This window comes from Apodemus sylvaticus, chromosome 2, assembly GCF_947179515.1.
Source record: "Apodemus sylvaticus chromosome 2, mApoSyl1.1, whole genome shotgun sequence".
In the NCBI taxonomy this organism is placed as follows: Eukaryota; Metazoa; Chordata; class Mammalia; order Rodentia; family Muridae; genus Apodemus; species Apodemus sylvaticus.
The window spans coordinates 114,688,967-115,800,026 of NC_067473.1; the positions used below are offsets into that span (position 1 = coordinate 114,688,967).

General features: G+C 44.2%; 7 protein-coding genes, 1 long non-coding RNA gene, 1 other non-coding gene and 1 pseudogene across 16 annotated transcripts; 4 read left to right on the forward strand and 6 right to left on the reverse strand.

The window, feature by feature from the left end:
* Positions 1–199,589: 199,589 nt before the first annotated feature.
* Positions 199,590–217,113, reverse strand: LOC127678855 (cytochrome P450 26B1). The gene is made up of 6 exons (XM_052174152.1): positions 215,956–217,113; positions 212,432–212,656; positions 205,109–205,384; positions 204,749–204,904; positions 203,166–203,450; positions 199,590–202,860 (listed from the first exon to the last, which is right to left on the reverse strand). The coding sequence occupies exons 1-6, from the start codon at positions 216,157–216,159 to the stop codon at positions 202,468–202,470; spliced, it is 1,539 nt and encodes a 512-aa protein (XP_052030112.1). The 5' UTR covers positions 216,160–217,113; the 3' UTR covers positions 199,590–202,467.
* Positions 217,114–251,506: 34,393 nt separating this feature from the next.
* On the reverse strand, positions 251,507–772,866 carry Exoc6b (exocyst complex component 6B). 6 transcript variants are annotated; one of them, XM_052174155.1, is made up of 23 exons: positions 772,662–772,866; positions 715,675–715,840; positions 710,505–710,552; positions 708,731–708,821; positions 708,580–708,625; positions 691,833–692,037; positions 590,202–590,378; positions 566,057–566,125; positions 531,001–531,084; positions 530,518–530,564; positions 519,458–519,578; positions 516,611–516,682; positions 515,856–515,953; positions 512,728–512,833; positions 509,656–509,765; positions 501,569–501,680; positions 496,197–496,331; positions 486,055–486,234; positions 446,564–446,705; positions 386,758–386,831; positions 357,172–357,286; positions 258,327–258,439; positions 254,408–254,498 (listed from the first exon to the last, which is right to left on the reverse strand). In XM_052174155.1, the coding sequence occupies exons 1-22, from the start codon at positions 772,769–772,771 to the stop codon at positions 258,330–258,332; spliced, it is 2,418 nt and encodes an 805-aa protein (XP_052030115.1). In that variant the 5' UTR covers positions 772,772–772,866; the 3' UTR covers positions 254,408–254,498; positions 258,327–258,329. The 6 variants fall into 6 exon arrangements, with proteins under 6 accessions (XP_052030114.1, XP_052030113.1, XP_052030115.1 ...); XM_052174154.1 differs by lacking the exon at positions 357,172–357,286 and having other exon boundaries at positions 251,507–254,498; positions 509,656–509,762; XM_052174153.1 differs by lacking the exon at positions 357,172–357,286 and having other exon boundaries at positions 251,507–254,498.
* LOC127677210 (40S ribosomal protein S7-like) lies at positions 536,064–536,654 on the forward strand (annotated as a pseudogene).
* Positions 724,870–724,974, forward strand: LOC127679619 (small nucleolar RNA U13). The gene has a single exon (XR_007976881.1). It is a non-coding gene; the product is annotated as a small nucleolar RNA U13 (small nucleolar RNA).
* Positions 772,867–821,190: 48,324 nt separating the features above from the next.
* On the reverse strand, positions 821,191–836,304 carry LOC127678857 (uncharacterized). The gene is made up of 3 exons (XR_007976632.1): positions 835,813–836,304; positions 829,262–829,384; positions 821,191–825,225 (listed from the first exon to the last, which is right to left on the reverse strand). It is a non-coding gene; the product is annotated as an uncharacterized LOC127678857 (long non-coding RNA).
* Positions 836,305–843,303: 6,999 nt separating this feature from the next.
* LOC127678858 (sepiapterin reductase) lies at positions 843,304–847,526 on the reverse strand. Its single transcript, XM_052174160.1, has 3 exons — positions 847,016–847,526; positions 846,465–846,755; positions 843,304–843,881 (listed from the first exon to the last, which is right to left on the reverse strand). The coding sequence occupies exons 1-3, from the start codon at positions 847,320–847,322 to the stop codon at positions 843,691–843,693; spliced, it is 789 nt and encodes a 262-aa protein (XP_052030120.1). The 5' UTR covers positions 847,323–847,526; the 3' UTR covers positions 843,304–843,690.
* Positions 847,527–858,985: 11,459 nt separating this feature from the next.
* Positions 858,986–861,338, forward strand: LOC127678859 (sepiapterin reductase-like). Its single transcript, XM_052174161.1, has 2 exons — positions 858,986–859,425; positions 861,108–861,338. Exons 1-2 carry the CDS (start codon positions 859,221–859,223, stop codon positions 861,296–861,298), a joined length of 396 nt encoding a protein of 131 aa, XP_052030121.1. The 5' UTR covers positions 858,986–859,220; the 3' UTR covers positions 861,299–861,338.
* Positions 861,339–892,364: 31,026 nt separating this feature from the next.
* Emx1 (empty spiracles homeobox 1) lies at positions 892,365–908,567 on the forward strand. Of its 2 annotated transcripts, none has more exons than XM_052172588.1 (3): positions 892,365–892,884; positions 898,242–898,426; positions 908,400–908,567. In XM_052172588.1, exons 1-3 carry the CDS (start codon positions 892,365–892,367, stop codon positions 908,565–908,567), a joined length of 873 nt encoding a protein of 290 aa, XP_052028548.1. The 2 variants fall into 2 exon arrangements, with proteins under 2 accessions (XP_052028548.1, XP_052028550.1); XM_052172590.1 differs by having other exon boundaries at positions 892,464–892,888; positions 898,246–898,426.
* Positions 908,568–917,180: 8,613 nt separating this feature from the next.
* On the reverse strand, positions 917,181–1,042,372 carry Sfxn5 (sideroflexin 5). Of its 2 annotated transcripts, XM_052174162.1 has the most exons (14): positions 1,042,237–1,042,372; positions 1,028,431–1,028,499; positions 1,008,335–1,008,412; positions 993,891–993,917; positions 993,367–993,421; positions 991,225–991,250; positions 974,569–974,622; positions 973,673–973,729; positions 972,301–972,366; positions 960,761–960,851; positions 941,758–941,873; positions 939,662–939,747; positions 933,798–933,915; positions 917,181–919,856 (listed from the first exon to the last, which is right to left on the reverse strand). In XM_052174162.1, the coding sequence occupies exons 1-14, from the start codon at positions 1,042,342–1,042,344 to the stop codon at positions 919,779–919,781; spliced, it is 1,029 nt and encodes a 342-aa protein (XP_052030122.1). In that variant the 5' UTR covers positions 1,042,345–1,042,372; the 3' UTR covers positions 917,181–919,778. The 2 variants fall into 2 exon arrangements, with proteins under 2 accessions (XP_052030122.1, XP_052030123.1); XM_052174163.1 differs by lacking the exons at positions 933,798–933,915; positions 941,758–941,873.
* Positions 1,042,373–1,043,898: 1,526 nt separating this feature from the next.
* Positions 1,043,899–1,081,802, reverse strand: Rab11fip5 (RAB11 family interacting protein 5). The gene is given in 8 exon segments (XM_052174164.1): positions 1,043,899–1,046,144; positions 1,046,419–1,046,608; positions 1,049,343–1,050,082; positions 1,050,084–1,051,353; positions 1,056,390–1,056,871; positions 1,056,873–1,057,084; positions 1,057,180–1,057,616; positions 1,081,206–1,081,802. Coding segments are annotated over 8 exon segments (3,966 nt in total). The 5' UTR covers positions 1,081,637–1,081,802; the 3' UTR covers positions 1,043,899–1,045,940.
* Positions 1,081,803–1,111,060: the final 29,258 nt, after the last annotated feature.

Genomic DNA, 1,111,060 nt, shown 5'->3' on the forward strand with positions numbered 1-1,111,060 from the left:
TCCAGCTAGGGATAGAGTTCAGATGGTAAAATACTTGCTATACAAGTCTGAGGCCCTGAGTTCAAGTTCTACAGCCCATGTGAAACGCTGGGTGGGGGAATGTGCTTGCAATCCATGTGCTAGGCGGTGAAGACAGAAGGATTCCCAGAGCTCATGGCCCAGCCAGGCAAGCCTAACCGGCAAACCCAAACCCCAGTGTCTCAAATCAAAGCTAATAATAGCTCTTGAGGAATGACACCCGAAGTTGACCTCTGACCCCCCCCACACACACACACGTGAACCTAAACACATACATGCACATAAAGAAATGGCTCCGTGGAAATTTGGAGCGTACTCTCTAAGGAAAAAGGATCGAAGCCAGGGATACCATCCTGGAGAGAGTAAGCTTATAGTGAGACTTTCTGAAGTAGAAACCCGGGAATCGAGGGTCTAACCAGAACGGCAGCATGCAACGGCATTTATTAATATTGGACAAGTGAGAAGACAGCAGTTCCCAAATGATGGTACTTCTTGGTGAGCATTTGGCTCATCCCCGGCACAAGGTGACATCCTTCCTGGATACAAAGACAGAACATAATTACCTGAGCTCAGGACTTCCTAGAGGTAGAGGGAAGCCTTTGTCGTGCCTGGCCATAGGCACCTCTCCACATCTTCCTGGCCCCGAGTGCCCCAGGCCCTGTGTCTGCACTTGGGTCTGCCAGGACAGGAGCTGGCGCCGGGTGTGGTGGACACAACCTGGAAACAGGGAGCGGTTGTGGAAACGACACGAATCTGGCGCATACCCACAGCCACACCCAGGCTGCGAGCAGGCTGAGCCATCCCTGGGGGAAGCCAGAGCCTTGAAACACAGAGCCGAGGGGCTTTTGCAGCCTAAGGAAACATACAGAACACCTTAGTAGCAGGGCCACTGACGGCTGGAGCCAAGGTCCGTCCTCTGTGAAACTTGACATTTTCTGTGGTACGCATTGTAGCTCTGCTTTTTTTACATGCTAGCCAGGAAAGCACTGCTCTCAGCACTTGCCTTGTGTCCTGTGTCTGCCTGCGACCTCTGACTTCTGTGTGAGAGTCGCTTCACTTGTCAGATCATGGATCTCTCAAGAGAGCCCACCCTCATCATCACAGGATTCCCTGAGAAAGTGCTTTCCTGTCAGTGAAGGAAAGGGGACTGCTTCCCCAAGAGGATACATCCCTCAGGAATTTCTATCGGTGTGGAAATCAGTGAAAGATTTTCAGCTTAGGTTCTCTAGGGAATGAGAGCCAAAAGGGTGAGAGTCCCAGGAAATGCTCCTGGCATTGTAAGATCCTGAGGATGCCTCTGCAGCGATTGGGGTCCCCAAGCAGATGTCCCCAGCAGGGTGGGGTTCCTGAAGGTCATCACCCTCAGCCGAATGGATGTGCCAAGAAAGAACCTGGGTCAGGTTCAAGTCAGAGGCAGCAGAAGCAGCCACTCCAGAGGCCATGGAATTGATGCCTGAGGTGATGGTGCTTGCAAGATGCCCACTGGTGGTAGGAGACGGTGAGAAGCTGGCGTTGGTGGTGGTTGCTGATAAGAGTGTTTGTTATTGTACGTAGTGGTAATGATGGTGACAGAATTATAGTGATGAGGTTAGAGACTCCGTCGTTAGGAGAGCATGTGACTCCTGAAGAAGATAGGAATTTTGTTCTCAGCTTCCATGCCTGGTGGCTTACAATCTCCTGTCACTTCAGCTCCAGAGCAGAACCCAACACCATCTTCTAGCCTCTGTCAGCATCTGCACTCATGTAAACACACACACATACACACACACACACATACACACACATACACACACACACACATACACACACACACACAGGCGCATGCACGCGTGCGCACATACATGCACACATCCACACGTCTACTCCTCCCTCCATATATGTATATACATATGCATTATACATCATATACATACACACTATACATATACATCATATACATTATACATCTACTTCATATACATTATACATATATAATTACAATGAGCAACGCAGAGTAATGCCGATGGCGTGAGCTAGATTTGAAGGCATGGATGGTAGTTGTTGCATAGGAATGGACTTAGACAAAAACGGTGCCAGGGGTTCCAAGTCATAAAGAGGGAAACAAAATCCATTTTCAAAAGTGGTCAACATTGGTCCTGAAACCGGGACACCAAGAATGGAATCCAAAGATGTGCACCTTACACGTCCTCAAGAGCAAGAGAGGAATGACAGCAATGAGTGGAGGCAAACCACCCCAGAGCGGGGGAGGGGCCTCAGACATGGAGCCTGGCCGTGGGTGTGATGGTGAGGAAGGTGGAGCTGCAGATGCACCCCAGTCAGGTCATGGGGACCAGAGCCCCACACTGTACCTGACTGAACAGGGAGGACTGACAACCCCCTCCCCCAACCTGTTTCCAACTGGGGAGGGTGGAGCTGTGGAAGGATGTCAGAATCCTTCAGAGTACATTTAATAATAGAACATGGTGTATCCTGGGTATTCTGACTCAGTTTCTCCAGGGTGGGGCTGGACATAGGTATTTTAAAATATGTTCCCACAGTGTTTCTGATCCAAACACATTCTCTCATCTCTCTGTCTGTCTCTGTCTCTGTCTCTGTCTGTCTCTCTCTCTCTCTCTCTCTCTCTCTCTCTCTCTCTCTCTGTCTCCCCCCTCCAAACCCATGGGACCGCCAGCTATTTCCAGTAACACCACTGCTGCCCCAACCTGGGGTTATTGGTAGCAAAGGCAGGAGAATCTTTTCCATGTCGTCACCTCTCCACCTGCCACACCCCAAGGGTCTTGGATGATCTGACAGTCAGGACGTGGAGCCTGGGCTGCAGCCAGGACACAGACGCCTATTTCTCAATAACGATTCAATGCTAGGGCCAGGGAGGAAAGGGAAGGTACTGGCATCCAGGGCTTCCTTCCCCTGCACAACTCTGCATAGATTCCTGGATGCCCTTGAGAGGAACGTTGTAGCAGGAGGTTACAATGTAGGGGATGAGGTGAGGGAACCCTGCATCTAAGAAGGAAGAAGGGCTGACCTGGGGTTGATAATGGAAGGAATGAAACCAAAAGAACCCAGGCCAGGCCTGCTGTCACTCGGAAGAGGCTGTGCTGTTGGATTATGGGACTTTCTTTGTGACTGATTCTCTAGTGAATGCCATCCCTTCTAGGCCAGTTTCTCACTTTGTGTTCCCATGAAACCCTGCCAGGCCCCAGACCCCCTGGGGCCTCTTCCTTGCTAGGCCCTTGGCCCATATGCCCTGAGTCTGAGATTAGGTGGTGTACTTACCAGCTGTCTCATCCACATCAGATTTGCAAAGTCCAGGACGAGCCTGGCACAGCATCTGCCCTTCTCTGTTCCTGGACTCCCAGCACACTGCGTCAAGTATGGCGGTTGTATTAACTGTGTGAGTTAGCCTAAGAAGAGGGTGAGTGTGTCCCAGAGGAAAGCTAGAGCCCTGCAGTTCAGTTCCCCATGGAGAACTCTTTTCCGGCTCTTGGGGGCCTAACACCGGGGGTGGGGGTGAGACATGAGGACAGTTCACTCCTGTGACCTTCTCCCCATCATGCTGTGCAGACCCTGTGGTCCTATGGCAGAGTCTGAGACCACCAGCCACAGAACATTGCCTGCCTAGTGCCTACCTCAGGCTGCCAGAGACTTCTCTGTCATGTCTCTGTATGTTTTCCTTGAGAGCTGGTGAGGAGGCCACCTCAGCATATGATTGGCGCACAAGGTGAAGGGCATGATGTCAATCGATCCCAGGAACCTTCCTTGGGAAAGGAGCCCATGGGACCAGAATGGCTCACTTTGAAAATGGGAGGATCTAAGGTGAAAGAGACTGAGAGGTGAAAGGCTCTGAGACTAGCTTGCTTTTGTGGGGAGACAGGGACCCCAGGGGTTGTTGAACCCCAGCTCTAAGACAAGAAAGAACAGTGTAGCTGGGGACACAAAACAGCAGCATTGTCAAGGGAGCTTTTCAACCTCTGTGTAGCTCAGCGGCCTCTCCAGCCTTGGTATCCTGAAGTAAGGCCAGGAAGCTCCTGCAGGTGTGAGCAGGAGCACCAGGACAATGCCACCCCTCAGCCGGGGCCTGAATGGCTTCTAATGTCTTAGTCCTCTGTCCACCTGCTGCCCATTCTGCTGTGAAGGACTCATGTTTGAGTGTGTGGTTGCTTAGGACTGGAGAGAGAGGGGGAGTTTCTGCCTCCTACAGTGGCTGTAGAAAGGTGTGAGAATTAGTCATTAGGGAAATGCAAATCAAAACAACCCTGAGATTTCACCTTACACCAGTCAGAATGGCTAAGATTAAAAATTCAGGAGACAGCAGGTGTTGTGGAGAAAGAGGAACACTCTTCCCCTGCTGGTGGGGTTGCAAATTGGTACAACCACTCTGGAAATCAGTCTGGCGGTTCCTCCGAAAACTGGGCACCTCACTTCCAGAAGATCCTGCTATACCACTCCTGGGCATATACCCAGAGGATTCCCCACCATGTAATAAGGATACATGCTCTACTATGTTCATAGCAGCCCTATTTATAATTGCCAGATGCTGGAAAGAACCCAGGTATCCCTCAGCAGAAGAGTGGATGTAAAAAGTGTGGTATATCTACACAATGGAGTACTATTCAGCCATTAGAAACAATGAATTCATGAAATTCTTAGGCAAATGGATGGAGCTAGAGAACATCATACTAAGTGAGGTAACCCAGACTCAAAAGGTGAATCATGGTATGCACTCACTAATAAGTGGATATTAACCTAGAAAACTGGAATACCCAAAACATAATCCACACATCAAATGAGGTACAAGAAGAAAGGAGGAGTGGCCCCTTGTTCTGGAAAGAATCAGTGAAGCAGTATTCGGCAAAACCAGAACGGGGAAGTGGGAAGGGGTGGGTGGGAGAACAGGGGAAGAGAAGGGGGCTTATGGGACTTTCGGGGAGTGGGGGGCTAGAAAAGGGGAAATCATTTGAAATGTAAATAAAAAATATATCGAAAAAAAACAAGCAAGAAAAAAAAAAAAGAAAGAAAGAAAGGTGTGAGAAATCCTGCACTCTGTGCTGAGGGGATAACAGAGTCAGTGTGCTGCTCGTACAGAAGCACAGGGACCTGAGGCGGATGCTCAGAGAGTCGGGGCGGTGAGAGGGCAGGCAAGGGTGGGCTGGGGAGATGGTTCAGTGGTTAAAGCGCGTGCCGTACAAACATGAAGCCAGAGTTCAGCTCTCTGGAGCCCATGTTGTAGGGAAAATGAGCGAGGCCCGTGTACCAGTATAGGGATGGCGGGCATCCGTGTACCTGAGGAGGGAGGCTGCCTGGCTAGGGGGAAGGTCTTTGCCCAGAACGTGAGGCCATTCTGGCACAGGCTCCATGTACCTGTAGAGAAAGCCTGACCAGGCGGGGAAGTCCTGGGTCCTTTCTGGCAGCTGGAGACGCCGAGGCCTGTTCCATTGCTCCTACATGGCGGGTTTTGAGAAGAAGAGACAGCCCTTGGTTTTAAAGCTTTATTATAGGAAAGTAAGAAAAGGAAAAGAGATAGAGAAGTAAAGAGACAAAGAAAAGATAGAGGGGTTAGAGATGTCATGACCATGTGGAAAGAGGGGAGAAGAATAGGGAGAGAGGGGGAGCAGGGGAGAGTGTGGGCAAGAAAGAAGGGGCCAGAGAAGGGGGGCAAGCGAGCTAGGAGGGGCCAAGAAGCCCCCTTTTATAGTGGGCTAGGTTACCTGTTGCCAGGTAACTGTGAGACAGGAAAAACCTATCCGGTGACCATGGGGGTGGAGTCAGTCAGAACACTAGGGGCCTGGCCCTGTGTGACGGATGGCCACAGGGCTATGGAGTTGAGGAGTCAGGAGTCTGGAGTGAGTGTCAGGAGCCTAAGTATCTGGGAGCATGGCTCACGGTTCCATCCCTTGTAGCATATTCTACTGGGTCTCCGGAGTAAGTCTTGCTCAAACAGGCCACAGACTGCCTTTCACAGTCCCACAACGTATCTTGGCTTGCTTTCTGTTGCTGTGAGAAAGACTGCCGCCAGAAGCAATATGGGGAGGAGAGAGGTTGTTTGGTTTACATATCCCACACATAATTCATCATTGAGGGAAGGCAAGGAAGAAACTCGGGAAGAGCAGGAAAGTAGAGATCGGAACTAAAGAAGAGGCCATGGAGGAACACTGCTTAACGGCTTGTTCCTCTCACAGCGTGCTCAGTTTGCTTTCTTTTAAGGCCCAGTCTGACCTGCCTCCTGGTGACACTGTCCACAGTCGACTCAAGTCCCCCATGTCAATCATCAATCAAGAAAATGCCGTACAGATAAACCTACATACAGGTCAAGCTGATAGAAGCAATTCCTCGAGTGAGGTTTTCCCGAGATGACTCTAGTCTGTATCAAGTTGACAAAAGACTAGCCATGGCAGCATTCAGTAGTCAGGTGGGCATGGCAGAGCTCCTGTTGTTGTAGCACTCAAAGGGTGGAGATAACCAATCTCTAGAACATGCAGGCTGGTTAGGCTAGCTGTATAGGTGAGCTCTGGGTTCAACTGAGAGCCTTGGCTTCTACAAATAAGGTGGAGAAGAGAAAGGAAGACTCCTGCCTCAACCTGGAGCCTCTGTGTTTATGCACATCTATCTACACACACACACACACACACACACACACACACACACACACACACACACACTTTCCATTCTTATTCAAGAGACAGGTTGAGAAGTTTCTAGAACATTGGATCCTAGCAGCTTCAAATCCAGACTAGGGTGATAAGACAGGGTACCTCTGGGGTGAATAGCTGTGTGAACCATCTTTCACTTGTCTGGGAACTCACCCAGAGTGTGAATCTGCTCCCTTCTTCCTTCCCTTTGAAGCCATTCTCCCTCACCTGGAGGTCTCCCTATGGGAGACAACACCTAGAACCATAGAATCACACTCATACAAAACTGCACAAAGACTCATAAACACACGTTGAGCAATTTCATCCGTAATAGCCTTGAAACTGGAAACAACTCAAATATTCACCAATAGGTGAGTGGGTAAATACATTCTGGTATATCCATTCAGTAGAACATTAGTTGGGACTGACTCATGCAATAGCTTGCGTAGATCTTGAAATAATTATGCTGAATGAAAGATTCCAGGCCCCAAACAGTACACAGTGTCAATTACACAAAGCTCTAGAAAATATAAACAAATTCATGGTGACAGAAAGCAGGGCCCAAAGCAGGGATGGAGCTGGAAGGGGTGCCTCTCTCTCCTCAGCACCTCTGCGGGGATCACTAAGCAGCAAGCAGGGAGTAAACTGTCTCTACAGCCATCTGGACAATGACAAGACAGTGTGATAATCCATAACTACTAGAATCCTATAGAAACAAGCTTAATAGAGAGCCCCAAAGGTATCCTAAGGGTCTGGGTCTAGACTAATCTTGAGATGTTGGGGTGGAGGGTGTAACTGCAAACCAGGCTGTGATGGGGAGAAGTATTCCAAGTGTGTCCGCAATGGACACAGAGATAGGCTAAAGGGTGATGGGTTTCCTGGAGGTTTCTGGAGCTTCTCTGTACCATCGTCTTATGATGCTCACCTTGTCCCTAGCCAGTTAGAAGTAGGACTAAGGATGTGGAATGCTCCAGCCCCTCACCAGTCTCCCACGGGCTGAGACAAGAGCTCAGTCTCTGGAGATCAGTCTGGCAGGTGGGCTCCCCCGGACTCCATGATGAACCTTCATTAAACTCTTGTCCTTGGATGTTCAGGTTTGTACAAGGCTGTGGAGAAAGTTGTAAACAAGGCCAGCAAGAGCAGGGGTTGTTTGCTGAGTGTGTTAATGACTGACCTGAACTGGCCCTGATGGTCCCTGGGGGCCAGGGGAATGAATCAATGGGGAAGAGTACAGACCTTGCTGGGCTCCTTAGGGACAAGCCAGCTGTGCTCCCCACACACAGGATGGCCTTGGGAAGCAGAGACAAACTGTGTTGCAGGCTGTGTGTGGCCACGGCCGACCTAGCTCATGACCTGCCTTAAGTCCCTTCTCAGCCAGATTTCACGAGGTACGGCCTCCCTCCAAGGCAGACCTGCCACCCACCCTGAAACATCAGAACCCTCTGACACTACAGAGACCAGCTGTCTATGGGCAAGGAGGGCTTGCCTAGTAGCTTTGTCCTGACATGCCCTTCCCTGGTGGACTCACCATGGTTCTCAAATCCCCTCTCCTTCTACAGGAAAGAAAGACACTCTCTTGCTTTCCTTAGAAGCCCATTTCTAAGTCATCTTCTGTCTATCCCACCCCTCACTCCAGACAGTGGCTCTTTCCTTGTCATCTGTGAGTTCCATCTAAGCAAGAAACAGCAACAAGGAAAGGAAATGGCTCCGTCACTGAAGTGTAAGCATGAAGACCTGAGTACAACCTCTACAGCCCTCGTGGAGGGAGGCAGAGACAGTCAGCTCCCTGCGACTTGATGACAGCCCATCTGGTTGAGTCAGTAAGCCTCAGGTTCAGTGAGAGACTCTATCTCAATAACTAAGGAGAAAAGCAATGGAGGAAAACACCCAGCACTGATATCTTAGCTTCTGTAGGAACATGTACACAGCCACGTCTGTGTGAGTGCATGTGGACACACACATACTGCACATATGCACGCATGTATGTGCACATGCGCGCGCGCGCGCGCGCACACACACACACACACACACACACACACACTTCCGTCACCATTAGCCCCATCCTGTGTGGCTGAGACCCTGCCCCTGTACTGTTCAACGTCTTAGTTGACTTTAAAGTGGAACTAATTATCCTAAAAATCATGAACCTCTCTTTCTCCAAGACTGCCGTTGGGTTAAACTAGCCTTAGACAGTCCCAAGGACTCTGTCCCTGGAACGATGGCTCCCTTGAGTTTTTCATGGTGAACCCATTCACCCTACCTGAGATCCCTCTTTCTACTATCTCCTTGGAGGCTCAGCCTGGTGAAAAGATTGATTTCCCAGCCACCTTCACCACCCTGGGAGGGCCAGAGTCATTTCCTTCCTGTAACCCATCCCACAGAGCATACCCCAGGCTGCCAGGTCCGTTCCCACTGCTCTGATCTGGAAGGAGAGAGAAAAGTACCCCTAGCAGTCTGCGTGTGGAAGGGCAGGTGGAGCCTAGAACTGGTCATTTGTAAAGTGCTTGGCTGTAGAAAGCTGGGGACACAGAGCAGGCTATGTGCTCCTACATATGCATGGGTGGAGTCCATTTCGGTTCTGACAGACCTTCTGAAGGCAAGGCCTTGAGCACTCCTTACTTTTCTCATGGTTGCACCTTAAGGAAGGAAGACTTTATTTTGGCTCATATTCCAATGGTACAGTCTATCACGGTGGGTAGGACATGGGGACAGGAGCTTGAGGCATCTGATCACACTGTACCCAGGAAGTCAGGAAGCAAAGAGAAATGACTGTTGGTGCTGAGCTTGCATCTGTTTCCATGGTAATTCTAATCTCATCAACTTGACAATCAAGACAGACTATCATGCCCTGGAGAAGTCCTCTTTCCGCAGCTCCTTTTACACAAGCATGTATGGACACAGCTAGCCACTGAGGCCTTGTGAGGCTTGCTAAAATCTGACAATTCATGGCATAGCATAGGCAGATCTGTCTGTGGGTCTCTGCTTGTGCTTCTGAAGCAGAGGAGGCGGGCCTAAGCCCTTTGGGGGCTTAAGACGTCAGGGATAGATAACAGAAAGATGGATTGAATAATGTTGGTGGAAATCTCAAAGCGTTCCTCAGAAGAGAATCCCTGAGCTCTAGCCATGCCAGCTGCTGTGGGTAGCCCAGGCTCAGAGGCCGAGGGCTGGAAAAGCCGGGTCCCCACCATGCTGTACTCCATTAGAAGAGGGAGGATTCTGCAAAGAAAAGTCTTGGACCAAAATGTTTTCCACTGGTGAATCAGCAGAGAGTGGTAACAGGAGCCAGGCTTGGCCTGACCCCAGTCACCTCTGAGTCACCGTTGAGGTCCCTTGCTAATCTTAACCCCTCAGAGATGACATGTTGGGACTTGTCACCATGCCTGGGCCACCAAAATACCTTTAAGGTTGATGTAGCTCTGGAAAGGCCTGGCTCATCCAGGCAGGAGCCAGAGAACAGAATGAGGGCAGATAGAGCTGCCCTGGGAACTGGGCCCTGTTTTCAGCAGGCCCATGACCTTGAGTAAGGTGAGTACCCTGGTCCCCGGTAGATCGGACACTCTCCCAGATCAGAGCTGAGCTGGGCACTGGAAAGAAGGGAGGAAGGCCAGAGACTGCAGGCAGCCTCAGGCAAGATCTGGCTCTACATCTCTCCCAGAAATTCCTTCCCAAGTATGTGTCCTTCAAGAATGGACAGCAAGTGACAGCCACCATGGTTTTAGGATCAGGTGACTTTATTTGTTGTGTGGCTTGGGACAAGTTGTTCCCCAAGTCCCCTTCCTATAGTACAGGCACATAGCCAAGGATTAAGCATTAAACTTAAAGTCATGCCAACCTGGATGGAGTTGGGTTCTGATAATGGCTTCCTGGAGCAAGTCATCTGCCCTCACCAATTCCTTGTCTGCATGTCTCACCAAAGGTCAGGGCAACACCTGGCCGTAGCGAATGTTCCATAAACCCCGGCTGTGGGTGTCACCAGGATCTATATAGAGAACGGGGCTAGGAAGGATGACAACTCTCCATCATCTTTCCCTCCAGTCAGCTCCTTGGCCCTCACAGCTCAGGGTCTTGGACTTGGCCTAAATAGCTCTTCCCACAGAGAAAAAGGATTCAAGATGCATTTCTGGGCAGGCTGTGTGGACGTGAGCTCCGGGAGACCAGAGCAGGAGCAGAAGCCAGCCATATGCTAAATTTGGAGACAAAGGGCCTCACGTGGGCTGTAAGGCCTAAGTCCTAGTGAGCAGAAGAGGCCTGCTCCCCAGCCTGTCTGTGTCCCAGGTTTCCACCTCACTCTGAGCAGAGATCTTGCCCTTCCCAGACCTTCCCAAGGTTCTGTTTTCATAGTTGTAGTCTCACTAATCATCATGTCAAACTATCTTAAGACTGTTGAATAGGGCTGGGAGGGGCCAGTGCCTGCCTAGTGTGCAAGAAGCCCTGGGTTCGAGTCCCAGCACTGCGTAAACTGGGTTGGAGTAGTGCATCCTTCACTTAGAACACTGAAGCCCAGAAAGATTAGAGTAAGTTAGCCAGACCTCTAGTTCCTCTCAAACCCAGTACTGGAACCCCTTGTTTCAACAGTGCCATCCCTGAAGCTCAGCAGAGAATGAGGACCCTCTTCTACCCGAGCTGATGTGAGGATGCACATTCCCTCTCAAGTAACTTAGAGGTGGCCAGCAGGGATGAAAGTGTCTCCTCTGTCTGGGAAGATGAGCTAAGCAAGACTCTAAACATGGAGTCTCTTGGGGGTGAGGAGAGCATAGAGCCCCCTCACCTGAGGGGGGGTCATCACAATGTTACCTTCCGATCAGCTAGATCCTGGGGCACATGGAGATCTTGGGTACCTGCTGGGAGAGTTACTGTGAACATGGAAATCGGGGTACTGGGGATGTAGTGTTGAAGACTGGAGCTGGCAAATGGCTAGTGAGTGGGGAGTAAGAGAGAAAATTACAATGGAAAAGCAACTCCAGGAAGGACCCCTAGATTTCTGTGCCCCCCCCTCAGGTTCAGGACTCCAAACTAAGGAAAAGAGCAGTTAAGATAGGAGGGGAGGAGGTTATGAGAAATCCCTTGACAGAGGGAGCTTTGACTGGGGTCAAGGGAACAGCTGGGAATGCCACAGGCACATCTGGCTGCGACTGAGGGAGGGTGTGTCTGCAGCCGGCTGGGAGCCAGGGACGTGGTGGAGACAGATAGGGACCAGTTTACTGTCCAGCAGAGGTGTTGCGACAGGAAGGCGGCTGGGGAGGGGGAGGAGGTTCCCAGGGTGGAAACAATTTATCTGGGGCACGAGGAGCAGCTGGAGAGGGAGGCCAACACGGTTTGCTTGTTTTCAAGGCCAAACAGGACGTGAGGAAGGACTGGGCCATGCCAAGGCAGCCAGCAGAGCTGCCTTCTGCCCACGCCCGGGGCTCCGTCAGCCACTGACCTTCCCAGAGAAGAGCCGAGCCCTGATCTCTTCCCCATTTGGGGCTGCCTTCTCTCAGGGACACCCCCTAGACTGCATGCAGGCTTTGTCTGCTACCAAGGGTACTGTGAGTAGCCACCAGCCCTTCTACTTGTCAGCCTTAGGGGACAAGGGAGCACTCCACTTTCCAGAGGGAGGAATAGGGACGTGGGAGCATGGCTCACTCGGCAGAATGCTTGCCTCGCGCACAGGATGCCTTAGGTTTTATCCTCAACACCTGTGTGCCTGTTTTCCTGTCACTGGGGCAGTAGAGGGAGGATGGTCAGAGATTCAAGGTCGTTCTTAGTTAAATATGGGATTCTAAATCTCCCTGGATTAAGCTCCTTACCTCTCTACCTGCAAATAGAGGTCTTCACCATTTGTTCAAAACTACAAAAAGTCGGAGCTGTGGGAGGAACTCAAACCCAAGTCCGTATTATCCAGAGAATTGCTCAGATGTCCCTGCGTGTGCAGACAGGCTGGGTCTGTCCTTGTGGGACTGTCTCTGACTCCTCAGCCTTGCCCTCGCCTAGCCAAGACCTCTCGCCTCCGGGTAGCTTCCTCGCGTGGCAGGTCCTCTGCACATGGGGGTGAATGGTTGACACGAGCTTCCGCCCACCCTGAGCCTCGGCAGTCACAGCAGGACACAGGTCACAGTAGTCATTGAATAAGGTTTCCTAAACCGTGGAGGCATGGGGGTAGTCAGGACAAAGAAGCCAGCATTACCACTTTAGAACACGTTGGTTTCTATTCATTTCCAAGATGGAAATGAAAAAGCATAAAAATCCTGTGAGTGGGGCAGGGACTGAGTTCACCTCATCTCCATTCTTAAAACCTGCGGCTTAAACATTAGATTGATGGCCCCCACCCCGGAAATGCCCCCCTCTGAAGAGACGTCACATGTCTCATCTTGCCGTTCCTTAGAAAACACTTAGACCTCTCATAAGTCAGGGACCCCGTCTTTTTATGTCTTTGTATCTCACCTGGGGCAGGAGAAAGAATTCTCTTACACGTCCTTTTCTGTCCTTGTAACAACCCTGTGGAGTTTCTTATGTAGAGACTGAGGCCTAGAGTTGAACACACAAACCTAAAGTCACACGAACTAAGTCAGCAACTGTTTTACTTTCAGAACCCAGATTCAAAGTTCACACAGTGCATTAGTGAAGCTAATAAAATCATGCCTCAGAAACAAACAGCCCAGCATCTTACCATACCAGAAGTTGGTTTCTCCCACTTAAGATTTACTTATTTTTTGAGATTTTTATAAATATGTGCACACACATGTGTCTCTGTATACGTATGTGTGCTAGAGTGCGGTCCTTTGTGGACATCAGAAGAGGACATTAGATTCCCCAGAGCTAGAATTACAGGAAACTATGAGCTTCCCCCATGTGGGTGCTGGCAACTGAACGTGGGTCCTCTGTAAGAGCAGCAGTTGATTTCAACCACCGTGTCATCTCTCTAGGCCCTCTGTCCCTCAAAATCGGAAGCTGGGCCTACCAAGAGACTCTCCTATCACCTTGTCTGGGCTACTCTGAGCTCGAAGTCACTTTTCCTGTCTCGTCACTCATTGGGAGCAGGTGGCAAGCCAGTTTTGGCTTACTCTGAAGCCCTGTTCAGAGCTGTCCATATGATTCCATTCACCTATAGGGGGTTGAAGGCAGGGAACAGATGGTATTCTGGTAGGTTTAACAGCCCCTGGCACAGCCTGTCAGACATCAGCTGCTGGGCCATTAACGAGCTGGGCACTGCAGGATTTTCCATACCTCTGATGTGCTTACACCATGTGGGACCTTTAGGGACCCTTGGGGTTTGCAGCATTACACAGACAGCCATTACACTGAGCTTGGTCAGCCGAGGTGAGCCTGGGGGTCAGTCTCAGGCCAGCCTGAAAGAATTCCTATGGGAGAATTCAAAGGAGTCCAAATCCACTTTGGTTTTTGTTTGTTTGTTTTGATGTCCTGGCTGACTCCAAACTGGTCATGTGGTAACGGATTACCTTGACCTTTGACCTCTCTGCTGCCGGTTCCTGAGTATTGTGATTATAGGTGAGCTCCTGGTGACCGGTCTTTCACTCGTGGCCCTATTCCTGACAAGGGCAGCATACTCCCACCCTGGTGAAATGTAAAGGGAGACACCAAGTCAGGAGAAGCCAGACCAATGCTGTGACTCAGCTTGTCCTCAGATATGAGGAGGCCTCAGCTCCCACACTCTCTTCCTCCTTCTCTTCTTCTTCCTCTTTCCTGCTCCTCCTCATCCTCTTGCTCTTCCTCTTCCTTCTCCTCTTCTTCCTTCTCCTCCTTCCATTCAGCGCCACAGCCATGTCTTGATGAATGGACCTAAAGACACATGGAGAGGCATCTTTTCTACTCAGACACAGGAATGGACATTCGGCTCACCTTTGGCCAGAAATCAGTTTTATAGGGAGTACATAGATCTATAGCACCTATTTTGAGACCATGGGGGGATAAACTTGATGTACCAGGATTAGCAGCCCCAAAGTGTCTAAGAGTGTCGTCCTAACTCCTTCTGCTTCTATCTAGTCTTCTCTGGGGTCCTTCCCTGAATGTGCCCTCCGCCCTCAGCCACACCTTCCGTCCTGGCGCAGGCCCTTCCCCTGCTCCAAGGCCCCTTTACAGAGACTCTTGTCTGCCTGAAGATAGCAGCACAGGACTTATTTCTTTTATTTCTTGAACCACTCAGAGCCTGATGAATTTGTTTTATTTTTCTGTAGCTCCATTTTTAGACTTGATTATCTATTTCATAAACTGTCACCTGGAAAAGAGCATGAGTTCCTTGAGGGGTCTTAGTCAACTCTGAGTTTCCAGGACATGAGGCCAGGCAGAAGCTTCATGGATGTTTCCAGAAGAGTGAGTACCCAGCCATGTAGATTAGGGTACGGGTTCCTGTCCCAGTGAAGAGAGAAAAAACTTGGCTGGAAAATAAGACGGCACACATTTATTTGATTACAGATTGAAAACCGTGATAGAACGCTGACGGGTCAGCTAGCCTCTGCCCCACCCAACATCAGTCTGGTTGAGGCAAAGGCCAGGTCTCAAGCATCTTGTAGGACTGTCTGTAGGCCTGTCTGGAAAGGTGATGCTGATTGTGGGCTGAGTTCTTGACTGAATTTAAAGTGGGTTTCTTCAAACATGGAGGTCAGGTGCAAAGGATAAGCCTTCCCAGAGAGCCTGAAGAAGCTGTACAGATTCAGATGACCTCACAGAAGCATCACTTGCATCTGTCACAGTTTCCTTCTCAAAGATTCACAAAAGTTAGCTCAAGATCAAAGGGGGAAGGAAAGTACACGCCTCTTCTTAATTCGAGAATAAGGTCCAGGGAGTGCACTCTGGGCCAGAAATGTCCCCCTGCTCATGTTTTTTGAAAATGCAGTGGAATATATTTTTTAAAGATTTTTTTAATTTTTTTTTTATTTTATGTGTATGTGTGTTTTGCCTGCACCTGTGTTTGTGAACAATATGCATGCAGTGCCCATGAGGCCAGAAGAGGGCGTCAGATCTCCTGGAACCGGAGTTACGGATGGTTGTGAGCCACCAAGTGGGTGCTGGAAATCAAACCCAAGTGATCTGGACCAGTGAGCAGCTCTTAACTACTGAGCCATCTCTCCAGCCCTGCAATGGTGCCAGCTCTTATCTGTTTTCCTCTCCAGATCCTTTGTTCTTCCAGCTGGAAAGGCCCAGGTCTCCTGCTCCTGTGGTCTGATTCTTTGGCTTGTGGGTTGGAGGACTGAGAGATGATGAACCAACAGGGCTGGCTTGTGACCCAGGTGAGCTACATTCTGATTTAATGAACTTTCGGGTTCTCTGGATGTCACTCTTGTCCTCCACAAACAAGGACCTAAGGACATCTCACAACACCAGGGAGCTGTACTGAGAACTCAGAGGCCCAGGCTCAGGGCAGTTAGCTTGGACACCAGGACACAAGTCAGGAGTGAGTCTTGATCAGGGTTTGATTTCAGGTAGCAGAAGACCCCAGTGCTCTGCTGAGTGAAGAACAAACTAACCTGGGAACAAGACAGAGACTGGCCTTCCTGCGTGTGAAGAAGCCCCAGGATGCTCCTTCGGGTTCAGGCCCAGGAAGCCATTGATATCCTGCCACCCAATCAGCATTCAGGAAGCTGATGGCTGCTATAGTGGTCACTGGGAGCTCCCACATCTTCCCAGTCCTTCCCAGACATGTGTTTGGATTTTGCTCCTCTGTCCCCTGGATTGAGTGAACACCGGCTCCATGAACGCAGGCCAGTCCCCAGCAGAGGCACAAGAGCCAGTCCTGGGGCTTCCTGCATCTTCTCCTCTCCGTATCACACTTCACGGGACATCAGGTTTCTCTGACCACTTACTTGGGTCCCCAAGAATGGGAAACAGGGACCAGTCATCCCAGTGACCTATGTGGCATGAGAATTGTGTGTCACTCAACCTGATATGGCCCATCCTGGTGGCCATGCCTGGACACAGGAATGTAACTTGCCCAGGAGCTAGAGTTACAGTAGTGGGCAGTTTAGCCTTAGGCTGTGAAACTGCCTCCCAAGCCTAATCTGTACCCAGAATCCTGGCTCCAGGACAGCCCAGGAAGTGTGACTGCAGCTCCCCAGGCTTTTCAGGAGCAGCAGGAATCATCCTGGGATGGATGCTGAAGGCCCGCCCATTGAACATGCTTACTGCAGCAAATCGGTACAGGTGTGTCAGAGGAACCGAAGCACAGAGGCTTGTGAGGAGGTGGGCAAGCTAAGAGGAGGACTGAGGATGCAGTGTGTGTGTGTGTGTGTGTGTGTGTGTGTGTGTGTGTGTGCGTGTGTGTGTGTGTGTGCATATGTGTGTGTTTATGTGTGTATGCATGTGAGCATAAGTGTGTATATATGTGTGTGTTTGTGTATGTGTATGTGTGTGTGCATGCGTGCATAAGTGTTTTGTGTATGTATGTGTGTGCATATGTGTGTATATATATATGTGTGTATGTGTGTACATATGTGTGTGCATGTGGGCATAAGTGTTTTGTGTGTATTCGTGCTCTGTGTGCATGTGATCTATGTGGCGCTTGGAAGTATTTAAGTACTCTTTAGAGTCTGGGGATGAAGCTCAGTTGGTAGAGTGCTTGCACATGTGCCCAGATTAATCTGTGGCATTGCTGAAATCTGGCATTGTGACCCATGCATGTAATTCCAATATTTGGTAGGTGGAGACAGGAGAATCTAAAGATGGAGGTCATCCTGGGCTACAGAGCAAGAGGTCATCATGGACTACATGATACCCTGTCTCAAAACGAAATTCTACTCACAGCTGAGGAAACTGTGAGGAAACTGAGGAAGCTGTGGTTGCCTTTTATCCAGTGTAATGTGAGATACAGCCCTAGGACCATTTTCATCAGTCTGGAAACTGTGGACAGGGATAGCTCCTCTTTCACCTCCACCATGCTGCTGGATACCCAGCAAATATCCAAGACATCCCTTGTGAAGAAAGAAGCCTGAGTTGGAGAAAAAGGACCCAATGTCCCTTCCCAGTGTGGTCTGGTTAATCAGAACCTGGTGGGAACGCCTCCTCCTGGGGTCTCAGTACTCTACTTCTCTTAACATGGCCCAGGGTTATATTGGTCTCCTTGGCAGCCACAGCACACAGATGACTCATATTGAGCTAGAGGTCAACTGCAGTCTCTGGGTCTGTTTCACATGAACAGCTATTAAATAAGGCGGGGCTTCCCCATCCATCCATATGCAGTTGATTTTTTGAACTAAATGCCTTATGTAACGTTTCATCTGACCGGGTGATGGCCCCTTTTCCAGATTCTCAAGATCTATTCAAATCCTCAGTCTGTTGACTCAGTGTTCTTATTCATCCCTTCACCCCGTGCCCTCCACCCTTGGTGCTGCAGAGGACTTCTCTCTTTAGATGACAAAACTATTGAGCAAGATTGCTGAGAGGCTCAGACTGACTTATTTCCTAGTGGAAACTGGGAGGGAATGATTTGGTCAAAATGGCGCATGCATCTTCGCAGTCATCTTGACTGGGCTTGGAATTGCCTAGGAGACACACCCCTGAACATGTCTGCAACGGCGTTTCTAGAGAAGTTAAACCAAGGAGAAAAAAACACCCTAGGTGTAGATGACCCATTCTATGGGCTGGGGTCCCAGACTGAACAAAGGGGAAAGAAGAGAGGAAAATGAGCAGCTCTAGGCCCCCCTCCTCTCTCTGCTCGCTGACTTAGATGCAATGTGACCAGCCAGCTTCTGCTCCTGTTAGCATACCTTCCCTGCACACGACACATTGCACCTCACATTGTGAGCCAAGAAAAACCCTTCCTTTCTTAAGATGATCTCATAACTATTTTGTCTACAGAAACTGACAGAGATGGACACAGTAGAACAATGAAAGACATAAAGCTGCTTAGACCTTTGGGCCAAAATGGGGGTGACTTCAGACAGGAGCCCTTGCCTGTCACAAAGCTGGCTTGTGCTGGCATCTTCACCCCACTTCCGGGTGACTGGAGACACTTCATCACTTGATCAATATCTATTGAGAGTCATGAAGGTGTAAATTCTGAGACCTAGTAACCCCACGGCCATGCCAGCTAGGAATCCAAATCCCAGAAATGGCAGTGTGGAGCTTTCTAAGTCCTTCTCTTTATGGAAGAACAATTGTGTAAAACAGCTGAAAATCAGTCCAAAGGTCCCAAATGATATGCTCTCACACAGAAAAATCTGGAAAGAAAAAATCAGAGACAAAGCAGCACTGGAGGCAAAGGCCAAATGAAGGCTCTTGATGGCAGAGTGGGGTGTGTTCAGGGAAGGGAGTGAGGTGGAGCGTGGTGCTTGCCTCCTGTGAGTGACTGATGGTTTCCACAGGACTGGTCAGGGAGCCTCCTGAGGAGTACCTTTAGGTTGCTCTCTGGGGAAGCATGTGTGAGATGCCCACTCCTCTGCAGTTATCCTGTGAGAGCAGCTGGGCGTTCCCTGGGAAGCCCTACAGCGTCCCCAGTGATATCCTATGGAGGTGGAATGGAGGGACCACAAGACTGTACACCCCAAATCTTCTCCCCAGGGCAGTACTGATGGGCTATGAATGTCGTGTGAGGAGCCAGGGAGGCCTGAATGCTGGGTACAGCAGCAAAATCCCAGCTCTGTTCTAGAGTTGGGGAGAGGTTTCCTCATCTCTAGCATCCAAAGTCCACCATGAGGATCCACCTTTAATTTCCGTCTATTATCTCCATCTAACCTTTAGATTCTAGAGGCTTTCTGTGGCCATTGTCCCAGAGCCTGAAGCCCAGAACAGGTTAGTCCAGGAGAGGCACCTCTCAAGATGGTTCTAGGAATCTGTCCCCCAGCAGACAGTTGCTGGAGTGCTGCATCCTCTTCTAAGATGGACACGAGGAAGAGCAGGAGCCATCTTTCTCCTTACCCATCCTTAAGCATTTTTATGCTTTCTCCTGAAGTGTCCCTGAATCACTGTGTTTCTGGTCTGAAGACACATGTGGCCCTTTGGTGAAAGGAGAGTATTTTATCCAGGCTATCTGAACTCTTCCTCCTCTTCCTTCTCCTCCTTCTCCTCCACCTTGCTCTCTGTTGGTAAGGTATACTCTCTCTGCTTGGCTTTTTTAAAATTTTGCACAGAGCCTCAGTGTTCCATTGAGTCATCTGCCTTAGGGCTATATTTTCTCCACTGGAAAGCAATCTACTTTCTCAAGGTCCACCCTGAACAACTGGCTTTGGGGCCACTCCCTTCCTGTGACATTGTCAATGCCAGGATGATAAAGCTCTTTCTCCCAGGTCCCTATCACTTTCATTTCTGCCAGCCTGTGCCTTGGAGTTGCTCAGCCTTGGGCGTATCCCACTATTTCCTTTTTCAGTGATTAAGTTATCAACCAGGCAAGAATGCAGCAAGCACTCTTGAGTAGATGTCCTTGTGGCTAAGAGCTGACTTCTGCCCAGTTTGAGATCACTGAGCTTGAGTTTGGAGAAAGTTTTTCTTAGTCCCTTCACCAAAAGGCCAGAGGCTCCCTCAGTTCCCGAGGAGAGTCCGGAGGGGAACTCATCAACACTGGCTCCTGAAGCCAGTCTTGCAGTATGGTGCAAGCAGAGAGGAAGGAGATCCAGTCAAGTCACCATCACTTTTTGTCTGTGTGGCTTGGGGCCAGTTCATTGGCCTCTCTGAGTTTCGGCTTCAGCGTCAGTGGATGCTGGAGCTCTCCTCCCCATTTTGAAGGATGCTGTCATTGTTGTTTAATATTCTTTACCCAGTCAAGAGGCTCCACTGGCTCCATCATAGTGACAGAGAGGTCGCAGGAATTCTAGGGAAGAGTGCACCTTAGAGTCAGAGAATTAGACTGATAGTCTCCCATAGTGGTGTTTGTGAGACTGATTTATAGCATGCAAAGCCCCAAAGGCTGTGATGGGCAGACAGTGTTGCACATGTGCTGTCTTTGGGGGATGTACTCATAAGCACTGTGACAACAACAGTGTGTGAAGTCAGTCCTCAGATAAAAGGGTTTCAAAACAGTGTTCCCGGCCCAGCTCTGCTCACCCCCTGCACTGGAAGCCAGGATCCCCGAACCACCTGGTAGAGGGAAGTTGAGGACCAGGCAGGAACACTCAAACCAGACAGGCAAAGACCAGCTGAGCAAAGCCAGTAAACTGAGGGCTGCGAGCTGACGGCACCTTCACCACACATTCAGTGCAGGCCTCAGGCGGCTGAGGGAGTGCAGTGCCCATGGAGGGAGCTTGGAAAAAAACAGGAGCTTGACTTCTAAATCCTGCCTCACTTCTCCACTCCAGCCCCAGCACTTCAGAAAACAGTTGACAGCACGCAGCCAGCTGCTGCTGGCCTCCCCACGTACTACTAACTCCATATTGAAGTTTTCATCAACACATGGGATATGTCTCTATCATAAGTTAGTGCCAAGCCCTAGTCTGTTGGGGATCTTCTGGGTGTGGTCCCTGCACAGCCCCCCATGCTGTGGTCAGTCTTGCTCCTGCAGCCCATACATCATCCTGACGTGAAGAAGAGATCCTATTAATCATAGCACCTCATTTCATCGGCTACAGTACGCCAGCTAGGAAGCCCCCACAGAGCTGTGGTGGTGACTGGGGTCAAAGGCAGCAGGCAGCTTACACCCCAGGGAGACTCCATCTGTGAGTGACAGGGTCCCTTTCCATCCCTGCATGGATTCCTCAGAAAGATGTCAGGTCAGTCCTGGGAGTGGGAGGCTTACAGATCTCAGCACCATTACCTAAAGTGAGCTGTGAGTTTTATTTTATTTTTGTTAAAAAAAAAAAAAAAGTCCCCAAACACAAGTTTGGTCTGGGTTTTTATTCAGTGTGTTAGGAACAAGATTCACATGCGGCTGCTCCCCAGTTCACCTCTCAGGTCATAAAACGGCCAGTGACTGAACACAGGAGTCATCAAGTAGCTTTCAGGCCCTTCCCCCAGGTCCTCAGGACCAGTCCCAAGGAGTCCAAGTGACAAAGTACAGGTGTCCTGCCGCCAGGCCCCCGGTGGCCTCACAGCTTCCACAGCCTGAGGCAGGTTTCTCATAACTGCAGACCTACAATTGGATGTGACAAGTTGACCTAGGTTGACCCCCCCCAGACTCCCAGTACATGGCAACTGAACAGCCAACCCTCCCCAAGTGCTGGCCCTCGCCTGGTCCAGTGGTGACTGGGCTCTGGGAGGCCAGCTGGAATAAAGACTGTCCACGAGGGAATGGTCTGGCTTGGTGATGAGACAGGCTCTCTGCACAAAGGCTTGTCTCTCCATCCCTCCCAGGACTGTTTCCTATAAACCCTTGCCTGTATTTTGGGCCTATATCCTCTTTGCTCAACAAAACATAATGACCAGGAAAAACCAAATTGGATCCCAAAATACAGAAGAAGAAAAGCGAAAATAATAATTCATAAATACATCCTGACTTCATCCGTGGGGTCCACTGCAAACTGGTGGGGTTTTCCCTCCATTTGAAAACAATTTGTACCTTAGATTTCCTCGCCTTGCATAGATTCCTGAGTATGAGGGTGGCTGGAAGTCAGGGGCGATCGTAAACCGAGCCTGTAAACTGCAGCCAAATCATTTCAAAAGCAAAATTATAAAAATTCTTTCCAAGAATTTTATAGCAAAATAATTCTGTTTAATGTGGGATTTGGGTGCATTTTAGTTCTTTTATATACTCTGGGGTGGAACCTACAAAAGTTAGACTGTCTGGGACCCAGGAAGGCCTCGTGTCCCTGTCCTCTTTATTCTCCTCCCTCTGTTCCCCCAGGTCCCCTTTTCTTCTTTCCCTTCAAATCCTCATCCTCTGCAGTTTCAAAGAACCATCCACCAGGTGCCCTGCTAACAACATTTCCTTATTATAATCATTTCTGGGGGAGGGGACACAATGGGCGGGCAGCCTTGGGTACTTTCCACATTGTTTTGAGACATGGGCTCTCCACACTGGCCTGGAACTTGCCAAGTAAACTGGAATCGGCTGCCCAGTGAGCCCCAGGACCCACCTGCCTTTGCCGCCCCAGGTGCTGGCATCACAGGCAAGTGTTGCCAGGCTCTGCACTTTAAAAAAACAAAAAAACAAAAAAACAAAACAAAACAAAAAAAGGCTTTAGGAATTGAACTCCATTCCCAAGGCAAACACTCTACTGACTGAGCCAACTCCTCATTTCCAACAACACTCCTCAGACCTTCCCTGGGGGTATGCATAGCACCAGTAAGGATCCCCACTCTGTACCAAATAGTAAGATAGATAAATATGTAGACAGGCAGACAGACAGACAGACAGACGATGACGATGCTAGGTATATATTGAGGATAGTTAGATGGATAAAAAGATGACTGATGAATAGTTAATAGGTAGGTAGACGTATAAGTGGATGGATAGATGAACAGACAGACCAACGGATACCAAGCAAGAGCTTTATCTGGCCTAGATACCAAAGCAGAGGCTTTGACAATGACCATGGTTCTGATTCAGCACTGCTCTGGATTTTTCCAGAGCCAGTACATCAGGCCATAGTCTCTCTCGTCTCTAAGCCCTACATTGTGAAGAAGCTTCACACACTCACCAGCCGCAGACACCCAGGCCACTTAGTAAATTCAAGGAACACTGGCCTAGCTCTGAGCATAGCTAAGTCCCTCGGATACACAGGTAGGTAAGGCTTGAGGTCAGCTGAACATCTGAAAGTAGCTCCTTGGTGAGGTAGAACTTGGCTGGGTCTGGGAGCCCTGCAGAATCTAAGTTGAGAAAGAGAAGAGCAAAAGCACCCAGAAGAAGGGGGCAGGGACTTTGTGGCTCCCAGGGTCAGCCTGGGTAGGATTTGTAAAAGAAGAGGAAACAGAAGAAGGAAGAGAAAGGACAGAATGCCCGAGAGGCTTGAGGGAACTGTTCCAAGGCTCTGAATGGACACGAAGCTCTGAGTTCTGATGCTACTTTGGGGTTATATTCACTAGTTGGGTTGTGTAGAAAAGAGTCAAGCCCTGGAAGAAGCATATGGCCAAGTGTTTCCTGAGTCATGGGCCACCCAGGGTGTCTGCAGGTAACAAACTAGCCTTGGCTTGCATGTCAGCCTACTTAGAAAGTTGGTCTCCCTGGGAGACCTGAGCTCCTGACAGACCTGCCCATCTTGCAGCCTGGCACCTCAATCATCTCCTTGTGAGTGGTCCCTCCTTCTCTCCCTCTTCATTCCACACTCAGCTTAGCTCAGCATCCTCTCTGCTGCATACGCTTAGAGGATACAGGGAGAACTTCGTATTCAACAGTAATTATAAGACTAGAGAGAGAGAGCTGGGGGAGAAAGTGTCCCAGACCCTCAGGAGTGGCCTGGAGACCTGCCATATTTATATTATGATTCATGACAGTAGCAAAATTATAGTTATGAAGTAGCAAAGAAAACGGTTTTATGGTTGGGGGTCACCACAACATGAAGACCTGTATTAAAGGGTTGTAGAATTGGGAAGGTTGAGAGCCACTGGCCTAGAACAACTTAATACTTGTGCCTAAAGAGTAGACCCTGCAGGAGAGCCTACAACTACTAAGGGCTGAAATATAAAATGGAAAATTCTAGAAATAAACATTTAACGAATCTTAAATAACTTTTATGACTGCATATTGTTATAATTATTCTATTTTATAATTAGATATTGCTGTTTCTCTCTGTGCCTTGCTTGTGAATTCAATTTCATTACATGAACAGGATAAAATGTCATCTATATAATTATGGGGTCCTGGACATTCTGCTGCCTTGGGAATTTACAAAGTATCTGGGCAAGTATCTGGGGATATTGCTACCACCACACACATGCACACACAAATGCATACACCTATATATACATGTGTGGACATATGGAACATTCTAAGAAAAAATGCCTGACATGTGCACATAGGTATTTGTATTATAACTGAATTTAAGCTGTTGCACTTTGCTCTACACCCATACATTGCTTATCTGCAATAAAGGAAACAGACCAAGCAGGAGGGAGCCATGCTTTCCTCCCCTTCAGGGTCATCCTGTCCTCCTCAGTGGTCTTGGCATTGGCAAGGAAGAGGAATGGCATTGTGCAGGATAATGTGCAAAGTCCCAAGGCTACTGAAAATGATAGCCCAGAGAAGAAAGTAACCACTGTGTGTCAAGACATATAAACTTATAGATATCATTACAATATACATTAGTTGTGTTTTATTAAGATTTTTAATTTTCATGTAAATGAGTATTTGTCTTATTTGTGTCTGTAGACCACATTGATGCTAGGAATCAAATCTGTGTCCTCTGAGAGAACAACCAGTGTTCTTAACTGCTGAGCCATGTCTCCAGCTCCAGTAGACACTGCTCGCAAGTTTGGTGTTGAACTTTCTGTATCATATAAATATTTTCAGAAATCAAGATATGAGTGCCACACCTTCGTGTTGACAGTGTGTCTTTTCACCAGGTCCACACGACTCATACTCACTAGACTCAGGGAGTCTGACTTGCCTGTGGCCTCATCAGCAGACTTCTAAGGAATGTGCCTAGAAAAGAGATTGCTGAGACAAATGAGATTTATTTGTGTAACACTGTTGGGCCAGCGCCTCCTGAGGGGTTCACAGCCCATGAGCCTGATTGGTGCTTGCCTCATGTTTACCAACCTAAAGGAAGGGAGAGCATCTTATTCCAACGTGAATCTCTTTTAAAGAACTCAGGCCTTCCCTCCAGGGTTGTCACATGTAGATGAGGGGAAGGCCATGGGGAATTGAATGGTTGAATGTTAAGCATTTTTATCATATATATCACAAATATTTTCTCATAGTTGCATTATGACGTATAGAAAGCCACAAGGTGTGTGTGTGTGTGTGTGGTAAGCATATCATCAGTACATGCATTCCTTCATATGACTTTTTTCTAAAACTTCTCTAACAAAAATCTTTTTACACAAAGTTTGTTGATATTTCTGTATCAACAAACTGTCAATTTGTCTCAACTTTTTAAACCTAGTAAAACATCTTCTTGCACTTGCAAGAGCCTACATCTCTTCGTTCCACTGAGTTCCCTTCCTCTTTCCAAATCTAATCATGACTAATTTGTTTGTAATCATTTCTGTTCTTCAGGCTTGCAGCACTATTACAAAATACCAGAGGTAATTAAGTTACAAGGAGACAAAGGTTAGTTAGCATACGGTTTTAGAGGTTCCAACAAAAGACCAAGTGAAACTAGTACCCTGGGTGGTTGACAGATATCTCAGCCAGCAGGCACAGAACAAGACTTCTTGTTTTGTGAGGCAGAAAACAAGGGAAAGGTGAGTCCAAGGGAGCTGAAGCCTGCCTGTAACCCCAACAAGATTGTCATGATTTCCGGTCCAGTCTGGAATACATAGAGAATACCAGGGCAACATAGTGAGACTATGTGGTAAGAACAATAATTCTGAAAAAAAAAAGTTGAGGAGGGGAGAGAAGGAGGATAAAGTAAGAAAGCAAGGAAGGAAAAGGGGGAAGGGAAGATCTGGGAGAGAGAATAAAGTTAAGGGGAGAGGGAAGGAAGAGAGAAGGGGGAGGGAGATGGGGAGAGAAGGAAGAAGGAAGAGGAGCAGGGAGAGGAGGGAGGCAGAAAAGTAGATGAGTCCCATGATGCCATCTGAGGATATGTACCAACTAATAGTAGGGCTTCCCTACTTCCCCTAAATAGTGGGATTTGCTCTGACTTTCTTCAGTGATGCGTTGTGGCCTAGAAGCGTTAGCTAAATAAATCCTTTCCTCCCAGGTTGTCTTTGACCGTAATGTTTTATCGGAGCTACACAAAAGACTAGAAAACACCTCCAAACCTCTCTAGGCTTTGTTTTCTCTCCTGTCCCACGAGTCCACTTGGTTCTCCAAAGGGTTTCTCTCTAGTGTCACATGTACGTACACGATTTTATGTATCTCTATAAAACCTAAGCACCTTTTCATTTTAACGGACAATAGACAAATCATTCAAGACCTGGAATGCACATATTGCTTCCTGCTCCCTGGTCAGCACAGTATTCAACACCTCTGCCTCTCTTATTCGTGCTGACAAAGACTGAGTTTTGACTTTCATAAACCCTCTCTTCCAACTACATTGCATAGCAAATTCAGATGTGCTGATCGAACATCTTTACCTCACTGATTACAACGCCACTTCTATCTCACAATACACTCTTGGATAGTTTTGGTCTCATGGCGCGTTCTCGTCTGCCCAAGCAATCTGTTTTGTCTACCCCTGCGCAGTTCCATATAGCTGTGGTTATTCTAGCTCATTATATATTTCAGTGTCTGGTCTGGAAACTCCCATCTCATTATTTTCTGTTTTCAAAAGTTCCCTGGATCTTCTCAAACTTTAGTCTATGGAATCGTATTGCCTACCTCTGGAAAACAAAGAATCCCACATGGCTGTTGACAAGGATTACAAATAACTTACAGTTTAATTTATGGGAAATGGACAGTATCCTGGTGTCTAGAGCTCGTAATGAAAACACAACTCTCTCCCTGGTCATTGAAACACGTATAGATTTGTCATTGCACTGAACATTGCCATTTCGTTTTCAAAGTTTGTTTCTGTTTATTTTCCTAAACCAAAACCTCTGTGAATCTGATATTGTGGCCCATGGTCTGCTGCGGCTACAGAGAAGAACATTTCACTATTATACCTCGCTTCATATTCATACATGGAAATCCTTTCCCTGAGCAACCTCGCTGTTTCCAGTCATTTCCCCCTTCACTTTCTTGGGCTTCCTAAGCTGTGAATTATACCGTCCCCAAGGGACTGCGAGATCTATACCAGCTACTTAGTTCTGCTTATTTGAGTCCCAAATTCCCACACCTGCCCACAAAAGTGCTGAATTTGTTAAAACTCCCATCTGTAAGTGTCACTAAATATTGACCAACACTATGACAAAACACAATAAAATGTCAATGGTGGTTAATTTCTTTTGTTTAGTAGCTTACTATAAGCAAAATCTACAGAATTAACTTCTGAGACTTATTTGGCCCTGTACAGTTTTTAAAATTACTGTTTAATTAAATTTATTTCTTTATTTAGTGGAGGGGGCATATAAATATGTGGCATTCCGGGGACAATTTGTAAGGGTTGGTTCTCTCCTTCCATCGTGTGGGTCCAGGGTTATCAAAGCATGGTTGTGGGCTCCTTTACCTACTGAGCCATCTTGCCAGCCTTTCAGTCTGTTTCTCAGTTGTCTAAGTCAAGAATGGAAAGAGTGTCTATTCTTCCTTTTCTAGTGATGAAAGATTAACAGCCACAGAGTTTACCCTTCCTGCTTCAGCAATTAGGAATTAGAAAAACATAAATGACAACTGGTTTCAGATGGTGGACAATACATGGACCCAGAGTACTGAGCAGGTCAGAAAGCACAGAAGGCTATAATGTCTCAGATTTGAGAAGGTGTAGTGGGAGTGCAGGGCCAAGACAGCTGGGTATGGAGGGGAGGGTTAGGCAAAGGAAGCCATCTAGCACATGAGCCAGAGACTTCACAAGGAACACCCTAGGCCTTTGATCATGAGAAGAGCTCGGCACTATGAGACTGTGAAAAGAATTATCAGGTGGCAGTACGCTGAATGATTCTAGGATATTATATGGGGCTGCAGCACCCCTGCAGAACATATAGAGAGTCCAAAGCATGAGACTCTAGTGGTGTGACTTAATTAAACCTTTAGTGTGTAGGACCCACCAGCAAACTACCTAAAAAGAAAGTTTTGGCAGGTTTAAACTAAATCACCAGTGGCATAACTACTGACCATAACCAAGTCCTTGATGTTTAAAAAACAAAACCCAAACTCTCAAACAATGTATGATTGACTAGGTCCATCTAACCCCAGTATGAAATTTCCGGGCATCACAAGAAGCATAAATTGCAACCCAAACACAGAAAATAAATTCAAATAACAAATAATGACAATAAAAACTTCACCTGAGAGAAAGAACAGTGCACACTGAACTAACTAGCATGATGTAACTTGGAATTTGATAAAGAAATACAGAGAGGGGATGATGCACACACACACACACACACACACAAGTCTTAAGAGGAGGTTCTATTAAACAGGATGAAGAATACATTAGAAACACTGAAAGAAAAGTTGGAGAGCTTGAAGTTACAGCAAAGAAAACTCAAAGTTCAGAGAGAGAAGCTGGAAGAGAACTCAGCAGATTCCCAGCTGTGTAAGGAACGAGGGCTGTGATTGATTCACAGCCCCTCGCTGTTGGGACTCAGGGGACAAGGGCAGAAAAGTGTTCAAAGACATCGAGCTAGAAAATTTGCCAAATTTCATGAAAATCAGAAACCACAGATCCAACAAGAAAAGGAGAATCTTCAGGAAAGAGTAAAATGAAGAAGATCATCACCAAAAATTCTGAAAACTAACAATAAAGAGAAAACCTTAAAGAAAGCCAGCGAGGGAACTACAAATGGACAGAGACGCATCTCTGCAGACCTCTCGTCAGAGACAACAGGAGCTGTGGAACAGTGGAGTGCTGTTAAAGTGCCTAAGCAAGTGCCAAGTCTGCATCCGCTGACTGTCTCCTTTAACAATGTGTGTACAATTAAGTCATGCTCAGTTCAGTTGTACAATTTTACTACAGGAAATGCTAAAGAAATTAGTTCAAGTAGAAGAACAATTACACCAGACACAAAGTAGGAATCAACACACACACACACACACACACACACACACACACACACACACACACACAGAGAGAGAGAGAGAGAGAGAGAGAGAGAGAGAGAGAGAGAGAGAGAGAGAGAGAGAGAAGGGGACACATTGCACATTGGAAAAGGTAAATAAATGTATAAATATTAAATACATAGCTTTCTAAATTTTAAACTTTACTTAAAGGTCAGTTGATTGTTTTAGGAAAAATAAGAGTTTCTCTGCAGGAGAAACAATGAGTAAGCACAGCAGAGAGTTTCAAACCATCCATGAAGCAGTGAGACGCCATCTGGACAGACTGTGACTGTTAAGGGGTGTACAATAAATCCCATGGTGATCTGTCACAACAAAGCAACGCAGCTAATAACCCACGGAAGGAGACAACTGGAATCATAAAAAATAATTAACTCAAAATAGGGAAGGAAGCATGAATGGGAAATAGAAAACAAATATCGAGACAGCGATAAGCACGGTCACAGCCACGTTGCGCTAAATGGGCTGTCTAACGTAAAAGCTGCTGAGTTTACCTAGACAGATCCAGACAGTGGAGGGTTGGGTGTTTGTGAGCCGCATGGCCTTTGCTGACGTGGCTCAGCTCTGTACCGGGGTGCGAGCTCAGGTGTCCACAGTACAGGTGTGGAAGGTATGACTGGATTGGCCCACAGCATGTAGTTTGCTAACCATTGGTCTAGAATACTTCAAGTCAAAGACATACACTGTCTACACTGGTGGAAGAGCCATGCTCAACTATGAAGAAAAAGAAGCATAAAATTGCAGATAGAAAGAGAATGAGAAAGACAAAGTGTTGGCGGGTGGAGAGATGGCTCAGCTGTTAAGAGCTACAATTGCTGCTCTTGCAGAGGAACTTGATTTTGTTCCTAGCACCTGAGTTAGGAGTCTCCAAATTGCTCTAATCCCAATCTCAGGGGGATCTGATGCCCTCTTCTGGACCCTACAAGCACTGCACTCAAGAACATGTAGACATATACTACTAAGTATTTAAAAAGAAAACTGCAGTCCGTCTTGAAATACCTAAAGACATCCATCCCATATTTTCTTTTAAAAAATTAGTCATTTAAAGTAAAAGCCCAGAATAAAAAAGGAGCTGCTCAATTATGTTATAGCAAACATTAATGAAATGGAGTGAAGCTTGGGCTTTATGTACACGAGGAAAGGATGGGATAAAAAGCAGAAACAGGGATGGAGGGGGGCTCAGCTAGCAAAAACACTTGCTGCCCAAGCCTGATGAACAGAGCTCTATTCTCAGAACCACGTAAGAAAAAGCCAGATGTTCTGGGTGTAATCCCAGCACTCTTACAGCAATATGGTGGTAGAGACAAGACAACCACTTAGAAGCTCTGAATCAGCTAGCATGTAAAATACGGGGCAGGGGCAGAAGCGAGAGAGCCCCCACCTCAGCAAGTGGAAGGCGAGACCCAGCTTTTGAAAACTGTCCTCTGATCCCCAGATGTACAGTGTGCATCACGGCATGTGCCTACCCCGCCCCACCCACACACAGCACAGGCTTGTGTTACGGATTGAACATGGCGTGCTTCTAAAAGGCTCATGCCGTGGAAAGCTTGGTTTCAAGATAATGGCTCCTTTTTTGGAAAGTTGTGAAACCTTTGGGAATAGAACTTTGCAGGAGGAAGTGGTCCACTGGGGGGGGGGCAGGACTTGAGGTGTTATAGCCTGGCCCCACTGTAGGTGCAGAAGGATCTGCCATCACTGCAACTTTCTCTCCCTGATAGACTGTGTCCCCTTTCAACTGTGAGCCAAAGATAAGGCCTTCCTCCATCAGGTTGCCACTTTTTTTATATTGAATATCACATTCACTTACATTGACAATGGTAAACCCTTTCCAGATTTCCCCCTCCCACCCTCTGCCTCCATGTATATGCCACCCCACCCAACCCACTCCCACATCCCCCCTCAATTTCCCCTTGTTGGGACTTCTATTGAGCCTTCACCTGGCCAAGGACCACTCCTCCCACTGATGCCCGACAAGGCTTTCCTCTGCCACATTTTTGGCTGGAACCAGGTTGTACCCCTTGGTTGATGGCTTAGTCCTGGGAGTCCTGGGGCATCTGGGTGGCTGAAATCATTGTTCTTCCCATGGGGCTATAAGCCCCTTCACCTCCTCCGGACCACCCTCCAGCTCCTCCATTGGGGACCCCACACCCAGACCAATGGTTAGCTGCTAGCATCTGCCTCTGCATTTGTAAGGCTCTGACAGGGCCCCTCGAGAGACAATCATGGCATGCTCCTTTTGGTATATACTTCTTGTCGTAGTGTCAGGGTTTGGTGACTGTTTATAGGATGAATCCCCAGGTAGGGCAGTCTCTGGGTGGCCTTTATTTCAGTCTCTGCTCCACACTTTGTCTCCTTTATTGCTCTTGTGAGCATTTTGTTCTCTTTCTCAGAGAAACCAAAGCACCCTCATTTAAGTCTTCCTTCTTGAGCTTCCTGTGCTGGGTGAATTGTAAATTGTTTATTTTGAGCTTTTGGACTAAAATCGGCTTATTAGTGAGTGCATACCATGTGCGTTCTTTTGTGACTGGGTTACCTCACTCAGGATGACACTTTCTAGTTCCATCCATTTGCCTAAGAATTTCATGAATTCATTGTTTTTAATAGCTGAATAGTACTCCATTGTGTATATATACCACAGTTTCTGTATCCATTCCTCTGTTGAAGGACATCTGGGTTCTTTCCAGCTTCTGGCTATTGTAAATAAGGCAGCTATGAACATAGTGGAGAATGTATCCTTATTACATGTAGGAGCATCTTCTGGGTATATGCCCAGGAGTGGTATAGCTGGGTCCTCAGGTAGTAACTATGTCTAATTTTCTGAGGAATTCCCAAACTGATTTCCAGATCTGGTTTTACCAGTTTGCAATTTCACCAACAATGGAGAGTGTTCCTTTTTCCCCACATCCTCTCCAGCATCTGCTGTCCCCTGAGTTTTTCATCTTAGCCATTCTGACCAGTGTGAGGTGAAATCTCAGTTGTTTTGATTTGCATTTCCCTGAAAACTAAGAATGCTGAACATTTCTTTAGGTGCTTTAGAGCCATTCAAGCTCTGTTTAACTCTGTACCCCATTTTTTAATAGGGTTATTTGACTCTCTGGAGACCAACTTCTTGAGTTCTTTGTATACACTGGATATTATCCCTTTATCAGATGTAGGATTAGTAAAGATTTTTCCCAATTTGTTGGTTGCTGTTTTGTCCTATTGACCGTGTTCTTTGCCTTACAGAAGCTTTGCAGTTTTATGAGGTCCCATGTGTCTATTCTTGTTCTTAGAGCATAAGCCATTGGTGTTCTGTTGAGGAACTTTTCCCCTGTGCCCATGTGTTCAAGATTCATCCCCACTTTATCCTCTATAAGCTTCAGTGTGTCTGGTTTTATGAGTAGATTCTTGATCCACTTGGACTTGAGCTTTGTACAAGGAGATATGAATGAGTCAATTTGCATTTTTCTGCATACTGACCTCAGCTGATCCAGCACCATTTTTTAAAAATTCTATCTTTTTTCCACTGGATGTTTTTAGCTCCTTCGTCAAATATCAAGTGATCATATGTGTGTGGGTTCTTTTCTGGGCCTTCAATTCTACTCCATTGATCTTCCTGCTTGTCTGCATACCAATACTAAACAGTTTTTATCACTATTGCTCTGTAGTAGAGCTTGAGGTCAGGGATGGTGACTCCCCCAGAATATCTTTTGTTGTGGAGAATAATTTTTGCTATCCTGGGTTTTTTTGTCATTCCAGATGAATTTGAGAATTGCTTTTTCTAGGTTTATGAAGAATTGATTTGGGATTTAATGGGGATTGCATTGAATCTGTAGATTGCTTTCTGCAAAATGGCCATTTTTACTATATTGATCCTGCCAATCCATGAACATGGGAGATCTTTCCATCTTCTGAGACCTTCTTCGATTTCTTTTTTCAGAGGCTTGAAGTTCTTGTCATATAGATCTTTCACTTGCTTCGTTAGGGTCACACCTAGGTATGACATATTATTTGGGACTATTGTGAAGGGTGTCATTTCCCTAATTTCTTTCTCCTCTTGTTTATCCTTTGAGTAGAGAAAGGCTATTGATTTGCTTGAGTTAATTTTATATCCAGCCACTTTGTTGAAGTTGTTTATCAGCTTTGGGAGTTCTCTGGTGGAAGACTTGGGATCTTAAGTATACTATCATATCATCTGCAAATAGTGATATTTTGACTTCTTCCTTTCCAATTTGTTTGCCTTTGATCTCCTTTTGTTGCTCTGGCTAGGAGGAGGGATTTCCCTCTTGTTAGATGTTTTGTCCCCACATTTAGAAAAGTAACTACTACAACCTGGAAGCTACAGCCAGGCACCACAATGTTCACAAATTAACTTGCAAGTATGGGTTTTAGTGTTGCTTTTATTTAAGGGTTGTGCAAAAGACAAGAAAATGGTAACTGTAGAATAGAAGTGAGATGCTGCAAGTGATTTCAACAGAAGAAGACCCGGGCTCATCTTAAAGGTTACCGCCAGGAGCACTCCATCTTGAGGCGGGGCCAGCCCTGTATTCTAATTGTGTTTTTCGGAGGGTGCCTCCTCGTTCCAGGTCTTCCCTCTCACCCCCACTTACAGAAATCTAAGATAAACTGACATACTGTCTCCAGGGCAAAGCCTGCCCCGTCCCACCAGGCATCTTGGAGGACAGCAAGAGGGAGTCCCAGGGCGTCCAGCTCCCCCAAGGCTGGCTCAGACAGCCCTGGCCCCAGAACTGTAACTGGACGCAACAACAAGACCCCGTCTCCCAGCCTGGGGCAGCTCAGAGGTACGGACAAGGACAGCTAGCCACAGGAAGTGGTGACAGACGTTAGCAGGAACGAAAAGGAAGGCATGTAGGGAAGCCACGTCTTTCCTCCCCAGACCCTGTCTTCTCTCCTTGGGCTGTGTTCAAACCCCACTTTCTTTGGAGGGAAATCCATCCCATGTGTTTCTTATTCATTTCCTCTTAACTCACCCGAATCCTGTTTTGAAAGAGGCTATTGGATGGGCTACAAAGCTGTAGCAAAGCTCTCTGCCGCCACGCCTGCTCGTGGACTCACCGAATACTCTCCTAATCCACCAGGCTGTGGAGAAGGCTGGTCCAGCATCTGCCTGCACCCTGGTCTCTGCCCCTTGGAGTCCTTCCTCACCATTTCTGCCATCTGGTGAGCTCTGGGGCTGGAAACCCTCATACCCAAGGGGGATGAGAACGTGAGCTGGACAAGGACCAGACATGTGAACCTGGAGAGAAGACATGGAGTCCAAGAAAAGATGCCTAGAGCATCTAGGGATACCTCGGGCAGAGTGTGACAGAGCATAACTGGCCACAGGAGCTCTGTCTGGAAGGCACTGTCCACCCCTACTGTCTACCCTCACTGCACAGGTGAGCACTGGGGGGGGGGGGTACCTCCCCAGACCCATACCAGAGTCTGAATCTTAGCCTTCTTAGAGTGAATTTGAAGGATGAAATCATATTCCAGCAGAACGTGACAATTGGTTCCTATCTTCAGGGTCTAGAAGATTCTAATGGATCTGCTGGGGCATGCCTAGTGTAATGTATGGAGGCATAAGTGAGTTGTCCCAAGAAGACATTTGGAAGTTATTAAGTCAAAAAATTGTTGACTCAGACATGAAGCATGCCAGAGTCAGAAAGGACCTTAGATAATGGTATGCCCCATCCCTTATCTCTGCCCTGTTTCTATAGACCTAGCACCTGCTTAAACCCGCTTCAGAAGGCTTTGAAGAAGCCTAAACACCTCCAACTTCTGCTTTTGAAAAGCAGTCGCCAAAGGTCAAACCTACATCAGGCAAAGCCCAAGGTGAGACCTAAAGGGAAGCTGGAGTAGATAGGGACGGAGGAGCCTGAGCCCTTCTTTGTGACCATCAACAAGGACTTAGACCTTTCCTGCAGTATCTCCCTCTTCTCATAGTCATTGGCAAGGATGAATTCTTCCGAACCCGGTAAGAGGATGTATGCAGTCGGGGACCAGAGGGAAACGGTATCCTGATGGAAACTCAGGGAGCAACTGAGGTTACTGGAGACAATAGAGAAGATGGACAGTGTCAGAACCATTTCGTAGAGAGCTTTGTAAGTTGTTGTCACACAGCTACTAGTGTGAACACTAGAGTCTGTATCTTCCTGTCTTTAAAATCCACGTAACCAAAGGCATTAGCTGGGGGTGGGAGGGGAGAAGAGATTAGGAGGTCTGTGCTAACAGTTGGTCAGGCTGCATCATCAAGGAGATGGGTGCAGAGTTGGGAGATTAGGAGGAACATGGCTGCTCCTGGCTGGAAGGAAGACAGACCACAGCTGGAAAGTAAGTAGGAGCCAGTTGGGGGTCTCAGCCTCCACAACCTTAATGGTCTGTGACGGTTGCACTCAGAAGCTACCAGCAGATGGCAGTATTTCAGAACAAGAAGGTTAGGACCAGGAGAGATTCTGGTCTCATGCATGCCAGGAATGTTTGTCAACATCTCATGGAATTATCGCTGGATGATTGTTAGCCTCATTTTATACATGAGAAGAAGGTTTAGTAGCTTGATTGAAGAAACACAAAGCACAAGAACCAAAAGTCTAACCCCGCTGTCTAACTCCAAATCTAAGCTGGCTGCTGAAGAACATAACTCATTCCATTTGAATTCCACTAAATTTCCACCATGTAGTAAGATCATGATAGAACTTGATACTCAAAGCTCTTTAGACCACACCCATGCTCCAGGAAGCAGACAGCCGATTGATTTCATGAATGACAGATTCTGATACCCAGTGACCATGGTTATGGGTACACCCAGGGTGACAGTTAGCTCAGTGGTCCCAGGTTTGGTCCTGGCTCACACATCCACTGACTGGGTGGCCTTGGCTGTATCACTTGCTGTCTCGGGGCCTCTGTGTTCCTATCTGTGTGTGGCTGAGTATAATGTCAGCCTTTGGAGATCATGGTAAGAGAACATGTTTGAAGAATTGGCCATGGAGCTGGTAGTATGTTTTACTGAAACAGCAAATATCAAATATGACAAGCAACAGGAGCCAGAGGGGTAATTAAAACATGTTTACCAGGCTGAACAGTTTGGCTGACTGAGGGGAGCATGGCTTCCAGCCAGGAGAATAGCATGAGTGTGGAGACTTGATAGCCCATGATCCCCAAGATGACATGACTAGACAAGGAGCTCAATAACCCTCTTTGTTCCTAGAAACCTGGACATTACAGTGTGTCTCAGGACTGGGAAATATAGACTCTCAAGGATTTCAGACTCAACCAGACTCAAGTAGATAAAGTATTCATGGATCATGAGTGTGTGTGTGTGTGTGTGTGTGTGTGTGTCTGTCTGTCTGTCTGTCTGGTATGTGTTCATGTAGGTGTATGCACACATATGTAGAGTGCATGTGTATATTTTTGGATGTGCTATGGAGGCTGATGGTTGATAGCCAGTGTCCCCCATCATTCCCCACATTATTTTTTAGGCAAGGTCTCTCACTAAAGTTGAAGTTTACTAGTCCACTAAGCTGGCTGGCTTCTGTAGTCCAGAGATCCAACTGTCTCCACCACCCAATCCTGAATCCCTACCGAGCTTCTATGTAGGCACTAACATTCTGAACTTAGGTTCTCATGCCCATGGGATAGGAACATTATCAACTGGGTCAACTTTAACCATTATGGTATCATTATAAAAAACAAAACCAAAAAACAAACAGAAAAACCTTCCTACAGGCCCACTATGCACCCAGCATTAGCTGTGATCAGCTTTGCTCCTTGCACATTCTCCTGGTATCTCTGGTACTTCTTAAGACACTGCTCTGACCCTCACCTGAGCCAAGCCCGTTGACTCCCTTCCCATCAGCCCCTTCAGGCCCACCTCCAATCTCCGCCTAGCACGGGGCAGCAGCATGGCCCTTGTCAGGAGCTCCTAATTTGTTCTACCCAAGTCTCCCCATGTGTGGCTCCACCAAGAGGAGAAGAGGACCCAGCTGGGCAGATGGTAACAAGACTGTTTATGGCCTCCTGGATATCTGAAATTAGTCAGAGGAGCTGCTGCCCCAGGGCACTCTGGGAGGAGAGCTGGAGAGAGGCTGAGTCCAGGCCCCAGGGTCTGCAGGCATGTGTCATCGGAGGTTACTCTCAGAGGAGAGTGGAGAGGTTCTCCAACCCCAGGGCCTCGCAGCCCCTTCTCCCCATCTTCACTTCAGATTCCAAGTCTTCCAAAGTGGCAGCAGAGACAACTGTGTGCTCTGTTCCAAGCTCCTGCATCCCCAGCCCTGCTTTCCTACCTCTGGTCTTCTTCTCCAGAAGATATAGAAACAAAAACAAGTGTCTTTTCAGGGTGGCAGGGTTGGTGGGCAGCCCCTCTGCACAGAGTGTCTTTTCAGGGTGGCGGGGTTGGTGGGCAGCCCCTCTGCACGGAGGTGCATTCCTTCCTTTGACCCTCAGCTCCTCAAGCATCATCACTCATTCCATCACACACAGCTGGAGCTGGGAGGACCATGACAGGTGGGCCAGCAGGGAAGAGGGGATGAGACATCATGGCCTCCTCCCCAACCCCCAACAAGACAGATATGTCCCCTCTGGACATGCTGGGGGAGATTATTTTAACAAGCACTTTTGTACCAGGAAATCAGTGTGTTTAACCTAACAAGCAAAGCACAGCCCAGTGGGGCCCATAAATCTAGTTCCCACCTATTAATTTTATGGCCTACATAAAGCAGTGTTGAAGTCCAAAGTATATGTGACCTAAAAAGGGATCGCTCATTCTGACACGTATACGACGTGGCCAGGACTCGAACCCTGACCCTGACCCTTACTCCAGGAAGCCAGATCCCAAGCCTTGCAGGGTGCAGAAGATCAGACTACAGAGTCCCGCCCAGGCTCCTTCTGGAAAGATGAGGCAGCTATGCTGGGAACAGAGGGTATGGGTCCTGCTGAAGGGGAGCCAGCGAAGGACCTTCTACCCAGCAAAGCCCACTGCACATGGCTGACTGCGTGCTGGTCACTGCTGAAAGTCACCTGGAGGAGAGAACAAATGGGGACAGAAATTCAGCCGGTGCTGCACGAATCCTCCCTGCAGCCTGGTACAAGCCAGTGTGTGTCCAAGCACTGGGCATCTAGTGTCTTTGGATGAACCCTAGTCTCTTCTCTGACTTCTTGAACCATCACCCCAAAACTCTGTGAACCACTATCCCACCAAGCAAGCCACACAGCCCTCCCAAGGAAACCCACGACAAGGGTTGACGTCGAAGCAGACTTGCATGCCTGCTTCCCCAGGGTCGACCATGTTTCAATTGTCTCTATCACCACACACTGACCACAACTGGGCCACTCTCTCCAGCCCACAACAACTGCAGCCCGATCCCCACAGAGTCATTGGGACATGGACCACCCCGACACAATGGAACGCTGAAGTCATACCATCTCAATCCCACACTGACCTTGCAGCAAAAGAATCAATCAGAGGAACCCAGTCCCAGAACATATTTGCTGCATCCCTGGCTCCAGGCCGACCTCCCAAATCCAAGATGGCAGCTTAGAGCTCTCTGGATGCTCCTTCAGCCTTTCTCTGTGGTGTCTGACCCGATGGTTGATGTCTAGGGAATACAGCTGTCTTTCTTAAGGGTCCTGCTGAGGACTCCCCAAAAGCCCTTATTCCTGAGTTAAGCAGGCTATGTCACTAGGAGAGGCATGGTTCTATAAAGTGTGCGCTTTATCTTGAAAAGGCATGTGGAACTCATGCCCACTATATATATTTATTAGCTGAATTATAAAAACATTTCTCACTGGGTGGCAGCAGCACACGCCTTTTATCATAGCACTTGGGAGGCAGAGGCAGGTGAATCTGTGAATTTATGGCCAGCCTGGTCTACAGAGTAAGTTCCAGGATAGCCAGGGCTACACAGAGAAACCCTGTCTCAAAAAAAAAAAAGAAAGAAAGAAAGAAAGAAAGAAAGAAAGAAAGAAAGAAAGAAAGAAAGAAAGAGAAAGAAAGAAAGAAAGAAAGAAAGAAAGAAAGAAAGAAAGAAAGAAAGAAAGAAAGAAAGAAAGAAAGAAAGAAAGAAAAAGAAAAAAAAGTGTTTCTCTTAGGTTGGGGTCATCAGATTCAGGACCAAGTCAGGATGTGAGGGCAAGGTAGTTGATGTGGACTGTGATCCCAGGAAGTGCTATAAGGAGTGAAAAGGTTGGGGGGGGGGGTGGTAAGGAAGCCCATTAGTGCATACCATGAGGAAAGACTCCTGTGTGCTGTGAAAGGAGACGTCTGTACACAGCAAGAGGAGGGGCAGTCTCTGGTGAGAAGACATCTATGGTATATACCTCAAAATGAGGCCACTGCACACAGCAAGAAGAAGACAGCGGCTGAGCACTGTGAGAAGATGACGTGCAATGCAAATGGTTCTCCTGCCAATCAGGGGATGCTATACCTGTTGGCACACATGGTGTAGAAAGTCAAAGGCATGGGCGATAGCATTTGCTATGGCGTTTTTTACCTAGCTATCCATGCGAACTTGGCCCCAGAATCCTCCAGGCTTCTGCATTCTGAGAAGCCCAGTTTGAGAAGTCAAGGCCCAGAACTCTCCATCCAGCACAAAGTACCAACCACCCATACTCCCTTTCTATAGCTCCTATGGTCTATCCTCACCCTGTGGTCACACATGATTTTTGATCCCCACCATATGGGAAACCTACAGCCCATGTCAGCCACTCAGGTACTCCCAATTGTACCTGTACCTCAACCTCCAACACAACTAACCCCTCAGTACATGCTGGCCAATCCAGACCTTCACATCCTGACTCATCTTAGGTTACCCTAAGTATACTGACCCCTCCAATCCAATTCTGACCATTCTCAGACGTGCATTGACCCAAGACATAGCCCCTTGGGAGTATTTAACAGGCCACATGTTTATTTCTGACTCAGTGACACAACACATAGAGATGTGCCAATTCCTAATGCACACTGGCTCCTCAGTTGCAAACAACACACAAGCTAATCCTAGACTCCACAAGACACTGATCCCCAAACCCCAAAAGGTGTTCATCGCCAGCTTTCCAACCGCACGTTGACCCCAATCCCAATTGCTGTCTGTCATGCGCAACTGAAGCCTTACGTAGACTCTTACCATCCAGTCAAAACCACCGGCATGGATGCCGCAGGCTAAACACGTACCCCATGAACCTCAACCAAACAATGACTTCAATCCCAGCTACCCCAAGACCAGGCATTCTGATTCCAAAGCAAGGCTACATCCATAAATGCAGATCCTCACTCGTTCTCAGCCCTAACCAAAGGCTGATCCACCAAACTTAATGTGAGATTAACATGAGAGAGACTCTCTCACTCACACGTGAGCCCACGAACCCCAGTGACGCCCTTCCAACAGCCCAAGAGAGGGCCCTACCTCATCCTTATGTGGATGCCCAAACTTGATATATACTTTTTCCCTTAGCCCATACATTTCAATACTATTATGATAACAGAAAACAAGTTGCCTGTCATAATTAATTTCAGCTTTCTTAATCCATAAACTAAGAATCACCTGGGAAGAAAGAACCTCAATAAAGAATTGCTATAACCAGATTGACCCGTGGCCATATGAGTTATTGTCTTAATTACCAATGGATGGTGGAGGGCCCAACCCACTGTGGGTGGTGTCATCCCTTGGAAGGTGGGCAACAGAAAAGAAAAGCTAATTAGAGCGCTATCCTAATGTCTAACCTGCTTACATACTGAATACCTCATGACAAATCTCATCGCCCCTCCACTTAAAGCACTCTGATGGCAACCTAGGGCATCTGATGATCCTGGCACTTCCAGTCCCACTGAGTGTTCAGTCCTGCGTGAGACACATGAATCCAACTCCAGCCACACACCCCCTTCTACCTTCCCCATACCAGAAGATTCGACCATCTGGGTTCAGCGCACCCTGATTCTCCAACACCCTCTTACCCAGGGGTATACACCCCCACACTTGTCCACAAGCAGGCTTGGTATCCAGCCAGCACCAGCATAAACTCTATCTGCACAGCTCAGGGGAAGGCACCAGAAGCCTTGCCCAGCATGGGGCAGCCCCACCAAACTCTCACTTCCATGTTGTTATCATGTCCTTCTACAACATGTGACTTCGCCCAGGACCTCCTAGTGCCAAGTTTGGATTTCCCAGGACTTAGCCTGTTTACTTGATTTGACCACACCCATCGGTGCAGTGTGCAGGGCTGAAGGGTTAGGAGCCTGAGCAACTGTCCTTCCTAGTTGCCCGAGTAGATGGATGATCTCGATTGGTGGATCTTGATTGGGATGCAGAGAGCTGCCCCTCTTGTGTTTATATAATCCTGTGTATACCACAGGTTTGCAAATCTCTGTCAGAGAATCAAGTTGGACCACGTTCGCTCATCTACTGATCATCTGTGGCTGTCTGGGCTATGATGACAGAGTGGAGGAGTTTTGGGGAAAAAAGAAAACTATGTGGCTTCAAAGTTGAAAAGAAAAAGAACTGTCTTCTTCAGAAATGATTTTGACCCCACACTTCTGGATGCCCCTACTTTCCTCCCAAATGGTAGATTCATGATGAAGAGTGTTGTATGGGGGCCTCCTTCTTTTTCTGGCCTCCCTATAAACATACCCAAGGTCATGATGTTACAATTTTTATCACTATGTAATAGATCAGAGCTGTGAGTTATCTGCCCATCCCCCACCCTGATTAGAGGCACCCCCAGTCAGACACACACACACAAACACACACACACATGCGCGTGCGCGCACACACACACACACACACACACACACACCGCCTCATTGGGCAGTAACACTGAGATATCCCCTCTTTCTGTTCACTACAGAGGGAGACTCCTTTAACATTATTGCTTTTCTTTATTGAAACCCAACCCCCTGGTGCTTACCACCCTTGGCCTTGGGCCCAGACCTGCCAAGGCCCCAGCTTGCCAGCCCTGGCCAAGAAGAGGGGGTTATGGGGGCTAGAAGGAGCTCTAGCCAGGATCCATTCCACAGTACTGCTTGCTTATAGCCTAGGGCGCTCCCAGCCCCTCCCTTCTTAACGTCTTGCTTACAAGACAGCATTTGGAGACAATTTCTCATCAGACCCTCTTGTAAACATCCTCCTGGGCGGAGCATGCCTGAAGGAGCACTTATTGGAAACACCTGTGCCAGACAGCAGGCCTGGTGAATGACAGCTTGCAGACCCACGATGGGCCCCCCGCCAATTCAGGCTGGTCAAACGGGTGGGATGGGCGGGCACAGGGATGAGGTTTGGATGGGGAACTGTCTCTTCCCTTCCTTCAGACACCTCCCTGTTAATCCTCCATGTGGTCAGTAAGCTGCTGAGACAGGGTCCTTCCTATCCTGGTGGGAGAGACCCAGAGGTCCCAGTGAGCCCCAGATCCATTCATCACCGCCTAGCATTAGCACAATTCTTGCCCAGCACGGTGGACTGTAATCTTAGCACTGGTGACATACAGAAATGAAGACTAAAAAGTTCAAGGTCATCCTTAGTGACATTGTTCAAAAACAATCTATGCCATGCTTTGAAAACCCATAATAATAACAACAATAACAACAAAGACCAGTTAAACAAACAATACCTACCATTGCTAATGTACAAACTTACACCACCACCCCCATCACCATCACCACCACCAGCAGTACTAGGTTCCTTATTCAGTTGCTCCAGTAAATCAACACTCCCTTTGTTTTCACAGGGACTCCTAGCCATGCGGCTGTATTCAATTTCTTGAAGTTTTTATTAATTATTTAAAATTCGTTTATTTTATTGTTTTATGCATAGGAATGTTTTGCATTCGTGTGTGTGTGTGTGTGTGTGTGTGTGTGTGTGTGTGTGTGTACTGCATTTGTGCCTGATGCCTGCAGAGATCAGAAGAGGGCATCAGATTCTCGGGGAGTGGAGCCCTGGGCAGTCGCGAGCTAGCCATATGTGTACTGGCAATCAAATCTGGGTCCTCGGCAGCAGTGACAGTGCTCTCCACAGCCACTCATCTCTCCAGACCCTTTATTGATTTAAATGACTGGGGATTTTTAAGGTTTTCAGCAGTGGGCAGGGTTCAGAGGCAATATGGAGAACATCTCAGGCTATAAGTAGCCTTGACTTACTAGTAAGGTCCAGAAAATCATGACATGCTGTCCAAGCTGTGGTATCATCCCTGCTTCATCGAATGTCATAGCTGTAGCTAGTGCTGAGCCAAATGCTCTTGTTGGACTCTGAATAGCAATTCAGAGCAACATACCAACTCTTGTGCTATGGATGTTCTGCTGCTGGTTTGTGTGTGTGGTGTGTGTGTGTGTGTGTGTGTGTGTGTGTGAGAGAGAGAGAGAGAGAGAGAGAGAGAGCACTGTGTGGGTGCGCACATGTGCAGGCTTATGTGAAGACCTACATTTGACCTCAAGTGCCTTCTTCAATTTCCACATTAGCTTTTGAGACAGGGTTTTTCACCAAACCTGAAGCTCACTGATTTGACTAGATTGGCTGGTCAAGAAGACACAGGCATCCCCCTGTCTCTATCTCCTCAGTGCTAGAATTAGAAAGGAATGCTGGTGTGCTGGGGATTTGAACCCAGGACCTCATCCTTGTGTAGCAGACATTTTACTCTTTAATCATGGAGTCATCCTCCTGGCTCCTCCTGATGCTGGTCTTTTGTTTGTTTGTTTTATTTGTATTTTATGAGTACTGGCATTTTGCCTGCCTGTATTTCTGTGTACCACAGGACTGCACAAAGGCCAGAAGAAAGCACAAGATTCCCTAGAACTGGCATTACAGAGAGCTAGCTTCCACGTGGATGCTGGGAATCAAACCCATGTCCTCTGGGAGATCATAACCATCTTTCCAGCCCCTACTAAGGGTCTTTGATTTTGATAGATTCTGTTGGTGTCCCCAGTGCCAACAACCACCCCCTGGGTTCTCCTCAACAAGCTCTGAACCCTTCCTGGCTTACAGATGCAGAACTCCTCTATTTGTGAGCAATGGTACCAGTTTAAGCCAGGTACTGCCCTGGGTCACCTTTGGGCCCGTAGGGGAGCCTAGGAAGGAACTCTCTTTCTGATCCTGGGTGGGCCATGTCACGGCAGCGCTTCGTTCTCGTGAGAGCATTGCAAAAGGATGTCTCTCTCTCTCGGAACCTCCTCAAGCAGGCCAAGTTCATCCCAGTTCCAGTGTTAGCCTGGGACAGAGGTAGGAGATTTGGAGGAAGCTGGAAGGCAGCTTCAGGGGGAGCTGAGCAGAAGGAGAAAACACAGGACTTCATGAAATAAATCAGTGAAATCTCAATTCCGATAAATCCAGTTTCAGAAAAAAAAAAAAAACAGCAACTGGTAGAAAAAGAAAATGTAATTTATGCCCATTGAAAGGAGGCCAGGTTTAGATTGATGAAGTCTCCTGTTTACGTAATAAATCCATTTCCATTCATGTCACCAATATATTTATCCACACATCCTGGTCCAAGTCAAATCTTCATTATTTTATTATTCAACAGGGGGCAGAGGGGAGGGCAGGGGGACAGAGTTCTGTGTCGAATTAATAAAGTCTCACTCTCTCCCCCAGATGTCTCCTCACACAGGGACGATTTATTCCTAAGAAGGACAGAGAGGAACTGGGTGCAATTTATGTGCTTTGAAAGAGACCCAAACGTAATTAGGCAAAGTCTCAAGTTCAGGGAGAAATAAATCCCAGAGAAAGTAGCCGGGGGTAAAATTTACGTTCTCTGAAAGTCTGGAAGCCTCTCCCTTACCCACTCAGCCCCTCCCCCAGGCCACCGTGCTTCATGCTCCAAGCCCACCAGGCCTACGTGTATTCTCCCACACCCTCAGCTTGCAGAAGGCCTATTGTATTCGCTGGATGGGGGTGGGGGAGGTAGGGGGGTCCCCCAGAGAGGTGCTGACTCTTCCCCTGCATGTCTTCCCAAGCATGTCACTATTCTCAAGAGAATGGGATCACTCAGGTCCTCTAAGGGTTTAGGTGTATCAGAAAACAAGGCAGTCTAGACATGTGCCCAGAAAAATGAAGTATTCCTGGGTCCACCTTCACCTTCCATTGCCAGCTGTGGAAGGTTCTGGAGCAAGATCAACCAGCCCTCAGAGTGCAGGTGAGCCTTCCTTTCCCTCCTCCAGTCAAGTGGTGCTCTCTTGGGAGTAAGAGAACGCCAGCAAGCTGGCACTGAGTTGTTGGCCAAGTGTCAATCAGGATTTCTGAACCCATGCATTGGGAGACCCTAGAGTGGCTGGGGTGGGGTCCATGACCAAGGGGACTACGCTAATGTGGGGGAGACCTGTGAGTAGGTGGAAGAATAGAACCTTTTTACCCCCTTCTGATATAAGAGAATTGTTGGGGGGGAGGGGCTCCCTTAAGAAGTGTTCATCTACCTGAGGCTCTTTTCTATCTCCCAGCTACACACACAGGAGTTTTCTCTGTGTGCAAGTGCCCCCCCAGAGCCTAGCAAGCAGCAGAAGCCTGTCCTCTGTAAAGGATCATATCACTCTGAGGGAACTTTTCTCCAGCCCAGTTTTTCCAGGAAACAGGCCTATGATTCTTCCCTCAGTAAACAGACTGCAGTCAGGTAACAAGTGCCCCAGGGGGAGAACCTAAATGAGGTTTGACTAGGAAAAGAAAAATTCAGACTCCCAGTGTCTTGCCTGCATAGCCCTAGGATTTGCTGCACCCTGTAATGCAGACCTAAGTTGAGACATCACCGAAAGCTCACCCTGCCTCAGCTGTGTCCCTGGCTCAGCCTGTCCTGGCTCTGCCCTGACTGCTCTGTCTCTACTTGCTACCTTTCCTTGATAAATCACTTGTACAAGTCTTCCCAGTCTCTGAGGCAACTGGTCCAGTGAAGGCCTCCTAGGAAATCAAGGACCTCAGGTGTCAAGATTAATGAAATGTTGAAAAACTAGCAAGCTATCTATCGAAGGGAGAGCACGTGGGCAGAAAGGGAGCTGGGCAGTACCCAGGCCTCTGGCTTGATCATCTGAGCGGTTCACGGGCTGCACTGTGGGGCAAGGAGCTTAGGGGGCACCAAAGATGAGTTTCCCTGAAGAGTGGTTTAGGGGAAGAGCAAGGATTTGAAGAGTTCTATGAGTTGGCTGAGACTATGTGTGGGGGGTGGGGGGAGGGGAGGGGAGTGTCTAGTGGCGACCAAGTTGACCAGCAGAGAAAAGCATAGAACAATGAGCAAGGGGCTTGAGGCTGAGCCTAGCCAGGATCACAGGACATAGAGCCTGCAAGGGATTGGGCAAGGCATTCCCGGAGGACTGAGGGAACATGGGGCGGGGGAGTACAGATCCACCAGTGTCCACTGTTGAGAGAGAAAAGGCAATGAAGACTGAAGACAGGGGACTAAGGAGATGGCCCAGTTGGCAAAGTGCTTGTCCCAGAACCCGTGTTAAAAAGCCAGGCATGATGATGCGTGCGTCTAACATTGGTGGAGGTGGAGACAGGCAGAGAGATCCCTGGGACTCGGTGGCCAGCTAGCTTAGGCAACTTGGTGGTGAGCTCCAGGCCAGTGAAAGATCCCCATCTCAAAAAGCAAGATTAACAGCTCCTAAGGTTGACCTCTGACCTCCACATACATGCACACACAGGCATGTGCACTCTCATCCACCTGCACATGTGCACACACAGGCAAGCACTTCCTTAGACCTCAGGGAAGCTGCAAGGTCAGAGGCAAGGGCCCACCTCTCTGTCTAAGCCAAGTACCTGGAGTCAGGATCTTGTTGCTACTGGCTATCAAGGTGACCTGCTAAAAACTTGTCATTGATGGAGAGTGCTAGGTCTCTAGCTGTCCCTGACAGGGCCAGTTTCAGTCCTTCTTCCTTTGTTGTGGTTGAGAGAGTCCCGCAGTCCCAGCTACAGAAGTCACAGAGCTTTTTAAGCCTAGTTCCTCCCTGACAGCCATGCAGATCTATAGAGAGCTAGAAGGGAGGAATGCTGACACCTGTCTCCAAAAAGGCCCAGCGTGGGGCCTCTCTCACTTGCTGACTCCTGAAGGCAGTCTGCAGGGACCTCACCTCTGAGAGACTCATCAGTATAGCAGGGGCCTGGTCTGATCCAGCTCACAGCTCATTACTCATCTGTGGGTCACAGCTTATGCTGATGGGAATGAGGCTGAGGTTCAGGCAAAACCCTGTTGTTTTCTGGTGATGCAACAGTTGTCCTGAGTGTGACGTGGGGCCCTTCCACCCTCCAGCTTGTGTTGCCTGGAAGTGCCCTCAGGCTGAGCCTGGTGACCTGGCAGGTCTGGCCAGGTGTTTATAAGAATTCTAGAGGGAGTGAGGAGGGACCTGTGGGCCTGAGGTAGAGACTGTGTGGCCAGGTTGTTACCTCTGGGGTGTGGTACTTTCTCTGGAATCGTGTTATTCCGATGGGAACTGTTGGATCTCAGTCTGATTTCCCTGATCTAGACAGCAGAGACTCTGGCCATAACTCAATGCTTTTTACAAGCTTCTCTGGGAAGCCAAGACTCCCCTGGCAGGCAGAACAGGGCGTCCCAGAGGAGCTCAGCAAAGGGACACAGGTGCCAGGACGCTTTCCATCTGTCACTCAACAAGCCACTTGCTTCTCACAAAAGCCCAGACACCTGAAGCCACCATAGGAGAGTGGTGCTTTCAGGATGGGATGGTGGTGAATAAAGGACTTAATGTGCCTGGCCCAGGCACTGTGAGGGAATGGAGCACAGGGTGGGGTGGGGGGCTGCTCCCAGCCAGTCTCTTCCCACTCTCCTCTGCACTTGCCCTAGGAGGCCCTCACTGGACCAGTTGCCTCAGAGACTGGGAAGACTCTGCAGATCCAGGACAGGCTGAGCCAGGAATGCAGCTGAGGCAGGGTGGGCTTTCAGTTTTGTCCCAACTTAGGTCTGCATTACAGGGTGCAGTGGATCCTAAGGTTATGCAGGCAAGAGACTGGGAGTCTGACTGTTTCCTTTCCTTCTTCAATTGGTGCTTAGAGTCAGACTCACTCTTGAAGCAACAGTCTGTGTGAAGTGACCCTAGAAATCCAACAGCAGGCTTCCAAGCTACATACCCTTGAGAACGAAGTTCTTGGGAGCTGCAGGCTGGAAGCACTGCACCCACCAAGGGCACTTCTGTGTCGCCCGATAGCATCTTTTATGCCAGCCCAGGCTGCTGGTCCAGGATTATCACTTGGCTTTCAGAGCTCTGAAGCCTTTGCCCTGAGCAGTAGGCAAACTGTCTGCTGGACCGACCCCGCAGAACTGATCTGATGCCAGTGAAGGGCCAGCTTGTCAGCTTTGTAAGAATTAGATGAGCAGATTTGTTGCCTGCGTACTGAGCATCTGCTTCTGGAAACTTCTCTTTTTAGATGCTGATGAATAGTTCCTCCCACTGATTCCTGTCACCCTATGCTACCCAACAGAAAAAACAGTTGACCATTCTCCATTCTCACCCATCCCAGTGTGAACTGTGATGCCCTCCCTGGTCTTGGCCTCCCAAGCAGGACCCCTGCCTGGATCCATTATAGGGTCTGTATGTGACCTGGGTTTGTCCTGAGAAGTTTGGTGACCACCCCATCACTCTAGAAATCTTAGTTCCTTTTTAAAATGGACCAACAAGTCTCAACTCCTAAGTCTTTCTTTGTGCTTTGGGACATGAGATGTCTGGTTACGCTGTGACATTTTTTGCCATGATGTGTCAAGAATTCACTTCTCTGGGGACACAAGCTTTGCTCATGTACTATCAAAGCTATGCACTGGGGCCAGGTCATGACCCTTCGGTACGGAAATAAATGAACTTTGAACCTGAAGCTGAACTTTCATGGAAAAGTAATACACGATGGAATTCCATATTCTCATTATCCCATTTTTTTTAGCTGCTGGGAAGCTCCCATCAAAATACTTTGGAAGCAGTCATCAAGACTATATGCATTTTACTGGTATTAACCTCCCCCCCAACACACACACATACACATGCATGCACATTCACGACGTTTGAGCTTTCCCTGAATACCTCTGAACCAGACCCTGTTGTTGGTGAAGGCCTTCATTTTCACAGACAGGCAGCACCCACTTTGCCCATGTCCCCAGCAGAACTCATGGCTGTGCCTTGAAATAACAAGCAGACATTTTACTAAGGCCGTGTCCTTGAAGTTGTAACCTATACTGTCTTTTCCTCTGTCTGTTTGAAAGCTCAGTTTATAGTAATAGTCTCTGTGGAATAGGGGCTTCCCCTTTCTGTAAAACATTCCTCCCCAATCAGAGCAGGTTGCCCTGCGCCATCTGAGAGCGCAGGCAGGGGCCACACGGCTTTGAACTTTTGACAGCTCTTCTCATTGAACTGTCTTTTGGTCCTCAGCTCGAATTCCATCCCCATAATCAGCAGGGTGCTTTGTGACTTGTAGGTGCATTTCAAGATCAGTTGCATGGAATCGACCAGTCGTTTTGGGGAAGTTGCCTAAGTGTTTATTGAGGTACCTATTGCCCTCAGGAACAATCCACAGAAAGAAACTGTCTCTGGTCTCGTAACCAGAAAGCCAGAACCACTGACATACTTTTTTATTGCCTTGGTTTTGAGGGTTCCGAAAGCAGCTTTAGGCTCCTCTATTATCCAGGATCTTCATTGAGGCAGAGTATCATGGCAACAGGTACATGGGAATAAAAGAAGCCCTTCTCTTACAGTGACTAATAAACATTAGAGAGGTGGAGCACAGGGGAGGGGCTGAGGCCAAGATAGGTTTTTCAAAGGCCTACCTTCAGCGACCTACTCATTCATCTCTGAGTCCAATAATACCACCACTATCCTATTATGCATGTCCCATGGGTGAAGCCAGACACTTCACACTCCAATCACTTCCCAAAAGTCCACCTTTAAATACTGCACTGGGGATCAATATTTTGGAGGGAGGCACATTATATCTAAGTCATAGCATCCTCTTTGTCTAAGTTCCCAGGAAGCTCAGAGCCAGGCTATCCTATCTTCATCAAGTGTACAAACATGAACATGTCTACAGCCTAGCTAAGTGGATAGAATTCTCACCTTCAGACTTATTGGTTAATAGTAAGTTATTGTTGGTGGAAGTCGCAGTGATTTCTATTTCCATCAGGTGATCCAGAGTTCCTGCTACTGCCTTCAGTCCTCAACATGGGGGTGGGAGGTACACTTGGCCACAATAGCTTCTTCTGCTAAGTTGAGGGATTTGGAGTGTCTCACCATTTGTTAAGTTTGCATTTCCTCATCACTAAGAGCCTCCCTTTGTGTATTTGCTGTCCCTGTAACTTACCTGTTCAGAGCCCTTTCTTTTTTCCTTACTTTTATTTTTGATGTTTGCATGATTGGCAAGACCTTCTGTCTGCTTCCTTTTGCTGCAGTGTGAGACTCCCCAAATCTGCTGGGCCCCATCTTGATTTCTTTAGGCATCTATTTGTATGCATTCATGCAAATTGCCCAGAGAGCCTAAGGGTTGTATTAATCAGGGGCGGCTGACTCTGTGATAAACAAGCCCAGATTGAACTGGCTTAACAGAAATGAGCAATTCAGTGCCTGCTTTGCTGGGTGGTGACTCTTCCTAGCAGCCCTGGAGGTCACAGAGTTCCCAGCTGTCCCTTGAACCCAGCTGGGGGAGGTTCCCAGGCACAAGCCCCAGGATGTCATGCACTCTTTCCCGTTTGCCTGTGCTGGTACTTAGTCACCTAGAACCATGTCCTTCCTACAGAAGTCTTGCTCAAGTGTCAGAGGAAGTGAGGACCGGGAGTCTCAGAAGTTCTGCATTATGTGACTGTTAACATTTCCTTTTGCTGCATGTGGTAACTGCAAGGTCTGCAGTCCTGGTGTTTTCTGTCCTGATGTCACTACAGTAATGCTGAAAACATACAAATGGGGTGAGGCTGGCAAGAGGTCCACAGCTCAGAGCTGCCTCAGAGCTGCCTCAGATAGGAATCAGTTAGACTTAGAACTAGAAAAGACAGAGAGAGAGAAAGGCCAAAGGAAGGGAGAGCTGAGGTTGTGAACAGTGAGGTCACAGGAGAGACTTGCTTCTAGGTAAAAAAAAAACCAGTGGCTTACATTGCTGGGTAGAGACAATCAGTCTAATCAAAACAGTATCAGAGGTGTCCAGGCTTTCAGGCAGTGAAACAGGCTTGAAAGCAAGGCAGGGAGTGAGGGGACTTGGAAAGGGTTAAGACTACGCTTATTTCTCCCTTGAGAAGACAGGAAATCTATCTTCTTTGTGAAGAGGGGCTTAGGCATATTTGTCCCCTTCCTGAACCAGGCAGGAGTAAACAGAAGTAGACACTGGTCCTGTCCTTGTGGGGTTTACTGCCTGGAAGGGCAGACAGGCCTCATCTCCTCATGGTTAGACCCTGTTATCAAATGTGAATAGAGCAGAAGGCAGAGGGCAAGGGCCGTGCTCAGAAGCATGAAGGATATGTACCCTGGGCCCCGGGGGCTGGGCAGAGTGCAGGGGAGGGGGGCAATGCCAGAAGGAGTTTGCAGGTCACAGTGCCTGGAGATTCAGCACTTAAGGTCGGCCATACAGCACCTCAGTTGGCTCAGTTAGCAATGCAGACCTGAGATTAATCTCTACCACTCAGATAAAAAGTGGGATATGGTGTCGAGCATTTGCCATCTCAGTGTGGTGGGGCAGCAGAGGCAGGAGGATATCAGAGGTTCATTGCCTGGTCAGCTTAGCCTAATTGAAAAGCCCCAGTCCTAGTAAGAGATCTTGCTTCAAATAATAAGGTTGATGGCTTCTGTAGAATGAAAACCAAAGTTAATACACATGTGTGCACATGTCACACACACACACACACACACACACACATCAAGTCTCTGCTCAGCACCATGTCAGTCATTTTCCACAACCTGGCCTTAGCTCCTCTTTGTCAAAGAGAAATTCTAGGTGGGAAGCTCTAGTAGTGAATATTTAAAATTCCAGCCTAGGGCTTCTACCTCGCCTTGATCATTAAATATTTAAATATTTACTACTACATGAAGCTAGGTAAGAAGTGTCCAGGGCCTCAGCCGGAGAATGGACCACCTATAAGAAGTGAGTAGGACAGGTTGGAGGCAAAAATCCCGTGGTATGTTTGAAGTACAACATCCAGCTTCCTCCTCTGCCTAGACCCAGAACGAGATCCATCATGCCAATGTGCCTCTAGGGCCAGGGCCTGGGGAGAAGACCTTCTGCCTACTCTCCTGTTTTTCATTCACCTAGGGAACAGGCCTCTGGGCCAGTTCTTCAGCCCCCCCTTGAGATGAATGAGATAGCAAGGCTTTGAGGGTGTAAAAAGGGGTTCAAAAGTCAGCTCTATCTTCTTACAGTGTGAGCGGCCGGAAGCTGCTACTGCTGGTCTTACATTCCCTGGTCACCTGACGAGTACAACAACAATGTCAATGTCTGGACTGCACAGAGCAAAATGAGAAGCCTGGGTGTACAAGTCTTACACAGTCACCCAACCTTGTAGGGACTGGGCGGTGGCAGGCCGTATGTTTAAAAATCACAGTTATCTGTGAGATTTCTGAGAAGATAGGTCTTCCCAGGTTGTTTTCAAAAGCTAAGGACTCTGATTTCTCCATGAGTGATCAGCCCTCCCACCCTTCCTGACAGCCTCTGGGGACTGATTCACCGTAGCCAGCTCTCCTGGGTCTCTAGTTACTGTTACCTGTAGGAGTTTTGTCACGTCCCAACCTAGCCCATACCCCCTATGATGACCTCCTTCCAACCTTCCATATCCCTGTTCTTCCTCTAGCAGGAATCTCTGCTCTGTTTTAGCTCCCCACCCAATGTCCTTGTGTGTGCCTAGGCTAGGAGCACTCAACCTCTATGACATGGACCACAGTAAAACCCACGCTTGCACAAAACCTTCCCAGGGCTATCCCCTATCCAGTACTCCTGAGTGCCCCTCCCTCCCCCAGCATCCTTACTTTTCTTCTTAGTAACTTTTCTGTCTGGTGGGGCACCCAGTCAAGACACCAGGTGAAGACTCCTGTTGGGCAGAGGAAAGAACTGCCTTGGTAAAAGGCTTGCTCTCCAAGCAGGGAAATCTGGGTGTGATCCCTAGCACCTATGGCCAAAGGAAGACACAAGGTGGCATGCACTTATCAACCCAGAACTAGCAAAGCAGCGACAAGAAGATCCTCAGGTCTCATTGACCAGCCGGCCTAGGTGAATCAGTAATATCAGGCCAGTAAGAGATCCCATCTCAGAGGACAGGGTGGATGGCTCCTGAAGTTTGACACCAGAAACTGACCTCTGACCCCTACATGCGTCTCTCACACAGAGAGAGAGACAGACACAGACACAGAGACAGAGAGAGATGTAGAGACAGAGAGACAAAGAAAGAGACAAACAGAGACACTTTTGCTAAGAACTAGGCGCTGGGCTGGAGCTGTGGCCTGCTAGAGAGGCCCCGTGCGGAATGTGTGCAGACCTAGATGTGCCCGTAGCAGCTTCCGCCCATTCTATCCTGAGCCAGCTTGGGTTAGTTCAGGGTGGGAATGGCACTGAGGGGAGTCCTGAATCCCCAGTGTTTCTGCCAGGCTGCAGTCCCCCTCTGCAGCCACTAGGCCATGCTGCACTCCTGGGCTGTGGCCAGCTGCTCTTCCTGCAGGAGGTGGCAGTGCCAGCCAAGCCTCCAGAGTAGGGAAGAGCCTAGAGGACAGCAGAACGGGAGGAGACCACAGAACACTGCAAGTCCTGCGCTTCCAAGACTCCCCAGGAAGATGAGCACATGCTGCTGTCCTATGACAGAGAGATGGCCTGAAAGTCACAGGTCTAGTATAGAGACCCAGAGACAGGGCAGGCAGTCCCTGGGGGTGCCAGTAGATTTCCGTCTCCACCTTGACTCCATTCCCTGCTTCTTCCCTAGCCTGAGGTGGTGGAAACTTGTTTTCCTAGATGGCTGGGGTCCTGGCAGTCTACAACGCCTTGGTGACCCCCAGGAGCCTGGCCTCTACCTACTGACCTTGGGCCTCTTCTCTCCCATCCGCCTTCCAGAGCTTACCAAGGTGTCTGCTCTGGCGTAGGCAGTCTGAAGCTAGAAGAAGTGCATAAGACACCTTCTGCCTTCAGCCCTGGAGCTCAGATCTTCTCCAGCCAGAACACTGTGCAGGACAGACGAAGGCTGGCAGAAAGAGCGAGGCTGTCTTTTTGTATTAGGAGGAACCCATAAGGCCATGCCCAGGCCTGGGGAGGTTATACACATTTAGTCAGTGTCAGACTCCAGGCCTTTGACTCTCTGTGAAAACTATGAATGGATATAAAGTGCCTTGGAGGAGACAGACAGAGGCCAGGAATGGTTTGGTTTCAACAACATAAAATTTTATGTTCCTTAAACACACCAAATCACCCTAGATGGCCATTAAGACATCACGGTCAAGGGAGCGTTCTGGCTGCTTCGTAGATAAGGTCAGGGTTTACCTGTGATTGACAAGCTAACTGCTCCCAAGCAGGCTGGTGTTGTGCAAGGGCACAGTGATCGCTGCCATCTGGAACATGCACCCGGAGGCTGACAGGGCCTGGTGTGATTATCTCAGTCTCACCAGGAGTTTGTTCAGCACGTGTCCCATTGGCAGAGCCCAGGTCCTCTCCAACCTTGTAAAAGCACCACAAATTCTAAATTAGATGTGTTTGATCAAAGGAGGGCCTCTCCCTCCTCTTCTAAAACTGCTCCATTGTGTGATGCTGACCCCCCTTCTTTCCCCACCCCCCACCCCCATCTCCCCCCCACCCCCCATTTCCTCCCCACCCCCGGGTAGAGCTTCAATACCATAGAGACTTAGACTGTGCCTTATGTTCCATCAACTCAGCAATTATTGACTGACCACCTGTCATGGGCTCTACCTGCTGCTTCAGGGAACAGAAAACATAGCAGGGACATAGTCTTCACCCTCAAGAAAGAGGCTATAGTCCGTGGCTTGTGGATCCATTAGTATTTGATGCTATTTCAGAGGCTAACTACTTTGAAAGTCACAGTGTTCCTGAGAAAGGAGCAGAGCTACTTTTGGTCCCATTTGTCAGGGGAATAAACTGAGGCCCAGCAAGGTTGACTAATTCTCTCCAAGCCATGCAGTACATTCTGGGTGGATCTTAGCCAGGATCTCTTGTCTCTGTGTGCTCTGTAGTTCGCTCTGTCAGCTTGTACCATGGGATTTGTTCTTGTTTCTTCTGTTTTGGCTCCATGACCCATCTATCCCCCACACATCTGGCTTAACCAGAGCTTCACAGGAGCAGTGGCTGCACCCCCACCCCCACCCCCTGTCATTGAAGATGCACCTGAGAAAATCCTGGATGCAGGGAAAGAAAGATCTGAAAAGCTTTAGTCTTCGGTCTTAGCCAAATACTCTCTAGGAGAAGGCTTTCACTGTCAAGAAGCAAATCCCACTCTGCGCGGTGCCTTGAAGGCTCTGCCAAGCTCAGTGGAAGGAGGTCTGTGTTCACTAGAAGACACCCATGTTCAGTAGGGGAGTCTGCATACAGTGGGGGTGTCTATGTTCAGTAGGGGATCTGTATTGAATGGAGGGAGTCATGGATGGAGCTATGTTCAGTGGAGGGGGATCTGCATTCCGCAAGGGCAGGCCCTGGGCTCAGTGGTGAGGTCTGTGTTCAGAGAGGCGGCAGATGAGAGTAGCGGGGTTCTGCACTCAGAGAGAAGCTCTATGTGGTGCATGGAGGCTCTGCGTTCAGCATCAAAGAGCTCCGTGCTCAGCTGACGGCTCTGTGAGGGATCTAGCTTACTGGTTCAGAGGCAACCATTTCCCAGTGTTGGCTCCACATCGCCCTTTGAGCTGCTTGAGGAGGTCATGTTCCCTTCTTAGAAGTTAGTCAGCAGACAACTGGTTTTGTGTCTGGATACGCAGCCTTTTATGTCTAAGCCAGGGGGCAAGAATGAGTTTTCTGCGCTAGGGAGAGAATTCTGAGTGAAAGAAGAAAGGAAGGCAAGTGACCGAAACCAGATGCGGGCTCTGGGCAGCTCCTCTTTAACACTGCCTGCCCATTGGCTCTCCTGCATGGAGATGTGCTCCTTGGATGACAGTGGCCCTCCTCAGGACATTTCATAGATGCGGAAGACCTGGCTGCAGATGGGGAGGGAGGGTGAGAAGAAGGCGATGCTACCACCTGGCCTCGGGGAAGTGGGCAATAAACTTAGAGAGTCAGAGTCCATGTGGGCAGACATGGCTTCTCGGGTGATGCGGGGAGAGTCAACGGAGGGGCTCGTGGTGATGGTCTGGATAGGGGAGAAGTGACACTTTCTACCTTGACAGGGAACAGAGATGTCAAAGCTGGAATTAGAGATCAGGAACAATATAATGGGGCCACTTAGAAGTGGTGTGTGTGTGTGTGTGTGTGTGTGTGTGTGTGTGTGTGTCTGTGAGAGAGAGAGAGAGAGGTAGTGGGGGTAATAAATGTCTATGTGTGTGTGTATACATTAGTGTGCTTGTGTGGAGTGTGATGTGTAGGGTGTGATGTATGCACACAAGTGTGTGGTTGGGATGTGATGTGTGTGTATATGTGGGGTGTGGTATGTGTATATGTGTCATATATATGTGTACATTGGTATGTATGTATGTGGTGTGATATGTATATTTGGGGTGTGCTGTGTCTGTATGTGTGTGTGTGTGTGTGTGTGTGTGTGTGCATATGCACATCACATGGGGGGGGGGAGATGCAAGTACTGGTTCTGCCTTCAGTTCCCACTATTTGTCCTCAAATAAATCACCACAGCTTTCTACAACTCTCTTTTTCTACCTCAAGAGTAAACCTATAAGATTCCTCTCCTTCTGTTTTCTACCTAGCTACACTCATCCTCAGGCCACACAACAGGAAGACCCCTGGCTGCTTCCACCATCCCCTCCTGTGCTGTTGGCTCTCCACTGGGTAGGAAGGCTAGACCCAAAGGGCTCCTCTCACTGAGACTCGGGTGACCCTCATGTAACTGGGCCACAGAAGGCATGCGGGGGCTAGATTCTGCAGCATGGACTTGATTCACAGCAGAGGTAAGAGAAGCAAGAGTGGGCGGCGAGGGATGGGGAGGCCGTGTGTTCCCAACTGCTGCGCTAAAAGTGGAAAGTGGGCTGGCAGCCACGGAAGTTTGGCCTTCTTCCTTCCCTCACCATCTGCCTTGCAAGGAAGAGAGCAGGAAGAGGCCACTGCATGCTCTGCTCCTCATTCACTGAAGTCCTGGCTTGACGCAGCCAGGGACAGAGTTAGGGAAGGCGGCCTGTACTATGACTTCAATATGATACACCCCCACAGGCTCGTGAGTGGATTGCTTGGCTCCCAGCTGGTGTGTTATTTTGGGAAGTTCTGCAAACTTTAGGAAGTTTGGTCTATTCAGAGGAAGTAGGTCACAGGGCAGTCCTTTGAAAGTCACACCTGGTCACCACTTTCTTCCTTACAGTTTCTACCATGATGTAATCAGCTCCTCACAATGCCCTCCTGTCACCATGATTTCTGCCCAGGTCCATGGAACCAAGTAACCATAGACCCAAACCATCTAAAACCAGTAGCCAGAGTCAATAGTCCCTTTCTTAAGCCATTGCTGTCTGGTATTTTGATCATGACAACACAGACGTCATCAATACAGGTCGTTAGTACATCACCTTATCCTGGCGAATATTTTCTCCAACCATCTTGGTGATCCAGGTTGTGTTATTTACTTGTCAGGGGCACAGGGTCAGGACCCGATGTCAGGAAGATTGAATGGTTGGTTACTAGAGACCATGTTAACACAGGAGGGACCATGGTAGCTGCCCTGCAGCAGATCAGAAGTAGGGGCAGAATTATCAAGTAAGAGGATGGCCGGTTTTAGCCTTCCTGGTAGAAGCCTTCCTGGTAGAAGCCACGGATGACTCTGAGCTCTGAGTGAGTACTGATCCCTTGCTGTCTCCCGGGGAGGGAGATGAAGTTCTCCTGCTGTGGTAGGTTATCAGAAAAGTTCAGGGGGGAGGTGGGGCTGTCATCAATCCTTATGAGCACTCGGTCCCCTGGGGCTTTTCAGCACAGTCTAGAGAGCCCAGCGCCCGTGCTGTATGGAAGTCATCCGGAGTGCCTTTATCTCGGAGAGCTGGGAGGGAGACCAGCAACGCCTTTTCATCAGGAGGAGGCAACAGAGAAGAAAAGAAAGTGAAGTTCAAATTCATGTTTGCCCAGGATCTTTGTGTCAGCGGAGTGCTAGTCAATGCTGGGAAAAGGAGAGGCCCCTTGGATGTCAGTATCTCCATAAATTCGTTGAATCCCCTAAGAACCAGCTTCATCTCATGCCTCGGTTGCTTAAGGCTCCCAGGCTATGATGCCCAGTCCTGTGCACTTAGTAGGAGGCACAGAGACTGACTGTCTGGCCCCTGCCTCCTCACTCTCACCTTCCTGAATCTACCGTGTGGGTGTGGTATGCTTGAAGGAGCTTGAAGGACAGATGCTCCTGTCACTCAAAGGGAGCTGGAACAAGCATGCAAGCGAACAGCTACACGCCCATGGCACAGTCACCAGCAAAGCGCCATTGTCACGGGTCTTATGCTGAGACTAGGGTGGAGTGGGAATTTTGGAACAAAAAGACTTGCTGGCACCTCTGAAATTACACTCCAAAGAGAAGAAATTGGAAGAAAGCTCAGAAAGGGCAGGAGGGCACAGCACTGTGGGCTGCCAATCTGGAGACCAGCAAAAGCCAGGAGACTGTGGAGCAGGGTGAGCCTGGAAGCTCCTCACCAGGCTGCAGCCTGTTACCTCCTCCCTCTGCCTCCATTTCCCCTCTGTACATCAATAGGGTCAAGAGGACGTTCCCCCGCCCCCCCAGGTCAGTCCCTGCCCAAAGCTAAGAGTCTGGGATTCTATTTAAGATTGCTCAGTCCATCTGTTTCCCATTGAGGAGGCTGCGTTTTCTCAAGTGCCGCCTCCCCCTCCTCTGTGATCCACAGATTCCCACCATGTGACCCCTCTTCTCCCAATGGTGTGCTGTTTTATGGCTTGTTGTTCTGTGTGCGTGATTTGAGTTTGGGGACTTTTTTTTTCATCCCCCCCACACAGATTTCCCCTCCCTCTTCCAGAAAACATAAGAGTCTGAACTTTTCACTGCCAGAAACCCACAGGAGGACGGTGCTGAGGACAGGGGGCAGAGGGAGATGGATGTCTGCACTGTCTCCCACTGCTGGTCCCCCCGGCTTCTTCATTTGTTTCTTCCCTGCTTGAAGTGCTGGACCTGATGGCCCTGCACATGAATCAGTGGGATCTGAGGCCAGAGGGGAGGCTGGGGAGAAAGACCCAACTCAGTTCAACAGTTCAACTGGCTTTTATTGAGCCACCAGGGCCCATGTGCTGGAGCTGCTGGGGGGGAGGGGCCTGGCTGAAGCAGGCCGCCTGGGAGAGTGAGGCTCCCAGGCAAAGAAGCCAGCCTGAGGCTGAATGCTTGCAGGGGGTGTTTAGACTGAAGATGGGAACACCTCTGGCCAGGGAGGCCATAGACAAGGCTTCCTTGAAGATTTGATCCTCAGTCATCCCTTAGCTACTCTACAGTGGCACACTGGGTCTCTTCTAGGGGTCGGGGCCTGTGATCCTTAATGTACAGGCTTTAGGAAGAGGACACCAAACAGATAGAAGCACGTGTTCACCGTGCAAGTGCACACGCATACTTTTAAGGCACACAAATTCTAAGAGGCCACGCTACAGGGGTTTCATGTGAACTAGCTAATCCTTAAGGAAGTGACATTTAAGCAAGGCAGAAAGATCAAGAACACACAGAGGGTGCCCCTGGGGACCAGGAGCATGCATTTCGAAGGTGCTGAGGCCTGCAAAGGCTTTGCACCTCTAAGCAACTGCAAGGAGGAGGTGTAAGGAGTCAAAATGAGCCAATGAGCAGGAAGAGGAAGGGGAGGGGGAGGGGGAAGATTGCTAGCCAGGTGAAGCGGGGACTCCGCCTAAAGTCAGAGGCAGGGGTCATTTTGAGGTTAAGATTAAGGGTCATCTGTAGCCACGCTCAGTGATCAGGCACTGCAGTGAGAGGCTGGGTCAGGCTGTGGCCAGGGTTAGGTCTCTAGTGCCAGAATTAAGTGTTGGTCCGTGGCCAGGGTTAGAGTCAGTTTGAGGGCAAGTACAGGGGTCAGTCTGGGGACAGTGTTAGGATCAGTCACTCATTAAACATTCAGTGAGCATCTCCAAGGCCCCCGGGGAAGACAATGATGATCTCAAAAGCATTTTGCCCTCCCAAATGTGGAGTTGAATGGAAAACTAATCCTTAAGGAACCGCCTGCCTGCTCGCTAATTCCCATTGTGTGATGTGGGGAGAGTCAGGCACACTGAGACCTCAGAGCATGGTTACCACAGACACTGCAAATGATGCCACCACCTCCTAGGGCAAAGCAGCCACCTATGGTGCTCCCAGGTTCTGTGGACTGGCAGTTAGAAAGAACATGCCGGGGCTGGACCATGCTTGAGGCACTTTAGTGGGACAGACCCAACAGCTGGACGCAGGGGCTGGTGCCAATCTGAAGGCTCTTCATGCAAACACATTGTCACATACCACACTCACACACGTGTGCTCTCTCTCTCTCTCCTCTTTCTCTCACACACACATACTTATATACACATACATACACATGCACTCACACAGATACTCATTCTCTCTTTTACACACACACACACACACACACACCATACTTACACAGGCCTAACCATGTCACCAAGAGTAACAGTTTGTCCCTGTGGCTTCCTCAACACATCTCAGCCTCAAGGCCACAAGTACTCACCAAGAATAAGCAAGGAGGACAGAGGTCAACTGGTGGTTGTGGTATAGGACGGCATGTAGACAGAACTTCTCAGACATCAGTGGAAATCTCATGGTCCACAGCTGTCAATCAGGAGCAATGGCCACAGCAGGGTTCCACCCATGCGAGAGGAAAGACAAGAGTTTGCCCCTGGAGTGTACCTTCCCCTCCTGTACAGAGGAGCCAAACCTTGGCTAGGTAACCCCAGGCCTGCAGGACCCTGGGAGAGCCAGGGGAGGATTAAAAGAAGATGCTTCTACAGGTGAGACTCAGCTCAGGCCCTCCTGAGCACAGTGGAGATGCCTGACAACTCCAGGACTTCAGTTCTAATCCTTTGCTCTCATTTTTCCTTTCATTACAGCTTAGGAGCCAGACTTGGTGGCTTGGATCTGTAATTCCATCTATTCAAGAGGTAGTGGCAGAGGCAGAAAGAGTTCAAGTTCCAGGTTGACTTGAACTATAGAGTGAGTTGGAGCCCAGCCTTGACAGTTTAGTGAGAGCCTGCCTCCGAATTTAGAAAGAAGACAACATGAGACTAAGCGTGTATCTCTCAGTTGGTGGAGCGCTTGTGTGGCACACATGAAGCCCTGGGTTCCTTCCCCAACATTGCATAATGAAGGGGCAGTGTGGCATGGCACTAGTTCCAGCAATGGGAGGCAGAAATAGGAACATCAGAAGTTTAAGGTAATCCTGGGCTACAAAGCATGAGGGAGGCTAGTGTGAGCTACAGGCCCTACTAAAACAAAAACAAACAAACAAACAAACAAATAAGCAGAAAAGAAGTGGGGGTGTGGCTGGGTGGTAGAATGTTTATATAGCATATAGCATCTGGAAGATTCTGGGATTAAACGCCATTGCCAAAGCGGGGTGGGGTGGTCAGGAAAGCTTACTCCCAACCTAAGCGGATTGGGTTAGCAGCTGATTTAGGGTTCACGTTCAAAGCCTGAGGGTCCTACAGACAGGTCTGATTTTGACTGAGTCTTGTCTTTAAAGCCGCTGACGCCTTGTAAGATGGCAACTCTAATAGTTCTGCCTTGTGTTCCACAAGAACTCCTTACTTCATGGAGTCCTGAGGTCAAATCTTTTCTCAACCCTTCCAGAAGGGAGTTGGAGTAGTTGTTTTGAAAATTCAGACTGGCATTTAGGGGGCTTACTATGTGCAAAGACCTTCCCAAGGCACCAGATTCCAGGTGGACTTTCTCCTCCGTGTGTACCAGTCTTCCTCTGTTAGCTGGGCTCTGTTTTTAAGGCAGGACTTAAATCTGATGAGGTAGGGTTGAGTTATGATGCAGGGCAGCCAAAAGGCATCAACCTGGAGAAGAGCTAGAGACCTCGGAGAGCCTTGGTATCTGGCTTAGAAAGGCCCGCTCTCTGGATGCTATGTGCGCTTTCCCTGATAACCTCTGAGTGGCCTCTCTCTGGGCCTCAGTTTCTTGGCCTCCTTCAGTCTCCCTAGAGTCAACTCCACTTCTGCTCTGGGATTCTGGCAGCACCAGACCAACTACCTCCACACACTCGGCTGTGCCTGGAGCGCTGCAGTGGCTCTGGCATGAAGGACCTTCTTCCCTTCAGGCCTTGGGAAACTCCCTGAACTTGGCCCCAGGGCTGGGGTCAGGCGGGAAGTATGACCCAGATGACCTCATGTTCTTGCTCTTGCAGCTGGTGACTCACCTCCGGGGTGGGGGCCCGACTGAGGATCGGAGATCCAGAGCTGTTTGAAAACTGAAAGCCTGTGAGGCTCTTCCCTTTCAGAGCTCCGAGGAGACGTTGGCAGTTTTTAGCTCTTCCTGCCTCAGGGCGCAGAATGATAGACTAGATATTTCCCATCAGGGCTTCCAGCCTGTCTCCTTCTAGGTTCTTCAAGCCAGAACCTCAGGGCTCAAGGTCCAGTCTGGCTGTGTGTCGGTGACTAGGCTCCTTGCCTTCTCCAGGCTCCTGTCCATGGCTCTAATCTTACCAATCAGTAGAGATTAGGATCTCCAGTCTCAGAACCCCGTGCTCTGTCTGGGTCCTCTCTGTTCCACAACTAGATGTCAGCGCCCAGTGCCTCACACATTTTGGCTTGACAAACCTGTGCCAAAGTACCTCTGGCTCTGAGTATCTGCCTGTTTCCTCAGTTTCCCCATTTCACCAAGGCAGGGTGCTCACTTCTGACCTATCGTTACTGCTTGGCTGGACAGGGAACAACAAGTGAGAATTCCTGTCAGGCACTTACTCTCCTCCTGATGCCAGAAAGGTGAGCAAAGAGACCTCAGACGCCTCCTGTTACAAGTAGATGTGCATGGTAGGACCACCAGTCACATATGAGCATTTAAGGCACATAAAATGAAACTGAAGATGGCTCAGTCATAAGCTGCTTGCTTGCTTTGGGAGCACGAGGGCCTGAGTTTAATCTCTAAAATCCATATATCAAGAAGAAAAATCAGGAATGGTAATGCACACTTATGATCCCGACACTGAGGAGGAGGAAATGAATGGATCCCTGGGGTCTGTTGGCTGGCCAGCCTAGCCATTTCGGAAGTCCCAAGTTGATGAGAGACCCCGTCTCAATCAAAAGTATAAAAAAGTGAGCGTATCTCAAGAATGGCAACTGAAGTTGTCTTCTGACTTCTGCATTTGCACATGAATCCATACATCTAAGTACATCTGCACAAATACACAGAGACAGAGAGACAGAAACACACACACACACACACATACACACACACACACACACACACACACACACACACACACACACACACACACGGGGGGGGGGGGAGGGGTGTGAGGGGGGGTGATTCAAAACTTCATTCCTTAGCCATAATAGCCACAAGTCAGTTTCTGAAGGGTTCTGTGTTACTAGGAGTTCCTCTGGCATTCTCCATAATTCCAGAAAGCTGTAGATCATTCTAGAGAGTTCTACTGCACAGCGTGCTTCTAAGTGGTGAACCTAAACAGTGTCAGGTCAGGTAGGCTTCAGCCTTGTCCTCAAGCCCGAGGAGTGGCTAGACGCAGGAAGGCAGAAGCTTATACTGTGTGATGTCCCTGAGGCTTGGGAGTAGGGTCCTTGCTTCTGCAAGCGACTTTCTCCTACCTGACACAGCCTACCTGTGTGAACTAGACAAAGAACAGGGAAATCTGGGGAAGACAACTAAGTTCTAGCCTGTCAGGTAATTTCCATTTGTGCTCTAAACCACCCGTGTGATGGGTGATCGATTCAGAATCAGTTCCCCCAAAGGTCATGTTGAGTAAAATTTGCAAGACTTCCTGGAGGAGGCTAAATGAGGGATGTGGGTTGGATGATGAACAAAGCTTTTTCAAGGCTTGTGATTGACTGTCACACTTTTGACTGCCTACCTGAGAAGCCGAGATAGACCCAGGAAGCTGGCAGGCCTTCCATCCATTACACCAGAATGGAGAAAACACCTGACACAAATGTTGACAGGAACAGAACGCGCCAGGCCATCCGGTCTTCCTTGAGGGTATCAGAGAACCTTGGAGAAGCTGTGGAGATGAGTCAGAATGGGAACTGAGAAGCAACTCCCTGCATCTTTCTCCTCAGAGTTGGCCAAGAATGTGGAATGAAATTCGCAGAGAATAAAGGGTGAATTGATGTTATCATTGCTGATAGCCAAGGGCAGAGTTTATCTCAAGACTGAGAGACTGAAATGAAGTAGGTGGGGTTTCAGAGTCTGACTGAGAACCAGGGGACTTACGGGCAGCAATCTGCATTGGGGGGTGGTGGTGGTGATCAGTTCTTGGTGATTAATCCGCAGCAGAAGCTGGTGAACCCCAGAGCACCTCCCTTCTGAGGTCCAGGATAAGTTTCCCAATAACTCACTTGGCCTTCCCTGCTCTGCATCCTCTCAGCACCTCACCGCAGCTCCCATACAACCTGGAGCTATGTGTCCTGGGAGTCCAAAGCTCTCAGCAGCACTGTCTTCTGAGCTCCTGTTAGGGTGGCCCATTAAATTCCATTTTCAGCATGCAACTGCTTTTCTAGTCAGAAACCACAGAGTCTTCTACATTCATTCCAAAAGTGGCATGGTTTGGGTCTTCACAGCAACTAGGCCAGTTCTTACTACCAACTTTTGTCTTAGTTACTTTTCTATTGCTGTGATAAAACACTGTGATCAAAGAGACTTATAAAAAAGAATGCGTTTAATAGAGCAACTGTTCCTGAGGGTTAGAGTCCATGAAGGCGGAGACAAGCCATCGCATCAGGAACAGCTGAGGAGTCAACATCTTGAAGGAGTCAGAGAGCACACGAGGATGTCAGGGGGATTCTGAAGGCTCCTGTGACACACCTCCTCCAGCAAAATCACTTCTGATACTTCCCGAATGGTTCCACCAACTTTGGACCAAGTATTCTAACACTGAAGTCTAACCATCACACCAAACATTTGTCTGTAGCGTTGGCATTCTGAGGGACACACAGGAACCTAACAGGTCTTGCTTAGGTCTTCTCCCAGGAATGCCACATCTTCTCCTCCTCCCTGCCCCCAACCTCTCTGGCACTCCTACAGCCTCCCCTCAGCTATAGTAACCTCAAGGCTGCTGGCCCTGCCTCTTGCTTCTCTACTCCCTCCATACTTACTTACATCCCAGCACCAGATGAGTTTCCTTGAGTCAGACATCAGCACCAAACCCTCCTGTGGTGTTCCTGCTCAGCCTGGTATTCAAAGGCTCCCACCGCCCGATTCCAACCCTATTGAATCTTTCTCACCACTCTCTCATTTCCCTGACAACGAGATCCTGTCATTCATGACTTTGTCCTTTCCTGTTCTGAGCCTTCTTCTGTCCCAGCAGGCCCTTCCTGATGGTTCTGAGTGTGTCTTTTGCCACAGGGGGATGGAGGACTAAAGCCTGGGGCCTGCTTCTCTATTCCTTGGCTTGGGACTTTGGGCCTGTCACTCACCTCTCTGAGCATCAGTCTTCTCATGCCTTAAGTTGGAGACATTATGAACTTAACAGAGTAGCCTATGTCTAGGAAACTTCATTTGTGACTCAAACGTAACATCCAGATGACATGGCTGTAGCACACCTGGTTTCTTTTTCTTTTTTTAGATTTTCTATTTTGTGTGTGTGTGAGTGTGTATTTGCCTGCTTGTGTGCCTTTGCACCATGTGTGTGCATGCCCATGGAAGCCAAACAAGTAAGTATTGTGTAGAAGGTTTCCACATCTCCTCCCTAACCTCTAGACAAACCTATCTAACTACCATCTTTACTCTCACTTCTGGAAACCATCCTGATATCTACCCTGTCTCCACAGTTTTGTCTCCTTGGGAGTGTCTGGCCTTTCTGGATGGGTTTTACTTAGAAGATGCCCTAATATCTTCCAGCATCTCTTTATGATTCAATATCTCACTTCCTTTTAATGACATACGGCATTTTGGTGCTACCAGTCCTGTGGGTTTTAGGCATGTTGAAGGTATGAGGAGCTACTGCCTTCCTGAAATTAGCTTCTCCCCTCTGGCATGTGGTCTCATTCACATAATTTCATTTGTGTCTCCATTAGTGAGAGTCTAGTGGAGGTCTTTAGACTACTTTTTTTGTTGTTGTTTTTAACAGTTATCTTGGATGTGGTGATTTGAATGGGAAGGTCCCCATAGGATCAGGTGCTTAAACACTTGGTGCTTGTTGGCTGGGGAGGTCAAGAATCCTTAAAAGGTGGAGCCTGGATGACGGTGTTTATAGCCTAGTCTCACTCCCTGTTCTCTCTCAAAGTTCCCTGTGTGTGGATAAAGATATGATTGGATAGCCTTTGCTCCTGCTACCATACATGCCCCATGCCAAGCCTCCCCAGCCATCGTGGACGCTCCCTTAAAAACCATAAACTAAAGTAAATCCATTTTTCCTGAAGTTGCTTCTTGCTGTGGGATTTTATCATAGCAATAGAAAATTAACTAATAGTTCTTCATCACATGTATCCTTTGCAAACATTTTCGCTAGGCCTAAGGCTTGTCTCTCATTCAGTATCATCTACAACTGGGCAGAACTTTCCAGTGTTGCTGAAAACCAGATTACCAGCTGTCTTAATTGGGGGTTCCATTGCTGTGAAGAGGCACCATGATCAGGACAACTTTTTTAAAGAACAACACTTAATTGGAGCTGGCTTACATTTTCAGAGGTTTAGTCCACTATCATCATAGCAGGAAGCATGGCAGCATGCGGGCAGACATGGTGCTGGAGAAGGAAATGAGAGTTCTCCATCTTGAACTGAAGGCAACCAGAAGACTGGTAGGAAAAGACTCTGGCAGCTAAGAGGAAACTCTCTTCCAAAATGGGTGGAGCATGAACATAGACAGATACCTCCAAAGCCCACCCCTACAGTGATACACTTCCTCCAACAAGGTCACACCTAACAGTACCACTCCGGATGGGCCAAGTGCATTCTGTTCTCTCTCCATTTAGAATGAGGTGTTATGAAGACAGGGACCCACCTCACCCTTCACTACTTAATCCTCTTCAGTGAACCTTATGCAGAATAGGTAGTGGATAAAGATTTGAAGGACTTAGGTAAGGAAAGACGGATCAAGGTTAAAAGCACTTGCTGCTGAGATAGACAATCTGAGATCAGTTCCCAAGACTCTAACTCCTGCTAGCTGTCCTCTGGCCTATATACGGATGTCACACAATAAATACAATTAATTTTTAAAGTTGTTCTTAATATTTGAAGAATGAAGGAATGGTTAAGAAAAAGATCACTTGTGTGTCCATGTAAGTATAGCTGAGTAGAAGTCACCCTGGTGTTGTTCTGTAGTTGCTTCCCACTGTAGTTTTTGAGACAGGGTCTCTCACTAGGGGCCAAGCCTTCCATTTAGGCCAGGCTTGTCAGTGAGTCCGAGGGATCTGTCGGTCCCTGTTCCCCCACTGCTGGGATTACAAGTGAATGCCATCACACTTAAATTTAAAAATAGAAATCAATACTGAGATAGAGCTCAGGGCCTCATGTTTGTGCGACAAGAATTTTAGGGACTAAGTTATCTCCCCAGCTCCCAAGAGAAAAAAATAATGACAAGGAAGAAGCACATGGCTAGTCACCCTCTGGGTCCCTGTCATCCCCCCACTCTGCCTTCACCCCTCCCTACCCTCTGCTTCCATGCTGCACTTCCTCACCAGCCGTGGGAATGGCTACCCCATGTGGCTTTGACTGGCCTGGACCTCACACTGAGGCTGGCAGGCCTGGATCTATGGAGAATAAGAAGACCTAATCCAGACAGGCCTTGCTTTGCCCAAGAAGTGGGTTTAGAAACAGAAATCTGTGACTATGATTTCCCCAAGCTGTTGCCTCTCACTGGGCCTCTGGACAGGAGCCAGGACTCTGCCACCCTCAGGGTCTTTTGCCTCCCACAGTTCTCAGGCCCCTCAACGCATAATCTCTCCTCTAGGACATAAAAATATGTTTCAAGGCAGTAACTAGGGAGGTCATTACTTCAAAGACCCTCTTGGCAAATTCTTTTATTGGTCCCAGTTTAAAAAGCCAGAGTCTTCTTATAAAGGGGCTTCTTAAGGCAAGGCCCACCTGTGAAAATACTGCCCTCTTTAGGAATGGAGCCAGGCAGGGAAGGGCAGGCACCAGGCCCCTGGGCTTCTCCCAGAGGAAGGTTTGGGAGGAGGCTCCGAGGAGCTTAAGGAATGGGCTCTTCCTAAGACAAAGAAAGTACTCCAGGCCCCACACTCCAGATGGGAATTAACACTTTCCCAGCCCCCTTAGGCCTCTCCTCAGCATCCTAGCTGGTGCAGCACACTTAAGCCTTCTAAACAGTAATTCAATGTGTGGGAGGGGTGTGGCCAAGCCAAACATGTTCGTGCCTTGCTCACCAGCCCTCAGAGCCTTGCCACCAACCCTCACCCCATCCCCATGAAGAGAAAGGATGGACTAAAGGCGTCAGATCTGCTGCCCCTGTGAGCAGAACTCCCTAGGCCTGGTCCACCGTGCCTTGCTTGCTCCCCTCCGGTTGATTTGGGAGAGTTGTCTGCTGTAAGCCCTTACATCCCTGGGCATGGAGTCTTCCCAGAGCTGTGGTCAAATCTCTGCTTACCCAGGCTCTGGCTCTTGAAGTCGGCACCCTGGCTTCCTTCTTCACCCCACCGCTCTCCGTCCTCCACGCCCACAGGCATTTGCAGTGCCCCAGTGCCTGACAACTTTAGGCTGAGTGTCTCTAGCTGCAGCCCAGCTCCCCTCTCTCACCCACTGCTGACTTCTTACAGGTGCACACACCAGCTGCCTTTCCTTCCTCCTCATTTTTCTCATTAGCATTAATCTCCACTTTTGTCTCTCTAACAAAATAGCTGGGGCTGAGCACCTTGTAGAGGAAGGTGGTTTATTTAGCTTGCAGTCCTTCAGGCTAAAGATCCACGATAGGATAGCTCTGGGTAGTGCATTTCTCTGAGGGCACCTTTGGTTTTATTGTCATTACACTGGATGGAGCACAGGCTCAAGGGATCACATGGTTAAGACAGGAGACAAAGACATTTGAGGTCAGGCTTAGAGAGAGAGAGAGTATTAGTTTGGGTTCTCTAGAGTCACCAGTCTAGAGTATGGGCAGTCTCTATATAGTTAGGGAATTTGTCAATGACTTACAGTCTATAGTCCAGCTCCCCAAAAATGGGCAGCAGCAGCTGTGGATGGAAGTCCAAGGATCTAGCAGTTGCTCAGTCCCACGAGGCAAGCAGGCAAGGAAGAGTGAGTAAATCTTCCTTCTTCCAATGTCCTTATGTATCTCCAGCAGAGAGTGTAGCCTAGATTAAAGGCTGTAGGTCTCCAACAGAGGGTGTGGCTCAGATTAAAGGCATGTGGGTCTCCAGCAGAGGGTGTGGTCCAGTTTAAAGGCATGTGCCTCCATGCCTTTAATCCCAGATGACCTTGAACTCGGAGATCTCCTTGTCTCAATCTTCTGAAATTCATAGCCACTATGCTTCAAGATCTCCATGCCAAGATCCAGGTCAGAAACTTATATCTCTGAGCCTCCAGATTAGGATCATAGGTGAGCCTTCCAATTCTAGATTATAGTTCATTCCAGATATAGTTGACAACCAGGAATAGCCACTACAGTGTGTATAAACAATCTTGGGTATCTATTCTCACCTCCCTCCTTGTTTAAAATAGAATTTCTCTTTTGTTCTTTACTACTGTGTATGCCAGACTATCTGGCCCCAGAGCTTCCTGGGAGTCTGCTGTGTCCCTCTCATCTCACTGTAGGAAGTCAGGACTACAATCTCTTGCTTCTGCACCTGCCTTTAGGCAGGCCTAGGGATCTGAACTCAGGTCTTCACACTTACACAGCAAGCGCTTTACTAACAGAGCCATCTCTAGGTTAGGTGTTAAAATATTTTAAAATACTTATTTATTTTCATTTTATGAAGATGGGTGTTCTGCCTGTGTGCATGTATGTGTACCATGTAAATGTAATGCACATGGAGGCCAGAAGGGGGAGCATGTTGGATCACCTGGGGCAGCTCTGACTGTATATCCCAATACAAGACTGTTAGCTCACTTAAAACATTCTGAGATGATTTTGATTTTTTTGTAACTTCATTGTGTGCTTGGAAAGAATGAACTATGCAAATGACAGAACCACATCACAATGCCACACAAAATAAATGTAGGTATGCTCTTGAAATCTGGATGTCTCAGGTCGGACATCCTAGATTTACTAATGTGTGGCTGAGACAATTTCACCCTACATAGCCCATATAAGCCAAAAGGTTGGGCACAGTTCTCTAGAATCTTTATCAGCTCAGCTCTTCCTCCTGAGCTTGGGTCTGCAAAAAATCCACCTATCCATCCACTTATGCTTGTATTCATTCACTCACCAAACAGATTGAATACACTGATGTGCTAGTCACTGTTCCCAAGAACAAAAGAGACAAAATCTCTGCTCTTGGAGAGATTAGCAATGCAGTGGCAACAACATATATTAGTACATAAGGAAGTGCGACTGCTTGTACACAGTGAGAGCCTGCAGAGTAATCGGCCATGATGACTTGGGGCCAATGAAGCTGCATGGGTTAGGGTCTGTGGTGGTTTGAATATACTTGGCCCATGGGAAGTGGCCAGATTGGGAGGCATGGCCTTGTTGGAGGAAGTGTGCTCCTGTGTAAGCAGGCTTGAGGTCTTCTGGTGCTCAGTCTCAGTCCTGGTGTAGAAGAGCCCCCTCCCAGCTACCTTCCTGTCCCCGAGTCTCCTTCTGCCTTGGGATCAAGGTGTAGATTCTTGGCTCCTCCAGCCCCATATCTACCTGCATGTTGCCAAGCTTCCTGCTATGATGATAATGGACTAAACTTCTGAAGCTTTAAGTCAGCCCCAATTAAATGTTGTTCTTCAACAATATCAACCAACCAGACCCTCCACCCCAGAGCTCTCAGGGGCTAAGCCACCAACCAAGGAGTACACATAGCTCTGGCTGCATATGTAGCAGAAAATCCTTGTCAGGCATCAATGGAAGGAGAGTTCCTTGGTCCTATGAAGATTCAGTAGATACCTCAGTGTAGGGGAATCGAAGGCAGGGAGGCAGAGGTGGGTAGGTGGGTGGAGGAACACCCTCATAGAAGCAGGGGGAGGAGGGAAACCAGGTAAGGGGCTAACACTTGAAATGTAAATAAATTAAAATAAGTAAATAAATAAAATGTAAAAAAAAAAGAAAATTAGAAAAGGATATTTTCAAGATAGAAGATGAGCAAAATCAATCAAACACCTTGATAGAATAAAACAAAATATATACAAAGTAAAAGGGTATGTATATATACACATATATCTTTGATTTGGAAACATTTTTGGAAAACAATGCAATTAAAAATGTAGAAAATGGGCTGGAGAGATGGTTAAGTGGATAAGAACTCTGACTGCTCTTCTAGAGGTCCTGAGTTCAATTCCCAGCAGCCACATGGTGGCTCACAACCATCTGTAATGGAATCTGGTACCCTCTTCTGGTGTGACTGAAGACAGCTACAATGTACTCATATACATAAAATAATTAAACACATTTTTTTAAAAATTGTGAAAAAATGTTCTTTATAAGAGTTGCCTTGGCCATGGTGTCTGTTCACAGCAATGGAAACCTCAAGACAGGGTTAAATAGGAAGCAGAGGCATTATAGAAATATAAATTTACATATTTGGTCTGGAAAGATGGCTCAGCATTCAAGAGCCTTTATTACTTCTGCGGAGGACCTCGGTTTGATTCCTAGCACCCACACAATGACTCACAACAGCTTGTAATTCCAGCTCCGGGGGATCCAGGGCCGCCTTCTTACCTCTGAAGGCCCCTGAATGCATGTAACGCACCTAAACTCATGTGAGCACATACACATACACACTAAAATAAATAAACAAGTAAGTAATATTTTTTAAAAGAATGTGTTTGGAGAGGAGAGATGGCTCTGTTTGGTACAGTGCTTGTCTTTTGCAAACATGAAATCCAGAACTCATGTATGTATTTTAAAAAGCCAGGTGTGGTGCTGGTACACGCTTGTAACCCCAGCGTCAGGGGGCAGTGACAGGCAGGTCTCTGAACTCATTGGCCAGCTAGCCTAGCCTTCTTAACAAGATCTAGGCTGATGAGAAATGCAGTCTCAAAATCAAAAGCAGATGCCTCCTGAAGGTTGTCCTCCTGCCTCCACAGCATATGCTCCCAACTGTGCAAGCACACACCTGCATACACACCAAAAAATAGAGAATGTATAAGAATATAAAATTGCACAACTGTGGAGCAATCTGAAGAAGCAATGTGCCCAAATATAAATAGGTAAGAAGAAACTGGTCCACTTCCTCACCGCGGGCCAGCCACGCCAGGAGGGGACCTCAGCAGCTTTGCTGGACGGGAAGTCTGTCAGGTGAAGCAGGACAGAGGGAACAGAAGAAGAGTTCTTAGTTTCTCTCTCACATGGGGAGGACCAGAGTCTCCTAACCAGTTTTGCCCTTAACCCTTCAATGCGTGTGTGGCAGCACAGCACAGCAGTGTTGAAATGCAGGTCCACGCTCACTCTTTTCCTAAGACATTTCTACTGTGGCCCTGCAGGTACTGTTCAGGAATCTTTGAATGGCTCATGCACTAACAGGGATCCCGGGAACCATATTTACACACTGAACTCCTCTCTTGCTCTCCTAAATGACTGCTTCTTCCCCCATCCCAGAATAATCAGAAAATGTCCAGAAGATAGCTGGCCTTTCCATCCCTGCAGTCTACCAGACTGCAGAGCCCGCTAGCCCTTAGCTTCTTCTCCTTGCTAACCTTACAGTCCACTCGCTCAGGTACACCTCCCTCCTAGAAGCTTCAATGACACCTATCAACACATGTGCCCGCCTCTTCCGTGCTCCCCCAGGATCCTCCCTGCCTCTCTCTTGGCTCTTATCTCACTCTTGTGGAATTACAGGCTCACTTGTCCGTCCATATGTTGACAGTGACGGCAGGAGGAAAGAGTCGGGGCTTGGGGTAATGCAGGTACCCAGTGTGTGTTTGTTCTGTATTAGCGAAGACTGACAAGAGATATAGAAGGATATGTAAATATGGGTTTTCTGCAATGTTGGTGCAAAAGATAGAGCACTATTTTTCTTTATAGGAAGATCACCATTTATAAAAGAAATGGTTGAAAACTGTTGGGAAAATGTACCATGGAATAAAACGAGAGAATAGAAGGAGCCGGGTGCAGCTACGGCCGAGGCTCGTCTCCTGCGACCTCGTGACTTTGCCTCTTCTGACAGCTCAGTTTTATACTGCTGCTTTGAAGTTGAAGAAAAGAGGGGGTGGGGATTTTAAACTTTTTTCTCAGAAGCAATAAATTGCTCTTACCACCCCATCCTAATTTCACACTCACATTCTTCCTAATTTTCTCAGAATGAGAAGCTCTGACTTGGACAGGAAAAGCCAAATTTTCCCTTTCAGTGGGAGCTGACTGACCTGTCTCCTCCTTGTCATCTGTTCTCAGGCGCCATCTGCCAGGAAACATGTTCTCACTTCTTCCTCATTCTTTAAGTTTGGTGTGGCAAAAGTTATCATAGGGGAGGGGCTTGAGTTTCATCAAAAGAGAGCTCTGATGATTATTTATAGAGACACAAACACCCCAGGTGTGGGCTTCCAAATCCCGCTTTATGTACCCCCAGAGAATAATGTAACCCCAGAAGACAAGATGAGGCAATGGCGCTCAATGCTCCCAGGTGGTCTTTTGTCTCAAATCCTGGTGTAGAACTGAGCCAACTCTCCTTTCTGAATGAGGTCCATCTTGGATGCCAGCCCTTTCACCAAGCGAGAAAGCTCAAGCCTGCACCCTGCAGACTGGGGGAAAGCACGTGTGTGCTAGTACCGCGAGCAGCAATGATCCAGCAGAACAACCCACTGCACCAGCCCAGGCAAAGTAAGTAACCACCAGAGACTGAACAGGGGAGAAAGGCAGATAGCACCGTTGAAGTGAGGACAAATGTCCGTGAACATCTCTATCAGAGGAGGAAGGAGAGGGCAGGAAATGAAAAGGAGCTTCATCCTCTTACCAGAAAGCAATTTTTAAGTTGACTTTTCACACACCCCAGGTCAGAGTTCATTGTGAAATTACACCGCCTTTAGATACTCTACTCTCTGTCTTCTTTGCATGAATTAAAATGTACTGGTTCTCACCAGCTAACTGCTTTGGAAGCTTAAGATGAAACCTGTTTTGAATAATTTCACACTTTCCCATACCTGTTAGAATACCTCCTTCTGTCAGCTTCATTATTTGGGGCCAGGATAAGACACTTGGGGAACTGTAGAGATGACATAGAGGTTATTAGCAGTGTCTGCTCTTGAAAGGTCCCAGTTTTGGTCTCCAGCATCTATACAGGATCTCACAGACATCTGTAACTCTAGTTCCAGAGCTTCCAATATCCTCTTCTGGTCTCCTAGGGCAGCTTGGCCATACAGGATGCTTGTACATACATGCATGGAAACAGTCGTACACATACAGATAAAAATCAATCAATCTTAAAGGGAAAAGATACTTGCATACGACTCCGTGAGGTAAGGGATGAATCTTAAAAGTTTCCTGTCAGGAATGGCCTCATATCACATTCACAGCAGGGAGGATGTGCTGGGACTTCTGACAAGAAGTCATACTTGTTTAGTGAGAGCTAACAAAAGGATGATGTTGTCATCTTAATATGTCTACTAAGTGTCATGAGACTGAAACTTAACCCCAAATTTATATTCTAATAATGTTTGGAGGTGATTACATCAGGTACTTGTTGGGGAATTAACACACTAATAAGAGAAGGTGGTTTTAATTTTTATTATTTTCATCTGAGAATTTCATACAATGTATTTTGATCATATGCACTTCCTACTCCTCCCCTAACTACCTCTAGATCCACCCCAACCTCGCTATCCCCTAACTCTGTGTTCTTTAAAAAATTGTGACTTAAAGCAGAGTGGTGGTGGTACACACCTTTGATCTTAGCACTGGGAGGCAGAGTCAGGTAGTTTGAGGCCAGTCTTGTCTACAGAGTGAGTTCCAGGAGAGCCAAGGCTACACAGAGAAACCCTGTCTTGAAAAACAAAACAAAAGTATGACTTAAATACAGTACAATTTGTGCTGCCAATATATCCACCAGAGTGGCGTTGACCTATGATGAGCTACCCCAAAGTAAACAGATTCTCTCTCCCAGAAACCATCAACTGTCTGTATAATTCCTCAGTTAAGGTTGGAGGTTCATGAGCCCCTGCCACTCTTTGACTCAATGTTGGCTGGCTTGATCTTGTATAGGTCTTGTGCTGGCAACCACAGCTGTTCATTAGTGTAGCAATCCTGTCACGTCTAGAAGAAACTGTTCCATCCTGGCCTTCTCTGAACTCTTAAAATATTTCTGCTTCCTTTTTCATGAGCCTGAGCCTTTATGTGTGTGGGTCTCAGTTGTCTGATTTTGACTTATCAAGAGATGTATGTATGCATGTACTACATCATACATATGTATGTATGTATGTATGTATGTATGTATGTATGTATTTTTGCAGAAGCTCTCCCTGACTTGTTTATACTGCCCCGTCAATGTGAAGTCAACTACCAGGTTGCATGCAGCAAGAAGCCCCACCAGACACAAAATTGTTGATGGGGCTTTCCTCCTGAACATTTTAGACTCCAAAAGCATTCCCTCAAAAAATATCTCTAATCTCAATAAATTATCTGCTCTCAGATATTTTGTTATAGAAACAAAAAAGAGCTCAGTTTTGAGGAGGTGTTTCCATGAGGCAGGAAAAGACTTGAGAGGCATATCTGATGCAGAATTAGTGAGATTAGAGAGAGGTGGTTGGAACAGAGGGCTGCTTTTTACATCCAAAGGTCACAGATTTGAAAGTCAGGTTCACAGTGATGAGTCTACTCAAGGCATGTACCTCATGAGAGAACCAGGCACTAGAGGATTATGACTTTGAGATACTTGTGTGTGTGTTGGGGGAGTTGTTTCAGGATATATGTGAATATATGAGACTAGAGTCTAACCAAGACTAGATATAATTATGCAGTGGGGATGGGTGTAGTCATTGATAATATAGATGTTAGCTATAGACAGACATAGACACAAATATAGATGAGAGGTACAGGCAGAAAGAGAGATAGGCATATAAAATGTATCTTAATAAACTGTAATAAAAAATGCAAACCAAGATGGCAGCAAAAAATGCGCAAGGAAGAAATCCATGATAACAGGTGGCTACCTATTGGGTACATTTTTTCTGTTGTGTGCATTAATGCTAGAATAATATTTTCAGGACCTTAAACCAATCAAGACTAAATAAAGACTGGCTACTTTCATGACTCATTTTAACCTCACAGGGTTAAGTCCAGATATCTTAACCTCAATGACAGATTTCATGTGACAAAACATGTAACCAGTTGAAAATTATTCAAAATACTTGGATCTTGATATGTGGAGGGAGACCTGGTCCTACTGGATGAAAGGAAAGGGATTGGCTGTGAGGAGAAAAGAGACCAGCTTCGGAGTTGTTGTCTTTGAGATAAAGATGTGCTGTCAGCCATAATTCTGAGCAGACACAAGACCAGAAGTCTGTCCAGAGATGTAGAACATGTAAGAGTTTTGAGGAATTCGGGACAAATCTAATCCAAGTCTTTATGCAGAAGAGACGATCAAGAATGGGGTAAATGGAAGGTGTTCCTGGGCCAGAGGAACAAATACATCACAGAAGATGCTTCTTCATGCATCCCGCCTCTGTGTGAGCTTGTTTCTCAAGCTGGTTTCATACACAGTCAGGGACAGTGCGGCAGCCTGTTCTTCTGGCCAAATGGAGAGGGGCCAACAGTGGAAAGGCTTTGGCTGGCCAGTTTATTTTATATCCCAATACTTCACCTAATCACTCTGATTCAGAAAACATTTTATGCCTAAGACCTGGAAATTACTTCCTGTGGAAGAGAAGGGTGAGGAAATGGTGACTGGAAGAGAGAAGCGACGGCCACTCTGGTGTCCTGAAGGAAAGCTTTGAGAATGACCTGAAGTTCTCGGTGTAAGGACTGAGGAACACGAGAGCCGAGGGGAAGGGAGGGGCTGGAGCAAGCTCAGCGCATGTGCTGAACAGAGCGAGCAGGGGAGGAGGACAGGGACAGATTGAAGGGAGCAAACGGGAGAGAGGAGGACAGAAAGCAGACCACCCATACCTCAGGGACCACTTAGGACACAGAGGTGACACAAAATAAAGAGGCGCCAGGACCCACAGCTACCTGATTCCCAACCTCTGGAAGTCCACGGCGTGCATCGTGCCTTCCTGTCTGGAACTCAGACTTTTGTTAAACACACACTAGAGTAGCTAACACACAGGGCTTCGATGCAAGCCTGTTGAGAAGAAAAACTCAGGAGCTATACTTAGAAAAGAGCCAGGAGAGTCATACGTCCTTAAAAGGCAGGGGGAGGACGGGGAGCTGCCACAGTTGTCCAGATGGACAGTCAGAAACTGCATAAGCAAAGAAGAGGAGCCAGAAGAAAGACCCTTAGCACATTTCTCTCGGAACCAAAACGCAGTTAAATCCCCCAAGATTGAACGATTCCCTAGGAAACATGAACAGTTTTCAATAGGGATACTAGGTAGTTTGACTGTATCACATCCCAAATTCAGGAGTGCCTTGTGATAGACTAAGAGTAAGCCTCAGAGTGCTTGGAAGTGCTCGGTTCACACAGATGCCTCTGTGGTGAGGTCAGATGCCTTGTAAAGGGGCTCAGAGGTAGGAGCTGGCGCTATCTCCCTCCCCCTCTGCTTTCTCTCATCTACAACCACAGCAAGACAACTCTCACCAGATAACACATGCTCTGCCAGGTTTCCCAGCCTCCAGCCTGTAAGAAATTAGAATAATCATTCTAGAAGCACAAAACCAACTGAGACCATAGGTGATTAAGAAGCAAATATAAAGCATAAAGACCTAAAGATATATACACACACATATACACACAGTTGAACAATAGTTGAATTATACTTTAAATAGGTATACGTGTTTTAAAGAAATACATATATAAGCTTCACTAATTTTCCCTTTCACTTTATGCAGTGTGATGCTAATCTTTATATTTCTATAACAATATTTTATTGGCTGCATGTAATTTTATTGTGCTGAGTCTCGTCATCCCGATTCCCTGCTGGAGTCATTTAAGCAGTATACAAGCTCTTAAAGGCTCCTATAGCTAACAATGAATTTTTGAACAAATTCCTGGACATGCAATTTCTTAGGAAAATAATTTGTGCCAAAATGGTCCTTCATAAAGATTGTAGCCATTCCCATTCCCAGCAGAGTTTGACGGCACAATGCCTGTTTCCTTTGCCAAGAATGTGTCTTTCTTCTGGTACTGTTAAGCCAATATATCTGTTTATTACTGAGAATATGCTTCAGAAATTCTTCTTTTAAATATTTGGAGACTAGACAATTAATTGAGTTTTCTATCAAGTTCTAAGAATTCTCACAGTATAGAAATGAATCCTTTTTCCTACATTTGTATTCAAATAATTTTCTCACATGTTATGGATTTTTAAACATTTTCTTTTAAAGCTTTTTTTTTTTAATTAAAAAAAAAAACTCTTTAAAATTTTTTGAGACAGCCCTACCTGAGTGGCAGGGGAGAACACATCTCCCATAGGCTCCCCCATTTATTTATGTTTATCTATTTATTTAATTATTCATTCATTCACTTTTCATCTTGATCATAGCCCCATCTTGCTCCTCTCTTCCAAATCCCACCCTCACAAACCCCTCCCCCATTACTCACTTCCCTTCACCTCAGGCAAGGGGAAGACTCCCATGGATACCAATCTCCCCCTGGCACATCAAGTCCCAGCAGCACGAAGTCCATCCTCTCCCTCTAAGGCTAGACAAGGCAGCCCAGCTATGAGAAGGGGTTCCAAGGGCAGGCGACAGAGTCAGAGACACCCCTGTTCCAGTTGCTAGGAGACTTACATTAAGACCGAGCTGGATACCTGTGACAAAAAAGCGGAAGTCCTAGGGGAAGCCCATTCATGGTCTCTAGTTGGCTGTTTAGTCTCTGTGGGTCTCCACAGGTCTGGGTTAGGTCTTTCTTACAGTCCCTGACCACTCTGGCAGCCTCAATCTTGCCCCCCCCACTCTTCCACAAGACTCCCTGATTTCTGCCTAATGTTTGGTTGTGGGTCTCTGCATCTGTTTCCATCAGCTGCAGGATAAAGCCTCTCAGAAAACAGTTATGCTAAGAGCCTGTCTGTATGCATAGCAGAGAATCGTTGATAGTGTCAGAGGTTGCCTCTCTATCATGGGATGGGTCTCTAGTTGGTCCAGGCATTGGTTGGTCATTCCCTCAAACTCTGTTCCATATTTCTCCCTGCACATCTTATAGGCAGAGAAAATTTAAGTCAAAGGTGTCGTGGGTGGGTTAGTGCTCCCCTCTGTCCACTGAAAGTCCTGCCTGGCTACAGGAGGTGGCCACTTTAGGCTCCATATACCCAGCTGATAGGAATCTCATCTAGGGTCACTTCCATAGACTTCCTAGGAGCTTCCCCTGTCCCAGGTCACCAACTCATCCCAGAGATGCCTCACCAGTCTTTGTTCTCTCTTCCACCCCTACCATGTCCCTCTCCATCTGAGTCCCTTCCCCCCTTTCCCCTGATCCTTTCCCCCATTCTCCTCCCACCCCCTCTCCCACCCTATTTCCTCCCTCAACCTACCTTCAATATCTATTTTATTTTTCCTTCTGAGTGAAATTCAAGCATTGGACCCTTTTTGTTTCTAATCTTCTTTGGCTCTGTGGATTGTTGCATGGTTATCCTGTATTTTATGGCTAATATCTACTTATAAATGAGTATATACCATATGAGTCTTTGGGGGGTCTGAGTTACCTCACTCAGGATGACTGTAAATTTCATGATGTCTTTGTTTTTAATAGCTGATTAGTATCCCATTGTGTAAATGTACCACAATTTCTTTATCCATTCTACAGTTGAGGGACGTCTAGGTTGTTTCCAGTTTCTGGCTATTATGAACAAAGCTGCTATGAACATAGTTAAGGTGTGGTAGAGCATATTTGGGGTGTATGCCCAAGAGTGGCATTCCCAGTTCTGAGAAACCACCAAATTGATTTCCAAAGTGGTTGCATAAGTTTGCACTTCCACCAGCGACGGAGGAGTGTTCCCCTTGCTCCACATCCTCGCTAGTATGTGTTATCACTTGAGTTTTTGATCATAGTCATTCTGACAAGTGTAAGATGGAATCTCAGAGTTGTTTTGATTTGCGTTTCCCTGATGACTAAGGACGCTGAATAATTTCTTTAAGAGCTTTTCAGTCATTATACATTCATCTGTGGAAAATTCACTGTTCAGCTCTATATTCCATTTGTTTAATTGGGTTATTTGGCTTGTTGGTGTCTAATTTCTTGAGTTCTTTGTACATTTTTGGACATTAGTCCTCTGTTGCATGTAGGATTGGTGACGATCATTTTCCCATTCTGTAGGTTGCTGTTTTGTTCTATTAATGGTGTCCTTTGCCTTACAGAAGCTTTGCGGTTTCATGAAGTCCCTTTATTTATTGTTGATCTTAGCACCTGACTTCTTCCCATTTTGCATCCCCTTGATCTCCTTTGGTTGTCTTCTTGCCCTAGCTAGAACTTCAAGTCCTATATTGTATAGATACATAAAGACTTCCAAGTTTATTGATTTCAGCCTTGAGTTTTATTATTGCCTGCCATCTACTCCTCTTGGGTGTGTTTGCTTCTTTCTGTTGTAGAGTTTTCAGATGTGCCTTTAAGTTGCTAGTATGAGATCACTCTAACTCTAATTTTTTATGAAGGCACTTAATGCTATGAGCTTTCCTCTTATCACTGCTTTCATTGTGTCCCATAAATTTGGGTATCTCGTGTCTTCATTTTCGTTGAATTCTAGAAAATCTTAATTTTTTTATTTCTTCCAGACTCAGTGGTTATTAAGTAGAGAACTGTTCAGTTTCCATGATTTTGTAGGTGTTCTGTTGTTTATGTTGTTGTTGAATCCCAGCTTTAATCTATAATGGTCAATTGTATGTTCTACCTCTGAGATTGTCTTCATCTCTTGTGTTCTGTTGGTGACACTTGCCTCTGTGATTTCTGTTCTCTTCCCCAGATTTTCCATATCTAGGATTCCCTCAGTTTGTGTTTTCTTTATTGCTTCTATTTCTATTTTCAGGTCTTGCACAGTTGTATTTATTTCCTTCACCTGTTTGACAGTATTTTATGTATTTCTTTAAGGGACCCATTTATTTCCTCTTTAAAGGCCTCTATCGTCTTTAAAAGATTGGATTTAAGGTCATCTTCTTGTGCTTTGGCTGTGTTAAGATATCTTGTTGTGTTATACCTGTTGTGTATATCCTTGTAGGATACCTGGGTTCTGTTGGTGCCATATTGCCCTGGCTTTTGGTGATTGTTGTTCTAAATCTGGCCTTTAGCATTAGTTGCCCCTGGTGTTGGCTAGATGTTCCTGATGCTGGCAGAACTCCTTAGAGAGATGGACAGAGCCATGGCCAATGGAAGTTGGGACAACATGTATCTCACCTCTTTCCTGTTTTCAGAGATCAACTTTACTTGTAAAGCAGTTTGGGCCTTTCTGAATGTGTTGCTCTGTTAAGAACATACAACATCGTGAGTGTTTGTGCATTCAGAAAGAAGAGGGAAAGTGGAGAAGCCACCAGGGGCCACTGCACTTAACCTAGTCACATGGACACTTGACACTTCAGGGACAGTTTGCATTTAATTGAGAATCAAACTGCACCTGGAGTTTTAACATTTGCCTATTACAAGTTAGTATTTGAGGGACTTCCATACCATTTAAGAAGTTATTTCTTTTTCCAATTTTAAGATTTTGGAGGCCAGGGCTTGGTGCCAGGAAGGCACTCTACTACCCAGCTACATCCAGAAAGCTCATTTTATTTTTAACTTTTTAGACACTCTGTTCTAAATGTCTGTGCAATTGTCCATTGGTGTAATGAGGTCCTTTAATAATGAATGTCAGTAAAGATATGGAAAGACAAGAATCCTTACTTACTGCTAAGAAGGGTGTCACGTGGCCAGCCACTTTGGAAAGCTAATTAAAGTCACTTCATAACTTAAATATAGTTGCTGGGGTAGTGGACTGATTCTGCTCCTCAGAGTAGACCCTGGATTAATTACCTTTCTCATTTCTGTAATGAAATACCAGACAAGAGAAGCTCCAGGGAGGTAGATGTTGCTTAGCTCCCAGTCAGAGAACAGTTGATCATGGTGGCATCATGGTAGTAGCACTCGCAACTGTGGCTGTGAGACCTTGCTCACATCAGCATGCACAGAGACCAGAGCAGCTCTCTCTCTCTCTCTCTCTCTCTCTCTCTCTCTCTCTCTCTCTCTCTCTCTCTCTCTCTGTTTTTCTACCACTCACATTCAGGTAATCAGTGTCTGGAAATATCCTCACAGATTCACCTAAAATGTGTCTCACTGACACCTTGGGAAGTTCTTAGTCCAATCAAGTTGACAATCAGACTGTCCATATACCTCAAACAAAATAAAACAAAACAAAGCACAATAGATGGGTGGCTCAGAGGCACGGACATGTATGTAGAGGTCCCAGTTGATGTCCTAAGTCATCATCAATTGTTCTTCCACTTTATTAACTGAGGCAGGTGCTTTCAATCAAAACTGGAGCTCAATGATATGACTAGTCTTGCTCTAGGGACCCCTTATCTCACACTTCTGAAGCTGGGATCACAGGCTGGCTGCCATGCCTGCCCAATATTTATGTGGATTCTGGGGATCCAAACTCTACTACTCAAGTGTAGGAGGAAAGTGCTTCACTGCTGAGCCATCTATACAGAGCCTGGTAATCGATTCTTCATCTGGATGCGGAGTCTATGGATCCAGCTGCATCCAGGAATCTTAGCTTAGTGTGTGCTGCATGCCACACACAGCCTTCCACTTACAAGGATTCTAAGTTTGAAGCCAGCCTATACTACAAAGCAAGACCCTGTATCAAAAAATGTGTATATGTATTTAGTGAGACTTTTCTTTCAGAACTAGAAAAAAAGACACCAGAAGAGATACAGAATCTTCTCTGCTTCAGCTGGAAATGGAAGAACCTGAGGAGCTGAAGCCATATTAGACACAAAGACATATGGAACCTAGTGTAAAAACAGACTCGGAGCAAATGAAAGGAAGAGTGTGGAGAGCCTAGAAACGAGGCCACAGGTCCACAGCCAACAAAGGCATCAGACTTTCCACGCCAGCCATTCTATCATCTCAGCACTGGAGGCCAAGGCAGGAGGATCTGGAGTTTAAGGCCACGATGGGCAACCCAGTGAGTTCAAGGCCATCCTGAGCTATGTAGTGAAATACACCGTCCTTGGGGTGGGGCAAGCTAAAAATAAGGGATGTAACTCATTATCCATTGTAGAGTGCTTACCTAGCACGGACAGTGTCCCAGATTCCATACCAGCATCACAGAGGAAATGAAGGAAGAAAAGGAGGGAGTAAAGGAGGAAGGGAAGGGTGGTGTGGGTGGGAGAAGGAGGCAGGAGGGAGCGAGAGGGAGGGAAAGGGCAGCCTGAGAGAACAGACAGCCTCCTGATTAAACAGAGCTGAGGAAACTGGATAAAACTTGTGCAGATGTGGACTTGACCCCAATCAAACTTAAAGTGGATCAAATTCTCAACTTTGAGATATCAAAACTGTGAGATTACTAAGAGAGAAAAAAAGGGAAAAAATACTTCAACACATTGGTAAACCAGCAAAGAAGATAAAAGCTAACAAATGGGATTCCATTAACAAGTGTCTGTGCAGCAGAGGAAGGCACCTCACGAAGTTGATTGCAAAGCATTCTCCTGCAATGAATTAGTATCTGCAATATGAAAGGAGGACAGATAATTGGACAAAGCTTTAAATAGTACATTTTAAATGGGAAAATATGTGAAAGGATAATTTCAAAAAAAGACATATACATAGCCAAGAAATATCTGGAAAACACCTATAAGCATGCATGTCATATATAAATATATAAATATATATTATGTATCTGTATCTGTATATATAATGTGTATATATGCTACATATATGTGTATATATGCTACATATATGTGTATATATGCTACATATATATATATATATACATATATATATATATATATATATTAGATATGTGGCATGTGCCCTGAACACTAGACTGATATAGGTCTAGCCACAAACTCATATATAAGCATATATATTCAAGAATACTTGCAACATTCCTATTTTGGGTAGTAATAGTAATAGGCATAAAATTAACTGCCACAATTAGGAGAATAGCTGAGAATAGATGGCTCAGATATATCATGGAATATTATGCAGCTATTGCTGCCATTTTATTTTTATTTTCTGTTCAACATGTTTTTATTGATTCTTTAGAGATTTCACATCATCCACCCCCTATCACTTTCAATTCCCAGTCCTTGCCTGCCCATCCCCCCTGCCCTTATGACCTCTCCCTCAGCAAAAGAAAAAAAAGTACAATCTGTGTTATTAATACACTCACTGGGGTACGGTCAAACTCGCAGTGGCTGCCCCCTAATGGAGTGGAGGCCCTCCCTTTCTGCATCCCTGCTGGATGTCCATCTGCTGTAGAGGGCAGCACACCAGCTTCCCTATCAGTTTTTAAGAGTTCTCTATGATGGCTTCCAGTCTAGACGATTTCTGTTTGGGGGGTGGAGGATGGAGGTAGGGGTTGTTACAGGAGTCTTCCGTGTCCCTCTTTCTCAATCGTGCATCCGTGCTCATTGATGTGACTGGGAATGTAGTTTATTTGCTCTACAGACCTCTGGAGCACAGACCGTAAGCTTCCACATCGTTTCCGGAGGTCAGCCACAACACGAGCAGGCCTCCCAGTGTAGCAGGGGCCTCAGACCCCAGATAGGACTCTCCAGTGCACCTGGGATCACGGACATCAACATGGCTTCCAGACACAGCACAAACCACAGACATCCACCCAGCATTTAGTCGCAACACTGACCACAGCACAGACTCAGACATGGCCCTCAGTGATACCATGAGTCAGGACATTAGCATGGCCCAAGGTGGCAGCACAGGCTACCTTCATCAGAATGGCCTTGGCAGTTGCCCACAAACATCCACATGATTTCAGGCTACAGCACAGACCGAAGACATCTGAGTGGCCTTCAGTGACAGCCCAGGCCTCGGACATCAACCCAGACCCAGTTGCAGTAAAATCATGGACCCAGACACAACCCTCTGCAGCAGCACGGACCAGAACATCACATGGCCTTAAGTGGCAGCACAAGCCCCTCAGATTAACGTATGCTCCCTGCAGTAGCACAGCCCAAGGGCCCACAAACAACGTGGTCTCACACAGCAGTGCAGGCTAGGAACCTCATAGTAGGTGTGCCAACTATGCCCTCACTTTTGTTTTTTAGTGAGACCAGAATTTTTTTTTTTTTTTGCTCTAGAGGAATTTATTTTTCTCATCACAGTATAGAAAATGGTTTAACAGTGTCCTTATGTTCTTATTAAAAAACAACAGAGAAAGAAAAACTCTCATGTGTAATTTTGTATACATTTAACTACCTGCATATCTGGAGTAAATGATCAGGTTAACACAGAGACAGATGCACACAGAAGGTAGCACATGAACACAGGTCAGGGCGCTACAGCAGAGGGAGGGAGAGCGAAACGGGGGGTGTCGATAAGCTTCTGGTAAGTTAGCTATCCACAGATCAACAAAACCTGAAAGATAAAGACCAGTTACTGAGTCATGATTATGCTTCTTCCGTCTTCCTGTCAGAGATCAAGGTCAGGGCTATGAGTGGCGTTACCTGCTTCTAAAACACGTTTGAGTTGTTGTTGTTGTTTATGTTATGTTTGTTGTTGTTGTTGTTGTTGTTGTTCTTCTTCTTCTTTCTTATAATTTTTTATACCATTTTCAATATTCTTTCTTAAAATTTTTGTCTAAAACAAGCCTTTGAAATATCTGGTAGAGCAGCTATGGCTTCTCTCTCTCTCTCTCTCTCTCTCTCTCTCTCTCTCTCTCTCTCTGTTGTGTGTGGTGTGTGTGTGTGTTATGTGATGTGTATGTGGGTGTGTGTGCTAGTGTGTGTGTTCACCTTGACAACTGAGAACATCCTGTCTCTTTGTCTTCTGTCCTCCGTATTAGTCTGTAAGCCCCTTAAATTTAAGGATTCTCTCTCCCTCTCCCTCCTCCACTCTCCCTCTCCCTCTCCCTCTCCTCCCTCCCTCTCCCTCTCCCTCTCCCTCTCCCTCTCCCTCTCCCCCTCCACCCTCCCCCTCCCCCTCCCCCTCCCTCTACCCCCCTCCCCCCCTCCCCACTCCCCTCTCCCTCTCCTCTCCCTCTCCCTCTCCCTCTCCCTCTCCTTGAGCCCCAGGCCTGCAGTGAGACAAAGGTGTCCAGACAGTAGAAGACACCTTCTCAGACAGTAGGTGCTCAATCAGTGCTTTACATGGTTAAAAAGGAATCAGCTTTAATGAATGAATAACTGAGAGTTTCGTATTTTGACTTCTCTGTACTTGAGTTCATTCAACAACTCACAGATTTATTTAGCCCAGTCTTAAAAAAGATGTTTGCTGTGTTGAAGAATAAACACTGAGCCAGAAGTAGGAATAAACAGAAAGAAGCCGTGACCCTCTCCATAGCAGATGTTGTTCCACTGGAAGACCAGGAGCAAGTGATATGGAGTAACAGACTCTTTTGGCCTTAATGTTGCCTATTGTGAGGGTGCAGGTATGGAGAAGCTTCCAGAAGGCAGTAACCCCACAAAGAAAGGCAGACTGGATGAGGAGCACACACATCTGGGGGACAGCATGACTGGTCCATTTCTGAAGTTTATGTGCCCAAGGAAAGAGCTAGAGAGTCTGGGGTGTACACAAGAAAAGAGCTAGATGGTACAGGGTGTGCAGAAGGAAAGAGATAGAGACTAAAAGGGTGTGAGCCCAAGGAAGGAGTTAGTGTGTGCAGGGCATGTGCCCGGAGTAGGAGCTGGAGAAGGGACACAGGGCATGCTGGGAGAGACGTCTAAAGTTTCTTCCACCAAAGCTGCCTTGGAGGAGGATGGACTCACACCACAGCACCAGTTTCCAGCAGTTTTCTAGGTCTGCCCTCTTGCTCGAATCAACTCTGGGAAAGTGAGACTTGGAACTTCAAGATGCCACTATATCTCCAAGGGCCCAGTCCTGTTGCCTGCAGAGAGGGGCCATTTTGGGTACTCCAATGAGATTTCTCATTTCAGAATCCCTTTTTTAAAGATTTATTTATTTATTATATGTAAGTACACTGTAGCTGTCTTTAGACACTCCAGAAGAGGGCATCTGATCTCATTACAGATGCTTGTGAGTCACCATGTGGTTGCTGGAATTTGAACTCAGGACTTCCAGAAGAGCAGTCAGTGCTTCTAACCACTGAGCTATCTCTCCAGCCCTCATCTCAGAGTCTTGAGGAACAAAGAATGCCTCTGTTTTCTACACCTGGGTGATATTGGCAAACATCTGTAGGGAGTCTTTACTTAATGATCTAACCCTCCCTTTGCCAGCATTTCGGAGGTTAGCAAAGATGACATCAACAGCCTCTCCATATTGGGCTATTCCTGAGGCTCATTTATTGTTATGGGAATCCTAAGAGACAGGCCTTATTATCTAGCCCACTTCCTAGACTGAGAAGTGGAAGAGGGAACCAATGCAAAGTCTGTGTGAGACAGCTGTTCTCCCTAAAACCCCAGGGTGTGCCCTAACTCCCAAACCACAGGAAGGAGGCTGATGCTGGCCCCTGTCAGCTCATTCTGTTCCTGGGGACACTTGTCCCGGGGTCATGTTTGTCCCCTGCATCAGCTGGCTCTGGGATGCTGCATTCTTTCCTCCTTGCTGTCTTTTGTATGCTCAAACTCAGCTTCCCACCTATAATGTCCCCCCCCCACCCCCGCCCCGCCCCGCCCCATACCCCTCCTCTGGTGGTGCAGGGAGAGCATCTTTCTCTGCTGAAACCAGCCTGGAGTGGAGAATTCAAACCCAGCTAACTGAAATGTCACACAGAGTTTACACCAAACGTTGTCAGTGACTGCTGCTCTCAGTACTAGGAACCATCGGCCTGACAGGATCTAGAATAACCTAGGAGATAAACCCTCAAGCATGTTTGTAAAGAAGTTTTTAGACAAGTTAACTGAAGTGGGAAGACACTCCACATGGGTGGCGCCATTCCATGGGCTGTGGTTCCCAAGCTGCATAAGAAAGACCTCATCTTAGTTGTCAGCTTGAGTACATTTGGAATCAACTAAAACCCAAGCCACTAGACACTCCTGTGAGAATTTCTTGATCAAATTATTTGTGGTGGAAAGACACACTCTAAATATGAATCACAACATCTAGTGGCAGCTCGCAGGAAAGGAAAGAAGGAAGTTTTTGCCTGCTTGCCCTCACTCTTGCTGGCAAGTTCACCTAGGCTGATGCTGAAGCTATCTTTCACCTGTATTACAACTAACTTCTTCTAGATTCAAAGGTAGACTGAAGACCAGCAGCTCTCCAAGGATCATCTAGGACTCCTATGCCAGATTAGGACTCCTGGGACATCCAACCTCATGGTCTGGATAACTACTAGATTCTCTGCCTTTTCACAGTGAGACAACCATTGTTGGATTACCTGTATCATGGTCTGTAAGCCAGCCTAATGCATCCCCTTACATACAACACACACACACACACACACACACACACACACATACACACACACACACACACACACACACATACACCTTCTAATCATGTCTGTTCTGTTAGGGTTCTCAAGAGCTGCAGTGTTCATCTCTCTGCTTCTTCACTATGGGTGCTGGGTGTCTGTTGCTCACACCCCACACTCATGCCACCGTGCCTTCTCCTACAAGATGGACTGCGCTCTCAAGCTGTGAGCCCAAGTAACCCTTCCTCCTTTAAGCTCTTGTTGTCAGGTGTTTCATCCCAGGACCGTGAAAAATAACTAAATCAGCTGACTGCACAGGTCCAAGGCCCGCCCTCACAGGGGTCAGCAGAGCCTGCTTCTTCCCCTGGCTCTGCTCTGCCTCACTGAGATGGAGGCTGGCTCCTCTTCCTTGCCCCATTCTACTCCTTACACTAAATGTACCCCCAAAATACGCTTAAGCCTGAAGGCCAGGGCAAGAGCCAGTTCAGTCATCTCTCTGGCGCACAAAGGGGGACGTTTCCCCTAACACCCTATGTCCCAGCTTCCATGTTTCTTTCCTGGAAAATAAGAAGAATCTTTCAAAACTATGGTCAAAGGGAGAAAAAAGAAAATCTTAGATACCAGTCCTAAAACATAATCTCCTCTAATTGCCCCTAAAATGAACCTAAACCTGGGGTCAGGGAGATGACTCAGTAGACAGGAGCACTTCCTGAGGGAGCACGGGGACCTGAGTTTGAAACCCAAGTAACCAGGTAAGAAGACATGCACACCATGAGCATCTGTGACCTCAGTCCTGGGGAGTGTGCAGTGGCTGGGGCTTGGTAACAGAGTCCATGGCAGACTCTGCCTCAAGGGAATAAGATAGAGAGTGATAAAAATGCCACTTATTGTCCCCTGGTTTCCATAGAAGCCATGGGTGTGTGCACGTGCACACATACATACACATATGCACGTACCGTATACATACAAACACATGTGCCTACACCAAATACATGTACCTATGGAGTTAGGGAGACAACTCTGCTAATCAAGTGTTTGTCTTACAGACACAAGGATTTGAATTTGATTCCCAGTACCTGGGTTAAAAAAATAAATATATTTTTTTTAAAACTGGGTGTGGTGGCATGAACATATCGGCCCAGTACTGGAGGAGATGGATGTGAATAATACCTGAGAAACCACACCTGAGATTTTCCTATTACACACACACACACACACACACACACACATGCTCACAGAGGATACCTGAACCTAAAGGTACAAATAAAGTTATTTCTCAAACTGGCTTAGTTTTCTTGGAAAGGCCATGTGCAGACCGCGTTGGCAAGCCCAAACTACTCCTCTCCATCCTTTCTCTCCCATCTATATTGACAGGCTCTCATGGCTTGCCGACGCCTGCAGGGTCTCCTCTAAAGCTTACGACCTAAGACTTCAAGGTCACATCGAAACAAGAATAAGCAATGTTTTATCAAGGAAGAGCCCAGCCCAGTCATTGCAAAAGAGGTTTCTTTCAAGGAAGTCCCTGCATCTACAGTGGAGAGACTCTGTCCACACCTCTCCACCTGCACCAGCCCCGTCTAGGGGAACCAGTGAACAGTTGTCATACAGAGGAATGAAACTCTTTGGAAATCATGCTTTCTTTAGGATCATGCTTTGCTTAATCAGAAGGGTCATTGCCCAAGAATAAATCCATTAACCAGCCTCCAGCAACAAAGAAGGACTCTGGAACCTTTGAAATCTCGGCAATCACGGCTGCCAATACTTCATACTTCCTGATCCGGATGACATGGGCTCTGCCCGTTTTTGCTTTGAAGAGCAAGCTCAGAATGCTTTCACCTTCTGTAACCATCAAAGCCTCTACAAGGAAGAAGTTTTCAAAGCAGGTGATTCAATACTGGCATCAGTGAACAGTCTGCACATATTTCCAGAGAAAAGAAAAAAAATCCAGAAAGGTTAGGTGGCCCTCCCAGGGTCCCACAGGCAAGAACCATGGAAGCCATCATGTGAATCATATATGTCTGGCTCCAACCCCCTTTTCTGTGGCTTACATTGCTTTCACATGAAGAATCAAGCCCATTCCAGGTAGTAGAGTGCAGACCAGAGGCATCCCCACATTCTCCTGGTATACACCGAAAAATCATTGTTCATCCATGTTGCATAAAGCCTTCAGGTGGTACCTGACCATCCTCAACCTGAAATCCTTCCCTTCCTATGTCCTAAAGCTGGAGGAGAAGGCAGCTTTGGATCCAGCCTCCATTTCCCACTGTGCAGAACTGTGGACCCTTCCCTGCATCTGTTTCTCATGCTGTTAGTGATCTTGATGCCAGCTCAACATCTCAGTGATCAGTCCTGAGAACCCATTGGCTCTGTCATCACTGCAGTGCGTTTACTTGAGAAAAGAAACCAGGAGGTCTGTTTCTGTTATTAATGATTCAATATCACAGACTAAGTTGTAAAGAAAAGAAATTTGTTTGGGCCTGGGTCAAGAGGCCACACCTAGTGATGACCTGTTTACCTGAGATGTCCTGAGACAGCATATCACAGTGTAAAGGACAAGGAGTGTGAGAGAGACCCAGTCAAACTGTCTTTTATAGCAGACCCACTCTGCAGATAATCCATTGTGTCTTTAAGTCATTCATCAGTTAGACACAGGAATGGGCTAACCCACCCATGTACCCATGAAATCAAGACCCTAAGCAGCTTTCGAAGGTCCCACCTGGCTCCAGTTCCTTATAGTTTATAATGAGGATTCAGTTTCTACAATAACTTGGAATGAAGAAACCATATCTAAACCATAACACCTAAGACTCCATATCAACAGCATGGTAGTTCTCTGACCTCTGGAGGAGAAAGAGGTTATTGTTCAGGTAAAGAAGAAAAGGAACTAAATTCCAAATCAGTAAAGGTTGTCAATGGAACCCATTTTATTAAAATATAGTGTGTGTGTGTGTGTGTGTGTTCACTTATGTATGTGTGTACACATGCTTGCACATGTACACGCAGAGGTCAATGTCAAATGTCTCCCTCAGTCACTCTCGATCTTATGTTTCCTAGGACAGAGTCTCTCACTGGCCCCAGAGCTCACTGGTTTGACCCTGTGGCTGCCTAGCGAGGCCCAGGAAGCCACCTGCCTCCACCCCCCTCTCCCCCCAGGGCTGGGCTTATAGACAGGAGCCACCGTCCTGGTGTTTACACCGTAGCTGAAGTTGTACTTTACATATTGTCTCCCCAGTCCCACTGAACACACTCTCCACTGTGTTTGTCGAGGCCTGGCTCGTGTCTGCTGCTCTTTCACAGGCAGGAGACTTCTCTCTCCCTTTGTTTGCCACACATCCAGGCTACTTGTCTCAGATGCAGAGACAGAACTCAATAGCCCTTCAGGCTGTTGCTTCATCCCACTTAAATAGCACTGTGTTTAGTAGTCACACCTTTGAGCCTGTGATGTTTAATTAAGTACATAGACCCCTTTACTAAAATGCTCTGACTTTAAGTGACTCCATGTCTTAGATGCCTTAAGTCTCAAAGGATTCAACATTTGCGCCGACGTGATTGCTAACCTATTACAGCCCTGAGGAGGTCAAGGAGAGCTAGAAATGAGCCCTAAGACAGGAAATCAGTAAGTGTTGAGTACTGCGTATTGGCCAGATGGGAGACATATGGGGAAACCGCACACTGGGGAGGGTGTCATCTTTTACCCGGAAGACACCGGAATGCGTTAATGAGTAGACAGTTCTTGCACACTAAATCACCCCACGTAATCACTGGTTCTTGGGGAACAGCTCACCCCAAATAACCTGGCGTTCCTGTGCAGCTGTTTGACTTACAGATGAGGGAGTTCTATGGGGACTGCTCTTCCTGGCTCTTATGAGGCAACAGAAGAAGCTCTATGGAAATCACAGTGAGAAAAGCTCCAATCAGTTGCCGGCAAGTTAAGTGATAATTGGCTAAGTAACCACCCTGAAGGATGTTGGTACAATGTTTGCCCATTCTTATTTGTGTGTGTGTGTGTGTGTATGTGTGTGTGTGTGTGTGTGTGTGTGTGTGTATACCATGTATATGAAAGTAACTAAAGAAGTCAGAAGATGGTGTCTAAGGGTTATGAGCCACTCACTATGGGTGCTTGGAACCACACAGGGGAGCCATTTTTCTAGTCCCAATACAATGCTCTTTAATTAGCAACTCAGACGAAAATATGTATGACCCTGGAAAGTTTGCAAATGATGCTGAGTCACAGGAGGATAAAATCAGGGCTCCACAGCCTCTTGGTGGCCTGGACCTGGAGCTGGAACAATCACAGAGCAAAGGAAATGGCGTGAGGCAGTAATGTAAAGCCCAAGAGAAGTATGGGTGTGGTTCTGTATGGTTCTGTATGTTCAATAGGGGTGCGTTGGGCTGCAAATGTGTGCTTGTGCATGTGTGTGTGTGTGTGTGTGTGTGTGTGTGTGTGTGTGTGTCTATGGAAGCCAGAGGTCAGCCTTCAGTGTTGTTTCTCAGAATATCATCATCCACCTTGTTTGATTTTTTTCCCTTGGAACTCACCCACTGGCTAGCCTGTCTAGGCAATGAACTCCACAGACCAGCCTGTCTCTGCCTCCCCAACACTGGGTGGAGTCACAGGCACATAGCACCACACCCAACTTTTTTATGTGAGTTCCAGGGATTAAACTTAGATCCTTATGCATGCACAACAAGTACTTCAGCAGCTAAGTCATCTCATTAACTCCCAAACAGGATATTTCCCTTGGGTTGACTTTGAGCCAGACACTGATGACCCATAGGTCTTTGCATTACTGCAAAGGCTCCTTAGACATTGTACTGCCACCTGCTGGAAAATATTAAAGGGAATCAATAAATCTGGACTGTCTTATCAACAGAGCCCCCTAGAGGTGTGCAGAGCATGAGTTCACAATAATTGACATAACTGGGAGTCTAATATGATCCAGCTGGGAAAGTGGCTGCTATTGACATAGCTTAGGATTTTATAACCAGAAATTGTATGTCCCAAGTGAGAAAAGCCAAATCTCACTCTGTCCTATGCTGATGTTGGTCAAACCCATATTAGAATCTGTCAGCCAGCATTCTTGATTCCATTGTTGAGTTTAAAAAGAGAAGAGACCAAAAATCAATGGGATGGAAGAGAATGGGATAAAGAAATGAAGAAGTCAAATGAAGTGGATGTAAAGAAAACAGAAGCTGGGCTGGTGATGTGGCCCCGAGACCCACAGGGTGGTAGAAGAGAACTGACTCCCTCAAGTTGCTCTCTGGTCTCCACATGAATGCCTGTGCTCACACAATGGATAAATAAGTTAATTAGTTAAATAAATAAATAAATGTATTTGTATACAAATGCAACAATAAAAAACTCCAAATAAGGGGACCAGAATGTGGAGGGTTGAAACAAGCATTAGTAATGAATTAAAGTATTGTCTCCAAATATCTGATGGGTGATGGGAGGGGAGGGATCCAATCAAATCTGGTCCTCCAAACACCAAAGCTGGGTCCAATCAGTGAAACAATAGACTTCTGAGACCGGAGGCTGGAGGTGACCTCCCAGAGCCTTCCCAGCCATCCTCACCATCAGTAAACAGCTGACAGAGAGGTTCCCATCTGCCTCCCCCCCCTCTCCTCAGCCTTTGTGTGCCCTCTGACCAGGAGCCTGAAGATAGCCTTTTCTCTCCATAAGGAATTTTGTCACCAGGGCTTTTCCCAAAGGGCTTTGGGTCAAAGATGAGCAGCCCTGGGTCAGCAATCAGACCCCTTGCCTATAAAACAAAGGCATGAAAACTGCACACTGGCCAAGATCTCTCTGCTGTCCAGGTGGAGTCTGGCCCTGGCCACAGAGGAGGAAGTGCTTCCATGTGCCTCATGAGCACATTTGTGCCTTTTAGTGTTTGAGTGTACCATAATTAATTTTACCAGTCCCCAATTCAAGAGCCTTCAGGCTGTTCCCCATGTTTCTTTTCAAGTCATACTACAATAAATATGTTTTAATATCCCTTTGAGACACTTACATACATATTTTTACAGGGTAAGTTCCCGAAAACAGAATTGCAACCCGAATGGTCCTTAATGACCCTCCCGCACGCAGCTCAAGGACACCATCAGTTCTGTGGAACAAAAACCTGGATTTAAATTTCATGGTTAGTATGGGAAATGGACATCTTATGATTACCAAGTTCCTTTGACTTCTTTTTAGTATTTAACCTTATTATCTTTAAAGTCGTGTGTGTGTGTGTGTGTGTGTGTGTGTGTGTGTGTGTGAGAGTGTGTGTGTGTGAGTGTGTGTGTGTGTGTGTGTGTGTATCCGTGCACATAGCACATGTACACATGAGTGTAGAGCCCACTGAGGCCAGAAGTGAGTGTCAGATCCCCTGGAGCTGGAGTTGCAGGCAGTTGTGAGCTGCCCAAAGTAGGTGCTCAGAATCAACTCGGTCGCCTGGAAGAGCAACAAGCACTTTTAACCCTGAGCCAGCCCTCCAGCCCCTTAGGAAATTTGCTTCCATCTTTACCGCTTTATGAGTTGTCAGTACTTTTTAAGTGTTATTTATACGTCTTTATTTAGGTGAATGTTTCTACATATCCTTATACACCAGGGACATATATACATCCACATGACAAGGGGTTTTTTAACATAATATTTTATTGGTTATTTGGGAAGTTCACATCATGTACCTCAATCATATTCACTTCTCAGTCCTGGAGGTCCACTCCCCTTACTCTGTGACCCCTCCCTCACACAAATAAAGAAATAACAAAAACCCAAGTTCAGTTTGTCTTACCCATATACTCACTGGATCATGGTCCAGCTTGCAGTGGCCAGCCCCCTAAAGAAAACCGAGTTCTTCCCGCCCGCGCTCCCACTGCAGGCCAGTGACTGTGCAGCGCTGCACTTCAGCTCCCTGGCCGCTCTTTTAAGAGTTCTTCTGTCTGGGTTGTCACTTTTCTGAGGGAGGTACGGGTTGCCACAGAAGCCTCCTATGTCAATGATTTATTTGCAGCATTTATCTTCCATAATTCGGGTCTGCATTTTCTGCTATCTTTTAGATTTTAGTAGCAGCACTAATGAGTATCATAAAATTACTAACAGATAAAATCACTTTATCTAGCTATAGATAAGGCCTATTAGTCCCTTGGAGATAAGCTATAGCTGGGCTCCAAAGTCGTCCAGCCTGAGGTCTTGTGGGTGTTAAGTATTTTATGGCTTTTCACATTCTTCTGTGATCTCTTTAGCTTTTCTGCCTTCTTCTGATGCCATTTTTTAGGTAGGAAAAGTCCTTGTCTCATACAGCATTTTAAATCACATAAACCTATGCATGACATCGCGTCTTAAAATTGCCTCTCTGTGCTTGTTACACATGCTTTTTTACTAGCCTTCTTTATTCCCTTTCATTTTATTTTCTTTGCTAGTCTTAAAAGAGTTTTCTTTAAGAATACAGGACTAGTTAGGCGTGGCAGGATATGCCTTTAATTCCAGGCAGAGGCAGGCAGATCTCTGTGAGTTCCAGGCTAGCCTGGTATACACAGTGAGTTGCAGGACACTAGAGTAAGAATCCATTTAGGAAGGAAGGAAGGAAGGAAGGAAGGAAGGAAGGAAGGAAGGAAGGAAGGAAGGAAGGAAGGAAGGAAGGAAGGAAGGAAAAAAGGAAGGAAAGAAGGAAGGAAGGAGGGAAGAAAGAAGGGAGGGAAGGGAGGGAGGGAAGGAGGGAGGGAAGGAGGGAGGGAGGGAAGGGAGGGAAGGGAGAGAAAGAATCTGGAGAAAGAAGAAAAGGAACTAGTAGCAGACTCCACCTCTTGTGTATCTGAGCATCAACCTTGAGAGCGCAGACCAATTAGACCTGGGATGGATATTTATTGGCATGTTAAGTCCAAAGGACCCTGCTCTTAATCTTTCTTCATCAATTCCATTTTCCTCAAGAGTTCAGTTTCCTCTTTCTATTCTCTTCTGGCTCCTTTTTATTTTTTTTTTCTGTCAGAAATAAGTTATCAGAATAAAGGTGTCAACTCTTTCTCATTCTTTTTTTTTTTTTTTTTTTTTTTTTTTTTTTTTTTGAGACAGGATTTCTCTGTGTAGCCCAGTCTGTCCTGGAACTCGCTCTGTAGACTGGGCTGGCCTCGAACTCAGAAATCCGCCTGCCTTTGTCACCCAAGTGCTAGGATTAAAGGCATGCACCGCCACCATCTGGCTGGAGCAAGTGTTCTTAACTGATGAGCCATTGCTCCAGCCCCAGTGTTGCAGACTTCTTTGTTTGTTTCTTTGTTTAGGATTTTATTTATTTATTTATTTATTTTTATTTTTTTTTGGTTTTTCGAGACAGGGTTTCTCTGTATAGCCCTGGCTGGCCTCGAACTCAGAAATCCTCCTGCCTCTGCCTCCCAGAGTACTGGGATTACAGGCGTGTGCCACCACCACCCAGCTTTTTTTTTTCTATTTTTCCTTTTTTTTCTCTTTCTTTCTCATTCATAGAATGAAGTAACTAAATCATAAATCCAATTCTAAGTATATCACTGATTTTGCCACATATGATTTGATATATTTGATATCTCTCCCTCCTTCCCTCCATCCTCCTCCTCTTCTCTTCTCTTCTCTCTCTCTCTCTCTCTCTCTCTCTCTCTTTCCTCTCTCTCTCCCCCTCTCTTTCTGAGAGATACTTGTGGGATGGTTAGAAGGTGCAAGAGAGAACATACAAATACATGCTAGAAGAAGACATTGGATTGCCCTGGACCTGAGGTTATAAATGGTTGTGGGCTGCCATGTGGGTGCTGGAAATTGAATCCAGATCCTCTACAGGAGCAGCCAGTGCTCTTAACCACTGAGTTCTTTCCAGTGCCTGAAAATAATTAGCGAAGTTTACTTCCAAGTGACTTTGTTCACTCCTCACTTCAGTGCTGTCCATAGTTTTTGGAAATTGATGGATAACTCATTTATGTGAGTGTACACAGTCCATTTTCATAGGTAATTCAGAGATATTTGGAATTCTTTTGCCAGAATGTGGGGTATGATATCCTATCGTACACTGAACCAAACTTAGTGTACTAGCTAGTTTCGTGTGTCAACCTAACACAGGCTGGAGTTATCACAGAGAAAGGAGTTTCAAGTGATCAAGTGGTGAGGGCCCCTTGTGGGTGGTTCCACCTTTGGGCTGGTGCTCTTGGGTTCTATAAGAGAGCAGGCTGAGCAAGCCAGGGGAAGCTAGCCAGTAAGAAACATCCCTCCATGGCCTCTGCATCAGCTCCTGCTTCCTGACCTGCTTGAGTTCCAGTCCTGACTTCCTTTAGTGATGAACTGCAACATGGAAGTGTAGGCTCAATAAACCCTTTCCTCCCTAACTTGCTTCTTGGTCATGATGTTTGTGCAGGAATAGAAACCCTGACTAAAACAAATTGGTACCAGAAGTGGAGTATTCCTGTGACAACCTGACCATGTTTTGGGGAGGACTTGTGGAAGGACTTTGGAACTTTGAGCTAGAAAAGCCATTAGAATATTAAGAGCTTTGTGAAAAGTTCTGTAGGAGCTTGGAAGACAATGTTAAGAACAGTGCAAAAGATAGAGGCCTGGCTTGTGAAATTTCAGAGGGAAGATTAAAGATTCTTACAGTGACCATGTTTTGATTGTGAAGATTCTGTGGTTTTGGTTAGCTGGGGCTGAAGAATCAGCTGTGAGTAACACGATACCAGAACCACTAAAGCAAACCTTTGTGTTACTGGGACTATTGATGCTGGTTAGCTGGAGCTAAGAAATTAGCCGTGATTAAGAAGAGACCAGCATCACTGAGATGAAATCTTCTTGGAAGTGTTTTCTGAGAGCACAGAGAATGTGTTCTAGTGATAGCCACAGTTGTGTTTTGTGCTGTGACTGGACTTGGTACTGTGTAAGAGTCACCCAGATGGTACTGGTTTTGAAGGCATGAAGGGGTCATGAAGAGCAGCTGAGGCTCTTGGCACAGTGAGAGACCACGGAAGACCATTGGTGAAGGTGCAGCCTCAGTTGCAATTGATGGCCCAGGACTTGAAGGGGTCATGCATAGGAGCAGAGGCTTGTCACCATGAAGAGAGCCTATGAGAGGCTATTGGTGAAGCCTAATTACAGTGGAAGATAGCAGCATTTTGGAGATGCCAGTACCATGTAATGACCACCAAGAACAGCAGCAGCAGTGGAGTACAGGCAGCTGAAGCCTAGAAGACAAGCTGTGTGCTACAAAGGGCAGAGCTGGAGAAGTGACCCACACCCTTGGAGGAGCCCAGAAGATCATGAGTTGGATCCCAGACATTGAACCATTGGAGTTTGAGTTTTGCTTTTGGTTGTGACTGTGCCCTGATATGTTTCCCTCTTGAAGGAAGAAAGTATTTTAGTGGAGCCCACAGTTGAGAGACTTTGAATTTTTAAAAGACTTTGAATTTTAAAGATATTGGACATTTTAAGGTGATTGAACTTTTAATATGTAAAGACTGTGGGACTTTTAAAGTAATTTAGATCTTAGGGATGAATAAGAAAGTAAGGGTTGAGGCTTAATAGTGATGTGTTTGTGTCAAGTTGACAAGGGGTCAATTGTACCGGCTAGTTTCATGTGTCAACTTGACACAGGCTGGAGTTATCACAGAGAAAGGAGTTTCAGTTGGGGAAATGCCTCCATGAGATCCAGTTGTGGGGCATTTTCCCAATTAGTGATCAAGTGGGGGAGGGCTCCTTGTGGGTGGTACCACCTTTGGGCTGGTGCTCTTGGGTTCTATAAGAGAGCTGGCTGAGCAAGCCATGGGAAGCAAGCCAGTAAGAAACATCCCTCCATGGTCTCTGCATCAGCTCCTGCTTCCTGACCTGCTTGAGTTCCAGTCCTGACTTCCTTTAGTGATGAACTGCAACGTGGAAGTATAAGCTCAATAAACCCTTTCCTCCCCAACTTGCTTCTTGGTCATGATTTTTGTGCAGGAATAGAAACCCTGGCTAAGACACTTAGTAACAATGTCACCTAAGCCTGCTGAGCGTCTGCAGCACCCTGAGGGAAGTGTGCTGGGCTTCCCACCAAGCTGAAGTTCTTTTGCTCTGGAGTTTTAACTTGGTCTCACTTGACATCCTGTATGCCTTTGCACTCACCCCTCACAGCTTACCTGCCTGTTTTAAGATTTGATTTTTATTTTTCCTTTTGAAGTTTCACTCAATAAAAATTTTGTTCACTTATATTTATTTATTCCATTTCACTTATTTGTTTCTTTAGTGAGAGTGTATGTGTGTGTGTGTGTGTGTATCCTCCACTGGGCACTATGGAGGTTAGAAGAAAACCTGGGAGAGTCAGTTCTCTACTTACAGCAAGTACATCCCAGAAATCACCAGCTCCTGCTCCAGCTGCCCTGTCACACCAGCCTCTCATCCTCCAGTCTAATGTCCTATTTGTATCTTTCCCATTTTTGGCATATGAATATGAACAAAATTTGAACACTCAACAAAAAAAATCTATCTCAACAATAGAGAAACTTTTATCTCAGTGTTGTTCTTTTTATTTTAATTATTTATATTTTATTATTATTTTCTGGTCTCACCCATTGTTTCTTCTCAGGTTTTTACATTCCTAGCTTTCTCCTGTGTTTATATGTAGTTACCTTTGTAAATCCCATGGATGACAGATTTTCTTATGCTGAACTGTTTCTTTTATTCTGACTTTTTCTCTTGTTAGATGTATTATTCCTGGTCTTTTATCCCTCTTCTTTCTCCTCCCTTCAGAGTGGGCTCACAGCAGGCACAATGCCTCCCGATCCAGGAATGTCCTTCTTGGTCTCTCAGAAGTGATTATCCACCTTTGGGCAGGTTAGATGTCTAAACACCAGCACTTCCCCTAGGAAAGGTAGATGCGCCAGAGTTTTCACATTCCAGTCTGCCTGACTTGTGAGACACTCACGGGCACCTTACTTTCATGGAGGGTGGTCACACCGAGAACAGAGAGGTCCCATGTGCAGGTGGCAGCTGAATGTTCGCTGGTATGCAGCCACTCCCAGCAGCATGTCACCACCTGCAGGCCTTGTGGAGTCAAACCTCCCTCCCCTCATTCTCTCAGTGGTTTGTCCCTCCCTAGCACTGATGCTGTTCTTTTCAAGGCTTTGGTGAACCTCTGGAGTGAGGGCTCAGGGCAGGTCCTGGGTTGAGGGCTCTGCAGATAACTCCATGACCTCACAGCCAGCTGCCTCTGGTGTGCTTGTTCTGTAGGAAAGGAGGTATGACCCAGGCCAACAAAGAGGAGGGAGAGAGGTGCTCCTGTGTGCTAGGGCCTCGGGGACGGTCACCTACCATGAGACTCCTTTCCATACTGGAGAACCAGAATGCTGTCCAGAGGTCACCACCCCACCCACAGCATGCTCAGTCAGTTCCGAGACTCAGAAAGCCATATCTGTGACCCCGCCACTCGCATCAAGGCGAAGTGACCCAGTTTCCAGTTCAGGTACTTTGAATCTGTCAACAGGGCTCGACCCACCACACACCCTCCTTGGTCATCCCTGTTGTTCCAGCTGCTGGCCCTCTGGGAATTTGCAGGGATGTCTGGCCTGGGATCTTCTGGGAACTTCCCTCACTCCCTTGCAGGCTCAGTTCAGGCTCTGTCCTGAAATTCCCCCTTTGTCTCCAGGCCTGGCTGGTTAGTGTTGCTAACAGACCTTCTCTAACTTTGTTCTTGACACTTTTAGAGAATCTTTGGCAAGCAGAAGAGATGCAACTTATCACCTGAATCTGGATATGCCAGAAGCACTTAGGGAAACTTTGGAAGGAGCTGGGGAGGGTGATATGACCCCATGTGGCCTGCAGGTGACACTCCAGGTATCATCTGCCAGAAGGGGGTGTGTCTTGAGCCAGGGACAGGGGTAGGCAGGTTTGTTTCCTGGGTTAGGGACAGGGGCAAGCAGGCAAGCAGGCAGAACCTAGTTCTCAAAATCCAGCATGCGACTCTAGAATATGACTTTGTCTGGGAGTCATAGAAATGAGAAGGAAAGCAAGGTTTGTGTCTTAGAAACTCTGCTCAGAGACAAGGTGGAGGAAGGCTCTGGGCCAGGGGTGAGAGAAAAGACCATTGCATCACAAGAAGCAGGAGATGCTGAACCCCTGAACCTGGGCTGAGGCCAGAAGACTGAGAGGAGGAGATGGATCATCAAGATAATAGAAGTGATGTTCAATTGACCCTGGGGACCTGCTGGATACAGGGAAGAGTCAGGAATGACTCAGAGGGTTCTGGTTGGGGCAACTCAGAGGATTATGTTGCTATTCATCAAGAAGAGACTGCGGGAGGAGAAGCAGGTTTGGAGTGTGAGCCTGGGCTTGAACTTATTGCTTCTAACTTCAAAAGGATAAAGGGCTGACTGAGGTCAATAGGTTGATCCAACATTTGGATCTGGAGCTCAAGAAATATAATGCTTAAGAGTGTAGAATACCAACAATACAACTCATGGACCACATGGAGCTCAAGAAGAAGGAAGACTAAACAGTGGGTGCTTCAGTCCTACTTAGAAGGGGGGACAATATAATCAAGGGAAGTAGAGGGTGGGAGGAACTTGGGAGGAAGAGAATAGGGGGATGGGAAAAAGAGGGGCAAAATCAGGTATGGGAGCAGATGGAGGAGATGTACAGAGGGTCAGGAAATTGAACTGAGGTGTATAGCGATGGGGGATGGGGAACTGGAGGTAGCAACCAGAAAGTTCCAGATGTCAGGAAAGCAAGAGCTTCCTGGGACCCTATGGGGATTTCATTAGCTGAAATACCCAACAAAGGGGAGGGAGAACCTATTGAGATCATATCCAGAGGCCCCAGTTGAGGGATGGGGCCACCCACCCATCTCCAGCATTTAAACCCAGAATGGCTCCTGTCTAAAGGAAATACAGGCACAAAGAGTGGAGCAGAGACTGAAGGAAAGGCCATGCAGAGGCTGCCTCACCTGGAGATCCATCCCATATACAGACACAAAGCCCAGACACTATTGCTGATGCCAAGAAGTGCTTGCTGACAGGAGCCTGAGACAGCTGTCTCCTGAGAGGCTCTGCCAGAGCTTGACCAATACAGATGCGGATGATTGCAGCCGACCATCGGACTGAGCACAGGGACCCCAATGGAGGAGTTAGGGGAAGGACTGAAGGAGCTGAGGGACCTTATCTAGCATCAATGGGAGGGGAAGCCCTTGGTCCTATGAAGGCTTTATGCACCAGTGTAGAGGAATGCTAGGGCCGTGATGTGGGAGTGGGAGGAAGGGTGGGTGTGGATGCACCCTTATAGAAGCAGGTAAAGGGGGGAAGGATGGGGGTTTGCAGAGGGGAAACCGGGAAAGGAAATAACATTTGAAATGTAAACAAATAAAATATACAATTAAAAAAACAAAGCAAACAAACAAAGAACTGTAGTGCTTCTGGGGGCCTTCCACGTGTGTGGTTGTGAATGCCAACATGGGAGTTCACAGCAAGTAAGGCTGGACCGTGGGCCCCATGTTGATCCGAACACTGCTGTAGCTATTTACCGTCCCTTAATAACTTTCTGTGTGTGGAGGGGATATGTGTCTGTGTGCATGCCCACTCTCCAGACATCCAGACATCAAGCCTGGGTGACTTCCACAATCACTGCTCCACATCATTTTTTTTAGTACAAGGTCTCTCACTGAACCAGGCAGTGGGGGCACACGTCTTTAATCCCAGCACTTGGGAGGCAGAGGTAGGTGGATTTCTGAGTTTGAGGCCAGCCTGGTCTACAGAGTGAGTTCCAGAAGAGCCAGGGCTACACAGAGAAACCCTGTCTCATAAAACCAAAAACCAAAAAAAAAGAAAAAAAAATCTCACTGAACCTGGAGCTCACCGTCACCATTCTTGAAAGACCCAAGACCAGAAAGCCCCTGGGATCCTCTTATCCCTACCCCTAGAGCTAGGGTTATAAGCATGTGCCACCACACTTGACTTTTCTATGTGCCCTGATCTGAACTCAGGTCCACATGTTTGCGTAGCAATCTGTTTAGCCACTGAGCCATCTCCCCAGCTCAAATTCTGAAATAAGCTTTGAGGCAGGAGCTCCCAGCTTCACTGTGACTGGACTCTGAAAATGATAGTCATTTCTAAGAGTGGGAGGGACCGGATGAGACCTGAAGCTGAGCTAGGAAAGGTCGACCGTACCACGCCAGTGGGGGGGGGGGGGAAGCTAGGGAGGGGCTAGTGAAAATGTGAGAAACATGGTGGGCACCATGGCATGAAGAAGGGCAGTGACCTAGACTGGGGTTGGGGCAGCACCCCCACAACATTATTTGGAGTACAAAAGTGATACACAACATATGACATAAATCCAACTGCAAAACTGAATGGCAGGGTCCCCGTGACTCCGTGAATAATGAGTTTGCAATACAGGCATAAGGACCTGTATCCAAGCCCCGTCAGCCACAGAAGAACTGAGGTATTTGAGGATATACTTGTAATCCCAGCACTGGGGAGGCAGAGACAAAGAACCCCTGAAGCACACTGGCCAGCCAGACTCACACGGTTGTTGAGTTCCTGTGAGAGATCCTGTCTTTAAACAAAGAGAATGGCACTGAGGGACACCACGTGCACCAGTGCATCACACATGCATGAGCACACACACACACACACACACACATAAGCTCGCGCACGCATGCATACATGTACATGCACGCACATCTGACTTCTAAGAATCATCTATGGAGTGTAGAGAACTCCAGATTCTGACCACTGTAATGATTTCATCCCCAACTGTCTGGACTCCCACAGCTCCAGACTCCCCACTTCATCCTTGTGCCTTACAGGCCACAGTGATTGTGCTAGCATTTAAGTCTGATCATGTCAGGCCTCTGCCCAAACCCATAGAAGACTGGTCATGTTAGAGCACAAGTCTTTACTGCCTGAGAGGACCAGTCATTGGCCTCCTGTTTGCTCGCTCGGCTTGAGCGCCGCGGCCTCCACGCTGGCGCTGTGCCCAGCCCTCCCGCTGCCGGCATGCTCTCTTGTTATAGGTGCCCTGACCGTCTCTGCTTGGACTTGGCTTAGATGTTCCTCTCTGGTACTCTGTTTGCTTCTCACAGCCCTATCTCCACCTGACTTCCGGGATAGCATATCGTTTGCTTTTGTCTCCCCACTCCTAGGGGAGGAGACACTTGGCTCTGTTTATCTGCCTGGCTGGTCTTGTTGGAGAACAACAGCCCTGAGGGACTTTAGGAGCTGTTGGGGATCCTGTCTTCCAAGCCAAAAATTGTGATACGCTGTCTGGTAGAGAGAAAGGGTATTCCCTTGTTTGTTTGTCTGTTTGGGAATGCATCCCTTTGCTTCACAGAAGGATTTAAGGCAGCTTACAAAGCGCTCAGCAAGATGACATAAATTAGAAGCAGGTGGAGGGGGGGTGTCCATGCAGAGTAAAGCTATAAAGTGGAGCCAAGGATGGGACTAATGCAAAATAAACATCCCATAAACTTTGATCCATTCATGAGGGGTGGGCCACAAATTTGGCTCTAATATTTCTTACTGCCAGTGCCAGGATGTAACACGATCCTCCTCGTGACTCCCAGGATCCTCAAGATGAAAGCAGACCACCAGCCCTGGACAGACAGTCACATTCCTGACGCTGCAAAACAGAGCAGCATCTCCAGCATCCTGCCCAGGGGGGACGGGAGCGCTGTGGGGAGGGCTCACAGGCGGCTCTGAGCTTGGCTTCTTATGTTTCCCAGCCAAGCTTAGGGGAGTTCATTATCCCAGCGACAGGGTTCAGTCCAGCTACACACGTGTCTTAGCAGGTGGTGGACAGTGTAGAGTAACGAACCCTGTGGGTCTGTTACCTGAAGAGCCTAGGCCAAGCTCTGGGAGTTAGCAGGGGACTGAACGGTCTCGTGATCAGCCTGTGAACTAAAGCTATTTTAGGTAGCAAAGCTTCGTGTGATCCCAAGAGCCACAGACATCAGGCTGAGGGAAGGTTGAGCTGGACAGGAGGCCCTAGAAAGTCATGTCCTCTCTCTGAGAACATTCTACCTCAAAATAAACAACTAATGGCATACAGCACAGGTAGATGTGTGCAAGCATGTGAGTGTGTGTGTGTGTGTATGTGTGTGTGTGTGTTTGCTCATGCATGTGTGATGCGCTGGTGCACGTAAACGCACACGCACATTTGTGTTCATGCATGTAGATGCCAGAGGTTGCTGTCAGTTGTCTTCCTCTATTGATCTCTGTCTTTGTTTTAGGGTTTTGTTTGGTTTTGTTCGTGTGAAATAGAGTCTCATTATGTATAGCCTAGGCTGGTCTGAAGCTTTTGTAGACCAGGCTAGCCTCAAATTCATAGAGATCCATCTGCCTCTGTCTCCTGAGTGCTAGGATTAATGTTGTGTGTCACCACATCCAACTTTCACCTAATCTTTGAGATGGGGTCTTTCAGCGGAACCTAGAGTTTGCCAGTTCAGCTGGATGGCTAGTCAGTGAACCCCAGACACCTGTTTGCCTTCACTTTCCCAGGCCTGGGGTTAAGGTGCTCACACCAGGCCCAATTGGTTTTATTTTTATTTGTTTGTTGGTTTGGTTTGGTTTGGTTTGTTTGTGTTGGGGATCAAAACTCAGGTGTCCTGTTCGCACAGTAGGTGCTTTACTGACTGAGCCTACATCCCCATGTCAGTACAGTTGTAGCCTAGGACATTTTAGAGCAAATCTAGCCAAATACCTATCTACTGTGTGTGTGTGTGTGTGTGTGTGTGTGTGTGTGTGTTGTGGATCACTCACCAAGTTAACTATGAGGAAACCTGTGTGGAATGAAGGAGTGACTTTAAGAGCTGAGTGGTAGCTACCAAACATGACAGCCAGCTGAGAGTTCATTGCTCTGAAGTCGCCTTCTGGCAGTAAGCAGACAGACCAGCCACAGCCTGGGGTTCTGTGCTGAAGCTGAATTTCCCCAGAAAATCCAGAGTGCATGGCTGGAGACACACAGAGCAGAGCTGGCTCCCATGCCCACGCCTGATAGGGATCCCAGATTTCCTGGGGTGTTGAAAGTCTCCAAGATAGCAAAGTGCCCCCCAAAGGAAGGAAGGTGCAAGGCTTCTCTTATTTCTCCTCCTGCTAATTTGAGACACTTTATAACCTAAGCTGTCCTCAAGGCAATCCTTCCCGTTCCCTCCCCATATTCTCTCTCTCTCTCTCTCTCTCTCTCTCTCTCTCTCTCTCTCTCTCTCTCTCTCTCTCTCTCTCGTGTAATATGTATGTGCACATTTGTTCAGGAGTCCATGTCTTTGTGTGTGTGTAGAGGCCAGAGGAGGGTATGGGGTGTTCCTCTCTCTGACTCTCCACTTTATTCCCCTGAGTCAGGGTCTCTCACAGAGCCTACAGTCAGGCAGACGCCCAGGAAGCCCCAGCCACTCTCCCACCATCTGCCTCTGGCAGCACGGAACTTTCAGGTACACACACACCCATTGCCCACCTTTCTACATGTCTGCTGGGGTTCAAACTCAGGTCCTTGTGGTTGTGTGACAAGTGCTCTGACCTACTCAGCCATCTTTTCAGCCCCTTAAATACCTGGTGGAATCCACCAATACTGAGCACTGTCAAAGACACTGTATCACCCATCCTTCCTGCCATCTGCTGCTGCCCTGGCTTTGGAGGCTCCTGCTCAACTGACCTCTCACCCCCTCTCCTAGCCCTGGTCCACAGATGCACAGGCACCCTAGCCTGGACTAGTTAGTCACTCTGGCTGACCCTTGTCTCCTTAGTCCTACCCTCCAGTTTAGTCCTTGGGCTTAGTCATAATAACTCCTCACATCAGCAGAGCAGAAGATCACCTTACATCTGCCTCACAACCACAAAGAGGTAGATGGTGGGAGGCTAATTATCATCTCAATTTTACAAATAAATAAACAGGCTCAGAATCGCCCCATGGTTTTCCCACAAACGCACCACAGCGAGTGTCCAGGCAGGAAGTACTACTCTGTACCCAAGCTCTGAACTTGTGTTACACACATCTTGATCACCCAAACCAGCACCCCCCCCCCAATGCTGGAGGGATCCTTAGTACTAGGGGACCTGCAGAGTACACAGCTCTAGGATTCATGTGTGTAGAGGCATAAGGCAAATGGGGGAGGAGCCCTCTGGAACCCCATTATGATCTTACCTCATGTTACCAAGGAACCCGAGTTTCTCCATTCACCTCTTCATTTTATAGGTGGGGAAACTGAGGGTCAGAGAGAAGAAAGACTCCTCTGTTGAGTGCTCAGCCCATGGTTAGAGTGGGCCACCAGTACCTCAGTGAATGTTGGGGTTACAGAGTATTCTTCAGTCACATATACCCGGGTCTGCGTCTCAGGCTCCATCTTTTATCTGTCTAAGCCGTCCTGGGAGGAACGCAGCACTGGGCACTGCCATCTCTACGGCCAAGAGCTTAGTCTCAGTCTTTACCACAAAGTGGTTGTTGACCCGTATGAACGTCTGGGTTTTTCTAGCTTCAATACCCATTCTAGAATTCTAAGAGTTCTCAATAAACTGGGTCTGCTTGAAGTAGGACCCTGTAGAGGGCAGTGCTGATGGAATGAGTGTGGACTTGCAGTGGGGCGTGGGGCAGGAAGATCACCTTGAAGAAAGCAGAGAAGCAGAGGCCTTTAGAAGGAGAGCCAGGAGGCCCAGACCAAGGAGAGGACCGCGGGTAGAGAAGGGCGGAGGTCCACCTGAGCTCCATGTGGCTGTAGCTCACTTCAAGGCTTGTTGTCTAAAAAGGTACAATCCCTTCTTTTTCCAGACAGGATAAAAAACCCAAGCAAACAAACAAACAAACAAACAAACAAACAAAAAAACACAAGCCAAATGTTAACTTGGCCTGACCTTGAGCATTCCCTGACCCCTGCAGGATCACATTGCTGCTCCACAGTCTAATATGCTACTGGGATTAGAACCCCCCTTTTGGCAGACAAGGCAGTTGAGGCCAGAGAAGTCGGGCCAGTGCAGAACTGCAGCAGAATCAGGGACGACATGGCCTGGACCAGTGTCTTCTCCAGTTCTTAGCCTTAGCACATCATTCATTGACCCTACATCTCAGAGCAACCTAATGCAAACAAACACTTAGGCCATAGAAAGCGGCTTGACTTCAAAAACTGCTTCTGGTTAAGAGTTTTTGCAGCACCCATTCTATATAGTTCTGGCAACATGCACGTGTGTGTGTGTGTGTGTGTGTGTGTGTGTGTGTGTGTGTGTGTGTAACAAGGAATTATACCCATGGCTTCATGCACAGTGGGTAAGCACTTCATCGCTGAGCTACATCCCTAACACTTGTTTCCTGTTATGGAGTCAGAAGCATTCATCCTCAGATGTCAGCATTGGCTGTGCAGTAATGAACTATTTAATATAGTGATTTTTAAAACCGTATTTCACCCATTAAACAAAACACCTGAGGGGCCCCTTCTGTACCATGCTCCTGTGATGTCATTGGCCATTTGTCTGGTTGTCAAGTGCTCGTGCATCTGTTGTTGCAGCCTACTTGAGCATTACTGGTGTGTTTGGGGACAAGTCCTATGGCAAACCCTGACCCATCCAGGAAGCTGTGTCCTCTGTGGGGCCCAATCAGTACCACAGAGTGGGGACTGTGGGAGTCGAGGAGGAGGGAGCACAACAGGGCCAGAGAGAGCTGTAAAGCCAAGAGTAATCGCTGGAGAAGTTCCTCTCCTTCATTAAAGACGATCTTAATTAAGGTCCCTGAAATAGATACTCAAAACAAGCAGCTGTGGGAACCAGATTCGCAGGGGATAGCACCAGCGCCCAGAGCTGCTGGGTGTTAGCTGGCTCTGCACCTGTCATTAGGGAGTGGGAAATCGCCCCACATCAAAGCCAGCCAGGAAGGAATGTGACAAATGCCACTCACCTTTAAAACAGTGATGAAAATGAACGCCAGAGTCTGCCAACCATTGTGTATGAAAACTCCTGGGGCAGAGGGACAGTCTCCAGAGAGTGAGGCAAGGTGTGTCCAGCAGGAAGCAGACATAGGTGCCTAGAACTGGGAACCCTGCTTGACTCAGGCATGCTTCTCCTGACCTTCGACCCAAGTTGACTGGAATTAAGGCCCTGCCGGTCTTCCACCCCACCACCTTCTGTCATTCTGCTTTAGGTCCAAAGAAGGGCCATAGTGACAGAGAAACTAAGAGACAGAAGCATGAAGACAGAGAGAAGCAAGGAGATCGAGGAGACTGTCTTGGGCTATGTTAGGTCTGAGAAGGCTCCACTGAAACCCTACAGCTTCTCAGATAGCTTCCTTTTGCCCTTCGCCTTCAAATCCAACACATAGAACACAGCCTGCAAGAAAGTTCAAAGTTTAGCCTTCTAGAAGCCAGTATGGATGAGGTCCCATCGTGGCTTTCAGTTTAGGAGGATGCTGAGAGCCAGTGGGTAGGACAGGTCTCTTTTTTGGTCTCTGAGGACACATTGCAACCTTTTGTTATCCTGACCAGACATCAGGCAACACAGGGAGGTGGGAGGCTGGGATGAGACCTCACCAAGTTTGACACCGGGAGCCAGAGAGGCTACGGGACCCACGTGGATTAAAGTGGCCAGAGGAGGCTTCAGGTGGAGTCGGCGTGCAACTCAAGCCTTGAGGACGGACTGGAGTTGGCACAGAGTGAAGGGCAATGTCAGCTGTATCTTCCCTGCCTTGGCTGCAAGCTGGGCGCAGGGGACACAGCTTGGATGTCCTAACCAAACTCATGTTGAAATCTAATCTCCATTGTGACTGTTAAGAGCCAAGACCAGGTGGGGCCTTTATGAGGAGGTGAGGTCATGAGGACTCTGCCCTCAGCAATGGTTAATCCACTCAGATCCATGGGCTATCAAGGCACCCTGAGAGTGGGTCTGTTATGAGAGAAAGTTTGGTTCCATTGCTTGGATGAGCCCCCCCCACACACACACACACTGCTCTCTGCCACTCTAGGACTTTGCAGAGTTCCCATCAGCAATAAACACCTCAGAAGACAGATTACCTCAGCCTTTGATTTTCCAACCTCCACAACCATGAGGTAGATACACGTTCTGTCCTTTACAAGTTATATAGTTCCAAGTCCTTTGTTAAAGTAAGAGGCAAAAAGTTAGGATAAGGGACACACATTCTAAAGCTGTGTTAGATGAGCATTCACACAGCTCTAATGGCCAAAGGACGCCCTGAGATGGGGAGCAGACAAGATGAGGCCAGTATCCCGAGCCCCGATGGCTACTCCGTTTGGTGTTTTGAGTGGCTGTCATGTTCTGAGGCAAAGCTTCCTGACATCCAAGACCATAACCCCACATGGAGGGCAAGAATAAAATAGCTTGGCCAAAAGGTATCTGATCATACAGCTAAAAATTAATTTAAATTCAAATGCGTGATGAATCGTAGGGAGAGGTGCTACAGTACTCACCTGTGTTGTATTCCATGACCTCACTGCAGCCTTGACTCTGAAAACACGTGAACTGTCCTATGTGCAGAGGACCACGTCAAGCAATGCTGATGATCGCAGCCTTCAGTACCATGGCTCAAAGTCAACTGGTGTCCACGACCTGCAGTGTTTTCACTGTGCCAAGGTTTCTGCTCTTAGAGAAATATCATGGTTTCATTACAGAGAACAAAGACCTTTGCTGTCTTTCTATCACCATTTCTCGGCTGTGAGCACCAAATAAGTGTATCTTTATATTTTACTGTGTTAGGCAGATAATCCATCCCATTACCATGTGATTTTACTTTTGTGCTTAAAAAGGTAAAATCATATGTAAAACAAAAAAGCTGCCAAATATATTACTTTACGTCTTGTAAATAGTACTTTTGCTTTGTTAACTGTTAACTAAGTGTTCATGTATGTGCACAAGTGGGCCCCAGATCAGTGCTGAGCCATCTCGTTCAGCCGTTCTTCCCAGTTTTTGAGTCAGCGTCTTTCACAGAGCCTGCGGTATGTGAGTTTGGCTAGGCTAGCTGGCCAGCAGGTCCCAGGAAGTGCAAGCTGCCATGCCCAGCCTTTTAAATACGGATGCTGAGAACTGAACTGGGGCTCATCAAAACTGTACAACTTAGCCAAATGAGCCATCTCCCTGGCCTCCTATATGCCCTTAGATTTTATTTATTTTATTTTATTTTATGTGTGTGGATGTTTTGTATGCATTCATACATAAAGTACTGTGTGGATGTTTGGTACCTGTGGTGGTCAGAAGAGGGCATTGGATGCCCTGGAACTAGAATTTCAGATAATTGCAAGTACTGGGAATTGAACTTGGGTCCTCTACCAGAGTAAGAAGTGTTTTACTCTGAGCCATCTCTCCAGCCCCTACCTATTTTATAAATAATATATCCAGGGCCATAATTTTTTTTAAATGTGAAAACGTCTAGGGAACAAGAACTTATTGAGTGAACAAAGCTTAAGAAGTACCATGCTGTCCTGGGTCCAAGGAGCCAGGACCACAGGTATCTGGGCATTGGGCTGGAAGAGAGTCCTAACCTCTTGTGTTTGTGGCTTTGCTCACTGGGATTCCTGGTAGCCTGTGAATCATGTCGGCCCTCTCTATATTTTGCATACAGGAAATCCAGAGTGATTTGATTACAAAGTGCAGGCGAGATGTCTGATTTGAGACAGAACTTTAGTAAACCGTTTAAACCAGGGGAGCAACACTCCATAAAAGAAAGAGAACCTGATCAGATGGGAGAGAAGGAATCAAGGGAAAACAGACAAATCAGACTCAAGCCCTAACTAACCTTCTGAGCATTATTCAGACACTGGGGCTAGCACTATAGCTCAGTGGTAGTATGCATGGTTAGCATGCACCAAACTCTTGGATTTGATCCCTAGCAATTCACTGTGTTCTAAGTTATAAAGTCAGCCTGAGTTTCCCTTTAGCATTTAGCTAATAAAGTGATTTGGGGAAATTTGCCATTTAAAAATTAAAAATCCCTTCACACCTGTGTGTCATGGCGGGACTGAGAAAGATCAGAAGAAGAAGATCCTATCATCTTCGCCACATGAAAGTCGTGACTGTTGCTATAGTGATGAACACCCTAGGTTCTTGCACTGGTCTCTCGGGCCTGTTGATCGAACTATGCAATCCTCATGTAGTCCTAAGAGGTGCTGTCAACCATTTCCACAGCTGAGGAAACCATGGAGCAAAGACAACGACACCGACATCACCTGGCAATGAAGCAGTAGGATTTGGGGTCTGAAGCCCATTGTCTGCACTCCCTGCATGTCCTCCCTGGTCTTCCCCCACTGACCTCATCAGCATTCTCAGCAGGAAGCTTCATGCATAGTCAGATGTACCAGAATCTAACATACAAAAACAAAACAGCCTCCACAGTGATCAATCACATGCGCGTCTGAGACCACTGTGAGTCAGCCATGTATAAGACAAAGTTTGGCATCCTGATAGAATAAATCAAGGGGCTGTTTTTCCAGATCCTATATGTGAGCTCAGTGTCTGTCAAAGGGTTGAACTGAACACCAAGCTTTCCAGGAAAGGCAGGGGCATGTGATTTTTACCAGACTTGTAGGGAAGCTGTGATACCCTAGAAAAGCCTCTGTAGAACCTGAGGGGGGCATTGGGCACTAGACATAAGTCACATGGTGTCACAATGGAGATTGGGCATAAGGATGCTATGCAATAAGGGTTCCCAGCAACCCCAGTGATCCTGAATATGTCGGGAGAGTTTTCCAGACAATGAATGGTCAGGGTTACCATGCTGCTGTGCTCATGTGAGCATCACGGCCCAAGAATACTCTTGGGATCACAGTATCTCAGGGTGGTTTATATAAAGGTACACAGGTAGAGACCAGAAGACTTTGGTTAATGCCAGATATTGGCAAATGCTTGCAGATGCTTCCATTACCCTGTGGCTAAATCGGAACAGTTCTTCAATCCTCAAGACTTCCAATTTCCCAAGAATGAACACATCTGAAGAGGAGAGGGGGAGCATCTGTAAGTTCAGCCCTCACTCACGCAGCAATGCCGGCGTTTTAACTGCATCACAGACTAAATGCTGTCGTGTGGGGCAGTGACTGAAGCTGGGACATGCACTGGGATGCGCCTCCTGGCAGAAGATTCTAAACATCTACCTGGCGAGTGGAAATTCCAGTCCCATCCCCGGGGAACGGGCATGTAGGTGATTAACTCACTTGTTTTAACTATCCTAAAGTTTCCCCAACCCCAAAATCACAGCTGGGCAGGTCCCCAGCTGGGTGAGTATGGGCCAGAGGGTGTTAGTGATGGGCGGAGGCCCCAGCCTTTCTCTGATGGAGAAAGCCACCTATGACCTCACGGGATAAAAGGAACCAACCCTACCTAACTGTTATTACAACAATTACCAATGTCCTCTTTCAAGTTGCAAGGCCCTGGTATCCCCTGGTTCACAGTAGATCTCAATCATTACTGGGTACCCAAGACAACTTTTAATTTGTTTTTTTTTCCCCATGTGGACTAGACAATCCTGTTGAAAATGCTGTAGCTCTGCAAGGAATCCGTGTAGGGCCACTGCAAGGCATCGTCAGGAAGCAAAAACATGTATATTCACAAGTGTGGACGTGCTGGAAAGAAGACACATGTGGGTGCCTGTGTGTGTGTGTGTGTGTGTGTGTGTGTGTGTGTGTTCCAAGGGAATGCATGTGTGCATGGGTGTGGGGGTACTCTTCTTGCCCCAGCCCCCGCAGCCCCCTCCCTGGCTTATCCTGGTGTGAAGCATGGTGACGTCAGGAGGTGTGGCTGGCTTTGATCCTGCTCCACATCCCAGCTCATGAGCAACAGGAGGAGGAAGGGAGGACCAGGGAAAGGTTTTCCTAATTTTTTTTTCTTGTTAGGTGACTCACTCCTACCACACCCCAGCCGCAGAAGCTTCCAAGGGTTTAGGTTGAGACTGTAGGGCATGCAGGGGACCCTATTTCTTTCTAGAAGTTTATTCAAGAAAGGGGTTCACTGCTGTGTCCAAGCCTGCTTGGAGCAAACCTCTGCTCATACCCTGGCCACCCTGAGGTGGCCTTCACCACCTTCAGCCAGTAGGGAAATGGTGACAATGGGTTCGTGAGGAAAACCTGTCATAGGAACTTCAGATTCCTGTGTGGCATCCACAAGTATGGTTCTTCTTAATGAAGGGGTCGGAAAGCCCAGGAAAGCAGATGTCTCATGGCTGACAGAGACAGAGTGGAGGCCATTGCTCCTATTCTAGAAAGCCAGAACACCATTGAAGGAGTACGCAGCTACGTACGTACAAGGTTGCTCCAGTTTCATCTTTAAACATTTTTTGAAGAGTCTGGAAAATGGATCAGTTGGTAGAATGATTACCATACAAGTGTGAGGCTCAGTTCCCAGAATCCATGTAAAAATTCAGGCACGGTGCTGAGTACTTATAACCCTAGCATAGCGAAGGCAGAAACAGGCAGATCTTCAGGACTCCCTAGCCAGCCAGCTCAGCCCAGACCAGCTTAATTAGTGAGCCAAAGTGTGCTACCTTGTCTCAAACCAAGTGGATATCTCTTAAGGAACGATATCCAAGGTTGACTTCTGGCCTCCACACACAATGACACACATGCATAAACATCCAAATACCTGAATGGTTTTTAAAATGGACCACTCAGACAGCTATGATGGGAGTCTCCTTTAGTCTCAGCTCTTAGAAGGTAGAGGCAGATGTGGGTTCAAAGCCAGTCTGGTCTACATCATAGGATCCAGTACAGCCAGCACTACAAAGAAAGACTCTATCTCAAAACAACTGGAATGCCTTTTGAAATTTTTTTTTAAGTTTCAGATACATTGTGCTTGTCATTTAAGTCTTGTGTTCACAACAAGAGATCGCCATGAAAATGACCCCCACTTTCTAGATAAGAAGACCAGACCCCCCAAGAGGCACACATTCACTCAGGCTTGCAAAGTCACAAAGTTCTAGAGTTCAAGGCCGGAGGAACCTGGCTTGCCCTGTACTCCTGGCTACTGAGTTCCCTATTCCGCATGCCTCTTCCAAAGCAAACTGCTCCTTCAGAAGGCTTTCCCACCCCTCAGACCCCGCCTGTAGTGGGCATGGCATTCTTTCTATGGCCCTCTCAGAAGCCATCAGAGGCTGTGAGCTGTGGAGAATGGCCTCTCCACACACACCCGAAGTCTGGCAAAGAGTTTGTCTTCAGCGGATGTCAACACCAGGGCTGAAGGGGCTGGCAGTGAGCTTACCCTCTTCCACTTAGTGACACACCACCTGGCTTACAACTTTAGGTTGTTTTAGAGCAGCATCACAGGGATTACCTAAGACCATTGGAAAACAAAGAAATTATATTATGATTCATAACAATAGCAAAATAACCATTGTGAAATAGCAACAAAAACAATTTTGTGGTTGAGGGGGTCACCACAACATGAAGAACTGCTTTTTAAAGGCTCAAAAAGAAACAGTTCTCTATTCTCTTGGGCTCACTCGGCTTCCTGGACAGTAAGGCCAGTAGTTGCTGACATACCTGGACCAAGGCCTCTACCTCTTCCCATGTGGATCCTGGAAGTTTCTGTCTCTTGCAGGTGTGAAGGGTGCTCCTGTCTCAGGTGATGCCAATGGAGAAATCAGGGTTGGAAAGACAGACTCAGGAAGAGAGGGGAGGAGACAGAGGGAAAGACAGACAGAGGAAAGAGAGCTGGCTGGGGTAGAGAGATGAGAACAGGGCAGGGGCAGGCATTCAGAATCAAGGAAGAAAATACAAGTGGAGGAAGGAAGGCAGTGGATAAGGGGAAGGAAAGGCGAGGGGCAAGAGGGGAAAGAAGGGAAGGGGAGGGGAGGGGAAGGGAGGAGAAGGGGAAGGGAGGGGAGGGGAAGGGGAAGGGAGGGGAGGGGGAGGGGAGGGGGGAGGGGAGGGGGAGGGGAGGGAAGCACATGGAGAGGGTCACAGAGGCCCCAGGGAGGAAGGGCTGTGGGGGAGGGCTCAGAGGTGTGATAGATCTCCTGTGCTTTGACTGTGATTGGTAGGGCTGCCTCTGCCTATGCTCAAATGAAAGCAGGAAAGGGAACAAGTACTGAGAGATAGAGGTCGGAAGGCCTCCCCGGGAAGCCAGAGACACGGGAGCTAGCGAAAGGAAGGAGGAAGGGGGGCATCCACTCTAGGCTGGTCTGAGTTCTGTGCCCTCTGATCCAGCCCCGCCTCATAAAAGGATCTATCCTACCTCTGGCCCACATTTCCCCAACCCCAGAGGCCAGTGAGGGAGGCCAGGCAGGCACAGACCTTCCTGTCACTAACCAGCCCAGCGGGGGAAGGTGTGATAGAGGTGCCAAGAGGTCTCATGGCAGCGCCTACCTGCACAATGCACAAACAGCACACTGTCAAAACCCTAAAGAGCCTTCAACCCACTCTGCTGATGGGAAGAGGGAGTGAGGCTCAGCCTATCTTTCAGTGGCAGGGTGCTGAGGATAGCCAATACTCAACGGGTGTCAGCTCTGGGTGTCATTATGTCCCCAGAGTGCAGTCACTATACATCCATCGCTGGGCCCAGACCCCAGCTCCACTCTAGGGGCAGTGAGCATCTGGAGAAACCCACAGAGATACTGACTGTCGAGGGGGAAGAGGACAGCAGCTCAGCTTCCCTGTGCAGCGGCCCCCAGGGCTCTCAGTCCAGACTTTCTGGAAGTCCACACTGACCTCTGAGAGGTACTTCATTTCTGGTTCTCAGTTTAATTATTGATAAAATGAAGCTGCTGATATGTTCCTAGAGGAATTGAGGGGAGAACCACAGAGCTATCACTTGACACCGTGGGCAGGGGACAAACACTGATAGAGACCTCCCTTTACACAGACGATGGCAGCAGTGTTAGTGGTGCCCTTGAGAGGCTGGATCAAAAGCTGACCTTGTGCCCGAGACCCAGCATGAGGCTGACCTGAGCCCTGTCCATGGGCTTCTAACAGCTCCGTCCATGCACAGGCCTACAAGGCCATGAAAAACTCAAGTGCGGACGTCAGACAGTGACCCACTGGCCTGTCTCCATTGCCTGCCTCCTGACGCCTTTCATGGAGCATATGAAGGCAAGGGAGGTCAATGCACGGAGCCCTGAAGGCTGAGGTGGCCGAGGAGGAGCCAGGGAGCAGGCCTCCCTTGCAATAGCAGTTGCGAAATGCCAGTATCATTAGGAAAATGCGAACGCAGGAACATCTGCTTGTGGGAACTAATGGTTTTTAATGAAGGTAATCGGCTTGGTTAAATCAAATTATTAGCTTGGACAATAGATGTGTAAACATGAGCTTAATGAATCTGTTGGTTGCTCTTGCCTGCTGAAAACCCATACAGTCGTCATCTTGCCTGGAGAACACATGCAGGCTTCCCTTTCTGGGTTGGGCAACATCCAATCCTCGCCAACACACACACACACACACACACACACACACACACACACACACACACACAGGAGGGCGGGAGAGAGACATACAAATACAGATGCAAACAGGCTGGGAGCTCCCTCGGGCTGAGAATGTATCTCTTCCATCAGCTCCTGATTCTAAAGGGTGGGGCCTTTCTGTCACTTTTGTTTTGTTCTCGCTTCTAAGATTTTCCTCACATGCCTATAGCTCAGGATTCTCATGCTTTGAGAAATCCAAGATCAAGGAAATGTAAGTCTTGGGGGAGATGGAAAGGGGTTAAGACACCAGGTTACTGGCTCTGATTTGCTTTGGGGATCTTCCTTAACACCAGAAGGACACTTAATGGTGTTGTCTCCCCCATCCCCTCAACAGTTTAGAAGGGCTGGACCACAATTAATAGGAGAAGTCAAGAGAATGTAGGAGAATATATCAGAAATGGGGGGGGGGCAAAAGGTCTAGGGAGATAGGCTCAGGCAGCTGGGAAGATGGTAAATGCTTGCTGTGCAAGAATGGGGACCTCGATTCAATCTCTATTACATACGCTTTAAAAAAAAAAGCCACATACATGGTGGCATGCCTCTGTCAGTCCAGAATTGGGAAGATGAAGACAGGAGGATCTCTAAGGGCTTGCTAGCCAACCAGGCTTGCTGAATTGGTAAGCTCTGGCCTCAGTGAGAAACTCTCTTAAAAAAAGATGAAGAGCAGTGGAGGAAGATACTTAGTGTCGGTCTCTGGTATACATAAACGTGTGTATGCACACAGGTGCACACACATACACAGACACATACAGACACACACACATACACAGACATGCACACACATACAGAAATGCACACATACACACACAGAAAGATATGCACACATGCAAACATACAAACACACAGACACACAGACACACATGAATACAAAAAAAACATAAAGAAATGGGGGAGACCGGGCAGTGGTGGTGCACACCTTTAATCCCAGTACTTGGGAGGCAGAGGCCGGCGAATTTCTGAGTTCGAGGCCAGCCTGGTCTAGAGAGTGAGTTCCAGGACAGCCAGGGCTACACATAGAAACCCTGTCTAAGAGAGAGAGAGAGAGAGAGAGAGAGAGAGAGAGAGAGAGAGAGAGAGAGAGAGAGAGACAGAGAGAGAGAGAGAGAGAGAGACAGAGAGACAGAGAAAGACAGAGAGACACAGAGAGAGAGAGAGAGAGAGAGAGAGAGAGAGAGAGAGAGAGAGAGAGAGAGAATGAAGGAAGAGAGAGAGGATGAAGGAAGAAGGAAGAAATGAGGGAACCAAAGTTCGGAGTCCATGATGGGGTTCTTTGTAAGTCTCGTGTCTCCAGAGATACATTGGTAACTGTGATAATTTCGAAGCTTTTCTTTAGGAGAAAGCTTGAGATGCATTCATAAGAGGACTCCTCTCCTATGCAAGCATACATACATAAACACACACATGCACATGCACACACACAAGTGTACTGCACACACACTTACAGGCATCTCTGGATCCACAGGTTATTTTATCAGCCAACCAGGAATTCCCACGGTGCTGGGGGCAGGGATGCCAGCCTTATGCTTCTATGAATATTCACAAAGCCCAGGCCAGGACTGGGGTGGGGGCCAAGTATGGGCTGAGGAGGCTGCAAGCAGACACTCCTAGGAGACAGCTCACCCACACCACTCACCAAGATACCATCTCGGGGACGCTACATGCATTGCTGCAGGCTGGGGTAGCAGCAAAGACCAATGCTGTGGTCTCTCACCTAGGGCTGATGGCTGGCAATACTAGTCAACCAGACAGAGGGGGGGAGTGTACTGAAACCACCTCAGGCTCTGGACAGCTTCTTCTGGCACACAGGCCAGCCCAAGCATCTCCAAAGGTTCTTTCAAGATAGAGCTGAGAAGCCAGCTCTTATCTTGGGCCAATGGAGCAGATGGAATGGGGTCCTGAGCCCTGGGCTGGTAGCAAAGGCTGGTGCCACACAATCTAGCAACTTGGGCTTGAGAAAGAGAATCACAGTTCCTCCACTCTGACCCTTGAAGCCTATAAGCAGTTATATTCCCACACCTAGGTGGGATAGCCATTACTGAGAGACATCTGAGGCAGAGAGGTGTGGGGGGATGTCAGTGGGGAACAGAACAGTAAGATATAAGCAGAGCCTCCCGCCCAAAGTTCTCCAGGTCAAGCCTGGAGGATTGGGGAGCACTCCAAAGGGGAAACATACTATGTCAATGCATAGTAATCAAGCTAATGTATAGAGGTACCAAGCCACTGAGTGTCTACAGGGGAATTTTTGTAAGAAAGATAACCTGTCTTCAAGGGACTTTATCAGGGTGCCTGCCAAAGTGTGGTAGAGATCTTTGGCTTGTCTAGAGCTCCTTTCCAGAAGCACCAGTTCTCTGCTCAAATGAGTCTGGTGATACACAAACAGGAAGCTGAAAAATTGACCTGGCACTGGCCCCAGTCCTGGGACACAGGTTACTACCAGGGTGGAAAAGTCAGTTCCGAAGATGGGAAAGAGAGGCCTCCTTGGCTTCAGTAATAGATGGTTCCACCCTCTCCCGAACTCTCCTCACATACTGTACATTCCTCTCCTAGCACAGTGTGTAGCAATTAAATATGTACTTCCTTCACTAGCTAATGAGCTACTTTAGTGCAGAGAAGGCATGCCTGACTCAGAGCAGGTGTTCAAGATTTGTGATGATGGATGGATGAATAGATGGATGGCAGGTAGATAGGTGGACAGATGATGGCAGATGGATACACTGATGGTTGAATAAATGGCAAGTGAATAGATGGATGACAGAGGAATAGGTGGTGGATGAATGAATAGATGCAGATGGATGGATGGATGGATGGATGGATGGATGGATGGATGGATGGACAGATGAAGGGATCAACAGAGAGATGGATCGATGAATGGATGGATGACAGCAGAGATAGTGAATGAATGTGTGGTAGATGAGTGGATGGATGAAATGGGTGGGTAGATGAATGGGCAGCATAGAGACAAATGGCAGATGGACAGAGAGCACAGAGAAGATGGCAGATAGATGGTGGAAGGTTGATGGATGGATATAAGAGTGGCTCTCTGTCTGACAGAAATGTGCACATGTATGGGTAGGAGGCTAGGATGGCAGGCCTGTGGATGAATACACGGCTCATATCTCTTCTTTCTTCTGGCTAACACGGTGTTTCCTTCCTGAGTTGGAGCTGGATCAGCCTTCTTGATTCTAGTTCTATGCAATTAATTCAAATCTCTACATTTGGATCTTCTAGGCTTAGAAAATGTCATTCTTAGAAGGGATTTAGGTACCAAGATCAATGTCTGTATATTCTCCCTAAAACCATTAAGGACTGTAGCTCTATCAGAAACTCCCACAGTCCCACTGGCCTGTGACCAAGGGTGAAGTCCAGAGTCAAAACTGGCTGAAGAATGGGGATATTTTCAGAGGGGACAAAGATGCAGAGCCCACTCTACCCCTCAGTTCTAACCCTCCAGGCAGGGGACAAGAGAAGGTAATCTCAAGGAAGACAGGTCCTACCCTCCCCAACCTCAGACCCTAGTGACTAGAGGATAGAACTTCAACTACTAAGTAGAGTTGTGAACTGTAGTTACCCTTTCTTTGCAACCCAGCCCCAAGCCCTAGCCTAACCTAGTAACAATAGCAAACACTTAGATAGCAATTACCAAGTGCCAGGCACAGATCCAAATGCAGGAAACACATTAACTCACTGAAACTTTACAACAAGCCTTACATATTGTACATTCCTCCGCTAGCACACCGTGTGAGGATTGTTGTCATGCTCATTTTCCAAATGAGGAAACACAGACAGAAAGACATTACATAAGTTACCCAAGGTCAATAGGTAATTAGTGACTTAAGCATGATTTAAACCTAGAAGTCCCAGATCCGAGGTCTTCGCTCTTAACCATCGATCATCCTGCCGAGGCAGCCAGCTCTGACCTGAATCTGAGCCATAGCCAAGCCAGCCCTCCCCCAAAGAACCCTCCCTCCTTTCCCAATCCTCAGCTGCCCACTTCAGTTTACCCTTGGTATTCTAACCCTGACACTAATAAAAATCTTCTAGAGATAAATTCTTTAGACAGAAATATAAGAGATAAAGGGACAAAGTCAACACCAGAAGACACAAGACATCTGGATGGGAGCCTCAGGCAGGACAACTGATAAGGTTTCTACAGTTGCAAAGGAAGATATACACCCTCCTCTTGGACACTTCAGGACCATATAACCACATATGAACTTTTCTAACACTATTTCAGTGTGGTTAAGAGACGTATGGAAGACACTGGGGGCACTCACTAACAGGCTGGATATTAGTTGGCCCCAGGGAATGGGCACTGATTTGCTGGGTGTGACATCATCACCGTGCTGTAAGGAAGCACTCATGACAAGAACATAAAGTGGATTCTTGTTATCTGCCATAGACCTGCCAAAGAAAGTCACCAAAGCGCAGATGTCGCTGTGTCATTTTCCCCAGGGGAAATCCAGGGTTAGGTTCCCATGTGCGTCTGCTCATGATGTCTTCCTGAGCTGACCCACACATAGGTTCATTTCATCTGTCTGTTGAAGGACACCTGATGGAACACATATGTCTGATTCATTGATTTTGAACTCTTGACCAACGCTGGCACAAGTCCACCCTGCATGAAGAGGACCCTGCATACCTACGCTCTGTGAAGCACCTGGGAGCTCTCCTCCTTAGGAACAGCCCATGCTCAGGGACACTTTAAACACCAAAATGAGTAGCAAAACCCACAAGAGTAGGGGCTGGGGAGATAGGTCTGTGGGTAAAAGTGCTTATTCAACAAGCCTCAGCACCTGAGTCCCCAGCACCCACATAAAAAGGCGAGCATGCCTGTTTATGTCTGTAACCCCAGCATCGGATGGTGGAGACAGACAGATCCCAGGAGCTTGATGGCCAGCCAATCTGCCTGAAACTTCTAGCCTCTGGTTCAATGAGAGATTCTGTCTCAAGGAATAAGGAACACACACACACACACACACACACACAACTACAAACAGTACACATACACACAAATAAAACTACAAACAGTACTACTAAGCCGACCATGAAAGGTATTTGTGCACGTCTCAAGCTGTAACAGTAAGGCCCAGTGGCACCTTGTTAGACCCAGAACTTCATATTTCTCTCCACTCTGCACCTAGTTGTGAATTACATAGTAATCGCGTTTGTATGGTAGGCAAATATGCAAATGAGGATAGATTGCAAATGAGGGTGGATATGCAAATGAGGGTTCTGTGAATAATGCATGTGCTATGTTTAAAGCACTAAGGCATGGCTTCTGGGATTGGCTTTTAATCATTTCAGTAGATAAAGAAAAAAGAGGATGAGGCAAAATGCAACAAGAATTGAAAATATTACTAACTGCCCCTGGGAATGCTGGGCCTGCGAGGCCAGGTCGTCCAAACTCCCCAAGAAGCAGGTGCCAGGACAGGATTAAAGGCTTTGATCCTATTGGGGAAAAATTCCTGTGAGAAGAGAAGCAAAGAAAGAACCAGCAAGCTTAGGAGAGCCAACAGCATCTAAGACAGTGGGACTCCAGAGGGGAGGCGAGAGGGGGTAAGGGGGATGAGGGAGAAGCAGAGGAGAGGGAATAGGAGGAAAAGGGAAGAAGAGGAGAAGGGAGGAGGGATGGGAGAGGCAGAAAGGGAGGAGGGAAAAGAGGGAAAGGGCACAGCAGTGGAGCCTGGTCTCTGAACAGGTGAGCGGAACTGGCATGAGGTCCTTGGAGTTAAGGAATGCAGGGAAAATAAGGATGTCTACTGTTCCATGAAAGGAACACTGATGGGCTGTCTGTCACCATCTCAGGCAACATGGAAGCTAGTTGTGGCCATGGTCTTCCTGATGCCTCATAGAAACAAGACCCCCCCAACCGACAGTTGGGCATCGCCTCATGGAGCTGAGGGAATGTGAGCACACACACCCTCCACACACACCAAGTCATCAGCCTGAGCAAAGTCCTGAGTTAGACCCCAGCACCACAGAAGCCAGGTGTGGTGGCACAAACCTGCAATCTGGACACCCGGAGGCAGAAGCAGGAGAAAGGAGTTCCCTCCCTCTACTATGCAGTGAATTTGAGGCTAGTCTGGGTTTCAGGAAACTGTCTCAATATAAGAGCAACAAGATATCCAGGTTATGCATCCTTCCCATGCTGGCTCTGAGCTGAGCTCCCCCTCAATCCCGCCAGACCTGGGCAGCCACTGCTGGCCGCTTCTGCTCTGTATGACACGGTACTTCAAAGATGTCATTCCCCAATAAAGCTCACGTCACACTGGGCTAATCAAGGCCACAGGTCACAGGAGAACTGAAGGCCACGTCTCACCCAACATCTGCTTTTTCAACACCCTGCCAGGTGACTGCTTTAAACAGACAACCTTGCAATCAGTCTGGCCATCCCAGAGACTTCTTTCAAACTTCAATTAAACTAAATGTGATGACTCCTGGGAAATCTCATCCTGCCTCAGCATGCCTTTATTTTTTTCCAAAATCACATGCTATCATGATTATAATTTAAATCCTACGAGTGAAGAACTTACAGAGAAGTATGTCTTCTCTCTTTTTGAATAACCACCTATTGTCTCACGAGTGTCTCTCCTTTGGCCTTCAGAATTGAAAATGTCCCCTATTCATCCCTAAACTGTGAAGTTTTCAAACTACTGGTCTACCAGATGTGACTGATGTGTGCCCCCAACTCCACCCCAACCCCCGGGGCCACAAGTGCTGATGAGAACTGCAATGATGTGACTGCACATAAAGCCATACACTTACTTAAAACATTTTGAGGTTTGGGGGCAAATAACTCAGTTGCCTGGGGGTGAGCTCTGTAGATGGCATAGCTGATGATGGCCAATCTTGATGTCAAGAGGTTGGAAACCCTGGAACTCTCTATCAAAGTGTCCAAATCCGGGAGCTGTGAGCGTCAGTGCACCCCTCCTCGACACACACACAGCCAGCCCTGACCGTTTCCATGCCGAGGACGCTCCGCACTATTGGAGGTTGGAAGGATCAGGGTTTAAAGCGGCATCTGCCGTGCACTAAGCGCACATTTGATGAAGGAATAAAATCCCTGCCTGGTGTAGCCTCGAGCGCACGTCTTTCCCACATGGCTTCCTGCCGCACTGCCTCCATCTTCACTACAGATCTTATCTGTGGTCCATGGTGCACAGGACAGACAACTGTCACTCTGCAGCCTCTGCTCTGGCCCTTACAAGCTCCTCCAGGGCAGGAACAACATCCTCTCTTATGATAGCAAAGCCATATATCAAATGAAGACAGACAGACAGACAGACAGATACATAGAACGAGGAAAACAAGTGCTGATCAACAGCCAGACCAGAGAAGGGCTTCCATAAATGAAAAGTGAGCAAAGCCATTAGCTAGGGAAATCTGCCTAAAATTTGCGTTCTTCCCCCTACCAATAAAAACACATTATAAAATCAAACAGAATACATGGAAATAGTACTTGAAGCACAGCAAGTGGAAGGCGAGATAGCGTCCTTAATATAAAAAAGCTCTTACAGCCCAACATCAAGCTAGGTGTGTGGCGGCTCGCATCTGTAATCTCAGCACTTGGAAACTGAGGCAGAATTGCCAAGACTAGTTTGAGTTCCATAGTGAGTCCAAGCCGGCTTCAGGCCATGTCTCATAAAAAATTAATAATGTAAAAGTAAAAAAAAAATAATCTTAGGACCAAATGATGAATAGGATCACATAGGAAGGGTGAAATTTTAAATGACAAGCAGGTAGAAGGTGTTTGCCATTGATAGCACAGAATGAATTAAAAGGTGACATTAGTAAGTGGTTTTTAGCAATGGTACCCTGGCGCAGCAGGAGGACAAGAAAGCAAGCTTCAGTGTTATGCACATAAGCTGGTGGGTATAACGAACTTGATGGTGGGAACCCAAGACTTTTTTATAAAGCTTTGCCCCGTGACCCAGCATGGCAACTTCTGGGAAATCATCAGACAGGTGGGTAAAAGTTTCTGTTTGGTGTTATGAAAAACAAATACGACTTCTATCTTCACTAGCAGGGCATAGGTTTAATAAATTATGCTCCACCCGAATGTCAGTGGTTGTGCAAGGGTTGAAAAGAGTGTTTACAAAGAAAGAGGTAAAACCCACACTTCCATCACAAGTGCGAAGTCATGTTGCTTGCCCTCTAAAACAAGGTCTTGCTTCCCTGGAGCTTGTGATCCTCTTGCCTCAACTTCTCAGTGTGCAAGCCTGTGTCCCTCATCCTGCCTCCAGTGTGGAAATGGGAGGCGATGGGAATGGCATCTCACCTGTTTTACACTGCGGAGAGCTAACCCTGACCCCGGGGTGTCTGGCTTATAGGGCTCTGTTCCTCAGGATGCACTGGGACTCCGATGGATGTGTTCCAGTATGTGCAGTCCCATACAGAGAGTATGCTTCAAGTGTGTACTCCTGTCTTAGGTAGAACCCTGTGTGCTTAAACAAAGCAGTTAGCACCTTCACATCTGGAGAAGTCAGGTTCTCTATTCATCAATGTCCTTCGTCCCCAAGCTGACCCTTCCCATAAACTTGGTCACATCCATGTTGAGTTCAACAGAACTCAGAGAACTATGGCTGGGGCATGCCTGAAACAGCCGGTCCTGAATAGAGATGACTAGAAAACCTCTATGGTTTGTTATTGCAGTATTCCCAATAGCCAAAAATTGGAAACAACTTACCAGTGTTCACCAACCGATGAAGAAAATACAGTTCGTGTGAAATGGAATGCTTCAGAGTCATTGAAAGAACCAGACACCTTGACAACGTGGGGGTGTGGAGACCATGGTGTGTGTTAAGCCGGCAATCGTGATGTTAAGAACGTGGGGCTCTTGGTCACGTGTGGAACTTGAATGGTATCTAGCATTGGCCAGGGAGTGTGGCATAAAAAGCTCTGGGGACTGTCACACAGTTGGGTGACAGTGGACAGCAGTTACATCCTATGTGTTTTGCAATGCTCAAAGAAAGGATCTGGAATGTTTTTGCCATAAAGTAGCGTCCGTGTCTAAGGGAAGTTACGGTTAATCATGTGTAGTCAATGCACAATGGCCACAGCCATTGAAACATCCCATGATACCTCATAAATGTAAACAACTTTTAATGTTTGGGGGGAAATAAAATCCATTTAAATGTTGAAAGAAGTGGTCAGAAATGTCGAGTGGCCATCAAGAAGCTGCTCTTGCTCCATGAGGCCCTAGAAGGCCAACATTCAAAACCCAGATCCTCAGTGTAGGCTAATTCCACCTAAGCTACTCATATGGGCGTGGCAGGGAGAAGGCCCGCCCACCTGTCCCCATGGTGGGTCCTGAACACCTTTCCCAGGCAGCAGCTTTCTGGTCCTCCTCTCTCTGATCCTCCTCTCAGGAAGGGGCCACATGGTGTGGTGATTTTCCACTGAGGAGTGTCGGAGGCACGATTGTCATCTCCCCAACCTGGGCTGGCTCCACCCGCTAGCCTGGTTAGTGATAAGTGGGCCCCACCTACTGCCCCCGCCCCAGGAGCAGGTGGGGGCAGGCCAAGGGTAATGCCAGGATCCTATCTAGAGCACCCAGCCCATATCACAGGGCTGGAATGTCACAGACACCTAGCGCCTCCCCAGAGCTGCCTGACTGGGAAGTGAACCTTGACCGCAAGCACCTGGTCCTTCTGTTCTCTCCTCCCAGCGACCACTGTCTCCAACCAGGTCAGTTTGTCCTTCCCTCTGCCTCCAAGCTTGGCCGATGCTCAGCTTGGCACACATTTACTGAGCACCTACTCAGCTGCAGCAAACTCCCACGGAGCCCAGCCCTGCTCCACCGTTTCTGAGTCACGTCAACGCTCCTGCAAAACAACGAATCCGTCACCCTAGCCGAGCACACGGAGAGAACAAGAGTCAAGATCCCGGGAAGCTGAGGCCGGTGGAAAGGGGAGCAGACGTAGGTTTTGTTGGCGTAGCTGGGAGTAGAGAACAGCGAATGCTCCTATCCTGACACGGTGCTTTCTAGACTCTGCCTGATATCAGCTTAGAGTCTGCTAGGAAGACACAGTGACCAAAGAATAGTAGTACTGCAGATACAGGACAAGCTTTAAGAGGGCAGCAGCTCATGGTGCCAAGAGAATCCACGTGAGGAGAGCAACCCCTCCTAACAGGGAGGCCCATGAGCCAGGTTTCCAACATCACCCCCGAACCTTCCACAACTCCTGATGTGAGGATGAGTCTCCACCCAGAGTTCTTTCTCATGTCTGTTGGCTCTCCTGAAGGTGATAGGTTCAAACATCACACGCATTCACACGTGTGTGTACACACACACACACACACACACACATACACGCGCACACTCAAGCTCGCGCATGTGTGGGTGTGCGCACGCGCACGCAGCTGGGAAAAGCAAGCGCTCATGTGGTGTGGAGCCCATGGCAGCGCCCTAGCAGAGGTGCGCATGGCACAAGCCAGGAGGCTCACGGTGGGCGTGACCCAGAAAGCCCTGATGGAAGATGACAGGCAGCCAGGTCACACCCTTGGGAACAAACGTCTGCCTTTTGTCTGAGGGTACTAGGGAGTCGTGGGAGAATTTTAATAGAGTATGCCATGAAAACCTGTCCCTTAGTGTCCCACTGGTCCACATGTGAAGAACTAGTGGGAGGCCAACAGAGAAGCAGGGAGAGAGAGGTCGGCTCACAGGCGGCGAGGAGATGGCACCAGTAGACAGGGTATGGAAGGCAAAGTAGCAGCCACCAGGGGGAGGAGCCAGGAGGCAGGGCCCAGGTGTAGACAAGATGTGAGCACTAAAGAAGGGGTTCAAGGGGCACACACCCTGCCAGGAGGTCAGCCCAGAGCCTCCCACTCCAGCGTGTGCCTGCCAGCTGGGATTCCATGACGTGCCTGCTGCCTATCTAACATGGGAGCCTGAGGGGAGAATGTGGAGGGTCTGGGACCCTGTGTGTTCCCAGTCCCAGTTTCCACCCTATTGTGCACAGAGACACCAAACCACAAATGTCTGCTAAACACCTATGGCGTCCCTGATTGAAAGCAGTTGCTTTCATTGCTATTGTAGTTGGGTGAACATCTGAAATACTAAAAGTGTTTATCCGTATTTGGAAACAGCATGAATGAGTAGAGCCGCCCTGGCCCTGTGAGATGTGTAAGTGTGTGAGTTCCAAACTGAAAGTTGATGGCGTTCCCCTTCCCACCGCTGTCTCCTAAGCCATGCCCATCAGGGAAAAGTCAGGGCAGCTGCTGAGCCAACGGAGAGGAATGATCTGGTTATCCAGATAATCTACCAAAATTGGCTTTGTCCAACAATTAGTAAAAATGGAGAGAAACAGGTTTTCAGTTAACAGTATGCTTTTCACGTTTAGAGTAAGGAACCAGATATGACAATGACTGTGGCATGTGTTCATGTGCTTGGACTGTAATTCACAGTCTCTCTTTTGTCTAGAGACTTGGGCACATCACTGCTGACATAATATGTTCATAATCACTTTGCTCTGGTTTGCGGCCACTCGACCACCTTGTTTCCCAAGATCCTAGCTTTTGTTTTTCTACAGTGCACCTGTTTCTAAGAGTCAGCATCAAGACTTTATACTGCATAGTAAAGCATGGTAGCACATGCCTGAAATCCCAGCACTAGGAAAGCTGAGACAGGAGGATTGCTTTGAGTTTGAGGCCAGCCTGAGACACACAGTGAGACTCTCTAAGAAACAAGCCAGGTGTGGGGGAGCACATCTACGATCCCAGGGAGGGGGTGGTGGTGGTCAAGAGTTCAGAGTCTGCCTCAGCTACATAGAGAATTCAAAACCCCGTGTGTGTGTGTGTGTGTGTGAGAGAGAGAGAGAGAGAGAGAGAGAGAGAGAGAGAGAGAGAGAGAGAGAAGCAGCACCATGAGTCTCTACTCTGAATTTTCCTACAGGTTTTAGGCCTCCCTCTTCTTCTCTGAGCCTCTACTTACAAAGTTCTTCATCCTGGCATCCTTGGTGATGGGTGAAGTCACACTCCTTCAAGAAGATGCACCCAAGTCCACAGGGCAATCATTTTGTCTGCAACTCTATAGCACAACACCCCCTGGTGCTCTTTGGAGAGCAGATGCCCATTCACATCAAATACCACAGGGTCCACCTGTCTGTGCGACGGCTCTCTTTCTAATCACCAATCCTTCTTGGCAGTATCTCTGGCCTTCCTGACATTTTAATGTCTCCATCAATGGTGCAGATACTCTGGAAGCAACCCCTTCCCTGCTTTCTAAGACAGCAGTTATGACCCAGGAAGTCTGGAGCAGACTGAAATACAGACTCAGGGAGGAAGGCCTGCTGGGGTTGAAGAACCAGAGGAATTAATCAAGGAAGGCTTCCCGGGGAAGAGGTAGCAACCCTACGCCTGTCACTGGAGTGTCCCACAACATTCCATAAGAATTCAAAACTTGTGCAATGCAGAGGTCTCCCCACCCTATGTCCTTGGCCTCGAAGAACAGGTTCATTCTATTCCTCTGGTGATTTTTCCTGTCTGGAACTTCCTCTACCCAATGTGCTTCTTTGATATTCTTCTGATTGCTTCCATGACCGTAAGGCTAACTCCCAGACCACCCAAGATCTCTTATGGCTGTGTTCCGGACCCTGCTGGACTCACTCACCAGCCTGTCCCTCACGTATCCTTCGCCCATCGAAGTTCAAGGCCAATCAGCACATTTCCCCAAGGCCACAGTTTTCCTATCTAGAGCAAAGTTGAAAAACAGCCTGGGGCTGCCATGACCACACATAGACAAGCCTTTGGTGAAGACTAGACCTGTACCCAGCTCCCATTTCCTAGGTGAGTACCCTTAAATCAGGCTTCCCCCTCCTGGGGCCTCAGTTTACCCATCTGAAAAATAAGACTATTTGAAAAGTTAGTAAACTACAAAATGCTAACTCCTGATAGATAGAGATGTCCCTAGGAATTACTGGCCGTGGACAGAGACAGAGAGTACATTCCATACTAAGACAAGGTTTTTGACGCAGGAGTATGCAACTAACTGCCCTCCTTGTTTCTGCTGAGGCCAAGCCCACCCAGCAGTCTTCTGTACTGCCCCTTGCCTCCTAACCGCCCCCCATGCATCCCAGGAAGCCAAAGCATTTGCCCTGGTTGTCAGCCCTCACCTGGAAAGAAAATGACTCAGGCCTCCAGGAGAGCTGGGATGAATCAGGGAGACAGGATTGGGTGATGGGCCCCAACCCCAGAGCCCAGGCCTCTCCCACAAGAAGAGTATGAGCTGTCCCCAGTGATCTCTGGGGGAGAGGGCAATTCTGCTGACATGCACCGCTGGCCCGCCAGTGGGGCCCCCTTTAATCACACTCCCACATTCCAGGCCTGTCCAGACACCTTCTCAGAGCTCTCGTGTCATGTGGTCCTGCAGGATGGCCAGATAGTCTCACGGGTCTCCAGTCTCTCTGCAAAAGATGGTTAGGGTCTCTTCCTGTCATTCTGGGAAAGCGATGAATATAGGACAGGGAACAGCCACAGGAGACCTCGTGGAACAGCAGGGGTGGGAGCCCAGCCGAGCCTCACTGTGCCACTCCCACTAACGTCTCCATCCTCTGCTGCCAGTGAGACCCCAGAAGCAGATCCTATGCCTGGACCTCTCCCTGTCGCCGAACCTGCCCCTCCCCCAGCTGTCGGCCCAGCATTGTGAACACCACTGACTCTGAGCTGACATCTGCTCAAGACCCAAATGTTCTTAAAGAACCTTCTCCATCCTGAACCATAAGGCAGTTCCATCCTCCCAGGGGCTCAAGCTACGCGTTGACTCATCTCTCCCCCTCATCTCTATTGCTCTACCTACAAAACAGATCCAGAATCCAACATCTCTTGTGCCTTTTCTCCCTCTAATGGGTGTCCTCTGGTCCTCTGGGCCCCACAGGGAATGCCCCTGTGGGTCTTTGCCTCACTCTTCCCTCTTGCCGGCCTCCCAACTATCAGAGAGGTTTTCATAAGCACAAGTCAGACCAGGTTCACTGAGTAAGTCATATGAGGAAACACAGCCAGTCTCCTTTGCTTAGGATAAAACCATCTTGATCTGAGAAACATGCTAAGGTCTTGCAGGTGTCTGCGGGGCCAGTGAGCTCCCACCTTCCCCCACTTCTCAGGAGTCCTGCCCCATCCTTATCTCCGCTCTCTCCCCTTCATCTCCCTCCTCTTCCAGGACTGTGCAGCTCTTCCTCCTGCTCACGTATGCTCTCCTTCCGTCGGCTCCAAGTCTGTGCTGTGAATGGAATCTGGAATGTGTCGGCAAGCCCATGTTCCTCACCTTGTTTCCTCGCTGATGGAGCTATGTGGAGAGGCTGTGGGACCTTTAGGAAGTGGGCCCTAGCTGAAAGTAGTGAGTCACTGTGAAAGTAATACCCAGACCCTCACTCCAGATCTACCATGATGTGAACAGCCTCCACCACACATCCCCACCACCATGCTTTCTCCATCACAATGGACTGAACCCCTCTGACACAGTGAGCTAGAATAAATCCTCCCTTAAATGGTCTCTTTCACGTAGCATCATCCCATGAGATCAAATTAACGACTACAGACTGAAACAAGGCTTGCTAGGCTATTCAACTCTCTCTCTCTCTCTCTCTCTCTCTTTCTCTCTCTCTCTCTCTCTCTCTCTCTCTCTCTCTCTCACACACACACACACACACACACAGTGACACCAGTCCATATTGTCTCCTTTATGTTTTCCCATGCTTTACTTTTTGCCTGTCTGTCTATGGTGTTTGCTTTTCGAAGTCTGTCTCCTTTGGATTGAAAGCCCTGTGAGGGCAGGGTTTGGGGCCCATCCTGGCCACTGAATCCTTGGCACTCAATCCAAGGAATGCACCTAGCTGATAGGTAAAGAAAGGAAGAAGGAAGGAAGAAGAGGGAAAAGAAGGAACAAAGAAAGGAGAGAAGGAAAGGGAAGGGAGGAAGGAAGGGAAGAAAGAAGAGAGAGGTAGAAGGAAAATGGATGAGGGAGGAAGAAGAAACAGAAAGCAAGGAAGAAGGAAGGGATGGAGGGAGAAGAAAGAGAGGAAAGAAAGAGGAAGATGAAGTAAGAGGGGGAGGATGAAGAAATGAGGAAGTGAGGAAGAACACAAGAAAGGAAGGGAAGGAGAGGAAGGAAGAAGAAAGAAAGTGAAGGAAAGAAGGAAGAGAGGAAAGACAGGAAGTAGTATAAGGATAATCTTAATTATCTTAACCTCGTTAGCCTGCCATTTCCTAACTGTGTGGTGCTTCTTTCTGCCTCAGTCTCCTTTATTTGCTAGGTTAGCTAGTGAGACTAACTGGTTTGCTGGGCTGTATTGAGGTAAGGCAAGTCTACACTCAGTAAACACTGTCACTGTGACATCACCTGCACAGCCACTAGGAGGCAGATGACCCAGTGGAACTCATCTCCAGGCTAGAAGGCACTCCTGGGAAGCTGCCCCAGGTCCTCCTGCTCTGGCCGAGAAGATGCTCCCGGGCTGAGAGTCGGCTTTTCCTTCGAAGCCAGCTTTGATGCAGAGGCGCACGAGGGAAGCCAGAGAGCACAGGGCTTCTGGGGAGAAACAGCTCCAATCATTTGTGTCATATGTGGATCCATCTGTTGGGAGCTGGCGGGGGCGGGGGTGGAGTCAGCCATCTTTCCAGGCCTAGAGTCTGAACAAAGCTTCCCAGTTTGTGCTCCAGGCTCAAGGCAGCAGAAGGGATTCACAAATGAACCTGAATTTGGGTAAAGTATTAAATCTAACCTCGAGCCAGTGAGATGGATGGCTCAGCAGGTAACGGTGCTGGCTACAGAAGCCTGACAATCTGAATTCAATCTCTGGGACGCACGGGAGAAAAGAGAGCTGACTCCCAAAAGTTATCCTCTGCCTTCACATGCATGCGTACACACACAATAGTAATAAAGTCAATGTATTAAAACTTCTCTCTGCTAGAGCCAAGATCAGGCCTTCACCATACCCACTGAACACCCAGATAAAGAGAGGCCCAGAGGGTGGAGAGAATCTGCCTAGGGTCCCATTGCTGGAAAGAAGTCATGATGGAGCCAGCATCCCCAGACAGCTTGTAACCCTCCACAGAGAACTTTGGGAAGAGCCATGGCTGGGCGTTCCCACTCCCCTCACCAGAGGATGCGACAGTTGGCACCTGTTCCATGGGTTTGGCTCTAAAGAGGCAGCTGTTCTCCAGTCTGCCACTGGAGGCGCCCTCCAATGAGGGCAAAAGCTGCGGAGTATGTGAGCCCAGTTGATGCTACTCTATCTGCCTCCAAAAAGGACCCCACGGCCGCTCACCACGCAACAGAAAGGATGCTGATGGGAAACACAGGTGTCCACAGGGATTCCACGAGTGGCCACACCCCACAGTCTCTACCTGAGGCCAGCGTGGACCTAGCTCCGGCCTACACTTGACCTTCTCCTGCCCTATGGGCAGGACCCCCAGGCTGCCCACAGGAAGTGCTAGGGCTCAGGATGTCATGGCTGACTTTGGCACCTGCCCTGTTGCCCTAATAATGAGTCAGGGCTCACTAAGGAGAAAGCCTCAAGTGGCAGCAGGAGTAATTCCAAATGACTTAATTGATTTAATTCATTGAAAAGAGGAAAGGAAGCCAAGCCCTTCTGAGGGCTGTCTGAGAGCCTGCTTGGGTCATGAGTGCTGTTGAGAGGTCCCTAGCATGTGACTCTGCACCAGGGAACTCACCCCCCTCACACACACACACACACCCATGCCCCAGGTCCCCATAGGGAAGACAGGCCCGCCTGCATCCTCATTGTCTTAGGAGCGCCAGCAACCAGTGATCACAGCAAGGCCGTCACAGTGAAGCATCAACAATGACTTTGTGGCCTAGCCCCAGAAAGCCAGGTCTGGGAAGATGCCAAAGCTGGAAGCTTCCTCGACAGGGAAGGGCTGGGTCAGGCAGTACAGGAAGGATCAATCGGAGATGAGGATTTCTGATGGTGCTGGGTTATGGGCAGAAACCAGAGAAGCTGTGAGGAACAGTGGTGGGCATCAGAACCTTCATAAACTCTTCCCAGTTGAGGAAGACCTGTTCAGTAGGCAGGAGACCTCAGCCCCAGGGAGTCACCCTGCATAGAGAAAGCCCAGAAAGAAAAAACTCAAACTACCCATGACCCTCCCTGTAGTTTATCCTGTTTAACCCTCGAAGTTCTGTGAGGTAGGTCATGCCACAGATCCCATTCCCAGTGGGGCAGTCAAGCTCCAGAGAGGCTAAGACTAGTTGGCTCCTAGTCAACAGTGAAGCTAGGGCTTCGAGCCGAGTGTGTTAAAATCCAGGATCCAGATTGAGATCAAACACTCTCAGAGACTCCGTGACAGTGACTGACAGGAACCCTGCTTGAGCAGGTGCACAGGACTGATGGACATAATATGATTTTTTTTTAAATGCCTGGCCTATGCTGGACATGGTGGCACATGCCTTTAACCCCAGAATCCATGAAGCAGAGGAAGATGGATTTCTGTGAGTCACTCAGGTCTACATAGCAAGTTGAATTTAAGGCCAGCAGTGGTTACACAGTGAGACCTTGTCTCATAATGAAAGGCAGAAACACTCTAAACCAGTCCATGACTCTCTCCAGGAGAGCCCCCTCAATTAATGTCCAGGGTTAAAATGTCCCTTAAAACGGAGAGCTTCAGTCAGAGGGACAGGAGAAAAGGAGGCTCCACCACAGGCATCATTGGCAAGCCAGACCAGAAGAAGAGGACCAGCAGAGCTCACTGTTATATGTCTCAGACCTTGACCAGCAAGCAAGACAAGCAGACCCCTCCATGGAGGGAAGGGGCATAGACATGTGCAATAAGACACAGCCCAGAACCCCCCTGAGCAACTCTCAAGCACCATCTACCTCTGTGATGTGGGTCCATCTGCAGCTAAGGCCTGGCCCAGCCACTGTGACTCCATCTGAGCCAGTCAGCCTGTATCCAGGGTCAGAGGTTAGTCAAAGGTCAGGGTCATATGTCAGTTAAAGGCTGGTTTGAAGTCTCAGCTAGAGGTCAGGATTATTGGTTCATCTGATGCTTGGCCTTTAAGCAGTGGGTTACATGAAGGAAGGAGCTGGGAGGGTCCGTGCCCTGGGCCTAGATCAAGAGTCTGTAGTGAGTCATTGGGGGTGGCCCTTGGAGTGACCCCTGAAGTCTGGCTACCTGTGGGTCACCTGCTAGGGATCTGGTACAAGGTGGGGCTGGAAGGCTCCAGGGGTGGGCAGAAGCCTGTGCCCAGCCCTGTAGACTCCTCACCCCTCATTCTTCCTAGCTGAGGTCATCCCATGGGCCTGGTCACCCCAGGCCTGGGAGGGGAGCAGAGGTTCCGCTGTACCTCCTCCAGAAGATCTATGAGTCAGGAGCTCCAGGACTGCAGTTACTGGGCTTCAGAAGATAGAGTACCCCACCACACTGCTCCCAGGCCCATGCCGTATGGGACAGCCATGCAGGGTCAGTTAGTGGCCAGATCATACTGAGCCTTAAGCACATGCAAGGCAGAATTCACATCAGGGTCTCCCCTGTTTCCTTCCTTCCTTCCTTCCTCCCTTCCTTCCTTCCTTCCTTCCTTCCTTCCTTCCTTCCTTCCTTTTTTCCTTCCTTCCTTCTCTCCTCCTCCTTCTTCTTTCTATCTTTCTCCTCTCTTCTTTCCTTCTTCCTTATTCATTCATTCATTCATGTATTTATGCTTGCATGTATGTATGCATGTATGTATGTATGTATGTATATATGTATGTATGTATGTATGTATGTATGTATGTATGTATGTATGTTTTTAGAGATAAAGTCTCATGTATCCCGGGCTATTCTTGAACTTGTTATGTAGTGGACATTGGCCTTGACCAATGATCCTCCAGAGTGTTGGGATTACTGGTGTGTACAGCCATGCCTGGTGTATTTGGTGTTGGACTCCCACCAGGGGCTTCAAGAAGTCTAGGCAGACACCCTACCTACTGAGCTACAGCCCCAGACCAAAGTGTTTCTTTTTTAATCTAATGATGTTACTTTCTGCCTTACAGGCAAGGAAACTGAGGCACAGCTCTGGTCCTTAAAACCCAGGTGGCCAGCCTCATCCTTAGCCACCATTCGTTGTAAGAACAAGACCAACATGAACCGCTTTGAGGAGGCCATGGAGTCAAGAGTTGCCAAATGTCCCGATCTCCCACATCCTTCCAGAGAAGGTTTGAAGCTCAGACTCTGAATGAAATAGCAAGCTACTGCAGGGGGATCATAGAGCAGAGATACCTCCAGGCAGCATTAAAAGAATCACTGCTTTTCTTTTTAATTGTCATTATATGTGTTTAGTGTGTGTATGTGCACAGTGCAGGGAGGTCAGAGAACAATGGCTGGAGTTGGTTCTCTCCGTTCACCACGTGGGTCCCAGGGATAGCATCCAGGCCGTCAGGTTTGGCAGATGCCTTTATCCTCTGAGCATCTCATTACTGGCTTCATTGCTTCTGCCTGTCATCCTTGGTGCTTGATGCTGTCACCTCCATTTCTCTCTGTGGATCCAGGGTGTTTCTGCAGGCAGCTTGCTCTGACAAAGGTTCCCTACAGGCTTTTCTAGCTCCCTGGGAGTACGGGTGTGAACCAGCAGCGACAGGATGCTCCCAGAACAGAGAGTCCTCATAGTAGCTGTGGTCCTCGGGGTAGCCTATAAGACACAGGCTCCCAAGGGTCCTGGGGACACAAGAGGTATTTGAGACACTAGAGCATTGCATTGGACCTACAATTCTCTTCACTGGGGACTCCCAATTTTATCGTAAATGTTATTGTCCCAGACACTCAGAGGAGATGCCCATGAAACTAATTCTACCACTTGCTGGCTTGGTCCATGGAGGTAGGACAATGGGTGCTGTTGGCCCTCTCCCTCTGGGCCACTTCTCAGTGATGGTGGAGCCTCCCTTCTCCAGCATCTCTGGCCACAGATCTCAGAGCAGGGCCTAGGCTGCTGACCCTCTCAGATCCAACCCTTTTGGGCAACATATTCAGTCATCCTCTTTGCCATCCTGCTACAAAATTCAAATGTAACATACTAGAAAAGAAAACCAGGGGCTAGAGAGATGGCTTTGTGGTTAAGAGAACTGGCTGTTCTTCCAAAGGACCTGGGTTTGATTCCCAGCATCCACATGGCAGCTCACAGCTAGCTGTCTGTTAACTCCAGTCTCACGGATTCCACACCCTCTTCTGGCCTCCACAGGCACAAGACATGCATGTGATGCATAGATAGACTATGGGCAAAATGCTAATGCACATAGAATAAAGATATTTTAACAAGAAAGAAAAGGAGATCACCACAACACTTTAGCTGATATAAAGGAGGCATGAGCAGCAACATGATTTCCCCTGGAGCCCAGCTTACAGCTGTGGAGGGTCAGCAGGGCCACACCCAAGTAGGCAGTAAGCACTGCTGACCCAGAGCACTGTGGTTACTCCTGCTGGGAGTGTGCTCTCCACTGAGGTTCCTAAAACCCTCAGAAGTGGTAGGTGGCTCTCAGCCAAACACCAAAGAAACCACGGAGTATTTTCCCTCAATTTACCTGGTAAATCTTAGGCAAGAGTGAATCTATAAAGTAGAGTTAGGGCTTGGGACTGAATAATAAAAAGCAGGTTTTTCACCTCCAAGACTGACTAGTGTGACTATAGGGGTCATGGAAGGGACAAACTATACTTCCACTAGATGCTGCTTAACTCTGCAGTTACAGGCCACCATTGCCATAAAAAATGTCCATGGATCCCTGAGAGTCAGTGTATAGAGGCTATGGCAGGATCTTCCTCTCCTGGCCCATCAATCATTCTGGTTCAATGGAACACGTGGGCTTAGGGAAAGTTTGCTCTCAGGTGGTCACTTTATCACTTGCCAGTCTGAGGGATACCACAAACTGCTACCTTAGATAAAGGAAGGAGGGAACGTTCAATTCCTAGATCCACAAGACTAGAATCACCCTGCGCTGAGACTCTGCTCGGAGGCTGTCTCTTAGTTATTCATCATCATGGGTCTCCAGACGGAAGGAGTAACTTCCCATCTGCAGCACTGGGGACCGAACCTGGAGCCTCATGTGTCCTAACCAGAGGCTCTACTGAGCCTCATCTCCAAGAACTGGCTTTGCAGACTTTCCAGCTGCTTCTGGAGGCAGAGGTCTCCTGATTTCTACCAGGGGTCACTCTCTCCATATATCCAGAAAAATAGAAGACGTCAGGCAGCACCTGGTGAGGCTTCCTGGAAACGGAGGAATGGGGGTGTCCCTGGAATCCCTGGGATATGGACTCAGAAAAATACACACCGTTTGGAGAGGAGATGGGTCTTGGGCAGGTGACAGATTGGTTGGTTCTAGAGTGCCTGGGGACTGTCCCCTCCCCAGCTCCTCCTCTGACTGAGAGACAGGATTAATGCCACATTCCTTACCCTGTCATCCTTTATGCTGTTAAGTGCTTTATAGGCACCAATTTGCTCAGGGCCCCACCTGAGGAGGCCTGGCCAGCAGCAGGGCTTCGAAGGGTGACACAAAGGCAAGACCTAGCCTCACCTGTCCTAAGCTTGGAAGGCCTCCCCAAGAAAGCTCCTGCTCAGCCTCCAAGGGTGGAACTCAGACTGAGGAGCAGAGGCCAGGGTAGGCTGAGACCTGCAGTCTGGAGACACTGTGGAACAGAGGATGCAGTCTCCAGGACACAGACCACAGAGAAGATCCCAAGATTTACGACAAGACATGAAGAACCACTGGAGGACTTGAGCACAAGGTGGTGTGGCTTGAGTCTTCCTTTCCCTGGTTCTCTGGGTGTATACACAAAGAACCTCACCACCCCACCCCCACCCCCAGGTCTCCACTGTACTAAGATGCAGTAGCCTTGAGTTTTGTCTTCAGTGGGGCTGAAATCTGCACCAATGCCTTTGGCTACAACCTTTGGGGGTTCAGACTTGAGAGAGTGAATCTGACTGGACACTGGGGTGAACTGCTTCTTGATAAAGATCTTTGCATCCCAATCATTCCATGTTGAAGAGACCACTGTGACTCTTTAACTGTCAAGAGTTCAAGTCTGACATCTTGGCTCAAGTAGCCTCTCACCCTTCTCTCCTTTGTGTTTAAATATCACAGAAGCTGATCTCTTGGGGTCCTGACGCCCCCTCTTTGAACCTGTCTGCCCTGAGGTGGCACCCTATTTCTCACCATCACATACCCATAGCCATCTGCTCTTCTCTCACAAATTCCATCTCATCTTCAAGAGAGCAGGCCAGGGCTGGAGCTGAGCTGGTGGAGCCTGGGTTACATCGCTGGTGCAGCACGACCAGCTCTGGTGGTGCACACTTCTAATTCTAGCACTTGGGGAGTGTAGAGTCAGAAGTTCAAAGTCATCCTCAGCTACATGGTGAGTTAACAGTCATCCTGAGATGCAGAAGATTTGTCTCAGAGAGGGGAGTGGGGGCTGCACCCACAGTAGGTCTTGGGTATTAATTACTTTGAACCATTTATATTACACTGTCCCTCAGTCTTTTCAGCCCTGGGTTCTGGTACCACCTCCACCCTATTGTAAACTCTCTGAGGATGGGTATTTGTGTTAATCATACGCCCCCAATATTTAACATGGTGTCAGTCCCTTTCTAGTTAGAGCACAGAGAATGTTCAGTGGTCTTTGAATTGCCAGAGCTCCAGGGACGACTCAGTGATGAGAGTTCCTATAAGTGAGGGATGCTAAAGAATAGCCATTCTCTCTGATTATCATCATCATCATCATCATCACTGGGCATCTGTTGCAAGTCTTTGTTGTGAGAGAATGTGGAAGGAGATATGCTCTGGGATGATGGGGGTGGGGCATGGTCTGCAAGCAATCATAAAAGATGCCGAGATGAAGCTAGGCATGGAGGCTGGAGACCAGGCCAGGATGGAGGTGTACAGACACCATATGACAGCAGATGGGGGCAGAACAGGAAAGGCGAGGGTGGGACCAGAAGAGACAGAAAGGACATGTAAACAAAAAGGAGAGAGAGAAGGGTGGGGAAGAAGGGGGAAGATAGAATAGAAGGAGGAGGCAAGAAGAGAAAGGTAAGCAGGAGAGAGGAGGTAAGAGAAGGAGAGGAGAAAGAGCACAAGGAGGAGGAGGTAAAGGAAGACAAAAAGGTGATGGGAGCAAGAAGATGAGGAGGAAGATGAGGGGATGCAGGAGGAAGAGAACAAGAAAGAAGGGACGATAAAGATAAAGAGGAAGGCAGGGGAGAAGCAGAGGGAGAAGAAGAGAAAGGGAGGAGAGGGGAGGGGAGAGGAGGGGAGGAGGGGAGAGGAAAGGATAGGGGAGGGGAGAGGGGAGAGGAGAGGAGGGGAGGGGAGGGAAGAAGAGAGGAAAGGATAGGGGAGGGGAGGGGAGGGGAGAGGATGGGAGGGGAGGGAAGAAGAGAGGAAAGGATAGGGGAGGGGAGGGGAGAGGAGAGAGGAGAGAAGGGGAGGGGAGGGAAGAAGAGAGGAAAGGATGGGGAGGGGAGGGGAGAGGAGAGGAGGGGAGGGGAGAGGAGGGGAGAAGAGAGGAAAGGATAGGGGAGGGGAGAGGAGAGAAGAGAGGAGGGGAGAGGAGGGGAGGGGAGAAGAGAGGAAAGGAGAGGAGGGGAGGAGTAGGAAGGGAAGGGGAGAGGACAGGAGAAGAGAAGCAAAGGGAGAGGAGAGGGGAGGAGGGGAGAGGAGGGGAGAGGAGAGGAGGGAAGGGAAGAAGAGGGGAGGGGAGGGGAACTAAGTGAAGGAGAGATTGTGGTCCCTCCCTCCTCAGCTGCCTTGGAGCCAGGCGGGGCTTTGCATCTGCAGAACCACTCCTGAAACTCCTGCATGTCAGGACATGATTGAAGGCTAAGAGGAAGACAGCCAAATTGGAATGCAGCCCGAGACCGTTGCCAGGAAGGTGTGCACCCTGGCGAATGGTGGTGACAAGGATACAGTATTGGCTCTGTGGTCCCTCTGTCACTCTCTCCCCACCCTGCTCCTAGCTGGCTGAGCTGGACAGGATGGCAAGTCCTTTAGTGGCTGCTGGGGACATGGCAAGGGTGTGGCCCAGCTGAGACCATGGTGGCTGGGGGGATCAGGAACCAAAGGAACACTGGGATTAAAGTTTCACTTACCTGCCTCGAAAGTGCCCAGGTATTGTGTGGGCCAGGATTCCAGGGTGCTGAGTAAGGCGGCTATCCCAGCATGGATAAGGGAAAAAGCCCTAGCCACTGGTTTAGGGGGAGGGAATGGCCAGGGGGACAGGGATCCCTGCTGTCTCTTGCAGAGAATGATAGTGTCACCACTACCTCCTCCCATGATGCGGCCCCCTTTCTCAGAGCTCAAGTCAACTCACCCATTGCTGAGTGCCCAGCGAGGAATGGGGTGCTAGCCTCCAGCAGGCAGAGGCAGGATGGAGGGAGTTGAAGACCAGACTGGGCTATATAGTGAGGCCTCTTTGCCACAGCCCATCAAAATAAGAAAATGGTTGAGAGGAGCTAGGTGGAGACTTGGGGGCATATGTGGAGGGCTAAGAGAGAGATCAAGCACCCAGCAGGAAGAGACCAAGAAAGACAGTGGTGAAGAAAGGCGGAGCCATAGAGACCAGCTGGCTAAACTTTGCTCTGTTTTGTGCATGTGACAAAGAAATAAATGGGGTCTGATCAGAAACCAGTGTGTGCTGACAAACCTGAACCCCAATGACAGAGCAAACCTCACGGTTGGCCCCATACTAAACTTTAACCTGGCTTCAGACTCACTGCTAAACCTGTCTCAGTCCCAGCCTCGTCCCAGCTCCTCCAGGCACGCCAACCCTAAGCTTGGCAGCCAGCCAGGCCTCAGACTGAAAAGGTCTGGGAGAGATGGCATAGATATTTCTAGAATAATCACACAGCTGGTTGACTCTGGGATGGTACTGGGGTTGGATATGGTTGGCAGCCAAAAAAAAAAAAAAAAAAGCCTCGTGATTCTCTAGCCTGGCCCTAAGACCCTTCATAAGTAGATTCTCAGACCATTCCCCCTCTTTCTTTGGTTTTACGATTTCTTTCCATGACTCCAGGATCTTGTCCATCTTGTGGTCCTTTGGCATGATTTGGATATAACCAACCCTTCAAAGTTCACGTGATGGCAAAGTGCGATATTTTTAAAAGATGTGCCTAATAGAGGGTATGTGGGGGTACCGTAAGTATGTCATGTCTCCTGTGGCTAAGTTGGTTATCACAAGAGCGGTTGTGATTAAGTGAGACCACCTTGCCCCTTAATAGATAGTTCCTTTCTACTTCTCCATCATGTTCTGACTGACACAGAAGTGTGTGGTGCCATGGTGCTTGGCCTAGCAAGCCTGTCTCTCTATATATATCACCCAATAGTAGGTACTCTGTTATTGCAACACAGTAACTAAGACTCCTACTTCAGGCGTAGCTTTACCCACCAAGACTAAACTCTACCTCCTGCTCCATCCAATCCCATCTAGAAGACTCTATCCTTCCCAGAGTGCCTACCATGATGTGAATTAATAATCCACCCAGAACCCACCCACAAAACATTTGACCCAGAGTATCCTGCCTCAAATTGCCCTCAAACTGAAACTGCCCTTCCTACAAGATGTGCAAGGACAAAGATGGAGCAGAAATAGAGGGATTGGCCAACCAATGACTGGGCAAAACTGAGACGCATCTCATAGGCAGGAACCAGTCTCTGACACTATTAATGATACTTTGTTATGCTTGCAGACAGGAGACTACCTTAACTATCCTCGGAGAGGCTCCACTCAGTAGCCAATGGAAAGAGATGCAGAATCAACATTCCTCTAGGAGGAAGGAGTCTTATGGGGATTAGGGAAAGGATTGAGGGACCCAAAGAAGGCAGGGACCCCACAGGAAGACTAACAGAGTCAACTAACCTAGACCCTTGGCCCCTACACATATGTAACAGATGTCTTCATGTGGTTCCCCCAACCACTGGAGCAGGGGATATCTCTGAATCCATTGCCTGCCTACCTGCCTGTGGATCCTGTCTCCCTAGCTGGACCGCCATGTCTGGCCTCAATGAGGATATGCCTAGTCCTGCAGTGACTTGATGTGCGGGAGGGAGGGGTCACCCAGAGTGGGGCTCCCCCTTTGCAGAGGAGATGGAGAGGAAGGAATTGGGGGAAGAGCTGCATGAGGGGACCCTGGGAGGAGAGGGATGGCTGATCCTGTGATGATAAATAAACAATAATAAATAAACAAATAAACAGATGAATAAATATCCACTGAGGAGACCAGGCCGTGGTGGCACAAGCTTTTAATCCCAGCACTCAGGAGGCAGAAGCAGGCAGATCTCTCTGAGTTTGAAGTCAGCCTGTTCTACAGAGCTAGTTCCAGGACAGCCAAGGCTACACAGAGAAATCCTGTGTAGCCGTGTCTCCCATTGTCTCCCCTTTTTTTAATATTTAAAAAAATCTTTTATTTATTGACAATTGTTAGGAACAAGTCTGTGGGTATTTTATATCTAACTTTTCAAATTTACATTTTTAGAATTCATACAGGAAACTAATTACTTCATTAAGTAAAAGTGAAAATAGCTATACAGAGATTATCTGGTGACGTTTGTGGTTCACTTTTAGTTCTTTCCCCACTCACTTTTATCAATTCTTTGAGAAGTCTGTACAATGTGTTTTGATTGTACGCACCTCCTCTCTCCACTCCCCCCACATCCATCCCCACTCCCAAATCTGCACCCTCCTTTTGGTTTACCTCATTAAATACAGCCCAGATGTAGCAGGGCAGTTGCACGTGGGAACTCTCAGGAGTTGAGACAGCCTGCCCAAGACCTGCACTAGCCCAAGCCAGACAAAACCCAGCTTGGAGAGGGGAGGCCCACAGTCTCCTGGGAGAGGAGACACTCCTCCTTTCTATTGTCTTCCAAAACTGTAACTGCAACCTTTTCGGAGAGCTGCAGATAAGAGCCAGCACACACTATCTCCCCAGACAGTAACTGTTTTCATAGACATTACTGAAACAAACATCTTTACATTTCCTCAAGCCAGAGAAACATGCTAAACATCATTTTAGTAGTGCTGGAGATTCAAACCCAGAACCTCATTCATGGTTGAGAGCAAATGTTCTACTAATGGGCCATATCTCTACTTCCTCAAAATATTTCAAAAGTCAAGTCAAGGGGCTGGGGACATGGCTCTGTCAGTATAGTACATGAGGACCCATATTTCAAATTCCCAGCATCCATGCAAACGGCCTGAATCTGTGGTGCGCATCTGTAACTCCAGGAAGACAGAGACACGTGTATCCCTGGAGCTCACTGGCCAGCCAGTCTAGCTAAACTGGTGAACTCCAGGGTCAGTGAGAGATGTCTCAAAAACTAACGCGCGCGTGCACACACACATACACACACACACACACACACACACACACACACACACACACGCATGCACACACACAGTCAAATCAAAAATCTAGTGATATACTGCTCATGATGGTCTTTAATCCCAGCACTCAGGAGACAGAGGCTAGCAGATTTCTGAGCCTATTGGTCTACCTAGTGAGTTCCAGGCCAGTCAGGACTGCACAGTGAGACTCTCTTTAAAAATAATAATAATAACAAAAAGAAAAGAAAATAAAAGCAACAAAGTCTGGTGAAACTTTGCTGCCCTTCCAAACACTTGCAATCTTTCAGGTGATTTTCCTGCCAATTACCTGTTATATCTCAACAATTTGTGCACGTTCTCTTTTCTAGAGGAATCAGGTTTAAACGTTTTTACTTCCTGCTGTGGCAGTCACACTGTCTAAACACTGCCCCGCCCACACACGCACCTCCTGAACCTTCTAACAGAGTAGACTCCCAGGGTTGTCTGATGTGAGCCAGGGAGCCACGTGGGGTCAGCCTCTCTCCCAACAGCTTCTCGATCCTTCTGGTGTCAGTGTCTCACAGGTATAATTTGCCTTTGTCAACACACTTTCTAATTCTTGCCCAAATTCATGGAAGAGCACAAACTCCTCAGAGTAAGGTCAGGTCTCGAGGCACCTCTGTGTGTCCGAGGGTCTCCCCGTGGACTGGTGCTGACAGCTGTGTGTCTGCTGCCACCATCTGCTCCTCGGCTCCAGTGTGTCAGTTCCTGGTTCCTTCGTCACTTTGTTCCATGTGACACTTCCTCAGCACTTCCTGGGGAGTCGTGAGCAAGTGTCTGTTCACCGAATTATCCCTCCATTATTCAGATCATAACTTAGACCAGATATTTTCTGTGCTGCCTTTTCAATAATATGCAAACTATGGAGCCTAAAAATAAAATATTGTTAGCCCAGAATATGATGGCACGGTCTACAGTGAGTCGGGTATGGATTACATATTGTACTAGAGAAAGAAACTTCTGGTTGTCAGGAAAGAGGTCAGTTCCAAGAGGGACTGACAGACAGGCCACAAGATAGGACATAAAGAACAGAGGGTGGGTCAGCTCAAGGTGTGACAACAATGGTGGTGGATGGCTATTGATCAAGATGGAAGGCAGTGATAGAGTTTGCCTCCAGATGGGTCAGCTCAGGATGAGGACAAGAGTTGACAGTGGTCCATGCGGGCTAAGTCAGATTAAAGTGACTTCAAGACTTCCTCCCCAGGGGAGCATTGCAGAATGCCTGTGACCTCTCTCCTAATGAACTCTTCAACTTTGGGATACTTAATCCCTATACATATCCATGCTTCCTATACTGAATTCTGAAGAAAATGGGGTTTCTGAGAAAAATATTCCACTTTCCTAGAAGTGCCACCCTAGAGAAAGTGCAGGCGTGGATGAGAGAGAGAGAGAGAGAGAGAGAGAGAGAGAGAGAGAGAGAGAGAGAAGAGAGAGGGGGGAGAGGGAGAGAGAGAGAGAGAGAGGCCCCTGGCTAACATCAGCAGAGATTGTTATAACTTAGCTTACTCTCTCTTCTAAACAGTGTGTTCTTCTGGCCATACTTTTATTCAACTCCTGACCATTTGAGCTCCCATTGTGTCCTGTCTGAAGTCTTCCCTCTCCAGAGCATAACAACCAGGATGCCCACTGGTATCAAAGCCAGAGGAAACTAGAGATGTGAACATTTGGAACAGTTCTGTGCAGCTAGCCTTGAATTTGCTATGTAGCCCAGGCTGACTTCAAACTTGCAACAATTCCCCACCCCCACCCCCACCCCCACACACACCAGCTTCCAAATGCTAGGATTAGAAGCTCTTGCCCCATGCCCAGCTTAAATTGAAATGTCCTGTTTATTGTGGGAAAATGTACACGACTTTGGATGCACCGTGTTTACTGCTCCAGCTTGGATCGTGTCATACTGCTTTTTGGTCACCATCAGTGTCCAACTTTGGAAAGATGTTCATCTTTTCAGGTTGAAACTCCAAACTCATTGAAAAGTAGCTGTGCATTTCTTCCCAGCCCTGGGCCATGGACCCTCACATTTTTATATATTTGTCTCTGGTGGGTGCTTTGTACAAATGGAATTTGTCTTTTTTGGATGCTGGGGTCCTATTCCTTTTAAGACACCACAATATTGTTTTGTGTGCATATCCTTGGTTTAGTTTACACATTCACTCAGTGACTTCCATCTTTTTGCACATATATGAATGAAAGAAAGAAACGGGGTCTCACTGGGTAGTCCTGGTTGCCCTGAAAGTCACTCTATAGACCCGGCTAGTTCCTCACTTACTGAGAGCCACCTGCCTCTGGGTGCTGGGACTAGAAGCATAGGCTACACGATTGCTTTGTCTTCTATTAACACAAAACCTGACTTTTCCCTTCAGCACACTCAGGTATGCTGAGTCACAAATTTTAGGGCTTTAAACATTAAAAAAAAAAAAAAAAAACCTACCTCTAAGATAAACAAGAAAACAACCCCCCAAGAACAGCATAAAACAGCCAGAAAAGTGGAAGCCAAAAGCAAGACACAAGTAACATGAGGCCAAAATGTCCATCTTATCACTGATAGAAGCAAAATCAAGCACAAAGCCCCATTTGGGGTAGGGGCGGAGCTGAAGTGTGGCTTAGCTGTAAAGAGGACCCAGGCTTGGTTCCCAGCATCCCCACCAAACAACTCACGAACACCAGCAACTCCAGCTCATGGGAACCCAACATCCTCTTCTGGACCTGGGCATTGCATACACATGCACACACCTGCAATCAGACACACACCGAAACAAACATAAATCTAAAACAATGAGTATCTTTTTTAATATTCTCAAATTGACCAGTTTTATTTAGTATATGTGGAAAGCTAAAAATGACCCTTCAGAAGATACCTACATCCCCAAGCCATGGAACCTATAGGTTTACATTTACTTGGCAAATGGGGGGTTTTGCAGTTAACACTAAACTTGGAAGTGAGGAGTCACCCGGGAGGGATCTAAATGCCATCACAAAAGAGAGAGATTGGAAGGCAAGGTGGCCACAGAGTCTGAGCCTGGCAGGACATGGTCATAAACCAGGAAGTGCCCACAGCTGTCTCCACACCTGCTGTCAGCTGCAGGGCAGGAGAGAGGAAGGCAGGCAGGCAAGCAGATGTGGGGAAGAGACCTGGAGATTTGAGCACCACACACATACATTGCCAAATTGTCATGCGCTGGCTGAGGTCACTGTGAAGCTGGCTCTGGAACTGGCCCCACCCTATTTCAGATCCGAGCATGTTTGTCTGAAAGTGCCTTCCAAGGCCCCTTGTCTGTGGATGACTGACCTCTCTAACTCTGACAGAAGGGAAGAGAACAGAATTCAAACCAAGAGTAAAATAGCATGTCTTTGAGACCAGCCAGCAGCCAAACCATTTCCAACAATCGTTACTCCCGTTTCCAACACAATATGAGAACAATTTGAAAGGGTATCTAGGAACTTAGCTGTGGAGAGAATGCTCAACCTAGACTCCAGGTGATTGCCTCAAGTTGCCCAGATGGCTCTGCTGGGTGTTTATGAGACCCCAATTTGATGATGTCACCCACCTGTGGTTGGTTGTTCCTTCTTTTACTTGGAAACCTCACCAGAAGGAAGACTGCTCTTTTGGGGTTTGCCCTATCAGGAGGTCTAGCCTGATCTAGCCAGGCTCTTAACTAGTCATTTCTACTAGGTGTTTTGAGCAACTGATTTGATCATATTTTGCTCACTTTATCTATCTATCTATCTATCTATCTATCTATCTATCTATCTATCTATCTATCTATCTATCTATCTCTCTATCTGTCTGTCTGTCTGTCTGTCGGTGGGTCGGTCTGTCTGTCCGCCCGTCCATCCGTCCATCTATCTATCTATCTATCTATCTATCTATCTATCTATCTATCTCTATCTGTCTGTCTGTCTGTCTGTCTGTCTGTTCGTCCAGCCATCCGTCCACCTACCTATCTATCTATCCACCTACCTACCTATCTATCTATCTATCTATCTATCTATCTATCTATCTATCTATCCATCCATCCATCCATCTACCTATCTACCTATCTATCTATCCACCTACCTACCTATCTATCTATCTATCATCTATCTATCTATCTATCTATCTATCTATCTATCTATCTATCTCTTGCTGTTTACTCTTTTACTTTGGCTTGCTATATATTTAATAAACTCACACATTCAAAACCAAAAATATGTGCTATTGTAGACCATTCCCCAGACTGTACAAAACTGCATCTTAAGGAGTTTTCTTTTACAAGCTCACCTACATTTGCCACACAGATTTATTCCCTTGCGCACCTCCACAGGCTCCTGGGCCCTTAGTTATTGGGCCTTGAGGATTCAGGTGAGTTCCTAGCCTCAGCAGATTTGCCGAGTGACTCACCCTCCTCTACCATCTTCCCGGCTAGAGACTCACAGCAGCTCTTCCTTCTCCTCACATCTCTACCCTTGGGATCTTAGTCTCACGGTGTAGCCATGTTGGCCTCAAACCTGCAGCCTTCCTGCCTTGTTCTCCAGTGTGCAATGCTGGCGTGGGGTGAGCCCATGCCTTTTTCAACCATCTTTTCCTACGGGATAGTGAGATTTGGGGGAAAGCAAAACTGGGCGAGCCTGTCCAGTGTTTTGTTCACTGCTCGTGTGTCTATGCCCAACTTCTGAGGCTCCGCTGACAGCTCTATCCCCCTGTCATCTCCTTGTTTGTTGACACTTCTCTTTTAACTTGAAGCCAGCCTAGTGGGGCTGGGGGAGGGGGAGGGGACAGAAGAAAGCCATGCCTACCCATCATTCTCCTCGGAGCTCCCCAGCTCTTTGTGGAAAACTTTCCATCCCAGAAGTAGAAACCCTGAGTCAAAGGACTTGCCCAATCTTAGGACTTAATGGAGACAGATGACAAGTCCTGGGAAAGGCCTTGCCAATTTACGTTCAAATCAAGTTAGGAAAGTGCCGAGGTCAGGACAGTGCCCTTCCTTTCCATCTCTGCCAGTCTGCTCAGTGAAAGAGATCTCATTTTGCCCTGGTTTCCAATAATTTGAATATATTCATAGGGTTTTTGTTATTTCATAAGCTTCTCGATATTACTTTTTCAGTGTTTATAATTAAGCTATTCATTTCCTTATTGATCTTAAGAGCTCCTTACATATAGAATATTGACTCCCACATTCTTGTAAAAATACTCTCATGTTGCTCTATCTTTCATATTTTATTATAAAAGTTTCATAGTATGAAATCTATATTGATATTTTTGACATGATCCTTGTGTAGAGGTCTGAGGACATCTTTCAGGAGTTGGGTCTTTCTTTCTGCCATGTGGGTCCTAGAAACTGAGCTCAGATCGTCAGCTTTGGCAGCAAACACCTTCGCCTACAGAGCCTTCTTGCTGTTCCCCAGCTATGTATGTTATTAAAAAGAAGCAATTGTAGGCCCAGTGTTTACCAAAGATCCTGCCCTTCCCGTACTGACGGGAATATCATCTTTATTTTATGCTAAGTCCTTATAAACATCTATCCTGGTTTTGACTTTCTAAGCCAAGCTTAGTGGCTTAACTGCCCTTTGTTGTTGTCACACTTCATGGTTCTCTGGGGTTTAGCTAGGGCACAGAGGGCTTACCTCAGTTCCACACTATGTGGGGCTCATCTAGGATGACAATGGTGGCTGGAGGCTGAAACAGCCCATGCTGGCCAGACATTTGTCTGGTGCTATTTGTGGGCCAGCCTGGGCTCTCTTATAGCATGCCAGCCTCAGGGTACTTGGACCTCTTACATGGAAACTTAAGACAAGGAGAGTTGTAGACTCTACTTCTCAGAGTAGCGTGAACACAGCAAGGGGGGGGGGGGAGTCACTTCTTCCTTCTCTCCATTCTCCCTTGGTTTGGTGTTGAGGCTTGGACCCTATCTCAGAGTCAACTAACACAGGACCTGGGAGCTCAGCACTAAATGCTGGGCATGATGGGCCAAACTAACAGAGATAATCCCCCAAGGGAGGTTCCACTGGTTGGCATGCATTCTTCTGATGTGATTTGTCATTTTTAACTATATATATTCTTTATTTACATTTCAAATGTTATTGCCTTTCCCAGTTCCCCCCTCCCAGATAGCCCCTATCCAATCACCCCTCCCCCTACTTCAACGATGGTGTTCTGCCATCCACCCACCCACTCCCACCTCCCAGCCCTCAATTCCCCTACACTGGGGCATCTATTGAGCCTTCTTCATAGGACCAAGGACTTCTCCTCCCATTGATGCCTGACAAAGTCATCCTCTGCTACATACGAAGCTGGAGCCATGTGTGCCCCTTGGTTGATAGCTTAGTCCCTGGGAGCTCTGGAGGGGCTCTGGTTGGTTGATGTGAGGTTGCAGACCCCTTCAGCCCCTATAGTCCTTTCTCAAACACCTCCATTGGGGACCCCACACTAAGTCCAGTGGTTGGCTGTGAGCATCTGCCTCTGTATTGGTAAGGCTCTGGCAGGGCCTCTCAGGAGACCACCATACCAGGCTCCTATCAGCAAGCATTTCTTGGCATCCACAATAGTGTCGGGGTTTGGTGACTGTATATGGGAAGAATCCCCAGGTGCTACAGTCTGGATGGCCTTTTCTTCTTAAAATAGGATCCACTTTACTCCCCAGCTAGTTTCAAATTCTTGGGCTCAAGTGATCCTCCTGTCTCGACCTCCTAAGTAACGAGATATGCCAGTGTACATGCATTCAGACTTCTTCCTCTTTTTCTCCCCCTTTCTTTCTTTCTTTCTTTCTTTCTTTCTTTCTTTCTTTCTTTCTTTCTTTCTTTCTTTCTTTCTTTCTTCCTTCACTCTTTCCTTCCTTCCTTCCTTTCTTTCCTTCCCTCCTTTCCTCTTCCTCTTCTTCCTCCTCCTCCATTTTTGCCCCTTTCCCTCCCTCTTTCTTTCTTTTCTTTCTTCCTCCCTTCCTTCCTTTCTTTCCTTCCCTCCTTCCCTCTTTCTATTCTTCCTCCTCCTCCATTTTTGCCCCTTTCCCTCCCTCTTTCTTTCTTTTCTTTCTTCCTCCCTTCTTTCCTTCTCCCTCATTTTCCTTATTTTTCCAGTGTGGTGTTGGGGTTGAACCTGAGATCTCACACACACCAGGCAACTCTCTGCTTCTGATCTCTATTCCCAGCTCTCTGTTGTTTCTCTCAATTTCCTAAACTTATCTCAATTTTCTGGATTGAGGCCCATGGGAGAATTATGTGTTGGCCCACTAACAAGTGCCTTTTATTGATTAATTAACTAATTAATTAATTTTTATTTATTTTTAGTTTTCCTTTTTATGCTATTTTAAGTTTAAGCTTTTTAATGTGTTAAATCAATTCACTTAATAAATTAACTTATTCTTGGAGCTAGAGAGATGGCTCAGAAGAGCCCTTGTTATTCTTCCAGAGGAGCATCTCAAAACTGAAATGACTTTCCCAAAGTTATTCATACTCCCCAGGCTCTGTAAATGTTACCACAGGGAAAACTCCACAGAGAGGATGAAACTGCAGCTCTTAGGTACGTGGGGTGGGGTTTGCTATCAGGTGGTCCCTGCATGCAATTTCATGCATCCTTCAAAGAGGAAGGCAGAGAGGAATTTGACACATCATCAGAGAAAGGGGAGAGGCTGAAGACAGAACAGAGCAGAGTCTGAAGGAGATGAAGTGATACAGCCACACTACAAGGGACACAGGCAGCACTGGAGGCTGGAAGAGAAGTTACAGACTGTCCCCCAGGGTTTCCACAGACTCAGTGACACCAACACCTGCATTTCAGCCACAGAAAAGGGGGGATGGACTCCTGATTTCCAGGACTGAGAGGGTAAATTCATGTTGGTTTAAGTCACCAAGTTTGCTGTCATATTAACAGATGATGGCAAATGACTTCAGGTTTACAAACAAAACTGCTGTAAAAACCTCAGTACCAGTGTTGTATGTGGACATGCTACATGTTTGTCTGAGCAATTTGTCACTTGGGAGGTGGAATGGAAAGGATACATTTAAATTTTACGGGAAACTTTTTCCAAATGACCCTGCCATAGCCTGGTACATTCTCATGCCCAAAGTGGGGGCCGCACACGGTCCGTGTTCTCGCTACCCCTGGCTACACTTCCTTTTAAGCTTAGCTGTTCTGGCATGAGTATAGTAATATCTCATTGTGGCTTTAATTTGCATATTCCTGATTATTTGAGCAACTGTACACACCCCTCTTCACTAATAATGCAACTTAGGCTAAGTGTTTACTCAAACAATGCATCCATTTTCACGCAGCCTTTGCCTTATTAGGAAAAGACTCCCTTATGTGGCCTAGCAGGACATCTGCTATAGCTCGTCTTTTGAGTTCCCTAGAATGTTTTCCAAAGAGCAAGATGTTTCATTTTGCATGATCCCAACTTTTTCATTTTTGTACGTTTGTGTCTGTAACCTAAGAAACCTCCCTAATGCAATGTCTCAAGTCTCTGATGTTCTCCTTTTAAAGTTTTAGAATATTGTCACTGACATTGAAGTCTAATTGGCTCCATGCTAATTCTTTATTGTCTGAGTTGGAACCAAGGCTTTCTGTCTTTGCTTGAAGACAGAAAGAGCATTGGGAAGAGCATTACATCCTTCGTGCGTCTGTGGGAAGTCCTGGCGGTTCTCGTCCCGTGGATAAACACTGCTGTCACCCCATCCCACACAGGCTCAGTTCTTACCATTTTTCAGCCATGAATCCAAATCACCAAGTCCTCTCACTTAGCTTTGTTTTAAAAAGATTGCTTTGAATATTGTTGGTGTTTGATTTTTTTTCCCCCAAAAATAAAATTTAAAATGCATTTATCAGTTTTACCATCGCTTCCTCTTGCCCTGACCCCAAAATACCCAGCTGAAATTTTGAGTTAAATTATTATAAGATTAAAAAAGTGTCATTTTGTTGGAAGAGGTTTCAAGACAAGATTCTCTGTCCAGCCCCGGCTGTCCTTGGACTGGCTCTCAAACCAGTAGACCAGGCTGACCTCAAACTCGGAGACCCACGTGCTCTGTCTCCCAAGCACTGGGATTAAAGGTGTGCGCCTAGTGACTGGCTTTTTTTTTAATTTGTAATTATATGCATGTGTATATATCTCTGTGGGTGTGAGCACAGGAGCATAGTGCTCTTGGGACAGGAAAGGTGTATGGACCTCCCGGGTTTAGAGTTTTAGATGAGTTCTGGGAACTGAGCTCAAGTCTTCTGCAATGACAAAGCCTGCTCTTAACCTAAGCCAGCTCTCTCTTTCCAGCCCTGATTTGAGTTATTTAAATCTGTAGATCTTTTGGGGGACATTTAAGACATTCATGAGCATGGTATAGTTTCCTCACTAGGATAGGTTTAAATTTCAGAATGACTTTTGATTTTGAGTGAGCATATTTTGAAATATCTATGTGATTATTAAGTTTGTTGCACTCTTGGAACTAGTATCTATTTATTTCAATTTCCAATTATTTATTGCTGTCTTCATTTTGGAAGTCACTCTTTCTAGGATTTCGTGCTGTTTCTTATTTTCAGTAATCTGTGAGAGCCCTTTTGTTTTATAAGCAGCCACAGGATTTCTTACTTTATACAAATAAACCCTCGACTTTGCTTAATAAGCTTACTGAATCTTCATTTCCTAATTTATTAAGTTTGCTTTGGTCTGTATTACTTCTTCCCATTCGCTTTCATTAAGTTTATTTTTCTGGTCTCTGTAAATTTACGAGTTAACTACTGGATGCATTCTGCTTTTATTCCCTGTTATTGAATTATTATGATGGCTTTGTACTCTGACCGCTCAGCTATACTGAGAAAACTGAATTTCACTGAGTGGCCTCTCGGGACACTGATGTGGGGTCCAGAAGACAATGGGGAAGGAATAGCCCTTCATCTACACCAAAGGTCAGCGCAGTGCCAGGTACAAACTGCTGAGCGTCTGCTGGCTGACCTCGCTGAGGTGGCCGGGCAAGGACCTCAGCTCCCTGCGCGACTCCTCCTGCTTCACAGAGCTTGTGTCCAGTTGCCTGTGCCGCTGGTGCCAGCTCAGTAGAGGCATGAAAAACAGGCCAGGGCTTTGGTTCGGCTCCCCAGGCTCCAGTCTACTGTTTCTGTTCTCTCTTTCTGCCATAGTCTGATCTGAAGGTTTTCATTGGCGCAACCATAGGTTTGGGTCTAAGTTATAACTTCAAATTATCACCATCATCATCATCATCATCATCATCCTATTTTGGTTTTGTTAGTTCTCTAAAGAGTTTGATTTCTGGGAGCTGGGGAAATGGATAAAAACACTTCAAAATCATGAGGACCTGAGTTCAAATCCACAGCACCCATGGTAAAATGATGGCGACAACAACAACAACAAAAACTTGGTGTGTGTCCTGCCTGCAGAGAAGTCCAAGCTCCAAAGGAAGATTCCATTTCTGCCAGACTCTGACTTCAGGTGAACTTTACCCCACCTCCCTGCAAATATGAATGTGCAATATCTCTTTGTTTGAACAGGGTCTAGTGAACTGACTCAAATGTCAGCGGTTTTGCCTTGCCTGTATGCCAGGTTTATATTTCAGCTCTAGACTAAGATTGTGACAGGGCTTGGCAGCCATTGTTCGTGTGCGAGAATGGTCCACAGAGCCCACGTGGTGGAAGAAGAAAACTGACTCTGAAGTAAGTGCCTGACTCTACACATACATATATTCAAATTTGAATATGTATGAATATACATACACTCTCTGTCTCACACGTACACACACACACACACAGAGACACATACACAGAGAGAGAGAGAGAGAGAGAGAGACAGACAGACAGACAGACAGACAGACTAAATAAACATGATTAGTTTTGGATCAGCTCGCCTTCCAGAAGGCTGCATTCCATGTAGGAAGATAATTTCCACTTAGGTCCTATGCATGGGGGCAGTTGGTGCAGCAAGCAGGGACTGTCTGTCTGCTGATGCACCTCCTTGCCTTCCCTTTACAGTGCCTGCACTGGGACAATGCTGTCAGCCTGATGTCACACTTTCCCAGCCTTCTTTCCCCAAGGTAAGGCCACATGGCCTGTCCCAAGACAGAATCCAGACTTCAGGGACTTACATCACAGCCCACCATGATCCAAGCCTCCCCATCCTCCACACCCCTTCAGCTGAAGAGACCTCCATGCTGGAGAGCATTTGGAGGCCAGTTCACAAGCTGGCAGAGCTGATGTTGGCCTGCCTCCCTGAACATGCAAAGGTCAGAGAGATTGATCGCGTGCGTAACGCCATTGGATTCCCTGGACCTGAAGCCACAGGTAGCTGTAAGCCACCGAGGAGGGGTCTGGGAACAAAAGGCAGATTTTCTGCAAAGTGGCAACTGCTCAGAACCACTGAGCCATCTCCAGCCCCAGGACATGATTTGGAAATCTTTTTAGGAAGCTTGTTATTTTACCCAACCACCAATTGAAGTTGGCAATGAGGCAAAACCCAGTTCCTCCTATTGACAGTTGATCTTGACTTTCAAGTTGACAGGATCAAGAAGCACACAGGAGCTGAACCTCTGGGCATGTTTGAGGGGGAGGGGTTCTAGATTGGGTTGAGATGGGAAGGCACTGCTCTGTAGTCTGGGGTTCCCAAAACAACTTTGGTTGGACGCAGGAAAGATAATTATCTCCTAGCATCCCTGTTCACCCTGGTAGAGTTCTACAGCTTCCCCCTTGAGATAAGGCGAGGCTGAGACACTCTAAGCATGAGAGATGGCTGCACAATGTAGAGAGGGGAATTCAGTAAAGTGAAGCATGTCTCTCCGACCCCAGCTCCACATTCTTACTGCAGCACTTATGCTAAGACAGGAGATTATGGGTCCCTCCTTTATTAACCCAAAGAAATGGCTTAGGTTCACGGTGGCTGGCATCTGAGGAGTCAGCCCAGCCATGTGGCCTCTCAACTGTCACCCGCCATCAACAAGCTTCACCCACACAGCCTCATTTCTGAACAAACTTCCAACATTCCACACGTCAAAAGGGCCAGACAGCAAAGGATTGCCAACTATGATGAAGGATGCTGAAAAGAATGAAACAGGGCTGATTGGTTGTCAGTGTTAATTATAATATGTCTGAATATTTCATATTATCAATGGTATTATGTTGGAAGACTGCTGATTATTGATGTTAATTATTGTGAAGGCTGTTCCCAGTTGCCAACTTGAGTATCTCTGGAATGAATTATAATCCAGAAATGGAGGACACTCCTGTGATCTTGAAGATGGTAGACACCAGCTTTTGATCGAGATCATGAGGCATAGTGGCCATGGAAAGCTTAGGCCCAAGCAAGATGGTACACACCTGTGATCCCAGGAGACAGGCAAGCAGATCTCTGAGTTCAAGGCCAGCCTGGGACAGAGCAAGTTCCAATAATGGCTTAGGTCCAGGTGTGGTGGTGGACATCTTTAATCTGGGCCATACCTTCTGCTGGAGGCTTACATAAGGATAATGGAAGGAGGGAGGCTTTCTTCTTCTTTGCCTGCTTGACCTTACTTGCCAGCACATTTCGGAAGACCAGCTGAAACACCCAGCCTCATGGGACTGAGAAACTTCCCATTCACAGCTGCCCATTGTTGGGTTAGTTGGGCTGCAAACTGTAAGTCATTCCAATGATTTCCCTTACTATATAGAGACATTCCATAAGTCCTGTGACTCTAGAGAACTCTGACTAATATAATTAATATGTCAGCCATGAGCAAGCCTAAAGCTTCTAAGCTAAGGTTTTAAGTCCATTCCAGGAAGAAGATATTCTCTCTGCCACGCCAGCTCTGCACCCCAGAACGTCACCCCTCAGTATCCAGGGGCCTTTCATTCCCTGAACTGGAGGAAGTTACCCATTCTAGCTTCATTCTGATTCTGGGACAAACACCATGGCCAAAGCAGCATAGGGAAGGAAAGGGTCTATTTTAGCTTATGGGTCACAGTCCATCATTGAAGGAAGTTAAGGCAGGAGCTCAAAGGAAGGCCTGTTTGCCTCTAACCGAAGAGCTCACCCACAGCCAAGGACGCACAACAGGAACCATGGGGGAGGATGCTTGTGAGGTGGAGAGCAGATCAACACTTAGCTTGCTTTCTTGTCCAGTCCAAAACTATTTGTTCAGGGATTGGTGTCACCACGGTGGGCTGGGGCCCGCTACCTCAATTAATAATCAAGACAAACAGACATACCCACAGGCTACTCTGATCAGGGCAACCCTTGTACTGAGCCTCCCTTCTCAGGTGACTCCCAGCTGTGTCAAGCTGACAGCTAAACTGACTCCTGAGCACAGCTCCTGAGCTGGTATTTCAGTGTGACTGCACCTGGCAGCCTAGGGGACAGTTCATGGTAACATGGCAACAGACTGACACTTGATCAATTTCAGTTCCTAGGGCCTCTCCTGTAGTTTTCAGACTATAGTACATGACCACACCTTTCTCTCCTTCTTCTCTGGGAGAATTCACAGTCTTGCTGGGAAAGTCAACACTGTTAAGGACCTAGAAGTCAGTAGTTCACCTCCAAGTACAGAACATGATGCCTTTAGATCAACTCGTGAATCAGAGTAAAGTTATGAAAAACCACTGAAAGGTTTTAATAGTCTTCCCATAAACATGGGATCTAATCCTTCCCTCTTGAATGTGGGATGGGTCCCCTCAGTCTGTGGACCAGACACCTGCCCTGACAATCCCACTGGAAACTCCCACTGGCGACAGCCTCCTGGAAGTACTCTGGTTGACAGAGCTGAACCTGGCCTGCCCCCAAAGAAGTTTGCTCTGAGGAAGTTAGCCAGGAACACCTGTTGTGTGAGTTTAACCACTCCAAACCCTCCCAAAACAGCCTTCACCAGATGTGTTTACTAAGTAGCTTCAGTGGGTACGTACCACAAGGGGAATTGCCAAGTTGAGTCCTATCAAATACTGACCCATGAAGTGTGGGGCATAATAAAACAGTGACGTTTTAAGTCTCTGAAGTTGGAGCAGTCATTTTTTCATTCATTAGTAAAGAACTGTACCTGTTCACTTGGGCCAGGACACACACACAAAGTCTTCCTGGGCCAGAGCATTTGTGTGGATATGTCAGGGACAGAATTGTCGTGAGAGATATAAAGTTTCTGAATTGTGTGGCAAAAGATGATGGATTGTAAGGAATATAAGGAGCTGAACTGGAGAAAAGGAGACAGAGTGTGGACAAAAAAAAAAAAAAAAAAAAGATGAAGATGAAGAAGGCTTAGCTGTTTAGCAGAGTCCCTAAAAGAGGAGTCGAAGAAAAAGGGGGCTCAAGAAAGATGTGTTAGTTACTGTCTTAGGGCTTCTATTGCTGAGATGAAATACCATGACCAAGGCAAGAAAAGGGTTTATTTGGATTACACTTAAAGTAAGTCAGGAAACTCAAGTGGGGCAGAAACCTGGAGGCAGGAGCTGAAGCAGAGGCCATGGAGGGGTGCTGCGTACTGGCCTGCTCTCCATGACTTGCTCAGTCTGCCTTTTTATAGAACTCAGGAGCACCACCCACAAAGGACTGATCCCTCCACCATTGGTCACTAATTGAGGAAATGCCTTACAGATCTGCCTACAACTAGATCTTATAGAGCCATTTTTTTTTTAAATTGAGGGTTCTTGGTCTCAGATGACTTTAACTTATGTAAAACTGACATAAAACTGTGTGGCACAGATACTTTTCTGTTGCTGACATAAAATGCTTTGACACAAGCAACTTAGAGAGGGAAGGATTTGTAATTGTTGGTTGTCTTAAATACAGTGTCTCACTATGAGGAAAATCAAGCCAATAGGAGTTAAAAGCACATGGTCACATTGTAGACAGTGAGGGAGAAGAACAACTACTTAGGCTCAGTTCACTTTCCCCTTTTATACAATCCAGTGCTAGCCCAGGGGATGGTGCCACCCATGATGGTCAGGTCTTCCTGCCTCAGTCTAATCAAGATATTTCTCCTCAGGTGTGCCCAGAGAGTCTATCTCATTAAGTTGATGGCTGTTAACCATCACAGAAGAGCACCAGGAAGATGTAAAAAGAACATGAGCCCTCAAGATCCTTTGAGTAGTTTTGGGGTGTCCATCCCTCTATGCCTCTCTGCTTGAGTCATGCAAGGAGATGCACGTAGGAAAACCCACACAGGGACAACAGTGGCAATCAAGAGCTCTTCAGAGCTCTCCTGCCCTCTGTATACAAAATAGGAAAGGAAGTTCAGGCTTCCAGAAAACCCAAGGCTTGAAGAAAACCAGAAACTCAATGGGGTGATTCAAGCATCTAAAGGAGGAGTTGGCGTGCTAAGACTGTTGGATTCCTACTCTGTTCTTCTTTAACCGACTCAGGGATGAAACAAGGGGAGGGAAAACCAAGAGAAGATTGGTGGATCCTGTGGAAGTTCAAAGCTGGCTTCAGGCAGGGCCATGGCCGGGTAACTTATTCACAAGGCAAGGAGGGCACTTGACCCAGCTAGTGTTCTCTCTCTCTCTCTCTCTCTCTCTCTCTCTCTCTCTCTCTCTCTCTGTGTGTGTGTGTGTGTGTGTGTGTGTGTGTGTGTGTGTGTGTGTAAAAGGAACTACAACTTATATACCATGTTCTTCACTAGAGAAAGGTGGGCTTTGAAGAACCTTGTAGAGTTATGTGAGTGCTAAGACCAGGCAGCAGGATTCCAGACCCAGCCTTCTCCTATCATTTGTAACCAACAAGGGTTACTAAGAGAATCTGGGAAGGAAGAATGCTGAGTGGACTTCTGGCTCAGTAACCCTCTTCTAAGGCCACTCTCATGCTTGGGCCATGCGTGGAAGTGGACAGCTGCAGACCACTTGGAAGCAAATGTGGGTGAGCCCAGGACTTAGGAGCAGTTCTTCATCCCTCAGCACAGCTACTCGGCGTAGGGCCCACAGGCAGGAGAAGGAGAACACATGCACTCTAGGTATCAAGGGTCTTCTTGCCTCTCTGAGACTGCTCTTTACTCCCCTGCAAGTCCAAGTGACTCAGATCTGTGGGGCTTTCAGATCATGCTCCCTAGATCTCAGGTGACAGACCTGAAGCATCAGAAGGACTTCAAGGGCCAGAGCAACTAAAGTTGTTCTTGGAGGCCAGAAGAACAGTCCTGGTTATAAATGGTCATCTTTCTCAGGACCTCCAAGGTCTACCCATGCCCTCAACCCCACCTTAAAGCAAGCAACTGGATCCTGCCTCTCTCTTCTGCCCCTCCCTATCCTGTCTTGGTCTCCATCTTGGCCAGCTGGCCTCCACACCCCTTGGGATTCTGGGAAGAGCAGAACAGAATGGAACAATGGCCTAAAATTAGAACCCACAACAGAAGCATGGAGGGCTGAGTCATGCGCGGTTCTGCCACTCACCAGGCTGCTAGTGATTACCGCAGTAATCACACTGGTTATGGCCCCAAGGAGTGATGACATCAGGGTCACAGCCAGATGGGCCTCGGGGCAGAAGCCTGTGGCATGGTAGCCTACAGGGCCTGGCCTTCTAGGTGTTGAAGGACAGGACATCAAGAGCAGAGGCTCAACCAGGCACCCTCCTCCCCACATCCATTCTCTACCTGCCTCTGACTGACAGCTTCTCCTCAGCATATCCGTGGAGTATAGCGCGGATATACAAAGGTACAGCGTCATGGGAAATTATGGTTGGTTTGGAGGACAAATCAAGCATGGTCATTGCCTGCTGCCTTAGAAATTGCTAAGCAGCTGGTCCTTCACTCAGAAGCCACGTGAATGCCGCTTTCCAGAAGAAAACTGATTCTCACATCAACCCCTGGGAAGAAGGCGGCTATGTGCTTTTGCCTCAGGGTGAGGCTCCCTCGGAAAGGAATTCTACCCAGACTTCATTTAAGGAAGAAAAAAAAGCACAGGATCGGAGGGTGCTTTGCTTGTAGCACCCCAGCATTGCTGGGGGGTTCGGCACCCACACCTCCAAGCGACCACCCCATGGTGGGGATGGTCTGGGTGAGGACACGGCTTCTTTTTGTGAGCACTAAGCTTTGCAGGACCCCTCTCCAGGGCAGGAAGGACAGCACCCACCACAGTCTGTTACCTTCGTATAGCTCAAGGCTCCTAAAGTTAGCAAGTTCCTCAATCCACAGGCCAAGCAGCCGCATCAGTGCTAACTCCATTTCCAGAGAGTTTGAGGCCCTCGGCCTAGAGGACCCTGCCTTGGGGAGTGGAAGGTGGAGAAAGGCCACCTTAGAAACATGGCCGAACTCACAAATAGCCAGACCCAGAGGCGGAGCACTAGGCACACCATCACAGCTGCCAGGGACAATGCGCATCAACCAGAAGGTTCGATGGGCTTCCAATCTGTGAGCGTTAAGATTGTCAATTGGACAAAACAGAACATCACCAAAGAGTCTCCTCCGGGCATCTCTGAGGGATTTTCTAGATCAGCTGGGGAGAGAGAGCACCCATTCTAAATGTAGCAGAACCATTCCATGGACTCAGGGGGCTGGGAGGGGCAGGAGAGTTCTAGACAGACTAAAAGGGGCAAGTGAGGAAGACAAGCTCTCAGCTCTCTGCTTCTTGATTATAGACACAAGGTGACAAGCCACCTCTGGCTCATACTGCTGTAACTTCATCCCGAGCTGTGTTCTCCAATCTTGAGCTAAAATAAAGCCTTCCTTCCTCCGGTTGCTTTTCTCACGTCTTTGATCACAGTGGGAAGAAAGTAGCTGACACGGGAGGCTGGTAGGATGTACAAAGCAAGAAGCAGGGCTAACACCTGGAGGACTGTAATGGGCTGCCTGCTGCGAGAGTCAGAGAGCCGGTTGGCACCCTTGGCAGAAGAGAGAGGTGCAGAGACATGCTGGGAGCTGCTCAGCCTCGAGCAGGAGTATAGCGACAGCCTGAGAGGCACAGATGGGGTTAAGGACCTGCGTGCCATCCCAAACCCTGCAGAGACAGACACAGGACTTGCTAACTTGCTTTCCCACTGCGTGTACGCCTCTAGAACAACCAATAACGTTTGTAGGTCAAGAGGATTGCTGCTTGGAAGGGGCCACCTCAGCTAAATTAGGCCAACGAAGCAAAGAAAAGGAGGGCAGGGATATGCTGGGGAGGAGGAGTGACACTAAGGAGCCCCTTTTGTCATGCTGTCCTGACCAGAGTGTGAGACAGAAGAACTGAGACTAGAAATGAGGACTTCCAGAAGGCAAGTGGGGTCTGAAGGTGACATTCTTCTGCTTGCCTCTGCAAGGTGACCTCTGCCCATGACTCCAGGGGAGAGGCAAGGGAAGTGGCAAAAATATGTGGGGCCTCACATCGAAGCTGCACATGTACCCGGTCAGTTAGTTCTCAGGGGTCTTGCTGTAGTGTGCCTCAACTCCTACACACAAGGTCACGTGTCTGGACCTATGGGGAAATGTGCCTACTAAACTCTGACCCTCTCAAAGGCCAGAGGCATATCTTCCTTCACAGCTCACAGTCAGTCGGTTAGCATCTCAAGAGAAGTTTCTAGCAGCTGGAAGAATTCTGCGCAGCTGGAGATTGCCGGCACGTGGCAGGGCTGCGGGAGAGGGTGGTGCAGGCAGCCACCGGCATCCAGGCCTGGAGGAGAGTCAGGGCTCTGGAGTGGAGAGGGAAGGACTCTGTTTAGATTGAAAGAAAATCATCAGAAAACCCAGAGCTCCGTTTTCAGTTCAGGCCAGCTCACTGGTTTGTTCTCGTTTTAACACGCCGCTGCTTTTGTTTATAAAGTCTGTTCATATATTTCCATCTGGGACTGAGCAGATGAGCCGGAGCATTCCAGGGTCTGCTTCATGGATCAACTGCGCTCCAACACACGCACATTCCGCCCTCAATGTCTGGGGCGAGTCCAGGGATGTGCCGTCTCCTGTCTGCCTGCTCCCCACACAGACCCAGGATAGAGGGTATCCTGCAGAGACAGGAGCCAGGGGCTGCCGGCCAGAAGGAACACAGCCTCAAATGCTACACTGGACCATTGTGAAGATTTCTAGTGTGTCCAGTCATGGATCAATTCATTTAAACTCATTGGCAGCGTCCACCGTCAGAAGAATCAGAAACCCCACTCTGCAACCAAAGTTGAAAATGTAGATATTTAAAAAACATGTCCACAGTTGCTCTCCTGGTACATACAGAAGTAGGATTTGAATAAAGGAACCTACCTGGGCGCTCTGGTCTTTGCTACTGTCCACAGGAGCGATGTCTCCCCTTACTGGAGGGTGTCAAATGAGAGGGAGCAGCGGCCAGCAGCTCGGAGCTGCTTGGTCCGTTTTGACCACCCACAACTCTCTCTCAAGCAATGAGACTGGAGTAGCCAAGATGATGAGCTACTTTCTTGCAACCTCCAGCCAGGTCACCCATGGAGGTGCAGGACTCAGATCCAGCCTAGGCTGCAAGGGCAGAAGCCGAGACCGGAGAGGCTGTCCTACCTTACAATGGCCTCCTCTCTCACCTTCTGGCAAGCCGTTCGCCCTCAGAATTCCAGCAAACATCTGGGAGGTTGTTCACACCCTAACACCTTCTGTCCTATAAACGCATTTCTGGGGAAGGGCCATGTTTGGACGCAGGGAAAGTCATCCTCATGGACACCTTGAAAGGCCAAGGTCAGAGCAGTGAGGACTGTCCATCAATAGCAAGTGTTAACACAGAGGCCAAGGACTGGGAGGCAGGGCTGGGTCCCAGGGGGTGGCCCCCTTAAGAAGCTGGAGGGTGTGTGAGGACCGTCCAGCTCCCTGAATCCTGGGAAGGACACCAGATCAATGTTTATTATTGTGTCTGGAAAGGGGGTGTGCCGTGGCGTGAATGTGCAGCTCAGAGCACACTTTGGGGAGTCTATTCTCTTCTTCCGTGCTAACCTGAGTCCTGGGGTCAAACTGCAGTCACTGGGATTCATAAAAAGCACAAAACCCAATCACTGAGCCATCTCAGTTCATGGCTCTTGTGTGTGTGTGTGTGTGTGTGTGTGTGTGTGTGTGTGTGAGAGAGAGAGAGAGAGAGAGAGAGAGAGAGAGAGAGAGAGAGAGAGAGAATATGTGTACATGTCCTCACACATGTGTGGGGACCAGAGGATGATATCCTATTCAGCTTCTCTCCCCCTTATGAATTTTGAGACAGCTGCAACCTGAAGTTCATCGTTTAGTTAGACTGACAGGCCATCAGGAGCCTCCTACATCTGCCGGCAGAACCAGGGTTACAGTTGTTCACCACTATGCCTGACTTTTACATGGGTTCTAAGGATCCAAAATCTGACCTTGGTGCTTGTATAGTAAGCACTAACCCAGTGAGCTATCTCCTCAGCCCAGAGGCAACTTTCTGAGCACTGCTGGGGCTCCTGAGGCAGGCCTGAGCTAGCTGGTTCTCACAAACCCATGGAGCTCATGCCACTAGAAGTGTTGATAAAAAAGGAGAAGAGAGGTGGGCTTGGCAAGAAGTGAAAGCCTTGGCCATGTCCGGCCAAGCCACCAACAGGCCTTCCACTCTGCATTCCCTGAGCACGGCCCCTCCCACCTTACAGGCCTCAAGCAGACTTCAGACACCACAGCCCTTCCTTTGCTGACTCCCAAGTTGCCCTACACAGTTCAGCTGTCCAGTGAGCCACCCAGTTTTCCTTTCCTTCTCCTGTCTGCTTTGCCAGGACTGCCACATCCGCAGAAGTCCTGAGGGTGAACTTTTTCCCCCCTCTAATTCTTCCCCCCACATAGAATCTGTTAACTTCCTCCCCAGCAGTGTAGAAGGACGGGCCGCCATCAGCCTCCACATCCAGCTTCCCTTCAGTCCCCTGCCCTGCTCCTCTGTAGCTCTGCTCAGAAGTTGCTAGTGGCCTGACAGCGGCCTCTGGCCACACCCCTGCCCATTCAGGCCTGTCAGAGCCCTTTCCCTCATGGCATCCATCCCCTGAACCCCACTGCCTTGATCCTCCTTGTGCCCTCACCCTCTGGGCAGTTCTAGGAAGTTGGCTGCTTCCTGGCCCACCCCTCCCCCATTAAACCTCCTCCTTCCCCACCAGGCCTGGGTCATCTGGCTAACCATCTGCCCATAGCTTCTGGTATTATATGAAAAGTTCCCAGTCCTAGGACTCCATCCTGCACCCCATACAAGTGCTTCCCAGGGTCAGCAGACTGCCAGTACCATGAGACAACTCTGAGCAATGCCTCAACATCATCCAAACCACAGTCATCTCCTTCCAGAGACCTTCTCTTTCCCTGCCGCCCTTCAGCCCTGCCACACCTTTGGATGCTCCCTCTCCCTTGCTTCTTAGGGCCAGGGGCACCAAGGCTGACTGAGTCAGGCCCTGACTTGGCTATCTATGTCGTCTTCCCATCGTGGGACCATCTCACTTCAAGGAATGCGCCTCTCCCTCCCAGGCCACAGCAACAGCAGCCTCCTCCGTTGGACAGGATGCTCAGCTAACGAACACTTGACCCAGAAGGATGCTCGATGCCAGTTAGTTCACGTGTGTGCACTCAGGCATGCTCAAAGGTCAGAGTCTCCCCCATTCTCTGTGCCTTTGCCTTTAAGGTAACAGATAAAGCCAGCTTGAAGTGGATTTATATACTCAGAGCATGCATCACTTGTGATGGGTATTGAGAGTGCGATGCAGGCATCATGTAATGAGAATTTTGATTTCTGTAACAACCCAGTTATGCTATTTTGTTTTAATCCCAGGTGTGGGACATGGGGCTGCTTCAGGTTGTCCACAATCACTAACTATAATTGTCTTGTGCTCTAGAAGTGTGATTTTTTTGGGGGCCAGCTGCTAATAGTTTACATTTGGGACTCTGGAGAGCACCCAAGAGGGCCTGTGGTGGCTGCTGCTACCCTGCTGCTGTGTTTGCTATTGCTGGGTTGCTGGATTGCTGGGTTGCTGGATTGCTGGATTGCTGGGTTGCTGGGTTGCTGGATTGCTGGATTGCTGGATTGCTGTGTTGCTGGGTTGCTGGATTGCTGGATTGCTGGATTGCTGGGTTACTGGATTTCTGGGTTTCTGGATTTCTGGATTGCTGGGTTGCTGGGTTTCTGGATTGCTGGATTGCTGGATTGTTAGATTGCTGGATTGCTGGATTACTGGATTACTGGATTGTTTGTTGGAGATATTCTCATGATAGAGAATGAACTTGCCCCCAAGGAACCTATGCCCCTAGACAGCAGGAAGTAGTCTAAAGAGGTCTGTGCCCTGTTTCTCCTCTAACCTTCTTTCTCTTCTTCCTAGTGTTCTGGGGTTGGAAGGGATTGGGGTAGAAAAGGGCTGGAAGGGTAGTAGATATAAGAACCTAATAAAGTAACCCCCAAAAGAACACCTACAGCATCATGTGCACAGATAAAGCATGGCTGGGTCTGTAATGCCTCACTGTACCTCCTAAGGAAGGATTATCACTGTGCAAGATCATTCTCTCCTACAGGGAGGAAAATCTGTGAACCCAGGCCTAGTTAACTCAGCCCCAGGGATGTTAGGAGCCTTGGATTCACTGGGCTTTCCATGGAGTGCTCCAGACTATCTCAGTACCACACTCCCCCAAGTAGAAGACTGTTTCCACACCTCTTTAATATGGAGATATTTCTCAGACAACCACAATGTAGTGGGATGCTGCAGTCAGGTGGAGGAAAGGCACCCTCCCCAGTGGCTACCTCGAGAGTCATTCATTGTAATTTGGCCCCATCTTTCTAGTCTGACCAGGTTACTTTGACCTTTGACCTTGTTGATCATTAATCCTTTTCAGTCCTGGGTCATTACCCCAATTTGATAAACATATATCATCTAAGCCTTTGTCTCCATAGCTACTGCAGTCATTAACTGGGCCAAGACATTCTGAAGAAATCTCCCTCCATCTGACCTGGATCTTTGCATCCAACTCCCTTGGGGTGCAGCCATCCACCCTGAAGAGTGGGTGAAGAACAAAGCCATGCACAGGTGACCTCAGAAATCCAGGCCCGTGGGAGATGGAGGGTGATAGAGCCTGACCTGAGATACCCACAGAGGCTCAGAGCAGCTGAGGTGCTGCGTTCTCCTGGTTCAGAATCAGAAAGGCCTCTACTCCTTAAGTTCTGACTCTGTCAGTCAGACATGACCAAAGGAGTCAAGATTAGAACTCCAGAGACTAGTGCTCTAGCACACGGGCTACGGAAACAGGGTCTTGGGGACTTGAAGGTAGTGGGACACTGTGATTTGGAACTAGACACAGTTCTGGAGCAGCTCTGCCCCGATGTTTACACCAGCTGTAAGGAACAATGACATGCAATCGGGCTAGTAGAACGATAATAAATCATAGGATTCTTCCCCACCAGGGCCAGCCTGGGGATAACCTATGAGAGAAGAAAACAGTAATGGGTGTCTGCGAGCATCCCAGAAGGACAGGTAGACAAACAAGAAACATCCACAACGTGGGGTTCACTTGAAAGAAGGGAGCCATGGCTTAACAAGGGCAGGAGACTGACCAACACCTGTGTGGACTGAAAATCCTAAAAGCACAGGCACATTACAGGCCAGAAACCTCATGGACACGGCCACCATGTCAGCCTGAATTTAAAGGAAGGTCTTGTCTATGGAGCTCTTAGGTCACAAAAAAGTTAAAACATTATTTTTATGTCCACCACAAACCTAGATCCTCTCAGTCCCTGTAGCCCTCCTTACTTCTGAATTATTCTCTGTCCAAACCTCCTGTAAATGGGTTGCATTGGCTTTAAGAAAAAGAAAGGTCAGAAAATGGCCAGGTCATCCCATCTCCTGGGTCTCCAGGGGCCCCACCAGGTGACTCCAGCCAACTGCCCGCACCCTGCCTGCCCTTCACTCCCATCTCCCACTGTGAAGCCCATCAGGAACGAACACGAAGGCAGGTTCTAGTGGTGACATTTTCCATTCTACGGCTTCTTGGTCTAAGCCCCTATGGGGGTGTTATCTTTCCACCACATTCCAGCTTCTTTCTAGGACTTTCTGTACATTTATGTAGTGTGTGCGTGTGTGTGTGTGTGTGTGTGTGTGTGTGTGTGTATGTATGTTTATGTATTTGTGTGTATGCTTGTGTGTGTATGTTTATGTGTGTGTGTTTTATGTTTGTGTGTATATGTTTGTGTGTGTATGTTTGTGTGTGTGTTTGTGTGTATGTATATGTTTGTATATGTATATGTTTGTGTGTGTATGTGTGTATGTGTGTATATTTGTGTATGTTTGTGTGTGTGTATGTGTGTGTGTGTGTGTGTAGATAGGGAAACTCGAGATGGGGTGGGAAGCTCAATTCTCCTCCATATGTGTCCCAGAGTTCTGAGTTTTCCTGTTAAAACCTAGATCTCTTAATTTTTACAAAAAAAAATATTAATTTGTTCTGTGTGCATATATGTGCATGTGCATGCCATGGTGCACATGTGGAAGTCAGAAGACAACTTTCAGGAGTTGGCTTTCAGGATAGTCTCTGACACCTACATGCCCTCACCATTTCAGCTGCACTAACTGGCCACTCAGCCCCAAGGATCCACTTGTCTCTGTTCCCCTGACCCAGCAATTACAAGCACGTGCTACCTACAGTGCCCAGCTTTTTAATGTGGGTCTCGGGAGCTGAGCTTGTGTCCTCATGGTCGTCCTTACTCACTGAGTCATCTCCACAACCCTTCTCCCTAGCTTTTAAATCCAGACCATCCCTCCCCTAAGCTCCACAAAGACAGTAGGGAGCTGCACAGCTCCCCAGGCCTGCCTGGCAGTACCCATGAGACTCCCCAACTGGTGTCAAAAGAGGCATCAAGCACCCCAGGGCCATCGTTGAGTCCCTCTTGAGTCATCCAAAGGGCACTGTAGGAACTCCACCTCTGCATTGCTTCTGTCTCATTCACCCCTGGAAAGGTCAGCTTCGCCCTGGGCAGTGGGTGGAGTCTGTTGGAGTGAAGGAAGGCTCCTGGAGGGGTGGCAAGGCAAAGCCAATTCCTCACGTAGTTTGTAAGGTCAAGTCTAAACACCTCGGCATCTATGAGGAAATGACTACTGTGGACTGCAGTTTCTCAACTTATCGCTATTTTGCATTTTGAAACTAGTAATAATAAGATCCCGGAAAAATATTAAACACAAAAGGCCAGAGGGGGATCCTGGAGTGTGAGAGTAAGGGGGTAAACTCAAGCTGCAAAGGGCTTGTTCATCCCTCTACTTCAGTCATTCCTTAACCCCAAATGTGTGGGAAATCAGAGTTGTCCCTAGGTCTTTGGAAGCAGAACCATAAATGTCCTGGAAGGGTCGTGACCTTGGGAGCAAAAGTCTCATACTCCCTGGACACACACTCAACTCAATCTGTTCTCTCTCTCTCTCTCTCTCTCTCTCTCTCTCTCTCTCTCTCTCTCTCTCTCTCTCTCTCTCATTTTGAATTCCAATGAAAAGGAAGGATTTAGCCAGATAGGAAAGGGTTAAGGAGATTATAAAAATTATTTGCCATTGATTTATATGTATTTAATTACCAATAAGAATTTGATAGTGTGGTCTAATTGTATCCTGCTGCCATTACTTAAGTTAAGTTTAAAGTTGTCTGTGTTCCTTTTATAAGAAAAAAAATCTTAGTATTGCTCAATCAAAACCAAAACCAAAAAAAAAAAAATGTATGTTCAAAAGAATTCAATCCCTGCACTCACGTGAGCACTTCATTTTAATTCCTAGAAGTCTGTTGTTAATGCCATCATCAGCTTTTCTGAGAATTGGGGTTTCATTTAACAGAAGTCTCTTTCAGTTCCTTCTGAATCCTGGATCCATCCTGTTCTCTCTGCCCTCTGCCTCACCTCTTTCTGTTCCCCTTCTCAGACTTCAGCTCCACAGGAGACCCCAGCTAACTTCCTCTTCCTCCTCTCCCCGTGCTCAGCAACCAGACTGTGTCTATTACACAGGAAGACTCCAGGTGATGCTTCAAGCCATGCCTAAATCCAGACCTGCTGCTTCGAGCTGACTTCTCCCCAGGCCCCTCTGTGATCTCAGCTCTCCTCTCTGTTGGCCCTCATGGTGCTTCCCTCTGCACCTTCCCCCTTCCTAAGTACACCCTTACAATTGGTTCAGTGCCATCAACTAACTCAGAACCCTTGGAGCCCCAGATCCAAGTCCCACCAGCACCACCAAGCCAACAGAGTTGATATAACCCTTAGCTCTCTGCTTAGCGATGTTTCCCACCTCTGTCCTGGTGCAGCTGCCAGGAGTCCAACCACACAGCCAAACTGTGGGGTGGATAAGCGGGACATATTCTCCATGCCTTCCTTCCGCACTTTCTCATCCAACGCATCTCCAAATCTTGTAACTATCTCCTCCTTAGTTGCACCCAGACCAGTTCACTCCGATTTCTCCTGAGACTGCATCTTCTATCAACAGACCCTATGTGATCTTCTAATCAGCCCTGCCAACCATAGCAGCTCCTGCCCACCCTCAAATCCTCCTTTGTAAATTTCTTCACTTCCAGAGAGCGAGACCCATCACTAACTAGTGAGGCCTGAGCCCTGAGTTTGAAGGTGCAGCACCCACCTTGCACCAGGATTCAGGCCCCTTCCATACACCCTACATTGTCTTTGACTCCTCAGCAGACAATGATATTCCAAACCACCAGGCCTTACTCCAGAATCTTTACAAGTGCATTGGCCAAGGTCTATTAGGCATTGGGAAAAAATGAGGTCAGGCACTCTGTTGATAATAACCTGGATTTCTCCACTCGGTGTCATGCAATCTCCACAAGTATGCCTGGGAGTCCCCAGAATCTATCAGTTACATCCACACAATATTTCAGTTGCCACCTAGTGGTCTGCCAAGGACACAATATTGTCTTCCCAGCATCCATTTCTCTCTCACCCACTGTGTACCAGTCAAGCAATACAAATGGCCCCAACCCCAACCCCATCTTAACACTAAAGTGGGACCCCATTTCTATAAACCATTCCTAATTTCAGTAGTGTTGGTTTTGGGGCTAGTTGGGAGAGGTATAGGGCTGTCCTGTGTATTACAGGATGTTTAGCAGAATTGCTGGTCCTTAGCAACTAGATGCTCGTCCCATGCATGCCTGCATTATGATAGAATGGTTCAGACATTGCTAAATGTCCCCTGGGTGCGGAATCACCCGTAGAATAGTGCAACAGGTCCAGCTAATGCTGTAAATGCCGTACTCTTCCACGAATATTAGCCAGGCTTAGATATGTGGTCTAGACTGGTTTAATTAATGAAGTTGAACCTAGAACCTGGACCAGCCATCTTGCAAACCTAATTTTTACTGTTCTTAGAAAGAGGCAATTGCCATGGGAACTCAATAAAGAAGAGGGGCAAATCCATAGCTGAGCAGTGTCGGGGACTTGTAGGTGGAAGGGGCAGGAGGAGGAGGTGAGAGGGAGTTGGAGGGGTTAGGGGGGGTTCCTCAGCTTGTCTCCCCACCTCCCTGCTACTGATGGTATTGATAATTTCCAAAGCCTTCACTGCCTCGTCCTGAGCTGGATGAACAATAAGTAGAACTAAGCTCTATCGTGGAAGCTGTGTGGGACATTTCCCAGTGGGCATAGCCACTGACAGCCAGGACTGTTAAAGACAACAAAGCCAATGGAAAGTCAAGGGCCAAGCAGCACAAAGCAGCTTCCTTTAGATTGTGTTACTCTCTGAGACAGGGTATCAGTGTTCTGGTGGAGATAATGTTCAGTCTTGGGCTGAGGACAGGGCTCGGTGGATAAGGTGCTTGACACACAAGAATGAGAACTTTAGTTTGGATCCCTAACCCCCAGGCAAACAAAGTCATTCATGTCCACATTCATCTGTCACCCTAGCACAGAGGATGGTGTAGGTAGACACATGTAGAATCCCAGAGCTTGCCTTGCCACACATCTAGCCAACGGATGAGCTCTGGATTCAGCTAGATACCCTGTCTCAAACATTAAGGTAGGAGGAGATAGTCAAAGTTTCCCAGTGTACACTTGTGGTTCCACATGCTCACATGCATACACATGGACTGCACTATATTACACATGTGTGCATGTGCACACACATACACAGTGTTCAGAATTTTAGTAAAACAATTCCTTTTGAGTTTGCCTACAAATAGCACTTTCTTCCCCAAAGATATGAGTTCAAGGATATGAGATCTTGGAACATGACCCAGGTTGTGCTTAAGTTAAGATAGATAGATAGATAGATAGATAGATAGATAGATAGATAGATAGATAGATAGATAACACCCTGTGCTAGATTCCTTTAACCTCTTAGGCAGCCAAAACAAACATTGGAGAGATCAAACTCTTCAGTCTTACCACATCTTTTCCAGAAGGCTCTTCAACTCATCACACAGACTCTGGTTAAAAAAAAAAAAAAAACTGGTATCATAGATAGCAAAAATCTTGACTATATAAAGAATCAGTATACATCATTAAGAAAATGTAACTAGTCTAGCACAGCAGGGAGCTTGTCCTGGTGTGGGCTGCGGTAACAAGCAATGCTTTTCCACTGTGGACATCATGCCAACAAGGTAATGTTCCATATGTAAATTTAGACCCGATCATCACTAACCCTGGAGGGTGCTGGCATCTCCAGTCCTGCGTTCTTTATTTAGCGTCATTTCTTGATGAACTGGATTCCATCACCAGGTAGGTTTTTCCAGAAGGATTTATAGTGCAATAGTCCCGGCATATTTCCGTGTTTGTGAGTGACTACTGCCTTCACACTTGGATGACAGCCTGGCCGAGGGAAAACTTGTCGGGTAGCATGTCTCTCCGCGCTCTGCAGACAGCACCTCACCACCTCAGCTGAGGGCTGCTGAGGACCTGCCTGTGCTGCCTGATGCTGCTTTATTGCTTTCTTCTTTTTTGTTTTCTTTATTTTTAAAACAAAAATACAATTATATAATTTTCCTTACTTTGCTTTTCTTCACCCCTCCCATGTCTTACCCCTAGAAAATCTCAAATTCATGACCTCTGTTTTTTATAGTTGTTAATGTTACTCATAGATATATAAGCAAGAAATCGGGTAAACAGCTTGTCACATCTATCTGGTGTGGCTTGTTTGCATATGGGTTCAGAGCTGACCACTTGGTTTTTTGGATCATCAGTTAAGGGGTCATCTGGGGAACACTATTTCTCCAGCTCTCAGCACTCCTTAGTTGCCTGTGTTCTTTGTTTATGGACCCCTGAGCATTCCCTCACAACCCTTGTTAGCATGCATATCAGTGCTGTACTTCTGCGGGTCTTGTTTAGACAGCTATATGGTTATGGTATCCTGGGGAAACACTACACTTCGCTGTGGGTGTTCGTACTTAAAATGCAGTTGGGAAATGTTCTGGCCTATAGAGTGATGGTAGTGGATTCTCCTTTAAGACCCGTGATCTCACTAGTCTCAGGGAATTGGGTGGGTTTCCAATAGCAGAATTCTCTCCTTTTGAGTGGATCTTAAGTCCAAGTTGATAGCTGTTGGTTATTGTCAAGACGTGAGTGCCGCTATCACACCCTTAGGGATATTTCCCGGCTGTGTTGTGGTTCAGAGCATCCTAGACAGGAGGGTCATTGTGTGCTTCCCTCCCCGGCAGCTCGCACAGCACCTTCGGATACTATGAAAGCAACCTTAGGGAGAAAGCTTTCCAGTCTGATCCAGCTCAGATCCTCTGAGTTCTCTGTCTGACGGATCTCAGCCTCTAGGAGACTGATAACTGTGACTTGTGGCTGACTTGTTCCAAGCTAGCTGGCCCCGTGAGCCTTTCCATTCAATGATCGCCCAGCTCCATCAGTAATACATCTCTGTCCTTTCAAGCTCCCCTCATAGGACAGCTTTACTTTAATTTTTTTTCTATTCATTTATTCTATCTACTGTTAAAAAACCATTAGGTTTATGCTGGACTTTGTGTGTGCACGTGCCCGTGTGTGCATGATGATGTGTTTACATGGCGGGGTGATGCACACATATGTGTCTGGCCCTGAGGAACCTAAATGCTAACCTTGGGTGTTGTTCCTCAGGCTCTGTCCATCTTATGCTTTCGAGACAGTGTCTCTCACTGGCCTGACCGAGTAGACTAGGTGGCTGGCCAGTGAGTCCCGGGTGTCTGTCTGTCCCTGCCTCCCAGCACAGGGATTGCAGACTGTGCCTCCACGCCTGGCTTTTTCATGTGAGTTCTGGGGATTGAACTCCAGTTCTTGTGCTTTGGAGGCAAGCCCTTTACTGTCTGAGCCGTTTTCCTGGCCCTGTACTGTCTCCTTTTATCTCGTTTGGACATCAGCTTACAGTTTTGCCTGTTTTCGTCTCCATTTCATTGTATCAGATTTTCCCCAGCAGCCACTATGAGTCTTGCTCTACTTGCAAAAGTCTGTATCAGTCTTGAGATTGTCAACGGGGCTTGTGTCTTCCCAAAACACTAATATATTACAGTTGTCTAGTTTGTCACCTTTCCTTTTCCTGCTTTCTGGGCTCTCCTTCCTCTCTTTCCCTCCCTCCCTCTCTCCTCCCCTCCCTCCTTCCATTCCTCTCTCCCTTCCTCCTTTCCTTTTCTGAGATAGTCTCATGTATTCCAGACTGACCTCCATCTGGCTTTCTGTCTGAGGCTGGCCTTGACACTCCTGCTTCCATGTGCTGGGATTCCACGCGCGCAGCCATGCTGGCTTCACGGCCTCTTCCACTGCAGAGCCACTGTCTCCCATCGGTCTGCCCAGCTCTCCCTCTTCCCTTTCAGGAGTTCATGTTCTCACGCGTTCCTTTGAGGTGATGGCCGGACCGTTTCTGAAATGCCTGTCTATCTCCTAAGGCATTTCTTCCCCTGACACCACTTGCCATCCGTTTTGCTCATGAGGCACTGTCTCCTTTCTCTGTTGAAATAGTTGTCATGGTGTCTCCTCTCTGTTTCTTACTCATCTTTCAGTGGAGAAAGTTCTTCCTAGAGGCAGAACCCCTCCTAGGATACAGGAGGCCAGCCAGGTGGGGAGGTGGGTAAAGGCACTTGCCGCTGACCCGATGACCCGATGACCCGAACTCTACCCGTGGAATCCACACGCTGAAAGCGAAGAGTCAGTTCCTTCAGGTTGTCCTCTGACCACACACACACACACACACACACACACACACAAGTACACAATTTAATTTTGAAGACTCGTGGAGATCCTCGGAGAGCGGGTTAGGGGTTCTGACATCATCAGCGGAGCCATTCCTCTAGAGCTTCTGTCTCACCAGAAGCCCCAGGACCCTGGTCAGGAGCTCAGGCCCACTTGGGTGCCAGGACTCCCTCCATGGCCAGCTCTGAGGCCCAGCATGCTCTAGTCTTCTTGGATGGCAAGGTTCTCTTTCTTTTTTACATTTCCCTCTTTATTTGAGAAATCAGCTCTATTTTGGGGGTGTAATTTAGACACATTAAAAGTCATCTATTCTAAATGTAGTTTGAGAAATTATGTAACTCTACACAGCCATCTAGCCACGACATCATCGCATCCCTAAAACATCCCCCTGTGGTTTTCTACACCAGTCTCTTCTGGTGCCCTGCCCCCAAGGCACCTGCCTGCACTTTCTGTCACTGTAAAGGGCTGTAAAGGGATTGAACGGGGACCCTGTGTCCTGAGACCTCACGGGTCCCAGGCTTTCCACACTCCATGCACTGGAGTCTGTTCCTAGTTGGAGCACTGGAAAGGGGCTTGCTGAGCTCTAGGCTAGAAGTGAGCCACTCTGCTGTGCACAGTAGGTGTCCTGTTTTATGTTCCCAAGCAATGTGACACCTGTGTCCCCAGCAATGTGTGTGCCAGCCTTGGCCTGTTAAAACTGGACCTGGCAAGTGTGGCTGTCTTTGCACTTCCCCGACAGGCAGCTACAATAGCACCGGTCCTTTTTCATTCAGCAGTGATGGTCATTTGGGGAGAAATATCTCTTCCCAGTGTGTGCTTGTGTTGTAAGGCTTATGTTGATTTATGTGTATGTGCACAGAAGATGGCATTGGATTCCCTGGAGGTGGAGGCACAGATGGTTGTAATGATATGGGTGCCAGGCACCAGAACCAAATTCATTTCTTCCTTTGTAGGAGCAGTGTGTGGTTTTAGGAGCTAAGCTGTCCCTGCAGTGCCTATGCTGTTCCTTATAAATGCTGGAATACTTATCTTACTACTAGGTTTAAGGACTCTTCAGTTATTCTAGATACAAATCTTTGGTGTTCCCTGGCCTGCCAGTCTAGGCTACTTGGCAAGTTTCAGGCCAGCGAGAAATCTCTCTCTCTCTCTCTCCCTCTCCCTCTCCCTCTCCCTCTCCCTCTCCTCCCTCTGTCTCCCTCTCTCTCTCTCCATCTCCTTCTCCCTCTCCCTCTCTTTTTCCCTCTCCCTCTCCCTCTCCCTCTCCTCCCTAGTCTCCCTCTCCCTCTATCCGGCTCCTTCTCCCTCTCCCCTCCCCCTCCCTCTCCCCTCCCTCCTCTTTCTCCTCCTTCTTCCTCTCTCTCTCCCTCCCCCTCTCCCCTCCCTCCTCCTCCTTCTTCCTCTCTCTCTCTCTCTCTCTCTCTCTCTCTCTCTCTCTCTCTCTCCCTCCCCGCAGGCATGTTCACATGTCAATCTGATCTGACAACCACTCCCAGGAGATTCTGTATTCTGCCCAGTAATCAGTTGAAATCTCTTTTAAGTGTACTTTATTATTTATGTGTTCGAGGTGTGCACCACCAAGAGGACACCTTGCTGGAATTGGTTCTCACTCTGCCTTTTGGGTCCTGAGGATCAAATTTGGGTTCTTAAGCTTGGCAGCAAGTCCCTTTCCCTGCCGAGCCATGGCACCAGTCCCTGGACCTTATATATTAATCAGCCATTTCTCCAGCATCTGGAGTACCTCTGTAATAAATAATGGATAATCCATCTTGTACACATTTCGATCTGTCTCTACCTTCTGAAACATTCTTTCATGTGAGTCCGTATTTGTTGTATGTGTGAGGGGGATTATGCTTAATTATGTTTTTTATCTGCAGAACAAGCCTTTGGTTTGCTCTTATTCAAAACTGTCCACTCTTGTGCAACTGCTCTTCCAGATAAACACACAGTAATTTTGTCATATTTTTTTTATTGAATATAATCTTCATTTACATTTCAAAGGTTATACCCCTTCCCGGTTTTCCCCCTCCCTGAAAACCCCCAACCCATCCTCCCACCCCCTGCCTCCAAGAATATGCTCCTCCACCCAACCCACTCCCATGATCCCCACTCGATTTCCCCACACTGGGGCCTCTATTCAGCCTTCACAGGACCAAGGACCTCTCCTCCCACTGATGCCCGACAAGGCATTCCTCTGCCACTCTTTTGGCTGGAACCATGTGGACCCCTTGGTTGATGGCTTAGTCTCTGGGAGCCCTGGGGTGTCTGGTTGGCCGACATCATTGTTCTTCCCATGGGGCTGCAACCCCACCCCACCCCCAGCTCCTCCAGTCCTCCATCCAACTCCTCCACTGTGAATTTGTCAGATATTCTTTACAAAAATCTCACTCAGTCTCCTGCCCCTGGCCCTCTGCCTCTTCCTTTTGTGTCTCTGTCTCTTTCTACCCCCACATAAGGGTGTGTGTGACCCTGTGGAGGTGGAGGTGGAGGTGGAGGTGGAGGTGGAGGTGGAGGTGGAGGTGGAGGTGGGTGGAAGCCAGGGGCGACCTTGGGTCTCTTTCTCCAGGTTTTTTGGGTTTTTTTGTTTGTTTGTTTTTGTTGTTTTGTTTTGTTTTGTTTTGTTTTTTTATACAGGTTCTGTATAAAATTATACAGGCCTGGAGCTACCCAGTCTGGATGCAGTAGCCACCCAGTCAGCCTTCACCTAGCTCTCCCCAGCCCCACGCCGAAGCCAGGATTACTGATAGGCACACGCTCTCCTGGCTTTTACATGGATGCAGGAATCAGAATCCAGGTCCTGGAGCTTGTGGGACAAGCGCTACCCCCCAGAGCCGTCTCCCCAGCCCATAACTTGTTTGCTTTTTTTCTGTAAGCTTTGTTTGGAGTTCTGCAAAGTCCTTTCCTTTTCTTGACATAAATCTCATATATTTCTTGTTAAGTTTATCCCCATAAATTCTGTTGTCGTAGAGACTGCAATATATCTCTGCGGCGCAGCTAACAGTTGCTCACTGTCACAGGAAAGGTGTTGGGTTTTATGGCCGTGTGCGGCGGCGGCTTCTCGTCTCTCAGCTCCGTGACATTTCCAGTTGATTTTCTCTTTCAGATGCTCAAATTAAAAAACCATATCCTCTGAAAATGATGGCAATAATATTTTCCCCTTGGGAATATTTATGTCCTTATTTTATCTTCCTCTTTAATTGCTTTGCTAAGCTTGCAGCACTGGCGGGGCGAGCAGAGCGGGGAGCACCTTTGTCTGGGCGGAGGCTGGCGTTTCTCTGACTGGATAGGGTGGCTCATCTCCACTGTAGGAAAGAAGCGGGCTTCATGGCTGTCATTTGCAGAAACATCCCCAGGAATGAGTGGCCTTGCCACAGAGCTTTCCAACATGCTGACCTACCAAGTCTGGTTTCGGGCCTAGTTTAGTGTGAAGAGGTGTTTGCTATTATTGTTGTTGGATTTAGTCTTCATGGGCCTCTAACCATGAGACATTTTCCAAGTGTGTGTTTGTGTGTGTGTGTGTGTATGTGTGTGTGTGTTTGTGTGTGTGTGTGTTTGTGTGTGTGTATTTGTGTGTGTGTGTTTGTGTGTGTGTGTTTGTGTGTGTGTGTTTGTGTGTGTTTGTGTGTGTGTGTGTGTTTGTGTGTGTATTTGTGTGTGTTTGTTTGTGTGTGTTTGTGTGTGTGTTTGTGTGTGTGTGTGTTGTGTGTGTGTTTGTGTGTGTGTGTGTGTGTGTGTATCTCCACAAGCATATGGAAGCCAGGGGGCAACAGTGCATCTTCCTCCTTTACTTCCCATCTTCTTTTCTGAGACAGTGTCTCTACCTGAGCCCAGAGCTCACTGATTCACCTAGGCTGGCTGGCCTGTCAGTGAGTCTCGGGGAACCTCATGCCTCTGCCTCCCCAGGTTAGGGTCACAAGCACACTTTACCCACTGCGCTATCTCCTCAGCCTCCCTTCCCAAGTTTTAAAATAGTGTGATCGGTGGTCCACAGTAGGGAAGTGAAAGGGGCAGGATTTCTTCTCAGACTCGGGAGAGATGGTTCGGCACCAAGGTGGGTGGAGACAGGAAGATTGGAGGTCCCCACTGGCTGCCCACCTAGACAAATCTACCTCCAGACTCATGAAGACACCCTCACTGTCTTAACAGCAGGAAGCCGGAACTCGAGGGACAAGGAGGACACTGGATGCCCACCTCTAGCCTCTGCACACCACAGAAGCATGCACCTAGACACTTGCACATACGAGAGAGAGAGAGAGAGAGAGAGAGAGAGAGAGAGAGAGAGAGAGAGAGAGAGAGAGGTAAATAAGTGATAATGCAGAGTTTAAGGTCTTTCTGTACAGAGCCAATGTGCTGGGCCCATGTTGATCCTGGAACATAGTTGTTCACAGTGATGCCTACTGAAGTCAACATTTACTTGGCTAGCATCAGCCTCTGCTAGCATCAGGGCCTGTTGGAAACATGGCCAAAGTCAGTTTTCTAATCCTCTCTGTCTGTTTCTGCTGAATTTCGCCTGCCCATCTGGCTGGCTCTGGCACTGGACACCACCAGCTCAGTATGGGACTGGTCGGGGCTGCCCTCTTTACCCATGGCCTCTCCCCGTCTACACAGCACAAAGGTGTCCATCCTTGCAGGCTGAAACTTCTCTGAAACACTCTGTGCTTAACTCACTTTTACCGCCCTTTCTGCTTTGTCTCAGATTATTGTCTATCCTGCCTTCTGACCACGGCTTCAGTCTGAGTTAGTCATTTATATTTCCTAGAAGAATCTGCACTTCGTTGGGGGTTTTCGAGTTTATTAGCAGAGAGATGAAAGCTATTTCTGTGGGTTTTTCTTTTTATGACTTTATTCTACTCGCTCGCATTTCTCATTTTACGTGCTCATATTTTCTCTCCCCCTTCACTGGGCTTGTCGATGGCTCCTGAAATCCACTGGTCCTCCCAAAGAGCTGGAGCCCGCTTTTATTCATCAATTCATGGTCTATTTTCTAACCCATTAGTTCTGTCATCTGCTTCTCTCGTTTCCCTCGGAGGCGGCGGCTGTTTGCTCCCCCCTCCCCCTGGGAAGAGGCGTCTGGTTCATTTATTTCTCTTGTTGCCTTCACTATTCATCACTCTGCGCGGGACAGCTGTCACGAGTCAGCGAAGTATACAGTTCCTCCTCGGTGCGCAGTCACTTCCGGGAGGGAGCTAACTTTCCCATTTTCTTGAGTTCTGGCTAGAAACGGTATGCCACCGTCCCATGTGACATCCCAGAGGTCACTGATGACATCTCTGTGACCTGGTACAAGGCCAGTTTCTAAGTGTGTCCTCTCCTCAGCAGTGGCATAGAGAACTTGCTTTCTCAGACGGCCCCTGAGAGCTGAAGTGTATGAAAGTGTTCCTGTATGCATGAGTGCAACAGTGTGTGTGTGTGTGTGTGTGTGTGTGCTGGAATATGCACATGTGTGTGTCTGTGTGCATATTCCAGCACACACACACAGGTGAAAGTACAGGCTGTTTCCTACTTAACGCTCAGAGCAGCACAACCTTAGGACCCCAGTCTGCCACTCCTGGGAAGAGGCCTTGTGAGCTTCCCCTGCCCTTTTGTTTCCTTTCCCCTGTTCTTGCTCCTCTCCTCACTCCCCTCCCTTTTCTCTCCTCCTCTCCCCTTCCTGCCCTTCCCTCCTCTCTCCTTCGATGATGGTTTATCTTCATTGCCATCTGGTTTTGGAATCACCTGGGAGACACACCTCTGGGCGTATCTGTGAGGAAGTTGAGGGAGAGGTTTAAGAGATCAGGGAAGATCATCTTGGATGTGGGTGGCATTGTCCCATGGGCTGGGGTCTAGGACTGAATAAAGGAGGGAGAAAAGAGAAAGCCCACAGAGTGCCCTCACTCCCTGATCAGACAAGGTATATGAGTGCCAGCCCTGTACTCTGGCCACCGTAAGCTGCTCTAGGCCTTCCCATCTCAGATCAGGAGCCAAAGTCAGCCTTCTTCCCTTCTTCCCAGAGTTCCTTGCTGGGTATCTTGTTGCTGTGAGGAAGATACATGAATACACGCTGTTATCCACAGACGCAGACAGCTTGAATGAGCGGTGGGCATGAGTGCCTTGGGGGCCTCCATACCTCTTGCACAGTAAGTTCCAGATCTTTCTCAGGCGACTGAACCCAAAGGAGTCCAGAGATTTCATACCTCAGGTAAGGTGTTTTATAGATGAGGTGGACTTGCTTGCTTACTTACTGAACTGAAGAGTTCAGGAGCCAGCAGATGTGGGTTCTGCTGGGGGTGGAAGGACAAGGGACTAAGATTCCTCAGCCCATTTTCAAAGCGCTCGCCCTGCTGACAGGCTATGCTGAGAGAGCATCTGTTAGTGGCACTGTGCTGGGGACTCAGTGACTGCTTTTCCTGCACTCAAGCAGAAGCACTGGCTCCCAGGTCTCTAAGCCTTATGTGGTGACAAGCCTTAGGTGTCACCCTTGGTTGAAAATTGAGATGCACCTTCATTTTCTCTCTCCCTTTTAAGCAACAAGTCCCAAGTAACAACTCCATTCAGAGATGAGGTCTCATGGTCCCTGCGATGACTAAGACTTCAAAGGTGATTTTTAGTTTCCCCTTTATCTTTATGAGGGTTTACACAGTGGACATCATAAATGTGAATGCTGCATAGCGGACAGGGATTAGTGATCATCTTTTTCTGTCCTTCACTGGTTGCCATTTATCTACCTCTTTCTGCCCAGTAACTGTGATTGGTAACACGCACCCCCAACCCCCTGCCACCAAAGTTGGGGCCCAGTAGAGGAGGAGAGAGACTAGGTTGCCACCTGAGGTTCTGGTCACAGAGGGCTTTTGCTCTGCTGAACATGGGTGACAGACAGCTCATGGCCTGCAGAGGCCTTGTGGCAAAGGTCAGGGTGCACCAGGCGGCACATAGCGGCTATGAAGGAGGAGGTTACAACCTCTCCACAGCTCTCTGCTCTCTTTCAGATTTTACACTGGCTGGCTGGCACCAGCTCCCCCACCTTCCACCCCAGCCCTTTCCAAACACCCTTGAGAAAGTATGTAGGCAGCTCCACATTCATCCCTGGCTCTCGTTCTGTGCGGCTCTCTCAGGCATGTGAGAAGCTGGTGAGCCCATACCTGTCCCACTGAAAGGCAGCTCCCTCTGCTCTGAGCCGGAATCTAAAAGCCACAGCCTCTGCCTGGCAGGGGTCAGACACAAGAAAGTCCCCACTTGGGCGGGCGCCCTTCCTATGCCCTGCTTCTCAGCAGAGTGAACACCTAGCTCTTGGGTAGCAGGTTGGAACCAGAATGCTCTCCCCTTTATTTTTATAATTCAGTTACCCAAGTTGTGCTGTCCTAATCCAGATGCAACAGGAATACTCTGAGGATGCTTTGTGAAACCATGGTGTCCACTCCAAGTCCTAGGTTCCAGTCGGCTTGGTCCACAGAGACTTTCAAAGAACTCTTGAGTGTAAGAACTGACATCCTCAGACCAAACGTGGAGGTCCTTGGATGCCCTAGGACCCCGTCCTTCCCAGCAGCTCTGGTGTGGGGCAAGGTCTCTACACTGCTCCCACGAGGTGCTGAAGTCATGGATAAGAAGGCGACCGAAGAGAGAAATGGCTCTGTCTTGGCAGAATTCAGATAAAAAGTTAAATGTCATTTTTAAATGGGGTTATAGGTCCTTCACAAAATGATAAAAGGTACAGAAAATTCCACTGTGGCTACTCCCCATCCCGTGGGAGCCTCTCCACACTGGAGCACCTGCTTGAATTACCGAGATCCTCAGTCAACTGGAGTCTAGAGGTGGAACTCAGAGACATTGTGGCGTGCACAGGTCGGAGCCAGATGACGGGGGCTCAGTGCTGATCAGGGTAGAAGACACACAGCCAGCCCTAATCCAGAAACTCTCCAAATGACAACTGTTGGCAAAGAAAAACTTAGTTTTCTCCAGTGGAGTCTCACTAGGATGCAATCCACACTCAAGGACAAGACCTGGCCCTTGTAGTAGACGGCCAACATGGAGGGTTTGGGGGTTTTGTTTTGTTGTTTTTTCTTTTGACCTTACTTTTTTTTTTTGGTTCTATATTATGGCTTGTGATTTAGTTTTTATGGGTTTTCTGTGTTTACAAATAGGTATTTCCCAATTGTTTTTACTTTATATTATTGTTATTGTTGTTGCTGTTATTATTATTGTTGCATTTGTGTTTGTATTCTAATGAAAGAGAAAGAGTGTAGATTTGGGTGGGTGGAAAAGTGGAGAGGATCTGAGAACAGCTAGGGGAGGGGAAACCATCATTGGATATCTGCCTTTAGCGTAAGTTTGTTTAGCAGCCTTAATATTGAAGCTGATGAACAGATGTAAAAAAAAAAAAAACCTTCACTGTTGGGGGCTGGCAAGATGGCTCAGGGGTGACTTCAGCAAAATCTGAGGACCTGAGTTCAATCCCCAGCCTGCATATTGTCTTTTGACTTCCACAGGAACACATGTACACATATACACAGTAAAGATATATATATTTTTTAAAGATTTGCTTTATAGGGTCTGATATCTGTGGTATAGGTCTTGTCCGCAGGGCAGATTACATGGGGCACAACCTCTGCCCAAAGTCTCCTGAGACTGCTTGTTTACACAAACCCCAAATCCTCATGTGTTGGTTTGGACAGGTTTAGGCCAGGGAGTGGCACTATTAGGAGGTATGGCTTTGTTGGAGGAAATGTCATCTCCTCCTAGCCACATGGGAGACAGTCTTCTCCCAGCCTCCTTCAGATGAAGATGTAGAACTCCTCCTGCACCACGCCTGCCTGGATGCTGCCATGTTCCCGCCTTAATGATAATGGACTGGACCTCTGAACCTGTAAGCCTGTCACAATTAAATGTTGTCCTTAAAAGAGTTACCTTGTTCATGGTGTCTCTTCAGTAGTGAAACCCTAACTAAGACACCCCAGCAAACACTCAAAACTTTTTTTTATTTGATATATTTTTAATTTACATTTCAAATGATTTCCCCTTTTCAGGGCCCCCCCCACTCCCCTAAAGTCACATAAGCCCCCTTCCCTCCCCCTGTTCCCCCATTCACCCCTTCCCACTTCCCTGCTCTGGTTTTGCCCTATACTGCTTCACTGAGTCTTTCCAGAACAAGGGGCCACTCCTCCGTTCTTCTTGTACCTCATTTGATGTGTGGATTATGTCCTGGGTATTCCAATTTTCTAGGCTAATATCCACTTATTAGTGAGTGCATACCATGATTGATCTTTTGAGTCTGGGTTACCTCACTTAGTATGATGTTCTCCAGCTCCATCCATTTGTCTAAGAATTTCATGAATTCGTTGTTTCTAATGGCTGACTAGTACTCCATTGTGTATATATACCACATTTTTTGCATCCATTCTTCCGTTGAGGGATACCTGGGTTCTTTCCAGCTTCTGGCAATTATAAATAGGGCTGCTATGAACATAGTGGAGCATATATCCTTATTACAAGCTGGGGAATCCTCTGGGTATATGCCCTGGAGTGGTATAGCAGGATCCTCTGGAAATGACGTGCCCAGTGTTCTGAGGAACCGCCAGACTGATTTCTAGAACACTCAAAACTTTTTAGAAACTTGTTTCTTACACTCTCTAAACTCCCTAGCATCTGATGGGCTTTGCTCTGTTCCTGACCCAGTAGGGAAGGTAACTTTTCCCCTGTGGCCTCTAGGTGACCAGAGATAATTCCAAGCTCCGCCCATGTGGTCACAGAAACCCTAGTGCATCAGATATCACCAAATGTCCCCTGCGATCAGTCAATCCCTACCCTCAGCTGAGACCTGAGGGAGAGGCGCGGAGACATTTAAACTGCTCACAGGCGAAGTGTCAGTTTAAGGAGCACGGGCTGAGTGCCCCTCCTGGGATGAGCAACATCTTAGTAAAGGGTGCAACGGGTGAGACGTGAACAGAGCCAATGCTCTCTGACTTGGCATCAAGTCCTAGCTAATGCTTGTGAAAATAAATAAGCATCGCAAAGGACGGGAAGGAGGCGGCTTGCACAGGCATGTGCCAGAAGGGAAAGTCCCTGTCACAGAGAGGCAGGGAAGCCTCTTTGAGAAGGTGACTTTTAAGCAGGAAACTTTAGAGCAGGTGAGTCAGAGAAATATGGGGTCAGGGCGGAGGGCAGGAGGTTATACGCTGAGAGGGAGCAGATGCAAAGGCACTGTGGTGAGCTAGTGGGCGGGGCTGAGGCCAGGACAGTGAAGATGCTGGGCAGGCTCAGGAGGCAAGTCTACCCTGTTCAGATGTGGTCTCCACACTCAGCTGTCGATGCTATCACATCATTCCACTTCATGACAGTTTTCAGTTGCCTTTGTCTTCAGATACATTAAGACACATGTCTAAATGGCCAGTAAGGTCTCATGAGCTGCTACTGTTTGTAACAGTTGTCATTTCCTGGGTTTTTAATGATAGAATAGGCGGGGTCTTTATTACAGATTAGAGTTTTATTCTTCTTTCTTAATTGGTGTTTGATTTATTTGTTTTACAATATGCTACGAGTGATTTGCCCTCATGTATATCTGTACACCATGTGCACACAGTGCCTGGGGAACCCAGAAGAAGGCGCTGAACCCTATGGATCTGGAGCTACAGCTGATTGGGAGCTGCCATGTGGGTGCTCAGAACCAAATGTGGGCGTCCTGGAAGAGCACAAAGTGCTCTCAGCACCCCCTCCCCTGCTTCTCTCCAGACCACACCCTCTTCTTTTTCCTTCAACCCCATATACCACTATTTTATATATGTGTTTTCTCTTCTTTTCATTTCTTTTTATTTCTTTGGTTTTGTTGTTTTGAGAAAAGGTCCCACTATGTAGCCCTGGTTGCCCTGAAGCTCACTGTGTAGACCAGGCTGCCCTTAAACTCATAGAGATTTCCTCTGCCTCTGCCTCTGCCTCCGCCTCTGCCTCTGCCTCTGCCTCTGCCTCTACGGCTCATGACACACATAGAAACACATAAACAAGTTAGAATATGAATATTTAATTGCATAGGAGTCCAGGACTCATCAATTTTTACATTCTTCTCCAAATAATCACATGCCTGGAATCTGTACTTCTTTTCATTCAATGATTTCGTTTGATGTTTGCGTTTTATTTTACAGTGGTGTAGACACTACCTTCTACTGAAGCCCGGTTACTCATGGCCCCGCTGTCTGTCCCACCTCTTCCAGTCCTGGGCTCTCGGTCTGACTCACTTCTCAGCTTACTGGTGGAGCCTTGGAACCATTACTTTTTCAGGAGTTTATATAAGCCTTTACATGTCCAAGAATGTCACTTTCTTGACCTATATATGAGTGATGTCATAGCTATGTACAAATTCTTTAGAATTATGTTGATTATCCAAATATGGTGATTGTTGATTCATGGTGAAGTTTGTAATTGTGTAATGCCGAGTCCTGGAGCAGCGGGGGCTCTCTGTGGGAAATCTCTTCCTCTCTTGCTAAGATGCCTTCCTTTCATCCTTGAACAAGAGATTTTATAGAGCATCCACAGTCATCTCACATCAGCTTTAGTGCCTTGAATCTCATGGATTTTACTTTTCTTTACATCAGAGAAGTTGCTTTCTATGATTTATTTTTGCTTGTTTTTGTTTATGTTTGGTTTTCATTTTATTTCGTGTTTTGATTATAGAAATAGAAAACAATAGCCAGGTAAAATGGTATATGCCTTTAATGCAAAGCACTCTGGAAGCAGGACAGGCAGTTTTCTGAATTTGAGGCCAGACTGGTCTACACAGCACGTTCCAAGCCAGCCAGGGCTACACAGAGAGACTCTGCCTCAAAGACAAGAGGAGGTGGGGGAAACAGGGAAGAATAGTAGCTATGCTAAAATATTTATTTATTTGTATTATTTTTAATTCTATGGATGTGTGTGCATATGTGCACAGGAGTGCAGGTGTCCTCAGAGGCCAGAGGTGTCAGATCCCCTGGAACTGGAGGTTGTGAGCCACTGTACAACATCTCTGGTCCTCTCAAGACCAGTAAGCACTCTAAAATGCTGAGCCATCTCTCTGGCCCCTATAAAAGTATTTAGATACAATTTTAGGTAGAAACTTTACATGAAAAATTAAAACCTCCATTAATATGTGACTTATTATGAGCTCAATAAATTTGTTAGTTGGGCCCTCCCCTTTCCTGTTCTTCCTCTTCCTTCTCCTCTTCCTCCTGATTTTCCTTCTCTTCACCTCTTGGCCATTTTCCTTCTTTGCAGCCTGAAGATTTAACCCAGGGCCTCACACATGCTCAGTGAGGGCTCTGCGCCGAGGGCTCCCCACTCTATCAGCGCCCTAGGAGTGCCTGACTCTCCCCCTTCCTCCTCCTATCTCTCTGCTGCTCTAACCTGTGCCCAGCTTTTCTACGCTTTTCATTTTTCTTGGAAAGCCTCAGGCCCACTGCTCTGCTCTTTTGGTTTCCTGCTATACACATCTTGCCTTTTAAATATTTCTAGTAGTAAACTTTCACATTTAAAACAATTTTTCTACTTTAGGTTATCTAGTGTTTTCTTGTCATTTCCTTCTCCTCTTAGGCAGAGAGGGTGGGGTGGGGGTAGGGTGGGGATAGGGTTGGGGTTTAAGGGTGGGGTTGGGAGTGGGGTTGGGAGTAGGGGTGTCTGTTATCCTTTGCCTTCACTATGTTATGACCCTTCCTCCAAAATGTGTCTTCAGGACCTCTCCTTCAGGGTCATCACCTGGTGACCCTGCTGTGTAGCCTCACTCTGGTGAACCAATGATGTCCCTACAATGCAGAGTGATGACCTACGGCTTCTGAGGCTAAAACCCACCTCCTAGGGTCTCACATAGGAAGTTATCTTTGGGTTCTAAGGAGGCCCTGTAGCTGATCCCTAACCCTGGAGGAGGCCCCTCTGGAAGGAAAGTCTCAACAACACGAAGTCTGTGGCTGGGCCACCTTGTAGGCAGGAGGATCCTTCTGAATTTGAGGCCAGACTGATCCTTCTGACCCCTACAGATCTCTGGTGACAGCCATTCCCAACATCTGATTGGAAGGCCTTGGCCCCAAATGGGCTCCCAGGCCTGAGCTACCCCACTAGGCTTCCCCAAATTCCTGACCAACTGAATTACAACAAGGTCAGAGTGTTTGCTATCTTGTTTAGCTCACCAAGTTCTGGGGTCAAGTGAGCACAGACACAGCCTCCTCTTAGACAAACCCGCCAATTGAGTAAATATCACTTTTCCTGTTTCCAAGCCATTGACATTTTCACAGGTTCTGTCAGAGACAGAGCAAGCTTTAAAATTTCTTTTCCTTGGGAAAGGAGGGGGAAAGGAGGAGGGAGAGGAGGGAGAGGAGGAAGAGGAGGAGGGAGAGGAGGAGGGAGAGGAGGAGGGAGAGGAGGAGGGAGAGGAGGAAGAGGAGGAGGGAGAGGAGGAAGAGGAGGAGGGAGAGGAGGAAGAGGAGGAGGGAGAGGAGGGAGAGGAGGAGGGAGAGGAGGGGCTGCTGTGGCTTCCATCACCCACTCAGAGGTTCAGGTGTCCAGGTGAGCAGAGGCTCCTGAGGTTTAGAAACCCTGATTCTGAGTGCCTTGTCACAGTACAGAGCGGCTTTCCCAAGGGAGCTGGGTATCTGAGTGACATGCAAACAGGAGTTTGTCAGAGCACAAGTTGAAACCATCATCACCAGGGCTCGGGGGTCCATTTCATCTGCTTCAGTCCTGCTTGGCACCAGCAGCCAGGAGTGTGAAGATCCCACAGCTGCTTCTTCTTCACTGAGCTCCGCTTCATCAGACCGACTAGAGGTCTGCCCAGGCTTGGGGGCTGCTGTTAAACCGGAAGGGAAAATCAGAGAAAAAGCTTGACACCTTTCTATGTAGCCACATCCTCTCACAGATTCCATCACCGACTTCTGAGAAAACTGGCTCCCTTGGGAGTCACCTTTCCTCCCTCTAGACTCTGTCTGCTCAGTGGACAGTGTGAACCAACTCAGTTCACACCCACTGTCTCTGGTCTTCACACTCAGCGTGTGAGGATCCCAGAGGAGGGCTGCAGGATGGAGGTCCCTGACACCAATGGGGGCCCCACTCAGAAGGCATATGTCAGCAGAGAACTCAGGGGCCAAAGGAACACGTGCAGAGACCAGGCTCAGAAGAAGGTCACCCAAAGAGGCTGCACCCCAGCTCACTTGAGAATTGAAGTGGGAGCAGGTGTACCTCAAGGATCCATGCCTTCCAGATGAATGGAATCTGGAGACAGAGCTGAGGCCCAGCAGGAGCCTTAGCCAACTCTAGGAGAGGGGAGGCTTCCATATTCTGCAGTGTGAAGTCACAGTCAAATTAGGATAGCACCAATATAGGAGGAAGCAGGACCAGTGGGGAGCCGTGGGCGGAGAGTGGGGAGCCGTGGGCGGAGGAGCCTGGAGAACATTCTGGAAGGTCCCTCTCCCCAGTTGAGCATCTGAAGTGCTGAGTTAAGGTCACCCTCCCCAGAAGCTGACCACCCAGTCTCTGTCTAGACAGAGTGTGGAAACATTCTAGCCTCAAGTCTCCTAAACCCAGAAGCTGCATTGATTTTCCCAGGCAAAGAAGGAAGTCTGCTCTGTCCCCCCACAACTTCATCCTCACCCTGGGTGGCAAGGTGGACATTTTGTGACTGAGCCGAGAGAAGGGAATGGGAAAGGACTGGCCTTTCTAAAATGGAAGCCCTGCTGTGGCCCGCTCCAGGGCTCACCTAAACTAGTCCAGTGCTTGAGGGCCCAGAGTAATGGTTCCTGGGGAGGAAGGCAGTCTGCCGAGAGAGGCAGCCACCTCCCACATCAGGCTTTCCTGTGGCCCTTGGTCTTCCTGTGACCCTTGGTCTTCCTGTGACCCTTGGACTTCCTGTGGCCCTTGGTCTTCCCGTGACCCTTGGTCTTCCCGTGACCCTTGGTCTTCCTGTGACCCTTGGTCTTCCTGTGACCCCTGGTCTTCCTGTGACCCCTGGTCTTCCTGTGGCCCTTGGTCTTCCTGTGACCCCTGGTCTTCCTGTGGCCCTTGGTCTTCCTGTGACCCCTGGTCTTCCTGTGGCCCTTGGTCTTCCTGTGACCCTTGGTCTTCCTGTGGCCCTTGGTCTTCCTGTGGCCCTTGGTCTTCCTGTGACCCCTGGTCTTCCTGTGACCCTTGGTCTTCCTGTGACCCTTGGTCTTCCTGTGACCCCTGGTCTTCCTGTGACCCTTGGTCTTCCTGTGACCCCTGGTCTTCCTGTGACCCCTGGTCTTCCTGTGGCCCTTGGTCTTCCTGTGACCCCTGGTCTTCCTGTGACCCTTGGTCTTCCTGTGACCCTTGGTCTTCCTGTGACCACTGGTCTTTCTGTGACCCCTGGTCTTCCTGTGACCCCTGGTCTTCCTGTGACCCCTGGTCTTCCTGTGACCCTTGGTCTTCCTGTGGCCCTTGGTCTTCCTGTGGCCCTTGGTCTTCCTGAGGCCCTTGGTCTTCCTGTGACCCTTGGTCTTCCTGTGACCCTTGGTCTTCCTGAGGCCCTTGGTCTTCCTGTGACCCTTGGTCTTCCTGTGACCCCTGGTCTTCCTGTGAACCTTGGTCTTCCTGTGACCTTTGGTCTTCCTGTGACCCTTGGTCTTCCTGTGACCCTTGGTCTTCCTGTGGACCCTGGTCTTCCTGTGACCCTTGGTCTTCCTGAGGCCCTTGGTCTTCCTGTGACCCCTGGTCTTCCTGTGACCCTTGGTCTTCCTGTGAACCTTGGTCTTCCTGTGACCTTTGGTCTTCCTGTGACCCTTGGTCTTCCTGTGACCCTTGGTCTTCCTGTGGACCCTGGTCTTCCTGTGACCCTTGGTCTTCCTGAGGCCCTTGGTCTTCCTGTGACCCCTGGTCTTCCTGTGACCCTTGGTCTTCCTGTGGCCCTTGGTCTTCCTGTGGCCCTTGGTCTTCCTGAGGCCCTTGGTCTTCCTGTGACCCTTGGTCTTCATGTGACCCTTGGTCTTCCTGTGACCCTTGGTCTTCCTGTGAACCCTGGTCTTCCTGTGGCCCTTGGTCGTCCTCCCACTCTAATCCCTGGTCCCTGCAAGTCCTTCTGCGACACTCCAGCACCTCTGCAGGGTCTCTGTGGCCCCAGCACACTCAACCTGGTCACGCCATTTGTCTGCTCCAAAGGAGGAACAAGATGCTTTCCCAGGGGAGGATGACTCTGAATCCTCTCTTAAGGAGACCTCTGTTCTACCATCTCCCTCTTAAAGGTTCTTCTCCTCCCTTTAAGCCACACACAGCCTTTCCATGTGGACTGCAATTCTTCCTCCCTTGGCCAGAGCAATTCCAAGTGAGATTCTGATAGGTTGTGGACGGGGAGTTGATTGTCTAGTGCATCCCACTTGCTGCCGTGAGTTCCAGAGAGAGGCAGCATGCTTGGAAGGAGGGCGGAGGACAGGAAGCTGCTCAACTGAGCCTGCCCTGTTGTGCTCCTCGGGCCCCTCTGAGTTGTAACCTAGATCTAGGTAGGTGACGGGAAATTCTTGACCTTGGGCAAAGACCTCTTACCTGGTGTGCTGGGAGGTTAGTGGAGCATGTGGGGGAGGGGAGGTGCTAGGGAGAGGCAGTGAACTACTGGGGCACCCAGGGCGGGCCACCCTTAGTGCCACCCCTTCCCAGCACTTTCACTGTGGGTCCACCGCCTGTCCGTCAGTGGTTGAGTCACAGCCGCCCTGGGCTAGGGGCTGTCTGCCAGGGACTTGACTCACTGGATGACTGGTTTGGCTGGCCCATGCTTTTCTTCCCTTGTCACAACATGCCAAGGGTCTGTTGGAGCTCCCTCTCAGAACATGGCTCTCCTAGAAGCACCCCTTCCTGAAGCACCGCCTCTGGAGTACCCCTCTCCTAGAAGCACCCCTCCCTGGAGCACACCTTTCCTAGGAGCACCTCCTCCTGGAGCACCCCCTCCTGGAGCACCCCCCCCGGAGCATCCTCATCCTGGGCAGTTCCTCCCTCACATATGCTGCACCTTGGCTTCAGACCGTGACAGCCCGTTCCACTGCAAGCTTCTTCCAGTCTACCCCAGTCCAACAGGAGCCAGTGTCTGCGAGGCCTGTGCAGTCACAGAGAACATTCGTGCCCTCATGGTTGCCTGGATGGACAAGCAGTCCCCGATCCATGCAGCACCCCAGCCTCTTCGACTCCTCAGGAAGACAGAACCTACGCTCTGGTCTGGTAGTAATTCAAAGCAGCATTTTCCCAACACCTCACTTAGTCCCACCACTGGTCCCAAGATGACATTTTCTATTAGCAAACAGCACATACTTCCAGGCCAAGCAAGCTAACATGCCAGTCTGAGAGCTGGGGCCTGTGAATGAGGCCTGGGGTCAGAAGACTGACAAGCAGATGCTGAGCCTCATTCTCCAGGGTGGGCATCACGCTGTCCCTCAGAGGTGAGGCCCTCAACCATGGGAGTGGCACGAGGAGCCACAGTGATCGCTTCCTGGCCCCAGCCTTCCCACACCCTGGTGCCATCATTTCTAAGCACTGCTCAAAGCCAGCCTGGAGTCAGCCCTGACCCCCAGGTCTTTGTCAAGCCTCCCCACCCTACATTCACGCTGCTGGCCAGCCCCTCGGGACACACCTTCTGCTTAGTCCTTCGGTTGCAGCCCACACATGCCCTGACTTCTCTCTGCACTCACCTCACCCCTCCCAGCCTCCCGGGCACGGCTCCTGGCTTACCATGCTAAGGTGCTGCAAGAGACATGATCCCCTAGCCCAGGGGCCACCAAAAAGCCCAAGAAAGGAATGCTGGCCCTGGCCCTCGGCCCGCTGCTCCAGCCCCTTCCTGGAGGCTCTCCTCTGCTGCTCATTCTTCAGGAAGGTCAGGGCAAGGTCATGCCCAGTGGCTTCCTCCCAAACTGGGAGATAAGGATGATTCCCCAGGCCCACCAGCAGGCACTCCGCTGCCGCCAGGAGACGTTTCCCACCCCTTCCCCTACTCCCACTTTTCCCAACCCCGGACAGTGAGTCCACAATCAAGGAATCCCACCTTGCAGATGAGGGATCCTGGGCATGTTACCTGGCACTCAGAGCCAGCTGTGAAAAGGGACCTTGATGCTGAGGAAAATGAAGAATAAAAAATGATCGCAAAGGTTTGTAGTGAGATGGCTCCACCCACAACATGCGAGCCACTCCGAGGACCATGCTGAAGTTGAATCCTTAGGATCCATGTTTTAAAAGATTTAGAATCCCCAGAACTGGGGAGCCAGAGACAGGAGGATTCCGGTGCTTGATAGTCAGCCAGCCCATCTATCTACTTGTGGAGTTCTGAACCAGTGAGAGATCTCATCTCAGAAAACAAGGTCCCCGCTAGAGAAATGGCCCAGCCTTTAAGAGGACTTGCTGCTTTCGCAGGGGCCTTAAGTTTGGTTTCAGTACCTACTGCAAAAGGCTTTCAAAGGCATGTAACTCTAGCTTCAAGGGATATGATCTTTTCCAGCCTCCATTGGTATCTACACACACGTATACACACACACACACAGGTTTAAAAAAAGAAAGTGAGTCAGGAGTGAAGGTCTTTAACCTCAGCACTCTGAAGCAGAGGGAGATAGGTCTCTGTGAGTTCAAGGCCAGCCTGGTCTGCATAGCAAGTTCCAGGTCAGCCAGGGATAAATAGGGAAAACTTGTCTTCAAAATAAAAAATAAGGTGGATGGTTCCTGAGGAACCATACTTGAGGTTGACCTCTGACCTCCACAGGCACACATATCTGCACACATGTGCACCTAAACACACATGTACACATACACACATGCACACTATCTCACACATTCTGCTGGAGAACGTTCTGGATGTCCTCAGAACTCCTTTGAGGGGCTGCGGAAGCCAGAAACTCACTCCTTCAGGCTGGAACACACAACACAAGGCCTCCCTGAGCCTGGACCCCAGGCTGAGACCCCACGTCCTACAAAGGCTGTCCCAGGCTCTCTAGTCCAAGGCTGACATTTACTATCTCTCGGCAATGTCTCTGCCCTGATATTGGCCATCCCAGGGGTACTGTTATTAGGACAGGAGCTCTGTGTGGTCTGATGCCAACCAGGGCTTGGACATGGCAGAGCCGGGGAAGCCTGTGGGGTGGGTCACTCTCTGAGAACCATGAAAGCTGTCACTCTCTAAAAGCTGCCTGCCAACCACAGCAGCTGACAGAGCACCAGGCAGAGTAGGGATCCTCACAGAGGCACAGCTCCAGGCCAGATTGCTTCTTCTTTCTTTTCTTCTTTCTTTCTTTCTTTCTTTCTTTCTTTCTTTCTTTCTTTCTTTCTTTCTTTCTTTCTTTCTTTCTTTCTTTCCTTCCTTCTTTCTTTCTCTCTCTCTTTCTTTCTTTGTCTCTTTCTTTCTCTCTTTGTTTCTTCTTTCCTTTCTTCCTTCCTTTCTTCCTTCCTTTCTTTCTTCCTTTCTTCCTTCCTTCCTTCCTTTCTTCCTTCCTTCCTTCCTTTCTTTCTTTCCTTTCTTCCTTCCTTCAGCTTTGTATGTGTGTGCACGTGTGTGTGTGTGTGTGTGTGTGTGTGTGTGTGCTTGTGATGCAACCAACCTACGGTCACATATGTACAAAGATAAATGTGGGCTTGGTGTGTGGTGCTTGTTCCAGCTTCTTCAAGCATGGACCCTGTTGTAATTTAAAAGTACCATAAAGACAATAGCCACATGCATTGTTGGAATCCAGAAGAGGTGGTGTCATGGGAGCACTTGGTGTGAACTGTGGCCTTGATCTTCACACCATGGTAAAGTCCTTAGCAATATACTTCCTTTCACATAATGAAATGTGAAACAAGATGGCTCAGTGGGTAAAGAGATTTACCACCGAGCCTCCTGACCTGAGTACCTCCCCCCACCCCCGGGGAACCCACATGATAGAAGAAAAGAAGTGACTGCAAATTGTCCTCTGACTCCCACGTGTACACTTGAAAAATACAAATTAAATAAATTTGAAATCACATGTATATGTGTGTATATTAAAGCTTTAATTCCTCCAGCACCACCAAAAATACCACCATATCTGTACATATATGTGCAAATGCACATGTCTGTGGGTGTCTCCTATTTCACATCTGGTCCCTACGGTTCAGCCTTCTCCCTGGGCTTCTCCACCCTGTGTGTTCTCCCCACAACAGTGTGAGCTGTTCACAGCACTGCTATACAGTGACAGACAGAATCCTAAGAAAGCTGGGCAGAGTTCTGGCGGCCAGGAGCCCCTCCCCCGGGGTGTGAGAGGCGCTGAGTCAGAACCCATGGTGAGGATATGTTCTCAGCAACAGAAAGGAGGTAGGGCCCTAACCTGTTAATTTAGGTTGAGTTTTTTTCCCCTGGGGGAAGGAGAGAAGGGAAAAAGGAAGGTGGGAGGGAAAGAGAAAGAAGACAGGCAAACAGGAAAGATGCTCTTGAGTGGCCTCGGCATAACCAGAGATCTCAGGCCAGAGACAGGCACAGGAGAGACTCCTCTGTTAGCCCAATGGAAGCAACTCAATGGGGTGCTGTGTGGTAAGTCAGGACCAGGTAACCATTAGGACCAGGCCTCTGTTGTCCAGCTCTAAGAACTTGAATCGTGGGGAGGTCTGCTTCAGACTGGCTGTCATGTATGCCAACTGACCCTACTCTGGGGGTCCAATCGGAAGAAGTCAGATTGAAGAAGAGGCCAGGGGCTGGTACCTGACTCAAAGTGAGCCAACAGGGTCCTTGCGAGGGTTGGGGTTAGGAGCCTGAGGGCTTCTGAGTTATTGGCTCATAGTGAGATCCCCAGTCCAGTGTCCTCAAGACCACAGTTACCACATGCCCTACTTACCTCATCTCACCAAGCCAGAGTCCCAGAGCAGGAAGTTTCCAGAAGGAAGGGCCTCAAAAACCTAGCCAGATCCATCGAGAAGGGCTGTTATGGGTGCAGCCCAGGACTCCAGCCTTCCAAACTACCCGTCTTCCCTCCCAGGTTAGCCAGCACCCTGTCCACACGGCCAGAATTAAGGGCTAGGAGGCCCAGTAGAGAGCAGAGCTAGTGCAAGGCGAGCTCTGGGCCAGATCAGCCTCTTCTGGGGTACATGATGGGCTGCTCCTCACTGTCCCATGATCAGAGCCTAGAGCCTCAGCCAGGAATGAAGCCTGCTTTTGCTGTCACCTCCTCTGTCTCTCTCCTACCCTTTCCCCTCTCCCCTCTCCCCTCTCCCTCCTTTTGTCACTGCCCCCTCTCTTTATTCCCTCCCTTGACCTCCTCCTTCCTTTTCTCTGTCTTCCTCCCTCTCACAACCCTTGCTCAGCCCACCCTGCTGGCCCTGAGGTCCTGGGAAGCCAGGGCCAGCCAAGGCCAGGGCAATTTTGGAAAAGTGCTGGGGGGATGTCTGAATGTGTATCCTCTAAGTTCTCTCCAAACTGGTGTCCAAGTCCAGGGATAATCAGTGCCCCTGTTTGTCTGTCTAGTGTCCGTGTCCTCCTCTTAGGCCTGGGGAGCCCAGCATACAGCTGGCGGGGGGGGGGGGGGGAAGAGGCATCTAATGTCATTGTCCCCATCACCCCCACCAGCCCAGCACCATGTGGAAGAAGCAGGGAATGAGCTGATGTGGGGGTCAGCTCCCCAACAGGCTCCCTGCCAGTCCAAGTCCGGGGGTCAGGCCAAGGCTACCCCTGGGGCTGCGCTGCAGTTCTGTTTTCTGTCACCAGGATGGATGGAATTCACACCCAGGCAAACCAATGCCTCCCTGGAAAGGTTCCCAAGAAGTCCAGTTCCTTCATGGCTATGACTGTTGGCTGAACCTGGGCCAGTCCAAGAGACCTACAGTGAGTACTGGCCGCCACAGGGTACCTATCCCCAACTCTTCTATTTCCTTGTGACCTTAGGAAGGTCACTGCCACTGCAGTATTCTGATTTTGTAGGGGGAAAAATAAAGATTCCCCTTGCATGTTTTCCACGCTGAGGAGGGTAGAAGGGTGGTGTGAGCAGATCCAGGATGGAGGTGGGGAGACTGCATTCACCGTACAGAAGAACAGATGCCCGGGATCCGTAACCGTCCTGCCCTAGTGCCACTATCAGCTACCTGGGTGGCCAGATTCTGTGATCCAGGCTGGACAAACAAGGCCCTGTGTCCCAATGTGCCTGGGCTGGGGTGCTCTGGGCAGAGTCATGGCCAGATTGTGAAAAGGACCACACAGGTGGTCCTTCACCTTTTGTCAGGTGAGCCTGGCAGTAGTCGCCCCAGGATGTGATACTCCAACTGTGCCTCCTGGCTTCTGGCCTCCCCCACCCATGACCTACACAGCCCTGGCTCCTACAACCCTCATGGATGTTGCTTGTCCTCATCCTGTAGTCTTGTCTTTCCACAGTCTCCACCCCAGGCACTCTGGACAGTCAGGCTGTGGATGTGGGTCATTTCCACTACCAACATGGTTTGCAGACCTCTGGAGCTGGTGGTGCACTGGCCCCTGTGGTGGACTATCCTGGACTCAAGACCCACAATAAGGGAACTTGGTTTGTTTTGTTTGGTGCATTTCCCAAGCCCATGCCCACAACCTGGGAGGAGGCGCTAAGAACGCCTGGCAGAGATACTGGGGTCTGGGCATGCACATGATCCCATGACACCCATAAAACAGATTTGAAGGACCACCTGTCCAGGCAAAAGGCTGAGCTCAGAATAGGGAGCCCACTCCTGTACCTCCCGTGGCTGCATATTTCAACCATCTCAGCTCAAACTCATGAATAAGTCTTCAAGCTGTGGGTCATTGGGTCTGTTGCAAAGACCTGGCATATCTGGTCACAGTCATGCTTGACAGGGGTGTGGCCCCCCTGATGCCTGTTCCCCCAGCAGGCCCTGGACCTTGTCACAGCCTGTTCCTTGTGTAGGAATGTGAAGCAGAACTCCACAACACATCCTAGAGTTTCCTGACTGGTTGGTCTAGGCATTGCTGAGGGAGTACAGATAGCCCCAGGAGCCTTCTACCGAGTCTGACGGGCGAGAGACCAGCCAGCCAACAGAGACAAGGTGAGTCCCCACAGTTTATTATGGAAGCCAGTAAAAGAGCCACATTGAGTATTTCACAAACTGCATGACATTCATTGTTGTAATATGCAACACGGAATATTATATACACATCAAAACCACACGACAGTCCAAACACACACACAGCACCAGCTCATACCAAAACGAGACACACAAGTGCTTTCTCAATATTAAAACAACTGTGATAAAAGCATATTAATATTTTGAACCATGTTTACAATAAAGAACAATTCATATTTTACTAAATAACAAATATTTAACAGCAAAAACTTTATACTAAATATCTATTTTGAATTATAACAAAATAGTACTTATAATAGTTTATAAAGACAGACACAAAATTATAACATTTATGGAAAAAAAAAGTTTTGTGTATAAAATAATAGAAACCTGGGCAGGATCAAAATGGTTGCCCAAGAATGCACACGCCAGCGCCTAACTTTGAAAGTGCTTCAATCTGCAAGCCCGTGGCAGGAAGTTTTGTGGGGTTTGTGTTCTTAAATGTCAAGTTACAATCGTTAGGAATGTGAGAATACATCACCCATTAACGCTACCACAATGAAACACACGAACACGGAACAGACACTTCTACAGAGGTGAGACGGGTGTCACACCCTAGGCGGGTGCCTAGGCTAGGACCTTTACCTGTTACCTTCGAGACCCCTCCAGGCAGACCATCTTTTCTTCCTCCACCTTCACAGGGAACCCCCTCAGCCTTTCCTTCACTACACCTCCTGGGCTGGCCTCCTGAAAAGTAAGGCCTCTGATGCCTGGTGGGGCCCTCCAGTCCCCCGTCCCTCTCCAGGGCCAGAGTTACGTGCCACATCCTCAGTCTGAAACAGATGGCCGCAGGCAAGCTGGGTCAGAGGGCAGGAAGCCGGGCCTCCCGGGCACTGGCTGCGGGGTGTGGGCGGCATGCACCTATTCCACAAACTTCGATGGGTCTTTACACAGTTTGGCCTGTTTCAGAACTGGGAAAGGGGGCTGAGGGTTTTCAGTTATTTTTGGCTCCACAATGATTTTGCTGGTATTCTAATGCTGTGGTTTGTTCTGGTTCTGTTAGAGAAATGCAGTGAGGCATTGGGAAACGTGGCTTATGGGACGTTCTGTGCGGCTGGTGAGATGTGGCTGACCCTCGGGGCAGTGGCCATTCAGGGTCAGGAGGATGTGCAATGCCGTTCTGCAGCTCTGTTTTCTGGAGAAAAGGAGCCACTGCCTCAGTAACAGGCAACCAACGGACGGAAATAGAAAGCAAAGAGGAAGCTGAAAACAGACGAAATTGCCTAGAGACACACCGGAGCCCCAGACCCTTCCCAGGAAGGACCCGCATGGCCAACTCTCCAAATGCCAGAGGCGGGACCCTCCCCTTCCACCCAGTCACCTTCCACGCTCCCACTGGCCTTCCTGCAACTGAACCACTTCTGACAAATCACTTATGCCCTGTCCTCATCTTCCTCGTCTTCCTCCTCTCCTTCTCCATTGCTTTCTAGCTACAGCCTCCCCTGTAGCTTCTGCAGACCCCCACAGGGCCTGAGGCAGCTCAGAGAGAGGGCTCTGTCCACCGTATCTCTCTGCTTTCTTTTCTACCCCAAACCCTGAGCTTAGCTTAGCAGACAGTGGCATGGGGATGGGAGTGGGTATGGGGTGGGGGACTCGTCCAAGAGCAAAGGGGCAGAGAGTTAAGGAAGGGAAGACAGAAGTCCCTTCAGAAGAACCCGTATCCTTACTCTTCCTTACCAGGGGAGTGGCTGGCACTGGGACAGGCAGTGAGAGGACAGGAAGTGGTGGCCCCTAGATGCACATGCCCAGGGCTTTGACAGCCTGGGAGGGGGTGCCAAGAATGCCTAGCAGAGATGCTGGGCGTCTGACTCTGAGTTTAAACTACATCTTTTGCCTAGAGCCCAGGAGGGCTGTTAACCCTATACCAAAGATCTGGGTTAGACCAGACACACTGTCTTCTTGCCTCACAAGAGCCCTGAAAAGGACAGCCAGGACAGAGACTGGCAGGTGTGTGTGTGTGTGTGTGTGTGTGTGTGTGTGTGTGTGTGGTGGTGGTGGTGGTGGTGGTGGCGGTGTGTGGGTCTTGGGGAGGATGCTCCAGACCTCAGTCTAGCCAAGGTCAGTGAATAAATATGGGACAGGGGCAAGGGTGGGCAGCTAAGAGCCCAGCTATAGCCAGGGGCCACCCGGCTCAGTTGGTCCCACGGGGGAGGAGTGCCAGTGTCCCTACCCAGGGCCACCAAGGAAGATGCTGAGGATTAAGCCTATAGGCTCCTGTACCCCAAGGACTGTACCCCAAGGTCAGAAGAGAGGACAAATAGCAGCGATAGGTAATTTCCAATGTCCAAACTGGTTAGGCTGGTATGGGCCCCTCAAGGCTGGTGGCAGCTCCTGCCCTGCCTTAGGTGAGAATCCCCAGAATGCTGGTTCTGGGCACCATTTGAGCAGTGACAGAAGGGAGATGTGGGGGTGTCAAAGAGTGCTTCAAGGGCCCCCCTCTTTTCCTCCCTCCTGCCTTCACAGCCACCCGACCACCAACAAAAAGACAAGGGGATAAGAGAAGGAAGCGTTGAGAGGTCATAAGCATATACTGCAACTCAGCCAGCGGGCACTAACACTGTCATAGGCACAGTCCTGGCTCTGTCCCAGGAGCTAAGCTAGGGAGTGGGGGGGGAGATCCAAGAGAGTGGGAGTCAGGAGGGGGCAGGGTCCTTTTGTTTTGGGGGAGGTTTTTGCCAGGGAAGAGGCCAGAGAACAACATAGGGGGGCTGCTGGCCTCCCACCCAGCTCCTCCCCACCCCACAGGTTTCTATCTCTGTCCCCCACCCCCACTACTGGGCTGGGCTGAGACCAGAGTGAGGCTACACCGTAGCACTCAACATGGCCTCTGTCTCGGGCAGAATCTCATTCTGGTTGGAGTCCAGACCGAAGAACTTGACACTGAGGCCATCCACTGGGTGCAAGACAGGGACCAGAGTGATGCGAGGGAAGGTCCGGGTGGCCAGCTCGAAGCGGCTCGTGCTGGCCAGCTCCACCGCCAGCACCTTCAGGAACAGCTTGGCCAAGTGCTTGCCCAGGCAGGTCCGCACGCCACCGCCAAATGGGAGGTAATGGAAGCGGCCATCCTTGTCCTCACTGCGCGCCTGGCTGAAGCGGTCGGGGTCAAACACATTGACATCCTTGAAAACGGGCGCTGTGTCGTGAGTGTCTCGGATGCTATACATGACACTCCAGCCCTTGGGGATCTGGAAACCCTGGAGGAAGACCAGGCAGAGAGTAGGATGGTAAGAGCCAGAAGGGGTCCACTTATGTCCTCATGCTCTATGCACAAGGCCTGTCCCTAACCAAAGTCACTCCTCCAGTGTGCAAGTGGCACACAGGTTGGCTTCATTCAGCTCTGTATTTGAGTGAAACATCTCCCACAGGACTGAAAGCTACTAGAATGAGGCAGTTCCCTACCCCCTCACCTTACCAAGGACCCCAAAACTGCTGTCTTTTCCCAGCATCTAGCCAAGGCCCCAGCCGCCCCACTCCCACCAGCACTGGAGCCCAGCCTCACATCCAGTTCGAAGGTCTGCAGCACAGTGCGGTAGCCACCGGAGATGGGTGTGAAGAGCCTCATGACCTCCTTGATGACGCAGTCCAGGTAGCGCAGGCTGCTGAGCGTGTCCAGGCGCAGGGTGCCCTCACAGGGGCAGCCACCGCCATGCAGCAGGTCCTGGGCACGCAGTTCCTCCCGCAGCTTCTCCAGCACAGCAGGGTGTTTTAGCAGTTGCATGATCAAGGATGTGCTGGCGCTGGCCGTAGTAGCATAGGCTGCAAAGATCAGCTCCAGGGTTCCATCCTGCACAGCAGAAAGGCAGCAGCTGCTTAGGATGACCTTTGCTGCTAGCTTTCCCTAGAGCCCGTCTGCACTGGGCCCTACCTCCTGGATGCCAACAGTGATACCCTGAACCTTACTCTCCAAAGGCTCATGGAGGTCACAGCCTGGTCCCTAACTTGGGTGGAAGCACACTGCTGTGACTCGGGGCAAAAGTGTAAACCTGCTGACCCCAGAGCTTAAGGTCACTTCTTGCTCAGGGCTGGACACCTGGCCAGTACCTGCAGGCCTGCTTCATGCAGTGAGCTCATGGAAGAGAAAGGATATAGTGCAGACAGTCAGCACTCTGTGTGCTTGTGCGTGTGTGTCTACACACATCTATGTGCATGTGTGTTTGTGTGTATGCATGTGTGCCGTATATGTGCATATGCGTGTGTGCCGTATATGTGCATATGCGTGTGTGTTGGTATTAGGTATTGCCTCAGCTTCTTCTTCCATCTCCAGAAGAGGGATGGATGCCTTTAGGTGGGCAGGTGGACAGGGAGGATCTAGAAGCAGCATAAGGCAGCACCCAGGAGGCCCTAAGAGGGAACTGCAATGGAACCCAGAGGCCCCCTCCTCCCAAGGCCTGGATACTTGCTAATGAAGTCCCAGTAGCTTCTCCCCAGCTTCCCGGGGAGGTCTGTAGCCACCAGATAGGGGAGAGCAGAATGTTAGGATGAACAAGCCTTCTCAAGTGGAAGAGCAGAAAGGGCATACTGCAGAGCCAGGGGTCTGAGGCCCAGTTGTGCTGAGGCAGTGGGATGGACAAAATTATCAAACACCACTGGAGAAGCTGTAAGAGGAGGGAGTCCATATTATGATCAAACCTCTCCTGGAGTCTAGGACTGGCCTCCAATGAGTGGCTTCTAGGCATGTGTTTTCTTAGGACCATGGAAAGAACTGAGGGAGTAACCTAGGGATAGGTTCAATAGGAGACGCCAACAAGGCCCGACAGGCCTCAGGACCCAGAACATCTTAAGAACAATAGGGAAGGATATGTGTAGAAGAGAGCTCACGGAGCCTGGCCACCCTCAGGATAGAGTGCACACAGCCCCAGCCACGAGCTACTGTGAACAAAACAGAACAGCCCCAGGCATCCTTCAGAGCAAAGGCAGTGGCGAGGGTGCTGCTTCACCTCTGGCCCAGCGCTGTGGTGGCCTCTACTACACTGCTGGGCCCAGGGCAGCCACTGCCACTGCTGCTCAGAAAGCAACCAGGCAAGCTTCTGCTCTGGGTGAGGGAAGGGCGTTCTAAGGTGGGGCGCAGCTCCGCCCACCAACCTTCAGCTCCTGCATGGTCATCTCCTTGCCGTGTTCCTTGCTGCTCTCAATGAGAATGTCCAGGGCGTCCGAGTAGTCTTTGCCCTGGGTGCACTGCAACTTCTCACGGATGGCTTTCTCCAGGCTCTTCTGAAGGATCTGCCGAGCTTGGATGCCCTAGAGGACAGTGGGCCGTCAGCTCGTCCTGAAGGCAGGGCTCACTCTAAGCCCCTCGACCACAGGAAAGGCTCCGGACCCACCTCTGCTCTCATCTGCCCGCTCCACCGCCCTGTGCTCCCTCCTGGCATCTGCCCAGTAGTGCATTTCCCTTCCTTCCAAAGGCAGTCCTAAACCCTCCCGTTCCACGCACAGGGTACTCACCCTCCGGTAGCCACTGAAGGGCAGGTCCACTGGCAGAGAGAAGACATTCTCCACAAACTGCTGGTACACCTCAAAGAGGTGACCCAGCTCCTCCTCGGGGATACTAAAGCCTAACAGCACCCGCACAGCCATTCGGAAGGTCAGCCGCTGGGCCTCCTGATACACATTGATGGCCTCGGGCTGGCTGCTCCAGGCTCGAAGCGTGTCCTGGATCACCAGCTGGATCTTGGGCAGATAGCTCTCGAGTGCCTCATGACTGAAGATCTTGGAGAAGACCTGAAGGGCCCAGAGGCAAATGGTAAGGGACCCGTAGCCGGGAGGAACGCCGTCCACACCCATCCTACTATGCTTCCTGGTGGTGCCTCCAGTCCAGCTCCCTTGTGTAGGTCCCCGTGCGGGAGCCCTCAGTTTACTGCCTGTGTTTGTGAGAGGGCGGGAGGCTCTCCCAGCCTTGGGCCCCAGAGGGGCTAGGGTGAGGCCACACAATGGAGTCTGCACTTCTATTGAGGGGACTTTCTGATAAGTCCCAGGACCTCTGGAGGAAGTGTCAGGAGAAGTGGGACATGAGTGTGTCTGGTCACAGCACATGTGTCACAGCACATGTGACTTTTCTCGGCTCCTGGTGAGCAGAGAGAACCTGCTGTGGACAGAAAGCAGGATTTGCTGTCATCAGTCTCGGTGTAATGACATTGAGTGGAGGCTCTAGGAAGTGCAGAGGCTGTGTCATTCAAACATCTACTGGATGGCCAGGCCTCTAGGCAATAGCTTTCTACCCCCAGATGATCACAGAGACAGAAGACCCTTTAATTCTGAGCATCTTCTAAGACCATTAAGGGTCCTGTTCCCATGCCCTGGTCTTGCACTCATCCTCCTGATTGGCTGGGCAGTGCCCTGCATCCACCCCAACAGGGCATGTTTTTCCCACAGCTACCCTCTGGCCAAGAGAGGGAGGGTGTCTGTTTATTTACTCGAAGCCTGCGGGTCTGCTTATATCCCCAGATACAAGTCCAGAACAGGAGGTTGCCGCCCCCCAGAGCTGGGGAAAGAGGGGGAGGGGAGGGAAGGATGCCCACCAGCCCATACAAAACCACACAAGCGCACTGCCCTCCCGCCTGCCCCCCAAACACAACCACCACACAAACTGTAAATGTGAGAATTTCCCCTGCAGTCAGCTCATGGAGGAAAAGGTAACATTTTCCTGGCCTGTGCTCTGCATGGCTAATGGGAGGGCTGGTTTGTAGAAATAACAGTGCTGGCCCTTCAGTGGCCCAGCCTTTTCGCACAATAGCACTTTCATTCCCCAATTCCCAGTGGGCAGAGGGAAGGGAGGGAGGCCAGTGAGGGCAGAGGACCATACTGCCCAGACAAGTTTCACTGCCAAGGAACAGCCTGGAGGAACAAGGGTGGCAGGAGGTCCTCTAGGTCACTCACACTTGCCCAGTTTCAGGGGTTTGGGGAATTGCTTGATGGAGGCGCTTCAACAGTCAGAGGGTCATAGAGGAAGATTGCATTGGGTACCTGAGCCCTTGTTGGGGCCTTCCTAGCATCAGGTTCGTTCTTTGGCTAAGGGGGCTTGGGAGGATGGCAAGAGGGGTCCTTCACCCCCCAGGAGTCCAATCAGAGACTACTGACCAACAGTGGGCTCTAGAGAACAGAGCTTTGGGGTGGGGTCACTAGGAAACACAGTGGGGAGGTGGGAGGGTCGTTAATGTGACCAAACACTGGAGAAGCTGGCTATGGTGTAGGAGGGGAGAGTGACACTGTACTCACTGAGAAACAGCAAGCTCCTGGGAGTGACATTAGGTAGGAAAGGGCCCTGTGGGAATCTGGACTCAAGGATGGGGTATGCAGAAGGGACAGGTAGAGGTCACTGTCACCAGGACCAGCTCAAACCAAGCGAGACTTCTGCATACAGCAAGAAAATGGCAAGGAAGGCCGGATTGGATGCCCAGGGGCCTGACTTACAATAAAGGATTTGTCACCAGCTCAGTGTGTGTCCATGATCATGATACTCAGCCCAAGGCCTCAGTTTCTTCATCCATAAGATGGTGAGACCTACCCAAGGAACCTCTGATACATATCTTACACAGCATCTAAGCACCTATTTCTACTTTCCCCAAGATGAACCCTTATGAGGCAGCACGGGCCCTCTGGAGACAGCCTGGCACCTTGTACTCATACCTCACCAAGGCCCTGGAGGCCTGGGACAGGCTACCCCCTAAAGGCCGACCAAAGGGGGCATCCTGAGACAGGACACTAGGATCCTGGACAAACCCCTTGTGCCCCCTAGGTTGCAATCCCTGCGCCCTCTAGTGATAGCTAACTGAATCACTTCTCTGATCTGAGGCCCTAGGAGGGCTGAGACAACCCAGAAAGACAGGGAATCCAGGGACATCAGGGGCTGAGCAAGGAACTCTATGGCAAGGTGTCTAAACTCGCCCCCAAATGGGAAAAGTTGCCCCCAAATGGGAACAGCCACGTCCTGGGGCCCCGGGAGGAAGAGTGCAGCCCTGGGCTCTTGTCTAGACCATCCTCTGACTTGCAGCTCCTCCTGGCCTCTTCCCCCATTGGTTTTTACGGAGAGTCCATCTAAATATTTCAAGATCCTTTTCCACCCGGACGTTCCCCACATCTCCTTGGAGGTTTTCCTCTTTCCCTACGTCCAAAAGGTGGAGAAAGCACAGGCATGAAAAACCAAGCAAAGGCTGGTAGCGGGCACCCCAGCAAGGACCTGTGATCAGAGTCACTAAGTCAGTGGCCCTGCCTCTGCTTCAGCTGCTCTAGAGACACGGGGGCCTCCCAGGCTCTGGGAAGGTGCCGAGAGACTGCATCTCTGGGTGTGTGCCCAGGGATAACAAGGCGGGCACTTCCCAAAGCCAGGCAGCCCAGAAACCACCAGCCACCACGGAGAACAGGCAGTGTTCTAGCAGCGCCTGCCAGGGCAGGGAGAGGCCCGAGCCTCAGAGGCTTGTTGGATATGACGCTTCTGGCCACTAGGGTCAGGCCAGGGGCACAGAGGAAGATGCCTGGGCGTGGCTCAGTATGAAGAAGGTTCTGGCCCAGGAGCATGGGCCCTGACCACAGGCAACACAGTGGCCAGGCTGTTTTCTCTTTCATGGGGTCTTCCCTGGGAATTCCCATAATGAAGCCAAGAATGCCACAAACAGGCCCACGGGGACCAGCCAGGCCCCGACAGAGCACGGCAGATCAAGCCACAGGTATGGATTTTTGCAAGGGATGGGTCCAGAGAGAGCAGGAACAGAGAGAGGGTCCTGGAGACACCAGAACAGCCACCCCAGCATACCCACAGAATCACAAGAAGGCCGAGAGGGAGGATAGGCTGTGTTTTAAACATGTCCTTGGAGAAGGCCCCCTCAGTCTTCCCAATAAAAGTTTCCTACATTTTCTGTCTCTGTCTGTGAGTAGAACTTGATTGCATAGGGCCTGAAGTTCTCACCTGGGCTTCTCAAAGCCTAAATCCCCTATAACCATTCTCACAGATGCCTTCTCTCCCAGCCAGACTTCCTCTCGACTCTAATCTGCTGTCTCTTGGATGGGAGGTTGTAGAAGAACCCCACCCCATGGCTCCCACCTATTCCCCTCCCCCCGCGGTCGAGGATAGATAAGCAAAGCGATGGGGAAGCCACAGCAGAGGGCAGGGCCTCAGAGGGAGCCCACTGCCCAGCCAGTGACTCAGATGAGGAGAATGGTAGCTGCTGCCCAGGAGGGGTGGGGGCCAGGCAGGCCACCCAGCCAAGCCACCGGAGCCTCAGCCTGTGGGTGGAAAGAATAACAGAAAGGCGGGCAGCGGTCTGCAAAGGGGTGACGCCAAGGTGTGTGCTTTACACTCCAGAGAGGAGGGACCAAGGAGGGAGTCATTCTCCAGCTGCCTACAATGCCACCAGACGGGGTGGGAGAGGCACCCGCTTCCCTACCTGCCTACGCCCCTCCCCTTGTGTGCACCATACTGCCTCACCTCCTCCATATTCCCCAACTAAAGTACTAGAAAGGTAGAGAGCAACAGGCTGCCTGTGTGCGTACCATGCTCCAACCACAAAACCCTTTCGGAAAGCAGAGAGCCACGAGGGAAGGGCCCCTCAAAGTCACAGGGTAGGGTGACTGTCTACACCCCATGATAGGATCCTCAAGCCCCTGCCTCACACCAATCCTTTGGGCCCGGCGAGTCCAGGATGGCTACAATGACTGGCATTAGGGCACAGGGCCAGAAAAGACAGCCTCTTGCTGTCCCCACCAAGGACACATTTCTCTTTCAAAGCTGGCAGGGGGAGGGGCTAGCAGAAGGACCAAGGAGGACTTTGAGGAGACACCAGAGTTCTGGAGCCCTCTCCACATTGGGAGGAGAACATCGAAAGGAGAGAATACAGAAAGCAGAAGATCCCACACTCACCCTGCCTGTTACTCAGAACAAGGGCAAGAAGCTGGAGGCACCCAGACACCCTGGCAGCTGGCCTGGCCTCCTCCCCCACTGACCTTCAGAGAGATCCACTCCTGTCACCTGCTCCCTCCGCAGCCCCTGAGACCACTTGCAAAACCTACAGTAACTTTTGGGTGAAGAGCTTCACCTATTAGGACAAAGGCTTGTTCCCCGGGGCCAGGCTGTCTGCTACCTGCTTGCCCATGGACACCGAATTAGCTTGGAGCTTCAGCCCTGAGGCAAGCCTAGATCCGTGTGCTCACGTCTATGGCTATAGCCTGTGTGATGCGCTAGAGACATCCAAGGCCCAGGAGGCTGGGGCTGGCCTGCCCCAAGAGTTTATCTCCGTGGACCACTCTGGGCTCCGCTCACCTGCTGGGCAGAAATCCTATTCTGGGGTCTTCCCTCTCCGGGGCAATCTTGGGACCCTGTTTGGCACTGAAGTCGCTAGTCTCGCAGTGCTAAGACCCAGCTCCATACAAAAGCTCGGAACAAAAGCAGGGCGACAAGGAGGCTGGAGAACTGAGGCTTCCAGAATTTCTGTTTGTCTCTTCTTGTCTCCACCTTCTCAACCAGACTCCTCCCATCCTCCCTGGGCAGCAGGCCAGCTATTCCATAAGGTCTGTCAGACAGGAGCCTCTGCCCCAGTTTGGGAGGGGTTCCAAAGGAGGGAGTCTGAGGCCTGGCTTTCACAGGTGATGCAATTCAAGTAGGGACACTCTTTCTCCGGGCAGCCCCAGCTAGCCCTAGACCACCAGGGCAGCCAGGGCCAACATGTGGAGTGCATGCGGCAAGGCTGTGAGGAACCCTCTCCCCACACATCTGGTTAGACCTCCCAGAGAAGGGGTGGTCACCCACTCCAATGGAAACTGTGACTCTCCTAGGTCTCAGCCAGCCATGCCCGCACACCTGGGCCCCTGCTTCCTGCACGGTCACCCTAACCAGGCTGGGCACCAGGCTGGGCACGGCCCTCACTGCAGTGTGAGCTGCAAAACCCTCACCCTGGCACCCAGAAGATGCCCTCCAGCCTTTGCATCCTCAAGATTGACCCATCTCTTCAGGGCACCATGGACATTCATGAATAAGGCCCCTGAGTACTTGATTTTGGTCCTTCCTGTGAGTTCCTACTTCCTGAGGTCAAAGATCAAGCTTCTTGCTTCTTAGTATCTATAAAATTCAGTAAACTCAGGATCATGGATCCTTGAGAAGGGTCCTACTCATGCGGCCACCACACAGCAAACACACATACACACACAGCCCTCTGTGTTTTGTTTCTGTCTGGAATATGTGCTCGCCTCTGACTATTCTCCCTCTCTAAGAGCAGAAGGCCAGGAGCTCAGAAGACTGCTGAGTCCTAGTGTCTGGTTACCCATCTCATCCGAACTGGGCTCCCTACTGTTCCCCAGGGTCTCACCCTCCTTCTGGTCAAGCTTTCTTCCACTGAGCACATTCCCCCCCACCCTTGCTTCCTGCAGCCCCAGCAGGCAGGACTTGGTGATGCAGGCTGAGTGATGACTTCGCTGGGGTTCGAGTCTCCCTCTGCATCCTCCTCTGGAGGTAAGCAAGGACACAGCCAGTGGCTTGGAGCCAGGTTCCCTGAAGGTCTCAGCTCCAGGCAAGGAAGCTTTGAGGCAGCCTCAGAGACTAAAGGGAGAAACCACTGTCCCCCAGCCCCTCCCCCATGTGCCAGCAAGCTGTAACTGCTTCCAGCATCCAGTCAGGCCTTTGGAGCCTTTCTGTGGAATTTTTGGGAGACCTTCAAAAAATCCTCCATTGATTCCCCCCCCCCCCCTTGTGCCTTCCTCGGAGAACGACCCTTACAGAGTGGTTCGGTTTCTGACAACGGGAAACCCAAGCAACACCAGTGAGCACTCTCACTGCTCCCCAGTCAACCCAGACCACCTAACCTTGGAGCCACTAACCAAGATCATGGTCTCCGCGGTCTCCTCTCTTCCCTATTCCTTGTTCCACCGCTCCTCCCCGAGGCCAGAGGCCCCCTTTTCTTCTTTTTAGGTTCCAAACCTGAGGGAGTCCTCTGACCCAATGGAAAAAACAGAGTGAAGGAGCCTTGCAGCCTCCTTCTGGCGGCTTCCAGCCCAAGGCCGGCGCCCCGCCCGCCGGCAGGCTCAGCCTTCGGGTTACTGCAGTTCAAACAGCACGTGCCGCCCGCGCTCCCAGCCCAGCGGTGGCGGCGCAGCTGGAGGGGGCGGGGAGGCGTGCTGCGTGCGCGCCGGCTCGCCTACTGCGAGTCTTTGCTCTAGCTCGGGAAATCCACCGGATAAACACCCACTTTCTCTTCCTCTTTCTGGAGAGTGGGTGCGCTTTGAACCTGAGCGCACCTAGACTTTGCTCCCACCCCTTGCCCTTCCCCCACAGGACTGCACTCCTGTTAGAGCAGGGGCCCCAAAACCACCCAACCTCTTCCCTTGGCTAGCCTGGCAGACCGCTGCCCATAGGGTGTCTTCAGTCCAGCAACGCACGACAAACTCGCCTTCCCTGCAACCTGTGGCTGCTAGGCCAGGTTTGCTTTTTCAGCACGATCATTCTTTGAGCGGAAGCTTTGAGAAAAAGGTGGCAGGGAGTCTGGGGTGGAACAACCGCCCACTCCGCCCTCTTCTTTTTCCAGTAGAGTGGTGCACTGAGCAACTGCATCCGTCACTGCAGACCCCACACGTACAAGCTTTGTCCAGACCATCCGCAGGCAGGCCGTATTACCCCTAGTGCTGTCCACCGTGCAGTGGGCGAGCCAGAAGACGCATCAGAGCGGATCAAGAGGAGGCCAAAGCAGAGTCCGGATTCGGGCAGGAAATCATCTAGGCAGGGGAGCTCAGATATCTGTGCCCCTTAACCCAGCCAGTTAATCGTAAAGCAAGAGTTTGAGCTCTTACCTTGCGCTTGTTGCGGTGGATGTCGCCAATGGAATTGGCCACCGTGTTGGGACCCAGCAGCACGCGTGCGCTCCGCGGCCACTCGGTGCTCACAAGCTGGTGTTCGCCTAGTAGGATCTTGCGCACATTCTCTGCACCGGTCACACGGATCAGCGGCCGCCCCAGTAAGTGTGTCTTGAAAACGTTGCCATACTTCTCCCGGCGAGATGACTGGAAACCGGAACCCTGTGGGAATCACACCAGAAGCCTCTCAGGGCTCACTGAGGATCTATAGAGCATTTGCAACCTGCCCCACACTGGGCACCGGTCACCCGGTTTCTGTCACCCCGCAGCACCCAACACACACACACACACACACTTACAGGTTTTATTTTTCACAGCGTGCATTAGGACTGGGAAGTGGGGCCTAGAGGGTAATAAATAATGCGGGAGGACGAAGATGCAGGGGCACCCACGGAAGGCTGCGTTTAGTAATGACTTTCTGGGGGGGGGCGTATACCTCCGACGACTGAACCAGAAGCTGGAGCCTGCTCCCCCCCACCCCTGTGCAGCGGAGCCTCTCGGAATAAATATTTCCAGGCTCCAGGCCACGGGCTGGCGAGACCCCGCGGGGTGGCCGCAGGCCAAAGATTATTTATAGCGGCGAGTTGTGCGTGCCCGGAGGCTGTCCCCAGAGAAGGGGGTTGGAGTTTCCTCTCTGCTCCGGTGTGGCCCTTCGTGGGCTCCGCAGGGTGGAGTCTTGGGCCCAGAGCCACAACTCTCCTGAAGCATTTGTCCTGGGAATAACTGGGACGGACTTTCGTCTCCGCCCTTAAATTTGGAACCGGAGCACCGGGAAGGTGCTTCTGAGGGGCGGCGGGATGGGGCGCGGTGACCCGCGCAGGTAATCGGATCGCGGGCCCTCAGCGAGCTCTGTGCACCACGGCCAGCGGCCTGCGGTGCCGGAAACCTTCGTCGCATTCGCCACCCGGCCCGCTTTAACCCTTCTCCCGCCAGGACTGGGTGCAACGGGGCAGGGAGCCACCTGTCCATTCTCTCCAGGCAGCTAGTAGAACTGTGGCGGCGATCGGCGGCGATCCCGCCATGGCGTCGTGGTCTCCTAGGAATACATCGGCTCCCTCTACCCGGAGACAAGAGGCCCCCTTTCCTGGGTTGCCCACCTCCTCACTTTCCTTTCTCTCGGGGGTCTGGGGGGAAACTATATACTCCAGTTAGAAGTGAACACGCCCCAGATGCGAAAAGTGGCTACAGAACCCAGATTCCTAATGGCTTTTCCACATGCTTCTGGGCCCGGCGCGCGACAGGGAACATGCCGGGAACCCCCGCGCCGCCTGGAGGGGCCGAGTTGGGGACGCCCCCATCCAGACGCCAGCTTAGACGGCGCCGGCTCCTTTAAGAGAAGTCGGGCGGAGGTGGGGTGCGGCTGAGGGGGGCGCGGAGTGGGGTTCCCGTCCCCGTCTGCCGAGCAGTCTCCCTCGCTCCGTCTCACTCGGTCTCTCCTCTCCCGTCTTTTCCTCTGTTTTTCTTTTCTTTCGACACAAAAGTTGGGTTGTGAATTTTCCGAGGTCGCCGCCGCCTTGCCCCCACCCCCGCCTCTGATCTGCCTAACTATAATTAAAGTGCGTTTTTTGTGGCTTTAATAAAGAGTTATTTGTCCGCCGTTTCCACGGCCTTCACAAAGAGGACTTTCATAGGGGCGGCCGTTCGGGCCGCGAGTCCAATTTATACAAAAATGTATTTTTAGCCCTGGGCTCTGTTTAGATGGTGCTTAGTGGAAACCGAGAGCCCTTGGAGGTCCCCCGTAAAATCTGATAAATTACTCCGAAAAAAACTCCGGATTCGGAGGGTTCGCTTTAACCCTTTCAGCACTCGCGGTCCCTCCTCCCGGGGGATTTGATCCCCAGGGACGCGGATGTCCAGGCGAAAAGCGCCTCTCAAACTTTTTCTGCTGGCTGCACCACACCCCGCAAGGGCCCTTGTATGAGATTGAGAAAAAAGGCAAGGGACATGGGGGAGGGGCAGGAAACAGGATGAGAACGAGGATTCGGGGGATTTGCCTTAAACGGGCGGGAAACACAGCCACTTGAGTTATTTTATTTTCTAACTTCTCGGCTAAAGCCTGGACCACCGCCATAGTTAACCCTTTAAATGTAAAGACAAAAAAAAAGGCGAAAGAGATCTTGTCTCTAAAGAACATCCAATTGGTTGAAGGGAACCCCACCCGATGAAGCAAACAACCCCCCAAAAAAGATGGCCCAATTGTGAGGCACGGAAAGAGCCAGGGGAACCTCTCAAGGCCCTCCATAAGGCTTCTCTCCTGTCACTCGGGCCCCAACGGGGCGCGGTGGTGTGTGTGTGTGTGTGTGTGTGTGTACTCACGCGCACGGACTGCACGCGTCTATTAATTTCAAGCCAAGCTTTCGCACGTCTAAACCCATTGGTCTGCGCGCACGCGCGCGCGCTCACCTTTCATTTCTCCTTCCAGGGTTGGGGTTGTCCGTATCAGGATATCCATACTGCCTCTAACATCCATGAGTACCCGCTTGACAAACACACCTCCCGCAGTTATCCCAAAGGTGCACAGCCCCCCCCCCCCAAACAACCCGGAGTGTATCAAATTGCAATAAGCGATTGTCTAGCATTGGACGAGGTTAAATCCAGGTTAATCTGCCTGCTACCTACCTGGGTTTGGTCCTCAAGGCGCCTGGCCTCTATTGTCACCAGAGTGGAGTTGTGAAGCGTCCAGTTGCATGGGCACACACTGGGTCTTTTGCATACTTCTCCAAGTTACCCTCTGCTAAACTGTCCCCACCCAATAAGCAAACAGACCTTTTCTCCCCAGAAAACTGAGAGCCCTCAACTCTTCTGCCTTGAATTTCTCTTAGGTTATCTTCTTTCTCTCCCACAACACAGAGACACAGGTTCAGATGCAGATGCGCATGTCTACACACACACACACACACACACACACACACACACACACACACACACATACACACACACCAGAGGAGGGGAGAGAGAAGTGGGTAGCACCTCATACTAGCCCAATTGTACCTGAGCCGAGCCTAATGCACTGCAGAATGCTGCCCAGGTCTTAAAGTGGGCCATTCAAGCCCTCACAGGCCCTCTCCTCCTTTACCTGTCCTTGCCTAGGTAGATACCCAAGTCTCCTGGGGCACAGAGACAGATGAAAACTAAGCGACTCCCCTCCAGACTCGCTCCCCTGAGCTCTCCGCGCACCCCTGCTTGGTCGCCTGCAGCCCAGGAGCATCACACTTGGGAGCCCTCTTTGCTACCGACCCCGTCAATAGCCCTCTTAACTAGCTCACCGGGCCTCTTTAATTAGCTCACAGGGTCTCCGAGCCGCGCTGCAGGCGAGCTGGGGAAACCCAGGCGGCGCCGGCGGAGGCAAGGAAGGGGCGGGGCGGGGACCGGCGCTTCCGAGTGTCCGAGCTTTCGGCGCCCCCTGGCCGGACACCCGCGGCTAGCGGACTCCTGGAACAGCTGGGCAAGAGCGCGCTTACCTGTAGCAACCAGTGACCAGTCTCTCCGATGAGCGGGAATCCCATGGAGCCCTTGGGGATGGGCAGCTTGCAGCTCTTGTCGCGGGTGGCAGCCCAGCGCAGCTGCCACAGCTGCTGCGACACCGCCAGCAGCAGCGTCACGGACACCAGGCACGCGGCGAGGGTGGCCAGCGCCGACACCAACTCCAAGCCCTCAAACAGCATGTTGGCGGCCGCTTGGGGGATTGGCTGTGCGGTCCGCAATGGGGGAGGGGAGGGCCGGACCAGAGTGACGGGGGAGGGGAGACTGCGGCCGGGGGTCCTGGCACCCCTCGGAGAAACCCAGGAGATGGGGCCGAGGAAAAGGGTCTGGAGGCTGCGAGGTGATCGAAGAAAGGGAGGAAAAAGATTGCCTGGAAGAAGAGAGAAGACAGGAGGCGACTCAAGGTGTAACTTTGTTTGTTTGTTTGTTTGTTTTACCCTTTATGCGGGCTTAGGGCTGCTCCGGGGAGGTGAGATGGAGCTGAGCTAAGCTGGTGAGCTTGCTCTCCCCGCAACCATCACACAGGAAAAACTTTGGAAAACTTAATCCACCAGGAATCTCTCGGAAGCCCCTTTCCTGCTCAAAGCTAGGGGGGCAAAAAGAAGGGGAACCGAGAGCTAGCGGAAAGTGCGATCAATTTATCAAAACTATTCCTCCAAAATTCCTAGGTACATAAAAAGAAGAAAAAAATCGGAATTCAAAAATTCCAACGAACCCAGAAACTTTGGGGGCTTGGGAGAAGGCTCCCCCAGCTGAGGCGTGTGTAGAGGCTGGAGCGGCCAAGGCACCCGGAGGCGGGCGAGGCGGGCGCGTTGGCCCGAGCGCGAGTGCGGAGTCGGCGAGCCGCAGCGGGGAAGGGACGCAACCGGCGACAGAGCCCCGGGCGGGCCCTGGGGCGGCGGCGGCGGGAGGGATGGGTGAGGCGGGGTGGGGTTGGGGGAGGAGGTGGGAAAACCCGAGCCGGGCTATCTATCAATTAAGAAAAGGCAGTCTGTCCCGGGATGCAGTCTCTCAGCTCTGGAGTTGCTGTTGGGGAAAAGAAAAGAGATGAGAAGGGGGGAAAAAAGAAAGAAAGAAAGGCAAAAAGGGATGAAAGGGGGAAAGCAGGAGGCAGGACTTCAGGGCTGGTGGTTTGAAAAGCGTCTCTCAATCTGATTTGATCCAAGGCAAGGCGATGCGTGTGTTTATATAGAGGCGGGAGCAGCGCCGTGGGCGCGCGTCCAGCACCCCCCCTGGGCGCGCTCACAAAGCGGGAGGCGTGGTGAGAGGCCGGCCGGCTGCCGAGCGTGTGAGCTCCCGCCGGCCTCCCGCCCAGCCGCCCCGCCCGCCGCCCGCCGGGGACCCACTTGTAGGCGCCTCAGGATCAAACTCAGTTCACCTCGCGCCTTCTCTTCCTTCTCGCCCGCGTCTCGCCGAGTCCAGCACCTACAAACGGATGGGATGAGACACATGCCCGAGCGCGCATGCACACACTAATGCGCGCGCACGCACACACACACACACAACACACGCGCGCGCGCGCGCACACACACACACACACTCACACATACACACACACACACAAGCGCACACGGTGCACACCCTCTTGATGCTGGTTTGACTATGAAGCTACTTTGCTCCTGCTTTTTCTCCCTCCTGGATCCCCAAACCAGTTCCCCAGCTTTCAGCTGTCCTGCATGGAAGTTCCTTGTCCGACTGTCTCCCTCGATTGGGAGTTGACAGAAGTCTCTACATAGACTCCATCCCGCGGAATTCCATGCGACCGGGCAGACTCTAAGGATACACACTATTCCCTCCTAATTACCAATCGCCAGGGCCCACATTCCTAATATCTGCACCTACAAACCTCCGTTGTCTAGGTCCACACGTTTCTTACCATTCAATGCCTGGAGGGTCTTCTGTGCCTGTGTGAGTCCCGGGCTACCAACGCTCTAACACTCTCGAGAACCCCAACACACACACACACACACACACACACACAGGTACGTTACCAAGTCAGTAGCCAGCATCATCTTAACTACAGTGCTGGTCCCTGAAAGTGTCCAGCACCTGAGACACGTGCAGTGGTCCTGTACCCAGAGGCCACAGGAATACTGTACACACGTTCTCTGATATGTTTGAATAGGTAAACATGCCTGTGAGCGCGACCACCTTCTCAGGGCCAGCCACAGAGAGTTCAGAGCCCCCCTCCTCTTATGTGAGGTGTGATTGTGGCACCTGCATGTACTCTCACCTGACATCGACCAGACAGACGCTGGTGGAGAGAACTGAGAGTTTGAGAGTCTCTCCATAACCGTATGTGTCTGCGCTTCCTTGGGTCTGCCTGTTATATGGCCTCTCCTGAGAGCCTGGGCCGGAGCAGTGCACACCAGCCCTGATATTTGCCTGAGTACTGCACAGCTCTCCCAGCCTGTTTTCCCCAGACCTTTAGTCTTCTCATTCCACTCCCACACTCCCGGAGGAAATAATAGTAATAATAAAAATAAATCATCCTAGACATCACACTTACAGTTTAGGGTGCTAGGTGTATAAACTAATTCACCCTACCCTGCTAATAGTCCCCCGCATCTAGTATAGGCTCTGCTTTAGAGTTCACTAGCAGAAAATGTGCGAGAGCGCCTAAGATGCGCTTCTAAGTGCTCTCTCTCTCTCCCTCGGAGAGCAGAGAGCTGCAACCAAAGTTGACTCACCAGCAGAGCTCTTCCAGCCGGACTCTGGCTGCAAGCGCTGGGTCAGCTTCACGCTCACTCTCTGCCTTGGAACCCCACCTGGTGGTTAATTTTAGTACTACAGCCGCAGGGGATACGATCTCAGTTTCCCCCTCCTTAAACATCTTTTTCTAGCTGAAGACAAGCTCCAAAGAGACAGCCTGAAGACATCCCTAGGGGTTCAGTTTAAGAATCCTAAGGCTGCTAATCCCAGCACCTGGGAGACAGATGCAGGTGAGTTTCTGAGTTTGAGGCCAGCCTGCTCTACAGAGTGAGTTCCAGGACAGCCAGGGCTACGCAGAGAAACCCTGTCTCGAAAAACCAAAAAAAAAAAAAAAAAATAATAATAATAATAAAAATCAAAAAAAGAAAGAAAGGAAGGAAGGAAGCAAGCAAGCAAGCAAGAAAAAGAAAGAAAGAAAGAGAGAAAGAAAGAAAGAAAGAAAGAAAGAAAGAAAGAAAGAAAGAAAGAATCCTAAGACTCCTAAGGCTGCCCACCTCCACAGGGTAGTTGGAACCGGAACAGGACCACTGTGACCCCAGAAATAGAGAGCTGGGGAGTGTTTGCCTAGGGGCATTTTACTTTACAGAACCGCTTGGCAAGCAAGATCAGTGAGGCCAGTGTTGATCCAGTCTCCCTGGGAGGATGGCAGAGTGTGGCTGGGGAAGTCTTGGGGACCCTGATGTCTTGAAGTACCGTATGAATATGACCAGGTTACCAGTTTCACCAGGCAATGCGATCTTAAGGGAAGGCCACACTGAGTCCATCTCTCTGTGGGCATAGGGACATGAGCACAGCCACATGGAGCTCTACCATGAGTCTGCATGAAAGCAGGGATTGAAATATACAAGGCCGTACACACGAGATCCTTGTCCACAGCCAGGAAATGCCTCTTTCTAAGCCACCAAACTGAATCCACAGGACCTGCCCACACTGGGGTCAAAAGTCCACACTTCCTTGTACTGTCCGGTCCCCCCCCCCCCCCACACACACATACACTTTGGCTTTGAGGTCTATTTTGCACCGCTCTGCCTGGACTTTCTTCCCACTCAAGTGTGGAGTGGGAGTTGGGAGGGAAAGGAGGGGATCCTAAGTCCTTACTGCTGAGATGCCGTGTGCTACTCTGGGGAATGTTCTGGGGACACAGCCCCACTGCAACAGCTGCAGTGTGTCCTAACAGGAAGTGTTTCTTCTCAAGTCCCTGTGAGTGCTGTGGAGGAGAGAGGCTGAAACATACGCTCGCAGGATACACAAGCCTTCTTGGAGCTGCTGCAGGTGAATCGGAAAGCTGCATCTCATACAACTTGCAAAGAAGCTACCTGCACAAAGGGAGGCCAGGAGCTACCTTTGCTGGTCCCATACACAGGAGGGACAATCTGTTAGTGCCCAGGGTGGACTTCTGATGCTCATGCCAGACATAGGCCTGGTCCACAACCCCTGCTGTAAAACAAATGTTTGGCCAGATTAACCCTTAATCCTGGTCACTGAGACATACTGACTCTGACCCCAGGCCGAGTCTCTGTGCAAACAAGCATTTCCGGGTCCACCTCCGGCTACAGAGAACATTTCCCTTACAAACTGCCCTTAAGCCAGGACTTAACTTTAAGTCTCCTGGGGCAGACTAGGGCTCTAGAAAGCGTCTGTCAGCTAGGACTTGAAATGATCTGCCATGTCCCCAGATTAGCACGCCTCCCCATCCAGGCCAATACTGCTAATCTCAGCAAGTCACCAAACCTTTTCCACAGCCCAGATACACCTAGGGCTCTGACTCCTACTCACAGTGCACCAAAGCCCAGATTCAGGAAGTGTCCCCAGAGCACATTGAAATCAGCCAGAGCAGACTGGGACCACAGTCAGGGGACATTGTGTCAAGGCAAGTTCTGCCTGGGTGGCATTTACAAGGCTTGGTAGGTGGGCCTGAGAGAAGATGGAGGACAGGCCTCAGAGGCTGAAGACAGGGCAAAGCTAATTCTTCTGGGGCTCTAGAAGTACATGCACAAGCACAGATCTGTCGCAAGGACACTGTGTCCCGGGACACAGGGCTGCCAGGATGGCTCTGAGTCTCCAGTTTCCTACACACAGAGCAGTGAGGGCAGCTCCCGGTCCACACCTTTCTCTGTGCACATTCATGATTATCCCTTCCACACACCGCACACAGTGCTGCAAGGTAACACTATTTTGTAGAGGGATTTGTATGTTTGTTTGGTGAGAACACTGCCCACTGTTCTCCTCTGTTTTCTTTCCTACCAACAGGAGTACACCGTCTAAGTTGGGACACTTCTCTGTTAAATGGAGGGGACCCTCCATTTTATACTCAATTTATATGCTTTAGGCCATGATTTTTCCCAGTTGATGCTTCAATTTCTTCACCCCAAAACTTTTCATTTCTCTAGCCAGAGACGGGTAAAACTGTGAGCAAGAGGAAAAGTGGGGACCAAAGGACCTGGCAGTGGTGGGCGGGAAGCATGCCTGAACACTTAAGAGCCAGCTGGGCTGGCCTGGCCGCTGCCTCCCAGCTGTCTGGGGACAGTGCAGCTAGAAGAAGAAAAGAGGGAATTCCCACCTCCGAGAGTTCTGTCGCCTCCACTAGCCCCAGAAGCCCTTGGAAAGCTAACCTCATGGAGTCCCAGACTGGCTTTGTTTTGTTCTAAGGTCCCCCACTCCACCCCCGCCCCCTATACACCCCCAGTCCCTTGCCTGTAAAAGGCCTGGGTCAGCAGGTTCTGCCCAGACCCTTTTGCAGAGTTCGGGTGGGAACTGTAAACTCCTGCAGGTAAGGAGGGGCCCTCCACCCTGGATTTCTGCTTTTGTCAGAGCGTTCCTCTCCCTGCCTCTGCTCCCCTTCCTGCCACTCTGAGTTCTCCAGAACAGGCACTACAGGCCAGTGGTAGCCCTCTGGTGCCCAGAAGCTCAAGGGCAGGTTAGAGGACATCGCATGAGTGTGCCCTTGCCCCTGAGGGAGGGATTGGAGACCTGCTGCCCTAGCTGCTGTGAAAATCACCTCCAGTGCTAGGGAACCCGCAGAACAAGATGTCCCACTCCCCAGCGGGCTGTCTAACTGTACAGAGAATTCAAGAAGCCCCTCACAACTGCCACCTGCCTGAACCCCACCAGCCCCAGCCTCTTGGAGGTACCTTCTTCCTGGTCACTGCTACAAAATCCAAGGATATACTCAACTTCTGCCGTTTTATCCTTCACGCCTCCCTTTTCTCTGTCTCTTACGGAGACTTGCCCTACCCCGTACCCACACCCGTGTACCTTCAGCTATGTTCTTGATATTTTAAAAAATAAATAACAGTCCATGTGCAAAAGGTTCAACCTGGCAGACCTCTGACTCCTCGCTCCCAACGCCACAGGCCACAGACAGGCCCAGCTAGAAGGAGCCCCTCACCCACCCACCTACAGCCGCTGGGAAAGAACTTTCTCTTTTCCCTGGTAGGCAGCCATGTCCCACCACACTCCTCACCTGGAGAGGCCTTAGCTCCAGACACTTTGCCCAGGAGGAATAATTTTAGAGAAGTGGAACTCTTCCCATCCTCCGCCATCAAAGCCCCAAGCCCAGACTTCCTTCTGCCCTACACCCAATACAGTCCAAAGCAATCTGAAAATGGACTTGCCGATAGAAGGTTCGAGGGGTGCAACTGGCAGCTGTGTCCAAAGAAAGAGGCCGCCCGATGGCGATGGGGTATGGCCAGTGCCCCAGGCTGGCTGTGGCTGCCAGCGACACTGTGGCAGAGATGGCGCTCCCTCAGACCCAGGGAGCCAAGAGCCCTTTATAGCTTGAAACCTGCCCTGGCACCGCCCACTGGGCGGCTGCAACAAGGGCCTGCAATGAGGGGTGTCCCCGGGAGCTGGGAGGGGTCCATCCCAGGACTTCAGGGCCAGACCCCATGCACAATAGTCTGGGAGTCAATAGTCTCCCATCCTAGGCAACTCTATGTCCTGGTATGTATGAGAGTCTCTCTCTCTCTCTCTCTCTCTCTGTGTGTGTGTGTGTGTGTGTGTGTGTGTGTGTGTGTGTGCGCGTGTGTGTGTTGTGTGTACGCGCGCGCATACTCCTGCTTAAACGTCCATTCAAAGACCTCAGCTCTCTTTGCCCTGTGTTCTTTCTCTGGCAGCAGTTTTGAAAGGATGGGGACAGCAGTGTGTTTCTGCTCAGTTTATCAAGTTACACTTGGTGACAAAGGAGTGAAGGACAATCAGGATCCAGGGAGAAAAAAGAAAGCGTGACAGGGAACCCAGAGCCTTTGTGGAAGGCAGAAACACTACAGAAAAGGGCTGGGCAGAGCCTGAAGTGAAGCAGCCTGCCCACTGCTTGGTGTCAGTCTGCTTCCCCCGCTCTCCTGGGGCTTCGGAGATCCTGGAGATTCTCAGAAAATACAAGCACTGATTTGTAAATAGAACCCTGCCCATCTGGGCATGAACTGACTTAGACAAACTAGAGTGCAGTCTCCTCCCTCCTGGGCTGTCAGGACCCCTGTCCCCTTCTCAGTCCCTGCGCCAGGGAAGCATCCTCTGAGAGGTCATTCAGAAGGAAAAGTCCTTCTGTTCCCCGATTACAGCCTTCTAGACAGCTCTCTTCAGGGGCACATTGGGGACAGGGATGGGATGAACTCTCCCTGCTAATCCAGGTTCCATCTTTTGCCAGGATGGCTTTAATGGACAGAGATGACCTATCAGGGTTGGTTTGCGGCAAAAGGAGGGCACAGGAGTGTGTGGGCTGCTTCTCACTGGGAACAGAGATACAGTGGCAACCAGAGGTAGCCAGCCAGCCTAGGAGGAAAACGGAAAGTCAAGCAAGACCCTCCTGCTTCCCCAGCCTGTGGGGTTCTGTTCCAATGCTGTCAGACAAGCTAACCCTTGCCCCAGGCTAGGCTGGAGATCTAGTTGGCAGATTCCAAGATAAAAATACTACAGGTTACTTCCTCTTGCCTGTAGCCTCTACTCTCTCTCTCTCTCTCTCTTTCTGTATCTGTCCCTCTGTCTCTGTCTCTCTGTGTCTCTGTCTCTGTCTCTGTCTCTCTCTGTCTCTCTCTCTCTCTGAAGGAGAAGAAAAGAGAATCTCAGACCTTTTAGTAACTTAAGCTCTCCCATCCCAACTCCAAGCTCAGGCCAAGGCTGGAGCTCTACCTAATGCTCACCAGATGCTGGGATGGTGCTGAAAGAGAGGAGGAAGCACACTTAGTAACTCTCCCCATTACGACTACACTTGCTGCATCAGGACCATTTTAATCACGCCTGTGATTCGTCCAAGGTCCTACCCAGCAGGCCTGAAAGGGCCTTGGAGGAACTCCAAGCCTTTCTACCACCTTGACTCCACCACCAACTTCTCCTAACTCCATGTTTCCTATTCAACTCATTCCCTACCTCCTATAGCACCCTTTCTCTGCAGGCATCTGGGCCTTCTTGGACCTGTTCATTAAATTCTCACTCTGTGGCTTTCTATCCTTGCTACTGACCTGCCCTCCTGGGTCCATTCATTCTTCACACACAAGCAGGGAGCTTGTCTGAGAACAAGAACACCAGAGCCATTTAGACTTAGGCTTAGGTTCAAAACCCGCCCTGCTTCCTAGCAGCCTAAGCAATGTGCGATTTGACAGGGTAGAGAGTGGAATAGAGGAGACAATGGTAGCAATCATGACACCAAGAATAACTTCATCCTAATACGCATGGACAGAATACTTGCCTGTGTGCTCTGCATGGTGTCATAGACCTTCACAGCAAGTGGCTTAGGTTGTATGCTGAGCAAGAATCCTGGGGCTCTGGACCAAAAGGTGGGTCTTGAATCCAGAACATTGAACATCAAAGCCAGTCACAGTGAGGATAGAGGAGAAGGCATAGAAGGGTTCTTTCTGTGAACACATTTGGAAACTGTGGAGGAGATAGGGGAGTCCTGTTTGGTGAGCTGGGTTTCTAGTAACAATGAGCTTTCCTGAGCTAGGGAACTTAGGATGAGACTTGAGACCAAGGTCATGGATTTGGTCTGAGTCACAATTAGGTTCTCATTGGCTTCAGGCTATTCCAGAGGCACTGTCTGAGGGCTGTGGAGGTCTGGGTTATGGAAGACAGACGAGGAACTCATATGCATTTGGTTACTAATGGGAGGCACTAGAGAAGGAGCCTGCACAGACAGCAGCCAGCCTAGACCAGAGCCCTACAGAACACCCACAGATGCATCCATGCACACACACTCACACACACACACACATACATACATGCACACACACATCAGGTAGGGAAAGATGGATGGACACACACACACACACACACAGAGAGAGAGAGAGAGAGAGAGAGAGAGAGAGAGAGAGAGAGAGAGAGAGAGAGAGAGAACAGGAGGAAGAGAGAGAGAGAGATCTGTGGGACATACCTAGATACAGACTCCTATTTTCACTCTTTTGTTGTTGTTGTTTATGGAATACACATACACTTTGGGAGGGCACCTCCTTACTGGTGCTGGTCTTATTCAACCCCAGATGACTGGGTCCTTTAGTGTGGAGCCTGTGCTCCCTAACACTTAGTGCTCAGAAATGGGTCAGCAGAGTTTTTGAAGAAGGCCAGAGTGTGAGGATCTGAAGTTGAAGGAAGGATAAGACCCCAACCTAATGGATGGAGGGGTCACATGTGAGCCCTTTGTGGCAATGAAGAAAGCCAGTGAGTGACTGGTCCTTATGTGGAGGAGGATGTGGCACCGAAAGCACCCCCCCACACACACACACCATTGGTCCTCAGCTTGGTGTTGCAAATGTCCTACTACTATGTAGAAAGTCTTCCTGTCATGTAGAGATGGGAGGCCCAGGGAGGGTAGGAGCCCAGTAGGAGGGAGGAAAGGGACAGTGGGACTTCAGCAAGATGGCACTAGCTTCTGAAGACCAGGTCCCTACCAGGGTAAGGCCTGAGAGAGAGACAGGTATTGTCTTCAGGACAGGTGTCTACCATGAGGAAGGCATCTGGGCACCTGGTGGAGTCTGCCCTGCTTCTCTACTGGACACCTTATACTTACAGGTATTCCTGCAGCTGCATGTATGTATGTATGTGTGTGTTTGTATGTATGTATGTATGTATGTATGTGTGTATGTGTGTATGTGTGTATGTATTATGTATGTATGAATGTATGTATGTATGTATGAATATATGCACGCACGCATGTGTGTGTGTGTGTGTGTGAGTGTGTGTGGTGTGTATTCCTGGCCAAGTTGTGCTTGTTCAACCCCTTCTATCCATGGACTAGTTCAGGGGCTGAACTTCATGGTCCTCAGGCTCTTTCCTGACCGTGGGGCCCAGGACAGTGATGTGAGCGTATGGGCCTGGCCCCGCCAGCATCCGTCATGTATTAGCAGCACGGTCTTAGACAAGTCTTTTTTTTTAATTTGAGACAGACAAGGTCTCGTGCAGTCCGAGCTAACCTCAAACAAGCTATGTACCTTAAGATGGTCTTCAACACCTATCCTTCCGCCTCCAGCTACCCAGGGCTGGGATGGCAGATGTGCCGTGGCACCTAGTTTTGCTCTCTTACAAGAATGGGAAAGGCAAGCTGTGCACCCCTAGGCAACTGCTGGGTTTTGTTTTTGTATTTTTAGATAATGAGTACAAATTCTTTGCTTTGAGGTTAATGACCCTGAAGCTTTAGCTTCAAGCTTACCTGAGCAGGATCCTTCTATGGCCCCAAAACTGATCCTAGAGGGTCGTAATTCTACATGATTTTCTTAAATAATGTCTTTAAATCTAACAAGCTTTGGGGTCCATGAATCCTAGCACCCGATAGGAAGCAATCCGCATTCACATCCCACCCCATTCTCCACCTCCGCAGAGCCTCCTGTTTGTAGGAGTGGTCTGCCTGCCAGGGTAAGTTAGAATGAGCCCTCCAGAGCAGGAAGGTGAGGAGCTAGCCGGGGGCAGGGACACAGGCTGGGAAGTTGGGTTAAGTTAGAAGTTAGCCGAGAGATTGCCTCAGCTAAAGGACAACAGTTTTAAACTATATAGAAACCTCTTATCTTATTTAAACCTCAAGTGGGTCCTCAATCCCCCACCCCCGTGATAATCATGATCCTTCTAGGCAACCTTAGCTCAGGCAGAAGGCTGGAGCAAGACCTCTTCCATGAGAATGTGGCCCAAGTCTGGTCTCTTTCCTGAGTGGGGCTCACTGCCCCTTCCTCCCACCCTCTGCTTGCTACCCTATATGAAACCCAAGAGCTTTGTTCAGTGCATGCTCTTGGGATCCCAAAAGCTGAGCAGCGCTGACCCTGCTGCTGGCCCTAGGAGAGGCTTTGCTTCAGAATGGGACTGCAGGGCTGTGCTGGGCAACTCCAGGCCTTCAGGAAAACAAAGGCTGGCTTCCCAATTAGCACCCGTTTGTTCCCCTATGGAGCATTGGAGGGAGTGGGGACCAGGGCTCCCTCCTTGGTGTCTAGGAGATGGATGGGGCTGATATTTTTCCCAGGATTCCTCCTCATAAATCTGATTTGGCCCCTCATCCGTCTAGGCCAGTCTCCATGGAGGTGTGTGGTAGTGATAAATGGGCTGACTCACTAATGTGACTGAGGTGGCAGGGACTTGGGGAGGGCCTCTGATCTGATGGATGGCCCCCATGAGAGCAGATTGCATTAGGACCCCTTAATGCAATCAGCAGGGCCATTACTATCCCAATTTGTGGCTCCTCCTCACCAGGTGGGGTCGCAGAGCTGGAAGATTAAGGAGGATGTCAGGACTTTGAAGACACCTGGGGGTTTGAGGCAGGATTCCCTTCCTGGGGGCCATTACTAGGGACATACAAAAACATAGAACCAGAGAAAGTGCATACCATACCCAAAAGGGAAAAGGAAAGACTCAAGGTCCAGACAGAGAGAAGGTATGGCCGGGTCGAGGTCATCCATGGAGCCAGAGAAGAGGCAGGATTAGAACAGGAGTCCCAAGTGTTTGTGCCAGAGTAGTCAAATCTGGAGGAGGGATGGGGCTGAGGCAAGGAGCACCATGGAGGAGGGTATTCTTGCCACCACACTGGGAAGGAAATGGCATTTTTCTCTGAGTGTTTAACCCAGAGTGAACTAACTCATGGGGCGCTAGGATGTTCACACGCATATCCAGATTAGGTTTTCTTCTGCTTGGTGGCTCTTCAGAGGAACCGCTGGGCCCACATTTCCAGGCTCAGGTAAGGGTTTCCAATTCAGAGACCCACATGATTATGTGCTCTGCTCAGTGTGGTGGGCGTGGCTTGATCTTCACACTCACCTTTTACTATCTTTTCCCTTTGAACTTCCTTCTTTCACCTCTTGGTAAACTCTTACTTTTTCCAACCAAGTGCTGCTATCCCAGGCTTTCTGAATGTGTCTAGAGTGCTGCTGGTATTCTAGAACATTCTACACAGACCATCCTGGCATTTTTATCTTCCTCATCCATGCGCTGACTTATTGTGGTGACTCAGGCATGGATGAACTGTTAGGGAGAGGAAGGGAGGTAAGAGAGGAATGAGGTGAGTTGAAAAGGCGGGGTGGGACGGGGTGGGGCAGGGCGGGGCAGAGCGGGGCGCTATGGACCCTGGGAGGTCATTTTATGTCCTTACCTAGTGATGGACTCTAAAGATTTCATGCACATCCATCACTTTCCTCTGAGGCTCTGGTGTCTATGGTCATGACACATGTTCTTCTGCTTCTTGGTCACTTCAAGACCCCACCTACTTCTACTTAAGAAACTCAACCTTAGCTATTCTCAGCATGTTTTTCCCTTCAGACTGTGTCTCCATTAGCTTGAAAGTACTTACTCCAATATAGATGAACTCTGGGCCAATAGCTTGCATGCACACAGACTGAGAAGTTGGGCGTGTGTGTGTGTGTGTGTGTGTGTGTGTGTGTGTGCGCGCGCGCGCACACACGCGCATTAGGGTAGGGGGTATACATGTGTGTTGATATTCGTGTGTGATGTGCAGGTCAGAGGACAACCTCAGATGCTATTCTTACTCAGATATCATCCATGTTGTTTTTTGAGACCGGGTCTCTCTCTGTCATACTAGAAATTGCCAAGTATGCTGGGCGGGCTGGTCATTGAGACCAAGGGAATCTGTCCTTGCTGCCCAGCACTAGTGTTAGAAGCATCTGCTACCATGTCATTTTTCCTTTTTATGTGGATCTGGACATCAAACATAGGTTCCCACGCTCGCTCGCTCGCTCGCTGGGCTGAGCATCTCCCCAGGTCTGCACTGATATCTCAAAAGGACAGGATATGAGGGAAGAGGACGGCAGTTGGAACAACCATGGAGAACTACTGTTCCTGGGCTTTGGGCTTTTCTATCTGTACATCAGGGACAGTTGACTGGCAGGATGATCTCAGCAAAGTGACCATGTTCTGCCCCACCCCCACCTGCTCTCTAGCCTAGACAAGCCTTAACGCCCTGACTCTGTGGCTTCAACCTCCCATGTAGCTGGGATTACAAGCCTATACCACCAGGTCAGATCTTCATCAAGCCAAACGGCATCTCGGCATGTCCAAAATTAATTCTTTTCTTTGAAATCAATATTACTTGACCATTTTCCTGACTTCCGGCTATTTATTTAGTTAATCAGAAACTTCCATGTTTATTGTGGCAGCGCTCAGCACTGAGCCAGGCCCTTAGGCATGGTAGAAGGGAACTCTACCACTGACCCATGTCCTGGTCTTCATGCTGCTTCTGGAATGTAACCTTTATCCCAGTCCCCACTGCCATGGTTCCTCAGGCACCTTCCCACTGTGTAAGAGTTTGTTTAGAGACTACACACACTTAATTCTTTTGTCTTCTGTTTGCCTAGGTTACATCATCCCACTCCAACTGATTCTCCTCCCTTCCCTCATCCCATAACTTGCAAGAATTACAGCTCCTCCTACCCCTTCATCCTTCACAAAGGGAAGTTAGTAGCTTCACACACTGTCAAGAAACAAATGGGGGAGGCAGCAATTAGGATGCAGTGAATAAATAAATTAATTAGTGGGGGAAAATTAAAATAAATAAAAATAAAATTCTTTAGCATGGGAATATGTATTTGTTACATAATATACATTTGTTATTGTTCTATTTTAAAAAATAGTCTAAAAACCAAAGAACAAATAACTTTTTAGATTTCTAAGATAGCAAATTGCACACATATGAGCGCACACACACAAAGCAAAATTCTGTTGTTGAAGATATCAGGGAGCATAGACAGTGCTTTGCTTGGAGGTTCACACCTTTTACCCCAGAACTCTGGAGGCAGAAGCAGATGCATCTCTTTGAGTTCATTCTGCTCTATATAGCACATTACGGACTAGCCAGGACCACATTTTGAGACCTTGTCTCAAAAGAAGAGGAGGAAGAGGAAAAGGAGGAGGAGGAGAAACAGATAAGCCCTACCTTTTAATATTTATATAAAAAATCCTATTTAATGTTACCAAACAACACCCAGAAGTTCACCAAGATAGCAGAGTACCTTGACCAAATGGGACAAAGCTATACGTGAACTAAAAGACCTTCAGCAAAGGAACATTACTACAGTTAGAGATGTTTAACTGTGGACATCCCAATGAAAGGCTGAAAAAACTTTGTTAGCATTCAGTGTGAGCTTTGAGTAAGGACTTTCAATGGTCTAGGAATAGAAGAAAACTCCCTTACCTTGATAAACTCTAGGAAAGCCCACAATAACAGAGAACTAGAATTCTTTGACTATAGCCCAGGAAGTACAGTCCTGACTATTATTTTACTGCAGTGGGTTTGTCAAGTAAATTGGGGAAAACATTCAGAAATAGAAAAATAATCCTTAGCTATTGAGCACAGCTCTGAGCAGTTCTCTTTCTCTTCCCATGCTGAGTGGCTTTCCTTTATCTTCCTGGTTCAATTTTCAGCATGTATATATGTCTCTATATATGTATATACGTGTAATAGTTGTAAGTACATTATTTTTTCTTAGGTTTCAGATTTATTTCTACCAATTGTGTAAAACATCCTTCCTATTATTTATCTTAGTTTATTGGCATTTCCTCAAGTCTGTGGCTATTTCCAAGTTCTGACTCCCAATTTTGTCTAGTAATCTGAAATGTCTCTGGAGTTTTCTCAAAGGATTTTCCTCTGCAAAGTGATTTGTATTTTTTTGTTGTTGTTGTTGTCTCTCTACCAATACTCAGCTCTTTGGTGGAAAAAGGAATTGGGAATTGCCATTTTCTATAGACCACAAGGATCAGTGGGAGATTCTAGGAACTAGTTGAAATCCTATCAGGTCTGAAAAGGATAGTAATTAACTTGTTTACATACAAGACAAATATATTCAGTATCTCTCTTAGATGCTATCAGTAACACACTGTCAGAGAATACTGTGAATCTCCATATGGATTCACAGGAGTAAGGCAAATTCATGAATGAATAATACAAGACTTAATATGAGAACAAAACATCTAACTTATGAATGATATAAAGGAAGACACAACGAAGGACTGAGTATGCTCAGTGTCAGTGCCTACCAAAATGAAAAAAACTCAGTGTAATCGCCATAAAACCTCCCAGGCACCTCTCAAGTTTATCCTCACAATTAACTCTGATGTGTTTCTATGATACGAAACACATAAGAAGAGCTAAAGATTCTTCAGGGGTCATGGCTGGAGATTCTCCCTTCCGGCAATCATAATGAATTAGCAGGTTCTCACACTGGCTCAGAGGCAGAGAGATTTCTAGAGTACAGGACCAGTCACAGGCATGGCATAAAGAAAAGGACTGATATTAATGGGGATCTAGGACCTTAAATAACCACAACAACTAGAACGACAGCAACAGCAACAGTCGATGCCTGCATTTTCTATGGCTCAAAATAAAATTCATCTAGATTATCTAAATATAAAAAAAACCTAAAACCACCTCATAGTTGGGTTTGGTAGAAGTGTTTGTAGACAAGACATGAAACTCAAGAGCTTAAAGAAGAGTGACAAGCTATTATAGGATGTCAAAATGGGGCCAGTAAGGTGACATGGAGTGGGTCGAATTGCGTGCCAATGTAGCTAATCTGAGTCCAGTCACTGGATATTTCAGTGGAATAAGAGAAATGACCCCTGAAAGTAGTCTTCTGACCTCTGCCGCCCCCCCCCATACATGGACATACACACACTCCATAACTCACACATTCACACATTTACACACACACTCACACACCTCATAGCACACACATACACACTCACACATGTACACACTCATTTACACACTGACACACACACTCATACACACAAACACACACACATGTTGAAAACACATAAAATTTAAAAAGTTTGAAATCAGAGCTAGAGGGATGGCTAAGTGGTTGAGAGCACTTGCTGCTCTTGCAGAAGGCCAAGTTTTAGTTGTCATCAGCCACATCAGGTGGCTCCTAACCATCCGTATCTCCAGCTCTGGTGGATCTGATACCTCTGGCCTCCTTGGGAACTCATATACAGACACACACCCCTACACATGGTTAAAAATAAGTCTTAAAAAGTTAACAAGCACATGAGATTTGGTTCTTTTAGGGTAGTATACTCAACCCTGAAGGAAACATATCCTACTCTCCCCCCTGCTTCTTCTCCCCTCCCCTTCCTCTTCCTCCTCCTCCTCCCAAAACTCAGGAATCATTGTGGGAGAATGGGCAGAAAGCATGCTAGAACCAGAAGTACGGCTTTATTACGAGGAGACATTATCTATTGGACACAGTGGAGCAGCTGTTCATATGAACTCACAGAAGTTATGACAACCACTACAAAACACTTTCAAGCCCAAGTCTAGACCATTGGAGAGGGGAGACAGGCACACAATCTCACACCTAGTTGCAGAACTTTTGGCAATCAATAACTGTTGGGAGAGGAAAAACTAGTTTTCCCTAAGTGTATCTATCCCTTGTTAAGTTGAGCATACTCCAGTGGAAGAATACATATCCAAGGATGTTTGGGCAACACAAATTGGTCTTCAAGGATTAAAAAAAAGAATACAAACCTGGGTGAGTAGGTAAGGGAGGATCTGGGAAGATTTGTGGGAGGGAGGGTGACTATGATCAAAACACATAGGATGAAACTCTCAAAGAACCAATTATAACCAAAACCTAGGTGAATGTGGAATGTATGAATTAACAATTCTGATACTGTATTAGGGCTTAATAAACATGTGCAGGGCTGGTAGATGATGTGATACCAGATCTTTCTGGGTATGTGTTGTGAGAGACTGTACTTGCCTACCATATATATATATAAAGTCCTGTGTTCCATCCTGGTGTGGGGGCACACATATGTAATCTCGGTACTAGGGAAATGAAGGCTAAAGGGTCAGGAGTTTAAGGCCCACCTTGGCTATTCAATGACATGTAGGGGTGCATGAGATCCAGTTTCTAAATAAATAAGAGACACCAGAGTGATTGTTGTAATGGCAGATCAGAGTAGGCAAACCAGTTTGAAGTCATGCCACAAATAATCAAAACAGAGACACATACAAATGTATGCATACCAGAGATACCTGTGTCAATGTGGGTTATCACATGTAATACTCTATCTAGCTCTCTCTGGTGAGAACTGAAAATCAGTGACTCCCCAATGCCCTTGTTACCCGGATCTTGCTTTTGTTAAAAAAAATATTTTATTTTATATTTTGAGATAGGGTTATGGTATGTAAGCCAAGATGGCCTTGAACTTTTAATGCTTCTGCTTCATCTTCTAAATGTTTGGATTATAGACATTAGATAGCAGTTCTAGATCTAGATCTTGGTTTGAAGATATCATCCTCTCCTAAGAAGACACAACGGATCTGTGATGAGTGCGAGCTGACTAGAAGCACCAGACAAGCTGCCTCACTTCCTAGGACCAGAAATCAAGAGGGCCGGGTATGGGAGTGTAGGCATGGCATCCCAGCTTCCAGGAGGCTAAGGCAGGAGGATTAAGTTCAAGGTTTGCTAAAACTACAGTGAGTTTATGGCCAGCCTGAGCAATTTAGTGAGAGATTCTATCTCAAAATAAAAAACAGAAAGAAGTTTGTAGATATAGCTCCGCTGTGGAGTGTTTGTCTTATCTAGCAAGGGTTAGACTCTGGGATCAATCCAAATACCTATTTTAAAAAAAATCAAGGGTTTGGGGATGTTGTAGTTTGTGTTGCAAGTAAACCCCAAAGATTTGTGTACTAAAGGCTTTGTTCTAAACTTCTGAGAACTGATGGGTCATTAAGCCACTGACAAGTTAATCTACTGATGACTTCACATCGTTTGGAAGCAAGGCAGAGTCAAAGGAGGTAGATCTGGGAATGCGTGTAACTTTGAATGGCATAGATTGTTTCTCCACTCTTATTCTCTGCCTGTTTCCTGGACACCATGAAGGACAGCTTCCGTTTTTATATACTCACACAGCTATTCTAGTCTGCCCTGCCAGGGTCCACAACCAATGGGTCTGAGTAAATTCTTCCTTCTTTAGGTTGGTTTGCTCAGGTTCTTGTCACAGTAGCAGGACATAACTAATATCAGAGACATGTTGAAGAAATAAGAGTCAATAGCAAAGTGTCCCAATGGCCAAACATGGAATCCTTTAAGAACAATCTAAATAGCACAGAATTAAGTTCCAAGCAAAAAATAAGTACCCAGGCCCGAAGGACATATCTAGAGGCCAGTGAAAGGGAATCAAGAGTCCCAAAGTAAACTCATAGCCAGGTGTGGTAGCTCACACCTTTAATTACAGAGAAGCAGAAGTGGTCAGATAGCTGTGAGTTGGAGACTAGTCAGGCCTACATATTAGGATCCTGTCTCTAAAGCAACAAACAAACAAACAAACAGAAATGGACTCACTCTGTGATTAACTGCCTTTTCAACATGGGTGCCAAGACCACTCAATGGGAAAAGGTGTTTTTAAACAATGCTGGGACAATTTGATATTTATGTGTAAAAGAGCAACCATAATACACACAAATCAATTCAAAATGAGTCAGAGACCTAAGTGAGAACAAAACTTAAAAACATTCTTAAGGATTTATTGGCAGAGACCTCTATGATTTTGTTTGGCCTCTGCAACCATTTCTTAGGCAGAATAAACAACAAACAATGAATAAATTCATACTGTATGAAAATGTACAACCTCTAAGGATGCCATAAAAAAGTAGCAAGTTCCACAGAGCAGAAGAAAATCACGAATGCAAGTCATGTATCTACTAAAGATCTAGTGTCTAGTACATCTAAAAGAGTCTTCAGACCTGAAGAACAAAGACAGTCCAGTTTAAAGAGAAGAAGCTGAATGTGGTATGACTCCTGCCTTTAATTCCAGCACCCAGGAGATGCTGGGTAGGAACAGGAAGAAGTGTCACCTGTTAGATGCCTGCTTGATCTATACAGTGAGCCTCAGGCCAGCCAGGGCTATATGGCGAGTTTTTCTTCTGTTTTTAAAAACAGTAAAGATTTAATATTTCCTCAAAGATCATACCATGCCCAATAATTACACAGAAGAGTCTCAACACCATCATATCATTAGTTGTTAGGGAAATGCAAGCCAAAAACCATAGGACACCACTTCATACTTAGGATGACCATTAAAAAAATAAACAACAAATAAGATGGGCCAAGCTTCCAACAACAGTAGGCATTCACTGGGAACCAGTAGATCATGCTGACAACGGAAACAGGTAGGCTGACTGCAGATTTTAACCCCTCTCTCTTCTTCTCTAAGTCCATCCTCCAGCCTTGTCCAATCCCCCAGCTCTATAGCAGACTGCCTTTTGTGGCCTCTCCTCACTCTCTACCCATTTCCAGGGGACTAAGCAGACCCTGGTGGAATACCCTGCTTCCCTCTCTCCAGTGGCCTCCTCAGCCCCCACCTTTTGGTCCATCTCCATTTCTAAGTGTCAGTTCCCAATACCTAGAAACATATTCCTTTACACAGAACCCCTAGTGCCCATACCTGGCAGAATCTCAGAATTCCCTATGAAGGTACACACAGTCACCTAAGAGCCAGAGAGGGCAAGAGAAACCAAGGAATAAACACCTCCCTTCAACAACAAAGACAAGATCAGATATCGCACCTTAGAATTATAATCATCCCAAACACAGATGCCTAGATAATAGCATAAAAACACAACCAAGAACAGCCAGGACAGTATGTCTCCTCTAGAGCCCAGCAATTCTACAGTAGGTCCTGGGAAATGCAGCATAGCTGAACACAAGGCAAGAGTCTTCAAATAGCTGTTATAAATGTGGTAGAGGGCCTTAAAGAGGTAATGAATAAATCTCTTAACAAAATCTATGGATCAAAAGCAGTGGAAGGGAATGAATAAAACAGTTAAGGCCCAAAGGTAGAATCAATAAGGAAAACCAAACTGAGTGAAACCTGAAAGTGAAAAATTCAGGACTAGAACAGGAACCTTAGAGGCACGCCTCGGCAACAGACTACAAGAGGGAACCTCAGTTACCGAAGGCATGATAGAAGAATGGATACCTCAGTCAAAAGGAAAAAAAGTTAAATCTAAGAAAGTTTAGGCATAAAACATCCAGGAAATCTGGGACACTATGAAAATACCAAATTTATGATGAGTAGTAGGAAGAGGAAGAAGAAACAACCCAGGTTAAAGGCACAGAAAATATAAAACCATAAAAGGAACTTTCCTTAATTAAAGAAGGAGGTATTTATTAAGGTAGAAGAACACCTTAATAACACATATAGAACACCAAATAGACTGGACCAGAAAAGAAAGTCTCCTCAGCACATAATAACCAAAACACCAAATATGCAGAACAAAAGAAAAATATTAAAAGCTGTAAGGGAAAAAGATCAAGTAACATATAAAGACAGAGTTAGAATAGCACCTGACTTCTCAATGGAAACCCTAAAAGTCAGAAGGTCTTGAATGGATGTCCTATGAATTCTATGAAACCACAGATGCCAGCCCAGACTACTATACTCAGCAAAACTTTCAATCACAATAGACGATAAAAATACCATGATAAAAAAAAAAAACAGATTTGAACAGTATTTATCTACAAATTTAGCTCTACAGAGGCTCTAGAAGGAAAGCTTTAACCTGAAGAGGCTAACCACTTCCAAGAAAACATAAGGAATAAATAATCCCAGACCAGCAAATCAAGAGGGGGGAAAAGACACACACATGCACGCATGCACACACAACACAATAACAAAATAACAGAAATCGACAACCACTGCCCACTAATATCTCTCAACACCAGTGGTTTCAATTCCCCAATTAAAAAAGACAGAGGCTAACAGAATGGATGAAAAACCAGGATCCATCCTCTATTGCACCCAAGATATACACCTTAACATCAAGGATTGATATCACCTCAGAGTAAAAGACTGAAAAAAAAGAGATTCCAAGAAAATGGATCTTAGGAACAAACCCTGTCTAAAAAAAAAACCTGCAGGGACAAAAATGGAGAAGAGAGTGAGGGAAAAGAGGTCCAGTGACCAGTCCAACTTGGGATCCATCTCAAGGGGTGGCTTCAAGTCCTGACACTATTACTGATGCTATGGTGTGCTTATAGACAGGAACCTAGCATGGCTGTCCTCCAAGAGGCCCAACAAGCAGCTGACTGAGACAGATGCAGATACTTACACCCAACCATTGGACTGAAGTCGAGGACCCCTGTTGTTTAAATAGGGGAAGGTGGAAGAAGCTGAGGAGGAGGGTAACCCCATAGGAAGACCAGCAGTCTCAACTAACCTGGATCCCTGAGAACTCTCAGACACTGAGCCACCAACCAGGCAGCATACATGAGCTGGTCTGAGGCCCCTGACAAATACACAGCAGAGGACTGCCTGGTCTGGTCTCAGTGGGAGAAGATGCACCTAACCCTCGAGAGACTTGGGGCCTGAGGAACTGAGATGGGAGTAGGACATCCACTTGGAGCAGGGAGTGAAGAGGGGTGAGGGTGCAGTGGGAAGGAGAAATGTTATGAGGACTGGGAGGGGACAATGACTGTTAAAAATATAAAAGTAATAATAATAAAAATACATAACACCAAAATTAAACCAAGATCAGATAAGCAATTTAAATGAAACTATAACCCCTACTGAAATTGAAGAAGTCATTTACAAGTCTACCCCCATCCCCCCTCCCTAAAAAAAAGAAAGAAAAGAAAAAGAAAAAAACACTCCCCCAATAATCCAACAAACAAAACCCTCAAGGTCAGATGGTTGTAGTGCAGAATTATATCAGATTTTCAAAGAGTTAATGCCAATACTCCTCAAATTACTCCACAAAATAGAAACTGAAGCAACAGTTCATTTTGTGAGGCCACAGCTACCCTGATATCTAAGTCACATAAAACACAGAGAAAGAGAATTACAGACCAATTTCTTTTATGAACATAGATGCAAATATACTCAATAAAATACTTGCAAGCTGAATCCAAGAGCACATCAAAAAGATCATCTGGGGTGGGGGTGGGGAACTGGAGAGGTGGGTCTTAAGAGCACTGACTGGTCTTCCAAAGGTCATGAGTTCAATTCCTAGCAACAAGATGGTGGCTTAAAACCATCTGTAATGAGATCTGATGCCCTCTTCTGGTGTGTCTGAGGACAGCTATAGTGTGCCCCTATATATAAAACAAATAGTTCTTTTTTAAAAATCATCTATCAAGTAGACTTCACATTAGAGATTCAGGGATGGTTCAACATGTATAAATCTGTAAATGTAATCTGCCATATACACAAACTGAAAGACAAACTGTGTGATCATCTGATTAAATGCGCAAAAGTTTTTAGACAAAATCTGACACCTCTTCATACTAAAAATTTTGGAGAGATTATGGATCCATAACATACCTCAATATAATAAAGTTTACAAGAAGTCCACAGTCAACATCAAACTAGATGAAAACTCAAAACCATTCCACTAAAATCAGGAGCAAGACAAGTCCACTTTTTCCATACCTAATCAATATAGCACTTGAAGTCATAGCTAGAGCAGTAAGACAACTGAAAGAGATCAAGAGGATACAAATTAGAAAGAGAAAAGTCCAACTAACTATATTTGTAGATGATACAATAGTGACCCTAAAAGTCCACCAGGAAACTCCTGTATTTGATAAATACTTTCAACAAAGTATCTGGATACAAAATTTACTCATAAAAATCAATAACCTTCCTATATATTAATGACAGATTGAGAAAGAAATCAGGGAAACAATACGATTCACAATAGCTTCAAAACTTATAAAACATCTCGGGGGTAACTCTAAACAAGCCGGTGAAAGATAACAACTTTAAGACATTGAAGAATATATTCAAAGATAGAAAGATCTCCCATGCTTATATCAATAGGATTAATAATAGTAAAAATGCCCAACCCACCAAAGCAATCTACAGATTCAACACAATCCCCATCAAAATACCAACACAATTCTTCATATATCTTGAAAGGACAATTTTTAGCTTCATATGTAAACATGTGCGCGCACGCATGTGCGCGCGCACACACACACACACACCCCAAAACAAAAACAAAAACAAGGAGAGCTAAAAATGAATCCTGAATAATAAAATTATTGTTGGAAGAATTATGATCCCCAAGATCAAACTGCACTACAGAGATATAGTAATAAAAACAGCATGGTTTTGTCACAGACCCAAACAAGTCAATCAACTGAATCAAAATGAAGACCCAGACATAAATTCATACACCTACAGGCACGTGACTTTTTGATAAAGAAGCCAGAAATACATAACAGAAAGAAGAAAGCATCTTCAACAAATGGTGCTGCTCTAAGTGGATGTCTGCATGTAGAATACAAATAGATCCATATTCATCCCCCTGCACAAAGCTCAAGTCCAAGTGGATTAAAGACCATAACATAAAGCCAGATACACTGAACCTGTTAGAAGACAAAGTGAGGAATAGCCTTGAATGCACTGGCATAGAAAAATACTTTCTGAACAGAATACCATTAGTACAGGCACTGAGATTAGCAATCAATAAATGGGAACTCATTCTTCTGCATGACAAAGGACATTATCATTCAGACAGTGGCAGACTACAGAATGGGAAGAGTTTTTTTTTTTTTTTTTTTTTTTTAAGCAATACACATCCAATAGAGGGCTAATATCAAAAATATATTAAAAAACTGAAAAAATTGGATATCCAGATATCAAATAACCCAACTAAAGGAGGTACAGATCTAAACAGAGAATTCCCAAAAGAGGAAACTTTAGCAAGAAATAGTTAATGAAATGTTCAACATCCTTAGTCATCAGAGAAATGCAAATCAAAACAACTTTGAAATTTCATCGTATACATGTCAGAATGGCCAAGTTCAATAAAAAAATGATAGTTCTTGGTGGTGATGAGGTGGAGTCAAGTTGAACACTTGACCATTGCTGGTGGAACTACACTTGTATTTTGTAGCTATTATGGAAATCATAGTGGTTCCTCAGGAAGATGGGAACCAATCTACCTCAAGATCTAGCTATACTATTCTTGGATGTGTACTCAAAGCTCAAAGGCTGCATCATCCTAGCACAGAGACACTTGTTAAACCCTGTTCATTGCTGATCTATTCATAATAGCTAGAAATAGGAAACAACCTAGATGTCCCTCAACAGATGAATGATTGAAAAAAATGTGATACATTTACAATGGATTATTACTTGGCCATTAGAAAATGAAATCATAAAATTGGCAGGTAAATGGATGGAACTAGAAAAAAATCATCAGACCCAGAAAGACAAATATAGTTGTACTGGCTGGTTTTGCGTGTCAACTTGACACAGGCAGGAGTTATCACAGAGAAAGGAGCTTCAGTTGGGGAAGTGCCTCCATGAGGGGCATTTTCTCAATTAGTGATCAAATGGGGAGGGCCCCTTGTGGGTGGTGCCATCCCTGGGCTGGTATTCTTGGGTTCTATAAGAGAGCAGGCTGAGTAAGCCAGGGGAAGCAAGCCAGTAAGAAACATCCCTCCATGGCCTCTGCATCAGCTCCTGCTTCCTGACCTGCTTGAGTTCCAGACCTGACTTCCTTTAGTGATGAACTGCAACATGGAAGTGTAAGCTCAATAAACCCTTTCCTCCCCAACTTGCTTCTTGGTCATGATGTTTTTGCAGGAATAGAAACCCTGACTAAGACAATAGTATATATTTGCTTCTATGCGGATATTGGCGGTTAAGGATAAGCAAGCTATAATCTGTAGAACCACAGGCATTAGGTATAGAATAAGGAACTAGGGGTATAGATAGATCTCCCTAGGGAAAAGAAATAAAATAGTTATGGAAGGATGGATGGATGATTCTGGTGGGAGGAAAGGAGCCAGAATGAGAAGAACAAGTGGAAAGAGAGAGGGAAGAGTGACTAAAGAGGGGATATGGGGAGAGACACCTAAAATTAAGGGCCATTTGAGGAGTAGTATGGAAACCTAATACAGTAGAAGCTTCCTTAAAAATATACATATATGAACGCAATATACATGAAATCTCCAAATAATGGGAGAGTCAGAGCCCCAACTGTACATCTCTTGTCACCAAATGGAGCTTCCAGTACAAGGAATGGGTTACATCTAATTGAGTTGTTGGCCAAAGCGGTCCCATGGGAGCCTCCAAACAAATCAGGCTATAGCCAAGGCTATAGGTTATTTTCCACAAGCTGATGGCAAAGCCCTATTGCTATAGACAATACCTATACAACTCACTGAACATGGAGAAGTAGAGTTGGTATCTGCCTAGAACCTTCAACTCCTGCAAACTAGTGTTCTTGGTACCCAGAAGGCGCTTTGCACATTATTGAAGGAGAAACAAAAATGGCACCCAAGCTACAAACCCTTCAATCTACAATGGTGGCCTGCCTGAAAGATATGCTAGAGCAATGGTGGTACAAAGTTTGTGGGAGTAGCCAACCAATATCTGATTTGACCAGTGTGACTTGTGTTATACCACAAGATGGAACCCATACCAGACACTGCTTGGGTGTCCAAGAACCTGGGACCAGATAGCCCAAGGACCTAAATACTGCTGTTCTACTAAAAGGGCATAGCAATAAAGTGACTCCTAATGAAATTCTGCTATACTTACACATCAGTGCCTTGCTCAGCCATCACCAAACAAGCTCCCCCTGCAGAAGATAGGAACAGAGAAGAGAGCCATAATATATGCAGAAAGTGAGAGACCTTGGACCACTCAGCCCTACACGGGATGTCTCCATCGAATCCTTCCCCTCAGGGCTCAGGGAATCCTGAGAAGAAGGGGTGAAAAGAACAGATTGTCCAGAGGGGATGGAGGACACCCAGAAAGCAAGGCCTTCTGAATACAGCAGGACAGCTAGACATGAACTCAGAGGCAGAGGCAGCACACACAGTGCCTTTGCTGGCTTGCACCAGATGGAGTCCTAGACGGCAAGGAGAAAGGCACATGGTCCCATTCCTAACCACGAAGCCACCGCCATCGCCAACTGAATGCCACTTGCAAATGAAAATTCAGTTTTCTCCATGGGAGTCTCACTGGGAAAACAAACTATTTAGGCTGCTATTTATCACTCTAGTTGGCGGCTTGAACCTGGGAGAGTGGGGCCTAAAAATGAGGGAGACTAAAGTCTCCTGAAATAGCCAACTTCATTCAGAGTATCAGACAATTTATACTCTGATGGTTAAGAAACATCACATGAATAAAGTATATACTCACAAGGACAGGCTGTGTGTGGCAAAAACATGTTTTTCCATAGAGGCACATGAATAACAACAGCTGAAGTAAACTCACACCTATCCACTACACCTGGCAGGAGCATGAAAAACATTCTAAGAACAATTCCGTGTTTTGAAGAAATTGAGGTCACAGACTCTTGTCTTTTTTTTTTTTTTTTTTTTTTTTGAGCTTTTTTTTTTCCCCACAAGCACTCAGAATTCTCAACGACTCCACTCTTTAACGGTGTTTGACAGGCTGTATGTCCACAGTAGATGGCCAACAAACAGGAAATGAACTCTCTTAAGGAAGTTCCTTGTCTCATAATGTTGTGTCAGGGCTTCTTTTTTCGCCCCAATCTTAGCTGTTTTTGTTTGTGTGTTTTAAATTTTTATCACTTTTTCTTACCCCATAGGTATCTTAAATATGCATATGTTATGGTTTCCAGTTGTTATGAGATTCCTGAGTGTGCAAATGAGTGGGTCTCTGCATCTTTATCTGTATTTTGTGTCTTTTTATGGGCTCTTTTCTTGATGTGTTTGAGTTTGTTTTATCTTATCATATTTTATTTTTATCCCTTAGAAGCCTGCTTGTTTTCTTTCTTAGGTATTTTTTAAATGTTTCATTTATTTTTATTTTTTATGTGCACTGATGTCTTGCCTGTATCTCTATGTAAGGATGTCAGATCTCCAGGAACTAAAAATATAGACAGTTGTGAGCTACCATGTGGGGAATTGAACCTTGGTCCTCTGAAAGAGCAGCCTAGTGCTCTTAAATGCTGAGCCATCTCTCCAGCCCTGTATACTTATTTTCTAATGAAAGATAGAAAGGTGGTGGATTCTGATGTGAGTAGAAGTAGGGAGGATCTGGAGGAGTAGAGGGAGGAGAAATCATAATCAAGATATGTTCTATGAAAATCTATTTTTAATAAAAATTACAAAGGAAAGACAATTGGCCTCACTATCAAAATGTAAAGCATTTTTCCTGTACCTACAGAGATTAGTGTTATGTCTGTAACATAATCTCAGAGATGTTTGCTTCAGCAATGTCTACTAATGTCAGCAAGTGAAACCAAGTTAGACCAGAATGAACAGACCCAGTTTAAAATACTATGCAGGCACCAATAGGGATTATATAGAATGCCAATCTGTACCTGGAAAAGCATTTCTACAATATACAAAAAGAAATCTACAACCTTCATATCCTGTTTTACAAAGGAATTCAGAAGGCATGCCTCCTGTTGTGTACTCAGAGGTAGCCATTACAACGAATCTGCTTTCAAAATCTAAGTTGTAATATGCAGTTTTCTAGCATTCTTTGGTTTTTCTTTTGTATTCAACACTTTTTTTTTAATGTAGCCATGTTGGTACATGTAGGTATAGCTCATCTTAACAGCTATGTAGCATTCTACTGGGTGAATGCATTGTAACTGACCCAGGATCCCATTGGTGAACATGTCTGCTTTTCATCCTAGTAAGTAGTGCTATTAGAGACATAATAGCACTTGGATGGGCTTCCTCCATGTTGGTGTGTGGTTTCTCTAAGGAATATTCTCAGAACTGTTGAGTCTTAGCACATGCAGATATCTGACTTTACCAGACTCAGATCTACAATACGTTTTTCAAAACCCATGGGCCCAGGCATGTTTAAGGACTTTTTATTTAGAAAGACAGAATAGTAGGTAGCCTTCAGCAGGGTTTGAGAAATATCCAAACAGTACCTATTTTGTTGTGTTTATATATCTGTATTAAGTGATAAATGAAAGTGATACTTGGCTTTGCAGCAGGCTGAGTTTTTGCCACCAAATGAGTCAAAAAAGCACTTAGAGTTTCTAGAGTTTTGCAACTTTCAGAACTGTAGACCAAGCATTTGAAATGCTCCTAGCAGAAGTAGCTTCATTGAGTTACTGCCTCATTGCTACAAGACTGGTTCCCCAAATCTTGTCTGAAACAGTAGACCTTAAGAGTTTTAGCAGTCTGAAAGGTGTGTGCATACTTCATTCCTACAGTCAAACAAAAAAGATGTGCTTATGTATGTAAACCCAGCACTTGGGGGTCAGAGGCAGAAGGATTACTACAATTTTGAAGCTATCCTGAGCTTTACAGCAAGTGCCAGGTCATCCAGGGCCACAAAAAAACCTTGTGATAGAAAGAGACAGATAGAGAGATTGAGAAAGATAGAGATTGATAGAGACAGAGACAGAAAAGGGGAGAGGGAAGAAAGGAAGATAACAGATACAATATGGAAGTGAAATATATAATAATATATATGGAATATAATAAAAGAATCCAAGTGCAGAAAATGTTAAACCTATATAGAAATGTGAACTCCCATTCATCTTTACATTGTTTCATAAATTCAATCCAATACTTAGTCAAAAATCATAATAGAATTTTGAAACTCAAAAAATTATGAAGGGGTATATAGCCCCATGGGAAGAACAATGACTTCGGACACCCAGACATCCAAGACTTCCAGGGAATGAACCATCAACCAAGGGGTATACATGGTTACAGCCAAAAATGTGGCAGAGGAATGCCTTTTTGGGCATCAGTGGGAGGAGTGGTCTTTGGTCAAGTAAAGGCTCAATAGAGGCCACAACAAAGGGAAACACATGGGGGGGGGCAGTTAGGAGGGAGGTGGAACTGTGTCGGATAGAGGGGCATATACATGGAGGCAGGGGGTGGGAGGAGGGGTAGGGAATCGTTGAGGAGGGGGCCTTTTGGGAGGGGGAAAATTGGAAAGGTTTTACCATTGGCAATGTAAGTGAAGAAGATAATCAATAAAAAAATGGAAAAAAAAGATTTTATTCAGGAACATTCTAAAAAAAGTGTGGCACAGGAATCAATGACTTGATTTGAAAATAGGTTAAAAAAATATGGTGACTAAACAACATGCACAGAGACAGACAGTGGGGAAAACCCAGAGATAGATCCAGAGACAAATGGGAATTATTCACACCATAAAGATGGTGCTGTGGGACCAGTGAGCAGCATCATGGAAGAAAACCCAAAGGGGCTGTTCCTGCCACATTCTTCATTACACAGAAAATTTAAAACTGTTTAAGGTCTAATGTATTAAAAGTGAGGTATCAGAAAAAAATGTGGTTTAGTATTGTGGTGGTTTGAAAATGCTTGGCCCAGGGCATGGCACTATTGAGAGGTGTGACCTGGTTAGAAGTGTGCCACGGTGGGGGTGGGCTTTGAGACCTCCTCCTAGCTGCTTGGGAGCCAATCTTCTCCTGTTTGCCTTTGGAACAAGATATAGAACTCTCAGTCCCTCCAGCACCACATCTGCCTGGACACTGGCATGCTTCCTGCCATGATGATAACGGATTGAACCTCAGAATCTATAAGCCGCCCCCAATTAAATGTTCTTTATAAGAGTTGCCTTGGCCATGGTGTATATTCACAGCAATGGAAACTCTAAAACAAGTATTTTTATAATCTGGGGTGAAGTTAGACATGAAATCCAAACATTGTAAAGCCTACTGATGATGTTTCAGCAGCAGAACCCACTCAAACCACACAAGCAGATGCCAGTGGCTGGCCCTAGAGTTCCCTCCACCATCATCCTGTGAGGGGCTACTGTTCAGAGTAGGTCTTTACTGTGACTTCAGTGTCTGCAGTGGGGCCCAAATGCTTCCTCTGACAGGAATCTTACCCTCCCTGTAGATACTGGTTGTTAAAGTGGTCAGAGGAGTTAATCCACAGAACATTCCTAATTAAATCCAATGGCATGGTTTCCAGTTGAGAGTTCTGGACACTGGGGGCTATGGAATTTGAGTGATTCTCTCTCCTCAGGGGGCCACTGGAAGTCAGGTTTTGCAGGGTAGCCTGGAACCCAAAAGCTGACCAAGTAGCAGTGGATTAGTGAGAGAAGTGAGGCTTATGATGGCCTTGTTACAAGGAAAGGTAAGGGACAGAAGGAGACAACAAGACTTTGATGGAGTTTAGTCAGAGTTGAGTTCCCTCAGAGCCACCTTTGTATTTTCAGCCTCTAAATCTCCCTTTCTGGCTTGCTTTTTGTTCTAACTTCTATGTACCATGGACAAACACAGAGATACATTGGGGGAAACATGTGCAGCAAATAAGTAGGTGAATTCCCCACACAAAGAATGATAGACCAGCATGAAAAAGGAGAGTGCAATAAAAGCAAGGCTAAGCATTGTGGGCAGCAACTGACAGATGTCCAGCTCACTGGAAATTGAAAGATGTAAATTAGAACAAAAAGATAATTTATTATTTCCTTTTACTTTAAAGCTTGGCAAGGATGAAAAAATACTATTATTTTGTGCTGAGGACAGAGATTAAAGTGAGATCCTGTGCAGAACATAAAGTGTGATCGTAAAAAATTCTATTATCATTTATAACTTTAAACCAACCAATCAGTCCTACTTAAATGTTATGCTATAAAAATACCCAAGATACATACATCTCAGCTCATACTATTTTATAATAGTCACATATTAGGCATATTCATCAACTCAGAAATGGTGAAATAAAGGTTCAGTCCATTCACAGGGGTGCTATGAACTTCTTAATTGTGAAGAGACTTTTGATGCACCAATAAGAAAATAAATACGATGTATTATTATCATTTTTTTTGGTCAGTACATACGTTTTCCAGTCATTTGAAAGAATCTCACCATACTGTCAATAGTCATTATATATAGGAGACAAGTTTAGGGTTTAGTGGAGGAAGCCTCTATTTTGTCGCTATACACACAAACATGGTAAACACTCCTCACTACATCCTTATCAAGAACTAAATTGTCACTCGCTTTTGCCTCCTAACTCCATCTGCTTCCAACCTTCTCCTCTGCTGGTGGGATAAATAAAGTTGGGCAGCATATGTTTACAGAGAATTTTTAAATCATAATGAAATGAAGTTGAGGGCTGGTTTTCTTGTCAAATATCTAACACATAGTGGCAGTTCTAAATAATGCTAGTGGCAGGCTCTTCTGAAGGTACACTCAAAGCCCTCCCCTTGTTCTTAGCTAGCTCTAATATCAAGACTCCTGGGTCATGTGTGTCTATGTATCATTTACTGGGCTGAGTGTGCATAGGCTTCAGGTAGGACTGGTGTTCCCACCTTTGCAAAATTCATTATCTCACAGAAATACAAAGGGGGCCAGGTATGATGGCAAATCTTCAATCTTAGCACTCAGGAGACAGTGATAGGAGGATCACTGTGAGTTTGAAGCCAGTCCAGTGTACATAGTCAATACCACCCAGGACTAGATAGTATGACCCTATCTCAAAAACAAAAACAAATAAACAAACGCACCACACAAGACCATAATAATTAGAAATGACCCATCAGAAGCTTAGTTTCCTGCAGATACAGCCCACCTATCATATGACCTGCCTCTCTACCAGGCTGGTGTTCAGGTGTTGCTAGATGGGCCCTGCCCTTATCCTCTCCATGTTGCTGTTCTGCTGCCCTGCTCCTGAGGCCTTCCTGTGTCTAAGAAGCATTGATTGTTGGTCTTGTCTCATCCATCTCCACATCTGCTCTCGGTGTCCAGAACCCAAGTAGTCTTCCACTTTGTCCCTAGTCTCTCACCTGAAAACGTCCTCTCGAAAACCTTAGAAACACATTTGCGAACTGGTAGTTCGGGGCTGGCAGAAGTCATTTCCCCAGCAGGCTCTCCAGAGAAGGGGGTCGCTGGGGAAGCAGGGCTTTCTTCTATCAGCTTTAAAAATAAACACCCCATGGAATAGAAAGGAAGAGAAAGCCTTCCACCCAGATTTACCTGAGCCTGGTAACAGAGAGGGGAGTGTGAGCGAGAACAACAGGGAGATGCAATTAATTACCCTTCCAAGCAAAGGTGAATGCTAGAGATGGCGAGACCCATTTACAGGAGGGAATAGACCCATCATTGAGACTAGAGAAAGGGAGGATTGTTCATGGCCAGGAAAGCGGCTCGATGTTCAGATTCCATTCCCTTTCTGGAGCTCTGGAGGGAAAAAGGTCATGACTTGGGCTGGAAGGTACACTTAGCAGACTGAGAGGGGGATGCTATCTTAGGTCTGGTTCTGGGCCTGCAACCTGCCCCACCCCAAGGGAATGGGCTTCATTTCTCTCTGGAAGCTGGTATGGGTTGTCAAAGGAAGGGGTACCTTGGGAGAGGCCCCCATTACCATCACAAGGGCTGTCAGACCCCACAATGCAGTGGGGCCCTAAATGCAGAGTAACCCTAACCCTGCAGTGATTGAAACAGATAGAGGGGGAACTCTCCCACACAATGGCGGTCCTGGCCCCTCTCCTCCTCCTCTTTGCACTTCCTCAAGCGCCTTTGTCTTCTGGTCCCTTGGGCTTGGAGGCTCTCTCATTCCCCACAAATGCTGCCCATTAACCTCAGAATGAGGCCTCTAGGGGAAGGCCTGGCCCTTTCTCTCCTTGCCTCATCTCCCAGAAACCCTTCTGGTTCTCCCCCGGCATGGATGGAAAAAGATGCCTGTCCAGCTGTGGAAAAAACCTCCCTTGGTTTGAATCAGGCTCACAGGAGCTTCTGGTCCTTCGTCAGCTGGACATTTGCAGCTGGTGTTCAGAGATGGTGGAAGGTGCTCTGTCTGCAGTAGCAGCATTGGGACAGCCCAATGACTACATCAGACCCTTTGTCACCTCCCTGTGCCCAAAGTACAGGGTCATCTGGACACTCAGCACACATCCTGGCATGACTGGTGAAACAAAGCTGTTCTGGTCTTTGGGATGACCTGGATTTCTACTGAGGTTCCTGAAAAGGGTGGGTACCAGTCTTCAAAATATGCCAACACTTGAGGAGGGAGACAAGGAGACAAACTGATGGCTCAGAACCTTGTTGGTTCACAAGGAAATTTCTAAAGGGATTTGGTTATCATTTGTAGTATTTTAATCATGCCCATTTCTCTACACTTTGAACAAAAGCCACAAACCTGCTTCTCAAAACAAAGAATGGGTAGATGAAAGCCCATGTGTACATATCAATGGGTGTCCACCACGTCCACACCCACATTTCAAGGAATCTGTACCTCTGCCTCTGAACTACATGCTACCAGGAGGAGGAATATATTTTGGCACCAAAGTGAGAGCGGAGGAGGCTCCAGGCAGAACTGAGGGCAGGCTTTTGAAGGCTGCCTTTACTCAGAACCAGGTAGCTGGTGGTCGGTCCTGCACAGGTGGGTGAAGTCTCCATTTCCTACCATCCCTGTGATAGGCTTGGAAAGGAAACCATCTATGAGATGCTCAGTTGAGAGGCATGCTGTAAACTGGAGGAAAGGGAGGACAAGAGAGGCCTTTAATAGTGCATGGCTATGTCAGGCCAGGCTCTACAGCCTTCAACAGCTCTTACATTTTATACTATCTCTGTAAAACTAGGAACCATCAATCTAATGGTATCACTATTGAGCTAGCAAATTAATTGTTTAAGATGATCCAGCTGGGCCCTGAAACTTGCCAGCTTCCTACAATAGGCAGGAGAGCTGGCCTTTGGTTATCAAAGCTGGAAAGTTGGTCTTGTCCCTCACCTGCTGAAGCACTCTGGAGAGCAGACCCTGAACCTTGTCTGGACAGCACAACAGAGCTGAGCCTGGATATGGGGGTTGTGGGTAAGCTGGCCTCGAGGGTGAGAGTGTGGGAGAGCTGGCTATGCTTTTTGTCTGCTATGCAGTAGTACTGTCCAGGAAGAGATATTCTTCCCTCTCCTTTGCCCTTACCACGAGCAACAGGTGAGAGAGTTAGTCCAAAGAAGTCATGACAGCAGGAGAGTAGTAACATGGGTGAGGAGAGATGTGTACCTCCCCCCGCCCCCAAAACCCTTTACCAGCAATGGCAGGCAGGTGAGCTGGCTCCAAGGCCATCAGGATGGGAAGAGTCAGCCCTGCCTCTTGTTTGCTGGAAGGTGGTGAAAGATGCCCTCTTCCTTGAATCCAGTTGCCCTCAGCGTATATGGCAGGCAGGAGAACTGGCCCAGGAGAGCTGGTCCCAGGGTCATGAGAGTTGGAGATCTGGCTAGAGCCCTCAGCAACTGAAACACTGGGGAGAACAAGCCCTGCACCTCCTCTGGGCAACTGGGTAGAGCTGGCCCTGGTAGTGGGGCTTGCTGGTGAGCCAGCCCTAGAAGGCAGGAGAGCAGGAGAGCTGGGGGCTGGCCAGCTTAGATAGCCTTCTGGCCCAGATCTGTGGTTTGAATTGGCCCACCTCAACATCTACCTTACCAGTGAACTGCTGGAATATATGAGGGGCTGGTCGTACAGATCCAAAGTTACAGGATCTCCTTGACATAGGGCAACAACAGGATCTCCAAGAGTCCCAGTGAAGTTTCAGTATTATACAATAGCAGAAGCCAGAGGCCTTATACCAGACCAATGAACACTTGCAAGCAAAGAAGTATGGACAAAAGGGTATACTGTGAAATACTCTGTGACACACTACAGCTTCCACACTGAAATTACTTTTTTACTCTGGGGGGGGGGGCAGGTTGCAAGGATGGAGGATGGGTATGAGGGGACGGAGAGATAAGTGGGATTGGGGTGCATGATGTGAAATTCACAAAGAACCACTAAAAAGCTAAAAAAAAAAAAAAAAAAAAAAAGGATGATCCTGCTAGTGGGCTATATAGAAGGACTGGAAGTCCAGGTCTTCTGGCCGCAAAGCACACAGGAGTGTGAGGATGGCTGCTCGGTGTTCTTCCCAGCCTCTTCTGAGGGTGAGCAGGTTGGTCCTGCTGCATGAACATTTCCACTCACCACAGCTGCAGAGTACCAAAGGTCCTTCATTGTCTCCCAGCACGAAACTTGCTAGGGGCAGCTTCAAGCTTTGAAGTACCTCAAGCAGCCCTGTGTGTTCTACAGTGAAATCCCAAGGCTATGCTAATGAGCATCTCTCCTATCTTTCTTTTAGACTCTTCTCCACACTGCCCTTAGCTTCCACTCTGCAGGCTAGCTTTGCTCTGGATATCCGCACATTGGCGGCTGCTTGGCTGGAGCCTATCCCCAGAGTGGTATAAAGAGCTCACCCCAGCACCCCACATAAACCAGCGCTTCAATATACTTCTCTTGGTGGCTGTGCCAGTGTCAGTCACCTATGTTAACAACACCTGAGGTCACACGGCCCCTTCCCACCAGGTTCTTGCTAGTTCTGCTCCTCAGTCAGCTCAGTGGGGACATACTGCCTGCTATCCAGTATTTGTCGCAAACCAGACACAGTGTGCAAAAGGGATGAGATGAAAAATCTCACAAGACAACACAGTGGCTTTTGGAACAGGTCTGTAGGCTCTCATTTAATAGCAGTTAAAAGAGGAAGGTGTACAGGGGAAGGGTACTCATGCTCTTTCCACAGAGGAGCCCCCATGCAGCTGTCTGCAGCAGAGCTTCTTTCCTAGTGAGCATGAGAGGAACAGGTTCCTTTTGGAGGTACAGATGGATCTCACTGCATTTCTCCCACAAACATGGAACTGTGCAAAATGAAAAGGCTATTTCCAAAATATCAGGGAGGATTGACCCAAATGCAGATGAATAAGAGAAAGGGAACAGAGGGGCGGAGGGAGGGGCACAGCAAAAGCAGGCTGAAGGAGGCTTGGAGAAGCCACCCCAAGCCTGCACTCAGGGGTCTAAGGAGAAAACTGGCTTCTGCCACCCTTGGGGTTGGAACCTGCTGAGCTAGGTGCTATGCAGCTGGATGGACTGTCAGGCCTGACGCATGACAGAGTACCAGGGAGATAACTGCTTTTGCTGACCAAGACTCTGGGTAGGTATGCAAGTCCTGTTCTTCTTCACCCACACCAGTGTTACCTGGTACTGAGAATTTTGTTTTGTTTTTCCCTCATGAATAAAAAAAAAAACAAAAAAAAAAAAACTGAGCCACTGCCTAACCAAGGCTCACAAATCAGACTGTCTCCAGGGTTATGGATCTGGTTGGAAGGCAGCAAACTTCCAGGCAGCAGTATCTCACCCCCCCCTGAAATTCTTCAGGACATACGGTCTGCAGGCATCTGAGGTAAGATGACAGAGTCTGAGGCCTACCAGCACACATACTGTGCTGAGTCTTCAAGGCCAGCTCAGCTTTAGGCCTATGGATTAAAAAAAAGAAAAGTTCTACCTCATTAATTCCTAACCCCCCTTGACACTGTGGGTCCCTGGCATTCCCAGCTCAGAACTAGCATGCTGCTTTTGTTAGAGAACAGCACAGGCAGATGCAGAGGCAGGAAAAGGCAGGTGGCCATACTCATACACTCTGAGATCCTCTTCAGCAGGTCTCTGGTGAGGAAGGTAGAATGGCCCTGCCCCTCCACATGTTTTTCATTCCATCTATGACAGTTCCTTTGGGACCGAGATGGTATGGAGTAATTAAAAGTGTCCCCAAAGGACAAATGCTGTGACAGCCCACTGTAGATCTCTACACTGAAGGCTGACAAGCCCTGGTGAAGACATTTCCTTCCTTCTCAGTCAGTCAGGTTTGTGGAATGACTTCTCACTGTTCATAAACAGAGCCCCTTGTCTTCTTTCCTACAGGCCAGTGCCCTCCGCTGGCTAGTAAGTTTTTCAAAATCTTCCGTGATGGTCTTCCTGAACCTTTGGGCCATTATGTATCCTGATGATGAGACTTGAAGGCTTATGCAGAGTACATGGGTAGCTTGTTCTGTCCAGTTCTAGAAAGCTGTACTTTTTGTTGGTGTTTAAGATTGTGAGGCGTGTTCAAGATGGGGTAGGTCGTGGTGGACTGAGCCGTGGAAGTTTGGCTGTACCAGAGTTACACAATAGCCAACAAAGGTAATAAGAGATGTGTGACCGGGTCTCTCCACTCCTCACTGGAGCTGGAAACACTTTTGTGCTATCTTGGTCAGTGTTCCATGATGCAATTATACTCTCACCAGCAGTTAGGCCAATGGCCTCCAGAAATGTCTGAGAGCGAAGATTCCTCTGGCCAATGTCACAGGAAAGCTTTCACAGGATCCCAGGAGTCTATCTGGCTAGCTTAGACTCCAGAAATCAGAGATGTGACTTCAGGAAAGCACTCTTAGGTGAGCCTAAGGGACAGTTCAGAAGATGGGAGCCTAGGCTTGAGCAAGACAAGCTTTGTCTCTGTGATGTTATTTAGTTGATGACAGCTAGGCCAGAGGCAACAAGCCATTAGCTACAGCTGATCCTGTCTACTCATGGTAACAGATCCATTCTCAGAATCATCTAGTCCCATGGTGGCTGTGCCCAGGGATGAAGAGCTTGGGACATTTTCTTTAATGATGAAAGCTGTAAGGCTGTCATTAGAGCATGAGGATGCAATCTCAGACATCATGAGGCTCTACCCATGGTGAAGGCACTCAGGCTACTGTCAACTTCAGAGAATCTGGGCATTTAGAGATGCTGCTGCTGGAGGCGAGTGTGGGATTCTTACTAAGGGACCCTCAGAAGCCATTGCTGATTTATGCTTTGAACCAAGTGTTACGGTCATAAAAGCAGGGACAGAGGTCAATGGCATGGGGACTGGAGTCCTGACACAACTTGGCTTTAAGATTCAGAAAACAATTCTTCTAGTGGGGCAACTTCCGTTCCAGTTAACTACCCTTCTCCCCCACAAGGCTTGGTTAGACCTATGCTAATGAAACTGCCACCTATGGGACCAGAGTGAAATTGTTGTTTTGTCACATGCCACTCTTATGAGCCAATAATTCAACCAGCAAGTCAGATAGATATCCTAAACTGAGGCTGGCTTTGGTATACTACATAGGCATGTCTGCTAGGTTCTACTATGTACTTAAGAGAATACTTGAGAGCAAACAGGATATATATTATTATCCTTTTACTTTCTCATCTCAACTCCTAGTGCCAGGTACCCACTAAATTTGCAGAGTACTGGATAAGCAGTGGCTCACCATGTTGGCACTGATAATGTAGCTTTCCCAGGAAAGTGTGGCAGTAACTTCCCCAAAGCCCTTGTTCTTTGCTTAATCTTGCGCCTCTCTTCCTATAGGGAAAGGTTATGTGAATACTGTACAGGGGTTAATAAAAAAATACATATGCTCTCTTTGAGGAAGAATGCACAAGTGCAGGGCCAGTCCAGGGGAGACCCTGGACCACTGGCTACGACACGTGGCCTCTGTGGGCTCAAGGCCAACATTCAGGAGTGGTGGCTGCTGATGAGTCCTCGGAGCTGCTTGGCCACAGTGTCGATCAATTTCTGCTTATCTCGCTCATTTTTCCGGAACTGTGCAAACATGTTATTCTTGCGGCTAGTATCTTTCATCCTAAACAGAGAAGGAGAGAAAGAAGGCAAGGTATTTGAGATAGTCCCAGACAAAGAACGAGCAGGGAGCAAGGAGATGGCAGGATGTATCTTGACCATTACGCAGAGGGGAAGGGTTGGGGACCTACTCACTGTGGACTTGCCTCTCAGGCACCTGTCACCTTCCTTGGCCTTTGGCCAAGAGCTAGCTTTGGAGGGGTCAGGCCTTTCTCCTCATACCTCCCTCACCTGATCTACTCTTATGTCTTCAGATGAGCACCTTTATAAATGTCTGAGACATGGCACAATTCTGCATGCTAGCAGATGCCTAAAAATGTCTGGGGTACACTTATTTCATAAGCCTGCTGGGACCTAAACGATGGAATTTCAAAGGTGAGACAGAAAAATATTGTCTTGAAATGAACTGCAAGCGATTGTCAGGGCCACTGTGTATCTGAGCTCCATCTGTACCCGGTCACTCTTTCTTGCTCCTGAAAAAAAAAATGAAGTGTTGGTCTCCTGATTAGTTTCAGGATTATGGATGAAAAGCAGTACAATGACCAGGTGGGCATAGTGCTGAGGGAAGCAGGTTCTCAAGGGATGACCAGTCTCTCAGTTAACAAAGCCAACTTTGTGTGAGAGACAGCCTGAGCTCTTAATGGTCCTATACAATCTCAGATCTTTGTTTTGGTCCTGCTAAAGCTCTGCAGGTGACACTCATGGAGCAGAAATAATGAAGATAGATGGCTCTGTCAGGTGGATGGCCCGGCCAGGATGGCAGTGTTAAAGAAAGTGAGAGCAGACTGATATTGCTGCAGGCTCTAGGTTTAGCCAAGGCCCATGACAGAGCCCAGGCCTATGCTGTTCTCTGTAGAGGGCTGTAAGCCATGCACCCATTGCTGATGACTTACTCTGGCCTAGCCTCTGCACTCTGATTTGCATGAGTAAAGTGAGTTGGCTGGCACCTTTGTTCTTAGAACTGAACTGGCTCCCTGACTTCCCTGTTCTTAGGGCTACAAGGAGAAAGGCCAGAAGGTCTGAGTTAACTCCCACACACACTTTCCAAAAGTCTTTGGCCAATCCTTGGCCCTTTTTCTTCTCTGTAGGCAGGCTTTTGAAGAGGGGTATAGTTGGAGACCATGAATCAAAAGACAGGGATCCCACATATGCAGCTTACATCTTGTATGCTACACACCAAGCCCAGTGTGTGTTCATCTATGTTTATATATCCACTTGGAATGCATATAGTCTATAAGGGCATTCTGAGTGGCAAGGAAACACAGCTGTCTCACTCTGACAGTGATAGCCAAAGCTAACTGTGGCTTTTCTCCCAGTCTAAGCTCAGAGTAATTCTTTGATGCTGGAGTTTTCCATCCAGCACTGAATTCCTGCCCATACTTGGAAGCCTGTTCTACTCTAGGAAAGAGGGCAGATGACCTGACTAGGTTGGAAAGAGGGCACAATGGTCCTTAAGGTCCTGGTGAGCACAGTCTGTTATTTTAAATACTAGTTGCACAATTATGTTTGTAAAACTGGTAGGGTTTTAGATTATTCTGAAGGACTCCTCTTTCTTTTGCTGGGTAAGCTATAAATCCAAACAATATAAAACCAACAGGAAAGAGGAAACAGAGAAGCCCTTTCTACATTTGCAGGATATTTGGCTTGACTGATGTTATAATTTCCTGCAGCAGCACAGAAATATGTGTCCAGAGATGGCCTGTAGCTCTAGGTGAGGATCCTGTACTCTACAGGAGAAAGAGAAAAGCCAAGAAGCAAGAAATTCTTGGCCACTGAAGCTTTTGGTTGGAATCATACTCTCAGGTGCTCTGAAAGCTGACAGTGGCATGATGGTTTGTATCAAGAAATGGGCAAAACTTAAAGTGACTCCTCCCCTTTCCTATCTTCTTAAAGTCTAGCATTCTCTCCTTTAGGCAGTCCACTTTTCAGTGACATAAGGACTTTGCCTTTTCCTAGATAGTACTGGCAGTGATATGGGTTCTTCTGACTTGACTTACTAGGAAGAACCAGATTTAGAAAGAGAGACTAGCAGCCATGGGGAACAGCTGCCTCTGGGGAAGCAGGACCAGGTCAGAAGAGAGAAGGAACTCGTTTGAGGCTGGAAGATGTAGATTTCAGTGACCTGGGGAGCCTTTACCTTCCAATTTTGATGGCTAGGACTTAGCACACAGCTTTGTTGCATGCTGGGTGAGAATGGTGAGACATTACCAACTGCCATACCTGTCTACCTAAGGAAGAGTACATAATCCCAAGAGAAGTGACTGAACATCAGGTCAAACATTGGACTATCTCCCCATTTCTACTGAGTAATGAGAACTCTGGACATGGTTTGCCTCTGATGAGGACTCCTCATGGGATATGTGGGTTCTAGACCCTGAAGTCATAAGCCTCGTCCCCAGGAACTGGTATTAGCAGCTCTTCTGTAAGGACTGAACTGCAGACTCTGAGCCAATAAGAGTACCCAGCATGCCAGGAAGCTGAATGGAAGAGATCCTTTCCCCAATGCTGATGGAAAAGTCCCTGACATTACTCCACCCCCAAATGAATTTGTAAACCAAAGATCTGTAAGGAACAAAGAAAGGGGAAGTGCTTACTGGGTGGTACCAGGCTAGTTTAGAAGATTAGTTTGTCAGGGTGAAGACCACTCACTGGATCAGGATTTTAGTTTAGTTATTGGCATCACTGATGGGAAATGGGAAAAACTTGCCTTAAACTGATGGAAAATTCCTAAGTGAACAATATACTTACTCTCTAGATATCCTAGAAGAAAATCAGTGGGAGAGAGAACCATGGGAGAAAGTTAACATGAAAACATCAATTCTCAGCATATCCTTGGCTCCAAACACAGAGCCCAACATCCTACTCTTGCCTACTCTTTGCTTCCCCTTACATCTGGTGCACTCTCTAATCCCCCACCCCTAGTAAGAAAGATATCACACCTTGATTCCTTCCCCCACCCCCAACATTCTATTCTGACCTTCTGGACCCTAATCCTTGCCCTTCTAGGGTTGGAGCATGCTTGGCTGCCCATACATGTGAACTTTCTTCACTGCCTTGATAGAGGTATCTTTTGACTAATCAGTCTAATTTGCTTTAAAAAGCTCTTTGACATGGGTCATGGTTTCTAGACTGGCAGTTCTCAACCAGATCCAGGTTGCAGTATGTCCTGACACCTGGATGACATATTGGCTAGCTTTAAGATGTGTGGTGCTACATAACCTAGTTAAGTGAAACCACATTCCTTTTTTTTAAAAATTAGATATTTTCTTTATTTACATTTCAAATGATATCTCCTTTCCTGGTTTCCCCTCCGAAAACCCCCTATCCGATACCCTCTTCTCCTACTCACCAACGCACCCACTCCCACTTCCCTGTCCTGGCATTCCCCTATATTGGGGCATCAAGCCTTCTCAGGACCAAGGGCTTCTCCTACCTTTGATGTCCAACATATGCAGCTGGAGCCATGGGTCCCTCCATGTGTACTCTTTGGTTGGTGGAAACCACATTTCTGAGGCACTGCGTTCAACATATCATTAAACCCCAAAGGCTAAGACATGCTCCTCTGCTTATCATGTTGGCCTGTGCCTGAACTAAGTCATCTTACTATCTTGTCTTCCTTAGGTAAAGACACTTTGTCTAATTAGGCTACAAGTCAATACAGAATCCCGTTCTGATCTGTACTTATAACTTGCTAGAGCTAAGAATTATGACTGACTGCCCAGTACAAGATGGTCAAGATGGCTGCCAGCACTGGAAACAGGAAAGTGGTCATGTATATTACCCCTTACTCTGCTGCCCACCTCCTATACAGAGTACAGGATTGGGTACTCACTTCTCAAGCAGGGTCAGAGCTGTCACAGGGTTCACCCGGAGGTACTTGCAGTTGGGTTGTCCATAGTCGGCAAGGTATGTGGACCAATCCCACTGAATAAAGAGGTCCAATAGCTGAAAAATACCCCAATCCCCATACCAAGGATTAAACAAACAGACAAGGGAAATCAGGACCCTAGAAATCCCATTATTCTTTACTACCAATCCCATTATTCTTTAACTCCTGAAATACAGAAATGGACATATAATAAAGGTAAGAGCAGCTGCAGGCCACACCACAACTAAGCACATGTCAAATGATAGAGTAACTTCCACCATAAGCACACGTCCATTGCTGAGACTCCATACTAGCAGTGAGCCTCAAAGCCAGCCTGTGGGGAAACTACTGAGGACTGATCTCAGAGGCAGGACCCTCAGTACTCACCCACTTACTAATTTGAAAAATGTTTATCATGAGTCTTCTGTGCACCAAGCTTACTTACTAAAGAGCTCAGAATCCAACAGTGAACAAATGAGGGGTGCAGCCTAAGGCCACCATGCAACTTCAACCACAGTTAGTCAGAACTGGCATTCCCCATATTCTTATCTTGTAGACTTGCCAAAGTCCTCAACAGCCCTATTGCTGTTAACCCACTGCCCTCAACAGTTTGGGATCATTTATCTAACATCTTTTCAGTTGACTTTCATCTGGACTTTCCCCACAGCCTTTTCTTACATGATATTGACATTTTTGAAGACTAGAGTCCCTCATCTCCGCTGTCCCTTCATTTTTGTTTTGTCAGATGCCCTTTCAGATCTACATATGTATTTCCAACTAGAATTCCACACAAGTGACATAATGTCTTCCTCTGGGGGCCATATCCTGGATTGAGTTATACAATTTTTCTTTTGCAAAGCAACCATTGTAATTTTACTGTGTTATGTATAAAAGTTTATATTTGTCTGTTTTGTGTATAAACATGCTAAGCACTGTGTGAAAGGCAGACGACAACTTGGCTTTCTTCTTCCACCATACAGGTTCTGTAGATCCAACTCACTCTCCCTACTGAGCCATCTAGCCAACACCTATTCCACTGTTTTTAATGCAGCAGATCAGACAGATCTGATTCTCATGTCCCTCCTTACCAGTGATGTTAATATTAACCTTGACTGCTTGGTTCAGGTCATACAAAGGTGAAAGGTATCTCAATGGTAGTATTATTATTTCTCTCTTTATAATTAACAGATTTCTTGAGGGAGATATTGTTTCAAACTATGTAAACCTTCAGGTTCTCCCCAGGCTTTGGCCTGTCATTGTTGAACAGATTTTGCCTGTGACGATGATTATGGTAGTGTCTTCCCATAGGACTTTCTACGCGCTCTACTCCCTTTTAAGCTATTAACTCTGAATCTTCTGTGAGGAAAAGCATTGTTTCTCCCTGCTGTTTATGTAATCGCACATGTCAGTGTGGCCTTCTGTGCACTCTCTATGGCAGGGTATAATCCATTACAGTCATTATTTTGCTATGTTGTTCCAGCTTTAGCTACCAGGGATATTTTGGCATTGGTCTCTATGTTTTTGACTGCCTCTTTTCTATTTTTTTCTATTTTGAAAACTTCCTTTCAGGTCCTCCAAGATATTCTAAGCTCACCTTCTATCTTTCATTGCCCTGGACCTTAAATCAATCTCTAATCTGAGGTGTTTTTGCGTGCACTTTCTTAAGAAGAAAGTTTTTTAGGAGCCAAGCTATGCACAGGGTACACTTTGTTCTGCTGGGGAATGCTTTACTAAAGCCTCTTCAGTAGACAGCTCTAAGAAACATATGTGCACCCACATTTCTTTACTCATGGGTGCATATGTACCAAGGCCACAAGCCCACATTGAGGCCTCCAAGTCTAATATATCACTCAGATTCATTCTAGTCTTGTCCCCCAATTCTAATTTATTATTTCTTTTTTCTAAAAGGAGAAGCCTGGTGGACATTACCATAGTTGACTTATTCCTTCAATTCTAGCATAAAGTGTTTTCAGAGTTTCTAACACACACCACTGTCAGACACATCTTTACCAACTAGAGCTCAGAGTTTGGGCATGGTACTTGTTTTTAGTACTTGGTGGGTTCGGTCACTGAGATAAGTTTCCTTTCAGCACTTGCTGTGATGACTTTCATCTGTGTTGTCCTTCTTCCCACCACTTCTGCACTCACTCACACTCTGTTTAACTTCAGTTGTTCACTTTGTGGCATATGAAATGAAGCTGTAGCTCTAAAAGTGAAAGCCACATAGGAAGCACAGGTGTGAGCAGAGAGTGAGGCATCTCTGCTCACACCTACAATCCACTGCAGTCACTATTGTGCAGCTATCAGTGTAGGCTTTCCCTCTGTCCGTTCCCTCTGCTCCTTTCCCATCTACCTCTGCAGGAAACCCAGCTGGTTTTATTGTGCTTCTGCTTCTTTTGGACAAACAAGCAGACATATGTTTTCATGCTTTCCCTTTTCTAATATGAAGGGCACACCTTCATGGCATCCTCCTGTGCTTTTCTTCCTATATTTGAACTGAACATCTAAGTTTTTTTCTTAATCAGTGATTTAGCATACAAACACTGTTAGGTTTTTTTAAGAGTTGATAGTCCACATATAATATTTTGGGAGCATTTAACTGCCAAGCTGGGTGATTACCAATATTTCTGGAGTAGGCACAGTGATAAGTTAGAGCTAATTTGATCAAAGGAGAACTCAACCAGTCATTAATGGTACTTTGATCTCAGAGATAATTTGTTTATGATATTCATTCAGAGCAGGAGAATTAAACTAGAGTAGATGTTTGTGATATTTCATAAGCTATACAAATTAACACAATTAACACAATAAATCATAATAAAAACTATTTAGTATACAAAAATATGTACATATGTGGGACAGCACATGAGAAGAGACCTGTGGTGAATGGTTACATTAAGTGGGAAACTTGCTTTGCTGAATGCTATATTTCTTCATTACTTTGAGCCTTCCTCTTGTTTAGTATCAAGTTGTGATTCTGATTTCAGATTGGAGGGGGAAAGAGAGAGGCAGAGGACAAGCAATATTATTTAATAATCATAAGGTAGAAGAAGTGGAGATGGCTTCCTGGCCTGCATTCTCAAAGAGGCTGTAGCTGTTTCTTTGTTTGCTTTTAAATCTTCACTGATTCTATTTCAGAGTTAAGAGCTCCTCTGAAGCTAAGCAAAACTTAAAGACTTTCTTTTTTATATTTGTAGCTGGGAGACACTAGAAAAATCCAATGGTATGAAAAGCAAAATCTTTTCCCAGGTGTAGCTACCTAGACAGAGAAAAAACAGGTTCTAACATCAGGACAAATGCAAAGTTCCAGGAAAGACCGTGGGGTGAGACTGTGTAAAGGTAATACAGGATCTGCTGACCTTTGTAGTATGACTAGTGCACAGACATCTTCAGCATAAAAGACACCAATAATTCTGGTAGATGACTTGCTGTGGCTAAAGATGGCAATCCCATGGAAGCTTTACAGTCTAGTATTGAATCAAGCTCTCTAGGTACCTGCCTACTTCCTGGGTAGAAAGGACTGTACAGAATGCCTGGTAGAGGGTACAGCCTGTGACCACTTCTGGACTCCAGCTAGTTACAGATTGCCAATTAATGGAGATAGTGGATTGTTGGATGCTTTCTGCCTTCCTTGCTAATTCTTCAGCTATAAACATCCTCTCCCAGGATGTGAGGTTCCTCCTATGGAACTATATTTGAACTTAACATCTAGAAGCTCTTCCCTAATCAATGATTTAGCATATAAACACTGTGTGTATGTTTGTGTGTCTCACACTGTGTTTATATATACAAGAAGTCATTTTTAAGAAATGATAGACCACAAAAGAAAACAATGCACCTGCATCTTCTTTAGGTTATTTTTGCGAGGTCTTTTGTCACGGGTAGAGTAGCAGCTCCCCAAGGATGAAAATGACATCTATCCCATGACTTCTCCAGAGCAGTGACCCATATACTTCTAGACTCCTAGCCAGGTTCCCAATAAACACATATTAAAAGGAATTACAGTGGGTGAGCTGACATTTTATAGCAACAATATTGGGCAGATGATGGGCCAAACTTACAATTTGAATTTCCCAAACCAATTTGACAAGTGGGCCAAACTAGGGTTCTTCCAGGTGGCACTTGGGGAAGACTACCTGAAGACAAAAGAAGCACCAAACTGAAGGGATGCATCGATACTGGGAAGGAGCCCAGTCTTGGCTATCTAACTTCAGGGTTCCAAGGGAAGGTACCCATAAACAGCACAGAAGAGGATACTGGTCCTGGCTGCACAGGCTCCACTAGGTAGCACTGGCCCAACCTCAAGCTGGTAAAATCTCCACCTTCTAGCATGCTGTAAAGATTCCACAGAGAACAAAGGGTGGCAGGGAAAGGTTAAGTATACACAGCAACAGACACCTTTACAGGAGCCCACAGTCTACTCCCCATGACCTGATCTGTTGACAAGTTTTCTCTTGAACAGGCCCACTGATTTCTGTAAAAATTGTGCTCTGCAAGCAGGACTGTCCTTGAGGTGAGAGGAAAACATGAGTATATACCTTACAAACATCCAAAAAATTCTTCATGCTAAACAGGATAGAGTACAAGAGTATAATGTTAGCATGTCTTTCTAAGATACTTATATAACCCCACAAAATTCTAAATATCTTCTGTAAGTAGTTTCCTTACAGAAAGCAGCAGGACCATTCCAACACTAAGAGTCCCTTGCTCACTGACAGCCTGACAGCATGAACTCATCATATTATCATAAGACATTTTTCATAATCTATGACCTACAGGTACTTTTCAGGAGGCAGCAGGGTATAGTAAGAACAAATACAGGCTCAGGGTTCCCCAACTGAGAGTTTGACCACAGATAAGGCTTCTATCAACAGCTGAAGGCAGTCCAAGAGAAAGACAGCAGAGAAACTGCTGAACAGCAGACCTGACCATGACCCATCTGTGTTTATTGCCAGGATTTCCCCTGACCCCATGCCCTTAGCCATACAATTCAAAGAACAGCTTTGGCTTGCCTCCTGCATGACCTCAGAAATGTTTCCTGATACAGACATCTGGGCAAATGTCAGAAGAGGAACAAATGACTTTAACAACATACTGCCAACAATGTAGCAGGCACTTCTGGGTACTGCACAGGGAAGATGGTGAGATGCTGTGTCTAGTCTTGAACTGAGCCTGTGAATGAGCAGATGTAAAGTGATACATACGAAGATACTTTGAGAAGATGACACAGTTCATAAGAAGGGCTTTGAGGCCCATGCCAGACATGTGGGGATTGGCAGCTGAGGCAAGGAAGCCGAAAAGGCTGTCTCTTCAGAGTAGGTTGGAAATAACTAGGAGAAAGCAAGCGAGGGACAAATGGCCTCGATGCTAAGGGCACTGAGTTTCAGCTGGCAGCTTCTCTATTTTTTTTTTAATCAAGAATACTCCCTGCTATTTTCTAGAGCAGATGGAAAACTATAATCACTACCCCCACGCCTTTTTAAAAAATAAAGTTTTATTGGAACAGAACTATCTAACATTGTATCTATGTGTTTACTAGCTAACATTGTATCTATGGCTGTTTTTGTAAAATAATAGCTGAGGCCAGTAGCTATGACAAACACTACCACATGCCAGGAAAGCCTAAAGCTGTACTCTTGGACTTTTCAGGAAAGTCTAGCTTTAGATCCAGGCCAAGAAGGGCAGTGTGTGTGTGTATGTGTGTGTGTGTGTGTGTGTGTGTGTGTTGTCTCTCAAGATGTGATATCTCTCCTATTCATTAAATTAAAGAAGGTAAGATAAGACAATCACAAGGAGGGGCTAAGAAGTTCATTATTGTAACAAAGGGCACCAGAATTCCTTTAGGACAGAGAAGTGCTTGAGGAGATTGGAGCTTTTCTGTTTGGGCAAGCCCCTCAAGATACAAAAGCATCTGCAGAGAAAGGAGGAGAAATTTGAGCTGCTGGTTAAGAGGCAGACCTGGAAGAGAGGCAATTTAATGAACATGTTTGAGAAAGGCTAAAAGACATTGCTAGTGGTGCTATGACCTGGGCAACTATGGAGACCTGGATACTGAGTAAGGAGTTTTTCTAAAGCCGTTGCTGTCTAGCTGGGACAGATCTCTGGCTCCCTCCTGATGCTTGGCTGGCCAGCCTCTCATCTGCCTCTCTCTGCATGTATCAAAGCACAACTAGAGAGCTGCAAGCCTACAGCAGAAACAGAAGCCCAGGAGGCATCAAGATGGACAATACACAGGGGCTCACAGCAACCCAGAGGAGGCTTCTGGATTTTCCACAGGTGACAAAACTGGGACTAGAGAACCCTCCTGGGCTCTCTGGATTTCTACTTCAACCTTGCAACAATGGCCATGCTGCAAGCTGGCTCCAGGAGCTTCTAGTAGGGTCCGCCCCATCCCCTTTTCCCCTCAGCAGGAAAAGAGGGAAGGGAAAACGTGAGTCATGGGTGTGTGGCTGGTTTCTTACTGTTCCCATAACCCTACCACTTACATGTAAGCATCAGGAAGCTCTGTCTCAGTGGCAAATAAGCAACAGTAGTTTCTCTTGAAAGAAAACAATACGTCCAGGAATATTTATTTACTTCAAAGACAGATGTTTGTTTCTAGGTGGCCTCTCTAGGCCCTTTCCTTCTAAGGCTATCTTGGCAGAGCAAGGGAAAGGTAGGTAGGCTGAAAGTTCCCCCACAGCTGGCTCCCATTGGGGTCTGCAGGAGCTTCTGGAGGGAATCTAGTACCAAACACTCCTAATAATGCTGCCCTGTGGCTGTGTCACACTAACTACAGCATTCATCTTGCGGAGAGAACAAAGGCAGGGCCTTGCCAGTGTACTATTGTTTGGGTTAGGCACTCTATTACTGAGTTGTTAACTCAGCTGTCACACATTCCCCAGCCAAAATGAGCAGATTTAGGAGCATCTCTGCAAAGGGACCACAGACAGAAGTGCTTCAACAGTGTAAGTATAAGCAACCATCACAACAATGGCAGAACACAGCAGTTCTAACCACAGTACAAACTCTGTATCACCTACTTTAGAAAGTAAAATCCACTGGATGTGACAAACAACCCTTACAATTAAAATGATCAGAAAATATATTTAAAATATGATTTATACCCAGAGCTATGAGTGATGAACTCTTCTTAGCCTATATAAAAAATATGTGTGTTGATATATTAATTAGCAAGTATGCATATGCAAATAAATATGCACACACATATACATGTGCACATGTATACACAGAGGTATGTAAAGGCAATGATAATGCTCCATAACAAATTGCAGTGGTGAGATGTGGATTAGGATATCTTTTTGTATTTATTCACATCTATAGTTGATTAATAAATTGTCATAAATATAAATATACATTAAAGGTGAATCTGGTGCTAAATGAAAAGCTTGGAGAAACTGACTAGACTATACAAGGGAAACTATTATAACTAAGTGTTTTGGAGCATACCTGCAATCACAACACTTTTGTGGCTGAAGAAGTGGGTGATCATGAGTTCAAGGCTAGTATGGGCTTTATAGTGAGTTATAGAATAGGCTGGGTTATATAATAAGATCCTGTCTCAAGAAACTAAACAAAATGAGCAAGAAAATTATCATATAAAGTCATAATGAATGGCTTTGGTCCTTTTCACAGATGTATAAATTAAAAAGTTATAGACCTTCTATGGATCATGATTACAAATCCCAGTCCAGGCATTTTCTCTAGGCCTAAGAAAGCATGCCTAATACTAAAAGATAGTAAAGTAGAAAATGTTCTCACACACTGGTAAGCTGAGAATAAATATAGCCCAGAAACTATAGTTGGGTCTGTCCAGAATGCTAGTGATTGCTAACTTCTTCAACCTCGTGTTTCCTCATTTGAGTAGGTGGAGCTGAATTAAACTGAATTCGGAATTCCACTGCCAAAAGTTCGAACTAATCAATAAAATGATTAAAGAACCAAGAGATGCTCTTTGTCTCTCCTCTGAAAACTCCAGTCTCATAAGGAATCTTCCCTTCACACCTGCAGTATATTAGCATTACTTCCTGGGAACGCTAGAAGGTTATCCTAATAGAGTTAAGACATTTTCTCTTCCTTTTAATTATAGTTACTAATTATATTTTAGTTACTAATTATTATTCTAAATTAAATATAATTTAATTATATGTGTGTGTTCATACTTCCTCAAGTTCACTTTGGGAACAGGTGATACAACTTGCTAAAATGTTCTAACTAGCCTAGCACCTGCTCTTGAGAGTCAAAGATGACACACAGACATCTTTAAGTTTTGTATGTGAAATTGCCAGTGAAGAAGAATAACAACTCAGAAGATTGACAGTTCCATTCTGTTGTATCAAAGGGAATAAAACAGGGAGTTGTAAGCAAACTGACTAATAGACACCAAGGAGCAGAAGTAGACCTGATAATGGGAACATCTACCACATGGCAGATGCTAGGTATGTATGTTGCTTACTTATGTTATTTAATGCTCAGGAAAGCCAACAGTCATAGGTATCACTGCCATTTAATAAACAGAAATGAAACCTATGAAGGATTAAATATGGATTGATGAATTGGGGTGATAGCTCAGTGGGTAAAAGTCTTACTAGGCAAATATGAGGACCTGAGTTGGTATCCTTACAACCCACATAAAAGCTGGGTGCACTGAAATAGGAGGTGGAGACAGGAGAATACCTAGAAACTTGGTGCACATTAATGAGCAGCAACTGACCCTTTCCGAACAAGGTGGAATGTAAGAACTGACACCCAAAGCTGTCCTCTGTCCTCCACATGCGTGCTATGGTATTCATGCTGTTTTACTTATCTATTGTCACGATAAGACAATGTGACAAGGGCAACTTATAGAATAAAGAGTTTACTGGGGATTATAGTCCAGAGGTAAGTCTTTGGCCATCATGGTGGGGAGCAAAGAAGCAGGCAGTCAGACCTGGTGCTGGAGCAGCAACTGAGAGCTTACATCTTCATCACAAGGATGAGGCAGAGAGAGGGCAAGCTAACTAGATTTTGAATTCTTAAAGCCCAGCCCCAGTGACACACCTCCTCCAACAATGTCACACCCCCTAATCCTTCCTGGGTTGGCAGTATGAAACTTCTAAACAGTTCTCAACAATACAGCTCAGAGAGAAGACAGTACCACCAGGTACCTTCTCATGCCTAGCTCTGAAGCCCTCTTAGGCAAGGCTAAATATTGAGTGTTAAGAGTATCACCTCTCTTTTTTCCTACCCACCTGCTGGGCTGCTGATGTCCAAGAATAGTTAGTGGTGCTCCCTACATTGCTCCTTCAGTCTGCTGCCAAGAACCATTCAGTACAAGACTTCTCAGGCTATGTCTACTTAGACCGTCAGCAGCGAGAAGGTTCTGCCTGTCTCCAGAGGTCCTACAGAGCATTGGTGCAGTGATGCATGCATACATAGATGTTTTTACTAGAGTCTTTCCACAATTCTGTGACAGTCAGCAATGACCCAATTTATAGATGTCGATAAGAGAGTTAAGTGACCCACCCAAGATCATTAATTTAGTAAACAGAGTGTCATCTTTAATTTAAAAGCTTCTAACTCCAAGTGACACCCTTTTATAATGCAACTTGCATCTGTGAGGAAAAAGATAATGATAGCTAAGTTTCCTCCTTGTCCCATAACTGTTTGCATTCCAGAAAAGTAGACAATAACCTTTGAGTTCTTTTCTGTCCATCTTTTGCTTCAGATATGGCTAGTACATAGTATAACTCACTAGTTAACAACAAAGGAATCAGATGGGTACACATATTAGTGAGGGAAGCATGTATTTAAGTCTTGATACTGAGCAGGCTTCTAGGGTGTGCTAAGAACTTGAGCAATGTCTGACATGTCCAGTCTCTGCAAGAGCTGGGATTTGAGAGGTGCCTAGAACAGAGCAGATAATCAGTGAAACCCCAGGAAACAATGGAAGCCCACACATGGAGAGTGCAGGGGAAGGGGGTGAGTTTAAACTGTAGAACCAAGGGTCCTTTCCCCAATCTAGCTAGTAAGCCTTCCTGAGTAAGAACAACAAGGCAGCTGTATTGAGCCACCCCCAGGGGAGGCAGTAATGCCAAGTCAGACTTTCCAAAGATTCTACTGGGCAACTAACTGATTTAGATGGTTAGATTTCCATACAGCTTAGCTCAGCACTATATCTACCCTCAAGTAGCACAAAGGCAGTGCACATAGTATACCTAGGAGGTCAGTGTTTACAAAATACCTTGGCTAAATGGTCCAATTTTCTGAAAGACTCTTCAGCAATGTGTGTGTGTGTGTGTGTGTGTGTGTGTGTGTGTGTGTGTGTGTGAGACTGTGTATGCACACATGCAATGCATGTACATGTGTGTGGGTGGGTGGAAGAAGTGAAGAGAAACACCTTTGATTCTCTTTTTTTCTGTGGCAGAGTCAGTGACCAATGGCAGTCTCACAGAAGGTGATGTCTTTGGAATTATTTTGTTTGTGAGACAAATGGCCTCTTCCCCTAACACAAATGGCCTCTTCCCCTAACACCATAGCTGTCCTTCCTTTACTTTTTTTCTTTTCTTTTAATTTATTGATATATTTATTTACATTTCAAATGATTTCCCATTTTCTGGACCCCCACTCCCCGAAAGTCCCAGCAGTCCCCTTCCCTCCCCCTCTTTTCCCACCCAACCCTTCCCACTTCCCTGTTCTGCTTTTGTTCTATACTGCTTCACTGAGTCTTTCCAGAACAAGGGGCCACTCCTCCGTTCTTCTTGTACCTCATTTGATGTGTGGATTATGTTTTGGGTATTCCAGTTTTCTAGGTTAATATCCACTTATTAGTGAGTGCATACCATGATTCATCTTTTGAGTCTGGGTTACCTCACTTAGTATGATGCTCTCCAGCTCCATCCATTTGCCTAAGAATTTCATGAATTCATTGTTTCTAATGGCTGAATAGTACTCCATTGTGTATATATACCACATTTTTTGCATCCACTCTTCTGTTGAGGGATACCTGGGTTCTTTCCAGCTTCTGGCAATTATAAATAGGGCTGCTATGAACATAGTAGAACATGTATCCTTATTACATGCTGGGGAATCTTTTGGGTATATGCCCAGGAGTGGTATAGCAGGATCTTCTGGAAGTGAGGTGCCCAGTTTTCGGAGGAACCGCCAGACTGATTTCCAGAGTGGTTGTACCAATTTGCAACCCCACTAGCAGTGGAGGAGTGTTCCTTTTTCTCCACATCCTTGCCAACACCTGCTGTCTCCTGAATTTTTAATCTTAGCCATTCTGACTAGTGTAAGGTGAAATCTCAGGGTTGTTTTGATTTGCATTTCCCTAATGACTAATGAAGTTGAGCATTTTTTAAGATGTTTCTCTGCCATCCGAAATTCTTCAGGTGAGAATTCTTTGTTTAACTCTGTACCCCATTTTTTAATAGGGTTGTTTGGTTTTCTGGAGTCTAACTTCTTGAGTTCTTTATATATATTGGATATTAGCCCTCTATCTGATGTAGGATTGGTGAAGATCTTTTCCCAATTTGTTGGTTGCCGATTTGTCCTTTTGACGGTGTCCTTTGCCTTACAGAAACTTTGTAATTTTATGAGGTCCCATTTGTCAATTCTTGATCTTAGAGCACATGCTATTGGTGTTCTGTTCAGAAACTTTCTCCCTGTACCGATGCCCTCAAGGGTCTTCCCCAGTTTCTTTTCTATTAGCTTCAGAGTATCTGGCTTTATGTGGAGGTCCTTGATCCATTTGGATTTGAGCTTAGTACAAGGAGACAAGGATGGATCAATTCCCATTCTTCTGCATGCTGACCTCCAGTTGAACCATTTGTTGAAAAAGCTATCTTTTTTCCATTGGATGTTTTTAGCCTCTTTGTTGAGGATCAAGTGGCCATAGGTGTGTGGGTTCATTTCTGGATCTTCAATCCTGTTCCATTGATCTGCCTGCCGGTCACTGTACCAATACCATGCAGTTTTTAACACTATTGCTCTGTAGTATTGCTTGAGGTCAGGGATACTGATTCCTCCAGAATTTCTTTTGTTGCTGAGAATAGTTTTAGCTATCCTGGGTTTTTTGTTATTCCAGATAAATTTGATAATTGCTCTTTCTAACTCTGTGAAGAATTAAGTTGGGATTTTGATGGGTATTGCATTGAATCTGTATATTGCTTTTGGCAAAATAGCCACTTTAACTATATTGATCCTGCCGAGTCATGAGCATGGGAGGTTTTCCCATTTTTTGAGGTCTTCTTTGAAAACTGTCCTCATGCCAGAAATGATCACATCATTTCTCTGAATTGTCCTTTGAGGAGAATTTTGTCAGCCATGCTTAGGATACTCAGGATGCTCTCAGTTTGTTCCATATTACTGGTCTCTTGGTTATTCAAACTACTCTGGCCCTCTTACATTCCTTTGCTAGCTTTAGACATGATCCCGTAGCTTCTGACAGTACTGTAGAAGGCAGAAGACCAGCACTGTAGCCCTGGGCCTATTTCTTGCAAGTACCCTTGCTGAGGAGGGCTCTTCTAGAACCTACTTTCATTGACAGAGAACAAAGACTCTCTTCCACCTCTAAGTTTCTAAAACTAATAAGCCCCTCTAGGAAACAAATAACTGGGATAGTGTAGTTCTCATATTTAGCAGGGATGCTTCCTGTGAGGAGCTGCAAGTAGTGTGCCACTCCTTCTCTTCTTTTCCCTCAGGAAGGAAGGGACTATGGCCCAGAAAGTCACTGTGACTGGCCACAACCACAGCCTAAGTCCTGATTTTGTTTAACCTTTAACCTTTAAAGGTTAAAATGGTTTAAACAACTGGTAAAGAACTGAAATATTTAAGAACATGATATCTATCTATCTATCTATCTATCTATCTATCTATCTATCTATCTATGTATCCATCCATTTCTATTCTATATATAGATATATCAGATACCTACAGATGTAAGAGAGAATGACAATGACTTTTACTTGCTGTTTTAAAATTAAGTAATAAATAAGTATGCTGAGTGTTGAAGCTGATGCCTATAATGCTAAAGTTTGTGGTTCTTAGTTTAAAGCCAACACTGATTACACATAGTGAAACTCTTATCTCAAAAACCCAAAACTACAAAAAGTGCACAAAATCCATGTTGCTCTTAGAGAATAAATAAATGCCAAAAGTTTGTCTACTCTACATAAGCACCGAGGAAACGTGAGAGTGGCCCATGTCTACATCCTCACATCACATGTTCTCATGACCACTTGGCATCTGCTATGGATTCTTACATCACACACACACACACACACACCACTTTAACTTTCTACAAGTTACCTTTTTATCCATTCTTATTTATACTAGACCTATCCATTTTGATCAGCCCAATTTTGTTTATTCATTTAAACTGTTAAATAGTACTCTCCAGAATATAAGAATATCAAAACACACTACAATATGTTTCTCCTTGTTTCTGGTGAAGAGTTGCCCAAGTGTGTTCTGAGTGGCAAGGGAATGTAATTAATGTCTTCTGGCACTCAGGGCAGACAACAGGTAGGAAGACTGTCACCACACTGTATGATGTAAAAATGCCAGGCCAGTGTTGTAAGCAATCCCTGAACTTGATTCATAGCAAGTGACATAGAGGAAATGCAGGTATCAGTCCAGACCTAGACCTTAGAGAGCTGACTGGAAACACGCTAAAGACCCAGTGGGGAAGCCTGTGCTGACCAGAATGAAGAGGAACACAGGGCATGCCTCCTCTGAAGTAGGAATGAGGGTGACATTCCCACCTTAGGATCCATAGGATTAACTCCATCTTCAAAGACTCTTCTGAGGAATAGAAGGCTGAGTTGGTGTGACAGGGTACGCTCTGCTTTCAAAGGTTCCCTCTTTGACTATTTTGCCTCTGAAATTCTCCTGGGAGCAACAGTGCCTGTTAGCCAGCAACTGAGCTGGGCAGGAGAAATCAGGAGAAAGAAAAAAAACTTGGAATGGGAGAGTTTTAAATCACTTGTTCTCAGAAGTCTGAGGAGAAATCTGTATGCATGAGCTGAATCTATCTTCTTATGTGACTGGAGCAGTAAGCATTTATACTTTTTGAAGGTATGAGGATCTTGACCCAGCATTTTATCGGTGTATTTATTATCTCCTTACTAGAGCATGGTCTGTTATGGAGGTTCATTAAGTCACTAGGGATTTCTGAATCATAAATTTGATGAATTTTTGTTAAAACCTGCTCCCTCCACCAAATTAGGATCTGAAAAGAGGTACAGTAAGTGAAAGCACACTTGAATGTTGGCCATCACAGTCATCAGCGAGGCCACCACAGAGGTGTCATTATTAACCAAAGGTTCCACTGCCCTCTGTGAACTTAACAGGGACAGGAATCTCTTTGACTTCTGCTTCAATGTAACAGCAGACCAAGCCCCTAGGTCTCACCCAGGCTTAAACTCCCTTTCCCATCCTGCCCATGTTCTTTGGACCAAAGCTATCTAGACACGCTGAAGATTACCATTTGTCACATGACTTGTTCCTGGGAATTGAGTTCCATCAAGGAAGGACTTCAGCAAGTGTCAGGTCATCAGTATAGGGTTTTTAAGAGAGCATCCCAAATTTGACAGTATAAGGATGAACAGTTTATACTTCACCTGTCATCTCTCCATGTCTACAAAAAAGTCAACACAAAGTACAGACCAAGGCGATACTGGGCAATGAGCACCTTATTTTAGCTAGTCCCTGTGTCTAGCCCTGTCCATATTATGACAGTCCATGTTTCTGACTTGAAGATGTCATCCTTACCTAAGTTTCTGCATTAGCTTTTCAATTCCTTTCCCTACATGATTCACAGCACTGAATTGTAGATAGAGGGTGTTCAGGTGGCCATGAAGCCTTTAGTTATGCTGGAAAGCTGTTCTGAAGCCATCTCTGACACTCTGCCTAGGGGCTGCAGTCAGCTCATGCCTCAGAATTCATGTGCTCTGGGACCCATTACTAAATTTTTTAAAGTAGAAATAACTTCATCATCAAGACTCTACTTCATACAGTCTGGCATCTCACAAAGGTCAGCCTACATCAGCACAAATGACAGTATAGACAGTGAAGATGGCAGTATCACCACACTTTACTTATACTTTTAATGTTTTAGAAAGACTTCTTTTCCTTTGTCCTGTCAGATCCTTCACACTTTGAAGAGATCTTGAAAAACCTTCCAGTCTCTGGGACCCATTTAATTTTCTGGTATAATAGTTTATCTGAAATTACTAGCTACTTTTTTGGCCTAGTCTCCTTTGGAGGACTATAAAACCGTCATATCAGCGTATTTTTTTTTGCTGCTTCTAACTGTATACAGATCTAGACCCATGGGAGTTTAGGACAGTACGCGTGTTTTGTGTGTATATGTGTGTGTGTGTGTGTTTTCTACTTTCTGACCCCAGAGAGGTACTAAACATAATACCAAGGGGATTTTACAGCTAAAGGGTGTGCCTTTTTAGATGTTCAGTATTTTAACTTCCTTTAGCACCAGCAACAGCTAAATGATGAAAGTCTATACTTTCTGTATAGCTGCTAATGGGCAAGGAATTCTAGAGGCTAACTCAAGATAAATACTTTCTGTGCCAACTAGGTTTATGCCAACTTGATGCAAGCTGGAGTTATTTGAAAGAAGGGAATATCAATTGAGAAAATGCCTCCATATCATGTGGCTGTAGGGTATTTTCTTGATTAGTGATCAAGGGGGTGAGGGACCAGACCATTGTGAGTGGTGCTATCCCTGGGCTGGTGGTCCCAGGTTCGATTAAGAAAGCAGGCTGAGCACACCATGGGAAGTAAGACAGTAAATAGCGCCCCCTCTATGACCTCTGCATCATGTCCTGCTTCCGGGTGCCTGTCCTGTTTGAGTTCCTGCCCTGACTTCCTTTGGTGACGGACTATGATGTGGAAGTGTGAGCCAAATAAACCCTTTCCTCCATAGCCTGCTGTTGGTTATAATGTTTCATCACAGCAACAGAAATCCTGACTAATATACTTGTCCAGGACAATTTGCTGAACCTTAATCTAGTCTAGTCTTAAGCATCCACTTGCAAGAAGTTAGGCCTGAAGGACAGAAGAAGTCTCCCCACATAGATTAGCTCTGGCCCAGCGGCTCTGGACTTTCAGGCACAGGGTTGATGCTCAGTGAGAATTGTCTACACCCCTATTTTTTTTTAGGCTGTTCAGGATCAGGTTTTGCATAATCCTAACCCTGAGTATTAAAAACTGCCTCTATATACTTCTTAGAATTCTCTTGGCCGAGTGGGTTGAACTACAGAGTTTAGCCCAATGGATGAACATGCATTGGGCTGAACACTGTAGCATAGCCCTACATTGGAGGCAGTGTCGTCACAGGCCTCTGTGCAGACACTGTCCTTAACTCTTTCTGAGCTGGCACAGTTCCTGTCCATCTTCCTGTTTCAGTTATATCACAGATACTTTCACTGCTCAGCTGTGAGCAATTTGAGGGCATGTCCATTTTTGTCTTTGCTTGTTAGCTCTGTGGTAGGGAGTGAGGGAACTCAGTGAGGGCTGCTGACTTGGGACTGAGAGCACCACAGGAGGTTAGTGTCCTGGCCCAGCTCTAAGCGCCTGGCAGCAAACATCTTTCACCTCTGGTGCTAATCCTGCTTTCTCAAGGTTGCTTCCAGGACCTGGCTCATGTGGCGCTGGTCTACAATCTCTTGTAGTGCTTCTTCATCTCTAACAGGCAAATAATGGGTGGAAAGGCTCAGTCACAGGAGATTGGACTGTTTACAGTTGGCTGGGCCAAGATTAGTGTGAGCACAACATATGCCAGGTTCACTGGAAGTTACATTTCCCTTTTGTTTACACATTGTAGAGGAGAAGACCAGAAAGGGGGTGGAGAGCAGGTGACCTTCTGTTAACCTCGCTGTCTGCTCAAGGCTGCTGCCCTCACCTCTGAATGAACTTTCAGATTATCTCACACAAGATTCACCTTGCGCTGAACTTGTATGCCTGCTCTGAAGGCCCCAGTCACGTAGATGTGATTAAACATTACAGAGTGGCCATAAATTTACAGAAGTATTATTGTGGCTTGCTTTCCTTTCTTCTTTGGGAGAGGAAGAGAGCAATGGGTTTGGAACAGTGGGGGAGTTTAAAAAAGGAAGTCCATAGTCAAACAAACAGTTCCTTTTTTTGCAGTTCTGAACAAAGAAGAAAACAAGGCATAGGTGTCCCAGAAAGAAAGGGAGAAACCTTGGTCAGGAGAGAATCAGAGCTCTAGAGGGCTGCAGAGCCCCATGCTTAGCAGCAGAGCTGTGGTGCTCCAGGTCCTATTTCAAGACAACCTCAAAATTCACAGGGGACACTCGAACTGGTCTGCCTGAAGGAACCCTTGAGAGAGAGAGGAATACTTTCCCTTGGGCTTGCTATATGGTTCAGGCAAGTGACAGGGAAAGAGGTGAGAAAGAGGAGACTGTAAGATTTTTTTTTCTTTAAGCTGCTATGAAAGATGAGGAAGTCCAACATCTGGGACATTTCAACAGAGATGGGACCACGTTCTAGAGGAAACATCCAAAGCTGACCAGATAACCCAAAAACACTTATTTCTGTGATTCACTGTTTTATGCTTAAAGTAGAAAAAAAGTATCTCATTGAAAGCTTGCTAAACTCTCTAGAATTCCAAAGCCAAGAGGTGCCTATAACCAGCCTGTGTTGCCCATGAGACAATGAGACTTCTACAACTAGGAAAGGCCAGGAAGTATTCAATTTGATCCAAAAGAATTGTAAAAAGTGGTCAGGAAGCCCAGACTGAGGTGACAGGAACTGGCCAGCAAAGCTACCTTTGGATTGAGTTGTCCTGTCTCTGGTTACTTCCATGGCAGTGACAGGATGCTAAAGAAGCTCACTGTTTCCATAGCTGGCGAGGCAGTGTCCAGCAAAGCCCAGACAGGGTCTGTCTACATAAGTAAGGCAGCCAATGGCTTAGCTTAGTGTTGCCTCTCAGCAAGATCTTCCACTTCTGGGAAGATCCAGGAGTCTCCAACAGGAGTGCACCAGGAGTCAGACACAGGCCTATGAAGTGCTCAGGCACTGTCTGATACACAGAGCTGTCTCAGGCAGCAAGGTGGCCATGGTGTCAGGGGTTGTTTGGGAGTCCTGGAGAGGTTGAGAGCAAGCCGGGTACTGCAAGGAAGCAAGCAGCCAGAAGTCAGGCAAACAATCATAGAAACACATTGGTACCAGCCAGGCACGGAGACAGGCTTTGTGAGGCAGCTAGATGCTGGCAGGCATGCCTAAAAGGGGGAGATGGCAGCTGGTGCTTAAGAGAACTAGCAAATAAGAGTAGACTTCGGATGGGAACATGAAAGAAAAAGCCCAATAAAATTTATGTTTGTTGAGAGCCAAAGTGGACCAGGTACTATATCATTATCATATAGTACCATGTGTTATAAGAACAGCCACACTTACCTAATCATGAGAAAGACAGTGACATGCAGTGACTGAACATCCGCAACTTAAGCAAATGCTGAGAATCACACTGCTAGTAAGTAGAAGTCAGAACTTGATCCCAGATACTATCAGTTTGATGCATAGGTAAATCTAAGAGTAGAATTCTGAAAACAGAATTAACAATGCACCAGAGTTTATGTCAGTCAGACTAAGCTCCCCAATGGTTCTTTAGAGCCAGCTGAAGGCACCACCTCCTCTAGGAACACAGAACTCCACCTGTATTCACTGTTTGTATACGTGGAAAGTGCATAGGTTCACACTCCTCTGTCCCTCACAACTAAAGATACCAGTAAACCAGAGAAACTGGAGTATTTTGAGTCTGTATACTCCAGAATAAATGTCAGCTCTTTGAGGGCCAAGGCCCACACTGTGGGACCTCAATATATATTGTGTCTAAAGTCCTAGAATCTAACACAAAGCTCCTGATATTCTACTGATTTTGTGTCTCGAAAAAACAAAACAACAAAAAAAGACATTTTAACACAAAAGCATAACAGAAAATTATCACTTATAATTTAATCTCTAGGGGATAATAAATGTCAACTTCATGTCTGGCTTTTAAGAATTTTTTCTTACCCAAAATAGAATACATTATATATGCTGCCAAAGGCCTATTTCCTGAATACAACATGCCTTTCACATGCAGGTAGATAGTGCAGCATGGTGCCTTTCACACACATGTAGACTATGCAGAAGGGATGCATTTTGGATACAGATTTTTGATGTAGATCATCTTTCTTCATCATCTTGAAAGATTCAGGTCATCTGTTTTTAATGGCTATCTAAACTGAACACATCCCTGTTTGATGGATATCCCCCTCCAGTCCTTTCCTCTTATTAGTCAGTGCCTTGATAGAAACATGTAAAATATATGCTTGTATATTTCTTTAATAATTCCATCAAAAATGACAATGTGGGTGGGATGGAAGCAGGAAGGCCCCTAAAGCTCATTGGCCAGTCACTCTAGCCAATCAGTGACCTTCAGGTTCAGTAAGAAACCCTATTCAAAGGTGGAAGAGTGACCAGAAAGACAGACTTTTGGCTCCAAAGCATGCTCACAAACATAAACACAAAAATACATACCACACAAGCAGAGGACATGACAGTATAATACACTGTGTAAATGGTTCTGGATCTAGGTAGCCTGGGGTAGATTCCTGGCTTTTCAATTAGTTATCTTCATGACTTTGGCAAGTTACTTACTCTTTCTTCTTTACTCCCCCCTCTCTGGAACTTGCTGACTTACTTCAGTGTGGTGAGCACATACCCACTGGTGTATCACACTTTTCTGTGACCCGGCCTCATCATCTACAGGACGGGATAGTACATCCATCAGGTTGTGGTGCAGGCTGAGTACTCAGAACGGTGCTGTTCACACAGCTGTGCTGAACAAATGCCAGCTATAATGATGACTGATAATGTTAATACATTCCTAAGAAAAGGATTTGAGGTCAGAGGGCTTGGCTGTCATTGATAATTATTCCTCCAGAATTTACACTCCCATAAGCAGGTGTCATGGGTGTTTTGGAACAGAAATACTCCCCAAAGAACCTATTTCTGTTAGAATTACCAAATGGGCACACTTATAAAAGCTTCAGGTGTATAATTTATTCTACCATGAGATCCTGTGATTCCTCCTCCTCCTACATTATAAATGTAAATAATAGTCAAGAGAACAAATTGTAAATACCTGACACATTGCAAAGAAAGTTCTAGCAAGCTGTAGTTAAGATAGTACTTTATGGCTTGCAAAATGTTTTCAAATGTCTACACTTTTAGGTAGGAATACCACCTAAATTATTTGCTGTGAAACTTTATACTTTCAAATGGTACAGTAAGGATAGCTAGGCTACAAAGTTACCAAAGATGCTTCTATTGAACTCTCCCCACACTCCATGTTATAGAAACTAAACTAGCCTCAAATTCACTATATGGCCCAACTGAACCAAATTCTCCACTGTCCTGACTCAGTTTCCTGAGTGTTGGGATTAAAGGGGTGTGCCACCACACAAACTAAAGTAGCAGATCTCATCCCAATTCTTTCCTAGTCCCTTAGACTCAGCTCCATACCTCAGAATAAAATTGGCCCCAGGGAGGGGGCTTCTTGCACCCTACAGCTCAAAACCTCCCCTTATATCATTTTGTTGTTCCTCTACTAGAAACCTTTCATTTCACTTTCAGACATTAAGAAGCGCCATTTTCTTTCTTTTTTTAGTATTTTTATTTTCTATATTCTTTGTTTACATTCCAAATGATTTGCCCTTTCCCAGATCCCCCCTCCCCATATGTCCCATAAACCTTCTTCTCTCCACCCATTCTCCAATCACCTCCCTCCTTTTTCTCTGTCCTTATATTCCCCTCCAAAGCTACATCAATCCTTTCCAGGATCAGGACCCTCTCCATACATCTTCATGGGAGTCATTTGTTATGTGATTTGTGCCTTGGGTATTCAGAGCTTCTGGGCTAATTAATATCCACTTATCAGAGATTGCATTCCATGTGTATTCTTTTGTGATTGGGTTACCTCACTTAGGATGATATTTTCCAGATCAAACCATTTGCCTAAAAATTTTGTGAATTCATTGTTTCTGATTGCTGAGTAGTATTCCATTGTGTAAATATACCACATTTTCTGTATCCATTCCTCCTGTGAGGGACATCTGGGTTCTTTCCGGCTTCTGGCTATTATAAATAAGGCTGCTTATTATATGAACATAATGGAGCATGTGTCTTTATTGCATGCCGGGGAATCCTTTGGGTATATGCCCAGGAGAGGTATAGAAGGGTCCTCCGGAAGTGTCATGTCCAGTTTTCTGAGGAACCTCCAGACTGATTTCCAGAGTGGTTGTACCATCTTACAGCCCCACCAGCAGTGGAGGAGTGTTCCTCTTTCTACACATCCTTGCCAACACCTGCTGTCTCCTGAGTTTTTGACTTTAGCCATTCCGACTGATGTAAGGTGAAATCTCAGGGTTGTTTTGATTTGCATTTCCCTAATGACTAATGATGTTGAGCACTTCTTAAGGTGCCTCTCAGCCATCTGAATTTCTTCAGAAGCACCATTTTATTAATAGGGTTATTTAGCTCTCTGGAGTCTAACTTCTTGAGTTCTTTGTATATATTGATATTATCCCTCTCTCGGACATAGGGTTGGTAACGATTTTTTCCCAATTTGTTGGTTGCCGTTTTGTCCTATCAACAGTGTCCTTTGCCTTACAGAAACTTTGTAATTTTATGAGGTCCCACTTGTCAATTCTTGATCTTAGAGCATAAGCTATTGGTGTTCTGTTCAGGAACTTTTCCCCTGTGCCCATGTCCTCAAGGGTATTCCCCAGTTTCTTTACTATTAGTTTCAGTGCGTCTGGTTTTATGTGGAGGTCCTCGATCCACTTGGACTTGAACTTTGTACAAGGAGATATGACTGGATTGATTTGCATTCTTCTGCATGCTAACTGCCAGTTGAACCAGCACCATTTGCTGAAAAGGCTATCTTTTTCCCACTGGATGGTTTTAGCTCCTTTGTCAAAGATCAAGTGACCATAGATGTGTGGGTAAATTTCTGGGTCTTCAATTCTATTCCATGGATCTACCTGCCTGTCCATATTGGTACCTATACCAATACCATGCAGTTTTTAACACTATTGCTCTGTAGTCCTGCTTGAGGTCTGGGATACTGATTCCCCCAGAAGTTCTTTTACTGTTGAGAATAGCTTTAGCTATCCTGGTTTTTTTTTTGTTATTCCAGATGAATTTGAGAATTGCTCTTTCTAACTCTATGAAGAATTGAGTTGGGATTTTGATGGGGATTGCATTGAATCTGTATATTGCTTTTGGCAAGATGGCCATTTTTACTATATTAATCCTGCCAATCCATGAGACTGGAAGATTTTTACATCTTCTGAGGTCTTCTTCGATTTCTTTCTTCAGAGACTTGAAGTTCTTGTCATATAGATCTTTCACTTGTTTGGTTAGAGTCATACCAAGATATTTTATATTGTTTGTGGCTATTGTAAAGGATGCCATTTCCCTACTTTCTTTCTCAGCTTGTTTATCCTTTGAGTATAGGAAGGCTACTGATTTGCTTGAGTTAATTTTATATCCAGCAACTTTGTACAGAGCTAAACAAAGAATTTTCAACTGAGGAATATCAAATTGCAGAGAAGCACCTAAAGAAATGTTCAACATCCTTAATCATCAGGGAAATGCAATTCAAAACAACCCTGAGATTTCACCTCACACCAGTCAGAATGGCTAAGATCAAAAACTCAGGAGACAGCAGGTACTGGTGAGGATGTGGAAAAAGAGGAACATTCCTCCACTGCTGGTGGGATTGCAAGTTGGTAAAACCACTCTGTAAATCAGTCTGGCGGTTCCTCAGAAAATTGGGCATGGTACTACCAGAGGACCCCGTTATACCACTCCTGGGCATATACCCAGAAGATTCTCCAGCATGTAATAAGGACACATGCTCCACTATGTTCATAACAGCCCCATTTATAATAGCCAGAAGCTGGAAAGAACCCAGATGTCCCTCAACAGAGGAATGGATACAGAAAATGTGGTATATTTACACTATGGAATACTACTCAGCTATTAAAAACAATGAATTCATGAAATTCTTAAGCAAATAGGTGGAACTGGAAAATATCATCCTGAGTGAGTTAACCCAGTCACAAAAGAACACACATGGTATGCACTCACCAATAAGTGGATATTAGCCCAGAAGCTCAGAATACCCAAAGCACAATTCACATATCAAATGATGCCCAAGAAGCAGGAAGGAGAGTCCCTTGGTCCTGGAAAGGCTCAGTGTAGCAGTGTAGGGGAAGACCAGAACAGGGAAGTGGGAAGGGGTAGATTGGGGAACAGAGGGAGGGAAGAGGGCTTATGGAACTTTTGGGGAGGGGGAAACCAGGAAAGGGGAAATCATTTGAAATGTAAATAAAGAATATATCTAATAAAAAAAAAAGAAGCACCATTTTTCTTTTCTCTGGTCTTGCAGCCACAGGTTTTCCTCTCTCTCTTCTCTCTAGAAACTCTTATCAAATGAGCATAGACGCAGTGAGTTATAGACACCCTTGTTCTCTAAAGGGTTTGGAATATTTTCAATTACCTAACTTTTCTCCTTCCATCAACTGTAATCATTAATAAATATAGCCAATTATTGCCTGCTACTCTAAATAAAACCTTTTTTGAAATTTCAGGTTTCTAGGAAAGCAAAGTCTGCTATTCTTAGGACTTCTCAAAAATTCCCTTAGGTCTCTTAATTGCTACCAGGAAATGTGAATGTTCTACTATATTAGAAATTAAATGTGTTTCCACCAAAGACCAGTGCTGTGCACACAGAGGGAAAGAATGTGCCAGTCATGTGTCCACAGCATTATGGCCAAGTAAGCATGGGAAATAATGGTGAGCACCTGACAGGTTTACTTGTATTAATCAAGGTTCTCTAGAGGAAGAGAAGAGGAGAAGAGAAGAGAAGAGAAGAGAAGAGAAGAGAAGAGAGAGGCAGAGACAGAGAGAGACAGAGAGAGGCAGAGAGAAAGGAGAGAGAGACAGAGAGAGGAGAGAGAGACAGAGAGACAGAGACAGAGAGAGAGAAATTTATCAGAGTAGCTTACAGGCTGTAGTCCAGCTAGTCCAAAAGGGACTGTCTACTAACAGAAAGTCCAAGAATTCAGTAACTGTTCAGGCCCCAAGGTCTGCCCTTGATGTCTCAGCTGGTCTTTGGTGTACACTTGAATCTTGAAGAAATAGGCTCTAATACCAGTGAATTAATGAACTTGCTAGCAAGAAGGAGGAAGGACAAGCAGGCAAAGAGCAAGAATCTCCTTCTATGTCCTTTATAGAGGCTACCTTCAGAAAGTGCGGCCCAGATTTAAGACCTAGCTTGAGGTTGTGTCATCCCACTTCAAGTGATTTAATTTAGACAAATCCCTCACATCCCTAACGGGTATATCCAGTCACTTAGTTTTAGTTAATTCCCTATATAGCCAGGTTGACAACCAAGAATAGCTATCACACTTGTCAAGAGCCAAACTCAAGACAATCTCACTAGTTCAGTGTGTGTGTGTGTGTGTGTGTGTGTGTGTGTGTGTGTACTTAATGTTGGTCTTCAGTAAACTTACTAAGATGATTGTGAAGCCAAGGATGATGTGAAAGTTCTGAGCTCCTGTCTCCACTTTCTGAGTGCTAAGATTATAGACATGTGCCAGACCCAGTTTATGTGGTGTTGGTATGGGACCCAGGGCTTTATGCATGCTGGTCAGGTGCTCTATATGGTTAGCCTCAGACAACATTAGACAACATTTTTGTGCTATGGCTCTTCTTGTCTAAAAGGATGCAGCCTGTGAAGTTCGTGAGCATCGTTTATGTGGCATCCAGTGCTAACACAGCACAGTGACACCTTCTTTTGTGGGTGTCTGCAGCCACCCCTGAAGGATGCGCTGCTCTTTTTAGTAACAATTGCCGTTTGCTCTCAAACTCCTTCCCAGTCCTCCCTGGTGGGCTGGCAGATATTTTCAAAGCAGATGCATAACCAACCTTTAGATTTTCTTTGCACTTGACAACATGTGAAATCTCTGCCCTTAAGAACTCTTCAGTTTAGCCAGATCAACATATTTATGACAGGCAAAATACATTTTGGGAGGATATTATCAACATGACATCAATGCCAAAGAAAACTAAGAAGTCAGTGTAAATGAAATAAGAAAGGTATGCCAGTGTGGGATGCCAAGGAAGAACAGTAGGCAATGACAACCTTTGTTGTAGGCTGTTCTCAGCACAGTGCCCAACACCAATGCTAATAAATATTTATAGAACAATTTTCTCCTCTCCTGATCTGCCACCTATTTCAAAGTTAAGGGACCAGGTGTTTTCCAGGCCACCTTTCTTCCCCCAAAGGGCCCCTGAATCATTACAATTTCCACAAGGTTGTACAATTTTCTGGCATCCATCCCAGAGGGGACTAGATCTCATCTAGCAAGTCAGTATGCTCTGCTTCCCCAGGGATAGTGCCCATGGGAGTATGACTTGCACTTCTAATGAGATTTCTCACTATATAAGTCCTCCATGGTGAGGAAGTTACCACTGTCCTTTTGTTCTCAGCAACACACACACACACACACACACACACACACACACACACACACCCCAAAGGGCATTGGCTGAGTAGTTGGAGATTCCATGGCTGGTAACCAGAGAGCAACATTTTTCTGCTTTAGGGTGTTGACTAGGCTAAGCCAGCATGTATGTAGAAGATGGCAGCACTTCCTGACCTCTCCAAACAGCCATAGCCTTTCCTCCAGAGATGACCCAGGAAAATATTAGGAGTTTTATCCTTTTTCCTCCCGACCTGAAATGAACCCTATCTGCACCAACTGCCCAGGCACCTGCATTCTCCAAAACCCATTTCTCAATGGACCATTTTATCTGTCCCATGTAGACAGGTGATATTGGAAAAAGTCATAATATTGCTGGGCCAAATTTCTCCAATAAAATGAGGTTCAGGGGCTAATTGATTTCCAAGGGCCCTTTTCTATGTCTGAAACTTAATCCCTCCCTGTGCCATATTCTGCAGTGAGACACAGCAGGACAAAGCCTTCCTCCTCTGCTGGGGTTATACTATTCAGGCAAAGAAGCCTGCCGTGTTTCAGTGCCATTTCTACATAGATATTTAATCATTTACCACTGAATAAATGCTTACAGTACTGTCAAAATGGTAGGAAGAGAACAGAGACACAAAGACTGCTCCTTTTTCAGGTGGGCATGCTGCTGTCCCTGCTCTGGGTTGGGCTCTGCAGAGATGCTCCAGGAGGTTTCAGACATGGTAGGCCAGCAGAAGTGACCTGAGGAATATTATTCACTTTTATCACGTCTCCTCACTTTCCAATGTCAATCTGGTAGGTAGCAGAGTAGCACAAACTTTGATTAGTGTGAAATCAGTGAGATATGGGCTAATCTCAGAGGCCATGTGGAGGGCACAGGAGGCTGAGTGTTAGTTTGGTTTGCCTGCTGCTTGGGTCTGGATTTCTGTTACCTAGTGTTATCCTTATCTGCTTCACATCTTATCCTGGTGATTCTCCATGGTGGAATTTTTCCAGACTCAGAGTTTCTAGGTCTCATTGCCCTAATGATCTGATAGGTGTGTATAAAATCCCTGAGGTATGCTGAAGTGGAAAGAAAAAGCAGCTCCACTGTCTTGGCATGTGCTCGGTGCATCTCCCCTTTGGCCCAGTGCTGTGTGAAAATGAGAGCTGTCTGCTAACAGGCACCAACCTACTTGGTACTACTGTCCTCAGTAGTACCAAGGTACTTGGTACTAGGAAGATGGCATCTTTGTCCTCAGGAGATGGAGAACATTTAGATAGAAGATACAACTGTACTCTCCAGGATACAATGGGATCTATCAGCTGCCCCTGATCAGTTCTTAATTCTTTCTGGAGTTTCAGGTTTAGAAACTGGGAAGGCTGTTTCACAACTTGGAACAGTTTGCTTTAATTAGTAACATAACATAGAGATAAACTGCATTTCCAACACACACAGGAACAGAATATCCCTAGAAAATAAGAGCCCCATAAAAGAGGACTTAGAATTGCTAGGACTGAGAAAGGATAAAAGAAGAGCAATAAAAAATTAAATGTCAGTATCTAGCATATTAACTGAACTGAAAATCCCTGTGTGGGTAATAAAACACCTCCAACTTAATAATAATCAAAATGCACTTGACTAAGGTAATGATGGGAAACAGGCCAAGAATCTACGTCTCATCTCCCTCCAGGTTTCCCCTTACATCTCTCATCTTACTTGAGAAAAGCAGAGCCTTTGGGGACTGTCTGGAGGGTGTCAGCGCCAGGCTCTCTGTCTCTACTGTAAAGTGAGCAAAAGGAGGAGTGTTCTGAGTGCAGCATCTAATGCACTAGTTAAAGACAGTGTGTTTGGAGGTAGGGTCTATGTAGCTCAGGCTGCCCTCCAAGTCACTGTGCTCCTCCTGCTTCAGTCTCACAGGTACTGATGTTACAGGCTTGTACCGCCACTCTGGCAACAGAACTGTTCTCACTAGAGCAGTCCAAGAGGAAGTCTCAGTTGAATAGACTGAGACTGTGATAGAGTAGGTTGTGACTTAAGAGCTGGCTGCAGCAATCTCTCTACCATATGTTATAAAACTGGCCATTGCCACTCAGCTATCAAGTGGTGAAGCTCTTCCGCTGTCCCTTTGAATCTGAACATGGCCCCAGGCCTTGTCTTTGGTGAAATTACTATTGCACACATCTTCTGACATAGCAGCTCTACTTTGCTATTTGCAGTGCTCATTCCTAGAATTCAAGAGTAGAGAAGATTAAGGTGGTCTCAAGGGTAAGCTAAAAGATGACCTGCTCCTGATCAGCCCTCCCTAGATGACAGACATGTGAATAAACCCATATTGCTACTCCAGGACTGCCATGGGAGGCAACCTTCTGAGAGACTTAGAGCAATAACTAAGTTAAGAATTGGCCTATGGCTGGGTGCTGGTGTACACAAATAATCCTAGAACTCAGAGGCAGAGGCAGGTGAATCTCTTGAGTTTGAGGCTAGCTTGGACTGCAGAGGAAATGCCAGGACAGGCAGGGGTATGAAGAGAAACTATTAAAAGACAAGGAAGAGGAGGAAGAAGAGGAGAAGGAAAAGGAGGAGGAGAAAAAGAAGTGACTTTTGGCCAATTCCTAATCTACAGAATTGTGAACAAATAAAACAGTTGCTGATTACTCAGTTTGGGGGAAGCTTGCTAATATAAAGGAAAACTGAAAGTATTTTAAGATAAATTTGTTTGAGTGAACCAGGTAATGTAAACTGAGGCGGTCTCAAGCTCATCTTTCTAGTTTTAATGAGTGTTTATAGAGGATAAGGTGGTGGAATATACTGCTTTAGAATTCTATAGTACATTTTGATAGGACTTCTGGGTGAGCCTTCAGGGTGACATAATATAACTGTTCCATCTCCTCCAGATTCATCTGCTGGAATCCAAGCTCCAAAGAGAAAGCATTAAATGTTGGGCCCTGGGGGAGGTGGAGACGGAGCTCTCATGAGTGGATTAATGTCCTTATAAATGTGTGCCATGAGTCTGAGGGTGAGGCATTAGCAGACACCAAGTCTTCCTTGATCTTACACTTGCCAGACTCCACAACTGGGAGATGGCATTCCTCTTGTTTGGAGGATACTCAGTTGGTGGAATTTTGATACAGAATCCATAATGGATTAAGAAAAGAGGAAACTTTTTTCTCTGTTGGTTGGGTATTCCTTACAATAGTATAACACCTGCATATTACCCTAAAGTTCCAACTTGCTGGGGAAGACTGAAGTTGGTGGTGTCCCATTTCTGCCATCTGATTTTACTCTACGCTGCCACTGTTGTCACTGTTGCCTGGGGTATAGTTGTGCTCCCGAATATCCTTTCTTACAACTGTTACCACCTATGACTGCTAATTCTTTTCAGAGTCTCTTCTCAGGAGGATTTTCCAGTTAATCCACCTCTCATCTGGGATCATCTCTTCTTCCTTTTTGATATCTGCCCTTCCTCCTCATCAGAGCTCTCCTCTGAATGTGATCCCAGAGGCAGCCTCCTGCAGGCTTCTTTTTTTTTTTTTTTTTTTTTTTTTTTTTCTGAGACAGGGTTTCTCTGTATAGCCCTGTCTGTCCTGGAACTCACTCTGTAGACCAGGCTGGCCTCGAACTCAGAAATCCACCTGCTTCTGCCCCCAGAATGCAGGGACACTCTGCCTGGGATTACAGCATGAACCACCACGGCCTGGCTTCCTGCAGGCTTCTTTTAAGACTTCATCAAGACTCCTCATGTGAGATCCTCATCTATCATGAAGAGACCAATATGTTCTCAGAACAAAAGCACAGGTTGAGAGTTCAAGAGAAGGTTCTTAGATCTGGCTGATGATTTTATATATGCAAGATTCACTCTTGACCTGTGAACTTTTAAAACAGACAGGTGAGGCCATTGTCAATAGGAGGCAGGATAACTTGCATAGCTTCTGTCAAGACTGCTCTTTGGGAGAAGACATAGTGAACAGGGCTGGGCATCTCACAATTATCTGTCTTAGGACTGTGAGTGAGCACCCTCTTATTAATAATTGAGTCTTCCCTATGCTGGGACCTAGAGCAGGGGCTACTCTGAGGCACTGTATCTCTCTTCTAGTCAGCAAAGGGACAGGGCCAAATAATCTCAGCTTCATTCACTTGCCTACCCAGGAATATCTCTTTGGGTTGGTCAAACACAGGAAAGAGAGCTGGACATTTAAATTAGGGAATCTTGCTGCCTCACAGCTTTCCTCTACAAAACATCTGAGGGAGGAAAAATGGTGCTTTATTCTGAAATGTCCCTGGGTCAGGCAGAAGTTTCAATACAACTTTGAATGACTATACTATTACCCAGAAAGCAGTGCAATCCCAGCAGAGAAAACTTCCTTTCTATATGTTCTCTCATGTCTTCCTACTATACCTGACACCAGGAAAGAAATCATTATTCTCCTTGAGCAATTGAGTCAAAGAATAGCAAACAGTTTGTAGGGGCTGACTGTAGAAGCAGTTCATTTAAAATCTAAAGACATAGGCACCTTCTAGAACTCATAGAATGTGAAGGCTTCCTGAGGACAGATGCTTGGTCTAGCAAGCTGTAACAATTGTTAAAAGACAACGCTGGGCTAACACGAAGCAGAGAGCTGTAGGGAGGGGAACAGGAAACAAAATGAGACAAAATCAATGTAGTTCTGTCCAGGTCATCAGCTATCTGTCCCTCTCTCAAGGGGGGAAAGGGTCCCTGAAAAGAAGATACAAGCGCCTCTATCTCTTGCCAGCAAGCTAGCAAGCATGACAATGTGTAGCTGGGCTTTGCTACTTTGTGGGTTCTTTTCCCACCCTTTATCCCCCTGGCTTTACCCTCTATCACTAGATAGGAGAGAAAGAATGGGGGGGGGACTCCTGAATCTAATTGTTTTCATTGTTTGCTTGTTTATTCTTTGAGTACTACTACTAACAAACATCAGCCAGTCCACTGAACCCACCACCAACCCTGCCTATTGGATTGGAGCCTTAGCAGTTTATACCCTCTGAAAAGTTCCCAGAATTCCAAAAGTCATGCAATCACAGAAACTATCTGCAGATGGCAAAACTATGTCTCTGCTAGAGGATGAGGCAAATCAGAGTCAGCTGCTGTGAACAGTCTGCAGCAGCCCCCGATCCCCACACCTGGGGTTGAAGCAAAAACATATTCATATAATACTACTGTGTGTGTGGTTTTATTTTTTTTAAAGAAACCAAAATTCCAAAATTATCACCATGACAACCAGCATCAGCAGTGAGCTCCTCAAGGAAAGTCATTCTCATACAAGCCAGAGGGAAGGCCTACAATGTACATTCCACTGCAGACAGGTCCCTTCAACACCAGAGCATAGGCAACACATTGAGACAAGGAAATACCAGATCAAAACAGAAGAACAAGCACTGTTCAGCATTTCCTTCTGACAGTGGGCATGATCTGTCACCTACAAAATTCACACCTGAGAACTATGTAATCAGGTTAAAAACAACATCAAAGAGGCAATAAAAAGGTCTGCCAGCCAGCCTGGAGTGGGGCCTGTGTCCTGCCCAGAGAGCTGCAGAAGGAGAGAAGCCCCGCAGCCATATTTGCTGCCTGCTGGGACCGAAAAGGGTCACTAGGTACTGTATTACCCTGAGCTTTAGATCTCTGGTGGTGCAAACTGCCAGGGGTCTGCCTGCGCCAAAGAACTGAGCACACAGGAGGTTTGTCTGCCAGCCCACCTGGCGTGGGACCTGTGTCCTGCCCAGAGAGCAGCAGAGGAAGAGATTCCCTGTGGTCATATTCGCTCCCTGCTGGGACAGAAAAGCATCACTAGGTCACTAGGTACTGGATCACCCTGAGCTTTAGATCTCTGGGGGAGAAAAATCTCCAGGGGTCTGCCTGCACTTAGGAACTGAGCACATAGGCGGTTCATCTGCAAGCCAATCCGTCGCGGGACCTGTGTCCTATGTGAGAATCAACAGAGGGAGTGACCCCCACCCCACCATCTTTGCTCCATAATAGAGCAGACAGAGAACACCTGGTTGACCTTGACAACCCAAGTATAAGATCGCTTGAGACAAGACTGAGCAGGGCTCCAAAGTCACAAAAGAGGAAGGCAGCATATCAGTAATCTGTGGCAGAGGAAACCCAGTCATCCAGTGTTGCAGAAATAACCTTAAAGATCCACAGTAGGTTGAAGCACCAGCCAATGACAATAAGACCATATAACACCTGGGAGAACTAGATGGCTAAAGGAAAACGTAGGAACGTTACTAACAGAAACCAAGGCATTATGGCAACATCTGAATCCAATTCTCCAACAATAGCAAGTCCTGGATACCCCAACACACCAGAAAAACAAGATTTGGATTTAAAATCACTGGTCATGATGCTGGTACAGGAACACATGAAGGACATACTTAAAGAAATTCAGGAGAAAATGGATCAAAAATTAGGAGCCCTTACAAGGGAAACACAAAAATCATTGAAAGAAATTCAGGAGAATACAAAAGCCAATTAGGAGGAAATGCAAAAATCACTTAAAGAAATACAGGAGAACTTTGATCAACAGGCAGAAGTCATGAAAGAGGAAACACAAAAATCTCTTAAAGAATTACAGGAAACACAAACAAGAAAGTGAAGGAGCTAAGCAAAACCATCCAGGATCTAAAATCAGAAGTAGAAATAACTAAGAAAGCACAAAGGGAGACAACTTTGGAGATAGAAAACCTTGGGAAGAAATCAGGGACCATAGACGTAAATATCAACAACAGCATACAAGAGATAGAAGAAAGAATCTCAGATGCCGAAGATACCATAGAAACCATGGACTCAACAGTTAAAGAAAATGCAAAATGCAAAAAGCTTGTAACGCAAAACATCCAGGAAATCCAGGACACAATGAGAAAGCCAAATCTAAGGATTATAGGCATAAATGAGAGTGAAGATTTACAACTTAAAGGGCCAGCAAATATCTTCAACAAAATTATGGAAGAAAACTTCCCTAACCTAAAGAGAGAGATGCCCATGAATATACAAGAAGCCTACAGAGCTCCAAACAGACTGGACCAGAACAGAAATACCTCCTGTCACATAATAATCAAAATCCCAAATGCACTAAACAAAGAAAGAATACTTAGGGCAGTAAGAGAAAAAGGGCAAGTAACATATAAAGGAAGACCTATCAGAATTACACCAGATTTCTCACCAGAGACCATGAAAACTAGAAGATCCTGGGCAGAGCTCATGCAGACTCTAAGAGAACACAAATGCCAGCCGAGACTACTATACCCAGTGAAACTCTCAATTACTATAGATGGGGAAACCAAGATATTCCATGACAAAATCAAATTTACACAATATCTTTCCACAAACCCAGCCCTATAAAGGATAATAGGGGGAAAACACCATTACAACGAGGGAAACTATACCCTGGAAAAAGCAGGATATTAAGCTTCTTTCATCAAACCCAAAGAAGATAACCACACATGTATAAAATTAAAATCAAAAATGATAGGAAGCAATAACCACTACTCCTTAATATCTCTTAATGGACTCAATTCCCCAATAAAAAGACATAGACTGGTTACGTAAACAGGACCCTACATTTTGCTGCATACAGGAAACACACTTCAATGTCAAAGACAAAAACTACCTTAGAGTAAAAGGCTGGAAGACAATTCAACAAGCAAATGGTCTCAGGAAACAAGCTGGAGTTGCCATTCTAATATCAGATAAAATTGACTTTCAACCTAATGTCATCAAAAGAGACATGGAAGGTCACTTCTTGCTGGTCAAAGGAAAAATCCAACAAGAAGAACTCTCAATCCTGAATATCTATGCCCCAAATACAAGGGCGCCCTAATTCATAAAAGAAACTTTACTAAAGCTCAAAGCACACATTGCACCTAACACAATAATTGTGGGTGGCTTCAACACTCCACTCTCACCAATGGACCGATCAGAAAAACAGAAACTAAACAGGGAGACAGTGAAACCAATTGAAGCTTTGGACTAATTGGAGTTAACAGACATATATACAGAACTTTTCATCCCAAAGCAAAAGAATATATCTTTTTCTCAGCACCTCATGGTACCTTTTCCAAAATAGATCATATAGTTGGTCACAAGACAGACCTCAACAAATATAAAAAGATTGAAATAATCCCATGCCTCCTATCAGATCACTATGGAGTAAACGTGGTCTTTAATAACAATAAAAACAACAGAAAGTCCACATACACATGGATACTGAACAATACTCTACTTAACGATACCTTGGTCAAGGAAGAAATAAAGAAAGAAATCAAAGATTTCTTAGAATTTAATGAAAATGAAGGCACAACATACACAAATCTATGGGACACAATGAAAGCAGTGCTAAGAGGAAAACTCATAGCTTTGAGTGCCTCCAAAAAGAAATTCGAGAGAGCATACACTAGAAGATTAACAAAAAAATTGAAAGCCCTGGAACAAAAAGAAGCTAATTCACCCAGGAGGAGAAGAAGACAGGAAATCATCAAACTCAGGGCTGAAATCAATCAAGTAGAAACCAAGAGAACCATACAAAGAATCAACAAAACCAAAAGCTGGTTCTCTGAAAAAATCAACAAGATAGATAAACCCTTAGCCAGAGTAACCAAAGGGCACAGAGAAAGTATCCAAATTAACAAAATTAGAAATGAAGATGGAGATATTACAACAGAAACCGAGGAAATTAAAAAAATCATCAGATCCTACTACAAAAACCTGTACTCAACACAACTGGAGAAATCTGGAGGAAATGGACATTTTCTTAGACAGATACCAATTACCAAAATTAAACCAGGATCAAATAGACCATCTAAACAGACCCATAACCCCTAAAGAAATAGAAGGGGTCATAGCCTTCCGACCAAAAAAAAGCACAGGACCAGATGACTTCAGTGCAGAATTCTATCATACCTTCAAAAAAGACTTAACACCAATACTCTTCAAACTTTTCCACCAAATAGAAACAGAAGGAACACTACCCAACTCCTTCTTCGAAGCCACTATTACGCTGATACCAAAACCACACAAAGATCCAACTAAGGAAGAGAATTTCAGGCCAATTTCCCTTATGAATATAGATGCAAAAATACTCAATAAAATTCTTGCCCACCGAATCCAAGAACACATCAAAACAATCATCCACCATGATCAAGTAGGCTTCATCCCAGGGATGCAGGGATGGTTCAATATAAGGAAATCCATAAATGCTATCCACTACATAAATAAACTCAAAGAAAAAAACCACATGATCATTTCATTACATGCTGAAAAAGCATTTGACAAAATTCAGCATCCTTTCATGCTAAAAGTCTTGGAAAGAACAGGAATTCAAGGCCCATATCTAAACATAGTAAAAGCAATATACAGCAAACCGGTAGCCAACATCAAACTAAATGGAGAGAAACTTGAAGCAATTCCACTAAAATCAGGTACTAGACAAGGCTGCTCTTTCCATATCCTTTCAATATAGTTCTTGAAGTCCTAGCTAGAGCAATTAGACAACATAAGGAAGTCAAAGGGATACAAATTGGAAAGGAAGAAGTCAAACTATCACTATTTGCAGATGATATGATAGTATACTTATGTGACCCTAAAAACTCTACTAGAGAACTCCTACAGCAGATAAACAACTTCAGCAAAGTGGCTGGCTACAAAATCAACGCAAGCAAATCAGTAGCCTTTATATATTCAAAGGATAAGCAGACTGAGAAAGAAATTAGGGAAATGACGCCCTTCACAATAGGTACAAACAGCATAAAGTATATTGGGTTGACTCTAACCAAACAAGTGAAAGACCTATATGACAAGAAGATCTCTGAAGAAGGAAATCGAAGAAGATCTCAGAAAATGGAAAAATCTTCCATGCTTGTGGATTGGTAGGATTAATATAGTTAAAATGGCCATCTTGCCAAAGGCAATCTACAGATTTAATGCTATCCCCATAAAAATCCCAACCCAGTTCTTCATAGAGCTAGAAAGAGCAATTCTCAAATTCATCTGGAGTAACAAAAAACCCAGGATAGCTAAAACTATTCTCAAAAGTAAAAGAACTTCAGGGGGATTCAGTATCCCAGACTTTAAACTTTACTACAGAGCAATAGTGATAAAAACTGCATGGTATTGGTACAATGTCAGGCAAGCGGAACAATGGAATAGGATTGAAGACCCAGAAATGAACCAACACACCTATGGTCACTTGATCTTCGACAAAGGAGCTGAAAGCATCCAGTGGAAAAAAGATAGTTTTTTCAACAAATGGTGCTGGTTCAATTGGAGGTCAGCATGCAGAAGAATGTGAATGGATCCATTCTTATCTCCTTGTACTAAGCTCAACTCCAAATGGATCAAGGACCTCCACATAAAATCTGACACACTGAAACTAATAGAAAAGAAACTGGGAAGACCCTGGAAGACATGGGCACAGGGGAAAAGTTCTTGAATAGAACACCAATAGCTTATGCTCTAAGATCAAGAATTGACAAATGGGACCTCATAAAACTACAAAGTTTCTATAAGGCAAAGGACATTGTCAAAAGGACAAAATGTCAACTAATAGATTGGGAAAGGATCTTCACCAACCCTAAATCGGACAGAGGGCTAATATCTAATATATACAAAGAACTCAATAAGGTAGAACCCAGAGAACCAAATAACCCCATTAAAAAGTGGGGTACAGAGCTAAACAAAGAATTTTCACATGAAGAACTTTGGAGAGCTGAGAAACACCTTAAGAAATGTTCAACATCATTAATCATTAGGGAAACGCAAATCAAAACAACCCTGAGATTTCACCTCCACCAGTCAGAATGGCTAAGGTCAAAAACTCAGGAGACAGCAGGTGTTGGTGAGGATGTGGCGAAAGAGGAACACTCCTCCACTGCTGGTGGGATTGCAAGATGGTGCAACCACTTTGGAAATCAGTCTGGCGGTTCCTCAGAAAACTGGGCATGACACTTCCTGAGGACCCTGTTATACCACTCCTGGGCATATATCCAGAGGATTCTTCAGCATGCAATAAGGACACATGCTCCACTATGTTCATAGCAGCCCTATTTGTAGTAGCCAGAAGCTGGAAAGAACCCAGGTGTCCTTCAACGGAGGAATGGATACAAAAAAATGTGTTATATTTACACAATGTTTCTAATTCAGCCATTAGAAACAATGAATTCATGAAATTCTTAGACAAATGGATGGAGCTGGAGAACATCATACTAAGTGAGGTAACCCAGTCTCAAAAGATCAATCATGGTATGCATTCACTGATAAGTGGATATTAGCCTAGAAACTTTGAATACCCAAGACATAATCCACATATTAAATGATGTCCAAAAAGAATGGAGGAGTAGCCCCTGGTTCTGGAAAGACTCAGTGCAAGAGTATAGGGGAATTCCAGAACAGGGAAGTGGGAAGGGGTAGATGGAGGAACAGGGGGAGGGAAGAGGGCTTATGGGACTTGTGGGGAGTGGGGACCCAGAAATGGTGAAATCATTTGAAATGTAAATCAAAAATATATCAACAAAAAAAATACAAGAAAAAAAGAAAAAAGAAAAGAAAAAAAGAGGCAATAAAAAAGAAAAAAAAAAAAGGTCTCCTAATGGGGGCTACAGTGATGGATAGAAGGACGGCTCAGTGAGCCATCTGCCATGGTGCTTGCTGCCAAGACTGATGGCCTGAGTTCAACATGGCTGGGACCCACACTGTAGATGGAGAGAACTCACTCTGTCACATGACCGCATAAACAAACACAAATAAGCGTGTTTTTTAAAAACTGAATATTTTCAGTAATTTTATAATTTGTTTGTGCCATAATCATAGCCATCCTTGGCCACAATCCATCCTAAGGCCACACTAGCAATTCACTATTAGAAACTGATTTTTTTTAAGTGCAAACCCCCAGGGAATAGTTAGAATTCTAAACTGTATGTTAAAGATTATAGACTGAGAAAAGTAGGTGAAGGACTGAATGATGCAGAGACACTGTGACTATGGCCAAGGACTTGATGTTAGGAAGACATCCAATTTTCCTAGTTGACAGAAAGCTTCAGCCCAGCTGTCATTACAATTTCAGTACCAGACAGGTTTTGGCAGAAAATGAAGTGGACTCTAGAAGACTGACACAATCGGGAAAAGGCAACAGTGGGACTTATGCTGTCTGCTCTTTAATTACCGCTGAGTATAACAGGCAGCATTAAGGAGACAGGCAGACAGAGCAGGGAGGCAGCAATGCACACACAGGTACAGTGCATGATGTGGGCATTGGTTCTGACAGGTGTGCAAATGCAACTGCGTGGGGAAAAGGGAGCCTTTTCAACAAACTGCTGAAAGTACTGGAATGCCACGAATGACCTTCGCGTGAGTATACACTGGGTGGCTCCCTCCTAGATCTGGAAGCCAAACATCCAAACTCAGGCATCTCTGTGTCCCTCTGAAAGCTCTTTGGAAGACTAGAAGAGAACTCCTCTATTCCCTGGCTTGTGGGCTCGTGACCCAGGCTCTGCTGCTATGGGCATGCTGCATCTCAAGATTACCCAGCTTCCTTCTTAGGATGGGTTCAAGGACCCTCAGGTAGGACAAGAAGTTGTTCTTCTCAAGACCCTTGGTTCAGTTATTTGCTACATAAAGTACTATTTATAGATTTGGGAGATCAGAACATGGACATAGCTTTTTGATGGCTGACACTGAGCCACCACAGAAAAACCACAAACATAACAAATGACCAAAAAAAAAAAAATCTAATCTATATATTGTATCACAGACAAAATCAACCCCAAGTAGATTATATACCTATATCTAACACCTACATCTATAAAACTTCACAAACAGGAGCCGGGCAGTGGTGGTGCACACTTTTAATCCCAGCACTTGGGAGGCAGAGGCAGGCAGATTTCTGAGTTCGAGGCCTGCCTGGGCTGGCCTGTGAATTCCAAGACAGCCAGGGCCACAAGAGAAACCCTGTCTCAAAAAAACAAACAAAACAAGAAACAACAACAACAACAAAAAAAACCCTTCACAAACAGACAGAAATTCTTTGAATTTGGTTTATATAAGGATTCTAAAATATAATAAATTCACACAACTCTCTTTTTATCATAGTAAAAGAAAATGGAAGGAAAGCCAGAAAGTAGAAGAAAATCTTTGCACGTCACACAGTTTAGAAAGGATCGTATAGAGGATATAAGAATGTTTAAAACCTAGTAAGAAAACAACCCAACTTAATTGTTATTATTGTGTGTGTCTTAATGCATATATGTCAGTGATTATTAAATAAATGCAAATCAAAGGTGCAAAAAGTACTACTCACACATGTCAGGATTGCTTGACTCAACTCAACACAACCCTGTCTCACCACTGTCCTTGTCATCCTCACTCCTCATCTGCTCTGTTCTCTGTGTCCCTTTTCTTCTCTAAACTGAGTCAAATGAGAAGACGTGGCTTTGTTAGGGGTCAGTCAGGGTTGGCTGCCTTGCTTCACCTCTTTGCCTGCTCTGGCTTAGAACAGGTGGCACTCCTTACTCTACCTTCATTCACTGTGACCATGTCCAGCAGTTAGCATTTCCAGCTTGCCTCATTTTGTTTTAACAATCAGTTTTAACATGGAGGACACTGATGATTAGTGTCTCTTGTACACATGGTGGAGACAAAGGTCCAGGCAGCTTAGCTGATTTGTGCTAGTAAAGTCATGGCTCAATACTATTACAGCCTTGTGGAGTGATGGGGACTTGACTCATAGGAAAAACTCAGGGAAGTCACTTGGCCTATTTGTGTCTAATCTCCCAAATGGAGGTGGGGTGGGGTGTAACCAATTTGCTACCAGGAAAGCTGCAGAGATTAATTGGCCAATAAAGAGTTATGAAGACATTTGGAAATTCTAAATGTTACATAAATGGTTTAATACGCTTTTAATGTTAATTAGGTACCAGGAGGTGGAAATAAGGTGAATTTCTCTGTCAGCTTTTGTGTTTCCCAGGGCCTGGGAGAGACCTCATGTTGACTGAGCTGGTTTAGAGACTAGACTCAGCTCTTTCAGAAGTGTCCCAGCTGGGATGTGTGATGTGCAAACCCTGTCTCTGCTGTGCATCCTCCTTTGGGCCCAGCAGACTGCCTGCCAATACAGAAAGAAGTGGCTCATGTTGAGGGTCCCAGGGGTAGAGAGCAAGGAGGCTCCTACTGCAGGCCTTCTAGAGACCCTCCACATGAGCCCTCAGTCCTCTAGAACACAGCCCTGGGGATTTTCATAACATCCAAAGATGCATGTGTAGTACTGACCACTGAAGAACGACTGTGCCTTATGCCTGAAGTGGGCTACCTTCTGGTGCTCCTCTCATTCAAAGTCACCTCTTTTTATCAAGCTTAATGCTACTGCATAGTGAAACAAGTGACAATTTAACTTTGTATCAAAGATGATATCTGTAATTAATGTACTTTCTAAGAAAAGAAACTTCTAAGGTCCAAGGAAGACAAACTAAGCAAAACAGACCATTGTCCACTGTTAAAGCAGGTGACAATTGAGTTCTGTAGCACTAAGTCACTTTATCCCTCTTCCTCCTGTGGTGTCCTGTCTAAAACAAAGAAAGGATTTCAAACTGCCGTGTTACTGAAAGCCACCTGAAGCTAGGGCTGATATTCAGTGGAGATATCCCATGTTCATGATAATTAAGCATCAAACAATCTACATAAAATTTCAAGGTTAAAGATCAGCTTATCATCTAGAACAATATTCTCAGACACCTATGATAAGTCTGTTGCCTGCCTCCATTTTGCTCATAGCATAAGACAATGACCTCCTCTCTCTTGCTAAGCATGGCCATTGCTTTTCCTGTTCTTTTCCCTAGGTCCTCATCACCCCCCAGCTACTAGAACATTTATGAATGCACATACTGCTTGTCTATTTCTTCCCACCTGCTGCACTCTTCAGGAAGCTAGGAATCTTGGTCTCTGAAGTATCTGGTGCACAGTGGAGGCTAAGAGATTATGTGCTAAGTGATCTCTAGGGAAGATTCACTTTTGGATTATCCAAGGGTAAGGCGCTAACTGCTTCTGAAGGGTCAATGGCTCATGGTTTAGAATAAGAAGACATTATAAACTTGACTGACATGTCCATCTGACAAGCACAAACACTCTATGGTTGAATTATTTTTATTGGTTTTTCCCATTGCTTCTGGAAAAATCCCTCTGATTTAGCATATAGGCAAAACGGTCGAGGTCGGTAAAGGCAAGAGGCACAAAGGCAAAGCTTCAGGAGAACTAGAATCAGTCAGAGGACTCGGGAGGACAATACAGGGTCCAGGAGCCTAAGTGATTTACTAAAACAGCCAGTGAGATGGAGATTCCTCCCAATAAGTACAGCTTCTGATCCCTGTTGGCCAGGTCCACTTCTTTTAATTACTAGACTAGTGAGTATTTGACTAGTAGTAGTAGTCTACTAGTAGTAGTAGACTAGTGTGTGTGCGCGCGCACACACACACAGACACAGACACAGAAACAGACACAGACACAGAAACACACACACACACACACACACACACACACACACACAGGGATTCCTATTCACAGTCTGAAAACTACATTGCATATTTGAGAATCACTGTGTTTCCTTATGCATAATCTCAGAAAGGAACAGAAGGCTTGGGCTAGAAGCTAAGGTGATTACTGAGGAGAGAGTGAATGGCTGCTTTTTTCTTGAGATCCAGGTAGGGTTTTATAATTGGGTCTTTACAAGGCACTGGTACCTCTCCCAGGAAACATCAGCCCTAACCTGTGTGGTCACATAGCTAGGCTGCATGGGGATGTTCCCTAAAATGCTATGTGCAGCACTCAAATCCTAGCACGCCAAATGACTTTCACTAACTTCCTCCAACCTTAACTGGGTAGAGCAAAGCCTGCTTAGGGACCTCAGGAGAGGAGACTCATACTGTCAGGGGTGGATTCACAGGATAGCACTCTGTCTTCAGTGACTTTAGGGTATGAACATGAGGCACCAGTTCTGAAAATGTATGTCAACACCTGTGCTCAGTGGCTCTGAGGCTCTGGTTGTCAGGGTGAGGAGGAATCCTGTACCTTTCTTCCCACCTAAAACACAGCAATCTGTCTCAGTACCAGGCTCTACTCTAATTTTCTAAGGGTTGAAAGTGCTCCAAAAAATTGATGAAGTGATGCGAGTTAACTGACTTTAGTAACTAATAACAGTTAGGGACATACTAACCAAGTCAAACCAACCGACCAAAGACACCCCCCCCCACACACACACACACTCTTTTTGGCTGGAGTCAAGATACTTAGACTTTGGGAAAGTGAGCAAAGCAATAGCTTGTGAGTGCAGTTTATAGAAGATAAAGATCTGAGCCATCTCTTTGTGGTTACAGATTATGAAACAGCCCCAGCTCCTCCCCTCCCCCATGCAGTTCCTACAAAGGCAGAGTGCAAACAGCAAACCAGGAGGGATAGCCTCTCTGATTACCCTGTTAAGGTTTTCTCCAAAGCGTCCCTGCATAGTTTACAGTTTAATTTCTGCCTTTGTAATTCGTAGCTTGTCTGTATATCTCATCTAGTGGACAAGCTTTTTTGAATTAGTGCGGTGTTTAGAAAAAGAACATGTGTTTCTGCTTTATTATTAAATACACTTATAAAGAGAGAAAATGTTCTTAGACCTGGTGGCAATCTGTTTTTTGTTTGTTGGGGGGGAAAAACAAGAATCCTGGCAGACATCAGGAGGATAGAGAACCCTGAATGCAAACACTGGGAGGATTAGAACACCCTGAGATCTGGGGTGAAGAGCAATTCTAGTGCTCAGGAATTCAGATTGGCCCCATCTGGGCAGCTTGAGGCAAATAAATACACTGCTCAGCTAGGCTTTCCCTGGCCATCGCTGGACTTGGCATCTAGTGAGCAGGATATTCTGGAATGCACACCATTCCAAGCACCACAGTGGTCTTGTATTTCAAGACTGCTTGTTTATAAACATAGCCACTTTCTGGAGTGAATTCCTCTACTTTTTGGTTTGTTTAAGCTTCAATACTTTTCAAAGAACAAAAGCCTAAAATAAAAGAGATTTTTAAGACTAATGCATGGATAAATGCATTAAAGTAATAAAAGGTAGCAGAAATATATGCTGAACAAACATCTACTCTAAGTTCACCAGCAACCAAGGGGACAGGCATGAAAGTACCTAGTAGGTGTGCTATTTTACATGTGAGAACTAGCAAATCAATTATTAGTAGACTCCATGGCTATAAACAAATACATCCTCCAAGGCCAACAGTGCTGCAGCAGGACAGTCTGGAGAATCACACAAAACGGGCACTCTCCTGCCACAGGAGTCTACCCATGGAAATCCACGTGAAGAAAATCAATTACTAGACCAAAACCATGTGCATGAAGATACATGGAGGACTTTCAGGACTGAAAGGCAATAGAAGAAAATTAGAATTGAGCTGAAAATGAACCTCATGTGGGTTTACCTCCTTTTATTGGGGAGAAATGCTTAACAGAATTTTCTTACAGGAAGAAACAATGACACATGTAGTCTGGAATAGTACACTGAAAATTGCCATATTTTTTCCTTAAAAAAAGACTTTATTTTATGAGTTTAAGTCATATTTGATGGGATGTGCTTTTATGCCCCTTAAAGAGAGGCATGAGAATGGGGTATGGTGTGTTCCTGCAAAACCAACACAAGGGAAGCTAGAACAGAAGAATTCCCTGGGCTTCACAGCAACTCTGTCAACATAACATATACACACACACATTAACTCTCACACATTAACTGATAAATAAGAATTGGAAAGGCCTTCCAGAGACTACCTTACCTGGGGATCCATCCCATATACAGTCACCCAGACACTAATGTGGATGCCAACAAGCGCTTGCTGACAGGAGCCTGATATAGCTGTCTCCTGAGAGGGCTGGCTCTGCCAGAGCCTGACAAATACAGACATGGGTGCTCTGGGCCAACCACTGGACTGAGCACAGGGTCCCCATTGGAGCAGCTAGAGAAAGGACCCAAGGACCTGAAGGAGCTTGCAGCCCCATAGGAGGAACAACAATATGAACCAACCATTAATCCCAGAGCTCCCAGGGACTAATCCACAAACCAAAGAGTACACATGGAGGGACCCATGGCTCCAGCTGCATATGTAGCAGAGGATGGCCTTGTTGCACATCAAAGGGAGGAGAGGCCCTTGGTTCTGAGAAGACTAGATGCCCCACTATAGGGGAATGCCAGGACAGGGAAGTGGGAGTGGGTGGATTGGTAAGCAGGGGGAGGGGGGATGGGATAGGGAGTTTCAGAGGGGGAACCAGGAAAGGGGATAATATTTGAAATGTAAATACAGAAAATATTTATTAAAAAAAGAATTGGAAAGGCATGCATGAAGACAACTTGAAGGCAGGCTATGAAGAGAACTCAGTTGATAAATTATTTGCTTGACAAGGTCCTGAGTTCAGTCTTCAGAACTGCTGTTTAAAGAGCTGGGTGTGGCATGTGGCATGTACTTGTAATTCTAGTGCTAGAAGGGGAGCCTGGCTGACCTTGGGGATCAGCTGGCTAACCAATTTAGCTTACTTGGTCAGATACAGACCACTAAGAGACACTGTCTTAAAGGGCTGGGGACTTAGCTCAGTAATTGATTACTTACTTTGTGTGTGCAAGGTTGAATTTCATTTCTAGCACCACCACAAAACAAACAACAACCACAACAACAAAAACAGTAAGCAAAATTCTGGGCTTTGTGGCCTGTAATGTTAGTGTTTGAGAAGTAGAAGCAGGAAGATCAGGAGTTCAATGGTATTCTTGGCTACATACAATTACAAGATATCTCAACTATAGTAATGTTTATTGACTATTATATATGTCAGATAGTGGGTTATGCTTATTTTAAAAGTCATTTTCAAAATCAACAGCATGGCAACTTCATTTGATCATTCTGAAGGGTAGCCCAGGGATGAGGTGGTGGCTCAGAGGTAGGTGCCCAAGGATCAGAATTAGTACAGGTGCCTGTGTGGAGATAGGATTCAAGTGCTGAACCTTAGTGAGAGGGCAGCCAGAAAACAGAGTCCTCGGATCAGGAGGTAAAAGGGAATTTGTATATATTGCTCTATACTCAACTCTCTGACACTTAACAACGTACTGGGCATTATTTCATAACTGTATAAAACACTTCATAGCACTCTATCACATATCTATAAATATTGGCATGTATGCACAAGCATGCATATTTGTAGGATAGAATTCTGGAAGGATTCCTGGAAAGAACTGTACATTATACTCCCTTCTTAGAAGTTGATTCATTTTATGCTACAGCACTGCATGTGACAAGGAGACTGGGAAACATGGTGATCTGGCAACATCTCAGAGAATAAAAATAGCATGTAAAACCACCAAAGTAATAGGAACTGAGGGGAAAGGGATTTTTTAAAAAAGCAGCCAAACAGAAAGCCGACTAAGCAGGTATGACAAGGCACAGTGTGGTGTCTTGGACTGCATGCTGGAACAGGAAAGGCACAGTAGTGGATATACTGTTGACATTAGGATGAAGCCTTGCTGAATACTAATGTGTCAGGGTTAAGTTTGCATCTGTGGCAAATGCAGCTACCCTCACAGAGAATGGCATATAGGAGAAATGACAGATGGTGTCATGTACTCTGTTCACTACCTCTACATCCTCTCTGGAAGTCTAAATTTATTTCCAAAATTCTACTCCAGAAAAGGTTTGAAAGGAGGGAAAAGGAAAGAGATGGAGAAAGAAGAAAGGGAAGTCCTGCTCTGCAGGAGAGGAAGGCAGCATGCTGTAGGGGAAGATGGTTCCACCCATGCACAAACCATAGGCAGTGTATCTTTCTGGAGAATAAAGCTATGTCCATGGGCAAGCTGTTTACCTGCTCCCTTTTCAACTAATATCTTCCTTAAAAACCAAAAAACCCCAAAACCTCAACCAAGATTTCCTTGTGTTGTCATGTTTTGATGCTCATACTGACTAGGTCACGATAGTGTCAATGAACACTGTCACTGCAGTTGCACCTGGGAAGTGACTAACTTCATTCAGTAAGTCAGCAGATCTGGAAGTAGTGAATTGGCTTGTGAAGCACGTGCACAGCCAAGAGGTGGTGATTACATACAAGTTTGGCATCACTGTCAATCAGTTAAATGACATTAAAAGCAAAACCCAATGCTTTGAGAGAACTGGCAAAGTTTCCTGCCCTTAAACTAGGAGCAAAATGTCTATACATTTGTCAAATAAATAGGAAGCAATGGAACTAACAATTACTATTCAAAAGCAAAGGGCTAAAAGGAGTATGTACAGACTTTGATATGTATGTCAAAGAAGGCAATTTTAGGCTCTAAAAAATATCAGTATTCTCTGCCCTTATATTTGTAATGTTCACTTTAAAAACTAAAGCCTGAAAATAGGAGACAAGAAGACTGAGGAAAAAACCAAGTCACAGCAACAAACATACGTAAGATGTTAGAAATAAAAAATATGGTAGCGATGGTTGGTGTGCATTATTCAGTGAGTAAAGGTCTTTGGATTCAGTGACAGACAGGCTATGTGCTGTTTTAGGAAAAACCCTGAAATATAAGCATAGAGTCAAGAAGGTTCAGCATCATGAATGGTAGAAGACAATAAACAACACACAAAGGGGGAAAGTTGGTGCATATGGACCATGACACAGCAAGCATTAATTAGAAATAAAAAGATCATTACATATTGGTAACTAAATAATTCACTGAGTCATAAAACTTGTAAACTTTTATACTCTTAATAGCACCGTTTCAATGTTAAAACTACACAAAGCCAAAACTGACAGTGTAAAGAGATTTAAAGAGAGAGATTTCAATATTGTACTTCCAATAACTAGTAAAATAGATATTTAAAAATCTAAAGAAGGGCTGGGGAGATTGTTCAGTCAGTACAGTGCTTGGCTTATGAGGACCTGATTTTGATCCCCAGCAACCTTCAAAGAAAAGTTGGGTATTGTGATTTGCACTTGTAATCCCAGTGCTGGGGGATTGATAACCAGTCAGTGAGAGACCTTGTGTCAAAACATAAGGTAGATGGCTCCTAGGGACCATGCCTGAAGTTGACCTCTGACCCCCAAAGGCCCACTCACATGTATGTGTGTACTTACATACACAGTAACACATATGCAATTGGTAATATATGTAGAAGAAAGGAAAGCCCAAAGGTTCCCTTTGATCATTTGTAGTCTTGCCTCCCGGCAAACACCCATCCTTTCAAGCAGCATGGGGCCCTTATAGATGTTGACCATGAAGATGCTATAAGGCAAACCTTAAACAAACACCACAGTCTCTGAGTCACGGCAACAACATGACAAATAACTAGAACCTGCACAATACCCCTCTCTCAGTAAGACACTCTTTCCTGAGGAACCTTACATTTTTCTTCAACTTACAATTGGGGGCCAGAGGCCTTGGTTCCCTGTCTTGCACACCTTATACTGGCCAGGCCAGGAAGTGTAACTATAGAGGAGGGGTCTGCAAAGGCTGAATGATGGGAAAAAATAAGGTGTTTGGAGAAGGGATGAGTAAGAGGGAAAAGGTAGCAAAGAGGTTGTTGAAGTAGACAGTCGGGAGCTGTGTGGTTCCTAGGGAAAGGAAGGCCCAGTTTTGTCACTTAGGTAGAGGAATACAACCAAGAGTGTCTACATGCGGTTGCTCAGAGATGGCACTCAGTCAATATCAACTAGAACTGAGCCTCTGTCTGAGCAATGAGTTAAGTGGGAGAAGAAACTGAGGAGAAAGTTACAGTCCTGGGTATGGGTAGCTTGTTGATTAATTATGCCTGGGGTAGGAGAAGGCAGAGAGGTTAAAAATGAAAAAAGAATATAAGAGTAGCCATACTTCATTCTTCCTTCTTCTTGATCTTCATTTGATCTGTGAATTGTATCCTGGGTATTCCAAGCTTCTGGGCTAATATCCACTTATCAGTGAGTGCACACCATGTGTGTTCTTTTGTGATTGCGTTACCTCACTTGGGATATTTTCTAGATCCATCCATTTGCCTAAGATTTTGATGAATTCATTGTTTCTAATAGCTGAGAAGTATTCTAGTGGGTAAATATACTATATTTTCTGTATCCATTCCTCTGTTGAGGGACATCTGGGTTCTTTCCAGCTTCTGGCTAAATGAGGCTGCTATGAACATAGTGGAGCATGTGTCCTTATTACATGCTGGGGAATCCTCTGGGTATATGCCCAGGAGTGGTATAGCAGGGTCCTCTGGTAGTATTTTGCCCAATTTTCTGAGGAACCACCAAACTGATTTCCAGAGTAGTTTGTATCAGCTTGCAATTCCACCAGCAGTGGAGGAGTGTTCTTCTTTCTCCACATCCTTGCCAGCACCTGCTGTCTCCTGAGTTTTTGATCTTAGCCATTCTGACTTGTATGGGGTGAAATCTCATGGTTGTTTTGATTTGCATTTCCCTGATTACTAAGGATGTTGAACATTTCTTTAGGTGCTGTTCTGCCATTTGATATTCCTCAGGTGAAAATTCTTTGTTTAGCTCTGTACCCCATTTTTAATAGGGCTATTTGGTTCTCTGGAGTCTAACTTTTTGAGTTCTTTATATATACTGGATATTAGCCCTCTGTCAGATGTAGGGTTGGTAAAGATATTTTCCTATTTGTTGGTTGCCATTTTGTCCTATTGACAGTGTCCTTTGCCTTACAGAAGCTTTGTAATTTTACAAGGTCCCATTTGTCAATTCTTGATCTTAGAGCATAAGCTGGTCCTTCTTAGAGGAGGAATAAAATATCCACAAGAGGAAATACAGAGGCAAAGTGTGGAGCAGAGACTGAGGGAAAGACCATCCAGAGACTGCCCCACCTAGGGATCCATCCCATATACAGTTACCAAACCCAGCCACTATTGTGAATGCTAACAAGTGCTTGCTGACAGGAGCCTGATATAGCTGTCACCTGGGAGGCTCTGACAGTGCATGACAAATACAGAGGGGGACACTCTCAGCCAACCATTGGACTGAGCACAAGGTCCCCAATGGAGGAGCTAGAGAAAGGACCCAAGGAGCTGAAGGAGCTTGCAGCCCCATAGGAGGAACAACAATATGAACAAACCAGTACCCCCAGAGCTCCCATGGACTAAACCACCAAAGAATACACATGAAGGGACCCATGGCTCCAGCTGCATATGTAGCAGAGGATGGCCTTGTTGGACATCAAAGGGAGGAGAGGCCCTTGGTTCTGAGAAGACTAGATGCCCCAGTATAGGGGAATGCCAGGACAGGGAAGTGGGAGTGAGTAGATTGGTGAGGAGGGGGAGGGGGGATGGTTAGGAGGTTTTCAGGAGGGTACGGGGGAACAAGGAAAGGGAACAATAAGGAAACATGATCCACTATGTTCTTAGCAGCCTTATTTATAATAGCCAGAAGCTGGAAAGAACCCAGATATCCCTCAATGGAGGAATGGATACAGAAAATGTGGTATATATACACAATGGAGTACTATTCAGCAATTAAAAACAATGAATTCATGAATTTTTTAGGCAAATGGATGGAACTGGAAAATATCATCCTAAGCGAGGTAATGCAATCACAAAAGAATACACATGGAATGCAATCACTGATAAGTGGATATTATTAGCCCTGAAGCTCTGAATACTGAAGATACAATTAGCATATCAAATGATTCCCCAAGAAGAAGGAAGAAGAGGGCCCTGATCCTGGAAAGGCTTGATCCAGCATTGTAGGGGAGTACCAGGACAGAGAAAAGGGAGGGGGAAAGATAGGAGAATGGATGGAGAGAAGAGGACTTATGGGACATATGGAGGGGGGGGGACTGGGAAAGGGGAAGGCTTTTAGAATGTAAACAAAGAATATAGAAAATAAATTTAAAAAAATTTAAAAAAAAGGAAAGGGGACAACAATTGAAATGCAAATAAAGAATACATCTAATTAAAAAAAGAAAAAAATGACATTTTGGTAAAGCTTGAACACCAATAGATCATTTTGTGGTTTCAGACATTTAGAAAAGTGTGAATACAAATATTCTCTCTTGACAAGACTAGTAAGAAGCTTGTGATCATCTTTCATTAAAAAAAATGGCTATAAATAAATAAATAATAAAAAAGAATATAAGAGAAGAGGAAAAGAAGACAGGGTTCAAGACATAATGTGTATATCAAGTATCACTGTTACAGGAGTGCAGGAAGCAGGGGACAGGGAGTGGTCAGGAACTAGGATGATCCCATCAGCTGGGCAGAATCAGGTCATCCCTTGCTTTAAATCTGGGATTTTGTGGTAACAAGACATAATTCAGTCTAATAATGTATGTTCAATGACAGCAAGGATGCCTTTGTCAGGATCTGGAAGGATTTAGGTATTATCAGAGGGATACAGACAAGAAGTCCCCTGTGAGCACTGAGGAACATTTCAGATGACAGAGAGGAAGCAATCTACAGATGGTCTCTTTCTGTTCCACATAGTAAATGCTATGGAAAATATGCAGTGGAGACACCCAGAAAAGCAAATTTTAGATAACTAAAGACTCAACAAAGGGCTAGATTGGTAATAAATTGTAGTACAATAACTCAAATATTCCTTTCAGAAAATCTGCCCACATTCAGACAAATAAATAATAAATACCACATGCTTCTTAATAACATGCCTTAAAACTTATACTGTTGAGCCTTTGCTGTTTTGTTTTGTTTTGTTTGAGGGAGGGCAGGACACTTGATGCAATTACATCAAGACAGGGAATTCTTTCTGATAGAAATCTCCAAGTGAAAGCATTTTAAAATGCAGGAGCATTGTAGTGTTCACTATATTCTAGATTGAAAACCAAAGCAACAATAGAAGCAGGAAGGAAATGCAGAAGGAAAGGCAAGGGATAACAACACTACTTCCTGAGGCATGCTTAGAGGCCCTCTGAGTGTGCTTCTGTGTTCACTGGTCGCCTGCTTAGCGCAGTCGCCTGCTTAGCGCAGTGTGCCCAGATCTTATTCCTCTGGCATCCATTCAGAGTAACACTTACTGGAATACTATGGAACTGTGAAAAATTCTGTTGAACACACTTTGACAATACAAGGTTAACTTAAAGGAAAACTCTGAGAACAGAGTCAGAAGGGCTGTTTTGGGAGGCCCGACATGTGAGCAACATCTTTGAGCAGTGACTGCAGCCTCATGTTGGTCACTGCACTGCAGTTCTTGTGTGAAGTAGGGATAGTAGTTTCGTGAGACGCTGGTGGAGAGGATAGTGTGTGCTTACTGGTACAACTACGATGGGCTCACTAAGGGGAATGGAGAGATGGCTCAGCATTTAAGAGTGCTACTGCTCTTGGAGAGGACTAAGATTTAGTTTTTAGCATGCACCTGTTTATAATTCTAATTCCATGGAACTTGATGACATCTTCTGGCTTTGGACAGAATAAGACCTGCAAGTGGTGCACAGTCACACATGCAGGCAATCACAATAAAAACATTTTCAAAAAAAAGATATAGGCTTGCTCATGTATTGCATATGGCAGTGGTTTCCAACCTTCCTAATGTTATGACCCTTTAGTATAGTTCCTCCTGTTGTAGTGATCATAAAATTATTAAATTTTATATTTTATTTTTTAAAAAATCACAAAATTATTTTTGTTGCTAAGAATTATCAGTATCTGTGTTTTCCAATGGTCTTAGGCAAGCCCTGTGAAAGTGTCATTCATCTCCCCAGGGGGTCATAATTCACAAGTTGAGAATGGATGGTATATGGGCGTAAATGAGTGAGCACAGCCTTCCTGGGAAGCAGCTGTTAATACCGGTAGCCATGATGTCCTTATGACTTAATTCACTTGTCCTACTTCTAGGACTTGACCTTGAAGACTTACTGAGGAGACCTAGACAAGGATATGCACAAAGTGTGTTCACAAAAGTGTTATCAAAATGTCTAACCTCAGAAGTTGATATTCCATGACATGCACAGAGTCTTAATCATATTTCAAGGTTATAATTTTCCACATATATCAGATTTTCCTAGTCAAGATGTTTTACTTTTTTATTCAAGATGTTACTTTCATTGTCATGGAAGGAAACCATTCTAAATAAAACAGCCTTTGAACATGCTGCCAAAGGAATAGAGAATTTCAAAATTCACCTAACTGTAAACTCACACCTTTTTAATTAGTTATGGAGGACTATGAAATTTAGGCAGATCTGATAGACACATACTTTAAGTGGTGCTATGTGGCAACTAAAACCCTTGCAGAAGGCCAGAACTTCCCATTGTGCCTTCTTCTCTCCAGGCTTCTTTTTCAGCCTTGGTCTTTGGGCAGACAAGCACTCCAGCTCTTGCTGTGTTCCTCTTGCTGTGGTTTCTTCCTTCCAGGTGGCATGGTGCTGCCTTTCTCTCAGCTGCACGGCTAAGCCCTTTGTCCTCCTCAGCATCTCCTACCCTGTTGAAGCCTCTGTCCATCTCTTCTCTCCACTGCTATATAAATTCATGTAACATATAGATACAGATTTTGAAGTGTGCCTCATCTTTTTTTACAGGTATATTATGCCCCCACCCATCATTCAAGGGGCCTACAAGTTCTTCAAAGTTAGCATAGCCACATGGAATTACTCAGCAGACACTAGCTGATGACGGAGCCCCAAACACCAACAATGTTGCATTAATCATTCCAGTCATATCTGAGAAGAGAAGGCATCTACTCACACTGGAGGGAAGCAAAGAGCCACCTGGGAGAACTACTTCACTTGTAGCAGGTTCTTCAGCTGAGCATAAATGGAATGGAGCTCCTCTCCCAACTACATCAGGCAGCTTCTTAAAAACTAAAGCACATAGTCCTTTAGTGGTATGAACTGGTAGCTCACCTGTACAGCTGGCTTTGATTTATGATTTCAGGAACATGGCAGTGAAGAAGAGGGCATTAAACACTAATTCACCAGAGGAGAGCAGCTGGGATGAAATAGTCAGAATCCTGATTTGCTCTGTATTTGGAAAATGAATTCTTGGATATTCTCTTCAGGGGTAAAAGGAAGTAAAATAAAATCTTGGCTCTGGCTTTTCAGTACCATTAGGAATTTGGACTTCCATAGTCACTAGCCATTTGATTTGCCAATATGTGCAACACACTTTCCTTAGAGATATGCATCAGAAAATTTAAATAGGCTTTGCACATTCCTCTAGAAGCTTCATCCCAGCAGTGTTCTTGCCTTTGAACTGTTCTGACATGTTTGGACCATAAAGACTTAATCAGCAATGATGTTCAACAACAGAGGCTGGGGGGGGGGGGGGTCCTGTGACTCTGCAAAAGGCTCTTTTCTTTTTTTCTTGTAACTTCTGACTTAACTGTCATCTAGTCAGACAATGCAAACATGTGACAGGACAAGCAGAGAAGGACACTGATAGCCTCTAGGGGATCTGATCAGCCTCAGTCTCTGCTTCTAACTTCAGGTGGTTCTTAAGTTCTATATACTCAATAATTCTGAGACATCAAAAAGGAGAGAAAGTCTTGGAAGAGAAAAAGGTATAGTGGCTCTCTCCAAACAAAAGGATGGATACTCTAGGGTCAGTCTCAGCCCATTCTGGTTGTCTATTCATGGCCCCATGCATTTTTAAATACTCAAAATGCCATTGTGAAGGGAATAGTGACATTTGAGGAGTTAGGGATGGAGAAGGTTGAACTCCTAACACTAGGTATCTGCTAAGGTGGGCTGGACCTAAGCTGGCTGTGCTGTCACAGACATTTGTATTTAGTAAGTATCTTTTGGGTGAGTTGCACCTAAGTGAGGGACTGCCTATGCTATGTGTCACAGGTATCTGTAATCTGCGACACTACATTTTCATCAGGAAGGTGAAAGCATACATATTCAAATTGAAGGAATTAATAAATATGTCAGGGAACACAGAGTTAACCAATTTACATAAAATATACAAGGAAACCAATAGAAAAGGAACATAGTGAGACTAGAATGCTGATTCTGAAGGAAATGGAGCCTCTTGCTGACACACTGAGGTAAGCCCCAAGTAGCACAGAGCCCAGCTCCAGAGGGAAACACCTTCCTTACTTACCCCCTGCCTGACCTCTGATCTGTGCATGTGCATCTTGGGCTAGGATTCATACACTGTGATATCTTCAGTTCTGCTCTATATGGTTCATCCCCATTACATTTGGCACAGTGTGGACTGAAAGATGAATACTCTGTAGAGGATTAAGGTATGGGTGGAGAAGAGACAGGAGGGTAAACATGGGAAGAAAGAAGGAAATAGATTTTCTCTTAATTTGTAACTTTACACTTTTTCTTTTTCAACCACTATGAAAATCAGTGTAGTGGTTCTTCAGAAAGTTGAGATTAGATCTTCCTCACAATCCAGCTATACACTCTTGAGCCTATACTCAAGGACATAAGTCCAAATAAGTTTTCTTCCATAAGTTGCCTTGGCCATGGTATCTTATCACAGCAAGACAGTCCTGCTCCTCCAACTGAGGTGAGGACTCCTACATCTACCTTATGCTATCACACTCAGCACATTGTTTAACCTTTCAGAGTGTGAGAGTCACGAGGCAGGGTCTGTGGCTTCATTGTTCTGTCTGTTGTCCCTGGCATTTGGTGGGATTCCGTAATCAGCTGATGGCCTGCCTTATTGACTAACATTCTGGGATGGCTTAACTTTGGAAGTGATTATTATCCTATCCACTGACAAAGGAGGGTACTGAAAGAGATGATACCTTAACAGCCTGCTGGGGTTGAGAGTTTTAGGTTTCCACCATGTAGTTCACATAATATGATCCATATTTAATAACTTAAGAGCTACGTAACAGCCATTTGATTGTGTCTGTGTGCGCACACGCGCGCACACGCACGCGCGCGCACACACACACACACACACACACACATATTAGCCCTCGGGTACCAAAATTTCTAGAAGAGGGTTTCAACCCCACACCCCTAATTTGTATACTAGGAGGCAAGACTGTGAGTTCCATACCTTTTCCCAAGAATACAGAAAGGACTTTCTCAATGGGCAGTTTTCATTTAGGCAGTAATCAAAGATGCTGTTATTTGGTCAATAACAGCTTAGTGCCTTTTAAAGGTTAGACTCTTCCCATCCCTTCTTCCAGGGCATAAAGTCACGTGTGGTAGTATGAGTTTGTAATCCCAGTGGTGAGGCAGTGGAGACAGGTAAATCCCTGGGTAGCTCACTACAAACCCCCTACCACAAAACTATCAAAGAGGCGGCAGGTCCATCCTTCCGGCTCCAGCCTATGGCCATCATGGTTAAAAGCTGTCTAAAAAGTGGAGGTTTCTGTCAGGATGGCAGCACCAAGACATCTCTCAGCCTGCAGCTATAACAGGAGCCTCAGGAGCTGTCCGTGGTGGCTCGCTATCCTTTCAGTCTCAGCAGGAGCTGCCCATCAGGAGCTGTCCTTTTGGGCCTCAATGGGACACCTTTCTTGCCTTAACCCACTGCCAGTATAAAGAGCTGTTCACAGTGGCAACACCTTCTTTCCTGCCTCAGCCTCCAGCATCCATGACACACCACTTCAGGAGCTGCTCCACAAGTGGCATAGCGGCAGCACCTCCTCTCCAGCACCCCAGCACTCCCCTGGCAGCCGCACAGAGATGGCACCTCAGCAAAAGCTAGCTGCAGCCAGGAAGGATTTCCCACTCTAACTCATGCAACCAATGCAGGGAAAAGGAGGTGAAAAAAGGCCACCAAACCCTGAGCAGGAAACACCACCAACTGCTGAACTTCCCACAATATCCCACCAATCCCTAAAAGGGGGGGGGGGGCACCAATCCCTGAGCTCAGGACTTGAAATCCCACTAATTCTCACTCTGGAAATCTCTGCCCCAAAGCTCTGCCCCTTCAGAAATCCTATATAAGCACTGCCCCTTTGTCTAATTCCCTGCTGTCTGATCCAGGAAGCGGAGACTAGCCATCCCTGGGTTCATCCCTCCATACTCTGGGCCCTCTGATAAATTTCTTTCATAAGATTTCCTGCTTTGTGTGACTCACTCATCAGAAGAAGCCAAGAGGAACAGAAACAATGAAAAGAGAGAAAACAGCAGAAGTAAAGGGAAGGAGCAGAGCTGAGGCCCCTGAGCTTCTTAGCTGGGAATACCATCCATCCCCCGGGAACTTCAATGCCTCTGCTGAGGAGGCTTCTTCTCAGAGCTATAGGCTCCTATGGCCCCATGTCTCAGGATGCTCTTGAGACATTGTCCCACCTAAGAGCTGCATGGTTCCTGAGCTCCTGTATCTCAGGATGCTCTTCCACTGGGATACCCTGCCCCCTCAGAGCTGTACAGTTTCTGGGCTTCCAAGTCCCAGGATACCTTTCTATCTGAGCTTATGCTCAGAGAGAATCTACACGCAATCTACTTGGTAAGGTTAGGCTAGTAGAAGACCTTGAATCAAAAAACAAGCAAGCAAACAAACTAAACCAAACCAAAAAACAGAATAGCTAGCACCTGGGAACAACAACCTAGGCTATCCTCTGACTTCTACTGCCTGGCACACACAGGCAAACACACAGAGGAGGAAAAGAATGGCAGATGAGGCAGGACTCCAGGTGAATGTGCAGTGGACGACTGAAGAGCTTCCTGGCAGCCAAGCAGAGAATAACAAGCCACATGCCTTGTTTCAATGAAGTTCATTTAAAGAGATAAATGTTTTCCTGATAATAGATTCTAGAAAGAGTGAATGGGAGAATGATGAGAATCAAAAGAAAACAACACCTCACCAAAAAACAAAACAAAACCACTTTAAAATAGGCATCTTTAACTTTGTAGAGTTTTGAAAAGTTTCTTATGAGGAGGCATTTCTAATATCAGGATTTACAGAAGTTGAATATGTATAATTCATTTTTTTCTATAAAGTTTCACTACATGGCAATTTATTATTCATTTATAGGGTTGTAAATGGACTGTGGACCTTGCCTGACTTACACAACACTACATTCTCAGCTCAAAGAAGAATTTCTGGCACAGAGAGGGCATGCAATAAATGCTGGCTGAGTAAACAATCGGTGTGAAGCAAGTGTTGAGCAAAAACATTAACCAATGGCTTTGCTGTTTTCATGGTTTATGACAACAAAGAAATGCCAATAGTACAGAAAGGAAAACCAGAAACCCTACCCAGCTTTCCAGCTGGCTGCCCTGCATGAGGTTGCTAATTAATGGTAGTTTTATGGGCTTCAACATAACGTAATGGTGCTGACAAGCTCTTTAGGGTGGCCATCAAAGGTGAGGAAGTTCAATTGTGTGAGTGTGTGTGTGTGGTGTATGTATCTATGCATGCCCATGCATGCCCTATGAAGGCTAGAGCACACTTAGTACTCTCCTATCATGTGATGCCTTATCCTTTTGAGATAGGGTCTTTAACTGGGATCTGGGGCTTGCTGGTTATGTTACACTGGCTGACAGTAACTTCCCTGCAAGCCGCCTGCCTGTCTTTACTTTGAGACAGGGCTCTGAGCACTTAAGCCTGTGCCCAGCTTTTACATGGAGCTTTGAACTCAGGCCTGAGTGTTTATACAGCACGTCCGTCACTGAGCCATCTCCCAGGACGCTGGCCTATCTTGTTTACTTCTTAGTAAACTTGTAGATGTTTCAGCACCTGGCACAAGGTCAGGTGGTGGAAAAATGGCTGTTTTATTCCTTGAGTTGTTTTAAGGAGATCTTTGATCAAGAAAGTAATACATAGCTTGAAAAACAGAGAAGAAAGATCCATGACCAAGTTTCAATTATTGTCATAATTTTGGAGATAAAGATCTCTTAATTCTTGAATAAGTATGGCACCATAGCCTCTGTAATACTAGACCAAATTGGTTGGCTCCTGCCTGACTCTGACAGCACTGTCTAGACATAAGAATACTTGGCGCAAGTCAGATTTCTGTAAGCTAATAAATTCACTTAGTTTGAAATCTATTATGATAAAAAGAATCGTACTTCTCTTTCCTCTCAGTTCTTGTTGGAAATTAATTTTTATTTGTTTCCTGCAAATGAAGGCAGCAGGGTGTTTACTATTCACCTGTTTGTGTCCTGTGTCATAATGATGACACTTGCACAGCTATCTGATCTGAAATCTACCATAAGGATTAGTGTGCTCAGTCCTGATCCTGTTCTTTCATGACTATGCCCTCATGTGTTCTAAGCTTCTGCCACAAACCAGCTTCTTGGAGCATGTTTTCTAGGTGTTCTGCATTCAAAGACCAAAGAACCATAGAAACTGACAGAACTCCCATCAAACACTATAATCCAAATAAGTTACCATTGAAGTTACCATTTTACCATTTAAATATCATTTCTAGAAGGAATAGGTATGACTGTCATAGGCATGGTGGCTGGGTTCCTGCTCAGTGGTAGGAACAGGTAGAGATGCATGCCTATGGCTATTCCCTTTAATATTGAAGACATACTTTTTGCAAGATTGCTAAACACACTAAAAGGTTAGCTGGTACAATACCTAGGTATTTGAGGACATTATAATTTTAATTTTTCTAAGTAGAAAAAATGATGTGAAGGAAAGGTTTAAAACCATAACTTAAGACAATAGGTCTAAGACAAATACATATTTGCTGTGATTCTTCTTGTAGAGAATAGCATAGCTATGCTTGTCCCTGGAGTCACTGCATCTGAGTAACCTCTCCTTTGCTATACACATGTTTAATTTTGTTTACTATGTACAATCATGAGCAGACTAACTGTAGTAAGACAGGGTGAGACCTTCACTTATTTTCAGCACATGTTAAGATTAAGCAAGCTTACATCCCCACAGCTGCTTTAGTTTCCATGACTGTATCACTTTCAGACCAAACTGCATTATCTTCTGTGCCAATATCTTTCCTCTGTCAGGAGGCAGGAACCACCCTTTCCTTTCATTGTGTACTTGAGTCCACTCCTCTGACCATCTCAGGACTTTGTTCTCACTACAAGCAGCAATTTTCCCCTATACCGAACTATTCCTATCACCACATATATATCACATCATCTCCATTTTGATAGTCCTGAGTAATATTAGAGAACAAAAAAGAGAAGCTGAGCACAGGAGCCATAGAAAGGGCTATGGCTCATTATGGGATATTATATACTTTTATTCAACTGTATTTATATAAGTAAAGGTGAAGTGGTTGCCTTATTGTCTACATAGATATTCCTTTTCCATGACTGGAGTACATGTTTGTACACATGTCTGGAGCTCATGGGATATATCTCCCCAATGTCTAGTATTATCACAAAAGTGACATACTGTTCCACGAAATTCCTGTTTGAAGAAAAAATGCAAACATTGAGAGAAAATGTGCAGAGGAAATGCTTCAATTCTGTTGTCTAGCAGATGTGGTTCCTGCAAGCAACTGGGATGCCATGGCCTTATTATTTGAGAGATCATCCTATATCCCTTAGACCAAGCTGGCTGGACCCTAAGCTCAATGACTAGTATTTCTTTAAAACACAAAGAGGCATGAGGAGAGGGCATAGGCAGACACAAGCAACAGACTGCCAGGAGCACTGAAGGCTGGAAGAGCCGGGAGGAATCTCCCCATAGCCTTCAGGAGCAGCATGGCTCTGCCAACACCTTCATTCAGATTCTAGTCTCTAGAGCTTTGAGAAAATAAATCTCTATTGTTTTAAGTTGCCAAACTTTGGTGACCTTATTACAATAGTCCTGAAAAAAACTAATGTAGATTTTGGTAGCTGGATATGGCTGTGGAATAACAGGAAGAAGATGCAAAACTTTTGAGTCAAATGACTGAGAAATACCTAGACTGCTACTAGAAACTGTTGGTAGGGAGAAATACTAATGGTAACTTGAAACTGGATCAGAAATTCAGAAGAGACATGATAAATAAAGTCTCCACAGCCTGAGGAAATGGATGTTTCATCTGGACCACAGTAGTGCAGAAATACAATCATTAAAGGTGTTTCTGATAAAAATTCAAAGGGAGACTGAAGGTAAGGTGACCCTTATTATAGAGGAGAAAAGGTGGCTGAATCATGTGCTCTACAGCTGAGTATAAAGTAGAACAAGCAAGCAACCCAGGCCAAATATTTAGAGCGTACCCTGATTTCTTACTACTTCTGATGAAAATGTAAGAAAAAAGATAAATGGAAGACATAAGTGGTGAGCAGAATGGAATTAGCAATTGATAATTTGGCAGACTCTTGGTCTACCCATATATAACAAAGTCAGGAAATTGCTATTCTAAAACATGCTGAAGAGATTAAGCCAAGGGTGTGGATGGACAAGCTGCTGGATTGGTAATGTGCTATGAACTCCCAGATTCACTAAGCCATCTCAGCAGAGGTCATGAATAAAGACAAGATAGCCAAGACAGAGCTAGCTATAGAGCCCTCACCTCATAGTGTAGATCCTTGTGGTGTAAGAATCAAGGTTTTTCTATGATGTATCAAAAGAAACACAGACAGTTTGGACTGAAGGGGACAGAGATATGTCAAAGCAAAGAAAGAATGCTGAACTTCAACATTCTACAAGCAGAAAGCTGACTTATAGAAACTACTTAGTTGCAAGTATGTGCTACAAATATATGTAAGACATGGGTATCAAAGTAGAAGCCCAAGGAGCTGGCACAGGCCTAAGGGTTCAAAGGACCCCTAAGCCACTGGTTCAAAGGACAGAGCCGAGGGTCTCAAAAATTGACTCCAGACTTTGAGACCCAAGAGAACTTGTAATGCTGGATTTAAATTCCCTTGGTTGGTGATTTATAATTCCCTAATTTAACAGTACCCTAATTCCCTCATATTCTCTCCTTGAGAAATGTCTCCTCTACTCTGTCCCCTCATATTTTGGACATAGGTGATATGCTTACTAGGTTCACAGACAGAGAGCTTTTGCACCAAGATAGACTATATCCAGATTCTCAGCATCCATGGTGTAGATGATCTGGAATCATTAAATGATAAAACAAGGGACCTTTTGGTAGGATGAAACTGGTGATATTTAGGTGAGACATTAAAGTTAGAGCCATTACAACAATGGGTTTTGCCTTTTTGGCATGATGAAAAATGATGAGTATGTTTTGCCCATGAGATAGATGTGAGTTTTGTGGAACTGAGGGTGGAGTATCACGGGTTGAATAGTGATTCAGAAGATACATGTATTTTATATATATATGATCTCTGAAGGTATAATTTAATTAAGGATTTGGAGATCACAATGTTAAGGGCAAGTCAACTGGTCCTTAATCCAATGACAAATCTCCTCAAATAAGATGGAAAAAAGGTACAGACAGAGGTAGTGGCTAGGTAAGATGCTATCTTAGTCACTGTTCTATTGCTGTGAAAAGATGTCACGACCAAGGCAACTCTTATACAAGAAAGCATTTAATTGGGGGCTTGCTTATAGCCTCAGAGCTTAGTGCACCATTATCATGGCAGAGAGCATGGCGGCAGGCAGGTGTGGTGCTAAAGAAGTAGCTGAGTGCTATATCTTGATTCACAAGCAGGAGAGGTGTTTGTGTGTGATTGTGAGAGCAGTGACAGACAGAGAGACAGAGAAAGACAGAAACTTCAAAGCCAAGTTCCAATGACACAGCTCCTCCAACAAGGCATCACCTCTGAATCCTTCCCAAAAGAGGCATACCAAGCAGGGAACAATATTCACATATCAGGAAGGAGGGAGAGAGGGAAAGAGGGAGGAAGGGAGAGGGAGGGAGGAAGAAAAGGGTGAAGAGGAGGAAGAGGAAGAGGAGGAGGAAGAGGGGAGAGAGAAAGGGGGATGCATCTGGCATGAGCTTTTGAAACCTCAAATCCCACATCTCCAGGGATATATTTCCTTCAACAAGGCTACGGACTGAAACAAGGCCATACTTCCTAATCCTTCTCAAATAATGCCACACTCCTGATGACCAAACATTCACAGACATAGATTTATGGGGACCACTCTTATTTACCACAGGCACCAGAGCTACCAGAAGTTGACAGAGGCCAGGAAGGACTTTCCTTCGAGACTAGACAGAGCAATGAATAGCCCTGCTAACACCTTGATTTTGATCTAGAACTGTTAGAAAAGACATATTTGTGGTAGTTTGCTATAGCAGCCACGAACTAATACAACAGCTAAGACACTATCAAGGTATAAACTTAAGTTCAGAGAAAGGTATAAACTATCAAGGTATAAACTTTAGTTCATAAAAAGTCCAGCAAACAGTCTCTATAGCCATTCATTTGAGGTTTCATGATAGAGCCCAACTAGAGGAAATAAAAGATGGGAGTTCTACCCCTGACTTTAGCTCTGATGGGGACAGATCCCACTTCTCTAGACATTGCGTATCTGTTGAAAGGAGAATAGGGAGGATAAAGACATGAGTAGAGTCCAAAACTGACTGATTATCTGAACCAAAGAGAAGCTTCCTTAGCAATAATCCAGCACTAGCTTACTGGCCGAATGCTCCTGAAACTAATCTAATTCAAAGACATTCCCCTGAATGTGTCCAGATGACCACTGCTCTCTTGGTGCTGAGTTTTACACTTGGATTAGAGACCTAATCCACAGTTTTCAGCACTTACATATCTGTACAGCACTGTGCATGCCTCTATGGACACAACCAGGCTGGAACCCATTTATTCCAGGCCCAAAAACATGGAATCTGGGCCAAAGTAACCTACTACCCTTTGTTCTACTTAAGCAGTCCTGCTCCTAGGCTGACTGCCCTCCTGCCCCATCTCACCTGGGGCTTAAGATCAAGATGACAGTGGCAAAGAGCTTTCTCTTCATAAATGAAAATCACATTTGTAACACAGTATAGGCCAGGTGTAGCAGAGATTATTCAGAGTGTCTGTAAGTGAGGCCTGCCAGCACGGACTTATCACATCTGAGAGTAATATTCTCAAAATCTTTTCCATCTTTCAGAAGTCACACAACTTAAATACATAAAGGAAAATATAACTTCCTTCAGAAAGGCCCGGCTTGAAAGTTGTCTTGTTTTTTAATCAAGGACTGGGCTATCTTCTTGGTTCTCAGAATAACTTTTTCTTCCCTACATTTAATCTCTGACGATATTAGAATTGGATAAATGCCATGTGTTTTAGAGCTGAGATCTAATCGTTAATATTAGTCGATACTTAGTAAACTCAAGTGTATCAGCATGAAAAACCACTGGCAGTCTGGGGGTCATTAAATCAAAGACAACATATTCTGATATTTACCAGCAGCTGAATGCAATGTGCTAACAAGGCCTGTTAACACATTAAGCTTGAATTACATGTCTGTCAGCTCCCTCAAGATCCTAATGGAGGCAGCTTATGAAGTCTGTAGTAGGGAAGACTCAAGGAAGATCAATGAAACAGCATCCTCTTCTTTGACTCATAGAGATCAAAGCAGGAATTAGTTCACCCCAAATCACCCATCTCCTCAGGCCCGAGCTAGTCGCTAGCTAAAAGATAGTACAAAGTGAACACATAAGGTAACAGAGAGTTTTCTGGTCCCTGCATCCCAAGTCCTTGAGGAGCAGCCCTGAAATAGGCATGGAAATACCCCAGTGGGGACCACCTTAGAACTTCACTTCTGAGATTTTTTTTTTAAGCTGGAGGCTGGTTCATTCTCCAAAATTTCACAGCGTCTTTTAGTAATATAGAGCAGGTTGTTATGCAATGCATATGTTAGATTTGTGTAGTTCCCTGCTTGGAGAGGTTTATGTCTATCTTGAGCCTCAGAATGCTCACTAACTGAAAAACAATAATGAGAAGTGGTGTTGGAAGGCCCCTATGCACTCTGTTGTGGCTGTAACTACTTTCCAGCTCCATGTCACCATCAACATTTCTCAAATAATCTTAAACATACAGAAATGTTGAGCAATTTTCTTTTTCTGATTTGGGTGTAGGTATCCCAGGCTGGCCTGAAACTTGCTATGTAGCTGGATAACCTTGAATTCCTGACCCTCCTGCCTCTACCTCCCATATGCCACCAGGTCTAGTTTACATGGTTTTGGAGATAGAAGTTGAACAACTTAACAGTAAATGTACATATACACAATATCTAGCTTCTACAGTTTATCTATATTTTATTTATTTATAATGCATAGATTTACCCTTTCTTGATATTTCTCAAATATTCTAATTATAATCAATTTCATCACACATATCATTGCCTCCTGTCAATATTCTTTTGTAGTTCTACTTTTTATTTGTGGGTCAAATTTACAAATAATGAAATGTTCAAATCTTTTTTTTTAATTCGGTATATTTTTTATTTACATTTCACATGATTTCCCCTTTTCTAGCCCCCCTCCTCCCAAAAAGTCCGGTAAGCCCCCTTCTCTCCCCCTGTCCTCCCACCCAACCCTTCCCGCTTCCCCGTTCTGGTTTTACCGAATACTGTTTCACTGAGTCTTTCCAGAACCAGGGGCCACTCCTCCTTTCTTCTTGTATCTCATTTGATGTGTGGATTATGTTTTGGGTATTCCAGTTTTCTAGGTTAATAACCACTTATTAGTGAGTGCATACCATGATTCACCTTTTGAGTCTGGGTTACCTCACTTAGTATGATGTTCTCTAGCTCCATCCATTTGCCTAAGAATTTCATGAATTCATTGTTTCTAATGGCTGAATAGTACTCCATTGTGTAGATATACCACATTTTTTGCATCCACTCTTCTGTTGAGGGATACCTGGGTTCTTTCCAGCATCTGGCAATTATAAATAGGGCTGCTATGAGAAATGTTCAAATCTTAAGCATACAGTTAAGATAATTTTTTATTAGATATATTTTTTATTTACATTTCAAATGTTGTACCCTTTCTTGGTTTGCCTCCCTCCAAAAATCCCATAACCTATCTCCCCTCCCCCTGTTCCCCAATCAACCCACTCCTGCTTCCCTGGCCTGGTATTCCCCTCCACTGCAGCATGGAGCCTTCCTAGGACCAAGGGCCTCTCTTCTGATAAATTCTGACAAATGCATATTCAGTTATAATATAAACTTCTGTGAGAACTTTTTTTTTTGCTATCACTCCCAACTCTTTAGTAGCAGCCATTGTTTTGATTTTCCCCACACAGACAAGATTTGCTTGATCTATAACAATTATAGTCACTTACTGCAAGATTTAATACAGGCAAGATTATGAAATAAACCTTTCTTAATATTTGTTGTTCCATATACTATTTTAGAAATGTGACCATATTGTCTTATGAATCAGCAGCTATTTCTTTTTTATTGGAGGGTAGAATCTCATTGTTTAAAAATATAATACAACTTATGTATTCTTCTGTGGTGGACTCTAAAGATGTTTCACTTTTTACACTTAGGAATACAGTTGTTGTAAGCATTATTTTCCAAGTGTCTGTGGACTACTGTTTTTGTCGTGGGTTTTAAGGTTGGTTTATAACAGAGTTGCATAAGGAACTGCTAAGCTGTTTTCCACAGTGCCTGGCATCCCATTGACAATGCTTGGGAATGGTGGCTACTGAACTCAGCCCAAGTTTTACCTGTGTAATGGAGCCCCAGCTAGTCTAAGCCCAGCATGCCACTGTGTTTTCTTTGCAGAAGTTATATTCCTGCTCCATGCTCATATATGACAATAAAACAGCACTTTAATTACACAGCATCTAAGCATAGATACTGGAGAGATGTGTGCACATATGAGATGAAGGTGATGGCATGTGGGTCCTGCTGCCTTTGGAGCAACATCACAGGTGAAGTAATGCTAATCAGAGTGCTAGGAAGAATGAATGGTGATCTACTTTTAAAAGTTGGCACTTTGAAGCTAGCCTATAGCAAAACAGTTTTGATTGTATAGAGAATCATGAATTCAAAATCTGTGAAATCATAACATTGTTTTTTAAAAACGTCACCACAAATATCAAGTTCAAAGATAAAGAACCCCTTTGCCTGTCCCAAAGGCCAATGATCTAGACAGGATTTCAAACACCCTGCAAGTGAAATGGTAAGAAAATATCACAGACAACACAGACTCCAGCAGATTTCAGCAAGTTGATGGGAGAAGGGAAAAAAGCCATCTAGATCATTTGATAAGAGAACAGAGAAGATCCTGGCAATTCTCTCGTAATAGCTGCAATTCTTGGTAACTTAATCCTGGGGAAGGAGGTGAGGTGAAGAAATTCCCACACACAAGAGTGCATCCCAAAGGGCTTTCCCACAGATAACACCCCCACAATATGGGAGCCTCACTTTTGTCTGGTGATAATCTATGGAATTCTCTCTAGACGGGGAGTCAGCTTAGAGACTGCTATAATGCCGCATGACATCCACCATGTGAGCCTCCGCTGTCTGTTAGAGATGAGGAGATGAAGCCGATGTTGACAAGGACTATAAACTAAGCAGCTCCAAACACACCCCCAGGCTTCCAGAGCACAAAGCTACAGTAATCATTTCAAATGACCCCCAACTATTTGGAATTTCATACCATCAAGTCAGATGAACCAAAATTGCTACCACCTGTAAAGATCCAAAGAAATAAAAAAAAAATCACTTACAAGGAGGAAAAAGAGCATGGCAGATGTGCTTGGCAGAGGGAAGAGGAGAAGTGTGGGCTTGGAGCACCCCCTCCAGGGAACATGTGACATACTAGCTTTAGAGACCTAGTCTGTCATGGTGAAAAACAATGCCATATGCCTCATCTATCCTTATAAAGGATTTTAAAACGTTTTAGAAATATTACAGCTCTTTTAGGATCACAAAAGTAAGGGTTGGAAAGAGTCTGTTCACTCAAAATATATGATAGGTTTTGGGATTTGGCAAAGACCTTAGGGACCATTGACTGTAACTTGCTGTCCAATAAGAAATGCCTCTTGTAAACTTGACTCATTTCTGTACAACACCTCCAGTGTGAGGAAAACTCAGGTGGCTCCAATCCTAGAGGTACAACCTGAAACAGGTGCTTCACACTGAGGCCATATGCTTGCCTGGAAACCAGGATAGGGCTTGATTAGCAAGCAACAGAAGTGATTACTGCATAATTCTTAACCAGACCTATTTAGATTTGAAGCTGGAGATAATGAAGTATAGACTGCTCTCTTTGCCAACAAATATCCAGTGTTTTACACAAGGTTTTTAGACTCTTACTAGCTCAACTAACTTCATTATAAATGAACTTGGTCAGGATTCTTTTGTGGCTTTAAATGAGATGGCAGGTCTTAGGCATAAGCTTATTACTTAGCATAGCTAATTGCCTCCCATCACATTACATTCTCAGTGTATGACAGATGTCAACAAAGGTTACAGTAACTGTAACACATACAGAAGCAGGTGATAGCAGAGACAGAAACAGGGCATCTCTCTCCTGATCCTCACTGCCTATCTCATGCTTGAATAACCCACTAGTCAGAAAGCCAGACGGTTCCTTCCATCAGGTAAAAGAGTACAGCGGAGAGAATTATCTGAGGACTGAGAACCACTTCTAAGCCAAAGTGGTGGCTCAGGACTCTCATCTAATTTAGGAGGTAGGAGGTTCAAGTTTATTCTCTACTATAGAGCAGAGCTGAAGCCAGCCTGGGCAGGACTATATCAGATTCTGTCACAAAATAAAATAAATAAGCATTCAAAAATCCAAAACAACAACAACAACAACAACAAAAGCATGTCTCTAGACCAGATTAATTATTGCTTTTTTTGGGTTTCTACCACTGCCTAGAAAGGAAAAGAATGTGAGCTCAAGGGCACCTCTCTAAGTAAAAGCTCAACAGGATCAAGTGTGCAGAGGATCAGAAGGTTTGAGCAGCTGTACTCTTTGGTTAGGAGGTCCAGGGCAGTCCAATCAGATTCCCTGGACCTGCCTACTAAATTGTCAACACCAGAGTAACCAGGCAAAGGCATCCTTTATGTTAAAGGCAGTAATAATAATAGTAGCCCATAAGCTGCACTTATACTTACTCAGTATAAATGTACTTGATAGACAGTGTGACATTACCTCTGGAGTTATAACTAAGCTTGGGAGCACTGGTAAAATAGCCTTACTGCATAATATCTAGGAACTGGCAGAGTTACTTTCATTGTATAGCTTTCTTACCTCCTACAAGTTCTGAATACACCCCTCAAATACACATGGAATTAATTTAATATATACTTACCAAAAAAAAATCAGCAATACAAAAAGCATCAATAAGTGAAAGTCACACAAAAGAGGGCCTGTCAGGAAGGAGCTCAGTAGTGTTCATATGACAAGTGCACAGACAATGAGCAAAGCACAGGGTATCAAAGAACATGCATGCACAGAATACAAATAGGCAGAGTGAAGCAACATGTGATCTGGATGTGGGCCCAATTTTGCTGGCATGGGACTGAGGGAAGGAGCCTGCAGGGTGCAGGAAGCCCTTCTCTATAGATGAGCTAAACTGTCCCTATGAAGTCCTAGAGTGAGAGTAAGTGAGCTGCCTGTCCCAGTGTGGTCTCTGAGAGGCCTGAGCATCTCATGGCTGAAGAGGAGTTGCTGGGAAGAGACTCTGCTTCATGGTCAAAACTGATTCCCAGTCCTTGAAGAGGGACACTGATGTGGTTGGAGGAAAGAAAGAACACAACAATTGAGCTAGGGCAAGCCATGCTATCCTTCCCTTCCTGCCCCTCGGCAGGCAAATAAGCAGAATACTTTATGCTGGATGCAAGCCAGTCTCATCCCCAAAGCAGTGGATTTTATAAGCCAAATCACAAACAGAAACTAAATCTAGGAATGCAGATTTCACTGAGAAATCCAAAAGAGAAATATCAATTGTCAATTCATTCCCAAAGGAACTAGGAGGAGAGGTTGAATAAAAGTTCCATAAAGCGCAGTCCAAAAGCCCTCATTGTTTACTGCATGGTAAATCATAATGGCAGGAGTGGTCTTCTCTTGTTACACTGGAAAGTAAGCTAGAAGCAGATAAAGTCACAGCCACAGCCACTGACTACAGTAAACGAATACTTTATACAGCCTGCAGAATGCTGAGACAATGCACAGGCTCAAGGCACCCAGCCACTCCTGTGAAGAAAGAAAACCAAACCAAACCCTCTCCCTTCCTCAGATCCTGCCACAGGCATCACAGTAAAGCATTCTGACAGTCAAAATGCCATGAAGATCCTGAAAGCAGTTGGCTAGGGATACCACAGAGTTGGCAGATCCTGAATCTGGGCATAAGCTATTTTATTTCCTTTTTCTGAATTAAAGAAAGGGCCTATCCCTGAATGTATATAAAAAAGATAGTGTACCAAAGAAAGAAGAATTGTCATGTTTACTCAACTCTGTCTTGTCTGTTGAGCTAATGTCTACCATTCTGCTTGCTAAATGGGATATCAACACAGCTACTTCTATACCCAACACCAATGCCATCTGCACCTCTCATCTTTGACTATATTTCCATACTTTCCCCCACATTAAAAAAAATTTCACATACATAAGCAAAGGGTGATTTAACAAGAAAATCATTTTATTTCCAAGGATTCCAAGCTTGAAGATGTCTAGGAAACACTCATATGTATGGATGAACAATGAAAATGTTCAACAAGGTGCTTTCTGAGACAACAAAACCAAAAAGAACTTAAATGTTCTTGGACAGAAGAATAGCAAGCTTCAACTACTGACATAAGGAAGACTAAGAGGAAAAATCAGATGGCATTAAGGCACAGAGAGTGTTGCCATATTATACAGTGTGATGCACAAGATCTGAAGAACACACAACACAATATTGCATAGGCAATCAGAGAAAGTAAACAGAAAGGTAAATGTGGTAAATGTCCAACTCAAGCTATGAATGGCTTGTTTCAGCCTGACACTATGTATGCTGTAGGGTGTTCCTTCTTTTCCTTCAATTTTATATTCTTACTATTTTTATCTATTTTAAAATAAAGGTAAAATTTCCAGTATAGACAGCGGGAATATTGTTTATTTATTTTTATAAATTTCCCCCCAAAACTAAGTCTCAACGAAGCCAAGATGCTACTTTAAGCTACACAGAAATTCATCCCTTATGCATAAGAATCCTGAACTAAGGTAAAGGTTGAACTACTGACATCTCCTTGAAACTTCAAGGCAGAGTCCATGGTTATCTGAATATTTGCTGTTGCAGACCTGTAGTAGCTAGCTGTCAGTTGAGCTTCTGGATGAGGTCACAGAAAGGTAGACATGGAACAGTACACTCATATCTCAGGCTCCAGAAGGCCTGGCTTAGATTCCTTGATTAGCTACTTAGTGTGACTGGCCAACTTGTTTAACTTTTTTGAGTTTCCATTTCCCCATCAATAAAATGTTAATAATTTTATCTTACATGGGCTCAGGAGAGTGACTTGAGATAACATGTAAATACACTACTTAGTTTTTGCCTAGTACATGGTAAATCCTTGAAGAGTGGCATATGGTAAACAAGGGAAGATCTTTGAAAAGTAGTGATCTGTTAAGTCATCATGTTTGAGTGGCATGACAGAGCCCAACAGTACATCCATCAGGGGAGTAAGGGATGAACATGGACAAGGAACCTCCAAATATGCTCTGGCCTCCCTTGCCATCCTGTCAGCCCTGTTCTAACCTGGGAAAACAAGCTAGAATATTCAAGATCAAAGACTACAGAGATGAGCCTGTGGAGGCTCTGAACCACTGAACTTTTCAGAAACTTGGGTTCTAAAGGTCATAGTAATTGGAGACTTCCTCTTGGCAGAATTTAAAACTCCTGGGTAGACAAATGTGGCCCTGGGAGGACCCTACCCTGAATCATAACACAGGATCCCGAGCAAAGGCCATCAGGCTGCTCTAGACCATGTCTCCTAAGACTGTCATTGTTCTTCTAGAAAGAGAGGTGGGCTGTGTCAGTTCCCAACTGCTAACATTAAATGTTCAGAATAAAAACCTAAAGTGTGAACTCTTGAGACATATTAAACCACAGATTTTGAAGAAACCACTAGTGGGGCTACTCCCTCATTTACCTCCGTACCCCCACTCCACTACCCAGAACTCACTAGGAGTCTCTGTTGAAAACATAACAAAATTGCTTTCTTATCAGCAGTTCCTTTTTCAAAGGGTATCAGCAGAAGATACCAATGTCCTCGAGTTACTAATCTTTAGCATTCAGTGGTCAGAATTGTAAAAAAAAAAATGACTATCATAAAAAAATTAATAAGAGCTGAAAAAAAAGAAAAAAAAAAAGAAAACAAAGCTGCACCTAGATGGTGTGGAGGAGAGGACACATCTAAGTGAATTTCAAGTTGACATTTGCATTTCTGCTTTCTTCATCTTTATGTGCATCAGACAGCATGGAAGGGAGAAATTAAAAGCTTAAGCAAAGTTCCTTAAGTTTCCAAATATAAAAGTGCTTGAACACTACTCTTCTCCAGAGATGCCTTCCACTCCAGAGTTGGTGATGTGCATCCCTGATTGTGGGAGGGGGAAAACCAAGGAGCATGTGGTGGGAGGCATCTAGTGCTAGCACCAAGGCCAAGAAGAACAGGGGTTTTAGAAATCTTTCCCACTGATTTGTGGGCATGTGTTCTTCCTGTATACTGCTCTGCATTCTCTCAGAAATTTTCATCAAGGACTGGAAGATTACAGGGAGTCTTGCATATTAGAGTCCTGGGGTGAAGTGAGCACATGCTCTATAGCATCTCCTTGGGGGAAGGGCAGTGGAGGGTAAGAGCTGCTTTGCCAAAACAAATGCTTCCCAGGTAAGAAAGATGTTTTACAGACTGAAGGGATGGAAGAAGGAAGGGTTGAAATAAGGAGGAAGAAGAGAGAAAGGTAGGGGTTTAAAGAAGGAAGAAAGTAGGAAGGGAAGGAACACAAAAGGAAAAGGAGGAAGGAGGAGGGAGGAGGAAAGAAGGAGGAAGGAGGAAGGAACAGTGGTGGTAAATACAAAGATAAAATCTACTCGCTTTTCTGATTTTAGAATAAAAAGCACCTTGTTATAAGATGCTGGTGCTAAGCAATGTTGCCATAGGGAAAAGTTGCATGTTCATTATGATTAATGCTTCTGGGTTTGGATATGCAGCTCACAGAGAAATGTTTTTCACCAAACTTCTCTGTAAAAGTTGCTCTATAGCCAAGCTAAGTCAAAGCAGTGCTGGACAGGAACAGGCTGCAAGGTCCTGGCAGCTCCTCTTGTGTACTTCGCACGGCCAAGGTCACCTAGAGGTGAGGCTGAACTCCCACTTGGCCTTTTTGCTTTTCTTCTCCCCTCCCCTCCCCCACACTGGGACGACAGATCTGGCTTACCCTATGCTTCTGCAGCATTATCTCCCAGGACTGTATCTGACCAGGTCAGGGGAAACAGGAAAGGAGACTGGATATGGTCTGGGTGTGACAAGGTCCCTCCCAGCCTTATCAGGGAGGGAAGAAAGTGAACCCACCTGGTAAACTTCTGGCCGAGTAGAGAAGCAAGGTGAGCCAAGGTGCCAGAGGGTTATGAAGAGGTCACCTTGGATAAGTGCCCAGTGCTTGCAGGACTCAGCCCATAACCTTTTCACGTTACAAAGATGCATTTCCTGTTGGGTTTCTTTCTCTTTCCCTGTCTCAATTGCAGAGCATATTGGGTGCACTGGGAAACTTCTCTTTTATGAATGAAATCCTATTATAGTAATTCATTCAGAAAATCCTCAGGTCACTGGCAGAGGTTAAAATGCACAGGGTGGAAGAGTCTCTGCTCTCTCACTACCTCACTGGTCTGACCCTGAACCTACCCAGTGTCACCTCATACACCATTCAGCTCGGTTTGCCCAGGGTTTCTTTCCTATAAACACATAGTCCTTATTATTTATTTCCAAACTGTTTCTGTTGCCTGTTTCCAGATCCCTGGAGAGGAGGATAACTGGGACTTAAGGGCAGGAAAAGAAACAGATTAAGTTCCAGAGCTGTGCTCTTCTATATTTAGGGGCTGAGGATCAGTTGAGAGGGAGTCCTAAGTCTGGCCCAAACAGGAACATAGCAATATTGTTCTGTTACGCTAATTTTTTATACAACTGGCTATTTCCAAATGAAATCCAAACTAGACAAAAATACTAATTTCCTCCTATTAAAGTCTAGTCTCAAATACTGCAAATACTAAAGGAAAGAAAAAGTTTGGGTTTTGAAACTCACATTGGATTAATGAGCAAGTGTAAGATGAAAGTAAAAATTCTGCAGATTGCTCTAGCATGATTGTCTTTGGAGTCTGAGTCAATCAATTACAGTAATAATCTATACCCAACTAGAGGAACTTCTCACACCTAGGTACCCACCAAAGTGGTGGAGTCTGTGCTGAGATGCAGAGTATGCCCAGGACCTTCAGCCAATAGTTTAAAAAGCAAATACTACATTAACATGCCTTGCTTTTAACTTCTAAGCATCTTTCCCATCAGAGTTACCTGGGTTCCTTTTAATGCTACCCCTACCACCCCCCCACACACAAATCTTTTCATTTGTTTGTTTATGCAGTGAACAAATAAGCACTGAACCACTACTGTGTGTCAAGAACCAAGACAAATATATCAAAATAGGAAAACAACATTGTCTTATATAGTTTACAGCTGAGTGGAAGAGACACAGAAAAGTGGATATGGCACCACCTGAGGTACTATGATGGCATTCTGTTGGTATTAACAGGTGCAGGCTTAAGTGAAGTGGGGGTGGGCAGCCATTAGACAGATTATAAAAGGCAAGTAAATGTTTGCAAAGAAACTACACACACACACACACACACACACACACTCAAAGTAAGAAACTTCATTATGTCTACATGGAGGCAGGGCCTACTGGGGAAGATGCTCAGTCCCTAACTAATAAGGTGCAAGTACATAAGGGCTAAAAAATAGCCTTCCCTGGAAGCCAACCTTTGATTTGTTGCTATACTAGGCTGCAGTCTTTCTGAAGTTGAAGTAGGCAAAGGACACAGTGAATGTCCCAAGCACAGTTATACCAATCTTCCCTAAAAACCTTGTTCCTGAGTGCAGTGAGTCTGCTTACCTCACAATGTGCCTCCTCCTGAGGAGGGTGCTTGAGGGGGGCAGAATAGAGAGGTGATTAGTTAAATTTGTATTTTAGCAAGGCTACTTTGGCAGCTATAAGTGTATAAGAAAACACCTTGGGAATTAATGAGGTATATCTTTGTGTGTGTCTAGAGAGTATTCTCAGAGAAGCTTAACCAGGGAGGGAGACTCATCCTGAACACAGGTCTCTCTTAACATTCCATAGGCTGGGTCCAGGACTCTTTAAAAAGGGACAAAGGAGAGGTGTGTACAGTCACTTCCTACAGCTTTTTGACTTCAGACAGAGACCACTGCTCTATACTCCTACTGCTAGGCCTTCCCAAAGATGATGAACCATGCTTCCTCAAACCCTTAAGTCACTTCCCACCATAGAGTTAGAGTATAGAAATCCGCTAGTATCCAAATAAGACCCCAAGGTAGAACTGGACAGCCTGTTTCTTCAATGCTACACTGATCTTGTCACACCTACTTATTTACAGCTGAACAGTCTAGTCCATATCTGAGCTTGCATATCAGACTGAGGTGAGACACACTAGACAAATACAAAGTGCTTTCTTTCCAACAGACATAAATTTTCCCAGGTAGTTAATAATGCTCAATCAGCAGCCTAGCAAAAGGACACTGACTCAATGGACTCCTGGCTTCTTGTGAGGACACTCACTTCAGCAAGTTCACACACACACACACACACACACACACAGAGAGAGAGAGAGAGAGAGAGAGAGAGAGAGAGAGAGAGAGAGAGACAGAGGGGGTTCAAGAGGGTGTGTGTGGAGGGAACGACTCTGCTATGCTGGTGGAAGAGGCACCAGGTTGTTAAGAGCTGTCGCATGTGCCTGAACTAAAACTTAAAAAGTCTTGCTAGGATTTTAACTCAGGCTCTCACTCAGACATCCACTACTTAGCTATATATCCCCAGTCTCAGAACTCCTTTTCAAACAAGAAAACGTCAGTGTTCCTTACATACTTGGTGATGAGGCAAAGCTTTAAACTTAGATCATTTGGATGCTATGAATAGAGGAATTTCACTCAGTAATAAAATCCACTTCAGATTATTATTCGTTGTTTATTAGACCAACAGGAGCTTTCATTCTAGCCAGCCCGTCAAAGGTGCAGAGTGAACTAAACAGCTTGTTTAGTCTAACAATGGATGTTCTCAGCCAAAACAAGGAGGGACCCAAATTTTCGCTTTTATAAAAGAAGACTTTACCATGGGATGACATAATTAGAAAGAAAAGAGGCAATGGCAGTTGCAACTGAATAGTGCAGTTCTTTCCTTGTTCTATGTGACAAAGCATAAGACAAATTCAGTCTCAGGCAGTGACAGGGTGTCAGCAGTGACTCTGGGAATGAACTATGCAAGGTGTTCCCTTAATCATTGGTATCTAGAGAACCATTATTGGATTTGTTGAGTATCTGAGGAGGCTACATGTTCATTTTAAAATACAATTTTTATGGACAAGGCAGAGAGAAGTTTACTGGAGACTGATGATCACTCTACACCATACAGCTCCTTTCCATGTCAAATACTTGCAGAAATGTGTCCAGTTCAAGTCTCTATGGACCACTTAGAGTCTGGCAGCACCTCCCTGCTCTCTATGGTAATAACAGTGTTTTTGTCTTTTTTAGAGCATGTAGATGTTATTGGATTTCCACCTTCAATGATCTTAGGTGCCTTCACTTCAGGAATGAATTCATAGAACAGGCAAGTAGAGTCATTTTACTTAGCAGTTTTCACACATTATATTCATACAGGCGTGGACAGTCAAAACTCATCTTTATTTTCTGATTAGTGCTGCTCAGTTAATCCTCAGCCCTCTTACAGTCAGCACTAACAGAGATATAATCTTTCTGAAAGTACAATTGGCCCCGGACATATCCTGATTTCACCTGTTCAGGTCTCTGGGTATTCAATAAAACAAGTTCAGCCGCTGTGCCAAGAGGCCACACAGAGTTCAAGGTAACACCTCACAGCCATCAGTAGGTTAATTATAATTTCATTTTCAAACACACCGACAGCATGCTTGTTTCAACTCCAAATGACCTTACCTGCTTTTTTTCGGGGGAGGGGGTCTATATGGAGTAAATTTCTGTCAGCAAATTGAAAGGCCACTCAGAGTTCACTGTAGCAATTCATATTTTTAACTGGTTGCCCAGACCTAAATCTTCACCTCCACAAATTCCAGAGAGACCTTAGAGCTGTGAAGGAAGTATGGAACAGGGATGAAGTTGGAAGGGCTGGGGACAGGAGGGTGACAAAGCAAGAAGATGGCAGTTGTCTTCTGCAGCTTCAAGGGGCTCAGGGCCAATACTTGAGAGAAAGGGCCGGCACTTTTCAGGTGGAGTCTTATGGAAGCTTCTAGATACTTGAAGCATTACCACCAGAAACAAAACTGGCTTAGAAGCAGACTCATGCTATGTGCTGAAGTGACTTGAACATGGAGGCTTGACTCTGCTTGATGGGCAATATGTACAAAGTTTACTTCAGTTTTCTGCGGGTCAGAGGAGAAAAACACAAATGAACAGGGATTTTGTGTGAGGAAGGGCTCTTTGTCCTGTCAAGGAGGCTTAACGGCTGTGAGCATCAAAGAGAAAAGCCAACTTAGGTCATCACCTTCTGCCTGTACTACCTATATCACAGGAAAAAATTTAATTTTGTGGAAATCTTTTCTAGAAACAACTGACCCATTTTCTCACCTAACTCCCACATCCTGAACAAGAGGCCCCAGAGGTTCTGTTCAAGCATGGCTTCCTGGGCTGAAGGATGGAGAGCGAGTGGTTAAGTGTGCTTACTGTCGCTCCAAGGACCCAGCTTACATTTCTAGCACCCATGTCAAGTGACTTGTAACAGAGCTGCAACTCTGTGGGATATGATGTCTTCTATACACGTATCTTAACACATACACAATCAAATTGAAAACACATATATAAAAACTTTAAAGAGAATACTTTCTACATATTGTATCTGTTTCCCCCCCCCCCCTTGGAGATGAGTCAGATATAGCTCTAGCTAGTCTTGAACTCTATATTCTTCTGTCTGAAGTTTCCCAAATGCTACGCATTACTGAGGTGAGCTAACACAGCCAGTCCTTGCTTGTGTATCATAGTCTTCATTTCATAGAGCTTAATTTTTATTTTTATTTATTTATTTTTTTTAGTTTATCTTTCGCATGCTGTCACATCTCAGATGCTCATACTGTGAAACAGGTCACATTGTAAATCGACTGAGAGACAGAACGTAAGAACAGAGCCTACTAGAGCACTGGAGATGTCACCAATGTCACTGTTGGCATAGGGCTTTGCCTCGGGTTTCCTAGAAATCTTTTCTGGAGTTTTGCTTCCTCGAGGGCTGGGCTGTAGTTGCAGTTTACAGTACAATCTGTCCTGTCAAGCCTGTCTGACAGTGTTCCACATTCCTTCTGAGGGCACTTCTCTTGTAAGACAAGAGCTTAACAAGTCTTTCTCTTTTCAAGCTTGCCTGCAGTTATCCCAACACTGCTTTTTCAAAGAAGGAAGGTCATTTCTGGTTGCTCTTAGGTGCCCCCCACATAACACCTAAATGCCTTGTTGATGTATAAGAACACTAATTTAAAACTTCAGTTTCAGACCCTGATCTCTTTTTCTTCAAAAGAATTTTATGAAGAAGTCTATACATAAAACACAGTGCAAAGTTGCTGAGACAGAGCTGGTCTAAATCATGTAGACTGCTGAGCTTGACTCTTCCTCACCTTGGATTTCTGTGCCTACTGTACTGTACGTGGCAGGGCCACCTGTTTCTATGTAGCATAGCCTCAAACTAGGTGGGAACATATGTTTGTTTGGGAGGACAGAAGCTGTCCAGATGTGACAAGAATGTTCCACATAAAGCTGTATGAGTAATTGTGTCAGAACATTCTACCATTAAGCTATCATCTTGAGCTGGGGTTCAAGTGTGGAATGTCCAAGACAGGCTTGTGTATTTGAACAGTGGCTCTCAGCTGGTGGCACTTTGAGAGAGGTGGAACCTGGATGGCAGAGTCACTGGGGGCGAGTCTTACCTTTACTTCTCTGTACTGCCATGAGAAGGGCTCCTCCAGTTTGCACCATGGCTGGGAGCTGAGGTATGTCATTCCCATCACTGAGGAGTAAAAACTCCTAAAACTATAAGCCTTTAACTTCCTCTGCAAGGTAATTTCTTACAATGAAAAAAACAAAACAAATACAAGTGGACAAGGTGCTTGCCTGCCTAGCATGGAGAAATCTATGGACTCCATCCTCAGTATTATGTGCATGTGTTAGGTGGAGACTGCAAAAGCCAAACACAGCACCCATGATCTCTTGAGGGCAGGAACTTTGTTTATGTTATTGCTCTACAATACCTAGCTCATACTAAGAGTACAGTAGACAGCTGGCACCTTAAACTAAACAAATATATTATCTGGATAGGAAAAGCTTTGGACACAGAATTTGTTCTTTTAAGGAGGTAGGGATGAAACTAAAGATTATTTAACATCACTTAGGTTTCTTTTTAGAATTGAGAATGTCTGGCAAAGTAGAGGAGATGGAAAAGGACTAGGAAAGGACAAGGGCCTGACAAGAGAAGCAAAGGGAGTAAATCTAACCATGGGAATGCCAAAGGAGTAGTTGGGTGTGCTACAGGTGTTTACTGCTTCAGGCTCAAGTGATGCCATTCCTATCGCTGGGACTCTGACAGCTCAGGACTTTGTAGCTACATTTTATCACAATTCTATTAAAAAACAACAACAAGAACCAACAAATGTCCATAGTCTTTGTATGGATCAAGGTCTAAATTTTCTTTATTATTTCAAGTCTAATTTCTTCTCCACTCCTTATACAACTAAAAATCCCTGGTTGAGTGTCAAACCAAGAAAAATAATATAAAGTTTGGTGTTCATTTTAAGAGCTTATTAATTCCCTACAACAGTTAGCCAAATATTTACTGCCATCATTTGGGATCCAAAGAAGTACAAAATGTCATGGCAGTAGTGGGAGATGAGCCTAAGTGATGAAGTAAGTCACCGGGTCTTTGTTTTCTAGTCTACTATGGCTTCCTGCCATCATGTTCTGCTTCATCACTGAGACACAGCTCTGGGATCAAATAATTATGGAATTAGACTTGTCAAAGAGTGAACCAAAATTAAACATTTCAAACTTTTATGTTATTTATAATAGGTGTTCTGTTATTATAATGATGAAGAAGAAACTAACTTAAGAGTTAGAACTAAGAATACAGCAGACAGATTTATGAGTAGAATTGATACAGCTGAAGAGAAGATTACTCAATTGGAAAACTCATGCATACAAAATATCTAGACTAGGGCAAATATCTAAAATGAAGCAAAAAGGCAGAATACATAGGATACAGTGATCAAAGCCAGAATAAGCATGCAAACTTTGAATGCCCAGGAGATTCCAAGAAAGTTTAAAATTCACTTGGAAAACAAACACACATAAACACACATATGTACACATGAACAGAGTTATGGGGGAGATTTATAATAGGGTACATTAGAATAAAATTACAAAAATATCAAAGACAGAAAATATTTAATAAAACACCTCAAAGAAGCAGCAGTAAAATTGACATTAGCAATGAAAATGATAAAATGATGATGGACATTAGAAGCTAATGGAGCTACCCCTTTGAAATGCTCAAGGAAAAAATTGGCAATTTAGAATTCAATACCTGTGATGATTAATATTGACTGTCAAATTGACAACCCTATAATCCCACTGGAGACAAGGCTCTAGTCACATCTATGAGGGAATTTCAAGATTTGACTAAATGAGGTGAGAAGACTCACATTAAATGTAAGTCACTAGGACCTGGGACTGAATGAAAAGGAAGCAAGCTCAGTACCAGATTTCATCTCTCTCTACTCCCTCAGTACAGGTGCAATGTAACCAGCTGCCGAAGACCCCGTTGCTGTGCCTTCTCAACTATAACAGACTGTAGCCCCAAACTGCAAGCCAAAAGAAACCCTTAGCAAGTTGTTGTCAAGGATTTGGTCACAGTATCAAGACAAGTAACTACTACAATAGTTAAAGAAAATGTCATTTCTTTCATCTTTTAGTTACAAGGAAAGCAAAAATTCAGATAATTTAAAAGCAGCAACAGCCTATATTAAGAGGAATGTTAAAAAGAATATTATTGGGGGTGGGAATGCAAAACAGTAATTGTTGCTTAGGGAAAAGATAGTTTCCTACATAAGTAAACTTCACCATATGATGTGGCAATTGTGCTTATTGGTGTTCACCCAGAAAAACTGAAATTTTAAGCTGGTGACAGTGGTACATGGCTAAAATAGCAACACTTGAAAGGCTGAGGCAAGAAGTGTTCCTTAAGTTCAAGACCAGTGTGCTCTACATAGAAGAGCCTATCTTAAAAATGAACAAACATGAAAGAAACAAAGCAAAACCCTTATAGCCACACAAAACCTGCATGGGGATGTCTGCAGCAGCTCTATTTATAACTGCTACAACTCTGAAGCAGCAAAGATGCTCTTCCACAGATGAATGAGCAAATGCGGGACATTCTGACAAAGAAACAGCATTTGGCTCATTAAAGAGAAATGAGCCATTAAGCCAAGAAAAGACATGAAAGAAATTAAAATGCATATTGCTAGATGAAAAAAAACAATCTAAAAAGACCACAAATTATATGACTGCATCTATAGGACATTAGGAAATACACAGACAAATCCACAGCTTCTATGGTGGGCAGTGATGGTGAACAGGTGCAGCCAGGACTTTGGGGCAACGCAAACAGCATGTATTATAGCGTAACGGGACTGACTGTATGCGCATCCCAACCATCAAAGTGCAGCTTCACAAGTGCTGCCAGTGCACTTCAGAGGTGAGAGTGTGGGCACAGCCTTGTCATTTTTAAGGAGAGCGCCATTCCTATGGGAATATGGATAGAAGGCAGGCAGACTTACACTTTTAGGAAACAGGAGATATATGGGGTATCTATTCACTTTTCAGTTTTCTGTGAATCTTAAACTATTCTAAGCAGATAATACATATTTCTAAAGATGAGTTTATAAAACCTACAAATGGAAAATAATCCCTAGTAAGTGCTTAAGAATGAAGACGAAATCAGAAAATACATTAAACTGAATGCTATGGAAAATATGACCTATGATAGTATGGCAGACCTCAAGAAACTCAAGGCCCCAAATGCAGTTGTAGAAAAGAAAGAATGAAGATGATGGAGCTAGGTCTCCTCCTCAAAGGGTTAAACACAAGATCCTGCTGCTGTTGTTAAAGCAACTACCAACAGCATATCGGAGGCGTCAATAGCCAAAAAAATGGGCCTCCAAAAAGACAAGTATCAGCAATGGGTTAAAAAGCAAAAATACCCAAGGACAGGATTGTAAAGAAAGTTTGTAAATTCAGATCCTAAAACTACTAAAAATATGCCAGGAAAAAATGAGTTTGTACCAAAGGATGAGCCAATCTAGGTAAAAGGAGCAAATTCTTAGAAAAACACCATTGACTAAAACAGAATAACAGAGTAAGCAGAAAGCCTGCCTAGTAAGGTATAGTGAGAAGCAACAAGCCTATAATATTTAGCGAGTTCATTACAAAGAAACTTCCTAGTCACAGAAATCTCATATAAACTCCTTCTTAGACACAAGATGAAATCCTTCCGGGTTGTCTGTGTTTGACCTGAAGAGTTAATTACACCTAGCCCCCAAAAGCCAATAACAGGAAAAGAAGCGAGCAGCAGCCAGTGGAAGCCACAGGACTGTGCTGGTGTCTAGGTTCATATTACCCTCTGCTCAGACAGCAGGTATGGTGTGTGTACATAACTGATACAGTCTGAAAGTGTTTTCATTCTACTCACTGTGGTAGTAAATTTCCCATAACTGAACTGGGCCACTGGTTGCCTTGACAACTGGTCTAACATGGTTCTGGGTGTGTCTGTGTGGATGTTTCTAGATGAGTTTTGACATTTTATTTGTAACTGCTGGAAAGTAGACTGTTCTCCCTAGTGTTGTGAGCCTCAAGCAAATACCTGAGGTCAGAACAGGTCAACTGTCAGTTCCTGTGAGACACTCCCACACCTGATGACTTTGGGCCCAGCTGTTATTTTCACCTGCCTTCAGGCCCAAGATGAAACATCACCTCTTCCTTGCAGCCAGAATCAAGAATGCAATTGCACACCTGTGCCCTTCCCACAAATGACTAGGTCTCCATAAGAGCCATGATTGCTGGACTCACATATTGCTGTTTTGTTTGCTATCGAGTATCCGTGACAAGCAGAATGTACAAAGAATAGAAAAATAAATGAAGATCACAAAATAATTTAAAAATTTAAGTTCCCAAGATAACCTTTAATACACTTATCATTATGGTTTGGGATTGCCAAGCAGATGTAGAAAGAAGAAAGGCTAAAGATGATGCTGGACTTAGGTCTTCTCCTCAAATGGTTAAAGGCAAGATCCTGCTTCTGCTAATGCAATTCCTGTGGGCAGATCAGAAGCATCAACAAAGCTACAAATTATCAGCAACAGGGAAAAAAGCACAAAATACCCAATGTTAGATTGGAGAAAAAAACAGATAATTAAAGATTCTCTAAACATTAAATACACAATAGGAAGAAATAAGCAAGCTTTCTGTATCTTCAGTTTTCTCAACACTGACAACTGAAAAGTATTTATATTCACCATGACTTTTATTTATTAGAATTAAAATTATTCATATTTATACTATAATTTTAGAGAAATACTTGCACAAATACCCTTTCTTCTTTTATTTAAGAAATTAAATTTGAAAGTTATAAAAATTAGTTTTTAATACTCATAAAAACTTCAAATAAGTGGATTTGATTCTGTTGCTTTAATTTTTGGTTATTATTATTAATATTATTGTTATCACCATCATAACTAGATAAGATGTCGCTACGTAGCCCAGCCTAGGTTGACCTGAGACTTGTGAACGTCCTACCAGGTCCTAACTTGACTCTTTGGATTAGTAATTTAACATATTATTGACCTGCAAACAATAATAAAATATTACAGGTAGATTAGTCAATAAATGATGTTTGCTCATAATCAGTTTAAAAAATTAAGTACTCTATAATGTTACATGAAAAAGTAAAATTTTAATTGATATATTGAAAAGTACATTAAAATTAAATTCATAATCTTTAAATCATGTAAATTTTGAGTTTTGTTATCTATATGACTTACACAATGAACTATTTTAAGCTTTGATGGCTGATCTGGAGTTACGTTCACTATAGTTTCAATTCTCAGGTGTTTGGAAGCAGCATTTAAAAAAAACCAAAACACAAAACCCACAGCTGCGTATACAGAAACTGAGGTTCGCAGCAGCTGGGCCATTGGACCAAGGACCCTTTTAGGATAGCCCTGGCATCGGAGTGAAAATAAGCTTCCTGATAATGGTTCGGACATTCTTAGCACTGTGATATTTTATCCTTCAGCATTATGGGTCATCTGAACTCCATGGCTGGTTTTCCAGACGTACAAAAAGAACTGCACTGTTAAAAAGATGCTACAGCTGACAGCAATTCACAGACATGAGGGCACTTTACTTTCTCCTCCACCCTCAATAGTCAGCTTTCACCAACTCATGTCTGAAAAACATCTTTGGATAATTTTCAGCAGAGAAACAATAAATCAGGGATGTCAGTGGCTGTGAGGGGAGAGCTTTCCCGATTTTCATAAACAAAATCTCCACTGCCAGCTCTTTCAGGTTTGGGTGTAATTTTCCTAACTGACATCTGTGCTGTGGTTGCCTTGGCCATCTTCCACTCACTAGCAAATATCGGCGGGAAATGTGATTTATGTCAACACCACACCAATGTGAAAACCCAGTGTAGTGAAGAACTCTGTAGTCCTGTTGGGAATGGGAATGGGGTGAAGGCAAGGTGCACCTAAAGAATATTACTGCTGTCCCTGCTTCTGGTTTAAGACAGCATGTGATGAGTGGTTCAAGAACCCTCCCACCAACACAGTTACGAATCCAGAAGAGCTGAGAAATAAAAAGGATGATTACTGATAAACTCAGAAGGACTGTCACCCTAACAAGACGGGAGCAGGGCTAAGAATAGCCAAGGGTTCCTGTAGACAGCCCCCACCATTCTCTCTGCTCTTACCCCTAGCTGAGAGAGAACCCAGGCTGTAACTGTTTCCAACTTTGGCCTCCTTGGTTCCACTTCTAAAAGACCCCAAGCCAAGAGGTCTGTGGTGGAACAGGAAGGCCCAGAATCATGCCTTATAATGCTCCTTAAGTACATTTCATTAAATCTGCAAATGTAGGTGGTAGACTCACAGGCTTTGGGTAAACTTAAGTTTCTTTATCACAGATGTCCAGGGTAACTCCAGGCTTGTGTGGCAAGTATACCCTTGATTTTATTAGAAACTTGTTTTTTTTTCTTTATCAGAAATGTCATTTGATGCCTACTAATACTTGTTCTGCATGCTCAAAGCAGTTGAAGGTTCACCAAGATGAATTTTTTTCTCTCTATCCTTATTTAGTACTTACAGAACCAAATACTTACTACCTAGTTCTCACGCTATCTAGTACTTATGTTCCCTAGTACTTATTTTGCCTGGTACTAGCCCTATCTAACAGTTACCCTACTCATGCACATTATATGACAGAGGACAAGAGAAGTGGAGGCAATGTGAAACTTTTGAGACACAATATGGGCACAGATGAGATCCAAGAATACCTACCAGGTGATAGGGCAGCAGCTTTTCTATCCATTTGGCCTATTAACATGAAAGAAAGGAATGATAGACGTCAGGGTGATACCCAGACAGGAACTGTAACTTCTCAAGAGGTGGGTCTTGGTTGGCCATGTGCACTCAGAAATATCTTTTGAAATGAAAATTCTAGCACCTAAGCTGTGGGCCTAGAAAATCACAACATGAGATGACTTGACAAATTTTCTTGCTCTCTCTTCTGGGCCTGAGAAGCACATTACAATGCTGACTCCTCACCTGGATACAAGAGTATCCTTTACTTTCCTTTTCTGGTGTTATAGGAATACAACATGGCAGGCAAACTCTACTAAGCATTATCTGTGGAGAGCCAAAGACAGTAGTATACCAGCATGCCCCTTCCAGAATGGAAGTCAAGGGTATTCAACTTAAGAAAACATTGTTATCCTTAAGCATTTTAAAGGATAAACATATTTTTTTGAAAAAGACAAGATAAAAGTCAGTAGAAAATTAAGAAATAAAGCTGTTTTGCATTCTTAGTAGAACGCAAGGATGCAAAGGTGAGCTATGACAGGGTGGGGTAGAAGGACAGAAAAGCAAGCAGGAGTGGGCTCTCCATCACACACAGGTGTGGGCAACGATCAAGGCTTAAGCATTTAGTGAGTTCAAAGTGAGGCCTTAACCTTTTAGAGCCTTCAGATAATAAAAACACACCTAGAAAGTAGCGATGATCTGTATAAGAAGACAAGACCTGACAATGGACCAATGCTTACTGTTCTCCCCTTCAAAATGAACGGTTACTGAAGCCCTCCTGTTCCTGTTCATTCTTCACAGCAGAAGCAGGCCATCAAGAGTTTGACTCAATTGCTCAGCTCTAAGCTTCTGACCAATGTGGCTCTAATTTGAAGGCATGTGGAATCAGGAAAGCACATATGGAGAATAGGCTACAATCACCAACATCTGTCTCTGCTCAGAAATGGTAACGCATCCTCCTGCTCCTCACCAGCCTGCCTTTTCCTTGAAGGCATACTGCAGAGCTGAATGGCTGAGATGAGAATCTTCAGGTAGTGTGTATGTGTTTCTACAATGATTGGCCAGGATGATCTTGCTTGATCAATCACTTGTTTAGTGAAGCTCACTGAAGTGGCAGTTCAGTCTGAACCACAAATGAGTGCTCTGGCTCCACTGGGGCTAGAAGCTACAAAGCTGCAGCCTCTTCTTCCTCTCAACAGTATCAGCTTCATGGTTTTATCTTTAGCCTTCTAACATTTCAAGTTGACTGTTCTTTTTAAATGCTTTGTTAAGGTATGTGGGGATTTGAGTTAGGGTCTTGTTATGCAGCGCAGGCTGGTTTTAGCCACACTCAACGTCAGATCGTATAGGCTCCTTTTGCCTCCTTTTTGTTAGGGGTACAGTCTCCTGATATATCCATAATGAGGACACCTGATCACTGATTTTGTGCTTTCTGCTTTGTGTTCTTCTCTGCTGTCTCCTTCACTTCTGCTTATTAGCTACAAAGACACTTTCCTTGACTTTTTGCTAAATACTAAGAATGCACATGAATAATCTCAACTCAGTTAAAAATATGAATTTACATAATTTATCAATTCAAGAATATAGAGGGTCTTCACTGCACAGTTTTTCATTAAAAGCATAAAACCAACACAAAATGAAAAATTATAGCATAGAAATCTATTTATTTTTTAATTGCTTGGATATTTTATATGCATATATGTCTATACACCATGTGCATACTGCATATTACTCACCCAATTTGATTGAGGAGAAAATAAGGTACTTCCAACTGAATTTCAAAATACTTATATATAAAGAATCTTAACATTTTAAAGATTAGAATGTCTCAAAAATTACACATTCAGCATGCTTTGAACATATTGACCTTTAATTTCAGAATTTGGGAAGCAGAAACATGAAGATCTTTGTGAGTTCAAGGGCAGCCTGGTTTATATACCAAGTTCCAGTACAGCCAGGTCTTGTCTTAAAAATCAAACAAGCAATATTAATACATTCTACTGCTCTATTTATACAACATTATTACCTAAAAACAATAACTTGATTTCAGATTTGTTTCATTTACAAGCTTATATGTGTTTCCATTTTCTTGCATTTAATGTCAGAGCAGAGGAGACTTTCATGTGTGAAAAGAGACAGTAAAAACTTTAGGCTGTGATTCATCTCTGCTGTAGATATCAAGTTCTCAATTGTAGTGTCAAGAAGCTGTTGATAACAATAAAACAGGAGTACAGTCTTCTAGATGACAAGACTAAGTTATAATATGAAGTAATTACTATGGGCTTTAAGAAAGTAATTTCAATGGAACCGTAGCACTTCAATAATTAATATTTAAATATCTTACAACAAACAAACCAGAACAGTAAAAACTGAACATGGTGATTACAGCAAGTGAGGTATACTTCCCAATTGTCTTAGTTAGCATTTCTATTGCTGTGCTAAAACATTATGACCAAAAGCATCTTGGGGAGGAAAACATTTGTTTCATGTTACAGGTTGTAGTCCATCATTTGGGGAAGGCAGGGTAGGAACTGATACAGAGACTATGGAGAAGTGCTTTCTAGCCTGCTCCTCCTGGCTTGCTAAGCTTGCTTTCTTAGCTCCCAGGACCACCAGCCCAGGGGTGGGACCATCCACAGTGAGCTGGGCTCTCTCACATCAATTATTAACCAAGAAAATGTACCATAGGCTTGCCCACAGACCACTCTGGTGGGGGTATTTTTTCAATTGATGCTTCCTCTTCCAGAATGATTCTAGTTCATGTCAAGATGACATAAAACTAGTCAGGACACCAAATGCCTCACAGATTCAACTTATTTACCATTCATGGAAGGTGAGAATTCCATAAAATAGTGATTCTGATTTTTCCTTTCAAGGCAATTTGCAATTTACCACTTATATCAAAACACTCTATTCAATGTAAACAAGCAAACTGCCATGTGCCCTGCAGTGGTTTTGAATGGTCCTCTAAGTGGTTTAGTGGTACCTCTAAGCTCATATATTTGAATAATTCAGTCCCCAGATGGCAGAGCTGTTTGGGGTATTGGGAGGTGTGTACTTGTTGAATTGATATAGGTGAGCTTTGAGGTTTCAAAAGGTTTGAGACATTCCTAATATGCCATACTCTGTGTCTCATGGATGTTGATCCAGTTGTAAGCTCTCAGCTGTTCATGCTACCACACCTTTCTTTCACCATCATGGACTCTAACACTAAAAATACATCCAAATCGAATATTTTCTTTCATAGTTAACTATGGTCTGATGGTGTTTTGTCACAGCAATAGAAAGATAACAAGACATGCTCTTTTACCACCAAAACTTTGTTAAAATATTACTTTTTAAAATTACCTTGCAGAGCAATACAATTTTTATGGCATTTTTCATACACATTTTATTTTTGCTGGTTGCCTCCCCCCATCTGTAGCTGTTCTTGACTATTTTGTAGGTTCTTCCATCCTTTTCTACCCTTTTAGTTCTCTAACACTAAATAACAAAGAAAAACCAAGATGAACAGGAAAAGATGCCTGAATAAAGTCAGGGGTCAAAAACAGGGCAATGTTATCTTTAGACTACTTCCTGCTGATTAGGAGTGTCAAGTTCCTTGTGTCAAGTTTGATCTTTGCCATTATGATATCTAATTTCTTCTTGTTGTTGTTTCCTTTTTGTGTATGACTACTTAACAAACAATGACCAACTATGACCAACAACACACTGGGGCTCTAGCATTTATATACCCCCTGAAAGTTCCCAGAATCTCAAATGTGACACAATCACAGGAAATAGGTGCAGCTGGCAAAAAATCACACCTCTGCTAGAGCATGAGGCTAATCATAGTTACATGATGTGGACGATCTGAAGCAGCTCCATCTCTCACTCCTGGGATTAAAATGAAAGCATATTCATATATTGTTGTGGTTTTAAAAGAAAAAAATTCCAGAATTCTCACTACATTTCCTTCTTTCTGTTTTTTTTATTCGATGTTTATTTACATTTCAAATGATTTCCCCTTTTCTAGCCCCCCACTCCCCGAAAGTCTCATAAGCCCCCTTCTCTCCCCCTGTCCTCCCACCCACTCCTTCCCACTTCCCCATTCTGGTTTTGCCCTATACTGCTTCACTGAGTCTTTCCAGAACAAAGGGCCACTCCTCTGTTCTTCTTGTACCTCATTTGATGTGTGGATTATGTTTTGGGTATTCCAGTTTTCTAGGTTAATATCCTTCTTTCTGTTTTAAGCCATAAATTGTGCTGTGTGTAGTGGGAAATAAATGGAGACATTTTCAATGAAGGCCATTTCACGATGGTAAGAATTTACCTTAAATATTTGTTTTGGACTTACACTCATTGGTCCAATGGCAACACTTGCCACATCACCTGCACCTCCCTGGAAGCCCAAACCTTTCTGGTTTATATTTAGAAAAAACATTAACTTTAGAAATGCCATGCTGACAAATTTTGTTGCAAATGACCATATTTTCCACAATTAAAGCAATAGGAGTTTTGAGATCTGAGACCTTTAGCAGCTTGGTCACAGTTTCTTTGCAAATGACCATATTTCCTACAATTGAAGCAGTGGGTATTTTAAAATCTGAGACCTCTAGCTATAGCTATTATATTATTACATATATAATATATAATATTATATTTGCATGGTACACATTAGAATCAATATTGGCCATATGTATCCCTTATCTACCTAACTACAGGCACTGCCCATGCCTTTAATGATCTATTAAATATTTTACATATGGTATTCACATTTTCAAATGCCAAGGTCTCTATCAACACCATTTTTTGTGTCAAAGTCTGAGACAGCCTTGTTCATAGCTGATAGTAATCTTTGTAAAAAAAAAAATCAATGCAGGCTTCTTCAAAGCCATGTATAATCTTTAGTATAGTATATACTATACTCATTCCCCTCAAACTTTTCCAATGTTAATATTCACAGCTTCTTCCTCCACCATTTTAACCACTGTAATAGCAAACTGAATTCTATTATAGCTGTCAGCAATCCCTTCCAGTCTTGGGAAAAATCCTATTTTGAGTAGCCCAGTCATTTTGAATTTGTTTCACATAAGGCGAGTGCATCTCATATGAAATCATGGCTTCTTTAAAATGCCTTATATCTATTATTTCTATTGGATGCAATCCAATCTTGTCATAACCTTGTTCCCCACTTTTAGCAGGCATATGCTGTAAGACTACTGGGCACTGTTGGTTTGAGATTAATTTTTTCTCTTAAAACATTTTCCTGCCTTTTCAGCTTTTCTCTGTCCTGACTTGCCCTCTGGCATGGCTTCTTTCTCCCTCCTTCCCTCCCTTCTTCCCTTTCCTTCTTTTCTTTTCTTTTCTTTTCTTTTCTTTTCTTTTCTTTTCTTTTCTTTTCTTTTCCTTCCTTCCTTCCTTCCTTCCTTCCTTCCTTCCTTCCTTCCTTCTACAAGAAACTCCTGCTCTCTTGCTCAGTAACTGGAATTGAGCCTTTTTGCTTTCTCTTTTTTAGGTGTTCCTCACATCCCCAGTGCTTCCACTTCCACATACAATTTTTCTCACTGCACAGCTAGTCTTCCAACCTTTTTTGAAACAAAATATAAGAAGAAGAAAAAGCAAAAAGAAAATCCCCTCTAGGAACAGAGTGGAGGTTATCCCAGCAGTGGAAGCCACTGTAAATTTTTTGCTGGTATCTTGAAAAGATATATCCATTCCTTTATCACCTGAAATTTCCTCTAAGACATTTGAAATCAAGTTTTACATTCTGACTAGTTCCATTCATGGACACTTCTTTTAGCCATTCTTGGCTACTTTGTAGGTTCATCTTTCTTCCACTATTTTCTACCCTATTTATCCCATTGTTTTAATTCCCTAACACTAGATAAGAAAAAAAGGACAGAAAACAAAGAGATGCTTGAATAAAGTCAGAGGTTAGAAAGGAAGTGAAGTTATCCTTAGACTACTTCCTGCTGATTGAGGGTGTCGAGTTCCTTGTGGCAAGTTTGGTCTTTGCCATTAAGATATCTATTTTCTTCTTGTGGTAGTTGTTTCCTCTTTGAGAAAAACTATTAACAAACTGTGACCAACAACAACCAAAACCAATCAACAAGCCACTACACTGCTTGAGACTTTAGCATTTATATACTCTTGGAAAAGTTCCCAGAATTCCAAACATCACAAAATCATAGGAACTATCTGCAGCTGGCAAAATCACACCCCTGCTAGAGCATGAGGCAAATCATAGTCAGGTGCTGTGGACAATCTGAAGAATCCCAATATCCCACACCTAGTATTAAAATGAAAGTATATTCTTACAATATTTCTGTGTTTTTTAAAAGAAACAGAAATTCCAGAATTATCACTACACCAATTCCCTGAACCCATCTCTGCTACAGCTTTTGTCCCAAATAATTTCCTTCCATGTTCATGTCTCACGTGTTCCGTTATACACTTGACATCCCTCCTTCAGTGCTCTTTTCCTGTCTTATGGGTTTTACTCACATTTATTCTCACCTACATATATGTACCTAATTAGGAGAAACTCAGACCTTCTTAAACTTCAGGTATGGCAGCCTATTTCAGCTTGACCTCTAGATTCTTTTCTTGCTCAGGATAAAACCAAGTACTGCAAAAAACCACTGTAACTTCAACAGTCATGTGGACAAGACAATATATTGTGAATTCTTTCTTTTTGTGAGATTATAATTACATTTCTCCTTTAAAATTTCCCCCTCCAATCCTTGTGTATAGTATTCTCTGCTATCCTTCCAAACTCACCGTCACTTACAAAAATTCATTATTGCATTTAATGTGTGTGTGTGTGTGTGTGTGTGTGTGTGTACCCTGAAACTAAAAGTGGCATCAACAACCAATTGGTGTGGTCTTCCCTGAGAAACTCCACTTTTCCTGTTCCCAGCTATTCTTAATTGCCTATGTTCTTTCTCTAGGGTTTAAGTCTCATGGATCCATGGTGAATTCTTAAAAACCTTCAACAGTAAACAAGTTTCTTGAGGTCATGTCACTGTCAATGTTAATTATTGCCAAGGTGTTAAAGTCAAGCCCCAGTTCTTCCTCCCAGCCCTGTACTCCCAAAAATACAACTCAGACTCAAAGTATATTTACAAAATATATATTACAAATTCCTTGGACATATAGGCAAGGCTCTACTCTGACTAGATATAACTTAAAATATCCCATTTATTCCCAGCCTACATTCTGACACATGGCTGCTCAGGCACCAAACATCTATCTCATCACATCATCACTTAATTCTCCTGCCTGGCTCCATCCCAGAATCTTTTCTGTCTCCCAGATATCCTACTTCTATATCCTGCCTAAGCCATAGGCCATAGGCTTATTAATCGACAGGTAATGTATCCATACAGTACACAAGATATTTTCTCTGCACCAAGGAAATAAGGTATTAGGATAATCAGACTGGGGACAGGAGAATTGGCTCAGCAGTTATGCTTGTTACTCTTGCAGAGAACCCTGGTTCCATTCCTGGCATCTACATAGCAGTTCCCAATTCCAGCTCCAGGAGTTTCAGTGGCTTCTTCTGACTCTCTATAGGTACTAGGTACCCATGTGGTACATAAAATATAAAATAATAAACAAATCTAGAAATTAGAATGCATGTAATTCATCTAATTTAAAAACACTTAATATTTCTTTGGATCTGTTTGATGACATCACTGGTAATATGTTGTAACCTTCTGTCATAAAGACACACTGTGACTAATTTGAACCTAAATTTGTATCTGTTTTTAATAAATAAACACAGCCTATGATAGGTTCATAATTCTTTTAGAAGCATAGTGATTGCCATGAATTAGATACTGTTCTCAGTACTTTATTAACATCAATCCAATACCTACTACACTTCTATGAAATATGTACCATGATTTAATCAGATTAAGACATCAAAATTGTGACTCGTCAAACTGAAAGTTTACCCTTGTCACTGAACAATTCTGTGACAATCTTCTTTGTGCATTTCCTTTTGAGCAACCACGTGATTACTCCCCTAGAATAAATTAAATGGGTAGGGACCAGAGGCAGAAAGCAAGAATGGCAGACACTATGCATGCCTGGGACAGAGGGAGGTGAGCACTGCATAGAATCTTTGCCATACACAGTCCCAGTCTGTCCTCAAAGAACTACTTCAGGTAGAAAGTACAAATGGGCTTTTCACAAATGTGAACAGTGCAGCACAAAAAGGGCCACCTGCTAGAGCATAACAGGCTCCACAATCAGCAGTTAAACAGTACTAAACAAGATGTTCAGTTTTGCTTGTCATATAGTTCACTTTGGACTATAGCACTGAAAGGAAATCCAAATAATAAGTATGAGCTATGTGTTAAATACCAAGATAGGCTTACCATTTTACATGATAAATCATAGGCCAAGACCCAGATGTCCCTCAATAGAGGAATGGATACAGAAACTATGGTATATTTACACAATGGAGTACTATTCAGCTATTAAAAACAATGAATTCATGAAATTCTTAGGCAAATGGATGGAACTAGAAAGTGTCATCCTGAGTGAGGCAACCCAATCACAAAAGAACACACATGGCATGCACTCACTAATAAGCGGATGTTAGCCCAAAAGCTCAAAATAAACAAGTTACAATTCACCAAGCTCAAGAAGAAAGAGGATTTAAGTGAGGGTGCTTTGGTTCCTCTAAGAAAGGGAACAAAATAGACACAGGAGCAATAAGGGAGACAATGTGTGGAACAGAGAGTGAAGTAAAGGCCACCCAGAGACTGCCCTACCTGGGGATTCATCCTATAAACAGTCAACAAATCCTGACACTACTATGGATGACAAGAAGTGTATACCAAAAGGAGCATGCCATGGTTGTCTCCGGAGGGATCCTGCTAGAGCCTTACAAATACAGAGACAGATGCTAACAACCAACTATTGGACTGAGCATGGGGTCCCCAATGGAGGAGCCACAGGATGGTCCAGAGGAGCTGAAGGGGTTTACAGCCCCATGGGAAGAACAATGATTTCAGCCACCCAGATGCCCCAAGACTCTCAGGGACTGAACCATCAACCAAGGGGCAGACATGGTTCTAGCCAAAATGTGGCAGAGGAAGGCCTTGTTGGGCATCAGTGGGAGGAATGGTCCTTGGTCAGGTAAAGGCTCAACAGAGGCCCAAACAAAGGGAAACTGAGGTGGGGAAAGGAGGGAGTGTGTTGGGTGGAGAGGCATATAGGTAGAGACAGGGGGAAGAAGGAAGGAGAGGGGTTGGGGGTCTTAGGGGAGGGGAGATATCAGGAAAGGTTTTACCATTGGCAATGTAAATGAAGACAATATTCAATAAAAAATAAAAGAAAGAATAAAATTTTAATTCTGTATAAAAATGTAAAGATTTTCATCAATATAAGATTATGGCTATAAAATGTTTTATTTAAGAATAAATTTAATGATTACAAAAAAGAAAGCCATCTTAGTCTAAAGTAGTGTTTTCTGCTAAACATTCTGCAAGACCTATACCATCATACATTTTCACACGAGTCTATGATAGGAAGAAGTACATAAGCAGAATTACACAGACCAGAGGTCCATGCATCACAGTATACTTAGAAGTAAGAGAAAACCCTAAGGGACAATCAGCATCCTCCATCCAGGGAGGATGTCTCCTCATCGTGTTCTTGGACTTGGCTGTTTAGCTTCTGCTCTGAAGATTTCTTAGGCAGTGCTGGAAACATTAACACTGTTTAATTTGTCTTCCTAATTGTTCCTTAAAATTCTCATGAAAATACAGTTGAAAGCTTACTAGAAACTAAGAAATATGAGAATTCATAAAGAATTTCTTGGACTTAAAGCATAGATGAAGACATTTTGGGACTATGATCCACAGTAAAAGCATTCAAGACACACTAATGTAATTTCATCTTAGAGTAGATTTTTCACTGGAAGGCAGTTGCAAAGAGCAGTATAGAATGAGCTCTCCGCTGTTCTCTCTGCCTAAAGGAGGGAACAGATGGACATTCTTCTCTTAAACCTCAAATGACCCCCTTCACAATAGCCACAAACAGTATAAAGTACCTTGGGGTGACTCTTACCAAACATGTGAAAGATCTGTATGAAAAGAACTTCAAGACTATAAAGAAGGAAATGGAAGAAGACCTCAAAAAATGGAAAAACCTCCCATGCTCATGGATCAGAAGGAGTAATATAGTTAAAATAGCCATTTTGCCAAAAGCAATATACAGATTCAACGCAATATCCATCAAAATCCCAACTCAATTCTTCACAGAGTTAGAAAGAGCAATCCTCAAATTCATCTGGAATAACAAAAAACCCAGGATAGCTAAAACTATTCTCAACAATAAAAGAAATTCTGGGGGTATCAGTATCCCTGACCTCAAGCAATACTACAGAACAATAGTGTTAAAAACTGCATGATATTGGTACAGTGACAGGCAGGCAGATCAATGGAACAGGATTGAAGATCCAGAAATGAACCCACACACCTATGGCTACTTGATCCTCAACAAAGGGGCTGAAAACATCCAATGGAAAAAAGCCTTTTCAACATATGGTCCTAGTTCAACTAGAGGTCAGCATGCAGAAGAATGGGAATTGATCCATCCTTGTCTCCTTGTACTAAGCTCAACTCCAAATGGATCAAGGACCTCCACATAAAGCCAGACACTCTGAAGCTAATAGAAAAGAAACTGGGGAAGACCCTTGAGGACATCCATACAGGGGGAAAGTTCCTGAACAGAACACCAATAGCTTATGCTCTAAGATCAAGAATTGACAAATGGGACCTCATAAAATTACAAAGTTTCTGTAAGGCAAAGGACACCATCAAAAGGGGCAAATCAGCAACCAACAAATTGGGAAAAGATCTTCACCAACCCTACATCAGATAGAGGGCTAATATCCAATATATATAAAGAACTCAAGAAGTTAGACTCCAGAAAACCAAATAACCCTATTAAAAAATGGAGTACAGAGTTAAACAAAGAATTTTCACCTGAAGAACTTCAAATGGAGGAGAAGCATCTTAAAAAATGCTCAACTTCATTAGCCATTAGGGAAATGCAAATCAAAACAACCCTGAGATTTCACCTTACACTAGTCAGAATGGCTAAGATTAAAAATTCAGGAGACAGCAGATGTTGGAGAGGATGTGGAGAAAGAGGAACACTCCTCCACTGCTGGTGGGGTTGCAAATTGGTACAACCACTCTGGAAAGCAGTCTGGCGGTTCCTCAGAAAACTGGGCACCTCACTTCCAGAAGATCCTGCTATACCACTCCTGGGCATATACCCAGAGGATTCCCTACCATGTAATAAGGATACATGTTCCACTATGTTCATAGCAGCCCTGTTTATAATTGCCAGAAGTTGGAAAGAACCCAGGTATCCCTCAACAGAAGAGTGGATGCAAAAAAATGTGGTATATCTACACAATGGAGTACTATTCGGCCATTAGAAACAATGAATTCATGAAATTCTTAGGCAAATGGATGGAGCTAGAGAACATCATACTAAGTGAGGTAACCCAGACTCAAAAGATGAATCATGGTATGCACTCACTAATAAGTGGATATTAACCTAGAAAACTGGAATACCAAAAACATAATCCACATATCAAATGAGGTACAAGAAGAATGGAGGAGAGGCCCCTTGTTCTGGAAAGACTCAGTGAAGCAGTATAGGGCAAAACCAGAACAGGGAAGTGGGAAGGGTTGGGTGGGAAAACAGGGGGAGAGAAGGGGGCTGATGGGACTTTCGGGGAGTGGGGGTCTAGAAAAGGGGAAATCATTTGAAATGTAAATAAAAAATATATCGAATAAAAAAAAAAAAACTTCGATTGCAGTTTTAGGGCAAAACCCCAGACTTTAATTGCCAAGTCTGTAAAAGGCTGGGGTTGGCTACTTGTTCTGATATCCCAATTAAAAAGATGAATATTGTGAAGAGCAGAGAAATACAACTTAATCACTCACAGAAAGACAAACAGAACAAATGAAGAGGTCCAGTTCATCTTGAGTGTACTGGCACAAGATTAGGATTAAATAAAGAACTGGGATGTAATAAAGCAGTCCTGGGGAAGGTGTGGTCTCCTTGACCACTGTTTCAGTTCAGCAGTGCAAAGTGACCTGGAGATGCTTTCTCTGACATCCCTTGATAGTTATCAATTTGGTTCCTAAAATACGATTAACTCTTCTCTAGCGTATAGCCTTGCCTCATGGGCTAATGCCTTGCCCAGGTTTGATCTGACTTCTCTCTATGCCACTGGGCCCAAGGGCATGGGGCTGGTCTTGAGTGATTCACATGCCTATATGGGCCCAAGAAGAGCAGACAGGCTGAGAATGCTCACCCATGCCTATAGCCTGGGCACTCAGGAGGCAGAGGCAGGAGGACCGGAAGTTCAAGTACATCCCTGGCTATCTAGTGAGTAGAGACCAGCCTGGCCTATGTGTACACACTTGATCTAAGCTTTTCTGTTTTCTATGTTACTTTAGTAATCGAGCCTAAGCAGTCACCTACTAATTTCTAAAGGACAGAAAGCTGACAGAAGCAGTATCGAGGTAGTGGTGAATGTTTCAAACTTCTTAGAGCTCTGACCTTCAAGTGACTCTTTAGTCATATAAACTTCACTAAATTGTGGAACTACTAATAATTAGGCTGAATACACAATCTTAAATTGTTTTATTATTGAGTATATTATTATTATTATTATGTGCGCATATGTGTGTCTGACCATCTGTATATGCGCCACATGCATGTGTATGCATACAGAAACCAGAACAAAGCATCAGAATTCCTGGAGTTGGAGTTATAGTTTTGTCTTGAATATTTTTTTTAAATATTTCAGTATATAATAGAACTCTTGGATCATAAGAAAAGTCTGTTTGACTTCCTGAGGAACTGCCAAACTGTTTTCTACAGGGACAACATCATTTAACCTCCTACTAGCACTACACAAGGACTCTAACTTCCCTACAAACTTTCCTACAAACTTCCCGACACTTGTTATTTCTAATTTATTGATTATAGGTATTGTGGTGGTATGACATTGCAGCTCACTGCTGTTCTGATTTGTGCTTCTCTAATGACTACTAGTGCTGAGCAGCTCACCATGTGGGCATTGCCCATCTGAATAGATCTGAAGGAATGACAGGCTACAAGGCATGGGAGGTGGACTCCGTTGGACAACATGAGGAACTGTTAGTTCCTTAAATGAGTGAAGTGACAAATGTTCTTAAGAGTCTCCAGAAGGGAGTGCAGCCTTGCCAAGACCTTTATGCTAGGTACCTGGGCATTCACATTGAACTTATAGAACTGCAAGAGCATAAACTTGCGTTGCTTGACCATAATTTGTGGAAATACACAACAGAAGCAATAAAAATCGAATACAATACAGTCTGATTTCTTGCTCCTGGCATTAACTCTACTGTCTGGTCAATATTATATAGAGCACTAGTAGAGAGAAGTGTGTGGAAGTGAAGTTAGAGCTGGGTGTGAATCTTCCCTATGTCACATCCTAGTTAATGAGTGAACACTCTTTTAGATCCCTCTCCTTAGGTAATGGCTATAATGGAAAAGAATGGAGAAGAAAAAAGACCCCAACAATGCCTGGCATGGATTGGCATTTCAGTAAGTGCTTTTGTTAACATAATATAAAGTTAACATTGATGTATTTTAGGTATGAAAAGAAGCAGAGTAGTCAAATGCAACATCACAGAAGCAACAACAAAACACCACAGATAAATTAGGTTGCATAAAAATTAAAAACATGTTTACAAAGATATTATCAAAGTAAAAGATGATTTATGTGATAGATAATAATATTTGCATATCATATAATTTATAAAAGTACTGCCCGGAATATGTAAAGAGCCCTTAGAGCCAAAACCCACACCATAACATAGCTGTGTCTCAGGATAGAAGCTTCCAGCTTCTATCTAGGGCCATACCTACCTGCCTGTCGCCATGTTTCCCATCATGATGGTCATGGACTCACCCTCTAAAACTGTAAACTCCAATAAATTCTTTCTCCTATAAGCTGCCTTAGTCATGGTGTCTCTTCATAGCAATAGAAAAGTGACTATGACAGCTTCCCAGTCTGGTTACCACGAAATAAGCCTCAGTTAAACACTTCTGCTGCTTCAGATGTAGCTGCTCCAGCCACCATGATAGAAAGTATCCTCTGAACTAACACAAACCTTTCCCGCCTTGCCTTGATTCTGACATACATGCCTGTTACAATAAGAAAAGCAACCACTGGAATCATCCCTACAAACACACATTGGGGGGGCGGCAGGGGAAGCACAGCAGGCAAAGAAAGGGACTGAAGACAGAACTCAGAAATACAGTAGGAAGGGTGGACAGGAGAAAGAAGACCCCCATTCCCAAGCCTAAAATGGAACAGCAGACATGGGTACACTTAACTTCTAGACTCTTGTCCCGTCTGCATTTTCATAGCTTGCTGATTTCCTCTTTTAACTGTGGAATAATTTTCTCAAAGCTGTTTTACCAAGTCACCCCTCTTCCTTTCTGGCTATCTTTAATGAACACTCAGCTAGTCAATCAGTGACACAGATGAACATCCATAGAGCCCTCTTCCTGCAACATCTTACTTAGATAAATGGAATAAGAAGAGGTTATGGCTAAATCTCCTCAGAGCAAGGCAGCTGGGGAGAGCCTTCCTACCCAGAGGCAGATTCCATTGCCCACATGCAGCAGTTTCCATCCAGTTCTCAAGGGAAGACACTGAAGGGCATGTCCTGCTGTCAGCACGGTCTTCTCGAGCCTTGCCTAGGAAGATCTAGGAGGTACAGATATGTAGATTTAACTAGAATTGCTGAATGAGTCTTGTGCTATTAACCAAGGATCATTAAAAAGCCTCCTGGTAAATAAAAAGAAAAAAGCCTCCTGTCATGGTCCACAACACATAAAAGGTAAGAAGTCGTTCCTGTGGCACAGAGCTTAGGCTTCAGTCCTGAGACCTCTGGCGGTAGCTCTCAGACCTCTCCACTTCCAGATCCAGATCAGCCTGGGTGGCAACACCACATCTCCAGGTCCTGAAAGAGGCAAGAGGGGCTTCCGGGCCGCCAGCGGGGAGAAGTCGGTGTGCTCCTGTGAATCCAGCGGGCCTCAGCAGGAGCCTTCAGGTGTCTCCTTGGGGTCTGAACAGCCTGGGCAACATCACCCTGTCTCCAGGCAGTGCAGGAGGTAAGCTGTGCACCAGAGGCCACCTGGGAAGGGGCAGCTTGCACTGGTGAGTTCAGCATTGACAAGACCAACTAACGCCAGTGAGAACTAGATGGCAAAAGGCAAACGCATGAACGTCACTAACAGAAATCAAGGCAATATGGCAACATCTGAACCCAATTCTCCTTTACCAGCATGTCCTGGATACCCCATCACACCAGTAAAACAAGATTTGGATTTAAAATCACTGGTCATGATGCTGGTACAGGAACACATGAAGGACATACTTAAAGAAATTCAGGAGAAAATGGATCAAAAGTTAGAAGCCCTTGCAAGGGAAACACAAAAATCATTGAAAGAAATCCAGGAGAATACAAAAGCCAATAATGAGGAAACACAAAAAACACTTAAAGAAATACAGGAGAACTTTGGTCAACAGGCTGAGGTCATGAAAGAGGAAACACAAAAATCTCTTAAAGAATTACAGGAAAGCACAAACAAGCAAGTGAAGGAGCTAAGCAAAACCATCCAGGATCTAAAATCAGAAGTAGAAACAACTAAGAAAACTCAAAAGGAGACAACTTTGGAGATAGAAAGCCTTGGGAAGAAATCAGTGGACATAGATGCAAATATCAACAACAGAATACAAGAGATAGAAGAAAGAATCTCAGATGCTGAAGATACCACAGAAACCATGGACTCAACAGTTAAAGAAAATGCAAAAAGCAAAAAGCTTGCAACCCAAAATATCCAGGAAATCCAGGACACAATGAGAAGACCAAACCTAAGGATTATAGGCATAGATGAGAGTGAAGATTTACAACTTAAAGGGCCAGCAAATATCTTCAATAAAATTATGGAAGAAAACTTCCCTAACCTAAAGAGAGAGATGCCAATGAATATACAAGAAGCCTACAGAACTCCAAACAGACTGGACCAGAACAGAATTACTTCCCGTCACATAATAATCAAAACACCAAATGTACTAAACAAAGAAAGAATATTAAAGGCAGTAAGAGAAAAAGGCCAAGTAACATATAAAGGAAGACCTATCAGAATCACAGCAGACTTTTCACCTGAGACTATGAAGGCTAGAAGATCCTGGGCTGATCTCATGCAGACTCTAAGAGAACACGAATGCCAGCCAAAACTACTATATCCAGCAAAAATCTCAATCACCGTAGATGGAGAAACTAAGATATTCCATGACAAAACCAAGTTTACCCAATATCTATCCACAAACTCAGCCCTACAAAGGATAATAGGAGGAAAACACCAATACAAGGAGGGAAACTTCACCCTGGAAAAAGCAAGATAGGAACCTTTCATCAAACCCAAAAGAAGGTAACCAATCAAATTTAAAAACTAACGTCAAAAATGACAGGAAATAACACTCACTATTCTTTAATATCTCTTAACATCAATGGACTCAATGCCCCAATAAAAAGACATAGACTAACTGACTGGATACCTAAACAGGACCCTACATTTTGCTGCTTACAGGAAACACACCTAAGGGTCAAAGACAAACACTACCTTAGAGTAAAAGTCTGGAAGACAATTATACAAGCAAATGGTCTCAGGAAACAAGCTGGAGTAGCCATTTAAATGTCAGATAAAATTGACTTTCAACCCAAAGTCATCAAAAGAGACTCTGAGGGACACTTCTTGCTGGTCAAAGGAAAAATACAACAAGAAGAACTCTCAATCCTGAACATCTATGCTCCAAATGCAAGGGCACCCTCTTTCGTAAAAGAAACTTTATTAAAGCTCAAAGCACACATCGCACCTAACATGCACAATAATTGTGGGTGACTTCAACACTGCACTTTCCTCAATGGACCGATCAGGAAAATAGAAACTAAACAGGGACACAATGAAACTAATTGAAGCTTTGGACAAATTAGATTTAACAGATATATATAGAACATTCTATCCTAAAGCAAAAGAATATACCTTTTTCTCAGCACCTCATGGTACCTTCTCCAAAATCGACCATATAATTGGTCACAAGACAGACCTCAACAAATATAAGAAGATTGAACTAATCCCATGCCTCCTATCAGATCACTATGGAGTAAAAGTGGTCTTCAATAGTAACGAAAACAACAGAAAACCCACATACACGTGGAAACTGAACAATATTCTACTCAATGATACCTTGGTCAAGGAAGAAATAAAGAAAGAAATTAAAGACTTTTTAGAACGCAATGAAAATGACGACACAACATACCCAAAACTATGGGACACAATGAAAGCAGTGCTAAGAGGAAAACTCATAGCCCTGAGTGTCTCCTAAAAGAAAATGGAGAGAGCATACATTACCAGCCTAATGACACACCTGAAAGCCCTGGAACAAAAAGAAGCTATTTCATCCAGGAGGAGAAGAAGACAGGAAATCATCAAACTCAGGGCTGAAATCAATCAAGTAGAAACAAAGAGAACCATACAAAGAATCAACAAAACCAGGAGCTGGTTCTTTGATAAAATCAACAAGATAAACCCTTAGCCAGACTGACCAAAGGGCATAGAGAAAGTATCCAAATTAACAAACTTAGAAATGAAAAGGGAGATATAACAACGGAAACTGAGGAAATCCAAAAAATCATCAGATCCTATTACAAAAGCCTATACTCAACACAACTGGAGAATCTGGAGGAAATGGACGATTTCCTAGACAGATACCAAATACCAAAATTAAATCAGGACCAAATAGATCATCTAAACAGTCCCATAACCCCTAAAGAAATAGAAGGGGTCATAGAAAGTCTTCCAACCAAAAAAAGCACAGGACCAGATGGTTTCAGTGCAGAATTCTATCAGACCTTCAAAGAAGACCTAACACCAATACTCTTCAAACTATTCCACAAAATAGAAACAGAAGGAACCCTACCCAATTCCTTCTACGAAGCCACAATTACGCTGATACCAAAACCACACAAAGATCCAACAAAGAAAGAAAACTTCAGACCAATCTCCCTTATGAACATCGATGCAAAAATACTCAATAAAATTCTTGCCAACCGAATCCAAGAACACATCAAAACGATCATCCACCATGATCAAGTTGGCTTTATCCCAGGGATGCAGGGTTGGTTCAATATACGGAAATCCATCAATGCAATCCACTACATAAACAAACTCAAAGAAAAAAAACCACATGGTCATTTCATTGGTTCCATTTATTTTCATTTTTATTCTGTGTCAAAATCAATATGTTCAACTTTTTCAGAAATTGACAGATTTTTCTGAAAGGTGCTGTAGTATTAAATATCCCCAAAAGCAGTGTATAAGAGAAGCAACTCTAAATAGTTCTTGCCAACATTTATTTTTGTCTGTGTCTGTCTGTCTGCCCTCCCCATTGTGTGAGTGTGTGTGCGCGCGCGCGTGTGTGTGTGTGTGTGTGTGTGTGTGTGTGTGTGTGTGTGTGTGTTCATCTGTCTACCTGTCTGTCTGCCTGCCTCCCTGACTGCCTGTCTCCTCAACACTTGTGATGAGCATTACTGAGTTCTCCTCAGTTGTTTATGGTCTTCTGTCATATGCCCACTAGACTTTCCCCTTTACTTTAAAGTGTATTGTGGTTTTGGTATTTGGTCTTTGTTTTGTTTTTGCTTTGGTTCTTGGTTTTTGGTTGTCATTGTTGCTAAGTTATAAGATTAATGGTATATTCTTACTTGTATTATCTAGTCTAAAAAGCTACTATATACCTATTTTTATTGTTCTTAGCCAGACCATTATGAACAGAAGGCTTTCTGTTAGGTTCAGCATATCAATTTTGAATTTAATCATTAGCATATATATTCTATAAAAATATTTCCTTACTACTACAATAGGTAAGGTTTTTCCCCCCTCTAGTTTCTGTAAATTTAAAATTCGAACTTTGTTCAGATCTATGATTTATCATTACATAAAAACCTTGTTTTATTTGGCATGTGAAAATTTTTAGGTTCTTGCTCACCTGCTTATGTTGAGATGGAGGGACACACATTAGATTCTGGTGCAGGGAAACAGAAGTATGAAAATGTTATAATGAAAGCCACTGCCTAATTAATTAACAGAGAGAAACACTAGTGTCAGAGTGTCCTTTGGGCTGCACAGTACTGCAGTTGCCATTCCTAGAATGTTCATCCTAACTACTATCACACAGCACCTAGGCGTGTCTGTGTAGTCATGTCACTCCCGTGACATCAGATCCTACTATAAGAGCCTGTACAAACACAACTGGAGAATCTGGAGGAAATGGACAATTTCCTTGACAGATACCAAATACCAAAATTAAATCAGGACCAAATAGATCATCCAAACAGTCCCATAATGCCTAAAGAAATAGAAGGAGTCATAGAAAGTCTTCCAACCAAAAAAAAAGCACAGGACCAGATGGTTTCAGTGCAGAATTCTATCAGACCTTCAAAGAAGAGTTAACACCAATACTCTTCAAATTTTTCCACAAAATAGAAACTGAAGGAACACTACCCAATTCCTTCTATGAAGTCACAATTACGCTGATACCAAAACCACCCAAAGATCAAACAAAGAAAGAGAACTTCAGACCAATTTCCTTTATGAACATCGATGCAAAAATACTCAATAAAATTCTTGCAAACCGAATACAAGAACACATCAAAACGATCATCCACCATGATCAAGTAGGCTTTATCCCGGGAATGCAGGGTTGGTTCAATATACGGAAATCCATCAATGCAATCCACTACATAAACAAACTCAAAGAAAAAAACCACATGGTCATTTCATTGGATGCTGAAAAAGCATTTGACAAAATTCAGCATCCTTTCATGCTTAAAGTCTTGGAAAGAACAGGAATTCAAGGCCCATACCTAAACATAGTAAAAGCAATATACAGCAAACCGGTAGCCAGCATCAAACTAAATGGAGAGAAACTTGAAGCAATTCCACTAAAATCAGGGACTAGACAGGGCTGCCCCCTTTCTCCTTATCTTTTCAATATTGTACTTGAGGTACTAGCTCAGGCAATTTGACAACATAAGGAGGTCAAAGGGATACAAATTGGAAAGGAAGAAGTCAAACTATCATTATTTGCAGATGACATGATAGTCTACCTAAGTGACCCAAAAAACTCCACTAGAGAACTCCTACAGCTGATAAACAGCTTCAGCAAAGTGGCAGGTTATAAAATCAACTCAAGCAAATCAGAGGCCTTCCTATACTCAAAGGATAAGCAGGCTGAGAAAGAAATTAGGGAAATGACCCCCTTTACAATAGCCACAAACAGTATAAAGTATCTTGGGGTGACTCTTACCAAACATGTGAAAGATCTGTATGACAAGAACTTCCAAGACTCTGAAGAAGGAAATGGAAGAAGACCTCAAAAAATGGGAAAACCTCCCATGCTCATGGATCGGTAGAATCAATATAGTTAAAATGGCCATTTTGCCAAAAGCAATCTACAGATTACAAAATCCCAACTCAATTCTTCACAGAGTTAGAAAGAGCAATCCTCAAATTCATCTGGAATAACAAAACCCAGGATAGCTAAAACTATTCTCAGCAACAAAAGAAAGTCTGGGGGAATCAGTATCCCTGACCTCAAGCAATACTACAGAGCAATAGTGTTAAAAACTGCATGGTATTGGTACAGTGACAGGCAGGCAGATCAATGGAACAGGATTGAAGATCCAGAAATGAACCCACACACCTATGGCTACTTGATCCTCGACAAAGGGGCTGAAAACATCCAATGGAAAAAAGATAGCCTTTTCAACAAATGGTGCTGGTTCAACTGGAGGTCAGCATGCAGAAGAATGCGAATTGATCCATCCTTGTCTCCTTGTACTAAGCTCAAATCCAAATGGATCAAGGACCTCCACATAAAGCCAGACACTCTGAAGCTAATAGAAAAGAAACTGGGGAAGACCCTTGAGGACATCGGTACAGGGAGAAAGTTTCTGAACAGAACACCAATAGCATATGCTCTAAGAGCAAGAATTGACAAATGGGAGCTCATAAAATTACAGAGTTTCTGTAAGGCAAAGGACACCATCAAGAGGACAAATCGGCAACCAACAAATTGGGAAAAGATCTTCACCAATCCTACATCAGATAGAGGGCTAATATCCAATATATATAAAGAACTCAAGAAGTTAGACTCCAGAAAACCAAACAACCCTATTAAAAAATGGGGTACAGAGTTAAACAAAGAATTCTCACCTGAAGAACTTCAGATGGCGGAGAAGCATCTTAAAAAATGCTCAACTTTATTAGTCATTAGGGAAATGCAAATCAAAACAACCCTGAGATTTCACCTTACACCAGTCAGAATGGCTAAGATTAAAAAGTCAGGAGACAGCAGGTGTTGGAGAGGGTGTGGAGAAAGAGGAACACTCCTCCACTGCTGGTGGGGTTGCAAATTGGTACAACCACTCTGGAAATCAGTCTGGCGGTTCCTCCAAAAACTGGGCACCTCACTTCCAGAAGATCCTGCTATACCACTCCTGGGCATATACCCAGAGGATTCTCCACCATGTAATAAGGATACATGCTCTACTATGTTCATAGCAGCCCTATTTACAATTGCCAGATGCTGGAAAGAACCCAGGTATCCCTCAACAGAAGAGTGGATGCAAAAAATGTGGTATATCTACACAATGGAGTACTATTCAGCCATTAGAAACAATGAATTCATGAAATTCTTAGACAAATGGATGGAGCTAGAGAACATCATACTAAGTGAGATAACCCAGACTCAAAAGGTGAATCATGGTATGCACTCACTAATAAGTGGATATTAACCTAGAAAACTGGAATACCCCAAACATAATCTACACATCAAATGAGGTACAACAAGAAAGAAAGAGTGGCCCCTTGTTCTGGAAAGACTCAGTGAAGCAGTATTCAGCAAAACCAGAACGGGGAAGTGGGAAGGGGTGGGTGGGAGGACAGGGGGAGAGAAGGGGGCTTAGGGAACTTTCGGGGAGTGGGGGGTCTAGAAAAGGGGAAATCATTTGAAATGTAAATAAAAAATATATCGAATAAAAATTTTAAACAAACAAACAAACAAAAGGTAAGAAGAATCATTCCCCAAAGGACAGACATGAAGGTAGTCAGTGTGTTCTAATGGCCCAGAGCACAAGAGGTCAATGTGTATATAACACTGAGATTACCTAACTCTTAAGAAAAGCCTTCATTGGGAGAAATAATAGAAGAAAAAGACCACCAATGAATGCAGAACGGTGTCAACCTCACTGGCACCCTTACTGCTCCCAGAGCCTGCATCCTAATATCATCAGAAGAGAAGGCTCTCCTGTCACTAAAGAGACTAATTTCTCAGCAGGATTGAGAGCACAGTTATGCTGGTTAATAACTCTAGCCTCTACTAGAAAACCAGCAAAGAGATTTTTTTTAAAGCAATTAAATTACATATAAAAGGATGAGTTCTAATTCTTCCTCAGAAGCTAGTGAGACTAGGATTCCATAGAGTATATACCCTTGGGACTCGCTAGCTCTGTTAGAAGACTTTAGAGAGGGGAGTATCTTAGTAAAGGTTTCTATCTCTGTGATAATACACCATGGCCACAAACAACTTGGGGAGGAAAGGGTTTAATTTCAGCTTACAATTCTAAGGTCATTATATTTCACTGCTGAAGGAAGACAGGGCAGTAGTGCAAACAGGGCAGGACCCTGGAAGCAGGAGCTGATGCTTCCTGGAGAAACACAGCTTACCAGCCTGCTCAATTGGTTTTCTTATACATTCCATTCAGGGGTGCCATTTTAAATTCCATGATTCATACTTAGGCAATGTGCTACTGGAGAGTACTGAGCTGTTCCAAGTGCCTGCATAGAAGCAATGGGACTGGAGCAGACAAGCTTCACTGCAGCCCAGGCTTCTGAGGATCTATGGCCTGCAGGATACTGAAGCCCACACTGAGAAAGGGGATGGGGAGAAAAGACAGGAGGAAAACAACATAAGGTGCCTCATTAGTCCTGAAAAGTACTACCCAGATTTCTCTGTCATTCCTCAAGAGCATCTATTGACTGGTGGACTTAGCTTAAATATCCTTTTTTTTTTTAAAAACTGCACTTACATCTGATGATTTGTCAGGAGGACTTCTGCATGGTATGCTGACGTTCCTTGTTCTAGGTTCTCACAACCACCTGGCATCTCTTTATCCCCCAAGCACTGATGGATAGGATGCTGCTCTGCCCCTATACAGTATTGAAATTGACAACATACACTTCCGGTCATGAGCCCATGCTATACTTGGACATGTTCTGTTTACACATTTTCAAGTGATTTCTATATTTCTTGGCAACTTGTTCTTCCACAATTCTCAATGCCAAGTTATGAGTTTTGGGCTCATGGGGTTTCTTTTTAAAATGAATGTCACCACCCTAAGTGATGTGGTACTGGGGTGGGAGCATTTATTAGCAGGTACAGACAATCAAGCTGCATTTTCTCTAGAAAACAAGATCTTTCCCTGGTTCTGAAAACAATATCATTCGGTTTGGAACAGGCAGCATATTCAACATGAAGCCAACAGAATTGCAGCAGCAATTAGAGAATATTCATCATACACAAGACAAAGCTGAAACACTTGCCAATATTTAGTTGGCTATGAGTCAAGAAATAGTGAAGTTCAGGCAGAGGATTCTGGCTTCCTACAAACTAGAGACACTGACCCCAAGCTGCAGTCTCCATCCTTGAGCTGTGTTACTACAAGGACTGAGTAATGAGGATGAGCATGGGGTAAGCACTTAAGGAAGGTAGTCACAGCAGATTGTTAAGGATCTATATGATGCTAGAGACCACCATACGTACAAACACAGCTGTATTCCCTTACATGACTGATGTTTCTGAAGGCTGGTGTCCTGCCACCTCATTCTTTTGCATTAAAGAGAGACTGTCCAAGGATATTTTCTAGAAGATCAGTGATCACTTTATTTCTCCAAGTAATATGGCTTATCACTTCTTACACCCACACCAGTGGAAAGAGATCAGGGCAAGAGCACTGGGATTTCTAATACACCTTCCCTAGTCCTAGGAACCAACAGCAAATTTAGAGAACAGTTTTGGAAAAAAAAACAAAACAAATGTGAACACCATACTGCTTTCCCTGTGAGAGGCTACTTTATTGTTTCCTTTTAATCATGCTCGTATGTATCAATGAGGGTTTGTAGGTAGAAGGTATGATGTGAGCCCCAGTAGAATATGAAGCCTTAGTAATTACACTAATTAACCTAAGAAAACAACCAAACACGATAAAATTTGTTATGACATTTCCCCAATAACTTTATTTTGGCTTGAGAAATAATACAGGAAAGAAATTTGAAATGTCATCAGTGCCATTTAACTATTTAATTATAAGTTATTTCTAATGTGATCTTCTTTACCTACTTTAATTTTTCTGTTTTAATGATTTAATACTCATTCAGGTTTCAATATATTTTGTACTATAACTTAATAACAATGAACTTCAGTATGGACTGCATTCTCTCTGTGTGAATATGTTTGTTGGTTTCTGTCAATAAAATTTTTCTATTTCAACAGTACAGAAGTTGGGGAGGCAGGCCCTGAGACAGATGTGTCATTAGCAAAGTTGAGAAACAGGAAGGGTGCCCTCAGAGACAGCAGTAAAGAAGAGAGTGTGGACAGGTTTATGTGCATGCATGGGTCTAATCTATATTGCCTTGCCGACCATTAAAAGACCTCTGGCTTTTACTTAAGAGGACTCCATTGTGCTCTATCTTCAACACATTATTCCCTCATCCTCAACACTTTTTTTTTCTCAGCAGGAATCATGAATAAACTGCAAAATGAAAAACATTATTGTGAAGACAATTTCAGCACCCTGGACTTGGTGTATGGGACTATGAATTGAGATTCTGCTTTGCTTCTGTGGTGGTTCTAAATGGGGTCCACATACCTCAGAGGTAAGGGTAGGGCTAGCCGGGAAAGTCTTTGGATGAACTCCCAGACTATATCAGTGCAGAGAAAATGTCCCTGCAGGAACCCAGGAATGAGAAGGAAATGATTTCCTCTGCAGAGCACTGCAGCAGGTGGGAACCAACCACCTGTACCCTGCTGTCCTGGCATCCCTTCTTCCTGACTCTCACTATCAACTCCTTTCCTCCTGTTTGCCTGCCCTGCTTATGGCCATGACACCCAAATTCCATTAAACTCTATCAGATAAAATGAAAATGTAGATCATTTCATGTAGGAGAACAATGATGACTATTTCCTCTGAGATTTTGGGAACGACTATGATTCAGAAATCTAATCTACTTCCTCTCACTTCTGAGATGACACAAAACACTATGAAATTGATGCATTGGAGCAACAATTATAAAAGTCTAGTACAGGCAAGGACTATGCTACCCACCAGAGAGGTAATATCAAGGGCAAATAAAAGAGGGTTTCTGCCCTTCATAAATGTGGAATCTAATGAAAGTGGATGATTAAACAACTAATTATGAAAGCATTTGTAATGAAGGGACATAAAAAATGTCAGGGACTCAAAGAGGGAACAATTAACTAAGTTGGGGCAGATTTATAAAGAGATGACATTTGAGACAAAGTATAAAGGAAGGGAAGAAGGTTGTCACTCCACTGAGATAGAGCACTCTGTAATAGGCAAGAGGGCCTCAAAATTCTCTCAGATCAGAAAGCTGATTGGGGTATCTGGGTAAAGGTTATGTGGGGAACATGACAGGAAGAGGATGTCAGAAAGGCAACCTAGGACCATCCCTGCTTTGCTGGGGTTGCTATTTTGTTGTTGAGTGCTCAGCCTCAGTTTTAGCAGTAAATGACATGACTTATGGTTGTAAGAACATTGGAAGATCAAGAGAAACAGTGATGCTGAGTTTAATACTTCCCAGAAAGAACACAATTACATCTGTCTCTTTTCCCTATCATGTCACCTAACTGGGAAATGAAAGAAGAAATGTCCATACAGAAAGATGATGAATGTAGCTGGAACCCCAAAGAAGACACATGCAAAACTAGTTATTTTCTTTTTGCCTCAGAGATCATCAGGGAAGAAGTAAAAGTATTACATGGAACTAACTCTGTTTGGATTCAGGCATATACAGCTGTATACCCCTTATATAGGACAAACAAATCAATAACCCTCCAGGACTACAGCTAGAACCTGAGATAAGTGGGAAGGATAATGCTTCCTCTGACTTTTGGTCCTGCTGCTCTGGGGAGCCAGCACATTATGATGGGAGGACTTGGCAAAGCACAACTGCTCAACTGGATGGCCAGAAGTGAAAGACCAGAGAAAGATGGAAGCAGATGAGGTCCACTATCTTCTCCAAAGGAACCCCCACAATGGCGCAGAGACTTCCCATCACACCCCACTAGTGTTCTGTTTGGTTCTGTTTTAATCTTTGCTATTGTGTGTTTATTTAGTATGTTTTAAGATAGGACCCTTTAATATAGGCTAGCCTCACACTAAACAGGCTATCTCATGCTTGGCTTCTAGGCCTCACGTTGTACATTTTTCCAACAGACTCAAGCGGGCAAAGCATGCCTTTAATACATGGGTTCTGGGAACCACTTCAGACCTTCACAGGCTGCTTTTACTCTTTTTTTTTTTTAAATTAGGATTTAACATTTTGAAGACTTAGTCCTCCCTCTACTACTAGATTGATTAATCTATGATTAAGTTAGAGATGCACTGAATCAAAGTGCAAAGACCATCTATTATAGAGTCAGAATTAGACATAGAAAGCATGGAGCTGGGGAGATGGCAGGGAGGAGCACACTGCACAAGCACGAGGAGTCAAGCTTGAATCTCAGCACTCATAGGAAAGTCCAGGTAGGGCCAGATGCATGATGGGAATGGTGACAGGGCTTGCTGAGCCCCAGCTTGTCCCCTTGCAGCTACAGGGATAAGGTAAGGGTGAGCAGCACAGTATGAGTGCTGGAAAGCAAGCTCATGTGCATGAGGCCCCACTTGAGGAGGTCAGGCAAAGCTTTATCAGACTTATAGAGAAAGATCCAAACTGGATCTCTGGCCTCCATGTGTACATAGCTGGCACGTATGCCCCCCTCACATAGTTGTTGTTGTTGTTGTTGTTGTTGTTACTAGTGGTGGTTGGTATATTGTTTTTCTTTTGAAGACAGGGTCTCACTGTGAAGCCCTGGCTGTCAATATGTTTCAAGCATAACAAAAAATAAATAAAAATTAAAGTTTCTCTCTTACTTCTATCTAATTAAACAACTTTTGAAAGCATAAGCCTCTATGAGATGGGGCTCCTGTAAAACTAGCTCATGAGTAAACCTCAAGGAACCCTTTGTCAGAAACCATCTAGGTCTCTAAAAGCTATAGTAGATACATTTATAACATCTCTTTAATAATCAATGTGCCTTAAGAAGAAATTCAGCACCCCAAAGACTTGAGATATAAATACTAAAATTTAAATGCAAAACAAAATGTTAGAAAGAACATAAGATAAAACTGACAGGCCAACATAATAAACTCCCTAAGCAAAATTAAGAATTAAACTTCCTCCACCTGGAGAAGCATACACAGCTCTGATTTACTACTTCTAACCATGAAAGACTGCTTTACAACTCCAATTAGAAGTAAGGCAAGAATTCTTCTTTTGTACTTCCCTACCACTACACTGGAGGCTCTAAGACAGTAAGGCAAGAAATGAAAAGGCCATAGAAGAAACTATGGCGGAAAACATCCTGAAGGAAGACCCCAAGCAAATAAACATAGGAAGTTCTTCAGCAAGTTTGAGATTCAAAGCCAATAAACAAAACACAGTTGTATTTCTATATGCACAAAGGAGGAATTAAACATTGACAGTAACCAGTAAGAGCACTGCAATGAACATTTGACATGGCATCACTTTGGCAAAACAGGCAAGATTTGCTGAAAGTTACAGAGCACAAACACAGGCAATGGAAAGACAGCATTCTTGAAGGAGAATTATAAATGTCAGAATGTCAATTTTCCCCAAATTCAAAGTAACCCTGATTAAAAACCCAAAAAGCTTTTTTTAAAAAGCTGATTTTCCAATGAGTGTGTGTGTGTGTGTGTGTGTGTGTGTGTGTGTGTGTGTGTGTGAGAGAGAGAGAGGAGAGAGAGAGAATGAGAGGGAAAGGATGGATAGAGAGAAGAGAGAGAGAGAGAGAGAGAGAGAGAGAGAGAGAGAGAGAGAGAGAGAGAGATTGATTTAGAATAACCAAACAATGTTGAAGGCGATAAAGGTGGAGAACTCATGCTGCAAGGCACCAAGATTTAGCCCACAGATCATGAGAAAACTAAAGGGTAAGCACAGATAGCAACTGAAAAAAATATAGGTGATCTAGAAACAAAACAACACATTTAATTTAAACCACCTAATATTCTTAAATATTTAATTTTAATATATTTGAGTCTATGTACATATATGTAGTGTCAGTAGAGAGGAAAAGAAAGCATTGGATCCCTTGCAGCTACATTTATAAGGCAAGTATGTGCTGCACACACAGTATGAGTACTGGGAAATAAACTCATGTCATCTGCAAAAAAAAAATTCTTTTTTTTCCTTTTTAAATTTTTTTAATTTTCTATATTCTTTGTTTACATTCCAAATGATTTTCCCTTTCCCGGTTCCCCCCTCCCCATAAGTCCCATAAGCCCTCTTCCCTCCACCTGTTCCTCAATCAATCCCCTCCCACTTCTCTGTCCTGGTAATCCCCTACAATGCTGCAACAAGCCTTTCCAGGACCAGGGCCCTCTCCTTCCTTCTTCTTGGGAATAATTTGATATGTGAGTTGTGTCTTGGGTATTCAGAGCTTCTGGGCTAATATCCACTTATCAGTGACTGCATTCCATGTGTGTTCTTTTGTGAATGAGTTACCTCACTTAGGATGATATTTTCTAGTTATAACCATTTGCCTAAGAATTTCATGAATTCATTGTTTTTAATTGCTGAGTAGTATTCCATTGTGTAAACATATCACATTTTCTGTATCCATTCCTCCATTGAGGGACATCTGGGTTCTGTCCAGCTTCTGGCTATTATAAATAAGGCTGCTATGAACATAGTGGAGCATGTGTCCTTATTGCATGCTGGGGAATTCTCTGGGTATATGCCCAGGAGTGGTATAGCAGGGTCCTCTTTTGATAAAATTGTCAAGGCATTATCAATAAAGCACATATTTTTTACAAAATAAACTGTCCTAAATAAACTATATCTTCCAAAGGAATTTGGAGTACACTTTGCACCACACTGAAAAGCTAACACAAGATTTACCATCACAGACCTAAACCTAGGAGCTGGCATTTTAAGGACTCTAGAAAAAACAAAAACAAACAAACAAACAAACAAACAGCAACAACAACAAAAAAGAAAATCATCATGACCTCAAGTCAACTGAAGATTTGTTAAGTGAGGAAACAGAGCAGGAACAGATTTTTTTTCTTTTTTTTTTTTAGGAACAGATTTTTAAAAAGCCAATGTTATTGCAAATGAAGTACCAATAAAACTTTTTAAGAACTGGGCAGTGGCGGTGCATACCTTTAATCCCAGCACTTGGGAGGCAGAGGCAGGTGGATTTCTGAGTTTGAGGCCAGCCTGGTCTACAGAGTGAGTTCCAGGACAGCCAGGGCTATACAGAGAAACCCTGTCTCGAAAAAACCCAAAAAACAAAAAAACAAAAATACCCCAAAAACCACCTTTGTAAGAAAGTGGATGAAGGGACTGGATAGGAGGGAAGAGGGAAGAAAATGGGGGGGGGGGTGTATCATCAGGTATGGGAGTGCTGGAGAAGGAATGGAAATTGTTTGGGAGGGCATCTCTAGGACATGCCAGAGACCTGAGATTGGGGGTAGGCACAGAGTCTATATGGATGACTCTAGCTAAGACTCCTAGCAGTAGGGTACATGAAACCTGATGTGGTCACCTCCTGTAGCCAGACAGGATTACCAGTGGAAGGAAATAACAGCAACCTACCCACAAAAACTTCAACCCAAAATATGGCCTGCCTACAAGAAGTGCAGGGACAAAGATGGAGGAGAGACTGAGGGAATGGCTAACCAATGACTGGCCCAAACTGAGACACAACCCATGGGCAAGAACTAATCTCTGACACTATTAATGATATTCTGTTATGCCTGCAGGCCGGAACCTAGCATAACTGTTCTCTGAGAGGCTCCATGCAGCAGCCAACGAAAACAGATGTAGAGACCCAGCAGGCAAACATTCCATGGAACTTGGGGAGTCTTATGGAAAAGTTAGGGGAATGATTGAGGGGTCCAAAGAGGCTAGAGACTCCACAGGAAGTCCAACAGAGTCAACTAACCTGGGCCCTTGAGGGCTCTCAGAGACTGAACCACCAACCAAAGAGTGACAATGGGCTGAGGCTTGGCCCTCTGCACATATGTAGCAGATGTGTAGTTTGGTCTTAATTTAGGTCCCCCAACAACTGTCTCTGAATTTTCGAACTAGAGAAAAAATTTAAATTAACAATATCAGAATAAAGAATATGATGGGTCATGGATGATGGTGCCTGCTCTCAAGCCTGATGACCCTGTCCAAGGACCTACATTGTAGAAGGAAAGAACCCATCACAAGAACTTGTCGTCTAACACACACACACACACACACACACACACACACACACACAATGTAGTAGTTTTTTTCTTAACATGTCAAAACGAACCATGGCACTATCAAACACCTGCAAGGGTATAAAAGACTGTAACCCTCATGAATTATTTGTAGGGATGCAAAATGAACAAGTCTCTTTGGGAAGTAGTCTGATAAACCATTTTTGATAACTAATGGAAGAAGGTTATTTTGGCTTACAATTCCAGAGGGAGAAGAGTTTATCACAGCAGCAAGCATGGCAGCAAGGGCAGGCACAGTAGCCATAGCAGGGAGCTGAGAACTGGCATCCTCAACCAGGAAGCAGAGAGAACTGGAAGTGACAAGAGGCTTTAAACTCTGAAGGCCCCACCCACTCTTCCTGTATCAGAGCCACAACTCCCAAAACCTTCCCAAACAGCACAGCCAAGTAGAGACCAAGAATTCAAATGCCAGAGACTATTTGGCATAATTCTTATTTATACCACCACATACTCCACATGTGCACCAAAAAACAGACTAATGACTAATCAGTGTCAAAATTTTAATTCATCAATAAAAAGAATTAACTATTGAAATGGTTATCACTGTGAAGATATCATAAAATATCATGAGGAACTAAAGAAGCCAGACAGAATACACTAAATGATAACAACTCTAGAATTTTCAAAATTCAGGTGAGTGACTGCCTGTGGCCTAGGAGACAAACCAGCTTCAGAGAGGCAAAAGGGATTCTGTGCACAACAGAACTATTCTCAGAGGTGGTGCTCAGAGGAGAATGTGTACTTACCAAACTCAAAACAAAACAAAACAAAACAAAACAAAAAACTCCATACATTTTGCTGGAAACAAAGTATACCTTAACTAAACTGATTTTTATGAGTTTTAAAACAGCTTAAAATGTTTGTTATGTTAAACTTAAAAGCTTAAATAAAATGACAACGGTGTTATAATACACATACAATAAAGATCAGAGTGAGGCTTACAATGGTGCAATTTTACTGGGATTAGCTTTATTTCATATCTTTAAAATTATTCTAATATGCAATAGTCTATTTTTTCTAAATAAATATCTTTTAAAGCCAAAAAACAAAAGCCACCAACTTATAATTGACTACAGGCAAAAGAAATCCAGATTCACATTCTTTTCAGCCATCACTGTACTTGGCAGAGCTGAGAACATTTAATAGCTACTATTCCCATTTCTCACTCACCAGGATTGCAGAACATGAGAAGCAGTGACAAAGGGGTTTCCTGATATAGACTGTGGATGCTGTGTCTACACAGACACCATAAAACAGGAGTGACAACGGATAGATAGTAACAGTACTACTAACATCGGTTATATGCTAACCAAGCATTAAGTGTCATGATTATGTATCTTACTTAATACTCACACCAATCTTATAAACTTTGTGAGTTAAAGAATTTTATTTTGTAGGTCAAAATTTACATTTAAGATCAAATAATTTAATCAAATATCACAGTTGGTAACCTACATGCGTCCAGCTCCAAACTTTGTGACATCTTGCTGCCTTGCCAAGAGTACAAGTTTGAGAAAGTGTACTCAACCACAGAGAAGAGAAAAATGGCTAGTTCCTAAGCAAGGAGGTTTGAGAAGCTGCTGAGCACTAGGCCACCATAAGCCTTGGAAACCCAGCCTTTTGTTGCCTCTAGAACAGACATTGAGTTTCCAGATTAACTGAATATATCTCAGTTTCTATATAAAAACCAGGAGTCAGGTTGTTTTTGCTTTGTTTTTTCCCTACTGGTTATTTTCTGTGAGTTTTACTAGTATTTAAAGGAGGGTGGGGGTGTTGAAGGCATCAGAGGAAGGAGAGCTGTCTTTCCAAAGAAATACTATCTAGTAAGGCTTCATAGTCAAGTTCAATTTTACTTCAGAATAAGAGTTCCTTAAGGCCATCTTAGAATATTCTATCACCTTCTCTTTTTCTATAACTTCAATGAGTTGTTTTATCCCTTGAAATCAAGAGACTAAAAAAGAAATAATACAGGATAATTTTGAAGGACCTACTGTAAGAGATGGGCCACCCTTAGGTATGGCTGCTTATATGCAAACCTATGAGTAAAAGCTTCTGAGGTCCCTGCTTGCTGTTCCAGTCTCTTGGAAGGACACACTTCCTCCTGGGTCCCACTGTCCCAGAGAGCAGGCCTGTGTAACTTGCCTTTGCTCCTCTGCTCCCACTTGCTTCCCACCTGGCACTCTCCTGTCTGTGTGCCTGTTCTGTTCCAGTGTACCCCTTAGGCCTTGATGGAGACTGTCCTTCTGGTTTCCTTCTTTCACTGAAGCCATTTGGTTCTCCTTTCTCATCAGTCTTCATTCCTTTATCCATTCCTAGTTTCTGAACTTGCCTAGAAGGAATCTTTAAGTTTAGGGCTCTGGGTCCTTTTGGGCACTTGCTCCCCAGGAATCTAGGTAGCTTGGAATAGTTTTAGCAAAGGGTTTTTTGGTGTTGTTTTGTTTTGTTTTGTTTTCCCCCAAATGAAATATGCCCCAATTCCCTAAATCTGGACCTTTGCTGTCTCTCACTGCTGCCCTCCAGTGGCTGTCAATGCTTCAGTGATGTAGGTGTGAGACAAGTTTCAGGCCTGTCTCTGCTGCTTTCTCTTTGGATTGAGTGTTCTCCAGTTGGATCCTTCACAGCAGAGATAGCGTACCTCAGGTCAGTATTCAGAACCATGAAGCTTTCACTCAGCTAGCTCCAACACAGCCTCCAACATTGCTCTCTCAGGGAGACACATCTGTGATAGTCTCCCACCTTTCTTCCTAAAGTTGGGATTGTGTCAAAAAAAAAAAAAAAAAAAACCACCAAAGTTTCAAATTTGTGGGTATGCATATACGTGCCAGGTATTAAATATAGGAGAGAGCTCCTGGATTGGCTTTTTTTTTTTTAAAGGGGAAAGAGAGCATAGTGGAATTCCTCAGGCTATCTTGCAGCCTCTACAGGTGTGATGGTTTGTATATGCTCAGCCCAGAGAGTGGCACTTTTAGAAGGTGTAGCCCTGTTGGAGTAGGTGTGTCACTGTAGGTGAGGGCTTTAGGACCCTCATCCTAGCTGCCTGGAAGTCGGTATTCTGCTAGCAGCTTTCAGATGCTAGCAGCTTTCAGATGAAGCTATAGAACTCTGAGCTCCTCTTCCACCATGCCTGCCTGGTTGTTGCCATGTTCCCTTGATGGTAATGTTCCTTGATGATAAACAACGGAACCTCTGAACCTGTAAGCCAGCCCCAATTAAGTGTTGTCCTAATAAGAGTTGCCGTGGTCATGGTATCTGTTCACAGCAGTAAAACCCTAAGATACCAGGCATCTAAGAAGAAGCAGAAGGAACTCAGTGACACATTCTATGGACTAAAGCAGAAACCATCAGGAAGCCTCTATACTATGATTGTTAGGGCTTTGCTCAAAATCAGAAATGGAATGTAGCCCCGACTTCTGTGCTGACCAAGCTGGTAGGAAGCGCTGGAGAGTGATGCTATCACCACACCCAAGGTGAATTATGGATGTAAAAGGCCGAGGGTTGTAGCATACCAGACCCATTTGTGGAAATTTCTTTTCTACCACTCAGTAGAAAAGGTCTTCTGCACTCTTCCAAGCTGCAATAAAATATGTGGACGGTCAAGCTAACTCCTGGCTATGGCCAGATGGGTGAAAGTGATAGAAGACGATGATAACCAGGGAGGCCCATTAGCTAGAAGGACAAACCTAATGTATTTTTCATGGGAAAATATTCCAAAAGTCTGCTATGTTGTTTCTGGGTACCCAAAAGGACATTCACCTAACTACCTAACCAAAAGAACTTGGCTTTCTGTCATCGTGTATTTGTCATCAACAAAATTAAAGCACCCTAGGAATGTCCATAACACATGACATCCAGAAGTAGTGCTGCTAAGCACACAAATGATTCACAGGAAAGATCCATCAAACAGACCAAAAGCTAACTATCTAGGCTTCATGACTTATTGCCAGAAAATAGGTCTCTTCATCATCTGATGAAATCAGACATTAGAAAATACATTGCAGAGTTCACCTGATCTTCCAGTTTCCCTTCAAAGATCCAACCTTTACTGAATGAATGAATGAATGAATGGGCTAGCCCTGGTAAACTACCAAGGCTTTCATGAAGTTGTCCTCTACTACTAGCAGTCTTTCATCTTTGATTCCCAACCTCCTTAAAGCAATTCCATACAAACTTTTGTAACTAGTACTCCTCCATGGCAAGAGGATACTGAGCAGAAAATGTCCTTCCCTCATCAACCTATTTGTCTTTGACTAGCGGATGACCCCTGAGCTTTCAGGCTGATATTCAGGTTTACACACAGTTGAAAAGGAGCCCTGTCAAACAGGAAAGGGCTGCTTGGAAAAGCACTCTACAAAAAGAACTCATCACTGTGCCCTATCTTGACCTATGCTCAGCCAATCACAGTTTTTTTTAATAAGGTTATAAGCAATATAGGAAGATCTACCACATAAGGAACAGGATTTATTTGCTACCAGTTGTATCTTTTGATGTAAGAGGCATAATCCTGAAGGGCACAGCTGTCGGCAAAACAATGCACAAAATATTACTTTATCAAACCAACAAAAACTGTTTCCAAAGACCAAAAGACCACCTTTTGAAGGCTAGGTTGGTGTAACCTCAAGTCCTTTTCTGAGCATCTGAGTATCAAGGTACAGCATAATTGTCCTTGCCTGGGGATCTTGCAGGAAGTTCTGCAGCTGTGATTAAACAGACTCAAAAGGTGAATCATGGTATGCACTCACTAATAAGTGGATATTAACCTAGAAAACTGGAATACCCAAAACATAATCCACACATCAAATGAGGTACAAGAAGAAAGGAGGAGTGGCCCCTTGTTCTGGAAAGACTCAGTGAAGCAGTATTCAGCAAAACCAGAACGGGGAAGTGGGAAGGGATGGGTGGGAGGACAGGGGGAGGGAAGGGGGCTTATGGAACTTTCGGGGAGTGGGGGGCTAGAAATCATTTGAAATGTAAATAAAAATATATTGAATAAAAAAAAGATGGAATAACAACAACAACAACAACAACAACAAAACTGAACAAAAGTGTGGCTGCACACACACAAATGAGCTAAAGAAAGTGGTATCCCCTTGAAGCACCAAGACTACCCAAAGAGTGACTACAGGAAGAGCAGAAAGCTGAAAAGCCTGCTTTTAAGCCAGAGCTGGATAGAAGAACCTAAGTCTGCAGAGAAAGGGGCCCTGTCTCCTTCACTGTATTCCACCCATCCCTCAATGGTGAGAAGCATGATGCTAAGTATAAGATATCCTGAATCTGGAAATTGTCATCTGTATACAACAGCTTGCTGTGCCCATGTAACAACACAAATTACAGCCCACAGGACTTCTGAAGACAACAAATGCACTGAGATATGTATAGATAGTCACATATACTTCCAGGACCTCTTCTGACCACCAACTACCTTTGAAATACAAGTAATTTGGACTTCACAGTTTGTCTGTCTTCTCTATCTATTCATGCAAGTAGCTTAGTGGTACAGATTGTCTTTACCAGGACAGGTTGCTTTAAGGATTAGGAGTCTCCATCCTTTTGGCACTATAACATGGTGTTGCCATCTAAAAAAAAATCAAGTATAAGAATTGTACGTCTGGATTATAAACAATAGAAAACAAATATCATAAAGTTTAACTAAGTTATGATTTTTGTGGGGCCACATTCAGAGCTGCCCTGGGCCATGAATGGCCTACAGGTCATGGGCCAGTAACAGCAGAACCCTTCCTTCCAGACCTCACATCAGTCTCACAGTACACAATTTATCAAACTATTCATTTTTGGCTGGAGCAGATGACTCCTGAGCTTGCAGGCCGACACCCTCACATTCACACATAACTGAAAAAGACACCTGCCAAGCAGCACTACTCGGAAAAGGGCTTCTACAAAATTATTGACCCAGTTTCCTGCTATGATGGTTTGAGTGAAAATGGTCCCAGAAGCTCATATATTTAGCTGCTTAATTTCTAGTTTGGTGGAACTGTTTTGAGAAAGTTTAAGAGATGTGGCTTTGTTGGAGGAGATGTGTCACTATAGTTGGACTTCGATGTTTCAAAAGTCCATGCCAGACCCAGCTTCTTTGCTCTGCCTCCAATTTGTAGATTTGTTCTAAACGCTGCTCTACTATTCCAGTGCTATACCTGATGCCTAATGCCATGCTTCTAGCCATGATGGCCAAGGATCATCCTCTCAAACTGTAGGCAAGCCACCAATTAGGTACATTCTTTTATAAGTTGCCTTGTTTATGCTTTCTTTCACGGTAATAGAAACGTAACTAAGACACCTGATGAAAGGGTTTTAACACTTCCTCTGATGTCCACCACCAAGACTATCTCTGTCATGAACTCATTCCCCTACTATACAGCCCCTAGTACTATGCTCCAGGAATCTTTGTGCCAGGCATGGGGATAAATTTCCATAATTCCAGCACTTGAGAAGTTGAGGATCCAGAGTACAAATCCAACCTAGGCTACATTGTGAGGGCCTGCTAGTAGTAGTAGTAGTAATTAATAATAATATCTTACGAACAATAACAATATAATAAATATAGTCTTATAAACTGTCTAAAAGCCCTTCATAACAATATTAATAATATAGTAAATTATAATCGTATAAACAGCCTAAACGTCCCTCAAATTCCAGCATGTGAAAAACTAATATGAAGCACTGTGGGAGGAAGTGTTATGCTAACAACTTCTTGTTTGTGATAATAAATGATAACTTGCACCTGGGGCCTTTTGAGATATGTGGCTGCCCAACTCCTACTTGCCTCTGGTAAAGTCCACCAGTTAGTCAGTAGTTTAGAATGGTTATCCTGTGAATCAAAGGATATTTTAATGTGTACTAGGTCATAGAATCATGCTCCACTATGTTCATAGCAGCCCTATTTGTAGTAGCCAGAAGCTGGAAAGAACCTAGATGTCCTTCAACGGAGGAATGGATACAAAAAATGTGGTATATTTACACAATGGCGTACTATTCAGCCATTAGAAACAATGAATTCATGAAATTCTTAGACAAATGGATGGAGCTGGAGAACATCATACTAAGTGAGGTAACCCAGTTTCAAAAGATGAATAATGGTATGCACTCACTGATAAGTGGATATTAGCCTAGAAACTTTGAATACCCAGGACATAATCCACAAATTAAATGATGTCCAAAAACAATGGAGGAGTGGCCCCTGGTTCTGGAAAGACTCAGTGCAAGAGTATAGGGGAATTCCAGAACAGGGAAATGGGAAGGGGTGGATGGAAGAACAGGGGGATGGAAGAGGGCTTATGGGACTTGCGGTGAGTGGGGACCCAGAAAAGGGGAAATCATTTGCAATGTAAATAAAAAATATAAATAAATAAAAATGAAAATGAAAAAAAAGAAAAAAAAAGAATCATCCTTTGATGTAAGTGGATTTTCAATTAAGACTAGCATTCAAATAATTAGCAGAGAGAAGGATAGATAGAAATAGATATTTGCTTCCAAAGCAAAACCTTTATTGAGTAGGATCAAGATGCAATAGGAAATAGGAAGTAAAGCTGGACAAAGGTTTCTGAGTTGTTTTCTGTTTTTAAGTGGAGACTAACTCAAGGTATTGATTCTTTTTACCTTAACAGAAAGAGCACAATAATCTATTCCACAACCAGAAAGAAATGGACAGGTAGCTCTTTAGACACCACTGTTGTTTTTAAGGCAAGCCCTGTGTCTGCAATGGAAATGCACTGTTTACTTTAGATGCAGGGAAGAAGTTGGGGAATAAGTGCCCTAGAGGGAATATCCCCAGCTCACTCTAAAAAAAGCCCAGATATCTTGGGATGGCTCAGTGTGGAAGTGCCTTGCCAACAAGTTTCATTCAGGAGATCTGATGCAATGTCACAGACTTGTTCATTCAGCTTTAAAAAACATTTAATGCAGATCGAATGTAAGTAACTGCTGGGGATAAGAAGGGGAGAGAAAGGTGATATTACCAAAAAAAAGGACATCTGCAACTGCTAACTGCTTATAAGACATGGAAGCAGAACAGTGTAAGCTAAATAAATACAGCATACACTTCTTTGGGTAGTTCGATGCCCTCCCAGTAAATCTGAATCAAAACAGCATCAAATATTCTAGGGTAACACACTTTACAGCACTGAAGGAGGATAAATAGGACACTAACAAAAGATTTTCAAGAAACGTAACAGCAAAGAATAAAGACAAAGTAAAACAATTCAGGGGACAAAGATTAAAGATCTTAATAACCAAAGGAATCAAGAGTCTACATCTTAATTAAACCAATACACACAATGACAGTCACAAACACACACACACACACACACACATATACAGAGAAAGAGATACATAGATAGATAGATAGATAGATAGATAGATAGATAGATAGATAGATAGACAGACAGAAAGAAAGAAATGCAGACAGATGGACAGACAGACAGAGGAAGAGGCAGAAACACAGAGACATACAGAGGAAGACAGAGTAATTTTCTTTCAGTTTAACTCTCCTCTCCATTATTTTATAGCTCTTTGTGCCTACAATGGACCCCTTTTGGACTTACAGCTTCAATCTTACCCCTGATCTGCACTTTTCGTGTATAATTAATTCCATTCCAGCTAGGCTATAAGATACACTTTATGTCCCAATTTCCATACACCGAATTGACCCTGTGTCTAGCGGAAGACAATAAAATGTGGTGGAAGTGATGATCTGCTACTTCTGAGCCAGTCCTCAATGTTGTCATGCACGTCCTCTCTTGGAACCCTTCCCAAATGGTGTGAGCAGATCCATAGCAGGCTGCTTGTGCATGCCACATGGAGCCGAGAAGAGCTGGCCCTAGGTCTTGAGAGCTTCTACACTGGCCTGTCTTTTCAATGCAGCAGCTGACTGTTGTGAAGAGACTTGCTCAGTGATCTAGAATTGCTGATTAATAAAATTCTGAGCACCACACATGGTTCAAGTCAGTAATGTTATGGGACTCAAACAACTGAAATACATACAATCACCTACTGTCTCCAAGACAATGCGTGTCACAATATGTCCATACTAGAATCAAGGACTTAAGTGCTCATCCATGTGATCCTTTAGGTAGAGGTCACACTCAGTGTGTGCTCACTGTGCATCATTTAAGCTGTGTGCACAACTGCGTGTGTGACGAAATGAAATGAAAAGCCAGTGTTGTGTTCAACAGCATTTCTATTTCATGTTTTCCCATAGAACTGCTAAAAAGATAAGAGCCACCAGGAATCTACTGCTGGCCCACAATATGCCTAAAGATGAATAACTAGCCAGCGGTGGTGGCACACGCCTTTAACCCCATCACTTGGGAGGCAGAGACAGGTAGATTTCTGAGTTCGAGGCCAGCCTGGTCTCCAGAGTGAGTTCCAGAACAGCCAGGGCTATAGAGAAGCCCTGTCTCCAAACACCAAAAAAAGAAAAAAAAAATGAATAACTAGAGGTCACTGATTCCTGAAGTGTAACTACCACTTTAAAATGGTTCATTAAATGAGAATTTAGTTTGTCCTCAATCTTTTAACATTCTCCAGGTTTGGAAGATGAAATATATACATATTTTTGCATGTAAAATTGTACTGAAATTGAACTTATATAACATAAATATAAAATGTTAAAAAAACCTTTTAATTTGTACTGCATAGTTCATTATTAATAGCAGATTTTCTAATTCTACAATCCTATCAAATGAAAAGTGTATGTCAATGTATTTTAACTCTGAAATATCATGAAAGCTTGTATATTGAAAATGTCATTTCACTTTTTACCTTAAGAAGTAGAAAAATGGAAATAGAGTAAGAGAAAAAGGATGAATAGCTTTATAATCCACATCTAATTTTCTTTCTAATGAAATTACAGGGATTTTAAATTATACTCTGCTATTAAAGTCTATACAGAGAGTCTTTCATCAACATCCATATTTTGAATACATTTTAAATTATCATTCACCTAATTGCATCTGAAAGTCTAACACAAGAGAACATGAGCGAATGATCGGCATGACACACTTAGAAACCAGACAGGCAAACAGCCAGTATCTGCATAGCATTGAAAGAGTATGCATCCTAAAGCACACCCTGTCAGACCCCTTTTATATGGGTATATATACTACATTTTGCGTTTTTTTGTTTGTTTGTTTGTTTCAACATGTTCAGTCAATTCTGAGACTGAAGGCAGGTTTAACTTTATACCATTTTAATTACATGCAAGTATTAAGGGCAACAGTAGTACAATGAGGAACAAGCAAGACAATAAACACAAAATAGTCAAGTCCATAAGGAACCCTGCTTGGGAACAGCACAGCTATTGCCTGAAATGACTATTGCCATGTTGAAATCATAGCACCAGTGATTGCCTACAGGAAACTCCCACAAGACTAGACCTTGTGCATTCCTCCTGGAAGTGGAGAAGGGGTTATGGTTCTCCTCCCCTCTCTGAAGGTACAACTGCTGGGGCAGGGGCAGTTCTTTTGCAATGGCTTAGCTGCTGTAAGTTTCTGGTGCTCCCTATAAACAACTCCTTGAATCTCCACTAAGTAACTCCAGCTAGACTTGGGTGGAATTGCTTTTTCTGGGGGGGGTCTGGGGGCTGTTGTGTATGATCTGTCTTGGATAAACAGAACAGACACGTGATTAGAAAACTTCATATAACATTTGCTTTTAATTTTCACTTCTGGTGTTTCCATTACCATTTTAAATTATTTTATTTACTATTATTAGTGTGTATGTAGGGGATAGTGGGATGTGTGCACATGCCACCATGGAGGTCAGAGAATAACTTTGTGCAGTCTCCAACCTTTAGGAAGAAGCAAACTCAGACAGGTTTTCATGGCAAATGCTTCACTTGGTGAGCTATAGTACTAGTCCCTGCTAATTCCATTTACTATTTTGATCTCTGACTTGTAAAAGCCTAATTAAGTCTATCAATAAGTCAAATAATAAAATCAGAACCTAAACAGGTTTAGACACTCGTGAGAATGACAGAATCTCTGTGCTGACCAATCTTAAAGAAGTACAGGGCTAGTGAAAGCCCCACTTGTAGGTTCAGTCCACAAAACCACCATGTACTGGCCAGATGAACAGGAAGCACTACTGCACATAAAAAAGCCATCAGCATCAGTTAAAAAGATGTGCGGCAGCATAAGGAACAGAAAGCCAAAGCCTCTTCTTAAACAAGAGGCAATGAACAGAGTCAAGGGGCTAGCACTGAGACAGGCTATAGCCATTTTTACGATGAGATGAGTTTTTTTCTTGGAGGTGAGTTGCTCTGGGTAAAGTTCTCCCCAAGAGAGACCCAACACACAGTGGGTTGGATGGTCTGCTAAGATGGTGGGAACACTGCAAGTTCTTATGGTACACCTCCCAATTTAGAACTTTGCTTTAGGATTGTGAAGAGTACAAACAAGAGGACACTTAGCCACACCTCATCTTATGTTAAGTCCCCTATAGTAATATACAAATGGAATTTTACCTGTAGTGTGAACATCTAGAATGGTCTACATAAACAAAAAAAGAGAGATCTTTTTAGACCAGAATGTGAAAGGTTTGTTTTGTAGTATGTCAGCTATCTGCTAACACAGCCTTAAACTAAGGATGTTGTTCAAATCACCTAGGTTGGAAATTACCCCTTTCCAGCTGCTGTAACAGAGAAAGGAATAAGTAGAATTTATGACACATTGAACAAGAAGAGACAAAGTCTGTCATTATCAGTAAAATTTTGTAGTTTGGGATTTTACAATTTAAATAGCATAAAAGAAACTCTACGGGTGGAAATGCAGCCCAAACAGGCCCGCAGAATCTATACCACTGTTGCTCACCCAAAGCTCACAAGTACTTGCACAAGTGATGTGCATTCCCATTTACCCCTCAGATCACATTGTCTTTGAACACTAACTGCTTTCTATATGTATCAAAGTCACAAACTACTGAGAATGACATTTCCTTTGCATGAACGGTGAAAACGGAAAGACTTTTTCTTGGATATGTCCTTCCAATGACAAACACTTTCTGTTTTCCAAGAAGCTTGAACTGGCTTAAAAGTTTTGTAGAACAAATTCCAGAGGGAGGGAACACATACCCACTGAACCCTAACAGAAAATCTCTTTCTTCCCATCTTACATCAAGGGCTAAAACTTGAGCATCTCAAATGTAGAGGTGGAAGGTATCCAGCGTGGTGGAAGAGCCCCATTTCTGACAGTGCTAGGAAAGCTTTATGAAAAAGAGAACCCCTAACCCAGCCCCCAAATATTAAGTTGACACACGTCTCTGGGACGTGGCCTGAATCCTCAAACCTTGGAGGGGCTATAGACACATGATTCTGCTGAACAGGGCTTTCCAGAATTGTCATCAATGACAGATTACACTGCCCATCCACAAGGGTCCAGGGCTAGCTCAGGCCATCCATTACGTGTTAAAAGCTATTCCGGCAGGAATCCAGACACAGTGGTAAGGAGGTTACCCAGACAAGGGGTCCTACAGCTTTAAGAAACACTCTGGGCATCTACAAGTTTTCAGAATGCAAACTATGTCAGCTTTGAAAACAAGAGGCACTGCATCATTATGGCAGGAGAAACAAAGCCAGCCCCCTTCTAAAACAGACAAAAAAAGATTGTTTTAATAGGAGAGAAGCATCAGTCATTGATGCTTACTTCATTCACACTTTCTACCGAACCCCATCCATCTTCAGAGTGAAGAGATGACAGAGCACAGTTGTGGCTCTCCCTTTTGGCCCCCACCCACCTTGTCCTCCTATACTCAAAACACTAGGGCCTACCAACCCATCCTTTCTAGTCTGCAAGAACAGCCTATGGGTGGCCTTTCCATCTTATGGGCTTGCCAAAGCTTAGGTAGACCTAAGTACCAGCCTTCATCATGACACCGTAACAGGACTTCCCATCAGGCTAGCCTGACTGGTCAGAACCTTTGCAAACCATCTGTAAGCACCCCACTCTGTTGCTGATGGCTGACTGCATTCTACAAAGGAGGCAACAGAAGGTACGAAACAGCATGGAAAAGTCAACAAACCAGACTAACAACTCAGAAAGCAAAGCATTTCATTTTCCTTCAACACTACTGGCCACATTATCCACAGACAAAGTTCTCTAGGCGGGCAGTCTCTGCATCAGTGCACCTGCTTAGCATGGGTTTGACGAGTCATCTTTTTGCTGTGTCTGCAGAAGTCAATGGCCACACAATGGATCGCATCACTTGAGGGTCACTTGAGTCCCTCTACTCTATGGATCCCTCCTCCCACCCCCTGCCTACCCTTCTACCCACAAAAATCTTTACCCCACCATTGCTAAGGATCTCAGATAGCTAAATAAAAGAGGTGGCCTCAAACACAGGGAAAAGCCCTTAGGTCTCCAGTGTGAATCGCCAATGCCAAAGCCCCTCCCCTCCCCTTTTCCTTAAGACCTGATGGTCTTCAGTCACACATCTTAAAAGAAAAACAAAAAACAAAAACACAAAGACTTACTTGTCTCAAGTCGATGAAGGCCAACTGCAGCGTGTCCTCCTGGAACCCAGGCACCGGGCCGGATCTGGCAAACTCTGTGGGAAAGAAAAGAGGATAAAAAGCGCCTTTAACTAACCATGGACAGGGAGATTGGCAGACGGATGACAGGGAAGACAAGAGAGGCCGGGGGAGAGGAGGCCTGAGCTTCTAAGGAGTCATGTCTCTCTCCCTTCAGCCTCTTTGTTGGCCCTTCAAAATTCATGTCATCAAAACACCATTAATTCCAGCATCCTGACAGCAAGGAAACTGTACTAATTCGACCTGAAATTTATTCCCATGAGCTGCTCTGGGCTTCAGAGTATTTGTTTTGTGAATGGACAAACAACTTGCAAAGGAGGAAGGGAGGGGGGGGGGAAGAAAAAAGTTTTTCCTCTCAACACAATAAAATCTTCAGCTGAGAAACTCTTTTCAGTTCCGAAAGCTATTTATATTTCAGATCACTGAAGGAATTTTCTAATTTCACGCCTGTCACCTCATTCCCTAAGCATTTATCAAAAATATTCCCTGCCACATCATTAATTATTCCCTCACTGATTATTTGTATTATCTCATGAGTGCCAACCTCCTACATGACACACGCATGCATACCACTAGCAGCAGCTGCTGCCTTGATCAGAATTCAGCTTAAAAGAGCACAGCAGTATTGGCAGATGTGAAGATGCCCACCTGGATGAGGCTTACATCATTGGTAGAAGGACATTTGCATATGTGTGTCCTCCTACTGTATTTGCCCTTCACTTTCATTTCCATGCTGCTTTTAAAATTCCATCTTTTCTTCCCTCCACCTGCTTCCTCAAAGGTCAAAGATGCCCATATGAATGCTATCTGCAGTTCTCAGTAGCACCTGAGACAATTCATTCTTAGAATTCTGGCTTCCACATCTTTATCAAGAAAGAAATAGCAAAGGACTTCAAGGACAAATTCTACTACAACCTAAAATATCAAGTTGATCGTCTCTGAGCCCTGCTTATTATGAAATCAAAAAGTCTGAAGATCCTTCCACACAGACGAGCATTTAGCACAGTCAGGATCTGGGACTTACTGTAATTCCAGTTATTCTTGTGAAATCAAAGCATGACAGGCATTTCAAAGCCATCTACTATTTACAATAAAAGCAGCTTGGAAAAAAACATGAAAAGAAGTATTTTCCTTTCACATACATATTTTTCAAGATGGAAGTTAAGAGCCTATAGAACTGCTGTAATATTCTTCTTTTTATTTTTCACAGCTAGCTAGAAAAGTAGAAGACTCTTTCTATAGGGCAAATTCAAAAGATGATGTTCGAACAAAGGTTACTGCTTGTTTGGCTTTCTCTCTCCCTTCTACTCATTTTGAAACCATAACAGATTTACATAAAATCACAGTCCCAGTTTTAAAAATAATGCCAAACTAGTCTATAGAGATAAGGGAACATCATGTGAAAGACTTATAAATCACATTAGGTTAAATATAGTATAAATGTGGTATATACCTACATACAAAATACTCTCATTGCAGACATTTCAAATAAAAAGGATGCATAAGAAAAGAGATCAACTCCAAACACAGTCAGACTTAGTAAAGGGCTGTTTGCTTCAAGAAGAAAACTTATATGCCATTTAGAATCCAACATTATCCAAAGGAAGACTAAGAAACCCAAGTTTCAAAAGTGTAAAGTTCTAAACTATACAAACATTCATAGAAAAGCAGGCTGACGGAAGGCTTGACACAGCGTGCCCTGTGCATCAACACTGATATGCAGTAGGCCTCAGTAAGGATCATATCTTGTAACGTGTGTACAAGAACTCTGCATCCCAAATGTGTAATTACTTCACATGATGTGCTTGTTGAAACAAGTTCTTTCAGTTACAGCTACAGCCTCTCTTCCCAACTGCCTTGCTGTGTGTTCAGTTTGCATACTTCCTCTAAGGCTGATGGATTGCCTGGAGTAGTCCTATATCATTCAAGATAGTATTGCCTCATTTAAAGCCTTTCAAGACCTCTCTATCAGGAGGAGTCCAGCTATTGGGATGTTCTGAAGTCCTATCTATGTCAAACTCAACAGAATTCCCCATGACATATCACATGAAGGCTTGGGAGCTAGACTTACATTCATGCTACTCCTCACTGAGCATGAGCCTGGTTGATAGATAAACTGACTCAGGAGTCTGGATATGTTTCATGCTAATCTCTCATTTACTTTAGAGACATTTTTATGACATTCTAAATCCTCATGTTTCCACAAGACACTGAAGCCTTTGATTTACCTTTTTATAAAGAGAACCAGAGAGTGATAATTATGCCAGGTATGATGAAGTGAAGAAATTAACCTCTACAAATCACTATGGAAATGTCTAATTACTGTAAAGTCAACTTCTTATCTGTAGTTTTCCCTCTTTTTATTTTATCAGCACTGAGCATCAAACCTAAGGCCTTGTGCATGCTTGTCATGTATGTTATTACTGAACTACAATCCTATAATACCTATAATCCCACAGTGATAGGGAAGATAATAAAGTCCTTAGAGATAAGGACCCTATTACAAAGCGCAACAATTATTAAAAATAGTAGATGCTCAGGAGGGAGTAGTGAGCAGGATGTAAAGTGAATAAGTAAAAAATTAAATTAAAAAAATCCATCATGTTTCTAATACCCTTACATAGTTAAATGTTTTACATATTAAAAAATAGTAGATGTTCAACAAAGACTTTGTTTCAACTAAACAAGCTACATAAAAATCAAGACTCACTAGAAACATAGACCTATAACTGATAAGAAAAGTCTCTGGGTTGTTACAGGTTTGTGCCCTGTTTGTGTGTGGGAACAACAACATAACAATAACAGCAGCAGCAGCAGCAGCCCCAGACCTGGGGCTCTACTTCTCCACTTACTGATTCCTGAGTCCAACAGATTACTTAACTTTATTTATGTCTTTAAAAATTATTAAATCAAAAATTAGAATCATTTCTTGTACTGTAATGATAAGCATTAAACCAAGTCTCACATATAAAGAGCTTGGCAGAGTGACAGGCTTATCATAACTAATTATCCTTACAACTGTAGTGTGTGTGTGTGTGTGTGTGTGTGTGTGTGTGTGCGCGCGCGCACTTCTCTATAAAGAAAGCTTCATAGCTTTTACTGAATTCTTGGATGTTTGATGACAATGTCAAGAACTGTGCCTATGACAACACATGAAAAGAAATAGAGCTGAACTAGGCATGGCTCAGTGAGCAGTCATTTTTTATAGGAAAATTAATTATTCTGTTTTAATATGACTAGTCTGTTAAGCACAACAGAAAATTTGATTTGTATTATTAGAAAATTTAAATAAATGCATTAAATAAAATTTCTGTAACTGGGATTTAATGTAATTTCAGAAATATAACTTCTTAGAGTAAAAATCTTATAAATACATGAAAAAACTAGTAAGAACTGTAAATATTTAGAAAACAAAATAGGAATTCATGCAGAGCCTTGTTTCAACTACGTAAAATATACTATAGATGGGACTCATGCTGGTAAGCACTTATGTCACAATTTTATCAAGGCTGCTACACAAAGAAGAGTGATTTCTTTGAATTTTATAAAGTTTTATAAGGCAATAAGAGGAAATACAAGACTACAGGCATGGTGACATAAAACAGTACTGATCAGTAGTACTCTTTTAGTGACAAGAGACACAGCAGGATTGGCTGAAATGCACAGATTCTAGGATACTGCCTAGCAGGTAAGAAGGAAAGCAGACGTGTGGACAAGACAATTTCACATGGACATGCTAAGGCCTCTAGGGTCATGGACTTCTGACAGTAATCACAGCCAAGTGGAAGAGGAAGACACAGAAATAGACTAGTCCTTCTCAGACTTGTTTCTGGACATCAGGTTTTCAGTCTCTCAGTGACCTGTGTCAGCATGAAAAGTGTCTACAGCCTAGTGTTCTGCAGGGCAGCCTCAGCACCATCCAGGAAATCAAAAGAGCCTGTTTCATTTCACATAAACCAAATGCCCCCTTTCACCAGTTCCTATTGCTTGCAGATGGGGCCAAATTCTGGTGATTTGGCATCTGCTTGCAAGTTAAGTTATACCAGTGGCAAGCAGCATCAACTCATTTGGCAGAGTACCACTTTCTCCATCCTCTGTACTGTCTTGTCAGGAGGACTCACTAAGCATAACATGGTATCAAATCCTGACTCTGAGATTCACTTTGAAAACTGGAAAAAAAATTCAGTAAAGAAACTGCCAACTAATTGAAGGCTGAGAAATAAATCCTAAAAGGAGACTCACAAAGTTACAGAAAAGAAGGTATATAATCAAAGAAGATTCTGAGGAGAAAGAAAATGAGAATATCCAACAACCTCTGATACTCTTAATGTACAAACCTTTGAGATATACTTATCATTTTAAGAAATGTTAATTTTCAAAACTACTGTATACATTTTTCCCACGGTTTATTTTTTTAATTCACATTATATCTCAATCACAGTTCCCCTTTACCCCTCTGCTCTCAGTCCTTGCAAATCCCTCCTCCTATTACCACCTCCCCTTCTCCTCAGAGAAGAGGGATCCCCTTGGGTACCATCCCTTCCTGGGATATCTAGTCCCAGCAGGTCTAAGCACCTCCTCTCTCACTATGGCCAAGCAGGTGGGGGGCTGTTGGGGGGAGCAGGCAAGTAATGTTTTACAGTCTAATAAAGTTACCAAAGGGTAAAAAAAAGAAATTTTGCTAATTTCAACTTCTTTTCTGGGTTTCTATTCAGGGTGATGTTAACACTAATAATAAAGCCCATTGCTTTGTGGGAGAAGAAAACAAATATTTCAAATTTCATCTGGTACGTTCACAATTGGCTGGAGAAAACAAAATATTTTTTAACATAAAGTGAGTACTGAGAATGCAGTAGGTAGGAAAAGTGTTTGCCTTGTGAGTTTGATCCCAGAAACCAGATTTAAAAAAGGGTTCCTTAGCTGGGGAGTTGGATCCCTGAGGCCTGGTGGGTCTGTTGTTAAGTTCTGGGTGACAGTGCAGCAGTAAATGCCCACCAAGGGAAACTACTCTTGCCAAGAGGATGGAATCTCTGGCTAGTGTGGACACATCACATTCCAGTTGAGCAAGGTTAAGGAACACAAGCTCAGTTTAAACTGTGCTTAAGAGATAGGCAGGATAATTATCCCTTTAATGAGATGATGGACTTTCTTCACCAGATTTCAATCTCTGGTAGCCTATGGAGCTACAGTCATGTGGCTTTGTAAGTATGCTGGAATTAAACCTTTTCCTTTTCTTCTACTATTTTAAAAGCATGCTCTCTCTATAGCTTTGGGATTTGCCCTTTCTCTAAAATGTTCCCCTCTCCCTTATGGGTGTCTACGGCCATGTGCTCACCTGCATGCCGCCTCACTTAGAAGGCACAGCTTTACCACTCCTGGGCATATACCCAGAGGATTCCCCAGCATGTAATAAGGATACATGCTCCACAATGTTCATAGCAGCCCTATTTATGAAAGCCAGAAGCTGGAAAGAACCCAGGTATCCCTCAACAGAAGAATGGATGCAAAAAATGTGGTATATCTACACAATGGAGTACTATTCAGCCATTAGAAACAATGAATTCATGAAATTCTTAGACAAATGGATGGAGCTGGAGAACATCATACTAAGTGAGATAACCCAGACTCAAAAGATCAATCATGGTATGCACTCACTAATAAGTGGATATTAGCCTAGAAAATTGGAATACCCAAAACATAATCCACACATCAAATGAGGTACAAGAAGAATGGAGGAGTGGCCCCTGGTTCTGGAAAGACTCAGTGTAGCAGTATAAGGCAAAACCAGAACAGGGAAGTGAGAAGGGGTGGGAGGGAGAACAGGGGGAGGGAAGGGGGCTTATGGGACTTTCAGGGAGTGGGGATCCAGAAAAGGGGAAATCATTTGAAATGTAAATAAAAATATATCGAATAAATAATAATAATAAAAAAGAAGGCACGGCTTTTATGTTAACAATCTCTTCTTCATGCTCCTCCTCCAGGCAGATGTCAAGAGTCACAGCTTGCCTGCCTGGAGTTTTTCCATTCTTAAATTCTTTAATTAGCTGGGCAGTGGTGGCTCGTGCCTTTAATCCCAGCACTTGGGAGGCAGAGGCAGGCCGATTTCTGAGTTCGAGGCCAGCCTGGTTTACAGAGTTCCAGGACAGCCAGGGCTACACAGAGAAACCCTGTCTCGGAAAAACAAAAAACAAAAAACAAACAAAAAAAAACAAAACAACAACAACAACAACAACCAAAAAAAAAATATCTTTAATTAATGTGAGGGGATTTTATTTCCTTGCTATCATCTGGTGACCACAAAGAGATACCCCAAAATTTCAAATAACGAAGGTCAAGTAAAGGGCAAGTCTAAATAAACAAAGGGGACAGCACCTAAGGAATAAAACCTGTGGCTGGCTTCCATAGAGACATGCACATGAGTATATATGGACAGCTGCACACAAAACCTCCACAGAAAACCAAATTCAAATGAAACACTAAAATCAGAGTTAGAAGGGATTTGAGAAATTGAAGCAACAGCAGTCTGAAATTTCTATACACAAACAGAAGATTAAAAATAAATCCATCCTTTTCCTTCCCATTGCCCATACCATGGCATAAAATGTGGAAGAGTCCATTTTAAGTGATCCTGAACATTTTAGAATACTGCAACTCTTGCATGCTTATCAGAATTAAAAAATGATGCATCATAACAAATGACTCCCATGAAGAAGTATGGAGAGGGTCCTGATCCTGGAAAGGATTGATCTAGCATTAGAGAGGAATATAAGGACAGAGAAAAAGGAGGGAGGTGATTGGAGAATGGATGGAGAGAAGAATGTTTATAGGACATATGGGGAAGGGGGATCTTGGAAAGGGGAAATCATTTGGAATGTAAACAAAGAATATAGAAAATAAAAATATTTTAAAAAATGATGCATCACTTTATAGATGACTAATATCTCCCATGCACTTCCTTTTTAAACTTATTTTAAACCAGCATATAAGCTATTAGATACCATTACAGCAGTTCCAAGCCAAGTATGCTTTAGTGACACTTCTCCTTGTAACCGCCTCCTAGTCTCCTTTCTACTTTTATGTCATGTGTACTTTTGCCTCCTTTCTTAGTACCTCTTTCTACTTTATCTTGGTTTCTGGAAAGAGTTATTTTAAAAGCCTACATGCTGACCACAAGGATCCAAGCCTCCAGCTGTGGACCTCACTGTGAACCATGTAGCCTCCAGCCTACTCAATCACTACCCTAATTGCAAGATTTCTGCTCCTTCCCATATCTCCTACACATGCACACACTCATGCACACATATGTGTGAGCATGTGCACGTACATGCATGTGTGCAAATATGAGTAAAGATGAAAAAGACAAGACATTTAAAAATTGAATCTAAAATTTGGAAAACTGAACATAAAAATGATTCTTCACTTATTATCCATAAAACAAGAACAGTTTTTAAAGAAAGATAAGCAATGGGAACAATTTATTTCCAAAAAAACAAAATCAATAGTATCAGATAGATAGGTGGAACAGCAAATGTGGGAGGAAAACATATTTTGTTTAGACAAGAGGGAAGCTAAAAGACAAACCACAAAAAGGCCCCTAGACAGCATCAGTATATCACTGTGCCAGGGAGCATCTAGTTCAGATAAGAGGAAGGAACACTCTTCCATAACTGGCTTAGGATTATGGTTTAGGCCAGTGTTAATGAGAAACTCAGCTAATAAGAAACTCTTAGACTAAAGTGTGTTGATGATTGTTTGCATCTTAAGATCATGTCAGGTCACAAGTGTTTTTTTTTTTTTTTTTTTTTTTTTTTTTTTTTTTTTTGTGGGATTGAAAAAAATAGAAGCTGTTGTTGCTGTATTAACATAATGGTTTCCTGGTATCTGGCTCCCTGGAGCAGCAGATAAGGAGAGTGCTAGACTAGAGGACGGCTCTGGGGAAGCCAGGCCCTCTTGCATCACCTCACAGTGGCTCAAGGAGGCTAATTGCAGAGAAGCTGACAGAATCCCTTGAGAACCCACTTCAGGTCCTGTTGGTCAGAAAGTAGATGGTCAGAACATAAAGAAGGGAGCTCCATGGAAGAATTGTGTCAAGAAGAAATAAAAGGAAGAAAAAGGGGGGAAGAAGAAGGCTCCTAGAGACTCAGTTCATTACACCTCTCACTTCAAGGGAGGGTGGGTATAGAACATGGTGCCTACAGTTACCAGTCTAACAGTGTATACTTGAAATGTTCATGTATGTGTTTTACCACACTGTGAATGAATAGAAAACATAAATCAAAGTAATAAAGTGTACCCAAATCCTACCTTGTATTTAAATCATAACTTGTATTTAAACATGCAATAGAGTATTAACTCAATAGTAGTAGTAGTAGGAGGAGGAGGAGGAGGAGGAGGAGGGGGGGAGAGCAGCAGTAGCAGCAGCAGCAGCAACAGCAGCAGCAGCAGCAGCAGCAATAGTGGATACAGTCATACATAGAGTAGACTCATAAAGAAAACTGTCAACCCAGTAATAGTGGGATAGGTGGTTTTCCACTTGTATCTACACAGTAAGTTCACAGCCATCTGTGGATAGAAGAACTTCTGGAAGAGTACTGGGATTCACAAAGAATGTGTTGAAGGCCTGAGAGAGCCCATAAGAAGCAGGGTCCACAGAAATGAACCCACACACCTATGGTCACTTGATCTTCAGAAAACATCCAGTGGAGAAAAGATAGCCTTTTCAACAAATGGTGCTGGTTCAACTGGAGGTCAGCATTCAGAAGATTGCAAATTGATCCATTCTTATCTCCTTGTACTAAGCTCAACTCCAAGTGGATCAAGGACCTCCAGATAAAACCAGACACACTGAAACTAATAGAAAAGAAACTGGGGAAAACCCTTGAGGACATGGGCAAAAGTTCCTGAACAGAACACCAAAAGCATATGCTTTAAGATCAAGAATTGACAAACAGGACCTCATAAAATTACAACGTTTCTATAAGGCAAAGGACACTGTCAAAAGGACAAAATGGCAACCAACAAACTGGGAAAAGATCTTTACCAACCCTACATCCGATAGAGGGCTAATATCCAATATATACAAAGAACTCAAGAAGTTAGGCCTCAGGGAACCAAATAACCCTATTAAAAATGTGGTGCAGATCTACACAAAGAATTTTCACCTGAAGAAATTTGGATGGCTGAGAAGCACCTTAAGAAATGCTCAACATCATTAGTCATTAGAGAAATGCAAAGTAAAACACCAGTCAGAATGGCTAAGGTTAAAAACTCAGGTGACAGCAGGTGTTGGCGAGGATGTGGAGAAAGAGGAACACTCCTCCACTGCTGGTGGGAATGCAAGATGGTACAACCACTCTGGAAATCAGTCTGGCTGTTCCTCAGAAAACTGGACATGACACTTCCGGAGGACCCTGCTATACCTCTCCTGGGCATATACCCAGAGGATTCCCTGGCATTCAATAAGGACACATGCTCCACTATGTTCATATCAGCCTTATTTATAATAGCCAGAAGCTGGAAAGAACCCAGATGTCCCTCAATGGAGGAATGGATACAGAAAATGTGGTATATTTACACAATGGAATTACTCAGCAATTAAAAACAATGAATTCATGAAATTTTTAGGCAGATGGTTAGAACTGGAAGATATCATCCTAAGTGAGGTAACCCAATCACAAAAGAATATACATGGAATGCAATCACTGATAAGTGTATATTAACTAGTCCAGAAGCTATGAATACCCAAGACACAAGTAGCATATCAAATGACTCCCATGAAGAAGTAAGGAGAGGGCCCTGATCCTGGAAAGGCCTGATCCAGCATTGTAGGGGAGTACCAGGACAGAGAAAAAAGGAGGGAGGTGATTGGAGAATGGGTATAGAGAAGGCTTATGGGACATATGGGGTGGGGGGAACTGGGAAAGGGGAAAGTGTTTGGAATGTAAACAAAGAATTTAGAAAATAAAAAAAAAACCAAAAAGAAGAAGAAGAGGAAGAGGAAGAGGAAGAAGGAAGAGGACGAGGAAGAAGAAGGAGGAGGAGGAGAAGGAGGAGGAGGAGGAGGAGGAGGAGGAGGAGGAGGAGGAGGAGGAGGAGGAGGAGGAGGAGGAGGGTCCACTGACAGAGCTGTTTGTCAGGAGCAAACTTGCCAGCATTATTTCCAGTTCTAGACATAGACAAACTCCTGTGGCTCCTTGGTTTTGGAAAATTCTCCTGCCAAAACCATGAAGCAGAGGAACTTGGAGAGGCCTTGCTCACATATGCCTTGGATGATGTGACTGCTGCATTCATGTCTGTGGTTCTGGAGCCACCCCTGACAGTTAACTCTGATCTTCTCATCAATGACCTGAAGCAGTCATGCTCAGAATTCAGCCCACAGAAAGATGGGGAGTGGAATGAGGGGATGTGGGAAACAGTGGCCTAGTATATGGAACAGACATGGTGAGCACAGTACTAAAACAGGACACTGCAGAAGCTCTGGCAAGGAGAGCAGGTCCTTTCAGATTCTGTTAGAGATCAGACCCAATTACAAGCAACCAATAGGATGGTTGGTATCCTAGAGGTGCAACTAAAGATTTTGGTGGTAGAAGTTGATCTTGAAGTAAATTTGTGGCTGGGTCATAGTCAGAGGCTAGTATCAACAACTCAGAGACTCAGTCATGAACTCAGTAGGTGCTGTCAACCAACCTAGGACAGGCTTGCCATTTAGACTCTAAAACATATTAGAGTCGTATGACAGTCAAGGGCCACCCAGTGATCACAAGGATCCAGTCCTCTACCCTCAAACCCAACTGTGAACCACGTAGCTTGCTCTGGCCTGCTCAATCACTTCCTTAATTACCTGCTTTCTGCTCCCTCTATAACTGATGCTGAAGGTTCCTCCCCTATACAGTGGTATGTAGGTGTGACTATTTAACAATGACTACAGTGACAGAGAGTAGCTCATTGGAGTGCATGCTTATTATCTGCAAGTCCCTGAACTCAATCCCCAGAGTCTAAAGAAATAAATAACGGGTGACTGCTGAGTCACATTCTGCCCTTATGAATGAGATTAGGTGCCCTTGCCAAAAAGCCTGAGAATTTGTCCTGCTTTATTTAACATGAGAACAGGATTCCTCCCTCTATAGCATGTAGAAGCAAGGTGCTACCTCAAAGCAGAGGGCAGTCCCAGACAACCCAACCTGCTACTGTCTCAATCTTGGACCTTTCAGACTCCAGAACTGTGAGAAATACATTTCTTTTGTTTATAAGTTAGTAATCTCTGGTATATTGTTATAGAAGCACAAAAGAAAAGTCCATCTGTCTGAAACAGTCTTTAGAGACAAAAACATATGTACAGTCCTTCAAATGTACAGACACCAATGCAGAGCTACCCAGAAACAACAACAACAACAACAACAGGGCAATACGGCAGTATCAAAGGAAACCCATCATTGTTCATAACTGATTCAAACAATTGAGATCTTCAAACTACTTGAAAAATAATTCAATCCTCTTTTAAAAGTTAAATAATAGGCAGAAACAGATATAAAATTAGACAGAATTAGAAAAACAATACACCAGGAAAATGAGAAAATTAATTAAAAAATTAAAAACATAAAGAGAACTAAAAAGAACTAAGAGGGTAGAGACTGAAGACCAACAGCATAGAGATGAAGAACTCACCGAGGCGCCCCCTGCAGGGTGGATTGTGAAAGAGCAAGAGAAAGAAGCAGAAAAACTTAACATCTAAGCTGGCCAGACAGGGGGATAAAAGAAAAAAAAATTAGGAAAATGAATAAAGTATAAGATTCACATTAAAGGGAAAATGGTCAGAAAGATTAACGAAATACTGTTTGAAACCTTTTTAAATCTTGGAAAGCATGTGGAAATCCAGAATTATGGAACACAAAGACTTTATCTCAGGCCAGATCAAGAGGAAGATGAAATGCCAAGATCAGAGGCTGGAGAGACTGCTCAGTGGTTAGAAGCTCGGGCCGCTCTTCCAGAGGACCTGGGTTCTATTCTCAGCCCCCTGGATGAGACAGCTCACAACTGTCTGTACTTCAGTTCCAGTGGATATAAAGCTTCTTTTGGCCTCTACAAGCAGTACACATACAGAGTGTATAGATATACATGCAGGTAACACACCCATGCACATAAATAAACTATTTTTTAAACTTTTTATTTAAAGGCAAGAGCAGATTTGAGAGTCTGGTCACATTAAAGGCAATATCTGTAGTCATATGGGATTTTTTTCAACAAAAATCTTACAAGCCAAGAATTAGGAGGGTGATATACTCATTGTGCTCAAAGGTAAAACAGGATTAAAACTCACCAACCTAGAATACAAAACTTTGGAAAGGTGTTAAAAGACATAAAGACAACCCCATATGAAGAGAGAAGGAGTCAATCAACATGAGATTCGCCTAAAAAAATGCTGAGGAATGTCCTCAATAATGGGGACCCTCATAAAACTACAAAGTTTCTGTAAGGCAAAGGACACCGTCAAAAGGACAAAATGTCAACCAACAGACTGGGAAAGGATCTTCACCAACCCTAAATCTGACAGAGGGCTAATATCTAATATATACAAAGAACTCAAGAAAGTAGAACCCAGAGATCCAAATAACACCATTAAAAAGTGGGGTACAGAGCTAAACAAAGAATTTTCACATGAAGAACTTCGGAGAGCTGAGAAACACCTTAAGAAATGTTCAACATCATTAATCATTAGGGAAATGCAAATCAAAACAACCCTGAGATTTCACCTCACACCAGTCAGAATGGCTAAGGTCAAAAACCCAGGAGACAGCAGGTATTGGCGAGGATGTGGAGAAAGAGGAACACTCCTCCACTGCTTGTGGGATTGCAAGATGGTGCAACCACTTTGGAAATCAGTCTGGCGGTTCCTCAGAAAACTGGGCATGGCACTTCCTGAGGACCATGTTATACCATTACTGGGCATATATCCAGAGGATTCTTCAGCATGCAATAAGAACACATGCTCCACTATGTTCATAGCAGCCCTATTTGTAATAGCCAGAAGCTGGAAAGAACCTAGATGTCCTTCAACAGAGGAATGGATACAAAAAATGTGGTATATTTACACAATGGAGTACTATTCAGCCATTAGAAACAATGAATTCATGAAATTCTTAGACAAATGGATGGAGCTGGAGAACATCATACTAAGTGAGGTAACCCAGTCTCAAAAGATCAATCATGGTATGCACTCACTGATAAGTGGATATTAGCCTAGAAACTTTGAATACCCAGGACATAATCCACAAATTAAATGATGTCCAAAAAGAATGGAGGAGTGGGCCCTGGTTCTAGAAAGACTCAGTGCAAGAGTATAGGGGAATTCCAGAACAGGGAAGTGGGAAGGGGTAGATGGAAGAATAGGGGGACAGAAGAGGGCTTATGGGACTTGCAGGGAGTGGGGACCCAGAAAAGGGGAAATCATTTGCAATGTAAATAAAATAAATAAATAAATAAAAAATTTTTTAAAAAATTGGTAAAAAAAAAAAAAGAAAGCAACAAGAAGAATTAACAAATGGCATGAAGAATACAAGATGTGGAACTCACTAGCAAGTAGAACAGGCGAGTTCAGGCCCTGAGGCTGTGACTGAGGCAGGTACACTCTTGAAATTTGGTGTAAAATTTACAAACATTATTGTTATACCTTCAGTTATCTATCAGTGAATATAGAACTATAAAAATGAGTGACAGTCACAGGAAAATAAAAGGAGTAGATGAGTAAAAGGGTATTTATATGAGATTGAAGTTGTTACCATTCTGAACACCACAACTACAAATGTTTTATGGCAACCTTAAAGTAAAACCAACTAGCAGGTTCCACCTGAAATTAGTGGTACATGTGTGATCTTTAATCCCAGCACAACGCTCAGATGGGGGTAGGTGGGTCAGCTGTGCAATTTCAAGGTTGCCCTCTACTGCACAGGGAGCTCAAGGCCAAGCCGAGTTAAATGAAACCCTGCCTCAAAACACAGTAAGAACCATGAGAAGAGTCATGTGCTCAAAGCAAACCAACAGAACAAATCAGCAAGGAGAACAGCAACAAAAAAGAGATAAACCAATAAACTGTAAAACAATAAATCCACAGGGAAAGGGCTAAGGATTATATGTCAGGATTACTTTATATGTAAACACATTAAACTAGGCAATCAAAGGCACAAAGGGGCCAACATGCTGATAGTCATTTTAGCTTTTAAAGATAATTATCTGAGGACCCAGCTATACCACTCTTGGGCATATACCCAAAAGATTCTCCAACATATAACAAAGACTATGTATGTTCATAGCAACCTTATTTATAATAGCCAGAAGCTGAAAAGAACCCAGATGTCCTTCAACAGAGGAATAGATACAGAAAATTAGGTACATTTACACAATGGAGTACTACTCAGCTATTAAACATGATGAATTCATGAAATTCTTAGGCAAATGGATGGACCTAGAAAATATCATTCTGAGTGAGGTAACCCAATCACAAAAGAACACACATGGTATGCACTCATTCATAAATGAATATTAACCCAAAAGCTCCAAATACCCAACATACAATTCACAGACCACATGAAGTTCATGAAGGAAGACCAAAGGCTGGGTGCTTCAGTCCTTCTTAGAAAGGGGAACAAGATACTCACGGGATTAAATATGGAGACAAAGTGCAGAGCACAGTCTGAAGGAAAGGCCATCCAGAGACTGCCCCACCTGGAGATTCATCCCAGATATAGTCACCAAACCCAGACACTATTGTGGATGCCAAGAAATGCTTGCTGAAAGGAACCTGATATAGCTGTCTACTGAGAGGCCCTGCCAGAGCCTGACAAACACAATCAGATGCTCGCAACCAACCATTGCACTGAGTGCAGGCTCCCCAGTGGAGGAGTTAGAGAAAGGACTGGAGGAGCTGAAGGGGTTTACAACTCCATAGAAAGAACAACAATATCAATCAACCATACTCCCCCCCCCCACTTAGATGTCAGGGACTGAGCCACCAACCAAGGAGTACACATGGCTCCAGCTGCATATGTAGCAGAGGATGGCCTTGTCAGGCATCAATGGGAGAAGTCCTTGATCCTACGAAGGTTCAATAGATGCCCTTGTATAGGGGAATTGAGGGCAGGGAGGTGAGAGTAGGTGGGCTGGTAGAGGAACACCCTCATAGAAGCAGGGGGAAGGTGGAGGGGATAGCGAGTTTCTGGGAGGGGGAGAAAGTAGATAAGGGGAGAACACTTGAAATATAAATAAATTTATATATATATATATATGTATATATATATATATATATACTATACATATACATATACATGTGTATATATGATAAACAGACTAAAGAGTTGTAAGGGACAAATCATGTGGCTGTTAACCAGAAGAGCGTTCTGCTATCAGACAAAAAAAGAATCATATCACAGAATAAGCTACATCTACAGAAACTAGAAACAGTACAACAAAATCAAAACGAGAAGAAATGAGGAAATACAACCTAGAAATAAGTATTAGAAAAATAATTTTAAAAGATGGATAAAACTTCTTTTTCAAGATGAAGAAAATTAAACCCTTAGCTAACATTGGAGGGAGGGAGTTAAAATAAGAAAAATCATTAACAAAAGAGCAAACAGTACAGAGGACACTAACAAACAAAAGAACCAGGAAACTTCTATGGACAAACCCCTCTTTGGGAGACTTCTGTGGACAGACCCTCCTGGGAAGACTTCTGTGGACAGACCCTTTTTGGGAGACTTCTGTGGACAGACCCTTCTGGGAAGACTTCTGTGGACAGACCCTTCTGGAAAGACTTCTGTGGACAGACCCTTTTTGGGAGACTTCTGTGGACACATCCTTTTGGGGAGACTTCTGTGGACAGACCCTCCTGGGGAGACTTCTGTGGACAGACCCTTTTTGGGAGACTTCTGTGGACAGACCCTCCTGGGGAGACTTCTGTGGACAGACCCTCCTGGGGAGACTTCTGTGGACAGGCTCTCCTGGGCTCTGCTCACCCTTCTTTAATTACTTCTTTCTGTTCTAACTTCACAGTTACCAATCCTTTCATACTCCTGTTCTGACTATTTTGCAGTGAATTTTCTGTTTGGTTAGGGTTTTTTTTTTTTTTTTTTTTTTTAAATCATCTCTCTCTCTCTCTCTCTCTCTCTCTCTCTCTCTCTCTCTCTCTCTCTCTCTCTCTCTCTCTCTCTCTCTCTCTCTTCTGTGGTAAATGCATTTTGCTCACATACTATTGCCTTTATGTTTTCAACACCTCCCCATACTTCTCTGCACGCCTCAGGAAAATGTGTTTTAAGGCTTGAGCACATGTCTCTGTTATCAGACCTTTGAGAAGTAGCTTCTATTGAATTTTCTTGTTGTGGGCTCATGTGCTTGGTTACTTTCTATTTACCCCCCAATTATGCACTTACATTTAAATGGCCAGTTCCTTAACATTTGTTCCAAGGTCTATATTAATTTAAAATCTCATTCAACTTCTAGTTGCTGTTTCCTGCACGTGGGTGAAGATGCAATCACAAATAAGATTGTTATGAACATACATAGTCTTTGTTATATGTTGGAGAATCTTTTGTGTATATGCCCAAGAGTGGTATAGCTGGGTCCTCAGATAATTATCTTTAAAAGCTAAAATGACTATCAGCATGTTGGCCCCTTTGTGCCTTTGGTTGCCTAGTTTAATGTGTTTACATATAAAGTAATCCTGACATATAATCCTTAGCCATTTCCCTGTGGATTTATTGTTTTACAATTTATTGGTTTATCTCTTTTTTGTTGCTGTTCTCCTTGCTGATTTGTTCTGTTGGTTTGCTTTGCGCGCATGACTCTTCTCATGGTTCTTACTGTGTTTTGAGGCAGGGTTTCATTTAACTCGGCTTGGCCTTGAGCTCCCTGTGCAGTAGAGGGCAACCTTGAAATTACACAGACTCAAAAGGGGAATCATGGTATGCACTCACTAATAAGTGGATATTAACCTAGAAAACTGGAATACCCAAAACATAATCCACACATCAAATGAGGTACAAGAAGAAAGGAGGAGTGGCCCCTGGTTCTGGAAAGACTCAGTGAAACAGTATTCGGCAAAACCAGAACGGGGAAGTGGGAAGGGGTGGATGGAAGGACAGGGGAAGAGAAGGGGGCTTACGGGACTTTCGGGGAGTGGGGGGATAGAAAAGGGGAAATCATTTGAAATGTAAATAAAAAATATATTGAATAATAAAAAAAAGCACTAACACGTCTGAGCTTATGAGCCAAAAAAAAAAAAAAAAAATCTCTTCTTTAATCTTTGATTACAAAGGTGTAAAAAGAAAAAAAAAAATTGAATTGAAGAAAACACACAAATTTATTAAATCTTATGGAAACATCACTTCACAAGACTAAGAGGAACCTACAATGCTCTGAATCTTTTGCAAACCAAAATAAACTGATGAAAATTAACCAAAGCGTTCAGGTGCATCCTGGGAGCCCAAACAAACTGTGGAGCTCAAAACACACCAGACAGATATTCCAGTAGCAATTCTTTTTAAGTGAGGAGACAGAATAATATTGCTTCCTACTCCATCTAAATGTGATTGTATGAGATGACCTAGAAATTATATACTGTGGTGGTCTGAATATGAAATGAACACACGTACTTGAACTATTAGTCACCAGGTAATGGTACTGTTTGGGGAGGCTGTGGAACCTTTAGGAAATGAAGCCTTCCTGGAGATAATACATCACTTATGTCACTGGGGTACTTTGAGTTTATTGCCTTACCCAGCATTTAGTTCTTGTGTCCTTCCTGTGTATAAAAATGTGATCTCTCAGCATCCTGTCACTGCCATTGTACCTTCTTCACCATTAAGAACATCTAGCCATGTGACTAAACCCTTCCTTAGGTTACTTCTGCACATACTTATCATATAACAAAAATGAAACTGAGATATATAGGTTACTGTTTTATCAAATGAACTGAAGCTGTTATTTATACAAAAATCAGGAGGTAGAGGCTTATTCCAGTATAGTTTATGACTGCCAAAGTTTGGTAATAACCACAATGCCCTTCAATGTGTAAATGGATAAACTGTCATATTTAAACAATGGATTAATATTTAGTTTTAAAAAGAAATGGGTTATCAAACCATGGGGGGAAAACATGGTGGAACCTTACATGCATACTATTGCATGAAAGAAATCAATCTTCAGAGGCCGTGTGCTGAATGCTTCCAACTCGACAACATTTTGGATAAGGGAAAATTGTGGCAACAGTACACAATGATGCTAGACAGGAGGATGGGAGGTATGCAGAGGTGATAGACAGAGAACCTCCAGGAGGCAAACTAGTCTCTAGGACACGACAATGGTAGATACATGTTGTTATGCATTTATCTCAACACAGGAAATCTATAAAAACCAAAGATGACCCCAAATGTCAAATACAGATTTCAGGTATAAGGATGTCTGGGTACACTAATTACAGCAAATGTTAGTATGCTGTAGAGTATTTACAGTGCAGAAAGTTCTGTGGGGTGGGGCACAAAGTATTCAGGAACTTTCTACGATGCTCAACAGATTTTGCTGATAATCTATAACTGGTTAAAGCAATAAAGTCTATAGGATTTTCTTTTTTTTAACAACAGAGGGACAGTAAGATTAAATATAATTTAGTGTTTCTTTGAAGGAAATATGATTAAAATTTATAGGAAACTCAAAACCAGTGCTCCAAATATATTCAAAAGTGAAGTTCAATTATCTTGACTTCATTTGTTCTAAACAATAAACAAGTACTACTAGGACAGATAGACAAGGCCTTTTAGTTAATTAGCAATTAACCTCTATAAACTAGACAAAGCTTCAGCATGAAGGGCCTTTCATGTAGATGCTTAGTCAACAGACTTCATTCAGCCAAGTTGCATGCAGGATGCTACGGAAGTAAGAGGCCAGAAGATACCTTCACTCTAGGACAAGGACCATCTCAACAGGAACCAATTTGGAAAAAATGGAGGGGTCAACTTTCATGTCTTATGAAATACAGAATAATCAGGAAAAAATAAGGAAATTAATAGATTAGCTCTCATGAAGCAAACTTGAACAATTTTGTTTCAAGATCTAAAGGAATGAGATGTTAAGTGCTTTCCAGGTCTTGGAGTCTAGACAACTAGGTACCTTAACGGAGATTAAATGCTATCCTTTCCTAGAGGAAACCCCACTAATGTTAACTTAATAAATTTTGTATTGGATCAGTTCTTATAAAGGACTATGGATTAAGAAAGGCTATATGACCATGCATGTTGTATTACATGGTGCTGGATTTGCCCTTAATATTCCATGAACAAATAACAGTAAGGATTACTGGTGATGTCCTAGGTCTTAAACTTATAGCCCTGAAATCTGGAAAGATGAAAGGGGTCTGTGTAATGGCTGAGAATGACCCACAGATGAAAACTGAGGCCAAGAAGGTTAAGTCGGAGAAACCATTAAAATCCAGCCCCTCTATTACTTCAACATTTATCTCCCACCCTGGAATGTCTAATGGCAAGTGTTCATGGTACCTGTTCCTTTTATACATACTGTATATTCTTTCCCATTTACTCGGGTAACAATGAAAACCATAAAAAAAACCCCACAAATATAGAAAAGATAGTAATTTTCTTCTGCAATTTCTTAATGCTTCATGATTTGACAAAATGTCGGCAAATTTCACATTGGACCTTTCTAAATTAGGGTGAAAAGAGGCCTTTCTAAATTAGTAATCAACAGTGCTTCTGTGTATAATCTTAAAGAAGTTGAAGGTCGACCATGAAAAGGGAGGCTTCCTGAGAGATGAGAGAGACTGTATTTAAGTTGTAACTTTATATCCTTGATATTTTTAACTGTGCTCTTAAGAACTTAATTTTAGCCATGTGTTTGTTCAGGGCTGATTATTTTGCTGTATGAACACATTCCCAAACCCTAAAAGGGGATTTTTGTAGACCATTTAACATAATAGTAAATTTTGATTCTAAAGAAAATCACTAAATAGAAATCTGAACTATTAATTCTGTCTAGTAGAAACATTAGAAAAAGAACAAATTAAAACTAATTTTTAAAATAAAGAATGGATCTTGTCTAATTCAATGTGTGTAATGCATTTTATAATGAAATCAGTACTTTAAAAATTGAGGTCTTCATATGTTTTTCAAATTTGTTATTTGATAACTTCAGTACCTGTCATCTCTGACTAGTCATGTTTTTATGCTTCCATTTATACTGGGAGCTACAATACTGGGCAGCACAGCTCTAGACCCTAATTGTAACAAATGCAAACAAAATGAGGAGTGTGAACAATGACTGGACAATAAAGCAAGAGAGCAGCCCAGTAAAACCTCAGAACAGGAACAGCTTCTGCACCTTACCTCAGCCTCAGAGCTGAGGGAATGCCTTGCAAAACTGACATCTGCTTCTGGCCCACCTCCACTCATGCCAATGTTACAACGTTCAAAACATGTAGAGATGAGGCATAGAGGCAGTTGTAGAAGCTGGCTGGTCTAACACCATGCCCTGGCAGACTCAGAACCCAGCAGAGGCCTGCTCTGTGGTGCAGACAGCCTTCTCACCATGCACATGCAGGATGAAAGGGCAAAGAAGCTCTTTGGGGACACTGCTGGAAGATCTTGATCTTACTATGCCTATTCATTCTTATCTCCAATGGCATGCTTGAGGTCCCACTTTCTAGTCCCTTTTTGTTAGGATTTTTATATGTATGAAGTTGGAGATGGCAAACATTCAGAGCATGGCTGGCAGGCATGTTCAGTTCCCAGGAGAAGGAATTTCTCCCAGAATACGGAACTGTAAAGTTGCCCTTTTAGACAATCACTGAGGTGCATGTGTCTGTAGGAACACTGTGTTACCTCTCTCCAGCCCTTCCTCTTCATGCACTCCTACATTCTTCTCTCTCCATCCTACTTTGGCTTTCTGTACATAATTTCTTTCTTTCTATGAAAACATTGAAAATTGCAGGACGGTGTGCCATCTCCAAGCAGCACAGGAAACCAGCTATACACCCAGCAGTCAGTGAGGAGGAGGCAGCTTGCACAGGTGAGAACAGCCCTGCAGATGAGAGGATCCTGTCTGGAGGCCTCTGGCAGGAGCCTTCCATTTTCTGCCTTTAGATCGGGAACATCCCTGGCCATAGTGCGCCATCTCTAAGCAGCATAGGATGCCAGCTATACACCCAGCTGTGTGGAGGAGACAACCAGCACAGCCTGCATCCAGAGTTGACTGGGGCCACAGAGCTACATACCCAATTACAAGTACAAGAGAGTGGGTCTAGGCCATCTTTGCTCCTGTGACTGTGTAACAGACTGGTAGGCAGGGATCACTAAAATAGAGGATCACTTGGAACATACCCCACCAGGACTCCACCTGCACCCAGGAACTCAGCAGCACCACAGTAAAATTGTGCTGGTCACTCAGGGTTGCTGAGTTGGGCCTGCAGGCACACAGGAGGGGCAAGCACCAGTTAGTGACAGCAGGACCAAATAACACCAGAGATAACCAGATGTCAAAAGGCAAAGGTAGGAACATTGCTAACAGAAATCAAGGCAATATGGCACCATCCGAACCCAATTCTCTCACAACAGCAAGTCCTGGATACCCCAACACACCAGGAAAGCAGAATTTGGATTTAAAATCACAGGTCATGATGCTGATGGAGGGCTTCAAGAAGGACATAAATAACTCCCATAAAGAAATACTGGAAGCCGGAGGTGGTGGTGCACGCCTGTAATCCCAGCACTCTGGGAGGCAGAGGCAGGCGGATATCTGAGTTCGAGGCTAGCCTGGTCTACAGAGTGAGTTCCAGGACAGCCAGGGCTACATAGAGAAATCCTGTCTCGAAAAAAACAAATCCAAAAAACAAAAAAAAGAAAAAGAAAAAGAAATACTGGAGAACACAAGTAAACAGGGAGAAGCCCTTGAAGAATTAAGGGAAAACACAACAAAACAGGTGAAGGAATTAAACAAAGCCATCCAGTATCTAAAGAAGGAGGTAGAAACAATAATGAAATCACAAAGGGAGACAACTTGGGACATAGAAAACCTAGGAAAGAAGTCAGGAGTTAGGGATCCAAGCATCAACATCAGAATAAGAAAGATAAAAGAGAGAATCTCAGATGCAGAAGATACCACAGAAAGCATTGATATAACCATCAAAGAAAATGAAAAATGCAAAAAGCTCCTTACTCAAAACATCCAGGAAATCCAGAACAAAATGAGAAGATCAAACCTAAGGATTATAGGTATAGAAGAGAGTGAAGATTTCAAACTTAAAAGGCCAGTAAATGTCTTCAACAAAATTATAGAAGAAAACTTCCCTAACCTAAAGAAAGAGATGCACATCAACATACAAGAAGCCTTCAGAACTCCAAATAGATTTTACCAGAAAAGAAATTCCTCCTATCACATAATAATTAAAACATCAAATGTACTAAACAAAGAAAGAATATTAAAATCAATAAGGGATAAAGGTCAAGTAACATATAAAGGTAGACCTATCAGAATTACACTGGACTTCTCACCAGAGACTATGAAAGCCAGAAGAGCCTGGGCAGATGTCATGCAGACTGTAAGGGAACAAAAATGCCAACTCAGACTACAATATCCAGTAAATCTCTCAATTACCATAGATTGAGAAACCAAGGTATTTCATGACAAAAACAAATTTACACAGTATCTTTCCACAAAACCAGCCCTTCAAAGGATAATGAAAGGAAAACAACAACAAAAAGAGGGAGACTACACATAAGAAAAAGCAAGAAAGTAATCTTCTTTCAACAAACCCAAAAGAAGATAAAACACAAACATAAAAATTACATCAAAAATAGCAAGAAGCAACAATCACTATTCCTTAATATCTTTTAACATCAATGGATTCAATTCCCCAATAAAAAGACATAGACTAAAAGACTGGATTCGTAAATAAGACCCAACATTTTGCTCCATACAGGAAATGCATCTCATTGTCCAAGACAAACACTACCTCAGAGTAAAAGGCTGGAAAACAGTTTTCCAAGCAAATGGTCCCAGGAAACAGCTGGAGTAGTCATTCTATCCAATAAAATAGACTTTCAACCAAAAGTCATTAAAAAGACACAGAAGGACCCTTTATACTCATCAAAGGAAAAATCTACCAAGAAGAACTCTCAATTTTGAACATGTATGTCCCAAATACAAGTGCACCCGCATTTGTAAAGGAAACCTTACTAAAGCTTAAAGCACACATCGCACGCCACACAATAATTGTGGGTGACTTCAACACCCCACTCTCTTCAATGGACAAATCAGGGAAACATGAACTAAACAGAGACACAGTGAAACTAACAAAAGTTTTGGACAAAATAGATATCTATAGAACATTTCATCCTAAATCAAAAGAATATACCTTCTTCTCAGCACCTCATGGTAGCATCTCCAAAACTGACCATATAATTGGTGGCAAAACAGACCTCAACAGATATAAGAAGATCGAACTAATTCCACCTCTCCTATCAGATCACTATGGAATAAAGGTGGTCATCAATAGAAACAAAAACAACAGAAAGCCCACATACACATGGAAGCTGAACAATGCTCTACTCAATGATACTTTGGTCAAGGAAGAAATAAGGAAAGAAATCAAATACTTTTTATAATTTAATGAAAATGACGGCACAATATACCCAAATTTATGGGACACAATGAAAGCACTGCCAAGAGAAAAACTCATAGTTCTGAGTGCCTCCAAAAAGAAGCTGGAGAGAGAATACACTAGCAGCTTAAGAGCACACCTGAAAACTTTAGAACAAAAAGAAGCTAATATACCCAAGAGGAAGAGAGGTCAGGAAATTATCAAACTCATGGCTGAAATCATCCAAGTTGAATCAAAAAGAACTACACAAGAATTCACAAAACCAGGAGCTGGTTCTTTGAGAAAATCAACAAGATAGATAAACCTTTAGCCAAAAAAACCAGAGGGCACAGAGACAGTATCCAAATTAACAAAATCAGAAATGAAAAGGGAGAAAAAACAACAGAAACTGAGGAAATTAATAAAATTATCAGATCTTACTACAAAAGCCTATACTCAACACAACTGAAAAATCTGGAGGAAATGGACAATTTCCTAGACAGATACCAACTACCAAAGTTTAATCAGGATCAGATAGACCAATTAAATGTACCCCTAAAGAAATAGAAGTAGTCATTGACAGTCTCACAATAAAAACAACCCACAGGACCAGATGGTTTTAGTGGAGAATTCTATCTGACCTTCAAAGATGTAATACCAATACTCCTCAAACTATTCCACAAAATAGAAACAGAAGGAACATTATACAACTCATTCTATGAATCCATAATTTAGCTGATATCAAACCCACACAAAGATCCAACAAAAAAAGGGAACTTCAGACCAATTTCCCTTATTAATATGGATGAAAAAATACTCAATAAAATTCTTGCCAAACAAATCCAAGAACACATCAAAATAATCATTCACCATGATCAAGTAGGCTTCATCTCAGGGATGCAGGGATGGTTCAATATAAAGAAATCCATCAATGTACTCCACTATATAAACAAACTAAAAAGAAACAACCCATGGTCATTTATTAGATTCTGAAAAAGCATTTGACTAAATTCAGCATCCTTTCATGTTAAAGGTCTTGGAAAATTCAAGGCCCATATCTAAACATAATAAAAGCAATATACAGCAAACCAGTAGCCAACATCAAACTAAATGGAGAGAAACTTGAAGTAATCCCACTAAAATCACAGACTAGACAAGGCTGCCGTCTCTCTCCATATTTATTCAATATATTACTTGAAGTTCTAGCTAGAGCAATTAGACAACATAAGGAGGTCAAAGAAATACAAATTGGAAAGGAAGAAGTCAAATTATCATAATTTGCAGATGATATGATAGTCTACTTAAGTGACCCAAAAAATCTCAACCAGAGAACTCCTACAGCTGATAAACAACTTCAGCAAAGTGGCTGGCTATAAAGTCAACTTAAGCAAATCAGTAGCCTTCCTATACTCAAAGGATAAACAGGCTGAGAAAGAAATTACAAGAAAGAAAGGAAATGACATCCTTTAAAATAGCCACAAATGATATAAAGTATCTTGATGTGACTCTAACAAAACAAGTGAAAGATCTGTATGACAGGAACTTCAAGTCTTTGAAGAATGAAATCCAAGAAGACCTCAGAAGATGGAAAAATTCTCCATGCTCTTAGGTTGGCAGGATTAATATAGTAAAAATGTCCATCCTGCCAAAAGCAATATACAGATTCAATGCAATCCCTATCAAAATCCCAACTTAATTCTTCATAGAGTTAGAAAGAGCAATTCTGAGATCTCTGTTTCAGGATCCAGAACAGCCTGGGCTACAACTCCACATCTCCAGGTCCTGCAAGAGGCCAGAGGGGTACCGGGGAGGCTGGCTGGGAGGAGTCAATGTGCTCTGCTGAGTCCAGCAGGCCCAGGGCAGGAGCCTTCAGGTTTCTGCTTCAGGATCTGAACAGCCTGGGCCACAGCATTCGGTCTCTGAAGAAGGAAATCGAAGAAGAGCTCAGAAAATGGAAAAATCTGCCATGCTCATGGATTAGCAGGATTAACATAGTTAAAATGGCCATCTTGCCAAAAGCGATCTACAGATTCAATGCAATCCTCATCAAAATCCCAACTCAGTTCTTCACAGAGTTAGAAAAAGCAATTCTCAAATTCATCTGGAATAACAAAAAACCCAGGATAGCTAAAACTATTCTCAACAACAAAAGAAATTCTGGGGGAATCAGTATCCCTGACTTCAAGCAATACTACATAGCAATAGTGTTAAAAACTGCATGGTGAAGAAATTATTTTCCGGTGGCGGTGGCGGCATCGGCGGCAGCAGTAGCTGGTCCAGCTGAAGGGCCATCAGCAGTGGAGCCAGGGCAACACAGGGACCAGTTAGCGCCTGCGCCCATGACCACTGACCTTCGCTGACCAGCCGGGCGGCAAGCAGCTGCAGTTGTGCTGCGCCTTTCCGGCACGGAGGCCACTTCAGAACTCGGCCTCCCACCAGTCAGGAGAGGTGCATCCATCTTGGTTCCAGACTCCGGGGATCGGACAGACTGAGGTACACAAACATAATCCGAGGCCAACACCGCGGTAGTCTGAGCCCGACGGGCGTTGGCCTGCACCCAGGCCCTGGGCTGGTCTGGGAGCCATCGGGGTGCCAACCCAGCCAGGGGGTTTTTTGCCCAGGCCAGCGCGTGCCGCCGCCATTTTGCCTGCAGGACGACAGAGAGCTCTGGCGGGCAGACCTGTAACAGGCATAGTCTGAGGCTAACAAAACAGAGGTGTAGGCCCCAAAAGGCACAGAACTGACCCCAAGGACTGGGCGGCTTGGTGGGCCATCTGTGAGTCAACCCGCCCAGGGGATTGTTAGCACAGCAGACTCTCCCGGCGCTTTCAGGGAGCACGGGCACGCACGCCCGCCATCCTAGTCACCTGGCGGACCCAATTAACAGTCATAGCCCTAGGGGAACTTTGCTCGGACCTTGGCCTCCCAGGCTTTTGCCTGGACTCAGGGACTGGGCGGCCAGGCTAACCTTGTGTGCAACAGCCCAGTTGGCGGATCGGCTGCCCAGCGGAGTGAGCGGAACACAGGGGAGGTCACAGCAGCATACACCATCGGCACTCCCTGGGGGTGCACACGGGCTCCATCTGCTCCACAGACACAATCTGGGGCAAGGCCTCAGGCAGAAGCCCTCAGCTCTACTCCCTCCGCTTCCGGATCCAGATCAGCCTGGGCGGCAGCACCACATCTCCAAGTCCTGCAAGTGGCTAGCTGGGCTTCCGGGAGACCAGCTGGGAGAAGTCAGTGTGCTCCAGTGAATCCAGCGAGCCCCATCGGGAGCCATCGGGTGCCTGCTTTGGGATCTGAACAGCCTGGGCAGCAGCACCCTGTCTACAAGCAGTGCAGGAGGTAAGCTGTGCACCAGAGGCCAACTGGGAAGGGCCAGCTTGCACTGGTGAGTTCAGCACAGACAAGACAAACTAACACCAGTGAGAACTAGATGGCAAAAGGCAAACGCAGGAACGTCACTAACAGAAATCAAGACAATATGGCAACATCTGAACCCAATTCTTCTCTACCAACATGTCCTGGATACCCCATCACACCAGTAAAACAAGATTTGGATTTAAAATCACTGGTCATGATGCTGGTACAGGAACACATGAAGGACATACTTAAAGAAATTCAGGAGAAAATGGATCAAAAGTTAGAAGCCCTTGCAAGGGAAACACAAAAATCATTGAAAGAAATCCAGGACAATACAAAAGCCAACATGGAGGAAATGCAAAAAACACTTAAAGAAATACAGGAGAACTTTGGTCAACAGGCTGAGGTCATGAAAGACGAAACACAAAAATCTCTTAAAGAAATACAGGAGTACTTTGGTCAACAGGCTGAGGTCATGAAAAAGGAAACACAAAAATCTCTTAAAGAATTACAGGAAAACACAAACATGCAAGTGAAGGAGCTAAGCAAAACCATCCAGGATCTAAAATCAGAAGTAGAAACAACTAAGAAAACTCAAAGGGAGACAACTTTGGAGATAGAAAGCCTTGGGAAGAAATCGGGGGACAGAGATGCAAATATCAACAACAGAATACAAGAGATAGAAAAAAGAATCTCAGATGCTGAAGATTCCATAGAAACCATGGACTCAACAGTTAAAGAAAATGCAAAATGCAAAAAGCTTGTAACCCAAAATATCCAGGAAATCCAGGACACAATGAGAAGACCAAACCTAAGGATTATAGGCATAGATGAGAGTGAAGATTTACAACTTAAAGGGCCAGCAAATATCTTCAATAAAATCATGGAAGAAAACTTCCCTAACCTAAAGAGAGAGATGCCCATGAATATACAAGAAGCCTACAGAACTCCAAACAGACTGGACCAGAACAGAAATACTTCCCGTCACATAATAATCAAAACACTAAATGTTCTAAACAAAGAAAGAATACTAAAGGCAGTAAGAGAAAAAGGCCAAGTAACATATAAAGGAAGACCTATCAGAATCACAGCAGACTTTTCACCTGAGACTATGAAGGCTAGAAGGTCGTGGGCAGATCTCATGCAGACTCTAAGAGAACACAAATGCCAACCAAAACTACTATATGCAGCAAAACTCTCAATCACCATAGATGGAGAAACTAAGATATTTCATGACAAAACCAAGTTTACCCAATATCTATCCACAAACCCGGCCCTAAAAAGGATAATAGGAGGACAACACCAATACAAGGAGGGAAACTTCACCCTGGAAAAAGCAAGATAGTAACCTTTCATCAAACCCAAAAGAAGTTAAGCATTCAAATTTAAAAAATAACGTCAAAAATGATAGGAAGTAACAATCACTATTCCTTAATATCTCTTAACATCAATGGACTTAATGCCCCAATAAAAAGACACAGACTAACTGAATGGATACGTAAACAGGACCCTACATTTTGCTGCTTACAGGAAACACACCTCAGGGTCAAAGACAAACACTACCTCAGAGTAAAAGGCTGGAAGACAATTTTACAAGCAAATGGTCTCAGGAAACAAGCTGGAGTAGCCATCTTAATATCACATAAAATTGACTTTCAACCCAAAGTCATCAAAAGAGACCCTGAGGGACACTTCTTGCTGGTCAAAGGAAAAATACAAAAAGAAGAACTGTCAATCCTGAACATCTATGCCCCAAATGCAAGGGCATCCTCTTTCGTAAAAGAAACTTTATTAAAACTAAAAGCACACATTGCACCTAACACAATAATTGTAGGTGACTTCAACACTGCACTTTCCTCAATGGACCGATCAGGAAAACAGAAACTAAACAGGGACACAATGAAACTAATTGAAGCTTTGAACCAATTAGATTTAACAGATATATATAGAACATTCTATCCTAAAACAAAAGAATATACCTTTTTCTCAGCACCTCATGGTTCCTTCTCCAAAATCGACCATATAATTGGTCACAAGACAGACCTCAACAAATATAAGAAGATAGAACTAATCCCATGCCTCCTATCTGATCACTATGGAGTAAAAGTGGTCTTCAATAGCAACAGAAACAACAGAAAACCCACTTACACGTGGAAACTGAACAATACTCTACTCAATGATACCTTGGTCAAGGAAGAAATAAAGAAAGAAATTAAAGACATTTTAGAACACAATGAAAATGAAAACACAACATACCCAAATCTATGGGACACAATGAAAGCAGTGCTAAGAGGAAAACTCATAGCCCTGAGTGCTTCCAAAAAGAAAATGGAGAGAGCATACATTACCAGCTTAATGACACACCTGAAAGCCCTAGAACAAAAAGAAGCTATTTCGCCCAGGAGGAGTAGAAGGCAGGAAATCATCAAACTCAGGGCCGAAATCAATCAAGTAGAAACAAAGAGAACCATACAAAAAAAATCAACAAAACCAGGAGCTGGTTCTTTGAGAAAATCAACAAGATAGATAAACCCTTAGCCAGACTGACCAAAGGGCACAGAGAAAGTATCCAAATTAACAAACTTAGAAATGAAAAGGGAGATATAACAACGGAAACTGAGGAAATCCAAAAAATCATCAGATCCTACTACAAGAGCCTGTACTCAACACAACTGGAGAATCTGGAGGAAATGGACAATTTCCTTGACAGATACCAAATACCAAAATTAAATCAGGACCAACTAGACCATCTAAACAGTCCCATAATGCCTAAAGAAATAGAAGGAGTCATAGTCTTCCAACCAAAAAAAGCACAGGACCAGATGGCTTCAGTGCAGAATTCTACCAGACCTTCAAAGAAGAGTTAACACCAATACTCTTCAAACTATTCCACAAAATAGAAACAGAAGGAACACTACCCAATTCCTTCTATGAAGCCACAATTACGCTGATACCAAAGCCACAAAAAGATCCAACAAAGAAAGAGAACTTCAGACCAATTTCCCTTATGAACATCGATGCAAAAATACTCAATAAAATTCTTGCCAACTGAATCCAAGAACACATCAAAACGATCATCCACCATGATCAAGTAGGCTTTATCCCGGGTATGCAGGGTTGGTTCAATATACGGAAATCCATCAATACAATCCACTACATAAACAAACTCAAAGAACAAAACCACATGGTCATTTCATTGGATGCTGAAAAAGCATTTGACAAAATTCAGCATCCCTTCATGCTTAAAGTCTTGGAGAGAACAGGAATTCAAGGTCCATACCTAAACATAGTAAAAGCAATATACAGCAAACCGGTAGCCAGCATCAAACTAAATGGAGAGAAACTTGAAGCAATCCCACTGAAATCAGGGACCAGACAAGGCTGCCCCCTTTCTCCTTATCTTTTCAATATTGTACTTGAGGTACTAGCTCGGGCAATTCGACAACATAAGGAAGTCAAAGGGATACAAATTGGAAAGGAAGAAGTCAAACTATCATTATTTGCAGACGACATGATCGTCTACCTAAGTGACCCAAAGAACTCCACTAGAGAGCTCCTACAGCTGATAAACAACTTCAGCAAAGTGGCAGGTTATAAAATCAACTCCAGCAAATCAGTGGCCTTCCTATACTCAAAGGATAAGCAGGCTGAGAAAGAAATTAGGGAAATGACCCCCTTCACAATAGCCACAAACAGTATAAAGTATCTTGGGGTGACTCTTACCAAACATGTGAAAGATCTGTATGACAAGAACTTCAAGACTCTGAAGAAGGAAATGGAAGAAGACCTCAAAACATGGGAAAACCTCCCATGCTCATGGATCGGTACAATCAATATAGTTAAAATGGCCATTTTGCCTAAAGCAATATACAGATTCAATGCAATACCCATCAAAATCCCAACTCAATTCTTCACAGAGTTAGAAAGAGCAATTATCAAATTCATCTGGAACAACAAAAAACCCAGGATAGCTAAAACTATTCTCAGCAACAAAAGAAAATCTGGGGGAATCAGTATCCCTGACCTCAAGCAATACTACAGAGCAATAGTGTTAAAAACTGCATGGTATTGGTACAGTGACAAGCAGGAGGATCAGTGGAACAGGATTGAAGATCCAGAAATGAACCCACACACCTATGGCCACTTGATCCTCGACAAATAGGCTGAAAACATCCAATGGAAAAAAGATAGCCTTTTCAACAAATGGTGCTGGTTCAACTGGAGGTCAGCATGCAGAAGAATGCGAATTGATCCATCCTTGTCTCCTTGTACTAAGCTCAAATCCAAATGGATCAAGGACCTCCACATAAAGCCAGACACTCTGAAGCTAATAGAAAAGAAACTGGGGAAGACCCTTGAGGACATCGGTACAGGGAGAAAGTTTCTGAACAGAACACCAATAGCGTATGCTCTAAGAGCAAGAATTGACAAATGGGACCTCATAAAATTACAAAGTTTCTGTAAGGCAAAGGACACCATCAAGAGGACAAATCGGCAACCAACAAATTGGGAAAAGATCTTCACCAATCCTACATCAGATAGAGGGCTAATATCCAATATATATAAAGAACTCAAGAAGTTAGACTCCAGAAAACCAAACAACCCTATTAAAAAATGGGGTACAGAGTTAAACAAAGAATTCTCACCTGAAGAACTTCGGATGGCGGAGAAGCATCTTAAAAAATGCTCAACTTCATTAGTCATTAGGAAATGCAAATCAAAACAACCCTAAGATTTCATCTTACACCAGTCAGAATGGCTAAGATTAAAAATTCAGGAGACAGCAGGTGTTGGAGAGGGTGTGGAGAAAGAGGAACACTCCTCCACTGCTGGTGGGGTTGCAAACTGGTACAACCACTCTGGAAAGCAGTCTGGTGGTTCCTCAGAAAACTGGGCATCTCACTTCCAGAAGATCCTGCTATACCACTCCTGTGCATATACCCAGAAGACTCCCCACCATGTAATAAGGATACATGTTCTACTATGTTCATAGCAGCCCTATTTATAATTGCCAGATGCTGGAAAGAACCCAGGTATCCCTCAACAGAAGAGTGGATGCAAAAAATGTGGTATATCTACACAATGGAGTACTATTCAGCCATTAGAAACAATGAATTCATGAAATTCTTAGGCAAATGGATGGAGCTAGAGAATATCATACTAAGTGAGGTAACCCAGACTCAAAAGGTGAATCATGGTATGCACTCACTATTAAGTGGTTATTAACCTAGAAAACTGGAATACCCAAAACACAATCCACACATCAAATGAGGTACAAGAAGAAAGGAGGAGTGGCCCCTAGTTCTGGAAAGACTCAGTGAAACAGTACTCAGCAAAACCAGAACGGGGAAGTGGGAAGGGGTGGGTGGGAGGACAGGCGAAGAGAAGGGGGCTTACGGGACTTTCGGGGAGTGGGGGGGCTAGAAAAGGGGAAGTCATTTGAAATGTAAATAAATTATATCGAATAAAAAAAAACTGCATGGTATTGGCATAATGACAGACAAGTGGACCAATGGAATAGAATTGAAGGTCCAGAAATGAATCCACACACCTATGGTCACTTGATCTTCGACAAAGGAGCCGAAAACATCCAGTGGGAAAAAGATAGGCTTTTCAACAAATGGTGCTGGTTCAACTGGAGGTCAGCATGCAGAAGTATGGGAATTGATCCATTCTTATCTCCATGTACTAAACTTCACTCCAAGTGGATCAAGGACCTCCATGTAAATCAAGACACAGTGAAACTACTAGAAAAGAAACTGGGGAAGACCCTTGAGGACATGGGCACAGGGGGAAAGTTCCTGAACAGATCACCAATAGCTTATGCTCTAAGATCAAGAATTGACAAATGGGACCTCATAAAATTACAACTTTTCTGTAAGGCAAAGGACACTGTCAAAAGGACAAAATGGCAACCATCAAATTGGGAAAGGATATTCACCAACCCTACATCTGATAGAGGGCTAACATCCAATATATACAAAGAACTCAAAAAGTTAGACCCCAGGGAACCAAATAACCCTATTAAAAATGAGGTACAGATCTAAACAAAGAATGTTCACCTGAAGAAATGGCCGAGAGGCACCTTAAGAAGTGCTCAACTTCATTAGTCATTAGGGAAATGCAAATCAAAACAACTCTAAGATTTCACCTTACACCAGTCAGAATGGCTAAGGTCAAAAACTCAGGAGACAGCAGGTGTCGGCAAGGATGTGGAGAAAGAGGAACACTCCTCCACTGCTGGTGGGGCTGTAAGATGGTACAACTACTTTGGAAATTAGTCTGGCGGTTCCTCAGAAAACTGGACATGACACTTCCAGAGGACCCTGCTATACCTCTCCTGGGCATATACCCAAAGGATTCCCTGGCATGCAATAAAGACACATGCTCCATTATGTTCATAGCAGCCTTATTTATAATAGCCAGAAGCTGGAAAGAACCCAGATGTCCCTCACAGGAGGAATGGATACAGAAAATGTGGTATATTTACACAATGGAATACTACACAGCAATTAGAAACAATTCACAAAATTTTTAGGCAAATGGTTTGATCTGGAAAATATCATCCTAAGTGAGGTAATCCAATCACAAAAGAATACACATGGAATGCAATCTCTAATAAGTGGATATTAATTAGCCCAGAAGTCCTAAATACCCAAGGTACAAATGACTCCCATGAAGAAGTATGGAGAAGGTCCTGATCCTGGACATATGGGGATGGGGATCTGGGAAAGGGAACTCAGTTAGAATGTAAACAAAGAATATAGAAAATAAAAATATTTAAAAAAAAAGAAAGAACAATTCTTAAATTCATCTGGAATAACACAAACAAAAATCAAAAACAAAAAAACAAAAAACAAAAAACAAAAAACAGGATAGCTAAAACTATCCTCAACAGTAAAACATCTTCTGGGGGAATCAGTATCCCTGACCTCAAGCAGTACTACAGAGCAACTGTGTTAAAAACTGCATGGTATTGATACAGTGGCAGGCAAGTAGATCCAGAAATGAACCCACACACCTATGGTCACTAGATCTTTGATAAAGGAGCTACAACCATCCAGTGGAAAAAAGATAGCCTTTTCAGCAAATGGTGCTGGTTCAATTGGAGGTCAGCATGCAGAAGAATGCGAATTGATCCATTCTTATCTCCTTGTACTAATTTCAAGTTCAAGTGAATCAAGGACATACACATAAAACCAGACACACTGAAAGTAATAGAATAGAAACTGGGGAAGACCCTTGAGGATATGGGCACAGGGGGAAAGTTCCTGAACAGAACACCAATAGCTTATGCTCTAAAGATCAAGAATTGACAAATGGGACCTCATGAAATTACTAAGTTTCTGTAAGGCAAAGGACATTGTCAAAAGGACAAAACGGCAACAAATTGGGAAAAGATCTTTACCAACACTACATCCAACAGAGGGTTTATATCCAAGATATACAAAGAACTCAAGAAGGTAGCCTTCAGAGAACCAAATAAGCCCATTAAAATGGGGTACAGAGCTAAACAAAGAATTTTCACCTGAGGAATATCGAATGGAAGAAAAGCACCTAAAGAAATGTTCAACATCTTTAGTCATCAGGGAAATGCAAATCAAAACAACCCTGAGATTTCACTTCACACCAGTCAGAAAGGCTAAAATCAAAAACTCAGAAGAAAATAGGTGCTGGCAAGGATGTGGAGAAATAGGAATACTCCTCCACTGCTGGAGGGATTGCAAGCTGGTACAACCATTCTGGAAACCAGTCTGGTGCTTCCTCAGAAAACTGGGCATGATACTACTGGAGGACCCTGCTATACCACTCCTGGGCATATACCCAGAGGATTCCCCAGCATGTAATAAAGATACATGTTCCACTATGTTCATAGCAGCCCTATTTATAATAGCCAGAAACTGGAAAGAACCCAGATGTCCCTCAACGGAAGAATGGATACAGAAAATGTGGTATATATACACAATGGAGTACTATCCAGCCATTAAACACCAAGAAATCATGAAATTCTTAGACAAATGGATGGAACTGGAGAATATCATCCTAAGTGAGGTAACCCAGTCTCAAAAGAACACTTATGGTATGCACTCACTGATAAACGGATATTAGCCTAGAAGCTTGGAATACCCAAGACACAATTCACATATCAAATGATGCCAAAGAAGAAAGAAAAAGTGTCCCCTGGCCCTGGAAAGGCTCAGTGCAGCAGTGTAGGGGAATACCAGGACAGGGAAGTGGGAAGGGGGATTGGGGAACAGGGGGAGGGAAGAGGGCCTATGGGACTTTCGGGGAGGGGGGATCCAGGAAAGGAGAAAACATTTGAAATGTAAATAAAGAATATAGCAAATAAAAAAAGAAAATTGCAGAAATTGTTTTTGGAAAGCAACAGTTATGATTTTTAAATGAAACATGCTTCTAAACAAAGCTCTTTGCCTTTGTTTTCAAGCCAAGTAATTACTTTGAGTTATACTTTCAAAGTGTTCCACAGTTGAGTAATGTAAGATAAAGGATGACACTAAGAATCTCAAGCTGGCTATGGAGGCTCACACCTGGGATCCCGACATTGGGAGGCTACAGAAGGAGGAACATCACTTTCAGGCTAGCTAAGGCTCACAGAGTTCAAGATAGTGTGAGATAAACAGTAATACCTTATGGGAAGGAGATGAAGGGAAGAAAAGTCTCAAAAACATATTGTTGTAAATGAACATGAAATGACAAGCCAGAACGTTTCACTGTTTAAATTTGTGTTTCTAGTGGCTCTACTAATAGGTAGGTAGATCATGAGGGCATTGACCTCTTCAGTTGATATCCTATTGATTATTTCATACCTGAACTGTGTATTAGAATGTAGGGCCTAGCTGCAGGAAGTGTGTTACTGTTAAGGATATGCCTTGTCCCTAAGCCCTCCTTCCCTCCTCTTGCCTACTTCATGTCTGCTATGAGGTGATCGGCTTGCCTTCACCATGTAATTCCTATGATGCTCCTAGCTTGTCAGAGGCCTGAAAGCAATGGAATCATATGGCCATACTCTCAAACTTCTGAAACCATGAGCCAACGTAAACCTTTTATCTTTTTAAAAAAGATTTATTTGTGTATATAAGTACTCTGTAGCTGTTTTCAGACACTCCAGAAGAGGGTGTCAGATCTCATTATGAATGGTTGTGAGCCACCATGTGGTTGCTGGGATTTGAACTCAGGACCTTCGGAAGAACAGTCGGTCCTCTTAACTACTGAGCCATCTCTCCAGCCCCAAACCTTTTATTCTTTAAGTTGATTATTACCAGGTAGCTTATGACAGTGACAAAACACATAAAAAGAGTTCATGATCAATGCGGAGTGAGCAATTAGGAAGCCCATGTGGGTCTGCGCTAGGCTTACTGTATATATGCCATGGTTGCTAGCTTTGTATTTTTGTAGATCCCCTAACAGTGGGAGTGGGGTATCTCTAACTCTTTCATCTGCTTTTGAGGCCCTTTTCCTCCTACTGGGTTGCCTTGCCCAGTCCTGATATGAGGGATTGTACTTAGTCCTATTGTATCTTGTTACGCCATGTTCAGTGGATATCTCTGGAGGTCCTGCTGTTTTCTGAAGGGAAATGGAGGAGGAGTAAATCTGGGGAAGAGGGGAGGTAGAGGGGGAACTGGGAAGAATGGAAGAAGGGGGGAAAAGTGGTTGGGATGTATTATGAGAAAATTTTTAAAAAGGCAAGCTCACCTCATAGGAAAAGTTGGACACCAGAGAAATAATTAAGGTGGGGTTTTCTTGGGATGCTCCCTGTGTTTGAACAGAAAGTTTAGAAGAAATCAGCATAGCTCTTTCCAAAAGGGAAGTAGACAACGCTTCTTTGATTTACATCTCATGGATATGTGCAAGTCCACAGACTGCATACTCTAATTCATGCCCAAACACATAAATTTATTGAAGATAACTGGTCTTCCAGCCCTTGCTAGCCAATGAAGTCCTTAGAATCCATATCACAGCAGTAACAAAAAACTTTTTTAAGCTTGCCTTTGACCCCAGTTTCTAGAACAGAGTTTCAAAGATCTATATTTTTTCTAGTGATAGTAATGTCTTCTGTCATTCAAAATGAGTTCCTTTTGATGGCAATTGAGTTTGTGCTTAAAAACAACATAATGACTCATTGTGTGCTCTTGGTGAGTTTTAAGTGGAGGACTGTGTATGTCAAAAGACCACTTGATTTTCCAATGTGTTTTCTTCCAGTGAGAAAACTCAGACTATAGGTTGAGTTCAATCATGTGGGCAATTTTTTTTTTAAAACACATGTGCCTATGCAGTGAAACCCAAAGAGAAACTATACATTGTTCAGCATAGCTTCCTAGCTAGTAAAAACACTGACTGCTGAAGGGAGAACCAGATCCATAAGCAAGTCCAAGGAAGAACTACATACACCTTCACCTCAGTTCTTTGCACTTCTTCTGTTGGTCTAATTCTAAATTATAGTCTCCATGAGGGAGCTATAATTCTAAGTAGTACAAAAACTTCCATATGTTCCAAGAGCTTATTAAGCTTGGGAGAATTTCAGGGGATCCTTGAAATTGTGTTCATCTGGAAGAAGCACAGGTGAATGAGAGAGAACTAACTTACTACTAGGGTCGAAAGCTGGGCAATCCTGCAAAAATTGCCCTTGGTCTGTGGGGTGAGTGTTAATCTTTACTGCTGTATGTTAACTCTTGCTGCTGTCTAGGGTGTGTGTTAACTTTTGCTAAATTGCACTGTGGGGTGAGCCACCCAGAAGCATTAAGAGAATTCTAGTCAGAACACAAATAGCAACCAAATTAAGCACAGAACATTTGGATACTATGTTCATGTTTAACATTGAGATTGTAACCAGTTCTTCCAGCAAAAGCAATACGCAAGCAAACAGACTTGCAAACAACCAGATGACAGCATTTCCTCCAATGTATCAAAATGCTTAAAGATTTCCCTGCAAATCAAAACAACCCTAAGATTTCATCTTACACCAGTCAGAATGGCTAAGATTAAAAATTCAGGAGACAGCAGGTGTTGGAGAGGGTGCGGAGAAAGAGGAACACTCCTCCACTGCTGGTGGGGTTGCAAATTGGTACAACCACTCTGGAAAGCAGTCTGGCGGTTCCTCCGAAAACTGGGCACCTCACTTCCAGAAGATCCTGCTATACCACTCCTGGGCATATACCCAGAGGATTCCCCACCATGTAATAAGGATACATGCTCTACTATGTTCATAGCAGCCCTATTTATAATTGCCAGATGCTGGAAAGAACCCAGGTATCCCTCAACAGAAGAGTGGATACAAAAAATGTGGTATATCTACACAATGGAGTACTATTCAGCCATTAGAAACAATGAATTCATGAAATTCTTAGGCAAATGGATGGAGCTAGAGAACATCATACTAAGTGAGGTAACCCAGACTCAAAAGGTGAATCATGGTATGCACTCACTAATAAGTGGTTATTAACCTAGAAAACTGGAATACCCAAAACATAATCCACACATCAAATGAGATACAAGAAGAAAGCAGGAGTGGTCCCTGGTTCTGGAAAGACTCAGTGAAACAGTATTTGGCAAAACCAGAACGGGGAACTGGGAAGGGGTGGGAGGGAGGACAGGGGAAGAGAAGGGGGCTTACGGGACTTTCGGGGAGTGGGGGGGGGGCTAGAAAAGGGGAAATCATTTGAAATGTAAATAAATTATATCAAATAAAAAAAAAATGCTTAAAGATTTCCCTGCCAGAGATCATTTTTGAGATGTTCTAGGAAGAGGATTTCTCTATTTCCTAAAGAACTTAATATTTCCTTATGCCTTTTAGTTCTCTTTGTTTCATGACATTGATTTAGAATTAGTTGGAGTTTATAGTTGCTGGAGAATTTAAATGTCAGGTATTAACTACAATGACCCAACATCCATGTTAAATGCTCTAAGTGGGGCAGAGGGCCTGCCACTCGGCATCCATGGCTAGTAAGTTTATTTTCAGAAGTTAAGTGATGCATTTGAACATGCAACCAGCACAGGGCTTCATTTGAGATGACGATTTACTTTTTCCCTTTTTTTCTTCCTACATCAGGTGAATAAAAAAAAAATAAAGAAAGAACAACATAAAAACACCAACAAGTCATCTGCAAATAATGATAGTTTGACTTCTTCCTTTCCAATTTGTATCCCTTTGACCTCCTTATGTTGTCTAATTGCCCGAGCTAGTACCTCAAGTATAATATTGAAAAGATAAGGAGAAAGGGGGCAGCCCTGTCTAGTCCCTGATTTTAGTGGAATTGCTTCAAGTTTCTCTCCATTTAGTTTGATGCTGGCTACCGGTGTGCTGTATATTGCTTTAACGATGTTTAGGTTTGCAGATGACATGATAGTCTACCTAAGTGACCCAAAATACTCCACTAGAGAACTCCTACAGCTGATAAACAACTTCAGCAAAGTAGCAGGTTATAAAATCAACTCAAGCAAATCAGTGGCCTTCCTATACTCAAAGGATAAGCAGGCTGAGAAAGAAATTAGGGAAATGACCCCCTTCACAATAGCCACAAACAGTATAAAGTACCTTGGGGTGACTCTTACCAAATATGTGAAAGATCTGTATGACAAGAACTTCAAGACTCTGAAGAAGGAAATGGAAGAAGACCTCAAAAAATGGGAAAACCTCCCATGCTCATGGATCGGCAGGATCAATATAGTTAAAATGGCCATTTTGCCAAAAGCAATATACAGATTCAATGCAATACCCATCAAAATCCCAACTCAATTCTTCAGAGAGTTAGAAAGAGCAATTATCAAATTCATCTGGAATAACAAAAAACCCAGGATAGCTAAAACTATTCTCAGCAACAAAAGAAATTCTGGGGGAATTAGTATCCCTGACCTCAAGCAATACTACAGAGCAATAGTGTTAAAAACTGCATGGTATTGGTACAGTGACCAGCAGGCAGATCAATGGAACAGGATTGAAGATCCAGAAATGAACCCACACAGCTATGGCCACTTGATCCTCGACAAAGGGGCTGACAAAAAACATCCAATGGAAAAAAGATAGCCTTTCAACAAATGGTGCTGGTTCAACTGGAAGTCAGCATGCAGAAGAATGCGAATTGATCCATCCTTGTCTCCTTGTACTAAGCTCAAATCCAAATGGATCAAGGACCTGCACATAAAGCCAGACAGTCTGAAGCTAATAGAAAAGAAACTGGGGAAGACCCTTGAGGACATCGGTATAGGGAGAAAGTTTCTGAACAGAACACCAATAGCATATGCTCTAAGATCAAGAATTGACAAATGGGACCTCATAAAGTTACAAAGTTTCTGTACGGCAAAGGACACCATCAAAAGGACAAATCGGCAACCAACAAATTGGGAAAAGATCTTCACCAATCCTACATCAGACAGAGGGCTAATATCAAATATATATAAAGAACTCAAGAAGTTAGACTCCAGAAAACCAAATAACCCTATTTAAAAATGGAGTACAGAGTTAAACAAAGAATTTTCACCTGAAGAACTTCGAATGGAGGAGAAGCATCTTAAAAAATGCTCAACTTCATTAGCCATTAGGGAAATGCAAATCAAAACAACCCTGAGATTTCACCTTACACTAGTCAGAATGGCTAAGATTAAAAATTCAGGAGACAGCAGATGTTGGCGAGGATGTAGAGAAAGAGGAACACTCCTCCACTGGTGGTGGGGTTGCAAATTGGTACAACCACTCTGGAAAGCAGTCTGGCGGTTCCTCAGAAAACTGGGCACCTCACTTCCAGAAGATCCTGCTATACCACTCCTGGGCATATACCCAGAGGATTCCCCACCATGTAATAAGGATACATGTTCCACTATGTTCATAGCAGCCCTATTTATAATTGCCAGATGCTGGAAAGAACCCAGGTATCCCTCAACAGAAGAGTGGATGCAAAAAATGTGGTATATCTACACAATGGAGTACTATTCAGCCATTAGAAACAATGAATTCATGAAATTCTTAGGCAAATGGATGGAGCTGGAGAATATCATACTAAGTGAGGTAACCCAGACTCAAAAGATGAATCATGGTATGCACTCACTAATAAGTGTATATTAAGCTAGAAAACTGGAATACCCAAAACATAATCCACACATCAAATGAGGTACAAGAAGAATGGAGGAGTGGCCCCTTGTTCTGAAAAGACTCAGTGAAGCAGTATAGAGCAAAATCAGAACAGGGAAGTGGGAAGGGTTGGGTGGGAAAAGAGGGGGAGGGAAGGGGACTGATGGGACTTCCGGGGAGTGGGGGTCCAGAAAAGGGGAAATCATTTGAAATGTAAATAAATATATCAATAAATTTAAAAAAAATAAAGTTATGACAAGCTAAAAAAAAAAAAAACACCAAGAAGATAAAAATCTCTTCCAGTGATCCAAATGCTCTGGGCTGGAAGCTCTAAGTGCGGGGCAGGAGGTGGCTGAGCAGTACAGGAGCCCTGGATGGGCAGGAGACATTAGCACTCCAGCCACTACTCAAGAGGCAACAGCACTTGGGAAGCAGTTAAGGTTGAAGGAAAGGTATACAAGCAATTTCTTCCCACAATAGACTGGTCCTTTTAAAGGAAAACTTTAAGTAGTAGGAAGCATAGGAGATGAATGAGCCATTCAAGTATTAAAGGCATTTCTGTCTTTAAAATGGTCCTTGCTGACAAAGCCTTCAACAGTGCTTTTGTAGGGGAGAGTAGAGAACCTCGCCCTTCATCCTGATTAGTTGCCAGAACAGAGGATTAAGCTACATCTTGTTTCCATCCATTGACAAGAGACATATGACAGAGATTTCAGTGAGTCAGAGGGAAGGGCAGGCCTCAGGCAGTCTGATTGTTGGGATTAAGTAGAACACAACACCAAGGGAGGCTGCATTTCCCTAAAAAGTGCATTATTCAAAACGAAAAGACAGAAAGAACATCAGGTCATTACCCAAATTTTATTGATGCTACAGAAAAGTGAATAATAATTTCTCTGTTCTTGGTCCCTTATCTAAAATACCTGGTGTTATTTAAAATGTAAGGGAGGACATCATCAACACTGATAGTCTAAGGGCCTTTACTGCACCTACTCAGTGTCTCTTATTGCACACATATTCAGAACATGCTCTTGCTTAAATCTATGGTGCTCAGCTTGCTAATACATTGTGTTTGCAGGCCGTGGAACTTGTGCAAGAATGGACCTTTCATAATTATAGACACATTCATGCAAAATTCCTAACTAGAAACCTTGTCTCTTCAAAAACTTGAACGTTTCTGGTTACTAACACAATTCAGTAAAAGTGTCAAAACTTGGCTGCATCACAAAATACTGCATAAAGATTCTTTTAGCTTCAACATGAGGTGTACATGAAACAAATCAATGTTGTGTTTAGACTTAGCTCTCATTCCTAAAACAGCTGATCAGATGTATGTGTATATATATATATATATATATATATATATATATATATATATATATATTTGTAAGTACTTCAAAACTAAAACCTGAATTTGTTCTTTGTGATCCAGGAGAGACTCACAACTTATACTAAAAAACTACTTGTTTATTAAAATTAACTGTTGGCCTGTTGGCTTGAACAGGTAACCCTACTTATAAGTAGCCCTGTTTCAGGCACAACACTCACTTCGGCATTTTTTTTTTCTTGTAATTTTCACAGTGGTATTTGAAAAACTGAATACTATCATGTTAATCTCATATTTAAAGTGACAATTCTCAGTGTCTTAGAAGCTAGTACCCAGTTGGTACTAAGTCTTACAAGATCTGTAATGACTAAGGGTTGTTTCACCTCCTTCAGCTACCTGACTTCATTTTAACCATTTTGTGGTTTCAATGAACTTGTCTAATATCATAAGCTTTTATTTCCTCTCAGTTTATTCATACCACTGCCCATCAGTATGAATTTCCCAAATTACCTCCTTCTAGGTAAATGGATAACTGACTGTCATCTACTACAACTACACATTCTATCTCAGCCCATGCAGAGCACTCAGTGAATAGAAAGTCAAAGGCAGAGATGGAGACTTAAAGATTTACCACTACAAAGTGATTAAACTCAGACTTGTTCCTGTCTAAAGGAACTGCAGGGACAAACGTGGAGGGAAAAGAGGCCTAGTGACTGGCCCGACTTGGGATCCATCTCAAGGGGAGGCTCCAAGGCCTAGCAGTATTACTGATGCTATGGTGTGCTTACACACAGGAGCCTAGCATGGCTGTCCTCCAAGAGGCCCAACAAACAGCTGAAAGAGTCAGATGCAGATAGTTATACACAACCAAAGAACAGAAGCCAGGGACCCCTGTGGCTGAATTAGGGAAAGGCTGGAAGAAGCTGAGAGAAGGACGACCCTTAAGAAGACCTGCAGTCTCAACTAACCTGGACCCCATGAGATCTCTCAGACACTGAGCCACCAACCAGGCAGCATACCTGAGCTGGTCCGAGGCCCTTGACAAATACACAGCAAAGGACTGCCTTTTCTGGCTTCAGTGGGAGAAGACCCATCTAACCTTCAAGAGGCTTGAGGCCCCAGGGAGTGAGGAGGCCTGAAGGGGGATGTGGGGGTATGGCCATACTCTTGAAGACAAAAAAAAAAAAAAAAAAAAAAACCAAAAAACAAAAAACAAAGAAACAACACAGGCCATGATACACTGATCTAACTGGTGATCATACTATTCTACTTCTTCTGAGCAGGAGAAGCGTAGAAAACAGTAGCAAAATCCAGGTCACCCACTACTATGAAACACTATGGGAAGTATTCTCAAAGTTCTACAGAATGATTTATGCCTGGTAATTTCACTTTTCTAAATAAAAAAAAAAAACTTAGTGATGATATTTTCTTAATATTTTATAACTAAATGATAACATAGTTTACTACACATAGTAAGATAGAAATAGATGATAGAGAAAGATAGATAGATAGATAGATAGATAGATAGATAGATGCATACAGACAGACAGACACAGAGAGACACAGAGAAACAGTTTAAGAGAAAGCAGAGGGGGAACATTTCTCACAGCAGTGGCATACTAACCTAATGATGCAGTGGCACAGCAGACCTCAAAGGAGATCATTAAATGCTGAGACCTAGAACACTGGAAAGGCAGGACAATATTTCCTTTAAAAAATCTCTTATAAATTCTATATCCACTATCTTACACATGGACACATTGCTGCAAAACACAGTATTGGTCTCCTGAAAATCCACAGATTGTAATGTTACTATGACATTTGCCCGGCAAACCCAAGTCTTAAGTTAGTTTCCTAGTTCCAAAAACAAAATAAAAAACAACAAATGAAACAAAATAAAACAACCAACCAAGCGCACGCACACACACACTGAGTTTCTACAATTAATGTGATTTTTTTTCTTAAAAAAAGACCTGGTATTTAATATGTTCTAGTTAATACCCTATAAAAAGTCCAATTAAAAAAGTAATGATTGGTATTAGGCCTAACATCATCATGTGAAGCCAAAGAAAACACACACAGCATAAACTCCAACAAAAATCACAGGAAGACAATAAGAACAGGGACACATCAGATATTCTTGGGGGAGTGGTCTGCCCTACACAAGACAATTCTGGCCTGAGGAAGAAGTTACACATGGCTTGGTGGAAGGCTACAAGCACCAAGCAAAGACAGTTTCAGAAAAAAGGAAGTCTGCACAGGAGTCCCTGGTTCTCCCTAGAACAGGCAGGCACCCTGTCTAGGATAGCTCAGATGCACTGATGCTCAATGGCATTTTAGTAGAAAACTCTCAGCTGCTTTCCAGCTACAGTTGTAAATGCTTTAAGTAATTACTTTTAATTCATTTAATTAAATAGGGAAACATATTTAGAAATTATCATTATATATTCTCCAAAATGTAAGCCAATATACTTTAGCCAATGCAAGGCCACAGGATAGGAGAGCAGCCACAAACATCATGTGCCTGCTATCTTCTCTGAAATGGCATTTTGTAAACTTTCTAGTATCTGATGCATCCAGAGTATAGATGGACTGACTTGCGGGGAGTAGGGACCCAGAAAAGGGGAAATCATTTGAAATGTAAATAAAAATATATCAATAAAGAGAAAAAATGAGGACTGAAACCTGATAGTACTTAACTAAGAGATGCAGAGAATGAAGGAAGTAACATCAAAACTGGAACGACAACCTTTTAAATCCTGCCCATCCTTTTTCAGATCATGAAGCAGGAAGAGGGCCGTCTGGCACCTCTCAGTGGCATAAGTGACTCTGAACTGTCACTATCTGTCTGCCTCATTAAGCCTTTGAGGAAAACTAGGAAAAAAAATCTAAGCAATTTCACAGAGGAACCAGCCACCACCTTCAGAGAAGAGATGATGACACAGAGGTCCCACAGCCAGCCAGAACGAACAGGTCCTTGGAGAGCCCACACATAAACTTACTGGAGAATTAAGACCTTTCATGCGTGGGCCCTTTGTACTTCTTCATCACTAATATCCCACAAGCAATCCAAGGTAACATCTGCCACCAGAAAAGGTACTTTGTCTATGCTGGCCCATCTTTGGAAGGCAGCAGCATGCTTGACAATGACATATGATGAGGTTAGAGTAGGACAATCCATCTCCATTTTCTTGACAGGATGGCACCTCAGGCCATGCTGAGGGAGAGCAGGCCGCCTACCCCCACTACTCACTTTGCCTACGATCAAGTGGCTGGGTGTCTGGCAGTGGACTCAGAGAAACAAAGACGGCCTTATCTCCTGGAATTCTAGGAACTTCATCCCAAAACCAAAATAACTGCTGAGTGGGCACTACTCAGTGACCCATGCCTGAGTCAGGCCTTGCCAGAGGGCACAGGGTCCATCACCCACAGTCAAAGAGAAATAGCCATTTTAACAGCAAGGAGGACTTCTATTTGGGCTCACATGGCTAAGAAAGATAAAACCATAAAAGTACTGCAGGAATGAGCCATAAAGGCATGGAAAGACAACAGTAAACAAAGGCTTACACAGGACCTCATGAGGCAGGTGGGAGCCAAACAGCCCAGGTTTCCAAAGAAGTGCTTGCAGCAGCTGATTAAAAATTAAACAGCTAAGAAAACTGATATTAGTTAGTGTTACAACCATTTTCATTCTGCTGTGCATTTCCATTGCACTTAAATTACAAGTCTTGATTTTTACATAAAATTGCCAATGTAAAACCTTAACAGAGGGAGTGACAGAGAATCTGAACTGATACAGGTTATATACAATCACCATTACCAGCCTCATGATTTGCACCACTTTTCAAGTTTCCACGAGAGTAGCAATTAAAATTAGAATTAGAAATGATACAGAATAAAACTGAGGAAGGAGGAACAAATGATAAAAAACAAAACAAAGACCAGCTATAAACCTTTCTAGTAGGGAGTGAGGCAGTATTGTAAAACACAGGCATAAAATACTTTTCTGATTCCATTAACCAGTCAATCAACCAGTGACAAAATTTATTAACCATGGAGCTTTCCTTATGGAGGAGTTATTGTCTTCATCAGGCTAAAGCAATAACAACTAATTACCCTTAGATCTTCACATGTGCAGCGCATGTAAAATTAGAAAAACAAGTTTCTCTCTCTGCATACAAACTTGAAGATTTGCATCGTCAATCTTCTGACCTTCATATTTCTCTGATGGAAGAGGGCAGGAAGAGAATGTGCATTTCTGAATTACAATTTGCATGGTGATGCTGAGGATAGGAGCTAACAGGATTGGAATTAATGGTATTGAAACACATTGGATGTCCCAGCAGGGTACTATACAGAATTTGCATCTCCAAGCTCTTTCTTTAATAAAAAGGGCCTCTCTTCATTATTATTAACCTGGTAAATGAGGGTTAAATTTGAACTGGGTGTAAATTTTAGCCACTTGGCTCTCTGCAAATCTTACTCTATTTTAATAAGTGAAGAAGGACTACTTCAGCTGAGATTTCAAAAGCATCTTCTGGAAGAAGTGTTAAAGCAGACTGTGTCCAGAAAGGCAGTGAATGCAACTGTTCATAGCATGATGTAATGCTGTCAGCTAGAGGAAATGAACATTTCCAAGATTTACATAATTTCACAGAAAGCAAACTTCTTATTTTTAAGTCTGTTTCTCTTCACACATGTACTGAACTCTAAGTGTCCTAAGAAAATCAGCTCTGTAGTGCCCTCTGAGATTCAGGACTGCTTAACCAATATTTCTTTATGACAAGCTCTGATCTCGCATACAACATGGCCACCTTGACCAGGGTGTAAAGTACAGACATGCTGATGATTCGACTTCTCTGACCCATCATTATCCAGAGACAAACAATAGAAAGCAGATTTTCCCTTCCTTTCCTTTTCTCATGAGGAAAGGAAAAAACAAACAAAAAATTCTGACCTTGTGCCACTGGCCACTGAACTTAAAACTTGTCCTGGTTCACTCGAAGCTTGCTTTCTAACTCTGTCCTTGGATGGAAATCTACAGAGTAGGACCTCACATGTATCTATAGAAAATGTTATCGGCAACCAACAAATTGGGAAAAGATCTTCGCCAATCCTACATCAGATAGAGGGCTAATATCCAATATATATAAAGAACTCAAGAAGTTAGACTCCAGAAAACCAAACAACCCTATTAAAAAATGGGGTACAGAGTTAAACAGGGAATTCTCACCTGAAGAACTTCGGATGGCGGAGAAGCATCTTAAAAAATGCTCAACTTCATTAGTCATTAGGGAAATGCAAATCAAAACAACCCTGAGATTTCACCTTACACCAGTCAGAATGGCTAAGATTAAAAATTCAGGAGACAGCAGGTGTTGGCGAGGATGTGGAGAAAGGAGGAGTGGCCCCTTGTTCTGGAAAGACTCAGTGAAGCAGTATTCAGCAAAACCAGAACAGAACGGGGAAGTGGGAAGGGGTGGGTGGGAGGACAGGGGGACAGAAGGGGGCTTATGGGACTTTCGGGGAGTGGGGGTCTAGAAAAGGGGAAATCATTTGAAATGTAAATAAAAAATATATCGAATAAAAAAAAGAAAATGTTATCAGCATATTAAATATTTAAAATATTTATATATTTGATCTACAAAATACTTCACACACCTTATTTCCTCAAATCCTTACAATTCTTTGCAGAAATTAAAAAATAGCTACAAAATTTCATCTCATAATAAATCTATCTTGGAAATAATCTAATGTGACTTTCCTATCCTGTAAAAGTAGAACCCAAAGTCCAAACATAAGTAATGACTGCCCAGGACCACATAGCAACTTGGTGGCAAAACTGAAGCCAATGGGTTCAGCCCAGGTCTCTCTCAGTGAGGGGGAAGGCAGGAACAATGTGAAGGCTAGTGTCTCGGATGGGAATCACTCAGTCACTCTCACAAAGGATCTCTCTGGGTCTAGAGGAATTGAGTATGACTGCACACCAGTGAATCAGAGACAATCTCTACTGTCTTGCTGAATTCTAATTCTTAAGCACAATGTAGCTGGCATATTGAGAACTGCCTGTGAGTATAGGAAGGCAACTGATTTGCTTGAGTTGATTTTATAAACTGCCACATTGCTGAAGTTGTTTATCAGCTGTAGGAGTTCTCTGGTGTAGTTTTTTGGGTCACTTAAGTAGACTATCATGTCATCTGCAAATAGTGATAATTTTACTTCTTCCTTTCCAATTTGTATTCCTTTGACCTCCTTATGTTGTCTAATTGCTCTAGCTAGAACTTCAAGTACTATATTGAAAAGATGTGGAGAGAGAGGGCAGCCGTGACTAATCCCTGATTTTAGTGGGATTGCTTCAAGTTTCTCTACATTTAGTTTGATATTGGTTACCGGTTTGCTATATATTGCTTTAACTATGTTTAGGTATGGGCCTTGGATTCCTGTTCTTTCCAAGACTTTTAGCATGAAAGGGTGCTGAATTTTGTCAAATGCTTTTTCAGCATCTAATGAAATGATCATATGGTTTTTTTTTTTTGACTTTGTTTATGTAGTGGATTGCATTGATGGATTTCCATATATTGAACCATCCCTGCATCCCTGGGATGAAGCCCACTTGATAGTGGTGGATGATCGTTTTGATGTGTTGTTCTTGGATTCGGTTGGCAAGAATTTTATTAAGTATTTTTGCATCCATATTCATAAGGGAAATTGGCCTGAAGTTCTCTTTCTTTGTTGGATCTTTGTGTGTTTTTGGTATCAGTGTAATTGTGGCTTCGTAGAAGGAGTTGGGTAGTGTTCCTTCTGTTCCTATACTCAAAGGATAAGCAGGCTGAGAATGAAGTTAGGGAAATGACACCCTTCACAATAGCCACAAACAATATAAAGTATCTTGGTGTGATTCTAACCAAACAAGTGAAAGATCTATACAAGAACTTCAGGTCTCTGAAGAAGGAAATTGAAGAAGAGCTCAGAAAATGGAAAAATCTGCCATGCTCGTGGATTGGCAGGATTAATATAGTTAATATAGTTAAAATGGCCATCTTGCCAAAAGCAATCTACAGATTCAATGGAATCCCCATCAAAATCCCAACTCAGTTCTTCACAGAGTTAGAAAAAGCAATTCTCAAATTTATCTGAAATAACAAAAAACCCAGGATAGCTAAAACTATTCTCAACAGTAAAAGAACTTCTGGGGGAATTAGTATCCCAGACCTCAAGCAATACTACAGAGCAATAGTGTTAAAAACTGCATGGTATTGGCACAGGGACAGGCAAGTGGACCAATGGAATAGAATTGAAGACACAGAAATGAATCCATACACCTATGGTCACTTGATCTTCCACAAAGGAGCAGAAAACATCCAGTGGAAAAAAGATAGTCTTTTCAACAAATGGTGCTGGTTCAACTGGAGGTCAGCATGCAGGAGAATGCGAATTGATCCATTCTTATCTCCTTGTACTAAGTTCAACTCCAAGTGGATCAAGGACCTTCACATAAAACCAGACACACTGAAACTAATAGAAAAGATACTGGGGAAAACCCTGGAGGACATGGACACAGGGGAAAAGTTCCTGAACAGAAAACCAATAGCTTATGCTCTAAGATCAAGAATTGACAAATGGGATCTCATAATATTACAAAGTTTCTGTAAGGCAAAGGACACTGTCAAAAGGCCAAAACGGCAACCAACAAATTGGGAAAAGATCTTCACCAATCCTACATCTGATAGAGGGCTAATATCCAATATATACAAAGAACTCAAGAAGTTAGACCCCAGAGAACCAAATAACTCTATTAAAAAATGAGATACAGATCTAAACAAAGAATTTTCACCTGAAGAAATTCAGATGGCCAAGAAGCACTTTAGGAAATGCTCAACCTCATTAGTCATTAGGGAAATGCAAATCAAAACAACCCTGAGATTTCACCTCACACCAGTCAGAATGGCTAAGGTCAAAAACTCAGGAGACAGCAGGTGTTGGCGAGGATGTGGAGAAAGAGGAACACTCCTTCACTGCTGGTGGGATTGTAAGATGGTACAACCACTATGGAAATCTGGCGGTTCCTAAGAAAACTGGACATGACACTTCCGGAGGACTCTTCTGTACCTTTCCTGGGCATTTACCCAGAGGATTCCTCAGCATGCAATAAGGACACATGCTCCACTATGTTTATAGCAGCCTTATTTATAATAGCCAGAAGCTGGAAAGAACCCAGATATCCCTCAATGGAGGAATGGATACAGAAAATGTGGTATATATAGACAATGGAGTACTATTCAGCAATTAAAAACAATAAATTCATGAATTTTTTAGGCAAATGGTTGAAACTAGAAAATATTATCCTAAGCAAGGTAATGCAATCACAAAAGAATACACATGGAATGCGATCATTGATAAGTGGATATTAATTAGCCCTGAAGCTCTGAATACTGAAGATACAATTAGCATATCAAATGATTCCCCAAGAAGAAGGAAGAAGAGGGGCCTGATCCCGGAAAGGCTTGATCCAGCATTGTAGGGGAGTACCAGGACAGAGAAAAGGGAGGGGGAAAGACAGGAGAATGGATGGAGAGAAGAGGACTTATGGGACATATGGGGGGGATTGGGAAAGGGGAAAGCTTTTGGAATGTAAACAAAGAATATAGAAAATAAGTGTGTGTGTGTGTGTGTGTGTGTGTGTGTATAAGTAAAAGGAGAACTGCCTGTTAGAGCAAGGGAAACCTTTTAACCCTCAAAGGAGAATGGCAGGGCATGGGCACTAAAAGTAGTACCTGCCAACTTATAGAACTTTGTATTCCAGCCATGTCTCTCTTTGTCCCACTCTTCATATCAATCATAAAATGTTTACATGGGGGGGGGGGGGGAACTACATACCTCTGTTTATTCCCAATCTTTCAGCAAGAAGAAATGACCTAGAAACTGTAGTTTTAGTTTAACAACTGTAGTTGTAGTTGTTATCTGTATCCCTTTTAGCAAATTCAACAAGTACTAAGTATCAGATACTATACTAGGTACCAGGAGCCAGGATGGAGAGGAAAAACAGGATCCTTGGCTTACATAATGTACAGCCTGCTATTTTCCTGACCTCTATGAAATTTATATGGTAAAGCACACACTCCTCTAATGTGTAACTGCCCCACATTCAAGTGTGCTCCTTGCTGTGCAGCTCCCTCCTATGTGTCTGTATATGAGACTAAACCATAGAGCAGAAGAATGAAGCTGAGGGCTAGTCCTTAAGGCATGGGATCAGTGACCCCACAAAAGGACCATAGAACACTGGAGAGGTTCACCTGGCCATGCTGGAAGCAAAGTCAAAACTTTGGGCATCTTGGTCTTGACCTTCAATGCTCTGGAATCTTAAGAAACACATTACTGTGGTTGATACACTGTTCAGGTCTTTTGGCATAGCAGCAAAATGACTAATAACAATTATTAATAAGTATATCTAATAATGCATCAAAGAGATTATGATTGGGGAATAAGGTACCAAACAAAAGAGAAAGAGTATTTGAAGTTGGCTAGTAGTGATGGCAGACAAAGTTGCCACTGAACACTAAGCTGTGAAATGTGGTAGCCCAAGGTATTAGCTTAAGTCACGTGGGAACACAGTTCCATGGAGGAAGGAAAATCAGAGCACTGAAATTCTGTTGCTGTCTGTGGATTGCAAAAGGGAGAGGGATCTGAGCCATGTGGTTGTTTTTAATATTACAGGATGGCTTACAATCAAAATAAATCTTGGCTCTTTCTAGAAATGTCTACATTAAGAAACTAAACAGAATTACTACAGCAAAATTTAAGTAGCCCCATATGGCCTGCAGAGTAATATAAAATCCAAGAGCATGAAGTGGAGAATGTAGCTTGAACTACCTTTACAAACTCGCCGTGTTCTCTTGACCAATGCAGTGACTATGGCTTCTTGATTCTCTGGCCTCCCTAACAAGGTTTTGCCTTGTATTGTCCTTGCCAGAGAAGAAAAAACATTGTTCTTCATTACTGTCTCATAGGTATTTTGTCCTGTGACTAGGATCTAAACTGAAGTGCTTTGGAGTAATAAGCAAAGCAAGAAAGAATATATCTTGAAGGAAATATGTATTGTTTTGGGGACCAGAGCAGGAAACAGGAGAATCTGGGTGGTTATGCGTTCTGCATGACTTAACATCATTTTGATTGACAACTTAATTACTATAGCACATCCAACTGTATAAGCTTGATTTATGGTATAAACTAATAGTTACTTTCCTTGTTTGCTTGGTTGGCTGAGACAGCTCTGGCACAGCTGTTATTTAAGGAACATTCTTCACATGATGCAAGCATTAGAGTCTGTAGATGAAGGAGGCAGGCAACATGGATGACACATGTGCTTTCTCTGCTTCCCCTAGGCTCTCTCTCAACTTCCTCACATTAGGAATATATTAGTTAGGTCATAAAGAGATCAGGCTCAGAGACTCTTGGGAAGAGCGACTGAAGAGAAACAAGTCAAGGGCAGCTACACACCTGTAGTGGAGACAATTTAAAATGGGCACAATTGCAGCAATCAGCACATATTTGGGCTAAGTGCCTGCAGTTCGGGAGGATCTCTCTACAAAGGATCCTTCATCCCTAACATCCAGTAGAATGACCAGAATTAAGCAGGCTCATTAAGGTTTGCCTAACTTGCACACAGTGACTCTTTCACCTGAGACAAAGAGACTTGAACACATTAATTTTAGTGAATATATAGGAAGAGATGAAAATAGTTAAAACTTTGCAGGAGCTTCTGGTCACTGATACTTCACCCAAAAGAATTCTTTAACAAGCTAGAAAGAAATTTCATCTTTCCAGTAGAGTACCAAAGCGACAGCTAGTTTTCTGCTACTCTTATATCATATAAGGTTTTGTTTTAATGTTGCCTTTTGAGATTAGGAAGACTCTCCACATTGACTCCCTGGCTTGGAGATTAAGGATTATTAGGGTAAGAGTGATGATGTGGACCTTGTACTTTTTCAGTAGTAAGCCAAAGTAGGCCTTAGCTAGCCACTGAAAACCAAAATAACAAAGCAAAACAAACAAACACATTGAGGTAATTCATGGTAATACTGATTTTGTTAACTTCTTATTCAGATAGTCATATGGAAAAGAGTGGGTTACAGCAAAATGATAGTTATATAAAATACATTTGGTTTCATTATTTGGTGTTTTGATGTTTTAAATCTTTAAATAATTTAGGAAGTTGAATACACAACAGAAAAATGGAAAATAAAATATATAGACATATATATAAGGAAATGATCATTGTAAAATAAAAACAAAACACATCACATCCAATAGTTTTACATCTATCCACTTGACTTTGTATGAGAGCATCAAGGAATTTTGTATTTCCAGGTTACTGCTTAGGGAAGTTAAATAAGCTATTGGTTCAGACCCAAATCACCTCTATTAGGAGTTAAAATAGCCTTTGGACTACTCTCAATCTTTTGGAATATCAAAGTTCCTCCTGAAATCAATTTACTATCATCTCTGAAGTCTACTACATCTGCTCTCAGCCAGTGTCCAGCACAGTACTTTGGAGAGCAGGAGCTCTCTATATATTTTGCTGAATAAATGGACATATTACTGAATTAGCTTCTAACACCAAATCTCAGATCACAATGTTGGAGACTGTTTTGGCTCTTGTGTTTGAGCACTGATTAGGAAAGCTGGGGAGCCTTATGGGGATGAGAGGAGGCTTGAGATTTGATAGCCTGGCCCTACTTCCTATCTACCCTCTACTTCCTACTTCTGATGCAATGTGACCAGAAGCCTCACATTCCTGCTGCCACACCTTCCCATACTATGGACTGTATCACCTCAAACTGTAAGTAAAAATAAGCTTTTCCTCCATTTAGTTGCTTCTTATCAGGTATTTGATGATAGCAAAATGGAAAGTAACTAATATAGAAATGCAAGATAAAATCTAAACACATCAGAAAAGCCCAGAGGTAACTGCTAAAATTTAAAAGTACGGCAATAAAATATTATTTTAATTATGTTAAATATTAAATAATATATACTAAATAAAATAAAAAATAAAAGTACAGTCATATATTCTTAATAACTCTACTTTATAGGTACTTGGTTTGATGGCCTACCAGTAAATCACTTCAGGATCACACCTTTCAGAGGCTGACAACTTAGGCAGTGGTTACTACTTTAGGAGAACAGTGGAGCTACTGAGTGATTTCTTACTGATGCATCAAGCTGGGAAGTAAACAGTCACCAGCTATGGATCATAACTTCCAGAACATCCCAAGAAGTTTGAAGATTATTACCAAGAAGCATAAGTTAATTTTTATATTAAACTAAATAGCATCTTCACATATATATGAGTCGCAAACTCTAGACAACATCCAAACCATCTGCAGAAGGCGTTCCAAATGACAGGATTTAGGCTTACTGCTATTCCCATTCCGAGGATGATAACTGATGGAACACAGCATTTACCATCCACTGAAATAAGCCCCTTCAGTATTACTTTATCTAACCCTAGCTTCATCCCATTTTATAAATAAGTTTATAAAAAAATAATTAATTTGCCAGTGTGGTCAATCTAAAAGACAGACATAAAATGTACCTAGTCTGTCAAGCTGACTAAGATGACACTATCCTAGCAGAGTATTTCAGCTCATACTAGTATGACCCACTCCTCTCTATACTCTGGATCTATGAAAATGGTAGCACAGGCGTTGAGAGTCATTCAGTGCACATTCACATTCCATCATGTCCATGTTTTCTTTCAGGACCTAGACACTTCCTCCAAGGACCCACAGTCAAAAAGGAAAAACTATCTCTCACATAAACCAATGAGTAGGAAGATGTAAGTGCTAATTAACTTGTCACTGGGCTGCTTTTATACGCCTCTGTCTAACTATTTGAATTTTATATATCAATTCTTTTAGATTTTTTTATAGACCACTGAGCATCTGAAGTAAAAAATGAGGGGGTGGTATAGGGAAAGGCACAGAATAGAATTTCTTTTTAACTGAAATAAATGTCCATGGAAAGTTTTCTTGACAGATAAATTACTGCCAGTCAGAAATGAAATGTTTAATCCTCAATCAGTGATGCTCAAAGGCTCTTTAATATATAGAAAAGATTTTCATGACTGATGTTAGGTTTATTAGAATGGTGTCAGGCTATGTGATGGCTAGTTTCCAGGTAAATGCTGATACTAAGTTTCAGTAAAACTGTCAAGTCCCTTCAACAGTGACTTCATGACTTTCCTATTGGTGTGATAAGATATTAATGTAACTTACAGAAGAAAGAACTTATTTGGGACCATAGGTTTCCAAAGGTTAACTGGAGTCCATGAACATGATGGCTAAGAACAGGGCAGTCGTGGTGCTGGGTCAATGCCTATTTATATCTTGATCCTCAATCACCAGGTAGGGAGGGCTAAATGGGAATGGCATGGGGTTTTGAAACTTCTAAACTCACCCCAAGTCACACACCTCCTAATTATTCCCAAACAGTTCCACCAAATGGGGACCAAGTATTCAACCATGAGCCTATGGGGATGATTCTCATTCAAACTTTCACAAGAAGTCTCAAGGTGAATGTTGATGCTAGTTTTATTAGCAGAACAGTCAGGTCCTGCACCTTAATTAACTCTGAAGCTACTCCAATACTACATGGCCTTCCTGCCAAAATGCTGGCTCTTATAAACTGGAAACTTCTTTGACATAGTTAGCAAACTAGTGTGCTCCCACCTCTTAAGAGGATGATCTCTGCATTGCATTCATACTGTTAATGGATAATTGCCTCTGCACTGAGGAAGTGGACTCACCTGAAGATCTCACAAAAAGTTGTTCATTCATCTAAATACAAACAACTTGAGGAGCAGGTTCTAAAGGTGACATTTTTTCACTCTGCACTATTCTGGCTAGAACATTTCTCTTCTTCTCAGTCTTATGCTCCACTGTTTCTCCCTCTATCTGCTGTGCCTCTTAGCTTTATAGATGCACAATGACAGAGTCCATCAACCATTGCCTTTCACTCATCATGCCTTCCATCCCTGTGAAACTGACTGGAATTTAACTTAGCTGTTGCTTCTCTTCCTCCTAACACAAAGAATAGTCCTTCTTTCTTCAACTCAAGAGAATGGCTTTCTTCTTGGCTTCAGTAATCAATTATGATTAATCTAGCCAGTGTGCATGCTTCTATCCTTCTAGCAAATAATTGGTTAAGACACAAATTATGGGAATGAATTTTGGCTAATTGTATGCAAAAGCATCTACTAAGTACCTTCTAGGAAGAATTTTTCACTACTGAGTATTACCACACCTACATGAAATCTCCAGCATTAGCCCTGTATTAGATGTAGGGTTGGTTGCTGTTTTGTACTATTAACAGTGTCCTTTGCCTTACAGAAGCTTTGCAATTTTATGAGGTCCCATTTGTCAATTCTTGATCTTAGAGCATAAGCTATTGGTGTTCTGTCCAGAAACTTTTACCCTGTGCCCATGTGCTCAAGGTCCTTCCCCTCTTTCTTTTCTGTTAGTTTCAGTGGACTTCAGCTTTGTATAAGGTGATAAGAATGGATCAATTTGCATTCTTCTACATGCTAACCTCTAGTTGAATCAGCACCATTTGTTAAAAATGCTGTCTTTTATCCACAGGATGGTTTTAGCTCCTCTGTCAAAGATCAAGTGACCATTGGTGTGTGGGTTCATTTCTGGGTCTTCAATTCTATTCCATTGATCTACCTGCCTGTCACTGTACCAACACCATGCAGTTTTTATCACAATTGCTCTGTAGTGCTACAGCTTGAGGGCAGGGATGGTGATTCTGCCAGAAGTTCTTTTATTGAGAATAGTTTTCCCTATCCTGTTTTGATGTTGTAGTTGTTCCAGATGAATTTGCAAATTTCTCTTTCTACAAAGAACTCAAGAAGTTAGACTCCAGAGAACTAAATAACCCTATTAAAAACAGAAAATGTGGTATATTTATACAATGGAATACTACTCAGCAATTAAAAACAATGAATTCATGAAATTCATAGGCAAATGGTTGGAACTGGAAAATATCATACTAAGTGAGATAACTCATTCACAAAAGAACACACATGGAATGCAGTCACTGATAACATGGAATGCAGTCACTGATAAGTGGATATTAACCCAGAAGCCCAGAATACCCAAAACACAACCCACATATCAAATCATTCCCAAGAAGAAAGGAGAGGGCCCGGGTCCTGAAAAGGCTTAATGCAGCATTGTAGGGGAATGCCAGGACAGAGGAGTGGGAGGGGGTTGATTGGGGAACAGGCAGAGGGAAGAGGACTGATGGGACTTAGGGGGAGGGGGAAATCAGGAAAGGGAAAATCATTTGGAATGTAAACAAAGAATATAGAAAATAAATAATAAATAAACAAACAAACAAAAAACAGAGAAGACATTGGAAAACTGAAAAGAAGTTAGTACATTTTAAAGTATTCCTTGTGAAAAAAAAAACCACTTGCACATATTGTCTCTTGGTTATTACTAACTGTAATAACTAAAAGTAAAAAAGGAGCTATAATTAATAAGCTATAAGTCACACAAAATTTAACAAAAATCAATATGAAGGAAGACAATGGAGCTCCAGTGCTGCCCCACTGAGGATCTGCAGAGCTCTCTTTTGACCCCCCAGTTGTGTTGTCAGTCTATACCTACCATCTGTTGGAGTCTGGATTCTTATTCTTACTGGTGATATAGTTTTGCCATATTGCAGTTAAACAGTATTTGTAAATGAAAGTCAAGAGAAACACAGCAGCTTCTGTGCTGCTGTTCTCTGAAAATCTACAAATTGATGCTCTGTTGTCCAGTGCAGGGGCTAGCTGTTTCACGAAGGTACCTAACTTTATAGATGTTTATGGTAATGTTATGATGGCTGGAAGTGGAAATCCCTAGAAATGCTATTTAAAGGGCCACCAACGGAAACAAACTGAGCAATTATTCTAAGAGGACAAGGGAGGGAAGCAATTGAACAGTCCTACCAAGCTGCAACACCTATGAAACAGTACAATTACCAGCATGGCAAGTTATGGGTAAAAGGTGCATTCATAGCAACCAGCGACTGTGTAATTGGACTTAGGTCCCACTCAAGAGAAGGAAAATCATTCTGACACTGGAAACCTAGCCAGCTTCCTAGGGTCAGTAAGGTCAATGACATTAGAAAAGAAACTCTTGCTGCTTCTTTCCTAGACCAGCATAATTCCATACTACATTCTAAATCTTATCCTTAGACCACAGATAAAGGTATCTACCAATTCTCATCAAGAAGCCCCTCTACACAGCAAGTGGAGGCCATCACAGAAAACCATAACTGAACATAATAATCATCAGATCATGAGAGCACAGATGAAAGGGATATACCTATAATATTGTTTATACACCAATGGCTCAGGGAACATGGAGTAGAAGGATCAGAAAGATAATAAGAGGCAGAATACCAAGGGGTCTGCTGTGAAATTTCCTCCTAGAGATAGCTAAACAAGATGAAAACAATGGTAATATCAAACGGCCATGTTAACAAGGAATGGGGAACATCTCATGGAATCACACTTCTATACAATCAACTAAAGGCCACAGTGATTGTTGGGAGAAGAATTAGCTTCTCCTAGCGATGAGCTCCTGTACTAGTTGGCCACTACAGTGTGGGAAGCTCTTTGAAACCATATTAATACCACCACCAAAAATATACACACAACAGATAGTATTTACACACACATATGCACACACACACACACACACATTTGTGTATATACAGATTAATTTTAAAAGAGGCTATAACTGGAAAACTGGAATACCCAAAACACAATCCACACATCAAATGAGGTACAAGAAGAACGGAGGAGTGGCCCCTGGTTCTGGAAAGACTCAGTGTAGCAGTATAAGGCAAAACCAGAACAGATAAGTGGGAAGGGGTGGGTGGGTGGGAGAAGAGGGGGAGGGAAGGGGGCTTATGTGACTTTCGGGGAGTGAGGGGCCAGAAAAGGGGAAATCATTTGAAATGTAAATAAAAAATATATCAAATAAAAAAAAAGAGGCTATAAACTTGTAAGTTGCAGGTGCCATGGAAGGAGTGGAATGGAAGGTAAATGGGAGGGGCTGGAGGAAAAAAGGGAGGAGAAAAGAGATATAATTATACATCAATTAAAACATTTTTATAAATCAATATAAAAATAAAAACAAAATGTCATTCAAGATACATTTCCCATCCAGATACTTTCTGATACTATGAGGAACACTGATTCAACAGGCCTAAAAGTGTTGGGCTTTCCTTTCACATCAAAGACAATGCAAGTTTATAAAAAGCAAGCAAAGGGGGTTGAGAGACTTACGTTCACATTCTCTGACATCCAGGCTGAACTGCTGTAATGCTCCCAAGGTGAGCTGCCGTACTTCCGCTTCTAGCAATAGCTGCATCAACGATGTGGCTAAATGCTTGCAAGCCGACATACAGGCTGTTTGGGCCACCTTTCCCTAAAATACAAACACGTAAACCAGAAAATGGGTTAAAACCAAATGCCATCCAAATCTATTTATTCATTTGTTTATTTTATGTATTTAAGTCAGCTATCCCAGGATGACTTCAGACTTGCTATAAAGCCTTTGATTTCTGATCTTACTGTCTCAACCTCCAAAATGTAATGTTCTAAGTGGGAACTACTATGTCTATATTATGTGATTCTAGGGTCAACCTAAGGCCTCTGAGTACTCTAAGTAAGCACTGTACCAACTGTGAACATCCCTAGATATGAAACATGTGAAAAAATTGGCATAACTTCCCAGGAACCCTGGGTCACTTCTTAGTCTATTGCTCATCAACTTCTTGTTAAGCTCATCTAAGGCTTCTTCAACATTAAACCACTTTCATGAACACAGCAGTCAGTTTGTTCTAAGCTCTAGCCACAGTCTTCCTAGGCCAATAGCACTGCCATTCTTCCAGGTTTTCCAGCAGGATCACCACCCTGCACTCCTGGCTGTCTAACAGAAAGCACCCAATCCAAAACGCAAGGATAAGGCTGGTACTAGTTACATCATCATGGCTAACAATGGGCATCTTTTTTCTGTATTATACTTTCGCTAAGTATATATTGATAACTATGAAGGGATAATCTTATTTTTATTCTAAAATTTCTAAAGTTTCAGCTGTTGTTCTCCAGCCCTATCACATCTATAAGAATCCTACTATTATTCTTACTACTCCCTCAATGTGACTTTGTTCTTTACCAGGTGTTAAAGCACAGGGGTTCATGTAGACTAGGCGACCTCAAATGAGCTACGAAGCTGAGGGGTCTTGAACTCCTGATCTTCATGTCTCTACTGGCCAAACACTGTGATCAAAGGTATATAATATATCACACTTTAGGGAGTGCTGGCAATGAACCTAGGGCTTTGTGCATATTAGGTGACCATTTTAACAATTGAGCTGCATCCCAACTCCATTAAGATTTCTTTTTCTCTACATTTAACATCAGTAACCTCACTATTATTTACTTAAAACAAACAAACAGACAAATGGGTCTTTCAATGTACTACATTTGTCTCAATGAGCTTGCAGAATCATCTCTACTATAGAGGCACTTTGAGTACCACCTCCTTGAGTGATGCTTTTGTGCTTCCATCTCTCTTTCCTCGCCCGGAACACTGCATGACCCATGCAGACTCAGTCAGTTGCATTTTGGGTTTTTTCTTTGACGCACTCAACAGAAACTTAGTTGAAATAGTTGAAATCTTGATCTTCTTAAGGAATTGTCAACTGCTGTTGTTCACTTAGGATAAGTTGGTTAGAATATATTGTCATTGGGAGAATAAAATATATCGTAGACCTTTCAACTCTTCTCCACAAATTTCCTTTTTCTCTCTGAGCTTGGGGATGGGAGGGAGGAGGCCCTTTCTGTTTCTTCTTCTTTCTACTTCTTTCTGGTTTGAACAAGTCCTTGTGACATAATCAAGCCTAGCACAAATTTGAATTCCTATTTCTGCCTACCAAGTAGCACTACCATACTCAGCTAATCTGGAAGAACTTTCTACAGGTTTGATCTTGGGTTTACTCATCTTGAACTCACCTTTAAGTCCATTGTTTAATGTATTTAATGTACCTTTTAAAAATCATCTAATAAGACCAGTTGCAGTAGTGTACATCTGGAATTGTAACACTTAAATGGTAGCAGTCCAGGGTTTGAAGCCAGCACAGTGTAAAACACCCCCTTCCTCATGCTCAGTGCATATGAGTCTTTAATTGTAGATTTTGCTATTTTAGAATAAACAATAAATATTAATCTTGTTCTTTTTTGCTATTTTTCCATTTTCCTTACTATGAAGGGTTGTTGTTGTTGTTTGTTTGTTTGTTTGTTTGCTTGCTTTTTGTTTTTTGTTAATATCAGTATGTGAGTCATGTCAGGATCTATGCCTATTAACTATGTGAGCTTTTACTGTAAGTTCATTTTTTCCTTCTTACTAGCATTTTAGAAAGTCCTGTTTTGTACATGTGCCCAGTAAGGAGATGTTATACAGTCTCTAGATTAACTTCTCAGCCTCAAGAGAGCTTGGAAATTTGTTCTAGAAAGCAGCTACATAGGTGGATTGTCTTGGTTATTTCTACTTCTTTTTAAACTCTATTACTGTGGATGTATGCTCGTCCTGCCTTTACTCTCAGGCCCTTGTTGTGAGTTTCTATGCATGGCCCTACTGGCATTTCAGCTAAACAGCATAGTGTTCCACAGCTCTCCAGCGACAATCCTCTGTTTGTCTGGCTGTCGACTTCTAGGATATCTGTTGATTCAGTTCTCAGCCAGCAGCAGCAATTTTCTTCCAAGTCCCCATACTGTCTATCTGCCTGGGAAGCTTAACAACTAGCCAATGACCAAAGTAACTAAAGTTTTTTTGGATAGTTCTTCCTCTTTTCTCACTTCTTTGGTATTTTGCTTATTTAATTATAATCCTACTGATATCACATTAGTTTGCCTGAAGTATCTCCCTCATTAGGCAATGCTATGATTTCATATTTTCTCAAAAAAATTTACAATGGTGGGTGATTAGATGTTAAGTCCAACATCAGTGCTACACAGCCAGTACTTTAAAAGAATCATTGTTTTCCTTTTAAAAATGTTCAGTCTTTTTTTTTTTTTTTTTTGGTTTTGTTTGTTTGTTTTTTAAAGACAGGTTCTTACTTGGTAGCCAAAGCTGCCTCAAACTTGCACCAATATTTCTGCTTGAGCCTTCTGTGCAGTAGGATCACAGGTGTGCAGCACTGCACAGGGTCTACCCGAACATCACTGTCCCATTATACAGCCCAGACTGGCCTCCAACTAGTCAGCCTCCTGCTTCAGTCTCCTGCTTATTGGCATTACAGCACATGGCACCACATTTGGCTCAGAGTCTTTTAAATTTATCAGTTTATATCAAACTAGGGGTGGGAGACAGCCCTATAGGAGTCATTTAAAGAAAGTCTTCCTAGTTAACAGTTTCCTGTTTCTGAGTACTAAGCACTCAGTACTTTCTATCACTACTTGGCAAAATTGTGCTTCATAAAAATTCTATGTGTCTTTTAAACTAAAATTGACAATAAAAAATGAAGAGTGGACCACTAATGAGTGCACATATAGAAACATGCCCAAGAACACTGGCTTTAACTGTCCTCTCCATTTTACCATGAGCAAACTAAGATTATTTTAATGGCTGGGTTAAAAAAAAAAAATCAATGCTACTTCCAGCACAGTTCCTCACTTGCACTAAGTGCTTAGCAAGTGTAATACACTTAGAATTATTATTCCTGCGGTGCTAAATATAGCACTGGGTGTATGTGCTTAAAATGTTTTATGGATTCAAAATATTTTGTTGCTCACGTCTTCTACAGAATCACATTATTTTCTACGTTGAAACCAATGGGGGAAAAGTAAGAGAGCACTTCCTTCTGAAGCAAATCAAGGGAAGCATACAATTAAATGCTAAATTGAGAAGAGTAAATGCTAAGCCCTATCTGATTTTAGAAGAAAAGGTTACAAGGCCAAAATAGTTATAGAAGCTTCACAGGAGAGGTGGGGATTGCTGGGTGAGCCTAAGCACATTTCCAGCACAGCAAATGGACATTGTCTTAACTGACTCACAAGTCAAAATGAAGGTACCACACAGTATTCTACAAAGAACAACTCCTGCACTGTGGGCTCCCACAGAATGAGTCCTCCCAGCAAAACATAAACACTTCCTTTCTGTCTCCATAACTCCTGTTCAGGTTACAGGTCAATTTCATTCAGCCTGCCCATCAACACAAAAAGGTTTTTGAAGGTATTCAGTCTCTAATGTGAGGGCTATTTCACCAGACAGCAACCTAGACATCAACAAATCAGAATCAAATATTAATGAGCCAAAGGTCATGATGAGGTAATCTCCAAGGTTCTACTGGTTCCTGTTCTCTGACCCTATCCAATTGCCCCTGCCCTTTCTCTGTGCCTTTTTTTTTTTTACATACATTTACAATCATGGGCTCATTTTCAAGACACACCCTCTGGACTGTAATTTCACTTAAAGTATGTTTTAAGTGGAGGACTCCCAGATGCCAGATAGCAACCCAAGGGTGATCCAAATAAAAGGGAAACGCTCTAAAACCGAAATCTGATTTTGAAATTTGATTTTTAACTACTAGAACATGGGAAAGGCGAGGAAAAAGGAAACCCCTATTTCAAACTTTCCAATAAGCTATTTAATAAAGTGACAAATCAGAGCATATTAAACTATTAACCAAAGCTTCCAGGAAAACCTGTATAATCCCAATTGTTTATTCAAGACCTTTACAAACCTCATAAAAAATTAAGTGGGTTTGGAAAAAACACACACAGCCATAGGAGAAAGTTTACAAAATACAATGGTGCCGACGCCTGCCTGTCTGCCAGCCAGTCCCTTTAACTCCAGTGTAGTCTTATTACTCAGTTCTTAACTGTCAGTTCCTCAGTAAGAGTACTGTCCCTCCCAAACACCTCATTAGCTGCCTTGCCTTCTTGCTTTCTTGAACTAATGCATCCTGTAGGTGCTCTGCTTTTTTATTCTCTGCCAATAACAAATGCTTCATTTCAGAATACGTAAAACCTTGAGAAGACTCTCACGAGAAACTCATTTAAAAATCCTTATGTGAATTTAACTAGATTTTTAATTAATTTCACCATGGGAGGAAAGGACATTCGCAGCATGTCCATTAATGAGAATCAATAGTAAAATAAGACAGGCCTGAAGAAAGGCAAGACTCTGGTTCCCATCAACCTTGAATCAAATCTTCGCCTTTCACTCATGTAACCTTAACAGCATTAGTTAATCTTGGTTGGACACAGCTTCCTCACAAGTAATCAGGGATAACAATGCCAGTCTTGACTGTGTATATGAATGAAAATGGAATCCAGAGCTGTTTAGCCTGCAACAGCTACTTTGTTACAAGATGCTCTTACAACGTAAATAATAACCACCCGTGGTTTAAGGAAAATTTAAAGTGAAATTGCTTGAGTTTCCCAGGCAGAATTAAATGCTTCACACCTCATTAAAACATAGGTATAGAAAAATACAACATAAAATGTTAACATGAAGTAGGCTCATCAATAACCTTCTGGAACCAAGAAATTCACTGAGTTCATTAAATTATAGAAAACAGAGAAATGCAAAAATTACTGTTTGGGAAGAAAAATATTCACAAGTCATTTAAATCTCAAATAAACGTACATATTCTTTCCATTCATTTTTCCTTCTGAATAGCTTGAGAAGGAAGCTATAAAGACGGGGTTCCTTTGGGCCTGATACAAAGGCTTCAGAACATCTTAAAAGTTAGAGAGTAGAAAACCCAAAGAACTACCTTGTACACTAGGAATTTGATATCACACAACTCAGTAAAGTGTAAGGAAGTCAATAGCTAGTTGAAATAAAAACTAACAAGCTATCTATCTAGCTAACAGCCCCTTCAATACACCTTTTCTTTAGTACTTCCAAAAGTAGAGACCCAGAAAGGGGCAAAAAGCTTCAAAATGTTTAATTGAAGACCAATAAAACCAGAGACAAAGCTGGAAGCTCAATGGAAGAAAATCTGCCCAGAATTCTAAATATGGAATGAGACATACTTCAAAAGCACTCTACTACTCATACACAGTTCTGGATGATGCCGAAAATTAGAAGCATGGCAGGTCTACCTGTTTCTCCTCTTTCATCATAGGACTGTTCCATTTGTTCCCATCTTCTAGGCTTCTTTCTTATGTAAACATGAAGAGTTGAAAGGTGAAGGGCAAATTAAGCTAAGTACCATTGCCAAGATATTCTTCTAGGAAAAGTCCGTGAAGATCTTACACAACTGTGGTCAGGGAATGGGGTGTGCTGGATGACCTTGACCCCCAACCTGACCAAATGCAGAGGTGCCCAGGAGGGTAACATTGCAGCTCTCGCTCTAACATTCTATTTCAGAGAAGGGCATTTTGAAGTATGGAAGAGTAGGAGGATTGTGGGTCCAGAAAAGGATAGGAACTTCACAGGAAGACCAAAAGATTCAACTATCCTGGACCCTTGAAGTTCTCAGAGCCTGAACCACCCAGCCCAAGAACACACATGGGATGGACCTAGGCCTCCCCACACATATGTAGCAATGTGCAGCTTGACGTTCATATGGGTTCTGAACAACTGGATCTGGGGCTATCCCAAAAGCTGTTGCCTGTATATCGCATATGTTCTACTAGCTGGGCTGCCTTGTCTGACCTTGGGGAGAGAGATAGCACCAGGAGGTGGTGGATCGAGGATGCCCAGCAGAGAAGGAGAGAAGAGGAGAAGGGGGAAAGGATTGTGGGAAGGGGTGACCAAGATGGGGATAGTGAACAGGATGTTAAGTGAGTAAATTAAAAACAATTAAATTAAAAATAAATAAATAAGTGGATACTAACCTAGAAAACTGGAATACCCAAAACATAATCCACAAAACAAATGAGGTACAAGAAGAACGGAGGAGTGGCCCCTTGTTCTGTAAAGACTAAGTGAAGCAGTACTGAACAAAATCAGAACAGGGAAGTGGGAAGGGTTGGGTGGGAAAACAGGGGGAGGGAAGGGGACTGATGGGACTTTCGGGGAGTGGGGGGTCCAGAAAAGAGGAAATCATTTGAAATGTAAATAAATATATCAATAAATTAAAAAAAATAAAATAAATAAATAAAAAAGGAATGAAAGGGAGCAAGCTAGAGAGCAAAGCATTGCTAGCCTTTGGTTCCTGGCTGTCATGATCTAAGTTTCCCTGACAGAATGGACTGGAACATACTATACCATACCCAGAAATAAATCTGTTCTTCTATAAGTTGTGCTGTTTAGGGACTCTGCCATAGCTGTGAAACACTAACATAGCAGGGGTACACAGGGCATAGGAAAACTACTACAAGAAGCAAGAATAGACTCTCTAATTGTCAGGTCTTTAGACCCAACACAGAGGTACAATTCAGTTTTCTGTGGCTGCCAGCTCGGCAATTTTCAAGTACTATTATTTTTTTGTGAAAGCCAATGCAACACAGCATGGAACCTAATTAAAGCCCAGGTAAGTTTAACAACTGTCTAAAATAAATGTAGATGCTAGTCAACAACTGAGGAAAGCATGTAAGCTAAGAAAATTGTTTGAATACCAGTGTTGTTGATCTAAAAGACTAGAACAACAAAGGTAAAGAGAAACTTTAAACATTTTCATAAAAATAAATAATAATTTTGATGCTTAGATAAAAATTTAAAATCCTAGGGTGGAGTATTTGGGGGGAAATTAAGGTTTATACTTTTCAAAGTTCTAAGTATGCGCAAAAATTAAGCAGATTTGACCTATGTTACAAATACACATAGAGAAATTTAAAAAGAAATAGTGTGAAATCACACAGTACAGATGAAATGAAGTTGCTAATTGAATATTGTCGAAATAACCTTGACGAAAGGCAAAGGCAAATCACAAAGCTAAGTGGTAAAACTAGCACATAAATTCCTGGGTAATAATATAAGAGAAGAAAGAGAATTGTTATATACTAATGAGAAATATCTTTATACCTAACATAAGAGTATCACTTCCTATAATCATTCTAAAATATAAAACTACTAGCTGCCAAGACCTTCAAACAACACAAAACAGTCCACTAAATCAGGTTAGAAAACACAAGAGGGAATAGACAGCAGCAGACCATTGCAGAATACACGAAGATTGATGCATGGAGCATAATGGTCAGTGGGGTAGAAACAACGGGAGTGACATGACTACACAGACACGCCTAGGTGCTGTGTGATAGTAGTTAGGATGAACATCCTAGGAATGGCAACTGCAGTACTGTGCAGCCCAAAGGACACTCTGACACTAGTGTTTCTCTCTGTTAATTAATTAGGCAGTGGCTTTCATTATAACATTTTCATACTTTTGTTTCCCTGCACCAGAATCTAATGTGTGTCCCTCCCTCTCAACATAAGCAGGTGAGCAAGAACCTAAAAATTTTCACATGCCAAATAAAACAAGGTTTTTATGTAATGATAGATCTGAACAAAGTTCGAATTTTAAATTTACAGAAACTAGAGGGCGGAAAAAACCTTACCTGTTGTAGTAGTAAGGAAATATTTTTTATAGAATATATATGCTAATGATTAAATTCAAAATTGATATGCTGAACCTAACAGAAAGCCTTCTGTTCATAATGGTCTGGCTAAGAACAATAAAAATAGGTATATAGTAGCTTTTTAGACTAGATAATACAAGTAAGAATATACCATTAATCTTATAACTTAGCAAAAATGACAACCAAAAACCAAGAACCAAAGCAAAAACGAAACAAAGACCAAATACCAAAACCACAATACACTTTAAAGTAAGGGGGAAAGTCTAGTGGGCATATGACAGAAGACCATAAACAACTGAGGAGAACTCAGTAATGCTCATCACAATCAAGTGTTGAGGAGACAGGCAGACAAGGAGGCAGACAGACAGACAGACAGATGAACACACACACACACACACACACACACAAACACACACGCACATACACAATGTGGGGGGGGGCAGACAAACAGACACAGACAAAAATAAATGTTGGCAAGAACTATCTAGAGTTGCTTCTCTTATACACTGCTTTTGGGGATATTTAATACTACAGCACCTTTCAGAAAAATCTGTCAATTTCTGAAAAAGTTGAACATATTGATTTTGACACAGAATAAAAATGAAAATAAATGGAACCAATGAAATGACCATGTGGTTTTTTTCTTTGAGTTTGTTTATGTAGTGGATTGCATTGATGGATTTCCGTATATTGAACCAACCCTGCATCCCTGAGATAAAGCCAACTTGATCATGGTGGATGATCGTTTTGATGTGTTCTTGGATTCGGTTGGCAAGAATTTTATTGAGCATTTTTGCATCGATGTTCATAAGGGAGATTGGTCTGAAGTTTTCTTTCTTTGTTGGATCTTTGTGTGGTTTTGGTATCAGCGTAATTGTGGCTTTGTAGAAGGAATTGGGTAGGGTTCCTTCTGTTTCTATTTTGTGGAATAGTTTGAAGAGTATTGGTGTTAGGTCTTTTTTGAAGGTCTGATAGAATTCTGCACTGAAACCATCTGGTCCTGTGCTTTTTTTGGTTGGAAGACTTTCTATGACACCTTCTATTTCTTTAGGGGTTATGGGACTGTTTAGATGATCTATTTGGTCCTGATTTAATTTTGGTATTTGGTATCTGTCTAGGAAATTGTCCATTTCCTCCAGATTCTCCAGTTGTGTTGAGTATAGGCTTTTGTAATAGGATCTGATGATTTTTTGGATTTCCTCAGTTTCTGTTGTAATATCTCCCTTTTCATTTCTAATTTTGTTAATTTGGATACTTCCTCTGTGCCCTTTGGTCAGTCTGGCTAAGGGTTTATCTATCTTGTTGATTTTCTCAAAGAACCAGCTCCTGGACTCGTTGATTCTTTGTATGGTTCTCTTTGTTTCCACTTGATTGATTTCAGCCCTGAGTTTGATGATTTCCTGTCTTCTACTCCTCCTGGGTGAATTAGCTTCTTTTTGTTCCAGGGCTTTCAGGTGTGTCATTAAGCTGCTGGAATATGCTCTCTCCCTTTTCTTTTTGGAGGCACTCAGGGCTATGAGTTTTCCTTTTAGCACTGCTTTCATTGTGTCCCAGGATGCTGAGAAAGCATTTGAAAAAATTCAGCGTCCTTTCATGCTTAAAGTCTTGGAAATAACAGGAATTCAAGGCCCATACCTAAACATCGTTAAAGCAATATACAGCAAACTGGTAGCCAGCATCAAACTAAATGGAGAGCAACTTGAAGCAATCCCACTAAAATCAGGGACTAGACAGGGCTGCCCCCTTTCTCCTTATCTTTTCAATATTGTACTTGAGGTACTAGCTCGGGCAATTAGACAACATAAGGAGGTCAACGGGATACAAATTGGAAAGGAAGAAGTCAAACTATCATTATTTGCAGATGACATGATAGTCTACCTAAGTGACCCAAAAAACTCCACTAGAGAACTCCTACAGCTGATAAACAACTTCAGCAAAGTAGCAGGTTATAAAATCAACTCAAGCAAATCAGTGGCCTTCCTATACTCAAAGGATAAGCAGGATGAGAAAGAAATTAGGGAAATGACCCCCTTCACAATAGCCACAAACAGTATAAAGTACCTTGGGGTGACTCTTACCAAACATGTGAAAGATCTGTATGACAAGAACTTCAAGACTCTGAAGAAGGAAATGGAAGAAGACCTCAAAAAATGGGAAAACCTCCCATGCTCATGGATCGGCAGGATCAATATAGTTAAAATGGCCATTTTGCCAAAAGCAATATACAGATTCAATGCAATACCCATCAAAATCCCAACTCAATTCTTCAGAGAGTTAGAAAGAGCAATTTTCAAATTCATCTGGAATAACAAAAAACCCAGGATAGCTAAAACTATTCTCAGCAACAAAAGAAATTCTGGGGAATCAATATCCTTGACCTCAAGCAATACTACAGAGCAATAGTGTTAAAAACTGCATGGTATTGGTACAGTGACAGGCAGGAGGATCAATGGAACAGGATTGAAGATCCAGAAATGAACCCACACACCTATGGCCACTTTATCCTCGACAAAGGGGCTGAAAATATCCAATGGAAAAAAGATAGCCTTTTCAACAAATGGTGCTGGTTCAACTGGAGGACAGCATGCAGAAGAATGCGAATTGATCCATCCTTGTCTCCTTGTACTAAGCTCAAATCCAAATGGATCAAGGACCTCCACATAAAGCCAGACACTCTCAAGCTAATAGAAAAGAAACTGGGGAAGACCCTTGAGGACATCGGTATAGGGAGAAAGTTTCTGAACAGAACACCAATAGCATACGCTCTAAGAACAAGAATTGACAAATGGGACCTCATAAAATTACAAAGTTTCTGTACGGCAAAGAACACCATCAAAGGGACAAATCGGCAACCAACAAATTGGGAAAAGATCTTCACCAATCCTACATCAGATAGAGGGCTAATATCCAATATATATAAAGAACTCAAGAAGTTAGACTCCAGAAAACCAAACAACCCTATTAAAAAATGGGGTACAGAGTTAAACAAAGAATTCTCACCTGAATAACTTCGGATGACAGAGAAACACCTTAAAAAATGCTCAACTTCATTAGCCATTAGGGAAATGCAAATCAAAACAACCCTGAGATTTCACCTTACACCAGTCAGAATGGCTAAGATTAAAAATTCAGGAGACAGCAGGTGTTGGCAAGGATGTGGAGAAAGAGGAACACTCCTCCACTGCTGGTGGGGTTGCAAATTGGTACAACCACTCTGGAAAGCAATCTGGCGGTTCCTCAGAAAACTGGGCACCTCACTTCCAGAAGATCCTGCTATACCACTCCTGGGCATATACCCAGAGGATTCCCCACCATGTAATAAGGATACATGTTCCACTATGTTCATAGCAGCCCTATTTATAATTGCCAGATGCTGGAAAGAACCCAGGTATCCCTCAACAGAAGAGTGGATGCAAAAAATGTGGTATATCTACACAATGAAGTACTATTCAGCCATTAGAAACAATGAATTCATGAAATTCTTAGGCAAATGGATGGAGCTAGAGAACATCATACTAAGTGAGGTAACCCAGAATCAAAAGGTGAATCATGGTATGCACTCACTAATAAGTGGATATTAACCTAGAAAACTGGAATACCCAAAACATAATCCACACATCAAATGAGGTACAAGAAGAACGGAGGAGTGACCCCTTGTTCTGAAAAGACTCAGTGAAGCAGTATAGAGCAAAATCAGAACAGGGAAGTGGGAAGGGTTGGGTGGGAAAACAGGGGGAGGGAAGGGGACTGATGGGACTTTCGGGGAGTGGGGGTCCAGAAAAGGGGAAATCATTTGAAATGTAAATAAATATATCAATAAATTAAAAAAAAGTTAAAAAAATGGAACCCCGACTATAGTTTTAAGATCACATAGAAAACTATATACCATGACTCACCCACCCCCAATTTAATGGATTAATGAATATAAAACAAGTAATGTGGTAGGTGCTTGTACTGGTTAGTTTCGTGTGTCAACTTGACACAGGCTGGAGTTATCACAGAGAAAGGAGTTTCAGTAGAGGAAGTGCCTCCATGAAATCCAACTGTGGGGCATTTTCTCAATTAGTGATCAAGTGGGGAGGGCCCCTTGTGGGTGGTTCCACCTTTGGGCTGGTGTTCTTGGGTTCTATAAGAAAGCAGGCTGAGCAAGCCAGGGGAAGCAAGCCAGTAAGAAACATCCCTCCATGGCCTCTGCATCAGCTCCTGCTTCCTGACCTGCTTGAGTTCCAGTCCTGACTTCCTTTAGTGATGAACTGCAACGTGGAAGTGTAAACTCAATAAACCCTTTCCTCCCCAACTTGTTTCTTGGTGGAACAATAAATATATGTTATATGGTAACACAAAAGGTACATCCGTAGTGAAATAAACCACTGCAAGGAAGACAGAGATTTCCAGGAAGATATTGTTGCTGATATTGAAAATCAATGGTGACAGCACTGGGAAGCTGGTTCAAGTCACCAGAAATACCAGTACAGGTTTGAGAAAACTCTGGGTTACAAAGTAAGCTCCAGGCTAGTCTGAGCTACAGAGTGAGCACTTACATTAAAAACAAAACAAACAAACAAAAACCCAAATAAATCAATAAAGAAAATAAAACATTCTAATGGGTCAGATATAATAGAGTAGGCTGAGAGGGAGAAAGGTGTGGGGAATTATAAAGTAACAAGAAAAAAAACATTGTCTACAGAAGTATAACCAGTAAAACTAACAGGAAACAAAATGGCTGGAGAAAATAAAATAGCATCCTAAAGAAAGTAAAGGAAACTGAATAAAAAGTTCAGAACTCTTTCTGCTAGTAAGAAGTTTCTCTTTTATCTAAAATATTGTTTTCAATTATTCTCAAATTATTGTTTTACATTTTCACTGTTTAATAAAAGAAGTAAGATAGATATAACAAACATTTGGAGACAAAGAAGGTTCACACAGCTCTGGGAACAGTGTTCTCGATAACAAGCGTGCTTGACAAATTCTGAATGCACTCTGGCTGTTGGATAGCCCTTGGGTGGCAGCCTTGCATTACCACAGCATGCGTGACCTTGGCACTTTCACAAAGAGGACAGCCACGGCTTGACACAGACACCTGTAAGGAATGACAGTGAATCACAGCACACAATCTTCCTCTCACATGGGAGATAAGACAGCTTTCAAGGAAAAGACAACAATTACAGGATTAGACCCTTAGGTTTTCCCTCTATCATAAATCAAGAAATATTTCTTCCAAATAACACAGAATTCATTTTATAGACAATTTCTCCCAAATATTCTCATTGATTTAGTTTGTAGAAACTTCTATGCCACAGAATTTTCCTTTGTAATTCTTCCTTGCTTTATTTCACACTGTTCAACAGGAGCAAAACGCCTGAGAAGCTGTGAGCAGCTTGGAGGAGGCTGCTGTAGACCAATAGTAAGCTCCTGAGTGCTGGGCTCACTAGCCTGTGCCACTGCAGGTAGCTCTTATGGCAGCACCCAGGCAGCCCATGCACCGAAGCCTGGACTCTCACTCTAGAAGCCCCATCAGTGTTCCAGAGGCTGTACTTAGAAAGCTATTAAGATAATCTAATTTTTATTTACCTTGATCTAAGATTCCTTAGCTTCCTAATAGACTTTCAGTCTTGATTAAACTGGAACTTAGTCAATTTAAGTTCTCCTGTTTAAGTAGTAAAGAATTAATCAAATAGTCACATGTAAAATGGAATATATTATTCTTCATATTTTAGTTTCAATTCATAAAACAAAGAGAGTTCCAACCCTCCACTACTCCTTTTAGAAGTCAGTCACTTCCTGAGATCCACTGGGATCAGTGCCCTAAGACTAAGAGAACGCAAAGGCTCTGCATGGAGTATTCTACAAATTATTTTCTAAAATCCCTTAACAACAGTACAAAGCTAAGAAGAAAAAAACAAAGCAGTGATTGAGTCAGCTACATGATGTTTTCCAAAAACACACTTGACAAAAAATCAGTGGCTGTTCTGATGTGTATGAATATTTTGCATAATTTTCCAATTAATGAGACCCATAAAAAAGATTATAAATATTTACCCACAACCAGACAGGAATTAGTATCAAGTCTGAGTGTTTGGCTCCAGCCAGCTAAAGAGACAACAAAAATCCCTGCCATCTACAGAGTGTGGACAGAGGCACTCTATGCAAATATATTAATATGCTGAGGAAGTAGCCCTTTAGAAGATAGACACACTCAGTTTCAATCAACCAAACATTAGAAATCAATGGCCCTCAAGAGCTTTGCCCAGTCTTTTGTAAGTGTGTGTGCCAACTTCTCGGGGACCAAAGTGCAATTCAAGTCAGCTTGACAGACTGAAGATATACCCCAGGCATACAACCTGCAACTGTCTCACACTCATCTAAGTTCAGGATGCTTTGATAGGAGAGGATCAGGGAGAGACAAAGACTGGATTGCAGCCTAACTTACATGACATTTCTTTTCTGTTCTCTTAACTGACTTAAAAGAATTTGAATTACCACAGCTGTGTATTCTTCTGTTACAGATAAGATAAAAATATGTGTGAGAAAAGATATGAGCATGCTTTGCTTTAATATATCATACTTTATTAGAAATTTATGTTATGAAAATCACAAGAAATCCTTAAAACTCATCTGACATTACAAATCAAAAAAATAACAATATTGAATATCTACATTGAACAAAACAAACAAGCAGACAAAAAAGGGTCAATTCTACCAAACATAACTTGAGTTCTGAAATTAAAGGACATACTTTCACAAAGGAAACATGTGCCAATTATAAGTTAGATACTAGTAGTTAGAGGGAAAGGGTGACAGAGTAATGTCTTGTTAGTTTAAAACAAAAATAAAACCCAGAAACTTAAGCTTGACCATCATCCTGAAACTTAAGAATTCATCAGCATAGTAATACAAAATATCTGGAAGCTCGTGTATGGGCTTAACTGCAGTCAATCAGAAATATGCACAACTGTGTCCAGAAACTGAGAAGAATTAAGACCCAACTTCCTTAGATTTAACCTTCTCAATTCAAATGCTAGTAAAAAAAAGGGCATTGGCAAAGTACTGTTTTCCCTAACTAATACAAATAATAGCAAAAATGGAAACCTCAAACTGGCTTCAAGTTTGTTTTTTTTTTTTTTTTTTTTTTTTTTTTTTTTTTTTTTTTTTTTTTTTTTTTTTTTCTTTTTTTTTTTTTTTTATTCGATATAATTTATTTACATTTCAAATGATTTCCCCTTTTCTAGCCCCCCCACTCCCCGAAAGTCCCGCAAGCCCCCTTCTCTTCCCCTGTCCTCCCACCCACCCCTTCCCACTTCCCCGTTCTGGTTTTGCTGAATACTGTTTCACTGAGTCTTTCCAGAACCAGGGGCCACTCCTCCTTTCTTCTTGTACCTCATTCCACATAAAGCCAGACACTCTGAAGCTAATAGAAAAGAAACTGGGGAAGACCCTTGAGGACATCGGTACAGGGAGAAAGTTTCTGAACAGAACACCAATAGCGTATGCTCTAAGAGCAAGAATTGACAAATGGGACCTCATAAAATTACAAAGTTTCTGTAAGGCAAAGGACACCATCAAGAGGACAAATCGGCAACCAACAAATTGGGAAAAGATCTTCACGAATCCTACATCAGATAGAGGGCTAATATCCAATATATATAAAGAACTCAAGAAGTTAGACTCCAGAAAACCAAACAACCCTATTAAAAAATGGGGTACAGAGTTAAACAAAGAATTCTCACCTGAAGAACTTCGGATGGCGGAGAAGCATCTTAAAAAATGCTCAACTTCATTAGTCATTAGGGAAATGCAAATCAAAACAACCCTAAGATTTCATCTTACACCAGTCAGAATGGCTAAGATTAAAAATTCAGGAGACAGCAGGTGTTGGAGAGGGTGTGGAGAAAGAGGAACACTCCTCCACTGCTGGTGGGGTTGCAAATTGGTACAACCACTCTGGAAATCAGTCTGGCGGTTCCTCCGAAAACTGGGCACCTTACTTCCAGAAGATCCTGCTATACCACTCCTGGGCATATACCCAGAAGACTCCCCACCATGTAATAAGGATACATGTTCTACTATGTTCATAGCAGCCCTATTTGTAATTGCCAGATGCTGGAAAGAACCCAGGTATCCCTCAACAGAAGAGTGGATGCAAAAAATGTGGTATATCTACACAATGGAGTACTATTCAGCCATTAGAAACAATGAATTCATGAAATTCTTAGGCAAATGGATGGAGCTAGAGAATATCATACTAAGTGAGGTAACCCAGACTCAAAAGGTGAATCATGGTATGCACTCACTAATAAGTGGATATTAACCTAGAAAACTGGAATACCCAAAACATAATCCACACATCAAATGAGGCTTCAAGTTTGTAACAAAGCAGTTAAGGTTCTAGTTAGTATGACCAATATGGTATCTATGCAACAGTGTCAAGTCACAGTGCTTTGCACCTTCCACAGTGAGGCCCAGGTACTGAAGATACTCTGGAAACTCATCTTTATAGATTCTAGACATCACCAAATTTAAGCTCTGATGACACAGCAGGCATACTGAGTGACAAACAGTCCCAAACCTGTGTGACAGAGTACAAAACACTTCCTTCATACATAACACACCGGCCACCACACATGTGTGAAGGAGGAATGTGATGTGGAGCATGATGCCTTCCCAGCAGAGACAAGACAGGAAGGAAGGAGCAGTGCAATGCTTTCAAGGTTCTGTGGGCCCCTCTAATATTGTGCCCTACTGCTGGGGTTCTGAGGGCCACTCTTCCTTACTGAGCTTTTAACCCTGCTCTTAGCATCTGACACCCTCTTCTCTGGGCTCTTACCCTTAGCAAACCCTGTTCTTCCCTCCCTGCACCCTGATAAGCTTCTGAATTGTTCTGGATTCACTGCTTACTCTCCTGCTCGTTGGGCTCACCCATTTTCAGAAGGTAACCCAGTCCTCAAGGACATTTGTCTGAGCTCTCCCCCTTTTCTAAACCTACTTAACTTACCAAACCCTCCCACTCCAGTGGGCAACACTCAGTCTTGCCATCCAAGGACCTTTGGATGGTCTTGTTCTTCGTGTATGTGATGTTTTCCTGGTGTCTCTATTTCCATGTGTGGTGGGTTGACTGGGAATGGCTTCCAGAGGCTCAAGTATATGAAAGTTTGGTCATTAGAATGTGGCACCCCTTGAGAGGGATTAGAAGGTGTGGCCTTGTTGGGAGGTGTGGCATTTTGGGAGGAGGGGAGTGGAGTTTAGAGTTTCAGAAACCCAAGCCAGGCCCAAGTGCCTCTCTCTTCCTGCTGCCTGAGGATCCAGATGTAGAATTCAGAACTCTGCAGTACCATGTCTACATGAGTGCTATCATGTTTCCTGCCATGCTCACAATAGACTAAACCTCTGAAACTGCAAGCAGGACCCAATGAAGTGCTTTCCTTATTAGAGTTACCATGGTCATGCTGCCTCTTCATAGTGACAGAACACTGACTAAGACACCACATAACAATGCCAATATATTTCCTTTATACATTGTGTTAGTCAAACAAGACCTCCATGATTGATTACCAAACCTCCTTCAGTTTTCTAAAACATTTCTACCGGGTTCTAAAAGAAACAGAATCCACCCAGCCACATGCAGCCTCCACAGGTAGGCCACTGGAGATGCCAGCAACACAGGTTCAGTGCCTATCTCTCTCCCCAGTATCTCCAGGACTGGCTAACACAGAATATTCTCTTTCCCCAACCCACTCTGAGGCTTATTGCTCCACACTTTTTGTCTACATCTCCCAAATTTCTAGGTCCATCAACAGCGTCATTTTTCCAGCCCACACCGCTGGATACTTCCTCTTCTCTAATCCTTTAGGAGAAAAATAACCACTTGCTTACTTTCTGCTTATACAGGGAAGTAGATCTTTTATACAGACATTCTGCTGGTAAATTATCATGCACCCTTGACGCACAGAGAAGCTGTCTTGAAAACTAGGATTTGACCCTCCCATGTCAGACCCAGGTGTCTGTATTTCAATGTGTCCTCCAGACTCCCCTGTTCTGGGTTGGTCTGGCCTGACTCTGTAACAGGAAGGAAAGAAAACAGAGCAAAGTGAAAGCACTGTGCTCTTGGGAACAGCTGAAAGATAAGTCGTCCCCAACAGAACTGTTGCTCACTGCTTCAATGGGAACAGCTAATAGGAGGACTATCCACGAAGAGGACTCTCTATCTAAAAGCCCCAGTCCCTGACGCCAGCATCACTGCTTCCTTAGTTGATTTCTCCTAGATACTATAAACAGCGACCGGTGGAACTTTGCAATTTATCTGTTGCTTCTCTCTATTTGCTACTTGGAGTCATTCAAAACCAAAAGCACAGGTGTAGTAGATAATTCTAAAGATTTTTTTTTTTATTGTCTTCTGTTTCTATGGTATTTTCCTGAGAATTTACAAAATACTTATACACATTATATTATGTCATATATGCCATTTAGAATCAACTTTATTTTAATAAAATGGTAAATTTGTTAATATTACTAAAATTCAGGAGACAGCAGGTGTTGGCAGGGATGTGGAGAAAGAGGAACACTCCTCCACTGCTGGTAGGGTTGCAAACTGGTACAATCACTCTGAAAATCAGTCTGGGGGTTCCTCAGAAAACTGGGCACCTCACTTCCGGAAGATCCTGCTATACCACTTCTGGGCATATACCCAGAGGATTCCCCACCATGTAATAAGGATACATGCTCCACTATGTTCATAGCAGCCCTATTTATAATAGCCAGAAGCTAGAAAGAACCCAGGTGTCCCTCAACAGAAGAGTGGATGCAAAAAAATGTGGTATATCTACACAATGGAGTACTATTCAGCCATTAGAAACAATGAATTCATGAAATTCTTAGGCAAATGGATGGAGCTAGAGAACATCATACTAAGTGAGGTAACCCAGACTCAAAAGATGAATCATGGTATGCACTCACTAATAAGTGGATATTAACCTAGAAAACTGGAATACCCAAAACATAATCCACACATCAAATGAGGTACAAGAAGAATGGAGGAGTGGCCCCTTGTTCTGGAAAGACTCAGTGTAGCAGTATAGGGCAAAACCAGAACAGAGAAGTGGGAAGGGGTGGGTGGGAGAACAGGGGAAGGGAAGAGGGCTTATGGGACTTTCAGGGAGTGGGGGGCCAGAAAAGGGGATATCATTTGTAATGTAAATAAAAATATATCGAAGAAAAAAAAAGAAAAAAGAAACAAAAGAAAAGAAAAACCATTAAATAAAAGGAACTATAAGAAGGATGTAAGAATGATGCTGGTTTTGGTAAGGGACTTTTCTATGTGATAAAGCTTGGTCCCAAGATGGCCAGATGTTTTCAGAGTAGAAAAAATAAATACAAAGCCAAAAAAACCTGGACAAGTCACTAAGGTCTGAGCAAGCTATATTAAGTATTTAAGGATGAGACTCAGAGTTGACATATGTATAAATATTAATATTCCTAAAGTTAAACTTGAAGTACATATTTACATACCTCTACGTAAACAAACAGCATTCTTTTAAGTTACTGGACTACTTTGGTAATATTTACAAATACCAGCTAAAAAGAACAAAATGTTTGTCTAACAATGACTTATTTTTTTTATTTTTGCCCAACATTTAGATAAGTAGTATATAAAAGTTAAAATTACAAGACTAGTGTAAGTGACCTTCCAGGTGTTCAATACCATCCTTAAGAACCCTGTGGTGAGAGGCCTCAACAGGACAATATTTTGCCCCTTGTCCTACAAAGTCAACCAGGTCCTGAGATATTATGGGACATCTTTCAAAAGGCTCCCATAGTCTCTGTCAAGCCACCTGCCATGGAAACCCTATCAGTAGACTCTAATCAGTGTATATTAAAAAAGAGAGTCAACACAGAGGGACATGATCCCTAAACTTCTCAAGTGATGAAACAACAGAGAGAAGACAGCCAAAAAAGTGAGGAGCTCCTCCAAGCTCCAATCACTCCTGATAACCAGTCTCCCAACTGGCCTTAAACTCTTAAATCTTCTTAAATCGTCTTAAACACCTGGTGGGAAAGTATACACTAAGATAAACTAACTGATAATATAAAACAAACAATGACCAGACTTCCCAGGTCTCTGTATGGGCTACTGACATTCCAGGTAAGGCAATCACAGCTAGCCTGCTAAGGGACTCCCATGCATTTTCTAACAAAAAAATTATTGCTCTTTGTATATTTCTAATAAATCTGTTCATGTCTCTTTTGCTTTACAAGAACTACAAAATCAGAGTGAGACCATGCCAAAGACTACAACCCCATTGGTAGGCAGCTTTAAAACTAGATCTCTAGACCTTCATAGTAAAATGGGTCAAATCAAGTGCATTCTAAGAAGTGATGCTATTTATCTCTAGATCTTATATATTCAAATGCTGTCTTAATTTTGTCTTCACTTGTTTATAGTCAACCACACTGTACTTTGTACTGACAGATTACTCTGTGACAATAACTCCATCTATCTCTGTCCCTTTGATCATCCTCTAATGCCTGGAAGTTGCCAAGTAAAAACACTATAAATCTACACCCCTATTGTCAGGTTGAGGCAGCTCTAATGACTCAAAGTCCATCTCATAAGTGACTTTTGGATTGCAATTCCTAAGGGAGGAACATTATATAGCTATATACATATTAGCAATTTTAGAGGCTATTGAAGGAGGACCCTCCATTATAGCATTTTTCTCTTTCTGATACCATAGACTGTCCAAAGTCTCCTATGAGAATTCAGCTCTTGCCAGGAAGTTAATAGTTATGAGGATAACAACTATCCGCCCCCCCCCCTTTATTCCTATCTAATAAAAATAAAGGTCAAGAATGTTAGTCATTTTGCAAATATCTGCCATTTTGGTTGAATTGTGAAGACAGTTCCCATAAACATTGTAATTTGGTTTACAGAACTAAAGTATCTTGTTGTTCTTTATTCTTGCCTCCCCTGCACCACGGACCACCATAAAGGTTGAGCAGGAGAGATGCTTGTCCTTCATCGAACATTCATTTTTCCCTTTTTAAGGCAGGGTTTCACTATATAGCCTTGACTGGCCTGAATTCACTGTGGCAATTAGACTGGCCTTAAGTTCATGGAGATCCCTTTACTTCTGCTTTTAGTGCTGGGATTAAAGGGTAAACCACTATGCCTGGTAACCTTTAACTGACTACTCCTGCTTATCTCTAGCAACAGGCCGCTACAGGCCAAAAAGGAAACCTTTAAATCTTTGTTCCTACCTCTTCCTGCCTTATAATTACCCAGCTTCCAAGTGGACAGGTAGTGTGTTTATGTAGACTGTCTCTGTACATATTCTGCCAGGCCTAGACTCTTGACAAGCTGCTCATAATGTGTCTCTTTCCATTTCACTAACCTTTCAATAACAAAACTAGTTCTTTAGCAGGAAAAAATGTACACTTCCTATTCCCAAAGGGAGATAACCCTAAACTCCTACACAAGTTTTATGGCAGTAGATTTATAAAGTACAGGTCTTAATTAATTTCATTTCAGTGTTTTGTTTTTAAACTGTGTATAAATGTTCTGTCTACATGTATGTATGTGCACCATGTGTTTGGATATGTGCATAGTACAATGGTGGCTAAAAGAAGGGGTTAGGTCCCTTAGAACTGGATTTACAGGTGGTTTCAAGCATCCATGTATGTGCTGGGAACTGAATCTGAGTCCTTTGCAAGAATAAGTATTTACCACTGTGCCATGTCTCTAGCCCCAGGTTTAGGCCACTGGAAATAAAGATGTGGCCTCTTTAATTCCAGAGGCACATGAACTGCCTACTAATTATCCAATGTAATATTGCAGAGCTAGAATGAAATAAATAGAATAATCTCCAAATTTGAAAGGAATGAGAACAAACAGAGATAACTTATGTCTTAGAATTTTGAAACTATGCTGTGCAGAAGCTGCAATGCCGGGATATTCCTTAACTGCTTCTCAAAGTGTTCCTAGCTCACTGTTTTCTGAGGCTGTTGTTAGTATCCCTTATGAACATCTTAATCATCGCCCCTTCTTTCCTCCTACCTTCTGATCTGCCTTCCTATTCTCCCTTTTCAGCCCTCTCTTATTTCTCTCCTTTCAGAAGGCTGAGGCCTTTCTCAGGCTGCTTACTGTTCTCAGGAGGCTGGAAAGAAACAAACATGCCCTAGTCACAGTCACAGTCACAGTAATCACACTGTGTAGTTATCAGGCCATACAGTGTTCATGGTGGTTCCCTACCTTTTTATTTATTTAATTGTAACCATTTGTTATTCCAATAGCTTTATTCAATGAAGCCTTGAGATACATGATTTACTTTAGATTTAGCTGTGAGTTCCTGGGCTTGGGAAGCTTCACTCTTAGTTTACCTTTTTACCTCACTTCCTGAGGCATTTCAAACAAATGAAAGGATTTACTGGGTATGAACTTCAATTGATTTTAAAATTTTTAACTAAAGTTTGTTGGTTTTAGCTCTACTGTCATCTTTGATAAATGGCTGACATACAATGGACTTTTGTATATTCAAATAAAATTTCAGTTATGTATCTATCCAATTGAAATTGACTGCTACATATTTTAACCCTTCACTGTCTTGAGATTCCTAAGATATCCCAATGGGGAATAGTTTTTATATCCTGGTTCAACTAAGCAAATTTTTTTCTAGGCTCATTTCTGTTTTATAACACCTAATCAAATGAAATAACACTGGTAATAAGTTATGTCCCAAATTCTTTGCCTGAAATCACACACCCTTTGACCTGAAATGTAGTTAACCCAGATGGTAATATCAGGGGAAGATTTATTTTAGGAAACAGGTGCTTGTGTTAAGCCAGAAAGTCAATGTCATGTATCTTGGTTAGTGTGTGTGTGTGTGTGTGTGTGTGTGTGTTTATTAAAATAGTGTGTTTATTAAAACCATTCTGAAATCAAGTTCAGCTTTATTCCAACTATAATAATGAACAACTCCCAAATCACCATGAATTATAAGACAAGTATAAACCCTGATCATATTCTATTGGCTAGGGATCAAGTGCTATACTTACATAGCATCCTACAGACAATACAAAATGAGCCTCTACAAGATTCACCTCTTTTTCCCCTTTTGTGGCTGAGTATGGAAACCAATCACAATTGTTTTCTTACCATTCAGACTTCTAAAGCTATTTTCAGGTTAAGTGTAACTTCTACAACTTAGGAATATTTCCAAGGATTTAATGTCAAAGTCATAAAAGTAGATTCACAAATGAATATAATATTTTGACTAATAGTGTTACAGTATATAGACCCATGTGCATATTACTATGTATTTAAGGATTATAAACTCAACTTTTATATGCTGATATGACTGATCTTTCCTAAAATAACACCCAGAGCCCTAGAACCTCAGCACCATGAGGAACAGCCCAGTGTCTCCAGTCAGCACTAATGCTAAAGTCACTGAGCTTAACAGAATCTGTGCTATACTCCGGAGAACAGCTCACTAAAGCTGATTCTCTGACACAAAGTTGCAGCTGTAGGATTCGATTCCTTAAAACTTCACATTCTGTTGACTTTCTGCCTTATCTCATCACCAAAGTCAGGATTATAATATACTTTCTATTTCATGTCAGAATTCTTTATGAATTATAAGACAACAATATGATTCAAAAGTCAGTATCATTAAAGAGGTTAAAGACTACTGGCTGCACACTGCCAAACCAGCAAAAACTACTGCTAGTAACAGGCATTTTCTTGGGAGAAAAATGCTAAGTAATAGCCCAATACACATACGCCTCTGTGAAGAAACACAAAACCTCTTAAAGGACTTAGGTGATTAAACTTTTAAGCCCCAGTGTCACACTAACAAGGAGCTAATCTGTTGATCAATGTACTCGAGGTAGTTCAAATAACCTAAAGGTTAAAAGTGCAGAAATGAAACATAGATCAATTTCCTGGTAGGCATAGATATCATGAGCAAATCTGTTATATATCCCCTTCAAAGAAAAAATTCTTTTGACATTTGTTCTATCCATGTAATTAATTTGAAGGAAAAAATGTTATTGTATCTTGAAGGCTCTGAGGCCTGCTTGTCTCACGAGGACCCTGGAACTTTCCCTATTTTGTTCCAAAGAAAGCCATAGAGAATGGATCTACTTAGGCAATCATTACCAGATGAGAGACTTTCCACATAATGTGTCAAATAAGAGCTACAGCAGTTAGAAATGAGTACCTCACTAACAAGAACCTCACATACACATTATATAATATATACATTATATTATACATACATATATATTTATACATACATACACACACAATTATATATATATATATATGTATATGTATATGTATATGTATATGTGAGATAGGTGTGTGATAAGGTCCTTTATGGGAGACTTGGTATCTGCTATATTCTGAAAAGGTAGTCACTACTGTGCAAGATAGAAGACTACTGGTTAGTTCCTGAACCTGGGAAAGATCACTTTAGCCTTTAGTTTCTCCATCTGTCAAACCAAGAAAATATTCATTGTCCATATATCAAATAGATTGTTTTAAAAAGCCATGTAAGATAATGTAAGGAACATAGAGTATAAATATTACAAAGTAATATCTGGATTGAAGGTATTTTACTACCAAAAAGATCTGTCATTTGAAAATAACATTTCTTGTTTGTGGAAACATGGGAAAATTACAGGAGCTTCTCGGAAGAAAGTAATTGAAGAAGATACCAGAAGATGGAAAGATGTCCAATACTCATAAATCAGTAAGATTAACATAGTAAAAATGGCGATTTTACCAAAAGCAATATAAAGATTCAATGCAGTTCCCATCAAATTCCAACACAATTCTTTACAGACCTTAAAAGTACAATTTTAAACTTCATATGTAAAAACAAAAATCCAGGATAGGTAAAACAATCCTGCACAGTAAAAGAATTTCTGAAGGTTATCACCATGGCTGATTTCAAGCTATACTACAGAGTACTAGTAATTTTAAAAACTGCATGGTATTGGTATAAAATCAGACAAGTTTATAAAATAGGCAATTGAGTCAATGACCCAGAAATAAATCTACACATCTATGGACACTTGATTTTTGACAAAGAAATCAAATCCATACAATGAAAAAAATTATATTCAATAAATCTTGCTGGCTTAATGGGATATATGTACATAGAAGAATGGAAATAGATTCATATTTACCATCCTGCATAAAACTCATGGCTAAGTAGATCAAAGACTTAACATAAAACTAGATAAGCTATATCTAAAAAGAGTGAACGTATGTAATGAACTTGAATGCATTGGTACAGAAGACAACTTCCTGAACAGAACACCAGAGGGTCAGGCACTGAGATCAACAATTAATAAATGTATGCAACTAAAAAGCTTCTGCAAGGGACAGGACACTATGAATAGGACAAAATGGAAGCCAACCTTAAACCTGACAGAGGGCTAATATTCAAACCATATGAAGAACCATATGAAGAAATTAGATACCAACAATCCAAATAACCAAATTTAAAAAACAGGGTACAAAACTAAACATAGAATTCTAAACAGAGTAATATGCAATAGGTCAAAACCACATAAAGAAATGTTCAACATCATTAGTCATAAGGGAAATGCAAATCAAAACGACACTGAGATTCCACCTTACACCCATCAGAATGGCTAAGATCAAAAACTCAAGAGAGAGCATATGCTGGCAAAGATGTGGAACAAGAGGAGCACTCCTCCACTGGTACAAGGAATGGGATCCTGCCCTAAAGTTACTGTGCCCTTTGGACTTAGCTCCATTTACAATTCCCAATTGCTCCTTTTCTCTTCAAACTGCACATTTTATATTTCTCATTGTCCAACTTGCTGCTTTACATTATAAATCTGTGTAAGAGTAATTATGAATAACTACACAACACAGTCAATACTATGCTGTCTTGAAATCTCCTGTGCCAAACCCACTAAATCAAACATACTTTAATTTAGTCTTTGGCTACATCAGTATTATCATCAATCATCATCATCATCATCATCATCATCTTGAGTTAGGGAAAAGTGCAGCCATAATCTTTGTCAAAATATCACAAGAATGGACTCTAGGTCACTTACTAATATTCTTCCCCTCTTAAACCTTTAGAACCAGGCTATCATAAGCTGCACTGCCCCCAGTACCACTGTTTTCCATGTTCATATTAATATGCCCCATTAAACTCCTCTTAAAAGGTTCAACAGGTTCGTCAATCCAAAGTACCAAAGTTCACATTCTTATAATAAACAGTATAGCCTGGCCTGTTACAGCCATATCCTGCTCACTAATATCAATTTGGGTGTAAGTCACTGTTCTACTACTGTAAAGAGACATTATGACCACAGTAACTTTTCTATAACAAAATATTTGAGGGCTTGCTTACAGTTTCAAAGGTTAGGGCATTATCATCATGGTAGAGAGCATGGCAGCAGACAGGCAGGGTGCTGGAGCAGTAGATGAGAAGTATATCCTAACTTGCAGACCAAGAAAAAGAAATTCTAGGCTTGGCCTGAACTTTTGAAAACTCAAACCCACCCCCTTAGTGATGTACTTCCTCCAATAAAGCCACACTTCCTAATCTTACCCCATTCAAATACTGCAACCCCTGGTAACGACCCATTCAAATATATGAGCCTATGGGGGACCACTTTTATTCAAACCACCAAAATATCAGTATTTAAAAATACATATATTCCTGCAGTAACAATCAAAAAATCCATACATTTGAAAAAGAATGGGAGAAATGTATGGGACAGTTTGGGGGGAAGAAAGGACAGGGAGAACTGTAATTAAATTACAATCTTGTGGTGGTTTGAATATGCTTGGCCCAGGGAGTGGCACTATTAGGAAGTGTGACCTTGTTGGAGGAAGTGTGTCATATTATGGGGCTGAGCTTTGAGAGAGCTTTCTCCTGGCTGCCTAAGGATGCCAGTCTTCTCCTGGCTGCCTTCTGATCTAGATGTAGAACTCGAAGCTCCTCCATCACCATGCATCTCTGGATGCCGCAATGTTCCCATCTCGGTAATAGACTCAAGCTCTGAACCTGTAAGCCAGCCCCAATTAAATGAGGTCCCTTATAAGACTTGCCTTGGCCATCGTGTTTTTTTCACATCAATGAAACCCTAACAAAGATAGAAGCTGGTACCAGGGACTGGGGTATTGCTGTGAGAGCCCTGGCCATGCTTTTGCTTGGAAAAACATAGACTTTGGAAAGCTTTAAGTGGGGCTTAATGGGCCATCCTAATAGGAATATGGAAGACTGTGGTACATAGGTGAACTGAACTATGTAAGCCTGCCAACTCAAAGGTTTGAGAGGAGAATAATTTTATTATGTGTCTAGGAACTGTTCTTGTATTATTTTGATGAAGAATGTAGCTGCTTTTGGCCCTTGTCTAAAGAGAATGCCTGGGGCAATGGTAAAGAGGTTTCCGTTAATTGCATGGACAATGGAAGTCTCAGAAAAACCAACTTTTGCTTTGTACTCTGGTTTACTCTCATGAAGAGGATTTTGATGAAGTAGAAAAAGCTTAGAAAGGAAAAATACAAAATATGATGCAAAGAATAAAGGGACACCAGGAAATAGAATGGATCTGAATCTACTATTCTAGGAAATAAACAGATAAAAGGAGTGATGACCTTGAACCAAGATCCAACCCTGCTAAGCTTATTGTTTATGCTTTTGCAGTTGAACAAAGGACTTGATTGTTGTTTCCATTGGGATTTTCAGTGGGAAATGGACTACAGTACAAAAATGCAGAACACAACTGCCATACAGATCTTGGGGCTGGAAAGCACAAGTGTTTGGTCTGGATCTTGAAGAACAGTGGCCATGAAATGCTTAGGCTCACACAGGGGAGGGGGCAGGGACTGATGGGAAAGCAACAATTCAGCCAACTTGAGACCCATCCCATGGGCAAGCACCAATCCCTAACACTATTAATGATACTCTATGATGCTTTCAGACAGGAGCATGCAGTCCTCTAAAAAGCTCCACCCAAGAGCTGATGCAAATAGATGTAGCCACCCACCCCCAAACTGTGAATGGAGCTTGGGGACTCATGAAAGGAGGAAGAATTGAAGGCCCCAAGGGGGATAGGAACTCCACAGGAAGACGAACAAAGTCAACTAACTTGGACTCTTGGGGTACCCAGAGTCTGAACAACCAACCAAAGAACACGGGCTGGACCTAGGCCTCCCTACTCATATGTAGCAGATGTGCAAATGACCTTCATGTGGGTCCTAAACAACTGGATTGAGGGCTATCCCAAAAGCTTTTGCCTGTACATAGGATATGTTCTACTAGCTGAGCTGCCTTGTCTGGCCTCAGTGGAAGAGGGAGCATCTAGGCTAGCATAGACTTGAAGTGCTGGGGTTGGGGGGGTGGGGAATACCAGGGGCCGGCTGCCTGCTAGGAGAAGAAGGGGAAGAGGAGTGGGGAAGGATTGTAGAAGGGGGTGATCGGGAGGAGAGCAGTGAATAGGATGTAAAGTGAATTAGTAAAAAAAACATTAATTAAATTAAAAGAAAAAACATCAACCAACAGATTGGGAAAGGATCTTCACCAACCCTAAATCCAACAGAGGGCTAATATCTAATATATACAAAGAACTCAAGAAGGTAGACCCCAGAGAACCAAATAACCCTATTAAAAAGTGGGGTACAGAGCTAAACAAAGAATTTTCACATGAAGAACTTCAGATGGCTGAGAAGCACCTTAAGAAATGTTCAACATCATTAATCATTAGGGAAATGCAAATCAAAACAACCCTGAGATTTCACCTCACACCAGTCAGACTGGCTAAGGTTAAAAACTCAGGAGACAGCAGGTGTTGGCGAGGATGTGGAGAAAGAGGAACACTCCTCCACTGCTGGTGGGATTGCAAGATGGTACAACTACTTTGGAAATCAGTCTGGCGGTTCCTCAGAAATCTGGGCATGACACTTCCGGAGGACCCTGCTATACCACTCCTGGGCATAGACCCAGAAGATTCCCCAGCATGCAATAAGGACACATGCTCCACTATGTTCATGGCAGCCCTATTTGTAATAGCCAGAAGTTGGAAAGAACCCAGGTGTCCCTCAACGGAGGAATGGATAAAAAAAATGTGGTATATTTACACAATGGAGTACTATTCAGCCATTAGAAACAATGAATTCATGAAATTCTTAGACAAATGGATGGAGTTGGAGAACATCACACTAAGTGAGGCAACCCAGTCTCAAAAGATCAATTATGGTATGCACTCACTGATAAGTGGATATTAGCCTAGAAACTTGGAAAACATAAGACATAATCCACATATTAAATAATGTCCAAGAAGAATGGAGGAGTGGCCCTTGGTTCTGGAAAGACTCAGTGAAGCAATATAGGGGAATACCGGAACAGGGAAGTGGGAAGGGGTGGATGGGGAAATAGGGGGAGGAAAGAGGGCTTATGGGACTTTCAGGACCTGGGGAGCCAGAAAAGGGGAAATCATTTGAAATGTAAATAAAAAATATAGCAAATAAATAAATAAGAAAAAGAAAAAAGAATAGTAGCAATTAATGTGCAAATAATGCTGTTAGCTGGAGCTAAGAAATTAGTGTTGAATAAGAGACCAGCATCACTGAGGTGAAATCTGGAAAGTATTTTCTGAGAGCACAAAGAAGCTAGAAATAGTGTTCTATAAATAGTCAAAGTTTTACCTCATGCTGCAGTTAAACTTGATAATATGGAAGAATCACCCACGTGGTACTGGTTTTGAAGGTATGAAAAGATCATGGAGAGCAGCTGAGGCTTGGTACTGTGATAGACCCGGGAAGGCCACTGATAGGGTGCAACCTCAATTGTAGTTGTTGACCCAGGACTGAAGGGGAGTCATACAAAGAAGGTTAGGCTTGCCTCTATGAAAAGAGACTATGAGAGGATATTGGTGAAGCCTAGTTGCAACAGAAGACTTCAGAAAATTAGAGATGCCAGTACCATGGCATAACCTCCAGGAACAGCAACAGCAATGAAGTGTAATCAACCAGAGCCTAGATTGCTACAGAGGGCAAAGCTAGAGATGTGACCAAATGCCCTTTGAAGGAGCCCAGTAGATCATGTGTGAATCCCAGATATTGTAAAAATAATCTGTAAAGTTGAAGTTGCCTTGGATACCCCAAGTTGTTAGAGAGATCAGAGCCATGGATACCTGCTAAGGAAAGTTGCCAGCAGGGAGTTAAACAGCCCAAGGGAATGAATGTGTTGTGCTGAATACCAGGTGCCAACACCAGTCAACAAGGATTAAAAGAGTTGGAGATCTGAAGAATGCTTTGACATCACATAGAGACTCGGAGTCTGGAGTCTGACCAGCTTGCTTTGGTCTAGTAGTTCCTCACTAGAACATTTTGGAATGGCAATATATATTTCCTGTGATGATGGAGGTATGTGATCTCCCTTTTGACAGTTAAGTTGATTGGATGAATCTCAGAAGAGATTATGAACTTTGGACTTTTAACAAAGTTGAGACTGCTATCGACTATGGGACTTTTGAAGTTGGATTAAATTTATTTTGCATTATGCTATCGGTAGGCACAGCCCCCCATAGATTCATGCGTTCAAATAAACCAATGGGGCCAGGGACTTTAATTTGTTGGTTTGGATATGCTTGGCCCAGGGAGTGGCACTATTCGGAAGTGTGACCTTGTTGGAGGAAGTGTGTCATTATGGGCGTGGACTTTGAGAGAAATTCCTCCTAGCAGCCTACAAATGCCAGTCTTCTCCTGGCTGCCTTCTGATCAAGATGTAGAACTCTCAGCAACTCCAGCACCATGCCTGCCTAGATAATGCCTTTTTACCACCTTGATGATAACAGACTTAAGCTCTGCACATGTAAGCCAGCTCCAATTAAATGTCCCTTATAAGAATTTCCTTGGTCATGGAGTCTCTTCACAGCAATGAAATCTTAACTAAAACAAATCTAAAAAATAAAGAGACAAAAAGTACTCTGCTGCTAAGAATGCAAAATGCATAAATATGTATGCAACAGTGAATTAATGATGTGTGAGTTAAATGCTTATGAACTTGTGTCATCTGTCAGGTCAAAGGACATGGTAATAGTTAATAGTCAACCTGGAAAACACTATGATGATCATTCAGGGTACCTCTGAAAACCAGCAGGGCAGTTGGTCACCAAGACTTCAAAAAAAAAATCCAGTAATAACAACATCCCAAAAATTCATTAAAACATGAGTATAATTAGCAACTTCACACACACAAACACACACACACATACACACACAACTTCCAAAAACATCATCTTATAATGCAGCCAGTATAAAAATGTCAAAATGAAGCTTAGTATATATGCTAATATATGCAAATTAGAAAGAAATTTTTATTTGTTTATTTATTTATTTATTTATTTTGTACAGGACAGATATATGATATTTATGGTCACAATCCCAAGGATTTAGGATTTTTTAAGTCTTCTCCTACCCTGATTCTGGACAGTCCATTGTGAAACAAAGAAGTAACCTGAAATTTACAATCAACTCAACACACAATGAAACAGTACATGATGTTTACAAAAACTATCTTAGAATTGACAATAAGGGGAATGCTTTATGAAAAATCATAACATCAGTGCTAAAATAATGCATTTTGAGTTAAAGAAATGTCCTCAAAGTGACAATAAAGCAAGAGAAGCGTGGTAAGCAGCTACAGGAACTGGTGTCAGGGTATGGCTCACCATGCCACACAGTGCCTTGCACCTAGAGAATCGCTTTTCAGATGCAGGGGGATGAGTGTGAGCCCCACTTATACAGTAGAGCAATCCCCGAGCATCTTTAGAGACCTCTGATGGCGTCTCTTTCTGATGGAAGATCCACTGTACGATCCATTCACACTCATCACCACACAAAGCCAATGGAACACAAGGGCCAAAATACTGTTCCTCATTTTCTCCATAATGTACAAATGCATATAAAAAACCTATTTTCAATAAAGTGTTATTTTAAATATGTACAAAATTATCTCTTAAAGACAGAAAATTTTGGAGATCAATGTATTTCTAAGTTAAATTAAATAGAAATCCAAAAGCTGTATAGCAACATATAATTAAACCTGAACTATATAATCCTGCATAGAAAATAGTTACTAATGTGTATAGATGTGCCCTAAAAACTAGTTCAAACAATATTGTTTCAAGTATGATCTGTGAAAGTCTCTCCCTCAGCTGTGTATCTGATTGTAGGACAGGCTTTTTTCTTTTTCTAGATAGTTTACATATTCATGTTATGGAGGGTAGGTTCTATTGGAAGCACCACTGCAATGACTACACCATGAGCATGAATTCCATTGCCTCACTTCCTGTTAAACAGAGAACATACAAATTATGTGTTTTTTTTCTAGTGACTTCATGCACTGGTGTCAACTTTAGAACATTGACATATTTTCAGATTATAAAATACTTACCAGTATCTTGTTTCTTCAATACTTTCTTAGAGAAAAAATCAAATATTTACTAAGTCTAGAATTCACTGTCATATAGAATGCAAGGTCTTAATATTATCTTCATCCAAACTGACAGATTGTAGAGACAACTTTATTGAAAATTATTTTTATGGAGAAAAATTTGTTTCACAGATCTTGAAATACTTGTATGCTTTTACATACTATTCCTTAACATTAGTCTATCCTAGTTCAAAAGGCTATTGCTTATTTTGCTTTATAGCATTTTATATTTAGTAGGTAAAGACCACACTTAAGTTTTTACACTTTTAGAAAATAGTGTCTAATTTTGCTTTAGTGTCAATTTCAGAATTAATACATTTTCTTATGAAATTCACCTGGCATTCATACTAATTTGATTAGTCTTGAAAAGGTTCTCTGCACCACAAAATAATCCCATAGAGTAACTTGTATGTTACTCTATGACAGATTCTTCACATTATTTCTACTAATTATTTGACAAGTGTACATGAGAAAGAATGTCTGCTACTCATAATTTGCTCAGATATGTTACAGCAATATAAACATACTGAGGAAGCATGTCCTATTACTACAATTATAATTTGTTCTTAGGAAACTTTATTTAATAAAACTTCTTAAATAAATAAATAAATAAATAAATGGTTATAATAAACATTTTAAACTTTTGATGTTAATATAAATTCAGGTGTTTAGTATAATCCTGTTAAATTTATATTACCTGCTAAATTTTAAGTTCGCACTTTTAATCCTACATTAAATCCACATTATTTTACTTATATTTTACTGGATTTTTTAAAAAACCAACAATGGAGAATGGATGTTATATAATGTCCTTCTAAAATACTCCAAGATAGTTTTCTCTCATTTACACAGTTATTGAGAAGGTCAAATATTAAGAATTTTTTTTAAATCTGGAACAATACTTGCATTCTATAATAAATCCTAGATAGTAGTCAATAAATTTCTTTCTTACAACACTTATGATTAGCATTCAATTTTTAATTAATTTTTACCCAAAATTGTGAGCTTGCTTTGTATTTTTAAAGATTTACTTATCTTTGTGCTATGTTTAAAAGTGTTTTGCCTGCATGCATGTAAGTGCATTGTGTGTGTTCCTAGGGCACAGAAACCATAAGTTAACACAGATGGTTGCAAACCAACACGTGTATACTAGGAACCAAACCCAGGTGCTCAGCATGGGCAGCATGTGATCGGAGCCACCTCCCATCTCTCCAGCTCCAGGGTATTTTTTTCATGTTTGTGTCATTGTGGTAGATTTGCCTTGTCTTGTTATTAGAGTGAAGTGGGATGAAACAGTATAATTTTCTGCAACTTAATCCTCCTACTAAGTATAACTAGGAGAAGTAAAAAGAACACAATTTTTTTCTTTAAAGATATCAGAAGATTATGAACAAAGAAGACTAAAAAAAGATTAAAATTATAGAAAAGGCAGAACCTTTTTAAAAGTCATCTGAGGGTCACCAGTTGTCCTTGGCAGCACTGGCCAAACCCCAGCATAAGCAATAAACAGAGAACCAGAATCAGATCTCAGGGTCCTAGGAAGAGAACAGTTATTACGGTGCTAAGACAATTTTTCTTTATTTCAAAAGGCTACAGCATTAAAATTAGAGATCTGAGAACTGAGCTTTCCATTACAGCATTTGTTGAATTCTAAAGCTTAACAGCTCAGGAAAATAAAAGTTTATGCCAAACCTTTGAAAGACAGAGTGAGATTTTCCAAAGTCTCACAGTGGCTCAGACACTGACACTCAGCAGAGGACAAATATGTAAGAATCTCAGGTAGGCTGTTTTTTTAAATCCATTTGAGTTACAGTATCAAAACACCACAAACCAGGTAGTTTATAAACAGCAAGAATGGCCTTCACAGGTAGCTCATAAACAACAGCATGTTATCTCTTCTAGTACTGGAACCTGGAAAATACCAGATGCCATTGATAACATTTGGTGTCAGGTAAGGGCTAGATTGCAACTTCGGAATGGGTGTGTTTCTGAGGCATTCTATTATGACAGAAGAAACAGAAAGCTCTCTAGACTTACTTAAGAAAGCCCCTGCCAGGCTCGTCCTCATCTGCTCTCATTTACACATCCGTTGGAATCTACTAGCCTTGTAGGATTAAGCAACTACTAGATCCTTGGACTTCCCATTCACAGCTGACAACTGTTGGGACTACAGACTGAGATCAGAATATTATTTCATATTAAAGAAGTTCGGCAAGATTCAAATAAAGAAACACAGTAAGACCCACACAAAGTCAACCATGCTATAGTCCAGGGATAAATGGATAATCTTACAGACAAGATAAGAACACAATAAATACCCTTTGGGCTTCCATTTGCACTGGGAGCTGATTCTGTGCCACAGCACTCCATACTCAAACACTACCAGGAGAGAGCTAGTCTCCCAGAAGAGCCAACACACCTGTGAGCACAGGTAAGACCACTACATCTACTCAAATGCCTGGCCCAAGAGGGACCTATCCAAAGCCATCAGGACACAGAAACCAAGGAACAGCCAGGGCCAGAATCCTTCCAGTTTCTGTCTGCACCTCGGAGCTGACCCACAGCTCTCCATACCCAAATTCCTCCCAGAGAGAACTGGTCTCCCAGGAGTACTGATACACAGGCTTGCAGGAGGGACAAGCCACAGTCAGACACAGCAAGAAAGCTAACACCAGAGATAACCCGATGGTGAGAGGCAAGGGCAAGAACATAAGCAACAAAAACCAAGGCTACTTGGCATTATCAGAATCCAGTTATCCCACCATAGAGAGTCGTGGATACACAAACACACTAGAAAAGCAAGACTCTGATCGAAAAATCACATCTCATTATGATGATAGAGGACTTAAAGAAGGATAGAAATCACTCCCTTAAAGAAATACAGGAGAACACAGGTAAACAGCTAGAAGCCCTTAAGAGGTAACACAAAAATCCCTTAAAGAATTACAGAAAAACACAACAGAACAGGTAAAGGAACTGAAAAAACAATTCAGGATCTAAAAATGGAAATAGAAACAATAAAAAAAATCACAAAGAGAGACAACCCTGGGGACAGAAAACCTAGGAAAGAGATCAGGAGACATAGATGTGAGCATCACCAACAGAATACCAGAGATAAAAGAGGGAATCTCAGGGGCAGAAGATACCATAGAAAACATTGACACAACAGTGAAAGAAAATACAAAATGCAAAAAGCTCCTAACCCAAAACTTCCAGAAAATCTAGGATAAAATGAGAAAACCAAGGCTAAGGATTATAGGCATAGAAGAGAGTGAAGATTTACAACTTAAAGGGCCAGTAAATATCTTCATCAAAATTATAGAAGAAAACTTCCCTAACCTAAAGAATGAGATACGCATAAACATAAAAGAAGCTTACAGAACTCCAAATATACTGGACCAAAAACGAAATTTCTCCCATCACATAATAGTCAAAACACAAAATGAACAAAAGAAAGAAAGAATATAAAAGCAGTAAAGGATAAAGGTCAAGTAATATATAAAGGCAGACCTATCAGAATCACACCAGACTTCTCAACAGAGACTATGAAAGCTAGAAGATCCTGGCAGATGCCATACAGACCCTAAGAGAACACAGACGCCAGCCCAGACTACTATACCCAGCGAAACTCTCAATTGCCATATATAGAAATCAAGATATTCTATAACAAAAACAAATATACGTAATATCTTTCCACAAATCCAGCCCTACAAAGGATAATAGATGGAAAACTCCAAGAAAAGGAGGGAAACTACACCATAGAAAAAGCAAGTAAGTAATCTATCAACAAACCCAAAACAAGATAGCCACACAATCATAAAAATAACATCAAATATAACAAGAAGGAACAATCACTTTTCCTCAATATCTCCTAACATCATGGACTCAATTCCCCAATAAAAAGACAGACTAAGAGACTGTGCAAGTCTGTGGCTCCAGGTAAACAGTACAACTGATGGATGGTATAACAGGATGGCTGCTCTGGGCAGAGAGCTTAACAAGTAAAAACTACCTGCTTCCTATAGGCAGATATTAATGAAAGTTTGAATTAATTGCTTTAAAGATTGTATAAAGATATATTGCTCTAATAAGTCTTATAAGACACTCATACTCTTTCTAATGTGGGCTCCACTGGAATTTTGGATTAAAATTCTGGTTAGTAAGCTCCCTGCTTATAAGCAGGTATAGATAGAAGTGTGAATCACTTGTTTTAAAGACGGTATAGTAAGGTCTGCAAGGTAACTAACACATATTCTTTGAATGTGAGCTCTACAGTAATTTTGGGTTGATTATCCTGACATGACAGATAAGGAAAAAGGCCTAAGAATAGGTTTTCACAATTAGCAAAAGGTTTCTTTTTTATAATAGCAGGGATATTGTATGAAAACAATTGTTTTAGGGAAGATTTGAAGTCCTGCAGGATAACTCATATTCTTTGGACAGGGACTCCAGGGGAATTTTGGGTTAATTTCCTGGCATGACAAAATAGAAAAAGCCTAAGAATAGGCACATACAGTATTTTAATTTACTTCTTTTGATTTACATTGTTTTGATTTTCAGAGGGGTGTGGTATTGAGTTTGTGGTTGTATTATTCCTCTGGGAGAGAGGCCAAAATAAAGGCTTTTCTGGTTACTGGCCTAAGGATATGCTGATTTGGGAAAAAGGTTTTGTCTTTGTTTTTAGATAACATGATTAGATCTATACACCTTCCAGAGTGATATGGATCAGACTTGATGAAGGGAGATCCCAGAGGACTAGATTCCAGAGAAGCAAACTAAAAAGATATCTTGAAGATACTAAAACTTTGTTTTGAGATTTGTATATTACAGAATATACAGCCTTGGTGAGTCTCATCATCAGACATGCTAAACTGAACTGCTTTGAACTACTGATCTCTTGGACTTTCAGTCAGATCCAGCCAGGACACAGACATCAGAGAATAAAATAATTGTTGTTGTGGCCTTTATATGTGTGTGTGTGTGTGTGTGTGTGTGTAGGTTTTTTGGATTTGGGATTTTTTAAGACAGGGTTTCTCTGTATAGCCCTGGCTGTCCTGGCACTCATTCTGTAGACCAGGCTGGCCTCGAACTCAGAAATCTGTGTGCCTCTGTCTCCCAGAGTGCTCGGATAACAGGCGTGCACTACCACTGCCCAGCTATATTTTTTATTTTTTATTAGATATATTCTTTATTTACATTTCAAATATTGTCCCCTTTCCTGGCCTTCCCTCAGAAAAACCCCTAAACCAGAAGGCTGAAGAATGATACTTCAACTTCCTGACTTACTGGAGCGATGTGGGTAGGCAGCTATCTCTACAACTAGTCTCAGTTCTGGAAGCTAAGTTAGGCTTTCTGTGTTTTCAGATAATGTTGCTCATTCTCATATTGACAGGGTTGAAAGACTACTTACAGCCTCATAGTCAATACAGGCTATTTAATATTGAGAAAATATATTTCAAAAGGTAATTCTCAGATAGTATACAAGCTAAACCAGGATATAGCATGTGGGTTTCTAAGTCTTTTCAGTTAGGATAGATGACAGAGTGTTTTATTTTATTATCAAAGATGATGGACTGGATGTTAGGTGTATCTTATACTATACAAACAACAAAATAGTTAAAAAAAAAAAAAAAAGAAAAGAAAAAGAAAGCTCCTGCCCATGGCCATCACTCCAGGGCCCATTTCCTGCTATCACAGGGGTAATTAGGTCCAACATAAGAATTGGAGGTATACACAAACACTCAGAAGATAGGACAAGCTAAACAGCTTAAGACTGTTACACAGACACCTACAGCTTACAAGTTGACTTTTTGGGTTTTGTTGTAGTTTTTTAAGTATTTTTAACTATATATCAGTCTACTGCTAACACTGTTTCTTAGTTATCTATCTGAAGAATGTAGAAGGCTGAAAGGCAGAAAATTCTACAGTTATCTTTGATGCTAAAGACAATGATAGGCCCACTCTAACCAATGCCCTATAGTACCTTAACTAGCAACAGGGATGATTAAAAGTATTTAACTGGGGGTGGGGGACTGGGAAAGGGGAAAGCTTTTAGAATATAAACAAAGAATATAGAAAATTTTAAAAAAGTATTTAACAACCACAAGCTAAGCACCTGTGACTAAGGATTACCCACATGCAACCCCACATACTTAATCAGTAAGAGAACGAACAAACATAACTAGAAAGAAGGATTTCACTTAGACAGCAGAATCTATGCAGTTTAAATACAATGTCTAACAAACAAAAAATAGTAGGACAAAAACGAACATTTCACTAAAAATCAAATCCATCAGGAGGTACATAAATAATAAGTTAAATAAATGTAACTTGAAAAGATTGTGACTAATATAATTAAGAAAATAACTACAAACTAGATAAAAAGATAGGGAGATTCATCAAAGAATTTCAACTCATAAAAAAATCAAAAGATGTTCTAAAACTAAAAGAAATAGACTTTAAATGTTAACTGGAAAGTCTCTTTATAGTCTTTACAGGGTATCTGTCATGTCCAATACTAATGACTTTTAACTTTGAAGGAAGACCTGAGAGTATAAAAAAACTGCAGAAATTTTTGAAAATAAATGATACAGGAGACCTCAAAAATCCATGTAGGAATTTAGACAGCCAGTAGGTACTCTTGGACATTATAGAGGTTGCTGGCAACTTAAATCAGAAATGAGAACTTTAGTAAAACTATAGTTTAAGGCATGTGTTTCCTACTTTGAAGGGAAAAATAGAAGGACTATTACTTACAGGAAGGTGTGTGAACACGGCGAAGGTGCTGCGAAGGAAGGCAATGAGGTCTACTAGGTAATCACTAGCTTTGTTGTCTAGCTCTCCTGTCATCCAGTCGTAGTCAGCCAACTGCAGAAACTGGTCAATCTTCTGATTTAGATTTGTATATATCTCTTCTTCAGCTGCATGTCTAGCATCCTGTGAAATAATATGTAAATTTAAAAACGCATTGATGTGGCTGGGGTGAAAAGGTAAACACATAGGTCATTGAGCCGCCACATGTCTGTGCCCACTTAAGAACGCAGCTCTGAGTGTTGAATAACATCAGCTTCCAGGAACACTTCTCTTCTACAAAGCACAAAGGAACCTTTCCTAATCAATTTTTTACATGTGTTCACTATCTCCCTCCCTCTCTTGAGGGGAAGGTTGAATGACCTGCAAGAAAAAGCTATTCATTGCCTTCCCTAAATAAGGAAAATCTCTCACACAAACCTTGCAGTCTATTTCCTTTTATTTTGTCATTTCTATTAAAAAAGTAAATTTACTCTAATTATTTGATTCCCTTCTGACTCTCTGTGTAACTCCAAAAAGGCTCCTTTCTACATTCCCAAGCTTGTTAAATCCTCCAGTTCCTTCAGCTGCTTGTAAATATGACTAAGTTGTAACCTACTAAGCTCTCACTGGTGACTGTCAAAGCCCTGTGCTTTCTTCATCATAAGTCTTGTTCAAAGGCTAATATTCTTCTGCCATAAGATATGTCCTATATAGCACAATCCTTAAAAAAAAGATGCAAAAACAGCACTAAACAGTTCCTAGGTCATATGTTTGTGTTACCCTGTGTAAGAGATTCATTTACACACTACTAAAGCCTCTATGTATGATGCACCCATGGCTTGTAGTCACTCTAGTCTCAAATCTTCTCAAGTTCTCTGAGTAATTAATTATTTTCAATGGGTTCCAAGTCTGTCTTCAACACAGATATACTTAAAATGCATTCTAATTCATGGTCCATGAGTCTGATTGCTTCACAGAAACCTCTGACCCCCAGCAATGTTGAAAGCATAAGGCTGAGATGTGGAATTGGAATTTTCCATAGTATTCACCTGTTCTTTTAAAACCAAGGTAGAAATCTAAAAGACATGACTGGAATTTTTCCTTGAGGATCAAAGTTCTGTTAACTTCCAACTGTTAAATCTGTCTTTAACTTACTATCCTTTTCTATATTTTCTCTTACTTAAATTATGCATGACTATGAGTTTATAGTATAGCCAAAGATGGTATTGACTTACATGAAGGATACTTTCAACTTTATTAAATGACAAAATCATACATATTTGTCATCTTCAACATGGTATGCTGAATGTGTAGATGGCATAGTCACTGTAGTAACATAATGAGCAAACTGACACACCCAAATCAAGCTCAAAATGGGTTGCCTTAACTCAAATATTTGTTATTATTGTGGTGAAAACTTTACAAACAGATCCTTCCAGAAGCTTTCAAGATGCAATACACTTATTAATTATAGCTAACTGCTGTAGAATAAGCACTTGAACTGTTCAAAAATTTTGTGTGCTTTGACCAAAGTGGCTTAACCACTATGGAAGTTTTCAGGGGCCTCGTTCGGCTTTACTTATGCGAATTCAGTATTTTCAGATTCAATATAGAATTAAGATCATGGAATATTTGTTTGCCTGTGTTTATTTCCCTTAACACAATATATTCCAGAATTATCCAAGATGCTACAAATCATAAGAATGGCTTTTTTTTCACAAGGCAATATACACTATTCAAATGTGTTTCTACACCACATTTCCCTTTTCATGCATCCACTGATGACTGGTGGGTTGACTCCTTATCTTGGCTATGGAGACCAGGGATGCAAGAACAAGCTACACAGTTACTAAAGCATAAAGAGTTTTGACTTATTTTTAAGGATCTTCCACATTGCTTTTCCCTAATAGCTAATATTTACTGTTGTATGTATTCTTATCATTTGTATTACTTATAACATGTACTTGACCAGGTAAAATGTGGTATCTCAATGTATTTTGATTTGCATTTCTCTCATGATAACAAGGTTCAACATTTTGTCATATGTCTGTTCACCATCAGTATGTCTTAATGAAATTCCATAGCTCATTTTCAAATTGATCCATTAGTTTTATTACCATGTAGAGTTTTGATTGTTTTACATTTTAAAATTGATGTCTTTTATTATTGATAGCACATGGCCTAGAACTATGTTCTCTCACTACTTTGGGCAGTCTCTTACCCTGTAGACTTTCTGTATTGCTAGGAAGAATATCTTTACTTTGGTGCACCCTCTTTTGCTCATTTTCAATTTTCTAGCCTGTACTTTTATGATCACTTCTAAAACCTCTGCACAAGACAGGGCTACTTTGATTTCTTCTAATTGTTTTATAGTTTCAGGCATGTTATTTATTATCTTTAAATCATTTTTAAAATTTGCACCCAGAGATCACTAACTGAGGCTATCTAGCCAGCGGATTCCAGAGATCTACTTGTCGGTCGTGCTGTTGCAGTAGAGTTACACTTGAATACTGTTGTTCTCCACTTTGATGAAGGTGCTGGGCTTCTCAACTCAGATCACAGTTGGGCAGCAGGCACCATTCCCTGTTACACCTTTTTCATAATACCAACTATCTGGAAAAATACAGTATGCATCCCTTCGGGATTTGTTTCTCTCATTTTGCACATCTTTGTGTGTATTAAGAGTTCTTTCCATTTCAACACTGAATGCTGCTGTATTATGTAAATCTATCACAGTTGGCATAGTCACATGATTTCCTGGTTGCATCTAAGTTTTGGCAATCATGAAAAAGACTGTAACAGTCATTATGTTTTTGCATATTGTTGCCACAATAGTTTCAACATATTCAAGTAATATTAAGCAGTTGCTACAGCTGCAGCTCACATCAAGACTATTTAGCTTTTTAAATTGGAAAAAAACAATTCTTCCAAAATGATAACATAGGTTGGCATTAAAAGAATTTGATGATACTAGGTATGTAAGGTATTTTGTGGCATTTAAATTTATAATTTCTTAATGGCATAATTCAGAATATCTTGCCAGATTAATATTTGCAGCTGGAAATCTTCTTTGGTGAAGAATTTGTCCATAACATTTGCTCATTTCAATGAGTTTTAAAAGATTTATTCAGTGTGTGTGTGTGTGTGTGTGTGTGTGTATGTATCTGTCTGTCTACAGGTACATATATTCACTGTGGATAAGCTGTTACTGAGGAACCCAGAAGAGGGTGTCAGTCCCTTGTAATCCTAAGTGAACCAAAACCAGGTCCCCTCCAAGTGTTCTTAACTCCTAAGCCATTTCTCAAGAATATTGTGTTGTCTTTTTCTCTACTCAGTGTCTTTCTCAGAGCATACATTTAGTAGGTTTATGTTTGTCTTATTTCGAGACAGCAGAAACATAAAAGCAGTCTCACACTTACTACAGAACCCAGGATGGCCTGAAGCTCAGCCATTTTCTTACATCGGCTTCTGGAATGCTGGTATTATGTGTATGCACTTGTAAATCCAGCTTAAAAGTTTTCATTATTAGTGAAATATAATTTATCTTTTATTGTATCTAGAAAGTCATTAAACGTGAGACTGCAAAGAAGGCTCTGTACTGGCTGATCTTTTAGAGGGTATTGGTTGGTTTGCAGTATCCACAACCAGCTTTAACCCTAGCTCTTGGGAACCGGACAGACTCTTCTAGCCCCCAAAGGCATATACATATGTGCAGCATTCACTCACACAGCAACACACTCACACAGCAAGACACACACACACACACACACACACATATAAATAAAAATAATCAAAATAAAACTGGAGGAAAAAAAGCCCCTGGCAAATGCAAGGACACCTATGTTTTGTCTTAAGCTATATGTAAATGGAATTGTGCATTTTATGTTCAGATTTCAAATTTTCAGGTAATGTTAATGATAGATGTAAATTCTGCATCTGAGATGCGTGTAGCTTTTGCTGTTTTCAGAGATGTCCAGCATCGTTTGGTGAAAAGGAAATTCCACTCCATTCTCTGTCACATTGTCTTTTATCTTTCTAAATGATCAGTGGAATACCTACGTACATGCTTAGTTTTAGAGTTAAGAAGTCTACTTTATTCACCTACTTGAATGTTTCCTGGCCAAATTTATATTTCTATATCTCAATTAATAGTAAGGCATTAATTCAAATACTCAGTCCTCTAACTATAATTTATAACACTGTTAGCCATTCTATGTGTTTTGTCTTTCCAAAGTTACGTTAAAGACTCACAAAATAATTTGCTGAGATTCTGAAACAGGAGGGAGTAAATAAATACTTAAGAAAAACCGAGACGGATAACCTTGTCCTCTCACTCATAAACATAAAAATACTTAGATCGTTGGTATGTGTCATGAGTATTTCATAGTTTTCATCATATAGGAATTATATTTTGTTACACTAATAATTAATTACTATAGTTTAACTTCCAATTATTAATATAAATAGAATTGTGGCTATTGTTTTTCAAACCCTAGTTGGTCACTACAAATATGAAGAAAAGGAACTGGATTTTATGCTAACCTGTATCCTGAACCCTAATGTAATCAGTTCTTTTCATTATTCTGTTATTTCCTTAAGATTTTCTACTGTCACTGGTGTTATTCAGAACCAGCTTTCTTCTGCCCTTCCTTCTCCACACAGCACTCCTTGCCTCTTGTTGTTAGATGCTGCAAAGAAGTGGTAAAGGAGGGAAGCTCTACTTCCTTGTTCATGATCTCAGCAGGACAGCATCTGGCTTCTCACCATTAAACGTGCCAGTATCTGTGTGGGATTTATAGATTATTTTTAATAATACAGAGGAAGTGTCCCCATTTCTGTCTTGAATTTTGTTTGTTGAGAGCTCAGCATAAATGACTTTTTTTCACCTACTAATATAGGTTTTCTTTTTGAGTCTGTTTGATATGATGACTTTCATTGACTGCTGTCTGAGTGTTGATCCATATTTGTGGACCTACAAGAAGTAGCCCTTAGCTACAACACACTTGCTAGTTTATGAAGGTTTTTTTCATGTTTGTGATAACTGGACCTCATAAAATGAAACTGATAGAATTCTCTGCTATAACTTTCTAGAAACACATTAGAAAAAATGGGTATAATATCATCTTTAATTTTTCACAGAATTCACCAGTGAGCCCATTTTATCCAGGTATATTCAATATTGATTATATTATATTATATTATATTATATTATATTATATTATATTTATTATATTATATTATACTATTTACCTAGTTTCTGTAAGTGTAAGAGGTAAAGACATTCAGATTATCTACATAGCCAAATATGAGTAATGATAGACCATTTATGATAAAAATCTCCAACCCTCATGTTAAAAGTTTGGTCCTCAATCTTGAGGACAACTGGGGAAAGGTAGAATCTTGAGGAGATAGTTACAAGAAAGAAATTACCCTGGATCTTTTCTGCATAATTTTTTTTTTCCTTTCTGGCCACCCCAGAGCAGGCAGCCTCTTTCCCATATTCTTGTACTCTGCATATACAATGTGCCAGGCCACAAGGCCAAAGTGCTTAAGCCAATGGATTAAGGGCTGAAATCTCCCAAACCATAAGCTTAAAGAACCCTCTTTTTGGCAATGGAGATACGACTCAGTGATTAGGAGCACTTGGTACTTTTCATGACAACCATAGTTCATTCTAAGAACCATACCACATAGAGCTGTAACTCCAGCTCTAGGGATTCCAGTGCTCTCCCCTCTAACCTATGAAGATAAGAACATTCACATGCATATACACAGACAGACAGACAGACAGACAGACAGACACAAATTAAAGATGTAATTTCTCTCTTTTGATTGTTGCAGTTTGCTGTTGTAATTGTATTTTGATACCCATTCTCATGAAGTCTACTCTACATTAAACTCATCATGCCACTAAGGGTGACCTGCAGATCTTCACCTTTCTCTTCTCTTTTCTTCTCTACTCTCTCCTCTCCTCCCCCCCCACCCCCCCTCCCCTCCCCTCCCTCCTTCTCTCTCTCTCTCTCTCTCTCTCTCTCTCTCTCTCTCTCTCTCTCTCTCTCTCTGGTTTTTTGAGACATGGTTTCTCCATGTAGCCCTAGCTGTCCTGGAACTCACTCTGTAGAGCAGGCTGGCCTGAAACTCAGAAATCCAACTGCCTCTGCCTCCCAAATGCTGGGATTAAAGGTGTGTACTACCACTGCCTGGCAATCTTCACCTTTCTTGTTTCTACCTCTTGGTGATGGGACTAAGGATTACACTAAGTTGTCCCACCTATTCTCTTGTAAGATGATTATACCAGGTATTTTGTGGTGATAATGAAAAGCTGGATGTGATGGTTTATATATGCGTGGCCCAGGTAATTCCACTATTAGAGGGTGTGGCCTTGTTTAAGTAGGTGTGTCACTGTGGGCATGGGCTTTAAAACCCTCATCCTAGCTGCATGGAAGTCAGTCTTCCACTAGCATCCTTCAGGTGAAGATGTAGAACTATCAGCTCTGCCTGCACTATGCCTGCCTAGATGCTGCCATGCTCCCACCTTGATGATGATGATGGACTGAACTTCTGAATCTGTAAGCCAGCCCCAATTAAATGTTGTTCTTTTTAAGACTTACCTTAGTCATGATGTCTGTTCACAGCAGTAAAAATCTAACTAAGACACTGGCAAAAACAGCTTTCCCTCAGAATATAATCTATATTTTGTGGATTTTGAGTCAATTTTCAAAACAATTCTTTGTAATATTCCTTTATCATTTTCTTTTTTGCATTTTTTCCTCTTTTTTATTCGATATATTCTTCTTAATGAAAATGGGTAATATCAGCAGTATCATTAGCAATCTGTGGGGTTTTTTTCCTACTTACCTCTTGGTTAGCCTGATTCAAAATTTAATTATTTTATTTCATTTTTGGCAAAGGGTCAACTTTCAATTTCACTGATTTCCAATACTGGTTTTCATATGTATTTGCTTCTGATCTTATTTTTATGGTCTATTTGTTCAGCTTGTATTGGATGGATTTAAGAAGTTCTTCTTTTTCAAATAAATTCTTAATGTTCCAACTGTCTTTACAAACCATACTTTGTCTGTACCATGCAAGTCTTGGTGGCTTACATCTTCACTTTACTTTCAACTATGATATTTTAAAATTCCTTTTAGGAATCTATCTGTAACCTTTTATCTTAGGATATGTTCTTGAATTTTCAAATATTTAGGCATTTTCTAACTATACTTCATTACTGTTAATTGGTTTGATTCTATGTTTTAAGAGTGAGTTTAGTTTTGATTTCTATATCAGTTTTATTAATGTGTGTTTGAGGGTCTTAGTCAGAGCTCTGTGTGAGCTTAGAAGTAATTAGTACTCTGGTCCTGCTAAACAACATTCCATATAAATGTTACTTATTCAGCTGGTTGATGGTGCCATTTTCAATGATATCCATACTTATTTCTGTTTCCTGAACTTCTAACTTACAAATATGAATTTACTATAAACTGATATTCACACAGAAAATATTCATTCATAATCTCTCCAAGTATTTACATCTCTCTCATTAGCTGTTTGAAAGCAAGAGATAATTTTAAGAAATTTTCTAGCACTAGTCAAGTATGCATTTTACCCTTATCATTCCTCAGATCTCTTGTTATATTCTCTGTAGGAACAAAAGATATTCTCTGATGTTTCATAGTAACAGAGGGTGACATGGAAGAAGCTAAGAGAGGAAAGCAATCAATACCACACCAGCAATGACACCTATGAACCAAAGCTATATTCAAGACGGCAAGGTCTTCCTAAAAATGAAATATTGCCTGTAACTAACAACTGACTAATTGGACTTAAGGCCACTAAACAGGAGTGAAATCATGTGTGGTACTGTGAACATGGCCAACTAAACTTGGTTGGTATAATCATAAATCTTAGATGAGAACTTATTAATACTACCATTGTATTAAAGCACTATTAATCCATAACTGTATTCTAAATACATATCCCTATATCTACAGATAAGTATAGCTCACATTCCTCATCAAAAAGCTTATTTTTTGCAATAGGGGACTATTACAAAAATCCACAACTAGTCAAAATGCAGAGCTGTCCATAGAGCCGCCAACCCCAAGTCCTCAGGGAGAAGCTCAGGGAGAAGGAGATGGAGGAGGCAGAAAGATTCTAAGAACCAGAAAACCTACCAGGCAGTGGCGGTGCACGCCTTTAATCCCAGCACATGGGAGTTAGAGGTAGGCGGATTTCTGAGTTTGAGGCCAGCCTGGTCTACAGAGTGAGTTCCAGGACAGCCAGGGCTATACAGAGAAATCCTGTCTTGAAAAACCAAACCAAACCAAACCAAACCAAAACAAAAACCACCAACAAACAAACAAGCAAAAAACCCAGAAGACCAGGAACTCTGCTGTAACATATATGCCTTCCTCTTATGGCAGGGATGGTATATTCATGACATCTCAACCAAATGGCTACCTAAACAAGACCTGAATAATTCTAACACTAGCTGACATCCCACTGCATATGGGGGAAATTTCATGGGCCCAACCCCTAATTCTAAGACCAACAAACAATTAGTAACTGCTAAAAAAGAATTAGTCTTCCCTAGAGATAAGCCTTCTAGGTGGTTCTCAAAAAACCAAGTGGTCAGCCCTAGAAACATATACATGTAGGCAACAATGAACAGAATCAGCATGATAAGCATTGTGTGTGTGTGTGTGTGTGTGTGTGTGTGTGTGTGTGTGTGTGTGTGTGTGTAACAATAGATAAACCTGCCATTTCTGCCTCCAAGCCATTTCTCTACTTCAAAGTCTACTCCACATGAGCATTATTGTTCACCTGGACTATTTCAGTGGCCTCCAACCTAACTAACACCTTCCATACTTACTAATTTACAATGACATAACAACCATTATTACATTCAAAGATAAATCAGAGCACCACACCACAGCCCCAAATTAAAAACTTCATATCTAACTTCAGAGTAAGAGCTACAGTATTTATGATGTCCTACAGGGGCAGACATTGACTGGCCCCTTACCATAGGAACTCTTCATATTTCTACCGGTGATTGATACAACACTGCTAAGTAGATCCCTTACCATGCCTGAATGTGACCAAATCCACTGTCTTACTATCCCCTTTAGTGGGAATGCACATCTATAGAAATCTAAACAATTCTGGGTTTGAATATGATTTCAGGACATCAACCCAGCCCTACACCCCAGGTCATGGCTCTAGCAAATCTTATCAGCTATTATCAGCTCCTTAGAATATAAGCTCCATAAAACCAAGAGAGACTATTTTGTTCAGTCTTTTTTTTTTTTTTTGACTGTCACAGAACATGTTTTAAAACAGAAACAAGCACATAACAACAAAACTCAAACCATGCCTGGTGTGTGGTGCTGTCCTTTAATCCCAGCCACTCAAAGGGAGGAGGCAGTCGGAATCTCTGTGGGTGTGAAGCCAGCCTGGTGTACACAGAACACCAGACATGCTAGAGCTACACGACCAGCCTGGGCGCTACTCAGGTTCATTTATATATCAAATTCACTCTTTTTTGTTTAAAACTACAACATTTTTCTGATAAATATCCATGAAAATTGGATGAAACTATCCATGATGATTAATGTACAGGATTTTATTAAGACTCATGGGATTCTTCTAAAAGTAGGTGCTTATGCTTCAGAAACTCATCTACCACTAATCTTTCCTTTGTTCTACAAAGATGTCATTTTCTCTGATAGAGAGAAATAGTGCATGGGCTTATAATTAGAAAATAGCTGACTATTGGGGGTAAGGATTTGTCACTAAAACTTAATATTTAAAAAGTTAGACATGAAAAGAAGAGTTACCAAATAAACATTACAGTTAATATTCATGTCAGCTATAAGCACACTATCTTGATAATGCTGAAATTTTGTGGTTGTTTTGAACACGCACATATCACCCTCATGTTTAAATTTGTTTTCTAGAAACGTGAAGACCAAACAAAAATCATCCTTACTCTCAAAAGGGTGTCCTAAATCATGCTGTGGACACAAATTCAGTGGTGAAATGGCCCAGACCCTGTCCACGCACTGTCAACGGGCATCCCCTCTGTGCTGATGTGCTCTCACCTTGAACGTTGTGGTACCATAAAGCTTGGTGGTGTGCACCGTCTCAGGAAGGACATTAGTGATATTGGTGATGAATTCCTCCAGGTATTTACAGGACTTCTCCAAGTGTGTTGTATTGATGATAATCTGAACAAGCTACAAAACAGTAAGCACACGCAATGCTCATTCAGGTATTCACCAATGGATGACAGCTCAGAAGGTACCTGAGCTGTCAGCTGGTTGCACCTTACAGGAAGGCCCCTCCCAAAAATAACCACCCTAAGCCTCCAGGAACATCTATTTTCCCATTTAAAGTGACACTTATTTATATAAGTAAATATATTCTTTTTTTTTTTTTAAAGGCTAAACTCAAGTGGTGGTGGCACACACCTTTGGGTCAGCACTTGGAGGCAGAGGAAGGTGGATCTATGAGTTGGAGACCAGCCTGGTGTGAAGAGACAGGGCTACACAGACAAACCCTATCTGAAAAACAAAACAAAACAAAGGTACTAGTCTTAATCATAGGCCCTACAAAAGAAACATAATTGCCAAATGAATCAAATGATTCAACATCCAGTAAAACAAAAAGCATAGTTGAAAAATCAGGAGATATTTTAGAATTAGGCCTGAGAAACACAGATATGCTATCCTTGATGGTAAAACTCCCTTAGTTCCGAAGAGAAAGAACTTGAACATAGGAGGCAGAAAAAACAAAATCCTTGGACTTGACAAAAGTTTTTCCAATGTTATCAATCCGTTTGCTGAGAAAGAAAATGTATATAATAACTTCTAAGCCAGAAAGTCACTATGAACATTAAATACTTTGTTATTATTAGAGTTTCCCTCTTCCTATACAAAAGATCCTTAAAGAGTCTTCATTCTGAGCTACAGGTGTGGCTGAGTGGTGGGGTATATGCTTGGAATCCTGCTTCTCTTTTAAAGGACAAAAATCATACTATCGTGAAAATCATCTAAATCAAATCTTCTAAAAAATTTTTTTAATTGCTTGGATTTCAAACAATTACATAACGTATCTTAGGAATTTTCACTCCTTCAATCCCATCAACCCTACTTAAACTGGAATCCTTCTTTCCAAGAAGCTCCTGCTCACTTCCACATCTTTGTCTGTGGCCCACTGAGTTTAATCAGTATTTCTTGCCAGATTAGGTAGGAGGTAACTCACTGGAGCAAGGGCAATTTATTGGTATTTACATCACCAAAGAAAATGGCACCCCCTCCCCCCAAAAGTATTAGCTTCCAACTGTGCTTCAGAAAGGATAAAAGGGATGAAACATAGAAGGTGGCAAAGGCTGTCTTGATGTAAAAGTCAGAAATGGAAAGGAGTTAAACTGGAGAACTAGAGACTTCCATTTTAAAATCAGCATTACCTATAAGGAACATATTCTGTCTATCAAAAGAAATTCTAATAATAAGAGGAATCATGTCATGCTACAGAAATTTAAAAAAAAACAGTGGCAGTCAAAAAGAAAATTGTTCTGTTTTGCAGGATTCTGGCAGTTTAAAAAAAATGAAAGAGGAGGTGGCTATGCTGGGCACAGTAGTAATTTATCACGACTTTAAAAAGATCTGTCAACACAAGAGATCAGCATGAATTGCGTGAGTGGGCTGTCAGTCACTCCTCAAGTGTTTCACTGCCAAGCATAGAATAGACTATTAAAACATTCCAGGATTATAACACATGCCATGTCATTTTCAGAGGAAATACTGCCTGTTAACGAGGTCTGATGAGCTTCACTACTGAACAACAGTATCAAAAACCCTTGTAAGGGAGAGGCTTTGGAGGGTAACTTTGACATGAATCCCAACTCACATTCCAAACCATCCTAGACACTGTTTCAAGGACACAGAATTAACAATAGACTAGATATTCATTATTTGTGATATCAAGTCCTATGTGAGCAATCGAGCAAAGAAAAAAATATGGTGTAAACACCAGCTCTTACAATATAATGACAAAAATTACCTTAGTAAAAATCAATCAGGAGCTGAAGCATGAAACATGAGAATTTGGGTCTAGTCTTAAATATACAGCAAGGCCCTATCTTAAAAAACAAACAACAAACAAACAAAAAACAAAAAACAAAGGACCAACAACAACATCAACAAAACTTCACTCAAAGAAAATAAATAAACAAATCTAATCCCACTAGGAACAAGAAGTTTTTCCATTTCTCCTTGCTGGTATGAGAATAAGTGTGAGAGTGCGCCCTGTAGGAAGCACAATCATGCAGTCAGAGAGCTGCAACACAGTGTGCCCTGAGGGGATCACTGCCCCAGATGATCCTATACAGCCCAAAGGGACCCAAAGGACTATGACAGGTACTCTATTCTGTACAACTTCAGAAAAGAAATGTAGCCATCATCTTAAATAGCATCAGCCCTACAGGTTTTCAACTATGAATTACTATATGCATCTATTTCTCTTAGATCTGCTTTTGTCTTGTTTCCAGAAGCAGAGAATTTACCACCCTGAAATTGCTTGCATTGACCCAAAGCTATAAGGTGAGAAGTCACATAGCTTGACAGCTCCCAGCTACAAAATCTGTAATGTGACAAAAACCAAAAAGCAACAGCAACACAAGTCTCATTCATAAGAATGAATTAACCTTTGACTAAAGGGATTTTATCTCTCCCATCCCTGCAGGCTCAAAAAGCTTTATTCACTATTTAGTTTATGCATTTCCAAAACCAAAACAAATAAAATACCAGAATAAATGGACTACTAGTTCCAGTTTCTAAGGTATCATTCAAATTTTTGACTTGACTATACAGTATCTTATCATAACTAATGTGAGCACCTTGCCTGTTGTTAGGAACAGAGGCAGGAGATATATGCTGTGTGAGATATAAGAGGACACAGCTATGTAGTTTCCTGTCTAAATGACAAAACACAATAGCAGCAGCTGTTGCTTCAGGTCTGCTAAGTCTTGCTATAATCACAGCTCCAAATCTGTATATGAGCTATGGCATACAAGCATACCTCTGGGTCTACTATCTTACATGTTCATCATTTCTGCCAGAACAGTTACAGTATTTTAAATTAATTAATTGTGAAAATGTACTCATCCTGGAAGGAAGAAAGATATTCTAAAGGGAGACACTTGTATCTTCCTTTTGGCTATTAGACTATTCAGAAAATGGACTTCAAAGAATTAGAATTTCTCCCCAGTAACCACATGCTAGGGAAGAAAAGGGCTGGTGCCAGACAGAGGAGTAAATTGTCTCCTAGAAGGAAATTTCTCAGACTCTGATAACTTTAGACTTCCTATAAGAGAGCCTGGAGCTCAAAAAATATTGTCTCAGTGACAGGCAGGACCACACCTTGACAGGTGCTGCTTAGCTATGCATACACTTCATACCAGGACCTTGAAGACGAATGTGGGAATCACTGGATCTATTTGCTCCTCTTCCCAATGTGGCCACAGTGAATCAATCTCCTTTCTCTGTCCCTTTGACTAACCCAATGTGGATGGGCAGAAGCCTCCCTTGGTAAGGCTGCCAGAACAAGCCTTTGATTCTAATTGTTCCAGTAATGAAAAGAGGAAAGAACAAAGTTTATTTCAGTTTTCCATTACAAGAAACCTTTTTTAATATTTATCCCAAAACTAATGCTGAACTAATTACTGATGTGAAGCTTAGAATTACTCATGTTCACTCTCTTTAGCTCGAAACAGAGATATTAACATCAATATAGATACAAAATACAGTAGATTCTAAATAATAAAGAATACTATATTTATAATACGTACTCAGTAATTGAGAATAAATCTTGATATCAACACATTTGAAATGTCATAATAGGGCATCTTATTCTATTCCAAGCAATAGAAAGCAAACACAGGCAGGGTGGTGGTGGCGCACGCCTGTAATCCCAGCATGCTGGGAGGCAGAGGCAGGCAGATTTCTGAGTTTGAGGCCAGCCTGGTCTACAGAGTGAGTTCCAGGACAGCCAGGGCTATACTGAGAAACCCTGTCTTGAAAAATCCAAATGGAAAGGAAAGGGGAAGGGGCAGGGGAAGGGGACGGGGAAGGGGAAGGGGAAGAAGGGGAAGGGGAAGGGGAAGAAGGGGAAGGGGAAGGGGAAGAAGGGGAAGGGGAAGGGGAAGAAGGGGAAGGGGAAAAGGGGGAAGGGGAAGGGGAAGATGGGGAAGGGGAAGAAGGGGAAGGGGAAGGGGAAGAAGGGGAAGGGGAAAAGGGGAAGGGGAAGGGGAAGAAGGGGAAGGGGAAAAAGGGGAAGGGGAAGCGGAAGAAGGGGAAGGGGAAGAAGGGGAAGGGGAAGAAGGGGAAGGGGAAGAAGGGGAAGAAGGGGAAGAAGGGGAAGAAGGGGAAGAAGGGGAAGAAGGGGAAGAAGGGGAAGAAGGGGAAGAAGGGGAAGAAGGGGAAGAAGGGGAAGAAGGGGAAGAAGGGGAAGAAGGGGAAGAAGGGGAAGAAGGGGAAGAAGGGGAAGAAGGGGAAGAAGGGGAAGAAGGGGAAGAAAGGGAAAGGGAAAGGGAAAGGGAAAGGGAAAGGGAAAGGGAAAGGGAAAGGGAAAGGGGAAGGGGAAGGGGAAGGGGGGAAGGGGAAGAAGGGGAAGGGAAAAGGGAAAGGGAAAGGGAAAGGGAAAGGGAAAGGGAAAGGAAAAGGAAAGGAAGCAAACACAGAAGAATAAGGAAAGAACCCTAAAGCTATATGGACTTTCAACTTTTAAAAACTGTTACAATTCCATCATAGCCATGTCATACGTCATAGTGTTCTTTATCTTAGTGCAAAGAAAGAAAGACTCCATGCCAATGTTCTTCTGGCTTACAGTTGTCTTTGGTATGGATTGGTACCATTAACTATTTGCTGAATTGCACCCTCATCCTTGGCTTTATGCAGTTAGAAATGTTCTTTATTCCTAGAGGAACTAACAGTGAATCTATACTAGCTCTACAAGGAACTCAACCTTCAATCTTCTTCCTGAAGAAAAATTTTCCCTAATCTAAATTCACTGTGGGCACAATAACTTCAGTGAATGTAAGGTGAGATGTAATGGTGAAATACTAATTTCCTAAGAAAAGGGAATCTCATAAATTTCCAAATTTTAGGACTAGATATCAGTAAGTAAAACCTTCAGTTTATAATATGCCACAATTGAGTGGAAGGAAATTTCTCCCTTTACTAGGAGAGGTAGTAAGCCATTACCTTCTCTCCAGCCTAAAACATGAATCACTAGGCTTTTGCTAAACAAGTAACACAGTGATAGAGCAACTTACCAGTCATATTCAGAAGACACTGAAAGCAATAACCCAAGGAAGTAACATGGACCAAGGGACACAAGTGCTGAGACCTCTGACACCAGTAATAGAGACAGGCAAAGTGCATGCACAGGACATTTGGCATGGCCACTTTACCTCAGTAAGGCCAATGTTCTTCCTCTTAATGACATTCTGCAGAGAGTTGCTCAGAGTCCTAGTCAGCAACAGGTTTGTAGACTTACGAATCATGTCATCAACTTCAGTGGAGCTGAAATGTAAATGATGAACCCAGTTACAGCCTGGGTAACTAGTCAGCAAATGAGCAAACACCAGCAGTCTCGCAATAATAACAGTTGTAGCATGATTAGAAGCAGCAGAGGAAGTTGTGAAGGTAGCAGTACCACCTAATGCATACTACGTGCCAGGAAGTATTCCAAGTATTTTAACACCTTAAGACATTGTTCTGTTAAAAGTTTATGCTGCCTTCATTTTTTTAAAAAAAAAAAAAAAGTCTACCTTTAGAACTCTGCCAAGATTATTTGTTCACATTTGAATACTTTAAATGCAGGCAAACTTGTACGGTTTTAGGAAAGGAGTCATTCAGAAACTGTGGAATGTCACATTAGATTTTATACTTTCAGTATCAATTATATTGGACTTATCACACACACCTATAACGGAGTTAAAACTCAAAGAGCAATTAGTTTACAAGCCCTTTAACTGCACTTGTTGATCTTCATCTAAAACTATCTGCTTAGTTTACCTTCTACATGTTATACTACACACATGTATTTGTTTGCAAATATGAATGTAACGTTACAGGCTATGATTTGCATATAAGGGAGAATATAAGGGTTTTTTATTTCTGAGATTGAGTGACCTTGCTTTGAAATGTAAATAAATAAAATAACCAATAAAAAACTGAGTATACTAAATAGGTCCATTTTTCTGCAATTTAGAGATTCTAATTTTCTTTAGAGTATAATAGTATTCTATTTCATAAGTACTAGGATTTTATTAACAATTCATGAGTTGACTGACATTTAGGCTGGTTCCATTCTTTTGCAATAGTTAACAGAGAAACATTGAACATGAATGTATAAATATCTCTGTGATAATATTATCACAGAGATAAGTTCTCAGATATAAATAAGGGGTATAATACTTGGATCATATGGTGGCTCTATATTTAATTTTTTGATACAACTTCACACTGATGTTCAGAATGGCTACATTAATTTATACCCCACCAGCAATCCCCTCCAACATTTACTGTTGGATTTCTGGATGATGGCTATTTAGACTGGGATAAAGTGTTATTTCAAAGTAACTTTAATGTTCTCTTAAGATACTTTTTCTCTCCTGTTTTCTATGTTGCCTAAGAGATATTCAGCAATTAAGGAACTTACCCAAACAACATAGCCTCCAAACTCTTTTCTGTCTTTACTTTAAGTTTAGAAAGTAAAAACAACCCAAAATTATTTACAAAGATTTATTTTCACAATGTGTAGAAAAATAAAATCTATGTATGCACTGAACTTTTACTTAAATGTCAGAGTATCAAAAAGACTGAGCGGCGGCTGCGGCAGCAATGCAGCAGTGGCTGGTCCAGTCGAAGGGCAATCAGCAATGGAACCAAGGTGACACAGGGTCCAGTTAGGCCCTGCGCCCACGACCACTGACCTTCGCTGGCCAGCGGGGCTGCAAGCACCTGCAGATTTACGGTGCCTTTCACCACACAGAAGCCACATCAGAACTCTGCTTCCCACCAGTCACGAGAGACTTGCCTCCATCTTGGTTTCAGACTCCAGAGAGATCGGACAGACTGAGGTACACAAACATAACCCGAGGCCAACATCGCTGGGGTCTAAGCCCGATGGGCGTTGGCCTGCACCCAGGCCCTGGGCTGTTCAGGGGGCCATCGGGGTGCCAACCCAGCGCCGGTGCGCTCGCCACCATTTTGCCTATAGGACGCCAGAGAGCTCTAGCAGGCAAAGCCATAACAGGCATAGCCTGAGGCTAACAAAGCGGGGGTCTAGGCCCCAAGAGGCCCTGGACTGACCCCAAGAACTGGGCGGCTTGGTGGGCCATCTGTGTGTCAACCCGCCCATGAGGTTGTTAGCCCAGCAGACTCTCCCTGCACTTTCAGGGAGCTTGAGCGCACACGCCCTCCATCCTGGCCACCTGACAGACCCAATTAACAGTCATAGCCCAAGGGGAACTTTGCTCGGACCTTGGCCTCCCAAGCTTTTACCTGGACCCAGGGCCTGAGCAGCCAGGCTAGCCTGTATGCACCAACCCGGTTGGGAGATCTGCTGCCCAGCAGAGTGATCAGCAAGCGGAAAAGGTCCGAGCAGCATACACCATCAGCACTCCCTGAAGGTGCAAACGGGCTCCATCTGGTTCACAGACACAATCTGGGGCAAAGCACACTAGAGCTGCAAGGGCACCCAAGAGGAAGGCAGCACATCAGCAATCAGCTACAGGGGTAACCCAGCCATATAGTGTTGCAGTAATAGCCCCAGAGCCCCTCAGGAGGCCCAAACACCAGCCAGGGACAAGACCAAATAACTCCAGACATTCCATGACAAAACCAAATTTACACAATATCTTTCCACAAACCCAGCTCTACAAAGAATAAGAGGAGGAAAACTCCAATACAAGGAGGGAAACTACACCCTGGAAAAAGTAAGATAATAACCTTCCTTCATCAAACCCAAAAGAAGATAATCACTCAAATATAAAAATAACATCAAAAATGACAGGAAGTAATAATCTCTATTCCTTAATATCTCTTAAAATCAATGGACTCAATTCCCCAATAAAAAGACATAGACTAACAGACTGGATAAGGAAACAGGACCCTACATTTTGCTGCATACAGGAAACACACCTAAATGTCAAAGACAAAAACTACCTTAGAGTAAAAGGCTGGAAGACAATTTTACAAGCCAATGGTCTCGGGAAACGAACCGGAGTAGCCATTCTAATATCAGATAAAATTGAATTTCAACCTAAAGTCATCAAAAGAGACACTGAGGGACACTTCTTGCTGGTCAAAGGAAAAATCCACCAAGAAGAACTTTCAATTCTGAACATATATGCTCCAAATACAAGGGCACCCTCATTCGTAAAAGAAACTTTACTAAATCTCAAAGCACACATTACACCTAACACAATAATTGTGGGGGACTTCAACACTCCACTCTCCTCAATGGACAAATCAGGAAAACAGAAACTAAACAGGGACACAGTAAAACTAATTGAAGCTTTGGACCAATTGGATTTGACTGATATTTATAGAACATTTCACTGTAAAGCAAAAGAATATACCTTTTTCTCAGCACCTCATGGTAACTTCTCCAAAATCAACCATAGAATTGGTCACAAGAAAGACCTCACCAAATACAAGAAGATCGAACTAATCCCATGCCTCCTAGAAGATCACTATGGTGTAAGAGTGGTTTTCAATAGCAACAAAAACAACAGAAAGCCCACATACACATGGAGACTGAACAATACTCTACTCAATAACACCTTGGCCAAAGAAGAAATAAAGAAAGAAATCAGAGACTTTTTAGAATTTAATGAAAATGAAGGCACAACATACCCAAATCTTTGGGACACAATGAAAGCAGTGCTAAGAGGAAAACTCATAGCCCTGAGTGCCTCCAAAAAGAAAAGAGAGAGAGCATATTCCAGCAGCTTAATGACACACCTGAAAGCCCTGGAACAAAAAGAAGCTAATTCACCCAGGAGGAGTAGAAGACAGGAAATCATCAAACTCAGGGCTGAAATCAATCAAGTGGAAACAAAGAGAACCATACAAAGAATCAACGAGTCCAGGAGCTGGTTCTTTGAGAAAATCAACAAGATAGATAAACCCTTAGCCAGACTGACCAAAGGGCACAGAGGAAGTATCCAAATTAACAAAATTAGAAATGAAAAGGGAGATATTACAACAGAAACTGAGGAAATCCAAAAAAATCATCAGATCCTATTACAAAAGCCTATACTCAACACAACTGGAGAATCTGGAGGAAATGGACAATTTCCTAGACAGATACCAAATACCAAAATTAAATCAGGACCAAATAGATCATCTAAACAGTCCCATAATGCCTAAAGAAATAGAAGGTGTCATAGAAAGTCTTCCAACCAAAAAAAGCACAGGACCAGATGGTTTCAGTGCAGAATTCTATCAGACCTTCAAAGAAGACCTAACACCAATACTCTTCAAACTATTCCACAAAATAGAAACAGAAGGAACACTACCCAATTCCTTATACAAAGCCACAATTACGCTGATACCAAAACCACACAAAGATCCAACAAAGAAAGAAAACTTCAGACCAATCTCCCTTATGAACATCGATGCAAAAATACTCAATAAAATTCTTGCCAACCGAATCCAAGAACACATCAAAACGATCATCCACCATGATCAAGTAGGCTTTATCCCAGGGATGCAGGGTTGGTTCAATATACGGAAATCCATCAATGCAATCCACTATATAAACAAACTCAAAGAAAAAAACCACATGGTCATTTCATTGGATGCTGAAAAAGCATTTGACAAAATTCAGCATCCTTTCATGCTTAAAGTCCTGGAGAGAACAGGAATTCAAGGCCCATACCTAAACATAGTAAAAGCAATATACAGCAAACCGGTAGCCAGCATCAAACTAAATGGAGAGAAACTTGAAGCAGTCCCACTAAAATCAGGGACTAGACAGGGCTGCCCCCTTTCTCCTTATCTTTTCAATATTGTACTTGAGGTACTAGCTCGGGCAATTCTACAACATAAGGAGGTCAAAGAGATACAAATTGGAAAGGAAGAAGTCAAACTATGATTATTTGCAGATGACATGATAGTCTACCTAAGTGACCCAAAAAAACTCCACTAGAGAACTCCTACAGCTGATAAACAACTTCAGCAAAGTGGCAAGTTATAAAATCAACTCAAGCAAATCAGTGGCCTTCCTATACTCAAAGGATAAGCAGGCTGAGAAAGAAATTAGGGAAATGACCCCCTTCACAATAGCAACAAACAGTATAAAGTATCTTGGGGTGACTCTTACCAAACATGTGAAAGATCTGTATGACAAGAACTTTAAGACCCTGAAGAAGGAAATGGAAGAAGACCTCAAAAAATGGGAAAACCTCCCATGCTCATGGATCGGCAGGATCAATATAGTTAAAATGGCCATTTTGCCAAAAGCACTATACAGATTCAATGCAATACCCATCAAAATCCCAACTCAATTCTTCACAGAGTTAGAAAAAGAAATTCTCAAATTCATCTGGAATAACAAAAAACCCAGGATAGCTAAAACTATTCTCAGCAACAAAAGAAAGTCTGGGGGAATCAGTATCCCTGACCTCAAGCAATACTACAGAGCAATAGTGTTAAAAAACTGCATGGTATTGGTACAGTGACAGGCAGGCAGATCAATGGAACAGGACTGAAGATCCAGAAATGAACCCACACACCTATGGCCACTTGATCCTCGATAAAGGGGCTGAAAACATCCAATGGAAAAAAGATAGCCTTTTCAACAAATGGTGCTGGTTCAACTGGAGGACAGCATGCAGAAGAATGCGAATTGATCCATCCTTGTCTCCTTGTACTAAGCTCAAATCCAAATGGATCAAGGACCTGCACATAAAGCCAGACACTCTGAAGCTAATAGAAAAGAAACTGGGGAAGACCCTTGAGGACATCGGTACAGGGAGAAAGTTTCTGAACAGAACACCAATAGCATATGCTCTAAAATCAAGAATTGACAAATGGGACCTCATAAAATTACAAAATTTCTGTAAGGCAAAGGACACCATCAAAAGGACAAATCGGCAACCAACAAATTGGGAAAAGATCTTCACCAACCCTACACCAGATAGAGGGCTAATATCCAGTATATATAAAGAACTCAAGAAGTTAGACTCCAGAAAACCAAACAACCCTATTAAAAAATGGGGTACAGAGTTAAACAAAGAATTCTCACCTGAAGAATTTCGGATGGCGGAGAAACATCTTAAAAAATGCTCAACTTCATTAGTTACTAGGGAAATGCAAATTAAAACAACCCTGAGATTTCACCTTACACCAGTCAGAATGGCTAAGATTAAAAATTCAGGAGACAGCAGGTGTTGGCAAGGATGTGGAGAAAGAGGAACACTCCTCCACTGCTGGTGGGGTTGCAAATTGGTACAACCACTCTGGAAAGCAGTCTGGCGGTTCCTCTGAAAACTGGGCACCTCACTTCCAGAAGATTCTGCTATACCACTCCTGGGCATATACCCAAAAGATTCCCCAGCATGTAATAAGGATACATGTTCTACTATGTTCATAGCCGCCCTATTTATAATTGCCAGAAGTTGGAAAGAACCCAGGTATCCCTCAACAGAAGAGTAGATGCAAAAAATGTGGTATATATACACAATGGAGTACTATTCAGCCATTAGAAACAACGAATTTATGAAATTCTTAGGCAAATGGATGGAGCTAGAGAACATCATACTAAGTGAGGTAACCCAGACTCAAAAGATGAATCATGGTATGCACTCACTAATGAGTGGATATTAACCTAGAAAACTGGAATACCCAAAACATAATCCACACATCAAATGAGGTACAAGAAGAACGGAGGAGTGGCCCCTTGTTCTCGAAAGACTCAGTGAAGCAGTATAAAACAAAAGCAGAACAGGGAAGTAGGAAGGGTTGGGTGGGAAAACAGGGGGAGGGAAGGGGACTGATGGGACTTTTGGGGAGTGGGGGTCCAGAAAAGAGGAAATCATTTGAAATGTAAATAAACATATCAATAAATTTAAAAAAATGTCAGAGTATCATTTTATTATAGGAGACCCTGCTATTGATAAGAACTTTCAAAATAGCTACATGTCTTTCAACATAGTAGGATGGGAGAGAAACTATTCATTCAGAAAAATAATTTTTAAAGTTGCATAAAAAATCTCCAACTAACATTTCTCTGTGTGACACTTTGTTTGAGAGAACTACTGTTATACACATTAATTTCTTGACAAACTACATCTATTCTGAGAGAACGCTAATAGAAGAAGTGATCTCTGACTCCAAGTTAAAATGAGTACCAAAATAAAAGTAAATGAGTAGAGGCCATTTTGAAATTGTTTCCCAGCAGTAACAAACAGTGAGACCTTACAGACTGACCTCTGACATGAGGTAATCTGATCACTATGGTATGTGTGGTAAGGGAGGTTGTGAGCCGTCAAACATGATGAAAAAAAAAATGTGTTGATGTTCACCTTTAAAAAGTAATCTGATTTCAAGAGGACTTTTCTACAAAATTAATCTTGGTTTTAGGTGGGAAAATTAATTGTACCATCCCAAGTTTCATAATTTTTATGAAAGAAAAATTTTTAAGAAGAACAATAATTAACAGTGTTTGGCACTACACAGGAGACTATGCAAGAATATAGAAACTTCAAGGCCTGTGGAGGCTATAGATGAGACTCAAAGTTATGCTGAGCAGCTCTGCAATATCTTGTCTCAACATCTGAAAGTAACAAGGGCTGGGGACTAGCTCAGTGGGAGAGCACTTGCCTGGCACACTGGAAGACATATGTTCAACCTAAAGCAGAATGGCTATACAGAAGTGACTCAACCCCACTCCTACTTACTTTCAGAAAGGCTTGACACACGATACATTCTGTTCATTGATTCTTGTTGAAAATTTATCAAGTGCAAGTTCAAATATAGTATTGAGCCTTTTCAGGCACTGTTAGTCTGAGCAGTATGGCTGCTGTGCATATCCTGAATTTCTACAACACTTACCTTTAGCTGTCTGGGTCCTCAGGAAGATAAAGGCCTTCCTTTCAGCTTCTTAATGTCTATACTACTAAGGAACACCTAACTACATATTTGCTAAAGTATATGCAGACTAAACCAATACATGAGCACACAAAGAAGCCTGTGGTTAAGGCAGACACAGAGCAGAGCAGCAATACTGACTCCAAAGACTGTTACTGTCCCATTCTTGTTGTAAACTTTCATCAAGTAGAATAGAATGGTAAAGTGAGCAGGTTAAACAACAATTTCCACTGATACTATTTAAAATGTAATATATACTTATGTCATTCGAAAGCTTTTCCCTTTAACCATAACAGTGAAAGACAATTACAAGGTTCCAAACTCATAGCAAGCACTTTACAGAGCATGTATTTAGAGAGTAATAATCTCAGCACTGGACTGTCTTGTGTTATACCTTAGATGAAGATCTTCTGAAAACTTCAGACAGGCGTAGATAAATTCTTTAATCTGGTTGTAAACTTTTGGCACAAATTCAGAGAAAGGAAACTTTTTGGGAAATGGCTGCTGTAAATGCAAGAAATTATTGAAAGCAGATCACTAAATTCATTTTAGACACTTAAAATTATTTCAAATACAAAAAAGAAGAACCCTTCGTCCTACTCTGTAAAGTATTGACATAACAGTATCAAAAGGCTGCTCCAAAAGATTACTGATACTACAAAGAGTAGGCAAGTGTACTGACTAGTTTTTATGGAAACTCCACACGTTGTTGGTTATGTAAGAAGAAAGAATCTTATTCAAGAAAACATCTCCATAGGATTGGGATATAGGAAATCTGTAGAGCTTTTTTCCCACCCAATATTTTCTTCTTTTGGTTTTTTGAAACAGGATTCTTTGTGTGGTCCTGGCTGTCCTCGACCTCACTCTCCAGACCAGGGCTGGCCTCAAACTCAGAGCTTCACCTTCCTCTTACAACTCCTGAGTGCTGGGATTAAAGGTCTGTGCCACAACTACCCAGCTGGGCATTTTCTTTCAAATTACTTTTATTTATTTATTATTTTAGTTTATACACATATGTGTTTTGCCTGCATGTATGCATATACACCATGTTCACTCAGTGCTGGAGGAAACTAGAAGAGAATGTCAGACACCTGGAACTGGAGTTACAAATGGTTGTGAGCTTCCACATGTAGGCTTAGAACTGAAACTGAGTCATCTGCAAAAGTAGTCACAGTGCTGAGCCAGCTTTCCAGCCCGAAGGAGGGCTGATTCATGATAGTTGTGGCCAGGCCCAGCTCACTGTGGAAAGGCAGTTCTGGATAGTAGAAGAAAGCAGGCTAAGCAGACTATAAGCAAGTAAGCCAGTAAGAAGCAGTCCTCCATGGCTTCTGTTTCAGTACCAGCCTCTATATTCTCAACTTGAGTTCCCTCCCTGACTTCTCTAGAAGATGCGCTGTGAACTAAGAGTTGTAAGCTAGAATAAATCTTTCCTCACCAAAACTGCTTTTGGTCATGGTGTTTTATCATAGCAATATAAACACTAAGACAAAAACTAGAACCACGTTATGGTGTATGACTGCAACAGACCTGACCATGTGATATTTGCAGAACTCTGGAAGGTCTCTGAAACTTTGAACTAGAAAAGTCAATGAGTGTTTGAGACTTAATGGGCTGTCATCAGAACTTAATAGTTAAGAATGTTGAAAGCAATGCAGAAGATGGAATCCTGGCTTGTGACGTTTCAAAGGAAAGTTTGAGAGTTCATTAAAAGGCAATTTGATATCTTGAGCTTTAAAAATTTGTGATTCTGGTCAGCTGGGTCTGAATAATTGGCTGTAATTAGAAAGAAATGAGAACTACTTAGGTAAAATTTAACTAGAAAAATTGATGCTGGTTAGTTAAAGTCTAGAAATCGATGATGACTTAGAAGAGACCAGCAGTCACTGAGGGCAGACATTGTAGAGGACTTTCTCAGGCTCAGCATACAGAAGCTGTGGTCCAGGGGCCTCAGCAGCATCACATGCAGGCTGCTGAGCGCGCTAATGTACAGAGTCCTCTAGATGGGACTAATGCTTAAGGCACAAACAGTCATGATGAGAAAAGCTATGGTTTGGCATCATGAGAGGTCAGGAGAGGCTATTGGTTGCAGGAAAGAGCCCAATATTTTGGAGATGCCACTACCATGGGTTACCATGAAGGAAAGCAACAGTTGTGGAGTAGCACTGCCTCGGCCTAGAAAACAAACTGTATGCTGCAGAGGGCAGACCCAGAGAAGAATTGGTGACTTTTTGGAGCTCAGAAGATCATGGGTGGGTACCAGGCATCAAACATTGACCTTCTTACGTTGTTGAATTTTGGGTTTGGTTTGATTTGACTGTGACTGTGTCCTAGTTCTTCCTTTTTGAAGTAAGAAAGTATTTAACTTATTTTTGATTTTGCAAGAGTCCACAGTTGAGAGCCACTGGAATTTCTAAGAGGCTTTGGAATTTTACAGAAATTTTGGACATTTTAAAGAAATGTTGGATATTCTAGAGAAACTTTGAAAGACACTTTATAAATATTTTAGAGACTGAAATGTTAGCATCTAATCTTTTTAAAGACTGCCTGGTTTGAAAGTTAAAATGTTTTATACTGAGATATTAATGAGGTTTGGGGCATGAACAAGAAAGGAAAGGTTATACCTTAATAAGCAGTGTGTGTGTGTGTGTGTGTGTGTGTGTGTGTGTGTGTGTGTGTAGCTGATAAGGGGACAACTGCACTGGCTAGTTTTTAGGTCAACTTGATGCCAACTAGGGTCATATGGGAAGAAGTAATCTTAATGGAGAAAATGAATCAATAAAATCTGCCTATAGGCAAATATGTAGGGCATTTTCTTTATTGATGACTGACATGGGAGAGCCTAGTTCAGGGTCAGTGATGCCATCCCTGAGACAGTGGTGCTGTATGGTATAAGAGAACATGCTGAGCAAATCCTGAATGAGTAAGCTGCACCACCTCAGCTCCAAGTTCTAGGTTCCTCCTCTGAGTTCTTGACCTGACTTCCCTTCGTGATGACTGCGCACTGGAATTATATAATTCCAAGTGTCAGTGACTCTGTAAACTGCAAAGGACAACAGCTTGAGTCTAGATGTTCACATCTGACAGGTGCAGCACAGGGCGTGGGTAGAAAGGGCCTTCATTGTACCTGTGGTGGGTGGAAGCCACTCAATGTGCTGTCTTAACAATAGAAGTATATAACCAAAACAGCATGTTTAAATGTCCGGTTTTAAAAGAAACTATTTGAACAGTACAACAAAATTAAGAATTTAGAATTTTAATAAATTGTATTATCCCGGTGATCTGACAAACACTTAAGATGTGCTAGGACCTCAAAGCCTTTTACACATACCCAATGAGCAATTCTGGACCTGTAAGACCCAGAAGGAATTCTCTGGAGGTATTTTAAAATCTACTGAACTGAAATTTCTCAATTTCAGAGAAATTAATTTAATGAAAGAAAGAAAGAGAACTTTAAAGTATCCCTTACCTTTTCCAGTTCTATATCTTGAAATGGGAATTGTCCTACGACTTTTTTATATGTCTCTTCACTCGTTACTGGTATGGGACTGTAGTTGTCAGAATCAAGTATATTTCTATAAAAATGAAGAGAGAGGAAGAGAGAACAGAGGGTGATTAAAACACAGAGATGTTTTCTGAGGCAGCCTGATGATTATGTTTACCACAACCTCACATGAACACTGCACAGTCCTTACTACACCCCTTCTATAATTCAGCCATTTGGTTTGGGCATTTTAAAAAGGAATTAAGAGAGAAACTAAGCTCTAAAAAAGTGGAAAAACTATAAACATGACCTTCTAGTGTCAGTGATTTAAAAATGGGAAGAAAATTAAAGGTAAGTGGGGAAAAAATGAGAAAAGACTATTGGAGCTGATCATTTTATTGAGATATATTGGATCATAATCACAACTCTAACTCTATGCTAGTGTATTCTAATGTAGGAACTGTCAGAGATGAAAAATAACTTCTAACAATAATCTAAGCTATGCTCTTTCTCTTCTATCTTCTGCTTTATACCAATCACAAATGTTTTCCAGAAACAAATTCTCTCTTTGCGTGCATTAAGAGTTCTCCAAAAGCAGAAATGTTCCCATGGAAATCCAAACAGAAATCCACAGAAAGCACAGAACGCTTTGGCTATTCCATGCTTCCTCTACCACCTGCAGGCACAGCCCTCCCATAAAAGCAATTATCTGCATCACATACACCTGGATTCTGGAAGGCTATGTATTTACATTAATAAAATTATGAGTTGAACTAAATAATGGCATGCTCATGGACTGTGAAAAGTAAGATTAAAAGGTGAAGTTTTAAAAGTAAAACAATGTAAACAAACAAACAAATAAACAAAAAGATTAGCTGACCAGGAAACATAAGCAATGGGCAAGAACTCTTAAAATTAAGGATAGACTAGGATTCCAAAGTGGGCTGCATTGAACCTCTGTTACTTTGGGCAATGGAGCCATTTTCATACCATTAGCCCACTGACCCCAAGCACGGGAGCTCCTCTATCCTCTGCAGTCTTCTTCAACTCCTTCAGTGCCCTTACTTTCCATCATGGAGGTCTGTGTCCTCCTTGGCTCGGTTTATTCCTAGGTCTCTTTTTTTTGTGTATTTACTGCCCTTATTTGAGGATACAGTGAAAGGTATATGGGATTGTTTCTCAACATGCTTGTCTTAGAAATGCTGCTGGCTTCTATATGTTGACTTACATCCTGCAACTTTGCTTAGGGTTAATAGTTCTCAAGTTTCCTGGTGGAGTCCAGAAGTCTTATAAGTATTGACTCAAATCATCTGAAAAGAGGGATAATAGTATTCCTCTGTTCCCATTTGTATTCCTTTTTTCCTTTCTCTTGCTGCATTGTTGAAGCTAAGATGTTAAGCACTAAATTGACTTAAGATTAAAGCAAGTAGACAACTTTGGCTCACTTCCTGTAGACAAAAAGTTTAAAACAAAAATGAAAAGCAATGTATACAAAGGAATCAGTCCCAAGAGATCTGTTCTGGGAATAGATGTTCTAGAATTATTTGCCATTATTGTATGCATGTTGCAATAAATATTGAAATAACATGCTTCAAATATGGACTGCAATATGCCATTTCTTTGCTTAGAAGAATAATGATGAGCTATAACATGAGTTATCAAAAAACTGAGCCAGGGCCAGTAGGACACACCAATAATTCCAGCACTTAAAAGATGGAGGAAGGAAGATCAGAAGTTCAAGGTCAGTCTATGACACAAGAGACTTTTTCGGTAAAATAAAACATTTTCCTAAAGTTCTACTATTCACGATGGCTTATCTACCACTACCAATGTATGATCTTCAGGAAAAACCAAAAACTATAAAACAGAGCAAGAAGACAAAAGATAATCTAGATGGTGTGAACCAATAAATCTGCCATTTATCCAAGGAAGCAAACAAAGCAAACAGGCCACTGAGCTTTCCAAACACAGTATGTACTAATGTTGACACAGAAACATTTGGAAGATCATTTTGCAAATCATTTTGATTCGTTAGAATTCTTTTTTGTTTTCAATGACAAATAGATCATTTTACTGTATTGCTTCAAAAAGTATTAACATAAAGCTTAGAAATCAGCTCAGTAATTGGTGGAATCTGGGAGGAGTGAGTGGCCAGTCCTGTGAGGCTGAGTGACTAAAGGGAAAGTGTGAGTTTCCTCAGCGTGAGACATCTCAGTCCAGAGTGCTTTATGGGCCTGACAAGTTCAAGTCATTTGAAGTAACTAGACAGAGAACTTACTGGAACCAGCACTTACAGGTGAGGAACCAGAACTTACAAACTATTACTCTTGACAGGTTGTTGTGTATTTAGTAAAATATTTCAATCATAGAAAACTGTATGAACAAAATCCCCGTTTTAAAAATATTGCCATTTTAAACAAAATATCTCTGAAAAACATGTAAGTTTATAACCAAAAGGTGGTAGCACTGTCAAAATATGATTAATATGCAAAAGGTGAAAATACCTTTAGGGATTACATTTTTAAAACAATGGACTAGGGAGTCTGCTCAGTTAGTAAAATGCTTGATTTGCTAAAACAAGGGCCTGGATTCAGTTCTAGAACCTACCATGCATATAGATAATCCTAGTCTGGGAAGATGGAGACAAGTGGACACCTGAGCAGGCCAGGTCTACTAGCCACAAATCCTGGGAATCTGCCCATCTTCTCTCTTCTTTCCAGTGCTGCACAAGCACGAGCCACCACACCAGCCTGGCTAACACAGCAAGACTTGGCTTGAAAACTCTTCAAATTACCATGTATTTTATAAACCTATAGTTCCTAGTCAGATAGACTATTTAAGGAATCATTTTTAAAAAACTTTTTACTTTCAAGAAATGCAAAGAAATCTGTACAGTATCCGGTTGAGGGCAGGCCATAGGTTGCAGACTGCCACCAAAGCTGCAGAAAGGAATGGCAACAGAAACTGAATTTCCATCTATGGTTGTAAATTGGAGCATTTAAAAGAAATATAAGCCATGTGCTCTTGGTGCTCCTTAGATCTGTAAAGTCCACAAAGGAGCATATGCATAGGGCAGAGAAGACGGGAACACGCACACAGATACAGCTCCTTACCTGAAAACCCCCGCCCACTTCTTCAAGAGAGTCTCACTATACTGGTCTCGGATTTCTAACAACATATCAAAAAGCTGATTCACGGGAAAACCATACACCTGAAAGAAAATAGATTTGTTTTCAAAAGAGACTTTTCAAATAAACAGAAGTAAAATTAGGTGCTAAAGATATTTCATTATTTAAACAACAATGAAAAAGTGAAGCAGAATTGTTCATTTCTACTTAATATCCGAGTGCTTACTCTCAAAAATTCAAAGACACACATCAAAACTTCTAGGTAGGTCATAAAAGAAAACGATGAATATGAAAAGCAACATAATGATGTCAGGTGAGTTCTACCCATGGTAACTCATCACCCACAGAAATTCTCCAAGAATAGAGAAAAAGTGCAGCTGCTCCCAGTGCACCAATACCTCATGCTTCTCTAACAAGGCCCAAACCAAGCACCAGGATAAAGATGGTAGTGGAACACACTACAAGGCACATGGGTGTCATGGTGCAATTACAATCACTTAAAAGTCTATTTCTACAAATGGTACAAGACATTTTTCTCTGAGAGAAGAAAGCAGTACATATGAGAGCATAAAGGGTCAAGATAAAGCACGGAATGTACTACAAAGATGTAAAAAGATCTAACTCTAGGAAAAGTATAAACAGCAAAAGCTCAACGGAGTAAGCCAGGCTTGGGAGAGAACACACTGATTCAAAGCTGATGGAACCTACTCCAGAAAAGCAGGTGTCAACAATGCACGTACCTGAAGAGTGTCAGCAAAGAGAACAATGAGGTTCTTCAAATCTAACACGAGGTTTGGATCAGAACAGTAGGACTAAAGGAAATGGGGGAAAGGGAGAATATCTCATGAAAACAATCATATCTTACTTATTATATTGTCTAATGCACCAGCTAGTAAAGGCATTTCTAAAGAGGAGTCTAACCATTTTCTAGCACAGGGTAGCAAAGGCTCAATCAGAGAAGAACTAGGACAATCTACAGATCCGTAACATATAGAAACATACTGTGAAATTCTTTGGTTAAAGAAGATAACAAAATGGAGCCAGCAAGATAGCTCAGTAATCAAAGGTGTGTGTTGCCCAACAACACAAACCAGAGGACTGGAATACAATCCCCTGAACACACATGAACTGATTGTAAAGTTGTTCTCTGACCTCCCCACATGCACACATGCATGCCCCCATCAGAGGCAGACACAATAGTAACAAATAAACCAAAATACAAAAAAATTAAAAACTGAAATGGATAAATTATTTTTAAATGATCAATAATGAAATACTTTCTACCAAAACTTATGATATGTGCCTAAAGTCATTCTCAAAATAACTGTATATATTTCTTTATATGCAAACAACAGAAAATACAGAAGATTGAAAATAACCTGACCAAACACTGCACTAATGACACTATGACAAATGACACCAAATAACAATATTCATGTAATAAATGAAATAAAGAGAGTTAACAGTGACAAACTGTTGATGGAATCAGTAAGACAGGCATCTTATAATTAAGTCTAATTATACAATAAAGAAAAATATCATTAAGCAATATAAGAGATATAAAATAGGCATTAAATAAGCAGGAAACAAAAAATTTCAAATAAGCACCATAAATGACCTTCCCTACAAATGTCTGATTACTTGATTGACTTGGAAGACAGTTTCCACAGGAGGATTAAAGAATATATGCTACTGATTTAAAATTGCATCACATCTGATATTCCAGTTTCCTCAATAAATTTGTTTTTCATGTAACCTCTCAGGGTCTGATGGCAGTATGCTCAGTTTCCCCATAATGATGATGTATTTCAGTTTGTTCTACTACCATATGTATACTATCTCTTGTAAAGGACCTTTTTTGGTTTCAAAACTAATATTAATGGAAAATGGCCCCAATCTTCTTGCTCAAAGATTATATGTATCCTAGACTGCTTCTCCTTATGGACACATTGCCCAAGGCACCGTAATGATCTAGCTCTCCTATACTTCCTGGGTTGCTAACATAAGTGGATATGCTCAAGCAACTATATTTTAAGTTTTCCAGTTATGTTTCTAATTTTCCCAAATGTCTAGCCTCGTTCATGTGTTTTATTGGATATGATCATTTAATTCCTTGGTAGGGGATATTAAAGCCAGTTACTTGAAAGAATCTCATGACCACTGAATAGTTTTTGAATGTAAGCCACCTTTTATAGGACTAATTAATGTGACAAACATGATGAAGACTCTGTCTGTCTGTCTGTCTGTCTGTCTGTCTGTCAGGATTTGCTGTCAGTTCTCTTGATGTCACTAGGTGACTCCATTCCACTTTCCTACTCCATTACTATTAGGCACCTTGATGAACATTGCATGTTCTCAATCTCAATCAGCTATATTCCAAGGTCTCCATTACTATTCATGTTTCTTAGCTATTCTGTTCATATTTTTTTTTCTTTGTGACTGTAAGATAAACTTCTGGCTTTGACTCTATCTTCTCAATCATGAAATGGCATGCAGTCTTGATCTTTGGATTAAATTTCCCTATTTATGCTCATAAATTTCCAAGGAACCATTTTAATCTTGGATTCAACATTTTGGGGATATCTCCCCATTATTTCTTCTGTTTTATATTCTTTCATGCTATAAATAGAGCATATTCAAAACAGGAAATGGCTGTAACTGCAATCATACCATTCCCAGGGAGTGCTAGCTGCTTCGATGTGCTCAACAGAAGCTCCTCACTGCCACTCAAGAAAAACATTATGACTTCAATGACAATCATTTTCATCTCTTTCCTTGTTTTTCACTTGTAGGTTTTAGTTGATAGACTTTTTTCTTTCAAGGTTCTACACTCTTACTGTTGTTGAAAATATTGTACATTCAATTTTAAGATAACTGTCCTGCCAGAAACAAACACCTGAGACATGTTATTGGCACTAAATTAAACTTATAGAATAAAGAAGTCTTATGTTATGAAATATCAATGAAGTAGATTTCCTGGAATAAGAGACAGAACAGTGAAGAATTACTACAGACAAGGAATGACAGCAGTCAACAATATGACAATATGACATCTTAAAAGTTTTACCAATTTACCTACTATATTGCCTCTAATGCCTCTTATTAGCTAAGCTTAGCAGGCAGTTAGCCAGCAAAAGCTTAGACATCTCAGTGTAGATAAGCAGAGAGGAAGGGCTGATTGTAGAACTAGAAACAAAGAGCATAACATACATGACAGCAATCATTTAGCTATATATATTAATGTGTACAGCACATAAGGTATTTTCTGAATGAATAAATATGAAACACATAAAAATGCATCTGTGATAATACATGACTTTGTACTCAGTAAGGATGAAGTAAGACCTATATATGAAATACATAGAACACTGCTGGACACAATAAGAATCATGGACAGATGTGAGTAACTGTTTCTTATTGCAGATACAATCAACAAGGTAAGCTCAGTGATACAGAGAAACCTAAATGAACCTCTGCCACAGTCTCCAATGGGGGTTGCCAAAAACATATGTCAACTTGAATTGGGTGTAACACCAGAGAGTATGCAGATAGGCAGCTGTAAGAAAGCATATGGGGCGTCCACATACCGAGTGCGTACGCAGTGCTGCGATGGTCTTTGAAAGGGCCATTTCCCACAGTTCATCAATGTAGGCTCTATTCACTAAGCCCTGGGTTGTATGCAAAATGTGATCTTCAACCACAAAAAAGCTAAGATTGAAAAGAAAAGAAAACAAAGATGTCAAAGATGACAGTTGATACCATGACCACTAAGCTCTGACATTAACAGCTAGCATCTAAAGCAAAGGGAATGTTATATTTTTTTGGGAGGAAAGCTATTCATTATCATAAATGAAATTACTTCAGAGATTGAAAACATGTCTACAATCATATGACTATATTCTTAAGTACATTACCAAGATTAAAGTTTCATTTTTAATATCAACCACATAATCCAACAACTTAACGGAAATTATATAGAGCTAAAAGTCTATTTCCAATGTGATTTTAAAATACAAGAAATACATTTCAAGAAACTAACAAATTTGACACAGATAATAAGCACTGAAATTATAAATTTTTAACAATTCAACCTGTCAAAATAACTCCCCTTATCAGGCCTATAAGCCCAGTAAATCAGGAGGCTGAATCAAGCCCTGCCTAAGCTACAAAATGTCTTAAACAGAAACCTTGAGACTTGCCTCAAAATATAAAGTCTGGTTGGGATTGTTGTAGCTTACTGTGTGCATTGAAAACATATCTTCAGTACTCTGTTTAAATGTTCACTCAAAAGAAAATTCCCTTTATTAAGGAATTTTTAAATTATCAAAAAAAATCAAACACAAGAAGGTCTCATGTCTTGTGTAGCTCAAGCTGGTCATAAACTGCCTATGTAAACTAAGGTTAAACTATTGATCCTCTAGTCCGCACATTCCCAGTGCTGGGATTATACATGTACTACCATACCTGGTTGTGTGCAGTGCTGAGGCTCAAACCCATGTATGCTAGGCAAGCATTCTAGCAGTAGCTACATCATTCAACGCTCAATGATATGCATAATGGAAGTTATTCTTTACACCAAAGCAATATAAATCTGATGAAGGAAAGTAAGGGGGAGACGAGTGGGGAATCTAGAGAGGAAGTGAGAGAAGAAGAAAAGGAGGAGGATGTGGGCAGGCAAGGTGTGATGAACAACCAATTCTATGGCTGAGTTTTTGAACCACAACTGCCTTCTTACAGGTGGAACAAGATGCTTGTACGTGAAGGCCCTTATTAAGTAACCTAACTCCACACTACTATGTCTGCTCTACACGAGAACAGCCATGGCATGCTGTGGAATCAGCCTGGCAGCAACCTGTTTAATGAAGGTTGTTTTAATATAACATAGTTTTACTCACAGATTTCTGAATCATATATCTGCCTTCAGCCTGTCACAAAGTTGACAAAGTTCCTATATTCTGATAGGCCTAAAATATTTTACTGTCTATAAAAATTCTACTCTTCAAACTTTTCCACCAAATAGAAACAGAAGGAACACTACCCAACTCCTTCTTCGAAGCCACTATTACGCTGATACCAAAACCACACAAAGATCCAACTAAGAAAGGGAATTTCAGGCTAATTTCCCTTATGAATATCGATGCAAAAATACTCAATAAAATTCTTGCCCACCGAATCCAAGAACACATCAAAACGATCATCCACCATGATCAAGTAGGCTTCATCCCAGGGATACTGGGATGGTTCAATATAAGGAAATCCATAAATGCTATCCACTACATAAACAAACTCAAAGAAAAAAGCCACATGATCATTTCATTAGATGCTGAAAAAGCATTTGACAAAATTCAGCATCCTTTCATGCTAAAAGTCTTGGAAAGGACAGGAATTCAAGGCCCATATCTAAACATAATAAAAGCAATATACAGCAAACCGGTAGCCAACATCAAACTAAATGGAGAGAAACTTGAAGCAATCCCACTAAAATCAGGGACTAGACAAGGCTGCCCCCTCTCTCCATATCTTTTCAATATAGTTCTTGAAATCCTAGCTAGAGCAATTAGACAACATAAGGAAGTCAAAGGGATACAAATTGGAAAGTAAGAAGTCAAATTATCACTATTTGCAGATGATATGACCGTATACTTAAGTGACCCTAAAAACTCTACTAGAGAACTCCTACAGCTGATAAACAACTTCAGCAAAGTGGCTGGCTACAAAATCAACTCAAGCAAATCAGTAGCCTTTATATATTCAAAGGATAAGCAGACTGAGAAAGAAATTAGGGAAATGACCCCCTTCACAATAGCTACAAACAGCATAAAGTATCTTGGGGTGACTCTAACCAAACAAGTGAAAGACCTATATGACAAGAACTTCAGATCTCTGAAGAAGGAAATCGAAGAAGATCTCAGAAAATAGAAAAACCTTCCATGCTCGTGGATTGGCAGGATTAATATAGTTAAAATGACCATCTTGCCAAAGGCAATCTACAGATTCAATGCTATTCCCATAAAAACTCCAACCCAGTTCTTCATAGAGCTAGAAAGAGCAATTCTCAAATTCATCTGGAATAACAAAAAATCCAGGATAGCTAAAACTATTCTCAAAAGTAAAAGAACTTCAGGGGGATTCAATATCCCAGACTTTAAACTCTACTACAGAGCAATAGTGATAAAAACTGCATGGTATTGGTACAATATCAGGCAAGCGGATCAATGGAATAGGATTGAAGACTCAGAAATGAACCAACACACCTATGGTCACTTGGTCTTTGACAAAGGGGCTGAAAGCATCCAGTGGAAAAAAGATAGTCTTTTCCACAAATGGTGCTGGTTCAATTGGAGGTCAGCATGCAGAAGAATGCGCATCAATCCATTCTTATCTCCTTGTACCAAGCTCAACTCCAAAGGGATTAAGGACCTCCACATAAAACCTGACACACTGAAACTAATTGAAAAAAAACTGGGGAAGACCCTGGAGGACACGGGCACAGGGGAAAAGTTCCTGAATAGAACACCAATAGCTTACGCTCTAAGATCAAGAATTGACAAATGGGACCTCATAAAACTACAAAGTTTCTGTAAGGCAAAGGACACCATCAAAAGGACAAAACGTCAACCAACAGACTGGGAAAGGATCTTACCAACCCTAAATCCGACAGAGGGCTAATATCTAATATATACAAAGAACTCAAGAAAGTAGAACCCAGAGATCGAAATAACCCCATTAAAAAGTGGGGTACGTCCGGCTGCGGCGGCAGCGGCGGCGGCGGCAGTGCAGCAGTGGCTGTTCCAGCTGAAGGGCCATCAGCAGTGGAACCAAGGCGACACAGGGACCAGTTAGGCCCTGCGCCCACGACCACTGACCTTCGCTGACCAGCCGGGCAGCAAGCAGCTGCAGTTGTGCAGCGCCTTTCCTGCATGGAAGCCACTTCAGAACTCGGCCTCCCACCAGTCAGGAGAGATGCATCCATCTTGGTTCCTTACTCCAGGGATAGGACAGACTGAGGTACACAAACATAATCCGAGGCCAACACCGCGGTGGTCTGAGCCCGACGGGCGTTGGCCTGCACCCAGGCCCTGGGCTGGTCGGGGGGCCATCGGGGTGCCAACCCAGCCAGGAGGTTTTTTGCCCAGGCCTGCGTGCGCGCCTCCGCCATTTTGCCTGCAGGACAACAGAGAGCTCTGGCGGGCAGACCTGTAACAGGCATAGCCTGAGGCTAACAAAGCGGGGGTCTAGGCCCCAAAAGGCACAGGACTGAGCCCAAAAACTGGGCGGCTTGGTGGGCCATCTGTGAGTCAACCCGCCCAGGTGATTGTTAGCACAGCAGACTCTCCCGGCGCTTTCAGGGAGCGCGGGCGCGTACGCCCGCCATCCTAGTCACCTGGTGGACCCAATTAACAGTCATAGCCCTAGGGGAACTTTGCTCGGACCTTGGCCTCCCAGGCTTTTGCCTGGACTCAGGGACTGGGCGGCCAGGCTAACCTTGTGTGCGACAGCCCGGTTGGCGGATCGGCTGCCCAGCGGAGTGAGCGGAACACAGGGGAGGTCACAGCAGCATACACCATCGGCACTCCCTGGGGGTGCACACGGGCTCCATCTGGTCCACAGACACAATCTGGGGCAAGGCCTCAGGCGGAAGCCCTCAGCTCTACTCTCTCCGCTTCCAGATCCAGATCAGCCTGGGCGGCAGCACCACATCGCCAAGTCCTGCAAGTGGCTAGCTGGGCTTCCGGGCGGCCAGCTGGGAGAAGTCAGTGTGCTCCAGTGAATCCAGCAGGCCCCAGTGGGAGCCTTCGGGTGCCTGCTTTGGGATCTGAACAGCCAGAACAGCAGGACCCTGTTTACAAGCAGTGCAGGAGGTAAGCTGTGCACCAGAGGCCAACTGGGAAGGGGCACCTTGCACGGGTGAGTCCAGCACAGACAAGACTAACACGAGTGAGAACTAGATGGCAAAAGGCAAACGCAGGAATGTCACTAACAGAAATCAAGGCAATATGGCAACATCTGAACCCAATTCTCCTCTACCAACATGTCCTGGATACCCCATCACACCAGTAAAAGAAGATTTGGATTTAAAATCACTGGTCATGATGCTGGTACAGGAACACATGAGGACATACTTAAAGAAATTCAGGAGAAAATGGATCAAAAGTTAGAAGCCCTTGCAAGGGAAACACAAAAATCATTGAAAGAAATCCAGGAGAATACAAAAGCCAACAAGGAGGAAATGCAAAAAACGCTTAAAGAAATACAGGAGAACTTTGGTCAACAGGCTGAGGTCATGAAAGACGAAACACAAAAATCTCTTAAAGAAATACAGGAGAACTTTGGTCAACAGGCTGAGGTCATGAAAGAGGAAACACAAAAATCTCTTAAAGAATTACAGGAAAACACAAACATGCAAGTGAAGGAGCTAAGCAAAACCATCCAGGATCTAAAATCAGAAGTAGAAACAACTAAGAAAACTCAAAGGGAGACAACTTTGGAGATAGAAAGCCTTGGGAAGAAATCAGGGGACAGAGATGCAAATATCAACAGCAGAATACAAGAGATAGAAGAAAGAATCTCAGATGCTGAAGATTCCATACAAACCATGGACTCAACAGTTAAAGAAAATGCAAAATGCAAAAAGCTTGTAACCCAAAATATCCAGGAAATCCAGGACACAATGAGAAGACCAAACCTAAGGATTATAGGTATAGATGAGAGTGAAGATTTACAACTTAAAGGGCCAGCAAATATCTTCAATAAAATTATGGAAGAAAACTTCCCTAACCTAAAGAGAGAGATGCCCATGAATATACAAGAAGCCTACAGAACTCCAAACAGACTGGACCAGAACAGAAATACTTCCCGTCACATAATAATCAAAACACTAAATGTTCTAAACAAAGAAAGAATACTAAAGGCAGTAAGAGAAAAAGGCCAAGTAACATATAAAGGAAGACCTATCAGAATCACAGCAGACTTTTCACCTGAGACTATGAAGGCTAGAAGGTCCTGGGCAGATCTCATGCAGACTCTAAGAGAACACAAATGCCATCCAAAACTACTATATCCAGCAAAACTCTCAATCACCATAGATGGAGAAACTAAGATATTTCATGACAAAACCAAGTTTACCCAATATCTATCCACAAACCCGGCCCTAAAAAGGATAATAGGAGGACAACACCAATACAAGGAGGGAAACTTCACCCTGGAAAAAGCAAGATAGTAACCTTTCATCAAACCCAAAAGAAGTTAAGCATTCAAATTTAAAAAATAACGTCAAAAATGATAGGAAGTAACAATCACTATTCCTTAATATCTCTTAACATCAATGGACTTAATGCCCCAATAAAAAGACACAGACTAACTGAATGGATACGTAAACAGGACCCTACATTTTGCTGCTTACAGGAAACACACCTCAGGGTCAAAGACAAACACTACCTTAGAGTAAAAGGCTGGAAGACAATTTTACAAGCAAATGGTCTCAGGAAACAAGCTGGAGTAGCCATTTTAATATCAGATAAAATTGACTTTCAACCCAAAGTCATCAAAAGAGACCCTGAGGGACACTTCTTGCTGGTCAAAGGAAAAATACAAAAAGAAGAACTGTCAATCCTGAACATCTATGCCCCAAATGCAAGGGCACCCTCTTTCGTAAAAGAAACTTTATTAAAACTAAAAGCACACATTGCACCTAACACAATAATGGTGGGTGACTTCAACACTGCACTTTCCTCAATGGACCAATCAGGAAAACAGAAACTAAACAGGGACACAATGAAACTAATTGAAGCTTTGGACCAATTAGATTTAACAGATATATATAGAACATTCTATCCTAAAACAAAAGAATATACCTTTTTCTCAGCACCTCATGGTAGCTTCTCCAAAATCGACTATATAATTGGTCACAAGACAGACCTCAACAAATATAAGAAGATAGAACTAATCCCATGCCTCCTATCTGATCACTATGGAGTAAAAGTGGTCTTCAATAGCAACAGAAACAACAGAAAACCCACATACACGTGGAAACTGAACAATACTCTACTCAATGATACCTTGGTCAAGGAAGAAATAAAGAAAGAAATTAAAGACTTTTTAGAACACAATGAAAATGAAAACACAACATACCCAAATCTATGGGACACAATGAAAGCAGTGCTAAGAGGAAAACTCATAGCCCTGAGTGCCTCCAAAAAGAAAATGGAGAGAGCATACATTACCAGCTTAATGACACACCTGAAAGCCCTAGAACAAAAAGAAGCTATTTCGCCCAGGAGGAGTAGAAGGCAGGAAATCATCAAACTCAGGGCCGAAATCAATCAAGTAGAAACAAAGAGAACCATACAAAAAATCAACAAAACCAGGAGCTGGTTCTTTGAGAAAATCAACAAGATAGATAAACCCTTAGCCAGACTGACCAAAGGGCACAGAGAAAGTATCCAAATTAACAAACTTAGAAATGAAAAGGGAGATATAACAACGGAAACTGAGGAAATCCAAAAAATCATCAGATCCTACTACAAGAGCCTGTACTCAACACAACTGGAGAATCTGGAGGAAATGGACAATTTCCTTGACAAATACCAAATACCAAAATTAAATCAGGACCAACTAGACCATCTAAACAGTCCCATAATGCCTAAAGAAATAGAAGGAGTCATAGTCTTCCAACCAAAAAAAGCACAGGACCAGATGGCTTCAGTGCAGAATTCTACCAGACCTTCAAAGAAGAGTTAACACCAATACTCTTCAAACTATTCCACAAAATAGAAACAGAAGGAACACTACCCAATTCCTTCTACGAAGCCACAATTACGCTGATACCAAAGCCACAAAAAGATCCAACAAAGAAAGAGAACTTCAGACCAATTTCCCTTATGAACATCGATGCAAAAATACTCAATAAAATTCTTGCCAACCGAATCCAAGAACACATCAAAACGATCATCCACCATGATCAAGTAGGCTTTATCCCGGGAATGCAGGGTTGGTTCAATATACGGAAATCCATCAATACAATCCACTACATAAACAAACTCAAAGAACAAAACCACATGGTCATTTCATTGGATGCTGAAAAAGCATTTGACAAAATTCAGCATCCCTTCATGCTTAAAGTCTTGGAGAGAACAGGAATTCAAGGTCCATACCTAAACATAGTAAAAGCAATATACAGCAAACCGGTAGCCAGCATCAAACTAAATGGAGAGAAACTTGAAGCAATCCCACTGAAATCAGGGACCAGACAAGGCTGCCCCCTTTCTCCTTATCTTTTCAATATTGTACTTGAGGAACTAGCTCGGGCAATTCGACAACATAAGGAGGTCAAAGGGATACAAATTGGAAAGGAAGAAGTCAAACTATCATTATTTGCAGACGACATGATCGTCTACCTAAGTGACCCAAAGAACTCCACTAGAGAGCTCCTACAGCTGATAAACAACTTCAGCAAAGTGGCAGGTTATAAAATCAACTCAAGCAAATCAGTGGCCTTCCTATACTCAAAGGATAAGCAGGCTGAGAAAGAAATTAGGGAAATGACCCCCTTCACAATAGCCACAAACAGTATAAAGTATCTTGGGGTGACTCTTACCAAACATGTGAAAGATCTGTATGACAAGAACTTCAAGACTCTGAAGAAGGAAATGGAAGAAGACCTCAAAAAATGGGAAAACCTCCCATGCTCATGGATCGGTACAATCAATATAGTTAAAAATGGCCATTTTGCCTAAAGCAATATACAGATTCAATGCAATACCCATCAAAATCCCAACTCAATTCTTCACAGAGTTAGAAAGAGCAATTATCAAATTCATCTGGAACAACAAAAAACCCAGGATAGCTAAAACTATTCTCAGCAACAAAAGAAAATCTGGGGGAATCAGTATCCCTGACCTCAAGCAATACTACAGAGCAATAGTGTTAAAAACTGCATGGTATTGGTACAGTGACAGGCAGGAGGATCAATGCAACAGGATTGAAGATCCAGAAATGAACCCACACACCTATGGCCACTTGATCCTCGACAAAGAGGCTGAAAACATCCAATGGAAAAAAGATAGCCTTTTCAACAAATGGTGCTGGTTCAACTGGAGGACAGCATGCAGAAGAATGCGAATTGATCCATCTTTGTCTCCTTGTACTAAGCTCAAATCCAAATGGATCAAGGACCTCCACATAAAGCCAGACACTCTGAAGCTAATAGAAAAGAAACTGGGGAAGACCCTTGAGGACATCGGTACAGGGAGAAAGTTTCTGAACAGAACACCAATAGCGTATGCTCTAAGAGCAAGAATTGACAAATGGGACCTCATAAAATTACAAAGTTTCTGTAAGGCAAAGGACACCATCAAGAGGACAAATCGGCAACCAACAAATTGGGAAAAGATCTTCACCAATCCTACATCAGATAGAGGGCTAATATCCAATATATATATATAAAGAACTCAAGAAGTTAGACTCCAGAAAACCAAACAACCCTATTAAAAAATGGGGTACAGAGTTAAACAAAGAATTCACACCTGAAGAACTTCAGATGGCGGAGAAGCATCTTAAAAAATGTTCAACTTCATTAGTCATTAGGGAAATGCAAATCAAAACAACCCTAAGATTTCATCTTACACCAGTCAGAATGGCTAAGATTAAAAATTCAGGAGACAGCAGGTGTTGGAGAGGGTGTGGAGAAAGAGGAACACTCCTCCACTGCTGGTGGGGTTGCAAATTGGTACAACCACTCTGGAAATCAGTCTGGCGGTTCCTCTGAAAACTGGGCACCTCACTTCCAGAAGATCCTGCTATACAACTCCTGGGCATATACCCAGAAGACTTCCCACCATGTAATAAGGATACATGTTCTACTATGTTCATAGCAGCCCTATTTATAATTGCCAGATGCTGGAAAGAACCCAGGTATCCCTCAACAGAAGAGTGGATGCAAAAAATGTGGTATATATACACAATGGAGTACTATTCAGCCATTAGAAACAATGAATTCATGAAATTCTTAGGCAAATGGATGGAGCTAGAGAATATCATACTAAGTGAGGTAAGCCAGACTCAAAAGGTGAATCATGGTATGCACTCACTAATAAGTGGATATTAACCTAGAAAACTGGAATACCCAAAACATAATCCACACATCAAATGAGGTACAAGAAGAAAGGAGGAGTGGCCCCTGGTTCTGGAAAGACTCAGTGAAACAGTACTCAGCAAAACCAGAACGGGGAAGTGGGAAGGGGTGGGTGGGAGAACAGGGGAAGAGAAGGGGGCTTACGGGACTTTCGGGGAGTGGGGGGGCTAGAAAAGGGGAAATCATTTGAAATGTAAATAAATTATATCGAATAAAAAAAAGAAAAGAAAAAAAAGAAGAAAAATGCAAAAAAAAAGTGGGGTACGGAGCTAAACAAAAAATTTTCACACGAAGAACTTCGGAGAGCTGAGAAACACCTTAAGAAATGTTCAACATCATTAATCATTAGGGAAATGCAAATCAAAACAACCCTGAGATTTCACCTCATACCAGTCAGAATGGCTAAGGTCAAAAACTCAGGAGACAGCAGGTGTTGGCGAGGATGTGGAGAAAGAGGAACACTCCTCCACTGCTGGTGGGATTGCAAGATGGTGCAACCACTTTGGAAATCAGTCTGGCGGTTCCTCAGAAAACTGGGCATGGCACTTCCTGAGGGCTGTGCTCTAACACTCCTGGGCATATACCCAGAGGATTCTTCAGCATGCAATAAGGACACATGCTCCACTATGTTCATAGCAGCCCTATTTGTAGTAGCCAGAAGCTGGAAAGAACCTAGATGTCCTTCAACAGAGGAATGGATACAAAAAATGTGGTATATTTACACAATGGAGTACTATTCAGCCATTAGAAACAATGAATTCATGAAATTCTTAGACAAATGGATGGAGCTGGAGAACATCATACTAAGTTACGTAACCCAGTCTCAAAAGACTAATCATGGTATGCACTCACTGATAAGTGGATATTAGTCTAGAAACTTTGAATACCCAGGACATAATCCACAAATTAAATGATGTCCAAAAAGAATGGAGGAGTGGCCCCTGGTTCTGGAAAGACTCAGTGCAAGAGTATAGGGGAATTCCAGAACAGGGAAGTGGGAAGGGGTGGATGGAAGAATAGGGGGATGGAAGAGGGCTTATGGGACTTGCGGGGAGTGGGGACCCAGAAAAGGGGAAATCATTTGCAATGTAAATAAAAAAGAAAGAAAGAAAAAAAAATTCTATCAATGTGGCTAATTATCTCCTTCTCTGGTAGAACAAAGAATAGAAAATCAAAACAGCAAGTATTACAAGTCCATTAAACCCTTTAGTACAAAAGCATTCTCCAAGAATATAATGCTGAAACTAGTAAGATGTCCCTTTCATCCTTTGTTTGTTTATTTAAGATATCATTTCTCTGTGCAGCCCAGGATGGTCCTCCAGTGTTACCCTCCCCAAGCACTGGCTTACAGGTGTGTGCTACAGTGCCCAGGAAGATGTTCCTACTAAATTATATACTAGAAAAACTAAGTATTTTCTTTCAAATTTAGCAAAAGGGAAAGAGAAAGTTTTCCAAGGAGAGGTATATCTTTATAAATCCTACAAATCAAGAACAGAATCTTAAATATGTACCTACCCTACAATTTGATTGAAATATTTCCTGTAGCCATCTAAAGTTTCATGCTGCAACAAAACAAAGCAAAATTACTGTTTCTGTGTTATTACATTAAGATGTAAAAATCAGTTATTTATTCTCAGGAAGGTTAATCCCATAGACTATGAGGTAAACATAATGATGCTGCCCCTGACCATGCACGTTAACAACGGAAATGAACTAACCTGATACATACCTAGCATTTAGAATAATGGATGACACATAATAGTTAAGAAATGTTCACTGCCATTCTTACTTCAAGGTACATCCAACCAAAATTGTATCAGAATGACAGCACATGCAGGCAAGGTATACATGCATATACATACATAGATACACACAGACAGACATGTATACATGTATGTACATATGCACGCATACATGCACGCATGAATTCATACATAAACTCACTCAGCTACCAGAATAAAAAGGGAAAAGTAGAGGTAGTACAGGCAGTGACCCTACCATATTAGACGGGGGCTGGAGCACCAGACGAGCCTGTTTTCGCCTCTGTTTTCGGTAGTAATTCTCAAATGTTTCACGGGCACCCTGTAAAATAAGTAAGAGAAAATAATGTAATTGGACCAATTATCCTTGAAATTGAAAAGATTGGAGTAGACTCCAGGTGTGGAATTTGAAGAACCCCACATATGTCAAAGCCTACTACAGTAATAATATCGACCCTAATCACAAACCTCTAAAGGGCAGACAGAAGTGACCTTTACTACATGGTCAGCAAATGAGCTTCAGCACACAAAGGCTGGTTTCTGAGTCAAAAATCACAACTTCACAAAAAATCAAGACAAAACAAACCTTAAAATGTTATAGTAAGCAAGAAAATGTCTATTCAAAAACAAATAGAACATTCCAGAAGAAAAAAATGCCCAGATGAAAGCCAGCTTTCAAATCATTCACCATCAGAGGGTCACCAGAAAGTGGGAAAGGCAAGTTGGCAAATCCTTTTCTCAGGTAGAAACTTACCAAGAAGGGACAGAACAAAAACAAAAGAGACAATCCCTCAATATTCTTGTACTCAATTTCCAGTTTTCTGCCATGTAGGAGTTTTCATTCTTTTGATACTGTGCCAATGACCAATGTGCCTGGCCTCACTCACAGCTCTCCCAGGAGACACACTGGATAGGCATTCTGTGCACATGAGAGGGGCTCAAAACAATACGAGGCTCATGAGCCCCACATTCATGAGCTCTGTTCTGGGTTGAACAGTATCTCCCTCATGCCCACCTTTCCCAGAATCACTGGAAGAGGCTTTAGATAGAACCAGCAATGATTCTGATGGGATTAGACCAAGTGTGTTGTCATGCCTGCTGGGGGAGGAGCTTTAGTTACTATAGCTTGTTTTCCCAAAAGAGAGGATTCAGAAAGACACAGGCAGGGAATGGCATGTGCTGACAGGCACATGTGGGCCACTGTGGACGCAAGCGCAGAGCACCAATAACTGCTAGGATCCATCGATGGCAGCAAGAAATAAACAAAATTCTTCCTGCAGTCTTAAAGGGAGTGTGGTCTCTAAGATGCTTTAAATTTGTAATTCAAGCTTCCTGGATAGGACAAATTTCTATTGTTATAAACCATATAGTTTATTATAGCAGCTATAAGAACATGATACAAATTGAGACAGTTTTGGAATATCATGTCCCATTGTGACAAAATGTTCTTTTTTTTTTTTATTCGATATAATTTATTTACATTTCAAATGACTCAGGAAACAAGCTGGAGTAGCCATTTTAATATCAGATAAAATTGACTTTCAACCCAAAGTCATCAAAAGGGACCCTGAGGGACACTTCTTGCTGGTCAAAGGACAAAATGTTCTTAACCCAAGACTTTTCTTAATAAGTAAAATAAGCACAAAGATGCCAGAGAGAACAAGAGCACTGGGTTCAGACCCAGGTGGCTACATTCAAACAGTGGCTCCCCTTCCTACCAATGTGACTGCTGTCTCCCTGCTGTACACCAAGTCTCACCATCTATCACTCAACTGTCACTAGTGGTTGTACAGTGTCTTTCTCATTTGTCAACCTCGTGCAGCTACATGAACTTATGAGCCATAAAGCTCTTAAAACAGTGTCTCATCAATGACAAGAATTTATGTAAGTACATAAACATCATAACTGGGCAGTGAAGAGAAAGCACTGTCCCATCATGCTATCTCTATTTGGGCAATTGTTTACCTGGGGCAATTTCTTCCAGTTCCTAAAAAGCTGAAGAAGTTTCTTCAGTATGACTTCTTTGCTATATTATCATCTACACTGAACCTAAACTGGAAAAATTAACGTAAGTCACAACTAACAAACACAATGTAGCATGGGGTAGGCAAACACCTGCTGTAAAGAGAATGACAATTGCTCCTTCAGGCTGATCTGGAGCTGAAAAACACATTCCACTCCAATACCAAAGTAGCTATAGACAATCCCTAAAGAAATGTGGCATGTACCCAAAATCTTCCTTGGAGAAACTGAAATAATACTATAAATTTCACCTATCATGAAATACTACTTTTTTATGTTAAAAATGTTAAACTCAGTTTCAGTCCACAGGCTTTATAGATAACAGCAAGGTGAACTCTGCCCTTGGGTCATGCCTGTTAAACCCTGTGTCCAAAAAAAAAAAACAAAAAACAAAAAACAAAAACAAAAAAAAACAACAAAAAAAAACCAAAAAAAACCCAAACAAACAAAACCTTCAAATGCTAAAGTGATCATCACTCTCTATAAGTATTTCTTACCTATAAAATGAAATTAAATATCAGCATGGCCATTTCAGCACTTTTCTTCATCCACTAGTGAATGGGGATGGTAATTATTCAAATAGAGACTGCCATTATCCTTTTAAAGTTATTCCCTGCTTGTCACCAACTCATGGGACAGTGGAGCTGTTAAATGTCAACTACATGCTGTACACACTGAAGGGCTTTTCATTTTAAGGTTAACTGCCTTGAAAGACCTTTATTATTCTAGTGTGACATTACATATTCAAGCAACATTCTTAAGAGCCAAGATACACTTAACTGTTAATTTAAGGAAAACCTCCATACTAATTAGACTATCAGGCACTAATTTGATTTCTTTGTTGTAAATGATAGAGAATATATATAGTGAAATTGTATAAAAAATCATATCCATTTCTTTTCTAATATTCCTTTAACAGAAAAGGGACCAATTAAACTAATAAGTCTTGTTTCCCAGTTTACAAAAATGAGTTGGATTTTCCCTAGTGGCTATTAATTAACTCACCTTTAATAATTTTGCCAATTTTGTCAACTTGATGTCAAAAGGCAGGATTCAAGAAGCAAGGCATTTAAACGGTCTACTCTGGGGAACTGGTGAAGTCCCTTCTCTCTCAGAAACAGGCTACTAGGTGAACCACAAGGGCTTCAATTCATTTCAACTCCGAACTCAGAACCACTAACAGATTCTACAGGTTTGGGGAGGGGACATGGGGGGGGGGGGAACTAGTTTATTGATAGAAAATAACTGATGGGGAACCTAATCACTATACTAATTTAAAAACTAGTGAGAAAAGAGCCAGGTAAAGAGAAAAAATTATTCCTAGAAGTAACACTGAGATTCAAAAAAAAAAAAAAAAAAAAAGACCTATCACACATTCTGAGATCTAAAGAAGTTCTCCATGGTGAGGTACAGGGATAGCTAGAGACAAAGCTGTAGCAACTGGTGAATTTCCCTATTTACAAAGAAAGTGACTTGTAAGTAACTGTAATGACAGTAAAATTTCCCTACAGTTTGGAACTCCAAGTATAGAGACTAGAATGAATAAAGGAAAAATGGTATTCCAAGAGGTGAGAACACAGCACAGAGGCAGGTGCCTGCTGTCCAGCACTGGGAAGCCTGACAGGCAGGACAACCATGAGCTCAAGGCCAAGCTGGGCTATGGGCAAGATCCTGTCTCTCCTAAAGGGGCTGGGGGTCGGGGAATATACTGAGATGCATTTAGAAGATACATGGACAAGTGGACAGTGGAAATGGTGATAAAAACAGGGGGAATCACACAGCATCTCTAACCTGGGTCAATAGTTTGATGGCATCTCATTTACAGACAGGGAACACTGGAAAGAATAGAGTCCATCTTCATTATGCAAGATCTCTGTACTTGCAAATTCACCACTTGTTAAAAGTTAGCTGAACTCCAAAATCAATACTCATAGCTCGTTCATAGACAATCACAGCTATGTTTAGCATTTCTAAAACTTGAAATTGTCCAATACACATGTTCCTAGTTAAGGTCAAACAAGGCAAAATGCAACCTTTTGTTTCAGTTTCATACTGTAAACAAGTATCACTTTCATAGCCTATCCAATGCCACATTCTCTACATTTTTGTACTTTTTGTTCACGATTCTGCTCTTTAAAATGGGCCTTACCTATAGCATCAAAATGCTGTCCAGTGTTCCTAAGTTCATGAAGGCTTGGGATGTAACTTCCCAAGAGAAAGCTTCATGCAAACATTATTATAATGTTGTTGGCTAGTAAACCAACAATACTATTCATTAAGATTTCTCTTTATTTTTGAAGGGTAGATGGGTAGAGAGAGGATGTTGTTTGGACAGAAGCTCTCCTGTAGTCTAGCCTGGCACAGAACTCACTATGTGATTCTGGATTGCCCTGAACTGACTCTTCTGCCCCTGCTCCCTAGGATATAACAGAACTTTTAACAAAGTATCATTTTAAAGTAAATAAACAAATAACTTAAAAACAATGTCATGAACTGATAACAATGTGACAACAGCCCTCAGGAAACTGACAGGCCATTTCCCTAAGACCAAGGTCTCATCCATGCCTTGCTCACATTGCCTTTAACAGTCTCAAACTAGTAAGCTCCTCACTTCTCTAGGTATTCTACTTACTAAAGTCAAACTTCACTTAAATATTTAACATTACATTATACCCTGAGATATGCTTGGGGTAAATAGCAGTGAATGTCCCCTAAACCAAATCCTCAACCTTAACATTAGATTTTGCTAGGAAGTAATACACTTTGACACTTTTTGCTGGTGTGATTCTTTTAAAAAATATTTTGCTACTTGTATTTTACAAAGTATGTATCATGTTTTAAATTGTTATTAATTATAAAAGTAAATCATGACTTTTAGAAAAATTAGGAAACACAAAATAGACAATGTGAACACAAAAGCCACCCAGTTACAATTGGTTACTATGCAATGGTTGGTGTGCTCCCTCCTAAATTTATCCTCTTGAAAGCCTGTATCACACACACACACACACACACAAAAAAAAAAACACAAACACAAACACACACACACATTTCCACAAGGAAGTAGCTTATTTATTGAACTCTCACAGAAAATATCCTTCAGCATCTTTATCCATAAAACTATCCCTACTTGCTTCCCTCAAACAATATTCTCCAACCACACAAATGTAAAAATTATTCTGCTCACTGAATAAATATTTGAAAATTAAAATGAAAACATGAGCTGTTCTCACGAGAGCTGTGCCTCTTTTTAAGCCGGCACTCTGTAAGGACGAAGCCATGTTCAGCTTGAGCACCAAGACTGTGAAGCCCAATGGCAAGAAGCCGGAGAGTTGAGTCTGGCATCTCTCAGGAGCTGCTCAAGCTGGAGATGAACTCAGATCTCAAGGCGCAGCTGCAGGAAGTCACCACAGCCAAGGAAATTGAAGTTGGTGGTGGTCAGAAAGCTATCATAATTATAATTTTTGTACCAGTTGCTCAGCTTAAACCTTTCCAGAAAATCCAAGTCCAGCTAGTTCATGAATTGGAGAAAAAGTTCAGTGGAAAGCATGCAGCCTTTGTCACTCAGAGGAGGATTCTGCCCAAGTCAATCTGGAAAAGCCATATGAAAAATAAGCAAAAGCGCCCCAAAGCCACACCCTAAGAGCAGTGCATGACAACATCCTTGAGAACTTGGTCTTCCCAAGCAAAATTGTGGGTAAGAGGATCCCTGTGAAACTGGAAGGCAGCTGGCTCATAAAAGTTCATTTAGATAAAGCACAGCAGAACAATGTGGAACACAAGGTCAAAATTTTTTCTGGTGTGTACAAGAAGCTCACAGGCAAGGATGTTTTGAATTTCGAGAGTTGCAGTTGTAAAGAAAATGACTGAATAAACTGTCATTCATAGGGAAAAAAAAACATAAACATAAAAACACAAGTAAAATGCTTGAATTCTTCTTCAGGTGTTCAAATACTTGCCTAGACAGAAGTGAAACACAAACACTGCCATCCAATGTGGACAAATGAGTGAGGCTTTGTGTTTCTAAATGTAGGAGCAGAAAAATCAGATTAACCAAGTTCAGACACATTCTGCAGATACAGGTTACAAATATGTACTATCAAACAGCTGGGATCATGTGAGTCTAAAATTAGAAGAAAGAAAGATCAAACAAAAACCTTTCTATGGATGTCCTTGCTCATAGAGATAAAATGCATTACCATGGCTAACTAGCCAGCCAAATATGTGGGTTCTGCATCTGTAGTTTCAACCAACTATGAGTCACAAATATTTCAAAACAGGAAAGAGACTGGTAAGATGGATCTGCATGTAAACTACTCAAGCCTGAAGACCAGAGTTCAATCCCTGCAGTCCCACATGGTAGAAGAGAACTGATTCCCAAACTGTCCTAAGACCAGCACACATCACTGTGGCATAATGCATAAACTTGGGGGGGGGGGGAGGGAGGGAAGAGATTCTCTTTAAATATTAATAAACTCACAGAATTGTATCTGAACTGAACATATGGAGACTATTTTCCTGGTCACTATTCCCTAAACAGTAAGTGTACTAATGCCTAATACAGATTTGCATTGTGTTAGACATTATGACTAATCTGGAGGTTATCTATAGAGTCTGAAGGATAGTCAAAGATGACAAGCAAAGTTACAGACATTATTTTTGACAGAGGGGCAGAGACAAGCCTCCATGGACCTTAAGGAACAATCATGCACAGACACATATTTTAAATAATTAATTACTGGTCCTCACGTCTTAAACCATACTATAATGTTTGTGTAGTGTGAGAGAAGGGGGAAGAATGACATGGGAAGCCTCCATATGTAGTCAATATGGCTATACAGTACGAAAAGGAGGACAGACCCTGTATCTTCTTCATGACATACTGACTACAGACAACTTAACAAAACAGTTCTTTCTGTGGTGATGGTTTATAAACGAAACTTTTTTACTAATCACTGTAACAGAAAGTAACCCTCAGACTGAGAAACAGAAAGACACCCCGATGAAGAACAAAGGAATTGAATAGAAGACAGGAAATGCACACCATTGTTCTTCCGGCTTGTTTATAGGAAGCAATATTTCCATTTGAGCAAAGCCTGTAATTTCACCACCCTGCCTGCAGCTGGAACACTCTTTTAACTGTCACAGCAACCAAGTGTGGACAGGTTTATTCAGAGTTTTTTTAAAAAAAAAAAGGGGGGGGGGAACCCTTAAAGCCTTAAAGGGAGATTTTAATTTGTGTCCATCTGTAAAGGGGGGGTACTCTTCCTAGGCCCCATAATGATGTTCAGCGGGATATTACACTTCACCAGATGGCTAATTTGCACAGCAGGCCCAAAGCAGGGTTTCTTTCATTAGAACTGCCCTAAAGATCAGACTGCAGGAACATGTGTAGAGAACAACCCCAAGATGCCCCCTATTGCTTAAATCTAGAAACATTCCTTTCCCAGATGTAAAAATCTATTCAGAGTGTTTCCCCAGCAAGGTCACTCAGGAGTCAGGACTGTATGTGTCACACAATTCTGGGAACCTACTTTAGGGGTCAGAAAATGCCTGCATTTCAAAAGCCACAACAATGTCAAAACATCTCAGAAAATAAGCTATGAAGAAAGGGTAATTGCTCTGGTAGACAATTTATCATTAAAAATATCACTATTTTCAAAGGCCTCCGTTTTTTTATTTTATTCCAAATATTCAAAAGCCTACAAAAAGAATCTACATAAACTTCTGACCCTTCTAGAAAAGAGCAGAAGCAGTCTGACATTCTGGCAGAGTCCTGTTTATTTTTCAGATGCCCATATAACCCATGTTTGTCTTGGCATTTCCTCCTGCAGCAATACCCAGGCAGGAGGCACAGAAGAGCATCCCCTCTGGGGTTTAAACACAGAAAATAAAGAAACCTGAGGTCTAATGATTATGGAGCAGAGTCTGCGCTTTTGAAGAAAGTAAACATCATGATTAACAATCTCAGCCTTTGTAATTAGCTTCCCAGTCCAGGACAGAGTGTTAATTTATTAAATATTTTCACAAAGAGTCTTTTATTATCAGATTCAGTTCAGCTGGCTCCTTTCAGAGCATTACCAATTAAAACCAATAAAGCTCTAATTGATGACTGCTTTTTATAACCTTTGACCTAAGATGATAAACAGTTGTACGTTAAAGTGAAAGGGTAAACCTCAAAGGGAAGGGTGTCTTAATCATGCTTAGTAAAGCAAACCGCTTAGAATTACAGCCTACTTACCTGGCTAGAGTAAAACTGCAGACTTCCTCTGTCATTAGAGTAATCCATCAGGCAAAGAGTTGAGTTTCACTTTTAAGATCAGTGTACTTTTTGCTACAGAACCCCTAACCTGAACAATCAGTATGTAACTATGCACCTAATGGACTAATTACTTAAAGAATAAGAGCCAATCAAGTTCAGGACAATTAACAAGAAAATTTAGTACATGACATAATTCAGTATGGAACAATTAAAACGTAAGTTTTAGGTTTTACCTAAACCTATACACTTTTAAAAAGCAGTGTGATGTGAGCTACATTGCTGCCACCTTCAAATTCCATGGCCTTTGACCTTCCAAGGAGGATATGCAAGAAGGAGGAAGCCAAACTGCCTGACCAACAATGAGAAGTAAAAAATTTCTGAGAGAATTTCCTATACACAATAAACAAGGATAGTCATTCTTTCCATCAGAAAAAAAGAAACTGGGGCATTTCTGTACTCACTCCAAGAGATTATCTCAAAATTGGCAATCATCTAGAGGGACTAAACAAACACCCAATTTCCTAGGGTAACTTTTAAGGAAAGTCCCTTATAACTTGGCTCATTTGTGCTCACCTGATAAGATGCTAAGGTGCTTTACAATTTGGAAGCTGACACTTCCCCAAGCAAATCAACTAAACGGTTTCATTTGTCAAGAATGAATGGAAGAATAGGGGGACGGAAGAGGGTTTATGGGACTTGCGGGGAGTAGGGACCCAGAAAAGGGGAAATCATTTGCAATGTAAATAAAAGTAAAGAAAGAAAGAAAGAAAGAAAGAAAGAAAGAAAGAAAGAAAGAAAGAAAGAAAGAAAGAAAGAATAAAGAGAGCCTCTGCTTAAGAAGTAATAAGCAAGCATGGGTTTTAAAAAATATAAATAAATCAATACCATCTCTTTATGGATGAAGTCAATGGGAGATGTGCAATAGTTCACAAAGAAAAGTTTAATATAAAGGTGTAGTGTAAACATTTTATACAGAAAGAGTCAGAGTCTGAGTGACTCCAGAGATGGCTACAAGAAAGTCAATGCTAGAAGCAGCCCAAAATCTGAAGTTCAAATTTATCGACTGAATTATACACATATTATTATTATGCACAAATATATATATAAAGTTTGCTTTTTTAAAGATATATGGTGCCTCCTAAAATTTTAAATCACATCTCACACACACATACACACACACACACACACACACACACACACACGCACAAATAGCATTTGTATACTTAAGTGAAGACTGGTACATTCTGTACAAATAACTCTTATTCCCTGATACACAGAGACAAATTTTTTTGTATGCAAACAGAAAAATTTAGAATCTAAGAATATATGGCTTCTCTGTCTTTTGGCTAAGATCAAGTGTAGAATCTAATAATATATGATCTGTAAGACTGAGATTCAATTGTTCTTTTAAAAGATGAGTCATTCTGAGTAAAAGTAAACAAAGTAGAAAATACAAGATTTATACTTGGGAAAATAATATGCAAAATAAGAGAAAGGAGAAAGGTAAACACTGAGCAACATGTTCCACTGGCAATTTTGGTTGAACTTCCTAGCATGAGAATTCTGTATCTCCATACTGCTGCATCAAGAGACAAAACACACATCATGTGTTCCCCAACAGCAAGCATCTTAGAAAAATATGACATCATGTAAGGATGTTTACAGAATCATGATGCACACTTTTAAAAGTACAAAGAACTCCCAAGTTCCCTTTTACAGCTCTGACACCCCTCTGACCCCAAGTTCACTTTTACAACTCTGACTGCCCTTTGACCATGTCAATTACATAGTTCTTGGCTACCTTCATTCTATAAATTTGTGATTTTCAGAATGTTACATTATGGGCTAGCAAGATGACTCAGCAAATAAAATACTCACCATGCAATTATGAGGCCTGAATCCCCAGAACCTACAAAAATGCCTAGTGGACTTCATGACCCACCTGTAATTTCACAAATTCAGGAATTCAAGACAGGGAATCTCTGGAGCTAGCTGACTGGCTAAACTAGCAAAACAAGAAGCTCTGGATTCTGAGATCCTGCCACACTGAATAAGGAGAGAAAGTATTGGAAGGCTTCTGTTATCAGCCTGGGCCTCCACAATCACACTCAGGTACATATAGACGCATGTGCCCCTCCACACACATGAACACACATATGCATGAGCATGCACACAACATATAGCCACATGCCACAGAACTGGAATGTCTTTTTAACGAAATTATGAGCTGTTCCTTCTAGGATGGCTTATTCACCAGGCTGTTGACCTGTCAATGTGCTTTCATTCATTGCTGAGAAATAAAGTACCATTTATTTAACCATTCACCTAGTGTGGAACAATTATGAAGAATGCTATCATAAGTATTCTTGTACAGATTGCAGCCCAGAAAGGATAAATGCCCAGGAGTGCCTTTGGTTATACTTAAGTTTGGAGAAGCACTGCACTGATATCCAGGGTGGCTCTGATGTTGAATCCCCACCAGAATCTTTGCCAGAATTTGATAGTACATAATTTGTACAGAACACTGGTACTTAGCATACTGGCTATTTGCCAATTTCAGGGAAATGTGGAGACTGCATATCTTTTTAAAGGCCTAGCAAATTATACTATGTGCTCATCCATAAAGAAAATTTCCATGAATTTCAAAATCGAAATATATAGAATTAATATCATTTTAGTAGAAATACATGAACCAATAGTAACATTAACAAAAAGTTAAATAGAATATCTCAGTTCTAAGTATTATACCAAAAGAAAGTCATATCTAGGTCCATTAATAAGATTTGCATATGAATGAAACTGAAAATCTAAACTGGAAACAGTCCAATGTCCCTCAGTGTTCAGAAAGATAAAAAGAAGCAAATTATTGGTACATGCAACAACAGGCATGATTTGCTAAACATGCATCCCAACCAAAATACATCTGCATCAATAAGTATAAAAATTCCCTGCATATACAAAAAGTGCACACACGCAACAGTCATTTCAAAAGTGCATGCAAAATCCACAGGTGTCACTTTTTCCAATCAACTTCGCAAATGAAAACAATACAATATTAACTCTAACCCAGAACAGGTGGAATAAATAACTCTATTCAAAGATTCTTTTTTTAAGGAATGCCTAATAATTATCTCCCTTTCTGGGAGGCTACATGTGAGATAGCTTTAAATATGCATATCTGTTCATTGCCTTTAGTAATTCCAACTAAGTACTCAAAAGTAGTCAAGGAAAAAAATCTAAAATACACAAGACTAAACAAATTTGAGTTCAGGTTCTTACCTTATGAGCTAAAACCCTGGTTTAACCCTTAGTTACAGGGCATTAGGCAATTTATCAATATGTCAAAAATGCCTCAATTGTATCACTTGTAAAATGAGAATATCCAGATATTGTCAGGGTTGTAAAAGAATGCTATTTTGGGAATTAAATAATACAACCTGCACAAATCCCACCCTCTGGTTCATCAACTACAGGAAATACTCACCAGAGACATTATCATCACCCTTACCACAAGCTCTTCCAATTGGAATCGATCCTTCCCTCCTGATGCATCATGTAACATCATATGATTACATAAATACATGCAAAAACAGTAAAATGAATCTGTTTATACAAAGAAATATTTGTGGTATGGTATAGTTAAGGAAAGAAAGCAAATTATGATGAAAGGTATATCATTATTACAATTAACTGCTTATAAAAGGACATCAAATGAATCTGGAAACAATGATCATGAGGAAGCCAATGAAACTGGTGGTAAAACTCTCAGTCCCTTGTTTTCTTCAAACTTTTCTACTTTGCTTTAAAACAATGAACTAGATCATACAAAAAAGACATGAAGTGATTTCCTTAGTTATCTTTTCTGTACCACAGGAACTATCTCACAGGCACTGACCCCTGGCTAATTCCACTGGGTCAGAATGAAATTGTCCAAGACAGATAATGGGCAGTGAATGGCACAAGCCCTGCCTGATGCTAAGATAATGAACACAAAAAGAGGCATGAAAGTGCTTCCTGAAAGTTGAAAGCTGGTTCTGAAGTAGTCCCTGCACGGTGCCTGCTGCTAGCCAGGGCTAGAGCTAGCAGAGCTGGATCCAGGAATAGAACTTACTATCTATCCCAGAAGCTCTGGTAACCTTGAGATCAACTCCCACTTATCACTACACAGTAGCTGGCTATCTAGCAATAACCCCCAACCCAGAATGCACCAAAGATACAAGTCCAGGATCACAAAGTGGTGCACTGCAGAATCTTTTAGCAAATGCATGGCTGAAACAGTCAAATATCTAAAGACGTCCACTGAAAATAAAAGAGTTATGCCTGCAAAGAAGGGCATTTTTTGCTCTTTACTGAATGGGAGGGGCCACTTGAAATCAGATCATGGAACAAACTGCACACTAATCTGGCATAATTAAGAGTCATTTGGCAAGCTATGGAAGGATGATCTACCCTAAGAGAAGTCCAGAATGACTCTATCCCTGACTAACTGGGCTCTTAAAATAGCACCTGACACTCCCTGCCTGATTTTCTCAAACCAGACCTAGAGAAAGCAGCAGAGAAAAAGCTAAATTTCAATCAAAAATCATCCTGACAAGCCCAAAGCTACTTCAACACTAGCACATTATTAGAGTCCTCATCAGGTAGTCCTCCCAACCTGTGGAGAAAATAACTCAATATATTCTGTCTGCTCAGCACTCCCTCTATCTATTCACTGTCCTATGCCAAGACCTATGTACTTTGCTAGACTTCCAAGTCACTGCCAGTAAGAGAAGGCAGGATACGACTGTTATTTTCAGTGTAGTCTTTTCATAAAACTAGAAAGAGCATTATTCTATAATTTTTATTAATTCTATTTTTTTTTTACAGTTAAGTCATTGCTACCCTTCTGGTCACCCCTTATTCTATAACTTTTACAAATAGGTTTCCCAGACTCCAAAGACAAGAATTAATGCAAAATAATACAATGGACTTATTTTCAGGAATGGCCCAGGAGGTATGGTTATAAAAAATCTTTCTTACCACCCTTACAGCATTCTATTTACAATGGAAACATCAATGATACACAAACGGAGAATAAGTATGTGTCAAATTTAACTCCCAAGTTCAGGGGTGGGACCCAATTTTGCAAATTACTAACTCTGTGACTCTCTAGGCAGCACAGCTGATTTTACTAACCTCCAATACTCTCAGCCCTCAAAGTCAGCTCACAGGCTGGTGCCATGATGCTCACTCCTTTGGGATCAACCATGTGTGAAAGTGCTACTGAAAATCACAGAGCTGCTAAGTGTGAACAGGCACAGCCATGTGGGATGCTAACTGTAAAACCCAGAGTATTTACTAACAATCTGAAATCAAGGGAAGATAAAACTATTGCTCTTTTTTACCAGGCATATACTTGGTTCTTACTTATTTCATAGTTTTGAGAACAGAGGGCACAGATAAAAAACTAAAACATACACTAAATGGTCTGTGCTTGCTGCTAAACAAAGGGTATTTCACAGAGGCCACAGAAAACAAGTATTTTCAATTATACTGATGTGAGCGAGAAGATGAAAGTTGAAACAATGTGGGCTTCAATTTCTTTAAAGCACATAGTACAATTTTCTCTTAAAGATGATTTATTTAGGGGCTGGAGAGCTGGCTCAGTTGGTAAAGTGCTCACCACATAAGCATGAGGACCTGAGTTTGATCCACAGTAACCACCAAAGGCTGGGATGATATGATACATGCCTGTGATCCCAGAGATGGGAAGTTCCACGGGGCTTGCGTGCCACCCACCCTAGCCAAACTGACAAGTCTCAGCTCACAGTGAGAGCCATGTCTCGAAAAACAAGGTGAAGAAATGGTTGAAAATTAAAACTAGGAATCAACCCCTGACCTGCACATATTCTATAACATTGCACCATGTTTTTTCCTCTACCTCCTTCTCTTCCATGTTCCTCATTGTAAGACTTTGGGGATAAGGATCTTCATGGGCATGTTTCTCCTAGCATCTGTCTCTATCACCTTCATGACTTTGCTGGGAATTATTCTAAAGTTGTTATCTTATCAAGTATGGGATTTGCTGTGGATATTTCATAGACATCACAGTAAGAAATAAAAAATAACAGATACATACTATTGAAAAACAAAACAGGTGATTATATAGGGAAAGAAGGGAACCAGACAGCAGGTATGAGGCACAGAAACAAATAAGAACAAAATAAAATGTCATATGTACATAAATGCAATAAAGAAACCTTAACAATTCAATAAAAAGAAACTGTTGTTCATTATTGTAGCCATCTCAGGACCTATGTCAATTTTTAATGTAAGAATATGACAAGTTCTTTATCCCTCTTAAATGTATAAAAGACAAAGTAGAAAAATTAGTATCCTCAGACTGACTGGTCTTTTTCTTAATAAATCCAATGCCAAGCCATCTGAGAACTAAGTAATAAAAAAATAACAAACATGTCAGGCATGGCCCACTCAAGGCTTCAACCCCAGCACCAGGAAGCAAAGACAAGAAGCCAGCCTCAGCTATAGGCAGCCTGCTTCTAAAGAGACAGGGTATGAAGAGAAGAAAGGAGATAGAATGGAGGCGGATATTTCCCACTCTGGATTGCTCTTATGGAGCTGGAAATGTCCAGTACGTGTAATTTCTTCCTAACAATAACTCATGCTTTTAACTCCTATTTAAGCCTCTCTATTTCAAGAGTCTTTGTCTTCTTTCCCCTCCTCTTAAGGCTGTCAATTCCTTATTCCTCATTAGGACTGCCCCTGACAGTCCAAAATGACTGAAGCCTTACAGTGTGAAAATATCCATACGATAAAAGACTTTAAAACACCCATGAAAATGCCCAAGTTTGTGCATGTTCCCAATACTACATATGACCCGCCTAAAAGAACAACCTAAATTTAACTCATAGGACTAGAATGATGAAGATTTGGTTTCAAGCTTCTAAAGAATAAAGCAATCTTCAGGGTACCAATTCTTAACTCTTGGTAACATGCTCAGAGCTAAAAACCAACTTTTCCAGAAGACAGAGCAAAGAAACAACTATAATGTTTCCAAACCTGTCCTCTCAGTAGAATGCACTGTAGATTCCACCAAGGGAAGATAGCCTCTGCAAGTAAGAATCAACTACATACTCATCATTAGGACACCGGCCAATCACAAGGGTCTAAATGATCAAGATGAGTTCTTAATTCTTGCCTATTTCTGAATCCACTATATCATGTAATGAACATGACTGCATCTGTCTGTAGTCATAAAAGTTAACCAGAAAGTCTCCTTACAAAGAATTTATATAAGGTGTCAGCAATGAATGTGAAAATCCTAGTACAAATGACAAAAATAAAGCCATCATAGTGATGCCAGCATGCTGTTGACTAAAGGCTCTAAATTAGCCAGAACTAATACTATAAAATAACAAGAACTGATAGTATTTTTTATGTACTCACTATCATCAAAATTCAAAGAAAATGGAAATGTACCATGGGCCCAGATAATACAATTTTATGGAAATAATCAACATTTTAATATGAGAAATGACTAGGAAATTACTTCATCAGCAGAGGGCAAAGTGTCTCTGAGTTATTATTTGCACTTGATAAGCAGCACTATTCAGCAGACATGCCTATAAGCCACAAAGCAGAGGCCAGCACTAGGGAAGTTTTAAGTTTTCGAGGAATCAAAGCAAAAGAAGAAATTGCAAATGAGTGACACTAAACTGAATAAGATTTTATTTTCCTGATATAGTAAAATACTATCACTTAATAAGTAATTTATATAAGAATAATGCATCAAATATACTTTATAAACAATGATACAGAGTTGGCATCTGGTGTGCTTCCAATAGTGTATGTCAAGTCATGTCACTTCTGTGTCAAATCATCCAAGTCCTATATGCTTAGTGACTACAAAATAGAGAGCAAAGGGCTAACCTTCACAGAATTTCACCCAAAGGCACCAGGATGGATTCAGGAGTATATAGACTGAAACTGTGCAACAAATATTTAATAGTTAACTGAACAAAGTAGATGAGTTAACACAGATTTCTGAAACAACAAAAATAGCCCAACACAAGTAAATACATAAAAAGCTTCATCTTCATACAGAACAGGCCGGATCAATGTGAAGTGGTCTAGCCACTAGGAAGCACCTCTGGCCTCCTAGTCTATGACTGCAGTTGTAAAGTTTACAGCAGAAGTCTAGGCCTGAGCCACTTCTGGTGGGACCTGAAATGGCAGAGCTAAAAGCTTGACTCAGACTATGACCAGAAGAGCCAGTTAAAACAACAGTAACTCGCTGATCCCAAGTGCCATTTTTCTACTAATAGGATGAATTGAAATTATCTAATTCATAAGAAGACATTGCTACCCGTCCACAAAACTAAGACTCAAGAGCTGTCCCCAGAGGGCAGGGTAGTAAAAGACCTCCAGCTGACTAAACAGCCTGCCCAAAACTGGTTTGACAGAAGAGCAAAGTAAAGGAAACAAAAAAAGAAGAGGGAGTGGAGTGAGCATCTAACATACTTCTCTGCCCTGTGATTTCTACTCCCTATGATGACAAGACCTCTGTGAGCAGGCAAGAGAGTAGAGAGTGCTCAATCTCGGCAATGCGGGCTGCTTCACATTTTTCAAAAATTACTGCATGTTGAAACAATGGGATATTTGTCAAAGTACAACTTGATCACCAGAATTCATCTGTTTTTCATAACCACGTTTGACCTAAACTGTGCTGACTAAACAAGGTGCCCTGTGTTTCACAGCCTGGAAAATGTGGCTCCCAACTTCGTTTCCAGACCGCACGGAACTTCCAGCTCCTGGACTATAGCTTCTTGTTAGCTAAGTGATTCAGATCAGGCCAAGGATGATGTCTACAGACATGCCCTATTACATTAATCACTTTTTCATCTTTACGCTTTTAGTTCATTTCTCCTTTTTCTTTGTAGGCATCTATTAAAAGATAGAGCTGCAAAATCATAAAAAAATTTTCCTTCCAAGTTTTTACTAATTTACAACAAAATTTACATTTTAAATCAACATAAATTTCACTTGGAAATAATTTCAACTAACAGAAACTTATGGGAAAGGACCCTAAGTATGGTACAAACCTCCCATGTACCCTTTATCCAGATTAGCCTGCTGTTTAGTATCCCTACATAGTCATTGTCCAGTACGACAAATGATTTATTCTAGGACAATTAAGAAGGACCAAAACTCACAGCTTCTCCAGTTCTTTATAAATACTAAAGCAGCATGTGTACAGAACCTGTGCACATTCTATTATATACTTTAAATCATCAGTTCATTACTCATAAAACATAATGCATTGTTAACCACTGTTATATGGAACTGTTTATGGAATGAGGACACTCAAGGAGTCTAGACACTTTCAATACAGATGTAACATTTAATATATGTTCTTGATTCATAACTGGGTGAATACACATATTTGGAATCCACAGACTTCAAGGGTCAACGATGCACAGACTAGAATTGCTTTAAATCATGTATATACCATCAAAGCTTTGTGTACCTCTAGTGTGTCATTGCTTACTTTCTGTGAATAGAATATCTTCTATCATCACAAACTAATAACGAAGTCAGAAAATTTGACATTTTTCTAATGTCAATTTTCCATATTCCAGTTTTGTTAGTGTCTTTTATAGTACATTTCCCCAGAAGTAGGTGATTCAGCCTACAACAAGGCTCAGCCCTTTCCCACAGCCCACTGGGTACTTTACTTACTCATTTACCTATTGGGCCTGCATACTCCTCAAGTAAAGCAGTGAAGGGAGGGTGGTTGTCATAAATACTGATGGCCATGAAAAGTATAATAGTTCCTGGCCGGTCTTCATAATGAAGTGCTAATCATGGGGCTAGGCAACGCCTGAGCTCAGCTCTTTAGCTTCTTACCATCTGAAAAATATTTCATCAATTTTTCTTTATCTTTTAAGGAAAAGGCACTTTTCTCAGCTACTGTAATATAATGTTGGGATTTGTCTTAGAAATTCTATTGCTCTGAAAAATCATCACCATGGCCAAAAGGGACTTGGAATGTAGAGGGTTTATGTCTGCCCATAACTGTCACTGAGGAAAGTCATGGCAGGAACAGGGAGGTAGGAACTAAAGAACAGACCCTAAAGCAACACAGCTTACTAGCTGGCTCCTTATGGGTTGCTCAAGCCCTGCTTTCTTTTTTTTTTTTTTTTTTTTTTATTTGATATAATTTATTTACATTTCAAATGATTTCCCCTTTTCTAGCCCCCCCCCACTCCCCGAAAGTCCCGTAAGCCCCCTTCTCTTCCCCTGTCCTCCCTCCCACCCCTTCCCAGTTCCCCGTTCTGGTTTTGCCAAATACTGTTTCACTGAGTCTTTCCAGAACCAGGGACCACTCCTGCTTTCTTCTTGTATCTCATTTGATGTGTGGATTATGTTTTGGGTATTCCAGTTTTCTAGGTTAATAACCACTTATTAGTGAGTGCATACCATGATTCACCTTTTGAGTCTGGGTTACCTCACTTAGTATGATGTTCTCTAGCTCCATCCATTTGCCTAAGAATTTCATGAATTCATTGTTTCTAATGGCTGAATAGTACTCCATTGTGTAGATATACCACATTTTTTGTATCCACTCTTCTGTTGAGGGATACCTGGGTTCTTTCCAGCATCTGGCAATTATAAATAGGGGTACTTGAGGTACTAGCTCGGGCAATTCGACAACATAAGGAGGTCAAAGGGATACAAATTGGAAAGGAGGAAGTCAAACTATCATTATTTGCAGACGACATGATCGTCTACCTAAGTGACCCAAAGAACTCCACTAGAGAGCTCCTACAGCTGATAAACAACTTCAGCAAAGTGGCAGGTTACAAAATCAACTCAAGCAAATCAGTGGCCTTCCTATACTCAAAGGATAAGCAGGCTGAGAAAGAAATTAGGGAAATGACCCCCTTCACAATAGCCACAAACAGTATAAAGTATCTTGGGGTGACTCTTACCAAACATGCGAAAGATCTGTATGGCAAGAACTTCAAGACTCTGAAGAAGGAAATGGAAGAAGACCTCAAAAAATGGGAAAACCTCCCATGCTCATGGATCGGTAGAATCAATATAGTTAAAATGGCCATTTTGCCTAAAGCACTATACAGATTCAATGCAATACCCATCAAAATCCCAACTCAATTCTTCACAGAGTTAGAAAGAGCAATTATCAAATTCATCTGGAACAACAAAAAACCCAGGATAGCTAAAACTATCCTCAGCAACAAAAGAAAATCTGGGGGAATCAGTATCCCTGACCTCAAGCAATACTACAGAGCAATAGTGTTAAAAACTGCATGGTATTGGTACAGTGACAGGCAGGAGGATCAATGCAACAGGATTGAAGATCCAGAAATGAACCCACACACCTATGGCCACTTGATCCTCGACAAAGAGGCTGAAAACATCCAATGGAAAAAAGATAGCCTTTTCAACAAATGGTGCTGGTTCAACTGGAGGTCAGCATGCAGAAGAATGCGAATTGATCCATCCTTGTCTCCTTGTACTAAGCTCAAATCCAAATGGATCAAGGACCTCCACATAAAGCCAGACACTCTGAAGCTAATAGAAAAGAAACTGGGGAAGACCCTTGAGGACATCGGTACAGGGAGAAAGTTTCTGAACAGAACACCAATAGCGTATGCTCTAAGAGCAAGAATTGACAAATGGGACCTCATAAGGTTACAGAGTTTCTGTAAGGCAAAGGACACCATCAAGAGGACAGATCGGCAACCAACAAATTGGGAAAAGATCTTCACCAATCCTACATCAGATAGAGGGCTAATATCCAATATATATAAAGAACTCAAGAAGTTAGACTCCAGAAAACCGAACAACCCTATTAAAAAATGGGGTACAGAGTTAAACAAAGAATTCTCACCTGAAGAACTTCAGATGGCGGAGAAGCATCTTAAAAAATGCTCCACTTCATTAGTCATTAGGGAAATGCAAATCAAAACAACCCTAAGATTTCATCTTACACCAGTCAGAATGGCTAAGATTAAAAATTCAGGAGACAGCAGGTGTTGGAGAGGGTGCGGAGAAAGAGGAACACTCCTCCACTGCTGGTGGGGTTGCAAATTGGTACAACCACTCTGGAAAGCAGTCTGGCGGTTCCTCCGAAAACTGGGCACCTCACTTCCAGAAGATCCTGCTATACCACTCCTGGGCATATACCCAGAGGATTCCCCACCATGTAATAAGGATACAAGCCCTGCTTTCTTATGCAACCCAGGAGCACCAGCCCAGGGGTGGTACCGCCCACAGTGAATTGTGCCCTCCCACGTCAATCAAGCTGACAAAAACTAATCAGCAAATGACTTCTGATAGCTATCTCCTCAAAAGTAAATTAAAGTGATACATTCTAGATGTAATGATATAAAAGGAATGATTTTTCCCTTTCAAAACATCTCCCTCCAAATGAGCAGCATGGTTTTCATCAACTCAATTCAAACTTGGGAAGAGTGATTCTAAATTATTTTTAAATAATTTATTTTTTAATGTGCACTTATGTTTTGTCTACATGTATATCTCTATGAAGATGTCATATCTCCGAAAGTGGAGCTGCAAATAGTTGTGTGCTGCTATATGGGTGCTGGAAATTGAACCCAGGTCTTCTGGAAAAAGAGCCAGTGCCAAACCCAAACCCAAACCCACTTCTGGCAGTCCACCCCTGGGCAGATATAAGAAAGTAAGCTGAATAAGCCAGTAAACAGTTTTCCTCCATAGTCTCTGATTCAGTTCCTGCCTTAACCTTGTGATCTGGTTTCCCTCACTGATAGAATGTAACTGATAAAATGAAATAACACCCCAACCCCAAGGTGATTTTCTTCATAGTGTTTATCTCAGCAACAGAGAGCAAACTAGGACATGGTAGCTTATGATGTCAGCATCCCCATCAACTGTGACATGAATTTGGAGCACTCGGTGAAAGTGCTGTACAATTACATTAAGAGTATTTAGTTATTCATTCATTCATTCACCCATTAACTATTAAACAGAAGTCTTGTTCTATGACCCACAGTGGCCTAAAACACACAATTTTCCTATCTCAACCTGAGCAGTTCGGATTACAGATGTATATAGACATGCCCAACTTAAGATTTTTTTTGAGAAGTTTAAGTTCAAAGACGCCAGAAATACACCTGTCCCCATATACGTTCCTGTCCCCAATCCTCTGGCACCCACAAAGCTGTACTTCATGACTTCCTGACCTGAACACTCCTGCACACACGGACAGAGGCTATTTCATTGTGGACATGTTCCACCAATAGTATTTCTCTTTTGAGAATAAACAATCTTTGGGAAACATTTTAAGACAAAAGTTCCCTTCCTTCTCTCTTTTTTTATTTTTAAGATTTATTTTATTATATGTAAGTACACTGTAGCTGTCTTCAGACACTCCAGAAGAGGGTGTAAGATCTCATTATGGATAGTTGTGAGCCACCCTATGGTTGCTGGGATTTGAACTTGGAACCTTTTGAAGAGCAGTTGGTGATCTTAACCACCGAGGCATCTCACGAGCCCACTCCCTTCCTTCTTAATGTTCCCCAGATTTACTGTCTTTCCATGCTCCCTACCTAAAGAAACCTCCATTGTGATTACTGAAAAGGGACTAGTCATGAAGAGTCTGAGATTTTCCCACCGTTAATAATTTTCAGTTTCAAGAAAGCTAACAAAATGCACAACATTCCTGAATCTAAGACCAATGACTTCACCAGTCTTGTCACTGGCAGAAGCCAGAAAGTCAGTTATTACTTGCTCTCATTTCCAGAGCCTTGGGACATTAGGACAGTGTAAAAGCAGTTCAGTTCACATCTGTATACACAGCAAACCATACTGAGGGTAAGGATCCCTGAATGGAGGGAACCCAAACTCCTTTTTTACGTAGAAAATATGTCCCAGGCTAGTAGTATAAACTGCTGTTTCTCTCACTGGAGGTATTATTTCTACATGAAAGCTGTTGGTTTTACAAACACCATGCAAAAATTATCTAGATACTCAGTGCTTCTGTTTACAGAGATGCATACCAATGTCTTACCCATGAGGAACTCTTTCAACATTTACCAGTCCAGTGTAAGAAAAATTCTGCCCTCCATCCCAGGTTACAGATGCTTGTGTGCACAGGAACAAAGATTTGCCACTTTATTCATAGGCTGCTTATTAGTAATACACTCATGATTTCCTATTTTTTTTAATAAAAAGATGTTTTTCATTTTATGTACATGAATGTTTTTGCCTGCATGTATATCTGTGCACCATGTGCATGACTGGTGCCTACAGAGGCCAGAAGAGGAAATTGGATCTCCTGAAACTGGAGTTACAGATATCTGTGAGCTGACATGTGGTGGGCATTGCTCCTCTTGAAGAGCAGGAAGTGCTCCTTAACCACTAAGCCATCTCTGCAACCCCATGTTTCAGACTCTTTTCAAACAAAACTATCACTACTTATGAAAATCGCCTTTCTGTACATTCTATTACAAAACATAAAACCAGAATACTTCATTATTTAATAGAGAGAGAAAATAATTCTGAAGTTCCAAACAAGGAAGATACCATTGGTAAGTGTGCTCAAGACCCTCCTAAAAATATGACAACAGCTATAGAATTAAAGTCACCATCAGACTCTGAGGACAACTGAAGCACGTGACCAGATGTACCCTGTGGTACGGCTGTTATGGGATCTGCTGAGTGGTGCACGACACTGGTTTTACCGGCATGAGTTTATGCTAATGCAATTTTTTTTAACTAGTGGGGGAAGCAAAAGAAACTGATCATATAGTCTAGGATGAGAAAGAAAATTAGGTCCTTCCCTCCACAGTGACACATTATTTTGCCTTCCATAAGACAGACTGTGGACAATTGAGCTAAAGTCTGTATCAAAGGCAACTCTTCAAAACTGAAATATTTTATAAGAATAGCTTAAAAATAAGGAAGGAAGGAAGGAAGGAAGGAAGGAAGGAGGGAGGGAGGGAGGGAGGGAGGGAGGGAGGGGGGGGGAGGGAGGGAGGGGGGGAGGGAGGGAGGGAGGGAGGGAGGAAGGAAGGAAGGAAGGAAGGAAGGAAGGAAGGAAGGAAGGAAGGAAGGAAGGAAGGAAGGAAAAAACAAAGGGAGGGAAGAAGGGAGGAAGGGAGGGAGGGAGGAAGGAAGGAAGGAAGGAAGGAAGGAAGGAAGGAAGGAAGGAAGGAAGGAAGGAAGGAAGGAAGGAAGGAAAAAGGAAGACAGTGAGGAGGTTTTTCAAAAAAGGAAACTATGAGAATTTTCAGCAATCCCATTACTGGGATTCTTTACCAAAGGAGATGAAGCCAGAATGTTGACTGGCTGTCTGATCGCCAACATGCTCTGTAGCACTATTACCAATAGCTGGGAAGTTATAGCAATCTACATGCTCATCAATTAATGAAAAGATTGTTTAGTATGGATAAACCATAGAAAACTATTCCTCCATAAAAATAAATGAAATGCTATCACTTTTTGACATGGTGGACCTGAAGATAATAACATTAAATGAAATCAAGCCAGGAACAATGTGTCACCTGATTTCACTACAATGTAGAATATGAAAAGCTGACCCCGCGGAATGTGAGAGAACAGTGGTTACCAGAGGCCAAGAAGAGCAGAAGTGAATGGCTAAGCAAGATGTACTGAAGTCATGGTTTAACAAGAATAGGAAGACCTGGGGTACTAACACAGGGTAGGAAATAAAATACAATTAAGAACTACACATATTTCTAAATGCTGGGAGTAGTTTTATCTTAATTTTCTTATTCTTTTAATTAAATATTTTATTTCTTTACATTTCAAATATAATCCCATTTCCTGATCCCCCCAAGAAACCCCTATACCATCCCCCCTTCTCCTGCTTCTATGAGGGTATGCCCCCACCCATGCACCCACTCCTGCCTCCCCGCCCTCACATTCCCCTAAACTGGGGCATCCAGCCTTCACAGGACCAAGGTTGTCTTCTTCCATTGATGTCCAACAAGGCCATACTACATATACAGCTGGAGCCATGGATCCCTCCATGTATACTCCTTCGTTGGTGGATTAGACCCTGGGAGCTCTAATTGGTTAATATTGTTGTTCTTCTTCTGGGGTTGCAAACCCCCTCAGCGCCTCCATTGGGGACCCTGTACGTGACCAGATGTACCCTGTGGTACGGCTGTTATGGGATCTGCTGAGTGGTGCACGACACTGGTTTTACCGGCATGAGTTTATGCTAATGCAATTTTTTTTAACTAGCGGGGGAAGCAAAAGAAACTGATCATATAGTCTAGGATGAGAAAGAAAATTAGGTCCTTCCCTCCACAGTGACACATTATTTTGCCTTCCATAAGACAGACTGTGGACAATTGAGCTAAAGTCTGTATCAAAGGCAACTCTTCAAAACTGAAATATTTTATAAGAATAGCTTAAAAATAAGGAAGGAAGGAAGGAAGGAAGGAAGGAAGGAAGGAAGGAGGGAGGGAGGGAGGGAGGGAGGGAGGAAGGAAGGAAGGAAGGAAGGAAGGAAGGAAGGAAGGAAGGAAGGAAGGAAGGAAGGAAGGAAAAAACAAAGGGAGGGAAGAAGGGAGGAAGGAAGGGAGGGAGGGAGGGAGGGAGGAAGGAAGGAAGGAAGGAAGGAAGGAAGGAAGGAAGGAAGGAAGGAAGGAAGGAAGGAAGGAAGGAAGGAAGGAAGGAAGGCTGCGAGCATCTGCCTCTGTATATGTCAGGCTCTGGCAAAGCCTCTCAGGAGACAGCTTAGAGGCAAGGGCTGATGGATCTCTGAGTTCAAGACTAGCCTTGTCTAAAGAATGTGTTCCAGAACAGCCAGGGCTATACAGAAAGATCCTCTCTCAAATAACAATAATGAAACAAAAAGCAAATACACAAACAACAACAGAGTCCACAGTTTAAATAATTAAGATAGTTTTTTGTACATGAACACAAATACAATCTGCACAGCTATGAATTTCATAAATAAGCACACTTTAAATTTTCTGAAATAGTTTTGGTGTGTAGCCCAAATTGTCTTTAGACTCTGGTTCCTCCTGACTCCTTCACCAGTGCTAGGGTTGTAAGTGTGTACCACCATACCCAGTCTATGGTCTACATTTCATATCTCAAACAATTTTTTAAAAAACACAGACATTTAATACCTGTTGTGCTTTATTTGAGGGTCAGTTAGAAATAAAACAGGTCAATGAGCTATGAGAACTTCAACCCCTAAAATAGCCTAGTCATCTCAGATGCTGGTTTGTCTCAAGTACCTTGTGTGGTTTATGAGTTGTTTCAAACTGTGCCTTCTTGAAGTATCCTACATCTTACTTGCTCAGTTCTTCTACAGCAGTTTACTAGCTTACCTCACAATATGAAAAAATACAGAGGCTCTAAATAAGATTAGTTATGAGAACATGAACCATGCTTTTACTGGGGTAGTGTGGATTCAGTAAACAGATCATCCACTCCATGTCAAAGTCCTAAATGACCACCTCTATATTAGCATTTCTCTATATGTGAGTAGCAGTTCCTTTAGGAGTTAAACGATCCTTTCATGGGCATCACCTAAGACCATTAGAAAACACAGATATTTATATTAAAATTCATAATAGTAACAAAATTACAGTTATAAGATACCAACAAAAATAATCTTATGATTGGGGATCACTACAACATGAGAAATTTATTAAAGGATCACAGCATTAGGAAGCTTGAGAACCACTGCTTTAGAACATGGCTTGTTTGAGTCATAGAAAGTCAAGAAAGTACAGAATCCACCAAGTTCAAAACTTAGAGTTTTGATGCTCCCAAAATTTAAAATAAGCCCATTCTACCTGTAAGTTTAAAAAAAAAAACTCTCTTCATGACACTTGCTATTAAGCACCAAAACCATACATGAACTTCAGCTATGAAATTTGCTTCAGTTAAGATCATTGTTACGTACGGCAATTACATAACTGCTCCAATAAACTATACCCCCCAACAGGACAAAAGGGAGCTCCTTTGTCTCCTATGTGTGATCTTGTGGGTTAAGTCACAGGCACTGGCTACAGTCACTGATGCACCTCACACATGATTGTAGAACTACCAGAGCAATATATTAAAACAGTATCCAGAAAGAAGACACTTTAGGAGTGGTAAAAAATTGTCTAAAGTTTTCAAAGAAATCTGGCAGAAACAAAATAAATTATAAGAACATAAAATATAAAGGAAGAGACAAAACATGTCAGCTATGTCTCACTGGCTACCTGAGATGCAGGGAATATAAATATCTCATCCAAAGATCTAAGTAATGCTATAAAGATAGTATAATTTCCAAGAGCGATCTGAAGGAAGAAGGTAGGGCTGGGTGGTTAACTCAACCTGCAAAGTACCTATCTCCCAGCACAAAGATCTGAGTCCATGAGGGCACACTTACATGCACACACACACACACACACACACACACACACACACACACACACCCCTGGCACAGTGGCATGTGGCTAGTCCCAGCACAAGGGAAGCAGAGACAGGTGAATGAATCTCTAGGGATCTGGCCAGCTAGCCTAGTCAAACCGATGAGTTCAAGGTTCAATAAGAGAGCCTGTCTCAAAAGGTAAACAAGAATGGAGAAAGATATCAAATGTCAGCCTTTGACCTCCACATGCATGTACACCTGCATGTACCTGTGCACACACCCAAACCAACTCACTAACCACACACACAGACACACACACACACACACAATCAATAGAAAACCAACCATGTGGAGCACATTATGGGAGAGCACTCTGGCTAGCACATGGCATACACACATGAACAAAAACAATGAAAATGCAAAGGACATATAGGGAAAAATAAGGTGAGGGTCCAATTACTCAGACCAAGTACAAAAGTTACTTTATTCAGCAAATAATGAAAAACAACACAGTTTCCATTTATATTAAGCTTGAGATTAAACTGTATTTACCATCACCCAGTGTCATATGTCAATGTGTCTTGCTTCCTTTGTCAGAGCCTGAAAAGTCATCATATGCTGTGTCTAAAGTTGTCTACATGACATCATTGCTTAACATACATGAAAACACTTAACTAAGCACATTTGAGAAGTTCAGTCATCTCCAAATAAACTTTTGGTTTAACTCATTTTTCTTTCTTCTTCTTTTTTTTTTTTTTTTTTGGTCTGTTGTTTTATTCAGAGCCAAGTGATATATATGCCCATGGGTAATAAGGTCATGGGGTTAAAAGAGCATTATGACAATTAGAACAAACCAGAGCCCGTTAGTCTACATTGCAGGAAGGTTATCACGAGAAATGCTCTTCCTGTGTCCTTATCAATGCAGTGCACAAAGTATTGCCCTCAGCTCTTTCTCTGTGATCTACACAGTGTTTACTCCTATCTAACTGCACCAGGCACTGGTGGGTCAGTGGCTCTCTGAGGCCCTGAGACACAGTAGGAGAGTGGCAGGAACCTGCTAAGTGTCAGAATAGACTGAGCTGCTAAATGCTTCAGGGCAAAACTATTCACACTTAAAAAAAAAAAAAAACTCAAAAGAAAATACATAAAACGTGGTCTTACTACTTAAATGCACTCAAGATCACCATGGGAAGAAAGCAAAATGTGTCTGGCTCTTTTCTATCTGTCTATGTTGGTTCCTTAAAGGTGTAACTCATATGTATCTTAGATACTGTGGGAATGTACAAGAATGTCTTAAGAGGGAAAACGAAATCCATGAAAATTAAAACAATTACAAAGTGGGCTAAGTGGAATAGGGCCTAAAGCATATAGAGTCACCTAGAGTTCTTAAAAATAAAGTTCAAGTAGATAAACAGACAAAAACAAAGCTATTCTAAAAGATCTGGAAAAAGCACCCACTTCCCCTTCTATACCTGCTTCCAGGACTTTTTAGAAACAACTCTCCAGGTCTCTTATAAAGCAGTTTGTCTCTAGATAAACTAAATTATGAGCTTTTTGAACAGTTCTGATCATCTTGCATCTTTAGCATAATCAGCCACATATGATAGATTTAGAAAAACATAACTTAAGGAGTAGATATTTTTATTAATTAAACTTCTGTGATAATTTCATACATATTTTAATGGCTCACATCCCAGTCCCCCTCAATCCCCTCAGGCCCCACCCTCTCAACAGCTGTCCTGCTATCTCTTTCCCACATCCATATCTTTGTGCTTGTGTTCCTCTGATTTTGATTAGGGCCTTCTGTGTGGCCTTGAAGCTGTAAGAATCCATTGCAAAGTGGTGGGTATGACAGAGCATACAAAACTAAAGACAATAGTTCCCTTTTCCCAGAATCCATCAGTAGTCTACAGTTTAGCAGCAGAGATAAGATCCCATGGGCCCCTTCCCTATTCACAACTGACTGTTCAGGGGCCTTGCCTTCTGGGGGACCACTACAAGTAAAAACAGCTGCTTTGAGTCCATGACTGCAGCAGTTTTGTTGTGTCTAAAGGATGGGATTGCACTGCCCTTCTTTTCCCAGCTCTTACAGGCTTTGCACCCACAATCTTTGCTAGCTTCAGATGTGATAGTGTGAGTGACTTGCTGGGAGCTGAGCCACCATCTAACACTTGCTGCTATCTTTGAGTTTTTACAAAATCAAGAGATTGAGAATAAGTAAGACTGCTAAAACCAATCATTTTGTTCATTTTACAACACCAATAGTGTCATAAACTTTTCAACTATTTATTTTCTAAATCAGTTTAGCTAATAGTCAACATCTACCAAAGTTCATTAACAAATTTTATTAAGAAATTTAACACATGAAGATGTATCACTCAGAGCTGCTCATATTGGTACCTATTTCTAGTTCCAGATTCTTTCCATCATGTTACCTGTTGCTCTAAGATCATGGTTCTCGTCATTTTTCCCCAGCTACCATTGGAGGCCATGCCAGGATAAATCTGCAGATTAATATTGGGAGGCTACATACTATCTTGACCCCTGGTGGAGAAGAAAAAAGTAGGAGAAGCATGTTCCAAAAAGGTTCCTCTCCACCCCACTCTCTCTTGGCTACCACGGGGGAGAAATGGGATCAATGCTAAGCCTGATGCTGAATCACTTCTAACTACAACTGAGAGGAAAAGAGAGAGGGAGAAGGAGGGGGAGGGGAGAGTAGGGGGAGAGGGAGGGGAGGGGAGGGGGAGGAAGGGGAGGAGAGGGAAGGAAGAAGGAGGGGAGGGGGAAGGGGGAGGGGATGGGAGGGGGCGGGGGAAGGGAAAAGGAAGGGAAGGAGAAGGGGGAGGAGAAGGGGAGAGGAGGAGGGAAGGGGAGAAGGGGAGGGAGGGGAGATGGGGAGGTAAGGGGAGGAGAAAGGGGGAGGGGAAGGGGAAAGGATGAGGGAAGGGGAGGAGAAGGGGGAGGGAGGGGGAGAGGGGGAGGTAAGGGGAGGAGAAAGGGGGAGTGGAAGGGGAGAGGAGGAGGGAAGTGGAGGAGAATGGGGAGGGAGGGGGAGGGAAGTGGAGGAGAAGGGGGAGGGAGGGGCAGGGGGAGGGAGGGACAGGGGGAGGGAGGGGCAGGGGGAGGGAGGAGGAGTGGAGAGGAGGGGGAGAGGGATGGGGGAGAGGGAGAGGGATGGGGGAGAGGGAGAGGGATGGAGGAGAGGGAGACAGAGACAGACAAGACAGAGAATGTGCTGAAACTTAACATTTTCTGTGCTGGATCTTTCTAATACACGTGGTCAGAACACAGCTATCAGCTTAGTTGCAGAGGATACCATTATTGAGAAAAAGGCAGGTCATCAGCTTGTCAGACAGAAAGGCTGCCTGGGGAATAGAGATTTATGACAAGGTAACAGATTCCTTTTGAAATATGTTTTACATTTAGACCAGGCAAGGCTTCTAAAACAGAAAAACCAAGATGGCAAGATGCTCTCAGGGGCCTTAACACACTGGGTACTCAAGTAGACCTGTCATTAGCAATTCAGGGCACAGATGTGTACTCAGCATATTGCTGCCTCTGTTCTAATATGGAGAGATACTCCACTCTTTCCTCTACTTCTCTTCAGTCTTTTACTACAGAAGAACAGAACTGCATTTCTTAAGATTCATGTAACACTAAAGAGTTGGTGTGTGCATTAGTAAACATCTGGATTACTGCTAAAATTGCTAACTAAAGATGTCAGAAATCTAGACAGAACAGTTTTTATTATAACACACATACATAAAAAATATATAAATCAATGGTGTATATTTTGTCAACATTTTTAATATGGGAATTTAAATTGTTAAAGATAATATAATATAGATAACTGGAGACTACAATGCCACTAGGAAGGAAGATTATAAGTAAAACCCAAGAAATAGAGGGTCTGGTTTTATTCACAGGCTTGCTCTACTGTGTACCCATAATAGCCAAGCGTCTTGTTATATGCTGTGCATAAGATGGGTTAGCATAGTTAACCACAAGATGACTTAGAAAGATGCTTCAGTATATAAAAGATCTTAAAGTATATGCAAATCCTATCTGAACTGAAGTTGATTTAAAGGCTGCAACCCATAAACACGGCAGATAACCTTGGGTCAATAAAGGTTTCACAAAATATGCAAGGCAGACTCATTTGTGTATTCACTAGACAGACAGTCCATCCATCTTTACAGGAACAATGCACAATGTACAAGAACCCCCACTATTATCCATCACTTCCTTAATAGGAGAACTTTGAGTCTGTTTTTTCCTTTAAAAAAAATGTTTTTTCTCTGATGACTATGACATTTTATTTTCTCACCTGCCGATGTCTAAGCTATATGCTTGTAAGTTGTAAATTGAAGCTTTGAACCATATCAATTGTTTAAACAATTGTACACAATGCATCTCCCTTTTCTCCCACACACTCCATTGTGTGATTACATCACGGCGCAAGTCTCCACATTATCTGACCCTTGTTCACTTTCTTCCCTCCCCTCCACCCACCAAACTTTGTCCTTCCTGTCAAAGTTCAGCACTTCCTAGAAAAGTCTCACTGCCTGTTTGATATTGTACTTCACTTCAGTCACCAAAGGAAGAATTTACAGGTGCTTGGCCCCATCTATAAGACCATGACCGAAATCTGACCTCCTGTTACAATACATGAACTTCTGCCCTACTGATAAGGCTGGCAGATATAAGTAGGATTTTTCAAATAATCCTTTGGGAATTTATAAGCAGCACAGCCATAAAGGGGGGTGAATGGAAGGTCGGTTTCACTAAAAATAATAAATATTGCCATGTTTATTCAAAGTGTGCCTTGTTATGCTCCAGGCCAAAAGTTCAGATAAACACTATTGTAAATGACAAAATATTAGAACTTTTTGTTACTTGTGCTATGATCCTTCCGTTGAACACCAATATAACTGCCCCCCCCCCCACTATGTAAGTCCCTGCCCTGGCACTGAATAGCAAGCAGGTCCTGAGATGAAAATATTGGATTTGCTTAAGGGTCAAAAGAAGGGTGGTTATCTCTTCCAATCATAAACAAATACTGACTATTATATACTTCTAATATTAATTGGTAAGGCAAAAAACAAAGAAGGAAAAAAAAAACAAAGAAAACACCAGACTGAATTAACATTGTACCTGCCCTACTGATGAAGAATCCACTAGACTATGATGATTGGTACAATAAACACAGAGATACACACCAGGCCCTACATAAATGTAGATAACAGATCTATTCAGCTCAGTCTGCAGTCTTAGGAAAGTTTGCTGAAGACAGGTATAAAATAAGAAATGGGGAATTAAAGTGAAACAGAATTTTTAAAATGCCATGAAATGAAAATGGTGACTGAGGTAGAAGGGTTGATGTGCAGAAGGGACAAGCATGCTACAGAATCTAAAGGCAAGATGGTAAGTAACAGGAAATGAGGAAGACCTCTAAAGAGCCATGATTGGTTTTGTTCTTCAACATTTCAGTGTCTTACAAGATAGATGGTCAGTAAATGAAGCAGGGAGTCCATGTGATACACTGCAGGAGGTAAATGACTGAGCTCCCTGATGGTAGACGGAATACCGTTTTCACTGTTAGGTTAGGGAAAATAAGGAGATTGCTATCCAGCTATGATAAATATGTAAATGGAGGCAATGGCCTTATGATAATAAAATTCAATTATATTCACAACATCTACAGGTCGAGATATGGTACTCAGGAAAACCCAACAAGACTGTGGCTTTCTAACTAGTAATGAGAAAAAGAAAAATATGGCTTCAAAACCATTGAAATTTCAGAAGTCTTTAGGGCCAGTGAAGTGTGAGAGAAACATTGATACTAAGTTTGTACTACCTGTGGAAATCCTCATACAGTTGAGTGCAGTGGTTTTCCTGGTTTGTTTGCTTGTTGATGTTATCATTAGGGGAGATGGAACCGAGATCCTCACACAATGCTAAGCATGTACTCCACTGCCGAGCCCATGCCCAGTTCTAAAACATGCACTTTCTAACAACAAGAAACAGAGCAGTGGCACAAGTAGAGCTGTGGGAATAGTGAAGGGCACTAAGAAGATGAGCTGACAAACACCAAAATAGGCAGCGAGTGGTTAAATAAAGATGCCACAGCCAGTAACTGGGCAGAAGAGACATAGGAAGGGTTTGGGGTTCCTGGGTTTGGGGTGTGAGGAGAACATGAGAAAAAGGAAAGTGGAGAGAGGAGAAGACACCACTGGATAAGAATCTTATAATCACGGCCATGAGGACTAGCCAACTGGAGTTAAGAGCAGCCCAGATGGAACCTAGTAAGCAGTAACTCGTAAGTTATTAATAGGAAAGTAAACTCTAAGAGCATAAAGAGTAGATATCTGCCCAGCTTTAATGCTGACAAAGGTATATTATAAATTAGAGAGAGAGAGAGAGAGAGAGAGAGAGAAGAAGGAAGGGAGGGAGGGAGGGAGGGGCGGGGCGGGGCGGGGCGGGGCAGGGCAGGACAGGGCAGGGCAGGGCAGGGCAGGAAAAGGAAAGGAAAGGAAAGGAAAGGAAAAGGAAAAGGAAAAGGAAAAGGAAAAGGAAAGGAAAGAGAGAGAAAGAAAGAAAGAAAGACTGGCAGAGAGGAAGAAAACCATGCTATAAAAGGGGAAAATGAGATTAAGAGGCTGAGAGACAGAAATGATCAGTAAGGTAAGGTCCAGCAGAATACACTCAGAAAAGTGAGAAGGCAGAAGATAAAATCTGGATTGATCCAAATTAAGAAACAAAGATACTATAAGAATAGAAGGAATTGATGCTCTATAGTTGATGTTCTTACTCTACATTCTTCAGTTCCCAAATTCTCTTTTGCTCAAGACCTAAGATTAATGTTTACTATATTAGAAAAATGAGAACATTATAATACTTATGCTGACTAAACATTTTTAAATATGCTCGTTAATACTGTGAGAAGCTGTACTTTAACCGTGAAGTAATGTGCAAATCTGACATTAACATAGCTTTACAAGTGGCAAGAATCCATCCTCGGGTCTATAATTCAGCACCAAGTTACGTGTACTGTTAGCATCCTTTTGTAAAATTGATGTTAGCTTTTACTCAGAATCCCCATAAGTCTGGACTAGAAATATGTAAATTATAAGCATATATTACAAAACACCTATCATCAGCTGTGAAATTCCAAACCTTGGCAACACTATGAATGGTCCTAAAATCTGTGCAGGCCAGGTAAACATGGTTTAAACATTGTTATAGAAAACTTGTGAGTATCAAATATTTCATACTTCAAATACTAATGCATAGAACTCTATTCCAATTAGATAGTTTTCTGTCATTCCTAAACCAATAGAATGTAGTTTTTGAAAAAGTTAACCCTATATATTTATTGTAAATTAAAAAATAAATTTTAATGGACAATTTGTTTCATAATATGAAACTAGACCTCCTGAATACATGTCTATACTCCACAGTGCATGCTTCTGAAAAATCTATGTATGGATCAGCAAATGACAACATCTCACCAAACAATTCCCATTTATTAAATGTCAATCATTTGCCAAGGACTGAGTTGGCATCATTTCACTGTCAATGACTACACTAAGCAGGAAATTATTTTCCCATTTCATACATACGTAAGTGTGATGCTCAACCACCCTAACACACACAGGCTATAAATATGCAAGTAAATGATTTTGCTGGTCTGTTAGAATTCTCACTTGAGGCAAATTTATTGTTTTCATATAAACTTAACAAAGCTTATAAACAGCAGCACGTAGTGGTAATACAGCACTGCCATGTTGCCATCATCCTGAAGATGCACTACCACCCTGGTGCACAGCAATGGTTTACAGCATACATAGACACCCTCACACAGACATCCATTCATATCCCAATTCATTTCACACATGAGATAAATTAGATAAGTATTAAAAACTATAAACAGATAACATCTGTCACAAAATGCTGGGGAGGCTTTGGAGGAAGTTGGTCTGAGGTTGGGAGAATAGTTGCTTGTTTTGTGTTTGTTAAGGCTAATTTTAGGGTTATTTTTTAAGAAAGTTCAAATATTATGACCTATAAGTTAAAAACTAATAGGCATGATTATCTCAAAATTAAAGATGTTCATTTCTAAAAACACTAAACAGAGTTCGCAGTACGAAGACAAACTGGAGGATGTTTGCAATATCCTACACTGTCAGCATCAACTGTGCAGTCTATGAACACCACATTACTGCCCTTTTAGCAAATTTCTTTTATCAGTGCTTTGCAGAACAAAAGGGATGACTGTCAAAAAGTGTAAATACTTTTCATAAATTCTATAAATGTATAAATGCAGGTTGTTCTAGGTTAAATGTTAGATTTGAAACAGAGAAATCTGAATACATTTCTACTTATAACCTAACAATCTGCTGATGACTCTGAAATCTCATCAGCTATGTTTGAATTTTACAAGGCAAATATAAACATGAGTCAAGCAGAGGCAGAAGAATTAGTTAATACTCATTAAAGAAAACTTTGGTCAAAAATAAAGTAACAACAACAACAACAACAACTCAGAATTTGGGATTTAATACATATCTTTATTTGGCTGATCAGATAAAGACTCACCAGGACAGAATATATGTGTAGACACCGATACACAGGAGAGAAATCCACCAAGTCCTGAGCCCCAGGTACCTAGAAACATACAATTACAAAAATATCACATAAAGTTATTATGGGGAAAATTGAATTAACTTTATTTTTACTACTCAAGCAGTGATTTATTTTCCAACCCAACTCTATATTTTAAGTGGAAAATTCAAAATAAACAAAAGAATCATATTCTCAGGCTGAAAAGATGGCTCCCCAATTAAGAGTGCTTGCTGTTCTTTCAGAAGACCTGAATTTAATTCCCAACACCTTCATAATAGAACTCACAACCACCAGTAACTACAGTTCCAGGATAAACAACACCCTCTTCTGGCCTCCATGAGTACCCATACACAGTTGACACACATACATACAGAGATACACATACATACATATAAATAAAAAAATAAATAAACCTTTTTTAAAAAGTCAGGTTCCCAAGTAGGAAACATACTTGTAATCTTAGTACTTAGGAGGAGGCAGGAGGATCATGAGTTCAAGGTCATTTTTAGGTACATGAAATTCTGGAGTGGGGGGAGAGGGAGAAGGAGAGGGAGAGGGAGGGAGTGCTGATAGAGTCTAGGTGGCAGGGCTCCACAGAGAAGAGAAGGGAAGCCTTCTGTCTCTACCTTCAGGACACCTGTGAGCCAGGGCCGCCAGGGAAAGTGCAAAGAAGGGGCTGTGACTTTAGTCGCCCAATTCTCCCAAAGTGCACAGAGTTTACATAAAGCCAAGTTTCAATGGTCAAAGCCAAACTTGCTACACAAAATGGGTGTTTTAAAATGGCCAGACAGCTATTAAAGGGAACAAGTATTAAAATCCTTAAGTCTTTTTCATCAAAATATAGAAATAACACAGAAAGGAGGGGACACTTTATTAAAAAGGAGGTGACATATAGTAAAGCCAAACCAAGAAGTTACTCAAAGATTTTAACGTGAATAAGGAATGATATGTTGACAAAGTGATACACATTAAAATAAAAAGAATCGAGTGAGAAATCAACTCTCAGGATTCAGAGTTTGTTGGTGGCCTGACAAGGAAGCAGTCAGAGCAAACTGTGATCTACAGTTCCTCAACTAAGAAGGAAACTGTCATTTGTCATACACAAATTCAACAAGAATAAAAAGGGACATGAAAATGCATGCTAAACAAAATGAAATGAAAAGGGAGGGAAAGGGAAAAAGTCCATAAGTGATTACAAAAATGACCTGGCTGGTTCTTCCTGTCGCAATGATAACTATATGATCACCAGCACAAAAAAAGAGCACACACATCTAGGCTGAGTTGGGCTGGCTCACGATGCAGGGCTGGTTCCCTTTCTTTCCTAAAGCAAACACTATCTTTTCTTCAGGGTGCGACTTCTCTAACCAAGACATTTCTCATAACGAAATGGCATTGATCTATACAGCACGCTGCAGTGCTCACTGGCTGGTTACCTGGCACTCTACCTTCTGCTGGGCTTCACAGGCAAATCTTAGGTATCTCATATTTAGGAAGAGGCCTCTGAAGCAAAACAGATAGCCTAAAGACTCTGCCATGGGGTCTCTTATTTCAAGTGAATGACCACTCACCTCTGTATAATGGCTGCAAGGAAACTTTAAGGAAATTTATCTTGCCAAGGGGGGAAAAAAAGAGCTAAACACTAGGTAAACACAACATCAAAAGAAAAAAATTAAGATTTATAACAAAATTTAAACTACATAAAAATAATGTATTCACATGAAAAAAGATAAAGAAAACACATAGGGTAAAAATGGATATATACAAGAAATGAAATTGTTTATTTAGAACAGTGTAGTTACTTGTGATATATATAAAGGGATGAGAATTTTTCTTGACTAATTTTGAGCAGCAAATTCTGCCACAGCCTTGTTTCACAGGTTCTTCATACACTTTGTTTATTTAGGTTTACTTTGTCACAGAGCCAGTTTCTCTCAAAAAAGGAGCCTACTGGACGCCATTCTCAGGCACAGCCCTTGGCCCACTGACTTATCATGGAGCTATCCTTCCTGAGTGAACAGCAATAGTAAAGGGCATTTCCCTAGAGAGCTGAGGAGAATTAGCTTGCAGGCCTTATAAGGGCATTGTTGCTAATGCTTAGAATTGGTCTATCTCCACTCACATTTTCTAAAAGGCACCTCATTCAAGGTGGCGAAATTCTTTCCTGTCATCTGTAGCAAATCTCTTTTCTGACTGTTTATAGTGTCCTGAACTATGGGTATTTGGTCTGTTATTTCTTGGTCCTGAAACTAACATACAGAAATTCTCATAAGTACATTCATACCTGTCTGTTTGGAAGGCTCCAGAGAGCGAGGCAAAAGTAAAGGAACAAAAAGAGGCTCCCGCATGCTAGATCTCCCTCCCTCCACAAACAGCCCAGTATTTAGAAAGCCTTTTCCCCCCTGCTCCCCTCTGAGAGCACACTGGGAGTGAGCACTGTGAAGAGTCAGAGAGCACTGTGAGGATAGAGGCATGTCAAGTATGCACTGACTCATGTTGCTTTGAGCTGGATGTGTTTTCTCTGCTTCTACTAATGAAAAAGAATCACTTACATCTACAGAAGGCAAGAGGGGAAGAGCAACAAGCACTGCATGAAGGAATGTCACCCTTCTGCAAGATGGAATGTGGTTTCCAAAATCTAAAACACTGGTGGAAGAGAGCTCTGGGACAAGCAACTGCCTGGTGCACTAGCAGCAACTTGCCTGCCCTCTAAGCTGTTCTAGCAGGGCAGGGTTCATAGGTTCTTCCTCCCCCACTTTCTTTGCCTCCCTCCCCTGGAGTTGCAAAGAATGATTCAGGCAGATTTAGGTTCCATCAGGGAGGGGTCCAAGAATACTTTCCTAAGCTAACAATGACTGCCTCTAATGGTTTCTGTCTCCTAACAAAAGCCATGACTCTTTTATCAGCTTCATCTAATTTTTCCTTTCCAAAGTAAATAACAGGGCCCTTGCATTTTACACATGTCCAAATTTGACAAATCATTATCCACGGAGACTGGAACTGATAAGAGATAACTTTGTGGTGGGACCCTGTCATTTCCTATTATAAAGGCTTTCTTTAGGGCTACAAAACATGATTAAAATAGTTAAACATTTCCTGTGCCTGGCAGTCAGGAACTCAAGACATTAAGACCCTGGAGTCTGTACTTTTCTAGAAATTCAAATAGACCTAGGAAGATACCAGCAGTGACCACAAACAATACACAGGACACAGCCCTGCTTTGTGTCTAATGCTAAGAACTCACATGAAATCACTTCAACACCAAGGACAGCAGCTGTCTAACTGCCTGCACAGTTCTAGGAGCAGGAAATGCTTCCCACCATCCAAACACTTAGGATTTTCACAAAAAGCAACCATGGTAAGATTATAGATGTTGTAGTTATGAAATGTGCCCCCAGAGAATGCCATATAAATTAAGAAAGAAACATAGCTATTAAAAGCGATGTTAGGGCGGCGGCGGCGGCGGCGGCGGCGGCGGTAGCAGTGGCTGCTCCAGCTGAAGGGCCATCAGCAGTGGAACCAAGGCGACACAGGGTCCAGTTAGGCCCTGCGCCCACGACCACTGACCTTCGCTGACCAGCCGGGCGGCAAGCAACTGCGGTTCTGCGGAGCCTTTCGCTGCACGGAAGCCACTTCAGAACTCGGCTGCCCGCCAGTCAGGAGAGACTCACCGCCATCTTGATCCCGGGCTTCAGAGATCGGTCAGACTGAGGTACACAAACATAATCCTAGGCCCAACACCGCAGGGGTCTGAGCCAGACGGGCGTTGGCCTGCACCCAGGCCCTGGGCTGTTCGAGTGGCCATCGGGGCGCCAACCCAGCCAGGAGTTTTTTTTGCCCCGGCCGGTGCACGCGCCGCCATTTTGCCTACAGGAGCCAGAGTGCTCGGGAGGGCAGAGACTGCTAACAAGCGTAGCCTGAGGCTAACAAAACGGGGGTCTAGGCCCCAAAAGGCACAGGACTGACCCCAAGAACTGGGCGGCTTGGCGGGCCATCTGTGTGTCAACCAGCCCAGGAGGTTATTAGCACAACAGACTCTCCCGGTGCTTTCGCGCCCGCCATCCGGGTCACCTGGCGGACCCAAATAACAGACATAGCCCTAGGGGAACTTTGCTCGGACCTTGGCCTCCCAGGCGTTTGCCTGGACTCAGGGCCCAGGCGACAAGGCTAACCTAGTGTGCGCCAGCCCGGTTGGGGAAATCGGCTGCCCAGCGGAGTGAGCGGAGCACAGGGGAGGTCACAGCAACATTCACCTTCGGAGCTCCCTGGGGGTGCACACGGGTTCCACCTGGTCCACAGACACAATCTGGGGCAAGGCCTCAGGCAGAAGCCCCCAGCTCAACTCTCTCCGCTTCAGATCAGCCTGGGTGGCCGCCACATCTCCAGGTCCCTCAAGAGGCTAGTGGGGGCTTCCGGGCGGCCAGCTGGGAGAAGTCGGTGTGCTCCAATAAATCCTGCGGGCCCCAGCGGGAGCCTTCAGGTGCCTGCTTCGGGATCTGAACAGCCTGGACAACAGCACCCTGTCTACAGGCAGTGCAGAGTGTAAGCTGTGCACCAGAGGCCAACGGGGAAGGGGCAGCTTGCACTGGTGAGTCCAGCACTGACAAGACCAAGTAACACCAGTGAGAGCTAGATGGCAAAAGGCAAACGCAGAAACGTCACTAACAGAAATCAAGGCAATATGGCAACATCTGAACCAAATTCTCCTCTACCAGCAAGTCCTGGATACCCCATCACACCAGTAAAACAAGATTTGGATTTAAAATCACTGGTCATGATGCTGGTACAGGAACACATGAAGGACATTCAGGAGAAAATGGATCAAAAGTTAGAAGCCCTTGCAAGGGAAACACAAAAATCATTGAAAGAAATCCAGGAGAATACAAAAGCCAACAAGGAGGAAATGCAAAAAACACTTAAAGAAATACAGGAGAACTTTGCTCAACAGGCTGAGGTCATGAAAGACGAAATACAAAAATCTCTTAAAGAAATACAGGAGAACTTTGGTCAACAGGCTGAGCTCATGAAAGAGGAAACACAAAAATCTCTTAAAGAATTACAGGAAAACACAAACATGCAAGGGAAGGAGCTAAGCAAAACCATCCAGGATCTAAAATCAGAAGTAGAAACAACTAAGAAAACTCAAAGGGAGACAACTTTGGAGATAGAAAGCCTTGGGAAGAAATCAGGGGACAGAGATGCAAATATCAACAACAGAATACAAGAGATAGAAGAAAGAATCTCAGATGCTGAAGATTCCATAGAAACCATGGACTCAACAGTTAAAGAAAATGCAAAGTGCAAAAAGCTTGTAACCCAAAATATCCAGGAAATCCAGGACACAATGAGAAGACCAAACCTAAGGATTATAGGCATAGATGAGAGTGAAGATTTACAACTTAAAGGGCCAGCAAATATCTTCAATAAAATTATGGAAGAAAACTTCCCTAACCTAAAGAGAGAGATGCCCATGAATATACAAGAAGCCTACAGAACTCCAAACAGACTGGATCAGAACAGAAATACTTCCCGTCACATAATAATCAAAACACCAAATGTTCTAAACAAAGAAAGAATACTAAAGGCAGTAAGAGAAAAAGGCCAAGTAACATATAAAGGAAGACCTATCAGAATCACAGCAGACTTTTCACCTGAGACTATGAAGGCTAGAAGGTCCTGGGCAGATCTCATGCAGACTCTAAGAGAACACAAATGCCAACCAAAACTACTATATCCAGCAAAACTCTCAATCACCATAGATGGAGAAACTAAGATATTTCACGACAAAACCAAGTTCACCCAATATCTATCCACAAACCCAGCCCTAAAAAGGATAATAGGAGGACAACACCAATACAAGGAGGGAAACTCCACCCTGAAAAAAGCAAGATAGTAACCTTTCATCAAACCCAAATAAGTTAAGCAATCAAATTTAAAAAATAACGTCAAAAATGATAGGAAGTAACAATCACTATTCCTTAATATCTCTTAACATCAATGGACTCAATGCCCCAATAAAAAGACACAGACTAACTGACTGGATACGTAAACAGGACCCTACATTTTGCTGCTTACAGGAAACACACCTCAGGGTCAAAGACAAACACTACCTTAGAGTAAAAGGCTGGAAGACAATTTTACAAGCAAATGGTCTCAGGAAACAAGCTGGAGTAGCCATTTTAATATCAGATAAAATTGACTTTCAACCCAAAGTCATCAAAAGAGACTCTGAGGGACACTTCTTGCTGGTCAAAGGAAAAATACAACAAGAAGAACTCTCAATCCTGAACATCTATGCTCCAAATGCAAGGGCACCCTCTTTCATAAAAGAAACTTTATTAAAACTCAAAGCACACATTGCACCTAACACAATAATTGTGGGTGACTTCAACACTGCACTTTCCTCAATGGACCGATCAGGAAAACAGAAACTAAACAAGGACACAATGAAACTAATTGAAGCTTTGGACCAATTAGATTTAACTGATATATATAGAACATTCTATCCTAAAACAAAAGAATATACCTTTTTTTCAGCACCTCATGGTACCTTCTCCAAAATCGACCATATAATTGGTCACAAGACAGACCTCAACAAATATAAAAAGATAGAACTAATCCCATGCCTCCTATCTGATCACTATGGAATAAAAGTGGTCTTCAATAGCAACAGAAACAACAGAAAACCCACAAACACGTGGAGATTGAACAATACTCTACTCAATGACACCTTGGTCAAGGAAGAAATAAAGAAAGAAATTAAAGACTTTTTAGAACACAATGAAAATGAAAACACAACATACCCAAATCTATGGGACACAATGAAAGCAGTGCTAAGAGGAAAACTCATAGCCCTGAGTGCCTCCAAAAAGAAAATGGAGAGAGCATACATTACCAACTTAATGACACACCTGAAAGCCCTAGAACAAAAAGAAGCTATTTCACCCAGGAGGAGTAGAAGGCAGGAAATCATCAAACTCAGGGCCGAAATCAATCAAGTAGAAACAAAGAGAACCATACAAAAAATCAACAAAACTAGGAGCTGGTTCTTTGAGAAAATCAACAAGATAGATAAACCCTTAGCCAGACTGACCAAAGGGCACAGAGAAAGTATCCAAATTAACAAACTTAGAAATGAAAAGGGAGACATAACAACGGAAACTGAGGAAATCCAAAAAATCATCAGATCCTACTACAAGAGCCTATACTCAACACAACTGGAGAATCTGGAGGAAATGGACAATTTCCTTGACAGATACCAAATACCAAAATTAAATCAGGACCAACTAGACCATCTAAACAGTCCCATAAAGCCTAAAGAAATAGAAGGAGTCATAGAAAGTCTTCCAACCAAAAAAAGCACAGGACCAGATGGTTTCAGTGCAGAATTCTACCAGACCTTCAAAGAAGAGTTAACACCAATACTCTTCAAACTATTCCACAAAATAGAAACAGAAGGAACACTACCCAATTCCTTCTACGAAGCCACAATTACGCTGATACCAAAGCCACACAAAGATCCAACAAAGAAAGAGAACTTCAGACCAATTTCCCTTATGAACATCGATGCAAAAATACTCAACAAAATTCTTGCCAACCGAATCCAAGAACACATCAAAACGATCATCCACCATGATCAAGTAGGCTTTATCCCGGGAATGCAGGGTTGGTTCAATATACGGAAATCCATCAATACAATCCACTACATAAACAAACTCAAAGAACAAAACCACATGGTCATTTCATTGGATGCTGAAAAAGCATTTGACAAAATTCAGCATCCTTTCATGCTTAAAGTCTTGGAGAGAACAGGAATTCAAGGCCCATACCTAAACATAGTAAAAGCAATATACAGCAAACCGGTAGCCAGCATCAAACTAAACGGAGAGAAACTTGAAGCAATCCCACTGAAATCAGGGACCAGACAAGGCTGCCCCCTTTCTCCTTATCTTTTCAATATTGTACTTGAGGTACTAGCTCGGGCAATTCGACAACATAAGGAGGTCAAAGGGATACAAATTGGAAAGGAGGAAGTCAAACTATCATTATTTGCAGACGACATGATCGTCTACCTAAGTGACCCAAAGAACTCCACTAGAGAGCTCCTACAGCTGATAAACAACTTCAGCAAAGTGGCAGGTTACAAAATCAACTCAAGCAAATCAGTGGCCTTCCTATACTCAAAGGATAAGCAGGCTGAGAAAGAAATTAGGGAAATGACCCCCTTCACAATAGCCACAAACAGTATAAAGTATCTTGGGGTGACTCTTACCAAACATGCGAAAGATCTGTATGGCAAGAACTTCAAGACTCTGAAGAAGGAAATGGAAGAAGACCTCAAAAAATGGGAAAACCTCCCATGCTCATGGATCGGCAGAATCAATATAGTTAAAATGGCCATTTTGCCTAAAGCACTATACAGATTCAATGCAATACCCATCAAAATCCCAACTCAATTCTTCACAGAGTTAGAAAGAGCAATTATCAAATTCATCTGGAACAACAAAAAACCCAGGATAGCTAAAACTATTCTCAGCAACAAAAGAAAATCTGGGGGAATCAGTATCCCTGACCTCAAGCAATACTACAGAGCAATAGTGTTAAAAACTGCATGGTATTGGTACAGTGACAGGCAGGAGGATCAATGGAACAGGATTGAAGATCCAGAAATGAACCCACACACCTATGGCCACTTGATCCTCGACAAAGAGGCTGAAAACATCCAATGGAAAAAAGATAGCCTTTTCAACAAATGGTGCTGGTTCAACTGGAGGTCAGCATGCAGAAGAATGCGAATTGATCCATCCTTGTCTCCTTGTACTAAGCTCAAATCCAAATGGATCAAGGACCTCCACATAAAGCCAGACACTCTGAAGCTAATAGAAAAGAAACTGGGGAAGACCCTTGAGGACATCGGTACAGGGAGAAAGTTTCTGAACAGAACACCAATAGCGTATGCTCTAAGAGCAAGAATTGACAAATGGGACCTCATAAGGTTACAGAGTTTCTGTAAGGCAAAGGACACCATCAAGAGGACAGATCGGCAACCAACAAATTGGGAAAAGATCTTCACCAATCCTACATCAGATAGAGGGCTAATATCCAATATATATAAAGAACTCAAGAAGTTAGACTCCAGAAAACCGAACAACCCTATTAAAAAATGGGGTACAGAGTTAAACAAAGAATTCTCACCTGAAGAACTTCGGATGGCGGAGAAGCATCTTAAAAAATGCTCCACTTCATTAGTCATTAGGGAAATGCAAATCAAAACAACCCTAAGATTTCATCTTACACCAGTCAGAATGGCTAAGATTAAAAATTCAGGAGACAGCAGGTGTTGGAGAGGGTGCGGAGAAAGAGGAACACTCCTCCACTGCTGGTGGGGTTGCAAATTGGTACAACCACTCTGGAAAGCAGTCTGGCGGTTCCTCCGAAAACTGGGCACCTCACTTCCAGAAGATCCTGCTATACCACTCCTGGGCATATACCCAGAGGATTCCCCACCATGTAATAAGGATACATGCTCTACTATGTTCATAGCAGCCCTATTTATAATTGCCAGATGCTGGAAAGAACCCAGGTATCCCTCAACAGAAGAGTGGATACAAAAAATGTGGTATATCTACACAATGGAGTACTATTCAGCCATTAGAAACAATGAATTCATGAAATTCTTAGGCAAATGGATGGAGCTAGAGAACATCATACTAAGTGAGGTAACCCAGACTCAAAAGGTGAATCATGGTATGCACTCACTAATAAGTGGTTATTAACCTAGAAAACTGGAATACCCAAAACATAATCCACACATCAAATGAGATACAAGAAGAAAGCAGGAGTGGTCCCTGGTTCTGGAAAGACTCAGTGAAACAGTATTTGGCAAAACCAGAACGGGGAACTGGGAAGGGGTGGGAGGGAGGACAGGGGAAGAGAAGGGGGCTTACGGGACTTTCGGGGAGTGGGGGGGGGGCTAGAAAAGGGGAAATCATTTGAAATGTAAATAAATTATATCAAATAAAAAAAAATAAAAAAAAATAAAAAAAAAAAAAAAAGAAATACAAATTAAAAAAAAAAAAAAAAAAAAAAAAAAAAAAAAAAAAGCGATGTTAGAGCAACTGAATACAGGAGCATGGCAATACCATTTCACAATTATACAGAGAAGAACAGTTTCAACTAAGTCAGTGTTTTCCAACTGTTGTCTATAGAATACTTGTTAAATAACACTTACATATGATACCTGCCCCAACATCCATCCCACAAGCTACTCTATAAAGGACCAAAAGGACTCAAGGACAGAAGAGAATATAGGATAAGAAAAGCAGATGTATAAATGGAATTAATAACATCTGAAAAAATATCTTATATCTATGTAGACACTATTTCTTCAAGAAGATTTGAAGATTGAGTAAATGTGGACTATATCACAGTCATGAAGAAAAGAGTCAACATTTCTGTTCATAAAAATGTTCAAGAAAGACCAGGATCTGATTTATCTGCTATCTTTTCCTTCTTTAATAGATCTTGCTTCAGGTAAAAGGAGAATGGAGAATGGGTGACAGAAGATCTTCTCATCAAGCATAAGAAGACTCTATTACACATAAAGAAAGATTTCTGACTTAAAGTAAGCAATGCCACTCAAGCTTAAACTGGTGTTACACTTAATACTTTCCTAATCATCCCTCCCCAGAAAGAGTTTTGTTTCACCTCTGTTTTATACACTTACTAAGCAAAGCTAGTTAAGGCTGGATGTCCTGGCATGCCCAGGATGCTAAGGCAGAAGGACCTTGAGTTTGAAACCAGCCTAGACTGTATCTCAAATTCTTGTGTCAAAAACAAAAATCCATAAACAAGCTTATCTAACCTGATAAATGTTCCTGCTTTGTTGCTGGATAAACGTAGTCTTATGAAAGGGAAATTAAATACAAGAGAGTTCCTTTCTCCCCAGCATCCCAATGCAACAAATGTATTAAGATTCCCCTGCACGGCTCATAAACACAGAACATTAGTCCATTCTAGCTTTGCAGTTCACACTTTGCCCCAGAAGGCAAGCACACAAATACCTGCTCTCCTCACCCTGTATACATTCCTCACTTATTTTTCTCTTAAGAAACCTTTCAAAGTAGATGGATTGAATAAGAAGAGACTCAAAGGAATTTAGGTATGTTTCTCACTAATTATTTGAGCCATTCTCCAACTTCAAAATCATTCTGATTGCCACTACACACAAAGCAATTTCTTGGTTTTAGTAAATAAGTGCAGGAACCGGGGCTTATTTCTAAGCATTAGATGAATCTGAAGTCATTAACTGTCCCTGGCATTCTCTGCAGGGAGCAAACAATAAATTATTAGCTAGAGAGAATAGGTCTTTGCATTCAGAGATTCAACTGAAGCTGCCCATATTATGTTTGGAAGCCAGAAAATTCCTGCAGACATTTTCACCAAGATGCTTTCTAAACTACTTTGCTTCCAGAAGCTTAGAGAAAAGGAATATAGAATTCATTTTGACGTAGGGTCTTATGAAGGAGACATCACAGACTAACAAACCAGGAGTAAGCAGAAGTCATATAAGTGTAATGATGCACTAAGCTTTAATCAGAGATCAGTGCTAAAAAGTTAGAATTTCCCTACAAGATGCTCTCAAATAATTAGGACCCTTTATGGGAAATCCCTAAAAGGGTTAACAGTTAAATTGTTCAAGTATTTGTACTAAACATAAGTTTTTCAAAAAAAAAAATCACCATTTTCCCTTATTGAGACACTGTAAAATTTCTGTGGCCAAAACCAAAGGATAATCTTTTCAAGATTGTCTGCTTCAGTCTGAAAACTCTCAACAGTCTTTATTTAACTAGGGTCTAGTTCACATAGATACTCACATTTATTAGGGACAAGGTAGTTTAACAGTAAACTCAATACTGAACACAAAAGGCTGAGGAAATCAGAGTGAACAAAATTGTATAGAAACAACTGCTACAACGCTATATAGATTAGGTCCTTGTCCCCATAACATAGTCCTAAAAATGTATAAATTAAAGTGGGCAGGGGAAAAAGGGGAAGAGAAGAGGGTAGAAAGAGGAAAAGCATAAAGCAGGAGAACAGCAGGTAACAAAAAGAGATACAGCACTTTCACAGGTCATCTCTAGTTTAAAAATCATTGTAAAAATGAAAAGACATAAGGTAGCATCATCCACCATGCCAGGGATAAAAGCAAAAACTATACCAAGATGCCACTCTGCCTGTTAAGTTTAGGAAAAGCTGAAAAGATTTTTAAAAATCTCTGTTAAGGTAAAGAGGAAATAGATGTGAGTATAGAGAATCACACCTTATGCAGGATTTCTAGACCAGACAGTAAGAATATGACAACTTCAGAATAAATGTGCAAGGTGTCTTCCAGAACAACTGGCTTATTTTACATATTCACAACAGTGTCTCATGACACAATGCCACATGACAACCCTGCCAGTATTGTTTTGTTGGTATTCTTTTAATAAACCTACTAAAATATGTATGAAGTTGAAACAACATTTTTATATAAGAAAATGTTAGAAATCACTATGATTCCATGTATGAACTGACCAACCGAAATAAACTAAGAAGAATGAATGCAAAAAATGTGGCATATATACACAATGGAGTACTATTCAGCCATTAGAAACAATGAATTCATGAAATTCTTAGGCAAATGAATGGAGTTGGAGAACATCATACTAAGTGAGGTAACCCAGTGTCAAAAGATCAATCATGGTATGCACTCACTAATAAGTGGATATTAGCCTAGAAAATTGGAATACCCAAAACATAATCCACACATCAAATGATGTACAAGAAGAACAGAGGAGTGGCCCCTGGTTCTGGAAAGACTCAGTGTAGCAGTATAGGGCAAAACCAGAACAGGGAAGGGGTGGATGGGAGAAAAGGGGGGGAGGGAAGAGGGTTTATGGGACTTTCGGGGAGTGGGGGGCCAGCAAAAGGGAAATCATTTGAAATGTAAATAAAAAATATATTGAATAATAAAAAAAAGAACAACCCAAAAAAAAGTTTCCATTCCCCCTTCTAAACTCTCCTTTTGTCATCTGGTTATATGTATGCCAACTTTACTTCCAAGTATAAGAATATATAATGTTGGGAGTACATGAAGAAGGCTGCCGTCACTTCACATTGTACTCTCCTAACCAAAAGATACCAGGAAAGAAATCCCTAGGGCTGTTGATAAGAATGATAAAACACTATATTCTCATCTCTCATTTTTGTGTGAAGATCTAATATAGACAATATTATATTTTCCTCAAAAATAGAATAAAGCAATAAGTGACAGCTACTGCTTGCAGGCAGTCCCACAGAGATGCTGCCACCCTGCTGCTCAGGTTCAGATTATTACGTCCTACGATGAGTCTCAATTAGAAAAGTCATGATTTTTATATGAATTCAATTAACTTAAAAAGTGACAACTGCCCCTATTCAGGAGTACTCAGACAGTCCAAATTGAACTCTGGGCTTTTGTTTATTTGTTCATTGTTTTTCTGTTTTGTTTTGGTTTGTTTCATTTTTTTAGACAGAAAAACAAGATAAAATTGGGTGGACAGAAAGATGGAGAACAATCTGAGAGGAGCTAGAAGAGGGATAATATGATCAAATATTGTATGAAATTCTCAAAATAATGAATAAAACATTATTTTATAAATTATGTATTTATTTTTATTTTATGTATTTTGCCTGCATGTATATCTGTGCATCACATGTATGCAGTGCCTGAGAAAACCAGAAGAGGGTCTCAGTTCCTCTGGAATATGAATTAACAGACAGTTGTGAATGACTATGGTCTTCTGTGAAAACAAATTAGCCACGAGGTCCCAGTTGGTCTTAGTTGGTCTTAGTGCCTGAGCTGCTGGTGTTCTGTTCAGGAAGTTGTCTCCTGTACCAATACATTCAAGGCTATTCCCCACTTTCTCTTCTGTTAGATTTAGTGTCAGTAGTTTTATGCTGAGGTCTTAGATATACTTGAACTTCAGTTTTGTTCAAGGTGATAAATATGAATCTATTTGTATTCTTCTGCACGTAGATATTCACTTAGACAGCACCATTTATTGAAGATTATTTCTTTTTTTTTTTTCACTGTATGGCTTTTGACTTCTTTTTCAAAATCAAGTGTCTCTAAGTATGTGGGTTTATTTCTGGGTCTTCAATTCAATTCCACTGATCAACCTATCTGTTTCTATACCAATACCATGTAATTATTATTACTCTACACTTCAGCTTGAAATCAGAGATTGAGGGAATGGCCAAACAATGACTGGCCCAACTTCACACTCAGGCTATGGCAAGGAGCCCACCCCTGACACTATTAATGATACTCTCCTATGCTTGCAGACAGGAGCCTAGCACAGCTGTGATCTGAGAGGCTTCAACCAGCAGCTGATGGAAACAGATGCAGAGACCCTGTCTTAGTCAGGGTTTCTATTCCTGAATAAACATCATGACAAAAAGCAAGTTGGGGAGGAAAGGGTTTTTTTATTCAGCTTATAGTTCTGCATTGCTGTTCATCACAAAAGAAGTCAGGACTGGAACTCAAGCAGGTCAGGAATGGGGAGATGATGCAGAAGCCATGGAGGGATGTTCCTTACTGGCTTGCTTCCCCTGGCTTGCTTAGCCTGCTCTCTTATAGAATCCAAGAATACCAGCCCAGGGATGGTACACCCACAAGGGGCCCTCCCCGCTTGATCACTAATTGAGAAAATACCCCACAGCTGGATCTCAGGGAGGCACTTCCCTAACTGATGCTCCTTTCTCTGTGATAACTCCAGCCTGTATCAAGTTGACACATAAAACCAGCCAGTACAGACCCATAACCAAACATTAGGCAGAGTTCAGGGAGTCTTGTGAAAGAGTTAGGGGAAGAATTGAGGGAGCTAGAGGGGTCAAGAACACCACAAGAAGACCTACAGAGCTAACTCACCTGCCTATGAGGGCTCAGAGACTATAGCATGTATGCACTGGTCCTAGGCCCCCTACCCATATGTAATAGATATGCAGCTTGGTCTTCATGCTAGTTCAAAAACTAGAGTGGAGCAATCTCTGACTTAGACTCTGTTGCCTGCCTTTAGTTACCTTCCCCTAGCTGACTAAGTGTCCGGCTTCAGTGGGAAAGAATGGACTTGGTCCTGAAGAGACTTGATGTGCCAGGATGGGTTGATACAGGTTGGGAAGGGCAACATGACTCCCCTTTTCTGAAAAGTAGGGTTGGAGGGGGAGGAGAGTTGGGAGGGGGACTGTAATTAGGATCTAAAGTGAATAAATTAATTAATGAATGAAAAAGAAAAAGAAAAAGAAAACAGATCACCATCTCTCTAGCCCAATAAAAAAATATTTTTAAAATTATTTTTAAATTTAAACATGACAACTGCTATGGTACAGTCTTTTATGTTCTTCAAAAGTCTGCATGCTAACAACTTAGCCACCGGCCTATGGCACTGTTTGTAGCAGAACATTTAGGCTATGAGGCATAGAAGGATGTTAGTCACTAAAGATATGCCATTCAAATGGATATTAAGACTCTGGCCCCTTGAATTGATGTGCACTCTCTCTCTCTAGCCTCCTTCCCTCTTCCTCCCTCTCTCTGAGAAAGCAGCTTTTAGAGACAAATGGGATTTAAGTCATGTTGGTGTCCTTACAAAAAGGGAAAGAAACATAGGCAGGAACAAACATACAAAATGAAAAGCAATGTAAGGATACAGCTCAAGGCTTTCAAAAGACAAAGAAGGCTTAGGAGAAACAACCTATAAAAACCTTGGTTTTTCACTTGGAAAAGTTAATGTCTGGCTGTTAATCCTCAGACCATTACTGTGTTAACAACACTGCCACTTATCACAGTCAAAACATTCCTAAAGGTTCTAAATGTATACAGTTTGTAAGGGAATTCCCAGTTCTTCCTGCTAACTCGTCTGCTTTTTTTGTTTTGGTTTTGGTTTTTGGTTTTTAAAGAAGAGGATTCTCTGTGTAGCCTTGGCTGTCCTGGAACTCACTCTGAAGAAAAGGCTGGCCTTGAACTCACTCTACCTCCTGAGCGATGGATGGGATCTGTGCCTGAAAGGAGGAGCCAGAATTGGAGGAGCTAACCCTCTTGAACCACTTAGGTAACATTAATTTGACCTGCATTGCATTCTGGAAGCTTTTACCCCAGTTGGTGTGGATGTCATGATAACCCTTATCCTTAACAGTTTATGTACAAATTACAAGAGCCACAAACTAGAATATGAAGTAGGTGCTATGTGTGGCCCTAACAATGCCTTCTGAGAATGCAGCTCTTGAGAAGCAAGAACAAAGAGGAAATCATACATACATACACCTTGCTTTCACGCTCGTTCACACGCAGTGCTCCCTATTTCATTAAAGTATTAGGGTTTTAGATTCATGCAAACACAAGTTACCAAGAAGGATGTCTACTTAGAGTTCACCTTTATTTTTTTAAAAGCACATAATACTATTGCTGTACCAGTTACATGTGTGTGGCATTTGATGCCATATTATGCTTACAGTAGCCCCACTCTCAACCAATATCATAGTCTACCTCTGCACAGGCATGTCAGCTTCAAGATTCTTTGTGTTTTATCTTCAGGTGATCCCAAAATGGTATTACTGCTAAATATGCAATTAAAAAATTCTCAAAAAAATTTTAAAAAGTTTCAAATGGGCAGTTAGAGAAGATATCATATATAGAATAGTCTATTGCAGGTTCAAAGCAATCTCTCTATATCATACATATTTTTACTAACAAAAAAAATCAATGTAATTAAATGTCCATAAAAATGGTTAAATGTCAGAGATGACTAGCTAAGCAAAATGAATCATGACTATAACCTATTCATTACCTTCACCAAAAATAAAAAAGCACAAAGAACTCTTACTAGCAAATAATTTTCTTTGCAACCATGCTCAGTGGTAAGAGGCTGAGTCTATCACAAAGCAATGAGCTGGGGAGAGTGAGGCTGACTATGTTAACTGCTTTAACATGAGGACTGGTTTCCACCCACAATGACAAACTCAAAGCTTCATTCTTCACTTCCCCAAGCTATTGAGCTTCTTCCATTCCTAACACAAAATTAATTTTAATGGTCTATTAACTATCTGTTTTGTGTATGAATGTGGTAGGTGTTTTGGTTTTCCTACTGACCTCATTCCCTGATTTCTAATCAGGACATCATTAAGGTAAAGATATAGTAAGCACCCTAAAATGCCATTACTCAAAGAATATATTAAAGATATGCTCATGAAAATCACAGGAAGCTTGGGGGGCTGTTCTGTGGGTGAAGTGCTAAAGTGATGCATGCCTGTGATCCTAAGGATGGGGAAGCAGAGGCAAAAGGACCCCTACAGCTCAGTGGCCAACTTTATTAGCTAAAGCAGAATAAGGAATCTCCAGGTTCACAGAAAGACTGTCTCTAAAAATAAGATGGGAAGCAACTGAGAAAGGCACCCCTCAGCAGCTGCTGGCTTCACATGTACACATATGCATATGTGTCCCCATACGCCAACCACAGAAGGAGAAAAAAATAAGATTCATAAACTTACTAAGTTAGAACCAGATAATTCTGCTAAAGTTTTGATAATATATTATAAGTTATAGAGTTTTAAAAAGTAAAATATAATTCTTCTTTGAATAACTCATTTTAAATTTTCCCTTTTTTTTCTTTTTGTTCATTTGTTGTTTGTTTGTTTTGGTTGTTTAGTTAGGTTTTGGGAGGTTCTGAAGAAAGTCTCCCATACTCCAGGCTGGCCTCAAACTCACTATATAGCTAAAGCTGACCTTAAATTTGTGATCTTCCTGTTGCCATCTCCCAAATGTTGAGGTTACAGATAGAAACATGAACATGGTTAAATACTGATTTTACTGCCACAAAATATTTTAAAACATTTTAATAGAACATTCAAAGTGAAACTCAAGCATTTTGTGACAAGCTTCTACTCATGCATTTTAAAAAGTTTCCTCAAGTTTCTCTTCAGCCTTCTAACTCAAAGTGTACTCAGAGCCCAAAGACACCACCTTCACTTGGAACCTTGGTAAGAATATAGGCTCTCTCAGGCTCGTCTCTACCTGCATCTTAATGTAATGCCCAGAATCTATATCTTAATGTGAATCCCAGAGAGGCCAAAGCACACATAAGTTCAAGAAGGGCTGATCTACAATAGGAATGTTTCATTTAGCTCCTGGGGACAATGTATTTCCTAAATCCTTAAATTTACATTCTCACACAAATACACACATCTTCCTAGGAAGAAACACTGAGTGCTTGTATCAGGTTCTCAAGGTACTATATGACCACAAAGAGACTAAGAACCTTGCCCTGTAGGAGTTTATGCCTAGTTACCCTGCTTTTGGATTCCAAGTTACTTCAAAAACTATGCTGCTCTCAATGAGGTCTGCTGAAGAACGACAAGAATGAAGGTCAGAACGTCACAGTAGGTCACGAAAGACCTTATCACAAGAATTTATTCACAACATGCAAGAACTATGCCAAGAAGCCAGTTTGGAGACATCTAAACAAATAATTCTCTACATGAGGTTTGAGATTAAGAATGTGCACTTGAAGAAGATTCAAACTGAGAAGTAAATAAATATAAGGTAGGGAAATTTTTTTATGATAGGATGCCATTAGAAATTGAAGTGCTGAATTCTTGTTCTAAGAGCTCAATCAGCAAATCTCTAATGTGGACTGGTGTCTGACTGGGCTGTGGGGTCATTTTAGAATATTACCTTCCTAGTACATTCTTTTAATACTTCTTATATGAGGCTCCTGCCAATATATTTCACTTCCCCCCACCTTTTTCATTCTCTCTGAACCTCACTGGCTAAAGCAAAGGAACATGGCACACAAACTCAAAGGGATGACCTTGGGAATGTCAGGGAATTAGTAATGAAGACTGACTCCTACAGAGAAGAGTCAGAGTTGATACATCAGAAATGGGTCTATACTTTATTCTCTGCTTTTCCCCCAGTCATCTCTTTTGGGTGTATATTCTCTAAAGGTTTAGACTGTGACTAGCTTCTGTTTCCATAAACCACACTGCAAACTTCACTCCATTACATTAAAACATTAAACACCCAAATGTTTTGGACATGCAAAATATTAAAAAAGGATTAACTCATCTTTACACCCATGTGTGTGCATACTGACATTAGAGTCAGCATAACATGCTCCCCATCAAACACCTACACCCCTACTACTGAATGTGAGTGCTGGAACCAAATTCTCGGCCTCTGGAAAAACAGCAAGCACTCTTAATCACTGAATCACCACTTCAGCCTAACTCATCTTTCTGTGCATTTATGGGGAGTCTGATAGCTGTTTCTATGTTCAGTGTGCATCTACACCCTCATAAAAAGATACTGCATACAACAAAAGAAAAGGCCAGTAAGTATTTAGAGGATTAAGTCCACTGTAATGCTTTCAGTCTTATCAGGTAAGTGGTAAAGTCTTTTCAAATGACCCACTAAGTAACACTCAAAAGACTTTTTTCAATGAGGAAAAGGTAGATATCTAGTAAGATTTCTTATTACCTAAGGTAGCACAGAGACTGGAAAGAAATGACCATTCTACCAAAAGTTGTTTACAGATTCATTGCAATTCCAATCAAAATCCTCCTCTCATTCCTCACAGAAGTAGCAAAAAGCTACCCTAAAATTAATACAAACCACAAAAGACGCTAGTAGTCAGAACAATTCTCAGAAGAAGAACAAATCTGGAGGGAATTATAATGTTGGTGTTAAGACACATTACAGAGTCACAGTAATAAGAACATTCTGGTACCAGAATAAAACCAGACATATACACACCAATGAAATAAAATCTAAGACCCAAACATGAGTTCATGTAACCTCAACCACTTACTATTTAACAAAGACACCTAACACATACTCTGAAGAAAAGAAAGCAACTTCAGCAAACAGTGCTAGAAATGTCTTCAGGCAGAACAGTGAAGTTACACCCACCTACCTGTATCTATGGCTTGCACAAAAACTAATTCAAAACTGATCAAAGATGTAAACGTGAAACGTGGAACACTAGGACTGCTAGAAGAAAACATATGCACATGATAAAGGTGTAGGAGAAGACATGTGATAAACACATGATAAAGGTGTAGGAGCCTAGGCTGGCTCGTGATCTTCCTGCCTCTGCCTCCTTCAGCAAATCCTACTGGCGTGCACCACCACAACTGGCGGTTCCTCCAAAAACTGGGCACCTCACTTCCAGAAGATCCTGCCATACAACTCCTGGGCATATACCAAAAGATTCCCCAGCATGTAATAAGGATACATGTTCCACTATGTTCATAGCAGCCCTATTTATAATTGCCAGAAGCTGGAAAGAACCTCAACAGAAGAGTGGATGCAATAATGTAGTATATATACACAATGGAGTACTATTCAGCCATTAGAAACAATGAATTCATGAAATTCTTAGGCAAATGGATGGAGCTAGAGAACATCATACTAAGTGAGGTAACCCAGACTCAAAAGATGCACTCACTAATAAGAGGATATTAACCTAGAAAACTGGAATACCCAAAACATAATCCACACATCAAATGAGGTACAAGAAGAATGGAGGAGTGGCCGCTTGTTCTGGAAAGACTAAGTGAAGCAGTATAGAGCAAAATCAGAACAGGGAAGTGGGAAGGGTTGGGCGGGAAAACAGGGGGAGGGAAGGGGAATGATGGGACTTTCAGGGAGTAGGGGTCTAGAAAAGGGGAAATCATTTGAAATGTAAATAAAAAATATATCGAATAAAAAAAAGAACAACAACAAAAAAAAAGGTGTAGGAGAAGACATGTGATAAACACATGATAAAGGTGTAGGAGAAGAAGTGATAAACACATGATAAAGGTGTAGGAGAAGACATTCTTACTAGGACTCCACTTGTCCAAAAATTGAGGTCAACAACTAACAAATAAGACTTCAGAAAGCTAAAAGCTCCCATGCAGCTAAAGAAATAATCAACTGGGTGAAGAGGAAGCCTATAGAATGGAGAGTATCTCTGCCAAATCTCCAACTAACAAATGATTAATATCCAGAACAGAAAAAGAAGTCAAAAACAGAGTCAAAAGAAGCAAATGACCCGCTTGAAAAATTGGCATGAGACCTGAACAGGGAGTTCTCAAAAGAAGAAAAAAATAAATGGCTAAGAATGATCTTTTTAAAAAATGTTCATTGTAATTAGGGAAATACAAACCAAAGCAACTTTGAGATTTCTTCTTATCCATGCCATAATGGCAAAGATCAACAAAATAACTGGCATCAAATTCTAGAAGGGATATGGGAGAAAGAACAACCTATTACACATGGTGAGATTGCAAAATGGTACAGCTACTATGGAAATAGGTATGGAGATTTCTCAAAAGAACTAAAATTAAGCTAGGGGCTGGAGAGTGGTGAAGAGTCTCTTTCAGAAGACCTGGATTCCCAGCACCCACATGGCAGCTGGGATCTGATGCCCTTTTCTAACCTACACAGGAACCAGGCACACACATGGCAAACAGATATACATGAAGGCAAAACATCTATACAATAAAAATAAATGTATTTTTAAAATAAGTGAATCTACCATATGACCTAGCAATATAGCAACTCCTTGGCTTATACCCAAGAACCTTACATCATCATACTCCACAGACTCTTGCTCAGTCACATCCACTGCTACCCTTGGTTGCCACCAATAGGTGAAAAGTAAACCTCTATTTCTGAAGATACCATGCACCTCAGAAACAAGGTGCAGAGATCTTTAAGCTGTAACTAAACTGAATGCCTCTCTCTGAAAGGCACCATGCAAGCTTCTAAAGGAGGGAGGCAATTAACAGTCCTACCCAATTCTGACACCTATGAACCACATCAACAAACAGCATGGTATGATTACCTGAAGGGTGCAGTAGTGGCATCCATATCTTGATGGAAGCCAACAGCTCTCTCATTGGACTTAAGTAGTAGTCAACAACGCTCTACTTAGACTTAAGTCCCATTTAACAAAAGAGCAAACCACATTTAGTGCTAGAAAGCTTGCTAACTACTCAATGCTAATAAAGTCATGGTTATTGGATGAAAATATACAACCAGTATTTTTTATTAAACCAGCATAATCTCTAACAACACTCTCTAAACATCTGGCCTTATATCCATAGGTAAGTGTAGTATTCATCCCTCATCAAGGAAACTTCTCTTTGTAACAGACTGAAACCAATACAGAAAACTACAACTGTCAAAGTTGTAGAGCCCAGTCCCAGTGGATGCATCTACAAAACTTCCCATACCTAAGTAAGGCTCAGAGAACATTTAAGAAGAGGGTGGGGAAGAAAGATTGTAAGAGCCATGGGATCTGGGACTTTGTTGTGAGATTGTGTCTCTTACTAACATCAGAAGCTATACCCATAAAGTCTCACCAACCTGACAACCCAAATATGATCTGAATGAAGACAAAACCAGTGAACATGCCAAAGTGGACAGGGAAAGTCCATGAAGCCTCAACCCTAACACCAAGAACTACAGCAACTGAGGAAAGCTAGGGGTGGAAGAGGTGGCCAGGGAAGAGCATGAAAATTGGAAGTTCAGTGCCAATGGTCACCTTTGAAAATATGTATATACATAACATTATACAGACTGAGCAGGTCATGCAATAACAATTAGAGGAAAAAAGAGGCCATGATTTTGGAGGAATATATGAGTGGGTTTGAAGTGAAAAAAGAAAGGTATGTTTCTTTTTTTATAATGACATTATAATCGCAAAAACAAAAAATGAATAAACTTTATTGCAATAGTATATTTACTAAGATATCTTACTATCCAAGCACAATACAAATGTGAATGAAACTCTCAAGCTTCTTTTGGCAGTTCTCAGGATTGAGCATCTCATGCATAGTATATAAGCACTCGGCCACATAGCTATTCTGCCAGCCTAGTTTAGTCAGACAGGGACTCACTAAGTTTTGTAAAATGGCCTGTAACTCACTCTGCAAGCCAAAAAAAAAAAAAAAAGTCCTGACATTGAGATCCTCCTATTTCAATAATCCTAGTAGCAGAGATCCCTGTCTTTGCCACCGAGTCTTATTGCTTTCAAGCAGTTTAGTTACTGGTGTAACTTCTAGTCTTGTTGCTTTCATACAGTTTAGTTACTGGTGTAACTTATTTGCATGATAAACATACCCTAATAGAGTATATTTTTAGTAAAAATCATGACTATAATCAGTTAGATATGAAAAATAATGAAAAAGTGCTTTACACATGATAGTCCCTAAGTCTTTCAAAAAATCTTCAATGCCAATATTTTATAGATGACTTGCCTATTCATTTTTCATCCAAAACAATTTAAACAGGCCAACATGATTCTTTTAAGTCTGTAAGTAATAATAATAATAATTCTACAATGGAAGCCAACAATGAAAAATAATGAAAATAAGACAAAAAACTATCACTTGCTGATTACATTTTATGTAAATATTAATCAAAATTTTTAAACCAAAAATGTGGCACTCATAAATAAGATTATTATGTTAAGCAAAATAAAACAACCTTAGAAAAATAAATGTTTTCTCTTACATGTAGCATTCAGACTTTAAAACCTACACATATGTAAGATGAACATTAGCAGGGCCTTTGAGGACAAAGGCACCAGGGAGGGGAGGTGGGGACAGAAGAGGGTGAAGCTGAGCACACACAAGGATGGAAAATGCACGAGTCCACTTCTGGGGAAATGCCACAGAGCGTGCTGCAATTTCTATACGGAATAGAAGGAAGAAGAAAAAGAAAAGAAAAAATAAGTAATATCTTTTGTTGATCTCAAGAGACCGTCTCAGACTCAGTGGAATCCACTTACTACTGGGGCTCTGAGTCAGGCCAATACCCCCCTTTTTTTTAATTCTTGGATGGAGTATCCTATCAGTAGAGAATCAAAAATAGTGATTTCCCCCCCCAAAAAAATTTAATTGTAAATTACCTTTGTGCAGCTTCAATTTCTTTAAATCAGGGATAAATGCACTTTAACACTGAATAATGTTCTGAAAATCACATAGCTAATAAGTGAATAAGCACATTTCAAACATCAAAAACTTGCCTCATCTCACCAACTTGAATATTTCTTACCTCTTCATCATCTTCCTCGTCTTCCACATCCAGAATTCCTGAATCCTGTTCAGACTTTGGGCTTGTGCTCTCCACCTCTGCATCAAAGATTGTATAAACATCTTTTTTAGATTTTCTCTTGCTACCTATTCTAGGCTGTTGCAAGACAATGTTATCCAGGTTTCTTTGCTGTTGGGCCTAAAATATAAAGAAAATACAGAAAATAATGAAAAATAGAAGAAAAGATCCCCCAAGTTTCCAATAAACTAATTTTGAGCAAATCAATACCTGTAATTGTAGGGGAAAAAAAGATCTCTTAATATATAAATTTTTAGACCTAAGTAAAATTAAACCTAGTAATGCAAACTACTGTTTGAAATAGAGTCTTGTGTAGCCCATGCTGGCTTCACATTTGCTATGGCATATAGGAATGCCTTAAATGCTAATCCTCCTAGCTTTACTTCCCAAGTGCTGGGATTCCAGGTCTACACCTACAGTCAGTTTAATATACACTTCTTTGCCCTGAAACCATCCTGTATTAGCTCTTTTCAAAGTCAATACATAAAAAAAATAATTCATTGATATTATCACAGGTCATTTTAAGTATTTGTTAAGCAACCAGTAACAACTCTACCCATCCATATTCACCTACATAGCCAAGAGTGTGGTACAAATATCTAGTGGTTATCTCTTACAAAGAAAAGAAATGTTGAAACCAAAACGATAGAAGATGGGACAGTCACTTGGAATTAACTGTGATAACATTAAGTATGGGAGTTTTAAAAAAAACAGATTTTTGAATATGAAACCAATAAAATATAATCAAGATAATAAATTATCTTAAACCATATTTTCTCAGGAAGTATTCTGGACTAACAAAGGTAGCCTATTGAAAGGGATTTTAAAGGACTTACTCTTCAGAATTTAAAATAAACCTACCTAGCAAAATCAATTAAGAGAGTGCCCTATCCAGAGTCAACAATTAAACCTCTAACCACAAAGTGCAGCTACAAGCCAATTTAGCCACTATCAGAAAATTGAGGCTATAATACAAAGGGTTTGCTCCAAGTCACAACACCAATGAGCAGTAAGTAGAGGCTCAAAATATGATCTCCTAAGGTACAGACAGTCATCCTTCACTATATCGACAACCCAAGAACTGGGCAAATATTTTCTAAAACAAGGGTTCTGTGGCCATATCAACAGATACAATGCATTTTGTATATCCTTGAGAAGCAGAGATGGGAAATCCCTGGAGCAATATGGCAAGTGAGACTAGCCAAGTCTGCAAGCTCTAGGTTCAAGTGAGAAAACCTGACTCAATAAATACAGTGGAGAATAATCAAAGAAGAAACCCAACATCAGTGAAGGGCCTCCACAGGCACATGTAAACATACATACATATCACATATATGAAAAATGTAAAAGAAAAAAACAGGTAATGATACTGTTCTTGAGAAACTTGGGTAGTCAGGTGGTGGTGGCACATGCCTTTTTTTCCCCAGCCTTTGGAGGTAGGGGCAAAACAATCTCTGTGAGTTCGAGGCCAGCCTGGTCTGCAAAGCAAGTTCCAGGACAGCCAGGTCTACATAGAAGACCTGGAGAGATAAAGATAGAGAGAGAGAGAGATGAGATGAGATGAGAGGGGGAGGGAGGAAGATAGGGAAAGAGGGAGAGAGGCAGAGGAAGAGGAAGAAAGGAGGAGGAGGAAAAGGAGAAGAAACAACAATAACAATAACAACAATTTGGGTAATCTGTTTAAGCCCATGATGTTCCAGAAACATTTCTCCATGAAACTTAGCCTTTCTGTACCATGCCAAGGTGCAAGATTGAGCTCATGACTTCTTATAAATCAATTATTTCTCTTTAATGCCAAGTTGAAATTAGCTCATGAGAAAATAAGTGTCACTGAATCTAAATGAGAATAAGGAATTCAAGATAAATCTTCATATTAGAAGTTAGTTAAGGCTCTGGTCAAATGAAACAACTATAACAGGCCAGAAAAACGTGAACTATGTGAGCCAGTTTCAACCAAAACAAAGTGAAAAAGAATCTACATTCCAGAGATTTGAATCAATGCACAAACTTGTTTCTCTGCATATTATCCATTGACTTTCTGGGTTCACTTACATCAAACCCATGGCTTCAGTAACAAACGAAGCTAGATCAAGCATCCACAAACAATTCAGGTCTATACAAAAGACAAGCATTCATGATCTCAGGTTAAGTACAGCATTCTTTCTAGACCTCTCAGTGAGACAGCACTGCACCTACTACAGACCACACACCAGGACCAATGACTCAATCTCCCACCCTTTCCGATCCAAAAAGCAGGTTTTCAATTGCGAAGTGACTACTTGCTCCCTTCTTTTTCTACTTTCTTTCAGAACACCAAAGAGAGAATTACAAGGTCAGCTTTGTAATACAGAGGTGGTCAATTGTGGGCAAATACACTAAAAGCAGGAAAAGTATCAGATCGTTGTAACATCCCAAATAACAATGATGCCAAGTGTGGTAGCAGTGCACACCAGAGACAATTGAATTGTTGATTTGCAAGCTGAACATGATAGAGAAGAAATGAAATGAGAAAACTCAAAGTATTCTGGTTTTGATAGCTAGACAGTGAAGCTACCTTCAGAACAGAGACCATGAAAATTATAGGCTAAATGAAGAATCATTAAGGTGATACCATAAAACTGCTGGATACACAGGTAAAAATGGCATAAAAACACTAAACAATGCTTCTCAAATTGAAAATAAGAAATTCATTCCCACTGTAGGAATTTCCAGTCTAGACACCTAACACACACACACACACACACACACACACACACATCCAAGTAAGATACAAGTTTTTACATGGATGCAGCAAATGACAAATTGAGTCCATATAAGAATATGATCTGGCACCTAAAATTAAAGGATAAGCGACCTTAAAGTGGCAGGGGGTTGTGCACATAGCCATAGCATTACCTAATGTGAACTGTCACTGTGAAATGCCAGGTACCTATGAAGCATCCTATGCACGCCACTAAGCAAAGGCTTCTTGAGGAATGCAAGTTTCAGCTCCCAAGAACACCTTGCAATAAGATTCAGAATTCAAAAGGAAAACTGAAAACCCAAAGGCACCTGCATTTGTTGACACAACACTGACCTCTAGTGGTTAAGAGTACACAAATGACCTCAGAAACTACATGCAAAAGGCTGAGTAGTAAACGGGAAAAAATCATTTTGGGGATTTTTTTCAAATTTTTGTGATATAAGAAATCGTTTAAGTCCAAATCTGGAAATTTACTGAATCCATAACCAATGCAAGTTTGCTTTGCTTCTCCTGCAATAGTCTCATCTAGTAACAACCAACAATCAAATATACCTAGTGTCAGCAAGATTGAACAAGATAGTGCAAATGAAAGACCTTGAACTGAAACAAAACAAAATACCCCAGCTGCCTTCCTCTAAAGATAACAGGAACCTACATCACTGTCTACTACGGAAGCATGAGCTTACTAGCTATGCTCAGATGCAGTTACTGGAGCACCTGCTGCTGCTATACACTAGAACCCCAGCACTGCATGAGTACCAGCAGCAAGCACAATGCAACTACACACACTACTACCAACCCCCTAAGCCTCATCACCCATACTGAGTTTATCCAAAATCTGAACTACAAACCCAGAAGAAAATGAACACAACCTCAGGGACTCAGAAGAACTTCAACTGTCAACCACAGGGCTTTTCTAACTCCATAAAAAATAACAGCACTCACCAAACAAAACCTATAAGGAAGGCAACTCTCACCCAGGCAGGTAAAGATGTCCCTGATTTGTTGCATCTGGTTCCACAAAACTTCTCAGAAAGCCTGACAGACTAAGGACCCAGACCTCCTAGAACTAGACCCTACACAGATTCCTCTGCTCTCTTTTCAATCCTAACCTTTATTCCTGACTCTCTGGATCATATTGTCAGATGATCAAATCTCATATCAGCCCCCTCATTCCTTCAAAGAAATAAACACTGAAATGGGATTATTGGCCTATTCTGAGTCTAAAGCCTAAAGGACAGTGATGCACAAAGAAATAGAAAAACCAAGATATTGAGACACCAAATGCTGGGTGACACGCCTTTAATCCCAGCACTTGGGAGGCAGAGGCAGACGGATTTCTGAGTTTGAGGCCAGCCTGGTCTATGGAGTGAGTTCCAGGACAGCCAGGGCTACACAGAGAAACCCTGTCTCAAAAAAATAAAACAAAAACAAACAAACAAAAAAAAGATACGAAATACTATACTGCAAAGCAACTGTGGGTTCCCACCTCTCAAAGGACTTTATCTAGACATTTCATCTGGAATATGGCATCTCCAATGTCACAGTCAAACAAAAAGACAGGAAAATAGAAGAGTAATCAAAAGTGAGAAAGGTATTGTAAGATCACAAAAAGCTACTTTCATAGACTGTGCACAGAAATACGTTATTTATGTCATATCTAAAGCCATTTGGGTGAGGACTCTTGGATTACAAAGGATGCCTATCCATATGAAAAAGTATGATTATAACGCCTTGGGACTCTTCTCTTTATATTAAGAAATGTGATCACTATCCACTTTAAAATTAGTCACTAAACATCAAAGAAAACACTAGTGTAATGCAAAGGTAATGCAGAGAGTAGGGAACAGAACTGTAATTCATACACCTTAAAGGGATTAACAACCATGGTCTAAAAAGGTCCTGTGACTTGACAACAAAAAAAAAAAAATGAAAATGAACAAAGGACTTGAATAAAATCTCCTCTAAACAAGTATGCGAAAGATGCTTTAATCATTAATTAGGTAATCTTGACTAACAGCTTGATTGAATTGAGAGGTAAACATCTAGGGTTATATCTGACAGTATTTCCAAAGAGGACTAAATGGTAAGAGCTCTTCCCTAATAAACTGATTTATGCCTAGATAAATTCATTATGTGATGAAGGTGAAAAAGACGATTTGGGGCCTAGCTGGAGGGCCAAAGTCACTGAGGCATATTAAATTAGCCTAACCTCAGCCCAGTACTTTCTTTTTCTACTTCCTAGACACCTTGTTGTGAAAATCTCTGCTGCTCCACATCAACCCCACAATAAAGAGCAGAAAACTCTAAAACCAAGAAATTACTCAGAAATGAGTAATTTCTGTTTTGAAAGGTTCTTATCAGGCACTATGTCACATCAGTGAGAAAAAGAATCAATATGACGACTGCCAAAATATAAACCAAAGCTGCAAAAAGACATCATTTCGATCAGTACTGCAACTCCTCAAAATAAGGACCAGCAGAAAGAGGTGTGGAAAAGAATTTATCAGGATCACACAGATACTTCAAAGATGACAGTAATATTCACTAAAGTATAATATGTAACTACAACAATGTTATGCTAACTTAAAAATTAAGGAAATCTTCTATCATGATACAATAACAAATTACAAGGCAACAATGCATTTCAAAGAGAATGAACTGGGCAGCTCAGCAGGTCCAGAACTGAATACAGCAGAAATGTTGGCTGGAAACATTTAAACCTATGACTGCCATGTTAAGACCTTAACTGAAAAGCACACAACAAACATGAACAGAAAGCTAAAGTAAGCAGACAGAAGAAAATTCTAAGAAATAACCAAAGCAGAAATGCCAGAAATTAAAAAAAAAAAAAAAAAAAAAACAAGACAAACAAGAATGCTTTTGATGGGCTCCTTAGCAGACAGCACAGAAGCGGAGGACACAATCTCTGTGCCTGAGACAGAAGAACAAAAATGTAAAAACTAATACATAACTGAATATCCAGAAAGAAAATATCAAGATCTGGGAGGCAAGAACAAAAGATAAAGCCCATGTGAGAGGAATAGCAGAGGAAGAGGAGAGCAGGGAAAGCACGAGCAATCAGAAGGTACAACTGCGTTCCCATAGACTAATGCCCCACAGCACACCACACATTCCAGAACACTAAACCCCATGTCATTCAGCAGGTAATATAAAGCTAAAACCACCACACTTAAGCATTAAACTTTAAAAAAGTCAAAAATAAAAGCTCAAGGCAAAGCCCATAGCAAACAAACATAGTATCTCTAAAGAATAAAAATAATCACACTTGCTTCCTCATCACGGGCCATGTAATGAAGACTACAAGCTCTGTGTGTAAAATTATGACATGTAACTTTTTGTAGCAAACTGAAAGAAATCTGAAAACAAGTTGTTACAGGAGCAATGAGCCACCAACAATGTCCTCTACCCTCTTCACCTCCTCATAAATTCACATAAAAAATGGTGTATCATATCTACATACCTTACTAGACATGGCACTGAATGAAAAAATTATGTGAAAGAAAGTCATATTGTGATTTAAACATTCTGTTTCATATAAAGGCTTCTGTAGGAAATCCAATGAGAAGAAATTCCAAGACCACATCAAAGTGAAGAACAATAATTTAAGCTATCCTCTGACAAGGGAAAAATGATGAAGAAACCCCCTTTTTGGCAGAGAAAGCATGCACCTTTAGTGTAGCTACTTAGAAAGTCCAGGACACATGTATATCCTGAGAATTACCTTGACATTGTGGTATGATGCTGGGATTCCAACAAACTTAAGGAATAGGCCATTGGCCATTTAAGTTGCTACTGAAACCAAAGATAAGAAATTCAATGCATAAAAGGCAACTTCTGTGGAGAAAAAAAATGTAATCCTGGCTCAATCTTCCACTGTAAAAGCTATGGATAAATTGAGCCTACACACACACACACACACACACACACACACACACACACGCACACGACGCGCGCGCGCGCGCGCGCGCGCACACACACACACACACACAGATACACAGACAGACACACACATACACATACAACATGGATAACATTATAGCTTTAAAATATGAAAAGAAAAGTGATTAAAATATAAAAGTTACATCTACATTCTAAAACACAGTGTTTCAAGAAAGGTTCTAATGATATCCAACCTGCACTGAGATATCCAACACCAATGAGAAAACAATGTGAACTGCTATGTTAGGCTTGACTCCACCTCTTGGAACAGCTCAAGTAAAAAAGAAAACACTGTGAAAGATAAGAATTCCAAAGTTTGGATTTTGAATGTGATCACACATTCAAAATTTCTACCAAAGAGTCAAAAGTTCAAACCCAAGTGTAGCAGTGCATACCTGTAATGGTAGTGCTTGAAAAGCAGAAGGGAAAATCACCTCATCAAAGTAAGACTACATACATTTGTTTAAAAAAAAAACATTAAAATAAGCTCTGGAAAGATGGCTCTGCATTTAAGAGCACTGACTGATCTTCCAGGGGTCCTGGGTTCAATTCCCAGCACCTACATGGCAGTTCATACCTGTCTGTAACTCCAATTACAGGGAATCTGACACCCTCATAATCCAATGTTTCCTTCTTTATCAATAGCTTCCATTAACACTGAAGGTCCCCTACCCCCACCCCAAGCATTATCCATTTATGGACAAAACACACTTGGACAGAAGAACGTCATGACACAGAGATCCAATCTCTACTACCCCCAAATTTTTAGGCAGCCGTGGAAAATATAATACCATCTTTGCAATTTAGTCAACCTATGAAAAGCCTACTAGAATGACCAAAATGAATAAAATGTCTGATCTAAATTTCCCACAAAAATTGAAATTTGATGAACAAAAGTAGACATCTAGAAAAAGTATTAGAGAACATGGAGGACCTATATGTAGGATCAACTTCTTGTAAAAAGTACCATAGGAAAAAAGAATAGCAAAAAGTACTATGAAGCTGATCTGAAACATCAGGCTTTACAAATAAGGCCTAACTTACAAAAGAATGAATATGCTTTCTTTTTTCCATTGTATATATTTGGCTTCTTTATCAAAGATCAAGTGTCCATAAGTTTTATTTCTGGGTCTTCAATTCTATTCCATTGATCAATGTGTCTCTTTCTGTACCAATACCATGCAGTTTTTACCACGATTGCTCTGTAATAAAGTTTGAGGTCAGGGATGGTGATTCCCCCAGAAGCTCTTTTATTGTTAAGAATTGTTTTTGTTTTTTTCTATTCTGGATTTTTTGCCTTTCCAGATGAATTTGAGAATTGCTCTTTCCATGTCTAGACGAATTGTGTTGGGATTTTGATGGGTATTGTATTGAATCTATAAACTGCTTTTAGAAGGATGGCAATTTTTAAAATGTTAATTCTGCCAACCCATGAACAAGGGAGATCTCTCCATTTTCTGAGGTCTTCTTTGATTTCTTTCTGCAAACTGGTACAATCATTCTGGAAATCAATCTGGAGGTTCCTCAGAAAACTGGAATAGATCTTCCTGAAGACCCAGTTATACCACTCTTCGGAATATACCAAAAAAGAAAAAAAAAATGACCCACCATGCCACAGGGGCACATGTTCCACTATGTTCATAGCAGCCTTATTTGTGAAGCTGGAAACAACCTAGATGTCCCATGACAGAAGAATAGATACAGAAAACGTGATTCATTTACACAATGGAATACTACTCAGCTATTAAGAATAAGGACATCTTGAGTTTTACAGGAAAATGGATAGAACTAGAAAATATCATCCTGAGTGAGGTAACTCAGACCCAAAAGGACATGCACGGTTGTACTCACTAATAAGTAGATATTAGCCCCCCCCAAAAAAAGTACAGAATACCTGAGATACAGTCCACAGAACTCAAAAAGGTCTACAAGCTGAAGGACCCAAGTGAGGATATCTCGGTCCCACTTGGTCGGGAAAAGAAAGCAATCACAAGTGGGGAGAGAGGGAAGGAGACCTGCGAGGGAAAGCAGACTGGTAGGGGAGAGGGGAGAGAGAGGGGAGAGGGGAACCTGATCTGACCTTGGGGGAGGGAAAAGGACTGAAGCCCTGAGGACCAGCAGAAAGAAGGTAAACAGGCAACATAGGAGAGAAGAGTTTGGGGGAACCCTCCAGAATATATCAGAAACCTGGGAGATAAGAAACTCACAGGACTAAAAAGGAGGGACCTTAGATGAAACGCCCAACAAGTAGAAAAAGGGAAATTATAGAGCCTACCTCCAGCAGGAAGTCAGGGCTTCAAATGAGGGTGAGGGGGGCCATTCCACAGTTATAACTCTGACCTATAATGGTTCCTGTCTGAAAGAATTACAGGAATGGAAATGGAGAGGAGCCAAGGAAAAGAAGATCTAGCAACAGGCTCAAAGTAGGATCCAGCTCAAGGGGATGTCCCAAGGCCTGACATTATCACTGAGGCCATGGAGCACTCACAAAAAGGGATCTAGCATGACAGCACTCCAGAAGACCCAACAAGCCCCTGAAAGAGTCAGATGCAGATATTTGCACCCAACCAATGGACAGAAGCAGCTGACCCCTGCTATTGAATTAGGAAACACTGAATGAAACTGGTGGTGACCCTGTAGGAGGACCAGCAGTCTCAATTAATGTGGACCCTTGGATCTCTCAAACACTGGACCACCAAACAGGCAGCATACACCAGCTGATATGAGGCCCTTGACAGATACAGTAGAGGACTGCCCGGTGTGTGTTTATTCAGAGATGATGCACCTAACCCTCAAGAGACTGGAGGCCCCTGGGAGTTTAGAGGTCAGGTGGGGTAGGAGGTGGGGACATCCATGTGGAGACAGGGGTAAAGGAGGAGGTATGGGATGTGGAACAGTTGGAGGGTAGACAGGGGTTAGCAGGGTGGGGAATAAAATTTGGAGTGCATAAAAATAATAAAAAAAAAATCTCAAAAAGAATGCGAGAAAAGGGGGGTAAAAGGAAAACCAAGCCAGTAAGCAGCACCCGCCCCCAAGTAGTCTCTGCTCCAGTTCCTGCCTCCAGGTTTCTGCCTTGGCTTCCCTCAGTAATAGATAGACTGTGACCTTTAAGGCAAATAAACTCCTTCCTCTCCCCCCCAGCTCCCCCCCCCAAAAAATGAATAGGGCTGCTGACACAAAGATCTCATAAAAATTAAAGGGTAGATTGAAAGGTTCAATCAAAATAAAGTCACTGAAATTTCCAGTTTGAATTGTCTGTCTATAAACATGATTTTTAAATGTCTTACTGTTATGGGGAGGGGAGGGAACCTGGTAAATCCTGTTTCAAAAAGAAAACCAAATTTGTGACTCTTGGGAGTCGGAAATGATTACAAATAGCTAATGTGCAGCTGCTGTCCACTTTGCCTGGCTGCTTACTGCACATCTTCTGTTGGGATGCTCTGAGTCCTTTGCATGAACTCGGACAGAACTTTAAAACACTGATTGCAATATCCACTTGAATGGTGTCATATTCTTCAAAAATAATGTTACAAAAATGCAGGCTTTCCATACGAAGAAAAGAACTAAACTAATAAAATATGACAGCAAGAATGGTTGGGGCCAGAGACACATTTGAAACTTATAAAATCTCTCTAAGATCAGAAGGACATATGTTTTCTTCTTGCTAGGTGTAAAACTATACAGCCACACAAGCTTCTGTTTCCGGTTTTAACTTAAAGCCAGGTGTTGCACAATATGTTGAAGGCTTCTATTCATCCTCTAACTAAAACTTAATTTTGCTATCACAACAGATATCTACACTACCAAGAATGACCAAATTTACACTCCTAAGTGTTTACAGAATAGAGCCTGTAAATAATTTTCACTCTAGAACTATCATAACGTAGTAAATAAAAGTGGAAAATAAAAACAGGATTGAGAAGTATCACCTACTTAAGAATTAAATTATGCAACATAAATATCAGGAAGTATTCAATTTATTTAAAAACTCATGTCTTGAAATAGTATGGAAAATATACCTATGTTAACTTTTTGAAATCAAAACATAATTTATATATTATGTGATCAAATTTTAAATAAGCAAATATAAGCATAAGGATTTATAAGGTCTACATAATTTAGATTTTAAAAATAAACAAAATATCAGTAATCTTTAAGGTACCAGACAAAATTTACAAGATGGTGAAAACTCACCAGGGAAAAACTACCTGCTGCCTGAACAGACAGGACCTGTGTTAGCAGCCTTTCTCTTTCTTTCTTTCCTTTCTTTCTTTCTTTTCTTTCTTTCTTTCTTTTTTTCCATTTTTTGTTTGTAGCTTATTTGACAACAGAAGTATTAACTAAATGCCTCTTTGGGGAACAACAAAAAATTAAAAGAAAAAAAATCAAGTTCTGACAAACAGGAATGGACTTAGTGGAGCCCTGATTTGGGGTGAGAGGTAAGAACAACTAAAAGGAACAGCAGGACAAGTCTGCACCATGAAGGATTCAAACTAAGTAGAGGTCAGGTTCTTTTACTGTTGAGAATAGTTATAGGTATCCTGGGTTTTTTGTTATTCCAGATGAATTTGAGAATTGCTCTTTCTAGCTCTAAGAAGAACTGAGTTGGGATTTTGATGGGAATTGCATTGAATCTGTAGATTGCTTTTGGCAAGATGGCCATTTTAACTATATTAATCCTGCCAATCCACAAGCATGGAAGATTTTTCCATTTTCTGTGGTCTTCTTCGATTTGCTTCTTCAGAGATCTGAAGTTCTTGTCATATAGGTCTTTCACTTGTTTGGTTAGAGTCACCCCAAGATACTTTATGCTGTTTGTGGCTATTGTGAAGTGTGTCATTTCCCTAATTTCTTTCTCAGTCTGCTTATCCTTTGAGTATAGAAAGGCTACTGGTTTGCTTGAGCTGATTTTGTAACCAGCCACTTTGCTGAAGTTGTTTATCAGCTATAGGAGTTCTCTGGCAGAGTTTTTTGGGTCACTTAAGTATACTATCATATCATCTGCAAATAGTGATAGTTTGACTTCTTCCTTTCCTCCAATTTGTATCCCTTTGACTTCCTTCTGTTGTCTAATTGCTATAGCTAGGACTTTAAGAACTATATTGAAAAGATGGAGAGAGAAGGCAGCCTTGTCTAGTCCCTGATTTTAGTGGGATTGCTTCAAGTTTCTCTCCATTTAGTTTGATAGTGGCTACCGGTTTGCTGTATATTGCATTAAAGATGTTTAGTTATGGGCCTTGAATTCCTGTTCTTTCCAAGACTTTTAGCATGAAAGGATGCTGAATTTTGTCAAATGCTTTTTCAGCATCTAATGAAATGATCATGTGGTTTTTTTTTCTTTGAGTTTGTTTATATAGTCGATAGCATTGATGGAATTCCATACCATCCCTGCATCCCTGGGATGAAGCCTACTTGATCATGGTGGATGATCATTTTGATGTGTTCTTGGATTTGGTGGGCAAGAATTTTATTGAGTATTTTTACATTGATATTCATAAGGGAAACTGGCCTGAAATTCTCTTTCTTAGTTGGATCTTTGTGTCATTTTGGTATCAGCCTAATTGTGCTTCGTAGAAGGAGTTGGGTAGTGTTCCTTCTGTTTCTATTTGGTGGAATAATTTGAAGAGTATTGGTGTTAAGTCTTCTTTGAAGGTCTGACAGAATTCTGCACTAAAACCATCTGGTCCTGTGCTTTTTTTGGTCGGAAGGCTTTCTATGACCCCTTCTATTTCTTTAGGGGTTATGGGTCTGTTTAGATGATCTATTTGATCCTGATTTAATTTTGGTATTTAGTATCTGTCTAAGAAATTGTCCATTTTCTCCAGATTCTCCAGTTGTGTTGAGTACAGGCTTTTGTAGTAGCCCCTGATGATTTTTTGAATTTCCTCAGTTTCTGTTGTTATATCTCCCTTTTCATTTCTAATTTTGTTACTTTGGATACTGTCTCTGTGCCCTTTGGTTAGTCTGGCTAAGGGTTTATCTATCTTGTTGATTTTTTCAAAGAACCAGCTCCTGGTTTTGTTGATTCTTTGTATGGTTCTCTTAGTTTCTACTTGATTGGGAATCAGTATCCCAGACCTCAAACAATACTACAGAGCAATAGTGATAAAAACTGCATGGTATTGGTACAATGTCAGGCAAGCAGATGAATGGAATAAGATTGAAGACACAGAAACTATGGTCACATGATCTTCGACAAAGGAGCTAAAAGCATCCAGTGGAAGAAAGATAGTCTTTTCAACAAATGGTGCTGGTTCAACTGGAGGTCAACAAGCAGAGTAATGCAAATCGATCCCTTCTTATCTCTTTGTTCTAAGCTCAACTCCAAATGGATCAAGGACCTACACATAAAACCTGACACACTGAAACTAATAGAAAAGAAACTGGGGAAGACCCTGGAGGACATGGGCACAGGGAAAAAGTTCCTGAACAGAACACCAATAGCTTATGCTCTAAGCTCAAGAATTGACAAATGGGACTTCATAAAACTACAAAGTTTCTGTAAAGCAAAGGGCACTGTCAAAAGGACAAAAGTCAACCAACAGATTGGGAAAGGATCTTCACCAACCCTAAATCCAACAGAGGGCTAATATCTAATATATACAAAGAACTCAAGAAGGTAGAACCCAGAGAACCAAATAACCATATTAAAAAGTGGTGTTCGGAGCTAAACAAAGAATTTTCACATGAAGAACTTCAGATGGCTAAGAAGCACCTTAAGAAATGTTCAACATCATTAATCATTAGGGAAATGCAAATCAAAACAACCCTGAGATTTCACCTCACACCAGTCAGAATGGCTAAGGTCAAAAAATCAGGAGACAGCAGGTGTTGGCGAGGATGTGGAGGAAAAGGAACACTCCTCCACTGCTGGTAGGATTGCAAGATGGTGCAACCACTTTGGAAATCAGTCTGGCGGTTCCTCAGAAATCTGGGCGTGACACTTCCAGAGGACCCTGCTATACTATTCCTGGGCATATAACCAGAGGATTCCCCAGCATGCAATAAGGACACATGCTCCACTATGTTCATAGCAGCCCTATTTGTAGTAGCCAGAAGCTGGAAAGAACTCAGGTGTCCCTCAACGGAGGAATGGATACAAAAAAATGTGGTATATATACACAATGGAGTACTATTCAGCCATTAGAAACAACAAATTCATGAAATTCTTAGACAAATGGATGGAGATGGAGAACATCATACTAAGTGAGGTAACCTAGTCTCAAAAGATAAATCATGGTATGCACTCACTAATAAGTGGATATTAGCCTAGAAACTTTGAATACCTAAGACATAATCTACGTATTAAATGATGTCCAAGAAGAATGGACGAGTAGCCCCTGGTTCTGGAAAGACTCAGTGCAGCAGTAAGTGGGAAAGGGGTAGATGGTGGAAAAGAGGGAGGGAAGAGGGCTATGGGACGTTCGGGAAGTAGGGAGCCAAAAAAGGGGAAATCATTTGAAATGTAAATAAAGACTATATTGAATAAAAAAATAATTACCAAAAAAAAAAGAAAAAAAAGTAGAGGTCAGGTTACGTTCATAATAAAGACCTACCACCTTCCAGCATCCTACTGTTGCATCAACCTAAGAAAACTAAACATGAGAGCTGGGGATACATCTCACAGCATAGCATATGTGAGACTCTTTATTCAATTTCAAGAATTGCAAAATGCCACTTTTCAGCCCAGCGGTGGTTGCGCACACCTGTAATCCCAGCACTCTGGGAGGCAGAGGCATGCGGATTTCTGAGTTCGAGGCCAGCCTGGTCTACAGAGTGAGTTCCAGGACAGCCAGGGCTACACAGAGAAACCCTATCTCGAAAAAACCAAATCCAAAACATAAAACAAAAAAAAAAATGCTACTTTTCCAAGAATATACACCATAACCTTAGATTTTAAAAAGCATCTTAAACACAATTTTGAAATGCTATTATGTTATGATTTTTAAAACCAATTGAACCTACCTACTTGGTCATTCTCTCTAGTAGCTGACAAAAAATTTTTATATTCCTTGTAACTTCCTGAATGATACAGGCAACAGTGTCGTCTTTTATTGTAGTGTTTTACCCCTAGTTCCTGGCACAGCATGCCTTGAAACCTTTTGGATTAATAACTCAGATGTTATGACACATCCCTGTAATTCTAGCACATAGAAAGCTGAAACAGGAGGATGGAGAGTTTAAGAATAACCGTAATCTGACCAGAGAGAATCCAAGGTTAGCCTAGACTATATAGAAAAACCATCTCTCCAAAAAATTAAAAAAAGGGGCTGGAAAGAGGATTCCATGGATAGGAATGTTTGCAGTGCAAACAAGAAGACCTGAGACCCTGCAACACTTCTGCAGAAACTGGAAAATTCATTTGAAAATATATAAAGATGCAAAGTGTGTTAAAGAAACAATTTTGCATAAGAATAAAGTGGAAGTTTCTACACAACTTGATTTTGAAACTCATTGTAAAATTCCAGAAGACTATATACTATATACTGCTGTGACAGACAGGCATGTAGACAGAGAAAATAAAACAGTACAGAGGAAGAAAAAATACATACAGCCAATAAGCACATAAAGACTTCCAAACTTACTAATAATTTTATATAAGAGAGTACTGGACCAAGCAGCCAGGTCAGCCAAGGGACACCAGAATGAAAGATCACTCGGGAAACAGCCTGCCAAGACTCCACCTGCACCTAGGCACTGGGCAGTACCACAGTCATCTGGGCACCTATCCTGCCAGGGAACATCTGACTGCAAGGAGTCCCAGTTAGAGAGAATCCTGTGTTCAGAGGAGAGGCTGCCACCATCTTTGCTAAGAAATTGTATCATCTTAGATGTCCATCAACTAATAAATGCATAATGAAAATATGGTACCCATACACAATTAAATTTTAGTCAGCTATAAAAAAAGATGAAATCATGAAACTGGAAGGAAGAGGGGAAACTGCCATCTTTGCTACTGTGACTGAGCAGGCTGTTACAGCCAGATAGGCAGGGAACATCAGAGTGTAAGATCACTTGGGACTCTCTGCCAGGGCCCCACCTGCACCCAGGAGCTGGGTAGCACCATAGCACTCTGTGCCAGGGGAAAGCCGGTCACTCAAGGGTACTGAGATAGGGTTGCTGACATACAGGAGAGACAAGCACCCACCAGTGACAGCAGGACAACTAACACCAGAGATAACCAGATGGCAAAAAGCAAATGTAGGAATGTTACTAACAGAAATCAAGGCAATATGGCACCATCCAAACCCAATTCTCCTACAACAGCAAGTCCTGGATACCCCAACATACCAAAAAAGCAAGATTTGGATTTAAAATCACAGCTCATGATGCTGTTAGAAGGCTTCAAGAAGGACATAAATAAATACCTTAAAGAAATACAGGAGAACACAAGTAAACAGGGAGAAGCCCTTAAAGAACTAAAGGAAAACACAACAAAACAGGTGAAGGAATGGAACAAAACCATCAAGGATCTAAAAATGGACGTAGAAATAATAAAGAAATCACAAAGGGAAACAACTCTGGACATAGAAAACCTAGGAAAGAAGTCAGGAATCATGTATCCAAGCATCAACAGTAGAATACAAGAGACAGAAGAGAAAATCTCAGATGCAGAAGATACCATAGAATGCATTGACACAACAAATGCCAACCCAGACTGCTATATCCAGCAAATCTCTCAATTACCATACATGAAGAAACCAAGGTATTCCATGACAAAAACCAATTTACACAGTATCTTTCCACAAATCCAGTCCTTGAAAGTATAATGACTGAAAAACACCAACACAAGGAGGGAAAACTACACACTAGAAAAAGCAAGAAGGTAATCTTCTTCCAACAAACCCAAAAGAAGATAACCACACAAACATAAAAATTACATCAAAAATAGCAGGAAGCAACAATCACTATTCCTTAACATCTCTTAACATCAATGGACTCAATTCCCCAATAAAAATATATAGACTAACTTACTGGATACATAAGCAGGACCCAATATTTTGCTGCATACAGGAAATGCATCTCAATGTCAAAGACAAACACTACTTCAGAGTAAAAGGCTGGAAAACAGTTTTCCAAGCAAATGGTCCCAGGAAACAAGCTGGAGTGGCCATTATAATATCCAATAAGACAGACTTTCAACCAAAAGTCATCAAAAAAAGGCAAGGATGGACACGTTATACCCATCAAAGGAAAAATCTATCAAGAAGAACTCTCGATTTTGAACATCTATGCTCCAAATACAAGGGCATTGTACATGCGGGACTCCCTCATTCATAAAAGAAACTTTACTAAAGCTTAAAGCATACATTGTACCTCACACAATAATTGTCAACACCCCACTGTCCTCAATGGACAGATCAGGGAAACACAAAATAAACAGAGACACAGTGAAACTAACAGAAGTTTTGGACCAAATGGATTTAATAGATATCTGTAGAACATTTCATCCTAAATCCAAAGAATACACCTTGTTCACAGCACCTCACGATACCGTCTCCAAAATTGACCATATAAATAGTCACAAAACAGACCTGAACAGATATAAGAAGATCGAATTAATCCCATGCCCTCTATCAGATCACTATGGAGTAAGGGTGGTCTTCAATAGCAACAAAAACAACAGAAAGCCCACATACGCATGGAAGCTGAACAATGCTCTACTACTCAATGATACCTTGGTCAAGGAAGAAATAAGGAAAGAAATCAAATACTTTTTATAATTTAATGAAAATGAAGGCACAACATACCCAAATTTATGGGACACAATGAAAGCAATGCTAAAAGGAAAACACTTAGCTCTGAGTGCCTCCAAAAAGAAGCTGGAGAAAGAATACTCTACCAGCTTAACAGCACACCTGAAAGCTTTAGAACAGAAAAAAGCTAATACACCCAAGAGAATAGAAGGCAGGAAATCATCAAACTCAGGGCTGAAATCAACCCTGATCAATCAAGTAAAAACAAAAAGAACTATAACAAAGAATCAACAAAACCAAGAGCTGGTTCTTTGAGAAAAATCAACAAGATAGATAAACCTTTAGCCAGACTAACAAGAGGGCACAGAGATAGTATCCAAATTAACAAAGTCATAAATGAAAAGGGAGAAATACCAACAGAAACTGAGGATATTAAAAAAAAAATCATCAGATCCTACTATAAAAGTCTATACTCAACAAAACTGGAAAATATTGATGAAATGGACAATTTCCCAGACAGATACCAACTATCAAAGTTACATCAGGATCAGATAGACCATCTAAAAGGTCCCATAACCCCTAAAGATATAGAAGTGGTCATTGACAGTCTCCCAAACAAAAAAAGAGCGCAGGACCATATGGTTTTAGTACAGAATTCTATCAGACCTTCAAAGAAGACCTGACACCAATACTCTTCAAACTATTCCACAAAGTAGAATCAGAAGGAATACTACCCAACTTGTTCTATGAAGCCACAATTTTGCTGATACCAAAACCACACAAAGATCCAACAAAGTAAGAGAACTTCAGACCAATTTCACTTATGAATATCAATGCAAAAATACTCAATAAAATTCTTGCCAACCAAATCCAAGAACACATCAAAAATATCATTCATCATAATAAAGTAGGCTTCATCCCAGGGATCTAGGGATGGTTCAATATACGGAAATCCATCAATATAATCCACTACATAAACAAACCCAAAGAAAAAAAACCGCACCAGGGAGCCAGGAGACTCCACAGCCTTCTTTCTATGCATAGCCCACCAGGAGAGAGTGATCTCCCAGCAGTGCTTTCACTTCTGAGGGCAGAGGTGAGACCTCCACCTTCTCTCTGGAGGGGACCTGCTAGGAGCACACAGGGCCTAAGATCAGTGGAGTAGCTGGGACTGAAGTCTTCAAGCCGACATTTGCACCAGGGAGTCAGGAAACTCCACAGCCTTCTGTGCATAGCCCCTCCAGGAGAGAGAGATCTCCCAGCAGTGCTTTCACTTTTGAGCTCAGAGGAGTAAGGACACAAGCTTACAGGCCCACAGGAGGAACAAACTCCAGTCAGAGACAACAATACCAACTAGCACCAGAGATAACCAGATGGTGAAAGGCAAGCACAAGAACCCTACCAACAGAAACCAAGGCCACATGGAAACATCAGAACCCAGTTCTCCCACCACAGTAAGTCCCAGATACCCCAACACACCTGTAAAGCAAGAGTTGGATTTAAAATCGTATCTCATGTTTCTGATGGAGGGCTTCAAGAAAGACTTAAATAACTCCCTTAAAGAAATACAGGAGGACATTTGTCAACAGGTAAAAGCCCTTAAAGAAGAAACACAAAAATACCTTAAAGAATTACAGGAAAACACAATCAAGCGAAGGAACTGAACAAAACCATCCAGGATCTAAAAGTGGAAGTAGAAACAATAAAGAAATAACAAAGTGAGACATTTCTGAGGACTGAAAACCTTGGAAAGAATTCAAGAGTCATAGATGCAAGCATCAACAACAGAATACAAGAGATAGAAGAAAGAACCTCAGGTGCTGAAGATACAATAGAAAACATTGACTCAGCAGTCAAAGAAAATGCAAAATGCATAAAGCTGGTAACCTAAAACATCCAGGAACTCCAGGACATATTAAGAAGAACAAACCTAAGGATTATAGGTATAGACAAGAGCAAGGATTTACATCTTAAAGGCCTAGTAACTATCTTCAACAAAAGATAGTTGAAGAAAACGTCCCTAACCTAGAGAAAGAAATGACCATGAACATACAAAAAGCCTTCAGAATTCCAAACTGGGCCAGAACAGAAAGTCCTCCTGGCACATAATAATCAAAACACCAAATTCACTAAACAAAGAAAGAATATTAAAAGCAGTAAGGTAAAAAGGGCAAGTAACTTATACAGGCAGACCTATCAGAATCACACCAGACTTCTCACAGGAGACTATGAAAGCTAGAAGATCCTGGGCAGACCTCATACAGATCCTAAGAAAACAAAAATGCCAGCCCAGGCTACTATACCCAGCAAAACTCTCAATCATCATAGATGGAGAAACCAAGATATTCCATGATAAAAGCAAATTTACACACTATCTGTCCACAAATCCAGCCCTACAAAGGATAACTGATGGAAAATGCCAACACAAGGAGGAAAACTACACCCTAGAAAAAGCAAGAAAGTAATCTTCTTCCAACAAACCCAAAAGAATATACCCACACAAACATAAAACTAACATCAAAAAATAACAAGAAGCAACAATCACTTAATATCTCTTAACAACAATGGACCTAACTCCCCAATAAAAAGACATAGACTAATGAAATATTTCCCATGTAAATCTTCAATTTTATCAGAAAATGTATATAATTGCCCTTTTAATTAATTTAGTAATTTTTTTATGTCTACCATTTTATATGCATTATTTTTCATGAAAATATTCAGTTTTAATGTCTTTGTATAAACTTCCTCTATTTTATCAGAAATGTTTACAATGTAAATGTTTGATTTTATCACAAATGTTTCTAATTCTACCTCTAATTAATTTAGAAAGAGTTTTTATATCTACCATTTTTTTAATTTTTTTTATTCGATATAATTTATTTACATTTCAAATGATTTCCCCTTTTCTAGCCCCCCACTCCCCGAAAGTCCCGTAAGCCCCCTTCTGTTCCCCTGTCCTCCCACCCACCCCTTCCCACTTCCCCGTTCTGGTTTTGTCGAATACTGCTTCACTGAGTCTTTCCAGAACCAGGGGCCACTCCTCCTTTCTTCTTGTATCTCATTTGATGTGTGGATTATGTTTTGGGTATTCCAGTTTTCTAGGTTAATATCCATTTATTAGTGAGTGCATACCATGATTCACCTTTTGAGTCTGGGTTACCTCACTTAGTATGATGTTCTCTAGCTCCATCCATTTGCCTAAGAATTTCATGAATTCATTGTTTCTAATGGCTGAATAGTACTCCATTGTGTAGATATACCACATTTTTTGCATCCACTCTTCTGTTGAGGGATACCTGGGTTCTTTCCAGCATCTGGCAATTATAAATAGGGCTGCTATGAACATAGTAGAGCATGCATCCTTATTACATGGTGGGGAATCGTCTGGGTATATGCCCAGGAGTGGTATAGCAGGATCTTCTGGAAGTGAGGTGCCCAGTTTTCGGAGGAACCGCCAGATTGCTTTCCAGAGTGGTTGTACCAATTTGCAACCCCACCAGCAGTGGAGGAGTGTTCCTCTTTCTCCACACCCTCTCCAACACCTGCTGTCTCCTGAATTTTTAATCTTAGCCATTCTGACTGGTGTAAGATGAAATCTCAGGTTTGTTTTGATTTGCATTTCCCTAATGACTAATGAAGTTGAGCATTTTTTAAGATGCTTCTCCGCCATCCGAAGTTCTTCAGGTGAGAATTCTTTGTTTAACTCTGTACCCCATTTTTTAATAGGGTTGTTTGGTTTTCTGGAGTCTAACTTCTTGAGTTCTTTATATATATTGGATATTAGCCCTCTATCTGATGTAGGATTGGTGAAGATCTTTTCCCAATGTGTTGGTTGCCAATTTGTCCTCTTGATGGTGTCCTTTGCCTTACAGAAACTTTGTAATTTTATGAGGTCCCATTTGTCAATTCTTGCTCTTAGAGCATACGCTATTGGTGTTCTGTTCAGAAACTTTCTCCCTGTACCAATGTCCTCAAGGGTCTTCCCCAGTTTCTTTTCTATTAGCTTCAGAGTGTCTGGCTTTATGTGGAGGTCCTTGATCCATTTGGATTTGAGCTTAGTACAAGGAGACAAGAATGGATCAATTCGCATTCTTCTGCATGCTGCCCTCCAGTTGAACCAGCACCATTTGTTGAAAAGGCTATCTTTTTTCCATTGGATGTTTTTAGCCTCTTTGTCGAGGATCAAGTGGCCATAGGTGTGTGGGTTCATTTCTGGATCTTCAATCCTGTTCCATTGATCCTCCTGCCTGTCACTGTACCAATACCATGCAGTTTTTAACACTATTGCTCTGTAGTATTGCTTGAGGTCAGGGATACTGATTCCCCCAGATTTTCTTTTGTTGCTGAGAATAGTTTTAGCTATCCTGGGTTTTTTGTTGTTCCAGATGAATTTGATAATTGCTCTTTCTAACTCTGTGAAGAATTGAGTTGGGATTTTGATGGGTATTGCATTGAATCTGTATATTGCTTTTGGCAAAATGGCCATTTTAACTATATTGATTCTACCAATCCATGAGCATGGGAGGTTTTCCCATTTTTTGAGGTCTTCTTCCATTTCCTTCTTCAGAGTCTTGAAGTTCTTGTCATACAGATCTTTCACATGTTTGGTAAGAGTCACCCCAAGATACTTTATACTGTTTGTGGCTATTGTGAAGGGGGTCATTTCCCTAATTTCTTTCTCAGCCTGCTTATCCTTTGAGTATAGGAAGGCCTCTGATTTGCTTGAGTTGATTTTATAACCATTTTAAATGTAAAACTTTCCATGAAATAGTCAATTTTTGGTTTTTTTTAATATTTTTATTTTCTATATTCTTTCTTTACATTCCAAATGCTTTCCCCTTTCCCAGATCCCCCCTCCCCATATGTCCCATAAAAGTTCTTCTCTACACCCATTCTTCAATCACCTCCCTCCTTTTTCTCTGTCCTTATATTCCCCTCCAACACTAGATCAATCCTTTCAGGGATCAGGACCCTTTCCATACTTCTTCATGGGAGTCATTTGTTATGCGATTTGTGCCTTCCGTATTCAGAGCTTCTGGGCTAATTAATATCCACTTATCAGAGATTACATTCCATGTGTATTCTTTTGGGATTGGGTTACCTCACTTAGGATGATATTTTCCAGATCCAACCATTTGCCTAAAAATTTTGTGAATTCATTGTTTCTAATAGCTGAGTAGTATTCCATTGTGTAAATATACCACATTTTCTGTATCCATTCCTCGTTTGAGGGACATCTGGGTTCTTTCCAGCTTCTGACTATTATAAATACGGCTGCTATGAACATAATGGAGCATGTGTCTTTATTGCATGCCGGAGAATCCTTTGGGTATATGCCCAAGAGAGGTATAGCAGGGTCCTCCGGAAGTGTCATGACCAGTTTTCTGAGGAACCGCCAGACTGATTTCCAAAGTGGTTGTACCATCTTACAGCCCTACCAGCAGTAGAGGAGTGTTCCTCTTTCTCCACATCCTTGCCAACACCTGCTGTCTCCTGAGTTTTTGACCTTAGCCATTCTGACTGGTGTAAGGTGAAATCTCAGGGTTGTTTTGATTTGCATTTCCCTAATGACTAAAGATGTTGAGCACTTCTTAAGGTGCCTCTCGGACATCCGGAATTTCTTCAGGTGAACATTCTTTGTTTAGATCTGTACCCCATTTTTAATAGGGTTATTTGGTTCCCTGGGGTCTAACTTTTTGAGTTCTTTGTATATATTGGATATTAGCCCTCTATCAGATGTAGGGTTGGTGAATATCCTTTCCCAATTTCATGGTTGCCGTTTTATCCTTTTAACAGTGTCCTTTACCTTACAGAAACTTTGTAATTTTATGAGGTCCCATTTTCAATTTTTGATCTTACAGCATGAGCTATTGGTGATCTGTTCAGGAACGTTTCCCCTGTGCCCATGTCCTCAAGGGTCTTCCCCAGTTTCTTTTCTATTAGTTTCAGTGTGTCTGGTTTTACATGGATGTCCTTGATCCACTTGGAGTGAAGTTTAGTACATGGAGATAAGAATGGATCAATTCGCATTCTTCTGCATGCTGACCTCCAATTGAACAAGCACCATTTGTTGAAAAGGCTATCTTTTTTCCACTGGATGTTTTTGGCTCCTTTATTGAAGATCAAGTGACCATAGATGTGTGGATTCATTTCTGGATCTTCAATTCTATTCCACTGGTCCACTTGTCTGTCACTGTGCAAATACCATGCAGTTTTTTAACACTATTGCTCTGTAGTATTGCTTGAAGCCAGGGATACTGATTCCCCCAGAATTTCTTTTGTTGTTGAGAATAGTTTTAGCTATCCTGGGTTTTTTGTTATTCCAGATGAATTTGAGAATTGCTTTTTCTAACTCTGTGAAGAACTGAGTTGGAGTTTTGATGGAGATTGCATTGAATCTGTAGATTCTTTTTGGCAAGATGGCCATTTTAACTATATTAATGCTGCCGATCCACAAGCATGGCAGATTTTTCCATTTTCTGAGGTCTTCTTTGATTTCCTTCTTCAGAGATCTGAAGTTCTTGTCATATAGATCTTTCACTTGTTTGGTTAGAGTCACACCAAGATACTTTATATTGTTTGTGGCTATTGTGAAGGGTGTCATTTCCCTAACTTCTTTCTCAGCCTGCTTATCCTTTGAGTATAGGAAGGCAACTGATTTGCTTGAGTTGATTTTATAACCAGCCACTTTGCTGAAGTTGTTTATCAGCTGTAGGAGTTCTCTGGTGGAGGTTTTCGGGTCACTTAAGTAGACTATTATGTCATCTGCAAATAGTGATAATTTGACTTCTTCCTTTCCAATTTGTATCCCCTTGACCTCCTTATGTTGTCTAATTATTCTAGCTAGAACTTCAAGTACTATAATGAAAAGATATGGAGAGAGAGGACAGCCTTGTATTGCGGTTTTCCTCCTATTATCCTTTGTAGGCCTGGGTTTGTGGATAGATATTGGGTAAACTTGGTTTTGTCATGAAATATCTTAGTTTCTCCATCTATGGTGATTGAGAATTTTGCTGGATATAGTAGTTTTGGCTGGCATTTGTGTTCTCTTAGAGTCTGCATGAGATCTGCCCAGGATCTTCTAGCCTTCATAGTCTCAGGTGAAAAGTCTGCTGTGATTCTGATAGGTCTTCCTTTATATGTTACTTGGCCTTTTTCTCTTACTGCCTTTAATATTCTTTCTTTGTTTAGTACATTTGGTGTTTTGATTATTATGTGACGGGAAGTATTTCTGTTCTGGTCCAGTCTGTTTGGAGTTCTGTAGGCTTCTTGTATATTCATGGGCATCTCTCTTTTTAGGTTAGGGAAGTTTTCTTCCATAATTTTATTGAAGATATTTGCTGGCCCTTTAAGTTGTAAATCTTCACTCACATCTATGCCTATAATCCTTAGGTCTTCTCATTGTGTCCTGGATTTCCTGGATATTTTGGGTTACAAGCTTTTCGCATTTTGCATTTTCTTTGACTGTTGAGTCCATGGTTTGTATGGTATCTTCAGCATCTGAGATTCTTTCTTCTATCTCTAGTATTCTGTTGTTGATATTTGCATCTATGTCCCCTGATTTCTTCCCAAGGCTTTCTATCTCCAAAGTTGTCTCCCCTTGAGTTTACTTATTTGTTTCTACTTCTGATTTTAGATCCTGGATGGTTTTGCTTAGCTCCTTCACTTGCTTGTTTGTGCTTTCCTGTAATTCTTTAAGAGATTTTTGTGTTTCCTCTTTCATGACCTCGGCCTGTTGACCAAAGTTCTCCTGTATTTCTTTAAGTGATTTTTGCATTTCCTCCTTATTGGCTTTTGTATTCTCCTGAATTTCTTTCAATGATTTTTGTGTTTCCCTTGTAAGGGCTTCTAACTTTTGATCCATTTTCTCCTGAATTTCTTTAAGTATACCCTTCATGTGTTCCTGTACCAGTATCATGACCAGCTGTATTCCATTGTGTAAATATACCACATTTTCTGTATCCATTCCTCCTTTGAGGGACATCTGGGTTCTTTCCAGCTTCTGACTATTATAAATAAGGCTGCTTATTATATGAACATAATGGAGCATGTGTCTTTATTGCATGCCGGGGAGTCCTTTGGGTATATGCCCAGGAGAGGTATAGCAGGGTCCTCCGGAAGTGTCATGACCAGTTTTCTGAGGAACCGCCAGACTGATTTCCAAAGTGGTTGTACCATCTTACAGCCCCACCAGCAGTGGAGGAGTGTTCCTCTTTGTCCACATCCTCGCCAACACCTGCTGTCTCCTGAGTTTTTGACCTTAGCCATTCTGACTGGTGTAAGGTGAAATCTCAGGGTTGTTTTGGTCTGCATTTCCCTAATGACTAATGATGTTGAGTACTTCTTAAGGTGACTCTCAGCCATCTGAATTTCTTCAGAAGCACCATTTTCTTAATAGGGTCATGTAGCTCTCTGGAGTCTAACTTCTTGAGTTCTTTGTATACATTGGATATTATCCCTCTCTCGGACATAGTTGTCTCCCTTTGAGTTTTCTTAGTTGTTTCTACTTCTGATTTTAGATCCTGGATGGTTTTGCTTAGCTCCTTCACTTGCTTTGTGAATGAGATGCTCTAATAAGATGATCATATGGTTTTTTTTCTTTGAGTTTGTTTATGTAGTGGATTACTTGATGGGTTTCCTTATACTGAACCATACCTGCATCCCTGGGATGAAGCCTACTTGATCATGGTGGATGATCGTTTTGATGTGTTCTTGGATTTGGTTGGCAAGAATTTTATTAAGTATTTTTGCATCAATATTCAAAAGGGAAATTGGCCTGAAGTTCTCTTTCTTTGTTGGATCTTTGTGTGGTTTTGGTATCAGCGTAATTGTGGCTTCATAGTACGAATTGGGAAGAGTTCCTTCTGTTTCTATTTTGTGGAATAGTTTGAGGAGTATTGGTGTTAGGTCTTCTATGAAGGTCTGATAGAATTCTGCACTGAAGCCATCTGGTCCTGTGCTTTTTTTGGTTGGGAGACTTTCTATGACCCTTTTTATTTCTTCAGGTGTTATGGGACTGTTTAGTTGATCTATTTGATCCTGATTTAGTTTTGGTGTCGTATATCTGTCTAGGAAACTTGTTTGTGCTTTCTTGTAATTCTTTAAGAGATTTTTGTGTTTCCTCTTTCATGACCTCAGCCTATTGACCAAAGTTCTCCTATATTTCTTTAAGTGATTTTTGCGTTTCCTCCTTATTGGCTTTTGTATTCTCCTGAATTTCTTTCAATGATTTTTGTGTTTCCCTTGTAAGGGCTTCTAACTTTTGATCCATTTTCTCCTGAATTTCTTTAAGTATATCCTTCATGTGTTCCTGTACCAGCATCATGACCAGTGATTTTAAATCCAAATCCTGTTTGTCTGGTGTGATGGGGTATCTAGGACATGCTGTTAAAGGAGAACTGGGTTCAGATGCTGCCATATTGCCTTGATTTCTGTTAGTGACATTCCTGCGTTTGCCTTTTGCCATCTAGTTCTCACTGGTGTTAGTTGGTCTTGTTGTCAAAGTTGGACTCACCAGTGCAAGCTGCCTCTTCCCAGCTGGCCTCTGGTGCACAGCTGACCTCCTGCACTGCCTGGACACAGGGTGCTGTTGCCCAGGCTGTTCAGATCCCGAAGCAGAGACCTGAAGGCTCCCGCCCGGGGCCTGCTGCATTCACCAGAGCACACTGACTCCTCCCAGCTGGCCTCCCGGGTGCCCCTCTGGCCTCTTGCAGGGCCTGGAGATGTGGTGTTGTAGCCCAGGCTGTTCTGGATCCCGAAGTGGAGATCTGAAGGCTCCAGCCAGAGGCCTCAGGACTGGAACCTAAGCTCTGTGGGGCTGAACCCACCAGAGCAAGCTGTGTCCTCCCAGCCTGCCTCTGGGTGCACAACAGGCCTCTTGCACTTCCTGGAGACCGAATGCCATGGCCCAGGCTGTTCAGATCCCGAAGCAGACACCTGAAGGCTCCCGCCCTGGGCCTGCTGGACTCACCAGAGCATACTGACTCCTCCCATCCGGCCTCCCGGGTGCCCCTCTGGCCTCTTGTAGGGCCTGGAGATGTGGTGGTGTAGCCCAGACTGTTCTGGATCCCAAAGAGGAGATCTGAAGGCTACCGCCAGAAGTCTCAGGGCTGGAACCTAAGCTCTGTGGGGTTGGACCCACCGGAGCAAGCTGTGTCCTCCAAGCCTGCTTCCGGGTGCACCGAAATAGTCAATTTTAACATTTGTCTATTTATTTCTTGAATTTTACCAGAAATATTTTTCATGTAAAACTTCAATGTTATCTGAAAATGTTTATAATTCCACCTTCAATCAACTTAGAATTATCTTTATGCCTATCATTTTATATATATAATTTCTATTATGATCTTTAATTTTAACATGTTTTTCTATATATTTCTTCAACATTATCAGAAATATTTTCCAAGTAAATCTTCAAGTTTATTAGAAAATGTTTATAATTCTACTTTCATTCAACTTAAGAATACTTTTATACCTACCATTATTATATCTATATAAAAATTTGCATAATAATCTTAAATTCTAACATGTTTTTCTACATTTTTCTACAATTTTATCAGAAATATTTTCCACGCAAATCTTCAATTCTATCATAAAATGTTTCTATCCCATATTTCAATTGATTTAGCAATGTTTTACATGTCTACCACTTTACTCTTTAATTTTCCATGAAATTTGCTAATTTTAACATGTTTATCTGAAATGTTTTCCATGTAAAACTTTTTTTTTTTTTTTTTTTTTGCTAACTAGCATATTTTAATTCCAGGGGGGGGGAAACAAAGCAAAGAACAAAACAAAGACAACCAGAAGTTAAAATGTAAATCAGAGACCCACACAAGGGCAATGATACAATTTGACATTGAAGGTTTCTGTGATGTATCCAAGCCCTGGACCAAGGGACGCAGAGTTGGCGACCGCTGGCTTACTCTAGCATTGCTACAGGTAACTTGTTCTAGCTCCTCACCTTTCTCTTTTTTTTTTTTTAAGACAAATAGTTTCTTTATTTATATTTCAAATGTTATTCCCTTTCCTGGTTTCTCCTCCAAAAATCCCCAATCCCATCCCACTCCCCCTGCACACCAACCCACCCACTCCTGCTTCTTCCTCCTGGCATTCCCTTATACTTTTTTTCTTTTTTTTTCTTTTTTTTTTCTTTTTTTTTTTCGATGTATTTTTATTTTATTTGATATATTTTTTATTTACACTTCAAATGATTTCCCCTTTTCTGGTCCCTCACTCCCGAAAGTCACATAAGCCCCCTTCCCTCCCCCTGTTCTCCCACCCACCCCTTCCCACTTCCCTGTTCTGGTTTTGCCTTATACTGCTACACTGAGTCTTTCCAGAACCAGGGGCCACTCCTCCGTTCTTCTTGTACCTCATTTATGTGTGGATTATGTTTTGAGTATTCCAGTTTTCCAGGCTAATATCCACTTATTAGTGAGTGCATACCATGATTCTCCTTTTGAGTCTGGGTTACCTCACTTAGTATAATGTTCTCCAGCTCCATCCATTTGCCTAAGAATTTCATGAATTCATTGCCTCTAATGGCTGAATAATACTCCATTGTGTATATATACCACATTTTTTGCATCCATTCTTCTGTTGAGGGATACCTGGGTTCTTTCCAGCTTCTGGCTATTATAAATAGGGTTGCTATGAACATAGTGGAGTATATATCCTTATTACATGCTGGGGAATCCTCTGAGTATATGCCCAGGAATGGTATAGCAGGATCTTTTGGAAGTGACATGCCCAGTTTTCTGAGGAACTGCCAGACTGGTAAATCTTTAATTTTATCATAAGGTGTTTTTACTTCCCTTTTCAGTAAATTTTAAAAAATTAAAAAAAGAGAAAAGAGAAAAAAGCCACACGGTCATTTCATTAGTTACTGAAAAAGCATTTGATAAAATTCAGCATCCATTCATGTTAAAAGTCTTGGAAAGAACAGGAAGTCAAGGCCCATAGCTAAACATAGTTAAAGCAATAGACAGCAAATCAGTAGTCAACATCAAACTAAATGGAGAGAAACTTGAAGCAATCCCACTAAAATCAGGGACTAGACAAGGCTTCCCTCTTTCTCCATATTTATTCAATATAGTACTTGAAGTTCTAGCTAGAGCAATTAGACAACATAAGGAGGTCAAAGGGATACAAACTGGAAAGGAAGAAGTTAAATTATCACTATTTGCAGATGATATGATAGTATACTTAAGCGACCCAAAACACTCCACCAGAGAACTCCTAAAGCTGATAAACAACTTCAGCAAGGTGGCGGGATATAAAATTAACTCAAGCAAATCAGCAGCCCTCCAATACTCAAAGGACAAACAGGCTGAGAAAGAAATTAGGGAAATGACACCCTTCACAATAGCCACAAACAATATAAAGTGTCTTGGTGGGACTCTAACAAAACAAGTGAAAGATCTGTATGACAAGAACTTCTGAAGAAAGAAATCAAAGACCTTAGAAGATGAAAAAATCTTCCATGCTCTTGGATTGGCTGGATTAATATAGTAAAAATGGCCATCTTGCCTAAAGCAATATATAGATTCAATGCAATCACCATCAAAATCCTAACTCAATTCTTCACAGAGTTAGGAAAAAGCAATTCTCAAATTCATCTGGAATAACAAAAAACCCGGGATAGCTAAAACTATTCTTAACAGTAAAAGAACTTCTAGGAGAATCAGTATCCCGGACCTCAAGCAGTACTACAGAGCAATAGTGTTAAAAACTGCATGGTATTGGTACAGTGACAGGAGAGCAATGGAATAGAATTAAAGACCCAGAAATGAACCCACACACTTATGGTCACTTGATCTTTGACAAAGGAGATAAAAATCATCCAGTGGAAAAAAGCCTTTTCAACAAATGGTGCTGGTTCAACTGGCAGCTAGCATGCAGAAGAATGCAAATCAATCCACTCCTTATACAAAGCTCAAGTCCAAGCCGATCAAGGACCTTCACATAAAACAAGACACACTGAAACTAATAGAAAAGAAACTGGGGAAGAGCCTTGAGCACATGGGCACAGGGGAAAATTTCCTGAACAGAGCACCAATAGCTTATGCGCTAAGATCAAGAATTGACAAATGGGACCTCATAAAATTACAAAGTTTTTGATAGGCAAAGGACACTGTCAATAGGAAAAAACAGCAACCAACAAATTAGGAAAAGATCTTTACCAACCCTACATCTGACAGAGGGATAATATCCAATATATACAAAGAACTCAAGAAGTTAGACTCCAGAGGGCCAAATAACCCTATTAAAAAATGGAATACAGAGCTAAACAAAGAATTTTCACCTGAGGAATATCGAATGGCTAAGACATACCTAAAGAAATGTTTGATATCCTTAGTCATCAGAGAAATGCAAATCAAAACAACCCTAACCAGTCAGAATGGCTAAGATCAAAAACTCAGGTGCTGGCGAGGATGTGGAGAAAGAGGAACACTCCTCCACTGCTGATGGGGTTACAAGCTGGTACAACCACTCTGGAAATCAGTCTGGCGGTTCCTCAGAAAATTGGGCATGATACGACCAGAGGACCCACTATGCCATTCCAGGGCATAGTGGGCAAAGGATTACCCAGCATGTAATAAGGACACATGCTCCCCTATGTTCATATCAGCCCTATTTATAGCAGCCAGAAGCTGGAAAGAACCCAGATGTCCCTCAACAGAGGAATGGATACAGAAAATGTGGTATATTTACACTATGGAACACTACTCAGCTATTAAAAACAATGAATTCATGAAATTCTTAGGCAAATGGATGGAACCGAAAAATGTCATCCTAAGTGAGGTAACCCAATCACAAAAAAACTACACATGGTATGCACTCATTGATAAGTGGATATTAGCCCAGAAGCTCGGAATACCCAAGGCACAATTCACACATCAAATGATGCCCAAGAAGAAGGAAGGAAAGGCTTCTGGTGCTGGAAAGGCTTGATGCAGCAGTTTAGGGGAAGACCAGGACAGGGAAGTGGGAAGGGGTTGATTGGGAAACAGGGGGAGGGAAGAGGATTTATGGGACTTTGAGGGGGACAGAAAAGGGGAAATCATTTGAAATATAAATAAAGAATATATCTAACTAATAAAGAAAAAGAAAAAAAAAAAAAGAAACTGTGAGGGAAAGAGGCAGAACTAGAAAATAATCAACCATAGCCCAAAAAGATAAATACTGGATGTGTTCTCTCAAATGGGAATGTTAGCGTTGAATTTTTAGATTTGTATGTCTAATTTGGAGTATCTGTGGAAGTCAGGAAGCCTAAAGGGGCCCACAAGATAAGGGCCAGTCTTAAACAGTAAAAGAATAATAAGGCACACGTAATATCCTGCAAAGCAGGATAGAAAGACAGAAAGTAGGGGACGGGTTAACCAAAACTAGGACTGTATAAGAAACCTTTATAGAAACCATTAGTTTTAAGCTAATTCAAAAATGCAAAAATTTTAAAAGAGTTTAAACACAGATTCCCAGTATGGGTGGACAATGCTTCCCCAAAAAGACAAGGGTTATTAAAATGAAAATCTTGGAATGTCTCCATTGATCAGAGAGGCCCGAAGGGATCTCAAACCAATACATATGAAGCCTATATATGAAAACAAATTTTAAAAGATAATATAGAATCTGGGTACCCTTGAGTTCAATAATATTTTTTTAGGACCACCACAAAAAGCATGACCCTTCAAATGAAGGAGAAAAAAAGGTGAAAAAAAAAGAAATAAAAGTGCCAGACTGGAATTTATTAAAATCAATAAAAGTCTTTTCTTTAAAAGACACTGTTAAGAGAATTAAAAGACAACCCACATCCTGGACTGTAGAACAAAATAGTACAAAGGAACAGTATCCTTACAAAATGGATAAAAGACCTGAATAAACATCACATGAAAGAAGATAAATAAGAAATGAAGAAAAGAAGACAGAACCATGAGTCATGGAATCACTAGTTAAAACAGAAAGGAGGCCCATTCTGAACCTTTATGACTGAAATACAGAGATACAGGAAAATACTGCTGGTGCTAATGTAATACAAGGAGCTGGTGCACTGTAGGTATGCATATGACTCAGTATAGCCACCTGTGAGAAGGCTGGCAGTCTTCTACAAAGTTAAATATGGCCTAACTATACTCAACAATTGTGCTGCAGAGGTTTGAATGGGTGTAGCCACCACAGATTCATAGGTTTGAATGCTTCGCCCATAGTGAGGGGCCTCTCAGGAGGTGTAGCCTTGTTGGAGGAAGCTTTGAGGTCATATATGCTCAAGCTATGCTTGAGTGAGACTATGCTGCTTGCAGATCAAGATGTAGAACTCTCAACTCCTTCTCCAGCACCATAACTATCTGAATGCTAACATGTTTTTTGCCATGATAATGAACTAAACCTTTAAAACTGTAAATCAGCCTCAATTAAAATCTTTTCCTTTATAAGAATTGTCATAGTGTCTCTTCACAGCAATGAAACCCTAAGACACATGCTATGAAGCCTTTACTAAAATGATTTGTAAATATGAATACATACAAAACACCTGTACACAAATGTCTACTGTCCCTGTAATATTTCCTTCCAAAACTCTGAAGCAATCAAAATGATGGGCAAATTATGGAACATTCATGAAATAACCTATTATTCAAAATAAAGTAAAACAAGAACAAATACAGAGGAGTCATACATGCACACTGTTGAGTGGGGGCCACTGTGAAAGGCTTCACACTATATGACAATCTGGAAGAAGCAAAGTAACAGAGACCAAATGTACTGGTTATTAGAGGTTATGAATATGCACAAGTAAAGAACATGGGATTAAACTAGTCTCCATAGTCTACAATGATGGGCATATGGTACTGAGCAGATCCACACCCACAATACTGGACAAGGTACATTCTAACAGAAATTACCAACTTGAGTTGGTAATAACTTCAATACTTGACTACCAGTTATAACTCCTATGCCTCACTCATGTAAGACACTACACTAAGGGAGGGCAGCATGTAACTCAGCAGGCGAGCACATGCTCACCATGCCTGAAGCCCGATTTGAGATTTGCACATGCGCACTCACACACACACACACACACACACACACACACACACACACTCACACACACATGAAATGGGGGAAGGGGAGGCTGGAGAATTTATGACTAGAGAATAGAGGAGGCATATGGAAACTGTGCAGATGATGATGGAAGTAACTGCTAGGTCCCTGAAGGCAGGCCAGTGGAATCACCTGTACTAACAAAAGATACTAATGGAAAGAAAGAATTCTAAAGCTAATGTTTTAATGAAGGTAAAATTTCACATAAGAAAGTCTATCCAAGCAAATAACTTCTATTGTTTTATTTTAAAGTATAAGACTATGTATGACCTGAGGAAAAAAAATCAGAAAGTCTCTATATTGATTTCTTCTTGATTTGCATCAAGAAGGATAAAACTAAGAGAACTAAATTTTTAGAAAATTCTAGAACAAGGATAGAGTTTTTAACGTTTCTAGCTATTAATTACATTAAGCAAGCCATGCACTTCTTCCTCTGAAATAGGAAAGGGAGGGTGATTACACAGAGGAAAAGCCCGGAAAGACAAGAGGAATCTGAGAAAGCTATCCCAGTGGCCTCATCACTCCGAACCCCTGCTGGAAAGCATGCTGGAGGTGAACAAGGAGCATGAGGAGTAACAGGAGGGGAATCTGAATCATCACAAGCACAGTGGAGAAAAGAAGGCTGACGGTGTCACTTGTCCTGAAAGGAAGTCCACATTCAGTAGCAGTTCCTTCCACTGCTGCCATAGATGTCACTGCTTGTGCTCTTCCCCCTAGAGTAAAACCATCACACTTAAGGAGATGAGAAAGCAATGAAGAGAGAGGAGTCAGAAGATACAACCTTTCTGCACCAAAATAGCAAATCTACCATGCTGACAATCCCATATTCACACACCTATAAATTAATCAAAACCTTATCCAATTCCTTCCTTGCTTCAGAACCCTTTTGATTGCACAGCAGAGCAATCTAACTTGAACCTGAGTCCCCACTAACACCTCATAAGCTCATGGCAAACTGTGCTTGAGCTCATGAAGGCTGCAAGCCACTCCTGTCATCTCTAGCATTTCTAAGATACTGACCATTTATTCTGCTCACATAGTCAAGATATACCCAGAGGAAATAGAAATGAACTCCAGATTCCACACCAACAGCCTGTTTGTTGAAATTCAACAGTAGCATTAGGCAAAATTAAGCTTGTTCTAAAATAAATTAATCAGAGCCATCAATGTATCAAAGTGACAGCTCATGTGAGATGGGAGACATGGATGACTCATACTAAGAATATGGCTTTAGCCTGGAAGAGAATGAGAAAAGAAAGGGAATGGGGAATAAGTTGGGAAAGAAGGAAGAGAGGGGAGGGGAGAAAAGAAAGGAGGTAATAGGGTTAACTTGTGTATGGATAGATGGATTTTTTAAGTACTTTTCTTTTCCACAGGGGAATATCAATAGCCTTTTAAGCACTCTCGCATTGAAATGTGTATTCTGACAGTCACGTCAGAGCCTGGATAAAAGCCCTTTCATGGAAATCATTAAAAAGAAAAGATCCAGACAAGAGGTCTGTTTTTGTCCAGGAATGAAAGTGGAAACGAATAACCTGAGCTCTGAGCGATGGAAGTACCTTTCACACTGATGGGCTGATGAAACAACTGCCCTCTCCACTTCCCACACCCAGCACCTACATTTTCCACCAGCTGCTGTCTAAAACCTTCCAAATAGCACAAGAACTCTGAGGGTAGGATTCAGAGTGAGGACTGGCAAGAGCAGCCATTTGTGACTCAGAGCAAAGGGAATAAAGAGGCCCCAGAAGGATTCCATCTCAGCTGCCCCTCCTGGGCCCCCTACTCCCTGCGTGTTAACCCAAGGTCTCTCAGCTCTCAGCTCTAAACTGCTGAATCATTTCACCAGGCGCTGTGTACCTATCTGCTGGTAAGAAATAACAGTCATCCCTCGCCTTGGCCATCTTTTCCTTACTTCCACTGCTAAATGCTCTGCTGGCCATGATCAGCCACTGAGGCAGTAACTGACTCTCCTTGGGGAACTGGAAGGTGAGCCAGCCAGCCAGGAAGGTCACTTTATATTTATATTTTGGCTCAAACTCTAGGTTCTCTGCAAAAGATGTTTTTTGTTCCTGAAAGACCACGGAGATACTGATATTTCCCTTCCTCAAGTTAACAACTTTTCAAGGTCTCCCCACATGCCACATTTTCAACATGAACCCTCTCTCATTTAGTATCAGGACTAATCTGTTTGAATGCTTTTCACATATATATATATATCCCATCAAAATCATTTCTAAATGATTACAAGCTGTGCCAAAGGGAAAAAAACTTTTATTGATTAGTCCCTGGTCACTTGATGCTGATGAAAACTGCTGTCACAATGAACTTCTGAGACTCCCCAAATGATTTACTGGCTTTAACCATCTTAGGAAGAAGGGTAACACAAATCTGAAGTTGGTGTCAATGAAATAAATCTCAGAGAGCCTGGAGGTTCTCCCTAAAAGCTGGTGTCACTCATCGTCTCAACCCCATTAAAAAAACAAAAACATAACAAACTGACTAAACCCTGGTTTCACACCCTCAAAGACACTTACAAAAATTTTTCTCTTCTCTCTTAAAATTAGGGAAATCATTGAATCCTTCAGAGTCCTTCAGACTGAAAAAAAAAAACAAAAAAGGATTCCATCATGATGACAATGAAGACAACTATGCCCTGGCTCTGATCACCTGGCAGAGTAAACTGCATTATCTGGCTTAAGTCTAAGCCTATCTGTAAGGGAGATACTTTTGTTATTTTTCACTTTAGAGAAAGATAAATTAGCATATAAAGATTGATCAGCACAGGCTACAAATCCCAGAGCTGCAGAACCAAGATCTAAACAAAAACCACTGAGAGTGGCTACACCTTCATCTACACAATTACACTTTCATGAGCTTAAATGTCTCTCTTACTGATCAGATCCAGGCCATCCTACATTAAAATTATTGAATTCTGGTGTGTGCATTGGAGAAGACCTGGAGTGTTGAGTGTATGTGTGTGTATGACTGTGTGTATGACTGTGTGTTGAGAATAGATATGATGAATTTTACTGTGTTATCTAGCCTGGTCTCAAAGTCCTAGGATCAAGTTGTTCCTACAACCTCAGCCTCCCAAGTGCCAGGACTATTAAGTGTGGACCAAAAACTGAAAGAAATAATTTAAAACAATCTTGGATAGGCATCTCTAGTTAATATATTTCCTATCAAGGCCACCTTTACATAAGTTATTCAGAATCAATTATTAATTCTCGCACCCCTCCCATTTCTGAGACAGACCATTAAAACAGAAAGCTCTCTTATTTAATTATTCAATAATAAACATAAAACTCAAGCATCTTTTATACACCAATGAATCCCATAAAATCTGAAAGTAAAACACTTCTTGTAAAGGTTACAGTTAAGACTCCCCAGTTTATACAAAGGAGCACTAAACATTCTGGAGACTTCACAACTTCCAGACACATCTCTGCCCGTTCTTACTTGCTTAACTGTCCTCTTAGTCTAAAGAAAAAGCATTGTATAAATTTTTGCTAAGATGAATGTCTCAAAAACAATGTGAGTCTGACAACCTTTCTTGCATTTTAAGGTCAGAGAACAACCAGGATAAGAAGAAACTTCGCTCTCCTTTGGTTTGCTGAGTAAGAAAAGCACTCCTGTGGCATGCAGGCAAAGACAGTGCAGTATGGATTGCATCATACCCCAAGTAAATGACTCTCAGGAAGGCTAGTTCACATCTTCTAATAGAAACCATCTAGGAGTGTTCCTCTTTCTCCACATCTATGCAGCACCTGTTTTCTCCTACTATTCAGTCATTAGAAACAATGAATTCATGAAATTCTTAGACAAATGGATGTCACTGGAGAGCATCATCCTAAGTGAGGTAACCCAATCTCAAAAGAACACTCACGGTATGCACTCACTGATAAATGGATATTATCCTAGAAACTTGGAATACCCAAGACACAATGCACATATCAAATGATGTCCAAGAAGAAGGAAGGAGTGGCCCCTGGTCCTGGAAAGGCTCAGTGCAGCAGTGTAGGGGAGAATACCAGGACAGGGAAGTGGGAAAGGGTGGATTGGGGAACAGGGAGAGGAAAGAGGACTTATGGGACTTTCGGGGGTGGGGGGTTCAAGAAAGGGAAAAAAATTACTTGAAATGTAAATAAAGAATATATCAAATAAAAAAAGATAAAAAAAATAGAGAACTATGTTTCATTCTAATGTTAGTGAATAACCTTTACTATTCTATGTAAAAGGTAAAAGAAAATTCTTTAAAATAGCTATAACAAAGAAATGTTACTTAACTCCTAAAAAGAGAAGTTAATTTTAACATTAATATAAAATGGGGTGAGGAAAAATAAACGTGTAAATTTAAAAAAGAAAAGAAAAGAAAAGAAAGAAACCATCTAGGACTATAGCTATAGTGGTAGAGCTCTTGCCTGGCACTGCAAGGCCTTTGATTCAATTCCCAACACTTCTCAATCAACCAATCAATGTGAAAATACACAAATAAATTTCTACTCTTTGGTTCTCAGGAAAAAAAGACAGTTAAAGAAAATGTTGATATAAGGAAAAGTTATTAAACGGATTTTAGTTTCATAACTATATTTTACCTTAACCCAACATCACTGAAGATAAAAATCTTTATACTTATGACCTATATTGAATATATCATAAGAACACATAACCCATTTCATCTTATTTGAAGTTAGATAAAAGAATTACCCCCCCCCAAAAAAAAAACTTCATCTGAAAACTAAAACTACAAAAACTTATTTACCATACATGTACTGCCCTCTACAGGCCATAAGTGAGATTAATCCAAGAGCAAAAGAAAGGTACCTGGATTTTCATACTTTGCATTAATGCAACTTATTTTCTAGACATGCCAATAATGCTTATTGTCATTTTCAGCCTAAAAAAAAACATGGGCAGCAATATTGCAGAGACAGGAATGAGAAATCACTGGCCCAAATAATTAAAAGAAGTCTTAATTCTTCAGATTTCTATCTCTTCCTGCTACATTTAACCTCATCTCTGCTCAAAGTCATCACAGGAACGAATAAGTATTAAGAATGACAATGTAAACAATAATATTTTAAAAATCTTATACTATTACAATAACATTAGAAAATGATTGTTTAACAGGAGATGAAGTGGAGCTTCCCAAGATTCAAAAAACACAAAGATAAATGTCCTAGTTAGGTTTCCATTGCTATGATAAAACACCCATCAAAAGCAACATGGTTAGAAAAGGCTTATTTTAGCTTATATGTTATCATCCACTATCAAAGAAGTGGCAGGGCTACAATGCAGAATCATAAAGCAGAAACTACAAATCAATGTTGCTTGCTGGCTTGCTACTAATTAATTTAATTTAATTTCTTATACTACCCAGATCCAACTACCAAGGGGCATAGCTGCCCACATTGTGCTACACACACACACACACACACACACACACACACACACAGAGAGAGAGAGAGAGAGAGAGAGAGAGAGAGAGAGAGAGAGAGAACCCAGATACATTTTAAAAAAAAAAGTCTTTTTTCAAGATGTTTAATGCAGACTATGCTACCCTGGTCATCTCCAGGAGTGTGTGGAGAAAGCAGAGACACAAGGAAGATGCACAGAAGAGAAGGGCTCACAGCTACTGACAGGAAGGCAAAATGTTTAATTTCTTCTTTTATCTTTTATGTATGTTATTATTTGAATGTATTAGGTATGATAATAAATGAAAAATACAAATATTAAACTACTTCTAACATTCTCTCTGTACTGACGGTACTGTCATTTTTAATAAATTTTGAATTTATACATCATCGTGAAAAGAATAAAAGTGGCAATAATTATTAAACTACTAATCATCTCATTCTGAGTGATACAGGATTAATCATGTGCATTTGCCCCTTGTAGCTTTTAGCATTTTCCACGTTTTCTAAAGTAAAAATATATTACTTTTATAATTGAAAAGAAAAGTTAATTCCATAAAATTAAAAATAGAAAAAAACAACGAAAAGAAAATGTTTGGAAATGTTATGGTCTTATTGTTTGGAATTGATTTTAATAAGCAAACATGGTTACAATTTTTAAAAAATAACAACAATAATGTACAGATTTGGGCTGCTTTAGAAAATTAGTAATTACTGAAATGGTCACAGCATTCTTAGTCCAAGGGTCTCATCAAAGACAAAAAGATGTAGGTAACAAAATATTCCCAATATCCATCAGTGAAAATACATGTAGAAAATATTCTCAGTTTTTACTTCTGTTGATAACAAACCAAAAACACATAAGGCAAAACCTGTAAGGGGGAATAATAATTAACTGTCTACAGATTTTGCCTGACGTGATCCATTTCCCAAAGGTCAGCAGACAGGTAGGCCACTTAGACAGCCAAGTCACTCTCAAGAGTGAAGGGGCACAGCTGAGGCCCCACCTTCTCTTCCCTCTCTTCATCAGTGGCCTATCTACTCTCACATCTGGGGAAGACTAAAATCACACAATAACAGAGAGGGTTGTTACTTTAGAAAAAGTGACCCTAGAAAAAGAAAGTGAAGAGTGAACAGTGAGAGGGACATGTGAAAATGTCATGTCAGCTCCGGGTACAAAGCGAGCATGACAGCCTCCGCCAGAGACTGTTAAATAAGCAGAGGGCAGCTGATTCCTCATAATTCCTGAGACTTAACAAGCATTTCCACCTTCACAGCTGCTGACTCTGCCATCAGTGACCATAATTTCAATCTGTGCTACCACATTACCATCATTATTAAGCCAAAAGATGAAAATTCTCAACTTATTAAAAGGGGAAAAATACATGTGAATTTGCCAAAATCTATGGCAGGAGTAAATCTTCATCATTAAATCAGAAGAAAGAAAACTGGCATGTAGTACATGTGAAGTCAAGGACAACTGCAGAAGCCATGACCAACAAAACGTGGTAAGGGCAAGGACATCATTACAGGTCATCCCTTGATACACGCACTATATCTGATGAGAAGGCTGAGAATCAAGATATTTTGAGTAGATACGCCCCACTCACATAATAACTCATAGAAAATAGGTGTTATGGTTATTCTAATTATGATACTGTTATTGCTGTTCATTTTATTCAGTTGCTCATTTATTTATCTTTAGTTTCTCTAAGACTAGGTTGTGGTTGTTGTTTAGTCCTGGCTAGTCTAGTGTTGCCCTGCTAATATAAGGTCAAGGTCTGAAATTACTGAGAAACACTGGCCTCAGTGCAAAATGGTGGACTCCCTTTAATAGTGGGGTTTTTCCTTCTCTGACTTTATCTGTGGAGCTCAGAAAACCCCTAAACCCTCTATCTGCAGAATATCACTTAGATGTCTCCCCATGCTAATAAGACATCTCAGTATCTTAGCCTTCAGCTAATGACCTTTGCCCACCCTGGTTATTGCTACCGACTTCCCCAAAACTATATAACCCTTGATTCACCCCAATTAAAGTTAATCTGTCTCCACAAAGCTGATCCTGGACTGTGTCATCATTTCTGTTCATACACATGGACCATCCTTCATCTGTGTGAGCTGGTATCCAACAACCCCGGGGAGAAGGGAGACACACAGTCTAGTACCATTAAGTAGCTCAGGGTGGCTTCAACTTAAGCAATCCTCCCCCACTTTGCCCCCCAAGTGCTGTGACTGCAAGCTATGTAGCACCATACCCAGCTTCTGAACTTACTTAACAAAATACAATTTATCACAGGCATGGATGTATACAAAGAACAGTAACACCAATACTGTTATATCAATACTCCCCAGCCTCAAGGCTGAACGGGTCTGGATATGCTCCTCACTATGTACTTAACACAATTTTCACACAGCAGTGCTAGCAAGCTGCTGGGACTTACTCATCCTCTCTGTTACACACATTCAAACATGTCAACACATTCCATGATGAATGAAAACAGAAATGGCAGAAAATAAAACTGGACTGATGTAGTAAAAAATCTACATATTCACTCAAAGTGCTGCTGAAAGCATTTTTAATGTACAGATTTAGTTATCACAGTTATTTTTCATGAACTGATACAAAGTAGAATCACCTGGGAAGACAAAACTTCAACTGACTGACCTGTAGGCAAATCTATAGGATGTTTTCTTAATTGAGTGGGAGGAACCAGGCTACTGTGGTCAGGTAGCCCTGAGTTTCATAAGAAAGCAAGATGAACAAGGCAGAAGAGCAGGCCAGTAAGCAGCATTCCTCTATGGTTTCTGTTTCAGTTCCTGTTTCAAGGTTCCTGCCTTGAGTTCCTATTCTGACTTTCCAACTTGGAAGTATACACCATAAAAACTTTTCCATCCCCCAAACTAGTTTTTGGTTAATATTTTACTACAGCATCAAAGAGAAAAGTAGTACATGAACTAATCTAATCATTTCTCCTATCCGGCTCAGTACAATAAAGAAATCACTGGGATTAACAGTCAATGCAAAGTACTTAGAACATCAGAGGATCACACTTCACCTTGTTTCCCTTGGAAATGGTTGAGCACTATGCTGCTGAAGCTGTACTGAGAACTGGGGCCTTCGCTGAGGGGTCACTAGGAGTGAGAAAGGAGTGATATAAGAGGACCCTGAACATCAAACCTCCAGAAGAAGGTAGAAGAGAGATGACCACATACACACACATACACACACACACACACACACACACACACACAAAATGGTGCTGCCAGAAGAGGGCAAGCAAGAAAGTGGACCATTCATCATCCTCTAGTAGTAACCAAAGCATGTCCCCCACAGTGTCTTTAAATCCTGTATGAAGACAGAGAGAGAAGGTTCTCTCTCTCTCTCTCTCTCTCTCTCTCTCTCTCTCTCTCTCTCTCTCTCCCTCCCTCCCTCCCTCTCTCTCTCTCTCTCTCTCTAAAAGGGAATGTCAGGGAAGCCTGGTTGGGAACCCACAGGTATTCCATGTTACAAGGTCACACAGTCTCTTGGACAGAGTCCGCCCTCCTGCCCTGATCAGTGACAAGAGCCTGTGGTCTAACAGTACATACTCAGGAGTGAATAGAGAAATCATTTTTCTTTTAAATAAAAAGAAACATAAAAGGAACTGCAAGGTTGTTTGACATTTGCTCACTTATAAAATTTCACATGAAACTGAAACAGTCTCTTATCTGCCTGCAAGTCCACAGTCAGATGTATGCCGAGACCTGACTGACAGACAGCACTGCAGCACACAAAGCAGTCGATCATCTCTTACACGGAAGGTCTGCCAGACTGGAGATAGACCAGCTCCTCCTGCATGTGAGGAAGGCAAGGAAACATCGGGTTCTTGTTTCCCCTGCTGTCCTTCCAGCAGCTCCTGAGAAATGCTCCCATGTAACACATCTGGAAACAAAACTCCTTTTCCCCAAAAATTTGCTAACAAATGCCAAGAAAGGCTCCAGGCTATACCAATTACTTCCAAATTCCTACACTCTGTTCAAGATCCCAAATGTCATGACTTCCCCAGAGACTGTTAGTGTTCTTCTGAACTGAATGAACACTAGAAGATACTCCTTTCTTCCATAGCTGTAAGACCACCACAGCAGATCTATCCCAGGCCTTGCTTAGGAACACCCTCACCTCCAATGCACATTTGGTCACCATTTACACTGAGGGTTATGAACTGAATTTACTGTGGTTTTAATAAAACTGTAACTTTCCATGGTTTTGAAGAGACTAACAGTCTCTGTACTGGCTGTCCTTCAACGTTTCTACAAACGATCCCTAACTTCTGTTTTACCCTCACTCAGACTGGAACAGTAGTCCTTCCTTTTCCACACTGAACTACTGAAAAAAGCAATCATTTAAAGCAAGATTCTCATCTTCCAGAAAACTCCACTCAATCTACAAAAACAATAGCAAAACCTAAAACTTTTTTACATAAAATATATGAAGAGAAGAAACACAAACTCATTCTAATTCCTTCTTGTAGATAAACTCACTTTCAGCAATAGAAATGAATGGCACTTTCAGCCTTCATCTGGCTGTACTTATAACAAGAGAACAGGCCCAGCGAAAGAGCTCAACAAGCAAAGGCACCTGCCACCAAGCCTAACAACCCTAGGACCAACTCCCCAGAACCCACACAGGGGAAAGAGAGCAGTGACTCCTGAAAACTCCTGACCTCCACATAAGTATCTGTCTCTCTGTCTGTCTGTCCGACTGTCTCTCTGTCTCTCTCTGTCTTTGTCTGTCTCTCTGCTTCTCTTTCAAACACACACATACAAAATAAACAAATAAATAAAAGTAATGAAAGGGACAGAAAAAGAGTGTAAATTCATCTAACAATAATAAATATCTGACATTAACTCCTAGACCGAAACTAAGGAAAACTTCAAGCTTCATCCAAAGATTTAAGGCCCAAACTTAGATGATTTAATTCTTCTACAGATTATCAGGTGAGTTATGGTGGAGCCCCTGAAATCTGTGAGGTGTTTCAGGTCCTCACTGGGCCTCCATCCTCGTTGCTCTCCTGACTCTGACCATCTTCACCAGGCAACTTTGCTCCCTAATCACCATGTCCATTTCTGTATCAGCTGAGCTACCCCACGTAAACTGAATACACACAGCTAACAACACAATCGTTTGTGGGCTAGCCCACATAGACTGAATACATACAACTCACAACACTATCACTTGTGGCATCTAACTAATAGACCTGAATGTACTACTAAGCATTTCCAAGTATGAAAGGAAGTGCTTTTCCTTTCCCATTATCCACAGAGCTATTCAAATAGGAGAGGGGAGACTATGTATATTACTCTCAAATAAACTTGTTAGCAGTCTAACACATACTCAAACTTTATCATGTGGGCAAAAGTTTGATGCCTGTTTAGGAGACAAAATCATTGAAGGTGCTTCTGGACTCTGCATTACTAGGTAGCTGATAAACTTAAGTGTTAACTCTCTACTGAGGCTGAGTGGGGGGTGTTGCTGGAGGAAAAGTTTACAGAATAGAGTAGTATCAAAGAAATAACAAAGGCTTGTAGATGAGGAAGGAGAGATTGCTTTCAGAGCTACTGTGAGACAGACAGTAGAATAGAATTCACAGACTTTAGTGAGCAAAATGGGCAAGCAGTGTCTATTTATCTTTCGCTATTCTGATTGCTATTCTGCACACAAGACTTTTTCCTCTCTTCATCTTTGCTTCTCAGCCCTGACCAAAGGCCCTGAAACAGATGTTACCCATTTCCCAGAACCACACTCCTATGATATCACCTGCCACTCAACAGCAGAGCCTCTGCAACACAACAAGCAATGCTACCCAGACTTTTAGGCAACTCATGCTCCATTCACAGAAGAAATAACTCCTGTGATAGAAAAGAGTTTTGGATGGAATAAGCTTAAAGTAGAAAGTATTATGTTTTCAATATTTGAAGAAAACAAGCAGTAGTGTTCCTAATAAACAGCCCTCACTGCCTCATCTTAGGCCATGTCAACTGCCACATATAACCTGCCCACACTCAGAAGTCTTGTTCTATGGAGCCCAAGCAATTTATAGAGAAAAAAATATAGCATATCCCCTTGAGACTTGGAAAATGCCAAAATTGGAAAATTCATTCACAAGAAATACTAAGATGTAGAATATGCCAAATACATTTAGTTCCTTTATATTTCATACATCTCATTTCACAGTTTGTGAATTCTTACCTGATTTATCCAGTTTTCATAAGAAGATATAGAAAACATTTGAAATGACAGACTAGATTTAACTACCATTCTAGGAAAACATGATATGAGCAAAATTTTAGCAGTTTACTGAAAAAGTTTTATTTGGATACATTTTAATTAGTTTAAAACTAACCTTTACAATCTATCATGTTATAAGGATTGTATAGGAGATGTTGCATTAAAGATTATTTGTTATAGACTACATAAACTCTCACCCTCAAATTCCTTACAATGAAATCCTCATGTGGATCAGATTTTAGGAGCTATTTTTCTCATGAGAAAGCTCTCTCTCTCCTTTTGCCACATAAGGAAAAAAATGAGATGTTAGTCTACATGCAGTTCAGAAGCAGGTACTGAGCACACCCAACCATGCTGTCACCTTCATCCTCAAATGTCCAACGTTCAGAGCTGTGGCAAATGCACAGTGGATACTCATAAGGCTCCCAGTCCAGTCTGACACAGCACAGAAGTGTGATAAAGCACAGAGTGGGAGCTCAAAACTTTTACTATAAATCATAGGTGGTGGTGCACACCTTTAACCACAGCACTCAGGAGACAGAGGCAAGCAGATCTCTGGTTACAAACAGAGCTGGTTCAAGAACAGCCAGAGCTACACAGTGGGACTATGACTCAAACAAATATATATACATATATATATTTGTGTGTGTGTGTGTGTGTGTATCACTATACTTAGTACTTGCATCCTAATATTTTATCCCAATCTGAAGATCTCTTGATGCCACAATTACTACAATTCTGATCTTTTTCTATTCCATTAAAATATAAAGTCATATTGAAGTTCTATCTTATAGAGAAAAAACAATTTGAGTCTTTTGTGTGGAATGATACCTTGCTCTGAAGACATTCTCCTTTGTGTATTCTGTGACTAGGGAAGCTGAAGTGGTGTGTACACTCTTGATGTATTCTAAGAACAAAACAGAACTGTTACTCACTCAAATAGAAGGCAATACTGAGCTCTGTAGCCTGGCTGCTGGGAACGAGCACAGGAAGTCTGACTTACCTTCTCATCTACTCCTGCAAATATTATTCACTCGGAACTTAGAATCAGTTAAAACTGAAAAGCAGGGTTTCACATTAATTCAAAGAGTTTAATTCTACTAGATTAAGCCAAATTCAGAACTTTGTAAAGATCTTTTCACTTCTTGATTCTGATATTCATTAATAAAAATTTGCTAAAGATAGAAATAAGCAAAGTTTTATCTATATACATATCTGTCTAACTATTTTTGCATTCCTAAGGACTGAATCCAGGCCCTTGTGCTTTCTAACTAAGCACTCTACCAATGAACTCTATCTCTAACCCATAAACTCTTCATAGCTTGGGTAGGAAAGTTAACAGTTGTCAGAATGTTAGGCCATAGCAGTGATTTTCTATTCTCATTAAAACATTCTGCTGTTGGCCTTCGCACCATTGTACCTCAAGGCCAGCCATTTGTGTGTTTACTGGTCTTTGACTCGCTCCTATTTCTCCACACTAACTAGGATGGCAATGATACATAAAAAATGGTGTTTAAAATGAAGAAAAGTTGGTACTGCCTAATTAATTTCCAGTTTCTAAATATGCTTTCTTGCCTTCTTTCTTTGTAAGCTCCAGCTTTTACTCACAATAAGCAATCTCAGCACACTGACCTATATCAACTTCTTTTGTCTCAACTAATACACTACTTTTTAATGGGGAACTTTGGATCACTGAATCTAAGTTAGACAGCTCTCTCCTGGGATTCAGAATTTCTTTATAATTCTATTTTGAGCCTCAATCTCCTTTCTTGTAATCTTCTTGTCTTTAAAACTCACAGACTACAAGCTTTTGAGATGCAACATTAGTCATGACTCATGCTTAAAGTCAAGCCTTAAAGAGCCAACAAATCCAAGAGGAAGCTAAATTTAAGAGCTGAGCAAAAAGATCTGGAGAATTACCATCATTTTTTCAACTGTGAGGAATAATTCCACTGTGGATAACAACTATTGTGGTGATATGAATGAAAATGTTCCCCTACTGGCTCATAGGAGGCAGCACTATTGGGAGGTGTGGCCTTGTTAGAGTAGGTATGGGCTTGTTGGAAGAAGTGTGTCACTGAGTGGGCTTTGAGGTTTCAGATGCTCAAGCCAGGCTGCCTGTGGATCCAGATGCAGAACTCTCAGCTCCTTCTCCAGCACCATGTGGGCCTGCATGTCACCACGCTTCCCACCATGACAACAATGGGCTGAACCTTTGAACTATATACCAAGCCCAATTAAAGGCTGTCCTTTATAAGAGTTGCCATGGTCATGACATCTCCTCATAGCAGTAAGACCTGAACTAAGACATCCATCTACCTCAGTGTTGGAACTCTAGCCCTCTAATCATGTGCCACCCTTTGACAAGCATCTCCTCAGGCTACCAAGAACTCCTAAGGCAAAAACACATGTTCTACCAATATTTTAAAAAGAGAATTCACACACAGAGACACAAATCTAAAATTACATTATCCCTCAAACAACTTACAGTCTGCCCTCACAAGGTCTATACACCTAGGGAAAATCATTGGCTCGATTTGAATTGTGGCTGAGCCCTTATCTACTTGGTCTATATACACCAGTTAATGCCCAGAATTATCTGAACATGCAGCAACTGACCTAATGTGACCTCTGCCTTTTTGTTCTAATATCACTAAACTTCTACATATCCTTCTGTATTATGTAATACACATAATTTTTTCTAACATAAATGAATAAACAAATCACTTTAAAATTTTGAAGTAATAATGCTTCCTGAGTTAAAAAATATGGCACTTCCTCTCAAGATAAATAAAAAGAACTCGGGTTAATTAAACAATTAAAATAGGAGAAAAGCCCAGCCTAAAGCACATTAACTACATTATTACACTGGAAAAAAATTCTAATGCTCAAGTGCAAATCTCAAGGGGAAGTAGCAATGTGAGTAACAATGCAAAGCCACAGTAGTTCAACTGAAGAACAAACACTGGCGCTGCATCAAATCACAAAACTGAACTAAATAATCCCATAGTGATGTCTTAAATAACAAATGGCATAACAGTGCACCCCATGACTCAGCACTATGAGAACACCCACAAAAACAGATCTTTCTGCAAAAGCCAGATATACAAGATGTATGACACTGTGAGTGGGCTTATATGTCACTTTAGTGTCCCTGTCAGGGAATGGTGTGTGTGTGTGTGTGTGTGTGTGTGTGTGTGTGTGTGTGTGTAGGGAAATATGGATGTGTGAAAATGTGCATTCCTCTGTACAAGACAATTTCAATTGAAATGAGTCAGATGTCTATCTCATCCACTAACACATCATCACACAGGACCCTGCTGCTCACCATCCCATCACAATGTGCAACTCTTGAAAGCAAGCCTGTAAAACCTATGCACACATCCTAGGACAGTGCAGGATCACAGGGTCACAGTGGAAAACACACGGTGATGCCAACTCACAAGCAACTTAGAATTTTAGACCATACACACACTAAAATAAATGCTACATGACTTAAAGAATTAAGGGGGAAAATCATTCAAACTACTAAAACTATTTAAAATACAACTATTCCAACATAAAAATAAAGATCTTCAAGTGGAGTAGATGATATACACGGGAGTGGAAACAAATAATAGTCAAAAACACTAAGCTCATCCTCCCAATAGAACAGAAGGATCAAGGGAAATGTACACAATACACAAAAGAGAAACACAGTTCTCAATAAACACCTTCAAATGTTTTGTCTTACTAATGATTAGTCAGGTGACACCTGAAGAAAACAATAACACATACAGCCAGAATGCAATGACCAGGAAAGCTCTCAAAGTCACAGCAAAAAAGGTAAATGAAAACTCATTTTGGAAAATAGAATCTAATATGTGACAAGAAACTTAAGTTAGTATTCTAAATCTAGGTATGCCATTCCTCACAATCAATCCTTAAGTGGCCTTCTATGTAGAAAAAGTTAAACTCACATAATTGGTACTGTAGTATTTTAGTACCTAGGAATGACTTAAAGATTATTGCTCACTAAAAATATTTAACTGGCATACATGATTGTTGTCCTGCCTGGTTTTTATATCAGAATAATTCAAACTAGAGCTATCTTTGAGAAGGGAACTTCAATGAGAAATTGCCTCCATAAGATGTAAACAAGCCTGTAGGGCATTTCATTAATTACCAATAGACTTTGGGTGCTGCCACCCCTGGGCTAGTGGGCCTGTGTGCTATAAAAAAGAGAATTCTGTAAGAGAACTCCTCCACGGTCTCTGCATCAGCTCCTGCATCCAGGTTCCTTACCTGTTTGAGTTCCTGCCCTGACTTCCTTTGATGATGAACAGTGATATGTAAATATCAACAAAATAAACCACTTCCTCCCCAGTTTGCTTTGGGTTGAGGTGCTTCATCACAGCAATAGATACCCTAACTAAGACAACTGTCTGGATGAATTTTTAAAATTCATTCAAAGTGATGTTTATGAGCCAGTGATATGGCTCTGCAGGTAAAAATGCTTGGTGCTTGCCTTACAAACCTCGCAACCAAAGTTCCATCCCTGAAACCCACACGGTGGAAGGAGAGAACCAACGCTGACCTGTTCACTAACAGACCACACTAGCATCTTTACAAATGCGCACACAAATAAAAAATAAATGTTTAAAATATTAGACTTAAGCTCATACTGGAGATAGTGGTACACAGTTCTCATAAAGCCCTGTTGTTAAAATAAAAAAAAATACAATGCTATAAACAGCAGGCCAATATCAGGCATGAACATAAATATTATAGGTGCACATAATTAACCAAATCTTATTAAATAGAATCCAGAAGTTCACAGAAGGAATCTTAAGCCAAGACCAAGAAGGGTTTACCACAGGGATGAAAGAGCAGTTCAAAACTTATAACATCAATGACTATAATCCACAACACTAACAAAACTAAATATCTAAAGAAGAAAAATCATATTATCATATTAATTGATGCAGCAATTTGATAAAATCCAATATCTAGTCTATGAGTACAAAATTTCCTAGATTAAATATAGACAAGAACATCACAGCTAGCATACCACACAGTAAGAAGTTGATGAATTTCCATCTAAAACAAAGATGGGCATCCCTGTCCACCACTGAACAACATACTGGGAGGTGGGGAGGTATCTAGCCAATAAAACAAGATGAGAGAAACAAGCAGAAAAGTATAAGATCAAAAGGTAAGAAATGCATGGTCTGTTTGCAGATGGAGTGACCTATATGAGTCTAAATACATTAAATGAGTCTAAAGACATTAAAACTAAGATATTAGTTCAACAAGGTCACAAGGTCTTAACTATCAATAAAGTCTCAACTGTACAATATACACACTACAGGTGAACAGATGGGAACTAAAACCACAAAGCCAGCTATAATTGTTGAAACAAAAAGGTGTGTATAAACTCACTTGCTGTGATACCACAGACAGAATTGATACAGTAATGGTGACGTCAAGTCTTCCTGTGTGACCCATAAACTCAATACAATTCCTATCATTATCTCAGACAGATGTTCTATAGATACAAACAAGAATATTCCAAAAAAAAAAAAAAAAAACCATGTGAAAAAGCAATGAAGAGACCAGAATAGCTATAAATAAATAAATAAGTAGGTAGGTAGGTGGGCTAACTAGCTAGGTTTGGAAAGAAAGAGAAAGAAGTCCCCCTGATCTCAAAACATAAAGCTACCATAAAGAGAAAGCAAAGGGACAGACACACATACTAGAACAGGAGAGCCTGTAGAAAAGCCAGACAGAGCTGTTTTCACAAAAGTACAAAATCATCTTAATAGAGAAGCAATAGCCTCTGCCTCAAGATAATTTCCTTACCTTTGGGGGACTTTTTTAAAAGGAATCTTAATACCATATACTAATATGGTGTATAATAATACCATATACTAAAATAAAATATATTTAAATAAATCAGTATAAACATAAAACATACAACTACAAATGTCTCAGAAAATGGCATAGAAAAAAATCATTGAGACTTCAAGGCTTGGTAAGTTCTTAGACCCCAAAGTGTAAATTTAAAATTTTTGACATTCAAAAGATGCTGCTGGGAGCAGCAAGACCAGTGGGTAAAAGACCTTGTCAGCAAGCCTGACGACTTCACTTCCATCTTCCATCCCAGGACACACATGGTAGAAAAGAAACAACACCCATCACCTGACCTCTGGATGTCCATGCTCTCTCTGTGTCTGTCTCTGCCTACCACCCCATCTGTCTGTCTGTCTGTCTGTCTCAATCTCTCTCTCTCTCACACACACACACACACACACACTCATACACACATCAATGTAAAAAAAATTAAGATCCTAATAAAGAAGAAAAGAAAGTTACAGAGTCAGAGATTTGTAGTCACATCTCTAACACAGCATTCATGTTTAAAATGCAGTTAAGGTCTTGGAATTCAACATACAAAAGGTTAGCAAAACAATTGAAAGTAAAGACATGCCAGGCCAGTCAGTGAAGAGGCCACACCCACAAACCATCATGTCCATAAGAAGCATGCAATACTACAACTATTATAACAGCTACAGTCAAAGGACATGCAAAAATCAAGTGGTGTAGGAAACAGACCCACAGACCTCTTTTAAACTGCTGAGAGAAATGCAAAAAGTGCTCACCCACTCTCAAAATCAGTTTTATGATTGGAAGCGATACATAGACACAACCCAAATTTGCACTCTGCCCATTTATTCCCAAAAAATGAAAATGCATGTTTATTCATAGCTTAGAAACTGAGAAACAACCAAAAAACCTAACTAATAAATAAGATGTTCATCTATAACATGAAATACTATTCAACAATACAGAGAAATGAATTACATATTGGTTAACAATTTGGATATCTCAAAAGCAAGTAAAACATAAGCCAATGTCCAAAAGTCCATTGATACAAGGTTCTTGGAAGGACAAGATTACAAACAGAAACAAGTTAGTGACGTGGAAAGGGGCAGTAGCATAAGGGCATTCTTCGTGATTACTACTGAGCATCTCCACAGCAGACTACGACAGTGTAAATATTCCTCAACAGAAACTATGCACACTGTACCAGTGTAGGCTCCTGGTCTTTATATCGCTGAGTAACGATGAAATTAAGTTCCCGGAGGAAACTGGTGTATGAAGAATCTTTCTATATTCTCTTTGCAACATTTTATTAATTTACAATCATTTCAAAATAAAAAGTAAAGGCAAATAATAGGTGATGGACATTGCATGCATCCACAAACCCTGAAGTCTAATAATTATGCATAATCTCTGGCACAAGACCTAACACAGAGCATCTGAAAAATGCAGAGAAGGCTGACCAAAATAAAAGCAAGGGACAGGGGATGGAGAAATGGCTAGACTGCTAAAAGCACCTGCTGCTCTAAGGACCTAAGTTCAGTCTCCAGAACCTACATGCGGCAGCTCACAACCTTCTGGAACTCTAGTTCCAGGGAATCTAATGCCCTCATCAGGATTCCACCAGTACCTGCACACATGTGTACATACAGATACACAGAAACACATAATTTTAAAGTAAATAAAAGTAAGGAGATACTGGTAAGCATAAAACCCTGGATTCAGTCACCATTGCTATAAAGAAATAGAAGGAAATAAGTTAGGAAACTGTATCATCAGCTATATGCCAGACAATAAAATAAGGTATCATGAAATTTCAGAATTCAGTTAATGGAAATATATTACCCAAAGTAGTCACTGAAAAAGTGGATGAATCAGAGCATTTAAAGCTGAGCAAATGAATGGTAAAAATAACAAGCAAAATCAGAGTGCTCATACTGCCCAGAGTTACATTAAGTAACCTTCCATGTGTTTTAATCTATCACCTAATAAGACTAAAGTTACCTTGAACTTGTGGCTTATGGAGTTACAGTCCACACTCAGAGCCCATTAGAAAACTATATGGCCAAGACTCAAAATTCAAATAGTGTGACTACAAAGCTTATAGAAATAATCCCTGATTTAATACATTCTTCCCTTTTTCTGTAAGGTAACAACCAAATAAAATGCAGTAAATTTAATTCAAGACTGAGTAGAGGCAATAGGGAACTTAATTGATAATAATTTAGTTGTCTTAGAAAAGGCAATTACAAAGAAAACCTCTGAAGACACAGTTACTCTAAGAATGCTCAGATATAACAGTGTTTTCTAAATTATCAAATTAGAACAAATGGCAGGTTTTTTATTAAAGCACTGACATAAAACCTACAGAGATGTATGCTTCCAGATAGCACAAAAACATACAGCTCTAGAAGGAATCCAGCTAGCCTCTTTAAGGGAAGGATCACATCTTTCAGAAAGTCTCTTCCACAGTGATGCATGTTTTATATTCTGCAATTTATTAATTTTAAAAATGTGTTTATAATTTTCCCAGAGCACTATAAAATAAATCCATACATACAGGCAACAATTTAAAAATGTATTAAATTTTAATCATTTATTCAAAAACTTAAAAGAACAAAGTTGGGTGATTATAAACAATACACACAGAAGCAGGAAAGTAAATCTTCTAAGGAAAAGTAGGAGGCTACAAAAGCAAGCATAGCCATCTGGCAACCACACAGTATTTGAGAAAATGTTAAGCATTCTAATTGAGAACTAATTGAGTTTGATTTACTTGTCACAACAATTGCTTCAGTATTAATTAAGCACGTCTCCAGCAGCTGCTCAGGAAGGGAAGCCGAGCACTCTGCTGACTGTGTAGGATATACACGGCTCATTCAGTCAACACTGTAAGGCTCGCGTTACACCAAAAATAGCTCTGGGTATATTGATTAGCAACGTCTCAGGTCCTGACATTTCTCCATGCATTAGCATTTTTTTTTAATTTGAGAGGCCAATGCTGAAACCAGTCTGAAAAGCACTCTTCATCATCAATGCTCAATTCTCAGTAACTTCTTTGGAGGAGAAACCGTAGTTTATACCCCGAATAACTGAGGCCCTACAGCTACCTGCATTCCACTGACAAACAGGTATCAGGAATTGCTTTTATCTATTGTCTTCATATTGCTCAGCTTACAAAGCAGAAACCATTTTCCCAGGAAGGTTGACATCATCATCTACCTATATTAAAACAAAAAATATCATCATTTCCTATTGCCTTGCTTCATAAACAACTGCAAAATTTTTTACAGTCATGAAGATTTATCCACGCAAATTGACTCTAAATTCCACTACAGAATTAACAAGATTACATCTCCCCATTCAATGAAAAATAATCAATATTCTTCAAAAATTAACTGCATCCATATACATTTAAACTAGTTACTAGATCATCCTGTTACCTTAAAGGTGACTCTCATAATCTTTTCAACTCTGTTAACTGGCTCACTAGCTCTACTTTCTAAGTCCATAGTCACCAGGGTGAACAATATTACAAAAATCCTTCAAAGCTCTACCAGGCAGAACAAAAACCCAAAGGGAGCTGTGGCATAAGCAGAACAGATTACGAGTTACACTCAAGCCACACAAAAGGAAACCACACTCCACGTTCATGCCCTTTCCTCTCATTTCTCAACTATTCATTATTTAGTTATCAGTATCATCGGTCATCCTAAAGCTACCACTAGGCCAGACATTACTTCATATGTGTCAGTAGGTATGCCCAATATGCAGCCTACAGGCATCCCAAAATACCTAAGAATATATCCCAACAAAAATAGGCAAAGTTACTTAGACGATCATAAAGATTTTGGTTTTGGTTTTATAACTCAACCGTGTGGCTCCAAAGCATTAGCTTTGTAGATAACAGCATTGTATCACACTGTCAAAAGATTGGACATGCCTGCTCCAGAATGAACAACACAAATGATATAAAACATATAGAATTCCAAGTGGATACTAAGAGAACTTAACAAAGAATAGGAATGTGATGAGGATTGAGGGAGACTTAGAAAAAGCTCCTCAGAGAAAATAAGATTTATGTTCAAGTTAACAAGAATGAACTAGATGAGCCATGAAGGAAGAAGACCAACCCTATACCAAATGAGGGGGAAATATTCAGACACGATCCTTGTCAAGGGTCTAGGTTGGCAAGTGCAGCCTTCAACCTTCATCAAGGAAACCTCTCTTTGCAACTGATGGAGATCATTACAGAAAAACCATATCTAATTAAACTATAGAGTTATAGATTCCAGGCCCAAAGGATAGAACTCCCACCGCTGACGTTCACACATTATAGCCGAAGAGTGAGTGGAAAGGTAGTTACAAGCCAGAAGATCAAGAAGTTTGTCATGACATTATGACACCTAGTAATGTCATAAGGTACCCCATAAAGTCTCACCAACATGAGCATAACAAGACAACATTAATAAACATGCTAAAAAGGACAGAGGAAAGCCCAAGCAACTACAACCCTATACAAACATGATAGACAACTAAGAAATGCAGAGTGTAGGAAAACCAGTCTTCCCCAAAAGAGAGCACACCAATAGATTATACAATATCAAATTGTACATCCCTAAAAACATACATATCAGTAATAACATACAGACTGAGTGAGGTCTATGTGTATATTTAGGAATATGCATGTATATACATATATGTAAATAATAACAATTAGTAAAAATATATGTATATACATATATGTATATACATATATGTAAATAATAACAATTAGTAAAAATAAAGGCCATAATTTTGAAATAGTAGAGAAGGGTATATGGAGGATTTAGGGTAAGGGAGGAGTTACCATGTACTTATAATCTCAAAAATTAAGGAAAATATTAAAAAAAAAAAAATCAAACAGCTAGGGAACTAAAACACGTTTAACACAAACCACCATAAAAACCAGTGAAGACAACTTAAAACTTAATAGTAGCAAAGGTATAAGTCTAAATTTCACAGTAAGAAATAAAGACCTCTTAATTGTTAAAAATTTATTTTATTTGTCTGTCTGTATGTATAGAAGGAGGAGTCAGCTGCCCTGAGGTGGGATTATAGGCAGTTTACAACTGCTAGATGGTAGTGTTCAGAATTGAACTCAAGTCCTCTGCAAGAGTAACCACTAAGGTCTCTCTCCAGCCTCCTGGCAATCTTGTTACTGCTACTACAGTTCTGCATCATTCAGAATGTCCGTATGGTTGAAATCAGACCTATGTAGCCTTCAAGGACTGACTTCTTTCTCTTAGTAATATGCATTTAAGATTCCGCCATGTTTCCTTGGTTGATCATTTCATTTTACCACTATATGTTTCCCTGAATGGCTGTCATAATTCATTCATGTATATTCTTGATGAATGGCATCTTAATTGTTTTCAATATCTGAAAATTATACACAGAGTGGCTCTGAACATTCCTGTCTAGACTTGTGTTTAGACTTTAGTTTTCAACTTGAGGACTATGAAGGAAATGCCACTCTGTCATTTACAGAGTCTACACTTCTGTGTTCCCATGGCAAGCCTGGTCACTGTTCTTCCCCACCACCCTTGTTAGTTATTAGTTCTACAGCCATCAACTATTCTAGGAGACTTGTTGCAGCATCTTCTCATTGTCTTTGTCTGCAGTTCCCTACTGACATACTCATTTTTTGTTTTGTTTTTACAAAACAGTGTTTCTCTGTGTAACCACCCTGGCTGTTCTGGAACTCAATTTGTAGACCATAATGTCCTGGAACTCAAAAGATATCTGCCTGCCTCTACCAACCCAGAGCTGGGAGCAAAGGTCTGCACTACTCCGCCTGACCAGTTTTTAACTCTTATAACAAAATAACCAAACTTCTCCAGTCTTTGTTACACTCTTCTTTGGGATCTCTACAGGCCCCAAGATTAAGAAACAATGAACCTTACTGCCGAGTGGCTTGATACTGATGTGTTTTCACAATGCAGTTTACATTGTCAAACTCTTTATTCTTTCTGCTCCTTACTTAAAAAGCAGTGTTTATCATATATCAACTTCTCAAATATACTAGAGGTTATGAACTCCCTGCTCTAGATTATTGTTCTGTCATTACTGTACCTTGTTACTTTATGTATTTTAATACCTCATCACCAAATCATAAATGGATAAAAAAAGTCCATGCCATTACTCAGCTAATCTGACTAAACTTCCTCTGCTAAGTGAATTCTAGAGTTACTTTTCAAGTATGATCCTCCCAAATGTATCTCACTGTGATCTTCACTGAAGCCATGTGTAACATTTGATTGCATACTGGCTGGTCTTTCTTTAGTCTTCTCATGCACAGGCATCAGATACAGACATGTGCTGGAGTAGATACACTTGTCAATGCTCTTGTACTAGGCTCTCTTTTCTGCTTATGAAATGCAGGAGTCATGGAGATTCTTGTGCTCACAGATAAGTGAACCTAGAAAGTTAAGTACACAGAGCTATTGTTTCAAAGGAAGGAATGCATAACCTGTCATCTGCCCAGAAGGCTAGGAACATGCATGGTTAATAACACCAGATCCTTCCCCAGTGCTATCACTTATGGTAAGCTTGTTTCTCTTAGTCAATCTATAGAATCCATCTTCATGGAAGGTGTCACATGTACTTCAAAACGTATTTTACATCAGATCTTTATTTAGTTTACTTTGTTACTCAAGGAGGGTTTTTTTTATATACTTTATTATGCACACAGGATCATCACCAGGAAAGTTTTCACCAAATTGTACTGTGCTTAAATTGCCTAAATTTAACACACTACTTGGGGTTAGACTCCCCAAGATTGAACCAACACCGGTTACTTTGTTGTCCTAAACCATACTGAGGTGCCAAAAAACCCCGACAATTCAAGTTTTAATTAGTGAGAAGACAGTGAGTCTTATTATCACGTTCATCCATCCACAGTGGTGTACTTTGTTCATGTTTACCCTTTATCACTCCGCTCTAACTTATGTCCTAGCTGGCATTGTTTTCAGTGAATTTTGTGAATTTGTAGTATTTGCTCATCTATTTTATTAACTGAAATTGCTTTTAATTCTCTTGAATTGTACACAATATTATCCCACGAGTTTAGATAAGGCTTTGCTGGTGTAACTTCCTCCACACTCTGGTTTCACTGCACTAAAATGGATTTCACTAATGGCTGAATACAGACAATGATGGACCGCACCATCTTCATTTAAAATTCTGGGACATAGATTCCATAATGAATTCTACTAAGACACATCAAAGTCTTTTAAGAAGTCACTGGGTTCACATAACCTTACAACAAATATGTGGCCTGTGGATATCATTAGTTCTCTAATCCTATAATGTAGTTATCTGACTGTATATAAACCCAAATACATGGTTAAGTAATTGGTCTCCCAGTTTCTTCAGTATAATAACTTACACTTACCCAAGACAAAAACAAAACTATCCAACAACCTTAGAACCATATCAACCTCAAAGTTGTTCTTCTAACTTATACTTTAAATCATTAAAGAAACTACTAATGTAAAAAAAAGTTAATATAAAATCAAGAAAAAAGGTTAACTGATATTCCACAATATAGTAGGTGTGTGGTGTGTGTGTGTGTGTGTGTGTGTGTGTCTGTGTGTAAGTGTTGGGAGGGGATATGACGTAGTGTGTGTATCATATTTTCTTTACTGATTCATCCCTTAGTGTTGTTCACTTAGGTTGACTCCAAATCATGGCTCTCTTAACTAATGCCACAGTTAACATCATTATACATCTTCCTGAAATAAATCATTCATTTCCTTTAAATATATACCCAGAAGTAGAATTGCAGGTCACAGGATACAGAATCATAGCTTTGATAAATATCTAGAAGTGGAGAGTACTGGAATCACATTTACATTTTTGAGGACCCTCCATTCTACTTCTGTTAATGGCCGTCCCAAGTTACACCCTACCAACAGCCAATAACAATTAAACTCTATCTTCTTTTCCCCAATTGTCTTTTGTCAGACTGTCATGTAAAAATCATTTTTTGAGTTAACACTCTACATATTCTTAAATACTTTCTGGGGAAAAATAGAGGAATGTATTTGAAACAACACCACACATAAATACTAGTAAAGAATTAACTCATTCTTTTTACTTTTAAATATGTTTATTTTTAACTAGTGGTGTAGGCAGAAGCAAGCTGAAATGCACCTGCAGAGTTCTCTCATAGGTCAACTACACATCTACAAACCACACATTAACTATTCAAAAACACTGAGTCAAAAAATAGTTTAAGTGGACTTTAGTAATACAAATGTTCTGAGTACGTTCAACCATGATCATTTGTGTCAACAGCTACACAATATGAAAATCAAAAATTACAACATACATTAGGATTAACTGCAAACAGATTTATTCAAATTTTCAAAGTTCTCTTTACTAATTTTATTAATTTTTGTTTTTAAAAGACAAATTAAAAGGAAAATGTAACTACAAAATCAATGTGCACCATAAATGTAATAGGCAATGATGCAAAATACATTTTAAAGAAAAAATGTATATCACAAGAATTCCATATTCAAGAAAATGATTTGTGAAAGCAGGAAAAGGACTTCTCATACTAAAACAATCATACTGTAAGAAAATAAAAGAAAATAACATCTAAGCTTAAAATAGAGAATAATTTCAAACAAAAACAAAATTAAAAATTAATCAAAAAGACTTTATTACATAACACTAAAACCTCTATGTATCAATGTAAGGAACAATGAAAAGCAATCCACAAAAATAAAATAATCATAAATTTCAAATTTAAACAGTAAGATATCCATTAATAAAAGAAGAATGTGCAACTTAAGAGCTTTTCCCCCTTTAATTCAAGCAGAGACAAAGACAGGCAGATCTCCATGAGAGAGCCCATTCTACATAGCAAACTCCAGGCTAGCCAGGGTTACATAATAAAACCTGTCCAAACAATAACAATTAATTAATTAATTAATTAATTAATTAAGCTAAAGGCCACAGACAATGTGGCTAAACAGCCACACTCATTCATTACTAAAAAAACCCAAAATCTCTTTAATAAAGGATGTCCAATTTTCCGAGGAACAGCCAAACTAATTTCCAGAGGGGTTGTACCAGCTTGCAATCCGACCAGCAATGGAGGAGTGTTCCTCTTTCTCTACATCCTCGCCAACATCTGCTGTCACCTGAGTTTTTGATCTTACTCATTCAGCTGGTGTGAGGTGAAATCTTAGGCTTGTTTTGATTTGTATCTCCTTGATGACTAAGGATGTTGAACATCTCTTTAGGTGCTTCTCAACCCTTCCAGCTTCCTCAGTTGAGAATTCTCTGTTTAGCTCTGTACCCCATTTTTTCATAGGGTTATTTGGTTCTCTGGAGTCTAACTTCTTGAGTTCTTTGTATATATTAGATAGTAGCCCTCTATCAGATGTAGGATTGGTACAGATCTTTTCCTAATTTGGTGGTTGCCGTTTTGTCCTGTCGACAGTGTCCTTTGCCTTACAGAAGCTTTGCAATTTTATGAGCTCCCATTTGTCAATTCTTGATCTTAGAGAATAAGTTACTAGTGTTCTGTTCACAAAATCTTCCCCAATGCCCATGTGCTCAAGGCTCTTCCCCAGTTCCTTTTCTATTAGTTTCAGTGTATCTGGTTTTATGTGGTGTTCACTTGATCCATGAGGACCCAGTTATCCCACTCCTGGGCACATACCCAGAAGATGTTGCAAGGTATAACAAGGACACATGCTCCACTATGTTCATAGCAGCCTTATTTATAATAGCCAGAACCTGGAAAGAACCCAGATGATGTCCCTCAACAGAGGAATGGATACAGAAAATGTGCTACATTTATACAATGGAGTACTACTCAGCAATTAAAAACAATGAATTCATGAAATTCTTAGACAAAGAAAGTAGAAAATATCATCCTGAGTGAGGTAATCCAATCACAAAAGAACACTCATGGTATGCACTCACTGATAAGTGGATATTAGCCCAGAAGCTCAGAATACCCAAGATACAATTTATAGACCACATGAAGCTCAAGAAGAAGGAAGACCAAAGTGTGGGTACTTCGGTCCTTCTTAGAAGGGGTAACAAAATACCCATGGGAGGAGATACAGAGACAAAGTGTGGAGCAGAGAATGAAGAAAGGTCATCCAAAGACTGCCCCACCTGGGGATCCATCCCATATACAGTTACCAAACCCAGACACTATTGTGGATGCTAACAAATGCTTGCTGATAGGAGCCTGATATAGTTGTCTCCTGAGAGGCTCTGCCAGAACCTGACAAATACAGAGGTGGGTGCTCTCAGCCAACTATTGAACTGAGTACAGGGTTCCCAATGGAGCAGCTAGAGAAAGGCCCAAGGAGCTGAAGGGGTTTGAAGCCCCATAGGAGAAACAACAATATGAACCAACCAGTAACCACAGAGCTCCCAGGGACTAAACCACCAACCAAAGAGTGCACATGGAGGGATCCATGGCTCCAGCTACATATGTACCAGAGGAAGGCCTTGACGGACATCAGGGAGACAAGAGGCCCTTGGTCCTGTGAAGGCTCAATGCCCCAGTGTAGGGAAATGCCAGGATTGGGAAGCAAGAGTGGGTAGGTTGGTGAACAAGAAGAGGGGGAATGAGATAGAAGGGGTTTGGAGGGGAAATGAAGAAAGGGAATAACATTTGAAATATAAATAAAGAAAATATCCAATTTAAAAAAAGAAGAAACAGCTGATGTTTAGCACAATAGTCTAAAAATGCACAAAAGCACCACCCTGAGTGGTCTACCCCCACACTAACATGTGTACACATTTCTATGTGCACATGTGATCATATGTGCATGTCACTGTATTGCCTGTTACCTAGTTTTGTCCTTCAGTCCACAATAGGCCAGCAACATCTATCTTACTAATTACTTAGCTATATTACTGTAACTGTTCAATACTAAGTCTTTCCCCTTTAGAGTAGATGGTTTAAAACCTCCTGATGAATATAATGTGACTAAAACAAACAAAACTTAGTCTCATAGACCAGAGGTGGTACTGGCAGACAGCTAAGAAAAAGAAAATGATATTTCCGTGGTGATTTTCGAGAATAAAGCCATTATTTAGACTTCGAGAATCTGTACTGAGAATTCCCAGTGAATGCTAACTCTCATAATTAGTGAAGAGCATTTCCTTCCATAAAAACTGTTGACAATGTAATACAGAACCGAAGGGCTGCCTAACAAAGAATCAATCACAAGCACACTCACCAAAGAAGTAGCAGTGGCAACCTTACACACTATATTCTATTTATTCTTTAGTTTCTTTGTCTAGATTTTATCCTTTATATGTCTGCCTCATAATTTGAAGAACATTGTAATTTATGCAACAGAAGTAGGAAATAAAGTACAAAGAATGGGTTACTATTCATCTATGCATAAAACTTCACTGTAGATGAGAGAAAACATCCTTTAAAAGATGGACAGTTATACTTTTGACCTTCACAAGATCAATTAGACTGTGAACTGGAGTAGAAGGAAAGAAAAAAAACAATCAAATATAACATAGTAGTGAAAGCAGAAAATTTTCAAGTACAAAAAGTCCAATCATTATCAAGACCAAAACTAAAATTTCTCAATGGCAAAAGTACCAACTGTTCCTGTCTATAGCAGCAACTGACATGTGTACTCAGGTTGTTTTTCCACTGTTATAACAGAGAAAGAGTAAGGATTCTGCAATCACAGTGTCCTTCCCACTATTGCTTTGCCAACATGAGCCTGGCCCTCCACAGAACTGGCTATTTAACTGTTAGAAGGCAAACTGGCCAGAGACAAGAAGCCTAAGAAATAAATAAAAAATAACCACTTATAAATGTGTATACTCATAATCTTTTTTCATCTCCCTCCTCTACACATTGATGTTTTGTTTTGTTTGCTTTTCTTCTTGTCATGGATAATATCTTCCAGTCAACTGGAAGCCAAGGTCAACTTACAACTCAAGATTCCCCTGCCTCTGAAGATCCAGAAATGAACCCACACACCTATGGCCACTTGATCCTCGACAAAGAGGCTGAAAACATCCAATGGAAAAAAGATAGCCTTTTCAACAAATGGTGCTGGTTCAACTGGAGGTCAGCATGCAGAAGAATGTGAATTGATCCATCCTTGTCTCCTTGTACTAAGCTCAAATCCAAATGGATCAAGGACCTCCACATAAAGCCAGACACTCTGAAGCTAATAGAAAAGAAACTGGGGAAGACCCTTGAGGACATCGGTACAGGGAGAAAGTTTCTGAACAGAACACCAATAGCATATGCTCTAAGAGCAAGAATTGACAAATGGGACCTCATAAAATTACAGAGTTTCTGTAAGGCAAAGGACACCATCAAGAGGACAAATCGGCAACCAACAAATTGGGAAAAGATCTTCACCAATCCTACATCAGATAGAGGGCTAATATCCAATATATATAAAGAACTCAAGAAGTTAGACTCCAGAAAACCAAACAACCCTATTAAAAAATGGGGTACAGAGTTAAACAAAGAATTCTCACCTGAAGAACTTCGGATGGCGGAGAAGCATCTTAAAAAATGCTCAACTTCATTAGTCATTAGGGAAATGCAAATCAAAATAACCCTGAGATTTCACCTTACACCAGTCAGAATGGCTAAGATTAAAAAATTCAGGAGACAGCAGGTGCTGGAGAGGGTGTGGAGAAAGAGGAACACTCCTCCACTGCTAGTGGGGTTGCAAATTGGTACAACCACTCTGGAAATCAGTCTGGCGGTTCCTCCGAAAACTGGGCACCTCTGCTATACCACTCCTGGGCATATACCCAGAGGATTCCCCACCATGTAATAAGGATACATGCTCTACTATGTTCATAGCAGCCCTATTTATAATTGCCAGATGCTGGAAAGAACCCAGGTATCCCTCAACAGAAGAGTGGATGCAAAAAAATGTGATATATCTACACAATGGAGTACTATTCAGCCATTAGAAACAATGAATTCATGAAATTCTTAGGCAAATGGATGGAGCTAGAGAACATCATACTAAGTGAGGTAACCCAGACTCAAAAGGTGAATCATGGTATGCACTCACTAATAAGTGGATATTAACCTAGAAACCTGGAATACCCAAAACATAATCTACACATCAAATGAGGTACAAGAAGAAAGGAAGAGTGGCCCCTTGTTCTGGAAAGACTCAGTGAAGCAGTATTCAGCAAAACCAGAACGGGGAAGTGGGAAGGGGTGGGTGGGAGGACAGGGGGAGAGAAGGGGGCTTACAGGACTTTCGGGGAGTGGGGGGGGCTAGAAAAGGGGAAATCATTTGAAATGTAAATAAAAAATATATCGAATAATAAAAATGAAAAAAAAAAAGATTCCCCTGCCTCCACTTCCCAAGGCCTGGTACAAGAATGTGCCATCACATGTGGCTATTTTCTTCCCTACACACACATTAAATTTTATTATTCACTATTATTTTTATGCTATAGTCACTGTGTACCTCTACTCCATAAGCAAATATTGCCTTTAGTTCAATGCAAACAAAAGAAATAAAAATTTTTATCTATTTTCACTGACATTTCTAAATTGGTACTAAGAAAGTATTTTGTTTCTTAAGAAAATCAGCCATTTTCTACTTTAATGAAGTAATTTTCTAACGTACAGAATGAGGCCATGTGTGGTGGTACACACCATTAATCCCAGAATTTGGGAGTTACAGACCAGCCTGGGAGTTACAGACCAGCCTGGTCTACCTTAGTGAATTCTAGGATATCCTGGGCTACACACAGAGACCCTGCCTCGAGAGGGGAGTGGGGGGGGGGGGGGGATGGGGAAAAAAAGATGGGAAAGAAGGGGAAAAGAAGGTACAAGTGGAGGAGGGGAAGAGAGAAGAAAGGAGAGGGAAGGGGAAGGGAGGAGGAGAAAGGCGGGGACAGGATAGGGCAGGAGCCCATCAAGGAACATGCCTATCAGCACACTCTCTATTATAACCATGACAACACTACAAACTCTGTCACTGTGAGTCCTTAAGCAACACAGAGATGCTGCCCAACTCCATGCCTAGCATGAAACACACGGTAATGCCAAGTCACCACATTTACACTTCTCTATCAATGAACACAGCTATGAACTTTAGACAGAAAAAACAAAACAGTAGCAGACTGACAACACCTACCCCCTTTGCCTACTTCTGGCATCTCCCAACCTAAGTTCAATGCACTAGAAATCTGTACATAAGAAAGGAAGCTGCAAGGCTGGCCTTCTCAGATTACCGTGTAAGTATAGAATCACCACATGCTCAGAGCAGTGATCTAAATGTCTGGTTCCCCCACCCACCCCATCGCAACACAGCCTATATGCGGTCTCCAAGTCAAAGTCACCCTAACCACAAACTAGACCTGAGAAGAACCAAACTTGCAAGGAAAACTGTGTTTACTTACTGTACTCACATAGTGCCTCACAACCTTCTGTAACTCCAGTTCCAATGGATCCAACACCTTCTTCTGGCTCTGCTGGTACCAGGCATTCATGTGTTACACAGACATACACTCAGACAAAACAACCATACATACAAATTTTAATTATTTTAAATTTTGTTAAATATAATATTATTAATATTAATATAAGTTGTATAACTTGCAGGAAATTTTAGTTATAATTCAACTGTGACTGCAAATATTAAAGAAACAAAGAAAAGGTCAAACTAGTAAAAAATAAAACAAAATTACTGTCAGGAATTGGGGCAGGGAGGTAGAGATTTGGGATACACCAAAACATCAGAATCATTTCCTGCTATTCATAAATGATAAAATAAAGACAGTGGGGGTATGTAAAATAAGAATTCACCAGAGATTTCCTCTCAAAGTTCATTTTTAAAATGAGCAACAAAAACAGATCAAGCATGCAACTATGCCTTAAGATGAGAATGTCCACATTATATGTTGGGGGAAGAATGGTTTGAGAAATGTGTTTAAGAAGTTTAGTTATCACAGTGATCAGTTACTGTCAGCCAGATAGAAAGGTGGACAGCATGACATACAGGGGACAGCCCTACATCATTTGCAAGTGTTTGGTGTCCCAGAAGACACTTGTATGAGCCAAAAAAGGTGCTTACAGTTAATTGAATCAATCTATCTTCAGCTATTATTAATATACATATAACTTTTACACAGCTTCAAAATGGAAAATACATCCCAGGACCACAGGAGATGTCTAAAACCAGACTGTACAGAACTTTACAAAGTCATGCAACATATCTATGACAATGCACACTAACAAACACCTTATGGTAATCCTGTCATTGTATAAACATCTCATCACAGACTTACACATACTGTTGCCATACCACTAAGCAATAATCTTATGACCACTATCAAAATGCACTCCACTGTTGACCTATTTGTCTTTTTGTAATACATGACTATACATACTTTTCATATACATAGATATGGAGGTGTACAGAGGAGGAGTGAAGATAATAAGGATCAATTGAAAAATTAATCACAACAATTAGTTTAAAAAGTAATAACTTATAAAATAATCATAACAATGCACTGTAATAAGAGTTAGATAGATGTTCTTTCTTTCTCTCACTCTTAAAATACTGTATCTTACCATACCACACTTCTTTTCCTTGGGATGATGGGAAACAATGGAAGGGTAATGGCACAGAGTTAAGAGTACTACTGACCTGAGGATATGACAGGAAGATCATCAAGCCTAACAATGCCAGCTAGTTATGGATAAGTAAAACTGTAAAGTGGGCTTTCAGAAAAGTAGTGACCACAGGAGTTAAGAGAAAATGATACTTTGTAGTTGGTTCAGAACTTTACAAAGAGTTGCATGTTGACTCAAATTTAATATCAATGCTTCTTAGTAATGGTGTTATGATTAGGTCACAATGCAGCAAGCTCAAACACACCTCTATTTTAGCTAAAACACACAGAGAAATATTGTGTTATCATTACTTTCATTTTATTTCTACAATTAGGGAATTATATTATTTTTTAATTGTTATGAATGACTGATGAACTTTATTAAAGGATTATAAAAGGGACATTGCTAAATATATACCTTACTAGGTTTAAGTAGCTTGGCAGTAAGTACAGTGAACCACATTGTCTCTCCCCTGAAATTCTACAGTGATATGCTGGCTAGGGTCCTTGAATTTAATCAGGCTATACATTGCTTACAATGAAGCCTTCCTAAAACAAATCATGCCTTTCTACTGTTTATAGACACTTGGCAGGGCTTACATGAAAAAAATTCTTGCAGGGGGAATGACTCTATTCTGAATATACACAGACTCTTTGCTTAAACAATAACATATAATAATTATTTGCATACCATTAGTATGGTATAGGGAATACTAAGATACGGAACATGTGCAGGAAGATTATATAGATTGTATGAAAGATTTATGCCTGTCATACAAGAGACTTTAATAATATGAGCTTTGATGTCTACAAGGATTACAAAAGAATGACTATGCTTAGCTTTCAAATACTTTTAAAATGCTCTGTTCTCACTCTTTACCCACAGTTGACCAGTCAAATCCTAAGGAAGAGACTATATCTATTTTTTTCACAACTGTACTGATAGCAACATCATAATTTTTTTTATTATATATGTGTCTTCATGATGGGAAGTATGTGTAGTACCATGAATGTGGAGGTCAGAGACAACACTGCAGAATCAGATCTCTCCTCATAGCTGTGGATACTGGGATTAAATTCAAGTCCCCAGATTTGTATGGAAATCGCCTTGGTCTATTGAGCTGTATCACTGGTCCTAAAAGGACAATCTGATGTGTGGTAGATAACACAGTGTTTGCAAGAGAGCAAATAGGCTTTTTTAACACTTTCAACTTGCAATCATTAGAAGTAATACAGAGGAGATTTTTGCCTAGGCAGAAAGGACAAAGTCTGTGACTTTAAAGGTGCCTTTTCCATTTAATTTTTAAGACTTTATTTTATATACTGATGAATGTTAGAAGGGTGTACCTGTGTGTAAGTATAGATGCCTGTGGAGACCAGAAGAGGGCACATCTGGATACCCTGGAGCTAGTGTTACAGGTGGAACAGTTGGTAGTTCTGGGTACCAAATTCAAGTTCCCTTAATCATAAACAGTTTTTCCAGCCATCCATTTGATTTTATGTGTCTATGATTCCTTCATGTGAGTTTCACTGGGAAGTGTGAGTCAACCCTTCTCTATTTCCCCAGTTAGTCATTCTATATATCAACAAGATGAAACACCTGAGATAATTCACTTATTGAGGAGGAAAAAAAAGGTACTTTAGCTCATAGATGTTATGGTTGTTTAAATGAAAATAGCACCCATAGGCTCATAGGGAGTGGTACTATTAGGAGATGTGAACTTGTTGGAGTAGGTGCGGCCTTGTTAGAAGAAAGGTGTCACCAAGAGTGGGCTTTGAGGTTTCAGAAGCTCAAACAAGGCCCAGTGGCTCACATGCTCTTCCTGATGCCTGCCAATCCAGATGTAGAAACTCCCATATATGTCTGTGTGTGTCACCATGCTTCTCACCATGATAATAAACTAAAACTCTAAACTGTAAGCCAGTCTCGATTACATATTTTCCTTCATAAGAGGTGCCATGGTCATGGCATCACAGCAATAAAATCCTAACTAAAAACTGTGGAGGTTCAAATCCAAGATCAGGTGGCTCTGGTGTTTTGGACTTCTAGTCAGGGTGCCAGAAGGCAATGATGGGAGCAAGTAGCACTCATCTCAATATCCAGGAAGCAGGGGAGATAGAGGAAGGGGAGAGGGTCGCAAGTCTCTTTTAAGAGTATGCCTCCATTGGTCTAATGACCCCTAAGACTCCTGGTCCTAAAGGTCCACAGCATCTCATGTACAAACATCTGGAGAATACATAAAATTTATGCTCTACTACTAGCCTAGCAGACCACACATGTTCTCAACTTCCTCCAATCACATCACCTCTGGGATCTCTCTCAAATGGGTCACCACAATTAAGAAAGTCCCATCTCCTATAAATGATCACATGCCCAATTTTCTACATTCTGATAAACCCAGAGTCCCATCCCTTCTAGAAAGAGTTTTGTCAGTTACTAGCCACAGAACCAATGCTCTATAAACATTTGATAAGTGTCCTTCTTACTTATAAGAAAATAGAGAGCATTGAACTAAGATCTAGGATAAGAATGAGTCATTTCAATTTTCTCTGTTTCTGGCTTGTTTGGTCCAACACCATTCTAATATATTTAAAGTAGGACTTCTTTTCTGTTTTTCTTCCCTCCTTTCCTTATAGGGATCCCCTATTTATTTGGGATTCAAACCAATCATTAGTGATGGTATGCTCTGCAGTTGTATAGGAGGTAGGACAGTTTTGTGATTTGAATCAATTCCCTGGAATACAGTTGACATCTGATTAAGCAGAATGATTTCTCCTGCCTTCTTAAGCCAGGGTTATTGCCTCTGTATAAGAAGTGGAATTTGGTGACTCCCTCTCCACTTTCAACCATCAGACCCGTTAATCTTACTGAAGACTTCAGATTTATATGTAGTCTGTGCAGGTAGCCAGATGCCATATGCTGTTAATTTCTGATCCCATGAAGGCAGATCATACAGCTGGAAATGATCGAAGAGAAAAGCATGTTCTTTTGTTCAACGAGACAAAGCCTATTGTGTATTCTGCTTCTGATGCGTAAAAGATGTTTTCTCTCCCCTTCTTCTTACTACAGAGTGTGTAGGGCTGAAAGTTTTGAACTCTTCGCTTCAGAAATTACTTTTCCAGATGAAAGAGCAAAACAATGTTTGTTTAAATAGTCCTTTTGAATATGGCTGGGAGTGTTTACAACATTTCTGTGACGTTTTAATCCAAGAGGGAGTACTTTGAGAGACATTTAGAGTGCTTTTCACTACATCAGATGCTTTATAGCACTGGAACCTTAAGAAAAAAATCTTTCAAAGGTTGAAGCTTTGGGTGGAGAGACACAAAATAGCCCACATATTCTCAAGGGTAAGACTTGCTGCAAAACAGACATTCCCTCTAACTCTGGAAGCCTGTATCATTTTAAACTAACATAGAGTGCTCACATAATGGTTCATAAATTTGCATAGTCATGTCAGATCCCTTAATAAAGGCCCTGGGGGGAGGGACAGGAGGAGAGAGAGGAGCAGTGGGGGAGGAAATGATATTAAAACATATAGGACAGTACTATGTAAGTATGTTAAAGAACTATTAGGGTAGACAGAGGAAATTTTGTTTCTTTTTGATGTTTGACGTGCTTGTCTAAAGCATTTAGATGCTTGAAATCTCTGAGTATGCCATGAGCCATAACAATTCCACAAGAAAAGTATTCAAGTAATTGACCTGGTTTATACAGACAGTTCTTTACACAGGAGGCAAACTTTTAATGTGAGGCTTTTCAGAAGATTCTGATGTATTCCATCAGACAAAATGAATGAATGTTCAATTGTTACCTTTAAATTTCAAAAGATATTTTTTAGCCTTTTATGTCCATATTTTTATTTTCTATCTTATAGCAATTTAAATTGCATTATACTATTATAAACATGGAATTAGTACATAGTTCAAAGACTCACTTAGTGAGTCTTTATTATATGTAAGAAAATACACATAATATTTGAGTTACAGATCTTTGAAAATCTTCTGATATGTTCCTTTTATGATTTAAAAAAAATAGTTCACCTTTTTGGATGGGAGGGGAAAATTCTGGGGATCAAATAGAACTGTCAAAGCACTATACAACTGAGCTACATCTTAGGCCTAAGTTGTTTTCCTTATTATTAATGTACTAAAAATCTGCTGGTTCCTAGAATACACTTCTGTGTTTCAGAATTCATACCGCCTTAACTTCTAACTGGAGAGACTATGCCCCACACTTCCCTTCCTTTGGTTAAATAGAAAGGGGAAATGGGTGCAGGACAGTAAACACTGAAGTAAAGGAGCTGCTCAAATGGTGAAGACTGAGCCTTTCCTGTTCTTCCCCACAGTTTCCAGTGTCAGACATCCACCAACTTCAAGTTTACAGGCCACACTTTTAATTTTGTTAAATATTTTCATCCAGATTGTCTCTAAAATACTTGAGATGAAGCGATAGTTCAGCAGTTAAGAGCACTGACTACTCTTCCCGAGGTCCTGACTTCAATTCCCAGCAACCACATGGTGGCTTACAACCATCTGTAATGGGATCCAATGCCTTCTTCTGGTGTGTCTGAAGGCAGTGACAGTGCACTCATATGCATAAAATAAATTAAAAAGACTTTACACTTTAATTCATGGAGCTATGAGTCAAACAACAATGTATTATTTGTAAGTTTAATTCACAACTGCTGGAGAAAAGGAAGATGTGAAATTTGATAATAAACACTATAGCAGGTAAGCTTACAGTAATCTCATCAATAAGGTTTAACTCTGCCCTCACGAGCACTCAACAGCGAAGACAAAACGGGAGCTAAGTGCTACAAACATTAAGAGGCAAAAATGAAGTCTCTTAAAAACATAAATTCAGAAAAAAAATAAGATGATGAACAATCCACAAGAGAGCTGCCTACTTTAATGACTGTCAGCATGTCTCATGTAAGGACAACCTTAACACAGTTGCCAAGGATACCCTGATAGCCTGCAGCATCATGCATCGTACACCCTATGTCATCACTGCATCATCACGCGTCCTGTGAAACGAGTTCAAACATAGGAACCTGCCTATCACAACTCCAAAAGCATTATCCTCCTCTGAAAGCTCCAAGGTAAAACCATGGAACACTCTAGCTTGCTGGACATCTGTATCAATAATCAGTTTCTGTTTCAATGCCTTAGTGCTACAGAAGCTACTGTGTAGTCTGACTTCACTGCTTAACAGATAAGCAGTGTGGCTCTATATTGGCACTCATTTTCCAGAAGAGGTCAAAAAAGAAAAGTATCATTCATTAAGATATTGATGGAGATCGGTCACTAAAATACATACCTAGCCTACTTTACTTAGGTCACAGATATACTAACAAGTGTACATAAATACATAGAGTAAATTGACTGATATACTATGTGAACTCTCAGAAAGTATGGGCTCTGTGTCAGTTTGAATGAGAATGGCCACCACAGGCCACAGGCTCATGTATTTGAATGCCTAAGTCACCAGGAAACAGAGCTGTATGAGGATTAGAAGGAAGAGGTATGACCTTGTTAGAATAGGTAAGGGTTAGAGGAGGTGTGTTATTAGGGATAGGCTCTGAGAGTTCAAAAGCCCATGCCAGGCCCAGTGTCTCTCTCTTTAACCTGCTTGCCCTCACTCTCAATGACAGGTTTATTCCTTCGCTGGAATTCAAGTCTACTTCTTCAGGACTCAAGCTTATAATAAAGATCAGACAAGACATCCAGCCTTGCAGACCGAACAAATTAATGGATTCTTAGACTTTTAATAGACAGCTATTATTGGACAAGCTGAACCACAGCCTGTAATCTGCTCTAATAAATCAGATAGACAGATAGACAGACACTCTATCAGTTCTGTTCCTCTAGAGAACTCTGACTAAAATAGAATCTGTCTCCAAAATTATGTGCAAGTACACAAATATTACCTAGAATATCAAAGCAAGAATAAGAACTGTGGGTATGGTGGTTTGAATGAGAATGGACCCCCACAGGATCTTTGAATACTTAGCCCCTAGTTAGTGGAACTGTTTGGAAAGGATTGGGAGGTATGCCCCTACTGGAAGTTCTGTTTCACTTGGAGTGGGCTTTGAAGTTTCAAAAGCCCACATTGGGCCCAGCATGTATGTATGTATGTATGTATGTATGTATGTATGTATGTATGTCTCTGCCTCTCACTTTCTCACTGTCTACGAGGTACCCTCAACACTGGAGTGCCTGCAGCAATCCTTGCTAAAGAGAAGATCTTTGCTTGTTCAAACTGCTTTATTTGATGGTGGATGTGGATGGATACACCTTACTCAGGGTAAACCAGGGATTAAATACCTTTTGCAGAAAGGAATGGCCAGGAAGGGAAGCTGATTGACTGAACACTCGGGGTCTATCTAGACACCTCATTAGCACAGAGAAATCCAGGTTTTTATGCTCTGTGGTTGACTGCCATGCTCCTCTCACTGGGGTGTCCTGGTTATGTGTTCCAGAACAGAAAGAGATAGCAGGGAGTTTGCCCCACTCCTACAGTTCTCAATTCTGAGATTTAGGAGGCTTGAACTCATTCAACCTTACTAGTTCTTCTGGCTGGTAGCATAGTCCACTTGCCCCACATCTCTGTCTCTCTGTCTCTCTGTCTCCCTCTCTCTGCTTGTCTGTCTCTATATATCTTCTATTTTCTTTCTCTGTGTACCTCTATCTTTGGTCTCTCCTCTCGATGTGTTCCCCCCTTGAGTATTGCCCCCCCCAAGCTCCTGTGGATCTCTTGTGTAAGGTCTTAGTTACTCCTCCAATAGCTTCAAACTCAAAGAGATGGCTGCCTCTGGAGTGCTGAAATTAAAGGGGTATGCCACCATACCTTACAGGATTACTCATTTTAATAGAGTTTAATATTCTAAGAACAACTGGCAGGGTGGTGGTGGTACACACCTCTAAGGCCAGCCTGATTTACATGCAAAGTGAGTTCCAGGATAACCAAGGCTATACAAACATCTCGGAAAAAACAAAAACAAACAAACAAAAACGTGTAAGAACAATAAATGTCATTCTATGGAACACTAGAATTGCATGAGAACTATATTAAGTGTTTATTGAAGGAATATTAGTTAAAAAAAATACTTTTCAATAGTTATATGAAATCTCACAGTAGAATAGGAGACCTAGTATATAAAAGATTACCATAGAATAAAAGCACCCAGATGGCTCTGTAGATAAAAATGCTTGCCACTAAGCCTGACCATGTGAGTTCAATCGCGATAACCCAACAGTGGAAAAGCAACTCCCACAGGTTATCCTCTGACTTCCATGTGTCCAATACAGCATGTATATGCCTATACACAAACACACACAATAAGTACATGCAAAACTTTTTCAAAGTCATAGAACAACTTTATAATGTTCATCTTTGGGGGAAGAAAAGAAACAAGGTCTCTGTTTAGCACTGGTGGTCCTGGAAATCACTTGGTAGGCCAGGCAGCCCATGAACTCTGCCTGCCTCTGCTTCCCATGTACTAAGATTAAAGGTGTACACCACCGTGCCCATCTATGGTTATTCTTTACATGCAAGGGTGAGTGTGATTTTTTTCTGTGAGTTATGTTTATTAAGGTAGAACCAAGTAGGTTCAAATATTAATCTTAGCAACTTTGCCACCAGAAAGCTTTGAAAACTTACTTATTCAATAAATAGTTCTGCTTTTCTCCTAATACTTCCTTTGTACTCCCTAAGATCATTCTGGTCTTCTGTGAGTGAATGAAACTGCTTCCCATTCAGAAATTCAGTTAAGAGCCCTCTCGGCGGCGGCGGCGGCGGCAGCAGCGGCAGCAGTGGCTGCTCCAGCTGAAGGGCCATCAGCAGTGGAACCAAGGCGTCACAGGGACCAGTTAGGCCCTGCGCCCACGACCACTGACCTTCGCTGACCAGCCGGACAGCAAGCAGCTGCAGTTGTGCGGCGCCTTTCCTGCACGGAGGCCACTTCAGAACTCGGCCTCCCACCAGTCAGGAGAGGAGGATCCATCTTGGTTCCGTACTCCAGGAATCGGACAGACTGAGGTACACAAACATAATCCGAGGCCAACACCGCGGTGGTCTGAGCCCGACGGGCGTTGGCCTGCACCCAGGCCCTGGGCGGGTCGGGGGGGCCATCGGGGTGCCAACCCAACCAGGAGGTTTTTTGCCCAGGCCTGCGAGCGCGCCGCCGCCATTTTGCCTGCAGGACGACAGAGAGCTCAGGCGGGCAGACCTGTAACAGGCATAGCCTAAGGCTAACAAAGCGGGGGTCCAGGCCCCAAAAGGCACAGGACTGACCCCAAGAACTGGGCGGCTTGGTGGGCCATCTGTGAGTCAACCCGCCCAGGTGATTGTTAGCAAAGCAGACTCTCCCGGCGCTTTCAGGGAGCGCGGGCGCACACGCCCGCCATCCTAGTCACCTGGCAAACCCAATTAACAGTCAAAGCCGTAGGGGAACTTTGCTCGGACCTTGGCCTCCCAGGCTTTTGCCTGGACTCAGGGACTGGGCGGCCAGGCTAACCTTGTGTGCGATAGCCTGGTTGGCAGATCGGCTGCCCAGCGGAGTGAGCGGAGTGAGCGGAACTCAGGGGAGGTCACAGTAGCATACACCGTCGGCACTCCCTGGGAGTGCACACGGGCTCCATCTGCTCCACAGACACAATCTGGGGCAAGGCCTCAGGCAGAAGGCCTTAGCTCTACTCTCTCCGCTTCCGGATCCAGATCAGTCTGGGCGGCAGCATTACATCTCCAAGTCCTGCAAGTGGCTAGCTGGGCTTCCGGGCGGCCAGCTGGGAGAAGTCAGTGTGCTCCAGTGAATCCAGCGGGCCCCAGCGGGAGCCTTCGGGTGCCTGCTTTGGGATCTGAACAGCCTGGGCAGCAGCACACTGTCTACAAGCAGTGCAGGAGGTAAGCTGTGCACCAGAGGCCAACTGGGAAGGGGCAGCTTGCACTGGTGAGTCCAGCACTGACAAGATAAACTAACACCAGTGAGATCTAGATGGCAAAAGGCAAACGCAGGAACGTCACTAACAGAAATCAAGGCAATATGGCAACATCTGAACCCAATTCTCCTCTACCAACATGTCCTGGATACCCCATCACACCAGTAAAACAAGATTTGGATTTAAAATCACTGGTCATGATGCTGGTACAGGAACACATGAAGGTCATACGTAAAGAAATTCAGGAGACAATGGATCAAAAGGTAGAAGCCCTTGCAAGGGAAACACAAAAATCATTGAAAGAAATCCAGGAGAATACAAAAGCCAACAAGGAGGAAATGCAAAAAACACTTAAAGAAATACAGGAGAACTTTGCTCAACAGGCTGAGGTCATGAAAGACGAAACACAAAAATCTCTTAAAGAAATACAGGAGAACTTTGGTCAACAGGCTGAGCTCATGTATGAGAAAACACAAAAATCTCTTAAAGAATTACAGGAAAACACAAACATGCAAGTGAAGGAGCTAAGCAAAACCATCCAGGATCTAAAATCAGAAGTAGAAACAACTAAGAAAACTCAAAGGGAGACAACTTTGGAGATAGAAAGCCTTGGGAAGAAATCAGGGGACAGAGATACAAATATCAACAACAGAATACAAGAGATAGAAGAAAGAATCTCAGATGCTGAAGATTCCATAGAAACCATGGACTCAACAGTTAAAGAAAATGCAAAATGCAAAAAGCTTGTAACCCAAAATATCCAGGAAATCCAGGACACAATGAGAAGACCAAACCTAAGGATTATAGGCATAGAGGAGAGTGAAGATTTACAACTTAAAGGGCCAGCAAATATCTTCAATAAAATTATGGAAGAAAACTTCCCTAACCTAAAGAGAGAGATGCCCATGAATATACAAGAAGCCTACAGAACTCCAAACAGACTGGACCAGAACAGAAATACTTCCCGTCACATAATAATCAAAACACCAAATGTTCTAAACAAAGAAAGAATACTAAAGGCAGTAAGAGAAAAAGGCCAAGTAACATATAAAGGAAGACCTATCAGAATCACAGCAGACTTTTCACCTGAGACTATGAAGGCTAGAAGGTCCTGGGCAGATCTCATGCAGACTCTAAGAGAACACAAATGCCAACCAAAACTACTATATCCAGCAAAACTCTCAATCACCATAGATGGAGAAACTAAGATATTTCATGACAAAACCAAGTTTACCCAATATCTATCCACAAACCCGGCCCTAAAAAGGATAATAGGAGGACAACACCAATACAAGGAGGGAAACTTCACCCTGGAAAAAGCAAGATAGTAACCTTTCATCAAACCCAAAAGAAGTTAAGCATTCAAATTTAAAAAATAACGTCAAAAATGATAGGAAGTAACAATCACTATTCCTTAATATCTCTTAACATCAATGGACTTAATGCCCCAATAAAAAGACACAGACTAACTGAATGGATACGTAAACAGGACCCTACATTTTGCTGCTTACAGGAAACACACCTCAGGGTCAAAGACAAACACTACCTTAGAGTAAAAGGCTGGAAGACAATTTTACAAGCAAATGGTCCCAGGAAACAAGCTGGAGTAGCCATTTTAATATCAGATAAAATTGACTTTCAACCCAAAGTCATCAAAAGAGACCCTGAGGGACACTTCTTGCTGGTCAAAGGAAAAATACAAAAAGAAGAACTGACAATCCTGAACATCTATGCCCCAAATGTAAGGGCACCCTCTTTTGTAAAAGAAACTTTATTAAAACTAAAAGCACACATTGCACCTAACACAATAATTGTGGGTGACTTCAACACTGCACTTTCCTCAATGGACCGATCAGGAAAACAGAAACTAAACAGGGACACAATGAAACTAATTGAAGCTTTGGACCAATTAGATTTAACAGATATATATAGAACATTCTATCCTAAAACAAAAGAATATACCTTTTTCTCAGCACCTCATGGTACCTTCTCCAAAATCGACCATATAATTGGTCACAAGACAGACCTCAACAAATATAAGAAGATCGAACTAATCCCATGCCTCCTATCTGATCACTATGGAGTAAAAGTGGTCTTCAATAGCAACAGAAACAACAGAAAGCCCACATACACGTGGAAACTGAACAATACTCTACTCAATGATACCTTGGTCAAGGAAGAAATAAAGAAAGAAATTAAAGACTTTTTAGAACACAATGAAAATGAAAACACAACATACCCAAATCTATGGGACACAATGAAAGCAGTGCTAAGAGGAAAACTCATAGCCCTGAGTGCCTCCAAAAAGAAAATGGAGAGAGCATACATTACCAGCTTAATGACACACCTGAAAGCCCTGGAACAAAAAGAAGCTATTTCGCCCAGGAGGAGTAGAAGGCAGGAAATCATCAAACTCAGGGCCGAAATCAATCAAGTAGAAACAAAGAGAACCATACAAAAAATCAACAATACCAGGAGCTGGTTCTTTGAGAAAATCAACAAGATAGATAAACCCTTAGCCAGAATGACCAAAGGGCACAGAGAAAGTATCCAAATTAACAAACTTAGAAATGAAAAGGGAGATATAACAACGGAAACTGAGGAAATCCAAAAAATCATCAGATCCTACTACAAGAGCCTATACTCAACACAACTGGAGAATCTGGAGGAAATGGACAATTTCCTTGACAGATACCAAATACCAAAATTAAATCAGGACCAACTAGACCATCTAAACAGTCCCATAATGCCTAAAGAAATAGAAGGAGTCATAGAAAGTCTTCCAACCAAAAAAAGCACAGGACCAGATGGCTTCAGTGCAGAATTCTACCAGACCTTCAAAGAAGAGTTAACACCAATACTCTTCAAACTATTCCACAAAATAGAAACAGAAGGAACACTACCCAATTCCTTCTACGAAGCCACAATTACGCTGATACCAAAGCCACACAAAGATCCAACAAAGAAAGAGAACTTCAGACCAATTTCCCTTATGAACATCGATGCAAAAATACTCAATAAAATTCTTGCCAACCGAATCCAAGAACACATCAAAACGATCATCCACCATGATCAAGTAGGCTTTATCCCAGGAATGCAGGGTTGGTTCAATATACGGAAATCCATCAATACAATCCACTACATAAACAAACTCAAAGAACAAAACCACATGGTCATTTCATTGGATGCTGAAAAAGCATTTGACAAAATTCAGCATCCCTTCATGCTTAAAGTCTTGGAGAGAACAGGAACTCAAGGCCCATACCTAAACATAGTAAAAGCAATATACAGCAAACCGGTAGCCAGCATCAAACTAAATGGAGAGAAACTTGAAGCAATCCCACTGAAATCAGGGACCAGACAAGGCTGCCCCCTTTCTCCTTATCTTTTCAATATTGTACTTGAGGTACTAGCTCGGGCAATTCGACAACATAAGGAGGTCAAAGGGATACAAATTGGAAAGGAAGAAGTCAAACTATCATTATTTGCAGACGACATGATCGTCTACCTAAGTGACCCAAAGAACTCCACTAGAGAACTCCTACAGCTGATAAACAACTTCAGCAAAGTGGCAGGTTATAAAGTCAACTCAAGCAAATCAGTGGCCTTCCTATACTCAAAGGATAAGCAGGCTGAGAAAGAAATTAGGGAAATGACCCCCTTCACAATAGCCACAAACAGTATAAAGTATCTTGGGGTGACTCTTACCAAACATGTGAAAGATCTGTATGACAAGAACTTCAAGACTCTGAAGAAGGAAATGGAAGAAGACCTCAAAAAATGGGAAAACCTCCCATGCTCATGGATCGGCAGAATCAATATAGTTAAAATGGCCATTTTGCCTAAAGCACTATACAGATTCAATGCAATACCCATCAAAATCCCAACTCAATTCTTCACAGAGCTAGAAAGAGCAATTATCAAATTCATCTGGAACAACAAAAAACCCAGGATAGCTAAAACTATTCTCAGCAACAAAAGGAAATCTGGGGGAATCAGTATCCCTGACCTCAAGCAATACTACAGAGCAATAGTGTTAAAAACTGCATGGTATTGGTACAGTGACAGACAGGAGGATCAATGGAACAGGATTGAAGATCCAGAAATGAACCCACACACCTATGGCCACTTGATCCTCGACAAAGAGGCTGAAAACATCCAATGGAAAAAAGATAGCCTTTTCAACAAATGGTGCTGGTTCAACTGGAGGTCAGCATGCAGAAGAATGCGAATTGATCCATCCTTGTCTCCTTGTACTAAGCTCAAATCCAAATGGATCAAGGACCTCCACATAAAGCCAGACACTCTGAAGCTAATAGAAAAAAAACTGGGGAAGACCCTTGAGGACATCGGTACAGGGAGAAAGTTTCTGAACAGAACACCAATAGCGTATGCTCTAAGAGCAAGAATTGACAAATGGGACCTCATAAAATTACAAAGTTTCTGTAAGGCAAAGGACACCATCAAGAGGACAAATCGGCAACCAACAAATTGGGAAAAGATCTTCACCAATCCTACATCAGATAGAGGGCTAATATCCAATATATATAAAGAACTCAAGAAGTTAGACTCCAGAAAACCAAACAACCCTATTAAAAAATGGGGTACAGAGTTAAACAAAGAATTCTCACCTGAAGAACTTCGGATGGCGGAGAAGCATCTTAAAAAATGCTCAACTTCATTAGTCATTAGGGAAATGCAAATCAAAACAACCCTAAGATTTCATCTTACACCAGTCAGAATGGCTAAGATTAAAAATTCAGGAGACAGCAGGTGTTGGAGAGGGTGTGGAGAAAGAGGAACACTCCTCCACTGCTGGTGGGGTTGCAAATTGGTACAACCACTCTGGAAATCAGTCTGGCGGTTCCTCCGAAAACTGGGCACCTTACTTCCAGAAGATCCTGCTATACCACTCCTGGGCATATACCCAGAAGACTCCCCACCATGTAATAAGGATACATGTTCTACTATGTTCATAGCAGCCCTATTTGTAATTGCCAGATGCTGGAAAGAACCCAGGTATCCCTCAACAGAAGAGTGGATGCAAAAAATGTGGTATATCTACACAATGGAGTACTATTCAGCCATTAGAAACAATGAATTCATGAAATTCTTAGGCAAATGGATGGAGCTAGAGAATATCATACTAAGTGAGGTAACCCAGACTCAAAAGGTGAATCATGGTATGCACTCACTAATAAGTGGATATTAACCTAGAAAACTGGAATACCCAAAACATAATCCACACATCAAATGAGGTACAAGAAGAAAGGAGGAGTGGCCCCTGGTTCTGGAAAGACTCAGTGAAACAGTATTCAGCAAAACCAGAACGGGGAAGTGGGAAGGGGTGGGTGGGAGGACAGGGGAAGAGAAGGGGGCTTGCGGGACTTTCGGGGAGTGGGGGGGCTAGAAAAGGGGAAATCATTTGAAATGTAAATAAATTACATCGAATAAAAAAAAAAAAAAAAAAAAAAAAAAAAAAAAAAAGAAATTCAGTTAAAACGTGCTTTATTTCAAGAAGTTTCTTACTAAGTTTTCTCATGGAAGGGACTGTAATTAGAAAATGAAAACAGGAAAAATGAAGTGGAAGTTACAAACAATGAGCAACATGTTTGTACATTTTTAGGTAGTACTACAGTCTAAGTTTTATCCTCTTTAAATTGTGATTCTCAACTCCCGCGATTTTATTTCTTGGATGGAAACAAGGTCTTTCTAACCATTAGTGGAAAAGGAACTCTAGGAAGAAAGAGCAGATGGCTGGAACCACAGTACTTCCTATCCAGCTGGGAAGGTTACTGTTTTCAAATGTTATTTCCATTGTGTTTAATGTGGCTCAGGGGCCTTTTGCTAGCACCTTTTTTATTTGCCATGTGTTCTGCCCAACTCTTAGTGGGAAAAAGGACTCTGGTCAAGACTCTGATTCTAGGAATTAACCAGCCATCATGGCTAGCAAGATTAAAAGCCTTCTCAGACAGATCACACTAGGTTTTTTTAATACCCTGTTTAGAAATGGCTTTATGAACTGAAATTAGGCCTGTTATTTCATGGCTAATAGAATGGACTGAGTGCTGTCATTTTATGTGGTGCATGCCTCTGGCAACAGATGTATTTTTAGTTCTGATATTGCTTTCTACCAAATTAAAACTAAAATACTGCTGTGACTGGTGTCTTAGGCAATCCATGAGCACAGTGGAGGTTTCCCTACTTACCAACTACATTCCCAGTTACATTTCTAAGTTCTTAAGCATGAAACTATGTTTTATTGATGTATGTTTGCTTGCTTATTTGTTCATTTCTTTCTTTGGTTTTAATGATTAAATATCACAAATTATATTTCATAAATTTGTTCAAATATAATGTATCATAGACATTAATCCTTTCTACCTGATAAATGTTTTCATTCATTATTCAATGATCCTATATTCATATTCTGGGAATATGTCAGGATATAGGTGAAAGCAGGCACTCATCAGGGCTGTCTTGTCAAGAGATTTACTCATCATAAATTGAAAGCATGTAATACCTCAGGTTTTGCATTTTGGAATCAAAGACTAAAAAGACAAATAAGAATCTTGTATGCCAGCCTATGCCAGCGGTTCTCAACCTGTGTGTCCTGAGCCCAGCTGGGAGGTAGGGGCCATGGTCAGACTACCCTTTCATAAGTGTCACCTGAGACCACTGGGAAAGTCAAGACATTTACATTACAATCCATAACAGTAGCAAAATTAGTTATGAAGTAGCAGTGAGAATAATTTTATGGATATGAATACCACAACACGAGGAACTCTACAGGGTCACAACATTAGGAAGGTTGAGAACTACTATGCAGTAGTTACAGTATGATGCCCGTGAGATATTGACGCGTGACAGAGGCAACCACAATGGACGTAGCTATTTTGAGAGTAAACATGGATTGGCACAAAAACATATAGGCAAACAGAATTGACTAGCAGACCCAGATATAAATGTATGCATCTATAGGCATTCAGTTTTTGACAAAAAAAGTATATATACTAGAGAAAAGGCACTTCTTCAATAAATGGTGTTAGAAAAACTAGGGATCTTAATGCAAAAGAATGAAAGCACATACCTATCTCTCACCTATACAAAATCATCATCATCAAAGATCTTTCTGTAAGATCATAACTCTGAAACTTTAGAGGAAAAATACTTCAAGATAGAGACACAGGTAAGAACTGCTGACTAGACCTATAGTTGCTCAGAAATGTCAACAAATGACAAATGGGGACTTCATAAAATTAAATGGCTTCTGTATAGCAAAGGAAATAGCTAGTTGAGTAAAGGACCAACCTTCAAACACAGGAGAAAGTCTTTGACATTTATTTATTAGACAGAGGATTGGTATCTATAACCTCCAAGAAATTAAAAAATCTAATAACAAAAACAAACAAACAATTCTATCCAAAAATGGGCTAATGAAATTAACACACAGTTTTCAGGAGATGAAGCACAAATGCCTAATAAAACAAGTGAAGAAACATGTTTGGCCTTATAAGCCATCCCTGAAATGTAAATTAAAACTACACTGAGAGTTTGCCTCACCCCAGTCAGAATGACAGGCTTAAAAAACAAATACTGGGGCTGGGGAAATGATGGCTCAGAAAGGACTCAAGGCCCATCCATCCCCAGCACCAGGTAAAGGCTGTGAAAGCTGTAACCAGGTTTGCCCTGTGGTCAAGTCGCATGCCCCTTCCTCCATTACCCCTAATTTTGTTTCCTTTACTGTCTATTTCATCCTTATCTGATAATCAAACATAAAATTTACAATTTCAGTTACTGAATTTTGTTTTCAGGTTTCTTTCGGCTTTCCACATTTTCCACAGTAAACAAAAACCAAAAAAGCTAAGCATAAGAAAAGCACTCAGTCACTAGAATAACTAAAACAGCAATGATACTGGCAAGAAAGTCGAGCAACTAAAGCTCCTAGGGACCAACTGAAGAAGCAGAAAAGTGATGCAAACACTTCATAAAATTACTTCACTGTACCTCATAGAATTCCTACTCAGAATTTTACTTCTGCACATATTTATTCAAGAAATAAAGCATGTACCCACAAAAAGTCTCGATGGATGGTGGAAGAAGATGTACTCAATATGGCCAAAATCCAGCACAATCCAAGTATGGGTCAACAGAAGAATGAAGTTTTTAAAATGTTAAATTCATACAAGCAAATCTACTTTTCACTGTTAAGGAATTAACTACTAAAACCTCTAGCAACAAAAATACCCTTCAAACATCTTACTGTTGGATAAAAGGAGCCTTATATTAGAGCAAACATAACCATTGGGTTCCATTCATATGAAGTTCTATAACAGGCAGAACTAATGTATGCCGGGGGAAAATCAGAACATTAGTTGCCTCTGGGAAGAGAACTGTAGAAAAAAACTTTCCATAGTGATGGGTTAAGTTCGATGTCTTAATATGGGTTTAGGTTAAGCAGGTGTATACATTTCTCAAAAGCTCACTTCAGATTTGTACATATTGTGGTTTTCAATTTAATCTTAAAAGAAAAAAAATGATCAAACAAATCTTAAGCTCTAAGGCTGTGCATGCGGAAGTGCTCAGAGGTGAAGTGTACAGATGTCTCAAATTTACTTTGAAATGCATGCAAAAAGATGCAACGAGTGATAGATGGATAGATCTAAAATAAAGCAAGTATTATAATATGTTAATTATAGAAAGTAGGTGGTAAATAAATGTGCATATTGATTATACAATTTTTCCATATGTTCGAAATTTTTCAAAATGAAATATTAGGAAGAAAATAGTAAACTTTGATCTCTAACTCAAATTACTTTTGCTGAATCTCCAGGGACAGTCTCATTTATGGAAGACAAAAATCAACTTCTCTCTTCTCTGACCACCAGACAGGCACACTCTCTGCTACTTAGCAGTGGAGTCTGAAATGGCAAACTAGCAAGTATGCCCAGAGAGCAGCCTGGTCTCTAAGGATGAGCCAGACAGGAAACTTACTGGGGCAAACGCATCAAGGAATACCACTTCTGACTGTCAGAGCACCTTCCCTGACTTTCTTGAGCCAAAAAAAAAAAAGCACTTTTAACCAACACTAAACCCCCTTTAGGGGAGTCTGCTACCAACACCCAAATAGTCCTTAACATTCCTAGGCAGCTTTTCTGCTCTAAGTACAACCAGAAGCACCTTCTAACGAAAACACACACAGCTTTGAATTGCAACATGGGACAGATTTATGAAATATGGAAGACATTAAGGTATTCCTTTCTCTCTGAAAATAAAGAGTGCAGACCCATAAACAATGCCTGAAGGCATTTCAGCAGCTTGATCTACACAAAACATGTTTTACTTTTTGAGACAATCAAAAACTGTTGGGTACAGGAAGCCAGAAACAACAGGAATCTGACTTAATAAGAAGAACGAATAAATGTTTTTTATTGAAATCACTTAGCATTTGTAAAAGGTTTATTTACATGTGACAAGGCTGACCAGATACCACTTGTGCACAAAGCTGAGACATCTGATATCAACTGACTTCTCCTGACAGTGGCTTCAAGCAGGGCCCATCTGTCAGCATTTCCATCAACTACATTTGCTGGGGTTAATAATTCCTTTTTCCAATTTTCTCCAGACAGAGAAAACCACTTAACTGGTTTTCAACATTCTAGCCTAACCCAAAGTTTTTCTTTTGAGTTCAACCAGAAATGAAGCCTGAACTCAGAAAGCAGAAATCTGCCTGAAAACAGAAGAGGATTTCCTTAGGTAGCCTCTGTCTTTGAAGTCTGACAAGTAAAAGAGTCATGGTTGAACATCCAATACATACAAAGAACTCAAGAAGTTAGACTCCAGAGAACAAATAACCCTACTAAAAATGGGGTACAGAGCTACACAAAGAATTCTCAACAGAGGAATATCGAATGGCCAAGAAGCACCTAAAGAAATGTTCAACATCCTGACTTATCAGGGAAATGCAAATCAAAACAACCCTGAGATTCCATCTCACTATCAGTCAGAATGGCGAAGATTAAAAACTCAGGGGATAGCAGATGCTGGCAAGGATGTGGAGAAAGAGGAACACTCCTCCATTGTTGATGAGATTGCAAGCTGGTACAACAAATCTGGAAATCAGTCTGGAGGTTCCTCAGAAAATAATAGTACTACCAGCTATACCACTCTTGGGCATATACCCATATAAGACATGTAATAAGAACACAGGCTCTACTATGTTCATAGCAGCTTTACTTATATCATCCAGGAGCTGGAAACAACCCAGATGTCCCTCAACAGAGGAATGGATACCGAAAATGTGCTGCATTTACACAATGGAATACTACTTAGCTATTAAAAACAATGAATTCATGAAATTCTTAGACAAATGGATGGAACTAGAAAATATCATCCTGAGTGAAGAAACCCACTCACAAAAGAACACTCATGGTATGCACTCACTGATAAGTAGGTATTTGCCCAGAAGCTCAGAATACCCAAGATACAATTCACAAACCACATGAAGCTCAAGAAGAAGGAAGACCAAAGTGTGGATACTTTGGTCCTTCTTAGAAGAGGGAACAAAATAACCATGGGAGGACATACAAAGTGTGGAGCAGAGACTAAAGGAAAGACCATCCAGAGACTGCCCCACCTGGGGATCCATCCCATATACAGACACCAAACCCAGACACTATTGCAGATACCAAGAAGTGCTTACTGACAGGAGCCTGATATGGCTGTCTCCTGAGAGGCTCTGCCAGAACCTAACAAATACAGAGGTAGATGCTTGCAGCCAACCATTGGACTGAGCACAGGGTCCCCAATGGAGGAGTTAAGAGATTGAAGGAGCTGAAGGGGTTTGCAACCCCATAGGAAGAACAACAATATGAAACCCTCCCCCAAGAGTTCCTAGGAACTAAACCACCAACCAAAGAGTACACATAGAGAGACCCATGGCTCCAGCTGCCTAAGTAGCAGAGGATTGCCTTGTTGGAAACACCCTTGGTCCTGTAAAGGTTCGATGCCCCAGTGTAGGAGAATGCCAGGGCAGGGAGGTGGGACTGGGTAGGTGGGTAGGGGAGAACCCTTATAGTAGCAGGGAGAGGGAGGAGGGAATAGGGTGTTTATAGAGGGGAAACAGGGAAAGGGGATAACATTTAAAGTGTAAATGAATAAAATATCCAATAAAAAAAGAAGCCTCCCAGAGAATACAACCTAACAAACATACCATCTTTGAATAGATAATGCTAAGGGATAGAAGGAAAATTCTCTCTTAAAGTGTTATTTTAACAGTTATCTCAGAATATTCGATGAGCTGATGATCCTATTAAGCCAAAACAGCCTATTTAGAGGCCCCCAATTTTTTTTAACCAGGACCCAAGCAGTATCTTAAAAAGTCCAAGTTTCAGAGATAATAAATTAGTGCTGTGTTCTGAGACTCTAGAGTATCCATAAGTCAGATTCTACAGTCTCATTTATACCATCTACAAAATTAGGCAAAGTCTCTGCTGATATTCAAAGTCTTGACCTCCTCATACAACAGCAAGGAGTGTTGTTATGGTCTCATTCCTTCTGGTGACAAATGATGCCCCATGCAGTGCATATAAAGAGGACTTACCCAAAATGATGTTTTTCACAACAAAATAATGCACACAAGTTGGGAATGAAAATCCAATGTGCACTAAAATCAAAATCTGAGTTTCCTCCCCAACTTTCACTTCTGTGTTTTTCTTACTAGGCAACTTTTCATGAGTAACCTACCTGTTAATCACTTGGCGGCTACTATTATTTGAATCTTAAATATCCTCCCAACAATGTGTGTTTAAAGCTTCATCTACACCTTAGTATATGTCCATACCTTACTGAGAAATGGTCAAACCTTTAGGGTGTGGCACTCAGTGTGAGACCTTAGAGTCTAAAAGGTTATATCCTCCTCTCTGGCTCCACAGCTCTAGAGTAAAGGGTTCTGCCCTGCTGTGAATTGCACTATGTATGCAGCCTTGCCTCAGGACCAAAAGCAATGAGGCAAATCAACCATGGCTAGAATCTCCAAAGCTGCACACCAAAGGAAACCTTCACTCTTGACTATACTCCTTGGGTATTTGCTGTAGTAACAGAGATAACACACAATGTTTTTGTTTGGATTCTCGGGGATGTAAGTTGCTAACTTTGGAGCACTTTTCTGCCATCTACCCCTTTGTTCAATAACTCTAACCATATAGCCTCATTTGTTACCTTTGATATAGCACAGTTCTATGGCTTTAAGTTAAAGATGATAGATTGAACATATATACTGAAATGAATTCCTTTCTCAGTCACTAAAACAAAACTAAAAAGCCATTTATAGAGAAAAAGAACCAACAACAAAATTTTAGAAGCTTAATCAAGCAGTGACTAGAAAAAGCAAGTAACAGAGAAAGTCAAGAGGCAACTGGACCAGCATTCCACTAGGAACAGTAAGAACTCAGAGAAGAAAGGTAGAAACAGGAGCCTGGAAGAACTGAGCTGATGGTCTGCTGCTCCTCTTTTACTACTGCAAAAAGCTTCAGAGAAGATATAGAGAAGGGGGGAGGGAGATAAGAGAGAGATAGATGAGAGAGAGGGCTGTGTGTGTGTGTGTGTGTGTGAGAGAGAGAGAGAGAGAGAGAGAGAGAGAGAGAGAGAGAGAGAGAGAGAGAGAGAGAGAGAGAAACTGAATGCTGAGACTCTTCATCTTTTCTCTCACTTAGAATCCTTAAGATGCTGGTGGCGAGCAAGAAAATAAGCCACAAGTTCTTTCCTGGAATAATCTGACTAGTTCCTAAAAGTCACCAAAAATCACTGACAAAGACAACTTCATCAACCATATGGCCAACTCTGCAAACCCTTTGAGGTAAGGGAAAGGACAGGGTAGTAACTTCTGTGGGCAGGAAGAGTTAGTTATAAGGTAATGTAAATAGACTGTCTTAGCTCCACTAGAAAACCCACTTCTACTGCTAAGTATGTACGGAGACTAGGTCCAAACTTCTCACTGCTGTTGACAATCTTCAATTTCAGCAGACACAGAACCTAAAACTAAAATTGGAGGCCAGGGAATTTATTTAGTAAAAGATCCCATGAAAGACTAGTAGAGACATGAGGAAATAAGGCAGAAGAAATCAGTATAAAATATGTTAGCAAAAATGTAATTCTACAAAGAATTCAAAAATAATAGACTATGTGCTTCAGAATATTCTGTACCTTGCTTTGATCTGATGGACAAGGCAGTTTGAGTATTATTTTTTACACCAACCTGAATTGTTAACCCATTTAGAGACACTGAGGAAATGGTTCAGCAGTTAAGAACAAGTACACCTCTTGCAAAAGATCCAAGTTAAGTTCTCAGCACCCATACCAGACAGTTCCTAACCACCTATAACTCTGCCTTCGTTGCCTCAGGCCTCCCATGAGCAGACAAACACAGAAACACATAATTAAAAATAATATAATCATTTTAGAAGAAAAAATCTTGAACACTTAAGAACAATCTGCCCAATGCATACCCAAAACATTCAGTGAAATTCTTTTAGCATCTCCTTCCAGCTGTGTGTCTCTGGAATGTATAAAGGTGTAACTCTTCACAGCAGGAAGACACAGGGTTATTAAAGCTTACGTTCAAACTATTTAAGCAACAATGTTCTAAAGCTGGCCTGCCCAAATAAGTTGTTTTTTCCTCAGCATAGTTACTTTCTACTTTAAAAGGCAAGGAACTGGGGTAGGAAATCTCTAGGAAGTATCAGAGACCAAGAGAAGAAGGTGACCTTAGTCAAAATGCTGACATCATCAAGTAGGGACATAGAATCTGAAGAGGCCACCTCCTATAGTCAGACAGGACCCCCAATGGAGGGATAAGGCCACCAACCCACCCACAAAACTTTCACCCCCAAATTTGTCCTGTCTAAAAGAAATGCAGGAACAATGATGGAACAGAGACTGACAATACGGGCCGAAATTGAGACCCCTGACACTATTAATGACACTCTGCTATGCTTGCAGACAGGAGCCTAGCAATCTCTGAGAGGCTCTACCCAGCAGCTGACCGAAACAGATGCAGACACCCACAGGCAAACACTGGAGCGGGAGAGGTTGGAACTCTTATGGAAGAGTTGAGGGAAGGACTGAAAGCCCTGAAGGGTAAAGGACTCTACAAGAAGACCAACAGAGTAAACTAACCTGGACCTCTGGGAGTCACAGACTGAGACACCAACCAAAGAGCACACACAGATTAGACCATTAGACCAAGGCTCCCTGGATGTGCAGCTCAGTTTCCATGTGGGTCACCCAACAACTAGAGTGGTGGTTGTCCCTAAAGCAGTAGCCTGACTGGAATCCATTCCCCTAACAGGGCTGCCTTGTCTGGCCTCAGTGGGAGCTGTGTCTAATCCTGTGGAGATTTGACATGCCAGGGTTGGGGAATTCTGGCAGGGGGCACTCTCTCAGAGGAAAAGGAGGGGAGAAATGGGGGAAGGGATTCTATGGGGGAGGGGAACCAGGAGGAGGGTAGCATTTCAAATGGGAAGGAAGGAAGGAAGGAAGGAAGGAAGGGAAGGAAGGAAGGAAGGAAGGAAGGAAGAAAGAAAGAAAGAAAGAAAGAAAGAAAGAAAGAAAGAAAGAAAGAAAGAAAGAAAGAAGAGAGAAGAAAGAAAGAAAGAAAGAAAGAAAGAAAGAAAGAAAGAAAGAAAGAGGGAGGGAGGGAGGGAAGGAAGGAGGGAGGGAGGGAGGAAGGAAGAAAGGAAGAAAGGAAAGGGGGGAGGGAAGGAAGGAGGGAGGAAGGAAGGGAAGGAGGGAGGGAGAAAGGAAGGAAGGAAGGAAGGAAGGAAGGAAGGAAGGAAGGAAGGAAGGAAGGGAGGGAGGGAGGGAGGGAGGGGGAAGAAAGGAAGGAAGGAAGGAAGGAAGGAAGGAAGGAAGGAAGGAAGGAAGGAAGGGAGGGAGGGAGGGAGGGAGGGAGGGAGGGAGGGAGGGAGGGAGGGAGGGAGGAAGGAAGGAAGGAAGGAAGGAAGGAAGGAAGGAAGGGAGGGAGAGGAAGAGAGGAAGGGAGGAAGGGAGGAAGGGAGGAAGGGAGGAAGGAAGGAGACTACATGATTTCAAACTGTTCTAGACCTGAAACAAAATAATGGGACACTATATTCCTCAGCTCCCTACATAAAGAAGAGCTAGCTCAAAGACACTAACTGCACCAAGACTAAGGAACGCATCCAACCCAGCTTCTTTACTTCATAAATAAATGTAAAATGTACACAACCTTCAATACTGAAGTCGTAAATATTCCAGGTATATATCCACGAATGAACACATGTGCATGCATGTGCATACACATTTAATGCATGTATACCTGACACAAACAATGGTCAAAGGACAACTTCAGGTATATGTTCTCAGGAGCCCTGCACATTTTGTTTGAAATCAGGCCTTTTACTGACCTGGAAATTAACACTTAAACCAAGCTAGCTGGCCCTGGGCTTCCAGGGATCTAACTGTCTCTGCTTCCCATCTCACCATCACTGAAATCACAGTGCCACAAACAATGCCCCCAACTTAAGTGGGTTCTAGAGATCCAAACTCAGGTCCTCTAAGTGCTTCACTAATTGTGCCATCCCCCTAACCTTGAAATATTTCATAAGTATAGAGATAGAGATAGAGATAAAGATAAAAATGGAGATCAATATAGATAGGAAAATATGGAGATAAAGATATATAGAACTGTAGAGATACAGATGGATATATAGATATGGAGATAAAGCTAACAATATAGAGATATACAGACAGATATATGTGGAGAGATATAAAGGCAGACATATATAGAGATTTAGATTTAGAAATGTAGAAATATAGAGATGGAAACAGAGCTATATAGAGAGATGAAGATAAAGATACAGATAAAACTGTTTAGTAATTTCCTATACTAATCAGAGATACTGTGAAAAACATCAAAAATAAATATTTAATTATATGTTTATTAACTTAATAAATGGGTATTTCTTATCAAATGTGGCCTCCCCAAAAGGAAGAAGCATTAAGTGTTATAAAATTTAGCCTGTAAACAGATTATGAGCATCAGCCAATTAAATAGGCACTAGACAATACCAGCACCTGTACTTTTTAAGTATTTAGCTAGAATATTAAAGAAGTGAATACTTTACAAGACAAACATTAATTTTTCTACTACTTTGTTTTCTTAGCAAATACTATCATCCAATATAACATAATGACTTGTTTTCAACATATCCTCAAATAGGTTTGTTGGCTGAAAGAATAAAGTCAAAATCAAGATGATTTGTGTTAATATGTGAAGATGTGACATTCTGAAGACATTTACATTATCTTCAAACTAAGAGAAATTAAACTAGGATTCTTTCCCACGCATAAAACAGGCTAGTGAAGTCAAAGTGTTAAATAAGGAAAAATACAACATGGTCATTGACAAGTTCCAAATTCTACTTTATTTCTCTTTATAAACTTCACTACACAAAGAAATGCACAGTATCTTTCCCTCTCTTTTAATTAAAACCGTTTCACAGTATTGGAAGCTTCTATTTAGTAAAGTACCCAACCCACATGGCACTCTTTAAAATCGATCCTTAGAAAGAAGTAGATTTGCTATGATTCAGTGGCTGACTGCATTCAAGAAATATTTTTCTCTACATACAGAATATTCTATGAGAGAGGAAGCTCTTAGGATCCATGAAGTCACTATTTGTATCCTGGGACAGGTCCAGGTCCTATATAAACAAATCCACATAGTAGGAGAAAGAAAAACTGATTATCTACTCACTCAACTCCAAACCAAATATGCTTTTTAGTAAAATAGAAGCTGTATAAAATTCAATAAAAGTTCCAAAATATCATATAAAGAGCTAGCTATTCCTCTTACCATTCCTAGCATATTCCTTGACCCAATTTCAAAAAACCAGAGAACAGAGTGGGGTCAGACAGAAGAGGTATAAAAGAAGCAATCTGAGGTACAAAAAGATACAGGAAACACAAAGGCACAAGCATCCTCCCTGGAAGCTTGAGTGGATCCTTATGCTAAAGACTTAGAAAAGAAATTTTTGTAAAAGTAAGTTGTTAATAATAAAAGCTTTTGGTTTTTACAATGAGAATCCACTGTATATCCAATGAGGCTTTTCTCTGCCTGTGGAATTACCGAAGCCTCACCTCCTACTTCAAAAGCAGTCTAGCCAATAATGTCATCTTACAATGAGTCCTCAAGTTGCATGACTGTGTGTGTGTGTGTGTGTGTGTGTGTGTGTGTGTGTGTGAGTGAGTGTGTGTGTCAGAGACAGAGGTGTCAGGTTCCCTAGAGATGAAGTTATAGGGGGCTGAAGTGTGGGTGCTGGGAAAACAACTCAGACTCCTCTGCCAAGAACAGTGTGCATTCTTAACCACTGAACCATCTCTCCAGCCCCTGATTTGGAGTTTGTGATAAGGATATTCATCCTTACACCTCTAAGTTTCCTGATCTTTTTGTTTTCCTAGAAAAAAACAAAAACAAAAAACAAACAAAAAACATAACTCCCTCTAAAAACCTGTTTATCTTAAACTGTCTGAAATCAGAGATTTCTGAGTAAAGGTAATCTAAACCACTACTGTTTCTAGGTTGACTTTCAGGAAATGTTAAGCTGTGCCTATGTTACAAACACATAAACTCTTTCTAAAGAAAAAAAACATCCTGAGCCAAAACCTGAACCTGTCACAGAAAGCTTGTATTCTTCTACAATAAACTTCACAGATCTCAGCTCCACAACCTGCAAATTGAACCTCAGAGTCTCAGTGTCAATTGGTATAGACTCTCACTAATAGAGAACTAAAGGAAATAATAATTGCAAATTAATACTTACAAGTAGCTTTTCTTCTTGTTGCTTTCTAAAGACAAGGAAAATGAAAAGAAAACCACCACCACAACAAAGGAGCTACCAAAGAGTCCGATGTGCCTTGGGCTACCTTTCCCTCCACAGGCGAACATGGTGTTAAGAGCAGCAGACTGCAGCCCTCCATTAGCCCTGAGCTACTTCTCTGTGTGTCATCTGGTTGATGCAGCTGTGGGGCTGCCAACTCACCCTGGAGCCCTCCATTTTAATCAGTATCACATAAAGTTTAACACATGCTTTGAAATCCACACCAGATACAAAGTTTTGCCTGGGGGTGGGGTTAGATGCTTGCTGCAGAAATACATACCATCCCAGCTGCTACTCCACAAGCAATTATCTTTCACCTTTGGCTGAACCAAAAGAACTGTCAACACCAGCACACTGCCAAATGGGGAGAGGTTATAGGGTCAATCAGGAAAGAAGACTGGATGCTCTGGGGTTCATACTGACCATCTATGAATCCTACTGGCTGCATGGGAGAAGCAGTTTCTTTAGTTACAGATCCCCAAGAAAGCATAGGCATAAGAGCAGCAAGAGTGCAATAATTTTAGAAGGCTTCCCAGTAGTGAATACAGGAAAAGCAAAGCCCCCCTGATGCAGTAAGCCAGCCCAGTGAAAAAGGACACTCAGATCAGAGAATATACACATCACCACATAGCAACAGTGGGGAGAATTTTACCAAGACTAGCAGAGCAAACGTCATACATTTAAGAACAAGATGAAGTACTCTTAAGATTACTCCGTGAGTTCAGAAGACAAAAGAAATTTGTCACTGATAATTTTGCAAAGAAAAAAGAAAACTTAATAAAAAAGAAAAAGAAGCCCAGAATCTCCCCACCCCCTTATATAAACCCCAAAATATAATATGTATATGTATATGTATATGTATATGTATATGTATATGTATATGTATATGTATATGTGTGTGATCACACATGTGCACAGACAGAAAATAAAATATGCACTTCTCCTAAATGTATACTTTGCAATCTAAAACATATGGCCATCCTACCTCTTCCACAATTAAAGTCACTCTCATGACCAATCAATAAAATGGGTTTTGCCTCATGTGCTGCTTGATCTGTCTGCAAAGGCTAGCCTAGACTCCTGCGTTAAAGAGCACTCTAAGACTGTGGCCAGAGCATCAGAAGTGTATCCTGCTGACTCGAACATCAGAGCAGACACTAATCATACATAGCAGGACCATAAGCCACTATGGCAGTTCACTATGCTCATCATTTAGACTCAAGTTGTCTAAAAGCACGTAGGTGTGCCCAGTCTTTAGGAAACAACAATCCACTAGTATATACAACTTTTCTTTTTCGTGTTAAGTAGGGGAAAGAAACTAAACTTTACTAACATTATGAAATATACCACTTGTATGTCTCTCATGTGTGACATAGGCTTCTCAGAACACACACTAGTGAAAGACTTCTAATATATAACTTCAGACAATAAGACATTTGCTGAATTCTTTCTATTCATTATGAAGTGGAAAAAAATCACCAATCATGTTAAAAAACAAGGGAAGAGTGAAGAGGGGTGAACTGACAGGATGAAGACACAGCCCAAACATAGCTGGAAGCAACAATGCCCACTGGAGCAATGAAGCGTCTCACTGAAGACTGAACTAGCAGCCATGAAGAATGAAGGGCACACACAGTGAGGAAGAATATGTGCAAAGCCAACAGCCTACTTAGAAGGCCTAAGTCACTATAACAATGGTTAAGAGGAAAGAAAGGGGGACAATTTCTTTACAAAAAGGTAAATTATTCAAAGTAAACTGCCCTTTTACGATCACACTGAACAATATTAGAATTTAAGTTGACTGAAGTTTTAAGTGCTATGATCACAATACCATGACCAAGACATTTTATAAAAAAGACTATGAGGGCAGAGTAAAGGCATGGATAAGAGGCCTCTTGAGCAATCTCTGTAAATTCATATCTTGATCCATAAGTAGGAAGTAGACAGCATGTTGGAAATGGAACAAATATTTTGAAACCTCAAAGCCCACTCCCAGTGACACACCTCCTCCACTGAGCCCATATCTCCTAATCTTTCCCAAACAGTTCCACCAACTACAGACCAAGCATTCATACATATGAACCTATGGGACCATTTCATTAAAACCACCAGAGTTCTCATCTACGACATTTAGCAGTTTCAACTCAAAATTAAATCATCTTTTGTTGTTCCTTTGTCATGCATTTCCTCTGTAACAGGAATAAGAAGGGAAAAGAACAAAGAGACATGAAAGCCAGGTTTGCTGACATGCATTTGTAACCATAGAACACAGTTGGCTGATTCAGGAGAAGCACAAGTTCAAAGCCAGTCTTAGCTACACAGTCAGAAAAAAAAAAAAATTATGGGTGCAGGGGAATCATAGCTAAGGCAAAGTTTATGAATACAATTTTATCCAAGTTTGCCACTGCCAACCAAAAAAGAAAAAGAAAAGAAAATGCAATGTGTTCAAATTATTCTCAGACACCTATCTATACCTGATATCTGCACTAAGCAACTCAGAAGTTTACAAACATCTTGAACCTATTTGTCAATGTGTTTGTGAATGATGTTGTGAATGAAATTGAACTAAGAGACAATCATAACTTTATTCAACATTTTCTACAATGTTCTTTCCACAAATCATGAATTAAAAAAAAAGGAACATCTCAGAATATCTCACTGATTCTGATCCAGATAGTAGATTTGGATCGTTTAGATGGTTCCCATGATATAACTGAATATATTTCAGAGAATATAGAAACTCCCAAATGTCACATGAAAATGCTTATGTCCATGATGGGTTTTCTAAAGGGGGACTTCATGACTTTATAGCTTCTAGAAAGGCTTACATCCCTGAAAGACCATGGGCACTTCTGGAGATTGCTTCCTTCTACAATGTTAAAAGAACAGATTACTTAAGGATTTACTAAGAAAGTAAGAACAGTCAATCAAGTCTTCACATTCTTCATGGGGCATCTGGGAGATCTGCATTTTTAACAACTGCAAAGAGCTAAACTCACTGTTTTGGGAAGAAAGCTATACTGTTTCCTGACATCTGCTTGATGAGCTACTTAGAAAAGAAAGGTCCAAATTAGTAACAGATATTACCCTAAGTAAAAGAAGAAGTAGAGAGAGAGAGGTGGGGGAGGGAGAGGGAGAGGGAGAAGAACCCTTCATCCTCAGATTATGTAGCACCAAATAAAATTCTCATCCTGAAAGGCAGTAAAGCTCTCAAAAATAGGTTAAGATCATCATGGTTCAAAACAGCCCTTAACTAGCAAACTTTAAAAACCTTTACATAAAATCTAAGCTATGTCCAGAAGTGGTGGCACACACCTTTAATCTCAGCACTGGTGAGGCAGAGACAAGAGGATCTCTATGAAATCTAAAAAAAATAAAAAAAAAATTTAAAAAGGCTAAACATGTAGCTTTTAAAAAAGTTTATTCCTTTTCATTTTATGTATGTAAGTGTTTTGCCTGCACAGATGTATATACCCCACATTCATACCATGTGCTCACAGATGTCAGGAGATGGGGTCAGATTCCCTGAAACTAAAGTTACAGATAGTCATGAGCCATGTAGGTTCTGAAAGGTGAACCCTGACCAGTCCTCTGCATGAGCAGCAGGTATTTAACTGCCAAAGCATCCCTCCAGCCCCTAAAACTACAGCTTTCTGTTACAAGACAAAGACAGAAAGCTGCTTCAACCAACAAGACTAGAAAAACTTTGAGAGAGTAAAAATTATCCCATCTTTACTATCCCGAACAAATATGCTTTAATGAACTTAAACAGAAATTGTCATATTGCTAAGTTTCAGGAGTTCCATATATGCAGAAATGAGCTCAAGATGTACTACAGAGGGATTTCTATTAGAAAAGCCAGCATTCCTCAGGAACTTGTGAAATCAGTTCCTATCGGCCAAAAGGAGTCATTTCTCTTACCTCTGGCAGAAGGGACCTATGGCACCTATCAACATATCAAAGCCCATGGCAGCCTCCATGATCCAAGATCCTGCAGTATCTTACCTATTATACATTTCAGAGTTCACTCTAGTATCTTGGCCCTTCCATTGGAGTATGGTGAATATACCTAATGAGACTCCATTGGAGAAAAGTAATGTTTCCTTTGCAAGTAAGTAGCAACTGAAAGAGTACACAACAGAGCTAATAAACATAAGGATGCACAAGGCCTGTAGCAATATGCACAGGTCTGGGAGACACTGTTTCCTTTGAGCTATCTAAAACATCTTATTCTTACAATCTTTCTGCCTCCTCTTCTGCATAGATCCTTGAGAGGAGGGGTTTAAGGAAAATATCCCATTTAGGACTATGGGTTCCAAAGTCTCTCATTCTGTACATTGTCCAGATGTGGGTCTCTGTTGTAGTGGCTTTCTAATTCATGAAGCTTCTCTAATATAGCTAAACAAAATAGAATATCATTAGATGTTATTTTTTTTTTTTTTGCTGTATTTCTTTAGCAGAATAATAGTATTTGGTTTTCCTCCTAAGTCCATGACCTATCTAGTCTCAGGTTCTTGGCACCTAAACAGTGTCAAATCTTTGTTTCATCTCAGGGAGAGGACCTTACATCCAATTGGAGGGTGGTTGTTTACTCCTACATCTGAACCACTATTACATCAGAATATATTTCAGGAAGGCCATTGTTGTAGGTAGCAGGGTTTATAGCAGAGTTGATTGATTACCTTTTTCCTCGAGTAGCATGCAACATACCTTTTAGTATACGAACACTAGTCAGTATAGGCAAAGCCTCTAAGCACAAGCTTGACTTCCCCATGCTCGATGAGATACATAAGTGATAGGGTCTACCTCCAGTTTGTGGAAAACAAACAATAGTCTGGGAAATAGCCTAAGATGGTTGGGGATTCCCATGGAGCCCCTTTAGCCAATGACTCATCTAGATGTAATCCAATCCTGAAACTGGAGATTTCAGTTGGAGGCATAAAATGTTCAGTTGAGGTATTGTCTCCTCATATATGTGTGACTCTATTTATATTCCTTTCATGTGTGCATTTTTTCTTTTGTTAATAATATAATAAAATAAAACAAAAGATAATACATTGGAATTGAACAAAAAAAATAGAAAGAAAAGCCCAAGAAAAGTCATCGGAATCAGAGAACTACTCATTCACATACTCGGAAATCCCATAAAAACACTAAATAGAGGCAGATGATAGCTTCTTTTCTTAACATCAGTTATACAACCATATAGTTTGACAAAGACAAGACAGAATTTTAAAAGTAAGTAAATCCTCTCAGTGAAAAGGACTCACAATTGAAATCAACCTAGCAAAAAATGTTTACTAACAAATTTCATTCAGTCCTACAAAGCCTAAGGCAACCTAAGCAAAAAATGCACACACACACACACACACACACACACACAAACACAAACACACAAGTTGATTCCATAACAAGAGTCCAAAAATCAGTTTCAAAATAAAACTAGTAGAAAATTAGCAGAGAAGTACTTTAGGCATTTTTTTTAAAAATCACGCCAAGTAACAACATGTGACTATAAAATGCACACATATTACTTCAGCCCAGGAAACAGGAAGAAGAGCGTCAAAAGAAATGGGCAGGATAAAATTCAAAGGAGGACTAACAGATGGGGGAGCGGAATAAGCTAGACAAAGATCAGCGTCCAGAGAATGACAGTGGGGGGGCGCTGAAATGAGAACAAAGGACAATAACACATATACGAAGATACCTTTAAGGAACCAATTATTTGTATTTTAACAATAAATAAATAAATAAATAAAAAACATACAGAGCTGATCATAATGGCACACACTTTTCATCCAAGCACTTGGAAGGCTTGCATCTCTGAGTATGAGGCCAGACTGGTCTATATACCACATGCCAGGACTATAATAGTGAGGACTTTGTCTCAAAACACAAAGGAAACAAAAGGATAGCAATTCATGGACTAAGGCCATTTCTAATATGAAAACTTTTAATAGTTAAAGTACTGAATTCATAAAAAGATTTCTTCACTATTTCTTTGTGGAATAAAAATAAACTAGCTAACAGTTTACAAAGACTGAGTGCAATGGTTAACATACCCATTCCAACGTTATCTGAATTCTATTATAGGGTCTGACCTTCACAAGCAAGAGTAAGTCTCTTCCCTTCCCTGGGCATTCATTTCTTCAGATACTTAAGGAATAAAACCAGCTAATCTCAAATTAAATGAAGTGACAATATTTATAACAGAACTCTCTTTAAGCTAAGGCAAGTAAATTTGTCTAGCAGAGGCCTAGAGAAAGTAGCAGAAAGGCAGCTTCCAGGTCCAGCACTAAGACCTGGTGGCACAGGCCTGGAGTCACAGCACGCAAGAGATGAAACAAAGAGTGTAGCCTATATTTGTCACGTTTTAAAGTACAACACCAATAAAATTTAAAAGGAGATTTTTAAAACTGCCTTATAAAAAATAACTGGCAAATCTCTTCTGCAGTATCAAACAGACATCTGAACTACGCCTATCAATACTAGTTGAGCCCTAAAGTAAGGCTTCCAGATGTGATCTGCTGTGCCTTGTTCTGCATACTATAATACAAATCTTCTTGAAAACATTTGTCTACAAAACCATAACACACTTTACATAAATAATTAAAATCTATGTTGTAAGCAACATCATCAAATACTTTAAAGCATTTTTATAACATCAATGTGATTTAAATTTCAAGAGGAAGTGTTACTGAAAATCATTACTGTACTTCATTGGCAATGACAAAAGGCAATCCTCATGGCATTATAGACCTAGAGATGAAAATATTTAAAGAAAATGAATATTCATAGGGGGAACAACAATATGAGCCACCCAGTAACCCCAGAGTTCCCAGGGACTAAACCATCAACCAAAGAGCACACATGGAGGGACGCATGGCTCCAGATGCATATGCAGCACAGGATGGCCTTTTTGGACATCAAAGGGAGAAGAGGCCATTGGTCCTGAGAAGGCTCATGCCACAGTATAGGATAATACCAGTACAGGGAAGCAGGAATGGGTGGATTGCTGAACAGACGGAGTGGGGTTAGGGGATTTTCAAGGCAGGAAACCAGGACAGGAGACAACATTTGAAATGTAAATAAAGAATATAATAAAAAAAAAAAAAATGAGAGAGAAAAAAAAAAAAAAGAACTGGGCCCATCATCAAATTCTTGAGGTGGATACTATCTAAGAGGGAAGACAAACAGCAAATATAAGAAGCCAAAGCTTTTGACAACTGTAACTTTCACTGATAAAAATTCCTGTATATCCTAGTGATGTCAGAAACTACCCCATTAAGTCTCACCAAGATGAATGCCTAAGCATGACCTGAACAAGGGGAACAGTAACACACATGACCACAGGGCCTCATCCCTACAAAAGGAAAGCTGAGACTGGGAAAAGTAGTCTTCCCCAGGGAAGAGCACACTGACTGGTTATCTGATATCAGATGGCCAGCCCTGAAAATGTGTGTGTATGTGTGTGTATGTGTGTGTGTGTGTGTGTGTGTGTGTGTGTGTGTACACACACATACAAACATATGTACATATAACAATTAATGAATAAAGATGCTATGAATTTTAAAGAGAGAAAAAAGAAAATATGATGAATTTAGGGACTATAAGTATATCATAACACAGTCCACAACAGGCCTTTCTGTCACTAACATCCATCAATATCAGAAATATTTACGCATGACAAGCCACCTTTCTAACAGTAATTAACCAAAGATACATGCAACACAATTCATATTGTTTACTAGAAGGAAAGCATTAAAAGACTTTGGACTTTAAATACTATTAAAAAATCAAGTTGAATTCTCTCCAGTCTCTGACACAAACCACAGCCCTCAGTCACTGTTCACTCAACAGTCAGAGAATGAAAAACACAACTCATCACTCTGTTAATAACATTTTCATTTATGAAGGACCTTCCTAAAATGAAATAAGAAGTAATTAAGAAATTTACCAAGGAGAAATCTGTGTATAACCAAATATAAGCAGTGCCAACAGGCCAACCTATCACAAACCAAGGACCTACTTGCTTCATGGCAGTCTCTCCAATTTTGTCTGAATGCTTGCGGATGCTCTCCAGAAAGTCTTTGAGATCAGACATGGAAACATCCTTTATTTCTTCCCGAAGCTTAGGAATGTTGTCCACCATCACCTTACAGAATCGATAGTGGCTCACTTGGGGCAGATAGGTGTGTTCCAGATGCTCCAGTGTCTTCAGTGCAGGATAATGCCTACAAAAGAAATCAGCCACCTTAGTCATTCTTAGACAGACAAATACATTACTTGAGAAAAATAAAACTAACCTCAATTAGCTTTCATTGCACATTAAGACAAATCCAGTTTAATAAAGTTTTCTTAACTATTAAAAATTAATATATGCTTTAAAGACTAATACCAATGAAATTTATCATATATGATTTTTAAAATAATCTCAATGTCAAAAGACCATTCTACAAATTGAAATACCCCAAGAAGACTTCTTTTTTTTTAATTGGATATTTTCTTTATTTACATTTCAAATGTTTTCCCCTTTCCGGGTCTCCCCTTCAAGAACCTCCTATCCTATCCCCCCTCCCCATGCCTTTGTGAGGGTGCCCTCCACCCACCCACTCCTGTCTTCTCACACTGGCATTCCCCTACACTAGGGCATCAAACACTCTTAGGCTCAAGGGCCGGTCCTCGCACTGATGTCCAACAAGGCCATTCTCTGCACCATATGTGGCCAGAGCCATGAGTCCCTCCATGTATACTCTTTGATTGGTGGTCCAGTCCCCGGGAGCTCTGCAGGGTCTGACCTGTTGACACTGTTGCTTAACCCCCTAGGGCTACAAAACCCCTCAGCTCCTTCAGTCCCTTCTCCAACTTCTCCATCAGGGACCCCCAGGCTCAGTCCAATAGTAGGCTGTGAGCATCTGCCTACGTATTTGTCAGGTTCTGGCAGAGCCTCTTAGGAGACAGCCATATTAGGCTCCTGTCAGCAAGTACTTCCCAGTATCCACAGTAGCATTTGGTAAGTGTATACAGGATGGATCTCCAGGTGGGGTAATCTCTAGATGGCCTTTCCTGCAGTCTCTGCTCCATAGTCTGTCTCTGTATCTCTTCCCATGGGTATTTTGTTCCCCCTTCTAAGAAGGACCTAAGCACCCACACTTTTGTCTCAAGCTTCATGCAGTCTGTGAATTGTACCTTGGGTATTTTGAGCTTCTGGGTTGTTCTTAATAGTAGTAGCTGAGTAGTACTCCATTATGTAAATGTAGCACATTTTCTGTATCTATTCCTCTGTTGAGGGACATCTCGGTTCTTTCCAGCTTCTAGCTATTATAAACATGGCTTCCATGAACATAGTGAAGCATGTATGCTTAGTACATATTAGAGCATCTTCTGGGTATATGCCCAGGAGTGTTGCAGCTGGGTCCTCAGGTAGTACTATGTCCAATTTTCTGAGGAACCATCAGACTGATTTCCAGAGTGAGTTGTACCAGCCTGCAATCCCACCAGCTATAGAAAAGTGTTCCTCTTTCTCTACATCCTCACCAGCGTCTGCTGTCACCTGAGTTTTTGACCCTAGCCATTCTGACTAGTGTGAGGTGGAATCTCAGGTTTTGATTTGCATTTCCCTGATGACTAAGGATGTTGAACATCTCTTTAGGTGCTTCTCGACCATAGGAGTTTCCTCAGTTGAGAATTTTCTGTTTAGCCTTTGTACCCCATGTTTTAATGGGTTACTTGGTTCTCTGGAATCTAACTTCTTAAGTTCTTTGTGTATATTGGATATTAACCCTCTATTGGATGTAGGATAGGTGGAGATCTTTCCCTAATCTGTTTGTTGCCGTTTTGTTCTATTGACAGTGTACTTTGTCTTACAGAACCTTTGCAATTTTATAAGGTCCCATTTGTCGATTTTTGATCTTGAAGCATATGCCACTGGTGTTCTGTTCACGAACTTTTACCCTGTGCCCATGTGTTCGAGACTTTTCCCCACATTCTCTGGTATTAACTTCGGTGTTTTTGGTTTTTATGTGGAGGTCTTTGATCCACTTGTACTTGAGCTTTGTACAAGGAGATAAGAAAGGATCGATTTGCATTCCTCCACATGTTGACCACTGGTTGAACCAGCACCATTTGTTGAAAATGCTGTCTTTTTTCCACTGGATGGTTTTAGCTTCTTTACCAAAGACCAAGTGAATGTAGGTTGTGGGTTCATTTCTGGGTCTTCAATTCTATTCCACTAAACTACCTGCCTGTCACTGTACCAATACCATGCAGTTTTTATCATGATTGCTCTATATTAGAGCTTAAGGTCAGGGATGTTGATTCCACCAGAAGTTCTTTTATTGTTGAGAGTATTTTTGCTATCCTGAGTTTTTTGTTATTCCAGATGAATCTGTAAATTGCTCTTTCTAACTATATAAAGAATTGAGTTAGAATTTTGATGGGGATTGCATTGAATCTGTAGATTGCTTTTGGCAAGATGACCATTTTTACTATACTAATCTTGCCAATCCATGAGCATGGGAGATTGTTCCATCTTCTAAGGTCTTCTTCAATTTCTTTCTTCAGAGACTTGATGTTCTTGGTGTAGAGATCTTTCACTTCTTTGGTTAGAGTCACACCAAGATATTGTATATTGTTTTTAATTATTGTGAAAGGTGGTGTTTCCCTAATTTCTTTCTTAGTCCATTTATCCTTTGAGTATAGGAAGGCTACTGATATGAGTTAATTTTATATCCTGCTACTTTGCTGAAGCTGTTTTTCAGCTATAGGATTTCTCTGGTTGAATTTTTGGGGTCACTTACGTATACTATCATATCATCTGAAAATAGTGATATTTTGTCTTCTTCCTTTCTAATTTGTATCCCTTTGACCTCCTTTTGTTGGCTAATTGCTCTAGCTAGAACTTCAAGTACTATATTGAATAGATAGGGAAAGAGAAGTCAGCATTGTCTTGTCCCAGATTTTAGTGAGATTGCTTCAAGTTTCTCTCCATTAAGGTTGATGTTGGCTACTGTTTTGCTGGATATTGTTTTTACTATGTTTAGGTATGGGCCTTGAATTCCTGATCTTTCCAAGACTTTTAATATGAAGGAATGTTGAATTTTGTCAAATGCTTTTTCAGCATCCAATGAAATGATCATGTGGGTTTTCTTCTCTGAGTTTGTTTATATAGTGGATCACATTGATGATTTCCATATATTGCATCTCTGGGATGAAACCTACTTGATCATGATGAATGATCATTTTGATGTGTTCTTGGATTTGGTTTGCAAGAATTTTTAGTATTTTTGCATTGATATTCATAAGGGAAAATGATCTTAAGTTTTCTTTCTTTGTTGGGTCTTTGTGTGATTTTGGTATCAGCATAACTGTGACTTCATAAAACAAATTGGGTAGTGGTCCTTCTGCTTCTGTTTTGTGGAATAGCTTGAAGAATTTTAGTATTAAGTCTTCTTTAAAGGTCTGATAGAATTCTGCATTGAACCTGGGCTTTTTTCAGTTGGGAGACTTAATGACTGCTTCTAATTCTTTAGAGGTTATGGGACTATTTAGATGGTTTATCTGATTCTGATTAAACTTTGGTATTTAGTATCTGTTTAGAAAATTGTCCATTTCATCTAGATTTTCCAGTTTTGTTGAATATAGGATTTTGTAGTAGAATCTGATGATTTTTTGAATTTCCTCGGCTTCTGTTGTTATATATCCCTTTTCATTTCTGATCTTGTTAATTTGGATACTGTCTCTGTGCCCTCTGGTTAGTCTGGCTAAGGGTTTATCTATCTTAATTTTCTCAAAGAACCAGCTCCTGGTTTGGTTGATTCTTTGTATAGTTCTTTTTGTTTCTACTTGGTTGATTTCAACCCTGAGTTGTATTATTTCCTGCTGTCTACTCTTATTGGATGTATTTGATTCTTTTTGTTCTAGAGCTTTCAAGTGTGCTGTTAAACTGTTAATGTAAGCTCTCTCCAGTTTCTTTTTAGAGGCACTCAGAACTATAAGTTTTCCTCTTAGCACTCCTTTTCATTGTGTCCCATAAGTCTGGATCTGTTGTGCCTTCATTTTCATTTTCTAAAAAGTCTAATTTCTTTATTTCTTCCTTGTCCAAGCTATCACTGAGTAGAGCATTCAGATTCCATATGTATGTGGGTTTTCTGTTGTTTTATTGCTACTGAAGACCAGCATTAGTCCATGGTGATCTGATAGGATGTATGGGATTATTTCAATCTTCTTGTATCTGTTGAGGCCTGTTTTGTGACTGCTTATATGGTCAGTTTTGGAGAAGGTACCATGAGGCACTGAGAAGAAGGTATATTCTTTTGTTTTAGGATAATATGTTCTATACTTATCTGTTTATTCCATTTGGTCCATAACTTCTGTTAGTTTCACAGTGTCTCTGTTTAGTTTGTGTTTGCATGATCTGTCCATTGATGAGAGTGGAGTGTTGAAGTCTCCCACTATTATTGTATGAAGTGCAATGTGTGCTTTGAGATTTAGTAAATTTTCTTTTATGAATGTGGATGCCCTTGAATTTGGAACATAGGTGTTCAGAATTGAAAGTTCCTCCAAGAAGACTTTTTATGAAGGTAAAGAGAAGAACTTGGAAAATCATGTGCATGTGTCTGTACCTGTTGTGTACACATGCACATATGTATGACATAAGTATCCAAATTAATAAACAACATAATATCAGGGAAATTAATGGAACTGTTCCACAGAAGTGCGGCTACCAGCCTTGCCTAAGGTACTTCCACTACCTTACCTGCAGTTCCCCTGGGAAACTTGTCTTATAAAAAACCAGCATTGATATTAAGACAAAACATATTTGGAGCATAGGATGGAAAATATATAAAGTGGTAAAGTAAGTAAATATATGCTAAAATGAAAAAAATTAAATTTTTTATTTTAAAAAATTAAATTTCTTAACTTCCTTGAAAAAATAATGTTTTTAAAGTAGTAATATAATGGTATATTGAAATAAAATATATGGAAATCATAAATATGTAACAGTAAACAAGAAGAAAGAAAAAATGAGCTACTAAAGCAAAGCTAGCAGTGTATGTATTTCAAATTTAAATAGGCAAAGACTTTAAAGGAAGTGATAATAAACTGAGATGCATAGAAGTGTTCACATAGCAAACTCCAAGAAAGCAAATCAAAAAAAGTAGTTTTAAAAAGGTTGAAAAGATGGATCAGTGGTTAAGAGGACTAGAAACTCTTACAGAGTATTGGGGTTCAGGTACCAGCAAATATAGCAACTCTGAACCATCTATAATTCCAGTTCCAGGAGATATAGCACCCTCTCTTGGCCACCTCAGGTACTGTACACATATCATGCGTATACATACATGCAGGCAAAACGAAGTAAATGAATCTAAAAAATGTTTCAACATTTTCAAAATCAATAAAAAAAATAAAGGCATATACTCCAATATATTTAAAACAAAACAAGTAGGAAGGAGGAACAGAAACCAAGGAGACTAGGAAAATTCAACCGTAATTGCATTAAGTATGAAAGGACTATAAAGTCTAACTAAACAAACATCCCAAGGTGGAATTTTAAAAAGCACAATCATATTTTATCTACAAGAAATATACATTAGATTGAAAGATACAAATAGGCTCCAACTGCATGATGAATGATAAACTACAGAATAACCTCAAGTAACTGGATCAGTTATTTTAAGTTTCTTTTTATTGATGTCTTAGTGTAAAAACTGGGTTTATAGCAAAAGCTTTCATACATACATCATGGCATCTTGCTCACATTACTCCCTAGCACCTTCTGCCTTCCTTTCTCCTTCCCTTTCAGTAATCACCATCTTCCTCTCAGTCTTTGGTTATCACAGCATTTGTACAGGGTAGGATGCTAATATGTGCAATTAAATCTAGTTTCTGCACATAAGAGAAAACATGGCTTGCCTGCATTTAATTCACCCATTATCCTTTTGATTTTTCCTCTTGTTTTTTTATTATATATTTTTATTTTCTATATTCTTTGTTTACATTCCAAATGAATTCCCTTTTCCCAGTTCTCCCCTCCCCATATGTCCCATAAATCTTCTTCTCTCCACCCATTCTCCAATCACCTCTCTCCTTTTGTTCTGTCCTGGTACTCCCCTCCAATGCTAGATCAAGCCTTTCCAGGATCAGGACCCTCTTCTTACTTCTTCATGGGAGTCATTTCTTATGCTAATTGTGCCTCAGGTATTCAGAGCTTCTGGGCTAATTAATATCCACTTATCAGAGATTGCATTCCATGTATATTCTTTTGTGATTGGGTTACCTCACTTAGGATGATATTTTCCAGATCCAAGCATTTGCCTAAAAATTTCATGAATTCATTGTTTTTAATTGCTGAGTAGTATTCCATTGTGTAAATGTACCACATTTTCTATATCCATTCCTCCATGGAGGGACATCTGGGTTCTTTCCAGCTTCTGGCTATTATAAATAAGGCTACTATGAACATAATGGAGCATGTGTCCTTATTGCATGCCATGGAATCCTTTGGGTATAGGCCCAGGAGAGGTATACCAGGGTCCTCCAGAAGTGTCATGTCCAGTTTTCTGAGGAACCACCAGACTGATTTTCAAAGTCGTTGTACCATCTTACAACCCCACCAGCAGTGGAGGAGTGTTCCTCTTTCTCCTCATCCTCGCCAACACCTGCTGTCTCCTGAGTTTTTAACCTTAGCCATTCTGACTGGTGTGAGGTGAAATCTCAGAGATGTTTTGATTTGCATTTCCCTAATGGCTAATGATGTTGAGCATTTCTTTTGTTGTTGTTGTTGTTTTCTTTTCTTTTCTTTTTTTTTATTTTTTCCCTTTATTGATATATTTTTTTATTTTTTCCCTTTATTGATATATTTTTTTATTTACATTGCAAATGATTTCCCCTTTTCTGGGTCCCCACTCCCTGCAAGTCCCATAAGCCATCTTCCCTCCCCCTGTTTCTCCATCTACCCCTTCCCACTTCCCTGTTCTGGTATACCCCTATACTGTTGCACTGAGTCTTTCAAGAACCAGGGGCAGACGTAAGAAAATCATCACAAGTTTGGGGTCAGCCTGGGCTACATAATGAAATACTACCAAAAAGGGGGTGGATCAGATAAGAGATTTGGTGGCACATGCCTTTGATACCAGAAGGCAGAGGGAAGATCTCTGTCAGTATAAGACCAGCCTGGTCTTCATAAAGAGCCACCAGGCCAGGCAGTGATGGTGCACGCCTGTAATCCCAGCACTCTGGGAGGCAGAGGCAGGTGGATTTCTGAGTTCGAGGCCAGCCTGGTCTACAAAGTGAGTTCCAGGACAGCCAGGGCTACACCGAGAAACCCTGTCTCGGAGAGGGGGAGGGACATAAAGAGTCACCAGGCCAGCCATTGTTTAATGATGAGACTATGTCTCAAAAACAAAAAGAAGGAAAACACTTTTTTATTAATATTCTGTATATACATTTATAAATCTTTACAGGTTTATTCCCTCTTTATTCTTTTTAAGTCAGAATACAGTTTCATTATGGCATTTCCTTCAATGCACATGGTGTAGGAAACCACTGGAGTTAGAGATGTCTTTCTCAGGCCTGAGGGGGGTCAAGGTGGGGGCACTGGTCACAGGAAGTAGTCTGGTCAGTCTGGAACTGTTGCTGCTGACTGTATGTACCCTGAGCTCTCGATGAGACACAGTGTGCTGACATATACTTTAGATTAGATTCTCTGTGAAGGTCAGCTTGTTTTTCTTTATTGGTTGCTTACCATATCCTGTTTTATTTTCCGCTGCCAAATGTTTTACCATATAATGGCTAATGTGAACCTGTATTAAACGAGACTTGAAGAGAATCCTGTCTTGTCTCAATTTCTCTCGCCTCTTGCCCCCTAGGTCCTCACTCCACCCCTCAGAAACCTGTTCGAGAATCTGCAGGCGGGTTCAACTTAGCTCTTATCCATCTTTCCCCTACTGCGTTCCCTGTTGCCTGTGTCTCTTCTCAACTTCAACTGTGCAGGCTCCTGCTCTCGCACCACATGCCCCACTGCTCTGTTTCCTTCACTTACCTCTACACCTGAATATCTCTGGCTGGCTAAACAAATTATGATACAATAAAATATTAATAAATTGACTAAAATATTTACAATATTATCGAATACAAAACATTTGAAAATAAACACTTCTGAGGCTTTTGCTTAAGATCAAAGACAGCATTGGTTTTCTTTAGTTTTACGTCTGGTTCATGCATTCTCTACCTCTGAATAATGTGCTAAATAGGTTTTTAGAGCAAAGAGCTGAGATGGGAGTTTGATTTACCCTTTTTATGAATGATACTGATGCTGCAATATTTCCCAGAGAGTGTACTATTTTAAAAACAAACAGACAGCAGTATTCAGCAAAACCAGAACGGGGAAGTCGGAAGGGGTGGGTGGGAGGACGGGGGAGAGAAGGGGGTTTTCGGGACTTTTGGGGAGTGGGGGGCTAGAAAAGGGGAGATCATTTGAAATGTAAATACAAAATATATCGAATAAAAAAAACATTTAAAAAAAAAAGAAATATTCAACACCCTTAGTCATCAGGGAAATGCAAATCCAAACAACCCTGAGATTTCACCTCATACCAGTCAGAATGACTAAGATCAAAAAGTCCGGAGAAAACAGGTGCTGGTGAGGATGTGGAGAAAGAGGAACACTCCTCCACTGCTGGTGGGGTTGCAAACTGGTACTACCACTCTGGAAATCAGTCTGGCGGTTCCTCAGAAAACTGGGCATGATACTTCTGGAGGATCCTGCTATAGCACTCCTGGGCTTATACCCAGAGGATTCCCCAGCATGTAATAAGGACACATGCTCCACTATGTTCATAGCAGCGTTATTTATAATAGCCAGAAGCTGGAAAGAACCCAGATGTCCCTCAACGGAGGAATGGATACCAAAAAATGTGGTATATATACACAATGGAGTACTATTGAGCCATTAGAAACAATGAATTCATGACATCCTTAGACAAATGGATGGATCTGGAGAACATCATTCTAAGTGCGGTAACCCAGTCTCAAAAGAACACTCATGGTATGCACTCGCTGATAAATGGATATTAGCCTAGAAGCTTGGAATACCCAAGATATAATGCACATATCAAATGATGCCCAAGAAGAAGGAAGGAGTAGCCCCCGGTCCTGGAAAAGTTCAGTGCAGCAGTGTTGGGGAATACCAGGACAGGGAAGTGGGAAGGGGTGGATTGGGGAACGGGGGAGGGAAGAGGGCTTATGGGACTTTCTGGGGGGGGGGGGGTGGGATCCAGGAAAGGAAAACTCACTTGAAATGTAAATAAAGAATATATCGAATAAAACAAAGAAAAAAATAACCTATTTGCATTCTGCTGATTCTAATATGGAGCCTGCTATCCTGTAGTATTTTGGTTCTTTAACCAGATTGCACTGATGCATTCTTTCTTAGTTTCCTGGTAATAAAAGAGAACTTATTGTACAGGTTAAAAAAACAACAACAACAACAACAAACAGACCTTACAAATACAATCATAGAATTTTTAAAGCCAGATATGGTGGTTCTTGCCTATAATCATAGCACTTGAGAGGCTGAATCAGGAGGTTCACCATGAATTCAAGTCCTGGACTATATAATAAGTTACAGGTCAGACTCTGTCTTCAAAAAGAAGTATAACTATGCATAATTTATTCATAAATCATAGATATCTAGCACCAAATACAAATCATAGACAAAGTTCGAATAAATATCTAGGAACAAAGACAAAAGTGAGAATCATATAGTGTTTTTCTTTAAACAGCAAAATATTCATAACTTTCCTCTTTAGACTTTAAAATTCCCTAATTTTGACCTTTGCCATCTGTCTAGAAAGGGAAAACTCATTCCTTCCATAGATGAAACAGATATACAGGTCTAGTTTGGACAGTCTCTTTGCAGCAGACACTTCAGCAATTCTTGACTCAAAAACAAACACCAAGACCACAGAATTGTTTCTTTTTGTTTGCTTGTTTACTGGTGGGGTTTTTTGTCCTTTCTCCTAGGTTCTAAAAATTAAACTCTTAGTCCACGCAGATGGAGAAAAAGGAGGTCTGTTTGTTTTTAAATTAGTACACCATCTGGGAAATATTGCAGCATCAGTATCATTCATAAAAAGGGTAAATCAAACTCCCATCTCAGCTCTTTGCTCTAAAAACCTATTTAGCACATTATTCAGAGGTAGAGGATGCATAAGGCAGACATAAAACTAAAGAAAACCAATGCTGTCTTTGATCTTAGGCAAAAGCCTCAGAAGTGTTTATTTTCAAATATTTTGTATTCATCTTAAACCTAGAAATAAAAATGCAAACATAAATCTGAAATAGTTGTTTTCATTAAAATTTTAGATTCTAACACATTACAATTTTATATGATTTAGCAAATGTAGAATAGAAATGACTCAACTAGGTACCAAAAACTGCATGTAATAGAAATTGAACCACCAAGAGAAATACATTCTGGGGTTTAGTTCTATCTAAAAACTCTGTTTACCAAATAAGAAGAATTCAGCCATGCTGCCTGCAGACATGCAGCCCATGATGAAAACATCTGCTCTGTCAAACAGAACCACATTTTTCAAGGCTACTTAATACAAAGCCCAATGATTCCTGGCAACAAACAACAGCACCTTATTTCCCATTGTCCCTTATATTCCAAACATAATAGATCAATAAGATTATTCAAATTTCTAAAACATTTGATATCACAGATAAACAACCAATAGCAGCCAATTAAATATTTAACACTATACACTCAATCACATTCATAGAGTCCATGGAAATCTCATACAAGATGTTGGCATTACGTTTGTCAACCTATACTTTATTAAAACTCAATGCAAAGGGCTAGAGAGGTGGCTCAGCAGTTAGGAATGCTTATTCTTCTTACAGAGGACCCATGTTCTGTTCCCAGCACCCATGTGGTAGTTCACAACCATCTGCAATGCCACTTTAAGGGTACACATATATGCACTCAGACATACACATACACACACACATACACACACACACACACACACACACACACACAATTAAGTAAAGTTTTTTAAAACTGAATGAGGAATGTGCAGATGGCTCAGTCAGTAAGTAATACTGCAGAGGCAGAAGGACCTGAGTTTGGATCCCCATCCCACATAAAAAGTCAATATGCTGGATGTGCCTTTAACCCCGTTCTGTGAGGTGCAGATAGGTGGATCTCTGAAGTTAACTGGCAGACCTTGTCTCAAAACACCTTCCTAATGCTATGACCCTCGTGTATGTTGACCCCCAACCATAAAATTATTTTCACTGTTACTGCATAGCTGTAATTTCACTACTGTTATGAATCATAATGTAAATATCTGCTTTCCAATGGTCTTAGGTGACCTTTGTGATAGGGCTGTTTGACCCACACACAGCTTGAGAACAGCTGCTATATAGAAGAGTTTCTTTTTTTTTTTCTTTTTTTTTTATTCAATATATTTTTTATTTACATTTCAAATGATTTCCCTTTCCTAGCCCACCCCCCACTCCCCGAAAGTCCCGTAAGCCCCATTCTCTCCCCCTGTCCTCCCACCCGCCCCTTCCCACTTCCCCCTTCTGGTTTTGCTGAATACTGCTTCACTGAGTCTTTCCAGAACAAGAGGCCACTCTTCCTTTCTTCTTGTACCTCATTTGATGTGTAGATTATGTCCTGGGTATTCAAAGTTTCTAGGCTAATATCCACTTATCAGTGAGTGCATACCATGATTGATCTTTTGAGACTGGGTTACCTCACTTAGTATGATGTTCTCCAGCTCCATCCATTTGTCTAAGAATTTCATGAATTCATTGTTTCTAATGGCTGAATAGTACTCCATTGTGTAAATATACCACATTTTTTGTATCCATTCCTCCGTTGAAGGACATCTAGGTTCTTTCCAGCTTCTGGCTATTACAAATAGGGCTGCTATGAACATAGTGGAGCATGTGTCCTTATTGCATGCTAAAGAATCCTCTAGATATATGCCCAGTAGTGGTATAACAGGGTCCTCAGGAAGTGACATGCCCAGTTTTCTGAGGAACCGCCAGACTGATTTCCAAAGTGGTTGCACCATCTTGCAATCCCACCAGCAGTGGAGGAGTGTTCCTCTTTCTCCACATCCTCGCCAACACTTGCTGTCTCCTGAGTTTTTGACCTTAGCCATTCTGACTGGTGTAAGGTGAAATCTCAGGGTTGTTTTGATTTGCATTTCCCTAATGACTAATGAAGTTGAGCATTTTTTAAGATGCTTCTCTGTCATCCGAAGTTCTTCAGGTGAGAATTCTTTGTTTAACTCTGTACCCCATTTTTTAATAGGGTTGTTTGGTTTTCTGGAGTCTAACTTCTTGAGTTCTTTATATATATTGTATATTAGCCCTCTATCTGATGTAGGATTGGTGAAGATCTTTTCCCAATTTGTTGGTTGCCGATTTGTCATTTTGATGGTGTCCTTTGCCTTACAGAAACTCTGTAATTTTATGAGGTCCCATTTGTCAATTCTTGCTCTTAGAGCATACGCTATTGGTGTTCTGTTCAGAAACTTTCTCCCTGTACCGATGTCCTCAAGGGTCTTCCCCAGTTTCTTTTCTATTAGCTTCAGAGTGTCTGGCTTTATGTGGAGGTCCTTGATCCATTTGGATTTGAGCTTAGTACAAGGAGACAAGGATGGATCAATTCGCATTCTTCTGCATGCTGACCTCCAGTGGAACCAGCACCATTTATTGAAAAGGCTATCTTTTTTCCATTGTATGTTTTCAGCCTCTTTGTTGAGGATCAAGTGGCCATAGGTGTGTGGGTTCATTTCTGGATCTTCAATCCTGTTCCATTGATCCTCCTGCCTGTCACTGTACCAATACCATGCAGTTTTTAACACTATTGCTCTGTAGTATTGCTTGAGGTCAGGGATACTGATTCCCCCAGACTTTCTTCTGTTGCTGAGAATAGTTTTAGCTATCCTGGGTTTTTTGTTATTCCAGATGAATTTGATAATTGCTCTTTCTAACTCTGTGAAGAATTGAGTTGGGATTTTGATGGGTATTGCATTGAATCTGTAGATTACTTTTGGCAAAATGGCCATTTTAACTATATTGATTCTACCGATCCATGAGCATGGGAGGTTTTCCCATTTTTTGAGGTCTTCTTCCATTTCCTTCTTCAGAGTCTTGAAGTTCTTGTCATACAGATCTTTCACATGTTTGGTAAGAGTCACCCCAAGATACTGAATGCTATTGTAAGAAGAACTCTTTCAAGATGACTCTTTTTTAAATTTTACTAAGAGGTCCCTGAAAGTGAATCACAGTTATCTATAAATATTTTCCTCTCATTCATAACAAAATATGAAATATAAGCTTTTGCCCCAGAACAACAGCAGTTCCTTTCCTAATAGAAGAACATTATTAACAAAGATATATGACAGGGACACTCAAGGAAACATAAAACTCAATAGTAAAACTCAAAAAGAAATAGCCAGGCCTCCAGCCATGAAAGCTTAACAAGCAACAGACTGATGCAACACTTTATAAACAGGTAGGTCCTGTCTAATACCTAAACAACTGTTTTCAGCCATCAAGCAGCAGGCAGCAGATAACTGTGAACTCCAAAAGAAGAAAACAAACAAGGTGGGCTATCTACCTAAAGGTGATCATGGTCACAGTCAGTGAAAAGTCTCACAGTGCCCAAAGATTGGCTGACTTAAGGCATCATATAGTAGATCAAAAGGCAGTAGTGGGAAAGGAAGGGAGGGAGGTAGCCCTTTATAGGGCTTGCCTGGGGTCTTTGCTGAGTACTAGTCCAGACAGGGGGTATGTGAATAAGGAAATGGCGAAAGAAGCAGTGGAGGAGAAAAGTGTGGGGGGAAAAAAGTAAAGAAAAGAGAACAGATTGACAGGAGGTATGAGATGAACACTTAAGGAGTTCGAAAAAGGCAGAGAAATGTCCTAACCCTAAACAGCCAAATGGTACAGTTCATTGGTACCATTCAGGCATTCAGACCAGATTAAATATTCTGTAAAGCTGACTGTACTTGACCTGCCAGAGCTTGGTTGTTGCTGTTGTTGTTGCTGCTGCTGCTGCTGTTGTTGTAGAATGTTTCATTTGCATCCCCAGCTGTCCTGGAACTCACTATAGAGATAAGACTGGCCTCAAACTCACAAAGACCCACCTTCCTCAGCTTCCTGAGTGTTTAAAGGCATAAGCTATTATAGCTAACCCTAACAGAGCCTTAAAATGGGGGTGGGTCTGGAGGTATCAGATCTGCAAATCAATACTTCCCAAAATAAACCACAACATTAAAAAAGCCCCCCCAAAGCCAGATACTCATTAACATATTATAATGTCCATTATCTAGTCAAAACTTCTTTTTTAACCTATAACCAAAAAAATAAAATTTGTCTTCAAAAGTAGATTCAAGAAGGGGCAAGCTAGAACAAAAAAAAAAAAAAAAGGCAATTAGATCTATGTGTATGTACTTAAAGAGAAATACAAAGTAACAACAAGAAGAAAAATCAAAAAACAATGGAAGGCTGTGGTCACTGCCCTCCCCCACGTGTTTTTCTAGCCTGCCCAAAGCCCCCTGGATTCCATTCCCAGAAACATAATCCAAGCACAGTGATAAACAGCACACAGGAGGAAAAGATATGAGGTTCTGAAAGAGCTCAAGGTCATCCTCAGTTACATGTAATACGTTCAAGCCCAGCTTAAAATAAATAGTGAGACACTGTCTTTTTTTAAAAATGTTTTTTAGTTAATTTCTTACTGTATACATATATAGACGGGGCCGAGGTATGTATCACAGCGCCTGTAGGGAACACTTTTGGGAGTCTCCTTCCTTAACATGAGTTCTAGGTATGGAATTCCAATTTGTGCAACAGAACTCTACCCACTGAACCATCTCTCCAGACCCCCCATTTTTTTTTAAATAACTCCAAAGCCTTCTTCTGATCTTCAGGAACACTAGGCATACCTTTGGTATACAAAGACACATGCAAGAGAAATAGTCATAAAATAATAAATGAATAAACCTAAACTTTTCAAATAATAATAAGCACTACCTATCATAAGATGGTGTCAGATAGATAAAAGATGCAGCTGCTTGAGAAGTAAATCAGTTCTCAGAACAGCAGAGCACACACTCTAATGGGAGCCAGCAATTCCACTCTGAGGTAGATTCCCAAGAGAACTTAGGGAGTACATTTCCACAGAAAAACTTAACAAGTATATACCATAGCTTTATTCATCATACTTAAAAAGTGAAAAGGACCCCAATATTCATCAAATGATGAAAAAATAAAATGTAGTCCATCCATACTGTGAAAGAGCATCCTCACAAAAAAGAATTTAGTACTGATGGATTGTAAAATCACTGTAAAAGGAAGATGTCAAACATAAAAGGCCACAAACTGTGTGGTCCCATGTATATAAGACCGTCACAATATGCAAACATGGATAACTGTAAAGTGGTGCCTGGCAGACCAAGGGAAAGAACAATGGGAACAGGTTTCTTTCTTGGATAACTGACATGCTCTGCAGGGGAATGGTGAGGACATTGACACAACCTTGCAACCATTTGAAGACAATACTAATCTGTACACATAAAATGGTGGATGTGACGGTATACAAGAAACAATTATTTACATAAACTATTTCAGAAATGCCATATTTCTAAGAGAATTCACACCTATCATTCTAATCCAAAAAGAGATAGTAAAGAATTCAGATCTAGATAAAAGAAAGTGTCAAAATCACTTAAAATATATAAAATATATAAATGAATGAAGAATATTTTAATCTTACTTTTAAAACACTTTTATGTAAAAGTTTATAGCAAAAATGAAACTATATTATAGTCACTGTGTCATATTCTGATATAAGAGCAATTGCAACAATAACACCAAGAAAAGGATAGTAAAACAGATATAGAGTTTTAAATTTTTAATTGATGGATAATTATATATGTGTATGTGGTACAGTGAGATAATTTCACATACACAACAGGTAATAAATCTATAAAGCATTTCAATTTGAATGGACACTACTACTACTATAAAAATCTTGCTTATACATGATTTGCCATAATTATTTAAAGATCCACTGTAAGTTAAAGAAAATATAGTAAGCTTAGAAGCAACCCTTTCAAAGAAATGTAGAGGTGTGGATTATAAGACACTAGTGAAAACTCCTAAAATCTAGTTAACTGATTAAGAAGAAATCAGATACACAGAAAAAGATCAAGTAACAGTGATAACAAATGGAAAATAAATTACTTAAACTCATACATAGAGAACTGTGTTAGGTATAAAAGATCTAAAGAGCTCAACTAAAACTCAGATTGTACACATGACCTTTTAAAAAAACAGCAAAACAGCAAACCATGCATACAATCTCTTATCTCCAAAATAGAAAAAAAAAAGCAATAAAATAACATGCCTACGCTCCTCAAAACTGAAGAGGTTATGGAAGTCAAGGAAAGACCCAAGACAGCTCAAGATGCAAGGAGGGCACTGGAGAGACAGGACAGTGGTTGAGAGTACCTGTTGCTCTCACAGAGGACCCAAGGTCAGACCCCAGCACCTACTTCAGCCAACACACAAATGCCTGTAACTACAGCCCCACAGGATCCAATGTCCTCTTCTGTAACACACAGACACATATATACATACATACATACATACATACATACATACATACATACATACATACATAATTGTAAATAAAAGAAAATTTTGGTAATAAAGACCACTCAATTAAAAAATCTTACCTTTTGGTTTTCATCTGGTCCCTCAGTTTGCTGTACATCTCTAAGACTTAAAAGAGAAAACAGATGTCACAGGCATCATTTGAATAAAATAAACAACTAGCTCAGCTAAAGGAATTACATCAAGAATCCCACTCCATTCCCAATTCCTCACCTGGAAGACACAGCATTAGCTTATCAACAGTGGCAGAAATGTTTCTCTGTTGTAGTCGACACTGCTTCAGCTCTTCCATTGCTATTACCAGCTTGGCAAAAGGGGGGAAAACAGAATTATGCCAAGAACTGTAAATAAAAAGTTTTCAGTTACATTTTCCCACTCTGTATTCAATTCATCCAAGAATCCCAGGTTCCTAGTAATAATCTACCATGCAAGCTAAGAACTGCCTTCCTCAGCCAGTGAAACACTCTGGCTTTCCTACCACACTGCATATGCATCTGAAAAGGGCTATGTAAAATGAACCCTAAGCACAAAGGCTATGGAGAGCCAGGACATTTGCCTGTTTCTCCAAGCCCTACAATACTCCATGCTTTATATTTCCTGTGCCCACTGGACTCCTAAAGGAAGGCAGTCTTATCTTCAAGAGGTCCCCACAAACAAGTTCCCCACTTAACAGATACAATCTTGAACAAGATCCAAATTACTGGAGATTAATTTACTCTCTTCCCACAGTCATCTCAGAATGTAACAAATAAATCTGTAGACTACGGACTATGTGAAACGAAAAGCAATCTCCATATCTGTTTTCAGGATCCAACACACACACATACACACAGACCTAAAAATTATATCTCTTACATATGTGAGAAGAACAAAGAGAATTAAGGTGAATGACATGGGAAGAGGAACGTAGTTCAAGTCAGAAAAGGCTGACTTTGACCTCAGCTTTGTGAATTATTATAAAATTTCAAATCATCTGTTGTTCTTTCCCTATCAATAAAATAGGGGAAATACTGGTCCTGGCTTTGGACTAAGTAAATAAATGGATGTAACTGTAAGTGCAAATTGTAAAAGCTTAAATGAGGAGTTTGTCAATTAACAGAATTGATTTTGCTTTTTTTTTTAAAGAAACATTTGTTGAGCACTCACTTTAAAACATTTGTTGTTTAGAAAGAAAGAAGAGATGCAACAATGAATAAAACAAGCAAAACTTCTAATAAAGTAGAGCTAATTCTAATGGAGGGAGACAAACAAAAACAACTATATAAGTAAAAAAATAAGTACCAAAAGTACAGTAGCACAGTGGAGAAAAACAAAATGAGAAAAGGCAAAAGGAATGCAGGGAATTAGGGTAATACTGCAATTTCCAACAAGGTCCTCAGGAAAGGCCCTACCTACTAGATAGTATATTAACTGGGTGGGGTACACGTGCCTATAACCCCAGGACTCTGAAGACTGAGTTGTGAAGATCCTTCTAAGTTTGTAAGTTCTAGGCTACAGAGTAATACCTTGTTCGAAAAAAAAATCCAAATATTTGGTATATTATCAGACATAAAATAAGTAAAATCATTATACAATGGGGGGTATAATATAAGCGGGGTATGGCAGCATACTCCCAGTCATCACATTGGGAAAGTGGAGGCAGAAGGATCAATTCAAAACAGGCTTAGGGTACCTGAGACCCTGACTGAAGACAGAAGAAGCACAAGAGTGGAGGTCTGAGCCAGGTGAAGATGGAGGAGGAACATTCCAGCAGGTATGGCAGACTATTCAATAATTTTTTTTTTTTTAAACAGAGCCAAGATGGGATGCATCTTATTTCATTGCACCCTGAAGTGGCTGTGTTCATTTTATTCAGGTAAACATTACAAGAAGTAACAATTGGACCCAGGTACTTCCAACACACTGCTTATATTCTGTATGCCCCAAAGTGAGGAACAGCTATAAGCACAAAACAGAAAAGACATTGTTGAAGGTGAAGTGGCCTTACTTCCTTGCCCTCGTGCTGCAGTTTCCTATTAGTGTCCGTCACCTGGTTCTGTGGAGAGAAGACAATTTAAAGTCGTAAAAACAAACACTTAGACAACAGGTGGATAAAGATTAAAATGTAATATAAAAAGACTGGGGTATTCCAGTACATGGGGATCCAGCTGTTCTCTCTACAACTTAAAACTCTTACCAACTTCTCTACTAGGCATCTCCATGACCTTTTGCAAAAGGAAAAGAAATGTACTTTAGAATGTACTTTACAGAGTACATTCCAAAGTAAGATATTATCATATCCTCAACATCACATTCTAACTTTGGAGAGAAAAAGAGAGAAAAAATACAAAACAAGAAAAATAAATGGAGAAAGAAATAAAATGGAAAATAATCCAAAGATCTTTACCATCTGTGCAATGTCTAGAAAACAAATGTTAACACAGACAGGTAAGTAAGACCATTTCTTACTTCACAAGGTACTCCTGAAGAGGCTAGGTATAATTTTAACTTTGTAACACAAGTCAAATTGTTACTAGTTATCATCTTAATTCTACAAAACAAATTACTAAATAGTTTGGGATCATTAATTCATAACAGCTTCTAATACTTCCATTACCTCATCAATTTCACCACCAGACAGTAGAAATATGTGAATAAGCTTTAAATAAGCCATGTCTTATAATTTAAAGGGACAAGCACACACCTTTTCAATTATCTACTCTTGATGTTTCCACTAACAAAAAACAAATTTTTAGAATAGCAATTCTTTATCATCTCAGACATTATCAAAACATAGATAATATTTACTTGTAAACTTCTTAAACAGAGACAATCTGACCTTCTACTAGTGACTGCTGTTCCTTACACTTTCACTGCACCCTCAACCCAGTATTTCCTACAATGTCCCTTAAAGCATCAAGAAATGCTAGTTAATGTTATTAACACATATGCACATGTGCATTACATACATACACACAAAGAGGGGAAAATAACAAACACTATAAGTGCTCAGGAAAGAGACATCATATGGAGTGTTTTCCACACTTACTTGATTCAAAAGCATGTCAAAAAAATAGTTTTTCAGAAAACATACTTTTTACCATTTTTATCTTAAATTATACATAACTGGATAATATAGTCCATAACAGATTAGAGAATGTACCCCTGCTTTCAAAGATAAAATAAAATCTGACCTCTTCCAGAAAAATATTTTATAAAATCTGAGGAAAAGAAGCAATAGATACTTATGATCCTAGCAATAGATACTAGGAGCATTAGACGTGAAAAACACCATTAACTAATAGACTGTGAGCTCAGTGAGAGGAAAGAAAGAATAGCACCAAAGCATCACCTACAACTGGGGCCAGCACTCTGTTTCCATTACAGTAAGACAGTAAATATTTTTGTTTTGCAGGCCACAAATTCTCTGCAGTAACTAGGCCATACTGTCAGAACTAAATAAATAAAGACATAAAAAAAAATTTATGTCTATAAATAAAATGTTATGTGCTGGTATGTCTATTCAATAAAAATTTATTTACAACAATAGTGGGCAAATACAAGCCAGAAGTTGTTATGCCCACTCTAAAATAAAACAAGATGGTAGGGTGGCAAGACCAACTGATGAGAATGACATTCAGATGTCAGATGTCATGAAGGCCACTGACAAACTGCAGCATGATTAAAAATGATTTAAAAAAATAGGAGCCAAATGTATGCCACATGAAAAACAAATGAAGTTACTTTTAGCCCATAGATAAAAGAAAGGTAGTTTGGAGAGCTTGCACACTATATTTGGACTCTGCACACTTTATCCCACACCTAAACAATGGCTATTTCAAATATCTTGAAGAGCTAACAAAAGAAAGGCTGCTTCTAATGAAGGTCTCTCACTAAAAAATAGGATTCAGCTCAAAGTAAGAGAAACCAATGTGGATAAAAAACAGGATGGTTTCAACAAACTTGATGTTTTTATGTAGAGTTCTCCCAAAACTAAAACCTCCAATACAACTATATTCACCACGATTGCTCATACTAAAATAGCCTTGTTTACTGCATCACTTCTCAAAGTTCCTACCCTCAAACTAATAGACACATATTTTACATTAAGACTCATGAATACAGACAGATATATACACAGAGATTAAAAACACAGAGAACCTATAGACAGATAGGGACACAGACAGATATGCAGAGAGAAACACAACAGACACACTGAGAGGTACAAACACATACACAGACATATCAAATAAACAGAGACAGAAAGAAAGAGAAACAAGTCACACACACATACAAAGACACACAGAAACACACATATACACACAGACTGAGACAATTTTCAAGAAACAATGTTTATCTTTACTAAATATAAAACATTTTATTTTCTATTTAATTCTCTTCTGCTTAATTTCTAGTTTTTGTAGAATTATTGATCTGGGCTGGTGACTGACTGCTCTTCCAAAGGTCCTGAGTTCAAATCCCAGCAGCCACATGGTGGCTCACAAACATCTATAATGAGATCTTCTGGTGTGTCTGAAGACAGCTACAGTATACTTACATATACAAAATAAATCTTTAAAAAAAAAAGAATGATTGATCAATGTCTAGTAAAGTGATTTCACTGATTTCATGCAAACTGTCATCAAAAACAAATCCATAGGAGCCTACTCTATATCAACGGTCAGTGATCTTAACCACTGAGCCATCTCTCCAGCCTCCTAACTCTATTGTCAATGGTAAGAAAAGTATTAACTAAAAAAGAAAAAAGAAAAGTATTAACTATCTTAATTCTATCTGATTACTATTCTATATACTACAATGAAAAAAACTGCCTAGAAAGACACTGCTAATAAAAAAAAATATGGAAGTGCATGCACATACACACACATTATACATACTCCTACAGAAATGCTGTGAACACAAAATAATGAGCATCACAAAAAGTGTAATATTATTGTATTAACTTAGTGTTATAAGTGGTTGATTAATACTTAAAACTTTTCCACTTCTAAATTCCTTTCTAGCATTAAGAAGTTCAGCATTCTTCACCCAGGTCAATGGGTCCCCCAGAGCAGAGCTTACTAGGTGTGCAGCTAGACATTAGTCCTCTCACCCTCAGAGGAACTGGTTAAGAGTCTCAAGCAGCCAAAATACCAAACTGGAAAAACACAGTCAGGTATTCCTTCTGAAACATTCAGACCAATTTGAAGGAATTTACAACTTGAGCCAATTTGAAGTAATGGAAAAAGTAGAACAAAGGTGAATATCAATCAGAAATTAAGGTCAGCAACTGCTAAGTTTCCAGGCAATAATCTGTATCATTTTGCTTAAACCATCTCTTAAATAGAAGAGATTATTCTACATCTCTTATATCCTTTTGTCCACCCTGGAACAGGTTCCCAAGAATATGTGGGAGAAGTTTGCAATGCACAAGACTAAGAAGCAGAGAAAAGAATAGTCAAGATTGTGAGGAAGCTCTGAGGCCTGAGTGAGGACAAGCAGCACATTAGCAACAAATCAAAGGACTTGTTACATCTAATATGGAGAAAGTAACTGAGAAACATAGAGAAGAGAGAAATATTTGTTGGCAATATTCTGTTTCTCAAGGTAGATGAGTTCTATCATACAAACCTTAGGATCCAATGTGTTTGAGACCTCAAAGTATTGGAAATTTTATATAAGTAATGATATTTTATATATAATGTATTACATTGTATATCTGTTATATAATATCCCACAGCTGGAAACAGTATAGCACCTCTATTTCAAACACATCAATATTTCTGTAGTTAAACACCAAAAAATCACATTAAATAAAAGAAGTTATGAAGTTTAATGGTTTAATGGCTTTATGTCCATTTAAGTCATGTTTTGCAGTCAAATGATTTTTTTAACTATTGTAGTTTTAGAATATATTTGCTATCTAATAGCTTGTTTAGCCTTTCAATAAAATTGTTTCTTTGCTTTTTTTTAGCCAATATATTCTTTGAGATGAACTTTATACCCACTGTCCAGATAACCCCATGAAGAAAAAAAATTCTATTAAGGATTCTAATTTAGATTCCAACAAGAAAAATAAACATAGAAAATAAAATTATTATTAACGACAGAACAGATGAGTTTTCTTAGAAAATGACAAAAAATCTAAACTGTTTAACATAACAGAAATTTAGGAGAATAGTCTTTGGATCAACAAGCAAAGTTATCTAAGAGAAGGGATCTGCTGTGACCTGCCTCTTTCCTGAACATGAATCACGCTGTAGGCAGCACTCCACAGCCACCACAGGTCTTTTCACCTTGGCCTTTCAAGTAAGTAAGTAATAGCAACTTTTTAATGCCTGGTGATGGGCAGGGGAGGGGTATTCCAGCAAAGAAGCTGGTAGCTTCAGGAGCAGTCTAAGTAACTGATCATTGGTTCAATCCACTTGTGAGCATTAAACTAACTTAAATGAGTATTCTTTATATGGGTTTTGGTATAAATTCCTTTCCATACTTCATAAGTATCTTACTACACCCCAGTACAGTGAGACCCACCTGTAATCCCAGTACTTGAGAAGCTGAGGGAAGGAGGAAGTTGGAGGCCAGGATAGGATACATAGGAAGACCCTATCTCAAAATAATTATCATCACTGATCCGTAGTGGCACACGCCTTTAATCCTAGCACTTGGACGGCAGAGGGAGGTGGATTTCTCAGTTCGAGGCTAGCCTGGTCTACAAAGTGAGTTCCAGGACAGCCAGGGCTACACAGAGAAACCCTGTCTCGAAAAAAAAACAAACAAAATAAATAATTATTATCATTATCATCATCATTATAAAAGCCAAGAAATGAGAGTGAAGACATGGCAGAGCCAGATGAAATGGAACTTAAGTATGCTGGACTGTGTTCTCTCAAACCTAACCAAAGGGAGCTATGCAGGTTTTTAAGCCAGGAAAATAACATGATCATATCTAAACGGTACATGTCCTTTGTTTAGTAATGATCACTTCATACCAACTTTGTGGTTTGGCCAGACTGTCCATGTACCTTCACCTTGACTCTATATTTGAAAAGTGGGAACTAAAGGATCTACCCCATGAAAATAAAGCAAGCCTGTCCTACATGTCATGCAGGATGGGCCCTACTCTTTCAATACTTAGCAGAAGAGGACAGAGCAAATATCCAGCGGTGCCTCCTTACTTTGAGTTTCTGGGCCTCTCCTCGTACTTTCAGCAGCTCAGTAATCGAGTCCACAAAGCCCTGGTAGTGGAAGTTGCACATTTTCTCGATTTCTCTGTCATGGTTGCGAATACGAGTTTCCAGCTTCTCCATGAATCGTCCATGTTCCTCACCATCATAGACAGACCTTTAAAGAGAAGATGGCATAACGATTACAGCACTTCTGAGGAGAAAAGAATTACAAACTCGGAAGAAACTTCTATAGAGACTAGACAGTCAGGATTCATAAACTACCAACTGAATCCATACTGTCCCCACATTACAAGAGTGTTGGTATTGTTGTGTTTTGTTCTAGGAAAATCCAAAAAAGTTGCTTTCTAATTCACTTAAAAACATTTGGCATACCATCAGACTATCATCACAAAATAAAAGTCTTGAATTATAGCTCCTATCCATTTCTACATTTAGCTCATCTAGAAAAACTCGATTTCAATAAATCCAACTATCCAGTTACTCCATGACTCTATCCAAGAAGCTGAATAGTACTGGAGGGAAAAAAAAAATCACAGACAGGCTGGCTAGTATAACTACACAGCTATAATTTAAAATAGTCACTCAACACTACTAGAAAATTCTGCTGGAAATGGAATTCCTTGTCTAAAATGCTTGAAAACTAATGTTTCTGATTAAAGGAATTTTGGGGGAATATTTGTGTGAGTTTTCTTGTATATAAGATTCAAATCCAAACACACAATTTATCATGTTTTCACATATAACTTATACCCTGAAGGTAAATCTATTCAACATCTTAGTGACTTAGTATTTTGACTACAACAGGTCACAAACATGAGGCCAACCTGGCATTTTCCACTTACAATGGCTGTCATACATTCCTTATGAGCATTTGTACTTGAGATTTTTTAATTAGGAATGATAAACCCAGGCAATGATTAATATCTCAAAAAATAATATAAACACTCATTGTTGAAGCTTGGTGCTGACTTCTTCATTAAGCACTCTCTTCTGGAGAGCGTGACAGTAATTACATGGATCTACCCTTTCACTGACACAGCTTCTCAGTCTCTCCTCTAGAGCCTCCTCCTCTATTATACCTCTCTATGCTCTCTCACCAAGCAAGCTCATGGCTCAAAAACACCACTCATATAACACTGACTTCCTGAGGTATAATCTACAAATGAAAGCTCTACCCTGAGCTCTAAATTCAAATTTCCTGTTACTACTGCAGTACTCCAATTGTATTGGTAAAAGCCATCCAAATGCAGTGTGTGTGTGTATGTGTGTGTGTTTGTGTGTGTGAAGTATCAATAATCATTTATCATCTGTCTACCCTTTTCCTATCTAATCTACTACTAAGTCATAACAACTCAATCTCCAAAACATGTCCTAAAATTAAATACAACCCCCTATTTCAATTTAAATCACTGTCCAAATGTAAAACTTAGCTGCACCAGAGCAATTAAAAAGCCTCTAAAATTCCATTATGCATTTGCTACCACCATCATCACCACCAATTACATAGTCCATGCAGCAGTTAAAACAATCTCTTTAAATCAGTATTTCAAACATCCCCACCCCACCAGCTTAAGTCTCTCCAAAGGCTTCTATATTAATGAGGGTTCTCTATAGAAACAGACTTACAGAATGATATGTATATACATATATGTATAAAAGGGATTTATTAGAATGGCTTACAGGCTATGGTCCTGCTAATCCAATAATGGCTGCCTATCAACAGAAGATCCAAGAACCCAGTAGTTATGAGACTTGATGTCATAGCTTGTCTTCAGTGTATGCTGGAATCCCTAAGTAGGCTCTAATCCCTGTAAAGGAATGGACTTGCAGCAAGAGCAAGAACAAACTCAGGTTGCATGGTGAACTGGTGGACTATTATCAAACATTCAGTTTCTGCTAAGGACTAATAGCAGGTTAAGAGCTGTCTTTCAAAGGGAGAATAATTTTTCTGGAGATGAAGGCAGAGCCTTGCCTCAAAATCCCAAGGTCTCTTCTGTGACTCACCAATAGAAGCCTTCCATGAGCTCCAAATAGCATCCTTGTCTGCCACTAATACCTCAATAATGCCACTAATAGCATCATCAGGTCTGCTGGATCATACAATGGTAGAGCTGCCTACACAACAGCTTAGATATGTTAAAGAGTCTTCTGTTACAGGTTCCAAACAAAGCTAGCAGTTTTCCAAGACATTTGGCATATGGATCATAGTAACTTACACAAGTGAGAAATATACTCTCTCTAGTATCCAAATGGGCAAATTAAACATTATGACTATCTCTGCATGTTCCACACCTCTGGTCTCCTAAGAATTTTACTGAGCGCAGTGGATTGAACAAGAATGGCCCCACAGACTCAAATATTTGAATGCTTATTCAACTATGAGTGACTGAGAAAGATTAGAAGATCAGGAGATGTGGCTTTTTGGAAGAGGTATGGGCTTATTGGAGGACGTGTACCAATGGGAGTGGGCTCTGAGGTTTCAAGTGCCAGACCCAACAATGTCTCTCTCTTCCTGCTGTCTGCAGATAATGTAGAGCTCTCAGCTACTTCCCCAGTACCAAGTCTGCCTGTGTGCCACCATGCTCACTGTCATGATGATAATGAACAAAACCTCTGTAACTGTAAGCAAATCCCAATTAAATGCTTTCTTTTATAGTTGTTATGGTCATGGCATCTCTTCACAGAAATAGAACAGTGACCAAGACACTGAGGTAGATGTCTTCTGAATTTTACATGGATTTATTTCCCATCCTCTGATGCACATTTGTGTTACCAACAAGTCCAATATGGTTGATACCTCATGCTCACTTTGTCCAATCAGCATAATGCCATCAATATGGGGCACTAATGTAATACTTTGTGGAAGAGATAGATGATTGAGATCCATTCAAACTAAATTATGACACTGAGCTAGAGAGTTAATTCATAGTTAATATAAAGGTATACTGCTGCCCTTGACAACTGAAAGCAAATAGCTTCTGGAGGTCCTTACAGATAGGTATAGAGAAAAAAAGACATTTCCTAGGTCAATAGCTGCATATCATGTACCAGGAGATGTGTTTATCTGCTCAAGAAAGGACATCACATCTGGTACAGCAGCTTCAATTGGAGTCACTACTTAATTAAGTTTTTTATAGTCAACTGTCATTTTCCACCTAGGCATCTTTCAAGTCCTTGATGGTAGTAATAACTTCTACAACTGTTTTAGGGATGCAACACTGTATTGATTTTTCCTGGATCAGGCAACTCTTAAAGGTATTTAGCCTTTCCAACCACAACCATAATAGCCTTCATGCCAGATCAGGGAACTACTGAAAGAATTCTTCCAACTTCTATGTATATCTATCCCAACTATATATATTGGGTGTGGGAAGGTTGGACAACCGCAGAGTGAGTTCAGAGACCTACTAGACCTGTGAATCAGACTTCAGCCAAAACTCCATTAATCAATCCCCTGACCTCCATTAAGCACTATTTTAACTGGAGGGCCATGATGCTTCTTGAGTTCTCCTAGAGTCAGTATCAATTCAGAACCAATAACCCACATGCTGACTGGGACATGCCAACACTATCTCTGAACCCCTGACACTCCTTCAGCAAACACATATTTGCTCAGTGCCCATGATTTTTTAGTCTGGAGTGATGTGTGGTACAGGATCATCATGCATTTATCCTCTGGATAAGACTATTTACTTTCTTCATCATGTCAGTTCACTACCCAAAATTAAGGGTAACACACACACACACACACACACACCTACAAACACTGACTTCAATAAAAACACAGCCATCAAGATTCATTCCCCCTTCCTTGGAAAGAAAAAGATGAAAAAAATTATAAGCAGTCCTCCAAGTGGATGATTTATTTCAGTAAGTTTGACGCTTAAATCTTCCCCTTTCAAAGAAAAGAAAAGGACTCTTCTAAGTAAAGATACTCATATTCCTTATCATGTAGAAAACTAGGGGGTGGGGGCAGGAAACACTGAAAAATCCTCAAACTTAAAAACATAGGCTGGTATTACTCAATTTAAAAAAAAAAACTTTTGGTTTAATTTCAGTATATTCTGACTCGGTAATAACTTCTACATTAGGTTCTACCAGGAAATTTTTTCATTCATTCTCTCCAAAGGTAAAGAATAAACCTGATGAGGAAAGAAAACACAAAGTTCAGAAATCCGGGCACCAGGTATAGAGGAGTGTAACCCTAGCAGGTGGGAAGTGGAGGAAGGAGGGTGAGGGCTCTAAGGCAAGCCAAGCCTTACCAACTAGCATGATCTATGTAAGGCCCACTCAAGGAAAATAAGCAAAGAAAATCAGAACTGAGATAATGCCTCCCTGGGTTTCCTACTTTTCAAAAAGAAAAGAAAACCTAAACTAAAATCAAAGTAAAAAAATGAGGATTTCAGATGCCTGATTGTGAGGCCTTGGTCTTAGCACTGTAATTTGCTACAACTTTGACCAATTCAATTAATCTCTCTGACCTTCAGCTCTTTCTCATTTACAAAATAGGAAATAGCAATCAATCACAATTTCCCTGAAGTACTAGCTAAACCTTAAGCTTTCCAATTCAAGCACATAACGAGAAGGAGCAAACATTTGGAGGACAGACAGCAGGTGGTAGTTTTAATCTCCTTATCTCTCAGTGTCACCAAGTTTCTATTTAGAATCTTCATGGTATGATGTGGTGTAACTTTACAGATTTAGAGTGGGCCCTTGGAGTAGAAAATTTAAAACTTAAAAAGATTTGGTTAGTATGGAGCTCCCAGGTCTGTGATCCCAGCATTCAGGAAGCTGAGGCAGGGGCATGAGCTCACAGTGATTAGTACAAAGCCAGCCAGGACAACAGGGCAAGACCTTGTCTCAAGAAAAAAAAAAAGAGTTGAAATCTAAAACACACAAATCTAAATGAAGGAAAATAGACAGTGTTTAGGGTACCCTGTATTCCCCATTTTTCTGGAAATTTACAATACTCCCTGATTCTGTATGAATTCTTTGTGTACATGCAAGTGAAAAGGATACACAGTTTCCATGTAGCTATCAGACAGGTGAAAACATATTTACTTGCATTTTATGTCTTTAATTACAAATTTCTTCTACCACAGTAAAAAGCAAATATGAACTGATCTTATAAACCATACAAACTCTGCATTTCAAATTTATTTCAGCATGTCATCAATAACCAACAGGCCTATCAGAATTAAAAGGCAAAAATAAATAAATAAACAAGTCTTAAACTGGAAAAGTTAGGGACCTACTAAATTAGCTTTCCACTGGCAGTCAGCACTGTTCTTAACAGTATTGCACTGTTTCCTTCTGAACAAATGACCTAAAGTGGAGAAAGACTGCCATCTAGTGGTGACTAATTTCTAATATTTCTTTTAAAAATGTTATTTGATGTAACTAAATAAAACAGACTGATGAAAAACATCTAAAAACTGCATTTGATCAAACCTGTGGGTCCAAGGCAGGGCATGTAACTCAACTGATAGAGTGTAACCTTTCGTACAGAAAACCCTGGACTGATAAAAACTGGGCATGCTGCCAACACTCAGGTGGCAGAGACAGGTGGATCAGGAATTCAAGGCTATCCAGGACAGTCAGGGGCTACACAGAGAAACCCTGTCTAGAAAGAAAAAGAGGAGGGAGGAGAGAGAGAAGTATGAGAGAAGGGAAAGGAGGGAGGGGGATTCCACTGCAGGGTGAGTCAGTTGTGGATTAGCTGTGTCTACATAGCAACTATTGATCCTTTTTTTTTGTTTGAGCAGTCCGACTCTGTCTGGTGTTTCACCTTCTTATCCTACAACTAAAGGTGAACACTAAAGTTACCTTGTCGGTGACCAGTTAACACAAAGATGTATGTTACAACTCTCACCAATGAAAAGGAAAATCTGTTAGTAAAAGGCCAAAGTGGGAAAAGGGAAGTGTGAAAAAAGTTGCTTTTCCTACTTTAAACACTGCCCTGTAAAAATAAAACCCTTATAGGCAGGCGAAGCAACCACCCTATAAAGAGGGGAAACTATGCCAATAATCTAGGTTTAGAAAGGGGAAAGTGTGGGAAACACCTGAGTCCTGGTCATTGGATAAATTCTCACCAGCTGTCTCCAGATACTACATATGTCAGTCAATTACCAATTATTTAAGTCACTTTCCCTCTATACTCTGCTATTTGCATAGTAAACTATCCTATATGACAGCATGTTGTGCAGTTTGCAAAGGCAACTCAAAGATACAAACAACAATTGGTATCCAAAGTTTGTTAAGGAGTCCAGTCTCCAGCTTCAACTATCTTTCCTTCCCCTTTTCTTCCATTTCAAGGTAAATCTCATCCACTCTTAAAGCCACAGCTCACACCTTCCTTCTTCTGAAGACCCACTTCTAATCACTTAGGGCCTTTCATCCCCACAGCCTTTGTAACTAATTGCCCTTACAAAATTTATTAAACTATATTCTGATGGTCTGTTCAATTATCAGTCTTCTTATACTAAAACATTAGTCCTCCCTTGTGCAAAGACTGTCTTACCCATTTTATCTCCAGGTGTTCTCACGGGGCCTGGATGTGGAAAGATTCTACCACTGAAGTGGACACAAATGGATACAAAGAAGAAAAATGTAAATCAAGCAATGCTTGTGAATTTACCCTTGTTTCAGAGATGAATGCAAGAGTAGTTAATACAGGAGACCAAACACATCTACTCACAAGTCTTGAGACCAAGAAGAACTCAAGACACCAAAAACTGAGTATTTTCAGTCTGGGATTTTGGTTTTGATTATCTAAGAAAAAAAATTCCAGAGTTGTTCTGGTCTTTTCTTTTTCATATATCTTTTTTAACTTGTCATGGCTTTATCCCTCAAACATTTTCTTCTCATTAAACTCCATAAAAGAATCATTAGTAATTTTGTTTATCCCAAAAGTTAAAAATAAAGTGGAAAAACACATTTAAGCATGATGTTGAGGTCAAAGCAGTTTGTATCTCTTCTTCTTACTTCAGTATGTCTACTGATTGTGTTCAGACTTCAGGATTATAAATTGGATATTCTGGGTACAGGAAAAATAGACAACTGCATATTATCATCAATACCTGGAGACACATATTGTTATTAAAGAAGTCTAAGTTGATCACAAAACATCTGACAGTTAATACTGTTTATCTTTCAACTTGTCTAGAATAATGTAGGAGACAAGCCTCTGGGAATGTCTATGATGCCATTTCTAGATTAGGTTAACTAATATGGAAGGATGTACCATTTAAAGGGCTAGAGTAGTGGTTCTCAAGCTTCCTAATGCTATGACCATTTAATACCATTCCTCATGTTGTTGTGACCCACAACCATAAATTTTTTCTTAACTGTAATTTCGCTACTGTTATGAATTATAATGTAAGTATCTATGTTTCCTGATGGTCTTAGGCAACTCCTGTAAAAAGGTCGTCCCACCAAAGGGGTCTTGACAGGTTGAAAACAGCTGGAATAGAGTTTGTGACTCAATAAAAAAGGAAGAAGCAAGCTGAACCAGCTGAGGTGCCTGTTTAGCATATCAAGGTAAACCTGGCCACCAGGTTCTCTGCAACCCTCAGACCAACCTGTTACAGGGTATGCCTGCCCCCTCCACCCAAACCACCAAAAATTTCTCCAGCCCAGGGGCTAAACCTCCCTTACCCCAGCTGTTCTTCCCTATATAATCCAACCATTTCGGTTACCTATTCCTTTAGTTTGTCCTCTCTTGTCCAGTCTCTTGGTCCTGCTTGGCAGCTGCTGTGCCCTCTCCTCTATCCCTCTCTCCACACATGGCTTGCAAGGTCTTGACCATTCTGGATGCTCCCACATGTCGCTGTCTCTGACTATGCTCCTTTTTACCTAAAATAAACTTTCTCCTCCATCATACCTAGGAGTAGTCATGTCCTTTCCTTCTTGATTTCCTTTTTCATTCAAACACCAGCATCTAATTGTCTGAACACCATCTATGAATGAAGCTGTGTGAGATTTTTGAGACCTTGTGAGAAAACACTGTGTAAGCAAAAGTATTGTAATATCTCTCCATTCCTCCATAACACAGGTTGCTATGTCTTGGAATGTGCCTTCATGCCCTCTCAGATGTGATGATGGAGTAGGTTTCACTTTAGATTACACATCACTTACTATCCATTAGTATTCAGGATGATGCTTCCAAACATGACTTGACTCCTGACAATATACAGCTTAAACTCATGTGACCTTTGCTCTTCTGACCTTGCTTAACCCTCAAGAATATCCTCAAAATATAAACTGATACTCTGAACGAAGTTGGCTACTGCATGATACTTTAGTCCACCTCGGTTTTGGGCTCCACTCTCCCAGACCAACTAGAGTAGTAACATTTCATAACTACATTTCTGGCTGTGGTGCACTATAACCAACCACCTTCTACTCTTGACATCCTGCCTTTCCCACCATGATGGACTGTATCCCCTTAAACTGGGAGCCAAGCAAAGCCTTCCTCTTGAAGTTTCTTCTTGTCAAGTATTTGATCAAAGCAATACAAAAGGCAATTAATATAATATCTAAATGTTTTTGTAACACCATATAAGAGCAAACACATTCCAAAATTTTTTCTGTCTTTGCAGATCCCAACGTATCTGACTGGCTCCACCAAGACAGCCCATATAACCAAGAGGATACTCTAAGGGAATTCTGCCTCAGGCAAGAAAGAAAGCCAAAGGTGGACACTTTCAGAAACCAGGGTGGGGGCAGCTTCAGCTGACACCTAGCCAAAGAGCCTTCCAAAGAATGTGACTTGGGTTAAATACAACTAGAAAGTCTCAGAAGAGAAAAATTTATCATAAAATATCAGTCAAATCAACAAAAGAAATCAAACAGGAAATAAACCAATAAAAGCAAAGATAGTCCAACTTAATTATACAGAGACTGTCATAACTAAAACCTAGGTAATATCCTGTTGGAACAAATCATCATCATCATCACCATCCTCCTCCTCATCACCATCATCTAAAAATACAAAGTCTCAATCATCATCATTATCATCATCTGAAGATATAAAGTCTCAACAAAGTTTGTCAGTGGCTTTATTATTTCCTTTGTACAAATCTGTGTTAAAAGCAAAAAGATTTATTTATTCCATTGCTTTTTTTAACTGAATCATGAATGTTACTAATTATAAGATGAGAAATAAAGAGTACTTGAGGCAGAATCTTTTTTTAGTTCATAAGTAAGATGATTAAGCATTTGCATCTCTATGTGACACATACCACTCTCAAACCTTGTTATGAAATTGGGCACATTACCCATTTGACCTGATAAAAAGAAAAGGAATGTTTGAGAAGGGTGCATGACTAAAATCCTGAACTACATAGTGAGTCAAGCTGGGATACAACAAGACCCTGTCTTTAAAGAAATAAAAATTAACTAATTTTTTTTAAAAAATGAATGAATGAATGAGCAGGATGGTGTATGCCTATAAATCCAACATTCTAAGACTGAAGTAGGAGGATCACTGCAAGTTCAAGATCAGCCTAACCTCCACAGTGAATCCAACCCAACTAGAGCAATTTAATACTCCAAAGTTAAGTCCCTAGCACTGAAAACCCTGAGGGACCAATAAAAGATAATAGAGTTGTTTCCATTCAAAAAAATGTAATAGAAAACAAAGTAGCAAAACAAGATGCTGCTCCCCATGAGCAATGCAAGCATTAGGCACACTAGGAAAACACTTCTGGTTGGTAGTAAATCTTAAAAATCTAAATGAAGGTTCTATACCATTAGTGCATTGACTTCGCAGTAAAGAAAATAAAGAACATCTCCGGTGACTGGAGTAAAAAGGAACCGAAATCAAAGAGACAAATGAGGGGACCTCAAAATGATTAAAAACCAAGATACTTCAATGAAAGGGTAAAGGGAGCATGCAAGGAGCCCACCCTCTTCTGGTACTGATTCTGGTTGCAGGAGAAAGAAAAACATCTAGTCATTTTAAAACAAAGAATAAGTCTCATAGTCATAGTATTTATATCTGTACAGTCAAAAATAATGTCAAATTCTTCATTTTAGGGCCAGGTATAGAGGTGCATCTTTTATCCCGGCACTAAGGAAGTCAGTCAGAAGTAGAAGGATCAACTGCTTGAGTTCAAGTTCAAACCATGCCTGAGAAACATACCAAAATATCATCTCACAAATAATAATTGTTATTTATTTTAGAAGCAATCTCCTTCCCAATGTCCACACATAACTGACGGAATGAACATAAATCTTCTCTAGAGAAACATACTTTAATTCATATTTTTAAGATTTCTGAGAATAGTTATTTAAATTAGAATTTAAGTATCAAAAAAACACAAATCTTAGAACATGGACAGTTTAAAAACAACAACAACAACAAAAAGCTTAAAAAGAATAAAGAACTATGGATCAAGATTTACCCAGGCTTAAAATTGATATGTATAAATTAAAAATAAATGATATATTTAAAGAAATAGCAAACATTTAAACCAAAACAGAAAGAAACATTAAACATGTAATTCCAAAACTGAAGAAATTACAAAATTGCTACCAAAAGCAAATAGATACAGCTAGCAAGTGGCCCAGAAGGTAAAGGCACTTACTTGCTGCTAAGCCTTACACTCTGATTTCCATTCCTGGGACTCACATAATAGAAGGAAAGAATCAAATCTGGCAAGTTGTCCCCTGACCTCCACCCATGTTACACACATATAGACTTGTATAAATAAATGTAGTAAAAATACACTATGTTATAGCATGCAATCACAGTCTGTTTTTAAAGGAATAAACTACAAAATCTGTTGAAACATCTGGTTACCCTTCATTTGGAGTGGTACAAAGTGAGTTATTCCTTCAGAGCCATGGTATCACCATTAACCACTTAACCCTCATAGTGACAATAAAAATCTGAACTGACCTTGACCTTAGGAAACCATGTGTGGTTGGGAGTAAATTCCACCAAAAGAATTATCCTTACATTTACCCAGGCACCTCATTCTAGCCTCCTGTCACACTGGAAGGCAGGCCTAAGAATGAATGAGCACCATTAAGGACATTTTACTGGTAGAGGGTTAATACTCGCTTGCTTGAATTTTTTTATTTGTTCATATCTTTGAACGGCTGCTACACTGAACAGCACATACATATGATTTATTTACATGTGTATCACTCCCACAGGACCATGAGTTCCTTGAGAGTTCACACCTGGAACAATGCCTACATTCCACAGAGAAGGCATTATAAAGTGACACATAGCCTATGACAGACCCAAAGACTTTCAAACTTTCTACAAGGACAGGCACTAGGGATGATAATAAACACTCCAATCAAAAAGCAAATTCAAGTCCTATTACTGCAAATAATCTGTACTTCAGCTAAAATATTAATAAAGAAAGAACCAGAGGAAAAGAAGAAAGAAGGCTCAAGGGAATTTCTTATAGAAGTGTCTGGGAATAATTTGTTATTCCCTAGCTCTCCTCTACCTCTTCTGGAAGCTGGGAGCAGCAAAGCCTGGTTCCACAGGGAGCTGGTGTTTCTAGTCCTTACTGCCAACTGAAGGGGAGGGGACAGCAGTCCCTAAGGGCTTTTAGGAAAGATTGCTTCCAGGTGGAAATTTTTTATGGTACTATGCAGCCTGCAGCACCCTCCCCTTTCCCCCTGCCTTCCTTCACAACTACTGATGATTAAACCATGGACAATCAGGCTGCAACAATGGAAACAGTCAGACAGCTTCCAAACAACATGGTTATATGCTCCAAATTATCAAGTTAACTCTCAATTCATTGGCAAAGTTTGGTTTTGTTTTTAAAGGAAAGGGCAAGGTGGTGTTTATTAAAGATTTGTGGAAGTAGCCAAGAACTCTCTATTATAATGATAAGCATCAATGCCCAACCAGCCCCACATAACACAGACATAGAAAGAAGATAAGGACAATCTTCTGTGTTCTGTTACCTACCCCAATTTTTGTAACTTTAGTCTGCCGTGGATTAAACACTCCATTAAACCCTCTGTCATCATAAAAGTGCACAGGGAGCTTTGACCTGGTGTCATGATGAAAGCTAGATCAGTTTATACCTGAAAGTGGTACTGAAAAGGGTGTGTGTGTGTGTGTGTGTGTGTGTGTGTGTGTGTGTGTGTGTATGTGTGTGTGTCTGTCTGTCTGAGATCAAAGTGAATATGTGCCAACTAGAAGTGGGCACAGAAAAATTAATCCTATGACACTGACTGAATCTGAGCAAAACTGTTCTCATGACACTAAAACTGAAAAGGATATACCTAATTCAGCCTTTCTAAATCATAATAAAAGCAAGCATCTTTTAAATGTGTGTCAAAATGTCAAACGAACATCTCCCATATAATAACTCAGCTATCCCTCAAATATAACTGTGGTGATTTGAATAAGAATGGCCCCATAGGCTCATATATTTCAGTGTTTTGTTATCAAAGAGTGGCACTATTTGAGAAGGATTAAGGTCTGGTTAAAAGAAGTGTGTCAATGGGGGGGCAGTTAAAATTTCAAAAGTATATGCCAATCCCAGAATCTCTCCCTTCCTGCTGTCTGTGGATCTGAATGCAGAACTCTCAACTCCTTCTCCAGCACCATGTCCATGTGCCACCATACTCCCCAGCATGATAATAGACTGAATGCAGTGAAACTATAAGCAAGGCCCCAGCTAAATTTCTTTCATTAGAGTTGCTGAGGTTATGGTATCTCTTCACAACAATAGAAAAGTGACTAAGATAATAACCCTCCTGGAATAGTTATTATCATCAGTCTGCATATGAAACAATCTTTCCAAGACTGCTATTACACAGAAATAGTTTCCTGTATTACTACTACAAATACCATAATTTTATCAATAATAACAAAATGAGCTTGGTGGTGGCAGTGCATGCCTTTGATCTCAGCACTTGGGAGGTAGAAGCATTCGGATCTCCATGAGTTTGAAGTCAGCCTGTTCTACAGAGTAGGTTCCAAGACAGCCAAGGTATGAGAGATACCCTGTCTCAAAATAAAATTTAAAAAAGAAAAGAAAATAAAAGAGAAATACAAAAGGTGAGAAGAAAGGGTTTTGTTGAAGAGTAGAAAAGAGAGAAAGTGGGGGCTGGAGAGATTCAGCGGTTAAGAGCACCAACTGCCCTTCTGAAGGTCCTGAGTTCAAATCCCAGCAACCACATGGTGGCTCACAACCATCCGTAATGAGATCTGATGCCCTCTTCTGAGGTGTCTGAAGACAACTACATTGTACTTACATATAATAAATAAATAAAAAGAATAAAAAGAAAAGAAAAGAGAGAAAGCAAGATGAGATGAAAACAACAAGATATTTAAACCATATGTCCACTCAACAGCTAGGTAAATATATCCAAATATTTAAATTTACATTTCTAAGGGGAACAGAAGAGACAGTAAGAAAAATCATTAAACCTAGATAAATGTGACTCCTACTATTTGTGCTGGGGTTTTTTGTTGGTGGTGGTGGTAGTGGGTTTTTTGGGGTTTGGGGGGGGGGTGTTGTTTGTTTGTTTGTTTGTTTTGAGGCAGGATCTCACTACATAGCCCTGCTGGCCTGGAACTCACAGACATCATCCTGTCTCTGCCTAAAGTATGCTGGGATTAAAGGTGCATACCACCATGCCTGACTTTGACTCTTACTTTTTTCATAACGTTTCTGTTTCTAATATTTTACTTAAAGTGTTATTTTAAATGATTGAACAAAAAATATATTTTAAAAATCTAGAACAGTAGTAGATTCACAGTAAACACTAAGTAAGATGTTAAATAAAATAAACAGTAAACAAGCATAAACACTTTGGTGTTAACATGAGACCACATTTCTAAAATTTTATCAAAATAAAATAAAAATAAGAACTATGGAGTGACAGCCAGAGGTAGTAGCATACACCTGTGATCCCAGCTCCCAAAGGGAAGACACAAGAGGATTGTCCTAAGTTACAGAGCTATGATATGATCCACTTGTTAAAAACACTTATGTAAAATGCAAGACAACTTGGTTTGGCCAGCACTGAATAAACCAGGCTGAAGACACAGCTCCATAATCCCAGTACATGAAAGGCAGAGATAGCAAGACCAAGTCAACCTTAGCTAACAAGTTTAAATCCAGCCTGGTATATATGAGACTCTGTCTTAAGAAACAAAATATTTAAAAGATATAAAATACCTCATCCCTCATCTGCCATAGGCTGGAATAGGCAAGGGAGAGATGCTCTCCCCCCCACCTTTCAGCCCCCCACTCCCTTATTGCCCACCTCCCAACCCCCACTCCCTCCTGCCCCTTGCTACCTGAGGCAGGCAGGAGAACTGGCCCCAGTGTCATAAGAGCAGAAGAACTATCCCTCATCTACCACAGGTAACAAGGGGGAAGGAGAAATGCCCTCCACCCTCCTTACCCCTTGCCACTTAAAGCAGGTGGGTAAGTTGACCCTGATGGAGAAGAGCTGAAGCACCAGCTAAAGCATTCTGGAGAATATGCCTGCACCTCACCTGGGCAACACAGTAGAACTGATGATGGTAGCAAAAGTGTCAGTGAGTCAGCCACAAGGCCATGAGAATGGGAGAGCTGACCCTGCCCTCTGTTTGCTGAGGCAATGGGAGAGCTCACCCTGTTGGCTACCTCCCAGGCCCTGCCAGATCCAGGGCTTTTGAGTGGCCCACCCCAAGATCTATCCCATGTTGCTGGTGAAAGGGCCAGTCTTGCAGATCCAAAGCTGTAGGATCTCCATGACACAGGACAAAAACTCCGAGAGGGGTCCCCAGGAGGATCCAGTAATGATAGTGTAGCAGAAGCCAGAAGCCTTGAAACAGACCAATGACTCACTGCAATGAACATTTGCAAGTTAAAGATGTGTGGACAAAAGAGTACACTATGTGACACACTACAGCTTCCAAGACAAGACTTTATTATTATTGTTATTATTATAGCTTATTTTATTTTAGTTTGTAGGGAAGGTTGCAAGGGTGGAAGGCAGATAGGAAAGGTCAAGGCAATAAGTGGGATTGAGGTGCATGATGGGAAATTCACAAAGAATCTCTACAAAGTTAAAACAATACAAAATAAAAATAAAGTGTCTTTTTCAAATACTCTCTTATTATTGATAATCTCAAAATTAATTTAATTAGTGTGCTATCATTATCCCTCAAAAGGTAGTAGGGAAAAGAAGAGCTCAAATGTTTGCTATGATGGAATCTCTTGTCTGTTTCTAAGAAATCTTATCTGTAAACTGAAAGAATACGCCTTTCTCTTGCTTCCTATTCCATACTCATAATATACAAAAATTCTCTATCAACAGAATAAAACTATTAAAAACAATTTCATGAGCTATGGTGACCAAAGTCTATAATCAGAGATAGAAGAATAGTAAATTCAAGACTAGCAGGGGCTACACACTGAGTGAGTCTGTCTCAAAAAGAAAACACATTTGGGGGATGGGAGTGAATTAAATTTAAAAAAAAAAAATAACTTTCATGGTTTAGACCAAAGTTAGACCAGCACACGTTTCCATTAGATATCAAATCAGCCTCGCCCCTCCCCCTTTTCTCTTTTTAGAGGACAACCCAAAGAATAATTATTTCAATGGCTTTTCTTTAGTATAGAAACCTATAGAAAAAGAAGAAATCTCAGAAGCAATACAATCTAATTACACAGCATGACAAGTTTTTCCAGATCTCTTCATCAACTACTAGACCAGATTATGCTGTCACATCTAATAAGTTTGTTCACTACACAGCAATCAATCCCATATCAATAACAATTGCAAAGTTCTTAAAACCAAAATTTGCTTTCTTAAAATTTTCATTATTTATCTTACTTTTACCCTCAAAAAAATACAAAGACTAGGTCTGGATCCCTCTCTTTCCTAGGTAAACAACCTCAAAAACTATTCAAATATCCAACATATAAGTACATTTCAATGCAAGTTTCCATTCTCAGGGAAAGTTTCAGTAAGGTCTATTCTTCAAGTATAATAAAACAGATCATGAGGCTCAATGTTCAATAGCACAGGCTACAAAGCCAGACTTCTTAAACTCAAGTCTTAATCCTGCTGCTTATTAGATGGTGACCATGGGCTAGTTTTTCTGTAATTCAAATTCCAGCTCAGGGAAATGCAGATTAAAAATAGCTACCACTTCATTCAGCAGTGTTCACACAAAAAGGGAAATACAAATGAAACACTAACAGCAGTGTCAGGGATACAATGCTAGCAAATTCTTCCTCTTTTTTCAGGGGTTAGGGTGGGGGTAGTTTCTATGTAGCCCTGACTATCCTAGAACTTGCTCTGTAAGCCAGGCTGGCCTCAAACTCAGAGATCTGCCTCTGTCTCCCCAGTTGTGGGATTAAAGGCCTGTGCCACCATGGTCTGGCTTAATACAAACACATTCTAAAGCAAACACCGTCAGACTAGGAGCTTAGCACCCCCTCCAGTTACTTGGCTTCTACTAAAAACAACCTATGACATGCTTATTCATAGTCATACCCTATGCATGGCACCTCTACTCACACTGAATCTCCTCATGTCTTTATATATTGCTACATGCATCCAATTGTTATTTTGAACCTATGATTTACATACTTTTACCATCACAGTCAATTATTCTAATCTTTTAAGACCTTTCAGGACAGTAATCTTTGTCATTCAACCTTCTCAAAAGCAGATTTGCCATGGAGAAGGAAAGAAACTCAAGCAACTTCTAGGATCTAAGGAAGAACTATGGAAAATAGGAACACATGAATGGAAAGTTTCTGATGTGTAGTTTTTAAAGAGAGATATGAAAAGGTTAATGTTAACCTTTAAGAAAGTTGAGGAAATAAACCTCGCTTCCTCAGGCCAGTGTTCAGCCCCCAACTGTGTCTAACTTGGAAAGAACTTGTCATGAGCCAAGGCTTTTCATGTCCCTCTCTTTTGAAGGCACAATGGAAACAATTCCCCTAGAACAAAGGATTGCGTCAGTGAACTCTCTGCTCTTTCAAGTTGGAAGGACAATTGATTCACACCATGTGTCAGAGAGAAACACCAGTTAGAACCAAGTGAGATAAATTTTGAGTCTCAGAGCTGTTTAATATTAAACTGTAATAAATCATCTTTACAACAAATTATAAACAAAATATTTTGTTTACCCTCCCTCTCATATGGTCTTTCCCTTGGAAAGAAAATTTAAGACAATTCATAATTTTTGAGGTCAGAGATGCTCCACCAAGCACTATTTTTCAAATGTCAGCATCCAAACCTTGGACTGTATGACATTCCCACAGACTGCCATACTGCACAGACAGCCTTCTTAGATGACCCGTTTGTTCCAAGCTCAGGTTAGGCTAGCAGTCATGGTCCTAGTTTTAGAACAGTTTTGTGATTAACTCTACACAGAGGCATTTTTAGTATCCACCCTATTCAATAATTTGTCTTAATATCTGAATAGAGAAATCAAATATACGATCAACTATATAAATGACACAAAACTATGATTTTATTACTAAAACTGTGAAAGACAATCAAACCTGAGGAACAATTATCTGTATGAATTTAGGTCAAGAAGCTCTTTAAAATAACCTAAATTTGAACAGAATAAATCCTAACAAAACTCAAATAATAACACTGAGAAATAAAAATTTAGGAAACACTACTTCAATATGTTATTTTTTTCATGAAGCTTAACTTGGTAAGAGATATCTCTCTGAAAAAGCTTAGGTCACCAAAGCTGTGTGATTAGTTCAATACAGGAACCAATACAATACTACAAAGGGTCAAGAGATATATGAGTGTAATCTATCAGAAACCTAACTTTATCCCAGGGTGTATGTTCATCACTCAACCTAGGTCATATTACTTTTTTAGGGAAGCTAATACTCTACATAATCTAGGTTAAATTTTAGGTTAGATTGACCCTAACCTAAAAATACTGATGATCTGACATTGTCCCAATCATCACCAAAGAAACAAAGACAGAAATGTATTACTTCCCAAAAATCACATTTAGGGCCATCTAAAAGCTATGGAATAGCACATCTCATTCTAGTTCTTCAATGAATAGAGTAACCTGACTATTCAACTAATGAGAAGTAACATTTTTAAGTTACTCCAAAATGGAAAAAATAAACTTTTAAAAGAGAAATATGACTATTAAATAATTAAATAAAAATAATCAATGGCCTCAGGAAAGCAAACAGAATTTTTTTTCTCAAAAATTTAGCATATTGGAAATGCTGCATAGTCTAGACAACTTCCCATCATGTTCCATTTGATATGTATTTACTAAAAACAAAAAGAGGTTTAAAATGTTTCCCTTTGAGGGAGCCTATATTGTAATTAATGAAGGAATATACCAGAAGCTATAATTAATACTAATTACAAACTTGTATGGAAATTAGTACTTAAAAACCAATATGAAATAAAAACAAGCAGTTTTTATTTCAAAATGTCAGGAATGTGTTAGGGCTACTGAAAACAAATAATAAAAAAGTTAAAAAATCTTAAAAGAAAGCAAGCACAGGTGATGGAAAAGACACAAAATAATGCAATGACCATAGACTTCTATAAGCAAGCAAACAATGGAAAACAGCCTTCTGGTGCTGAAGGAAAAAGCATAACCCTACAACTCTACGTCCTTCAAAACCAAAGAACAAGACCATTATAGACAAATCTACAATAATTCATTGTAAAGGTGAACTGTAAGAAATGTTAAAGAGAGGTTCGTCACAGTGACTATAAATATGATGACTATCTGGGTCTGCATAAAGAAACAGCATGTGAAGTGGAAATATGAGATTTTATCACTATTTTTATGTCTTCAAAAGGTACCTTTAAAATGAGATGAAGGAAGAAAAAGGAGAAAAGAAGAGAATGAGAAAGAGCTCCAATTATGGAGTTTATAAACTGGAGAAGTGAACTGTATAATGCCTCAAAGACAAATGAAGAAAATGAAGCATAGCCTTATAAGAACCTTATACCAAACCGGAAATGAAAGGATAATATTTAAACATAGAGGCTGATAAGGAAAAGATAATATATTAAAACCTACAACAACTACCTAAACCATAAATACAAACCCCTCATAGGATATACCTAATAAACCAACAAGAGCACAACTGAACCCTGAAAAACGACCTGGTTGTCCTAACTCAGTGAATGATAATAACAAAACAAAACAAAAATATCAGCAACGGTGACAATAATAAACAGAGGAAAAGTAGACAAAGAACAAATGGACAAATAAAGCAAACAGAAAGACCATGGATCTAAACTCACCATGCAGTTACTAATGCAAACTATCGCTTCCATTCTTGGTTTCAACTCCCACCCCCACCCCTGCGTTCCTCCCCACATGCATCATACTACTTTCGAGTGGTACTTTGATAAAACTTCATTGTTTATGTTCAGCCTGCTTTGAGGATCCCTGATATTCCTGATTTTTTTATTTTAATTTTCTGCTTTTGTACCCCCCCACACTCTATTAAAAAGAAAAACAAAAACATTTATTATCCATTACAGCATCTCTAGTTTCTGATTCTTAGTGATAGGACAAAAGAAAAAAAATAATAGGGATGATGAAAAGAAAAATATGACAAAATGCAGACATCAATGGGAGAAGAGGTCCTTGGTCCTAGGAAGGTTTGATAGATGCCCAGTGTAGGGGAATCGATAGCTGGGAGTTGAGAGTGGGTGAGTGGGTAGAGGAACACCCTCATAGAAGCAGGGGGAGGGGAATAGGTGAGGGGATTTCTAGGAGAGGGGATTTCTGGAAGAGGGGGAAACCAGGTAAGAGGATAACACTTGAAAAGTAAATAAAATAAAATAAAATAAAATAAAATAAAATAAAATAAAATAAAATAAAATAGTAAATGCTTATGCAGAGCTCATGACATCATTTGGCATATATTTAATATTTAATGAATGACAATTGCAATGGCTATAGTTGTTTTTGTTCTTGCTTCATTCCTTCAAAGATATAGAAATAAATCTTAACTTTTATGGACAGTGCTGTTCCTAGCAAATTCCTAAAAACAAATAATGTCACATTTAGTTCCTCACTATTATTAGCCACCAAGGGAATAAGCAACAGTGTCACAGACCATACCATGAGGAACACCTGAAACTCAAGAAAGAAAATTAATTCATGTTACCTAACATTTCTGAACAACTTACTTTTTTTTAATTTCTCACTCTAACTTTACAAAGAAACTCACCAGGAACTTTAATCAACAATGGTTTACAACAATATAAATAATAATCATTGTTATTATAATAAACAATACTACATAATTAAATAATTCCTACCACAGTAAATCTGCCCTCCTCACCAAACTTCACTCTATCATTGTTCTCTTATTTTTCCCTAATATTACTTACATATGATCATGTTTTTAGTTTTATATTCTTAAGAATAGATAAAGTAAACATTAATTCTCTCTTGCCTTTTTATCTCTTTTCTTGCCTTTTCCAACTGTAAACATAAACTTTTTTATACTGACAGGATGATAACATATATATTCTGCTCTATAACTGTTCTTCACAGACTGCCAATACTTTATTTTTGAAAACAATTAAACAATGTTTGCATAATTGTAACTTCACAAATATTCTTCAGTTATAAACCAGGTATGAGTATTAAGATTACCCTTCTTTGTTGTTTTTTGTTTTTGTTTGTTCAAGACACGGGGTTTCTCTATATAATCCTGGCCTTCCTAGAACTTGCTCTGTAGACCAGGCTGGCCTTAATTCAGAGATCTGTCTGTCTCTGCCTCCCTGAATGCTGGAATTAAAGCGTCCTTCTCCAGCACCACCTGGTTCTTCTTTTTTTACTGGAATCTCTCTTTTCCAGGAAACCCCCTTCTTGAATTTTTCCTTTCCTATGCTCTAATCTAGACTGATTCTCTAAAGACCTCCTGTATTTATTTGTGCTGTTCTCTCTTAGTTAACTGAGAGATGCTTAGGGAACCAGACAATAGGGAACAAAATATTGGAGAGGAAGGGAAGATGAGAAAGCTGAGCTGACATTCTTCAGGACGTAACATTCTTTGTGCCCTCAAGGTGTTTATAGAGGAAGCTCACCTTCCCAGTTAGGGAATCCAGCAAAAGACCATGGCTAAGAGGGTTTTGTTTTGTTTTTTTAATCAGCTTTTGACAGTTTTACAGGCATTAAGTAATTTAAATTAGATACATAAGAAATTAGAAGCCTGAAGAGGAGAAAAGCTGGACAAAAATAAAGAGTTTTCCCTCAACAAATTTAAAATCTTAAACTATGAACTAAGAAAATTTAATTTTTTAAAGGCCTAAAAAAGCAGAGTAATTTTAGGGACTCTTTGTTTACTTTTGTTTTGTTTTGTCCTAACCAGATAAAATCTTTTTAATTGAAAATAGATTTTTTTCATATATTTTGATTATGGGGAACTCCACACTTCTAGATCCTTCAAACCATCAAAATCTACACCCTTTCTTCTCTCTTCTCTCTTCTCTCTCTCTCTCTCTCTCTCTCTCTCTCTCTCTCTCTCTCAGAATACAAACAGGTATCTGAAAAAACCACAACAAGCAAATAAATAGAACAAAAAAGAAAAGAAACAAAGTAAAAGCATAAAAACATATACAAATGTTGATATACAAAGACAACCCATAAAAACAAAAACAGAAAACATAACAGACAAGCAAAAAAAAAATTGTAAGGCTTTAAAAAAAAAAGAAACGAAACAAAACAAATCAAAAAAAGCTTAGACAAAGCATTGAGACAAAAAAAATCTCTAAAAATACCACTGAGTTCATTTTGTATTAGCCATCTACTGCTGGGCATGTAGTTTGCCATCAAGTAAAGGAGACATCATTGGAGAAAGTTAATTTTTCCTCTACAAGCAGTTACCAATTTAAGATAGGTTCTGGATTAGGGGTGACTTGAGTCTACTTCCTGTCCCAGCTCTGAGACCCCATCTGGCTTAGACCTGTGCAGAACCTGAGTATGCTGTCACAATCTCTGTGAATAAGTCTTCAGTCCTGTCCTGTCTAGAAAGCATTATTTCCTTGGTGTCTTTACTCCTACTGGCTCTTGGAGGTGGTACACTCATTCCACCCCCTCTGCTCCAATTTCCCTGAGTCATGGGGAGAGCGGTCTAATGAAGGCATCCCACTTAGGACTGAGTGTTCCAAGGTCTCTCATTCCCTGTAAACTGCAGTTGTGAGTCTCTGTATTAGTTCACATCTACTTCAGGAGGAAGCTTCTCTGATGATAACTGAGTAAAATACTAACCTGAGTATAGCAGAATGTTGTAAGGAGTCATTTTATTGTTACATTCCCTTAGCAGAACAATAGTATTTGGTTTTCCTCTAGGTTCTTGGACTATCTAATCTCAGGATCTTGGCCACCCATGCAATGTCTGGAATGGTGTTCATCTCATGGAGTGGACCTTAATTCAAATCAGATAGTGGTCGGTTGCTCCCACAACTTCCATACCACTACTGCACTAGCATATCTTACAGGCAGATCATCATTGTAGATCACAGGGTCTGTAGCTGGGCTGGCCATTACTCTTCTCTTCCTGTAGTGTGCAGAGTACCTTCTAGTACTATGCATATTAGTCAGTTGGAGTGATGGTTCTAGGTATGTAGTAGCTCAATTTCTCCATTTTCAATGAGTTATATAGTATAGTTTATGCTACAACCTGTATCAACCCTAAGGACATAAAGTCAGTGAAATTACTAGATGACTCCATTAAAACAGTCATCTAAGGTATTCAAATTCATAGAGTCAAGAGAGTAAAATAGCACATGCCAGGAGCTGGCTGGAAACAGGAAGATGAGGAGCTTACTGTTTTGAGTATAGCTCTTGTTTGAGAAAATGAAAAATATTCTGGAGATGGTTATACAAGCTAACACTATAAGGTGCAGACTTTAAAATGGCTAAAATAGGCTGAAGCAGTGGTACAAACCTTTTTTCCACACACTTAGAAGGCAGGGCATTCAGATATCTAAAGTTCAAAGATAGCCTGCTCTGCATAGCAAGCTGTAGGCCAGCTAGATGTACAATGTGAGACCCTGTCTCAAAAGTAGATAGATAGCTAGGTAAGTAGGTAGGTAGGTAGACAGACAGACAAACAGACAAACAAAATAGTGAACCAATAAAATATCATGTTAAATATATTAAATTTTCCATAATTTTAAGTAAGCTAAGATGAAATATGGACCTTTTTCATGCAAACTAAGGCTTCTATTTTTTAAACCAAGCATATTTGATTTTACCCATGATCTCTCATTATTGACTCTCATGTCCCTAAGGCTTTGAAAACAATTTGTTGTCAAAACCAGTTTGACTTCATTTGGCAAGAAAATCTGACCTATATACACACACATACACACATGCACACACACACACAAGATAAAACACTGAAGGGAGTTCCTCAAACAAAAGAAGTAATCTCTAGAGGAGGACAAACACAGGAGGCAAGAAAAACTACTCAAAGATAAAAACCTGCGAGTGCTTTACAAAGTAAACACATAAATTACAATTCATGATGTTGCTGAAGCAACAGGAAAAGGCAAAAACAAAAATGTTAGCGTATATGGTACTAAAGCTGTCAAAGAAATGATCAACATATTAATTAATATTAATGAGTTAAAGATGCTTAAATTCTTGGAGAAGTCAAGACTGAAAGAAAAAATCAATAAAGCAACAGTTTAAAGACAAACAGACAAAAAAACAGCAGCATTTCACATTAGTATTTCTAGAACTAAATTAGGAATAATCACACAAGCAGTAAATACAAAGTCAACCAAAACCTCATGCCAACTCAGGTCAAATTTTCTTGCCAAATAAATTTAAGCAAATTGTGAGAACAAATGATAATCAATGCTTTTAGGACTTGGGAATCAATATGAAAGATTATGAGTTAAGTCCAGTATGTTTGTCTACAAAATAAAACACTATGATACTACTATTAAATAATATTTAGTGTTAATGAAGAAGAGAAGAGGATACAGTTCTTTATTAATTGATCTTAGGTGAGAACACAAGAAATAACATTTCTTAAGAGGGGTGGGGCAGCCAGGCTGAAGCTTTAGCTCAGAAGGGTTGCCAGTACACAGCAGGCCTAAGGAGCAATACCAGCATCAAAAGGAAGCAGCAGAGAGAAAGTGGGTCATGAGGTGTGGCTTCACAGTACTATACTATATCACCACTACTATCACTTTTTTTAAAAAAGTATTTACTTGATGTGCTTCTACTGGATGCTTATGCTCTAAATCCCCATTTGTAGAATGAGCTGCTCATGAGCACAAGGGGCACTAGAGGGCAGCAGAACACAGAGGATGCTTTCAAGCTGCTCAAAACATTTCAGTTTTCAAGCAAATGAAACAAAAATCCATGCATTAAAATTGTTTCTAAGACACATGCTTTATAATTTTTAAGTTTTATTTCAAAGTAAATCTGATTTTTATAAAAGGAATTTTGAATTTTGAGAACATACTTGCATAGTCTTTATGCAAAATTCAACTTATAGCATTTACCATATTTATGTTATTCTTCCTAAATACATATGAATCTGCATTCTTATTTTCCTGAACCATTTGTAAGCACTTTGACACATCGAGTGTCATTTAAAAAGCAGTATGGAGCCAAAGAGACATCTCATCAGGTAAAACAACAGGAGTTCAACCCTGCAACACAAACCCATTCCTGTAATAGGCAGGTACAGTGGTGCCAGTCTGCAAACCCAGCAGTATCACTGGGTGATGGGAATCAAAGACAAGAAAATAAGCTAGAAGCTCATTGACCAGCTAGCCCAAGAACACAAATAAGCGGCAGAAACCAAAAGCAAGAGAGACCCTGCAAAAATGAGGTGAAAGGCAAGAGTCAATTCACAAAAACTGTCCTCTGACCTACATATCATATGTTTGCCTACTCACACATATACACACACAAAATAACTTTGTAAACCAGTAGTCTATACCTCTATATTACAGCATCACTACCAAATTTAAAGTGATACTATAGTTTAAACACAGTCCACATTTCAATTTTGTTGACTGTCCAATCATGTTTAGAGCACCTGGTCCAAGATCACACACTTTGTTATCAGGTCTCTCCAATATTTTCCATCTAAACCTGCAGTTCTCTAACATGTTTGAAAAAAAAAAAAACACCATTCCTTTTCAGACATGTTTACTCATAGAGGGGAAGGGGAGTTAATACTGTTCTCGCCCTAAATGCTCTGGGTCCCAAGGATGGAACTCAGGGGAATAGGCTTGGCAGCAAGCGCCCTTACCTCATGAGTCATCTCACCAGCCCAACAGAAACATTTTACACGATTACAATTTACTGAGGATCTTACAGAACCTTTTAATGTATTGTACTATATATTATATTATATGCTGTATTATAAATTTAAAGCAGAATGATACTGGCTTGAATAAACATTCATCCAAAAATACCCAAAAACTAAGGAACGCAGACAACAGCTTACAGCACTTAAGAGCACAGGAATAAAAAAGACACATCAAAAATAAAAGAAAGGAACAATTTCACACTATCCATGAATCCTTTCCCCCCAGGTATGCACAGTGCAGTTGGACAGGTTCTCTTTTTGTAGGGGAAAAAAAAAAAAAACAGTAAAATAAGAATCTGACTTCACTAGAGACCTCAGCACCCAGACCTAAAACCAAAGCCCTAGGTTAGCCCTACAGACCCAGGCTCTAGACATGTTCTAGCACCAGGCCAGAACCCAAAGTCAAATGTCTAAGTCCATGCCAGTAGCCTCTGCTGGCCGAGAGATCGCTCTCAGAACCATGTACCAACCCTGCTACTCCTGGGTCAACATTCCAGGCTGCCCCCACAGACTCAGGTACACTCTAGCAGATAGTCAGCACACCTGCTTCAGGAGGCCCTAGAATGAGGTTGCCCCCTGTGGATCAATAGAGAACAAGCAATAGGAGCAATTGCTTCAGGCGCAATAGAGAGGATATCAGTGCCAGGCTCATCTCTCACAAATCAGCACCATGCCTAGACCTAAGCCAATGTCTGTTTCTATGAACTCAGGCAGTAGGCATTCCACTGGCCCAGAAACCATGCCAGCAGCCCACCCTAGGTCTCCAGCAGCAAACTCACCATGGAGCCCACCACAGAGCCACCCAGAATTTCTTGACAGACTGACTACTGACTGGCTTTCCCTCCCTCAGCCCATGTGTAAAGACTGAGAACTGCTTGCCTGCTTCCTCAAGTGCAGCAATCAAAGCAAGCCTACAAGCACATTGCCTACACAGCAGAGTCAAGGGGAAAATTAAGCTCCAGTGACCAACCAAAAAGAAAGAAGAATCTACGAACTTCCAAAGACTTTTTTTTTTTTTTTGGTTTTTTGGATTTGGTTTTTTTTGAAACAGAGTTTCTCTGTGTAGCCCTGGCTGTCCTGGAACTCACTCTGTAGACCAGGCTGGCCTTGAACTCAGAAATCCACCTGCCTCTGCCTCCAAGAGTGCTGGGATTACAGGTGCGAGCCACCACCGCCCAACCAGACAAAGACTTTTAAAAACACCAAAGAGCTATAGAAGAACACATACAGCAAGTGACCATCCTATAATGCACGTATGATACACTAACACATAATACATACTTAATTATAATGCAACATGGATTAGAACTTGTGAGAGCAAATCTTAAATCTTCATACCACAATATGCTAACTTGGATAATGGACAGGCAGTGAGCTTGGATGAACAATACTTTTACAGTTCAGCTACATCACATGTTCTGCATGCTGGAAACATGCAGTGTCTGACAATACCTCAAGACCATTAAAAAATCGGAAACAGAAATTTCAAAGCATTAATTCCCTGAAAATTAACAAACTGAAGGCACATTAATGTATTTTTGAGAAATATGTATTTCAAGATGCCAGAAGCAATTAAAAGGCATCCAAACTATTCTGTGGCTTTCATTGAAGTCTATGAAGAATATCCAGTTTCACACGAACATTCTTGGGAAAGTAGAAAGTATTTTTGAATGTGATTGAGAGAAGTAAAGATACAGATACTTTTATAAAACACAGCAAAACTTTACAAGGTGTTGTAATTCTTTATTGACATTTTATGAAAAATGTAATGACATTTTCTGCAAAAACTTAAATCACATTCAAGCTAGAATGTAGATGAGTGATACAGTACATACCTACCAGATACAAGGCCTTGGCTTCAAGGCTGAGAACCACAAAACTAATAATAATTAATCAATTAATTAAACACACATTATCAGCAACTATACTCCTGGGCATTTACTGCAGAGAAATGACTACTATATGGGAAAAGACACATTAACAATTTGTACATGAATGTCCTCAGCAGCTCTATTCACAATAGTCAATGAAAGGTTCTTTCTCCTCCTGACACCAAATACATGCTGCCTTTGCCAACAGCAATCCTCGGATACTTGTTAGTGCTCTACAATCAAACTCAATTCTGACACTATCTCTTCACATAACACTTTACAAGTTAGAAGTCCATAGTGACTATGCCCACTTCATACACAATTCACAGGAGGGTGTCCAGATATCCTATTTCTTCCTATATATCCTATTTCTATCTCCATATAAACTGAGGTCTGCCCATGACCATCCACACCTTCAGATTTAATAATTAGCACTTTACATGCTGGTTTATTATTAAGGAGGTAACTCAAAGGAAACATTTCAAAAACAACCTAAAGGAACAGGTAAGGTAGAACAGGAAAGAAGAGAAACATGAAGGTTCCATGTCCTCTCCAGTAGCTCCCAGAAGCTCACTGTGGTCCCCAACCTAAAAGCTCTTTCCATACCAATGCAGAGCACATTCGCAAGTATTGTTCATCATCCATTTTTACTGAACTCACCTCTATAAGGAAAAAAAAGAGAAAATAGTAGAAACCACATTTGAAGCAGTAATGGCCAATAACTTTGTAAATCTGATAAAAGACATGAACGTACACATGTAAGAATCTGAACAAAGTCCAGGCAGAATAAATGCAAAGGCATCTACATGAAGATGCATTATAATCAAACTGTCAAAAACAATTATAAATATAAAATCTTGAAAAAAACAAATGAAAAAAAAGTAATTCTAGTATACCAAGGATCTAAGGCAAATAAGTCAATTTCACATCAGAATCCATATTAGTTAGAAGACAGACAACACTTTTCAGGTGTTAAAAACAAACAAACAAACCTGTTAAGCAAAAACATATTATTATCTAGCAAAACTAGTCTTCAAAATGAAGGGGAAATTAAGATATTTCAAGATCAATTAAGATATTTCAGAAACTGAGGAAATCCATCACTACCAAGCCTGCCTTGATATAAAGGCTATTCCTCAGGCTACAATGGAAAATACATTGAACAGTAACTCAAATCCACACAGAGAAATAAGAACATCTAGTAAAGGTTAGATTTTTTTCACAAGTGTTAAAGAATTTTTGTTTATAATTCCTTTTTTATAAAGGTTAGATTTTTCACAAGTATTAAAGAATTTTTGTTTATAATTCCTTTTTTATATGATTGAAAAGATAAAGACACAACACAAAGATTGAATTTAAAACTGTACATGGTGGCTCATACATAGGTCATGAGAGGCTGAGACTTGAGGTTTGACTCAATATCAGCACTAGCCTAGATTATGGAATCACACACACACACACACACACACACACACACACACAAAGAGGGAAGTTGGGGGAAACACAGAGAGGCAGAGAGAGAGGCAGAGAGATATAGAATTGAGCTGTATAGAAATAAAGATTTCAAAAAAAAATAAAAGAAAGATTTCTGTACTGAAACTAAGTTGTTAACTAAACCAAACTGCAACAAATTAAGATATTAATTGTAACTTCTAAAACAACCACTAAGTTTAAAGTATATACTAAAAGAACTAGATAATTGGCTCAGTAATTAAGAGCACTTTCTGCTTTTGCAAAGGACCCAGACTCAGTTCACAGCATCCATGTGAAGGCTCACAACCATATAGTTCCTAACTCATAGAGTTCCATAACTCTAGTTCCATGGAATCTAATGTCCTATTCTGATCTCATCTGACAACTGTGGGGATCAGTTAAAAATGCGAATATATAAACATACAGCCAAAACAATCATACAGATAAAATAAATAAATCATATAAAATATGATTGAAAGAATATATATATTCTTTTAAAAGAGGAGTGAATACAAAAGTGGCAATAACAAGAAATTAAGGAATTATAAAAAACTAAAGAACAATACTAACTCCATCTTTATCAGAATTAAAATTGCACATGTCTTTAATCCCAGCACTTGGGAGGCAGAGGCAGGAGGAGCTCTAAGAGTTCAAGGGTTTTAAAAATAGACATATGTCCACAGCCTCTAAGAGCTGTTTAAAGAGGAAAATAGATGCAATTGCTTAACAAGCGCGCTTATCTTTCTGTGTATCTTTCCGTGTTTGTCCTGGTGCACCGACTGTTTGTCTATGTGTATGTTTATGTCCTCTCTGTGTTTTTATGTGAATGACTGTTTCATGTTAAAAAGAAAAACTGATAAGGATTTCACCTGCTGACAACCTCTTGAGCCAGCCACAGTTTGTGTGGGGATTGATTTAAAGCCGCGGCTGAGCGGCGCAGCTCACTCACCCAAGAGACAAGCATGGCTGGAGAAAAAGCCACTTTTAAAAGCCCAGAAGCCTCAAGATTTGGGAAAACTTTGGTTTGGCTTGTGAAATTCATATAGTCGCTTTATACTTGTTTCTAATTGGTTTTAATGGTATAAGGCTTTACACATCTTGACTAAAGAGTTATAAATTAATTGGGTATGATTTAAAAGATATAGTGTTAGTAAGAAAAGGTTAGTTTAAAACTGGTGATTCGGTGTTGGAGCCATCTTAACTAGCTACACGTGGCCTAATGCAACTCATGCTTTGTTCTTGTTTATAATTAGATTTAAAGGTATATTTTACATGTCTTGACTATAGAGTATTGGTTTAAGTCACTGGACATGATTTAAAAGGTATAATGTTATTAACAAAAAGTTAGGTTAAAGCTGGTAGTTTAGGGTAGTCACCATTTTTAAACAACACGTGACATGATGCAATCCAGGAAATACAGGCCCTTAAGACGCTCCTAAATTAACATGGTGTTTCATGTGAATCTTGGCCTAGAGATTGGACTCAATGAAGATTAAGATTTAAAATAATGTCTCTTTAATAAGTTACACTGTCATACACTTGAACATAAGAACTGGCAGACAAACCTTGTGCTGTAAATATGTGTTTGCCATTGATTTTAAAGAAAATAGATTGTTTAAAATTGAGATTTGCTTCCAAAATTACAATTGTGCTCTAATATTGCAAGAAAACATTGAGTTACAATAAAAATCGCCAGTGTGTCATTGGCTGCAGTTTTCAGTTTGCAGGCTCATAATTCTTAACATTTTGTAATTAAGATAATTCTGAGAGTGATACAGCTATGGCTTTTAGAGGCCCATTGCCACTTTTCCACAAGTTTATAGGCTACAATGGTAGGAGCAAAATTTAACCCTCCAAGATTAAAAAGGAGATCTCTGTGGAAATGTATTTGATATCAAGTAGGTTCCTTTGACCATGGAATTACAGGTTTCTTTTGTTTAATCCTCAAAACGTCCTTGCAGGTCTGGTCTTAGATAAAAGGCTCAGATCTAGTCCTTACCAAGGACTAAAGGTGGATCCTAGGGCAGGAAAAAAAAAAAAAAAGTTCTTGACTTATCCAGGTGTGGGTTAAAATGCTGTTCAAATCTATAAAAGGTCAAGGAGGCTATAAAGACATTAACATTTGGCCTGTCTACTCCCTACAAAATTATTGTAAATTTAAAGGGTTGTTTTTTTACTTTACATTCTGATAATTATAAAAGCATTTGCTTCTAACTTTAAAGAAGCAATTAAAGCAAAGCAATTTCATTAGAAAGTTTTTGCCTCAAGGATTGGCTAATAATAGCCTTACCTCATGTGAGAAAAAAAAATGTTTTGTCTCTGTTTCAATACTAGAAGTTAAGATCTTAAAATTTTCAGTGTACAATGTTCATGGAATATTTGTTACAGGCCCTTGCTCCTAACTATGGACTTTTAGAATTTTTAGGTAAATGGCTTTCAAAGGTTGTTAGGATATATTAATTGGCTTTATCTTATATTTACCTCATTTTAAGCTTGCCACAGAAGGTCTTAAACCTCTGTTTTCAAGGTAGGAAACATGTGTTCCTTGCTTCAAGCAGCAATCAAATTTATTATTAATGGTTGATCTATTACATGGCAAGCATTTTTAGGCAAAATTAATAATTGTTATCCAAAAGATAATTTGTACTATCAGATCACATGTTTATTCCTTTAAGTTTCTCCCTGCTTCAACACAGATACCTGAATTGGGTGCTATAGCAGCTATTTTTAAGATGTTAAAAGTCAAGCTTTTAATAATAGTAGATATATGTATAGCTCATGGTTTATAATCGCTTAAAATTGGTCCATTTTTAATACTGCTAATTCTTAATTTTTACAGTTTATGCAAATGTGATTGAAATTTCTAAGAACAAAGGATATGTTCTCTAAATGACTGTCCTTTAGGTATTTGAAATAATTGTATATTTTGTGCACATCAAATTATAAAGATTTGTTCTTGATGTCCTCAATTTCTACCTCTACCACGTAATGGTGTTAATCCTAGAGGACTTAGTTATTACAGATAAATGATACTCATATTTCTAATTTAGAAGATTAAAAAATATGTGCATGTGACTAATGATTCATTTTTAGGCTTTCTAGTTGCAACTGCTCTAACAGAAAAAGCAACTAAAAATGCTATGTTTATTTTCTATAATTACATAGTTATTGCCTATGTTATGGTGTATACTTTGTGTTCCAACTTAAATTAATAAAACTATATCTTCTTGGAAGAGAGAAGAGAGGGGAAATCGTGTCCCTGTGCATATCATTTATATTATGCTTACATGTTTTTAAGAAAATTTAAAATTTAGATGCCAAGAAACTCCTTGCTAAATGTATATGACATCTTGTAATTAGGCATATTGATGTCTAGGTGAAATGAAGGAATTCACTTATTGACATATGCCATGATCCTGATTTAATATTGGGGAAGAAGGCATGTCCCCTATGTTTTTTCCACAGAATGCTACAGAAGATATGCTGACTGTACTTGCTGAATGCCCAGACCATGGTAACATAGAGCTATATTGGGTATATGTTCTTGACTTACTTTAATTGTCAAATGTCCCAGGTTAGATAAATTGCCTAGCTTCAAGCTTTTAGACTTTGTGGGACAGAACATGGAGACTGTTAAGCTAGCTTAAGAAAAATTAATCTAAAGAAGAGTTAAAATGACTCTTCTCCTTATTGTGTTCAGCTGACTGAACCATAGACTGGTCTAGAAATAATTCCAATATTGAAGATTCCAATTTTGAAGATGGCTAACAATCTTCAGCCAGCTGTGTTAATTTAAAATATAGTCTCCACTTTTCCTGAGAAGTAACAGCATATCTCTTGATACACAAGGCTACCTCTCCCACCCCAGAGGCCAAGCTTTGGGTCCTTAAAGTTGTTAATTTGCAACTGAATTGGATACTTCAGGGACAAGTTAATCCTATTCCACCTTTAACTCTTGACCTTGTTTGTTAAGCAGACTGGCTGTCTCCACCCAGGCTCACCAGGCTTACACTTGCAGAACCCCCTGGCTTCAAAACTTACACAAGTGGATCTCCAAAGAGGGAATCACACAGAACTCAGATCTATGTGTTTGTTTATGAACAAACATGGGTACCAGTGAGACTTTCGAGGCAAAGCACCACATGGGGAGGTGAATTTCTGCTTCTGAGTCCCCAGGAAGTACACCTAATTGCATAGGGGTTAACATCGAGAGGCTGTCCTTAAAATAATAAGGGAGCCTATTACCCCTCCTCTGAAAAAGACATTATACAATATTTAAGAAGAATTACGGTCAATGCTTCCCCTCCTGGTTAAGGCCCACCTTCTTATGAAGGATATTTATCCACTTGTTTTCTACCTCCTCGTTTTCAAATTAATAAAAAAAGGGAGGAAATGTACAGAGCCATACTGGGGCAGTCGTGCACATGGTCAGAGTTTGACTTTGGTCAAGGTTAACTTCTCCCAGATAGCCAGGATCCTGCTCCACCTAGGGCGGAGTGCTCAAAGTAAAGGTTAAGTTCATTGTTCCTCCAGGTCTAGGAATTCCTGAATTAAGCAGGTGACCCACCCAGCTGCCGGAGCAGTCAAGACGAGGACCTCCAAGAGAAGCTAGACAACTTCCACCGGAACTCAGCCTGGAGTCTGGGGGGAAGGGTTTGCCCAAACTGTTAAAAGGTCTGGCGCCATTAAAGTTTCCGGCTTTGATCAGTGAATGTTGTCTTAGCCATACTTCTTTTCGCCCCTTCCCTTCCCTATTTATCCCTCAGCTTCTGTTCCAGAAACCCACTTCGTAATAGCTGCAGGCAGCTATGGAACCCAACACCAGCCTAGTCTACATAGCAAGTTTCAAGACAGCCAAGACTATATGGCTATATAGAAAGACCTTGTCTTAAGATGGGATCTCATTGAGTAGTCCTGGCTGTCCTGGAATTTTCTGTGTAGACCAGACTGGCCTCAACTTACAGAGATCCATCTTCATACAGCACTATATCTAGTAAGAGTAGAATTCTCTATTTTAAAGATTCAGTAATCAGTTCTCAAGTTCTAGTCTATATATTATTCTTTCTAGAATAATAAATTTTCTATCTGAAAACAGAATCAATTCACTGATTGCTTAATAGTTAGGAATTAAAATGCCATTTTATGTACTGCCTGCTCCAGCTTGTCATACTAATTCAGGGAAAGGTATGTAAGTCTCAGCCACAAACATGCTCAAGTCACAACTCTGGTTTCCTAGAAGGCATCTCCTAGTCCTTCTAAACATGCCACATCTTTGGCTTATATGCTGTCATACTCAAGTAAGGTTTTTCCCAAAAAAATGTCATGTTTTAGTGGAAAGTTAAAATCACCAATGACCTTAAAAGTTTGTCAACTATAGTTTGCTTGGTTTTTTTGGTTTTGTGTTGTTTAATGTTAAAGTTGGTAACTAAAGACACTGTGCAGAAGTTTAGAGCATTTACTTTCTGTTCTTGCAGTGGACCGGGGTTTGGTTCCCAGAACCTACATTAGGCACCTCACAGTCACCTGTAACTTCAGTTCCACGGAATCTGACTCCTACTTCTGACCTCCATAGGCTCTTGGTGCATGTGGTATATATACAGGGACACAGGCATACACATAAATAAAAATATACTTTTTTTTTAATTTGTGGAGCTAGCTCTGTGAGTAGAAGCACATGCTGCCAAGCCTTACAACCTTAGTTCAATTTCTAAGACTTATACAGTTGATGAAAAAAAAATTACTGAAAGTTGTTCTTAGACCTTCACATGTGGGATTGCATGTGTGCAAGTACAGAGAGAGAGAGAGAGAGAGAGAGAGAGAGAGAGAGAGAGAGAGAGAGAGAGAATATTGAAGTTTGGTCTGTTGCTATGGATTATAATGCCAATGTACCAGAAGGTCTAGGTCTAAGAGAGAAAGCTCACATTTATCTGCCTTTGTTGTGCAAACCTTGCTCCTTAATTTAAAACTTCTGAGCTTTGGTCCCTTGTTATGTGTTGTAATGCTAAACACTGGTCCTGGTTGCCTCAGGGAAAAGATCCTCACTTATACCAACTAATGCTATGTGTAGCCTTGCTGTGTCCTTTCTTTTCCACTACCACTGGTGGGTGGTGGGTTACAAGGAAGGTTAAAACGTTTAAGAGCCATCATTAAAAATAGATTTTGAGGACTGAAGCCCTGAGGGCCAGCAGAAAGAATGGAAATAGGCAACCTTGGGAGGTAGGAGGTGGGGAGGGAGACCCTCTAGAATGTACCAGAGACCTGGGAGGTGAGAGGCGCTCAGGACTCAAAGGGAAGGACTTAGATGAAATGCCCAACAGTGGGGAGAGGGAACTTGTAGAGTTAACCTCCAGTAGAAAAACAGGGCATCAAGTAGAGGGATGGGGTTGTCATTCCACAGTCAAAAACTCTGACCCAGGATTGCTCCTGTCTAAAATAACTACAGGGACAAAAATGGAGTAGAGACTGAGGGAAAGGAGGTCCAGTAACAGGCCCAAATTGGGACCCAGCTCAAGGAGCAGGCTCCAAGACCCGACACTATTACTGACAGGAGCCTAGCATAGCTAGCTGCCCTCTGAGAGTCCCAACAAGCAGCTGAAAGAGTTAAGATACATACTTACACTCAACCAATGGACAGAGCCTGCTGTCTCTTGTGGCTGAATTAGGGAAAGGCCGGAAGAAGCTAAGGAGGAGGGCGACCCCAGTGTTAGACCAGCAGCCTCAACTAACCTGAACCCTAGAGATCTCTCAGACACTGAGCAACCAACCAGGCAGCATGTATTAGCTGATATGAGGCCCCCAACACATATACAGAAGAGGACTGCCTGGTCTGGCCTCAGTAAGAAAAGAAAACAACTAACCCTCCAGTGACTTGAGGCCAGGGGTAGGGTTTTATTGTTGTTTGTTGTTGTTTTTGTTTAAAAAGCAGTATACCAAAGGTGTGGTGCTATACACTTGTTTAAATAACAAGATCAACACCAAGTGTGTTGTTGAGCCCACAAGAAGATGAAGAGTTCAAGGCTATCCTGGCTATAAAGGGGTCACCCAGGCCCAGATTCAGAGCTCTGAGTTGGCCTAACCCAAAATCTACCTCATCTATTCACTACTGGAGTATGTGAAAGGGCTGGTTCTGATGAGTCAAAGCTTCCAGATTTCCATGACACGGGGCAACAACAGGATGGTTGAGAGGAGTTCCTGTAATGAACCAGTGTTGGTGTAGAGGTCTTGAAACTAGAGGTCTTGAAACAGAGCAGTCATTTATTGCAATGAACATTTACAAGTAGGGAATGTGAACAAAAGTGTATACTGTAGTACACACTGTGACACACTGCAGCTTCCCTTCCACAAGGAGATATTTTCTAAGCTTTGTTTTGTTTTGTTGTGATTTTAATTTTGGGGGCTCTTGAAGAGGTGGGGAGGTTGCAAGAGCATAAGGCAGATATGAAGGGCCAGAGAGACAAGTGAAAAAACGGTGTATGATGTGAAACTCACAAAGAATCAATAAAAAGTTTTAAATAAATAAATAAATCTGCTCATTAAAAACAAGAGTGTAAGCCAGGTGGCAGTGGTGCACACCTGTAATCCCAGCACTCTGGGAGGCACAGGCATGCGGATTTCTGAGTTCGAGGCCAGCCTGATCTACAGAGTGAGTTCCAGGACAGCCAGGGCTACACAGAGAAACCCTGTCTCAAAAAAAAAACAAAAAAAAAAACAAAAAAAAAAAACAAGAGTATAGAAATTAAGAGCGTAGAATTGCTATTAGTAGGATCAAATGGCTAAGAATATGAACTGTGATAGCATTAAAACCTCTCTATTTGGTGTTTGTTTAGTTCATTGGGTTGTTATTTTGTTTGATGATATACATTATCACCACATATGGAACAGGTAGACCTGAAACTTTGTATATATTCTAGGCTAGACTAAAATTTTCAATCCTCCTGCTTCAGCTTCCCAAATGCTGGGATTACAGGCACATGCCACCACACCCAACAGGCCATATGTATATGCTAAAAATAAAAACAATATAAGTCAAATGTTCTGAATTAAAAATAAGTCTATTAAAAATAAATTTAAAATCAAGAACTGCATAAATGCCAATTAGCATAGTAATACCATGAGAATAAACACAAGTGGGAAGGAGCCAATACTCAAAGGATCCCTTCTCTTCAATACCTAGTGGATATACAATCTCTGATGAAGTCACTGTCTTAATCCTTTGAGTATACTGTGAATCTGAATGTAAACCATCAAATCCAGTTTTACCACAATAAACAGTGAAGACAGTAAATACAGAAAAAAATAACATGAGGTATAATTCAGCAACAACCCCTGTAATTTTTGTCCTATAATCTTGGCTTCCCTGAAGTTTAGAACCCAAATAATACCCCCAAATGCATACCTCAGCATTTCAGTCCAGACTGCAGAATTAGAGTTAATGCAAAAGGCCTGGCACAGAGTGGATGAGTATAACCAGATTCTACATAGCCATGAAAGTAGGAGTCTTTCTCTGGAAATGGACACAATCCAGTGTTCTTTAAGAGAACCTTCTCACTGTATCTGAGAGCATTGAACATTCTTACTGGGTATAAACTAGCAGTTCTTTTATGGTGAATTACAAATCAAGTTTCATCATTTAATAACAGCAGAGAGAAAAATCTTACTGCAAATCCAAGTTCTACAATTTCTTAGCTGAAGAACCATAGTCAAGTTACCTAACCAACATCACAAAATAATGACAACACCAAAGTCAAAAGACATGGATTGGCTCTGGCTGTTCTAACTGAATCCTACTTCAGATTTATTCTGAAGATTAAATCATATTATAGTATCACAAATGACATGGTGGCAGCAGCACCCTAAGTAGTTTACTTGTCACTGTCATTTCACTTGTATCCACTTCTGCTGAACTTTACCTGCTCTATCAAAAGCTTGTGGAATACACTCTACGGCATGGTGAGTCATAACAAAACATGAAACACAATTCATATAATGTGTACTTCTGTGCTGCATGCTATACTCACAAAATAGTTATACTATTCTATCTACAACCAAAGAAATTGATGTAATGTGGTTAAATTATTTGTCCAAGGTTATTTGGTTATCTGGAATCAGTATTAATTATGCCCTGCCAAGTATCTCTCCCAGTCACTACCTCAGTTGGAAGGACTTCCCCCTCTCCTAATCAAAGGCGGATGAGTAAATGTGAGGGCTCACTTGATAAGTGAGCAAACAGACACTGGGTAGCTACTTTGACTCATTCACTGTATGTAGTAGGCACTAGAAACAAGGAATTTCAGCCTATGGAAAGAAACATGAAGGAATATGCAGAACAAGCAAACTGCAATAACAGAAATATAACCAGCATGGAATGTTAGGATTACAGGCTTGCACCACCACACCTGATTAACAGAACTTCTAATGGGAAATAAACCAGTAAAAAATTTAGAAAAGAACTGCTGTCTCATCAAGGACTTTAAGTACCAGGATTATGCAATAAAGGTGAAAGGAGAAGAAATTTGAAGCAAGAACAGGGGCCAGCACACATAACAGCATTAAGTATAAAATCCATGTACTTTTCTAGAGAACTCATTAGCCTAGTATGAGAACATCAATGCTTCTCAAGCCTGGCAGAAAGGCAAAGGTCTATGGTACAAAATTTTCTATCATTGAGAATGATTCTGAGTTACAGAAACAATAAACACTGAGATAAGATTTACACAAAATACTGAGTTTAGAGATGGATTAAAGGAAGAGAACTCTAGGTTAGGATACAGCTAGGTTTCTGGTTCCACCAGCAGTTTGGGAAGTAAAAGGGAGAAATCTTCCTACCCAGTAAGTCTCAGTATACTGCCAGCACACGTCCTCTCCCTGGCACTCTGCCTCAAAAGGTAATCACAGTTTGGAGGAAAAGCTCTCCTGGGCATCTCGTCTCAACTCTACTGACTCAGTCTTCAACCTCACCAGTTTCACTCAGCCTCAGGGGATCACCCATGAATAAGAAGACAATTTACCAAGAGGGTAACAGATACACCACAAAGTACTTATCAGTAAGTCAAAGTTAATGCTGAACAAATGTATCTCAAGCAGGTGCACTTTTCAGAGGTGGACACTGGTGTTACTTGATCCTAACTGCAGAACTGAAGAGACTGAGAGAAAAGGATCATGAGCTCCAAGCCAGCCTGGCCTACACATTAAGTTCAAATACAGACCTCAGAAAATCTTAAAAACAAACAAACAAATAATAAATATATAAAGTGCTTCTAGGGAGGGGAACTCCAGAGGGCATTAAGCTCCTGAGTGGGACTCTCAGTGAAGGGCACTCTAGAAACAGAATTGAAAACACCATACTGGATCCCAATGCTGTGAGCAACCGGAACAACCCCATCATTTTCTCTGGCTTATCCTTGCCAATAGTAACAAAGCAGCCTTGGCATACACCTGGTTTCTCAACAAGAACAGTAACTGAAGAGGCAGAGAAAAAGGATGCGTGTAAAGCAGCCATCCATGTTCCACATGCAAACATCCCCAGACCATCCTCTAAAAAGAAAGGTCTTCTCTCCAGTTCTTCACAAAAGAAGAACTCTATTTTCTTAGTTCAGTGTAAGAAAAACAGAATAATAAAAATACAGGAGAGGGCTAGCAAGAGGGCTCAACAGGTGAAGGTGTTTGCCACAAAAGCCTCACAATCTCAGTCTGATCCCTGCAACTTGCATAAAGGTGGAAGGAGAAAAGCAACACTATGAACAAATCTTCTGACTTCCCAAAGCATCCCACGGCAGGTGCTCATAGGTGCCATGCACACACAGTAATAATAAAGGTTTCTTTTTTGTAAGAACATGTAAGAGTCTATGAAAGAGTCTAGAATTTGGACTTTATATAAAAAGAAAGGTGCAAGTTGGAAACAGGCTGAAGAAAAAAGACTAGGTAAAAAACAAATTAAGGATCTCAGGTAACCAGGCTAACCTGGAATCCCACTCTATAGTTAAGGATTGCCTTTAACTTCTATTCTCCTGCCTCCACTTCTCAAATGCTGGAATTACAAGCCACATCCAGCTCTACTATGATGCAAACCATCATAAGGAAAAAAACAAAAAACAAACACTTCATGCTTTTATAAATAAACACCTTAACTGTGTTCTCTAATTTCTGACTCAGTCTTTACAACTGAAAATAGACCTGGGTGTAGTGGCTCAAACCTATAATCTCTGCACTCCATATGCTGGCCACTGGCATTGCCTTGAGTTTGAAAACAGCTTGGGCTACATAGTGAATTCTAATCCTTTATGAACTACCATGAGACACTATCTTTAAACAAACCAAAACAGAAGCTGAAATTAAAATAGGGCTGTACCATACATGAAGGCCCCAGCACCAAATAAACCAGCATAGTATCAGATCATGTAATTCCAGCACTCTGGAGGTAGAACAAGAGGATCAAAAGTTTAGAGTTATCCTCATATACACATAGAATTTAAGGCCAGCCTGTCTCAAATAAACACACAAAAATATAAGCCAATTCAAAACAAAATAAAAAATGTACATGATAAATATTTTAATTTTTACTTGCTGAAATTATTGGGTTTCAGGAATCACCCTAGAAACCATATTAATACTGATCTCAGTTAAGCAAGAATAGTTTATTGAGCCCACATCCTAATACTAAACGTTCAAGACCACAAAAAAGGAGTGAAGTGCCTAAATATAGTACCAGTCTGTCCTTAAGGTGGGACTTTTATAGGAAAAACCAAGTTCAAAAGTTTAAAAGGCAAATAGGGGAACAATACAACATTTTGGCTTACTAGATGGTATCATCGGCTATCCTTTGAGCTAACTAGTCCTAAGTGAAATAAGAGGAGGTGTGCAGGTAGTGAACTGAAGAGTTCTAGTACATTGAAATAACAGAGTACAAAACCATAACTTTTTTGGCTTATTAGTAACATTCTTCAGAGTTATCTATAGGTAATTACTTCTGGGAAGTGAAGTCTTGAGAACCTGAACTTAATTTCACCTTATGAGCAAAATGGAAACTGAATACAAAATAGCTCCAGTTATGTTAAAAGGAGCAGGTCTCAAAGGAAATAATGGAATGCACTATGGTTTGCAGAAACCCAAGGCATCAAATATTTGAAATGGCAATGTGAAAAAGTAAGCTATGGGAGCACTTTACATAGACTTCTTTCCTCTAAGGGTCTCTGGATCCTATTTTTTTATTTCTCGCCCACCCCCACCCCAGACAGGGTTTCTCTGTATATCCCTGGCTGTCCTGGAACTCACTCTGTAGATCAAGCTGGCCTCGAACTCAGAAATCTGCCTGCCTCTGCCTGCCTCTGCCTGCCTCTGCCTGCCTCTGCCTGCCTCTGCCTCCCAGAGTACTAGGATTACAGGCCTGAGCCACCACCGCCCAGCTTTGTTGTTGCTTAATTATCATACTGAGCAATTTGGGTCCCAAGACTATTTTGATTAACGTAGTGGTTTGAATGAGAATGGACCCCCATAGGCTCATATATTTGAATGCTTAGTCGCTAGTTATTGGAACCATTTTGGGCTTATTAGGAAACTTGGTCATATTGAAGAAGGCTGTGAGAAATGAAGCTGCATTTTAAGTTTTAATTACTGTGCCTGAGAAATTCATGAAACAAAACTGCTTCTAACATGTAAGCACCTTGCCCAAGAAAAGATACTTCCTGAAATACTAGCTACTGTTTACAGAAGATAACAAGCCACATGTTTTCACTCCCCTAAACAAGTTTGTTTGATCCAACTACACTAGAAGTGCTTGATCACATGTGGGCAGGCTGTATATAACAGGAAATGTGTCAGGATGTATGGACACTAATTGGACATAGGCAAGAAGTATGCAGGCAGGATATACGTCAGGATGTATGCTTGCCCCCGATTAGAACTCTTGTCCTGGGTTTCTGAAATCTTAAAGTCCACCTCCAGTGACACTTTATTAATCCCTCTGGTTGAGAATAAGACCACTACCACAATTTAAAGCTAATTTTAAAGCAAACTTTAATTTAATACTGGCCAGATTGATGGACTCTTTGGCCAGGTCCATCTCTGGGTTTCCAGAAAATGGCACCGAGTCATGTATTGCAGGGGCTTTAAAAGGTAAAAACCCATTGTCAACTAAGATTTCAGAAACCCAGGGCACCCCCCACACCTCTATCTGTCTGTGCATGTGTCTCTGTCTCTCTCTCTCTCTCTCTCTCTCTCTCTCTCTCTCTCTCTCTCTCTCTCTCTCTTTCTGTCTCCCTCTCCCTCTCTCTGTCTCTGTCCCACCCCACCCCCAACACCAACTGGAAAATGTTAACTCTCAGATATTCTCCACAGACTTGCCTGCCTGCCTGTGCATGTCCAATGCCATAATCATCATGGACTCACACTCTGAACTGTAAACAAGTTGCCTTCACCATGATGTCTCTTTACAATAGAAAAGTTGTAAAGTTGGTACTGGGAATGAGGTATTTCTGTGACAGGCCTGGCCATGCTGCTTGTTAGAGTAATGTTGACTTGGGAACTTTGCATTAGGAAAGTGGATGAATGTTTAAGTGGGGCTGTAAGAACTATAAGAGCTTGGAAGACTGTAGTACTGAGAGCAATGTGGACTATGAAGATCTGGCTCAAGAGGTTTCAGAGGGAAATAATATTAGGCATCTGGGCTAGAGACAATTCTTGTGATATTTTGGCAAAAAATGAGGCTGCTTTGGACCCTGGTCCTAAGAATCTGCCTGAGGCTAAATTGAAAGGTTTTAGACTAATACCATAGGTAGAAATTTCAAGAGAGACTAGTATTAATTGTGTCATGTGGTTATTAGTGATCACTCTAAATGCAGATCTACAATGAAAAAGTACAAGCAAGGCAAGAAGAAATACAAAATGCACAATTTGAGGAGAAAAAAAAAGAACACCAGGGAATGTAATGTCTGAACCTAGATTTATGTTGAAAGAGATAAGGAGAAATGGAATGAAGAATGTGGTACTCTCAAGCAAGACCCCACCTAGCTAATTATTCAACTTATAAAAAGAAAACCTCTATGGAATCTACTCCAAAAACAAAGTAAAGCTTATTCAACAAAGAAAAGCATCAAGAGATCAATGAAAATGTAATTCAAGGAGGTGGCCATATTCCATCCCAAACATACAGCAGTACCTGACAACATAAGCCACTGTTTCTGGATTTAGAGTCCAGAAGAATACAGGAGTAAAGGGGTTGTGGAATCTTCTTCTTTAGTTATGAGAAACCAGTAAAGTCCAGATGGCATTGTGACAAGGGAATCCCTGCATGTAGGCCCAGAGTAGCCATCACATAAAACTGAGAATGTGAAGCCTGGATTGCACTAAAGACTCCAAGATGAAGATGCCAGAATCATGGTCATGGATTAACCCTCTGAAACAAGGCCTCCAATTAAATGCTTTCTTTTATAAGTTACCTTGGTCATGGTGTCTCTTCAAGGCAATAGAAAAGAAACTAAGATAACCAGTGATTAAAATAAGTTCTGGGCCAGTGAAATGGCTCAGTATGTAAAGACACTTGTCACCAGATAACCTAGACTTGATCCCTGGAGCCCAGATGATAGGAGAGAACTGACTCCCACAAATTGTCCTCTGACCTCCACATATATACCATGACATACATATATTCTCAGTCTCTGTCTCCATCTCTGTCTCTCTGTCTCTCTCTCTGTCTCTCTGTCTCTGTCTCTGTCTCTCTCTGTCTCTTTCTGTCTCACACACACACACACACAACCCTCTCTCACACACACACTAAATAAATAAATGAAATAAATGTAAAATTTAAAAGTCTAGTCTTAATTTATTGCCAACATTAGAGTTTAGCTGTTTTGTTTAAATGGATAGATAGCTTGGCATTGAGTACCTGCTGCTTTTCTAGAGGACCTGGGTTCAGTTTCCAACAGTCCCATCAGGCAGCTCACAACCACCTATAACTCCAGCTCCAGACTATCTGACCTCTTCTCACCCCTGAATGCACCAGCACATACCTTACACATATATACAAACACATACTCAAACACATATACAAACAAAACCACTTTTCTAAAAATAATAAAAATTACTCCAAAATTTATGCCATGATTATTTCAATCTTAATTTTGGCAAAGTAAATATAAGTTTATGATAAAGCTTAAGACTGGTAAAATTTGGGCATAATTTTTACTTGCTGTGAAGTTACACAAAATTAATCCTCATTTTTTTATGCTTGCTATTATCTAGATAATAAATTTGAAGATCATAAAATGGTTATACTTACTTTTGTTCTCCCTTCCACTTACATTTTTGGTTCATGACATTTCTTAAATATCCAGTGTGTCTAATGTTATTCTTAGTCTCAAAGACTATAAAGACAGAATTAGGAAAGCATAGTTTATTAGGAACATCCTTAGCAGTACGATGAAAAGTGATGTGTATGTAAGTTTCTTTAACGTCAGATGTTCCCTTTTTCAAGGAACAAAACTATTCATAAAATACAAGAAATATAGGTAGTAACATTAGTTGTATCATCTTCTTTCCTGTGGTCAAGTTTGTTTCTAATGGGAGTAGACATAGGATTAAAAAAATTAATACTGAAGATGCATGAAAAGTTATACCATGGAATATTCAGCTCATGTAGAAATGAATTAAACAAAATACTGGTTTTGTAAATATTTTTATTCATGTTGGTTCCTCTAGAAAACATACAGGTTCAGTTGTGGTGACTCTAGTCTCTGGGATTTAATATTTGATCCAGTTCACAGATCAGTAGAATAACCATTCAGTTTTTTAAAGTAAATGAGTATTGAAGTGGGAAGAGATTATTAGAAATATGGAAGGACTGAAGAACTTAATTGCTCAAGTCCCATTGCTCAGCAGTGAAGAGCACTTGCTCCTCATGTAGAACACCCATGGTTGGTTCCCAGAACCCACATAGAAAGTCACAATTATCTGTATGTCCAGATCCAGGGGATCTGACTCCCTGTGCTTGGCTTCTGTGAGCACCAGTCACATAGAAGACAAAGCATTCATACACATAATATTTTAAAGGTAATAGAGTGGCTAGAGAAATGACTCAGTGGTTAAGTTCACCTACCGCTCTTCAAAAGGATCTGGGTTCAGTTCCTAGCATCCACATCCACCTGTAACTCCAGTTCCTGGGTATCCAATATCCTCTATTCTGCCTGAGAGTACTACATACATGTGATGCACGTACATACACTCAAATTTATACATATATGCATATACATATATATGTATATGTATATACATATACATAATAAGCAAATAGTTCTTTTAATGTTTTAAAAAAGCTAATAAAGAAATAATATTACCTGGAATTAAGCATCCTTTTCTTTTTTGATACACAAAATGCATTAATATTTACTTTAAGTGTTTTCCGGGTATTAAACATTACATTACGGAAATTATTGAAAAGAATAAGAGTAAAGAAACTAATATTAAAACTCTATCTAACCAAAAGAAGAGGAGTAAATGGAATCTGGCTTAAGACAAAGGCCTCTGCAACTAGGTAACAAAAGCTGACAACAACAATATATATATACCTAGTCTTATGTCAACTTGACACACAAACTATAGCTACCTATATGAAAGGAGGAAACTTTAGTTGAAAAAATGTCCCTATAAAAACTATAAGGTCTATAAAAGGTATATTCTTAATTAGTGATAGATGGGGGAGGGCCCAGTTCATTGTGGGTGGTTCCATCCCTAGGATGGTGATTCTGGGTTCTATAAGAAAGCAGGCTGAGCAAACCAGGGAAGCAGTCCAGTAAGCAGCACCCCTCTATGGCCTCTGATTCAGCTCCTACCTCCAGATTCCTACCCTAATTCTCTGCCCTGATTTCATTCAATGATAAACAGCAACGTGGAAATGTAAGCCAAATAAACCCTTTCCTCCCCAACTTAATTTTTGGCCAATAACAATGACTAATTTGTTCCCAGGCATACTTAATCATTTAGCCAAAGTTCATATTGTTTGAAAAGCACTGTGTGTGTGTGAAGGTGTGCATAGCGATCAGAGGTCAACAGGAGATGTCTTCCTCAATTGCTCTCCAACCTATTTTTTAAGGCAGAATCTCTCACTGAAACTCACTGAGCTCACTGATTTAACTAAGCTAGACAGCCAGTAAGCTCCAGTGATCTTACAGTTTCATCTTCCCAAATGTTAGGACTACAGCTGCCTTTTTTGTGGGTGCTGGAGATTTAAATTCCGTCATCAAGGTGCCCTTTACCAATTAAGACATGTCCCTAGCCCTTGAAATGTATTCTTAATTAACTTATTTTAAGCATTAAGGTTATATTGAAATTATAGACATGAGCTCCACCCCTAGCTGTATTAAATATATTTTAATATCAGAATGAATATAAAAGAAACTGCATCTTAAACACTTATAAAAACAATCTTTTCCTTTTAAAAAAAATAGGAAAACAACTGAACAAATATACCACAAATAGATATAATAACATGGAAGAGGGAAGTAGCATGGGGCCCTAGCCCTAAACAAAGACCTAAGAATAACTAAGAAATATTGGAAACAGACACATATTCTTCCACACAATGAACCCTCTTACTAGCTATCCAATAGCAAAATGTCAACCTAAAAATTATATACATACAAGCAACACTAAATGAGCTGAGCAAGTTATATTACTATCAATGTACATATATGCATAACATTTTTTAAGAGGTGTTGGATTTGAAATAGCGAAAAAAGTGGGAATTGGAAGGAGGAATGGGAAGGGAAAAAAGAAAGAAATGAGAAATCATTTCTCATTTCTAAGGCTTTGGAGGTGCTAACCTATGAATAAACTAAGCACACTAAATAAAAAAAAAAAAAAAACTCAATTAAAAAACCCTAACAAAAAAAAAAACTCAATTAAAAAGCCCTTTCTTAGAGGCTGGAGAGGTGGCTCCGAGGTTAAAAGTATGTAGTGCTCCTCCAGAAGACCCTGGTTTGGATCCCAGCACCAACAATAGGGGCTAAAATCATTACTCCAGCTTCAGGGGTTCCAATGCCCTCTTCTGCCCTTTGAACACTTCACTCTGAACATACATGAAGGCAAAACATTCATACACATAAAGTAAAAATAATATTAATCTATAAAATAAAGTTCTCTGGTTTGGGATGAAGTTAAATGTTTATCTAGTGTGTAGAAGGTAAGGTTCTTCCCTAAAACTGAAGGGAAAATGACCAGTCTATGAACGTGCATTTTAGTGTGAACTTGTATTCCAGGCAAGTGATTCATCTCTAAGACATTTCCTCAGCCATTCTTTACAGTCTAAGAAATGTTGTGGTTGTTTTGGTTTTATTTTATTTATTTCTGCCCATTTGTTTTCTTTTGTTTCTTTTCTGAACAAGATCTCCTGCAGCCCAGAATGGCCTCTACCTCTGTCTGGGGTCATGCCTGGCTTACAACATGTTTAAATACTTGAACTTAAAAACAGGGTCTACACTTACCCTCTTGCCCTTTACACTCTTGAAGATCTTTGACTGTGCTTACTGTTTAACTGTCCTAGTCAGAATATAAATCTAAATTATATAAACTATAAATACCATGACCTTAGAGATAGTACAGCTGTGCACCATACAATCTACCAAACCTAAAATTGAACCAGGGACTGTAACTCAGTGATGGAGCACTTGTCTGTGATGCTAGAGTCCCTGGGTTAAGTCCCTCTGGCTATACATCAAACAGATGCTATTGTTTTGATGACTAATTTTAGTATATAAGAAAAGCAAAATAGCATGAGAATTTCCTCTAGATTCTCTTCAGTGTTTCTGAAGGACTTAATTTTTCATTTAGAAAAATTAATTAGATAACCATAGATCTGGTTATCTTTATGTTACTCAGAACAAGAACACTACAAGAGACAAAGTCTAACACAGCTCTTCCCAGAGCCACAAGGAAGGTATGCTTCTTTGAGGCACAGAATCTAATCTACTCAGGTATCCAATAGGGACTTGACTTTTACTGATACTTTTTACTTGTTTGCTTTGAGACATAGTCTCAAAAGTAGTGAAGGATGACCTTAAAGTTCTGATTCTCCTACCTCAATCTCCAGAGTGCTGGACTCACAGGAATACATCACCACGCATGGTTTTATGTGATGCTAGAAACTGAAATCCATGCACGTTAGGCAAAAACTCTTATCAGCCTTCAGCCAGCTCTTCACTGGCACTTGTATAGTTATTATGTCAGACACCACTTCCACACATGGTTGTCCTTAACAGTCAAGAAAATCTCAATTTTTTTCCAGTAGCCTATTACAAATGAAAACCTTCTAAGACTCTGCCTCAAATATTCTCTCCTATCAATAAATATTTATAACCTAAAAATAATTTGAGCAGCAGGGAAACTGAGCTTCCAGGACTCAGTTTACAGTTAGGTAGCAAAAATAAAATTCCTTATCATGCTTACATAGTGAGGGTACAATATTTAAAAAAAAAACACAAAGATAACCCATGAGATTTTTTTTTGCAGAATTAACTTTAATAATAAGCCCCTGGTTTACTTTAATAAGCCTATAATATATAATATAATATAATATAATATAATATAATATAATATAATATAATATAATATAATATAATATATAATAGAGCAGATCTAGGCCATGATGTCCAAAGCATGACTTTGATAATACAAATGATGACAGCTTAATTTTCCCTCCCTGATAATCTGCTAGAATTAGAAGCCATGTCTCTTTTTTCCTAATGATAATGCATATTTTTATTTTTTCAATTTTCCTCAGCTTTATTAAAGTAGAACTGACTGATAAATTTACAGTGAACATGTCTTGATACAGATAAACATTAAAAAATGACTACGTCAAGGTAACAAGACATCATCTCACATACTTATCACTTTTTATTATAATTTTCAAGTATAGATTTTTCTTATTACTTAAAAAGACTTATTATTTAAAAGGACTTAATTTTTCATTTAATTGGCCTTTGTGTTTATTTATCTTTCTAATTCTAGGCTACAATATTTTCACAGTGATTTCTGATCCTCAATAGGGAAAGCATGCTGAATCATGTCATGAATTCATTTAGCATATGTGGATTCACCACAGAACATGCTGACCTGTTCTTCTGTTTTAGATGTTCTCATAAAGACTAAGTCTCACAGTACAAACCCCTTAAGGACAGAATGGACACACATCACATGCAGATGTGTTTCCACTAAAAAGCTATATTATTGCTTATAATAACCATGTTGCATAATACACCTCTAGAACATACTCAGCCTAACTGAAACTTTATAGCCAGCAACCAGCATCTCCTTCTCCCCATAGGCAACCTCTGACAACCACCATTCTAGCCAGTCTCTGAGTTCAACTTTTTTACACTGTATTTTGAGTTATTTCACATGCCATATTTGTCCTATGTTCTAGGCTTATTTCATTTAATAAAATATCTTCCAGATTAAATCACGTCAAAAACGACAGGATGGATTCCCTTTGTTAAGTATGAGTGGCCTTCTATTGTGTGTATACATGCATGCCTGTAAACACCATGTTACCTTCCTCTACTGCTGAATCATACTGGTTCTACTTTTAACTTTTTGAGGACTCTCCATACTGTTTTCCATAATGGCTGTATCAAGGCACAATTCCACCAGCAGTCTATAGAGATTTCATTAGATCTTTACCAACACTTACACTGTCATTTTTCTTTCTTTCTTTCTTTCTTTTTTTTTTTTTAAATTGTGGTCTTATATAGTGTAGGCTGGTCTTGAGCTCACTATGAAGCCAAGGCTGCTCCTGAACTCATGGTTCTTCTGTTTCCAACTCCCAACCACTGGGATTAAAGCATGCATCACCAAGCTGTGCTTCTTTTGTCTTTCTCATAATAACCATCTGAATAGGCATGAGGTAATGATATATCTCACTGCAGTTTCAATTTCATCTCCCTGATGATTAATGATATCAAGTATTTTTTCATGTAACTACTGAAAAAAAGTCACTATCTGATTCAGTACTAGTCACACGCTGCACACTGGTTGTAGTGATTTGTATGAGAAGGGTCCCCAAGCATAGGCTCATGTATTTGCATGCTTAGTCCCCAGTTGATGATGTGTTTAGAAGGATTAGGAGGTGTGACCATGTTGGAGAAGGTTTGAACTTGTTGGAGGAGGAGGTGAACCACTAGGGGTGAGCTTTGAGTTTCAAAAGAAGACCCAGTGCGCGCACGCCTGTGTGTGTGTGTGTGTGTGTGTGTGTGTCTGTCTGTCTGTCTGTCTGTCTGCCTGCCTGTCTGCCTGTCTGTCTGTCTCTGCCTCTGTCTCTCTTCCTATCTCCCTCTGTCTCTCTCTGTCTCTGACTCTCTCCCTCTGTCCCTCTACCTCTCTCTCTCTGTCTCTCTCTGACTCTGTCCCTCTGTCTCTCTGTCCCTCCCTCTCTCCCTCTCTCCCTCTCTCCCTCCCTCATTCTCTCCCTCTCTCCCTCTCCCTCTCTCCCTCCCTCATTCTCTCCCTCTCTCCCTCTCATTCTCTCCCTCTCTCCCTCTCTCCCTCCCTCATTCTCTCCCTCTCTCCCTCTCCCTCTCTCTTTTTCTGTCTCTCTGCCTGCTATCTATTGAGCAGGATGTAAAGTTCTCAGTTACTTCTCCAGCAAAATGCCTGCTTGCACACTGTCATACTTGCACACTGTCAACATGCCTGCTCTAATGATAATAGACTAACCCTCTACACTGTAGGCAAGCCCTCAATTAATGCTTTCTTTTATAAGAGTTGCCTTGGTCATGGTATCGCTTTATAACAATAGAACAGTAACTGAGAACTGGTTCTACTATATGTTTTCACCAAAGCTAACCATAAAAACTTACTTAGAACACATTGCTCAATCTATAATATGGAAATATGGTAACATCACACAGAGCCTTCTTGGTCAGGTACTTGTGGAAATTTCAGGCCTTAAATTCAAAGCATGGTAGGTGACACATGGTTTTATTCTAACCTTTTAGGAGGTGAAGACAGTATGATCAGCAGTTCAAGGTTATCCTGAGCTACACATTGAGTTCACACAGCCAGCCTAAACTGAGTCCTGTCAAGAAAATCAGAGGGGCTGGAAAGATGGCACAGTGGTTAAAAAGCACTGGCTTCTCTTCTACAGAAATGGTGTGCAATTCCCAGCGGCCACTATCAACAGTCTGTAACTCCAGCTGCAGGGGATCCAGCATCCTCTTCTGGCCTCCACATACACATACACATAAAATTAAAAAATTAAATAAAAAATAAAATTCTCAGGCTCAGTGAGATGACTCAATGGGTTTCAAAGACACTTCCCACACACTAGAGTTCAATCCTTGGGATCACATTGGTAGAAAGAGAGAACTGGCCCACACAAGTTGTCCTCTGATCTTCATATGCCCACACACATTGTGGCATTCTCCCAACAATAAATAGATAAAGTGTAATTTTTAAAATATTTTTTAAAGAAGATGGGCAAGATGGCCTTGAGGATGTAAGCGCACTTGCTGAATGCCTGATGGCCTGAGACCAATATTGGAATTAGAAGGAGAACTAATCCCATAAAACTGCCCCTGACCTCCACCTAAGCTTCACAGCGTGGATGCACTCCCATATGAATCACATACACAACAACCCTGATTCCACAAGGCTTCATGGCATGCAGGCACCCCCACACATATCATACACACACAGCAATAATAATTTCAATAACTAAAATATAAAATATTATTAAAGAGGTTACTATTATAAAAATAAGTAATCTATAATGTCTTTTCCTTCGATGACTACCAAGGACAGACTTTATTGGAATCTACTAAAAGACTTTCATATACTTCTTTCATATTAAAATTGACAACAGAACCTCCTTTAGCTGGCCAGATGCGACAAACTGTTAAACACTACCAACCTGCTAAAACTCATTATTAGTATGAAAGATAGATTCTTTTGGTTCCTACTCAAGGGAGTTAGAGGCAGGAATATATCAGGAATTCAAGGGCAGTCTCAATTATATGGCAATTTTAAGGTCAGCCTAGGTTACCAAAGACCTTGTCTCAAAGATAAAAATGAAACACCCTTCTGATACTATTTTTGTATAAGTGAAAATCTTGGAGAATGGGGCAATCTGATTTCCTAACTGGCTAGACTCTCCCTTGCTCTAGCTGCCTTCAGCAAAAGAGCTATCAGTCAAGCAGACAGCCAAATCACCCTTATACCACTGGACATTTGGAGCACTCTGTAGATGCCTTGGGGAAGCTACCCAATGACCCCAACTGCTTGCTCTGATCTCCAGAAATGAAAACATATGTCCACACAAAAAAATAAAACATAGGTCATTGTTCATAACAACTACAAAATGGAAATGATCAAAATATGCACCAATTTAATGAACAAATAAAAGTTTATGGATGAAAAGTATGTCCATAAAATGGAGTATTATTCAGCAATAAAAAGAAATGAAGTATACATACACACCCATATGGATGAACCTTGAGAACATTACCATAGTAACAAAAAATAATTCTTAAATAAGTCTGTTTACACAAAATGTCCAGAATAGCCAAATCCATAAAGAAAGCAAGAAAGAAGCTGGGTATGGTGATGCACACCTGTAATCCCAGCACTTAGGAGATGGAGGCAAAAGATTCTGGAATTCAAAGTCATAACAAGTTCAAGGACACCCCTGAACACCAACAACAACAAAAAAAAAAAAAGTAAGAGAAAAGTAAGAACAGCATGGAGAAAAGGAAACAAAGTGAAAAATGGCTCTTAAAGGGTGTGTTTCTTTGGGAATAGATAAAACAGTTCTAAATCAGACTATGGTGATTGTGGCACAACTCCGTGAATATACTGTAAGTCATTCAGTTACACATTCTAAAAAATACGTAAATCATGTTATATGAATTATATCTCAACAAAGCTACTTTTTTAAGACAGGATTTCAAATACCCCAGGCTGGTCTTGAAATTTCTGTGTAGGCAAGGATAATCCTGAACTCCCTATCTTCCCGCCTCCACCATTCAAGTGCTGGGATTATAGGCGTGAACTTCACAACTATCTGTAGCATTTGTAGTGACTATCTGTACAGATGGCAGGGGATCTGCCACCCTCACACACATATACATGCAGGCAAAATACTAACAGACATAAAATAATCTTTAAAAGATTAGAAATGCAGACAAGGGATTTGAAAAATGAAAACATGGGCTATTGTTCCTATTCATAACTGATTTAGAATCAGAACTTAGTACTTGGGATGTGAGGGTAAGCTGCTTGTGACATCTGTGACCCCACTGATCACCACAGTTGACTGGGCTGATATGGTTAACTAGATAGGTGTTTGCTTCCTTCTTCACTGCTCAAGAAGTGACTTTCCCAAGCTGCACTGAGGATGACCTCCATGAACAGAGGACTCTCTTTAGCCAAGGGCTTAAGTGCAGTTATGTCTCTATGCCACAGTCACAAAAGAAGTTCTCAGCCACCCATGGTTGGTGTATGCCTCTAATCACAGCTGGAGACAGAGATGCAGGCAGATCTCTGTGAGTTTCAAGGTCAGCCTGTTTGCTAAGTTGTAGGACAGAGAGAGCCACATAGTAGAGAAACCATGTCTCAAAAACACAAATAAATAAATAAATAAATAAACCCAAATCGTTGGTCCAGAAACAGCAGGTCTCTGGTACTTGTTGCAGAGCCTAGCAACCTGAGCTCAATCCTATGAACTCACGTGGTAGAAGAAAAGAACACACCCTGCAACACTCCTTTCACCTCAGAGTGTGCATGGCATCAGCATGTGTGTGTACACAAACACATACATATATACATATATACATATATACATATATACACATATACACATATGCACATATGCATATATACCCATATACATATATACATGAATGTTAAAAAATGTAATCCAAATCTTCTAATAGTATAGCCAGGGAAAGCAACTAAAAGTAATAGGGTCACATGATAGTTCCTGCACCTTTTTTATTATTACTAACAAGGTCCCCATAAAGTAAAAGACTTCTTATTTTTTTAAAGGTTTACTTATTTATATAAGTACATTGTAGCTGTCTTCAGACACACTAGAAGAGGGCAGCAGATCTTATTACAGATGGTTGTGAATCACCATGTGGTTGCTGGGAATTGAACTCAGGGCCTCTGGACAAGCAGTCAGTGCTCTTAACCACTGAGCCATCTCTCCAGCCCATAAAAGACTTCTTAATGCACATATTCTCACAGAACCAGAAGAAAAGTAATTCAGTTATAATAAGGGGAGAATGAGTAACATGCTTAAATTATAATGTATATATTACTAAAGCCAAGAAACCAACATAATTAAGTTATAATGTATTACTAAAGCCAAGAAAGTTAAACAGCAAAATTCAGTTTAGACAAATACACACTACTGGTAATGGACATATAGATCAGCTGGTCGAATGCTCACCTAATGGGCAATATCAGGCCTGTTCAATCATTAGCATGACTGTGATGAAACTAAGCTTGATGATGCTAAACTATAACCCCAGCTCTTAAGAAGTGTGGGTATGATGAAGATCAGAAGTTCAAGGGTAGTCTCAGCTAGACAGCAAATATGGAATACAGGAAACTACATCTCCTATGCTAAAAAATAAAAGATAAAATGTACTATTTCACTAAGGGTTAACATACTAAACCACAGAAATCTAAATTTATGATACTAAATTAAAGTTATTTATTACAAAGAAAAACAGCAACCAGAAACCACAAGCAACTCAAAACAACATGGACGGTGTCCTGATAAGGAATCCTTCCTAAAACTCTGGTGATTCCAAACCCTCAATTCAGCAGACAAATTTCTTTATATAACATTTTAAGTCACTCTAATATCACTTTAGTTACTGAAAGCCAAATAGTAATAGCCACTAATAACATATTTAGAAGAATATTAATGAGTAACACTGGGCTTTTATAAAAAACAATGAAATGTAAATCAACTGGCCTTTCACACAAGAGAGAGATGGTCATGATAGTGACACAGAGAAGGAAGCAATTCTTCAAAAGAACTGGCACAATAAAAAAATGGGAGCTAAAAGAAGTTAGACCCCAGAAAGCCAAATAACCCTATTAAAAAATGGGGTACAGAGCTAAACAAAGGATTTTCACCCAAAGAACTTTGGATGGCTGAGAAGCATCTTAAAAAATGCTCAACTTCATTAGTCATTACGGAAATGCAAATCAAAACAACTCTGAGATTTCACCTTACACCAGTCTGAATGGCTAAGATTACAAACTCAGGAGACAGCAGGTGTTGGCGAGGTGGTGGAGAAAGAGGAACACTCCTCCACTGCTGATGGGGTTGCAAATTGGTATAACCACTCTGGAAATCAGTCTGGCAGTTCCTCAGAAAACTGGGCACATCACTTCCGGAGGATCCTGCTATACCACTCATGGGCATACACCCAGAGGATTCCCCAGCAGGTAATAAGGATACATGCTCCACTATGTTCATAGCAGCCCTATTTATAATAGCCAGAAGCTGGAAAGAACCCAGGTATCCCTCAACAGAAGAATGGATGCAAAAAAATGTGGTATATATACACAATGGAGTACTATTCAGCCATTAGAAACAATGAATTCATTAAATTCTTAGGCAAATGGATGGAGCTGGAGAACATCATACTAAGTGAGGTAACCCAGTCTCAAAAGCTCAGTCATGCTGTGCACTCACTAATAAGTGGATATTAGCCTAGAAAATTGGAATACCCAAAACATAATCCACACATCAAATGAGGTACAAGAAGAACAGAGGAGTGGCCTGGTTCTGGAAAGACTCAATGTAGCAGTATAGGGCAAAACCAGAACAGGGAAGTGGAAAGGGGTGGATGGGAGAACAGGGGGAAGGAAGAGGGCTTATGGGACTTTCAGGGAGAGGGGGGCCAGAAAAGGGGAAATCATTTGAAATGTAAATAAAAATATATCAAATAAAAAAATATTAAAAAAAATCATTCTGAGGGAGGTAACTCCAGACCCCCCCCCAAAAAGGGGGGGGCTAAAAATCACCTGGGGGAGGGCAGGGATGGGGTTGAACTCAGTGGTAAAGCACCGTGTGGCATTCCAAGGCCCTGGATTCAATCCTTAACAGAAAGGGGGGAGGGGGGAGGGGGCAGGGGATTGGAAAGACAAACTACTAAGGACAGTTATTTCCAGGAATGACACTGAGAAAACTTGCTTGGCACTAATAATGGAGCCTGGAGAAGAAAGCTGTGCAAGTGAAGGTAAAAGTAAAAGTCCCCAGCCTTCGGCCACTGAGACAACTCTTCCCATGAAAATGTAAGCACTGATTAGTGATGCTCTATGGAGGGAGGCGCACTGACCCGATATTGTACAAGGAATTAGATGACTTTCAATTCGTGTACTAAACAGAGACCAGAAAGTACTACAGGAAAGGACCGGGAGGAACTAGTCCTAGGACACCAGGAAACTGGAGGAAGCAAGGGGGGGGGGGTGTTCAAAATTGGGCTTGCTGAATAATTTTCAACAGGAAGTACAGCAGATGGTAATCCCCAACTAAGGCAGAACAAAAGTAGCGAAGAATCTGTGGGTTGTGCACAGTTCAGCTGACGAGGACTTGCCTGGCACACTGCAAGACACTGTGTTCCATCCACAACACCACGAAAAAAATTATTTAAAGAAAACGAAAAGGCTAGGGTGTCCAGTGCAGAGTGCCTGGGCTGGGAACTAGAGGCCCATTCCCCTTCCTCTGCGACCTTGGACAAGTCACTCCTCTTCCCGGTGTCTCATCTGATACAGGGAAACAGGAACTGTAGCCCAGCGGTAGGCTTGCTCCATGGCTTCCATAGATGTATTTGCACATTAATTCACACAATGCCTCGCGCTCTGTGTAACAAGTGCAAGGTACTGAAGCCGAGAAAGGCCGGGTACGTTCTGACATCTCCGCGGGCACTGCAGGTGGAAGCCCTCGGAGGTGTCAGGGGAGGGAGCAAGGGGCACGGCCAGGTGGTGGCAAGGTCCTGAGGCTACACCTGGACTGGGTGGTCCTCAGCAACTGGGCTCTCGGGCGAAGGAAGGAGGGAGGACACTTCCTCCTGGACCGAGAAAACCGGGACGCTCTCGGAGGACCTGTGATGGGCAGTTCCACCGTGCGCAGAGCCGGCGCTTGCTCCTGACTGAAGAGCTGCTAACCAAAGGGAGCGGCGGCCCAGTAGAGCCGCGCCTCACCCTTTCTCCTCAGAGAAGCTCCCCAGCAGGGCCTCGCCCAGGACGCGGGACACCCGCAACTCTCCCCACAGCCAGCCGCCGCGCTCCGCCTGCTCCAGCCGACCCGGCCCCGCCCCAGTACCTGAGCGTGGGCCCGATGCAGGCCGTGTCTGTGCTCTCGATCTCCCTCAGGATCCGCTCGTGTTCCGCCGCCGTCTCCAGGCTCTCCTCCGCCATCTTCGCCCGCTCCATCGCAGGGCGCTACCGCGCGGCCCTCTCTCAGCAAGTAGCCCACGAACCCTCAGCCCAGGATCTGTGGCCACTGGGCCAGCACCCCGCAGCGCGACCCCGCCCTCGGATGCCACGCCCCCTGGCGTCAGCCCGGCCGCCAGCGTCGCGCACAGCCCACTGGGATTCGTAGTTCCCTGGGTCTGGCTGAGCTAGGTTCTTTCCATTCACACACATTGAACTGTTCAAATTGCTGCTACCTTGGTATAGACCCAAAGCACTTTATGACACGTGTATACAGTGACTCCAAATTAGGCAATAGTGCTAACTCAGCACATTTTTAATGTGTATGAGTATTTTGCTCGTATGTATGTATGTGTACTACATGTATGCCCAAGGAAATCAGAAGAGGGTGTCAGATCACCTGGGACTGGAGTTAGAGATGGTTGTGAGGTCACTAGTAGGTGCAGGGAAGAGCTACAAGTGTTCTTATCGGCTGAGTCTTCTCTCCAGCCCCTAAATATGAAACCTAGGCTGGCCTTGAACTTGTGATCATCCTGCCTCCACCTCTTTTTTTTTAATTTTTGATATTATAATATAATTACAAGATTTCTCTCTTCCGTTTCCTCCCTTCAAAGCCTCCTATATACCCCTTCCCCACTCCTCTTCAAATTCATGGCCTCTCTATTCACTGCAACTGCAGGCATATATTTATGCATATATATATATATATATATATATATATATATATTCCTAAATATGTTTAGTTTGTATAATGTAACTTGAATGTAAGTTTTCAGTACTGTTTCTGCCTCCACCTCTTAATCATTTTTTATGAGCAAGACCCACCATAACCACCTTTCTTTTCTTTTCTTTTCTTTTCTTTTCTTTTCTTTTCTTTTTTCTTGAGAAAGGGTCTCATTATGTAATCCTAGATAGAACTGAAACTCACTATGTATATCAGGTTGGCCCTGAACTCACAGAGACCTGCCTCCTACCTCCAAAGTTCTGTATTTAAAGACATCTACCACAACATCTGGCCTTTTTATTATTAAAATAATATTACATCATTTTTCTCTATTCCTTTTTCTTCCATCCAGTCTACCTATGCACCCTTCACCTCCCACCCCAAAACACCCTCTCAAAATCCTGGCCATCTCTTTTTTAATTGTGTGTGAGGGTGTGGGTCTGTGTGTACACATAAATATACAGCTACAACCTGCTAAGTTGTTCAGTGTTGCATGTATGTGATTCCAAGGCTGACCACTTGGCATTGGATAACCAACTTAGGGTGTTCTCATGGAAAAAGTCTCTCTCTCTCTCTCTCTCTCTCTCTTCTCTCTCTCTCTCTCTCTCTCTCTCTCTCTCTCTCTCTCTCTCTCTCTCTCTCTCCCCTCTCATCTCTCTCAGAATCCTTTAGTTGCTTGTAGTTCATAGGTGAATCTTCCCTGTAGTTTTTAGGAGACACAATCTCACAGCATATTCCCTGTTCCTCTGGCTTTTGAAATCTTCCTGACCTTCTCTTCAGAAATGTTCCCTGAGCCTTGAGTTCAGGAGTTGTGTTGTAGATGTGTCCACTGGGGCTGAGAATCCCATGGTCAGTTCTTCTCTGTACTCTGACCACTTGTGGTTTTCTGGAATGGTCACTGTCTGTTGCAAGGAGAGGCTTCTTTGGTGAAGTTGAGAACTGCACTTAAGCTGTGTTTATAAGGTTATTTAGAATGCGATTAGTGATTATGCTAGTTTAATAAAGCATCTGTAGTAGGTTCTCCTCTAAGATCCATAACCTCAATAGCCCCAGCTAGTTAACTAGGTTTCCAATACCAGGCATTATTTTCCCCCTGCTAAGTGAGCTTTAAATCCAATTAGACATCTGGTTACCACCAAAGTCTGAGAGCCAGTACTGTGCCTCTGGGACTCTCTGACTGTGCTGGTGGTTGCTGTAGTTCTTAGGACTGTTGGTTGTTTCCCTCTATTAGTACTCTGCATAGCACCTTCAAGTTCTATGAAAGTTAGTCTTCAGGGAGGAGATTTTCAGGGCAGATCCAGCTCTGGGTCCTATATTTAAACTATATGGTGTCTTCAGTAATAGAGATTTAGCTTCAACCTCTGGCAACCAGTGCCAATACATGGCAATAACCTGTATTGTTTCAGGAAATTCTTGGGCTACCTGACCAACAAGTCAAAAGGTGGCTTCTCATAACTAGTACTGAGGGCTTTTTTATTAGGTAGTTTATGGCTCTAGAAGGGAGCATTTAAACTATATATTCCAATGTCTACATACATTTGTATCATGTGTAGTTTGGGGTAAATAAACAATATGATGCCTTGTAGCTTTTACAAGCATCCTTAGTAGCCAGATGTGACAGCACATGTCATTAATCCCAGCACACTGGAGGTAGATCTCAACACCAGTAGAGGAGTGAGACAGGAAGATCACTGTGAGTTGGAGGACACACTGGGGATCACGGTGAGTTCCATGCCAGCCTGAGCTGTAGAGTGAGACCCTACTGTAGAAAGAAAGGAAAAGAAAGAAGGGAGGCAGGGAGAGAGGAAATGAGGCTAGCAATATACCTTAGGGAAAAAATGTGCCACAGAGTAAATGCATTTGTACTTTATTCTAAAGTTCCACTAATCTAACAGACCATGTGTCCAAAGCACCTAGAAACACATTTGTGATTTTTAAATATAGACTAGAGATCCTACCACTGGAAACTCTGATCCAGTCACTTGCATTTCATAAACTTCCCAGAATGCAATGTACTTTTTACTTGTGTGTGTGTGTGTGTGTGTGTGTGTGTGTGTGTGTGTGTGTGTGTTATAAAGGAGGACTTGGAAGGTTTACTAAAGAGCAGGCAGATTGGGCATTACATGAACAGAGAACAGGGTTGCTGTCAAAGAAGGCTCTGAAGAAGCAGTGGGAAGGCTGAGAGTAAATGGCTTGGGCCACAGATATAGGACTGTAATTAACTGTTGAGTTAAAAGCAAAGATGCTTGGGGCTAAAGTACTAGCTCAGCAGGGAAGAGCATTTGCTGCTCTTGCAGAGGACACAGTACTCACATAGTGACTCAGAACCATCAGTAGTTCCAGTCCCAAGGAATCCAGTTCCCTCTTCTGGCCTCTGTAGTCACCAGGCACACAGGGGCGCATGTATATAGGTGCAGGCAAAGCACTCATAGTCAGAGAATTCAAAATAATTCTTCATATAAAAAGGAAAAGATACTTAATAGTTATAAATTTATCTCCAAATCATAGTTTAAGTGGAAAAAGCAAGGCACAAAACTTAAACCTTTTCCCCACTCTTTTAGATTTTTTTTATTTTGTGTTTTATACTAGGTAGACCAGGCTGGCCTCAGACTCACAGAGATCTATTGAACTCTGCTAGAATTAAAGGCGTTCACTACCAAGCCTGGCCCTACTCGTTTTTGTATTTTAGATTTATTTTATGGATGTAAACATTTATCTGAAATGCAAGTCCATGTCTGTGTACCATGGATATGCCGTATTCCCTTGGAGGTCAGAAGAGAATAATGGATTCCCTAAAACTGGAGCTATAGATAGTTCTGAGTTTCCGTGTGGGTGCTGGGAACCAAACCCACGTCCTCTGCAAGACAGCAAGTGCTCCTACCTGCTAAGCCATTTCTCCACCCACTTCCTTTTTTTAAGAATAAATATTCATGTACAGCTGGGCATAACAGCACTCATGCCTCTAATCCCAGTTCTTGGGAGGTAGGATCAGGTTAGAGGTAGTCTGTATCATATGAGAGCCTGCTGCAAAAGAGCAAATAAAAATTCACATATATGATTACATATATATACAATATTATAATCCAGAAAAGTACCTCCAAAAAGTGTGAACAGAAGTACTTGTCAGGAGGACTGCAAAGATACAGTCTAGGACAAGATTAAAGCAACTTTATTTTTCTTGGGCGCACTTGGCTTCCTCCAGAACATGGTGGTTACTAGCTAGAAATACATTTTAACAGTGAACAGACAGCTGTAAGCCTAAAGCGTTCCAAGTTTCTGGTTTGCAGGAAGAAAACAAGTTGCTAAACCTGTCAGATTCCACACCACACTCCCTGACTGTCCTCAGCCTACCCCATTACTCATTGGTAAAACATCTCACATAGGTGCAGAAATTAAGGAGGACTTAGAGCCTTTTGGTTTGTTTTTTTTGGTTGGTTGGTTGGTTGGTTGGGTATTTTGTTGTTGTTGTTTTTTGTTTGTTTTGTTTTGTTTGGATTTGGTTTTTCTGAGACAGGGTTTCTCTGTGTAGCCCTGACTGTCCTGGAGCTCACTCTGTAGACCAGGCTGGCTTCCAACTCAGAAATCCACCTCTGCCTCCCAGAGTGCTGGGATTACAGGTGTGTGCCACCACCGCCTGGCACCTTTTGTATTTCTATCCATTTTTTGAAATATATGACACAGGGCCCATTTTGGTCCTCATTTTAGTATGATACTCAGCAAAAACAGCTTTTCCTGCAGAAAGCAAACTGGTCTGAAAGCCAGGTGTATATGGTAGTAGTAAAACAGCCTCAACTAGCTCAATAGGTTGTATTTATTTGTTTGTCTGTTTGTTGTTTTCTGTGTTGTTTTGTTTTGTTTTGTTTTGTTTTGTTTTGTTTTGGTTTGGTTTGGTTTGGTTTGGTTTGGTTTTTTTCCGAGACAGGGTTTCTCTGTATAGCCACGGCTGTCCTGGAACTCATTCTGTAGACCAGGCTGGCCTCAAACTCGGAAATCTGCCTGCCTCTGCCTCCCAAATGCTGGGATTAAAGGCGTGCGCCGCTAGGCTCTGTCTGTTTGTTGTAACAAATAGGTCAGAGGCTCGACATCTTAACAGAGGTGTGTGACTTCAAGCAACTAACACAGAAAGATCTGGATGGGCTACCTCCAGTGAGTTTATGAGTCCAATGTCTGGACAGCAGCATTTCACAGCATGCCTGCCAATCCTCTGCCTCTTAAATTCTTTCCACCCTTTCTTCCACTGCGTTCCCTGAGCCTTGGGGAGGGGAAGGATTGACAAGGATGCTGCATTTAAGCCTGAGCACTGGATAATCACTTAAAGGTAGGACAGGGACTTCAAGGTCATCTTCCACTACTTAAGGAGTTATAGGCCAGCCTGAGCTACTAGAGATCCTATCTGCAGATAATAAATGGAAAGATGAAGGATGAATGGATGGGTGGATAGATAGACATAGATACATAGATACATAAAATTTAATTTTTTCAAACTTGGGAATTTAAGGTCACCCTTATCTGCATATGGAATATGAGGTTAGCATATCTCAAAAACAGAGATGTACTGGATATATACTTTGTGTGTACTAATTAATACCTTCAGATCAGAAAGAATGTCAGATATACATGAAGCTATTAAAAAAGCACTGGACCAAGGGTTCAGTGAGTCCCTGGGTGCCATTTTCAACATTAGCAGGGGGCGGATACCTACAGCAGAAGATCCAAACGTGTGACATTTCAATTGTGCTTCACTTTGTTCAAAATTGAGAGTGTGGCTTAGTGAGACAAGGGCTTCCAAGGCCTAGGTGAGGCAATACATGGCTAAGGCCAAACTTCACCCCAGCACTTATGCTAAACAATTTTTTGAGACATAGCTTCAACTCTCAGTGTCACAGAACTCCCTATGTAGGCCAGGCTGGCCTTGAACCCACAGCTATTTATCTGCCTCTGCCTCCAGAACACTGGGATTAAGTCTGTCTACCACTACACCCAGATTAAACAAATTGATTTTTAAGAGGATGTATCTCAGTGGTAAGGAACCCACGCATGAAACCCTGAGTTCCACCTCTGGCACTGCAAAAGAGAAAATTTTTTTTTTAATTTTTAAAATAAAGACAGAGTATACCAACATTGGTAGAGTGTTCACCTACCTAGCATGCATAAACACCTGGATTCAGTTCTTACTGTTACATAAACTGGGTTCCTTAGTCAATGTTCTTAGTCCACTGCTGTGGAGATGCCATGATCACAGCAACTCTTACAAAAAGAAATCATTTAATTGGGGCTTGCTCACAGTTTCAGAGGTTTAGTCCATTTATGGTGGGAGGCATGGGGGCAGACGTGGTGCTGGAGAAGGAGCTGAGAGTTCTACATCCTGATCTGCAGGCAGCAGAAAGACTGTGGTTAGAATGGGATTTTTCTAACCTCAAAGGCCTACTGCCTCTCCCTGATGACTAAGACCATTCAAATATATGAGCCTACGCAGGCTATTCTCTTTCAAATCACCACACTGGGAGTGCTGCCACATCTTAATCTCGGGATTCTGGAGGGAGAGGAGGATTCGGGATTCAAAGTGAGCCTCTACTACATATGAAGTCAAAAGTCAGACTGAGCTTCATGGAGTTAAATAAAGAGGTGGGTGATAGGTACATTCATATATATATATATATATATATATATATATATATATATAGAGAGAGAGAGAGAGAGAGAGAAATGATACTTTAAAATATTTTTAGATAGGAACTCACTCTATCACCCAACTGGCATCAAATTCATAGTGAACTCCCTGCTTCTGCCTCCCAAAAGTAGTGGGCTGCTAAATGTGTACTTCTGCATTGGCTTTCTTAAATAGACTAGCATTCGTTTATTCTTTGACTACACTACATACATATAAACAGTGTATCTTGATGACACCCACTCCCAACTACCTCATTGCCCCCCAGGCATCCCCAACTTGTCACCTCAACCTTTCACATCCTCTGCTCTTTCCTCTTCCCAAAACCTACAGTCCAGTTAATACTGCCTACTGGAATGCTGCCACATACTGTTGGCTTGTCCTTGTATGAGTTACTGTAGCTTCAGTGAGTTCAATTTAGTGGTGCTGTCCTGACCAGAAAACAGACTTTCACAGCATTCCTTCCCATCCTCTGACTCTTATATTAGTGTGGTCAAGGGAAACATAGCTTGGAGAGAGTTTGTACTTTATTCTAAAACTTCCACTGATCCAACAGGCAATAATAACAGACACACCTGAAAACTTAAAACAAAGAATTTACCTTTTTTACTTAATTCATTTATTTTTTAAGATATATCTTAATTTGTATGTGTCGTGTGCCTATGTGTATGCTTATGCGTATGTCTATATATGTGTGTGGGCCCCTGTGTAGGGGTGTCTGCAGAGGCTGAAAGAGAGCATTAGATCCCCACTGGAGCTGGAGTTACAGATGGTTGTGAGACCTCATCAATCATTTATCAAGAAAATGAACCACAGGCTTGCTTACAAGCAATCTGATGAAGGCAATCTCTTAATTAAGGTTCCCTCTTCCCAGATGACTCTAGCTTGTGTCAAGTTAAAAACAAAACAATATAAAAAACTGCAAGGATCCCTTCTGCTTTGACCAGGTAATTCTTACTAGATACTCAGTGTTTATGGCCAGACCTATCACCTTATTAGCCATAAATAATCCCTACACTCAAAAAAAAGAAAATAACATAAACATCAATTCACAGGAAAACAAAACTGTTAAGTCCTTCATTCTGATACTGTTCTATCTAGTTTTGCCTTTGTCTAATCTCTGTGGAATCTGTACTTTAATTCTGTCCTTCCTCCAATTTCTATGGCATCTAGTAAATGTTTCCTTCTGTCATCATGGCCGTCCATTAGCCAGTAAATGAATTTGGGTAAGACACAGCTGCAGAATTCTCTCATGTCAAATAGGATTAAAATCTATGCATGTATTCATGATGCAATATGAACAGATATTAGAGGAACGTTAGAATTAGAAGGGTGATGTTGGTTAACACTGGAGATGAAAAATAGAAGGGTTTGCAGCTCAGTATGAGGTTGTCAAGTTGACCAAAGAAAAGGAAGAATGAAGACCCAGGAACAGAGCCAGCATCGCTAGTTCTCCCAAAATCTCCTTTCCTGAGGAGCATATCTAAGGGGCCTCTGACTTTCTATGTATTTTTATTTTTGGTGTATTTACTCTCAGCAGACTAAACAATAAGTAAGAATGGCCTCTAGCAAAAAGCTTTGCCTCTTCCGGAAAAGAGACCAACCAGTTTTCACCATGGACTAGGAGCACAAGATGAAGGAACCAAGAAAAGACTATAGCTTGGTAGCTGTGACAGGAGTTAGCTCCTTGGTAAACTGCAAACTGATCATATTTGAAAATAAAGAGAGGTTAGTCTAATTAATGGCTAGCAGGCCCCATCAAAGAACTAAGACCAACCAGCTAACACCTGCCAGGTCAGAGAGTAAAACACCCACCAGGGCAAATAGTCAGCAGACAGCCAAGGTCAACATCTAACAAATCAAGTCAGAGAAGGGAAGAGGGGACTTAAAAGTGTGACCATTTCCCATATTGACTGAGCAGCATGTGATCATCTACCTGGTTGGGCCAGAAAAACATGCACAGTGTTAGACCCACCATTGATTAAGCTTATGATGTACCCAGAGAATTAACCAGTCTCTTGCAAAATCATCTGAATCTTTGTCCGATGTCTGTCATAAGTCCTGTAAAAAGCCCTTAGAAAGTAGCCCAGTGGTTTTTCTCCTCTTAGAACTTCTCCCACTGTCAGGGGTCCCACTTTCGCCTCAATGTTCCTTAATACGGCTTTGCCCTCACTTTGCTTAACTCCATGCCATGTCTTTAATCTTCATTAGCATGAAAGAATGAGCTCAGGGGTCACTGTCTGAGGCTCACTTCTGAGGACTGAATGAAAATGAGGACATGACTCCTCCTAGGTATGGTTGAGGAGAAGGGTTTTATTTTAGATATGAGGGAGAGAACAGCCAGAGGCATCTGGAAAAATCTAAACTGGCCATGGTCAGCCAACTGAACTGGGCCATGAGAGGAGGGGAGGAGAAAGATCTAGAGAGGAACATAAGAGAGAGAGGGAAGAGGAAACAGGATCAACAGACAGAGAGAATAGCCAAGGACCAGGAGGAGAACCAAGAGAGTACATAGCCAAAATGGCTGAGTTTATAGGAATCGGAAACTGGGAGAAGGGAAGCAAACCAGGGAGCTGGAGAGGTTTGGAGTTGGGGAGGTGGTGAGGAGTGCGGAGAGGAGCCAGGACTCTGTAATGGGTACTTGTGATGCTGAGAGAGACTAGTGACCAGTGTCTACTTTGCTATGTTAAATAGGCACCTCAGTTAACCATTTGTCCCAGGGTTCTTTGAGCCCAAACAATGACCAGTGAGTGCATAGCTTCCTAAGTCTTACACATCTGACTTGAGAAAAGTGTCATCACTCTCAAGCATCAACAGCCTGTCAAGCATCAATAGCTTTGGTAGTTTTAAGAATTAGAAATAATGGGTAAAAGATATAACTCCATGGTACAGTGCATCTAGCATACCAAAGTACGATGCTCAAAGTCCAGGAAGAAGGAAAAAAATAACTCCCATGAATCAACTTTGCCAAGATAATCTTAAACTTTCCAGGTGCCCATCCAGAGGCATGCTTCCAGCATTCATCCCCTGGAGCTAAAGTCACAGCTAGTTGTGAGGCATCCAATGAGGGTGTTGGGGACCAACTCAGTCCTCTGCAAGAGCAGTTTATGTTCCTAACCACTGAACATATCCTCTCCAGAGTCACCCTCTCCTCCGGCTGTCTTTTCCTATGATCTAATTTTCCCTCTTGGCTTAGCCTCTTGTGTACACCCAGAAACTCCTGTGTGACATTTTCACTGTCTCACCCCTTTGGTCAGCTCTGTCCACTGCAGAGGAGCTGAGAGCACAAAGACTGGTGTCAAGCACTCTAGATTTGGTCTATTAGGTTCTTATCTTGTTTCTCTATCAGTTGATGTGGCAAAATATACTGACAAAAGCCATGGTTCCAGGTTACAGTCCATCATGACAGAGAACTTGGGATATGGAACAGGGAGTCAAGGCAATGGAAATTTACCATGACTAGTCACATGATACCCGCAATTAGAAGAAGACTAGAACTGCTTGCTTGGCTTCAGCCTGCCCCCTCCATTTTGTACAGTCCAGGATAATGGTCCCACCCAATATTAATGGGTCTTCCCACATCAGTTTACCTAATCAAGACAATCCCTCACAGGTAATTCTAGAGGCTAGTCCTAAAGAATCTTTCACAGATATTCCCAAGATTTACCTTTTAGGTGTTCTATTGATAATACTAGCCATCATGGTTCTAGTCCTGTGATTGGGTAATAAATCCCTAAATAGCTTCCTCTCCCATTTTATGATGTTGATAATGGTGTCTACCTCATAGGGATATATTGATCATTAGAAGCAAAGTACTTGAGAAAAATGTTGATCTTAATATCACCATTCACCTGCTTAGCTCTAATACTTTAACAAAGGGCCTTTAAGTGACATAACAACTTGGAATAACTGATCTTAAATTAACTACAAACTGACAAGCCCCACACCATACCTTCTTTATCTTGCTCTCAATGCCACTCTTGACCCTGGAGCTGAAATTTCAGGCAGTTGTAAGGCATCCAATCTGGATACTGGGAACTGAACTTGGGTCCTCTGAAAAAGCAGTACATGCTCTTAACCACTGAGCTATCTTTCCAAAAAAAAAAAGGCATGGTCAAAAACTGGCTGGCCTCAAACTCACTATCCAGCCAAGGATGACCTTGACAACTGATCCTATTGTTTCTACCTGCAGTGCTGGGACTATGTACATGTTGATATGGGAATACTGGGGTGTCTTAGAGAGTGATGGAGCCTTTCACAGGATTTCAGAAACTCAACAACTGCAAAAACCATCCTGAGCCTGTGCTTTCGGATTCTTGTCTCAAGAATTCAAATTTCAAAATTCAGGGACCACAGAGGACAAGTTTTAGAGAGGAATTTTATTAGAGTTTTATAGGTGGTCACATAAATTGGGAGGATGTAGGAAGAGAGAAGAAAGCAAGCACACCCAGAGCCACAGTTTAATGGGAAGGTGTCTTAGGACTTTATTGCTAGAAAGAGACACCAAGACCACAGCAATAGCTATAAAGGAAAACATTTAATTAGGACTGGCTTACAGTTTCAGAGATGCAGCCCATTATTATCATAGCAGGAAACATGGCTTCATACCAGGTGGACATGGTGCTGGAGAAGGAGCTGAGATCCTGATCTTGATCCAAAAGCAGCAGAAGGAGACTAACTTGAGCTTCTGAGACCTAAAAGCCTGCCACCACAGAGGCACACTTCCTCTATTAAGGCTTGCCTCTTAATAGTGCCACTCCCCAAGTGTCAAGCATTCAAACACGAGTCTGTGGTGATCATCCTATTCCAACCACCACAGAGGGGCCGAGGAGAATAGGAGCCAATCAATTTACTGGTCTGGGAGCTTTTTAAAGTACCTATGGAAAAAACAGGGTATTGTAGCTAGTTTTATGTCAATTTGACACTAAAGTCATCTAAGAGAAGGAAACATCTGTGGGACCGTGAAGGGTAGCCTGACTTCTGGTTAACTAAGACTAGAAGCTCTGGTGATCCTGAAGGGAAGGCATGCTCTTCACCTGATTCCTGGACACCAGGCTCCCATCACTAGCCTCAGCCCTCCATAGATTTGTGGCCATCAGTCACATAAGGGCCCTGTGGGACCAGCTGGAGCCCCCCTCTTTTCCTCCTCAGCCCCAGGCTATATCCAGGCTGTGGGCCCCCACTCCATTCTCAGGTCTTCCTCGGCATCCAACAGTGTCTGGGTATCTGAGAGCCTGAGAACCAGATGGCCTTGGCCTCCTCACAGGCCCGAGGAACCCCAAACCAGCGAGCTGTCTGCATCTCTGACTGCACTTCCCCACCCCTGGAGTGGTGTCTCAAGGCTGCCCCTATTACCCAGCAACCAACCTGAAACAGTGTGGGGTAAGTGCAGTCGACTCCCCTCGGCATGTCTCCCCAGTGCCTGCCCTGTGGCAGAGCTGACAGTGGACCCATAACCCTACAAACCTCAACTGAGAATATGCCTCCATAAAATTGGGTTGTAGGTAAGCCTGTAGGGCATTTTCTTAGTGATTGGTGTGAGAGTGGCCCACCCCATTATGGTTGGTGCCACCCCCTGATAAGAAAGCAGACTGACCAATCTGTGAGGAGCAAGCTAGTAAGCTACACTCCTTTTTTAAAATTTTTTATTGGTTATTTTATTTATTTATATTTCAATGTTATCCCCCTTCCTGGTTTCCCCTTCACAAACCCCCTATCCCACACCCACCCCCTGCTTCTATAAGGGTGCTCCCCCACCCACCCACTCCCACCTCACCGCCCTAGCATTCCCCCTATGATGGGGCATCAGGACCAAGGGCCTCCCCTCCCATTGATGCCAGATAAGGCAATCCTCTGCTATATATGCAGCTCAAGCTATAGGTCCCTCTATGTGTTGTGTTCTTTGGTTGGTGGTTTAGTCCTGGGAGCTCTTGAGGGGGGAATGGGGGTGGGTCTGGTTGGTTGATATTGTTGTTCTTCCTTTGGGATTGCCAACCCCTTCGTTTCTTTCAGTCCTTCCCCTCACTCCTTCATTGGGGGTCCCCATACTTAATCTGATGGTTGGCTGCAAGCATCCACATCTGTGTTGGTAAGGAGACAGCTATATCAAGTTCCTATCAGCAAGCACTTCTTGGAATCAGCAATAGTGACTGGGTTTGGTGGCTGCATACTGGATGAATCCCTAGGTGGGGCAGACTCTGGATGCCTTTCCTTCAGTCTCTGCTTCACTCTTTGTCCCTGTATTTCCTTTAGACAGGAACAATCCTGGGTTAAAAGTTTTGAGAAGGGTATGTGGCCCAATCCCTCACCCAGGGGCTGTGCCTAACCTCCCCATATGCTCTCTACAGGTTCTCTCTCCTCTTTGTTGACTATTTCACCTAATGTCATCCCCATTGGGTTCTGGGAGCCTCTTGCTTTCCTGGTGTCTGAGACTTCTGTTGGCTACCCCCACCCCATTCCACATCCCCCATTACTATGCACCTTTGTCCAATTTCCTGAGAAAATATCATCCTGAATGAGGTAACCCAGCCACAAAAGAACACACATGGTAAGTGGATATTAGAAAAAAAGTCTCAGAATACCCACAACGCAACTTACAGACCATATGAGGCTCAAGAAGGACCAAGGCGTGGATGCTTCAATCCTACTTAGAAGGAGAACAAACTGATCCCGGGAGATACAGGGTAGGAGGGACTTGGAAGGAAGAAAGAAGAGGGAGAGGAAAATGGGGGCCAGGATCAGGTGTGGGAGGAGAGAGGAGATATACAGAGACTGCACTCCTTATATCAGCCTCTGCCTCCAGGTCTTGTTTAGGTCCCTATCTTGACATCCTCCAATGATAAAGTAGTGTGGAAGCATAAGTCAAATACAACTTTCACTTTCTAAGTTGCTTTGGTGATGGTGTTTCATCACAGCATAGTAACCCTAAGACATTAAGGTTAGCTGTGGGGGAGGGGGAGGGGGAGTTGCTGGTGGATTCAGGTTTCCAATATCAGTCACTCAGCCTCTAGGCAGAGGTGTTCATTTAGGAGATAACAAAGAAGTGGGAGCTCTCTTCTGGCATCCTGGCCTCCATCAAAGACAATCTGAGAATTGCTTCTTTAGGATCCCTGCCCTACCTGAGCAGTTTCTATCCCCTGCTCTGTTGAGCATGACACCACTCTAGCTCTAGTAAATGAGTTTCTATAGGAAGCATATAACTCCCAACAAGGTCTAAATGTCCTGGGTCATCAACGCCCTTCCTTCTGGATCTTCTCTCCTGTTGGGAAGGGGCTATGCAGGCTGGAGTCACTGGAAAGAACAAATAGTGAACCCTGAGGGGAACTCTGGGCCTTCTTGCTGTGTTTGCTGCATGGCTGGGGACTGTGAAGAAATCTCCCTAGAGTCTGACCTCACTGGGTCTCCTGGGTAGTGATGTCACCTGCCACTATTCCTGGTCCCTGAGTCTCCACCCACAGTGACATCACCCCTGTTGTCTTGGGTTCTCCGGTTGCCTGAGACAATTTCCATGATTAGAATACAGAGAATCCATCCCTCCCTTAGAATCTTTTCCTGTGTATGGTCGACTTTTCTCCGCCTCACCCTGACTTCCCTAAAATTATAAGCTCCACTCAGTACTTTGCTCCACTAACAAACTGCCTGGAATCTCTGACACACCAGTCTAAATTGGGACGCACAGGGGACTTAAAAAAAAAAATGGTTCCCTAGTGATCTTTGTCAGACTGTGAGAAAGGAAAGTTGAACAGGAAGAAATTAGGGCATCTCCTCAACTTTTCCAGTATCTGTTCTTCACAAGGCTGTCCCTGTTTCATGCTGGACATTCAAAGTGCTTTCTGATATTGCCAAATATTTCTCTGCTCTAATTACTGCTCCAATTCCTAGAATCTATAGAGATGTGTCTTTGGTATGCTTTTTACCTACAGGACTTCAGGATGGGGCTAGCCACGATAAATCAGAGTTAGAATTTTTGACCAACCCAGGGGAGCAGGCAAAGGTCTAAGGACAAGTTGATCTTAAGCAAACAATGATGTAGTGAATCACACTAATGTAATAAAGCCTCCATAAAAACCCAGCAGAACAGGTTATTATGGGAGCAGCCAGATGCTGAACACATGGAAATTCCTAAGTAAGTGCTATGTCTGCAGCTACAGAGGGGATTAGCCATGCTCCTCCCCAGCTTCTTCCATCCCTGACTTAAGGGAACCAGAGTCATATACTTATAACTCATGTTGTAACTTCACTAAACAGCTAAACTCCTACTGCATGGTAACTCTAAGGTTGGGCGGTATGATAAGATCAGCTGCCTGCCAATCAGGCACAAGGCAACTCTAGTTATAACTTGACGTCATATCTTGAACAATCACTAAAGCAATGAGCTCAGTAATTCCTCCCTTTAAAAGTTGGCTGTCTCCCACTACAAATGGCAAGGGTGACTACAGGGCATTTCATCTAAAATCTATCTTAATGCTTTTCTAGTAAACCTGAAAAGAATTTAGTATTTAAAAACAGTAAGTAACCAAAACTTATATAGAAATATCCAGTACTTTTGGAACTGGAGAGATGGCTTAATCATTAAATATATTTGCTGCTCTTGCAGAGGACCCAGGCACGATTCTCAGAGTTTACATGATGGCTCACAACCATCTGTAACTTCAGTCTCAGGGAATCTGGCACTCCATTCTGGTCTTCACAGGCATGAGGCATGCACACAGTACACATACATGTATGCAGGTAAAACACTAATGACCACTCTGTGATATGATTAAGGGGAAAGTGATTATTGTATTTACAAGACTGAGAACATCCAGAAGCATCTGGAAAAGTCTAGAGCAGAGAGAGAGAGAATAGTAGTAGAGTGAGCATGGCCAGCCAACTGGACCTGTCTAGGAGAAAAGCAGGAGAGGGAGAGACAGAGAGAGACAGAGAGAGACAGAGAGTCAGAGAGAGACAGAGAGACAGAAGCAGAGACAGAGAGACAGAGAGAGACAGAGAGATAGAGAGACAGAGATAGAGACACAGAGAGACAGAGAGAGACAGAAACAGAGACAGAGACACAGAGACACAGAGAGAGACAGAGAGAGACAGAGAGACAGAGAAAGAGAGACAGAGAGACAGAGAAAGAGAGAGAGACAGAGAAAGAGAGAGAGAGACAGAGAGAACACAGAGAGACAGAGAGAACACAGAGAGGGAGAGTGCAGGAAAGCAGAGAAAGGGAGAGTAGGGAGACAGGGAGAGGAAGACACAAGCAGAGAGACTGAGAGACAGAGATAGACAAACAGAGAGAGAGAGAGTAGGCAAAAGCCAAAATTATAAGGGGTGAATTAGGAGAAAGAATAACTGAGGGAAAGAAGCCCATGAGATAGAAGGAATTTAGGGTGGGGGAGAAGGTGAGAAAGACAGGGAAGTTCTATAACTTTAAAATGTGCAACAGACATTGTGACACTGAGGGACCCTGAAGGCCGACATGTACTTTGGTATGCTAACAGTAGGCACTGCAAATAGCCATTTGTCCCTCCCGGAATTTAGGGAAATAAAATTTCCTGTGAACCAGCAACGCACACACATAAGATGAAAATCAATTAAAATAATAAGTTCCCAATGCTAGTCCCTATCACTCAAGGAAAAGCAGAAAAGGGCTGAGCAGAGCCAGGCGTTGCCAACACTAGGGTACAGGGATATCCCTGTTTTAGGAGGTCTATGGCCTATGTCAGTTTATGGGGTTCCATCTAATGGTTCATCCTTATATAGGAATATTTATTTAGCTACTATGCTGAGCTGGGAAATCCAGGGTCTAGAAGATCCTCTATGACCAAGAATTCGCTCAGTTGTTTTATGGCTAGGGTCCCCAAAGATAAGGAGCCATCCTTACGGTGACTAGAATGGCTTCTTTTGCTTGGACTTAGCATTAAGTCGCAGGATTTGGACAGTTTGAGGAAGATTTGGGCTTTAAAGGGGGGAACACTACATTCACATGAGGTTAGTTTTTGAAGAGTTATCATAAACAGGTTAAAAAGGCTCTTAAAGGACTGAATGTAATTCCTCTCTCACCCACTTCGGAAAACACAACACAGGACCTTACTAAATGGGAAAAGCAGCCCTCACTCCACCCAGAGCCTGTGGGTACCTTAATCATGACTTGCAGACCTCCAGAAGCACAAGTAATCAATTTCTAATTTTTTTTTATAACTTACTAAAACTAAGGCCTTTCTAGAGATCAGGAAGAAAACAGAATACCTGGATATGGCTCCATCACATGCAGCTATGAGAAGGATGGCTTGCTCTATAGATAATTAGGTTAGCATTTTTTTACCTCTATATAGCCCTGGCTTTCTGTCCTACAGCTTACTCTGCAGACCAGGCTGACCTTGAACTCAGAGATCTGCCTGCCTCTGCCTCCTGATTGCTGGGATCAAAGGCGTGCACCACCACCGCCCAGCAATTTTTTTTTTTTTTTTTTTTTTTTTTTTTTTTTTTTTGCTCACCTTCAATATATCAACTTTCTGTCTTCTGGGATACTGAGAATGATTATATGCATGAGAGTGCAGGTACCCATTGAGGGCTCATATATTTGAGTTCTTGGTTCCCATTTACTGTTTAGGAAGGATTAGGAGGTATAGCCTTGTTGGAGGAGGTGTGTCACTGAGGGTGGGCTTTCTCTCTCTCCTGCTGCTACTGCTGTTCTGACTGCAGATAGAGATGTATGCTTGTAGTGCCAGGGAAATGTTAGTGATCCCCCCAAAAAGACAGGAGCCAATCTGATGCAACTCACAGCAGAGTCTTTATTCTACTCAAGCTAGCTCAGTCCCTCAAGCACACTGACATCACACAGGACAGTTTTGGTGGTGGTGGTGAGCCCTGAATATCTATCAGGGTAAGATTTTATAGTAAGCAGCAAGCAGGGGGTAAGTGTGCAAACATCTAACTGGAAGGCTACTGTGGCCTTTAACATAATTGACTGGTGCTGCAAGTCATATCATAAACTTAATTTCTGCTCCCCTCCACATTGGTGGTCATTAGGCAAGGGGTGGACTTGTAACCTGGGGGTGCAGGTTTGTTGGAGGAATAACCTGGAGACACTGGTCTTGTTGAGATAACCTGGAAACGCTGGTTTTATTGGGAATTAGCCTAGAAACTGGAACTAGGCTTGAGGTTTGGTGGGGGGCAACTTGGAAACTCATGTTAGGTACCAGCTGTTAGTTTACCTGAGTTCAAAATTAGGTCAAGTTCTTTAAAAATGGAGTCTGAATTTAAAACATTTGGCCTCTCAAGCTCTTAACTACTGCTCCAGTGCCATGCCCGTCTGCCTAGCCGCTGCCTGCCTGCTGCCATGCTCCCAGCCATGATGGTCATGGGCTCACCCTCTGAAACTGTAAGCTAACCCCCAATTAAATGCCTTTATTTTATTATAAACCGCCTTGGTCATACTGTCTCTTCACAGCAATAGAATGATAACTAAGACATTGGGTGTTTCAGCAGTCCCAATCTGGTGCTGAGGACTCTACTGACAAGAGGAGTCTTCCCAAATATCCAAGCCTAGGCTTGAATAAAAGTCCTTTGTCCAATCCCAATCTTTTAACGTGTTAGTGGAGAGGCAGTGGGGAGCAGAACCTTCATGGTCTAGCAACTAAGGCCTTTCAGGCTCCTTCCTGTTTCCCCAGGTGTTGCTGAGGAGGGAGGGTCTATGATCTGTGACTTTCAAAAATCAAATATGTGATTAGAGAACTGGCGAGTAGAGCTTGGACAGGACCCGTGTCTCTCTTTCATTGTGTGATGGTTTAGCTTGTTAGACTTGCTAGCCAGTGCTTAGCGTGGAATGTGGAGGGAGGGGCAGCCTCCAGGTGACAATGAACATTTTATTTATTTAGAGAGAATGTCCTCTACTAAACTGCAGTCCAGTGCCTTTGGTATCTGTCCTGGAGCTGGTTCTGGGTGTGTCCTGTGAGGTCCCTTTAATGTGTAAAACTGATGACCTCCGGTGGGAGGTGACAGCAGCTTACCTTCAAGTGCATGGAAATGGCTGACAATGGCCCTCACAATCACTGATGTCACACCCACTTGTGTCTATGCCTGTGTCTAACAGCGACCATTTATTTTTTAAGCATTGGAAAGATCGTCCAGAAAACAAAACCAGTCCTTTCTTGTCTTTTGTTTATTTTTGCATTTTGTTTTCATGAGATAGGGCCTCCTGGAGCACAGACTGCCCTCACCATCACTGTGGATCCACGCATGACTTGAATGCTAATCCTCCTGCCTCCACTCTCATAAACTTTATAATTACTGTGGGCTCTTCTTTATGAGATTATACTGACTTTCACTTTGTCTAATATCTCTCAACTTTGTCTAATATCCTGGGAGGATTCTCCTTCCACTGGCACAACTAAGTTAAGCATGTATAGTTGTGTGGTGTATCTGTGTCCTGCCAACTCCCTCTTCAAACTTCAACCCCAGCACAACAGTAGTAACGTTTAGTGACTAATGTTAGAGACTTGCTACAGAGCAGACCATGTGGCCTTTAGAAAGGGCTTATAGATTGATGTCATGCTTTTTCTTGGCCATCTGGGAAGACATACACAGTACCAGCTAGCGTTAGAAAGCAGCCCTGTGACACAATCTGTTGGCCTTTTGCTCTTGCCTTGGCAACATCCAGATGCACAAACAATTTCTTTTGTTTATAAGGACAACTCAGGTGTTTTGTTTGAGAGCAGAGGGCAGAGGGTACCAGGATATGGCTCCATCTTCCACATCTGTTGTTTATGCGATGCTGGCTGGCAGGTGTTTTCTTGACCATTTTGAACATATCAGCCCACTTTGGATCCTAGGATTTGGTGAGAAATCTCTGATCTAATGGGGAACATGGGTTAAATGGTGTCATCTTCCTTTCAACCCCACAGATGTTTCATGGCCTGGGGTATCATGGAAAACAGTATTTTGTTACAACTGCCAATATAGTCCAAGGGTCAAAGCTCTGGAGCCCATTATCTTTCTTACAATTCCTTGTTTTATTATTAACAAGGAAAGTGTCCTTGTTAAAGTTTGTGTATCAAAGTTTCACAGAGTTAAGTATCTGAATGTTGTTTCCACCAGGTGGTGCTGTTTAGAGAGAAATTATGAGCGTAGCTGGAAGGAGTGGATCACTGGGCACATCAGGGACAGACATTTGAGTGAAGCAGCCCTCTGCTGCCCCACTGACCAAGACCAGCTTTCCTCTCCTTGGAGACATGAAGGAAGGAAAACCAGTGGGTTGTACCCAGCTACCATTGGTCCATTCCTTGCTCTGACCTCACAAGGAACATTGTGAGGAATGATAGACACCTGTCCACTTACAGCTCTGGCTGAGGCTGCCTCTTGTCCTTAGAGTACAGAGGCTGCTGGCTGAAAGTTCGACACTGCTGAGAGATTATTGGACTTTCCAGAGCTGTTGGACCCTGACATGGTGAGATTCTCTCCACCTAGGTGACTTGGATTTGCTCTTTTTGGTTTTGGTTTGTGTATTTACTGCTTTCATTCTTATGTTTACTCTTCCATGTTCTTTATTATCTTCCATTTTACTTTTTATTAAATTTTGTTATGTTTGTTAAGTTCAAATATTTTATTATTTTCACTTTATGTGTGTGAGTATTTTGCCCCCATATATGTCCAAGTACCATATCCCTGGTGCCTTTTGTGGAGGTCAGAAGAGGAAGTCAGATTCTCTGGAACTGGAATGACAGGTGGTTGTGCACCTCTTCCCCCCACCCCTCCACCCCCGTTTCGATTTGCAGTTCTCTGATGCACATTTTTTTTTAATTTTCTATATTCTTTGTTTACATTCCAAATGATTTTCCCTTTCCCGGTTCCCCCCTCCCCATAAGTCCCATAAGCCCTCTTCCCTCCGCCCATTCCTCAATCAATCCCCTCCCACTTCTCTGTCCTGGTAATCCCCTACAATGCATCATCAAGCCTTTCCAGGACCAGGGCCCTCTCCTTCCTTCTTCTTGGGAATGATTTGATATGTGAATTGTGTTTTGGATATTCAGAGCTTCTGGGCTAATATCCACTTATCATTGACTGCATTCCATGTGTGTTCTTTTGTGAATGAGTTACCTCACTTAGGATGCTATTTTCCAATTCCAACCATTCGCCTCTTATCTGACACCTGGAATTAAAACAGTAACATAATCACATAACTTAACTGGTTTGTTTTTTTTTAAAGAAAGCAAATACGATAACTTCCAGGGAATTTGATGCCCTCTCCTGACCTTCAGAGGTCATATTAATAAAACTACATAGATTTTTATCAGTGTTTTAAGTGACCTGTAGTACCTGTGACTATGCTGTCTGGGTGTCCTTAGAGGCCAGAGATGTAGGGTCTCCTGGAGATGGAGTTAGGCCAGTTGTGGGCCCCCTGACCTGGGTCCTGAGAACCAAATGCAGGACTTTTGCAGGAATAGCAGACCTTCTGGACTCCAGAGTCAGCTCCCCAGTCTGGACACTGTGGGTTTTGGGTTGCCATCTTATCAACTTCTCTCAAACCTGATTTTCTTGGTGTCTTTGTTCACAATGCAGGCTGAAATCAGGTGAGTTGATAGAGTTTCATTCCATTGAGCAGCTTTTACTGTATGCATTCCTTTGTTTTTTAAGTTTGCAGTTGGTCTCTGTCAACCTGATCTATGTCATATTTTGTGTCTACTGCTTTGGAAGGTGCTTTGTTGTTTGCATCTCAAGTATTCAAAGTACCTGACTAGGTTTTCTGACATATTTCTGAACTTTTTTCTTATCATTTGATATAGGAATTTGTAACTATAAACATATACTTGGATCTAATTTTAAATATATATTTTTTTAATTTCTAATTTCAAGTTCGGTTCTAGCCATATCAAGGAAGGCCTAATCATGGAGCAGGTCCTGGAGGCCTGCTACTCTATTGAGTAGAACTTCACTACTGACTATAAGATAATGACAACTCTGGATGCAGGAATCTTTTCAGTGGTCAGACTAGCCAACCATGTTCCCAAACTGACCTCTGTGACTGTAAAACTTGTCAGGAACACCAGAAAGTATGCCTTGCTTATCAGCAGGCAGGTAAGCATTATGAAATCCCTTACCCATACTAATATTATGAAGGTGTTTCATATCATCCAGGTAAGAGAGACCCCTTGTTGATGTAGCATGAATCAGGGAGAGCAATGAGACAGCATCAAGGAACGTGGGTCTTTGGAGAAGAGTGAGGTTTAAAGGATGTTTGCCCAGATAGTACACAGAGTGCAGTATTGTCATGAGAACCACATTGCCCATAGAAACATAATTTTGGCCTGGCTGCCAAAGCTGAACAGAAGCTGGTGGATTTGATTTCTGTGGCCCTACTATGCCCCAGAACGCCTTCAAAAGAAGGAATACAAGGACAACTCTGTCAATATCTGGAGTTTAAGGATCATCCTCATCCTCAAGGTGGCCAGGTGTGTGGGGAGCACATCCAGAGTTAACTTTGGCTGACTTCTTCCTTATAATTGATCGTGAATGCATTTGCTGACATCTGTCTTTGTTTTTAGGTAAGACATGCTTTATATCTTGCCAAGTTCCTCTGCTTATGCATATGTCCTTGAGAGATTCCCCAAGTCTGAAATGGCCTTAGTCAAACATAGGTACTGTTTACTATAAACTTGCCACATAATAATTTGTACTCATTGTTTAACTTCCTGGAAATGGTCGTGCTTTCTTGTTTGCCTTTAAAAGACACTGTTAAAATACATTCACCATTGTCATGGTCTTGACCTGCAGCCCTCCCATATCTGTTTCATGTATCTTCTTTCTCCCTTTCCTATAATCATCTTCCCTCCCTAAGTTGTGATTTTTGTTTTGACTGGCATGCTGTCTCTGGCAAGTGGTGCCCAATGTGAAGGCTCAACTATGGGAGATGCAGTGAAGGACACTGCTAGAAGTGGAGTGCTTGGGAAAAGTGAAATTGTTAGGATCAGTGAGTAATTTTTGAGAGTATAATTCATAGGAAAACTTAGATAAGGGAGTTGAGAAAACCCAGAAGACAGAGAAAAAAAAAGATTAGAGAAAAATGGGACAGGAAAAGAGTTGCTTGCTTTTTGTGCATATGCTCAGAGATATGGTTACATGATTAGGAGCTAAGATAAGCCAATAGCAGTTGCTTAAGTTAATAGGTTTTGTAAAGGAAGTATGTCCTTGGTTCTCTGAAGAAGGGACCATACATTTAGAAACATAAAGGTTGGACAAAAAGTGCATGATCATTATGATACCCATGGACCTGAGAAAGTCCATGTGGACACTTTTAGCTTATGGGCTTTAATTAAGGGCAGCCTGGATACTAGACGTGAGAAGGAAAATGTCTAAGCAGTGGTAAATCCTCTAGCAGTGATCACTGGTAAATACATATTAAGCATAGTGCTACCAAGCCTACTACCCCTCCTCTTTATGAGGATACTGGAAAAGCTATAATAACACTGAGATGTAGGGAAAATGAGCAGGGCCCGCATTCATATAGGGATGGGGGGCACCCGAGTGCCTGTGGAGGGAGGTTGCCTGGCTAGGGGGGAAGGTGGGGACAGAATGTGGGGCCATTCTGGTGCAGACCCCGTTTACCTGTAGAGGAAGCCTGACCAGGCAGGGAAGTCTTGGGTCCTTTCTGGCAGCTGGAGACGCTGAAGCCTGTTCCATTTATCCTACATGGCAGGTTTTGATAAAAGGAGGTAGCCCATGTCTTTAAAGCTTTATTATAGAAAAGTAGGAAAAGGAAAAGAGATAGAGAAATAAAGAGAAAAAGAAAAGATAGAGGGGGGAAAAGCTGACTATGACCACGTGAAAAGAGGGGAGAAGAATGGGGAGAGAGGGAACAGGGAGGGGCAGAGAGAGAGAGAAGAGAAGAAGAGAAGAGAAGAGAAGAGAAGAGAGGAGAGGAGAGGAGAGGAGAGGAGAGGAGAGGACAGGAGAGGAGAGGAGAGGAGAAGGGAGGGGAGGGGAGGGAGAGGGGAAGGAGAGGGGGGAGGGGGAGGGGAGGGAGGGGAGGGGAGGAAGAGAGAGGAGGAGAGGAGAGGAGAGGAGAGGAGAGGAGAGGAGAGGAGAGGAGAGGAGAGAAGAAAGAGAAGAGAAGAGAAGAGAAGAGAAGAGAAGAGAAGAGAAAGGGGCAAGAGAGAAGGGGCAAGAGAAAAAGCAAGAAAGCAAGGAGGGGCCAAGCAGCCCCTCTTAAAGTGGGCTCTGTTACCTGGCTGTTGCCAGGTAACTGTGGAGTGGGGAAAACCTAGCTGTAGCCAGGTGACTGTGGGGGTGGAGTCCAGCCAGAACACTAGGGGTCTGGCCCTATGTGATTGATAGCCACAGGATTATGGAGTTGAGGAATCATGAGTATGGAGTTGGTGTCAAGAGCCTAAGTATCTGGGAGCATGGCTCACGGTTCTGACCCTTGTAGAATATTCTACTGGGTCTCCAGAGTAAGCTTCACTCAACCAGGCCACAGACTGCCTTTCACGGTCCTACATCTCTCCCTCTGCTTTTTTTTAAAAAGAGAGGGGTCACTGGAGTGACTGTGTCATTTGTAGTGAAAAATTTCGGTGTGGAGTAAGTATTAGAAGGCAACACATAGGCCAGAGGAGCATGGATATAGAACCATCCAATACTCAGGCATTGGCTATGGCTGCTGCCTTGCAGGGGAAAACTATTAAACAAATTTCATTTCAGCAACAAAAACCTCATATTTTTCATAGACACGCTGGACCTCCAGGGAGTTATTTTGGATGTGAAAGAATGGGCCATCAAATAAGCAAAATCAAGAGAGAAGTGATAATATAAAGTCTGATGTTGCCCATATAGATTCAGGCTTCTGTCCCAGATGTAAGAGAGAAAAACATTGAGCTAAAGAGTGCAAATCTAAGAAAGAACCTGGGTAACATGTTCCCTTCGGGGAAATGAGAGGAGGGGGTAACCCCAGGTAATGGATCAATATTATGGGGTAAGACAGTATGTCCCACAACATGGAAATTCATTCAAGACCTCTATCCACCACCCAGGAAGCTCAGGATTGGACCTCAGTCTCTCCACCTATACAATATTGATGCCTGAAATGTGTGTGCACCAGCATTGACTACTGGTGTCTATGGTTCTTATCCCTCAGGGAGCAGTAGGATTTTTGTTCTGTAGAAGCAGTACCACCATGAAGGGAATCATAGTAGACCTCAGGGTAATTGACTCAGACTGTGGAGGAGAAAAAATATGTGATTTCCAGTCCAGGGAAGATATCTGTGCTACAACCAGGGCAGAAAATAGCTCAATTATTCTACATACCCATAATAGATACATATAATAAAAGTAAAGTAAAATACAGGGGAAAATCTGGTTTTGGATCCTTTGATGCCTATTGGGTACAGAATATTTCTTCTCTATGGCCAAAGCTTATGTTAAGAATTAATGGGAATTTTTTCCTGGTCTTTTAGATACCGATGCTGATGTATATGGCATTGCTGCTGATCAATGGCCAGGTACCTGGCCTAAGCAGGCCACTATGACTCAACTACAAGGGATAGAGCAGAGTCATAGCCCTGAACACAGCAGGATAAAAATGGAATAGGTTCTGGGGTTAAGGCAAATGTAACATCATGTGTTACCCCACCCAATCTTTTAATAATTGGGAATGTTACCTTTGTTATTGGATATGATATTGAGTTCAATGTTGAATTGTCTTTTGTCCAATTGTGTTTCTGTACTGTATGAAGGTCAATCTGAAATGGTAGCACATTGACCAGCTCTTATTTTGATTCTTATAAATTTATCTGAACCCTGGTATTCTGAAAAAGGCATACAAATAGTTGAAAAATTAGAACATGATCTGGTAAGGAGTAAATGTATGGTTGAACAGATCATTGCTTGTGTTGTTGGTCTTATATCTCTTGTAGCCAGTGCTGCTACTTCTGCCTTAGCTTTAGCACAAAAGGTACAAACTACTAGTTTTGTTCATCATCTGGCAGAAAATGCAACCAATGCCATGAGCACACAAGAGGATTTGTATAGAGAGCTAGAACAAAGAATTGACACATTATATGATACAGTGCAGATCATGGGAGATGAGGTGCAAGGAATGAATGTCAGAAGCCGTTTGGAAGTCATCTTGATATCAATGTATTTGTATTACTCAAATAATGTATAATAAGAGTCAGCATAATTGGATCAGAGTGAAAAGGCACCTTCAAGGTATATGGTATAATACTAGCACTTCTTTAGATGTTTCTAGCCCTGCATAAGGGGGTTGTATACAGTCTTTGTCTTTTGATGCTGATAGCACTGCAAATGATGGCCAGAAAAAGTTACAGGCCATTTATCCTTCATAGTCCTCATTGACATCTCTTATATTTGCATAGCAGAACTTAACTTTATGATCCTTTTTATGGCATGTCTACTACCTGTTATTTTGAGAGGAATCATCAGAGTTTTTGCAGTTATCAAAGCAAAGTTACATAAATTCAAGCTCCAATATCTTTGTTAGCAGTAGTTGGCAGTCGATGACAGGTAAGATCATCTTGAAAAATCTTCTCAACCTAAGACAGGCCACAAATACAAGATTATTTGCTTGGCAATGACAGGTAGAGCTGTGTTTTCAGATGGCAAACTAAGACAGGCACAACTTTCTGCCCCATGACTGATAAGATAGGAGGATCCTATACATAAAAAGATTGGTAAGAGTCTCTCAGAAGTGGATCAACCTAAGATCAGACATGTATGCTAGGATTCGTGTACCAATGACGGGTAAGGTCCTCACTTCTTAAGGTCATGCCTAAGACTAGCACAATCTTTCTGAGCCAATAGCAGAGACAGCTTTGGTTTCTATAGATTAAAAAGGGAGACCTGTGGGGATCAAATTCAGAGTTAACTTTAGCTGACTTCTTGCTTGTGATTAATCATGAATAAGTCTGCCAATATCTGCCTTTGTTTTTAGTTAAGAAAACAAAACATTATATCCTGACAAATTCCTCCACTTACACATATTTCCTTGAGAGATAGTCCAACCCTGAAGGAAATGGCCTTAGTCAAACATAGATACTTGTACAGATACTGCAGGTACAAAGTCAAACACTCTTCTGAGGTTGGAGCAAAGATGATTATAGGAAAGATGGAAAGAAGACTTAGAGACAAAAGTTAAAAATCAGGAGGGCTGCAGGTCTACACCATACCAGCCCTTAATGTATTTCTCAGCCTTTATATACTTTACAGTTTTGTGGAAACAAAGTCATAAGCTAGCAGAGAATTAAAGTTGCAAGCTAGCAGAGACAATGCCTGATGCACACAGGTTATCTGTAGCCTCCCTATTTATTCCCTTGACCAAGATCAATAGAACATTCAGCCCCTTGCTCTAAGCATGTGGCTATAATAGATACTATATCAAGAATTCCAACAATAATTAATCCAACCACTTTTTGAAGTCTACTCAAAGCTTTTGGAATTTCATCCAACAGTTGTAAGCTGTATCTGCATGCCAAGGTTCTGAAACATTGACTGGAATCATAAAAAACAAAAGTTGAAGTAACATAACAGTAATTCCTTATAAAATGTCAGATGCACAATTAATCAAATTAAACTTATAGCAACTTACAGTGAGTCTAAACCCAAACTTTTTCTTTTTTCTTTTTTCTTTTTTATTAAATTAATAAAATTTATTTTAAAATATACAACTCAATATTGACATTTATTTAAAGTTATCAAAAATTTATAGTAGTGAAATGCCTCTTAATATATATGATATTTTCTGAAGCTGAAAGTAATATGCACTCAACCAGTTCTTAAAATCTAATTGGAATATTAAACATGATAGAAGTAGAAAAATCTTTTTTTATTGTTATTTCTTTTATTAGAAACATTCAAATTTTAACCTTCTTGGAATATACAGTATACTGTTGTTATTGATCATTACCCTACTGTGTAGTAGAGTCCCTCTACATATTTAACTTAACATTTTTTTATAATTATCCGGTCAGATTTATATAACAATAAATTCTCAATTCACAAGATGCCCACACAATATTTTCAGAGCCAATTGATAATGATACAAGCTGCCCACACCTATATTAGACAAGTTACTCCAATTATTCTATCCCTATATGATATTATATCTACCTGTCACTATTTAAAGCCACGGTGAATCTGAATCATCCTGTTCATCTTCCATATTGCTTCTTCTTCCTCCTTCTCCCCTACCTGTCTCCTTCATCTCCATCTCTGCAACTCTTCGCTGCCTCCCTTTTCCCTATCCAATCACAAGCCTCCTGCTGTACTAATATTTAAATTAATTGGACAGGGAAGATCCTGCCACATATCACCCGTTCTGTTCAAGAAAAAAACTTTCTGTCAAATATAAATTGAGCACAATTATTACCATTTTATAACTCATAAGATACAAGATAGACCTAACACCCAGTCCATCATTTTTGTCACTAAAATAGAACATTGCCATCTATCCTAACTTAAAGGATTTATAATTCTACATTTGACTTATGTCCTGGCTTTAGATTGTATGCCATCTGAAAATCATCCTCTCAAATCTGTTCTCTCAATGTAAATAGCCTGGGTTGGCTATGAGACTATAAGTAGTCTTTCAACCTTGTCAGAAATCCAAGAATCACCAACATTAACTGAAAATATATAGAAAGCCTAACACAGCTTCCAGAACTGAGACAAATTGTAAAGACAGCTGCCTACCTATATAACCCCAGTAAGTCAGGAAATTGGAGCATCTGACTTCAGCCTTCTGGCCCCGGATCATCTGAAAAACCTTTGAAAAACAGAAATTGTTAAGAACTAGCCTAGTCTTTCTCAGCAGAATTAAGCTGTTCTAACCTGTAAATTGTGTCCTTTCAAGAGCAGTACAGGTTTGCAGGAGAGATTGGCAATTTCTGCACAGTTGTGCCCTTCCCCAGCCTTGAGCAGGCTGAACAGACCTTGAATGCTTGCCACAGTGGGCTTAATGACCTAGGTGGAGTCATCAGCCTTGCTGCACCTGCAATTTCCTACAGGAACTTAGAAGAATAGACTGCCCACTGAGCTTGCTTTACAACATAATCCAGCTGAAACAAAGGATGGGTTTTGTGGTTTTTCCCTTTATAAGGTAGAGCGTCAGAATTAAACTTGGAGCCTTGATTAGAACCTTTGTCTTGGCTTCATCCTTCTCTCACACCACAGTCCTTTTCATTTCCAGCCCCCCTTTCAGGTGAACCCAGTTCATCTTTGGCCACTGGATGGCTACAGGTAGCGCCAAATAAGGCACTGAGAAACGCTGTCTTGGGTGGAGCTCCAAGGAAAACAGAAGAAAAGTAACAGCATCTTACACAGTAAACAACAAACAGCGTTAATGCTAGTGCTAGTTACAATTTTATTTTTTTGGAGGCTGTTACAAATGGCGCATTAAGGGGATACAGCTAGGCTGAAGAGGTATACTGACTTCACCTAGAGGTGACAGCACAATTGAACAGGGGAATTCTAATCAGGCATTTATCCGCAGCCAAGAGCTGCATCAAGTGAGAGGAGGGGGTTTAAAAAACAAATGTTAGAAAAATTATTAGCTCAAGTAAATTTATGCTGTCCATGGTTCCCAGAAGTAGGAATGGTAAATACACAAATGACATGAGAAAGAGAGAGAGAGAGAGAATGGGATTCAGAAAAGCAGTTGTCCCCTGTCCAGGATGAGTTAGAAAAAGAGAAGGAAAATGGATATAAACTATTTCAGAGCTCTCCTAGGGACTGGAGGAAATTGGGAGTTGTCCTGCTTCCTCTCTGGATCCTACTGTAGCTATCCTTAGTTCTGGTTATATGTAGGTCCCTTTGAGACATCAAGTTCTCTTCCCTCTCTATTGTCTGCCCTGGTGCACTAATCTATCCATGTTTGTCAATTTATGTCTGTTTTTCTTTGTTTGAATGATTGTTGTTCTGTTTCATGTTCAAAAGAAAAAATTGTTAAAACTTCATCTGCTGACTGTCCACCACTTGATTCAGTTTACCTTGTTTAAAAGGCAGTCTCAATTTGCACAGCAGAAACTAATAAGTTACCTTGCACTGGAGCTGGGAGTTCAGCATAGCTGGAGAAACCCTGCCAGGAGCTGACAGTCTACACAAGCCTCTCTTAAAAGGGCCAACAGCTTCTCAAGTTCTGTGGTAAGGAAGCTAATAGTTGTTTTTCCTAGAAAAATCTCTGTGACTGATTATTGGGTTCAACAGGTTACAAGGTGCTTTTACTCTTGAAATTATTGCTGGAAAAAGTAAGAATTTTGTCCAGTCTAAATATATGCATGTGGCCACTTAATTTTTGTTTCTGACTGATTTTAAAAGTATAAATTTGTTCTGCATGTCTTGGCAATGGAGTATTGGCTTATAAGTTATTGGGTATGATTAAAAATTTGTAACATTGGTAACAGAAAGTTAGCTTAAAACTGGTAACTCAGGGTTGGAGTCATTCTAAACAGTAACACGTGGCATGAGCCAGCCCAGGAAAACAGGTCTCTAAAGATTCTTCTAAATTGGGATAATATTTTATGTGATTCTTATCCTAGAAACTAGACTTATAAAGGATAGGATTTAAAACAATGTCTCTTTAATGAAGTATTAAAAGCTGAACTGTCATACATTAATATATAAGAACTGACAGCCAAAACCTTTGTAACATGGGGATGATTCACTTAGTGTTTTTGGAGAGACTGGACTGTTTGTTGGAGGTTGAGTTTTGCTTTCCAAAGTTATGGTTGTGCAAGGGAAACTTAAAAATTATAGTTAAACTACCAGTGTTCCATTGGCTGAAGTTTGCAGTTTGATCACAGGTTCAGGATTCTAACTCACACATATTTATAATTAAGAAAAAAATCAAGCAAGAGGAGATTTTTGTAGGGTTTGGGAAGGGTTGATAAGGATATGGAATGTATGAGGGTATTACAGCCTGGCTTGCCTACTCTAGCTGCCACTCCAGGAAATGCATATAGAATTATTATGGATTTGTTTTTATACTGATGCATTGCATCCTGGTGACTGGGAGGTTTGCATTTAGTGAGCTTGCTTGTAATTTTGGAGAGCCCATGAAACAATATCATTGGAAAGTTTTGCCTCAAAAAATGGCTAACAGCCTTACATTATGTTAAAAAAAAAAAACTTGTTTCTGCTTCAATACATGAAGTTAAGACTTTGAATCCTTCATGTATATTATTTGTTATATGTATATTTTAATGGCTGCTCCCTCTGAAGGAGTTTTACTACAAGCATTTGCTCTTCTTATATAACAAGCTTTAAAATTTTGGAGTAGTTGTTGCTCTAGAAAAGATTCAAAGGCAATATCTTTTTCAATATTTGGAGCCTCAGTTATATTCTAAGCAAATTATAGCACAAGTAAGAAAAGATAGTTTACTTGCTTTAGATGATTTTCAAAAGCTGTTAGGAGATATTAACTGGCTAAGACCTCACCTTAAGCTTGCCACAAGAGAACTTAAAACTCTTGTTTGATACTTTTCAAGGGGAATGCAAACCCTAATTCCCCTGGACAATTAACTGATGATGGACAAATAGTTTTTCAGAAAGTAGAGGAAGTTGTTTGTCAACAACAGATACATTATATAGACTATGATCAATTGTTGGCTGTTTCACAGCAGTCCTTTGGAAAAAGGGGCCATTAATGTGGATTCATCTTTCTTTATCTCCAAGTAAATTTTGAACACACCCTATTATGAAGCAGCTGCTGTGTTAATATTGAATTGTAGGATAGAATTATGAAAGCATTTTGGAAAGAATGTCTTAAGAACCTGATGAAATGTTTATTCCTTATTCCAAACAACAATTAAATTGGTTATTGTAGAATACTGATATTTTGCCTATTGCATGTGCAATTTTGATAATCATTATCCAAAACAATTAGCCAAACAATCTCATTCTTTTTGTTTTTTGGGATTTTTTTGGGGGGGGTTGTTTTGTTTTGTTTTGTTTTGTTTTGCTTTGCTTTGCTTTGTTTTGTTTTTCGAGACAGGGTTCCTCTCTATAGCCCTGGCTGTCCTAGAACTCACTCTGTAGACCAGGCTGGCCTCAAACTCAGAAATCTGCCTGCCTCTGCCTCCCAAGTGCTGGGATTACAGGCATGCGGCCACCACTGCCCGGCTTTCTTTTCTTTTTCTTTTTTTCTTTTTTAACAATCTCATTCTTTACATCATCAAAATAGTAATAGTTTGAGACAACAATTTTGTATTTCTAGAAAATATGCATGACAAATAGTAAAGACTTGTTCTTAGTATCCTCAATTTCTTCATGTACCACCTAATGTTAACCCTTGAGGACTCATACCTAATCAATTATGGCAAATGGATGTTACTCATATTTCCTTATCCTAAATAGCAAGGTATTGTGGAACAGGCCTGTGGAACTTTGAAACAGTATATTCTTTAAAAACAAAAGGGGGGGATTATAGCCCCATGCACCACAAAATTATTTAAATCATGCTTTTTATTTTCTTTTTTTTAAATTTTTTTATTCGATATAATTTATTTACATTTCAAATGATTTCCCCTTTTCTAGCCCCCCCACTCCCCGAAAGTCCCGTAAGCCCCCTTCTCTTCCCCTGTCCTCCCACCCACCCCTTCCCACTTCCCCGTTCTGGTTTTGCCGAATACTGTTTCACTGAGTCTTTCCAGAACAAGGGGCCACTCCTCCTTTCTTCTTGTACCTCATTTGATGTGTAGATTATGTTTTGGGTATTCCAGTTTTCTAGGTTAATAACCACTTGTTAGTGAGTGCATACCATGATTCACCTTTTGAGTCTGGGTTACCTCACTTAGTATGATGTTCTCTAGCTCCATCCATTTGCCTAAGAATTTCATGAATTCATTGTTTCTAATGGCTGAATAGTACTCCATTGTGTAGATATACCTCATTTTTTGCATCCACTCTTCTGTTGAGGGATACCTGGGTTCTTTCCAGCATCTGGCAATTATAAATAGGGCTGCTATGAACATAGTAGAGCATGTATCCTTATTACATTAAAAACAAAAGGGGGGATTATAGCCCCATGTACCACAAAATTATTTAAATCATGCTTTTTATTTTCAAATTTGGATGCCAAGGACCTCTCTGTGGGAGGAGTAGCTACTGGTGCTGTTACTCTGGTTTTATAGGGAAAAAATTATGAGCTCCTTAGAATGGCAATAGATGCAGATACAGAAAAGATAGAAATCTCTATTTCCCATTTGCAGGAATCTCTAACCTCCTTGTTTGAGGTAGTCCTTCAAAATAGGAGAGGACATGATCTTATATTCCTTCAACAGGGAGAACTAGGTACAGTCCTCCATGAAGAATATTACTTTTACATCGATCATTTAGGAATAGTAAAGGTTTCATGGCTAAAGTTCTAGAAGGACTAGTCAAAAGGAAAAGAAAAAGGACAGAATGAGGGATGGTTTGAATCCTGGTTCTCTACTTCCCCGTGGCTTACAACTTTAATTTCTACACTGCTTGGACCATTAATTGTAATCTTGTTACTTTTTACTTGGACCTTGTATCTTAAACAGATTGGTTCCTTAACACAGCAGGCTCAGCTATTCACCATGGCAATTGTTCATCAACATGAAGAAATGCATTGAGTGCATATTCATATGTCTTTCGTGGCTTGGGTCTAAATGGAAAAGAGTGTACTATAGAATGCCAGTAGTCAGGAATGGGTAAAGGTGTTCTTGAGCTCCTATCAACCTAAGACAGAGACATACATCAATGCTATGTTTATTCTCCCTGATGGGTAAAATGGAGCAATATAGACACTAACCTAAGACAGGCATGATCTCCTGGCCACTCTTTAACCTAGATGGGATTATGGTAAACAAGTGCCCCTGTCCAGCTACTGGTACTGCTCATCATTAAGAAACAAAAAAGGGAGAATAGGCCCTTCCCCAGCCTTGTGCAGGCTGAACAGACCTTCAGTGCTTGCCACAATGGGCTTAACGACCTAGGTAGAGTCATCTGCCTTGCTGCACCTGCAATTTCCTACAGTAACTTAGAAGAATAGACTGCCCACTGAGCTTGCTTTGCAACATAATCCATCTGAAACAAAGAATGGGGTCTGTGGGCTTGCCCTATATAAATCCAGTGCTGAATCTTAAACTTGGGGCCTTGATCAGAACCTTTGTCTTGGCTTCATCATTCTCTCACACCCTGTCCAGATCATTTCCAGCCCTCCTTTCAGGTGAACCCAGTTCGTCCTTGGCTGCTGGACAGCTACACAGAGTGGCGAACTATCCACACTGTATAGTCTCACCAGGAGCTATAGATGCTCGGCTGCTTTTTTGAGCCCACAAATGGGAAGCTGTTAGAAGCAGATTTGTCTCAATGACAAGTGAACAAATAACATTAAATATCACATTCTGTGGATTTATGACATTTTTGAAAGCCAACTATCTATGTAAAGTAATCTGGACTGTTCTCATTAACTACTCTCAGCAATTTCTAATTAAATATCTTGAAAACACCCTAACAATAAACTCAGAGCTCTGAATTTGTTATTTGGCCCTTAACTCACAGGCTTAATCATCTCAGATCAGTTTATAATAACAGTTATAGAAGAACTGGGTCTAAGCCCTTTTCATTTAAATTTTTGTATCAATAGAAGAAATTTATACCAATAAAAACCTTGATTTTGCATCAAAATAAATTTTGTACCCAAATATGAAATTATGACCTCAACTTAGTTACAATTATAAAGATTTCTACCAAAACACATTATGGCTATACAATCAATTCTAGCTATTTCTTTCTGTGTTCCTAGTGTCTCTTTTGTTTCTAATGTGTGGAATAGTTTGAAGAGCATTGGTATTAGGTCTTCTTTGAAGGTCTGATAGAATTCTGCACTAAACCCATCAGGTCGTGGACTCTTTTTGGTTAGGAGACTTTTAATGACTGCATCTATTTCTTTAGGGGTTATGGGACTATTTAGATGGTTTATCTGATCCTGATTTAACTTTGGTATTTGGTATCTGTCTAGAAAATTGTCCATTTCACCCAGATTTTCCAGTTGTGCTGAGGATAGGCTTTTGTAGTAGGATCTGTTGATTTTTTTTTTAATTTCCTCAGTTTCTGTAGTTATATCTCCTTTTTCATTTCTGATTTTGTTAATTTGGATACTGTCTCTGTGGTTAGTCTGGCTAAGGGTTTATCTATCTTGTTGATTTTCTCAAAGAACCAGCTCCTGGTTTGGTTGATTCTTTGTATAGTTCTTTTTGTTTCTACTTGGTTGATTTCAGCCCTGAGTTTGATTACTTCCTGCCGTCTACTTCTCTTGGGTCTATTTGCTTCTTTTTGTTCTAGAGCTTTCAGGTGTGCTGTTAAACTGCTAGTGTATGCTGTCTCCAGTTACTCTTTGGAGGCACTCAGGGCTATGATTTTTCCTCTTAGCATTGCTTTCATTTTGTTCCATGAGTTCAGGTATGTTGTGACTTTATTTTCATTGAATTCTAAAATTTCTTTAATTTCTTTATTTCTTCCTTGACCAAGTTATCATTGAGTAGAGTGTTGTTCAGCTTCTATGTGTATGAGGGCTTTCAATTGTTTATGTTGTTATTGAATACTACCCTTAGTCCATGGTGATCTGATAGGATACATGGAATTATTTTAATCTTTTTGTATCTGTTGAGGCCTGTTTTGTGACCAATTATATTGTCAATTTTGGAGAAGGTACCATGAGGTACTGAGGTCCCATAACCCCTAAGGAAATAGAAGTAGTCATTAAAATCTTCCAATCAAAAAAAGCCCATGACCAGATGGGTTTAGTACATCTATTATCCTTTGTAGGGTTGGATTTGTGGAAAGATATTGTATAAATTTGGTTTTGTCATGGAATATCTTGGTTTATCCATCTATGGTAATTCAGAGTTTTGCTGGATATTGTAGCCTGGGATGGCATTTGTGTTCTCTTAGGGTCTGTATAACATCTGCCCGTTCTAGCTTTCATAGTCTCTGGTGAGAAGTCTGGTATAATTCTGATAGGTCTGCCTTAATATATTACTTGACCTTTTTCCCTTACTGCTTTTAATATTCTTTCTTTGTTTTGTGCATTTGGTGTTTTGACTATTATGTGATGGGAGGAATTTCTTTTCTGGTCCAATCTATTTGGAGTTCTGTAGGTCTCTTTTATGTTTTGGGCATCTCTTTCTTTAGATTAGGGAAGTTTTCTTCTATAATTTTGTTGAGGATATTTACTGACCCTTTAAGCTGGGAATCTTCACTCTCTTCTATACCTATCATCTTTAGGTTTGGTCCTGGATTTCTAGGATGTTTTGGGTTAGGAACTTTTTGCATTTTGCCTTTTCTTTGACTGTTGTGTCGATGTTTTTTATGATATCTTTTGCACCTGGGACTCTCTTTTCTGTCTCTGGTATTCTGTTGGTGATGTTTGCATCTATGACTCCTGATCTCTTTCATAGGTTTTCTCTTTCTGGAATTATCTCCCTTTGTGATTTTTTTACTGTTTCTATTTCCATTTTATATCCTGGATGGTTTTGTTCAATTCCTTCACCTGTTTGATTGTGTTTTCCTGTAATACTTCAAGGGATTTTTGTGTTTCCTCTTTAATGGATTTTACCTGTTTACCTGTGTTCTCATGTATTTCTTTAGGGGAGTTATTTGTTCTTCTAAAAGTCCTCCATCATCATCATGAGATGTAATTTTATATCAGAGTCTTGCTTTTCTGGTGTGTTGTGGTAACCAGGGCTTGCTGTGGTGGGAGAACTGGGTTTTGATGATGCCAAGTAGACTTGGTTTCTGTTACTTATGTTCTTGCCCTTGCCTCTTGCCATCTGGTTATCTCTGGTATTGCTGATCTTGCTGTCTCTGGCTGTGGCTTTTCCTTCTTGTAAGCCTGTACGTCATTACTCCACATAAACAAATTCTCTCTGGGAGAAATTTGGGTATGGAGAGCTGTGGCAGAGGGACTGTTAGTATAGCGTGTTCTTATGAAGTCCTCTGTGAAAGGAAATTAGGACAAGTTCCTGATTATACAGAAACTGTTCCATCTCCAAGGGAGAATACACAGCATAACTGTGGCTTCATAGAATTAATTTGGTAGTGTTCCTTCTGTTTCTATTTTGTGGAATAGTTTAAAAAGTATTGGTATTAGGTCTTCTTTGAAGGTCTGATAGAATTCTGCACTAAACCCATTTGGTCCAGGGCTTTTTTTTTTGGTTGGGAGACTTTTAATGACTGCTTCTATTTCTTTAGGGGTTATGGGACTGTTTAGATGGGTTATCTGATGGTATTTGGTATCTGCCTAGAAAATTGTCCATTTCTTTCAGATTTTCCAGTTTTGTTGAATATGGGCTTTTACAGTAGGATCTGATGATTTTTTTTAAATTTACTCAGTTTCTGCTGCATCTCCCTTTTCATTTCTGATTTTGTTAATTTGGATACTGTCTCTGTATCTCTCCTGGAGGTATGTGGGTATGGAGTGCTGTGGCACAGTCTAAAGCCAAACATAGTGATGTTAATTTTCCTTACCAACAACACATATGGTAGGGGAGCACAGGCAAGGACATTTCTCACTAACATCAAGCTGAACCCAGTGTTCCATCTATATTTAGTAGCTGTATAACTTTGGCCTAATCTCTCCCAAAGCTGCAGCAAGTTACCAACATAAACCTGTGGTGATGCAGTGTCTGACCACCAAAGTCCTGCAGAGAGTTCTTTTTCCCTTGCTCATCCGCTTTTCTTTGCTTTCCATCCTGATTCCCAGACCAGCCAACAATATATATGCCTGAATGTAGCATATTATATAAGTAGGGTTTGTTAGTATAGCGTGTTCTTCATAGAATACTCTTTTTAATATGAGTCTCCTTACCACATGGCAAAATGACTAAGGTGGTGTCACACTAGAGAACAGATCTCCACTTGGCAGCCAAATGTACACCATTTGTTCTTCCCCTGACAGGGTGAGTTTGACTACCTTGAGACATCTTGGTGAAATTCCACTCTTAACACAAACTGGCAACCCTATAGCATGACTAGTGTAATTACATCTTTCTTCTTCATTATTTAGTCCATTGGTGGTTGTCCCAGTAGAAACATATCATTCACACTCACACAATCTCTGGACCCTCCCAAACCAAGGAATGCAAGATCAGGGGACAGGAACATAGGCCCAGTTCAGCTGTCTTCCAGTTGACATCAGAATGTGACTCATCAGCAGCAGTATCATGGTCCTGGTCAATTGTTTTTCCCACATGGCAACCCAAATACCTTGCAAACCACCTGGCACTATTAGCATCCCGTGGAAAACCAGAAACATGCCTTTGCCCTCATATTAATACTGGAGCAGGACCATGCCATATGTCAGTCAGTGGGACCTGCCATTTCACCTGGGCATAAGTATGCCAAGTTGTAGGGTGCCATAGACACTCAACAGCAGAGAGTCCCTTGCCATCCAAGATTAAAAAATTTAAAATGAGTGCATGATTTAAACTATTTTGAGGAGGAGTATACAACTCCAACTCATTTATTTTTTGTAACTGAGTTTTTAGAGCTCTGTGGATTTGTTCCACAGTCCCCTGTCTTGTGGATTGTATATAATATCTGTTTTACGAGTAATAGACAATTAGGCACAGAAGGGCCAGAAAGTTTGACTTACAGATCCAGACCCATTATCAGTCTTAATCATGTTAGGTTGTCCTACCATGGCAAAGCCTTTTAAGCAATGAGAGATAACATGCTTAGTGCCCCCCCCCCCGTTTTGGCAGTGTCCAGAATGAAACATAAAAATGTATCTATGGAAACATGCACATATCTTAATCTACCAATTTCAGGCATGTGTGTGACATCTATTTGCCATAACTGATTGGGAACTAGACCTCTAGGATTAACCCAAAAGTGAGGTACTGAATAATGTTCAGGACAAGAGTCACAGTGGTGAGCAATCTGTTGTGCAGCTTTTCTACATATATGAAATTGTTTTCTTAAGTTTTGACTATTTTGACAATGCAAAGTACGTAAAGGACTTGGAAAAGACCTATCATTTCAGTGGGGTTGTCTGCAATAGCATTGCCTTCTGCAAGAGGTACTGGGAGTCCTGAATGAGCCTGAATATGCCCTATGTAGCATGTGTGTGTGTGTGTGCTTGAAGACATCTTTGATTTGAGAAAAAGATCTTAAACCTGGATTAGAGCTGTATCTACGTTAGCCACTGTTTCTAAAACCTGTAAAGCACTAGCAATATATTGACTAGCAGTATTCAAATTAAAAGAACAGACATCCGTCTTGTGAAATACAGTTGTAAGAGCTCTGAGCCCTACAAATTGAGCTGAAGCTGAGGGAGTAAAAATCATATATGCTTTACCTTTAATTCCATAATCTGAAGTACCATTAGAGGATCCATCTACAAATTTACCTGAGCTCCAGGTATAGGAGTCTGCTTCATGATTTTAGGAAATACTGATGCATGCATCTTCACAAACTACAACAATTTATCTTTAGGATGATGATTATAGATGACTCCAGGATAATATGCCAAAGCAATGGCCTATGTATCCATAGTCTGAAATAATCAACTTGCTGTTTTGTGAAAGGCATTCCAATCAGTGAGGGCTCTGCCCAAAATTCCTCTCAGTCCATATATACCAAACAAGCAACAGCTTCATAATGAGGTAACAATACCCTAGCAGGGAAAACAGGCAGGTGTAAGCAAAGTAATGGACCGTGTTTCTGCAGTAGGTACATGGGCAGTAGCCAGAACGTATGCAGGACACCCACGTGCATAGTCTACACATTGCACATGCTGTTGTTCAGTAGCTTGGTCCACCTCGTGTAGAGCCTGTCTGCCCAAAGCTGTTAATTCTCTTTCAGATGTAGGATCTGGAGCATCTTTCAAAATATCAAAGAGAGGCTATAACTCTCCTGTAGAATTTTCAAATGAGGTCTAAGCCAATTTATGTCTCTTGGTAATTTTTGAAAATCATTTAACATTTTCAATTCATTCTTGCTGATTTGAACTTTTTGAGGCATGATAAAATTCAGATATAATCTGTGTCCCAATCAGAGAAAGGTGGCTCAGTCTGCACCCTTTCTGGTGTTATTACTAAGCCCTGTTCTTTCAGAGCCTTCTGCAATGCACATAAGCTTCTAATAGCAGTCCTCCTTGTTTATGGGACAATAAAATAACATCTCTTTTAGACTTGTACTCATTAGTCCAATGTCTTTCTTTCTTAAACTAATAGCATAATCCAGACTGTCAACCATTCTGAAAAACACTCTGAGGCCTAGTCACATTTTGACTGGGACACTGCCTGACCTAATGTCCTGTTTGCCCACACCCGTAACAACTTCCCAGTAAACCAGTTATTGACCTTTATTTGGTTTTCTTTGCTGAAACAACACCTCCTTTACTGTCTGCCTTGCAGAGAAGTGGCCATAGCAACACCCTGGGGGTGTGAAGGACCTGTGACTGAACACAATCTGATACAGTCTGCAACATTAATCTGTGTATAAGCAGCTGAATCAAAATCTAACTGTTGAGCAGTCTCATGATACTGTCCCTCTCCTGCTAACATTTCAAAGGTATTGGGTCCTTGCTGTGCTCAGTTGATCTTGGAAGTGTTTTGACACTGCTTGGCTAATTCTAAATTCCATAATAAAAAAATCTCCTCCTGAGAAGCATGCCCTTGCCAACTGTTTCCAGTCCCCAGGAGGAAGGCCTCTGTGGACAATGACTCAAGCACAGCCTGAGTGAATCGAGTTATTGGCCCATGCTGTGCACAAACAGATTTTAATTTCTTTAACCATTTAAATTGAAGAGGCTGATAAACTCTGACTCTATTACCTTGAGGACTGGCCTGTTCTATGACAGGAAATGCAGAATGAAACTCCTGAGCATCATCTCTCAGCAGCCTCTTTCAAGAACACTTGTAAGGGAGACAAAAGCTTCTGTGAAGGCCATTTTCCAGATGGCTTTCTACTATTGCTACAACTGCTGACAGGATGGGGTAAGACTTGATATGACCTTAAAAGCCCTCCTCTCCCACCTCCCACTTGAGAGGACTGTTCTGTTCTAGCAACTGGGTGGGCTCCTGGAGGAGGTCAGTGGTGAAGAAAGCTGGTTTGCTGATCCCAACCTTTCCCCACTCTGGGTCAGAGGCCAATGTGACTGGGAAACATCTGGACCAAAGTTGCTGGGAAAAGTCCCAAGACATCTGAGTGAACACACCATGCTGCCTTGCTTCCTACAGAGCCAGGGAGTGCAGGTGGACTTTCCCCCCGACCCAATGTGCCAAGAGTTGTGGTGACCAAGAGCACTAAGTATGATCATTGCTAAAAGGTCTGGCATGGAAAGGGCTGAGGGCCAGAACTTCAGGGATGGAGGGATGGAACCCCTTCGGTCTTTTTTTTTTTTTTTTTGGTTTGGTTTTTTTCGAGACAGGGTTTCTCTGTATAGCCCTGGCTGTCCTGGAACTCACTCTGTAGACCAGGCTGGCCTCAAACTCAAAAATCCACCTGCCTCTGCCTCCCAGAGTGCTGGGATTACAGGCGGGATTACAGGCATGTGCCACCACCGCCCGGCCCGGTCTTTTTTTTTTTTAAGTTTATTAATTTAATGTATATGAATACACTGCCATATGGTTACAGATGGTTGTGTCCCACCATGTGTACTTGGAATTGAACTCAGGACCTCTGGAAGAGCAGTCAGATGGCTTTTAATCACTGCGCCATCTCTCCAGCCTGAATCCTTTAGTCTTAAAGGAGAATAAGGTTGGCCACAGGAGGGTCTGAAAAGGCTCCTAGGATGCTCCTAGCCTTCTGTCTTAACTGACTTCATTATTTGGAAAGTGTGGTGGTCCCAGCCTCACTTCCTGGATGGGGGAGACCAACACAGCCGAATGCAGCCTAATTGCCTGCGCATAGTCAAGGCCGATCCCTAAGCCTTGCATGTCACAACTTATGAACAGCACTGCAGCTGCACCAAGCTTCCCATGCAACCCTGGGTCAGGAGCACAGCATGGACACTTACCTTGGAAGTTGTAGCCAAAGAAAAGATTCAAAAGCACCCAAGGGTAGAAATGGAGAGTTTCTGGATTCTGGACTCTGGAGAAAGAGTGAGGGGGGTTGCAGCAAGGAGGAGCCCAGCTGCTGTGCCTGCTGCACCTTCAGTGCCTGGTGTTTCATGGCCTGGAGGAATACCAGCTAGGGCCCTAGGAAGAAGCAGGAAAGTCACTCATGAAGGCCACCTAGGCTGCACAAGGCTGGGAGGGAGTTGAGCGCTATGGGCCTGGGTGGTTCCTCAGAGGTCACAGCCAGCGGATGGGAGCTCCTGTCCCCACTGGCAGGAATCTCTCCAGTGCCAACATCCTTGGCCACTAAGGACTCTATGGTGAAACCCCGCTTAGCTGCGGGCTGGAACATGGTCGCTGCCACCAAAGCAGAGTGAGGTAGGAAGGGCTCTGGGAAATGATCGGTGCCCAAGTGCTACCGTGCAAGGTGTGCAACATGCCAGGCACGTGTACTCATGCCTGCAAACCTCACCTCCCCCACCTCCGCCCGCCAACCCTCAGGCGCTCGCACCTTGGGGACAAGCCAGGCACAAGGCAGTGAGGGGCTTGCAAGAACCCTAACACCGAGTTGGGCACTACCTGGAGAGTGGTCCCTGCGGCCCAGCAGGCACCTCCCGGCAACCACCGGGCCACGGGCTCCCTTTGCTACTGTGGTCCTCCTGACTACCTTGCTTACAAGTCACATCATCAGAACCGACCCCTACCGGTGATCCTCCTAGCTCCGCAGGTCCAAGCCTGGCCAGTAGCTGGAGTGGTGAAGCATTATGGGGCACCTGCCCCGCACTTGCCCATTGAACGCTTCTTACCTGCCCCAGTTGTGGACTGAGCTGGCTGGGCGGGGCGACAGATGCGGTGGGGGATGCAGACTGGAATGTTGGTGCCTGATTTAGTATCCTCTTCCCACACTCCATTCAGCATCTGACTTGACCCTTTAGCCTCCACTACAGTCTTGCTCTGAGGGCAACATCTGTAGAGCCTGGGCTTGAGGAAAAATATCAGCCCCTCTCTAGCGTGTGCCATTCACTGTTGAACCCCCTCCCTTCGTCCTGGATGTCCTTCCACTTCTTAGAGAAGTTGAATCCGAGCTTAGGACGGGTGTGTGGGGTCTAGCCTAGATCCTTCAGAGAACCTGGTCTGCCTTTGTCTAACCTAAGGAAGCTTTCCTGCTTACCTGCCATTGGCCTCTGGATCCGTGATCTGAAGCTGCAATTATGTTCCTGAAATTTCGTGTTTAATGGATATTCAGGAGAACCGGATGTGCGTTCATTTCGCAGGGGCCATGTTCGTACTGTCCCGGGAGAAGCCCCAGAACCCATTGCTATGCGGCTCTCCTGCAGCAGTTCTCAGCTCTCCAATGCAGCAGGGTTTGCAAGGCTCCCTGCTCAGCAACTGTCTCCCACAGGACCATGGTCCTCAAGTGCAGAGCAATTTCCTTTGCTCAGACTCCAGTATTTTGTTTTTGTTTTTGTTTTTTGAGACAGGGTTTGATTACAAGGCCAAAACGGGGTCTTTGAGACACTCTTTCTTATATTGGAGCTGGGCTTGTGATACACATGGCTCTTGGAGAGGATAGGCCAGTGATCCTTGGGTGGCAGTGACAACCTGGTCTCTTGGACATGCAACCTGTGACCTGCTACTAGCTACCCATGGACAGTTTTAGTCAGACTAGCTTCCATTGCAGGACTAAGTCTGAGGGCAAGAGGGCAGTTGACCATTAGAACCCGTACTCTGCAAAAATTTCCACGCCTAACTTCCAGCGTGCTGTGGCCTAAGACAGCTCTGGGTTAGGGGGTCCGGACCCACTAAGTCCTTGCTCTCACATGGCAGGAAGTAAGGGGGAGAGAATTCTGCTTTCTAGTTCCTGCCCTAGTGCCTTGAACTGGCCAGAACACACCCTGAGTGCCACATCCAAGCTGGGCCTCCTGAAACACGAAGGGCAGTAGTGTCTACATCCCTCCAACTCTGGGGACTCCAAGCCAGGTCTTGGCAGAAGAGCAGGAAGGAGGGATTTCTCCAAAAGGATGAAAGTCTGGCACACCAGAAGCTGGGTAGCAGTGGCAGCTCCTTTCTAACCAGGGCTCCACATGTGATCTGAGATTTGGGGGGAATAATACCTATCAGCAACCCCAACAGCCTAAAGCACAAAAAGCCAACACCTTTGTTTGCCTGTTGTTGTTTCTATGTGTGCATGCCTGCCTGTGGAGGGCAGAGGGAACCCATGGGCATGGAGCCCTGGTTGCCACCCACCTCGGATTTTTGAGACAGTCTCTCACTGGGACGTTATGCTAGGCTTCCCAGCTAGTGAGCCCCAGAGAGCACCTGTCTTCCTCCCTGGAGTTGGGAGTACAAGCACAACCCACCACACCCGGCTTTTAATGTGTGTTCTTGGGATCAAACTCTTGGCCTTACATTGTCCAGCGAGCACTTTACCATCTGAGGTATCTTCCAGGCCCAGAGAAGGAATTCCAAATATTAGTAATTGCTGAATATCATAGAACTTGTCTGTCCTCTCAGATTTTGAGAAAAGCAGGCAGGAAGATTAGGAGTTCATTGAGTTCCTGGGCAGCCCGAGCTACAAGAACCCATCTCAGAAAACATCACACACACACAAGCTTTAGTAGTCTGGTTGTTTATAGGATAAAATATTGTATAGTGTGTTGTTTTGTCAGCCATTCCAGTTTGACTGTTCAGGGAAGAAATAGCAATCACAAACTAGGAAAAATCCTGGAAATTTTCAAAACTAGGAAGTGCAAATGATGCGTACTTTTTGACAACATAGTTCTCATGGTCTTTTGTAAGCTTTAACTTTTTTATTTTTATTTTTATTTTTGTAGCCTAGGGTGGCCTTGAACTCAATCTTCCTGCATCGGCCTCCTGAGTGCTGGGATTAGAGGTGTGTGCCCCCATGGCCACCTTAGCTGACTGGATGATGCCTAAGGAGGAAAGCAGTGTCTGAAGTGAAAACATTCTGTTCCAGGAGGGCAGTGATGGTGCGTGTCTTTAAGGAGGATTGAGGCCAGCCTGCTTTACAGAGCTGGTTCCAGCACAGCCAGGGCTACATAAAGAAATCCTGTCTGCCTAGAAAACCAGGTTCCTGCTTGAATTCCTGTCCTGACTTCCCTTATGGTGGATGGTGCTGTGAGAGTATGATTTAAACAAACGCTTTCCTCCCCAGGTTGGCTGTGGTCAGGGTTTTATCACAGCGAGAATAAATAATACAGACATTGTATAGAGTGTGGGGTGCTCCTGTGAGGAATCCGACCATGTTGCATGTAGAAAGAATTTGAAACTTTTGGCTTCAAAAATCCATTGAGTGCTTAGCCTTAACAAGCTATTATGAGGGCCTTGGATATAGGAAATACTGTGAGTGGTGCAGCTGGTGGGTCCTGGCTTGTGACATTTCAAAGAGAAGCAAGGGACTCTATCAGGGCTGTTCCTGGGATGGTTTGGACTAAAAATCTGCAGAAGTGAAACCTTTGCTTTGATGAGACATTTGGTGCTGGTCAATTGGTACTGAAAAATGAGCTGTGTTTAATAAGAGACCAATATTATTGAGATAAAATAACCTAGGATGTTGGATTAACTAATTTTATGTCAATAGGACACAAGCTAGAGTCATCTGAGAGAAGAGAATTCCAATTGAGAAAATGGCTCCATAAGGCTGGGCTGCAGGCAAGGCTATATAGCATTTTCTTAGTGACTGGTGTGGGAGGGCCATTCCATTTAGGTTTTGGGGATCATCCCTGAGCTGGTGGTCCTGGGCTCTCTATGAAAGCAGGCCGAACAAGCCATGGGGAACCAGTGTTTCTCCATGGTCTCTGCATCAGTTCCTACCTTCAGGTTCCTATCCCGACTTCCTTCAGTGATGAGCAGTGACATGAACGTGTAAGCCAAATAAACCCTTTCCTCTCAAACCTGCGTTTTGTCCATGTTATTGTATCACAGCAATAGAAACCTTAAGTCAGAAGTGTTTCCTGGGGTAACCGCACAGACACAGTAGGCCACAGGAAGCCAAGGCTTCATTAAAAGTTGGCACCCAAGCGTAGAAGTGTATAAGTCTCCCATGTGACACTGGTTTTGAAGGCATGAATGTGGTCTTTCCTTGTCAGCAGCTGAGGCTTGGCCCTGGGAGAGGTCTAGGTGAGGACACAGTGAGGGTGCAGCCTCAGTGCAATGGAAGGCCCAGGATTGAAGGGGTCATAGAGTCTGAGGCTCATCACCATGTGGTAGGTTCCTAGCAAGGGGTCAGGAGACCTTTGGTGAAAGTGCACCCTCAGTTGCCATGGAGATCCCTGGATATTGGAAATGCCACATCTGTGGGAGGTCCACCAAGGACAACAGCAGAAGTGCATGGAGCCAAGAGACAAGCTGTGGACTGTGGATGGCAGAGCTGGGAACTGTTCAAGCTCCTTGGAGCTCAGATCATGAGGCTGCTCAGACACTGGATATCTATCTATTTACACTACTAGATTTTAGTTTTGCTTTGATCTGATTGTAATTGTGTCCTAGTTATTTCCTCTTGGAATAAAAATTATTTAACATGTTTTTAATTTTGTAGGTAGCCACAATTAAGAGACTATGGACATGTAAAAGAGACATCAACTTTTTGATGTTGTTCTTGAGATGGTTTCACTGCGCACCCCTGACTGGCGTGGCACTCGCAGAGATCCTTCACCCCTTACATTCTCAATGCCACCACACCTGGCATGGTATTAAATGTCTAAAGTGTTGAGAATATATAGGATTTTTTAAAAATTAGATTGTGTTTTATATTATATTATTCTAAGCTCTTGAGGATGAACAAGAAAGGAAAGTTTATGGATTGATAGTGATGTTTTATGTGTCAGACTAACAATATGTCAATTGTACTGGTCACTTTTTTATCAATCTATACAACCTAGAGTCACCTTGGCAGAGGGAATGTATATTGAGGAATTACCTCCATGGGACTGGCTTGTGGGCATTTTTTGACTAAGTATTAATGTGGGAGGGCTCTGCCTACTGTGGAAAGTACCATCCCTGGGTAGATGGTGCTGTGTTTAAAAAAAAAAAAAAAAAGCAAAGACAGTGAGCAGCATTTCGTGGCCTCTGCTTCAGTTCCTGCCTCCAGATTACTGTCTTGAGCTCTTGTGTTAGCTTCCCTCAATAATGGACCAAAAGCCAAACAAACCCTTTGCTCAATGAGGAAATCTGAGGATACAGTTGGACCACTGCCTGCTACACAGCAGATATTTGGAAAAGTGTGTGTGTGTGTGTGTGTGTGTGTGTGTGTGTGTGTGTGTAATAGAGGCAGACACAAAGACAGAGATAGGCACACATATGGAGGTGCATACAGAAAGAGGGACTCCCACAAAGATAGGTGCACAGGGGCACATACATAGAGGGAGTTATGACATTTAATGTTTATCATTGGTTGTTAAAACATATCTGCTCCTGACAGCACTCCATTCTTGAATTCAAAAAAGAAGAAACTGAGCCTTTTATCTCCAGGTGAGAGGTTATACATCGTGGCAAGGCAGCCAATAGGCAGAAATTGCCTATTCATCTACAGACAAAATTACTGTCCAGAAAAAAAGGACATACTATGTGGAATAGTTGACTGATTATCCCTGCCAAAACAGGGTAATCCTTCATAATTCTGCATTACAAAGGTCTGTAAGATGATTCTGGGCCAAGCAACCACAAACTGATGCTCAAACCTGTTGAGAAACAGGCGACTGTGTAGGTAGGCAGCTATCTCTACAATTTGTTTCAGTACTGGAAGATGTGTGCTTCCTATATTTTCAGGTTTTTATGTCACTCTTGGAATTCTGGTGGGACTGAAGACTTAGCATACTCTTAGCCAACCCAAGCTATTTAGCACTGAGAGAAAGGAAGAAGATACCAGACTTTGACATGTGTGTGTGTGTGTGTCTGTGTGTGCTCTGTGCATTTATATGTATTTGTATATTTATATATATGTTTGTCTATTTATATACCATAAACCATGTGCACAATATAAGCATACACGCAAGAAACACCTAATTTTCTTCTAAAAAAAATGCACCGTGGGGTCCATTTACATGGGGTTCGCTCTGGTAGCCACTCACCTTTCAGAAAATGTTATGAAATTTTAGGAAATGTCTATGGTTTCCTGGGTCTGGTTAAAGGTCATGAGATACAGAAAACACCAATCCTAGGTGCCAGTACCACATGAGCCAGATAGTCTTTAGAAGTCCAACCATGGGCCAGAATCTGACGCTTTTGAGAACATCTCTCGAGTCTGGGGGGAAGTGGGAGCCTCTTTTCTTCTGCAGTAGTGGAAAGGTACTAGGTCCTAAGGAACCTTTAGACTATTTGCAGGTTCCCTAGCTGAGGTATTGCAATCATGTGGGTGATCTCAAACAAAAAGAATTTCTCTTACCTCTTCACTAAAATTAAAATTCACTAAGAATTATGTCCACCTTCCTAACTCCATCTAGGGCTATTAGGTCTAAAAGTGCTCTTTCCTACAAGTAAAAGAGACAGGGTAAGAACACCTGGAGAGGAAGGTGACTCAGACCTCCTAGGGTGGGTTTTAAGATGTCTCAGAGATGCCCAGCACCTGCCTAAACTACAGAAAGAAGACAGGGGAACAGGGCAAGGATGACCCCCTTTCCTCTATTCAAATCTTCATTTAACCCTTCCCTCCACCGGGCCCCAGGGAAAGGGTCGGAGAGATCCCCAACCTAATTATCCAGCATGCTATCCTGGAGCTTGGAGTCCTATGACCATGTTGATTGCACACCAGGTCACTGAGATGCAATTCCTATTGGAGAACTGTCACCCTGTGGTGGCTCCTCTCTGGAGACTGGGGAGGCTCCTTGCTCACCTCCCTAAGTCTGTATGAAGGACACATCTAGGCACTTCTGGCATGTTCACATAGCAGGGTGCCACCATGCATGCCAGGAGTCAGTCAGTCAACTTAGGAACCATGACTGGGGGAGTGAGGATGTTTATTGGAAAGGCAAAAAGAAGATGCAAGAGACAATTATGAGAGGGCTGCTGGTCAGTACCATGCCAGCAACTAGTGTATTCTCACAGTGTCTTTCAAAGGCAAGCAACACAAAGCATGAACAATGACCACAAATGCATATATTCCGAGTTTATGATACACAGTATCCACAATTGACTAAGGCCATTTCATTCTGGCTTGGACAGTCTCTCGAGGACATATGTATAAGCAGATGAACTTGGAAGGATACAAAGCATGTCTTAACTAAAAACAAAGACAGAGATCAATAGACAGGATGACAAACCTGTGCAAAGGAAACATTTCAGTGGTCACACTGGACTACCATGTACCCACATTGACCTGTGTGGATGGAAAACTTCTCAAGAGCATGAAGTACACCTCCTTTATCAGTAGCGAAGTCAGCATTATGAAATTCCTTACCCATCCTAACATTATCAAGCTGTTTCACTTGGTCCAGAGGAGAACGGCCAGCTACCTAGTGATGGAGCAGGCCTATAGGGAGAGCTACTAGGCTCCATACATGAATGGGGGTCTTTAGAGGAGAGTTAGACCCAAAGGGCATTTGTTTGCCCAGATACATTTGGTGCATACTGTCATGACAGTCACATTGCCCACAGAGACATAAAGGCCACAGAGACATAAAGACAACATTGTGATCGACTGCAGGGCCGGGATGGGGGTGGGAGACACCAAGCTGTACAATTCTGGCCTGGCTGCCCAAGTGATTCCTGGGAGAAGCAGGTGGATTTCTGTGGCACGCTGCCCTGCTATGCCCTGGAAATCCTACATGTGAAGGAATGTGAGGGCTGCCCAGTCCATATCTGGAGTTTAGGCTCCCTCATCTTCCTCATGATGGCCAGGCGCTTTCCTTTCCAAGGCAGGACTTTTATGGAGGTTAAGAGCAGGTCACCTCAACCGTCAGCACTCCTCCTAATCTTTCCACTAATATTTTCAAAGACATCGTCGAACTGATGATGATCAATCTTGTCACGAGGTCCACTATACACATCATCACGAAGCACCCCATGAACAGGGACAGTGAGGCAGGTTTGCCACCTACTTCCACACAGAGTTTCCCAGGCAACTGGAGCCCTAGCATTGTCAGGACCATGAGAGTCATGGGGTACAAGTATGAAGAAATTGAGTCTCTGAGAGAGCAAAAATTCAATGAGGTGATTGCAACCTACCTGATTCTACAACACCACTCACCTAGGAAAGGCTGCTCCCACCACTAAATGAAAGCCTTGAAATGCATGCAGCCAGGCCTGGAAGACCTTCACACCTTCTCTGCTTTCATGAGAGTTTCTGAGCCTCTGCACTCTATACCTTTTCCTCACATTCATCTAAGCTAAAGGAGGAGGAGGAGGAGGATAAGAATTCCCAGCAGGGTGGCAGAAGACATGCTGTGTGCTGCCAGTCAAAGAGGAACACCCCTGCCCCCTTCCATATCTATCCCACATGGACTAACTGTGGCTGATTCCCTCATGAGCAGCAGACTGGAAATCAGTGAGAATTTCGCACAGTCCAAACTTGTCTTCTATAGTAACCTGACTGAACCTGTCCTGTCTCAATTTCTATATACTCCTCCTTCTAGACCAGACAGTAGGTCTACAATTGACAGAGAGAAATATGTTCTGCAGGCTCCAAAAGGAGTTCTGGGGATCCCTACAGGCATCTAGGAGTGTAACCTTCACAGGATCTTTCCCCTGATATATCTTGGAGAAAGAGAACCTCACACAGGTAAAGACCTTCATCCAGGAAGAGGTCATCAAATAGGAAGAGGCCACCATTCAGTATATGGCCAATAATCAGGAAATGTCCATCATTCAGAAAGAATGGTTAACCATCAGAAGGCAGGTCCAGCTTTCCCTGGTAACCACCAGCATCACCGCTGGATGGGGATGAGGAAGACAATCATGAACTGCCTCAGAAAGCTGTGCTGCTGCCTGCCACTGCTAAAGAGAAGTCAAGCCTCATGTTAGAACCTGAGCCCAAGGAAAGGGGATCGTGGGGTCACCCACAAGACATGGTGGTGCATGTCCTTATCAACTTATCCACACTCTTTGCCTTTTGTGACAAATGATGACTGTGCCCACTTCTGGCACACCAAGGAACCTCTGAAGGGCCACCTCATGCTTGTTGACCCGGGAGTGAACTACAGAGATGCTGATCAAAGCAGGGAGAAGGGGGTGGGACCCGGGCCAATGGAAGCAGTAAGTTTTCGAAGAACCAGTGGGGTACTTATGGCACTGCAGGGTCAGTCATGGAAGTCCTGTGTGCTTCAAAGTCACTAAGAGCCTCCTCCCAGTGTTTTTCTGCTTTGAAGTCCTGAAGAGGACCAGCCCCAGCTCACTGGCTTGTGAACCATGTGCTGGGACTTGCACTGACTGCAAACTGAACAGCCCCTCAGGGGAGCCAGGACAGAAGTCCAGGAGCCAATGTGGTCAGAGGCTCCTCCTGCACAAGAAGAACTGTCCACCTCAGCACAGACCTGACCAGGGAAAATCCCAGGCAGGAAGGGCTGGTTTTCACTGGGTCTTGCTCAGAGGAGAGGGCTGACATGCATAAGTGCCCTAAAGCTGTATGTGAAACAGGAGCCCCATGCCCTCTCCCTCAACCTGGATAAACAAGGAGCAAAGGACAGTCACATATGTCCCATCATGTGTGGGGATGTGACTGTCCTTTGTTCCCTGTTTCTTGCAGGAAATATGGTTTCCTTGCTCAGGAGTTAGCCTTCTCTCCCCAGAGAAGTCTAACTAGTCAGCCTGTCCCACCAGCCCCAAAATGGGTTCCCAGGTTGAGAATGAGGCCCTCAAGTGCCCACGTGGGACTCTATTACACAGCAGCCTCTTGCTAACCTTTTACAAGACCCCTATCCCAGCCCCACAAAAGCCATCACAGGTTACATTGCTTGAGTCCTCAGACCCACCTCAGAGCAAACATATGAGAACCACGGCTGTGAGGTGACTCCAAGGGCAGCTGTGCCCTCTTTCTCCACCAATTCTGCCCTCAAGTTACTCACTTCCTGCCTCTCTCTCTGCTTGTTCCTTCAATGCCACCATTCACATTGGCAACATAATTCCTCACCACCACCACCACATGCCACATGAGGAGGGAGTGATAGTTACTGTGATCATGTTCGAACTAGAGACACAGTCATCATGAGACGAACTCATGATGGGGCAGCAACCCTCTGTTGCCCTGACAACTTCAGGTCTGCACTCAGCTACACAAATCAAGAAGGTTGCTTGCATTTCTCTCAGTATTTGCATTACTTGTTCTTGCCCAGGTAAGCAGCCTTGCATATCCTTTGAGAGAGCTTCTGGAAAGCTTTCCCTGTCCCTCCCACTGTCACATTGGTAAGATGTCATCTCCTGTGTTCTTTCTCCCTAGACTGTGCCAACATCTGTCACAGCACGAAGCACACAGAAGCCAATGTAACTGACATGAATGGTCCCTCCGAACAAATGTCTTCCCTAAATTGAACACAGGACAACAAGGTTCCTGGCATAGTGATACTGTTGGGATATCTGCTGAGTTCAACATACTGTCCTATGGTATCCTGCCTCTGTGAGAGCATTCTTATTTCATGCTTACACTGTTCCTGAGCAACACTAAATTCTCTTAGAACAGAATTTTTTTCCTCCCTAATCTGAAAAGAGATGGGTGTCTTATTACACTGTGGCAGGAAGTAGCAGGAATAGGACCCTATGTTCCCCAACACACAATACACAACTCTAGGAAAGTTCCTTTCACAGGTTCTGTGCTGGCTTCAGTCACAGGACCAGGCTAGCTAAGCAGACAAAACCAAGGAGGACTTCACGGGGGCTCTGAAGAGCCTGGGTTGGAGAGCTGGCCTCACATGGTGATGATTCCTTGCCATCCATGCTCTGGAACATGGAACCCTGGTGAGGTTCTCTCTCTGTCTCTGGTTCTGTCTCTTCTTGTACATGAATAGATTCCAGTCAGGCAGGTCTCCCATGCTCGTTCTTAAACTGGGATCCTAGGGATTCATTTAGCACTGAAAATGGCCTTACACCTAAGGCTTCCCTGTCCAAACACAAAACACAAACATAAATTAAAAATCACAATTGATAGAAATTAAAAATCAACAGACAAACAACACTAACAAAAGTCCTTGAATGTGTCACTCTTCATAATTACAGATTCACAAGCATGCTAAGGAAATATATTCCACCTACAACAAAAGATGGAAATCTGTTTTTATGCCAACAGATGTATTCAGATGTCTTAGGCATACTTCCATATTGTTACTCTTTTTTTTTTTTTTTTTTTTTTAAGATTTTACACTGTAGCTATCTTCAGACACACCAGAAGAGGGCATCAGATCCCATTACAGATGCTTGTGAGCCACCATGTGGTTGCTGGGATTTGAACTCAGGAGCTTTGGAAGAGCAGTCAGTGTGCTTAACCACTGAGCCATCTCTCCAGCCCTTCCATTGTTATTCTGTCATGTGGTTCTTCCTACTTTGGTTAGTAGAAATAGTATTGCTATGCTGGTTTTAGTGTTCACAAGTCTCTTCTATAATTCAAATGAAATGGAACTCAGGGTGTGGCCCAGGCTGGCTTTTACTCCCTGTGAGCCCTGCTGCCTCAGTTTTTCCTTAGGTACACTGTAACACTATTACCATTGGTGTTGTAGCCACGGTCTCATATAACCCAACAGGCCACCTTGTAGCCAAAGATGACCTTGAGCAGGCTTCAAGGTTCTAATTCCCCAATGCAGAAATTTCAGTTTTGAGCCATTGTACTGTTACTTCTCAAAAGTTCAAGGCTGCCAGGCGGTGGTGGCACACGCCTGTAATCCCAGCATTCTGGGAGGCAGAGGCAGGCAGATTTCTGAGTTCAAGGCCAGTCTGGTCTACAGAGTGAGTTCCAGGACAGCCAGGGCTATACAGAGAAACCCTGTCTCAGAAAAAACCAAATCTAAAAAAACCAAAAAAAACCAAAAACAAAAAAAAAGTAAAAAAAGTTCAAGGCCAGGTAAGCAATAGGAAGTTCTATGCTGAGTGGAAATCCTGTCTAAAAATGGACATGCACATTTGAAATATCAGATCTGGTCTTTGGGGCTGTGGAGATGGCTGTTAAAGCGTCAAGTGCAACAAAAGGACCCAGTGAAACCCAGACAAGGCAGCATTCTTGTGTCAAGAGAGGCTGAAGAGGGAGCTTGCTGGATTGAGATCACTGGTATACTATGTTTCAAAAACCATGAGGAACGTTCCTGGACTATATGTGTGAGGACAAACAGACACACGTGTACACACACACACACACAGAGAGAGAGAGAGAGAGAGAGAGGTGGGGCGAGAGGAGAAAGAGAGGAGAAAGAGAGGAGAGAGAGAGGAGAGAGACCTACCTCTATAATCATATATATATCATGCACAATTTAGACCTTATAGCAGTATCTAGAATTTTCCAACTCTGTTGTCACCCTTTCCTCCTCACTACTGACTGCCTAACCTTATACTCATGCCCTTCCTTTCCTTTGCCAGTGAACATGAAGTTTATTCCCATGGTGACATAATTATCTGGTCTTTCTAGTGAGGACCCCTTTTTTTTTCTTCTGTCTCTTCATGTTTTGAATCCAGTTTTCTGTGTGAAGTCTAGGCATCCAAAGAAGGAAGAGATCCTCCTACCCTCTGCCAACTGATGTAGGGGAGAGAGCTGTGCACTTAGCTTTAATGGTATGTTTTTTAAAATCTATGTAGCTGTGGATGACCTTAGATTTTAAATTTTCTATCTCCCCCTACTAATCGTAAGAATTATAAGATTTTCCTACCAAACCTGGTTTGCTCTGTTCTGGGGAGGCAGGACAGGTATTCCTGCATGCTGGGCAAAAGCTATTCTGAGGAGTCTATACCTGGATATTACACTAGCCTGGCATTCTCTGTAGCTGAGGATGCCCTTGAATTCTTGATCCTCCTGCCTCCACAGTCCTTTTATGGAGTTATAGGTCGACACCACTAACCCTGCCTTTTCTTCCTTTCTCCCTTTCTCCCTTCCTTCCTGTCTAGATGACTTCTTTTTCCTACTGAGAATAAGCCCAAGTATTATAGACATGAACTGTAGCAAGGCTTCCCTCTTCTGAAGCTGCCAAGCTGTGAGCTGGTGGAGGGAGGGAAAGGAGGCTGTCCCAGTCCCATGCCATCTCAAGGAAACTCAGGTGAGCATGCAGCAGTTTTCAGGACTGTCCCTGTGGAGCCAGGTAGCTTTGCAAGCAAGTTCTCACTACAGTCCTTGAGCTGACCTCAGCTAACTTCTCCAAGCAGCACCATGGACAGAAGAGAAGGCACAAGCCACTGCAAGCTGGAGCTCAAACATGAACATGCCTACTGTTTGCAGGTTTAGTACCCTCACCCCTGAGTGATCTCACCTGCCTCATGTTTAGCCATGTCTAGGGAGTTTGTGGTATTTCCTAAAACTAAATATCAAAGCTGAAATGAAGGTTTTGCCTGTAATCTCAGGGCTCCAGACACTTAGGCTAAAGTCAAGGCCTGTCTGGACTATATAGGGAGAAGTAGTCTAGCTTTGGTGGCAGTGTGAGACTTTAAAATCAACAACAGGTCTAGTGCTATAGCACAGTGTACCCAGCATCAAGGAGTCCCTGGGTTCTTGGCCAGCATTAAATCAAATCAGGTGGTTCATGGCTAGAATCCCAGGATTCAGGAGTGGTGACAAGAGGACCAGACAGTCAGGTTATCTTCCAATACAGAGTTTGAGGCCAGTATAGAATGCATGGCACTCTTTAAAAACAAACACACACACACACACCCATCTCCAAATCTTAATGCCCAAATCTGAGAAAAGTGACATGGCGGCTCATGACAGCCACATATTCCCCATGAATCAGAAGCCCTCTCTGTTGGAGAGAAGAAAACCGGGCATCCATATGTGCAGTAATTGTTTCCCGTGACTCACATCTGGAACCAGCCTGAGCATTGAGTTCGTCCCCTGTTCACAGCAGTGAGGAGCTGTGAAGTAAGTACCCTCTGCTGGGCCTGTGGGAGGCATTGAGGAACTGTGCAGCCAGTGCTCCCTGCTGGCCCTGTGGAAGCCAGTGAGGATCTGTGCAGCCAGTGCTCCCTGCTGGCCCTGTGGGAGCCAGTGAGGAGCTGTGCAGCCAGTGCTCCCTGCTGGCCCTGTGGAAGCCAGTGAGGAGCTGTGCAGCCAGTGCTCCCTGCTGGCCCTTATAGAGGCACTGGGGAGCTATGTACCCAGTGCTCCTTGATGGTCCCTTGGGAGGAAATGAGGAGGAAGGTTTGAAGTGCATGGAGACACCAACCTTTGCCAATAAGACAGGAAGGTTGTTGGCCATGCATCCAGTCTCTGGTGATTCTTTTTTTGTTGTTTGGGTGTTTTTGTTGTTGTTTTCAAGACAAGGTTTCTCTGTATAGCTCTGGCTGTCCTGGAACTCACTCTGTAGACCAGGCTGGCCTCGAACTCAGACAGAAATCCACCTGCCTCTGTCCCCAAGTGCTGGGATTAAAGGCGTTTGCCACCACTGCCCAGCATCTCTGGTAATTCTTTAGCTCCACCTTGTCAACGCACCAGGTTTGTTAGGGTTCCTGTTTCAACTCATTCCAATAATGGAGCTGGGGAGTTTGCGCTGGAACACCTACCTAACATGATATTGTGATACTGTCCTTCCTTTTTCTCAGGCACACCATAATAATGGAACAAGATACATTCATACCCGGGCTGCCTGGGAATGTCCCCGGAAGAAGGGACACAGACTCACTGCTTGCTGTGCCTGGCCCTCAGGTCCCTAATAAGAGTTGGCTGGGCTGCAAGACAAGAGTGGGACATCTGCATCCTTGGAGGGAGGGAGAAGCACAAGAAGGCTGGGCGATGACTCGTTCTGTGCATGCAGGGCCTGCTTCCCAGGTGAGATCTGAGTCTATTCCCCAGAATGCAAGAAGATCCAGCATGCAGGATGAAGCTGTCACCAGTGCACATTGACATCAAGACAGACACACCTCACTTTTTTCATGTTTTTTTTTTTTGAGACAGTGTTTCTATGTTGAACCCTGACTCACTCTGTAGATCAGGCTTTCTCAGAACTTACCAAGATCTTCCTCATCTTCCTCCTGATTAAAGGCATGTGCCAACCACCATCCAGATAAACAGGTGCATTTCAACCTCCATGGCCTTGCAAAAGCCTGTGTCCAAAAGTCAAGGTGTTCAGCACCTGTGAAATGACATTTGAGCCTGACGTACATGTGTAGACACACACTACACACACAAATTTGAGCATACACATGCATGTACACAAAGACACACGTGAACAAGAACACAAGTTAAATATATCATGTGTGAGTGCGCATGCATGCACCCTAAAAAAACAGTGTTGAAGAAGTCCACAGTTAACATAAACCCCAGGTAGCCCCTTGGAAGGCCTGACCTCCTCTCTGCAGGAACATCCTGGTGTGTAGGACTTAGGAGAATCAGGCAGGGTGATAAAGCTGAGAACTCCTGGGACTTAGTTCTTCAATGGATGTGGATGGTTGACAGAGCCCAGCGGGCTAAGCTTTGGGGAATCTTAAGACTACTGAGGAGATTCCAACTGGTGGCCTGGAAAGTGATCCCAGATATGTTAGCACTGTGGGTCACCTGGATGTCTCACTTCCACGCAGCATGAGACCAGACACCTCCCAGAAGCCAAGGCAGATGGCCCTGCCCTGGGGAGAAAAGGCCACCTGGACCAATTTCTAATATTAACATTCCCCACTCCTTTAATCATTGCATATTTCTTATATATTGGAAATAATCACATTGTTAAATGGGCATTTGTTTGTGATTTCAAAAAAAAAGGTTTATTGGTTCTTTCTGAACTTCATTCATATCATAGACCCCAATCCCCATTCAACTCCTCTTCCCCTCATACCTGCCGCCCTCCCTTGTAACCTTCTTTTGCAACAGAGGAAAAAAAAAAAAAACTCTTGTGGAAGCTGCAGTGTCTCATGGGGTCTGCTACTTTATTCCCTTTTGTCTACACTTCACTTGTAAATGTTCAATGTCATGACTTGTTGGTCCAGTGTGAAGCCTCTGGCTTCTGCCTCTCTATCAGCAATGGAACCTCACTGGAACTCCTCTTGGACATGCTGATCTTTCCCTGCATCATGGAAATCCCGTAGTTTTGGATCAGTAGATCCAACCCCTTTGTGCACTCCAGCAGATCAGTGATGAGGTAGATGTTGGGGTGGACCAACTGAAAGCCCTAGATCTTGGCCTGAAAGGTATCAGTCTGGGATTCTCTCAAGTGCTCATGCCATTGGGGCCAGATCTTCATCAACCCCCACAACCAGTGCCAGCTCTGCCCTGCTGCCCAGGTGAGGTACAGGGACTCTCCTCCTGAGTGCTGCAGCCAGTTAGGGAAATGGCCAGTTCTCTCACTCAGAATCTGGTGGCCAGTTTCTCATATGCCATAGATGGTGAGGGAGGGGAAAGTGTGTCTCTTCCTCTTATGTGCCAAAGTCCAGCTGAAAGGAAACAGGACTGGCTCACCTCCAGCTCTGATATCCGGAGCCAGTTCTACTGTGCTGCCCAGGTGAGGGGCAGGGCCAGCTCTCCTGCTCATATGACCTCATGGAGCCAACTCTCCTCCTGCCTCCATGCTGAGGGCAAATGCAAGGGAAGAGGATCTCTCCCTTGCTGTGCCAATGTACATCAAAGGAGGCAGCCACACTCACGCCCTCTGGGCCATCTCACCCACAATCCCCACAGCTAGGGCCAGCTGTGCTTCCCAAGTGAGGTGAAAGTCTTCCTCTTCCAAGTACTGCAGTTGGTGAGGGACAGGGTCAGCTTCCTGCTCCCATGACCCCAGGGCCAGGTTTCCTACCTGCTGCAGGTGTTGAGGGACAAGAAGGAAAGATACCTCTCTCTCATCCACACCACCATAGAGACACTTGTGGTAGGGCCAGCTCTACTACGCTAATATTCTCAGGGCAACTAACCCCAACTCCTACAGTGTTTGGGCCCCTGAGTACTGTGGCTGGCTCTGAGCAGGGGCAGCTCTCCTGTTCTCAGGCCTCTAGGGCCAGTTTTCCCACAATGCCCAGGTGAAGGGTGGAGCTAGTTCTGCACAGCCCTCAGTAGCAGGCCAGACCAGGGATATCTGCCTGGTATTTGGTAATGACGGATCCCTGATGCTGCAGGTCTTTAGACACAGATGTGGCCCCCAGTATCAACACCATTAATTTTTGAAGCATGGGGGAAGGAGATCATGCAGAAAACAAAAACAGTCCTTTCTGCTCTTTTGTTTTCTTTTGCTTTTGTTTTTTCAATTTCTTGACGCTGGGTCTCCTGGAGCACAGGCTGCCCTCACCATCACTGTGTAGCCAAAGATGACTTGAATGCTGATCCTCCTGCTTCCACTCATAAACTTTATAATTACTGTGGGCTCATCTTTATGGGATTATACTGACTTTTCACTTTGTCTAATGTCTCTCAGCTGACCTGGGAGGATTCTCCTTCGACTGGCACAACCAAGTTAATCATATCTAGTTGTGTGGTGTAGTGTGGTGTGTGTGTTTGTGTCCTGCCATTTTCCCCTGCAAACTGTACCCCAATACAACAGTAGTAAGGTTTGTGCCCTCACAACCACTAGAGACTTGCTACAGAGCAAACATGTGGCCCTTAGAAAGGGCTTGATAGACTGCTTTCTCTTGACCATGTGGGAATACGTACACAGTACCAATTAGAGTTACAAAGGAGCCCTGTGACACAATCTCTCTTGCCCTTGCCCTATCAACATCCAGATGCACAAGCAATCAAATTCTGTTATTTATAAGGACAAAACTAAGGTGTTTCATTTGAGAGCAGAAGGGCACAGGATGCCAAAAATTTGCTCTATCTCCCACATGTGTTGCTTATAGAATCCTGGCTGACAGCTGATTTCTTGATTATTTTGAACATATCAATCAGCCCACTGTCTCAGGATCCTCAGCTTTGGTGAGAGGCCCCAGGTGTAATGGGGAACATGAGATGGTTGGTGTCTCCTCTCAGCCCCCCAGGTGTTACTCTCATACTCTGGGATGCCATGGAAAATAGTATTTTGTCAAAATTACCCATGAGTTCAGAAGCTGACACTCTTTAGCACCCATCAATGTCAGTTTGAGGGAAACTTGAATGCTTTAAGTGTAGACATGAGTTATTACCAAGTTATCATAAAGGCTGGGTCCAAGTAAAAAGCAAGCACTGTCCATCTACCAACCAGTGAATATCAAGAGTCCATAACCAAGGGAGGACCAAGGTTCCAGAGCTCATTGTCATCCTTGACATTCCCTGTCTATTATCAAGGAAAAGTGTCCTTGTTAAGGCTTGGGTGTCAAAGATCCCACAGAGTTTCAAGTGTTTGAACATTCTTGATACCACATGATACCTTTGGGGAGAAATTGTGGACCCTGGGCAGTGGGCCTAGCAGGAAGAAGTGGGTCACTGGGCAACTTTGGAGATAGACATTTGAGTGTAACCAGCCCCCTACTGTCCCAGTCACCAAGACCAGCCTTCCTGTCCTTGGTGACAGAAAGAGGGGAAAACCAGTGGGCTGTGCTCAGACACCATTGGTCCATTTCTTGCTCTGATTTCACAAGGAACCATGGTGGGGAATGACAGACACCTGTCCACTTATAGCTCTGGCTGAGGCTGCCTGCTGACCTTAGAGTACAGATGCTGTTGGTTGGTTTGAAAGAGGTTGGCGTTTGATGCTGCTGAGAGATTATACTTGGACTTTCTGGACCTGTTGGACCCTGACAGAGTGACTTTCTCTCCACCTAGGTGACTTTGCTTTTTGTGATTTGGTTTGTGTATTTGCTGCCTTGATTCTTGTGTTTACTCTTCAATGTTATTATCTTCTATTTTACCTTTTTATTAAGTTTTAAGTTATGTTTACTAAGCTTGAGTATTTTATTATTTTTGTGTATATGAGTAGTTTGCCTCCATGTGGCCTGAGCACCACATCCCTGGTGCCATCTATGGAGGTCAAAAGAGGGAGTCAGATTTTCTGGAACTGAGTTACAGGTGGTCATGAGCTTCTTATCCCTTAGCTGGTATTAAAACAGCAACATTCACATAATATATTTGGGTTTTTAAAGAAATCAAATGCTCACTACAACTACCTGTAGTTCCACTTTTAGGGACTCTGATGCTCTCTCCTGACCTTCAGAGGTCATAGAAATAGCTATATGGAATGCTTTTCATCACTCTTTTAAATGTCCTGTAGTGCCTTTGAGTGTGCTGTACCGGTGCCCTTAGCGGCTCGATTGTAAGGTCTCCTGGAGCTGGAGTTAGGGCCAGGAGTTGTGGGTCACCTGATCTGTTCCTGAGAACCAAATGCAGGTCTTCTGCAGGAGAAGCAGACCGTCCCAGCATGGGCACCGTGGGTTCTGGGGTGTCTGCTGTCTTATCAACGTCTCTTGAGCCTGATTTTCTTGGTGCCTTTGCTCACAGTGCTTGCTGACGTCAGGTGAGTGGATTGTTGTTCTTTCCAAGGAGCAACTTTTGGATCGACTAAAGGAGGAACGCCAAGCCATGAGATTTTGGCCTGGCTACTAAAGTGATTTTTTTGGGCAGAAGCTGATGGATGGCTTTGGTATACTGCCCTACTGTCACCAGAACTCATTCAAACTGAGGACTATGAGGGCTGCTTCATTAATATCTGGAGTTGAGTGGTCCTCCTCTTCCTCATGGTGGCTGGGCACTTGCCTTTCCAAGGCAGGTATTTTTGTTAATCTGAGGCGGCAGATCATTGCTGCAAACTTCAGCGTCCCTCCTCATGTTTCCATCCGTATTTTCAACAGGATCATCGAGGTGCTGGTGGACCAGTTCCTGCAGGAGGTCCCCCATACACCAAATCACTAGGCTCACCAAGACGAGTCCAGGGAGGCAAGCTTACAACCTACTTCCACACAGAGTTCCCCAGGCATCCCGAGCCCTAGCATTGTCAAGACCATGAGAGGCATGGGGTACAAGGCTGAAGAATTCAAGCCTCTGAGTGAAAATCCAATAAGATGATGGCAACCTACCTGATTCTACAACACCAGTCACCCAGGGGAGACTGTTTCCACCACCAAGAGCAAGCTTTGAAATGCATGTAACTAGGCCTGGAAGATCTTCACTCCTTCCCTGCTTCCTAAGGAGAGCTTCTGAGCTTCTCTCCACCTTCACCTTCTCCTCGCCTTCATCTAAGCTCCAGAAGGAGGAGAAGAAGAATTCCAGGCAGGGTACAGAAGGTGTGCTCTGTGCTGCCAGTCAAAGAGGACCCAGCCTCCCCAGCTCTCCCCCCTGGACTGTCCTGTGACTGACTCCCTCATGGACGGCAGGTTGGAAATCAGTGAGAATGTCTCACAGCCTAAGATTGTGTTATATGGTAGCCTGATTCTAGGTGTTCAGCCACCTCCTCTCCTAGACCACATGGATGAGTCTACAATTGACATAGACAGGAATATGTCCTCCCGCAGTCTCTGGGTATCCCTGTAGGCAGCTAAGAGTGTAAACCTCACAAGATCTTCCTCTGGGGATACCTTGGAGAAAGAAACCCTATCACAGGAAAAGACCCTCATTCAGGAAGAAGTCATCAAACAGGAAGAGGCCATCATTCAGAAAATGGCCATCATTCATCATTTTTAATGGCCACCTTCACCAGGCAGGTCCAGCTCCTTGTGGTAACCAGCATCACCGCTGGAAGGCAACCAGTAAAGAAGACAATCAAGAACTGTCTCTGAAACCTATGCTGCTGCCTGCCACTACCGAGGAGAAGTCAAACCTCCTGTAAGAACCTGGCTCTGAGGAAAGGGGATCGCTCGTGGAGTCGCCCACAGGACCAGGTGGGCGCATGTCTTCCTTTCGTGTCTTTCTGCTTTGAAGGCCTGAAGAGGCTTAGCCACCCACGGCTCCTTGGCTTGGGATCCCCTACTCCACCCTAGATAAACTTGAGAGGTTGCTTCTATGGGAAGTACTTCTCTTTGTTCCCTGTTTCTTACAGGGAACACAGTCTTCTTCATGAGGTAGCCATCTCTCCTCAGAGTGAGAGGCTTCACAGTCGGCCTGCCTCACCTGCCCCCAAATGCATTCCCAGGTTGAGTGAGGCCTTCAAGTGCCCTGTGGCAGGAAAAACTTAATTTCCCTATGGAAACTCGGGACTCTGAGGTCAAGTCTGTATCCAAGCATTTGCTTTAGGAATCAAGGCCAATCTTTTCTTTTTCTGTCTTTTAATGAAAGAAAACTAAAAGTCCCAGGAAGAAAATTATCTGCAATGAACACAACTCCCTTTTCTTTAGGAACGTCAGATAACGTGTACGTGTGTGTGTGTGTGTGTGTGTGTGTGTGTGTGTGTGTGTGTGTGTGTGTTTAAGGCTTTTGGAGGGGTCTTAAACAGCAAACCAATTTCAGTTACAAACAGGGTGGGGTAAGACTAGATGACCTTAAGAGCCCTCTTCTGCCACCGCCCACTCACTTCCTATGTGGGAGACCAACACAACAGGCCACAGGCTAATGTAACGGCCTGCGTGCAGTCAAGGCTGATCCCTAAGCCTTGTCCCCCACAACTTCTGACCAGCTGTGCAGCTGCACCCAGCCTCCCTGGCATCCCGGGGTCACCAGCAGAGAATGGACACTCACCCTGGACACAGTGGCCAAAGAAACGATTCCGAAGCATCCAGGGGTAAAAGTGGAGAGTGCCCGGATGCTGGGCGCTGAACAAAGAGTGAGGAGGTCGAAGCCAGGAGGAGCCCAGCTGGTGAGCCCTTTGTGTCATCAGGGCCCGGGTCCAGTGCTTCATGGCCCCCGGGGGAAACACCAGCTAGGGCCCTCCATGAGCAAGCGGCTGGCTGGCACAAGCAGAGATGGTGGCAGGGAAGCCTCTCACCAAAGCCATATTGGCCTCACGGGGTGAGGGCCTGAGCGGTTACTCTGAGGCAGCCACAGCCAGGGGGCGGGAACCCACGTCCCCACCGCCAATACTGCCTGAGCCACCACCGCACTTGGCCACTAAGGACTCTATGGTGAAGCCCCGCTTGGCCGCAGGCTTGAACTCGGTGGCAGCCCTAAAAGCAAGGGGTCTGAGAGAGCCCTAGCACCAAGTCGGGCCGCTGCGCACCGCCTGGGGTGTGGTCCCTGTGACCGCCGAGCAGCTCTGAGCAACCGCCGCAGGGGCGCGCGCTCCTGTACTACGTTAGTGGCGTGGCTCGCGGATCTCTCCCTTAAAGTCACACCGCGACCTACCCCGCCCCATCCTCCAAGCTCTGCTGGGCCAGGTTCTTAGCAGCAGTTCTGAGAGAATAATTAGCAGGCATTTGTCATTGGTCTCCGCGCAGCTGCCCCAAGGTGGGAGGCGGGGGAGGGGTGATGGATGACCCCAAGGGATGTGGTCCCCAGTCTGATGCAAAAACAACACTGTCACATTGGTGCTTGACCTAATGTCCTCCTCCCACCCTCCTCTCTGCAACTTGATTCTCTGGCTCCAGCCTTTAGTCTCAGCAGCAGTCTGTTCAGGGTGTGGGGGAGGGAGGGACGGACATCTGCAGAGCCCGAGCTCGAGGAAAACAAACCCTTCTAGCGTGAACGCAGTTGAAGCCCCTCCCTTCGTCCTGAATGTCCTTTCAGTTCTTAGAGAAGTCGGATCCAAGCTTAGGATGAGTGTTTGGGGTCCAGCCTAGATCTCTGGAGACCCTGGTCTGCATTCACCTACCTCAAGGGAGCCCCCCTCACCCACCACTGGCCTCTGGAGTCCTCTTCTGAAGCTGAGGTGCTGTCCCTGAGATTTCGCGTTTAATGGATATTTCGGGGAACACTGCTTCAAACAGGACATGCAGTCTTTGCCCAGGGGCCAGGTTCTCACTGTCCAGGGAGACACTACAGAGCTCTGCCGCTCTCCAACAGCCTCTGCGGGGCTCTAACACAGAGGGTTTACCAGGCTTGTTGGGGGTTTGATCACTAAAGTAGCAGCGGTGGGGATCTGGAAGATGGTCTCTTTGGAGCAAGGTCTGGGCAGAAACGAGGTTCCACTGAATAAAACTGTCTAGGCTTAGGCTCTGGGGACAGCCAAGTGCTGGGCTCTATGGGGGAGATGACAGAACAGGCCCCCTTGCTGGTCTTTGTGGTCTGAATCCCACGGGTCATCCTCAGGCTCCTTCTTCCACTCTCAGGTCTAGCCTGGGCAATCACTAAGAACTCCTTAAAGGAGGCAGTCAGAGCGGAAGCTGGACTGGCTTCACCATCCCAGTCTTGCATCTAGAGTAGGTGACTGCTCCTGGGCAGTTCTGCACTCCCTAGTCCTCTCCTAGAATTCCCTAATTCCCTCCTGTCAGGCTGCAGCCATTAATCCCCTGCCTGCTTTCCTTGGATTTCCTCATTTCTGCTCCCCTTAGGGCCTCTTCTTCCTAGCTACTCCCCTGCAGCAGCTGGAGAAGCAGCCCATCCCTTTCTGGATTTTGCATGGAAGTTCTGACCTTCACCCAGCTCTCTCCCTGCCCTCTACCCAGCTCTGGCCCTTCACAACGTGCATACCTCTCCTTCTACCACCTTCCTTTACCAACATACCCCTGCCTTTCACCTTCAGACTGCTGCCCACTGTATCCAGTCCTGTGGTCTTCTTCCCATCCAGACTGTTGGGCTCTGCAGGAGATGGAGGCCCATGATGCACAGTAAGAGCTCCTGCATTCCACACATCTGCCTGGCTGTGTCAGCTCACTCAACATCTGTCCAACTTTTCCCTCGATTTCTTCAGAGATCCTGGCTCCTGCTCTGCGCGGATCCAGCCTGAACATCTGTACCATTCTGCCTGTTTCTCTCCCCTCAGTCTCTGAGATGCCATGGACCAAATCCAGACTCTGTGTACTGGACCACGAGACTTGATCAAGCCTCCTGCCTCCTTTGCCCACTTCATAAGTGGGGAGGGTTCTATGGCAGTCTGCAGATATTAAGTCAGTAACACGGGGTGCCCTGGGCCAACACCCACTCCATAGAAGAAGCCCTGTGTAAAAGTCACCTGGATAGCAGCTTCCCTCTTTGTTGGGACAAACTGAGGGAGCATCTTCAAGACTTCCCTTAGCTTCAGGTGGTGGTGCAGTGTCTAGCCAGGCCAGGTAATTTCTCCATCAGAACCTTGGCTATGAGGGAAACTCCATCCAACATGGTATCCTCACCCTGCCTCCCTCCCTCTCCTAGTTTTTGGTTCATTTCTTCTCCAGCTGACCTCCCCTTCTTGTCTCCCGCCCTTCAGAATATTTTCCTGTCATGCCCCCCCAAGCCCCCCCTCCCCGCATCTCTTGATTCTTCGTCTTAATCAGCCATCATCTTTTCTTTCTGAAACAGGTAAGGTCTTACTTCAGAGACCTGGAACTCACTATTTAAACTGGGTTGCCCCAAAATTCAATGTGAATCTCCTGCCTCTGTCTCCTGGGAACTGATTTTAAGTCTGTGTCATCAAACCCAGCTGATGGTCCAACTTTCTGAATCCTTTAGTCTTGGCCAGTTCTCTCACTGCCTCTCTCCTCACATCCACAGTCGGACTTTTCTACCCAATCCCAGCAGAAAAGGGGTTTGTGAACCTCCCAGACTTTCATGAGCGCGTCCTTGCAGAAGCAATGCATGCTTAAGAAGATTGCAGGCGCAGCCTCTTAGAGTTATTGTGCGACTAAGTGGGTCACAGTCTCCACATGGTAGACTCTGGGCAGTGCTCAGCACATAGCAAACTTTTAATATATGCTAGCAGCTTTCTAGGACTGTCTTCTCCAATTTGGGAGCCAGGAGCCACATATACTAATTATGTGAATAAAATGTTGGTGGCCCAAGTTAAAATGTTCTGAAAATGAAAATATGTTCCATACTTGAACACACAAGCAAGAAGTCCATCAATGTAAAATAATGTATATCACATTGGGTGGTTGGATATTAGACAGTACTTTTGAAATATAAAATATCTCATTAATATTTTCTATATTAGTTGTACATTAAAGTGAACATATCTGGTTAAATGAAATTTATTAACTTTTTTTTCTGTTTTCTTTTCAACTTTTTTCTTGTTGTTGGGACAGGATCTTAGGCAGTCCTGGCTAGTCTGGAACTCATAGAGGTTCACCCACATCCAGCCCTGTTTCCTTTTTAACTCTTCAGTATGGCTTCTATAACACTTACCATTCTCTATGTCATACTACATTTCAAGAGATCAGAGTTGTTACAGAAAATGGATATAAAAATAAAAAGTAAAAAATCTTGGGAGAATGGAAAATGGATTTAAAGTATTTATTTTATTTTTTGAGACAGGTTCTCAGGAATTCCTGATTAGCCTTAATAATGTAATCAAGGAAGGCCTTGAACTACATTCTGTCACATAAGCTGTGTTCCCAGCCCTCAGCAGGCAAGTCTTAGAGCAGATCTGTAGATCCTATATGGGTTCCTTTAAAAAACTAGAAGACAAGGAGGAGGAGGAGGAAGAGGAAGAGGAGGAAGATGAGGAGGAATAAAAGGGGGGAGGAGGATGAGGAGCTAGATGACCCACACATGTAATCTCAGTGTCCAGCAGACTGGAGCAAGATAATCTCAAGTCTAGTCTCAGAGGGGAGGAGACTCACTTGTTCAGTTTTATAACAGGCTCCATCAAACTTTTCCACTAATTGGAAGCATATTTGGCTCTCATTAAATATTCACCATTGGACATTTTTACTCTTCATACAGTTTCACTAGAATGAACTGTTTGTGTGTGCATGGTGGGATCACACCCATCCATGTGTCGGTGCCTTTGCCTATGTGCGTGTGTGTGTGTGTGTGTGTGTGTATGTGTGTGTGTGTGTTAGGGATAAAACCCCATGCCTTATGCATGCTAGGTTAAGTATTCTACAGCTGACCTATTGCTACCTTTTACTCAGGCCCCTAGCTATGTCTTATTGCACGTCCATCTTTCTTTTCTATATAAATTTCCAGAAGTATCTTTTCAATCATAATTGTCGTTGGACTCCGCAGCATCAAACACTTGCAATTGTGCTGTCTTTCAAAAATCCTTAGACATCCCCTTCCCTTCCCAGTCGGGTGGTGGTGGCGCACGCCTGTAATCCCAGCACTCTGTAAGGCAGAGGCAGGTGGATTTCTGAGTTTGAGGCCAGCCTGGTCTACAGAGTGAGTTCCAGGACAGCCAGGGCTACACAGAGAAACCCTGTCTCGAAAAAAAAACAAATCCAAAAAACCAAGAAAGAAGGAAAGAAAGAAAGAAAGAAAGAAAGAAAGAAAGAAAGAAAGAAAGAAAGAAAGAAAGAAAGAAAGAAAGAAAGAGAAATCCCCTTCCCTCATTTTCCAAAAGGGCCGTACGTGGGTCCACTACCCTGGGTGCTGCTCCTTCATGGCGTCCATCACAGTAGATGTCCATCACTGTGTCCCTTTCCTTAGTATAATTCAGTCCACTCAATTATTCCATTATCATCTGATCTGTATATATCGTAGTCTACTCATGTTTGAATGTACACACCAGTAATGCATTGTGAGGAGGTCAGAGGTCAGTCTTGGATGCTTTTTCAATTACTCTTCACTGTATTTCGTGTGCGTGTGGGCGGGCGTGTGTGTGTGTGTGTGTGTGTGTGTGTGTGTGGTGTGTTTGAGACAGGGTCTCTCTGTGTATCAGTACGGGCTGTCCTAGAAGTTGCTCTGCACACCAGCCTGGCCTCAAACTCACAGAGATCTGTCTGCCCATACTGTAATCAAAAGTGTGTACCACCATGCCTCAACTGTGGTTTCTTTTTCGTTTTGTTTTGTTCTGTTTTTTGTGCTTTTCTGTTTAAAACATAGCCTGACTTTGTAGCCCTAGCTGGCCTTTAATTTGCTCAGCAAAGCCCCAAACTCACTGATCTGTCTGGCCCCTGCCTTTCAAGTGCTGGAATTAAGGGCATGTGCCAGCACTCCTGGCTCCACTTTATTGTTTGATTCAGGGTCTTACTGAACTTAGTGTTCACTGATTTATCTAGACTGGCTTGGTCAGCAAACCCTTGGGGTCTTCCTAGCTCTACTTCCCTACTGTTTTCGATATCAACTTGCCATAACTACAAATCAGCTGGGAAGAGAGCCTCAATTCAGACAGTGTCTAGACTGGGTTGACCTCTCTGTGTGCCTCACTGTGGGAATTGCCTTGACTGTTAAGTGTTGGGGAAACCCCTGTGGTCACTGATGGCTGCAGGTCACTGGGGCAGCTCGGGTCTTCTAAGGAGAGGGACCCTATCCCTTTCTGACCTCCTTCAAGTTTCTAGGTGCCCCTGAGGATAAAACTAGGGAACTCTTAGAACAGGCTGAAGCCTATGCATTCAGAAGATGTGAGAAAGTGTCACCACCTTGTGGAGACATGTGGTACTCCTCCCTGAACTCCTGCTCTGTCATAGGGAGAGGCAGGGCAGCCCCTACTAGGGCTTGGGCTGGTGCTGGATGCTCCACCCTTAACCCCTGGAAAAAGCAAAAGGCCTTGGGGGAACTCATGTACTTCCGGGACAGAAGGGTACCCTGGACTAGCCCACCTACTTGCAAAAGTCAACACAATACCAAGTCCTTCTGCAGCCGGGACATTCTTGAAGAGAGGTTTGCAGAAAAAACAGAAAACAAAACAAACCAGGGATTTCTTTGTCATAAGGAATCAGAAGCTCGGCGAGGGGAAGGGGACCTGCTCAAGACAAGCATGGAGATGTCTCGGCTCTGGAATCTTGGGTGATCTCCTACTGGTCTGAGAAAAGTTATGCAGATGGAAGCTCCGTCCTCCTGAAGAGACTGACACAGGAGCAGAGCAGTGTGGGGGAGATCTTGTCACAGGGCAGCAAGAGCAGGGCCCCTGGTCCCTTAGAGAGAAGGCTGTGTGTGATGTCACAGGGCAGTAGTGGAGGCAGTAATGTAGCTCAGTAGGAAGAGCTTACCCATGCGTGAAGGACTGGCATCCGTGCCCACCACTGTATAAACCTAGGCATGGTGTTCCTGAAGTCCCAGCACTTGGGTAGATGCAGGGGGATCAGAAGCTCAGGGTCACTTTATAGTTTGAGGCCAGCCTTAGCTACAAGAGGCCTTGCCAACAATAAAAGAGGCAACAGAGTTTTATCAGTCATGGGGCATTCAGTGCCAACACAAACACCAGGCCACTCAGCACTCATGACGACCCTTTGGCAATGGGTGCTATGATTGGTTTAAGTGTGTTGTAATAGACAGTCTTTTCAGAGGCACAGAGCAACTTGCTGTGTGTTACGGCTTGTAAGCAGCAGCCCAGCAGTCTGAACTCACCATTTCCATTCCAGGGATGGTGAGGACTCCACTGGAAAAGGCAAAAGAAGTCACCTAACCCCTTCCACCTGGGGACCCTGCAGGACCTGGACAATGGTGGTATAACTCCCTAAGGAAGGACAGCCCCATCTTTCTGCGCTGCACAGCCCAGTGCGCCCTCTGCTGGGCATAGGAGGCTCAGCGGGTTCTTTTAACAAGCAGGTACTGGGCAGGGTTGAGTCTCTTTGTTGTGCACTTGTTTGCTTTTGATGGCTGGGGACTCTATGGCCCTTGTCAAAGGTGTGCCGAGAGGCTGGCTGCAGACCAGCCCCACTGTGGAGCTCCCAAGCCATGACTGTGGACTGCATAAGATCCAGATCCCTCAGCACTTCCTTCATGGATCCCGGCTCTTCTTTCCTGAAGGCCTGTTAGTCCTGAGTCTGTACCACAGCAGCCCAAGGGCCACAGGGACAGTGTCGAGAGGGCTTGTCACAGGAGCTGGGACCTGGTCACAGCACTGCCAGGTGGGCAAGGTGTACAGTGTGAATCAGAGCAGTCACTAGTCAGCGCTGTCAGCAGAGTGCTGAGCACTGAGGCTTGATACTCACTGACTGGCGCTAGGACCCTCAAGGACATGTCAGCAAAGGTGGGTGAGTGTGGACAGAAGCGCGAGCAGGGCACGGGGGTCCTGGGATAGCCATCTTGAGGACTTTGGACCTGAGCCTGCCAGTATGCGGACCTCGATGAACGCGGGCAGTCAGCACTCTACCTATGCTCTAAAAAATAAGAGCAGTAAAGTTCTCAGGACCCCCGTCCAAAGAAGCTAGGGTGTCTGAGGCCCTTCAGCAGAGGTTAGCAGGCACTATGAAGGACAACCCATACACTATTGCATCTGTCCCACATCTGTATTTGGACCAGAGTCAAGGGAGGACCAGTGAATACCACAGGACGCGGGCTGTACAACAATGAAATGGAGTTCAAGGAGCACTCACATGTGATGCCCTCGGTCCTCCCTGCATCGGATCCCACCTCCTCACCCACCACAGATAGGAGACGCAACCTCCTCTGCACAGTGTGTCCCCTCCCCCTGCTCTTCTCAGCTCTAAAGTTCTCGTCCTGGGGACAGAGAACTCCCGTGCACATCTGCTCTCTCCCAAGCCCCTGCAGAAGCCTTCTGATGACAGACAGCGCCCACCGCTCCTGCTGCCTGGGTCAGAGGCTTATATGTGTGTTAGGCAGGGCTGGGGGCGGGGGCAGGCACCGTGACAGGACACGGGCTTAACTGTCGTAGAAGTCCACGTGGGCTCCGGACTGGAAGCTGTCCTTTTGCAGCAAGTTCAGCAGTTTCTGGGCTGAAGTCCCACAATCCACCAGCTCCCCTTCCGACTTCAGCTTCTGCAGTCTGCTCCTTAACTCCGGGTCCATGGAGGTTTCCCGAGCCAACTGCTGCATGTCGGTGTCCAGGGGACCTGTGGGGAGGGAAGCAGGAGACAGGAACAGAGGGTGCAGGTCTCTGCTGTGCTTGGAGAGCAGAGCTGAGTCAGGACTGGCCGAGCCTCTATTCTGTTGCCTGTTAACCTTTTCTATTTCTCAGTTATGTTCTCTCTGCATTCTTGACCTTCAGGATCCTCCTACCTTAGTCCTCCTGTGCTTGGGTCGCAGGGGAGGACTGCCATACCGTTATGACTGAGCTTTGGGCTCAAAGCTAACGTCTATTAAGCATGGTGTAAAATCAAGTTCATCCGCTCTCGTCCAGGTAACAGCTCCCCCTGACGTTCCCAGTTACTAACAGATGAGTAACCCTGCAGGCCCCACTCCACCCACAGCCAACCAGGGACCAGGTGAGACCTTTGCCATCTTCACGCCCTGACAAGCATCTCCCAGGCAACCTTGCTTTTCTCCTTATTTCTCCTCTGAGCCCTCTGCTGTATTCATCTGGATGCACTTTGCTGGGCCTACACAGCTCCCCAAACCCCGGGATGGGCCGCTCAGTTGCTATAGTGCTTGCTGCACAAGTTTTAGGACCTGAGTTCAAATCCCCAGTAAACAGCTGAGTGTAGGGGTTAGAGAGATAGATGGTTCCTTGCTAAGAGTATTTGCTGTTCTTACAGAGAACTGGGGTTTGAGTTTCAGGACCAATATGATAACTGACAACCATTTGTAACACCTGTTAATCGGGATATGGTGCCCTCACCTGGCCTCTGCAGGTACTGCATGCATGTGATAACCTAGACTTTTGGGCAAAACTCCCAACACACACACACACACAGAGACACAGACACACACAGACACACACACACGCACACACACAGAGACACACACACAGACACACACAGACACACATGCACACACAGCCACACACGCACGCACACACAGCCACACACACACACACACACACGCACACACACACACAGACACACACACACACGCACACACACGCACGCACACACATGCACACACAGACACACACAGACAGACACACACGCGTACACACTCGGACACACACACAGACACAGAGACACACGCACGCACGCACATGCACACACAGACACACACAGACACACACACACGCGTACACACTCGGACACACACACACACACACACGCCTGTCACCTTCTAACAAGCTTTGTCACTTTTACTCGCATTGCTGGAAAATGTCCTCAGCCTTCTGATGGAATTGTGAAGCCTCCCAAACTTTATAATGGTGTTTTAGGGGCAGAAAAATCACAGAACACAAGGACTGGAAGGGCACGTTGCTAACACTTGAACGTCCTCTAGCCTGATCCTCCCCTGTTCCTCCTGCTCGCTCTTGCCGCCCATGCTGGCCTCTAACTTGCTGTGTAGCCAGGCTGACTTTGAACTCCAGTTCCCTCCCCTCAAGTGCTCTACTGTACCCAGTTTTATCTCCTTGAGCAGCACTGGGCCGAGGCTTGCTATCTTCCCGAACAGACCTCTCTGCCTTTGGGAACCTCTTAGAGCATTCTTCCAGAGGCTGAAATAAAAACTAGGCTGGGCCCTGCTTGTCTTCAGGCTCTGGGGGAGCTTCTCGGATCCTCCATGAAAACTGGGGTAGCCCCCCCGCCCCAGAGAGCTCAGTCAGTTCTGGGCCCTCTGGAGCTGGCTCCCCTCCTGGCTGTGGTTTACATGAGATCACTGCTGTCTGAAGGAACCTAGGCTTAGCCCAGAGCAGGAGTGCTGGATATGGGAATAAGAACTATCACACATGTGTGTACAGGGCAGGGGCTAGATGATCTGAGGAGATCAGTATAGGTGGAGAAGTTAGAAGCAAGCTTGGATCCTGGTCCTGCCTCCCTCTAGCCTTAGACAGATCACTGTATCTCCAGGATCCTGTCCTAGCCCAAAGCGGTACAGACAGTTGGATTTCACCCCTTGTTTCTCCCATATTCTGCCCCACATTGCTACCTTCTAAGCACAGAAATCACAAGTTTAGAAGAAAGGCACGGTGGTATCTTAAAGGCACAGTGGTACTTGTCAGTCAAGACAAGGACTCAGAAGACCTCATACCCTTACATGCCCAGAACAACAAGGCCCATCTTCTTCGTGCCCACACCCTCTCTGCATTCCATTTAGTGTGCCAGCTCAGCCCAGCCTGAGATGCTCACCACTCAACAATATCTCTTTGCTTGTCTTTGAGCATTCAATGTGTCCGTCCTCCATACAGCTTTACTGGGTGCTGGGCACACCTGGAGGAATAGTATGTGTCCCTTGTTGGACAAAAGCAGGCTGCTAACCATAGAAAGCTATCTTGTTTTTTAGTTTTAGTCTTAATTCATTTTTGTGTATGGATGTTTTATCCATACACACGCCCACCTGCTAATCAGACAACTCCTAAGGCTTAGTACCTCTGCCTCTGACTGCTCCAACTTCTTGGAAGTCTGTATTCTTCTTGCAAAGTGAGGAGTCATAACTGGAGGGGTGGCTACAGTCTTTCGATTCTTAACTGAGAATATAGGTCAGGCCCCCTTCTTGCCCAGCCCCCAGAAAGGTACCAGCTAGGTCTGGAGACAGCAGTGTCAGGACCACCCACCTACCTGGGGCATAGCTCAGCACCCTCACACTGGGTTCCTCAACAGCCAGGACCTGGTATAACATGTCTCGGGCAGCCTTCCCTGCACAGTACAGACCCCAGCCCTTGAAGGGCTGCAGGGCACACAGGGATGAGATGTTAACCACAGTCTTGCTCAGGCCTGGGATATCCAGAAAGGCATTCAAGGTGCCGGAGGTCAAGCAGAGCATGGAGGTCAGGTTCAGGGCCCAGTAGTTGTTCACCTCAGCCTGATCATTCACGTTCAGGAAGCCTTTGGAAACATCCCCAAGAGTGCCTGGAAAAAAAAACAGGACCAAAGACAAAACAACAACTGGGGCGCTCTTGTCCCTCAGCCTTCCACAGTTCCTCCCCACAGCCATTTGCTGTCCCTCTGTCCCAGCTCTGCAGACACCGGTAGTGCAAGCTATGAATACACCTGGATGCCCTTCAGTAAAACAGAGGGATTTGTTCAAAAAGTCTTCCCTCACACACCCGCCAGGGGGCACTGTCACCCCACAGTGACACCTTGGACTTTGGCCTGATCCGGAGTCTCACCTGCGTTGTTGATGAGCAGCAGGCGCTGCAGCCCCTTAGGCCTAGGGAGCTCGCGCACGGCGTTCAGCAACTGCTGCACGCCGGCCTCGGTGCCCAGATCGGCGGCTGCCAGCACCACTCGCAGGTCAGGCTGCTGCGCGCCCAGCTCCTCCTTCAGTTGCCGCAGAACCGAGTCACTGCGCGCGCTTAGGAGCAGCACTGAACCCGGCGACAGCAACCGGGCCAGCAGCGGGGCCAGTGCCCTGCCGAAGCCTCGGGAGGCCCCGGTCAGCACGCACACTGCGCAGCCCAGCCCGCCTCCCTCCATGCCTGGAACTCCTCAGCCTCACGCGCAGCTACTTAACCGGTACCGGGTGGAGCCTATCCTTGACTTTGGCCAGCGGAAGTTCGGGCCAGTATCCGCTAGTGTTTGGGTGAAAAAAGTGACCAATAGCCGGGGAGCCGCCTTGGCTCGCCAGGAAATCCCAGTGCCCTTCCCAGCTCTTCCGGGTTCCCCTAGGAGCCACGCCCACAAGCTCAGCCCCTATCTGGGAGGCGTGTCCGCATTTTCCACCTGGTTCCTGCATCAGCTTCCTCCTCCAGGGTTGGTTAGTCTTCATCGCTGACAGACTCGGATGAAGTCTTTGCCTGTGTAGAGTGTGATCTCCTAGCACTCTGATCAACAGAAGTCTTCTCTGGAAGAGCACAGCAGCTCCCCCAGTTGATGCTAGGCAGACAGAACCAGAAAATGAAGAGCACACACAGGGGAAGAGAGAGGCTGAGAATCACAACAATCTCATGAACAAGACCCATCTTCAGTGCAAACACTTGCTTCCTTGAGACCTGTGTACAGCAACCTTATCCCGTAACCTGTGCCATGCACCCCAGAGGCCACTGTATAATCTCAAATGGCAAAGAAAAATTCCTAGCACCGCGGAGATGTCGGAGGATAGGAGTGAAAGACATAGAGATTGCTTTGGTCCATTTGTAGTATGAGGCGAGCTAGAGTTCGTCGAAATTACAGACAGGCAGGCTGGCGGCCAGTCCCTCTGTTTCAGAAAGCTCAAGGTAGGCCTAGTCACAGCCTGGCTGGATAGGGAACCAGCAATCTGTAGGGGCCATTCTCAAGTCCCAAATCTTTATTGGATTAGGCTTTTGTCCTAGGCCAATGAGATAGAGACCTAGAGCAATGCAAATCTTATAGGCCTGTAGGACAAGAGACCTGGAATGTCCCTCTACAGGTTTTTAAAAACCACTGTCTTATGCCAAATCAGCACCTTGGCCCTTCATGCCTGTTCTCTGTGCCAGAGTTCCCTTGCAGCAGAATTGCATTTTTAAAACTATGTAGTTATCACTGGTCTCTTGAATTTGTTATCTTATTTCCAAAAGTAGTTGAAGGTCCTTCAACATAGTGAGTTCAAGGCCAGCATGACCTTGATGAGTTCGAACCCCAGAACCGACATTAAAAGCACTGAGCAGTGGTGGTGCTCACAGTACACAGGAGGCAGAGGCAGGTGGATTTCTGTGAGTTCAAGGCCAGCCTGGTTTACAAAGTGAGTCCCAGGACAGCCAGGGCTATGCAGGGAAACCATTTCTTAGCCGGGCAGCTGTGATGAAGCCTTTAGTTCCAGCACTCTGGATGCAGCAGCAGCAGGGGACTCTCTGAGTTTGAGGCCAGTCTTGTCTACAGAGTGAGTTTCATGACAGGCAGGGTGACACAGAGAGAAACACTGTCTCAAAAAACAAAACAGCAACAACCAAAACCCGTTTTGAAAGGTAGACAGGCATACAGAACTATATCCATTGTCCTGCAACCTTCACACTCCAACTCCCCCACTGACACGAGAATAGGCACACACATTAACATATAGACAACCAGGAAAAGGAGAGTTTCTTAAACCAAAGTAAGCATATGGGGTCCCGTTTACATCTCTCCTTTAAAAAAATTATTTAATGTGTGTGAGTACACTGTCACTCTCTTCATACCACAGGAAGGCACCGGATCCCAGTACGGATGGTTGTGAGCCACCATGTGGTTGCTGGGATTTGAACTCAGGCCCTCTGGAAGAGCAGCCGGTGCTCTTAACTGCTGAGCCCTCTCTCAGTTATACCTCTTTTTTTAAAGTCTCTTTTAAACATCTTTTTATTTACTTATTTGTGGTTTTTATGTGTGTGTGTGTTAAGCCTGCATGTGTCTGTGCACTGCATGTGTGCAATGCGAAGTGGAGGCCAGAAGAGGGCCTCGGCTTCCCCAGAGACTGCATTCACTTGTGAGCTGCACTGTGGCTAGTGGGAATTAAACGTCAGCCAGTCCTCATGAAGAGCAGCCTGCTCCTCTTAACTGCTCCTGTGTCATCCAGCCCGCTGTTTACATCTTTTGAAACTTAACAAAACGGTAGGCCTTGGTAATGCTGTTTGTAATTCTAGTAATTTAGAAACTGAGGCAAGAGAATCCAAACAAAATAACAACATAACAAAAAGTCCATTTACCAGTGTTATTTTATTTCCAATATAGAAGGCATTGCTGTGACTAAGGTGAAGGAGGGTAATCTTAAAGCTGATCCAGGTGGCGGCCTTCTCCTCTCCCCAGGGCAGGGCCATCTGCCTTGGCTTCCGGGAGGTGTCTGGTCCCATGCATGGAAGTGAGACATCCAGATGACCCACAGTGCTAACAAAGCTGGGATCACTTTCCAGGCCACCAGTTGGAATCTCCTCAGTAGTCTTGAGATTCCCCAAAGCTTAGCCCGCTGGGCTCTGTCAACCATCCAGCATCCATTGAAGAACTAAGTCCCAGGGGTTCTCAGCTTTATCACCCTGCTGGATTCTCCTAAGTCCTACACACCAGGATGTTCCTGCAATGTGCCCTTGTATACATGCACATGTGTGTTCAACTTTATGTGTGCATAGTACATGTCTACAATTGTACTTCAGGCTCAAATGTCAGTTCACAGGTGCTGAACACCTGGACTTTTGGACACCGACATTCTCAAGGCCATCAAGGTTGAAATGCAGCTGTCTAGCTGGATGGTGGCGGCACATGCCTTTAATCAGGAGGAGGAAGAGGAATAGCTCGGTGACATCTGGGCCAGCCTGGTCTACAGACTGAGTTCTGGGATAGTCAGGAGTAAATAAAGTGTCCCAAAAAACAACCCCCCCAAAGGTGAGGTGTATCGGTCTCGAAGTCAACATGCTAGGTGACAGCTTTATCCAGGATGCTGGATCTTCTTGCATTCTGGGGAATAGACTCAGATCTCACCTGGGAAGCAGGCGCTGCATGCACAGAACGAGTCATCGCCCAGCCTTCTTGTGCTTCTCCCTCCCTCCCAGGATGCAGATGTCCCACTCTTGTCTTGCAGCCCAGCCAACTCTTATTAGGGACCTGAGGGCCAGGCACAGCAAGCAGTGAGTCTGTGTCCCTTCTTCCAGGGACATTCCCAGGCAGCCCGGGTATGAAGGTATCTTGTTCCATTATTATGGTGTGCCTGAGAAAAAGGAAGGACAGTATCACAATATCATGTTAGGTAGGTGTTCCAGTGCACTCTCCCCCCCCCCCCCCATTGTTGGTATGAGTTGAAGCAGGGACCCCAGCAAACCAGGTGCAGGGACACTGTGCTGCTATAGAATAGCCACAAAGGGGCAGTAGAACATCAGTTTCTGACTGGTTGCATGGCCAGCAACCTTCCTGCCTTCCTTATTGGCAAAGGTTGGTATCTCCATGCTCTCCCAACCTTCCTCCCCATTTTCTCCCAAGGAACCATCAGGGAGCACTGGATGTATACATCCTTATTGCTTCCCACAGGGCCAGCAGGGAGCACTGGCTGCACAGCTCCTCACTGGCTTCCACAGGGCCAGCAGGGAGCACTGGCTGCACAGATCCTCAATGCCTCCCACAGGCCCAGCAGAGAGTACTTACTTCACAGCTCCTCACTGCTGTGAACAGGGGACAAACTCAATGCTCAGGCCGGTTCCAGATGTGAGTCACGGGAAACAATTACTGCACATATGGATGCCCGGTTTTCTTCTCTCCAACAGAGAGGGCTTCTGATTCATGGGGAATATGTGGTTGTTGTGAGCCGCCATGTCACTTTTCTCAGGTTTGAGCATAAGGTTTGGGGCAGGGAAGGGGGGAGTTGTTTTTAAGGAGAATGTCATGCATTCTAGACTGGCAATCTAGATGACCTTGACTGGCCCTCTTGTCTCTACCCTACAACCCTAGGATCCCGGCCATGAACCACCTGATTTGATTTGATGCCTGCCAAGACCCCAGGGACTCCTTCGTGCTAGGTGTACTGTGCTATAGCACTAGGCCTGTTGTTGTCCTTCAAGTCTCACACTGCCACCAAAGCTAGACCACTGCTCCCTATATGGTGTAGGCTGTTGTCAAATTAAGGCTTGTCTTGTGTCTAGGCCTCCATATTACAGGCATACACCCTCACCATAGCTCTGACTGCTAGTCTTAGGGAAAATCCACAGACTCCCTAAAACTGGCTAAACATGAGGCAGGTGAAATCACCCAAGGGGTGAGGGGACTAAACCGTCAAGCAGTGGACATGAGACGCCATCTTCCTGTTTGAGCTCAGGCTTGCAGTGGGCGCTGGCTTCCTTTCTGTCCATGGTGCTGCTTGGAGAAGTTAGCTGAGGTCAGCTTAAGGACTGTAGTGAGAACTCGCCTGCAAAGCTACCTGGCCACACAGGGACAGTCCTGAAAACTGCTGCATGCTCACCTGAGTTTCCTTGAGATGGCATGGGACTGGGACAGCCTCCTTTCCCTCCCTCCACCAGCTCACAGCTTGGCAGCTTCAGAAGAGGGAAGCCCTGCTACAGTTCATGTATGTAGTACTTGGACAGATTCTCAGTAGGAAAAAGAAGACATCTAAGAAGGAAGGGAGGAAGGAAGGGAGGGAGGAAGGAAGGGAGGAAGGAAGGAAGGAAGGAAGGAAGGAAGGAAGGAAGGAAGGAAGGAAGGAAGGAAGGAAGGAAGAAAACACAAGGTCATTGGTGCAGACCTATAACTCCGTAAAGGGACTGTGGAAGCATTAAATCAAGAATTCAAGGGCATCCTCAGCTACAGAGTGAGTCCCAGGCTAGCCTGACCTACAGGTGTGACTCCTCAGTAGGAACAGCTCTTGCCCAGCATGCAGGAAGCACTGGGTTTCTTCCCCAGAACCAAGTGAACCAGGCTTGGTAGGTAACTCTTATAATCCCTACATTTGCTAGGGAGAGGCAGAGAACTCAAAACCCCAGGTAACCCACAGCTGCATAGAATTTTTTAAAAGACCATCAAGGCTCTCTCCCTACACCAGTTGGCAGAATGTAGAAGGATCAACAATCTTGGGCTGTGGGACATTCTCACTGATTTCCAACCTGCCGCCCATGAGGGAGTCAGGCACAGGACAGTCCAGGGGGAAGAGCTGGGGAGGCTGGGTCCTCTTTGGCTGGCAGCACAGAGCACACCTTCTGCACTCTGCCTGGAATTCTTCTCCTCCTCCTTCTGGAGCTTAGATGAAGGTGAGGAGATCCTTTCTCTGTGATAACTCCAGCCTGTGTCAAGTTGACACACATAACTAGTCAGTACAGTAGCCTTGCCTCTGAGGCGTGCTCCATCACCCGGTAGGTGGTCTCTCTCTCTCATCTGGACACAGGAAACAGCTTGATAATGTTAGGATGGTAAGTCATAAGGTTGACTTCCTTGTGATAAGTGAGGCGTACTTCTTAGTGTTCCTGAGAAGTTTTGCAACCACTCAGGTCAGTGTGCGCACGTGGTAGGCCAGTTTGCCCACTGGGAAGTTCCCTTTGCCCGGGATCATCTTCATCTTCCAGTCACGGCTAAGTTTGCCTTGGCAGAGTAGCAGGCCTCGGGGCCTGCTCCATGACCCTGCCCTCTTTGGTACAGATAGAACCAAACTTGCAAGGAGAAATTACAAAAAAAAAAAAAAAAAAAAAATTAAAATCAGGGCCAAAAGAATGTTTATGGTTACAGATTCCTACATCAAAAAGATAAGAAAATAAAGGTCACAAGTATGTCAGACAACCTAGTGAGGTCTTTGAATGCTTGGGAAGAGAAGAACAAATCACCTGCTAAAGCAGTAGACACAAACTGTGACATAGAAGTCGACAGGGACCAACTGCAAACTGAAAGAACCAAAGGGTCCCAGACAGTAAGAGCTGCTCGCGGGAAAGGACAGCCTCCCTCCTGCCCGACGTCAGCAAGCGCCGTGAGCAAAGGCACCAAGAAAATCAGGTTCTAGAGAAGCTGATAAGACAGCAGACACCCCAGAACCCACGGTGTCCAGGCTGGGGAGCTGGCTCTGGAGTCCGGAAGGTCTGCTTCTCCTGTAGAAGACCTGCATTTGGTTCTTGGGACCCAGGTCAACTGCCCTAAGTCAAATTCCAGGAGATCCTACCCATCTAGCCTCTAAGGGCACCGGTACAGCACACTCAAAGGTACTACATGTAACTTAAAATAGTAATAAAACTGTTCTATATAATCTTATTTCTATGACCTTTGAAGGTCATAAAGAGGACCAATTCTCTGGAAGTGGAACTACAGGCAGTAGTAGTGGGAGTTTTGGTTTGTTTTTTTTTTTTTTTTTTTTAAAACCTAGTCATGTTCTGTGCATCTGGATGTTGGCTTGACAAAAGCAAAAGACCGACAGATTGATTGTGTCATGGGGCTGCTTTCTTACTCTGCTACTGTGTGTGTCTTCCCAGACAGTCAAGAGAGCGCATGACATCAATCTATAAGCCCTTTGCTAAAGGTCACATGTTCTGCTCTGTAGCAAGTCTCTAGTGCTTATGAGTCGCAATCCTTACTACTGTTGTGCTGGGGTTGAAATTTGAAGAGGGGGTTGGCAGGACACAGACACACACACACCACAAACCTAGACATGGTCAACTTAGCTGTGCCAGCCTGAGGAGAATCCTCCTGGGTCAGCTGAGAGACATTAGACAAAATAAAAGTCAGGAGAGTCTCATAAAGATGCCCATGGTAATTATAAAATTTATGAAAGGGGAGGCAGGAGGAGTAGCATTCAAGTCATGCTTGGGTCCACGGTGATGGGGGCAACCTGGGCTCCAGGAGACCCTGCCTCATGAAACCAAAATGCAAAAGCAAACGATAACAGAGAAGAAAGGGCTGCTTTGATTTTCTGCATGGTCTTCATTTCCAATGCTTAAAAAAAAATTAATGGTTGCTGTTAGACACAGGCAGAGACACAAGTGGGTGTGACATCAGTGATTGTGAGGGCCATTGTCAGCCATTTCCATGCACTTGAAGGTAAACTGTTGTCACCTCCCACCAGAGGTCATCAGTTTTACACATTAAAGGGACCTCACAGGACACACCCAGAACCAGCTCCAGGACAGATACCAAAGGCACTGGACTGCAGTTTAGCAGAGGACATTCTCTCTAAATAAATAAAATAAAATGTTCATTGTCACCTGGAGGCAGCCCCTCCCTCCACATTCCACACTAAGCACTGGCTAGCAAGTCTAACAAGCTAAACCATCACACAAAGAAAGAGAGACACGGGTCCTGTCCAGAATGGACAAGCCCTACTTGCCAGTTCTCTAATCACATATTTGATTTTTGAAAGTCACAGAGCATAGACCCTCCCTCCTCAGCAACACCTGGGGAAACAGGAAGGAACCTGAAAGGCCTTAGTTGCTGGACCATGAAGGTCCTGCTCCCCACTGCCTCTCCACTAACACGTTAAAAGATTGGGATTGTAGGAAGGAGTTTAATTCAAGCCTGACTTGGAAATTTGGGGAGACTTATCAGTAAAAAGTCCCCCCCCCCATTTTTCCAAAGGGGCAGGTGTTTCGAAGAGGTCTGTGGAGTTCTGAGCAGTCCATTCCAGCACCGGGCTGTTTCTCCCCCAGTCTGGTTCTTTGAGTTCTTTGGCCTGCAGAACTCAAGAGCACAGGCTTCATCCTTTCCTTTAATATCATTCTTGCCCCTACCTCCTGTCCCTGCTAACACACTAGCTTTAATGTCACAGTAGATACCCCATGGGATGGCAGCTACAGACCAAGGGACCCAAGCAGGGGCAGGGACATGGTCCGCTGTGTTCCACTACGGAAAGCTCTTCCTGGAATACAAACCTGGCTCCCTTTAGACTTACATTTATCCTTCCCTGCACTCTCTTCAGCTGCCCACTTCCACAGCTAGCATCAGAAGATGGCCAGAGCATCGCCTTTGGCCCTGACATGGAGTCATGACTTTTGAACTGCTAGGAAGACCCTAAGATAACCAGATAGGAGGAGGCTTTCTGCTAAAGCAGAGAGTCACATTGGTGCCCTGCTTAAGAGACCATCCAGTAAGGCCTGTCAGTCCTTTGAACAGGAGGACTTGATGTGACTCGACCTTTCTTGGAAAAACAAGTGTCTGAACAAAAAGGGAAGCACGGAGGGACTTGGAAGTGGGGGGAGGCCGTGTGGTCAGGGGATGTGGTCAAAGTTCTCCTTGTACACATATGGAAATGTCACTGTGAGGCTGCTCATGTTGTGTAGTTAATATAAACTAATGTTCCAAATTAGTGAAGGGAATGTAAATATGTAAAATATGACATTTTAAAACTGAGTAAAAAAAAATCTAACAATGAAAAGAAAAGTTCTCCCAATCATACTTTAAACCAAGGACAGACAGGAAGAGAGAGTTCATTTAAGTCTAGAAAACAAAAATATCTAAACTGAAACATAGGAATGTAGAAGAAAACTCACTTTGTTCATGATATGTCACTACCAAAGGGCAGGCTGATGTCCCTGGCCTGGCCTGCTACTGGGGACATGTTGATGTCTGAGGGCTATACAGAACTAGCCCCACCCTTCACCTGGGCATTGTGGGAAAGCTGGCCCTAGAGGCCTGAGAGCAGCAGAGCTGCCCCTGCTCAGAGACAGCCACAGTACTCAGGGGCCCAGACACTACAGGAGTTGGGGGCTAGTTGCCCTGAGGATGCTAGCGTGGTAGAGCTGGCCCTACCACAAGTGTCTCTGTGGTGGTGTGGATGAGAGAGAGGTATCTTTCCTTCTTGTTCCTCAACACCTGCAGCAGGTAGGAGACATGGCCCTGGGGTCATGGGAGCAGGAAGTTGTCCCTGTCCCTCACCAACTGCAGTACTTGGAAGAGCAAGACTTTCACCTCACCTGGGAAGTACAGCTGGCCCTAGTTCTGGGGATTGTGGGTGAGATGGCCAGGAGGGCATGAGTGTGGCTGCCTCTGTCTGCTGTCCTAAGGGCCAGGCACAGCAAGCAATGAGTCTATGCAGCTTCTTCCAGGGACATTCCCAGGCAGCCCAGGTATCAAAGGAATCTTGTTCCTTATGGCATGTGTCAGTACAATTGACCCCTTGTCAACTTGACACACAAACACATCACTATTAAGCCTCAACCCTTACTTTCTTATTCATCCCCAAGATCTAAATTACTTTAAAAGTCCCACAGTCTTTACATATTACAAGTTCAATCATATTAAAATGTCCAATATCTTTAAAATTCAAAGTCTCTTAACTGTGGACTCCACTAAAATACTTTCTTCCTTCAAGAGGGAAACATATCAAGGCACAGTCACAACCAAAAGCAAAACTCAAACTCCAATGGTTCAATGTCTGGGATCCAACTCACAATCTTCCGGGCTCCTCCAAGGGCTTGGGTCACTTCTCCAGCTCTGCCCTTTGTAGCACACAACTTGTCTTCTAAGGCTCCAGCTGCCTGTACTCCACTGCTGCTGATGTTCTTGGTGGTCATCACATGGTACTGGCATCTCCAAAACACTGCTGTCTTCCACTGTAATTAGGCTTCACCAATAGCCTCTCATAGGCTCTCTTCATGGTGAAAAACCTCTGCTCCTATGCATGACCCCTTCAAGTCCTGGGGCGTCAATTGCAACTGAGGCTGCACCTTCACCAGTGGCTTTCCGTGGCCTCTCACTGTTCCAAGAGCCTCAGCTGCTCTTCATGATCCCTTCATGCCTTCAAAGTACCACCTGGGTGACTCTTACACAGTACCAAGTCCAGCCACAGCACAAAATACAACTGTGGCTATCTCTGAAACACAGCCTCTGTGCTCTCAGAATAGACTTCCTAATGGCTCTTCTAGCTCTAAGTTCCAAAGTCCTTCCACAGTCCTCCCCAAAACATGGTCAGGTTATCACAGGAATACCCCACTATACTGGTACCAATTTGTCTTAGTCAGGGTTTCTATTCCTGCACCAACATCATGACCAAGAAACAAGTTGGGGAGGAAAGGGTTTATTGAGCTTACACTTCCATGTTGCAGTTCATCACTAAAGGAAGTCAGGACTGGAACTCAAGCAGGTCAGGAAGCAGGAGCTGATGCAGAGGCCATGGAAGGATGCTTCTTACTGGCTTGCTTCCTCTGGCTTGCTTAGCCTGCTCTCTTATAGAACCCAAGAATACCAGCCGAGGGATGGTACCACCCACAATGGGCCCTCCCCCTTGATCACTAATTGAGAAAATGCCCTACAGCTGGATCTCATGGAGGCACTTCCCCAACTGAAGCTCCTTTCTCTGTGATAACTCCAGCCTGTGTCAGGTTGACACACAAAACCAACCAGTACAGCGTGCATGAGAAAAAGGAAGGACAAAGTCATAGTAGGTGGGCGTTCCAGTGCAAGCTCGCCCCCCACCCCCATTGTTGGTATGAGTTGAAGCAGGGACCCCAGCAAACCACGTGCACTGGCAGGGTGCTGCTACAGAACCACCACCTGGGGGCAGGATGACATCAGTTTCTGACTATTGCAGGTCCAAAAACTTGGGACTTGGAGGGGTCCCTGGTGATTGCCGGCTCCCTTCCCTGTCCACACTTGCTAAGAAGAGACAAGTGACAGTATTTGAACTTTCTGAAACGGAGGGGCTGGCTGCCAGCCTGCCTGTCTGTAATTCTGACGAACTCTAGCTCGCCTCATACTACAAATGGACCAAAGCAATCTCTATGTCTTTCACTCCTATCCTCCGACATCTCCACAGTGCTGGGAATTTTTCTTTGTCATTTGAGATTATACAGTGGTCTCTGGGGTGCATGGCACAGGTTAGGGGATAAGGTTGCTGTACATAGGTCTCAAGGAAGCAAGTGTTTTCACTGAAGATGGGTCTTGTTCATGAGATTGTTGTGATTCTCAGCCTCTCTCTTCCCCTGTGTGTGCTCTTCATTTTCTGGTTCTGTCTGCCTAGCATCAACTGGGGGAGCTGCTGTGCTCTTCCAGAGAAGGCTTCTGTTGATCAGAGTGCTAGGGGATCACACTCTACACAGGCAAGGGCTTCATCCAAGGCTGTCACTGGCCGCTAACTAGTATGTCCTGTATGGATGAAGACAAACCAACCCTGGAGGAGGAAGCTGCTCCTGGAACAGGGTGGAAATTGTGAACAGCCTCCCGGAGAGGGACTGAGCTTGAGCTAGTGGCTCACAAGGTGAACTCCGAAGCACTGGGAAGGGATTTCCTGCAGAGTCACAGCTTCCTGGCTATTCATCTTTTTTTATTCACCCAGACACCTGTGAATGATGGCCGAACTGTCCAAAGCCAAGGATAGGCTCCGCCCCAGGCCAGTTAAGTAGCTGTCCGTGAGGCTGAGTTCCAGGCTTGGAGGGAGGTGGGCTGTGCTGTGCTGTGTGCACGATGACTGGGGCCTCCCGGGGCTTCGGCACGCCCTGGCCCCGCAGCTGGCCCTGTTGCTGTCGCCTGGCTTGGTGCTGCTCCTAAGAGCATGCAGTGACATGGAGGAGCTGGGCCCCCAGCAGCCTGACCTGCGAGTGGTGCTGGCAGCCGCCGATCTGGGCACCGAGGCCGGTGTGCAGCAGTTGGTGAGCGCGGTGCACGAGCTCCCTAGGCCTAAGGGGCTCCAGTGCACTCAGGTGAGACTCCTGACCAGACCAGGGCTACAAGTTCTCCCCTCATCACTGTGGGGTGACAGTGCCCCCTGGCGGGCGTGTGAGTGAAGACTTTGTAAACAAATCTGCTTTACTGAAGGGCATCCAGGTGTATTCATAGCTTGCACTACCGGTGTCTGCAGAGCTGGGACAGAGGGACAGCAAATGGCTGTGGGGAGGAACTGTGGAAGGCTGAGGGACAAGAGCGCCCCGGTTGTTGTTTTGTCTTTGGTCCTGGTTTTTTTTTTTTTTTTCAGGCACTCTTGGGGATGTTTCCAAAGGCTTCCTGAACGTGAATGATCAGGCTGAGGTGAACAACTACTGGGCCCTGAACCTGACCTCCATGCTCTGCTTGACCTCCGGCACCTTGAATGCCTTTCTGGATATCCCAGGCCTGAGCAAGACTGTGGTTAACATCTCATCCCTGTGTGCCCTGCAGCCCTTCAAGGGCTGGGGTCTGTACTGTGCAGGGAAGGCTGCCCGAGACATGTTATACCAGGTCCTGGCTGTTGAGGAACCCAGTGTGAGGGTGCTGAGCTATGCCCCAGGTAGGTGGGTGGTCCTGACACTGCTGTCTCCAGACCTAGCTGGTACCTTTCTGGGGGCTGGGCAAGAAGGGGGCCTGATCTATATTCACAATAAAGAATCCAGAGACTACTTCTGGTAGTGACTTCTCACTTTGCAAGAAGAATACAGACTTCCAAGAAGTTGGAGCAGTCAGGGGCAGAGGTACTCAGCCTTAGGAGATGTCATCTAGCCCCTGCCCTGTACACACATACATGATAGTTCTTGTTCCCATATCCAGCACTCCTGCTCTGGGCTAAGCCTAGGCTCCTTCAGACAGCAGTGATCTCATGTAAACCACAGCCAGGAGGGGAGCCAGCTCCAGAGGGCCCAGAGCTGACTGAGCTCTTGGGGGGGGGGGAGGGGGGCTACCCCAGTTTTCATGGAGGATCTGAGAAGCTCCCCCAGAGCCTGGAGACAAGCAGGGCCCAGCCTAGTTTTTATTTCAGCCTCTGGAAGAATGCTCTAAGAGGTTCCCAAAGGCAGAGAGGTCTGTTCGGGAAGATAGCAAGCCTCGGCCCAGTGCTGCTCAAGGAGATAAAACTGGGTACAGTAGAGCACTTGAGGGGAGGGAACCGGAGTTCAAAGTCAGCCTGGCTACACAGCAAGTTAGAGGCCAGCATGGGCGGCAAGAGCGAGCAGGAGGAACAGGGGAGGATCAGGCTAGAGGACGTTCAAGTGTTAGCAACGTGCCCTTCCAGTCCTTGTGTTCCGTGATTTTTCTGCCCCTAAAACAACATTATAAAGTTTGGGAGGCTTCACAATTCCACCAGAGGCTGAGGACATTTTCCAGCAATGCGAGTAAAAGTGACAAAGCTTGTTAGAAGGTGACAGGCGTGTGTGTGTGTGTGTGTGTGTGTGTGTGTGTGTGTGTGTGTGTTGGGAGTTTTGCCCAAAAGTCTAGGTTATCATATGCATGCAGTACCTGCAGAGGCCAGGTGAGGGTGCCATATCCCGTTTAACTGGTGTTACAAATGGTTGTCAGTTGTCATATTTATTGGTCCTGAAACTCAAACCCCAGTTCTCTGTAAGAACAGCAAATGCTCTTAGCAAGGAACCATCTATCTCTCTAACCCCTACACTCAGCTGTTTACTGGGGATTTGAACTCAGGTCCTAAAGCTTGTGCAGCAAGCACTATAGCAACTGAGCGGCCCATCCCGGGGTTTGGGGAGCTGTGTAGGCCCAGCAAAGTGCGTCCAGATGAATACAGCAGAGGGCTCAGAGGAGAAATAAGGAGAAAAGCAAGGTTGCCTGGGAGATGCTTGTCAGGGCGTGAAGATGGCAAAGGTCTCACTGGTCCCTGGTTGGCTGTGGGTGGAGTGGGGCCTGCAGGGTTACTCATCTGTTAGTAACTGGGAAAGTCAGGGGGAGCTGTTACCTGGACGAGAGCGGATGAGCTTGATTTTACACCATGCTTAATAGACGTTAGCTTTGAGCCCAAAGCTCAGTCATAGCGGTATGGCAGTCCTCCCCTGCGACCCAAGCACAGGAGGACTAAGGTAGGAGGATCCTGAAGGTCAAGAATGCAGAGAGAACATAACTGAGAAATAGAAAAGGTTAACAGGCAACAGAATAGAGGCTCGGCCAGTCCTGACTCAGCTCTGCTCTCCAAGCACAGCAGAGACCTGCACCCTCTGTTCCTGTCTCCTGCTTCCCTCCCCACAGGTCCCCTGGACACCGACATGCAGCAGTTGGCTCGGGAAACCTCCATGGACCCGGAGTTAAGGAGCAGACTGCAGAAGCTGAAGTCGGAAGGGGAGCTGGTGGATTGTGGGACTTCAGCCCAGAAACTGCTGAACTTGCTGCAAAAGGACAGCTTCCAGTCCGGAGCCCACGTGGACTTCTACGACAGTTAAGCCCGTGTCCTGTCACGGTGCCCTCCCCCCCCCCCAGCCCTGCCTAACACACATATAAGCCTCTGACCCAGGCAGTGGGGAGCGGTGGGCACTGTCTGTCATCAGAACGCTTCTGCAGGGGCTTGGGAGAGAGCAGATGTGCACGGGAGTTCTCTGTCCCCAGGAAGAGAACTTTAGAGCTGAGAAGAGCAGGGGGAGGGGACACACTGGGCAGAGGAGGTTACGTCTCCTATCTGTGGTGGGTGAGGAGGTGGGATCCGATGCAGGGAGGACCGAGGGCATCACATGTGAGTACAACATGAACTCCATTTCATTGTTGTACGGCCTGCGTCCTGTGGTATTCACTGGTCCTCCCTTGACTCTGGTCCAAATACAGATGTGGGACAGATGCAGTAGTGTATGGGTTGTCCTTCATAGTGCCTGCTAACCTCCGCTGAAGGGCCTCAGACACCCTAGCTTCTTTGGACGGGGGTCCTGAGAACTTTACTGCTCTTATTTTTTTAGAGCATAGGCAGAGTGCTGACTGCCCGCGTTCATCGAGGTCCGCATACTGGCAGGCTCAGGTCCAAAGTCCTCAAGATGGCTATCCCAGGACCCCCCGTGCCCTGCTCGCGCTTCTGTCCACACTCACCCACCTTTGCTGACATGTCCTTGAGGGTCCTAGCGCCAGTCAGTGAGTATCAAGCCTCAGTGCTCAGCACTCTGCTGACAGCGCTGACTAGTGACTGCTCTGATTCACACTGTACACCTTGCCCACCTGGCAGTGCTGTGACCAGGTCCCAGCTCCTGTGACAAGCCCTCTCGACACTGTCCCTGTGGCCCTCGGGCTGCTGTGGTACAGACTCAGGACCAACAGGCCTTCAGGAAAGAAGAGCTGGGATCCATGAAGGAAGTGCTGAGGGATCTGGATCTTATGCAGTCCACAGTCATGGCTTGGGAGCTCCACAGTGGGGCTGGTCTGCAGCCAGCCTCTCGGCACACCTTTGACAAGGGCCATAGAGTCCCCAGCCATCAAAAGCAAACAAGTGCACAACAAAGAGACTCAACCCTGCCCTGTACCTGCTTGTTAAAAGAACCCTCTGAGCCTCCTATGCCCAGCAGAGGGCGCACTGGGCTGTGCGGCGCAGAAAGGTGGGGCTGTCCTTCCTTAGGGAGTTATACCACCATTGTCCAGGTCCTGCAGGGTCCCCAGGTGGAAGGGGTTAGGTGACTTCTTTTGCCTTTTCCAGTGGAGTCCTCACCATCCCTGGAATGGAAATGGCTGAGTTCAGATTGCTGGGCTGCTGCCTACAAGCTGTAACACACAGCAAGTTGCTCTGTGCCTCTGAAAAGACTGTTTATTACAACACACTTAAACAAATCATAGCACCCATTGCCAAAGGGTCGTCATGAGTGCTGAGTGGCCTGGTGTTTGTGTTGGCACTGAATGCCCCATGACTGATAAAACTCTGTTGCCTCTTTTATTGTTGGCGAGGCCTCTTGTAGCTAAGGCTGGCCTCAAACTGTAAAGTGACCCTTAGCTTCTGATCCCCCTGCATCTACCCAAGTGCTGGGACTTCGGGAACACCATGCCTAGGTTTATACAGTGGTGGGCACGGATGCCAGTCCTTCACGCATGGGTAAGCACTTCCTACTGAGCTACATTACCGCCTCCACTACTGCCCTGTGACATCACACACAGCCTTCTCTCTAAGGGACCAGGGGCCCTGCTCTTGCTGCCCTGTGATAAGATCTCCCCCACACTGCTCTGCTCCTGTATCAACCTCTTCAGGAGGACGGAGCTTCCATCTGCATAGCTTTTCTCAGACCAGTAGGAGATCACCCAAGATTCCAGAGCTGAGACATCTCCATGCTTGTCTTGAGCAGGTCCCCTTCCCCTAGCCGAGCTTCTGATTCCTTATGACAAAGAAATCCCTGGTTTGTTTTGTTTTCTGTTTTTTCTGCAAACCTCTCTTCAAGAATGTCCCGGCTGCAGAAGGACTTGGTATTGTGTTGACTTCTGCAAGTAGGTGGGCTAGTCCAGGGTACCCTTCTGTCCCGGAAGCACATGAGTTCCCCCAAGGCCTTTTGCTTTTTCCAGGGGTTAAGGGTGGAACATCCAGCACCAGCCCAAGCCCTAGTAGGGGCTGCCCTGCCTCTCCCTATGACAGAGCAGGAGTTCAGGGAGGAGTACCACATGTCTCCACAAGGTGGTGACACTTTCTCACATCTTCTGAATGCATAGGCTTCAGCCTGTTCTAAGAGCTCCCTAGTTCTATCCTCAGGGGGACCCAGAAACTTGAAGGAGGTCAGAAAGGGATAGAGTCCCTCTCCTTAGAAGACCCAGAGCTGCCCCAGTGGTCTGCAGCCATCACTGCCCACAGGGATTTCTCCAGCCTCAATTCCAGCCCAGGACTCAGGGTCTGTGGAAAACCCCTCAGAACTAGAACTTTTATTCTGGCCTCCAGGGCCTTGACCATCTGTCTCCTAGAGTTCATAGCCTGGCCTTAGTCAACCCACACATTAACACATGCAAGCACACACATAAATACATGCCTGCACATGCACAGAGTCCAGCTGCAGGGCAAGCAGGGCTGTGGATTAGCCAAAAGGCAAACATGGTTTTTCTTTGTCTTTGTTGTTACTGAGCTGGGTAGCTTTTGTTTCTGGGTTTAATAGTCTGAGCTGGGGCCTAGCAGCTACGTCCTGAGGAGCTGGGGGTGGGGAGTATTTTAGGGTCCCCCCCCCCATGGAGCTGTGGTATCTCTACCCATAAATGGAACCAGCTGGCCACTGATTGGTCAGGAACTTCTCCCATGAATATGCTCACATGCCCCGCAGCACAGCTGGTGTAAGTCCATTGTCATCAAAGCCTGGAGGTATCAGCAACTCCTAAACACCTGACTCTAACTCACTTTCCTAGGACATGATTCATTCCTGAGTCCCGTGTCTCATGTTAAGGAGTGGGGCCTTGGGACACCGCCTTCCTGCTCCACCCACCTCGCTCCCTGAAGACCATGCATGGCCTTACATGCTAATGTATGTTCAGCAATTTGAACTCACATGCCATGGGGGCACACCCCTGTGTGAACATGCCAGGAGAGCCTAGATGCGTCCTTCATTCAGACTGAGGAAGGGAAGCAAAGGGGCCTCCCCAGTCACCAGGGCAGGGGCACCCCAGGGTGACAGCTCTCCAGTAGGAATTGCATGTCAATGACCTGGTGTATAATCGAGATGGGCATGGGACTAGAAGCTCCAGGGGGTGGGGGTGGGGAGTGCTGGAGAGTTAGGTGGAGAATCCTGACACACCTTCCCCTGAGGAAGGGCTAAATGAAAAGAGGAAAGGAATCAGCCTTGCCCTGTTCCCCTGACCTCTTTCTATTGGGGGCAGGGACGGGTGCTGGGCATCTCTAAGACATGGTACAGCCCACCCTAGGAGGTCTGGTCACCCTCTTCCCCAGATATCCTCCCCGACTCTTTTGCCTGTGGGAAACACCAACTTGAGACCTAATAGTCGTAGCTGGAGTGAGCAGGCTGGACTTAATTTTTAGTGAATTTTCATTTTATTGAAGAGGTGAGAAGAAAAATTCCTCTCATGTTTTGGGGTAACCCACATGATAGACCCTCCCTCATATGACCCAGAGACTTTGTGACACCTCAGCCAAGAGACCTGAAAGCAGTCTAAAGGCTCTTAGTACCTAGTGCCTTTCCCCTGAAGCAAAGGAAACGAGGCTCCCACTTCCTCCCAGACCTGAGGGAATCTCTGAAGAGCTTCAGAAGTCTCCGGCCCACAGTCGGCCTGCTCAGGCCTGTCTGGCTCAGGCAGTACTGGCATCTAGGATTAATATTTTCCAAACTTAGCCTGAAGAAGCTATATCCCATAACCTTTAACTAGACGCAGGCCACCATAGCCATTTGCTGAGGTTTGTTGAAAGGTCAGTGAGTGAGAGGCTACCAGAGTGAACCCCATGCAATGACAGGACAGAAGAATTGTTTTCCAGAAGAAAATTGGGTGTTTCTTGTGTGTGCGCATGTATTGTGTATGTGATTTTTGTTTATATATATATACATATATATACGTTCACATAACATACAACATACATACATACAATACATATGGAGGCATGCAATTAAAGGATTAAAGTAGGGTATCTTCCTCTTGCTTTTGGTTTGTTTTTGGGCATAGGGTCTCTCTCTCTCTCACAGAACCTACCTACAGCTCACCAATTCAGCTGCACTGGCTGACCAGAGACTTCCAGGGATGTTCCTGTCTTTATTTCCCCAGCGCTGGAATTACAGACTTGTCCCACTGCACCCAGCTTTTTCCAAGACTGCTAGAGACCTGAACTCAGGTCTTAATGATTGAGCAGCAAGTGTTTTACACCGAGCCATTTCTTGTGCCCCCAAGACTTGCATGAGACCCAAAAGGGACCAGGGGCAAAGTGAGAAATGAAATACCTCTGTGCTCTCTGGGGCAATCAGACACAGAAAACAAACTAGGCCTGGTAAGGATAAAAGACGGGGCAGGTGAGCCAAACCATGATGGAGAAAGAGCCAGAAACCCAGAGGGGAAAGCAGAAAGATCCTGCGGTACAGTAAGGCGGACTTTGATGATGGAAGACGCCACACACTCCTAATTTCACATGTGCACGTACACACACACACACACACACACACATGCACAAGGCATGTGCTCATGCAGCCACCCTGAGCCTTGCTGGAAATAATCCCTTTCGTTTGCAACGCTGGGGCCTCAGCTGCACAGGCAGTGCCGAGCTGCTACCTTGCACATCTGTCAGTTCCAAATGTAGAAGCTGTCTGAGGGGTGTGTGTGTGAGTGAGTGTGAAAGTGTGTGAAGAGGGGGGCGGGGACTGGCCCTCCAGGGGATTGAGAGGACTCAGCAGGTAGAGGGAGATCCCAAGATCTCAGGATGCTGTCCAGAAATCCATGCCCTAGGATGCAGGCCCAGTCCCTCCCTCCCAGACAGAGGCCCAGAGATGGAAACCAGCTCACCTAGTCTGGTTAGGTGACCCTGGGGAGTCAGTCACCTATCATTTTCACTCACTGTGTGTATGTGTGTGTGTGTGTGTGTGTATGTGTGTGGCCTGGGCCTCCTGGCCTTGTTTCTGTACTTTTAATATTAACCACTATCGTGTGTGGTGTGGGGCAGTCAGAGGGCAAAGGTGTGGAGTCAGAGCTCTCCTTCCACCTTCAAGGGTTCTGAGGATAGACCTCAGGTCAGCTGGCTCCCAGGGCCGATGCCTTTCCACACTGGTTCATCTCACATCCTCCCCCACCCTTTCTGGGCTTGTCTTCAGCCTGATTCTGAGTCCATCTCTGTCTTGTGGGACGTGCCAGGCCTGTCTGGGACACCAGGACACTGTCCTCGGTCATCTTGGCTGGTTTTCTTTCGGGACTTGAGGATGACGTTGGCCCTCGAATCTGAACTCCCTGACATCTGGGACCCTCAGACTCTAGGCCCAGACTTTGGTGCAGAGCGTTTACTAGTCCCTTGTCAGAGGCCCTGGGTGGAGCCCTGAGCCTCTTTCTCTGGGTGCCCTTCCTAGGTGTCGCTCCCAAACACCAGACTCTTCCTTTGTCTTTTCCCTCTCTCCTGCTTTAGCTCATTAGAAAACGCTCTCACAGCAGTGAAAGTCCCCAGCAAGGAAGCCATCCTTATCCCTGTGGGGACACGGAGGCTGTACACCAAAAGTCCCTGTTCCTGAGGTGGGGAGATGGCTCAATGGGTACAGATATCTGCTGTGCAAATATGAGGATCTGAGTTCAAATTCTCAGCAGCCATGGACAAGCCAAGTGTGGCAGTGAATTCTTATAACCCCAGGGAAGAGAGAGAGAGCAAGAGGGGGAGGGAGGGGGGAGGGGGAAGGGGGAGGGAGGGGAGGAGTGGGTTGGGGAGGGAGACATGGGGACAGGGAGGTGGATGGAGAGGGAGAGGGGGAGGAGAAGGGAGAGGGAGAGGGAGAGAGATCCCTTAAAACACTCTAGCCTAATATACATGGAGGCAGGGGGAAGGAGGAAAGGGAGGGGTTGGGGGTCTTAGTTGGGGAAGGACATCAGGGGAAAGGTTTTACCATTGGCAATGTAAATGAAGACGATCTTCAATAGAAAAACACTCTAGCCTAGCAGAACTGGTAAGCTCTGAGTTCAGAGAGTGATCCTGGTTTTGGATTTGGTTTGTATTTTTTAGATCACGAAGCATGACAGAGGAAGGCACCCGACATCAGCCTGTGGTCTCCACATGTTCTAACCTTTGGATAAATGAATGCAGGCTATGAGGAGAACACCTGAGATGGCCTGGGGGCCCAGGCCACTCTGCTGAGGAAGGGTGTTTGTGCTTATTTCTGGAAAGGATCAGCTCCAGTCTGTGGGGAATGGTGAGTGTATCCGGGAGGATATTTCCTGTGGGAAGAGTGCCCACAGAGGGTAAGGGTGCGTGTGTGTGTGTGTGTGTGTGTGTGTGTGTGTGTGTGTGTACCTTGATTAGTCACATAGCATGTGAGCATTCAGCTTCTCTTGTGTATGGAAAGTGTTATGTGAACCCATGTGAAAGTCTTGGGATGTAGACTGTCCCAGTTAACAGTTCGCACATGCAGACAGGGTTCAAGCACGGATGAAGCTACTTGGTGCATCTGAATAACAAATTGGAGTGTGCATCGCCGTCTGTGTGTTGATAACTTGTGGTTTGTATGTTTAAGCTACAGGCCACATGCAACCATGTGTATACGTGTAGTTGTGGGTGACTGCGTCTAACCAAGTATTGTGTTCACAAACCAGTTCACAAACAGGGTGTGTACTGGAACAGAGCCTCGCCTTTTGAGCAGAGGTCTGCAAAGCCGGGCTTGTGTGCATGTGAATGACTTGTATACAGGGTGGGTGTTCCTGAAGCACTAAGTGCCGTCAGACCCATGACTGGGGACATTGCGTGTTGACAAACTCTAGTCACCCCTTCCGCCATGTCCGGCATGAAGAGAATGCGCAAACTTGTTCATTAAACTCCAATCAGAACAGTGACAAGACGCCAGGCCTGGCAGTGACCGCAGCAAGTCCAGGAGGTTTTTCCCTTCTGTCTCCGTCTCCCCCTCTCCAGCGTCGGCCCCTCTCTGGCGTCCTTCCCTCACACCTAAGCCCAATGGTGTTTTGCAGTCTTTCAGCTGTTACCTCAGTCCCTCCTGCCTCATTCCCGATTCACTCCGTTGCTATAGGTATGTTTAAACCCCAGCGTGGTAGATTTTAATTAGTCTTCCTACAGATGGCCAATTAACATTCATTACTTTTGCCTTGAGCGATTAATTATGAGTTTGGATAGAAAAGGAGAGAAGAGGAGAGGAAGATGGGCAGGTGAATGAAAGGAGAAAAGAGAAGGGGGTTTGATTGGGAGTTTGGAATTTTTACACAGAGCAGGCTGGTGGGGGAGAGGGTGGGAAAGAGCTGTTTGAATCCCCGCACTCCCAGCGGCCCCCGCGGCCCACAGCTGCTCGGGGCCCCTAATCGGCTTGGCTGGCCCAGCCCTCCAGGAAAATAGAACTCATACCCTCATTTGGGGGTCCTTAAGCCTTTGGTGTGCCCTGACCCCGGCCCTTTCATATTCCCGGCCTCTTGTTTCTTGTGCCAGAACTGGGTGGGAACCGTGTCAGGAATCGTCCTGAACGCTGCAGATAACCCAGCAATGAAGATGCAGTAGGGTTCATTCCGCCTCAGAGTTGCTAACTGTACAGATGGGGACACTGAGGCCAGGTCCGAAGGGACTTCCCCCAGCCTGGACATCTCAGGAATACAGTCCAGCTTGCTGGTCAATGGGCCCAATCTCTCTCTGTGTCTCTGTCTCTCTCTCTGTCTCTGTCTCTCTGTCTCTCTTTTTATCTCTGTCTCTCTAATTCTCTGTCTCTGTCTCTCTGACTCTCTGTCTCTGTCTCTCTCTGTCTTTGTCTCTGTCTCTGTGTGTCTCTCTCTCAATCTCTCCCTCTCCCTCCCTCTCTCTCCCTCTCCCTCTCTCTCTCCTGTAGCCACAACAGTTTATAACAACTTTGTGCCCAGGGCAGCGGGTGGGTTTCTGGGTTTCTGAGGTATAGCCTTTGCCTAATATGCACAAGGCCTGGAACTTGATCCCACTCACCACATAAAAATTGAAACAAACGTATAGAAAAGGACTTTATGCACAGTCCACACCAGCGAGCTGGTACCAAGCATGTCCGAGGCTTCACTGTCTACCTAACTGCCACAGCCAGCGGTCCCGGCTTCTGGAAGCTTCCTGGAGTGATAGTCTGGGTTCAGAGCTGCATCTGTGTTCCCATTCCTGCATCCTCAACAGCTATGGTGTGTGATCCCTCAGTGTCTGTGCCGGTCTGCTGGGAGGAGTGCCAAAGATTTGTTTTCTCTTAACGCATCTCTTTTTTGCTTTTTAGCATGAATGATTTACTTGAGGACCCAAAGAGACTGCTCAAGTGGTAAAGTGCTTGACATGCAAGGCTGGCACCCTGAGTTCCATCCCTGGAACCACATAGAGATGGACAGAGAGATTCGGTGCCTCAGAGTTGTGCTTGATAACCACACACGCACCAAGGTGTGTTGGCCCCACCCCCAACCCCAACCCACCCCACCCCTGAGTTTAATAATTAAAACACATGCCTCTCACTTAAGCAATACATAGTACATGAAGTGTGACTACATCTTACTCGAAGTTCTTTCTTTCACTCTATGTGTTTGTAGAAATAGACAGAGGAGCTGGTGAGATGGGTCCGTGTGCAAAGGCAGTTGTGACCAAGCCTGAAGATCTGAATTTAACACCTGGTACCCTTAAGGTAGAAGATCTACCTTAAGGTAGAAGGAGAGACCTGACACCCAGACTTATCATCTGGCCTCCATGTGTGCTCCATAGTATGTGCACCCATCCATATACACACACCCACAAGTAAAAACAGCACAAGAAGACCTACTGTGTCAACTCACCTGGGCCCAGGAGGACTCTCAGAGACTAAACCACCATCCAAAGAGCTTTCCCAGGCTGAACCTAGCCCCACACAGTTGCCATTGGAGCCCCTTCCCCTAGCTGGGCTGCCTGGCTGGGCCTCAGACAGAGATGGTGTGCTTGGCCTGCTGGGACTAGATGCCTCAGGGGAGCCTCTCCTTCTCTTGAGGAAAAGGGGAGAGGTTATGTGTGAGGGATTTGTGAGGGCAGAACTAGGAGGAGGGGAGGGAGGGGCGCTGTGGGTGTTAAGTACATTTAAAAAAAAGTATTGAGAAAAAAAGCTAAAAGGAAAAGATAAAAGGCCATGTAGGTTTTTGGGGTTGTTTTTTGTTTTTGTTTTTGTTTTTTGGTTTGGTTTGGCTTTGGTTTTGTGAGACAGGGTTTCTCTGTGTGATAGCCCTGGCTATCCTGGAACTCTCTTTGTAGACCAGGCTGGCCTCAAACTCACAGAGATCCACCTGCCTCTCCCTCTGGAGTGCTGGGATTAAAGGCATGTGCTAGCATCTTTTTGTTGTTGTTGTTTTCTAAGTTTACCAATAAGTATAACAGAGTTTTAACCCTAGAGTTAGCCTCTCTGGATCCAGGTGTTGGTTTTCCAGGTATACTAGGTTCTCATCTGTTAGGCTAGATATGAACCACCACCACCACCACCACAACAACAACAACAACAAAACAATAAATCCAGCAAAACTCTATCCTCCTTAAGAAGGACTAACTAGCCCATCTTTCCACTCTTCCTCCCTTCCTTCCTCCCTCTATCCCTTCCTTTCCTCTATCTCTTTCTTCCTTCCTTTCTCCCTCCCTCTTTCTCTCCTCCCTCCTCCCTCCACCCCTTAGGATTGATTATAAGAAGTTGGTAGAATAAGCAGAGAAAGTCCAATAACTGTACCTTGTATCTAGAGCTCAGAAAGTGTTAGCTAGTGTTGGTAACAGAAAGTTACAAAAGGATAGTATCCAGGTAGTGGGATTTTGGAAGTTTTATTTAGCTCTTTTTTTTTTCTCTTCAATTTTTTATTCGATATATTCTTTATTTACATTTCAAAAGATTTCCCCTTTCCTGGTTCCCTCCTCCCCGAAAGTCCCATAAGCCCTCTCCCCTCCCCCTGTCCCCAGTCAACCCCCTTGCGCTTCCCTGTCCTGGTATTCCCTTACACTGCTGCATTGAGCCTTTCCAGGACCAGGGGCCTCTCCTTCCTTCTTCTTGGGCATCATTTGATATATGAAATGTGTCTTGGGTATTCTGAGCTTCTGGGCTAATATTCACTTATCAGTGAGTGCATACCATGAGTGTTCTTTTGTGATTGGGTCACCTCACTTTGGATGATATTTTCAAGTTCCACCCATTTGCCTAAGAATTTCATGAATTCATTGTTTTTAATAGCTGAGTAGTATTCCATAGTGTAAATATACCACATTTTCTGTATCCATTCCTCCATTAAAGGACATCTGGGTTCTTTCCAGCTTCTGGTTATTATAAATAAGGCTGCTATGAACATAGTGGAGGATGTGTACTTATTACATGCCGAGGAATCCTCTGGGTATATGCCCAGGAGTGATATAACAGGGTCCTCTGGTAGTATCATGCCCAGTTTTCTGAGGAACCGCCAGACTGATTTCCAGAGTGGTTTTACCAGCTTGTAATCCCACCATCAGTGGAGGAGTGTTCCTCTTTCTCCACATCCCCATCAGTACCTGCTGTCTCCTGAGTTTTTGATCTTAGCCATTCTGACTGGTGTGAGGTGAAATCTCAGGGTTGTTTTGATTTGTATTTACCTGATGACTAAGGATTTTAGCTCGTTTTTTATTTCTACCTCTTGACATTTTTTTCCCATAGTAAGCATGGGTTACTTAGTAAGAGAAGGTAGTGTAATTGGCAGGGGGGGGGGGAGAGGGGAAGTAAGGGGGGTATGAGAGAAGGGGAAGGGAGAGAGTAAAGGGAGGAGAAGGAGGAGAGAAAGAGAGGGAGAAAGGAAGAAAGAGGTGGGGGGAAGGAAGGGATGGAGGAAGACAGGAAGAGCAAAAAGGTGATCTAGACTTCTCAAGAAGAACATAGTTTTGCTGGATTTTATTGTTTTGATTTTATTGGGTTTTCTGTTTGTTTGCTTGCTTGTTTTTGAGACAGGGTCTCCCTGTTTAACCAACCCCAGTTGGTCTGGTACTTGATATGTAGATCAAGCAGGCCTTGAAATTACAATCATCCTCCTGCCTCAGCCTCCTGAGGGTTAGTATGTTAAGTGGGTGGCCACACCAAGTTCTATGCCATGCTCAGCATGGAGCCCACGTCTTCTGGGCAGACCTCTCCCCGGTGAGCCTCATCTCTGACCTCTCCCACGTCTCCTTTCTGAAAGCAAGAATCTAGTTGGTCCAGGCCTCTTTTGAGTGCCTTTGTCGGTCCCTGGCCAGGCTGTGGGCTGGTTTCCAAGTACCAGGCACCCATACCTAACCTGATACGTTATGGAGTGGCTGGGGGTTGGTGCTGGGTTCACGTGACTCAGAAGACTACAGTCTGGGCTAGGTTTCCTCTGATGGGGGTCCTCTGGAAGAGAGCAAATGACTGACATCTTTGATACTGTGCTCCTAGCACGTGCCCCCAAACACCTACTGCCCCCACTGTACCAGCCACACTGCACCGCACGTGCCCCCAAACACCTACTGCCCCCACCGTACCAGCCACACTGCACCGCACATGCCCCCAAACACCTACTGCCCCCACTGTACCAGCCACATTGCACCGCACGTGCCCCCAAACACCTACTGCCCCCACCGTACCAGCCACACTGCACCGCACGTGCCCCCAAACACCTACTGCCCCCACCATACCAGCAGCCACACTGCACTGCACGTGCCCCCAAACACCTACTGCCCCCACTGTACCAGCCACACTGCACTACACGTGCCCCCAAACACCTACTGCCCACACTGTACCAGCCACACTGCACTGCACGTGCCCCCAAACACCTACTGCCCACACTGTACCAGCAGCCACACTGCACTGCAATCGCCCTGCTTGCTTTATTCCAGCCAATGAGCTTCAGTGCTAAGTTCTGCGAGGGAGGCAACTGTGTTCTTTCTGACATGCTTGTGGCTCTGTCCCCAGCCCAAGTCCAGTCCCCGCCACAGAGTAGACGCTAGGCGAGTCTCTGCTGACCACTGAAAAGTGTGCCCTGTGAGGACACGGCTCCGTGTACTTACTAAGGTCTCATGGGAAAGCACAAGGCGAGCCACACGACAGAGTCATTTGGGGGCTGCAGACTTTTCTGTCTAGAACTGGCTAGCCCAGCTAAATTTGACTTAGCACAGCTATGGAAAGCATCCTGAAGGAAAAACAAATGCAGCAGAAGGAAGAGAGGAAAGCTTCCATGGTAGCAGGAGAGAGCTTGGCCGGCCCGTGCTGTGGTTCTTGTTTCAGTAGCCTCGTTGTTAGGATGGAAGATTGGGTGGGGGGCCAGGGGGCGGCATCCAGAAAGTGAGAGACTAGAGCGTCAAGATTAATGCTAGTAGTGCAAGTGACAGCCTGGCAGGGAGGGCAGGGCGGGACCACATGGTACAGATAAGGGGACAGAATCTATTTTCTGTCTGTGTAGAAGGAAGGGCCTCCAGGAGGATGAGGAGAGGCCGCCATGGCTTGTGGAGATTCCTGCTCTTCCTACCCGAGGAGGCAGCACAAGGCTGGAGCCCGGCTCACACTGCAGGAGGGTGAGGCAGAGTTGGGGTGCAGTGGGCTTCTGCTGGACGTGAATATATTCCTCATGCCTCCGTGGGGGCAGAGGCGAGAGAATGGCTTCTGAGCAGAACTGGGGGGAACTAGATATAGGAGAAAGAACCCCCCCAGACCCCTGTTCTGTTGATTGAGACAGAAAAAGGAAGGGGTGTCTACTCTTGCTCTCTTCTCCATCCTTCTCTTCCTTCCACCGTCCCACCCGACTCCCATTTTCTGCTTCTTGAGACAGAGACTCACACCCAGACTACGTTGAAATTCACAGGTAACCAAGGATGACCTTGAGATCCTGGTCCTCCTGGCGCCACCCTCCCTCCACTCAGTGCTGGGACTGGAGTGCTTCAGAACCACACCCACCTACCCCTCTATTCTTTTCCTGCTGTGGTTCCAGGAGTCCTGCATCCCTGCCACACAACTTTCTTGATGGCACTAATGCCAACCATGAGTTGTTGTCTGTAGACTCCAAAGGGTGTGAGCTTGGGGAGTACTGGTGTATGGAAGTGAGGCAGGCAGGCAGGCCCTGGTTGAGGAGGGCTTCCATTATAGGGAGAAAGGAGGGCTTCCATAGGTTCCTCGAGCCAGCCCTCAGTGCTTCAGGCCCCTCCCTGACTCCCGGGCTGGTGGCCCTCATTCTCAGGTCCTCTTGCCTGTTGCTGATGCCATTCCTGATGTCACTTGGTTTCCTGAGGCTTATGAGAGGAACTCATGGCAGAGACCTTCCTAACAGCCAGCTGTGATCTGAAGGAGGGCCATAGGCTCCAAAGACCATGACAGGGTGTGGAGGTGTGGGCACAGCTGGCAAAGGCGCTGAACATTTTCAAATGGTTACAGTTTTTTCACCTAATGCACTTTCTCAGAGTTCCTGGGGCTCCTCTCCTTGTGCTGTTTCTGTTTGGTGTGTGTGTGTGTGTGCGTGTGTGCATGTTTGTGTGTGTATAAGTCAGAGGTTGACATCAAGTGCCACCCTCAAGCTCTCTCTGTTTGCCTTATTTTTTGAGACAGGGTCTCTCATCGATATGCAAACTTGAGGACTGGGCTAGGTTGACACCTCTGAAGCACTAGGATACAAGCATCCATCACTGTCCCAGGTTTTCTGACATGGATGCTGGGAATCCAGACTTAGCCTCATGCTTGTTCAGCCAACTGAGCCTCCATGTCAGCCTCTCTGGCTTTTTGAGACCAAATCTCATTATGCAGCCCAGGCTGTCCTTGGACAGACTACATAACCAGGGCTGCCTTCAAACTCATGATCCTCTTGCCTTAGCATCTGAAGTGTGGGGTTACAGGAGTGTGCTGTCACCAGCTGTTACTGGTTTCAGGAAAGCACTAGTTTAGTCATTGTGGCCAGTATTTACTGGAAACAAACATGTATTATAAACTGTTTTTCTGAGGAAACTGTACTACCTGAATTAACACGAACATTTTCTTCCTTGAAAAAAAAAATTCCCACTTTGAGCCCCTGGGGAACTGGTTATCGGCATGATTTCTCTGTTTCATCCCAACTGGTTTTGAAATACTTATCGCTTTTCTCAGATGACAAGCTTTGAAATTTTATTTCAGTCTTTGATGGCAGAGAGAAAGCATCTATAGTTCTGATTAGAAGCTCTTTAGAAAAGAAAAGCTGCAATGCTTAGCCCATTGTTTTGGATTTTTGTAAACAATAGGTGAAGATGATTTGGGGGACCAGATTCGGCCAAGCCCTCCCTGCCCCAGTCACCTGTGCAGGCCAGGAACAGCCTGATCCAACTCTCCCTGTGTCCTCGCCTTCACTCCTCTCACAAATGGTTTGGAAGAATTGCCAGCTTTTCAGAGACATATGAAGAGCGCCATGCAAAGAATCGACAGTGCTGCGACGGCTTCGAGACTCTGTCTTATCCTGACAAACTCAGCACCATTAGATCCCCACTATGTGCATGACAGTGTGTGGACGAAGTTTTTGGCCTGACCTCTAGAGATGCAGAAGCTCCGTTAAACCTTCCAGGGGTGAGCATGGCTCCAGTGTAGACTGAGCTGTGCATTTCGTAAAAACCATCCTCTTAAGAACCAGGAAGAGCTGCTCTGGTGATCTTCATCACACTCAAGTGGGGGCAGCCTTGAGTGCTGGCATAACTGAAGAGTGGTAGCATCCCAAGGCTCGGAAGTTCAAGACTGTCTTCAGCTGTCTAGTGGAGTTGAGAGCTAAGCCTCAGTACACCATGAGTAACTTCTGGAAACAATGTTTGCAGCAATTATCTTAAGAAAATATATGGGCAGGTAGGGTAGCGATGGAGTAAGCGTGAGCACATTAGCTTCGGTCTCCATTTTATGCTCCAACCCAGGGTCACCATGCTCCTGCCGTGAGAGGGGAGGCTGGAGGATCCCTAAAGGTTTGTGAGCTAGCTAGCCCAGCATAGGTAACGGTAAGTAGCAAAAGATTCTGTCTCGAAGGAGGTAAACAGCAAGGATAACCTCAGGCATGTTCCTCTGACCTCCACACAGGATGTGGTGAGAGCTCTCACACACACTAGCATATTCTCTGTCTCAGTCTCAGTCTCTGCACCCCCCCTCTCTCTCTCTCTCTCTCTCTCTCTCTCACACACACACACACACACACACACACACACACACTTTCGTAAATCTCTGCTGTGTACTAGGCAGTGGTCTAACTGTAGCCTCTGCATTTACACATTGACTCCTGATTAACTAACTACCAGGCAGATTCCATGATCCAGATGCAATTTTCAGTTGAGGAAACCACCACAGTAAGTTAAGTAATCTGCCCAAGTTTCACCACAAGTTTGCACTATTTCCACAACCCAACTTGAGTGCATTATAAAACACTTGTCTTTGATGGTCCTGGTTTGCTATCTGGGGCTGTGATGAAATACCAACCAAAACCATCCTGTGGGGGAAAGGCTTTGTTTGGCTTGTGGCCCAGCATTGAGGGAAGCTAGACTGGAGCTCAAGGCAGGAACGTGGAGGCAGGAACTGAAGCAGAGGCCTTGAATGCCCAGGGGTGGCACTTTCCACAGTGCGCTGAGCCCTCCCACATTAATCCTTCGTGAGAAAATGCCCACAGGTGAATCACATAGAGGTAAGTCCTCAATGGACATTCCCTCTGGAAGGTGACTCTAGATTGTATAGACTGAAAAAAACAAACCAGTTCAAGTGACACTTTGTCAACCCGACAAACACATGCATCACTGTCAGACCATAACCTTTCCTTTCTTGTTTATCCTCAAGAGCTTAGGATGCTATCATAATATTAAAAAAAATCCTACATTTTCTCAACACTTCAAAAGTTTAATGTCATGCCAGGTGTGGTAGCATTGAGACTGTAAGGGGTGGAGGATCTCTGTGAGTGCCAGACCCGACCAACCAGGGGTGCATAGTGAGACCATCTCAACGATAACAACAAAAAAGTTAACGACTCTTTTAAATGACCATGGACACATAATTGTGGTGCCTATAAATTAAAAAACATGTTAAATAATCCTTATTCCAAGAATAAACAACTAGGACCCAATTACAACCAGATCAAAGCAAAACTAAAACCTAGTAGTGTAAATAGATCGATATCCAGTGTCTGAGCAGCCTCATGATCTGAGCTCCAAGGAGCTTGAACAGTTCCCAGCTCTGCCATCCACAGTCCACAGCTTATCTCTTGGCTCCATGCACTTCTGATGTTGTCCTTGGTGGACCTCCCACAGATGTGGCATTTCCAATATCCAGGGATCTCCATGGCAACTGAGGGTGCACTTTCACCAAAGGTCTCCTGACCCCTTGCTAGGAACCTACCACATGGTGACGAGCCTCAGACTCTATGACTCCTTCAATCCTGGGCCTTCCATTGCACTGAGGCTGCACCCTCACCATGTCCTCACCTAGACCTCTCCCAGGGCCAAGCCTCAGCTGCTGACAAGGAAAGACCACATTCATGCCTTCAAAACCAGTGTCACATGGGAGACTTATACACTTCTACGCTTGGGTGCCAACTTTTAATGAAGCCTTGGCTTCCTGTGGCCTACTGTGTCTGTGCAGTTACCCCAGGAAACACTTCTGACTTAAGGTTTCTATTGCTGTGATACAATAACATGGACAAAACGCAGGTTTGGGAGGAAAGGGTTTATTTGGCTTACACGTTCATGTCACTGCTCATCACTGAAGGAAGTCGGGACCGGAACCTGAAGGTAGGAACTGATGCAGAGACCATGGAGAAACACTGGTTCCCCATGGCTTGTTCAGCCTGCTTTCATAGAGAGCCCAGGACCACCAGCTCAGGGATGATCCCCAAAACCCAAATGGAATGGCCCTCCCACACCAGTCACTAAGAAAATGCTATATAGCCTTGCCTGCAGCCCAGCCTTATGGAGCCATTTTCTCAATTGGAATTCTCTTCTCTCAGATGACTCTAGCTTGTGTCCTATTGACATAAAATTAGTCAGTCCAACATCCTAGGTTATTTTATCTCAATAATATTGGTCTCTTATTAAACACAGCTCATTTTTCAGCACCAATTGACCAGCACCAAATATCTCATCAAAGCAAAGGTTTCACTTCTGCAGATTCTTAGTCCAAACCATCCCAGGAACAGCCCTGATAGAGTCCCTTGCTTCTCTCTGAAATGTCACAAGCCAGGATCCACCAGCTGCACCACTCACAGTATTTCCTATATCCAAGGCCCTCATAATAGCTTGTTAAGGCTAAGCACTCAATGGCTTTTTGAAGCCCAAAGCCTCAAATTCTTTCTACAGTCCTCCACAGCAACATGGTCGGATTCCCCACAGGAGCACCCCACACTCTATACAATGTCTGTATTACTCCTCGCTGTAATAAAACCCTGACCACAGCCAACCTGGGGAGGAAAGCGTTTGTTTAACTCACACTCTCACAGCACCATCCACCATAAGGGAAGTCAGGATAGGAACTCAAGCAGGAACCTGGTTTTCTAGGCAGACAGGGTTTCTTTATGTAGCCCTGGCTGTGCTGGAACCAGCTCTGTAAAGCAGGCAGGCCTCAATCCTCCTTAAAGACACACACCATCACTGCCCTCCTGGAACAGAATGTTTTCACTTCAGACACTGCTTTCCTCCTTAGGCATCATCCAGTCAGCTAAGGTGGCCATGGGGGCACACACCTCTAATCCCAGCACTCAGGAGGCCGATGCAAGAAGATTGCTTTGAGTTCGAGGCCACCCTGGGCTACAAAAAAATAAAAATAAAAGTTAAAGCTTACAAAAGACCATGAGAACTATGTTGTCAAAAAGTACACATCATTTGCATTTCCTAGTTCTGAAATTTTCCAGGATTTTTCCTACTTTGTGATTGCTATTTCATCCCTGAATAGTCAAACTGGAATGGCTGACAAAACAACACACTATACAATATTTTATCCTATAAACAACCAGACTACTAAAGCTTGTGTGTGTGTGATGTTTTCTGAGATGGGTTCTTGTAGCTCGGGCTGCCCAGGAACTCAATGAACTCCTAATCTTCCTGCCTGCTTTTCTCAAAATCTGAGAGGACAGGCATATTCTATGATATTCAGCAATTACTAATATTTGGAATTCCTTCTCTGGGCCTGGAAGATACCTCAGATGGTAAAGTGCTCGCTGGACAATGTAAGGCCCAGAGTTTGATCCCAAGAACACACATTAAAAGCCGGGTGTGGTGGGTTGTGCTTGTACTCCCAACTCCAGGGAGGAAGACAGGTGCTCTCTGGGGCTCACTAGCTGGGAAGCCTAGCATAACGTCCCAGTGAGAGACTGTCTCAAAAATCCGAGGTGGGTGGCAACCAGGGCTCCATGCCCATGGGTTCCCTCTGCCCTCCACAGGCAGGCATGCACACGTAGAAACAACAACAGGCAAACAAAGGTGTTGGCTTTTTGTGCTTTAGGCTGTTGGGGTTGCTGATAGGATTATTCACCCCAAATCTCAGATCACGTGTTAGTAACTAGCTGCCACTGCTACCCAGCCTCTGGTGTGTCACTTTCATCCTTTTGGAGAAAATCCACCTTCCTGCTCTACTACTTACTAGTGACACGAAAATTTGATGATAAACTCTTGGATTTTTTTGTGTGTGTTTGAGAAATAGAAACTCAAACTTTTGTTTTGACATCAATTTTTAGATTCCTGTGACTTAAGTGTTTATTTAGAGTTGCTCGACGATTGTGTTCTGTCTCCAGGAAGAGACTGCTGGTGACAGATTCTCTAACACTTCTTGTTAAGATGCTTTCCATGTTTTCTCAGTTGTTTTCTAACCAGATTAGTGTCCCAGAGCAGGGCTCCTTCGGCCTCCCGACCTCTGCACTGTTTTAGAAGTTTTGCATGCACGGCTTTCTGTTTAGTTCAGTATTCTTTTTTTTCTTTTTAAAAATATTTATGTATTTATTTATTTTTATATGAGTGCTCTATCTTCACACACCAGAAGAGGAAATCTGATCCCATTACAGATGGTTATGAGGTACCATATGGGTGCTGGGAATTGAACTCAGGACCTCTGGAAGAGCTGTCAGTTTTCTTAAGCATTGAGCTATCTCTTCAGTCCTACTTTCTTTTTGTTTGTTTGTTTGGTTGGTTGGTTGGTTGTTTGGTTGGTTGGTTTTGGTTTTGGTTTTCCAGATAGGGTTTCTCTGTTTGTATCCATGGCTGCCCTGGAACTCTATTTGTAGACCAACCCATGCCCACAGGTGAAGGTTGGCCTTCACATCACAGGGATCTGTCTGTTTTGTCTCACATCATGAAGACTGGGTTTTTATTTTTTACATATGTATCTATGTGTGTCTTTAGGTAGGTGCACATGTGTGCACATGTGAGTGCAGTGCCCATGGAGGCCAAAAGAGGATGTCAGATTCCCTGGTGTTGGAGTTGAAGCAGTTAGTGAGGCACCTGCTGTGGGTGCTGGGATCAGAACTCAGATCCTTTGAACACAGGAGCCATCTCTCCAGTTGTCTTGACTATATTTTCCTTAGGAGGTGGATTACTGTCATTTCATCGTCTACCATGCCCCTTTCTTCATTCTACCTTTTCCTCCTTTGCTAATATGGAAGTAATAATCCATGCATGTGCCCTTGATTGTGGCAATGGACACTGGATCAAGTATGTTTACGCTCCTCTAACTTTTAAAATTGTTGTTATGTTTAGTTCTTCCTGTGTATGTGTACAGGTGAAGGTCTAGAAAGATGCACCCCTGGAAGTCACAGCTTCGTCCAGCTGGGTCTCCCCTTCTACCCTGCGGGTTCCAGGGATGGGACTCAGGTCACCAGGCTTGGCAGCAGCTGCTTTCACTCTGCCCTTATTTCCTCAAATCACCATCTTGACCTCCCTTTGGAGCAAGCATGATACAACGTGCTTTAACTTTAGTCAGCACCACCCCAGCTGTGTGCCACTGAAGTCTGTAGAGTCTCTGAGAACACCATGGCCCTCTGGTGTCCACAGTCACCGTTCACAGTTTACCTCCGAGGTTTCTTGCCTTCTGCCTGAAATTCCTTCACTGAGGTTTGGTTGGCGGAGATTTTCATTTTTGATTTGTCTGAAACGTCTTTCTTTCATTCTTAGTCTTGAAAGACAGTGTTTGCTAAAAATACAATTCTAGCTTGTAAGTAATTTTCTCTCAGTGAATTGATGATGTATCCTGCTCTCTCCTGGCATGCACAGTTGAGAGTTAGTTTGTCTTTACTTTCTAAGAACCTGCCATTTCTCTCTGCTTCTTTTCTTTGGTAATCATTGTTTATGTATAAATCATTTGTTGTTGTTTAGAGACAGGATCCCATGTCACCAAGACTGACCTTGAACTGCCTCCATCTTCCTGGTGCTGGGATTACTGATATGCGTTACCAAGTCTGGTTTATCCAGTTCTGGGGAATAAAACCAGGGCTTTCTACATGTTAGGCAGGGCCTCTACTAACTGATGTCAAAGGACAACTTTTGGAAGTTGGCTCCCTCTTTCCACTACAGGTTCAAGAAATTGAACTCCCACAAGTTTCCTCACCCAGTAAGTCCTTTTGCTGATCCTTTAAGTTTCTGCTTAATATCATTTGGGGGCTTTTTTGCATATAAAATAGGATATCCAATAGTCTGTGTTCCATATTTCTTCTTCCTTACTCTAGCTGTTGAAATCCAAGACCCCTTGAATCTGGACACACACTCTACCACTGAGCTAAAGCACCAGCTTTCCAAATTCTAATTTATGTGGGTTTTTGCAAATCTGATCCACAATTTATAGGTTGGGCTACCTCTCCCAATAATTTTTGTCTTTATGTTTTTTGTGCACTGCCTCTCACATTTAACCTCTCTAAGAGCTGTTTTGTTTTGAGACAAACAGAGGTTTTTCTCTATGTAGGACTGGTTGTCCTAGAACTCACTTTATAGGACAGGCTGGCCTCTAACTCGGAGATCCTCCTGCATCTGCCTCTGAAGTGCTGGGATTAAAGGCGTGCGCACACACACCCAGCTCCATTTCTTAGGACTTTATCTGAAGGTGTTATTTGGTTTTCAAACATCTTTCCCTGCTATGTTTTTGGCTGGGGGTTGGGAACAGTTACTACATTTTCAGTTTCCTGATCTTTTAGGCTTTTCTAACATTTTTAGTCCAGAATTCAGGACAGAGTAAGGTTGTGGTTAGAAACTCTTACATGATCATTGAAGTTGGGACTCAGGAATCACTACACAATCCATAGGAACACTGATTTCAGTTAAGCAAGAATAGTTTATTGAATACACATCCCAAGACTGATCGATCAGGACCACAAAAAGGACTCAGGAGCCTAATCTTGTAGTACCAGTCTGATCTCAGGGCAGGGTTATAAAGGAAAAAAATCACAATGAGCTCATATGCAGGTACAGGAAATATCTGGTGGTCAGCTCTGACTCCAGCCATTTTAGACCTAACGGCTCATATTAACCTTTAAGTTGATGGATCCTACATAAAGCTTTGTGGAATTTCCTAAGATTAACAAGCCCCACACAGACCACACAGAACGCTACAGGGATGTGGTCAGCATGACTCTGCTCTGAGTCAAGCTATTTTTCTGCAGCAATGACTGGCAGGCATATCACAGCTACAATATGAAATAGCTGGTGGGCATGGAACAAAATGGCTACAGCTGTGCTGAGGTGGGGCAGGGGAGGGGGGATGTTGGGGGACAGAGGGTAGGGGGCTGGGGTGCACACCTCAATGATAGACAGTGAGGCACGCATGCCCACAGCTCCCTGTGGGCCTCTTTCTCTTCCGACCCTTGCGGTACCACGCTTTGGGGATCTGGGTCTGTCTGACTTGCTACAGTGGCGGCTCCAGTGCTTTGTCTCTTGTCCCTCCCATTCTTGACCTTTTAAGGTCCGAGCTCCGGTCCACCCCGCTCTTGCCCCAGCCAGACCCCAGCTTTGGAGCCTGCTTTCCTCAAGCCAAGCTTCCAATGACCCCTGAGCACTGCAGATTCCTTACCTTTTGCTACTTCAGTCATCCTTGGAAAAAGATGTCATTTTAAGGCTGGAAGGTAGTTGACGTCCAATAGTTAAAAAGCTGGGGTTTGTTAGGCCTTTGTCTCTACAAGGATGACTGAAATTTCCCGTAAGGGAAGGGCCAGTCTGGGGCAGGGAAGGGTTGTAGAGATGACTCGGAAGTGAAGAGTACTTGCTGCTCTTTCAGAGGACAAAAGTTCAAGTGTCAGCAGCCACATCAGGTACTTCACAACTGCCTGTAACTCTAGGTTCAGGAGAGCAGACACCATCTTCTGGACTTCTTATCACCTTTGTACCCGTACATGCACACACACACACACACACACACACTTGTCCGCACATGTATACACATACATGTACACACACAAACACACGCACTGTTTTGTTTTGTTTTGTTTTTTTAAGAAAGAGAAAGAAGGTAAGAGAACACTTTTAAAGGAGTTGCATTGTGGTGGGCCACACCTTTAATTCCAACACTCAGCTGGGAATGTTGGGTGGAAAGGCAGTGGGATGTCTGAGTTCCAGGCCAGCCTGGTCTACAGAGTGAGTTACAAGATAGCCAGGCCTATACAGAGAAACCCTCTCTCAAAAAACGAAAATCAATCAAACAAACAAACAAAAATATCTCCCCTAGAGGTTCATGGTGAGGTTTATAGGCACAAATCATGGCAGACATAATCTACCTCAGCAAGATGGGAATGCAGCAAAATGGAGAATGTTAATAACCGTGAAACCTGGGGCAGGGTTTGTGAGTGTTCTTTATATTGTTTTATCTATGTTTACATAGGTTTGAAACACTGGTTACAAAAAGTCAAAATAGAGTAGACTCTTCTATGGTCTACAGCCAAAGGATATATTCCTGTATAGGCTACTGTATCTTTAGAAACAAAGTTGGTGCCCTATTGAAACCACCAGACTTCAGAAGAAACTACCAGCAATCCAAGTCAGATCATTCAACCAATGAAAAAGAGAGAGAGAGAGAGAGAGAGAGAGAGAGAGAGAGAGAGAGAGAGAGTGTGTGTTAGTTGTATAATGCAAGGCTGTTCAGACTGAGCACATTTGTGTGAATGGGCAGCCAGGAGGTGAGCCTTGAACAGGCTGGAAAAGCCAGGCAGGGACAGGCCTGTCGACCTACCTTGGCACTGAGTTCCACAGAAGGACAGGTTTGCATTGTGTGGTGCACATATCTGCTGCTTTTAACTTCCTCTGTTTCAGTTCACAGCACTGTAGTTTGAAGGAAGTGTTCTTGTCTCCGAGCTTCTGTTCATTTCTCACTGGCTGAATCTTCTATTCCAACTTTTTTTGATGATCACATCACGTCCACTCTACAACTCAAAGGAGCTGGATTTGCCAAGGTTCTTGACAGACCGACTCATGGCCAATGCCCTAGTCTGCTTTCCTAGTACTATAATAAACACTACGGCCAAAAACAACTTGGGGAGAACATCGTGGGCTTATATTTCCATATCACTCTCCATCACTAAGGGAGGCCAAGGACAAACTCAAGGCAGGAACTTGGAGACAGGAACTGAAGCAGAGACATTGGAGGCGGGGATGGGGGGGGGGGGACACTGTTTACTTGCTTTTTTATACAAGCCAGGAACACACCTGTCCAATGCCAGCACCACTTGCCATGGGCTAGACCCTCCCACATCAATTATTAATCAAGAAAAATTCCCCACAGCCTTACCTACATGTCATTATGATACAAGTGATTCTCAGTGAGATTCCCTCTTCCTAGATGGTTTTAGCTTCATATTAAGTTGACAAAAAACTAACCAGTGCATCAACTAAGAGGTTTCCCATCAATGAGCAGGTTCCAAGTTCAAGGTATCTGAGCATTCTTCCAAAGCAGTACAGAATCCTGCAGGAGAAGTCTCTTTCCCGCATGTCCACAGGGACGGCCACACTGAGGGGCAGTAGATCACACCTCTTCTTTCACAGCAAGCCTCCCAGGGCAGGGAAGTTGCATTTTCACACTGTCTCAGAACAAACATAACCTTGAAATGTGTTTCTCAAATTAATACATTCAGTCAAAAAAATCTTTAATGAGTATTGACTGTGTGTCAGGCAGTCATGGCCCGAGTGTTAGAAACACAGCCGTGAACAGGATGGGAAATTCTCATGGCACTGACATTCTGAGTCCTTCACTGCAGACATTTGTCACCATCTCCATCCTCTCTGAAGTCAGGCTGCTCCTGCAGCTGGTGCACTGCTTGGACCAGGATGTAAAGGAGGAAAACGTTAGAAACACACGCAGAGCCCCCAGTGAATGCTTTGCTGGGAGTTCCAGTGCATGTTGCCCGTGGAAGAACAGAGAACAGCAAGCCAGAAAAGAAAGACTTGCTCGTGGGTGCCCTTAAGGCCAAGCTGAAGGGTTTAAACCGTGCTGAAACCAGCTGGGGCTGGAGAGATGCCTCGGTGGAAAAGAACCAGCACTGCTATGGCAGAAGTTGGAGTTTGGTTCCTGCACTTACACCAGGCAGCTCACAACTTCCTGTAACTCCAGCTCCAGGGGATTCGATGCCCTCTTCTGGCTTCTGAAAGCACCTGCCCTCCCAGTCACACGCACGTATAAGCACACATACAAACACATAATTAAAAGTAAAAACAGATCTTTAAAAAACAAAAAACAAAAAACAAAACAAAAACAAACAAACAAACAAAAAAAAAAAACGAGGGGGCTGGAAAGTTGGGCCAAAAGTTAAGAAGTCTATGCTGTTGCAGAAGACTTAATTCAGTCCCCAGCACCCACATGGTGTCTCACAGCCATTTGTAACCCCAGATCCAGGGGATCTGATGACATTTTCTGATATCCATGGACATCATACATGCAGGCCAAACACTTAATTCTGGACATGGTGGTACATTGCCTTAATCACAGCACTTGGGAGGCAGAGGCAGACAGATGTCTGTGAGTTCAAGGCCAGCTTGGGCTACACAGTGAGATTCTGTCTCAAAGTTAACAAATCCAAAAAATGTTAAGTGCTATAACTTCTATGGCTGGGTATAGTGGCGCATGTCTTTAAGTATAGCAGTTGGGAGGGAGACCCAAGAGGATCTGTGTGAATTTGAGGCCAGACAGACCCTGTTGTACCAGTGGGGCAGGGGAGGAGTAATCATACTAACAATTACTGTTTATGGAGCATACACAGCATGCTAAGAGTAACATGTCAGTGGGAATCAACTGCCTCATTCCAACTCCAGAAGAGACATTTGATTATTATCTTCATAGTGCAAATAAAAACTGGAGTCACAGTTTGTGAAATTCTCCTATGTCACACCACTGTGAGAAAACATTTTAACAGTGTAGAATTGTGATGTTGGAGTCTAGCGGCCATGAATTAAATGAATTGTAGAGAGGAAAAATTGGAAAGTTCTTAAGTGCTTGCAGTGAAAGTTAGGAGTGGAAGAAAAGGTGAACTCCCAGGGCTTCACTGAAAAAGTGAGGCTCCCACGGGTGCGTTTGAGAGTCCACGTGTCCCACAGAAAGAAAGGAAAGGGAGTGTAAAGAGAGCCAGTTTGGCCTCGTGGTGGAGGCCAATTATGGAGTACAGTGAATGTCTGAGGGGCCTGAGGAGTACCCAGGAAGACATGACATAAACACGTGCAGTTTAGTGATTTGATCTGTGGAAGCCAACAAACCTGTGAGAAACCAGCATCAAGACATGAAGAGGGCTGTGGAGATGGCTCAGTCAATAAAGTGTTTTCTATGCAAACAGGAAGAACCTGATTTCAGATCCCCTGCAACCATATAAAATGACAGGTGTCACAGCACATGTCTGTAACCCTAGCACTGGTGTCCTAGTTTCATTTCTGTTGCTGTGAAAAAACGACCTGACAGAAAGCAACATCCTGGAGAAAGGGACTTACCTGGCTCACAGTTCCAGGTTACAGTCCATTACTACAGGGAAGTCAAGACAGGAACTTAAAGGCACCACATCCACAATCAAGCTAGGTGAGACATGAAACATTCAAATAGTGCCTGCTCCATCTCACCTAGGTCTCTTCTGACTCATAGAGATTAGGACTGCCTGCCTAGGCAATGGTGCTACCCATGATGGACTGGGTCTTCCTACAGCACTTAACAGTCAAGACAGTTCCCACAGTGAGACACACAGAGAGGTCAACCTCGTCTGACCTCTAGACAGGTCTGCTAGAACAGAGCAACTTCTAGGACTGCCGAGACTGTTACACAGAGAGACCCTATCTCAAACACACACATACACACACACACACACACACACAGAGGCAAATGCACAGACACAGACACATGCATGGGCATAATTTATCCCACAAAGTACACTCAAATAGTTCAATCCAATGAAACTTCATAAAGAATAAAAAAATTGTTCAACAGTAAATATTTAATGAGAGGAAAATATGCTTCTGATTGATGGAAAAGCATGATGAAGCGTGTTATAAAACTGTACAAGTGAGTCTCCTCCCCTCTGAGACTGGACTTGAGATTATCTTGCCTTAGCCTCCTGGGTGCTGAGATTACATGTGTGGGTCAACCAGCTCCTTCTCCTCCCTCCTCCTCCTGCTCTTCCTCCTCCTCCTCCTCCTCCTCCTCCTCCTCTTTTAGGTTTTAAAGGAACCCATATAACAAACTGCAAGGATCTACAGATCTTCTCTAAGACTTTCCCGATTGGGGCTGGGAGCACAGCTTACTTGACAGGAAGCACTTCAAGGTCATTCTTGACTAAATACTAATGCCAGTCTGGAATACATGAGATCCTGTCTCAAAAAACAATAAAGTAAATAAATATTATAAATTCATTTTCTCTTCTCTCAAGTTTCTTTACTCTTTATTTTTAAATCTATTTTCTGTAGCGACTCTGTACAGTAGAAATAAACTATGATACACAAATTTTAAGTGTTAGTGAAGCCATATTGAAGAGTTAAAAAGAAAACAGGGTGGATGTGGTAGCACAGGCAGGTGAACCTCTGTGAGTCCCAGACTAGCCAAGGATATATAAAATCTTGTCCCAACCACAACAAAAAAACTGAAAAAGAAAACAGAAAAAAATCTTAATAAATTTCATTTAACCACATATGTTCTTTACAGTGTACAATATCGAAAATATTAATAAAAAATTTGCATTTTAAAATTACTGTCTGTCAAATGCCCAGTCACCCAATACGATGCACATCGTTTTACATTGATGGACTTGCTGTGAGTTCTTAAGCATGCATTGCTTCTGCAAGGACACGCTCATGAAAGTCTGGGAGGTTCACAAACCCCTTTTCTGTTGGGATTGGGTAGAAAAGTCTGACTGTGGATGTGAGGAGAGAGGCAGTGAGAGAACTGGCCAAGACTAAAGGATTCAGAAAGTTGGACCATCAGCTGGGTATGATGACACAGACTTAAAATCAGTTCCCAGGAGACAGAGGCAGGAGATTCACATTGAATTTTGGGGCAACCCAGTTTAAATAGTGAGTTCCAGGTCTCTGAAGTAAGACCTTACCTGTTTCAGAAAGAAAAGATGATGGCTGATTAAGAAGAAGAATCAAGAGACGCGCGGGGGGGGGGGCGGTGCATGACAGGAAAATATTCTGAAGGGCAGGAGACAAGAAGGGGAGGTCAGCTGGAGAAGAAATGAACCGAAAACTAGGAGAGGGAGGGAGGCAGGGTGAGGATACCATGTTGGATGGAGTTTCCCTCATAGCCAAGGTTCTGATGGAGAAATTACCTGGCCTGGCTAGACACTGCACCACCACCTGAAGCTAAGGGAAGTCTTGAAGATGCTCCCTTAGTTTATCCCAACAAAGAGGGAAGCTGCTACCCAGGTGACTTTTACACAGGGCTTCTTCTATGGAGTGGGGTGTTGGCCCAGGGCACCCCGTGTTACTGACTTAATATCTGCAAGACTGCCATAGAACCCTCACCACTTATGAAGTGGGCAAAGGAGGCAGGAGGCTTGATCAAGTCTCGTGGTCCAGTACACAGAGTCTGGATTTGGTCCATGGCATCTCAGAGACTGAGGGGAGAGAAACAGGCAGAATGGTACAGATGTTCAGGCTGGATCCGCGCAGAGCAGGAGCCAGGATCTCTGAAGAAATCGAGGGAAAAGTTGGACAGATGTTGAGTGAGCTGACACAGCTAGGCAGATGTGTGGAATGCAGGAGCTCTTACTGTGCATCATGGGCCTCCATCTCCTGCAGAGCCCAACAGTCTGGATGGGAAGAAGACCACAGGACTGGATACAGTGGGCAGCAGTCTGAAGGTGAAAGGCAGGGGTATGTTGGTAAAGGAAGGTGGTAGAAGGAGAGGTATGCACGCTGTGAAGGGCCAGAGCCGGGTAGAAGGTAGAGGGCAGGGAGAGAGCTGGGTGAAGGTCAGAACTTCCATGCAAAATCCAAAAAGGAATGGAAGCCTTGGCTGCTTCTCCAGCTGCTGCAGGGGAGTAGCTAGGAAGAAGAGGCCCTAAGGGGAGCAGAAATGAGGAAATCCAAGGAAAGCAGGCAGGGGATTAATGGCTGCAGCCTGACAGGAGGGAATCAGGGAATTCTAGGAGAGGACTAGGGAGTGCAGAACTGCCCAGGAGCAGTCACCTACTCTAGATGCAAGACTGGGATGGTGAAGCCAGTCCAGCTTTCGCTCTGACTGCCTCCTTTAAGGAGTTCTTAGTGATTGCCCAGGCTAGACCTGAGAGTGGAAGAAGGAGCCTGAGGATGACCCGTGGGATTCAGACCACAAAGACCAGCAAGGGGGCCTGTTCTGTCATCTCCCCCATAGAGCCCAGCACTTGGCTGTCCCCAGAGCCTAAGCCTAGACAGTTTTATTCAGTGGAACCTCGTTTCTGCCCAGACCTTGCTCCAAAGAGACCATCTTCCAGATCCCCACCTCTGCCACTTTACTGATCAACGGCCCCGCCCCATCCTGCCACCCAAGATGTAGCAAAGGAAAAGAGGGAAGGATTGGTCCTTACGTGGAGAGAGGAAGCAGGAGGTGAAAAGGGACAGTCTGAGACAGGTACCGGGTTGGGGGAGGGGGTGTCGGGGAAAGCATCCTAAGAAGCGGCAGAGATCCGGACAAGGAGGGGAGAGAGAGAGGGTGCATTGCGTGAGTAAGGTAAAGAGTGGGAAATCTAAGTGTCTGGTCCTGAGTTACCCAGGACCGGAAGGGCTGCAAGGTGCGGCCCCCTTTCGGCCCCCTCTCGCCGCCTCCTCCCCACCTTGCCCAAGGGGGCCGGAATGGTACAGGCTTGCGGGGTCTTTTCGGAGCAGTGGAGTGGAAAATAGACTTTAACCCGCTTTGTAGCTGCTAGGGCGCCCCGAGCGCTTCTCCTGGACCAAGGCTCCTGGCATTCTGGTGGGCCGCTGCAAGACCTGGCCTGGAGTCCCCAGAGTTGAAGGGGATGTAGACCCCACTGCCCTTCGGGGTTCTGGAGGCCCAGCTAGGAGGTGAGCGCTTGGGTTTTGCTGTGGCCAGTTGGACTCACCAGGGCAGTGACAAGAAAGTAAAATTCTCTTCGCTCTCCTCCTACCCCCCCGCCCGGCTATAGCTATATGTGGCCAAGGACTGACTGAGTCTGGACCCCCTAGCCAAGAGTCCCCTTAGGTCACAGTACCCTAGAAGGTTGGGGTGGATAGATTGCAGAGTACAGGTTAACCTGTACTAATGGTCAACCGCCCTCTTGTTCTCCGGGCTTCATGCCTGCAATGGAAACTAACTTGAGCAGATTGGGACCCTGCCCCGCAGTCGCAGGTCGCATGTCCAAGAAGCCAGGTTGCCACTACCTCCCAAGAACCACTGGCCTATCCTCTGGAGAACCACCAGAACAGCAAAGGCCAGCTCCAATTTAGAATACAGTGGCCCAGAGACCCCATTTTGGCCTTGTCATCTAATTTTGGAGCCCAAGGAAACGAAATCGTTCTGAGCTTAAGCCTAGCTATCCGGTGAGAGATGGTCACTGCGCGGGGTTGGGGGTTGGGGGGTGGAGGTGGTGGGGGGGGTGAGGCTGGCAAAACCGCTGCCTTGGAATGCTTCGAATCACAGCGGGAATGCTGTGGAGAAATGGGTTCTGTGGCTCCTCCCCGGACAGTGCGAGCCTGGCCCCCTAGAAAAGAATGCATATCCCGTTTGAAGCACTGTTCCCCTAATCCATAAAATGCGAAATTTCAGAAACATGATCACAGCTTCAGAAAACAGCTCCAGAGACTGATGGTGGGTGAGAGTTGAGAGCTCCCTTAGGTTAGGCTAACTTGGACCAGGTTCTCCGGAGCATCTAGGCTGGACCCCAAATGCCCATCCTAAGCTTAGATCCAAGTTCTCTACGAACTGAAAGGACATCCCAGGACGAAGAGAGGGAGCTCATCTGCGGGGCGAGCTAGAAGAGGGTTCTAGCCTTTGTAGGAGCCCAGCCTTTGTAGGTGTTCCCCCTCAGAGCAGACCGGCGGCGGCTAAAGGACCAAGTCAGAGAATCAAGAAGCAGAGTGGAGGGTAGGAGGACACTAGATCAAGCACCAATGCTCCAGTCCGGCTTTTGCCTCCGACTGGGGACCGTATCCCCACCCGCCATCCATGGCCCCGCCCCGCCCCGCCCCGCCCCCCACCTTGGTGGCAGGTGAGCAGTGGCCAATGGGGGAGCGTGGGGCAGGTGCCCGCTAACTCTCTCTTCGCAGAGCTGCAGCCCCGGCCTGGCCCGGCAGTGCTAGGAGGATCGCGGGCGGTGGTCGGTCGCAGCTTGACTAGTAAGGGAGAGAGCCAGGAGGACCGCCTAAGCGGCTCTTAGTAGCACAGGCAGCCCGCGCCCGGGCGTTTGCAAGGAGCTGCCTGCTGGGCCGCAGGGACCACGCTCCTACAGACGGTGCGCAGTGGCCCAACTCGGTGTTAGGACTCTCGCACGCCCCTCGCCGCCCCGCTCCTGGCTGGTCCGCAAGGGCCGAGCGCGGGCGGGTGGGCGGGCGGGGGAGGTGAAGGGTGCGGGCGTGAGTGCATGTGCCAGGCTTGGTGCACACCCCGCACGGCGGCAGCGCCGGGGCACCGAGCGTTCCCCAGAGCCCCGCTACCTCACTCCGCTTCCGCGGCCGCGACGATGTTCCAGCCCGCGGCTAAGCGGGGTTTCACCATAGAGTCCTTGGTAGCCAAGGATGGTGGCACCGGCGGGAGTCCTGGCAGCGGGGGTGCGGGCTCCCATCCGCTGGCTGTGGCCGCCTCCGAGGAACCACTCAGGCCCACGGCGCTCAACTACCCTCACCCCAGTGCGGCCGAGACGGCCTTCGTGAGTGGCTTCCCCGCGGCTGCGGCTGCGGGCGCCGGCCGCTCGCTCTATGGAGGGCCGGAGCTGGTGTTCCCAGAGGCCATGAACCACCCGGCTCTGACAGTGCACCCGGCTCACCAGCTGGGCTCTTCCTCGCTGCAACCTCCTCACTCTTTCTTCAGCGCCCAGCATCGGGACCCTCTCCACTTCTACCCCTGGGTGCTTCGGAATCGCTTCTTTGGCCACCGCTTCCAGGGTGAGTGTCCACGCTGTGTTCGTGACCCGGGGATGCGGGGGAGGCTCAGCGCGGCGGCGGGGCTGCTCAGAAGTTGTTGGGGGGACAAGGCTTAGGGATCGGCCTCGACTGTGCGCAGGCGATTAGCCTGTGGTCTGCTGTGTTGGTCACCCAAGAAGTGAGGATGGGACCGCCACACTTTTCCAAGGAATGAAGCCGGTTGCGACGTAAGGTTGAGAGCATCCTAGGAGCTTTTTCAGACCCTCCTGTGGCCAACCTTAATCTCCTTTCTGATTAAACCAGTCCCGTCCCTGAAAATGCTTGCCCTCCGCCCTTCCCACGCCAGAGCTTTGAGCTGTGACCACACTTCGCTCTCTTGGTCACCACAACTCCTGGTGAGTCGGGGCAGGGGAAAGTCCACCTGCATTCCCTGGCTCTGTGGGAAACAGGGCAGTGTGGCTCGTTCCCTCGGATTTCTTGGGACGTTTCTCAGCAACCTTGGCCAGACTTTTCCCAGTCACATGTGCCCTCTCCGACCCAAAGTGGGAAAGACTGGTGAAAACAAACAGGCTTTCTTCACCACTGAGCTCCTTTAGGAGCCCACCGGGTAGCTAGAGGTCAGGACAGTCCTCTTGGATGGATGGTGGAGGAGGAGGGCTTTTAAGGTCATATCTAGTCTTACCCTACCCCGTCTGCAGCCGCTTCTGGATTGCTAATTAAGACCCCTCCAAAAGCTTTAAACACAAACACACACACACACACACACACACACCAGTTATCTGACTTTCCTAAAGAAAAGAGAGTTGTGTTCATTGCAGATAATTTTCTTCCTTGGATGTGCAGTTTTCTTTCATTAAAAAAAAAAAACAGAAAAAGAAAAGATTGGCCTTGATTCCTATAGCAACTGCTTAATTCCCACTTTGATATAGACTTTACTTACAGATAAATTAAGCGTTTCGTAAAACAGCAGCAAAAATAAGATAAGGTTGGCACTTTGGCTGCAGGAGCTATGCTGACACTAAACCAGAGCTACATGGCCAAAGGGAATCTGATAGGTAATACAATTATTGATACTATATAAGAAAAAAAAAGTCGCTTGACTGACTTGGAGAAAGCTATTTGGAGAGGGCCCCATTTGTCAATGACCCCAGTCTCACCTGGCCACTACATACTAACCAAGAAGTTCCGGTGGGTCCAATTCGGGCGCGTGTTTTTGTGGGTATATTTTTCTCCTCAAAAATGTGCCCAGGCGGGAGTGGAAAGGCGTAAGGTATTAGCTGCTTTAGGCAACATTTCCCGTCACTTAACACCAATGCTTACTACTAAAATGAGGTTTTATTCAAATTTAGCCAACTACCCGCGTCCCGGGGAGTGGGGGGGGGTCTTTCTTCGGCTTCGCTCCGACTGGCAGAGTTTTGATTCTTCCAGGATGTGAGCCTACTGCTCAAGAGACCTGGGTTGGTGAAAGATCAGGGACCCTGGAAGACAGGGTGCTAAGGGCTCCTAGCCTAGTCCAGTGCCTCAGCACACTAAGGATGCTTCCTGGATGGGGCTTTTTAGGCCCTCAGTCCGGAATCTCAGGTTTTTCTCTCCACCTTTCACACCTCTGGCCCCTCTCGCTGATCCCGCTCGGCCGAGGCTGGAGGTGCCTTTTGAAAGAGATCAGCTCTCGGGCTCGGAGCATCCCCAGCCAAGCGAGGCCAATTCATCCTCCGCAAAACCCTCCAGGAATTTCCGCTGCTCTCTGAGCCATTGGTCCCGGCGAATACACTGTGGAGTTACACAAACGGTGGGCTTTTTCTCTCCAGAACCGCGTCTCTACGCGGAGAAGGATCCGAGTGTGACCGCGCTTGCGAACTCGGAAGTCCAATGAGTGCTGATCAACCATTTCCAACTCCGAAGTGCCGCGGCCCTGCAGCCCGCAGACGGTCGACACCGCCGCTTCCAGATCCCACTGGGTCTCGGGGCTAAGAATACAGCCGTCCCAGGCCCTCCGGCGCCGTGTTTTCTGGAGAACCGGGTCTCCGCGATGCTCACTTCAGTCTCGTTTTGCTGCAAGAAACGAAACCCTACAAGAACGAAAAGGAACCCGCGTACGCGTTCTGTGCGCAGCGCTCCCGGGCAACGCGAGCGAGTGGAGCCTGGAAGCCGCTTCTCCCCTAGGCAAAGAGGAAAATCCAATGCCGGGATGCATGGTCGGGACCTCCGAACTGGGGGGCCAAACGAGAAGAACCCGCGAAGATTAAGCGAGGTTGGCGTCGTTTTGGTAATATTTCCCAGGGATCAAGAACTTTCTGAATTGGAAAGCTGCGTCTGAAGGGGACTAAAGGAGACTCAGCCTGCCAACCCTGCTGCGGTTGTGGGCACTAGCTTCAAAGGACGCCTTTGTTCAGGCAGGAGGAGGAGGGCAAAGGCTGTCCCCCTCCTTGCTGCCGACCGCCCGCTCCAGGTTCGAGCTCCAGGCCATCCTTCCCCGGCACCAAGCTCCAAGCCCGTAGCTACTGCGGCCTCTCCACCTAGGAATGCAGCTCCTGCCCGTGGCGTTTCGGATTCAATGCTTCCGCTTTCCGCAGCTTTCCGCTGCCTGGTTCTCAGTATGTCCACGGCTAGCTCCCATCCATCGCCTTGCAGCGACTTGGAGAGAGGGAATGTGGGAATTTTCACATCCTAACTCCTAATTCCAGGGAAGGATGGGTTCATGTTCCTTTCCTACGGGTGTCTGAAACTGACACCTTTTCTCGGGGCTTGAAATTACTTCGTTGAGAAACAGGCTGCAACCCAGCCTCGAGCTTGGTTTGTCCTGGGGCTCAGTCAGGAACTAGGTAGGCTCCTCTGGAGGTGGTAGAGCGAGGTGGACCCTTTCCCATGGGTCAAAAGGAGAGGCGTCCAGTACACAGACACCTCGACTCCCCTGTCGTTACAGAAACATGTAGCCATTGATTAATATTGTCGGGTGTTTGGTTTTGCACTAAACATCATCTTTCTCTCTGGAAAAGGCTTTGGTGTTTTGGTCTTTTAATTAAATAATGTGTCATCATTTATCAGTATTTTGGATAATTTTGTAGCCTTAGATTTCTTTCGTACTTGGGTCAAGGAGACCCTATGATTCAACACATGCATGTGAACATGCACTGGGGCACACGCTAAGCACACAGCAGGACATTCCTTCCCTTTCCCAAACTAAGCAAGGTTGGGGAGGAGAGGTGAAGAAGCCTTGGGTCCGGAAAGAGCCAGTTCAGGCTGCCCTCATCCTGTGGGGTTTAAATGGACAGGGGTAGCTTTCCTCTGCTGTCCAGGTGACTGACCCACTCCCCAGCACCTCTTTACAGCCATTACAGAACACTTCTGCAGAGCCCAGCCTTGCTGTCTCTGCTCCAAGCCCTTCCCTGTACACCTCATTTCCTCAGACCTGTGTGGCCCTCTGCCCTGCGACCTCACCGCTATATAGGCTAGGTCAGACAACCTAGCAGTTGGGACCCGAGCCCATGGATGCTGAGATAGAAAGGCCTCTCCCCACAACCTCTCTTCTGGCTCATCTGTCCAGAGGAACCCCCTTTGGTGTTTCACCTGGACTCCGAACAACATGGGCTTTCGAAGCAATTTATCCAATGAAGGCGCCTCGTTTACCTCCCTGCCCTCCCCTGGACTTCCAGACCGGTCCTCACCTAAGGCCTTGAGTTTTCTTGTTCACTCCAGGAGTCATTTTTATTTTCTCCCCCTACTCTCTGGCAGACCACCTTCCCTGACTGTCCCTCTACCACCCAACTGAAACTCCCCCTTCTTCAGCCAGGCCAGCAGAGGCCCTAGGTCTGCTCATGGCACCAACCTTGGGAGGAGATGTCCTTCCTTCACTCCTCAGTGACACCCCCTCATCCTGTTGTATAGTAGTACAGACCCAACCCCTTAAAATATGTAGGTGGTGGGAGGTCAATCTCAGGCAACTGTGTTCCAAGGAAGACTCCAGCAACCCACTTGACTGGCATAGACTTCTGAAGCCCGAAGGGCAGTTGCAACCAATAGAGGGATACAGTTCATCTACCAGCTGATTTTTAACAAGGGCACCTCATGACGTGACTTTCACTTATATAGCTCTTTCCAGAAATGGGAGCTCTCGTCTGAATTGTCCAGATTGCTGTCTTCAGATTAAAACAGTAGGTCCAATTGAGTCAACCCAGTCAGTAGCCATCTCTGAGGAAATTAATTGGATCAGTCAATCTCAACAGCTAACTCTGTCAAAACATCTCATCTAGGGCTCTGTGTTGTTGGGTTAGGGGAACTGACTCAGGCCAGTGTGTGAGGACCAGTGTGTGATGGTCTCAGGGGGTTTTGAGTCCTTGAGAATGTGCAACTGTGTGAGGGCCCAGTAGGGGGTGGGGCCCAGAGCTGTGGGTAGAAGCCTGCGCTGGCTTTTATGCTTTCTGACCCCCACCCTGGTCTTTTTCAGTCCTCTTCAGTGTAGGGGTGGAGTGTGGGAGCTTTGCCAAGGGACAGTCACTCTCTGAAATCTTATACAGTAAGGGGAGAAAAAGACAAAGGGGAAGCTGGGTACTTACACATACCTATAGGCAAACGAATATATATGTATGTATGTATGTACACACATACACACACACACTTTACTCCCATGTTCTTTCAACTCAGGACTACTCAGAGAGAACGCAGGAGCCTTTACCATGAGAAAGGCTTCGACTCTTCCGGCCTTCCTTCACAGTGGGCCTGCCTTCACAGTGTTTAAGGCCTGAGGAGAGAAGGGAGGGGCAGAGGGAAGCAGACTGGAGAACTCTGGGGTCTGTCTGCTGCTTGCTGGCCCGCCTGCTCTCACCTCCTGTGTGATGGAGCCTAGGCCTGCTGGCGGGATTTTTCAGCAGGGTAGTAGTGGCCTGAGCACTTAGCTGCGGGATTACTTAAAGCAGGAGTTCGGCTCTTTGGCGGACTTCTGGGTAGTCTGTCAGCAGTGCTCTTCCTCCATCACCTTTCTGAGCCCCAGCCCTGTCCTCTTTAGCTAGTCTGGGAAGGAGATGGGGTTTGGAACTAAATAATGAAAAGCTAATCAATACTCGGGGCCTGGGTGGAGGTAGCAGGAACAGCCCTAAGGGATTTCAGCCATCCCTTGGCCTTTTGGCTGCCCCTGGCAACGTTGGATTTGAGCCTGTTGGGCCCTCATCAGGTCTGGGCTCGCGAGTGGATTCTACTTGTCGGTCCCCCTGCGGGTAGCTCTGCAGTGTGGTTTCAGGGCTGCGACAAGGGAAATGGGAGAGGCGGAGGAGGTGTCAGGATTGCAGAGGAGGCAGGGTGCCCCGGAGGCAGAGGCCTGCTACTCACCGTGCCCCTTCTCTCTATCCGTACCTGCTTGTGCTGCTGTCGCCTCTGGGCCGCAGCGAGCGACGTTCCCCAGGACGGGCTGCTTTTGCACGGGCCCTTCGCGCGCAAGCCCAAGCGGATTCGCACGGCCTTCTCGCCCTCGCAGCTGCTGCGGCTGGAGCGAGCCTTTGAGAAGAATCACTACGTGGTGGGCGCCGAGCGGAAGCAGCTGGCAGGCAGCCTCAGCCTCTCCGAGACGCAGGTGAGCATTCTCCTGCCGCAGCCTCAAGAGGTGGGCTGTTGGGTACAGGTTTCTCTATCCCTCGGGTTCCAAAGCCACCTGCAGCATGACGTCGCATCCCTGGAAACCCTACCCTTTCTCTAACTTTGTCCTGCTAAGTTTCAGGAGTGTTGTTTTCTAATGAAACACGGTCGGTTGCTATGTAGCCCAGGCTGACCTTGAGCTCAAAGCAATCCTCCGGTCTCTGTCTCCTGCATTCTGAGGTGGCATATGTAATGTCAACTTGCCCAGTTTCCCCCGATCTTATAATCAGCCCTAAGGATCACACCAGAAGCATAGTAGGCCAGATTTGGTCCGTGGTGCGCCTAGGCCGTAAAGATCTCTAGCCCCTCTACAGTCTAGATGACACAATACTCACAAGTCTGTGGGAGTGGTCCGGTCTTCTTGGCCCTGGTGGAAACAGGGGAGACCTCATCTGACCTCAAGTACCTGTGGTGTCCGGGAAAAGAAAGCCAGTGTCAGCTTTGCAACAGAGGAATGAGCCAGCTAGAGGTCAGCTCCTAACTGGAGAGCGTGCTGATCCAGGCCCAGGACAATCACTAGGCCTCTGAGAACTGGACCAGTGGACCATTCGCGGTCACCTTAACGCACCAAGAGTGTCTAGGGAGCTGTCAGTAGACTTAGGCACGGAGGGCCTGTGGAGTGTTGAGGGAATGAAATGGATGACATTATAGTTTCCATGTAGAGTTTAGTAATAATTGATTATTTAAAGGAAAAAAAAAAAGAACGGTAAAGAGGTAAACATGAGGGATATTTTTGTTGTTGGTTTTGGGTTTGGGGGGTTTTGGGTTTTTTTTTGGGGGGGGGTAAAGACCTTGCCATACATGAACACCGAGTGAAAGTGTCATTAAACATTTGGTCCATGCCTGTGGAGGGGCTCCCAGCCTGGCTGCTGTCCTCGATTGCTTTCTAATTTAGGTTTACAGACCCTGCCAGCTCTCAGACACTGGCCTCCGTTCCTGCTAGTGCTGAACCTAGTGCTCTGTCCTCCGTTCCTGCTAGTGCTGAACCTAGTGCTCTGTCCTCTGTTTCTGCTAGTGCTGAATCTAGTGCTCTGTCCTCCGTTTCTGCTAGTGCTGAACCTAGTGCTCTGTCCTCTGTTTCTGCTAGTGCTGAACCTAGTGCTCTGTCCTCTGTTTCTGCTAGTGCTGAACCTAGTGCTCTGTTCCCCTGCCCTGTCCCTGATATACAATCCCTACCACACCTCTGCAGGTAGGGGTGTGCCTGTGCTCTCCCATTAGCTGCCCGAGTAACAGGGGGCACTGGTCTGGTAGACAACCCCTTGCTGCACCCCAGTTCCCTAAACAGACCCTGGCATTTGGGCTACAGAATCTGGTAACAGCAGAATCGGGGCCTCCTTCCAGGCCACCGCAGAACCTGTGGGTTCTAGAGTTGCTAGTTGACAGCTCTTACTGAACAAACAAATCTTACAAAGCAACAGAGTTAGTTTTAAAAACTGTTTTAAAGAAAGCAATGTTTAAAAAATAAGTTAATAAAATAACACCTCTTTTCCCTCCTGGCAAACAGTGCTTTACAATTATTGTTTAAAACAAGGTGTCAACTTAAGAATGGTGTTTATAATTAGCTTCATGTAAAAAAGTAATATTTATTAAATGTTAATTGCAGGAATGTAAGAAAACAAAACAGTTTATAATCCTACCACCCACAGATTAGCACTTGTTGAAATCATGGCATTGTTTTTAAACTTCCCATTTTTCAGCACAGTGAGAACATGTTTAATTAATTTTCCTTCAAACTGAACCTAGCTTCCTGTCAATTTTAGCGTCTCGCAATGCCAGTTCACAGCTGATAGGCTGGCCGCTGCTTTCATTTCTATCCTGGGACATTTCTAACATGCCTTTAGAATGAAACCAAAGAGAAGAACACCAAGGAGAAGAATAGGGTTTATCTGTTCTGCTAACCCTCAGCAATCTGCTTAGTCCTGCCCCCGGGGATTATATTTTGCATATACAACACCACCCCTCTACCATCAAAGAATACCTGAAGGGGTGGGAGCTTCCTTGTAGCGCTGCCTTTCCAGGCACAGACCCTGAGGTGGAGGTGAGCTAAGCAGTGTGCCCAAGTCAGCCGGACGGAATCCAATGCCCATCTGCCTGCTCCTCACAATGGGCAAGTTGCTTGACCTCTCTCAGTTGTCTCTCCATGCAGAGAACAGGCTCGAGGATTAGAGGTGCCTTCTATGAGCTCAGGTAACACCCATTCCCATTCCCTCTCAGGTCCGTTCTCTTTGCTTAAAGTAATACATGAAATTAGTAGCAGAATAAAGACCCTGCCTAGGTTTCCCCTAGGCCAACATTCTTCCTGCCACAATCAGTATCACCACCACCACCACCACCACCACCACCACCACCACCACCACCATCATCATCAGCTACCTTTCTATTGTACTTGTATCTTCCTCTTTGCACTTACCCTGTAGAATCAGCCCACCATCCACCCCTCAGTGTTCGCCATGCAAGCTTACCTGTCATTTTCAGTTGTTGGCTATTGAAGCATGTGGCGCTTCAGTCAGCTCCCTGGGTTGTGTTTCTAACGTGATACCTACATTTGTCAACCAGGCCTCTGTGCTCTGTCCCTTACTGTCTTTTATCTAGCAACATGTATCTGTCCCTGTTCATTAGCTCTCTCTCCAAATTGGGAAATTTATGTTTTCTCCAAATTACCTGCTTTTCTTCTGAACAATGACCTCCACGTACCCATCTGTTGATTTTCTTGCCCGTTTGTCCACCGCCCATCTCCAGAGAGCTAATGGCAGCTAATGACATCTCTATACCTGCTGACGAGCACCCATCATCTCGCCAGCTCAGCTCTGGCTCTGTCTTCTCCCAGGTTTCCACTGTCACATTGCTGTGATTGAAAGAAATAAATGCCAGGGTCGTCCCCAGTACTGAATTTGTGAGACTCACTATCCACTTTCTACCTCTGAATTTTCTAGTGTGTGTATGTGTGTGTGTAAGCCTTCCCCCATTCTCCCAAAACTCACAATGCCCCCGCTTCCTTTCCTAATATGCATCACATATTGCTGTTATGATTTAATTATCTGTCATGTCCATATGTCAATCTGTAGATCAGTGCATCCATCTCTCAGGGAGATCTTACAATACAGGGATACGCAGGAGATGCTCTTAGGACATCCAAGATGCAGTCCGAGGGAGGACCATTTCCCACAGCTCACTGGGTAATTATGGAGAACAATTTAGGTGTGAGAATCTTGGTTGTAGGAAGCAGTGGCCAAATTTGTTTCCTCACGGGGATCCAGCACAGTGCCTGGCATGGAGTAGACATTCAGTACATATGTACTGAATAAAAGCCGGGCCTGGGGCTGCAGGAATGGCTCGGTGGTCATGAGTACTAGCTGGGCTTCCAGAGGACCAGGACTCAATTCCCAGCACTCACATGACAGCTAACAACCACTCAAATTCCAGTGGACCCAACACCCTCTTCTGGCTTCTGTTGGAACTGCATGCTTGTGGTACATATACATACATAGATAAAACATTCATACACATAAACTAAAAATAAAAATTTCTTAGGCAGGCAGGCAGGTGTATACCTATAATCCCAGTACTTGGAAGATAGAGGCAGGAGTCTCTGAAACTCTAGGTCATCCTGAGCTATACTGAAGCTGGCCTGGTTTATGCCAACCTGTAGACAGATTGAGACGCTGTCTCAAATCAACACTGATGGTCAGGTACATTTGTTTTGACCCCACACACCCAGCTAGCCTTCATGAACTTTTCCTTTGTCCCCTGCCCTGGCTGCTTCCTCACTGTTTTGCCCCTTTGGTTGTTCAGACCTACTGTCATAGCTGATTGTTGGTTTTGATGGTACAAAGACAGGCTATAGACAAGTCTCAGAGAAGAGCTCTGTGCAGGCAGGGCTCCAGCTAGAGGCACTGGGTAGCCTGAGCTACCTGTTACAGAGTGATATGGCTTAGCTAGAAGTGGTATCTGTGCTGGGATGACCACCAGAAGGTGTTCAGTCCAAGAGGTGGAAGGGTGGGCCCTGGGCCACAGCCAGTTCTCAATTCTGGTCATATTCATTTGCTTCTCACGACTGTGGTGCAGTCCTGGGATATGACTGAGAAGACGTTCATCTAAGCTTGTACTCATGTGACTGCTTGGCAAATCTAGACCTAGGTCAGATCAGCACGTCTATCGCCATGAGGGTGTGCTCCCACCATATGAGACACCTGCAGGCTGACTTCCATGGACACCAAAAGCTGGGCAATCCCTGGGGTACCCATCAGATGCCGATGGGCAGTCACAGGACACAAGAGGGTGAGTGCTGTTCGTGGCCAATTATGTGTCCCAGTAGTCCCTAGAATAAAACAGACCAGCAGTGTCTCTTGACCTTGTCTGCCTTTTACTTCTGCTGAGCTGTGAGAAAAGCAGGAAATTTGGTCTTGGGCCTTAGAGAGTCATCACACAATGGTGGAGGCTACTGCAGATACAGATGAGCCTCTATGTGCCTGCAGGACAAGGATAGACAAGGAGAGGGTGAGTAACCGAGTCCTCTTGAAGTTACAGCTCAGAATGAGGGGGATCAGAGGAGACCTGATAGTTGTGAGGTCCCCCCCTACAGGCTTCTGGCCTGGAAGGTTTGAAAGAATGTATAGGATTATAGGTGGGGGGAAGGGGGCAGGGGAGAGACAAGGATTAGAAGAGGGCAGATTAAAATGGAGATGGAGGTGTCAAGACCAGATACCATTTTGAGTCTTGAGAGCAAGGAGGGAGGGAGGACTTGGAAGTGCTCAGGTATTTCTTTACTTACCTATGAGCTTTCCTCACCGACATCCAGGGTGGATGCTGTCCCTCCAAAGAGGGATGGGTAAGCAGGAGATATCCAAGGGACTTGAATTTTAGGGAAAAGTTTGACAGTGACGCACCGTGCTCTGGGATGACACGCCCCTTTCCATGTCCTGGCTCAGGTGTTTCCTGTAGCCTAGAAGTCCTGTGTGGTGGGCTGAGGAGGGGCTAAGCAAGACTCTGAGGTGGAGACACAGGCCCGAGAGGCAGGTGAGTTTAGTGCAGTGGGGGAGAGGGTCTAGGAGGGGTGGAGGAAGCAGGATATAAGGTGGCTCGAAGAGTTGGGGTGACACCAGCTTGGGGAACGAGGGTTGATCTGACTCTGAGAGCAGGGAGTCCGACTTGATCAATTGATAGGAAATGGATCCCCCAAGAGAGGGCGGAGAGGAGAGCAGGCTGAACGGTGGCGTGATTGATGGCTCCAAGCTGCCGTCTATTCTAAGGACTTTGTGTGTCTGAGGCCGACAGACTAAGGAGACATGCTTAAATTAAAGCAGAAGAGAACTCGGTAGAACATAAGGAGGAACTTCCCATGTCAGAGTTATAAGATCCTGACAGGGATGTTTGGACTTCTTAAAGCCGGGACAGCTGATTACTCAAAAGTTAAGTGTGGTCTCCAAAATACTGACAGGAGCTGTTTTCCACTTATTTGTAAACTCACTGTCCATCCACTCATGAATTCACACATGCGTGTCTCCACCATGGCATAGTCCTCTGAGGAAGAGCTGTGTCGGTCCATTCAGAACAGTTTCTTGCTCTTCGTCCTGCCTGACTCAAGGTGAACACTGCCCCTCTCTACAAAGGGTGTCTCTCCACCAGCTTCCTCCAGCAAGAGGTTAATACACTCTCTTTGCTTCCTTGTGCTCTTTCTGGTTTCAAATTCCTGTGTACAAATCTATCTAGTCTAGTTTTATTTCTGTTGCTGTGACTAAAATATCCTGAGAGAAAAACAACTCAAAGGAGGAAAGAGTTTATTTGGTTACAATTTCAGGTTATAGTCCAACACTGAGGGAAGTGGGAGACAGGAAGTCAAAGCAAGAACTTGCGGGTAGTAGGCCTGCTGGCTACTCCACACAAGGTAGCCTTTAACCAAGCAACTCACTTCACAGCCAAAGAAGTGCGTCAGGAACCGTGAAGGATGCTGCTTTCTGGGTGGCAAGCAGGATTATGCTTACCTAGCTTTCTTACACAGTTCAAGACCACCTGCCCAGGGAATGGTGCCGCCCACAATGGGCTGGGCCTTTCCACATTAATCAACAATCGAGAGAGTTTTCTACAGACCTGGCCACAGGCCAGTCTGATTTGGGCAGGTCCTCAATTGAGATTATCATCTCAAACAATTCTATTGTGTGTTAAGTTAGCAGTTAAAGCTAGCCAAAATGGTTCCGTTTCTCCCAAACCAACTAATGCAGAATTCAGAATTGATGTTCATGACAGCTTGGTCTACTTAGGGAGTTCCAAGCAGGCTTTCAAGAGTTCCAGGTTACATAACCTGGCAAAATGGGGAGTCTCAGGAAAGCCTATCTGGCTTCACCAAAAAATTGGGAGATACACAGAAAAGTGGGGATTCAGGAGATAACCGGAGCTTCTCCCTCAAACCACAGGGGTCAAGCTGGGTGGGTGGGGCCTCCAGCCAACGTTTTTTGGCATGCTTTGGGAGCTGAGGGAGGTGACTATATATTGGTGTTGGGATAGGAGAATACAAGTTAAGGGAACAAAGAAGAGAATTAGGTGTTTAGATCCATTCCCTTCTGTCTTCCCCAGGCACAGATTTTTGTCTTCCATGGCTGTGACTGAATGTACCAACACTGTTCATCCTGGCTTTTGTGTTATTATGAAGTCACAACTGTCCCTGCTATTACAGGTTTTATAAACAGCGTCCGGATACCTAGCCTAGAGCTGCTCTGCAGAAGACATCCAGGCTGCCTATTAAGAGGCTATTGGGGGGGGGGGAGCTTTCTTACCCCAGTGCTGGTTTTTTTGTTTTTTGGTTTTTTTTGGGGGGGGGTGTTTGTTTGTTTGTTTGTTTGTTGGATTTGGTTTTTTTGAGACTGTTTTCTCTGTATAGCTCTGGCTGTCCTGGAACTCACTCTGTAGACCAGGCTGGCCTCAAACTCAGAAATCCGCCTGCCTCTGCCTCCCAGAGTGCTGGGATTACAGGCGTGCACCACCACTGCCCGGCAGTGCTGTTGGTTTTTTGAAATAGGGTTTCATGTAACCAAGGCTGGCCTTGAAGTCACTATGTATCTGAGGATGACCTTAAACTTCTGATCCTCTGCCCTCACCTTCCAAGTGCTGGGACTGTAGACATGTTCTAATCATCTCTCCTTTGTGTGGTGTTGAGGCTAGACCACAAGGTTTGGTGCATGCTAATCAAGTACTCTACCAACTGAGCAATAGCTACATCCCAATTGACTTTAGTTCTCTTATAAAACCAAATAGTTGGGATCCTCTTTTGTGTGATGTACCAGGATGCTGTCCAGGCCTGAAGCCTTGTCCTGGGCTCTACTCTGCCATTGGTAGTTTTCTTGTTTGGGAGAGAGTTGACAGGCAAGGGTAGCATGCTGGGTCTGTCCCATTACAGGCCACTGTACTCACTCATCAGTCTCCAGAAGGAGACCTGAGGATGGGGTAAGGGAGAAAGGTGCAGAAAGTGACCCCCTCCCTCTGGGTGCTGCCACCACCCCTGCATCTGGCCCACTTGGACTTGTCAGATATGATGTCTTCACAGAGCTCTGAGTCACTCACAGAAGGCAGGGTAAGTTCATTCACCCACTGGCTGGCACTGTCACAGTGCGCTCTGAGGTAAAGGGCAGGAACTGGGCTTACCGTTGGTGGTGTGCTGAGAACACTTGGGCTTATGTAGGCACGGAATCCCAAAGTCCTGAGCTCAGAGCGGTCAACCTCCTTCCCTGTCTACCTGAGAAGAGGCACACAGGCTACAGGTTTGAACCCTGCCTTCCACAGGAAGGAAGGAGTCCCTTATCCTGACTTCATTCACCAAGGTTGGTGCCCGGATGCTCCCTGGACCAGCTCTCTGTCTTGAGCTAGTGGCATTTGGAACACTGGTGCCCAGCGCTCCCACCTCTGACCAAGTGGCAGGACAGATGGCTCAGGGTGGAGGCCTCAGTGAGCAGGGACTGTGAGGAGAACCTTCAAGGGCCTCTATGATGGCCCTTACCGTTGGTGGTGTGCTGAGAACACTTGGGCTTATGTAGGCACGGAATCCCAAAGTCCTGAGCTCAGAGCGGTCAACCTCCTTCCCTGTCTACCTGAGAAGAGGCACACAGGCTACAGGTTTGAACCCTGCCTTCCACAGGAAGGAAGGAGTCCCTTATCCTGACTTCATTCACCAAGGTTGGTGCCCGGATGCTCCCTGGACCAGCTCTCTGTCTTGAGCTAGTGGCATTTGGAACACTGGTGCCCAGCGCTCCCACCTCTGACCAAGTGGCAGGACAGATGGCTCAGGGTGGAGGCCTCAGTGAGCAGGGACTGTGAGGAGAACCTTCAAGGGCCTCTATGATGGAGGGGAGGGGTGTGTGAGGTTAGCACATCACCAGCATGAAACCATACTATGCCAGGATGCCAGGTCCACGTCTCGCCTTTGCCGCTGGTGTACGTGCTCGTTGCCAAGGGCTGCCTTCAGCCCAGCCCTGAGTTCTAGATCCCCCTCAGCAGTCGCTGCAGTTGCCAGAATTGAAATGTTCACCGCCACGGCACACACACAACTTACCAGTGCTGCCTGCACAGCCACCACAGGCAGCCCCTTCTTGCTTCAAGCTGTGCTGATATTCCCAGGAAAATACCAGGACTTGCAACTCCATTGCCCCACATCTGCCACCCAAGGGACCCACTGGCACAGGCGTCTAGGAGGTGCCTTTGAACAGCAAAGGGTCCCCAAAGCATCTCTCCTGTGCCTGAGGGCTGTGAGTCCAGAGAAGAGACTTAGCTGAGGAGGTGACCCAAACTCCTCCTGCTGGCACCGAGGAGGATTTGGGCCTGGTTGGCCCACAAGGCTGAGAGTAAAGAGATGTGCAGTCAAAGCAGGCTGGAAGTACTGAGGGTTCGTGGGGACCCGTGTACGGGAGGATGTGAGGGCTGTGTTGTGGACACCCAGTAACACTGGGAGGGATGATTGGATCTAGGAGAGAAGGAAGGATGGTAGGGATAGACCTAAATGGGGTTTCCTGGAGGTGCCTAGAACCACAGCCCTGTTTGTATCGTCACAGAGGATGCTGTCCCCCTTGTACGAGCCACACGCAGGGCAAGACTCCCTGGCACAGAAGTGGGGACTCCCTATGTTCAAATAAGCAGTCACTTCTGTCTTCCAATTTCCCTCTGACTGTTTCTTGTGTGATCTGGGACATCTAGATGGGCCACAGGGATCAATGTTGTTGGACCAGGAGGTGCAGTGCTAACCTATCGGGCCTCAGACAGAACTCTCCCCATACTTGTTTGCTCAAGGTCAAATGATCATAGGAGGATTTTAGACTGCCCTGAGGAGCTGGCACCCGAGGGACTGGGGATTCTAACCACGCAGCTCTGGCCTGCCCGCACAATTCTACTATTGAAGTGGGTAGGGAATTTCACACAGTACAGACAGCGTATGAGTTTACAGTATCCATGAATGGTTCTGGGACCTTAGATGTAGTCTGGCTATCACAGGCCATGTTCAAACCTCTTCCTGGTTTGAAGCCATAACTGTCTTCGTGTGGCAGTATGAGGCCAGCACAGGAGATGAAGTATTTTTTGGGCCCTCGGGATGGTTCCATCGTCTCTGGACATCGGCAGAGCCCTGGCCTGTTATGCTCACTTCGGCCAGGCCTCTGTGACTACAGAGACCAGGAGGCTCAGCAACCACACCTGCTCCTTTGTCTTTGAGAGGGAAAACTACCCTATGTCGTCGAGCCCAGTCCTTTCCCTGCCCTCCTCACTTGTGTCTGAAGAGCAGACCTCTAGACCTGTCAGTGGCAGATGCCTGGAAGAGAGAGTCCTGGCTGTGTGGCCTTGGGTTCCCCATCTGACTCCCTGCTCTCGGCTGGGGCTTAGAGGCCATCCCGGCTGCTTTGGGTGTTTCTCACCTGTGCCCCTCCCTCCCGGCCCAGGTGAAGGTGTGGTTCCAGAATCGGAGGACAAAATACAAACGGCAGAAGCTGGAGGAGGAAGGGCCGGAGTCTGAGCAGAAGAAGAAGGGTTCCCACCATATCAACCGGTGGCGCATCGCCACGAAGCAGGCCAACGGGGAGGACATTGATGTCACCTCCAATGACTAGGGGAACAATTAAGAGCCCACAAGGGCAGAGCATTGCTTGCTGCTGGCCGAGGCTCCAGGGGGCCCACGCTGGACTCTGGCCACTCCTTAGCCAGGCTGCAGGGAGACCTCGAGTCAAGGCCCCACAGGGCTTGGAGCCTGGGGCCATCACTGTCAGAGGGACAAGAGAATGGGCTGGCTGAGGCCTGGGACTGCTCAGCCTTCTGGTGGAGAGCCTGCTGCTTGGGTGGACCGCCCATCACCGCAGCCTCCCAGCTGCTCTCCACATCTCTGTCTTTGTTCTGAGACATTTCTGTTTTAATTTATTTTCCAGGTCCTGCTGTAGTTCTTAGTGATCCTCTCATGTCCCCCTTCCCTATGGGAATAATAAAACTCTCTCTCTCTCTCTTAATGACATAGCTATCCATCTTCAACCATAGAGCCTGGGCTGCTGGGTGTTGGTTCTCAGTGTAGGAGCAGCTGGTCCGCCAGGGCACTCAGGGGCCAGGAACCTTTAGGGATGCCTCAGCCACACCTTTCCAAACTCTTGCAGGGTTAGGAGGCAAGAGATTCCTTACATCTGCAGACTCCAGCGGCTTCCCCAGCCGAGGAGCATCTAGAGGGAAGGAGATCTGGGGGTGGCCTAAGGAGGCCCCACGCCCAGCCTCCACACAGATGTGCTCCTGTCCTGAAGAAAGTGAGGCGGCCTCTTGGTCTGGCTTCTTTTTCAGACACAAGGTCTTACTCTGTTACCTAAACTGGCTTCCAAGTCACAGCAATCCTCCTGCCTCAGCTTCCCAAGTGCGGGATTGTAAGTATGAGCCACCACACCTGGTGCCCATGGGCGTGATGGTGAGCTCGCCGAGGTCATCGTGGCTCAGGGACACCTTGACCCAACAAAGAAAGGCAAGGCAGGCCCAATGAACTCTTGTCAACCTGTCTTTTAGTTTGTCTGTTTGTCCTTTCCCCTTGACATGTGTCCCTCCATCCTGGAGAAGTTTGATTGTATTTCCAACAGTCCTTGCCTCCCACTACCCAGGCCTGCCTCTGCTTCACCTCCTGTGAACTTCCTGACTGTCCGCTCTAGCACTCTCCTGATGTGAGCGACCACCAACCACTTCCCCTGAGCTCCCCTTTGGACATATTCATCCACTTCCTACCTGGGGTAATCTGTTCCTTCATCTTCTGGGATGCCCCCCCCCAATCCCTATGTTTTCATTTTGGGTGCCTCGTCTCCTCTTCTCTTGGTTCATGTCTCTCCTATCCAGCTCACCTATTCCTGGCTAGACAGTGATGTCTGCTCACATGTTAATCTGAGTAGCATCCCTCAGTTGGCCCTGCCACTTTTCTGTCCCTAGTCTGCTATCTGGGAAGAGCACAGACATTATGTGGCGTCTGTGAATATTGAATTAGGTCCTCCATGCTATGGCCAGGAGGGCTCTAATCCTCCTGATCAGGCAAGATACTGTCTCCTCTTTCTCCATTCTGTACTGTGCTGATGCTTCTTTCCTACCTGTGTGGCCTCTCCAGCGTTGTTCCTAGTGTCCCTGAGTGAGCTGTCATGACTTTTTCTGGCCTGTGCTGTTATACCCATCTGGGATATTGGTGAGTACCCCATGGACACTTGATCCACGTTGAAGGCCCATTCCTGTTGCCTGGGCTAGGTGCAAAAACTCAAGCACACAAGGTTCCCTTGCTGAGAACACAGGCCAAGTCCCACTGTCCTACCTTTTTCTACTCTGCCTGTCTTGCTGATGTCCACTACAATTTCCAGAAACCAAAAGATTTTGTTCCTCCTGTCCCTGTCCCTTTTTCCATCAAATGAACACATCTCTCAAAATTTAAAAGTTCTAACCCAGCTAAGTCTGAATTAAACCCTCACCAACTACCCCTGCCAAGCAATAGTGTGTGTGTGTGTTGGGGGGGGGGGGGGGAGTATTCATGAACAGGTAGGATGGGAGGAGAGGGTCCCTTTCAGTACTAGTGGTGGGGGGACAGAATGGGTGAGCCCTCCCTCTGAAGATCCTACAGTGCTTGGTTGGGGGTTGGGGTTGGGTGGGGGATGGGTCCTGGAAGATCACAGCAGAATGCCCCATCAAGAAGATAAAGGACTAGAAGAACCGAAAACCTGCCAATCTTCCTAGGCAGGCCTGCTGGGGCGGGGCGGGGAGCCCCCTCCATCCCCCCATGTTGTGCCTCTCCCGCAGACGGTAAATATTGGTGTTGTGACTTCATTAATAAAGGCTTCTGTGAGCCTGAAAAACATGGAATCAGGATGAACTATTTTCTGAGCTGCGGGCTTGCCAGGTTTGCTAATTTGGGAGTTTTTGGGCCCTCTCCAGGGAACAAACCAAAGTCTCTCCCGAAGAGACGAAGAGACGCAGATGCAGCCGAACAGTGAGAAGAGAGGACTGCTGCTCCTGCCTGTCCCTGTCCCTGTCCCCGTCCCCGGGTGGCTCCTGCCTGGAGTGAGGGCCTGCAAGGGGCTGGAAGAGTAGACACTGGCCTCCTTCCCGCATCTGTGTTCGGGTGAGCTGCCGGCCTAGGCGTCTCTAAGCAGGCTTGTTTGGCCATTTCTCATCAGTGGTGCTGACCTCCAGAGCCCTGTGATGGGGGCCTGATTCTTCTGAGCACCTGTTAAGAGCACAGAGTTGCAGGGGCCTCAAGGGTAGCAAGTAGGAGCGAACTCTTGGCGCCCAATCGATGTGCTTCCTCTCAGGACTTTCCCAGCTTGGCCTCTGGCCTCTCAGCAGCATGGCACTGGCCCTCTATCACTCTCTTCTCACAGGTGCTATGGTTGCTTCCCAAGGGGCATCACTGCAATCTCTGACTTGAGAGCCAGGCTCTGTCCTAGAGGAGCCAGCTAGTCCACAGGCCGCTTTGGGACCCTGCTCCAGGACAGCCACACAGGGGGAGGGGATGAGGGGCAGAAGGCTTAGCGGTGCAGGCCCAGCCAGCTTTCCTGTCAGACGGTGCTGCCAAGGCGGAGCCAGACATCGGGAACAGGTTTAACCAATTACCCGAGCGCCCCATCTGCTGTCTGGGGTTCGTGTGAGGGTGAGTGCATGTGAGGGTGTTTGGAGTGTCTGGGAGGGCTGTGGGCGTGCGTGAGAGTGTGACTGTGTGGGTGGGTGTGGGCGTGTGGCTGTGCATGTGTGCTGTGCACGTGCACATGCGCGGAGTGTAGCCGCACATCCTGACCATGCCCCTTCATTCGTCCAAGACTGAAGCTAGCTGCTTCTGGTCTTCCTGCCTCCCCCGGGGAACTTGGGGTCTCAGTGGACAACCTACCTAGCACCTAATCTTCCTGTCACTCTCCTCACACCTGGGAAGAACACTTTCAAATTGCATGTTCAGATGTCCTTTGCCGGAGTCCTCCAGCTGGCTGTCACTCTTCCATCCACATTAGAGTGGGACCCCACAGGACACTCCCAGCTGTTTTCCCGTTCTCTCTCTCTCTGGTAGGCCCTTGTCTGGCTGTGCTTGGCTGTACCAAGTCAGCAGAGTTACAAGCTACTTAGACCATTTCTTCTGTTGAGCCAGGAGGATTCCAGGTGATGGTGTGTGGTGGGGACACCCTCTGAATCCAAGTTCCACTCTCAGCACAACCCTGACTCTCTTTGATAAATCTATTCTTGCTCCCTACAAGAGAGGCCTTAGACTGTCGCCCCGCTCCCCAGGATACACCTGCTTCGTCTGCCTTTCTTTCCTTCCCTCTTCCTTCTCTCTCTCCCTTTGTACACAATGCATCTCAGGCTGGCCTCATATTTAATATGAAGCTGAGGATGAACTTGGGTTTCTGATCCTGCTGCCCTCACCCGCTGACTGCTGGGATTACCTGAGTGTACCACCATGCTCAGTTCAAGTGGTACTGGGACTTGAACGCAGGGCTTCAAGAAGTGCCGGGCAAGCACTACCAACTCACTTACACCCCCAATTTCATGACTTCCATCTTCAGAGAGAAAAAATGAGCCTAGGAAGGAACAGCTTCACATCACCTAGAGAAGGGAACTTTAGTCCGGAAAGCAGAGGGGAGTTGACAAAAAGGAACAATGAACAAATCTGGAGAAGCCATGAAACTGTTGAAGCACCCCTGTGTAACATGGGGAGCCCTTAGCGACAATGGGAAGGCTGTGCAGCCCTTAGGTCTAAAGAGGCAGGAGCAGTGACCAGCAGGACCTGAGAGGACAGCTGAGCAGGGAGACCCCAGACAGGAGCTACGGCCCTGGGTGGAAAGAAGCCCACAGAAGTTGGAGGGCCAGGTGGGTGAAGCCCCAAGTCTTGTTTGGCCCATCCCAGATTTCTGCTCTTGACTCCAATGGTAAAGTCAGGCTGCAGGCTCTCCCATGAGACCACCTCTCGGGATTGTGAACAAGGGTGCAGGTGCCTCTGACAGGGCTCTCCATCCTCCCTGGACACTTCTGCATCCAGCACCTCCTCTCCACATGCCTCTAGTAATCTCCATGGCTCTCCTGGAGGTCTCAAGAGCTCTCTGGCGTAGGCTCCAGTCTTTCTGTTCTTGAAGACACACTCTTCCGTTGCTGGCTGATCTTCTCCTGCCTTTAATACCTGCTCAGCTCTCTGCCTGAGCCTCCCTCCTATACCCGGTGAACTCGGTGTCAGGATACCATGTCAGTGAGCTTACAACCAAATCTGTGTGAAGAATTACTTCCAGGTAGGGCTTAATAAAGTGCTTGCTATGCAAGCATGCAGACTTGAGCTTGATCCCCAATGTAAGAACAAACAAACAAACAAAAATTCAAAATCTCAGTGCTGGGGAGACAGAGATAGGAGGAAGCCTGTTAGCCCGGCAGTCTAACCAAGTAATTCAGTGAGAGACCCTGGCTCAGAAACAGTGACATACAGCTGGAGAGAGGGAGCGGTGGGGTGGCTCAGCAGTTAGGGTATATACACTGCGCTTGCAGAGGACCTGAGTTTTCTGCCCAGCATCTATGTTGGGTGGCTCAGAACTGCCTGTAACTTTAGTCCTAGGGGATCTGATGCCTCCAAGGCTACCTACCTACACATACACATACACACACACACACACACACACACACACACACACACACACACACACGCTAGGTGCCAGAAACTTTCCAGCCCACAAGGCTGGTGTTTGCCCTGACCATGCTGTGACCATTCAGCTCTCATTGACTGAACTTTCTCAGCAGATCCCAGTCTCTGGGCCTAATAGAGGTGTGCTTCCACAGCACTTCAACCTTGGCCTTCTCTTCCTGTTAACTCACTGTACTTCAAGAGGCAGTCAATAAATGAATCATGGGCAAGTCTTTTCCAGGTCTTTTGTTTTGTTTTTGAGATTGCGTTCCATGGAGTCCAGTGAGAGTGACTGACCTTGCATTTCTGACCCCCCATCCTCTATCTCCCCAGTGCTAGGATGACAGCAGGCATGTGCCACCTCAACGGGCTTCCAAGTATGCAAGCCTACATATCCAGCCCTTGCTGGTCTCCTGACATCTCCACTTGGCTGTCTTCCAGAAATCTATAAGAACTGAGATGGAATGCCTTCCTCCGTGCAGATTTGGTCTCCCTCCTGTCTTTGTAGGCCACCAAAATGTAGCATCCTTTTCCCTCAGTTTCCCAAACAGGATGGGGGTGAGGGGGTCAGCAGCCTCCCTGCTGCCACGCCCTTCTCAGTGACCTTACTTTTCTCTACCTTTGTCTCCACCATGCTGGCCCAGGCCCTGACTCTTCACCCTCCTAGGACCAAGCAGGGTCACTTACCTGTCTCTCAGCAGATGCACAATGTCTGCTTATCTCTCCGTGCTACCCTCAAATGAAGCTGCTCCCTCCACAAGACCTCTGCAGCTCCATCTAGCAGCACCCACCTCTCCAGGATCTTGCCTCTGCTCTGGAAACAAACTGATTTTCTTACAGCTCATTCTTGGAGTGGTCAGAGCCTTCTGTGCTTCTCTCCATTTCCCACACTTGCTGAAGAAGAGGAAGAGAGCGATGCTGGGTGGCCTGGGGCCGAGAGCAGCCCCTCTGTCCTCACTAGGGATGCATGGAGTCTCCAGGGAGAGAATTTGTTGCCCGACAGACCCTCTGTTATCTCCTCTTTTCCTGATCTATTCTTTTTCCATCTCTTCTTCTCTGGGGCTTTGTAGTGGGACCCAGGTTTTTGTATTGGCTAAAGAGGAGTCCTCTGACCTTAGAAAAGGCTGCCAGAAGTTGCCTGGAGGTGTATGGGGGCTGTCAATTATTGGCCATTGCCATTTGGGTTACCTGGTACTATAGGAAAGGGTGGAAAGGACTTGAGAGGAGCCTGCTCTTGATTTTGAGGTCTCTCGCTGTCCTAAAGCTCACCAAATTACCTAGACTGGCATGAGCAAACCCGGATCTGCCTGTCTCTACTTCAGGAGTACTGGGATTTACAAGCATGACCCAGTTGATGAGAAATTCCAACTTGACAGCCTAACTAGAGGCTCGGGAGTAGAAGAGACAGCAGGCACGGCAGCAGCTGGGGTGGGGGACACAGGGTGCTGAAGGAGGCTCTATCTTGAATACAGAGCCAGGCTCCTTGGGCTGCAGGAAAGGGTCACTCATCGCTGTCCTCACACCCTGCCCCCCTCGTGTTCTGACTCTCCTGGTCTTTGACTGAGTGGGACGGAAGAAGCCTAGATCCAGGCCAGTCCACGGGGACAGAGGGAAGGAGAGGCCGCATTCTTCAAGGGTTAATGATCTCTGAGCTGGGCAGGAGCTCAGTCCCCAATCCAGCTAAAAACAACAAACAGTTCCCAGAAGGGATTTGTGCATGTCCTGAGAGTCAAGGATTGCTGTTTTCTGATGGGATGGGGGCCCTGTAGCCCCATCTTAGCCCTTAGCAAAGAAATTCCCCAGAGACCAGTAGCCTCCTGACCTCAAGGTTTCACTTTGAATAGAGACCCTATCCCCTCCTCTTGCCTCTTGTCTTCATCCATTCCAAGGGGGCTCAGAGCTCAGCCTCCTACCCACACCCTAGATAATTAGAAGGCATGAGAGAAGGGTCTGCTGCACCCCCCCCCCCCAGTCAACAGGCATTTAGTAGGTAAGTGCTCCAAGTCTCTGTTCAGAAGTGCCTACCTCAAAGGCTGGGCATAGAGTTCAGTTGGCAAAGTAATGAAACCAACTTTTTAAAAGCCAAGGGGCTGGGCATAGTGGTGAATGCCTTTAATCTCAGAGATAGGTGAGTCTCTATGAGTTTGAGGCTAGCCTGGTCTACATAATGAGTTCCAGGACAACCAGGGCTATATATAGAGACCCTGTCTCAAAAGACAAGCAAACTAAATGCTGCTGCTGTTGCTGTTGCTGTTGCTGTTGCTACTACTACTACTGCTACTGATGATAATGATGATGATGATGATGATGATGATGATGACAAGCCAGTTGTGCTGGGTCAGGCTTATAAATCCCAGTTCTAGGGTAGAGGCAGGCAGATCCTGGGATTTGCTCATACCAATTCAGCCAATTCGGTGAACTTCAGCATCTGCCTACTACGTGCTTTCTTCTCTGCAGGGCTGGAAGCTGCTCAGTGGCCCCTTAGGCCTCCCTGTAGGGACTTCTAGAGGGCAGTCTTGGAGGGAAACCAGGTCTAGCAGGAGGGGACACTCAGGGTTTCTATTGCTATGATGAAACACTATGACAAAAAGCAAGTTGGGGTAAAAAGGGTTGATCTGCCTTATTCTTCCACATCACACGTTCATCACTGAAGATACTCAGGGCAGGAACTCACACAGGGCAGGAACCTGGAGGCAGGAACTGAAGCAGAACATGAACGGATGTTGCTTATTGGCTTGCTCCCCATGGCTTGCTCAGCCTGCTTTCTTATAGCACCCAGGATCGTCAGCCCAAGTGTAGCACCACCCGCATTGTCTGGGCCCTCCCATACCAATCACTAATTAAGAAAATATCCTACACACCATCTTAATTTTCTTGATTAAGGTTCCCCACCTCTCATATTCCTGTAGCGGCATCAAGTTGACATAAAAACTATCCAACACTCGAGGGGCAATGAGAGACTGGGGAGGGGGCAGAGTTCCAGGACTGAGACCACACACGCACGCAGAAGACATCCCATCTGTAGTTGGCTCAGATCCCTCGTAGGTCTCCAGGCCACAGGCAGGCAACAGTGGTCACCTCTCCTTCACCCTCCAGCTTTGCGGGCCCAGACAGCAGAAGAACCTCCTGAGATCCTCGAGTGTTCCAGTTCCTTAGGGTAAGCCTCCTCAGCAGTCGCTCAGCCACAGGGTTTCTTCTGGGATTCCATCTTTCCCTTCATTTTTACTTGTGTGTGTGTGGGGGGGGGCACAGGGTTCTGGGGACTCACATGCTATTGTGCACATGAGTGACACACAGCAATCAGATGACCACTCTCAGGAATCCGATCTTTCTTTCCACCATGGGTTCTGAAGATTGCGTGGCCAGCCTCTTTCCTGGCTGAGCGGTCTAGGCCAGTCCTCTGTGCTTCCAACTCATCTTTTTCCAGCTTCCTGCCCTCATCCCACCCTCTTTTCCTTTACCCTTTTCTCTGGGCCTTTCCTGAACCCTGGACCCATAACTTCCTTTGGGGACACAGAGTCCCCAGCTGCCTCTACTTGATTCACAAAGCCACCCCTGTGTGTTTTAAATCCATGTTTATTGCCCACAGCCCATTAGTATGACATAAATCACATACATTGAGACATTTTCTGAGGTTAAAAAGACAGTCTGAAGTCCCCAGGTATGCCGAGGCATACGTGTTGAGCCTCACTCATATCTGCCCAAGGCTGGACGCTCAGCATGGACCTGCCTCCCACTGGCTGGTCTCCTCAGTGCCCCACCCTTCCCCAGACCAGAGACACTTTCATAAGACAGCCACAATCAGGAAGTGAGAGTGTGCAGACATCTTGGCTCAGCGGCCATCTTGGCATCTTGGACTTTTGGTTCTTGTACTCTCAAATTGCTTTCCAGAGATGGAAGAACATCCTTCAGGGAATGTTTAAAGGTAATCAGAGAAGAGCTGGCCAGGAACATCAGGGCTGGAGAGCCTGCTGCAGCTGTATCCTGACTGCTCGCAAAACTACACCCAAGGAGAGGTAATCTGTGCCGCCTTTGCTTCAGGCCTCTTTCTGTCCCCTAGCCTCAGCAAATAGGGACATTTGCATTCACAGAAAGCTTCTCTTACGGATTTTATGAAGTCAGAATAGGGTTTAACAGCATGGCTCAAGACACTCAGTCACTATCACTGTGAACCACAAGGACCATCTGTCACAGCAAATCCAAAGGAGCTGCCCCCTCAGCTCACCTGGGCTGAGGGTGTATTGGAGTGTGGCAGAAATCACTCCACAGAAAACATACCTATGAGGAGTACTGAGGCCACAGAGACAGCCAGCACAGAGGGGGAGCTGGAAGAGCCTCTGGTCTGCTGGGCCTCTGGAGCAGGCAAGGTGGGTGAGGAGGTTTTGGTCCCAAGATAAATGCATAAGGACAAGGTTTCAGGACAAGTGGGGACAGAAAAAGCTGGGAATGAACTTTCTAAAAGAGGCTCCAGACAGATCTAGTCTCCAGTCAATGCCTAGAGACCATGGCGCCAATGCCATGTTTGGTCCATCCCACTGCAGGTGTGCCTGCCTTAAGATGCTGGCAGGGAACCTATGGCCTTGTCCTTGCTGCCCCGTGCCAGCCTTTCACTGCAACCATACATGTTCACCTTCAGTCTGACCTCGCCTGAGCTGGGTTCCAGGGTCACGAGCCAGGGCTCCCATCCGAGCAGGGTCAGATGGGGACTGTGTAAAGATCAGTGTATCTCCTCTTTGTGGGTCCTTCGGACCAGGAGTCACCCTGTTCAGCCCCACCCAGATCCTTCCTCCTTAGATAGAGCTATCTCTTCCTCTATGGCCTACACATGACGAGATGGAGTCAGGAGCCAGCAGCAAGAGGCCCCGGGTCTGCAGCAGCGAGGAACGGCATGTGGTACGACCCCTATGCTCAGCCCGGACATCCATGATACCTCCCCGGCAGCCATCAAGTGTTTGGCACAAGTCAAGGTTTTTTGGGATGTGGGGGAGTCCATACAGAAGGGCAAGGTCCTTTTGTAGGCCAAACGCTGGCCATTTCCAGAAGGGCCGGATGCACTTTGCAGCCCAGAATCCATCTTAGAAATATGCTTGGAATGTGCACGTCTGAGTGTAGCAGGTAGAGAGGGGCTTGGCGGGAACCCCAGTTCAGACCCCTGCTTCCAGGCAGGGAATGGAAGCTCAGAGATGTGCGTGGCTTGTCCATTGCTGATGCTACCTCTCAGGCAGTCGCCAGGGATCTGGCCTTGCCTGCTCAGCAGGAGGATGTGGGGTACGACAAGCAGCTTCAGAGGCTGCAGACTGGACCACAGTGGGCTCAGCCCACCTTCGTCCCAGTAGGAAAGCTCTAGCTACTGTGGAAAAGAACCTTCCTGCAGAGCCCAGACAGGACCCTCTCCTTGTTCCCACAGAACAGTGCTCCTTCTTGGGGACCCCTGACTAGAGCTGGGGTGCTCTCAGGGGCTTAGAATCAATAAGGGCTCCATGAAAGGTCACCCTCACCTGGGGTCACTGACTGTCCCTCAGCTGTGGGGTGGGTAGGAGCAGGGTACATTCAGAGCCAGGTGGTTCTGGAATCGTCCGGGGGTCTCTAGTGCCCCTTGACTGAGGGAGACGATTCCTGAGAACCTTGGTCATGGTTAGTTCATCTTGTGGGGTGCAGACCACCTCCCTTCCCTTCCCTTCTCTAACCCAAGGGGCCCGTTGGACCTAAATTCTACTTCCCTCCCATCAATCCAAACCAGTTCCCGGGCTCCTCTGGCTCCTGCCACCTGTCCTCCTGCTGCTTCTGGCCAGCTGCAACCAAGGCTCAGACTTGCTTCTAATAAAAAAAAAAAATTAAAACAACCCCCCCAAAAAGGAACATATAACATATAAAAGGATACTACTTCTACCCCAGGAGCACTCTACAGCTCTTTAGCTCACACGAAATTGTGCTGAGTGGAGTTTAGCCAACCCTGTGTAAGGCCCAGAGATGCACTTGATTCTTTGTGTGTAGGAAATGTGTCAGAATTCCTCTCCCCTATGTTAAGATGTGAATGGTTAGTCTCCCGACTGCTGGAGGTTGACTGCTTTCCAGGCAGCCCCTCCCTGCAGACACAGCTCATGAGACTTCTTCCCCCACCCCGAACGCCCGGCCTGGATAGCGCCACTGTGTCCCCAGGCCGGCTGATCTCCACTCACAGCCCCTTATTGTACACCACTGTCCGGCTGCTTGTAGCCCGGGCTATCTCAGGCTCCAACTGGGAGGTTTCGATCTGAGGAGAGAAAGAGAAGAGTGCAGAGGTAGGGCGCGCGAGGAAGAGAGGGGCAGTGGACCTAAGGCCTGACCTGGTCCCACAGTTCTGTCCCTCTGCATGTCCCTGCATGGTACCCTAGCCAGTACCTACCTATATGTCCTAGCAAGGGATATGCATGTTTTCTCTTCTGTCACCTCTTGAGCTCAGGGTTAGCGTCTTTCTTGTCTAGATTCTGGGTTTCCCTCATTGCAAATACCCCAGTTCTCTTCCTGCACATTTGAGGACCCATCTTCTAGTCCTCCTTAAGTCATTTCCCATTCTCTGCTCTCCTGGACCAATAATATTGCAGGTCTCAGATATTCTATCTCTGTCTACACACCTTAACTCAGCTCTCAGGGACCATTACTTCAGCTCCTTCCTAGCCTCACAGGTCCTTCTAGCTCGGATTGGTAGCCCGACTTTAGGGTCCCTGCCCACACACCTACCCTTCTACTTGACTACCTCACGGAGATCCTCCCAGTCTACAGTTTCTAGACCCTTGGGGTGGGGTGGCCACAGCTTCCGCCAGGCACACTGCCTGGTCACGTTCATGTCTTGTCCTCACCAAAGACCACATCTAACCTTTAGGGTCACCTCAGACACTCACCCTCGGCTTCCCACTCCTGAGCTGCTAAGCCTTCTTACTCCAGTGGCACTGGTGGGGAGCTGCTCTCAGATGCCCGTCACCAAACCCAGAGCCTGCCACACCCTGCCCCTCCCTCTTGCCCTCCTCAGTGGCAGGCAGACACCCACCTCTCTCCTCTATTCTCCTGCCTCTGCATGCTCCTCTCCTACACACCTTTCTCTTCCAGCTTTGCTGTCCATGGATTCCTACACTTGCCCCAAGACCCTTGCACCTGAGGAAACCCCTCTCTGCCATGTCAGGCTTGCCTATGGCCCGGTATGGTTTCTCCCCAGCAACCATGCTTCTTTAAATGTCCATTCTGGTCAAATCCACCTGCCCACCTCCCACTGACTTCAGCCCACAGCAAATCTGGCTCTACAAAACCTCTTTCCAAGGTCAGGTATCCTCATGTCACACCTACTGGCTACTTCTTGGAGTACTTGGGGCTTGGTCTGGCTGGAGTCCTGGTGCTTGTCATATCTCAAATATGTCCTGCTGTGGTTCTCCCCTGAGCCTTAGGCCAACAGCTGACTGCTGGCTAGTCAAAGATGATAGATGCGTCATGGGTATATAAACTCAACCATTCTGAAGTAGAACTGATCCTGTGCCCCAGGCCAGCTCCACGTTGGGGGCAATAACACCTTCATCTAATGGCTGAATGGCCAAAGACCCTGGACCCTCTTCCCTCCCCTCCCTTCCCTTCCATTCCTTTGACCTCCCTTCCTTTCCCCCTTTCCCTTCCCTTCTCTTTCTCTCCTTCTTCCCTTCCCTTCCTCTCCTCCTTCCCTCCCCTCCCCTCCCTTCCCTTCCTTTCCTTTCTCTTCCTCTTTTCCCCCCTCCCCTGCCCTCCCCTCTCCTCTCTTCCCTTCCCTCCCCTCCCCTCCCCTTCCCTCTCTTCCCTTCCCTTCTCTTCCTACCCTTTGGCTGTCCTATGTCCTCTGAATCTCAGGTCTGGTCACCCCCATCCTCACTAAAATATGATTCATCAGCCTGAACCTATGCCCTCAGTTCCCACTGCTACACTCCCCATTATCTTGAAGACACAGGACATATGTACCTCTTTGGGTTCATTACACATACCAGGCTGTTGCCTACCTCACTTACAGTCTGCCTGGGCTGCTCTGTCTGTTAGAGGCATCCTCCCACCCCCATTCCCATTCCCACCCTATTTTTCTGTCTTCCATAAGCTCTATACACCAAGCTGTAGACCATAGCTCACCTAGGCTGGGCAGGACAACCTTTCTGGCCCAAGATCCCTGCATTTCTTATATCCAAGTGATATCACAGTGTTGGGGGTCTGACTACTCACACATCCTCTACCTGTCCATGTCACATCACAAGTGCCCCCACCCAACCCGGAGACCTTGTTCATTCTGAGTCCTTAAGGCCTAGAACAGCGCTAGAGTCTCTCTGCTTGAGTTAACAGGTAGAAAGAAAATGGGTAGCAAGCACCTGGAAAACAGATCCTTCCCTAAACCACACAACCTGAACATTGGCCTTTGGCTCCAGGTTGAGCCAGAAGGAAAAGCCTGAGTTGGACCCATGAGGGAGATGCACTCTTAGTGAGGGACCCCACCCATTAGCTTGTCACATGCCCCAGGCAAGATCTCAGAACTGCCAGGCCTTTGTGTTGTAGCTCTAGGTAGATCCTAGGTACACGCTATATATGAAACCACGGAGGCCTTAGGGTGTGACTGGAGGGTGGTATAGACTAGGGAAACCTCAGGGAGCTCAGTCAAACCAGAGTATGTAGGTCAAGGTCAGGCAAGGGGGAGTCTGGTGAGGGTTAGAGCTGGTGGGCACAGAAGAGATCCTGGAGAAGGAGTGCCCATCCCCTGTCCTCTTCAGTACCCCAACACTACGGCTACTTGAGACGGCCAAAGAGAAAAGAGCTACGCTCAGGATGCAGGACCCCTCTCCTAAAACTGTCTTCTCCTGCCCCACTCCTCTTCCCCCCCCCTAGTCCCCTCCACCCCACCAGCTCCCCTTGTCCCCATGCTGCCACTGACACAATGCACAGCGCCCACGCTTAAAAATCTAAATGCTTTTGAAAATGTTTAACCTAGTTAGACAAATTAGCAAAAATTTGTGCAAAACAATTTAGGTATTTAAAATATTCAATGTTTTTAAAAAACTGGAAAACTGTTCTTAGCTTTCAGCTGCAAAAACCAACAAAATATAACATCCCAGCAATCTTACCATGAGGTGTAACATAACCCTTCGGGAAAGCTGTTAAACAGCTACCGAGGCATCCTGGGAAATAGCACTTCATTTATTCAAATGCACATATGTCAGGCTTTTGCACCATATGTCATTCCAAGCTATTTACAGTAATAATTAAATCTTAATCAACGTTTAACCTCTGTAAAATGTTTGAAGAATCCTAATCACCCTTCAGACTGCACTAATGAAGGAGAAATATATAAACATAAAAGGAAAACGATGCATAGATACCACACTGGAAAGAACAGTAATTGCAAAATTGTATTTCTTTTAAATATAATCAGTAAATGATGTAAAGTAAGCCAAGGAGTATTTTAAGTTAAGACATCTTGGATGTCAGAGGTGTGAGCAGCTAATTTTGTTCTGCTACCCATAACAGATGTAGCATATTTTATTTTAGTGCCATTATTAGCAGCTCCCCATGCAGTTTTCACTGAAGCACTGAGGCCCGCATTAAAATCCTAGAGGCTGCTCACCACCGAGGTGGAGGACCGAGGCCCAGGGCCTGGCCTGCGGGGCCCACTCCCCATACAGCCCAGCATCCCACAAGACCCAGGCCCCTCCTTCATGGCTCCCAGGCTCCTCTGGGGCCCCACTGAGCTGAGGGTAGCAGGTAGAATTGGAAACACGCACAGGGGGCCGGAAGCAGATAGTGGAAGCCTCCTGGGGGAGGTGGCCCAGACATTCTAGGTGAGGGTCTTGAGGACAGAGCCGCCATTCCTGTTCGTCTCTGTTCAGCGTGTGTTTGTGTTCACATTAGCCAACACCACACACTGAGGCTGGGCGAACAGTGGACTGACAGGGCCAGCTCACTGCCCTTGAGAAGCCGGAAGTCTAGGGGAGGAGTCAGAAAGTGAACACAGATGGATTCCTGAGAGACAAGCAAAGTACCATGGAAACAGGGGAGGGCCTAGGGGTTACCATGATGAAGGAACAAGGAAGGGAGACTTCTCAGAGGAGGTGGGCCAGGAAGAGAATGAATGTTTCGGATCAGAGAAGCCAGGCAGTAATTGCTGGGTGAAGAGGAAGAAGCCAGCGGGGTCAGTCTACATGTGCTGTGGAAAGGAAAAAGGGTGGCGATGGTCACCATGGACACATGGAAGGATATTAAGATGAAGGATATTAAGTAGGCAAGACATCTTAGGCTGCCTGGAGGTGTCAGCCCTTATCTGAGAGAATCAGGGAGCCATTAGGTGAGCAGGAATTGGCACACCCAGGTTTCAGAAAAGTCCTTCTGACCATGGCAGAGTGGAGGATGGGGGGGTGGTGAGGAGGCAGGGAAGCCTCCCAGAGGAGCAGCTGTTGGAACCAGAAAGTTCTTAGGTCCTGCCCTCTGATGTTGCCCATGGAGGCAGGAGGAAGAGCGTGCAGAGGAGCCTTTCTGAAGATGGCATCCGTAGAGCTGATGACCAATTGCATGTGGGGGTGAGAAGGCGGTGTCGAGGATGACTGGGCGGAGGATGACTCCTAATTCTAGCTCATGAGCGGGGTGGTGATGCCATTCTCAGAGGCACGGAATACAGAAGGGGGGTGGGTTGGCCATGCTGAAGCTGGGGTACCTGGGGAGACTGGCCTGAGAGGCAGATGGGCCCAGAGTTCTGGGCTCTGGGCAGGAGGGAGCCGGATGTGTGCACACAGCCAGCGCCTCCAGAGTAGGGGAGCTTGCCCGGAAGAGCAGATGGAGGGGAATGGGCACATTGAGGGGTGGGGAAGGGATGAGCCCATGAAGGCAGCCAGCACGAGCAGCTGAGCATTGACATGGGTACCAGACACCTCAGAGTACTGAGTACCAAGTGACTGATGTCTCACAGTGGTCCCAATGAGAGCTTTGATCCTGGCAGCTAGATTGTGGGGAACCCAGCCTTCCCAGACCCAACTCAGTGCTGACCTCGGGTGCAGCCTCTTACTTCATTCTGAGGCAGGGCAGCTGCCACCTGTGAGAAGCTCTCTGGCCATGGCTGGGTGTGGGAACAATGATCTACAATCTTTAGGTCTCGTGTGTGTGAGGAGATCACTGAGGGCCCTCACTATTGGGCTCAACTGGGAGAGGCCAGGGGAAGGACCCTGGTGATATCTGTGCCAAAGGGCCACCATTTCCTCCTCTTATCCGTAACCAAGTACACCTGTTGCAGGTCACCTTTCCAGGATGAGGGCAGGAAGGCGAGGTCCATCAAAGGAATCTATGCAGGCTCTGCCTGGAAGTGTCCTCTAAACCTGTGCTTCGTGGTATGCCTGGACACTGCAGCTTTTCCAGTTGCCCTCCAGCTCCAACCCCAGAGCAAAGGACAAGTGCTGGTCTTTCTTTTGAGGACTCCTCTGCTGCTGGGTGGGACTGAGAGGTGACTTGGGAAGCAATGATTTGCCTTTATGTGGCACACTGGGAATGGTACAGTGGCCACAGTAGCTGGCAGACAGGCCTGTGGAGGGATGAAGAGATGAAGGCTCAGAGGCACAAAGGTAGAGCAGCCAGAAGGGGCGCCAGCCTCAGAGGCCCTGGGGGTTGGGCTGAGAAAGGTAGGACTTGGCTACATCCACACAACTCCCCAAGACTCTAGGGAGATAAGATGGTATGGAGCTACCATAGGAAAAGAGATTCACCCAGCTTCAGGCTGTTGGCTGGGGCAAGCAGGGAGTTGTATCTCATCTGTTGGGCTTCTTCAAACCAGTCTGGTAGAGATGAATAGAGGTTCCCATGGAGAGGTGTCTGGAAGAAGGGGCCAGAGCCTCAGAGAGCAGGAGATGCAAGGACCATAGAGGATGCTGAAGGTATTGCTCAGAAAGTGCTGGATGGTACCTCTTGCCCCAGAGCCGGTGATACCATGAACACGTCCAGCTTGCCCTGAAATAAGTACTCCCGCCCCCCTTCCTTACTCAGCCCCATCTCTCCTGAAGACCAAGTTCAAATCACAAAGCCCCTCTCAGGAGACACCACCAAAGGCAGGGCACCATATCCGGTGTCTCCTCTTAAATACCCCAAGGCCCAGCTAGCCCCAGGACCCCCAGTTCTCTATAGCTTTCCCTCATGGCCTGTGAAGGGTTAACCTTGAGTTATTTGCCTTTGTAGCCAGACACACTGTTGGGGTGGGGGCCAGGAGTCAGGAATGCACTGGGGGCACCTCTGCCTTCCAGCCTGGGAGCACACACACCTGCAGCCAGGCCCAGTGGATAGTTTACATATTTGAACCGGGAGCTAAGGTACAGAGACATAAACAGGAAACTAGATCCCTCAGCCGTGCCCCACTCTCCTGGGCTTTTCCCCACTACAAAGCGTTCCCTCCTCCTGCCTCTTGCTGCTGGGGCAGGCTTTTCTACCTCCTTTTCAAAGAGAAGGGCAGCGGGGTGGGACATTCGGCCTGACCCTGTGACACAGCCTAAAGCCACTTCCGTGCCTGCCCAGGGGTCTGGACCTCTCGGAGGCAGGCAGGTGGCATAGCACTTGACATAGGTTCCCAAGCCTGGTCAGGTAAGCAGGGGTACAGGACAGCCTAGGTTAGGCCTCGGGTACTGATGACAGACTCCCACTACCTGCTTAATGAAGGTTATCCTTTAGCTAGGCATAGTGGCACGTGCCTACCATCCCAGCACCTGAGAGGCAGAGGCTACTTAGCAAGCTTCTTAAACAAAAGAAAACCAGATTCCTCAGCAGTCATCTCCCAGCCTGTCCCTCCCAGAACCTTCTAGAATAACATCATTGAATTTGGTAGACAGTCTTGGCTGGGCAAAGCTTCCATTGACGGAAGAGCATGCCTGGCCTGCTCAAGGACTCTTGGGACTTTCTTTGGGTCCCTTGGATGCTCTGCTCTTGACATAGGAGTCTATGCTATATCTCCTCCTCCTGCATGGGTCCCCTGGTCTCATGTCATACCTATGTCTGTGGTCTTAAGCATCTCCAGCACTTGTTTTAGTCTTCATCGCATCTCTGGTTGTGAACTCCAGCAGGGAGGGGGCAGATTCCAGTTCCCACATCCACACCACTGAGAACCCCGCGAGATGGCTCAATATTCCAACTCAATAAAAATGAACTAAAGTAAAGCCCCCCACCCCCAATGTGGGGCTCCTCCCTGGACTTGGTAGACCCAGCAAGCACCTCAAGCCTCGTCTGCACCGCAGAACTCTACACTGTTCCCGGGTGCCCTCTGGTGGACTGACCTCAGAGTCTTTCTCCCTCTTCTGTCTTCTCAGCCTTGAGGCCTCAGTTTCTCCATCTGTACAGTAGGGATTTTTTTCTAGGACAAAGATAACATCTAGACGTGGGTGGGGGAGTCTCAGGGGGAAGTAGAAACTCACGTGATGCTACAGAGAAAAGGCGAGGTTGTGGCCATCACCCAGCCCTAGCTGATAAGCCCCTCACAGGGCTGGGCTCCCACCGTGTAGTTCAGGTGTCGCCACACCTTTACTGCTTTTCACTCAGTGGAAGTTTTGCCCAGCTAGGCCTCCACTCTTGAAATCAGTGAGGTGTTCTAGAAGGTTCTGGCAGGGAGACCTCAAAGAGACACGTTGGGAGGTGGCTTTTCTGAAGCCTGTCATTGAGAATGTGTGCACACTGGTGTGTATGCACGTGTGCGGGCCTGTGTGCATGCATGGGTTAGGATGGGGGTGTGGGGAACAGGCAATATGACAGGTGGCGTTGGCGTTCCTGGGATCCAAGTGGCTTTGCCATCCCCGTTTGTCCCTCCTGGGGGGTCCTGTGGGCAAATTCCAAGAAAGCAGCGGGCGGGGAGGCGGCAGATTTCTGACAGCAAAAATAGGCTGCTTCAGCCTTCCGTGGGGATTGATTAACCCAGCAAAGGAGAAAAACCCCAAACAAACATCTCATAGCAGAGATGCACATGAGACTGGAGGGGAAGAGGCTCCTTTTCCAGGGACAAAGGTACTGTGGACTCAGGAAAGACACATCTCCAGATACTGTGTCTTGCCTTGTATTGGTCCTGGAGGAGCAGAAGGAACGGACACCAGCAGAGTAGAGGCCAACCCAAAAGGGTTAGGTCTGTACCAGGTGGTGATAGAGCTGGGTTCTCAGCCTTACATGAAGGGAGGGAGAGGTCCTGTCCTAAGGTGAGATGTGGGACCAGAGCTTACATGTTTGAGGTAGGATAGATCCTGAACATCAGGGAGAATGTCCCAGGGACCGAGCATTCTGGAAGATTCATAACTCCTCCCTGGAATTTGTCCTCAGAGAAGGGGAGACAAACTGGGGAGGGTGTCAGCTTCTGACGTGCCACAGCTGCCAAGCTGGTCCACTTTCTGCAGGCTGATGAGGGCAGAGAGTGATTCTAGTACCTGGGGGAGGGGACTGCTCTTGCTTCTGGGGAGGGGTACATCTTGTTTCTTAGCTCTGAAAACTGCAGAGGGAGAAGAGGAGGTGAGGAGTGGGGACCGAGTAGGGACCGAATGTGGCCCTTAGGAGTTACTTCAGAGTCTGCAGATAATGCTAAGAGCCAGAAGAGGGTTTCAGCCTTCCTTCCAGCATGCCTCGGGCCCTGGAGGCTCTCTAGAGCTGGGGGGGGGGAGAGTGGTTGGGGGGGAGTGCTTAGGGTGGGGGCGGGGCGGGGGTGAAGGTGGGGGGAGTGGGGAGTGGTGGAAGACTGACAGGGTTGATTGATGCCTTTTGCAGCTAAGGTGTTCCGCAGAAGCTGGAGTCTGGGGAGGAGGCATCCATCTGCTGAGGGGTCAGGAAAGGCCAAAGGCCAGGGGCCAACAAAAGACAAGACAACAGACAGCACAAACAGGCCCAACAGGAAACAACCTCTGGCTGGTGAACCTGACTCCTTGCCCCCAGGAGGGCTCTGCAACTCCCCTCCAGCCACAGTTTAACCGCTCAGGGTCTGATCCTCCTCTCCAGCCCTGCCTAGGACAGGGCCCAGGGGACCCTGAGGAAGGCATGCTCCACAGCAGGCTAAAAGCCCTGCCCAGCCTCCTCTTGGCACCATTCTGCTACTACTCAGAGGGCGCACTCACACAGTGGGAAAGGCAGGCGCCTAAGGATCAGCGTGAGACTTCGGGTAGCGGCCGCCATCCTTCCCCTGATCCGAGCACCTGCCTCTTATTTTCTCTTCCAGGTTCCTACTGGGCAGACACTGGAAGAAACTTAGTTCTAATAGTTGCTTTCAGCTGAGGTCTCAACTGGGGCCAAGCTGGGAAAAGCCAACCAGAGGGCAGAAGAGATGGCCCGTGATGGCCTGTACCCACACACACCTAGAGGTGGAGACTAGCCTCAAGTCCCCTCTACACACCACACACACACACACACACACACACACACACACACACACACACACACACACACACCAGCATCCCCAGACAAGCCCCACCTTCTCCTGTGGACACATTTCAACCTCACCAAATCGGCTAATTATTGACAGTTGGTGAAGAGGAGATTTCACTTTTTCCTCCTGTTAAACTGCTCCTAATTAGCTCCCTGTCACCAAGCCGGCGCCCGCCCGCTGCAGTCCCCGTTCACAGCGCCTCATTAACCTTTCGCTCCTCTCCTGCCGCCTGCCAACAAGATGAGGACAAAACCAGATTGTGGAACAATAGCTCCCGCTTGTACTGCAGCCCGGTTCCTTAGCCTCCGAGCTCCCAGAGGAGTATGGGGGGAGGGGCAACCTGGATAAGGGAGAGTCCCAGAGGACTTAGGAATTAAGAAAGGCAGAGGCTAGGGTGAGTGAGGCTTGGCCAGCTCACTGCTTCTTGTTCCCTGGGAGACCTGAGGCTCATTAAACCGCAGGGTTGGACACACTCCCAGGTAGAGAACACCGGCTGTCAGAATTGGAAGGGCATTTATCAATGCCCAATCCAGACTCCAGTAACAGCCAAGCCCATGGACCCAAGGCCTGAACACTGGATGTCCCCCAATGGAGTCCGAGACAACAGTGTACATGCAGATGAGACAGAGGGACAGAGGTGACCACATTTGTCTTGTTTAGAGGCCTAATCTTCACAGAGGATAGAGCCAGAAAGGCCACCCTAAATCAGAACCTCTTCAACTAGAGAGCCTTCCACAACCAACCTACCTCAAGGGGCCTGGGGCAACCCCCCTGGCTTTACCTCTATCATGACTGTCACCCTCATATGATTTTATTTCAGCTTTTTTTGAGACCAGTTCTCATGCAACCCAAGCTACACAGCATTCAAACTCATGATGTAGCCAAGGATGGCCTTGAACCCCTGATCCTCTTGCCTCAGGTGGGTGTGCTACAATGTTCAGTTTTACTTTGGTTTTTTGTTTGTTTGTTTGTTTGATTTAGTTTTGGTTTTTGACCCAGGATCAACCTTATGTGATCCTAGCTGGCCTACAGCTTACTCTGTAGATGAGGCTGGTCTTGAGTTTATAGGAATGCCCCTCCTTCTGCTTCCCAAGCGCTGGGATCACAGGTGTGAGCCATCACAACGAGGGACACATAATTGCTAAACTTGTTTTTGACATCAGAATACAGGCTTCAGGAAATCAAAAGCCATAAGAAGACTGTCCCAGTCACAAGAGAAAGTAGCCTCATCTTCGTGAGGGACCATGGGGCAGGGAACTTATTCTAGGCATTGATTAGACGCCACCATCTAGCCAATGCTCCATCATACCCTTACCCTCCAGGTCAAAGAACAGAACCTATTCTCCCTGTCAAGTCAGTGAGTTTGAAACCCAACAGGAGGCCAGGCTGGTTCTCATACCCAAGTTCAGAGCTTATTCCAGATGCTATCAGTTGGCCCTCTAGACCTGTCCAGTTCTGCGTTAGAAAATGAAGCAATATACCCACAGAAGGTCCTGGAGGTATGAAGGTAGATTCCCTATGAAAGGCAAGAGGTCTAGAGTAGGCTTCTGGTCTACTGATAAATAAGCAGTGTGCCATTCGGGCACAAGCTTGGTTTCTCTGTGGGCAGGCTGGGCTGCGTGACACAATCCTGTCTACACAAGCTGCCTCTCATGACCAACATGAACCTCAGAAAAACATAATTACCTTTAATCTGCCTCAGTGCCCTCATCTGTAACCAGAACATGCTGGGGACTCCCTCACGACTCCCTCACGGGACTTTAAAACTTCCTCTCACATGTCTTAGCCACTTCTCTGAACAGAAAACAATCATTTTGCCTCCTAGACTGACGGGTCTAAAAACCTCGCCAGGTCTTCTCAGCCCCTTCCCAGGGTCCCATGTGTGGCTCGCTCGTTCCACAGAGCTTCTTCCTCCCTCCACTTCCCTTGTCCTCATCCTCCTGCCTCTGGAAAATCTTAACCTTTTGTTCCTTGACTTCAGTCCCCTCAGTGCTCCAAAGCTTCTGTGTTTCCAGCCAGGTCTCTCCCCAGGGCTGTCAACAACCACCTCTGACTGACTAGGTAACATCTCCATAGTTAGCTACACGTGAAGGAGTTAAAATACAAAGCAAGCAGAGACCTAGCTTGTGACCTCAGTCAAGGTAGATTTGCAATTGATTCTTGGTGCTATCTATCTCAGTATGTAGAAATGCTCATTTGAGAAGAGTAAAACTCTCTCTTAGGTTGGAAGGAGAACTAGAAGTTGTTCCTCATGCTCTGGGACTAGAGAGTCAGACACCATACCAGTGACAGCAAGCTGGCTGTCCTAGTCCCTGAACTTGGTCTCCAGGTCTCCTGGTTAATTAATTAGTACTTGAGCGATTACTTCTGTTGACAGCCTTGGTGATTTTTGGCAAGGTTGGGTCAGCTCAAGCAAGTCCAGACTCATATGGCAAATTCCCCTGGCTTCTGGGACACAAGACATGGTCCCCGTACTGCAGAAGTAGTGCCTCGTTAGAATTAATTGGGAGGGTGAACAAAGGAGTGAGCGCCTCCCAGCCAATTGGCTGATGGCTTTGGTGCCATAGGTTGCAGACAGGCCTCAAAATACCCTACAATAATGTCCAGGTTGAGCTGAACCCTGCTGGGGAAGACAGCTGAGTGGGGACTTCTGAAGAACATCTTCCTGCCCTCCCTTCTGAAGGACAAAGACCTCATACTGTTCTTCCCAAGCTATTAGAGCAGCTAAGGAGGTCAGAGGGATCTGAGCCTTGACTAGAGCCTCTTAGAGCGGATGACTAAACTCCTATCTATATGGGTGTGGCCTCCAGGGTGTCCCCTCCTGTCACAGTGGCTTCCGTGGTTGAGGGCTGGTCCCATCCATGGCTGTTCTCAGCCTTCTTTTCCAGTAGAGTCAAGAGGATGACACAGGGGATGACCCTTTCCACTTGGGACAGCTTCTGATTTGGTGATCTGGGTCCTGGGTCCCTTCCACAGGGAGAGCTTCCAGCACAGTGGTGGCCCCAGAGACCTCCGAATAACCTCTGCCCTGTCTCCAGGGTGTATAGGTGCCTACAACCCTGGGCTCCAGTGAGTTCCCGGCTCAGCTTTCCCAGAGGAACCACTGCAGGCTCACATAGCACACGGAGTCTTTACTTAGTAGGGGACAGTGACTCCAGCCTCCTACCCTGAGCTTTCAGTCTTCACTCCTGTGGCCATTGTCCCCAGGAACCCTGGATTGCCCCCCCTCCTCCACTTGCGGCACTCCTTGAAGCTGAGCTGGTCCTCAAATCACTCATTCAGAAATGACCTTCTCTAGCCATGAGCTCGGCTGTTGTAAACAGCTGTAAACAGCCGTTTGGCTCTGTGCACTCTTGACCCTTGCTTCTGATTGGTCATGACCTGTTCCCCCACCCACAATTGCTCCTGCCACCCACCCACCCTTTCCACTGGCTACAGGAGCACAGGGCTGGCCCCTTGGGCTGTACACTAGTCCTTTTTTCTCTTCATGGGCTTTGCTCTTTCCCTGAAGTCCTCATTTTTCTCCTTATTTACAAACAAACAAATAAAAAAAGCTCTGAAGGTCTGCGGTAGCCTCCTGCCAGGCCCCACTCTCGATGTCTAAGGACAAGGACACTCTTTAACTTCAAGGACTTTGGGCATTCCCATCTCCATGAGTCTGGCTCTGCCCTTACCTGGTGGCGTCCATCCTGCCCCCGCAGCTTAGGACACTGCCCCAGATTGTAGACCTGGACACAGCTCCTCACAGGGCACCTCTACTTACATAGCTCATGGGTTCCCCCGACTCACAGGTCTAACTGACTCAGCTCTGTCCTACCTCCACTCTCCCCTCTTCTGTCTCCATCTTGTGACAACGTGACTACATCTACCTTCTGGTTTCAAAACCAGAAAGCCAGGCACGGATCCTGCCGCTCCCTTCCCCTCCTGCCACATGCAGTTCTTCATGAAAATCCCAAGGAAGCGGCTGCCCCACTCTCATAATGGCCCCACTTCTCAATGCCCACTGCCAACAGCCTGGTCCAAGCCGCCACCATCTCTCACTGGATGCCCGCCACAGCTTCCTGATGGTTCCCTCTCCAGAGCTCCAACTCAGCTTCATGAAGCATCCATGGAGACCATCCGTTCACAGTCAAGAATCCTTTGTGCAGCTCTTTGGATGCCATCTCCTCTTCCCTCTGCTTCAGCCTTCGAGTTCCCAGCACCCCCAGGTCCAGCCTGCGTTACCCGGCTTACGTCATCTCTCTCCACTATTGCTCACAGGGAAGACCTCATTCAGGTATCCAATGCCATGCACTGCCTCACCTCAGAATCTTAACGCCAGCTGATCCCTAGCCTGTGTGTCCCCAGAGTCCCTGCTCACTGGGTCAGCTTGCACCCCCTTGGGACGCACCACTTCCCTTCAGACTGTTTGCCCAGCTGCCTCTTTCCTTCCACTGGAACCTTCCTTGAGCTTCATTTGCTATTACACAGCATCCTGGGTTGGTGTCTGACTGTCAACTTTGAGAGGTCTAAGCCTCAGCCAGATTCATTCACTGAATTGATTGATTGATTGATTGATTGATTGATTGATTGATTTTAAAACATTTTCACTCTGTAGCTCAGGCTGGTCTCAAACTCCCAGCAGTCCTCCTGCCTCATTTCCTCCACCCCAACCCTGCCATAGCCTAAAGGTATAGACATAGCCATCCCACCTGGATTCATGCACAGCTCTCATCACGGAGCCCAGCTCAGTACTGGCAGTCAGTACTGGGTTAAGTCTTTGATAAGAAATGTCTCCTCCCTGCCCTGCCCTAGACCCCCACTGACCTCTGACATCTGTGGGAAAAGGCTGATGGCCAGTGGCAGGGCCAGGCCAAAGGCTGCCAGGCACACGAGGCTATGCACAGGTAGGAGTAGCCGCGGACGTGCTTGCAGGAGGGCTGTCCTGTGGAGAGAAGGAAGGCTACATGAGGTCCATAGGCTAGGCTGGATAGTCTGCGCTGCCAAGCTGGGCCCCAGGTTACCTCAGCAGCCTGGCATATCTCTAGCCTGGTAAAAGTGGGTACTGCCTTTGGGGCTTTGTTAGTTACCACTGTTTTCTCCACACGTGGCTATGAAGGACAGCGTCAGACCCAGCCAGGAACCCTCAGTTACTTAAATCATAAACAAATTCCTAGAGCAGACCACCCATCTGCATTGTGTCTAGCCCCTGAGCTGGGTGATAGGAAGGGGTGGATAGAGTGACTGTCATCCTGGCTCCTGAAGAAACACACGTATGAGAGGTGGCCTTCACATGTGCTAACCAGAGGAATACCCCAGTATGTGCCATCCAGGTAGTAGACACAGAATACGCTTGTGTACACACACACACACACACACACACACATACACACATGTGCATGTACACACACATGTACGTGACCAGGGATATGAAGTCCTGTCCTGTGCATGAAAAATGAAGACATCCCACTGACTACCACTTCCATCCAAGGGCCACGGGGTGGTTGGCATGGTCATGGGTAATTCTGCAGGTCACTGCCTGGGCTCTAACAGCCGGTGTGGCTATCACCCTAGCTGTTCCTGGCTCCTGACCTCAGGACCCTTTGACAGCTACACATCCCTGTATGATACAGTTGTCACACACTCCCTATGGCAGGTTTGGGGGGAGGATTCTGTGTGCTGAGTTTGAATGAGTTCCTGGGACTGAGGTGGGCCACCCTAGCTGACAAGTACCTGTTCACCACACTTATCAGCAATCAAGATTTGTCACGATCTATGGCATTCTACCCCCGGAAACCGGGCAATGCCAGCAAGACTGAATATCTGGATCATCTGCTACAGATGTTAGATGGGTCCTAAACTGACTTCAGTGGCCACAGCAGCCGCACAGGACCAGCCTGTGGGACGGATTACGACAGGAGCTTCCCCCAGTGGAGCAGGTCTGGCTCCACTCACAGAGGAGAGGTCCTTCTGTGTCTTTAGACTGCCACACATTAAAGGTTTAGATCACGTTGGGAGATGGCCGTGTGCAGTCTCAGTTCACTGAGGTGGGTGCCCTCCAGTCCCTCTCCTACTACATTTCCCACTCTACGAAGGGGCCAGGTTTGCTCTGCTTCTGTTCACACCATGTTGGCCTGATGCCCCAGGGCTAAGACTAGATGACAGGTGAAATCATCTGAAACTGAGAGTCAAAATCAACATTTTCTACCTTATCTCAGATGTTTATCCGAATGAGAGAAAACTGACTAATCCATCTCTCTAGGGTCAGCGTCCCAATGATGGGGGCAGGCAAACCCTCTCTCACTCTTACCCTCTGGGGCCACCTCAGAACACCTGCGCCCTCAGCAGACAGCGAGGTTGAAAGCAGCAGTGCTCAGACTCTCAGTGCACCCTGGAATGGTCTAGTTAAAAGCTCCTCTTGGTTCCGTGGGACCCTCCTTCAGCTGGCATTAGACCCAGGAACTGGCATTCATGAGTCTCCAGATCACACCTCTGAGAGGCGGCTGCCTCTCCATGTTCTCACTCAGGTGTTAACCAAGACCCAACTGCTTATCAATTCCGAGCAAATCCAAAGGTCAGCCAGCTCGGCAGCAGGTAAGTGTACATCCTCTCTGCCGTGCTGCTGCTGCTACCTGCATGAAGGATGTGAAATCCCGGCGGTAGGATTGTTCTTTTGTCCTTCTTGGTTGGCCCAGACCCCATGCTCTGTGTGAATAGTGGATAAAGCCTAGGTTGAATTACTGGGGATTGAGGTAAGGGCTCTCCCAAGGAATAGAGGACAAGACAAAGGGTACCAAAATCAAGCTCAACTCCAAGAGGAGTGGCACCCCATTATCCCTCTAGTCTACATTAGCCCAAGGCCTCATGGGCTTCCTCTGGGGTCACACAGAGGTTGGAATGAGGCCAAGACCAGCTCTGATCATCTTCTCATGCCTGGGACTCGGGGCTATCATCCTGGTTCTGTGGCAGTTCTCCAAGAGTGTATGGTTCCTGGAGGCACAGCCCTGAGGGCCACCTAGAGCAGGGAAGGGTGACAGGTCCTCTGGGACTTCCTGAAAATAATACTGGACAAACTCCTATCCTTGGGGAATTTGACCTTGACTCCTCTCAGGGGAGGCAGGCTGAAGTCCCTGGTGTGCAGAGGTCCAGGGAGCCCCAGGGGTGTAACCTTTGGGAAGCCTGGAGGGTCTAGTCCAGAGCCCCCAAGAGAGAACACAGCAGGATGGGGGGAGGGGAGAAGAGAGAAATGGCAGACAGGGATTGGAAAGGCAGCTGGGGGAGTTAAAATATGCAGATGGAGAGATGTGCGAATGCCTGGAAAAAGGGAAGACCCGGATCACAGGCAGGGAAGGAGCTGGGGAGCGGACTCGGGGGATCTACCATGAGTGGGGCCTGGACCCCCACCCAACTTCCACCCACCCACATTCATTCTGCCAGTGTATTCTGAGCCAGGGCCGCAAGGCTTGGGGGGCAAACTCTAGCCTTTCTGTCCCTACACTGACACCTGCCTCTGTACCGATGGATTCAATCTGCGGCTCTGAACTCAGCTTCCTAGCTGGTAGGGTCTCCGGGGAAGATGTGGAATAGGAGATTTAGGTGTGGGGTAGGGAGGTGCTTCCAGTGTAGGTGGAGGTCCCTTTCTTCACACCTCAGACTTCTTTTGGTCTTAGTGCTTAGACAATGGGGCACATAGAGTTTCTTTCCACCTCTGTGTAATCCTAGCTGCAGGCCCAGACTTAAGACCCCAGTGCTCCTGCCAGAGAGGACAGATAGACTGAGGCCAGAGGCAAGCGAGGCTGCTGCCACACAACAGCTGGTCCCCCCCATTGCTGTGCATTCCTTCAGCACTTGCCACGAAGCCCTACTTGGCGCTCCATTAATTTGCAAGTCAGCTGCTTTGTAAGTGTGCTTTTGTCTATTCTCCCTGGCTGTCCAGACTTCCGCACCCAACCTGGCTCAGGAGGGTGGGGGCTGCCCCTTCTCATTAGCTCTGAAATCCTGCACCAGAAGAACTTTGTACAGCACAGCTGCCCGTCCTGCAGGAAAAGACGTTGGAGTGGTGACAAATGCCAAGCCTGGAAGAGCAGGAAGGGCAGTGTCCTCATTTTCTATGCAGGGAAACTGAGGCTGGAAGAGAGAACTTCCCTACTAGGAGTCTCAGCTGGCCCTGCCCCAGTGCCTGCCTCTCCTGCCATCCAGTCCTGTGGTTTTATAGTGGGCATGGGATTGATAAGTCTTTGAATGTACAAACTGAGTCCTATCCACCTTAACATTCCTGAGGGAACTGGGACTGGATTCTTCTCCTGCAAAATCATCCCAGGGGCCCCAGGAAAGGATCAGCTATTTAGTAGGTTGCACGGAGCCTCGACCACTGACTTCTCATTTCCCTATCCTGCAGCTTCCTCCTGGGATGAGGCAGGCCCTGCAGCACTCCAGACACTAGGCTGGCAAGGGTTCAGAGTCAAAATAATCTCCACACCACCTCCTACAACTCCTAAAACAAACTTTAAGCCCACAGAGCAATGGCATGCTAACCCTCTTTCAACTTCTCACAAACTCAGTTCCTATGCAAATGGGGAAGGCACCGCAGGTCATGCTCCTCTCCAGCAAATCCACGCTGAAGGACTGAAGGACGGGGCTCCGGCTGGCCTCGGTTGAACCAGGTTTCTCCTCACACCTGTGTGCAGTCTTCAGGTACCTGGGAACTGCACTGGATGCTGACTGCTCAGACAGGGAGGGGGGCTGGAGCTTCAGTTCTGCTCCTGCTGTCTGCAGTGGATTTGCCTACTTTATTCCAGCAAGCCAAGCTCTCCCGGGCCATAAAACCCACAGTCAAGGGCTGCTGGATCCCCCGGATGCTTCTGGATACCCGCCTGGAGAGATGACTCCATTCTCCCTCAGCAGCTCTCCTGAGCCTTGTGGGACAAGTTTTCAGCAAGTCCTGGGCTTCCCCAGCTCCCGCTGTCCTCTGATGCCTGTGTATGTGTATCTAAGAAAAATTCTCTGCCTGATCTGCCTGCCAGCTGAGGGCTCTGTCCTACCAAGCTTGCACAAGTGACAGGTGACGAACCAGTTTTCAGTGAGCACTGCAAAAGGCCATGCCCTTCTCACCTGGCCCTGGTCTACATATCTGTCCTGAGACTCACAGGAGAGGGCTATACCAAGGCCAGATAAACAAAGAACTGCCCTCTTCAAATCTATTTTTTTTTTTTTTTGCTGTTGTTTATTTGTTGTACGTTTCCATGCTAACTTTTTTTTTTCTTCTCTTCCCTTCCCTCCCATTTTTTTCTCAAAGTGTTTTCAAAACAGGGTCTCACATTTTAGCCCAGACTGGCACTCACTATGTAGTCCAGACTACTTTCAAACACACGGCAATCCTCTGGCTGCATCCATCTGAGTTCTGGGCCACCATACCTGTTCCAGAGTAACAGTTTTTAATCTCAATGTTCAGATACAAAGGCTCTGCCCATTTCTGGGATTGAAGGGCCTCTCCTGCGGGCGCCCAGGACCCTTGTCTGTGTGTCCCAATGGGCATGCTTTCCCTCAAGCATACTGGATCCTACAGGGCCCCCACAGAGGGAAGGACGACTGCCTGCTAGGCATGCCCCAGCCAGGCCCTTTGCCTCAGCTTCACCCAGGGCCCTTCCCTGCCCCTCACCAGGCCTGCTAGGCCTCTGTAGACAGGAGGACCCTGGTTCTTCCGTCCTTCTCTGTTCAACCATCTCCTAGCTTCACCCCGTCTTCCCCCTCCCATTCCATACTCACCAATAAATAAGTAGAAGCTCTCAACCAGGTGGTGGTGGCACATGCCTACAGTCCCAGCACACAGGAGGCAGAAGCAGGGGGATCTCTGAGTTCGAACCCAGCCTAGTCTATAGGGCTTCGTGTATGTAATAATAGGGGCCCTCTTCCATCATCATTGTGGCACCCCCTGTATCTTATAGACAGAGACATGACAGATAGTTGTGGCTTGACCATCCTCTGAAGAAGCCAGGGAGACTATTATTATTCCTCCTTTGCTTTATTATAATTAATTAATTTTTAAAAAGACATGTGGCCAGAGACTCTTTATGTAGACTAGGCTGGCCTTGAACTCACAGAGATCCACATGCTGCCTCCTGAGTGCTTGGATTAAAAGCAAGTGCCACCACTCCCAGCCTACTTTTTCTGTTTTTTGGTTGTTGGTTCATTTTTTTTTTTTTTTTGAGACAATATCTTCACAGTGTAGCCCAGGCTAGCCAGAACTCACCATGTACCCCATGTTATCTCAAATTCACAGCAAGTCTACCTCATCGTCTGGATGGCAAGAGTGAGCCACAGTCAGACTATGCTGTTCTAGTTTTGTAATTAGAGGCTCAGGGAGGGTACAAATCTAGGCTTCCTATCTTAGACTGTCTTTACAACAGGCTGAGGCTGCTCACCAGCAGAGAGCGTGTACATGCATACACATCCACATTGGAAGGGCCACACAGAGTCTGACCAAAACTGCCAGCTACCCTGTCCCTCCACCAGGGCAGAGCCATGCTTATCCATGGAGAACCTGACAGCATTGAGTACCAGCCAATTGCATGGGAAAAGTCAAGAGTTTCAACACCACTGCCCAGCACAGCAGAAGTAGGTACCAGAAGCACCCTGGGTAGGGGCCATGGCTCCCCACCCAGCATCCCCTCTGTCCCCACATCCTGACTTACTTCTCCAGCATGGACATGACGATTGGAGGAAGCACCAGGATGGGCATAGGCAGAACCACACGTGTCAGAGCTGTCTCCAGCAGGGCCTGAGGATGGGGACAGGCTGGGGTAAGTGGAGAGCCCGGGGCTGGGAGCATCCACTAGGGAAGCAAATCCCACCCCAAGTGTGAGGTGTGTGCGCTGCTGCTCAGCACATCTGGCAGCCTGGGCTCGCTCACAGCAGTGCTCACAGAGCTGGATTCCAGACAACAGCAGACACTGCCCCACCCTCCCTCCAAAGCCTTTGAGAAGAGCAGATTCTCTGCGTGGGGGGAGGGTAGCTGAGGGCAGCCTCCTCCCCAGCCTGGGATATACAGGGATCAGGGGTTGGGGAAATGATACACAGTGGGCCTAAGATGCTGCCAAAAACAAAGCCAGAACAAATTGCTGGGGCCTGCAGAGCCAGGGGCTCCCAGGTCAAGTGAAGCTGTGGGCTCCTTTTTAAAACACATCCCTTAAAGACAGAGGTAAGAGCTTTTATCTCCTGGCTCCAAGTCTTTTTAATTTTTTCTATGTCCCCAGGCTGTCCTTCTATGTCATGGCTGGCCTTCAAGTATGTAGCTGAGAATGATCTTGAACCTCAAACTCTCTTGCCTTCACCTCCTTAGTGCTGAGATCACAGGCATGAGCTATCACCCCTTGATTTATGTGCTGCTGGGGATCAAAGCCAGGGCTGTGTGTGTGCTAGGTAAGTACTCTTTCAACTGAGCTGCAGCCTTGGTAAGAAAAGGCCAGCTTTGTAAGGGGCACAAGCTTTGGCTGAGTGTGTCCAGGACCCCATGGAGATCTGCCATGGCGTTTGCTTAGGACTCCATGGAATCATGGGAGACATAGACCGAGGCCCAGCTAAGGGACCATTTGTGTGTGGACAGCCACTGCACAGAGTCCCTTTGAATCCTGGGCTCCTGCTCTTAGAGGAGTGCCCAGAAATGCCTCACAACTCACAGATCCCCAAGTCTCTCCAATGAGACGGAGATAGGACAAGCAAGGTTGAAAGAAGACTGGGACTGCAGAGAAGCTGGGGGACATACCTGGGTGGCACTGTCACCTCTACCGTCCTCATAGGGCACCATGAAAGGGTGGGATGGGGACAGAGTGGGGCAGATTCCCCCTGAGGAGGGACTGGGGCTGATAGGAATCCTCAGGAAGAGGGTCTTCCCAGGTTTCAAAACAGGAGCCTGTGGGTAGGACGTGAAGGCCTAAAGCCAAGGCAGGGGACAAAGAGTGTACTGCTAGTCCTTAGAGGATCTAAATGGGCCGGACTTCCCTTGAGGTGGATGAAGGAGGAGGAGAAGCTCAGAGGCTTATCATCAAGGTCTCTGCTGAGCAACAGAGACTGTGATGCTCTAGCCCCTCATGCCTGCCCCTTTGTTTCATTCCCATGACTCACAGGCTAGAGCTCAGGACAGCAGGACAAGCCACCAACCACCATCAACAGCAAGGCTGAGAAAGCATAGGACACCCGTATGTGTGTGTGTGTGTGTGTGTGTGTATACATGTGTGTACGTGTGTGTAAAACACAAGAGCTACGGTGGGCAGGGCTAGTGAAGAAGGCCTTATAAGGAACCATTTGCAGGAGCCACAGCACCATCCACAGCCTGAAGCCCCAGCGTTCACAGCGGCCACTGTTGCTCCCAGAGAGGTAGCGGCCCTTATACGGCTGCCTGCAGCTCCCCATTCACAACCCACAAAGTTGCGAAGGCCTGAGGCATGGAGAGAAAGCCCTGGAGAGGCTCCTCTGCCCTCTCCAATTAACACCTCTGAGGAAGAGCTGGGTCCTGAGGGGCTGGGATAAAAAAAAAAATGGGGACATTTCACAGTGGAGACAAGTGGGAGGAGGTTGGAGAACAGTGAAGGACTGTCCAGTAGAACAAGCCCAACAGGAAGCAGCCTCTGAGGCCAAGGGCTCACACAGATGAGAGATGGCAACTGGAATGAGGAGGAAACAGCTAGAGAAGCAAGCCGTGGTCCTGTGACCAGAAGACCTCACGGAACACACAGGCTATGTACAGGAGCATCAATCCATTCGTGCAGGGCTTAGCCCCTGGGAAACCCACGTGTCTGGCTGCGATCTTTGAAGAGCCCACGAGGTTACCATCAGCATCCAGGACATCAATCCCTTCCTCTAACTCCCCATACCGCATCAGGACCACGTTGCAGATATTGGCACTGGCTGGAGAGAGAGGAATACAGAGAGGGGTAGTGAGGGACGGACGGCTTCCCAGCCAGGGCTCCCAACCCCCAAGAGCTCTGTGAATCCAGAAAGGCAGAATCCTCTGTTTTGTTTTCAGCCTGGCAAAGGATCCTAAGGCCCTTTGAGACCCGGGAAGCATAGACCAAAAGTAACAGGTGGAACTATGGCAAAGGCTTTGGGAGCTGCCACCTATAGAGGGCGCTGCTCACCTCTCTTGTGGGGCCCGTCTCCAGGCAGGGGAAGCAGATGTGCAGGCAGAAAGAGCTCTCTGCGCCGCCGCCCCCCCCCTGCCCCGCCCCGCGCCCCCATATGCATTCCCCTGGGGCCTGATGTTCCTCCACCACCAGCAGCTCAGTCCCTTGGCCAGAAAATGCTTTTAAGTGCCACTCCCCAAATTCAGTTCTGCATGTCTCAGTAGAGCAAACCAAGAGATGGATATCCACAACAGCAGGTGACAGTGCAGACCTCGGTGCCTGCCCAGCATCGCCCCCCTCATCATACGAACAGGACACAAGCTCAGAGAGCAAGGATGACTTAATTGAAGTCACACAGCAAAGTGGAACGGAGTGGTAAGGTTTCGGTGCCTGAACCTCAGGTACCCGGAGACGGAGACAGGGTCTGGGGGGAGCAAGAGCCTTCCTGTGCTTGAGCTGCTCCCCTTGGCCACACCTCTCACTAGTCTCAACTGAGACCTTGGGGACCTAAGGTTGACAGGAGGTGCCTGGATCTTAGAGTAGCACTACATGAAGGTGACTGGTACAGTTGCCCTCATCCCTTACACAGGGACTCACAGGCCAGGCCCATGGTGGTACTGATATAGATCTGAAGTCCTCCAGCCCTGCTTCATGATGGAAATGGGGAGACTTGGGGGTGGTAGGTGGGTGGTGGGAAATGTGGTGGGGGGGTGACAAATGCAGAGCCTGCCTGCTCCACTCCTCCCCCCAAAGCGCCTTGCTGTGTTTAAAGTTTTAATTTTTGCTAATTAATGTCAATTAATTTTGTATAATGAGTGTTTAATTTTGGGGAGTGTGTGAGCCTGGGAGCGACTGCAGTTCTGGGCTGTGAACGCTGATTAGCATCAACACCTGCTGCTTCCCCCTCTCCAGTGGGGGGGCACCCGGGTTTGGGGAGCTGGAGGGTGGTGGGGCTCAGTGGGCAAGTGGAGTGGGAGGGAGCCCACAGATGCTCCTGGGACCTGAGCCAGTGGTGGGGAGCCCAGCACGCAGGGTGCTCACAGCTGGGGGACAGGATTCTGCAGGTGAAGGCTGGCGTGGGAACCAGGGTTCTCTGAGACGAAGCGATGTCCTATTGCAATCGAGTAGGGAGGGGAAGGAGCCGAGGCGAGGACCAGGAGGCACCGCAGTCTTTGGAGAGGGAAAGCTGGGGAGCAAACGAGCTCTGAAATGTATTTCGAGCACATATGCTATCTTTGAGTGTCTCCACGGCTGCCACGCGGTGCTGATCAACGCTCACCGTGGCAGACCTCGTGACTCCTGGCCCCACGATATACACATTCACCTGTTTAGGCAGTGGCTTTCACCCAGGGGCAATGTGGAGAGATTGGTGTTTATTATTCATGGTTTGGGGGTGGGGTGGGGTGTTCATGGCACATGGCTGGCAGAGACAGTGATGCTCTGAACACAGCTTCTGTGGACGACACTGTAATGCGCAGGGCATTCCTATAACCTGGCCGCCAAGGTAATAGTGCCCTGCCAGAGAAACTCACACCCTGGTCTGTTTTGAGATCAGGTCTCTCCATGTAGCCCAGACCATTCTCAAACTGGCCATTCTCCTGCCTCAGCCTCCAGAATGCAGTTTCCACAATGTCCGAGAAACTGTTACCTTGACCACATCCAAAGGCAGAATTAGGCAGGTGGGTCTGAGGTAAAGACTTGGGGCAAGAGGGAAGGTCAGGAAGAAGGGCAAGGAGCACGGGCATGGGGCATCTGACTTGGGATTCATTTCTCTCTCTCTCTCTCTCTCTCTCTCTCTCTCTCTCTCTCTCTCTCTCTCTCTCTCTCTCTCTCTCTCTCTGCTTAATCTCCAAGGCAAGCTCCTGACTGACGTGTATTGCCCAGAACCCATCAGTCCTCTTAGGTGGCCTTGGGAAGCCGCTCCTGGCCTCTGTTGGTGACCTGCCCTCTAGTGGCCTCAGAGGTACTCTGCAATGCCTTTGGCCTTTGGGCTGCCAGGCCCTGAGTTCTAAAAAGACATGACATCATTGAGTGGGAAAGTAGCGTTTTCTGTCTGAGAAGGTGGACCCCTACCCTCAAGAATGCCTTCCACTTCCAGCATTTCTGTTCTGGCCAAGGTGACACAACTTTGGTCCCCAAGCAGGAGACAGTGAGTCCTGTCCCTCCTGCTGGGCATTCCCAGTACTGCACTTAGGGTCTCCAGGAGATCTCAGGGGACAGGCTATACTCACACTGAATGCCAACCACTGTAACCACCAGGACAGGACGGCAGGAGGAAGCTCAAATGACTACAAGCCCCACTGTGTGTGTTTATATAAAACGGGGGACTGATGAGAAAGGGGAGGCAGGCCTTGAAGGTAATGGTGGACCAGTTCAGAAGCAGGGTGGCAACTGACTTTCTCTCCAGAGTTTCCAAGTCTGGATGTAAGGACCGCAGGACAGAGAACTACATGTGAGACCAAAAAAAAAAAAAAAAAAAAAGTGCCACCAGGAGTAGTGATATCAGGAGATTCTAACACTTCAGAGGGAAGCAGAGGCAGGAGGATTGAGGATTATAAGTTCAAAGTCATTCTCAGCTACAAATTGAGTTCCAAACCAGCTGGGTCTATACAAGGCCCTGTGTTCACCCTTCAAAGATCACAAAAGAAAGTGAGGCCCAGCCTGCATCTGTCTCTCAGCAAGCCTCTCCAGGATGTCACTGAGAACAATGGCCCTGTCATTTAAGCTACCTGGATGGAAAAAAGAGATACCTAATGTCAAAGTAAAAACAGCCCCCAGGGACAGCATTCTCTGACATGATTGGCTATGCAGGTGGCATGTGCCTTTCAATCTGTTCTGTTGCCCATACAGTCTAGTTACAACCAGCCCCGGGAAGAAATCATCCCCAGTAACAAGCAAGGATGCTTGTCCCGTGTAGGGACTGCACTTCAACTAGTTCATCTGGACCGTTCAATGTTTCTATTGCCCACCCCCCCAGACATTCCCAGATCTAGAGAGAGAGAGAGAGAATATGCATGGGTCTTCCTTTTGACACACCAACAGATCTATCATCTACAATATCAGCAGGTTAATTAAGCAGTCTTTTAGCGATAATGTTACAAAAACTGGCACATTTTCAACTCAGATCGACACCATTCAAGACTCAGGCATGACTGACACTGGATCGACAATACAGGGAGACGTCATGAAATAGAGGGAATGACAAGAACGCCCTCGACTGCCACAGATGGACCCACTGCCATGCAAAAACACGCAGACGGTAAAGAGCTGACAAGACAGCATCCAGAGTCAGAGGGACAGTGTGAGAGACAGAAAGGGCAGCGGGGAAGTTAGGGGAACTCAGCTTCCTCTCTGAGAAGCCCACCTCTGAGCTCACCCAGAACAAGAGATCAGTGGGGCCTGGGCAAGCAGCACACACCTGCGTCAGAAACTGGCTGTTGGGAAGGCAGGTGTGTCGGCCCGTGCAGGAGGAGGACTGTTGAGACACTCACGGAGAGCCATAGGCCACAGACTTGGGGACAATGAGATCCCATAACTCCTCAACTCTGAAATGCATTTCCCCACATCCTAATATCCTAAAAGTTATGATGTCTGAAGCTAGGGTGATGGTACAGTTGGTAATGTGCTTGCACAGGGTTGACCTGAGTTCAACCCCCAGAACCCAGGTAAAAAGCTGTGTGGTGGTACATGTCTGAACCCCCAATGCTGAGGAGGTGGAGACAGGAAGGTGCCGATGGCTTGCTGACCAGTCTCACTAACCTCATAGGTGACACTAGGTGTCAGTGAGCAACTCTTGACTCAAAATACAGTACATAAGGCACTTGCCACCAAAGCTAACAACCTGAGTTAGGTCCCTAGAGTCTTCATGGTAGGAGGAAAAAGCCAGTTCCTTCTACACATTGTCCTTGAACCTCCACACAGGTGCTGTGGCATGTGAGTTTACAACATACATGCACACACATGTACATCAAACACACACAGAGTCATAATGGCTGTCAGGGTACAAGAGAACCTTGTCTGCTACCCAACAAAATTGACAGGATGCCTGTGGATTTAACGACGGGTAAGAAGATCCCTTCATTCGGTTGTCACCTCAGCCGACCACAGCAATCCACACAGAACTTGAGCTCAAACTTAGATTCCTAATTGTTGCCTGAAACATCTTTTTTAAAACTTACACTATAATGGTGCACGCACACGAAAAGTTATTGTACATGCAGAAGATCGTCTGCCAGATACCAGGCAATGCAATTAAAGGCGGTAGAAATTGCCAAACCATAGATAGCTACCCTAAAGAAATGCTTGCCCATATGCACAAAGAGACATTTACAAGGATGTTAATTATAGTGCTGTTTGTAAGAGCAAATAATTAAAACAAGCTAAGTGTCCACCATTAGGGAACTCGCACTGGACTCTCTCCAAAACAAATCGTGATGGGAAGAAAGCTATGGAGAGCAGGCAGGTGACTGTGTCAAGCCTTGTCATTGATAGAGACAAGTGCACATGTGCATAAACACACAGGTAATGTTTTAAAAGACACCTGTCTCCTAGGGCTGCCCAGGGAGGAAAAAAAATGCAATTCGAGACTCAGGGCCTGTTTTGAGAGACTTCTATATCTTCTACACTAAACGTTCTATATTATTCAAATTTTACAATGAGAATGCAATTATGTTTTATTTACCTAAGAAGCCATCTTAGAAATACGGAAGTCTCCAGGTGTACTCATGATGCTTTAAATCCCAGCACTCAGGAGGCAGAGGCAGGAGGATCTTCGTGAGCTTGAGGCCAGTCTATATAATGAGTTCCAGGCCAGCCAGGGCTACATAGTAAAATCCTGTCTCACAAAGAAAAACATTAAAAAAAACTTTTTTAAAAATAAAAAAAATTAATTAAAAAAAGAAAGATGGAATTTAAGATCCAATTTTAATCCATATTATGAGCGAGAAGCCGGGGAAATATACTGATTGAATATGATAAACAAAAGTCTGCTTATGTGAAACTATGGGGAGGGTGAAGGTGACTGAAGCTATTTCACACCAAAAATTTGCCCAGTAGATGACCTATGTCAGTGATTAGAAAGACACCCGAGACCCAAACCCTAGCTAGTAAGGAATGTCTTTGGGGATGCTCTGAAAGGTCTCCTCCCATCCGAAAGGTAACAGACAAGAGTCAGAGCCTCTAGTCCTCAGGGCACAGGAGGGCTGAGATGTGACACCTGAAGCTGCAGGTGCCACACTGATTCTGAGTGGTCTAACCTGAGGAAGCTCCCAGGGCAGCGGGCAGGGATAAGGTGGAAGGGAGGCAGGGCTGGGGCACCTCATGTGAGCCGCACTCTGAGGGAAGCAGCAAGCTCTTGTGTTAGGCTACTCTGACGTCAGCTTCAGTCATCCACACCCACCCAGTCCCAAACAGAAGAGTTTAAAATGTATGAAGAAAAGGAGCTGGGGAAATACTCAGCAGACCCAGTGCTTGTCATGTAGGATCTGAGTTCCAGCCCAGAACTCATGCAAAAAGCTGAGCACAAGTGTGAACTTGCAATCCCAGAAGCAGGTGGAGCCCTGGGGCTTGCCACCCAGCTGGCCAATAGCCTCCTTAGCCAGTTCCAGTCTCCAAAGGGGAAAAAATGGAGGGGAGGGTTGCCACAGACTTGGCTCAGTGGTTAAGAGCACTTGCAGAAGACGTGAGCTCAGTTCCCAGCACGCACATTTGGTTATCGCAGAGCCACCTGTAACTCTGACACCCACCCCTCAGCAGCACTGCACTCATGTGCAGTGTACATACGTGTGTGTATACACACGCTGTCTTAGTCACTGTTCTATTGCTATAAAGAGACATCATGACCAAAACAACTCTTATAAAGGAAAGCATTTAGCTGGGGGCTGGCTTACAGGTTCAGAGGGTTAGTCCATTATCCTCGGGGCAGGAAGCATGGCAGCACGCACACGGGGACTGGGCAGTAGCTGAGAGCTGCCTATCCTCACCCACAGGCAGAGAGGAAGAGAGAGTGGGCCTGGCTTGGATTTTTGAAACCACCCACTCTAACAAGAACACACCTTCTAATCCTTCCAAACAGTCCATCAACCAAGGAGCAAACATGCAAATACAGGACCTTACAGGAGCATTCTAAATCAAACCACCACCACCACCACCACCACACACACACACACACACACACACACACACACACACACACACACACAAAGAAAAAGATCCAGTGGTCAAAAATCACAGAAAAATGTAAGACTAACAGTTTTATGAAATGAAATATAAAAAAAAACTTGGTAAACATGAACTCAGTCTTATGAATAGTCAAAGACAGACTTCTGCATCTAAGAAAAAAATCAATTTGCAAGAGCTCTTTATATTTTGGAAACTAATCCTCATTGGTCAAATGGTTTGCAAGTGACTTGTTGCTGGACTGTGGCCTGGCCCTCCCACTTCGTGGATGGTAACATCTGGCACACAGTTTAATGTGTCCTCAAGTAAGCAATTCTTCCCTTCTTCCAGTACTTTCTGTGTCATTAAGAAATTGCCATTGAAGCCACACGCCTTTAATCCCAGCACTTGGGAGGCAGAGGCAGGCGGATTTCTGAGTTCGAGGCCAGCCTGGTCTACAAAGTAAGTTCCAGGACAGCCAGGGCTACACAGAGAAACCCTGTCTCCTGAAAAAAAAACAAAACAAAAAACAAACAAACAAAAAAATCGAGAGACAGCAGCTGTGCCTGAGAATGTAATCTCAGTTTATGAGACAGAGGCAGGAAGATAACCACAAGCCCAGCCTGGGCTACATAGCTTAAGAGAAAAATTGAATGCTGGGCTGGGGAGATGGCTCAGAGGTTCAGAGCACTGCTGCATCTGCAGCATGGTTCCCTGCAGATACCTACATACACATGTACATGCACACACACACACATGTGCACACACACACACAGACACACACTTAAAAACAAGGATTAACTCTTACCAAATCAAAGTATGCATGTGCATGTGTGTATGAGAAGAGACTACTTCAGATGGACACAAACGTAAAAGGTACTGATTGTTGAGACATATCAAGAGGACACAGGACACTGGGGAACAGAAATTCAGGCCTTGCGGATCTGAAAACCTGCATTTTGTCTGGCAAGATCACACAAAGCCAGAAACCCTCTAACACACTGTCCATTTCTAGCTGCAGCTCCTAGGTTCTCCACACAACCATGCTGCTGAGATACAGTCTGAGGTAGAGCCAGGATCTACCTGTTTTCCAGCTCTCTGGGCAGACACTATACAGATGAAGGTTTTCAAAGCCCAGTCCAGAAAAGCCCATTCCTGTGCACATGGACATATGGAGATGGGAGTGTGTGCACAGCTGTACCGTGAGAAAAGAACCAGTCCCAAATTATCAACTGTGGACAGTCACAGTGTAGACCCCAGATGACAGCTGGAATGGATGTGTGTGTATTAACACAGAAAAATCTCAATAATGAAAAGCAAGCTTCTGAAAGACAAGCCAAAGGCTGCTGAGATGGCTCAGTGGCCCCTGAGTTCTGTCCCTGGGATCTACACCTACGGAGAGAACCGATTTCTGAAAGTTGTCTACTAACCTCTGATCACGGATGCACAACCACACAGCAACACACACACAGAGAGAGAGAGAGAGGGGGGGGGAGGGTGAAGGGAGAAAGGGGGAGGGAGAGGAAGAGGGGGGAGAGAGAGGGAAACAAAAGACAAACCTTAAAACCTGTGGTGGTCTGAATAAGAATGGCCCTCATAGGTTCATGTGCCTCCCAATTAGTGGAACTGTTTGGGAAGGATTAGGAGGTATGGCCTCATTGGAGGAGGTGTGTCACGGGGAAGGGCTTTAAAAAAGAAACTGCCATTCCCAGTGTTGTCTCTGTTTCCTGCCTGCTGCTTGAGATGTGAGCTCTCAGCAGTGCCTGTTGCCATCACGGACTAACCCTCTAAAGCCATGAAACACTTCCTTTTATAAATTGTCTTGGTTGTGATATTTTATCACTGCAGTAGATAGGTAATTAATTGAAGCATCCAGTTCACATAAGCATCTTAAAATGCAGACAGGACTGGAGACGTCCGGGCAATAGAGAGCCTCAGAAGCATGAGGGTCTCAATTTGTTTCTCAGAACCCGTGTAAAAAATAACAACAACAACAACAAACAACAACATGGCCTGCATGTGATTGTGTGTGCTTATAACCCCCAGCACTGAGGAAGCAGAGAGAGATGGACCCCGGGAGCTCCCTGCACAGCATGCACACAACTCAAATTACACTCACATGAATGCACACAAAGGTCATAAACAGTGGAAGTGATCGTTTCTGGAGCGCACACCTATCTAGGGTCAAGAACTCTGCATGAACATCTGTGTCTGCTGATGGCAACCACAGCCCTTGGGGAGATCATCACCAAACAGGTGAGGACACAGGTGAGGGCACAGGTGAGGGAGGGCTTCAAGTGCTTCTGACCTTTTCTGTTACCTCGAATTTTTTTTTTTTGTATTTGAAATATTTCATAAATTATTAGTAATTCACTAACTTCTTGAGACAGGATCTTGCTATATATCCCACAATGCCCCAGACTTGAGCTGTAGCCCAGGCTGGCCTCAGACTCATCCTCCTGGCTTTGCCTCCCCTAGGATCATAGGTGAAGGCTATGATGTCTGGCTGCAGTATTTCAAAGATGGAAAAAAGTTATCACGGAAGGATGACTGTGGCTAAATCCTATTGAAGGGAGCAAGTTAGAAATTCATGACTTTCATTGAAAGAGTTCCAAAAGTTGCCGGGTGTGGTGTTGTATGTCTTGGAAGTCAACTAGGCCCTTCCCAGTTCAATGGTGAGGTCAAGGCCAGCATGAACTGCAGCAGACACTGTCTCAAACAAACAAACCTATTGTGTTTATGTTTATTTGATCCCATTGTACATTTAAATGTACTCAATAAATTAGCATAGATTCATACACTTCTGCAGTTGTTTTTGCTTAGACAGAGCTAGCCCAGGCTACCTTGCTCAGTAGCCAAGGATGCCCACGAACCTCTGATCCTCCTGCCTCCACCTTCCTGTTCCTGGGGATATAAGCAGACACTACCATGTCTACTTTGATTTGTAAACTTTTAGCTGTTTTCTCAACTTTGGAAGGATATAGACAAACATGTCTGGAAACAGGGTTTATAGAATATGTCAAGTATATATAATCAGGAAAAAAATAAAGTCTTTTTTCATATAAACAAACCAACTACTGTAGTAGCAACAGAAAGAGGCAACCATTTGTAGCTCCAGACAGATTTGGTCAAAGTTCCCCCAAACCCCACTTCGTCACCTTCAAGTAGGGTCAGGCAAACTTGCTCCACGCCCTCTTCCCTCCTCCATCACGTCTCAGGATCATGGACCACACCGTGTACATGTGTCAGGTATACTAGTTACCTGTCTTGCTGTGACAAAAACCCCATGAAACAACTTAGGGAGGAAAGGGTTTATTCTGTTTTACAGTTTCAAGGGGTACAGTCCATCATGGCGGTTTCAGCAGGAGGTCACTTTATATCCACAGTCAGAAGCCAAGGATCACTGAATGCTGGATTCTCTGCTCCCTTTCTCATTTTTCACAGCCTGTGGTACTGTATTGGATTTTCTCACCTCAATTAACTTAATCTGGATAATCCCTCCCAAGCATGCCCAGAGGCATGTCTCTGGTGATTCTAGGTCCTGTTAGGTTGACAATCAATAGTAACCATCACAGCAAGGTAAACAGTTCAAACGGCATAAAAAGTTGGATAATCAAACTGTAGTCTCCTCTGATCCCTGGCCTTTAACTTCATCCTCCCTTCAGAGCCAGCTACCATAGCCAGGCTCAGGCCTGCACATTTGCAGGCACACATATATACACATTACCACACTGACCAACTCATAAACTTTCTCTCGTCAATCTTAGGACACAGTCCTTCTCAGAACACAGTCCCTCTCAAAACACAGTCCCTCTCAGAATACAGTCCCTCTCAGAACACAGTCCCTCTCAGAACACAGTCCGCCTCAGAACACAGTCCCTCTCAGAACACAGTCCCTCTCAGAACACAGTCCCTCTCAGAACACAGCCCTTCTCAGAACAGTTCCTCTGTCTTTGGAGGAGCCATGCTCACTGAACAGGAACATTGACCTTAATATTTGCTTCATTTCGCAGCATATCCCAATACTACATCTGAGAGGCAGCCCTAAATGGCCCAGATTTTCTTTTAAATAGCTTGAGAATCAGGGGAAAGTTTCACAGCCCATACTGACGTATCACTGACTCAGGACTGGAAATTTCTAAACTGAAAAAAAAATCAGTTTGTACATGCTAGGCATAGCTAGCTCTGAAGTTTGGACTCTCTATCCATAAAATGCCTGCTGAGGAAGCCGGGGAGAGACAGCTCAGTAAAGACCATGCTGCACAAGCACAGGCCCTAACCTCAGTCACTAGTGTCCATGGGAAAAGCCGTGTGTGATAGGGTGCGCTGGTAATCCTAGTGCCAGAGAGAGAGAGATGGGAGGATCCCGAGAACTGTCTAGCTCTACCTAGCGAGTCCTGGCAGTACACTAGAAGCGGGGCACTGATACAGCTTCTAGAAGCGTCCTCAGCCCACCAGTTCCCATGCTGGAGGCTGCAGTGGCCTCCCTAATGACAGGATAAGTGAGGCTTAAACCCTAAGCTCTTATCCAGGGCTCCAAGGTGCCGGCTCCTTGCCCTGTAGCTGCCCTGCCCCTCCTGCCTTCATTGCCCTCCAAGCCTACTGCCTGCCTCTCTGCCTTCTCTGTCTCCGGTCTCTCTACCTACCGGATTTTAGGAACGGTCAAATCTCTTGATTTAGAAAGCGGTTTGTTCAGTAATATTTACTGAGCACCTATAGGATGCCAGGACTAAGCAAGTTGCCTAGAAAGTGGTGACTTAGTCACATGTGAATATCCCTTATTGCTTTCAGGGTCAGGCTGCTAAGGAGACACATTCCTAAAACTCAAGGGTCACTCATCTCATCTCAATGACAATGGCTTTGTTGGAAGGGCCTGCCATCCTTGACCGACTCACATGGTGTCATAGCCACTCTGGACACCAACTCCTTCATTCTGGCTGTTCTGTCTTTAGTGACACAACTTTAGCAGGAGCCACACACCGCAGGGTGGACCTGTTCAGGTCTGCACAGAGCACATGTGATCCCTCTGACCTTCAGTATTTCATCGCAAGTGTCAGTTAAGTCAGGTGGTGGCCCCTTAACGTTTGTGTGACTACATGATGTGTGTCTATTTGTGTGGATGTGCATGTATCTGTGTGTCTGACGAGTCTATAGAACAACCTCAGGTGTCATCCTCAGAAATTCCATCCACCTCCCTTGAGACAAGAAATCACTCACCAATTAGGCTAGGCTGCCTGGCCACTTCCTGTCTGCCTTCCTAGTCCTGGGATTACGGGCACATGCTGCCATGCCTGGAGTTCTTACATAGATTGGGATGCTCTAAATCCCTGTCACTCACTCAGCCACACATTCCTCTGATGGAGAAGTCAGTGGATGAACCTCTTCAAATGGAACGCATACTTCCTGAAACATTGGCTTAGGTTAAATTCCTAAAATCTAGGAAGTATCGGGAGATTGTCTGGAAATAAAGTCTGTCTACACACACACACACACACACACACACACACACACACACACCTTGTGGTACTGTGACCAAACCCCAGGCATGCTAGATGAGCACTCCAGCGGCAAGTCCAAGCCCCAGCTTCTATGAAATGTTACAGCATTTGTCATAAGAACATTTGTTTTTGTGCCATTTTGAGCATCTGACCAACGCTCGTCTCCAAATTAACATTGCACAATGCCAGAGTGCGTGTATGTCTCTGTGCAGATTGCACACGAGTGTACATGAGTGCACACATGAGTGGGTGCCTGCAGAGACTAGGGGTGTCAGATCCCCCTTGAAGCTGGAGTAACAGACGGCAGCAAGCCACTGAATGTGGATTCTGGGAGCCAAACCGAGGTCCTCTGTAAGAGCAGTACATACTTCTTAACTGCTGAGCCATCTCTCCGGTCCCATGCTTTGATATTTCGATATAGCATTTTCTGCCATCCAGGATGACCTTGAACTCACTGTGTAGCCAAGGATAATCTTAAACTCTGATCCTTCCCCTCCCACATGCCGGGGTTAGGGGTTATAAGAATGTGCCACCATAGTTGGTTTTTGTCACCCTGGTCAGGGTAATAAGGGGCAGACGGAGGGCTGACCTGCACTGAGCGTCCATGAGGCCCTGGCGGCTGGTATAAGCCCTGTGAAAACTCAGGATGATCCTAGGACACCATTTCCCAGATGCAGGGAGCGTATGCCTGGGATAAGCTTATGAGGGATGGCCTACTGACTCAGAGAATGGACCAGGATACAAAAAGCCAGAACACTTAAAACAGACTCTAGCCATCAATGTCATTGGCTAGAGTTCCTCTCTGAGCAACTGAACCTCAGCCCTCTGTGCTAACACGCTTGTCTAAGCATTAACAAAGCCCACGTGAGACCCTGCCAGGCTAATCTTCATTGTCAACCTGATTTAGAATCACCATAGAAACACACCTCTGGAGGTGTCTGTGAGGGTGTTTCCAGAGAGGATCACGGAGGAGGGAAGACCCACCCCGAGGTGGGCAGCATCCTGCCTGGACTGCAGTTCTGTGCTGAACAAAAGGAGAGAGTGAAGGGTCGATGGCTCAGCAGTTAACAGTGCTTGCTGTGCAAGCGCTGAGGAGTCTGGATGCCCAGAAACCCATGTAAATTCTGGGTGAGTGTGGTGACCCACCTGTAACTGCAGCCTCCGAAGGCCGAGACAGGATCCCTAGAGGAAGATGGCCAGCAAGACTGGACACAAGACAAGGTCTGGGCTTGACGGAGAGATGCAGCCTGGACGAATAAGGTGGGAGGAATGGAGGATTCCCACCATCATCTTCAGGTCTCCACACGCACATGCATACATCATACATGTATGCATGCACATCCACGCGGGCCCACACATAAAAAAATATGCACACACATGAAAAATGGGGGGAGGGTGTCAAGCTGAGGTCTAACATCTCTCTCTCTCTCTCTCTCTCTCTCTCTCTCTCTCTCTCTCTCTCTCTCCTTCCTGTCTGCTCATGTCACCAACTACCTCAGGTTCTTGCTGCTATGACTTCACCACCATGATGTATTCCTTCTTAAACGTAAGCCAAAATAAGTAAATTCTTTCTCTTTTAAGTTTCTCCTTCGCAGATATTTGGTCATAGTAGTGAGAAATTAACTCTGACTATTTGCTGGGCTGAGGGGGCTGAGGAGGCTGAGGAATGGTAACCCTACGATCCTGGAACACCCACACAGTCTGGTGGGGGTGCAAACTTGAACTTACAGCCTTTCCTGGATACACACAGGGATACAGAGTACTTGGCAGCCGAGTGTAGGCCTGAGGCGTGGGGACAAGAAGGCATCTGGGCCGCAGATGGGGGGGGGGGGCTCAGAAGCAAGCACAGCCAAGGCCCAGGCGGAGGAGCCTCAAAGGGACGTGGGTGTCCCATGAAGCACCACTGACCCTCATGGGGACCCCTGTCACAGGGCCTCAGGCTGCCACAGGGACACAGCACTGCCTCCTGGCTCACAGGGGACTTTGATGGGGGAGGGGCAGAAGCTAGGGCAGCACTGCCAGTTACATCCTAGAGTGAAGCAAAGCAGGAGTCAATGTCATGAAGACCTCTGTGGCCTAGGGCACAGAAAGGGCACAAAAGGGCAACTCTTAGGCTCACTGGGTATGAAGAAACAGGAAATGCCTCCCCAAGATTTTCTATGAGTCCTGAGCAACAGCTTCCTGAGGAGTACGAAGAATTTTTTTTTTTTAATGGCAGGGAATAGATTTTTGACAACTCATAAAAGGGGACCCCCTAGGAATGACCCCAGAAGACTTCCTAGCCAAGGATGAAATTTCTGTCCTATGTCAGATCATTACCTATGAAAGGCTGACACAGTTCACACTGATTCTCAATTTGACAGGATCTGGAATCACGTAGAAGGCAGATCTGTCTGTGAGGGAATTTCTACAGTGGGTTATGTGAGTGGGAAGACTGACCCTGAGTGTGGACAGTCCCATGCCAAGGGCTGGCGCCTGGGGCTGAATGAAAGGGAGCCAGAGAGCTGAGGACCAGAACCCACCGCCCTCCGCTTGCCCGTGCATTTACCCATTTACCGAGTGACCCAAGCTTCCTCTCGTGGTGACATGTCGCCACGATGGACTATACTGTCAGACTTACAAACTGTACAAAAATAACCCCTGCCTTCCTTCAGGGGCTTTTGTTACAGCAGGAGAACAGTAACTAACACAGAGGCCCAAGCTCAGGGGCGTGCAGGGTTCAGCTAAGGTTTTCATTTCCAAAAAGCTGTTTCCTCTTCCCCGGTAGAGTGGAGCAGGGCTTCCAGCCTACGCATGCGCACATGGAACCAGAGATACCAACTCCGACAAGATACTCTAAGTACGTGACTGCTGGTATTTCCACATCTCTGGAGGCCATGCTCCATCCGCCTCTGACCACAGGCCTGCCCATTTTCTCAGTGTCTATTGTGAGCCGCACACCTGGTGTCGTCTCCTGGCACATTTCCCCCAAGGCCTCGCAGAAAGGCTCTCTACGGGACTTGCCTCCTGCAGAGCAGGCTCAGCTCCGCAGCCCAGTGCCTGGACCCAGAGGTGTGTATTTTTCCAGCATCTCCTCTGTTGACCCTTAATGGCGCTGTTTGCCCGGCTTCCCAAACCATTAACTTCCACCGCCCAGCAGCCACACAGCAATTAACGGAGGGCCTGCTCCAAGCTTGAGCTCTTGAACACAATTAAGCGTGACAGTCCACAAATAAGAAAGAACTGGAGAATTAATTAAGGTCTAAACAAATTAATTACCAGTCCCCAATCGATTCCGATGCCAGCACACATGCTCCTAGGCTCACCTTCCTTCCTACCGTCTCCATGTATAAATAGAAACCACCATCTCCCACATGACTGCTGTTCTAGACCAGGGCAGGGTATTGTGGGTGCAGAAAACCTCCCCGAGAGAGGGGGAAGGCTGCAGGGAGCATCTGGGGCTCACTTTCTGTGCACTCTACACTTACATGCACACCAGTGCTCACACAATCCTAAATAAAAAGTCAGGGCAAGCTTGGAGATGCAGTGCTCCCTGCAAGACTCTGCATAGCCTGGCCACCCCCAAACACACCTCAATCTCTCAGCAGCAAAGGCAGGTTTCTCCATAAGACTGAGTCCTTCTGGGTGGAGGTAGGGAGGCCTCAGCTTTGGGCATGAGGTGTAGCTTGGAGTTTGTGTATTCTTTTGTAGATGGACTAGGTAGCCCCTGGGAGTTCTGGGCTCTGCAAACCTAGTGCAAGCATGTGACAATTTTTGAGGTGGTCCCAGGTTGGAGAAGCAGAGTTAGACAGAGTCCAAGCCTTCCAAGCTGGGTGGGGTGAGGGAGTCATTTGGGCTCTGGACAGTGCAGAGCCCAGAGAGGACACATCCTACCCTGCCTCCCAGGTTTCCCCCCGACAGGTCTGCAGAGGAGCCAGCCAGAGAAGTGGGGGACACAGCAACTCAAGGGCATTTCCCTGTTCCTTGCTCGCCTAGAAGAGAGAGGTGGTTGTGGTTTTCTCAGGACCCCCGTCACAGACAGACTCTCTTACATCCCACTCCTTCCTACGACAGAGTCCTCCCGTGACGTGACACTTGTCCCTTACGAGGAAAGTGGGCCCGTCACAGGGTGAAGCCAGTGCGGAGCAAAGTTTTCAGAGGCCCCTCATGGTGACGAGCCATCCTGCTCCAGAAAGCAAGACAGGGGTGACTTGCAGATGTTCTGTCCTGGTCAGGGCATGGAGGGACATGGTACAGAGGGACCAAGTGCAGGGGTCTGAACTCACTGTGATGGTGATCTCTGACAGCGGAATGAACAGAAGCCTCATGGCGATGGGGGTGGGGAGGAGCAAGCTGGAAAGCACGATGTATACAAGCAGCCATGGGCCGTACGCATACAGCTACGGGCCTCAAGCCTGCCTGGAAGGGCTGGACTAGGGTGGGAGGGCTGAAGGCTCAGGCCCAAGAAGATGGGAGAGGAATCAGGCTAAGGCTGAGAGAAGCAGGTGAGAGAGAGAGTCTCAGAACAGAGGAAAGGCCTCCCCTCCTGAGGGAGTCCAGAGAGGTTAGAAGCAGCTCAAGGTCACTCAGCACAGAGGGGGCCGGAGAGGGCTGGAACAAGCCACTGGCAAAGTTCTTATCTGAGGCTTGCCCCCAACTCCCAATCACGTCTCAGTGGAGTCGCAGAGCCAGTCTAGGCTGCCTCTGACCCTTCAGCCCTGGTGGCATAGACAGCCCAGCCACTGAGTAGCCACGTTCGTTGCTCAATTAGTCCCCATGACGAAGTCAGCCTTAAAGAGTCATTTCATTAATGGCCCACGGCAGAAATAGCTAAGGGTTCATTACAACTGTGGAGTTGCTATAGCAATTATCTGAGTTGGCTAGGCTCCACTAGGTGTTTGGTTCTGGGAGTTTTTTAGCCACTGGGCATGGAGGGGGTGAGGCTGCCCCATTCAGTAGGTACTCCACAGCACGTTCCTGTCAATAGAGTCTGGTCTGTGGCCTCACGTGCAGCCGTGGACGGTACAAAGCCTACATATTACACACAGGGGGAGAAGGTCAGGTCATGGCCGTGAGCCTGGCTCTGACTCAGCTCCTTAGACTGGGCAGTGACATCAGGAAGGTCACAGAACCTCAGGCCCTGGGCTAGCCCCCACCTTTGTCCTCTGGCAAAGATTCCAAGAAGGGGACTCTGACTTAGGGTTCTTAGTATTCATGTACCCTTCTTTGAACAACAAATACTGAAGTCCTTTGTCCTGCATCTATAGTTATTTCTTTAAAAATAAATAACCTACACAGTAGTCTCCTTTTCTGAAACTGGGTGCCACTTCTGAAAGCCAGGCAAAGCCATGCAATGGCCTAAGGGTACAACATAAACTGTGAGTTAGCCAGGTCGTGGTGGCACATGCCTTTAATGCCAGCACTCAGGAGGCAGAGACAGGCAGACCTCTGAGTTCAAGGCCAGCCTGGTCTCCATAGTGAGTTCCAGGACAGGGCTACACAGAGAAACATATCTTGAAAAAACAAAAAAACCCAACCCCCAACCACCCAAAGCAACAATAAAAAACCTCTGAGTTGTCCTGCAGCCCGAGGCTTCTCTGACAGTCATGTGAAGACTAATCGTTTCTCTCAGATTAATGTTTCTATATGTATAAACAAAATTCCAAGGATTTATAAAGAGATTAAAGTGTGTTATCAAAAACTTTTATTATGTTTTATTAATAGACGCACATTTAAATGTATTTATTTACTTATTTATAGGGGGCGTATGTGGATGGGCAGACAACTTTCTGGAATCAGTTTTCTCCTTCCACCATGTGTGTCTTAGGAATTGAACTCAGGTTGTTACCTGTAGCCAGGCTGGACTCAAGCTCACTATATAGCTAAGGATGGTCTTAAGACTTCTCATCCTCCTGTCTCTACCGCCTACATGCTGGTGTGTGGACTCCCAAGGTCAGCTAATCAATATGCCTTTTACCTGATTTTTAAAAGAAAAAAAAAGTAAGACATAGCCATTGAAGTGTCAGATGCCATCCTTAGCTATATAGTGAGCTTGGGTCCAGCCTGGGCTATGGGTAACAACCAGAGTTCAATTCCTAATACACACATGATGGAAGGAGAGAACTGATCCCCGAAAGTTGTCTGACATCCATACATGCCCCTCTATAAATAAGTAAATAAATACATTTAAATGTGCATTTTCTTGGTTAAGGTTTATTGTGAATACTTTTTACAGTCCACAGCATGCATTGTGTTCTGTCTGCTGATCCTTATGAGGCTGGAGATCCAGGTTCAGACTCTTCCTGTGCTGAGCTGGGTTTAATTGATAAGAGTGCTTCCCTGGTAGGCAGGGTGCCCTGGATTAGATCAACAGCACCTAATGAACCAAGAGGGCTGCACACTTCTAATCCCAGCACTGGGGAGCCGGAGGCAGAGGGCCAGAAGTTTAAGATCACACTCCACTACACTGCAAGTTTAAGGCCCCTCTGGGATACAGGAGACCTCATCTCAAAACAAAGGAAGAAACAAACTACCTCTGTGCTAAGTCTCCTGGGAGTCTGAGGCTAGCCTTGGCTACAGAGTGAGTACCAAGCCAGTCTAAGATACAGATTGAGATTTTTGTATCAAAGGGCTGAGAGTGGAGCCTAGCTGGTAGGATGCTCACCTTGTGTGCATGAAGCCCCAGATTCCATCCCCAGCACCACAAACCACAACAAACACCCAAGAATTTGTGCTGAACCTGCATCTCATGCACTGAGCTGGTGGGTGGGGCCTGCATCCTTTCTTCTACTTGTGTGAGTTATGTTCTAGATCTCCCAGCCAGGAGTCTGCAAACATCAGGGGAACATGATGTGGAAGGGCCACCATTCAACCAGGTGCTTGGAAGTTCTCCAGACCCCCACCATGGAGCATGCACACACACACACACACACACACACAGAGGCACACACGCATTCACACACATGCATGCACACACACACACACAGAGGCACGCACGCATTCACACACATGCATGCACACACACGTGTGCAGATCTTACCTACTGCAGGGAAGGGTACAAATCTCTGCACGAGAAGGCGAGTGGCTGGAGTGAACTTGTTTGCTTTCTGAACCAGCACATTAAGGCCCACCTTAGGAGGGAAAGAAGACAGAAGAAGGTGACTAATGCTGCAAGGGTTCATGGGAGGGAGGAGTAGAACTGGAGGGACAGCGGGAGGGGATCCCTCTAATTTCCCACACACCCCACACCCAGATGCAGCCCTTTTGAGGCCAACGGGACCTTCTGGCTTCTAGCCTTGGCTGACCCATTCCCTAGGACTGGGGTGCCCCACCCACCTCAGGCCACACACCTGTTCCCTCAGGACCAGCTCTGAAGTCTACAACCTCTGTCACTTACTAGCAGTAGGACCCCAGGCAGGTGACTCATTATCCTTTCTATACGTCACTGTCTGGTGGTAGGAAAAGGATAGTTATTTCTACCACATTCAAGGCTTGTGATAAGAATGTATATTAAAGATATGAGTTTAGCACACAAGAGGACTCAGAAAGTGCAGCCATGTGACAATGCCACCTCTTTCAGGCAGACAGGCCTTTGATCTTGCTTCCCTGGCGTGTCTCTCCAAGCACTAGTCCTTGGCATCCCTGACTCTGGGCCCCTGGGAGGGAAGGACCACAGGCCTATTCTGTGTGTGCCGGGCACTAAATGTTGTATCCAATAGCCCAGAGCATGTGTTCAGTGAGCTCGTGGTTGAAGAACAGGTACAAACAGACAACTGGATGGAGTGTCCAACACAGGTGACAGAGGGTGTCTCTGGGGACCTGACGGTGGCTTATGCTATCAGAGAAGAACTACCTAGAAGCAGACATGGAAAGAGAGCAGATTCAACCCAGAAATCTTGGTGTTCCCAGATTGAGGCCTCGCCAGCCCTTCCTTAACGGTCCATTCTGAGAAGACGAGGCAGTGAGGGCCATACCAAGATCTGGCCTGCATTCAGCGCTGGACTCCTGGTGGCTAATCAGGCTACTCTGTGTTCCTAGACTGGCTCTAGCTAGACTTGGCCTTTTGGGTTGTTTGGGAAGCCTCGGGGAGAGAGAAGGCCTGCAGTCAAGCAGGACTGGTTGGGCCCAGGCTCCAGTGAAGGGATATGGGATGAGGGTGTGCCAGCTAATGATCCCCTAGGCAGCCAGCCACTTCCAGCCTGGGCTGTCAGTGCTGCGTGTATATCCTAACTGTCATGCTTATGTTCAGAGCCCTTGTCCTTGTCCCAGGAACTGAATGACAGCTTCTCCTTATTTCAGTGGCACACCAGGGCCTTTCTGAAGGCCACTGGCCATTCTGGGTACCGATCAGACGGAATCACAGAGTCAGGTGTCGCCAGCTCTTTGCAAGAGTGACTCAAAAATGGCCTCTTGAGCACCATAAGTGTAGAGGGAAGGCATGGCATTCACAGCACACACTGTGGAGGAAGAGAGTGGACTCTCTAGAGAGCTCACATGTGCTACGGACACTTTTGCTTGCTAGATCTTTTTATATTCTGCAGTGCTGGGGATGGACCTAGGATGCCTGGCATCCTGGGACACCTGGGCAAGTGCTCTATGAGCTACATCCCAGTTGCCCCGCGCAATATGTTACAAAAGCCCCTTTCCAGCAAGAAGATGCAGACTCAGAGAGAGGACCAGTGACTTTGCCAAGGACAGACAGTTATGTCATGGCAGCTAAAGCTAGGATTGAACCTAGGGCCTGCTGATTCTAAAGCTTCATCCCCACTTTGCAACTGGCTTCTGTGATAGTTAATACTGTTAACTTGACAGAATCTAAAATGACCTAGGAAATAATCCTCTGGGTATGTCCACCTGTAAGGGAGTTTCTAGATTGCTCGTCTGTAAGGGAGTTTCTAGATTGTGTTAACCCAAGTAGGAAGAGCTATCCTAAACATGTGCCTGGATGCTGGACCATGTGAAAAAGATAAAGCAGCCTGAGCACCAGTCTTCATCTTGCTTTCCTTCCTATCGTGGATACAATGTGACAAGCTATCTCCATGTTACCTTGCCTTCCCTGCCGGGATACACAGTATCCTCACTGTGAGCATCCTCGGGTTGCTCCTTGTAGGTCTTAGATCACAGCAATGGGAAAGCAAGTAGCACAGCCTGCTCCTCAAGAAGCAATGGCCTGGTGCCCCTTAACCATGGACCATGTACATAACATGGGACTCCTGACAAAGGCTATTAGGGTTTGGGGTTCAGGTGATGTGAAAACGGGAGGCAGCAGCTGACCTGGCAGGTGGCAGACCTACACACAGACAGATGCCGAACACATCTTACGTCTTACACACATACAGAAAAATGATGAAGTACTGAAGGTATAGGAAGCAGGAGTGGGGGAAGGGAACAAGGAAGCCAAGCTTCTCTGAGGCTGGCAGCCTCCTGGCACTGGGCAGAGCTCGAATGCAGGGGGTTGGGGGTTGGGGGTTGGAGAGAGGCTTAGAGACAATTGCTTGTAGCCAACACTGAGTCTTTCTGTGCCAGTCTGAGGCTGACCCCTCCCCGGCTGGCCATTCTCCCCACTGGCCACTGTCATGAAGGGGTGACCTAGCTAGTTTGCTGCATGCCAAGTAAGAACCTAGGGTAGGAAAGAAGGCTGGTCCGAGTCTCCAGTGAGGCACGGGAAGCTAGTCTTTTCTTTCTTCAAGCCTCTCAGCAGTGGCTCTGACCTGACGGCCACCTGGGAGGCAAGTGGACACAAAAGGTTCCTTGCCTCCTTCAGACAGTGGCCGCTATCCCACAGGTCCTGAGCTTGAGCATGGCCATGTTAGGAATTCGTGTACAAATTTCTACCTTGTTTGTTTTCCCCCTCTGCCCAAATGGAGCCCCTGTTTGGTTAATTTCTGTTTTGTAGCTTATTTGGAGGCTGTGAAGGCAGACCCCGGGGGACTCTCGGCAATGGCTGTTCATATCTCATTATCTTCCCTGAACCTGATTATTAGCTCTGATTCTTCTGATCGCTAGCTGCTGTTCGCGATGCGTTGTGTGCCATTAATGCCAGCTGGTTCCCTTAAACAGGACCTGCCATGCCAGAGAAAACGAGCTGGCATTCCGAGCCTCCAGCCACTTGGCTTTTTAATTTTAATGGGCTCCACCAAATGTTCCAGGCCAAAGGACCCCGAGAAACAAGAACAGACGGGCTTCAGTCTCCCGAACTGCAGCCCTCCCTGGGCTCCTCCCCAGGCTGTCCTTGTCCAAGGCTCTGGGGGCACGATAGCTGGGTGTTGAGCGGGTGACAGTAAGTGGCCGTTTGCCTCCTCTATGTCTTTGGCACATTCCCCAGGCCCAATGCTAGTGGGTGGGTAAGGCAGCCATATTGCCTCCTCGTGAGCTCCAACTCTGCACGGACCTCTCTCCAAGCTGTGGTCCCCAGATCCCTCTTGGGTATGTTAGCTTACTTTCAGATAGATATGTGTTTCGTGCTAAATCTCATTCCAGTCATGTAGGGCATGCTAGCTTTTTTGCTTTTGTTTTTTGTTTTTTTACGCTTTATTGTTTTTGTTGTTTCAAGATACACTCTCATGTAGCCCAAGATGGTCTCAGAGCAGCTGACGATGACTCTAAACTCCTGCTTGTCCAGCCTCTACCTCCTAAGGGCTAGGATTACAGGTGTGTGCCACCACACCTGGCTTAGTCAGTGCAGGGGATTGAACCCAGATCTTCAAGCATGTCCTCAACTCACTGAGCCACAGCCCTGGTCAAAAGGCTTGCTAGGGCTCCACTCCACCTTTAAAAAAAGAATTGCATTAAAAATTTTTATTTCATTTCATATTTATTTATTCATTTATGGTTTTAGACATGATCTCACCAACTAGCCCTGGCTGGCTTAGAATTCACTATGTAGACCAGACTGGAATCAAATTCACAAAGATCTGCCTCTGTGTGTGTGTGTGTGTGTGTGTGTGTGTGTGTGTGTGTGTGCATGCACATGAGTGGGCATCAGATTCTTGGAAGATGGTGAGAGAGGCGGTTGTGAGGAGCCTGATTTGGGTGCTAGGAACTGAACTTTCGGCCTCTGTCAGAGCAGCATGTGTTCTTCCCTGCTGAGCCACCTCTCCAGCCCCTAATACTTTCCTCTAAACTTCATGCTACACACAGGAACAGCATGTGACAGGAGCTCTGTGACACAAAACCTTTAGTGTCATTAGCTACATGGCCAACGGCAACCTTGGTTCCGCAAGGCCTTCAGAGCGACACCAGGTGGGCTGATGCCAAAGCCATCTCCCCTCTCATCTTGCTATGTCCTCACTTAAGCTGGACACCCAAGCCCCTGGAGACACCTCTGCTGGGACGGACCTTAGCACAGGGTTTCTACAGCTTCAGCCCCACCCCAGGGAAGGTTGTCTAACTCTGCCGCACCTTCACCCAGGCATTGTTGTCGTCTGCTACCAGCTGGAAGGTTCCTTCCTGTCTTTGTAAATTTGACTCCAGTCTGGTCTACACAGTGAATTCTAGGCCAGACAAGGCTACTTGGTGAGATCATGTCTAAAAACATAAATAAATAAATAAATAAATAAATAAATAAATAAATAAATAATAAATAAGAAATTAAATTAAACATTTTTAATGTGAGTCTTTTTTTTAAAAGGTGGGGTAGAGCCCTAGCAGGCCTTTTGACCAGGGCTGTGGCTCAGCTGGTAGAGGACTTTCCTAACATGCTCAAACATCTGGGTTCAATCCCCAGCACTGACTGAACCAGGTGTGGTGGCACACACCGTAATCCTAGCCTTAGGATGTAGAGGCTGGCTGACCAGCTGCTTTGAGACAGTCTTGGGCTTTGTGAAAGCATGTATTGAAACAACAAAAACAATAAAGTGTAAAAAACAAAAGATCCTGAAGAGACTTCTTCCTGGGCAGGAGCTTCTCAAGGCCCACAGGGAGGCCACCCGAGCCTCAGCTACTGTTCCCAGGCATGTGACTGCAACTCTTCTGTCTCTGCTTGTACTCACCCCTGTGACCTCACTCCCTACTGACTTGTAGGCTCCTCCCATGAACCAGTTCTCCCCACCCCCACCCCAAGGTCTCTGAGCACTGTTCCTGTCAGGCCTCTCTTTCAACCTAAATATAGACCACAAGGTGCATCTCAAGATGCTCCCCTAAGAGTCTATGGAAGAGCCCTAATGGGAACTTTATGTGGGGTGGTGTGTGTGTGTCTCTGTGTCTGTGTGTGTCTGTATGTGTGTGTGTGTCTGTGTGTCTCTCTGTGTGTGTCTGTGTGTGTGTGTCTGTGTGTGTTTCTGTGTGTGTGTGTCTCTGTGTGTGTCTGTGTGTATGTCTCTGTGTGTCTGTGTGTGTGTGTGAGTGTGCTGCATGCATGAGTGTATCTGTGTATAGACCAGAGGACCACCTCAGACTTCATTCTTCAAGCGCTATTCACACTGCGTTTTGTGTTTATTTGAGACAAGGTCTCTCACCGGCCTGGAGTTCACCGTGTACGTTGGGTTGGCAGGACAGTGAGCCCCAGGAATCTGCCTGTCTTCTCGACTATTCTCTATAAGCCGCCATGTGTGGATTCTAAATTTTAATTTAACTTTTATTTGTGTGTGTGTATGTGCAGGTACACACATGCAGGTGCATTTATGTGTGAGTGTCTATGGAAGGCAGAAGGCTGCCTCAGAGTTAAAGTTACAGAAAGTGGTGAACGGCCCCAATGCAGGAATCAAACTCTGGTCTCTGGAGGAGCAGCAGGCGCTCTTAGCCAGTGAGCCACACACGACTTTTTACATGGGCTATAAAATCAAGTGCAAACTTGCAAGATGGCCAAGCAAGCACTTTCACCAACTGAGCTAGCCCCCAGCCCACGGCCAGAGCTTTCTTCCATGCATATCAGTCTCCAAGTACATATGTGTCTGCCCTTTCACACATCTCTGAATTAAAATAGTACATGCATCTAGTAACTGAAAAGAAAGAAAGAAAGAAAGAAAGAAAGAAAGAAAGAAAGAAAGAAAGAAAGAAAGAAAGAAGGAAGGAAGGAAGGAAGGAAGGAAGGAAGGAAGGAAGGAAAGAAAGAAAGAAAGAAAGAAAGAAAGAAAGAAAGAAAGAAAGAAAGAAAGAAAGAAAGAAAGAAAGAAAGAAAGAAGCTCATCTCTCCAGCAGACACTGAGTAGTACCAGAGTCCAGGACTTGCCTCTCTTACCGGCCCACTAAATTCTCAGTGAGGACTTCATGATGCTTCCAGAATAAGTCAAAGTGAATGCTATCTGACGTATGAGGGCAAACAACAAAAGCTCTGCAGCACTAACCCTGCACGGGCCCAGGCCTGTGGCTTACCTGCGCTGCTCATTATACTCAACTAGAGGAGGAGGCCCCACTGGTGACCAAAGCATCAAAGCACACTTGACTGAACCATGGGCGTGAGTGGGAGGTAGCTGGGTAGGGGGAGGAGGGAAGAGGGCTCTGCAGAGACACAGCCATGCAACGCTGGGTTGTCTGCAAGGTTCTGTGAACTCTGCGGCACCTGCCAGTGGAGTCTAAGTGATCCTGAAGAACAGTGGAGAAGGAGACATACTGGCAGGAGGGACGGACAAGACCAGACCTTAGACTTCTCTTGGGTGACTGGACATTAATGTGCCCAAATTGTCCTGTGTTTGTGTGGGTCCCGGAAGGCAAAGGCATAGGGTGAGTCAGTAAATCACGGAAGTACCACAAATACCCACCAGAGGGCACAGCTTTGGAGACTAAACCTGGCTACCAAGTGGAGGTCAAATGTCTTGTGGCCTCAGCCAACCTGTTGCTTGGCAATGAGCTCAGGGGCAAAAGAGCAAAGGTGAATGGGGTGGTTAGTTAAAGGCCACTGCTCCTGTCAGCTCCAGCTAAGACTGAGGGCCTTATGGGCTAGGCCAGGGTCAGGCCTAACGCCTGAACTGTGAGTGGAAGGGATGAGTGTGCTGGCTGCAGGGAACATTAGACCCTCTTCCTTTCAAGAAGGGATTCGGGGCTGCTACTCAGGTCTAACTGGCCACTGCACTGCCATGTGCAGGATTCTGGAACACTTCAAATTCGGCTGCTGGGTCTCTGCTATGGCCCCTCCGACCCAGATGTCATTTGAAGGGAAGGTAGCCTGACACTCGCCTGTCCCAGGATTCATGGGTGGCACTCTGTCCCAGCTACCCTGGGATCCCCGAGCAGAGCAGAAGGGCCTGGCTATGCCCTTGCTGAGCAGCCAGCCAACCAGATCTTGTCTTACGGGAGGCAGGGCAAGCTCTGGATCACAATACCGACTTACTGCTACTCAGAAGACAGAGGCCCAGAAACCAAGTATGTTGGTGGTAGATCTGAGAGCTACCACTAATCTCCATTGTTCTTGGGGTGCCTGTGGAGGAACCTGCCTACCAAGGGAACAGTAACATTTTCTCCCACCTAGAAGCTAAAACACTGCTTACTTTTTCCCATCTCAGTAAGCCCCTGTGGGAGCACGAGAACAAGAGTACCTTTGTTAACAGAAGTATGTAAGCAAGCCTGGGCTGCAGTGCTTACACAGGCTTGCGCAGGCTCGGCCCTTGGCTTCAGTCTGTGCTCAGTTTCCCCATCTGTAGAATGGGGCTGAACTAGCATAGTGCCAGCACTCTGTAAGCATTGGCCATCGTTACTACCTGAGTGGCTGTTTTCTAATCTGACCATCAGGGGCATGTGGAGTTGCCAGCAAGCAATGAGAACCAGAAGGCTTCCTGGGCCTCTCCCTGCAGATAAATGTTGCATCCAACACTGAAAGGACCACTAGGGGAAAGGAGGTCTGCATTGTTCTTGGAGGGAAAGCCACTGCAGCTAAGGCTTAGCTGAAGGGGAAGGAATCAGGGACAGGACCTGAAATTACCTCTTATTATCAGGCTCCTCAAGATGTCAGCCCTGAGCCTTCCTCCCCCACCCCAGGTCCATCACCACCCAGGAACAAGTGGTCAGTGGATTGCATCTGCCACCTCCAATTTCTGCCTTAGACCCTGCAATGGCCAGTCTGGGATTCCCGGTGTGTATTCACGGCTCCTGATGACCGCTGCTGTCCACCACTGCTCCCGTCATTGTTACTCTCTATATAGTAGACACACTTCTGACAGTGTCCAGAATCTGTTCCCATCTCTCTGCATGCCTCTGTATCTGCTGTGCCCTCTCTCTGGGACATCCAGCCCTGCCTTCTGTTGGCTTTCTCCATCTGTCCCATGTGTCAGCCCTGTGACCGAGTTAGACACCTCAGGGTCAGCGCCACCATGGCTCTGCCTGCCTCAATGCTCTCCACTTGCCCTCCCAGCATCCTGAAAGCTATATCAGGCTACAGCCAGACTCCTGCAGCGCGTCCGGCCCATCACAGACCCTGCAGAAGGAGTCGGGAGCCTGCCTGATCTCTCCCTTCACAGAGATAGGGATGGCCAGCCCAGAAGCTTCCACACGAACTCCAGAACAAAAACACAAAGAAGACAGAGAGAGGTTTCCTTTGTTAAAAGACAGCAAACTGTTAGGTTTTCAAAAATAACTTAAGACGGGATTTCTTTTTTATTCTAAAGCAAGAGACCTAGACACTGCCAAATCTATTTAGGGGGGCCTGAGAGGCTTCTCACCCCAACAATCCGGGGCCCAGCAGGAGGCTTCATTTGGGGAAATGCCTGATTGGTGAGGGGGTGCTGGTGGCCAAGGCCAAGGTTCTTCGGAACGAGAGGCAGGGCTCTGCAGACCCCACAGAGGAGGCTGCACCACACCTCAGCTTCGGCTCAGGGACCTGCTCTCAGCCCATCAGGCGCCATCCAGCCACCTGCTTGTAGGGACTCGTTTTAATTAATGCCAGAACTGGGCCAACCACTGGGGCCGTGACACTTGTTTGCAGGTCATCTGCTCCTAACAGGCTCGCCCTGGGAGGGGATTTGTCTCTAATTGAAGCCGAAATCAGTTAATGAGGCCGCAGGGCCTGGGGTTCCAGAGAAGAAGGGAGAGGAAAATAAAATCAAGCCTCTGTCTTTGGCAGTTTTGTGATTTATACACACAAAAGAAAAGAAAGCAAGCTGCCGATTTTCCAAGTCAGGAACTCCACTCCATCTGCCCGAGTGAGCCCCTCGCTGTATGAAGTCGTCAGGCAGAGGGGCATGCCACGGCTAAGGAGGGGAAAGGAGGGGCCTCTCAAGGCCGGCGATCAATCAGCAGCCTAATTAATAGGTATTTATGGCACAGGGCTCCATGGTTCCCTCTGTGGGGTATGAGACAGATGCCTGTCCCTAGCTAACTTGTAATCCAACTGGGGACAATGAGAGGACAGGGTGTGACTGAGTGTGGGAAGGATGGGAATTTTCTGGTACTTAGGGCAAGGAAAATCTCCTGGGAGGGTGGGGGTGGCAGTCGGGGGGAGGGGGGATCGGGAACTCAGCAAAGAAGAGGAAGCAGAGGGCATCTCCACAGTACGAGCCCCAAGTTCCAAGGAACTGCTGGCTTCAGTGTTCCTCACCAACCAATCTGCATGAGGTGCAGGCCTGGAGAGGGTTGGGACAGAATAAATGGGACCCCACCATTGGCAGGATCCTAAGGCTGGAACTCAGAGAGGTCAGAGTTCTCATAAGTTGACTTCCTGAGCCATAGGCTCAGTGGGAAGGGACCAGGGCAAGATCCTTTATACTCAAGCCCTTCCCTGTGCTGCCCCCTCCCCCCAGGTCCCTCTGCTTCTTCAGAGCATCTCTAGGAAGGGAACCACTGCTGAGGCAGCCGAGCCAGGGAGGCTCTGAGCTCCTCTTGCATCACAGACAAGAGGGTGGTGAGGGAGCCCTCTCCCCTCTCAGGAGCCCTCTCCCCTCTCAGGAGCCCTCTCCCCTCTCAGGAGCCCTCTCCCCTCTCGGGAGCCCTCTCCCCTCTCAGGAGCCCAGGCCGCAGTCCAGCAGACTCAGGCTGCCCCAATTTATCTGACTCTCAAACCACCTTCCATTCAGGGTTGCAAGTCTACCGGGGAGATTGGCAGTTTCTCCACAGTGAGCCGTCTACACAGGTCTGGCTGCATATGGCTTCTAACTGGCAACAAGGCATTTGGGGAACGAACAAGATCCTGGGCACGAAAAGGGATGTCCCACTTTCACTTGGAGGTGGCTTGGTTTACGTGGGAGTAAAACAAAAGAGGCTGCTCAAGGACAGCCCCGAAGCTCTACTTCAGAGAGACGGCAGTAGCAATGACTGGGTAGGATGAATGGCGTATCACAGAGTGTACAATCACGGTGAACGACAGAAAAGCTAAGGAAAGGGGTGTTTGTACACGAGAATTCTTTCATTGTGTTGAGTTGTGTTTTCTTTATTTTCAAGTTTTTTAAAAAATGGTGTGTGTGTGTGTGTGTGTGTGTGTGTGTGTGTGTGTTTTGCTTGCATGTATGTGTGTCATGTATGTGTAGTACCTGTAGAGGTCAGAGGAGAGCGGCAGATCCCTGGAACTGGAGTTACAGATAATTGTGAGTCACCACATGGGCACCAGGAACCAAACCCAGGTCTTCTGGGAGAGCAGTCAGTGCTTTTGACTACCAAGCCATCAGTTTTGTTAAAACAGGGTCCCATGTAGCCCAGGCTGGACTCAAACTCACTATACATCTGAGGATGACTTTGGGCTTCTGATACTCCTGCCTCCACAAGTGCTGGGTGCAGGGAAGGCCTACCACGGCCTATTTTATGTGGTGCTGGGGATTAAAAGCAGAGCTCTGGGCACGCTAGACAAGCCCTCCACCAGCTGAGCTGCCTTCCCAGCCTGATGTGCACACCTCCTTTTCCTAACAGTTAAAGCATTTGTTGGGTCTTTGCCCTAAGGCGTCGGTTGCAGGAAGCTACTCCATCAGAGATCTAGAAAGTGCCATACATAAAGTTAGGATGGAAGTTAGACAAGGGCTCGGAGGACTGATTCTTGACTCTGGCGGTGGCCAACGCCCTCTCTGCTGTCTGCTTGTGGGCCCCACCTGAGAACCAGCAGTCCCACTTTTATTCAGGCAATTTGCAAATTCCTATAATGAACTCCAGCTTTACTCTTGCAGGACCTCGAAGGCTCGACCTGAAGAGCAGTATAAGCCTTTGAGGGAGGCTCCAACCAAGCCTGCAGAGACTGCATGGAGGCGGCTCTATCCCCAGTTCCACTGGAAGCCAACAGCCTTCTCTAAGAGTCAAGACCAAGAAAACTACACACACAGCCTTTACTCATGGGACACCAAGCTGTAGATGGCTGCTGTCCAAGGACCCCAAGATCAGTCAGGGAGAGCAAATCCAGGAGTCTGGATCCAGAAAGTTTAGAAATAGTGAACTGGAACCATAGACAGCCATCGACTGTGCACCAGAGCCTGCTCTGAGGAAAATGTGGCACCGGGGAGACAAACAGCAGAGTGGCTCTAAAGAGCTCTGGGAGCAGGGACAGACAGGGACAGAAGACCTGCCCTCCCTGCCCTGAACTCCACACCTCCATCTTCCCCAACACCCTGGAGTACCAATTTGTGTTCTTCCTATCAGAGCCTCTTCTCTGCCTAGACAACCATCCGGGCATGCCCTCGCAGACCCCATTGCCCACGCGCTAGCCTATCCTGCAGCAGCGTAGGAGTTACTCACAGCGATGGAGACAGCGCTGATGACAGCTCCCAGGTAGCCCTGGATGAACTTGGATGCAGGTGAAGGCTGGAAGACAGGCAGAAAGGTAGACATACTGGTGTCCAAAGCTTCCACGGTCTGCTCTGGTCAGCAAGAAGCAGCCCCTTGGGAAGCCAAACGGGCAGGCCTCCCTCAGCAACCTTTAAAAGCAGACTATACAAGGCAGGGGAAAGCTGGGCAGTGGTGGCACACTCCTGTGATCCCAGCACTCTGGGAGGCAGAGGCAGGCAGATTTCTGAGTGTGAGGCCAGCCTGGTCTCAGAGTGAGTTCCAGGACAGCCAGGGCTATACAGAGAAACCCTGTCTAAAAAAAAAAAAAAAAAAAAAAAAAAAAGACAGGGGGCTGGTATAGCTGGGCCCCTGTACTTCTGCCCTGTTCTAAAAAGATCTGAGCAGACACTGCTGGCTGGTGGTGGGGAACAGTAGAGCCCCACATAGGGCCTTTATGTCCAGGCTCTTCAGGGGATCATCCAGGAGGGCTGTGCTATAAGCAGGTGGCACTGTCTATATGGGATAACGTTGTCTCACCAGCTACAGTCTAGCTGGCTCTTACAGCCCCCTCAGCCCAGGACTCAGGGGGCTTCACTGTCAGTATGTTACTGTTACCTAGTAGTTCCACAGAACAAGAGATCTCAAATCCCAACATTTAAAAAAAAAATGAAAGAAAAACTGAAGAACCTATCTCTGCTACAATTGCAGTTTGGAGGTAGCTGGCTTAAGGTTATAGGAGACAACTGAGTGGAGCCATATTGGGAAACCTGCCAGAGACTCTAGACATGCAGAGGCAGATGAAGAGGCAGAGGTGGAGTCTCTGGTCCTTCAAGTTCCTACTGCAAAGGCCAGCTCCGAACTCTGCTCTCTTTGCCACTGCTGGAAAATATTGAGAACCACCCCTCAGAGGGGGGCCTCTGGATGTGAGAATGGACCAGAAGAAAGGTGACCTTGTTACAGATCAACTTGTGAGATCAGTAACCTAGGAGCTGGGGACACTGAGCTGGCTTCTGAGTAATCTTAGGGGAGCTCAGTCCTCAGGATGCTGATACCTTCCAGATCCAATATCTGAGTGTACCAGCTTCTCTAGACGAGCCTGGAAGCCAGCAGAATTCACCCCTACAGACCTTTATTTGACCTGCCTCTTGCAGGGCCCTTCCCAGAGGCTTCTGCTGACCCATGCCAAGCAAGCTGAGTGCTGCCTTCCTATAGGGATGGCAGCATGAGTGAGCACCCCAAGACCACAGTGCTTGGCACCAATGTCAGAGTGCTTGGCACGGCATGACCAGGCCACGCCCACCTGAACCCACCACGAGCAGAGAGGGCGGGCGGCGTCACTCACCTTGGTAGCATTGCGGTTTGCATAGTTGACACAGGCGTTATGGCTCTGGTTCAGCCACTGAGGGCAACAAGGAGAGAAATGAGGGAAGCAGAGTCACCTCCACAGAAGATCCCACCTCCACTCCTGCCAGAAGTCATGGGAAACTGATCTATATGTATACAGAGATGGGGACACTGAGGTGACTTCTGGGTGAGCTTGGGGGTGGGGGGATACAGTATTCAAGATGCTGATATCACTTGGATGCAAGATCTGAATATGTGAACTGTCCCAGAAGAATCTAGAAGGTAGAAGAATTCACCTCCTACACAGCCTCCTTGATTTGACCCCTCGTTGTCACTAGCCAGAAACTCTGTCACAACCAATAGGTGGTTTTGGTTAGCAAGACCAGGTTTAGGGGAATCTGGTATCAGAAAGAGACTATAGGCCTCTGGTCACTGACCATGGGTCAAGCAACCAACGGACAGAATGAATCACGACTCACAGGCCATCATGTTCCAGATGGGGGTACCTGCCCCTCCTCACCTCCCTCTGAAGGCTACAGGGACACAGAATGGATGGCATCACACTGAGGCATTTGAGGCCTTTCAGCAGAATCAAGGTTTTGGTAGTTTATGGGTAAGTGCTAGGGGATAGGTGCACTTGACCCAGGGGCCTGAATGCAGCAGGACACAATGAGGGGACAAAGTTCAATACCAGTGTGTGTGTGTGTGTGTGTGTGTGTGTGTGTGTGTGTGTCTGTGTGTGTGTCTGTGTGTGTGTCTGTGTGTGTGTCTGTGTGTGTGTCTCTGTGCATGTACATGTGCACATGTGCATACACACACACACACACACACACACACACACACACACACACACACACACCTGTTCCTTCAGGAGCCCTCTGCACAGATTCTTACCTGCCAGAAGACAGTGGATGCCAGCGTCTGGTTAGGCAAGAGAAGTCCCACCACCTAGGAAAGCAAGAGGGGCAGGTTGAGGAAGGCAAGAGAGATGCCCAATGCTTTTGTTTTGGTTTTTTGAGACAGAGTCTCACTATATCCAGGCTGACCTGCAATGCATTATATAGCCCAGGCTGAATTTGAAATCATAGTGAACCTCCTGCCTCCACCTGTTGAGTGCTGGGATTACAGCTGTGTAGTACCATCCTATGAGTTTGCAAAGCAAAAGTATATAGTCATGGACAAGGGGGAACTGGAACCTTACAGACACTGGGGTGGTCCAGTATGCTGAGACACAGTGAGAAGTAAAAAAAAAAAAAAAAAAAAAAAAAAAAAAAAAAAAAAAAAAAATTAAAGTACAGAATTACATTGCCATGCAATTCTGTTTATATAAAAGAAAAAATATATCTGTCTACCCCCCCCACACACACGCATGCACACATGCACGAAGCATCTATAGTTAGCAGGATTAGCTGTGGATTTAGTAATTCCAGACTACCTTCTCATAGTCTTACGACTTCTGCTGCTGCCGCCACCTCCTCCTTCTCTCTCTGTCTCTGTCTGTCTGTCTCTATCTGTCTGTCTGTCTGTCTCTCTCTCTCTCTCTCTCTCTCTCTCATTTTTCAAGACAGGATTTCTCTGTGTAGCCCTGGCTGTCCTGGAACTCACTCTGTAGACCAGGCTGGCCTCAAACTAAGAAATTCACCTGCTTCTGCCTCCCAAGTGCTAGGATTAAAGGCATGCGCCACCACTGCCTGGCTTCCTGCCTTCTTCTTAACAATGGATTTTATTTATTTCCATAATTGGAGGGAGAAAAAAAAAACAAGCAAACAAACAAAAGGAATCCTGTCCCTTCTCCTTGGGTAGACTGGACACTTTCCCTATAGGATATTTGTGAGAATTAAATAATATCAAAGTCCTCCAAGGGATTCACACATAGAATTTTTGGAAATATGTCTTCACTAAGCCTTCATCAGAAGAAAACTGACAGTTGTGGTTAACCGAAGGACTGGGACACAGGAGTTTAGTAAGCAGTGGTTTCCATGAGAGACAGACTGTCCCCTGGGGTCATGTGCTAAAGGCTTAGTTGGTGAGGGTGTTGTGAAGTCCATGCCTGAGTTCTTAGGGGCCACAGCCCCAACGGAGGGGGCAGGTCTCAGGAACAGCACCTTTAGGGCATGTGCTGTCTTTAGGCATTTCCCCTCAGGCACGGTCTCCGTCTCCTGTCCACGTGAGGTGAGCTGTTTTGCTCACCCGTGGGTGCGCTCCCTGCCAGTGTTCTCTGCCTCTTCTCAGGCCTAGAAGCAACAGAGCCAAGTGACCACGGACTGAAGCCTCTGAAACCACGAGCCAAATGGCTTCTCCTTTGCATTGCGTTTTGTTCCAACACAGGAGGCTGACATATCAAGGCAATGAATGGATTAAACAAATACACTAAGTATGGCTTTACATTCATTGTGCCTGAAACCCAAATAGGACTGACTTACTGGAACCGGTTACCTTTTTACAAATATTTTAATATTTATTTATATGTATGGGTTTCTGTGCATGGAGGTCAGAAGAGAGCACTGGGTGCCCTAGAAATGAAGTTATAGGAATTTGTAAATTGCCCAATGGGTGCTGGGTACTGAACTGAGGTCCTCTGGCAGAGAAACAAATGCTCTTGACCACTAAGCCAGTGGTTCTCAACCTTCCTAACGCTACAACCCTGTGGTGACACCCAACCATTAAAGTCTTTTTATTGTTACTTCATAACTGCAATTTTGCAGCTGTTATGAATAGTGATGTAAATATCTGTGTTTTCCGATGGTCTTAGGCAACCCCGGCAACCCCTGTAAAAGGGTCATTGAACCCCAAAGGGGTCACACCCCACAGGTTGAGAACCACTGCATTAAGCCATCTCTACACACACACACACACACACACACACGCACACACACATGCACACGTATACACACACATGCACACATGCTTTTTAAAATAGTCTTATGTGTCCAAGATGGCCTTGTACTTGCTGTGTAGCTGAGGATAATCTTTTTTTGTTTTTTCGAGACAGGGTTTCTCTGTGTAGCCCTGGCTGTCCTGGAACTCACTCTGTGGACCAGGCTGGCTTCGAACTCAGAAATCCACCTGCCTCTGCCTCCAAAGTGCTGGGATTAAAGGCGTGTGCCACCACTGCCTGGGGCTAAGGATAATCTTGAACTTCCTGTCCTGTTTCCGCCTCTGGGATTGCAGGAAACAGAACAATTCTTGGGTGCTGTGGTGGTTTGAATATGCTTGGCCCAAGGAAAGTGGCACTATTAGAGGGTGTTACCTTGTGGCATAGGTGTGGCCGTGTTAGAGGAAGTGTATCACTGTGTAGGCGGGCTGTGAGGGTTTCTAGGCTCAAGTGGCACCCAGTGTGGAAGAGAGCCTCCTCCTGGCTGCCTGTGGATCAAGACAGAACTCTCGGTTCTCCTTCTCCTGCACCCTGCCTGCCTGGACACTGCCATGTTTCCTGCCATGATGATAATGGACTGAACCTCTGAACCTGTAAGCCAACCCCAATTAAATGTTGTCCTTTATAAGAGTTGCCTCCATCATGATGTCTCTTCACAGCAATAAAACCCTAAGACAGATGCTGAGGATTGAACCCAGGGTTTTGTATATGCTAAGGAAGCACTGAGCTATGTAGATCTCCAGCCCTAATTGTGTATGTGTGTGTGTGTGTGTGTCTGACTGTGGCTATACACACAGACACCAAGACTCATGCACTTGGAGGCCAGAGGACAACTTTTTAGGAGTCAATTCTCACCTTCCATCTTGCTTTGAGGTGAGGTCTCTCTTGTCTCTGTTCCTGCATGGCAAACTCCAGGCCAACTAGCCCATGAGCTCTGGGCTGTCCTCTTGCATCCACTTCCCATCACACTATGGAAATGGTTAGCTTATAGATGCACACACAGTCTCCAGTCTTTTACATGGGGTCTGTGTATCCAGACTTGAGGAGTCAAACACGGGTCACCAGGCTTGTACACATGTGCTTCACCCACTGACCCATCTCCCTGACCCTTCTCCTCTGTTTTGAGACAGAATCTAATACAGCGCAGGCTGGCTATGACCTCCCTATGTAGTTGAGGATGATCTTGAATTCGTAATCCCCCTGCCTCTACTTCACACATTCCGGGCTTACTGGCATGTACCACCATGCCTGGCTGATCTTGACACTTGGACATCAAGGGTATGTGTGAGTCTCTTAAGTTTACCTTTAGAGTGTTTGTGTGCAAAACAACATCTACCAAGTACAGCTACATATGGGGAAAATGTGCACAGCCATCCACATATTGACTTATTTATTATTCCTGTAGATAAAATGGCTCTTTGGCAAGAATTTCCGCAAGGAACAAGTATAAACATTCAATACTATGCAGTAAATCAAATTCTAGACATCCTTAGCAGCATTAGTAAATCATGTTTTAAACATTAAAATGTTTTAAAACAGCGAACACACACACGCACATTTATATTTATTGGCCCATATCAGTTTGAATAAAATTATAGAATGTAAAGCCATTCCTCAGCTCCACCAGGAGCTACGGCAACGGGTTTTTTTCTTCCAGAATGAAATCTCTACTTGATTCTTCTGTGCAGTGGCCACTTAGGACAATGAACTGAAATCCAATCAGGAGACCTTGGGCCTCACCTGCAGCTCTAGCCTTGTGCTCTTGAATTCTTGATTCCTTCTGGAGTTAGAGTTTTCCTTTCTATCCTATAAGGAAAAGGGTTGACCCTGAAGACCCTAGCTCAGTTCTACACACCCACTCCAGTGTGTGTTGTGTCTGGGTGTGTGTATGGGATATATATTTGTGTGCACATGTGTGTGTATGCATGTGGAGAGCAGAGGGAGATTGAAAAATGTATTCTTCAATCACCTTCCATCTGTACTCATGACTTATTCTTAATGTGCATGTACGGGTGCTTTGCCTATGTGTATGTCTATGCATTACTTGTGTTTAGTGTCTAGGGATACCAGAAAAGGTTGTTGGGTCTCTGGGACTGGAGTTACAGGTGGTTGTGAGTTGCCATGTGGCAGGAACCTAACCCAACTCCATTGTAAGAGCAGCCAAAGTGCTTAACCACTGGGCCATCTTTCCAGCCTCGCCCCCTTTATGCTGTGAGGCAGCCTCTCACTGAGACAAAAGCTCTGGCTGGCCAACATGCTTTAGGGATCCATCTGTCTCCACACTCCTTCTCCACCATGCCAGGGTTATAGGCACACACCACTGTGCCTCGATTTTTTCCATGGGTTCTGGGGATTCAAACTCTGGTCCTTGTGCTTGTGTAGCGGCCATTTGAAGATTTAGCCATCTATACGCTCCCCCAGCACAGTTTAAAAGTCTATTCTCAGGTTCCAGTTGTCTGGAGAGGCAACCTCTATGAGGTACCTATATAGCAGAGGCTCCCAAGGGACCTGGGCACTTTTCCTTCTTGAAGCTTTGACCAGAACAAAGAGAAGCTGAACCTAGAGTGAATGGGGGAGGGTGGGGTGTTACATGTTTACACACATGCACATGAATGCCACCTCTTAAAAACCGGGGTAATTCATACTGATCATTTGCAAGGGTTCAGGTAGTGCAGCCTGCCCCCACCCCATGGTCTTTACATCATATTGTAAACTATGCAATATATCCCCACCTCCAAACCCCAACTCCTGGATGGTGCTTAAGTCACCAAGAATGTCCTCAGACACCATTACCTGGGACTCTGTGTATCACCAGGCTCCTGCTACCCAGGATGGTCCCTGCACTTTGAATTGTGGTATCCCTTCACTGAATTACCTCAGAAGTAAGAAATTGCATGTCTAAGCAACTGGTTTGCATTGTCTTGCTGACCCTGGGTCATTTACCTGTGTCTGACCATTAAGAGGCCTAGGCCAGGGTCAGTAAGATGGCTCAGTGGGTAAAGTGTTGGCCATCCAAGCCTGATGACCTGACTTCCATCGCTAGAAGCCACTCTCTGACTCCTCAAAGTTGTCCTCAGATCTCCACACATACACAGCGTTAGGCACATACACACAGACACAATAACAACAAGAAGAATAAATAGTAAGTAAATAAATAAAATAAAAAGAAGCTCTGTCCAGCTCCCTCTACCCACAATTCTCATGGGTACAGACCCACGCTTCCCATGGTCTACGCCTGTTCAGGCCTCGCCATCTTCCCTTTGCTAACCTTCTTTGCATATCGTTTTATACTATAGTGTGCCTTTTTCAAAAATGACACATAAGCTTTCTAGAACAATCCAGAGCCCTAAATAAACTTTCACCTAGGCTATGTCAGACATACTCCCAAAGCACGTGACTCTGACTAGCAAGAGTCCGACTATGTTGGTTAACCCTGGCTGCCTGCCGTACTACAGACCCGGTGGCCATGGCAGCGCCTCAAACCCCTGAAGCTTCCCCTCGCTTTTTATCATCTTGTTGGATGATCTCGGCAAGCATGTGTCACTTACCATAACATTTACAATAATGAGGACCCCCATAAAACAGAGACAACCTTCCTATTTTGCTGAGGCTTTGAGATGTGCAGGGAATCTCAAGCCTTTCTAGTAAATTGAAGAATCAGGTCTCGCCATCTCCAGCTTGGCACTCTGGCTCTGATGATAGGGTATTCCTCCAGCTCGTCTCAGTGAGCACTCAGGACGAGGGGCTTCAGTTAGCACTCTAGCTGGTTGGTGGGGCAAAGAACACGTAGTGTGCTCTAGGCTTCTGGTGCAGCCCGGATGGGGAGAGGCTTAAATGGTGTCTGTGATGGTTAATCTTCATTGTTGACTGATGGGACTAGGGTGACACACACCTCAGGGTGCTTCACGATAGATTCCGCAAAGATTGAACTGAGGTGGGAAGACCCTCCCTGAGCGCCTACATTTGTGTGTGCTTCCCGAGATGTGGCTGTAATGTGGTCACCTCCACTCCAGCTACCGTGACCTCTCACCGCGAGGGACAATGTCTTCAAACTACAAGCCAAGACAAATTCTTATTTACTTAAATTATGTCTATACAGAAGTTTTGTCACAGTGAAGAGAAAATTAACCAAAACACCCCCTAACCACAAATCACAAAGACCAGACAAGACAGGAAAAGCTAGACAGGTCAAAGAGGTTCTCAGGACTGAACAAGGCTGATGGCCTCTAACATTCAAACAGGACTTTAGGAAAGCCAGGCTTGACTATTGGCAAACAGAAGTCGACTTCTGCTAGGGGAGATGTGTGTATGTGTGAGTGCATGCATGACTGCATGTGTTTGTGTATGTGTGACGGGAGCCAGGCAGCTGAGGCAGTGGGGACAACAGAGTCACCAGCCTGACTGAGAAGAATGTCCCAGAAATTGACTAAAGACAATATAGAGAGGGTAAGGATAGGAAACCAGGGACACCGAAGAGCCCACTGGGTCCCTGTGGCCAAGCGGGGCCCAGCGCACATGGTGCCAGCCCCGTTCCCTATTAGGCAAAGCACTGCACCATCTGTATAGTCCCAGGAGCAGGAGCAGGCGTTTTATAACTTCCTTTTCTTTTTCAGTCTACATTAAAAATAAATGTTCCCTTCAGCTCTCAGATGTATATCTCTAGTGCAACCTGCCCACATTCCCTCCTGCTGCCCTTTCCAGAACATGGCAGGGGAAGGGAAGGAAGAGATGGAGAGAGGGAGCCAGTCCACCCGGCTGATGCCAGTGGATCACACCTCTTCTAAGAGGGAAGCGCGGCAGGCATGGCCACACATGGTGGAGGGTGCCCAGAATGCATGGGACCAGGGAAAATGGAAGTGGAGGAAATGGGAGCCAACAGCCAGGCTTGCTTCCCGCCCCCACCCTCCCGCGCCGCAGGCCAAATCACACATCCCATCTTTGCATTTATAGTTCATGCAGTGGCTGGAGTCCCCTCTGCAGCTTCAGCCTTCGGGTGGCTGTCCTCTCTGCCTGTCTGTCTGTACCGCCCATCATGTGTCCTGCTGTGGATCTAGTGATCATGAGACTCTGGAGCCAAGACTGACCCAGGTTAAGCTCCTTGAGGTCCTCCCTCCTGCCTTCACCTGTTACATAAACGACTGCCCGGCATCTCTCCGGGGCCATGTCTGTCAAAGAGGCACAGACAGAATCCGGCTCTGTGTCTTGCACACGTCCCTAGATATCAGGTATTGGTGTCGTCCATCCTCCAGTCTGGTTTCTCTCAGTCTTGCCTACACACACACACACACACACACACACACACACACACACACACACACGCACACACACAGTTTCTTTGAGCCTCACAGCCTATACCTTACAAACATAAATCTCTGTGTGTGTTCATATATGTGTTGATGTGCGTGCACATGTATGTACAAGCCTTTGGAGACTGAGAGAAGCAGGCATCAGCCAGACTTAGCAGACCATAGATACACAACAAGGATCAGAGATTCCTCCAGAGGTTGACCCCAGCTAACTAAGAGTTCCTAAGAATGTGTATGGAGCGTTGGTGTCTGGGCCACGGCGCCGCTGCAACCTTCATGAGGGGCTTGAGGGACATCGAGTACAGAGCTATGTTGATGCTGGTACTGTGATGAGCACCCTTGCATCTCCATCTTCACTTAGGCCGTTGCCTCCCAAGCAACCCTGTTCAGCCCCACCCACCTGGGATCTGGGGCTGAAGAGGGACCATTTGAGAATCAGTAGCCCCCACCTGGAAGATGGTTCAAAGGAGGACTCATACCTTCATTCCATCTCTCCTTCAGTGTCCTAGCTGCTATAGACAGATCTATTTTTCTGGTTTTGTTTTGTATTGTTTTGTTTTGTTTAGTTGGTTGCTTTCCTTTGGTTTGGTTTGGTTTGGTTTTTCAAGATAGGGTTTCTCTGTGTTGCCCTAGCTATCTTGGAACTCACTCTATAGACCAAACTGGCCTTGAACTTAGAGAGATCCACCTGCCTTCTGCCTCCCAAATGCTGGGATTAAAGGCATGCGCCACGACCGGCTGGCTGGCAAGTTATTTTTTAAGACTTATTTGCATTTGTATTTATGTATATGTGTGTGGGTATGTGCACATGAGTACAGGTGCCCACAGAGGCTAGATAGAAAGGCTTTGGATCCCCTGGAGATTGAGTTCAAGGCAGTTATGAGATGACCAGAGTGGATGAAGAGAACTGAACTCAGGTTCCCTGGACAAGCAGCCAGTGCCAGGTGTCAACCAGAAAGCCATCTCCTGAGCCCAAACAAGGCCTAATCTGGGAAACAACACCTGGATCATCCCAGTCTTCTGTTGGGATAAAACTGTTCCCTAAGCGCTGAAGCTGGGGGTGGCGGAGAGTACAGGCCAAGCAAGGCCCCAGGAACTGGCCCAGAGCGACCTGAGCAGCCCCGAAGCCTTGCTCTTTCCCACATACTCTCAGATGAGGGTTTTGTATAGTGCTCATAGCATATACATACATACATACATACATACAGACAGACAGACATATATACATACTTACATACATATATATGTACATATGTATATATGTGTACGTGTGTGTGTGTGTGTGTGTGTGTGTGTGTGTGTGTAGGGGGCTGGAGAGATGTCTCAGCATTAAGCACACTTGTTCTTGCAGAAGACTTGCCTTCAGTTCCCAGAACCTCCATGGTGGCTCACACTGCCCGTAGCTCCAGGTATAAGGGATCTGATGCTTTCCTTGGGCTTCCATAGACAGTGCATGCATATGCAGGTAAAACATACACATAGAATAGGAACAAACAAATCTAAGGGGTGCACTAGGGAGATAGCTCTGTTAGCAAATGGTTTACTGTACAAGCGTGAGGACCTGAGGTTGACCCCAGCACTAAGTGAACGCTGCAACTTGTGCTTCTCCTCCCATTGCTGAGGAAGAGATGGCAGGAGTCTGGGGCTCCACGGCCAGCCAGTCTAAACAATCGTCTCACTGTCGCAGAGTGGGGTGGAAAACAAGGAAGATGCTGATGTCGACCTCTGGCCTCTGGACACATCTATACACCAGCATGTGCATGTTCTCACACACACACACACACACACACACACAATGCACGCACACACGCACGCACGCACACACACACACACGCACGCGCGCGCGCACACACACAAACACACACACACACATGCACACACACACACTCGATTTAACTATGAAGGGGCAACACATTTTTGAGCCTCACCACAGGGTGCCACCAAATTATCCCAACTGAGGAGAAATGATTGGAATAACTATCCTTGACCCTCCCTCTACCCCACCGCCACTTAGCTCAGCACCCATCCCACTACTTGGTCAAGGTTCAGCTTCTTTGCAGGTTCCCATCACCCTCTCTGTCCTCCTGACGTCATCTCAGTTGGCTCCACATTGGCAGAGTCTGGTTCCCCAGAACTGTCCTCAGCCTTGGAGGTGAGCAGCCAGAGGGCATTCACACCCCTCACAAGTAGAGTACCTGTCTTTTGATACGGTCCCTTCCTTACCACCCCCCCCCCCCACACACCACCCCCTCCTCAGCAGCAGCGGCCTCTCACAGACCTGCCGCAGCTGGGGCACCCAATAATTTGCTAGGTTTTTTTTTTCTTTTTTCTTGTGCTTTGCCTCCACCTTCTGATTCACATGGCTAGTGATCTGAAAAGCAACACTTTTGTGTATCAGGGCGTCACTACTTTATAAAGCAGTGATTCTCAGCCTTCCTAGTGCTGCGACCCTTTCATATAGTTCCTCAGGTTGCAGTGACCCCCAACCATAAAATTATTTTCATTGCTACTTCTTGACTGCTGCAATTTTGCTACTGTTATGAATCGTAATGTAAATATCTGTGCTCTCTGATGCACTTAGGCGACCTCTGTGAAAGAGTCGTTTGCTCCCCAAAGGTGTCACGACCCACGGGTTTAAAGGCTGCAGGCATGTCCAGAAGTAGTTTTTGTCAAGACTAACCCTGGTTGGTGGGGGTCTAGCTTTAACTGGACTGACACCTCTTGCAGGGTGTGGATGGGGCCAAAATGATCATTATTTGGTGACACTGGAGGTGGCAGCGAGGAGCTGGAATGAAGATTAGGACACAGGAGAAAGCAGCTTGCATCGAGAAGGACTCAGCATGTCAGCAAAGCCCTAGGACATGGACAAACCCTGACAGAAAGTAAACTCTTTACCTCTCCATTACAGTAGAGATTCCGTGACCTCATGAGTACCTTCTGGGTCTTGGGGTTCCTATACCCATGGGAGCATCCAGAGCAATGAGAGAAAGCGGAGATTGTGTGACCCAAGCCTACACTGTCACAAGACAGTTAGAATCTGTGGCCATGGAGGTAGTTTAGTTGGTATGATACTTGTTTAACCTGCCCAAAGCTCTGAGTCCCATGTGCAGCACGGTATGAACCCCGAGTGTTAATGCACACCTGCAATCAACACTTGGGAGATGGTGCAGGAGAATCAGAAGTTCAAGGATCCTCAGTTTCTTAGTGAGCTTAGAACAGGCTTAGTCACATCTGAGATTTTACAAACAAACAAACAGGGCATCAGACCCACGGACCAGGGGCTCATGGTCTACGTCCTTCATCCTTCTGAGATTTGAAACGTCCAGACTGGATGGAAGTGCAGAGCCGAGAAGGGAGGTACAGATGTCCCCAGGGAGCACAGGCCCACAAGGCACTGAGCTCTTAGCATGGGGGGCACACAGAGCACAGGCGGAAATGTTGAACAGACCCCAGGTAAGGAGTCCTGCGCCTTCTACCATGGGATCATGGGAAGGACAGTGTTCTGTACTACAGTAGGAAGCAAAGGAAAGAGGTATTGACTGTAGGAAACACCACCATGGTGGGGGCTTCTTGGAGGGCCCTGAAAAGATGGAGACTGGACCACAGCAGCCGCAGAAGTGGCCTGGACACAGTGGCTTAGCATCCGCGCTTCTGTATAAATTGGGATCTTTTTTGCCACACACGAAAGTGGGGGAAAGTTCCCATCTTTAAATGTTAAGCTTAAAATAAGCCCCGACACGGGTGCCAGTGGATCTGTGAAATCTGCTGACTAAACTGGCGCCAGTGCCTGTGAGAGAACCAGCTCGTCCCTGCGAGCCCTGGGGTAGGAGTGAGGTTACTCGCAGGGTGATCCGGAGGGTATGGGGTCGAGCGGGGATGCTCATGTAGGCAGGAGGCTGCTTGGATGCAACATCCAGAAACTTCTCAGTTGAGGCACCTGCCAGCCTCCCGCGTCCCTTCCCTTTATCACTCAGGGGCCCAGTTCCTAGCACATTCGCTGGCACCCTCGTTTCTATTTCGGTAAGCGTTTTTCAGTGGCTTCTCCGCGAGTATATTTCTTACTCACTCTGACCAGGGGCTTCAGGAAGGTGTGGACTGGAACCTTCCAGCCCCTTTAGGACCAGTATCGAAGGACTGTTCAGGGATGTCAGGCAACAGCAGGACATTAGAGGGGTTACTGTGGCTGAGGGGAACCAGGCTGTGAACGCTGGAGAACCGTCATGTTCCCTCCATATAAGGTGAGGTTTTAATCTGGTGGTGGCCGGAGTCCAGAGTGGGACCTGTAAACCGCCACGTTGCTCGCCATGTCCGGGCGCAGGGATGGATGGCCTCCAGGCTCAACTGGAGACTCACCTCTGACCCACTGCCCTGAATCTTGGGACATGGCTCTCTGGGACTCAGAAGCAGGTCAGCTGCTGAGCCGTCCACTGGGACACCATGTCTCAACATGCTGCCTGTTCTGCCTCCGTGGAGAGACCACGCTGCTGCTCTGAGGTGTACTGTCTCCACACTGTATGTGCTAACTCAGAGATCCTTGTTCATGGGCTCTGAGGCCTGGGCTACTCAGGACATCTACTTTCATAGTGCACAGCTCACAGCAAAGGAGATCAGCATATAATAAGCCTGGACACCAGCAGGGCTGCAGTTTCCTGCAACAGTGGGTTTGTCTGGGGTGTGAGCAGAGCACCTCAGTAGCACTCTATGGTTAAATCCTGTCTCAAAACATACAGAACCACCACAACAAAACAGAACTATACTCTTAGCTTGGTTGATTTGTTCCGGTTGAGAGCAGTCACGGACTCTGCTAAAAATCCATCTAGTCACTTAGAGATCCATGAGCCGGTATCCACCTGAGAGACCAGCCCAGACGCCCAGGACTCTGGTTTGATAATATTGCCAAATAATATATCGCTGTAAATGTTTATAAAAATTATTATGTCAGAGCTGAAGAGGTGGCTCAGTCAGTGAGGTGCTTGCACTCAGCATGAGGACCTGGGTTCAATCCCACCAGAACTCACTTTAAAAAGAAGTGGGGTTTAGGGTGTGGTGTGACACATGCTTATCTCAGCATGCAGGGGGAGATTGGAAACAAGAAGATTCTTGGGACTCATTAGCCAACCTAGCCTGCTTGGTGAGTGTCAGGACAGTGAGGGACCCTGTCTCAAAAACGAGATGAATTGCACCCAAGGATCAACACTTGAGGTTGTCTTCTGATCCGCAAATACACACTCATGCACACACACTGGGACACATGTGCAAGCATAAAAATGACTCTGGCAGACTCTGATATGCCTACCTATTAACTATTCTACTCTTCTTTCTCATTCATAAAAAAATCTGTATGATCGAGAGTCAACTATATAACTGCTTAATTCCCCATGAAATGCCACAGTTGTATGGGACTCCCAAGAAGACTCCTTGGAAACAGATGACTCAGTTGGGAGATATTTCACTCTTCTCCCTTTCTCCTCTCTGAAATGTGCGTATGATATGACAGCTCCAGCAGCTATCCCGTGAGCTGTGAAGTGACATGGACAATAGAAACAATCACTGACAGTGTGACAGCAGAAGACTGAGTTCCTGCTTTGGGCAGTTCTAACCACATCCAAGCTTCTTTGACATTCAAGAGAAATACTGTTGTTTAAGCCGTGATTACTCTGAATTTTCTATACTATGCAGATGATCACACACATAACTGATAACAGTTATGCCACAACAACAAACCCAGGCACAACCAATTTTTTAAACGACAGAGTTACAGAAGTCATGCTCTCTGAAAATAAGACTGAGCTGTAATAATAACAATAAATTAACAGTGTTTAAAAAGGAGTGACTTCATCACAATAAGGGGCTGGAGAGGGCTCAGCAGTTAAGAGCGGGTGCTGCCCAGCAGGGGCCACAGCAGGCAGCTCCCAGACTCCTGTAACCCCTGCTCCAGGGGGATACCATGCCTGCTAGCATCTGCACATATCTGCACACACATATGCAAACCCATACACAAAAACACAATTAAAAATAAAATAAAGCCTGGTGCTGGAGATATGGTTTGGTGGTTAAGAAACACACTGCTCTTGCAGAGAAGCCAAGTTCAGTACCCAGCATCGCACTAGGTGGCTAACAATCACCTGTCACCCCAGCTACTGGGAAGTCTGATACCTCTGGCCTCTGTGACCACCCAGACACATGTATACACACACACACACACACACACACACACACACACACACAATTAAAAAGAAATATATTTTAAAATCTCAACTAAGGAGTATTCAAAATTATAATTTCCAACTTATTTGGAAAGCAATAATATAGGGTTACATTATGTATCTATAAAAGAAAACACACAATACTGGTGTCGTCTAAAGGCAAGTCACAGCTTAAACACTTTCTTTAGAAGGAAAGAATGAGCAATCAAGATAAAAAGTAAAAAATGCAGGCTGGGCCTTAGAAGCATGGCTCCATGGGTACACGCGCTTGCCCCCAAAACCCAGGCCCTGAGTTGATGGAAGGAGAAAAACTACTCCATCTGTGTACCTTGGTGTAAACACGCACACCACACACACTCCCTCCCTACACACACACACACACACACACACACACACAAAGTAATAAAATACTTGCTTAAAGAATACCAGGCCAGAAATGTAACGCAGTTAGTACAGTATTTGACAAGCATACACAAAACCTTGATTCCATCCCCAGAAACCCAGGAACCAGGTGTGGCAATGCATGCCTCTGATTTCAGTTAAAGGCAGGAAGGTCAGGAGTTCAAAGCCATCTTCAGCAACCTGGCCAACCTGGGCTACTCTGACGTGCACTCTACCAACTAAAACCTTTCTTTCTTTTCTTTGTCCTTCTATTTCATTTTCTTTTTGAGACGTGGTCTCACTGTGGTGACCTGGAGTGTGTCTTACAGACCTGTGCTTCTGTTTGTGTTCTTTGAATTCAAAGCTAAGAAGACATTCATGTATTGATTATATAAATGTTTTATTTTTAAATTTTAATAATTCTTAGTGAATGTCTCATGTGAACTCTGTGTAGCTGAAGCTGGCCCTAAACATCTGATCCTCCCAACCCCATTTCCAAAATGCTGGGAGTATAGGCATGTGCTACCAGGCCCAGAATTAAAATATTCTTTATAAAAAAAAAACTTTTGGTGGTATTTTTGAATCCCAAAGAACATATTCATATATTTCTTGTATAAAATATACATCTTTTCCCTTTAATCCTAGAGATATTTTTGAACTCCAAAGATAAGAAAAAAACATATCAAATGATTCCCAAAGAAATGAAAAAAATTTACTTACAAAAGAAAACACATTTTAGCCAAATACATTGTTTATGCCTGGAAGGGGGAAAGACTTTGCCTGCACAGCAGGATGCAGAGCGAGATGGTCCAAATGCTACTCAGAAGAGCATTTGCCAAACAAAGCCAAACGGTCAGGGCATAAGACAAATAAGAGTTCAAATCAATTCCAAATAAATTGGCAGGTATAGAGGTAAAGGTTAGAGGAAGCCTTGGTGACACAGGCTTGGGAGGAAGACTAGGAGTTTAAGGCCAGCCTGGGTTATGTAGTCAAATCATCTCAATAAAAAGACAATGCCCTAAAACGTGGATGAATTCTTGGCCTCTCTCTTTTCACGGTAGACACATCCTGAACCCAGGCTCCTCAGTCCATCCCATGCCACAAAAGTTGTCAAGGGCACAGTTTGTCTTTTTCATCTTTGTTTCCCCGACCTTATTCAGAATCCTTTGTGAAACAACTGTTAGGGGAGCGTAATCTTAAAAGCCTCACTTTCCTGGGCGCCTCCGCGGATGGGCCTCTGAGCTCCTGCAATAATACTCAGTTGAAAACAAAGACAAACAAACAGTAAAACAAACCCCTTCCTGGGGCGGGGGCTCATACTATTTGATTCTCGATATCGATGATGCTTATATAGAGAACGCAACATATCTGTGGCATAAAATTGTGAGTGTGTGGCCATCACCAGAATTAGGAGGGTTCCCTTCCAAAGGACCAACTAAGAACCAGCAAAAAAAGTCGCTCTAATACAAACCATGCAAAAACAACACCAACAAAGTATAAATTAACAATCTGGGGAAAAAATCAAAAGCCAGGCTCAAAGAGTGAGGGAACGCAGCCTGGGTGGTTGAGTGCCGGCCTGCAGGGGCCCTGCATCCCATCTGCAAGGTTTCATAAGGGGAATACGATGGTGCACATTTGTAATCCCAGGACTCAGGAGGTGGAGGCAGGAAAAATCACAGGTTCAAAGCTGACCTCAGCTACATATCAAGGTTAGCCTGGGCTACATACGACCTTGTCTCAAAAACCAATAGATACATAGATCATTTCTTTTAAGCCAAGTTTAATGGTATACACCTATAATCTCTGCACTTGGGAGGCTGAGGCAGGAGGATCAGAAAGGAGGATCAGGACCTCAAAGAGAAAGTGTCTCAAAAAAAAAAATCAAACCAAAACACAGCAAAAGCCCCCAAGGACTTTGGATGTGGCTCAACAGTAAAGAAGCAGTGGGCATGAAGTGTAAGTTTCATCATGAGCACAAAGGAAAAAGGAAATCTGGGAGGTGGGGGGTGGGGGGGACAAACAACTTTCAAAGATAAAAGTGCAAATGCATAAGATGAAGTCTCTCAAGCACACATAGAACTTGACATGCACTCCGTTTTTTGTGCTTTTCACTTCCTCAAAGGATTGTGGGAGTGTTGCCTTCTGTGTAAGAACCAGCAGGAACTGTAGCAGCGATTTCCTGCAGGGTTCCACCCCTTCTCTACCCAAAGCGGAAGGTACAGTGAGTGAGTCCTGCTTGTCACTCCCAGGGCTGCTCGCACAGATACACAAAGCATACACCCGGACACTATATATACTATCACTTTGCACATTTTAAAACATGATATAAATGACATCAGCGAGTATTACTACTGTGCTACTATTTTCTCATTCAACACTGTTTTTCAGACTTAATCCATATTCATAACACAGAATACTTAACACAGGAAAGAAATCATGAGCAGGGCTAAACCCGACTCCAAAACCAAACAAAAAGAACACAGAAACCTGGTCTGAATTAATTTGCAACTTCAATTTCCACAAGGTGCCCTTGTCTTCCCTCTTCTCCGGCTTCTTAGGAAAGCTCCCAGTCTCCAAGATGAGGGTCTGAGGAGCTTCCCTGCCCTGGGGGGGACGTTAGACTCCTTCGCTGCAGAGCTTGTGGTCAGCAAGGATGCACACAGCCTTTCTCCCAGCAGTGCCCCACCAGGACAGGAACTAGCCCAGTGTTTATGAACAATGATGCTCTTAGACATTTGAAGTTTCATTTTGGAAAAGAAAACCCTTTGCAGGTAAGACTTACAATTGGCGTCCCAAAAGGAATGTAACCTGTGGGTGGGGAGAGAAAAAGTCAGGTCCCATGAACCTTCTGGGTCTCATAAGAAACCCAACATAGTCAGAGAGAGACACCACAGCCTTCCCTGACTCAGCTCTCCCCAAGGCAGAGGACTCACCGCCCCCCCCCCCCCCCCGACTCCGTTCCCCAGCTGCCAGACAGCTCCAGCTACCTCCAAAATCCAGAGGCTGGCCTGCTGCTGGTCCCCAGTGGTCCTCTGAACCACTCCCTCTCTGAGGCACAATACACAACACACACACACACACGCACACACACACACACACACACACGCATCTTTATGGTTTTATATCCCAAGGAACCCTGAGTGTCTTCCTTCCTTAGCCTTTTTATAAAAAAATTAAAATTAAAATTAAAAAAAAAAAAAACCTTCCACCTCATAACCATTCCTGGGACAGGAATTCCCTGTCCACCTGAGATGGCCGTATGCTAGATAACAGAGCATTTAAAAGCTCTAGTGTTCTCGCTGGCCAGCCTCAGAGAGCACTGGGTGAGGTTCAGCCAGGTCCCGGCCTGTGTGCCATCAGTGGGCATCCTCCTGCCCCTTAGCCTCTGACGTATGCTAGACAGGCAGCTGATGGGCAGGCACCAGGAGCCATACTTATCTGAGCTGTATGGAGATCCCAGGTTCACATCCTGAGCAAACACAGCTCTATGAGCTGGCGCCACGGCTCTCCTGCGCCTCCCTCTGGGGACAGGGCCAAGTCTGGGGGTTGGAATGAGGGGGCTGAAAGGAATGTCAGCCTCAGAAAGGTCCAGAATTATCAAAGAAGGCAGGCTGGGGTGCGGGCCTGCTCGGCCAGGAGACGGATGTGAACAGCTCCAACTTCAGGTCCTCTGTGTCCAGAGCCTTTGCTGCCTAAGCCTTCACAGCAGAGCCAGGGCCCCTGGCAGCCAGGGCCCAGGTCACAAAATGACATCACACAGCCTAGGAGATCAGGCTTCCTGAGGCAGGGCATTCTCAGCTGACTGAGGTCTCCTCTCCCAGCCAGGTGGAGGCCTTTCCAAGGCAGCAAACAGTAGCCCTTCACAGCATGCTCCTGAACCAGAGTGGGTAAAAATGTCTAGGAAGAGATGGCAGCGCACTGGTGTGAATATATCCCTCTCCAGTGGCTTGGGGCAAAATCCATATCCTCTGAGAGACAGGGAAAGGGCCCCCATCCCAGCCTGAAGAGATCGCTCTGAGCCCCAAGTGTGAAACACACAAAGCAGCCCTCTAGGGGCTGCCAGATAGCAGCAACTTCCTGGGTGGAGAATCTCACGACCCTGTGCACACCGGCTTCACAGAACAGGAGCCCTGCCTTATCTAGACACACAAGGGTTGTGAGCACACACTGCACATGTCTGCCCAGAAAGGAAGGCTAGTTAACAAGGTCAGAGGACAGTGGTTTAGTCTAGATGTTATGGCCTAGGACAGAGAGAAAGAGTGTGTTGCAAGGGGTCAGATGGGACTTACAGAAGCCAAGGCTTCCCCTCAGCCAGTGGCTTGCGGCTGCTATTAGGGAGGGGTGTGTGACCTGGTGAAGGCCAAGACCCAGTGAAGAGGCCACGGCTCCACCCCAACCCCAGGTGGAAAAGGGAGACAGGTGTGTGCCTGATCTAACGTGGTCAAGCTAACGTAATCATGTGGGCAAGAGTGTGGCCGTATGCGTGAGAGGCCACGCCCTTCTCTGGTGCTGGGCTGTGACCACTGCCTCCAAACTGAAATATTCCCTTCTATAGGAAGTATGGAGGTATCTGAGACAAGGCTGAAGAAGCTCAGAAAGTTACCCGGTCCCCAAGGCCCTGTCCGAGGCTACAGAAGCAATAGGCACTCGAGGAGACTCTTCAGGTAGCAATGCCTGCAAGGCTGGCAGGAAGCGCCAGGGACGCAGCTGTCACGAGTCGCCCCCTATGTTGGGATGTCTTTTAAGTGACCCTAATAAGCCTGAGGGCTCATCGAGAGATGTGAGCGGACTGTTTCTTTGGGATGCCATCAGCACCCTTTCTGGGGTGAGTTCATGTCTTCCCAGGAAACTTCATATAATGTCTGAAACACGGCCACCTCTAGCTCTCTAGCTGGGCCAAGCCAGAAGGGTCTTGGGAGCTCACCTGACATTCTGAAAGGCATGAAGATCTTCTCGTTGGTGTCCGGGTGTAGGATAGCCTGGCCGTAGGAGAGGAGAGCGGAGAGACAAGCAGAAGTATTAAGGACAAGGGATAAGGGCAAGGCCGGCTGCCCCAAGAAGACCCTCCCTCCCCGGGCGCTGCATCGCCTCTGAACACTTGGCCCTGAGCAGCAGCCTCCTCCTCACAGCCTTCAACCCTGTGGGAGCCAAGTCTATGTGAAGTCTTCTTGTCCCTGCCTGCCACACAACAGGCACAGAACCAGACCTGGTGGACAGAAGCCAGTCTTTTCTTAGAATCACCAGAGTGTCTGAGGTGAGGCCAGTCAGGCCAGAACCCCGCCGGCCTTTGGATGTTCAGGCCCTGGGGTGCTAGAACCAAGAACAGGGGTGGGAGAGGCCAGACACCCAGTAGCCATGGGACGAGGGCTCCTGCTAGATGCTTGGGACAGGGAGAAAAGGAGTCCAGGAAACTACAGAGAAGAAGGAAAAAACACAGAACTAAATTACCTGTTTGATTTTCTGTGCACTCCAGAGCTGAAAAAGAGAGAGAGAATTAAAAGCTCTTGCAGTTTAAGCTTCATGAGCCATATTTTCTTTTATTTTTACATTTTTAAGATTTATTTTTACTTATTAATATAGAAGCATGTTATATGTGAGTAAATGCTACATGTGTAGATGCATGTGGAGGTCAGAAGATGTCACATCCCCTGGAGCTGGAGTTAACAGGCAGATGTGAGCTGCCTCAAGTGGAAGCTGGGAAATGAATCAAGTCCTCTGGGAGGGCAGCCAGTGTTCTAACCACTGCACCACCTCTCCAACCCCCAACTAATTTAATTCTTGAGACAGGATATCCTGTCAAAACTCTCAACCACCATAGATGGAGAAACCAAGATATTCCATGACAAAACCAAATTTACACAATATCTTTCCACAAACCCAGCTCTGCAAAGAATAATAGGAGGAAAACTCCAACACAAGGGGGGAAACTACACCCTGGAAAAAGCAAGATAGTTACCTTCTTTCATCAAACCCAAAAGAAGATAACCACTCAAATATAAAAATAACATAAAAAATGACAGGAAGTAATAATCACTATTCCTTAATATCTCTTAACATCAATGGACTCAATTCCCCAATAAAAAGACATAGACTAACAGACTGGATACATAAACAGGACCCTACATTTTGCTGCATACAGGAGACACACCTCAGTGTCAAAGACAAAAACTACCTTAGAGTAAAAGGCTGGAAGACAATGTTACAAGCCAATGGTCTCGGGAAACAAGCTGGAGTAGCCATTCTAATATCAAATAAAATTGACTTTCAACCTAAAGTCATCAAAAGAGATACAGAAGGACACTTCTTGCTGGTCAAAGGAAAAATCCACCAAGAACAACTTTCAATCCTGAACATCTATGCGCCAAATGCAAGGGCACCCTCATTCATAAAAGAAACTTTACTAAAGCTCAAAGCACACATTTCACCTAACACAATATTTGTGGGGGACTTCAACACTCCACTCTCCTCAATGGACCGATCAGGAAAACAGAAAATAAACAGGGACACAGTAAAACTAATTGAAGCTTTGGACCAATTGGATTTGACTGATATTTATAGAACATTTTACCCTAAAGCAAAAGAATATACCTTTTTCTCAGCACCTCACAGTACCCTCTCCAAAATCAACCATATAATTGGGCACAAGACAGACCTCAACAAATATAAGATCGAACTAATCCCATGTCTCCTATCAGATCACTATGGAGTAAGAGTGGTTTTCAATAGCAATAAAAACAACAGAAAGCCCACATACACATGGAGGCTGAACAATACTCTACTCAATGGCACCTTGGCCAAAGAAGAAATAAAGAAAGAAACCAGAGACTTTTTAAAATTTAATGAAAATGAAGGCACAGCATACCCAAATCTTTGGGACACAATGAAAGCAGTGCTAAGAGGAAAACTCATAGCCCTGAGTGCCTCCAAAAAGAAAATGGAGAGAGCATACACTAGCAGCTTAACGATACACCTGAAAGTCTTGGAACAAAAAGAAGCCAATTCACCCAGGAGGAGTAGAAGACAGGAAATCATTAAACTCAGGGCTGAAATCAATCAAGTGGAAACAAAGAGAACCATACAAAGAATCAACGAATCCAGGAGCTGATTCTTTGAGAAAATCAACAAGATAGATAAACCCTTAGCCAGACTGATCAAAGAGCACAGAGAAAGTATCCAAATTAACAAAATTAAAAATGAAAAGGGGGATATAACAACAGAAACTGAGGAAATCCAAAGAATCATCAGATGCTAGTACAAAAACCTATACTCAACACAACTGGAGAATCTGGAGGAAATGGACAATTTCCTAGACAGATACCAAATACCAAAATTAAATCAGGACCAAATAGATCATCTAAACAGTCCCATAACCCCTAAAGAAATAGAAGGGGTCATAGAAAGTCTTCCAACCAAAAAAAGCACAGGACCAGATGGTTTCAGTGCAGAATTCTATCAGACCTACAAAGAAGACCTAACACCAATACTTTTCAAACTATTCCACAAAATAGAAACAGAAGGAACACTACCCAATTCCTTCTACGAAGCACAATTACACTGATACCAAAACCACACAAAGATCCAACAAAAAAAAAAAAAGAGAGAGAACTTCAGACCAATTTCCCTTATGAACATCGATGCAAAAATACTCAATAAAATTCTTGCCAACCAAATCCAAGAACACATAAAAATGATCATCCACCATGATCAAGTAGGCTTTATCCCAGGGATGCAGGGTTGGTTCAATATACAGAAATCCATAAATGCAATCCACTACATAAACAAACTCAAAGAAAAAAAACCACATGGTCATTTCATTGGATGCTAAAAAAGCATTCGACAAAATTCAGCATCCTTTCATGCTTAAAGTCTTGGAAAGAACAGCAATTCAAGGCCCATACCTAAACATAGTAAAAGCAATATACAGCAAACTGGTAGCCAGCATCAAACTAAATGGAGAGAAACTTGAAGCAATCCCACTAAAATCAGGGACTAGACAGGGCTGCCCCGTTTCTCCTTATCTTTGTAATATTGTCCTTGAGGTAATAGATCGGGCAATTAGACAACATAAGGAGGTCAAAGGGATGCAAATTGAAAAGGAAGAAGTCAAACTATCATTATTTACAGATGATATGATATGATAGTCTACCTAAGTGACCCAAAAAACTCCACTAGAGAACTCCTACAGCTGATAAACAACTTCAGCAAAGTGGCAGGTTATAAAATCAACTCAAGCAAATCAGTAGCCTTCCTATACTCAAAGGATAAGCAGGCTGAGAAAGAAATTAGGGAAATGACACCCTTCACAATAGCCACAAACAGTATAACGTACCTTGGGGTGACTCTTACCAAACATGTGAAAGATCTGTATGACAAGAACTTCAAGACTCTGAAGAAGGAAATGGAAGAAGACCTCAAAAAATGGAAAAACCTCCCATGCTCATGGATCAGCAGGATTAATATAGTTAAAATGGCGATTTTGCCAAAAGCAATATACAGATTCAATGCAATACCCATCAAAATCCCAACTCAATTCTTCATAGAGTTAGAAAGAGCAATTCTCAAATTCATCTGGAATAAGAAAAAAACCCAGGATAGCTAAAACTATTCTCAACAACAAAAGAAATTCTGGGGGAATCAGTATCCCTGACCTCAAGCAATACTACAGAGCAATAGTGTTAAAAACTGCATGGTATTGGTACAGTGACAGGCAGACGGATCAGTGGAACAGGATTGAACATCCAGAAATGAACCCACACACCTATGGCCACTTGATCCTCGACAAAGGGGCTGAAAACATCCAATGGAAAAAAGATAGCCTTTTCAACAAATGGTCCTGGTTCAACTGGAGGTCAGCATGCAGAAGAATGCAAATTGATCCATCCTTGTCTCCTTGTACTAAGCTCAACTCCAAATGGATCAAGGACCTACACATAAAGCCAGAAACTCTGAAGCTAATAGAAAACAAACTTGGGAAGACCCTTGAGGACATAGGTACAGGGGGGAAGTTTCTGAACAGATCACCAATAGTGTATGCTCTAAGATCAAGAATTGACAAATGGAACCTCATAAAATTACAAAGTTTCTATAAGGCAAAGGACACTATCAAAAGGACAAATAGGCAACCAACAAATTGGGAAAAGATCTTCACCAACCCTACATCAGATAGAGGGCTAATATCCAATATATACAAAGAACTCAAGAAGTTAGACCCCAGAAAACCAAATAACCCTATTACAAAATGGGGTACAGAGTTAAACAAAGAATTTTTATCTGAAGAACTTCGGATGGCGGAGAAGCATCTTAAAAAATGCTCAACTTCATTAGTCATTGGGGAAATGCAAATCAAAACAACCCTGAGATTTCACCTTACACCAGTCAGAATGGCTAAGATTAAAAATTCAGGAGACAGCAGGTGTTGGCGACGATGTAGAGAAAGAGGAACACTCCTCCACTGCTGGTGGGGTTGCAAATTGGTCTGGAAATCAGTCTGGCGGTTCCTCAGAAAACTGGGCACATCACTTCCAGAAGATCCTGCTATACCACTCCTGGGCATATACCCAGAGGATTCCCCAACATGTAATAAGGATACATGCTCCACTATGTTCATAGCAGCCCTATTTATAATAGCCAGAAGCTGAAAAGAACCCAGGTGCCTTAGTCAGGGTTTCTATTCCTGCACAAACATCATGACCAAGAAGCAAGTTGGGGAGGAAAGGGTTTATTGAGCTTACACTTCCATGTTGCAGTTCATCACTAAAGGAAGTCAGGACTGGAACTCAAGCAGGTCAGGAAGCAGGAGCTGATGCAGAGGCCATGGAAGGATGTTTCTTACTGGCTTGCTTCCTCTGGCTTGCTCAGCTTGCTCTCTTATAGAACCCAAGAACACCAGCCCAAAGGTGGTACCACCCACAAGGGGCCCTCACCACTTGATCACTAATTGAGAAAATGCCCCACAGCTGGATCTCATGGAGGCACTTCCCTAACTGAAGCTCCTTTCTCTGTGATAACTCCAGTCTGTGTCAAGTTGACACATAAAACTAGCCAGTACACCAGGTATCCCTCAACAGAAGAATGGATGCAAAAAAATGTGGTATATATGCACAATGGAGTACTATTCAGCCATTAGAAACAATGAATTCATGAAATTCTTAGGCAAATGGATGGAGCTGGAGAACATCATACTAAGTGAGGTAACCCAGTCTCAAAAGATCAATCATAGTATGCACTCACTAATAAGTGGTTATTAACCTAGAAAACTGGAATACCCAAAACATAATCCACACATCAAATGAGGTACAAGAAGAATGGAGGAGTGGCCCCTGGTTCTGGAAAGACTCAGTGTTGCAGTATTCAGCAAAACCAGAATAGAGAAGTGGGAAGGGGTGGGTGGGAGAACAGGGGGAGGGAAGGGGGCTTATGGGACTTTCGGGGAGTGGGGGGCAAGAAAAGGGGAAATCATTTGAAATGTAAATAAAAAATATATTGAATAAAAAATAAATGTAAAGCCGGGCGGTGGTGGCGGCGCACGCCTGTAATCCCAGCACTCTGGGAGGCAGAGGCAGATGGATTTCTGAGTCGGAGGCCAGCCTGGTCTACAGCGTGAGTTCCAGGACAGCCAGGGCTATACAGAGAAACCCTGTCTCGAAAAAACCAAATCCAAAAAAAAAAAAAAAATAAATAAAATAAAATAAAATAAAATAAATAAATGTAAATGAAGAATATATTCAATAAAAATAAATAAAATTTTAAAAATATTTATTTTTACTTACTAATATAGAAGCATGTTATATGTGAGTAAATGCTACATGTGTACATACATGTGGAGGTCAGAAGATGTCACATCCCCTGGAGCTGGAGTTAACAGGCAGATGTGAGCTGCCTCAAGTGGGAGCTGGGAAATGAATCAAGTCCTCTGGGAGGGCAGCCAGTGTTCTAACCACTGCACCACCTCTCCAACCCCCAACTAATTTAATTCCTGAAACAGGATATCCTGTAGCCCAGCTGGGCCCTAAACTTATATGGAGCTGGCAGTGCCCCTGACCCCTTGGTCCTCCTGGAGCCTCCACCGCCAGCGTTTGTGGTTCATTGTGTCCCACCACGCCCAGCTCACGGGATCCTGGACTGGGAGCAGGGTTCTGAGCATGCCCGACAAGCATGCCACCACCACGGCTGCCGCTCCAGCCCACTCTTTTTGTTGTTTTGTTTTCCTTCATTTAGCTAAATTCCAATTTTTAACTAGCACTTCTTCATTATGACACTTTTATGTGTATGTGTGTAATCATTGCACTTGGTGGGTGCCGTGTTCTCTAACCAAGGGAATTTTGAGACAATGTCTTCTGTAGTATAGCGTGTCCTCAAACTCCTGATCTTCCTGTCTCTACTTCCCAAAGGCTGGAGGCCCAGGTAGACACCTCGATAACACGTGCTTTTCATATACAGAACACATGACACAGTGAACCTCAGCCCTGGAGAAAACACTGTCCCATGATCCCAGCAACTCAGGAGGATTGGGAGTCTGAGACCAGCCTGGGGTACTTGAGACCCTACTTCAAAAAACTAAACACATTGATGTTTGAAATACCTAAATGGAAAAGATCCTTTCTCAGTGAGCCTGGATACTCAGAGAGACAGAGAGAATTAGGGGAAAACAGAACAACTCATGAACTAAAAAGAACTTTGAAAACCTTGCAGTACCTTCAGAGAGACACGGGGTTCTACAAGAAAAGGGAGGGGGGAAGTGGCTCTACCACTTCCTGAATGGGAAGCTGGCTACCTGCCCACATACCTTTCTTCCTTTTCCCATTTCTTCCTTCCTTTTTCTTTTACTTTTTTTTCCTTTTAACCTTTCTTTAAAAAAATTAAAGATTTTATCTATTTTTATTCCTGGGTATACTACGCGTACATTTGCAGGGGGGCAGGCATTGTGCACGTGTATAGGTCTCAATAGAGGCCAGAAGAGGGCACCAGACCCCTTGGTACTGGTGTTATAAGCCACTGTGAGCTTTCCAGAATGGGCGCTGAGAAACAGACTCTGGTCCTCTGCCAGAACCAGGTGTGCTGTTAACTGCTGAGTCACTATCCCTACCCCATGCCTTATTTTGCTTTTCAAGACAGAGTCCTATGTATCCCAGGCTGCTCTCAAACTCTCTACAGAGCTGAGGATGGCCTTGAAATCCTGACCCTCCTGGCTCCACCTCCTGAATGCCAATCACATTTTATACTGTGTTTCCTGTGCAGAAGCTACACTCCAACTGAGCTACATTTCCATATAACGCTCTGTACACGGCAGGCCAGAGGCCAATCTCAGGTGGGTTCAATCACTGTAGACCTTATTGTTCTGATTGAACTAGACTGACCAGCCTGTGAGCTCCAAGGATGCTTTTCTCTCTGTACCCCGGGGAATGCAGGGGTTCAGGGCATGCCACCCTCTATGCCTGGCTTGCACGTGGGTGTGGGAGACCAAACTCAGAGGCCCATGTTTGCATGACAAGCACTTTACTGAGTGAACCGTCTCCCAAAACTTTTTTTTAATTCTTTGCTCTTTTTATGCTTCTAGAATTCTGTATCTTTTTCACATATTGCCACTGCAAAATTAATTGTTTGTGTGTGTGTCTGTATATGTGTATATATATATATACACAAAGGTAGGGCAGGCTGTAACGGGCAACACCACATGTACAGCATGCTTGAGACCCTGGGCACACACTGTAGACCTTCCTAATGCTGTGACCCTTTAAAACAGCTCCTCATGTTGTGGTGACCCCCAACCACAAAATCATGTCATTGCTACTTCATAACTATAATTTTGCTACTGTTATGAATTGTGATGTAAATATATGATATGCACCCCCTGTAAAAGGGTCATTTGATCCCCAAAGGGGTCTCCATCCACCTGTTGAGAACCACTGCTAGAGTTTATTAGTTGATTAATATAATAAGGCAACCACTAGAAAAAGAGACAGCATGTACTTAAAACTTGATGAGCTGGGCTTAGTGGCACATACCTTTAATCCCAGCACTCAGGAGGTAGAGGCAGGTATAACTGTGTGTTCGTGGCCAGCCTGTTCATAGTGAGTTCTAGGACAGCCAGGGCTACATAGAGAATAGTGAAAACCTGTCTTAAAATAGCAAAATAACAAAATACAAAAAAAAAAAAACCACATTTTTTTCTTTCGTATTTTGGGTTTTAATGGTATAGACACACACCATCCAAGTCCTGCATTAGCTCCTTGTCGTATAGAGGATAAAATGGCCAACAAGAAAAGATTCCATAGCTAGAGAGCAGCAGCTGGTGGTTGGCTCACTCTGAGGCTCTGTGTGACCGAGCTCCTGTGGCAGGGGACAAGTGACTTGCACCTTTCCCAGGCCAGCACTTCTCCACCGTGTACCATCTGTTTCTTCCTGTGTGTCAGAACCAGGTGAGGCTGCACCACAGCCTTGCTGATGCTAACAGGACACCACCAAGGGGGGTAGAGACGAGCCAGCCAAACGAGCCAATGTCTGTCCCTTCTCAGCAGGTACTTTATCTGTACTGAAAACCAAGGGATCACACAGGGTCATACACAGGGCACTCTGGTCAGCTGCCATCTTTCCTTGTCCTCCTGGTTAAATTCCCATGTGCCTTTGAATTATACTTTTTCCCCCTTTATGTTAAAGCACACCTATAATCCCAGCCTCAGGAGGCTGAGGCAGGAGAAGCCTGGATTTCAGGCCAACCTAAGCTGTATAGCAAGTTCTGGGCCAGCCTGGGAGCAGCAGGGAGAGAAACTCTCATATCAAAACCAAGCAAACAAAAAAATTAACCTGAGCAGGGTATGGTGACTTATACCTGCATTACTCTAAAACCTGGAGGTAGAGGAAAAAGAATCATCATTCAAGTCATCCCCAGCTACACAGTAAATTTGAGGCTATCCTGGGCTACAAGAAACCCTGTCTCGAACAACAATAACCAGTCAGAAGAGGAAGGAGGTGGACTCCATGTTCCGTTCCTGACAAGTCTACCACACCAGGCCCAACTCAAAAGAACAGGTTAGAGACACCGAGCTCACGGTGTCTGGCTGAGCTCTGCCCATGACCTGCTGGACAGATGAGTTAATTGTTGGGTTTAGAAAAGAGAGGTAGTGCTGCCCACAGTGAAAAAGCTGAAATTCCACAGGCCACTCATGCAAGTAGGTCACAGAGAGCCACCCCGGGACCTACAACCGTGCGTGGGAGGCCAGCCGAGCCACAGTGACTGGCCACCATTTGTAGAGTGCAAGCCAGGGTCCCTGGCATCGTCACCAGCACACAGAGGCACCTCCACTCTGAGCTGCAGGCCCAGGTTTAGAGCTGACCTTCTTTGTGCTCAGCCCAGCATCCACGGCACCTCTGGCTGAACACAGAACTGTGCAGCCCTGACCCGAGGGGAGTGGCTGGCCTTGCCTGGATCTGAGAGCTGGGACCCTGTTTTGTTTGGCTCACTTGGAGAACAGGGACAAAGGGCAGTGTGGGGAAGCCATCTGGGTGGCTGTTAGAACACACAAATTTCCCTGATTTAAGAAGTGGCCATTGTCGCAGCTGAACCTGTCTCCTCAGAACCCAAGGGAGGGGTAGGCTGGGGTCCCCATGCTGCTAGGAGGCAGGACACACCCCAGCACCCAGAGGGAGAACAACAGCCCCACCCCCAGTCTGGCTCACTACTTCCCCTCTGTCTCCTAGCAAGCTGCTTCTTTAAACCTTCTAAGGCAGCAAAGACAGAGCCTATTTAAAACAACCTCCAGAAGGTAATTAAACAGAGCCTGAAGGGGACCCTTCTGTACGGGAAGGAGACTCCATTCAACAAACAAAAAACTTCCTAATTGATCAGTTGAGCCCATTGCATTATAGCGCACCATTAATTGTGTTGCCATGGTAACTCCAGGTACCAAGTACCTATACAAGCCTACGTGGGGTGCAGGGAGCCCCCATCTCTATAGACACGGGAAAGAAGAGGGATGTCCTGCCTGTTTCTGCAGTATCGTGGCAGCAGCTGTGGCTTCTTTATGCAAGAAGCTTCTCTCTAGGTAGAGGTCAGGCCCTGCAGAGGAGCCCAGGTTTGTATTCAAAATCCCCCATTAGCTCACTAGGAGATGGGAGATGATTTACTTAGCCTTTTTGAGCCTCCAAAATCTCTTTTGTAATATGAAGATCGGGATATTTGCTTTCAAGCTTATTATAAAAGAATTCACTTAGTGAGCAAATGTTTAATAAGCACCTACTTTGTATTAAGTACTACGAATTCCTCAATGCAAAACAATTACGTAGCTCAGTTGGTAGAACGCTGTTTTAGCATGTCTCAAATCCTGGGTTCCATGACAGCATCTCATAAACCAGCCATGGTGGTACATGCCCATAATCCCAGAACTCTAGAGGTAGAGGCACGAGGGTCAGGAGTTCAAAGTCAGCCTTAGTTTGAAGCCAGCCTGGAACACAAGAGTCCTGCAGTATAGTGGTTTCCTCCAAACTAAAACATCCCCTCCAGAGGCGAGAGAAGACCATGAGACTCAGAAGGTAGACAAAAAGCAACACATCTGGGAAAGCAGAAATTTGGAAGACTCTGGAAGGTGTTTCTCAAGCAGACTCTAACTGCTGAGGGTGGAGACTGACCAACCAAGCTGAGAGAGACTAGACCATAGAGCTCCCGCAAGCCACACGTCATTCTTTGGTGTGGCAGCCATTTAAGAAGGCAACTGTCTGTGGAGAAGCTATCAGCTGTCCGTGAACTAGAAGAGCAATAGAGGCCGCTGGAGCACACCACCTCAGATGGCTTGGATAAGTAAGGGCACACAAGATATCCAGGTGGCTCGTGACGTCTGCAATTATGAAGACCAGCTTCCGGATTTTGATCTACAGACCCGCCAAAAAACCATAGAGTAGAGAGAGTGCAGGTGCAGAGAGTCAAGACTACTAACCATAGAGCAGACAGAGCACAGGTGCAGAGAGACCAAGACTACTAACCATAGAGTAGACAGAGTGCAGGTGCAGAGAGTCAAGACTACTAACCATAGAGCAGACAGAGCACAGGTGCAGAGAGACCAAGACTACTGTGAACTCCAGGTCCAAGAGACCTGTGCAACTCTTCAGATGCCCCAGACATGATGCTTGAGCAGGGCAGTCCCTGAGTTAGGACCTGGGGATCTCCTTAATTTCATACTTCTGTGGTAAAGCCAATATGCCATCTCTGTCCCCTCTATCCCCCAGTCTGTGAAGGCCAGTCATATGTGACATTGCTGACTGTGGCCCAAGGAAGGAGGCACTGACAGCCACCACACATAGTCCAATTCTTCAGGCTTGGTGGAGGGAGACCCTGCCCCAGGGGACCAGAGTGACAGGCTCACACCTAGAGTACTGTGCCACCTAGCCACCAGATGGACCCACCAGGCTCTGCCACTGCCAGCCAGAACTCAGCATCACAGGAAACAGCTAAATGCCAAGCTCCGGGCCCTTCCCCCACTCCCAGGAGGCCTGTAGGGGCTTTGGGGACAGCAAACAAAGCTGAAAAGCAGGACAGCAACTCTCAGCTCTCTGGGGAGCAAAGAGAATAATGTGGCCTCTATCCTCAAACTCTGGGAGGTCCCACGAGGCCCAGCTCAGTGGCGGTGGGACAAGAAGGAGCTGAGGCGGGTAGCAGGCCGGAGTCAGAGAGTGGACCTCCTTCTGACGTGTACACGGGCAGGCGCTGGAAGGTGTGTGGACTCCTTCAGGCTACAGAGGGCTGGAGGTTCAGGTCCATCCTGCAGACCCAAGGCCAGACAGAAACATTACCGCAGGGGAGTGAGGCCTGACTCTCTGCCCGGGGCTGCAGGGCAAATACCTGAAGACAGCCAGGGCCTGCTTGATCGCCTGGGCTTCCAGTCTCATCACTCCCTCAGGGCCCTGCATGGGCGCTGGGCCAAGGCACTGAGGTCACTTTAGCACGCTAGCCTCTAGCACATTCGCCCTGAGGGGCTTCCTCGCTGGGCTTCCAGCACCAAGTGCATCTTTGTCTTCCCCTGTCCTGCCAAAAACTTACCCACTCCTGTCTCTTCCTTGCCTGGGCCACACACACACACACACACACCAACTCCTCCTCATTAGCAGGTTTCTCATTAGCCAACCTCAAGTTAAAAGACCCTTCCGGGCTAGGTTTGTGGCATACACCTTTAATCTCAGCACTCAAGTCACAGAAGCAGGAGGAGTTTTATGAGTTTGGGGCTAACCTGGTCCACATTCTAGGACATCCATGACTACACAGAAAGACCCTGTCTTTAAAACACCAAAGAAGGAGGAGAAGGAAGAAGAGGAGGAGGAGGAGAAAAGAAAAAGAGAGAAGAGAGAGAGAGAGAGAGAGAGAGAGAGAGAGAGAGAGAGAGAGAGAGAAGAAAAGGAGGGGCGGAGGGAGAGACTGAGGGAGGGAGGGAAGGAAGGAGGGGAAGGGATGGAGAGAGGGAGAAGAAAATTCTCTAGCTGCCCTGAGTCTGGGCAAGTTTCTGCTTCCATTGCTCTCCCACAGTTTCCTTTTTCTTCACTGTCTTGTCTGTTGGTAGCGGGTGTCCTGTGAGGAAAGACACCCAGCCAGCTTCCTCCATGCCCTCTGGCCTGGAGTGATGGAAAGGGAGACAAGAAAACCTGAGAGAAGAGGATAGACCTCGGTGGTGAGCACCTGCCTATTAGAGAGGGAAGGAGGGAACTGGAATGTCAATTTACAATGTCTACCATGTGGGACTCAGGAGATGGCGCTCTTGGGGAAGTCCTGTCATGCAACCGTGAACACCTGAAACTGGACCCCCAACCCCTGTTTAAAAAGCCAGGTGTGACAGTGTATACCTGCGACCCCAGTGACGTGATAGGCAGAGACTTGTAATGGCCAACCATCACAGCCAAATCAGTGAGCCACAGCTTCAGTGTGGTGAGCAGTTGAGCAGTCTTCCACACACTACTACTGCACACACATATGCACCTGCACACACACACACACATGCACACACTATACAATGGACACATTCACACAGAACACACCTAATATCTTAAGTTTAGGAGTTGCAGAACATTAAGACATTTAAAAAACAGTATAGCTGAATATGATGGCTCACTCTTCCAATCCCAGAGGAGCTAGCTAGCTTTGAACCTTGAGTTCCATAGTGAGACCCTGTGTCAACAACAACAACAACAATAACATACAAACATATTCACCAGAACTGCTAAGAACTTTCAGATTTAAGGGAGTCACTGTGATGATGTTTAAAAGACTCAGGATAAGCTGGGCATGGAAACCATGCCTGTAATCCTGGTCTGCAAGAGGCTGAGGCAGGAGGACTGCTGTGAGTCTGCAGCTAGGCTGAGCCAAAGAGTGAGACACTGTCTAAAAAAGAAGGAAAGAAGAAAGGAAAAGAAAGGGGGTGGGGTGGGCCATAATCCAAGCTCTATGCACTTTTAAAATGGAAAGAATTTGAAATTAAGAGTATCAAGAGTTCAAGGTCAGGCTGGAGAGATGGCTCAGAGGTTAAAAGCGCTGACTGCTCTTCCAGAGGTCCTGAGTTCAAATCTCAGCAACCACATGGTGACTCACAACCATCTGTAATGAGATCTGATGCCCTCTTCTGGTGTGTCCGAAGAGAGTTACAGTGTACTTTGATATAATAATAAATAAATCTTTAAATAAAAAAAAAAGAGTTCAAGGTCATCTTTGTCTATATAGCAAGCTTGAGAGTCATCCTGGGCTACATAAGACCCTCTAAACAACAACAACAACCAAAAAATAATAATAAGGAAGGAAGGAAGAGGAGAGAAGACACAGAGTAGAGAGGACACAGAAGAGGAGATAGAGGGTCATAGATAATCCCAGAGAAAGAACATAGACAACCTTCAAAAAAATCAGAAATTAAAGGCATCGGATTTTCCAAAAGCCACACTATAGGTCAGGAGAAATAAGCAGTAGTGTTCAAAATTATGAGGAGAAAGATAATTGTTGACCTAGGAATTTCTCACCCAGTGGTCTGGTAAGTTTGAGTGGTAGCCTTTAAGGTAGGTCTCTGGCTTTGAGGCTAGCCTTGTCTACATGGGGAGTGAGACCCTATCTCAGTAACAAAAGCAGTCCAGACAGGTAAACACTCTTCTCATCCGCCCCTTTCAGGGAGCCACAAAAAATACTTCACCAGAACCACAGGACACACAAAGAAAAGAAAGACCCGAGACTGGCGGGCTGAAGGAAAGAGAAACTGGCAATGGAAGGAAGGGGGTGGGGGCTCCCCGGTGAATGGAGGCCCTGAAATACAGAACGCAGGAGACGCAGCAAGAGCCAGAAGTGGGACAAAGTTCAAGAGTGAAAAACAGGTGATGATTAACTCCAGATAAAACATAAAGTTGAAAAAAAAACCAAAAAACAGCCATGGTTCAAACAACTTGACTGGTCAGTGGCTGTTATTTAATAACAGGAATGACATGAGCAGCTGAAATACAGATCTCAGAACCATGATTAAATATTTGGGGAGGCGGTGGACTAGAAGGAAGATATGTCTTTCCAGAAGTGGGGGATAAGAGAATCACATCACCTACAGAGCCAAAAAGCTGAGAAATGGCAGTCCAGATGAACGAGTTACACATGTAAATACAGATTTACAGCTGAGAGTCCACTAAAAGGAGCTGCTTCTGGTAACCAGGAATAGGCCTGGGGAGGGACAACACGATGATGATGATGATGATGATGATGACGATGATGATGATAACAAGGGCCTTTGGAACAATGTGTAAACATTTCTTTGAAAAATATGGAATAAAGTTTTGAAATAAAGTTTCTGAGCAAAAAAACAAACAAACAAAAAAAAAAAAATTGGCATGATAGCTATAAGATTCTGAGATCATCTCCCCCGCCTTTGCCCACTCCCTGGCAGAGGTACCTGTTCATTGGTAACTCCTGGGCGTAGGGTGCCATGCTTGTAATCCTCCAGCAGTTGCACAGCCTCTCTGAGACGTTTCTGTGGAGGAAAGAAAAAAGACACTGTGTGGCATCAGACCAGTACTTCCGAAAGTTCTTTCTTCATGAAGACTACCTCAGCATCGGCCAGAGTGACAGTGTTGGGGTGCATGGCCACAGCCCTCAGAAAACACAGGAAACAGTGGGAAGAGTCCCACCTGCATGTCCTTCCACAGGGACCTGGTCAACAGCAATGGTATGACAGACAACAGATCAGGCCAGCCCAACCAGAAACGGAACTAAAATTCAGGAGGTAGTTTAGTCAGTAAAGAGTTTGCATGCAAGCACAAGGGCATGGGTTCAAATCCCTAGAATGCACTAAAACACAAAAGTGAGGTAATGCATACTTGGAATCCCAGAGCTAGAGGGGTTGAAACAAGGATTCCTGGGGCTTGCTGGGTAGATTGCATAACCTGCTTAGTGGGCTCCAGGCCAGTGAGAGACCATCTCAAAACAAAAAGGTCAACGGCACTTGGGAAACCACATCTGAGATTGACCTCTGGCCTACACACACACACACACACACACACACACACACCACAGTAAATAAATTAAAAAAAAAAATACCAAGAGATTTACCTACTCAAGTACTTATGGCTACAATACCTGACAGAGAGGGAGGAGGGAAAGAGGGTTGAATTTCACTTTTTAAGAAAGAAGGGTGAGTATAGAAGGCGGCCTTCATTCACCAAGAGACTTAAATAAAGATTTTGGCAACAGATCTCAAACATGGCCAAGATAGAGAACTAATAGAAATGTAGATAAGTAAACTGGACTATATGTGTTCAGTAAAACACCGCACGATCACTTGCCAGGAGTGGTGGTGTCTGCCTGCAAGGCCAGTCTAACACCAGCATTAGAGACAGGCAGAGGAACCCTGACTTCCAGCCCAGTTTGGGCCACAGATTACGTTCCAAGCCAGTGTACACTAAACACTAAGACTCTGTCTCACAAAAGAAGCAAACAAGCCAGGTGCCATGAACATATTTTTAAATCCCAGCGTTCAGGAGGAGGAGGCAGGCAGATCTCTGTGAGTTTGTAGCTAGCTGCTCTACATAGTGAGTTCTGGCCAGTGAGGGTTACACAGCCCCTGGAGGAGGGCAGGGGGAGGGACTGAGACAAAGAATGAGAACGCACTCCCTAGGTCCTAGCCCAATGTCAGCACTTGTGAGGTGGGACCAGAAGGATCAGGAGTTCAAACCAACTTTGTTGTCGGGCAGCGGTGGCTCACGCCTTTAGTCCCAGCACTCTGGCAGGCAGAGGCAGGCCGATTTCTGAGTTCGAGGCCAGCCTGGTCTACAGAGTGAATTCCAGGACAGCCAGGGCTACACAGAGAAACCCTGGGGTGGGTGGGGGGGCGGGAACCCAGCTTTGATGATGTAGTGGATGTGACAACCTGGGCTACATAAGAAACCAAACAGAGAGAGGAAAGGAAGGAAGGAAGGAAGGAAGGAAGGGAGGGAGGGAGGGAGGGAGGGAGGGAGGGAGGGAGGGAGGGAGGAAGGAAGGAAGGAAGGGAGGGAGGGAGGGAGGAAGGAAGGAAGGAGGAGAATATATAACAGTTTAAGGAGTAAGCTGAAAAGAGGGCAGAGTAGTCTGTAACCCAAGCCTGCAGAGGTGGAGGCAGGAACACCAGAAGATCCGAGTAACACAGCCTTGGTCACACAGGAAGTTCAAGGGCAGCCCGTGCTATACAAGATCGATGGGGGAGGCGTGGGAGGTGGGGGAGTCTAGAAAACCACGACTAGCTCACAACACAGATGACTCTCGCTGGCATCATGGGCCATCTAAAGATAGTTACCCCCTTATCCAAATCTCCCAGAGCCTTCTAGAATGTTTCTATACCCAAGTCTATGAGGCTGAGTTAGGGTTTCACTGTTGTGAAGAAGCACCATGACCAAGGCTCCTCTTATAAAGGAAGACATTTAATCATGGCTGGTTTACATTTTCAGAAGTTTAGTCCACCATCATCATCATGGCGGGAAGCATGGCAGCATGCAGGCAGAGATGGTGCAGGTGGAGCCAAGACCTCTTGATCCAAAGGCAGCCAGGAGACTGGCATTCCATAGATAGAGCTTCAGTACGAAAGCCCATCCCTATAGTGACACACTTCCTCCAACAAGGCCACACCTACTCCAACAATGCCACACCTCCTAATAGTGCCATTCCCCACGTGACAAACACTGAAACACGTCAGTCTATGGGAGCCATAACTATTCAAAGCACTACAGTGCCCTCGCCATGACTCTGGACAGATTTTCTGACTGTCTCAACAAACGGAGGAGGACGGTAGATAGAAGGAGGTCTGACCTGAGTCTAGACTATAAAGTCTTGCACTTTCACCTTGCTCTCAAGATGGTCCCGGTCTTAGAAACAGCCACCATACTGTAAGGAGACTCGATCAGCTCAGGAAAGACACACATGCAGGAGCAGCAAGCCTTAGAGCCCTGCCCCAGCTGAGCCACTCCTTGACGGTAGCACACACTCCCCTACCACATCTCTTCCTGAATTTGTCCATTTTCAAAGTGGATACTGTGCTTTCTTCCCCACCTGCCTGCTCCCCTCTTCTCCAAATATGTAAATAATTTATGATGTTTACAGAACATGAGAGCGGCATGGTGGACACACTTGCAATCGTAGCACGTGGGAGGTGGAGGAAAGAGGATGAGGGGTTCAAAGTCAGCCTGGGCCACACAGTGAGCCAAAGAACACCCTGGGCTACAGAGTCAGACCCTGTTTCATAAAGCAATGGGAGCTAGAGAGATGGCTAAGCAAACATACTGCTCTTACAGAGGACCAAGTTTGATTCCCAGCAGCTGGGTCAGAGGGCTCCCAAATGCCTGTACTTCCAATTCCAGAGGATCTAAGGACCTCTTCTGGCTTCCATGGGCACTGCACTCACACGCACAAACTCCCACACACATAAAAGTTTTAAAAACTAACAACAAAGAAACTGAGTGCAGTGGTACATGCTTGGAATCAGGGCACTCGGGGAGCGGAAGCAGGAGGATCTCAAGTTTGAGGCTGAAAGAAGAAAAAGGAGAAATGAAGACATCAAAAGAAATAGGAAAGGAGGCTGGGAAGATGGCTCAGTGGTTAAGAGCACTGACTGCTTCTTCCTGGGGACCTGGGTTCAGTTCCCAGCATCCACATGGCAGCTCACAAAAGAAGCAGGAAAACATAAAACTCATTCCCAGACACCAAACAGCTTGACTTTTCTTCTGGACTCTGGATATTTTTCTTTCCTTCCTTTGTTTTTGGTGTTTGTTTGTTTGTTTGTTTGTTTGTTTTGGGGGTAGGACTTCACTGTATAGCCCAGGCTACCCTAGATTTCACCATGTAGCTGGCCTCTAACTTGTAGACAATCCTGCTTCCACTTTCCAAGTGCCAGGACAGCAGGTGCACACAACTGGCCTTGTGTCTTAGTCAAACTGCACCACATCATTTCAATTCACTTAGGCTACCTAAGGAATAAGTTCAGGATTTAGCACTTGAACTAAGTTTCATTAAACCTTTGCCAGGTACCCCAGACCACAAGTACCCCAAAACCTCCTAGGGGTTGCTCAAGTCTGCCAAGGCTGCGTGGCTGAGTCTCCTCCTGCTGCCTGAGCCTCTAAAGACCTGGACAATGCATGCCCTACTCTCTAGTGAAATGCCGTAAAAGGCCCTGGATTCTCATTATTTCTCCCACCCCAGGGATTCTCCTGAGTTCCTATAACAACCTGGCCAGGTTCCATCTCATTTGACATAGTCATCAAAGGCAGCCTCAAGCCAAAAGAATCAGTTCCAATAAAGCCCTGGGCTTGGCAAAGAGAGCGAGGAGGAAGGAGAGCCAGAGTTCCTGCAGACAGGCCTGAGGGCCCAGCACTGAGGAAGCTAGAAGGAACCGTTAACTCTGGGCCTCTATGCTGGAGTTGACCTAAGCCTTGTTCAAAGGTCCTGTGGGCTGGACAAGGCTCCAGACACCTGTGTGGAGAGGCCACAGGAGCTGGCTGCTCTGGGGGCTATTCAAGGAGGCTTGGGGCTCAGAAGAAATGTCTCCCTGCTATGCCCTCTTCTCCAGCCACTATATTATGGTGCTTGGCAGAAGGCCCTTGAGGGGGAGTACTGGTAGGTCAGTGCTGGGTGAGCTTGGCTGGAAGTCTTTTCAACCAGGAACAGACAGACAGTCCCTGAATGTAAAAGCTCTGAGGGGCCCAGCTGGCTCTGGGGAGCCCGCTAGTCTGTGGCCCCTGCCTGAAGCCCCAGGCTAGGAGCAGACCAGCCAACCATGCAGCTTCCCAACTCCCCAGCCCCAGCCCACCTGCCTAGAGAGGTCCTATGAGCCTCTCTCTCTATCCACAGGGGTATGGTCTCTAGGGGCCCTCTGCAAACACATGTCCTGGGAGGCATGCGTTAGCAGCAGACTGTTAGTGAGAACAGAATCTCGCCACTCTGGACCTGCTGGAAAGCCCTAGGCAGCGAGGAGTAGGACGCAAAAGCACAGACTTGGAGATCGGGAAAGGAGGGCCAGAGACAGAGTCACGGAAAACAAGGATATAAAAGGGAAAGTGGGAGTCATGTGGGAGGTGCACATCAGTAATCCTATTACTCCAGAGGTGAAGGCATGAGAATTGGACTCCAAGGCCAAGCTCCGCTACAGAGTGAATTTGAAGCCATCTTGTGCTACACGAAACTTTGTATCAAAAAATAAACAAGAGGTCTCCCAGCGTCAAGCTCCCCCCCAAAACAACTCAGGATCCTGTCATTGCTCTTGGCTGACCACCGGAACTTGATGGTAAGTGAGACAGTATTCTGAAGAAGCCACACAGGTCACAGGACAGGGATAAATCAAGTGTGTACTGATCATGAAGCCTCCTCCCTGCTGGCTAGCTCTCACAGTACCAGACGGTGACGCACAGGCTGCTGGGAGAGAAAAGGCATCAACAGTTTTACTTGGTTGTGAACTACAATAGCAACCTATGTGGCAAGATTTGCCTGTGGGTGCAGGGGTGGTGTGGGTGTTATGGGGGTAACCACCTGCTCTCTGGTTTAGATTGAAGACCCATTCTACAGGAGGAAACCCACGTCCGGTGCTGTAAACTTGGCCAAGATGAGATGGCTGGGGAGCTTATAGGCTTCATGGCTGAATCTGCTATCATTTTGCTGAATAGACACAGTATCGAGCCATTTTCTAAATTCCTATCTCTACTTGTAGATCAGCACAGCTCTCAGACTTCATCGGAGGAGTTTCTTCCTGCACCGATGGTAACTTGGAAACTCACAACTGGTCTAAGGGCAGAGGATATGTGCCTTCTCAGCCATAACTGGGGCTCAGGGACTATCACTGAAGAAGAGGCAGGAGGGAGGGGACAAAATAGCATCTTCTTGATATGACAGGCCGCTGCACTTGTGAGCTCACAGCAGTTCCAATTGCTTGCCCGAGACCTGTACGAGATCAAGCCAATTACCATTCCAGCACAGAGGTGGCTCATGAACTGATGCGTCCCATCCCCCTAGCAAAGGAGTTGTTGATTGTCGATGGCTTCTGTTAAAGGGAAAATCCATTTTCTTTAAGGGTGTGTAGTCTCTGTAACTTGACCATGCTCTGGTAGCTGACTGAACACCTTTGACTATCAAACCAGCACAGATGGTAATCAGTGGGTTATATTTTTAAAATGATATATAGTGGGGTAGTTTGAATGAATGAGACTTGTTTATTTGCATGGTTAGTGCCAGACTGGTGAACTCTTTGTAAAGATTAGGAGCCTTAGCTCCTTGGAGGAGGTGTATCCTGGGTAGGCTTTGAGGTTTTAGGAGCCCACATCAGACCCAGTGTCTCTCTCGATAGATCAGGATGCAAAGCTCTCAGCTATTGTCCCAACATCACGCCTGCCTGCCTGCCACCATGCTCCCACAATGATGACAATGGACCAACCCTCTGAAACTGTGGGCCAGCGCAATTAAATGCTTTCCTTGTAAGAGTTGCCTTGGTCATGAGATCTAGTCCCAGGAATAGAACAGTGACTAAGACAGAGCACGAGGGGGAGGGCGTGGGAGTAGACCTGAGGGGGGGTTAGGTGGAGGAGTTGGGGGGGCGAGATCAAAACTAGATGCATGTATGAAATTCTCAGAGAATAAAAATATTACAATTTTTTATTTTTTTATTTTTATTTTTCGACAGGGTCTCTCTGCATAACCCTGGCTGCCCTGAACTCACTATGTAGACCAGGCTGGCTTCAAACCCACAGAGATCCAAAATAATCTTTCCTGGTACCACAACCCACCTCCAAATAAAGTGCAAATTCCTCAAAAACCTCAGTGATGGCATTCTTGTTGTCAGTTTAACCACGTGTGAACTTAACACACCTACAGGGTGTCCCTGTGGGAGATTTTTCTTGACTGAATCATTCCAGTCAAGAAGATCCACCCTGAATCCTCTGAGGTGGTGGCCCACCTTAAACCTGGACCACACCCTCTGGTGGCAATCTGTATACAGGACACAGAAGAAGCACTTTTGGCAAGTTCATTCCTTCACTGGCATTAGAACCTTCTTCTCTTCAGGGTATACTGGCCACCAGCTGAGACATCCAGCTTTGTGGACCAAACACCTATTGGATTCTTAGACTTTCTATTGGGCAATGGCCATTGTTGGAATAGTATGACCACTGCCTGACTGTAAGTCACTGGAGAAAATCCCATTTATATAATATATATTCCTCCTGTAGTTTTGTTTCTCCAGAGAACCTGGATTAATGCACCCTGTGCAGCTAAGCAGCAGTGCCAGAAGGAACCAAATATATAATTTACTATCTACTGTTCAGTATAGATAACACAAGATGGTAGCAGAAGCATCTGGTCATGAGCTGAGGAGAGAGAAAGGGAGGAAAGAGAGGAAAGGGGAGGGAGAGGAGGGGGAGTAAGGGAGGAGAGGGAGAGAAGGAGAGGAGGGGAGGAGAGGGGAGATGAGAGAGTAGAGAAAAGGGGGAAGGAGGAAAAAGAGGAGGGGAGGGAGGGAGAGGGAGAAACATAAGGGGATATAAGGAGGGAGAGGAGAAAAAAGAGAAAAAGGAAAGGAAGGAAGAAGAGAAGAAGAGGAAGAGAGAGGGAAAGATAAGGTTCTTTTTACTACCATCTAAAACTGAAAATGGTTCATTAAGTAAAGGTACTTGAAATTAGGTCTGGTAACCTCAGTTTAATGCTCAGAATCCACATGGTGGATGAAGAGAACTGAATCCCAATGTCCTCTGACCTCTACTCAAACATACATACATATACAATAAATTAAAAAGAAAAAAATAGCCCAAACAATGGGTACATAGGCTGTGCCAGGTAGACTGAGAGGGCTAGACAGGAGAGAGGGGGATGGGGCAACTAGTAGGCAGTAAGGTGCCCAGCTGCCCGGGCAGCCCGAGACTAATGCCGCTTCCCGCCTTGACCACTCCAAGGCTGATACCCACATCTCAGGGCTGGCCTCGTGTCTACTAAGAGTTTCAAGCAGAGGACCTGGGGTCACAGCACTGCAAGCAATCTGCAGACCTTCCCTTGTCACGTTCTAGTTTCCTTTATGTTGCTGTCACAAACGCTCTGAACAAAGGCAAAATAGAGATGAAAGATTTATTTGGCTTCATTTCCATATCACAGTCCATCGCAGAGGGAAGTCATGGCAGGAACCCAAAGGCAGAAATCATGGAGGGATACTGCTTGTTGGCAGTGAGTAATCTCTGGTTTACTCACTAACAGGCCCATGTTTAGCTAGCTTTAATATACAGCCCATGAACACCTGCCTAGGGATAGTGCCACCCACAATAGACCAGACCCTCCTACATCAGTCAAGACAGGCCCTCACAGGCATGCCCATATGCCAACATGACCTAGACAATTCTACAAACAAGGCTTTTCTCTCATATGACTCTAGGACAGTGGCTCTCAACCTTCCTAATGCTGTAACACTTTAATACAGTTCTTCACGGTGTGGTAACACCAACCATAAAGATATTTCATTGCTACGTCATAACTATGATGTTGTTGTTGTGAGGAATAATGTAAATATCTAATATGCAGGATATTTGATATGCATCCCCCATGGGGGTTGTGACCCACATATTGAGAACAGTTGCTCTGGGCTGTGCCAGGTTGATAATTAAAGGTAACTTAGTCACCATCCTAAACCCTTTCTTCTCCCTTCTCAGGAGAGCAGGCTACACCTGGTTGGGTAAGTCCTTGTCTCCCACTGGCCATGAGCCTGTTCTGCAAGCCAGAGGAAGGAAGAGCCAGGATATGCAGTTTTCCCCAAAGCTGATCTCCAGTCATCGTAGGACTATGGAAATAATTTGGTCCATCCTGGTGGGGGATTGGGGTCCTGCAGTAAACCAATGGCCATATGCCTAAGAGACTTAAAAAATGAACTATGGCCTAAATTATATTAAGGGAGATGAGAGAACTGGATCAGTAGTTAAGATCATGTGTTGCTCTTACAGAAGTCCCGAGTTCGGTTGCCAGCACCTATTATGTCCAGTGTGGTAGGTATCACAAAAATGCATGCAAATAGACGAAAATTTGACATGCAATTTGGTAGGTAGGTGTGTGTGTGTGTGTGTGTGTGTCCATTATGTACATGTGCAGAGACTGGATGAAGGCATCAGGCATCCTGATTTATAACTCTCTGCCATCGTTCCTTTGAGACAGAGTCTGTCACTGAACCTGGAGCTAGACTGATGGACAGTAAGTCCCAGGAATGCCGTCTCTGCCTCTGACACAGTCTCGGTGCTGGCACACAGTCCACACCCGTCTTTTCACATGAGCTCTGGAAATCCAAACCCGCGTCCTCATGCTTGTCCACTAAGCACTCTTGCACAGTGAGCCATCTCCCCAGCTTCTTGGGCATTTAGAATTACAGATCCCATTAGAGGGCCAGTGCGGTGGCCCAGCAGGGAAAGGCAGTTACTGCCAAGCCGGACAGCTGAGCTGTTCCCCAGGCCCCACGTGGTGGGACAGAACTGACGCCATCAGTCGGTCTCTGACCTCACATTTGCACTGCGGCTTATAAGCACAATCTCTCTCTCTCCCTCCCTCTACCTATCCCCACACACAATAAATTAAAATATAACTTAATTTTTTAAAAACCTGAAACCATCTGAAAGGCCAATAGTAAAATAGCAATTTAAAATTTTATAGCATGACAATATAAGTTGTTACATAGTGACTGAGCATGTCTTTCTCCATCCTTCCCTCCCTCTGTCCTTCTCTTCCTTCCTTCCTTCCTTCCTTCCTTCCTTCCTTCCTTCCTTCCTTCCTTCCTCCTTTCCTTCCTCCCTAATGGATGCTTCACCAATGGCATATTACATTTCAGCAGGAGTCAGGATAATGTCTGTAACGTTCCATGTCTAGCATATGTGCTACTAAAGTGAGCACTTGCCACTCAGCCCATAGATTAAGTCTCAAAGGAGAAAAAACTGAGAGGAGCTGCAGAGATGGCTCAGGGTTAAGAGCACTGGCTCCCTTCCAGAGACCCAGGTTTGGTTCCCAGAACCCACATGGTGACTCACAACTGTGACCTAACTCCAGTCCTAGGAGATCCAGCGCCCTCTTCTGGTCTTGGAGGCACCTGCACACATGTGGTAGACATACATGCAGGCAAAACACTGCTGCATATAACAAACATATAAAATAAAATGTGTTTAATGTTAATTTAAAAGAGAAATTTGTTTTATAACAATTTTGGAGACATATAACTTTTCATGTATTGAAAAATAAAGACAAATTTACATACTATTGTGGTGAAGGTGTTGGGAATTGGTTCTAATGCTTTGTCTTAATTGGGCTACCAAAGCCATGCTTCTGGATCTGAGCGTCCCTGCCCCCAGCTGGTTTTGATTGGTAATAAAGATCGGCCATAGAGCCAACAGCTGGGCAGGGAGACGGAAGGAGGACTTTTAGATTGTGTGGGCAAGGGACTGAGAAGGAGGGGACAAAGAGGGAATAATCAAAACTCAGAGGGAGAAGGATCAGATTTAAGAACTGCAGGAGAGAAAGCACCTAACGATGTAGGTGGAAAGGGAGTGCGGCCCTATGGGGTGTGGGCTGCCCAGAAGGTAACTGGGCAGCAAAGATATAACACAGATTTAGAAGATGTTAAGACAGAAATACCAGAGGGAGGTGTGTTCTAGCAGTGGAGAGGTTTATTAGTGCCAAGCCACTGAGCTAGTCAAGGCATATCAAAATTAGCTGGTGTGCGTGTGTGTGTGTGTGTGTGTGTGTGTCTTTCATTAGCAAATCCAGGCAGCTCTTGGGCAAGTGCAGTGAGAGAGTGTCCCCCTACCTCCCCACCCCCGACAGCCAAAATGACTTAAACAATTCACCACTACATGAAGGTGATTAATTTTTTACAAAAGAATTAAATCTCAGTAGGGTATAGCATGCACACCTGTGATGCCAACACTTAAGAGGCAGAGACAGAGGCAGGAGGATTGCTGCAATTCCAGCCCAGCATGGTCTACAGAGTGAGTTCTAGGCCAGCCTAGTCTACATAAGTGAATTCCAGGTTAGCCAAAGCTACTTAGTGAAACTCTCTCCAAAGAACTAAACTAATAATACCAATTCTAAATCTTGGCTGGATATCTGGTTTTACAGAATGTAGAGCATCTGCAACAGTTTCCAGAGCTGACAGACATTTTGACTTTCTAAGCAGTGCTGAGATCATCACTAAACATAAATATGTACTGCAAAATGGCAAAAGTATGTTTTAAGGGCCATTTTAAAAATTCCTAGAAAGCGTTCTAACTCCACCAAACTTCATTTAATGACTTTTAATTTTTTATTTTTAAGCTTTTAATCATGCATAGATTGCATTTTTTTCTTATAATTTTTTGTTTGTTTTTGTTTTTTCAAGACAGGGTTTCTCTGTGTAGCCCTGGCTGACTTGGAACTCACACTGTAGAACAGGCAGGCCTCGAACTCAGAAATCTGCCTGCCTGTGCCTCGCAAGTGTTGGGATTAAAGGCATGCACCACCACTGCCTAGCTTTTTCTTATAAATTTAATGTTTGTTTTTAAATGAAACTCAAGTCAACTCTAGGACTTTTTGCACATGTGTATGTAACTGTGTGGATGCATGTGAGTGGAGGGTATAAGACCTGTGTGTGTGTGTGTGTGTGTGTGTGTGTGTGTGTGTGTGTAGTCCAGAGGTGAGGAGCTATTTTAGTTAGGGTTTTACTGCTGTAAAGAAACACCATGACCAAGGCAATTCTTATAAGGACAACATTTAATTGGGGCTAGCTTACAGGTTCCAAAGTTAAGTACAATGTCATCAAGGCGGGAGCATGGCAGCATCCAGGCAGGCATGGTGCAGGAGGAGCTGAGAGTTCTACATCTTCATCTGAGGGCTTCTAAGGCCTCCAGGTGAAAACTATCTTCCAGGCAGCTAGGACAAGGGTCTGAAAGCTATGCCCACAGTGACACACCCACTCCAACAAGGCCACACCTTCTAACAGTGCCACTCCCTGGGCCAAACATATTCAACACACAACAGGAACCATCCACCTTGTTTCTTGACAGTCTCTCACTGATCTGAATGATAGGCGAAGCTGCTTGGCTCGTGAGCCTCAGGGATCTCCTGCCTCTGCCTCCACAGTGTCACCCTTACAAGTACCTGTCACTGCTGCTCACACCGGTGCTGAGGCTCAAACTCAGTGCTCACGCTTGTGTGGAGAGCACTTTGCTAAGTCTGCCATCCTCCCAGCCTCAGACAGCAACCTTTCATCATACGTTCTAATGCAACCCAGAGCCGTGCTGAATTGTGCAGAGGTGCTGGGCGGTGTTTGCTGGGGCTGTGTGGTGTGGAGGGTGTGCCTGTTGGGAGTTCAGACGTGAGCTGCAGCAAAGGGGCCTGCGGCAATTGCACCACGGACTCATGGCCGGTTTGATTTTTTTAACTAAGTTTTGGTTTTTATATTGTTCACAGACCTTTCAGGTTGCCAAATTTTTTACAACTTCCACTCTGATTTTCCTGTATGGGCGTCACAACCCTCAGTTTAAAAAGCTGGGACTCGGGCTGAAGAGATGGCTGTAGACAGCGATAGTCTCACATATATGAAATAAATAAATATATCTTTAAAAAAAAAAAGCTGGGACTCGATAAAGGTCGTGCTCCAGTCTCTTCGTCAAGGCACCTTTTCCTCTTTGCAATTACTAAATAAGCAGAGGTGTGTGTGTGTGTGTGTGTGTGTGTGTGTGGAGGTCGGAGGTCATCTCTGCTGTCCTTCTCCACTGCTCTGCTCCTTGCCCTCCATGGCAGTCTCACTTTGAACCTGGAGCCCCTGGACTAGCTGCAGTGACTGAACAGCAGAGCCCAGGGGTCCCCTCCTTCTCCACTGCTGGGGCTACAGACAGAGCACCACAGCCAGCTTCTCTGGTGTGTGCTGGGGACCCCGACTCAGGTCCTTATATCCACTGAGCCAGACCTTCAGCCCCAGCAGCTGACTCTGAGAGGAGATTCATGTCCTGGTTCTGAGAACCTCTACTCCACAGGGCTGGTGTCCACCAATGAGCCTGACCCAGATATGCTCTTAAACGGAGGTGCGCCAGGGTGCGCCATGACTTTTTTAGACCCAGAAGGATCTGGGAGATGGTGAAGCACTCAGGCATTTCTGTGAGGACTCTGTCCAGAGGATTCCCAAAGCCAGGGAACACTGTCCTAATGTGAGAGGCACCAGCCATCATGCTGGGTCCCAGAGGAGATGCCCCTGCCAGGCATCTGTCCCTGGTGGGCAGCCTCCACCATGAGCTCCTGCAGCCTCACCAGGGATGCAGAATCAAGGCTGGCATGGACCACGAAGGGAAGCCTCTGACACTGTGAGCTAAAGCAACTCTTTCCCCTTGAAGCTGTTTATACTGCGTAAGATAGCCTCACAGCGACTGTAGTGGAACCACTAAGCCCACATTTCAGTATAACTAGACTAGCAGACTATACATTTTATTTATTGTCATTGTGTGTGCATGCTATGATGTGTGTTCGGATGTCACAGGACAGCTGTGTGACTTGGTCCACGTCTCTCACTTTTTCTTGGCATCCAGGGATTGTACTCAGTTCCCCAGGCTTGCAGAGCAAGCGCCGTGGCTGTGGAGGCACCTGGCCAGCCCCTGTGAACTTGCTTTCTCCTTGTTCAAGGTATTAGAATGCATCCATCTATCCTCTCAATGCAAAATGTCCAAACACGGCGTGTTTCCCCAAGCCAGGTTCTGTGTGGGAATCCCTCGGTTCCATCGCCGTCTCTCCCTTCCCACAGTGACTTTCCCTGCCTCAACCCCGGATTTGCCACCTCTCAATGGACCCTATGTCTTCTTGTGCAATGGCGTTAAACCCCGAGGCCTCAATGCTGGTGTGTTCAAAGGTACCAGAGCTTCACATCTCACTCAGCCTTCTCAGTGAGCAAACCCAGAAAGCTGGGAAATGCACTAGACATGTATGTGTGCACACATGGTGTGAAGTCCTGGCTTCACACTGACGTCCCTGGTTTAAATGCAACACCTCATGCTCTTTCTATAATCCCCCTGCTCCCATGGTGGCAGCCCCAGGTCCCAACACCAGCAGTTACTTGGGGTTGTTTGTTTTATATTTAATTTTTTATTATTAGTGTATATGCATGTATGTGTGTGCAAGTGTGTGTTGGTGCTCATGGAGATCGGAAGAGAGCACTGGACCACCTGGAGGTACAGGCAGTTGTGGGCTGTTCAACTGAATTTGGAACTCCTGGAAAAGCACTGAGCCACTTCTCCAGCACCACTGTTTGTTTTTAACAGTATTTCATGTACTTGAGATTACGTTGGATTCCTGATCCTTCTCCTGCCTCCTCCCAAGGGCTGGGACTGCAGGCTCAAGCTATCGGCCCATTCCCCCAACTATAGTTATTTATTCTAACCTACAATACACTCAACATAGTTCTGAATTACTATATTGATATTAGTACTGAGTGGGGATTATTATATGTTAATATATTTCGAAGGCTGGGAGATGGCTCAGCAGTTAAGAGCACTAGCTTCTCTTCCAGAGGACCCTGGTTCAATTCCCAGCACCTACATGGCTTACAACTGTCTATATATCCAGTTCCATAGGATCTGATTTCCATTTCTGGTCTCTGTAGGTACCAAGCAGACATATTGTGCACAGACATACATGCGGGCAAAACACCCACATGTACACACACACACATACACACACACATTATACTATTTCAGTTTACACTCTCTGTTTTCAAGATGATCACTTGTTAGCCTTTAAGTAACCAATTCATGGTACTTTCAGATAAAATTAGGATGCACTTAGACCTAGGTATATTGTCTCATGTTGGGAGGCAAAGGCAAGAGAATCATAATGTTTTCAAGGCTAGCCTAGGCTACATAATGAGTTCCAAGATAGCCTATGCTACAAGGTGAGAGGCTGTCTTTAAAAAGAAAAAAGAAAACCCAGGCGTGGTGGTATAGAACTTTAATATTCGCACTCAGGAGGCAGAAGCAGGTAGATCTCTGAGTTCAAGGCCATCCTGGTCATCATGGGGAGTTCCAAGCCAGCTAAGGTGACATTGTAAGACACTGCCTCAAAACAAGATAACAATAAGGACAAAACCCATCGAGGATCAGGGAAGACACCATCTGTAGCCCTAGAACTCTGGGAGTGGATGCAGGAATTCAGGGGTGGCGGCAGCTACATTGTGAGTTTTGAGGCAATATAGCAAGCTCCAAGCTAACCTGGCCTAGAACAGGAGATCCTTGGCTGCCTCCCTTTTCCCCTCAAAAACAAAACAAACAAACAACCACAAAAAGGTGCCATGTAGTCCAGCCTTGCCTTTGGAGCTCAAGACTGCATAGAATCATGGCCTCCCTGGGAGGGTGTGGCATCTCCTGTGGGTCTCTGCAAGCCTCCTTTGATGAGCTGGATGCTGCACTGTACCCTGGACAAGAGACTCAGTCCCCCAAGCTCCCCAATCATCTACTTGCAGCAGTTTCATGACCCATCGCAGCAGTGCCAAGGATTCCTTGGAACAGTCATGGAGGGGACCCTTGTACAACTTTCTCCAGCAAGGAATGCGCTCCGCAGAGACCAGCCTCATCTCATGTGCACCTCATGTGCCAATCTTCCTGTTCACCTGTCTTCCTGCTCCCTTCTCACTGTTTGCTCCTCTTCTTCTTTCTCCCCCCTCCCCTTTTAGAATCAAAAAGCACAATTCTTTCCCCGCTGTCAAGCAGAGCCACCTCCTCCTCTGAAGCTCGTTCAAGGCATTCCAAGAACAAAGACAGCCTTCTTCCTAAGAGAAATTACGGTGGATAAAATTGCCTCTGCCTCATTACACATACAAGGGTTGGAATCTTTTTAAAGCTTGGCCAGTTATAAATTGCAAGCCAACAGCTGCAAAACCTTCTGAAGACGATTCTATCCACAGACTCCGAAATTGCCTCAGATCTGGGGCTGCAGGTGGCCAAGCTGCCCGGGATCGTTCCTCTCTGGGGACCTCCAGCTTACACAGACACCTTCTTGTGTCCTTTACTGTCCTCTCTGTCCTCAGACCTCCAACCAAGCAGTCACCACTCCATACTGCCTTCCAGGACACCAGCCGCAGGCCTATAGACATGCGTTCCAGTATAGGGGGTCGGGGTGGGGGCTGGTATAGCATGTGTCCCCCAGCCCAGAGGGACTCACTAAGGTCAGAGACTCTCTCATCTCACTACCTTTGTTTCTGCTGAGGGCTGAAACTGCTGCCTTGCTGGCCTGGAGGTCCATGTGGGGCCCTGGCAGACTGTGAGGGATTCAAGATGTTCTGAGAATACAGAATTCCCAAGAGGCCCACGGGTGCTCCTAGAAACGATCCTCAACTCCTGGAGGACAGTAAAGGGAAAGGCCTAGAAGACCACCATACATCTGTGAGGGAAGGGAGCGTGTGCGGCCTGAACGATATCTGAAAGTCACTGTTGCCTGGGCTAATTTCTAATTAGTAAGCATCTACGTTGCTTGGACATTTTAACTGTGGAAAATGGAAAAGGGGGGACCTGGGGTTTGATTATTATTAATTGGTAATAACTAAGTAACCAGCCCAAATGGGTTAGTATTATATAAAGAAGTTGTGGTCTTTCAAACTCAAGAGTTCTGCTAGGCATGGTAGTACATGCCTGTAATCCCTGCACTTGTTGAACTGAGGCAGAAGGATTACAGTGAGTTCAAGGCCAGCCTGAGCTACCTAGTGAGTTCCAGGTCAGTCTAGACTAAACAGCAAGACACCATTTTATAAAAAAAAAAAAATCAATTAAAAGATATCAAAATGAACAACAACAACAACAAAAAAGCAAAGATTTGAAGCAAGACGTAGAAGACGGAAGACAGCAGCAAATGTAACTCTGAGTGTGGGAGGGAGGAGGGCGTCCTTGGAGGAGGAGGGGTGGGTTCGGAGCACAGATGGGATCTGTGCCCTGCAGCACCTCCTCTGTCCCCAATGCCTCCCTGCTCATGGCGGTCTGAGGAGCACTGAGGGTCTCCCAAGTCCAGCCATCCCCCCCCCACGAGACCTCCAAGGCCACCATCCACATCCCCAGCCTTAAGTTAAGCACTGGCCTCCATTTACTCCTCACAAGCAAACACATTTCTGTCAGGATTTCAGAATTAGAATTGTATCTGGTTTTGAACAGCTCTAGAACTTTCTGGGATGAAATATTACTGGGCTCAAAAAGTAGTCTTTTGAGTTTGGTGCTCTTCCAAATTTTATGTAGTTACCTCCAGTATAAGAGAATCCAGACAAAGTCTAGGTATTCAGCAGACTTGGCTTTTTAGGGATGGTAGGTCACGAGGGCCAATAAAACCAGACACCAAAATGTCCAAGCCTTAAGTTTTTGCTGAGGTGTAGTAGGAACCACATATCAGAGTAATCCCCACACTTCATGTTCTGGGATGCTACCCAGGTACACTACAGGGTGGTTTAATGTCCATGTATCCAGAAAGCCTCGTGCTTTCTCCCAACATGCCTTTGGGTTAGTGATATACAAATGTGTTGGGGATCTTTCAAAATATAAGTGTTGGACCTGGGCAGGAAGCTTGTGAGTTTAGGGCTTAGCTTGGGCTAGCTCCAGGCTAGCCAGAGCTCCACAGCAAGACCTTGTTCCAAAAAATCAAACCCACAAACAAACAAACAACAGAGGCAAGATTTGAAGACACCACCTGAGAGCAAGTCCACCCTGAGGCTGTGGATCACGGTACAGGTACAGGTAGGTACAGACAGACAGGTACAGGGCGCTCCGGGCGCTTCTGGCAGGCAGGAGGCCGCCTCCAAGGCACGGTAAGGAGCCTCAGGGAGCAGAGCATTCAGGGATGGAGCTCAATTCTGCTGCGGGCTGAATGACCTTGGCCAAGTTCCGAAACTCGGATTTTTTTTTTTTAATAGGAATGCAAACTCATTAAGCACTGAGTCCGCAGGCAAGTGTGCCTGCCCTTATGCCACCCTGGGATGGCACTGTGTGCACAATGAGCCTCGACTTCATGGGTAGAATGGGATGTGTCATAGCAGCCTCTAGTGGGACAGATCTTTGTGACTCTGATAAGCTGAAGGATATGGAACGTTTCAGTCACCACAAAGGTATGGCACATGTTTGCGAGGGACCAACATATTTCCTCTGCTATGAGCATGGCAGAGGTCCGTGGGTCTAGAATCATGACATGGAACTGCAAGGATATGTGTGTTGTGTATCAGTTTATAAAGGCAGGGCTGGTGAGAGAGCTCGGTGAGTAAAGACACTGACTAGCCTGAGGAGCTGAGTGCGATCCCCAGAGCCCACACGGTAGGACAGACCCAGGTCCTGTACTAGACCTACACATTAAATAAACAAACATAACACAAAATAAAAATAAGGGGGGCTGCAGAGATGGCTGAGCACTGAGGAGCACTCGCTCCTCTTCCAGAGGACCCAAGTTCAATTCCCAGCACACCTGTATTCAGCAGCTAGCAACTGCTTGTAATTTAGGGCTCTGACATCTTCTTCTGGCCTCCTCGGGCACCAGAACACACATGGAGAACTTCATGAACACATACATGCACTTGCACACACACATGTAAATAAAAAGTAATAAAAATGCATGTTTTAAATAAATAAAACCAAAAACACAAAAGCATGGGCTAATCACTGTGTGCTATTCATAGGAAGGTAAATCTCCACATTCATTTGTCAAATTCATAGGAAAAGACACACTTCTTAGGTTGCCCCTGAAAAGAATCATTTCTTCAGTTTAATAATACTGATTGCTTCTCAGGCTTTTGGTTAAGGTCAAGAGATAACAGCAAGTGTCACTCGAGGAAGTGGAGCCTTCAGGAGCATCCTTCATCGCTGATGGGAGTGTCACATGGAGAGCCACTTTGAAAAGTAGTATGATAATTTCCTAAAAAGTCAAACATATATTTTCCACTTTTGCTTTACAAGCTAGCCATCTTGTTCCCAAGGCCAACCTGGTCTACAAAACAAGTTTCAACATAGCCAGGGCTACCTCGGGAAACCCTTTCTCCAAAACAAAACAGAAAGAGAAAGAAGAAAGCATACATCCACACAAAGGACATTTGTAGCAGCTTTATTCATGATAGTCACACACTGGAAAGGGTCCAGATGCCCGATAACAAGTCAATAGACAAATTCTTGAGCGTGTTTTCAATGGAACATTTCCCAGCATTAAGAGACCCCTGGCTGGCAGCTGCAGCAGCACAGGTGAATGACAAAGCATGACACTAGAGGGAAGAGGTGGCTGTGGAATTCAATTAGCACTTGCAGGCTAGGAACAGCATAAGGAGACGCTGGTGGGAGCTGGGGACAGAGAGGATTGGCTCTACAACATAAGCCAGCTTCGAGAATGATACAAATGCCTTACCCCCTGTGTGTGTGTATACACACGTGCAGGTGCATGTGCCTGTGTGTGCAGTGTGCATGTGGAGGCCAGAGGTTAGTTAACACTGGGTGCCTGCCTCAATCACTGTATGCCTTATTTTTTTGGAGGCAGGGTATTTCAATGAACCTGGAGCTCCTCATGTGACTAGTCTGATTGAGCATCACAATGATCCTCCTGCCTCCACCTCTACAGCTTACTCAGGAAGGCTACTGCACTTGGCTTTTTTTTTTTTTTTAAGTTCATGTGTCTATGGTGTTCCTGCGTGTACGGTTGCACATGTGCTTGCATGTGTGCATGTGGAGACTAGAGGACAACCTTGGGTTTGCCATCTACCTCCTTTGAAGCAGGGTCTTTCATTGGTCTGCAGCCACCGACGACTGAAAACACTAGCTCACCAGGGAGGCCTGGGGTCCTTTTGTCTCTGACCCCCAGCACTGAGGTTAGCAGTGTGGGCTGGAACACCTGGTTCTTCACACGGGTGCTGGCGATAACTTCAGATCCTCATGCTTACGAGACAAGCCATTTACCGGCTGAGCCATCTCTCACATGATCGTGGCCATGAATATGTGGCTGAATATGTTTGTCAAAATTCACAGAGCTGTACAATTTTCAGAGACCAAATAATGCCTTAACAAACCAGGCATCAGAAGCTATGGACAGGGGTCACTCAGGAGAGGGGGCACTGAGCAAGGAGCATAAGGAAAGGTCTCTTTTGCTCTGCTAACCACATCCGGACTGCTGGATCCCCACCCCCTGACCACACCACGCTGGAGCTCTAACCCAGGGTCTAGCACGTGTAAGTGAGTGCTGTATTACCACCTTGGGTCCTGTTTGAGCTTTTATGCTAAGTATATAATTTACATAATTAGTAACAATGACATTGAGGTTTCAATAATAGAAACACTGTTTCTCTCAAGAGTCCAGTGAGAGCCAATGGAATTGTGGGAGAAAGCTCACAGCACGTGTAGAGACGCCTTCTTGGCTGACTAAGCTAGACAAACACAGAGATGTATGACCTTCCTCTCACCTCCAACCTTTCCTAATTTCCTCACCTCCTCTTCCTTTCTGAAAGACCCACACATTCCAAAGTGACAAGGAGGTACAAAGGCCTTTGCGCTGGCTGTAACTCACCTCAGTGACAAAGAGTGTTCGAGGATCGATGATGTCCAAGAAGTGCCTGAAGCGACCGTAGAAGGATGTCTGGGGAAGGGAGAGGAGAATCAATCAGAGGCTCAGGATACTGGTGACCTAACCCGCAGTTCCCGGATTCTCCATGTGGGTGGGTGACAGAGGCCGCTGAGACCTCAGGGCTGGGAGCGTCTTAAAATCAACTCAGAGAAAATTAAGATACCTCATAACCTTTGTGTGAGCCACCATACCTGTTAATCTCAGCACTCAGGGGGCAGAGGCAGGTGGATCCCTGTGAGTTGGAGGCAAACCTGGTCTACAGAGTGAGTTTCAGGACACCATGGGCTATGTAGAAAGACCCTGTTTCAAAACAAGCAAACAAACAGAAATGACACATCATGACTGGGGCTGAAGAGATGACTCAACCATTACAAGCGCTTGCTGCTCTTGCAAAGGACCTACATTTGATCCCTAGCACCAGCTACCTATCACTTAAGTTCCAGGGGATCCAATGCCCTCTTCCGGCCTCTGTGGGTACCTGCATTCACATGTATACACACACACACAAACACACACACACCTTTCCTCTAGGTGTCTCCCATGTTTTCTCTCCCCCTGCCGCGCTGTCTGAGATCTAGTCTAAGCCCTTCAGAAGTACTCAAGGGTCCCTAGGTACACAGGCACCTTCCTTGCTGAGGAACTCCAGAGAGAGAGCTCGCCCACCCTTCACGGGCCCCTCTCTGAGGTTCTGCTCTGCCTCCAGAGGGCAGCTCCCCCCAGGCAGAGAGAGTATGGCAGCCTCAACTCACAGCCCAGGCCCTTCTTCAACTCCCCCTGCCCTGTTGCCACGGTGAAGCACAGACCACAGGGCCAGCTCCCCTAGCCTGGCCCAGGAGCAGAGGCCCTGGAAAAGGAGGGCTTTGTGCTAAGCAGGCCACAGGCATTCAAGCACGCTGAAAGGAAACCAAGCAACAGGGCCGCTGGGCCTTCTGCCTGAGGACAAAACCAATAGGGCAAGACTGAGCTGAGAGGGAAAGAGAAGGTGTTGGCTAAAGGATGAAGGGGCAAGATGCAAACAGTGGGGTTCATGCCTCACTGCACTCTGGGCTTGGCCCCAAAATCCTCCCCAGAATCCCACATCTCTCCGAGTACCACCCTCTGCACAGTGACGGTAACTGAAGGCCTGACCCACTCATTCCCCCTCCCTCACTGCTACCAGGACAGCACATGATGCAGCCAACTCCTGCCCTTCCTTCCCAGTAAAGACCCTGCAGGGTTCCCCTGAGGAATCCTAAGGTTCCCAGGCATGCCAAGCCTATTCTTGACTTCCAGCTTTTGCCCACCAGCCATGCCGCATGGGGCGGCCCCTCCATTCCAAAGCAGAGGCCAGAATAAGCCTCGGCACTTAATCCTAAACCAAATACGTTCTTTCCTAACCTCTATAGTCCGAGTGAATGGAACTAGTCTCCACTCACACATACACACACACACACACACACACACACACTGCACACTCATTTATACTGTGCAAAATTTCATCCCTAAGAATACAAAGGAGAGTCCCCAGTGTACTGTTCATGAATGAACACCAAGTCAACTTGTGCTTTCAAGCAACAATTACGATATTAAAAATTATTATGATTTCACAAAATGCATGCCATCAGCAAGAGTACAACTTAATAAGCAAGGAGTCAGAGAGGGGGTGGAGTGCGCGCGCGCGCGCGCGCGTGTGTGTGTGTGTGTGTGTATGTGTGTGTGTGTGCTAAGCTAGTACTCCTATCAACTACACTACAGCCCCAAGACATGCAGGCACTGAAGGATGAACAAAAAGCAAAGATGGCACCCAGTCCATAAAGAACCAGGGTTTTCTCCAAGAAATGGCTGGTGCCAGGGCTGGGACAGGGATGAGAGAAAACTAATATACTGTGCGGTTTTTAGAAAGTGGAAAGTTAGCCGGGCGGTGGTGGTGCACGCCTATAATCCCAGCACTCTGGGAGGCAGAGGCGGGAGGATTTCTGAGTTTGAGGCCAGCCTGGTTTACAGAGTGAGTTTCAGGAAAGTCAGGGCTATACAGAGAAACCCTGTCTCCGAAAAAAACAAATACAAAAAACAAAACAACAACAACAACAAAAAAGTAGGAACTTGGGGTTGTAAGGATGCCCCAGAGGTTAAGAGTACTTGTTGTTCCCGCAGAAGACCTGGATTCGGTTTTTAGCACTCACACAGTGTCTCACAGCCATCTGTAACTCTAGTTCCAGGGGCTCCAGCAGTGCATAAATCCTTGCATGCAGGGAAAACACCCATACACATGAAAATAATGAGAAATACTGCATCTATGCTAAATTTCCTGAGCACAAGGACCATATGAGTTACGGAGTCCGTGCACTGAAGCATTATGGGTGAATGATTGGAACCTACTCTCAACTAGCTGAGGTCAAAAGCAAGTGCCCGAATAAGTGCGCAGGGCAGCAGCAACACCCGACAAGCAGGTGCTATTGTTTTATTTTCTTCCAGACTAAAGATGTCCTTAGTAGTGATGTGTATCTCTGCTCTGTTTCCAGCCTTTCCGGTCACCTTAGTGGCTGCCCCTTGTCCTCCAGAGACAAGAACGGCACGGTGACTTGAATAGAATACACATGAGGTGGACACGGGAGCATAAATCTTTAATCCCAGCACTGAGAATCTAGGAGGTGGACAGATCTCTTTCAGTTTGAGGCTAGCCTGGTCTACATAAGAAGTTTTAGGCCAACCAGAGATACACAGTAAGACCCTGCCTTAAATAAATAAATAAATAAATAAATAAATAAATAAATAAAGTAATAATATACAGTAAGATCCTGCCTCAAATAAATAAATAAATAAATAAATAAATAAATAAAGTAATAATATTCTGTTTTTAGTGGCTATTGTAATTTTTTAATTATTTATTTTACTTAATGTGTATAAAGATTTTGCCCAAGTGTATGTACATGGACTCTGTGCATGCTTGGTGCCTGAGGGTAGAAAAATAAATAAATAAAGTAATAATATACAGTAAGACCCTGCCTCAAATAAATAAATAAATAAAGTAATAATATTCTGTTTTTAGTGGCTATTGTAATTTTTTAATTATTTATTTTACTTTATGTGTATAAAGATTTTGCCCAAGTGTATGTACATGGACTCTGTGCATGCTTGGTGCCCGAGGGTAGAAGAGAGGATGTCAGATCCCACGGAACTGGACTTACAGACAGTTGTGATGAGCTACCATGGGTGCTGGGAACAGAACCCCAGGCTTTGACAAGAACGACAAATGTTCTTACCCACCAACCATCCTTCCGGACCCTGAGCGATATCTTGAATAATAAGCTTTAGAGACTAGGGGTGCTTAGATGACCCCCCCTTCCTCTTTGGCTCCTGGTTTCTACTCACAGACAGACCTGACATGCAATGAATGCAGACTGATAAGCAGCCCATGGTCTTGGGACTTCCTGAAGGGACTGTGGCAGGGGAGGGGTGGGTACAGCTTCAAAATAAGGGCAGAAGTAGAAAGCAAGCTGTTTGGGGGTGGGGTAGGAGGAGCAGGATACAGGTGAGACTCTTCCAGGGAATGGTGTAAGGGAAGTGATTTCTGGAAGAGGCCCCCAGATGGCTTCCACCTCCTGACTCACCCTGAGGTGATCCTGTTCCAACCCTCCAAAGGTCCTCTGTTCCTCTCCACCCTAGCCACTGTTGGGGATGAGCCCCGATAAAGCATTTGCTCCACAGACCTCTGCAGATGGCTGCCGGTTCAGGCCTGGAGAAAAGGCAGGCTGTACATGCCTAGGAGTTGCTCAGAGCCAATAACTGACTAGAGAAATAGACCAACAAAGAGCTAAAACTACCACGATCCGTGCTCAAAGAAGGTGTCATGAAGTGCACCAGGGACCCTCAGATCTCTTGCTGCTTCCTCCTGAGCATGTCCAGGAAGCTAGGGCCCAGAGGCAGCAGAGTTCACCGAGCTCAAGGTAAAGGTCAAAAAGTACACCAGATGCCTGGATTCTCATTCACCTGTCGAACTACCTTCTGAAAACCTACTGTGTGCTCCATACTGTGCTAACAATGAGAGGAAAGCCAGGCTCACTGACTATAAGAGATTGGAGAAGAATATTCACGGGATGCCTAGCATTTTAATTGAAGTCTAAGGTTTCAAAACTCTATATTGATCTGCTACATTTGAAATATGCAAAGGCCTTTCCAGATCTTTTCAATAAGTACTTAGAAATATAGGCTGGAAACTCACAAAAGGAGCCGGGACGCTAAGCACACAGGGCCTGTCCGCCCACGGTACCTAGGGGACTGCCCTTGAGTCTGGTACTCAGTCTCACTGACTCACTGCAGCAGGGAGGCTGCACCGCACAGGAACTCTAGGGCATCTGCCAGGAAAAGTCCAGAACACTTGGTACACTAAAGGTGTGCTTTAGCCACTTATCAACCACTTCCAATGGACAGGACCTAGGACTGACCTAGGTCCAGACTGAGACAGGACACGGGGTCTTGTTTCCATGGAAACTACAAAGTTAACACTGCATCAGGGTGCAGTGTTGGGACCAGACACTCCTTGACACTAAATGCTGGGGTTGACTGAGAAGCAAAGTGGCATTTTTCTGCCAATGGGAAGGTATGCAGGGAGCTAGGGCTATAGCTGGCCAGGGTAGCACTTGCCTCGCATGTATAAGCCCCAGGACTCCGTTCCCAGTGCTGCAAAAAAAAAATCAGAATAGGTGTGATCTGAGGACCTGGCTCAGTGGTAGAGGTTACCTGTCACAGGAGAGGCATCACGAAAGGAAAATGTGCATGTTTCATTCTTTTTAAAGTATATATACATATATGTGTGCTTGCTTGTCTATGTGTTTGTGTGCTTGCATGAATTTAATCTGCACATGTGTGCCGATTATCCAGAAGGCCAGAGGGCGTCAGATGCCCTGGAACTGGAGTTAGATGTGGTTATGAGCTGCCACGTAAGTTCCGGAACTGAAGCTGGGTCCTCCGCCAGAGCAGAGAGCACGCCTGACTGCTGGGCCATCTCCCCAGCCCTGCGTTTCATTCTTGAACACAGCACTAAAACAGTGAACTTCCAACCATCATAATCTTAGAGTTTCTAGGGGATGGGGATGGGGAAGATGGATCAGGAGTTAGGACATCTGCCTTCAAGCATGTATGTTAGGTAGGCGTGGTGGTCCACGTGTAACAACAACCTTGGGATCCCAAAGCAAGCTGGCTAGCAAGATTAGGCAGTGGCAAGTTCTGGGTTTGATGAAGACCCTCCCTACCTCAATGAGTTAGATGGAAGAATGACGGGATGACGGGGAATGATTGACACCCACCTCAGACCTCCACTGTAGGTGTACACAAGTGTATGCATACCAACATACATGCAGAAACATACTTACACATACATGCAAACCACACACACACACAGACACACACACACACACATACTTGAAAATGGGGGAAAGAAGAGGAGGAGCAGAACTAAGTAGCTTCGGTACTTTATGGCCGAGGTAGGTTCTTATTAGAAACAGTGTTTCCAAATTCTGTCAAAAAAACATTGTTTCCTTGCTGAAAAACTATTTCCTCGCTGAAAAACTATCTCCTCGGTGTCTGTCCTTTCCTGCCTGTTGAATAGCACAAAGATTTGACTTTCTTGGTCTGGTTTCATTTTACTTTCTCAATACTTAAAGTGTATCGTCGCCGGCCCCTCCTCCACCCCATTCAGCTCCATCTTTGCTTAATCACCCGGTGCATTTTTTTTTCTCTTTCCTTTTTTCCTTGCTGGACGAATGAGTCAACGAAATGATTCCATCCTCTTCCCTTCACAAGCTAGGTGAGTCAGCGCACTATAGGTAGTAGCCCTCCCCCAGCAACCCCAAGCTGACCCCTTCCCAGGTTTAGCCCAGCAAAGCCAGAGAAGAGCTTCTAGTCCCAGACCCAGCCTCTGAATCACCCTTCTTCAGGAATTATTTGCACAGGATCAAGCAAGTGAGCAGTCAGCCTGACCCTTCACTGAATCCGTGAGCAGCCCAGACATCCTCACTGCATCCGCACCATCCCAGCACCTGGGACTTCCCAGGCAGGCCACACCTCCAGGATGCTGATTCCATTGGTCTGGGGTAGGCTTCAGACGGCAGTATCTAGTTAGATGCCTACCCAGGGGCTGGAGAGATGGCTCAGGGGCTGAGAGAGAATACTGCTCTTGCAAAGAACCTGAGTTCAGTTCCTAGCATCCACACCGGGTAACTCAAAACTGCTAGTAACTCAAGATCCAGGGAATCGATGCCCTTTTCTGGCTGCTTGGGGCACATAGACTCATATGTGCACACACATGCATGGGCTTAAGTAAAAGGTAAAATTTTAAGAAGAGGCCTGCCCAGTGTTCTGGGGAGTTGTTGAGTCTCCTCCACAGCACAAATCCCAAAGGCTATTTTGACAATAGTCAGTTCATGCAAAATAAACGATTAAAAGACAGACCTGGCTGCAGGGGACTAGTATTCTACAAGTTTATCCCAAGCAAATTGTCTGAGAAATAGACTCACAGGCACATGATTCGGTCCACACCAATCTCTCCATTGTGATGAGCGGGGGATGGAATGATTGACATCCACCCAGAGTCTCTCTGAGTCCCACAGGCAGACTGAGCCTGCACAGACTCTCAGTTCAGGTCCATCTTAGAGACCAGCACTCATACATATAACACACTCCGACTCCAGCCATCTGATCAGGTAAGAGATTTCTGAAGGAGTTAGAATACTGAAGAGGCCGGGCAGTGGTGGTTCACGCCTCTAATCCCAGCACTCGGGAGGCAGAGGAAGGCAGTGGAAGGCAGATCTCTATGAGCTTGAGGCCAGCCTGGTCTACAGAGTGAGTTACAGGAAGGCCAGGGCTACAAAGAGAGACCCTGTCTCAAAAAACAAAACCAAACAAACAAAAACACTAAAGAAGTGAGCTCACTAGGCTGGAAAAATAGCTCAGTGGTTAGAGCACTGGCCATTCTTCCAGAGAGGGCCCAGGTTTGATGCCCTGCATCCGCATGGCAAACTCCAGTTCCAAGGGGTCTGATGCTCTCTTCTGGCCTCCATGGCCAGACGCATATACACACGGTCCACAGACATACATGCGAAGCGCCTGTTCACATTAAAAAAAAAAGACAAGTAAAATAAAAGAGATGGAGAAAAAAGGTAAACAAACAAACAACTGTGATTCAAGAAGAGAGAGGCTGAGTGTGGTAGTTTCCTGTTCTGGGGCCCAACTTGCCAAATCAGTATCTGAGTCTGAAGGAAAGAAAAGAATGGAGGGGGAGGGTGGAAGGTGAAGAAAATGAGAGGGACATTGTGGAAGGGGACTGAGCAGAGAATGAAGGAGCCCCCCAGATGGGCTGGGATGCTACGGCGTGTTGTCTTCTGGGTCACATGACTGGGACACAAGCACAAAGCAGCCGGGAGAACCTGGGACCAAACCAGTCAACATCCCAGAGTGCGTGGAGGGAGGCTCCCAAGGTCTCACCCCTAACAAGCTGCTACTGGCAACTGAAGACTGCTGAAGAAAGGGAGCCTATGGGTCTTTAGGGGTGTGGCTGCTGGTAAGTCCTCAAGAAAATGCTCCGCCCCCATGTCCATGCTCGCAACACTAACAGGACTCAGTTATTTATATATAAGATTTTGTTTTTAATTCTGTGTCTGTGTGAGGATGTTGGCACATGAGTCTAGGTACCTGAGGGGCAGAGGTCAGATCCCCTGGAGCAGGAGCTACAAGTGGTCTTAAGTCTCCTGGCAATGGATGCTACAAAATACCCCACCAGCTCTTCCCAACACTGCCCAGGACAAAAAGTGAAGAAAGTGAAGAGTAGAACTTAGATGTTTCCCACTCTTTTGTTTTGTTTTTGTTTTTCGAGACAGTGTTTCTCTGTGTAGCCCTAGCTGTCCTGGAACTCACTCTGTAGACCAGGCTGGCCTCGAACTCAGAAATCCACCTGCCTCTGCCTCCCAGAGTGCTGGGATTAAAGGTGTGCGCCACCACTGCCTGGCTAACTAACTACTTTTTAAAAGAGACTGAAAACAGAAGAGGAAGGGAGAAGAAAGAAAGCAGGTCTCAGAGGCTCTTAGGAGGTGAGCTGTCCTCTTCCACTAGGAATATGGAGTAGTGTTTAAAAACAAAACAGAGGGCTGGAGAGGTGGCTCAGCGGTTAAGAGTACTGACTGTTCTTCCAGAGGTCCTGAGTTCAAATCCCGGCAAACACATGGTAATTCACAACCATCTATAGTGAGATCCGATGCCCTCTTCTGGTATGTCTGAAGACAGTGACAGTGTACTCACATACATGAAATAAATAAATAAATCTTTAAAACTAATAAAAATAAAAACAAAGCAGAAACACGGGACAAAAGAACAAGCCCAACAGTGCCACAGAGATGCAACCAGCCACATCTGAATGAGGCAAGTTCTACAAGGCAACCGCCCCCATTTCTTCAACATGTATGAGGGGTGAACAGGAGAGAGAACCAATAAACAAGCCTGCATCCATTGGTCTTCGAGTTTCTCAGATTTTCTTCACTTTTTGACCTTGACAGTGTAGGGAAGAACTGGTGGATATTTTATAGCACATCTTCCGTTTGGGTGTGTCTAGTGCATTCCCCATGGATAGACAGAGCTGCAAGCATTGAGGGAAGCACACTTCAGAAGTGATATGTCATCTATATCGCAGCTTGTTACAGAGGTTTGAGACCCAGGGGCTGGAAAGACACTCAGCAGGCAAGACATACAAATGCTCTTCCAGAGGGCCTGAGTTCAGATTGCTCAGTTGTTACCTGTACCCACATCGGGGACTCGACTGCCTTTAGCTGTAGCTCTTGGGAATTTGATGCCATGCCCTCTTCTGGACTCCAGAGGGATCTGCACTCACCTGCACATACCCAACACCCCCTACCAACACACACACACACTTTCTCTTAAAAAGTAAACCTTTAAAAAAAAATTAAAATTTTAAAGATAAAGTTTTGTGTGCCACACATGTGTGAGTGCCCATTGGGGCCAGAAGAGGGTGTCAGATCCCCTGGGGCGGAAGTCACAGGCCCTGTGAGCCATCCGCCTGAATCTTGGGAACTGAACTCTTGCCAAGCAAGAGCTCTTAACTGCAGTGCCATCTCTCCATCCACCAATTTTGATTTCTTATTTGTGACAAATGTCCATTGACCATGTGAGATATTAAAGGAATTTGTGTGAGAGTTGTGCAGGAATTCTATCTTTTAACTTATGTAAATCTAAAAGGATTTCACACACTCACCCTTTTTTTTTTAAGTTTGTAAAACAAACCAGGCTGGGTGTGGTACCTGAGGAACTACAGCTGAAGTTGTCCTCTGGTCCCCACACACAAGGAGTACACAAATGCAACACACCCGTGCAGGCATACACGCGCACACACACACACACATACACACACACACACAGGCACACCATGCACAAATCCTTTTTTAGACAGACCCACTCACTAGCTAGTCAATGAAATATCAGGATGTTCAGGTTTGCTTCAGAGCAATTCATTGGCTGAGAATAGGGAAGAACACAGGGAAAATAAAGTTGATCTTAACCTGGAAAAGCTACAGTTGAACGATGAGCAGCCAGGGGTTAGAAAATGAAAGGCTCTAATTCAGGGGCTGAAAACCTCCAGAATAAGAAACACTGTCATAAAGAGGTCTCTCCTGGGTCTCTAGTACCTCTATCCTACCCACAGGGCCATGTGCAGCACTGGCCTGCCTCACTGGACCTCTTGGTTTGTTTTAGAAGGCTTTAGAAACATTAACTCAGCAGCCAGGTCGTGGTGCACACCTATGATCCCAGCACTCAGAAGGCACAGGCAAGTGAATCTCTGCATTCAAGGCCAGCCTAGTCTATAAAGAGAGTTCCAAGACAGCCAGCGCTACAAAGAGAAGTCCCGTCTCTAAATAAATAAATAAATAAATTGTCAGTAAATAACTAAGCCTGGACTCTGAAACTAGGCTGCCTGGGAAGTCACTGAATCTGTTTGTGAAGTGCAAATTTATTACCTAAAAACTAGAGGTCATTTACCTGTCACAAAAGGCCAAAAATTTTTCATAAGCCATAGCCCTGCGGTGGTGGTGCACACCTTTAATCCCAGCACTTGGGAGGTAGAGGCAGGCGGATTTCTGAGTTCGAGGCCAGCCTGGTTGGTCTACAGAGTGAGTTCCAGGACAGCCAGGGCTACATAGAGAAACCCTGTCTTAGAAAAAAAATTTTTTTTCATAAGCCAATATTCAAAAAGGGGTAGGGGATGGTTGGCCACCATCAACATCTTATGGAGAGAAAGGCAGCCATAGAGAAAACCAACCCATCAGCCTTTCCCTACCCTCTGATCCTGCTCAGTTGCGGCCTCTCCCCCTGCCCTCCTTTATAGAGAGACCTTTGATCCAGGAAGGGAGGAAGGGCTTCCAGAGCCAAGCAAGACCTCAGTTCACAATCCTACAAAAAGCACTAAGGCTGGGGCTGTAGCTCACTTGGTATTGCAATTTCCTCTTAAAGATTGGAACAATGTTGCCATCTTCCAAAATTCCCAAGTAACAATTTAGCCTTTGGTCCCCGGTACCCCATAAAACTAGGTGTGCTGTTGGCACACCTGTCATCCCAGCACTTCAGAGGTGGAGGCCAGAGAGCCAGGAGTTCAGGGTCATTTGTGACTGCATGGGAAGCTTGAGGCCAAAAGAGGATACATGAGACTCTGGGAGTTGGGGTGGAGCTCTGGGATGGGCTATGGTTTATGACCCACTGTCAACAGAATCTGCCAGGCCAGTACAGTCCACTATCAGCAGTCATTAGACACCTACTCTGTGCCAAACTCTGAGAACAGGACCCAGGATCCAGAAGAAGATAACTGGGCCCAGGCAAGGGATGTAGTTTCATTGATAGAGGACTTGCTTAGCATGTGCACAGCTGGATTCTATCTCCAGTACCCCATAAATGTCATGGCTGCTCATGTCTGGAGGTAGAGACAGGAAGGTCAGATATTCAAGGTCATCCTTGGCTACATGGAGAATTTTGAGACCAGCCCAGGAAGGAACCTGTCCACTGAGAAGTATGTGGCAAACTAACTGCCTTTAGAATTTCCTCTTAAAGACTGGAACAATGTTGCCATCTTCCAAAATTCCCAAGGAACAATTTAGATACAATTTGGCCAATTGTCAAAATCAAAGGCTTGTAACTGAATTTCATTCAATTTCACAAACCCCATTGGACAGCCCCACTCATTCGCAAAGTTCTGTGACACACCTCATCCATCCAGACATTGTGCTAACGTGATAACCTAACCTGACAACATCGTGACAAGGTAGGCACAGTCCCTGATCCCAGAGGATGGAAGGGAAGAAACATGGCAATAAAGAAGCCAAGGGCGTGAGGCTTCTTTGAGGAAATGATGCTTTGTGGATAATGTAGGGATGAGGAGGAGCTCAAATAGAGTTGAGAGCAGGAAACAAGAGATGTCCCAGTAGGTAGCCCAGGCATGGGAGAGAATAGGATAAGCCTTTGGGTTAAAAAACACCAGAATGGTAGAAAGAAAGGGGCGAGTGGAGAGTCAAATGTCAAGGAGTGGGCCCTGAAAAACTTTGGGTCCCTTCGGATGTGAGTTCTATGTCTCAAAAGCAGAGGAAACCACTGCAGGCCGTTAAAAGACGCTGCATGTATGGGAGTCACCTGATCAGACCTGCATTGCTGGGACTCTGCCATAGAGGAAAGGGAGGAGTTGGGAGAGGGCCAGAGTAGGACTGGAAACCCAGGAACCTGTTAGAGGTTCCCACGTTGGCCAAAGAATAAACAGTGTGGACTGGGTTAGCCTTGGAGAGAGGGTGGTGAGGGCAGCTCTTGGGGAGAAGAGATCACAGCCTCTGGCTGGGCTGGGGCAGGGGCGGAGGGGGGCGGAGCTGGGAATTACAGAGCAGAATCTAGGCTTAAGACTCCAGTCCATGGGTGGCAGGCTGAGCTGTTTGCAGAGGGAGGAGCGGGTGTGGAAGAAACAGAAGTTCTCAGCATGGGTGACTCTGACCTGCTCAGCACCCCTTCTTATCAGGCCACGAGGCTGCCAGCCGTGGAAGCCTCAAGAGAGGCTCCAGCATACTCCACAGATGTGAACAGCTGCAAGAACTAATCCTCCCCAAACACACTCCACAAAAGTGAATAATACCCCAGGGCAGGACACCAATACAAGGCACTCAGTAAATGCTGGGTAGATGGATGCCCCAAGCGCCATCCAGATACCAGACACCAGAGAAAGCCCTTACTCAGTTCATGTTATTAAAAGCCCAATTGCCTCCCGGTAAGACCAACAACTCTTTTTATCAGGAAAAGGACTAAGGGAATACTTGTAAAGAGTAATCCGCATCTGCAAGGTTCCCCCTGGGGGGTGCAGAGGAGTCTGGCATTCTGAGGACCACTGGAGTGGTGGTTCCAAAGACAGCAAGTGTTTCCCAGTCGGGAGTGCAGGCTCACTTAAAGGATGAGTAGGGAATGGGGTTGGGAACAAATGAAGGGTCACTCAAGGTTAGGCACAAGCACCCCTCACAGCGTCTCAATAGGTGGCACTTTACACTAGCTGGGACATTAAGTCTCTCCAGATTCCTCCATGCTGAGACAGTCTATTTTTTCTTAAAGAAACCAAGTCCCATTTAAACACTCTAGGGACGTATCCTCAGAAAGCCCAGCTCGACGAAGTTGTGGGGCTGAATCCGGACCCATCCTCACCTCTGCGCCCAGCCACATCCCACCTTTGTAGCATTTCCTTTCTTCCTTCAAAGTTTTCTCTAGCACACTGCTGCCGCGATGGCAAGCCCAGGGTCACTTCAGCTTTGGAGGTAGTCAGAGGGTCTGCGGCGGCTTTGACTAAGCTCCCAGACTCCTGGCTCACAGACCTGGACCTCCGGTTCCAGGGCCGAGTTAGTGATGGCCTGCGGGGTTCTGGGTTTGTGTGTCCCCAGGTAAGGTTAATCATAGTCACGGTGCACCCTGAAGAGCCCAAGCCGGTGTGGATGGGGGCCAGCGCTGCGCAGCGCCGGGGAGCAGCGCGTGTAGGACTGGGGCGCGCTTGGGACCCTTGGGAGGAGCGCGGCAGCTCCGGAGAATGACACAGCGTTTCCCCGCACCCGACTCTCTCCTCGTTGTCCCAGCCGCATCCGTGCAGAGCGCACTAGCTGGCCGGCTGGTCCCATCACTGAAGCCCCGGCCCCTAGATAGGGATCAGGTCGCTGTACCAGTGCACGCGGTCCCATCCTAGGGCACTCGCGGCACCTTGCTGGAGGATGAGGAACCGGAGCATGACCGTGGGGCGTGACCAGGGAGTTTTGCCCCGAAACCGTCCCGCAGCTCACAAGGAAGGTCAGTCCCACTCGGGGAGAAGTTGAGAAGCGTACCGGCCACACCGCCGGCCCATGCAGCATAAGACTGGAACTTTGCGCCTAGGGCGCATTTGCCAGAGCGACCCTTCAGAACCACTCGGACCCGGGACCGCGACCCGCGTGGCCAATCACCGAGCGACTCGGACGGGGGCTGAGCCAGGGCGCAGCATCCGCGGAATGACTGTGCCACCCGCCAATAGGAAACCAGAGAGGGAGTCCTCGCCCATCTGGTTGCCCAATAGGAAAGGAGCCGCTACAGCCAAGGTCCCCGCACTAGCTGTAGGCTCTGGTGGCCGCGGGTTGGAGACCCTCGAGCTGAAGTGACTTTGCAAGAGATTTGGCTCGGTGCCTTCCCCTGTGTCTCCCTTCCACCCGCAGGCCGCATCCCGAGCCTCACCTGCTGGAAGCGAGGCTTGCCCAGTTGGAAAGGGGGCGCATCGGTGGAGGCGTTGGAGGCACTGGCCGCCGCGGACGCCGCCGAGGCTGTGGTCGCTGTATCCGCCATGGCCACTGACGCCCGCAATCTCCAGCCCTTTTAAAATGTCCCTCCTCGGCCCCCGCCACAGTTGCCTCTCCCGATTGGCCGTGAGCAACCGCAGCGAGCCGGGCGCGCAGGGCCTTCTGGGGAGTGTAGTTTTCCCCTGCTCTGAGCCTGACAACCCCAGACTGTGGAGAGTTGCACCCACGCAGACCTGGTCTCGGTTTTCGCCGCCAAAGCAGCAGGCGTCCGCAGTCCTGGGAATGTATGTAAATGCATGTAAGGGTGTACGTTCAGGCCTGAGTCTTAGGATGAGGAACCCCTACAAACGTGGACACGACCCGGGATCAAACAAGCAAGGACTCCAGGCAGAGTAGGGTTAATTTGGATGGCCTTCAGCAAGGAGTCGCACTGCGGGATTTTTCTAGTTTCGTCTATCAAAACCCTGCCTTCAGCCATTCTGCCACTCTCTGAAACGAGCCATGCTCAAGCTGCTGTGACCCTTTAACATTCTACTCATTTTTTATCATGCCCCGAGGCGATTCTTTTTCTAGGTTCCATATAAGCGTTCATCAATTCCATCATCCTAATTCCACAAAAATCCACTTCCGGATTCCGTACTACACGGCACTCTTTTTTTTTTTGCTTCGTTGCATATAGCTCAGGATAGCCTGGAACTATGTAGCACAGGCTGGCCTCAAACTTGTGATCCTTCTTCCTCTACCTCCCAAGTCCCAGGATTACAGGTGACAGCTAGCACACAAATTATGGGCTTAAATATGGTTTCCTACTGTAGGGGAGGGGGGCGTTGGATAAATCTCTGCAGATATAGGAAGGCTCACACCAGGCACTCAAATGCATTGGGTGAGTTAAATATCCAGAGCTTAAGCATCCTGAGACCCTACTTCTTTTGACCTAAGGAGGTTCCCTCTAGGCCTAAGTACCGAGGACCAGCAACAGGGGTATCCCAGGAGCTTCAGAGAACATCAGGGTAATCAGCACACAGCCCTGCGGAATGGCAGCCAATGGCAACTGCAGCCCCAGCTCAGTGGTGTGGGTGTGAGCCACACTGGGTATGGGGTGAGGAGATGCTGGTTTCACCCAGGACATAACTCCACTCTAGGGAAGCCTCTGTCTCGTGGTAACCTGGGGTTGCCCTCTGTCCTTCTGGACACTGCATACGCCATTGGTGGCCCAAGTGCTCATCCACTCTCAGATAGCTGAGCTGCGTGGAACAGAACTCACAAATGAAACAAAGAACAGTTCTCATGTTTGGTTTGTATCTTACCTTTCTTTACTGAACTCAGTGGCTTCAGGACAGAAATCACAAAACTTGCCCTCTTTATCCGCCACCCCCGCCACCCCCCAGCCCCCACTCCCCCACCACACCCCCACCAGCCCCAGCACTAACTATGCCTGTGATGAGTGCCCTGTGAGCACAGGCGTCCAAGCACAGAGGCCAAGAGGCAGCGTTGCCTGCGATGGATGTTGGCGGTAGCGCGGTCACCTGAGAACCACACTGCCCCCTCCCACAGGTAGTCTCCTTCACCCACTCATTCCAAAACAAACACACAAGCTGGCTGCAGTACACGATCTTTTTATTCTTCATAAAGTGCTCAAAACATGAAGAACAAGCTCTTTATAGACAGGAGTTTCACTAGGAAGACAAAGGGCAGCGCAGAGCCGTGCCTGCTCGCTGCCTGTCCGGCTGCACGCTGCAGTGTGTGGTAAGGAGCAGACATAATGAGCAAAGTCCTGGCCTCACTTCAGGACCTTTCTGGAAGACACCCCCGCCCTGGCCATGTAGGGAGGCCAAACAGCAGGAATGGATGAAAGACGAGAGACAGGGCTGGGACCAATTAAAGCCCAGAGGACTACCTAGCAGAGGGACTCAGTTCCTCAAGAGACACCTTCAACACCCAAGGTCTGCCCCCAACCCCAAAACCCTGGGAACTGGTGGCTGCTTTCCTGATCTGAGTTGATCTGTAGTTGGAAACTGCACGGGGCGGACCCCACTCGGGCTCATCTGCTCTATGCCAGCAGCCGACTGACATCATCCACGGAGAACAATCTCCTGAGGTGTTCTGAGTGAACCCATGACCCTGTGCTAAGAGACAGCTGGAAAGAAGTAGCTGCCTCTCCACTGGGCCCAAAGCATCTTTTGTCAGCATCTCCCCCCTTCACACATGACCTTTGTAATGCACAGCCCCTCCCCCCGCATCATGGGGAGAGCAGCTGGATTCACAAGCAAACTAGAAGCTGACCCACACAGCAGATACTTGACTTCAAAATGCACCTCAGCCAAGCCAGGCAAGGCGGGAGGATTGGTGAGCGTGAGGGGCTGTACAGCAGGGCAGAACAGCTGAAGAGCCACACGGCCTTTTCCTGAGCACAGGTGTCTCCTAAGGCAGAGTGAGGCCTCCTACTTCCAGACAGGCTCATGGGTCAACCACAACTGGGACCCAAGGCCAGACACAATAAGGTGCAGGCTAGCCCCAGACCTACTGTGCACTAGATTTTATCCCAGGACGTTCCAAATAAGGGTCAAGGAAGGACCAGGAGGTGGGAAGAAGGCTTAGGAGGTGGCAGCAGGTTGGCCAGAGCCTTAACTGAGGTACTTCCCAGCATCATAAAGAGCCTGGTCAGCCTCCCACTCTCACGACCCTAACAGCCATTGTCATGTGCTCAACAGGAGGGAGGGGACACCAGGGCCAGAGAGACGCCTACATCCAGAGGCTCTTGTCTTCACCCACAAAAGGCACATTTTAATTGGTTTCCAAATGTTCTGAGCCCACAGCAGCACAGTTTTGGCATCTGACAAATGGTAACAACAGACATGGAGGCCTGGTCCACAAAACATGGGCAGCCCAAAACCCCAACCTGGAGGGTCTCATGTTAGGGAGGTAGGGAGGAGCCCAGGGGCAAGAAGTCATTCTCTCTGCACCCAGCCCACCTCCCACCGCTACTGGGACATGGGACATGGAGTGGGAGGGTCTGAAGAGGGGCAGGGGGCAGCTGAAGAACACACAGGCACATACCACCACCACCACCACCACCACCACCACCACCACCACCACCACCACCCTGTAAACACGCTCACACACAGCTCTCGACAGAGACAAGATGAAAACACACAGGCTCCTTGCTCGTAGGGTCCAGGCGCGCTGCTGAAGTGTGGGTGCCCTGACTGACTACAGTGCACAGACAAGCAAGCAGCTTAGTCCCCATCCCTGTCCTAGGCCCCCGTGTGCCAGAGGGAAATGGAGATGGAGAGTCGGCCAAGAGAAGAAACAACTGACCAGCCTCATGGGGTGACTAAGTCTGTGCTATCCGCAGTGTTGCCCTAGATACTACAGCTCACCCCAGAACCCAGAGCTCACTCCTGCTCCATCTTGACGGCTAACATCTGGGGGGCCCCATAACCTCAAGTGTGAAAACGGGCAGGTAGGAAAGGCCCAAGGCTCCGGTGGGAGGTCAAAGGCCCCTTCTAGCAGCCAGAGCAGAGGCAGGATGGGGAGGGGAGCAGAGAGTGACCATGAGAGCAGGCTTGCCCACTCAGGTGAGAGCAGTCAGCGGAGGGCACTACCCAGGTCCTCACCATCCCTCAGGGATGCAGTGAAGGGTTACTTGGGGGGGCCAGGGGAGATCTGCAGCAGCGTGGGCGAGGTCTCCATGATCCGCACCAGCAGCCGGTCGATGTAGCTCTCCAGTTCCTGCACATGCTCGTCTCTCTGGCTCAGCTCGCGCTCGCGCTGCAGGAGCAGGCCAATGAGCTCATCGTGAGTCAGGTGATAGTACTTGGCCGACTGGTCCAGCACAGCAGAATCCTATGGCCAGAAAGAATGCAACTAAGCCGGGGAGCCCAGACCTTCCACCAGCTAAGCCTGTTTCCCCAGTGGAGAACCCCATACGTGGCAGCAGCCCATCTATAGCTGTTGATGTCCCCTCTACTTAAGAACTGTGGCACAGGGAACTACCAGCTACCTGTTCTGCCCTGCCCCACCCCACCCCACCCCACCCCACATCACATCACTTGGCCTCTGTCCATCATACATAAGGCCTGTTCTGTCAGCTGCCCCCTAACACCTTGCTGCACCTCACCTTCGGCTTCTTGGTGTCCACGGTTGAGCTAAGCTGGGATGCTGGAAGCACAGACTGGATGCCCCCAGATGTGACAGTTTTGAGCCTCTCCAGTCCGCTGCTCAGGGCTGTGCTCAGGCTGGTGCGGGGCTGTTTCCTGTCGGGGCTAGCCTCCACAGGGGCAGCAGTGAGGGGTTTCACAGGATGGGGACTGCAAAGACAAACAGGAGGTGAGCTGCAGGGACAGAAGGCAGCACAAAAGCCACACCACCGTCTCTATGATGTCTCGGGACAGCATCCTGCCCTCCTCAACCCACCAGCCTCAATCCAGCATGGAAAACTGGCCTACAAACTCTGTACCTGTGACCAGTCTCAGCCAGTCATTTCCCTTGTCTTCTACACATCTAGTGTCACAGTCAAGACTGTGGGTGTGAGAACTTCATGTTTAAGAGTAAGAGAGACCCACACAGACTTCGGTGCTCCCTCATCTTCACCTCTCTCTGCTAATGGCTTACCATGAGCTTTGGCACAGGCCTGCAAACCCTCTTGATCCTGACCCTGCCTCCTCCCGCAGCCCTGTACCGAGCATGGGGACTGCCTTTCTTTTCTAACCTCTCACTTTCCTTGAGTACTCAGGCCAAGGCCTCAGTGCTGTACCCCAGGTCAAGTAACTCTGTGGGTCCCTCCTTCACCTCTCTGAGCCGGCGGTTACTCACCTCTCCCCTTCTTCACAGACCTGCAGCCTCCCAGCCTCCCCAGTCCACCTGCCAGTTCCCTGGCTTCTTCTCCTGGACGCCCTGCAGTCCAGCTGGTACCTGTAGGCCAGCTGCTTCCCGGGGCTCCTCCTGGATGTACCTAGTTCCCCTCACACCTCTGGGAGGCCCCCCAACTCGTCCTCTTCAGCCTCAACCTTCTCCTCTCCTAGCTACACCCACCCTCTGGCCACCCACTCCTTATTCTACTAGACAATTAGTGGCTTTCCACTTCTGAGAATTCCTTTAGTGGCTCCTTTCTAGGGAAGATCACAGATTCTAGGACAATGAGGGCTCTGCCTGTGCCCCCTGGCCCACAACTACTCCCTCCTCAGTCATAAACAACAATGGTCTTTTGACCTTCACAAAAACTATTTCTAACTAGACATAGTGGTACACACCTATAATAATAGCACAACAGAGATAGAAGCACCAGGAATTCAAGGCCAGCCTCTGCTAGATGAAACTGTGCCTCATCAATCCCCCCACACACCCCACAAAAGATATTGCTCTACCCAGGATACTTCTCTTCCTCCCACTAACCTAGTTCCCTCTACTGTGTCAGAGCTATGCAAGCTCACCTCCTCCAGGAAACCTCGTGATCCCCTTAGCTAGGGTAACCCTCTCCTGGAACGCCTTGGCACCTGGCACCTACAGTAGCTATATGAGCTGGAAGCGTGGCTGTAAACCACTAACCTGACCTGGGGGAACCTCATAAATCCACTCCCGTAGAGACTCCAGGCCTTCAGGCACAGAACAGAAAGCAAAGCCACTGAGTCTTAGCCCCCCGGACCCTGACACAGGCTCAGGATGACCCCAAGAAATAGCCCTGCTCCTCAGGACAGACAGGGCTCATGTTTAGTCTCCCAGACATGAAAGTTCCCCCACACGGGAGCTTCACCTAGGAGTCACATCACTAGGCCTTCACCTAGTCCCCTGACCGTGCGCGAGTCTGCACGGGAGGGATGAGAGCAGCTCCAAGGCCGCCCGTCTCAGAGCCACCCTCAGAAGAGCCACCCTCAGTGCATGAAGGTACCGCTCAGCATGCAGCTGGGGTGCTCGGCTCTTGGCCTGAACCCTCACACTCATCTGAGAATAGGGACAGTTCGGTATGACCATCACTTCACAGAGTAAGGTCATATCCATATCCATATGAAATGAAACCAATTCTGAAAAGAAACCCTGTAAGTGTGAGTATAAGCCAAGGGTATACTGCTAGATGAGGCCAGATGAGGACACCAGGAAATGAGGAGACCCTAGCCACCAGCTCCTTCTCCCCATCAGGGGGCACAGCCCCACCCACCTCCGGGTGTCACCAGCAGGCCCTACTCTCCCCTCACTGAACACTCCCTGGTGCTCCGCCCTCCTGGACTAGGCACACCTCGGTTCTGGAACAAAACAGATGCTTGCTCAGTCACCTGGACACAGAGCCAGCAGGTGCCTGAGCAGGCTGGGGGCCTCTAAGGCCAGGGCCAGATCCGGAGCCACTGCCACGGTGACTGCCGCTCCTGCTGCGTCACTCTCACTGAGCCCTGGTCCTGTCTGTCACCCTCATCACCCTCCGTTCGGCCTGGGGCCTCATGCCGTAGAGACCACAGCCACAGAGGCATCCGCTGTCCACTCAGCTGCCCTGAACAGATGGGAGCCCAGCCCAGAAAACCAGTGACCAAGCAAGCCCTGAAGTGCCTGCTGCAGCTGAAGAGCCTTTTCCCGGGACTTTGGGTGTGGGAAGCACTTGAGGACAGCTTCCTTTCCTCTCTAAGTCCCAGACCTTCCGCCAGCTCTCTGCTAACTCCATCTTACCTGGACGAAAAACTGCTGTGGTCCCACTACCACCTGTTACCTGAAGAAGTATCACACTTTGTAGCGCCCCATTCCCCCAACCATGGCATCTCTGCCCAGCTGGTGCAGCTCTCATTCCCATCTCCTGCCAGGGCACGCTGACTCTCCTCTCCTCATTCCTCAACTCCTACCCTTATCAGCTTCTCCTTCCCAAACCCCCAGCTTCTAGGGCCACACAGACGTTCCACATATAAATAAATAAAGTCAGAGCTGGTCCTACAGAGTGCATGGCTTCAAAGCTAGCACCACAGGCCTCCAATAGAGGAGACCCTCACCACATGCCCTCAGCAAACACGAAGCTGGACTTCCCCGCCCATTTCCTCCTGGGAAGGGTTCCGGGTGGATGCTCACCTGCCGCTGGGTTGGGGCTCCTCAGCTGGCCGTGTCTCCAGGGGCAGAAGCACAAGCGGGGAGGCTGGGGAGGCTGCAGCGTGGTCTTCCCCATATGGTGTAGGGGAGCCCCCAGTGGGGGAGAGCTCAAGGGAGCCAAGGGGTGAAGCTGCCTCCTCAGGAAGTGAGGAAGAAGAGGTCAAGGGCCAGGCTATAGGCAGGGGAGGGCATGGAGGGCCTGGCACACCGTGGCGGTGGCTGGCCCAGGGTGGGAGAGGGGGAGGTGGGAAGGCAGGTTCTGGGGGAGTGGGCAACTCTTCTGGACCAGAGTGGGTAGAGGACCCCCTTGACCCTGGTGATGATATGGATGGGAGGCTGGGGGGATCTTGTCTTTCCTGATATAAGAAGGGATTGGAGGCCTCTGCCGCCTCCTCCTGCTCCTCCTCTTCCTCCTGCTCCTGCTCCTCCTCCTCTTCCTTGGCCTGCTGGGAGGGGGCTGAGAGAGGCCTAAACCCCTCTTTGGCTATCTCCTGGCTCTGGACTTCAAAGCTCTCACCTGTCTCTGAGGTCCCCGAGACCTTCTGACTGTACAGAGTTGAGCTGGTTGAGTTATGGGATCTGGGACCAGGCCCCTCAGGGTAGCTGGTGGACCTAGATGGGCAGTCCCCAAACACAGGACCACTAATTTCTCCTACTGGGTCTTCAAGTTCTGGCTCACCTATCAGGGTTCCAGAGGGCAATCTATACAATTCCTCCAACTCTGGATTTACCCCCCTCCTCCTTAGACTCTTGGGGACCAACAACCAATGCACTTGGGGTGCTGTCCTCTTCTACCCCTGGCCCCCTGCTACTGAGCCCCCCTGTAGCATTCTCTTCCTCCTCTTGGTCCTCCTCCTCCACCTGAGAATTTGTGGGTGTGAAGAGGCGTGGTGGCTTGGGAGGTGGTGGGCCAAGCCATGGCCCCTCATCCAATCCCTGCTCAGGCTCTGGCTCCAGCTGCAATGCTGGGAGCCCTTCGCTCCCCATGGGGGGCACAGTATCTGGAGATTCAGGCTGCACCTGGGGAGAAAGCACCCCATTGGATTCTCCCTCCGTGACAGGTGAAGCGACCTCTGCTGTAGGAGAAATGGTGATCACATCCCAAGGCCAGGAATCCTCCACTGTGTTCAGCTCCTGGAAAAGTTGGCTTCCATCTTGGGGGGCCTCCTCATCCCGACCTCCAGGAGTGTCATCTGAACCAGGAAATCTCTCCCACACACTGAGAACTTCTGGGGAGCTGAACAGAGATGCCCCACTATCTGCTGGACTCTGCCCCGCTCCCCCTTCTGACACAGGAAGCTCGCGGTCTGGTGTTGAGGCTGAGGCTTGCAGGTGCACCTGGGCTGCTCTGGAGGACGGACCAGTCCCTGAAGACCCAAGGGGTCCTGGGTCAGACATACTTGTGCTTGGCTGGTCCAGTTCTGAGTCCACAGGAGCCTTGGGCTCCAGCCATGTGCTGCTGCCTCCTCTTCCTCCCCCAGGCGCTCCCTGGGGCGCTGCTGCTTTCGCTGCCACGGTCCTAGGGCCTGGGTCTGGCATCCCATCCTCCTCCAGCCCCATTCCTGCGGGGGCCAGGATCCCACTCCTGGCCTCTGGCTGCAGCCTGCCAGCAGCAAAGATGTTGAAGGTGTCGTCCCACTCAGGCAGGGCTTTCCCAGGGGAGGCCAGGGGGGCCAGGCTGGCCCTCGAGGCACTGGGGAGAGAGGGGGCAGGTGAAGGAGAATTTAGTGCTATGTCGGCTTTGAGATCCTCGAAGAAGGGGTTGCTCTGCAAGGAGTTGAGGAACGGGTTGGTGACCCCCAAGAATCCAGATGGGGTGGCTTCAAGGACAATGGTGGTGGCAGCGGCAGTGGCAGCGGCGGGGGAGGCGGCTGCAAAAAGGTTAGTGCTTAGCATGGGAGCAGCAGCGGGAGCAGGAGGGGGGGCCAGAGCCTGGGGGGAGCAGGGGTGAGGAGCAGCTGGGTCAGATTCTACCTGAGGAGACACGTCCAGGCTGTGGAGAAGACAAAACCATGAGCCTCCTGGTTAATGCTGAGACTGGAAATATCCCGGCCAAGTACCATCCCTGCCCCCACTTCCACCAGGCCAGGGGCCGCACCACCACATGGGCTATATGTAGCTACATGACCCAGGGAACCAAATGAATTTTGAGGCACCAAAAGGCAGGACGCTGGCAGAGCTCATGAACAAAGACAGTAAGAGAACCAAGCAGGGGCCTGTGCTGCAAACGGAGACAGACTCTACTTTACTGAGCTCTTGCAGGAAGGGAGAAGGATGAGACTGTCATGAGGCAGATGCCCAAGAGCTCACTCAGCACATGAGGAGGGAGCAGAAGAACTGGCTAAGGAGTCATTCCCTGGACACACTAAGAGAGAAAAGGAAATCAAATCCTCCAGTGTGTGCAGACCCCAACTTTGGTGGCCTTACACCTGCTCTCCAGCAGGGTCCCTCCTCACAGACAGCTTTTCAGTTCACTAAGCTCCTGGGGTCCCCTTTACCTCACTCCCCCCACCTAAATGAGAGCATCTGAGGAACCCCCTCATGTCCCCTTTCCCACCTAACCAGCAGCTTCCCAGAAAGCACTGGAGGTGAGCCTCGGCAGCTGAGGCCGGACTCTGCTAGCCCGTCTGTAAGGAAAGGTGTACTGCGGCAGGAGAACAGGAGCCTGTTCTTCTAGGAACTCGAGGTCTAAACTAGACAGGTTGTACATGGTGCCTGGCAGGCAACGGGAAAAAGTCCAGGTCAGCCAGAGGCCGAGGAGCTCCACAAGCAAACTTGGGGGCAGAGGTCAGCTTCCCAGCAGGACACAGCCAGATTCTCATAAGGATTCAGCTTCCAAGCTAAACACGGTGGCAGCAGGAGGAGCAGAAGCACAGTGCCATCCTCACCTACAGTGCCATCCTGGACTACATCACATGCTACCAACCAAAAAATTTAAAGGAGGCTGGGCTTTAGTTGGTGACATGTTTGCTCAACATGCATGAAGTTCTGGGTTCCATTCCCAGTAGTGCATTACCCATCTGTGCATTACCCAGCACCAGGACTGGTCAAAAAGACCAGAAGTTCCAGGTGATCTTCCAGTGCACAGCAAGGTCAAAGGCAGCCTGGGATACTGAGTTATACATACAGGCTAGGGGTGGCGGCACACCTTTAAACCCAGCACTTGGGAGGCAGAGGCAAGAGAATCTCTTTTGAGTTGAGGGCAGCCTGATCTACATAACAAGCTCCAGGGGCAGCCAGAACTACATGGTGAGAGACCCTATCTCAATTTTTTAAGGTAGTTTTTTAAAATCCAGCTTTCAAAGATTCTTATGACCTTATTTCTCCCCTAGAATAGCTCCAACCCAGCTGCAGGACAGATTCTTGTCTCTAGACGGATCCCCGCCTCTAGACAATGATGAAGAAGGGGAGGTAAAGTGCCCAAGACCCACCTCCAGTTCTGCTTCTACAAACAAAATGGGGAAGATGCTGAAAAGGGAAGAACTCTGCCTAGGGAGTCACCCCACAGATGCCCCACCCCCCTGTTGCCCCACCCCCACTGTTGCCCCCACCTCCACTGATGCCCCCACTCCCACTGATGCCCCCACCCCCACAGACTACTCTCCCTTCAGTCTAGGTATGTCCCAGGGCAGAGGCCCAGGTTGACCCCCGAGTTAGGGGAACAAGAAGCTACATGCTAATTAGCACTGGGGTCAAAGCCCTGCCTGGAGCATCTCTATCTCCCAAGCTGCATCCCAGGCCTAGCCCCAGAGGCTCAGTCAGCATTGATCACCTACTTGACACTCCCACCCACCCACCCCCACACTCACATTCACCCTCTGGTTTGCAGCAATCTGCTGCCAGTCAGACTTCAGGGAGAAGGGAACTGGGAAGCAGAATAGGAGATCCAGGCTCTGTCAGCAGGCTCCTCCCACCATGATTCCCCAGAGATGCACAGAAACTGGTTGGTATGGAATCAGCAAAGGGCTCTCTCTTGAGGCCAGGGTTCTAGGCAGCAGGCCCAACAGGGTTCCCAGAGCCAGCAGGGCTTGCTCACATCTGCCTGCTCTCACCCCGGATCCCCTCCATCTTCACTCTCTCTGCTCACGCCTAGCACATTCTCTTGGTTGTGAGCGTGGCCTTTAACACCTGGGCCATCCCTCCAGCAACCAAGCACACGTTCTACAGGTCATCGGTGGAACACTCCTGCCCCACCAGTGCACATGGTCATCTGTGCAGGTTGTGCCCAGAGAATGCCACTGTGCCCTGGAGCCTACCCAGCCAGCCTAGCACAGCCTCCTGCTCCCAAGCAGTAGGGAATAACCTATGCTGATCTGTCTCTCTCGAGGTCACATTTGGGGAAGAGCAACTCTGTCCCTTCAACCCACGGGAATAGGCTTCATGGCCTGCAGGAACCATAGGACAACTGGCTGAAGCTGCCACTTAATACGAAACACCAATTCACTGCAATGTTTCTCCCTACTCTTTACAGTTTTCTGAGACAGTGTCTCTGTGGAGCCCAAGATGACCTTAAACTCACAGCAATCCTCTTGCCAGGACCTCCTGAGTGCTGGGATCACAGGCAGGCGCCGCCATTCCCAGCTGCGCTTAAAAACCACACCCTGAGCCAGGCAGTGGTGGCGCACGCCTATAATCCCAGCACTCTGGGAGGCAGAGGCAGGCGGATTTCTGAGTTCCAGGCCTGCCTGATCTACAGAGTGAGGTCCAGGACAGCCAGGGCTACACAGAGAAACCCTGTCTTGAAAAAAACCAAATCCAAAACAAACAAACAAAAAACAACCACACCCTGGGACCATCTCTGTAGAAAGCAGGATTCACTACCAGCTGGGGCTTCCTTGGGCTGAGATGAGCTGTGTGTTCCAAATACTAGTCACAGAGGTGACAAGTGGATCTATGAAAGCTACCTACCAGTCCTCAAAGGTTAAAGCCAGCCTTCAAGACAATGTGCCCTCTGGCCACCATCGCCCGAGCTTGGAAGCTCCTGCCACCTCCTGAGGTGTGCTCGAGTTCCCAGAAGCATGTCCAGGAGGTGTGCACCCTCGTATTAGCAGGATGCAATGAGGAGACACAGAGCAGCCTTCTAAGCTTAGGCAGAAACCCTAGCATCCATCTTCCAAAACCAGATTGCTGCTAACAGAGTAACACTCACAGATGGAACAGGAAATATGCTACAGCTAGCTGGCCAGAGAGCAGCTGAGATGGCCCACCCTACCTGTCTACCACACTTCAGGAGGGACAGAAGTGCTAAGAGCCATTTAATAGCACTTCTGGCTCACTGTGGCTTCCGACTCCTGATGCCCCCCCACTCCCACACACCCCAGTTAAATGTATTTTCACACTCATATTTGGGCCCCTTCTGTGTTCAAAGGTTGCTGTGGGGTAAAGGAGCAAAAGCAAAGGCCCTAACTGGAGACCCAGAAGGCTTAACATGTGGCCTGTGTTAACTCAAGCACAGGCCACAGCCAGGCCACAGTCCAATCCCAAGGGTTCAGCAGGTTCTGTGGCCCAGACAAGGCTCAGTTCCGACTCCTCTCAGTCTCACATATGTAGCAATCAAGGTTAAGAGCCACATATCAGAGGCATACTGTGTCAAGAGAGCCAGTAGAATCACCTTGCTAGCTACTGAATTCTACAACACTGCCTTAAGCCTCTCCACAGAGCACAAGTGCCACAGTGTCACTAGAGGGCGCTGCTGCTCTTACTCAAAACCACCTTTCAGGCTCCGTGACAGTAGCCCCCAAGCACAGGGTTCCCTGTGGGCTGGCTGACTCTCCCAGTCCCAGGTAGAGAGATCCCCCTCTAGTTGTAACTAGTTCTGACTCTAACCTGTAGGTGCTGCCCTGAGCTGCCTTGTCTCTCAGCTCTCTCCTGGAACTCTAAGCAGGCCCCAACCACCAACTCAGGGTCAGCTCTCCCTCCTGCCCCTGGGCTCACAGTCCCTACCTTGATGCTTAGCCCAGGGCCTGCTGTCAAGCCGCCATGTACAGATGGGCCCAGGGCAGGAAACTGGGGTGCTTAGGTGCCCCAGCCTATGACAGAATCCAAACCAAAGGAGGGCAGGACAGAAATCCCCTCTTCTGTCCACCACTGACCCAAGTTAAGGAGTCAGAGAAACACAAGGAAAATGGTGGAAAGAAACTAGAAGTAAAACTAGAGTTTCGAGGCCCTGCACCTCCCCTCTGCTGGGAAATGGGCACAGCATCTTCTCAGCTGGGCCCAGCCTTCGCTATACCCACTGAATGGGCGAGGCAGACTTGCTGAGGAGGGGAGCAACTGGCTTCAAGGCACTAGCTGGGACAGCCACCAATGCAAGGCAGCAAGACAGATTTCTGTGACCTGCCCATGGAGACCCTCCTTAGGGCCCTGCCAAACATACAGCAGCTACTATGCCTCAGAGGGGGTCAGAGGCTCTGACCAGAACCAAGGGAGAGGTCTAGGCATGGTGCCAATAGCCGTGACCAGCACTCTCAGCAGAATACACCCCAAGGTCAAAAAACATTAGGAGGGAACTTATTTCAAGGAAGGTGCCACGGTCTCTTTCCAGGCTAGGAAACATCTAGGCAGGAGGGCGGGTGCGGCAGCAATATTTAACTCCTATCCCTCAAGGGGACAAGATCCCAGAGTCAGGTGGGTACCCAAAAGCAGTCATCTATCTATCTAACTTAGGGGGAAGTGCCTGAGGGTGCAGTCCCCAGTCTCGAGGCTTCCTTACCTTGAGGTGAGAAAGCAAGAGCTGAGGTCAGGCAAGCAGCAGGCCACACGAACATCTCTCCCTTCCTTTGTAACCAACGCAAGCATCGGGGCCTGGCCCACCTGCCACCCCAGGACCCTCGTGCCACTGTGCCCTTGCTACTCACCTGTGTCAGTAGGCACCGTACAAGCCTTGGTTCAGGAAGACAAGATACCCCACTTAACCATGCAAAGCTGGAGCTCAGGCAGCCTGCTCCCCGTCCTCCCAGCCCCAGGCCCAGGGGTCAAACACCCAACCTCCTCACACAGAGCAAAAGAGTAGCCTTGCTAAACATGTACCTGGGCTTCTGAGTTGGTTCCTTGGATTCTCTAAGGCCAAACCAGCTACTCTTGGCCTTTTCCTCCCCGGTGGATGAATGGTGTGGGGAGGCTCCCAGGGAAGGACTCCCTTTCTCCCCAACTGAGCCCCGGCGCCCGGGCTCGTTCCGACTGAGCCCTTGGTGGTGGTGGTGGTGGTGGTGGAAGAGCCCCATCCGGGGCTTCCGCTCCTTTTCTGCCGCTACAGCCTCAGAGGATGCCACCATGGGTGTGGCAACCTGGACTGGCTTTCCCTCCGGCAGTCGGGTCCCCTCCTCCTCTCCAGAGCAACTGGCCCCTGCAGCCAGCACTTCGGTCTGCTTGCTGAGCTCCTCCTGTCCAGTCATGGCCTCTGAGCTGCTGACGCCATGGCTGCCTCTGCCCCAAGAGTCATCCGAGGACCGAGAGCCACCCTCAGAGGACCGAGGTGGAACACTGTGTAAGGAGCTGGAGGGGGGGAAAGGGGCCTGAGATGGAGCTGCGGTGCCGTAAGGGCAGCTGAGGTTCCTCATTGTACACGTGGCTCCCGTTGACGCAGAGAGAAGAGCGGGAGGCACCATCCAGGTGGCCTTGGAGCTCCAGAACGGCCCGGGGCGGAGCTGCTCGAAGCTGGCTGACCTCATCACTGTATGTCCTCTTGTGGCTGAGCAGCTTGGGGGACTGCATAGAGTCCCTACCTGGAAAGGAAGTGTGACGTCAGCACTTGGGAGAGGAGCCCTGTTCCCCCTTCTTTACCCCCCCTCAGGAAGACCCCACCTCTCCCTCTGCTCACCCCCTTCAGTGGACAGCCAGCTGCTGTGGCTTGGTGAGCGGGTAAGGAGCTCAGCCCCGGGGCCCTGATAGACCAGGCTACCACTAGTGGAGGACAGGGTGCTGTCGGAGCCCAGAGAGGTGTTGGACTGTGTGAGCGAGGACTTGCGTAGCTTGTTGCGGAGGAAGAAACCTTTGGCTTTGCCCATCTTGCCCAGGCTGCCTAACTCAGGGTCCTCCAGGGCGCTGCTCGGAAGAATGGCGGAGGCGGATTCCAGATCGTACTTCTTCTTGCCCTTCACTTTGTCCTTGAGCTTGCTGAAGGGAGACCGGGGCTTGTCCTTCACGGACAGATCAAACATGCTGGCGCTCAGGTTGTTCCGCGTGAACTGGATGGTCACCTGGATCTCACCACGCTCCTTCTCCTTCTTGCCTGGCTTGGAGTGTAGCTTGTACCACCTGAGAGAAGAAGCAGGGCAGAGCTCTGGTCACAGGCACCTCAGAAGCCCATTTTCCTTAGCTACAGCCTCCCCAGGAGTCACAGAGACAACCCCTACTCTGGCTATACTGGCTTCGGGTCTGAAGACCCCAGACTGGCCTTGAAATCACTATCTGATTGCAGTCTCCTGTGAACTCCACCACGCAGGTGCTGGGATTCCAGGTGTGCACCACCATGCCCACTTACCTCTCAGAAAACTGAATATACTTTTACTGTGCAAGGAGCAAGTGGAATTCTTGGTTTTTACCTGCCTGAGTGCAACCTTGTGTCCACTGAAAAGAGTCTCTCAGAAGTTTATAGCACCTCTATTTGCAACAGCCCAGACTTGGAAGCTGCCACGGTGCCCTTCAGTGAGTGAGTGCATAAACATGCTGGTACAGACAGTGGAACTGTGTGCAATGATGAGCAAGAGCGAGCTACAGAGACAGAAAAAGACACAGGATGATTTGTAAACACGCAAGAGAAAGAAGCCCGTTCGATACGGCTTCATAGACTCCACAGTATGACATTCAAGAAAAGACAAAACTACCAAGACAAGAGAAGGATCCAGACAGAGCATGACAGGCAGTGCACTCCTATATCTTACCACCAGTGATGCTGAGGCAGGAGGATCACTGAAAGCTTGAGGCCAGCCTAGACTATGCAAGACACCCTCCTCCTTAAAAACTCAAAATGAAACAGAGAAAAGAGATCAGTGGTTGGCAGGGGACTGAGGGTGGGAAAAGGAAGGGGACAGGCAGAGCCTGTGCCAATAAGCAGGGCACTGTGGAGTGAACTATCCAGATGATGGCATGGTGGTAAATAGGTGTCATTTTGTTTCAATGTCTGAAGATTATGGAGCATACAGAAAGAACCCTGATGTATAATCAGCCATGGAAACAGCAAGATGGCCACAAATTTAGGAGCAGCCTGGGCTACACAGAGATCTATCTATAGGCCAGCCAGAGAAGACACACTGAGGCTCTGTCTCAAAAACTAAACAACAAAGACCTCTGAGGCTCTGGTAGTCAGCCTCTCATCCTTAACAAATGTACCACACTGTTGCCAGATGTTGCCAGATGTTAGCAACACAAGACACTGGTGCTTGGGGGAGGTGTGTGCAGTAGTGGACAAAATTCAAACTTTAACTATCTTTCTCTAGATCTAAAAGTAAAACTGGTCTCTTAAAAAGCAAAGCATTTAGCCTGGCGGTGGTTGTGCACGCCTGTAATCCCAGCACTCTGGGAGGCAGAGGCAGAGGCAGGCAGATTTCTGAGTTTGAGGCCAGCCTGGTCTACAGAGTGAGTTCAAGGACAGCCAGGGCTATACAGAGAAACCCTGTCTGGAAGAAACCAAATCCAAAAATCCAAAAATCCAACCCCCACCCCCCCAAAAAAAGCAAAGCACTGGGGCTAGGGAGACCGCTCAGCTGTGAAGAGCACTCACTGCTTGTGGAGACCATCCATCCACACTAAGTGCTTCACTCACCCCAGCTGTAAGTGGGGCCCTCTTGTGGCCCCACCAGCACTGCACTCACATGCCTACAGCAAAAAGGCAGGCTTAGTGGTTCCACTACAGTCGCTGTGAGGCTATCTTATGCAGTATAAACAGCTTCAAGGGGAAAGAGCTGCTTTAGCTCACAGTGTCAGAGGCTTCCCTTCGTGGTCCATGCCAGCCTCTATTTTGCATCCCTGGTGAGGCTGCAGGAGCTCATGGTGGAGGCTGCCCACCAGGGACAGATGCCTGGCAGGGGCATCTCCTCTGGGACCCAGCATGATGGCTGGTGCCTCTCACATTAGGACAGTGTTCCCTGGCTTTGGGAATCCTCTGGACAGAGTCCTCACAGAAATGCCTGAGTGCTTCACCATCTCCCAGATCCTTCTGGGTCTAAAAAAGTCATGGCGCACCCTGGTGCACCTCCGTATAACAGCAGATCTGGGTCAGGCTCATTGGTGGACACCAGCCCTGTGGAGTAGAGGTTCTCAGAACCAGGACATGAATCTCCTCTCAGTGTCAGCTGCTGGGGCTGAAGGTCTGGCTCAGTGGCTATGAGGACCTGAGTCAGGGTCCCCAGCACACACCGGAGAAGCTGGCTGTGGTGCTCTGTCTGTAGCCCCAGCAGTGGAGAAGGAGGGGACCCCTGGGCTCTGCTGTTCAGTCACTGCAGCTAGTCCAGGGGCTCCAGGTTCAAAGTGAGACTGCCATGGAGGGCAAGGAGCAGAGCAGTGGAGAAGGACAGCAGAGATGACCTCTGACCTCCACACACACACACACACACACACACACACACCTGCTTATTTAGTAATTGCAAAGAGGAAAAGGTGCCTTGACGAAGAGACTGGAGCACGTCCTTTATCGAGTCCCAGCTTTTTTTTAAAAGATATATTTATTTCATATATGTGAGTACACTGTCGCTGTCTACAGACACACCAGAAGAGGGCATCGGACCGCATTACAGATGGTTGTGAGCCACCATACAGTTGCTGAGAATTGAACTCGGAACTCTGGAAGAGTAATCAGTGCTCTTAACCGCTGAGCCATCTCTTCAGCCCGAGTCCCAGCTTTTTAAACTGAGGGTGTGACGCCCATACAGGAAAATCAGAGTGGAAGTTGTGAAAAATTTAGCAACCCAAAAGGTCTGTGAACAATTTAAAACCCAAAACTTAGTTAAAAAAAATCAAACCGGCCGAGAGTCCGAGGAGTAATTGCCGCAGGCCCCTTTGCTGCAGCTCACGTCTGAACTCCCAACAGGCACACCCCCCACACCACACAGCCCCAGCAAACACCGCCCAGCACCTCCGCACAATTCAGCACGGCTCTGGGTTGCATTAGAATGTATGATGAAAGGTTGCTGTCTGAGGCTGGGAGGATGGCACACTTAGCAAAGTGCTCTCCACACAAGCGTGAGCACTGAGTTTGAGCCTCAGCACCGGTGTGAGCAGCAGTGACAGGTACTTGTAAGGGTGACACTGTGGAGGCAGAGGCAGGAGATCCCTGAGGCTCATGAGCCAAGCAGCTTCGCCTATCATTCAGATCAGTGAGAGACTGTCAAGAAACCAGGTGGATGGTTCCTTAGTGATGATGACACGCAATGTGGTCCTCTGGCCTTCTCACACACACACACACACACACACACAGGTCTTATACACCCAACTCACATGCATTCACACACACACATATATATGCAAAAATTCCTAGAGTTGACTTGAATTTCATTTAAAAACAAACATTAAATTTATGAGAAAGAACATGCAATCTATGCATGAACAAAAGCTTAAAAATTAAAAATCATTAAATGAAGTTTGGTGGAATTAGAACACTTTCTAGGAATTTTTAAAATGGCTCTAAAACATACTTTTGCCATTTTGCAGTACATATTTATGTTTAGTGATGATCTCAGCACTGCTTAGAAAGTCAAAATGTCTGTCAGCTCTGGAAACTGTTGCAGATGCTCTACATTCTGTAAAACCAGATATCCAGCCAAGGTTTAGAATTGGTATTATTAGTTTTGTTCTTTGGAGAGAGTTTCACTAAGTAGCTTTGGCTAACCTGGAATTCACTTATGTAGACTAGGCTGGCCTAGAACTCACTCTGTAGACCAGGCTTGCAGGCTTGCAGGCTTGCAGCTGGAACTTGCAGCAATCCTCCTGCAATCCTTGCAGCAATCTCCTAAGTGTTGGCATCACAGGTGTGCATGCTGTGCCTCATTGAGATTTATTTATTATATGTGAGTACACTGTAGCTGTCTTCAGACACTCCATAAAAGAGGGTCAGATCTCGTTGTGGATGGTTGTGAGCCACTATATGGTTGCTGGGATTTGAACTCAGGACCTTAGGAAGAGCAGTCAGTGCTCTTATCCACTGAGCCATCTCTCCAGCCCAAGATTTAATTCTTTATGCAAAAATAATCACCTTCATCTCATTAACATGCAAATTTGTTTTCATTTTAATATATGAAGAATTATATGTATACAAAATTGTTTTAAAATACATTGCTTTTTTCAATTAATATTAATTTATTCAATTAATATTATTTTATTGTTTTGCCTGCATGTAAGTCTGTGTACCACATATGTGCAGGTGCCTCCAAGACCAGAAGGGGGCGCTGAATCTCCTAGGACTGGAGTTAGGTCACAGTCGTGAGTCACCATGTGGGTTCTGGGAACCAAATCAGTCTCTGGAAGGGAGCCAGTGCTCTTAACCCTGAGCCATCATTCCAGGTCTTCTAGCTTTTTACTTCTTTTACGGCTTATCCTGACTCCTGCACAAGTATAAAGTGCCATTGGTGAAGCATCCATTAGGAAGGGAGGGAGGGAGGGAGGGAGGGAGGGAGGGAGGGAGGGAGGGAGGGAGGGAGAGAGGAAGAGAGGGAGGGAAAGAGGGAGGGTAGGAGGGAGGGAGGGTAGAAGGCATGCCCAGTCACCACATAACAATGTCACATCTGCATGCTATACATTTTTTAATCATTTTTTTTATTATTGGCCTTTCAGATGGTTTCAGGTTTTTTAAAAATTAAATTACAGTTTAGTTTATTGTGTGTGGGGATAGGTAGAGGGAAGGAGATTGTGCTTATAAGCCGCAGTGCAAATGTAAGGTCAGAGACCGACTGATCGCATCAGTTCTGTCCCACCACGTGGGGCCTGGGGAATAGCTCAGCTGTCCGGCTTGGCAGTAACTGCCTTTCCCTGCTGGGCCACTGCACTGGCCCTCTAATGGGATCTGTAATTCTAAATGCCCAAGAAGCTGGGGAGAGGGCTCACTGTGCAAGAGTGCTTAGTGGACAAGCATGAGGACGAGGGTTTGGATTTCCAGAGCTCATGTGAAAAGACGAGTGTGGACTGTGTGCCAGCACCGAGACTGTGTCAGAGGCAGAGACGGCATTCCTGGGACTTTTTGGCCACAAGTCTAGCTCCAGATTTGATTCCCAACACCTACATGGCAGCTCACAACCAACTCTTAACCCCAGTTCCAAGGCCTTCTGACCTCTGAGGGCACCAGGCATACACAAGGTACACAAACACACAATCCAGGCAAAACACTTGTATACATAAAATAATAAAATAAACATATATGAGAGCAATTTTAATAAATTAAATAATTATTTATAAAAGAAAATACTTGAACTATATTAACCAATGTGGGGGTGGGGTGCTTGTATTAGTGCCCAGAAGGGTGAGGCAGGAGGGCTAGTCCATGTGTGAGGCCAGCCTGGACAAAGTAAAAAAAAAGGTCTCTCAAAAAAAGTTACATTGCTTTAAAAAGAAACAGAAGCTGGGCAGTGGTGGTGCACGCCTTTAATCCCAGCACTTGGGAGGCAGAGGCAGGCGGATTTCTGAGTTCAAGGCCAGCCTGGTCTACTGAGTGAGTTCCAGGACAGCCAGGGCTACACAGAGAAACCCTGTCTTGAAAAACAAAACAAAACAAAAAAACAAAAGAGAGACAGAGAGAGAGAGGGGGGGGGGAGAGAGAGAGAGAAGGAGAGGGAAAAGGAAAGGGAAAGAGAGGAACAAGGAGAGGGAGGGAGTGAACACAGCAAGAAACTATGAATGAACAACACAAAGTTTTCTTGAGCTGAAAGCCACCAGCACCCCGCAGAAGTATGTACCCAATGAACAAAGCCAGCGCCATGCCCACCGATGCTGCTAGGAGACTTCTGAACAACCAGCTGTAAAGAATCCCCAAAGCTGGGCTGGAGAGATGGCTCAGCGGTTAAGAGCACTGACTGTTCTTCTGAAGGTCTGAGTTCAAATCCCAGCAACCACATGGTGGCTCATAATCATCCATAATGAGATCTGACTCCCTCTTCTGCGGTGTCTGAGGATAGCTACAGTGTACTTACATATAATAAATAAATAAAAATAAATCTTTAAAAAATCCCCAAAAGCCTCCATTATCAATGCACACATAGGGCAATGAGCATCTCCACATATGCAAGGGAAATGCTTCTCACTGGTCTAGGGTTCAAGACCAGCACTCAAGCAAGGGTGAAGGAGAACAGCAGGTCGGGGCCATTAGCATTGCTGCCACCAGACGCACGGTCCACACACAGTGGGTATGTAGGAGCACAAGGCACTGCTCCCTGCTGGGAACCCCTCCCACAACACTGGCAACTCCGAGGTCCTGGCAGGCAGAGAAGGCTGGGAATGGGAGCAGGCCCTTTTATTAGAACCTGCTATGTAGCTAGGCTTGGTGGGTGCGAAAGTGTAATCCTAGCTCTTGGGGGGCTGTGGCAGGAGAATGACCAGCTCAAGACCAGTCCAGGTTACATAGCGAGGGGTGAGTGTGCTTAGGTTTCTCATCCAAATATAAAGAATAAATTCACCATCAGGCTGGAGGCAGCTGTCTAACTGTCAGGGGTGGGGGAGGAAGCTCTTAATGCCTTGAGGCAGGGTCTTGTTATATATATATATAGCCTAGGCTGGTCTCTAAATTAGGATCTGCTAGCCTCAGCCTTCTGAGGTTAAGGCACGGGTCATGCCGGGCAGTGAGGGTGCACGCCTGTAATCCCAGCACTCTGGGAGGCAGAGGCAGGCAGATTTCTGAGTTTGAGGCCAGCCTGGTCTACAGAGTGAGTTCCATGACAGTCAGGGCTATACAGAGAAACCCTGTCTAGAAAAAAAACCAAATCCAAAAAAAAAAAAAAAAAGGCATGTGTCATAGTGTCATACACAATAGCTGGATTCTCAGCTGTTAGGTCTTTAGGAACCAAGGTCATGATCACTTTCCTTAAATCCAGACAAAGTCTCACCAAAACCTAAGAAACAAAAGAGGAAGAGAAAGAGACAGACAGACAGACACACACACACATACACACACACACACAGAGAGAGAGAGAGAGAGAAAGAGAGAGAGAGAGAGATCACGGGGTGAGAGACTGCAGGGAACTATCTTCTCTGTGGCTATTTTTGTACTGCTTGAATCTTTTATAAGGAGCATCTATCACCACGGTAATACAAAGGAGAAATACCAGGCCTGAGTTCCTGTCTTCCTCTACAGCTATGGGCCCACCAAAGTGAGTACTCTTGGGACTTCCCCAAGTAAAGGCAAAGGGGGTGTCAGCAGCTCAGGCTGATTGACCCTTTATCCTGTAAGGTCACTACCTCACCTGATACTTCTCCCAGGAAACTTGAGTCTCTCTCTGGGAGGCCAGGAAGGAAGAAGTCTTTGCTCAGTGTGATGGTTAATATTAACTGTTTATCTGAATGCAGGAAAGTTACACAGTGAGCAAGCACGGTCTTTGAGGGATTGTCTATTTGGTTCATTGCTGTGGGAAGACACACCTTAACTGCAGGCACCGGGCTTAACGGCTGGGACCTTGGACAGAAGAAAAAGGAAAGGGGAACTAAGCACAACATTGTTGCTCTCCACTTCCGGACTGCAGATACAATGTAACCAGCTGCCTCCCATTCTTGTCAGGGTGACCTCAGAGGCTCCATTTACCACATTACCTCCAAACTGTGACCCAAAACACACCCTTCCTCCCTTAAGCTGCTTTTGTGAAGTTATTTATCACAGGGAAAGGGAAAGAAAGTGTTAGACACTCAGTGTCCCTCAGATTCTCGTATCCAGGGAAGACTGGGGCTACACCCGCCTGGGGACACAGAACGCTGACACTCCTGTCCTTCGACAAGCTCACTCGGCCCCGCTCTAGCTACCAGATCAGGCACCTTGATCGCTCTGCACAAAGACTTGGCCAGAGCTCAGGCTTCCTCCAGAATGGTGACCCTGCTCTTGCTGAGACGACAAGGACTATCTGAAATTCTTGCATCCTCATTCCTCGACAAGTCCTCAACTACACCCCACCCAGACCTGCCAGGCACCAAGATACTGGGTTCCTAGGGGAAAGGCAGCCATAGACTGCCTAGTGGGCTGACACAGAAGGCACACACCAAAGAACCAGAGGCAATCAGGCTCTGAGTAGCAGCTTCCGGCAGCCTGAGGCTGCCCACATCTCTGTCCACGAGAAGGCAGACATAAACAGCCATTACTAGTCATGTAGCCCTCTCCTAACTCCAGGAATGGACAAGGGAAGGTGGGAGCTGACTTAGGAGCTCCCACGTACCCTCCCTCACTCTCCATCTGCTCCTCCAAGTCCGCCTGGGTGGGCTCGTCACAGCCCCAGGACCCTCAGGGCCTATGCCGATGCCTGGCCCACTGCTCCCATTTAGGGTTAAGACCCACCCAAATTCCATTAGGATCTGGTCAAAGCCTCAACAAAGCCTGGACAAGGCCAGAGCCCAACAGCCAAGGCCCCATCCAGTTGGCCATCACTAGCTAAGGCCACACCCAGCTGGGCATCAGTGCAGGATCATTTTGTCCATTATCCCTCTAGAAACACCAAGCCTAATTAAAACATACGGAACTATAAAGTCTGGGCTGGAAATATAGATTCGACAGCCATATTGGTGAGGGCACCTCAGATGACTACTCCCAGTCCTGGGTGAGAACAGGATGGATGGTCCCTGCTTTATCTCCACCAATTTGTCAAGTCAGAGACCAGAGACCGAGTTTCCCTCCAATGGCTTCAGCCTCCAAGGCATTCAGGTGAACCCAAAATAATCCTTTGTTGCTCTGGGCCCAGCCAAGTCATGACTTACTTTTCTGTCTCTAGTTTTTTTATTTTATTTGTTTTTTAGATAAGAGTCCAGTGATATTGCCCAAACTGGCCTCAAATTCTCAGTCCTCCTGTCTCAGTGTGTGGGGATATAACTGCCAGCAGGACAGGTTTTTGTGTTTGGGATGCTATTGCTTGGACGTAGGCCCTCATACCTTCTAAGCAAGTGTATATTGCTTAGAGCTATATTAAATCTCAGCCTTTATTTGTTTATTTATAATTTATAATTTTTATTATTTTGTGTATGGGCTTTCATCTGCATGTGTCCCACATGCATGCCAAGTGCTCTTAGAGGCCAGAGCAGGGCACTGGCTGCTATAGCTGCAATTACAGATGGTTGTGAACCATCACGGGGGTACTGGGAAGTGAACCTGGCCCCTCTGGAAGAGCAGGCAAGGCTCTTTACCTAGGAGCCATTTCTCCAGTCCTCTAAACTAATTTTGAAACAAAGTTTCACTAAGATAACCTGGCTGACCTTGAACTTGCCCTGTAACCCAGGGAGGCCTTGACCACTCTACTCATCCAGCTTTCTAAGTAGGCTTGTGTCAACTAGCCTAGCCAAGACATATTTCTTATGAGATGACTGGCCCTGGGTGTGCCCATCCCTCCCCAGAAGGAGGCAACCTGCCAAGAGATAGCACGCCTGGGTAAGGGACCACCAGCCTCAAGCACTTCCTACAGACTAAGTGTGCTAAGGTGGATGTGGCCTCTTTTTTCCCCCATTCTGAAATGCCACAGCAAAAACAGTGACCCTGCTCGACCTGTGACCCCAATACACATCTGGACCTCAAAGCATGGGTTCCTCAGTTTCTGCAGCTTGGTATTACCCACATACCAGCACCCCCAAAATGCTATGCACACTGTTATCTCAAAACAGGCAAGTTAGTACCTTTATTTATTTATTTGTTTTTTGTTTGTTTGTTTGTTTGTTTTACTACAAAAGAGCCCCTGGCTTTGGGCTGGGTCTTAGGTTAGCTCAATCAATAAAGCATTTGCCATACAAGTATAAGGACACCAATTCAAATCCCCACAACCCTCATAAATCTGGGCATGCTAGCACACATCTGCACCCCCGGAGCTCCTATACAGAGACAGGAGGCAAACTTGGGAGAATCCTCAGAAGCCCCTAGGCCATCTAGCCTGGCTTACACAGTGGCAAACAGCAAAGAGACCTTGACTCAAACAAGATGGAACGTAAGAACTGACACCTCAGGGTATCCCCTGACCTGCACACACGTGCTAAGAAAGGTGCATGTGTACATACACATCAACATGTGTGCACACACACCATGCACATATTCTGGATGCCTCCAGTATTTCCCAAGAAGCTCTATGCCTGCTCAGTTCCCAGAGCAGATCAGGCTCCTGGAGCTAGGCTGTGTGAGGGGATGTAGACCCGAGGGCAAGACCATAACCAGTGTTGACTTACGGGGAGCTCGCTACACAGGGCCCTGCGTGACTTTTATTGTTTTATTATTTTTCACTGTTTCCACTGTTGATGAGGAACTGAGTTTTGTAATCTGCCCATGGTCACACAATTACTAAGTAGAGTCAGTCTGAACATAAAGCTGCCTGGCTCCAAGTTCACGTCCTTAAGCTCTGAGGCTCAGTATCTCTTCAGGGGATACCCTGTGAGGCAGAGGATGGAGAGAACCTGGCATATTTCATAGACTCCTGAATAGGACTGGAGTAAGTCAAGTGTATTTGGCCTGCAGCTACAGCTTCCCACAAGCCTGTCTGGCAGGGCTCTCCTGTCTCACCTAGACAGGTGTCGGTGGCCACTGCCACGGTAGTTCTCTGAGTACTGGGGTTCGCAGGTTACACTGTGTGGTAGATGGTGGGAGTGAAGCCGGGGCAGTTCACCAGTACAGCTAACTAGAATCCTAACCTGGTTACTATGCACTGATGACCCATCCCATTCTGCTGCTCTCTACTCCTGAGGTCTTGGGGAAGACTCTGAGAACTGAGTCCCAAGTCCACACATGACCACTGGGCTTTGTCAAGGAGAGGAACTGGGGAGGGGCTCAGGCGACCAGGTTCTCACAACTCAGTGGCCTAGGCCTGGCCTCCATGCCTATGTGCAGAGGCTGCTCTCCACAAGTTTGTTTTGATCTGTTTTGAGACATGAGATCATGTAATGCAAGCTGGTCTCCAACTCCATCCGTCATTGAGGATGGCCTTGAACTTCTGATAATCTTGCCTCTACCCCCTGAATACTGGGCCTGCATATGTGGGCTACTCTTGGCTTTCTGCAGTGCCAGAGACTGAACCCTGGGCCTTTTGCATGCTATACAGGCACTCTACCAACTGCCTACAAACAGTTCCAGCTTCAGCAAGGTTTAGAGCAGCCACATGGTTGGGGGTCCAGGTCCTGGGATCATGTGACATCTGTGAAAGGGCCTGGTTTGGACACCCACCCACTGAGAGAAGATGCCCAGACAGACTTAGGAAGCACCCAGGATCAGGAAGGGAAGAGGTTGGGTGCTGACCTCTAGCCCACCACTTGACTTTGAAAGCCACGGATCTCATGACTGCTCTGCTACATTGAAATGTCTAGATCCCCTCATGGCCCTGTGAGACCAGGGTAACGGAGAACCTGAGTGGTAAAAACATGGCATGTGGTCTTAACCACGGAGCCATCTCTTTAGCCCCTCTAACTGAAACAGCATCCAAAAATGTTCTGTTTGTTCCTTTGTGACAGTAACAGCACAGCATAGTGGCAATACATAGAAGTTTGTCTCACTCACACACACACACACACACACACACAGTTAGGTTGTTTCACATTGATTGACAGCTGTTAAAAGCACACCCACCACTGCTCTGATCTACATAACAAAGAACACAGAACCAGATCACTACATTCAATACCGATCTAAAGCCTATGTATGTCTTTTCTTACGCTGACTACTTACTGTGGGTGTACAGGGTGTGTGACCTGTGTACTTAGAGACCCTCTGAGAAGAGGCCTGTAGGCTTCAGAGGCCACATGGGTGCAGGGCACAGGGAAGGCTGTGAATGCCCAGGACGGGAGCTCAGCAAGCACCAGACAGCCCCATCCCACATCACTTACAAGCTGAGGTCCCAACAGAAGGCAGGCGCCTCTGTCAATCTCACCCAGGGGCACACAGCGCCTGGCAATCAGCAAGGAACCAAACCCTCGGGTTCCCAGCATCACACCATGGCCACGGTGACCAGTCTGCTCTTCGAATACCCTGAAGGCCAGTGAAGGCGGGAGGGAGACAGGTTCCTAGGTTCCTAGGGAACAGAAGCCATTGATCATGTGACCAATATCACACATTTCTGCTTCCTAGTCCTGGTCAGCAGGAAAGCTAGTGCTAGCTAGTCCACTAGCTTTACTGGACATGGTGGTGCGCTTCCTCAGCACTTTGGCAGAGGCAGGTGGATCTCTGTGAGTTTGAGGCCAGCCTGGTCTACATAGTTCCAAGAAAGCTAGAGATATATAATTACAAAAGGAACAGATTTCAGACCTCCATCCTGTCTCCCACACCCTTAACTGCACATAACACTGTCCAGCTGCTTCTGGCCTTAGAAGGCACTATAATATCTCGGCAGTAGGCTGACTGAACAGGAGACTCCATCTGCACAGCTTTGGAGAGGTCGTTACTCGTGCTGGTTGGGGTGCAGCTCTTCTGAGGCCACCCACACTCCTGTGTATAACCCCAACTGTGTTCATATCCGCTCCCATAGGAAGTCTAACACCCCGCTGGCTCGCCAGCTGCTGGGCTGATGAGTGCCTGGGACTGAGGTGTTCACAGGCGAGCACAAGGCTCAGGAGTTGGGGCCATTCATAAAACAAGAGGCTAACAGCCAACTTTTGCAAGGGTCTAAGGTAACCCCACCATAGGTCCCTAATGAAACAAAAGAAAGACTGGACCATCTAAATATTCCAGAATATTCTGAGCTATCTTCAGATTCAGGTGCTGTGTAAAAACACAGGAATGGTGCCACCCCCTCGCGTCAGCAGCTCCGTGACAATGCCCCCAAGCCAAACATCTCCTCACTGCTACTAGCTGCCTGTCTCTTCTCTCTTTGTTCCATACCTCATCTAATAGAACTGTATCATCTATCCATGACCCTGGAAGTAGATTTCCCTGGGTTACCATCCATTCATTCTATTCCTCCATCCCAACACTAGACATCTTGGCATGAGTCCTCTCCGTGTGGGTGCGGGCTTCCTGCATGAACTCAGGAAAGCTCAGACTCAGCAGTGGGTTCTCCACCACAGGCCCTGCCCAACTGACTGTTCTTAGGAAAGATGTCTGTTCAGTGCAGGCACACAGCACACATGCCAGCACCATCCCTCCAAGAGGCACAGTGGTCCTGCCAGCAATACCACCATACCCAGCCAAAGGTTCCAGATCCAGGCCACCACTCAAATATTCCAGAGACAAGAACAGAGTGTCTTGTGGAACTCATACCCAGGTGGGAAAATTAGAAATAATAAATAAAGCAAGATGGTGGTCATCCCAGGAAAGCACAGATGACACGCACACTGAAAAGAACAACCAGGGGACTTTGGAGGGACCATAGGACTGGCTACTGACAATGGGCATAAAGGGAAAGGGGAGGGTAGAAGACCTTCCAGATGCAAAAATCAAAAGTGCAGGCACTGGGGGGGAGCTGCAAATAGCAGACTGGGGCAGACTGGGGCAGACTGGGGCAGACTGGGGCAGACTGGGGCAGAAAGGAAACAGTCTCGATCATACAAAGGAACTAGGACTTTCTTTTATTTTCTTAAAGATTTCCTTTATTATTTATATGTAGGTACATACATCTGTGTATGAATTCCTCTCTTAGGGAGGCCAGTATGGAGCCGGCACACGGGGCAGGTCCCAGCAAGGCTGGTTCCCAAACTCCTTAGACTTTAATGGCAATTCTGATCATAAATTAATAAACAGACTTTTTTTAAGTAGCAGCAGTTAACAGTCTAAAACAGAAGTTTAAAAACATAATCCTGGGCCAGAAAGATGGCTCAGAAGGCCAAAGTACTTGTCACCAGGCCCGATGACCTGAGCTTGATCCAAGGGGACTTACATGGTGGAACAAAAGAACCCAATCCAGAAAGTTGTCCTCTGACCTTGATATGTGCCATGGTATTCATACACCTATATACACCCACATAAATAAGTAAAAAAGGAAAGGAAAGAAAATCCATGCTGGGCCACAGTTTTAATCCCAGTGATTGGGAGAAAGAGGGAAATTAATCTCTGTGAATTCAAGGTCTACAGAGCAAAGTCCAAGACAGCCAAGGCTACACAGAGAAACCCGTCTTGAAAAATAAAACAACAACAGAAGCCCTGGGCCAGTGGATGACTCAACAGGTAAAACTACTTGTAACACTGCTCTGGTGACCTGAGTTCAATCCTTGGAATCCCCAGAACAGAACTGACTGAGGGAAGCTGTCCTCTGACCTCTACACACACACTGGAGCAGACGTGTACCTGCTCTTATGCGACATCACAACACATAAACAAATTAAATAAATAAATAAAACCATAACCTCCCCCCTCCCCTGGAAAGCTGAGCGCTGCAGCAGATGCCTGTTATCCTAGCATTTATGGAGCGGAGGAGGCTGGGGGCTGAGACTGTGAGGGAATCCTTGGCAACATGGTAAATTCAAGGCCAGCACGAGCAACACAGAGACCTCGTCTCAATCAGGAAACCCTGACCCAGGAGGGGCAGGGACTTCCTCGAAGGACCTTTTTGGCGCCCCGATGGCAGCAATATCATGGGGTCACTCAGTCCACTCTCAGTGTTTGATGGTCACCTTCTCTGGGTCAGAGCTATCTTCATCCACGACTGAGTGATGGCACAAAGGGCGGGCACAAGGCCACGTTGGAAAGAAGCAGGTCACAGGTAGGGGTCTCGGTTCTCCTCCAGGCAACCAAGAAGTAAAGCAGCCACTTCTACCACAGGCTCCAGACACCAGAATATTCTGTTTTACCTCAGGATCAAATAACCCAACAACCTCAGGCTAAAACCTCTGAAAGTTTAAACCAAAATCAATTCTTCCTTATTTCCTCAGATATCTTGTCAGTGTGACTGAAAGAAGAGTGAAAACAGGACCCAAGGGACACACACCCAGCTGAGTGTGACATTCCTGTGGTTCTAGAGGCTGAGGCAGGAAAATCACCTGGGCTCAAGATGTCCAGGAAAGCCTGGGTAACACTGGGAAACCATGTCTTGAAACAAACACAGCCGGGCGGTGGTGACGCACGCCTGTAATCCCAGCACTCTGGGAGGCAGAGGCAGGCGGATTTCTGAGTTCGAGGCCAGCCTGGTCTACAGAGTGAGTTCCAGGACAGCCAGTGCTAAACAGAGAAACCCTGTCTTAAAAAAACCAAATCCAAAAAACAAAAACAAAAACAAAAACAAAAACAAAACAAGCAAAAAACCAAGTAAAACAAGTCAAGCCACTAAATAGAGGCATGGAACTAGCAGCACTCAGATTTACTTACTCGGAGAAATAAACTGGGCCAGGGAACTTTAAGGGCATCGTGGGAGACCCTCGGTGGCTGAAAGACAAGAGCTCTGATTCCTGTCCTACCTCTGACCTACTGAATGAGTTTTGCTCTTATTTTGAGTCAGGGTCTCATGTAGCCCACTGGCTTTGAACCCTAGCTCTTGCCGCCTCTCTCTCTCTCTCTCTCTCTCTCTCTCTCTCACTCCCTCTCTCTCAAGCACTGGGAATATAGGAATGTGCCACCACACCCAGTGTATGTGATGCTGGAGACAGGACCCAGCACTTGTGGCAAGCTGGACAAGCCTTCTGCTAACCAAGCTGCATCTCCAGCCCCTTGAGTGCATTTCAGGGTTTGATTTGGTTTTGTTTTTATACAGTAGGAGAAATTGAGCCCAGGACTTGACACATGGTAGACAAGGGCTTTGCTACTGTGTATGTTATACTACCTGTACTCCTTGGGTAGATTTTTAAAAACTATTTGCCTCTGTAAAACAGAGTGATAAAATAGATTTAAAACGGGAAAGTATCAGCTAAAACCCACAGTTGGGAATCTGGAGACAACCAGGACACACACACACACACACACACATCTCCTCTGCCTTTTCCCTCCATCTCCTCTCCTCTCAAAATTCCCATGGAAGCAGTCTGTCTCACATAGCAGTGGAAGGAGAGGGGGCTCTCAGGCCAGCCGTGCCTGCTGACACCTACAACCTAAAACCTACTCTTTGACTTGGTCTCTACAAGCCAGACCCAATCCCAGGACATGACAGAGTCTTTTATCAGACCCAAAGACTTATCTTATCGCCTGCTCTGGCATCATGCCAGGCCTGGCAGCCACAACCCTTGGAGAGGGCCCAGACTGGCACTCACTAGTCACCTCTGTGGCTGTCAGCTCACACCCCAGCCAGACTCAGCCCCCGCCCCTACCTCCTTCACATAAATATCTCCTCTAATGCTCGTCCCACTGCCTTACGCTCCAAAGGTCTGCCTGTCAGCCGGCCTCAGAAGGGGCTGAGCCCCACGCTATAAAAATGCCAGGAGACAAGTCTAACCACCAAGCAGCAAGGGCAGGTATTCAGAGTACAGGAGCAGGTGCACAGGCAGGGGAAAGTGCACTGGGCTCGAGGTTGGGAACCTATCCACTACTAACAAGCCCTGAGACCTTGGACAGGTCGGTCTAGTTCCTGAGACCCTCGTCTTCCATGTCTGTGGAAATAAGGGTCACACTGTTGCCCTCAGAGGAGTGTAAAGGAGATAATTCTAGAAAAGCATGCTGAGAAGTAGGCCAGCCACATATACAAGCTTTGGGTTTATTGTCTATGGAAGGTCTTTTACAGGCTGTCACTTGCCTCAAGGAATGACCAAGCAGCAATGACTCTATCTAGGAGGGAGGAAGGAGCTTGCAGATGACCTTTCATGGGGAACGTCAGTGATGAGGGAAGAAGGAAGGCCCTCTAGTTGACCCATGGGCCTCTGAGGCGCTCCTAACCTTCCTTCCTTAGGAAGCGTGGGTCAGAGCAGGCTAGAGCCAGGCAGCGACTGTCCTTCCCTGAGCTTCTGTTTGAGCTCCAGGATAGATAGAGACCATTAATAATTTCCCCCTGTGTGGGAAAGTGAAGCAGGTAGGTCACAGGTGCAGAGAGCTGCAGTTGAGAATGTTGCACTTGGGCAAACAAATAGGCAGGGAGAAGAAAATATGCAGTTCACGTGCTTGCAATGCAGGAACTAAGTTTGCAAGTTTAACCCAGAGCTGGAAAGACTGGCTGCCTCAGAGAAGGGGAGCAGGTGACCCGAGATGGGGGTGGGAGCAAGATGTTCCCAAGCTCAGCTCAACTGCTCTCGCTGCTTCTCCCCACACTTCTGAAGTGATCCCTTTCCTAATCACTAGGCCGCATCAGGTCTCTTCTGCATCCCCCAAGAGGCCCAGCCTGGTTCCTCCAGCCCTGAACACTCTCCTGACTCCCTCTGGGAGTGTCTGTCTGCTGATTCAGTGGGGTAACAGTTTCCTGCTAAGTCTCCTCTCAGACACATTGCTGTCCCTCTCATGATGGGGTGACCCATTTTCCCTCTCATATCCTCCCCAGACTTGCCTAGGCACAATGGTTACAGTGGGACCTCAGCAAAGGCTTCCCAGATATTGAAAAAAAATGGGTAACAAAGGGCAAGTGGCTGCATCTCTGCAGAGGAAAAACAGGAGGGTTAGCAGCCTTCTGTCAAGTCCAACAAACATGGGGAAGACAGAGAAGCTGAGGAGATTTGGCTGGGCCCATTCAAGTCTGCGGCATGTCTAGGCCTCACCCTACCCTTGCGATATACCAGGAGCCACAACACTTATCCCCTAGAAAGAACAAGACCAGCTAGAACCATAGACACCCATAAACTGCTTAATTCGTAAACTCAGAGAGAGCAGTTCCCCAAGATCAACACGAGTCTGGAGATCTGTACTGAAGAGGGAGAGGAAGCCTCAGCAAGACACGCCCCCCACACGGAGCTGGGTGGGGGTAGATGAACCAATGTTCCTGTGGCGGTGTGGTCAGGTTCAAGTCCTAATAAAAATTCTGTCATGTGTTGTGTCAAAGTCAGCTCACCTCTCTGTACCAAGAACTACTCAGCCATGAAGCACGGTAACAACAATGACAGCTCACTGGTTTGCTCTCGAGGCTGAGGGAAGAAGTCCTAGAAAGGATGAGGCAGAAAGAACCTGCTGCTCCTGGGGCCCAGAGGCAGTTAAGCTCTCTGATGGCTACCCAACAGGTCTCTAGGTATGTCACCACCTCAAGGAGGATTGCCTTGACCATAGCAGACCCAGTGGCCCATCTGCTCTGAATATAACCACAGTTTCTTCTGAGCTCAAAAACACGGGTGCTTCTACCCATTTTAAAAAGATGCCCATGTCCCTGCCTCTGGAATCCCTCCCATTCAGACTGACATGTGTTTCAGGGATGTCTCTAGAAGAAACTACGCTTCCAGGTCTGTAGAGAGCCCATAGATCCCCTTCTGCTGCCCAGGAGTTATGCAGAAACCCCTCGATACACACAGGACCCAAATACCAGCTCTTGCTTACCCATAACTCTTCAGGCTGCCCAGGCTTAACAGAAGCCACACAGTCATGCCCTCCCTGCCTACTGAGTAGCTTCTGGGCTCTCTTCTCCCTATCCCCAGCCATATCCACATATTACAGCTCTCCTCAAGCTTTGAGGCTGAAATTCCCAGAGTAAAGACCCACTGGATAGGGGTGAAACAAAGGTTAGGTTAGGTGACCTGCTAGAGCCTCTCCCTCAGCATCTCTCTGATGACTGTGCTCACTGCTGGTTAAAAAGACACTGGGCCTAACCCCACGCAGGGCCTTGTCACCACATAGTAAAACCCCTCTCATCCATAGGGAAGCCAACTCAAAACGAACAATATCATCTGCGTTTTGGTACTGCGCTACCAGGATCTAACCCGAGGACACACTCTATAGGGAGAAATAAAGTGTGGGGGTGATTTCCACAGAGCACAGCAGCTCCTGTCATTGTGTTAGTCATCTGTCCCGAACAGGGTGGGAAGGGCAAGGGAAACATCTGGAGAGGGCCAGACCAGCAGTTTAGCAGCAAGGAAAGTGGCGCAGCGCCAGGGTGACTGCAATAACAAGGGGCGGCCAGCTGCAGCCTGGACTGCATAGCAAGTTCCAGGTAGGCCTTAAATATGCAATGAAACTCTGTTGCAAAGAAGAAAAAACGGTAAAGGAAAGCCAGGCCTCAAGGTCAACCAGGACTGGGGTTCTCCTGGCTAGTATCTTGTCTCATCTGCCTAGTGGAGTGGGTCTGGAGGCAGTGGGATTGATTGGTCATAGACCCCTGGTAACTGCCTGGTTCAGTCCCAGGGCTCAGGGCCAGGGCCAGGGGCAGATTCAAAGGAAAAGGGAAGCCGCTGTGCCAGGGAGAAGGAGTCACACTTCCTCCCTCCCCGCTCCACCCCTGTGCTGCTGCTCAAACAACCCCAAATAGGGGTAAGCCACCGGGCCACAATCAAGAGATGAGGCTTGTTCATCCTAATGACACCCTCTGAGTGTGGCCACACCCCTCCCCAGCATCCGCAAGCTCCATTCTCCAAACCTGGAGGTTCAAGCAGGGGCCTAAACCAGAGGCCTGAGTGGGCCTCCGCTGCTTTCTGAAAACAAGGTCACACCTAGAAGTCAGTGGAAAGAAGGTTGTAGGGATGAAAACAAGCCAAAAGACCCTCACAACACTAAGCACAATGATTCATGCCAGTCATCCCAGCTCTTAGGGTGGAGAGGCAGGAGAATCAGCAATTAAAGTGACCATGACCAGCTAGGAAGACCCTCTGCCCTCAGAGCTCCACACCCATGGGCTTCCCTGGGCCTTCTCTAAAAATGAGGAAGAAAAGGAAGAGGAGGAGGAGGAAGGAGGAGGAAGAGGAGGAGGGGAAAGAAGAGGAGGAAGAGGAGAAGGGGGAAAGAGGAGGAGGAGAAGGAGGAGGAGGAGGAGGAGGAGGAGGAGGAAGAAGAAGAGGGAGAGGAGGAGGAGGGAAGATAAACCAGGGGCATAGGAGGCTGGGCAGGATCTGACGAGGCCACTGGAGGGGCACAGTTAGCAAGCAGCCTGACCATGATCACAGTTTTAGACTATGATGTGAAAGGACAACTGGTCCCAGCTGACAAACCCACAACCATGGCTTTTACAGAGGACCAGTCCAATCTATTTCTGTACCATAGGCTTCAAGGCTGCAACCAGGCTGGAGAGAAGGAGACTGTGGGGCTCTGCACAAGATGGTGCTATGGCCTCCCCTTCCCCAGTACAGACCAACTAGCTCTCAGGGGCCAAAGGGGGGTCTCTCCACCCAAAAAGTTTTGGGACTGACTCTCTAGCCTCTTATTCCAAAATTCTTGCTTTTTCTTCCATCTTCCAAATTATTCAGGGTCCCCTCTGGCACAAGCCACATACATCCACAGCAGTAAGCCCAGAAGAGTCCAAGTGTCCCCCATTTCATCCCTCAGATAACAAAGAACACTAACTGCCACCACCCCGTCTAGGTCCTAGGAGCTAGGGTGACAAACCTGGCACCCACTGGGAATTCTAAGACCGGGGATGGGGGCTAGAAGGGAGTAACACCTTGGAATTGGTCCCCACCATAACACCAAGGCCGGTGTCATGAAGGCAGCTGTGCTCCAGAGGGGAAGTAGCTCTAATCAAGTGTCATGTGCACCATGTTTTTGTGTCGAGAGCTTCCTCTCTGAGGGCTGGAAGTGTAGTTCAGCAACAGTGTGTGCTTGCCTAGCACACACTGGCCACAGAGTTCCATCCCTGGTATGGGGTGGGTGGGGAGCACAGAGCACGGATTTCCTCTTTGGATATTTCAAAAGCCTCCAGTACAACCTCCTCACAGAGAAGTGACTTTCAGGGGTCCCTGGGGTAGCTAGAGTCTCAGCACAGAAGCAAGGTCCCTCAGCAATTCCAAATCTACCCTGTGAAAGCAGCCATCTGTATTACACCACGGCTTCACAGACGACATCTGACCAATGTATACAGCCAAGCTGTATCACTGTGACCCTTGCAGGGATGGAGTGAAATGGTTAAGGAACCAGCACTGTGCCAGCATGCCTTCCTCCAGGGCATGGGCAGTGCCAAGCAAGGCTGCCAGGGAGAGCTGCAGAGCCATCAGGTGACCTGAGCCTGGCTTTAGGATCCCAGGGGCAGCTCAAGTCCTTGAGCCCCCCCAAGGGCTGCAGAAGGCAGCTGGGGATTCTGAGACTCTCCTGTCACCAACCACGGACATGAGGCTTCCCCAGACTTAAGGTTCTTGAGCAGTCCTTCTGAGGCAGAGGACCTCTTCCAGATGTGGGCTACCAGATGCTGTTGCCAACATGTCCTTCCACCATCATGGCCCCACGCCACCACCACACACACCCTCAGTGCCTGGGAACTGCACTAGACCTTCCTCTGTGGTCTCACTTTATCTCCCACATCAACCCTGGGAAGATATGTTACCCCCATTTTAAAGACTAGTAAACTGAGACACTCACACGTTTACCTGCCTTGACATAAAGTAGCGCACGAGAAAGGGATCTCTGTACCATGCGACCCCTCAACCTGCTCTCCCCAAGTCAGCTTCTCTGGGTGACAGGGGCCCACCGCCTGCTCCCTCTGCTCCTGCCTCCTAGAGTGAAAGGGAAGACAGTACTTTTCCACCAGACTCCAAAAAGGAGGATGCTACCCCTGATCTTCTCTGTCTGCCTCAGTGGCTCAGGGCAGGGTGATCCAGGAAACACCTCCAGGAGCAGCCATTAGAGCCTGAGGGCCATGGACTGGAAATGGCGGCCTTGGATCTCTGTCAGTGAGCAAGCTGTGAGGTCCAGTGACTAAAGGTACAGAGCGGGCCAACAGCGTTGTGGACTTTTCCTCTGCCCACCCTAAGTGCCCCACTTCCTGCCCTCTCCAACTCTATAAATAACCCCGGTCAGGGCATCAGCAGAAAGGCAGCCAGGTGGGTGTGAAGCAAAGCTTGTGGAAAAGATGACTTCTCAAAGTAAATTAAGGCTCCCATTCAGATGAAGGAAGAGGACATCAGTCTCCCGGGAGCACTGTTCTTGGCTGAAAACAGGCCCACCTGGACTTGCAGGCTGGGCCAGCTCCACTAAGAAAGATTCAAGGCCAAGAGGGAAGCAAGGGCATGAACAACAACAACAAAAAAAAAAAAAAAAAAAAAATCAAAGAAGCTTCTCCCTGCAAGCTCGTTTCCCTGCCCTGACCCTTTAGTCCACCCGGCCCCTAAGGCGTACCCCACTTATAATGTACCAGCCTGGAGAAGCTGAAGGGTGATGGGGTTATGGGGCTGGGGAAAGGAAGGAGCTAAAAGGTCCGTGGAGAGCATTCCATCCCACACCCAGGCCCCTGATCGGCCTGGACCAGGAAGGAGGGGAGGACACAAAAGAAGGAGGGAAAAGAAGAAAACAAGGACCAAGTTATACCTCATGACTCCACACCCAGCAACTAAACAGCAAGTCACGAGGGCAGGAGAGAAGCCAGGGGAGGGAGGATGAAGTCAGGTCAGAGCCCTGCCTGGAATGTGCCCAGGTCTATCCCACCCCAGCCACAGCGGGCCAGCCAGGAAAGCCCTTCCCTACTCATGTTTTGGGGGAAAAAAAATGCTCAAGGTCAGACCCTTTCTATTCAAAGCCTGCTTTCCTCTTAGTCTGCACCAGGCTGAAGGCTCATCCCTCTCCAGCAAGCCTTCCTTGATTTTCTCAAAACCAACAAATCTTGTCTAGCAGTTCTATGCAAGGACACCATTCTGCACCCATTCTCTGGGACTTCACCAAGAAGGCTTAGAAATTAACTGGCCCAAGCAAGCCACAGCAGGTGGTCAGCCCTGGGGACTGACTTCTATTCTGGACAGTCCCTGGCGGAAACAGGAGAAGATACTCCAACTCTTAGGTCTTTGATTTGTTTATTTGGTTTATTTTTCAAGGCAGGGTTTCTCTGCGTAGCCTGGCTGGCCTGGAACTCAGAGATCCACACAGCTCTGCTCTCAAATGCTGGTGTTAAAGGTACGAGCCACCACTGCAAAAGGCAAAGCTTAGGTCTTGATCTTAACCCTACAAAGGACAAACTCTGACAAAATAAATGTTTAACCTCCTACCCTTACCAGGTTTTGGTGTCTCTGGCCTTTGCATCCAGCATTGGGGATGCAGAGACAGTAGAATCTCTGTTCAAAGGCAGCCAGGTCTATAAAGCACGTTCCAGGGCAGAGCTACATAGAAAGACCTGTCTCAAAACAAAACATAACAAAACAAAACAACAAGAACCCCTCCTTTCCCTTCTAGGGAAAATAATCTGGAGAACTGGAGGGCATTATAACTATGCCACTGTCTCACTGACCTAAGCTGATTCAAATGGTCCCTTCCTTTACTCTGAGGTGGCCCAATGCTTTCAGTCCTGGTACCCTAGACACAGAGTCAGGGAGTATGTCTACATAGTGATGGGTATCCCTGATCGTTCAAAAGGCAGGTGTCCTGTGTAAGCCCTGGGGACGCTGGGGTGTCTCCCTTCAATCTTGCCTTGGAAGATAACACCTCACCTTGCCGTTTCTACAAGGTGAGACTTCCTCTCCACTGCCTACAAGCTAGGCACCTCTTTGAGGATAGGAAGGCAGGCCTTGAAGTCTTGAAATTTCCCTTCTTGTATTTCCACAGCCTCAGAATCCCATTCTGAACTTTCCTTGACCATGTACTACCAACGCTCGGTCACTACACCAACTCCATCAGGCCTTGCAGGCCCACCAGGCTGCTTAAGAGGCTGGGGGGTAGGGGGGAGACGGGGGACGAAGGGCTGAATGAGAAGTAACAACTAGTATGCGGGTTTGTGGGTTTGTGTCCTTGGGTGGGAGGACCGGTCCGGACAACCCAACCAGCCCCGCCCAGTTAGGCCTTCAACCGTTCCGTCCCCGCTCCCAGCGCCCCAGACTCACTGCGTGTGCTGGGCGCGGCCTGCGCGGAAGACCTCGTCCAAAGCTACGGTTGCCCGGCCCAGAAACTTGTCCACGCCGATGAGCGAGCGGTGCATGGTGGTAAGCACGAGCTCGCAGGCGGCGTTGGGGCCAGAGGCCCAGGGTGCAGGGCCCGCATCTGCCTCCTGTGCCCGCAGCAGGCCGTCCAGGGCGCCGGGCGGCAGCTCGAACGAACACTCTTCGCACCATTCCGGGCAGCCTTGCGTCTTCTCCACTACCGAGGTGCTGTACTTCTCTCGGCCCACCTGGATCACCGTGTACGCGTCGCTGGTGCTACCGGCGCCCGAGCTCTTGCCCCTCAACCCGCTGGCCCGCAGCACGGTCACCTGGACGTGCGTGGGCAGCCAGCGGGAGGATCCGGCCGCCGGTTCGGCGTCCCGCACCAGGGCCATGGCGGACCCTGGGACCGAGTGACAGACGTGGCAGCTGCGGGATGCTGTCAGGAGCCGGCTCCCTGCGCCGCCTGCAGCGCACCGACCGCCGCAGCTGCGGGCTGGCCTGGGCCGAGCGGGCCGCCGCCTCCCCGCCGCCCCGCCTCACGGGCGGCCGGCCGCCCCGCGACGTCACGCCCCGCCCAGACCCAGGTCAGGCCCCACCCCCAGTTCCACCAGTTTATAGCAGTCTAATAGCTAAAGAAACCCAGAGAGGGGCGCGGCCTCTGCAAAGATGTGGGCGGGGTTTCCTCACTGGCTCAGCCCCGGGGGGGGGGGGGGGGCAGGGAGGAATCCCAAGCTCCCACTTTTGTACTAAAAGGTGACCGGTGCAGAAGAGGCGCGGCCTCTACAAGTGTTGGAGGAGAGGATTCAGATATGGCTACGCCTTAATCGCTTGTGCACAGTGCGGAGCTGCAAAGAAAGAAATGGAGGGGGCTAAGGGCGAAGGCAGCTAGCAGCCTCTGCAGAGAGGTGGGCGTGGTTACCACCATAGCCCCGCCCCGTGAAGTCAGCCACTCCTAGCTCGAGAGCGGGACCTTTGCATTACTATCCGCCCGGTTCTACCACACTGCTCAGAGTGCGTTTGAGGGTAGATAGATGCCTACTCTAGAGACCTCCTAGATCGCACATGCGTTCCCATTTTCAACTCTCGGCTCCATATATGTGATGACCTAGAGCAGCCGCCTAGGTGCTGAGAAGTCACTGAAGTGGGACTTCAAACAACTATTCTTTTTATGTTTGATCCCCCCCTTTTTTGATACGGGGTCTCGCGTATCTGGCTCTCCTGGAACTTGCTATGTAGATTAGAGCTCGAATTTATAGATTCCTGCCTCTGCTGAGTGCTGGGATTAAAGGCAGGCTCCACCAGGACAGGAGTTTTTTTCTTTTTGAGCCACCATGCTGTTTTGATTTTTTTTTTTTTTTAATCAAGAGCTCACAAGTTAGCTTTGCCCATTCTCTAACTCACGCCCACTGGCTTTAAAACTTTGTGTGAAGGAAAGGCCACCCAGAGACTGTCCCACCTGGAGATTCATCCCATATACTGGGATGTCACCAAACCCAGACACTATTGTGGATGCCAAGAAATGCTTGCCGAAAGGAACCTGATGTGGCTGTCTCCTGAGAGGCTCTGCCAGAGCCTTAGAAATACAGAGGCAGATGCTCGCAGACAACCATTGGACTGAGCGTGGGGTCCCCAATGGAGGAATTAGAGAAAGGACTAAGGAGCTGAAAGGGTTTGCAACCTCATAAGAACAACATCAACCAACCAGACCCCCCCAGAGCTCCCAGGGACTAAGCCATCCATCAACCAAGGAGTACACATGCCTCCAGCTATGTATGTAGCAGAAGATAGCCTTGTCCGGCATCAATGGGTGGAGAGGTCCTTGGTCCTATGAATGCTTTATAGATGCCCCAGTGTAGGGGAATCCAGGGCAGGGAGGTGGGAGTGGGGTGGGTGGAGAAACAACCTCATAGAAGCAGGGGGAGGGAGGATGGGATAGAGGGTTTACCCGGAGGGGGGAAACCGAGAAAGGGGATAGATAACATCTGAAAAGTAAATAAAGAATATATCAAAAAAAAAAAAAAAAAAAGCAAAACACTTTGTGTGGCCGGGTGTGGTAGTGCATGCACACCTTTAATTCCAGCACTTGCACTTGGGACACAGAGTGGGGAGATCTTTTTGAGTTTGAAGCCAGCCTGGTCTACATAGTGAGTTCTAGGCCAGCCAAGGCTGAGTGGTGACACTTTTTCAAAAACAAAACAACAACAAAAAAAAAAATGGCAAAAATAAAACATTAGGCTTATATACAGACAAGGTAAACAGGACCTTGTTTGTAGTACACAGGGCTAATCTTCAACCTCTAAATCCATGCATATATGCCTACTGTGCACTGTGTTCTGAGAACCGCCAGCACACTTGGTTCATTATAAAGATAATGGTTAATAATTATGGATGCTGAATTTCAGAAGGAGTCGGCCAACAACTGACTCATGAGCTGTCTGTGCATGACCTCACTTATTCTTCAGAGCCACCCTTGTATGGGAATTTGGTTTCCCAGAAGGCAGAATTATAGGTTAGATTAATTTACCTAGGATACATAATGAAGAAGCCAGGGTAGCACAGCCTGTAATCCCAGGAATTCAAGGCCAGCCTGGGCTACCTGGCGCGTCTTTACTTTTTTCTGTTAACTTTCAGAGCCTACCCTTAAATTATATATATATATTTTTTTTTTTTCGTTTTTAAGACAGAGCCTCTCTGTGTAACCTTGGATGTTGTGGAACTCTCTTTGTAGACTAGGCTGACCTTAAATTCACAGAGCTCTGCCTGCCTCTGCCTCCAAAGGACTGAGATTAAAGCTACGCACCACCACTGCCTGGCTTAGAATATTTTTCAATAATGTATGCATATATACTCAAGACAAAAACAAAACAGTAGGAAACAAGGTGGTTTCACTGCCACCCAAACCTGATGGCTTGAATTTGATCCTCAGGACTCACATGATATGAGAGAGCTAACTCCAGCGAGCTGTTCTCAAACCTCCGCATACACTGTAGCATGTTCTCTCCCGCCAACAATAGCAATGAAATTTAAAAAGCATTGGAAGGGGAGAAGAAAGAGATTTCAAAAGTCCTCCCTTCCTAGATCCTGGGATATATCTTTTACTTTATCCTGTCTGTCTCTGTCTCTGTCTCTGTCTCTGTCTCTCTCTCTCTCTCTCTCTCTCTCTCTCTCTCTCTCTCTCTCTCTCTCTGGGGTTTGGGAGTGTCAGAGAACAATCTTTGGGCCTCAGTTCTCACAGGATCACCTCAGGTCTTTAAGCTCTGTGGCAAACACCTGCTTTACGTGCTGGGCTTTCCTATCTGATTATACTTACTTTCAATTTTCTATTTGAGACAGGGTCTTACCTGGCTGGCTTCAAACTCACAGGAATCAGCCTGCCTCTGCCTCCCAAGTGCTGAAATTAAATGTATTCTCGCCACTATTCTGGGCCCTTTATTAACTTATTTTTGAGACAGGGTCTGTGTAGCACAGGCTAGCCTTGAAATCGCCCTAGACTGGCCTTGAACTCCCGGATCCTCCAACCTTTGCCTCCAGAGTTCTGGGATTCCGGCTCAGCACCACCATGCCTCGCCTATCTTCAATCTAGAGATGCTTATTTTTCTTTCTTGCCGGCGCTTCTGGTCGTATTCTGGAGAGAAGCCCCAGCGTCTCCGGCTCTATAACTGAGCCACACAGCTCTGAGGATACACCTCCTAAAGCTATTGTTGTTTCCAGGCCTTGGGTTTGACTCCACCTGGCTGTATAAATTGCTCTGGGGCTAGACCTAAATTTGGCGCTGGCCATTAACTACTGCCTTCCTGCCAAGACAGATACAGACTTTATCTGGCTCAGACCCACTCTTCATCCGGGGTCTTATTAGTTCTACTGTGGTTGGCCTTCTTTTATTGGGAAGTTCACAGGGCTAGCCTTTCTTTCTTATGTTGCGCCCAAATCTCCACCTACCAGGCCACATCCTCCACTAGGAACTCGAACTCAAAATGGGGGAATCAGCACCCCAGGGAAAGAAGATTCCTGAGAACACTCCACCACAGCCCATCTGGTCAGTCTCCCACAGCAGGGTGTGTGATCTCCGTCACATTTTTGATAGGGCCTCTTTGTTGTTTTAGACTGACGACACCAAGTACACTGGCCCTTGAGCTTCCCAGAATTCTTTCTCCACCTTTCATCTCGCAGTAAGAACACTGGAAGTACAAATATGTGCTCTGTACCACACCCGGAAATTCAGGGTGATCTCCACTGTTGGCACTGAGGTAGAAGCTTCGTGCCATGCCTACGGCTCTGGAGTCCATCTTCAACACCACATAAACTAGGTGTGGGAGAGCACGCCTTTATTCCTGGCACTTCGGAGATAGAAGCCAGAGGATCAGAAGAGGTCGTCCTTGGCTACACACTGAATTTAAGTTCAACTCCCTAAGCTACATGAGGCCTTGTCTGGGAAAAAAAAAATGGAAAATACAGAAAATAAAAAAAAAAAAAAAAGAAAAGTACCACCCAGAAATCAACCCTGTCAGCAATTTGTCTTTCTAATCTTTACACTATATCTGCACGTAATTTGAGGGCCCTAGAGAGTAAAGGTTAAACCTGTGGGGTTTGGACTCTACTGTTTACAGTCTGCGTTAGCTCCTTTGCCCACCCCCACCCCCCAAGACACCCACGTGACTGAGGTAGGTGCTTCTGCTCCCCTCAGCTCACTGATGAGGAAACCCAAGCAGAGAACCTAGGCCATTCCTCTAAAGTCATCAACTGGAAAACTGCAAACTGAAATTAAATATGAGTTTCAGTAACCTCACTGGCTGCGGGCACTCTGCCCTCACACTGGCTTGTCGGCCATCTAAATGCTACAAACTTTTATAGGCTTTAGTTGTTTTGTTTTTATTATTTGAATAAGGTCCGGTGTCCCAGGCATTTTGCTCCATGTCCTATTGCAGAAGAAACACTATGACCAAGTCAGTTCTAACTAAAGAAAGCATTCACCTGGGGCTCGCTATAGTTGCCGAGGGTTCTATTGTATCATCAAGGAAGGGCAGCATGCAGGTGACTGTGGTGCTGAGAGGAGCTGAGAACTGGAAAGGTTAGAGGACTTGCCCACAGCTCTCTGGAGCTCTCTCTCTCTCTCTCTCTCTCTCTCTCTCTCTCTCTCTCTCTCTCTCTCTCTTTCTCCCTTCCTCTCCTTCCCTCCCTCTCCCTCCCTCCTTCCCTCCCTCTCTCTCTCTCTCCCTCTTTCTCTGCCTCCCTCCTTCCCTCTCTCTCCCTCTTTCTCTCCCTCCCTCCCTTCCTCTCCTTCCCTTCTTCTCCCTCCCTCCTCCCCTCCCTCCCTCTCTCTCTCCCTTTCTCTCTCTCCTTCCCTCCCTCTCCCTCCCTCCCTCTCTCCCCCTCTCCCTCCCTCCTCCCCTCCTTCCCTCTCTCTCCTTCTCTTTCTCTCTCCTTCCTTCCCTCTCCCTCTCTCTCTCTCTCCCCTTCCTTCTCCCTCCCTCCCTCCCTCTCTCTCTCCCCCTCCCTCTTTCTCTCCCCCCTCCTCTCTCCCTCCCTCCCTCTCTCCCCCTCTCCCTCCCTCCTCCCCTCCCTCTCTCTCCTTCTCTTTCTCTCTCCTTCCTTCCCTCTCCCTCTCTCCCTCTCTCTCTCCCCCTCCCTCCCCTCTCCCTCCCTCCGTCTCTCTCTCCCCCTCCCTCTTTCTCTCCCCCTCCTCTCTCCCTCTCTCCCTCTGCCCTCCCATGCTCCCTCCCCTTCCCCTCCCCCTTTCTCTTGTTGAAGTTCCCATTTTAACTGTAGATTCTTTTTTAAATGAAAGCTTCTTTATTAACCTTCAACTACCCTGAGTCTGCCATGCTCCATTAAGAATCTGTCTCCTGTTGGCTGGCTCTCTAGGTGACCTGGCCCCACTCTTGCCCTCTTCCTCCCCCGCCCCCGCCCCACGGCTGCAGGAAGACTCCAGGAAAGAGCAAAGACAACCCAGATGTACTACCCCTACTCCCTGCCCGCCTTCCTCCTGCTCTGACCTAAGCAGTTGGCAGGTGGAGGCTTCCTGCTGGCCCAGGACTGCAGCCCTAAGAGAGCAGTGAAGCCTGGCCTGCCCAGCGGGCGAGGCCCTTGGCCCTGGGAGAAAAGACTCTGCCAACTGGGTCTCTGTGGCCTGACAAGGCCCCTCCAGATATGGAGAGGGGCACTGTGCCTCTTCCTCTAGATTAGAAGTTGAGACCACGCAGCACACCCAGGGTGGGCATAGAGAAATCGCCCATCCCAGGAGAGTGAAACCAGGATGAGCCTGGATTATTTTGCAATAGTGGAAAATAAGGATGTCCTCGGGAGCAAAGGCTGGCGGATGCCAGAAAACAACGGCCGACCGGAAGCGTTCTAGGTGCTCTGAGCAGGGGTGGTAGAGACAGAAGCATATCTCCACAGAACTGCACTGTTAAAAAGAAGTCTATGTGTCTATAAAGTTATCAGTAAATGCCTGGAAGAATAAATAAATAAATAAATAAATAAATAAATAAATAAATAAATAAGGACTGCCAGAGGGCATCCGAGTGTTCCTCAGCTCCGCACTGCTGCATTCACCAGGGTGGTTGCTTTCTTTCCTTGTTGACTGGTCAATTGACTGTTGTTTTGTTTTGTTTTGTTTTCCAAACAGTTTTACTCTGTGGCCCAGGCTGGCCTGGAACTTAATCTTCCTGCCTCTGCCTTCTGAGTGCACAGGGGCATGCCACCATACTCAACAGGATTTAGAATTTTCTTTTCTTTAGTTTTTCTTTTTTGGTTTTTTGAGAAAGGGTTTCTCTGTGTAGCCCTAGCTGTCCTCGAACTCAAGACAACGGGTATCTTTTTCTGTCAGCTTACAAAGGAAACACATACAAACCACAATGAGTTCATATACAGGTACAGGAAGTGCTGCCTGGTGGTCAGCTCTGGCGCAATATATTTCAGACATCCATTTTGACGTTTGATTTAATGGCTCCTACATAAAGCGTTGTGAAATTTCTTTTTCTTTTTCTTTTTTTAAAGATTTATTTATTTATGTTAGTACACTGTTGCTGTCTCCAGATACACCAGAAGAGGGCATCTGATCCCATTACAGATGGTTATGAGCCACCATGTGGTTGCTGGGAATTGAACTCAGAACCTCTGGAAGAGCAGTCAGTGCTCTTAACTGCTGAGCCATCTCTCCAGCCCCAGTGGAATTTCTTAAGATTAGCAAATCTCATATAGAACATTCAAAACATGCAGAACAAAACAGGGGATGTGGTCAGCATGTCCTTGAGCCGAGTCACGTCTCTGTGTCAGTGACAGGCAGGCCATGTTGCCGCAACACTATGAAATAGCTGACAAACATAAAACACAGTGACTTCAGCTATTCTGGGGGCATTGAACAGGCTGGCCTCAAACTCAGAGATCCAACGGCCTCTGCCTCCAGAATGCTGGGATTAAAGGTGTGCTCCACCACCGCCCAATTAGAAACAAACAAAAAAACAAAAAAACAAAAAAACAAAAAAAACTTTCTAAAATTATTCAGACCTGGGAGTCTCTACAGCTGTGCTCTGGGCAAAGAAGTGGGTGTGTCCTAGTAGAACAGTTACCCAAAGGGAAAGGGGAGAGGGCCAGAAAACAGCAAAGGACTCCATATCACCCCCTTGTGGTAAGGGAGGAGGGCTCAGCTGGAAAAGCAGAATCTGATTTCTCTTCTGGTGAAAAGAGGCAGATTAGCATATATTAAAGAGAGATTTATAGAAGCTGTTCTCCTGCGAGGTCACTGACCCCAAAGATTGAGGCCAGAGGAGTCACCATGGGGGGCTGGGGAGGTGCGCAGAGAGATAAGAGAAGGGGGCAGGGTATGCCTGGTAGGGATTGAGGGATGCTGGGAGAACCTGGAAGTCACGTCTGTTTTGATAAGTAAAATATGCACCCCACCTTGTCCCGAAGTCGGAAACCAAACAGAATCCCCTCCAGGCAAGGCTCACTGGTGGGATTCTTTGTCGAGGGTAGGGACGCAGATAGTGGGTAAGATTATACAAAACTATTGGTCCTGGGATGAGGACAGGGCAGAGTGTGAAAGGCTAACCTCAGAAGCCTGACCAGAGACAAGGGCTGCCAGAAATCCAAAGCAGCGGAAGGCCTTGCAATAGGTTTCACTTCTCAAGGTACAATAGGAGAGGTCCCGAGGGGCAGGGCTTAGCCTCCGAGAGAGAAACCCTCCTCCTCTTCCTTCCCCTCCCCCCTTTTCCTTCTCCTCCCTAAGTTATATAGTTCAGTCAGGCCTCAAACTGTGGAGATCTTGAACTTCCGCTTCCACCTCCCAACTGCTGGGATGAAAGTTGTGCACAATCACACGTGAATTTAGACATCCCCTGGGGGCGGGAGGGGGAGGGGGAGGGGGCATCTCACCTGGTAACCCTTACTGGCCTGGAGCTCACTGACTCAGTGTGAAAACTGGCTGGCCTCTAAAGTAAATTCCTAGCAAAATCCCATGGAGTGCTGGGATTTCAGGCATGGGTCACAAATCCAGCTCTAATTTTTTTTTTTTTTTTTTTTGGATTTGTTTTTTTCGAGACAGGGTTTCTCTGTGTAGCCCCAGCTGACCTGGAACTCACTCTGTAGACCAGGCTGGCCTTGAACTCAGAAATCTGCCTGCCTCTGCCTCCCAGAGTGCTGGGATTACAGGCGTGCGCCACCATGATTTAGACTGATTTAGACTTGTAAGGTATGTTTACTGAGTGTGCACTTCATCAGTTAAGTAGATTATCTCCCACGTGTGCTGACGTGCACACCTGGACAGGAGTGCGCTCGAGTCCCGAATGCAGAGCAGCTTTCCCCACCCCTGTAATGACTGGGATGCAGGAACAGATGGTGGCCCTGAGCTCCCAGAGGTTATCAGTAAGTACCACGTGAAACCACAGCAAGGCCCACGACCAGGGACTTCTGACTCCCAATACCCTAGAGAGGCCAGAAACACAAGGAATGAACCTCCTGGTGGTAGCAGTGGGGGATGTGCAGCCAGATGTGCAGCTGGCAGGATAGAATAATCAGGCAGGGGCCAGGTTATGTGGCTTGCTTGGAAGAGCACTTGCCCAGCATGCAAGCAGTCCTGGATTCAATGCCCTGTATAAATAAGTAGCACCAGTGCACACCTGTAACCCCAACACTTTGGGTGAGGAAGCAGGTGGATTTGAAATTCAAGTTTGTGCTCAGCTACATAGTGACTCTGAGACCGGCTTGGGCTTCATGAAGCCCAGTCCAAATCATCAGCATCAGCATCATCAAGCCATAGACCATTCTGTCCCCATGTTAGGACCTCTAAAAGGAGGGACAGGGATCTTTGTGCTCACAGATAAGCACTAGGAGAACCTAGAATGTTAACAAACAGGGTTTTTTTTTCCTTCAAGGGAAGGAATGCAACACATGTTATACATCCAGAAGGTTGGGAGCATGCTAGCCTGGTGACCTCTGCAATATCTGTATGGACAGATTTTTCTCAGTCTGTAGAACCTATCCTTATGGACTTTACAAAGAGTCTTGATGTAGTCACATCACATCTTTATTTAACTTGCTTTAATGTACACACTGGACTGAGCTCAGGAAAGTTTTCACAAAATTGTGCTGTGCTTGAATATGCCTAAAAGAAGCCACTCAGGGTCGGTCAGACTCCTGGAGTTTGAACCAACACTGGCTACCAAACAACCTTCTTGACTCCCTCCACAGTCACTCTGCTGGTGTGGAGGTTGCAGAGAGGCCTGTAGTAGCTCTGTGGTAGAATGCTTGCCTGGCATTCACAGAGTAGTGGGTTCAATCCTCAGTACAGGAAATAAAACTGCAAAAGGATTTTTCAAAAGCAGACAGTAATAACTGTGCTGGTAAAGGCAGTGTCACAGCCATGCCAAGCGCCTGAGTCACACCCTCCCACACGGAGGCAAACATGGCTGCAGAAGGCATCTAACAGCCAGTCAGGAGGATGAGAAGCCCAGGGGAGCCACCAATGCCACAGAGGAGCAGCAGGCACACAGGGAAGGGCAATGGGCAGCAATGTTCAGGCCCGCGTAGAATGCCTCACCCGTGGGGAGATACTGGGCACTCATCCTCCAGCAAACATCAGTGAAGCCATAAGTCTGTTCCTAATGGGAAATTCAAAAAAGTTTATGTAGTTGCTATTATTTCAAAAAATATATTGACTGTAACAGTTAATATAAAAAATGGGCGATGAATTTGATGGAGAGCAGGGAAGGGTACACAGGAGAACTTAGAGGAAAGGGAGGGAAGATGCTGCAATTAAATTATAATCTCAAAGAAAAAATTAAAATACATCAGGGCTAAAGTATACTGTGTGCTAAAATGTCTGCCCTGTATCCACAAAACCCAGGGTTGTAATTCCTAAAGAAAAATAAAATATAAATAAAGCATGAGGTGTTGGTAAGAATTTTTTCAGTTTTCCTTTTCTTGTCTTTTTTTTTTTTTTTTTTTTTTTTTGGAGACAGAGTACCAATGTCCTATAGGCTTTTTTTTTTTTTTTTCCCTTTTGAGATAAGGTTTCAGGATGTAGCCCAGGCTGGCCTCAAACCTGTGATTCTCCTGCCCCAGGCTCCTAATGCTAGAATGACACACATGTGCTGCAGCAACCAGATAAATAAAACACGCTGGAATATTTCATTGTAAAAGTAGCTTTTATTTAAGCCTGAAGTAATCGTCGTCTCCAGTGCTTACTGCCTTAGTGTGCTAACCTACACCCAGTCCTGAAGCCTCTAGCCTCTGTACAATCTAACCTAAGCCTAGAATCTTTTCAGCCTCTTGGTCACCCTTCCTCGTTCTTTCTGAACTCTGGCTGGCTGGTTCAGCTCAGCTGTTCTGGCTCAAATTCCTCTCCAAGCTGACTGACAAGTCGATCTGGCTTCTCTCTCAGCCTCTCCTGAATCGCTCTGCTTGACATCACGCTAACTTTGGCAGTCGTTCTATTCTTCTGGCTTCCTCTCATTCTCCGGCTCGTTCTGTCTTCACCTGTGTCCAGCTCATTGTCTCTTCAGCCTGTCTCAGTAAAACTGCCTTTCTCCCTCCCTTTCTCTCTGCACTTCCCCTCAGTCAGCTTCCCTTTCCTCTCTCTTCCCATGAGAGGTGGGCGTATCCTAGCCTGACAAATCTTTCTCTGATTCATCACTTTGTCTGCCACTCAATTAACTGTCACTTTCAAACAAGGGTGCTTCTTTCTACAAACAAACTTTTCCTTTGTTGTTTGGGATTTAAAGGTGTGTGTTCTAAGACTGAGCTACTCCATAACACAAATTTTGGTTTCATGTTATCAAAAAACTTAATGTTGGGCTGGAGAGCTGACTCAGTGGTTAAAAGCACTGATTGCTTTTCCAGAGGTCCTGAGTTCAGTTCCCAGCAACCACATGGTGGTTCATAACCATCTGTAATGGGTGGGATCTGATGCCTTCCTCTGGTATGTCTGAAGACAGCTAACAGTGTACTCATATAAAATAAATAAATAAATAAATAAATCTTTTTAAAAAATACAAAGAAACAATGTTGGTTTTTTTTATTACATTTTACTGCTCAATGGCTTAAAATAACACAAATTTAGTGGGGGTGGGGGGAGGGACCCACAGAGGCAGGCAAATCTCTATGAATTTGAGGCCAGCCTGGTCTACAAAGTGAGTTTAAGATAGTCAGGGCTACATAGAAAGAACCTATCTAAAAAATAAAAGGAAGAAAAAATTACCACAAAATTATTTTCTTCTGAAGTTTAGAGCTGGAAATCTAGAATTCGTTCCATTGGGCCCAAGTAAGTGTAGGTAGGGTTATGTCTATTGCAAGACTCTGGGGAGGGTCTGCTTGTTTGTCTTTTATTTATGAGGCTTTCTTTAAGCTTTTCCTGTTCCTCTGTGCCTGTTTTCCATCCCTTACTTCATTGGTCAATCTCAGTTTTCCTTTTTTTTTTTGTTTTGGTTTTTTGGTTTTTTGGGTTTTTTTTTTCAAGACAGGGTTTCTTTGTATAGCCCTGGCTGTCCTGGAATTCACTCTGTAGACCAGGCTGGCCTCAAACTCAGAAATCTCCTTTTTCCTTTAAAATGCTTAATTTTGTTATTACAAGGAAAGGGAAGGGGTGTGCATACCATGACACACTTGTGGAGGTCAGGGGACAGCTCTCCAGAGTTGGTTCCCTCTTTCCACCTTTATGTAGTGTACTGGCTGGTTTTGTGTCAACTGGACACGAGAAAGGAGCTTCAGTTGAGGAAATGCCTCCATGAGACCCAGCTATAAGGCATTTTTTCAATTAGTGATCAAGGGTGGAGGGTCCCTTGTGGGTGGTGCCATCCCTGGGCTGGTGGTCTTGGGGTCTATAAGAAAGCAAGCTGAGCCGGGTGGTGGGGGCACACGCAGAGGCAGGCAGATTTCTGAGTTCGAGGCTAGCCTGGTCTACTGAGTGAGTTTCAGGACAGCCAGGGCTACACAGAAAAACCCTGGGGGTGGGGGGGTGGGGCGGGGGAGGAAAGAAAGCAAGCTGAGCAAGCCAGGGCAAGCAAGCCAGTAAGTAACATTCCTCCATGGCCTCTGCATCAGTTCCTGCTTCCTGACCTGCTTGAGTTCCAGTCCTGACTTGCTTTGCTGATGAACAACAATATGAAAATGTAAGCTGAATAAACCCTTTCCTCCCCAACTTGCTTGGTCCTGATGTTTGTGTAGGAACAGAAACCCTGACTAAGACATGAAGGGCCCAGGGATTGAACTCAGGGGGCCGGGCTTTTAGGGCAAGTATCTGTACCCACTGAAGCATCCGCTCTGCTCTCCCTCTAACAACCTCTCCATGGTGGGCAACCTTCACTGTCAGTCTGATGTGGTCTAGAATGACCTGGAAGTGGGCTTCTGCCCTTGCTGGTGGAGAATTATCTTGGCTAAGTTAATCGAAGTGGGATCCATCCACTGTGGATGCATCCATCATCCTTGGTTGGGATCATGGACTATACAGAGAAAGCCTGATGAGCAGCTGCTGTGTTCCCAGATCTCTTGCTTCCTGATTGTGGATGCTGTGTGATGTCTTTGTTAGGGTTTATATTGCTTCAAAGAAATGCTACCAGCAAATAGCAGGTTGGGGGAGGAAAGGGTTTATCAGCCTACACTTCCACAGTGCTGTTCATCAACAAAGGAAGTCAGGACTGGAACTCACATGGGGCAGGAACCCGGAGCAGGAGCTGATGCAAGGCCATGGAGGGATGCTGCTTATGGGCTTGCTCGCCCTGGCTTGCTCAGCCCGCTTTCTCATAGAACCCAGGACCACCAGCCCACAGGGGCTGGGCCTTACCCAATCGATCACTAATTGAGAAATGCCTTACAACTAGATCTCATGGAGATGTCCCTCAACGGAAGCTCCTTCCTAGTTTGGCTCCAGCCTGTGTCTACCAGGACAGTGACCCACCTTGACCCCAGCCTGTGTCAGCCAGGACAGTGACCAACTGCTTAACTTTCTGCATTCTCCACTTCCCAACATGAGCTGTACCCATGCAGTGTGAGCCAGAAGAAACCCCTTTCTCCTTCCAGTTGCTTTTGTCACAGCATTTTATCACAAAATCATGGAAAGAAACTAAACCAACAACGTAGCAAGATTCTGACTCAAACAAACCATAGAAACAAGGAAAAAAAAAAAAAAACACCTACTCTGCCGGCTCCTTAATTAAAAGCACTGTTGCTAGTGAAAAAGTCCCAAGTTCAGTTCCAAGTGTCATATAGTGTCCCACAATAACATGTAACTCCAGTTCCTGGAGATCTGACACCTTCTGCCCCCCTCTCACACAAGACACACACATTGTGAATATGTGTGTGTGTGTGTTTGTGTAATATATATATATATATATATATATATATGTTTATATATACATATATGTGTATAGGCAAACTCTCACACACATAAAATAATAATGAGCTTTAAAAAAATTTATACTGTCAAGATCCAAAATGGTTTCCCGAGAGCTCTCTCATCTAATCAACCCTGAGAGCTGAGCAGCAAAGAGGAGAGAGAAAATCAGGTTAAGAGGCACCATGAGGAAGGTGAGAGACAAAACCAGAAATTAGGGCAGTCCACAGAATGACTGATCCAGTTTTTCAACCTATCATTATCAGGAGAAATTAAAGAAAGGGAAAGACTACTCTAGATTAAAAGAAGTTTAAGAGCTGTAATTACTGAATGCAATTTGTGTACCTGGTGCCAACAGGCAGGGAATAAAAGGACATTTTTGAGACAATTAGGGAACTTTGAACATGACCTAGTAGCAGAGAGTGTGAAGGAAGTGTTATTAGTTTTGTTCAGTGTAGCAGGGGCAGTATCTGTGGAAGAAAATGGCCACCCGCTGGAGAGACACTAAGTCTAGACTCTGTTTCAGGATACTCCAGGATCAGTGAACGCAACACACAGAAGGGCCAGTTCATAGAGTGCAGAGGGGAGATGATGATATCTATGGAGAGAAAATCATCACCCAGGCAGATTCCTAGTGGCTTGGTTGTTTGGTGAGTAGAGGGCGGGAGAGGATCACCTATGATTCTGTAAGTAACCCATGCTTTGCAAGTCAGCTCAATTAATTCATTAGTTCACCAAGTGGGACTTTGAAATCATTAAATCGTCTGCTGTTTGTGAGTCTACTTAGGGGTGAGAATCTTTCCCAGGGAGAACCTTCCCCAGGGAATAAAACCCAATAAAACCCAGTCTGCCTCTAGTTACAATTGAATCCCAAGTATTGAAGACTCAATCCCTACTACAGTAGGGTTCAGGAATAGGGCTTTGGAAAGTTGTCAGATCATAAAGGGTCTAGTGTCCCCTGGGAACAGAGGCTTGGACAATCTCATAATTCAACAGGCTATTACCCCACAGTACCGATGCAGACTTAGCAGGTTGTACCCAGCTGAGGGCTGTTGACCTTGGAAGGACTCTACCTCATCCTGGGCCTTTCTGTCTCTTTCTGATTCCGGGCACCAAGGTGACCAGCTTTGTCTACCACATACTCCCTTTCTGACCTAGACATAGCAGAGACAAGTAGCCACGGGCTGAAACCTTCAAACCCATCAACCTCAGAGCAGGTTCCTCCTTTCAGCTGATTTTCTCGAGCATTTTGTCATGGTGATGACAAGCTGACTCAGTCACCATTCTGTTTTTGAGGCATGCTTGAACTTTTCCATTATTTTGAAATTCTTAGATAAAGGTGTTATTATACTGTATCTTATGACATGTATAAAGTCCCCCAAGCCTCACTGTTAGAAAAAATACATTATCCTATTTAAAAATATTTTTAAAGCTATGTGGTATGATAGAGCATACCTTTAGCCCCAGAATTTGGAATGAAGAGGCAGGCAGATCTGTGGAAGTTCAAGGTTAGCCAAATCTCCATTGTGAGTTCTAGGCCAGCCAGGGCTACACAGTGAGACCATATTTAAAGGAAAGAGGAGGAGGAGACGGAAGAGGAAGATGAAGAGGGAAAGATAAATAAACATATGTGTACATGATGTCTTGGGAGAGGAAGTTGGGTGGAAGATGGGACCCTTACCTGAGAAGCTAAATTCACCAATGTTTTTACCAAAAAAACCAAACCAAACCAAACCAAACACATGGCAGAGAGGCTGGTAAATTATAGGGAGAAAACCCATCGCTCGCAAACAAAACATAGAGGTCAAATTATATAGTGATTTAATAGAGGATGCACAGTTTAGTTATATGTGTATCCATTTATTTGCTAACTATTTTTCTAGAACTTTTCTGTCTTCCTGAAGACTGCTCCTTAGCGGGGTTTTCACACCTGTTTACTGGGCTGTGCACAGCTTTTGTTTATTCTGGCTGTGTCCTCAATTCACCTTACTTGTCAAAGCTAATTTCGCTGAATATTTAGTTCTTACGTGGTAGCTAATTTTCTCTTCATCCGTTGAGGATATTATTCTACTATGGTCTGTTTACCCTTGCTGGTGAGAAACCTGTCAGCTCCATAGTTGTTTCTTTTAGATGATATGACTTTCCTTTCTAATTGCCTGGGAAAAAAATTCTTTTTTGTTGTAGAAATTTTCAAGTACCCTAAAGTAGACAGAAGAATATAATGAATGTTTTTATTTCCAGTATTTAGTTTCAAAAGTTGTCAACATTTATCTCTATTCTTCCCATCTCCTCAAAGACTTTTTTCTTTTGGGGCAGGGTTTTAAATAGCCCAGGCTAGCCTTAAACCCCATATGTAATTGGGAATGACCCCGTATCCTGTATTTCTTTCTTCCTTTTTTTTTTTGTTTGTCTTTTGTTTTTGTTGTTATATATATATATTTTTTTGAGCCAGGGCTTCTCTGTGTAGCCCTGGCTGTATTAGAACTCACAGAGGTCCAAAGTACTGGGACCAAAGGTGTGCACCATCACTGCCCAGCTTGGCCCTGTATTACTGATACTTGTGTCTTTCTTTACCAAGTGCTGGGAATGTGGACAAGTGCTACTGTGCCTAGTGTACAAGTTTCTGGGACTCAAACCTAGGTCTTTGTCATGCTAAGCAAGCTCTCTACCAACTGAGTGACAGCCCCAGGTCCCAACAACATAAACTATTATGTACAAACCCAAAACTATGCTGTGTACATGGTGGCATGCCCTGTAACCACCATTCTCTGGACGCTGAGTTAGGAGGATTTCTGGGAACTCAAGATGTGAGTTCAGGATGGCCAGAGATACACACGTAGCAAGCTCTTGAAACAAACTAGATGGGGATGTGCCGGTGTGGGGGCCAGTTGTCCTCCCTGAAAGGAGGGAAGTGTCTTGTTCCAGATGGAGGAAAAGATCACACACACACACACACACACACACACACACACACACACCCCACACTGGTTGGTTGGTTGGTTGGTTGGTTTTTGTTTTTTTTTCCAAGACAGGTTTTTTTCTGTGAGGCCTTGGCTATCATGGAACTCACACTGTAGAGCAGGCTGGCCTTAAACTGGAGACTCTCCTCTCCTCTGCCTGCTGGGATTGAAGGAGTGCACCACCACCTCCCACCTTACCCGACTTTTTTTTTTTTTTAAGACAAGGTTACACTATCTAGACCAAATTTACCTTGATTTTTGTTTGTTTGTTTGTTTGGTTGGTTGGTTGGTTAGTTAGTTGCTTGCTTGCTTGGTTGCTTGATTTTGAGATTCCTATCATTGTGTAAGCCATTGTCCTGGAATTCACTATGTAGACCAGGCCGGCCCTGTGCACTACCACACCCAGCTTCGCCTTGAATTTGAGACCCTCCTGCCCTAGCCTGCCACATGTTGAGATTATAGATGTGGGACACTGATATGTAGCTTTCTCAAATGTTTATTATTTCTTTTCTTGAGACAAAATTTCATGTAACCAAGGCTGGGTAAGGATGACCTTGAACTCCTGCTCCTTCTGCTCCCTTCTCCAAGTTCTGGGAGTATGGATGGGGTGAGTATCTCCAAGGCCAGCTTCTTTATGTTCGTTTGTTTGGTTGGTTGGTTTTGGTTTTTGGTTTTTCGAGACAGGGTTTCTCCATGTTGACTTGGCTGTCCTGGAACTCACTCTGTAGACCAGGCTCAAGGCTAGCTTCTTATCCTGTGGTTATTCCGAACTTTGAACTCCACCTCCAAAGTACCAGGTTCTGCTCAGCATCTTAGCTCCTGGAGACCTCCAGGAGCTTTGTATTTAGCTGAGTGCGCCCTCTGCTGCTCACGTGCAGAACTCATGGACATTAGCACAGGCAATTGCTGGCTTTTTCAGAGTTTGGGGCCCTACCTCATCCCCACTACATCTTTCCCTCAGAGGAGGCTGCCATTACCTTACAGACAGAACAGTTGCATGAGAGAAATGTGATTGGGGTGAAGTTTTTGATTCTGTGAACATCTCAGAGTACACTGACACAAACCAAGAAGGCCGTAACAACACTGGGCTAAGCTATAGAGTTTCAAAATTATTGCTACAGCATCTTTCTGTGTAGCCCTGGGTGACCTGGAACTCACTATGTAGCCTAAACTGACCTTGAGTTTCAAAGGATCATTCGACTTCAGTATCCTAGGTGCTGGAATTACAGACTTGTGTTGGCACGACCCATAGAATATATAATCTTATAAGACTGTACGGAAGTAAAAAAAAAAAAAAAGACTGTACGGAAGTCTGTCAGTAACAACACAGCCTCCTGTAGGTTCACCTACCATCAGCAAGGAGTTTAATGTCAAGATTCTGCCACACAGGATAGATGAGATGGCTCACAGGAAAAGGTGACTGCCACCAAGCGTGATGACCTCAGTTCAATCCCCGAGATTCACATAGTAGAAAGAAGAACTAACTTCCTCTAGTCTGACCTCCATATCCTGTGGTACCACTGGCAGGTACACACATACACATAAATAAATTAATGAAAAAATAAATAAATTAATGAAAAAATCTACTATATATGTTAAAGAAGTTGTGTCTAAACAGGAACACTCATACACCCAAGCTGAGTGGGCTGGGAATATAGTTTAGTTAGTAGGGGGGTTACCCAGCATGCTCAAGCCCCGGATTCCATCTCCACGTAAACTAAGTGTGGCAGAGCACACTGGTAACCCCAGCACCTTGGAGGTCGGGGCAGGAGGATCAAGAGTTCAAGGTCAACCTTGGCTATATTGCTAGTTCCAGACCAGCCTGGCCTCCACAAGACCCTGTCTTAAAACAAATTAGAAAACAAGCAGGGTGGTGCATGCCTTTAATCCCAGCCCTCAGAATAGGCAGACAGATCTCTGAGAGCTTGAGGTCACCCTGGTCTGCAGAGCAAGTTCCAAGACATCCAAGGCTGTTACATGAAGAAACAATCTTGGTGGGGGAGGGGATAGCCAGCCAGGGCTGGAGAGATGGCTCAGCAGTTAGGAGTGCTTACTGAGGCTCTTTCAGAGAAAGGAGGGAAGCTGGGTCAGGTTCCCAGCATCACCTCTGACTCCGACTCCAGCAGCATCCTCTCACCCCTGCCTTGAGTGCTGGGATTAAAGGTGCACAGCAGACCTGACTGTTCTGTATAATTTTTATCTTTGGGGTTTTAGTGATGTAAATTTATAATCCTTTAAAAGAAACACATTTACAGTGGCTGCAGACTATTGGTTTTTGTTTTGTTTTGTTAAATCAAATTGTTACGGCCTCCAGTTTGATCTGAGCCAAAGTTGTTTGAGTCCTGCTTGGCTTTTAACTTGAGTCTTGTGAAGTGGAGGGACACCAGGGTGTGAATTAAGGGTGGCCTTGAATTCTTACCAATCCTTTTCCACAGCCATTCTCTCTCTCTCTCTCTCTCTCTCTCTCTCTCTCTCTCTCTCTCTCTCTCTCTCCCCCTTCTTCTCCCCTCTCTGTCTCTCTTCCCCCTCCCCCTTTGCTGTTTATTAGGAAGTGGGAGCAGCAGGGTCTCCTTTAATCTTGGCTCATCTAGCAGAGACTCTCCAGCCCCCAGGCTGGCCTTGGTGTTGACTTCCTCTGCCACATGCTAGGATCACAGGTGTTCCAGGGAGCCCACCAGAGATGACCACTCAGGCAGTTTACAGCCAACTGAAAGTCTTTCATTCCAGCAGATGGGACTACACTCGGGTATTCAGGACATACTGTTGCCTTAAGCATTAGACCAAGGGATTTTAAAGGCAAAACCCACATCCTGTTGTCTTTGCAACTTCAGGGGGAGATTTGCACAAGCAGGCAGTTTAACAGAAGCTAAGAATTGGCACATCTTGGCCTCAGAAACTAAAATAGAGTTGGGTAATTTTTTCAAGGGACTCTCCATCAAGGAAATTCAATTCCAGTTGAAGCTGTAGTGTCCTCAGCAAGAATACAGGATGGGGGGACCTCTGCGCAGTCTTTCCTTGTACCACCATGCCTGGCTTTTGGTTGTTGCTGAGATTCCTGTAATCATGTGTATGAGTGCTTGCCTGAATGTATTCTCACGGTGTGTGTGCAGTGCCTGAAGAAGCCAGAAGAGGGCACCAGATGCCCTGGGACTGGAGTTACAGATGGTTGTGAGCTGTCATGTGGGTGCTGGGAATTGAACCCTGATCCTCTAGAAGAGCCAACTCTCCAGCCTTGGTAATTTTTTTAAAATCAAGACAAGTGGGGCTCACACAGAAACAAAGACCTACTTCTCAGAGTCAGCTTCCCACCATTGTGTTTCTGTCCCCTGAAACAATTTCAGAAGCCCTGAGGCTCTTATAAAGCTGCACTGTTGATGTTTAGGAGGCAGTTCTCTGCCAGGCATCCAAGTAGATACCATCATTGTCTTAGTATGCCTAGGGTGCTAATGTGTGGCAGAAACCCTCATTAGCCAAGGGCTTCCAGGAGCAAGCACACAGAGAAGGCTTCCAGTCAGATCTGACAGAGGAGAGCAGCCGAGGGCTTCCAGGAGAGGGGGGGGTAGCTTTGGTGCAGGCGTGGCAGTTAGGATGGAGCCTGGAGGGTGCAAAGAGCCAATACAGAGGCCTAGGACACACAGCACAGAGCATGGTGGGGCCCGGAGTCACGGAGAGGGTAGGTCTGGTTTGGGGCCAGGGGTGAAAAGCCTGGCTAGGGTTGGGGGGAAGGGCAGGTCTGGGAGCAGCAGTTGGGTCGCAGGGGCAGTGGGGTGTCTCACCAGGCGTGGTTTATCATCCCCATCGAAAGCAGGCCCAGCACCAGCCAGTTGCCTGCCCCAGGGAGTGTGGGAATGGGACCCAGCTCCACTTCCTCTGCAGTTAATGGAGCTGTCCCATTCCCAGACTCCTCTGTCCTTCCGGGGGTGGGGGTGGGGGGGAAGTGAGCGAGCAAGGGAGGAGCTGCCACTTGCTTGAGTGCTGTCTGTCTGCTGGACTTAGCTCGGGATTAACCTCAGTTTTTGTTTTGTTTTGTTTTTCTTTTTAAAACACTTCCTTAAGGGAAAGAGCTATCATTATTACCTAAAATCGTTTGTAATTGAGGAATCAGACACAGTGGTTAAGGAACCTGCCTCAGGCCACACAGTTGCTGCAGATAGGAGTTTTGAAACTAGGTACCCTCTGCTTCTGTTTCATCCCTCTACACCAGTGGGAGATCCAGACCCTTTTTTGTTATTTTCTTCTTGTTGTTGTTGTTGTTGTTGTTTTGTTTTTTCGAAACAGGGTTTCTCTGTGTAGCCCTGGCTGTCCTGCAACTTACCACTCTGTAGACTGTAGACCAGGCTAGCCTCGAACTCAGAAATCCACCTGCCTCTGCCTCCCAAGTGCTGGGATTAAAGGTGTGCGCTACCACTGCCCAGCTACTGAGTTCTTTTTACCTCAACCCCATCCCCATTCTATTTGGGTACAATAAAGCCTCTCAAGTCAAGAACCCATTGGACTTGTAGAGTGAAGAAGTCGACAACAGTTAAATTTTGGTTCCTAAATGGTTTAAAAGGTAAATTTACCAGGGTATTATGAGGCATACTCATAAACTGTAATCCTGGACTAGAGTGGGCTGAGCCAGTCTGGGCTTCCAAGCCATACCCCATCTTAAGTCACAGTTACCATCATCATCCCTTTCACTTCCCCAGCCCCCTCCACCATCATTACCCCTCCCCCCACCTCTTCATCCCACACCCCACCCGTCATCTGAGTTGACCCTGCAATAGTGGCAAGTGTATCGAGGCTGCCACCCAGTGGCTGAGTCCGAAAGGACAGCTTCCTGCTCCCTTGGGGACTTGGATAGAAGAGATTGGATCTATTTAGAAGGTCACAACCAGGTCTGTATTTATTTAGGTCTTTTGAGACAAGGTTGCAATACGTGGCCCAGAGAGGCCTCAAACCTCTATGTATCTGTCTTAGTTTCTTTTCTGTTGCTGTGGCAATTCCCCAGCGAAAGCAACTCAAAGGAGAACAGCTTCATGTTGGTTCACAGTTCAGCCTATGGTCCACCAGAGTGGGGAAGAATCAGAGCAGAGAATCGGAGAATTCAGCTGGAAGCAGAATCAGAGACAACAGTGCATGCTACCGCTCAGCTGGCTTTCTCCATTTTGTACAGACCAGGATTCCCCGCCCAGGCAACAGTCCTTCCCATAATTAAGATGGATCTTCCCATTGAGTAATGTAATCAAGGTCACACACACACACACACACACACACACACACACACAATCCAGAATACCCAGAAGCCCATCCTCTAAGTGACTCTACAACAGTGGTTCTCAACCTTCCTAACACTGAGACCCTTTAATACAATTCATTATGTTGTAGTGACTCCCAACCACAAAATTGTTTTTGTTGCTACTTCATAGCAGTAATTTTGCTACTGTTATGAATCATAATCTAAATATCTGTGCTTTCCAAAGGTCTTAGGGGACCCCTGTGAAAGGGCTGTTTTACCCCCACCAAAGGATCTCAACCTATAGCACTAGCTGCTCTGGGTCCTGCCAGTCGACACCATGCCATTGCATAGCCAAGGCTGACCTTGGACTTCTATCCTCCCAAGTGCTGGGATCACAGATGTTTGCCATGCAGGCAAAAACATGTTTTCAAAGGGAAAATTAGAAATGGGAGAAACTGGGAGCTGGAGCCATGCTCAGGGGCTCAGCGTACACATTACAGCTCCTGTAGAGGACCCCAGCACCCACGTGGCCGTTCACAATCATCCACAAGTCCAGTCCCAGGGGATCTGACATCCTCCTCTGCCTTCCGCAGGCACAGGCAGGCATGCATGTGGTTCACGGACATACATTCAGGTGAAGCCCTCAAACACATAAAAAAGTAAACAAACCAAAATATATATTTAAAGAAGGAAACGATAGAAACAACCATGGCGGCACACACCTGTAATCCCAGAATTTAGGAGCTAGAGACAGGCCAGTCTGAGATACATGAAACCCTGTCTCAAAACACAGGAAAAAGAAAAGGCAATGCCAGGGTCATGGTCTGTCTGTACTGGATGACAACATTCTTTTGTGGGCCATCGGACACTTGGCTACAGTGTACAGGTGTATGACAGAATCATATTTTGAACTGAAATAAATATGATTGAAAAATGCAGATTCAAAAACCTTAACTCCCCCAGGTTACGGATCTATTTATTTATTTATTTATTTATTTATTTATTTATTTATTTAATGTGTACGATTGGTTTTGCTTATACATATTATGTGCACTGTGTGCATGCAGTGCCCATGGAAGCCAAAAGAGGTTGTCGGGTCCCCTGGAACTGGTGTTAGGATTGTGAGTTGTCCTGAGGGTTCTGGGAACTGAACCCAGGTCCTTGCAGAAGCAGTCAGTGCTTCTTATCCACTGAGCCATCTCTCCAGCCCCAAAACCCATGTTTCTAAGTTGCTGTCTCCCATTCTGTTTTTTTAAAGGTTAGTGTTGCAAGTTTTTTTTCATTATGTTAATTTATATGTGACTGTGCAGGAATGCATGCCTGCCACAGTGTGAGGGGAAGCCAGACAACAGCTCTCAGGAGCCATGGTGGAGTCCTTCCACCATGAAGGTCCCAGGGACTGAACTTGGGTCACAGAGCATCAGGTACTTCACCTGCCAGGCATCTCTGCAGCCCAGCCGTTTTTCCTCCTCCACTTTACAGTCCCTTAGGGATGTTTTTTCTTGTCCACCCTTAAATGGTCTCATTCTTTTTGTTTTTGTTTTGAAGCAGGGTCTCATGTAGCTCAGGCTGACTTCGAACTTCATATTTAGCCAAGGAAAAGCTTGAACTCCTAAGTCTCCTGCTTCCGTTTCCCCTTCCAAAGTACTGGGACTATAGCCGTGTGCCGCCCATGGCCAGCAATCCATCCTTTTTGAGGGCTGAGTGATACTCCCCAGCACGGACGATCCAAATCATTTACCTGTCCCTGCAGACTCCTCCCTGATTTGCCTGGCAGGGAGGGTGCCTCTGCTCCTACATCACATGTAGAGAGAAGTTCCTTTCCCCACAGTAGGGTAGGAAGGATGATGGTGGGGAGGGTGAAACAGAAGCCAGTGGAAAAGTTCTAGAAGGTTCCATCACCTCTTGGCGACTCTCGGCTCCTTATCTAAATGCCCGCCATCGGTTCTTTGCCCACTGCACTCCCAAGAGCTGGGCACCCTCTCAGCTCCTCCCAGCGGCTTCTCCTCCTGGCCTAGGCCAGGCCCTGGGCTGGCAGCAGCCTCTGCCTGGCAGGAGGGCCCCTCCAGGAAGGGGAGCCTGAGCCCAGAATGCTTAGCAACACTCTGAGTTAATTATTTAATTGGGTGAAACACCCATTAGGGAGGATTCTCACTTCCCAGACAGCCTGTGAGTAAACATGTCGAGAAGAGTGAGGTGTCCGTGAAAGCTGTCACTCACCCGGGCTCCTCCCCCGCCCCCCATTCTCCAGCTGAGGAGGAGACCCTGGAGGATTCTGTCCAGATGTTTCTGCAGGCAGGACCAGGCTAGGCTGGCCGGAGAGGCCTCTGAGACAGGCAAATTGTGGCCTCTAGAGGTGGGAGGCTATAGCCAGGGACCTGCAGCCAGCCTGGTAGCAAGAGGGAAGGAGCTCTCAAGAACGCCACTTCTAGCAGGTCACTGGGATGAAGAGAATGAGTCTGGAGCCAGAAACCGTGTGTTCAGAGAACCAGACACAGGATATTGTGGCCCCTCAAAGGTGAGCTTTTAGGGTTGGGGAGATGGCTCAATGGTAAAGTGAGGGCTACGTAAACATCAGAACGTTGGATCAGTCCTCAGCATCCACGTGAGAGCTGGATGAACCCAGGCTGCTGGTGCACGCCTTTCATTTCAACGCTCAGGAGGAAGAGGCAAGAAGATCTCTGTGAGTTCCCAGGCCAGCCTCATCTACAGAGTGAGTTGCAGATCAGCCAGGGTTACAAAGTGAGACCCTGCTTCTAAATATGTAAGTCGGGGCTGGAACTCAGTGGTTAAGAGTACTTACTGCTCTTGCAGAGCAAGATCTGATATCTAGCAGTCACATGCCAGCTCACAGCTGCCTGATACTTCAGTTCTATCGGATCCAGGAACATAGCACACACACACACACACACACACACACACACACTTCTAAAATAAACAAACCTAAAATAAACAAAATAAACAAAGCTAGGCCAGGCATCATGGCACACACCTCTAGTCCCAGTACTTGACATGCCAAAGCAGGCAGGTTTCTGTGAGCTCCAGGCTAGCCTGGTCTACATAGAGTTACATAGTAATAACTTGTCTCAAGCAAAACAAAACAAAAACAAAACCCAGGGTGGTGGCAGAGGCAGCCCACCCCTTTAATCCCAGCACTTGGGAGGCAGAGGCAGGCAGATTTCTGAGTTCGAGGCCAGCCTGGTCTACAGAGTGAGTTCCAGGACAGACAGGGCTACACAGAGAAACCCTGTCTTGAAAACAAACAAACAAACAAGCAAAAAACAACAAAAAAAAGCAAGAAAAGTAAAACACAGCTGAAGACCTGGGCACGGAGGGCTGCTGCCCTTCCCCCACCTTGGCGCTGTGGGAGGCAGAGTCAGGTGGGTCCCCGGGATTCACTGTCCAGCTAGTCCAGCTGAATTGATGAACTCTGGGTTCAGTGAGACTCTGCCTCAAAATATAAGGTGGAGAATGACTGAGGAAGACACAGGACACAAACCTCTGACCTCTAAAGGCACACATATCTGCATCACTTGTAAGTACATGTGTGCGCACTCATGAATGAGTAGTACTCCACATGTGCACACACGGCTCTCCTGAGAACTCCACAGACGGTGTTTGGGGGGTCCAGGAGCTTCCCTGAACCTAGAGGACCAGCTGTGGAGCACAGAGTCTTGTATGAAGGAAGCGAGCTAGTGTGGAGCTGTGGAGTTTGTGACAAGGCAGGGCTTCTTTGCAAGAGAAGCATCCATCTGGGTGCGATGTCAGGGACTGCAGAAGATACCTGTGACTTGCTCTGCACTTTGCCTGTTGGGATTCTGCACGGAAAACTCCACTGAGCATTTTTACCAGGCAAAGATTTATTTATTTCAAATTAATTGCTTTGGTTTTTTTTTGTGACAGGGTCTCACAGTGTACCTCCCTGGTCTGGAACTTGCTATACAGACCAGGCTGACCTCAAATTTCCAGAAATCTGCGTCTGCCTCCTGAGTACTGAGATTTAAGTCAGATGCCAGATGGCCGGGTAGAACACACCCCTCTACTCTCAGCACTCAGGAGGCAGAGGCGGGTGGATCTCTGAGTTTGAGGCCAGCCTGAGATGCAGAATTCCAGGCAGCCAGGCTACACGCAGAAACTCTGTCTCAAAAAAACCAAAAACTCTCATATACCACTACATTCAGTTTATTTATAATATTAATTTTTATCATTTTGTTTTCTTTTTGCTTTTTGAGACAGGGTTTATCTGTAGCTCTGGCTGTTCTAAAACTCACTTGTAGACCAGGGTGACCTTGAACTCACAGAGTTCCAACTGTCTCTACCTCCAAAGTACTGAAATTTAAAGCAATGCGCCACCACTACCAGTCAGTCTTATTTTTAATCTTTTAAAATTATTCATATGTGTGTGAGTGAAGGCGTTTGGAGGGACCAGAGGCATTGAGTCCACTGGAACTGGGATTAAAGGCAGTCGTAAGTGGCCCAAAGTGGGTGCTGAGAACGCTACAGACCCTCTACAAAAGCAGCCAGTGTTTTTAACAGCTGAGCCTTCTCTCCAGCCTCCAAGGAAAGATGCAGTAGAAAAAGATACAACTTCAAGAAGAGTAGCCAGGCATAGCGACTCATACCGAAATCTCAGCACTTGGGAAATGAAAGCCGGATTGCCATCAGTTCGAGGCTAGCCTAAGCTACATAGTGAGTTCAAGGCCTTGGTTTTTTGTATTTCTTTGTTTGTTTGTTTTTGTCTTTGATTTTTGTTTGTTTTGTTTTGCTTTGTTTTTTGAGACAGGGTTTCTCTGTGTAGCCCTGTCTTTGGTTCTTAAAAGGCACTAAGAAGAGGGCTTCATGGAGAACGAACGGGCTTGACCATAAGCATAAACACCTGAGTTCAGAAGTCCTAGCATCCACGTTAAAAAAAAAATGAAAATTTAAAAGAGCCATGTGAACATGGCTTCTTGCCTATAATCCCAGCACTCAGGAGTTCAGAAGTCGGAGGCCGAATCCCTAGAGTGTGTTGGCTCCAAACATCCAAGCTCATACTTAGACACAGGTAAATTAAACAAAGACTAGCTGGAGGACTGGAGGGGTAGTCCAGGATGAGGACTGGAGGGGTGGTCCAGGGTGAGGGCTGGAGGGGTGGTCCAGGGTGAGGACTGGAGGGGTAGTCCAGGATGAGGACTGGAGGGGTGGTCCGGGGTGAGGGCTGGAGGGGTGGTCCAGGGTGAGGGCTGGAGGGGTGGTCCAGGGTGAGGGCTGGAGGGGTGGTCCAGGGTGAGGGCTGGAGGGGTGGTCCAGGGTGAGGACTGGAGGGGTGGTCCAGGGTGAGGACTGGAGGGGTGGTCCAGGGTGAGGGCTGGAGGGGTGGTCCAGGGTGAGGACTGGAGGGGTGGTCCAGGGTGAGGACTGGGGGGGTGGGGGTGGTCCAGGGTCAGGAGTACTGGCCACTCTTCCAGGGGAGGAGCCTGTTGAATTTTCAGCACCCACATGGTGGCTCACAACCATTTCTAACTCTAGTTCCAGGGGAGTGGACACTCTCTTCTGGCCTCTGAGGGCACCAGGAATGCATGCGGTACATAGACATACATGCACACAGACATACATGCAGGCTGCAGGAGGTCAGGACAGAAACCGTCGGCAGACATTTAGGAGTTCCAGAAAATGTTATCACCTTAGGCTAATGGAAGGGGACTCTAAATATGTAGAAATCACAGACGAGAGGGCAGCTGGGCCTGTGAGCGGCAGTGTGAGAAACTTCCCAGGACAGTGCACTTCTGTGGGTACTTTCCTGAGCCTTGTCCAGAGACTTCCTTACCTGTACCAACCAATCCAGTGTCCCGTGACCACATCAAGCAGGCCCCACCCACGACCCCACCTGCTACCATCCCATTTGTAGGTGGAGCAACTGAGGCTGGGACAGTTGATACTACCTACCGAGCTGTGGGCTGGGCGTGGTACAGCAGGGCATGGGGGAGAAGCTGCAGGAAGTCCCAGTGAGGACCTAGAATGAGTGGAGGCACAGAAGGATGTTGGTGGCACACAGGACACAGAAGTGGGAGGGCAGGGGGAGGGAAGGGCGCTGGATCCAGAGGAGACCTTCTGCGTGCCTGGCTTTGTTTCCTTTTGTGATGGATAAGTGTGGTGTGTGTGTGTGTGTGTGTGTGCGTGCGTGCGTGTCTGTGTGTGTCTGTGTGTTTCTGTGCGTGCATGTGTGCGTGCGTGCATGCGCGGGCATGCATGTTGAGGTCAGGAGGACTCAGGCACTTTCCTCTATTGATCTGTTGTATTTTCTTGACAGAGTCTCTCAGTGAGCCTGGAGCTTGCTGTTTTCCAGCTAGGCTAGTGACCTGGCAGCCCCGGTGACCTCCTATCTGCACGCCCTCAGCAGTGGGGTGCAGGTATGCTGCTGTGGCCACACCAGGCTATTTAGGTGGGTGACAGGGGTCTGAACTCAGGTCCTCTCGCTCTTGCCCATGGAGAAGGAGAACTACCAGTGCTTCTCACTTCGTGGACCAAACTTGACTCAAATAAATATACGGCAATCCTCCTGCCTCTGACTCCTGAGTGCTGGGACTGCAGGTATATGCCACCAAACCAAGCACTTCCTTTCAGACTGGCTAGGTAACTGTCTTAGTTTGGGTTTTACTGCTGTGGACACCATGACCAAGGCAACTCTTATAAGGACAACATTTAATTGGGGTTGGCTTACAGGGTCAGAGCTTCAGACCATTATCATCAAGGCAGGAGCATGGCAGCATCCAGGCAGGCATGGTGCAGGAGGAGCTGAGAGTTCTCCATCTTCATCTGAAGGCTGCTAGGAGAAGACTGACTTCCAGGCAGCTAGGACGAGGGTCTTTAAGTCCGTGCCCACAGTGACACACCTACTCCAAGGCCACACATCCAAGTAGCGCTACTCCCTGGGCCAAACATATCCAAACCATTACAGTAACTGATAATGATCTTTAACTCCAGGTCCCCTTGCCTTGGCTTCCAGAGCATCAAGAATACAGGCTTGGGACTGGGGAGACAGCTCCTCGGTTAAGAGCACTGACCGCTCTTCTAGAGGTTCTGAGTTCAATTCCCAGCAACCACAGACCATCTCTAATGGAATCCAAGGCTGTCTTCTGGTGTGTCTGAAGACAGTATCAGTGTACTCATGTATGTAAAATAAATAGGGGCTGGAGAGATGGCTCAGCGGTTAAGAGCACTGACTGCTCTACCAGAGGTCCTGAGTTCAATTCCCAGCAACCACATGGTGCCTCACAACCATTTGTAATGGGATCTGATGCACTCTTCTGGTATGTGTCTGAAGATAGCTAGCTATAGGGGACTCATATAAATAAAAATAAATCAATAATATAAAAAAAAAGAATACAGGTATATACCAGCATACCCCGATCCTCCCCTTTGATGCCTTTTTGGCTATAAGAGCCATGCTCAGTTGCTTAGGGTCGGGCCCTGTATTCTGGTTTTGTTTTGAGACAGGAACTCTCTATGTAGCCTGGCTGGCCTGGAACTTGATATGGAGACTAAACTGGCCGCAAACTCACAGAGATCCACCTGCTTCTGCCTCCTAGTGTTGGGATTAAGGACATGCATCACCCACAGACAGTCAGCTTCTCCACCATTTTTAACAAGGCCCTATGAACTTTTGCTTTGTATCTTGGGCCCACATAGCATGAAGTCTGCCCTGCTGCCTAGAGCTAACACAATTTTATTTTTAGAGTTTGTTATGGAACCTGGGGAAACAGGAGATTCCTCCAAGCCGTGAAGAAGGTGTGTCGGAGGATTGTATTCCTCTCTTTGTTTTGGATTTCAAGTA

What these genes read in the sequence shown, in the direction of transcription:
- LOC127678855 (XM_052174152.1), bottom strand. Translation starts at nt 216,159, where the DNA reads ATGCTGTTTGAGGGCTTGGAGTTGGTGTCGGCGCTGGCCACCCTCGCC. An exon ending in CCTTCAGTGGCTACCGGAGG is followed by an intron (nt 204,905 to 205,108) that starts GTGAGTACCCTG and finishes ACTGTCCTCTAG; the next exon opens with GGCATCCAAGCTCGGCAGAT. An exon ending in TGCAGACCTTCGAACTGGAT is followed by an intron (nt 202,861 to 203,165) that starts GTGAGGCTGGGC and finishes GTCTTCCTCCAG; the next exon opens with GGTTTCCAGATCCCCAAGGG.
- LOC127678858 (XM_052174160.1), bottom strand. Translation starts at nt 847,322, where the DNA reads ATGGAGGGAGGCGGGCTGGGCTGCGCAGTGTGCGTGCTGACCGGGGCC. An exon ending in GCTGCTCATCAACAACGCAG is followed by an intron (nt 846,756 to 847,015) that starts GTGAGACTCCGG and finishes TTTTTTTTCCAG; the next exon opens with GCACTCTTGGGGATGTTTCC. An exon ending in GGTGCTGAGCTATGCCCCAG is followed by an intron (nt 843,882 to 846,464) that starts GTAGGTGGGTGG and finishes CCCTCCCCACAG; the next exon opens with GTCCCCTGGACACCGACATG.
- Emx1 (XM_052172588.1), top strand. Translation starts at nt 892,365, where the DNA reads ATGTGCCAGGCTTGGTGCACACCCCGCACGGCGGCAGCGCCGGGGCAC. An exon ending in CTTTGGCCACCGCTTCCAGG is followed by an intron (nt 892,885 to 898,241) that starts GTGAGTGTCCAC and finishes TCTGGGCCGCAG; the next exon opens with CGAGCGACGTTCCCCAGGAC. An exon ending in TCAGCCTCTCCGAGACGCAG is followed by an intron (nt 898,427 to 908,399) that starts GTGAGCATTCTC and finishes CTCCCGGCCCAG; the next exon opens with GTGAAGGTGTGGTTCCAGAA.
- LOC127678859 (XM_052174161.1), top strand. Translation starts at nt 859,221, where the DNA reads ATGCTCTGCTTGACCTCCGGCACCTTGAATGCCTTTCTGGATATCCCA. An exon ending in GGTGCTGAGCTATGCCCCAG is followed by an intron (nt 859,426 to 861,107) that starts GTAGGTGGGTGG and finishes CCCTCCCCACAG; the next exon opens with GTCCCCTGGACACCGACATG.
- Sfxn5 (XM_052174162.1), bottom strand. Translation starts at nt 1,042,344, where the DNA reads ATGGCGGATACAGCGACCACAGCCTCGGCGGCGTCCGCGGCGGCCAGT. An exon ending in TTCCTTTTGGGACGCCAATT is followed by an intron (nt 974,623 to 991,224) that starts GTAAGTCTTACC and finishes TTGCTTTCCTAG; the next exon opens with GTGGTGGGACTTCTCTTGCC. An exon ending in CAAACCGCAATGCTACCAAG is followed by an intron (nt 972,367 to 973,672) that starts GTGAGTGACGCC and finishes CCTGTCTTCCAG; the next exon opens with CCTTCACCTGCATCCAAGTT.
- Exoc6b (XM_052174153.1), bottom strand. Translation starts at nt 772,771, where the DNA reads ATGGAGCGGGCGAAGATGGCGGAGGAGAGCCTGGAGACGGCGGCGGAA. An exon ending in TACACATATATTCTGTCCTG is followed by an intron (nt 531,085 to 566,056) that starts GTGAGTCTTTAT and finishes CTTATTTTACAG; the next exon opens with GGTGCCCGTGAAACATTTGA. An exon ending in GGATGTCAGAGAATGTGAAC is followed by an intron (nt 386,832 to 446,563) that starts GTAAGTCTCTCA and finishes TCTTTCCCACAG; the next exon opens with AGTTTGCCAGATCCGGCCCG.